Source organism: Chiroxiphia lanceolata, chromosome 13 (genome assembly GCF_009829145.1).
Source record: "Chiroxiphia lanceolata isolate bChiLan1 chromosome 13, bChiLan1.pri, whole genome shotgun sequence".
Taxonomy (NCBI): Eukaryota; Metazoa; Chordata; class Aves; order Passeriformes; family Pipridae; genus Chiroxiphia; species Chiroxiphia lanceolata.
In genome coordinates, this window is record NC_045649.1 from 84,257 (window position 1) to 967,476 (window position 883,220).

Below are 883,220 nucleotides of genomic sequence, written 5' to 3' on the forward strand. Positions count from 1 at the left end.
GTGGCATGAGCCTTTTGGATAGCAGCCCAATCCCATGACAAGAATTAAATTGATTTGCAGGAGTCAACATTCCTTACTGCACCAGCGAACACAGCCAGACTGTGATGCTGGTACATCCGCAGTTTCTCCAAACCATGAAATGATTCTATTTAGAAGTCACTGATGTGGACTTATCAGATTACTGCAAAGAGAGAAACTTCCAAAGAGCTTTGTCTGCTCTCTCTCACTTTCCTTTATTCTGCTAATGCTCTCTTGCCATCTTGGTTTCTTTCCCAGCATTTGGAATTACTGAATTAGGTGCCTACATTCCCTCATATCTCTCTCACTCACTCAACAACAAGAGCAACAAAAAACCCCCAAACAAATGGCTAATTAAGGCCTTGAAAGAGCCTCAAGCTTTATTGTGCCTTCTCATTCCCGCTGAAATTTAAAGGTATCTGGTCTAGAATTCTCTGAACGAACTGCTAAACCACGAGAAAATCAAACATCACTTGTCCTTTAGCCTTTCTACGTGTATCTATGACAGGTCAAAGTTATATCCATTTTTTTTCCTGCCACAGTAGTAATTTTTAAGTTTTAATAATGAACGTTTAGCTGCTAGTGGTGGGCAGCAATGAAATGTAACAGAGCTGCATATCATACAGGCATACTTTCATTCTGATTTGAATTTAAGTTTAAGTCTCAACAAAATCAAATCAGTTGATGAGGTCATTCTTCAGTCCTCTCCAAAAGCATTCTGTTACTCACTAGCTTCCTTTTGCAAAGCCGTGTGTTGTGATGAGTATGGAAATGACTACTGCAGCTTCCGGAACAGTACACAAAGTTAACCTGAACACCTGGCTCTGAAACTCAATTCTCTCAGTCAACTTTACAAACAGCAGCTCAATCACTCTGTCTTAAGGACTTCAAGGTGAGTCCCTACCAGGCCACCTAGTACTGCCCAGCAACTTGAATCAGCCTCCTTTAGGCGAAGGTTTATTAATGGAGGAGTCCATTCCCGGGAGGCCTGTCCGTTTCCGGGCTGCAGTCTCTATTTTCCGTACCAGGTCCACATCCCACCGATGGGTGACAAAACTAACCACAGCTCCAGGTGCCTTGCTCCCAACTCGTCCAACTCTCCCCACACGGTGCAGGTAGTCCTGCAGGGTGTCTGGGAAGTCATAGTTGACCACGAGCTGCACGCTGCTGGTGTCCAGACCCCGCGAGGCAAGGTCAGTGCAGACAAGGACAGACACATCACCCCTCTGGAAAGAGGCAAAGATGCCAGCTCTAGCAGCTGCTGACATCTGTCCCTGCAGCCTCAGGTGCCTGATTCTGTGGTCATCCAGGATATAGCCCAGCCAGTTGACAGTGCTGGCACTGTTGCAGAAGATGAGAACAGCCCCGCCAGATGATGGGTGCTCCTTTAACAGCTGCAGCAACTCGGGCAGCTTGTCCCGGCCTTTGAGGCGGACGAACTTCTGCTGGACGTGAGGCGGCAGGCGGTGCAGGCTCTGGGTGGTGAGGGTGACAAACCTGCTCACGTCTGTGAACTTCGCCAGCGTCTCGCTGAGCCCCGCAGGGAAGGTGGCTCCAACCACCACCACCTGGGTCCTCTCCTCCGCCGGTCCGGACGGCCTGGGGGCTCCAGCGGCCAGCGGCGCGTGTGCCAGGATCTCCTCCAGCAGCTCCGTGAACGAGTCGTCCATCAGCGTGTCCGCCTCGTCCAGCACCATCCAGCGCAGCCTCGCCAGGGCCAGGAAGCGCCGGCGCAGCGCCTCCCGCAGCGCCCCGGGGGTGCCGAGCAGCACGGCGGGGCCCGGCGGCGGCGCCCGCAGCTGCCTGCGCAGCCCTCCCGCGGCCCCTCCGCCCGTGAGCCCGCGCACCGCCAGCCCCGCGGGCGCGCACAGCGCGGCCGCCACCGCGCCCACCTGCGCCGCCAGCTCCCGCGACGGCACCACCACCAGCCCGCGGGGCGCCGCTGGCCCTGCCGGCGCCGCCGGCCCCTCGGGGCGGCCGAGCAGCCCGTCCAGCAGCGGCAGCAGGTACGCGAGGGTCTTCCCGCTGCCGGTCTCGGCGGCGCACAGGGCGCTGCGGCCGCGGCGCAGCGCGGGGATGGCGAGGCGCTGCACGGCCGTGGGGCGGCCGATGGAGAGCCGCTCCAGCCCGGCCAGCAGCGCCGGCTGCAGCCCCAGCTCGGCGAAGGTCGGGCCCTGCCCCGCCTCGGCTGGTGGCGCCTGCAGCGCGGGGGCCGCCTCCTGCGAGGGCTCCAGCTGGAAGTAATCCCCGCACGCCTTCCTGTGCTTCCAGCCCGCTGACACCAGCGGTGGCTGCTCCCAGCGCCCCACTGTCTGCCAGCGGGGCTGGCTCAGCTCCGGCCGCCGGCTCCGCAGCAGCAGCTTCCCGGGACGCGCTGCCGTCGCCGCCTCCCCGTGCCCGCGCCGCCGGCGCTGCGCCCCTCGCTGCAGGCGCACCCGCAGGGCCCAGGGGATGCGCACCACGGTCCCGGGGGGCTCCGCGCCCGCCGCCGCCGCCCCGGTGCCCGCGGGCCGCCGCGGCAGCAGCAGCGGGAGCGCGGCCGCCGTCCCGCCTCGGCCCAGCGCCATTGCGGCTCCCCCACGTGGGGCCGCGGCGCTGCCCGATGACGCCGTGGAAGAGCCGCTTCCCTCGGCGCTCCCCGCCCCGCGGAGCCGCGGCGGAGCCACGCCGGGAGGGTGAGCGCGGCGGGCGGCGGGGTCGGTTCGCCTTTTCCTCTGCCGGCTGAGAGCTGCCCCCGCGGGAGCAAACGCGGCCCTGGGGGGCTGTGGCGGAGACGGCCCGGCGCCCCTCGCTCGGGGGAAAGAGCTCGTGTGGCGGGGAGCATCTCCCGGTTCCGCTGGGCTCCCTCACGGCTGGGTGAGCGGCCGGACCGGCTGCAGAGGGGGCCGTGTCGGGTATGACGAGGCACCCACTGCCCCTTCCCGCCAAAGGACGGATATGGGCGTTTTGCCGGTAGGAAATCGACGTTCCATGGCTGTCCTCCTTGGCTTTCTCTTTCAGGTAGTACCGCAATAGGAATGACGGTGAACCCACCCCTGTGTTTTAGAGGAAAGAAGATCCTGGCTCCAATGGTGCGAGTGGGAACGTTGCCAATGCGCCTTCTTGCCCTGGACTACGGTGCTGATATCGTGTACTGTGAGGTATGGAGGATGAGCAGATGCTCAACGTTATTATTAAGAAAAGAAAACTAGTTTATTGTAGGACTTGTTCTTATTGCACATGTTGGTCGATTAAAAAAATTGGAGAAAGAAGAATCTCTATGGCTTAAGGCATTTCTCTTTGAGAGTTCTCAAGTTATGGCAAATCTATATTTTAAGCCTATTCAATACTCTCAGTTCATTTAGACAAAACACCATAAGAGTTTCCTCACATTGTACTGTTATTTGGGTTTTGTTGGGGTTTTTTTTTAGTATTTTTATTTTGGGTTTTTTTGGAGTAGAGTCAGAACTTTGATAGAAGTTTTAGACTGACCTGTTTCACCTGATTAGTTTTGTGCATCCATATATATCCCATCACAGCGCCGCTGTCCTTCTTGTTTAACCTCTTTTCTCAAAGCTGGCTAAAATTGAGTCTCCAGTTTGCTGCAGATCCTGTTGGTAGGACTGCTCTGTAACTTAAGGTACCTCCAACCTAAACTGTTCTGTGATTCCATACTCTTACGTTCTTATGTTCTGTTAATATTTTGAAACTTCAGCGTGTTGTATATTAAACTCTTGTTTTAATTTGCTTTCTTTTTCTATATTTGGTCTCTCTAGATAATTAATTGTTAAATGGGCAACTTCTTAGAGCTTGCTGGCTGAAACACTTCAACTCACTGAGGTTTTTTTATCTTTCCTCCTCAGGAGCTGATTGACATAAAGATGCTGCAGTGTAAGAGGGTTATAAATGGCAAGTATAGCGTTTCTTTTGATAGTACCTGTAAGCAGTCTTTTTTCTAATCAAGAGAAAAGATAATTACTTCTCTGAAGTATTTTTCTAGTGATTACAGTGATGTACCAGAACATACAATCTCTCTGAACTGTGTCTAGGGACTTAAAGTAAGCTTTTGAAGTGCTACCCTAGACCTGTCTGCTGCTCTACAGTTTCAAACTTTTGGTTTCCCTTCTAAAGGAATTTCAATAGTTCATTTAGTGTCCCTCAGGAAAACCATAAACATTTTTGGAGGACATAGCTAATGTATTAGTAACAAACAGTTTGTTATTCTTTTTAGAGTCCTAGCACAGGGTCCTTCTCTGCCATTGGCTCAGTTTATTACAAGGATTCAATGAGTTTTCTGTTTGAACTTTTTGGCAGGGTCACATCACTGGGTGTGCAAGTATTTGCCTTCTAAAATGGAGAGCTGGAATGGTGTATTTCTCTTTTTCTTAAGAAAAATGGGATCAGTGTTGGAAATCCATTGCTAACGTTTCAGCATTGTGCTTTCTGGCAGCAGGTGAAAGAAACTAGTAGCTGGAATAGACTGGACTTTAAAGTTCTAGTGCATTGTTTAAAATGTTAAAGCTTTCCATTTTATGTGGAAAGACAAAGACTAAAATTGTAATGAACAAATAAGCTTCCTAGTCTTCCTCAGTTCTGTATCTACATACTGGCTCCAGCCTCTCTACTGCCTTCATATGCTATTATAATGAAGAGTAAACAGTAAAAAACTCTAGGGGTTGTTTTTGTTGTTGTTTTGTGGTGTTTGTGTTTTTTTTAAAGAAATTTTACATGTGTTTGTGCTAAAATAAAATCTAATTTCCTGAATAAAACTATTAATATTAGATACAAAGCCTTTTAATTTTTTTTTAAAGTTTGATAACGTCCAGGGAACAAATTTGTTTGGACGGCAGTAGAGACAGTTTCCAATCGTGAGTTTTTTTAATGTTAGCTGTTTGTGACATTATAATATACACACCTCCAAGTGTAATGCAATAAGGAAGCAACACATACAAGGTCTCACTGTTCATCATTTGTTTACTAACTTGAAGTCCATGGGGTAGACTTGGTTTACCATGATTGTCACCACAAGTTCTTAAAACTATATGCTGAGACCTCCCTACCTGAGTGGCATAGAAACAGTTGTTTACAGTGTCCTTGTTGGGGAATAGAAGTTCACTGCAAGTCTACTCTCTCCTCCTACCCTTTCCCAAAAATAGTACTATTAGGTTCATTCTGGGTGAGTCATCAGTGGACTTGTTCTGGTGCTGATGTCCAAGGCTGAGGGGTGATTAGGGAGCACTTTGGGAGGGAAACAGCAATGTGCAAGAAATGTACTGCAAGGACATATAGGAGGTAGGGTGCCATTAGTTCTGTTCTTCATGGAAGACTTCTTTGATAGCATTTCATTTATATATAAATTACATAGTCCTATGACTTTTTTTGTGTTTACATTTGTATATAATTTTCGTCTGTTTTATCATTTCTCATTTCATGCAGAAGTACTTGAAACGGTGGACTTTGTTGCACCTAATGAAAGAGTTGTTTTCAGAACTTGTGAAAGGGAGAGGCAACGTGTCGTCTTTCAAATGGTAAGAAACCAACTGCAGGTACTCTGCTAACAACCTGGTTAAACAAGGCAGTGCTAGTAACATGTTGATCTAAGTCTAAAGCACCTCCCAGTATTGCAGACTGGCAATTTCTTGATGCTTCAGATGGAGGTAAGCCTTCACACCAAATGTGTTGCAGAGTTTCTGATCTGTTGGTACATATCCAAGGAGCTGCTACATTGTAAACTCTCCTTACAGCTGTTTTCAGAAGAGATGATGAAGATGAATTCTGTGCTCTGTGACAGCAGCTTGTTTTTGTAATAGGTATCTTTGATTTTTTTCCCAAACATAGATGCCAAAAATAAATTATGTTTGAGCACATGTTTAAATCTTGTACTGTCCTTTGAAACAGTCTCACTGGAAAGGCTGAAAGAAATAGCATTGTTTAGTATAGATAAGAGAGGATTAATGTGTGCACTAGCATTGCACAAATGGATTAAAGGCTGCTGGAGAGAGAAGGATATTAATTTGCTCTTAGAGACCACTTTGTGTAGGACAGATGATGATGGGATTGGAGGGAAGGAGAAGTGTGGACTGTATTAAATGCTGAAAAGACCTTTTTCAGTGGTAATGGTAGCCCTGAAATCGGTTGCTGGAGGCTGTAGAATTATTAGTGAAGCTTCTTAAGAACATGGAAAATAGATATCTTAGTGCTGATGGGCTAAGAACATTTGATATTATTGTAGGTAAAGGAGGTGGACAGACCTCTTAGAATCCTTTTTTTGCATTACCTTTTGTCATTCAGTAGCTGAGTCTAGTCCATGCTTTAGCTAAATATTTTAACTGTCCAGTGTGCTGTGAGCGGGTCTCTGTCTACACTAAATGTTAGAGCAAATATAGTTGTACACATGTGCAAGTGAGCACTTCCTTTTTTTAATTAATTTGTGATACTTTGTAATTATACATCCTCTTGTTTTACCAACAGGGTTCAGCAGATGCTGAGAGAGCCCTGGCAGTAGCTAAGCTTGTGTAAGTTGTCCATCTCATTTCCACCACGGGTTTATTTGGGATTTTTTGTTCAGAGGAATTACTGTGGAAGACAATTTTTTATGATTGAGAGGTTAAAAGCTGGTCTTCGTAGAATCAGGAAAAGTTCTGTAGGAGCTGCACAGTGAAGTGTAGCTTCTGAGAAGGCCAGTGGTGTAATGATGTAACTGCAGCTTCTACTTAAAATAATTCTTGCTCAAAGCAGCAGCTGCATAAATTCTGTACTGGTATTCATGGCTTTTTGCTAGTGTGAGTGTGCCCTTGATCTCCCTAGCGTGAAATTTCCCTGGGTATTGCACAGCTGCAAGTAAGATCAGTATGCCTGAAAATGTCTCCTACTGTGTGTGGTTTAAAGCCTCCGATAATGTATTGTGTAGAAATGAAAAGGGGCTCTCAAAAAGGTGTTTTGAAGCCTTAATTTTAAATAGATGGAAGTTTCAGTAGGACTTGCTTTAGCGACAGTGGTGGATTAGTGATGGATATAATTATATAAAATATATATACTATATATGCTTAACCATATATAAACATATTTAAGATAAGTACTTGCAGCTTCTGCACAGCGTTGGTAATTGAAACCTGTGGAAAGACTGATCTTCAGATCACTGTTAAAATGTATGTATGCAAGTTGTATGTATGCAAGTGAGAAGCTAAAAATTCAGAAATTCAAATAAAAACCACCTTAAGTTCTCATTTAAGCCTTAATGATGATGGAACAAGTTACCTGGAAAGATATCTATTTCCTGATTCTTGTTCTAATGTGCTGAAAAATATTTGTTTCCTTCTTCTCTTTCAGAGAGAGTGATGTGGCTGGTATTGATATCAACATGGGATGCCCAAAAGAATACTCTACTAAGGCAAGTGGATTTTGTTTACTCTTAAATAAGCTTTTTCTTTCTTGGAGGTATGGAATACACGGTCTGTTAAAACAATAAATCTGTTCAGGTGTCACTTAATGAGAAGAAACTGGATGATTACAGTTGCTAAAAATAGCTTTTTGAAATCCTGTCTGCTCCATAAAGTAATGAGAGCAAATTGGTGCCCTGAATTACTGCTTAGTTATTTCGATACCGTTCTAGCAAATGTTGCACCAAAGTATTCACAAATGCTCCTGTATTTTAGATTTTACCACTTTTTCTCTCTTACGTTTCTCCCTCCCCCCTTAATATAACATTACACTTTTGTGCTGGTCTGCTATTAGGCAATTTAATTGAGTTGAAAAATGTGTTTGCCTAGTGCGTAACAGTTTCTGTATATTTTCCCAGGGAGGTATGGGAGCAGCACTGCTATCTGATCCTGACAAAATAGAGTCTGTAAGTATCACCTTGTGGCCTCTGAACTGCTTTGAAAGTATTGTGCACTGTCCTCTACTGGAAGCAAGATTGAGTTGCATAGAAGACAAATTTTTTTGAGCCAATTTTTTTGAGGCCTGTATGGTTTTCCATGAATTAAGTAACGTGGGTGATACCATCCAGAATGGAAAGGTAATTTGTGAAGCATAAGGTGATGAAAGCTGAAAGAAAAAAAATTTCAGAGTGGGAATTGAGAGGAAAATATTGAGCAAGCTACAACTAAATATTGCAAAAATATTTTTCACGGGAATGAGAGGCAGTTGTAAATATGATTGCTAACAGCTTCCCTTCCCCTCTACAACCATTACATTTTGTTCCGATCTTCGGAAGAGTGGGAAACTCGATGCTCAAAAATTTGGAATTGTTCTTTTCAATTGAAGATGTTAATAGGCAGCAAAATCTTAGGCATTAAAATTACTCTTAGCAAACTGCAGAGGGATAACTGAACTCATAGCCTGCAAAAGACAGCTGAAACTAGAGCTCCAGATCAAGCTTACCATGTGATTAAAAATTATTTGGTTCTCACATTGGAATCTTTAATGAGGCTGACACTGAAAACTTCTAAGATTTGCTTATGATGCTATTGTAAAAAAATGTGGTGACAATGTTTGAAAATTATGTCATTTTAGTTTGATTTATATCCAAAAAATACAACTTGAAAATACTAAAGAGAGGAGTTTTTTAGATCATTTTCTTGGATGCTGCTGTTTATTTTGAGAAAACGCTACTGAGGAAAGGTTTGAGTAGACAGTGCAAGGTGACAGAAATTGCCAGCTGTTTTAAGTACAAGAACTTGAAGTGCAGCTATAACAGCTCATATCTGTATTGGGAACCTAATAAGTGCAGTAACATTAAACAAAATTCAAGTTCATAGGATACACCATCCTGAAAGCATTTATTTGCAGTTCCATCCATTTTATGTAAGAATGACATGCATGATAATATCTGAGAAAAACGGTTGAAAAAGAAGGGTTTTTTCCCAAAAACAGTCAGGATCAGCTGGCTTCCACTCCTTTATTTAGAGACCTATTGGTTACTGTATAGTCATACAGTGATTTAAACGTGTATAGGCCATTACATGGCACTTCTAAGTAAGGTCTGTTGGACTTAAATTCAAGCTGTGAAAAGGAGATTCTTTGCATAGCTTGGTTTTTAAATGATTAGACTAACAACCACTCATTTGCCTGATTGTTCCAAGTTTGTTGTAATGCATAAAATGTGCTTTGTGTTAAGCATGGAATTCAGTTTGCTTTCCTTAAGAAGATTCAGTGGTGTAGCTTGAAATTCCCCAAATGTTTTTTCCATTTTGAAGGCTTTCTTATTTTTAAATAAAAATCTCTTTTTAGGGAATACTTACATTTAGTTTTTGTGAGAAACTGACAACTGGAATATAAGATGATGGTGAAAACAGTTGCATGAAAATGAAAAACCTTTGCACTTTATTTTGAAATTATTAGTTCACAGGTCACCTCATACTAAAAGCAGTGTTGAAACTCCAGCAGCTATTAATTGCTCTGTAAATTGAAAAAAAGTTGAAATAAAAAAAAATGGAAAGAGAAATGGCTTAGACTAGAAATAGGTTTTTATATCTGTTGGATAAAATGATATGTTCAATTACAGATTGAATGTGTCTGTCTAGCATGTGAGATTTTTTATAGAAGAAAAGTAGTGTTACATTGTTCTAATTTCTTTTATCTTCAAGAGAGAAAGGAGGAGAGCTTTAGTAACGTCACTGTTGTGATCACATTTTTGTCTTTTTCTTCCTTTTTCCAGATACTGACTGCCCTTGTTAAAGGAGTTTGTAAACCGGTAACCTGCAAAATCCGCATTTTGCCCTCAGTAAGAACCTAAATCATTATGCCCAAGTGTTGTTGTTTATTTTGGTGATTTAATATCAGTTATAATATATGCGTTCTCATATGTTGTCATTTTAGGCCTGTTGTTGTGAAATAGTGCTTGGGGTTATAATTTCTGTTTGGAATGCTGTCCCAGCCTAAAGGGTTATCTGACCCGCAAAATGTATGGAGACTGTGATTGTCGGCTTGTCAGATTCCATGATATGCAAGGACACAGAGGCTTTTATCCTCAAAATTTTTCAACTAAGTGATTTTTAAGTCATAGAGATACAAGAGAGTGTAGGACACCACCTCTCGAGCAGCCAGTAGCTGCTGTTAATTCCTATTTTTCAGCCAGGGAAGCCAATAGATGATTATTTTCTGTTTTTTCAGACTAATTTTTTTTTTCCAAACTGTTTTTCTGTTCTTGTAGTTAGAACAACCAATGGAGTTACAGATTCTTTCTTGTACAGGATGTTTTCCCCGTTTTCCAGAGTTCTTTTACAGCTCATGTAGCTTCCTTACTGGATTTTTTTTTTTTGCAGTTGAATTCCCTACATATTTTTAAACCTCCAAGGGATGATGGGCCTTCTCTTTAATAATGACTGATTGTTTTGCCATTGTTTATTTTATTACCTGCCTAGATACTGCGATTGCATATGACCTGAATAGATGCTTTGGTAGAGGGATGAACTGTACCTGAACCAGCTATTGTTCAGAAATCATTTACATGTGCACTTAAAAAGGTTAGATGAACAACTGAAGCCTGTGGGATAAGAATAAAAAACCCAGTCTAAGATGATTTTGGTTCTGCAGTACTGAAGTATTAAATCAGAGAACCGACACCTCTCCTTTTTATTTTCTACAACTATCCTAGAGCCTCTTCCTTTTTGTTTCAAGCTGTTTCTGCGTAACATGTCATCCATCAGAACAGCAGGTGAGCTTCTCTCTCTGTGTCCATGCCAGCTTGGAGATGTTACATTTTTCAAAAACTGAATCTGCTATTTTTGGGATGACCTACAGGTATTTCTCCAGCTTTTGAAAAGAAAATTTATCTTTTTTTCATTCTCCCTTTCCCCAAAGCTGCATAAGACAGGCTAATGCAGCAGTGTGCCACATTTCTTTCTGCCTTTTAAGAGCATCTTACCTCTTTGAAGATAGACTGGGAGCTTCCCCTTTTTCCCACTGGGTCTTTTGATTCATTGGTCAATTATGAATATCATTAGAATTTTTTAGATACTGGTTAACATTTTTAAGACATATATATCTGAGAGGGATGTTTATAGATGTGTGATTGCATCTTATGTTGATTTCAGAAGGTATCCTCTTACTGAAAAGCATTTTAATTACAATTTACAGGGTAGTCATTAGAGAAGACTTGCTAATCAAATGTTCTATATCATTTTCAAATGACAGTCCATAAACTTGCTGGAAAATATTCTTCTGCCACAGAGTATTATGTTACCTGATTTGAGAAAGTTTGCAATCTATGGTTTCAAGGAGGCATTGAAAATGGATTCTTATTTTTGGCGTAGTACGTAGTTCTTAAATTGAAGTATGTATTAAATGGTTATGCGTGTTGGGTGTTATTGATGAAATACAGGAATCACGTCCCTCTTGAGGAAAGAAAAGACTTCCAGCATTTGTCTGTACAATAATTGCATGATGGTTATTCCTTTTGCTTTGAATTAAAATCTTGTCGTTCTGTCTTATCCCTCAGGTTGAAGATACTGTGAATCTGGTGAAGAGAATAGAAAAAACTGGTATTGCTGCCATTGCAGTCCATGGAAGGTAAATTGATTTTAGGCAAGAAATACTTAGATTTTTTAGTTTGTTGATGAACAGAGCACAGTATGATATGACTAGAGTATTCTCTACATGCTAGATATAGTACATGGTTCGGACTTCAACCGTTAACTGAATTGGTGGTGTAGAAAATCAGGCCACCAATTAGGGAATTGTAGTGCTTGCTGCTGTTTTCTGAAAATTTTTGTCTCAAAGACCAAATAAACCTAAAATTATCTGCATTCTCTGTATCTAAAAAATGCTGCTTATCTGGATATGGAATTACAGTAACAATGTCTTAAAATGTATTTGGTAGGAAATAATTCTTTTGCATTTAAAGAAACAGCAGGAAATTATATCGAATATATGAAATAAATAAGTGGAAACAAATATATCCCAATACTCCTTGTGTCATGTCTGCTGTGATTTAGAGATCTAAATTCCACAGGAAATCTTTGGTCTTGTCTTTCTTTTGTTTGTTGGACAGAAATAAGGAGGAGAGGCCTCAGCACCCTGTCCACTGTGATGTGATCAAGGCCATATGTGAAGCTGTCTCCATTCCAGTAATAGCAAAGTAAGTTGGACAAAGTAGCTCGTTATGTCCAGATGCCGGTACCTAACTTAAGATTTGCAAGTGCAGGAAAAAGATACGTGATTAATTAAAACAGTGTTGTTAATTTTTAGTGGAGGATCTCATGACTTCATCAAAGAATATATGGACATAGAGACCTTCCAGAAAGCAACAGCTGCCTCATCAGTAATGATAGCTCGTGCTGCCATGTGGAACCCATCTATCTTCAGAAAAGAGGGTTTTTTCCCCTTGAAGGATGTAATGCAAGATTACCTTAAATATGTACGGGTTTTTTTAAGATCTTACTTGTTGTTAAAATTGTTTAGAATTGTTAATCCAAATCTTCCTAGAGTGTCTTAACTCCTTGTCGTTTCAAAGACTTAGTTTGGGGATGTTTTAACTTAATGCATATGACATGAGTCTTTCAGATCAACCACTGCTTCTTCTGTTTGACTTTGTTCAGAAAACAAAAGTTCAGAAATCTGTATTCAGTTTTTCTTGATCATTCTTTTCTTCTGTGCCATGCTTTTTAGCCCTAGTTTCTTGGGAACATTTATGACATTTACAAGGCTATCTAAAAATGTCTAGAAATTTAAAAATATGTAGACCAGCTCTTTTGAAGTTACAAATGTACAAATCGAACAGATTATTATATACAGCATACAGTATTGAACAGAAAAGTGAAGGAATATGAAATAGTTTCTGCTAGATTCATTTTTAGAAATTAATTACTTTTCACAAATATTGTCAATAATTATTCACAGCAAGGAAGCAAAGGGAATGATTTGCCAATAAAGTAATGCTGTATTGTAGTACTGTAGCTCTCTTAGCTGAGAGAGTATATAAAGTTTTATCTGTTATTCAAAAGACACTATTTTAAGGATGTAATAGGAAATTAATCAGAAATCTGTAGCTTCGATCATGGCATTAATTCAAAATGATTTGGTTTTTAAAAATTCGAACTTGCCATTTACCAGTTACTTACTAAAATAAGAGTGCATTGCTAGTTGGTGACGTAAACTGGTCAACTCTTTCTTCATGAGTATATGAATAAGTTGAATTTTTGTTCATGAAGTCATGCCAAAATAATCAGATTATAGTCACATTCATAGTGGTGTTGAATATGTTATCGAGGAAACTGCATTGTGGTTTGCCTTTCAAAAATGATTTTGAAAGTTATCAAGAGACATAAGCAAAATGTAAGATAAATTTGTTACGTGTGTTTTTAAATGCTTTGTGTCTCTCCTTCAGGCAGTGAGATATGATAATCACTATACCAACACAAAATACTGTTTGTGTCAGATGTTAAGAGAACAGTTGGAAACTGCTCAGGGTAAGAAGCTACATGCTGCACAGTCCACACAGGAGATCTGGTAAGCTTGTGCTTCAAACACAGGAATTACACTCCCTGTTAAACTTGCACATCACTTCTCTGTCTGTAGCGCTGCCTGGCATTTCATACCTTCAGAAGTTACAAAACCCCCAAAAATGTACAAACAAAAAAAATCCAGTTAGTAAGATGTGAAATAACACAGTAAATTTTCCAGGTTACCTTCATGCTCAGATTTTAAATCTTTAACCCTGAAATATTCAACTAATTTCAACTAAAATACTAATTTGATTGGTGCTTCATTGAGTGACAGGCATTTATTCAATATTTACATTAACTGATCAAGAAAAGTTTCAGCGTTCTCCAGTGTCAGTCTGGAGGTTAATAGTGTGGAGCTTGTCTCCTTCCAAGGATATTTATTGGTTTTAATTTTGCCTCTTGCATGTGGGGTTTTTAATGTTACTGGAATATTTACAGCCACATGTCTATTTTAAATGAACACTTAGAGATAAACTCAAAATAATGTATGAGGGTTGTCTGTGTGGTACTTCAAGGTATTTCTTTTGTGCTGCTTTTCATACCTGGAATATATTAATGAATAATGACAGCTTTTTTGAGGAAATATAGTAGCTTTAATGAATCTTGTCATCCTGGAAATCTGAAACAGTCTGGATGAAATTTCTCAAAGGGGAGGACAGAAAAGGAAGAAGGAAAACTTTGTGAGAAACCATAAAATAAGCATGGAATTAAAGAATTCACACAGAATTAGGGGAATTCAGGTTTGGAACCATCCCAAACTGAACCATCCCAAAATAAAGGTCTGAGCTTGCATGTGTGATATCCACGTAGTGTGATATAATTATACTTTTGATGGAATGGAGGGGAAGAGACTCCTTGTTCCTGTAAACAGTCTGAAACTGTTTGAGATCTTACGTGTATGAAAATGGATAGAAATGTTGAAAGCTTGAAATATTTTGTAAATGAATTTATTGTTTTCTTGCAAACCCTAGTCAGCATTCTCTTCATGTTCAAAATTAGTGGAAATGACTGCAATCATTTTGCCAGTTTATTGCCTTTTACCAGTTTTGGCTTTCTATAAATACTTCTGTCAGTGATTATTACATTTCAATATAATGAAGGGAATTTGTGTTTCATATATAAAAGGAGCTATCCTTCATTAGTCATAAAGGAGCAATGGAATCCAGGAACAACTTTTAAACTTTGCAAGTTACTTTTCACTTTGGCAATGTAAAGAGTTGAAAACTTTTTAGTATAGTAACACACTATCTATTTTGATTGTAGATTTCCAATTTGAAAAAAAGACATATAATATAGATTGAAACTGAAACAATCTTTTACAACTTCACATAATTCCTAGCCAACAGGGTGGTGCATGAACAGTAGTTCATAGTATGTAAAGAAAAGAAATTGTAGAGTGAGAGTCAAGCCTTTAAACAGGTAATTAGAGGTGTCACAGTTTATACACATAAACACTGGATAGAGATCTAGTGTAAAACTTTTGGGTTTATGTGCTGTGCCTGACAATTCTTTAGGAGCTTCCAAAATTGAACTTTGTCAGTTTTTGTACATGTAAGGCAATACCAGCTTCAAACTTGGCTTAAGCAGTGTGCATGAGAGGGGGATAGACACTTGAAAATTTTTGAAACTGCTTTCTGTCAGCAGACTCGGTCCTTTAAGCCCTGTTCTGAACAGCCTGTTTCGTATCCAGGTAACTGAAGAACATTCTGTTACTTAAAATGCACCTGTGCATCTTCAGACAAAAATGGTACTCTCTCCTGGTGGTGAGGGCACGTTACAGCCATGTGAGGTTTAACCTCAGTACTGAATGCAGGAGAACAGGGGCTGCATTTTGGACTAAACATTTACATACCAGTACATAATAAATTGCCTTCTCTTAGAAGTGTAAGTTAACATTGTTCAGTTTCTTTGCTTTTCCGCTTGGAGCGTTGGAGATGGCTTTGTGGCCAGCATTCATTTTACCATTGAACAGCCCCGTACCAAAGAGGATTCTCATAACAGTCAGAAAGTAAAAGTTTTCTTGTGCTGCAGGTTTTATTGCTGTTATTATCTGCAGAAAATTAATAGTCTCAGTTTTACAAAGTAGATCCAGCTTGCCCTGGATCTGAAATTTAAAAGGACTTGAGAATCCTACCTTTGACTCAAATCCTGATGGCTTCCTCCCTTATATTTACACTTGTGAATAATATTCTGATGCCAGAAAATCTGAGATTTTGAGGGTTTTGAGTGTTATAGTGTTTATTGCTTATGGTATTTTTAAATACTATAATTAGAAAAAGCATCTCTTTCCTACTTCTTACTCATATTGCCCTTGTGGAGCTGATCCACCAGGAGTCACACGGAGATGTTTTTTGCCAATTTATCCACCTGCAAGTTACTAATTGAGCTAATAACCTGGACATTGCAAGACCTGTATTTCCGATTGATTCTGCCTGGACTTTCAGGCTGCAAATTGCATATGTAGTGCTGGTATCACAACAGTGTCTGATAAGAATTGAAAGAGAAACTATATAATGTCACTGTGCAGAATATAGCCACGCTTTCATTTGATTCTCCATACACATATACTCTCTTTAATCACAATTGATTTCTGTATTTATTTTTCTCTACCATAATGTGATACAAAAATTCATAAACTGATCTCTAATATGAAGGAATTCTGTTTGAATAGTGAAGTCTTTGAAATGGGTGACTTCTATGAAGAAACAAGAGCTATTTTTGAAGCAAAGAAAATGTCTTTAGAAACTGAGACACAAGATGAAGACGACCAAGTAGATGATCCAGATGTAATAAAAATGGCTGTTAGATTTGACAAGTAAGCACACAAATTAAGTTTTTCGCTATCTGGCATCTGTGAGTAGCAACTGTGAGTTTGGCAGTGCCTGACAGTTTTTGAAAATAATTATTTGCAGACCAGCACTTACCGAGTGAGTTTTTATGAGGCAATTTGTGTACATCATTACATAATCATCACTCTTCCTGAGCAATTTGGCTGTTGTAAGATGTTCTTTAGTTCCAGGCTTACTGTTACTTGAGTTATCTAATGAGGAAGCAGCATTTTTCTCATAATTTGAGCTGTAAAGTTAAACCTCAAATAACTGGTAGAAGTAATATAATAAGCAGCACTGTCTGTTTTAAAATAGAACTTTGTGCACAGTTGTTGACCACAAATTTTTGTGTCTAGGCGAGAATATCCACCACAGATTACTCCAAAAATGTATCTTCTGGAATGGTGTAGGAAAGAAAAGCATCCTCAACCTGTTTATGAAACTGTGAGTCAATGAAGAAACTCTTTCAAAACTCCCTCTGCCTTGTCTATGAAATTAGGTATTTTAGGACTCAAGGTAGTGAGGAAATTCTGCTTCTCAGTCTGGCATAGCTCTTTGAGGAAGCAGCTTCAGAAATGTTAACACTCATAGGTATAAAAATAGTAGCTTATTTTATTAGAAAATAAAAAAAGTCAGACCTTCCATCTGGTTTTGATTCACGTGTGAAAGAAGTGGCTGTAACTACTGGTCATTATATAGAAGCCGATGACTGACTTTCTTTTACTACTTCTGTGAAGTAAAGAATTTAGACTTGGAATGTTTTCTCTGTTGTTGCACATGGTTATGGGTAGGAACTGTATGGACAGGTGCAACTTTTTTGTTAGATGGAGGCATTATTTGATTATTTTTTATTTTTGCAAAGCAAAATATTTGCAGTTTGGACAATTTCTTCTTATATTTTACTGTTAAATATGTAAGGTTAAATTTGTGGTGTGAATTACAGTAATTTTAAAGCTGTTACTTGTTATTCTTGTCTCTAGACTTATCAAAGAATCTTGATGATGTTGTTTCTTCTGTAGATGACATGACTGCTTTTTGATACCCCTCTCCCTTTTAATTTTTTTTTTCCCACAGTTTCAAAGACCATTGGATAGATTATTCTGTTCAGTAGTGACAGTAGCTGAGCAAAAATACCGATCAACTCTATGGTAAGCTGTACTTAATGGTTTTTCCAGCTGGATTTTTGTTTCTGAAATGTTGTTTAAAATACTTGCAGTATTAAAAAACTTGCAATAAAAGGCCACTCCGGTCTATTCCAGTTGACTTTGATATAAAAACCATGTTCTAAAGCTACGTCTAGGAAGGAGAAAGGTTTAAAAATTTCTGAGAATTGACTGTGACGAGAGGAAGTAAGCATTAGCGTAATCAAGTAAATGGTTACTGATTTTAATTCACTTCGTGTGTTAGTCCACAAGTTCTATTGGAAGGGGTGCAGATAGGTGACACAGTTCAGTTCTGTATGTGTTGAGTTCAGAAACTAACCAAAGGAGGCAGAGGGGAATGTTTAGGAGGAAGTGTCTTCAGCCACCACAGCAGATCCATTCCCAAAAAGAAATCAGGATTAAGTGTCTACACATAGTGAAGGAGAGGACAGTGCAGTGGCTTCTTGGGGATCACAGTTCATTAGCAGTTACATCCAGGGCTGCTCTAATGTTTCACAACGCTATCTTGTACAATCATCCATTAATACTGGAGGTGACTTGAGGTATTTACACCTAAGGTGATCTTGATTTAACTGCACATTGAACATTTTAAGGAGGACAAATGCGCACAACAATTGCTGCCTTGCAGCCTTTCTGTTCAGAGACTTTAGGAAGTTAAGCTCAGCTGATATGAAACTTTGAGAAGAAAATGTTTTCAAATACTGAATCTCACAAATGGGTGATCTGCAGTACCTCCCAGAAGTGATAGAATTTTTATTATTACGGGACAGTTCCTACTTTTGTCAGTGTCAATGAACTTGTTCGCCTGCCAGAGTATATTTAAGCCTGAGTCTCTTTCAAGAAAAGTGATCCTTCATAACTCACTTAGTTTTGTTTAGCGATCAGATTTGTAAAAGTTAACTTTCTGAGGATTGCGACCACTTGGGCCAAACACAGATTGACTTTGTACCTTTGAAATGAAGAGTGTTTGAGGCACAAGACCTGATAGAAACAAATTTTCAAGGAATATTACATCAGGAGTGATGCATCAACACTTGACACCTAGCAAGATTCAAATAATTTCTGGAACTGACCTATTTTGTTCTTCTGCTATGAGATGACTACAAATGCTCTTTGTTTATGATGTTGCATCAGAGACAGGAAATTCTCTTGGCAGTGTAGAGACTTCAGTTTCTTCTTTTACCTGTGCTCTGTTTGCTTGCTCTTCAGGGACAAGTCCAAGAAACTAGCAGAACAGGCTGCAGCTATTGTCTGTCTGAGAACATTGGGTGTCCCAGAGGGAAAGCTGTGTGAGGGAGAAAATCACCTGATTAACAAACGCAAGAGGGAAGACCAGGAGCACTTGAATAACAAAGACCGTGGAGAAGATCTTGCTGAACCTTCCCATAAAAAAGCTAATTTTATTGAAGAAACTTCTGACAGGAATGTGCCTAAGATGCCACGGTAGCATGGAAATCAGAGGTTTCATGCCTATGCAGCTACAAATTATCTCCTATTTGTATATCTTGTTGTTCACATTTCATTTGGATTCTTTCAGAGACAGATGAATTCCCCAGGTATGAAAAATGCCAATGGGATGTTTACTGTTCACCACTCACTATGTCCCTATGGTGCCTTTCAGACAGGATAAATTAGGAACTTGATTTTAAAGAACATGGAGAAGATTATCCCTATTAATAAATTTTTTCAAATATCAGGTATTTTCAAAGCAATTTTGTCATTGGTTTTATTACTTGTTTTTAAGAAATCTATGGTGTGCTGGTAAGTGATGTATTAATATTAGTATATCATCTATAAGCAGATGGATTCCTTATGCAACTATGTAGTTAGAAAAATTAATGTAGGAAAATTATGAGTTTTATGCATGCCTTGCAAGCTTGGTTTACACCCATCAGGTATCAAGAAAAAGTTTTTGCAGAGAGAAGGACTTAACAATTGTAACACTAAGCATTAAAATAACATTGTTCTTTCATAGTTTCAACTACATTTTTCTCTTCAGAAACATGACAATAGAATTAACCATCCTTTCCTGGTCTTAGGTATTACAATTATGTCTTTCCAGTGGGGAATTGAAGCCAGTCTGGTAGCCATGAATTTGTTGAATGAATGCACTTTCAGATGTTTTATTCTTTTGAACTTGAAAGTCCTTGTAAATGTCTGCAAGTATATTACTTGCAATAATGGGAATCCAAATATGGCCTTTTATGTCCCTGAAATGTGACCTTGTTTGTCTCAGTAATTAGCTGTTGGTGATACTGGTGGTCTCAATCAAAGATACATGTTCTCTTCTTCATTTTCCATCATCACAACTTCCTGTTAAAGTAAACTATAAGTACATGCCATATGCCAAGAGAGGATACAGACCCAGTCTGATTCACAGCAATCCAGCTGAGCTTGTCTAATTTTAATTAGAGTTCTGAATCCCCAGAAGAATGCCGAAAGAATTCAGGGATTTCATTTACTAACAGTTTATTTAAACAGTGGTTTAATTTCCCTTAACAGCATGAGGGATCGTGAGATTATCAGTTCTGGTCTGAAAACAAAATGACAGGAATATATCATGCCATGATCTCTAAAGTACTTTGTATAAAAATGTACAAAATATAATTCATTTGGATGTTGTTCAGAAATACTCTTCCTATATAAAATTTTGAATCTTTTCCTCAAGTGATAGTCCTGACACTAAACCATTCTTTGAAAAAGGAAGAACAGTATCTCACCAGTTCAGAGCTGTGAAATTAAAAATTGTGTATTCAGAGATAAAATGTCTGCTGTTCACATAAGAGTAATGTATAGTAAATACATGCAGTCTAAGAAGAAAGCTTTTCATGTTCATTTTGGACATTGCAGTAAGTGCAGTTAAATACGCTTACATTTGATATAACTGAAGTGCTACTCCAAAGCAGCAAAAGAATTTGCAGTATTAATCAGAAATTTCAGAAGTAGCAATTTTCCTATTGTGAGTTCTATCTGGGTATCTTGTTTTTGTCAGAACTGTTTGGGGCCATCAAAATAGAGAAAAAGTAATTGTTAGGTCTTGTTAGCAGTGTGACTTGCAAGGTCTAATCTAATAGAATCATGGAATGTTTGGGTGTAGAAAGGACCTCTGAAGATCATCTGATCCAAACCCCGTGCTCAAAGAAGAGCAAACTGGAGCAAGTTTCCCAGGACTGTGTCTAACTGGGTTTCATGCATTTTCCAGGTCTGAGATTCCACAACCTCTCTTGGCAACCTGTTCTGGTGTTTGAGCACCCTTATGATAAACAAAAGTGGGGGGTTCTTTTTCTTCTACTGCATAGAATATCCTTTATTTCAATTTGTGCCCGCTGCCTCTTTTCCTGTCACTTAGAAGAATCTGGCTTTGTCTCTTGTCGTCATTGGCTGTCTAAAATGAAAATTGAACCTTTGGATATTATAGGTGATGGTGTCTAAATACAGTGTAGACTTGTATGGCAGCAATTACTATGGATTGGTGGAAGTTAAAATAGACTGGGAGCCAAGGCCCTCATAACAGTACTTTACCTTTTTTTTTTCTCCTCATATTTTGTCACATGATGCAAATACTCATTCTCCTGCCTCCTTAGTGAGGTACAGCCTACGTAGACTTTTTGTATTGTTTCCTTCCAGCAAGTGACTTAATGCAATTCAGAGCACAGGATTATGGCGAGAGCCAGGTGTTCCAGTGGTGCTTGAGAATGTGGAAATCTTTGGTTTATTTGAACAGCTGAGCAGATTTCTGCAGCATGCTGTCAAAAATTCACATGGAACTGTAGTCGAAGTTTGATACCTAAAGAAAGGTTGTAGGAGTACCCAGCATGTAGGTGCTTTACTGGCAAACCGGGGTTTGGTTGATGGAGAGAGCTGGATAACACTGGCTACACAGTTCACTATGAGCTGAAACAAATGCTGTGTTAACACAAGTCTGCAAAGTGTATATATTGTATTTATATTAAATCAAATGGGTGCTAAAATCTGAGAGGATGTTTCTGTTTTCTAATAAGTGCATGTTTTCAAATCCTTCCTGAAATTATTATGTGGTTGCCAATGTGTAGCTCACTGCACTGGTTGTACACATTAATGGAGTTGTCTGTGCTGTAGTTACGGATAGGACAAACAGAGCCTGTAAAAGTGAGAGTGAGGAGTCACTCTGTTGGGATGAGCTTTCAATGCTAAATATAAAAGGACTGTAAATTCTGGCAAGTGGCTAGAAAGCATAACATGCTTGACACTCTTTATGGATCTCAAAAAGAACCAAAGAAAAGTTGCAATTGTATATATGTCTATGTGCATGTCAGAATGTTGTGATTTAATGACTTTCTGTTACATACTTCCCATTCCTCTTAAATCTGTTACAACTAATGTGTGATGATTTATCCTACTTCAATAATTCAATTCACCCTAACCAGATAGAATAATTGTATTTATCATGTATGTTCCCTTTTCAGCACTGATTTTAAAGTCACTTCAGTGACCAGTGCTTTTCTTCTAGAAATTGTTCTATTCACATTACTTTTAAAGAGCAAACAACAGTGGTGACTCTGTATTAGTTTCTCCCGTGCTTCTGTTCTCTGCTGTACTTACCATAAACAGAAGGTGGCAGGTTTTTTTTTCTTCCCAAAAATATGCTGAATTCTGCAGTATTTAGTGATCCAGCCATTGCACTTCTGCATTCTTGCATAGGGTGGCAATTGAGACCACAGTTGGGTTGGAGGATATTTAGCCTCACTTTTCAGAATTTTTTTCTCAGTTTTAATGTGGTGTGAATATGGTACTTGGTCAATACTGATCAGAGCTGTGCTCTATTTTAAGTATTTGCTTAGTGAAAATGTTTCACTATTAATCATATGGAACTCATTGACGCAATTGGTTTCTTCTTTCGCAGGGCTACTGTCAGTGAACAAAAAAGCAGTTTTATTTTTTACTTGATATTGATGCTGCAGAAAGTATTTGTAATGATACCTGCCAAAGTATGGTCTGTGGCTGTTGACAGAACTGTAGCTTGTCCTCCCTTTAGCCTACACGTACTCTGATTACTAGAAACCTGAATGGGAACGCAGAGATATTTTTACTAGCCTTTAGTGTGGATGCACTCACTGTGGGGCTACCTCCAGGGCCTTGCTGGTTGGAATGCTTTTTGGAATGTCCTGGGCTCTGAGCCCAACCCCGCCCTGGAATGTGAGGTTAAATGTTGGCGGTTCAAATACAGAGTTTGAATATCAAAATCCTAGAGTTCCCCAGTACTGCAGTTTCAGAAACTGGCAAGTGAACCACATGTCAGCTCAGCTGCTCGCTGATTCAAAGGATGAGCATGCCTTGGGCTGCTGGGGAAGGAGGGGGAGGTAGGACGTTGTTTGGTTTGGTTTGGTTTGGTTTTTACTTGCCCGTTATGACCCGCAGAAAACATTCTTTTCGAACATGTCAACTGGCAAGATTGCAAGAGGTCCCAAACAGGTGTTAGCTAGAAAAACATCCTAATTCACAAAAGCATTTTATTCCTACTTCTTTAATCAAACCTAGGAGTTCAGCATAATGGGAACTGTTGCTTTATTAAACAGGAATCTGCTTATATTTGGACTCTTGAGTCAAAATGTGATGTCAGTGAGATGGCCTGGAAGGCTTAAGTTCCATCTGTACCACAGTGCAGGAGGCCAATGTTTGAGGCTTTTATTCAGAGTTGCTGATGACAAAGCTGATGAAAAACATTAAAAGCTAAACATGAAAAGTAAGTCTTTGGTGAGGAGGGAGTGCCTTGTGTATTGTTAAACAACAGTTGCCTAGGTCAGTTAAGGAGAAGAATTGCTGAGCTCCAGAGGGAGTCTAGTTCAGTCATCCGTGCTCAAAGGAGCACTAACCTCAGTGGCTTTTATGAGAGGCTTAAAAATATACATCACTTGTGGTGTTCACTTAGCTCCCACATGAAACTGTTGCAGGAGTTAATGTGAATCTGCTGTTAAATATCTATTAGTTAAATAAATAAATACTTTTCCCTTGCCCTGGCATGGTGGAAGAGTCTCTGTTTTTCATTTTTAGAAAATTATTGTCTGAGAGAGATCCTCTTGTGAGAGTTTACAAAGTAAAGAGAGAGTTTACAGAGTTTAGAGAGTAGTACAAATCTGACACTTTACTCATTTAAACTTATTTTTCCTTGATAAGCTCCATACATTTTTTAATGCTTATGTCACTGTGAAAAATGAAATTAATATAATCTATGTATAAGAGTGAACATGGATTTTTTGATTAGTATGCTGTTGCATAGAGCTGACAGAACTGGATTTGAATACAGATCTTCAACTTTTTAGCTATTTTAAAACTATATAAACATGCTACCTTTCCTAGTCCTGTTTTCCATTGCTTTGCAAACTTATCTATGCAGTGTTAGGCTGCTGCATGTGCCATGCATGCCTGTGTACTTGCCACTGTCTGTGCACAGGTGTCAGCAAGGATTGTTAGCAGTTGCTCAGAGAGCTTTATGTCAGACTTCTTAAACAGAAACTGATAAAGTGGTTTCCCTCATTGTGGTCTGAGAAAAGTGAGAGTTACAAAGATATTAAAATAAAAGCTAGTACATTTTAACCTTTTTTAATTTCCAATCTTTCTGTTGGAAAAGATTATCTTTTTGAGGTAAAAAAAAAAAAAATCAGGCTCTAATCATATTTCCTTGGGAAGCTTCTTGGTGACTTACATGGTTTGATTCAGTGTATGCTTATTTACTTAGAAAATTAGCTACTGCATTTTTCTTTAAGTTTCTCTGGTAGCAAAAACTTTGTTGTTGTTGTAGTTTACTGTTTTATTAGCTCTCTGAATCGTTATAAAATTTAAGTTGAATTTCCTGGCCATCTGCATATCTGTTCTAGTTACATACTCATATAGAAATCCCAGGCAACAAAAAATTTAATAGCTGAAACCATTGTCATTGTTTTCTTCTGTGCCGAAATAGAGCCAAATCCTGAACACCAGGCAGAACATAAGTAAACATGTCTAAGAAGTCGTACCTATATGAACCACAAAACCCATGAGATCTGAAGAGTGTTAAAAACACTATGAGACAGTTTCACTCAAGCAGAAATGTGCATTTATTTCCCCTGTATGGCATACAACAGGGGTTTTTGTAAGGATTTGGGTTTTTTTCAGAAGTTAATTGAACATAAGGTGTTCAAGATCCTTAGATGGGAATGAATGGAAGATGGAGTGTTCACAAGGGCATGAGAATTATATGATTTCAGAGGGGTGGAATATTGAGACTGCAGGATTAAGTGTAAATCACTGTACAGTTAGTTACAGATGCCTACCTCTTACTACAACTAATAGCAGCTTTCATATTTTGTTCTGCTTGAACATGGAAAACAGTTGTAGTTCTTAGAAAGTTTATAGCCTCTAGGCTACAGAAATATTGCATTGTGAATACTGAACTAATAGTGATTTAATAAATTACCTTCTCTCCCATTAAGTTTTATCAGCATGGCAAATGTTGCAGTGTAGGCTGTAAAATCAGTTTGCTCACTAGTATGGGTGATGTGCAAGACTAGGCAGCATGACTTGAGAATGTGCATGTCCTATAATGACAGCAATGCTGGGTTAAGGGATAAATAGAGAGGAGAAAAAAAAGAAAACTAGTCTCTAATGTCTTCCTGTACAGTAGTACTGGCACAGCACTTTACCTGTAGATTCAGCATTTACCCATTTTCATGTTCATATTCGGTATTTTAATTCTTGGGAGTCTGTAGGAGGATTCTCAATTCTTTGTTAGAGACAAAATATGTAACACAGCATTTATTTAAAAGGACGCCTTATGCCACGGAAGCAAACACATCTCAAAGTATGACAGGGGATAGAGTTTCCATTTAATTTTATAGAGAAACGCACTGAAGACAAACAGATTTGATCCACCTCCACTTTGTTATTTTCTTCATACTTCTTAATTAAAAAAAAAAAAAGGTAATTTAGATGAAGAGGAGATTTTACAGAAAGGGTTGATGTATTGTCATGAAAGGAAGAGCTAACCTCATCCTGTTAGAAAACCTCACATCTTCACCTATCACTGCCTCGTTCCCATTGTGTACTATTTTCCTCTCAGCCCAGCCTGTGAATTCACTGGATCACCTGTTCGGAGAGAACATTTCACCCACACAGTTCACTCTTCTCACTTCCCCTGTACTTTAGAACCCCCTGTGCACACTGCTATTGTACTGACATGGATCCTAAACTCACAGAAAACAACTAACTCTATTTCTTCTTGCATTGCTCTAGCAGTCTGCACTCACAATAATACCTATGCAGATAGTAAGGATGTTCTAAATAAAGTAGAATGAGCTGCTGGGTACATTCCAGTTCTTAGCATGAAACATCCTGTTGACAACCTCAGCACAAACACCAGTGGCAGAAAAAGAAGAGGGCAATTAAAATACTTCTTAGTCCTTTCAAGTACAGTATGTCCAGATCAAGACTTGGGGTCAGTGATAAGGGCATCTGTGGAGTTCGTACTGTTACTGTTTGTGATGTAGCTGATCTCCTAAAGTTTTCATTCTTTGACATTTCTATGCAAATTATCACAGAAATTAGTGTGATGAGAAGATCCCAACTGATACATGCAATTATCTGTTATGAGTCCTTGTGATTGAAGAAATGGAACTGGGAAATGTCTGGCATATTTCTATCCAGTATACTTCCCATTTATTGACTGCTCGGTATTTTGCAGACAAGTTGATAAGCTTTGCATAACTATTGAATTTATTCTGTTAATTTGTATAGATTATTTAATGAACAATATACAGTATTGAGCTCTGTCAACAACTTGAAATACACCCCCAGTGCATGGTGAACTGCTGTAGTTTAACATAAAACTAGCATCAAGAGGATCTTCCTTGATAAGTGAGGAAGTGGCATGATCTGTCATTAGTTTCCTTCTAACGAGAAACAGGTATCTTCAACCACATCTTTAGACTCCCACGCCACTGTGGAGATCAAGCTGTTAAGCTTGGTTTATTTTAAAGGTCATCCCATGAGATCTCACACACAATTTCTAAGCTATAAACAAAACATAACTCCACAAAAGGAAAATGTAGATTATCAAAAGTGAGTGAAACTTAACACAGTGTCTAAAAATAGATTCTGGCATTACATTTCTGACTCAAAAACATCAGCAGTTATGCAAAGGTTTGGGGTTTTTTGGTTGATACAGATGAAATTCAGGTCTGTGTGGAATATAATTTTATTATCTGTATGGTAGCAAAATCCAAAATAGGCAAAGTGTTAAGATTGTATGGAGCATCTGCTATGAAGAATTTACCATCTAAGAGAACAAAGCTGAACAGTAGAACAGGATATAACCATACAAAGGGTGAAAGGCAGGGAGGAGCACAAAGCTGACTGACCCATTTTTCACAAGAAAAGAGGAGAACTGGAGTACATATTTTTATGCTTTTTGTGCTCTCCGTGAGAGATAAGGATGGATGTGGTAAAGAAGGAGGAAGCTCAAAGTGGATTCGTGTTATAATCAAGACATGAGAGAAAGAAAAACTTTACGTAAAGCAGCTTAAAGAATGTGTTGTGGATGAACTGGTGAGACGAAAGTTAAAATAGTCGGGGATCTGGAATTGGTGTTACGTAAAGGGATATAAATGTCAGAGTAAATGATTTACTATCTCCGTGAGTGCTTTTATTGGTGATTTAGATATGATTCTGAGATCCTGGATGATGTCCTGAATTCAGATCTGCCCACTACAAATATGGGAAGTAGCGATATACTTTCTTAGATGTGATTGTTGACAGGAGATTGTTTAAAATGAAGATCAGCATTGTTTCAAGTTTTCACTAGTTGACTATGAAGCTTTAGACCGAATTACTTATAAAGGATGAAATGGTGATTGAATTAGATGGATTAAAGTAACATGCTTCGGATCTAAGTTCTCACAAACCTAAAAGCTATTTAGTCAAGGAATTTTGCCTCAAGCTCTTTTCTGTTTGAAATTTTTAATTTGTGTGCCTAAGAAGGAGCTGATATCCAGTACTTCATGGTGACTGCATGAAATTTTTCATCAAATGTATTATATGTAATCGAGGTGGGATGTGAACTGAAGAATGCTGAAAAGGGGTATTGAATGACCATCAGTTAAGGAAGTTGCTGCCTGTACTTGAGTCTCATCGGTGTATTGGAATGACACTGTGTTCAAACTATGTTGTCAGTATATTCTTGGCACTAATTATTCTTGAAACAAATAACACACATTTCTCAGAGACATGCAAAGCTACTGAATAAACTACTGTAGCATTGAATTCAAACATGTTAAATGCTTTCTTTCTTGAAAGGAATAGTGTGGAGATAACTAAGGCAAGGGACTGTGAAAGCTGACTTGATGTCTATTCTGAGCTCTTTCATTGAGCTGTTCTCACTCACCAGTAATTTCACCCCATTACAATTCCAGATCCTCTGTTAGCAAGGCTCACATGATACCTGTGGTTCCAACCAAGGTATCAAGTCGTTGCCTCCTGCTTCTTGTTGCAATCTCTTTCACTTGTTGCCTCCTCCCTTTTGCCAGCACAGACACTTGCTTGTGGTTGCTTTTATTTTTCAGCTGAATCAATTCCCTGATGTGATTCACTCTGGTACCACAAAAGTGTTAGTGATGGCACAACAGCAAAGATGGCACCTTGGTGAGAAAGAGTACCTGGGAACTGAAAGCGCCTAAGGAGTGAAAATGGGAACTGCTTCAGTCAATATTTATCACCTAGAAAAGGTCAGTACAGCCACAGCCTCATTAGTTTCAGGCCCAGAGAAGTACTTCCTGGCAGTCTAACCTTTGCATTTATGGATCTTGTTTATTTGGGCAGGGTTCATATTAATCAAATGAGACTTTTAATTTTTTGCATTAAATTGTCCATACAAACAATGAGAATCATGGCAACAGAACCCTCCTGAACAAGAATACGGTACCTTGGGACACAGTTTGCTTGGTAAGTTCTGTGATTTCTGGGAGCAGCCAAGACAAATGGTATTTCCCTGTAACTGAAGTTGTATTGTTAAAATACCAGTTACAATGACTATCTACTGGCAGAACAGCTGGACAGAAACAGATCTTGGAGCTGGCTAAACTTCTCAAGTATTTAATTCACTTTTGTAGAACATAATGTACCCCTGCAATGAAATCTGTGCTGCAAGGGTTCTGCTAACAACAGCTGATACAGCTGCTTTACAGCTAGGCTGGCTGTGCTTGCATAAGCTCTAAAAATGCCTACAGCGTACATCCACTCTCAGGCACGGGGAATTGGTGGGCCAGTATCTGCATTGCTGAGTGGTAAAATAGTTCTAATCCAGGTGGGCTACCCATCGATTTTGATGCATATGGCAGCAATGCAATTTCCAATGATGGAAATCTCTGTTTCTGAGCCTAGATTGTGTTTTTAGAGAAGACCGTATCTTTCAAACCCTAGGCATTTTATTGCTTCTTGCTAGTTCTCAATAGGGATCATGGCAACTGATAAACAATTCAGTCAAGGGTAGAATCTAAAATTAAATATCTTGTTTTCCCTCTTTTGTCCTCCCACTATAGTTTCCTGAAAACAAAGAGCATTTTGAAATAATTATTGAAACTACAGCCCACTTGTAAATGTTTGTCTAGAAAATTAATGCTCTGAAAAAAGTTTAGATTAGTGCCTGCATAGGCTGAAGTCCTCTGTCTATGGTTCAGATACGCTGTGGTCAAGTCAAGTTTACAAGTGTGTCTTGTGAAGTCCATTCTACAAAAGTACCCTGGACCTCCTGCCCCTGCATCTCACTCTCAGTTCTGCAAGTGCAACTGCGTGTACAATCCTTTGGCTACCTAGCCCAGGGAGCTGATGCAGAGTGAAAACAAGCCTGCAAGATAGAGTGGTTTTGTTAGGTGGAATTTTTTGATAACCAAGGGCCACTGCTGCCAAAAGAACCACTCATGAACCACTTTTATTCTCATCTAGGATGCCTTTGAACCAGGTTATATAGTTCCTGTGCTATCCAGGGCCCCACAGTTCACATTACCAGATGCTTTGGACAATGTCTCACTCTAAAATGAGAGATGAAAACAGATACCTTTTCAACACAGAAGTGGTGGTTGTAAGTATTTAAAGGATAGATATTGGCAACTACAAATGAGCTGAAATTGAAGCTAAGTGGATTCTTGCATGTCTAACAGACAAACAGCGTTCCTGTACAAAGTGAGTCGTCTTTCCTGGCAGTAAGGCACTCAGTTGTTTCTTGACTGTGTAACAGATGCTGTGCCTCTTCTCTGTGCATGTAAGATAACAACATTTAATATTTGTAGGAAAGTTGCTCTGCAACAAAGAAAATTTGTGGCAATTCAAAATGTGGAAAAGAGATCAAGTAGATTTCATCTTGCAGCAGTTTCTGAGTTAACTGGTTTTAATTGTAAGGGATTATTTTTAAAATAAAACTGCCAGAGGCTAAACTTTGCAGATCATTAAAATATAAATACATTTTTCCAAATGGTCATCAGTTCCTCTCTTTAAAGAAACTGCTATACAGTTTCTAGGGTTTCCTAGTGAGATTTCACTCCTTTCTTCTAAATTATGGTATTCATTCACTTTGTATCAGGGTATTAATAGCCATCTCACTCTCAGTGAGAACCTTGTCAAGTCCTAGAGTAACAGGAGCCAACAAAAAGGAGCGTTTGTCTTTCATTCCTTTCCTATGGTTCTCTGATAATTTGCCACAAAAAGCAGATTATTTTGACAGAACCAGGTTAGAGAGTGGTTCTATGTGTATTCAGGCTGGCAAATCTGAGAGGACTGGCAAATACAGGCAGTGTGAAGGAGTTCATCTCTTAATACAGATCAGCTGCACATGTCTGACCATGTCCTCAAATTCAGTAATAATCCCTCTCAGATTAAGGCAGGGAAGACAGAAGCTCCGTTCTCAAAGTGCCTTGAGATACAGAGGCCAAATGAATGCTCAGCTTATGGTCCAATTTCTGAATGATAAACTTGGAGTTCTGATTGCTCTAGACAGACAGATAAGTTTGATCCTTTGCTTTACTTGCCTATGAACGAAGCCAAGGTTTGCAGAGAGATTCTCCATCCTGAACTGGCCCCAAAGAGCATAAGAGATGGAAAAATGTATGGGGAAGGGAAAGGTTCAGGGGAAAGAATTGAGAGAAAACTTGTTCCAGGATCCACACTAACCTTTTCTAACTACTCTTTGATGATACTCCTGAGACTCTATTATTTTAAAAAACAAACAAGGTGTTGATATTTTATACAGTATGTCCTCCTGAGGAGTCCAGGTATTTCTCACAGCTGCTGGGGTAGATGACAGACAAACACAGTTGTTTGTGAACCCCATAACACATCTGGGAAAGCATATATACATCTGTGACATTATTCACTATTGAACTTGAAGGCAGATTGGCAAAAATAATACAGTTGGCTCCATGTTCCTACCACATCTATATAAGCCTACATAAGATAGAAATTCTTTTAAAAGAATGTATGCATCTGAGTTTTCATCTGACTTCTGGCTCCATGTTTTTGTCTACAGATTAAAAAACCACAAGCATGCAGGATTACCAAGAGTAATTTCTAAAGGGAAAGACTGGGGAGGGGAGGATGAAAACAAAAATGTGCCTCTGTTCCCTAAAACAAAAACATATTCTTTGGAATCTCTTTATAGAGATTCTAAATAGGGAGCATATACCCTAGTCAGTATGTGAAAGATGCTTAGTCTAGTCCCACTGCCCTTCAGAAAAATTACCAGGCTCTGGCAGTATCACTGGGGAGGCAGATATGACTGTAAACAAACTAAGTGTTAGGGATTACCTCCTACCTCTTGGAAAAACAAGTACTCTATTATATAGAGTAATAATTCAGCCTTGTATTCATAAAAGTGGGGAATAAGCAGCTGCTTAACAGTTCTGTTTTGAGTGTTGTAGAGCTTTTAAAATTCTGCCTATGAATTTTTATATACAAATACCTATATTGTGTATCTGGTTTGGGGATAGGCAAACACGCAGGATCTTGGAAGTTTATACATTTATATGTGGTTATAAAATAGTCTGCATATTTTCATTTTTAATTTTCCAATAAACTGCAAGAGTCAGTAACAACAAGCTTGTTCATACAAAAGCAGCATGCAATTGCAGCTGTATCTGGGGTGGAAGGGAGAAGGAGAGGTGGGTATCTCCTTGGTCCTCTTAACACAAGCCTGATTTATAGGTGGATGTTCTTTTTTTTGAAGAATGGGGCAACACCATGTAGTTTGTGGACAGATAAAATGCCAGTTGAACTGTGAGTTCTGAACATGTAACATGACCCTTTAAAAATTTTGAAATTTTAGTACTGTCTCTACCACACAAGCCCTGCGCAAACAAGCCCAGTTTTGCACATATAGTGAACGTGCTATAATACGAATTTGCAAAGCAGCAGCTAAAAGTGCATATTTGCAAGGAAGTCACTGTATTCCACTCCTGAGACCCCTATGGTTTCAGTTTAAAAGAGCACTTAATTATTTGAGGGACACGTTTTGTTGCCATCTTTAGCTGACACCTTTTTGCTTCCCAAGAACTCCCCTTTAATTGGATGCCTCCATAAGTAGCAGGAACATCTTATGGTCAGACAGGATGGGTGCTGTAGTTTGATGAACACTTTTTCTGGTGTCAGTACTCCTCAATCCCTGACTGTTCGTTCCCCTCATCATTGTCCCTGTCTCGTTTAAGTATGATTGCTTATGGAATTTTGTGGTAAAACAGATTAGGGAGTTGATGCAGGTTAAAACCTGTATTCTCCACACCACTTCCACCACCCCTCCAAAGGGTTCTTTGGGGGCAACAAGACAGAAAGAAAAGGAAGGAACAAGGAGCCTTGGAGGCGAGGGCGGTTTAAGACAGCACTGCTGGCAAAAGGAGTATTTATCAGACTATGTCCTGTAGATATTAGCCATCTTTGTTGATGTGGAAGTCTGTGACATTAGAAATGTTAAAAATTTCCCAGTAGAGCTAGTCCAAGGAAGTATAAACCAAACCTATTTGTTTCAGAAACAAAACCCCAACCTGATCTGTCCAAAGGGAGAATTGCCATTATGGAAATGTGCTGTTTCTCCAGCTGGCCTTGGTGAGGCAGAGCACTCAAAATCGTAGCCTTTTCCTGCACATATGTATATTTGTCATGTAAAACTGCTGGTAAAAATGTTTAAACAAGTCTAATTAATTTAAAAGTTCAAGTTTTATTTTCAGAACTAATATTGGAGACTACATCCCACTGACTTAAAATGAAAGACTGATAAATTTCTAAGGCATTTTGGAAATGAAATGTAGGTTTAGGAAGTAATTTATTGATGGTAGGCAATTTACTCCATCCATTGCTCAAACCCTAGTCCTACTGCTGTGTACAGTCAAGCTTTATTTCTAGGCACTGCCATAGGAACTTGGTGGTTGTCAGTCAAGTTAATTGAGAGGCATTTTTGAATTAGTGCTGTATACCTAAAAATCAGAATTTGTCTTTCAAGTTGAATATATGCAGATTTTTTAATCTTCTTGTAAAATGAAAACAATTATTTCTTCTTTAACTGCATGCAACTCTTCAGTGCTAACCAAAATTTTACTTTACCATCCCATTGTCTCTTTTAGTAACAAGAGGCAAAGTTAGTTTACATGGGATGTCTCACTATAATCTTCTATATTTAGAACAGAATTTTTTCCCCACAACTCTTGAAGACAAAACACCATGTGAGAAGTTGACTACTCTCAGCTGAGAACAGAAATAAAAGTGCCAGTAACATCGCAAATAAGCCTTTTTCTCACGAGACTTACAGCACATTTTTTTCTGACAGAAAGCATTCAGATGAATTTTCAAACTCTTAGATGTTTGTCTGAACTATACCCACATTTTTTAACCTTTTGTAGCTTTCCTTATATCTGAGACTAAAAAGTATATTTGTCAGGGCCATGGCTTAGAAAACAATCATCACTAGTGGATAGATTTTTTTCAGAGTTACTGGTATGAATTGTGGGGAGGGGATAAATTGATGAATTGTTGTCCGAGTGTTTTAAAGATTCTCTTTTACTTGAAGTATATTTTAGTCTGTTTTTCCTGATGATTTACTATTGCATATCACTTCTTTCAGATAGCAATCCTTTGAAGTGATTATCCTTCTCTTTACTGAGTGAAAAATGTGTCTTTAAAACTAAGGTTAACAAGAGAAAATCCCGTAGCAAATAATCCAATAGCCCTGTATTTATCACTTGCAATAAGCCTCATTATTTACTTTTCAGACTTACTTTCTCCAAGTTTCGCTACTGATCAGCCTCATGATAGGTTTTCTTCTAAAGTCACTGTACAGCAATGTATTTGCAGCATTTATCCTTGAGATACCATCTGTTCACTCACAGGCTTGTTCACAGGGGTTTTTACTGGTGTTTGTGAAGAGCACAGATCTGGCAGCAGGGCTGGAGTATTTCTCTGGAGCTGTTGCCCCTCGTGGCCGTGCCCAGGGATTGGGACTGCGTGTGAGGGTTTGTCTCATGACACGCAGCACTTGGCAGCAGTACTAACTTTAGATATCCTTGATCTGTGTTCTTATTGCAGCCACTCCACCATCCCTGAGCACTTGTGCTGACACAGCATTTGTGGATCAGATCAGGGAACTTATCCGGCCTGAACAGTCCTCCCCCTCTCCCCACAAATAAAGAACGAAGCTGGGTTGGGTACCTTGGTCTGGTTCACAGGGTGGTCTCACAAGTGGTTCTGCCAAACCAGCAGAACAGATGGCATTGCTTCTATGGCACAGAGGGAAGGAACAGAGCGTTACTGCTGTTGCCTAACACCATATTCTTATTAGCCTCGAAGTACAAGCAGATAAAAATATTAAACTTGTTTCTTAATACTTGTTGTAGAACTGCAATTTACCTTAATGGCTGGGTAGATGATTTTAAGTATAAATGTGTAAGGGAGGAGGTTTTGAGACTTAGGTTTTATAATTTATCATGTAGTCTAAATTAATTTATTTATTCAAATCAATTAAAATGTTGTTAGGGAAAGATCTGTACTTAATATACCCAGCTGGCATTAATGGCAGTCTGACTAACTAGTACAGATCAAAGCATTGCTTCTTTTGCTAATGATTCTTTAATTGCTAGGTTAATATCATATTTGGTTTATTATCTGTTACAGTAAAGATACATGTTTAAAACAGCAACAAAGGTCCTGCAAATAGGGTCAGGTCTGGCTCTGTTCCCTGGATTAGAGTGTGCTCTGGCATTCAGTCAAATTGAACTGATTCCAGTGATTTCTGTCCTGTACCTGACTTGGGCTGGCTTTTCCTGCAAGTCTTGTAGACCAGAAACCTGTGATTGTGCCTTTGCTGCCCTGCATTCATTCTCCATAGATTGTTCTTTGATCAAACCTGCAAATACCCCATGGTTTAAAAGCTTCCCCCCCCACCCCCTGCACTTTGGCACAAGGTAAGCAATTGACAATTTCTGTTGAAGCAACAGATTCACCCTTATCAGTACCTTAATTTTGAAACTGAGTATGTTCAGTTGGTACAATTTGCTCGCTCTTTTTTTTTTTTTTTAAGGAGAAGATGTGTAGGAGGCACAACAACAGAGGAACAGGAAAGGGCTATATGCAAACCCCTTTCTTTCACATGTCTGTTGTGGCCCCATTACAAAATAGGTGCATAATGAGAGAGCTCTGGTACACACCCATCAAATATCTCAGAGAATTGGCCCTGGGGCATAGGCAGGTGGGCTGTTGATGAAGAAAACTAAGGTGATAAAGTTATGACCAAGTTACAGGTTCCATCCTGATTTTCACATGGAGTTAAGGAAGATCTGCTGTTTAAGCTGTGTGGGCTGATGTGGCTTATTTGAACAGTAACTGAACAGGGAGTGTCACTGCTCGCTGTGTGAGCTGTGTAGGTGCCTGGGAAAGGTCCCCCTTCCACGAGCCCAGCACCCATCCCACCAGGACATGCATCCACAGCCTGAGAGGGAACCGCCACCGGCCGAGCGGAGCTGAAAAACCCTGCCGCTTCCCAAAGAAAGTGATCCCATTCCTGCCCTGTTCTGCCCCAGGCAGAAAATTAACCCAGCAAAAGTGGGTGAGATGTTTCCATCCAGTTAAGTGAGTTAAGTCAGTTCTCTGAAGGTCATGTGGAATCCCTCCTTTCCTCAGCAGGGAAGTGTTGGACTGGTGCCGCGATCTCACTCCACCTTGCCTGGGTTGGTTCTACCAAACAATTCACAGCAAGTCATGCTGGGTGATTTGTGACTTTCTGCTGAAAGATGTTAGTGTGCCCTTGTTGGAAGTATCAGATTTAGTGAAGTTTCGTCTATTTAATTTACTACCTGCCTAAAGCTAATTACAGTTCATGTCACTATTTAGCCTGCGAGCTCCGGGGTTCATATGAAGGTGGTTAACCACGGAGTGTTGGACTGCTGATGGTCCCAGGGGCCCTAAGACCTCCTATCAAACAACCATGAAACGGAGCGAGCTGAAGTCCCTCCCTTGTGCCACTCATGCTACCATATAATGAGCCAGTTCAGGGAACTGAAACAAGAAGTGGCTTTCTTTGGAGAGATAGTTTTCAACTGGCTCAGATCCTTGAGCTGACTTACTGCGCAGTGCTCACATCAGCACAAATCACTGAGCAGCCAAGGGAGGGCAGAGGGCCAGGCTGTGGCAACTGTAAATTAGGTTGGCTTAAGGTGTTATAGAAATACACCCTAAATGGAAGCAGAAAAGATATAAAAACTTTCCTTCCAGAATGCTGTTTTTCTTGAGTGATTGAGCCTCTACCAAGAAATACAGATATAGCAAGTAAAACGGAATTGAAATCCTACACAATCCTAATTTAATTTTTAATTTTGAGTCAGTATTTGGGTCAGTTATGTTATATTGAAGTAGATTTCCCAAAAAAAGGTTTATTCCCACCCTTTTGTTTAAATACCTGTCATTCTGTGATTTTATGGGTTAATTAATTTATTTTCTGAAATGTATTTCTGGGATATTTTCCCTTTAACTACTTCAACCCATAACCTCATGTTCTGAGAGTTACTTAACCTTTGGTCTTGTACAGTTTACTGGCAACCATTCCTTTCCTTTTAGGATTTCTTATTTGTGATTTTCTAAGCAATATAAACCACATATAGCTACTATTTCCTAACATGAAGCCTCACACAGTGAATTGATGTTACATTTAATTAACAGAAGAGTTTTAGATATTTCACAAAGTTACTGACACCAAAACTGCTGTACATTAATACCAAATGTTTGACATTGTTTACTGTGAGAAGAGATTGCAATCCTGGATTAAAATCATATTAAAATATGGATTAAATTTACTTTCCAACTAAAGGACTGCTATGGGAAAGAGTTAACATTGCTTGGATATACTATATGTAGTTCTATGCCTTAATAAGTTTGGATTTGTTTCAAATTCTGCTCTAACATTTCCTGGTTTACAAATGTTTTCTCCACTAATTTTAAAGTTTAATTTTAAACTCTTACAATCAATTTTGTAACAGCATCAGTATAATTTGTTAGAGAATTCCCAAAGAGAAAAAGTCCAAGAAATCCAGTAAGACTGTTTTTAATACTCTAAAGGTATAGAGTATTAAAAATGTTGAAACTATTTTTAGTTTGATCTTTTGTCTGATTCATTGGTACATAACAATTGTTTTGTACCAAGCACAGTCAGAGTCTGGTAGCTAGTTGAACTGGGTTTACAACTTTTGAAGCTGCTAGACGAATAACTTTCATGTGCTGTCTTGACTGGCAAAGATTAATTTCCAGTTTATGGTCATACTGTAGCAGACACACCCCTCCCCATGTGATAATAAATATGAAACTGTATTCTGTGATATGGATCTTTAATATCTTGACTGTTTTTGGAAGATGCTACTGTAAAAATTTTTAAAGCATAAAATACACTTTTTCTTAACCTAGGTAAAACTTGGAGCAAGCAGTGTCCCATTTGGTGCCTCTGGTGCTTTGGAAGGCTTTTGCTTTTAATGTTTCTTGAACAACTGTATAAACCCAGAGGATTAGAGTCTGCCTGCAGGAGAGCACCAAGAAGGGCAGCTGTTGTTCTCTTCAGCATTTTTTTGCTGAGCCATCAGGACAGCTTAATGCTACTACATGTTAAAAAACTCCTGCATTATAGTGGTTGTGGGTACGGACAGTGCTGCTGACCACTTCCTGCTGAATCCCTGCCCCTCTGAAACCACTTCGTGGCTGACTGAGTGTTTCTTCTTTTTTAATTGTGCAAAACTGGAGAAGATGTGTATGTGTTAATTCAAAGGGAAAATTAAGTGGGAGATTCCAGAGACCGTTTCTTGTCTATGTCCTTTTCTACACGATTATATTAAAACCTTTACATCTGCAGTCTGTCTATTTTCCTTGTTGTAATAGGATAAAAGATGCCATATCAGCAGTAGCTATTTTACCTTGAAAAATTATCCATCTTTTTGATAATGTTTTGCTTGGCTTTTGATCTGTAAAAATAGAAGGAGTAAAAGGAGGCAGAATAGGCAAAGCAATAGTCTTAAGGCGTTTTTTCCTTGTAATTAGATGAATTCCCAGTTGCAGTATCTTTCTTGCTGTTTTCTTGATTTATTTTTTTCTCTCTCAAATGGTCATCAGACTCTGCCTTTGTGAATTTTCCCCCATTGTGTTATCTTTATCAAAAATATACCTTAAAAACCTCATTATGTTCCTGGGAAAGAACACTTTACTCTCTGCCATGCAATAGCTCTGGCTTTTTTTAGGTTTTCAGGGGTTTTGCATTCATTTTCATCCAGATAATTGAGTCATAGCACTCCTTGCTAAAACTCTGGTTTGTTTTAGTCTTGTATCTGTGGAAAAGACCTTGAAGATGGTTTGCAGAAGTATGTGGCATCACAGGGTACTGGTGTGTTTATAACGTGATGCCTAAACTGGGGTTTATGCTAATTACTTTTCTCTCGTATTGTCAGTCTAAGATCTTTTGCAAACCTTGTCCCGCTCTTGGTTTTGTTTAAGGAACTTATTTTTTCAAGGACAAAATATTTTGCTGTGTTTCTGCTACCTCGTTGATGTTACATATATAGAATATAGATGTTTTCTAATATATTTTTTGTGTTTCATTCTACTTTCTCCCTAAATAGCTTTTAACTTTGATACACTGCCTTTCATTTAGGCATATTAAGCTACTTGTTATCATGGAGGTGACCAGCTTCCATTACTTTGTATTCTTTGTCTCCCAGTTGTTACTACCTGGATGTAACTATTATGATATTTTTGCCTAACAATGACAGAAACTAGAAGTAAATGACAAAATTAGAGAGTATTCTGCACACTGAGCAATTTTGTAATGGTACATTTTGCAGTCGTTGTCTGCTTTCTAATTAATCAACAGATTGTGAACCTCGGTATCAGCAAATGCTTTATACAAAATTCAGACTTAATAAAAATAAAACTGAATAGTTAATTGTTTTTCCCAGTAACCAATGCAGCCTCAAACACTTTAAATGTTAACTAGCCAACATTTGAAGTGATAAAGGCACATGGCATTTTGTACAGATAATCATATCTTCAGTCTGTCAAATTTAAACAATTTTAATGCCTCAGAAGGACATTATGCAAGGAAATACATGAGGAAAAAAAAGATTTTGACCAAAGTTTGCATCATGTTTTAGAATGGAGGTATTCTTTATTTCAAGATGAGTAATTCTTAATGTCATGGTTTATACAATTGTTTTAGACAATTTTTTTAATGGGAAGATAATTTATTTAAGTTTGGTAAGGACATAATTGAATTATTTACTGATCAAATAATGTCACAGTGTTAAATTTAACTAGTTTAGCCTTTTCTCTTACTGATTTTCTTAATGGGAAAATGTTTGTGGCTTATTCCTTCTTAACATATGGGAGCACCAGAGCCTCGTCTCCAGAGGAGTAAGCAGCAGGTCAGACATTTTATTTTGCATTTGTAGAAAGATGATTTTTGCATATTCAGACATCTGTAACCTTTTTGATAATGAAAGCAACTGATCATATGATTTGGTTTTGCTTGATGACTAGCTGACATGAATCCTTGCAATAAGATTTCTAGTCTGAATACATGTTAAAAAAAATTTTATGTGAGCATTCATTGAAATGCTGTTGTTTTGTTCAATATAAATTAACAGCTAAACCATTCTTTATATACATATCTGATGAATTAATATATAGGACTTGCAAATACAGCAAAATAAATGAATTTTAAATGGGTGAACCTTTACTGGGTAATATTATTCCAGAGCTGACTGGGACCACTCCATTAATTGAATAGCTCATTCTCCAGCTAGGAAAAATTTAATCAGTTGTTCCTTTTTGTGTGTTGCCTTTTCTACTTTCCATAAATTTTTAATGTACAGCAGTGCCTTTATCCCAATCCAGTCTGATGTATCAGGAGCCAGAGGATGCAGTGAAGCCTATTCCTGGGAAGGGGTTAGGGTAGAAAGATAAGGATCAGGACCAGCAGCATAATATCAGATGAACAACTGATTCTGTGACCAAATTGAATAGTTAAACCTCCCTTGCTCTGTCAAAGAAGAATCAACCCTCTTACATGCAATCTTGACAGCAAGCCAGGTGGAAACTCAATCAGCTAAAAAACTAAGAGACAAGAGCTGCTAATGAAAACTACTACCTCTGTTTCAATGCAAAGGCAAAAATAAACGTAAACCACCTGGCTGGCCTGTTTGACTTTATACTGGGATGGATTACAGCAAAAAAGACACATAAGCACCTGCAACAGCTGGGGTATGGCTGTCGTGTTCCACCTTTTGCCTCTCAGCTGAAACCTATTGTGTCCAAATGAAGATGTTGGGTGAGAAAGCTCATTAGGCACAGATTAAGCAAGTGGTGTGAGCACATGTGGTCTAACAACTGCAAACGGATTCAGTTCCACAGAGGAACGGAGGGGTCCAAGATCCAAACTACCAGAGAGCCTTTAAAGTTTTTCACACCATTAGAAACTATTGTTTCACGTTGGCTGAATCTGATGTGGGTCAAGCACAAAAGAGGGGTTTGCACAAGGCTGACAGGCCTGTTCATTGAAGAGCGAGCCCATGAGGCTTCCTGAGGAAAACTGGGCATATGCATATCAAGAAAAGATACATTTATTCTGGTTGCTTATTCTGAATCATCGTGAAAAGCTGTAATAAGAGAAAGTATCTTTTTCTACCCCTGAAGATAATTAATATACTAATGAAGAAACCTTAATTTATGAATAAACTAAGGCTATGTGTCATTTATTGAACTAGAATATATAAGGAGGGATGACTTCAGCACATAAGATTGTGGTTATATCTAAGCTAATCAAAGGACATCGAATGTAATGGGGAAAGCAGAAAAACTGTTGCACCTTAAACTGCACATGCATTACACCTGAACAAAACAGAACCATGTCATAAAAGGATCATTTCTAGAATAGAAAAGTTAAGGCCTCAGAGGCTGGGGTTCCATTTTGCTACAACAGTTGTGTGATGCTTCTCCTTGTCCAGTATAAAGAGAGTTATTAGCCCAAATCATCTAGCCAGGCTGTTAGACTTCTCAAATGCAATGTGTAAGAAGTATTCCAGACTTGAGAGTCCTTACTCAGAGGCCTTGGCAATCTAAGTGAAAAGAGGAACAAGAGAAGTTGTATTATGTTCACCTCAGAGGGACAGTAAGGCAGTGATTTAAGTGTCTGTATAAATAGCAAGTTACTTATGCCCCTTTGAAGAAGTCTGAAAATTAGACTGCAAGAGGAGGGAAGCTTGGAACAGAGCCTGAATTTTCTATATCCTGGTCCTGTACAACACTACTGTCTGCTGGCTAATGAACAGTCAAAAATGAAAGTTAAAATATGGAAAAGTAAGTAAAATGCCACCTTAGTCTTTTTATCAAGCCTAAGAGCTTTCATGAAATCTCATTTGTTTCCACAAATATTTATCTTATGCAAACATCACTGTGTACTAAAGGAGTTTGTTCTTGTTCTTGTAGCAATCTCAGTTGTCATCTGATTTCACTCACAAACCACTTTAGGCTTTGTAATAAGACTCTTAAGATATCTGTAAAAGCAATTGTTTCAGAAGCACTTGTGCCTGGAGTGTCCTTGTATATTGATATAAGTAATAATGCAGCTGATGCTTTTACTTTGCTTTCACTTGATGATCTAAGAGCAAAGTACTATGAATATAAAGTCTGTGAGGAAAGCTGTGCAGTTCAGTGTCAGATTTCTAGACCCTCTTTTAACATTTGGGATGGTAACCACCAAATGGGAGGATTCCAACCTGCTCCATAAAACTATAGAAATATAAAGCAGCAGCAAACTTTATGAAGTAATGTTTGGATTACATGGCAGAATGTTAAACAAATGATAAAGCAAAGCAATGATTGTTTAAAAATATATTGAAGAGAAATATATTGAACTGTGTTTAATATAACTGCAGTAAGTTTAGGAGAGCGGAGAAATTTCTTGGGGAAAACTGTAAAATGGTTAAATGAGACTGTGACCTCGTTAAGTGTTTAATGTGGGTTTGTTTTTGTCAACACACACCTTGTAGGCAATTTTTTTTTTTAGCTTCGTAATCTTGCTATTACAAATGCTCCATTGATCAAACACTGAGCACAAGATCTAGATAGGATTGGTGTAATTAAGTTATGGCATAGGAATTCTTAAAAGGATGACTAGATTTTCACTGAAAATTTCAAATTTATCCAAGTTCAGTCTAATTGCTGTGTTCAACTCTGTTTTCTGCTACCATGTAGTCTAATGCCTGAACTAGGACAACTCCTAATTTTGTTACAAAACTTTCCAATGCTATGCAATCTACTTTTGTTTTTGTTTTCCTTTTAATTCCCCAGTGGCAAAAGTTTCATATTTCACCCAAGCACTGGTAATTAGCCAAGATGTCACATATTAAATATAAATAACCTATGACCTTGTGTGCAGAATGCAAGCCCCTTTCCTGTCTGACTGCTGAATTTAACTTTCTTCAACACAGGCTCTATACTGAAATATTATCTTCCTCCTACATAACACCATTCTGCTCGCTTAAACAATGGATGTGCCTTGTTAGCTGTAAGAGACATGAAAGCTGTGATAATTTTGTTTGTATGCCATTTGCAAATGGGTTTAAGAGTATTTAGTATACATTCACATTGATAAAAAAATTTCCCTTGCTGTACTCGTGCTTTCTTCAATAGCAGCTGTAAAAGGCGTAACCACAGCTGCAGCCAAGGAACACTGTCTGCTCGTTCCAGGAGTCTTCGTGCTTTGTCCTCTGCCCTTTCTGTGCCACGCTGGTGTGTGTGCCTTCTAAACAGGTCCAGATTCAACCACAAGCGGGAATGAGATCAAGCACATGAAATACAACCTTGTGTGTTCTATTCCTGATTCCAGGCTGTTTGGTTCATTGAATCATGCAGAACGAATGCCTGACCGTGCGTCTTCCAAAGCCTATTCTGGCTACAATTGCACAGCTGGGTTTCATTTGCTGCCCATAGGAGGGGGGAGGAATCCCTATTACTCCAAGACAAATACAGATCTGGGATATGGCTGCAGATCCAGAATTCCTAGCTATCCAGTATAGGATGATGTGCAGAAAATAAAACACGGCACAGGTTTTTGGACCCAAAAGTCACAACACACCTAGAAAATAGCCCCAGTTTGGAAAGGATTCAAATACCACAGGAAGCGTGTTCCTTCCTGCTCAAGGCACATGTAATAACTCCAGCTCCTGACCAGACCAAGGTGTATCCCCATCTGGATGCAATAACACAGCCTAAAAGCAGCAAAGGCAGAACCAACTATACATATTAAATAAATGAATAAATAAAAGCCCCCTTTCCTGACAAAACCGCAAGTGAAATAAAGGTGCCCTTGTTACTGCCACCGTTTCATTTCTCAGTAGCAAACAAAAGCCAAATCAGCCATCCATGCCCTGGACTTCAAGCATGGAGATTGACATAAGTCCCTGGAAATTGAGGTAAGCTCACCTCAGTCGTTTTAGGGCTTCTGCTAACTCACTCTCAGTCACAACCCAATCACTCTTTAGCTGTATAGAAAAGGTTTGAAGGTGTATTTCTTTTTAAAATTTCAAATGCAGAAAGGATGCACTTTTTGGTGCAGTAGAACAGAGATGGCAAAATAAAAACTATGGTGAGGACTAGACAAAAAGAAAGGAGATTGTTGGCAAGAAATGGAAGTTCTGAACCCAAAGACATGTCTGATTTTGAAGTAAAAAGCTTCATAAAAATTACTGTAAATAACTATTAATTGCTTACAATGCCACCTTACCTTCTACCTATTCTCTAAATTCTTATCTTGTTAGCTAGGTGGTCATGACATTACCAATTTCTCTGTTTTATTTTAGGACATATAGTCTGTTTTCTTTTTTAATTGACAGCAGTCGGTAGGATTAAAAGCACTGCCTAATGTCCTGCTTTCTGAATGAACAGTGTCTCAAACAGGGGAGACAAGATTTATTTTACAGTTAAGGGAAAGGAACAAGTCAATAGTATTAATATCTTTAATTCAGCATATTTATTAGAAATATACTGTGTGCATCTTATCAAAAAACATGGATCAAATATTTGTGTTCAAATTCCCCCTCATGAAGAGAACAAGTTTGATTGTATTTTTCACTAATCTACTGGTATAACAGAACAGGAAATTGCCGTGGTTGCTCCGTTTGCTGTAATCTGACACAACAATTATTTAACAAAAAGACGAATTCTAATACAGCTGCCTTGAAAAGCGAAAGATTAATGAAAAGGTTAGACAATAATTAGCTGCTAAAAGTCATTCTGTGAATAGTATATCTTTCTGAATTGTTCATTGTAGATCTGTTTTCATTCAAGAATGTATGAGAGTATTTCTTAACCACAGTTAATCCAATTACACATTTTTTTCCAGCTTGTGTTGCTATGTGACCTTGGATTTAGAGATAAAAAGAGGCTACAGGCCAACTAGGTGTGAGCTTCATATAAGGTTCAGGCTTCCTTCAGAGAGCGAGTTGTCAACTCTAACGAGCATCAGTCTTTGGTCTAAGTATTCTAGGAACAGTAGCTGTAGTTGCTCGTGTATTTTCGGTAAACAAATAGCTAGTGGTGTGTGGGAAGTGACAATAGCAAGGACAGTGCTTTAGCAGATCAAGTAAAAAACATATGGCTGCTTTTGCACTAGAAGCATTCTGCAAAGTATTTTTTAATATGATGCTTTATGTTTCCACTAGAATTGCCATGTCAAAAGTAGGTTTTCATTTAAGCTTGCTTTCTTCAGCACAGATTACTGATCTTCGTTAGGTGTGATAGAGAGAGAGAATTCACTGTATTCTATTAAGAGCCTCTAGACTGAGAATTACTCACTGTAGCCAGCTCCTCTTCATGAAAGCCTTCTTTTCTCACCTTCATTCACAGGCTCTAACAAGAACATCTAGACACAAATGCATGCCTGGGATTATGACATGCCTATTTGGATCTGTCTAAACAGCAACAAACAGGGAAAGACCCTGTGCATAGAAACAATTAGAATTAGTTACTTATGAAGCAAACAATATTAACCCATCATCATCATGGCTAGGCTTTGGGAAGGGCTCTACCCACGTTTGTTGCAAATATTAACTGATAAACCTATAATTTCCACATGGCCATAGAGTCACAACACACTAACTCTAGTTCAGTTGATTTTTCAACTAAGCAATGAAACCTTAGAGACAGCAATGCTATTTCTGGTTAGTATGAGTTTCACAGTCCACAACAAATTAAACTGTAAAATTACATAACCGTCTATACTTGTGAGTAGTAGTTTAAATCCCATCAATGCCCAAGTTTCAGCACAAACCTAAAATCTTCCTAGATCACGTATATTAAGGATTAATCTTTTACTAATTCCACACCACACAGTGACCATTTCATTATGTTGGAATCACAGAATAGAATCACAGAATCATTTAGGTTGGAAAAGACCTCCAGGATCACCATGTCCAAGCTTTGACCGATCACCACCTTGACCATGCACCGAGTGCCACATCCAGTCATTTCCTGAACACCTCCAGGGATGGTGACTCCACCACCTCCCTGGGTAGCCCCTTCCAATGCTTGACAACCCTTTCCATGAAGAAGTTGATGTCCAATCTGAACCTCCCCTGGTGCAGCTTAAGGGCTGTGACCTCGTCCTGTCACTGATTGCTAGGGAGAATAGCCCAACCCCCACCTGGCTACAACCTACTTTCAGGTAGTTGTAGAGAGTAATAAGGTCTACCCTGAGCCTCCATTTCTCCAGGCTGAACAACCCCAGCTCCCTCAGCTGCTTCTCACAGGACTTGTGCTCTAGACCCTTCACCAGCTCCATTGTCCTTCTCTGGACACACTCCAGCAGCTCAATGTCTTTCTTGAAGTGAGGGGCCCAGAACTGGACACAGGACTCAAGTACTCATATTAAGCTCCTCTGAAGTTGCTCTACACTTTCTTAGACTGCAAATTCCAAACACGTACGGTTTCTACACTGCCATGCCCTGCAGGGAATAGATGCTTCTGCTGCAAGAACAACTTAAATTCTACAGTTTCTTTTGCCCTTTTATTTGACTTTCAACCTTAATGCAAGGCTAACCCATAGATGGTATGTTATTGTGCAGGCAGAGTATACTGAAGCTTCTGTGCTCTTACTAGTGACTGCCCCAGCTCCCTTTATTGATGGCATACATTGCTAAAGAGTAGCTTAATTTGTATCCTGTTGGTTAAAAGCTTTTAGATGCAGATCTCGCAAAATGCAAGACCGTGAAGACACTTTTCCATTCTTTTTTGAACTGGTTTAGGAGGAAAATTGCCCACAGTTCCACAGCCTTGGTGCAGCAGCTGTGGTGACCAGAAAGTGAAGTGCATGAGAAACTGCCACAGTGCAAGCCAGGGTGGTTGTTGGGCACTGGAAGAGGCTCCCCAGGGTCACAGCACCAAACCTGCCAGAGTTCAAGAGGCATTTGGACAAGGCTGTCAGGGACACGGTGGGATTGCTGGGGTGCCCTGTACAGGACCAGGAGTTGGACTCGAAGGTCCTGCTGGATCCCTTCAAGCTCTGGATAGTCTGTGATTCTATGTTTGTTCCATTGCTCCTGTTCCCACTGAGCCAGAAGGCGAATGGCTGACAGAGTGCTGCAGCCAGCGCTTGTTACCCAAGCGACATTCCTCTGCTTACGTCAACCTACTTAATTACTTGAGCCATTAATTAGTGTCAAGAGCACCACCTATTTACATGCGGTGTTTTAGAAGATAACGTGAGATCCGCACGCCGCGAGGGATTCTGCTCCTTCACAGGCGGCCGTTTGCGCTTTGCAGGAGGGTTCACGCGGGGACTCCTCAGCGCCCGCCTCCACGGTACCGGGAACAGGATCGGGAACAGGATCGGGAACAAGATCGGGAACAGGGCCGTGCCGGGATCGGGCCCGCCGGGGGCGACACGTGGCACCGCGCCCCGTGCGCGGCCCCGCCCCCCGCACGCAGCTGGCAGCCCGGGATTGGCCGCCGGCAGCCAACTACAACCCCCGGCAGCCCCCGCGGCGCGGGGGCGGGCCCAGGCGGGCTCCCCGCGCCACGTGACCGGCGGCAGCGCGGCCCCTCCTTCCTCCCTCCCAGGACCGGCGGCGGTCACGGGGCGCTGTCGGTGGTGCGACGTCATCGCGGGCGGGGCGGGCAGAGGGAGGGAGGGCCGGCTCGGGGGGCGCTGCCCGGGGCGAGGCGCGGGGGCGGGACCGGCCGCGACCCGGAGTTACGCGCCCGCCCCCCCCCGAGTGACAGAAGCGCCCGGGTACCGGAGCCGGAGCCTCCGCTCGCGCCGCCGCCCCTCACCCCCGCTCCGGCCCCTCCGGTGTTATGCGGCGGCCCTGAGGGGCGAGCGCAGCCCGGCAGGACCCGACGCGGCCCTGAGGGGCGACGGGGTCTCGCCGCGCCTCGCCGGCCAAACCCATGACTACGGCAAACTGCGGCGCCACCGACGAGTTCGACTTCAGGCTGATCTTCGGCGAGGACGGGCAGCCCGGCCCCGGGCCGCCGCTAGGGCCCGCAGGTGCGCCCGGGGCCGGGGTGCGGGTCGGGCGGGTTCCTGTTTTGCTCCGAGCGAGGCGGGGAGGGGAGCGGGGGCCGCGGGAGGCGGGAGCCCGGGGGCAGTGGCGCTGGCCGTGCCTCCCTCCCTCAGGCCGCGGCCGCTGTCCGGCGCCTCCTCGGCCCGCGGGGGCTCGGGGGGCGGCGGGCCGGGCCGACCGGGCCTCTCCCCGCCGTCTAAGTTTCCTTGGGAAAAGAAACCCAAGAGCTCGCGTCGTGCGGGAGGAGCCGCCCGGGAGATAAAGGAAAAAGGCCCTGGGTTGGATGCGGTGGCCCCGCACCCACCGAGCCCGGGGGGCGCTGGGGGGTCCCGGGAGCGGCGAAGTGTTAACGGGGCTGGACCGGAGACATGTTCGGGCGCATGCGACGAAAAGTTTCCACCGAAGTGTTTCCTGTCTATAGAACATCACAGTTACTCCAGTGTGTTCCTACAGACTTTATATATGTGTGGATGGGCAAAACACGGCGTGTCGGGATGCTCGGAGTGCTTCCATTTTAGTCTGTTTTGTACTATTGCAGCCTGAAAATCCTGTTTAAAAAACCCCCGTATTTCTTTACACTGCAAAAAGTAAAGTATTCCCTGTGAATTGCGGTGTGAAGAATCAATAAGGGCCAGCTGTGCAGTGCGTGGCTGTACCAGAGTTTGATGGCTGCATGCTTTACTTTCTAACCCACTTGAAATAAGTATTAATTGCTAAAGGGCTGTGTTATGTCTAAGTGTTAGATGATGAGATAGTTCTGAAACAGGACTGTATCCAGGCTAAATGATGCAGCCATGTTGTTTAGTTCTCTGACTCGGTTGTCTAAGTTGATTAGAAGAAAATTTGTTTGATACAGTCTGTGTGTGAACACTTGGGATTAACTTCTTATAAAATACCTGACTTTCTTAATGCTCAGATTTAGTTTGCAGATTCGTTCAGATAAGAGAAGATTTTCTTTGCATATTCTCCATCTTAGTGGAGTAGCAGATGGTGCTTTTTGGGAAGGGGGCCTGCATTCTGGTAGCCTGAAAAATGCATTACAGTATTATATGAAAACAATGGAAAACATGTAAACAAATTACAACAAAAATAATTATGACATCCCCATTTCTATTATTTTGACATAAAACTGGTAGTCTAAACTATGCTCCTTTGTTAGTGATAGGTGAGAATGAGAGAACAAGTTGCTCAGAAAACTGGAAATACTTGTGTGGTATCAATTGACTCTTATGATATTTGTAGTTTGGTAGCATTCCTTAGCAAGCAATTCAGTTATTACACTGAATATAGAGAATTTTGCGTGCTTAATAAATTACAGCTGTTCTTACATTAATTTTGAAAATGCAGTATTTGGACCATGAATTAGTTTGTTTGCTGTAGCTTTCAGTAAGAAATCCTGCATCTGCATCTGACACTCAAGTAATTTTACTGTTTTGTATAATACTGGAGATGATCTCGCCTGCTGTGCAGAGATGTGGCCTTTGGGGGAAAGGGTTAGTGTCTGCCTTCATGTATTCTATTAAAATTATTACCAGAGCTCATCTCTTAATTCTGCCCAGGTATTCTACATATGATGAACCAGAATTCATTTGAGAGGGCCCGTAAGGGAAACCTTATTTTTTCCCTTACCCCTCTTCCAAATATATTAGTTAGAGGAACAAAAAAAAAAGTTCCTAGAGCTCCCTAAGGCATGTATTTCACAATCTCTTATCACTTGCTTCAGTGGTGGTGTCTGTTGTGCTGCAAAGTGAGCAGAAGGGTAATTTTTTTCAAATGTATGCTAATAATAAAACATATACATCACAGGGAAAGTTGCTTAAATTTGGAATAAATAATATTAAAATTACTAAGTCTTCCATGATCATGGAGAACACCTGAAAACACTTTCTGATGCTTCATGCTGTATCTCTAGAAGTTTGAGACTGGCATTTCGGATGAAAGAAGTGTCTGGTACTGAGTTCTTGCATAAATAACATGGAAATCTCTGTTAATGCCCTCTTTTATGCTGGGACTACTGTAGTGTTGTGAGGATTTTATTTTTTTATATATGTACATGTATAAATATTTATGTATACATGTTTTACATTTAACTGTATCTTTAATCAAAAGAAGAAAAGGTGAGCTCTTCTTTCATTTGCTTTAAATACTTTTGATTCCTGAACTACTAAGAAAACACTACTCCCAGGTACTAGATTACCCTTTTTATGACACTAAAAGAACAGTAAGAGAAATTAAATCAACTGGGATTGTGAGTTATTACACAAAACAATTTCAGTGGGTTGCAGGACGGTACGACTAACGTACGTAGTTTTGTGCTAAGTGGCACGAATCGATCCTTCTGTTCTGCAGTAGTGCTTGTTTGCTTGCTCTGAAAGCTGTGGTTCCTGCTGCAGAGGAGAATGCATGAAAGATGGCTTGACGATGCTTGAAGTCACTAGTCTGATACTGCAATTTTTGCAGCATACTGGGCTTGAAAGTGGCAGCCCATTTCAGATAGCTTGTGAGCAGAGGTAAAAATTTGCTCAGGTGATTGCTAAATAAGAGATTCTCAAAAGCTCTTCAGCTGCTTTTAAGTGGATGTTAGGTACTGAGCACCTTCTGCAAAATCTTGCTCTCTGTTTCTCTGATAGTTTAGTGTCCTTGTCCTAAAGAATAAAGAAATTGTCATTTCAGTTTTGTAGTGTTTGGCACTCAAAAGAGGTTGTACAGTTCTAGGTACTAATGAGCTTCATCTTCTTCTGACCAAAAAATTCAAGCCTTCAGTGCCCAAAGGTAGTGCTGTAGAGCACTCTGAAGTGAACCAAATCTCTGTTGCAAAACTGTTTGGGTCACTGCAGTAGCATCTGATTGCCTCGTGCCACCTTATATCAGTTGCATTTGAAATGTCCCTGTCAGCATGTGAGTTACAGCATCATTCAGGTCCTGTACAGGGTGCTACAAGAGATTGTCCTAAAACTCAGTCAGTTGTGTTATTTGAGGTGCCACCTTGTTTGGTCTTTCCGATGAAGAGATTTTTGAGATGTAATCTGTGACACTTGAATAATTGAATTTAGCTTTAATGCTTTTCTAATGATGCCACCATTCCCTTCACCACCACCACCATCCACACATAGTTTTGCAATACTATTCAGTATAATTTTGGGAAGTCTGCCTCAAATTTATTAAGCAACGAAGCTGCATTAAGATTTTCACGCTACTGGGGATGTGTTATACTGTTTAAATGCCAACTGTGCAAAAGGGAAGCAACTACGAGTTGCTATGATAGCTTCTTTATGTGAAGTTTTATTTTAAGGGTTCATCTTCTCTTTTAAAGAATGAGTTTTTATGAGGTAAGAGCCACACTTGGGGTATGTAGTGCTAAGCTGGGAACTCTGGATCTTGTAAGGTTCTGTATAATGCAAAATCATTTCTTGTTGGTATGTGAAATCAGAACTAACTAAAAATGAGGCTGCAAACTATTCAATATCCAGAAAATCAGTTATTTAATTATGTAGGAAATTCTGACAGATGAGTTATTGGTACTGCTGTCTAGAATCCTGTCTCAAATGTTCCTGTTATTTCTGATGAAGTATTTTAGGAGCAAAAGAGGGGCTAATGTTTTGTTATTCAGTGAAACATAGTAATATGTGAATTTCACCGCAATTTCCACCTTTTGTTCTTGGGTTATGAAGTAGAAGAGGAGAAATTAATATTTCAATATAAGTAATCATCTTTGGTAGATTTTGTTTATTTGCTTTCCCATGATATAAGTCCTTTAAAAGAACTAATAAGAGTACCCTCCTTGGACTTCAGGTTCACAGTATTTGTTTTATTTTCTTGGAAGCCTTGAAACGAGCTGAAAAGAGATTCTCTGTATTTCCTGTGACTTAACATTTGGTTAAGTAATACTGTTTAGTAATCTTGCTGCAAATGGATCTCGCAATCTATCTTACTTTTCTTCTGAAAAGTATGAAAAATATCCCAGTTGCGTGGTGAATTTAGTGACATTTCCAAAACATCTTTGGAACTGGAACCTCACTCTGGCTATGGACAATATATCTGGATTTTTATCTTCTGTTAATTTGAAAACTTCTGCTTGTTCTCCTTTGAGATTTTTTTTCCTCTAGCTTAGAGATATTAGGTTATTGGTTTGTTACTGGATATCATGGTTGACATACGCATTTTGCTATAGTGACTGTCAGAGTAATACCTGATCTTTTCTTCTGAAGGTTTTTGTGTCAAACCTTTCTCTGTGAGCATCCGTGAGCTGCCTAGGCTGCTCAGCAGTTGCCTCCTGCCTGTGTTTAAGTGCTCTGAAGCAATGATGGGCACTGAATTTTGCCTCAGCTAGGCAGAGTTCTCTGTAGCAAAAACTGGCACTATATATGTCATTTAATTTAGATATATAGGAGAAGTATTAAACCCACTGATTTGTAATGAAACACCACCACAATACTAGTCTTTATAGTTTGCCTTGATTGTTAATATGTAAAGTATTCTTCTTCCCTTCTTAAATGTGTATTCATGACTGGTGTTGCTGTCAGGGATTGTTGGTAGATAGTAAAAAACAGCTGAAGCTGTTTACAGAATTTTGTTTGCAGCGTGCTTGACCCTTCTGTTCTTTTCCTCAAGATGGTGATTAAGGTAAACAATACTGAGAAAGTCAAGTTGTGGTAGAAAAGAGAGTAGTCTTATAATTAGACTGAGTGGAAAATTAACAGCTGGATGCTGGCAATAGCTGTGAACTTGAGGTGTGAGTTGACTGAGGATTGCTCTTGGTGAAGTTAATTTTTGTCTTCACATACTTCTGCTGCAAAGTTTGCTTTCCTTAGCTGAGTGGGAGGAACTTGTGAGACATCTTTTGAAGTCTGTTTAACAGGCTGTTTTGCACACCTGTATGGTTCACTTAAAGTGAACTTTTTAAAAAATATTTTGATTCTGCTTAGATTTGATTGCCTATACGAATGGGTAGGAGAGAAAGTCTTTGCACAAATTGGTAACTGTCATTAATATGTATAACTTGATCCCTCCATATAAATTACAGCTGTCTGTGCTGGTCCATTAACATTTACTATACAAAAGAGTGCTCATATGGGTTAAGAGTAGGATCAGCTGGTGCAACTTTAAGAAAGGAATGAATGGATAAATTGCTTGAATCTGTTTCCTTTTTTGTCCCTTAAGCATAGGTGACACTTTTTAACAGAAATATTTGTTTATTAGATACTGAGTATTAAATGTATTGTGATAGAAACCACCACTTGTGGGAAATTTAGTTTAATATCATTTATTTTACAAGCTAGTGGATGCTGGTATCTGCATGTGAAAGATTGACATGCAGGGACACAATGCAAATCAGTTGTAGGCCGTGGTTATATAATCTGCTGATAGGGGGGAGGAGGGAAAACCAAACAGCTGCAGCTGACCAAAAACAGAGGGTCTGTGACAGGAACCCTTATGACTTCAGGATAACTTAGAGAAACACTGAGGAAGAACCAAAGGAAAATATGTATTAAAGTGGGATCAAGGAATTCAAGAATTGCCTGGCAATTAAGAGGAAGAGATTAAGATGGTAACCCTCAGAAGTTGCCATGTTTCAGTATGTTGTGGTTTCTCACAGTATTCTGGCTGAGTGAAGTCTTGCCTATTTGGATGAAGCTTGACCAGGGTCAGACCATTCAGGGAAAATGTCAAACTCTTTTGAGTGGTGTTGCAAAGCAGTTGTAGTTGCAGCTAATCTAATTTCATAACTTTTCTGTTTTGGCAATATCATTCTTTGATCACTACATAGTGCATCGAGAATCACTTTGTAGTGAGTCACTATGCAGTGCAGGGATTTGACAAAGATCCCCAGTCTGACAAAATGTCACTTACTTTATATGTGAATTCGTAGTCACACCTCACTCTGTCCCCTTCCCTCCCATCTGAATTGTGGGCACAGTGCAAATGAAAACAAATCCTGAGAGTTGGGATGTGGGAGATGGGCAGGGTACAAAACCATTTGGGCTAGTGCTTTTGTCTTACGTATTTCTGAAACTTGGAAATAAGCTGCTTCTTTCTTCAAAGTCAAAAGTAACCCTCTGATTAAAACATAATGGTCCCTTTCCTTTGGTTTGTGTTGTACAACTGCAAGTAGTTTGTCATATCCCACCTGAAGTACAGCCAAATCAGTAATGTTGCTGTGAATGAGTGAGGATAAATTAGAGTACATGGGGCCTGGGTCAATAGTAAGCAGCGGTTTGGCTGTTCACAGTAATAACGTAAATACGGGAGTTGTTGCCTCAAGCTGCCCTAGTGGGCCAGGGAAGTACGTGGAGCAGGCTTGGCAGTAAGCCTAGCCAGTAAAACAACATCCAAGTCCTTGCATTTGTCCAGGCATGCCGTGTGGGGTTCGAATGACACTGGAATTCAAGATGAGTGAAATGATCAGGAAGGCTAACTAAAACTGCAAGGCAGGAGCAAGCTTATTAAAAAGCCAGCATTCTCTTCTACCCTTAATACACCCAGCTGTGAGTGTTCTTGTGAAATACTGGTGAAATAGAACGGTAAAAAATTGTATAACTGTTCAAAGTCATTCAGGGAAGAGGAGTTAAAATCTGAAGCACCGCAGGTCTGGTCGAGGAGCAGGTTTTGGGCTGTGGTGTGGCTTGTGAGGGGCTAACAAAACAGCTGAACTTCACCTCTGTGGCTCTTCTGATGGAATGTCAGTGGCACTGAATGCTTATGGTCGCTTCTCAATCAAAGGGCTATAGGTGTGATGGAAGAGAAGATACTTCTGTCAGTTTTCTCTGGGAGACCCAGTTCTCATTTTTATGTTCCTGGTGGAAGAAGAATGAACTTTTTGGGGATCTGACTACAAACCGGTGATATTCCAATAGTAAATTCATGAACATAGAACTCTGCATGTGGTTTGAGTTAGTGTTGTGTGGTGATTTTGGTGGGTTTTATAAAGCAGAACCAAAAACTTCAATTGGGGATACATGAAAGATGTTTATAGGTAAAACATGAACAGGTACTTACAGCTAATTTGTTAATATCAGAAATGTAGAATCATATTATTCGTATTAATATTTAAATTAATAGGAATTGCTTGCTTAAAAAATAGCTTCTCAGTCTGCACTTTGAATTTAGTCATCACTTCTAAAAATGAAATATTTTTAATATAGTAAAAATTCCTGTATGGAGTTGAATATTTTGGGGGGGGAGGGGTTGTTTGGTTGGTTGGATTTTTTTCAGCAGGTTGGTGGAGACGGTTAATGAGAGACTTCATGTTTTTGGGAACAAGTGCTCCAAGAAATGTTTTTTTAATCCTAGATTTTATTTTTTTTAATGGTTTTGGAAAAAAATGGGAAGACCACTTAAAACATAATTTCAGTGATAAGCAGCATTTTTACTATGCTGGAGAGAGAATGGAATCATGACTGATTGTAGTTGGACCAGGGCACAAACTGTTACCTTCTAACTAAAGTTGTTTTACAGTGTAACCCTTTGTATCTTCTTACCCAAAATGAAAGCACGACAGAATGACCAACTGCTCATACAGTCATGTTGCCTTTGTGAACCGTTAGTGACAACGATTCACTGGGTCTGATGGCTGCATAATGGGCTGTAATAGTATCTACAGTGATTTATAGCTACTTGTGTATCTTTAGATGGTTTCTAGAAGTTGTTCCCTAAGTCAGGGACACAAAGGAAATGAGGAGATGGAATAACTGTATGATTACAAAAGGCTTTAATGGCGTCATTTGGGATAAATGTACTCAAATGACAAGACCACGAGGGAATATGTGGTTTAATCCAAAGAACCATTAAGAAAATCTGTTAAAATTTTGTATTTTGCATAGCTTCTTTAAATTACGCCAGAGTCTCTGTATTTCATCAGTACAGATTGTCAGTTTTAGTCTTTTGAGAGCAAATGCTGCTGTCTTGCAAATTGCCGAGCTTTTTGGGGTGGGGGCAAGAGGTTAGGCTGGTGAGGTACAGTATGTGATAAAACCTCCACTCCTACTGGAATAAACACAAGCTATTTACGGCTTTCAAAGACATGCAAAATTTCAGGGCAAAGTTACATGTGACACTGTCACGAGACGTGCTAATACAACCTTCCATGTATTTGAGGGGATCATTCTGAAACTTGCTGAAAAAAAATTGTATTCATGCTTAGCTTCAGCTTCCGCATTCTCGTTTGACTGTTTGATTCCTGATTTTCCCTGTTACTGTATCAATCCAACACAGTGAAATCAAGGTATTTCTGATTCTGCATTCCTGGGAGCAGTTGGGAAAACAAGACAGTTTCAGACTATCATCCTGGCTCATTACAGTCCTTTGATGTACAGAGCGTCTGAGCTTCATGTACCTGTAGTCTGCCTTTAAGCCGTATTATAAAATATTGGTGAAAAGCTGTAATAATCAATAATCCCAAATACCAAGTTAACGATATGGTAGGATTGCCTGCTGTGGAATGGTTTGCCCTCTATCATGTAGGACAGCTGCAGAAGGGCAGTGTAATTTGGCTGAGATGTGAAAAGTTCCTAAACTAGTTTGTTCAGATACTGTCAATACCAGTTCTCCGTCTCTATGTCATGCTCTGTTTTATAATCAGAAAGGGACATGCCCCCATTTCAGTCTCCCCTCCTCTTACTGTGTAATTGCTCCGCACTCGAACATCTTGCCCTGGCTTATTGCTTTCCTTTTCTACCAGTTTTCACAAAGATCCTGGTCTACGTCACTATACTCTCCTGTAAAAATAAAATCTACATTTTCTTACACGCTCCTGTCTGTTTTGTTTGATGTGGCTTGACAAAACACATTCTGATCTTGGAATCTTGGGTTCTGCCCAGTGCTTGGTTCAGGACTGGAGCAGACTGTAAACGGGCAGTGTCTGTCCAGAGCAGTAGGTTGTTGTCAGCAGCTCCTTGGTGTTAGAAGTTGGTCGGTGTAAAGGTATCCGTGTAGGTAATTAGGTGGGGATTTCAGTTCACTCCGTTTGAATAACTGAAGAGCCTTTTTATGGAGTCTGTTAGTTTTGCCCCCACAAAGGAGGAGTTCTGCACAATAAATTGGCCTGCAACACCAGGAATTTAGGCAACTCTTCGGCTGGCAGCTACAGCATATAATTCCCTTATTGCTTTCAATCAGTATTTGCCTGATCTTCTCACCTTTTTGTTAAGTCTTCTTCCAGTGGGCCAGGCACAATACACTGGTTTCAAAGTGATCAGTCTTCCTTTGGTTCCCATGTTTAAGCACATGGGATGCTCTGGGGTTGCAGGGCTGCAGTCCTTTCGCAGACTCTGACTGATCAGATAGAACAACGTACTTCATCTCCAGAACAGCAGTGTCAAAAAGGCTGCTAATGCTGTGTGTTAGTAACTGCTGCACTGATGTATTGTGTTAAGAATCTTCCAAAAGGCCACAGTGTATTTCTTGATAGCTCTGAATTACTAGGTCGTGTTAAGCTGACTTTTGATCTGACACTGAATGATAAATGAGGCTTCATCAAACTGGAGGGCAACAGCTTCTGTTTTGTGTACAGGGGTATTCTGCAGTGAAATAGTGTGTCTTCTTAAATGACAGCCACAGAGAAAAAAAGGAAGCAAAGGGGAGCCCAGAGAACTTGGAGACTTTTAAAGCAAAAAGTAGATTTTTTTTTTTTTAACTTATGAGTATTAATGAATAATCTGTAAATACTGAATCACAAGCTTTATAAGGTTATAATATAAAGACATGCTTCATAATCAACCAGAAATAGTAGGAGAGCTGGAGAAGGCACAGGTATAAACACTGCCCAGCACTTCCAGGGGCTATTTTCTGTTTGTAACTGAACTTAGAATGGCTAATTCTTGTTGAACCTTACAGTTACAAGTTGAATTCTTCACCTGCTTTGTACATCACTTTTTATCAATGTATCCCAAAGCTGTTCTTTCCCTATTTGAAACTTAGTTCCATTACTTCAGGGTGAAGCTGGATGTACACTAAGACAGTCATTCGAGTTTAAATGCATACCAGGCTGTGGCCTAAGGGTTTAGTTGCATGTTATGTTTTTATTTGATGGTGAACACCTGCAGTTCCTGCCCTGGTTGCTTGGTTCTCCCCATGTCCCAAAGCCATTCTGTCAGTTGTGTATATACAGGTGTTTATGTTAGTGCACTGTAAATCTGATTGCCGAATTCATATGTGTTAAAAGTACCTGACTGCTCATTTCCCCTCCCCCTTTGTGTGGGAGGATAGTTGCTGCTGAAGAAAACTTACCGTGTAGTTACACCCTGAGAGCCAGTATGCTCTTATTTTAATCAGTGTCAGTTGTAAACATTTGATATGCTGTGTTATTCTCCTGCTTAAGCTGCTTAAGCTAGTGCAGCTTCTTTATTCTTCTGCATTTCTACCAAGGATAATGAGTTCTTATCCAGAGTGGAATTTGGAGAAAACTCATTGATTCTACTTTTCTAGTATTCTTGCTTAACACAATAAAATGAGTGAAATTGTGACTGGCATGACAGAACTGCCTCTGGTGTACATGATTGACAGAAGTGACATTTATTTTTGTCCTTTTTCGAGTAATCTGATATGACCATGAAACAGAGCACAAAATCATTGAAGAGGAAGAACTGCTTCATAAAACGACAGTTGTTGTAAATCATCCCTTTCTGAAAGCTTTAACTTGCACTACTGTTTTGTGTGTTACCAAATTTGGTCTAGAAGGATATGTTTCCCCCTGTTCCACCTTGCTGCCTTAATTGTTTTCACAATTTGTTCTTTTTCAGTACCATATTTGGCTTACTAATCAGCTATACTTCTTATAAACTAATACATTGCTGTGTTTTTTAGTGAATTTTTTGGGTTGTGTTCTTTTTAAATTGGTGTTTAAGCCTGTAGGAAGTGTCTCTGGAGAACTTAAGCTTGTAATGGAAAACTGGAGTTAAATATCCAATTATAGAGCTTCGGTGTGGTAGTGTACCAACAAGAACTCTGATCAATTGTCTTTTTAAATGCACAAAAGGAAAACTATGATTATTGGGTATTTTGGGTTCTTTGTGAGGATTAACTCTTCTTTCATCCCAAGAAATATATAAACTGCTGCAAATCTGCAGAATAATCCTTTTTGTGCCTACTTAGAGATATTTTTGTAACAGTTTTTATAATACCATTGTGTTCAGAAAGAGAACTGGAAAACAGAATAGATGGTTATCCTTTCTGAAGTTTGGAAGGGAGACACATGATGTCTGTGGCAATGCCCAGGTCTTTCCTCATTCTATTTAAAGGATGTGATTACTGATCCTATTTTCACAGTAGTATTTTTATAAGACCTAGGTCAAGTTGCACTTTCTTAATACCTTATTGCAACTCCTGTAGTCTGAACCTGTTTGTTTATGGGCTTACAAACTTAGAATAATAAAGTAGTTTGGATAATTTTGGCACACGGCTTGTGTTCAGACATTTGATTGTAGTTGACCTTCCTTCTCTAGAGAAATGTGGTGACTGCACAGCTGCACATGTGCATGTGCCAGTACATCCTTGAGGAGTGAACAACTGGTGGGCAGGCATTACCAGTCCTGAATGTGCACTCTGATACAGCAAGTAGCGAGCAAAATGTGCTTTAGAAGCAGTTGTTCTGGATATTATTGAAGTACATTCCCCAGTTAGACAGCTTATGTTGAAGTGTAGTTAGCAGCTTAGTAAGGGATGAGCCAGCGCTGCTTTAAGACTGGAGAGGAGCTCCTGGAAACGGATCTGTTTCCAGACAGGAGCAAATGTACATTCAAAAGGAGAGACCTTCTGGCTCTCATTGACGTTGGATGGCACTGACACCTGATGTGAGATTGCAATGAAAGTCTGCAGCTTTATATAGCTTATACACTGTGTGAATATAAAGCATCTGCTGCTTTTTGTGATCCCTCAGTAGTGAACCTGATCTCAGCAGGGTGGGGAAGAAGGCTTCCCTAAACTTCTAAAGACTCCATGGCTTCTCTGTGCATGGTAGTATTAGAAGTCTTAGTAAGTAAAAACCAAGTTGAGTTTCTTTCTGTGCCATTGATCCAGAAGATCTCATTTGATCATAATACATAATTTGTTTGATGTGGTTTGTTCTTAGCAAACAGTGACTCGTTTAATTTCTCTGTCTCCTTTCAAATGCTTACTGGAACAAATAAACTATTAATACTACTTCTAAAACTGAAGTTAAATTTATTGGGCCATAATTCTTCAGTATTTTTTAACCTTTTAGTCCAGTTTTCTTTACTCTGTATTGATGTTACCTTTGTTAGCAATTTACTCAGTTGACTTTACCAAAGGAAAAGCTTTTAACACACCTGCCTTTTTAGGGTTGTGGGCTTTTGATGTGAATGGGACTGCTTCTCTTGGTCTTTTGTATTTTGCCAGGTCTGCCGTGTCTAGCATCTTGCCCCCATGTGCTTGTTGTAGTTTTACACTCTACCTTAGTAATCTGACCTACTTTCTGTGTCTTGAGTGCTTTCTTACATTTTATGCACAGTGAAGGCCTCACTACTTGACCAACTTCTTTACTTGTCTTTCCTTCCCCAGTAGGGTTGTTTGGATGTAATAGCTCTCCTATTAGGTAACCAGATTTCCATAATTCTATTTTTCCCCTTGGGCTTCTCCATAACTCATTTTTGCCTTGCACTTGCCTACTGTGAGACTTCCCTTTGTTTGTTTACCTTCTTCTTCTTGAAGCCCTGTGTTGGATTTGTTTTGAGCTATTCTTGCTCCTTTCCCTCTTAAGGGTTATTACCTGAGTTTTTTTCATTCTTTCTTTTTCCTCTCATTTCTTTCACCTGAGTTGTATTTGTGTTTGTATGTTTACATCTTAGTCCCTTAAGATAGGTTAGAGGGATCTTCGAGATTGGATTCTTTCTACAGTCTTTAATAGGACAAAAATAATTATTGGTAAATAATCTAGTAGAATTATTGACATGATTTGTAAAGGTCTTAGTGTTGTCCTTTTGTGTGAGCAGCTAGCAGGTTATTTTAACACATGAACTGTAAGGGGGAGTATTTGTGTGTACAGGCTGAAATAAATCTACCTGTTTATCCATTGTGTCCGAAAATGATTTGGGTGATTTAGACTTCCAACTATCTTGTGTCCACAGTCTTAAGCATGCTTTGGTGTTCATTAGATTTCTGGCTTTGGTGTTCATTAGATTTCTGGCTTCCTGGTTTTTTGAGTGTGTGCTGGGGAGGGGTAATGAGAGAGCACAGTGCCAAACTGCTTAGAAGTTGTTTGTCAGGAAAGGGACTGAAGAAGCCTGAGTCAGAAGTACTCTCCTGCCTGCTCCATCTCTTCCCCAGCTCTTCCCAGCTGGTGTTGATAATTCTGTGCTGGTCAGATCTCTTCACCTCAACTCCATGAAACTTAAATTTTGAATGTACATCTGCTTTTTGTAAATCCCAGTGACACTGAAAGTGGAGGAAGTGTCTTAAATATTTTAAGATTTCTGGATTGTTGGTGCAAGAGAAATATGGCTCTTTGCACTGGTGAGAGTTTTAGTGCAAACCCATGTGCTGCTACTGTTCATAAAACTTAATGACAGTATATGGTTACACACAGGGCTTGAAGACTACCAACTGCTTTCCTTAAACATTTTTATTATTATTTCAAAAATTCTGTACCTGTAACTATTTTATTTTAAGTTTTGAGAAGCTGAATAATAGCTTTTATAGGATTGCCTTTTTCTTCCCTTGATCTATGCTTTTAGTGTTAATACTGAGTTAGGAACAATGACATCTTGCACACTAATATACCAATAGATGTGGAAAACCCGTAACCAACTACTGTCTGCATTTCATGTTTTGTGATAGGAAACAGCAAGGAAAAAAAAAAAAGACACACCAATTAAAGTTTTAAAAAATGTTTGTTATCCTAGTGAAAGGATAGGGAAATGCAGTTTTGATAGTGCTCAGTGTAGCGAGCTTGTGTTAATTGTGTGATACATAAAATAGACCTTCCTGAGAATCCTGATCCTTTTAGTGTGTGCATATTTAGAAATTAATCTATACTGATTTTTTTGTGCTCTTAACACATAATACTAGTTAATTATATAATTATATAATATGGATAATTGTCATACATTACTGTAATATATATAAAATCACACAGTGCTTATGAAATTACTCTGTGCTCCTCTGAAATGCAGTTTGTGCCTCCTATAATACGTTTCTTGCAGAGTTGCTCCCTGCCCATGAACATTCTGAGGAAGGTGGTCTGTTCCTTGGTAACAATCTGCTTTGTCTCCATTTGAAAATGCTACCTTGTCTCTAAGGAGCTGTAGTTTTGTTTTGGTTTAGTTAATTTTAAGCTGATTCCTATTAGTAAAACTGATAATAGAATTACTTCATTAACAAACTAATTTTTTCATAATGGAAAGGCCTAAAATGTATAGCTTCCTGTCTGGACATTTTATCTGACAGTGAGAGAGAATAGATTTTTTTTTTTTAAACAAGTATTAATATTTTGCTGATACTCAGGATAAAAATAATTTTAAAAAGAGCTAATACCTAGAAATGCAATTAATGTCATCCAGCCTGGATTTATGGAAAATTATAGTGAAGGCTCTGTTTTACAAGTGGAAAGAAACAAGAGTGGAATCATAAAGGTTAGAAAATAAGAAAAAGAGTTGTGATTTTTCTACTTTTGTTTCAGACAAATGTCTCATATTGACAATTCAATGTTGAGAAGTGGGGCAAGAAAACCTGCTTCAGCTCTGTGAGACAAAGCTTCTGATTCTGTTAACGAGGCTTGCTCTCCCTCTTAATTTCTTGTTTTTCTTTCTAATATTTCCTATGTTTTGGATAAGTTAGTGAGATCTGAGAATATTTTGTTTTGCCTTATTTTGCTGAACAACTTGTGCTCAAACTTCATGAGACTGCAATTGAAAAATGTCATTTTGTGGGATGAGCACTTAAGAGTTTTCTAAGCAAAAAAAAAAGATCTTTGGAATATGATTCTTTATAATACCTTTAATAATATTCTTTGTTGAGCCTCTTGTGATTGAATGTTTTTAGTGATTCATAATCTTCATTCGAGTTTGAGTCACTGTAAGATGCTTTCTATTGTTAGATAAATATTATGTATGTGATATTACAGTGCTTGTAAGTATTGACTAGACTTGCAGAAAGTACCATAGTCCTGTTTGTGTCAAAAATATGATTTTTTGAAATCATTTATGATGAAAAATGTTACATTATAAGTGGAATACAGTTGTGAAAGATAAAGTTTGAATTGAATGTTTAAGTTTAGATCCTTTCAAGATTTAAACCCTTTTTCTGTTTGTATTATAATTTCAACCACTAAAGATGTGTATAAGCTGTGGAATCTTGTGGAAAACAGGATTTATGATAGAAAACCATGCTGTAAATATGACTGGGGAAAATGTAAAATTAAGAGTTAGCTTTATTTTTTGTAGCTAGTATAATGGGAAATGTCCATGATGTTGATAACAGTCCATATCTGGGAAACAAAGGATTTTGTTTATGGCGTTTTTCCAAGTATTGCATTCTGACTCTGTTCCTTTTCTTCTTTATGTTTTAATTTTGTTTTCAGATCTTGAGTCAGATGACTGCGCGTCCATATACATTTTTAATGTAGACCAACCATCGTCCTCTGTGAATCAGCCCATTTGTATTCCTCGCCACGGACTGCAATCTCACTCCTCTCCCCTGACACCTCCTACAAGACTTCAGAGCCATAAGAACTATGAAGGCACGTGTGAGGTACCAGAGTCCAAATACAGTCCACTAGGTGGACCCAAACCCTTCGAGTGCCCCAGTATTCAAATTACATCGATCTCACCCAACTGTCATCAGGGGATCGAAGCCAATGAAGATGAACTACACACAAATGGCACAGAAAATGACTATATGGAAAGGCCTTCACGGGACCATCTCTATCTTCCTCTTGAGCCATCATACAGGGAATCATCCCTTAGTCCAAGCCCTGCCAGCAGCATTTCATCCAGAAGTTGGTTTTCAGACGCTTCCTCTTGTGAATCCATTTCCCATGTTTATGATGATGTAGACTCAGAGCTAAATGAAGCAGCTGCTCGATTTACCCTTGGCTCTCCTTTGGCATCACCTGGTGGTTCTCCGAGAGGTCCCAGTGATGAATCATGGCAGCAGCCTTATGGATTTGGGCACTCCTTGTCACCTAGACAGTCTCCCTGTCATTCTCCTAGAACTAGTATTACAGATGAAAATTGGTTAAGCCCTAGACCAACATCAAGGCCCTCATCAAGACCTACATCCCCTTGTGGGAAACGACGACACTCCAGTGCTGAGATTTGCTATGCTGGTTCTCTCTCTCCTCACCATTCTCCAACTCCATCACCTGGCCATTCTCCCAGAGGAAGCATAACAGAAGACACGTGGCTAAACACTTCCATCCATAATGTACAAGGCCTTAATTCTGGCCTTTCACCATTTCAGTGTTGTACAGAGACTGATATTCCTCTAAAAACAAGAAAGACCTCAGAGGATCAGACCGCCACTTTATCTGGAAAGGTCGATATCTGTCCTGAAGAGCAGGGTAACTTGTCATCATCCCTCGAAACTGCAGTAGATGATTGCTCTGGATCTCAGCACACCTTGAAAAAAGATTTGCCCGGAGACCAATTTCTTTCTGTTCCTTCACACTTTACTTGGAACAAACCGAAGCCTGGTCATACTCCTATATTTCGGTAAGTGATTACCAAGTCTTTCCCTCCTGTTTTTTCCCCTCCAATGCATCTTAAGTAGGCATTGTCCTTATATTTCAGTGATGCATTAAGGCTTTACTTAAAGAAAACTTGTTGTAGGCAGGTAGATGTTATAATTAGGAAAAAATAAGTTGAGATACCAAATGCCCATCTTTTTCTTCTTTTAAAAGTACAGTAGATGCGTTGTAACATAGGATTAGTTTGTTTGTGTACTTGCACAGAGCCCAGCTGAATTAAGTGTCTGCAGATTTTGTGCACGCTTTGCAGTTCCATCTATTCTGAGCGGTTGACATTTTAATATAGCCAGAGAAACCTGACTTACCTGATTTCATAGAACTGTGAGACCACAAAAGAGGTGGGGAGATTATTTGCTTTTGTTTCTGCTTGCTTCTTCGGGCTCATATAATTCTAGAAATAGAATAAAGAAAAAAAATTGTATGCCATACTGAAAATCATCCAGAAAGAATGGCTGTCTGGGCTGTCATTCCAAGGTATTTCCAACATCCACCGTAGAATTAAATAGCTCTTTTCCTTATGTAGTTCTGTCGTGGGCTAGCCGGATGATCTGTGGAGGCTCAGAAGAGAGACCTGGTTTGATTGGGATAATCAGAACTTCCCATTCCATTACTTTTTAGATGGACCAGTTCTATGATCTTTCCTGTCTTACAGCTTTTGGAGTCACTTTGCCAGTGCAGTAGGTAGAGTAAAAACAAGAGCTCCTTAAGCAGCATTGCTGCTGGGTGGACAGATACTGTAATTACTCGTCACAGGATATCCATTTGATTTGTGAACCTTTTCCTTGTTCTGCTAGGTTTTAAAAATAAGGGGTAGGAAGGTACTGGGAAGGAGAAGCCACTAGATTAATACCTGTAAAACACAATTATCCATATAAAAAACCATATTATAGATTTAAATGTCAGTGCTTCCGTTCTATTCTGTATTGATTTTAAAATACCTTTGGTTAAAATAGTATAAGTCTGTCCATGGGCAGTGCTTAAGAGTTGCTCTTCAACGGTGTAGTAAATGAAGCAATTCCTCTTTTTTGGGGAGGTTGAGGGGTGGATAGGTTAGGATTCTTCACACGTATGCTCTATTTTGAAAAAGGCAAAGCTTAAATCTTGGTAGTTAATGATAAAATGTGGTGTTTTTATCATTGCAAAATTTTGTATAAATTCCTTAGAAGTTATCGACTAGCATGTCTTGTTAATAGCTAAATATATTTAAACACTGCTTATTCAGCCATTTTGTCATTTTTTGCCTAATGGTATAACCACAGATTTTAATTTCTCTCCTTAGAATTGTATTGATTTTAGTAGGTGGAAGGCTTTTTTTTTTTTTCCTCTTTTAATGTCCTTCTACGTAATTGTTTATGGATGTGAAATTTAACAGTAAAGCTGCTGGCTGGAAAAATCTCTTTTACCAGATCTGAAACTGCTGTGTTGACAGATACATTAACTGTCTTGAAATTTTTAGGGGTTTTAAGAATGTCTGTTAATAATAGGTGTTCTAATCTGTTACCAGAATCTTTTCTTCAAACTAAACCAGTAACAACTGTTTTTCCTAATAGTGTATTTTGGAATTGTATTATATTTCTGTAGGATGCTAAGCAGTCCTAACTTGGCATTTTTGTTAGCTTGCAGGCTAACACAGTTCATAAAAGGTGAGCACCACTGCAACGCTAAAGGTCATGAACGTATAGGCATGTGGAAAGATGGGATGTGGATCTACGGTTCTTTTGTGGGATGACCAAAGTAGTTTGAAAAATAGATAATTCAGTTAAACCTGTTTCTTGTCATAGGGAGAACTGAGTAGAAGTGAATAAAAAAGCAATTTCAATGTTTTCATTAAAAAGTAAAAATATTTTTTAAATGTCAAAATTTATTTAGAAGCTGGCACTGAAGAATTTCTGTAAATATAAAATGGGGAAACAGGCAGAAGAAAAGGAAGAGTACACCTATACAGAAGTAAACTAAATAAATCTATTAAGCTGTATACATTTGGTGCCAAAATGTCATCTGACTGTTGAATTAGTGGAAATGGTTGCACTGGCAGCTGTATCCTCAGCGAAATGTTGAATTACTCAGCAGTTGTAGCTTGTTCCACAGGTGCTATGACAATGTGCATCTTCAGTATGTTAAACATTCCATTCTGTCATATAATATTTTATAATTTTGATTCTTATAATGCAGGGTAGCTAAGCTGACCCTTATGTTTTATGAATAGAAATGAAATGCAAGATAGCGACCAAAAGTGAGCAGCCTAGTTGTCATAAAGAATTATACAATTGATATTTATATATTTATTTCCCAACAGTCAATAAAGATGCTGATTTTATTATTTTCTTGCACATTTGCTGTTAGAGCTTGAGTTGTAAGATTTCCAGAAAGTGCAAAAAAAAAATAAAATTAGAAAATCTGTTTTACAGTACTTTTCTTACTTGAACAAGGGGAATAAAAAGAGTCTAGGATTGACCTAGAAATCTACTGTGCCAGTATTATAACAACTTTGGTCAGAACTTGTCACTAAAAGTACAGTTCACAAGAGATCAGCAGCATTGTTGGTGCTAATGGTGGTTATGGTGTTCTGGAGTTAAGGACCATCACAGATATGGCCAGCACTGGTGTAGGTAACATGGAGGTTTTTTTAGAAGAGTGGTCACTGATGATGCAATTGAAAATTGTGGGAGTACTGTTATTTTTGCTTATACATTTATTTTTTTGTTATCTTTTGCTTTAAACTTATGATTTTAATATGAATAACGAGTGGAACAGTAAGTTTTAGGTTCTGTAAAATGGGTCTTGAGAATCTAATTTGTGTCTCAAGCAAATAGGCACTTCATAGGGTAGTAAACTTAATGAGTCATTAATTTCTTTCTTTTTTCTTTTTTAACCCTACAGTATTTGATGGAAATAAATGGTGCTTTTGTGTCTGGAAGATAAGCAGGCAAGATTAATTAATGGTCAAAAATCTTAAAATTAAACCTAGTTTCTTTTACTTCCTTCATGGAATTCTTAGAGACTTTTACATTGATTACATTGATTTAAAAACTACTGGGTAAATTGGCGTGTGTCTTCAGACTGCTTTGTCATGAATTTAATTTGTAACACTGAGAAGTGACGGGGCATCAGGTAGTTTCTTTGTTCTAGTGGTGATGAACAAACAGGCTTTGACGGATGTATTTACAGCTCAGGAATCTTTGTAGTGATGGATATATAATGGCAACTTGAGTATTTTACTGTTGGAAACCAGGATTGCTGGCAATGTCACTTATTCTCTCAGAAAAAAAAATTAGTTTAAATATAGTGGTGGAATACTCAGAAAAGTTGCTTCTCTTGTCTGAATCCTTGTCTTGGAAGTCTAGAGAGTAGAGAGGAACAGTATTATGTAATATTTTAACCATAACTATTGGGACTTTGGTCTTAATTTTAAGAAGGAAAAATCTTTCAATGTGAGTGGACTAGAGGCAAAGTTAGACTGCTAAGTATTTATCACCTTATTTCGATAAATAGAAATAACACCAGCTACGCTATGTTAGCAAAACTTTGAAGTGAAAATATTTGCAAATCGCTGACTTTGAAGATAAGGACCCACTTAAGTGAGACAAGCAAGAGAACTTTGAACCTCTTAGATTTTTAATAAGCAAGGCTATTGCTGTAATGTTTACACACCATTAATGAATCCAGAGAAATTCAGGTAGTGTTTAATATGGGGCCTTTTGCGCTGTACATGTTATCCAGCTCTCCACTTTGTTCTGAAATGATAGAATATAAATTCTTACTTGGCAATATACTATATCAATACTCTGAAAGCATCATTAACTGTGGGTCTGCTAGTAATAGAACAGTGGTATTTTGAATGTAAACAGTATTAATAAAGTCTATTGATAAGCCACTGTGGCATCTGGAATGGCCCCAAAAATCTTGACTTCAGAAGTCTTCCACCAGGAGGACTTTGTTCTAGGCAGGGAAGAGCAACCACAGCAGTAGTTTGGCTCTACAAGCATTCTTGAAAATCTTAGTATTGGACCATAGTTATTATTTGAGATTCTCAGGGGTTCGCTGTGTTGCAACACTGACTTGTCACAGGATACTCAGTGGGTTCATCTCTGCAAAAACTGGGATGAGATGTGGAATATCCCCACTGTATAGTCAGTGAGCTTTTTCCCTTATTATGTGTCGAGAGAAGTAAGTGTAAGTGGAAAATATTCATTTTTCTGCAACTAAGAATTAATAAAAGAATCACTCTAGGAGATCTGGGAATTTCAACCAACAAAGGAAACAAGAACTTTCACAAGTATCTGGAAATACTAGTGTGTGTCTTTCAAAGGTTATTACCAGAATTAGTGATTACAAAGAGGGAGGAACATTTTCATACAGAGTGGCTAAAATGAGTTCTTATATCAGGTCCATCTGTGTTCAAAAGCTTTCTAAGCAAGGAGTCCAGGAGAGCATTAGACTGAAGGTGAGCTGATGGACGATGTGCTTCAGCTGAGGGACCAGCACTGGCAGTTTGTCTGCACGGAGCCCCAGCTGTTTGTGCAGTGCATTATCCAGGGACAGTGCAACAGGTGGGAGGTAACAGTGTTAAGTTTTTAACTGCCTTATTTTTAATGACTCTCATAGGCTTTGTTCTTCCTTCTGTCCCACGTATACTGCTATAGGGTCACAGCTAAGTGCAAATGGACAGCCTTGTTTCTGGCCTAAGTTTCTTCCTGTGTGAGAGTGGCATAGTCAGACCAAGAGCCAGGCCCTGACTTCTGCAATCTGAATACTGAAGTCCTTATGGACACACTTGGCTGTTTTTGTACTCAACATCATTGTTTCCTGTCAATTTTGTATAGCCTTAATCAGTTCTGTTTTGGAGATAATGGTTGCAGAGGAAGAATCTGTTAAATTAATATTGATAAAACTATCATTAAAGTAATAACTTTAAATGTTGAGAATGCTACTGAAGGGTTCCTTCTTTACCTCTTAGTTCCCTTTAATAGGTGCTATTCTCTGGAGCCTTTAGTCTTGGTATGATGTGAGTGTGAGCTTTTGGAAGCTTGCATGAATCAGATTATAAAACTCCCCTGGTATTATTGGAAGAATATTTGTAGGTTTACAGATTGGTAAAACTAGTAGGTTACTGCATTGTTAATAAGATTTTTATTCACTTAAAGACAAAAAATTTAGAGAAACTTCTGTAAAAGACTGTCACAAGCTGTTGTAACAGTAACATGGCACTGAACCGGGTAGAACTTAGTAATGAAACATGTGGGTTTATCCACAAATGTGTTCCTCCCCCATCAAGACTGAAAAGTGAAGGGTTTAAGGAACAAAGGTTCTTTATTTTTTTAATCTTTTGTTCTAAAATAACTTTGAAAAAAACTCACGGTGAGCAGCTAATGCAAATGCTGTCGTGCTATATGCTGTCCTGTCGGGACAGGGGAATCTTTGTAACACTAAATTCTTGCTTACTTGTGAAGCAGTTGAGCTGCTTATTCTTAAACATGTTCCAGGTATGTTAAGCGTAATGCACCACTGGGTTTTGAATTTACGCAAGTTCTGCACTACCAGAAATCGCTGATGTTCAGTGCACAGTTTACAACTGAGAACTGTGGTGAGTTAAGTAGAAGTTTTACTGCTGCTCCTCAGCTAATAGTGTACACTGAGTAATATTTTCTTGAGAACGCGTCCTTAAATGCAGTACAGCTACAGCTTCTGACTTACTTTCCCATGTTCAGTATCTGGTACAAAAACAGCTTTGCTTCATATCAAAAAGTGTTCAGAACACATGCAAACATGTTACCCCTTGTCCCCCAAAGGCTGACATGGTTTTTCTCATTTGATATGGAATTCTGCATAGAATAAAAAAAACACTAACAGTTTACAGGTTGTATTCTCCTGGAGTTTCTATTTAGTGTCCAAGCTTGTGGGTTCGTGTGACTTTAAGAAGGTGACAGTGCTGGCTAGGAAGTTCCCACTCTGCCTCCCTCCCCCTAGTTCTGTTTGAAGAAGGTCTACAAATAACTGGGACTTCGGTAAATTAATAGGATTAAAAAAATTACCTTTCAAAATGAACTAAAGTTAGATCACTGATTCAATTCAATGTGTATCTATATGGTATTTGTCTCGAAAAATTGTAAGGGTGATAAGGAAGCAGAAATACATAAAACCAATATTCCTACAGGGCAGAAAGGTACTTAACAGAGTACTCTAAAACTTTAAGAATCCAATGCTGTTGAGAAGTTGAGGGTGATAGAGACAGCAAGAGAAATAGTCAGAGAAACAACAATTTGGGTATTCAACACCAAACTCAAAAGGGAAGCAGCTGTAACTCTCTAGCCAACTATATCTAGAAGACATCTGTTTGATGCAGTACATCAAAGAGATGTACTCAGGTGTACACAGAGAGGTACACAGCTCAAAGGCTGTGCCATTTATTGGGAGATCTGTGTTTTGAAAACTCTGCAATTTTTTGATGTTTTAGGCATCTGCACGTGCATAGTGCACTCGCTTACTCTCTCGTGCTGTTATTTTCTATTTGTTTTCAAAGAATGACAAAATCTTGAGACTTGATTATTTTCCCGTCTCCATATTTGTTCTTGTATGCCAAATGTTTTTTCAGGAGATAATGTTAGTCTGATACAGCTTGTGCCATATTTTTAATAGTTAATTGCAGGAGGAGTAAATCTCTCTGAGAGACTGTATGGAGGGTGGTCACAAGCAACAAATACTTTTTTCTTGACCGAGTTTATCATTCAACTTTCAGTAAAAGCTCCCATTAATTGGTATATAGCTTATGGTGCATTAACCAAGTTCTTTTAGGTACCATATCTGTTCACAGTGTATACCAACTATTTTGACATAGAATATTTGGTTATATGGGGGATTAAAAGGTTTCCAGAAATACTAAATGAAAATAGTGTGCTGTGTTTCTTCTTGAATTCCTTTTAGTATCTTCTAATCCTGACGTTTTCTTTCCTTTTCAGACTGAAGACTTGAGTCCTTCTCCTTCAGTAGCTATAAAAGTGAATGATAAGGTCTAGTTGATAGCCAGTAGTAGCATTTAGGTAGTACATCCTGGCCTGTGGTAAGTATCTGGAAGGACTGGGCTTATACTGCGTTCCTGACAGTTTCCTCTTTTATTGCTGACGTTACCAGTCCTCTCCTACCCAGTAAATACTGCTGCTGTGGGAGGACCAATCATCAGATCTCCTTAGGGGGAGGAAGAAGCCTCTTTGCTGTACACTGAATGCTGGTGGAGATTATTTCTCACATTTCTGCCTTTCAGTAAGAAGAAAGGGAAATATTCTTCTTCCCATTGCTCTCAAAGGAGTGAAGATTTATGTTGTAATGCCAACTCTGTCCTGAAGTGCACAGTGCAGGTATCTATGAAAGAGCAGGTCAGTAGGCTTGGAGGTCATTCTCCTGTAGGAGGAGGCCAGCAAGCGGGGCTGGTTCTTCTCCCTCTTTTCCATTCCTAGTGACAGATATTTCTGCAGTAAAAGTATGGTGGTGCAGGCTGAGCCCAAGTCCCTCCAGATACTTGCTAAAGACAGATTCCTTTCCTTGTTTTTTTTTGTTCAGTCCAAAGATTTATCTTCTTTCTCACCTGTGGATATGATTTTATACATCTTAGCTAAATTCTCCAGAAGGTATCATTTACCTTTTATTGGCCTGTGGCTATCTACGTTTGTGGAAATTTGCATGGATGGGGGGTGGGTTGCCTGACTTCCTGTAAAGTGGAAAGAGATGGATTTGAGCTTTCCCAGATGACAATACAAACCAATATTTGTCCATTACTTTAAAACCTAATTTGCTTTTCCTGTTGGTCAGAGTAGCGTAGAACAAAACTACGTGAATAGAAGCTTATTTTTATTGTAAATATTCTTGTTTGGTAAACAATGCTATAAATGTTCACTTTTAAATGTTCATAATTTAATTTACTCCACTAGGTAATTACTGACTTGAATCTGATTGTTGATCTTTTTAGAATCTGAAGTCTATAAATCTGTGCAGGTAAAAGGGTAGGTATGAAAACTTTGGTTTGAAGTTCTTCCATATTACTTCTAATAACTGCATTTTGTTTTTCCCTGGTGTGACTTTGCTAATATGTAAAAGGGTATATCTGTGGATAAGCTGAACATGTACTTTAGGTCTCTTCGTTGCCTGTTGCAGTAAGTCTTTATGCTTAGGTAGAACACCAAGCTTTTTAAAACTTCAGATGATCATATAGTGTTCATTTTAATGATAGTTAACAAAGTGCAGCGCTTGCCAAACTTAGAAAAACAAAAACAACAAGTTGAAAGGTAAAAATGCAGAGAGTTAAAACTTAATGACAGGCAGAGACTGAATTTATACTGTTCTCTCTAAACCACATTTGAACTTACTTCCTGATATACTTGAGGATAAAAAGTTAATATAAAGGCATTGTAGAGTAGCACTGGTAGTGTGAAGCTCGAGGTCATACAGTACCTTTCTTTTAATTAGGTGTTGGAAAGAAGAAATTCCATTCTAACAACCCCAAAATAAATTGGGATTAATTGAAGATTTTAATGTACCAGCAACATTTTGGAATTTTCACGTAAGATTTTTAAGCTAGTAGGTATTCTTCTTTGGTTATCATTTGCTAGGAAAGTGATATCATTGTGTTTTACAGTGAAGGCTTTGTTTGTACTGTGGCCAGATGGCACAGTTCTTGTAATCATAGTGTGCTCATCTTGTTTGCAGCACATCTTCATTGCCACCTCTTGACTGGCCTTTACCAAGTCATTATGGGCAGTGTGAACTGAAAATAGAAGTCCAGCCTAAAACTCATCACAGAGCTCACTATGAAACAGAAGGAAGCCGAGGAGCAGTAAAAGCATCTACTGGAGGACACCCTGTAGTGAAGGTAGGAAGTCTGGCTTTCTTGAATAGAAGGTAATTTTTTAACTACAGTTATTGGTATTTACAATGCTGTGAATTGTTCCCTTGTGTGAAGCTTACAGTCTTTCCTGGGTAAGATTTTCTCCCTTAAATGGAATTAGTTCAATACAAAAGTTAGTTTTGGTTGCTAAAAAATTTAAAGTTTGCTACAATTACAGTGCATGTCACAATTTTATGCTGTATGAAGTTTTATGCCTGTGAATGGGTTCACAGTGCAATAGTGTATTATTATTATTATTATTATTATTAAACACAAGCTTTAAGGAGGAAGGCCTGTGCATGGGGGCAGGTAAGAGAAGTCACCGTAATTAGTTGAAACTACTGAAATACGGTAAAACTTCATTTGAATCAGAAGTCTTCCTTTTGGTGTTGAAACAGCTTCTGAATACTATAAATGCCTCTTGTTCTTTTATTAGATTATTTCTGTGAAATGGTACCCATAAATTCCTTTAACTTAAATGTTTGTAGTAAATTAAACTTGACTATTCTATTTCTTCAGCATAAAGCAAAGATTCTTACTCAAAGTTTAATGTTTGCTATCTCCGTGAAAAGTAAGACATCACCTAGTTCCACTAGATTTGGACTACTTATCTGCAAGGGCAAGTAAAACTTGTTTCTTGCCTTTCTTTTTTTGACATGGTTTCTGTTGTCTTAACAGAATCATGGGAGATTTATTGTCTCTTAGAACGGTTTTGATCAGCTTGAAGAAAATGCAGTAGTGCAGGCAGCAGTCCTCATCGCCACACAGAGCGTGGTGGTACACTGACTCTTTCCATAAGTGGTACTTGCCCTTAACAGCTGCTTTAGCTGGGTTTTTATAGCTAATGCTATATCTTCCAAATGCTACTGGCATCTAAAGTGTATTATTTAAATAGTTTGCAAGCACTGTCCAATTATTGTGGAGCTCAGAATTCGATGTAAGATCCTGGCAAACTAGGCTTGGCTTTCATAAGAAAACTTTGGCATCATATTCTCTTTGAAGAGAAAGGTGTGTGGGTTTGGTGTTGTTGGAATAACTGTGTGCACAAGCTGTGATGTGCTCCTCTCTGAGCGTTCTGGTGTGTACACAAATATCTTGCTTTATGCTGGGAAGACTTCTGGATTGGTTAGGGATAGTCACTGATGTCTCCTTTAATACCCACAGTGTCAGCTGGCTCATGCAGCTTGGAAGGGAACCCATCTTCATACACTGAACATGAGGAACTGTGGGACTTCTTAGGATGCCTTGGTTATGTTTGCCACATCCTTGGGTGAAAGCAATGTCTCTCTGCTTATTCACCTCAATCTTGCTTATTGGTCTTTATCTTAACAGTTACAGAATCTTTATAAAACAATAAGAAAAAAATCTGATTACATGAAGGTTACAGCAGGGTTTGTCTTTTCGTCCAAATCCAGGATATTTCCTGTTCTTTTCCAGTAAAATGATGGTCAGAGCTTCAGTCCTAAATCTTTTGCTATAGCAACCTGTACATTAAAAATGTATTTGAAATAGTTAGCCTCTTCCAGTAGCTGGGAATAACTCATTATTATTGGAGACCAGATGCAAAGTGCTAGTAGGATTGGCATAATCTGTCCCCATCCTTTCTCCTACTCATATGACAGATCTGTAGCCTATGTGACTTACACTAATGATTTTAAAAGCTATGTATTTGCATTGAAATTGTGAAATACCTCACTGTACAAGAATGCTATCTGTCATGGTTTGAGATAGCCCAAAATCCAATTCCCTAGCTCCATCCCCCTCCCACATCTCAACCCAATGTGAGATGGGTTTTTCCAGACAAAACACAACCAGACTCAAAGTGGGGAAAGGGAATATATTACAATGACTGTACAAATAAATACTACAATACATTATACACACGACTACAACTATCTCTACCATGACATAAGTATTTACAATGGATCAGATCTCTTCTCCCCTCCAAATAAAAGTCCAGGAGGGAAAGAAGGACAGATCCCTTCCAGTCTCTCAGGGCAGCAGCTTCTTCAGAGTAGCAGTCACTAAGTAGCAGCATCTTCTAAGGCAGCAGGTTCTCTCTCTCTCTCTCTTCTGTTTCTTGCAGCAGCTGATAGCTGGATCTCTGCCAGCACACAGGAGGGGGTATCCCCCTCGGCCACTCGTCTCTCCAAACGAGTGGTCTTCCGTGGGCTTCGTCACCCCAGACAAAGGTCGTTTCACCACGTCATATCACGGAGCACAGGGGGTCTTCGTGACGGTCTGGTATCTCCAGGAGATTCAAGCTCCTTGCAGGGCCTCTGTGCCCTGTCTCAGGCTGCGAGCTTCTTTGTAGCTTGCAGCAAGGGAGGGCCCTCAAGGCCAACCTCCCACACTCCGTCCTGGCTGAGCTCTCAGGACGTCCGAGCTTCTCAGCTCCTCTCTGCAGTGCATGTTGCACTTCAAGGCTCTTTCAAGTAAGAGTCTAACAACTTCCTCCTTCCAGGAGGTCTCAAAGGAGTTTTGGGGGGTCTGGTATCAGTTCTTACCCCCAAGAACTCTGTAGAACTCAGCTGCTGACTCTCTTTCCTTCAGGTCTCCTTCCAGGAGTCCCTTCTCTGGTGCTGCATGTCTTTGTTGCTTCATGTCTTTGTTGCTTCTTCGGTTCAGTTCTTATCTGTCTTGGCTCTCTGCCACCGTTTCTCTGGTCAGTGCCAGCTGCTGCTTTCTCCGGCCACTGCCACGGCCACTGCCCACGATGGAGAAAACATCTCCCAGCATAACTATAGGCACCTAGCCCAGCATTATGCTGTTCCAGGTCCCCACAGGCCCCAGCTGGGGCTGGGGGGCCAAAGCCCCCCCCTGTGGGGCTCAGAGCCCCTTCCTTGTGGCTCACAACATGGCCACCTTCTTCTCCCTCAAACAACAACTCTTCTCTTCCGGTCTGGTTGTGGTATGTTTACATTTTTGCAGGAGCGCTCACTGGACAGAATTTCAAAACTTCCAGGGGTTTCTACCCCTTGGGGTCTACCACTTTTCTTATCCTCTGGGGGAAAACAAAGTCCAAACCACTACACTATCTTAAAACCGAGGATAGAATTTAAGTGTCTGACAGTCTCATGTGTTGTACTAGGCCTCTCTAAATTAAAATGAGTACAAATGCAAATCAGTATTCTACTTTGCAATTTGGTCTCTTCCAGCTGAATTGGGAATTAATTGTTGTGTTTGATGGGAGAGAGGAAGTTGTTATGAAACAAAGCATTGATTCGTATTAACTTTTTACTCACTGCTGGGGAAAAAAGTATGCAAAGGGCCAAATTTGGTAAAGGTAAATACTAAATATCTGTAAGCAGACATTAAATACAAATTGAAATATTTTCCAGTACTTCTAGAAGCTTATTATACAAATCCAGTTCACGATATGCATTACTGCTTGTTTCTGGCTTTTTTCTTTTCGGTGCTCTTAGCTTTAGACCAGTCACTTTCATGTATGTGATCACTGCAGTAAAGCACTCAGCATTTTCCTGTGTAAAATAACTGTGTGTTAACCAGTGTCAGAGATGAGAAAGAATGTGGGTAAATAGAATAGAATATTTCAGTTGGAACAGACCAACAGCGGTTGTCAAGTCCAGCTGCCACATCTTTGGGTGCTGGAAGGCCTGTGTGCTTTTGCTTTTTACACAATTTGGTTTGCTTTTGAAAAAAATAAATTTTATAGAAAACTGGAGTATTGAATTTCCAAACTGTGAAACCTCTGTAGTTCTGCATGTGCAGTTGATGTATTATTTAAAATAAAGATTTTTAAGATAGTACATAGCTTCAAACCATTAATCTATTAGTGCATGTCATTAGTCTATTACTAATACTGTACCATACCTGTTGCTAGGACACTAAGCTTCTGACAAATTTGGCATCATCTGTTGTGAGTACATTTAATCAGCTTATTTCCAAATGGGAGGAAATCAAGTAAGTGGAGCATCATGCTTTGCTTTGTATGTCTCTCAACTTTAAGAAAACAAATTCTGTAATGACAATCTCTTACTTTCTAATGCAAAATGTTCTAACTAGCAGATACCTTTAATTTTAATCTCTGCTTTCTTGGGAGTATGTTCCAGTGAATTCATGTCATCTGGAACAGTTTCTTTTACCTTGGTAGAGAATCTGCATGATAAGGCTGACAGTTTTCATGGGGAAGGAATAAGTAATTTAGCAGAATGGTTTGCAAGGAGAAAGGTGGCATGTTGAACTTTTGTCATCCGAATTATGTGGAAATTTTGTAGTGCATTGCCAGGAGACGTAGCCTCTGAGCACTGTCTACATTTACCATTCTAATTCATAGGTAAGAGTAGGAACTTAACGCATCTTCAAAGCCTTTTAAACAAGTAGGTGTCACATTTCATACAGCTCTAAGTGAAAAATCATAATTGCTTGAATTTCCCACCCTTCCCCCACATCAAACTGTACATAAATAATGTTTACACTTAAAATTTGCTAGAATGAGCTTTTACTTTTACCTAAACGGGTTAAGGTTCTTCATGAGACTTCACTTGGATAATGCCTATTATCAAAACCAGAAAAGCCTTTTAGAGCAAGTGGCACATGATAAAGATCTCTCAGGGATAGTTTGGGGGTTTTTCACTTTTATATCTTAGCTTCCTGATCTAAAATGAATTTTTCTTTTTCGAACAAGAAAACTAGTTTTATATGTTGTGTTCCTGCTACTCATGTCAATTTCTGCCATTTTCTGAGTTGAAGTATTTTAAATCTAATGAGAACTTCTGGTAGTAAGTTCTGTAAGCTGTGTTGTGCACACCAAGAAGTATTTCCATTTTATCTTTTGGCCCCTTGCTGGGGAAGGTAGTGATCTACATGGCAGTCATCTTGCTAACCATATAATGTGATGTACTCAGGGACTGTTGAGCTCACAGCTACTTGTTAGCGCCGTTCTGTGTGCGAGGAGTATCTGTCCTGTGGCCATTCAACACTGTGGGAGTCAGTTAGAGACAGGGGTAATTGGTTCTAAAATAGATGGTGTATCTGTAACAGACACTATATAGAATCCACTTATAGCCCATGTATGCAAGATAAACTTGGAGCAGTGGTAGCTATTAAGAATTTGCCTGTACCAGAAGTGTCTTTTTACTCTACTGTGAAAGGTTTAAGGATTCATCAGTTCTTCTGCCATAAGCAAAATTATTTCTGTAGCTGGTTCACAGTAACAGAGGAGGGGAAGCATCATGTAATCCATATGGACAACTCAGCAGTACTACAGCTGAACAAAAGTGTAAGATCAAAACTGAAAGAAATGCTAAATCTAAGCTAGTTTGTTTGGATGGCTGTGCACTGCTGGTTGATGACAAGGAAACAGTCATCTGCTGTGTGAGGGATTCAATGTCAGCTCTGTTTAAAGTGATTGCAGAGCTTGAAGTAATGACTGAAGAGCTGCAGTGGAAGAGAAACTAAACTAATTGAGCTGAAAAACTACTTTGAAAATTCTGAAACAGGTATGTTTCTCAAAAAGCCTGTCAAACTCCGCCTGATTTCTGGTGGAAGAAACTATAAGCAACAAGAGAGGATGTAATTCAGCAATGTCAGAGATGATAACAATAAATTAACAAAAGGACTGTCTAAATGAGTGTATGTTTCCTGGCCTATAATTCTGTGGCTGTCACCTTTTCCCAGGTGTTCTGTGGGGCCAATGCATGTAACTACTTGAACTATCAGGTATAATATCAGAATTCTCTCTTTTCTCTATGCCCAATGAATAGCACACTTTTTCAGTGTTTTGTGACCCTTCCCATTCTTCCTGGCTTTCACTCTTTAATTTTCATTTTTGTCTTGAATTTACTCCTATTTTGTCCATAATCAGAAGGCAGGCTGTATCCCAGCTGTAGTTGCCTACTGTCATTTGGTGACAGCAAACTGCCAATAAATACAGAAGGCAGAAGATAAGTATCAGTCTGTGTGAACTGTGTAATGGGCTACATTGGGAAAAACGTTGACCTTTGGATGAGATTCTAAAAATACATATCTTTCAAGAACAATTTGATGACTATTTAGGCATCTTCTGCTTCAGAATCTCATTCTCAAGGAGAAAAGACAAAGCAGAAAGAGTCATGTCTTGTCGATACCACCTAAGGAGTCCTTCTGCTGTGCCGTTTGCAACCGGACTTGTCTGTCTCGCATTGGCCTTTTTAGCCACCAGCGCGCTTGTAGCAAACGTGGGTAGAGCCCTTCCCAAATCTTCATTGGCAAAGCCTGGCCATGATGCTTCAGAATCACCAAAATAGATAGCAAAAGCCATATTGATGCATCTACTATGTTTGAATGCTCAATCCAGAAAATGCAGTAATTGGTATGAAAAACAATAAAAATGACACACTGGATGACAGTCATCTGCTTTTTGTATCATATGTTTACTAATTTTTTTCTAAATTAAAACCAATTTATGGGGTTTCTTTTACAGCTTATGTGGGAATAACCTATTTCTGTCCCGGAAATGCTTGTCCAAAAACTGTTCATAGCATAATTAGCATTTGGAGTTGGTATTCCAGGAATAGCAGTCTTTCCCTGCCCCCGGCCCCCCGCCTGTTTGGTAAAGGCTTTTTATTTTGTTTTTTTGTTTTTTTCTTTTCCAAGAGTGTAGTAGTGCAAAGTGCAGATGGACAGTGTGATGACCAGTTACATGTGATTGGCATTTCTGCACTGTGTAAAGTTGGACTATTAGTCTAACACTATTTTAGCTATTAAATTATATCCTTTTTTGCATTGTGTAGAACTAGACAGGAACAAGCTAAAATACTCTTCAGAAATGCCTGAAGTCAGTATTTAAAACGCTTTCAATCCTGTCTGCAAGCAGTGAGTGTGTAGAAGTGTGAGATTTCAGAAATAGAAATCCAAGTTTTTCTACCTTGAAGAATGGTCTGTACATTGTGTAAACACGTGGTACCATGACCAATAATGCACTGATATTTGCAATTTCTTGTTTGCTTTAGTCCTTTGCAGGACCTGTTTGTTTTTGTGATGACCTTTAAAATGTTTTTAGCTGGATTTGTGCCCCTACCTAATAGTTTAATAAAGTTTATTCCTTTTATCTCTCACTATTTTTTGTTACAGTCACGAAGGTCTGTACTATTTTAAAATCTTCAGGTCAGTCAACTGAATAAGTTTATTTAGCAAAAGACAAAGATACGTTTTTTGATGTACTTTTCCTTCTCAGTTGATGGAAAGGTACGTCAAATAATCAGGTGATAGAAAATAGTACTGTACTTCAGGAAGGGGAAGTAGATGTTTTGGTTTCACATACTTATATTTAAAATCAGACTTTTTGTAACATTATAACCTTTGCAGAATCAGAATGAAATAATAAAATAAATTCCCATGAGCTGGTAAGACTTTTCTGAGCCAGTGGTTGAGATATTGCCTAATAAATGTGAATGGAGTTTTCTTCCATGAATTTCTGCAGTCTCTTTGAAACAGTCCATTGAAGATTATGGGTCTGCACTCATTGCACCCCTGCAAGGCTACAAGAGATGACTGTGGTCAGTCTGATTTTCAGTAGCTTCTCTGAGCTCTGATTTCTTCATTTTATGTATATGGTTTGCTTCAAGTTTTTTTTTAAGTGCAGCTGTTGATAAATTCATGATAAATTGTACCACTGATGTTAGTCACTGTGTCTTTTGTTTCAAATTATGTTCGTCTTCATGCTCTTGAATCCTTGTCATCCCTTGCTTTTATTCCCAAGTAATTGCTGATAGATGTGCTGTTCAGCTTGGCAGACAGCCCTTCAACTTTTAAACCCAGCAATCTTCACAGTTCTTTAGGGAAGTCACTGCAAACCACTCAAAAGTGAAATCCTTGTGGAAAAATATCTGTAAAAAAAAAATATTTGGTTCTTCAAAGCCTCTCTGGTATTGCTGTCCAAAAAACTCCAGGCTTGTGGGTTGCATCTCCCCTGTCTAAGGGAGCAAACCATTTAGAAGGCATGGTTTGCTTTTTTTTTTTCTTTAAGTTTTAAAAAGAAATAAAATAATATTTTATTTTCAAAGTGGACCGAAATTCAAGCAGTAAAGTTTCTTTTCCTTTAGGATTGTTTATGTTTCATGGTGAATTATACCATATTTTTGCTCAGACAGTCTTCCAAAGTAAAAGGAAAAAATACCTAATTCAAGAGAACAGATTTATCTTTCTTTTCACCCTTTAGAATAGGGCCTCCATTCTTCTCTTTTGTCCTCCTTACCTTGTGACTTTGGGGATTGTTCTAAGGAATACAGAAGTCACTGAAGTGCATCCAGCTCATGTGAGAATATCAAGGAGGAAATAACTAGTTACAACATGCTTTTCATATCAAGGTGTTGAAAAGCCTAGGACATCTCCATCTGAAATAAATGTTTAGTAAGTGCTTGTAGTTCTTAACACAGCTCTGTGTTTCCTTCCCTGTTCATGTTTGAACTGAGGATTTTTATGTAGTTACTGGTGCATTCGGTGAAGGTAGATTGTTAACTTTGGTAAACGAAAGACTTGAGTATCCCAAACTTTACCCCTGACATGCCCTGTATTTCAAGACTATGCCCTATTTTAGGGAGGCCTATTTGTATGTAAAAGCTTTCTTTCTAATCAGCCTAGTTTACCAATCCAGTAATGCCATAAGCAGTGAATTAATTGCACAAAGAGGAAGGAGCACTAAAGTGTTGATTAAATCTTCATCTTCAATTAGCAAGCAAGAAAAGCCGCATGAAAGAAAAAACTTTTGAGTAGTAAGCCTCAGTAAAAGTTTGATTAAGCATGGCATTTTCCTAATATATGCTGGAAAGTTTTGCAGGAAAATTGATTTAAAAATACAATCAAATAGGTTTTGACACTGTCTGAATGTTATTGGTATCACAGTATTACTTGATTGCTGAGCATAAAACTTAGCTATTGAAATTATTTTTACCCTACCACCCCCACCTCCCCTCCCCAGTTCCATGTTTTCCCTTCAATTCTAAGACTGAAAGTGTAGGCATATGAAACCCTGACATCAGTTCTGGATTCAGTGACACTATTAGGTGTTTGGCTTTTTGTAAATAAACTGAAGATGCTTTGATTCAGAAAAACAGACTATTTCCAAGTATACCAGTGTTGTCTGGTAAGTATCTGGTTACTGTGAAATATATATTTTCTGTTGGATATTTTTCTCAAGTTTTGTTTCATGTCTTACAAAATGACATCTGGATAAATAGCTTTTACACCTGAATAGAGATTGGTGATACTTGACCTGCAACAATAAATGAAAAACATGGACAGAACCTTCTTAATTAAAAAAAAGAAGATGGGGTGAAGAGGTAGCACTTTCAAGTATTAGAGACTATAAAGAGTCTTCTTACAAGTTTTTCATGTGTTGCAAGGTTTCCTTTAGATAGGAGTATGGAACCAATGACATGTGTGCCAAATATGGTCCCAGTATAATCTCTGTGTAATTTGGAAAAGTGCTAACTTATTTTTTCCAGGTCGATGCCTCTTAATTAATGTGACCTCTCTGCTTTTCTCAGCAAGGAAAAGATTCGCACCTCTGCCACAAAATTCTAAGTTTAAATGCTGCTGTCTTCAGTGATCAAATCAATGTGTATACTATCTAGTGTTACACATTTTAAAAAGATTTTCCATGTGTGCATTAAGAACGTAGAAATGGTTTTACCATTTAAAGTACAACTTCTGGATGATCCAAAAGTTCTCTCATTAACTGACCATCTTTGTAGTTCCTGGGTAAAAGCTATAAACTCGGTATAGCCATGCCTGGGTTTCCTGTGTGCAGTGTAGTAATACGGCTGGAAGCGCTTTGGCACGAAGCCCTTCTGGCTTATCCTGTAGTGACCTTCAGTCTTTAGCCTTCCTGCTTTAGTTTAACTTACGCAGGCACTGACCTTTGCTATGGAAACGATATAGAAACACAAAAACAACTTGGCTGAGTTTCCTCAGAAGAGCAGTGGGTGGTGGATCAGGATTCTGTTACAGAGCAGGGTTTCTAGAGGTCAGTAGTGACACTGTGCAGTAACTTACTGGTTGTTACAGCACACTGCTGCTCCTGGGAAAGTGGTTTATCTTTTTTTTAAAGTGAAATTAGTAACTTTTGTTTGTAGTGAGCAGGTCTGGGACTGCATGTTAATGGAGTAAATGCTGGAAGGTGTACCTGAAAGTCTGCCTAGGGCTCGAGCAGTAGTTCAAGTTCCTGTCCATCTGTAAGTGACCCGTGACTGAATCCGGGGCATGCTGGTACTGTAGTGACTTACTGTAACACATCTGCATCGTGGTGATTCTACAGCACTTGCCAGTAGGTTGTAAAATGCTTTTATTGAAATACCTATAGTCTGTACAAAGACACTGTGTTCTTATTTGTGTGTATTGTGTGTTCTTTACTAAGGTAAAATAAAGGTTTGGATACCATGTCTTCATTATGTATTTGAACAAAGCATAGTGTATGTTCTTTCAAGTTAATTATGTAGGTATTTTCATTGAAAAACAATTAGGAATTTTGTTCTACTGACTGTTTGGGTTGTTTAACATATAGAATTGTGCATAAAGCAGACAAGGCAATAACCCTACTATCAATGAAATTAAGAACAATCAACATTTTTTTGAATGAGAACAAAATTGTATATAAAAGGAATGCATTTTAAATTCCAAAATATGTAATTTTTCCTGATTTGAAGTTGATTTGGGGTAGTAAGTCTTCTTTGTTATTCACAAGACAGGTATTGCATCAATAATGGCAATTCAGACTCCAAATATGATTTTTCTTTTGGAGGAGAGATGACACCATTCCTAGGAGACAGAAGGTAGTTCAGATCCTATAATGATTCAGTCTCCAGCAGGGACCAAGTGTGGTGGGCAGAAAGTTCTGCTTTACTCATTTTGTACAGGTTTTGCACAGGGAGAGACATCCAAGGCTTGCTCTCACCAGGATTAGCCATAGAATGGATTTCAGAACACTTTGATACCCTTCAGCAGACTGCTGAATTCACCTGTAGTTAGATATAGTGGGGGAACTTCCAGGTGCGTTAATAGAATAATCCAGCATTGTCTTCTCAGGAGTGGTGTGACATGGGCTGTCTTTAATTCTGTTGTGCTACACAGTGTGTTGGTTTCACTATGGCCTTTGAGTGATTATGTAATAGACACTACATGGGATGTGCAGGGCATCCTCTCCATGAGCTAGCAGATCATTTCCTACTGAAGCTTTGGCTCATTGGCCCCCACAGACTCTTATCTTTGATTACAGACACTGTAAATCTTTGATTTACTTTTGCAGAATCCATGGCATGCATGGAGTTGTCAACTTGCTTATTAAACAAAATTTTATGGGAAAATGTTAACTCTAAAGCACAAATTTGTATAATAAAGGTTGAGGGGTTTTTATCCACATGTTTTTGACAGTCTCTCTAGCTCCCCGAGTTTCACTAGCACATCAGGTTGTCTCAGTAGCATCCATAGCCAATTAGGCTTACTGGCTTTTTGCTGTAAATAGGGCTGTTGGGAACACGAGGACACTGTGCAACCTGTTCATTGCTTGCTTAAGGCTGGGATGTGTTTCCCTTTAATGTGGCCCTGTTACTGCAATCAGGCCCTGAATTATACTCTCTGCTGTGGGAAATAGGGGTTGTTCTCTTCTTCCCCACCCCTAGCTTATTTAGTTGCCACATGTATTGCACACATTGTTTATATTTATGGCTTTACAATGTTTTTTCTCTTTTTATTTTAAACCTTGAATAAATGCAATAAATTATCAGCAATGCAAAATATACATTTTTGAAGTCTCTGCTACCTTGCCAATGTGTTACTACTCTCTACCTAACCGTATTTATGTATGTTCCAATACCTTTAAGAGGACATCATTGCAGATCCTTTATAGCAATTTATTTGAGACAAAGCTATAATGGAAGCATCTGATTGACCTAGTTCAGGGGAGGCCTTGTTGGCTTTCTATTTGTTTTGGGACTGGTTTGCACTAGCATGGCTCTTAAGTATATATGAAATTTTCAGGGGTTTGTCCTGATGTTATTACAGATAATTTTTGGGGTGCCATATTTATATGCTTCGGAATTATGAAATGCATCAATTTCTTCTAAATTACTATAAAAGTGTATCCTGTTGCATTACGGTATTTTCCTTGTAGTCTTCTTGGGGCATCTTGTTTTTCATTTAATTTAATATATAAAGCAGAAGAAAATTGACTGAAGGTGATAGTGTGTGGGTCTTGTGGGGTTTTTACTTCTTCTGAAACTGTAGTAAAATAGTTTCAAATGTCTACTTTGATACAGAGATGTACTGCCATGCTGTATGACTCAAGCACACAAGCTGGTATCACAAGAGCATCCTACAGCAAATGCACATGGTAACCTATTGATATATAACTAATCTGTGGTGGAGTGGGCATTTTGTGTCGGACTTGCCTTTCCCAGAACATGCTTTGCATAAACCAGGCCCTGTATTCCATAATGGGATTTCAGGATGAGCACAGAGGGTCAAGAATCACGGAGGGAAAACTAGTGTTAGACATGGCTTTGAGCAACTCCAATGTATATGGCCACAGAGTCCCTCAGGCAATAACAGTGCAACTGCTGGCACAGGGAATGTTTCACTTCCCTAAATTAAACTCCTGCTCTGTGTAGGCTTCTGTAGAAGATGTTTTCTCCATGGACTGTAGACAGACCAGCTTAGTTTTTACGAGTATCCCTACCACCCCTCCTTATCTTTCATATCACCAGTATCTCTAGAACTGCTGTGTACAGACCATTGTTTGGGAAGGGGAAAATAGCCTTAATTGGAAATTAGCTTTGTCACAGTGACCGCATTTGGAACTTAGTCAAAATTTTGAATAGGTCTGGCTTGTAATTTTTATAATTCCCAGTATTAGAGTGAACACACTAACGTCACATCTAGGCTGGATTCCATTGTGTTAAGATTTAATTTTAACTCTGAGGAAAATGGCTGATGGAGTCACAGTGTTGAGAACTTGTGAAAGATGGCTGCTGTAAATGCTAAACTAATACATGTCCTAAAATAATTCAGACTAATAGAAAATATTAAAAATATTCCTTTGATATTTAACAAAAAAATCTTTTGGAAAGACATTGGAGTCCTGCATCAAGTATAAAACGGAACTTGTGCACGTGTATGTATTTCACTGATGTAACAGTCTCTGTGATCCACTCTCATCACAACACTAAGAGGAAAGTTCCTTGTGGTCCAGTTGTGTTCCTGTAGTTACAGATGAATGGAGAGAAACCTGTCGGTACACTGATGGCCACAGGAGATTCTTTATATCTACTGCAACATTTATAAGTGCTTGTTTATCACATTTCTTTACATAGGAAGCAACTCTGATAATATAGACTGCCTCCACTCAGTGTCAGAAGGGTTATTTTGGTTTGGTTTGTTGGGTGTTTTTTAGCTGGATTTAGCAGTATTTGTACTGAGAAGTCCAGGGAGAACAAAAAGATCTTACATATTTGACAAAGACTTTCCAGATTTCTGTTGGAAACTAAATTTCTGTTTTTGATTGAGAAAGCTCTAATAAAAGTGATAGGTCTGGTAGGTGCTGTTGAAGCCATAACTTGAATATATAAAGCAGGCATTCATTTGGTCCATAAAACTTCCTGCCAGGAGTAGTGCACCAGCAGTGGGGCTTCTGATTGCTGATATGGGTGTGCTTTGGGCTGTTGGGCTGCTGACTACTGGCGTTAAATTACTCTTCTGAGTAGGTTAAATTGACATGTTTTGTTTGGTTTTTAAGTGTTAGTTCTGTAAAGAGCTTGGATAATATTGTTGTGTGACCAAATAACTCTCCCTAGAGACAAAAATATTGACATGACAAAACCACGTTTAAAGAATGACTGTCTGGCCCTGCCTCCGGTTTGAACATAAGTTGATGTCAAAGTCAATGAAACGTAAATTTGCTCCAGTGCAGTTTAGAAATTATATAACTTGCAGCATGCATCAATCTACCAATTGCAGGAAGGTGAAGTAAAATGGATTTATAAGAAACATTTTATGGGCTTCAGTTTTAAAATTGCAGTGTCTAAAGGAAACTTTGGTATTACTATTGGCTACACTCATTTTCTTAAATCTCCTGGATAATATTACCATTGTACTATCGTAAAATGAGCTTTTTCTTTTAGAGTCAATTTATTATTTTTTCTGATGTTTCAATGTGTTGTGCCTAGAATTACTGCTGTTAGCTCAAGCAAGAGGTTGTTTTATGATAACTGAACGTATTGGTGGCTAGATGTGTATTTAAGAAAAGGAAAGATGTATGAATCAACATTTGCAAAATTTGGGAGGTTTTAAATATTTTCTTTACCAGAAATACACCACACGTGATTTTCCAGCTATTAATTACATTTTCTCAGTCCTAACATGATACATTTGCATTCATGAAACCTCTTATGTTTAATAAAAGTTGCTATTCCAATTTCATAGTAGAAAAACTAAAATATTTTAGTATTTCTGGAATCTAGGTGATCTTTAGTAAAATTGATAATTAGACTTTGATTAAAAACTATATCAGAAACAGACCTATAACATAGCTTTGATGTTGAAATTCTGTAGATAGAGCAATTCTCTTTGAAAGATTTTAAAATAGTAACAATGGTATTTTAATATCCGTTTGTTCTGGTAACTGTTGCCAGTACTTGTCTTTGGGGGCAGATGCCTGTACTCAGTTTTCTGATTGCTGAAGAATTGCACACACAGATGCAGCAGAAGCCAACTAATGTGTTTTTCCATCAGCTCCTGGGCTACAGTGAAAAGCCCGTGAACCTCCAAATGTTCATCGGGACAGCGGACGATCGGTACCTGCGGCCTCACGCCTTCTACCAGGTGCACCGGATCACTGGGAAAACAGTTGCGACAGCCAGTCAAGAGATAATCATTGCCAGCACCAAAGTTTTGGAAATTCCACTTCTTCCCGAAAATAATATGTCAGCCAGGTACACCACTCCATAAATCAGCTGTTTGGTTGCTATGTGTCTTTTTTTTTTCTTCATTTGTGCAAAGGTGAAAGAAAAGGCGTATAGGAAAATATATTTTCCACAAATGTGGATCATGATTAAGATAGACACGTCTCTTAAAACATACCAGTGTTTAGGTAGTCAGAAGTAAAGGAGCAGAGAGGCAGGGAAGCTCTCATGCATATGTGTTAATTGACTGAGGTAAGTGTGTCTCATATGAATAACTGACCGCTGTGTGGAATGGGAGCTGGGATTTTGTCATTCCCTAGTCCTTTCTAAGGCAGAACTAAATATAGGTCTCTTGCTCTGTGTAAATGATGTTTACTATATTAAATAACTTACTTGGAAGGTTAGACAACGTGCAATATCAAATAATCTTTTAAAGGTTCAAAAAAGCAGCAGTTAGACGTTTACAAGACAAAATGTTTCAACAGAGTACTTGCTGTCATTTTCACACTAACAGTTCTTTTAATCTCAGACATCTAAAATAACACTTAAAATAACATAACATGGGGAAAAAATAAAACATACTTCATTCTTTAACAAAAGAAAGGCTTACAGTCTATATTTTGTCAATAGTTTGATTCATTTTCTTCCATTTCTCTTCTGCTCCATCTGTCCATCCTCTCCATCCCGTAGTATCGATTGTGCTGGTATTTTGAAGCTTCGCAATTCAGACATAGAGCTCCGTAAAGGAGAGACAGATATTGGAAGGAAGAACACCAGAGTGCGACTTGTGTTCCGTGTTCACATCCCACAGCCTAGTGGAAAAGTCTTATCTCTGCAGACTGCTTCCATCCCTGTTGAATGCTGTAAGATTGCTTTAACTATACATAATTTATACTCATGTTTCTGCATGTGTCAGTAGTATTGTCATTCTGAGAATATTTATTGCCAGAATTATATATAACAAGTGTGAAAAGCATTGTGTGTAAAAGCTCAATTATCAAAAGTTGAGGTATCTTAAATAAAGACAGTTCTTGCCAAGTGGTAGCCTGAAGATTTAGGGTAAAAAATACCTTATAGTGCAGTCACGTAGCAGCTTCAGTAGTTCCTTTGTATGAGAAGGGGCAGCTGATTCATCTCAGAGAAAATGTTCGTTCCAGGTAGAACTGTTTCATTTACAAGGGTCTATACCGTTACTTGTCTTTATAAAGTATTATCTAGTGAACAGCTGAACTTCTGGAGAGTTCATTTGTTTAATGCTAGCACTAAAGAATCAAGATATGACCTCAAACAATCTCAGTTTCTCCTAGAATTCATTTTGTCTAGAAAATGCTAAAATAATTTTTAAACTAGTATTCCTAAACTAAAAATTTCATTTGCTGTAAAAATAGAAACTGTTGAGATTCATGGCTTTTTGGTGTTTCTTTTCTGTAATTATGCAATTTAAACATAATTTTTAAAACAAAGATAAATCATACACAGATATGAATTGTGTATGTAAATAGATGTCATTTTAGTTTCACCCCTGATTCTTCAAGTTAGAATCACAAAATAAATGTCATTATGATTGAAACTGTGCATAATAATTTTTTTTTAATATTTTTAAAAGCTCAGCGGTCTGCTCAAGAGCTTCCTCAGATTGAGAAGTACAGCATCAATAGTTGCTCAGTAAATGGAGGTCATGAAATGGTGGTGACAGGATCCAATTTTCTTGCAGAATCCAAAATTATATTTTTTGAAAAAGGACAAGGTAAATACTGTCTTGCTGTTTTTTTCTTGAAACCAAAACCACTATCTGAGTTTGATTTTAAGAAGTAATGATGTTTTAAAAAGAAAAAAAAGTCCTGAATAGTAATCTGAAACTTCATTTGGGCACTGATCGATGTGCTTGAACAGCTTTGACAGAAATACTGCTGCTGCTTTCCTGCTACCCTGTACAAACCCCAGTGAGAGAGAGTCGAGTGCTCAGTTAAGGATATGGGTTATGCCAGGTCAGAGCAGAAAGATGTTCCCCAGGTGATTTAATTCCCTCCCAATGCAGACAACTTGCCCAGCAATTGAACTACAGGGTCTGTGGGTTCAGGGGAAGGTGTTTGTGGTAAATGTATATAACCTGTGGGTCGGGGCACAAAGGTGTGGCTTACGTTATCTCTTGCGTGGTGACTTAGCCCCTAAGTCATCAGCATGTTTGAATAACCACAAGTGTTAGAAGCAATTTAACTACTTTTCAAAAGGTTTTAGAAAAATAGGGTAAATGCACTCTGTACACTTAACAATACCCACTGCCTCCTTTGGAATTCAATCTACTGTATGGAATCTACTGGGTTAAAATGCAGAATCCTGCACAACAGTCAGCTTACAATGGTTGTAGTATTGAGACTCATAAAGCATCTCTATACTTTACACTTTTTTTACAATATATGTCTGCTGCTTATATGACCTCTTTATGACTGAAAAGAAATCCAGTTTTATAATAAATATTTAAGTATTTTAAGATTAATTATTGAAGTGCATTAGAAAATGCTTTTTGCTTGATTTATTTCTAAATTTTTCTCAACAGATGGACGACCTCAGTGGGAGGTAGAAGGGAAAATAATTAGGGAAAAGTGTCAAGGGGTGAGAAACAACTTTTCTTACTTTAGAAAGCTTATTTTTATTCAATGAGAAAATACACATTTTCATTGTTGCTCTGAAATTTAGACTTCATTTAGTAAAGTAAGTAGATCACTGGCTAATTCAGACAGACAGTGGGAGAGTTCTAAATTGGCTTAACACTGTAAAGCAGCCATTAAGATGACCCTTTGAAGGAACTGGAAATAGCATGCTTTTTGTGAAAGCAATGAAAAAGGAATTTGAAAACTGAAAAAAGGAAACTTAAGATAATTTTACGAAGATGACAAATTATTTCCAGTGCATTAAAATTTTTCTTAAAAGCTTAATGATCCAAAATGCAATTCTTTGACTGCTAGAGGTTTTTTATGCTCTGGCAGATAAACAAAGCATCCTTTAGATGATGTGTCTATTTAATTAAAGCATTTATCTTCAGAGCACTTGCGTTTAAAAGAAAAAAGTCTCCAAATAAAAATTTGCTTATAGTACTGTTTTATTATGTAATGTGCATTAACTTGAAGTTTGACAATTTCAAAATATTAGGGTGCTTTAATTTTGCAATAAGTGTTTTAGATTTTCTGTAATTATTAGCAGTTTCATTTGCATTTGATACGTAAAACTTTTTTGTTTCAACTTTCCTGTAGGCAAACATCGTACTTGAAGTTCCTCCATACCATAACAAAACCATTACAGCTGCAGTTCAGGTGCAGTTTTATCTCTGCAATGGCAAGAGGAAAAAAAGTCAGTCTCAACGTTTTACTTATACACCAGGTATTAAATGAAAAACACAGAAGTTGTATTTTATTTTGCTTTTAAAGTAGGCATTTGAAAGAAACTCAGACAGTCGTGTCCCTTTGATAGGTACATAAGTTAGCTTTGAATTGGCTATAAAAGAGCTTCTAAAGGTTGTATAATTAAAAAGCTGAAATACAGAGTAATAAGCTCCAGTACTTTGATTACAGCCAGGTATTTCTTCATTACATTTTCTAGAGAATTAATTTTTGCATTCTGCTTTTCTTTGAGAATGATGATGAATCTCAGAAGCTGCTTTTTAAATAACTCTGGTGATGACATGGAGAATAATGAGATCATAGAAGAACAGGTTTATGGGGGTTTTTTCTCTTTTAAAATGTCAAAAAAGCCCCTCAGGTTAGATACAAGGAAGATCAAATATTTTTTCCCCCATCCTGGCACATTGCAGCTTACTGAGAGAAGATAGTTTGTAACTTAGCCAGAAGTGAAAACGGAACATGTTAACTGTAAGTGTAGTTAAAACATCTTAATCCCTCCTATTTGGATGTGGAAGTGGTTGCTATGAGACATGCAATGCCTGCTTCTTTGCCTGCCACTTTCTTCTCCTTTAAGAACTGTGCACCCATTTAGAGCAGTCAGAATTCCCAGGGAACCAGTGATGGTGGGGACTCTTAAGCACTGCTTGGTAGCACTTGAAGCCAGATATCTGAAGGAGTCTTTAAAGTCGGATATGGATATAATATAAACTTCTTGAAGCCAGTGTATATGCTGACAACCCAACTTCCATTAGTTTGCACAATTTAAAATAAGCTGTTCTCTAAATTACCTTCATACCTTCATGTGTTATGTAGGCAGTATTACTTTAGGTGTCTGGTATGCCTAATTGTTACCAGATTTCTGGTAATTTTCAACTATTGTTAAGAATCAGCTCCTAAGATAGTTACACATCTTAAACTATGTTTTTGTTTGAGAAATCTGTATTTAAAGTATTTAAATGGTGGAATGAAGTAATGACACATTACCTAAATAAGAAGCAATTTTAATTGTAACTGCAGCTGTTATTACACAAACACTTTAAAATCCATTTATCTATGTATGTGTAACAGTTCATTGAACTGCAATATTAGTTAACTGTGTTTTATAAAGTAGTAATTGAGCTGTTAAGTGTTAACATTTTTATACTACTTAAGACAGTATCTTTTCATGAGACTATCAATAGTTAAAAAAACCCAAGCCTGTAACTGAAAGTGTGTAATTTTGTAACTCTGTATTATAAGAACAGTTGTTGCCATCACTGAAGTTGAGGCATGTGCTGAAAGAGCTGCTGTAATTGAAACAACGTGCACTACTCAAACTAGTTTCTGTATTGCCGAAGTTCAGCTGTCATAGTGATCAGAGGCGAAGGAAAGCTTGAAGCCTGCTAAAAATTTCCTTCGTGTTTTGCCAGTGCCTGATACTGAACTCACATCTGCCTGTTTTCAGTGGTGCCCAGCAGCAGCCCCCTGGTCCCTCTGGCGATGCGTGCATCCTTTAGATATACTGGACTTTCTCTAACTGGGTTGCAAATGTCTTTAAATACATACATTTCTTAGGAGGGTGTGTTAGAAGGGAAGATAACTACCTCTGAATACGTGCTAGGAGAGTTGTTCTGGCTTCTGTGGTTTAATATAGCAGGCATGAAGTCAAAGATGATGAAAACAGATCAAAAGAAGGGAGATTGCAGCAACGACACTAACAGTGCTATTGTGGTTGTTAAACAGCAATTGGTGTGTATTTATCCAGGATACAGATGGGTTGGAATTGTGAAACTGTTTACTTTTTCTAGTTATAATGAAGCAAGAGCACAGAGATGAGGTGGATCTGTCTGCTGTTCCATCTCTGGCCCTTCCCCACACAAGCAACGTCCAGGGCCTGCATTCGATCCGAACTCAGCTGCCTTCACCAGAGCAAGGGCACCCACATGACAATTTGCTGTCTACGTCACCCAGGAGCCTTGTGTGTCCTGTTCAAGCACCGTATACAGCAATGGTGACCTCGGCAGTGTCCCACCTGCCACACATGCAAGGTAGAAACCTTAGTCCAAGTGAAGAGTGTCATGTTTTGCCTCCTGCTGTGGTTCAGTCTTTTCAGGTAACATCAGCACCTTCTGTGAGGCCTTCTTACCCACCTATGCAGTCTAATAACGTGTACAATGGACAGTCTGGTCTTCCTATGAACTCTGCCTCCAGCCAAGGATTTGATGCTATTTCATTTCCTCAAGACACAGCTGTACCTCATTTGATAAATCTTGGCTGCCAAGCTCTACCACCAGTGCAGTTTCATTCTTCAAATCCAGGTTCTGTGTCAACATCAAGTACAGCAGGGCACCCACTGGCACATTCAGCTCATTCAGGAGAGTCATCTGCTCACCTGCCATCAATGGGATACCACTGCCCAAGCACTGGGCAGGGCTCCATCCCTTCTGCAATGGGTCTCTCCCTTGGGCAGTCTTCTCCCAGCTGCAGCAAGTCCCATACCATTCTACAAATCCGGCATCCGCTTCATCCACCGTCCCCGACAGCTTCCCACCCATTGGTCCACTCGCCGCTGTCTGGACCTTCCTCCCCGCAGCTACAGCCTCTGCCTTACCAGTCTCCGAGCTCGGGACACCACCTCCTCCCCCCCACCACTAGTCACTCAGGCCAGCACTCCCCCAGCCCCCAGCCCTGCCCTGGGGCTCTCAGCGCTGTGTCACCCCTCGGGCACCACTCCGTGTGCGACTCATCTCCGTTTGCACCCGATGGGGCAGCTATTAACATTAAACCCGAACCTGAGGATCGAGAGCTGAATTTTCAAACCATAGGGACTACAAGACATCACACTAGATGATGGTAAGTGGGGTATAATATTTTAATACTGGGATATAATCTACATGAAACTGCAAAGTGTGTGTGTGAGGGTTGTTTGGTTAGAATGCACATCCTCTTCACGGAAGGAAATTTGTATCATCACAATGGAGTCATATATTTGTGTCCAAAGCAACAACTTATTTAAAACTAATTATATCAGCTGTAAATTTGTAGTTATACAGTTTCAAGTGTTTTAGGTCTAATTTGCCCATAGAATTTGGTTTTGTCATAAAACAAGGCTCGAGGATAGCTCCTACACATTGACACCTTATATTCAAGGAATTGATTTGAAGCCTTTTCGGGTTGTCTCATTGCTATGTTTCAGTGAAAGTCAAAATATCTAAGTTGCATAGATGTAGTTTGGATTCTTAGTTCTTGGAGTTGTCCCAGTTTGAAGGGCAGGCTAGTGTTTTGAAAATCTCTCACGTGCATTTTGGCACTCTCTTAGTCTCCTCACAGACTTTCTGTAGATACACTGCCATCATTCAGCACCTCTGCTCACAGTGGCTGTTTTGCTTCTCCATGCTGGCTACCTTTTTGAGAAATTCAGTTGTTGAACATGAACAGAACAAGGACGTTTCAGTGCTAGAGGCAGGCTGTAAAAGTTCTGTACTTTAAATACTTGGAAAGCGTCACTTACAAAACCTGTCCAACCAAGTGAAAAAAGAAGAAATATCCAGTTGCAAACATCAGACTATTGGAGGTGTTAATGCAAAGTGATTATAGAACATGTCACGCTAATAAGACTGAAAGAACAGAGGGCCTGGCCTTAAATGACATGTAAAATGTGTTTGGTATTGATGAAGGGAATCTCACTAGTGTATCTTTTCTCCAATAGCCTTTACTGTTGTGGCTTGGGGTTTTTTTAACCATCCCTAGCAATTATTTAATTACATCAGCAGTAGTATAAAGATTTAAGTGCGGGCCATCTGTTAAATACACGTCAGTCCCAGCTCCTTGCATAAATGCAGCCTTGCTATTGTTACCTCCTGACAGTAGTAACAAAATTTAGTAGGAAATGCCTTCAAAGACAGGGCACAGTTGGAAGAAAATGAGAGAAACCAATATACTTGGGCTTTCATTTCAGGGGTCACCTTAATTAAACAAAGCTCTCTTTTTAGAAACACTGTTTATCAATCAACTTAACTTTATTTAGAAAAGAAGAAAGAGACTGACTCTATCAAGGACTTGCTGAGGAGAGGAGAGCAAGGCTTTGCGAAACAATATGCAGCAAAAAAAGTAGCATTTTCTACTTCTGTATAGAGGAGTGAGAAAGAAATCTAGTGTTTCAGGACATGTCAGGTTAGAACCTACTTTTTTCTCATCCTTCTTCCCTCCACACCCACAAACAAAAGATGTAGAAATAAATAAAATACAACAAAATACTGTAGTTAGACTGTTCACAGTGTAAGCAGAAGTGTTTAGCATTTATGAGCATCTTGGCAGTTTGTTTATACTTGTTCAGAAATTAAAATGGATGCACAGTAAAAAGAAAGCCATTTTTTTTTCCCTACATCACAAATATTAGTTGCTTTTAGAAACTATTTCCATGGCTTAACAGACTGACATTACTGAGTTGCTTCTGTGCTGGCAAAGACATCGAAGCACAGGAAAAGCTGTAATAGCCACACTCCAAGCATGGCCACTTGTTAATTGTTTAGAAGAATATAATCAATGTACATGTGAGTCAAATGGCCACAGCTTTATTAATTTCTTTTTTAAATAATGATTGTTATAGAAATTTGAAGAATTTCTGAAAACTGGTGATTAAACAAGACTCTTCCTATATGGAAAATCGAACGTGGATTTAAATGCTAAATAGCACTTGGCAGCAGCAATAGGTTTGCAAGCAGAGATTCCCTGCCTTTCCCTTCCATGCTCTTGCCATGCCTGGGGGTTGGGCTTGGGGCTTTTTTTCATTTTCAATCAGCAAATACAAATCAGATGTCTGGTCTGAAACCTGCTGTTCCAAAAGTCTTAAAGAGCTGCTCAGTTCTCTCAACATGAGTGAATACTTCCTCTGCTTAATCAGCTTAAAGTGAAAAAAACCCAGCAACATGTTTAGACAAGAACAGTTTTTTAATAATATATCTAATGTATTACTCTGGTTTTAAAATTAATTTAAATATTTTCTTTCATGTCTATTTGAATTTAGTTTCCATACAATAGAGCCAGGCACAAATGGCAAATAGGTTTTTCTGCAATAATGTTATAACAATTAAAGAAAAACATCCAAACATAATTACATACATAAATGAATGTTGATACAGTATGTTCTCCCAACTAATACATCAAACATGAAACTATATTTAGTTGGAAAATAGGTTTTTAAGGGTTACCAATTAAGGCAAATAAAGCTCTCAAAACACTGAGACAAAGCCAACTGAAATTCTTTAAATCATGTCTGGATTACTGATTTATATATTTAAGTCAGTAGTCTTAAAGTAAACAAAAAATTAAAAAAAAACCTCTGAGGGCATAAATTACCTTCTTTCTTTTAAGTAACATGCACTATTTCAAAATTAAAATAGTAGATGTTTTCTTTGCCAAGAAAATATTTCAAGAAATATTTTACAAAATTTCAGTCCTGGAATTCCTGCGTAGCTTGACAGGATATGATTTAAAAAAACACTACAAAAAAAACACCACAAAACTGAAAAAAAAAATAAAAAAAAGACAAAACCAAAAAGACACAAAACAAAAAATCCCCACCAAAACACCACCACCCCACCTCCAGAAGTGGCAGTCTGGGTAGTAGTTACGTAAATTCCTTTGAGCAAGACTTCTAAAAGTGAATCTTGCTGTCTCTCTTCAGCCAGCAGTTAGGTGTTTTCTTCAAAACACAACAAAAACCCCTCCAAATCCACTAATCCAGAACTGCAAAGCTGCTTCATCCATCGGTGCTCAAGCCAAGAGCATCTGATTAGTCTTATCCAGCATGTCCTGGAAGGTGTAACACATCTGGAGTCACCTTTTACAGCTTCCCTGAAAAGTCTAAGATGTTTGCCAGTGACCAGTGGAGCATCTTTTTAAATTTTGTTGTGTTCCTTTGCCCTTTATGAGTCAGAGCAAGCTGGGCTCTGTTCAGAGTATGAGTGAACACGGATTACATAATTGAAAGCAGATCCTACACCTATGTGTCTGCATAAAGGACACTTTTTTCCTTTTTTTTTTCCTATACTGAAGTTTGTGTGACTCTATCTTGTTGTACAACAGGATCCTGTTGATGTCTTTAGACTTCTCTAATCTCAAGCAGAATTTGCTATTCTGCTTTTTTTCTTCTCTTCCTGTCTTTGCTTCCTGCAGGAAACACTTTTTAATTCAGTTGAAGAAACAAGGATCAACATGCATGAGGATACCTAGATATGAAAATAAAATTATATTACAGAAAACATTTGACACAACACAATTTCAAAGTAATATTTATGTATGTTACTACTTCAAATGTGTTCTGGAAAACTCTTCTTTTCCACTTAGGTCTTTGCAGTATCAGGCTGCACAAGCTGGTAAAACTTTCAGACCAGAACTATGTGAAAGCAGCTTCTTACTCTTATTTGTCCCCTCTGCGTTTCTCTCCCCTGGTGTGTTGTTGGACCTTTTTTCCATTAATGTCTTTCAGCAAGTAGCCCTCTGCCACAGCACCCCGGGTTAACATTGCCCTGGATAGACAGTGAGGAAGTTAGGGCTGCAAATAGGTGGAAACAAGGCAGCTGCAGTGACAGGACACAGGCAGCTGGGTCATTTCTATCCTTTCCCATACCCATCATCCATAATGTGCTCTGCTGCATATTCCTCTAATAAAGGTCCCATTTCTTCCCCACTTGAAAAAAAAGCTACTCAAAGTCAGACTCAGTGTAGTTATAGTGATGAGGCCTTATTAATTTCCCCTCAGTCTGATTTAAAAAAGTGCTCCTACTGTGATGGTTTAGCTATCCCACTGTCAAGTTTAGATTTAAATCTATTCTAATACTGTTGATCTAAAATTTAATCTCTTGTGGTTTGCAGTTTAGGAGGGAGTTTACCTGGATTTCATGGCTTTCTACAGTGATGAGATTTCTAGCATGTACAGCTGTATTTAACCATTTTGAAGGTATTACGTTAGGCTGTATTCAGCAAATCAGCATGACCTTCTGCTAATCCTCTTACATTTTGTAACTCATTGCATCTCCATTACATAAATCTGGAGATTAGGAAATCCAGTATGTGGATTTACTATAAATCATAACTAGAAATCCCCTAACCATTTTGTGTATATAAAGCAATAAGTCTGCTTTGTCAGCCACATTCTGTGTAGAATTCTAAGCCATTAGCATTCGTTCACTTTAGTAGTTCTGTGATGACTCTCTAGCTGATAAAGTCTCTTGCTGAGAAGCTCAGATTATTCTGTCTTGGCTAGAAAATGTGTACATCGTAACAGGTTGCTTTTTACTGTAGCTTCAGCTTAATTTCTGGAGAATCAAAGTAGTAATTAATAAGAAAATATTGTAGAATGACTGTACTTTGTATTTCTGCCTATATTAAAACTTATGCAATAACAGGTCATTCTTAATTAAGGCAGTGTCCTGCCAATGGAGCATTCAGAAAATACTGAATGAAAGAGTCTAGCTTAGAATGGAGGAGAGCAGCTCAAAAACCTGTTGTCTTGCTGGTGCAGCTCAGACTTGAGATGTACATCTCAAATCGAAGGTGGTTTTACTCTCTCCTAAGCATGGAACAAAATGTTGCACCTTGCGGCATGCCCAGCATGGGTTAAGATCCAGACTGAGCAGTAGTTTAAAAGCAAAAGGTTGGAGCGGTGAGGAAAAGGTGAAGAGTGTTATCCATCAGGGGTTTCAGCAGTTAAAGGAGGTTATGACCATATCTTCTAGGTGATTCATTGTGTCCATAAAATTTGTGACAGCAAGGCATCTATTGAGAAGACCAGTTACGACTTCTGATTTGTAAAAATGTCAGTTAAATCCTCCGGTGTCTGACCAGCTCTCCCTCGGAGAGCCACAGGACATCTTGTAACTAATGCAAAGTAAGCTCAACTAGTTGTACCACTGCAGAAATATTTCCATTTAAGGATTAGAAGAGGTTAGAGACTTCTTCCATGAGAGCAAGTGGCATGTCTGCATCGTGGTGTAGGTGCTGGCAATAGCAGCAGAGCTGGAAGGAGCTCAGCACGCCTTGTGACACTGCAAAAATACACTGAGACACTTCAGCACCGCTTTCCACTGCACAGCACATGTCCCTCTAGCACCAAGGCTCATGCTTAAGCCTGGGGTCAGACTCATCTCTCTCCTTGTGTGAGTGAACGGGGTAAACATGACTTAAGGGAGTTGGGTTTACCAGGATACAGAAATGCAGAGTGTGACCTCATGACCAAGACATGAACGAGATATTTGTTACTGTACCACATAACTGCAGAGCTTGTTCTGTGACTCTGCAGGCACCTGCAGCTTCTCTATGCAGCTATAAAGATAATGTGCACAGGAAAACTGTACTCCTCCAGCATTTCATGCAGCCTTATTTTGTCAGTTGAATAAAAAAGTAGTACTTCTTAGTAAAGTTGGCATCAAACCTGAATTATTAAAAGCAAGCCTGGCCTATGACTTGGGAAGGATGATGTGCAAGGCAGCCCACCGTGTCCTTGGTGGTTTGCCATAGCAGACGTGGCCTGGCATGTGACTGATTTGGTGTCAAACGAGCAGAATCAGCTGTGGCTGCTCCACAGCACAGAGGACTGAGGGTTAATTATAGCCTGGCAGCTTTTTCTTTTTTGTTGTTAGGGAAGTTGACACTATTAGTTGCTGGTCATGTGGAGTCAAAACCAGGCTAATATACTGCACTGAGCAATGTGATGTAGTTACAGGGATTCTTCACATAATGCAGCTGATAGAATTCTTTCTGGAGTTGACAACAAAGGCCTGTGTGTGAGGGAAATGTGTGCTGCAGTCTGTCCATAGCGTTCTTTGAGGTTTACTGATCACTGTTGCCTCTGTCAATAGGGCGATTCACTCAGCCCTCCCCTAAACACACAAAGACAATTGTATCAACTTCTTTTGGTGGGGCATGTTAAGAAACTCTTACTTCCTGTAGCTACACTACAATCACGTATCCCAAAACATTTTTGGAAAGCCACTTTTCTAAACTAGTACATCTTCTGGTTTAAGTCCCATTGCCCACCATCCTACTTCAGTTCAGCAGCAATAAAAGGATACACAAGCTAAACTTCTAATTGGATAGTGGCTATAAAAAAGGAAGTTAGTTGACTTCCTGTAGGAAGAGATCCTGAAAATCAAATGATATAACTCCAGTAGCCTTTTGGTCTGCCTGTAATCCATAACAGAGCTCTAATTTTAAGTTGACTTCCTACTTTGACCCAAAGCTGGTGCAGATAATTGGAAGGTTTAAAGCTTTTCTTAACTTTCTTTACTTAAGAGATGAGTCAAGACAAAGAAGTCATTCATAAAAATATGAATTTTTCATCAGTTAAACAGATCTAAAGGGTGTCAGCTTTCTTGATTTTTGTTTCAATTTAATAGTTTTAATGTTTGGTTTTATATTCTTTCAGTACAGACCACATTTTGGTAGTGCTTTACGATGTAAAAAACTTTCTCAAATGTTTATGAAATTATGAGGTAGAAAGGGTATTTTTAATATATGTTTACCGGGTAGCTCAAGTTCTATCTAACTTACGTGTGTGTTGAACAAACCTCTTATGCTACGTACACACTTCAAAAGGCTGATGCTCTATTTACCACGTTTCCCGAACAACAGGTAGTGTGTGCCCAAGGCAAGCGCATGGGCTTCGGTCTAGAGGCTGCTGGCTGGAGACATGTTCCGTGTGCTATGCATGACAATTTGTCAAAGGTAGATAAAAGCAAACATTCAATACTTTGGCAGCTTTGTTAGGGCACACGAGAACCTCAGAATCCCTCTAAGTATGAAATTAATTAGAAAAACTGCTCATAATCAGTTTCCGTGCCAGAGTGACAGATAACCCTCACTGTATAGGCTGTGCTGCCTTATGGTGCACAGCCTGTTGCTTTAGGAGCTAATGAACTGCACTGTTCTCTCCGGAGGTTTTTTTGACAGTGTTTTGTTTTCTGCTCCTTTGAAAGCTGTGCCTTTAAAGAGGGTTGCTGGCAAATGTTAATTTGTTTCCTCTTGAGGTAGTTTCCTGCCCATCTCCCTGGTTTCATTAGATCTTTATTTAAATATCACTTCCTGATGTTTCTACCATAATTGGTGGAGGAAATGCTCTTTTTTCTTAATCTCCTATTATTTGACAAGAATTTATCCTTAATCTACTCCTTTCCTTCACAGTGGCAGTGGACATTTTCATTGAAACCCAGATAAAGCTTTCCACTTCCCATTTAAATACATGTAACTTTACACTTTGAACAATTAAGCATAAGAAGTCACCCAAAGAAGTCATTTGAGCTGCTTGAATTTCAGAAGGAAGTAAGAGTAGACTCATTCTCCTGGGAGTGACCCCTAAGCAGGGCTTAAAAACCATGCGGCAAAACAAGTGTGTGATCTATCCAGAAGGCACAATTGGCCAAGGTCCAGAGTAATTTTGTTAATTGTGTTAAAGCCTAATTTACTAAACTGGCAGCTCTGGTCTGCACAGGAAAAAAAAAACAACTATATCCAACCCGTACATGTTGTAAGCTCTGCACAGCCACCAATCACAACTGAATAAACACACACTTGTTGGTTAAAGTAATGAACACACTATTGACATTGATTTTTCTTCCAGGAAAAAGCAGTTCAGTGAAACACAGCTCGCCACGTCCTCTGGGATTTCTCTCACATGGCCTAGCCTCAGGAGCCACCTGTGCCAAGATAATATCTTGGTATCTGGCACTTGGATCTGTGTGTGGTCTGACTGCAGAGCAGTACCTTGGACAAAGTGTACAGTACAGTGTGGACAAGTAAAGAGGAAGCCAATAGCTGTGTACAGGGACAGTTTTCCTTTGGTTAAGGGATAGGAAAATAACAATAAAGGTTTTTATTTACTAGTACTCGTCTGCCTACCTTGTTCAGTGGAGTTGCTGTCAAGGGGCACAAGCCCTTTTTAATTTGACCATAGTAAGTAAAGCAGATTGAGAAAACTGCAGAGGAATGTCTTTAACACAAATACTAAGCCAAACTTAAGGTAGTATAAAAAATCATGATGAATACAACTAGGCAGACATCCAAAATATTAACCATTACCTTTATGGCTGCTAACTGAAAAGTAACTAAGTACACAAGATAAGTGATACTGGTTTTATAAGCACTCTGATAATTTATAAACAGTTATTTATGTCGGCTTACGCAGTAGTTAGTTGTGAATGAAGCTGGGTATTTAAAGTTAGTGCTATTAAAAGAAAAATGAAAATCACTTCCTCGTTGAGTGAACTGTAACTTCTTGGTTTAGTCCAGTCAGTAGTTATGTCTGTCTTCTTCTCTGATACAGACAGTTTTATCTCTGACCTGGAATACCAGCCATCAGGTTCAACAGAGAAATGGACTCAACATTCAGCATTCATGTCCAACTCCTATGTGGAAAATCTAGAGGGTGAGTCTGCTTACTGCAATGCTTCAATGTTTGAAATTGGAGCACAAAGGAAAGGGGAAAGTCTTTTAATAGTCTTATGAGCTACAAGTGAAAAGCGCTGTGTAATACTGAAGTATTACTGTAATTGGACACCTGTGTATTCTGAAATAGTTGGAAATTCAGCAGTTCTGAACCAGGTGTACAGTCACTCAATAAAATCCTCCACTCAAAATATATAGAGCTGCCACAGAACTTCCTGAGTGCTGTAGGATCTAGGAAAACAAAGAGGATATGAAAATTTTAAGCCAAATATGGGCAAGGTTAAAGAGCGTCCAGATAAGTTACCTGAGAAATTTGGAATGTTTCTCTTTATTAAAAAGATGAAGCAATATCAATTTAAATAGATGGAATACAGTGGTGTGCACCAGCTATCTAAGTATTAGGAATACAGATTCGTAACTAGATTTCAAGTTGAATGTGCACTGTAATTGGGAAAGAACATCTGGATTTATTATTTCAGCTTCTTTATTTCACATATAAACAAGATAATTAGCACCATGACTCTTCTAAATACTAATGTTAGAAGTTGATGCATGGTATATGGGTGTCATTTGTGTTTATACTTAAGTGTTTTTCACTTTATTACAAACATGCCTAAAATGCCGAAGAACTGCACTGTCCCTTTTTTCCAATATATATGCATATACACATATATTAAAACACAGGTAACGTTTTACATTCCCCAGTGATTTTTATAGGGTAATACCTGTAAGTGTACAGTAGATTTGGGATTAGTAACAGTAAAGTAATCAAGCTCTTAATAAAACTTTCACACAATTAGTGTGTAACTGACCTTAAGTTTGCCTGTGAAACTGAAATAAATCACACTGGTCTTTTATCATCTTTCAAGAAATTTAGCTCTGCTTTCCTTACATATCAAAATGTTATTAGTAAGGTAAGTAGCTCCTATTTAGAATGGCAAAGCTAGGGAAAGGACTCTGTACACTAAGTTGACACTCCTAGATATTGAAACAGCAAAACTATTAGTAAATTGCAAGTTATAGCTTAGATTATTTCAGTGTTCTAGACTATATCCTGTGCAACTCAGACTCTGATAGGTTCAGAATAATTGCTGAAGAGCAGAAGTTCTTGAAAAATGAAAATTCAGTTAAGTAATAAAATAACCCACAAATACCAGTCTCATCAACTAAAGAATAGCACACAGGTTGGCAAACCCCAAACTTGGGCTTATGAAATGTACACCGACAGATCCCTTTTAAAAAAGGCACACAGACAGAGACCCAGACCTGGAGAGAAACATGCTTACACAAAATGCTGGCATGTGAGAAATACAGTTGAGAAATGGCATTTTTTTAAAACTAAAATAATGGGTATTTTATGTATTTGGCACAAGATAGTGTGGTACAAATACGAGAGATTGTTTACAACAAACGGTTTTGTACCTTGAAGAATGCAGTGTCAAATGAGAAGCTCTCTGTATCCGTTGCTAGTACAGAATTCTTGCAGAGACAACTTTCAGGGTTAAACTAGGAAGAGTATAGCTTCTAAATTATACTGCTGAAGAGGAGAGCAACTGTAACTAGTGTGCTGCACGAGATCAGAGCATCTGCAAAGGCAGGAAATAACTAATGGAATACTTGAGTCATCCTTTATTGAATGGGTAAGTGTGATGACTGCTGTGTGGAGTACTAAGTCATGAGGAGAACCCACAAGGGGAAATATCTCTTTATTTGGTCCAAAGGACCATACAGAAACTGCCTGGAAAAAAATAAATCTTTGTTTTGTTGCAGTTTCAGCTTTACAGGCTGTGACAAACTTGAAAGGGGAACTATAGGACACAGGTCAACCACTGAGACATAATAGGTGGTCAAGGGTCAAATAGTTGCAAACTGTCTGCAAACTCTTTTGAGGTTCTTATTAAGTGTACAATTACTCTGCAGTGAGAGAGACTACAAGCTGCTTCCAAATGCAGAAAATAGAAAAGAACATGAAACTATTAGATTAAATGTGAAACGTGCCCCACAGATGACAAATCAGTTATTCAGGTTAAAATAAGATAAATGATCTTAGAAAGTTTTTTGTATTGATGTTCACAGTTGAGGAACTAGAGATTCTCATGCCCAAAGTCCCTTTGAAAAAAGAGACATGTTGCAGGATCTGTCCAAGATAAGGTGTCAGTGAAAAGTTTTCAGAACAGATAGTGACAGTGACAATTGTCCTCAAGTAGATGACATGCCAGACAACAACTCTGAAAGAGTAAGAAACAGTTCTAACTGTAATGTATAACCTCTTGCTTAAATCTGATTTAGAGCCTAGGTGAATGTGAAACTGCTGCTGCTCAGCTACTCAGAGGGGTGAAAACCAAAACTGTCTAGAAACCTCTACAGGAAGACCTTGTGATTAAAGAAAATCAGGTAGTTAAAGAAAAAGTAGAAATTAGAGTAAGGGAAAGAATAAAACCTGCGCTATAATACATGCAATGACAGTCTCTCTGAACTATTATCATATAAAGCTGTCTTGAATTTACAATGGACAATTCTATGAAACTTTGCTCAGTAGTGTTAAAAGTAGTCTTGAAAGGGTAAATAAATGCTAGTTATGAGCTTGTTATTATATTTTTTTTTAATTTATCCAAAACAAAATATTCAACCATTTATTAAATAAGAGCATAATTTTTCATTATGATGTCATGCTTCATAACACAAGAGTTTGTTCTGTTCAAATCAGCAAATATGGATCACTTTCTGTAGGTGGGAATTTCTCCTGAGGGGTTGGTCAGTACTGGAACAGCTGATAAGATCAGCACCCACAGCTCTTGTGTGTCACTGACTGCACAAATGTTCAACCTAATTTTAGTTTATCTTAAAACTCTGGATTGCAAATTGCAGAGTTTTAAGAGCTCTCCATGAACAGTCTGGCTGTCCTGCACAAAACTGGAACACTGGCTTTGCCAGCTGTCCCAGTGCAGACCTTCAGCAGCCCAGAGGCAAAGTCCTGGGCCTGAAAGACAAGGGCAGGGGAGATCCCAGTGCTTTGGCTGCCTCCATTTGTGCAGTGAGCAGGGACTGAAACCAGGCAAACAGAGCACAGTGGGAAGTGAAAACAGTGGGAAGAACCCAGTAAAACCGAACAAGTGGTTGCTCTTATTTTACAGCTTGACAGCAGATCCAAAAGTCAGACCCACCTTCTCTGTTCTGCTGATATTGGTGTTACTACACTGCTTAATGTATTTGCAGGGTTCAAGGGGCTTGAGCCTCCAGCTGACCTTCAGTGCCTCTCAGGCGTGTTCATTCTTTTTCTGTGCGGCACAGAGGGAGAAGAACAAGCAAAAAAAAAGAAAAAAATGACAAAAACCTTACAATACAACGCTACAGTATCACTGGTATTGACCCGGGCAATCTAATCTGTCTGGAGCTGATTTGCTCTCTACCATGTTAACTTCTGTTCTGCACAATCCATTTTTAACTGTGAGTATAAATTGGCCAGTCAGCTTACATTCTAGATAAATACTAGGGGAGGAAAAGATGAAACTATTGCAAATAAAGTAACAGCTGAAATTCTGAAATCTGGGATAACTGCCAAAGAGGTCAATTAAATAGACAAAGTTGTTAAAATCATTTCCGTTTCATAGCCCAATTAAAAAAAAATTAAAAAAGCTGTGTTGCATTTTGTTCTGAGCCATATCTGACAAACAAGTTTTCAAAGTGCAGTTATCACTGTTGTAGTGGAGGAATATGCCACACATGTACACTGTGTAGTGTGTGCCACCCTCTCTCTTGTGATCTGGTCCAGTCATTATTTCAGGATTAGTGACCCGGAGTGTAGCACAGGAGATATTTGATAATGCTTTTGCTGTTATCCACTCAATTGACACTGATCATCCAAATTATTTAGATGATCAGTAGGTACTAAATGACTATAAATACTCTCAATTATTTAGTATGTAAGAGATTTCTGGTTCCCCATGTCTTGACAGTAGAGGCCCAGGCTCCGGGATTAGCAGTGAGAACACCTGGTACCACGCATACCAAACAGGCAGTTGCTAACTGGATGGCTTTTAGGATTAAGTGAAAGGGCATATGAAATCTTTCTAGCTATATTTCTAGGACATATAATGTAGCCCAAGCAGCCCATAGTCAAAACTAGGAAAGGTGGGATAAAGTGTTCTTTGAAAGTATAGGAAAGAAGTTTTCTGTTGTTTGAAAAGCATCAGCAGTATAGACTGAGCTCTGCCCTTTCTCAGAATGGTTGAAATTAACTTCCTTTCCTACCTGAAGAGCTTGAGTTTTGCTAGACAACTGTTATAGAAATGTGTGTTATACTCATGAACTAAGTTTTCAGTTTAATCACAGACCACTAAATGATCTGTAATTGATCCTTGGTGGAAGGTGACATTCATGCATTCAAATACTAACCTTTGGATTCTCTGTTTTAGTCTTTAATACAGTTTTCCTCCATCACAAATTAATACAAAAAGGAAAATGCTGTATGATTTCACCTTCAGCCTTGTACATTTCTGTGCAGGATTTTATCTCTTCTTACTGTACTGCATGATTTGCATTTAAGCTACTTTATGCCATCACCTGTGTCTCATCTAGTCAATGTACAGTCTCTGGGGTCTGCAGGCTACCCCCATCCATTTGTTGCTCACCGAGTTCCAGACAGCTGAACTGGACACTCCTGGAAAGTACAAAATAGGAAGATGTGTTAGTTGGGACGGTGGTCTAGGAGAAAACACCTTGGCATAAACAGCAGTAAAAGTATTCTGGCCTTTTCTCGAGGCCTGCATGGTGCTCTGACAGAACACTGAGTTAGATACTAATTTTTTTTAAAAGGTACTTTTTGAATACTCATTGGGTTTATAAATTAGCAAATCTAACAAAGCCACTGGGGCAAGTAAGAGTTCTCCACTAGAGTTCTCTGCTGAGATGAAGACAAGATCCTGCATTTTCCTAAGAAATGGTAGATACTTCTAATGTAAATCCATGTAAGCCAGATAAATCTGTATTCCCCACATGCTAAAAGCATTGCCAGAAAAAGCACTGCACTACCAAACAGCTTATTACAAGCAAATCAATGATTATTTAGAACAAAACAACACAAACTAACCTGGAACTTCAATACTCATTATTACATAGTGACTTATGCAGAAGTTTGGCAAATAAACCCCCATGTGACCAGCTATTGTATTCAGTGTAATGTGTTTTAAGGAAAATGTAATGCCACATGGCTACGTGCTGTTCAGTTGAACACCTTTGCCTGTGGGAACTACAAAACATTGCAGCAGTATAGACCAGGTGGTGCTGATGATGCCAGTACAGATACATATCATCCATCAAGACTTACAGGAAGTAACTGTCTAGTAATTTCAAAATACTGAACTTCAGAAAGTTCTTTTTAATGTTCCAAATTTTAGCAGTACTGAACAGTTGCAATACTCAGTTTGCACAGACCAACTGCTCAGTAGCATTCAGCGGACAAGAGCTGTTAGAAGTCCTGCAGTTAGAGCAAGCTAATGACAGAAGCTGATGGCTCATAGCTCTTCTAAATGAACATCTAGATTTTGTTTAAAAAACAAAAGTCTTGGGCTTTAGCAGATGTTTACTTATGGCATTGTGTGGCCTAATAAAAATACTTGGAAAAGTGCCCTACCTGCAGTCACACATTATCAATGTCATAGTGCCGGTTAAGTTCATTGAATGACAAGATTTTTTGAAAATAAATAAATTGCAAATCTTGTAATGCTTGAGGGAATTGGCTTTTACATAGCTGGTCTGAACTGTTTTGAACTTTGGGCTGCAATAATGTGTGTATTTAACAAGCTGTCCTTGCATTCATGCAGGAGAAAACCATTGCAGTGATGACTCTTAGATAACAAATGCCCCCTCCATGGTACATAGGGGTTCTGTGACATGAGGTGATTTTTTAAAGCTCTCTCGAGTAAATTAAAAGAATATGACAAAACCTGTTTTCAGAGTTGGATTTCATGTAAGTTACACAGTTTGAGTGCATTCACAATATTACTGCATTTTCTTTTAGACCCACTTATGCTCCTGCTGCCGCTGAAGGCAATGCTGAGGCTGGGGAACAGTATAAGCAGCAAGAACAATTCACACTACATGTACATTGATTTTGTTATGCTTCTACCAGCCAGGAATGGTCAGTAGGAAGCTAAATCCTGCTATGGAAGATTAAGGAAGCACCAAGAAGGGTGGTGGAGTACATCAACACTGTTCTGTAAAGTTACCAAAAGGAGAACAAAATTGCAAAAGCCCGGGTTCCAAATCTGTTAAGATTTTCATAGAAGCATCTTACTAGCAGAGCAAAACATGTTTTTTTATTAAGAATGATCCTTACTCAACAAAAGAGTCCCATTAAATGTCTGTTTATAGAAGCAAACTCATGCCAGTAATAAAGGAAAAGCCTCAATAGCTTAGCATATTCAAAGTCTTTCTGAGTAAGAGATACTGTAGCCTATTGCCACTCAGTCCTGGAAAACAACAGGATTGACTGCCTTTACCAATTAAATAATAATTCAGATTTTGCTTATATTCTAATATTTGTCTAAAATTTGTCATTACTATTTAATGTGATATATCACAGCTTTTACATTTATCCATTAAAATAATTATTTTTGTCATCTTCCAAACTCAAGTGTCCTGCAGCAGTTATCTAAGCTTCAGAGTAAAACTCCAAAATTTTCATTTGTTGATAACTTAGGTGCTAGTTTGTCACATTCACAGAGACGTCCCTTACTTTTGAATAGTACTAGTTGATTAAACTTTGCTGAATTTGATGTATATGCACACACAGACACACAAACTGCGTATTAGTCGATTTTAATTATTATAGGAAAAGTGACTGATAACAAAAGATTTAGTTACTGCAGCTTCAGAAATGCAAGGATTCAGAAAACTGGCCCATCAAACAGGTATATAGTTTTAAAAAATATTCTGTTAACCCAAATCCACGTTCTGAGGAAGTTCTGTAAGTAGCTTGAAAGAGCCAGGAGCTGCTAGTGTTATCTGTTGTGCCTGTAACACTCTTGACCAGAAGGAGTTCTGTGGGGAAACCTGCACTAACCTGCCCTGTGCTGTGCCTTTCAGTTACCTGCTTATCATGAATACGTGCCTCTTTTCTTCAAGGGCATCAGGGCTTCTCCAGCATGGACTATGGCGAGTACACGCGTAATAATAAGAGAAACTAGAACCCTTTTTTCCCCCCTCTTCCTGAAACCAGGCTCCTCCTTCATCTTCTGTTACTTAACAGCATCAAGGCTTAGCACTGAAATATTTCTTTTTAAAAGGGATATACTGATGACTTCTGCCTTTTGGAAAGCATAAAAACAGTCACTTCCTAATATTTCTTCTTTTTTTTATAGTGAATGAGATCATAGGAAGAGATATGTCACAGATCTCAGTGTCACATGGAACAGCAGTGGCCAGCCAGCCTGCACGTGCGTGTCCTGGATCTCTGGAGACAAGAATATCTGATGGAATCCAGTAATGGATAAGCTGACAACTAAGCATCCATGAAAACTTCACAGTTTCTCTGAATATTTCTTCATCCTCTTCCTCTTTAGACTTACTGTGCTTCCAACTCTGTGGCCTTTATGAACTGGAACAGTGGATCCTTGCAAAGCCCTTTCAGTGGGTTACATTTTTGATGTAGAGACAGAGCATTTTAATTATAGTTCCTCAGATGCTGTAAAGAGACTTCTTAAAATGGACACACAGAATCTACACCAGATATTTTAACTGTTTTAAAGTTACAAACAAGCTCTGCTTTTTGCATTTAAGTAGAATACTTTTATATTGTAAGTGCTTCAGATGTGTGGAGAGGTTAGTTTGCTCTTATAATATTCACAGTACTGAATGTGGAAAACACATCTTCAGTGTGCTGCTTTCCCTTAGAGATAGTAGAGTTTGTAACTGATGATTTGTAACACCTTTTGGTCATTTTGGAAAGCCTTTAAAGCTTCTATTGTTAATTTTTTTTTTAGTAAGATCTTCCAGTGGCAAATCATACCTGTCATCTGAAGCCAATGCCATGGAAGCCATTGTGTATATGAATACTGTAGTGTTTTCTTTCTTAGATTCATAGGAAGCAAAGCCAAATGTAGATCTGCACTTGTTTATAAACTGAAAATGTTACTTGATAGGCTGCAAAAAGACCATTCCATCATGAAAGTGTTGGGATAGAAATTACATTCCAAAATTTAACTTTTATAACTTTGTGGATAATCTTCCTGATCTTTATTAGCACAGGCTCCTTCTTGAAATAGCTTTTTTCTTAGAAAGTTACACTTTTAATCAAATTTGAGCAGTAGGATTTTAGATTAAAGAACAGTAACATCAAAGCCATGTTAGATAGAGAAGAAAATTTTATATTTGCTGAGGATCTAAATGTTCCCTGCAGAATATGGTTTTGAAATCACCAGTTCAGTGGCATTCAAGTTTTTGATGCAATAAATCATTTGATCACATCTGTACGTTTTATATGCTGTATGCCTGATCATGCCACTTGGAACTCCTAAGGAGATGACAATTACAGTTCCTTAAATTTAGGCTGTTTATAAATGTCAGTTTGCTCAAAGTAATTTACTGTGAATTAGTGGTTAGGTAGTGTAATGTGTCCATGTTGAATTGTAAAGGTGTGAAGCAGAAGCTACCAAAGAAATCCAGCAGATTCCCCACGGCAGCAGTGAACTCTGTGCTGTGCTCCGAGGATGCATCTCCCTTACCCCCATGATCTGATAAATTGGAAACAATCTGTTTACAGAGTTATTTAAAAATCTCAGGCCTTTACAATCGGACACCTTGGAGAGGATGTGAAACTGCCTGTGTCACACGCATTTCCCTGCCCCAAAAGGCACTCATTTCCAGAGCTCTCCTCCATGGAACACACAGGGTACAACAGTCACAGCAAAGCGAGACTGAAGGACACGGAATGTCAGAACATCCGAGATGTTCAGTTTAGTTCCTCAGCGGGGTGAGCCATGATGCTCTAACAAAAATTGAATGAATTAACTCAAAGAATAAGAAAATTAAAAAGTCTATCTGCATTGGATCCAGTTTGGACAACTGGGGACATTTTAGCAGTTGAACACATGGGGAGCACATGCCTCTCTCTCTAGAGTGGTCTGACAGGGGAAAGCAGTGCTGAGTTATAATGCCTGCAGGAGGAAACACAGGTTCTACTGATGTTGCATTTTGGCAAAGTCATGGGGAAAACTTTCCACTGAGCCTTTTGCAGGCAAAACATTACACCTGAAGTCAGTGTCCAAGCAATACCATTACAGTTGCTATAATCACATCTCTCTAATAGCTGAATCATGAACTTTTAAAAAGGACGTACGTTGAGCAGGTGAAATTATAATTTTATCATGTAACTTCCTTTTAAGAGTGCTGCCTGAGGCTACTATCTTGATGGTTCGTAATTATTTCAAACAACTTAGTGCTAGGCCACTATGTACCTGCTGGGAATCTTAAGCATCCTTTTTGTGAATGTACTGTTCAGTGGTGCAAATCTTGAAATTTGCAGAAAAAAATTGGCAGGGCTGGAATATGAAAAGTGTGATATTGTAATTGTCCTCAGCAGTGGTGCTTTACTCTGTCCTCTACTCATGTTAAAGATCCTACAAAGGACTCACATGCTCAGAAATACATCTACTTGTGTTTTTAACACCTTAATAACAAAACAAACCACACAACACTGTAAACTGTGTAATCTGTGTTCAGAGTGTGTGCTGGTGGCGAGGCATGTTCCAGTTTTCATTCCTGTGTTGGGTCTTTTGCATTAACCATTGTTTGTAGGAGAATTCTGACTTAAAAGCTTTTCATACTATATGGGATTTATGCTCCTTTTCCTGCTGGTACAGACTCTCCTTGCAAGTTCTCCAAGTAGCTGGAATTCACACTGTACCTAAAATACAGGAGCCCAAACAATCCGGAGTTGCTATGCACTAAATTTTCTGATGCCTTTAAATACCTTGATGCCTGTAGACATAGAGACGCTTTCCTATTTAAAATGAAATTTAAAAAAATAGCTTTGGATACTAAAGCAGTTTGTATTTGCCTTGTAAAAGCTTCAATACAAGGGTCTTAATTTTATTTTAGCTTGTGTGATAACGTAGGTAAAGACTGTAATCTTCTATAATTTTAGTGATATAAAAAGCACAGGATCTCTATTCGACTATGCAAATTTAATTAAACAGCAGAACCCGGCAACTGTTGATATTTTGTTGGCATCCACTTCCTTGCCCTTAAGTCCTGTATTCTCCCTGAGTACTTTTCCAAAAATTTTAAATAATTTAGATTATCCTGAAGGAAAGCCTAATGATGAAGTAGCTTTTCTATAAGGAGGGTCAAAGGTCAATGTTAAAAAAAAATTAAGGGGCAGCATATTAACCAGGGGGAGGAGGGTGAGTTTGAAATGACTATAACTAGCAATCCAAATTTCTGTAGTAAAACTTATGTGTTATCAGGGAACTGCCACCCTTTTTAAACCAAAGAATGAAAAGAACGTAATAGTTTTGTTCTGATACAAAGCTTTGAAACTCTATTTTTGATACTCATACTGGATGTCATTCCTGAGGTTCGGAAATCGTTCAAATTGAAGTTTTATATTTAAAAATGTGGACAATAAAGATTAAGTTCTAGATGTTTACAGAGCCTTGTATTGTAATTTCATGTACATTTTGTATTTTAAACATTTTGTAAGTTATGATTGCAGTGCTACTTGCAGAAATAAAGGGAAAAAAACTTGCATTTAGGCTCTTAAATCGTAGTGTTCAAATAAATAAAAATAATGCAAATGCATTGTCATTTATTTAAAATGCAGATCCAGATGCAGAGTGGGAAGAAACTCCTTGTTTGTGATGCAGTGGTAAACAGCTGTGCTCCGTTGTGACACCGAAAGGAGGGACGTTTTATATTCCCCCTGGAAGAGTGGTGGTTTTGAACAATCTGATAAGAGTATGGGGCTCAACTGAGATTAGAGCCAGCAACTGTGACCCTTTACATACGTAAGAAGTGATCGGCAGTGCTGGCAGAGTATCAGTTTGCACAATACTGGTGGCTTTCCTATTTTCAATATCATTTCAATTAGACAATGACAAGATCATTTTGAGAAATTATTCCAGAAATTATTATTCAGGGAACACATCATAAACAGTAATTTTCATTCCTGAAAGGATATTATCATAGGCAAGATGCAGTTAAACTGTTTCTGAAATAAATGTGAGATTTATTACAAATAATTTACAAAGTCTAAATTATTGCCTATTCTTGGCTGATCAAGCAGTACTGAGGGAAATGCCTTTGGGAAAAGTATGGTAGAGTCAGGCCTTGAAACCTGTATCTTATCTCATGATATAGTGGTAGTGAAAAGGTTTTTATCTCCCTGCAGTTTTGTTACAGCACCTTTACTTACCTGTGGAATCCCTAGGCCCAGTGACATGTGAGAGTGTCCCAAACTCAACAGGGAGGCAAAAGCTCTGACCTTTGGGTTCCCAATTCCCACCTGCCCAGGATAGAAAAGGAGCTGCGACGGCTCTCCCGGGAGAGCACGGCCAGCGCAGGATTAGCTTCTCCTTGGAGTGCCTGTCCCTGGCCCATTACCCTCACCGGTGCTTTTTGTCTATAAATACAACAGAAAGGGGCAGCTGAAGTGCCAGTGACTGAACATGCAGTAATTATAGCTGAGGGTTAGTAAAAATAGCCCCGGCAGTTTGAAAGCTGTTCACATGTTTTCTAGGGTGATTACCCGGTATATAATTAGCACACACCGACCCCAGCAATAAGCCATTGACTGGCTGCGTCTGCTCTGCTGTCAATTCAAGTCGTCCTTAGATGCAAATAGGCTGAAGGCTGATTCCCTTGGACTGACAGGGTAGGGGAGATGAGAGGATCTGCAGTCACACCAGGGCGTTCAGAGCTGAGCACTGACACCCAAAGCTGTGCTGTTGAGAGAGGAGACTTCATTCCAGGCATTGTGAAAACATCACTCTATCTTGCAAGCACTGGTTTTGTATCTCAAGTGATAGGAGAGAAGAAATGTCTTATTAAGGTCTTTTTCCTTTAGAAGAGTAACCAGAAGTTTGTTCATTTAGGACCCAAGCCCAAAGGAAATGCTGGCAGATATCAAGGCCTATTAATTCTCATATCGTAGCTGCTATTTCTTTACAGTATTCCACAGCATTACTTTTGTTTTTCTTCCCTTCTGCTTGTTTCTGGACTTCTGTCACTCTCCATGCCTAACTCAAAATACCACTGTGTGCTCTGAATCCAACACCTACTCCACTGGAGTGAATTAGGTGAGACTGAGAGTTTTGCAAATAGTCCCCCTCACCTCTTATTTTCCCTTGGATTCACCTAATTTACAATAATATATTCAGGAACTAGCCACTGCTGTAGCGAGTAAAGTATTAGGATATGTGAAAGGCCATGGAAATGAAAAAGGATTTCCTATATATTAAATTCTTGCATAGTTTTGCATACAGTCATCTTCAGTAATGGAAGTTAACACTGAACTTTATTTGCTTGGTAGAAGGATAATGTTTATCAATCATTCTTAATCCACAAAAAGCAGTCATTGCTGAGATTCTCTAAGACAGGAATTATTTTACAATAACCTACTGTTACCTTTGTTAACATCTGCTATATGCAGAAGAAAATGGGAAAAAAAAATAACCAGACTAAGATATAGAAGCAATAAAAATAGGATATTTACTTTGCAAGGCTTGTATGTACCATGAATCTTGTTTTGGAAGAGACTGACCCACTAGAAAAGTCAGGCTATACAAATTCTCCAGCTGTTTCTGCAAATTTAGAGTAAAGTTTTTGTTGTCTTTTTTATTAGAAACTGAAAAAAATACTTATCTCTTCCTTACTGTCATTACCGTGACACCTGCTGTAAGAGCTGGAAGGAAGAATGTTTGCAGTCTTTCTTGTTCCCATTACAAGGGCTCTCCTCCAAAACGAACAAAAATGCCTATTTAAGTGTTATGCAGTTGTGTATCCCAGAGAAACACAACAGCTGCAGGTACAGGAAAAGCTCAACAGCTCCTGCCTGAAGCCTTAGAGAAGCCGCCCCTGGGGGCTGTCCTAGCATGGTCTGTTAACCCTCTGTGTTCATCCAGCACCTCATCCTGCCCTCCCAAGACGCTGCACAAAGAGTTACAGTGCCACAAAGAAACACCTGGAACGCCTCTCACAAACCCAAGTCACATACACATGCTGATAAGGAAGGCGAGCATTTAAGAGGAGGGTAATAAAACTGGATGGGCAAATAAGCAAAGAAATAAACAAACAAAATACTAGAGTCACTCTTTGTTCTTTCAGCAAGGCCGTGTTTTGGTCTAAGATCATTATTAACTAACCAATAGAATCTACTAGAAGTAGATTTGATGACATCTAGCATGGGCTAAAGGGCCCTGAAAATTATATAGGCAACACAGTCTGAAAACTAGAAAGAGCAGTTCTGTTCAGCAAGCTCCGGCCCTTTACATCAAGAAGTCAATGCCAACAGATAACTCTGATAGTCATATTGCAATAACTGACAGTGATATTTGAACCCAGATGTTGTTTGTTAGGTGTTGCTTTGGGTTTTTCCCACCAGTCTCAGTAATCAGACTCCCCAGTTTTGTTTCTGGTACCAGTGCCTTTCTATCCTCTCATACTCTCCTATTCACCTCACCTCTAGTATATGAGAAGAGCTACTGCAAATCTGTTCTTTTCTGAATTTTTGATCAAAGGAAAATGATGCACCTAAGACTCAGTAATGAATCTATTTGCTTGAGAATGCAGTGTTGGATAATCAGTGTTATATGTGAAGTAGAGTTCGAGGGAAAGGAACAACTATTCTACAAGTTCTTGTGACAATGGAATGATACATGACTGATGACTTAGAGAGGTCCTTTGTGTAATAAAAAGCAGAGAAGACAGGAAGCAGCCTTCTGAAAATCCTGGCAGTTGGGGAAGGTGAATGTTTCTAGAAAAACGGGCACCTCTACACAAATAGGCATCTCTACACGTTAACAACTGCAGAGTCTGGTATCAAAGTTCCTAAGCCAAACTTACTAGAGCTTCTGCATGCAGCAAGAGCAAAGCTGGCATAGCACTGGCTGGAACATCAACATCACCTTTCAAGATTTAGTCTGGTATTTAGCATTTCTTTAGAACAAGGCATGAAAGGCAGAGTTGCCTTCCTAAATAACTACAGCTTAGTACAAAAGGTGGCAATGGATTCTCTCTGCCCAGGTGGGCAACACCACTGCAACAAACACACAGAATAGCTGAGCATTTCTTACATGCATCATAATTTCTGCTCACTGCAATAAAAGGATCTGTTTGTAAATATCCCATAAACTCCATGGTGTATCCCAGCCAAGCTACAGTGTACGGATATCTTACAGTGTATTGGAAAGGACAAGATAACACCTTTTATAAATCAGTATGTCACTGTTCTCAAGTAGGAAATTCTGTAAGTTGATGCAGAACAGATTTTTCCAGGTCCTCTCATTCAAACAAGTGCCTGAAGAGTCTGCTGCACAGCCTGTCCAGAGCACTGGTTCTCTATGATTTAATGAATTAAGGTTTAATTTGAGGTCTGCCATGTAAGAATTGCATCGTAATAAAGGTGCAACCATTTACAGGTCAGAAACAGTTTCAGTTCACAACAGATTTCCAGTTAACTGCCATTAGTTCAACATCACCCTGTGTGCTTTCTAGGCAGTGTCTCCCTGAGTAAAGGTTGCTCACACCTGCCTTTCCCTTACAACAGCTCATGTTCAGGTCTGTGCTGTGTGATCAGTTCCTGCTGCAATTGTTTCTGTCTCCAGCTGCCACTAATCAGCACATGCTGTTTTGCCAATACATGCATTGGGCAATTCCATGTTCCCCCCCATTTCTTCCCTTACCAGGAATAAAATTTTCCTTATAAAATCTTCAACAGAAAGCAAATATGAGAGGTCAAGGAGAACTTGATTCAAGTAACAGCAAATACCACCCGGTGACATTGCCTGGCTGTAGTCACAGTAGCTGAGGAGGAGTACGAGCCATCAAGCCAATAGGACAAATAAGGCAATACTGAAACTGAATTAAGTGCTACTATGGGATTATTTTTTTTCTAAGAGATGAAAAAAGAAGTTATGCCAAGAATGTCATCATTGCCATCTGACCCCACCACTGACAGAAGTTATAATAGGAAAGTTGCAGCAAACTACAAAGTATACAAGCAATCCAACCCTGGCCAAGTGCTGGGCTGAATGACATCGTGGTTTGGAGAGGCACAGCCATACATTTTGTGGGCTGTCAGCAGAGTTTTGCTGAGATACTCAAGTGTTGGTTGCTGGAGCCTAAACCCTTGGAACCGATCCAGCTGCTAAAATGACACGGAGACCAATAAGGTTTCCTTAGCTAGAAAGAGGAATACAAAATATATAAAAGAAAGAGAAAAGGGGGGGGGAAGGGAAATTCTGGTTACTGAGTAGGTCTGTCTCCAAGTGCAGGCTTTCACTACCACAAAAGCCTAACTTCAACTACTTCAGAGCAGAAAGCAGGAAAATTTCTCACAAAGTTCTTTTTAGATATACTTTCTAGCTAGCAGTTAAGCTACAAGAACACCCTTTAGGTAAGCAGTAGTTAAACATATCACTGGCTGAGCAGGGCATGTTCTACTGTTAATGTTCAGGTTTTATGTGCCATTTCTCTCCTGCACCCCCCCCCCCCCCCCATAGGGACTGTGCCTTCATGGTTTTGTATTGCTTGAACATGTATTGCACTATGCTTATTTTTTTCCAACAGTACATGAACTCTTAGCAGGTCAAACACCATTCAGCCTAGCTGAGTAAAATGGAATTCTATCACTTATGACAAAAAAAAAAAATCTCTTTGGTTTGGATGGATGCAGACTAATACAGTACAATACTGAGTGACATTCAATATTATATTTAACCAGCAACTTAGTCTTTCATAATCAAAGTAGAAATAATTAAAAAGCAATTAAATTGTCTTCACACATAGCCTGTAAGATGGTTTTTAAGCTACCTGGTACTTCTTTAATCCAAAATCCACTCATGTAGCTTATACATCACCGAAGGCCACTTTGCAGACAGTAGAGGTGTGCTGTGGATAGACCCAGCAAACAGAATCAGAACTGCCTGCATGCAACATAAAAAGTGTTCAGGGGTGATGTTAACGAGAAAGGAAACCACATTATTGAGATTCATGGAGCTCATTTGATCAGCTGTTCTGAAAGTGTTCCTCAAGCTCTCAGATTTGTTTAAAATGACCAAGCACCTTCAAACCTTTGTTCAGTAATGCTGGCACTCTACCAGTCACACAGATACCATCGAGATCCTGCTCTCAACAGAAAACAGACCTTGGTTTAGGATTCTTTTTTTTTTTTTTTGTAAGAAGGCAAATTGCAGCTTCTAGTTGGGGGCAGGGTAATTACAACTTTGATCAACTTGCTGTTCTAAGAAGAGTCAGGGGTAAGAAAAAAGCTGACAAAGGGCGGTTCTCAGGAGTTTCTTTTGCTGGCAAATGAAGTTCAAGTGCTCACAAAACACAGACCTGAGTCCAAGTTTATACTCTGTGAGCTTTCCAAAGCCACAGGACACTGGACATAAAGCAAGACATTAATGGTAGACCAGCTTTAGCTTTCTATTTACAGCTGAGAGGGAGGTTTAGGACCACATGCAGTTTGAGTTGTTTCTCCCCATTTGTGTATTTTGAGTCACTTTATTCTCAGTAGAACTCCCACAAAACAAACACAAGCAAGCAGGATAGGAGATGAAATCTCACATACAGAAAGGTCACTGAGGAAAACAGCTTTGGCCCTCCTGCACTGAGCCGAACAGGGCTGATCAGGAGGTTCATGGGCCTCTACAGTGTCCCTCTATGCCAAGGGACAAGGAAGTCCCTGCTGCTTGTACTTCTAATTAATGACTGGACCATCTTATACCTTTTTCTGACCATAAACTATGGCAGAAAATATTGCCTTTCCCAAAAGAGGCTAATGTAGTGACAGCTAACCAAGATAAAATGAATCCAACTGAAAGCAGAGCCCAAAGTTCTGGTAGCACTAGGAATACAGCATCACAGGGCTAAGGACAGAGCAGATGAGTACAGGGGAACAATGAGAACAAGAAAATGCCTAGAGAACAAGAAAATGCCAGGAAGCCTACAGAGGGAAAAGGTTGGAAATCTGCTACCCCCAAGTGGTGCAGGGCAACGTCTGGTCCCTCCCAAGAGCCAGTGACAAACTCCATGCAAGCAGGGCACGCTGCCTTCGGTGCACAGCCTGAGACAGAGCACGGCCTCGGGGAAACTTCTGCAGCAAGGGGCTGCATCTGTCCAAGGGAGAGGAGAGAATTCAATGCCTCATTGAGGCAAAAAACTAAGCAGGTCCTTAATTTTTGAAAACATTTGTATAGGTCGAAGGGAAACTGCCTTTATTCTAAGAGGGTGGCCCAACTCTCTCCTACTCAAGAAAAGAATACGATCTGGAATAAAAGGGGCAGCAGGAGAGATTAAACTGGTATAAATCCTCTAGAAGACTTGAAAGGGACTAATGCCTGTAAAAGATAAAGATACTCCACCACGTAGGTGGAAGACAAAGGCTAAACCCTTAAGGAGAGTTATCAGAAGGGGAAAGAGCAATGCTGTTTACTGCGCAAAAAGGGAGCTTCTCACATAGTATAAATGCAACTAGACTAAACATGGGCTTGTTTATTTATTTCTACTCCTGTGTGTTTTATTAAAAAGCAAAACAACAACCAAAAAAAACCCCAACAACAACAAACCTGCTTGCTCTGAGCATTATGATTAAACACAGATTCATGATCTAAATCACACTTAACTCACACTAGCTGAAGTAATCTAGGTAACAGCAAGACATTCCTTATCCTAACATATGGTGAATCAGGACACTTTAGCAAGTGACCCAACGACCCCAGTACTTCATCCAATCAATTGAAATACTAACAGAGCAGGTTCCCAATTCAAAAGGCACTGCTTGGGGAAGAATTGAGGCACATGTGCCAGACAGGCACAAATAATTCCCAGTAGCTGCTGGCCATACTGGAGGCTCCCTGTTGGGCATTCATTTGTTGGGCACATACTGAAACCCCAAGGGTGACAAGGGACAGAACATCACAGCAGCGAATAAGCCTTGGTCAAATACACAAAGATGTCTTAGGATGTATTGATATTTCAGTATCATTGTATCAGAGACAATTTGTGCTATTATTTTTGTTTTAATTCATTTTCCATCATGAGATACTTCAAATAAATGCAAAAAACCATCATATTAGTCCACACAGAAGACAATGTCCACTCAACTAGAACGCAGCAATTAATTTAAGATTAATTTAATATTAATCACAAAAAGTGAAGAATTTAAGAAATATCACAGCTAGCTGAAATACGGGTGAGTTTCAAGTAGGTATCATATAACTATCTGAGTTTGTGCAGGCCACTAAGGTAAATGTTTTCTTAAGCAATCATCATTTGAATTACATCTAGTTATTTTCCACTATGTCCCACAGAGATAACAAAAAGTCTCTGTTAAGTACCGTGATTTCCAGTTCCCAGAACTCCATATGTTTTGGTTGACATTTCAGGTCACATATACAAAGCCTTTCAGAGCCTTATCGGTTACAAAGGGCACCTTTTAGTCCCAGTCTCAGCAAACACACCACCTACTGACCACGAGCTGTTCCATCACCGATCTTTCCCACGTAAAAATTCACCATTTAAAGTCAGTCCCAAAACAGAGGAAATTTAAGGTCCATTGCTTCTTTCCCCCTCCATGTCATTTAGTGAATCCATTCCAGATTCCACTTGGGAGGAGAAAAGAAGGACCAGTTCCCAGTAGGAACCCTAACTCAGAAACCAGGATCGGACTGGTTCGGATTGATGCTCTCACTGCACTCAGGGAGGAGCAAATGTGTGGGGAGGGGGCAGGACAGTGATATTCAAGGGCTTATATTGTCTGTGACTTACATGTGCAATGGCAGCAAAGCCTCCTGCCAGGTCTTGGTCAGAGAGCCTTATCTCACTCCAACCTGTTGCTATTATTTCCTATTTACAGCCCCTCTTTTTAGCTCCAAAATTCTGCTGTTATGAAAATATACTCAGGTTCAGTTAATGCCTTATTCATGCCCCATCATTGAATTCACCTTAAATAAACAGATGGCGGTTGACGAACTCTAGAAATATTAACACATCCTTCTCTTCTCAATCTTATTAATTAAAAGTAATCAATAATTTATATATAAACAGTTAATTTGATGTGCTTCTCTATTCCTACAACAGTACAGAAGCATCCAACCCACAGGAAACAATCGCTTCCAACACCCGCCATGTTAACAACTGCCCAGAAAGTCTTCATTCTCCCCTTGCCACAAAAGGTGCTCTCTGAGAGACAGGATCGCACAGCTGGTGGTTTCCACAAAACAGATGCACAGCTAAAGAAACGGACACGCGAAGTGTATTTAAGAAAGGCAGCATTAAATCTACTAAACAGATTCCTGGTATCCTAAAATTTACCACACTGCATGTCTCAAAAAATTGAGGAAAAAACCAAACCAACTCTCTACAGCCCTATTTTCTAAAGTAGTGCAGAATTTTGCAATGAAAAATCTCCTTTGTAAGAAAGAAGATACCTGGCAAAAGAGGCTGGATTCAGAGGCTCAGCCAGGTAGGACTAATGATTCAGTGAGAGCTTTCATGAAGAGGAGCCATTCTGAAAGGAAAAAATGTGTCCTTCAGAAAAAAAAGGTTCGTGTTATAGTAGGGTTAAGAGGAAACCTTCATGTTGTCTCAGTGTTGGGAACATTTAAATATTTTCTCTTTTTTGTCTGTATAATTAAGGCTGGCCTTGGTTGGCCTTCAAGGAACTACTGTAGCCACGCCAGTGGCTTCACGCAGCTGGAGCAGTGTTTACAAGGGCTGCAGAGCTGAGCTCTTCTCAGAACATGGTGGGTGGGCTGGGAACAGGAGGCCCAGAGTGAGCTCACCCTGCCCAGCAGAGCTGTCCGGGCAGCAGCAGCCACAGCTCTGCTCCGAGCGCCCGCCCAAGAGCCAAACCATCCCCCTCAGCTTGTCAGGCACCCTTGGTACTTCCTATAAATACCTTCCCATCAGCCTTTCCTCCCAGAAATGTCCATTAAATTACACTTAGAGCAGTACAGAAAGGCTTATTTATAAAGCTCCACATTAGCAATCTTTTAGTGAACACTTCAGTAAGATAAATGCAAAGGCATTTTTGAAAGGGAGGAATGCTTTCCCATCATGAAGCACTATCAAGAGAACATTATCTTCAATACTTTAATACATTTGAGACAAAAGGCTATATGTGTGGTTTGATTATTGGCCTGAAATGAACTGCATTATTGTGTTCACAGAAAATCACTTTAACAAAAAAAAAAAAAAGTTCTTTTTTTGTGCCTTGAAATGAAAGTCCAAACAATTTAGGGGAGGGGGCGAGTTAAAAAGAAAAAATCACAAGTTGCTGATCTTATTCACTGCTGAGATCCTATGTGGAATACAAAGATAATTTTAGACTAAATATTAACATCATGCTTCAAATGTAACCAAAACCAGCTGAGCTCATTCCACAAATGAAATCTAGACGTAGGGCATATCAGAGCAAACCTGGGCAGCGCTGGCTGATGCTTTGGGCACACTGTTGGCCCAGCCTGCTCATGCTGGCTATATTCTGAAAAGGGAATGAGTACACAAAAACCAGGCCTGTGCAAGATCCTTAGATCTGAAACACAGTCCAGGCCATGCCACAAAGGTGTTACGAAAGCACAACCTGAGCATCAAAAGGCAGGACAAAAGCTTTCCTTTCACACCCCTAATAATTATGTCACCCTTCCTATAAATTGCCACTCTCATTTTCATATTTTAAAAAACAAAACTAACCTACCATACTTTACTCCTTCTGGCACTACAAAGCCACCAGGGACAGGGAGTATTTTGGATTATTTTCCATATTACTGATGGTTATTTATTTGCAGACCTCACCATGGGTGAAGAAGTGAGGTTGAGTTTCAGACCTTAGATTTCATTTGCCATTCAAGAAAAACATCTTGTAAATCTATCAAATTTGGAGTGATTGAAGGCCAGCAAGTATGAAATTTTATTATATAATTCCTAAGGCCCATCAGCAGAACCCATTTAAGAGAGAAGAGAAGGTAACTGGTATTCTCTCCAACCTAATATCTCCCAGTGAAGGGGATTGTCATACTAGTTACCTTCTGCACAGCACAGCTGCTCTCTCACTATCTAAACATGGATCTGCAAAGCACTGCGTGTTAGAAAGGTACTGAAAAAGAAAGGTACTGAAAAAGAAAGGTACTGAAAAAAATAGTCTTTTAGGTTTTGGTGTTCCACTGTAGATTTGGGGGACAAAAGATGGAGTGTTTTTAACAAGAAAATTCAAAAAACACCCTATGGTTTATGTGGGTAAAAAATAAAATTAATTATAAACCACAGAATCTTATTTTTCTTGGGTACACTGAACAATAGAGAAAACCATTCAAATGGGGGCAGGGAGGGCAGTGGTTTTTGAGCATTCAGAAAAAAATGCAAGTCCTCTTACACAAAGAGTTTGCAGAGTTCAGTTTTCAGTGGCATAGTCTGTTAAACTGCAACTATTTTTTCCCTGTATACTTCACAAATTTTATATCTAGAGCTAATATGAAACTGAATATTTCTGAAATCAATAACAATACATAAGAATGAGAAGAATTTCTGAAAAGACATGCTGTGCTTGCTTAATAGAATTCTAAAGTTACTCTAATTCAGTAATAACTTTTCTGAAAAATTTCTGACTCAAATGCCAGTCACAAGTTCAAGGGTTCCAAGAGCCAAGGGTACCAGCTCCATAATTACTCCTCAAAGTTGTGTGTTTTTTACAGTGATATCAACACAAATATTGCATGTTTTCCCTTGCTAAATAAGCCTTGTTTTAAGGGAATGAAAACTGAGGATCTGGCGTAAGGAAAACAGTCCCTTGGCTCTTTCTTCTGATTTCAAATCCAATTTCCTATTCTATATCTAGAGGCTAAGCCTTCATTTCTGCTCAGTGACAGGCATGCAGTGAATAAACTGCAATTGTATCCAGCAAACCCCCTTTTCCCCCATTTTGGTTTATCCTGATTGTCACAAAAGATTCCCAAGTCTATAACTTCTAGTTGTGAGTGCAGCTCACGAGAGCAGCACCCCAGCAGAGCTGTGCTGGTAACTCTGCCCCCTCTGGCCCAGCCTCCCAGGGAACTGCACTGGGCTGAGCCCGCGCTGCTTTCTTAGATCTACAGCGGGCTGGGACTGATCTTCCTCCTCACGGTCACTGTGCCATTTCTGGTTTGCCCACAGCTACCCCAAGAAACAGTCTGTCAGCAGAACTGTCCTTGCCTGCAGCTCATCCCAGCCTGCTGCAGCATTGGCTAACATTGCAGGCTGCCTCCTCAGCACATTTACAACCTGCTTTTCCTGTTCAGAACAGGTCAGAAATCATACCACCCTCTAAATCCTTAGAAGACTCATTAGCCTAGTCATTACAAAGTCTGAAAGCTACAATATCCAAAAATGCACTTGCTCTGTAGTAGCTGGAAGATCTTCAGGTCCACTTCAGTTGTGAGTTACACTACAGCAGCACTGGGCTATTTCCTCAGAGTAGCTGTATCTAACAAACCCCAATTGGATGATCTCCTGGTGCCAGTGAACAGAACAGAAATGTAATAATAAAAAACCTCAAAATATTGCCCTCACTGCAATTGACAATTTCCCTGTTGTTAGCATGCTCTCTGTGGTGCATCATCAGTGTCTAGGCCAGCTGCCTTAAAATATACTTTCGTTCCCAAATCATCCCCAAAACCGTCCCCACAACCCAAAAATCAGAATTTGTTTTCTGGGGGCTTACTTCGTACCTGTAAGAAGAACACTGACATGCTGTTATCAGTCCCCAATATCTGTTAGCTGAGTAAAAGATTAATTAGGGACAAGCAGAAGTCACATTTTCATTGCTGCCATCCTTTTGAGCCTTCTCCTCACAAGCAAGAGAAATGGTCTACTACTCACATGGCCACTAACAGCTATAATCCCAACTCTAGCTTCTTGTTTAGGATATATCTACTTAGAGCCTGCAGCTCATCATCTGACCTGCTCTCCAGATCTCATCAGGGATACAATGACCTGACTCCTGAAAAGTGATTTTAGGAAGGATTCAGAGGTAAATACCACACACAAAATACATAGCATTTGAAAAAATCTTACAGTTTATTTCCCAGGCATAGATTACTTCATTGTCAGTAAAAAACAAGCAAAAATGATTGTATTTCTAAGTTTTTGCATTGTTAAAAAAAATAGTCCTTACCTTTTCAAGGACATTTTAAATTAATGCTATTACTACAATTAATATTCCACGTAGGTTGTGTGGATTTTCACAGTGAGGTCTACGACTGCACAAGGAGTGCATTACATCAACAAAAGACACACCTAATCCAATGGGAACGAGCCCATATTTTTAAAGCATGTTTAAATAAGAATTCATTGGACTAAGTTGTAGTCAACAAATGTTATGCTCCAGATAAAGCTCAGACTGTCCTTTCCTCATTTAACCTCTCATGCCCTGACTAGAGATGAGGAAGCATCTCTCCTTGCCAGCTTTCCACTGTCCAGTTCCACCACCTTTAGCTTCTCTCACAGTAGATCCTCGTGTGTCTGCCGTCCGTGATGAAGGCAGTCCCCAGAGACCCCAACAGTGAATTAGCTCAGAAAGCAGCACGAAAAGATCTCACTCTTTCTGACAAACCCACAAGCTTCCAATGCAGGAAAGAAAGCTAGATTCTACTGATACTCCATTGCACACATCAGAGATTTTTCCAACAAACTCACAACAGTTTTTTAGAGCTTCTGGCACAAACTCTGCAAGTCTCCCCCTCCCCAAAGTACCATGATATATTTCACTCTTCCTCTCCTCAGTTATGCTGCTGCTTCCTTCCACCTCAATCCTGTTCTACTGGTAAGAAGAAATACAGCAATGTTTCCTTCATTTTGCTCTGGCATACTTTTTAATATTATTATTTTAAAAATACCCAAAGATTTTGAAGATCTTTGCATACAAATACGTACTTTAAAAGCCTGAAATGCAAACATTTTAAGTTATTTTAAAAGGGAATGTACACACACAAGTGACCCATGGGAGTAGCACATTAAGTCTTTCCCTACCCCCAGCAAACAGAAAATTAAGTGCTGATAACAGAGGATATTAAAATCAAATAGCTACAAACAAAAAAACTTTCAAAAGTACAATGCTGTAACAGCCAAGCCAGAAGGTAGGGGCCAGTACAAGAGATTGGTATAAACCAGAACAACTGCACGTTCGTCAGGTCTGTTGTAAAAAGCTGCTCTCCCAAACGAAAAGCAACACAACACGTTGTTGGTCATATTTTTACTCATTGCTCAACAAGAGTAGGATGTCAAAGAAGGTCTAGGAGCAGTAGAAGGCCCTGTTGAGTGTTCCCAGACTTCAAAGCAAAAAAATTTACAACAGACAATTCATGGTTTGAAGGTAAGGGCTGTGGGAGAGAGTGTTTGTTTATTTGTTAAGTAGTAGAAATATTGATATGCAGGCCCCCCCCCCCCCGACACTGCTATTTCACAGAATTCTCTCTTGAACAAATTAGGCAGGTCCCAAATTGTGGCAAGTGCTAGAGCAACTCCAGATCTAATAGTAAACATTAAAAACCTGTCCCATTTCATACTTCTTTCTATACTATGTACACACTATAGCCTGCGTGATTACCATGCATGGCATCCTCTACAAAGAGAATTCCCAAAGACTGTCCAGTTTATGGTGCTCAAGCAAGACCAAAGGAAATGACCTGAGAGATGTGGGAAAGGCTGACAGTGATAACAAGCCTTATCATCCATTTGTTCTTTCATTGCAAGGGAATTTAACACATATGGGCTGAACCAGAACATCAGACATGGGCCTTAGGTGAAGGGGAAAAGAAAATGTCAAATCTGGTTCTCCCCCTGCTGAGCTCCAGCTCCCTGTGAGGACGTGCACAGCCTGCTCTGCAAAGGCAGCCTCAGGAAGAGGGCAGTCCCCGTGTCTTCTGGACATCTGGCCCCCACGCCAGGACATCTAGCAGCTGTGGATCTGGAGTAGGCTGGAAGTAGGATCAAAACCAACAAGAACAGCAAACTTACTCTCTGGCCAATAGTAGTTTACAACCCCCAGCAGGGAGGAGCTGAACAAATAGATGAGAAAGTCACCACCTCTCTGAGAGAAACGCTGCCAATATCGAGGTCATTCACCAGACACAGAAACCAGGAGCCAACCACAGGGCCAAGAGCAAGTAAATCAATCAGCAAAGCACAACCACCACACTCAGCTCTACAGCTGGGAGCATAGAACCATCACAAGCAAATGCTTGTCCAACTGAAAGCTGCAGTCGTGTGTTTTGCTACCAGATTTAATCAGTTATAACCCCTAACATTATGCTACTAGTGTATGTTTCCATTCTTAAAGCCAGAAGACTGAAGAGTCATTTTGCTTTTATCTTTAGTCCCTTAGTTTTCTTATGTTTTAGTCCCTTAGTTCTTATGTTCTAACACAGTCTGTTCACATCTGGGTGACACTTTAAGCCATCTCTTTGCCCAGTAATTTCCACTGGATTCTATTAGATATTGTATTAATTTGTTTTCTGTAGAGCAGTTCTAAAAAGTTTATTTTTTTTCCAGCTAAACAGAGTCAGACACAACTCTTTTTTTTCACAATTTAAAATCAATTGGTACATTTCAAAGCAACCGTATCAAATATCAATGAACACATAGAAAAAAAATTAAAACAGGAGAAATGAGAACAAAATTAAAAAAAACCCAAGACACACACAACAAACCAAAGTCAGTAGTTTCATGGGCAGCATAACAACCTCCGGTTTTAAGACGAACAAGCACCAGAATGCTCACTGGCATTCGTAAGCAGAAGCTCTCGTGGCAGTTGGTAACAGGGAACTCCCGGCCCAAAGCACGGTGTCCCAAGCCCCCTCCTTGCGAAGCCCGATGGAGCGGGGACATCTACTGGCAGCAAAGATTAGCGGGGGCAGGAGAGGCCGAGCCAACGGTTTAACCAAATTACATCCACCGATGCTCCTGACAGATCTAAAAATTCCTAATCCTGCCATTAGATATATTTTCAGCAAAAGATATTCTCTCAAAGACACCGCTAACATTAAATAGACAATCTATATCAGCACCTGGTAGTGTTTACAGAAGGGAAGGCACTTTACTTAACTCTTTTTATTATCAGCAAGCACACAGAAAGCAACATAAAACACCTATTTTTAAAAAATCGGTTAAGGAAAATTATTATAATAACGCACCATAAAAGAAATAATACAATAGCCCTCACCTGATTATATAAAGAGAAAATAGGAGGGAAAAAAATCAGGTCCTTGGTTTAGTTTGAATTTTCTTTTTAAAAATCTGTAAAACAATTAGATCTAGAAAGGAAAATTTTAAAATTTACTATAGGCAAACCTTGGCACAGATCAGGAATTTTCTGCTTTAGAACATTTCAAGACATCTTTAGATGCATCGGCTTTTAGCAGATACTGTAAGCAGTTAGCTGAAATTCATTACGACAGATTTTGTCAAATACAGTTCTATACAAAACAGAACATGACAGGTTAAACTGCCAGCCTTGCAGTTCATTTAACTGACTAAAATAAACCAAATATTGTTTCAAAAACTAAGGAGCTGAAGAGCTTTTTTTCTTTAAAAAAATGAAGAACTGAATTTTGCTAATAAAAATTCCTTGAAAATATCTTAGTTTACAGAAAGAAGCAAAACTATAAGACTGCCTAGAGTAAGTCTGCTCTGCAGATGGAGAAATTCCAACTGCAAACACCTGATTCAGAAGCACAGCTGCAACTACTGAAACAGAGAATGCCCATTTCTAACTCTTCAGTCTCAGCTCATCTCAAACAAAAGTAATAGGAATAAACTATCTTTTCTATAAGCTGGGCAGGAACACCCTATGGGATGGTCCAACAGAGAAATCATTTCTGGGTAAAATTATCAGTATCAAGAGAACAGGACCAGAAGTGAGTAAAGGAATCATCTTCAAAGCAGCAGTATCAGAAGTATGAAACTAGGGAAATAAATACAAACAATGCTAATTTCATTCCTCAATTATACATTATGGCAACACAAATGCAGGTAAGTCATTTTGCTGTTTCCAAGCACAGAAGAAGCTTCTTTTGATAATCAAGTTTCATGGCTGTGAGGACCTTTTCTTTAACAATAGTAAAAGTCAAATGATAGTTCTTTACCAAACTTCACTTCTTGGGTGAAAAGAGTTAAAGCTTAATGCTTTCTGTATTTTTGTTATTCTGTTAAACCACACGCATGTAAAGACAGCAATCCCTCTGATGTCTTTGTAACACAGCATAGTCTAAAAATTCAATCTCAAGGAGTAAATGCATTCATCAAAGAATAAAAAATATTTAGGCCTTACCCCAAGTTCCCAGCCTTCCCCAGAGACAGAAGCCACCATCCAAAGACATTTGATGCAACTGTTTACCTTCCATTTGTGAAGAACTCTTGGATTTGAAGCCAGCTCATGGCTATAAGGCCTCTACAGCATAATTGCAGGTTATCAGCCCCCAGCCGGCGCTACCTGGGCTCGTGCTGCTCACAGAAGCACAGCTGAGGTGGAAAACGTACGCACAGCTAACTTCCAGCAGCCACCCGCCTGACCTGAGGGCTCCGCCCTCGGAGCAGTTCTGGCCTCAGCACAGCCCCTCTCACCCCTGAGGCACAGACCCCGCGGGCACCGGGCACTGCCACTCTCACCCCTGAGGCACAAACCCCGCGGGCACCGGGCACTGCCCCTCTCACCCCTGAGGCACAAACCCCGCGGGCACCGGGCACAGCCCCTCTCACCCCTGAGGCACAAACCCTGCGAGCACCGGGCACTGCCTCTCTCACCCCTGAGGCACAAACCCCGCGAGCACCGGGCACTGCCTCTCTCACCCCTGAGGCACAGACCCCGCGGGCACCGGGCACTGCCCCTCTCACCCCTGAGGCACAGACCCTGCGAGCACCGGGCACTGCCTCTCTCACCCCTGAGGCACAGACCCTGCGAGCACCGGGCACAGCCCCGGCCCGGGGAGCGGCGGCTCAACGGGGGATTGTTCCTCAGCTGAGGAAAGGAAACTCCACACGCCTCCTGCAGACGTGCGGGTGGCTGGGGAAAGCTGCTCCCGTCCAGGGGTGAGCGCCGGGACACGGCGGAGGGAACCACAGACCCTCCGGGCCCCTCTGCCCTCCGGGACCCCGGGAAACCTCCCCGGCCCGGGCAGGCCCGGCTGTACCGCGGGAAGGGGGAACAGGCAACTGGTACAGGTTTAATCCCACGTTGGGTGTCTGGCTGGCCCTGCCTCCCCCTCACACACCCACCACCCACCCCAGCAGCACTTCAGCTCGTAACTGTTCCTCCCCCCCTTCATTCCCTTCGTACAAGAACATCGCCCTTCGGCGCAGGAGCACGCCCAGGTCGGGCCTGTTGTCAGACCCCACCTGGGGTCTCTGCTCTATCCAAAATGCTGTCACCGCTCTTGCAGTCATTTACTCAGATACTGCTAAAAACTGGATACTGCTCCCAAGTCCTGCGTGTGTGTTTGGTACACGCACAAACATGAAGCCTGAAACATCCAAGTTCACTTTCTATAGCTAGTTTCCACATCTCATGCTAAACAGGGATTGCAACAGCAGTGGTGATGGCTAAGCCTCTTCTTAGTAGACAGGTAGATACACATTTTACACAGGGCAGAGCCTGTCTGCAATTTCCATTCATGTTACCATGGGACATGCATTTAAAAAGCAGAACTGCCATTATTGAAACTATCCAGAAAGTGTTAGAGGAGTAAGGGGGAATCTGTGTAAATCATGGCTGATGTTAATTGAGGTGGTCCTCTGCAGCCCTGGCTCAGCTTGCCAAGGAACAGAAAAACACAAGTTCCATATGTTTTTTTAAGAGAAAAATAAGACATTTCAATAGATTGCAAGCCACAACTAAGATGTGACCAGCTGGACCACGCAGACTGTAACAGTCTTAATAGACGGACTATGTAGGTCTCAAATTTTTTAAAAGGGAGAAGCATTCTCCTCCAAGGCACATGGGGAATGTTAATTAAAATTATGCAATCCTTTCTACTATTCAATTACTTTAAAGTAAGGCTTGTGGCAGATTTCACAAAGATAAATCTTAGAAACAAAGTAATGCAAACAGTTCTACTTTAAAATAATGTAAAAGCTTTTCCTCTAGTCCCATCCAATTGTGCTGAAACTTCCTTTTGGAGATTTTAATGATGAAATGGCATCTGGCATGAGATAATTCTGACTAGAGAGAAATAAACCCTATTATCTTACATGATTCCTTCCCCTTCTCCATTTTTACAATAAAAAGGCTGACTGGCTCCATCATAACTTAAATGTAGCATTTTGGGTTGCACAGAAAAGCGAGTGACCCATTAGGTCAATTAAATCCAAACATGAACACAATTTCAAGTTCAATACTTTGTTTCCTCTGGCAACAGAATGAGAACACTAAGCATGTAAACAGTTACATCACCGTTGCCTAAATGTTCCACTACAACAGAAACATGCCTCACGCACATTTCTGGCTTACCAGCACACTCAAAAAGGAAAAACAAAAACAAAAACAAAAACATAAGAAAAGTCATACCATTCACTCAAAGTACAAATGCTTATCTAAATCTAGGAGAAGAGAGAAGAGTATAAGAGGTTATTTATCAAAGAATGATGCTCTGTGAAAATATATTAAACCAAAGCATACATTAAACCAAAGTTTAATGTACTTTCAAAAGCCAATGCACATAGTAAGCATCTCTTTTATTTGTTGTAATATAAAGAAGCATACATCATTCAGTTCTTTAAAGTACAACTCAAATTGTACACTAACAAAAAGGATCAATTCAGACATCCATGAACATGTCAACAACAGAATTCATTACATTTTGCTCTGCTGGTATTGCACTTGGAATGGTTTTGAAGTAAGGCACAGTAAAAACAAAGTCATTTAGTGCTTCTACAGCAGATGTCTTTTTTTAAACACATGCTACATGACATAAAAGTACTTCTAGCTTATGTATGTACACACGGGAAAAAGAAAAAAGCATGCACTAGAGAATTGAGATTCCAACATATCTTGTTGTTTCATAATATACAAATAAAGTAGTTTAAAGATGTAAACAAATTGCATGCACATAAACTAGAGCAAAATCTTTAATACAGTATCTGAAAGCTATTATGCTTAAATAAAAAAATATAACTTATCAGTACTCAGGTTTATGTGCCATTTTTGTCCTGTAGAGATTAAGTTTGCGGCTGGGGGCAGCAAGTTATGGGCAGGCAGGGAGGGTTTTTTCTGATTTGATGTTGGTTTTATTTTTTCTGCTTTACATGTTGGCAGCAGTACACTTGTAAGAAAGACAAATATGGCTTTTTGCAAAACCAGGTCTAATGAAAACATGAAAAAGCACAATTGCATTTGGGGTCCAGCATCCTGATATTTCCCAGTCGAGAACAATACAACACAAAAATCAATATGATCTACGTTTTGAACTGGGTAAGTCATGCATTTCAAAAGACCTTCCTAAAGACATTTAAACTCTACAAAAAACAGGACACTTTGTCAAGTGTAAACTCTGAAAACTAAACACACAAATATCTGAATGACTCAAGCTTCGCTTTCCACTTCAAATGCTACTACGTTTCTCCCAAGGCTGCAATAGCTGAGTGCTGTTAGACTGTCTTCAAATTAACTACATGCCAGGAGTGGGTTTACTTATTTTTACACAAGTACATTAGAAATTAAGTAAATTAACCGCATTATTTTTGCTTTCACTTATCTTTGGCATTGGATGCACCATTTTTCAAATTAAGTACAGGACATTTACCACTCTGCATTCCAACTTGTTATGCTGAAAGGCACATTTGTTGCTGCCTGGGTGGCAAGGGAGAACCTTCTTATTTTGCAAAAGGCACGGTGTTGAGTGCGACATTCTCTCCTCATCCCCCAGAGAGAGTTTAGTTAGCCAGGTACAGTTCTACACAGCGGCTTCCCAGGAGCTGTCCGTTTTTCTCAGCCACTGCTTTCTTAGCTAGATCCAGGCTTGGAAAAAGTCACCAATGCCTCGCCATGGCTGGCCACTAAAGCTGTAAAGCATGAGGATGGAATCTGCTTGGAGCTGCAATGGTACAAGAAGACAGAAGAAAAAAACTATGAACCAGAGACCACAGCTGGAAATGCAATTTTTAATGCTGCACATCTGGTTCACTCCACTCCTGTGTCTGTGGTGAAAACACTCTGGATGTTGAGAGTGGGAAGGAGGAGAAGGGATTGAAGATTAGAAGAATTCAGCTTTTAGCTTGGCAAACAGCAGCAGCTCTTGTTCTGCTGGTGTGCTGAATAGAATAGACATAATTCCATGCAAAAATTTTGCTAGAGAAGCAATTGAAATTAAAGGTTGATAAGAAAATAAAGACGTAGATGTTAATAAAAGGTAAATGGAGCAAGAAAGTCCAGGCATTCAATGAACAGTTCTTGTACTATGTGGACTACTGGCCAAGTGACAAAGGATATATATAAGGCATGTGAATACTCACACACACAGTTAAACAAACAAACAAAAACACATACACAAAAAATAAAAGAGCTGCTATGAGTTCTGTGTTGGGAGGATGAGCTGAACTCAACACAGGCATACAGCACAAGAAAGATTTTTCAGAAAAATGAAGTAAAATTTGGTGCAGTCCAACTGAAATAAGTACTTATTGCAATTTTAACAAGGTTAAGAAGAAAAAGCAGGGTAGCAGATGAGATTATTTAGTCACTGGAGTTGATTTACTTTGGAGAGCATTAGCCCTCATAAAGTCTTAAAAGGCAGTTCCAAATTGCTGAGTTCAAAGCAGACATCTGTCTGCCCTGTTGTACTCCATCCATTTCCCATAACATGCAGGAAGTACTTCCAAGGTAAGTTTGGAACCCCTGTTTGTTGGATAGAAATGAATATCAGTGAAGTTTCTAAACCAAAGGCTGAAGGATCAAAAGCTCAGCATACAAGGTTAATTTGTTGGAGAAAACAGTGTCAGACAAAACCATGCTGGAGAACCAACCAGTTTTAGGAGTATTAACCCAATTCAAGTTAGGTTCATGTGACATATGTCCTCTTGAGTTTATAAAAGGTTAAATATTTAAGGGTTTCACTTTTGTAGAATTTGTGTGCCTGGTATACTGTAAGAAATAGAGTTCTCAGTTATTACCAAGAGCAGTTTCTGACAGTTTACATTCAAACATACGGAAATAAAGCACGTACATGCCAGAGCTTCACTTACCCAAACACTGAGCAGGCAGTACAAATATTCTTAAGATATAAGCAATGGTACACATTAGAAACCAAAAGCATGCATAAGAGTTAGTACAGACCTTTGCATTATTTCTTCTCAGGTAACTAAAGTTAGCCAAGAAATAGCATACAGAAAGAAATTCAAAGACAAATAAAAACCCTCATGTCTAAAGCCCACTTCAAGTTTGGAAGTAATCTTGGTTTATTTCAGAATAACACTGTGCTCAAAGAGAAAGTTGAACACAGTTTGGGTTAAGTCACAAATCTGAGCTAAAAGATGCTCTACTCCAAACAAGCTCTTTGTTATTAATCCATATGGGATGAAGTCATTTACCACCAGCCCAGAACAGAAATTTAATATTGCAGGTTAGAGTCAGCTGAAAACACACATGGAGCACAGTTAGACTTCTAAGCACAGAGAAGAGCTCTAAAAACATAGTTTATTGGTGTAATACCAATGTAAGGATCTGGAAATTCATGTTATAAGAGTTGCACAGAAAGCTAGCAGAGAAGTTTATGCATTCTGAGCGCAACATAATTAAAAATTTAAATAAACCCCTTCGGTTTCATTTTAAGACACACTAGGGTTAAGTTCTTATTCATATGGATTTATAGAGATAGAAACAGATTTTCTTTATGTACATATGTGTTTTATAATTAGATTCAGATTCATAGAAATATTTTCTCTGGATTTTTTTTATTCTAAAAGGAGTGGTATATGTATAATACTACTTTGAGCCACTTAGAATTCAGGATGAGCTACTCCATGAATTAGTCAAAGACTTTTTCCATGCCATACATAGTAGAAACCTACTGCTGATCTGGTTTTCCAGTTAAATCACCAGACCATGCAGCCTCTAGTCTATCTGTTCCCCAGCAGATCCAACAGTATCATGAGAAACCAACTAATTTGAAAACAACTGAGTTGATTTACGTGGAAGTACCTTTGTCTATGAAGGTAATTGTCTTAAGGCACAGTATTTGATTGCCATATTTGTACTAAAAGTTTGTTGTGGTTTTTTTTCTTAAGGAGAAAAAAATATACTGACTAATCAGTAGCATTTTGAATGGAATACAATAGTACTGGGACATCCAGTACTCCACATAGGCCACAACGAGTTCTTTAAGAATTATGTGTTAGTGCCAAATATGCAGGCAAGTTTACTGTTAGCAAATCTAGTTAATTGCATCAGAAAGTCACTATACCCAAAAAACCTCTCCTAAAAAAATAAAGTAATAGCTCACATTGCATTAGGGAGATCAAGAAACAGAAATATTAATCTCCAGCCAGTTATATCATACAGAAAGACAAAGCCCAGAGGTCTGGGTTTTTTTGCCCACACCTTAGTGCGTGCTTTGTAGCAATAGGAAGAAAAAAAAAATCATTTTCTACCACTCTGCTAAAAGTAAAATATTGGACTGGAAGCTTTACATGAGAAACAAGCACTAATAAACCCTGCTGGAAGTTTAACACACCACCTGAGCAGAACCAGGCAATCACACTACCTCCACCACTGCTACCCCAACCACGGATCACAGGGGGCCCATTTCCTTAGGTTAGTTGATTTTTTAAGCAGAAGGACTAATGCAAGGATCCCAATGCAAGCTGATAAGGGGGAAAAGCCACAAGAAAAAAATCTCTATCACCAAGCCCTTCTTTCCCTTCCCGTTCACCTCTGGAGACACAGGTTCTGCCAGTCATATCTTACCTTCTTCAGAAGTTACAAAGAGTTACAAACAGACCCACTCTTTCGGTGCTTGTAACACACTCCTGGCTTGATCGCTCAGCTGAATCAGGCCATTGTAGTCATCGGGTGCATACTACAGTACAAGTGTGACACGGGAGAGTCAGCAAGAGAAGGAACAGTCCTGCTACAGCAAGCCACACAGATTTGCAACCATAATTAAGAGCATCAGCTATAATAACTGGCAGGAGACAGTGAATTTGACAGATGCTATTTTTACACAAGATTAAAAAAAATGTACATCAACTGTATTACTGGTCGTAGGAATAGATATAAAATAAATGCTTGTGGGGAAAATTCTGAACTGTATTTGAACTGTTCCTTATCGAGGAAGGGAAATAGCTCAGATTATGAAGTGCTCCTTTTTTTTTTCCTTCTACTGATGAGATGGCAGCATCAGGTAACCAAACTCTTCAAGTCTGCACGAGCATAATCACACCTCCAGTAATGGCTCTCACTGGGACAGATGAGCAGCTCCCAGCCTGCACACTGAAGTGGGGCATTGGTAGAAGTGTATGGATCTCGTTCAGACCTTTTATGTACCCATGGAAATAAACTGCACCTTCTCTAGGGTAGAGTGATAAACACTTTAACTGCATATAATGCTTGCACTACACTGACTACACCAATGCATTTAAAGAAAATCAGTGTCCTGGCATGAATGCACCTACAAGATAAAATTTATACCAGTGTGGTATATTTCTACATAGAAAAAAGAAATAAATGATCCAGTGTAGCTGCATCATGATAGATTTGTAGAAGTAGTATATTAAAATAAAAATAGTGACTATACAGTACAGTCACACCAACAAATTAAAACAAAAACTTCATATATGTACCAGATCTAAGAATTATGAACAGTAATCACACATACTTATTAGCCTGGTACAAATATAAAACATATAGTCAGAAAATACATCTTGGGGAATATGAAACATTGTTTTTTTCTCATAATCTTGCCAAATTATATATCCTGGAAAAGGACTGAGAATTCTTGCACATGCTGCAAAGAGTACTGGAGTGGCTCCTATAATCCAGAAGACAAAGTGTGTAGCATAACACAAATTATTGAATATCCTTTTGGTGGCAAGAAGGTTTTCCTGCCCTGCAAAATGGCTGTTTTGCACTACCATTTTAGATGATTGCCAAATGCACACAGTATGGATGTACTATGCTGCCCTCCTTAGATATTCTATAATACAAAAAGTCTCCTGCCAGCTTCGGGAGAAAAATGTGTTATAAATTTGGGCAGACAGGACACACTGTAATCCATCTAAAGGGAATTGAAAGAAATAACAGTCCAGTATACACCTTTATCACAGACGAAAAATACCAGGAGCCCAGAGAACATAAAAGAAAAGAACGCTCCCAAATTTTTAACTAGCTGAATTCTAGTCACCTTCACATCTAGACCCATGCCATTAAGTAAAAGACAAATATAAGAAGCTATGTTCTAGATAGTCTCTGCTAGGGAAAACCAGACCGTGCAAATATTAGATTATCAGTTCCGCAGACCTGCCCTTGAAAACCAAATCTACAAAAATGGAAGTTTGCTCTGTGGGAAAGAATGTCGCACGATAGTACATACTTTAGATTACAGTAGATGTTAGCAGTAGAGGCAAAGGATCTACAGACTCTTGTGAGGGACAGTATTTCAAAGGTTACGCTTGAAATGCAATAAACAATGTCGAAAATATAAGTGGGAAAACTATCCTGCACAGAAAGTCAAAGTTGTCAGAGCTTAGGGCTCAGACCTAAAGAAAGAGAAACAGAAAGAAGAAAAATAAAATCATCAAAGACCTAGTGATAGAAGCAGCTTCTAATCACAGGAACAATAGGTAAGAGACTGCAGTCAATTAAAACAGAAGCTGTGGAACAGTAATTCTTCAAATGAAATAAAAACTACCCTATATTTGCCTAAGTACATGATTGTGAATACTTCTGATTCTATCTGCATTTCAAAACCCATAAGAACAAAACAAAAGTATTCAACCACACAGGACAAAGCCAAGGGTAAACTGGTTAATAAAGAGGTAGTATACTACACTTTCTCTTTGTTCCTTTTTTTTTCTTCTTTTATTTCTTTCATCTATGGTGAGGGAAATATGGGACTGTTCTCATCCCCTCACAGACTATGCACAGATTTAACCAGGTCACTAAGGCAGTAAGTCATTGATTTCCATTTCATTTTTGCAGTTCCTACAGTGAACATTCAAAGCTCAGTCTAAAAACAGCACATACAAAGCAATCTAAGGGAAAAAGAAAAAAAAACACTGCTAAAAAAAACCAAACAGGAAAGTATATTTAGGTACACTTCAACTGGGAAAAAATGGGAGCAAATAAAAGGAAAACATCATAGGAAAAATGGCCACTTCTGGATGGCAGCTGCAATTATGGCCTTAACTACCAATAAACCATAACAGAACAGTTCCCAGAGAGATCTCTCAGACTTCAGGAAAAAGCCTAGATAGACCAAGTCTGGAACATAAAAGGAGACCTGATGACTAGGTAACTGCAACCTTTAGCACCAAGAGTCAGGAGAAACGCCCTAAACTGGCTTTGCCCCTGAAGTGTCTCATATTCACAGCAGTGCTGATATTCACCAGCAGCCACGGGAGCACTCCAAGGAAGGGACACCACTGGAATGGTTTGTGTGTCAGAGACCCCATTGAATGGTTTGTGTGTCAGAGAGACCCCACTGGAATGGTTTGTGTGTCAGAGACCCCACTGGAATGGTTTGTGTGTCAGAGACCCCATTGGAATGGTTTGTGTGTCAGAGAGACCCCACTGGAATGGTTTGTGTGTCAGAGACCCCACTGGAATGGTTTGTGTGTCAGAGACCCCATTGGAATGGTTTGTGTGTCAGAGAGACCCCACTGGAATGGTTTGTGTGTCAGAGAGACCCCACTGGAATGGTTTGTGTGTCAGAGACCCCATTGGAATGGTTTGTGTGTCAGAGAGACCCCACTGGAATGGTTTGTGTGTCAGAGAGACCCCACTGGAATGGTTTGTGTGTCAGAGAGACCCCACTGGAATGGTTTGTGTGTCGAGAGACCCCACTGGAATGGTTTGTGTGTCAGAGACCACCATTGGAATGGTTTGTGTGTCAGAGACCCCACTGGAATGGTTTGTGTGTCAGAGACCCCACTGGAATGGTTTGTGTGTCAGAGAGACCCCACTGGAATGGTTTGTGTGTCAGAGACCCCATTGGAATGGTTTGTGTGTCAGAGCCTGCCTGTCCCCTGTACCAGGTAATGCCTGTTCAAGCTGCCACTTCAGCCTTGCTTCCAGCATGGGAGGCAGCAGTCAGAAACTGGAACCACTAATTTACCAGTCCCAGTCTAATAGATGGTTTCTCCACACAGGCAACACTTTCAGGTGGAAGATACATTTAGGACTAAAGCCAAACAAACAGCGTTCTCTATTCTGAGAGCGTGGGGGTGAGCATAAAATAGTGTCGGTATTGCCAGATGACTTCAGATACCAGTAAGTGGGAATTCTATCCCCTTTCCCTTCCCTATCAAAATGTGCTATCCCTAGGATTGGCATACAGATGATGGGGTGTCCTTCTCAGACTACAAGAGTCAGATTTCAAAAGGAATCCATAGGAAACAGAGAATACTTCTTTGTTTAAGCATGCATTTCAGAGAAAAAACCTAATCCCTAAAAAGTCAGTAACAATGAAATCAGCTGTCCTGACACAAGAGAAATGTTGCTAATGCCCTTGGAATTTAGCCATGCACCCACTTCCTTTCATTTCCTTATTACTGTTTTAAGCACAAGTCACCCTCCTCCCCTCCACTGACAAGACTTGAATTCTGGGTCTCTGAAGACTTGGAGGATTAATATACTGCAAAAGCTCTTTTTAACTGTGGACGAAAGGCACCAAAGCCCAGTACAGGTTGAAAGAACAGTATTTACTTTAAGCTTCTCTTACCTAAAAACATGTACACAAAAGTCCCTACATTTCCATTCTAGTCTTTTTCAGCAATTCAGGAGGCTTTAAATAAAGTTCAGATTGTGCCCATGGTCCCTAAATCTTAGTCATCTTCTAGTTTATTTTTTTTACTACTATACTTACGACTTACCTAAATAGCAGTCTGCTTTCTAAGAACTAATCCACAGGGTCTTTTTCAGGCAGGCATGAATTCACATTCATGCCAACCTCCAAGAAACTGGGCAAGCCCTCCGAAATGCATGCTGAATCCTAGCCAAGACAACAGCTGGGAACTGCTTTGGGCAGCTAAGACAGGGGCACAGTTAAATTGCCTCTGCTTATTCATTACCCAATGGTTCTTGTCACGATACCAACTGGGTCAGTATTTGCATTCTCACAGAAAAACAAACAAAAGAGTCAGTATTTGGAGACTAGAAATATTTTTCATTGATTCGTTCAGTGGCTAAGTAGTAAAATCCATAGAGAATCAGCCATTAAATGTGGGGGAAAAAAAAGATATTTAGGTGAAAGAGTTTGTTCTGATACGCACCAACCTCACAGAAATCCATGAGCACTACTACCCCTGTTCCTTCATTATTTACTTGAGTTTTCTCACTGCTTCTACAGCTGTACAGAGCGATGACCTAAAGGAACACCGAGGAGTCTTCTTGTATGTAATTAATATTTTTGTATCACTTCTTCTAGCAGGTGTTTTAGCACTTGTCAAAGCAACTACTGTCCCCCCACTGAATTGCATAGTGAAGTCTCTGATTTTGTTGTTTTGGTTATTTTGGGTTTTGTTGTTTTTTCAATGTAGTTTTAGTTGGTTTGGATTTTGTTGTTGTTTTTAGCTATGTATCCTTTAACTATGTATCCAGTATACAACTGGACTCAAATCAATGGTCCTGTTGCATTACAGTGCAACTAAAAAGCAGTTTAAGATGTATTACTGAATCAAGAGTACTAACATTAGCTGTTTTGAAGATTACAGTACACTACAATAATATACAGAAAGGTAATGGGGAAATTACCATCTCCAAGATTTACTACTAAATTTTTCACAAGTTTTTTGATTGTTTAATCCACGTTACAATAAATAGAAGGAATTTTCAACAATAAAAACAAGAAAGCAGAACCATGAGAACAAATCAAGCTGCTGAAACACTAAGCAAGAGGCTAATTTGATAAAATTAAACTAAAATTAAATGCTGATCTGCAGACTTTTACATTATTTATTATTAGAAGCATGTACTGATGTTGAGACCAGCTTGTTGAAGTCCATGATAAGCAAAGTCTATCTCTGAAGAGGCAGGTCTGGTATGAAAGGTGCTTTCACTTAAGTAGCAACATGTCCACACCTGCAGTATACAGAGCCCATGAAGACTGAAGGAAAAAACCAGAAGAGAATAAAGCAAGAACTAAAACTGAAACCCTGCTCCTTTCAGAAAGGGACATAAAAAGACAAAAGTCACCCTTCAATCTCAGCACCTCCGATCTGGTTCCCAGAGCACCAACACTGAAGCCCATTGAACACCAACATCAATTAGCTCTACAGAGATAAAACCACACCAAACCACTGATGATTATTAGGGGCTCACTTTATGACAAGCAGAAGAATGATGTAATAATCCTTGGGCAGCAGCAGAAAATGAAAAAATAATGTGAGGAAAGGGGAGGAAAAAAAGAAAAAAAAAAAAGATTAGTTATGCTCCAGAGTATAATTTTGTCCCATTACAGTAAGTCACCACCTCTTTTCCCCTAAAGGAATGACAGAGTATAAAACCAGCATTACCACACACAGGGTTCCAAGAACAATTCAAAAGAATTCCTTGGCTTCTTTATAAGATTTGAACCCGATCTCATTTGGACAACATCTTCTAGAGAATCTCAAGAGGTGACCAATTTAATAACAGTAACTGATGATGACAGGAGGGTTGCAGCAGCAGAACATCGTTTTCACCTTGTGGCAAAATTTCTGTTCATCTAATCCTTTAACTGTGAAACACCATGAACTGCTCTCCAAATGCAGAAAGAAGGAAAAGGGCAAACAGCACCAGACACAAAGTCCAGATTCACTAAACTAAAGATTTAGTGGGAAACAGAGCTACTAAAGATTGCCACTGACCTGTTCCATGCACAGATGGGTTCAGGCCACATTTTTCAAAGGTGCACTTGCTTACTTCTAGCTGAATTTCAGTTTTGAAAATAGGCTTCCCCACTTAAGGTTATAATACATCTACCATCTACCCACCAAAAACCCCAGTCAGCTGAAAAAAACTGCAAGGCAAAATATCAGTGCCTAAACAGCAAGATGAATTATTATTACTGCTTGTGTGGAAATCATGAAAGCCACAAATAATTGAATTTGGTTTGAACTCTTTTCTGTTGAAGAAAAAGCCCTTAAACCACAACAAATTTAGTTTCTTTTTAATCTTTGTCAAAATTTATCACACTTCTTATGTGCTAATCTTCAAATTTTTCCACTAAAAAACTGAGTATGTAAAACTATTTTAAACAAATGTAACATTTGAAAAAGACACAACAGGTAGAGCACTGCATCTTCCAAGTACTGAAAACTTGGAACATACACATTTAAGCATCTGTTCTCAGTGTACATTCATTTACACAGTAGCTGGCTGGCTCTACAAATTAAAGCTCACTGTTCTTTAGGAATCTTAAGGTAAAAAAAGAAATAAAAAAAGAAAACATACCATGCCTGAGTGTTTCATATTAACTGCTGCTACGCCTTAAAAAGAATCCACCTGCATCCCATGCTTTAGCACTACCACTGTTATCCACCTTACAGAATGCTGAAGGACAAACATGCAAAACCTTTTCACACAAATCACTGGCAGTGGTTTGAGACCCACCAAGAGGATTTTATGTCAGGGCTTCTGAGTAGTACCCAAAAGGGCAGAGCTGGCAGTTGTGTAAGTGCTGTTATTATCCACAGAAGTTAAATATGGACTGGAATATACCATATTCAATTATCTTTCTTCTTAATAAACTTGTGATGACAAAACATGATTATAGATACAATATCCTCTGAGACAAAGGGCAGAAGACATGAAAGGACCCATTCCATGAATTCAAATAAGTGCTACTGGAAAAAAATGTTTGTACTTGGTGCTTCTTTTTTTAGTTTATCAAGAAGACAAGTTTCTATAAGTTTGCTCACTGAGAGCAGTCAATCAATACATACTGACTGAAATTATCTATAGCATGTAGAATATTTGCTATCCAGACAAATAGTTTGGAGAATACAGTTTTCCCTTTGTTTGCAATGTAATGCAATTTTAATGGAAAATACTCCTGCCTGTGACCAAAAAGTCAATACTTGAAAGAGTGTCTGACAGAGGCATCTGTCTTTCTCTTTTTGCAAGCAAGTCACCACAGCCAGCTCAGAGCCCTCTGTACTAGAAATTTACTCTCAGTAGACTTTAACACTTAAGTCTTGAAGGACAAACATTGGGCCTACCTAAGGTTCCCACCAAAAAGTGGCCAGGACTGAAAGCTTTTGGCAGCTCCCCACCTTCCTCTGGCAGCCCCTTCCCAGCCCTACTCACAACGGGGCTCTGCACTTTCTTGCTCTTCAAACTCAAACCCTAAACCTAGACACTAAATCACTGCTTTCTAATTGGGACATGTTTATTATATATATATAAGAAATAAGGCAAAGTGTGTGCTACACTTTGGTCTGGCAGTTAAATATGGAGCCTGCACACTCGTTTGGCAGATTCCAAAAGCACTCACTTGGCTCCGTCTGATCTCCACCGATCAAGACTCGAAGGTCCAAATACAATGGCAAGCACAGGAACTGCAAACTAACCTGGTAGCCCTGGAAGAAGCTGAGTATCTCCTTCATTCCTGTGTTGTATGGCAAGCCCTGCATCCGGACCAGCGCTCCAGGCTGGGGCAGGATCGGAGTGTGGGTGGCAGTGGCAGCAGCAGCTACAGCTCCTGGAGGAGCTGCAATGTACCCCACTGTGGTAGGAGACACTGGAGGACTGAAACAGAAGGAGGGAGCAAAACTGTTATGAAAACCAGTAGCCAGTTCTAGTTCTTGGAATAGGCAAAGATGAATCTGAAAATTTAAGTCTGAAAGTGAACCCCAATACCACAGAAAATCAAACAGCCCTGATGTGGATTGCTCTGTGGACTTTCTTAATTTCTCTTCAGCATCTGATAATCTATTTTTAGAGAAAGGAGGGAAAGGAAAATAGCTAACATTTGTAGTTAAAGACATAAGGAATGGCACTTGTTATTTCACAGGGGAGAACAAAAAATAGCTGCAGAAGACTTAAAAATAGTTAATAATTTCCTAAAGAAAAAAGGAGAGGGGTGTGTCATAATATCAAAAGCAGGTAAATGCCCAAATCTGGCATTTCTGAGCCACAAAATAGCGATGAGTTAGCATCTCCAGCTCTGGTCAGGACCCATCCAGCAAGTTACCACATACTCAAGCTAACAAGTGTCACAAGCCTAGGAACTACCAATGAACAAGCTATTTCCCCATGGACCCAAGCACCAGACTGTAGTGAGTCATGCTGATACCATCTCTGGGAAGGGAAAAGGTGGAGATCTGCTTTGCTTTCACATGTAAAAGTGTTCTTTGGTCTCAGTGATACACAAAATCAAAACTAGTACACACCTATGATGAGCCTTTCAGTATGGTTGTAAGTAAAAGAACAAACTATGAGATGAGTGTGTAGAGGTATTTATTGACACAGCTTCTCTCCTGGCCAAGAAATAGAACTGCCTTGATGACATTGCCCCAGTGCCAAAAAACCCTGTTAAATATTAGACCAACATTATCATGAGATTCCAACAGAACCTACAGAAGAGATGAACTTCACTGCAAAGCCACAGAGAATCAGTTAAAATGGTTACTGCCTCTGCTACTAAACATCGAGTTCCCAGGACCACCTACCCCAGAAGTACAAATTTAAGGGCTGTTCACAAGTGACCACCCAGTTGCCTGCTGCACTGAGATGAAAGGTCAAGAGAAGCAGTTAAATCTTGGGGTTACCTGGGATAGTAAGCTGTGTAATTCATATAAAGCTGAGCAGCCTGAGCTGGGTAGTAGGTAACAGCTGGAGGAGCAGCTGCAGAGGCCTGGGGAGTCCTGGTGGTTGGCAAGAGGGCTTGTGGCTGGTACAGTGCTGCCTCTGCTGGAATCACAGCTGCTGTCTGGAAAGCAGCATAAGCTGGTGGAGAGAGACCTAAAACCAAACCAGGACACGGCAGCAAAAAGCAATCAGAATGGAGGTCTCTAGGATATGTAATTCCTTTCCTACAGCAATGTGATTAAAATTGATTGAAACCATCTGGGCATGATAGATAAACACCTGAGCAAAGACTTGTCTCTAACCTCTCCCCTGGAGACCCTTGCTGTGTCACCATGAATGACAACTGGAACATTTGGAATGAGTAATTCCTGAAAGTTCACAACTGCTAGAGCTGAGAAGCCTTGTCCACATGTAAATGGAAAGCAGGGAACTTGAGAGTTATTCAAAGAAAGCATAAAGCCATGTGCATAGAGAAAGCAGGCGTGCACACCAACACACCCTCATTTTTTCTAACAGAAGTTGTACTCTGTGGGACAAAAGTATCAAAATAGGAGCTACACATGGGCATCCATAACTGCTGACCACGAGTCTTCTTCATGTATAAGCTTCCTGTGGCTTCAAAAAGTATTTTTAGGATATATCAAATGGAAAAGAGAATAACCCACTAGATCACTAGTCTGATGCATTTTGATGAACCATTACCTAATTTGTATAGGAATATTAAGCTTAGCTTGGTGTGCAGTCAGATTGTTTTTATATACTATATTTGGCAGCTTTTTACTCTTTTGCAAATACACGTCAGTATCTGCTTTGTGATTTGGTAGTGACACTAATTAGAACAGTACAGTAAAGGTCCATTTTAGTTCCTCAATAATGTTCACTGTAATTTTAAAATAAAAGAATTAAAATCTGTCTAACTTCACCACTCTGTAGTCTGTTAGTATATCAACCCAATGGGTGTTTTCCTTCAAAAATAAGCCCAAAGAGTACCTTCTCAATGCTCTAAGGCAAGATAGCAAGAGCACTCATCGGCAGCTAGAATATAGAACTTCTCCCTATTTTAAAAATCCCCTAATTGCAAGTAGGTTTCACTACAGGCAAGTCTACTGCAGAGCTCAGAAGAACAGTACACCCATCAAAAGCAAGTGTGGCAACAATTTCACTGGCAAGGCCTTGCTGCCCTCTACTCATCACCGAAAATACAATAAAACGCCTCTGATCATCCCGTTATTGCCCAAAGGGAACAATTCCAATCTCAGCATGTATATTGATCATGGCAAAACCCGAGTCAAAAGGTGAAAGGCCACAAGCTTCAGCACCTACCACATGTCAGCCTTTAGCAGCAGAGAGCAGAAGAATTGGAGACTTACATGGTAACTTACATGGCGGTGGGGATAAGCCACTACGATTTAAAGTGCCACCCATTAAAACAAAGTTCATCTCCTCTCCTGAACACTGGAATACTTCCACATAACGGTCCTTCATCATTTTTTTGTGACATTTTTGAGCCACCATAAAGGCTTTGTCAGCAGATTTCATCTGGATAAAAGCATCACCTGATGGTCGTCCCTAGGGGGAGGCAGGGAAATAATTGTAAGACAGTCTGTTGTTAAAACACCCAGATCACAAGAAATGCGGAAAGGACCAAGATCAACATCTACCAAAAGTCTGTATTGCTCTTCCTCCTCTGGCACTAATGACTATTGACCCAACAATTATTTATGGGAGCAGAAAAATCAAGACACATGCAAGCAGTTCCCAGTTAACACAATGCTTCACTCTTCTGCAGAAAAAAACAGAGAATCATGAAGCATGGAAAAAAAAGTTTGGAGGTCTCTAATCCAAAGGCTGCTCAAAGCATGACACACCTTCAAGTTATATCAGGCCACTCATTGTCTTCTCCACTTGATATCTGAGGATCTCCAGGGGTGGAGATTCCACACCATCTCTGGGAACCTGTCTGGGTGCTTAGGTAATTTCTCATTGTGATTTTGTTTTTTCCTTTTCACCTAAATGGGATTTTTCTTGATGCAATTTATAAACACTGTCCCTTATTCTTTTGCTGTGAAGCTCTAGGAAGAGTCTGGCTTTGCCTTCCCTGCAACTACTTTTTAGGAACAACAGTATAAAGCTCCAGATCCTTCAGTAAAGTCCATAGCTACATCAGAAATTGATTTCCAGGTTTGATTTTCTGCAATCTGACAGACATAGTTGTATACATAAAATACTAAAAATTTCCTTAACCAAAAAAAAAAAAAAGAAATCAAAACAAGTATAGCAACCTGTTTCATTTGTTTTCTTTAATACCTCAGTATTTCTGTGGCTGAGAGTTTATTTTTAACACAAGGCAATAGGGAAAAATATCCCTATGATCATGTCATTAAAATTTACTCAAACCACAATTTTTAATTATCAACTTCCTTTAAAGCCTGAGAAATCTCTACTCAAATTATAAGTTAGGAAAACCTAATTTTGACACAAATACCACTCAAACAACACAGCAGGAACCCTGAGGCTGACAGAGCAGCTATGCCATCTAATAAGAGACATTTCTCTCTTGTATATCTCCAGCACCTCACTGTAACATAAGAACCATTTCAACAGCCTCCAGGGTAAGGTTATCATTATAAGAACAGGCTTCATCCTCCCCAGACTGATGCATACACACATACAGAGAAAGAAAAGCAAATCTGTATGTAAAAGGGGAAGAGAAATGAGGAAAAGAGACAAAGAGAACATTGTGTTTTCCCAAAGTTAGAGAAGACTGAAGCACAGTCAGGATCAGCTAAGCTGCCCTGACTTCCAGCTCCATTCAGACACTGGCAGGTCAATCCTCCCAGGCAAAGTGCTGTTACCTGTTGATTAAGGACCATGTGAACTCCATGGGGCTTGATGTCACCGGTGGCGTCTCCCATGAATTCCAGGATGTCATCGATGCCCGCGGTGTAAGGGAGCCCTCGGAGCCGGACACAGTCCCGGACACTGCCCGTGGCAATGGCGTAGGGGGGGGGGATGACTGGGATGATGGGAGTTGGCAGAGTTGGGATGAGAGGTGTTGACATATATCGATTAAGTACCTGTTGGGGAAAAAGCACAGCGACAGATTTACACATCATCTGAGCACAGACCAATTCTCACAGTACTATTTCCAACAGCATAGAAAAAACCCTTCTTAAACCAATTACTGCTGTTACTTTCCCGTTGGGCATTTGAAAGCTTCAAACTCAGAAAGGGAGAAGGAAGGCTAACAAATTCAATTTGGTAGACCCTAATAACAGACTTTTCTAATCTCAATATGAAAAAGGTTAAAAGCCAATTACAGTTGATTTTATAATATCTGAAACCACATTTGTGCTAATAAATCAGTATTGTCAACGTACAGTTCTTAGTTAAGTCAGGGTTAATTAAAACAAGTCATTTTAAAAGAACTGAGACCTGAAATAACCAATAAGTAAAATACGAGCTCTAATTTATTCATAAAACCTGATTGGTTAAGTGAGAGTGCTTGCTTTTTTAACCTGAGTGCTCATCTCCAAGTACAGAGCTTCTGAAGAAAACAAACAAATAAATAAGAACTGTGAGAGACTTCGATCTCAGCATGTCCTGTTGACTCATTCCCAAATGACAAAGTGAAAATATGATGTGTTAGGGCTTACTGCTGAAAAACATTTTCAGTGATGATTATCACAAATAAACACACTCTACTGAAAGAGGTGCCAAAAAAGAGGTTACAGCTTTAGTTTTGTCAAAAGGGATTCTTCTTAGTTTTGAGTCTCACAGCCAATAGTTACAACCTGTTGGACTTCTGCTGCTGTGCTCCTGAAGAGTTCTATGTAACGTTTTCCAAGTATTTCTTTGTGCTTTTTAAGTGCACTTTGTGCATATTCTTCACAGGAAAATAACACAAATGCATCTCCTGTGGGCCTGCCATCTGGATACTTGACAAAGAGAAGTCCCTCTTTCCCTCCTGTGACTGGGCACTCGGGCCCCAGGAACCCCAGGACATCCTCCTGTGTAGCAGTGAATGGAAGGCCTCTCATCCGGATGATAACTTGGTTCTCCTTGGATAAGAACTGGGCCACTTCATTGGAGGTGCCTGGTGGACAGAGAACAGCACATGGTCATGCTGGTCACTTCTGTGAGACAGAGCAGTGGCAAAGCAGGAAGCAAATATACAGGAGGGGAGTAGAGAACAACAAATCCACAGAAGACCTGAGGCACTACTAACTCTCAGCAATCTATTCTGAAGTGAAAATCTTCTACCCTGCAAGTGTTTTATGTTTAATGAAATTGGAACAAAGATGAGATCATGTGAACTTATACAAATCCACACAGGTGCCTCCACTGCAAGAGCTCATCTTCCTCCCAGACAGCAAGACCTGCCCGTGAACATCACAGCCCAAATGCTGACAGCTCAGTTTCAACCACGTCAAAACAGAACTTGACAGGGTCGAGTATTCTTGTAAGGCAAACCAGGAAAAGCTACCTCATTGTCCATTTGCATCCTCAGCCAAGAAAAAATATCAGAACTAGAACAACATTCCTATGGACTTAAGTAATGACACTGAACTCCAGCATCACTTACCTCCTGCAATTTTTAAGAATTCCTCCCCAGTTGCTTTGTAAACCTTAAAGAGAAAAAGAAAGAACAAAAAAACCCTACATGAAAATCACAACATTCAACTCTAAACAACACACAAACTCTTTCACAAGCCAGAGAATGGTATTTTGGTACTTAGAGCAAAACAGAAGGGCAGTTTGTTCTTATTTAAAACCATGGCCTAAAATATTCACGTTGCCCTCCAAAGATTTATTTCAAGTCACAACTTTTTACCTCAATGTATCTGCTGCCCATGTGATGCTTATGCCTTTCCAGTGCAAGGTCCCTCTGTTCAGAACTGACAAACCGAACTAAGGCCTCCCCATTTCTTCTTCCTTGGGAATTCAGACAAAGAGCCACACCACCTCTGGAAGGCAAAACCAACAAAAATAAACTTAGTTTGACTTTTTAATACAGATAATACACTAATACAAATAACTGTGTAAGAATAGTAAAGAAATCAGACTTTAACGTGAAGGTTACAGATTGAAAAAGAAATTGCTACTATCCACAACTTAATTTCATTTTTGATGTAACAAGATTATACTTTAAAATCTACTCCACCGAGATCATGGATCTCAGGTTGCACCACTTTCTCAGCTTCCATGAAAATGTAAGTTTGCAAGCCCTTCCTATCACCTCAGAGATGCAGATTTTTATTTCCTCAGAACTCTAAATAAAGAACTCTATTTTCTCAGTGTTGAGAATCCAGAATACATACTGACAGATGTGCTAAACTAAACTTACTTTCTCTCTCTATATATATGTATACACACATACATCTATACAGAGGTGTACATACGAGTCATGAAACTTTCTTCCAAACAGGGAGGTTTGTGAATCTGGCGTGTTTAGGAGGTATAGCAGAACACTGAAGAGCTGGCACAAAATTAAAGTTTTTATTGTACTCTGGACTCTGCTTTGATTAATGCAATAGGAGTTTCTCCCTTTAGATCCCAGCAATAAATTAATGTATGTTGGTTTTCAATTGATAAGTCTCTCAAAACTCTTTCTCACACACTTAAGGCTGGTAAACCTGTTCATTTATCATGACCACAGGACAGGAAGGGGCCAAATGGGAAAGACAGGTGGAAGTGAGGACTCTAGTGGGAAATGTGGGGGATGTGTCAAACAACTATTGAAGGAACCTGCTATTAAAGACAAAGAGACAAAGCAAGGCAAATTCTTATTATCTTACTTGGCAATATTGAGACCTTTGAAGAATCGAGCAATATCTTGGTCTGAAGACTGCCATGGCAAACCTCTGGCACGTATTACTGTCTCACTGTCCACAGTTTCAGATTTACTACTACACAGGAAAAAAAACGAAGCCAAAGTAAGCTTGAATCTAGGTTTTCCACGATCTTACCAAATTTTGGACTGCAACTGATTTAACTGTAAATTGAGAGTATATTTCCTGTTGAGACTCTTCTATTTTTCATTTCAATAAAGAAAGGAAAGATGGCTGGGATTATTCTTTTATATATACACAACACTGAAGAGATGCACTATTCTTGTCACCACATTGCAGTTCCTTAAATGAAAAACAATAGGAAAACTGGCTTAAAGTAAAGTAATAAGGAACTGGATTAATTTTTTTTGAAAAATCTAACAATCCAAGATAGATGAATACAGGGCAGTCCTAAATATCAGTACAAATTACTTATGCCTAAAATGCTTCATTCTCCAGTCACTGCAATATATTTGAAAATAAAAAACATCCTTTTTCTTCTCTCCCTAAACCCAGCACACCATATAAGACTTTCAGGAGCAGCACACAGCTTAGTTGCCTATGGGGTGCACTGGCCATTACCCTGTTGATTCAGGGAAAGTTCACAAATATTTCCTCACCACTGGGTAAGATAAGCCAGCCTCACTGCCATGCAAACCAGCAGCAAGAGAACAAAGAGCATTTAACTTGCAGTGACTTTAAAGAGGCTAAAGTACAGCATCCAACGTGCCAGCTCCAGTCTGTCCACACCAGACTGATTGCCAAGTACCTCGTTACTGTTCTCAGGAGCCAATCTGCTTTCACAGAGGGAAATATTCACAAGCCTTCCTTACTGTAGACAAGACCCATCTTTGCTTGTAAACAACTGTGACACTTACCAAGGGCCTGTTTCATACTTGTGTTTCACAGTTTCAGGCTCAGTAAATACGTGATCTGCAACAAAACAAAGTTGATATATAACCAGGGTCAGAGATTACTTAAGAATGACACTCCCAATTCTTTCAGAAAAGAATGATTTCTTTCCTTATAAATAGTTCACTTACTACAACCTTCAGAGAGCATGCTGAAAATGATGGCCACCATGGTTTTCACTTGCCACACGCCAAAGTCCTCCTCTGCTTCATCTGTCCCTAAGCCTAGATCTAAACAGGTGATTATAGAAAATAACAGACTTGCACAACTGTTTGGAAACAAGTTATAAGGCTTTCCTGATATTAACACAGAACTGGTTATTAAATTTACTTGTCTTAGCAGAGACATGTGAACATTAGACATGTTACTCTGCTCATAAACTGGTTAATATTCACTTTAATGGTCAACAGTCTGAAAACTATTAAGAGCTTACATAATTTCAGTGTTTACAGTTTTAAAAAAATAGCTAAATAAGTTCCCATCACTTAAAACATAATAACTTCAATCACATTCAGGTGGTCCACAGGAATACTCCTAATTTGAATTTAGATGTAGAGTATTGTTTGGGTTTTGGTTTTGTTTTAAACTCAGTTCAGTCGAGATCATGCAAAAGAACTACTATTATATGCAAACAGTAGAAACTTGTAGGTCATCTGGTGCTGAAAAGGCCACTGACAGCTCAGCTTTTGCTTTAAGATCCAGTATCAATGCAAGTTACTAAATATGGTTTAGAAATCAGTGTTAGACTCAAACTGGAGGAAAAAAATTACAAGCAGAGCTCTCCAACACATGCTGCTTTTACATTCCTTTCACTTTACCTGTGAGTTTTTAAAACCCACATCTTAGTTTAGAAGAATAAAACCTGTAATTATCACAGGCATAAAATTTGAGGAAGCATAACTGATTCTGAGATAAAAGCTGCAGCAAAAGGATACATTCTGCCATGGTCTTGATGGTCTGATCCTTCCCGGCGGCTGAACTGGGGTAGCAAGAGCGGAATTCTTTGCGCAGGTCATAGAAGGAATAGAAGCAGTCTGACAGCAGCAGGTTCTGCAAAGAAGGCAAAAGGGTTGTTTTGTACACATTCTTCCTTTACATTTCCATTAATATTTCTGGACTGAATGAGGCAGTCTCAAAAATCATATAGTTGCATGTCACCAGCTTGTCTGTGATTGAGCAGTTTGGTTCCTTTGGAACACAGTTCAAAAACCACAGCTGTACAGAACTGGATCTCTAGATGAGCAAATCCAAATAGCTTCTGGGAGGCAGACCTGTGCAAAACAGCTGAAGAAGATGGCTGGAAAAAATATTTTAAAATATCTAGGTTTTGCTGTTTAATATTCCCATTTAGGACACTATTTTCTCTTTTGCAGCTACACTGAGAAGCAGAATTGTACCCAAACATGATGACAAAGTTAAAATAACTATTTTTACAGTACACAAAATATATTTCAGCAACTTCAAGTTATTTATTCATCACTGTTGTGTATTGGGTAAGAACTTTAATTATATAACACTATTAAACAAATGTTTAAGTAGCCCTTTACTCAGGCATTAGCTTATTTTCTCAAAGAATAAAAAAAATAACTTGGTCTAATTCTCCACTTTCTCCCTCACTCTCCAACTGCTTTACCAAATAAATCAGTTGTAAATAATGACTTAAGAAAAGTCACAAGGTAATGCTTTTTAGAATAGCAGGAATAGCAAGAGCTGAGGTCTGAGGCTTACTAACAATGGGCAGAGAGAAAAACTTGCAAATGAAAAAGTATTGAAGGAGAAGAAAAAAAAAAGAATGAAGAGAAAGAAATGCAGTACTAAGAGACTCAACATTTGATACCACATTGACATCATTTGTCCACACCAGATGCATTCCTTGATCTGGTGTGGAGAATTATTTCTTCCACAACATCACAGTTTGTTTTAATTTAGTCCATTTGTTTCAAGAGGGAAGTACAAAGAACTACCCCCACAAAAAAATACCAGTGTGTTTGAATGACAAATATAATTCCTGTTTCCTTACTTACCTCATCCCTACAGAAACATGTGCTTTTCATAAAAAGTCAGTGTTAGGTTTTAGTACAACACAAACACCAAACTAATACTCGTAGAAACTCGGCATGAGCCAATACTCTTATATAGAGAAGAAAACCCTACAACTGGTCAACTCCTTCCATGTCAGCAGCTCTCGTTCCTGGGGGGTTCCTGTGGGGTTCCTGCAGACTGTCAAACAGGCAAACTCAAGACCCACCACCTTACACAAAGGCAAGAGCTGTAGCTCTGCCTCCTGCTGAATAAATGCTGCTGGAGAACCCCTGCCATTCTCCAGGGCAAGGACTGCCTGCATGCTGCCCCTGCACAGGGCACTGCCACAGGGCTCCCACTGATTTCAGAGCTTGGGAGAAACCTATGGCCCTGCACACAATCTGGGCTTTACACAAGCCTAAGCAAAGCAATAATTCTCCATCACTTCTGCTGAGATCAGATCAGGACCTTTGTTTCCACTCCGTGAGACACAGAATTTAAAGTACTTTTACTGTCATTGTCTCTATCCTGTCATTCCTAATTTTCCTCTTCATTATGCTCATCTGGGAGTCCAGGTACTATAACTGACTATAACTGACTTTCAAGAGCAAGTGCCAAGAATAACTACTTTGCTACTCCCTTGAGACTGGGAAGGAACCATCTTAAATAGTCTTAAAACTCTGTCATTCACAAGGTTGAATTGAGTGGCTCCCCTCAAACTCACACAAGCTATTTTCTTTGATGTCTTTAAAACACAGTGCTGCCTTTTTGCATCAGTTCTGATCTCATACCTTTTTGGATGTTTCTGGGTGGAGGACTTGTCGAATGAGTAACTGGCCATCACTGCAGAGTGTGTAAGAGCTCCTTCCAAGTACTTTCAAATCACTGGATACCAGTTGACTAAACTGAAAAACAAAGTGATAAATTTCATTGTATTGACTGAGAGACATAATTCATGAAACAAGCACTTACCATTATTCCAGTACTTTTACTTTTTTTTTTTTAGGATAAAGTAATTCAGCACTTTGCAAAAGTTTTTAAAAAAGACACGATGGAGAACAGACATGGGCTCCTGATAAAAGTAAGCAATAAATGGTATGCTTTTGTGCAACAGAAAATGAGAACACCCAGAGTATAATAAAAAGACCAAATAGGAAGATAAGGTCGGGGTATTATACTGGTAATGTACAAAGCCTAAACTATAATAGAAGCTATTAAATATTTGAAAGAATTTTCAAGATTAATCCCAATACTGATTTTGCAATACCTTTTCTTCAGTTTTGGCACCTTTGACTTTGGTTATTGCCTTAATAATTTATTTTTTTAACTTCAAAAAGAAAAAAGCTACCCATCAGGATTTACTAATGTTTCAAAAGTAATATGCTAGGAATAGCCAATAGATCATGGTCTAATACCTTCAAAAGTGAAATTATAATGAAGTCAAATCCAAGCCAGGTAAAGTTCTTGGTATATATATATGGAGATACAGAGCTGTGAACACTAGATAAAACAAAATTATTCCCTACCTATAGGAGGGATAATCCCCAGCAGGTTACTTCTCAAGAGGAATGATCTTGTTCAATGTTAGTTTCCATCCTTACACAAGTTTCCAACCTTTTTTTACTCCATACCACTGTTAAAATTCCTTGCTCATAACAGCCAACTACCATATTATGGTACCTACATCATATCAGTAAACAGTAGCTTGTTAACTAACTTTCAAGGGGACAAATATAATTATTCTAAGCTTCCCTCTCGATGCTACTCCCTCCCAGGAGAGCACCACCTCACAAACAAAGCAATAATTATCATCACGATGCAGCAGCCACCCAGTGCTTTCAGCAACACCTTACAACTCCAAAACAACCAAAAGCAAATCACAAGTTGACTTGAAACTCAGACAATATCTTTGTGTTGTCTTTTAACCTGAGTATGGGGAGAAAAGAGAGTAGCATTGTTTTATCATCAACACATGTGATGCTTTCCATCATTCCAGTCTCTGCTCAGGAAAGTCCATGTCCCAATGATCCCACAGCTCCACAATCCAGGGTGAACAAACACAAACGATCCCAATGATCCCACAGCTCCACAATCCAGAGGGAACAAACACAAATGATCCCAATGATCCCACTGCTCCACAATCCAGAGGGAACAAACACAAATGATCCCAATGATCCCACTGCTCCACAATCCAGAGGGAACAAACGCTGCAGCCTCTGCATCCCAGAGGGAAGGGCTCTGCCAGGGACAGAGTGTGTCTTCAACGTGATTTAGAAGGAGCAGAGACATGATTACCCAGGCTTTATTTCCAAATAACTGCTCCAATGCAATCCAGGCCCTTTTCCAGGCTGGGGCAGCTCACCAGCATTCCACTACCATTCTGAGCTCAGAAATCCTGTAGAAGTGGGTATTACACACCAAAACAGAAAACCGAGGGCAGAGCTGGGTAAGGAGAGGCACATAAAATGAAGTTATTTAATAGCAGAGAACATATTTGAAACTGTAAGAAGAGAGAAATATCTCCCCCCTAAAAAAAACCCTTTACAGTGCAATTCTTTGCACACTAGCAAAACACACAGAAAGAACACATCATACACACATTCAAAAAAGAAAAAAAAAAATCAACCAACCCAAGCCCTTGCAGATTCAGAAAGCCAGTTTCCTCTTAATTGCTAGTACAGGTTTGCATTCCTACCACACGTTGGAGTCTTGAAGAACCTGAGGCTATAAAGCAAGTCATTGTTCAGGATGATTTAAAGTCAGAAAACTGAGATCTGAGAGTGCTCAAAATACCTCAGCTGATGTGTAAACACCAGAAAAAGAAGAAAATTCCAGTGGACTCAAAAGGAACCATTTCAGAAATGCAGTTCTCTGGACTGCCACAGTCACAGACCAACAACAAATATTCTCTCTACAATAACATGCATGAGGAGATTTGCCTTCTCACTAAATGCAGCAACTTATCACTTTCTGTTTTAACTTCTGGGCACAGTAAAGAGCAAATATTTGTAAAAAGGGATTGGAAACGGTGATAGGAATCAGCTTCCAGAAGGCATATGTGGATTCTCCCCAAAAGGAAGCAGAATCTTCCTGATGAAACATAATAAAATACTCCCCAAATCTTCAACTTCATACCCTGTGCTTCTGAAGATGCTCAAGAGACAATAACAAAAGTGCAGTTAGAGAGCTATTTTGGTCAGATACAAGAAGAAATCCAACCCACACAATTTGAAGGAAGCAACAATTGTGTGCAGCCTCCTGCTGTACAAACAAAACATAAGAACTGTAGTTCAAAAAGACTTTATCAAGTTAGAAAACAATAAGAGAAAATGCTTGGACAAGGGAGGAAATGCTCAGGTCAAATGGTGTAAGTCAAGTTAGTATAAATTGAGACTGCTCACTGAAATATTTCTTTTTTTTTTTTTCCCCCATGTGGTGTTTCCCACACAACCTACAGCTGAAAAGACAGATACACAACACAGCTACTTTCAGAAGCCCAGAGTAAGAAGACACCAAAGTAGTAAAATATTGCATACAGACACTAATAAGAGCAGTATTCCAAGCATACTCAGGTTTAAAGAACTCCCAAGAGGCAACATTAATTTTTATTTTTTACTTAGCCGTAATATTTGCACTGTATTTTTATTAAGTGTCAGGGACAACATTTGACACTGAAAACTCCTTTCCAATGGGACAACCAACATGTCAAAACAATTTTCTACTGTTCTTACTAGATGCCAGCAGCTTAAAGTGCTTTTGATAAACCTCCACAAGGTTGGCAGGCCTTGCTGAGAGCTTATTTAGAAACTTTCAAAACCAGCTATTTTCAAACTTTGGGGTGTACTGCCGCAGAAGAGGGCAAAAAGAGTGTGGGAAGAATAGTCAGGAGACATAAGCAGTCCTTCCCATCCAAAACAGCTTAACTATGGCAGGGGTTAACTGAGGAGAGAATGAGGGAACAGTGCAAACAGGTAGATTCACCCAGGAGAAGAGCATAGGGCAAAATAGGAAGCACAGCACTGCCCCAGAGGAATGACAGATATTTGAGACCAGCCTGAACCAGCTCCTTTCATCTGTGTGAGATGTCACCAAATTCTGCAAAGGTAGAGTACAAAAAGCATAGTAGTGGAGTAGCTCAGGTTGTTCCACATTAGGCTGGACCTTCAAGTCTTTTAAGCAATAGATACACCCACCATATCACCCGTGTGGAAGGTGTTAAAGCAATCAGGGCAGGGGTGTTTATTAAGCCACATTGTTAAGCACAACAGAAGCCACAGCAGTTAAGCAATTCAGCGTTCCTGATGAAAAGCCATTTTCAGCCTCCTTTCTTGCACCACAAGTTTGAGGCAGCATTTCAAAAACCAGCCTTGACCAGGCATACACCCAAATGTAGCAAGCTAAGGACAAGTTGAGACCAGTGCCAGATTTACATTATGTTTTCCTGTCTCACATGTTGAACGACCTGTCCACAACTCTGTCATTCGGTAAATTCCATCTACATCTCCTTCACTCTCCTTATAAAAACCATCTCAGCTGTTTACCTCCTGTCATTCACCTTCATCCTGCCCTCCACAGCACTCCCCCACTTTAGCATGAAAAGCTGCCCCACCTTAAGGCTTCCTCCAAGCTTCCACACCCTGTCTGCCCTGTTAATCTCCTCACAGCAGAGTTATAGTGTTAATTACCACTGCCTGCATCTTGCAACTAGCCCTCATTTCAACTGCAAGAACCAGTCTATTGGCATCACCTTCCACCTCCAATGCTTATTCCACCAGATCAGTCTGTCCTGTAGAGCTCTGATGAGTCATTCCATATTTAAAGGAATATGTTCCATAATTCCATACCAAGATTAAAAACTGAACAGAGAGAAGAGGAAGAACCAAACAAGCTGCTCTGCACATTTGTCTCCATGAAACCAAAAACAGTTCTAAGAGAAAAGGTGATGAGAGGGAAGGACAGACTTTGAGCACCAGTTTGAAAAACTGGCTAAACGTGATTTTGGTTGTGCAGCTGAGAGTACAAAGAAAGTGAAGAGACACGTTTTGCCAGCAGCAAAGCTGGAGGAAAGCCAGCACAAGCTGTGTTTTTTACAGATGAACCCCAAGGGACTGAAATGACAGCCCCCTTCGTGTTGCCTTAACTATACAAACAAAGCTATGGATCTTAGACAAATAAGAAGATTCTTCATTAAGCTCTTTCTATAGTTATGATGCACAAAACACTAAAATAAACCTCTGGATATCTGGATATTTCCATTTCCTTAACTAAAAATAGCTCTCATCCTTGAGAAAGGCCACTGCATCTGTGCCTGGCAGGGTAATGAAATACTGAGATAATTCAGACACAGAATGCATCCATACTGTCAATGGCATCATTTATAAAACACCAAGGTACTCTAGAGGATTCTCTCTTTAAATCACCCCTGAGAAATAGCAAAATTTGGCTGCTTCTTACTCATCAGACCTCCAGCAACTCCTAGTGAGTCTTCAAAATGTGATCCTTTCCTGCACAAAGTTCCTCTGTTTTGCTTCTTTTGGCCCTACTGACCCATCACAGCTAACAGCATCAGGCAAGACACAGAATTATTCTCAGAGCTTCAGAATTAAAAGCATTTGCAATTTAGCCAGGTCTGGAATGCCACGCTAAAGCACAATATAAAAATCCAGAAAACAGCTTAGCCTGTAATCCATGCTTAAGCTACATGTGAATCTATTGCCAAGTAGAAAGATGAGTTATTAGATTTGTTAAAAGTCTCTGCACAAAGAATGGTCCTCACAGTGTGGGGGTCTGGTTCCGAATCAGTGCCATCGACAAGCATGGCACTGAACTGGCCAGTTTGCCATTGGTGATTACACCATGGCCTAGTTTCTGCCAATCAGCATATCAAAAAGTGCTCATTTTGACTTCCATGCCATCTTTTGATTTAGATGGGAGAACAAATCACATCTGGTCCAACCAAAACCGAAGGCATGAGACAGATGACACTTGATTTGGCATAAAGCCTGTCAAGAGAATTTGAACAAATTTAACATTTTAGATCAATGTTTTGTGAAACAAAACAAGTAAACCCAACAACACTAAGAAACCAAAACAAACAAAAAACCCCCCACACAACTTTTTCAGAAGTGACATCTTTGGTCATTATTAAAAGGAATACTTTCAGGAATAACTTGAAAGAAAAGTTGTCTCTGCTCACCTAGGCCCACACATACTGATATATTCCTTTGAGCTTAAAAACCCCTCATATTGCTAAAACTAAACCACTCTAGACAAAGTAAAAATAGACTCCACAGATCTGCAAAATCCACTGAGATGAAAAAAGTTTTATCTGAGGCAAACAAATGTGAACTGCTTACATCTCTTCTGCTCAAACCTGTGACTAAAGCCATACTGGTTATAACCATGGATGTTTTCCAGTCTTACTTGTATTAAAAAAAAAAAAAAATCATCATTACTTATTAGACATTACTGTAGTTCATACCATTGGAGCTTTAGACTGTCTTTTAGGCTTTTGGCATGAGTCATTCTTTGCTTGTAGCAGAGCATATCACAATGATCTGTCTTCTTCAGCTAAGAGCAGTGTGGAAAACAAGGATAACGTCTAAAAAGGTCTCTCTGAAGATCTTTCTACTCCAGAGTCTGCTTCAACAGGCAAACATACTGCAGTTCTTGCCTCAAAGCCTGATTTTATGCTAAGTCCTTTACAATTTATTGCCAAAGAATACCCAAACCCAATTATATAGTTGCAGGTGTGGTTCCTGGAAAGAAATCTCCAGCAGGTGAACACTGAAACAGGCTGCTGAGAGAGGCTGCAGTCTCCATCCTTGAAGATGCTCAACACTGGACATGGTCCATGCCAGCCTGCTCTAGTGCCCTTGCTTTCAGGGCTGGGCTGGACCACATCTACAGGTGGCTCCACCCTCAGCTCTGCTGCGACTGATCTCTTTGGACTCTGCTTTGCCTCCTCTGCAGCTCCACTATCAGTGCCACCATAGTGTACCCACGAGGGGTGCGGGGGGTGGGAAGGACATATTTTCTGGGATGGGAGGGAAAGTGGAGATCAAGAGCTGTGGCAGCCAAATCTCATTAACAGAACTTGTCTGCCACCAAAACATAGGAGAGATTGAATCATCACTGAAAAACATCATCCAGCAACCCTGAGGTCTGTCAGAGACTTAAAGGATCTAATGCAGCATAAGAAAACCCAAGAATAACAAGCCATGGCTTTGAGGTACAAAGCTTGCACACACACAACATACCACGACATGTCAACCCAGAGAAATATTTTCCCTTGGACTTGGTGCCTCAGATCCCACACGTGAGGGTTTCACATTTGTTTACAATACACTCCATGGGCCTTTTCTGCTCCTTCACTCTTCCACCTTGGTGATAATGTCAGCCTTATCCATGCAATGGAGGAATTTAAAGCATGTCAATACCACTGGGAGGTGCACAGACTGCATTTCAGCAGTATTTACAAGTATGATAACCCCTTTATTGTGCGGGGTAACTTTTTAAACAGAGAATCCCAGAGTAAGCCCCTTGCCTTTGTTCATCTGTTAACTGCTATTCCACATGGCTGATAATGGATACGTGGTGACCTTGTACTGAAATTGCTGTATGGAAAAAAGAAAGAAAAAAGGGTAAGCCCCAGCGCAGCCATAAGCTGCAGTTAACTTCTTTTCCCCTTACAGCTAATAGGAAAAATTATTGTATTTAGATACTATTCAGACACAAACATGAAAAATAAATTGCCCTTGGTTTTATTCTTTGCAGGGCAAACATGCAGGAAATGACAGAGGAAGCCCAAGTCCACTCACTAGAAATGTTAAAAATAATATTGCCAGTTTGATTTCTCCTACCAAGACGAAGGCAATTATTGTTCTTCCAAACACTAATGCCTGAGATTATTTAGTGGCTGCAGACTAAGCCTGGACAAAAGCATGGGTTTCATTTCCAGATTGCCACAGACAATATCACTTTGCTTGATATGACCAGCCAAGCCTACAGATCACCTTATGGCTCCTGATGTCCTATAGACTGTATTAAAGAACTGAGTGAGTACTCAGTCACAAAGGCCACCATAAACACATTCCAGAGAGGAGATATGTACATATTACCCCAAACCAGTCGAGTTTCCATCCTACTTTGGCATTTACAAATGCAAGAGCAGGTTTGCTCTCCTCAGCCTGTAGGAGAGGCAGGATGTGGCACTGAGTTTCAAGGACTGTAGACCATCTTCTCATGTATATTGTGCTGCTTCTTACTACTATAATCTTGCTGTCCTTTCATATTCTTTCCCAAGTAGAGCTCCAACTATAACAAACCACGTACCACACATCCTGCTGCTTCTCTAGCTGTTCCAGAGCAGCTTCACCTACACAAGTTGCTTATATAGACAAAGTCATATTATTGCTTCTCTCATAGAAAGAAACTAATTCTTTGCCACCCATGGCATGAGCCAACAAAGTTAACACAGGGTTAAGGTCTCAATTATCCTATGCTTGGGGGTCTGCCATGGAATTCCAGACATAATCTGCAAAAGCAGTAGTTGAAAACCACAGAATTATATTTTTAAGGCTATTTATGAGATTCACTTTTATTTTTTACTTCGTTAGGAAACCAAAGTTACAGGAAGCAATATCACCTTGTCCTCCTCCTTTTGGTCATCAGACAGGTCATCAAGGTTTCTCAAGCCAGGAAGGCACACAGCCTACAGATACCTCTTATAATTACTGCAAGATTTCAAGGGAGAAAAATGGAAGGTACTCTTCAAGTTTATTGCATCCTTCCATTCAACAAAACATAGCAAGTACTTCAAAATTCATTATACTCCTCCAGAATTACATAAAGGGACTGGAAATTTTAGCTTTAGTGAGCTAAAACTTACAGCTAATTTCCTGCATAAAAATAAGTTTGTTTAGCATTGTTCAGCAACAGGTAGAACACGACATGCAGAAACAGAGCACAGTTTGTCATGGTTTGTCTGTCCAGTGACAATTTGTGGAGCAAAGAAAACAGAGCATCACGACTCAGGACTGTGACAAAACTGTCTTAAAGATGAAACCTCCATATTATTTCTTTCTGTGGCTCATTTTAATTGGGACCAGGTCTTGTGTGACAAAGTAAACAACAGTTAACTATAAGTTTTAATTCTTCCTAGGAAAGAATGCAAACATCCAACATCCAACCTTCTGCCAAGACAAAGATCTGTCCAAGCCATGCCACTTGAGCATTTTATGACTATTTTGTTTAATTAGTTCTTAGATGGGAGCTTGCAACTCCAGATTATTTGCATGCTTTCCAGCTACGGTATCTACAGCTTCTAATTCAGGTAATACATTAAGCATAAAAGGCAAGACCATAGCTCAGGCCATCTAAATGTCACAGCAATCAGGTCACAGCTTTTATCTTCAAAAGCACAACCTGTTTTAATAAGAGAGTGTTGAAATATGCAGAGCACTCCATAAATAAGCTACTTGAAGTTAGTGTTGTATAAGATAAAGCACCCAGTCTAGCAACATAAGAATTTCAGAGTTTCTGGACTTACTTTACTACTACTTTATGTGTCAGGAAAGTGCTATATAAAGAAACACTGAGATAAAATAAGTTTTCACCTTTATATAATCTGTATGAAAGAGGCCACTAGCTATTAAAACTAACAAAATAGCACCAAAAATGCATATCTTGCAAAACATTTTAGCATTTGTTAGCACAGATTATTCACGAGTGTGGCTTTAAGCAAAAAGAAAACTCTGAATATTAGTAATGCAAAAATCCCTACTCTGTCAACCTTTTACCTACATTTCGAGCATGATTACAATGGTGCCTCACACTCCTCACAGGCTGCTTGCTATCAGCTCAGCTCACAGAGCAAACCATTACAGCCTGAAAGACAAGGCTGAACATACTTTCCAAACTTGATGTTTTAGTTAATGCCATGTTAATTAATGCAATATTTCCCAAAGTCTTGATTTAAGCCCAAACTCTCTCTCTGTGTTCTCTACCTCCCCCCCTCCCACTTACCTCTGTTTCAAGGACAAACTTTCATTAGCAATGTGATCTTTAGCACTGGCTCTATTGACTGAAATGCATGGCAGTGCTCTATTTACTCAACACTACCTCATTGTTTGGAGTGCAAGCTTAACCATTTGGAGGAGAAGAGCCAATACCTGCAAATTAAAGCATTTTTTTCCATTGGGTTGTTTTTCAAGTTGTTTTTACACCCAGGGAGGGTAAAAGCAGAGGAGACATTAAAGAATGAAGAGACACCTATTATTCACAATTCAGTTTCCTGCATAATTTTATCATACTCCTGCCTCTCCATTAAACTTATACTGTAAGAATATCATAGGCATTGACTGCCCAAATAACAGCCTTGAGACCCATGGGTCTCCTGCCTCTCCATTAAACTTATACTGTAAGAATATCATAGGCATTGACTGCCTTTTATTATCTAATAAAAGTGATTCTTGATCAAACTCTTACAAATATCAGCAAAAGAAAGTAAAAATTTCATAAACTGGCTCTGCTCCGCTTCCTAAATGGTGAGTGTTCCATTTCTTGTACAAACATACTTTCACAAAAATGTAAAGAAGTGCAATGAGATCCCTAAATCAGCTTGCCTTCAGTCTCTCAGATTCTCCAGTCGCAGGTTAGGGCAGTAATCCCATGCATCAAGAATTGATTATGAAGACTTTAGCAGTTTGCAACTGAGTAAGATCCAAATTTACACTTGGCCTTCCAAGGGATTCACACCTGCCCGACACAGAATGAGGACAGTAATTATCTAGATGTTGCTTCCCCTTATAGAACTACATCCTCTCTTTCAAGTAGCTTCTTGTTTCCAAAGTGATTTACTGTGACTGAAAAGACTTGAAAGGAGTTTAGCTAAATATGAAGCAAGTCACACAGCTTCTTGTGATCAATTTTCAGCATCTGAGACTTATAGAAAAAGGGGGTTGATTTCTATTTTCTTTAGTTTCTTTAAGCATATCACAGCAGTTTTCTTCTCCTGCACTTAATGTTTACATAGTGCCATTTTACACGCTCTATGTAGCTTTACAATAAGCTTAAGTTCACCCTGTGTAAGTTTAATTTTGTTGTAAGAAATAACACTGGTTGAGACACTCAAGCAAACCCCAAAATTCTGTTACAGTCATTCTTGTGACAACTACATATTTTCCATTTCTAAATCTCATGCATCTCATTCCAACCCAGTAGTAATTGATTCAAGAGGTTTGATGTATTATACACTGTTTGGTGTCTTTCTTAAGCTGAAAAGGAAACTTGAATTAACTTTCAGCTACAATAAGATCTACTTACAAAGCAAAACCTCCACAGTGGTTTTTGGACTTTTATATTTCAAGTTGCATACACTATAGCTCCCTTACTCTAAGTCACTGCAACATAATTACTGATCAGGAAAGTAAACATCTTTACAGAAATTATGGCAGAATTCATTTCACACACTGCCAATGTCTACACAACTCATGATAATGTTACAGCACATGCTTAAGTTTCTCTAGAATTAGAACCAGAGAATGGAAACCCCACTAATTAAGTTTTGAATTTAGTAAGAATGATAACACAATTCTAAGACTGTCCTAGAGCTCTAGTAACAGAACCATTTAAGATAACAGGTGTTCAAAATCATCACAGAAGCCAAGTTTTTGTAAAAAAAGAATGCAACTGCTTCTTAATCTTAAAATTAAGTTTCTATCCAATATTTTTGTGCTAACACAATATCCATTTCTCAACACCTTGTGCACACCTCTGCCCAGTGCAGCTCTACAGAGACAGGTGGAAAGAGAAACTAAAATATTTTGCAATGGAAGTTTGGGAGAAGTGGCAGCATCGATTTTGGTTCTTGTTTTGTCACTCATCACAAGGGGGGAGCATTTGAATTTCAATTTCCAATACCTTTTGAATAATATTTTATAACTCATATGCACCTTCACAGCATGTGGATTTAATGAATGAGGGACAAATTAGTAAAGCAGATGTTTATAAATAAAGCAAAATCAGAGGCTACTGTATAGAAGTATACTGGAGTAGTAAGTTGTGAACTGTTTAAAGAATATCAACATGAATTTATCAGAGCAAAGCACTGAAAAATGGTTTGTAGAGCAAACATGACTTCTGATTAAGTGTTCTCTTAGGACACACGTGAAGTTGTCTTTTAGAGTATCAATATTTGCCTCCTTTTATTGAAATAAAGTCATAACTAACGGAAGCTGACCAGGAAGGAACACAATATGATGCCTCTGAAGGTTTTATGCAAAGCAGCAACCATTATAAGCAAAAAGCTTTTCCAGAGCAGGTAGGAAATGGCAAAGACAAGAATGTGAGGAGGAGGGAAAATTACTGTTTATGTTTCTAATTAAGAGATATAAAAAAGTTTCAATTTCAACCATAGAAACTATAAAATAAAACAGGCCTGACATTATGTTAAAGAAAAATTTATCTTCAATCAGCATTTTCTGTTTTGGCCACAACACTGCTTTGCTAGCAAGATCCATTCTGGCATCTGGGCATCAGCCTCAAATATAGCTGCTCTGCACAGAAGTGCTGCAACATGTTACCATGCTGACAGAGATGTTGCCCTCATTTGGCAGTGCTCAGGCACCCAAGAACTTCTGTGCTTAACTTAAGGGTTCTGGCTTTTAAAAAGGGGGAATAAGAAAAAAAAAAATCAAGTAAACCAACATAGGGATTGAAGAACTGTGCAAGCCTTTCCAAATGAAAGGAAGAGGGGAACAGCACAGGTCTGCAGACAATCCAGAGCGACCACACAAGGTTTTCTAAGCAGTTTGCAGTAAGAACACGTAGAACTGCATGTATGCTTACTGTCAAAATAGTAGAATACAAATCAGAGAACCATTTGAGTTGGAAAAGATATTCAAGATCACTGAGTTCAACCATTAACCTAACACTGCCAAGTCGACCACCAAACCATGTCTCTAAGTGCCACCTCTACACTGAAATCCTCTATGATTCATTTATTCCTCAGCCACTTCTGAAAACCCCAACAATAATTCGTTAACACATTTCCAGTGATTTTTTCAGTAGCTGCTTACAGCAAGTTAGAGGAAAGAAGTTCAAAGTCTTTAGAGGATCATGCAATCCAGCAATCTGCATTAAAATGCTTCTTTCTGTTTTACTGTCTTAAAGAAAAAGACTTTAAAAGAAAAAGCTACAAGTACAATTTTAAGATGAATGCAAGTAGTCAGAATTATAGCTGTGAGAACATCCAGATGTGCCAGTGACACAGTTCTCAAACACTGCACAACATGACTCTCTGTGAAGACAGGCAGTTCAAGCTATTTTGGACAGGTCACAGTAAAGTTCATGTGTCTGTACATGCTAATCCACTCAGACTTGGTAATTTATGTTACTGTTCAACTATCAGAAAAAGTAGCAACATCCACTATCATAAATTCTACTCATACTCATCCTCAAACCACTGGGCCAAATTATTTACTTTGAATGAATGTTGGCACTTCAGATTTTAAGAGAAGATAGCCAGCTAGCCAAGACTAGGACATTTTTATGCCTGCAAAGAAAAGAATACACAGCTTTAGACAAATTAATTTATCTAATTCTCTGTTCATTCTGAAGTGAAATGAACCTAAATATAGGAACAAAGCAAGGGAACCTTCCTATTCCCTACAGGGAATACTTGAGGAATTCAGATAAAAGTCCTGCAGCCTTCATAAAAGGTAAGGTTGCTGCTTTCCTGCAAAACCTAACAGAACAAAAAACAAATGCATTCACATGATCTACATATGTATATTCATTTATACATATGTATAACATACATAACAGAGGAACTGTTTCTGCTATTAACTCTTCTCTGTTTCTGAGGGAGCAGATTTGAGTGTTTCAATAATAATGTCGTAGAAGCTGGGTAGCACTGAGGATTTGTAAATGAAAACATAGTTTACCTATACCATCAACAACAGAATTATAACTAAGTTTCTGAAATGAGAGTTAGCCATCCATTTTCAGTGCTAAAAAAAAGACTCTATGCTGTAACAGCCTACAGCTACAGGAAGCATTAGCACATCCTTAATTCCCGACAGAAGATACTGATGATAGCCCAATATTAGGTATCAAACATAATTTCTCTACACAAATAGGAGGCTATTAGATGTCAATACATAATAAGAACTCCACATAAGGCTACATGCACACAGAACACTCAGCTCTCCTACAGGAGCAGGAGTTTATCACGTACCTGCCCTGACAACCTGAAGGCCACCTTGTGACTATCAGGAAATCCTCATCACTCACTGCTGACACCACACCAAGGCCAGTTTCACCACACAAATGGCTTGGTGGCCTGCATATCTTAACGTGTTCCTCTCCTTTCACCCACACCTTAGTGCTATGGCTGCCCTCAGAAAAGCTACCTAATCTGCCACACTGTGTATCAAACAGAACTGCTGCAAACCAGACCTGGTTTAACTCAGAACAGAGCCCTGCTCCAGTGCAATTTGCAGCCCCAGAAACTTTCGTATTGTCATAATGCAGGAGAGGTGAGTCCATGCAGCAGCACCCACCTAAGGGAAAGGTGCCACTCCAGTTTCCATCCAACTGCAGCGTGAGAAGCCAGTGCGGGGGCAGAGACACCTAAGCTGGTATCACCCTCAGACATGTTGGGTCATGCAAACACAACCAAGGTGGAGTCTCATGGGACGGGAGCTTGGACAGCAAAGCAGTTTAGAAGCTCCCACCCCACCTGCTCATCTCAGTGATCCTGTTTATAGCACAGCTTCAAAAGAGTTTCACTGACACAACAAAAAGATCACAAAGTATGGTGTAGGGGCAGGAAAGAAGCAGCTTCACTGCTGAAGCCAAATCTTGTGAAACTACACCCCAAGTATTAGTTATAGAAAGAACAGCCTGTCTGGTAAACACTTGCCAAGGGTTTGCCAAGCACCTGCTCCAGAACATCAGAACTCAGACCCAGCAAATATTCCAAAATACAGACTGTGTTAAGGGTTTTATTGAGATGATGCAGTCACCAAATAATCTGAAGTCGCAGAACCAACCCTGAGACACAAAAAAAAAAAATAAAAAAAAAAATCACCTTGCATCTTCCTTTTTTCTGCAGTTTGAAGACTGAAACGTGTATTAAAAATATACTCCAAAAAATCATTTTTGCAAAATGAAGGTGTGACAGCTGGCAGGGGAGCCAAGAAAGCTTTCTGCTAGCATTTTGTGAAGAAGAGGCTGCAGAACAAGTTTCTCTTAAAAAAAAGTTGTAACCGGTTTATCAGGTTAGAGGAATTCACTGGTTCTTCCGCCTCTCCCCCCATCCCATTTGTTCCAAATGCTCATTTAACCAGCTTGTTCTTGCTGAATGTGTTGAAAATAAACTGCACCTGCAGCTCAGCTGGATGATCAATAGGCATCCAAACACACTTTAGAGAACTGGTAATTTGCTATCACCTGCTGAAATGGCAACCACTCTATTTTAAATTTGTGCATTGTTTAGGGGAGTGGGGGAAGAAAAGGCCCAGCTTTGTCTTTCTCTATTTAAGAATATCAATCGAAATAATCATTCATATATTGGATTCAATGTACGGTGTGATGAAAGATCAGCAAGATTAGGACTGTGTTTTAAGCAAACTTTAATACTTAAATGTCAATCCATAGATGAAATCCGGATGCTTTCAACACGTCCAAAAGCAAACCCAGCTCTCACTTGAGAACCTCTCCCTTTTTATGTGTATTGTTCAAAGTAAGGTGGTAATTACAGCTAAATACTTCAGACAGCTCTCCAAAATTATTAGCTTTTCCTAGACTCATCCTTTGTCAGGAAGACATGCAAATATTGCCTTGCAAAAGGAAAGTAACATATCTTAAGGCAAGTCACACTGATTCAGCCAGGCTTTCTGTATGTGAAAAATTAAGAAATGCACAACACTTTCAACTTCATATGCAATCTTTAACTTAGAACCCCCATGGCTAAAATCAGAGAAGCACATGAGGATGTCAGCTTTTTAATGACAGAGTAATGGGGCTGAGAGAAAGGCAAAGTTCATTTTGGTTTTGCTCTTTGAAAGCAAGCCTTCATTTCTGCAAGGTTTCAGAGAGCAACCGAAAATAATTGTTCCCCCTTAAAAGCTTGGAAACTGAGAAACTATAAAGCTACAGCAGCTAATTAGAAAAAACATAAGTAGTGTGCTAAATAAGCCAGCCCTGTGATTTGAGGATCTGAACAATGAAACCTAGTAAGACTGTAACAGTAATGCAGGAAGAAAACTCTTCCCCTTGGTGAGTGGTGTAGCTAATGCATGTTTAGAGGCTTATGTCACAGGCTCAAGACAGTTCCAAATACACTTAAACAAGAGATCTCCCACTTTGTTAAATAAAAATCCTCACATTTTTCTACTCAGTAGTATTCTGCAACTGCAATACATCTCAGTCAGCAGCACTAAGTTCACCACTGCTGGTCCAACATCAGAGATAAGTTATTAATGCCATTTTGAACTAAATACTTCAAGCAGGCTGCTTCTAAAGGGCGCACATTTTATGATTTCAGGTAATTACTTCCCCAATATTTGTATGTACTCACCTCCCCACCCAAAGCATAGCTATCACAACATTGCACATCACCTATCAGAAAATACAGATGGATCCCATAAATGCAGTAGTATCAGTGGAATGAAATGCTTGTTACCCTGGACAAGTACAGTATTTAAAAACTTGCAGCAAAACACATAGAACATACATTGCAGCAAACATCATGGTTGTTTGGGGGCACTGTGTTTCAGAACCTCACTTTGTAAAATTACACAGCAAAAACACACTGATGAGGAACCCTATTTTAGAATATTTCTTAAGACAAACTCAAGTAACAAGCTGTGTGAGATGTAACACTTGAAGAAAATGAAATACAATTGAAAATATACATCATTTGGGGAAGTGCTTTCTTAAAAGCAGAGTAAAGACCTAACCACAGGTTACAGGCCTTTGGCAGACTCCATCATTGCTGGAAAGTGAACTAAATAGCAAAAGAAGGCAGCTTTCTGTGGTCAGTGGAAAAACTCCAGACCCACAGCAGCTGATCTACTGTTTACCAGCTCCCGATCACCGGATCAGAACCACAGAACGCTCGAGGCTGAAAGAGACCTCTGAAGCACAGATAAAAGTTGCAACAGGTTTGTGCTTAGTGATTCTCACTTCCCTCTAGATGTAGAGACTGGGAACCCAAGGCAAAAGCCAGAAGTAGGCACTGAAAGTTTCATTTACATGACTGAGATATGTGCTAAAGTGAGCGATTTCCAGCTGCATCATCAATTTTCTACTACAATCCAAGCAGGGTGTGAAAAGCTAATTTCATATACTCTACAACATTATCTCAAATCAAGGTACCAGTCTACTTCCTTTTCCTCCTCCTTTTCAAACAACCACTTCGCCACCCACCTGCACTTTTGCTAATCAAAATGCTTAACTGAGAAAGAAAAAAAAAATAAATCCATATATGTTGACAAATACCTGACTCATCCTTAAAATACATAATGCAATAGAAATATTTAATGGACTCATCTTCAAAAAGGCAGAAAAGGACCTACTATTAAAGAATATAGAGGTTTTCTTTTTGCCACCATTGGAAGCAGGAGGTTGAATTAATTCTCTCCTAACTCCCAGGAGTCAGGACACATGGAGGGGAAGCGAGAACAGTTTAAGTAAGGTGTGTTCCAGAAGACCTATGATGGAACTAGCCACATCACAACTGGCACCCAACAATTAACAGCAAAATCATTATTTAGTTGCATAGATATGCAAACAAAAAGGAAAAAAAATTGTTGTTTTTCAAGAGTCTCTACCCACCTACACACAAAGGTAGTATTTCCTTTTATTTGCTAAAGCAGACCCACCTACAGTGCAATTTACAGCAATAAGATATAATCTTTCATAAAGTATCGAGTATAATTAAAGTGTGTCTGTTATAAAGGTAAATAGAGTGTACTAAGCTAAGCTGTTCCAGATGTCTTTAGTGCAAGATCTGGGACAAGATCAAACCTGCAGCTGCACATTTTCTCAAGGGTTATTACAGAGCTTAAAAAAAAAAAAAAAAAAAAATCACCCCTTGGTCCTGGGCTTCAGCAAAACCAGTGCAAGCAGAACAAATGCCACCTGCAGCTAATGCTGACAGATTCTAAGACACGTAAAAGTTACACGTTCAAAGACACTCACTACAAAGTGTAGTGTTAACCATTCCAGTATCAAAGAGGGTTTAGGACCAAGTCTGCCAAGTTACCTGTGTCACCAGAAGTTACAGCAACATGAACCTGTTCTACTGCCTAAGCAAGTTTCTTGCTGAAACACACCTACGATGATTCAGACAAGGTGTGGAAAGCCAGGTTTATGTGTTACAGAAAAATGCACTATTGTATTTTTCCATTCAAGCACATTTTGTGTATAAAAAGACAGTCAAAGCAAGCAACTTTCAGGAACTGCATATGTATACATTATTGGCATTAAATTATTATAAGTAACTTCGATCTTCTTGAGATGTATCATACAAACTTACTGTCTTAGTGGGACATTAAAGGAGCCAAAGAGCAAAGTTACAGAAATCATAGGGAAAAAAAACTTTAATCACTTTATAATCCACTAATTAAGCTCATGTGGAAAAGAGTGATAGACAACAAGTACAGCTGATGTTATATGAAAATATAGTTTTGAAGTTTCAACTAACTTTTAAAATAATAAATGAGGAAAAAGTCAAGTTTTTTAATACCCATTATAGCAGTGAACTTGTAGATTAAAACATACCACGTGAATTTTGAAACTTTGATTAGAATTGCTGTATTAAGTAGTATCCTTATCAGCCTACTCTTTAAGGCTTAAGAGAAATTTAGGGTAAAAGTAGACCCATCAAAATAACCAGAAGTCAGATCTTCCAAGGACTTACAGCATCATCAGCTCAAATACTCTGGTATTGCACAGAACTCTTTCAGAATTATGGGGTTCTCATTTCAAATGGTTCGGGTCCCTTTTGGGTTAGCTTTAAAACAAGCAGGGAAACTTCCTAGTGAGTTCAAAGTGAAAGGCAAAATTAAAGCCTATCTCTATTTTCAAATCCGTTAAATCTGGCTGGCAGGTTTCCCCTGAAGAGCCCCTGCTCCCGAGGGCAGCACCTCACCTGTTGAAGAACCCGGTCCAGCGGTTCGGCTTTGCTCAGTCCCTCTGGCGTTAAGGCACTGACTTCGCGACACTGGTCACTTAAGTCCAAGTTGTCTGCTTTCACCAGGGATTTGTGTAGCGTCCCTACCTAAAAACATTTAAGAAATTATGGACAAAAGTGAGGCCCAATGGCATGAGCTCTTTAAAAGGCCGCGCTGGGCCTGCAGAGCGGTCAGAGAGGTGCGGGGGCCGCCCGACAACAGCCAGAACAGCATTTGCCTATTTCACAAATCGGACCCTTCGGCCTCGCTTCCTCTCCCTCCCACCCGCCAGAGCCACACGCTCTGCTTTGGGGGGGCCGCCGCCCGCTTCCGTGGGGTGCCTTTTGCAGTTAGCACCCATTTTTGCGAGAGTTGTTAATTGCAAAGGGAAGATCACCTAACGTTAAGGCAGTTTCGTTAATCTATTAAGGAAATCGATAGCCGTGTTTGTTTTATCAAAGCCCTTCATCTCTAGGGGGCTCTTGTCTATGATAGGGCTTTTGGGGGGGGAAGGAAACTGGGGATGACTTTTAGATCGGCCTAAGAAAATAACTCAATAGTCTCTTAAAAGCTATCCAGATATTGGTTAAAAAGAAAGAAAGAAAGAAAGAAAAGGCTCCCGTAGCAGGCCGCAAAGGGTCCAGTGGTTACCGTGAGCCCGCTCCCAGGGAAGCGTGCGTGCTTGGAGCCACCCGGGGCAGCTTTTTGTTTTAAAGCTTCGGAAGTCCGTAGACACCCTCGAAGCTACACACGTTTTAAAGCGGACGGGGCAGTGAGGGGTGGGAAGCGACCAAACTTTCTTTAAAAGTTACTTCTTCCCTTCAGACGGAACAAAAAGGACCTTCCGGAGTGGGCGCCCCGGGCAGGGACTGACCCCCGGGCACGGCCCCGGGCAGGGACTGACCCCCGGGCACGGCCCCCGCCCTCCCCTCCCTCGGTGCATTTGTGAAATGAACAAACGGCTCCGGGCAGGCGGCGAAGGGCCGGGGCAGCCCCCTCGCCCCGCGCCCGGGGAACGCGCCCTCGGCCCGGATCGAAGCCATACCTTCTTGCTGTGTAGATCCACAACTTGCCACACCAAGAGAATTAGTTCCCTCTCATCCGAACCCAGTTTAGCCCCATATGCACCAGCTGTTGCCCCAAACAACACCACCAAAGAGTCACTGTGCGAAGCCGTCATGACCACAGGGGGAAACAACTACAATCAAAAGCAGAGGTCAAAAAAAAAGAGAGAAAAAAAAAAGAAAAAGAAAGACACACTGACAAACAAAACAAAAAAAAAACACCCCACAAGGCTCACCCCCAACCTCCAAGTAATCAAAGGGGAAAGGAGCAAACGAGGAGTCACAATATCAAGAGGAAAGAAAGAGCTATTTAAGGAGGTAGGGTGTTCGAGGAAAAAAAACATGGAGAAAGCAAGCTCACATCTCTACCTGTTCCCGGTGCTCTCCTTCCCGGGGCTGATTGGGAGGTGGAATTAGCAAGCTGTGGGTTTCTTTCCCTCTGACATCATGGCAGAAGCTCAGCCTAGCCTTGGTGGTTTTTTTTTCCTCTCCTTTTTTTTTTTCTTCCCCTTCCCCTCTCCTGAGTTACCTGCCCTTGGTGCAGCTCATGTGACTCTAGTCAATCTCCCAAAGGGACAAGGCCATTGGGTCTCTGAAAAAGGTGTAGGAGGGACGGAGGGAGAATCAACGCCTGGCTAATCTGGCCTGATTGGTTTTTGAGGGAGATCAGAGGAGAACTCCCTTTCTCTCTCTTTAATTCTGCCCGCAGGAAGTGCCTCTACCTGCTTTCAGTTTTGCGGGCTCGGCCCCTCGTGCGGGGGATACGGGGCTCTGAGCACTCGCACCCGGCCCGTTTCCTCGGCAAATCTGAGGAGTACACGCGTAGAGTTGCTAAAACACAATTTATGACTTAGCATTGAAATCCACGAAACAGAAGTCTCTACCTGCTCCTAATTAATTTCCTTTTGTGCACGTTGCTACGTGTGTATCCAGCGGCCCATGCCAACGTTAATGTGTAATAAAGGTGTAGTATTCTACAAGGGTTTTAAGGGATATTACAGACAGAAAGTACTTTGTATTTTAGGCCCTATTCTCTAGTTTGTAAAGGTGGGTCCTAGGAAAATATTTTTTGTTTGTTTTGAGAGAGAGTGTATGTAGGAAGTTTTGCAAAACAGCCATATAAAGTCCTGCATTTTCTACCCTACAACTGCTCAGTAAGGAACCAGCTCCTGGGTATTAACTGCAGACCAAGCTGGACAGCTTCTCTCTATACCTTTCGCCTGTTTCACAGGTGAGAATCCACAGTGGGAAATCACCACCCAGTTTAGCTGCTACAAAAACACTGCTAAGCATTTCTGCTCAGCAGCAGCAGTAATATTTGTAACATTGCGGACTGAGACAATTTTCAGAGGTATTGTCAAACTCAAATTTATTTTAAAGCAGAAAAGAAAATTAAAATGCCTCTGAACTGTTTCAACAGTTATTATTTTTCCTATTGCCACCACTGAGGAGCTACTAGTGATTTTTAAAGGCCAGATGCTGCTAGTTAGACTAGTAATAATATTTCTTTTGCTTAATTAGATCTTCAGTTTGTACTCCAATATTAGTGTTGTGTTGAAATAATGTTTTCACTGAATGAAAAATCATGCTGCTATTTAGCTACTGATGTCTATCATGGGAAAATGCAGAGTTGGACATTTAACTGAATAGCTGATAGCTTTAATTAGCAAATCACATTTTCTCATCTTCTTTTAACATGCTAATTTTATAATTGGTTAATTATAACAGTTATTGTGGACCTCCTTCAGCAAACACTGATTCACATGCTAACACCATCGGTAAGACTAATTCCATTTATTTCAATGAAAATAAACTAGATTTCAAGGATGCTGTCTCATGTGAAGTACCTTAGAAGTTATGTATTAGAAGCATTTACCTGACAGAGGCCATGCAGGAAACTCTGCAGTGCACAGGTGTATCTCACTGAACATCACAAGACAGTTGTTAAACACTTCTCAGCTGTTGTCTCTGCACCTCACATGTGCAGCTGCCTGAGAAGCAATTCTGAAGATATTTCATTGGTACAGAAAGGGCAAATTCCCAAACACTCAGAGATGAAAACTTCAATCTGTATTATGTATTTATATACTCAAAATGTTTTCAGCATTATATTTTCTGGCATTGCTGAATTTATGCAACAGCTATATTTTCCTCTGTCAATACATTTCTAGAAGTTGTCAGTAGAATAAAAACCCACTTATATTTTTTTTGGTTACTTATGTCCTTTGGATACAGTGGTAATGAAACAGCATAGCAGCCTAATCATTGAGTATGGGATGCTTCTTATGCCCAAAGTCTGTAATAAGAACCATAAAAATACCTTGACTGCAAGTGTGAGAACTGTTCCTCTTACCCCGAGCTGTTCCCCTCCTCCCAGACACACTTATCTCGGGGGGCGTTGGAGGGGAGGCAGTGTTTGTACACAGACCTGTAAACACAGATTTTACCTGCAGCTTTGTTCACAGAAAAAAATGTTCCCATCTGTTGCAATTTAGCTGCTTCATGAGGGTGTCATTTTGTAGCCCTAATGTGTATTTCACACATAATGGGATTATAATGAGCAGATTTCTATAGAAGATCATGCCCATGATAAATTCTTGGCCAGGTTGACATCTATGATCCCAGGCTCCAGTGAACTGGCACAGAGAATGCCAGTACGTACGTACTTGTCTTTTAGGATCTATGTGAAAGAAAAAGCATTGTAATTCACTTAGAATAACATGTCAGATTAAAGAAGTCCTCCTGAGATCAGTGTCAAAGACCCTTGAAATCTTATTTGAAATCTATGCGTGGCATCAAGGCTCGTGTGCTCAAAAGCTTCCATACTTTTCACAATTATATTAGATCATCTCATAAAATGTAGCCCCTCTTCCAAAAAAACCCATCTGGTTTCTACTATCTTGATTCACATAATTCTACTGTTATTAATTTATCTAAACTATTCTAGCTAAATGAACTTCAAACATATTCTAAAATGTTTAAAAGAAAAATTTAAATAAATGCTGGCCTTCCTGGGATAGCAAACACTTTAAAATATCAAATTAGGGTTTCTCATTCACCTTCTATCCACAACCTTCCATCTCCCTGCCCTGAGTTATACATCTCTGCAATGATATTAAAAAATCTGAAGGAATGACATCGCCTATCTCCACAGAACAGCAACAGGATCCACTTCCTGAAAAACATGTGGGATAAGCCCTTGTACAGTGAGCATAGCAAAGTTAATTTGTAACCAAGATCTTGCTGAAATAAAGAGTTATTGCTCACCTTTAACTTTAATCCTGGCAGGCATATTTGTACAGCTACTTGTTTGTAGGCTCCATACAAGGATAACGTCTCATAAATGTAACTGGGTGGAGAATAAAAGTTTTAAAGATGGACATTCATTGTTATGCAAGCTCAGTACTGCAGATATTTTGTTTGTTTCTTATTAATCAAGCAACTAAGACTAGAAAATAGATCACAGATCACATGAGAACACTGAGCAAACTCATTAAATGCATTGTGAGTGCAATGGATAAATCTTGGATAAATCTAGTTGCTTTTCATTCTTAATATACACACTACACTGTTTCATGAGATGAGGAGAGGAGGGGAAAGGAGGGAAGGGGAGGAAAAAGACCACCACCTTTTACCTATATTACATTATTATTAAAAGTTCCTGTGGACTGAATGTCCTAATCACTGAAGTCCTTTTGTTAAAGCCAAATATGAAACTTGGAGACATGGGATCTGGAGTAATATCCTAGATGCATTCAGATCTACAGAAATACTTCAATTACCTTTCAGGGAAGCTAAAAGTCAATCTTCTGTTCCAAACTTGTATGATATTGAGAAGTTATTTGTCCTCATGAATATTTATTCATCAGTTAAAAGGAAAAAAATATGATGATGTTTAACCCTGTAAATGGTTTGACATGCCCTGAGAAAAGTGAATTAACTTTGAAGATGGATCTGACTTCAAAATTGGCTGTGCTGGCAGGGCAGAGAGTTTGGACCCAAAGACATCCAGAGCTCTCTTCTAGATGAATTTTTTTTGTGATTCTGAGAAACAGAGATACTAAATTAAATATGGAGCCCTGGTGTTTATCTGCACAATAGGGGTAGTAGTAAACTCTCTGCGTGCCTCAGCAGCTCCACAGTGAACTGGCACAGGAAGTAAAAGATCTGTGAGTGATCTGTAAGCAAATGTGAGAAGACATTTAGACTTCATATCAACTCAGTCCTTGGCTCCCGGGTTGGATTATAAGCAACTGCAGCAATATTTTCTGAAGGAGGAGCTTACTGTAACTCCTGAAACATAAACCCAAATGTAAAATATTTTTTGGCATCCTTTCTTCAACAGCAAATGAGTAGGAAAAGGCATGGGAGAAACGGCTTAACAATGTTCTTTGATTCCTGTCTAGATATTTGGAGAGATCTGATTTTTTTGGTCTGACTGGTAGGTCTGTCATTCTTACAATGCAATGTAGAAGCCTTGAAATAATTTCCATCAAGATATCCACAGAAGCTTGGCAATATGCAAAAGAGCTTCAGAAAGGTGGTTCTGATGGATTACTACCTTGCAGATACTAACACCATCAAGCCACACTGGAAGCATTGACTTAGATTCCTGTATCAGTTGGAATTAAATTTCTATTGACTTAAAGGTAAATTAAAACATAAAACTTGTGACTAGACAAATAAAAATGGAATTACTTCCCCTATTATTTTACATAGCTTCTCTCCTTTATGGGATGACAATCAATCTAGTGTTTTAATCCTACAAAGGTTTTATACATGCTCAGCTCCCATTGGATATAGGTGTGTGCTGTTTAGCCAAATTTCTTTAGATTACAGGTATCAGGCTTTTCAAAATCTATGCATTTACTTTTCTACCAGATTTATGGACAGATCAAACATGCATGCATAGTAGTGTCTCTTATAAATATTACTATAGATTTACGTTAAAGTTAACAGTTTCTAACAAAGACACAATGAATTTCCATTTTTTTGATTGGAAATAATGCTGTCCTTCAAATAAGTTACTAGACAGTTTTCTGGAATTAGAATAATTGAAATGATTCCTGATGAGGACCTCTGCAAGTCCTCCTGTCCAACATTGTGCCCACAGTTGGACTACTGCCAGCACTAGCTTGATCCAGCCAGGATTTTGTTCTGCTGTGTCTTGAAAACCCCCATGGATGACCCGTTCCCGTGCTGCACTACATTGCTGAGGAGAAACTTTCTCCCAGTTGCCAATCTGATCTGACTGTCAAATTTTTAAATAATTCACTGCAACTAGTTGAGACAGGATCTTTAAGCTGTGGTAAATTAGACAAGCCATGTGATACAATTTCTGTTACCTAATGAGATGAATATGCAAGTGCTTCCTGACCCTTTCAGTCTGCCTTACCTGTGATTAAAACTTGACTTTGTGTGAAGCTTTATTGCCCCTACAATCTGTCTAAATAAATTTTCATTGCAATTGGTTACTTTTTTTACTTGTCTCAGGTGTAATATGAAAATGGAAATTCAATGGAAAATATTGTTATTGTGGCAGGTTTTTAGGCAAATCAATATTCAGCCTTAGATCAAAACACTTCTATTACTGACACATCCTCTCTTTGTCCATTGAAAGGATATAGCATTTTACAAGACTGTCAGTGCAGCAACATAACCAACAGCAAAAATTTGCTTTTTAATGATAAGACTAATCTAGTGAGTTGTTTGTTGCATAAGCTATAAAGGAAAAAAGCTCTGCTACCACCATCCCTGCCACCATTACTATCACCCCAGTGAAAAGAGTAAATACATAAATTGGTAACACAATCTACTGCAATAGCTAAAAGCCAAAATGCTGTCTGTTATTCACTAGTATTTACATACAATTAAGTAGAATCATCTTCTTACTTTGTAAGCAATAAGTTTTAAAATTATTTCATGTGTTAAAAGTTCAACAGGATAAAATTATATCCTCTTGTTAAAAGATCAAGAGGTTAACTCATCATAATGAAAAGAGAATGACCTGATGTCTACATGAAGCAAGTAATTTGGGCCATTTTATACTTTATATTTAACAGATCAACTCAAGAGACTTCCAGTCATAGGAGTAGCAGGACAGGTAACTCAGTAGTCCTTTAACTATTTTGAAAAGGATTTTTGCACTACTCCTTTGTATCCTCCTTCAATGGCTCGATGATATTCAGCCCATTGCATTCCCACAGGGAAATGGCACTCCCACTGCACAGCTAGAGAGTCCTCAGAAGTTCACTGAAACACAAAATCACTGATGTTTTACAGTGAGACAGCTACAGCCATCTGGAACATTGGACATCCAACTCCAGTCACCTTGCATGGAAACAGGAAAACAGGCAACATGAGAAATGTAAATGGCATTACCTACATCAAAGGATCTGCAGGCTCTACACCACTCTCACTTACTGAGAGCTGGTACTCAATGCTGCAATACAGCAATGATGAAAGAATGGATCAGCAAGCAAATACAAAGGACTGTATACTGGAAGTCCAAATTACTCCATGGAAAACAACTATATAAATTACACAATTAATGATGAATTTATGCACGTTACATTTTCTCAAGCTTTACTGACAATTGGCCTCGTGACATTAACTTGGCAGAAATTATGAATCTCTGGCTATTTATTCAGATTGTACCACAAGCTCTCAGCTGACACATAAAACCTTGATAAAAAAGGAGGGTGTGTTCCTATAATATTTCATTCCCATTTGATTTAGCTGCTCTGACATTTAACCTGTTTCTTCATTAGGATTTAATTAAACTTATTATACATACAGATATGCTAATACACATCTTTTTCTCACCACAGGATAAACAGAAGTAAAATATAAATGCAAAATTTAAGCAAAACCTAAACACCTGTTGAAGTACTTATGTTTAAAAACATTTCATCAGAGTACTGTATAATAAATGGATGAATGCAATTATGTGCATCCAAAATAGACATGACAGGACCTATCATTCAATGATTTCCTGATCTTCTATCTTGATTATGTTTATTTTGCTCTACTTCACTTCTACCACCAACTGTTACATCCCTGGGATCTGACAGGGGAATTTCAAACACACTCTGGGTCCTATTCTGTCCCATTAAAAGGATGGAATAATCTCCTCAAAGAAGCAGGCCTCTGATACTTTTCTTTGTATTTCTCTTTTCACTGTCTTTCTCTTGAAAGTACATGGTCTTTCAAAAGTCTTGTCTGACTTGTTACTACCAGACTCTAGAAGAACTGTTATGCCAATTTCTAGGAAGATTAGATGAGTTTATTTTCTACTCTGCCATTTGTAGCTTGACAAGACAACTACAGTTTTTGCAAAGATATCTCATTTTTTTCTAGAGTACCTCTACATGTAACTGCTTGCATGCAAGACTCGAGTTTACACTGAACTGTATTTTACAGTTACAGTCACATCAGTAGAATCATCAGATTCTCACTCAAATATATTCCCTTGTTCCATTCAACAAATCCTCTCCTCACTTTAACCTCTGAGCATGCTTGACCAAAGATCTTTCTCCCTTTTGCCTGATGTTCACCTTGTATGCTGTGGAGTGTGTACAGTGGAAGGAAAACAGAAGCAGTGTCCTTACAGACACACCTGATTGACATAAGAGAGCCATATGGGTTCTTGAGAAGAAACATTCTCAAAGAAATATATTGTACAGTCAGTAACTGTATTCAGACAGAAAGAAGACAGATTATTCCCTTTGGCATACTGTAGAAATTTTGAATTTAAGATGCCATATGATTCACTCAGTGCATTTATCACTTAATAGCTGCAGAATCGCTTTATAAACAGAGATAATAACTAAGCACATGGCAAGCAGGTGCAATTCCCTTCCTAATAAGTTGGAGTTGTGATAATACACTGTGACAGAGCTGTTTCATAAGTGCCAGTACTACCTCACCCCCTTTCCACAACCCTCTGCTCATGTGGCACACCCTTGTTTGACGGGAAATGTCACCTTGTGTTCAGTCATTCCTTGTTTTCCTCAAGTAATTATTTCAACCACACTGTGACATAGTTAACACAGTAAGATTCTGCCTTTTTTAGGTTCAAAGATATGGTGGTGAGGAAAAGAAAAAGAGCCCTGGGGCAGACACAAGAGAAAGTGGCCTGGCACATTCTGGGAGTGTCCACCACTGACTAAAGTGAATGTACTGATAAAGCTCTGGGTGAAGTAGTTGTCTGGGACACAACTTTAACTCCTCCTTTCCATACTCTAGTGCTTTGCTTTGTGTGAGCAGGGAGTCTGAGGAGTCCAATCTACTCCATTACTTTTCAGATAAATAAAATCCTAGTATCCACAACAAGCAAACATATCCCCACTGAGGAAATGGGAATAGTTAGAAGTTGGTTGAGGCTGCCACATATGACAAACTGTGTTCTAAAGCTGTAGGTTTCATAATGAACTCTGTTTGACATAAATATAAATTTCAGGCATTCCTTGTTCATCCAAATTCAGCTACTCATTCTCATCCTACCTTTGGCTTATTGGACCCTCTGATTCTTCAGCACTACTATTTGTGGGGTTCCACTCTGAATCAATATTTGATATTTTGAAGTATTCCTTAAGGTGGACTCATTCCCTCATTTGGTTCAGTGGTTGGTTCCACAAAGAGTTATCCTGGCAAAGCAAGACAGTGACTCATGGGCCAACAAGAGGGGCACTTTTGCCTCATAGTCTGGTGGATCCATGGCTTTGGGGCACATCAGGCTCTCCTGGGGCAGCTCCTGCCCAACTCCTGCAGCTGTCACTGAAGGTAACCAGGCTGCAATCACTGATGAGTCATGATGGGCAGCATTTTACACCTACTTTGTACAGACATAAAACCGAAGATGTGAGATCAGATCTTTCTGTCTCTTAAAAACGCCAGATTACTGCCTATCTATGCAGGAATCCCTGTCAGAGAGTATATCTATGGTAGCCTTTTGCCATGTAGATTGCTGGAGAAGGGAATACTGTCTATAAATTAAATCCCTGCCAGTTAGATCAAAGTACCAGCAATCTGCTTTGCCCTGTGCAAGAGCAGAACTTTTCCTGGTTGGCTTCTGGCAAGAACACATAACTTCCCCTGGGAAAGACAAAGCAAAAGGACTCAATAATAAAGGGTGGAGATTTTCGGGATTATGGGTTCTGCTCTGTATCTCTCAGTGTAAGATGAGCCATTCTGTACAGGGTAATGTGATTTTAAAGAAATGATACAGGGCTTTTCTTCTTATTTAATACTATATTTGTAATACGTTAATGTGTAAATGTCTCTTTTTCTCACAACACATCCTACAAAAATTGCCTTTAAAAAACATTTTCTATTTTGCATCGGTATCAAAAGCATGAGACATAAATCCAAACCTTGTGAATCTGTTTGGTTTAGGGGAACAAGGTGGAGCCCACCACCTTCAATCAAAGATTAGCTGCTTTAATCAAAGAGACGTGAACAGCTTGCATTCTCAGCTTTTGATTTCCACAAAGCCTGTTTGTTTTACTTAAGGCTAGTTTACCACGCCCCTGCTACCAGGGAATTGCTGGGGAGCTAAGCCACACCTTTAGGAACATAGCACTTCCTGCTCAGTGTAGCCTTAAAAGCAGTCTCCTGTACTCCAGAGAGATAATTGGAGGTTAAAAAACCCAAACATCTACATCTTAAGATCTTGGCAGGCTGGCAAAGCCAGTGCACATCACCTGTCTTTGTGCTCTTGTTAAATAGTTCACACAAGGTCTTGGGGAAGTGTTTACCAGAAAGGCATCTTTCAAAAGTGCTTAGGAGGCTGATACTACCTTTCCTACCCTTCCATCCCTTTGGATCCAGCACTTCCATTGGTGGTGCTTTGTGACTAGAAGAAAATGAATTGGTGGGTTCCTCTCAAATCCCTCAGGGCTGATATGTTTGCTGTAGGCTGACTGGTAGCTCCAGCAGAGAGGATAAGGTTTCATTATTTGTAAAATATGTAAACAACCCTCTCAGTGCTCTGAGGCAGCATCATGGTATAATTGTTAGATCACTTGTACCCTCCTTTTTCTGCTTCATCTGTAATTTAAATTACTATATCAAAAGATTTCTCAGTCCCAATGGTGATCAGTATTTACATAAATCTCAGGGAGTTGTATTTGTTGCTTGGGTTTTTTACTACAGTATACTTAAAGAAACAATTTTTAAACACACACACATTCAGTACTATAAGAAAACACAAAGCACAGAACTCATTGCTGAAACTTCAGCTGCCTAAAAATGCCTAATGCACACCTAACATTAGTACCAGGGACCATCATTCCCACAGTTTCACAGATTTCCCCTTTTACCCTTCTCTCTGATTCAAGATATAAAACTATCTTTGATTTATTGTCACTGTATACTGCAAATGAGACTTCAGGTTACCACTAAGTATTTCTTACGGGTTCTGTGACATACTACAAATGACAGTAGCTTCTAAGGCTTGAGTGGACAGTAAGGCTGATTAATAAGATATGCTTACTAGCACAGCAGTGAGGTGGAGTAGGAGTGAGTAATTGTATTCTGTTGGAACTTATTCAGAATCCTCCAGCTCATGGGCATGAAAGTGTTTTGTAATCACAGCAATTAAAAGAAAAGACAGAAAATTAATAGCATTTTTGTATAAGTTTCCTTCAGAAATTCTATAAAGAGGAAAATATTTACAGGTAACTATAGAAAGTTAAAAATTTGGAATCAGTTACTCTACTGTTACTTTTGCTTTTCTGAGAAGGAATCCTGCAGTACACATTAGAATGATGTGGACTCAAAGGCAGTGGGAAGGGACACATGTCAAGAATTACAACTTGGTTGCACAGGCCTAAAAGAAGTACAGGAGACAATAAATACCTTTGAGGATGCCTCTCCATTGCTTCTAAGGACCAGCAGTCTCCATAGCAGTGACAGTATATTACTGGGGGGCAGAGAAGGAGGTTGTGAGCAAATACATAATGAAACAAAACTAGTGGGTGTAAAATACCCGTTTCATCAGTTTGCACAGTTTATCTATAGCAGTAACCAAAGCCCCAGTACACAAACAGCCTGGGCAACTGGGGTGGAGGAATGTATTCCACAGCTCTGCAGAGGTTTCTCATGAGGCAATACCCTTCTACTGGGATTAGTTGCCTTACTCAAGACTAGGCTCAGAGGGATTTACAAAACCACCATATACACTCCCTCAGTCATACAGTAACTTCTTCATTGTTGTGTGGACAATAAGCTCCATAAGATAGACATGTTTTTTCTCTCCTGTAGAAGAGAAAACATCCCTTTCTTAAAAAAAAATCCTAAGGTATATGTGGATTAAGCAGGCAGGATTACACAGTCTCAGCCGAAAAAAAATAGTGTATGACAACTTACACAAAGTGTTAAGTCCCTTTCAGGAAAAGGGATAATTAAGGCAACAGTTCTGCAAGTCAGGTCCACAGTTTCTGGTTCTTGGCCAACAAATATTCATTGTCAAGTACTGCTATTTAATATAAAATGTGCTTTTCAGTCTTTGTTTGCCTTTCCACAATACAATAAAGGCTAGATGACAAAAAAACATGAATCACATTTTAACAGGAAACTTGGCTTGGCATTGGGCATGATGGTTTGTGCAAGGCCTTAGGAATACTGAAATAAAGGATATGCTCCTAAACCCATAAAGTCACGGTTGCTACCTTCATTTTTAATATGAAACAAGAAAATGTATGTCTCAAGATATTGTAATGTATCAAGAAAGATTAGTATGGGGATGGTACATTGGAGTTTATTGGATCCACTGTCCTTAAGTGAGACAAAACACAGTAATTTCAAGAGCATTGTTTACACACAAAGGAAAAATCAGAGGTCAAGGATCTATTAGTTTAATTTATTTAGCCCTTTAGAGGATAAAGACATGTACTGCTTGAACTGCTTCAATGAATTCAACATTAGATTTCAAAGAATCAAAATCTAAAGGTTCAGTTTCCCTATCTATTCCCTAGATAAAAATACATCTTATTTAAAACAAGGTAAAGTTAATGTTTGAATAGTAAGCTCATCAAAAGACAAGATCCCATATATCTACATGCACATATACATAACTCCTTTGTTATACATTCTTTTTCATTCCTCACCTTTCTGTTCCCTCAGAGTTTTCAAGTTTGGGCCAAAGGGAGATACTTGATCTGTTCCTTTTTAGCATCTCTGAGTTCCTTAATCTTCCTTTAGTTTCTATTTTTCTATGCTTTCTCTCAAGTATCTGAAAATGCAGAATATTACCTGAGTATGTAGCAACACAGAATGATCAAATGTCTGTAGAGATCACAAGTTTCCCACACTAGTATTACAAGTATAAATCAAATACATATTTCACACATAATTCACAACACTTACTACTGTCTCCCCCTGTCCCCAGCAAAAGGAAAGGACACTTCAAAGAAAAACTGCCTTGATAGTGTGAATTCACATCTGCTGTAAGGCCATGGTACACTTCATTTCACATTTGATTTGAATGTGACTCGCTCCCTTTTCTACCAGCAGTACACACAACCTTTTTGGGGAACAACTGCCTAGGAGAGACATGCTCCTTCCACAGAAATGATTCTTTAGGATGCCTTTCCTCCACCCCTCTCAGCAGTGCCTTCATGTTTAAGCAGCTTCACTCTGAAGTTACTATACCTATGCAACCGTTGCTCATTGTGTAGCTCTTAATAACTGCTTTTCATCTGGATAATGCTGCTGTCACGTACTCTGCATAAGGCTACACCTTAAAACCCTAATAAAATGAAGTTCATGTCAGAACAGCAAGAACTACTTCTGAACTGCTTGACTGAAAGCAATTTTTTTTCAAATGTTTGTTATGAAGAACAAGTACTGCATAGGAGGGGTGCAGAGTCACTTCTCTTTTTTTTTCTCATTACTCCTTCCTCTGTGGAAGGAATTTTTCCCCATTACTCCTTCCTCCTTCCTACACATGCCACCATATGGCCACAGTTGCAGTCCGTGTGTCTCAGTCTGATATTCTTGATACAAGAAAAGGCATGGCTGGCAGAATTCTCTGCGAGGATTCAGAAACTCAGGATATCTGCTCACACTTGAAAATAGCATGAAATTGTATTTTAGCCACAATTCAAAAACATCTTCTCAACAGGGCCTTTGGAAGGGGATGAGGATATGCTATGATTGATTAAGAACACAGAAAACAATCCTGTGTATTTCAAATCAACTCCAATGGCGGCTTGAGACCGAGGCTGGATCATGACTGAATTTTTCTTAGGGCATGCAAAGATTCCAAATGTGAGTAAACCACACTCCTGCAAAAGCTCTTGTATTTCTTAGCATTCACACAGTTTCTCAAGAGGTTTCATTGGGACATGACAGATGTCAGTTGTGAATGCAACATCCATCACAGAGTTAACTTCTTGTATTCAAATTCAACTACTGCTTCCTGCTAACCGAACTCAATAAAAGTCAGCAAATAAAGGACTCCAGTGGGCCTTGTAAAAACTCATTTACTAATCCTGAATAGAACATGGGTGAATTCCTGTTAAAAGTTAAAGCAAAACCTTTATTGCCATTATTTTTATATCAATTAGCTACATTGTACTTCCTGGACTCTGGATCCATTCCAAATAAAGAATGCAGTGCTAGTGTTATATTCCATGGATCCAACTCCTTTGCACTGTTCAGGTGCATTTCATTCCACCACTGTAACTGTGCAGTGATTTTAGGTTTTAAGGACATTTGTACTATTTGCCTTCATTTTGAACATTTCAAAACTGTGTCTTTTGCCCATGGCTAAAGGGTAGAATGATATGAATGGACCAGAACTGCCATTTAACCTGCAGAAGGTGCCACACTGGCTCTGGGATTAGTGCAGGATGCTCTAGATGCTGCACTGGCTGGGCCAGGGAACTATGACCCTGTTGTATGAGGTGCTGTGGAAGATGACACAGGAACTACAGCAGGGCTCTGCAGCCCCTGCCCCACCTTCCAATCAAATGCTAAGTGCTAGCAACTGAAGCAACAGCCCACAATGAAGTTACTCCTGTGTACTCATCCAAAAATTAATCCTAACTTGTATGTTGTTCAGGAAATAGTAGAAGTAACATTAAGCTGTACCTTAACTACTTTTATGGTTGGACCACTGTGCTGATCAAACACCAGTCAGATTTACAAAGTCAGTCTTAAATGACTAACTTCATGTGAAGTTAGTCTTGCTTTTGTTTGTTACAAAAGAAATCTTGCTCACAGTTGCACAACATCCTTTGCCTTCTCTTTCTCTTTGCTTTCTTCAGCTTAATTCTCATAATTCTCCCTAATGTCTTGGGAAGATGACAGTCAAATGTTACTCAATGATTAGACTTTTCCCTTTCCCCCAGATTTGTGTGTTCTTTGGGCCAATTTGAATTTTTTACCCTGGAGAAGAATATCAAAACAAGTAGCTGTATCTAAAATGTACAGTAGGCATGTTCAAACAGTAATAAGTCTCACACATCTTTTGCACTACAAAGAAAACCACAGGATAATAAACACATCCAATTTTAAATATAAAATATGTATGTTTATATACATATAATAATGACATGTGGGAATCTGATACAAGACTTCCATAATATAGAGGTGATGGATAGAAGCCTCAAAGAGCCCATGGATATTCTTTCCCTTTCCCTTTTTAAACAGGCATTTTTCTTTACAGCCCACCCAGAATTAGGTCACCATTGAAAATGTTCTTGGGCAGTGACTGCATGATACACCCAAGGCAAGAGGACAAACATACTCCTCTTGCAGTTGCACCACTGTACAGTTTGTCTCTATGAGGCAGAAGGAGAAAAAGAATATTTCAATTTGTTAGAAAAGAAAAAAATCTGAGTATTTTACTTGAATTATCATTTAAAAAAGGAAAATTTACAGTCCATAAGAACATTCAGCAGTTGCAGCATCTCTTAATAGAAACACTCCATCTTGTACTTAAATGGTAAATGTCCATTTATTTGCTCAGTTTAGCTTTCATCATTACTACATTAAACCTTGGAGCTGAGTAGGAACAGCATCCTCTGCTGGAACATTTGCCATGATGTAGATCAAAGTAGTCAAGCTGTGATCCAGAAGGAAAACACAATTCACAACTTAGCTCTCCTGTGGCCTACACATAACAATTTTTCATATTTTGTCTGACTTGTAACTAGTTAACACATAACTGTGTTCTAAAAGTTGGTCTAGCAGAAGCATTTCAAAGATCTATTCAGCTTTAGGGTAAGGAAAACATTTCCAGACCTGGTATAGACCAACAGGTCATGTGTGACAGCATCTTCAACAGCCTCAGCAGCACTGCTAAGAGAATGCAGGACTAGGGTGTACGAAACTGTGACATTCATAGGAAGCTGATACACTGCTCTGCCACTTTTCATCTTAGTGGGCATGACATGATGAGACTACTGCATAACTGGCTGAGGGTATTAAAATCTCTCTGTATTTGATTTAATTGCATTGTAGTACCAAGAGAAATTTTTAAAACCTTAATACTGAGATGATACCTAAGTCTAAAACTTCAATGGTTTGGACAGTTATCAGACAACAAGCTCACATGACCACCTGGAAATCTGAATTGAATTGTGAACTTAAACTCTGTTCAGAAAAATCTTAAATATGACACATGCCTTTTCAGGCAAAATTTCCAAACATAATTTTTGAAGTTAAACAGTGCAGCTAAGCTGGTTTGACAGCTCCTTACTGCCAGGAATGGGAGGTCCTTCTTGTTTCTCCACACTTCTTTTTCCCAGCTTCATGTATCCCACCTCTTTGTACCTGCCACAGTTGTGGTCAGACTTCAGCTCAGCCAAGGCAATTTGTTAATCCACCAGTAAAACACGTTTTAATCAGCAGCCAGGCTGACTTAGTTCTACGGAGTCTGCTCCTGCCAGAGCCTACATAAATAGATGGGTTTACAGTCGGGAGTGAGAGCAGAGTCTCCTTTCAGCAAACCCTAAGACTGGCCAAAGCCATGATGCAACCCCTTTCTCATTACTCACACACTGTAAAAAGCTGGGCTTGTGTTTGTAACCAGGAGTTCAGAACTTGTTTTGGCAAGTAAAATTTTTAGGGAATTTTCAGAAGCCTTGACTCCCCAACTTTCCTTTAGCTAAATAAAGTTGTAGTTTTCACAACTTTTTTCTTTTTGACAGTTGGTTGGGGCCAGAAATGCCATTTCAACTACAAACTGCTTTAGCAAGTACTGCCGTGAAGAGGAATGAACACAATGTCATGCCCTTATAGGGCCCTTCAAACAAATAATTTAGTATGGGAGTGAAGTAAGGACAGACTTCCTCAAGGAAATTCCTTAACTAAAGTGTTATCGCCTACATCCTAATCAGTTTAGTATAGACCATATTGATTTAAAGACCTAACAGTAATTTACTTCAGATGCATGTACAGAAGGAGACAAAACAATAAAACAAGAATAAACAGTAAGCAGCCAAATTCTTCATTGGTTAATGGGTCACGCACTCATAGCTACTTAACAGGATTTTGAAATACCCACAGCAACTCTTTCAGCCCAAGCTCTTTCAAATTACTTCTGGAATTTTACATTTTTCAAATCTTTTGAGAGTAGTAGCTAGAGCACAGATGAAGGAAAGAGCTGAAGAAAAAGAATAGTACAGCATTATGCTTAATTTATTTATACCATCAATGCCTGAGAAAGAAATTGATCTTGAACAAGAATGTCAGCACTTCTTTCCCAGAATATCACAAAAACCTGATGGTATGAAGGACAGATCTTTTCAACATATCAGATGCACAAGGACATGTATTTTGAGTGTTGTCCTCAGGTAGGTCTGAACATACACCTATAGCAGTATGCACAGACATACACTTTGAACAGTTGCCTTTTTTAAGTATAATTTTAGTTTGCTATGAAATTATTCAGGTTTTTAAGAAAGGACTCCTTATGGTAGGAATAGTCCTTTTATAAACATCCTGTCCCTATTTGTTAACCAGCTTTGCTCATGAATAAATACCATGCAGATTTTTCCTCCTTGTCCCCACCTTTTAAGAACAAAAGCAGCCTCAGGCCATCGAGTCTTCCCCATCACCTCTTAATCTCTGGGAAACAGCTTCTTTCTCAATTGTTGTTGCTTAACTAATGCAACATTTAACGCTGCAGATGAATCAGCACTGAGCTACTAGTAATCTTCTGACTACTGATGCTTCAGCTCCACCATACCAAATTTACTAATGAATGAGTCAGGACTCAGGTGAGCTCCATTTTGGGAGGTCATTCCAGAGCCAACACTTGCCCGTGATACTTTCTGATCTCTCCTCCCTTGGACTCTGTCTCTAGATTCTGCTACATGCAATTAATTTCTGTGATGTAGTGTATTCTGATTTTCAGGACCCGTGACATCTATATGGGGTTTGTTCTTATTTGTCAGGTCCTAGATGATGCTTTGAAGTTTAGGGATTCAGGGTTTAGTACAATACCTGCAGTGATTCCCTGTATGACCTTAGTAAAGATCAAAAGGAAGTATTCTGTTGGTCGAGCTATTGAAGAGACAGCAGTTCCAGTGAACAGAAAGTTTCTCCTTCTCACCTGAACTAAACAAGAAACTCCAGTGTATTATGGAAACAAAAGGATAGATTTGTTATGAACCCTTTCCTCAACAACATGCATATGTATTTATATATACACATATATATTTTAAAATGTAAATTATGTAAGTATTTATACACATACACTTTTTTCTCCCAAGCAGTTATTCAGAAGGGTGGACAAGAATGAAATCCCTTCATATTTTAGGTGGAGTTCTAAATTGCTCCTGTGCACAACTTTTCTTTTTTTCCACCCCTCAATTTCATCGAGCAGAATGGCCAATATGTAATAGAAATAGCATCAGTCAGCAAGATCTTGTCTTCAACTGTTAACACTTTTAATCAGCAAATAAAATGACCTAGAAATCAAAAAAGAACCATCCCCTTTTTTTTAACTCCTATTCTTGTACCTCCCCGTGTCCCATCCAGGAAGAACACATTGTGTTTTCGGTAACTGCTCTATTAATGCTTCTCTTCAGTCTCCACATGACCGCAGCCCCCTCCTGCGGGCCGCGGCTGCGGGGCTGCGTTTCTCGAGCAGCCTCTGGTGGTTCCCACGGGAGCCACCCCGGAGCTGTGTGTGCTGTTCTCACCTGGAACTGTGTGTGCTGCTCTCACCTGGAACTGTGTGTGCTGCTCTCACCTGGAACTGTGTGTGCTGCTCTCACCTGAACTCCGTGTGCTGCTCTCACCTGGAACTGTGTGTGCTGCTCACACACGTGTGCTGAAATATTTTTCTTCCATAATATAACAGAACTGTAATTAATGAGTATCATATTCTGGATTAGGAATGAAGCTGCAACTCATACTTACAGGATGCAGAAAAAAAAAAAAATCTTCATATGTGCAATTGGTGCTGTTCTCTTGTGAGGTAGGAGATTGCCAGAATTCATCACCTGGCTCATTCGTGTCAGTGTAACTGGTTTACCCAGTATTTCTGGTTTTAGTTCGTATGTGACACTGCTCAGGATAATTTTTAGGAGCTCTCAGAGGTCAAGGGTAACAATAAATCTGATTGTATCCAGCAGACTCAAATGACTTGACATGTTGTCATATAAGGATAACATTTTTTGAGGAAAGTTAAAGATGACTTCTCCATTTTGTGGTGAAAACATCTGATTATTTTTCCATCCTCTCTTCTGTGAGGGAGCCAGGTACCTTTCAGGGTCAGTCTTGAAGAACTTCCATCACACTTGGACACTGAAATAAAAAACAAGCCATAAAAAAAAAAGACAAAATGAAGGCTTCATATGGATAATCTTTCAATGAAAGTAACATATCTTTTGGGTTCCTAACCTTTAGGCTTTTTCTAAAGATGTTGTTGAAGCATCAAGATACAGAAAATAAAAAGCAGTCATTGATTTTGCTTGTCGTTGACAGTAACTCTTCTATTTTATGGAACCTTTTATAAATCTTGGCTTTTGTTTACATGTTTGGAACGTACAAACAAACAAACAAAACTCCACCTTTTTTTTTGGACTGGGAAGGTAAAGAGTGGGACATAAATATAGCAGCTGCTTCAGACCCACAGCTCTCACAATGAGCCCACCAAAATTCTTATTTTGTTTCTGTGTGTCAAACATGTCATGAACCCCCAATGTCACAGAAAGCAACCCTCAGACTTTCTAAACCTCTTGCTACTATAAAAAACCTGCCACTCTAAACAAGTTAGTGTATTGTATTTACACTGCAATTCTGAGCAGGCTCTATGGGGGGATATGTTTTACATGAGAATCTGCATCTAAAGTTTCCTTTAACCTCAGTGAAATTTAAGAAGAGATTAATACAAATTCCCCTTATCTGACTAGGAAAGAAAACAAGAAAATATGCATATATCCAGATACCAACTCAGGGGTCACTCAGATCTAGCTTCACTCTCAGCTTCCTAAACCAGAACTGCATCATAACTACTGATGCCTTTCTTCCCCTCTTACTCCCCTCCTTTCTTACAAAGAATAGTAAACCCCTCCTATACCTTTTCCTTCAGCAGCCTAAGGCCAGAGCTGTTTCCAGGAGGATAAGCCCTCTGGGCATCCAAACAGGGGATGGGGCAGCAATCAGAGCCAAGACAGGAAGGCACTGCTGCTCCTGCATTGGGAACAGCGCTCTCGAAGCTCGACAGGCATCCACTTCAGCCACCTCTAGGTTTTAGCCCAGTTATATAGGAAAAAATTTCCAAGTGACTTCAGATTCTCTGGACAGCACTGGTAAGTACAGCAGAAGGAGAGGTTCACAATCTGCAGTACTCATCTATGTGTCTTTCTGAATATAATAAGATTAGTGCAATCAAGTGTGATAGTTGGGCCTTTGTTATGGGTAAGAACTGAATTACTTTGTAATTACCCTTGTGGCCTCTGTTGATGGTTCAGAAAGCCTTAACCCTGACAGAGCAGCTGTGTGTGGTACCACAGACAGGCCTTCTGTTATGCTAATTAGCTTTACATTTATTTCTTCTCAGAGTATTAGCCAGTATAACTGAATGTAATATACATTGCTTTCCAAAATTCCCCATAACCTTTTTTTTTCTTAAACTTAGTGTCAGAAAATTCAAAGCTGAAAATTCATTACTTGTAGAAAACAATAAAAATTAAAAAGCCTGAACTTTGATTAGACCCTCATATGACCCTCATATCAAACACTGATCGGTCGGAGTGGATCATAGGGATATGTGGCAAAACTCCTTTAATTTTAACCAGTAAGTTCCACAATTTTTGTTCTGACCAAGGATTGTGGATCAGCAGTTTTGTAACACAGCTGACGTTTCCTTTCAGCAGGCAAGCCCTCGGGTAGGGACAGAGAAGATGGAGCTGCCTCGATCTGATTTATTATCTCCTCCCCGGCTATAGCCAGACAGTTCACTAGTCAAAACTTGCTGGAACAGACCTTTAGGTTTTGACTGTCAATCTCCTGCAAGTTCAGGTGTCTGTGTATGAGCTGCTCTTCATTGGGCTGTTTGTGGCCTTTCAGAGTATTTCTGTTCCCTCTGTCATGTTTGGAACACTGGGTACCATCATACCACTGAATACTGAATATTATCATGTGAAATGATGGCTTAGGAGCCTCTACTCCCATGCTCCTGCCTGTTCTCAATAGCATGATCTCACCTTCCCACTGCTTTTTTCTACTGTCCAGGAAAAGAGGAAGTTTTACAAAGCAATTCCAAGGCACACACTGATTACAGGACCTGCCTGTGTCACACTAAGTGCCAGTCCCTGAGGAAGAGAACCAGTAACACAGACATGCTAACACAGAAACTGGAGAAAACTTTGTCTAACTGAAATTAGAGGGGAGAATTTAGGTAGGAAATGTAATTATTATAATGGAATTTGATGACACCCGGATTGACATTCCATCATATGGAATCAGGCAAGAAAAACCTCGGGTTTGCCTCTTCCAAAAAGTTGGCACTTTCATCAGGCTGATCCAATGTTATCAGAAAGACTTTTTACACTAAAATTTACATGCAAATAGAAAACCAAAATAGTTGATTTTTTTTTCATTGAAATACAAATTGGAAAAAAAATAAGTCTGTGTAATTCTGTCAAAGCCATTGTTTAAAACTGTAGAAGTCTCCTATCAGTTATTTTTTACTTTACTCTCATATAGAGTAGGTTAGAACAGTGGTTTTTAGGAAAATGTTGTACTTAAAAATTCATTTTCACTAAGATTCTGTTATGCAGCTAGGAAGAACTGATTTGCTTTAATAGAGCTCAACACTTAAAGTAGAAGAAATTTATATATTTATTGTGTATATATTTATTGTGTATTACAAGAAAAGAGCCACCGACTGGTCCCCCAGCCTCCCTTTTTACAACATCTGGACACCTCATGGAAGTTCCCCTTTCACTGAGCAGATTGCTTCATGACTGAAAACTGCTTTAACACCAGTCACTGAGACTGTTTTTTCCTCCAGAAAATTACTGTTATATTAACCCCCCCCTACAGTTATATCGAAAATTGACTTGGACGTTTACAGTAAAAATTATAATAACGTGGGATGGGAGGGGTGGAGCTACCACCGTGCTGACAGAGTTCATCCTGGTCTTAAATTGCTGTGAAACTGGTCCCTGACTGAGCTACCTCAGAGGCCCAGAGCTGACCCAAGGTAAAACATCATCTGGGAAAGACAGGGATCTCAATCAGTGTCTTGCAAAAAACTGAGTCATACACTTTATACAGCACAGTTAATATCATATAAAAGATAGTCAACATATGAAAGACTGAATATATATTAATAATGTAAAAATCTAATTATGAAATTAATTATAAGGGCCTTCTAATTGTTGCCACTGTTTATGTTTAAATATGTAAACTTGGTGGTCTAATGTTTTGCTATATTAACTTGAAAATTTAATGTAAAGGACTTCAGGTTTACACAGAAATTTTGGGTTCTGAAAAACAAATGATGCCCAACCATTTTGTGGTGATAGACTGATATAAATGAATATGACTCAGTTTTTTTCCACTAGTTTTTTTTTTCCACTAAATATCAAGAAAAGAAAAGTCAGCAGCATATGTGCTAGTTCACATGTAAAAACGTGATCATCACAGCAAGAAAGGAAAGCTGCATTTAAAGTATCTACTTAATAATTCCTCTCTTAACCTAAAACTTTAAACTCCAAAGAGCTCCAACCATTTTGTCTGGTTAGGATTCTGAGAAAAGACTTTTCAGCTGATTCTCTTAATTTGCATTCTAAACTGACACAAAGCCTTAATTGCACCCCCGGCTAAAACTGAAGCCCTTCCCACCAGTAATGGGAACACTCGCTGCGTGTTTTCGCTCCCCCCTGAACTCCACCAACCCTGCCCTGAGGGAGAACAGCTCCCCACCTGGCAGCACGCAGACATGTTTGGTATGTCAGTCACAGTCGCTGCAAAGCTTGGATCCCACCAACACAAAGACTGAGCTTTCCTATGACTTGGAGGCACATTTTCAAGAGGTCAAAACAATGGACCAAAGGGAGACTCTGAAACTGGGAAACCAAATTTACACTTCTACCATGGAAGTAGAAATACATGGAACCTCTAAAAGTAGAAATTCCTTGGAAAATACATGGAAACGCCTAAAAAATTAGGGCAACAGAAGAGTTCACCCACCAGAACTTTGTGGTCTAGGGAAAAAAAAAACAGCTTGTGTACTTTTTTTTTACTTGGCAATGTTAAAATTCCCTTTCTCACCTTTTTTTTCTTATTTGCCATTTATCCCCAGTATAACTGAAGGTCATCTCCATTCTCCTTCCTTTCCTCCTCAGTAAGGAGGAGGGGGTGAGCAGTGTGGGAAAATAATGCATGCTGTGACTGCAAGCATTATGTTGTTCTTAGGATAATATAGGAATCCTGTCTCCCAGCCGTGGCAAAGCTTGATTAGGGTATACATGGAACCTTCACTATCAAAACAACTAGCTTTATCATACATATTTTTGACCCTACTCTGAAGACCTACAGAAGAAAGTGATTTTAAAAGGTGCAAAAATACATTCTTAAAGGCTGAATCTGTCTACAGAGGAAATATGACATAATCTGTGATAGTCCAGGCTAGATTTAATTTCCACATCCTTTAAGCTTCATCTCTCTGCTGCTGCTGAAAATCAAAGGGCCAGTTCAGACAAATTTTTTTTTCAGCAAGAACACTGAAGGGTGAGCAATATCTATGAAAATTTTTAGAGACACATCAGATTGTAATCTACCCTGTATTTTAAAAGTGAACTAATATCTAATTAGAGAAAGTTTTTCACTAGCAATGATTTGTTCTTATGCTTCTCGTCTTTCAAACTGGTGAAGTGCTATTTGTGATGATGATGATGAAGCACTTACTTAAACTTGTGAATGGAATTGAGACCACTTTGGAGACCAGTGAAAAGAAAGAATCTGTAGAACTGCACCTGAAAACGTGTACTGTCTACTTGCAAGGGTACCAAGAAAACAAACAGAATGTGTCTGTAAGAAAATCATGCAAGTAGTGTCCCAGTTCTGCCTCCTTTACCAAAATGACCTGATCGATCATTTCGATGTCAGTTTAGCAGTTACCTTTATGACTGGCCACTCCTGAAGTGTCTGCTGCTCTCTAGTGGCTTCCACAGAAACAATAATGCACATTGAAAATCCGTGAAAAACAAAAATCTACTTTTCAAATGCTTGAAGGAAGAGATTGTCTCGATATCCTGTGTTTTCTGTAGCAAAGTCTCTTCGAGAAGTTCCCTGTCCCCATTCTGGGATTTGATACAATGGTTCATACAAGTGCCTGTGGGGCTGCATGATGAAAAATATCAAGTATTGATATTATTGTTAAAAATTATCCTTTTTCTTAGGACATCAAGGGTTACATTAACCCTAAGAAAAAGGTTTATTTTAGAAATTCCTAATTTCCCTGATATGTTAACCATGTAGACTCACAAACAGCTGCACTATCACCACCAGGACCATGTACCAGGATAGAGGTACAAAGGGAGCAAAGCTTGAAAACTGTCTTTATCACTGAGAACAACCTGTGCACTCACAGTCCAAACTCCTGATTTCTTAAACATTTCTGTGGACTGACTGTGTACAACCAGCTCTTGCTTTGGTAGAAACCAGAACACTACCAAAACTAATCAGAAAGCGTGCAAAACCAATTTACATGCTAGTCATACATGTTCTAAGTTAAATCTTTCAAAAATGCTGTTAAAATCAGTCAGAGGTTCTGTTAACATCTCTCTTTTTTGCCCCCACCTCACCCTTACATTTACAGGCCTCAGTGAGGTTGGTCCTCCAGAGTAATTTTCACCTGCCATCCCAATACTTCCAGCTAGATGCCAGTTTTTGCTGCTTGTTTATTTATTTATGACCAAACCTGTCTTTCATCCTATCCCTTAAATCTAGAAAACCCTGCTCAAATTAATTGGTATTCAACTTAAAATCCAACCTCGAGACATATTTACACTTGGATGTTTACAGTAAACTGCCAGCTAATGATGGAGACAAAGATTGCATGCAGGGAATTTCGATACCAAAACCACTGTTTACTTCCAGCTTCAGGAAGTCTCCTAAGTATGCAAATAATGAAACTTGTTGCTCTGTGTTGTTTCTTATTTCTTCCATTAAATTAGTTTGCTGCAATTATTACAATATACTAAATGAAAGGAATCTCTATGCATTGTTTTAAGATCGTGAGACAGAAAGCTGATTATTGCTGTATCTCTTCTGTTTGATATTGTGGTCATATAAAGTAATATCCATGTGCCAGGAGCAAAGCTGCCTAATTAACATTTATACTCGTGGGAGCACTGTGCACAATTCACCTTTTAAATTTTTTTTTGACCCATATTGAGGTTAACTATAAGTAGCAGGGAAGTTGTTCTTTCCTCAAAGCTGTTAGTGAGATATAGTAAATTTTACATTTATCTGCCTTACTTTGGCAAAAGACTTGAAGGACTAAAGCTTACTGTTTTACTTCAGTCCTGACTCCATATCCCAAGGGAAAAATTCAGTCAACTGTAAAACAGGAAAGGAAATGTAATAGACCAAATCAAATCAGATCAAATAAGCTTCACCATAATAAACTCATCTGATTCTATATGATACTGTACAAGAAAGAAAACCATGAATCTCTGAATTTTATAAGCAGAAACTCAGTTTACTCCTGATTTCTAATATATATTCTGTGCGTACACAGATACACATGCACTGTAAAAGGGCTGTTCCCAGCAGCAGTGAATGTATGCTGCTTTTGCATATTTTCATGAGAATCTGTAAACCTGCAGAGTCTCTCATGTTAGCAAATTAAAACTGCTGAATGTTCATAGATCCAAACAATTCTTTTAGCACTACTGTGTTAATGATTAACGCTGGAAACATTTCCTATGTACACTGGCCCAGAAGAGAAGGTAACTCTTTGAGGCTAATACTTTGATAAAAAGCTTGTTAGGGGATGCTTTAGAATTCCTTTCTCAGTATGCCAGGGATGACAGGGCCAACAGACATGAAAACTTCCATAACTTTTCAAAAAGCACTTATGTTATGGTCTACTCAGCAAAGGCTAAGCCAGAGTTGACAAACAACAAACTTTATCATTGCAGTAGTAGCTCTCACAGTGCTAAAGGACAATTCACAGACAGTCACAAAATGGATCAATTTTGTACTTAGACTGTTCAATTTGTGCATGATGTCATGGATTCATGAAGATGAAAGTCAAGAAAGTAGACACAAAATCCTGAGCAGAATTAATCAGCTGTGTGTCATATAGCCTCTGTTGTCACACACTGTGTGAGCCTACCTTCATTTGCAAGTTTAAGTTAAGACAGTAGGAAAAATATACAGGACAGTTTTACAAGACACAAGGGTAGCAGGACTGTCTCACTGATACAGTACCTCACAGCCATCTTTTTTATACCTAATCCATTATTTGTGAGCTTCCTTTAGCACCACTATGACAAAGGGGCTGTGAAACCGCTCACAGAGGAGACTCGAATGACTGAAAGATGTGGCTGAGGAAACAAGGAAATGAGGATGGATGTAGGAGGAAAAAAAGTTGCAAACTCATTATGTATGTTAGAACAGATGAAAAGAACAAGTACACCAAAATTATCATGATGTGCCTGACAAAGACTACCTAATTTGGAAAAACTGCCACGGAATCAGAGAGTCTTAATTCTGTTTCTAAATTACCTTCTATGTTCCAAAAATTCGTACAGAGGTTACTTAATCTCCTGCATCTTCTGTCTGTAAAATCAGAGAGAATGCTTATGTGATAGGCAACTTGGGTATACTCAGACTGAATTTAGCCAATTTAATAGTTCTTTTCTTTCTGTTTCTAATATCTGTATCTAATATCTAACAATAGAGGCTGTTTGCCTCTATTCAATGAAGTTTAGGCAAAAGGTGAAACAAGGATTCTACTGCCTGTAGGTACAAATGTATAAACAAGCTACTAGAGGGCGTGCTGGGGTGTGAATATGCAGCACATCACATGCTCTGCAGTCTGTTCTTTGTCCAGATTGTTATTGCTCTTACTGCACAAAACTGCACTTCATGATACTTCGTTAGCCAACAGGAACTTGTGTACAATATATATGGGTACTCAGGCTAGGTGATCATGCTGGGCCCCTCAGTCTTTAGATACAAAATTATTTTCTTCTGGGAGTTACAATTTTTAAATATCTTTAGAGAGCAGATGCATCTCATATTTCAAGAACACATGCACATGGCAATAGACTACACCTGTGAAAAAACTGTTGAAGACACCAGAAATATCATCAGGCAAAGTAAAATACATTTTAGGAAACTCTTCCAAAAGCAAAAAATCCCTGAGACCATTTTTCTGTTTGGGAAGATCTTTATATTCTGGTTCCTTTAAAAATCTAAACATTCAGCACATACTTAATTTTCAGCTTGGGAGTGGTCATATTAAAGTCAATGAGATGAAATAATGCCTGCAACAGTTATGCAGGAACAAACTCCTTGCTTAGTTAGGGATTTCCCTTGCTTTTATAACAGATCTATTTGAATGACTTTGGTAAAACAATTTATTTATCCTGTGGAAAAGTATGACACTCTCTGTACACAAATTTCTCCCTAAAATACCAGTGTATGTGCATGCATACATGTGTGCACACAGACACAGTTACTGTGTGCTGACTGATTCCTTGTGCTGATTGAGCAAAAGGTTAGATGATGATTCATCAGCTCACTAAACCTTTTGGGAATAGTTTTCTCTGTATTCTAGTGAATATGTGAATATTGTAGGTTACAAAAGAAATAAATGCCAGAGGCTCTGAGATGGCTGTGTTACATAAAAGTGAAAGCCAAGTGAAAAACCTGGGTGTCATCTGCAGCATCCCCCCAGCTCAGCTGAAAACGGAGAGCTGTGAAGGCACGAATGATACTTCAGCAAAACCAGCTTCCTGGATTGCTTTTCCTAAATGCAATGATTCATAACAGGCAGTCCCACCTGGAGACAGGGTTTAAATTCCTGAAGAAAGCTGGCCATGATAGATACCTGAAACTAAGGTAATACCTGAGACAAATATATTGTAGACTGAGAAGGAAATCCATTTTAGATGGATTAATAAGAGATGTAGGCTTCATCTTCTTTGTCTTCTCTGACATATAATCTGCCCAAAATTAAACTAATCTACAAAAAATCTGTCCCACACTATTGTGCTCATCACATCTAAGTCAAAAATATACAACCAATTTGAAACATCATTTTAGAGGTCTGATATTAAAACTCCAAATCATGACACAGCATACCAGAAACTCTACTTTCAGAATGTAAAAATCAGGCATAATACAACAGGGGTCTTAAATATATTACTTTTAAAAATCAAAGCTTGTATTATCAATGAAAAACGCCAGGATTCAGGGTGCATTTCCAATTTGCTGCTAGTTTGAGACTAAAATAATTTTTTGGTTCTGTTATGAAACTAAAATAAAAATCACTCCTTTTGTTCTGCGGCCTTCTAAGACATCTTACAGTAGCCTCTGGGCTCATTTCTAAAGTGAGGGATTATATGTGATGGACATAAAGCAACTATTTGTGTGTGATCTTCCCTGTAAATGTAAGAAGTAATAACCTTGAATTGCAGTCTGACCTCTGAGACATGTTGAAATCAAATACCTACAAGGTAGGTGTATATTCCTTGCTTTTTAAAAAACATCTTTAAACACTTGCAATCAAAACCTAAAACTTTCATTTTAATCAAGTTGTGGAAAACTTTGTCTGTAAAGGCAATTGTTCATATGTTTAATATATACTTTACATATATAACATTTTAGTCATTCTATCTGAGAAAATTTATTTTTTAAGCTTTAATGTATTATTTTAATGTAAATTTCTCTGTTATTACTTCTCCCTTATTGTCAATCCAGGAAGCCATTTGAAAAACTCTAGTTTAAGAAGTCTACCTTCCTTAAGAAGTCTACCTACATACCTTCCTATCTGGTATTAATTACTATAGAATTCATACCAATTCTATTAAAACTCATAAAAGTATATTAGCAATAAAATTTTGAAGCATTTTGCCCTCCTGTATTGTGTGATGATAATTTGTTAGATCTATACTTAACCATGGTAATATATTATTGCACTTTTCCAACTCTTAGGCTGACATTTATTGTGTAGCCTTGGGCACTTCCCTTCCTCTCCTCTTTCCCTGCCTGAAGCAGGAGCAATGAGAGCCCAGCCAGGGCTCACAAGCAGCACAGCCTCTCTCAGCTCACCAGGGCACTCCTGGAACCCACTCTGACCTTTGGCTTTCATTGTGAGGCATGATGGAATTTCTACAGGAATATTTTATATTAAATACGAAACTGAACTCCTTGTCCAGAATATTAACCATCTGAATTTTCTAGGAATGTGAATTCTACTCAGAAGAAACAGCAAAATTCTTCTTTTGAGATGCAGGTAATATTGTGGCACTAAAAGGAGTGCCCTCCTGACCCCTGGCTCCTACCCTGGGGCAGTAAGATAGGGTTACTTCCTATCATTGCCTTAGCTTGGATAAATGGTCATAAAACTAAACTGTTTTAAAATTCCTGCAACATTTCCATCAACACCTGCAGCCCGGATTTTCCTAGGCCAGTTCTAAATTTAGTCGAGAAATATTTCCTTACTTTCACTGCCTTTCTTACTATAGCATCCCTCAAATTTCTTGTGGATTGAACGGAGTCCTCTCCATTCCCAATTTCCTATTTCCTGAGCCTCTTCATATACAGGTTAAAATCCTTCTTCCTTAAATAGAAAATATTTGTATGCTGTATTATTTATTTGCTGTCATGTAACCATTAATTACACAATAGATTTTAGAGATAACTAATTGTTCAAAGCAGCTCATGATGTTATAGAAAGAGAAATCCTTAAGTTCTCCCTGCCATTGGATTTTTTAGTAATTACTGTTCCTTTAACATATAGCTCTTTGAAGAATTGAATACACTATAATATTAATCAAAATATGGGAAGTTGCTAGTTTAAGAGGCTTGTCTTTTTCTTCTGGTTCAGACATACCAAGCTGGGTTTCCTGTGAGGTTTTTTAGTTTTGTTTTTTTGGTTTTGTTTGCTCGTTCACTTTACTGAAAGATACCGACCTGAGGCACGTTTCTGCATCCCAGTTCCAGCCCACAGCAGAGATCAGAGACACCACCATCCTCCTCCTTAAACAGGAATGATGGTGAGCCACTTTGTGCATGGAAACGGGAGGAAGCAGAAGGAAAAGGAAGTGGATGTGGCTGAAGCAGATAAGGTGAAATGTTAGTTCACACTTAGCCTGAAAGTATGAAACTTCACTTCCCAAGCTTAGCAATGCCACACTCCGTGTGTTTAATTTTGCCTGTAAATGCAGGAAATGAGAAGGGATTTCCTTGGCACATAAAAAAGCAATGGCAAGGCCATTTGGAGGTGATCACTGTGTTACTCTGACATGCTGAAGAAGAGCTGGAAATGAGCACACCTGAAATGAAACTCAGCACTGCAGAGCTGGAGGGTCTGGCACAGGGGCAGCCACAGGGGCAGCTCCCTGGCCCGGGGTAGCAGGGCCCCAGCTTCTTCAGAAATGGTGGTTCCAAGATGTTACAAACATTTAGGAACTAAGAAACTATAAAACCAGCTGAAGCACAGAAAGGGGTGTCATCTCCCCTGTTGTAAGGTGGAATTTGTGTGTGAGGAAAGGGTAAAACAGACCATGCCTTCAGGTCAGTTCAAGGCCTGCTCACCTATCAGCAAAAAAGGCAGGAAAATGATCTGTGAGTTCTTAAACAGTTTAATTCTCTTTGATATACCTTAACATTTGTGTATACACCATTAATTTGAAACATTATAATAACATCACTACCCCTCTGTGTGCCTAAAACTATTTATGTGTTATATTACAGAGCAAGCCAGTGCATTGTGAACTTGCTGTTGAGAAATGTGTCATCATGTTTTTAAACACATACCAAGCATTTTTTCATTTTTTGCTGTTGTGCTCAGGATGCTAAATATTTAACTTTATTCAACCCATTGCATTCATTTAAATGAAATGAAAGATCATATCACATGGCCAATCAGTTCCACTGGCTATTTAATTGTCTGGTTAACTCAAGCCAAAGTTCAGTGACCCAAAGCAGGTAAAATCCTCAGTGCTGTGTGTGATAACATCTTTGTGATCAGAGCACTGTATGCTTTCCTAGTTCTTGCACTCACAGAATTTCCATGTATTTCCAATGGTAAAAAGTTAAGATGTATTTTTTGGATCTCAGAAGGAACAAAGTATCTTTCTGTTATTCAAAGATAGAAAAACTGTGATGAGACTTGAAGAATTAAGGAAAGAAAAAGGGTTAGATGTAGGAAAAATATTCTGGTTCTTCTATTACAATTCTTCTCCAGATGTAATATTAAAGTTACAAGGAATGTAAGTATAAGTGAAAAAGTAGCAACCTTGAAGTGTTAAAAGGGAAAAATAACATAGTTTTTTCTAGGAGGCTGCTCCTCTTTATACAAAGTTTCCCAAACTTAACCCATTACCCAAAATGACAATTGTGGCTTGTGGGCATTATTCCATGAATAATTTGCATTACCCCGTTCTTGTTCCTTGTGTTTCCATTGCTGCTGAGAATCTAAGGGGTCCCTGAGTGCACTAATGATCCTTAATGACTCTGATTAGCTCCTCCCCGCAGACCCTGCCTATAGGTCCTGGAGCCCACACAAAATCAGGCCTGGAACTTGCCCCCTCCCTGCCCTGTGTTGTTGGAATGCCTGTTGGAGTTCTGCCACGCCTGTGTGTGGCCATGGACCTGTGCACTGACTTCCTGACATGCCCTCAGCCCTGGCTTACCACGGGGGTCCTTCCTGGTGATCACTGGCTGTTTGTGATGCTGGTTATTCTCCATGGACCTGATCCTGACCCTGACACACACATCCATTCCCTGGCATCACACTTGGACCATCTGCATAACAACAAACAACAGGAGCACAGAGTGAACCCAGAGAGACAGATCCTCAATTTTCATGTTACTTTAGTCATCACAGAACAAAGTAAAATGGCTGGGGTTTAGTGTGATATACAATGTGAGTCTTGGGGTAGAATGGATATTTAAGGAAAGCGTGGGTAGAACCCTTTAATTTGTGAACTCTTCTTCCTAGAAGCACTTACAAGAAGTTCTTCAGCAAAATCAGGTTCTTCTGATTCTGATCTTTTTAAAGGTAGGATTTGTCAATTAGTATAATGCTATTCAAGGTGACAAATATAATAGGATTAATTAAGCCAAACCTTGTTCATAGACAGTAAAAGCATTAGATACAGAAACTAAACATTGCTATAGAGAAGAAGGGAATTTGCAACCAAATCTCATCAATTCTGTTTTCTGCTGTATTCTTAACACTTCTACTTTTTTTCCCAAAAGGAAATGCTTTTATGGTCTTCTTATCATGGACATGTTCAACATGTCCATGCAAGAACCATTCCTAATTAATCTCAAGGAAGTCAAGATCTTTTGAAAATTTTTGAGAACACCTCAAGACTACCAAGAGCCTATAAATCAATACTATCACCTGGGATGAGATGTGGGCTACTCAAGTTCAAGAGTCACGGTCCAGCTCAAAATGGTTATTGATGGTTTTGTTGGGAAGAAAAAAAAAAGGTATTTTCAGCACAGACTTTTCACAAACTGGTATGAGGTAATTATATTCTGTCAAACATTCTCAGCTCATGTAATTTATGCAATGCTTGAAACAGTGGGGGCTTGGGCTCCTGAAAAGTAAGAAAAAGACCAATTAGGTCACTCTGAAATGAATAGAACTTCAATGCTTAACATATTGTTGTGGTTTTTTGTGAACCTTCCTGCTTCAATAACTTGAACCTTAAACATGGTTTACAACTTAAACAATGAACAAAGGACCTCACTACTCGTTTCAGTGACTTCGAGTGTATTACAATTAGGTCTTTTTTTAAAATGGAAAAGCCACATGGTGGCAGGAGAGAGCAAGGCATGGAAAAAACCTCCCTGCTAAACGCTTCCCTCAGTTCAGCTGTGACGTTCCCTTCCACAGCACAGCTGAAGCTTCTTGGCTATATTTTTAAATGTAATGGACATTAACGTAATTCATTAGTTATAATGCTTAACAAAGTGTCCATGACTTCTAAGTTTCTGCTACTACTGACCAAGTTCAATAGGGAATTATACAGTTAATGTAATATCACAGTAACTTTGGAAGTTATGTAGTGCAGCTAAGATATGGACTCTACAACCTGTTTTCAGATTGTCCACACTGCCACACCTTCCCACAGCATCACTGATACAGTGACCAGAAATGATCTTCATACAGCTCTTTTCCTATGGTCGCTTTTATGGTGACACTACCAGGCTGATGACAGGCCATAAGTAGTGCTTCAAATTCATAATTCTCTGAAAATGAAATATTTAGCCCTGAATTTTTTATGTAATGTGCCACATCATAAACAGATCTGCTATGCAAAAATGAAAAGTCTGCTTTTTCACTTTAAGATCTAGTAGGGGCAGTTTAAACCAATAATCCTCTGATTTAAAGCCATCTGGACATCCCCTTCACTTTATGGACATCCATAATTACGACACACTAATGTTTTGAGATGTCTCAGTACAGTTCTCACTGTCAGTACCTACACAATTGCAGCCAAAACTGAAGTGTATCCAGTTATTTTTGCAATCAAGCTGTAGTTTAAACAGCTGATTTCTACTAAATGAAGAATAAATGGATTTTGCAGTCGTAGCGGAGGTATAAAATCCTGACTTAAGAGCTGTGACTCTTTAACCTGTATTGGAAGATTCTGGTGCATCTTTTTTGTTAATTCCATCGTTTAAATCACTGATTTGACACATTCCACAAAAATAATTTTTTTCTAACCCAAACCTTTCTTTGACTTAAATGAATCTGGTTTAAAATGTTGAATCCTTACTAAGAACCACCAGCATGACTTTTAAAATAATTGATTTAAGGGGAAAGAACACATGAAGGAATCAGATTGCATCTGATTCTCTTATCTCCACACCTATCAGTGCAAGAACTTTCTTAAGACTGTAAACAGTGTTGTAAAGTTTCTGAAATTCCAGTGGCCATAGTCCTGGTCACACCCAACTCTCAATGCCAACAGCAGCAGCACAAGCTACTCACCCTCTCAGAGGACAGGCTTCTGTCTCTAAACTCTGTATAATTGGATTTTTTTTCTTTAACCTATTAACGACCAGTGGAGATCACGCTGAGAAGTTTTCTAATAAAGAACTGTTTTAGTGATAAACTCATCTCACAAGAAAGCATTTACAAAAATCTGAAACTGTGTTGCAACAGAGTAGCTTTCACTTCCCTGTCTGTTCTCTTTGTATACTCAGCTTTGATAGCTGAACTTCTCACTTTTGTTCTAAGTCCATATGGTTCTTAATAATCTTAACTGACTTATTTCTCATGCTTTTCTACTCAAAAAAGAGCCAACAACTTTTCCTTCCTCTTCCCCTTTCCCAATACATGCAGAAAAGAGAGTAATGCAAGAGTTGTAGAATAACCTGTAGAGAGAATCTTCACCACTGTTAATACTTGTTAATTCTACATCTTCTAAAATATTTATTCTGTACCAGAGTCTTGCTTGAACGTGAAAGAATTTGCATTCCTATGTTGTTTCTATGCCACCTGTTAGCTTTCAGGTTCTATTATTCCTTTCACTCAAGTACTGCAGGCAAATCTTTCTTTTAGTCCTGTTAATAGTAAGCCTAAGAGTTTCACAACCACAGCCTTAACTGTCGTTAAAATGGCTCTTAACTGTGCTCTACTTCTTCCTAGAAAATGTTCTGATGATTTTGTTAAAGAAAAAAAAAGATTTCTTTAGTATAATGCAGCTTCCCTGTTTCTGCCTGCAAATAAGGACCTCTCATATTCCTTGTGCTACTTCTTAAATTATCAGTTGCCTCTAAATATACACAAAGCTCCATTGTTTTAACCCAGACATCTGATATAACTCTTTTACCATGATGCTTACAGAAATGCTTTGATGTCAGCAGGCAGCAAAGGTGTAATGCTGATGCTTTTTCTTTATGATCTTTTTTATCCTTCTTGTATATTGGCTATTTATGAACTAAAAATTCTTCAGGTTTTCCTTCAATCCTGTTAATACAGCATGAATTCACTTCAAGCAGCATGATCCTACTATGGTAAACATGGTAAATTCCCAGTGAAAACCCAGGGAATGTTCACAGCAAGTTTCAGACTGGGTAAGACTTTAATGTTAGGAGATAAATGTTAGAAGATTATTAATTTTTACAGATTTAAACTATCTGGTCACCTCCTAGTACTGAGTGTCCTAAGCAGTGTTGCACTGATTCCATCATGTTCCCTGTATTTCAGTGTAACCTGAGGTGATTTGACTCAGGTGACTGAAGTGGCCTCCTCTCAGCTCAGCCTTCATCCCTGCTGTGTCACGAGCAGTAGCTGGACACTGCAAGCACACAGACAGACTTCATAACTGAGGATGGCAGAGTTAGTAAGTATGAAAAATAAGAGGAACTCAAATGACACGAAACCTCATTTTTTCCAGGAGAGTAAGTGTCTCAAGAGTTACTAGCAAGACTGATCTCACCTATTTTGATAGTCACTATTTTGATCTAGGTTGAACAATCAAGGAAAATCTTTGTTTTCTACCACTCTTCCAATATAATCTGTCAAATGGATTTGTAAGGCAGCCAACAAGAAGCATGAATATTGTTATGAGGTGCAGCATTTTGGATCCAATCTATGCTACACCTTAGGTTTGGCTGGGATTCAGTACTTTAGGAGAGGAGAAGGTCCACTGGCTGAATGGGCCTACTGCAGTCCCTGTTGCCTGGTGCCAGAGCACGTTGGCACAGCTGGAGCAGCAGACCTGCTCCATTGGTGTTCACCTGCTAAAGGAGGCAGCACTGAACTGTCACCACCTGCTGACATGGACTCTTATGGGCCCAGTTACATGACTGTTGTGGCAACAAAAATATTAAGTTGGTGGGGCTTTTATCTGTGCATACCAACATTTGCAAGAATTAACTCTATTTGCTCTGTATAAAAGTGAAATAAGTTAAGGTTGCTGTTTTAGTATCTTTTACTACATCTCAAACAGCCTTCAAAAGAAACATAGTTCTTAAAGATGACTGACTACTGGAGGCAGCTGTCCAAGGCCATTAATGAGAACATAAGAGACAGCTCTAGCTCCTTGAACAGATCCCATTTTACTTTAACAGCACAGTTATGAGTTAAAAGCAGTGGAGAAAGTGTGTGAACTGAATACTGAGGCAGAAAATTCATGCTAGGTATAGGGCACAGAGTGACAGAAAGGAAAATTCTGGTCAGGTAGCCTGTACTGAAGTTTGTCTGGGTCTTTCCCCCTGTGAGTTGTGCAATGCTTGGCTCCTCATGGCCCAGGCTGCAGTGCAGTGCAGTGCTCACTGCCCATGGCACAGTCTCATCTGTGCTGGGGTGTTCAATAGCACGTGACTCCTACCTCAGGAACACAGTGGGAAATACAACTTCACTTTTTATGGGGTAGAGAACTGAAGTTACTGCTTTCTTTGTGAGATAATGCCACGTTGTTATACTGAATGTACTGATAACAATTAAAGAGGCATTAGTGGGATGAAAAAAGAGTTGGAGGTGGATGGGGTAAAGTCTGAAGGGTTTAATCTGTTTCTTACTCTTTGCTGCAAACAAGGTCTTCTTAAAGTTTTCTTTAATTTCAGTGAAGGAATCCTATTGAAGGAAAGCCCTCTCTGCTGTGGGCTTTTCTCTTATTGAGAAGAAATAATGACTTTTTGATAACAAGCAGGAATAACACATATGCAAAGTTTAGAGAAATATTTTCCCATTAGCTAAGGATTTTACTTCCCCATGTTTATTTTAGTCTACAAGTTAAATTAGTACAACTTAAATATACTTGGTTGTGACATAATCAGACTTGGAAAATTAAGTTCTAGTTAGTATTTGTAATTTCTTTGTAAGAATGAGTAACACAACTACTTAGCAGCTGTCCAGAACAAGATACAGGAAATTACAATACGTTTCTTAATCAGTAGTTATCTTGATCTTATTACAAATTATTGACTTAAAACTTAAGGAAAGTAAGCATAAAAATGTTAGGCACAATTGAAATAAATAAAACTTCAAAAGCAAACACTTGATAATGTGCAGTATTTCACAGTGAGTTTGCACACATTAACAAAACTAAAGCCCTTGCAAGTACTAAATTTATGGGTTTCTCATGGTGAAGTCCACTCTATTCTACAAGAGAAGAAAAAGTAACACTTTTATTTGCAAGATGAAGTTCTTCTGACATTAGATACTTTGTACTGCTACCATATTTTCTTACACATTACAAATAATATCAAGGATCTCTCCTTCCTTCTCACCTAAGCCTGATCCAATTCCTCCATAATTTAATAGACATCTTGGAAGCTTAACTGAATCAAAAATTTGGAGGACACTCAGAGTGTATGTATTTAATACATCAATAGTTGAATTGCCTCTGAAGTATGCAATGTGTTTGACATCAAATATAGCATGCAGTCTGTAATGATATTTGTCACACAACACAGAGTTCTCACACCTCCTGTTTTTTCTGGAGACGTATCACACTTCACATCTGACTTTTTCAAACCCATTACCACGAAGTAATGCAGTAAAGGAGCTTGACTGTGTAAACAACAATTATTATTTTCAAACCTAAATAACGAATAAAAATAGCTTTAGATTTTCCATCTACCCAGAAGAGTATGTCATTATTGTACTTTAAAACTTCTTAGCCATATCAAGAATTTAACTATGGACTCTTAAAATTTTAGATTATATAAGGATTTTTAACCATCTAACAAGTTTTTCTGAAGAAAAACTTAGTTTTAAATTTTCAAAGCGTTTCCTTTCCACGAGGAGTTATTTTCTGCTCACAGACTTCCTAGAAATCAGAAATAATATAATGGAAAGTAAAAATGCTGTATTCCTTACAATTTGAGCTTCTATCCACCTTGCTGAGGTTCTCAGCAACAGTGAAATAATGCTCATTTCATGATGTGGATATTAACTTATGAACTGAACTAGGTTGTCAGTGCCAATTCTTATAAAGCACACAAGAAAAAAAACAAACCAAAAAGCTTTTATCTGTCTCTAGCTTTCCCTGGACTGCTTAATAAATGAAACTAGAGTATGAGGAGAAAGGACTACTGAAGAAATGACACATTAATCACTGAGTTCCTTGTTAGAGATTTTCTGTGCCTACTAAAGCATCTTCTTGTTTGTTTACAACCAAACTTCTTTTCTTGTCTTCCTCTGTCACAGTCTGACTCATCTGCTCAAACAGCTTTGACATCTTGGCAAATCTCAGGTGATTCTGAAATCTTCGTGCAGCAAAAGCGTAAAGCAGAGGGTTAATACAGCTACTGATGAATACAAGTGCTCCAGAGATGTACACTCCTTTGTCTACAATTTCATCCAGTGCCAAAGACATTTCCTCGTGAGAGAGTTCTATTTCAATGGAAATAATATCTAGGATGTTGAACACGTGGTGAGGGAACCAACACACAATGAAAGCCACCACAATGCTGGCAATGAGCCGGCCTGATCGCTGCTTAGACTGGTAAGTCATTCTGCTTATCCTTCTGGCTACACACACATAACAAGTGCAAATAATTAAAAAAGGGATTACAAAACCTGCAAGAGTCTCCAGCAAAAGATATGACACCTTCTGTCTGTTAGAAGAGTAGCTGCGACACGTGCAGAGCAGTTGACCATTCATTTCTTCTGTCTCTTGAAAAGGAATGACAGAAATGCCAAAAGTAATAGACAGGAACCAAATGAGGAACATGATTAAAGAAATCTTTTCTTTTCTTTTGTATCTTTGAATTGTGAAAGGGTAAAACACAGCCACTAATCTCTCCAAGCTCAGTGCTGTAATTAGAAATATACTGGCATACATGCTGCAGTAAATAATGAAAACCAGTATTTTGCAGAAGATGACTCCAAAAACCCATGAGTCAGCAAAGGAGTAAATCCAGACTGGTAAAGTGATCAGCACGAGGACATCAGCAATGGCCAGGTTCAAGATCAGCAGCACTGAAAGAGACACTTGCTTCATTTTTCTACAAACAGTCCAGATGACGATGCAGTTTCCAGGGGTCCCAATAATAAATGACAAGCTCAGTATTATGCAGACTACTGACCTCACAATATTCCATGTTGAGTGGATACTGCTTTCCTCAGCTTGACTCATTCTGGAAATTCTTCAGTTCTTGGTTGCTCTGGGCCCTGCTTTTATTCTGAAGGCGTTAGTGAGCTACTGGAGAGCAAGTTCTCTAACTGCTGTTCTGTAGGGTAGTGTGGCCTATGATCTCCTGTCCTAATGCTGGCTCTTACAGACATCTGACCACATAGGGCACTTCCTGTTGTTTAGGAAGATGTGCATTTTTGCACACAAAGCAAAAATAAAAATACAGTGCAGCATCTGACTTTGCTTTCAGTTTTACATCCATCATGCTTTAGCAGATTTTGAAGCCTGTTGGTGGTCTTTCTAAGCTGTCCTTATTTAAAGAAACTCACTACTTTGTTGGAGTTACTGTTCTAATCAACAGCTGTGAGCTTGCTCACATGAGTTAACTCAACATTTTATTTTATAGAAACAAAAAAAGTAAGAGGGGTGGCAGATAAACTACAAATGTGCATTATATGTTTGACAGGAATTTCTGTTTCAAAGCATAAAAAGTTGTGCTTACTGTCTTCCTGTCACCTCTTTTAATTCAGCAGAAAACAGTCAACCACAATTTAGAAATACACTGGCATAGAGGAAATCAACATTTGCCCTATAGTGAGATGTGGGGAATTTTGGCTGGACCAAGCCCCTGAGATGGAGTGAGAGGGTGGCTGAGAATGGAGGCCCTGGTCCTGACAACGTATTGATGCATCCTGAGAGAGCAGAGGAGCAGCAGGAGCGAGCTGTCCCGTGGGAACAGGGAACACTGTCTCACGAGAACGAGGACTTGTTTTGAACAGAGTGACTGAGAAAAATATAAACATCACAGGAAAACAGGGACAGGTGCACAGAAATGTTGTGAGAAAGTAGAACTGAGAAGGTCCAACTAAAATCCACCTATTAGCTGTAAGAATTGTGGTTTGTGTGTTTAAATTGACCTCTCTGTGTAACATACATGTACCAAAAGAGCTGTATTTGAGGCTGTAAATTGCAGCTCGGGGCTGCTGCTGCTTCCTTATTCTTTCCAATAAACTTTCTTGCTGAATATTACATGTCGTAGTCTGTCCCAAACGACAGTGAGACTGACTTGGTACAATAAAGTGGGTTGGACCTGTATTTTGAATTCTCTGGGAAATTGCCATTCTTTAGCCAAACAATAACCATGAGGATATCCAGTCTGGATACAGGCTTACAGGAGGACATGCTCCATGTCAGAGAGAAAATATATAACTATGTTGTCCTCCTGAATGTATCCTAAATTCTTCAGAGTCTGGCCAAAGAATATGAAACTATTTTGTTATCCTGATCTCAAAATATCTTCTTTTGAAGTTAAATTCTAAAATGTTAAAGGAGGAACTAAAACAGCAGCACAAGAGAAATGTTCAAGAGTCACAGAAGTGAAACTGGAAGGGTATTTACCATGAAAAAAGATTCACAGAAACGAAGGAGTTATGCATAGGTTTTCTAAATTTAAGAATGTGATACACATTATTTCCCTAATTTTACAAACCTGGCAAATGTAGTGCATAATATCAAGTTGAAAAGTATTTTTCACCATGGAAAAAGGATTGCAACATTATCACCCCCAAATCAGCTTAGCTGGTTTTGATCTCGTAAGAGTATAATGAGATCAAAAGCAAATCCAGAATAACTCCACTGAAGTATTATATCTTCAAAATACTATTTGTGTAATAAATTTTAATTTGGATTTAATCTGATACATGATTCCGGTTCCTTTCATTTTTAACTACATTTAATAAAGATTGGGTAGGGGAAAATCCCAACCAAGTTGTTTGTATTCTAAAGGGAACTTCTGAAAAACACTTGTGAAAATGGGAGGAAGTTCTGGGCAATGTTGCTTCTTCTAATGAAATCACCTTTATACACATTATTTCTCCAGAAGTAACTTCATAAGGGCTATTTCTTAATTTATTGCCAGTGGGTTATCTAGATTAAACTAAGATGCAGATTTTTATTGGGAAAAAAGTAACAAAGAGAGATGCCTAGTACTTTTTGTCACACAGTGCTATGGGGACTGGCAGGTTCTTTAAGTAAAGTCCATCTTTTGTTGGAAAAGAGCAGTTGTCTGTACAACCACTGGTATTAGTATAGATCTAATCCAGTGGTGTGTGGTTGAACTTCCAAAGCATCTGTCTTTACAGTTTTCAGAAACATGTTTCTCCACTTCAGTTGAAGTTTGCTTGCCAGATGGCCTCTGCCTCTGGCTGTGTCTTTCATTTGAACAAGAAAACAAATGAATCTCTGAACTGGGATTTCTGTTTCCAAAAAATCCCGGAGAAGTATTGAAATACTAAGATTTGCTTGAATAAGATTCTGAAGACAGGTTATTAGACTAAATATCAGAGACATTAGAGTTAATGTTAGCTAGGGAGCATGTTTCTGAAGAGCTCTGTGTGACTCCTGGCTCACTATAAAAACTGCAGACTGTCAGCAGTCTTCAATATTCTCTAAAAGTGTTTGACTGTCATCAAATTTACATTAGTAATACACAAACTTTATGGAAAATTTAGCAAATGTTTCCATTAATAGGGGGAGCAACACAGTATATTCAATCACACACAAAACACAACAGTGGCTGAACAACTCTTACTCTGGTGACCAAATGTCAGTGGTCACAAAAGGAACCGTGAATCTGGACTTCAGACCAAGAAGCTCTGGTCTAATTCATCAACAGGAGTGAAATTAGGTTGCATCTGTGTGCTTGGAAAAAAAACAACCTGAAGTTTTTTGTGAGCATGCATATTGCATGTAGTGCAACAACTTGGTCATCAACACAGGAAACTTCCTGTAAGTCTGTTACCTTTAGATTGGCAAATAACTTCTGAAAAATTTCCAAGCTCAAGAAGTCTGTGCTACTGCTGCAAACCACTTTGAATAGAATTTGCTTTGGCTAAAATATCAGGTGTGTGTTTCACTCATCCTTCAAGTTATTTATTTCACTTCGAATGCATGCATGAGCTTCCCTCTGGTGGATGCTCTGTAATTTACACCACCACTGAGCATTTTCAAACAGCTGTGTTTGCACCACCAAATGTAAATTAGAACTGATATTTATAAATTATAATTGCATATTTATTCTGAGAATCAGAATTTCACTTCAAGATTCTGAGAGTCTTTGAGTCAGAGCCTCTGCACAAAGTGCATCCACCCCTCCATGCAGCCAAGAGCATCCCTGTAAGGATTTCAGGATGGCAAACCCGTAACACATAAATTATATCAACAGCTGTGCCAAAACGACTTTAAAAATCCTCTTTAAATTTTGTCTTCGGGAGGATCCCCTGGATGTTTGTCTAGCAAGTGACTGTGCAGTAATGATTCCCCAGTATCATGTGTCTGCTGAGACGCTGGGACTGATGTTACAACCTTGTTTCCTGCTAATGCTGAGGGGAGGAAGTTACTGGTCCGAACCCCTGAGTTCTTCAGCCTTGAATCAAAGCAGTATTTGCAGGATTTGTACAAATGTTTTACAGAAAGCTCAGTTCAGTGGTGTGAAAATGACACAGTTTGCCTTGATTAGAAAACTATGGGTTAGTTCACAGCTGACCTAAATGTTGCTTTCTCTCCTATATAAATGGGATTTCATGGAGGTGCAAAGCAGCTGTTAATATCTCTGCTCTGCAATTACTGCACAGGAAAGTGCAGTGTAGGAAAAGACACACACCAGACACTTCTATGGTCTTGCAAACACTTTGTGACAGCAAGTGTGAGAACACTCTCAGTGCTGCTTTACCACAGAGAAAATAACTTTGTGAAGAGCTACTCTGGGATCAGTTCCAGAACGTAACAAAAGATGTGTACTTTGCACTATGAAGTCTGAAATATTCTGTGCTGTGTACATTGTTGTTAATCAGTATTCTAAAGATATTAAAAAATTGTATTCTTTACTCAGCTCAGTGGCAAATAATGATAGTTTTATATGACTGACTAGAGAAAAGATTTCCTTCTTGTTATGCTCAGGGAAACTGCTTTACAACTTTGACAGGGGAAGTGCTTACAAGGCTCCTGTTATATGTACACCATGCATGTTTACATATTTGCACCTCTCTTGCCCTAACAGACTGATCACAGGCAGTCAGAACATGTTTCCATGGTGAAAACCATGGGGAAATATTCTCCTAGTACAGACATACCAGGTGCATCATATTAGAGGTGTTAATTAAGGTAGTGAACTATATTTATAATTCTGACTATAAGCAGGAATACGAACAACAATTATGCAGAGATTATGAAAAACTTAGATATCTTTTCTCAACATTACTATATATGTACACAGTTTTAGCTTCTTGTTACAGTACAAGTTTTGAACAGGAAATGTATAGATGCACTACAGTTTAAGGTGAGATTCTGGCCTGCCCTGAATCAGCTATCACTAACCTGTTATTTGTATGTATGCAAACTGTTGCTGACCAAAATCCTTATCTACACAAGCATATCTGGCACTACAACTGCTACTAGGTACATCAGATACAGCATTTACATACTCTTCCTTTTGAGTAATAAATTAGTGATGACAAATACTACCTGGATGATTTGCTGCCAAATATTACTTGTTGTATTTTTTTTATTGTTTAGATAAACCTATGGCCATTTTACCTTGTTTACTGGGATTGCATGTAAATATTATTTTACCGTATGGTCGATGTCTCTTTTCGTTAGTCATCAGAGCGATGCAAGTCTTTCGCAGTGCATGTCTTAGTGACGGACCTGTGATTAAAACCACAAACCCACACTTACAGTGCATGTGCAGCAGCGACAGAGGTTGTTCTGCTCTCGTTTTGCTGCTGTTTTGCTCGTTACCCGAGCACACGCTGTTTCCCGGACCATGATCTTACGCCAAGGGCTCCGCCCGTGTAGTTCTGTATTTTCAACACAGGGCGGCACTGGGGAACCACCTTTGCTTTTTGGCTCAGCCTGCAGACCGCGGAGCTTCAAGGCCACGGGTCTCCACAGAACAGGTTCTCCTGCATTAGGAGGTTGGATGGTTGTGACTAAAATTTCAATATTGTTTCTAATTTTTTTATAAATTTATAGATAAAAATCACAATATCTTTTTTGTGTTGTAGATCACATTATTTTCTAAATACTCTTATTTCTAGCTGTCTTAGTTCTGTTTTGATATATATCCATTTCCAATGTTACATTCTGCTGTAACTGATACAGTAAGGGCAGCTCCTTCTGCAATAAAAATAACATTAATTTTAATTAAATAAATTTAATTTTCTATGCCTCCGAAGGAACAAAGTTTGGAAAGTTTGGTAAATGTATTAACAATTGCTCCTTCAGTGTAGTTTCCATTTGTGTCTTCTTGTAGTCTTTTTGAAAAGCAGATCAAATTGTGATCTCTCATGTTATGAAACAACCCTGCTGAGCAGATTTGAGCACTTTTCAAGACTAACTTAATTCCTTTAATACCACTAGCTTGGGTTCTAGTGTGACATGAAGTCCTGGTTTTGTGGCCTTCTTTCAGGAGGCTGGTTCATTGTGCTGAAATTAGAAAGGCTGTACGGATTTTATGAGGAATACAAAGAGTGTTCTCCTGCTCTGTAGCAGCCACTGTAGGTGTGTTAGCTGGAGAAACTTGGAGAGCAATGCCCAGGCCCCCAGCACTCAGTAATTACCATACCTGACATGCTGTTCTGCACAGCTCCAGAGACCTGCACTTTGCACCACGCTGCTCTTCAGAGGGATCTTCTCCAAGCACTCTTAATCTGAAACAAAAAGTAGTCAGTGACAGCTCTTTACTAAGCACACCCATAATATATTATATGGAAAAAGTGTAAGATATGCAATCTTCAGGCACAGGTAATTTTTTATCATTCTGTAATGTGATCTATTGCATCTGTAGAATTTTTATACAATATTAGAAATGGCTATGAACAATGATAACTTCTCCATCAAATGAAGCACGTGTTTTCACTGGCAGAAAGTGAAAAGCTAGCACAATTTTCTTAGTTAAAAAATATAATTATTTATGGATTTTAATAGAAGAAATGGCTAATAGACTCTAAAGTAATCTGATACATTATTCCTACATTTGAATCTTGAGCCTAATAACATGATCTGGGTTTAGGCTGTTTTATTTCTTATGTTCTAGTGTTGAGTCAGACCAAAAAGTCCTTTTAGCCCAGGATCTTGTCCCTGGTAGCAGCCAGAAGCAGGTGCCTAGGGAAGAATATAAGAACAAGCCATGTGTGACTATACTTGCCCCACATATTCTCTGGCATTTAGTCATTTGTAGCTGAGGAGTTTCCTGAATCAGGGATGGGGTTTGTGTGTTTAATAAAGTGTTGTGCACTCCGTAGACTTCCTGGGCCTATCCTTGAACTCAGGTGAAGTTGTAGCACTGCAGCTTTGGTCCCTGCTGTGTGAAGAACCTCCTCACTCTGTCTGTTTGCTGCTCTCCTCTTGGTGTCCTCTGGCTCACCAAGTTCATGAACAGCAGATCCCTGTTCACCCTTTCCACAGTCCTTCCCTGACTAAACAATTAAACACTGCATCTGTCATCATTTCTGAGCTGCAGCCTGAAGAGTTCTTGCACACAGGAATGCAGCTATATCCCTTTCTGTACCCTGTACAGCAATCATGCCATGCTTTTCATCATCCCTTCATTCTTTTCATCATCTCTTCATTCAGCTCTTTTATGTTCTCTTTCAGACAGAGGAACAGACTGAAGTTCAAGAGTTCAATTAAACCACAGTGTGCTGATGAGAGAAAACAAAACAAATCAAGCCACATGGAGGTCTCAGATCCCTCATCTCAAGTCTATTTGTTTGACCCTGCTGCAGTGTGACAAGGAGGACAGCTTGGCTGTCCATACTGCACTCAAAAGTGTTCTTTTTTTCTTTTAAATTGTGGATTAGTTTAGTTTACATTCAAACCACAAAAATAATAATTAGCTTTTGTCTTTCTCAATGCCAGTCTGTGCTCTAGCATTTAGAAGACTGTTCCAAAGGTCACTGTGTCATTCTTCCTTCATTTACTCCAGATGCTCCACAATCATAGGAATCCTCACGTGATGCAATTACCTTAAAATCCTTAAACCATAGGTTATCCTCTATCTGGTGGAGCTTTGTATCTCTGTCTGTTGTGTATCCTGTTCTGTGCCTAAGCCACTAAAACTCCAGTATAATTTACCATTGCCATTATTTGGCACGGTATGGGAGGCAGCTTTAATTGTGTATGTTACTTTTCTCTTGGTGGCTTTGTGTCTCGTTCTGTGTCACTGTGTGGGAAGCATTTAATCCTCCATGGCACTGAACGGTATCTCTTTAACATCTGTTCTTTTCCGACACAGCAAATGTGTGGTGATGCTTTTTCCATGACTGCTGGGCTCCTGTCCTTGAGCTGCAAGGTCTGAACGGGGATGTGTGGTGTTAGACACTGCTGCTGGGCATCTGCTGATCAAGGCACTAGGGATCCCCCCATCAGGACAAATCACAAATCCAGTCACAAACCTTATCCACCTTCTAGTCCTCTGCTCGAGGTATTGAACAGAGTTAGACTGAATTTTCTAGGTTATTGCCATCATGTAATACTAACTTCTATACAAGTTTATACAGATGTCAAGAAGGCAACCCCAAAGCATATAAAACCAGAATTTAAATAGACTTTTAAAAATAACTTACATTTTGAACACTATTAGTCCTTCTATGTCATCTGAGAACAATCATCTTGTGTAAACACAACAAGAAAAAATCAGTACTATCTAGCAGATTGTCCAAATGAGGAAATATCCCACAGAAGAGAGTAAGAGAGAAGCCTTGAGAGAATCATTTTCTGCAGCTAATCAAGGCACCTTTAAAACACACTAACACAGCAAAATTGTTTTTACACGTTATGTTGGGATAAGGTCCAAGCACAAGAGTTGAAATTGCTCCATAATAGTATAACATTTTACAGGAAATCATGAGACCAATTTATCTGCCACATGAAAACTCATGTATTTCTTGCTTTCAGCAGAAAATTTGTTCTGATGTCACATGATAGCAGTACCCATTTTCTACTGCTTCTATAGCTGTAATCTGAGCAGCTTCAATTCCAGCTGCCAAGCACTGATAGCCAAATTAATTTCACCATACCATGAAGAAACTCTTGAGAGTGTTAGTCTATTGTCAGTGTGGCATGACAGAAACATTTACAGTGTCTCAAGCTGCTTTTAGCATACGAATTAAAAAAAATAAAAACTGTTCCACTCAGTCCATCTTCTCAAAGTACAATGTCCAGACAGCCTTTGGCAAGCTTCTCCTTTCTAACAAGCACAGATGTCTCTAGAACATCATCATGCAGTTTAAAGCAGGACAAGTTAGTTCACTGCCCCTGTTCAAAATGCCCTTTATTCAGTGTTAATACCAGGAATGTGCTATATGAAACGGTGGAATTTTTTAGAATTTTCATTTTGTATCCACTTATTTGCCCAACAGAACAACTACCCTGATCCAAATTTGTCCCTAGCTATGATTTGAACACAGGGATTAGAATAATGACCTTTGAAATCACTTCCAACCTTAATTTTCCCCTAACTGTATTTTTGCACTGACACGTTTGACACAGCCTGACATGGTGATACTTGTGATGCTGCTGATTAAGGCATTTTCCCATGATTAACCATTCCCAACTGCCTGTGCCCCTCAGTCTAGAATGGAACTATGTGCTTACAGGAATCATCAAGCAATACTTTTTAACTTAATATGCCCAAAGGATGGTACAGTAAGTGCCTGTGCATTTGTTGGCATTTATTTTTACATACAGTGACAATCAAACTCAGATCTGAACAATTAATTTTGTAATATTGTTAATTTTGTTTGGGTTTTAATGTTAATCAAGAAACTTTGGTAAAATCTGTTTTTGTCTAATTTGGATCTTAACTGTAGTCAGTTTTCCTACTCGTATCTAGTTTTTAATCTGGATTCAAAGGGTAGAAAATAAATGAGTGATCTATGTACATTACACGTCCACATCTAAGAAGACCATTTGCTCAACAGATGCATCTTTTAATGGGATTGCACATACATTTCAGATCCCAAGAGCCATAACTATAAAATGAAGAAAAAAAAAATTATTCATTCCTTAAAATTCAGGTAAACTCTCATCAGCTCATTTTTTAATGCAGCCACTAAAGAGGAACTCTCAGATTGTTTCTGATAGGCTGGACTCTCTCATCAAATATGATCAGTGTCAGATTTTTTCCATCCTTGGGTGTTGGAACAATTTAGCACTGAAAATGAGTGAGTGAAATCTTAAGGAGACTAGACAAAGACCAGCATCCCCCTCAATACATAACTAAATTACTGACACCACCTTCAGTTCTTCTGGATGCAGTTGTGTTTCCAGAAATGGGTTCACTTCTGGCAGTAATCAGTTGGATGTAGCAGCAGCAGTGTTGTGTCTCTTCAGAAGTAGCTTTGAGCTAGCAGATTTCCTAAGCCCTGTATTTCTCAGCAACTTCCCTGACACGCTGCCCAGCTGGGATACCAAACAGGTGTGACACTGGCTGGAAGTGCTTATTAAACAGTGGTCTCTTGCCTTTTCATTACATGTGTGCTAGAATCCTGAAATGCTGCTGCCTGACTCATGTTCCTGTGCCCTCCCCAACCACCCTTCATCTTGGATTACATGTTAAGCCTCACAACAACATCATGCTGAATTCTGCTTTCTCTCCAAATCTTCTCCTCACTTGAAAAGTATCCTGCCTGCAGATTACAATCACCTTTCTGCCTCAGAGGGTACAAGTTTGTCTGCACAGCAAAAATGTCAGGTTCTACAGCTCATGCAATGTGCTGGGAAGGTGTTGTAATTTGCGGGAACTTGTGCAAGGCATAAACTACCCCTGAGGGTTCAACCTCCTCAGTTTTCATCACATCATACATTGCATTTTCAACACTTTTCCTCAGATACTCACCCTACACAAAACTGTATCTGCTCTTTTCCATCTTCCTGTGCCACCATTCATTTATTTTTTTGAAACTTCCATATTTTGCCTAGCTTCAATTTCAAAATTCTTTGGTGGCCCGACCCAGAACACCAACTCTGAGTAAATCTTGAGTAAAACTCGCAGTACCTTCAGTCCCAGCGTTCTTGCTGAGAATTTCTCACTCCCAGATTCTAATAAAGTCCTCTTTGACTGAGCATGAGTTCTGAATTCAGCTTCTTAGTCATTAAATCCTCACAATTTACTACGAAGCTCTATTACATGGACAGTTTGCAAGGGCAAAACATGAGCCAAAAGAGTAATATGATCTCTGTTATATGGATTAAAGGTTTGAAGATAGGAGAGATGGCAGTGACTGGATCTGTTAATTGTGGATATCCTACCCTGGTGAACAGGTAGGCTCTGAGTTTCTAGCTGATCATGTGAGCCTGCATTTCTGTATTCCCACTACCCAATTGCCCTCTTCTCTTTTTTTCTGGTCACTGTTTGACGCTGCAACCAAATTTAGCCTGAAAGACAATGAGGAACACAAGTGTTGTTTATCATCCTGACGCTCTTGAGCAGCACTGTGGGGAACAATATGGAAGTGACTGTGAAGTGCTGAGGATGCAGGAGAAGTGAAAGGAAGAAGTGTCTTTGCAGCCCTGTTCAAATGCATGTCACATCGTGTCCTGGGGCTGTGCTACTGTGCTGATATGCAAGTACAGAGCAGTGTGACAACACTTGGGTTGTCTTCACATCTTTTTTGAAACTGGCTGTTTTCTCCTCATGTGTCTAGCTCAGCACAATCGTGTTTGAGGGGATTTGAGCCAATGCAAACACTACTTAAATGGCAAGGATCAGAAGCAAACAGAGAATTCTGTTCAATCAAATAAAAGACATTTAAGCAAATAGTAGATTTCTGGAAAGGATTGTTTCTTTTAAGTAACCAGTGTGCAAACTCATATCCAATTCATGGGTTTTGTCAAGTTGCCAGTGCAAGCCCTCATGGAGACTTAAACAAAGATAATGTTACTGATACTGTAGTTTCTGGTGCTTAATACTGTTTATTTATGGTGGTGTTTGTTTTTTTTTTAAGAAATGAATATTTTCTTATTAGATAGATTCTGCATATTAAAAAAAATCCCTACAGTGGCAACAAACTGGCCTCTGAAGTATGGATAATGTTTTTTTTCAGTTCATATAGAAGTGAAAAAGATACAGTAGTTTCAACTGTAATAACTTCTTTTTTCATTTCTAGCCAGCTTTGGCTAGAAAACATGTGAAGGAAGCAGTACAAAGCATGCACTTTGTATAATAATAAGCTGGCTGGCATTTTACTGGCAGTTCAGATGTGTAGTCGGTTCTGGTATTTTTTTGAGTTTGCCTTGGAAAATGACTGGTCATGTTCCTGAACTGCTGTTAATCTACAAATGCCCTGCTGTCAAGTCATTCTCTGTGGAGAAAGAGCTGGATTGCCCTTCTAACAAAACAGCACCTGGCAATAGTTGCACTGACTCAATTAATAGCAGGGTATCATCTCCTGGAAAGCAATGCCGCATGTCCAGGTGCCTGGGTTTGTTGGTGTGCGTGACAACAGGACCAGGGACTCAATGTGCAAACAGAAATTTCCTGTGCATACTTAAACAACCTTCCAAAGGCAAAAAGCTTATTTTACTTTGAATGTAATGTCTTTGAATGTGAATAGTCCTGACCTCCCAAAAGGAGACATCAAGAAATAACTAACATACACTACTTGATTCATCAGCTGAAGGACTGTTATCTGGAGAGCCTGGGCTTGCAGAGCAGGAGGAGTAGCTATTATGTGCTTAGTGGACTTTTCCTGGAAAAGAATTAGATGTAAAGATTTTTAGTGGTGTGAAGACCTTCCCAGCTGCCAGAACAGCAAGAGATTTGTGAAGTAAATATTAAGATTGGTTTGAACTGAGTATGGAAATGTGCCTGTGTGACATCTTGAGTAGAATCCATGAGGCAATGCTTACAGAAACGATACAAATAGGAGCAATTATACTTACAAATGCTGACAAATGCAGTGTGTACATCAAAAGGCCTGTGTTCTGAGAGGCCTACAGCAGAACTGTCTTAGCAGCAGAAGACCAGCCTTCTGGTAAGGGGAAGATGGCATCAAGTTTACAGAAAATCATAGGGGCCATTCCTCTGTCAGCTCTGCAGAAAGAAGACAACAGGCAATGAACTTGCCCAAAATTGACAGAGGGTGAAATTAGGCTGAGACAAAAAAAAATCATAACTCTCTCCTAAAAGGCACAGAAAATCTGTCCCAAAACTGCTTTGATGCCACCCAAGGGAACCCATGAGGTGTAGAAGACTTGACAGCTGTCATCCCATGAACCCTGTGTCATAGGACAAGTGATCCTGGCCAGACTATTTGGACATGTGCATTTTGAGGCTTTTGAGTATGAGAGAATGACTGTGCCTGAAATAAGTTTTCTTTTAAATACTGTTTTACCCTTCCATAAGGTCTTTTGCTGCATTTTGTAACATTTAATTCCTACACCACCTTCACTGTTGCAATTGGTTTTAGTCAGTCATACTTGCACACGTGGTAGTTTGCTTTAGTAGGAGGTCATTTCATGTCACCACTTGCATGGTGACTAAGCACCTGTCTTTGGGTTTGTTGAATGTAAATACACGAGGTGTGGCTGCTGCCTAGAAAAAAGGCAAGTCTAGATTTAGACTTGGCCTTAGCTTCCTTGTATGATTTGTTGCATTTTCCTCCTTGGTCTGATTTCAGGAGAAAGGTGTCTCTCCTTCCACGTCAATGCCAAGCCAACATCATTTTTCTAAACTCCTGTCAATAGGCTGTGTATCTGTTTTACCAGGTTCTGCCTTCATGCACAGACCTCTGGCATGTCTCTCTTCAGGAATTACAAAAGTTGTTGAATACTGAATTCAGTGAGGTAAGAAGAGTTTCAGTTTTATACCTGACAATGTGTACTTCTACTTGTCTTTTACTCTGTCTCCATTTGTGACATTGTTCATGCTAGTGTATTAAGCATTCAAGGTAGGAATATTTCTGAAAATTAGTAGACATACTGAGGGATGTAGGGAGCTATGAAGTAGACACAGTAGTGCCCTTGTTGCAAAGTAACCTTATCAGAAATAGCTTTACCCTGAGCACAAATTGATAACATCTGGCACAGATTGTGTATTTCCTCAGCAGGAGGAGATATATGAGTGAATTAAGGAAACCTGGTACTGCCCATCAGCACAATCATGACTGATCATGAGATGTGATTGGAACTGGTTCCAAGTTCCATTTTTTGCTTCTGTTTAGTTTCTGCTTCTGTGGACACCCTTCCTCCTGCCCCTCAGCCAGACACCCACCAGACACCCACTAACCGGGACTGCTGAAGCACAGAGGCTTACAACCCTTCTGGTTTAAAGTACTGTAATTACAGGTCTACCTGTTACATGTATAGAGGTCTAATGATTTTTTTTTCCAGTATTGCCAAATGCCTGATCCCGGGGACACTCTGTACCAATTACCTGTTACGTTACTCGGGTGTTGACTGATCAGATGCCCACTCCCTTGACTGTTTAATACTAAAACGTTCAGTTCTTCCAAGAACTTTTGCTTTGCTCACGCCCCTCACGCGCTACTTATTTTCAGACATGTTTTGCAGCAAACGCGCCTTACTTTCAGCAGTCACCACGACCACACGAGCGTGGATGTTGTGATGCGGCCCCAAGGCGCTCGTCCCTCAGCCGCGCTCCCTCAGCCGCGCTCCCTCAGCCGCGCTCCCTCAGCCGCGCTCCCTCAGCCGCGCTCCCTCAGCCGCGCTCCCTCAGCCCCGCTCCCGCCGCTCCGCTCCCTCAGCCCGGGCCGCCCCTCAGGGCTCTGGGAGGGCCGCTCGCGGGGCGGGGCCTCTCGCGGGGCGGGGCCGCTCGCGCTCGGCGCTGACGCGCGGGGCGGGGCGGTCCCTGCGGGGCGGGGCGGGCGCTTTAGTGCGGGGCCGGGCGGCGGGGCCGCACTCGGCCGGGCCGCGGCAGCGCTGCCGGCTCCGGGGGTATGCGCTGGGGCTATGGCCCCGCCGGCCGGTGCCAGGCTCGTCCCGCGGGCTGCGGGGAGCCCCTTCCTCGGCCTCCTGCTGCTGCTGCCTCTGCTGCTGCCGCTGCCGTGCCCCGGCGGGGGAGCGCCGCGCCGCCGGCCCGCGGGGCCGCCCGTGGTGCTGGGTAAGAGCCGGGGGGCGGCGGGGCGGGCGGCGGCACCGCGGGGCCGGGGCGGACCCGCCGGCCCATCCCCGGGCACTGAGGGGCTGCGGGAGCGGAGCGGCTGCTCCGGGAGCGCCCGGCAGGTCGGGCCGCGGGGCCGGGCAGCGCTCCGGGTGCGCCCAAGTACACGGCTCGCTCTAATGCGGCTCGTTAACTAATGCCAGACCCTCGCTTCTTAAGTTTTTCCTCTGTGTGAACCTTCTGTGAAAGAGGCTGGAATCAGACGTGGAAAGAGGAGTGATTGGGTGTTCCAGCAGTCGAGCTACGTGTATTTAAAAAATAATTGGCTCAAACATGAAAAATGAATATTCACTACTGGCCTGTGGTCACCTGTTAACACAAAATAGTTTGTATTGAATTTATAGACAATATTCGTATAATAGTTAATAATATGTGTTAGGTGTTTTTTGTATCTATTGATGAGAATTGTAAATAAATTTTAAATGTTTTAATAACTTGTCTACTGAAACTGTAATTCTTAACTGTTCCAAGACAGTAAGTGCATTTGGTGGCAGTAGTGTCAGTAGGCAGTCCTGTGAATGTATTCAGTATGCTGCACATTCTTATTATGTGATTAGTCTTAATGGTAAGGGGGGAAGAAAAAGTAAAAAAATGGGAAAAATATTGGGAAAAGGATAATCAGTGGCATGCTGTTCAGTTTGAGCTCCATTTCTTGATAATAATTAAAGCTCTGACGTTAACTTTATTAGTACTATTACAGACTTCTGACATAAAAGGGTAAATTCTAACACAGCATCTTCAAAAATGTTCTTGTTATCTCAGGAACAAGGTGTATGAATCCACAGTTCTTAATAGACTACTGAACTGACTGACAGGATGTAGATTTGGAAGTAGAAACTGCAAAGCGATGTCCTAAGGGGTGGGAGTTGAAACCTGAACAAAAGTTCTTTGAATTCTGCCTGAGGAAGCTAGAAACAATCTTTTATCCCGTCTTTCCTCTCCATAATGCTGGGTTTTTGTAATAGGCCTTGGCACTTGCTTCAGCACAAGCTTCTTGATGACAAAGGTGTGTTAGTTGCTGATCTAATATTGAACTCTAGCTGTGAAGGAATCAAAGATTTGAAGGCAGTACTGATTGTAGAAGCATGGAGTTACTACTGATGGATCTACTGTAAGTATATATGTTCCCTAAGGATGGTTTTAAGAACCATGACTGACCTACATTTTCTTAAGAGATGTTCTGGTGAATGCTCTGGCTGAGCACACATTTATCAATGAGTGCTTTACAACAGACTGTCTTGCTGTTGCAAACCAGCAGTTTTCATCAAACACTACAGAACTTGCATCTCTTACTATTCTCTTCAGTGTCTGCGTTTTAAAGTTTACTCTTTTCTGCTGCCTGGTCCTCACCTGTCCAGAAGGTGAAGATTCAGTGGGTTCTAATGTAAGGTAATTTTTCTGGGCTACCTGTATGTTTGAGAAAGCAGGTACTCTTGGGGAGTGATTTGCTGTAACTTCCTATTGTAAAATATTATGTTTTTTTGATTTTTAGCAGTTACTCTTGTAAAACCACCTGCAGTAAGGGCTTAGTTTTGATTAGACATGACATGGGCAGTGAAGGTCAAACAAACAAAAGAGAGGAAGGAGTAACTGTCGGTCACCTGCTGGTTCTGCGTGAAATGTTCTCATCTTGATTTTAGTTAACTTTTCATGACCTTTTCTTCACCCTTCTTGCGTATGTGACATGTTAAGATAAGCTTTTTAGGAATTCCTGCCATGAGGATGGTGGAAGGGTTTAGTGGAATTGTTTAGGGAAGCATTCTAAGTGCTGACTTAACACAGGTGCTTGAGAGAGGGAAGAAAAACCCATGTGTCCTGGAAACACAAATGCATTATATAGGCCCATACAAGCCTGACATGATTTTGGAGCCCATACAAGATGGGAATACAGAGTTGATTCCCCTGATTTATCAGGCTGATATCCAGATTCCTAATTCCTCATATATGTTCAGTTTTTATGTATGTTTTTGTCTTGTAGTAACCAGGATCTCATGATCAAAGCACTTACTCTTGGTTTGTTTGGAAGCTAAAACCCTTCAGTAGAAAGAGGAGTTAACAAGTTTGGTCTTATTCTGTGTGTGGCAACATGGCCACCTGATCTGAAAGAATAAAGAAAGAAGAGATGCTGTTTAAAGGAATGTTGTCAACACAATGACACTTCATAAGCGTTTTAGACTAGTGATGGTCACAAGACCCAGTGTAGCTTGCTCTCAAACTGTTTTTTGTAATGACCTCACTTTGCAGTTGCAGCCTGTGCTTACCCAACTCATGGAGGAGGAAGCAGAGCAGTAGCTTGCACGAGCATTGCTTGAGGGTAACTATGTTCTGCTGCCCAGGCACCAACAAAAATACTGCCTCAAGAAATCTCACATCTGAAAATACATGAGCTGCATGAATACAACCTGGTAACTCTTGGCCATGGTTGTGATGGCAACAGGTCTCAGATTTGTAGAGGCCCCTGACTGGCTCAGGTGAAGGGAGGTTCTGTGGAAAGCTGGGCCAGTGTAAGAGCTCAGTGCTCACCCAGCTTTCCTTGTGCCTGCTTATTGGCCACTTTATGGGGTCCTTTGATTTGCTAATGGATGAGAACATGAACAGTTTAGGAGAAGTGATTAATGTGGTGATTGAATTACTTTAGTGGAGCAGCTGGCACAAGGAACGTGGAGAGTGGCACCACACCGTTTGGATTAGGTTAGCTTTTAACCTGGGCTCTGCATCCTCAGGGGGCATTGGTAGCAGGAGCTACTGTGCCTGGAGCTCATGTTTGTACATAATAGGGAGCCAAACTGGCATGGGTAGTAACTGCCAGCAAAAGACTGCAATGCAATTGCTCACTTTTCCCTGAGATTTGGATAACAAAGCATCAAGGGTTATTCATATAACAGTGATTTTACAGAAGAAGAAACAGGCAAAAGTCAAAGCCTTATGTCCAGAATCCTGGCTGAATATCAGGCACAATGTTCATTAAAATCTAGGGTGATTATCTTGGATTCCTCTCTCAAGTGTTTTTGGGGAAAAGGGGATTAATTAAGATACTGATTTGCTTTTGTGCCTTTTTAAAAAGTTTTCTATTTAGCCAGGACAATATATTTATACAGAAAAATCTCCTTTAAGAACCAAAATAACCCACCAAATACTTCTGTTCTACTGACAATATCTACTAAATATATGCATATTCTGTGCAATTCCTTCTGTGTATCTGCTTCATGTTTACATGAATCATAACTTTTTTGCACTTCAGTTTGGTTATATTCAACAGGCTTGTCTTCTAATGCTTGTGAGAAGTAGTTTATTTTGTGGCTGCTCTTCCTGCATTTTCTCATATAGTCCATGGGTAATCACTGCATACTATCTCACGTGTTAGAAATTTTGGAGCTGATAACCCGTCCTTATAAGACCAGCATTGGATTCACTGAACTCTTTACCTTTTACAGCTGACTCAACACAATTACTATATCAATGTCCTGATACCTTCTGCAAACAATTTGTTAGGTACTTGGCTAAAGTTTTCTAGAAAGACACCTAAATGAAGTTTGTTAATAATTGATTTACATGTAAAAGAGCTTTGCCTGTGAATTCCTGCTGACTGCTAATTGAGGTGTGTGTGTTTGTATGGTCAGCTGGCTACATGTCAGGAGTGGTTTAAATGTTTATGCCTCATGTGATCCAAGGTATCTGGAAGTATCATGTGAGATGTTGTTTGCTTTCTTGTTCCTAATTTTAAACACAGACCTCTTCTGTGGTGTCTGTGAGCTACTTGGAGATGTTCTCCTTAGAGAACTGTGGTCAGAGTTTAACATTAATTTTCCAGGGAAGTTGGAAATTGGTTCGTTTTGAAGGAATACTAATTTATAGAACCAAAAAGATGAGTCATTTGAGGAAATTATACCAGTTAAAGTTATAATAGTTGATAAATACTCAAAAGCATTTGCATTTCAGATAAAAGTAGTAAAAAAGTATCAACTGATGGCCTTTTTTTTTTTTTTTTAATCCCATGCATACACACAAAAAATAGCCCAGCCCCCAACCCCATTATTATGTAGGCACTATTTTTAATTATTATTTTATTTTTCTTAACAGATAAAATGTGAGATCCTCCTATTCAGGGTGTTTGTTGAATGATCATTTGTCTTTGTTATCTGAGCAGTATTAAGGCAAGTCACTATAAAGGTGCAGTTTGCTCATGGTCTTTTGATGGGAACTGTGAATCTGTCACTAAGACTTAAGGATAGTGATAGGCATGAGTCTGAATGTGTTCTAAAGCTAATTGTTATAATTCACAGGCTTGGAAAAGTCTGAGGCCACTCTTAAATGAAACTTGTAAATGTGCTTTCCATAAAGTGTAAACATACAAGAACACATCCCAGGGCAGATGAGATGAAAAAAATCAGCCAAGGCTACTATAATATTGAAAATGAATTGGGTTCATCAGTGTATTGGAATGAGTTCTGTTGGGATTACTGCCTGTGAAAAATGAGAATGTGCTAGAAATCTGATGGAAGTGCCTCTTATTTTTTTTCCTGAATATGAAATCTCATATTTCCAAATGTTGTAGTTCAGAAATCAAGAGAGGAATTACACAGCTGCAAGCTGGGAAGCAAGGGTACTGCTGAAGATCTTTTCTTGGACATCCAGTTTTAACTAGTGCTGATGTATTTTGCAGAACTCCACTTGCCAGTTATTTTGGGGTCAGTCTGCAGGCTTTAAAAAGTATGAACTTTATGTAATGTTTCCAGCAAAAAGGCTTAGAAACTACAGATACTGGTAGATGAGAGGATGAGGAGAAAAATTGCTTAAAGATAACTCTGCCCACAGATGCTTTTTCTGTATGGCCTGAAAGCAAAGGGAAAGATGTTTTTCTACTGCTTTTAAATTCCATCATAGAAAATTTGGAAAGGTATGCCCTTAATTTACAGAATTAATCTTCAATGTGATATTTTTTAACCTGTTACTTATCAAAAAGCCACCAAGTAGTTCTCCAGCCAAAAGGTAAATCATTAACACTGTTAAACTGGGTGGGTTGAGGACTGAAGATCTTGCATATTTCTTTCCATAATCTCAAAAATCAAAATTTGTATTTTATTTCCTATAGCTTCATCATGAACCCTCTTCAGCTTGCAAATATACTTTAAAAATAAAAGCCCCAAGGTGTGAATTACAGTGATTAGCAGTTTCACTGTTAATATGGAAATGTAAATATGACAGGCATTTTTGTTAATCCCTGCTTTATAAATAATCAGGCCTCATACACGTGCACAAGAATTTATTTTTTAACTCCAGGATGTATCTTGGCACAGGTGGAACTTGTCCCTTATCTTTTGTTTAGAATTGCAGAAATTGCCATTTTTCATCTTGTTCTTTATCATCCCTTGAGTAAAAGTCAGTATGTCATGTTCCTCATCTTCTGCCCTGAACTGGACACAGGAGCACAGCCTCTGTCCTCAAGAAGCTTGAAGATAAAATATCTTAACTAAATTAAACTTGCAGTTAATCTAAGATTACTCCATTAAATCCAAGTGAGACTTTGTACAGTTTCCTGCTTTCAGCACTTTTGTTGGTAAATGTATCTTGATTATAATTTTTAACTTCTTCAGTTGTGAGTTTGCCTACTCTGAGCAGGAGTTGCTGAGGTTTTTGAACTGCGCTCACTCATCAGCAAGTCCTTCAAACTCCAGCTGTTTGTCTAAGTCTTTGAAAGGTATCTTTGCTGGAAGAACTTGATTTTTACCCAAGGAAATGCGATTCCAGGATAGAACAAAATGTCACTCTTCTTTGTTTTATATTGAAACCAAAGACAAAATCAACCTGTTCCGTCCTTGGCAGGTCTGCTGCTGAAACTGCCAGTCACCAATGATTGATATAAATAGAATTACATTCTGTTTCTTTTCTAATTAAAAGCACTGATACAGCAGAGGCATCACACTGGAACAAGCTGTTGCCTTAGTTTTCTAAGCAATAACTAAGTAGCATTTTGTGAGGTTACAAGAGTGAACTTCAGTAAACTCTTTCTAGGGTGTGATGCAATCCTATAATCTCCCTTACTATGCTTTCCAGTCTATCAGTCCTTGAAATATGACCTAAAATAAACCATGGTCAGCTACTGGGGCTCTTAACATTTCACTTAAGGCTACAAAAATAACACCATTAGAAACCTAATGAGAAAGTAGGGGTAGTTAATAAAGAAATCCTGAGGTATGTCTTGTGGTGAGGCATAATCTGCAGTGGTTAGGGAGTGTTTTACAGTGTGGTTGTTCAGGTCTGTAGTTTGAAGTTCTGTCCTCTTTCACTTCTGCAATAAATGTTTCTCTAAAAGCACATCTGGCTTTCCAGTTAAATTAAATGTTCCACTAAAAGTGATCTATTTCCTGAAGCCATTGCTAAGTATTAGTGTTTTATAGAGCTTAAATTGTTTTGATTAAGTAACTTACTGGCGGGGTGGGTGGAGGGGGGATAGAACTGTATGGGTTAAAAATTAAAAAACTTCAGAACTAAACATCAGCAAGTAAATAGGATACAGTTGTGCACACCCCAAAAAGGTGGCTGTGTGGAGCTGAAAGAGGCTGGGAAAACCCTTAAGAAAGGCCTTAGTTCTAAGTTTTTCTCACATAGAAAAACTTTTCAGATGCTGAAATGTTTTTGCCTTTCTGTTTTTTGAGGAAAAAACGATTAACCATAACAGAATGTAAGATGTTTCTCTGAAAACTTGCTGCTGAAAATTGTAGAATGTTTTGTTAAGTATTTTCTAATTTAGAAAAATATTCCTGTTTCTGTCTAGCATTTAAAAAATAAAGAAAAATAACCTCAATCAAAGGAATACTGGCATTTAGTATATGCCTCGAGAAAGTGCAATTACAAGACCAAGTATTACTGTTGTAATGCATACAAAGGAAAAAAGTGAGGGAGCAATACTGTTGTTGCATCCAAACCTGCTGTAAGAGATATGAAACTGTATTTTGACATTGTTAGCCAACTACATCTTGTTTGCAAAAGTGTGGTTGGAGGTGAAGAAGGGAAGATAAAATATAAATGGATCTTTTACTTTTCATGTTTTTAATCTCAAGTGGATAGTTGCAGGCAACTGTTTAAAGAGAACAAAGACTTTATATGCAGTTGTGACACTGAAGAAAAGTTCTTTCAGAAAGATTGTTTGTACTTTAAAACACAGATAATTTTGGTAATGTCCAGGCAATCTTTGTTTTTCATACCAATGGGCTAATGTGACATGTTCCTTTATAGTCCTCTCTTGGAAGTTATGAACTGTTGATCCAGAATTATTCTATGTAATGATTCCTCAGGTACTGATTCTTTAAAATCTAAATATTTTCAGTGGAAAATGTACATGTAGTACTTTCTTCTTATATAATATTTTTTTCCAGTGGCAAAATTTTATAGTGTCTCTGGATGCAGTGATGATGCAAATGAGGGCTACAGTATTTAGATATGTATATTGCAATATAAAATGTTATTTGCTTTAATTAAGTCTGTTTTTATATTTTCCTCTCTCCTTTTTATATTTTTCAGTTCCAGGTGACTTAGGTAATCAGTTGGAAGCAAAGTTGGATAAGCCATCAGTAGTGCACTATCTCTGCTCTAAGAAGACAGACAGTTATTTACACTCTGGCTGAATCTGGAATTGCTTCTGCCTGTCATCATTGATTGCTGGATTGATAATATCAGGTAAGACCAGAAACATTGCTCTATGCAGTTAGTGCCTTTCCTCAGGCTGACATGCAGAATGGCTGCCTTAAACTCTCTTTTCTGATTCAAGACTAGTGAGAAAAATGGCTTGGAATTCTGCTGGGACTAGCAGGAGGGCTCTGAAGGTGTGGCTCTGTTGTGTCTGAGCCAGCTGTTCTTCACTGATGAGGAGCAGAGGTTCTCTTGGCTTCTACTTTCCCTCCTACCAGTTACCCAGTGTAGGTCTGAGCACTTCTCAGGCACCTCTGTGGGCTTTCCTCAAGAGAATGTTTTCTGCTCTTTTTGGAGCCAGACTCTTCTTGATGCTGCCCAGCAACAGGACAAGAGGCAATGGGCAAACTGATACCTGGGAAGTTCCACCTGAACATGAGGAAGAACTTTCCTGTGCAGTGAGTGTGCACTGGGACAGATCACCCAGACAGGGTGTGGAGCCTCCCTCGCTGGAGATATTCCAGAACCATGTGCCATGTGCTTTAGGGAGCCCCTGCTTGAGCAGGGAGGTTGGAGCAGATGACCACTGGTCTCTTTGGGTCCTGCCCATTCTGTGATGAATTCCTGACGCTTGGATGAGGCAGGGGGAAGGAGGTACCTCGGGCAGCTCAGAGGGGACAGGCAGGAGGAACATGAGCTTGAGCTTCTGCTGGCACTGTGTCATTAGCAACAGACTCCTGGGCAGCTGAGACCAATTTCTACCACTAGACACATGGAAATGACTGGTTTGGATCACATTTCATGGAATATTCTGAGTTGGAAGGAACCCACAAGGATCATCAAGTCCAATCTCGGCCCATACAGAGACTGAACCCACAACCTTGATGTTATTAGCAGATAGGGTCCTTTACAGGCAGCCCTAGAAGTCTCTTTCCAGAATTATTTTGGTTTAAAAAATTGCCAATTTGAAGCTTTCAGACTGTTTCATCATGCAGTCTGCTTCATTGATCTTCCTCTAAAATATTACAAATATCACTACAAAACCAAGGAATATTTAGCTTGTGCATTTTAAAAATATTGAAATGTCATGTTGCTCTTTAATGTGAATGTACTGAGTTGTAGAACAGTCTGCTTTGTCTTGCTATGCCTTACAGATTAGAGGAATTTTGTTGTGAGAAGGTCTGAGTGTCAGTTTAGATTCTGAGACTCCATCGAGAGGTAAAAACTCGTGTTCAGAAATGGCAGTTGTATTGATATGGTATTAAAAACAAACAACCCCCCACCTATAATAATAATAGTGGATTAAAAAAACCCCAACTCCTGACCCAATGCTCCAGATTCTTCATATCTCAAGGTCATTTGAAAAGTGTTCACAAAACACTTGATACCTCAATACATTTCCTGAGATACTAATAGTAATTAGTCAAGAAGTAAAGTGTTCCCTTATGCTGGTATAGGTGTTCCTAGTTAAACAGAAATTAATTATTTTAGCTAAGAGAATACTTTTGATGCCTGATTCTACAGGTATTCTCCTACTGCCACATTCTTGTGCTCTTGACAAGTTTTCTCTATTACGTGGGCTTAATGCAAAGTCAAGTGGTACAGAACAAGGTAGCTCATATCTAAAGCTGAAATTCAGCCACAGTTCCATATGCTCAGTGTTACAGAGAAGAAAAGCCTTAGATTCTGAATGTAAAGCATTTGAGTAATTAAAATAATTGATTGCATTGTATAAGCTCTTAGCCATTAGAGCACTCTGATCATGTCTGCCTGGGTTGTGTTTTTTCTCCTTCTGAGTAAAAAGCACTTGAAAGTTCTTGTCCTGCACTCAGAATGTGAGGCCTAGTGGAGCTGAGTGGTCCTCATGTGGAAATACAACAGGTTTCATGGGTTTTTTCTCTATTTTTTTTTCTTCCCCCCCTGCCCCAGGCTGGTGTATAATCGAACAAGTAAGATTACAGAACCACCAGATGGAGTGGATATCAGAGTCCCAGGATTTGGGCAGACGTTTTCCTTGGAGTTTCTTGACCCGAGTAAAAGGAGCGTTGGTATGTATGAGGATTGCTCTTTAGGGAGCTGCAATGTCTTAATGAGCTGCACCGATGAAGCCCCCTTATAACGAGAATAGGGGTCATGTTAAAAATTCCTCCACTTCAGGGACTGTGTAATAAACATCCAAGACTAATGAAATGAGGTTCTGCTCAAAACTTAGATACGACTGTGAGGCTCAGTAGGATTTTATGACCCTTTCTAGATGCATTTAGTTGTGATAATGCTTAAATCCTATGTGTCAAAGCTTGTAATATGTGACATCTTCATATGCAGTCTGTAACTGTTTTCCCTTGTTTGCTATTAAGTGTTATGTTCAGTTACTTCGTCTTAGTCCCTCTACCTGAGAGATATAAAAATAGTTTGTGGTAGTTTCCAGAATGCCTGCCCTGGGGGGGTACAAATGCTGTAAGCATTTGTTTGCAAGAATAAATGTTGAAGTCCAGGCCAACCTTATGAATGTGTATTATACCCTACCTGAAGTTTAATTGGCAATTCAGCAAAAGTTAGGAACTCGAATTGAGTAACTTCTGAGGTGTGTCTTTACAGTTCAGGAGTAAAACTTTACTGAGTAAAATTTATCCCCTCTGGGTATACTAGATTTTGCTGCCAAAATTTTGAGAAGATCAGCCACCGAGTAAGAAGTGTAATAGCAGCATTCTCGTGATTTTGGGGGATAGTGGGCACATCTCATTTTGTTTAATGTGGCACGTAGCTTCCTGCAGTTTTAATGTCTGCATATATGGCATCAGAGGTAATGCCTCCAAGGGGAGTTTGTTTGTAACACTAACCTTGTTACTGTTCTGTTTTTCTCTTATCTGTTGTGTACAGGAAGTTACTTTTTATATGTTTGGTGCAGAGTTTAGTAGACTGGGGCTACAAACGTGATGAAGAGGTAAGAGGAGCACCTTATGACTGCGAAAGGCACCAAGTAAATAACATACTGTTACTTGAACAAAATTTTGCCTCTCCTAGCCAGCAACTATGTTTTGAGTCTCTTCTCCTATCCTGTACAATCATACTTAATTTTGACTGGTTCTTGGGGCCTGGGCACTCCAGGACCCAGACGTGAGCTCATTGTTGTGGTTTTGTTTTTTTTTTTTTCCCCTCTTTAAACGACTAGCCACTTAAAACTTCCTTAAAAACAGAGCAAAACAACAGAAACCCCACACACTACCAAAGCACATGCCCACAACCCCCCCCCTCCTCCCACTTAATACTGGAATTTCTAAGCTCTGTAATATTAATTCCATAGACAGTTCAAAACAATTATTTAAAAACTTATGGTTTTAAAGTTTAGCATTCACAATTAATAATTCTAACTGTAATCTGTATGTTTTAGATGAGAATGGAGACTATTTTGTGGCACTTCGCAAGATGATCGAGTTAATGTATGAGCAGTATGGAAGTCCTGTTGTCTTAATTGCCCACAGTATGGGTAATATGTACACCCTGTACTTCCTCAACCAGCAGACTCAGGATTGGAAGGACAAGTACATCAAGGATTATGTGTCACTGGGCGCTCCCTGGGGAGGGGTGGCTAAAACTCTCCGTGTGCTGGCCTCAGGTGGGTACCTGGGGGGTGTGCACAGTGCATGATCCTAAACTAGCCTGGGAACTCTGAGACTGGAGGAGGAGAGGTTAAGATACTGCAAAGGTAAAAATATTTTTCATAAGTGATGACAACTTGCTGTGTCAAGCCTTGAGACCAGACTGTCATTCTTCCTATTTGTGGGAGTGGACCGAATTTGTCCCCATCCTGTAACCAGGAGCTATGTCCCCTCTTGACCCCTCCTGGCCTCTTTTCTGCAGATTGTTCTGTCATCTGCTGTTTGGCCTCATGCTTTCTATTTCTGTCACTTCTGCCTCCAGCCTGATTGCTCTGTTCAGGATTGCAAAGCTAACAGGGACTCCAGAGCATTCCAGACTTTCCTTTGATCCAGGATCACACAGCTGCCTGAGGTTAACATTAAGGGAAACTTGTAGACATGGCAGTGAAGTGGTGCCTACAGTGTAAATGGCAGGTGAAATTTGTAACACTGCTGACTGAGGTCTGGGATTTAGCACACTGGATATGCTTGAGACTAGAAAAACCTGACTAAAGAAGCATAACGTATTACACTAATTAACTGCAAATGACTGATGGAAAATGTTCACTTACCCCATCATGTGATACCATAAGGATGTCATGTGCTTTGCATTTAGTTCTCGATGATTCTGGTTTGGTTTTGTAGCTTACTTCTGACTTGTTAGCTTTGGATATCGCTATCTTCTCCCTAATCAAAGCTGACATGAAAAATTGGACTTCATTGAAATGCAAAACACACAGCAAGTGTCAGCCTTGCATGGACACAGCAAAGAATACTTTGCTTAGCAAGGCATTTGAGGCTGAACAGTAGTGCACTGCTCTGTAACTAATTAGAAAACTTAACTCGATACAAACATCCGATTTACACATTGTTAAATGTGTTGCAATGGCAGTGTAAAAATTGATTCCCTTTTCCCACAGGCTTCATCTGACATGTTTGCATGCTACAGAAATGGCAGGAAGTAAGCAATGTTAATATTAGCTGTATAAAATAATACATGATTATATAAAATTCCAGAGTCCTTGATTTCTGTTGGATTAAACTTTTGTGCTTTGTACCTTGTTTATCCTTTATAATGCATTTCATCCAAAATGGCTAGTTATACATAATAGTTAAATTTCTACTGAAATGTAGTCATATTCTCACCTGTATGTCTGTTGTACTGAAGTCCACGTTTTTTGAGCAGAAATTTAAGAATCATGTAGGAAAGTTAAATGGGCAGTACCTAATCTCAGAGTGCAGTTTTAGGCTAGTCCTATCTCTGATACCTGTAAGTAAGGCACCACCATCAGGCATCAACGCTTGGATTACATTAGTCTATTAAAGAGTTTCTAAGATTAGCAGGGTTAGTATGTAGAAGAATTGTTGCTTTAAAGAAATGTATTGCATTTCTGCAGGAAAGACAAGGCATGCTAATAATGCATTCTTTCTGCTCCCATTCCTGTTTATAACATGTAATGGTCAGGAACTTCATGTCGCATCCAGTTGTGTTATCAAAGTGGTAAACAGGATACGGTGGAATTATTTGCAGTAGATTTTCTGTGATACTTTCAGCTACTTATTCATGTGCTTTGCAGGCTCAATACTTGTATCATTACAGTTGCAGTGCCAATAAAGTGAGGATGTTCTTCCTCCTACAGCAGGCAAAGGCACAAAGTTCGCTGTGGTGACTCGGTTCTATTTTTTTGTCAGGTTGAAATACAAGCAGTGTCTTCCTTAGACCTAATATTTTGTTCACTATAATGCAAGTGTTGTGCCTGCTGACTTAATTAAATGTGGTCTTGGCCACATGGTAGGTCCTCACTTCAGAGAAAAGTACTTGATAAGCACTTTGTACCAGTTCTGTAAGAGAAGGCTGGAATAGTCAAATTCTGTGTTTGATTATTCAACTGGAAATAAATTTTGTGCACAGTCCTCTTATTGTTCAGTTCAAACTCGGGCTTTCTTTGCTGAGAACTGCCAAGCAGTATCCAGTAGCTTGGTGGTGGGAGTGCACAGTTAAGTACTGCTACCACACAGTAATGAGAGACAGGTTTTTTGGGACCTTGGTGATTCTTGCTGTGCTCTTTGGAGTTTCCTTTATCTGTTTCAGACTTATACCAATGTCTCCAAGTGCTCCTCCTAAAGATGCATTAAAGATTGTGCTTTATGTCTCCTTGCTGAAGCACTAGTGCCACCTTATGGAATTGAAATAGCACTAGAGTGTATTTTCCAGGAATAGTGGTTTTGGTTTCAGCACTTCAATTTTTATAGCAAGGTTGACCTGGACCATTACATGTTGTAACCACACAGACCTAATAATGGATAATCTGATTCAAAGTTCAGCTGACAAAGGAATTGAGGTGTGCCAGCCAGGGTGATGGCGAAAACAAGAAAAACAAACTTCAGTCTGTGCATAAACTGGTAAAATGCTATGCCAAATGGTAAATAAACAATTTGTAGCTATCCTGTATGAAATGTTGCTGCTCTGCTTGTTTTCAGTGTAGAAAACTTTAAACATTTTGTTAAATCTATAAAGTTTCTTCATGAGTGCTAGTAATTGCTGCCAATGGAGGTTTATGCTTCGCTTTATGTATAATGGAATTCCACCCTTTTTTCTAAGGTGACAACAACAGGATACCCGTTATCAGTTCACTCAAGATCAGAGACCAGCAGAGATCGGCAGTTTCCACAAACTGGATGCTCCCCTACAACTACACGTGGCCTCCAGACAAGGTGTTCGTGAGCACCCCCACGGCCAACTACACTCTGCGGGATTACGGGCGGTTCTACCGCGACATCGGCTTCGAGGACGGCTGGTTCATGCGGCAGGACACGGAGCCGCTGCTGTTCCGCATGGCCCCGCCGGGCGTGCGCATCCACTGCCTGTACGGCACCGGCGTGGACACCCCCGACTCCTTCCACTACGAGAGCTTCCCCGACAGGGAGCCGCGGATCCTCTACAGCGATGGGGACGGCACCGTGAACCTGCAGAGCGCCCTGCAGTGCCGCCGGTGGCTGCGCAGGCAGAAACAGGAGGTGCGGCTGTTTGAGCTGCCGGGGAACGAGCACATTGAAATGCTCTCCAACGACACGACCATCTCCTACGTGAAGAAGCTGCTTTTTGATCTGTGATAACCTTGTGTCGATAGTTATTTTCCTCACCTGGGATGCCTTCCCTTAAATATGGGAAAATGCCTTTTAATCCCCTGATATTTAGATATTTGAATTATTTATTTTTCTTTTTTTAAAGGTTGTGTTCAAGAAGTCGTTTGATGTCCTAAATGTTGTTTGTCTCTGATTTGTGTTTATGATGCTTCACGGTATTTTCACATTCTGCAAATTTGATCAAATATGCCTTTTGGTGCCTGTGGTGTTGTCCAATGTTCACACAGACTTTCCTGCAGAGATCGTGCAGCCCCTCACACATACTACATGGAACCATAGGTACCCGAGTCCTCTGTGTGGTCTGTGCAGGTTTGGAGTGGGAGGTTAGGAAGGTTTGCAGTTTTGGATGCCCATAAAACAAGGGAACGATATTAACAATTTGGAAAGCACAGAAAATTTTTTAAAGGGTCTGATCCCCAGTTCCCAGTACCTTAGTTTGTAAATGTACATGTCTATGAGGTAAGACAGGGAACAGGCCTGCCTGGAACTGTGTTACTGTTGTTGAAATCCAGCTTTCTTTTGCTACAGCTTTTGGGGAAAAAAGATAATGTGGGAATTACTTGAAGCTTCTTTATTAGCTATCCTTCTGGTTTGGTTTTTTTTTTTTTTTTTTTTTTTAAATAAATTGTTTGCTCATCAACCTGTAGAACCCTGATTACATACAGTCTGGAGTCTGAGAATTCTCACCCTGTGCTTTATTTATCAGTGGGGGAATGATGCTAAACTGGTAGGTGCCTGTAATAACTGTAGCTGTGGGGAGTAGCACATAAATCAAAGCTAATTGAATACTGGCAAGCAATCTATACAGTGTGGAATTACATTTCTGGGTGAAAAATGATCTCCTGTAGTGGAAATGGTAATGAATAGTGGGCAGGATTTCAAAGAGAAGTGAACTTCCTGCAGTGGGGTGGGGAATGGAAGCCAGCATGATGCCACGTGGAGTATAAACCTTGCTCTCAGTCAAATACTTCATCTCTGACCCAGCTACTGACCAAGCAGCAGTTGGATTGCACTCCACTGAAAAGAAACTTTTTTGGTTTAAGACTAAAAGTAATTTCCCATTACTTTCATTATTGCTGTTTCAAGAAGTTGGGATATGCTGTTCCTTAAATGTTTCTATAAATTGCTGAACATGCAGATCTGTTAATTTCCTACAGTATTGTTTTACTCAATGTTAAAAAAGAATAGTTTCAACTCTGACATCCACAGAAGTGCTGGCCTAAGGGCCATCATATTTACAACCTTGATTACAGAAGTCCTGTTGGAGAAATAGTGTCACCCAGAGATTCTCTTTTTCTTGCTTTAAAACCAGTCACCCAGTTAGACTGCACTTAGTTTTCTGAAAATGCAATTTAGAATGCTTTCAAAATGCTAGGTTCTCCAAGAAAAATGTTTTAATAGTTTCAGAAACTCATCAAGTTATTAAGGATTTACTACTTAAGGAACTGAAGTTGTCTAAAGGGTCAAGTTTTAACTGTTTTAATAGCACGCATAAAATGTTTGCTACCATTGGACATATCAGTAGGATGTGTTGAAATGCTGGGTTTGAACTCTTGTTATTGTAGAATGGAAACATTTTTGGGAGGTTTACGGTAGGTTTAAGGCTTTAAGTTTTAATTCAGAAATCTCTAAAGGCAGAACAACTTGAACTAAGGTCATCAATGAGCTAAATGTCTTCCTAGGTTTTAACTCCCCTATGTAGCTTTATTTCCCCCCTGCCCCACCCTGCCCACGTTTTTTCCTGTTACTTATGTTGAGGGAGTATACACATTTTCCTGATTTTTTAAAATGGAACAATAATCTTACCCTCAGTTGTCCAGGAACCTACAGTTCAGCAGTAATATTGCCTAGACTTTTCCAGAGTAACTCCAAAACAAAAAAAACCCACAACAAGAAGAAAATGAAAAAAGAAAACCCACAAAAAAATGTCTGTTAGCCAGGTGATCTATTGTATGCAGGGCTGTCAGCTGGATAAGCTTCAGACTTGTGTTCCAAGACTGCTCAAAGATGATAAAGCTCCTCCTTGGTCTGACTCAATGTTTGAATAAATTGTTTATACTACTGGTTTACAACTGAAAAAATGAAGGGAAACAGCTCATTGCAGTCTGTGTTTCTTGCTGAAGTAGAATGCCTCTTACTAAGCACTGGAATGAGTGGAGCTGGAGGCTGGACTGCAGGATACCAATGTGGGCATCAAGGGATGAAAAAATGAGAAAACATAAGTGAATGATTCTTAACCTGATTTGAAGAATGTTTCTAAGCTTCATTTAGATCCTTACCTACTCAGTAGCATTTTCAGTCTCACAGCAAGAATTTAGCTTCAAGGTTTTTTTTGTGATTTGAAGTTCCAAAATACACAATTCAAAAAGATGCTTGTTCTTTTTATTTTCTTAAGTAGTTTTTTAATACTACCTTTTGTGACTGAAAAGGAAAAAACAAAAAGCACAACTCTTATTCTAATTTTGGCAACTACTGTGTTTCTGAGGTCAGTTGACTGTATCTTTTAACATAAAGATTTATAAATCAGCTTTCCGTTAGTAGACAAGTCCTTGAGTGTCTCCATAAATAAACTTGTGTTAGTTGATAAGGTAAAATGAAGCTGAAACTTTTTCAAGGCATTTGTTTGTGCTGCTGTTTGTCACTGTAAAGCCTTGTGTAGGGGAATGTGTGTGCCTGAGTCCTGTGGGAGCACACACGGTGCTTCTGGTGGGACTTGGGTTGGATGGGGTGCAGCTGCAGGCTGTAGCTTTACGGCCACAAGGTGGAATTCTTTTTTCTACCAAATCATCATCAGCCCTTTCGTTGGCAGTTCCTTGCATGTTAGGATGCAGTTCTCAGGGGAAGTGCAAGCATTATTCCTGGCTGTGTGTTGGGAATGCTCCCTCACCATGGGGAGAGCACTCAGCCTGGAGCCAGGGGCACTGGAGCAGTCGAGATTCCTGGGGGGAGAGCCCTGAGGAAATAAGTCTTTAAGGAGAATGTGGCACTTTCAGAAGAGGATTAACTCAAGTGCTTTACCAAGCTGCACAGTTGACATGTTTGAATTTACTGAAGTACCTTTGTTATAACCTAATGCACTAATTATGTCTCCATAATTTTTACTTTGTTTTATTCATCCAGGATGTTTTCAGAAACCAAAACTAGTCTTGAGGACCAAATGTGTTTCTTATTTTTGACAACACGTATCAAAAATGCTGATGAAGCTTTCAGCTGTCATTTTAATACTTCTGAAGAGGTTCAGAGTCACTGTGTGATTCTGTATAAAAACAGAAGACTTCAATAACTAGCAATAATTGCAAAGGATTGCAAAGGATTTGCAGACCAAAGGAAGGAATGTTTGGTATTAAGGTAGTTCTTGGAGCACAGTGTGTTCAAGGCCCTCTTAAATTCAGGGAATGTTTGGCAATGACTTTGCTACACTAACCAGTATTTTGTATGGAACACATTCTGAGACCTGGCATTTTATATGTTCCTGTGTATGAATGCGTTCAATAGATTTGGAATATTTTATTGTCAAATTTGATAATATAAATAAAGTTGATCTAATACAGTTTGTCTCCTGTGGTTAATAAGGTGCTGCCTCAGTGCTCAGCTGGAATGTCAACTTGGTGCTGTTTTTCTTTCCCACAGATTCTCAGTGTCTCTCACGGTAATTACTTATTGGTTCATCTTCTAAGATGTCTTATGATGCATTTGGAGTTCTCTGTTAATTGTCCTAGAATTTATGGAGGTGTGAGACTGAGATTACTCAATTTCTTTTTGTTTGCTTCTTACTTGCTTATGCTGTATTAAAAAATGTTTTCAGGATGCCTTCTGTTCAGGCAATCATTTTGAAATTAGTTCCCTAGCATGATGCCATCAAGGAAAGTTATTAACCTGACCTTAATTCAACACATTTTAATGAGAAAAATGCAGCACAGTTTTTCTCATTCAATCTGCCCATTCTCCATTAGAAACAAGCAATGGAGGAGTGCACAGAGTGCTTTGTAAATAGTGGAGGAACTAAATTAAGTCTGAAGTGCCTTATGTCCTGCAGAAATCTCTTTTCTGTACTGAAACAACAGTTCCTGGGGAACTGAATTAAGAGGATTGACACAGTTTGTTCAGCTGCTATTTATTCCAAGACATATCCTGGATGTGAGCCATGTTCAATAATAAGTTCCTGGGGAAAGGAATATGTTTGTGTAGATTTATGCCTTTTGTACTGGTAGACATCTTTGGCAGTCAGCAGCATTAGAGAATTGTGAACCTCAGATAATCCAAAGGTATTAATGTTTCACATATCCTACAGGTTTTCCATTATGGGTTTTTTTCAGCTTGTGTTTGAACAGATAGAACTGACTGGAGGGTGTTTTTAATTCTAGAATGACTGTGATGCTGTGTTTTTCTTATGAAGTTGGGAGATGAAAGGTGAGAGGCTTAACAAATGCAGTTATACAAGTCCTTATTGTTTTAGTCTTACTGGTTCAGACATATTGTGATTTTCTTCCCCAAAACTTTGAATACTTTATTTATATCTTTGCTGTACAGGTGGGCTGGTTGACTGATGACATGAATAAGCCTCATAAACCTGACAGGAAGTGTGACTTGGATGGCTTTATGATCTAAATTAACAATGCAGTAGAGGGCAGTAGTATATAACTTACAGAGGGTTTTTTTGCAATGTTGAATGGCATCTGTGGGAACTTCACCTGAGACATATAGGATTAGAGGGAAACAAAGACTTGAGTTTGATATCCACAAAATATTTCCTGTCCTGTACATATACAGACTCTGCTTTTGGAGAAAATTTTTCTATCTGATGTTAATAACAAGAAACTTCAGCTTGATTCAGAGTCTTGAGTAAAACAATCTGAGGCATGAATTATATATCCACTCCCTTCTACATGCTCAGATTAAAGCACAAATTGGACATTGCAACTGCTTGGGGTGGATTGGTGTACAGTACTATGATGTACAAATGAGATCATGTATTTAAAAAAAAAGTGCTGCAGATGCTGCTGGCTCTGTTTTCTTATTGCACTGTGGAATGGTGGACAACTCTTGTACCTCAGAGTTTTCACTTTGCTTGTAACCACTGACTCATGACTAGTAACCTTTCTGGAAGGCAGAATTATTGACCAAGCTGCAGTTCCGAGCATAAGTAAAAATGTCACCTTATGTGAGTGAACTCATCAAGACAGATGGTAAATTTGACTGCATGAAAATACTGTGCCTGTAGACCAAGTATTCTCATAACTGTTAGTATTTTTGTAATTGAGCTGTGTCTGAGGTCATCATAGAAGGATTAAGCAGGTTAAGATGAGCCAGGAGCACGGCTCTTGTTTTAGCTGTGCTAGCAGGGTCTTTGTACCTGTATGAAAAAGGTGAAGTAGAATGCAGGAAATCTCAGTAAATACTTACCATGACTAAATACTGTCATGCCTAGAGCATGTTAAAGAGATGACAGTGGAATCTGTGAGCAGATCTGGCAGACAGGGCTGGCCAGGGCAGTAATAAGGGGGTCCTGCCTATCCACATCACCGGGGCATCCAAACATGGACCTGCAAGTCCCAAACCATGGATTGGCCAACCCTGCTTTACACGGTTCAGGGGTCTGGAAGGACCTTTGGAATGTGGAATTGTGTAGTGAATTGTTAAAGAGGTTTCAGTGCTAGTAAAATCAGAAAGCAGAGAATGATATAGTCTCTGGTATGTGTGAGAAATCCTCACTTCTGTTGTAACTGCTTCAGTCCTGAGTTCTTGTGATGTTTCTAGAAAAAGGCAAGTACTGTTGTCCTTATAAGACTCAGACACAGGTAGTTTGTTCAAATTCCTTTAGGTGGAATCCAATCATGTGCCTTTAACTCCAAAGTTAGTGCTCTTGTCATTAAAGCATCTTCAGTCTCCAGAACAGATCATTTGCTAGAGAGGGGGCAGGCTGCTCTTTGACAGAGGAGAGAATACTGGAGAGAAAGGCCCTGTGAGTGAATGCACTTCCTGCATAACATGTTCCTCATCAGGAATTTCATCTGCTGAACCCACTGCAGGTTCCAAAGCAGTTAATCCCATATGAAGATAATGCATCCTTGATTTTTCATCTACTGGCAAATTTTGCAGTATATGTTGCTTCACATTTTCCATGTTTCTATTATATGCATTAGTACTTTTATGCCAGACTATGATACAACGAAGAAAAATGTAAGTAAAATATGACATAGGACATGACAGGACAAGGGAGAATGGCTTCAAACTGAAAGACAGTAGGTTTGGATTGGATATAAGGAAGAAATTCTTTACCCTGAGGGTGGTGAGGCCCTGGCACAGGTTGCCAGAGAAGCTGGGGTGTCTCATCCCTGGAGGTGTTCAGGGCCAGGTTGGATGGGGCTCTGGCAACCTGATCTGGTTGAGGGTGTCCCTGCTTATGGCAGGGGAGTTGGAACTAGATGATCTTTAAGGTCCCTTCCAACTCAAAATAATATTCTATGAACATAAAAACCAGCAAACATTCAATTGAAAAATTCCTTAGTCCAGTTTTGGCTCCTAATCCAGTGACACAAACATTCCCCCTCCTGCCTTCCATTCAAACCTTTCTAATCAGGTTTTTGTCACTGAGCCCAAGCTATTTTCCCTTGCTTAAATGGTTAGCAAAATGTCAGCACCTTAAGCAAAAATAAACCTTCCAAAGCCAAACACTGCATGAAAATCTTCCACACAGACAGAAGCAAATCAGTAACAATAAAATGTGATTTACACCTTCTTTTTGGAGGGACACCAAATGCTTTAATAATGGCAAATTAAGTTTGAGAAATCAATGTTTTCTTAGCAGGGATGCCTATGAAAAGAAAGCAATTAGCTCAGAGCTTAAGGATGTGAGATAATGAGAAAAGAAAGACCTGAAATGTCCAAAGGCAGCAGGAGGAAGTGGGAGGCTGGGCTGATAGAATGATGTCTGTCAGGCTATGATGTATTTGTGTTTGCTTTTAAAATTTACTCCGTCAAAGCAGAAGGAAAATTCTGCCTCAGTGAGGGCTGAGGAAACAACGGGTAACTGGCTGGCCTGCAGGCACTGGTGTTTGACTCTCCCATGGCAGAATGTGCTTGGCAAATGCTGACTGAAAGCTGCCTGGGCTCTCAGCTGGCCAGCACACTGATCTGGATTGCTGAACAGGAAAGGCTGGAGCTGTCTGGGAATCCTGAAGTTATCAAATATTTGCACAAAATACACATATAGATCATTTGCCTTAAGAGCATGTTTCTGGTGAGAAGCAGCAAAGAATCTGGACTTACATGTGGAGAAAGAGAAAAGGAGACAAAATATTTTCTCTCTCCACCTAGCTAAAAGTCATGGAGCACTCCATGTTTCAGAGCCCTGCAGTACTCCTGGTGATTAACCTGCCTGGCTCTGCTCTCTAGGCTTCAGTGCTGAGGATGTCTCAGGTTCCTGGCAGGGAGCTCACCTGAGGCTCACCTACGAGCCACGTGCCTCGCTGTATTTTGGCATTTGTTCATGTCTTCCATTTTAAGAACACTTTACTTCATCTCCCAGGTCAGACCAGCCTGTGCAATAAATTCAAGGTCATCATGTTTTTCATTGTTCAGCTGGTTTTGTTATTAACTTTCTGAGAAGGATCACTGGTTTATTACCACTGAGACAAGGACATAAACATACATGACAGTAGGATATTTCTCTAGGACAGGAGTACCACCTAATTTAAACAAGAAATTGTCTCTGCTGTAGCTTAACAGTAGAACAGGAGACAAGTTCTATTACCTCTACTTCATATTTCTGTTATCAGTCTAGAAGGATTCAAATTGTAAAGTAAAATTTATACCTTTTGTGTTTAAATCTCATAGAATTTAGGTGAGGAAATGGCTGGATCCATAACAAAATTAGAGATAGTTTTTACTAATCTATTTCTAAACAAAATACCAAATTTTGTTAATCTGTGAAATAATTCTGTTTTTTCAAGGTAATAGGACCTGTCAGATGTATGTCCAAGTATGACCAAGTATTAGCAAATATTTTTTCAGAAGCACAAAACAGTGAAGTGCACAAGAAGAAATACCACTGCTATAACTCTTTACCCCAGCCCCTGTTAGGTATTTACATATTTAAAAATGTATTTAATTTTTCAGCTAGATACACGTAACCCTATTTCTGTACAATGAAGCAGCCAGAATTTGGGATCAAATCTACTTGAAAAAGTTTTCTTGGACTTAATCTGAGGCTTTTCTTGGGAATAAATATTTAGCATCAAGTCCTTAAGAAGCGAGATACATTAATGGAATAGAGTAAGATACTTACTCCTTTCAGAAAAGTTTTTGTAAATGCTAAGTGTATGTTCAGTCAGTATTTTTTCCTGACTGTTTCAAATCAATACAGTAAATCATTTAATGTGTTGTAGTTTATTGTTTGTTTCTATTTGCTGTACTCCTATTAGTAAATTGAGTAGTTAAACTGATTTGTCTGGTTTCACTAATGAGTAGAAGGTATGGGCAGGCTCTTACTGACTTTTCAGAAATGTACAAACACATGTTCGATAAAAACACTTTTTTTCTTGCAGAGAAGTGGCAGGTTGAACAGAGGGAGTGCCATATTTTTATCTGCTGGAATTAGTCAAGTTGTGATAAATAATAAGAGCTGTAAGGCTTAGACCTGACCTTACATTCCATCTGTTTCACTGTAACAGCTCTGAGTTCCAGCTGTGAACCAGGAACTCATTGCACAAAACCAGACTGGGAAGCTCTGGCTGCCTTCAGCAAATGTTGGATTGTGCTGAGTGAAGCAGCCTAAAGCATTCATGTCATTGAAAGCTGAGAGACTGGTCAGAAACTTCTACTGATAAGTTGTTAATTACTTCCTTGGTGTTGTCATGAAATTAGTTATGAATTGCAGAGGATTCCTAGTTTTCTCCTAAGCTCTATGTTTGTCATCAGTGCAATCAGTGACTCGACATCAGAGCAAATTTGACTTCACCAATATCGTGGCTTAACCCTGGGCAAGGTACTTGTCTCAAGATGCAGCATCAAGCTTTCCAGTCCTCAGCACAAGACCACTCCTCTGTGTTACTGACTGCTCACACTTGGTTCACAAACTTATCTCAGAAGTAAAGTTAAAAATGATGAAATACCATTTAATTAAAAATGGACATAATGGGTAATTTTCTACCCACTGCACTTGTCATTTGGGACACAGCTATAATACTCATTAACTTTTCTAAATAAGGGAACTTATTTCCAAAGGTGTGTGGGAAGCCATGCTCAAGTGCAGTCAGTAGGGATTTGTATGTTAACCTCCCACACTACATTAAAATGTCCTGCACCACAGGAGGTGGTATGTAGGAGTGCTTGGGCAAACTTCAGAACAGAGGAAGGTACTGAATCACTTGAAAAATTCTCCTTACTCTTTATTTATGTATTCAATTACTTGTTCCAGTTTTTACCTCCTAAGCACTCTTACTTCACAGGGTTATTTCAAGGCAGAATAGAAGTGCTACATTCTTAATGCAAACCTGTCTTTACTCCCACCTCCTCTTTAAATTTAAGAAGTAAAATCTGGCTGAAAGATGATGAACCAACTGCCAGTGCAAATTCCAAACCTAGCTTGCAGTTGTCAGTTATTAGCCAGGATTCCCAAAGATGTAACACAATTTTGCTACAGTTCAACAACAAACTCCTGTTTACAAACTTCAGTTGTCCTGTGTCAGCTCTGCCAGAAGCTCATGGTGACCAATATCATCATGGCCTTTGCACTTGAGGGTTTACAAAAATGCCTGTGGAAAAGGATATAGCAAGGAAAAGGAAAAAAATAACGAGCGTTTCATGTCATTATCAGAGCAAACAATGCAGCGTGCAGTTCTGAGACTGCAAAGAGCCAAGCTGCTCCACAGAATCAAGCACAGCTACCTTGCAGAAATGCTACAAAGCAAAACTGCCCACTGAAATCCAATTTATTTGCAGTAGACTGTTGGATGTAAAAGGGATTGTGATATTCAGACACAAAAATCCATCCATTTTTGTCCCTGTCTAAGTTTTACTTGGCTCCCTGCCAAGTCCCCAACCTAACACCAAAAAAAACCTCCAGCACAGTGCTAAGGAAAAAAAATCTAGTTTGGAAAGATCCAAACTAGCCAAACTTATATGAAAATAAATGTATTTACATATATTGCAGATGAAATACTATATATAATTTCCAAAAGGAAGAGGGAAAGGGAAGGGGGAAGGAGAAAGGAACAAAACCAAAATCAAACATACACTATCAATAACCCAAGATCTAGCAACTAAAGAATTAGTAAAGGACTATCTTACTACTCTCCTTGGGACAACAGAAGTCACACTGGAACGAGCACTGCCAACCTCCGCCTGCCAAGGTCGGCCAGGCCTCACCAGGCCTCACTCCCCAAGGTCGGCCAGGCCTCACCAGGCCTCACTCCCCAAGGTCGGCCAGGCCTCACCAGGCCTCACTCCCCGAGGTCGGCCAGGCCTCACCAGGCCTCACTCCCCGAGGTCGGCCAGGCCTCACCAGGCCTCACTCCCCGAGGTCGGCCAGGCCTCACCAGGCCTCACTCCCCGAGGTCGGCCAGGCCTCACCAGGCCTCACTCCCCACACGGCAGAACCGACAGCAGGGAACCCTCACCCTCAGAGCCACCGGAAGGAAAGAGAGCGAAGGCCTCTCCTCCTTTCTTCTTATACCCCTGGCTTACGTAAAAATTGTAGGGAATACCAGGAAATATGGGCCCTTCCTTGGTTACAAACTAGTCACCAAGGAAGGCCCATACTAAACTACCACAGTCCCTTAACACAGATCTTCAAGGACACACTCAAATGCTCAAAGAATGTTTACATCAATTTTCAGGGAAAAGATATTGTTTAGGACTAGTGTCCAAAACTTTCTGTCTTTATAGACATGTTCAGCAATGCTGGCAGGGTGTAAAAACCTAAAGTATATCTCTCATTTACATTATGGTAATTTTAGTGCTTTGTTTACAAACACTCAAGTCATACTTTGTCTTTTAACAGAGAATTCTTGGTGATATGTAAAGGAGGAAAGACAAACAAGCTAAGTGGAAATAGTTCATTGCACATAGACTTGCATACAGACAGTTAACGCCGCTTACATCTTGATTTTTTTTTCTACTTTAACACCAAACATCATTACTGTAAAGCCAACTTTGCTGTCTTTTAACATCAGTCACACAAAGAATTGTATTAAAACTGTTCATAAAATAAGCTTCCTTTTTTTTATTCAGTTGTTTTATTTATAAATACACTATAGGCAAGTTTGAAGTGCCAAAGTGAGCTTTCAATCACTCAAAATATTAGAAGAAAAAGGTTCATTGCTATCAATTTTTAATGGGAAAAGTATAACAGACCCATGCTTTAAAAAAATAAAAATATGTATCAGGCTTTGTATTTGTCACATGGCTGAAGCAGCATGTTCACATTCCATAGTCTCCATTGCCATAGCAACACATGCTTGTCAGATCAGGGCTGATTCAATGCAGCCACCTCCCTGCAGAAAGTCTGCTAACCCTTAGATATGCAACCCTAGAATTCAGTAGCACTTCTTTTTGTTTGTTTGTTTAGAAAGGTAGTATTATTAAACAATGCAAGGTAAACACCTCAAGATAATCTACCTGATCTGAATCTGCACAGCTTGCTCTTTTTTAAACCAAAGGTCTGAAGTACTTAATGCAGCTAGACATAGAGGTAGATGATTCAGGTGACAAGCTTTTCATGTATGAAATTGTAAATGAAAATAGAATGTCAGAATTTGCTGAGTTGGAAGGGACCCATGAGGATCATTGAGTCCAACTTCTGGCCCTGCACATCAATCCCACCATATGCCTCAGAGCATTGCTGAAACACTTCTGGAATTCTGGCAGGTTTGGTGCTGTCATCACTTCCCAGGGGAGCCTGTTCCAGTGCCCAACCACCCTCTGGGTGAAAAGCCTTTCCCTGATATCCAACCTAAACCTCCTGTGACTCAGCTTGATGCCACTTCCTCGAGTTAGAATCACAGAATACTCTGAGTTGAAAGGGATCCACAAGGGTCATCAAGGCCAGCTCTTGGGTGAATGGCCCACAGGGGGATCATGCCCCGGGTTGTGTTAGCACCATGCTCTAAGCAGGTGAGCTGAGCTCAGGGGCCTGTGCCTGCCCATGAGTGCAGAGATTGGTACCTCTGCTGCTCCTTTGGAGGATGTTGAAGAGCATGGCAAGGTCACCCCTCAGTCTCCTCTTCTCCAGGCTGAACAGACCAAGTGGCCTCAGCTGCTCCTCTAAGGCTTCCTCTCTGTTTAGCATTTCAATAGCACACAAACACTGCCTGGCATCCTGTTCCCTTTGGAGTGAACAGAGAGCCCTTCCCCCTTCTTTGCTTCATACAGTAAAAGTTTGTTCAGTTTTCACCTACAGTCAGTCATAAGACACTCAAGTTCCATTATCATCAAACACAGCTGGATTGAGCAAGGCAGGAATGCAGAGTTAAGTGATTTGTGCAGATTTACAGAACAAGCTGACGTGCGAAATGCTGTTTTGCAGCTTTGGATCAGTTATTTCTGCATTTATCATTGTTACATATGCTACCATTTATATGTCATCATTACCTGAATACAGGAAAAAAAAGCAATACAAAAAATCTCTCAGTTAATGCTGCACACTTCACCTGATTCTGGGAATTCATCACACAGACTACTAAACCTGGTTTCCACTGCAATATGCTGTGGTTTAGAACGTTGGTATATTTTTAATCAATCAAGTGTTGCCATATGCAAAAATGTATGCAGATTGAGATGGTAATGTCCCTAGAAACTGAGAACTGGAAAATGCTGAAGTGTAACCACAAGTTATACTCAATACTGCATTATTCATGCTTTCTGGTTTTACTTTGTTCTACCATAGTTGAACAGACTCCCTTAATGCAGGGCAATTAAAGAGATTTCTATGGAGATGTTGCCTCAGACATACAATTGTATCTTGATGAATTGCTAGAATCAACTTACATGTACTTGTTTTTCTGTGTTGGTAGAGTAAATTATTCAGAGGACCAGGTAATTTATTTCTAATAACTTATATTGTAAACTTCTTCATGCAGTTAGAAAAAGAGTTCAGACTTTTTAGGTAAAAAACCCCACTTCCTGTAGCATGTGTTTTCTGAACCAGTACTACACATTTGTTGAGACACTTCTGCTCTAAGACATCCTGCCTAGAGAATGGCAAACAGCAGGTAACAGTAATTCACAGTGTCTGGGGAGGTTCTGTTAACTTTATATTAAGTAGTACAATTGGCTCTATATAGATTTTAATTTCTGTAAGGATCGTGATGTGCTTGGACTCAGCATGACTTAAAAAATTGCCAGTGCTCATTCCTATCAGGTGCTTTACAAAGACTCCTAAGTCCTGGTTGCTCAAGGCAATGTTAGATCAAAAAAGATTCTAGAAAGATGAGAGTAATTCCCAACATCCACTGTTTGTTGCATCACACTTCAACAAAATCTGCCAACCATATCTTTGTTTAAAATAAGGTACTAGACAGGAGCAGAATTTAAACTAACCACACTTTTAAATCTAAATGAACCTTTTAAAAATCTAGGATAATATTTAGAACAGTGTTTCCTTGAATATTTCAGTTTGTGACCCAACTGCAATAACTAAAAATCTGCTGGATTTATGAATCTAAAAGTAAGTTCATTGTACTCCTTTAATCTGGAAATAAGCTGTTAAAGAAGGAGTCTCATACCACTGTTGACAATTTACATATTTTTTTGGAAATGTTGATAAATTACCTTGGAAAGGTTTTGCAACACATCAGTAAGTTCTCTTCCTTTATTAATATTTCTGATATGTTCCATCTCATGTTTTCTCCTTCTTTGTCAATGTCTGAAAAAAGAAGAATTTATACCACTAGTTAAATATCACCACATAATTCTTTTGGATCAAGTAATAATTCTTTCTGGAGAAAGGAAATTCATTTAAAAATTATTCTCTCCCTAACTGCAAAGAAAAGCACTAAATTACAGAGTAATATTACATCAGCAGCTGCTCTGGCTGGCACTAAAGCATAGTGTTTGGGTGCAGTCTAAAACTGCCCTGATTCAGGGCACGTGTCAGAATACTGAAACCCCAGCAAAGTGACAGGAAACACTCCTTCCACCAGCAACAGAGCTGCAGCACACCCCCCCAACTACCTGGGGAGCTATTTGGGGTTTGACAGGGCTGTCAATACAGTGTTCCAGCTCCGTTAAACCCTTTAGTTACAAAGCCAGGAAAAGCCTTGTTCCCAGCTGGGTCCAGCCCTGCCCCACAAGTTGTCTTCTCCCCAGCAGGTACACAAAGCCAACGCTCCTGCCTTGTAGGTGCCAAAGAACATGAGCACATCATCTGCAGCTTGAAGCAAAGGGCAGTTGCTTCCTGTTCTTGCTGATTTTCTTTATGCCAGGGCAGTTCCTTAAACAATACTGAGGGTGGGAAAAAGAGTAAGAGGAGTGCTAATGAGGGAGCCTCTTAATCTGCTAAATGTGTATTAGCATGACTGCTATCAGAAATCAGCAATGGTTAGAGCCTTAAGCCCTAGAAAATTCATACATGCTGTGATTTTGTAATCCTATCCTTTCCTTCTACAAATGTAATAAACAGCATATTTCAAAGTTCTGTATGAAGTATGGAACATTTGAAGCATCCAAAGCTGTTGCATAAGATCACCTAAAAGTCACATTAACAGTTAGCCAAGTACTCCTGTGGGAAGACAAAGTACTCTTTCTGCCTCAGCTGCTGAAAAACAACTGTCTGCTCTGCATAGTAAAACTGAGACTTAGTTCCTGGGCAGCTGCTCTGCTTCCCTGAAAACACTCAGTAGCTTTTTGAAAGAGCTGGAAAAAGCTGTGGAACTACAGCTGCACTGTATCCAAGCGAATTCCAGGATGAGGTGGCTGCACCACCCAGCATTTCCTACCACTGCATACTACCATTCTACTTCCACTAATAAATGAAGGAAGAGAGCTGGTATGAAGGTTGTTTATGCCCTTTAAGCTTATTGTGTATTTTATTTTATTACTTTCTAACTTGCCAGTTTTGCAAGCCAGTATTTGAGCCAGGAATTGTTAATCACACTTTGCATTCTCAGTAACACAAACACGTCTCATTAGAATTCTGACTCCATAACCCAATCACTGTAATTACTTTTTAAAATACCCAGTTTAACTCTCTAATCTAAGTAAAATGACAATGGTTTCTATATCTACTATTGAGGGAACCCTGACTAGAAAAAAGCACAGTCAGAATGCTTACAGGTGTGACCACAGGCCAGTAGTTCTCCATTAAAGCAATTCAACATGTAGAACTGTACAAAGCTGCAACTGGTTATCACAACACTCCTAATTCAAGATCTATGATATATATGCAACTTAAATGTAAGTCTTTAAAACAGACAGAATTTCAAGTTTGAAATTCATAATCTACTTCCACAGAACATTTCTTCTTTTCAAAAATATGTTTTGAAACCTTTAAAAATATACAGCTAATTATGAAATTAATTTATAGCTTTAGGTTTTCCAGCCTTGGGATATTATTGAAATGTATTTCCTCATTAAGTTCTAGTGCTTATTTATTTCTGGGTGAGAAAAGATCACAACCAAGCATCCTGAGCTCCAAAATATACATAGTTTGCCATCTGAGTACCCACACAATACGTGTGGGTTTTTTTCAGGCAAAAAAAAAGGTATGAGCACACATAGAAATGTAAATTTAATTTGCTATACTTACATACCTAGGCTATAATGAGATAGAAATGTTGCTATGGGAACAGGTTCTAAAGAAAGTAGGAGATCACACATGACAGGCAGCACATTTTTGGATGGGTTTTGGGTATGTTACACCAGGATGGATAACAAACATGTCAAAGCATGAGGCTAGCTTTAAGTCTTATATGCTCTAATCTATAATGAGGTTCCATTGATAATTTTGCATTACTTAAGGATTCTACAAAGCACTACTTGCTTCTGGGTGTGTAAGAAGGCTTTTCTCTCATCTTTATATCCTTTATCTTTAATTTGTAATTTCCTATCTTGATATCAGGTCCTCCCCTTTGTTTTATTTTTTCCCTAAATGTATTCATAATGCTCATTTGCTCATTCCTTCTTCCTGTCCTTCGTACACTTCTTTCTCTCTCTCTTCTTCCCTTCCTTCCCTTCCTCCTTCCCTTCCCTTCCCTTCCCTTCCCTTCCCTTCCCTTCCCTTCCCTTCCCTTCCCTTCCTCCCTTCCCTCCTTCCCTTCCCTTCCCTTCCCTTCCCTTCCCTTCCCTTCCCTTCCCTTCCCTTCCCTTCCCTTCCCTTCCCTTCCCTTCCCTTCCCTTCCCTTCCCTTCCCTTCCCTTCCCTCTCTGTATATTCTTTCCAGGACTTTTCCAGCCTCTGTGTATTTGGCAGTCCCCCTTCTCTCACAGTGTTCCCCCTGACAGAACCTCGGGCTCTGCTCTGGCAGGGAGGCTGCAGACACACAGAGCCATGGCAATAATACTTGCAGTGGGGTTTTTTCATTCAACAAAACTGAATGTGTATTTCTTCCTCTCGTTTCCTCCAAAGACAAGGTAAGAGATACAGTCACTTCTGTCATGACAAGAGCCTTTGGGAGTCCTCAAGCAAAACCCAACCGTACCAGCTGACTCTGCTCCCCGGGGCTCAGCTGCTGCGTGTCTGGCAGAGGGCAGGGGCTGCCCAGGCCACCAAATTACTTCAGTCAGTACTTTATCACCAAGAGCAGGTGGAGCGTAGAATTATGTGGAAATAACTTGAGGTGATCTACAGAGAAAGTCAAACTAAGTACTCAGAGATCATAACCTAATCCAAGTTCATTTTGGAATATATTTATACGACTTGTCAGTTAATCTGCATGTCAGGTGTAACCTACTGTCAAGATTTGCCCTGGATATTATCCCCAACCACTAAACACACATTTACTGAAGATTATAGACATGGCTTAGCATTCTTAGAGTCATGTTTCAAAGCGATATTCAATGTTGTGTATAATTTTTGTAAATAGACACCATCATTGCTTTTTGTTTTATGCATTAAAAGAACTATAGCAAAATGACACACACTTGTATTTTTTCTTTCAGACTCCCTCAATACATCCATTTTGCAGAGTTTATTTCCTCCTGTGCATAGTGGCAGGTATGATGTTTTCTGTCAACTGATATGATATAACCTTTATATCCTAGTACAGCATTGCAGAAGCTTACATCCCCCAAAGCTTTGACACTAAAAGGTACGTAGGCAGCCAGGTTAAGAATAGCTAAACTCAGTGCCAGTGTAGCAGTATTCCAGAAATCTGCTGTGCCAAGTCCTTCTTTTTAAATGTCTATGAAAATTGTATTAAGATTTTTGTAGGTCTTGACATGAAAAACTGTATTTTGCATCCTAATGTGACTTAAAACACATTGAAGAGCTCCATAAACTAATGGCTTGGCTGAGCAGCATCCTGGGCTGGGGATAGGAGCCATCCTGTACTCCATTTGACATTCCAGGCTGTTAGTCAGACACTGTCAGGGGCAGCAGAATGTTAGCTGAAGTGGAAGGGAATATATTCAGATCACTTCTACTCTTCCAGTATTCTGACTTCTTCCTGTTCCGTGATTATTCCTCTGCATCAACATTTAAAGGAATTTGTAATTCAAATATAGAATTTTTAAACTGCCAGCAGCTCAAATTCCATCTGGGATCTGAACAGTCAAGCTGAGCTCCTTCTGCTACACACAATACTTATATCATCACTACCAATAAATATTGGGAAATTAGAGCTCTGCAGATGGATTTTCTAATGAACAGAACAATTTGCTCTTTCACACTCTTTCTACAACTCTATGATTCCAGTAAAAGCTAATTTTGTGAGGTAATATTTTTAAACCTCAGTGACTCAAAATGTTAGTCAGATAACCCTAAATTTTTGTGCATACTTAATAAAGGTTTAAAAACTGTGAGTGTGAGTGGCATGTCCATGTGAATATCCACTGAAAGGTGTATGACACCAATTTGGTTGAGTGATAGTGAATTATATGATTCACTTTTTTGACTTTGCTCTAAGAAATAAATAACAGCTTTCTATATGATAGCAAAATTCACTTTTCTGTGACCTAGACAGTCACCTTTCAGAGTCTTTCTGGGTTGGTGCTGTGCAAGTGAAAAACCACCTTCCTCTCATTCACTTTGTTGCAAGGAAATGAAGTTTCTGAGTCCCAATGAGGTTGGTCAGGGCTCCTTCTAGAATGTATTTATGAAAGAGCTGTGCACAGAGCTCTGTTAGTGGGAACAGCACAGCTTACGGAAACACAGAGGACTCGGGGCAGGTTTTTACAGAATTGAGCCTACAACAAGAATAGTGTTATATTTTGTATGTTTATACATACAAAAATAGGAGAGATTTCAGAGTTACTCTCTTTACACTTATTGCATTCAATTCATTAAAATACCCCAAGATGTGCAGTTTTCTACTGTGTTTCAACTGACATTAATTTCCAAATAAAAGTGTGTTGCATTTTTGTGTGAGATACCATTTAATATTTTCCATTCATACTCTATTACTTCAATTGGTGCTGACTCAAAAATACAGGGATCCTGTAGTTTGCCACCATAGTAAAAATACTCTCCACAAAAGCCATTTCCCTTCTTCAACTACAATGAAGAGAAAGTTATATTTATCTGACAAGTACTTTAATAGTTCCCATTTCAGATGAGATTGCTGCCAGACCACAAAACAAGCTGCTTCTACACTGCTTTGCCCAAAACCATTAAAAATGAGGCTAATTTAGAAAATTAACACAATGCAGAAAATAAATATCAGAAACCCAGAGCTTGGATATAGTGAGTTTCTCCATTTCTCCTTCTTGCTTTCATGAAAAAGAATGACATATCATTGAGTTATTGTATGAGGAGGGAAAACACCGACACCAGCTATTAATAACTTTGTAAAAGGTCTTGAACACCAAAATAGCTTCTAATTATATTCTAAAATACCAACAACAGCCTGACATACCCAACTAATGATCAAGACGGGGAATGTCCATTCCTGTAATGAATTCAGATTCTTTGAGAATTGCTAAAATTCCTTTTTTAGTGTGGTTTTGAAAATCATACCTAATAAGCAATAAGATATTCCTTTTAAAAATCAAGGCTCTGTTTTACTTTCTTAAAATAACAATTTTTGAAAGCTTTTTAATTTGTGAATTTTAACAGTATTATTTCAGAAGCTCAAATTTTCAACTGAAAAGTTCAAGATTAACATTATTTATGCATTGGCACCGCCCTTAGGACAGAAATGTTGGCTTTTAGAAGGAAGGTTCAATTCTTTTCAATGAAAGAATTATTTTAAGATCTATGTTAAGTGGGGAAGCATTACGAGTTCTTTTCCAGGATTAATCAGAATCCTGAAACTGTTGCAGAACGTCACTATGGGGGTACATTTTGATCCATCACTCTTGACTGTATCAACATGTAATCTCTTCAACCCATTATCTTTGTTAGAATTGAAATTCATACATAATTTGGAATGGATGTTCATCGAGTTAAAAGTTTTTAGTTAAATCCATGATGTGAATTGGTGAAAAAAATCTCTCCTCCCTTCCTCAAATACAGAAGACTTTTTTTTCCTCAGAAAAATACACTTCCTAAGCAACACACTACCTGACTGCATGGAATCCCATCTCTGCTTGTGTCATAGAAGCAGAGTAAGGCAATGTTGGCCAACTGAGCTTATCACCAGAATACACCATTGCATTACAAAACAGATGAGTAATCCTTCTAAAATCTTGGGGGCTATCACATTTTTTGCCTGTGCAGTTAAATGCATTTAGAAGTCCTTGGAAAACTGTTTCTCTTCAATTTAACTTCTCTGTAAGTGCAGCATAATCAGTGCACTCTCACCAAGGATGGCCCAGGTACCAACAGTACCTGAAGCATAAATATCCAAATGCATGGCTGTGGCTGGGAAGTGTTTGAGCAGATCTGTATCCACAGACACCCAGGGTTATGGAACAGAGCACTGGAAAGCAAATATTAAAAAACAGTCAGTAAAACAGACGTAAACCTTAGCTCCTCACTCTGCTGCTCATACACAGTATATTCCTGAACGCCCAACATTCCAGAAAATCCACCGACTCTCCAAGTGCCCCGTTGATGACACCTGCAGTTTTCCTCCTTCTGGGGAATTTAACACTAGGTGGCACATCACACCATGCAATGTGTAACGAAGTGCAAGCACACATTGCTTGTCCTTTAAAAGCTCCTCAAATCAACACAGTAACACATCCATGGCAGCCATGGCTGCTGCTGAAAAAGGGCCTGGAAGAATAACTTTCATACAGTATTCATAGGCAGATGTTTCTCTTCAATGTAGTACTAAATTAATCATATCAAGCTTTATTATATATTAAAAATCTGTTACATTAGCTGATGCTAAAATATAGTTTAATATCCACATGAGAGTTGTAAGTATTGTTATGCTTTTATTTCACAACTGTTTGTAAAATAACGCCATCATGGTTCAGTTTCACTAGTGATGCATTACTGCCTAAAACATTATTTTAATTCACAATTTATAGCATTGAATGTAACTACCAAATTTGGAACACAGAGCTGATAGCAACACAGTGATTTTTTTTAATATTAAAAATTAGTAAGACTATAAAGTTGAGTTGTAGTTCTCCAGACCTCATTTTTTCATAGGTGGTGTGGGATCGCTGATCACAACGGATCCCAAAGCTGCACCGCTCAAGGTCTGGAGCCTTCCAGGCAACCAGGATATTTTATTCATAAGGCACCTACTAAGTCTATTTTTAGACCTGTAAATAAATATCTGTGATTCACCTAGGTACTATATTGTGATGCATGGCTGCACAAAACCCTTTAAATTGGATCTGTATTTCATATGCCTTGTAACAGCTTGAAAACATTTAAGTAGGAATCAGTGAGGAGAGTATTTTTAAGCTTCACTTATGTCTGATGCATGAAGCCTGTAACAAAATGCAAAATAATCTCTGTGTAAGAATTGGCATGCACTTCTTTTAATCTCTGTCCCTAAGAATAAAAAAAGAGAACCTCTCCTTTCAAATAGAGATAAAGCAAAATCTCATAGGGAAATAATTCAGTCAGTGGAACACTCTGCTTATAGTTGCCTTCGTATGAAGGCAAGGGAAGGAGAGTTAGAACATGAGACAAAATGCAATTTTTTCTGGAAAAGAAAAATAATTTTTAGAACTCAATTTCATAAAAACTGAGACCAAACCTAAAATGCTTTAATTGACAATGTAAATTGCAAGACAAAGAAGTTCTATGGTTGCCATGGCTGCCTTCAATGCCTTGATATGCTTTCCTGCCTTTATTTTAATCTTAACTCTCGACTCTGAATTTATGTCTTTTACTGCCACACCAGCCCTTCTTCTTCAGAATTCTATTCCACTGCTTGATCTCCTGAACTGGTAAGGCCAGATAACTTTGGGATAATAAATCTCACAGTTCAATATTTCAATTCAACATTTACATGTTAAAAACAAGACTGGAAAAGAGTACTCCAACATCAAATTCCTTTGCTATGCAAAAATAAACTGTGGTTAAACAGTTACAGCCTTAGGTACTTTCTTAGCATGATTTTCTTGTGTCTGGGCAGGTACCCAGCCTAGAATAAGATTCTCTAGCTGTATAACATGGTTTTCTCCATCAACACAGGAGAAAGAGCCCATGGTGCTCTAAGTACAGCCAGGGCAACCAACACACCAACCACAGCTATTTTGGTAGCAACAGCACCTTACAAAGAAATGGGCTCCACAAAGTGGTTAAAACTGTATCACTCAAGGAGGTCAAATTGTCAAAAATAGCTTTCCCTCAAACCCAGTAATCAGGCTTGTATTTATATGTTGAAATTACAGGCAGTTTTGCATTGCAAACAACTCTGTGGCAAACCAAAAATACAGGCTTTTGTTTCCCTTCCCAACACACACATGCTGATTTATGTTGTCCATTAGGTAGAAGGAAGTTTCCTCTGTCTTTAAAATAAAGCAATCCTTTAATAAAATGTGTTTGGACTTGAAATGACAAACTAGCAGTTGGGATAATGTAACCTAAAGACAAGCTCTGTCTCCTGTCACACTGCTGTGGCTACAACCACCACAAGCCCTTGAATTCCATTATTTTTAAGGAACGATGCTGACCTGGACTACCCATCAATGGGGTTCTGTTCCCAACAAAATGACACTGTAATTCAGGCAGCTCAGTGTATGCCATGTCTTTCCCTGTAACCTAAGGGGCAAAATGGAAGCTGAGACTGGTCAGCTCCTTCATGAGCACGGATGCTACCAAAGCGTCACCGAAAGAACCACGGTCGCTGTTACGTCCTCACAGTGTTGGGCTGTGAAACTTTGACATATTCTAGATAGAAATCATGTTTTAATTGCAGCATTATGTAGCACTATGTCCTAGGATGGACAAGCCAAATACAAACAACAAGAATCAGAGAGATCTCTCTGTCTTAGGCGGCATCCAGACACATATGGCTACACAAGCTGACAATTACCAGTGGGTTTGGGAAGACTTCATTTGACTGGTGTTATTGTAGTTAGTGACAGTGTCAGATTTAGAAGCAGAAAATCTAGGGATGAAAAAGACTCAGAGATAATAACAGCCCTGAACTCATGACATACTCCTGCACCAAAGGGACAGCAGTCTAGGCTTTGAGGATAACTACCACTGGTAAGGGCACTGTAGGATCATGCAGCAGCACAACCATATGTGCAAACTTTAAATAGCAAATAACAAAGAACATGAAACCAAATAACCAGATTAAAACTCCATGGTTTCAAAAATCACTGAAACTGTGTGCTTTGTACTTTACCATTTTAAGGCCAGATTTACAGCCCTATGTTAGTAATCGAAATATACAATTAAGGGAGAGATTTTTCAAAGAAGTCAGCAGTTCCCATTTAGGTTGAACTGGAAGTAGCTAAGTTTCCTAAACTGCTTATCAACCAGCAAGTTCCAATAAGTTTATGTATTTTTAAAATATCACTGTTTAATTTTGAGGTCTAAACATGAATTGAGTTCTTGTTAAATAGGATGGATCCTTGATGCAGTGTGGAGAGTAGCTGTTTGAAAAACATTTTCCTTTAAAACATAGTTGTAAAAAAACCAGAACCACTCAACTAAGTTATCATCTAGTTTTTTTACTGCAGCCACAGCACTGCAGTAACTACTGCAGTACTCCCTTATTTTGCAGCAACAAAAGCTCTACAGCTTTGCCAACATAAAAGCAGAGCTTTGGTGACGTGCCAGTTGGATGCACTCATTAGCTTTGGATCCTTAATAAATACTAGGTAGCTAAAAATCTGGAAGATTTATCCTGGCATTACTGATTTGGTCTTCCTTTGTAAAGGGTGTATTTTTTTTAACATTCCAAGTCTAAAATCAGCAAAAAAGCAAAAGCTGGAATGTTGATCACAGTGCAAAGCTGATTAAGGACGAAATAAAAGAAGACAATGTATCCAATGCTTGGATCAGGAATCTGTTCACAGTAGTAGATGAAATACTTCTCAATGAATAAACCCCAAATCAACCCCTATGCATCATCCATTCTTTGCACAACAAACTCAAATAACCCTTCAGTTCAAAATACTGTGGAACCAAAAAGCAGATCTCGGGTGAATATATTTTTAGAAGGTATATGCACGATCATCAGATGAACAGTGGGTATTTGGTTCTTTACTTTTAGAAGAAAACCATCTTTCCCCTGTTCAGTTATAAAGCACTATGTATACAAACTAACCCCAAAACTTTTCAGAGAATAAAAATGAGTCAGATATGGGCCTGTGCCCCCAACTTGAAGTACAATCTGAACCTTCCCAAAGGAGTTTCTGGAAATCCTTTTGCTGTGTCACATTCTAGGGATGCCGAGGCCCCAAACATTTTGTCTGGGTCAAAACATCTCACTGAGGGAATTAATTCAAGCTTCTTACTAATCCTATGCTGAGTGATGCAGTTTTAATTTGAACACATCTCTACTCCATCTGAATTTATCTTACTCTTCTGAGGAAATAAAGCTAAGAGCAGGAAAGTGCTATCACTCAAGAGTGTCGTTCATGCAGCTACAAAATTACTGAGTACTTTCTTTCAGTGTGTTTCAATTTAATTTTACAAACTGTGTTCACCACTTTTTGCACTCATTGCAAATTACATAGTTAAAAGACCTCAGACTCTGCTACTAAGAATCATTTGCTCTCACTCCTTTTCCTAAAATAAAGTCAAGTTAAAGTACATTATTATTATTATTATTATTATGGATGTCTAGGAAAGTAGAACACATCTAAAGCTTCTAAGTGCTCCTTCCCTAATTCAGTTATTCCCATTAAGTTAAAACTTTCACTTAGGAACGTGCAGATGATATTGCTATGGCAACGTTAGAAAAGTGAGTCCAATTTTTGGAAAGATTCTCTCTCCAGATTTGTTGCAGTATGACAAACCAGCACTTCTGTTCTGGGACCCAGTGTTCCTTATCACGATCAAGAAGGGGGGACTAAAAGAACTGTGCAAGACCCTCTGCTGGACACTTCAGATGTTCACACATTTAATGCTGGCCTAGGGAAAAACCAGAAATCCAAGGTAAAGACTACAATGAGCAGACTACTGATACCTTATTCAAAAAAAATCAGTGAATTCCTTCAGTATAGGACAGCAAGCAGTGCAGCAGAAGAGGGAGACACTGTAAAGTCTTCCAGTCCTTGAGATGTCACAAATTTATGGACAATAGAGTAAGCCAGATTGGACCTCTGGTTTATTGAAAATTGAATTTATTACCAGTAGACATTTGGGATTTTTACTGTGCATAGCTAAATTTTACAGTAACTCTCTTGAAAGGTTTAAATAAAGAGAAAAACAGTACCTCTCTGAGTACCATAAATGCCCAGTGTCATCTTATCCACAGCAAAAATGCAGAGGAAGAAATTTAAATACCTAATATCAGAAAGAGACTTAGACATATGACAACTATACCAGGCTTAGCTGAATACCATATGCTGTGAAGACATGACTTACATTCATATGCAATGCAAGTAATGTGACATTTTGCTTCTATATCAAATTAATATTTTAAAGGATATTGAAGAAATGGTGGAACAAGGATAAAAATCAGATTATTAGTTAGATTAGCCTTTGTCATGCTCATTATTTAACTTAAAAATATTTTCCTCTTTTATTGGTCTGTATGATTTAGGAATCCTTCTTTAAAGAATAGAAGCCAAGATTATGGACAAAACAAGATATAAGGAAAATTTAGAAATAGATTCCATTTAATAAAATCTTACCAGATCAAAGTGACCCTAGACTTCATTTGAAATTCATATGTTTAAACCACAGAATGGAAACTTCCAGTTCTATTGAAAGCCACGCCTTGCACACAGCCTTTCCCTCCTGGAAACTGGAACCACAGCCTGGCACTGCATTTATTGAACTCCCACTGCAGGCTGGCATTCCACACTGGCATTCCACACTGGCATTCCACACTCTGCCTGCTCCAGGCCAAAGGCAGAGCCTTCAGGAATCCTTGGAGCAGCAGAGGTAAAATAGGGATACCAAGGGAATTCAAGGCATGTGTTAACATTCAGGATCTTGAGCAGAACACTGGGGCAAACAAGATGGCAAACAGGAATGTTAGCCCGAGGTGAACACATGCAGCAGAATACATGAGCTGTCATTCATTCACTTTACTTCTATTTTTCCATTTTAATTTCCAAATGGCACCTAGTTTAAAAGGATCCTGCTCCCTGATCCTCTCTATGATTTTCCAAAACTAGATGACTTCCTTGGGGTGTGTTCATGAAGAGAAGTGTGGTTTCATTTTTTCATTCATGTTCAGTTTTGAAAGATCAGTGAGGTAAACAACATATATTTGCATATCTATCAATTTGGGGGAAAAAATCTGAAGTATTTAGTAATTATGATATTATAGCTGTGATGATGTAAGGATTAAGAAAGAATGATTTTATAGCTGAAAACTGAATGAACAAACAGATGCTCAGCAAATAAAAAGTTGTCACTAAAATATAAAGTCAATCTGGTACATTCTAACTAAAATCAGACATCGTTAGCTATTAATTTTGCCTTGATAAAACACAGTGATTACCTATCCTTACCATAGGTCTTTTTCAGTTTAGTGCTTATTGCAATACACTGTTCATTAGTGGAAAGTCATCAATCTCTCTACACTAATCCTTGGTTGATGCATGGCTCTGTGTGGGAACAGAATCTACTGGCTGACCATGGTTATGATCCTTCAGCTTTTACAGCTTAAAAAGCAACATGTACTCACGAGTGTTCACAGCTAAACTACTCCATTTCATCTATTCTTCTACAAATCTTATTAGCTGGAGTTTGATTTGCTAAATTGTAAATTGAGTTGGAATTTGGAAGATTTATATAGTACTTGCATGCCAATTGCAACCTTAACTCTTGGTTCACAAAGTTCTCCTTTTGGTGCTACATATCTTTTTCAGGCAGTCATCTCAAGACATTAACACAAAAAAAATGGGAAATACTACATGGTTTGAGTAGGATATACCAGCCTTTGTAATTACAAAAAACCCCAGGGAAGTGCAAATGAATATTTCTACACATTTTCTATGAACAAGCAAGCTAAACTAAGTGAAATAACAACGTAACTATGAGAACATAATCCCACCATTGGAATTCCAAGAACAGCATAAGTAACCTACATTCCATTTTTCCTCCATTCACACAAATTCTCTTGCTAATCTTCCATGACATTTCCATCTAGAGAGGAACTGTCACAGGAGTACAAAACATACATGCATAAGAATCATAAAAACCAAAAATGAAGAATGTACAGATGAATAACCAGAGTTCCCCATTCTTCAGACCACACTTGATCTCCCCAAGTTAGAACCAGACGTGTCAGGAACTCAAACAGAGCTCCTGACTCCATTTGTGCTCCAGAAGGGGAACGTGTCAGGTGGATTCAAATACTGCTCTTTTTACAAGAACAGAAGCAGTCTTCTTCATTCTCCCTGTTCTATTTAAGTAGTTTCCTTTCTTGTTCTGACAGTCATGTAGTCCCCTATTCACACAGAGTGGACAATGTGGCTCATAAATGGCAAGATTTATTTTGATATAACTGACTATGCATTTATTGTGCAATTCCACATGCTAGAAATACTCAGCATTTTTACTCTTACTTAACTTTTCTGATTTGCTCAGTTGAATCCTCTTAGAAATGGAATAGAATATTTCAGATTTGAACAGAAAGCTTGCTTATCACCTAAAATCAATTATTTGCAGTTCTTGAAGAAAACATCTGTGTTTATCACTATAACTGTCAGCACAGAATGGACCTATTTTTAAGTTTGGATGCATAATAAGGAAAAAAATTTAAACATCTGCATGCATTAAAGAAATGCAGTTAAATCAACAATCTAAGTATGTTGTTGTATTTTATGCTCTACTGTAGTGAAATGAAATTTAAAAAATGAGCTGGAGGTTAAAAACTTATCTAAAACCCATGGCTACAGACATCTCTGGCATTATGATAAATGCTAGTAACTGAACTTAATTAAAAAACCTTATAAATTCAAGACAATAATTAATGCTACATGTAAAGAAAGAACACCAAGTGACTGAACACGATAGTTTAGCACAGAGCTACAATTAAGGTCTTTCTTTATCTGCTCATCTCTGCTGCACGCAAGGAAATCCCACCAGACATGGGTTACTGTCACCCTCCTGGAGCTTTGGGTGACCTGAGGAGACATTCCCTAATCCTTCCCTCACTGCAGAGGATCCTGGCTCTGGAATGGCCCAGAGAAACACTCTACACATTTAGCACATCATGAGGAGAGAGGTTTGGAGTGAGACACGTATGGACAGAGAGGGAAGGCTGTAAATTATTGAATACTTCAGGAATTATGACTGTTACTAAATGACTGCCCAGTTAAACATCTGTATCTTTTGTAAAGGGAGGTGATTTTGGAACAAAGCCATATTAAAACAGAATGCTGAAATCAGCTTGAAGAACTCAAGAACTCTTCTCTCTTAACAGGTCTATTCCATAATATTCACAAGTATCTGTAAAGGTACATTCTTCACAATCGAGCTAAACATTTTGTCACAGCTTTCTGCTACTAATAAACAAACTAATCAGATAAATTGGATAGGCTTAAAAATGCTGCAATATAATAAAGATATCCTTGAACACTTTTAGAGAGTGTCAGTACTTCAATGTGCTTCTGAGGAAAAAAGCTCAGAATATATACATTTTTCATATGATACTTTCAGACAGACTAGGTGGCAAAACAATTACAAAATTTTGACTTGCTAAAGGCATCACTTTATTTTCTCTCTTACTCTTGATTTTTTGTAAAGCTTCCATTTAAAAATTATTTGTAATAACAGAAAAAAAAAATCTCCTTCAAACAGCACTAAATTAGGTATGTCTCTACATAACACAATAAAAGTCAAACCCAACATTCCAAATTGAATGTATGTTGTACATTTCTGTTACTGCTAAAGTACATATTACCTTTATTTTTGTAAATTATTCGCATCACCTTAAACATTGTTTTCTCTGAGAATTGCTGCTCCTTGTAAAACTGAAAAAAAAAAAAAAGAAAATGGTCACATTCTACTTTCTTAAGGTCATAATATAAATTGTCACTCCGGTTACTATAGAAACAGAGTGGATTTCATCATTTTAATGCATGCAGTGATAATTGTTCTTATTTCAGTGTGTGTGGCTAGGTAGTTAATGGTGCCAGCTGCAGTTAGCACAGACACAGACTATTGTCATCCAAGCACAAAGCTGCTCTCTCCTGTTCTGTCACTGGGAGCTTTCCTGACCAGCAGCACTTCCTAAGGGAATGTTCAGGTACAACCAAGAGCTGTTCACAGGCCTCTGCTCTGTGGCTGAAACAGAGTTCCCTGCAGGAATTATGCTTTCACATGAAAACCAAATAAATATGGCACAGCTTAGAGAGCTTCTTCAGATTATCCATTCAGGTCAGTCATTCAGTCAGAGAAACTGTTTTCTACGTAATAGCTTGTAAAATTTGGGTTGCACTGAGAAAAGGTTCAGCTGACATCCTGTCTGTAGTGCAAGCTTTCCCTAGGACAGCCAAGTGCCACAAGTTTACAGCACAGCTCTCTGTGCAACTGCATGTTTTAACCCTATTATAAACACATCAACAAGTGCTAAGTAAATGTAAGTACTGCAGCTATTACACATCTGCTCAAATTTAGGCTCATTTAGAATATGCAAGTGACAGCAATATGGGATGAGACCCACCACTATTCAAATTCCAATGTCATCCAATTTCAACCCAAAATTAGGTTGCATCAGTTTTAAAGTTGATATACTCTAAACAAGCAGTTACTGGTCCCACAGAACATTATGACAAGCAGAGATCCCTGGTGGTTGGGATGCCACCTTTCCTAACACACAACCACACACACTGGCTTGCACCAGCAGTTTTCTTACACATATTATATCACAGCTGAGCTTTGTATCAATTTAGGAAGTGCACCAGGATTTTAGTTCCTCTGGATCTTTATTTCACAAAATCATAAAGTGGTTGAGGTTGGAAGGGACCTCTGGAGGTCAACTTGTCCAACCCTCCTGCTCCAGCAGGATGAGCTAGAGCAGACCATGTCCTGATGCCTCTTGTGTTATCTGGCCAACAACCTCTGCTCTTTCTTAGTGTACAGTTAATAAGGAATAACCACCAGGAGTGTCACTAAAAGTATTGTTATCACTTCTACTAAGATTTGGCTTGAACATGGAAGATTTATTCCCAATCAGTTATTCTCAGTTCATGTTAATTTGGTTATAATTAATGGAAGTTATGGGAAATATTATTTTTTTGTAAGAGATGCAGCTGAAGTGAATTTTAAATATTAATGAGCTTATTCTTTATAAGGATAACTGCAATGCTTAATGTAGATAACTCAAGCAGACAGATGCTTTTCTTAGAATGAAGGTGCTTCAAATCAATGGGTTGACAGGTTAACTACAAAGCACTATTTGCTGTACTTAGCCTTCCTTGCACGACACCATAAAATACCTAAATTGTACACGGGATCAGGCTTCCCTCTGACATATGTCTGTGCAATTGGGTTTTGAAAGTCTCTCAGAAACCAGTACTGTATGAAAAGCAATTGGCTTTTCTTGTCAGTTTGCCCAATCTAGAACTGACAAAACTGTTGTAATGAATTAGAGCAGCACATCACCAAAAATAGACATTTATGCAAGTACTATGAAAACTGAATTATGGCTCAAATTATACCTGGAAATGCCTGTTTAGAGGTCCCATTTGTGAACACAGAAAATTCTAACAGACAAAAATGTTGATGGTGCTATAATTTGTGAATGCAGTAATGACATTAGCTGTTGCTGGACACATACTACCGCATAACTCCTGCACAGTTCTTTCTTAATCATTCTCCTCAGATCCTAAGAATTGTATTGTATGGATTCTTAGTCTTGAAATTTATGTAGTGTATCCCTGCATGTCTCTGACTACTGAGTATTTCCCAATTCCCCAGGGAATCCTCACTCTTACTCATACATATGTACATACATACCCTACTTATTTTGTATTTAGGTCACATCAGCTCTGCACACACAGCAGCACCAAACAGGTCACCATATGTCCAAAAATTCCACATGTATTTGTTATGTGTGTACATTCTGAAATGTATTTGATTCACTACAGTGAACGTATATGTTTGTTTGGAAACACAGGAACCACAATTAGAATTCCATCAATGTATCAGAACACAGTGAGCTCAGTGCCTTGGGGAAGTGTCAGATGTACTGCATGTGTGCTCCAGAGTGCACACACACACACACCCCCTTTCCTAGTAAATCTCTGACAAATGTGATAGCCTTGTATTTTCTGAAGGGTGGGGTTTTTTGGCAGACAGCCAGGCTGGAAAGATTCTGCTGGAGCCCTATAAGCTATATTTGGTAATAACTCACTTCCCAGCAAGCATATAAATACATGTGAGAGGAAAAACAAGGTCCTTATCTCACCCATTTGAAAAGAGCCCAGTGGAAAGAAAACCAAGAGTGTTCTCTGCAAAGGTGGCTCACTGCATAGAGTTAGAAATGGCTGTGACTGATTCCTGCCCTTCAGGCCCTGGCACTCTTGCCCACAGCTTGACTCATTTGCTCAGGACGGGCACTGGGCTGGCACTGGGAGCAGGAACAGAGTAGGATCAGAGAAGTAGGGTTGACTTTTTTTGTAACAAGTGTTTGCTTTGAGCAAGTATAGCTAAAATAAATAGACCATAATAGGAAGAGAGTAATTTAGGCATGTTTCAGTAGTCAACTTAACTCTCATAATACTTTGTTAAGGATAATGTTAAATACTTCGCCTTCATTACAGCATATCACAATATACTGTTTCCTAACTTGAACTCCATCAGAATAGACTATGTGGCAAAAAGATATATGAGAACTAAGTAAGAACAAATTACATAGAGTGATATAAAGAACAGCAGTACAATCAAAATTTGGAGAGTAACAGTCCAGCAAAAGTGGCATTTTTTTCATGTTCCAGATATCAAGCAGTAATATCAACCTTGTGAGCAAAACTGAAGCATGGAAAAAACCTGTAACATTTCAAGACAAGTCATCTATGCAATTACAGCATTTTTTTATGATGAACAATACAATCCTACAAGGCTGAATGAACTCAAAGAGAAACCACTTGGAAAAAGTTCACTAGAAAATACTTGTATAGCTCATATTTGAGCTACTTACATGGGATAGCATCTCAGATTAATCTCAGGGAAAGTAGGGGAGAGACTCTGTGATAGGGTTAATTAAATATGCAACTTCAAAGACATTATCCTGCTGCTATATGGGACACGCCTGAAAGATGGGGAGAAGTCTCTTACACTCTCCCACCTTTTGTGCTCGTACCAGCACAGAGTAGTGATTTAAGGTCCTGACTGGGAAAGAAAAAAATAATTATTCAGTCAAACAACTGTTCACCAACTTTATGGTATTTACATATAGGTTAGTTAATGAATAGTGACTACTTGAATTCTTTCTTGAGCCTTCTTGGGACACCAGATGGAGGCCTTCCCAGAACAGTGCAGACAGCATGGGGAAAGATGCAGTTCTTTTTGAAACCCAGCACAACTGCCCTGGCACTGGCACCTTGAAAAGAGCTCGTTCTGTTCTTTACAGCCTCCCTCAGAGTTATGCACACTGATGTGCCCCTGAGCCTTCTTCTTGGCAAACAGCCCCAGATCTCTCTGCCTTCCTGCCAGCACAGACAGGGCAGTGCCCTCACTCTCTCCGTGGCTGGTGGCTGGACACCCTCCAGCAGCTCAGTCCCTTTCTTGGTGTGGGCAGTGCAGAACTGGACACTGGGCCCCTGGTGCTGCTTCCCCTGTGCTCATCCAGGCACTCAGTGATGGTGAATTCCTCAGTGATGATGAATTCCTCAGTGATGGTGAATTCCTCAGTGATGATGAATTCCTCAGTGATGATGAATTCCTCAGTGATGGTGAATTCCTCAGTGATGGTGAATTCCTCAGCATGCAGTTCAGTGGCAGACAATGAGCTCCCACCTCCTTCACTCCTTTCTCTCCTGTAAGTACATTTCTAGAGCTCACAGTACACTCAAACAATAGGAATGTTTAGACACTAATATGGAACACTTCCAAGCCACGCTCCCTGTACAGCTATTAGAGAGGGACTGAGACAGGATATTACTTATTAACAACATTTTAATGTAGGCTGCCTTGTTCAGCAAAGTAAATTTGGTCCTGGAAGAAATGTTCCCCTATCAGCTCTTAAAATGGTTCAGGTAATATCCCACCTGATCAAAGACTGGCCAGTTTGCTCCTGACCACATCCTTCTCTCTTCTGACCCTGAATGCAGTGAAACACAAGCCTGCAGGCACATGCTGGAGTAAAAATATTTTTGGATTTTTAATCCCCTGGCTGGATACAGCCATATTAAATATAGATTACCTTTTATGACTAGAGATAAAACTAAATGAAAAAAGGAAAAATGTCACTGAATAAAAGAGAAGTGTGGCAATGAAGGTATATCAGATCTTGTAGATAATACAGTATAGAGAAAGATAATGTATATGTTTATCATATGAAGCAGAACAACGAAGATAGTGTTTCTGGTGCACATAATTAAATTTTAATAGTTTATAAATATATTCTTAGTCTAAATCCATGACTAAACCATCCCCAAATTTATGGAGCCTTGTTTTAAAAAGTCCTTTATACAAAATGAAATTCAAGCAGTGTAATCTCAGGTTATACAGTCATGTCTTAGGATATAGAGAAAATGTAATAATTTTCCATTAAAAAAAATTTAAAACCCAGTGATATTTGTACTAAATATGAAAACTTCAGTTCCTTTGGCCTTGTAAAACAAAACATTACTATTGTGTTGAAGGATTCAAAATGCAACTTACTTTTATAAATAGTATGACAAGCTGGTCTTCCAACTAGGTTTTCACTGTACTGGTACAATCAACAAATTAGAGTATTCCCATTATAATTTTAGGTATGTTTATTTGGCTTTGCATTGAGGTTTCAGGACTTTTATGGATAAAATTGATGTTTTCTAGAAGCACATTTGCCTTTAACATGGAACTACAGATCAAGCAAAGCAGTCAAACCTCGCTGTGTGTGGTTCCATATGTCATGAGTTAAGGGAGATGGTTCTGCTCAGCTGCAGTGAGGAAGTGACTGCTGGGATGGACTACTGTGAAAATTGTTTGGCTACACACTGACCAGTTCAGCAGCCAACAGAGAGAAAAACCCCTGAACTCCTGTGTTACCTCCGAGGGTAGTTAGGATGGACTGGGGAAAACGAAGGTGTTCCAAGGAATGGCTCATTGCATTCCCGTTACCTTCAGTGGAAGCAGCAAGCTTTTCCTGGGAAAATGCTGCTTGACTACTCCAGAACCCAAACTTACGAAGTTAATCTGCAAGCTTCCTTTAATTTGCAAACTTAAATTCTTTTTTGATGTATCTTAATGGCATATAATTTAACCCAAGGGCAGAGAAAAAGAAAAAATAAATCAACTCCCCACCCTTTGTGCACACTTTTCTTCTCTAGTGTACATAAATCAGTCATTTGTTACAGAAGAAAAAGGAACTAACCCTTTCACTTCCAACAGAGTTGGAACAGTGAGGTGCCTGACTAGGCAGACAGTGGGATGGTAAACGTCCCACATTTTTTTCAAAAAAGTATTCTTTGATTTTTTTTTTCAAAATAATCTAATTTTGTAGGTGTGGGGGGTTTGGGGCTTTGTTTGTTTGTTTGTTTTCCAGAAATAGCTCTTTTCCCAAAATGGTATGGCAGACATCTGAAACACAGATCAACTGGGAGACTGGAAAAGTTCTTAGCTGACACAGCTCTGGCTGGAGTTTCCACAGATTAAACATTACCACTCAGCAGTGATTGCATTTAAGGGCTCTGCTCCAAAAATAACGCACAACTCCTGTTTGGCCTATTGCACAGAAGGGAAAAACATTGGAGTTCAACGTCTTTCCACTAGTGAAAGAGAGTTATTTGGGTTGAAACTCCATATTAAAGTATAATGCTAATTTCTCTAAAGTAAGAATCATTAAATAACAGTGAAGCATCTCTGACTGAAGTGACTGGCAGTACAGTGTTTAAAACACTTTTAACTCATAGTTCTATTTCTGGATACTTCTTTTGCCCTGTTTGAAATTTGGAAATTGTTCACAGCTGAAAGAAGACACTGAAGGCAGCCTTTAAATAATTGTCTGTGTAGATGAGAGATGGCTAAATCTTGGAGATCTAAGGAGTCAAGAAGAGCACAGTAAGCACACAAAGCCAGTGTGATAACAGAGGGCCAGACTAGTCTATGTTTGATCAAGTGTTATACATTCTTCTAAAAAAAACCTTTAAACTTGTGCAACCTTTCAGTACATTACAGTGTGCAGAATTTAGAGCATAATCCTTCACCTCATATACTGAGCTGCCTTTGCAGAATTCCTCTCTCACAATGTCTTCTATTAAGACCTCATATTAGCCAAAACAGCCCGTTCATAGAATTCTCCTCTTTCCATCACTCTTCCTAAGGAACAGGTGTCAGCACAGTAAAATTACTTCTGCTTCCAACAGTCCCTGCCCAGCTCGTGATTCATTTTCCAACTCTTGTCATTTTATTCCTTCTCCTTTTGTAAGATCATCCTCTACCAGTGGCTGTCTGGAGGTAGGTTCATTTGACAGCCTCACCAGTTATGAGATGCAGCTCTGCTTGGGTTGGCCCCAGTGGAAGGCAGCAGGGGTCAGTGGACAGGCACTGGTGGAAGGCAGCAGGGGTCAGTGGACAGGCACTGGGGGAAGGCAGCAGGGGTCAGTGGACAGGCACTGGCTCATTGCTGAGCGGAATTTGAGATTTGTGTTTACATTACTTGTTTCTCCATTTGAAACAAATGTTTATTTAAAGCTGATTGAGGTAAGAGCTGACACAATGTGCCATTTATATCATCAGTGCCTTTGCCACTTCATCTCAGCAGGTTTTACTTTGAAGAAGCAAAAATAGCTTCATCAGACACAGAAAGAAAATCTTAACGTTCTGGTTAATCAGCAGCAGTCTGTGAAGAAAACAGCAAAGTAATGAAATCTCCACTTTAGCATAATTGTCCTTCGGAAGCAGCAAGATTCCAGCAAATTAATTCTGAGCATCCAGCTCAGTTTTCAGCTAGAATCAATCAATCAAGTGCTGAAGCTGAATCCACAGCTCTTCACAGCATACTCTTTAGGGTAGGATGCAGAAAGATAAAAAGTAAAATTAAGGCACTAAACTATTTTTTTCCTACACAGGAGATCTGTTACTTGTACAATAGAAATACTAATATAGGGAATTTTAATAACCATATGTTCTCAACGTTCCAAATACAAGTGATGGACACATTGGAAGGCATCTCTTGAACACAGTAGTCAGAACCTGAGCACCACAGTATTTCTGAGTGGACATATCTACTGTACCCATAACCAGACTGCAAACAAGAAACAAAAAAATTCAAATTGTGAAAAAAGCATCTTAACTAAATTACCACAACAATTTATGCTAACAATAAATTTAATATTGTTTAATAAGATGGTCAGTTAGCACAGGAAAAAACTGAGTACAGTTGTGTTGTACATGTATGTGTTTTGGAATCTAAATTGAAGGGTTAGGAGCAACTTCATGTACAAAGGTTGCACTCTAATACTAAATTAGACAGACATGCTTTTGTTGCTGTATTCCAGAACTTCATTACATTAAAATCTTAATAGCCTAGTCATCTGTTTTTGCAAGTACAATATTCTACAGCAAAGCTGCAGAACACTGGAATGATTATTTTATTACTTGTTTCCCAGAATTCTAAGTAAACCTGATCTAGAATTTGAGCAATTTTAGTAGGTCTATCCTAACACCACCACCCCCACAATCTTCTGCTTTTTAGGTCACATGCAATTTTAGGTCACGATAAATTTTGAAGAGGAGTCCACATCAGCCATGTTTCTCAGTCTGAATTTATCATTCCAACAACTTTATAGAAGTATAATGAAAAGAAAGCAGCTAAAGTGCTATTTAAGATATACCATAAAACTTCAGGACTTCGCTACCTGGGGTTGACAGGGAGGTAAAAGAGGCAGGAAAAATTTTACCCAAAATAATACCTTGTACTCTCTCAAGTACCCACAGAAATGAGGATCAGGTGAATAGAAAGTAAGAGGAAGATGCAAAAATGACATCCTAGGTTAGAAGTGGGCTGTTATGAGTGAGCCAAATGTAGCCGTAAAATCATTCCACCTTAGCTAATCAGAATTTACAACTTGCTCCAATTTAGGTCTCTGAAGTGCCTGGAAACATCTTTTTGTAATTTTATTTCATCACTGCACACATCTGTCTTAAATAAAATGTGTCCTTAAATGCGTGGATATAACATATGCTGCTCATTTCATTCCTTTGGGTGCTTGACCAGTCTTCCAGAGAGAGCTCAGGGAAATTTAAAAGGCATTAAAAAGATAGGAGAAATTCTAGACCAATTAGAGCTGATAAAGCACAAAATTTCTGTAGGAAAATAACCTTCTTGTGACCAGTATTAGCTAGAAAATGTCTCCATTATTCTGCTGTACTTCAAGGTAACTGTCTAAACCTATAACATCCTTAAAAAGTTTTTAGCAGTTGAACATCTGGAATTCTGAGAAACTGTTCTGAAGAGGAAAAAAGCAATTTTTTTTTTTAGTAAGAAACCCATCACTAATTCAAACTGTGACTTGTGTAATCCCTAGAACCTGCAGCATTTTTGCCAAATGCGATTTTATCTGAAGAGGTTTTCTCTGTGCTTTGATTTCAGACTGCAGTTGAATGGTTGCTGCAAAGGCCCCGTGATAGAGGAGTTATCAGTTCCTGTGTTAAGGAACAGTTCATCCTGAGGTCAGTAATAATTCCAAAATAATTTCAATATATAACACCAAGTACTAAAAAAGCACTCCGACAAAGGGGCATAAACTGTTCTTTTCTTGACAGAACCATGTTTGCAGCTAGAGGAGAAAGGAATTGAAACCAGAAAGGTTTAAGTTTTCTAAAAATTTCTAAAAATTCTAGATCTACAAATATTAGAAAATGCTTTTCTTAATATAAGCTGCCATTTCGTATTAGAAAATGATACAATTTCACATTCTAATCAATTAGTGAACTTCCCACTGCAGAGTAATCCCTGCATCTCCAACTCATCTCACCACTTACCAAGCTACTGAACTAATCCTCATTTGCCTCACAACAGTAAAACAAAGCCCTTTGTGAAACTGTGTGTGCAATACCTGTAGAATTGGCAACCTTACTGCAGGCTCTTGTGTACTCAGTGAATTTTGTTAACTTGCAGTGGTAGGCAAATAATTTAAATTTCTTCTATACTGTAAAAAGAACATGTACGATCTTGTGCTGTGACCCATGCTCTTGAATAATTTATTCAGAGTTACAGATGATTTAAGTGCTTTAAGAGATTTTAGCACCTATTTCAGCAAATTATGTTTGCTATTACAAGAACTCCTTCATTTGCTTTTTCTTCGGTACCTGCAGGAAGAACGTTGCTGTTGGCCAAGGTGTGCCCCAGAGTCAAGAACCACAGAACACTTCACTTGGGTGTGCATCACCCGGAGAGAGCCAAAATGTGCACGTACCCAAGACTAGATGAGCTGTACCCTTTACTGTAGGAAAAAGAAACTCCAAAGGACTGCTTCCTGACCTTCCAGTTACTGACACAAACCTGGACACCGACCACAGGAAACTAAGGGTGCCCTTCCAGGGAATGCTGGAGCATCACATTCCAACCAACCCTTCTGTGGTACTTTGGGAAGACAGACAGAAGGCAGGCATTTCAACGAAATAAATATAGAAATAAATACCTACGCAAATAAATAGATTTCTACAGTGAGATTTGCCCACTTGGTTCTGCTGACACCACCTTCATTATCTGCTGCTGGTGAAGCAGCCTCAGCAGGGGAAAACTTGAGTTTTGATAATGGATCTTTCAGTTGTTACAAAAGCAAACACAGGACCTGAAACACACCACATTAGTGTCTTCACACGACTTTCTAACACCTTCAACTGAAAAGAAAATAATTAATTCACCTGGGACCAAACCTGAAATTATCACATCAAAGGAACGGATCTGAGAGTTAACAGTACATAAAGAGTTGTGTTTTCTGCAAAGATAACTGGAATGAATATCAATAAATAAGCATCTTCTTGAGACTTAATTCTGAGAAATAAACCAATTGGAAGCTCACCAATAAATGAAAGGTGCAACACAGGGCACATAAATCTAAGTATGATGGTTTTGTGATATTGGAACAAGAGCCATATTTGAAAAGTTTCTTCTGCTTGTCTCAATATTGACAGTCTCCTGCTCCATTTCTAAACCACACAAACCTAGAAGCTGCCCAACTGTGAGCTGAAAGCTCAGTGGTATAAAACAGTGTAGTCTCCTCATTTCTCATCAGTCACAGAAGGATGATGCTTCTTCTTCCCTCTTGCTTCAGAAGCTGAATGCTCTCTGTTCACTTGTTATGATTTCCCAGGAGATCCAGGAGACATAAATCACACCATCATGACCACAGCTCTCAGCATGTGCTTTGTACCCACAGCACCTCAAATTTGGGGTTTGTTTTTTAATGCTTGGTAGTGACCCACATCAACGCAGTTTGAAGAAAACATTATTATATAAAAGTCACTGCAGAGTCCAAATTAAAGATCTCATAATTGATTTGAATGACAGGTCTAGCTTTAGCAGAAGGCCTGAATTGCAAAGCTTGCTTTTCCTTAAAACTAGTGGTAAACTCCTCTGTGGTCTCAGTTTCACTCTTTATTGCTTAAATTAGAAGACCAAAATACAGTAGTTAGCAATGATGTTTTGGACCACATTCATCTCTGAAATTACTCCTCTAACTTGATAAATTTGTGCTTTAAAAAATCACAGTGATTCTAGGTTTGACTATGAGAAGTGCTAAGTGTTATTATACAGACAGCCAGAAAATTTAGAAATAGAAAAATAAAGCTTAAGCAAGGGCAAGAAACCAAGGATTTAAAACACGGTCTAGGTAGCTGCTGGCTGCACAGATGCCACAGACCAAAAAGAACAACTGGCTTAAACCAGTACTTTGTGGTCACAGGCCTTTAATTTCCCTGGTTTGGGAAAGCTTTTACAATCATTTCTATGTAACAAAACTCAACATAACTGCAAAGATGGTGACAATTATCATGAGCACAGGAAAAGCAGAGCAGTAAAACTACTCTTGCATACTGAAGTAAAATTATACAAAGTAATGTAGAAGTGTCTTCCTCAACAGTAGCTAGCCACAGGTCAGTTTGTTTCAAGCTAGATTTTGGTGCTTGAGAGCAAATCAGCCACTGCAGTTGCTACTCAAACTTTATCCAATTTCACCGAAAAAGGGATTTTACAAGTGAGAATTACTCAGTGTCATAACATAAGCAGAACTTCAGCCCTTCTACTTTAATCAGTACTGGACCACATATTGCAGGAAGAAAGATGCCAGTGTATCACACTGCTACCAGAACAGCCAGAAAGATCCTGTGAACGAGCAAGGCTGGCAAACTGTAGCAGCCAGTCCTGTGATGCTGCCACAGCAAACAAGAACTTAAACTTCCTTCTGAAACACTTGCCATTATGAAAAGATCTAAAGAAATCTATTGCATTGGAACAGACCTGCCAAGCAAGCAAGTGGAGCTTTACCAAGGTTATCCATGACATGATTAATTTCTAACCTCCTCTGGGATTTAAAGAGTGTTATATCTACATAAACCAATGCAGTATCATCCCCAAACATGTCCCCTATTGCAGTTATTTCAGCTGTGGGATGTGCCAGCTGCAGGACAGGGCCACACTGATGCAGCTCCCCAGCTGTCGGTGCCCAGCCCATTGGACAGACCTGGCACTGGCATCAAGGGAAGCCTCTCTTAAGCTGAGTCAAACAGAACATAAACACACAATCCTGAAGTGACATCAAAATGTACCCTCCAAGTGAGCTAGATATGTGCTCCTCTATTCTTTCTCTCTCTTTATTTATTTCACTCCCTTCCCTTCCACCAGCACAGGCACGTACAGTTAACAAATTTGGGAGTGGAAAACTACATCTTCACCAAAGAAGACAAATTTTCTGAAAAGCACAATCCAGCACTGCCTGTGCATCCATATCAGACCAGCAGCAGGCTGCAAACTTGTGATCTCAGATGGCTTCAGCCTCCTAGGAAGTACAGCCTGAGTTCTTACTGGTTTGTGTATTTTATAGTCCACTTGCACTTCAGTAAAACTAAAGCCCATTTCTATGTAATGCTCTCCATGCTTTTAAAATGCATTAGTGAATTCCATAGATTCTCTGGTAGGAGATCAGTGATCCCACCAGAGGGGGGGGAAAAAAAAGAAATCTTTTAAAAGGTCATGTTTACCCCATGTGAAAGTATGTGTTCCTGATTCCCTAGGTGGGCAGATTTGGCAAAGTAATAAGGTTTCTTTGGCTACTGAATGCTCAGAAACAGTCTACAAAACTCCTTTAACATTAACCTCAAGAAAACTGTTACTGCAGTTCATTCAGTCAGAATTCTTGCTAGTATAGCTGCTGTCTACACATCCTTACAGGCCAAGGAATCTCACACTACTGAGTCATTACAAAACCTCTTCTGGAAATTACCCTGGCTGACAAAAACAAACAGAAGCCAAAACTTGATTCTATACTGTTTAGTGTCCTCTCAAAAAGAGCCAGCACATAAAGATTAAAAAGGTTCATGTGAATGATGAAAGTAAGAATTTAATTTCTGCCTTATTTCCAGTCTGTCCCAGTGAAAGGGGATGGGAACATTTTTCACAGAGATTACATTTTATTTGATTAAAACTTTAGCAATGCTCATGGTATTAAACTATTTAATTAATTTACTGGAAGATTAGCTTCAATGTTATGCCTTTTAATAGAAACTTAACCTGCAAGCCAGAATTTCTGAAATGAGCAAGACAACTAGCATACTTCAAATACCAAATTAACCCTTATTTAATGAAGCATACACCTAAGTCTAAAACAATGGAATAAAAATCTATCGAAACTAGGAACACTGTACTAGTCAGTGTAAAAAGAGGAGTTACTGTCAAAAGTAAAGCTGGCAGAGTAATGTTTTTCCTGTTAGTCAGTGTTCTGACCTGAAAAACAAAGCCATTGCAGATCACGATGAAATCAGGGCTCTACAGGTGTCCATGAAGGTATAAAGGAGAGGGAACCTTGTCTCACACAAGGTATTCACTGCTGAATTCAGATCTAAATCCTTGGTTTAGTTAATTCAAACCTAGCTCCTGACATCCACGCTCCTGGCCATGCAGACAGCGTGTTTGCCTTGGTACTTCCTTGTTGATGGCATTTCAGACACTACAGAGAAATGAGGCCACAAATAAGACCCTGAAAGCAAATCATTTGGAGATCAGAGGTCAAACCAAAACTCAAGTTCAGGAAAGATTATATTTCTTAGTGTGCTGTTGATAGTGGGGCTGGTTGTGCCTGGTGTCTGCCTGTAGGATGGAAAGGTTTGGTGCTGCCTCCTCTGCTCTGAACCTATGCCTTGTTCAGCCCTGAGGAAGGGAGCTGGAAAAAATGAACCGGTGACATATAGAAAGGTTTTTAAGATGCAAAGCACAAAGCATTAACAAACCCAAAACTGCCAGCTGATAAATAAGCTTAATGAAGAAATCATACATATCTTGGCAAAAATCTTCTGCACACAATATACAAAAATAAATACTGAAAATCCCAAAAGTTGGTCCACCTGTTTTGGCTAATTTTGAACCTGCTCTCAGTAAGGAGAAACCTTTACAGTAAACTCTACACTAAAAGCTTTGAAATTTTGTTACATAAATGAATGCTTTTTTTCAGTTCTCATTTCATATCTTTTACAAAAATTGGGATAAATTACCTTCATACTCTATTCAACAAATGCACATAAGCATTATCAAGAGAGTATATTTTATTTATTTCTGCATAAGCTTCAGAATTCCCTTGGTTACTTGGGCACTCTAAGCATTTGAGAAGGAAAAATTTTCATCTGCCAAAATGGTGACAGAACCTTTGACACCAATGATCCAGGGGGATGCACAACATAAATTAGGCAGGCCTGGTCCAATAAATTGGCAAACTGCTTTTACAAAACTGCTCAGCCCCAAAGAGTCTATAGAAATTAGCAAAAGAGGTTCTTGGCACCTCATTGATGTGAGGAAATCCAACACTGTGGATGTCCCTACCCATGGCAGGGGGGTTGGACTAGATGACCCTTAAATGTCCCTTTCAACCCAAACTATTCTATGGTTCTGTAAGTAAACAATTCTTCTAGAATTGCAGAATTATATAATAAAAATGTCCAAGTTTTAAATATACAAGCTGTGTATTGGAAAGCTTGTTTTTAGCAGGAAATACTCCAGTGGCAATGGTAATTAAATAGCTTACAATTTCTGGCACTTCTACTATCATATTCCCTTGAATGTTTAACTTGTTACTTTTCCAGAGCATTCCAGACCATTTGCCTTTAAGGAAGCCATTAGTGAGAGACTGGGCAAAAATTTCACTGGACTAAATTGTGCCCCCTCCCAGCCTGTGAAACTGCCCTCCCCCAGCCCCCAGTCCAATTCTTCAGTCAGAATTCAGTACAGACACAACTTTAAAAAAGAAAAATCAGTTGAGAAAGGGAAGTGAAGAGTTATTTAAATGGCTTTGAACAAAACCACATTTCTGTTCATTCTCAATTTCACAATTAAATGGCTTGTGGCAAATGCTCAGCATACATACAAGTAATCCTTTTAATAACAATTTGCCTGCTGTTTAAATCCATTTTATTTTTACTTAACTGAAGATATTTTGGAAAGTATCATAAAATCAAAAGAAACCAATTACATTGTTTTTTGATGCAATCCATTTTTTTTATCACAGGGTGTGAAACTGCTAAAATACTAAATTGGAAATTCAAGGGTGATGTCACACAGAAAAGAACTCTGAAAAACAAATTGGGGTGTTCAATGTCACCTTCATATACTTTTAGTCAGTATTGGAGAACAGAAGTGTTTAGCACAGAAATCCAGTCTGTAGCAAGTTTTCAGTCTCCAGAGAGCATCTAACCTGAACATTACTCTGAGGCTGAGATGATCTTCCACCTGTTGTACAGCTCGAGGTAGTTTTGAACCTACCACAGGTAACAGTTTCAAAAGAGACACTCAAATGCTTGCAGGAGATAAAAGCAAGGAACTTGGTAGTTTAGCACTTGAAAAACAAATCTCTGATAGTACAAACCAAAAATGTTTCACTGGAAGAGAAAACTATGTCATATCAGAAAAAACATTCACCTCAAATTCCGAGCCAGCAGCCACTGACATTTCTACCAAATTCATGTGTTTACAACCCCTCTACCTCCTGACTCTCTTGTTCAATTGTGTCCTCAGAGGAATTAAGGAATTCAGTAATCAGTAAGTTTTTAAAACTAAACACTCAGTGGGAATAGCTTAAATTAAAAAATCATAGAACCTGTAGCTTTAAAGGCTAAAATCTTCCTTTCAAAACCAGAAGGAATTCAATAGAGCCAACTACCAAGATCACCCCAAGTAGCCACAAATGCTTGTTTGGGGATTTTTTTGTTTTGGGTGTTTTGGGCCTTGTTTTTGTTTTCCAACAAAAAAATAGAAGGAAATAGAGAAGTTGTTCAATTCTTGACTTTGGTCTAATCTTTTGATTTGCTTCATTATGCGATGTGTTAATTACGTCTCGTCCCTCCATTGTTTTCTCAGAGGTTTCTGTTTTAGCAGATAATGAAGTCTGTTCAAGGAATCTTGTTAAACTTTTTTCTGACTTTTTATTACAGCAATTTTTTCACCAGATAGGCAGCATATGGCTTCAGCATGGACTAATGCTTAATGAATTTTTTTTAATCATCTTTTTAATCCTTTCCCTCTTCCTTGTACTACTTAACAATCTATGCTCTGATCAAATTTTCTTGAAATAATCTCTTATTCAATGTTAATCTGAGAATCAAAGTCAACTTTTTTACTAAAACCTAATAAGGTAAACTGTTTATGACAATTATTCAATATTAAACCAATTTGAATTTCAAAGGATTCTGAAATTTCCCAACTCAGATGTCCAAATGAAGGTAGCTTGATCTATGATTAGCAATCTAAATTAACGGTCTGGCTTTTCAAATACGCTAAGCAAAATTTTTTTATTGCCTAATAAGGCTTAAATAATTAAATCTTGCACAAATTTAGTATTTTTGAAGGATTATGAAAGGGGCAAATACTTGTTTTTCATTTCTCAAATAGCTCACAAAAAGAATAATGATATTTTAATGTTCTAGTACTAAAAAGTAACATGATAACTGGCTTTATACTTCAACATAAATAAAACATTAAACAAAACAGTAAAACCATCCATAACATCAATGGAGTCGTCTTCTAAAACCCAAACCCTCCAATTCAAACGAATAATGAAAGGCTTCAGCACAGTTTTTATGCTTACAGTATTTACTTACAGATCATCTAATTTCCTCCTAAGGCTAATGTGGAAACTGGAAACTGCTACCATACACAATCCATAATCCTGTGAGATATAGGAGACATTGCCAAAGGTAGTCAGCCAGAAATTAAATACATCTGGGTTTTGCTGCTGTTGTTGTTGTTTTAAGGAGAAAGCAATACAAACATTTTCCAGCATCTCTCAGTTACCTCCCTGACTTTTCCTTGTGGAGGATAATATTCAAATCTAGAGCTTTATTTGACTGGCTGGACCTTACTAACACAATTTGGAGAAAAAGCAACAAAACATTTTGGAGCTCCTGATTTCTGTGAAGTGTTTGTCCCAGCACAGAGGTTAAGTTCAGTCTTTGCTGCTATTAAACATGCTTTGGGCCTGGAGAAGATCCAGTCACTTCGTGGGGTAAGAAATTATCTGGTTTCATTAGAGAGTGGAATTCCAATAAAAGATCACATCTGATAAAAGGTACACACTTTCTCCCTAGGAACAGCAAAAAGAAGAAACAAGAAGATTCACATACCCAGGATGCTGCACATTTTAACAGGTTCTCTGACAACATCAAATACCCCACTCCGGGTGTGGGTCAGCCTCTTGCACAGCAGATGAAAGAACCCGTTTCAGGCCAAACATCCAATTATTTAAAGCAATTTAACCAAACCTCTAAAATGTTAACTATAGAGCCAGGCCAATGTTTTCCACTTTGTGTTCCTAAAGTCAAGCCTAGAGATCTACTCTTCTAGAAGTGACCCAGCCCAATTCATTAAAATGATAACATTTTTAGAGAATTACTGAATGCCCCACAATAAAATAGTTGCAGCAGGCACTCCCAAAAATTAAAGCATTCAGAAGTCTGAAATTACAACTGGAAACCTAGCTCTAATTTCATTGTAGGTACACCAATAAGATTGGCTTAGGCATTCAAATAAAAGCACTTTTCAGAGGTGAAAAGATGCAAAATCTGAACGTAAATATTCAAACTGAATTTTCAGCCTTTCTTAGCATTACAGCACTGGTGATATGCGATGGAAATAACACATTTCAGTGATAAATACTTCCCTGCTATTCTATGGATTAGTTCAGTTCAACAGTGTTAGAAATTTGCCCTTCCAAAGGGTAGCAACAGATTAAAACTTCTCCTTGGTACTTTTAAAAGCTGCCTGTAAAAGCTCAGGGTCTTCTCTTTGAACCTCATGTTTACACAGTATTTGCATAACATTCTCATATTGTGTTTGTTCTCTGACAGACAGATCTCTTGGGTAAAGTTTTATTAAAGAAACACTTTCTTCCCTTGAAGTAACTCTGTATTCATAGCCATTTTGCCTAATTTATGCTAAGTTGTCTAAATCCTGCTTTTTCCTCCCTGTGTTCCAGGTCATAACTTGTGTCTATTCAGCATGGAGAGCACGGTGTATCAGACACACAACTGTTGGTCTCCTCTCCTGTCTGCCTGGCTGTGCTCCTTCCCTTCCCCTCCTCACAAAGCAGTACTGCTGCACAGAAGGATCTGCTGCACAGCTCCAGAAACACCCCAAAGAAGTGCTACAGAGGCTGGGGAGACATGAAGTGAGGTAGAAGTTATCTCATAATCTTAGTTTACAGGGAAGTTTCAATGACAAGTCACAAACTAAATATTCTTCATTTCTCTGAGCAAAAGACAAAGATCTTTTGGAGTCCAAATGTCTTTCGTATTGTTCTTGGATATTGGCACTATTGAAAACCCTTCATCAAATTGTTCATTACATGAAAAGCTTCTCATGTACTTAACTCATGTTACAGGACACCAATTCTACTGAACTTTGGGACATTTTAAGCATTTTACCTCTACAATATTACCTAAAATAAAACACCTGGGCAGAATTTAGAAAATCATAGAGAAAATTTTAATTAAATCATGCTAAATTCTTGAAAGAGAGCAACCTTTCATGAAGGTTTTTAATGGAGATTTTGCTGAACCACTTAAGAAAATCATCTCAGAATGAACACTCACTATTTCTGTGGCAACCCATCAGTTACAGGATTCCCCAGAAAAGAATTTTGAACATCTCACAGACTGAAGCTGGTAATGTGTTCCAAAACAAGGGGCTTTTTACTGATGGCTGGCAGTGAGGTGTGTTCTTTGATACCTATGTTTATGTCAATAAAACTAAACTTTTCGGAAATATCGAAGGTAACAATCTAATTCACAAATGTATCATGCTCAAAGAATTCAGAACAATTTCTGAGCAGGTTTAAAAAGCCACAGATATCCTATGTTACATTAAAATATCTGACCTGTTAATACACTTCATTCATTCACTCATTAAAAAAAAAAAACCAACACATTTTTGTTTTATACCTCAATGATCCACTTTCTCTATAGTCTTACATTTCCAAGTTATGAGTGACAGATCTGTAGGCACATTTAAGTTCCCCAACCACTGTGCTATCCAGAAAAATCAATATTAACCACGATTTGGAGAGCTTTCAAGTCAGACTTAAGGACAAATTCTTAGATATGCTGTCAAATTTTTGCTTTAATGTTATTTTCTCAAGCTTTAAACAGAAGCTGTGCATACACCTTCTCTCTGCAAGGGAAATTCAGACATTAAAAACTGAGGGAAAATAATCAACAAAATGTGAGCCCTAAGGGGAAGGTATTCCATTACCTTGAAATGTCTTGGCAATACTATGCAAGGGGAAAGAACTGCCAAAACTCAAGTAGGAGATTGTACCTGCTACTTGGTACTAATTTCAATTCTGATTTAATGGCAAGCCCAAAAATCAAGAAAGGACTAGCATTTAAAAAAAAAAAATTAACTTAAACTAGTAAGCACTCAAAGTACAAAGAACTAACCAGAAAAATCCTTACATTTAGTAACTGTGCTGTCAGAGCATTTCATGTACTCAGCACGTGCTGATCCTGGTTTGCTTTGGTTTCTTAGATAAAGAGGAGTGGTCCCTTACTGGGGACCTTTCTATGTTCCATAAATCAAATAAGGAATCTCTGCATTCCCAAGGATGGACAGTGAACAAGGAGGAATACAGATGAGTGTACTGCTCTGAACAGGAGGATCAAAAACCAGAGACATTTTGAGTGCCCAGAGAAACAAGTCTGTAGTATCCATTACAGGTCATTAAACTTGTTCACAGAATAAGAGCACGAGATGCCCGGATGTTTCTGTTTATTGGGACAAGACTAAAAGCAATCTTTGTCTCCTGTTGCTCAGTTGGAAGCTACAATTATTCTGGCCAGTAGAACTTGAAAAAGGATACCCATTCTTTCAGAAATCTGAAGCACAGTTTACTAGTCTGGATAATTACCCTGCTTAAAAATTGCAGATCCAACCATAATTATTCAATTTGCTGAGCAACAAAAAGATCTGAAACTGAAAATAAATGTTTGACTCCTGCTTTGCTGCCTTTTGTACATTCTGCCTTGGAACATAATGATGGATTGTGTGCCTTCAATCTAGTGGGTTTTTCCATAGTGACTCTCTGATTTTAATCCTTCCCTTTTACCTGTTTTTCCATTTCCATTAGGATCTAGAAAGATCTCAAGATATTTGTCAAGTGGACTTTAAAATGAGATTTCTTAGATTTCTAATGAACAAATAAGAGAAATAAAGGTCAAGAGAGAGAAGAAAATAAAGATTTCAGACGGTTTTCCAGTGCTGATAAGGTAAAACAACCTACCTGCAAACTGCAGAACATCTCGTTCCCTAAAGATGCTGGATAAATCACCCACCCTGGTCATCTTATAAGAGGTAACAAAACCTCTTATGATTTTGAACTTAGTAAATTTTTTTAGTACTAGGTATCTGATGATAGCTACCTAAATTGTGATATTGTTGTCTTGAAGGCAGATTCTGAGAACTGAGAGAAATATTAAGTGAAATAAAGTACAAGAAAGTTGCTTCAATTATGCTATTTTTAACTCTCAACATTTTCTAAATGCAAGCTGCTCTAAATAGTTGATTTGACTGCAATTTATATTAAGGAAACATTTCAACAACATACTGCTTTTTGATAAAAAGTTTGTAGTTAAGAGCATAAAAGTGATTAAAATGAAGATTTTGGTGGTGGTCTGAAGAAAGCTTTGTTGGGCTGCACTCAGTCATTGAGGGGGATGTCATTTTTTCTTCCCTTAGGTTGCACTGGAAATAACATGTTAAATAAAACGTTGCACTAGAAATAACAAGGTTAAAAATATTCTTAGATTAAAAGAATTGCATTTTTTTCCCTGTTAAAGAAAGATAATTCTCATCCATACCAATAAAAAATTCCCTCTGTAAATTATGGGCAATCAAGCTAACTTCATGTGCCATAAATACCAAATGAGAATACAAACTGTCAGCTACTAGATGTCTTCATGTCTTAATCTATGGTAACTTGCCTTCTGGTTGTGTGGTCCAACAAGAAATTTAAAATCAATTTTGTAAGGCTGCAGTAGTGGTTTTGTACATGGCAGGCCTTCAGCTCTTTATGGGAAGCTGAATTTAGAAGCAATTGCTGCTGTCTTTTGAAGCAAATCTGAGTAATTTTGAATACCAGGGTTTCTGGGCATTATTCTGGCTGTATTTAGGAAGCTGAATTAAATATTTTTACTTTCAAGGAATCAGTGTTTAATTAGCACATACCTTTTAGTAAACCCAATTGCAGGGCCATGCTGTGTTTGCCTGCCCTTCAGAAATAGAGACTTGAAATGCCACTCTGCTAGAGCAGTTAAACTAGAAGTGCAGCAGAAGAACAAGCAAACTTACCTTTTGGGGACCATGTCAGTGAAATATTTGTCTTTATCAATACAACACTGTCAATGGAAAATGAACCCAATTTCATTCTCTTGAGCAACTCCTCCTAATACCTTCAGATACAGTTTAGTCATTATGAAACCCTTTATCCTTCCTCATTGATGGCAGGTCAGTATAATCAGTTTTCTTTACACAAAGGACAGCTGCCTCATGATGAATAAGGCATAGGTTTTCTCTCTTAGAAAAAAATCTTCCTGTCTCAAGTTTTAATTAATTTAATTAATTTAATTAATGCCTTTTAGCATTACTGTCTGACATTTCCCTGTCATAATTCTGAAATCTTGTACATTTACAACTATTTAATGCTTTTTTGCTCCTGGTTTGTTAACTGATGCTTTAAAATCAATTGCTTTCTCAGTTCAGTCTATTTTATCTGTGCAGTTGATATCTACACTTGAAACAGTGGTAAAAAAAGTGTTACAATAACACACATAGAATACTGTGCCATGGTATTTCTCATTGATGAAACACTGAACTTCAAATGGCAGAATCATGAAAGACTTATGCAAGACACCTCAAGTCAGTTTTCAGTACTCTCTATGTGAACTGGAAGGTCTAAAAATAATCTCAAATCCCTATTTAGATAGTGACTACTTAAGGGCAGATCAAGGTTGTATCTATGAATTTTTTAAAGTAGTTGTATTTTTGAGCAAATACCTTGAATTTATTCTGTTATATATCCTTTCAATTTTATGAGGCTTTTACCATGCCATTTATTTTAGCTACAACATTTGGCACAACCTCTGCTTTTGCATTCTGTTATCTACTTAAGAAATTATTCTTACTTTATTTTAATTTGTCAGTTTATTTCTTTGCAAGGCAAAGAAAACCTTGAGACTATATGGTTATAATTCACAGAGGAGGAGAAAATGGAGGTAGTGAGGGTGAATCATCACATCTGCTGTTCTTTCCTTTAATAAGAGAAAACCTTCGAAAGCATAATTGGGCAACCTTTAGACAGAATGATTAGTTATCCTTCAGTATGGCTAATTAAATGCTTACTAAGCCCATCAATAAGAATTTGGATGTACAAAACTTGGAAAGAAGCAACACATTGAGGTATCTGTTGAAAATAACATCAGTAATCTTTTCTTGCTTTCCTTCACGAGACAGATGACCTACTGAGACAAACGCAGGGATTTCACTGAAACTGGGGAGAAATTTAATCTTCTGTCTCAGTTTCCCTAAATCTCTGCTATGTGTGCAGGAAAATGGGAGTCACTGTCTGCAGGGTAAGCAGACTGGTTGCTGCTGACAACAGCACACTACAGCTGCTGTTAGCAGAAACCAGGATGCATGGATCCAGTTATTCAGCTGGACTTGAATGGCTGATGGCTGCATATGTAAGATCTTGAAAAACTTTTCAGACTTGTTTTGATAAAGACATTTCTCTTTTACTTCTGTATGGAACCAAGTGTAACTGTAGCAAACTCATCCTAGGCAGCTCTAATTCCAGTTTAAAAGGGAATTCTCAGGAATTTCTCTGTGAGCTTGGAAGCAAAGTAATGCTTCTTCTATTCTGATGCCCAAAAAGTCATAGTTCAGAACTGCAGGTATGAAAGAGGAGGCTTGGATTAACTAAGTTACTGCAACTTGCATGAAATAACTTCTGTCATTAAATCCTTTAATTGAAAGATAATCTGAACTGTTACTGTTTGAATAAATATATTCAGATTGCTCACAACTGTTCTGAAAGCATTTTGGATGTGTGTATATCTCAATTTTTCTGCTTTGCAAAGCAGAAAATGGTTACTGCTTTAGCAGGACCTTTTCAGCTAACAAAAGAACAAACTTGGCTTCATTAAGACTAATGGGGTGGAGAAACAAAGAGAAGTGAGCAGGGAGTAGTGTTGGCTGTTCTCCACACTAGCACCAAAACATTTGCTTATTTGTGGTCTTGTATTTTGGGAAGGCCCTACAGGAACATACACTACTGAAGGCTTTCCTGAGCTCTAGAGTTACCTCAGGCAGGCTCTTTGTCAGGGCAGGTTTCCCACTGTCTGACAGTGCCTTCTGGAGAGGGAGCCAGATTGCACAGTAAAGCCCCAGCTTTGAGATACCTTCTATTGTTACTTGAATGTGAAGGAAGTGACAAATGGAAAACATTTTTTTCCATTATTTTGTTCTTTACTATACCAAGAACACATTTTTAATAATATCAAGAGTCGTTATTCAAAGGGAACCATTTGCCACATAATTTCATAAATACTTTCCACACCTGCAATGTATTTCAGTCAAACAAAAGTTGTAATAAGGTAAATGCTGTTTTAAACTTCCCTACTGTACTTTGCTACAACTTTTTAATGCTGAAAAGTTCAGCAAGGTAGGGAACCAAGAATACATAATTCTGACCTAAGTGAGTCTTGTGAAAACACTGGGGAAGGTACTTCAGGAAGCAATTTAGTAGTCAGCATGTAGCAGAGATGAGAATAATTATCAAACAGCTGTACATATTCACAGACTTATGCTGTGATCCAGTTAGCATGCTGGTGGCATAGAATGTCAGATCAGATAAGGCATCCATTACAACACAGATCTGACAGCACTTTAAATCCAAGAATCACTATGTAACATGTAACATCAGTATCAACTTCTCACCTTTTTAGGATGGCTGCAGAAATGAATTCTCTCAGTAGGGTGTGGCTGCGTGATCCATTTGCTATCAAGCAAACCTGTTATATTTAAGAAAGCATCTGAAAGGGAGCAAGAAATCACTACAATATCTACCCATTGAAAAAAAGAAGCAGTAAATCTAACTTCTGCATGACTAGTTTAGGATAAACCACATGTGGATGAAGGTAACCCAAAGGGAGGCTTTGCTAACAGAGTAGACATAAAACACACTGCCCAGTTTGATTTGGCTGCCCCAGCTTTCTGTCACAGTGCTTTAAAGCTGGCAGCACAGTTGCTAAAAATCTTCTCCTAGATGAGGGTGATGGTTGAACCACAGGGTTTCAAAGCATCAACAGCAGGGGCATTCGTGGAACTAGAGCATACAGGATCCTCTGTGCAAAGCCTTCAGCACCTTTCAACGCCACGTAATTCAGGGGCAGATGGGTTAGTGCTCAAACTTCTAAATTTACCTGTTAACTGTAACTCTTTTTTTTCTTTTAAACAACACTTGGAAGATTCTCCTATTGTGGTCATTAGCAAAAGTGTGAATTAACTTCTAATTTAAAACTACACTGAATAGTGACTTTTGATGAGCAAGTAAAGAGAAAATGTTTGGAAATACTGTACCAGTTTATTTGTAAGTTAAGTAATAACACATCCTGCTTCACAAAATGCTTTGTAACTACCTGAAAAGCCCTATATAAACATTAGTACTAGAGATGCCTTTCTAAAAGCCAGCTCCAGTTGGATTACAGTATTTTTACTGTAATTACTGCGTTTTCTGCAGTACTTTGCTTTTGATGAGGAAGAATTCTACCTCTGTTTAGCTGACCACATGCGTCTTCTTCTGAATTTTGGTGGGAGGGAGGGAAGGAGGCAGCACAACTCTCAGGACTTTTTAACACTGCTTTTTTTTTCCCTCAAAAAACCCCCGAAAAACTAAAACAGACAAAAAAGGACAGAGCCAAACATTTTGTAACTGCTCCCCATGTTACTATATCATGTATTAAACCAGAAAAAGCCAGAAAGACAATTGCTGGGAGCAGTAAGGCAACTGTTTAAAAGCAAGGACTCACATGGGACTGATGGGACTCACATCAGTTCCCATGTTATTGGAGATTCTCAGTCTGGATAGAGACATAGTACTTCTCATATTCATTGACTTGGCTTTCTCTTTTTTTTTTCTTTTTTTTATTAATGAATAATGTACAGGTATGTAATTCATATCCAAGACAACACACATGCAATTTGTCTTATTTGTAGGCTGCAGATTCACAGATTTTGTGCTTCACTGTAATAAAAAGAAGCATTTTCTCCCCCCAAGGAAACAAACAAAAAAGGACAGAGTCAAATATTTCGTGCAGTCTCCACACAAAGCGCAGCCCGCACTGGCAGCACCCCGGTGCGGGGCAGCGGCGGACGCCGGGCGGGCTGAGTTCGGTGGGCGGTGGGGCCGGACTCTGTCCCGGGGGACTCCCCCCGGCCCTGCGGCCCCTCGCACGGGCCCGGCCCCGCCCAGCCGAGCCGGCGCTGTGTGCGGGCGGCAGGACTACACGTCCCGGCGGTCCCCGGGCGCGCTGGGCAGCGCGGTCCCGCCGCGCTCGGTCCCCTATGCTCGGCCCCGCCGCGCTCGGTCCCCTATGCTCGGCCCCGCCGCGCTCGGTCCCCTATGCTCGGCCCCGCCGCGCTCGGTCCCCTATGCTCGGCCCCGCCGCGCTCGGTCCCCTATGCTCGGCCCCGCCGCGCTCGGTCCCCTATGCTCGGCCCCGCCGCGCTCGGTCCCCTATGCTCGGCCCCGCCGCGCTCGGTCCCCTATGCTCGGCCCCGCCGCGCTCGGTCCCCTATGCTCGGCCCCGCCGCGCTCGGTCCCCTATGCTCGGCCCGGGCCCGCGGGCTGGGGCGGGGCGGGGCGGGCGCAGCGCGACGGGCGGGGCGCGGCCCCGGTGCCCGGGGGCGGGAGCGCGGCGCCGGCCCCGCCCGTGGCGCTCGGTGGAGCTGTTCAGCGCCCCGGTGCTGAGTGTGCCCGCGGCTCGCCCAGGCTCCGGCGGCGGTCCCTCCCGGCGCTCCCGGCGCGGCGATGGCCCCGGCGCTCTGAGTGCCCGCCCGCCGCGCCCCGCCGTGCATGCAGCAGCTCCAGGCGCCCCTGGCTCCGCGGGGGAACGCGGCAGGTAAAGCCTTTCCCTCCCCGCCCCTCCGCCTTGCATCCCCGGCCGCCCTCTGCTCCGAGCTGCCGGCTCCGGGGGTTTGGCCGAGCCGAGAGCCGGCGGCTGCCGGAGGCGCGAGTGGTGTGGCGGGGAGCGAGCCCCGCGAGGCGAGCGCGGGGAACAAAGCGGTGCCGTGCATATGCCTTTTGAGTAGTTTTGTCATTTTAATTTCCGGGGAGTGGGGAAAGGAAGAGCGGGGTGGCTGGTTAGCTGCAAATATCTGTGCTTAGTTAGATGTAGGAAAAAACCCCTAAATATTCATTTGCTCGTGGAATCCTGTTCCTATTCTCATGGTTCAGCGGTGGAAAAGATGTGTTTGTTATACAGGTAAGGTAGTGCTATAGTCAAGACTGCAAAATGGTTTCCTTGAGAACCCTCCTTAACTGTAATGCTTGTATAAATTTTGCACAGCAATCATTTCTTACTTATTTCTGTGTGGATCCCCAGCCCCCCCAAGCTGGGACAAGCAGCAGAGGGTTAGAGACAGTGTAGCAGACACTGTTTCTGTGAAGAGGTTTCAGAAAAAGGGAGGAAAAGAATCCACTGTATTTAAGGCCAAATGACAAGTTGCATCCTACATGAAGTCATTTACAGCCAAGCATTGTGTTGCTATGCCTGATGCTTCAGGCTTCCTCTTAGTGCTGGGTGATGAATAGTGAATTGAGCAAGCCTATTAAATGTGCATAATCAAGCAGCAAGTGTTCTTAACTGCTTGTACTGTAGTAGCTACTGTTGTCACAGGATCAGTGAGTATTCCTCAGCTATCAAAAGACTATGTTTTGCCCTAGACTGAGTAGCATGCAGCTGTACCCCTTTTGTGATGCTGGTAATTCGGGTTAACTTAAAATTTCTCAGTGTGGCATGGAAAGGGGGAGGCTGGCAAAACAGAAACTCAGCACTCTTCCTGGGTGTAGATAGTGAGAAAAGTTTAACCTAAGAGACTGCCTGTAGCCAGACCAGGGACTTGCACAGTTTCTGTGCTGGTTTTGAAAAGAAACTGAAGAACCAAACTAAGATTAAAAAATTGCTTCCTTTGGAATACCAAATACAATCTAATTAGTATACTCCTAGCACTTCGCCTTAACTCACTTCTGCCCTGTATCTAAAATTTCTTTGTGTCTAAGGCATGCCCTGTACCTCATGTCATGTATTAAACCAGAAAAAGAGCCAGAAAGACAATTGCTGGGAGCAGTAAGGCAACTGCCTAAAAGCACCAGTTGCCATGTTATTAGAGATTCTCCAGTCTGGATAGAAACATAGTGCTTCTTATAGTCATTGTCTAGGATTTTTTTTTTTTTAAACTAATGATTAAAGTTCAGGTATGTAATTCATTTCCAAGATAGCATCCATTCAATTTGTCTTATCTAGGCTGCAGATTAACAGATTTTGTGCTTTGCTGTAATAAAAAGAAGTTGAACAGTTTGGGTACTATCTGACTGTCATTGCACATCCAAAAGCTCTCCTCCCAGCAGGTACCTTGGACATGCAGGGGCATAACCATAATGTCTGTAGCCTTTTAGGAATCAATCGAGTTAACAATTATAATAGTGTATTAGTGTAAAATTAAAAATCAATTTGTGCACATGACTGTATGCAAGGCAAGCTTCCCCCTTCCCCAGCAGAATGGCAAGATTTCCTGACACAGCTCCTCCCTACCTCTGCCTTTTAGTCTAAGCACCAGCAAAGCCTCAGAGCACGTGATCAGCTATGTGTGATTTAAGCAATGCTATTGAATTTTTTCCACAGGGAACAATTACTATAGTGTGACAAGTCAACCATTTTGATCTTAACAGATCTAGCTCTGTTTAGTGATGGTATCCACTGCCTAACCCACTCTGAATATCTCCCTGGAGCAGTTTGCCTCTAATATAAAAGGACACTGTTAAACCTTAAAATAGGTTCTCATTTTTGGGTAGGAATAAGAGGCTTAATAGCAGAAGGACACTGTAGACATTTCAGCAGTATATTTTCTGTTGCTGCTGGCTGTAATAGCCCTCGAGAAGCCACTCAAATATCTGAGAAGCCAAGCAGCATGCTCTGACCACACCCCTACACTGCCATAATTCACAAACCCAGACTCTGTGCTTGCTGCCACATTCATGTTTCTACCTGGTCAGTCAGGACAAAGACAAAGCTGCTTCGTACTAATGAAGCTGGGGCAGCTTTTAATAGAGCCAATGATCTGGTCTGCCTAAAATATACTCAAAATGACACGTGTGTCCCCAGACATTGTTTATGCTAAAGGCTATTGCAAATAGAACATTTATGCTAATTACTTGCACGTCAGCTTGGGCAATAGTCAATCAATATTTTTCAGATGTAGGATCCGCTGCAACTTTCCCAGTTATCATGCATTCAGCACAGTACATTAAATCTCAGGTTGCAATTTCTTTGTGGAAATGTTCAGACTGCTGAAGTTATGGAAATGTTTCCATTACACTTAAGTAAAAGACTATTTTTCAAAAAGGCTTGCACGAAAACCTGACCTGGATATATTTTTAACACTAGAGCTATGCTTATGACAACACTATACAGTAACAACAGGCTTAAAAAAAAATCCTTGTAAGCACAATCTGTACAAAAATGCTATAGTTAAAAATCAACATGTGCTATTGAAAAGCAAAGACTTTTTTTACTGCTATCTATATGAGGGAGAATGACAAGACACATACCTTTATTAAGGAGAACCGACGTACCTTGTATTGCCAAAACATCTTTTTAATATGGTCTTTTGTTCCCTGGATTGTGGCTGAGATGGCCTACGCATTTTCTACAATTCTAAAATGAGAAAAAATAATTTTATGTATTGTATAGTAAAAATTCTCTGCTTGAATTCTAGCAATGCTTGGCATTAAACATAACTAGATTTTACTTATGCCCATAAGTGCCTCTAAACTCTTATATGATACTCCCAAGTCTACTCTTCAAAGAAGATATTTAAATGCACAATGCAATGTGCATTTAAGCAATTACTGAATTGCTTCCTCTTACAAGAGAGGGCCTGCTAACTCCAAAGGAGTAATCCCAATAACTTCCTTCAAGTAGCAAGTGATATTTTCAGCAACTTTTGAAGGTATAGCTTCTAACTTATGAATATTTAACTGTAGTGTTTAAGCATTTGTAGTATGTTCTCCTCAACATTCAGGAGTAAACAGAAGAAAACTGTAACCTCACTTCAGGCATTATTGCTATAATCATGTACTTTTATGTCTCACAGGTCAAAGTCACTCTAAATTCTGGCAAAATGTTAGACTATGGTTGAATTGTGACATTGCTGTAAAGAGGGACGGTCCATAATTTGAGCTGACAACACATTGCTGACAAAGATTTGTGCAGAAATATTCACTTCCATTTTTTTTTGTTTAGAACAACTAGTTCCTGAGAAATGTGTAGTTTGGGAAGAGAATCTATGCAGAATTGCAATGAATATAAGATTTTCCTGCTTTAAGTTCTACTCAGCTTTGTTTCTAGGGCTTGGGATGGAGGCGAGAAGAGGAAAATTATGGGACATGGGGCAAGCCCTGCACATAAGGTTGTATTTATCCACTGGGAAGTCACCAGATTTTGATGATTCTTGACTTAATCATGCTCACCCTGGCCCTGTTAGAGTCACTCAGCTTTTACTCTAAAAGCAGCAGAATGCTGCCATGCTTTAGTGAAGTGACCAGCAAACATCCTCTTGGGTCAGAGCAGGAACAAGCAACTTTATGGTTAGAGAAAATCTCCATGAAGATGAGGGAGACTGAGCAATCTCTCAGGCTTGAATCTTGTGCTACAACTTTAAGGTTTAAAAATATATTTAAAGAGCAGAAAGCAAGCACTCTGCATGTGAGCTGACCCTCACCATTCCAAGGGAAAAATCCCTCTGGTGCACGATGAGTTCAGTGCCAACTGCAGAGAGCGTGGCCTGGGCTCTGTTTGGGGGGCTCACTGCTCTCCCAGAGAATACCCTGGGGGAAAGGCTTTAACGTGGGGTTACTGCACAGTCACCCCCCCCACCCCTCGCTCCCTTGTGTTCTAACAGGCATCAACTTGAACAGGATTCTATTACTGTTACAGAATCTCAAAGTTTAACCACATACAGCTCCCCAAACCTGAAAGCCAAGCTAATAAATGCAAGACAACTATTTTCTCTGAGGTAGTTAAGACTTCTGTCAACTACTGTTACTCAAGTACAATCTATTTCAGTGTTAACAATAGCAAAAATAACCTCTAAAATGACAAGCCATATCTGTCACTGAAAAGTACACCAGCTTTTAATATATTTTAAAATGACTCATGTAAGAGAGACAGAATCACTGGATTCCATCTGTCCCTCTTAACTATTTCTAAATGAGTTAACATTGATTAACATTTTTGCTTCAACACAGGTTTTGGTGGTTTTTTAGTTCTTTCCCACCTATACTGTGCTTCAAGTACAGTAGAATCTATTCACTTTTAAGCAAGGACATCTTGCTTTAATCTCTCTCCTCTTTGCCAAAAGAAGAGTTAAGTAGTCACTTTATTCCCTTCACTTACTCAAAACATTGATACGACCATGTTGGAGAAAGGGGTAAAAATCTATAGACTCCTTTAGGGTAACTGCAAAGAGGCTAGTGGAAAAATTCATCATCACTTGCTTCAGGAAGCTGTGCAACTTTGTTTTCTTTCTTCACCATGCAGTTACTGGATAGAGAAAATTTGAGTTTAACCCCTTCTGGGAAGAGAAAATATTATTTAAGAAAAATAAGCAGCTATCTGTTGAGGGGCTGCAGCTTTCTATACAGGTTACTCCACCCTTCCCATATTGCTAAGCAGAACTGCCTGTCATTGGTATTGAAAACAATGAGAAATTCTGTCTTGGTGAGAAATGACAAGTGAAAATAATCAGAATAGTGAGTGTGCCCTGAAACACTTCAAATGTCTCAGACTGGAAGAAAAACTACTCAGTTCCTGTCTCCTTCATCACAGTTACTTCTGTGAAATCAGTACTGTCACAGAGATGAGAGATCAGAGTTTAATAGCTTTTTCCATAGAATCCTTCATCCAGCTCCAAGCTGAACTCCATTGAGGACCCTACCAGCAGAAGACAGGGAGAGTCTAGAAAACGCAGCATAGACAGGAGTCTGTTATCCAAGCTAAAGAACTGCCACAGACAAATGAAGAAAGATAAGAACCTTGTTAATTTTATTATTCCTTTGTGGACTGGGATATGTTAGTAGATCTATTCAGAGGATAGAAGTTTGTGTTCTCTTGTCCCCATGAGTGAGAGGAAAGAAGGATAAAATCCATACTGGAATCCCTTAGTGCCTCTTTGAGAGAGAAAGAGAGGGAGGAAGAGACCCTGACAATGAGAGTGTGTAATTAATTCCCAAGCACGGGGATACATCCTTTGCTGACATACAGTGGAGATGAGGATCCTGGTAGTCACAGAGGATGCACAAACCATCCCTTTTTCATGATAGAGCTCTAGAGAGCTTTAAGTTGTGGTTACCCTTCGAACATGGCAAGACAGTGCAAAAGGAAAGATGATTCCATAGTCTAAAAACAGCCCTTCATTGTTTCTAGTCCCGGGGAAACTTTTCTTAGTTCCACAGCAAAGGTGGAAAAATTACTGAAAAAAGCTGATAAGGTGCAATTCTGTAAATTACTCTTGTTACTGCTAGAGTATCAGCTATTTGATAAGCATTCCTTTGAAAGAACAATGTACAATGGAAATGAAGCACAAGAAGTTGGCTACCACAGACTGGCAAACCTAATTCCAGTTGTATATTGCTGTAAATAGATGGGCATATCTTGGATATAAAAGGATTTTTATTCAATGAGAGGAGGCCCTGAACTTGTCATTTCAGTTTCCTTCTTAAACCTATTAACTTTCAAATAACACAGTGACAGATATTTGCAACTTTTTAAAAACAAGCTTCCTGATCATTTCCCAGAACCTCCAGCTTTAGCCCAATATTCTCCTCTTCATATCTTCCACATCAAAACAGTACTCAGAAAGCAAAAGCTAAGCCCAGTCCTAAAAGAAAGAAAGAAACAAAAAAACCCCCTATGTAGACTTCATTCAGGTCTATCATTCTCCTTGTCTTAATGCTTTTGACTATTATTTTTCACACTATTTTCTCTGAGACAAACAAGTTTCAAGTGTCACACTGAAGAGAAGAAGGATCTTTAGTGTGTTTAGTTATTGTAAATAACTGCTTCCATTCCACCCATTCACCTGGTGGTCTGCCAGCAGCTACCTACAATTCTTCCAAAGGGTTCTGTAACACAGCCTCAAAGAAAGCTTTCCTCTGTGCAATCTCAGTTTCAAATGTTTGTATTTCTTTCCCAGAAAAGCTAGGAAAATCCTGACAGATGGAAGAACCAGTAAACAGCTTCAGCCCTGGAATGGCTGCATATTAACTCTATGTCAAGCAGAGATTAAGCTCTAATTTCATAATCTGCCTCTGAAGAGCTACTTCTGACAATACCATAAGGCTCAGCTCCAGATTTCCCAATTCAGCACTTTCCTATACATAGTCTTTATGTCTGTGCCACAACACAAGTTGTATCATGTTAGCCACTTTTACAGGATATGAAAAGTCACTTAATCTAACTTCTTACTGAATATATTATATATAAATGGAACAGCATGCCTTGTTTTAAGAAGGATGGAAGATTAATAAACTCGGCAGTGATGTTCCTATTACTTTAGGAGGTTGCAATGAGCATGTCTTGCCAGCTGGAAGTGCGACTTACTCAGATAGTTTTGATTAATCAGAATACAATGGAAAAACTATGATGAAGCTAAGGCCTCTGTATTTTCCATGATGGAAAGAGTTTATTAGCCTAATGCAAAAATTAAGTTTTTATTCACTTCACACTTCCTTAACTGTATTAGTTCAAATTTTGACTGGTTTGTTAACAGGAATTCTCTTTGGTAACTGAAATTAGTTAAAGCACAAAATCTTGAAAACTTGAAAGGCCTAACAATTTTTTTTTTTTTTTTGCAGAGGGAATTAATTGAGATTTCTTAGTTAATAGCATGCTAAGTAGCAGCTAGCTCCTTCTAGCCTAGCATGTAAGTAGATTTTATCTGCTCTTAAAATACCCTTCCAATCACATTCTGGTGAATAGTTTTATTCTTGTGAAGCAAGTTTACATGTTATTTCCAGCACAGTAAATTTACATAGACAGCACGTTCACCTAACAACGATGACATTCCTTAATATTAATAGGATAATGCTTAGTTTGAATCCAGACTACAGAGTATATCCTAGTAACAAGCAGGGAAGATAAGCTGTAGCTCACCAGTTTTTGTCTCCAGCTTTCTTGGACTTGACTACTTGCTCTTTTTAGCATAAGATATCTGCAGCTTCACTTAATGAGAAAAAGTATATTAGTTACCAGTTCATAGCTGCAGACTTCTGGACATTTTCAAATTTGTTTGCCTCTCATGGTTATGATTAATTATTAGGGTTGTCACGACCACACCTGAGTACCTCACTCATAGGGTTTGGAGACAACTTCTGCTGCCTCAAAGACTAGCAATGTGCTACCTTCCTATTGGAAGTCACATCCTGGGATTAGGAAGTTGACTTGTCTGAGAGAAAGACAGAAAAAAAATTAATTAACACTCTCACTCTCTTCCATGCTGCTGTCTTACTTGACTGTTTTCACTTCCTGTGCACAAAAAAATACCAGAACGACACTGTGTAACTTCTAGTAAGACTATTCTGTACCACTGGAACTATTATACTGGCATAAATTCTGTTACCAATATAAGAATACAGTTTTAACTTTCTAGCCCAGAACAGAGGGATCTATTATGAACACACTTCTAGCAGCATAACAGCATCACAATGGGAGAAGACCTGTTTGAGAGGCAAGGGTTTAGATTGGAACAAACCTTTCTCAGATGCACAGTCCCTCGCTAGAGGCATAACATGACAGGTCTAAATTTATGCTGTCATAGGTACAGTGAGGAAATAAAATCCAGTTTGCTAATTATTAGTTACTGCTGTAAGCACACTCAGTTTTCTTTATCATTAAGAAACAAGAAGTATGGAAGATACCTAGAAGATGACAAACAGTAACATCTAACATGTTATCAGTGTCCCAGGAGTTTTAATCTTCTGGGGCCTTCTTTGTGAGGACAGCTGCCAGAGCAGATGCTTGGCTGACTAATTGGCACTAGCAATAAACAATATTTGAATTTGTCCAGGAAAGGAGCAGAGGGTCTGAGAAAGAATTATCAATATATATTAAAAAAAATCTGGTATGTCTCTATTGAAATTATTATCTGTGTGATTCATTTCTCTAACTTAAAATTGCACTAACCCAAGTAGTGGTTTATAAAGCTCTCAACAATATCTGACTGAATCTTAGCTATTGGAAGATTATAAAGCAGGTATAGAGTACAAAAATAAAACAAACTGCTCCTATAATAAGGAATACTATGCTCTTGGGGCTTCATAAAACAATTTTGCATCCAGGCCTGACTAGCTTACAAGCAAATAGAACTTTTCATCAAAAAGATTGCTAGATTGTTTAGCAATATGCCAGCCCCTGAGCTACGAGACAATCTATCCCATCTGTAACACCAATACCACCACAAAGAAGTTATTATCTAACTTATTGACGAAAGGTATCAATCTCACACTTCTCAGGAGCTATTACCTGACTTCTGTAACCTCTGAAAGTACTTAGATGCTTCTTTCAGTGATTGTAGAGTTACTGTGAAACAACGAAAAGAACTGGGCCAGACCTTCCTTGCATTCAGACATGCACTTTCCAGATAGAATTCAGGGGCAAACTAGGTTGTCAAATTGAAGAAAATTACTCTAAAAATTTAGGAAAAGAAGAGATAGACAAACAAGTTGCAAAGGAACCTGGGAAAAGGATGAGCCTGAAGAAAGCAACCAATTGCCAAGGACTGAATAGAGAGGATTGAAATATAGGGTATTTGTGTGCGGCAACAACTGTTTTAAAAGCTTCTGAATAAAAAATTAACATCTGATGGCATACTCCCTAGGACTTACATCTAGTCTGAGAAGGAGAGCTGTTAAGATAGTGAGTGAGCCAGCAAGACAGATGGCTGGTAAAGGAACTGACACTGCCAGAGCTGGAACATTCAGTAGAGAGGAAAAACAACAGCTCTACCCATGAAGGAGCTGCTGCCAAGCACGTAAGTGAAGGGAGAGGAATCACGCAATTCCAACAGTTTCTGTAAAATGTGGATGAGGTGCAGAACTGCAGGCAATGGATAAGGCCCCAAGTACCAGTGCAGAAGCAAATAGACAATGGAATGATTAAAAGGTCATGCATTACCTGAAAAAACCAGCAGCAAATAGTACAGAGATGTCAAATTATACAAGTGAGAAAAAAAGATTTTATATGTCAGTACAGAAAATACTCAATAGACATTAGCACTGAAAAGATAATTCTATGACCTAGAATTCATTTGCAAAAAGTTAGCTCTTAGTATTCAATATGAAAAGTGGTGTCAGAAGCTAAGAATTGTGATATCACCCCATCCCTTCCCCCCAATTTAAACAGGTCTACTAAGAGGAAAATAGTTTCCACAAAGTTTGCATTTCTCACAGCTACAAATTTACTATCAGTAAGATTCCAGACATTCATAACAGTCAACTCCAACACCTGCATCTTGAGACCCACTAAATATTTGCAATCAAGTTTCTGCATACTTTCAAATATTTTTAGTACAATCCACTTCTCTTTACATTGACAAAAAACAAAATCCTGAAAAATTTGGCCATAACATATTGTTGGAAATAGAGCGACTTAAATGCATGGGAGGCAGAGGTTGTAGGAAGAACAAGTTTGAGAACTGAAGAGTTTTTCAGGCACAGGGAGGTGTCACAAGTTCTCATGAAAATTGATCTCAAATTTTGATTCCATTGTAAGAAGAAATAGTTCTGACAAAAAGGAGGTGTATAATACCCAAAATGAGCACCTAAATTTTAAAAAAAGTTTCTATATTCACTTTCTGTTAGCCAAGTTACTTTTTCTTATGACTTTTCCAGCCTATTACTGCTGCCATTCATTGAGAACAAGATGAAAACTGCGTCCTTCTTTTGAGTTCTGTGGTGGTGTTTCTGTGTTCAGCATTACTGCACGGATATACGGTTCAGGACGTGCTGTTTCATCGAGCATGTGCTGTGTAATTAGTGTTTAACCTGTACAGTTCAAGAAAAAAGCTCACTGCTGAAGACAGCTCTCCTGAAACTCTTTAAGCACTGATGAGTCTTTGACCACTCCTGCAGAAGAAAAACAGCTATGGCCTGGACAAATAGAATATTAAAAATCATGTCAAATTTCTTACAGAATAAGATTATCTTTCTGGTATATAGAAAATTAGATTACTTTCCAAGATGCAGAAAGATTTTTAATACACAAGCCAGCAAACTAATTGAATAAACAGTATGGAATGGCTCCAAAACATTATAGATCACACATTAACGCAAAAAGCCAACATAATTATGAAGTACCCATCTCAGACTTTTAGGTACACAAAATAGATGTAAACAAACCAGTAATGTCATAATGAGAATAAAACTGATAATCAGAATGACAAAATAAGTCAATGTAACTGATAAAATAATTAATATGTTTACAGTTCAGAGAAGAAAATCCAAACAGTATAAGAATCAGCATCAGCAAGACAACCTAAATTTACTATTAAGTTATTTTAGAGAGCCAGGTAGTGCAAGTCTTAGATGAAGCCATTCTCTCTGAAACTACAGAGAACCTGTGTATCATTGAATGCCTTTTCCATTAGTTGGAAATAGGCTCACAGACAGCTGATAGAGCTGAACCACCCCTCCCAATCCCTCAAGCCTTGCTACTTAGCTACAGATACAGCAGAAATTAAAACACAGTTCATGGTATTTCCCTTCTTACTGAGGCCACCTCAAGTTTCCCTTTCCTAGCTTTTTGTTGCATTCCAGTTCTGCCAGGAGGGCAGCAGGAAAGCCACTGCTGCCACAAGGAGGATGCCCAGGTAACAAAGTGCCCAGAAGGCAACAGGTAACAGGAGCAGCCATCCTACATCCAGAGAGGATTATCAGCTGCTCCAGGCAGGGCGACTCTGCCAGGCCCTGGCTCAGTCCTGAGTGCATTCTGCAGTCACTCCCCAGGTTAGGAACGGGCACAAGTGGGCAAATAGCCAGCCAGGCAGTTTGGCACCAGTAAAGATGGCAGAGCTTAGTCATCGTAATCAGTTAAGGCACGTTTTCCCAGGTTTAAAGACCGTGTTGTTAAAAGTTTGTTGCGAAGCATTGTTAAAATACAGGTAAGGTAAAAGCGAGGCTGTTCGTCAAGAGGGCACCGACACTTTACTTCTGGAGCCAACGTTAGATACCTCCAAACAAACACAACATTGAGGAGAATAACGTACAGATAATAAATCGCCTGGAGGAAAACACCAGCTGCCCCTTCGCCCTTCCCAGAGGAGCAGCAGGGACACCTCTGACCGAACCTCCCCGACCCCTCAGCGCCGCCGCCCTCACGGCGCGGCCCCGCCCCCGCCCCGAGCAGCCAATGGGAGAGCGTGCGGCGGGAACGCGGGCCCGCGCTGCCCGCACGTGCCGGGGCGCGCGCGCCGTTAGCGGCCCCTGAGGGAGCGCGAGGCCTCCCTGGGCCGTGGGACCGCACGGGAGAGAGAGAGAGGGACGGGCGGGGAAAGGGCCGGACCAGCCCAGCGAGAGCACCTCGGCCGTGGGACCGCACGCGAGAGAGAGAGGGACGGGCGGGGAAAGGGCCGGACCAGCCCAGCGAGAGCGGCAGCTGAGACGGGCCGGTGAGCGGGAGGCGCGGGCGGTGCCGCGGGAGTTCTGCCTGTAGAGCTCCCGTGGGTCACCTCGCTCCTCAGAGTGGGGGTTTTCCTTGGAAAGGTCTCAGGGCACTTTCTCCAGTGTTGCCATTGGGAATTAACCCTGCTGGGCAGCATGGAGCAAAAAAGGTGTTTGAATGGCAGAAGCTTTAAGTAACTGTTTTAATTTGTTTCTAAATAAGCGTTATTTTAATAGGCTTTGTCTTTTGGGTTTTTTGTGTTTGCCAGTGTGCAGCTCCTGCCCCGGACGGTCCCAGGCTGAGGTCAAAGCCAGCAGCCTGTGCCAGGTTCTGTTGCAGGGAGATGCGAGGTGAGGCTCGGGGTGCGTGTGCCCCTTTTCAGGGCACCTCACAGGGACCAGCCCAGCGCACAAAACACGGAATTAGGCAAAAGCAACAGCAAGCGATAAGTAAGTCTTGCAGGACAATTTCTTTCCGTTGAATTTATTGAGAAATGCTGAAAGGGCAGGAGACGTGGATCTGCCATCCTCCCCCTTAAGTGAGTGAACCCGTAAGTTGGATAAGCACTCTTGATCCTCGAGGGCAGCCTGGGGTGAGCTCTACCAGATTTTATTGAGACTTTAGAATCTTGGGATCAAATTGATTAGCTATTCTGTGTTGTTTGCTCAAGGGACAGGAAGTAAACATTAAATTACACCCACTTGAAGTCACTTGCTAATGAATAATGTAATTATACGCTAGAGTATTAGAAGGTTTTTACATTAAGTCCCTGATGTTTTTGTTTTCTCATAAGAATCATCTGTGTTTAGATAAGCTAGAATTAACATTGCCTCTTTGAGAAGTCTGTATTTGAAACTGCCATAAATATAGTTTGTGTTAAGAAAATAACATGTTTAAATTATCAGGGCAGGTGGTAGAAGTAAAAAGCCAAACACTTCTACGTTAGATGTCATGTGCATGTTTTAGAGGCAAGAGTTCCTTAACAAATGCTTGGAGACTTCTCCATATAGGTCTGATCACAGCAAAAAAAAAAGTGATGATTCTACTTTTTCTGTATGGCAGTTCAGGGAACTAATGGAAACTGACTTTCTAGTGTAATAACTGTATGAATTGGCCAAAACTGTCGTTTCAGTTTTATATTTTAACATAGAAGTGTGAACAACTATTGTACTGCAAATTCAGATATCCTCAAAGAAACTCCAATAAAAGAACAACTGTTATTCAGGACGAAGAATTGTGCTGAGGGCAGAATTTTGGCCTTGTTATTTCATATTTTATATGAAAGTTCAAAGGTGTGAAAGCTTCAAAATGTATAATTCAATCTCATTTTGCACAACAGTTTCTTTTAGGAAGTGATTCCTGGAGTGTGTGTTAAAGCTAAGTGATAACATTCTAGCCCACTGAAATAGCAAATGGTTATGTTCTCTTTCACAGCTGTATGAATTTACAGTTGGATGAATATTCTGGTTTGTCTTTTTTTCCCAGGTTTGTAAACTCAGTTAATTCATGTACATTGAACCCGATTTGGTTACAGGAAGAGAAGGGTGTGAGGGATAGCTACGCTTTCTTTTGGACCAGCTCATTGTTCTGGCCCTTGTCTACTGTCTCTAGCAACACCTCAGGCTGACACCAGTGAGGAAAGGTGTTCAGTTCTGGCTCAGACAGGCTAATATATAAATAAAAAAGGAGCTACACCCAAAACTGGACTGTGCCAGTAAACGTAGATTTACTCTCTGTTCTAGATTACCTCTTGCCTTGCTTCTCTCCTGGTAGAAAACCAGTGTCAGGAGTCCCTTTATTGGCTCTAGTATGGGTTTTGAGCATATGAAAACGGATTTTTAAGAGCTTGGAGCCAGGTTTTCAAGTACTTGGCATCTATAATTGGGGCAGATGTTCAAAAGAGGTTAGTACTGACTGTACTGAGCTCTTGTGAAGATTTGTCCATTTTGATTTTGTGCCTAACTGAACTGATCTGTTGCAAATCTGGTCTCTGTAGCTAGGCATGATGATCTTAGAATGCTGTGAGGGCAGTAATAACACTTAAAAAAGAAAAGAAACAAGCTATAGAGCAACCCCCACTCAGTTCAGTACCCCAAAACTGAGTAAGAGTAAGACAGGGGTGAGTTTTCTGGCATGTGCAGGCAAATAATTTTCTAGGATTTAACAGTGAAAAAAGCTTTTGTTTTGCTACCTCTGTTCTGGATGTGTTTATTTAAAGCATAAGCTTTTGGGAAAGGAAAGCTGCAGGTTATGAGTGCAAAAATGTCATGTGTTGAGGAAACTACAAGAGGAAAATGCTTTAATTAAAATTTACTGTAGCAATTGTTAGTAGTGTTGTGAGTTCTGAGATACCACAACTGCTTCTAGAGTTGTGCTGTTTCTGACCTGGAGCCTGGGATAACCATTTTGGTGCTCTATTCCTGTAATCAATGGTGCAATTCCTACTGACTTTGATTTAGCAGTGTTGAGTCCTATGTTAAATAGTTGTAGTTCAAACAAAATGAATGTTTTGTGTTGGAAAGAAACTTATTTAAATCAGCCATCAGCCATCCTTTATACTGGCAGAGCTGTTAAAGGGTGGTCATATTGATTCATGTGGTCTTTCTGGCTAGTTATGTGACTTACTATTGCAGATTCAGGCACTGTGGAAGAGTTTTAGTTACGTTTTTGAATAATTAATTTTATTTGAAATTATTTTAGTGTCTTTTTGTACAATGTTTTGGCCTTGTCTTTGATCCCTTAAAGATCACTGTCTGAAAAATGAATTATTAATTGTTGCAACTGAAAAAACAAACTAATAATTTTCCGTGGACTTTTGAGGCGAAAAAACGAAAGACTAAACAAATCAAAACAGAGCTATATATTTGCTCACACTGTACTTCTTTTCTGCAGTGCTTGCACAGTTGAAATGAGGACTTTCAATAATCCAGGATAAGTAAACAATGATACTGTAATTTTCATGTAGGAAGTGTGGGGTATCTGTCTATAAGCTAGTGTTGCACTTATAGCTGAGTGAACCTCTGACAAACAAATGAAAGTAGACTGAAGATGGTTACATTTAATTCAATAACTCTCAGAGCAGTAGGATTCAGAGACATTCACATAAACGTGATAAGGGAAAAGACATGAATTGTTGAGGTACCTGCTTTACAGACCTGTCATAAAACTGAACTGGAGACTTAAGGCATCATGTTATTTCTACATTGCCAGTGTTAGCTGGAGCAAATTCTAGGCTTTTAAAAAAATTAAATGGTGATTGTAGAGATTGAAATAACTTGCATGCAGAGAACTGGCCTCTAAGCACAGTCCCCTCTCTGTGAGCTTCAGGCCCAGGCCCTTCCATTTGCTTCAGAGCCTGTCTGTGTGGCTGAATGGACACTGTATTTTACTGGCTGCTTAGGGCATTGTTCTGTGTTGCTGGTGTCAACTGCAAGTAAGTTTAATACGATTTTGATTGGGCTTTGAGAAGTATTCTTGTGTTCCTTGTTAGGTGTGGGCACAAAGTTCTGGAGTTTGTCCTTCTCCTGTTGCAGATGTGCACACTGATAAACTTGTGTGTAATCACAGGATCAGCCGGGTTGGAAAAGACCTCTGAGATCATCAGGTCCAACCCTTGATCCAACCCCATCCTGGTTCCCAGCCCATGGCACTGATGCCACATCCAGTCTCACCTTAAACACCTCCAGGGACGGAGAATCCACCCCCTCCCTGGGCAGCCCATTCCAATACCTGATTACCCCCTCTGTAAAGAATTTCTTCCTGATATCTGACCTAACCCTCCCCTGGCACAGCTGAAGACCGAGCCCTCTTGTCTTGCTGAGAGTTGCCTGGGAGGGGAGACCAACCCCCAGCTGGCTACAACCTCACTGTAGAGAGTGATGAGGTGTCCTCTGAGCCTCCCCTTCTCCAGGCTAGCATGTGTTCTGAGGTCAGTGTGGCAGAGCCTCTGTACTTATCCATCTCTATGTCATGGAGCAGTTGCTAATGTTTCATCTCCTGCTTTGGTTATTTTTTAAGTGTAGAACTTGAACATGGAAGTTGCAAGGCAGAACCAGTACATGCTATGTGGTTCAAAAAGCTCTTTTCCCAGGGTTAAAGAAATCTCATTTTGGACAGAGAATATTTGATGTGCTTATGATGAGACTCAGTTTCCTTTGTCACGCTTTTGGGGTGGGGGGAATAACTTAGCTCTGTTTTACATCTGTATCCCTTGAATATCCTTCTGCAAATTCAAATTTAATTTGGTGAGGCTAATATACTGATTTTGATTCAGCTCGCACCTCACTGGCATTGTGAGCCCATTATGGCATCATTACTCTCCAATTACAGGCATGAAGGTAAGAAGTGACCTAGTAATGAAGGGTACATAGCCAGAGCAGTGTAGCAAGGATTTTAAATGAGGCAAAAGGAAAAAAAACTTTACTACACTGATATCTATCAAAAGGCCATTTTTCATAAGTGCCTTCTTTGAAAGAGTCCCCAGGCAGTGCTGCTGCTAGGCATCACTGTGCTGTCTCTGGAATTTGTCTCACATCAGATACCTACAATTTCTATAGTTCCATGTGCTGCATAGCACCTGTACTGAAACAAGGTCAAGCAGTTTGGTATCCTAATGTTTACTGAACTTGTGAGAATGTCTAATCTACAGTTCAAAAAAATCTAACATGGAAGCATGTTTTCTGCTTTAGTGCTGAATGTGCTTTTAGTTTTGAAGATAAAATATTTGGCATCAAATGTGCTCTAGAAAACAGAAATACTAGCAAAATAAATATTTGGTATTTAATCAATTTGATTGTCTTCTGTGGTTTAAGATATTAGAAACTGACTTTGTCTGCTTTTCCAAAATGTCCTTTCTCTTGTGTAAGTAGAATTTTGTGAGACTGGCTGTTAAGGGATCTTACAGGATACATTTTTAGGGAAGCTGCTGTGTGCAGTAGGATCACTACTGAGGCTGCTCTGGGGCTGCAATGAACTGAACGCTTGAGAGGAGGCAGCAGGGTAATAACCCTCCACAGGAGGCACATTGTATTGAATAGTTTAACTCTGCTTCAAATGGATGAGTATTTTCATTCTAAAGAAAAAACAGACCCACAGAAGACTGGTGGCCAGAGAAAATGGAATAAACGTGTGCAGCAAGCAAATAACTCCTTTTGGTACAGCAAAGAGTGAAATCTAAGAAAACGAGTAGAAACAGAGGCAAAACCTGCCCATTCTTTTCAGAGGATATATCTCAAAGTCGAGGTTCTCCTGACAGAGGAGGGGATCCAGTGGCATGTGAATGGTAAGACTGTTGACTGGCAGAACAGCAGGGGATAGTGAATTCCATTTACATCCTCTTTCTGCCCTTCTACCAATTTACCTACAAGTAGTCATGTAAATATTCCGAAGCTGTCAGCTGCAGTGTGGCATTCTGTGGTACAGTGTAGTACTTTGGGGATGCAGACACATGCTCAGTTTTAACATTGTGCAAATCACTGCTGCTACATAAGTTTTTAGTTGCATGAATTTAAGTTTAGTTGACTATGCAGGGCTGCTTGAGGTGCCAGATGTCAGTGCAAAGGGTACAGTGAAAACACATAGAGCAGGTGGGAAGGACTGCAAACCAGTCCTTCCTGGTACAGATTCACAGTGGCTAAGTCATGATTTTTGTGAAGAGATGAAAAATGGACTTGCACATAGTTACTTCTTGCCATCTGGAGTAGTTTATTAAATTATTAAATGTCATCTTGCATTTAAATTTGTCCAGTTTTATGCTCTGGTTTGCTTTAATGCTGGAAAAAGTCACTGAAGTTTTCTAGGTGCTATGGAGACAGTGCTGATGTCAGAGATGGTTTCAGTGGGGCCTGGCAGAGGCAAACAGATGGCTGCAGTTCCTGCTGAGCAGGGCTGGCTGGTGGTGCCTCGCTGAGCAGTGCAGTGCAGCACTGCTGGAGCACAGGATTGCTGGGCTGGCAGGGGATTGCCAGCCTGCTGGGAGGGTGGCAGAGCCTGCAGAGAGGCACAGGGTGTTGCCTCACCCCAGGACTGCGTTAACTCAGTTCTTTGTGTCCCGTTGTCCATACTGGGCTGAGCCACCCCATGTGGCTGTGTTCCCTTGAACTGGTGCCAGCTCAGGTGTTTGCACATTTGGGCCAGTTATACTGCCTGCTCAATGCTGGCTTTTCTTCTGTCCCAGTATATGATGAAGTATTTTTCTGGTACTTATGTTGTCTTGACTTTTATAGACCTTTATTTTCTGGATGGCTTCTCAGCTCATGGGGCTTTAAAAGACCTGATGACCCAGGGGTGAAGAGGCAGTATAGGTGTAGCTCGAAGTGCTGCTGTTAATGAAGTAATTGCTTGAGGGTTTTTTTTAAGTATTGAACTCTTGGGTGATGTTAAATGCAGTTGCCCTTAGTAACTTGTCGCACTATCTTGCATTGAACTGAAGCAAAACCAGAAGCAGTACCATCAAAAAGGCTTCCCAAATTCCAGACTTCTCCCAAACTGAGAAAATCCCCCTCCTCTCTGAAGGTTGACTGCAGTTGTGTGCAGCTGCCATCAGTGCAGAGCTGTGCTGCTCAGGGTGTTTGCCTGGTTCCTGAGTCAGCCTCTCTGTGGTTCTCCTGGTACCCCTCGGGTACACAGTGACAGGAGCTTTCCAGCTTCTCCCAGCTGCTTAGCTGGGCTCTGCCTCACTTGCTTTTAGATTTTATTCTGAACTACAAATGAGCAAAGTGTCTTGATAGTTTATCAAGCTTTCTAACAGTCCTCTTTTGTTTTACCTTTCCTTGTGTTTAGAAGAAGCTGGCTCTAAATATCCTTTGAGGTCACCTTTCTTCCTTTCAAGCCCATAATTTTGAAACTCTCATTTGCTGTGATATCTATAAAGACTTTACAGTGATTACAAGTTCACTTGTACTTTCCAGTCACTTTATTCAGTTGTCTAAAAATAAAATGAAAGATTCTGTAAGCTCTTCAGTACAGAGACTGACTTTTTGTACAAGTGTTTAACACAGTAGGGCCCAGAAATCCAGTGAGGGGCCTAAAATACCAGCTGAAGAGAGAGGAAAAAACCCCCCATTTTCAGGTATAAATTATTTTTTGATAGGAAGGTAAGTGTAGGGTGCCTTCAGGGATCATTTCTTCATAATGAAATGTGCATTAATGCTAACAATATGCAATGATTTTTAATCAGGCTGATGTATTAATGGTATTTAGGGCACCAGCAGCATTTATGTGAGCTAGATTGGGCTATGTGACAAAATGATTCTGTGCTGGAAAGCTACAATTATTCTGTAAATTTCAAAATCCAGAATTCAAGATGAGAAGAGGCTGAGAATTTCTGCATTTGATTGGCTCAGGCTGAAAGCTGGAGAAAAAGCAGTTTGCCTTTTATGCATTCTGTCAGCTACAACAATGCTAACCAAAGAAAGTGTCATCTCCCCAGAGTCTCTTTTCAGACAAAAGTACTATAGGGCAATAATGAATCTTAAAAGAAATTCATGATTGGAAAAAGGAGTGTTTTGCATATAAATGTTTCTAATGGAGCTATGAGCACCAGTTGTGCTCTATTACCTTGAAAAATTCCATGTGAATCCCTGTAGCTTTCAATAATTAAAGATGTGAAAGGTGTTATTTATTTTTATTTGTGTTATGTTCCTTATAAAATATTAAATAATCCTTTGGCCAAAGGTACTATTAGCTCCTGAAGACTGTACAGAAATATTATTCATAACTTCAAAAGCTTAAATTGCTAATGGATGACTTATATAAACCATGATCAGCAGAGAACAACTCCTACCAGAAGTACGTACATGTATGTAGATTAACATTTGTAAGAAATATATCCTTCTCCAGTATTGTTGACTTGATGAAATTTTTAAGAACAAAGTTATACTTTATAGCCCCAAAACTGCCTTAGCTTTATAATTTTTCCTCTTGGTTTTTCTCTCTGTATTGTCTATCACTGTCTTTAGGGCCTGCACAGTACAGATTTCCAGCTCATCTCTTTGGCCGTGGGGAGTAGAGTTCCTGACAGACTATATTTTGTTTTAAGAGAATTAATATTCCTACAATTTGCTGGAACCTTAGAAGAAAAAAGTATGCTAGGAGTTAAATTAAAGGAATGCTAGATTTTTTTTTTTTCTGCTGTACTGCATGGGGAATTGATGGCTGTTTAATTGTCCATCTCTATGCCACAGCCATCCCCAAACTCTGCCCACAAACTTTGCCATCAGGAAAATGAAACTGTGCTGAGTTTCTGCTGCCACATCTGATTGAAACAAAATGTTGACATTTCTTGGAAATTTCAGAAGTTTGTGTACAAGCTGAGTTTTGTGCATAGATGTTTTTTGAACCAAGGAAATATTTTAGTGTTTTTACTTTTTTTTTTTTTTTAATTCTGCTTTTACAAAATGCTAGTCAGTACTTTTTTTAGTAAAGCAGGAATAAAGGATAACCTGCACGAGTGTTTTTGTTTGTTGTCATTCCTCCTCCTCCCAAAGCACATCTGCTTCTCTAGGGAATGACTAATACAGGATGATGTGACTCTGGAAGAATCTGTGTTCCATTAGGACTTTAGGAGAAGAAGCATCCAACCTATTTTGCAAGTAGAGTCTTCATCCCATTGTCTTGTCATTGCATTCCAGTGGTCTGGCCTGAATAACTCATGATGAAATAAAGTGGGATTTGGGTCCTAATAAATGGACATAATGCCTATAGGTTGTTTTCTGTGGTTCTGGAAAATACTGACAAGTGATTTTATTTCTTCCTGGACAGAACTGTGACCTGGCTGCATCGTGCATAATAGATATTTTCTCCAGTTACAGTTTCTCATTGGAAATAAACTTCTAATGTTTAGGTCGCTCAGGAGTCCATGGCAGCTCTTACAGCAGTGAGAGGATGAGGAAGCCCAGTGACAAGCCCTGACTGCTCCTGCATTCTGTTTGTTTGCCTTAGGAAGGACTGTGGCATTGTCTGTTTTTCTAAGACTTGTACTGAGTTATTCTCTTCTCCAGTGAGGCTGCAAATGTTTCTGCCTGAAGACAGAACTGATGTGGCTTATGCTGTTAGTGCCTATTTTGCCAGTGTTTGGCAGCAAACAGCACCTGGTTACTAGCTACAAACGTAGCACAGAGTCCTTTGGGATGATAGTACTGATTCCAAAGTAGGAATCCTGACTTCCAGGTTTAGTGTGGAACTGGAGGAAGTGCAGCTGATGGTAAGATGAGCAGCTAGCTCGGAATTACTTAAGTGTGCAGCTAACAGCTGGTTTGCCATATGCAACTTGTTTATCAGAGATCTGGATTCCAAAATAGAGTTTCCTTTGACTGAGTTTTTTCTCCTGGACCATTTTGATGACTTTTTTATATAAAGTTTTAAATAAAGGAAATAATAAATGAATATCTGACCTAAATCTGTCCTTTGCTTTTAAAGTCAAATAATCAGCCAATAAAAACCTTCAAATAAGCTGGTGTATCACTCCAACTTTCAGAATTAGAAGAATTTGCAAAAGATTAAAGGTCATAAATACTTGTAAAAGTGTTTATTGCTAGACTGTATTTGCAGCTTCTTAATATTTAAGTGTTCTTTGAAATGTCTGTGGAACTACCCTATTGTATGACCAAGCTGTTTCATGTTTTTGTCAGAAACATTGAGAGAGAACAGAAAACACTCTAGAGAGGGGGAAGAGAATACATGGGGAAATAAGACATTTTTAGTTTGCAGTAGAGATTTTTTGTTTGATTCTTAGTATTAGAAGTTTAATTACAGCTGTATCAAACTTTATCAATATTTCACATCCTGAATTTTTACCTATTGATAATCACCATTGTATTCTTCATTCTTTACTGCTGGGCAATGAAAAATTAAAAAAGAAAACATTAAAACTGCTCTTATTGGTTCTAGTGTCTTTGGTGTACTGCTTTAGAATCCAAATTGAAGTGTTTTCAAGTGTTACATCACCAGAGGAGTACTTTTACCTAAGACACGTTATACCTTTTCTCACTTTAGTGGTGACATCTCATAGAACTGGCAGACTGAACACTAACTAGAAAAGTAGAATTTACATGAGGATTTCTTATTTCTAATCCCCATTAGAGATAGCATTCTGTGTAGCATGCTTTTGTCTCCTTAATAAATCCTGTTTGAAAGATTTTGCTGGTTTCAGAAATTAGTTCTGCTCCATTGTTAACTTCACAATTCCTCATTTTCCTTTGCTATAAATCTGACTTCTGAAAAAACCTGTTGTTTTTCAGACAAAAGCAAAATAATAATTTCAGCTTTTTTTTTCCCCTCCCTTTTGTGTATGGAACCTTCATTCTTACTCTTGGTCCTCGTTGTATAAAACAGTGAAATTTAATTTTAATTAGATTTTGGGGAGGTGAATTTATTCAGTTTAGACTATCTTTATATTAAACTGTGGTCCTTAGAAAAACTGAAGAGGCCTAATATACTGAATGTAAGATTTAGGAACTGGCAGATCTGGATTCTTTCCTTGATGTTACTTCGTGTTTTCTCTGTGTGCCATGTTGAAATTGTTTCCTTCTGCCTAGAGAAATTCTTATGAATTATCTGCAGAAAATGTGCTGATTTATAGATGACAGACAGTGTGCTGTTTAGCTTTGGTTTTAGGTGTTTGAGTTGTGTGGGACCTTGTGCTGTCCCCCTGTATATGAAAATTGCCAGTACTTTCTATACATATAAAGCTGTTCTTTAAATATCTAGGTGTTTTTCTGTTCATGATGGTGCTTTTCTACAGTTTAATTACAACCATTTTTTTAAACTGGCATGGATTTATTAGTACAAGTGACCTTTTCTGCTGGTATCTTCAAGAGAACAAGGACAAAGAAACAGGTATTCTGGCAGAAAGTTCAAAATAAAATAGTTCAAAGTAGTTTCAAAGGCCAAGGAACACATACAGGTGACAGTTCTGTGAGGAATATTCAGCTGGTGTAGCTTTGTGCAACTACAGTGTAAACACGTTGTGCTCGTGGCATCTGAGCCAATCATCTGCACAACTTTTTCATTTTTTTTTCCCCCTTTTCAGTGGAAGGACACGAGGGCTTCTGTGCAAAGTGTATTTTGGCTTTGGAAGAGGGTAAAAATAGCTGCTTTGCAGAGGTCAGAGCAGTCTGGCCTGCTATGCCTATAAAACTTCTTGGATATATTTGAAGGGAAAGAAGAGCACAGCACGTTTGGCTGTGTCTTGTATCACTTCAGGCGCTGTTTAAACTGAGTGTGCTTAAACCTCGAATGGTTTTGCTTTGAACAGGTTTTGTCCACACCCAACCACTTGTAAGGGATTGCAGCTGCTGATACACAGCCCAGCTAAATGACTGTCATCTCTTCCCAGGGAGCTGTGCTGCCAGCAGGACATGCTTTTTAGGTCAGAGGCACTTTATAGTACTTTCATTTTAAAAGTGGAGCATTTGGCTAATGACAATCTATATTTACCCCTGCTTCTTGATGTCAGGTGGATGTTGGTGTGTTAACTGATGCTTGTGCTAAAGACAACAATTAATTTTAGTAAGTGAGAACTAAAAGACAATAGGAGGAAACAATATATCTAGGGAAAGAGAGCACTGTAGTGTTACTTAAAAACTAAAGCAGACATCTGATACACAGAAAAGTTGCAGTTTTCAAAAGGTTACTCTTGCCTTGTTTGTTTGGTGGACTGTGATAGGAAGTGTAAAATATCAAGGAACTCAAGGTTTTTTGAATCCTTACAGTGTGATACATGTTAGATTATGAATGCTGAGTTTTTATGGAATGATGGTAAGACATAATGAGTTGGCCATTCCTGTGTTCTTTTTATCTACAGTAAATGTCTTACCATGTATTTCTTTAGCCTTAATCCAAAAGCACTGCAGGGGTCTCTCAGATGGCTGTTGTCCCCACCAAGGCACATTTGCTTTTTCAGAAGATGGCTCTTTTGGGCAGCTTTCATTTCTTACAGTCACTCTTCTGCAAGTAGTTTTTAAGCCTGTTATGAGAATAATGTCTAGTGGTAGTGAAATCTGAAGATGTGAATTTCATACCTTTATTTTTCAGTTTGCATGATCTTAAGATCTTTCTCTAAAAAGGAATACTTACTGCTCTGTATTGTCTGTTTGATAATTATTGAGAAAGTAAAAGAACTTCATATTTGTCACAGTTTGGATAAGCACTGAAAATGTTAGAGGCTTAGAACTTCCAATACTTTTTAAACATTTAACTAATATTAGTGTTGCTCTACAAAAGAGGACACACTGAAGGGTGTGTGAAACTCAACATGAAGTAGTAGCTCTCCAGTCTTCTTCATTTAAATCTGCATAATGTTTGTCTATGCCCATGTCATGTGCTGGTGTTCCTGGGTATAATGAATTCTGTCTTTAACACTGCAAGGAAGGCACATTTCAGAAGCTAGTTAAAGTTCTTGTGTTTGTATATATGCAGAATTATTCAATTGGGTACGACTGTGCCTAAATAACATCTCAGGTATCTCTGTATATGATATGACTCAGAAGTTACTTTAGTGTAGGTTTAAAACAAACAAACAAAAAGGTGTACTGTAAGTTCTGGCCTTGTGCTTTCCTATTCCAAATGATGACTCAGTGATATTCCAGTGCACTGTGGAAATGTGCTCTGCTGCATGCTCATCCATCACTGGGAGTCTGGGATCCCATAATGAGAAGTACAGAGATTAATGTTTTATTACAGCAGGGTAGCTTTTACAATTACATATGTAATGAGAGAGGGAGCAGGGGATTGCAAAGTCTCCATCTTTCTGGAATTAATATGGAACTTGAATGACCTAAAAATGAAGAACATTATGATCTAGGAAAAATTAGCTGGCTTAAGTTTCATTCTTCCTCCCATCATGGTTCGTTAATGAGGAAAATCCTTTCCATTGCCGTTTTGTACAAAATGATATTGTGCAAGAACAGAGTGCTCATGTCTTCCAGATGATACTTAACCCTCCCAACAGCCACACAGAACAATTTTATCTCTGCAATGAAATATTTGTAGCTTACTTACACTATGGTTTATAATAGTGGGATAGCTCCTCCTTTAAATAGCTGCTTGGCTGGCTCTTCATATTCTTTGCCTTAGGCATTACTTATAAGATAGGAGGAGTAGCACTAAGTCTGCTTGATTCTGCTTTCTGTCCCGTGCTATCCAGAATTCACAGGCATGGTCTGGTATAGGAAGTGATTACTCCACAAGTCAACACTGTTTTTCAGAGTAATTTGCTGTTAAGAATGGTGGGAAAGTTTTATTGCCATCTGTTTGTTCCCTCCAGTTGACTAATATTGACTAGTAAAACCGTGTTTGACTTGAAAATTGGGGAAAAATAAGGTAAGAAAATCTACCCATAGTGACCAGTAACTATTTTCTTGCTTGCTTTTAATGTAACAGCAGTTCTGGATGTGATTGGGAAACAGAGCCACCGATTTAACTGTGTAGCCTTTACAATCTGGGAATGGTCACTTAAAGCTACAAGATGGGAATTATAGCCCTGACTATGCTTGATTTAGTTAGTAACAGAATCATTCATTTCTTAAGATGCAACAAGATAACTAAGAGCCTGCTCCAGTTCTACAGCTGTGTCCTGAAATGTTGAGATCAGTAGGTCTGTAAGGTCAGGAGTGGGGCAGTTAAAAAAAACAAGCCCAAGAACAACTTGTATTGAAGAAGGGTCATGGAATGGGGGAGAAGATGATTAGCAACCCAGCATCAGAGCTTAGCAGGGACACAACACTAATGCAGCTAATCTGTATAAACCTATTATAGCTAGCAACTAAAAATGGGGGCAGAGCCATGCTCCTGAAACCTGGGAGCAAGGAGAAATCCCCCTGGTTGTTGGCTTGCTGGGAGTGGTGCTTGCCAATGCAGACTTGTCACAGTCAGTGAATAACTCAGTTGATTTTAGAGCTGATGTTCAGGAGGTGGGCACAGTGGCAGTGATGCTCCTTGTGTCTGTTGTGTGTCATTTGTTCAGAAGAGGTGCTGACTTCCTCCCATGGAGTGTTGTCACCATGCAGTGTAATAGGAATATGATTTAGGGAACAGCCTTGAACTTATTGAAGTGGACAGGTATTTTGTTTATTTGCAACTGTGCACTCAGGGTGAGTCCTGTAGTGTCCCATTTTGTAAAGCAATTAAACATTGTGGAGCTGTCTTCAAGCTTGTTGCCTTCCCCCATTGAAATGCTGTCAGGAAAAAACCACACATAGCATCTGTTTCTCATTGGCAGAATTCATAAGATAGAATGCAGACAGGATACAGAACAAGCATAATTTCAGAACTGCTGTTATGCTTCGTGGAAGAAATGGAAGAGACAATTCCAACTTGATGTCCTGCAACAGCCCTGAAGGTGAATTCCTTCAGGTAAAGCTGGCAATTTCTGAATTATGTCTCAAGTTTATATCAGAAGTTCTAATGGAAATACATGTAGCTTTTGTTATCTATGCCTTCACTTGAGAAGAGAAAAAAAAAGAGTTTGCCAGCAGAGTTGCTAGGTTGCTGTCAGAGGTGCCTGTTTCTGTTCAGACTTGCACACTTGCCTGCCTGCTGTCAGACTGAACTGGGACCTTCAGTGTGCAACATTCTGTGCAGGTACTGGGAGGATTAAAGCATCATTTTTCTTCCATTCACTGCTTTGCTCTGTGGTGATGGCTAAAACATTTAAGACCCTGGTTTGAACCACCTGTTAAATAGGCCTAATATTTAATTATGGAACTGACTGGGTGCTCAAACCAGCAGTGAATCTTATGAAGGGACACAACAATGTGTTCAGACCAAGGAGGAAGAAATGCAGGATAGAGTTAGTCTTTTGAGCATCTGACTTTTAATTAAATAAAACCTGAAGAACTCCATAAAATGCAGAATTGAAAATTAAATCAGTTCGTGTTAGTTAGTGTCTTACCACTAAATCAGTTTTTTTAGAGTCAGAACCAAACACTGTGGGAGCCGGATAAGAAGCAATTTCCACTTAGAATTTTATTTAGGTAGAGGCTTTGAGTAAATTCTTACAAAATTACTGTAGGTGTTTAGGGGAATAAGTCCATAAAAAGCATAACTTTGGATTTACTTCTTTTTTATTAATAAAATGTAATTACTGTCTTGCTATAATAAAATATATTGAAATACTACTTAAAATATATCTTGTTAACCTCTCAACAATCCCAGATAGATATTTTTTTAGTGGTAAAATTAACATTTGTTTAGAGCAAATAAAATTTTCAAGTTAGAAAGAGCTTATGGAGTGTTACAAGCTGAGCAGGATCATTTTTCATCCACTTTTCTTTTTTACCACAGTAATTAGGCACGTTGCCAGGCAGCACAATGGAAAAGAAATTTTCTTTAATGGAATATTTTTTTTTACAGACACTGTTGGACGCGTACAGACGTCGTCTGTAGTTTTCCTCCCTGTAACTCTCTCTTCATGGTTGTATTTTCAATGGGAAAGGCTTTAGGTCATTCATTTTTTTCTAGGTTATCTGGATGCTGTTTGAGGTTTGAACCATTTCAGTTAGAAGGGCAATTGCTCACACTGGCCATAATGTTTTTGGGTTTTTTTTTATCTTCAAGATGCCATGAGGATACTTGATATGGAGCAATGTTAACTAATATGATGCACAAAGAATATTTTAGAAGTAACATCACTCTGTCCTGAATGTTTTTAGTAGAGTCAAGTGGGCAGTAGAACAAGAAGAAATGTTTTCAAGGATTTGCATCACTAAAATAATGCTGCTGCAGCTCGGGTACTTCCTGTGGAGCTCCCTCTCATTTCCAGCATGATTCTATGTAAAGAAAAAGGTACTTTTCTGTAGTAGTACCTTGAGTCTGGGTTTACAGTGATTTCCTGTCATTGTAGGACTGGTGGTGTTTGTAAGAATATTTTCTTTGGCTGAAATGTTAAGAGCTTTTTGCAGACAATGAAGCTGTAGAGAATGTTTTTTTTTTTTTGTGTTCTGTCTGGCTTAAAAGGCTGTAACACCATTTAATTCCAGTTACTGACCTGTGGTATATGAGATTTCCAGAGCCTTCAGTTTGATTTTATAGTATTTTTGATTTTATTGAAATCTAGTCTACATGTTGGGTGGGTTTGGTAGTGTCTGTTTTTCATTCTGCTACTGTAGTTCAACTGCTGGAGTATGAATAGTCAAATCTGGAGCTGACTTGAAAAGTCATGGGCTCTCTCAGCATTAGCAATTCACTTACTAGTTGGAGGTGTATTTATTTTCCTTTAAATATTTTTAAGGTGTAAGTTAAAGCTTTCAGATATAAAATTTGACTTGTTTGAAATTAAGATGGTAGTAAAAAGATAATTGAGTTTAACCAGATTGCTTTTCATGGATTTGAAATGCATGACCTTGAAAGGATTTTATATTGTGTTGTAGGCTTTCATCAGCACTAGTGAAGCTATATTGCAAAAAGCAACTTTTTGCAAGACTTCTATTCCAAAGTCTATGGTGAAGTCAAAAGTCCTCTTTCAGAGCTATAAATCTGTTTTTTGCTATAGTTCAGTGAGTTAGTCAGGAACAATATACTTCTTCTGTTGCAGAGGCAATCTTTTAAAGTTTGTACCTTTTAATTTAGACTCCAGTCCCAGTTTGTGTTAATAAAGCCTTTTCAGGAGGATAAAATACAGAATGTAAGAATGTGTGTTAGGTTTTAAGACTTTAAAGGCTGGTCTTGGATTGAGCAGATTTTGTATCAGGTTTACAGACTTTACAGGCTTGTTTGGGGTTGAGCAAATTCTGTGACTGCCTTGAGATGGTAGTTGCATCCAAAGAATCTGTGAGTGCCAGTTACCCAGAGGGCTCCTTCTTTACTTCCCATTTCTACAAGTGAAATGCAAAAATGTTGCGTAATTACTGCCATCATTCAGAAAATCTGTGCTGCTTCTTGCTTGTGGGGTGAGTTGAGTGGTTTTGACCATTTTATATAAGCACTAAAGCACTTCAAATCTTTTAGACAGAGCACAGTAATAACTGCATGTGGTGGACTTGATTCCTCTACAGTCTCTGAGTCAACTTGTGTAATTGGAGTCTGAACAATGTCCGTGGCGTGTATGTATAATCTTCTGTAATAATACAATATGTAGCAACAATAATAATATGCAAGCTGGTGCACAGCTTGGTCCTGCTGAACTAAAGGGAGTTAACTCCATCATCTAAGGGGAGCCACTTTCCCATGCCTCTTAATTGTGTGTGCAGTTGATACTTCAACTAATATGCTTTCATTGCTTTACTGTGGGAGGGGCACGACCTCATAAAAGATGCACAGAATTGCAGTAACAAGATGGCCTGGGAGGGACAGGAGTGCCCCCATCACAGAGCTTGTGCTGCCTCTGCCCTGTGCTTGCAAGTTCACCTTTGGAGGGTTGCATGAGAAAATCCTTCTGGGGAGGGATGGCAGCTGCAGTTCCACACTGCTTTCACTCTACAGTTCTAGTTACATGCCAGTCTCTGCTGGTGGACTTAGACCTGGGAGAGCACAGTTAAGTACAAGTTTTGTTCAAAATGATTTAACTCCAGAATTTACATTCTAGTTTGCTGGTTTTCTCGGCATGAATTTTTTCTATATATTAAAATTCAAAGAGACTGAGGAATTTTAGGATATTTTAATTTGCTAAAGGAAGTGACTTGCATTAATGTTTCTAAGAAGAGGAAAAAAGAACTACTCTTCAAAATGAATTGCATATAGAAAACTACTTTTGAAGTGGCAAGAAGATATTTAAGGTTTTGTTCATGGAAAATATAGCACATCTTCCACTACTTAGCTGCATGTGTATAACATACTGTCTTACTTGAAGATCTCCATTGGAGTGGAACAATTTCTCCTAGAGTATACAAAGCTTAATATTATTGTCTGGCACTGATCCTGCTGAAGGACCTGGGAAGTATCAGAAGTTTGGTTTCTCAGGCTGAAATTTCTTTTTTTCTTGCTTTGTATTAGTGATCATATAGCACCAGACATGTTTGTGTATGCTATATACCTGCTGACATAATTTTTTATTGTAGTATGTATGCACCTTCTTTAATATAAAGTGATCTTATTGACTTCAGAAAAGTAAATAAAAAATATCTGTGAGTCCTGTTACTTTATCGAAAGAGAAATCCATGTGCTATTTTGCAATCCAATCACAAAGATCTTTTCCTTACCAAAAAATAGGACTAATACTTGAATATTTGTTCCATGTTCATTCCTCCCTCCCATTTTTTCATGTTTATGAGTGTGTGTGCTGCAGGCAAAGTGTTGGTTTTTAATCAACTTTTGTGGTCCTTTCATGGCTGACATTGTGTTCTCACAGACTGCAGCTGGCAAATGGGTCACTACAGGGGAAAGCTGCTCATGGGCCCCAAAGCCCTAACCTGTACTTGTCTGGCTGGCAGTTGGTCAGAAGCCAGTGTGGTACTAACCTGGAGCAGAGACTGCAGTGTTTGTTCTGGGGAGCAGCCTGAGAGCTGGGGGGAACAGCAGCAGCTCCTGCTCTTGTGTCCATGAGACTGATGGGAGTTGTTCGCTGTTCTCGCTCGGCAAAGACTGGCTAAGACATTCTGCTCATAACTTTTTAGCTTGTAGTGACAGCATGTGTGTAGACACTTACTCTAAAAATTAGTCAGCAACTGAATGAAAGAGAGCAGAGAGTGCTCGGTCCCTGCCAGGCAGCCCAGGCTCCAGGTCTGTGCCGTCCTTTCCTCTCCTGCCCCTTGTGTTGAGCTGCTGCAGGAGGGTTCAGAACGTGGGGAGTTCTCCAGGCAGTTGCTGCAGGAGGGTTCAGAACCTGGGGAGTTCTCCAGGCAGTTGGTGAAGCAGCAGCTGCACAGAGGCAGTTCCTCAGCTGGAGTTTTGGAGCCCATGGTTGGGGGATTCTCATATTTTACTGTGGTGGAAGTTTTGTTGAGGCTTAATACAAAGAGGAAGGACCTTACCTATATAGTGAAGCTGTTTCATTATGTAACTTCTTTTATAACTCTTTTTTGTCTATGTGAAATATAATCACTTCTCAAAATTGGCAGTCACCTTAAAAATTATATACAAAGGCACTTTGTTATTTTAACTATGTAATATACAATTGGATTATTTCAGACATGTACAAACCGATTTAAAATAGAAAATTTGTAAGTGCTTTTGCATTAAATCTATTGATATTTATTGACTGCCAGCTATGTGTGAATTCTTACATTTTTAAGGGGAAAAAATTCTTTCACGCTTTCAGTTATTAAAAAAATGTTTAATAATCTTCACTTGTTTGACTCAAAGGTGGCTCTTTTTATCAGATTTGCTGTCTCATTTTTGAAAAGCCTATTGTTTGCCTCTGAAAGGCTCTTAATAGAGCTTTAACAGGAGACTAAATTTGAACAGCCAGAAATATTTGAATAAAAAGTTTGCTCATTCTCACTCTGAATTGTTTAAATTTTAATCTTGAAGACTGCAGCAAGAAACTTGAAGATCTATCCACTCTTCCTGTCCTGCAACTTCAGCCTTTGAATTTATTTTCTACTAGCAAAGTCTTTTATGTATTACTGGTTCTCTATCAGCATAATTATTATTTGAGTACTATACACATGTAAATTTTACTTCTGAAATTAGATTTTAGGATATCTAAATTTCTTTCAACTGTAGGGAGAAAAAAGTTATATACTTGAATATTTTACACACAGACTTTCTAAAAATGTTCCAAATATTAGAGTGCTGTGATTCTTGTATTAACTTCTATTTGATCCGAATGATGTTGTTGTCCTTCAGTGATTTTGAGCTATATAAATCTAATTTGTGGTTAAGAAACAATGGTCTTACTTGTGCAGAAACAAACGAGGACTAAAAAAAAGCTTGAAACATCAAGCACTAACCTTACATCCTGTTTAGGCATGGGTTTGTTCTCTCCCTTTCATGGTCTTTTTGTGTAACAGGGCATGAAGAACCAGGCCTAGGAAACGGGCTGAGCTAACGGGGTATTTTTTCCTGAAGAAACTGTACTTTTGTTTTATTCATAAATTTGAAAAAAAAAAAAGGGTAAGCACTTTTCTTGATGGTCTCAGCTCACAGTTAAAGGAAGCGGGGCAAACACCCCCGTTCTGTGCATTCTTCCTGTTGGGGACCAGAAACTTAGCACTGCTTGGTAAATTTAGTGTACAGGGAACTGGTGTGCAGTAAAGCAAACTTTGTGATTACATTTGTAACAATGTCACTGATGCCCATGTAGTATAAAAATGGAGTTGTATGGCTGATTGCATGTGGGAAGTATAAATTTAAACTGGGTCTATTGGTCCAAATATGTGACTGTTCAGCGGGTGATGATGACCAGATACTTGGTGGCCGTGTCTTCCCAGCCTTTGCACAGCTGAGAAAAGTAGAAGTTACCATTTCCTATTAAATCCAGGTGCAAGTACTGAAGTCAGATTAATAGAGAGGGAGCTGGGAAAGTGCAGGGGCTGACTCTCAGAGTGCCCTGGGTGTCAGTACCCGTGCTGAGCTGGAAGTGCTCTTGGCTGCTCCCGGAGGGCGTTTCCTGGTGCAGTTGAGCCAATGCAGTCTCACACTGGGGCTGTGTGTGCCACGCTGGGGCTGTGTGTGCCACACTGGGGCTGTGTGTGCCACACTGGGGCTGTGTGTGCCACACTGGATCTGTGTGTGCCACACTGGGGCTGTGTGTGCCACACTGGATCTGTGTGTGCCACACTGGGGCTGTGTGTGCCACACTGGATCTGTGTGTGCCACACTGGGGCTGTGTGTGCCACACTGGATCTGTGTGTGCCACACTGGATCTGTGTGTGCCACACTGGGGCTGTGTGTGCCACACTGGATCTGTGTGTGCCACACTGGGGCTGTGTGTGCCACACTGGGGCTGTGTGTGCCACACTGGATCTGTGTGTGCCACACTGGGGCTGTGTGTGCCACACTGGATCTGTGTGTGCCACACTGGATCTGTGTGTGCCACACTGGGGCTGTGTGTGCCACACTGGGGCTGTGTGTGCCACACTGGGGCTGTGTGTGCCACACTGGATCTGTGTGTGCCACACTGGGGCTGTGTGTGCCACACTGGATCTGTGTGTGCCACACTGGGGCTGTGTGTGCCACACTGGGGCTGTGTGTGCCACGCTGGGGCTGTGTGTGCCACACTGGGGCTGTGTGTGCCACACTGGGGCTGTGTGTGCCACACTGGGGCTGTGTGTGCCACACTGGATCTGTGTGTGCCACACTGGGGCTGTGTGTGCCACGCTGGATCTGTGTGTGCCACACTGGGGCTGTGTGTGCCACACTGGGGCTGTGTGTGCCACACTGGATCTGTGTGTGCCACACTGGGGCTGTGTGTGCCACACTGGGGCTGTGTGTGCCACACTGGATCTGTGTGTGCCACACTGGGGCTGTGTGTGCCACACTGGGGCTGTGTGTGCCACGCTGGATCTGTGTGTGCCACGCTGGGGCTGTGTGTGCCACACTGGGGCTGTGTGTGCCACACTGGGACTGTGTGTGCCACGCTGGATCTGTGTGTGCCACGCTGGATCTGTGTGTGCCACGCTGGATCTGTGTGTGCCACACTGGGGCTGTGTGTGCCACACTGGATCTGTGTGTGCCACGCTGGATCTGTGTGTGCCACGCTGGATCTGTGTGTGCCACGCTGGATCTGTGTGTGCCACGCTGGGGCTGTGTGTGCCACACTGGATCTGTGTGTGCCACGCTGGATCTGTGTGTGCCACGCTGGGGCTGTGTGTGCCACGCTGGGGCTGTGTGTGCCACGCTGGATCTGTGTGTGCCACGCTGGGGCTGTGTGTGCCACACTGGGGCTGTGTGTGCCACACTGGATCTGTGTGTGCCACGCTGGGGCTGTGTGTGCCACGCTGGATCTGTGTGTGCCACGCTGGATCTGTGTGTGCCACGCTGGATCTGTGTGTGCCACACTGGGGCTGTGTGTGCCACGCTGGATCTGTGTGTGCCACGCTGGGGCTGTGTGTGCCACGCTGGATCTGTGTGTGCCACGCTGGATCTGTGTGTGCCACGCTGGATCTGTGTGTGTCACGCTGGGGCTGTGTGTGCCACGCTGGATCTGTGTGTGTCACGCTGGGGCTGTGTGTGCCACACTGGGGCTGTGTGTGCCACACTGGGGCTGTGTGTGCCCTGCCCTCCCCTGCACTGACCCGGCTCCAGCAGCAGCAGCACAGAGTGCATCCAGGAAGATGTAGGGAGGGGACCGAGCTGGGCCTTCCTGGAGCTTGGGCTCAGCTGAACCCCCTGGTTTCCTCTGCTCTGCTTCTTGCTCAGGACACTCTGCTTGGAAAGGACAGGATGTTCTGTCCTTAATACCAAAACCACAAAGCTCCCCATTCTGCTGGGCTGCACCTCCACGTTTGGGAGTGTTGCAAATGGTCCCATAAATTGTTGGCCTGAAGGAAGGGGGTCCTTGGCTGGAGCTAAAGCCAGGCTCTGGGCTGGGTGCTGGGAGGGAGCTGAATAATAGCAGAGAAGAGTCTTAGTCCACTGACCTCTGGGTTACTGGCCCTGCATGTTTCTTCTTCACCAAATTATGTTGTGCATTTCAAAGTTTCTGTGTTCGTTCTGTATTCCAGGCAAATAAGCTTTTCTTTTTTCCTCAAGAGGCAGAAACCTCTGTGCAAATTAAAAATCTGATTATGCAAACTCTGAATCATCATCAGTTCCTACTGAAGAATATTGTAGACAAAGGAAATAGACCTTCTTGATGATTTTTCTACACGAACCACGTATGTCAAAATATGGATTAACTAAAAGCAAAATCATTTGCCAGTTTTTTTGTTTTCCATTAATCTCCCACCTCCCAACCTTGAACGAAAAATAACAAAACTTTAAAATTTTATATTTTGAAAACTAATTACATTAATAAAATTTCAGTTATTTTCTGGAGAAGAAAAGTTCTAAAATCAAACCAGAATTATTTAATATTAAGCTACCAACTTTGAACCAAAATTAAGATGAAGTGAGCAAACAGTTGAAAACTTTCCACTTCTGAGAAAATATTTCAGTATGACTTGCTTCATTGTGTATCAGGTACTTTCCCCATTTTTTCCTCTATTTTTTTCTTATTTTTTCCCCCCATTTTTTTGCTCATAATTTTTAGCTGCTACTGGGCCAGAATAATTCCTAATAACTTTTATAAGGATATGTGAAAGACAGGGTGTGTCCCAAAGATTTCACAGTTTGAATGTGGAAATCAGAGGAGTCAAAATAGCAAAATTTGAAGCCTGAGGCTGATCTTTATCAGTGTGAAGGCCCAGCAGCTGTACCCAGCCAGGCATGGGGAAAAGAAAGAACTGGACTAGAGTGTCATCTTGTTCTGAATGGGGAACCTGGAGGGTGCCTGGAGGCTGTTTGCCCAGAGAGGAGAGGTGGGCATAATGATGCAGAGGAGATGCATATGGGACCAGTCTCTGGACAGATCTGAGCCCTTCTGAAATAAAAGCTGGAAAAGAAATCTGCCCTTCAGAGTATGAAGGCCTTTGACAATCTCTGAGGGCTCCAGTACCGTATTGGTGCTGTTGCTTGCTTTGCTGGCATGAAAGGGACAGAGATTTGGAGCCCGTTTCCTGAACATACAGAGACAGATGAAAACCGTTTTTAGCTATTTTTGTGACCAACATGATCCACTCAGCTTGTTTGTTTCTTTTATATTGTTTGGGGAGATTGCTACTAGCTCAGTTTCCTTTTCTGTTGACGTTTTCCAAAAATCTTCACAATAGATTCACAATATTTAAGTATTTTTTGTGTTTGGAAACCATAATGTTTGTGTATATAGGAGTTTTTTTATCTCACAAAAGTTCACAGACACTGTGAGCTCAAGTTATCAATATTCAGCTCAGCCATACTTGCAGTGAAATGTTAAAATTGTACTTGCAGGTGTTGCTTGTATAAAGCCAAATGTAATTGCTAGAGCAGTCAGCAGGAAATGGGATTCACTTGTGTGTGAACCAAGTTCCCAACTGGCTACAGTGATTAGCAGCATGACTTGTGAATGTCCAACTGTTCCCCTGCAGAAAGTCTTACAATGGTCCTAGAACCTGTCATCAGAAATTTGTCCTATTATTGCAAAGGTTGAACATGTCCCATGTAGAATAGTACTTAAATCACAGTCAGTAGTCCCAACCTTCCTATTTTCTTTAAAGTCAGATTTGACCAAAATATTAGCAACCAGCGTGGCTTTTTCCTTTGCTTAACCACAGGGTACAAATTTCAGGGTTTTAACTGCTTGCTAATCTGTTGCTGAATCCCACTGAGGAGAAAAGGTTGCTGCATAATGATTTCCAAATAGGTCTTTAAAATTAGAAAGCAATATGTTTATTGGGAAATTCTTCAAAGTTCTTCTTGTCTGGTATTAAATTTGAGAGTTTTGCATTAGAAATACTTTGTGGAACATTAGGTTGTCTATGCTGCAGTATCTACAGAGAGAGAAATTATTCTTTTCAGGGACCAATTGCATAGTCATGGTTTTGTAAGTAAACACCAAACTATTGGGGTTGGGAATGTCATTTGGTTTTGTTCTGTGTTACAAATCTTCTCAAGAATTTGATAAGGGAACGTGTTCTGGAATGTTTACACCAAGCAGCTGTGGAATCTTGATAAAAGTAAGCTGCTGAGAGCTTTTTTCTTTTCAAGAAAGCTGTTTGAGTCTAGAAAGATTTGTGCACGTCAGTTGACTTGCAGAAACAGAGATGGGTATTTATGAGATAAAAATCTGTAGCATTGCAGAAACTTTTTCTTCCTTAAAGCCTTATTTGAATAGCCACATTGTTATTATTATATGCTCATAATAATTGATATATAACCTATCTCCCACTAATACCTGCTAGAGAACTATTCTTCCCTTTGCTACGCTGGTATTAGTTGCTAAAATCAAAAGTGCAGGTGGATATTCACCTGTGTGATTCCTGTTGATGTTAGTAGAATAACACAGCAAACTCCTTCAGGAGCCAAATCTTCTGTGCAGGGAGCTCAGGATACGTGTTCCTGCTAGATGGGTCTGCTGGTGTGGCCAGCATTCCTGGAGCTGCATGTATTCTCTCTATCAGTACAGCAGGATCTGGTTGTAGTCAAAATCTCTCTGCAAAACTGCAGTAATTGTCTGCAGAGTCAGGAAGATGTGATGAGCTGAACTCTGCTGCTGAGAGAAGAGGGCACGGAGCACGTTGCTGGAAATGTCCATAGCTGGCTGCTGAATGTGGGAGAGGAAAATGGATCATCTTTTAAAAAAAACCCAAGGCCTGAAACTTCTGATGTGAATGTTAAACATTGTTTAGAAATATTCATAAACTTTGTTTATTTGTGAGTTATTAATATTGTAAAGAAATTAATTTTTTGAAGCCTTTGGGGAATTAATGTGTTCTGATACCTGTGGATTTGAGACATCTGCACAGTTAACTTTTTCCTGTGTTGTTTTACAAAATGTTGAATCAGTCAGTGCCTCAGAAAAGTAATATGGAGAAGACTCTATGTGTCTTTCTGGCTGGCTGCTTCAGAACCAAGTCGTTCAGAGGCACAATGAAAGGCAGCCATTGCTTTGTCTTATCACTTTTGTGCCATGTGTTCATTGACTCGGTTCAAATGGGGGCTGTATAAGACTGTCCAGCCTGGGTACAGGATGGTCTGGAGCTGTGTAAAGGCTGTCTGACAAGTGTTTGTGGTAACTGTTGAACTTGGAACTCAATTGTACTTTGCATTTTGGTTTTGCCACTTTTTTAATAAGAAGCTTCTGAAGTGATTAGAGCACACATTGTTTCAGAAATATTAATTGTAAAGCCCCAGTTACAGCAGACTGTGCACAAGGTGCTCAGTAATTCTGATGCTCAGTATTCTGATGGAACCTGATGGTAACAGATAACCATACAATAAAATGTCAAGAATGATGCACTTTATAAAGTTAAACCTTTGATTACCCGATTGCTGAAACCAGCTCTAATGACACTTTGGCTCGTCCCTTTCCTGTGTTTTGCTTAGTAAAGGTAAATACATACACCTCTGAAAATGCCAGAGGTGGTTGCACAGTTCTTTTTCAGCAGAAATCTGCTGTTTCCCTTGTGGTTTCCTCTTCAACAGACATTGCTGAGGTTTATGAAAGGGTAGGAACCATGTCTCATGTGAGTGATAGCAAGGCAAGCATATTGGTGTAAAAACGTGCTTTTTGGTTGAGGGTTTTTTTGTTGCTTTGTGGATTTGTTTTAACAATATTAAGGATGATGCTGGGAACAGCTCACTCATGCAAGAAACAAATGGCAGAGCTGAGTGATGAAGTTGGAAGTACAAAACAAATGTAATGCAATTTGTTTGGCTTTTGTGACTTGCACTCATCAGGAAAATCTAAGGTGTCTGTTATGTATGACAAATGTGCTTGGTGAATCCAGACTTGGAAACATAACTTTTGATTACTAGAGGGAATACTGTACTTGATTTGATGGGGAAGGTTTGCCAAGAGCATAATGAGAATTGCTGTGTCATTTCAAAGATGTCTAAAAGATGCAGTGGGATCGGATGAGATTTGAGGGATCTCTGTTAAGGAAGAGGTTACTCTAAGCCCTGGTGATGCTGGACTGCTCATACCATCTGTCCCTTTATCTGCTGATTGTCATACTTCAGGATTTCTGTTTGCATAGTTGTAGAAGCTGCAGTGCTTGAATGTGCAGGATCCTGTAGCTGTAAGAGTTTTCTACAATATGGGTGGGAAAATTATTCGAGCACCATTAGCCACCTGACTTTAAAGCATTATAAAAAGTGATTTTTTTATTTTTTTAGTGTAGATGATGGTATAATTTTGTACATATTTACCTTATGGGACATTTAAAATCTATTTCCCAACTGATATGCCTAAATTTCTGTTTCTGTGCATCCCTGCTGAAGGTTGTACAATTACAAGGCATATGATGTTTGACCAGCTGCTGAGACATATATGCATGGGTTATTTATTAACTTTTGTATGTAAAATTCTGAGCCTTGTTACTAGATTTCTTTGAAATATTGGGGCTTATTCTTATTTACAGTACACTCTGTGGTGTGTGTGGCAGTAACCTGGGCTTTTTATCAAATACGTCTGATACATCTATCGAATACATCTATCATGAAGAGACAGTCTCTGGTCAGGACTGTAAATCTTAACAGCAATTCCTAAAGATCACCTCTCTTTCTTTACCTGAACCTTTGTGATATTTACTGGTTTGCTAGGAGGGAATTTTCTTGTTGCAATTCCAAAACACAGTGAGATTTGGATGTTGGTTTCAGTTTAAAAGGGAAGAGCAGTATCAGAAGGAAGGAGGACATTTTTTGAAGTGTAAGTAACTGTCTGTAAAGAAGACTGGCAAATTGCCAAAAGAATGGCATGCAGAGAGGTCAAAAATAATAAATAACAGACTCAATACAATGTATAATTGAGCAAGATTAAAGGAATAAAATATCTAATGTAAAGGACTAGTGGTTTCTTTCAGTCCTGTTGTCAGTAATAATAAATTTCTCATGGGAAGTCTTAGTCAATTTTAGACATTGACAAATAATGTTGTTCTTTAGGTAGAATTTGCTAGGTACAGAGAGCAAATTAGGTTATCTCTGTAAGCCCAGAGATTTACTAATATACAAATCACTTTACGTATTCTGAGTGATTTTACATCTGTGATTCTGTGAAGTGTTAGCATTCTCCAGTGTGAAGAATGAACAAATAAAATCAGCATTTGTTCATGAGTAAAAATCCTTCTCTCTGTTCTCAGTGGTTGATGGGCTGAATAAAACAGCCATGGCCTAGAAACTTTCACAACAAATATTCTCTTTTGGAGCAGAAAGGTGAGGGCACCAGATGCAGGAGAAAATAGACTTCTCTTCTTGCTGTGACTTTTCAGTAATGAATGATGACAGACCTACAAACCTCAGATCCCAAACTACCCTTGCAGCTGCTGCTCTCCTGCTCTGGTGTTTCAGTGGGAGAAACACCCCCTTCATATGGGGCTGGAGAATAATTCTGGAACCATGTGAATAGCTTGCTGTCTCAGCATCACACTGTTTACTGTGGCACTTTGTTACCCACTTGTGAGGATGGGCTTCCTGGTAACAGTGTTTGAGTCAATGAAGGAAATTCTGGAAAAGAGCAGCCCTTTCCAGCGTCTTGCATCTGACCTTTCAGAATTGAGGTTCCAATTTCCTGATCCAGATGGTTGAGGAAATCTTTCTAATAGAGTAAGTCTCTACAGAATCTTTACAGATGCAAACAGTTCATTAATAATTCAAATTGCCTGAATTAAGACAGTCATTCCATTCTTTATTCAGTGTCTGAATTAGTGTAATCTTATTTCCTTTATTTCCTGTACTGCCTTTACCAAATCTTATTTTGATATAGCATGTGATTAGGCCATGCTATGAAATAACATGTTATAAAGGATTGTATTGAATAACTTTGATCATAATGATTTAGACAGGGAAGACTAGATGTGTATGAAGATAAATATTTACATATAAAACACAGAAATGCTTACAAATAGCTTGTAGTATTGCATCATTATTTCAGGTCATTGGCAGTTAAATATCAGGATGATAAACAACCTGGTCTAACAGTAATTTGGGTAAGAACTTCCAGACATAACTAGATCTTCAGTATTCTCTGTATATCTAGTTTTATGTAATTTTAGTGCTTCTTAGGTAGTAAGAAGACATGGTCTTATGCTACAGTCAAAGCCTTAGCATGGAACACAGGTGGATGAATGGACCTGAGCAGGGTTTGAGCTTTTTTGTAATAGCTGACAGAGGCTTATTGATTCTCTTGCATTGAAATGTGGATGCTTATTTGACCATCTGTCATTCTGTCATTCAAATGCTTCATAGACAGAGTTCCAAAATGATTTTGAAAAAATTGTGAAGATTCATATTAACTTGCCACTGTATCTTTTTTATGAACTCTGAATACATTGATTTTTCAGTTTAACACCCTATGCTATATGTGGCACTACAATAGCTATGGAAGCAAGAGAGCACTATTACCTACAATTCTAACCTTTATTGAAAAGAAATTGATAACAGAAAAAGGCAGAAATTTGCACCCAGTGTTGCTTCAAGTTCTATATTTGCAATTGGCAAATGAGCAACTCTTTCCTAGGTGTTTTGAAATTAATCTTACACTTCCATTTTGGGCACCAAAGGTGTCCTCTCTCTCTCACAAAACACACACAAACTGTGTGAGTCATTAAAAATGCTAAGTTACAAAAGCAAGTGGATGATCATATTAATTTCTGTAATAAAATTTAAAGGTGCTTCTGGTCAACAGGAACAATATGGAATTGACTGGTATCACAAACTTTATGGGGGAAAAAATTCTGGATTTTTTAAAATTCTAATTTTTTTTCACTCTCAATGTCCATATAAGAACCCATCTGTTCAGTTCTGTGTGGATTCACTCCCAAGCTGCTGTACAGGTACTGTCCAGAGCTCTGGTAGTGAGTCAGGAGCACTGGGTAACCCCTGCTGACAAGCCTGGGCTCTCACAGTGAGAGAAACAGCAGAGCTCTGCAAGGTGAGGCTGCTGGAGCTCAAGTGGAGGTGAGGAGCCCTGTTGTTCAATCAAGAGGAAAAGCTCTTAAATACTGGTTGAGTTCCTGATTGGCTTTTGGCCATACCTGCTTAATCAGTATGCTGCCAATAACCTTTACTAGTGAGAACTGGGCTCTCCAGAAAAGTAGGGTCTGGATGTACTAATCAGGTTTGCATTTTTTTCCCTGTTAGTAAAAGTGTAAATGCACCAAGACACTTCAGTTCTTCATATCATAAACATTTCTTCGAAAAATAGGTAATATCCCCTCTCTTTTAGTTCCTTGCTTTTAATAACAGGATTTTCTTTGGGAGAAGAAGAACTACCTGTTTTAAAGTATTTACCTTTCTTATAGAGAGGATCTGCAATACTCTGGCTGCTCTAGAATTGAGTTGCAATTGGTTGCACTTTGAGTTCTACAAAATTAAACAGTAACGTAACAGTAAGAGCATCACATGAACCCCCCATCACCCTCCTCACACGTCTGCAATCACCAGAAATGCCATTTCTGCAAACATCAGGCACACAGCACCTATGAGTGACAAGACATTAGGGCTTCTCTTTGTCAGACAGCAATTGTTAGATTATTGAACATGAATATGGAAGGATTTCCACATCCACTTGTCCCACTGACTTTGAGAAAGGTCAGCTATGTTGGTGGGTAGCAGGAAAGGGCAGTGGTTTGAGAGATCTAATGTTAGGGGAGGTGAAGTGGAAGAACTGAGAGATGGGAGAGATCTTACAAGCAAGCCAGACACTTCTGTTAATTATATTGCCAAGACACTTCTGTTAATTATATTACTTTTCTTGGTTTTTTTCGCAAGCTGTAAAGAACTGGAAAAGAATGAAGTTGAGGTTTGATTAATGGTTGCCTAGACTGCAGTATGAAAAAAATGGATAAAGTGCCTTTGAAACAGATTTGACTTTAAAAAAAAAAGATAATCTGTTATTGCTCTCTCTTTCTTACATCATCATCTGGCAAATGAGATACACTTTGGAAGACCAAAATGTAGCTGAGATCCCAGTGTGACAGCACAGCTAATTCACAATCACAGAACTTTCCAGAAGGTATCAGAATTGTGTTCTCTCTTTGTTTCTGCAGGAAGAGATGGCAGTACTCCTACGTGGTGGTGCAAAGAGGCATCACGTTCTGTGGGTGCCTGTAGTGCCTGGAGCACTGTTTGATTCAGGGTGTTCTCTGACTCCTGAGCAAACCCTTGGGTATGTACAAGAGAGAGTTATGGAAACCTTGAGGGTGACCAGACTGCTTAATTCAGCCAGCACTTGTCATGGGGATATCTTACAGCCCCTTAGCCCCTCCTCAGCAGGGCACTGTCTGATGAACTCTCAGTGTGTTGTGCCTTTGCCCGGGTTAGTGTCTGTTGTGCAGATGGAGTGGAGGAAGGGGCTGCACTAACAGGAAATCATTTGCTTGGTCACTGAGGGAAGTTTAGAGACCCTGTGATAGATAAGGTTAAGCTGCATGCATTATGATATCCAGACATTTTTCTGATAGCCTTCTGATATGTAGTGTTTCATTAGTCTGCAAGTTACTCTTCTGTGATGAAAATAACGGAAGCACGAGGCACTCTTTTCTCTGTTAAAATTGCTTAAACTGCTGTTTTTCCTGTATATAAAAGTGGATCTTCCAATATGATGGCTACTAAGGTAACTTATTTACAGACCTTTTCCAATTGTGTCTACTCTTCTGCTTTTGTACTGAAATTGATAATGAAGACATCAGAGTGAAAATGCAGTTTAGCCCATTCTGTCCTTGGCATGGCTCTGGTCAGATCCACAAAGCTGTGGATGTATATTCTTTCTTGACACTGTTTGGAGGAGTACAGACATGTAAAACTTTTCCTTATGGTTTGGGGTTTTTTTTCAATCTAAGCTATGCTTCTGTTTTTTCCCCCTGCAAGATTGGTTCTGTTTTCAGACAGCCCCCCTGTTCTTTTTTTCCCCAAATAAACAGTGCTATCAGTCTAAATTTACTTGATCCTGAAGCTACCAAAAAACTCATATGACTGCTAATAGGAAAAAAAGCAAGCCATAGAGCCTGCAGTTACCATGCCAACACTGTTCCCTGGAATGTAGCCACACAGAGATGGATGCTGTGAAATTAAGATCTGTGTGATAGGTAGGAGGTACCTTTGCATGTGACTGTGCACTACTTGAAGCTTTCATGTGCATTATATTTTACCATTTGTATTTTTAATGTTATGCACTAATCTGGTCTTTCTATTGCTCCCTTCTCTCTCTCTCTCTCTGCACATCACAGTTCCCTACTTTTGTCAAGTATGAGAGAATCTGGCATTTCAAAACATACAGTGCATATAGTAAGTTCCATGAAAAATTAATTATACAATGGGTAAGATGTGATGAAGAAAGAATGGCTTCTGACTTGAATTCTGCCTACCATCTAGTTGTCTCTGTAAAGCTGTTGGAGTTGTACTCTCCTCACTGTGGGCATGCACAGCCTTGGTGGTGACAATATGGGGACAAACCAAATAAGAGGACCACTAGCAGAACTCACACGTGAGACTGGTGCAAGACAAAATTTCTTTAATTGTGATTTTTCTACATTTGCTTATAGCTGATCCTTAGGCATTTGTCAAACATCAAAGACAAACCTCCTTTTTCCCCATGGACATGATGTGTTTACCTAATGTTCCATCATTCTGTGAAGTCAGAGCTTGTTCCTCATTACACAAACACTCCTTCCTTAGCTTCAAGGAAAGGGCACTGTTCCATATTCTCTCTCCTGCTCTGTGTTTGTGCTTTCTGGGTTGAGGAACACAGCAAGAGATTAGGGAGTATCATTCTCAGTAAGTTTTTAAGCTGGTCATAAATCTCTATGACCATCACAAACCTTGATTAGAATTGTATGTTACAATTCTACAACATTGTGCCATTTGAATATCTTGATTTAGTGACTGCTTTGAAAAGCACTTGTTAATACCTTCACAAACCTACTTCTTGAAGCAAATCCTTTCTAGGAGTTCAAGATCTCAGGGTTTTTTTCTGTTTGTTTCCTTTTGTTTGTTTGGGGTTTTTGTTTTGTTTTTGTCAGCTTTATTTGTTTCTCAGTCCTCCACTCACAAACAAATGCAAAGCACAGGCAGCGCTGTTGATAACATGGTGAGCTTGCCAGGGTTACTTACTTGAACTTTGTGGGAAGGCTGTGGATTGGTTATGTAAGTGGAAATTTTGTAGGATGTTTTACTAACACTTTTTCAAGTCTCTGAGAGGTTACTTTGTGCACTAGAAATGTCAGTCTTGAAGACTGAGACATCATAAAGCTCATGCGGCTCCAAAGTTTTTAGTCTGTTTCGATTTTTTTGTGGGTCATATTAAAGAGAACAGGCTTTAACTTCATAGCAGGTGATTAAAAATATCTAATTTGCAATGTTTTTGCATGCTGATTTTTGCTGAAGTCATAAACCAACAAAGTGGAATTGATGGTAACTGCACTTATATAATGTCCCAATGAGGTTTCCTTCGTTGCAACCACAGCTACGCTAAGAAATGTTCAGCACAGCAGCAAGTGCACTTTGTTAGCGTTAATAATTAACATCCAAAAAGCAGCTAAAACATAAGAACTCGGCCAGAAAGGTAACTAAATCTGTTCCTGTTAGTTATGTGGAGGTATAAAAGGGATTAATAAATGTTGCAATGACATTTAAAAAGCTGGTCTGCTAGTGGGTAGAAACTTATCAAACCAAAACATGTGGCTTGTGGTTTAGATCTGCTGGGTGCAGCTGTGTGTGCTGGGGACTTAGGAATTAAAATTTAAAAGTAACTAAGACACTAAAGCCTCTGGCTCCTGTCAACCAGGGGTTTCTTCTGGGAGTGTTTTGTTGTGATGGCAGCTACAGCTTCACGTGTTTAAGCCTTTTTATTGTCCCAGCTCGATGGAGCTCTTCTTGACATCTGCAAGCATCGAGGTAATGAGGCTGAAGTATAGAAAGGTGGATGAGAGCAGAAAATCTCCTTAGTATCCACTGCATAACAGCTGTTACCTCAAAACATAGCACAGATACAGGAACAACAGCCAGCTGATGGGCACTGATCTGTATGAGGTATGTGTATTTGATGTGTGATACACATCATTGCCTGTCCTGGATACACATCTGAGAGATCCACTCTGTCTTTGACTGCCTCATTTGCACAGTAAGCTACTTCCCTCTGACTCCACATGATGAAGGAATTCCCTGAGCAGTTGAGGCTCCTTATTTGTCCACAAAATTTGGCTATGGAAGCCACAGGAGTTGTAATTCTGATTTAACAAAGATTTTCATAGCCTCAATCATTTCCTGCAAAACCAATTAATTAATTAAGCTAAGGGGAAGGATCTGGAGCTAGAAGTTACTAAAACTTACTCTTTTCATGTTTTTAAAGAATTTCCTTGAACTGATTATATTTTTCAGGTGGTAGCCTGTAGGGATTGTGTGTTGATTAACTGAATATATGTAATGAACTTTTCACTTGAAAATGTCCATAAGCATGTATCAACTTAGCAGAATTTTTCTTGTAAGCTAAGAAGCCATTGGCTCTAATCTTACATCATCAGCTTTGGATTTCTGTTGGTCTTTTGGCAGCTGAATTGCATAAGGCCAAATTTTGCAGCTGGAAATCAAATGAAACTTCTGTTGCCAAATGGAATGACTGCTTGACATTATTTTTGAATGCCTGCTGGTACTGTATTAACAAGCATTCTGCTATTACGTTTGTGACCCAGCTTGGAGGAAAAATCTGTTTTTTGATAAACTTTCATTTGGTCATGTTAGCTAATGAACTGAGCAGGCCTCAAATGTAATAACTTTGTAAAACAATATGTATAAATTTACTTTCTGTAGAGAGCAATGCCACTTTTGCAGTTATGTTAATGGAAGAAACCAGGCAGCAGTGGGACATGACAGCTTAGGTGAGTCATGTGTCCCTGAAATTAAACTGAAATTTTTAGCCCTAACTAGTGATTAGAGCAAAGCTCTGTGATTGTGAATCACAGGAAATCAGCTCACAGAGGATACTTTAATTCTGCATTGTCAGGCAGAGCACCTGGAAACATTTGAGTGGTCACTCTGTGTACTGCATCCCTCTACCTTGCACTGCCCAGGAAATGAGCTGGGTATGCTGATGTGAAGACATGCCTCTGAATTAAACCCCTTCAGATTGTCTGAAGGCGGAAATTACCCCCCTGATTGAAGGTGTGCCTTGTAAATATTGCCTGTAACTGCATTGGGAAAATAGAAAGCTTATTACAACATCCAGTTAATAAACAGCTGCCTTCTCTTTAGCGTGTGTTAGCCCTCCTCTACTCCCATTTTCTTCAGGAATGTTCTCAGGAGATTGGCACTCGACTTTGCTGTGGTGGATTTGTTTGTCAAATGAAGAGCAGACCCTGGAGTTTGCAGTCGATCGTGTGCCTGTGTGCTGATCTTTATATGCTGAGCTGCTTTCCAGCCTAAAGCCTGAAAGATGTGCTTAAAATGGAGATTGTATGGTACCAAATAAGCCTTGGTTTGCAGAGTGAAGGAGAAAATCGCAGTCAAAGAATGAGCTGAAAAGGAGCTGGGCACAGCTGAGCATAATCCAGTGCTGGCAGTAGGGATTATAGTAAAAATGTTAGCTGCTATATAAAACTGGCAATGGATGGCTCCCATAGGAATATTTAAAACCAGTGCAGCAGAGTTGAGTGATTAGGGCTTTCCAAGATGATAGTAAAGTCTGTTATCCCTGTGCAATTCTAAAATCTAAGAATAACATTTACCTCACTTAATTACTGCCCAAGCAAAAAGCTAGAGTTGAACTGTATCCCTCAGAAAAAATTATTAATTTAGGCCTCTATAATGTGCTGGTAACTTTTGATGCCAGGGGACAGTTGTTCTGAGTTTTCCTATGCTGCTGCTTGCCAGGGCTCAGTGCTGCCTGTCTCCTTCCTTTTGCTGGTAGGAAAGCTGGTTGCTTCAGTATCCCTGGCAGATCTTGCTAACTATTGACAAAAATGAAAAATCCCTAAACTCAGCGTCTTATGTTCATGCTGGTACTGGTAATGAGGTACTTAATGAAGCACCAAATTCTTCAAATTATTTATTGTTTCTTTTTGAGAGGTGTTGTCTTAATGCCAGGACTTAAAATTTCATTTTGTTAATGTTGGTTGTCAGAGTACTTGGAAGTTTAATAGCATTGTCACTCTTGTGATGTTTTACCATAATGCTGTTGAACATGTCTAGCTGTGAAGAGTGTAGTCACAGTATTCAAGAACTAAAGTAATGATAATGCAGCTCATCTTGAAAAAACTGATTTACAACAGTATCCACATAATCCATCAACATATTGGGTAGGGTTGGTCCTAACATATAAGTCACTTCAGTAATTTACTGAACTGGGGCTTTAGATGGTAACCTATCAAAATATACAGCAATATCTAAATCAATTATGAATTGTTGTAGTGGAGAAAGAGAGAAGGAACGATATAAATAATGAAAAAATATTGGTGGTAAAAATAATATTAACTTTGGATGGGAGAGCTGATGAGATAAAGGATGCAGGACACAAGGTGATGGAGGGAAGGAGAGGAGCAGTGCAAGTGCAATCACGTACAGTTCATAAAAAGACTAACAAATACATAAGAGATGTTATTAGACGTTCTCTTTTGTTTGTGGATTCTCTAAAACACTTCAGAGGGAATGCACAGAGAGTGGAAGTCTATGCTAGTGACCTTTGGAAAAAACCACCAACACTGGAGCTGAAAACTCCAGGAGGGTTTTGTTTCCCTGCCTGTTCAGTGTAAACTCCCAAGGAGAGCTTGGCCTGGGTGGATTTTCTCCTTCATGGTACAGGTTTTTTTCTGATATTCTTGTGGTTTTATTTTCCTTGAAGCTTATGCTCTGCAAGTGTTTGCTGGCACAAATGGGCATCCAGGCATGCAGGGTTCAGGAATAACAAATAATAACAGCATTTCACCTCTTTTGTCTGTACTGTGATGGCAACATGTGTTCCATTAGCACTCTGATTGCAGTGCTCTTGTCAAGATTCTGGTTTTTGCTGCTGGATTCTGAAAGCATTTGATCAGTTGATCTTGGTAATGTGCTGGGCTTTTTCCCAAAGTCTTTCATAGTTGCTATCAGCAGGTGAAATTTTTAACAGTTTGATTCTATCTGTAAATAGAGGTAGATGAATAAATAAATTTGTAATGATTTTTATTGAACCAGAGAATCAGGAAGCTATATGTAAAAAGAAATTTCCTCCTTCTGCAATATTTGTTTGTAGAAGTAGATGAATAACATGAGATCTCAATAGGACACTGGGTGCTTTTCCTTGCAGTCAGTAAAAAAAAGTGTATTTTTTTACTTTCGGAAAACTTTCTTTAGTGTATGTCCTGCACCTACCCAATTTTTTAACTCTTTATTTTATGTAGTGTATTTTATCAGCATTGCTTCTCCATTGTCTTCTTTATATGACTGTAGTCATATAAAATGATCCAGATGGGCATTATTTTATCATTTGGGTGGTGTTTCTACTCTGTCATTGTCTCCCCATGATTCCTCAACGAGTGTTTAAGGATTAAGGAAAGAAAACAGCCCACTGTTTTGAGGACAGAGTGCAGGACCCCCGTCTGTGTTCTCCTATCTACTGCCAGGACTGTTCCTGGAGTTACCTCATCCCAGAGGATGGTTGGGAACACCCCCCAGGGGGAGTGCTCTTGGTCAGCCTTGTACTGAGCTGTGCTCAGCTGGTGTGAAAACAGCTCTGCTCAGCTCTCTGCCACAGGGGAACAAACCTGTGCAGCCCAGCAGGCCACAGCATTTTCTGCAAGCTTAAAAGGATTATGTTACTGTCAGTTGATTTTTGATACCTAAAGAAGAATATAATATTGCTTGCCTCTTTATTGTTGTTTCTTATTGTTTCATGTTGCTTTGCTATTTGCATGCAAAGGGTTATCTCTTGCTGGGTTCCCATCCTATGTCTGCAGCAGACAAGGAGCAGCTTTCAATAATCCCTTTGACAACATTTTGTAGATTGTGCTGAGTGCTAACAGTGCTTTAAATTCTATCTCCAGTATCTCAGGGTGTGATACCAGATATGAGCTGAGGAGTTTCAGCAGACTTGGATTGAACAAACCTTCTCTGGTTAAAAATAAAAGCCCCAGAAGAGACTGAGAAGCACCTTTGAGCAGACAGAACTCTGTCCTTAGAAGATAACGAGGCTAAGATAAGTTTTCCCTCAGTAAAAGATAGGAAGAATTTGGGAGAATTAATTTCTTTTAATTCCTTCTTCAGTTGACTGTATTCCCATGTGCAATTAGACAGTATTAATTTTGAAAGAGTCCTTCTGGCTCTCTGCATTTGCACCACGCTCTCAGCTCTCTGGTAGCTGAGCTGCCTTTGCTGGCCTGTGCTGAGAGCTGGGGAATGGAGCCTTCCTGGGCATTGGGAACCCAGGAACAGCTCTGAGGCTCTAATCTGTCTGGGGATGCATTTCTAAGATGGCCTCAAAGATTTCAGACTGCAAAGGTGAGGATCAGCCTGCAAGAGACCTAAAGCCCAGCTGAAGAAACATGAGCAATAATTGTAGCTCTTGTGGAGCAGCAGGAGGGGCTGCCTGTGGGAGGCTGGGCTGTCCCTCAGTCCTTGGGTCACTGGAAGTGATGCTATGTCATGGGTTTCTAATGACAGTTCACTGGAGGATTCCAGAGTGAAAAATATATTAATATGCTGAATGCTTCCAAATGGATATTTGGGGTGTGTGTATCTATTTGTGTTGCCAGAATTTTTGGGGGGTGGTGGTGTGGAGGGCAAATTAATGCAAAATTAAGTAGACAGCAGTGTACATCTTTAATGTTAAATAGTTATGGCTTCTATGAGCTGCTGCTCTTGGTATGAGCCTTCCCTATGATCCAAGTGTAGCATCTGTCTTTCCTGTATTCTGCATTTGCACTGACATAATGATTCTGAACTTAGAATCAATAAGCTGAGAGAGTTAGTCATTATATATGAGTATTGTGTCTTTTCTCAGGGAATTTAATCAGTAACATCATACACAATTAATTTGAACAAATCTAAGCAGGTTACAATGGGATCAGGAGCAAGAATATATTCTTAAGTCAGACAACACCTCCATTAAGTGTTCAGATTAAATTATAATTTAAATTAAAATTCAAGTGAGGCCCATTTCCCTTTAACCAATTTCTTGGAAATAATCACTGCTGAAGTACATGTTGAGCCCTTTCATTAACCTTTACAAGGAAGCTCTAAGTGTTGCTCCTTGGCTGAGATGTTAATATGCTAGTCATGCTGCTGACCTGTTCACAAAAGCTGAATTACCAGCTGCATTTGCATTGATCTACAGCTGAAGAGAGCTATTTCAGAGCTGAGTGTTGTTCTCCAGCTACAACTGTGTATAGTTGAGTGATAGTACAACAAACATTAATTATGTTGATGAAAATGCATCAGTTTTTCCTATGATGAGTATGAAATAAATGATTTTGTATATACGATGGGAAATCTTGTACAATGAATAATAATTTTTCCATCAAAGGCACCAAAATAGGCTGTTGCTGCTCTCCTAAAAGCTGTGGGAAGGGGTGAGATAGAAGGCAAGAAACGGAGCCATCTCAAAGGGGAAAGTTGCTCGACTAGCATTACCCAGCTGGTTGTTGCCTCAAAGAATCACGTTGCCTGTTTTCAGAGGGCAGCTTGTCCTGCTGCAGTGACTGCAGGTTCACCACCCCTCGGGCTTCTTCCTCCCTGCCAAGCTGTGCCTGAGTCCGAGCTCTGTCCCAGCACAGGACTCAGGCAGGTGGGTCAGCTTGGCCTGGGAGGTTGGGCAGGGACTGAGGAGGTGCACACAGGGCCCAGAAGCTGCCCCAGGGCAGGGGACAGGTACAGGAGCAGTCATTCCCTCTACTGGGTGTCTCTGCCCCAGCTCTGCTGCTGCCAAGGTTGGGGTCACCGTGGGGCAGCTGCTCGTGCTGTGCCCCGCAAGGAGGAAAGGGCAGGGAGGGTCTGACTGGGCCCCTGGGGGACACAGGGGTGTCACCAATGGTAAAGCATATCTCAAAGTTTGGGAATCACTGCTTTGTCCTGTATTGGTTACCATAACCTGGTCTCTCCTCTAGCCATCAGGTTTATCCTCCTGATACAATAGAAAAAAGGAATGCAGGTTATGTAGAATGACAGGGTTAGGCTGTTGTGGTCACCCTCTGTCCTGGCTGACAGTCCAGTTAGTGGCAATGATGGAATTAACTGTCTCTTTGAGATGAAAGCCAGGGACAAGAGATACAACTCTGGGTCATTCCTGTAATATTTCTCCTCAATTTAGCATGTCGAGAAGGTAGGGTTCTAAACCTAAAAGCAGGTAAAAGTGCTACACTGAAAGCAGATTTATGCTGTATAAATACAAATAAGTAGAAACGAGCTGTATTAGCAGTACTTACATGTCTGCATGCATTAAAAGAGAACTGTGAAATAGAAAATGTTAGGCAGAGTTAAAAATAAGGCACATTGGAAGATTTGGGTTTCCTGCTGTGTGAATGGCAAAGTCTTTTGGTGATGAGCTTTTTCGTGTAGTTATACTGAACCTGTTCCTGTTGGGGGAATTTCCATGAAGTAATAATAATAATTCAGTTATACTCCCCTGAATAGGAAGAAATAAAAATAATTCAAAGGGTTTTTCTAAGGGGAAAAAGATGTGGTCACAGCTCACAGGGAAAAAGAAATGAGGACAAATATGTCCTGTACGTAGTAAATCACTAAAACCTAGGCCCAACAGGTTTGTATCATAAAGCAAAACAGAAAGTTAAGTCGCACATCCTACGTTACTATTAATTCAAGTATTTGATGGGAAAGTTACCTGGATACCCACTTATAAATAAGATTGTTTTCTCACTGCCTTTCAGCATAAAGTCTCTCCTGGTCTCACCATGTGAAACTGAATTACAGTAGTTAAACCTCCTCAGCTTTCAGCCTCCTTGTCTGAGGCACAATATCAAATAATCCTCCACTGCTCCTCGGTGTCCCTGTGGAGAAGCAGCTCGTGGCTGCTGTGCTTCCTGGCAGCTCTCAAGTGTGTTGCTTCAGGCAGAGACCATCTCTTTTATAGGCAACTGCAGAGTTCAGGCTGAGGGTATTCAGAATACAAATCTGTTCTGTTTCTAAGAACTGTGTGTGTGCTGATGACAGAGGTGGTTTGGTACGTGAGAGTTTGGCTGCTCAGTGACTGTCTGGTGAACGTGCTGCAGTCTGGGAGGTCGCTCGTAAGGGGATATGATTTTTACATAGCATAAAAATTACTTTATAGTGATAGTTCTGTTGTGATTCTTCTGCTGATGGTATTTGAGCATGAAGCATTGTATATTTTGTAAAAGCAAGCAAAGCTGTAGTTAGAGGAGAACTAACTGAAGCTCTTTTCTCTTTACATTGCGACTTAGGGAGACAACTGAGTTTAAAAGAAATGTTAGTCTGCTGAAGTACCAAACCACCACAATGTCAGAACAGTTGGTAACCAACATATGCATGGTTAGTTGATTATTCTGATTATCCCAGAGATATAATCCCAGAGATTATTCTCTTGAAAATCGCAGTTCTTCTGGTGAGTACTTAAAGCATTTGGACACTGAAAAATCTTAATGCTTCCGTGGCAAGCTGACACAACGTGATCAGTGGCATTCTAAGCTTTTGCATCTAAGATATGCCATCACTCTGCCCTCAAATTAAAGCCAGAGTTTTATATGTTTGTAGGAGTCACAAGTGGTTCTTTGAACCAGATGTATACGTGCAGAAGTCATTTGTTCTCAATTGTCTCATTTCCAGCCAGGAGCACGTCCAGAATGCTGAACACAAAGTCCAATCTTTGGATCAGTACAGTTTAAAATCTAACACTGAGATTGTCAGTGCCAGCAAGGGTCCCTGTGGATGATTGCAGCAGTGGTGGGCTTTAAGAAAGGGTCATTCCACACAGTGGAATGTAATCACTAAATTAATTTATACAGCCTTCCATACACTCTGTTTAAGGCAACCTTTTATTTCTGTTTATGGTACTGTGTACTGAAGCCTAGGATTTTATAGGTGAATTCTTAATTCAGATTCCTGTGAGTCATCCCAATACATTTAGACTTCAAGAAGCCAGTGGAGTAAGGATCCAGTCGTTCAGCTCAGTGCTCCCATGTGTTTGGGCTTGCAGGTGATATGTACGAGTTGTCTTCAATTTAATTCTATTTGGCTTCTCTGCATGTAACTCTGTTAGCCTTTGTCATGCTGTTTTTAACAAGCCTTTTTTTTGAAAGGCAATCAAATCAAGGAAGAAAAGGTCAGTAATAGGAGATCTCCCATGGAGGAGTCTGTGGGAGCTGACACCCATATCCAGGTCCCTCGTGCCCTGGTGACAGAAGCTGGCATTCAGCTGCTCTGGTATCAACTCAATTTGGGGGTGGCATTAACTTTCATGTGTAGTAATAAAGGGCAAAGTGAGAATTTCTGTTGAGTGTTACTCGAGTCCCTTACTGACATGGCAGGCTTGAAAAGCCACAGCTACAGCTGAGCAAGGTTTCCACCTGCCTGAATTACTTGTTGCAGATCTGTTCCGTAGATCTGTGGGTATGAGCCATTGCAAGTGGACTCAGTGAAGGACTTTCAAAAGAGGGTCCTAATTTAAATACTTGAGTTTGCAGCGTGTGCCTGTTCTATAAATGTAATGTATACATGTGTTCTGTAGCTCCAGCAAGCAGCTGTGATGTGCCTGGGGAATGCAAATAGCTTAGAGAGGCCTTGGGCAGCCCATACACATTGGCCTGTAGAGATCCATGTTAATTACAAAAGCAGTTGTTTCCTCAAAAATTGTTTGTCAGAGTTCTTGCAATTGAAAAGAGGGCTGAATGTGATAAAACAAGGCAGCTATTTGGTTTCCGAGAAATACTCACAAACATAGAATTAGTGCTTTTATTTGTTGCTGTTCTGCTTTGTTTGTTTTCAGATAATGTTGGAGCACAGAAAATCCTGGGTTGTGGAAAATGAAATATCAGTAAACCTGCATTTCAGTAACAGTTGACTTCAAAGAACATTTTTGATTCTGGAGGAGTGGTTTTGGAACTGAAGTGAATTTGCTTTGAATTTACTTGGGTTGTGTTCATGCCTTCCTTTCTTCTGCCAGCCTCTTGTAACTTCATTGATCTGTAAATGTATCAGCAGTGTATCTGGAAACATGGTATAACAAGGACAGAATTAATGTACCAAGCAGCCTGGGAAGGCGCTTTGGTGAGTTAGTGGTTTACCAACAGCAGTTTTACAAGATTAGGTTGGAGCTCTCCAACTGACCTACACGAGCTGTTTACTGAGTCTCACTGCTGAAAATCAAGTTGTGTGATGAGCTGGGTGAGCAGCGAAGTCTTACCACCTTCAGTGCCTACCAGTGGGGCTTCTTTGCCTTGGTGAGCCAGTCAGAAAGTTTCAGGATAATAAATTCAGCAAGTAATTTTGATCTCAGCTACAAAATTACTTCTTTAAATGCACAAGACACTCTGAGATACAAAGGAAAAATTATTCATGCGTGTTAAACTAGAACACAAACTTTTTAAATTTAGTAGAAGAGTTTTCTCACCTTTGGAAGGATGAAGTGGCTGGATCTTGCATATCCTGACCTTATGGCTTTTGCCCAGTAGTGTTTTCCATCCCAACAGATCAATAATCCTTTTAACCAGAATGAATAGTGTAACCAGCTGGTGGTACCTGCTCTCAGTGTCCTGTGTGAGTTCAGTGATCTCCTCCCAGGCCCTGCCCAGCTTGACAACACTTGCTACAAAATGTACCAGCAATATTTAGGGACTTTGTGGCTGTTCTGGCTGTGGGACTCTGGAGGAAATGAACATGGCTTGGAAATGAAAGCTGCTGTTCCCCAGGAGAAGGTCACTCATTTCACAGGAGCTGGGGGGCTGTGCTGGTCCCAGGGTGTCTCTGCTGCTCACAGCTGAGGGAGTTACTGCTCCTCATTGTGCTGCAACTTCTCCTTTTGGTGTGAAAAGTTTGATGTTTAATTGCACAGACATAAGTGGGTTTTCCTTACCTGCAGCCAAGACACAGTGGAATTTGAAGTTGTTTTTGTGACCTGTACAATACAGCTTTATGTCACTGCATGAGGCTTCTGGGCCCTTCCTTTTGCAGTTAACACCTGTCAGATTCATAGAACAAAACAAGAATAAAAATTAGTGTTCTCTTTTGTGAATTCCTTTCACTAGAGGAAATCCAAAGACTTTATTTTTTCAGTTTTGCTGGTGCATTTACTTCACATAACAAAAATTATCTGAGATAAAAATCTACTGTACTTTGACTCCCGTTGATAGTGAAGCTCATTACACCCCCATTATAATTATTACCCTCTTTATGTATACCTCGTTAAACACTTCAAAACTGGCATCCAGGGGATGCTGTTTTAAGAAACTATTTAAGTGATCAGGATGAATTATGTAAGATAGTAACAGTATGTTCCTTCTGCATCTCTTCAGGTCTTACAAAATTTGGGGTGCATAATAATCAGAATTATACAAATAATATTATTCCATCTAACAGTTCTCTGATACTTTCCCAGTATGCATTTGCTTCACTAAAGCAAATTTACCTCTGGGAACAGTCCTACTAAAGACAGTATAGGAGTACAAGCCCTGGCCAAACCCAAATGGCATCTCTACCTGCAATACTCAAATAAAAGTATGTCCTGAAAAGTGTAGCATAGGCAAGGGGCAGCCAGCAGAGGTAGAAATGCAACTAATAGCTATTAAAGTGTTTCATCACTGAAGTTGTACCATTCATGACACAGACTCTCAGTTGTTGGTATGTGACATCTTCAGCTGTGGAGGGAGAATCAGATAACCCCCCAAAAATAACAGTATCAGAAACGTTACCTTTCACAACTTGCACCTTTTCCTTTGGGAACTGTTCTGTTACATGCAGGAGATAATGCAAACTTGCACTGAAATATGATTTTCATTTCAGTGCTGAAGAGCTTCACTTCCAAGATCATTACGTTCAATATATGAAAGCCTGCATTTCTAGTAAAGACAACTGAATTTTTAGAAATATATTTCTGCTCTACAAAATTACTCTTAAAAACTGAATTCTGAAGTGAATCACAGGGCAAAATGATTTTATTTAATAGCAGGACAAGCCTCTGTTGGTTTGGAAGATGTAGCAAAAGGCTCTCCAGTTTAGGAATTACATTAACAGTCCTCCTGTGAATGCTGCACTGCTTAGCACTTCTATAAACCTAATAATTTGCACAGAGATTTGACATGTCTGAGAATGCTCTTTGAAAATAATGGACTGCACAGTGAGTCTGGAGAATGGAACAAGCTTGACAAATACCTCAGTGTAAATACCTTGTAAAACCAGCCCGTGTGTAACTTGCTGTGGTAGGACTGGGTGTGCAGTGGTTACTAAACCCAACCTTTTTGAAGCTGAAATTAGTTGCTTGCACTGTGAATATGGAACCAGAGCTGGCAAAGAAAAAAAAAAAAGAGAAACCACTTTGTGTTTTTTCTGACTATGTTTAAACCAAATTTCAGTGCACTCCATACTTTTCCCCCTGGAATAGCAGCATCTATCCATAGTACCTTGTCTTCTGGGTGAACAGTTGTAACAGTAAAGCTTGTCTGAGTGAATAAAAGCAGCAGGGAGAATCAGGGGTGTTTGCTTTGCATCTTAAATCTAATACTGAGATCAAGTTGTTTATACTGGGGATAGGCCTAGGTCTGTTTTGAATCAACACTTTAGATTCTCTACAGCTTTTTTATTTGGTTTGAGATCTTATTTAGACTTATACTCTAGTATATGGAAATATCATGCATGAAATACTGTGCATGAAAATCTAATCTGGAAACCCCACGCATTGGTGCACAGAGCTTCTGGTTATTTATTAAGGAACAGCTGTTTCAATTAAACATTTTACTTTCAATCATAATAAAAAACTAGTAATAGTTTGACTCAGTAGAAATGTTCAAAAGCATATTAAATATTTAAAGAATTTTTTTCTGCTGATGGCTAAGAGAAGCATCTAGTGTGCATCATCTGTTAGTGATCACACCAGAACCCTGCAGGACTTCCTTTGAAATATGTGTACAAATAATCTGCCCCTCCTGCTCCTTCTGGACAGGACACTCCCTGCTTTCATTGCAGTTGCAAGAGTAATCAAAATATGGGATGTAAAATGAAATATCTTTAGATTGTCCTGATCTTTACAAATGCATTTGATAACAGGAAAACACAGAATTTTTAAGGAAAATAAAAGTCCCCAGAACAGTAAGGAGCTCTGTATGCACATATGCATACCCTAACAAAGTAGCTGCTCATTTTGCTTCATTCATTGTTTTTTTCTTTTCAGATTCTTGTCAGGTTCTTTTTCTGGTTTATACTACTCTCTGATTTAGTGGCAGAAGTGGTAGAATGTTCCATATTTAGCACATCTTCTCTTGTTTTGTTTCTAAACAGGGACCACTCTGTTTACCAACAACACAATTTTGATATTTCAAGTATATACATAATTTTGTATATACTACAAAAAATGAGATTATTCTTGTTTCTTCCACAGAGATACAAAAAATTCTGGCTCAGAAATGAGATTCCCCTCTTCCTATCCCACCTCAAATTTTGTGTTCACTTTTTTCTACCAGATTGCCCCACAACTCGTGCCCAGCAGCAGTGATGTCTGAGCAGTGGAAATCTCTGAACACAGAACCTGAAAGGCTGAAAGCCCCAGGCAGGAGCTGGGATCTGCTCTGCCCACAGCAAACAGAGGCTCTTGGGCAGTGTGGTGCCAGGTGCCCGAGGGCTGGTTCCTCTCAGCAGTGCTGCCAGACCCCAAAGGGTGCCCTGGCACTGAACTCCTGGGCTGGGGCAGGGAGGGGTCCTGAGCACGGTGCCCGGTTTGTCAGGGAATCTGGGAAGGGACAGAGGAGGGATCAGCATTCCCCGTGTAAGGCAGTGGTTAACAAAAAGTGAAGTAAATCTTAGGATGAGTAACATACTGCAGTGCTTCTGGTTTGCATTCTTGTGAGAGGGAAGGATGTTTTTGGAGAATGCCCTTCTGGTGGCAAACACCTTAAACCAACACTGCAGGGCTGTGGAGGCCCAGCCTGGAGGGGAAGGGAGAGCACTGGATTGATTCAGAGATGTCTGTGGGTGAAAATAATGGCAAATGTCAGACTCCCACCAGCTAAGAGATTGGGTGGGATATTCTGAAATACTCATATATTGCTAACTATCTCCTTTTATGTCTTACTCTGTAAGAAGAAATGGAATTCTGAGAGGATTGGCACAGTTTAACCTACCAGTGCAGTGACATGAATTTACAAATAAGTAAACAGAATATTTTTGCTTGAATTTGTCACCATGTTTGAAAAGCTGCAAGTGTGGAGTGCTCAGAGTCATTTTTTGTTTTGTTTCGTTTTTAAAAAGAGAATTTTAATAGATTTATGTTTAACTGTTTGAAAATAGGCTGAGTATTTTTGTTGCATGTCTCGGAGCAATTTGATCTTAAGAAATCTTGAGTTTGAATTCTCGCATTGACAGTCGTAAGTTTTGGGGGAAAGATCCAGTATTTCTGTGTTGAGTTTTGAGTAATGCTGATCTTTATATGATTACCCACCATACAATTAGGTCTCTGAATCCTGAGGAAATGTGCTTTTGTCACTAGAGCTGGAAATTGCGAGTTAAGGAGTCCGGTCTCAGGGTTTCCATGAAAACCTCTTCAAGTTAAAAATTCTCTGTTTTTCCAATTTTCCAAAAGTAGAACATGAATAAATGTCCTTTAACTTTCTTTATAGGAGTAGCTGTGTTTTAGTTCAGTTGCATTGTATTTTAATTTCCTTTATAAAGTATTTTGAGAATTGGAGGTAAGCTTTTTTATAGAGAAACTGATATTTATTGGCAGGGATTTGTGTTGGATTTACTGTCAGTTAAGGTAACTTTTCTTTGCCAGCTTTAAGACCAATTTCAACAGTATAAAAATACCTACTCCAGGGAAAATTGATTACTTTAGACTTCTCTTGAGCTGTCTTGGACTAACCAGAAGTCTGAAGGCTCCAAGTGCTGCTTGAGAAAATACAGCTTTTCATTCTACAGGGAGCCTGTGCCCCCTGACAAATTCTGGGCTGGAGTCAGGCTCTGGAGGTTTGAGATGGTGAAACTTAAGTAGGAAAAATTTTATCTCCACTCCTGCATTGGGCACCCAAAGCCAATACTGTTCTGTCTCACTAAGATTTGTTAAACAAACCATCTACAAAGATCAGATTTATGTAGCCATTATTGAGTTACTCCAGCTCCTGTAAAATACGAGGCTAAAGCACACTAAAAGGTGATTTTGTAAATAGAGCCCCTTCTGTGTCTATTGTATAAACAGAGCTCAGTGTCACAGATTCTGGGGTTGTGCACTGCACTTGTCTCACTACCAAAGTACACCAAATAAGGGCTCAAAATAGAGAGTGTTTAGCTTTCCAGGTGCTGACTGAGATCACCAGCTGGGCAGATGAACTTTTGCTTTGTCTAAATCTTGCCTGATAGCAAAGCTTTTCTGAAAACTTAAAGCTGTCTGAAGTATTTGCTGTTATTTTCAGCCATTAGAGAGTATGCTATTGATTCTCTTTCTTACCAGTTCCTAAGGCCATAAATAAATAGGATTTGACACTTGGAAATATGTGATTGTCTTCCATATGAGAAGAGACAGTTCTGCTGATTAGGATATCTTGGTATGAATTCCAAGAAGTTACTCAAATAATGCAATTAAATTTATATTTTAAAGTAAATAGCCTTGCTGATCATAACTGGCATCGGTTGCTCTGTTACTTTGTTTGCATAACCAGGATATTTTTAGGGCATTCATGGCATTGGCCCCTCTAAAAAACAACAGAAACTGTCAGTCTGCCTCTATTTCCACTGAAATAAATATAATTGAAGAAAATTTCTGGTGTCCAGATTTTTAGATGAGCCTTCATGCCCTAAAATGAAGTAGAAATAAATGCCCTGGTAAAAAGTTCCCCCACAGGACATGTATTTGACTAGTCAGCTGATGTTTACAGGCTGGTATTGGTGCACTCACATTCAATAAGAGAATGCCCAAAGTTTTGGAGGTATATTTTAGAATTGGGAGTTGGTTTGGTGACGTTTCCTAGGTTTGGGTCAGGCCCCCAGGGAGTACAGCTGGTGTTCTAATACACCAACTGGCTGTTCATTGCTGGGGTCACAGCTGGGGTGTGTAAAGTAAAGAATAAACCTCTCCCAGGCTTGAAAGATAAGGTGTATCCCTTCTGCATTTAGGATTCTGCACATGAGTTTTAAACAGATAATATCTGTTGTGTCAGAGTAGAATCAGTGTTGCTTGCAGGAACATAAAAGTTGGTTTTGCAATAATGAATTCAGCTTCAATTTTCCATCCATTTTGAAAGAAAAAAGGGACAAAAGTGTCATGTTTTTAATGTTATTCAGTGGGTTATATAATAGTTCAGATAGATTTTTAACATTTGTGTGTTTCCATACATTAACATAATTGAATTTATATTTTTTTATGAAGTTTAAAACTTAATCCAGTTTAATTCAGGTAGCAGAAGGTGTGTGGGTATGATTTTTGTTCTAGGAATGTGATCTAGGACTACCAAAATGGGATGATTTGCTTTTGGAAATGAGAATCTGTTACCATGCCACACTTAACTGTCAAACACAAAGCAAGTTTTGCAGTGTGATCATAAGCAAATTTTCAGTGCTGTGAGAGAAAAGGTCCCATTTGGATTGGGGGTACATAGGGTACCATGACAGCCTGATTTCTCTGCAGCTGCAGCCACTGTTTTTTCAAATGAAGAGGCTGAGAGGCTCCCACTGCCAGTGCCTGATGGGTGCCCAGGGGTCCCTGTGTCACCCTGGTCCAACTCCAGCAGGGTGGGCTCGGGAACAGAAGGGGGCCAATGGACTCAGAGCCCTGGGTCAGGTCCCTGGAGCTGCCAAGGTTGCAGGTAATAACAGCACCATGTCTCCCTCATGTTCACCTTTTACAGAAACGTGAAGAAAGGCATCACTGAGATTCCAAAGATTCCTTTTGAAAATTTAGCCCAGGTGTTTGATACCTCCTTGTGTCGAACAGAGATTGCGCCATTGCTAATTCACAAATACTCCAGAGGCTTGAGCACCTTCATCAGTTTGGAGGGGTATTTGTTTTTTTTTCCTGCAGACATCTACTTAACTGCTGACATCACCAGTATTTAATGAGACTTGTCAATTCAAACTTCTTAATGTTCTGTTTTTTACAGGTTAGTTCAATTAAGTTAAACATCTTGTTTATGCTGACTTCTTGCCTGATGGTAGCCTGTGGACATAAAAGAGACAAGCTGCAGAGCAGCGAGGCAACCTTTGATTGCCTTCTTTAGAAAGAAAGGAGAACATTTAAGGCAGCAACTGATAAATGAACATCACAATGGCAAGTCTGCAAAAACACTTTCCTCCTTCCCTTCTCCTCCTGCCACATCCTTAGTTTGAATGGGTTCTTTGTTTATCAGTGATACACCAAATTCAGCTTCTCGTACACAGAGGGTCCACATTTTTACTAGGATTTTCATAGGCTTTAAATTGTTATTGATTGAGGTGGAAGTTAAGGTGAGCCAAAAGTTCTGTTTAATTCTCTTGCCCTGCATTGTGAACTGAGTCCCAGCCAGGATGGCAGGGCTGCAGGTCAAACATCACCTGGGAGGTGCTCACAAGGGAGCAAGAAAAGATCTCCATTAGAGCCACTGGCACTTGAGATTCTGCATCTCTGTAAGGATAGGCTGGAATCAAACATGGAAAACAGTTCATGGGGTTTGTCCTTTTGGGGGAGGGATTTTTCCAGGTGAGTTGGTTGTTGAACTAGGCTCTAATTAAAAGCATGTATAAGAATAATCATGGGGAAAACATTGAATAAAGAAAGGAGGATTTTATGAAGTGTGTCTGGGAGGAAAACCAGATGAGAACAATGAGGAAAGCAAAAATTAAGTTGTGGTTTGTCTAATAAGCAAGGATGAGAGCCTGAGTGAGAATTCCCTCAGTTATGTCATCTCAGTTACAAACACTAATTTTTGTTGTTTTGTGTGGTGTAGTGGGAGTACTGTTGTAAGATTTATTTCTTTGCTTCAAATTACACTGACAATAAGGAAATAAAGGTAACAAAAAGTCAGTACAGCCTAAACAAACTGCTTTTCTAGAATCCAACTTTAGATACATACTGCTGTGACTTCCACTGAAGACCAAGATTGTCAGGATTCAAGAAAAACTAGTTTTAATGAATCTGTGTAAATTACTATGTCAAGTTACCTATAAGGTAACTTTCCAAATCAGTCATTTCAGCAGTTTTATTCATTTTTTAAAAAAATAATTGTTCTGCCAGTGATTTACAAGTATTTTTAAAAATACAGATGAGGTATTACTTTGAAGAACTTTGAAGAAATCTTAGTTGTCTGAATTTGAAAGTGTATTTTAGTTTCTAAGCAAAAGGAAGTTAAAACTTTTCTGACCATTTCTAGACTGTCTGCATAACCTTATTATGGCAACTTTTCTTGTTTTGCCTCTCTTTCTCTACCACTTGTTGACTTGTACAGTCCTTTGTTTAGTTTGCAAGCGATGTTGGAGCTGGGAACATGTCTTTTGATCTATGGTGTGTCTAGCATACTTCTGGGCATAATTATAATCATAAAAATCTTTCAAACCTTTCTGCCTGATGTCTTGTTATCACTGAAGTTGAGATGTTTTATACTGCCACCATAAAAAAAATTAAATAGTCTATTTTTAGCCTTCAAACACTTAGAAAGTAATAAAAACAACTAAGCAAGACTGCAGTTTACGTCTTTGTAGCATACAAAAATATCTGTTTCATTACAATATCTTAAATTCTCCCTTAATCTCTCAAAGCCCTATGAATAAAGCGTTGGATTACCAAGTAATGCCCTTCATCAGAGGAATTAGGCACTTTGGCTTTAGGCTCCATCTGAACCGTTGCATTAGCAGAGATGTCACTGACGTCATGTTTGCCAAGGGCCAGTGGACTCACACGGTGCCTTCCCTCACCCTTTAAGATCTTGTGGAGATAAAATCTGGCTCTCATGACTCTCTTAATTCTGTTTTTTTGCGTGGCTTTGAGACACCAGTATGCCTGTGACTTTGCAGCAAACAGCCAGTGAATCTGTAACAGAGCTTTGGCAAGTGTGTGATTTCCTTCATCTGTAAGTGTAATAAATCAGGATAATAATTTACTTGGAAGAAGAGTGCTTTTAATTAGGATCTTGATGTGTCCATGTCTTCTGTCTCCAATATGCAAAAATGTAAAGGACATCCAGCTAATGATTCTGATCTCCTTTTTCTCCAGCAATGAGATCTTAAAACTTGCCAGAGTTTTTAAACTTCTGTATCATTAGTTGTGGGGATTCTATGAGAATTCATGAAATAAAATGGATGGAATACATCTCTGTACTCAAATCCCTATTGCCTCTCCACTTCAGCAGGCTGGCAGTGAGGAATACAGCTGGCACCTGGTCAAAAATTGTCCTGATTTCTGAAGATACTCTCCCTTTTTAAGGCAGAGGAAGTGTAGGAGTCTCCAATGTGGCCTTGAACCATCGTTCAGTCTTTAATGTTCACAAAGAATTAAGTTCTTGCTAAAAGTTCTTAAAACAGACCTCAGTCAAACAATTTGCTTTCTGACATTTGCTGTGCAGTCTTACCCCCAAAGCATTTGTGATGGCATTCATTGCTCTTCCTTTGTTGCTAACACACACGTGTGATCTGCAGGAAGCAGGAATTGTTCCATACTGTATGTCCCCATCAGCTGGATAATTGCTCTTGTGAGCTATTTTAGTGAGGCATTTCATGGTTTGCTGGGCAGCTGTTTATCTTGCAGATTATTGACACTGCAGTCCATAACAGAACTGGCAAGAGTTGTGTTGGATTGATTTGGGGTTTTTTTGACTTCAGCACATCATTGAGCAGCGTTGGCTGCTCTATCTACAAATTGTCACCTGATGTCGTGTTCCCTTAGGAGTTGTAACACCCTGTCATCATAGACTTAAAACACTTATCTATGGAAGACCAAATTAGGCAAATTTTTATGGATCCATTGTGCTTCTGCATTTTTTGTGGTGTGTTGTTTTAAAATAGTAGAAGTCAAATTGACCTTATGTTCTGCAACACAGCTGCAGCTTTCACCAGGCAGGTTGTCAGCCTGGAGGTTGGACTGTAAGGTTTGTGGTTTGTCCTCACTTCACAGATCCCAAACCCGATGTTCTGTTTACCCTTGGCACTGCTGTAAACAAGAACCCTTCTGGTCTGTTGCTTTTAGAAAGCATTTTAAGTATCCAAAACAGAATAACTTCTTTATGTTTTTTTCTTTTCTAATGGTAATTACATTATTCAGGTAGGTTTTAAGTTATTTTTTCTATCTGATATGTCGATTCCAAAGTCTCTTTTAGCGTTTTTACTGAAGAGTCCTAAAAATCATTCAGGAAAACAAATCTGCTAGGCTTCCCTCTATTATCAACATCCCAAAATGCCTTTGGCAATAAGCAAATGCCAAGCATTTGTTATTTGGCACTTGACTTGTCACTCAATTCTTTGAACTCAAACATGTTGCATGAGTTTGTTAAAGTTATGCTTAGCTAACAATTGAAACAAAACAAAAAACCCCCTTCCTCCATCCAGCCTTTCCAATCTCCATCTAAATAGCACCATCAGGGCAAAACTGCCCGGGACAGTCCAGCCCTTGCAGTGACTGGTGCTGGCAGAGGGTGCAGCCACAGCAGGGCTGTCACTGCCCTTGGGAGGCTGTGGGTGTGTTGTGGCACAAAAACAGCTCCTTTTTCTTCTACCCTCCCCCCCACACTTTTTTTAATCAGGTTTTGGTGATCTTTTCCTGGTATCAGTAGGTGTGTATTTATTACACATCGTTGGATCTCTGGACATTCTCCCTGAGGTCTCTGAGATCGTTCCTTGCATGCCCAGGACACAGAAGTTAAAAGCAGTTGTGTTATGGTCCCACCATCCTTTTCAACACGGGCACTTTCTGACTCTTTCTTCGCCACAGGATTTGAGTACCAACTATTTTGTTTTGCTTTTGAAGGTGTTTATAGCTTTGTCCCCACACAACCTGATTTTTCTCATTCTATTTTAAAATTTGATTTCTACCTCTAGTCAGTTTTTGTTACAAGGCCCTGTCACTATCTTACCAGATTTTTCTTCCTTTTGTAAGATCACGCCCCTAAAAATTTGATGTCTTTGGTTAATCTTGACATTTACTAAATACCTCAGGTCAGAATTTCCCAAGTGGTAAGACAGCTTTTGAAAGACCTAATCTCTCTTCAGAGGAAAGACGTGAAACTGTGATTTACACTTGATTAGTATTGTTTCCTTCAGAGCTGAAAATTGGAATTTAAAAACAATAATGTAAATGACAATTAATGTATATTTTGATTAAATATTCCTTCTACATAATAAGCTTTTAATTGTTGTGAGAAAATCTGAATCTGCTTTAAACTTCCAATAACCATTACATGTGTTTTGTCTTTTTTTTTATAGGTTTCCCTTTTGCCTCTGGAGTGTTTCATTATGGCAGCCCCCAGTGAACAATGACATCCTTTGACAAATATAGGTGCCAAAAAGCCAGACGAAAACAGTGGCCTTGTTTCATTTTCACTCCAACACAGTGAAATGGTGCTCTTAAAGTTTTGTTATTGACTCTCACTGGAAAAAAACCAAAACTCCTGACTGGACCTTTTTTCCCCAGCTCTCTCCCAGTGTTCTTATGGATGCTTGACACAGTGACATCATGTAGTAGGCCCTGAAGTGTTGTTGTAATTGAGCTGCAATGGTTTTGTACACTTCTCCCTTTCCCAACAGCTTTCTGTCAGTTCTGCATTCTTTCTCCTGGGGCCTGATTTTCCCATGTTACTGGCTGGCAGACAGGCTCGTGGGCTCTTTTGTTCCAACCACCTACGAGAAACGGCAGAGAGCAGATGACCCCTGCTATTTCCATGCCCTCTGCATCATCATCACCACTCCCATCTACCTGGCACTGCTGGCAGCCTCTCTCCCCTTCGCTCTCATCGGCTTCTTGCTCTGGTCCCCGCTGCAGTCGGCCCGGAGGCCGTACATCTACTCCAGGCTCCGAGACAAGCACCGTGCCGATGGAGCCACGCTGCTCACCGAGTGGAAGGCTGCAGGGAGCGGGAAGAGCTTCTGCTTTGGCACTGCCAACGTTTGCCTGCTGCCCGATTCGCTGGCAAGGTTCAATAATGTTTTCAATACGCAGGCGAGGGCTAAAGAGATCGGCCGGAGGATCCACAACGGGGCCAGCAGACCCCAGATCAAAATCTACATAGACTCTCCTACCAACACCTCCGTCAGTGCCGCCAGCTTCAGCAGCCTGGCCTCCCCCCAGGGGGGAGAGAACACCAACCGTGCTGTTAACGCTGGCATCAAAAGGACAACGTCAATGGAGTACAAAGGAGACAATTCTGGCTCAAACAACAGTGAGGAGAGAGAAGAGAAAGGTGGAAGTGGAGAGCCAACTGAGGGAGAAGAAAACACTTGCATTGTCCGTATCAATGGGGAGGACAATGGCCACATGTCAGACCCAGAACCAGACACCGTCAATGGCCGGGCTCACGCCAGCGGCCCAGCAGAGCCCTCGCTGGAGGGGGATGCAGAGATCTCAAAAACACCCAACCACAAACAGAAGGAAGGAGATTCCGGGAGCTTAGACAGCTACTCTGCCTCACGAGAGTCCCTGGTGAAGGTCCGTGCTGGAGATGGCACCGTGGACCAAAGCACTGTCAACAACAAGCTCCTCTACAAAGCTTCCATCATGAAGAAAACGTCGGTGCGGAAAAAGAAACACACGGACGAGACCTTCGACCATGAGATCTCTGCTTTCTTCCCTGCCAACCTGGACTTTCTGTGTTTGCAGGAAGTGTTTGACAAAAGAGCTGCGGAGAAGTTGAAAGAGCAGCTCCACCACTACTTTGAATACATTGTCTATGATGTTGGGGTCTACAGCTGCCACGGCTGCTGCAGCTTTAAGTTTGTGAACAGTGGCCTGCTCTTTGCCAGCCGCTATCCTGTCATGGATGCTGCCTATCACTGTTACCCCAATGGAAGAGGAATGGACTCCCTGGCTTCCAAGGGAGCCTTGTTTCTCAAGGTAAGAGCCTTTTTGAAGCCACAAATATTGACTCTATATATGTGAGAAGTTATAAAGTTAAATTACTTTCTCCTTTCTGTTAAGAGTTCAGAGGCAATATTCAGATTTAGATTTCCTGATATAACCTATATATGGGTCCTGTAACCTAGACACTGTATTAAAATGATGGATGTGCATGAAATAATGAGGGACTTTTGGAGGTAGAACTCAAGTATAATTTTATAAAGTCAAAATTTGAAGTAGTTTTCATGTAATTTTAGTTTATTTCTTTGCAGAAATATCTGTAAAAAAATGCCCGAATTCTAAGCTTCATAACATTAGCACAGTGCAACGGGTGTTACTGTTGGAAACCAGCTTATGCTTGTTGTGTGCTTGTCTGGCAATCAAAAGACAATTAAAAGTCTAAATGCCAGTATAATAAAACTGAAAGAATTGCAGTGAAATATATGGCTACTTCTCTCTCTTGGTTGCAAAAGGATTAGTAAGGAAAGATAGGAAGAGTAAACAAGAGAAAAGAAGTGCCTGGAACACTGGGGAGCACAGAGCTTTTTTGCTTTATTAACACAGTTTACTTAATTAACTAATGGTAGAGAGAACAGGAAGCCTGGGGTTATATGTCTGTAAATCATGAAAAGCAGAAATGAAAGTCTGCATGCAGTGATTTGCTTTTCCAAGACTAGTGGCTGTTTGTGCTCAGTTCTTGGGAGAATCTGGCTGGTCTCTTTCTAAACTGGAGAGAAGTCTCTTCTAATTTGTGAATACTGGATCTCAGATTTTGTGATTTAGTCACAGTTTGGAATAGGTTTCCCTAACTAAACCCTGAACTTTTTTCTAATGCTAGTAAAGTACACCAGGTGCTCAAATTATATGTACTTTCTAGTCCCAAGTCCTCAACATGAGCCGTTAGTAGCCATTAAGAACATGGACTGTGAATAAGGATCAGTGTGGGGTTTTGTACCCCCTGTTTGTAATTTGTAAACAATGCAAAAACTTGATATTGTGGTTTGTGTAAAAAAAAAAAAGCAAATATTAGATTTTGCATTCTGATAATAGTTCACTATTTCACATACATTTGACATAAAAGCCTATCCATATCTGAATACAGACTTCCAAACACTGGGTCTAAGCTTTCTGTGCTATACTCTTATGTGTTTATAAACAGCAACAACTTAGTGTTTTCATCATAAAGTGCTGCAAGCAAAAAATGGCCATAGATGTTGTGCAGTATAAACACTACTGGGGTCACAAAGACTACCCTTCAACATATGCACAGAGTGGGGATTAGGAGATTAAAACCAATCTGTTTTCAGCTGCCCACTGCTGAGTCATTGATTTGCCACCCAGCTAGGCAGGCTGCAATGTCTCCATTTCTCTTGCAGAAAATTAAGCCTCTTTTCAAAATTCCACTGGGATGATGAACTTAATTATGGATCCAAGTAGTTAAATAATGTTACAGTTGAGCAGGGAATAGAGACCAATTATTATGAAGATTCAAAGACTACTCCGTTCTTTTAAATATAACAGAATTCTACCCAGCCAAAAAACCATTTTTTCTCCTCTCTGTGTCATTTTGACATACTGTGCTTCATTCCTAAAATATTTTTCATTCTGAGTTAAGTCTGTCTTGATATGAAATTACTTTCTGTCTTAATTATACATTAAGTGATCATCGGTCATTTCTTTGACAGCAACAGTAAGAAAAAAAGTAGGAATATTTAATTTTATCTTTGAAATAAAGTAGGTTTGAAGGTTGTTTTTCTTGATGTAGTTCTTAATCAGCAACTGAGCGTGTGTGAACTCCAGAGACAAAAGCTACAGTAAGTAAAAGCCTGGTTTATTTTTGAAGTCAGTGAGAATCAATCCATTAACTTCAGGAGCCTCGAGGTCTCACACTGGGGTAGCAAAAGGTATCAGAACTCTGTTTGGCAGAGTTCTAGCCAGCAATGGACAGCTTATACCCCTGTTTTTAGGTGGTAGTTTTCCTGGCTCTTACAGCATTTTGAATGTATATAATACAAGCCAGTCCTACATTAGAGTTTCTCTCAGTTTGGTTTTAAAGAAAGTAAGAGAGCCTTGCAGAACAAGGGAACCCTAATTGCTTCCCATTCCAGAGTGGAATGGAGTTGAGTGTCTCTGTCTATGCAAACTCTGTGTTTTTAAGCTCCTGACTCCTGTGGAAAGCACGGTGTTTCCATTGCTGAAGTAGAAAAGGCAACAACTGAGTGTTGTTTTGGAAGGATACTTGTGAAGACTGTTCCCCTTGCACAGCTTCCATCTCTGAGTAAAGGAGCAATTGCTCTCCATGTTGGTTAAAACCAAAAAGTTGTGAAAAGTGGTGATTGAGGGGAGACAAGACTTTCTTGTTTTGAAAATGTGGATAAAGCCAGTCAATGTTTCCGCTCACTGGGAGGATGAAGCCTTTATTCAAATAATTCTGAGCCTCAAGACAGTCTCAACATCTAAATTCAGAAGAATGTTCAGAGAAAGAAACTGATTCTTGTTTGATAAGTATGATTTGTCTCCTTACTATAACTGTTAAGGAGATAAATTAAAGGTCTCAGAACTAAATATTCAATGAAAGTTTAAATATTTTAAAAAAGACAAAACTATTTTGGGGGACTCATGTCCCAAAACAGACCCCTATTGCCCAGGTACAAGGGTTTTGCACTTTTTTACATTTTTGAATGTGTTCTGTTTCCAGTGAGGAGGAAATGATTTTCCATTGCTACCCTTTTCCCTGCCCTATCTTCACTATCTAAATTGTAAAGTTCAGGTAGAGACTTGGAAGGATTTGAGAGATGTACTTAGTCATAGAAAATTATTTTACCTGAGAGATTTACAGAGCTCAAGGATTATTATTAGTAGCTCTAATAACAATCAGCTCTTACCTACTTGCTCTTCATTCCTACATCTCAGGGTGCTTAATGAAGAAAGGTCAATACCTGCTTAATAGAAGGAGAAACTAAAGCACGGGAAGGGAGAGTGATTTGATTGTGGCTTAACACCTCCAGTGTCACAACCAAGGAATGAAGTTGGAAATAAATTCCAGAGGCTTTTGGCACTGTTTAGTGCCTTCTAACAGCTGTCTGCAGACCTGTGCAAAGGAAGCTTTCGGAGCCTTGGTCTGTTCTCCTCCCAGAGGTGTCTGCCACAAAGGGGGCTGTTGTTGGTGTTCTCCTGACAGAGGTCACAGGCTGGTTTTTCCATCTGATGTTGATGCTTTCCAGGTCAGGGGGAAGACATGAGGATGATGTAGTTGTGAGTAGCTGTTGTGTAAAGTCCATTTCTGCAAAACTGGAGCACTGATTTACATTGAGCACTTGGAACTCTTCAGACTCTACCAGTGTTTCTGCCTCTGATCTGAGGGTCTCATTGGGATGTAAGAGGGACATGGTCACAGGAAAAATAGCATATAATAAGGGGGAAATGTCACTTACATCCAAGTGACAGTTTCATGTCTGAAGTGTTAAACCACTGTTCCTAGTTGCCACTAAAGACTCGGAGGAGAAGTTAGCAAATACATAAATCAGCCAATCCATTTTCTTCCTCTGACAGGCTGGGCCCTTGGGAGACTCTGCCGTGACTCTGTTCCAGCATTGCATTTCACATTAATTTAAAATGCCAAAGAGAAGAGCCCTTGAGTCTCCTTTGGAGGTTTTCTAACTCCCAGTGCCTGTGCTGCAGACAGAGGTGGGGAGTGGGGCTGGCACAGATGCTGTGCTGGGGATTCCAGCTGGAGGCTGGCTGGGATGTGTCTGGAACGTGGGCACACTGCAGTGGGCTCAGCTACTCTGCAGCCATTGCTTGGACACACCTATAATGCTAATTCACAGTGCTTTGGATGAGTTTAAAGGGAGTTTTAAAACACACATCCTTTTCAGAAACTGGATGTTCATTTTGCAGTCAAATCAAGTTTAAAAGCTGTCAGTGAGTGCTGAGCAGCAACTGTGTAATGCCTCACCTGTCTGTAGTTTACTGGGTTTCAAACTTGCAACATCCCTCTTTAGACAGAAGATTTAGTGTGGAGCCTTCTTAGTTCCACTGTCTGTCAGGGCTGCTGTGTCAGTTTGGGACAGTGGTGCAACAAAAGAAAGCATCCTTAACTTGGCCTGATGAGTTTGTCCATATTTTTCCAGGTGTATCAATCTAACAAAAACTCACTTCTGCTGACAAATTGTGCCTCTCTTATTCTTACATTGTAATAGCTGTAACTGTAATGTAAATCTAAGCTATACAAGACATGTAAATGCATACATGGGGTAGGGAGGTGAGTGAAAGAGGTATCATTCACAATGGCTATCAGCTGAAGAGAGGTTTTGGAGGATTTTTCCTCCCAATGAAACTGGGAGATACAGAAGTATTTCATGTAGAAGGCTGCCCTTCCTACCGTTCTTAGTAGGAAATTATTCTGATTTTTGACATCTGCCAAGAGAGCACATTCTAGCAAAAATAAGAATTCTCACGTAAAACACAGTATGTGAATATAAAGCAAAACTACAGTCTGATGTGGGTAGTTTGAACACTTAATAGTATTTTTAAAAATCAAAAGAAATCAAGGAAAAAGATGTCTTGTAGATTTTGCTAAATTTCTGGAAGAATTTGTTTTTAATTAATATTCATTCCTAAGGTTATTAACAGATTTACTTTTCAAATTCTCTGAAAATTAGTGCTGTTCTCAGGGAGTACAGGAATTGTTCAGGGAACATGTTATTATTCATTGCTTAAAGGAAACCTAGCAACCTTTGCTTTGTGTGCAAAGCTCAACTTGTTTTCCAAAGAGCTGATATGGTGGTAACAGATGGCAGAAGGAGCAGCAGCTCTGATTGCAGAACTGCTTTGAAGCACAGTTTTTACTGTTTTCTCCTCCTGAGGAACCTGCTTCGTGTGAGACAGTGAGGGTTCCCTGAATTACCCTCTGTGGTTCCCTGGTTTCTGTTCCTGGTGCAGACACATTTCCTGGGTACTTTGGCTGCCTTTGCTGTCCCAGCCAGCCGGGGGGTGTGTCTGGCATTGGGGGGATGGCACAGGAAGGGCAGTGGCTGCTCTCTGACCCCACTGAAACAACAGGGAGACTTTTCAGTGCTTAGATTTTCTTGTCCTTGATCAGTTGTCCAGCAACTACAGTTATCCCAAGATGTATAAAAGAAAGGTCTAGTGCTGCTCCTGAATTTGTTTAGATGACTCTAAAGCTGTGCCATTTAAGGCAGAAGGGTAACCTAAACATTTTCCACAGGCTCAGTTTCTGCTGAAAAATGTTAATGTAGGAATTGGATGGAGTCCAATAAACTGCCTGAGACTTTTTATAAAAAGAACAAAAAGACCCTACCATGGCACTGTACCATGGTCCTTCACTTTGTTATAATTAATGTTACTAATCATGGTCTTTTTCCCCTTCATTAAGGGGGACAAATAAAAACTGTTGTGCATATTGAAATACAGATTTGAGAGAATGTGAGCTGTGGGCTTTATCCTCTTCAGAAGAGGAAGAGCCTACATTCATGGCACCAATTTACAGCTGCTTTCCCTCACATATAAGCTTAATGAACCTTTGCAAAATAACAGGTTCTCTGAGTTCACAGTACAGTAATTGTTGTAACATGGCAGGTGGGGAAAAAGAGGATTCTGAAATGATCAAGAGCAAATGTAGGTAGAAAGAATTACAGAACACCACACAGAATTTTGAGCTGACTTCTATAACATTTTAAAGTTCTTTAATATACTTAAATAACATATTTATAATAATAAATTAGTGTCTTCTTTAGAAGCTGCTACATATTTCTGAAGGCAAAAGGCAGAGCTGTCAAAAGACTAAAAATAAGCTCGATCTTTTTACACTGTCTAAGCATACCAAAATTACATCTTTCTTGGGAGTTAGGACTAATCTAAGTCATCTCTGTGGGACAGGAATATTTGAATTGGGAATGTGATTATCTGCAAGTTCTCCTTGGTATCTTCTCTGAGCAGTACCAGGAGTGAGGACAGGGTTTGACTGGTTTTCCAGGGAGTTTCTTAGTGCCTGCTCTCCTTGCTTGTCTTGGAAAAGCACTAAATGGGAACACGGGCTGGGAGGGGTTGATACAGTTACAGAAGGTTACAGAAATGTTGTACTGGAAAGGTGGAAACTGTACTTCCTTTTCTCTTCCTCACTCTATCTGCTCCTTATAATTCCATGGGATTACATAATGATATCCCACAGCAGGAAACAGAGGGGCACAGACCCTGTTAGCACATCCTGGAGCATCAGCCTCAGAGGTCTGAGCCTGGAGAGCGTGTGGAAATATCACTCCTTGTGCTTGTACAGTTGCTTTATCCACAGTAATTCAGTTGAATCTCAGCCTTCTGCATTTTTAATGGAGCTTCCCTTGAACTTAAACAATATTGGCTCCATATGGTGAGATGAACGTTTCTGTGGGAGTCAGTCCCTGTCACACCGACTGTAAATTCTGTTTCTGGGCCCTGCTCTTCCTCTCTGTCTGGGGTGTTTTATTTCCAACACAAACAGTTACTCCAGGCCCCGGCAGATGATTCTTTACAAATGCAGGGTTCATGCTTTTGTTTTTAGGGGGAGAGGTTTTCCCCCCGAGCATGCAGGGGTGCTTTCAGCCTGGCTAGTTTGCCTCTGTAATATGAACATCATTAGTTTGGTTCTTGTTGTGACTGTGAATTTGTTTGCCATAGAGCTCTGCACTTTGGAGACTTACCCTCTTCAGAAGAGGGTTGCAGGAAGCAGTATTACATGTCGCATTTATTTCAGTGGCAAAATGACACCTTCATGGTCACCTGAGCAGGTGAAATGGGTGGGTTTGCTCATTCACAGGCCAAGATGTGATTAAATTGTAAGGGCTGAGGCTGGAGCTGGGCTGGTGGATCCTGTCTCCTGAGGGAGTCTGAGGGTTTCAGTCAGATTATTGACCTTTCCCAGCCTGGCTTTATTGGCTGTGTGTAGGTTGTGGGGTGACAGACTCTGGGGAGATCCTTTTCTAGGAGTTTGCCAAAATTTTAGCTCTCTTCCTGTTTGCATGGCAGGGTTTGCTTCCCCTGAGGGAAGAGGCAATGGCAAATGCTTGGACTTGTACATTACCCTTCCTTTTAAGGGTACACATTTAAGAAACTGTCTGCTTTATTTTGGGTTTTTTTGAATGACTCCCTCCTGGCAATGTGAAACTTCTAGAAAATGTCACTAAAGGTTAAATTCTCCTCAAAACAAACCTTTTGTTTTTGTCTACATATTACTGGTCAGTATTTGAGACTCTGGTTTGATTCTTTAATCAAGTGAGATATCTCATCTATGGCATGGCCCAGATTTTTAATCATTAAAGAACATTTCCTTCCAAGCATTTGATGATTTACTAACACAGCAATGATATGTTTGAAGCTGGTTTTCAAGCTGTCATTGAAATACCCCAGTACTGAGGTAGCATTTCTCTGGGTTTTGTTTAAGTATCTGTTGATGCTTTTCTTGACATCCAGATGCAGTAGAACTGGTTTGCACTGCTGGGACAGATGTGTGTAAACATAAATGTTAGAGAGGAGGTATTTGTCAGGTTTGCAGCTTTGTGTACTTACTATACTAGCATGGTATCCACAGGAGATGTGCAGGGTTTTCCAGTTAGCTCAGAAAATTCCCATGATAGCAAGCAATGGGATTGAATTTAAAGTTAGCTCTAAAATTGCAATTGTTGCTACTAATTAATTTTTTTTTCTTGTCAACAAGAATCTTTCTGCCATAACCTTGCTGGCTTGATTTCTTTCATGAGCAGTTTACTACCTGATAGCAGTCTCAGTGGAGGGCAAACCACTCCTTAGTCCATACAGGACTGGATTTTGAAAAACAATTCTGGGAATATACACAATTTTGCATAGTACAGAACAGTCCCAGCATGGTCTCTCCAACAGATTGTACTACTATGCTATGGCATTGAGATGAAATCTTTTAATAGAAAGGACTTGATGTCAAGTACTTTTGTGTGCTTGACAGTCAGTACTTGGAAAATAAAAATTCAGAGCTGTCAGTTTTGCACTTATTTATTTAATTTACAGGCAGGGGACAAATGTAAATATGTAGCAGCAGAAACTGGCATTTTGGATTCCAAACACACCCTTAGTAGGCTTTCCCCATTAAGGGAAAAAGCCTCTTTCCCATCTGTAATGAGCTTTTAACACCCTCCTCCCAAAAGCAAGCAAAATGTGATGGTATAACAGGAATCTGAATCCAGTCTTAGCTTACCAGTGTTTGACTGGTTTGATTATTGCAAATGTTGTGAAAGTTAGAGTATATTTTGCATATTTCAGCATAATTTTGAAAAATGCTAATTTGTTTATGTGAAAATTATATAACTGGGACACTTTATTAAACTGCAGATAGATTCTCTCAGTTTTAATTTTACCTCTAGGTAACATTATAGTTTAACAAGACATTACATACGATTTTTTCCCCTTGTAATAATTATCCTATTTTAAAGCATTGGGACTTTATATTTAGATATTACCTTCCTGTACGTTTCCATAGACATAGAAGAGTTGTTCATGGCACAACTAAGACTATATGGTGATTTTTAGAAATCAGTATCAGAAGCAGTTCTCTGCAGAAGGTTAATTCAGTGCCTGTGTTATTGACACAGAACTACTGATGCAGGGCAGTTGAGGTGAACTCAAGTCAGGCTTATGGTGAAGGAGCCACTCTGGCTTGTTTATTTACATATATTTTCTTTGTAAATGTGAGTTCAGAGAGTTCTTCTGTGTTAAGCAGCAAAAATTATGCTTGTGAAGTGCTGAGTTGGTGTGGTGGAAGCAGAACCCTTGTGCCAAGATCCACGTTGCAGCTGGACTGAAGGCTCAGCGTTGTCTTCTGTGACTGCCACGTTGAGTCACCACAATATAACATACCCTGGGACATGGAACAGTCTAAAAGTAGCTACAGCAGTTGGCCACACAAAAGAATGTTTTTATGCAGAATTACAGGGCTTGTAATATCCCAGAGGTCGAGTAGTTTTCCTGTCTGCACAACCCACAGTCCATCTGTGAAATACCAAATTAGATTGAATAAACAGATTTTTCTTACTATTTTACTTCAGATCATATTTAATGTAGTAGTGCCTCTACTGTAGCTGGGAACTGACGAGGACCCTGCAAAGGTATTTATTTACTTTCCTAGTAGTGGTCACAAATATTTGCCTCCATTATTATACACCAGATATACTCTGCTTCATGGTTTCCAACAATACTGCCACTGAAAAGAAACCCCAAACCCCCCGAAGCTAAAAAAGCTGGAGGAAATGTGAAATCCGTGAGGCAAGCTGCCCTGGATGCACTTCCATGCAGGCACGTTGGGATGATGTTGATGATGTGATGGTGTTGATGTGCTCAGCTCCTGAGCTCTGGGTGTGCCAGTGTGTTCCCAAAGCCCTCCCTTCCCCCGGACTGTGTGTGCAGAGCCCTGGGCTCTGGCCCTGCAGGGCCAGCCCCGAGGGGCCTGTGCTGCCCTCACCCCTTCTCCAGCACAGCCAGGCTCTGTCCTGGGCCATCCTTGGCATTCTTGGACAGGGAGACACCGAGTCCATCTCAGTGCAGAGCTGTGCCCGTGGGCACGCGCCCGATCCACAGTTATTTGTGACTGATGGAAATGTGGGATCCTGGCACAGATGGGTGATGGGCACGAGGCCTTGCCAGGCACTCCATGAAGGCTGCACAGGAGAGTCTAAAGCCAATTTGAGTTGACTTTTTTTTCTCAGCTGACTGTGATTTACATTTGGATGTTCAGCTTTTAGACTTAAATCTTTTATGCTTTTTGGATAGAGATGCTGAGATTATTCCATCTGCTTTAGTCAATAAGGGGATTACCAGCAGCACGTTCCTGCTGTAAGGCAGAGCACTCTCCAGGCAGTGTTTTCCCTTCATTGTGCTTGCTGTGGGTGGCACTGAAGGGCATGTGACAGGAGCACTTGTTCCCTGCAGCATGAGACGCTCAAATCAGTACACTGGTGGAGACTTTTTATAGTTTGCAGCATCGAAGAGAAACCCCAATTTTGAATTACTAATTTTGGAAAATATAGTTCCTACACCTGCCTGTCCTAGATAGCAGAGGAAATAAACTGTTTCCCACTTTTCTATTGGAATGGCATATGTTGCATAAAAAAAGCTGGAGAGAATGCTCCTTATGATTCCCCCGTGACAGTGAGACATTCAGAGCCAGGGAGCCTGAGGGAGGAGGGAAGAGTCTGTTCAGGGAAGCTCCTGCAGCAGTCACTGCCAGCCACCCAGCAGATCAGCCCATCCTCTGAGACTGCTGCAATCCCCTCAGTTCAGGACAGTCTCCTCATGGAAGAGCAGAGGCAGCAGTGATTGCCTGTGTTTTCCTTGTTTTCCTCTGCCTTCACCCTCCCTGAAGCAGGTTAGCTGAATGGGAACAGCAGTAAAAACACCATCAATATCCATTTGGAAGATGGTCTAAAAAAGGACTGAACAGACTGAAGACAGAATAATGCCAGTTGTTTATTACACACTCCCCTGGCTGGCACAAACCCTCGAAAGATAACAAGGCATTGTTGAGTACAAATGACTTCTAAATTCACTTACTGCAAAGCTGACTTTCCAGTTATAAAATGAATCAAATGGTTCTTGGATAGCTGAAAAACAAGAAAACCAACCAAGCTCACAAAACTGTGTCTGTATGAAATGGAGCTCTGCCTGTTATTTAGAGGTGTCAGATAAAATTTGAGCCTAGCCTTGTGAAGGAGAGTTATCTGTGATGGTGTTTTCTGAGCTCTGGGTACAACTTTCCTCTGTGGGCATTTTCTTTGACCCATGCAGTAGTGCCACATTCACTGTCAACAAGAAGACCACACACTCAAACTGGTTGCCTTCCACAATCCAAAACTTGATCCTCACATCATTGGGAATTTTGATTTGCAGCTGTGTGAGTCCTCAACGGCCAAAACTGTCAGTAAAGTTGAAAACCTAAACCAGAACTTGATTCTAATTTGCTTGTGTGTCCACCTACAAATACATTTTAAAAAGATTGTAACATATGTTATAGATGAGGAATTCCTGCATTCTGGTTTCCCTGGCAGCCCTACCTGTTCTGTGTGTAAGAGCAGGAGTCCACATTGTATTCGTCTGCCTGGCAGGCAGGGGGGCTGCTGCTGGGAGCTGAAGGATGTAAACCCTGCTGAGGAACACCAAAAGTCCCCAACACCTTTGTAGAAGAACGTAAAAAATCCCTTCAAATCCCAAACTTGTTGTAGAATGGAGAAAACATTGTCAAAATCAATATTTATTTCATGTTTCATCCTTTTCTCAAACTCCCTTGGAATTTTTTCCTTCTACATTCTAGTTGTACACAGATACCAAGCCAGTTAGGCTGCTGATAATATGAGTTTTATATGGCACTTGAGTGGTGGGCCTGAGTCTGGCATAGGAACAAGGGCTGGGATGCAAAAGAGTGACAACACAAGTGGGACAGAGAACCAGTGGGACTGCAAAGAACAGGAGGAAGACAAATTTTTGCATCAAAATCAAAACATTGAACAGGGCAACTGGGAAAGGTGTCAGTGTGCTGGCAGCAAGCCCCAGTAGTCCCAGTAAGCTGCAGTGTCTCTGGTGCTTTGTGTGTCTGTGTGTTTTCAAAGTGCAGCTGGACAGGGTGGGGAAAGGGGCCAATACAGAGGCTGCACACACAGGCTTTGGCAGTAGAGTTCTAAGAGCTCTTCCATTAATCACCTTTTTATTTCTTCCCTTCCAGGTGCAAGTGGGAAGTACACCTCAGGACCAAAGAATTGTGGGATACATTTCCTGCACTCACTTGCAAGCTATTGCAGGTACTGTCCTCATGTGCATCTCTCAGTTTGTCTCTATTTCCAGCCCTGGGGGGGGATTCCTGTGCAACAGGAGCAGGTGTTGCTCCTCCTGTGTTTCTGACAAAGTACAGGGAGCATTGCAAAGAAGGGCAGACAAGTATCCCCAACCTTTCTCATTTCCAGTCTCGGAGTAATTAAGTAGCATAGGACACAAACAAAAAATATCCCTCGAGAGCTTTTCTTCTCTTTGCTCCCTCTTAACCAAATACTTTTATTTTAGACATACATCACTATCATTGTTACCCAACAGCATTTAACTCATACTGTGAGTAGTAGCATATAACCCAAAATTTCTTTGTATTGGATAATCAGGGGATAATCAGAAGATACAAGTTGGGACAGTTATTCTAGTTGCTGATTTCTGATGGAAAAAGCCAAAATTCTCTGTTTTTTGACTTTCAAATTTCAAATGACTAGCAGGTTAATACACTCATTGGAAAAGTCTCTTGGTCATGTTTAAAAGCAGTTTCATACTTAGTGTAGTAATAAAAGCCAAATGTACAACCCTCTAGTTTGTGTATGAGCAGAATTTAATTTAGCCAGAGGTGTGGGTATCTTTCATTTTCCTTAATCTGACTGTGACTCTTGTGCTCCTGGTGCTGCAGAGCAGGCACAGCCCTGCCAGGCTGCCTGGGCACAGCCCTGTGCTGCAGGGCCAGGCAGGACAGTCAGACTTTGGGAAGGGTGGAGCTTCCACCCGTGCTGGGCATGTCCTGGTTCCCCCTGCCAGGCAGCCAGTGCTGCTGCCCTGCCACTGCCTCAGTCACAGAGCAACTGGGGAACAAACCTGCCAGTCCCTGAAGTGCATTAGAGACACTGCAGAGTTCTAAAAAAGACTAATGAATTTTTCAGCTACTTTTTAACAATGTAACATCCTTCTCTGCTTTTCTATTTTTAACTTATGGTAATGCACTGTGAGATTGCTGTTTTGAAGCTGAGATTTGTTGCTGTTCTAGTTTAGTTTTCGGTTCTTTGGTTTTTATTTCTAGTTTCAGTCCTGTTCCTTTTTACTTCCTAGTCTTGAATTCTTAGTCCTTGATAACCAGATTGTGAAATCCCTAAAATATTAAAGAGGAAGAGGATGGGGGGGAAGCAATGTTCTATTTTCAAAGTCAGCCTAAAGCTTCTTCAAGGGTAAAACACAATCTTTCATTTCATGCTTTGCATTTTTAGGCTTATCTGGTTCAAAATACATTGAAATAGAGCAGACAATGATTTAAGAGTCTGTCCTTAGACATATTATATTTGTTTCTGTAATGAAGTGGAAAACTAACATTTGTTAAGTTTGGCAGAGCTGTGCTTTCTGATTTGCATCATCTAATTCATAGCATTTCACACATTTAAAAAGTTATCCCAACACCCCAGTTCAGCAATGTAGAGATGTGGTATCTATAAAAACTAGCACTGTTTCAAAGGTCAGCCATTTAAATCATCTCATGGCTGAGCACAGCCTGCTTTCCCTTTAGGATACACAAACTTACACTTGACAGTTCTGATACTTCTTTGAGTATAAAGTGAAGTGATCCAACTGCTTATCAGGGACCAGCTATTAATGCTTTTTTCAAGAGATGTGATGGCTCAACTCTGTTCTGAGCAAGTACTATTTTTTCAGACTTGACCCTCAGCTTTTTCAAGAAACCTTGGAGTTAGCTGTGGCTTTCCCTCTCAGTTCTCTGCCTGGGCTGGGTTTCTGCTCTGAAGCAGCTCTTCCTTCCCACTGTGGAAATGGCTGCATTTCCTCAAGAGGTGAAGGGATCCTTTAATGAGACTTGATGTAATTATCTTCCAAGGGCTGTTAGGTTTACATGGTTCTCTTATGTCTTTTGATTAGTCAGTGATTAATGTTCTGGGCAGGTTTTGCTGCCTTGAATCCACCCACATGCCAGGTCCTGGTGAGTCATGGCTTTGGGACAGCCCACCCAGCCACCAATACCCAGTGAGCCTCCAGCTCCTGCAGCCCCAGTGCCAGTGCTGGAGCCTGGGGATGTGTCTCCTAACCTTGGGCACGGCCTCTTCTGGGTGTGGTGGGAATGGACCAGGCTCAGGTTCTCACCCAGCTGAAGCAGAGCTCAGCTCAGCACTGGGCTCAGCCCTGAGCAAGCTCTCTGTTCAGAATTGTGGCAGTGCCATCAGGAGGAACTCCATGCTGAGCACCCTCAGGCAGTGGTTCCACAGGTCTCTGAACTGTCCCCACCATGGCACCTGCCCTTACCTTGTCCCTCCTCTCAGGGTGCTGCCCTGGCCCCTGCAGGCTGTGCTGTGGGTGGGGACCTGACCTAGCTCAAAATAACCCAGCAGAATAAAAGGGGGGGGTTGTTCTTTTGGTTTTGTGGGTGGTTTGTTCTTACTTTGGTTTGTTTCCTCAGCTCCCCTGGATTAAGTATGTCACAAGTGCAGGGGTCTGCACCAGTCAGGTGTGACACAGCCAGTCTCATGGCTGAACTGAAGCCTTTGGTTTGTGGCTTGGAAACAATTTTTCCTTTTAACTAGGCTTTACATCCTACACTTTACAAGGTTTTTTTGCTCCTCTTCCCCAGATTCCCTGCCAATACATCCCGTATTGCTCACCAGTGCCTCCACTGGACCTTTTAATTTCCTCTGACTAGGCCTGTAGCTGCTTTGTCCTGCCACCATAGTGCTTGTTCTAATGTCATTCAGAGTAGGACAGAACAGTTCTCCCCCAGTGTATAGTACCTGCCTGCAGTTCTAAATCCAGAGTTTCACTTAAGCATTTTAGTGAATGGAAAGGGCAAGTATGATTATTCTACAACTAACAAAGGAGAAGTATTTATTCATGCTGGCTGAGGTTTCCCACATTACCCTTTCATCCATCCACAAAATTTGAAGCTGAAAGGAACTTTCAGAGAATTTGGAAATGCTGACTGCAGGAAGCACTCACAACACAATTATGTGCATTTTTCCAGGCCAGTTACTGAGGAAAAGAGCACATAGCAATTAGGACAAATCTGTATTCTCTGGTTAATCCCTGGTGGCAGTCAGTCAGATCAGTGATTCTGTCTGAACATTTAAGAAGTTGAACATAACTGTTGGGAGTTACACAAGTTCTACACTTCTGCTACAGAGAGATGAAAGTCCTCTGTTTCTAGAGCTCCAAGGCTCCTGATTACCTGTGGAGAGCCCTGAGGTTGTGTGCTGGACAGTGCTGTTACAAAGGCTCAGCATCCTCAGGGAGAGATGTCTGTCACTATGCAGTTAATGCCTTTTTAGTAACAATTATGCATGTTATCAGACACAACATCCTCCTAAAGTATTTCTGTCTCTCTGTCTCTTGTTTTTCTCAAGAGTTTTCTATTTTGGAGAATTTTGCCGTGGTGTGTTTCAGTTAAGTGGCCTTGCTGCATTCCTCAAGCTGATCTGTACCAGGTTGCTGCCTGAGTTTCATGCCCATGTGGTAACGGCCACGTTTTTAAATTACTCCTCTTGGTGAAGCCATGACAGATAATTCACATAAAATGAGAAAAAAAACCCCTTGACTGTTCAGGGATGTAAAAGCCAGTCTTAGAAAATTAAATAATTTATGTAATTGGGACTTTGTGGGGAACAAGATGTTACTGCATCCTCGTTAACAAGCACCGTGCTTAAAAGCTCCGTTCTGAGGAAACAAGGGTAGCCAGAAGAAAGTACAGAGAGGAGAGAGGAGAGAACAGGAGGAGAGAGGAGAGAACTGTTGAGATGCTTCACAAGGAGAACAGTCCATTAACTTGAATAAGTTTCACCAGGAATGAGAAGGCTGGGGCAGCTTCAGGAGGAGAAGGCTCTTGTCAAAGTGTGTAAATACTAGATAGGAGGGTGTGAGGAAGAGGGAGCAGCCTCTTCTCAGTGGGGCCCAGTGATGGGATGAGAGGACAGGGGGAAAACTGAAATGCCATTTAAACAAATGAAAATGGTTTTAATTGCAAGCACTGAACAGGCTGCCCAGAGATTGTCCTCCAACCTTGGGGGTTCGAAACCTGCCTGGACGTGGTTCATGACAAACCTGTGGTAGGTGACCCCGCTGGAACAGGAGAGCTGGACTGGATGATCTCCAGAGGTCTCTTTCCCGGGCTCACCCTTGCTGTGAATCTGGAGCTTTGCTGTGAATCTGGAGCTTTGCTGTCTCTGGTTCAGCTGAATGTCTGTGTTAGTCACGCACACCTTTTGTGTGAGTGTCACCTGCTCCGGGCTGCATTTATTCCATGTGACCTATTTCCTGGGCTTTTGTTTGGCTGCATCTTCACTGTGGGGCTTTCTTGTGCTGTCATAGCAAGGGGTTTTCCCAAGAATACACTGCTCTGGATTTGTGTCAAGCTGTGTGAGTAGTGTACAGTGTGAACCTGAGTCACTAGAAACTGCAGGTTGGGGGATAGATCTGGGAAGCATTTTGTGTCTGCTTTTATATTACAGCCCAGCTGCTAAAGATTTGCTGGGAATAGCACAAGCAGAAAAAAAAATCAGATTATTTGCTGTTGGAATTAGCAGCCTAAAGAGATGAGTCAGTTTAAGAACCTACTTAAAACTCTCTTTCCCTGGTCGTGTTCTTTTCAATATTTAAATTATTTAGCATTGTACCAAGCCATGCTTGGTTGAACATTTCTGTCTGTATTTAACTGTTGCTTTAACACCTTTCCCCCACCCCTGCCCTGAGATGTTTTTGAGAACCCAAGCCTGCCCAGGGCTGTAGTGGTAGTGACTGTGCTGCAGAGATCACATCTGAAAAGTCTAAAGAGTGCTGGTGAGAGCTGCAGTTGAGATGAGTGATTACTGAACTGTGTGCAGGTAGACTCCAATATTCACCAGCTCCATAATGGCCACTGGAAGCAGCTCCAGACATATGTAACTGATGTTTTAATTAGGTTTTACATCTTTTTAATATCTAGCACAAAGTAGTAAATCAAGTTAAAATAAAATTTACTCAGAATAAGTAATTTTGGGTTAGCTGCTTTCCTTCTGATTGTGGTATTTGAAAACAGATTCTGTATTTTGAAGAAAAGTAATGTTGCTCTGGCTTGATACATCTTTTCAGGTCTGAAACAAGCAAAATGATAACTATTAACTATCAGTACAGTGAATACAAAAGAAAAGGAAAGACAATATGGTAAAGAATTATTTCTAGAATGTATCTCTTTCTGCTCCTTTCCCCACATCAAGCTTTTGGTGTAATCATTTTAAAAGAGAGACAGTAATAATTTTTTATTAGACTTCATGTCACCTAATGTTCTTGAAGTTAAGTGTGGTTAGTTGCTGTAATTAAAGAGCTGTTTTGTGTGTCAGATGGTTTCACAAACAAAAACTATTTGGCAGCCAATCAATCTCAGCCCTTTCATATCACTCCTATATCACTCTTTTCACTGTCCTGGTGAAAAGAATCCAGTTCTTTATTTCTGAATTCCTACCTATCTAAATATGTATCTAACACATACATTTAAAATTATGAAAAAGTACTTCCAGTTCAGGCATTCTTACTTGAACACAAATAGAACCCTTCCTCAGATGGACTACTACAGGATGAGTAAATTGAATTTACCATTGATGTATATGTACTATTTACACTTGAAAGTTAAACTTTTCATTTTTAAAAATTAGAAAGCAAAGCAAGATGAAGTGATTTACCCCAGAACAGACTGTCTAGTTTTGTCTGAAGTAGGATTTTAACTCTAAATTCCTGATCACCAGTGTAATGCTTCAGCTCCTCCTCTGGCTGGAAACATCATCCTTTGGGCTGGTTGTCTGCAGCACAGGTGCCTTGTCTTCTCATTTCTTCAGGCAAGCCTGGGAGGGTTGGTTCCAGAAGGAGATACTGGAATCATCCTCAGTGTGGTTCCTCATGACTGTGTAACAGGTTCATTACTCTGAGTGCACCAGTAGCCACCATTTCTGCCTTGCAGCCTTTTCCTCAGGGTGTTTGCCAAGAGCTCAGCAACTCCCCCGTGGCTGAGTCCCTGCCAGGAGGGCCCACTCCTTGTTTGGTTACTGGTGTCTTTGTTTGCTGCAGGAGACACAACTGTTCGATGTGAGCAACTGGATATGCTTCAAGATTGGCTGTCTGAATTCAGAAAATCTACCTCCTCCTCCAGCACAGCCAATCCAGAGGAGCTGGTGGCTTTTGATGTCATCTGTGGAGATCTCAACTTTGATAACTGCTCCTCTGGTAAGACAAGGTTTGCCTTTTCCTGGTGTCTGCCTGTTCAGAAAGGAATAGGAATGTTCTTGATCCCTGTGGACTACAGCAGTGTATTGAGACTGGCTTTTGCAAGGAAAATCTTCTAAAATAGCTGTGAGTGTGAGTTACTCTGCTTGGCTCATCCCATGAGCTCTGTGGAGTTATTAAGCATGATGGGTTTTAAGGCACAAAGAGCAATAATTTGTGACTTATGTAGCAATAATGAGGACAGATACAGTGGTTTAGCTTTACTTGAATTAGGTAGACACTTACTGTTCTACAGTTTTAATTACTAATGAGAGACATGTACGTTATGGGACTTTTGTGGAGAAAAAGTACATTCATGCAGTTAAAAATAGTTTCATAGTGCATATACACAGACATAGGAGACTAATGCTGCAGAGAGAACTCAACATTGCTGAATCAGTCTTGGAAAAAAGTTAACTGATTCTATGTAGTTTCAGGTTTTTTTATTTTGAGAAATTTTAAGTCTGGTTTTTCCTTTAATTGGATGCTGAGGGTACTAGAAAAAGAACTCCACAAAACCATAATTAATGGGTGGTGAGTTCACAGAAATAGAAGCCTTTTCCAAACATAAATGTTATGCTCTGTTAACAGTTCAGTTGCATTGTGTCTGTGTATCCCAGAGCTCTTTGCTGGTTTGGAGCTGGCACATGGACCAGCCTGGCTGGGGCTGAAGGGGCTCTTGTGTCACTGAAGTGCTGCCCCAGAGAGAGCCCAGGGCAGGGACAGGAGGGGTCACTGCACAGCTGAGCTGGGGCTGCAGCATTCCAGGTGGGATTCAGCAATTTAGACCAGGGCCTGTGGATGACCAGGTGCATTTGTGGAACAATATCCAGTGTGAATTCTGTGGTCTTTATGAGAAGCCTCAGGTAACTTAGGCAGAGAGCAACAACTGCACCAAAAACAACTTTAAGAAGCAAAAAGCAAGCACTGTCTATCTAAAAACCCCCACTATTACCTCTGATCTCATTATTTGCATCAGACACTTGAAATGGAGGATTTTAGCAAAGTTGTAGAAACATTTAATTGAGTAGAAAAGACCATCAGCCTAAACCCCAGCCCTTCTGTCACTCATTTCCAACATTTGTACAAGAAGTAAATCAGTCCCAACTGTATGACCCAAAGTAAACTCAGAATGGTCTGAGAAGGTGCTGGCAAGTGCTCTGAGTGGGACAAGAATCCCTCCTGCACGTGGAGGTGATCAGGAAGTGCAGTGGCTCCAGGAAGCTGTAGCTGGACAAACACACCTTAGGATAAAGTCCAGTGGCAGCAGTGCAGGGAGTGCTGAGGGGCTGGAGGAGGGAAGGGATCAGTGCCAGCCCTCAGCTGCCCAGGCAGTGCAGGGAGTGCTGAGGGGCTGGAGGAGGGAAGGGATCAGTGCCAGCCCCTCAGCTGCCCAGGCAGTGCAGGGAGTGCTGAGGGGCTGCAGGAAGGATAAAGGAAGGGGTTGGTGCAGCCCCTCAGCTGCCCAGGCTGCTGCCCAGACTGACCCAGAGGCAGCAGCAGCAGTGCTGGCAGAGGCAGCAGGAGCTGCAGGACACAAACTGAAGCCTGCTGGGGTCTGGCCCTTTCACTGGCAATCGTTGGGAGGGGTGGAGTGGCCTGGAGGCAAAGGTGTCCATCAAGGAAATAAATGAGCTGCTGCACAACAAATGGGAGAGTGCCCAGGCAGATCCCAGATCCAAAGGGGATGGGGAGGGAGGGGAGCCAAGCTGGGAGGCAGAACATATGCTCAGGACTCTCTACCTGAGGAGTTCTGGCTCCCTACCCACGGTCTTGCACAAGAAGCACAGAGTATAACTAGTGCAATTCTGAGCTGTCGTTTTAAATAAAAGGTAAACCCAACTATTTGCTTTTGCAAATAATAGTTATAAACATTGCAACTACTGCTAAAGAGGGTTGAAAAGCAAGTTATAAAAACTTATTTTATTTTTGCTATCTCTGGCACTTATTTACATTGCCCTCCCCTTTAAAATGCACTCAGCCTGGAAACTGGAATTAAGCTGGCTATTTAATTTTTTACTTTTAGATTGCTTTCTTTCCTTATGTGCTAAGCAAGATTAATGCAGTGTTTCAAAGTTCTCTCCTCCATTTTTACATTACTCATTGTTTTAGGGACATTTCTAGCATTATAGGTTAATTGAACATCTTAGGTTTTTGTAAAGCACTAATCAGCTTCCTGTAATTCTCTTTATGATTTTCTGTGTCCTTTCCCACTCCACAGACTGATACAGCAGCTAATTAATGTCTTGGTGAATACCAAGCTTCTATTCTTAGTTGTATTGACAGTACAGTTTTCGAAGATATTCAGGTCCATGAGTGACCTTATGCTGATGACAAATTTTCTGTAACTCAGTTTTCAGCTTTACAGAACATTATGGCAACATTCATACAGAGAATTCACACAGTGGAAATGTTATTAGACAGTTGCTTACTGTCATGTTGCTTTGGACTGACTTGTTTTTAAACCTTTTAGCATAAGATAAAAAGCTTTCCAATCAGATGGGTAAAGTTTTGTGTCACCAGCTGTGACTTATCATGGTCCCAGTTGCAAATTAATCATTTTTAATCTGTCTTGGTTTTCAGGGAAATTCTGTTGACATATGATACAACAAGGGAAAACTTGGACAAACAAAAAATTGCAAAGATTTCATCTTTTACTTTTCCATAAACATTAAACAAGCCAATTGGCTGTTCAGACAGAAAAAGCAATTCTCTGCATTGTCCACCTGGCAAACTTTGGGGAGGGTCAGTCCTCCAATCCCCTGCCACAACTCCAGGATTCCCTGACAAAATAGTTTTTCAATCTCCCTGCAGTTCTGAGGATGTTCTCCAGATTGAGAGCGAGCTGGAAAGATGTGATGAGACAGCTGAACTGGTGTGGATGCAGCAGCTGGAGGACAGTCAGCTGTATTAATGACTGAATAAGGAGATGGCAAAGGATTGCCACTGGAAGGCAGCCCAGTTGTCCACTGGGTGACCCATCCCAGCAAGGGTTTGGTACCAATGTAGGCAATGCAATGGAGTGGGAGGAGATACACTGGAAAACTTCCACTTCAGTTTAGAGCTAAAAACTATCAGAAAGGTCTTTCCTAGAAGAGACTTGGTAGGAAAGCACTGTTATTAGCAAGCATTTGTTGGGATTTCTGGCCAAGGCAAGATCCTGCTGTGCAGTAAAGCTGCTGCTGAACTGGCTCAAATCAAACCTGGGTATTTATGGAGGAGAAACGGGGCCTTGCTGAGCCTGTGGTGCAGAACACACAGCTGGGCACAGGTTCAGGACTGGCAGCTGATGGACTTTTCTGAGGGTTGTTCTTTCCCTGCAGATGACAAGCTGGAGCAGCAGCACTCTCTGTTTACACACTACAAAGACCCCTGTCGGGTTGGCCCTGGGGAGGACAAGCCCTGGGCCATCGGTAAGAGCTCTGCAGCCCTGGGGTGGGGACACTCCTGGGGGGGACACTCCTGTCTGTCACACACAGCTCAGGCAGCAGGCAGGTCAGCTCACTGGCAGTAAGAGTTTGGTGGAGAACAAAGACTTGTAACATATATTTTACAAACCTTAACGTACGTTGTTGAATTATAATTAAGAGCCAAAGGTCTCAAACTGCAGTGCACATTCTAGAGCTCACGTCTCAAGGTACCTGAGTGTCTCCCCCCACCTATCCTGCTCCTAAAAAAATCTCTAGATTACCTGGGGGGGGGAGGAAGCCAAATTATTGTTTCTGTACTGTGTGCCTGCAGTGAAAGCCTGCAGCTTCTGATCAGAATGTTCCATTTGGTGTTCCATAAATACTGTCAGTGAGGATGTAACAAAGCAGATCAACACCACTACAAACTTGTATTTTTTGTATTGTATTTTGTATTATAAAAGATTTTATGGAACTCCGAGGTATTAATTCCTGGTGCAACTCAGTTGAACCTGATAAAGTTTTAGATCAGGAATTAATAGTGTCTCTAGAGCAGCAATGATAACTATGAAGATGCTAAAGATAAGTGGAACTGTTTAATAATGGGACTTTACTCTGTGGTAACAGAAAAACAAATCAGAGACAGCAGAGCTGAGAAAATGGAAGGGTGGAAACATTTTGAAAGGGGGCAGGGAGCAGGGAGGTGTGGGGAGAGGAGCAGTGAACAGAACATGCTCTCAGTCAGAGCAGTCCCTCTCTCCCCCACAGATCCTGCCTTTACACAGCTGTGCCTCTGGGAGCCTCCCCAGTGCAGCACAGGAGCAATGCTGGGGCAGTCACATCTCCCTTTCTGTTCACAGGCACCTTGTTGGATCCTGAAGGATTATATGATGAAGAAGTGTGCACCCCAGACAACCTGCAGAAGTAAGCATTTCCCAATCTTTCCACATGTTTTAGACAGTTATGTAAAAAGGGAGTTCATCGCTTGCTATTTACCATTTCACAAATCGAGGGGTAGTTTAGGACTGGAAGACAAAGTTTAACTCGAGGGTGTTTGGGGAAGAGGAAAAAGGGAAAGGAAGAGTGGCTGTGTCTCCAAGTCAAGGGTTGGCTGCAGTGGATGAGGAGCTGAGAGCAGCTGCAGTGTCTGTGTGTCTCCAGAGCTGGGCCTGCCTGGACAGGCCCACAGGACAAGAACTCCAGGCACTACCAAAAAGGGTGGGTGGGCAGCTTGTCTGAAAGTCTTTCTGCAGGCAGCCAGTTCTGTGCTCACTGCAGCAAAAGGAAGTGTAGTTCTGCTCAGATAAAAAGCCCATGAAGTTTAAAACACCATCCCCAACCCAACTCGTGCTTACAGTACCCATTTAGAAAGCTTGCAGAATTGAATACACCTAAACCCCCCAGCTCACAGGTACAGAGAGCAATTAAATAGCACATCAGACAGAGCAATTAAATAGCACATCAGACAGAACTAGGAATGTGGCTTAACATCTTTCAGTGATGACTAGTGCAGCATTACTTTTAAGGAGTGTTTGATATTGAAAAACAGGTGTCTTTGGTTTGAGCTAGTGGAGTTATGAAAAATACAAAAAAACCTTAACTTGCCAAAGTCTTAGGATAAATTCCTTGAATACCTGTACTGTTTGTTAAACAATATTCCAGTGGAGAGAAATTAATAAGCTTTGTAAATTTTAGAGCAGTACTTAATGAATGTAGCAATCCTTTTTGCACCTTCTCTACCTTAAAGGGAGTTTACTGGACTAAATACATTATCATCATGACTAACTATAAAGGATGTTCTAGCTGTTTGTTACCAAAATAATACTACAGAGGGAAAGTTATTTGAATTAGCAAGTCTGTCCTGATGTTGCTGTTGACACACATAATGGAAGTGGTCCATTACAGGCAGTTTATGCTGGCATTTTTACTTACCTCTGTGTGGAATAGATGGACACGTGGTTGAACGGGTTAGGTGAGGTCACCCCCTGAAGTTTTCTTTGTATCAGTTTGAACAAACAGAATTCTAGACATCAGATCTGGGCTTAGTTTATGTCCAAAATAAAGATTTGCTACAGCAAGTCCCAGTTTGCACATTTGAGAACTTGCAACATTTCCAAGCAGTTCTACTCATATGTTGAAAACATAAATTTGGTACATGTGAAAGGGATTTCTGGAATGCAAAAATAAGATGATTTGGCCCTACAATCAAGTTTGCAAATGCAAATCTCTGTGTGGATATAACATTCCATTTTATGGTTCCAAAAAAAACCAAACCAGCACAACCTAAAAAACCCCCAAAATGAAAGAAACAAACCCAAATAAACCCTGTACTTCCGAGGGGGCTTTTCAGACAATGTGTCACTAAATTACTTTCGGGGGATTGTAGTTTATTCCCTGAAGAGTTACTTGTATTCAGCGATTACGTTCCACCTACAAATAGGACTGATTGGATAGGGAGCCATCAAATGATCCAGAAGGATTTAAGAATATTACTTCTGCTACCCCTGTGTATGTACAGCACCTCAGGATGTGAGAACTGGAAAATATTCTGAGCCTTGGGAACAGAATATACGTAAGACTTTTTCCCTGCTAAGTGTGCCTTTTGGTTTTCTGCAATGTGTTACAATTCTTTTGCACTGATGAAAAAACCCTCTATGAGACCATAACTTCCACTGGCTTTTCCTGCAGCTCTGCAGGGAAACAGGGCTCTGCATGGGTACTTCATGTCCATGTGCTCCTGTATGAGAGCAGCCCTCGTTTCCATGGGAGGGTGAGGAGCCCTCCTGACTCTGCACGGGGCTGGAAACAGGACAATGCCAGGAAATTCAGGGAAATGTAAAGCAATTAATGGAATCTGGGCTTTAAAGACATTTAAATGGTAAATAGCACAGTAGCTGTGGGGCACTGTCTAGTTAAGAAATATTGTTCATATACACAGCAAACCAGGGTACTGCCTAAAATTGATCCATTCTCAAATTTTTCAATAATGATAATTATAGAACAATTAATTAGATAGATGTAACAATCTGGGCCCTGCCACAGTGCTGGAAACCACACAAGCTTCTGCTCAGAAAGGCTTCATGAAATGCTCACAAATAATCCCATCTCACAAAGTGATTGTCATCTCCAAGCCCATTTTCATCTCTGAACCTGAACAGAGTCAGGCCTATGAGCACAGCACAGCTAAGAAACAAGATTCAGGTTTAGTTGAGCAACTCAGTCATAATTAATTCTGTTCACTCAATTAGTGTTGAACTGTTAGCACAGCAGAGCCAGATGTCCACACTTGTGTCTGCTTCCTGTAGGGACAAAGAGCAAACTCCTGTGCAGAGCAGTACCAGTTTGAGACAGCAGCAGATGCTGCACATTTACAATTTGTTTCCTTCGTGTGTTTGAAATGAACATTTCCTTCTGTGAGCAGTTGTGCAGGTTAAGTGAATATCCAGGATCCACAGACTTTATAATATAAAGACATAATTGAAGCTAAAAAAAAATCATCTATTAAATTAATGCAAGTAAGATTTTTTTGCAGTAGTACTGCAGTGCTAATCAGCAGTTTCTTCTACTTTGTTACTTAATTATCTTTGCTAAATATAAATATAATTTTTGAAAGAGGTCAGTCCCATCAAAGAACTTGGTTCCTTGAGCCTAGAAAAGCAATCTAAGGAAGTGAACCATTTGCAATTGCTCTTTGTAGAATCGTCTTGCAAATAGGGTGCAGAGAGTAAGCTAATTTATTGTGAGTTATTATTAAAACCAAGTAACACATGAAAGAGAGTTTACTTGCAGAAACTGATTACAGTAAACTCTAAGAACCTTCAATACCTCACTAAGTCCAGAGGAGGTTGAGAAAAGTTCTGATTAAATAACTGTCTGATCAGAATTTTGTCCGTTACCTTCTGAAGGCACATTAAGTGCTTCTCGTATGTATCAACTGACCCAAACTTACAGATTATAACACTCCTGAGAGCTGATCACCTGCAGCCAGTGCCCCTCTGCCACCACTCAGGTCCTTCCAAAGAGACCAGAATTGACAAAGAAGCCAATTGAATCTCACACATTAAAACATACCATGAGAGTCTGGTGTTTGTCCCTTGTTATTCCTTCATCCTGTACTCTCACGTTCATGCATTAAAAAATTCCTAAACCCAACCCCATAAAACCCATCCAAGTCAAGTCTCAAAAACTGGGTGATCAAAAATATCTTATTTTTCTCCAAGGTGAAATTAAAGGCTTTGTACCTGCCAGGACCCAAGTTCATGGCTCAGTGTTTCTCCTGCGACAGTTGATGATGTTGCTTAATGGCGTAATCAACTCTTACAAGGGAAACCACAGAACCCTGAGCTCAGGTTTTGGCAGGTAAGTAAAGGAAAGTGGTTTTTGAGGAGGTGGTTTGTTTATGTTTAAGCCAGAAAGCAAAACCACAGCCCAGCCTGTCCCTGTGCAGCACAGCTGTGCCACACAGCCCTGGCTGTGCTTGGAGTCACCTCTGCACACCCCGACACGGGCAGGCACTGGCATTCCATGTGTCTGTCACCCTCAGTGCTCTTGGGTACAGCTTTGAAAGAGAACACAAGGTAAGCCAAGATTCTTTTGAAATCCAACACAACAGCAAAACACAGGATTACCTATAAAAATGGAGCGACAGGGGCCTTTGTGCACTTCCCGATCCAAAGTCGTGTTCAAAGCTGGGATAACTTCAGAGTTAGATCAAGTTGCTTGAGGCCTTAATAGTCTTCTCTATAAAACCTACTGTTCAGGTTTAAGCACTCAAACTAAAAATTTTAATGGGAGAGCTGCATCTTATTTGCCTGGAGACTGGTACTTAGAAAACCAGTTCTCGGTTTTTAAGTGCTTCAGTGGATGGTCTTGGGCCAGGTCATCTCCTTTCAAGGTGGGGGCAGTGCTAACACACCTGTTAAGTCCATCCCTGTGGAGGAATTTGGAGAGTGTCACATACAGGAGTCAAACATATTAGGCTGTCATTTCTAGTGAAGTGAGGCTTGGGGTCCAAGACACAGTAATCTGATGCTGAAGCTTGCTCAAAACCAACCACCACATGCCCAAAGGTGCTCCTGAAAACCCTTTCTCATCCATACCCTGTCTGTAAAGCTGGTGGTCATTTCAGAAGGAGTTGCTCAGATCAGAATGGAGAGGTTTGTATCTAAGTGCTCAGGTCTGTATGAAAATAATCCAGGAAACAGTTTCAGCCACACTGGAGATGAGTGCAGGGGCTCTGGGCTGCCCTACCCTGCTGGTGGCAGGCAGGCAAGGGCCCTGCTCCTGGCTCCACCAGCACAGCACCACTGATGCCAGGCCTGCCCTGAGGCTCTGAGAGCCCTGTCAGCAGTTAGGACAGCCTCATACTGGAAAACATTTGGAAGAAGATGTGCTTTACAAGTTTAACAGTCCTTTTGAACTGGGATTACCCTTACTGGGGATTTGGAGAGAAACCAGGGTAATGCACAGGTGGACAGAATGAGCAAACCATTTAAAGTGCTTGGTTTTGTTTTTGTAATGAAATAGGGTGCTGGAAAGTGAAGAAGGAAGAAAAGGATACTTAGTCTATCCCACCAGCAAGAACCACAGTTCCAGTCAAAAAGGGAGGAAGGCATCACTGAAGGGAAACGGGAGGAGGATTGACTATATGCTGTACACAGAAGAAGGTCTTTACCTGGAGTGGAAAGTGGTGAGTTCCTGACTTGTCCAAAAGAGCTGTAACTCACACAGTGAACTTGTCTGAATGGCACTGCAGCCTGTTCTGCTTGGATTCAGATCATACTCCAAGGAGGACCTGCTGCTCTGCTATTTTCCACTTTTGCATGCAAGTACTGATTGGAAACCTACTACAAACCAAGTTAAGCTGAGTTCAAGGATTCCAGCAGCAACGCTGGTAGATGTGCTGCTCTTCTAAACTCACCAACCTCATTTTCACTCCTTAAACTTCTGCCAGACTGAGTGTTTCGCCAGATGCTTTTCCTGTGCCTGCAGTCTGAATATTTTTTAATCTTTTCAAGTGTGTGGATGTTCTTTTGTGCCTGTGAGAACCACCCAAGTTCCCACTCTGCGATGCACAGGCAGGAGCTGACAGGAGCTGCCCAGAAGGAGAACTTGCAGGGTGCAGTAGAGTCCTACTGCTTCCTAGAGTAGGACCTTGCCAGAATTGTACAGAATTCCATGATGGAAATGAGAAGCTCATTCACACCTATTTAGCACTGCAGCTGCTGTAGAAGAGCAGGCAGCAGAGCAGTTCAGCGTAGCTTAGTGCAGGATACCTCAGTCTGTGCTCTCTCTGCACGTGCTCTGTGAGAGTAGCTTGGCAGGGAAATTCTTTTAAGGCTTCCTGTTTCAGAGGCACAAATGCCCATGGCACACTTCTATGGTAAATCCATCTTACAAACATGAAATGATGCCACAACAAGGGCTGGAATTCAGAGACAGAAGGAGCAGGATTCCTGGTCACATTACATTCCCACCCAAGTTGAACACCTCAATCCAATGAAGACAGGTTTCCTTTTTAGCTGCATGCCCTGCCCAGGATGGTAGAGCCAGCCCCTCCTCCAGCTGAGGGCCTCCCTACATGCTTGGATAAATCTGTGGGGAAGAACAAGCTGTTACTGTCAATGGCAAGAAAAGGTACACCAGATTTCATCCAGTACCCTGTCAGTGGTTCACCTCAGCAGCTGCACCACACTGACTGTCTGTGTGGCACAGTTTATCCTGAGCCCAGCCAAGCCAGACTGGTTCCACACCTCTGCTAATGCTCTGAGGTAGTTCAGAGCCTGGTGTGTGCTGGAACAGACAGGTTTTTCAATTCCTTTCCTTACTTTTGTTTTCCTTTGCAGGAAGTGGAAGAGTTCAGCTTTATTACCCAATTAGCAGGCTTGACAGACCACCTACCGGTAGCAATGCGTCTCATGGTGTCTACAGGAGAAGATGATCCTTAAAACTGACCAGCTTTGAGAATCAGAAGAGGGAAACATTAATGATATTTAAAAAATATCAGAGGATAAGAGTGAACTATCCTGGTGCCACGTTAGGAAAGGTGACCCGACCTGACTTGGGCTACTCCCAGAATGTACCAACAATGCGGATTTAAAAAGGGAAGAAACGGAAGGGGTTGTGGCCAAAAGCCACTGTCACAAGTTGCTCAGGCAACAGGGCAGGCCTGTACTACAACACTTTCACTGTGGACCGAACAGAACCAAGATGGAAGTCCTAATTCCTTCTGAACCAGTGCCATTCTTACTCAAACATGTTTTTATACTAATATATAGCACAATTTAGTTTGTAATTAGTCTGTGAGTTAGTGCTGCTCGATGGTTTTTGCATCATTTCCTCGTCTGAGAAGCTGAAGCTTTGTCTCTCCTGTCGCGCTCGCAGCAGCCGCATGGCCCGCCCTGCATGAGCTCCACACAGCCCTGGCACCCAGGGGAGGGCTCAGAACCACCCCCAGCCAGAGCCACTCTGGGACTGCAAACCCTTCTGGCACTACAGACAGACCGAACACCAAACAACAGCTCTTCGATTTGCAGACCAATATCTTCCTGTCTGAGTTATGGACACACAAAAGGTTTGGAATTAAGACTTTAAGAACACAGTTCTACCCTTATTCCAGCTGTGTTCCCACTGAAATTATGAAGTGTTTTGTCTGAATGATGACTCCAGAATCAGGCCTTCAGCTTTCTAAATGCAACTTACTCCCTTAAGAAGAAACATAGTTTCCCTGTAATGTCTTTTCTTTCTTTGCCATGTGTGGGACAGTTCTGAATTATGATATGGGATATGTATGTTACAGTAGAGTGAATAGATTCCTGTAGTACCATTGGTAACACCAGAGCCAACATTCTGCCTTAGCTAGAAAGGGTAAGTGGGAAATGGATTGTAAAATGCATGCTAGATATAGAGTAAACATAAACATAAGTGACATTTGGGGAGAAAAAAGTGTAGAACAGTGTATGATTGATAAGGCAGAATAACCTAACAATTCTCTAAAGGAATCAGTACATTTAAAGGGGGAGTGCAGCATGGCCAGCCAGAGAGCAGAGCTGGGACTCTTGGTCTTAGGGATCTGCCTCCCAGGAGCAGAGGCTTTCCTGTGTCTGAGACACAACTCTCCATTTGTTGTGCATCACACACTTGAAGAGGGGTCTTGCCATCTGACTTACATGTTCTTTCCACTACAGCTCCTCAAATGTGGGGCTCCCCTCTGCCATCTCCCCATGGCCTGACCGACCCAGCCTCTGTAACCTTAAAAAAAAGAATGAAAAACTGAGAATCAGGTCCATAATGAGACTTGGCATTTTTGGGAGGATTTAATTTCAGAGGGTTTATGTTTTGAGAGAACAATGAAAACCCCTGTGTTCTAACCATTACTTAGTTTCTTCTGCCTATGTCATGTTCAATGTTAGTGTTATTTCCTCTTACATTACTTACATTACATTCCCTGTGTTAAGAAGAGTTAATCCAATATTTGACTTACTCCATTAAGTAACCTGTTTTAGTTATGCTGACCACAAACTCCTGAAGATGCTCTTGTTTTGGTTTAGTTTACACCTGCTAGGAATCAGCTTGAGCTAAATCTGAATAGATTTAAATTAGAAATCTCAGTCTGCACAGTCTCTGATACTGGCTTAGTTAGCTATGGTAAACAACAGAGCTTTTACTTAAATCAGCCTGATTTTGCAAATAGAGAAACTCTTAATAGTCATGAGAGTGCAGGACTAACAGTATTGGCTAATTCCAAGTAGGCAGTAGGGCCACTGCTCCCACTCTCCCCTGCACCTGGTCCTGACACATTTTATGCCTCATTTTCCAGTCCCAGGGTCCCTTGAGCAGAAGCTGCCTCTTAAAAGTGTGCTGTGCCAAACCAAGGGTAATCTGCAACTAACCCATGGGGACTCAAAAATGGAACCAGACTCAGTTCCCCTTTTTGATAAAATTAGGAATTCAAGTTTACAGCATCGGAGACTTGAGTGTACTACCCCGTGCACCACCAGTTTCCCACTTTGTATGTTTGTCTTTATACAGAAGGTGCACGTATGTGCAATGTGTTTTTCTGGTTTCTTATTGCTCCACCCAGTTCAGAAAAACTTGTACCCAAACCAATGCTTTTTAATCCTATTTTCTACCTTACTTGTATTTTATTAACCTTTTTTAAAAAATCCAAACAGTATCAGTAGCAATGTGTGTGCTGTCCAGCAGCTATTTCTCAGTAGTAAAACTAACTACACTATTTTTAATAGTTTTCCTAACAATGTAAATTACAATTTGATATCAACTTCACCAAGTATCAGTTGCAGGAGCTGAATTTGACACTGTCTGGGATATAAGCATAAAACTACTGCCAAAGTTACATTATTTACAGTAAAACTAACATGGTCTAAATTACCTTAAAAGTCGTTCTGTGGCTTTGTGCTGACTAAAAATGAGACACTTTTGTCAACTTCTTGAGATATATTGAGAAATGGTTTTTTCAAATTTGAAGTAAACTGTTTTAGATTTTGATGTTTCCTAGTTTCTCAGTGCTCAAGAACAGCCTAGTTGTGAAATGTTCTCTTACACAATACACATACATTTAACCAGTCTTGGTAGTTCTTTCTAATTCACTTTTAGGGAATGTAACTTTGCCAGAGTGATGCTGGAGGTGCAGCACTGTGGTACCACTGGACAGATGCTCCTTGGTTTCTCACGGTGCTCCTGTGCCTTTCCATGTTTGCAGGGGTCAGGGAGTCCAGTCCAGGGGAGCTGGAATGAACAGGCTTTCCCTTCCAGGGGGGACCTCTGGGAGAAAAATGAGTTTTGTCTCCACCACTGCAACCACCAGAGTTCCATCAGCCCCACAGAGTCACTCAGGCAGTGCCTGTACAGGACATCAGTCATCACCAGCCTTAGGCAGATACTGTATCATAGAATATTTGCACTGAAAAGAACGACAAAGGCAGGGCAGGGCTGGGTGTGAGAACATGCCCAGGAGATCAAACCCTGGAGAGTTTGTTTATATGTCAATTCTCTTTACTTATGGATAGCATGACCCAATTTATTAGTAAAATGCTATTTATAAGAACTGGACTTAAGCTTCCTGTCCTATGCTTACCCCACTTTGTGCTGGGATTTCAGGCATCTTCTAGAAGTGGGAGATAACACTGTTCTTGGTTTAGTAATGCACCAGGGACACTGCAGAGCAAGTGTCATCTTTTTATAAAGGGTATATAACATCTCCTGTTTCTCATTTCAATTTGCATTTTACAACATCACTTCTAGAACAAGCGAACAAAAGACACAAACGAGGACAGTCAAAAAGTAAGCACTTCCAGAAGTGTTCAGGGTGTCAGGTCCTGACAAAGTCAGTAACTTCAGGTCACTCCAGAACACTCCCTAGAGAACGTGGCCTCTCAGGCACATCCAGCTCCAGTCAATCCCTGCCCCCTCTGTCCGATGGATCCACCGGCTCCGCTCCAGCTCAGCCACTGAGCACCAGGGTGGGAACAGCCAGCTTTGTGCTGTGGGCAAAGGCCTTTAACCAATTCCAGCGGTGCCCAGGGGGTCTGTCCCAGCCCAGCCTGGCTGTCAGTGGGAGTTGCCAAAGCCCCCAGCCCCACTGCCCCAGCCCCACTGCCCCAGCCTGGCACTGCCCCAGCCCCACTGCCCCAGCCTGGCTCCCAGAGCCCGCCGAGCTCTGTCCTGCTGGCTGGAGAATGAGTTCACCTGCCTTGTGCCAGTATTGTGACACAGTTTTAGCCCAGAAGCACTCTCAGTCAGGCTGGCTAGACCCTCAGTCCTACTTGTTGGGTAAGACAGTAAGATTTAGGGAACATACAATTCCACTGAAGAATCTTCTTCTCCAAGGCCCTGTCTGGTGCTCCAGCCGGAGCCAACACGACCGTGCCCGGTTTGGTCCCTGAGCTGCCCTGGGTCCCAGAGCAGCACAGCAGTGTCAGCACATATCATCAGCTCAGAAATGAAGTGGTTTGGCCTCCTCCTGGCACTACAGGATGAGAAGAGAAATACAGTTCAAGCACTTTGCAAAGCTCCCAATTTTATCATCCATTACGAGGGTCAAATTGTTACTGAAGGTCTCACTTTTCCATGCCATCTTATTTTCAATATAATCTCAATGCTTTTAAAGACTTGTAATATTGCTAAGGTTTAGAAATCCTATAATAAGAATAACCTTTTTTATTTCAATGATTTTTCGGTATTGTATCCTTCTGGAACCTAATGTTTTTATATGGTAAGCACACACCTTCCAACATTTTGTTAAAAATGTACGAAAAAAGAGAAAAATTTAAATATTTTCATTGGTTTCTTTATCTGCAAGAAAACCACAATCGCAGACCTGATAAAAACAAGGTATTTTAAACAATATGGAGGGGTTTTTGTCTTCTATTGGTGCTGAAAGGAATAACTGGTTGATGCAAACAAGGTAATAAAATTTCAAGGCTCAGATGATTCTGTGCAGTCACTTTCTCTGGTTTTATGATGTGAAGCCTGATGTCACTAACAGAAATCTGACTCCAAATCCCAGGGTGATCAAGTGGGTGGGTCAAGTACAGTCTCACTGTGCTACAGCTGTTCTGGTGAACCTGCAGAAAATCAAGGGGGAAAGAAACGAGTCCTTTTAACTCGCCCTCCACTGCCCAACACCCTGCACAGACACCCTGGCAGTTCTGGAGCTGTGCAGCTCCATGCAGAGCTTTCCCAGAGCCTCTGCAGGCTGCAAACCTGACCCTGCCTCACCCCAGGGCCACACTGGAAGGATCCCCCCTGGCACGGTGCCAAGCACTTTGCTACCTGTATTCCTGATGAAAGGGCATCACACAAGACAAACTAACTCTCAGCACAAGGCCCAGTCCATTATCTCAGCCCCCAAATAAGACTGTTATGAAACAAGTATTTTAAACTCTGTTTTCTGTTACTCCTTGGTATCATCTGATTTCTCTTTTCCACATTTGCCAAGAACATATTTATATACAACACACTCAGACTTGTAACAAAACGTGTCTTGTATGCCACAATAAGCACATAAGAAGGACTGTAGCTCCTTCACTAATTATTAGCTCTGTGTTCCTCAGACTGTGTCACTGTTGAACTAACGGTGCTTACCCTGGTGAGATCCCCTTTGCCCACAGCTGACCTTGAGTGTCCTCCCACCTCAGTGCAGAGACCTCAGCCTCGCCACCCTGCAGCAAATTAGAAGCTGCAAATGGAGCATTTATTATACACTGGCTGAAAGAAATGCTGAGTCTGGTCAAGTGCTGGGCAATGGCTCCAGACCAGTACAAGAGGTCCTTGTCCAGGCCTGGATTCCTGGGCTGACAATTAGAAGAAAGTTTCTGACCACAAGACCAGACAAGTTCAAAACCAGCTTCCAAATGACCACAATGGAATGCAAAACAAACAAACAAAAATTCCTCTCTGAAACCCCAATGCTTTTAAAACAGAGCTGAATGTATTTTTAAAGGGTTTCCATGCATGAGCCCAACTACAGGAAGGGATGACACAGAACCCAGAAGGTCCCACTCAGTCCCGTCTTTGGTTTGAGCACAGGGGAAAAGTACAGCATTTCTTCTGCTTCTGGGTAATGTTATTTATAAGTACAAGCAAAATTATCTGTTTGGGACCTTCAGTTTAATCTTGAAAAAAACACTGCTATTTCTATTCATGTTTTAAACATGGACAGAACTGGAGCTTACTAGCAGAAACTCTTCAAGTATGAATAGCTGCTTGTCAAGGCTCTATGCAAGAAGACTATTTGAAGCATAAGGGGCATGGGGGATGGAAAGAAAAGGAATGGAAGGAGGAGATACTTGATCTGCAGACATACTATAAAGATAGGAGAACATCTAATAAGATTTTAAAAAAATGCAACAAAAAAAGTTAAGAACATTAAGATTAAATGGCCCTCAATTATTTGGGAAACATTCCACAGAATGTACATTGCTGACTAGTTTTGTAGGTGAGAAGCATGACTACACCTTGCCTTTATTTTTAGAGATGCTTTTTTTGTTAAATCTTCTTTTAAATATAATTATTTGATTAGTTGTTGCCCAGCCAGCCCAGGGAATGCAAATACAGACTGTCTCAAAAATAGAGCTTCTAGAGGAGGTAAACAATTGAGCAGTGTATCTAGTTCCCAGCTGGAGGCAGAGACACAAGTGGAATATTCTCCCTGCAAGCAAAGGGATATGGGGCAGCAGCATCCAAGAAAGCAGCAGGAAGCTGGCAGTGGATGTAAGGCACTGCTTCAGTCTGAACAGATGATCTCCTGTGAGAAAATACCTTTCTTTATCCAGGCAGCTCCAAGGCCTGGCTGACTGGCACAGAGACAGAAGAGAAATGGCCCCACTCTCAATGGGGACACGTTCTGCCATCGAGGGAGCCTTCAAAGAAAGAGAACTGGATAGACAGCACCTACAAGGGCCACAGCACAGCCTCAGCACAGAACTGCTGGGGCCACTGATGATGCCACTGGAACAAGGAACACGCTGCCAACCACTCCTGGACATTGGCACTCCCACCATGAGCCCCAGCAGCTCCACAGGACACTCCCCTGGGCCAGGAACAACTGCTCAGGTGATCAGGGAAACGCTGCTTATTCCTGTACCCTGTTCCTGTAATCCATAAGCAAGAAACAGCCCCCCAGCCTGGCAGCACAGGCACAGCACACCAACTCAGTGAGACACTGGCCTTGAAAAGCTTCCTGGCTGTGACAAGCACAAAAGAAAACACCCCAAAATTAACTGTTTTGTTAGTACACAGCCATGAAACCTGTGGAGCAGAGCACTCTGCTACAACAGACATAAAGCCTGTTCTGTATTGAAATATGAAGACAGTCTTTCCTAGATATTTCTCTTCCTTCCTCCCTTTTTGAAAACTTTTTTGATGTATGTGGCAAGGTACATGCCAAGATAATGCAGGAAAAGGTAAAATGTAACCTTTAATATAGAAGTTGACTTCGTAGTTCATTCAGTGCACTGTGCAACACAGAGGGACCTGTCAGGTTTTGCTGAACACTAGTCAGTATTCCACAAAAAGAGAAGGGCCAGGGTGTGGTGAGAATCTGAGCACCTGAAATCTAAAAAGAAATTTATTTAATGCATGAAGGAGAAGCCTTAAGGCAAGGCCAAGGCTCAGTAAGAAGTAATGCCAACAGGGTCACCTGAGGGACCATCACTTAAAGTCCATTACCAGAATGAAACTACTCCATTTGGAGTCCAAAGACCATTTTAACCACTCAGAAGAGAACACACCACCAGAGACAGCTGTACATGTAGGCAGCTGAGGCCGTGTCATAAGGTATGATAAAGCTGCTGTGATTGTTATTAAAACTGGGGAGGGGAGGCAAATGTTTTAAAACAAACCAGGGATGACTAGACTTTAACATCATGAACCCTTCTCCTGAGTTTTTAGTCTTGCATGTACAGATTACAACAGATTTAACCCTAAATTTAACCCACAACTGAGCTCTGCAACTAATATTTTCCTTTTACCCTACATTGCCCCCTCCCTTCTTACTCAAGCACGGAAAGCAAAGATTCAAATACCATACATAACATGGAAAGGTATCTTTAAAGGGGTGCAGAACCCACAGAAACCTATGACATATGGTTTGCCTTTGTGTCAGTCAGCATGACTTGAAAAACAGCTCTTCAGACTTGTTTTGTTATTTGTAAAGACATACCTAGGAAAAAAAAGTTCACAGCAAATTAGACCTAAAAGCAACTAGATCTAAACTAAAAGCAACTAGACCTAAAAGCACAATCTCAGCAGGAGCCGAGTGATGCTAAAACAAACAAAGGTAGCCATTGTTTTGTACCTCTGAAGAAAGAGGCTCAGCGTGTTCAAAACATTGTTTCTTCTCTGTAAGCTTCCCATTCAACGGCCACAGGATGAAGGCTCCACTCAAAGGAAACAGGCAAGGAGAAGTATTATGGGGAACTCAAACAGCATCAGCTCAGGAGGTACCACTGCTGCCTGAAAACAGCAGGAACACAAGCAGTCAATACTAAAGCCACTGCCTGGGTCCGTGGCACAACGTCCCAGGGTAAGGACAGACACACGTGTGGCACAACAGCCAGCAAAAGGGATGGGTGAGTCTGCTTTGCACACCAGTTCACTGCCTGTGTGTGTGCCTGGTCCCCTCAGTGTGGAGTCACACACCCACACTCAACATGAACTCTTGTTTCTCAGGCCCCACCACTGCTTGCAGAACACAGCTGGCCTCTCCCCCAGCCCCTCTGCCCCCCGGGCTGGCAGCAGGTGCCACACCCCTTCCCTCAGGTGGGACACTGCCCGCTGTGCTGGGACACGCAGGCACGGCAGGGCAGGGGTAAGGAGAACGTGTGAGGCTCAGCCCCACAGGAATCCCCAGGGAAAGGGGCACCAGGGCTGAGAGACTCGCTGGCATCCCTGGAAGGGCCGCCTGTCCCTCTCCTGCTGCACTGGGAAGCTGCAGAGCAGGTGGTTTATTACAAATCCTGGAGATGCTCCCAGCCCTTTCCACCAACATGAGGGTATGTCACCCTATATCATCAGCCCTGTGGTATAAATGACTTTGCTGCTGCCTGTGAGGCAGGCAGGAGATTATACATGTAGACCTGCTGTATAGTCACTGCAACCATTCCTAGAAACACTGCAGTCGAGAAGAAATATGACATTTTCAAGTGCTGCAGTGAAGGCTGTTTGTCTCTCCTTCCCTCCCACCCCATTCATTGCAGCTTGATTTGTTTGCTGATTGCCAGGGGGTGAGTCACTGGTTTCTTAGATACCCTAACATGAAGCAAGCAGCCACTTTCTGTGAGACAGATGCAGCAGGATCCACCATCCCCCTGGAGAAGCAGGACTCCACTCAGTGACTGCAGCACCCACTGTTCCTCCCAGAGCACGAGTCCTAACACTGCACCTGGAATGAGAGTGATGGGCAAGGCAGGACAGAGCAGAGGCTGTGCACAAGGACAGGAGTGAGAGACAAACCCTCACAAAGGAGCTGCTGCAGGAGGTTGTGCAGCTGCATCTGAGCAAAACCCTGAGGAAGCACCAGAGGTTCCGTGGCCAGTTGTGTGACTCAAGGCTGAGCTGCCCTGGGGCTGTGCCCACAGCCCTGCCAGGAGCCCCCCGTCAGAGCGGCAGTGCAGGGCTGTCCCTTTGCACCAGCAACATCAGCAGCTCTCACTCTTTCAGTAGTGCCCTTGTCCACAAAAGAGGCATCTTCAGGGCTCTCAAATCCTAGACAGAATCCTGCTGGGGGGAAAAAAAGTGGGTCATCTTCGTGACAGGCTTTGAAAACAAAATCAAAGCGCTGTAGCTTTGTAAATATATATAACTATATTAAAAATACAATTTATATATAATATATAAATATATTGTACATAAGTGCCAAAACCCACATGGTTTTAATTACTGAGGCATCCAAGGATTTACTGCCTCTGAGCCTTTATCTGCTGTATCTCGGTCAAACCTCCTAAGGCTGCATTTGAAATCACACTGTGCTAAGAAAACAAATGATTAAAGCAGAGCTAGGGAGTCAGGGGATTAGTCTATTCTGCATGGCCTTGAGCAAGTAATTTTTAGCTCTGAGGCCCTAATCTTATAGTGAGCCTGGGGCAGATGAAACACTTGAACACCATGAAAAGCACCCTCAGTTTTTTTCTTTTCTGAAAAATGGAGATGACAACAAATAACTCTCGGAGAAGCATCTTAATCACTAATCTGCACTATATGCTTGGAAATGTGAAGTATTACAATGATTAAGTACAAAACCAAATTAACATTTAGCAATGCCATCAGAGTCAATAAGGTAGAATGACAACACAAGCATCCACTGTATTCAGCTCACAATCACCACTGGAAAAATCCAACCCTAGGAAGCTGTAATAGTCTCTTCCCCTCCTAACAACCAGCTGTAACTACAAACAGAATACAAAAGATGAGTGACTAAATGAATTAGTCCTGAACTGCATCCTCTATCTTGTTAAACGCAGGAAGCCCACACAGAGCAGTTTCAAAGGGACTAATGAAGGAGAAAAGCAAGCTCCAGGATCTCAGTCCTTGAATTGCCCAGCCTTCAGACAAAGGTACCAGTTCTGCAAATAAAGGAGCAAATCTTGCAGCTGCCATGACCTAGAGAACACCCTTTAGAATGCAAGACTTGTCCTTCATCAGGACTATGACAACTTCACTGTCCTAAGAGTACCATTCATTCTGTGTATTCAGCAGGACACACAGAATTCTGTTGCCTGCCTGCCTTAGCAGTAGGTGCAAGTCCGGATTAGTTTTACTGGGAGTTTCACTTTTTGCACTAGTTTTCCATTTCCATCCATGTACGTAGAGTGTCTTATAACATCAGAGGCATTTATTTGCACATAAGATGAGAGAGCTGCATTGCAAGGTTGTGCATTTTCCTTACTTATAACATGCTAGAAAATTAGAAGTGGGCTCTCAGCACCCTCTTGTGGATCTGTGCTGTGGTAACCACTATATATTAGTAACATTTCATTGCAATTCAAAGCTATACAGTTACTTTTGCAGCAAAACTGAAACTGGGAAGCTAAATGTGAATGGCAACACTTGGTAGTTTATTATTATTTGTAATACCTGACTTTGTAACAAACGTGGATAGAGCCTTCCTAAATCTTCGTTCGTGAAGCCAAGCCATGAGTAATACCTGACTAAAACCCATGTCTTCAGTGCAAACAGCTCTTGTGGCACATTAAAAAAGCTGCCAAGCTCCACTGCAATATATGAACTGCAGTACTATTAAGTTCAGTGGTGGCAGGGGATCCTGTTCTATTAGAATGTGCAGCTGTGCCTGCAGGCCTAGTCAGGATCAAAGCTGTTGTCATTTAGAAAAAAAAATGCCTGTGGTAGCAGCACAGAATAAGTTCCTTCCAAGAGAAAATAGGATTCTTGCTCTGCATATTAAGATGCCCATAGCCAGTGCAGCTCAGCACATCATTGCAATGCTTCTGTCAGCACTGGGAACAAATGGGAGCTGGATGCTGCCACTGGGTAGATGGGATTTTTTTGATTAAGAGGCTTTCCTCCCCCAAGTGTGTTCTTACAGTAAGATGCCCTGTGGAAGAGGACAGAGATAGAAGTAGTCTTTTATTCTGGTTTTGCACACATGCATAAGAACGGCCAGGGATTCCCCTGTAAGCAGCTGTTTCCCACACAATTTACAGATCATGTTAAGTTTTTCAGTTCAATCTGAGGAATTCACAGAAGTCAAGGAAGACTGATACATACAATAAATAGCCCTAATTACACACACATGTGGTAAGGGTTTGCCTCAACACAGCAGCTTCCAGCATGCTAAACCAAATCCTGAAGGCAGTTCCAGTGCCTGTCTAAATGCACAAGCCTAACCAGCCAGCATCAGCAATGCTGATAACACTCACAGTGAATTAAAACATGCACAAGGCTTCCTGAGCACATCCATCAGATTTTGTTCCTCTAAGGAAACCAGAGGTGCTAAAATATGCTCAGCATTCAATCTTTCCAGCTTTTTTTTTTTTTATAGCAGCAATACAATTTCTGCTCCAGGTATACTGAAATTTATGTTTTTCCTCATATGCACATAGAGCAGATCCCATGAACTGCCACAGCTCAGCCCTGAGCACAGTTCTGCAGACATGCTGCTCTACATCTGGCCTGTGCCCCTGGCCTGCACTCACCCACCTCTGAGAGCCTCACTAGTGCCAAGCCTCACAACACCAAGAGCTTTAACAGGGATGCCTCTCGGTCACCATGCCCAGTATCTACTGCAGTGCCCACATAACTTCAACATACATAATACTGATAACAAAATACAAATTCTCATCAATGTGCATTACTTCCCTTTGGCACTGCACCAAATTTATATTTTATTTTTCTGAGGAAGTACAATTCAGGCACATACACACACAGTTATCTTTGAGGAAGTTAATACTATCCAATAGAATACTCTAAGTTTTGTTGTGGTTTTGTTCTTATTTTTTTCAAAAATATAAATTCTAATATATTGCTGTCTATTAGTTCTGTGTTCCCTTTGAAACACTGTCCTGTTCTGTTGGATCCAGAATCACCTGTGCAGTTAACTGCACTGTCAGAAGCTACTCCTCCTGCACAAGGAAACAGCAGCTCATGCTTTGTGTGTCAGAGCAGGCAGAAGAGCAGCTGTGTAATGCAAGCTTTTTTCAGGCTTGCACAACTGTGTCTGTGCCTTTAAAAAAAAAAGGGCCAAGCCTTTACTACTTTAAAGGCTTGGCCATATTATTGTTTCCTTTACAATTGCACTGCTTATGTACCCAACACATAACAAACAGACTTGTGCCACCATACTTTCTGTGGGCTAGGCACAGTGGATAAAAATTAAAACAAATGTTTAATGAACAGTAACCTCTACACTCCAGCAAGTCTGTAAGAAATGACAGACTGGAGTTAAACATCTTAAAAGCAGAGTTTTGAAAGTGAAATTCACATATCTCAGCGTTGCTGCAGGGTTTCTGTTTGTCAGGAAAATGATTCTGAAAAATTTTGGAATATTTCAGGTGGCCTGTGGGTCTATAAATATAACCACACCATTAGGAAAAGAAAAAGAAAAAATTCCTACTCACAAGAATGATGTATCACGGTGACCAAGAAAGCAGAGCAGAGTGGGCTGTGCTCCCTCATGGCTTCTTTATGGTATTTCTGTCACTTTGCTAAAGCTGCTGCTCAGAGGAAACAGGAGTAGCTTTGGTAAGCAGTTATCCCTGTGGCTGGCTGACACAATTCAGGACAGGCAGTACATTGATTTTCCATTTCCCTTAATAGGTCACACATACAAAACAGATACATCAGTTGATTGTTCATCTAAAGCAGAATTAATTTCAACAGTACAATTTCTGCCAACATGATTTGCAATGCAACTAAGAAAACCTCAGCTGAGGACATGGCATTCAGAGCAGCCTACAGCTTGGCTGAAGTGGCAGATATTATTTAGGCCTCTGATGGAATGAGTATAAGGCCACATTTTTAATCATATAGTGCATATGTCATATCTCCAAAAGATTGCAAGTTTTTAGACTACAATTCTTCAATTAACTTGAATATGTACATTTTCTGATTCTGGTTACAGCTTTACAGATTTTGGTCACTGTTTGGGAAATGACTCTCCAGAAATGCAGCATCTAAAGACTTCAGCAGACTGTCAGTGCATCCCCCCTTCATTCACTGACCATTTCAGGTCAGTAGGAGCCACAGATTGGCCAAGTCTGTGAGCAGCTCAGCTGCTTCCTGCTCCCCAGTAACTGCACTAACACACATATGTGGCTGACTTGGATTGCTTTCTGAGCACTCTGAAGATTATTTCCCTTTTTACAGTGACAAGAGCAAAGCTTGAACTAGATGTGTGTAACTCCACTTTTCTCTACTGTCAGTGAAAGGCTGTGCCCTCATCTAGTGCTATGCCAAGCAATAAGCAGCAAGCCACCTGCCTTTCAGCTCCATGGCATTATGCAAAACACTGGAAACAGATGATTACAAGAATGTGTATATATGTATATAACCCTGACAAGAATACCTGGTCCCTAAGAAATGGTTCCTCTCTACCTCACCAACTACGTAGTTTGAAAACAATCCAAAATGTTAAAAGCATGTTTCAGAACAGTTTGTTCTATGAGCACAATAAAAAATCCCTCTGCTGTATGAAAAAAAAAAAGTTTATTATAATTTAGGAATATGAGCAAAAGTAAAGTATTTTATAATAGCTTAAAATCCTGCAATCTCCCCTGTCTTTGTGTCGAAACTTATGGCATAGGTGACAGCAGCAGGGTCTGACAGAGCTTCTGACTCAAGACAGAACTGAAGAAATACACAGCTTGCTTGCAGTGGGGATTCCAGGCACAGGTTCCCTACAGGAGACAGTTCAAAGTGGAAGCAGTTAAAACTCTAACCAATTATACCACACAGTAACAATGCAGTAAGAGTTCTTGTTCCCAGCTGGGCCCACAAGGATCAGCATCATCTCTCCCACTGCCATCCACCCCACCCTAGGAACACCTCACTTGAGTACCATGTGCTGCTCTGCACAGAGAAGGCAGAGGAAAAAATGCATTTTGGTCAAGAATATTTAGATAGAATACCAAAAATACTCCTTCCCCTCCCAGTTTTTGCTTTTGTTAAACTGAGAAATGGTATTTGTAATAAACTCTACTTTGAGCTAGCATCATATTTAAACTCTGAATTGATTCCAAACTGTGGAGCATTTTGATCCAATTCAGATTCTCCCATTTTAAGGTACATCTCCTGCTCCCTGCAAAAACATGAACAGATATTTCTAGTAGTCCTGTCTATGTAGTATTCAAGCAGTGTAACAAAGAGCACTACATAACCCAGGCATGGCTAACAGGGACCCACTGGTCAGCACTGTAATCCTATGGACTCTGATGTAATAATGTAGACTAAAGATGTACCTTTTCATTTGAAATTTGCACCAGTCCTGTACTTATGGAGATATCTGCAGCAAGATGATATTCCATCCACAAAACTGCTCCATGGCTCTTTCCTTTCCTGGGGAGAGGTGGAAGATAAAACCTGTTACTTCCTACAGTACTGACAGCTTCACAGTGACACTGCACTGGTGGTTCAGGGAGAGCTGGAAAACCAGGGAGAACTTCCTTCCTTGAAAAAAAGTTGAACAGCTGAGTGATTTGGTAATTTGGTAGCAACTTTTAAAATATTTGCAGATATGAAACCTAAAAAAGGCAAGGAAGAGGAGAATATGTCATAACTACATCTGCTCAGCAGCACAGTCACTGAATAACGTGGCATAAGTTACACTGCATGTTCAGACAGCACTTCCTTTAGAGACCCCAGCTGCTATTGTTTCGGACTTTGAGGAAATATTTACCACACATACCATGTCACTTCAGAAGCAGAGGTGCTGCCAGTGTGCTGCCTACAAATACAACTGCTGCAAAGGCAGAGACCCCACACAGGTGGTTCTGGATTTGTGAAACCTTGAATTTGCTTCACATGAGAAACAAACAATTACAGCAGTGTTTGAGTTATCCAAGATCTAGACAGCGAAAAAAGAACCCCAAAAAACCTTTCCCCTGATTTTTAATTCTTAAGTAGCATTTTAAGCTTGAAAGAATTAAGGACAATTTGTAATTACCATTATATGTGAAAAATATCTCAGAAGACAGTTACAAATATCAAAATGGCCAGAATTATAGTTAGAAGGAAGAATAGTATACATTTTAACAGCTATTACACAATAATTTAAAGCTATTAAACACAGTAATTTATCAAACTCAATAATCTGAAGAGCTAAATAGGAGCTTTTCTGCAAGAACTCAGCAACAGGGAACAAAGACTAAAAACATCCAGACAATGTTTTACTTTCTCTACACCATATATTAATCTATTTAAATTTTAAATCACAGTAACAGCTAGAAAAATGTTGGCTTTGAAATACAGGCATATTATCCAATCTAATAATATCTAATATTATTGTTATAGCCTGTTGAGAACAGCCACAGGAAATTTGTGTCAGAATAACTTCCACAACTTCGGGTCACATTATTAAAAACTGTCAAGTTTGTTCCCACCATGAAGTGTAACACCCAAAGAACCTGAGCAGGAGGTAAAGCCATGGATGTGGCAGGAATCTTTACTGCAGGGAGCAAACTGACCGCAGAAGAGGCACAGAGCCCTCCGTGCTGAGGCAGTGCTGGGGCACAGGCTCTCTGAAGTCAAACACCAAAACCTCCTGGGCTCAGAGAGCGACTTGCAAGGATATTCCCCACAGAGGGTGAGGTTCTGCTTCCTTGGATTCCCTAAAATTCAGAGAATCCTGAAGAAAGAAAGGAATAAAATTATCTGAAGACAATCAAAAGGCAAATAGTCCATGTTTTCAAGCTCATTACATGTCCTTAACCCAGAGTATTTAAGCAATGAAGCTGCAAGAGACAGGACTGGCACTTCTGAGGCACAAGGGAAAAATGTCCTACATGCATGAAACCAAAGTGCTGTGACAACGGCCCTCAGCAACGACACAAAACCAGCACTTTCAAAAAGAAAATGCATTTAAATTTTCTTCTCCCTCCAGAGGAATTCTACTCTACAACTGCCTGTACTCCTCCACAGTGACTGTCAAGGTAATCTAAATGGCTCACTCAAATATGGATATTGACAGTCCAGGTCCAGAAACAGATACAAATAAATCTCACTCTTCCTATCTAGTTCTCAGGCAGTCAATAAGCCTTTTTCTCTTTCAAAAGTACCTCCAAGTAAGGGCAAGCAGGATTCATCTATAAACAAACTCCCATTTTGAGAACAGTATTTTCTTTTTGAATGAACAGTTTATTTTCCAAACAAAGCAAAGCACTGAAGAACTTGACAAACAGAAGTAAGTGCCAACCCCAAACCCCAACGCCACGAAAGGTGCTGTTTTACAAGAACTAAACAGCACCAGAGTTCTGAAAGACTTTAAAACAATGGTGTTCTGCCTAACATACAGGTTTTCCAACAGTCACAAAATGCCAAGGTGAGCTTTGTTTTGCTGAGACTTGTGCTGAAACTACTTTCAGTCTTCTTACTTTAATCATATCATCCATAGTCTGGACATCAAAACCTTCACAGATGCCACATGACTCCGGATTCTCCATAAGTCCTATAAAAAAACCCAGGATTTTGTTTGGCTTTATTAAAGGAAACAGGAAATCTTAACATAATTTTAGCTATAGAGCAGACATTTGATAGCAAGCCAGATAAAGACTCTTACTATCTATACATTCCTAAACCATTACAACTACTGCAAGAATTAGAAGACAGCATAATTCTGGGAAAACATTTTTTAAGGCAGTTATTCTTCAGCAACTGTTTTAAACTCTCTGAAGAATCTGTCACATTTCTTACAATCTCTATGCATAATTTACTTTAGAGCTGTATGGATTTGCCAGGATAAAACCCTTACAGCCCCTGCATTTTCACTGCCCGCACAGGTAAGTGCTCCCAGTTGCACTGAACATCTCACAGCTGCCAGGCTAACACATTTCCCTCCAGCACTTCATAGAGGAGTGAAATCATTTAAGCACTTCATACTGTGCCTCTCATTGACTGTAGCAACCAGCTGGACAGACAAGGACTCAACTCAGCTTTTGCCTTTTCTCAGACCACATTAATGGCTCTCAATAGAACACATTCACTGGCCAATGGATACACACATTTAGTTACCTGGTCATTCTTGCACCTAAGCTCAAATGTTCCTGCTTTATATGCTGGCAGCAGGACTTCTGTACATCTCAATAAATCCTGTTATACTTTGTGCCTGAATACAGCACGAACTAGAGTACTCTGCATGGTATCCCTGACAGAGCACCCTGCTCCCTAAATGCAACCGTGGACAAAACAAGTTCATAGCTAAAGGAATTCCATCAAACTCTTTCTCCTGGATCCAGCTTTTGCTAATTGCTTAACCATGATGACATATCCATTCTGAAAAGACAGAACAGCCTACAGAACCAGTTCTGCAAGATACCTTACAACATCTGCTCACTCTGTCTGACCAAAATCTGGTAAATGCAGAGGTTATTTTTAAAACCTCACAGGTTTTAGTCTTTGTGTCTAGAGTCACCACTGAACAAAGAAGAAAATGTAAAACTAAAGCATAGCTTTGGGAACAGCTCAGTGGAATGAAATACAAGTTAAATGTTCTAACCAAAAGAGCTGTGTGGAATCAGCTCTGAACACAACCCTCATGCAAGGGTGAGAACTCAGGCTCAGGTGACACAAATGTTACTTTACATTCTGCTATTAGATTGCTGAATAATCTTCCATCATCACTCTGCAGGCTTCAGCTTCCTCATCCAGAACATGAACACAATAATGCTGACTTCCTTCCAAAATGCTTTGAGTTCTAGAGAAGCAAGTCCTCTAGATAGAAAGCATGGAATTGAAGTTAACTGCTTATTTCAATCTGATTACTCTTGATTAGTATTAAACACCTTGCATTTTTAACAGATAAACTGGAGGTTATGTTTATGTGAAAATTCATTAGATTATAGGCCTTTTTTTATTTACAGATACGTACATTATTTACTATTCAGACTACAGAGTCCCTCAAGCTACTGGCCTTTGCATATTAATGATGAAAGAACATATTTAATTTCCATTATCATTGTAGGTAAACACTTCACAATCTTCAGTTAAGGAGCTTAATGGTTGAAACAAAAAAGTTTATAGCTTTGTACAATTTCTGAGAGATGACTTTTCAAATTATTTTTAAGATGTGCTCAATTCAGAACTGTGCACAGCCTCAAAGAGGTTAAAAAAAAAAGAACATGCAATTAGGAATCCCACCTCCAGTCTTATCAAGCACCATTTCAAAAACTGGTATGTAGCAGAATATTTAATTTATAATAACTGCTACTGTCACATGCTTCAGCAATTTCTAATCTAAAGAAGTATTTTAAAACATTCAGCCCTTCCATTTTAAATGGCAAAATTACTTGAGTTAATTTGCTGACAAGAGATGGTTGAAATAGCAAAACTCACCTTCAAGATATCAAATATTCTTTTCTGAGGTGGTAAGTACATACTGGACAGAATTAAAATGCAATACACTTGTCATTAAGAAGTCCTAGAAGAGGACTTATTTCAGTGGATTTGTGTAAATATCAAATGGATAATTCTAAACAAGCTCACCTGGAACTCCACGACCATCATGTGCAAAGCAGCAGACTGAGGTAGGACAGAGACATTGCTGCTGAGGTGCCTGCTCACAGCTGTCCTGGCGTACCAGAAATACAGGTTATGCCATGGCAGCAAACTGGTACTGAAAAATGGCTCTCCCACAAGAACAGAAATCTGGCAAAGAAAGGAGGAGATGAAAGCATTATAAGAACAACTCAGTAACACAGGCTGTCTCAATCTTCCAACAGCCACCAACACAACACAAGTGAAATCATCTAGATCAAAACTATTGTCCATAAAGATTTAATTACTGTACCACTGCACACAGGGCACACCAGACATATTTCTGTGGGTTTAGTCAGCACATCTTAAAATGAATTTTCCTGCAACAAAGTTTGAGAGAAAATATTTTATGTTGGAAGGCTTTGTAATGAGTCACAGTACTTTTAAAATTTTTAATTTAATGATGTTATTACTTTCAAAGAGATTGCCATCTCTTGAGAGGCTCACCAAAGAGCTCCAGCCTTGTAGCACATACACATTAAAACCAGTTAAACTGCCTGAAGCACTGGTGCAGATTATGCAGCAAGGGAAAGTCACATCCTGTCAAAAACAAGCAACAATCCTCCCACAGTCTCCAGTCTCCTTTAGTTTTAGTGGCACATGATCTGAACCATCTACTCCACTGCGTTTTGCAGAAGCAGGATATAAAGGCATTCAGTGTGGTTACAATGGCACAGCAGAAAAGCAAAAACAATTTTTACCTTCTGCTCGCTACCACCCCCCTGAAATTCAGTATATTGGAGCAACTGTAACATACCTTTTTATCTCAAAATGAGAAGGCTTCAGCAACTCAGGACGTGCTTCTATTATTTAATTTTATCTTCAAGATGATTTGCTTTCAAAAGCATAAAACCAACAAGCAGCATGCTGTCTTTATGCAAAAGTCACAGCTGAGACTCAAACACATATCAAAATATAATTTATTGAAAATAAATTATAAAAAAAACCCCAATAGCCAAGAAAATTTGTTTAAAAGACTGCCTACCATATCTTATCAGATTGATGAGATCTGCTGTGCATCCTGCTCTTGAAGAATGCACACACTTAGAGCCAACGTGTCACACCCCAGTGAACTAAAGCACCTGCCCTCCATATGCTTTCATACAAGTATTAAAAAGGCAGGTAACACAGAAATTGTCTCACTTTCTTTCATCTGTACTTTGAAAACATATAGGAACAACAGTCAAGAAAGGTAAGAATCACTTCAACTATGAATACACTGCATATTTGGCTTCTGCCTGAGACCAGGTTTGGGTCCTCACGTGCCTGTTTGTACTCCTGAGCCACAGTGTTTGAGCCAGACCTCTTCAAATACCCAGTGCCAACTAAAAGAGCCACAGCCAAGGATGACTCCATTCACTTCTCAGGACACCAGCTGCTTCCCCTGAACAGCCTCCACTCACTGGCAGAGCCTTTTGTGCCCTTCCCCAGGGCAGCAGCTGTGAACAGCACTTGCAGTGAAGAGCCCCTGCCTGTGTCTCCTAAGAGCAAAGAGCACCCTCAGGACACAGTCAATAAACTGATTGAACTTCCAAACAATTGATGCAAGAACAAACAAACAAGGCATCAACTCGGCCTCAGTAACACCAGGGGTTCATTTACTGCTTTAACAGAAACAGAATACTCACTTTCTCATGAGCAGAACAGGACACACCAGAGTTTTCTACTGTAAATACCTATGAAAAACACAACAATTAGTGAAATAGCTTTACAGTTTTTATTAAAAGAATATGTTAACTAAACAATGAAGGAACACTGATGCCCTAGTGAGCACAGTTCACAAGAACCATGCATCTATTCCACAGCCCACTGCCACCAACCTTTTTAACAACTAAACACCCCCAATAACTACAGGCTAAATAATGCTGTTTTCACAGCCATACAAGAAAAAAACCACTAACAAAATGCAAATATCTTATTTTCCTTTTTTAAGATGTACATTTGCTCTAGGCACACATTTACTCCTGAACAAATGCAAGCATATTGCCAGTGTGCCAAATCAAGCTCCAGCAGTGCTCACTCCCTGTGAGCAGTGTTCAACACCACCTGACTGGATCAGATGAAAAGTGCTCAGAAGCCTTTTGCAGTAAGAAAAAAAATGAAGTTTTGTTCATAATTGGTGAAAAGCTAGGCAATATGCTACACTCCTCAGGATTACATAACATTACACATTCCCAGATATTCAGTCCAACTGCAGTAGATTTTAGGTTGAAGAGCCCCATGACAGGATACACCAAGTAAGGCACAGACACGTAAGTGAGACAGCCAGGCAGCTCTCAGCTCTCCCTTACACACAGACTCAGTATAATAATGAGCTGGAAATGAACTATACAGAGAAAAACACCAAGCTAAAATGTAAAAATCTGAACACAGGAGGAAGTATCGTACCTGCTTTGCTCCAAGATAGTGAGCCAGCACAGGCAGCAGACTGCCATCACTGATACAAAGGCAAACACTATCTGTGTTCAGAACCTACAGAAAATAAATAGTTGTTGTTATTCCTATTCCAGATGAAAAAGTTTTCCCCACTTTATACTCTTCCATGTAAAATAAGGGTAAAAAATGCTCATGTAGTCCCCTTGGCTTAGGTTTGAAAAAGTTGGCACAAAAATGCATTAGGTGTCTTTATCCAACTACCAATACTACTTTTAACAAATACACAGAGCTGCTACAAGTTCCTATGCAGAAATGGTTGCTTACAATTTAAAAATGTAAAACTAAAGTTTTCATGACAAAAATATAACCTAGATCTGCTGATGGAAAAAAAATATACTTGGTGAGCAAAGTCCTTTGCAGGGGAGAAACAAACTCCATAAATAATTTCTGCAATAAAACAACAGGTGCATCCATCACAGAAGCTGAAACCCCTGCAGGAACATGCACTCACTGTCCTCAGTGCCCTGATGTACTGGCGTGTCCGGGCCTGGTCATTGAGCTGCCCAAAGCGAGGCCTGTTCCACAGCAGGTGAGCGTGACACCTGCACACAGGGCTCTCCACACCAGCAGCTGCTTCAGCCTCCTCTGCTCTGCAAGAGATGTCAATGGAGTGTTAACTACAGCACCAGAGACATGCAAACAGCCACACTCGTGCATTTGGGCCACAGTGCACACTAATGCATAGGGACTCTGCTGTCACTTTTTCAAAGTTACTAGTTCTTCAATGACATTTTTGTAACTTTGCATTTTCAAACAAAGAGAGGCCAAAAAGAACCAATTTTCACCTTCACAACCAAGAAACCCACCCACTTTCCCACTAACTGTGATGGCTAGGTTTTTAGGCTTTGTTCTTTCAGAAAAAAGGTACTCGTTTGGATCCCTAAGTAAAAAAGGCATAGGAAATTCAGACATTTTATAGCTAGCACTGATTTTTAAACATGTTAGCTGCTACTTGTCTCACAACCAATGTGATTAAGCTCCTTTTAACCCAAGAAAAAAGTAGCAATCTCAAAAAGACAGTGCTGACTAAGAAAATAGAAAATGGAGACAGAATTATTATTTCACTTCTTTACCTACAAGCCAGCTCAACTGAGCTGTATTTTAGGATTTCCAGGAATCAACCATGAGTGTTTTTTGTTTCTCTGTCACAGCATGCCACAAGGTACAAGGCAGGACCTTGCAGTCCAACTATGTTTTTATGCATAATGTGTATTTTGCACCTGTACATTGCCCATGAAGCAGCTTTTCATAATTTTCTAGTCTTTACGTTCTTCTCTTGCTCTTCTACAAAAACAGACACTCTAAGAGCAGCAGATGCTCGATCCTGGAGTGAACAGCAGCCCTTTTCCCCCCAGAGCTGTTACCTGGCTCTCTGCAGGGAGTACCACAGGCAGTACTCATTACCTGGCTCTCTGCAGGAGTACCACAGGCAGTACTCATTACCTGGCTCTCTGCAGGGAGTACCACAGGCAGTACTCATTACCTGGCTCTCTGCAGGGAGTACCACAGGCAGTACTCATCCCGACGGGCAGTCAGCTGCACCTGCCCCCTGCAGCAGCTCCTCCCGCGGCAGGAAGTACACACTGCATCCAGTGATCCCTCCACTGCAAAGGGACAGACACACACCCTTAGGGACCAGCCACAGTCAATGGAGAGTGAACAAACAAAGTAAGACACCCAGTGAGGCCTTTCCTCAGGATAGCTGCTCACAGCCATGACAGTGCTATCTGAAGGCTCAGTGTTTTACCTGCAAAGCAGAAGTGGGGTTTACCCAGTAGGGAGCCATTGTGCAGTTTATCATCCCAGAGGGGTCCATGCTAATGTCCCACCAGGAAAGGACAATTTGTGCCTTTCCAGATCTAACAGGCTCCAGCTGCACTCTGTAGGAGGTTGAAGCACTCTGTACTGGCTTACTGAAATCCACACTGCAGAGAGGCATAAAAATTGTAAAAAGATACACTTCAGCATTCTTCAGAAATTCTCATCAGCTTCCTAGGCTGAACATACGACTTCTAGGAAAGGCATAACAGGACAAGTTTGTCTTGACCAAAACAATGTCTCCCTTACCTGAACATTGTCACCACATCACTAAGGGCAGTGAAGTCACTTGAGGGCACCTGGTTCAGTTGGATATCACAAACAGAAGGCACACCTGGACAGTTCTCCATTTCTGAAGGGGGAACAATAACTTTTTCACCATCCTCTGCTTCGACATGAATGGGGAACAGTTTGTTCCAGGCCCACATTCTTTTGGATTCCACCAACTGGACATACACTGTTGCCCTGTGAGGCACTGCCTCACATCCTTCCTGAGTGTTCAAAACGAAGGGTAAATATACTCAATGGGTTAGACTTATTAACATGAATGAGAATTAAAACAATTGAAATGCAAAACCATTTAAAGAAAAGTTGGACTGGGAGCTTTGAAATCTTAAACACAAGTTATTTTGCAGACTTCTGTAACATCAGAGCATTTGTCTCTCTGAAATACAATCTACGTATGTGTCCTGTTCCATGTGGATCAGCAAGGCCAGACACTTCATTAACCATAAAACAGTGTCATTTAACAGCCTCAGCTAAACTTGCATCTCCATTCTCTGCCTGAAATAAGATGTATCTTGAGCTCAAGGCCGAAAACTAGTAGGCTATCAACAATAAAAGAGAGTTGGTGATTGCAATGAGAAAATAAGAAAAATAATGGCTCAAATATTTACACAATGACAACGTTGTATCCATGTTTAAAGAGTAGAAAACCTACAAGTTGTCCTAACAATCCCACTAAGAGCTAACCGTGAAGTCCAAGAACAATGTTTTTACAAAAAGAGACTGACTGCAATTCAGAGTGATATATGGAGAGCAGTACAAAGTTATGGAGTGCAAGGGTCTCTATATGCAAACTGGTGAAACTAAAATTAGAAACCAAAACAAAGTTTTGCCATCCACATTTTATTAAAGGATAGTATTAGAAAAGGTAAAAGAGGAAGCCCTAAAATTATACCTGTGTCCATGAAGGATAGTAGATATATGGAGTAGTAAGAGCATGACAGGAAAAAAACCTACTGAAACCAAAGCAATGCCCGGGAGGTGAAGCCCATCAAATTTACAAGGATTTAATTTTTTTAAAACACCTTGGAACAAGGCTGTTATTAAGGAGAGCTTCAAATCATAACCAGAAGACATTTGTTAACCAGCAAGTTGTTGGTTTCAACACAAAGCATCTAGGTGTAATTTCAGAGCCTGTGATTTACAATATGAACTCAAGTAACTTTATTCCAGGAATGAGCCTAGTAAATTATTCATTGAATAAGAAACACACAGCTGATGGTGTATTTACCAAGAGATGCAGAAGCCTAAGTATAATCTCTATCTTAGTTCAAAAAAAAAAGACAGAAGGGTTTCTCTAGAGAGAGATGTGACACGCCATCATTTTCTATTTTCTTACCTGTACAAGGTATTTGTGTGCATGCTCATATGTTGGTAAAGCTCCTTCTCCTATCAGCTCTGTATCAAACAATTCTGTGACCAGGATGTTTGCACGACATTCCATATCTCCATCTAAAAGATACAAATTAATATTGTAATGTTGAGCCTTTATATAAGTCTTTCAAGAAAATGCTATCCTAAGAACACAAGTAATTGAAAAACTTATTCCTGTTAGAGAATCTGCTGAAGACTGCAAAATTATTTTCCTTTAGAAGTCTACTATGAAATACAAATGACTACTGAAATATCACTAGAACACTTCCTTTTGAAGTAAATTTCCAATATGACTTTCTAGAGTAACAGAACAGTTGAGGTTGGAAAAGACCATCAGGTCCAACCATCAGCCCAGCACCACCACGTTCACAATTCCAGCCTGTCCCCAAGTGCCACATCCACATTGTTCAAACACTTCCAGGGATGGTGACTCCAGCCCTTCCCTGGACACTCTGCTCAGTGCTTTACAACCCTTTCCGTAAAACATTTTTTCTTACTGTCCAATCTAAACATGCCCTGGCACAACCTGAGGTCACATCCCCTTGTCCTGTCACTGGTTATGTGGGAGAAGAGCTCAACCCCTGATTACAGCCTCCTTTCAAACAGCTGCAGAGCCATGAGGTGTCCCCTCTGCCTGCTCTGCTCCAGGCTGAACAACAGCCCCAGGCCCCTCAGCCACTCCTCCAAACACCTGTGCTGCAGGCCCTGCCTGAGGCTGAGCTGGTGTGAATTGCAGACATATGGAGAATAAGACATCCTCCTTCATGGTTTTCAGGCACTTGCCAATTTTTTTAAGCCTAGCCTATTTTTCTCACCTGGGCCAACTGTGACTTCAGTGGAGTGCTTGTTGATTACCTTGATCTTGTCAGAAAAACCATTTTTCTCCACTATCTTCACAGCAGCATTAGCCATGGGCCTGAAAACCTGGGAATGGCAAGTGTAGTAAAACAGTAGCTCACATCAGCTTTCCAAACTGGAAGGACACCAGCACAAAATGCAATATATTTAGTTCTGAAACAAATGAACAACTTCTGTATCTTCTCCTACGTCTGAAGTCCATCACCATGAAACAAGACAGGGAGCCTTGCTTGAAAAATTCATAGAGCTCCAATGTCACCAGCTGAGTATGAGCTGGCACCCAAAGCTGTTCCAACTGAACTTTAGAAAGACAAGAACACACTTTAAGAGTATTTTAGCATTCACATTAAGCAAACTTATTTCTTTGGAAAAATACATATATCCATCAAGAGAAGCCACAAGAGATTTACATGTGCCCAAGATAATATCTAAATAAATAACTGAACTCAAAACAATCAGCACTGAAACAGTCACTGAAGTATGTCGAAAATCTGCTTTTATTAACAGTATAAATGTGAAAAGAATTTTTGTTTCCTTCACAACAAAAATAACAAAATGACCAAGAATATGTCGAAAAGGTTTAATGTTCATATCCAATTTTTAAACTCAAAAATTTTCTGTGTTCCATCCAGTCACACAACTTGACTACCTAAGATAAGACACTTGTGGCCACTCTGGAAACCAGCACTGTCCTGAAAAATGATCATCAGATAAAATTCTAAATTAAAAAACCAACATAGATGTCTACTTGGGTAGAAATCCCACAGTACTCTTTCAACTAGACCCTACAGACAAGTAGATCTTCTCTTTGTTTCCTCAAATGCATCAAAAAACCCCTAAACTGGCCAAAATGTTCCTGTCGTTATCCTTAATATGAGTAATGGCTGTTAATGACCATCAGGATGTTTCTTAAGTGCCAATAAAAAAGGAGATGTTCTATCTCATCCCAGAGAGATGGAAAAGTCCGTTCATGAAACAGCCTCCTTATTACAACGTGGTTCATGTTATGATTAAGTGGTCTGAGAATCCATCTCCAAGAGTTAAAACTTCTAAAGATCAGCAATATGGTTAGAAAATACTGACATTTTTCAAAAACATGGTTAAAGCTCTATATTACACTTGATTTTTGATAAAAAGTAGAGACAATGAAATACCAGAAAACTTGACTTAGAAATTTCAATCTGTACATTTACAGAAACTGTCCTAAAAATGAAAAATATACTATACCTTTTCAACCATGTTCTTGTAAGACCTAGGTGGTTTTGACACATAAAAGGCTCGAGTTTGCTCTTCAGAAGCCACCACAGAAAATAACAAATGCATCCAGTCCACTGATTGTGCAGCCAGAACTGCACTGAAGCCTGAAAAGGCAGCTCTGAACACACAGGCAGCACATGTGCAGCCCCCACCAAATGCTCACCTCGACTGCATAGCAGAAATCTGCCCCAGCTGAAGCTGCCATCATGGCCAGGAGTCCTGTGCCAGTGCCTATGTCCAGAACTATTGCTTCCTCACCTCTCTCCTTCACCCTGCTCACTGCAGCACGGATACCTTGGTAGTACTTCACATTCTGGGGAGAAGAAAAACCTTTTATCCATTTGCACTTTCCATTTTTGTGCAGAAGTCTTGAATTCTCCAACCACAACTTCATAAGCAGAAAAAGGCCTGGAGACATTCTTTATGCCTTACAGTCACACCACAGCCATCTTCAGCAAAAGCAGGTGTATCTGGTGGGATCAGTCCATTTAAAGCACATCAGCTTCTATCACCAAGTTCACACTGCCATTGGTCAGTCAGCTATTCAGACCACATGCACAATTTCCAAATGTGACACATTTTCTGGAGCAAATAATAAAAAAATTTTCCCCTGCAGCAGCATTCAAATAATCATAAACTGACTCTGACAGCACAGGAGCTACAGCGTCTTGGATTTAGATTCCTCTCTTCATCTGCTGAAAAATGTTCATATATGAGAAGCAACATGTGTAAATAGGGGGTTTTGGTTACATACCATTAAATGGGGCTACAAGCACACCAGCATCAAAACAGGAAAAAACCAAATGGTGTCCCCTGTCAGCTACAGGATACACACTGAAATGTATGCCCATATTTCCTCTCTAATAGGCTATTGTTAAGACATTCCTTTCCAAAGGATTTATCAAGCCTTTCCAAAGATTACACTACCTTTGAACATAGCACATTTGGAAGGTCTGCTGGATCCCTCTCTGAACAATTCTAGTTAATGCTCTCCATATACAGAATTCCACTAGAGTTGTTTTAATTACTCAGACACAACTTGTTGTCTCTACACAGCTTATTAAATGCCTGATTCCACTGATGTGTCTTAATTCAATATAAATTCAAGACTCGTTGTGGAGGCACCATAAAGTCTTACAAGAGGTTATTGATGGAACAATTGACTAAATGGCTAAAGCAGAACATTTAAATTATTCACTCCAGACTTCAACATGCCTGCAAACATAGTAAAAATACCATAGAAGAATAAAGAGAATTTTTACAGGAGTGTAAGTAAAGTCACTTTTACAGCCCCTGAAATTTCACCTAATGAGCTCTGTCAAAAATGTCAAACACAGAACAGCAAAATCAGCTATTGAATGTAAACATGTTCTTCAGTACACACAGAACACGAAAGTCAGACATAAGAAGGCATCTCTTGATCTAAGAGCAGGTCTAGTATCTTAAAGGGTACAAAAATGTGGTCATTTAATCTTTCAGAGAAACCTATATAATCATGCAGTGGTATCTATTCAAGAGAAAGGAAATGGCCATTTTCTTACCATTCAGAAGGGTTTGGCCTCTGTACTTACTCTGTCTTTATCGTGAAGCATATCTGCATAGCGTGACCTACAACAACAGAATTCCAGTCACAATATTCTGTATTTTAGAGCACAAACTGCAGGATCTCAGAAAGTCTCCCTTGTTTTCTCTTACTAAGGCAACTGGTCCCCATGGCCCATAAATGCACAAACAGCTGACGTGCTCTTTGAGCATCTGAACTGTTCACCAAATCTAAGGAATAATGTCATTTCAGTGATCTGGCCATCGACATATAAATGAATTAATTAATTGCTGGCACATATCCTCCCCTCAGCAATGACCCAAGACACAGACCTATGGACAAACTGCGAAGTAACAGCTGGGACAGATGTAGAGTCATACAGACCAATACAGAGATTTAAATTTCTTTGGTCCCCATTTCTTCATGGGTTGCAATACTTAAAAATACCCCAAAATCTAATCTTCCCACCTGCCCTGGCTGTTACATTAGTACAGTAACAGACAACTGGCCATTATTTATTGCACTGGGATTTAAAAGAAATTTAGTGAATGCATTTTGCCACAACTCAGTCATCGTCAGTATCAGGATCAGCACCTCAAAAAACATTTTAAAAAGATTAGAAAGAATTTATCTGGAGAATAGTTCACAAAATTCTACACTGCCAGTTCTGCCCTGTACAACACCAGGCACGTTCACTAACATTTAGGTTATCCTACAGTCCGATCAACTCATGCCCTTAAAACTTCTACAAAGACAAACCCCAAAACTGACATGAAAACAAGCTGGGTTTGCTAGTTTTTGGTGGCTTTAGGGGAACAAGCACCTTTTTCCATCATACCTGGCAATCTCCTGGTGGTAGTCATAGTCCTCAGCCTCCTCTAACCACTCCATGGCACCAGTGGTTGGATTAGCTCTTCCACAGAAGGTCTTCATGACCAGTCTCAACTTGTACTGTATTACTGATGTATTATGTGCAGTTTTGCTGCTTTCGCTTCAGTGTAATACATCAGACCCTGGCTGTGAAAAAACCACAAACCAAACACAAAACTTCCAGTGAAAACAACTGTAACTTCAGCCATCACCTGTTACACCTGCCTTGCCCAGAAGCCAAGTGACCGCTTTACGCTCAGGACCTCAGCCCAAAAAAGAAATCCCCTCACGGTACATCCTCAGGGAAAACTCCTCCCGCGAGGCGAAGCCGGCGGAGGCTCCCGCCGTGTCCCGGGGCCCCCGCACAGCCCGGGCCGGAGCAGGGCCCAGCGGAGCCCGGGCCGAGAGCCCGCACAGCGCCGCGGGGCTGCGGCGGGGGCGGACAGGACGCTCTCCGCTGTTCCCGCCGGCACCCCAGGCCGAGCCCCCTCACGGCACCCCCAGGCCGAGCCCCCTCACGGCACCCCCAGGCCGAGCCCCCTCACGGCAGCCCCGGGCCGAGCCCCCTCACGGCAGCCCCCAGGCCGAGCCCCCTCACGGCAGCCCCGGGCCGAGCCCCCTCACGGCAGCCCCCGGGCCGAGCCCCCTCACGGCAGCCCCGGGCCGAGCCCCCTCACGGCAGCCCCGGGCCGTGTTCCCTCACGGCAGCCCCCGGGCCGAGCCCCCTCACGGCAGCCCCCGGGCCGAGCCCCCTCACGGCAGCCCCCGGGCCGAGCCCCCTCACGGCAGCCCCCGGGCCGAGCCCCCTCACGGCAGCCCCCGGGCCGAGCCCCCTCACGGCAGCCCCCGGGCCGAGCCCCCTCACGGCAGCCCCCGGGCCGAGCCCCCTCACGGCAGCCCCCGGGCCGAGCCCCCTCACGCCGCCCGGCCGGTACCCACCGCCACTACTGCTGCTGCTGCCACCGCCCCGCGCGAACCGCGGCCGGCCCGGCCCCGCCCGGCTCCCGCCCCTTCCCGCCGGGATCCCGCCCCTTCCCTTCCGTCCCCGCCGGACCATGTCCTCCGCGGCCGTGCTGCGGGTGCGGCGGAAGCGCGGCGGCCCCGAGCCGGCCGAGGCGCTGCTCCTCGCCTGCAAGCGGCGGCGCGAGGAGCCGCCGGAGCGGAGCCTCTTCAAGCTGGTGGCGACCGTGCCCTCCAAGGTAGCGCGGCCGCGGGGCCGGCTCGGCCCAGCCGGGCTCCCGGAGGCTCTCGCTGGCCCCGGTGCTGCTCCCGCGGGTCCCGGGGGTCCCTGTGGGTGCGGCCCCGAGAGCAGCGGCGGGTGCTGTGCCGGGACCGAGGGGCAGCTCCTGCGCGGGGCGGGACAGAGTGACGGGCACTGCACAGCCTGTTCAGCGCTCGCTTCTCGCACTTACAGACTGTTCTCGCTCAGAGACCACGGAACAGTCAGCAAGTGAAGCCCGAGCGTCTGCTGTTTGAGGTGCTGAAGCTCAGCCCTACAAGGATAACTATCATCCACTATCCGGCCTTTTATATTGAATAAAACTGGGATGTCTTGGGAAATGATCTTTATAGGACACTGTAAAGGATACTTTGCCTTAAATTCAGGTCCATTGCAGTCTTCCAAAGGCATTTGTTTTTGGTTGGTTGGTTATTCCATACCACAAAGTAGTTTAAAAATCGAATTGAAACCGTCTTAGAACTTTCCTTCTATATCTTCTGCTTTTTTCTCCTGATATCAAGAGAATATTGATTGTTGCATTGCTTAAAGCAATAGTAGAAGTTAATTTGATGTTAGGAATATTAGAGCTGCAGTTCTTATTGCACTACTACTAGTAGCCATTAATCCCTTCTAGGAAGGGGTAGGACTTACTATGTTGATGGTGTCATTATATTCCTCCTCCTTTTTGTTCCTCTACTCAGAATGAACCGGTTCAGAAGTACGTTAAGGATGCCATCACACGGGACAGAGCAGCTCAGAGCCTGCGGCCCCCTGTGGGAAGCACTCAGCGGATCCTGCAGGAGCTCCAGCCCCCTGTGGGAAGCACTCAGCGGATCCTGCAGGAGCTCCAGCCCCCTGTGGGAAGCACTCAGCGGATCCTGCAGGAGCTCCGCTCCTCCAGGCAGGTGGAGAGGAAGGAGAGCCGGTACCGTGTGGTAGCCAGCCACCGCCCCGCCTGTGCTGCAACAGCCGTGCCTGCCACAGGGGCTGGGGCTGACACCGATGGGCACGGGGCAGGCTCTGGAGCACGGGAAGATGCTTCACAAGAGGAGAGTGGTGCTGCTGATAAGAGTTCGGACTGCTGTGGGAAATTCCAGTTGTTTGACATTGTCCAAGAAGAGGAGATGGTGGGAGACTGCAGCGTAACTTCTGCCAACCCCCAGGTCAGCAAATCAGCTCAGTGTTCTTGAATACTGTGATCCTGCTGTGGGAAAGTGTTTTGGTCTCAGATTGCAGGATGTCATCCTTAGTTAGCTGCAAAGGGAACTGGTGGCTGTAACCAAGACTTTGTCTGCATGACTTGAGTGGAAATAAGCATTTTTTTATTTTTTCTTAGCAGAAGATTGATCCAGATGTGATTCTTTGCAATGCAGTAGAGATGATCCGTGAGCGTTTAAATGTTTCTGAAGATGCTAAAAAGCACTGTGACAAGGAAGATGAGTATGTTTATGACATCTACTATAAGGAAACATCAGCCCCTGGTTGGATCGAAAATATCCTTTCTGTACAGCCCTACAGAGAAGAATATGAATGGGTAAGGCTGTGGAAAAAAGGATCTTTCTTAAAATGAAAGGTCACAAATAAACATACTTTAAGTCCTGTCATTAAAAATTGCCATGCCAAGAAAGGTCCTTTGAGATAGACACTACACATATGCTCAGTGACTGCTGCCTTAGGCCTCTGGTGTGCTGTGTTCCTGCAGGTTACTGTTCACTTATTAAATAATGATATGACAATGAAAGCTGAAGGGATGGTGCTCATGTACTCAGAAAAATCCATCTGGTTTCAAACTGCCAATTACATTTTGGCACACAAATGTAAACTTGAGTAACTCACGTCTCACTTGTGATTAGGAGGCAGTAATTAAAATATTGTTAATATATCTGAGTGGAAAGAGGAGCAAGGGGACACACAACTTTTTCAGTATTTGAAGACTGGACTTTAACCTTCATATGAGATACTTTTGCATAGTAGAATTGTCCTTCAGTGACTGTGGAGTTAGGAAGTTTAGTCTTTTGTTCTATAGATACTGTGATCAACAGACTTACATATTGGAAACCTGAAGCTATTTTTTCTTTTCCTTGATCTATAACACTACTGCTGAAGTGAGTGGGATTAAGTTAGACATCAACATTTGAATGCTGAAGTGGAACATGTAAATATGTAACTCAACTCATTTCTCACCTAAAGCAGATTTGAAGTGTTAAGGTGAACACAGTGACAGGTCCGATTTTTCTGCAGTGTGCTTTGTGTAACTGCAGAATTCCTTGTGCCATCAGTGTCTCTTGGCTCTTTCTGATCTGTATAGTACTGCACAGGTGGATGAAAACCCACTTAACATTCAGTACAAATACAGGCTCTCAGCATTATGTTTTGTGTTGACATGCAGGTAAATGATGATCCTGTTCCAGAGGAAGTGTATGAAGATGAAGATGATGAAAATGATGAAAATAACTGGCGGAATGATTATCCTGAAGAAGATGAATTCTTACCCGAGGACGATGGAGAAAAAGGTACACCTATAATAAATGCTGTTTGCTTTCATGCTGTGCACATAAATCCTGTTCTTTTTACATGCTAAAAGAGACTTAACTGAGCACTGCTGGGTAGTGGTCTGCTCTTAAAATGGGTAAAATCTGCTTAGAGGAAGATTATCATTCTTGGAACTAGAAGAGTGTTTTTGCAAAGTCAAAATTAGTCATTTTCAGGCTGCTGCAATTGCAAAGGATTGCTTGCTTTGAGAAGGAGTTGAAGACTTGGGTCCACACGGTTGTGAAATGCTGCCTCTGCCTTCTTAAGTCCCCATCCCAGAGTACTCCAAGCACAGTTCAAACCTCACCTAATACAGAAGTTGTTCAGACTTTGTTAGTTCCACAAGTAGCTTAAAATAGTCTGATTAACTTATCTAACTGAAAAGAAGGGATAATCTGTAAGTGTTGATGCTTTTTTGTAGAGCCTGAAGAGAGCTCCAGTGATGAGGAGCAATATTACAGGAGAAGAACATGGGACAATACCGACAGGAGGTTCTGCAGGAGTTCGGATACGACGAGATGGAAGATTTGGGTTCTGACTAACAGTTCTTTTTTGAAGATGAAACGTGTGCTGAAGGTGAAACTCTGCTGTGGTAGGAGAATGCACCATGGGAACAGCCAGCTGCAGCTGGCAGATCTCAAACAGATGGGTGTCAGTGTGGCCACTTGACAACACATTTTTTTCGAAGCACAAGTGTTGTAGTCTTTCTGCCCACTGTGTGTACAGAGGTTCTGAAGGAACTTTTTTTTTTCCCCAAAGCTCCCTGCCCAAGCATTTGTTCCTGTAGTGCCCATACCTCCATGTCATACATGTATGACTTCCATGTCACATGGAGGTGCTGTTGGCAGCAGCCCTTCTGGTCACGGCTGATGTGCCAGGTGTCACGAGAAGATCAGTGTGTCTGCCCTGAGGGCAAGTGAAGTCCTTGAGAAAGGCACTGTCCTAGTGCTCTCTACTGTATTTGTTTCTAAGTGTCAAGTGACTTTCTTTACAAGTGTTGGAGCATATGAAATGCCCTGACCTGTCCATTGCTCTCCCAGTAGTTTTACTGTTGGAGTAGAACAGTGTGTGCTTAAATTGTAAATAAAAATGTTTTGACTAAGTTTTCTGTACTAACTTAAAGATCATAAGAAGTTGGTACAGCGGAAGCCACACCATCTTAACTTGCATTTGTGCACCTTTAAAACAATTTAATGCTCCGTGTTTGAACACACCAAGTGTTTCAGCACGATCCTCCTGGAGTCTGTAAAGAATGGCTGATAGGATGTCAGATCAATGTCATGCAAGAGCTTGGGGCTGCAGCACTGGCTTCAGGCCAGTTAGTTCTGACTGGTAAAGTCAAAGTAGCAGAGACAAAATTTTTTTTGTTGGTTTCAGAGCAAGGTTATCTGGCCCCAGATAACCTTTGTTACCTTTGCCACGACCCGTGCCTGTTGAAGCTCTGCTTGCTCTCTGGATGGATGGCTCAGTTTGGGTACTGAATCTATTCCAACCATATGCAAGATTAAAAAGCTGGATTAAAATGGCTAAATGATAGTTTTTATTTAATAGTGAAAAGACCTGACATGTTTTATGCACAGTTGGCACATAACTTCCTCAGCTAGAATTTAACTACCTGAAATCCCAGTGCTGCTCCATAAACGTATCCCAGGGCTCCATTTGATGTTAGTCCTCACCAATCACCACCCTGTGCCCTTCTCTGCACTTTCTAAGATAACCTTGGTCATGGGGTCGGTGCAAAAATCCCAATATTCCCACTGTTATTCAAGTGGCTGATGGTGCACCATTGGAAGTGTGCATTGCTTCAGCCATAATCTGATTACAAGATTTAGTTCAGTTTAAGTGCACAAAACAGTACATGTGGCCAAACTCAGATCAACTGAGGGAGACATTCTGAACTAAGGTAGATTCCAGGTATGTTTCTGAAGTACATCTCACTCCTGTAGCCAAAGAGGCTGCTGCTTCTTGCCTTTTGCTGCACTAAAATTCAGTATTACAAGTGTCCTGAGGTCAGGCTTACAGCTATGGAATTACAAATATTACTCATTAGCATGTCTGTGCTGCAGTACTACTTTTACTTCCATTTTTATTTCTACTTTCTCTCCCTGCTGCTTAGCTTTCAGGATCTAGTTGTTGCCACAGAACTTCTGCTATAGAGGAAAAAAAAAGAAAGTGGTTTCTTCTGTGAGGTGGTCATTTTCTGGTGAGCAGCACTGATAGCAATAAAGGGAATTTTCTGACTGCTGAGGTCACAAGGCTACCGTGTGTTCACTGCAACAGCTCAGAAACAAATGCCTACAGGCTTCAAACTGAACGTAGTTTTTATTGTGAAAATTTCATAAAACCTAGCAGAAGTTCACCAAAAACAAGCTTACAAGAAAGAATCATCAAATGTTAATCAAACTTTTAGTGCCAAGGTGCTTTGTTGATTAAATCTTTGCCACGGTCAGATACCACATTTCCATGTAGTATATGGCATAAAATACTTATCTCTAGGGGAGAAAAGTTGGTTCAGTCTTTAAATAATGAAGCACAACTTTATTCATTTTTCTTCTCAATGACGAAGTAGGTAGGTAGTTGTAACCAGTTGTCTTCTGGGGTAAGAACTGAGATAGCACAGCAAAACATTTCATGCAAAAATCCATCAGAATGAAGCTGGAAATGACTTGGTCTTTTGAGTCAAAGTGGTTTTCAGTCTAACTTAAAAATGCATGACTTCACTGCCTGGCTGTGCAGCAATTGGATTTGATCTGGGAGCTCTTCCCATGCTAACACAGTTCTGAGGGAACCACTGCCACAGCTGCTGTGCCTGACATGGGCAGATACTCCTCATCCCAGGAAAACACGCCCTGCAAACACGGCCCAACTCAGGAGGATGACGTGAGGGCGTGATCTCTGTGGGAACCCAACTGTAAGGATGTTTTCAGGATTTCTAAAAGACCACTGGAAACAGTTTTCCCATTTTTTCCAGTTCTACCTCTTCCCTTTATAGTTGTTTTAACCGCTGTATCCTCCCTCCTGCTTCTTGTAATGGCTTTAAATTTTAGTTGGATTTTCTTTCTAACTTCTTTTCCTCATTTGTGTCCATCTCTGTTAAAACACAGTAACAGAGCAGCTGCACCTTTCGTGTGACTGCACCTGCACAGGAAATTGGAGACATGAGAACAACAGTCACGAATCTCAACTCTAATTACACAACAGATCTGACTAATGACAGCTGTCAGGAACTGCCTCACCTCCCTCCAGGGAAACAAACACTAGTGTTAATACAATAACTGTCTTCCACTCAGTTTTCTTTTTTTAAACAGACACTGTTTAAAAGTGTTCAGTTCACATCCTACGATGTTTTTCTTCGTAAGCACCCTGCTAAGTAACTGAAATAAAATCTTTTTTCTCTATGATTAAGAGTGTAAAATTGGTAGAATAAAAAACTAAAACTAATAGCACACAGCAAAGTTACAAGATTACTCATTATTTCCATATATGCTACTGCTGCAGCACCACATCCTGTTTCAATCTAAGATTATGCTATAAACCTTCCTTAGCATCCCTCACTGTGTTTTTCTCACACAGTAACAATGACAACAGTGCACTGCTGGAGAAAAATGTGTAATTTAACTGCTACAATTCAACAGAAGGCAAAATTCCATCTGTGACTCGCATATCAAACAAGTGATTCAGTAAAGCTGGACAGTTAGCTTGTGTCACCACAGATAGTCAGCCCTTTTACAGACACCTCACTGGGTCTGTCTGGAATGCAGTTCAGGTTCTCCACAGCCCACACACGGGGCAGTGCTCTGCATTTGGGGCTCCAAAAGGACTGGTAACACCCACGTTTGGGCCAGTGCTGAACAGCACAGGATTGAGGCTTCTTTTCTTTTCTCCCACTCTGCCCTTCCTGGACCCAGCAGGATGGAGAGGAGCAGGAAGGTCGGAGGGCAGACGGCCAGAAGAGCTGACCCAAGGCAGGCACAGGGATAGTTCATGCTGTGCACTGTCATGCTCAGGATTAAAAACAGGCAGAGCAAGGACTGTGTGCCCGTGGGAGTGTGTCTGTCCACACGGCTGTTGCTTGGAGACTGGCTGCACATGGACTGCTGTGGGATGGGGTAAGTGACTGCTCTTGCTGCTGCAGGGTTTTTTCCCCCTCTTCACTTACTAAAGTGTCTTCTCACTCTTGTTCTTCCTGTTCTCCCTCGTCCTGCTGGGGGGTGCTGGGGGCTCTGGGGGTACTCTGCTGGGGGCTGGGGTCAGTCCCCCACAACCCCTTCCATCAACAGACCCAGATTCACCCATTTAGTTTTCCTCTTTCCTAACAACATCTCCAGCTACAAAGAAACTTACCTAAAATCTTGTTAATAAATTGAGGTCTCCTCGATGCAGGTAGATAGACTCCCAAGAGAAGAATGGAATTCCAGATAAAGCAATGCCAATTCCAATCACTGAATTTATAAAGTCGCTATAGAGTGGTATTACTACCAGAAATATTGTGCATATGCAGAATATTATTGGGAAAGCCAGGCTCAGCTGGAGACAGAAAAACAGAACAGAATGTTATTGTAATATCATTGCCTACAAACACTGAGATACAGACTTTTCCCTCTCAACCCCACTTTGTGAAATTATCTGCTCTTCCTCTTATATATCTGGCTATTTAGAACCATAAGCAAATTGCAGAGTTATTTTTAACAGAACTGCTGCTAAAAATTGCAGAAATTAACAAGTATGGTAACTCTGCTGTGCTGAAGAAACTGTATAGTGGCAGGAAGTGTTTCTAGAAAAGTCCAGTAAAACTTGGGAAACCAGAATGACTTCTTTGTGTGAAGTATCAGCTCAAAGTGTGAGAAGGTCATTAGAGGATCAGATATCATCAGAGCTAAATGTGGGCCACGTCTACAGAGTTATTGAAGCATTCCATCAGAGATTTCTAATGCAAGAAAAAGCTGACTCCTATGTAAGCCTAGAGAGACATTCTCTTGTTGACAGAGAGAAGGGATACTGATTGAACTAGCACACAATAATATACTATTCCAACAATCCCTGACTCTTCCCTAGCAGACAAGCTAACTTTCATGGTACAATATAAAATGGAAACCATATTTGATGTCCTGATCAATTTGTAACCTTTAGACACAAGATGTATGGTCCAGATTTTAGACAGCACTTTTGTGTTTTTAGATATTTTATGACATGGAAGACAGGGATTTCAAACAACTGTGTCATAAGTGTTACCTTAAGAGGTCTGGGCCGATCTGGCTCTTTCCAGCGTAGATATAATTGTCCAGCAATAGACAGACCAACAAAAAACCAGTAACTGAAACTGAAGTAATTAATAAGCTTGAAGACATCTTCCACAGCCAGGTAAAAAAGGGTCATAATACACTGTCAGGAAAGAACAAGTGTGAGAACAACAACAAAACATTGAAACTTTCTGTCTATGCTGCCTTTTGCTTAAAGTAACACCTTACACTCCTCGGGGTTTGGCATGCTTTTATGCCTCACTACATCACTCTTTCACCAATCGCCTTGATGACAGCAAATCTGAAGTTCTCTCTTGTGAATTTTTCAAAGTCTTCTTTTAAATAATTCACATCTGAGAAGTTGAAAAGGAAAGCAATAACAGCTTACATTGAAGAGCAGTGCTGGCACAGGTGTGAACCTCCCTATGTGGATCATAGACAACAGATCAGGAAGGTGACCTTCTCGAGATCCTACAAAAAACAGCCTGAAAAAAATAGTAAGAAAACACATGGTGAGGCCACAGGGGAGAGGGAATGTATTAAAGAAAATAAAAAATAACACCAGTATAATATTTACACCACTCAGTTTCCATCCTTTAAACATCAACCCTTCTTTTAGAGATGTTCTGTACAACAACCATTAAAAGATATATAAGCTTCTGGAAACATGCTGTTAACATCTGTTTTTAAAAAATCATGCTACAGGTAAAATAGACAACACCTACAGTAACAGAAACAAATTTCTGTTGTTTCACAAAATAGAGGAATAGTTTTCACTGACCACCAGAAGAGCTTTAGGTGACTAAAATGGTGTCACTCAAACCCATGCTTAAAAAACCACACATAATTTTAATATCAACTGTTCTATATTGACTCCTTCACCAGATGTTCCCATTTGCAAATAAATCTATTTAAAATTTTGGCTAGTCACATCCACAATCAGTGCTCAAAGAAAAGCTTCTGTACTGTATCCTAAGCTTTCTGACTGCAGCTTCATAACAGTAGCAACTTTTTAAGGTTTTTTCCAAGTAAAAAGTTTTAAAATACTGATTTTAAAAGGTCAGTAAGTTTTAAGCAAATACACTTGAAAGTAAGAACTTGCTAGAATTATTGCACCAAGTAAAATGGAAGGTAATCCAAGTAATCAGAAGGCCTGAGGACTCACCACACAGGTAACATTAATATGATCTTTAATTGTGCTCTGCATGCTCTCAGGAATGCTTTGGGGAAGTAGTGTGAACATCCACAGAGGTTTACTTTATTGTTGCTATTTATTACAGGTTCAGTAACAACAGTATTTTGCCACCCTCAGAATAGATGAGCATAACAGTAACATATAAAAATATCGATGATCATTTGTCAAACTGAAAGAGATATGCACTACCTTGATGATGCTAGAATTGAAGCATTAAGTCCACCAAAACAAGAAAAGGCTACAGCAATGGGAATTGTCCAGCTGAAGCTGCCAAATGCCTGGTCAGCAAATGTCTGATGAAAGGGAAAAGAAAAAGGAAACATGAAAATACCTGCGAAAAAGCTTATGTAAAACAACAACATCAGAGCTGTGTAATGAGTTTGTGTGGAAAAACAGCAATACAGTAAGGACAACCCATAATGCAGCACAAAGAAGCACACAGCTTTCTCTTTATGAATTCTAAATAAGCACAGAGTTCTTTAGCCAAGCACCTGAACTCACATTTTCTGCTCACAAAAGTAATGGTCACAGAAAAACAAAACAGTCTGAGAATTTTCTCACCAATATTTTATTATCTAAATGACCTACAGAACTCATCTGAACATCCTCTGGACTACAGAGAATAAAGGACAAAAATGTCATTACATGACCAAAAAGGGAAGTGCCATATTGCAGTGGGTAAACATAACCACGTAACCAACATCACACCTACTGTTTATAGACAGTATTCCAGGAATCTAGATTTATTTTCCTGCTTTTGCAATTTCCTAAGCAACATCTTCCTTTCCTTTAGCTTCCCCAGCAGGGACTCTGGGCTCTACTCTCCCAACATGGCAAATGACAGAGCAAGTTCTCTTATCAGCATTTGTTAATGTTGCTGGACAATACTGCCAGCCAGCTGTGGTGACTTTCCATGACAGAGCTCTAAACCCCAGAAATCAGGAGCATCAAAGTTTCACAGCAAGTGGTAAGAGCCACTGATTACCAGTGATCTTGGATCTATAACAAAAATGGGTAATAACTTGCAAGATACTGTCCTGGTCAACTCTGTTCAGCCTCCTGGATGGAGAAAAAAAGGCAGAGAGACTCAGAACATCAGACAACACATTTGAAAAATGAAGGTATTTCATCCTGAAGACTGAGGGTATTGTAAGCCCCACCCTGGTGTGAGCATTGCACACATCTGAACGTCAGCACCAGTGTGGAGTGAGGCAGAAACCCCTCAGGCTGGTTCAGAGGATGTGGGGGGGACCTTCCTACCTATCCCACTTGTACCTCCTGACCTAAACTGCTTCCAGGATTCCTTTCACTGAAGCAAACCAACAGTCAGGGTAGAAAAAGAATCATATCTACCTTGGGCAGCATGAGATAACTATTTATAGAAACAGAAAGGCACATACTTTTGTAAGTACCTTTCTATACCTAATACCTACTTGTATTCAAACTCCAAAATTAACATTTTACACCTTAGCAGGCAGCAGTAACCTAAACGTTTGTACGAACCTTTCTCTAAATCACTTTCTACTCTCTCTCTTGCTTTTTCAGTTTCAGGATCCTCAGACATACAAAGCATATACAGTAGTTTAGCTTTCTGCAGGGCTGTCTATTACAAACATTTTCTTCAGTTTTTAATACTTTAGTATTTTGAAACACCTCCCCCTTGACCTCCCCTTTAAACTAGTGGTCTTCACTGTAACATTTACGAGCTAAGGAGCTCAGCCAAAGGTGGTCAGCATTCAGAACTGGCCTTCATTTGTACCATATAAAGTTATATTGATTTAATGGTGGTCAAATTTTGATTAATTACTGCAGGAACAATATCATCAAGAGCAGTGCATTATGATCTTTTCTTAATGTTTTTGTAGGTCAAAAAAGCCTAAATGACTTTATATAGTTGGGGGGTTTTGTTAAATGAGTGTTTGATTTTCATGAGACAAAACCCTCTATATAATGTCAATCTTTAACCTATAAAATGCTGAGAAATTCACTGACATAAAACAAAGCTTGGCTGGCTCAAGTTTCCTGCTCTTTATCAGCACTGACAAAATGCTGTGCTCAGTACATTATCCAGGTTAAGGTTAGAATCCAGCTCTGCTTAGCTGTATAACATCAATTACACTAAAAAGCACTAAACCATCCTTTTGTGTAATTTAGTTGAGCCTCAGCAAAGGCAGATAGGATTTCCTGCTGCTGAAGGACAATGTCAACCATACAATCACTTCAATGGGAACCTTGCCAAAAGGTTCAAAGTCAACACCGTGTTAGTGACCCTGGTTCTCAAAGGCACCTCCCTTCCTGAGCTCTTCAGTTTATACATATCAGCACAGGTTCCCTCAAAATGGAGCTTCAACATGGGGGTGGAAAAACACAGAGATTCCCACAGATTATAGGAATTAACACAGGAAAAGTATAAAAGAACTAATCCATGTACAAATTCTACTTCCTGCTGAAATCGGGACTTCAATTTAGCAAAAGCCCATGGCCTAAGAAATGTGTTCTGTACACCATGGATTACCAATCTTCACTCAACTGAAACTGCAACTAACCATTTATGTTACTGTACATAAAAGATTTCTGCAGCCCAAGAACAAACAATTATTAGAACCCAAAGTGCTTCTCTCAGATCCCTATTGGATCTAAATGCAGCTCTGAGACACCCTGATGCAGAATGTGTTTCATTATGACCCAGTGACTGAATTAAGACAACTTCTCCAGACAAGTAAGAATGAGGGCAAGATGAAAACTCTAATAGGCAATTGTTGTAATAGTTTAAAGGATTATTTAAACCTGGACTGCTGATTTCTGAAGCCAAACAGCAAATGAAATTACAAGAAACAAAACTGAAAACGGTTGGAGGATTTCTAAATATACAAAGCTAAGATACAGAGCTCACTCAACAAGATGTTAGGGAATTAAGATGTTTAGTAAGATTGCCTAAAGGATAAGCACTTAGATAAGTAATATTAACAGCTAAAGTTAAAGAAGAGAGAGAAAATGTATGAATGTAACCTTATGCTGAAGGATGCAAATTATTTAATATGTCATTTGGAGAAATGTTTTCCCCCCAAAAGGCATTCTTTGCAAGCATTTTCCATTTCCTTTGGAAACATCTAGTAACGGGCCAGGGTGGAACGACAGGTGCAGGACTAACTCCAGGGCCATTTCCATCCCATAATGTATATCTGATTTTTCTAAGATATGCTAATGTTGCTTCACTTATCTTGGAAAACCCACAAATTATATACAGATCAAAATGTTAAAGATTCAATGAGTTCTGGATGTTCTACAACAACTATTAATCAAGCTGAAAGCCTAAACAAGTAATTTCCCTACATCTGTACAAGTGAGACTTGAAAAGAGAGAACAGCACAGTGACAGCCTTTACCAAGCACTGTCATTTCCAATGTACTTTCTAATGCTGTGGGTGGAATTCCTGACAGAGCAAACAGTGGAGAAACTTCAAGGATTAAACTTTTCCCTAAGTGAGGTAATGTAAAAGACTATTTTAATTGAGAATGATCTAAAAAAAGTTCAGCTTGGTTTGCCAAGTAGATCTGCCTGCAAAATGATCTTTCAGCAAATCAAAGTTGAAAGGTACCTAAATGTGGGCTAAATTTTCCAGTGATCCTAACTAGCTTAACGTGACACATAAAGAACCACCTGCCTTTATACAGGTGTTTTCTGACAGGGTTTCACCCTCATTTCTAACAAGTTCACATACTAATACTCAACACTTGAGTACAAATTTATAAATCCTTCAACACTCTCTTTTCAACAGATGCCAAGAAATGTCTTCTCCAAAGCTCAGCTATCCTGTCTTGTGACCAAGGACAAACCCAAAGGTCTCTGCAGTGTTTCTTGCTGAAAGAGTTATTGAAGTGTCAGTAAAAGCGGCCACAATAAACATTCACTGTGTGCGTGTGTCAGAGGATTATTTTGCACAAGAAGGTAGGGCAAAGAAAAGTCCAACAAGCAATCAAATTATCAAGCACATACACCAAGTGCACTGTACCAAGAGAACAAAAAAAAGGGAGGGGGAGAAGAGTTAGTGGCTGCTTTCTGCTCCAACTGCAATTGTACAGTCACGGATCCTCCACGAATGAGCCAGACCTGGGCTCCCAACTGAGCCTCTCACCAGTTCCACTGTAACTGCCACTACTGCTGGGAGTGGGGAAGTGCAGTTATAAAAACAAATGAGGTGGCACGAGGGGAAGAATGGAGCATTCTCAAGGGTATGTGGAGGATGACAGAGGAGCCTACCTGGAGGCAGCTCTAAGCAGAAGCATTTAGTCCACCATAACAGGAGAAAGGCACCACTATGAGGATGGACTTCGTCTTGGGTTCCTTCTGAGAAAGTCTAAAGAGCAAGAAGGATTAAGAGATTAAATTGTCATCTCTGCTATAGTCTGACAAGTCCTGTAGTCCAGACTTGAACTGTAACTGTTTTTACCAGTTAGGAAACAGAGATTCAGTGGCTGATACAACACTTGCAGTTACAGATAAAGTCCTTTAATGCCCTCCCATCCATCGGACACGTAAGGTATGCACACATACACGCACACTGGAGGACATGCACCTGCAATTGGTCCCCTTAGTTCTCTTTTTCTCTTTCCCAAATCATCAACAGGGAATAAAGATGAAGGAAGATGTTCCCAGCTATGCACTTCTCAGCTGAACTGCCCTTATTTCATCATGGCTAAAATGTTACATTACTGCCAGAAGAATGGGCAAAAACTGAATTACAGCTTTGTTTCAAGACATGAATGACTGGTTTAACTACATTTTCTTTTATCTTGGGTTAGTTTGATCTGATCATCAGCTGGTAACTTCTGCATGGTTTGCAAGAACACATTTTTGTCCTTTTAAAGGTCCAACCCACAGTTCTGTACAAAGAGGTTGAACTAAAATGAGTGTGAATTGCCCTGTGTAAGGAGCTGCCCCAACAATCTGCACAGAATATGCCTCACAGTCGGTCACTCAGGCACATCCATGGTTAGCAGGACCCACAGTCATGTTACAAATCACAAGATGAGGAGTGTTTGTCACACTTAGCTGCACACAAAAAGTGCACTTAGAGGCACACAAGAAATGCCAGACTACACTGAGTGTGTGTGGAGCTGCAAGCACATGCTGGGCTGGCAAAGCACTAAACAGGATTGACTGAAGGGACAAATGCCAAGAGATTGTAGTCTAACATGAATAAGAAACTTATACAGAACTATACCCAAAGATTATGAGGTGCTTCTATTAGGAAAGTTTAAAAGGCATCTTTTCAAGATTCTATCGCACAGGAGCTTTTCCAGGCTCAGTTCTGTAACATTCTTACCCTGAAAATCATACAGAGCAGTAAGGGGGATTAATATATATAGTGTGTGTATATATATACACACACATATATAAGCGCAATCTGACTGGTATTTTGGAAGTGCAGGTAATTCTGCTTTGACATTTCTCGTGAGGTAGAGCATAAATACACTCACACATTACAGGAAGATTTGTCAGTCAGAGCTACAGTATGTTTTCTCCATTTTAAGCTTCTCAGGCCTCTAAGGTGCTGTTTCCTAAAGGAAACAAACTCTGATTTAAGGCAATCAGGAAGCTGTCTGTGCATAGATGAAGTTCATGATGTCCACGAGTAGATGAAGTTCTCCCACTGCCACAGATTACATTGTCCAGATACTGTATGACATCTCTCCACCTTGACCAAATTAGATTTAACACCACATATACTAAAGAAAGAGTGCACATCAACCAAAAACAGTCAGAAAATTGTAAAGCTCCAAAAAAAGCAATTTAAATGTTCGTGTTTCTTGTAATTCTTGTTTCAACCACCATGCTGCTGATTGATTTTGCTCAAACAGACATAATCCTCTCCTTGTATTATTGGCAATGCCTTTTCTAGGAGAAAAAGGTACCAGTGCAGTGCAAGGGCCAGAATGGAATTCCCTCCTCATCTTTAGGTCACTGAATACAATCCTATGGTAAGAGAAATCAGCATTAATCTGCTGCATTAATATAGTACAGGTCTACTGCATGTAACATGTCTCTTCTGCATGGCCCACATTAAGATACAGATGTCAGCTCCAACAGTAAAATAGTTTTGTTCATGTTTTCATGGAGGTGCTGAGGATACTTGATCTAAATTTCTCAGGTGTTTGTCCTGTTCTTGGCATTTCTAATACCTAGCTGTTGAATAGGAGTTCAGTGTTTTCCAAAGTCTTTTACCCTTCTCACATCGAAAATATTATGTAGCACTATTTCAAGTTCTGGCTCAGCTTTTCAGCTTGGACTCTAAAGCCAGAGAACCACATAACTGGCATCAGGAATGCTGCACTGGTAGTGAATTACAGCTAGCTCCAAGAAAGAAGGCAATGACTTACTAAACAGCTCTCCTCTAAAAGCAACTGCCTGCCCCTAATGAAGAGTTCTTCACTGTAAGGTACAGAATGCGCATTTCATCCAAAGAAACCTTACTGGGAAGTGCCAGTGCAAGCAAGGAGAGGAACATGACACTGACAGCCAAAGACAAGCAGCTTTTCCTCTTTAGAAAAGAAGCCAGTGACTGGCCAAATGAAGGAGAGAAGTAATATCCAAAAGGTCTCAGAATAACAAAAATTTCTATTTGAATTCAGTTAGAAAAGAGAGACTCATAATTTATTCAGCTATACACCAAAGAAGAACCAAAGAGCTAAACCACAGCACTTCCCAGTGGTGTGTTTTATTCCAGTCCAGGGAGGGAGCAGTCTGCTTTGGAATATGAGAACACCAAGGTAAATTGGATCGTCAACGCTGACTCCTGAGATGATATCTCAAGATGCAAACTGCAATCATCCTCTTTATCCCCAGCTCAGTGACAAAGCTGTACTGCTCCACAAAGACAACCACCAGCTATGCAGGACAACCAACCGTTTGCTTTAAGCACCTTAGCTCTTCCAAGTAAAGAAGGAAGCTGCCAAGTGTCCCCCCTGGTATGAGCTCAGGGCAGCCGTGCCCGAGCACAGGCAGCAGGTGACAGAGGCACCGGCAGTCGGGGGGTCTCTCCTGTCAGATGATGAAGTGCTTGTGGAACAGGATGACCTTCACAAACAAAAAACACAGTAGCAGTCTCAAAGGAAAAACAAAGTTGTTCAGTGACAGTGGAAGCTGAGCTGTCTGCTTTATTGATTGTGTTTGTGCTACAGAGTGACTGCTTCATGTGCATAAGGCCGAACAGCAAAGGCTGTGATGGTTTGCACAAGGAGGTGAATCAGAAGTCGTGTGACACTCTGACAGGAATCTTTGAAAAGGGAAGTCATTTGACACGATCAGCAACCATCTGAAGAGCATTTGCAGAGATTTTAAGGTACCTGTTGCTGTATTATTCAAATTACTTCAACAAAAAAGGTTAAAAAAATCAGATTCTTAGCCCCAGCATTGGGACTATACCACAATGAAGCCAATTTTGAAGTAAAAGGAGGACATTTTATCACTTCTTTTTTATATAATCTCTTGGTAAGATTTCACCTCCCAAGAAAAATAGTAAGCAAGGTGATATTCAAAGATACACTCATATTTCTTTTACTTACAACTTTTACTCCCATCATTCAGAAACTAGAAATAGCTTCCCCCTTGCCCCCTTTTTACAGTCAAAGCCTTTTGACTGAAAAGGAGAAAGCCACTCCATTCCTTCCCAAAATAGCAACAAGATTAAATTTAACTGCTGCTTTACTACACAAAGGACTCTCAAATGCAGAATATTACTACCATGTTTCTTTAAAAATTCATTAAGTCCTTTCACCCTACAATTACATAAGGGCAATAAGGAAACCACAGCATTCGGTGTCCTGTATCACATGTAGAATATGTGAGCAGATCAAAGTGGCTCATTTTCATCAGATTAAGTTTCTGAATAGCTTAATTCTCACCTCCCTTTCTCATTCATCCACTAAGCACAATGCCCTAAGTCTTCTTAAGATTCCACTGAGGATAAAATTCTCTTCCACCACCCAGAGAAACTTCACCGTAAAGACTTTTACATTTTTGTATTATAGAAGGATTTTCAAATACAGTCATTAGCTTTTTCCCCCCCACAAATTCACTAAAAACTATGGGTACATGATGAGCATTTGAATTTGGACTGCCTGTACACTTTTGAAGCAATTCTCCAAATTATGGCCACTTACTGCTTTTGGTTCCACTGTTTAGCACCAGAGCTAAAGGGAGGTTCCCTTCTGGACCAGGCTAAATTGAAGAGGAGCTGCAAGAGCAACCTGCTGCACTCCCCCACTGCAGTCCAAGCACACCCAGCATTCAGTGCAGACCTCACCAGAGGTGCAGTGCATGTGTCAGACCCTCAGGGTCAAGCTCTTCCACTCCACACACATCCTTCCAGGGCCCACACACTTGCCAATGTATTAGTAGATCAAACCTGAAGTTGGTTTCATAAAGCTGGGCAATTGAATTTATATCAGCAACAAAAAGGAATCTTCAAGGGATTAAGTGTTAAGTAGTATTAAACTTCAGCTGCACTTTCAGCTGATCCTTCTAAAAGGGATATAGGCAGCCACAGTCAGAAGACCATTGCTGATGAGATGACTCAGCAAAATGCCTTTAGATAGAAAATGAGCCTGGCTCTTAAGTTCAAGTGTTTGACAAACCTGACATCTAGTCAAAAATTATGGTTCTAGATCTCCAAAGTCATTCATTCAGTTAAGTCCATTAAAATTAGCCCAAGAAGCAAAACTTCTAAATAACTCTGGAATGCACAAACATATTTTTTCATTCTTATCCTGGTCACTTAATATCTCTGCATGCAATTAGACTGACTAAGGACTTTATATCATTCTTATGTCTTCCTTTATTCTCCTCCATGCCCAGATGCATCCTATACTAGACAGGAAGACCTAGTCTGTCCAGTTCTAAGTATTACAATTCCATGTAAAATCACACAGCAGTGTACAGACATAAATGTACAAATATATAGTCACTTTTGGTAAAAAAACCCAATGTCAAAGAACAACTAAATGAAGCATATATAAACCCATAAAAATATAGGCCTGGGTTTCACATGTGCAGTGAGGTCCAGACATTCCTCAGCCCTCCCTTCCCTGACCACCCGTGCTGGAGCACTCGTGTGTTCAGACCCAGGCTGGGCAGGCCCAGGGAATCCCTGCCCACCTCCCAGGGGGGTCAGTGCTCCTGAGCCCATCTCCACAGGGCTGGACAACCTCTGGGATGGCACGGGGCACACAGCACGGGGCACACAGCACTCCAGGGAATCCCTGCCCACCTCCTGGGGGGTTCAGTGCTCCTGAGCCCATCTCCACAGGGCTGGACAATCTCTGGGATGACACGGGCACAGCAGGCACACAACACTCCCAGGGAACATGCTGCATTGCACTGGAGAATGTCACTGCTGCCAAAGGAGTGTATTTTCCAGTTTTGGTTAGGAAAAAAACAGGTGTTGCTTTACAGAAGTCAGGACACACAGTGGACTGTGTAGATTTGGCTTTTAGATTTGTCTGGATTAATTAACTATAGACAACTATTAATACCATTAATGGTCACTGGAAGGTACTTCATAGGGATACTATAGCCTACAACAAAAATAAATACTCCTGGATATTTATTACCCCTTAGCATATGCTATTCAAAAATAAATATTTTCTGTCCTTCTTTTGTTCATTCTGAAGTGTTTTAGGAAGTCTTTCATAGTATATTTCACAACAAATTTGTATTTGCACGTTTCAGCTAAAAAGATGTAAAGAATTAAAGTTTATTTACTTTTAATACATTTTGTTTGTGTAACTACATTTGAAATAAAAAGTCACAGCCCACATTTACAATAAACTACTTGAAAGTTCACATTAAATATAAATATTTGTGAAGTTTGAAATAAAGTCAAGTAAGTGCTTTTGTGGAACCATTTGCCTAAATACCTTAAACAAGACTTTCCTGGTTGCTAAGCTAGTTTTTAATCACATTAATCCTTTGTGGGAACAGAGCAAATTCTTCATTTTGATGTATTTAAAACTCTCTGTCCATTGTCTAACTACTTAAATTTTAGAAGCCAATTAGGAACCTAAAAGGAAGGTATAGTATTATTTCTTTTCCTCCAATTTAAATAACCAAAAAGAAGATTAAATTTTCCCAAGCCTCAACTTTAAAGGATATAGTAACCAGAACTGTTCAAATATTTCACTAGTCACAGGGGAAAAAACCAAACCTTCACTTTTGTTTAATAATTAGCTTAAATATAAAACATGTTTCGACCAGCTTTTACTTTTAAGAAGCTTATATATTTTAATGGGATTCCAACTTCCTTCCACATACAGAAATGACTTTCAGAATATTCCAAGTTGTTGGAATGAACACTGTTGGACAGCCAGTGCTGTGAGCTACAGAGAGGAGATCCAAAGCTGATGTGTGTCCAGCTGGGTGTACAGATCCAAAGCTGATGTGTGTCCCAGCTGGCACACTCCATGTACAGTGCTGTGAGTTATAAACAGCAGACCCAAAGCTGATGTGTGTCCCAGCTGGGTGTACAGACCCAAAGCTGATGTGTGTCCCAGCTGGGTGTACAGACCCAAAGCTGATGTGTGTCCCAGCTGGGTGTACAGACCCAAAGCTGATGTGTGTCCCCCTGGGTGTACAGACCCAAAGCTGATGTGTGTCCCAGCTGGGTGTACAGACCCAAAGCTGATGTGTGTCCCCCCTGGGTGTACAGACCCAAAGCTGATGTGTGTGTCCAGCTGGGTGTACAGACCCAAAGCTGATGTGTGTGTCAGCTGGGTGTACAGACCCAGAGCTGATGTGTGTCCCCCCTGGTGTACAGACCCAGAGCTGATGTGTGTCCCAGCTGGCACACTCCATGTACAGTGCTGTGTTATAAACAGCAGACCCAAAGCTGATGTGTGTCCCCCTGGGCTGGCACACCCATGCACAGACAGGCTCCCAGCACTCCACCGCGGCAGAGGGAACACACAGGTGATCACCTGCTAATGACTCCTAATTTACAGTCTGCTCAAAGTGCACCAGTGTAATTAGAGACTTTGCAAAATACCTTTACAAGATGCATCTCTGCTTGTTTTTAATAAATCTGATAATACATTTTAGACATGACTTTATTAACTGTTTTTTCTGCTTAGGATTAAATTATTCGTGGGAGTTGTTCTGTCCCCTCTATTCAGTTAAGTAAGTACTGTAATAAACTAGGGGTTTTTCCTGTTTTGCCCCTTAAAATGAAATGCATCCCTAAAAGGGGCAAAGTTAATAATACAGCAAAATGCCACATGGTTAACTTACCACTGCCACAGCATCACTAGAAAGAACAGCTTGAGCATCCAGCACTGTATAGTAAGCTACATTGGTCATAATATAGATAATAGTCACAATTGGCATAGACACTGCAATAGCCAGAGGTAAGTTCCTGGAAGACAAAAAAACCCAAACCCCACAAGAGCAGAAAAAAATTCCATTAATAACAGAATAAACTTAATTTATTTGTATCCTTTACAAAAGACAGAAAAGTTATGAAGCCAGAATACAGATTTCAAAAAAGGTATCTCTGGAACCAGGGTTTGGTTTCTTTTAAAACTAGAAATTCTAATACAGAATACTGAAAAAAAAAAAAATCTAATTTTACAATAACTTAAAGCCTAATTATGTGTAAAAACTGATTCTATGCAACTGTTCTTCAAATACTCCAACTCGAGGTTTCCAGATCTGTAATAACAGCCTTCACATTTACATGCTTTAAATTATTTCCTACTGGCCATGTTAATGACCACAACCAGAACCCAGAGAGGCAGAGCACTGAGTCACTGCACTCCTTCTCCCTGGGAAATGCAGCTGTTGTTCTACCACCTGCTTCTAGGACTGATGGAGGGAGATCTACTAAAGCAAACCAAAGCCCTGATCTTCCATTTCCCCCACCATGCAGAGGACAAACAACAGCTGCATAACTGCAGAGAACAGAGGTGCAGATCCAGAACTGCCACACAGCTGGGAGCTCAGGATGTGGGGTATCTTACTAGAAAGCACAGGTCTAGAAAGCAATAGGAAAAAGAGTCAAGAGTAACAAGGAAACATTGCTAACCATTAGATGTAAACAGATAAGATTTAATTGCGAGATAAACTCACAGTGCTGAGTCTGTAGCTCCACAGAAAGAAACTAGAGAGCAAAAGCAAATTCTGCTCGAAGGCTTTGGCTTTTCTCAGCCTTATTCTTTCCTCAAACCTTGCAGGGATATTAAAATGTTTCAAAAAGGGAAGCAGAACTGAGAGTGTCACTCTCACACTTGCCCAGTATGAAATAAAACACAGCATGGTGACATCAGTGAGCATCTGCCAGGAACACTGTTTTCAGCAGCAACAACAAAAACAACAAAACCCCAACAAAGCATAAAAATTATCAGTCTGACTAAAACTTTGGAAGCTTCCTCAAAAACTTCCTGAGGCCCAGAAGTCCAGCTGTGTCTCTGTGATGCTGTGGAAGCAGAAAAACATACACCACAGTACCCCATATAAATCAGTAAATTAGTAACTGGGAGTTCTGCTTCCAGGTTGCACACTCACAGTAAGAGACCCATGAACCTCAGCACAGAGAAGAAACAGAACCAGAAAATCACTGAGAAATTAATTCAGAAATGTTACAAAGTGACAAAAAGCTGAAGTGGTATTTTAAGGACTTTGCATCATCCAAGATTAAAAGCTAAGCATCTATGTCAAACTTAACTTGTGGATGGCAACTTTTGAGTGGACAAGCACGAGGGCACTACGAGTCAAGTGAACGTGAAAAATACGTAATTGTTGCAGTGATTTGACAGAAGTCTGGAACGAATCCTTCCTTATTGCCCAGAACTGTCCATGCAGAAAGCTGAAATGGGCAGTTCACCTTAACAACTGCAATTCTACCAAGAACAAAGCTTGTATTAGGGACTGAAGCCTAAAGAGAGCAAATGACTATGATGAAATTTTTATCAGCTGCACACCCTGTGAGACAATCAGAATGACCACACTGATAAACAGAGCACAGACTACAATCAGGTACCTGTTCCACTGCAATATTGACAACTGCTGTAATAAACAGCAGCAACATCTTGAACTGAAAGCTTAACAAGCACTGAATACAGCATCCACCAGTCATCTAGACGTATTTATTCTTACCTTTTCTTTCTTTCCCATTTTTAATGGAGTTTAGGAAATCTTTGCTAGTGGCTGTTCACAGCCTCACCATCTAAGTATCCAGCAATTCTACTTATTTCTGTGTAAGCTCAGAATCCATTAGGAAATGACAGCCACAAACAAAGCAATTTAGGAAGTATCTGGTTTTAGAAAGCTTGAATCAATTTACCTTTCTGGGTTTTTGATTTCTTCTGTTACAAAATTGAGCGTATCCCAACCAGAGTAAGAGAACAAGGCAGAATACAGTGCAAGGGAGATGTCTCCAATATTAAAAGAGGATCCCTCAAAAGAGTTCTCAAAGTGTGATGTATGCCCTGTGTGTGAAAGAGATGCAATGAAGGACAGCATAATTAAAATACAGCAAATAATGTTTTTCAATTTGTCACACAAAAAAACCTCAGAAACCCTAATTCCTTCAAATCTTCTTATTAAATCTTTCTTCCAGTTCTTCTCTGTGCTTTAGCCATGAAAACAAGCATTTAAAACTACTAAAAATTATGGCATGTGGATGATACAATTAAACACCTCGTTTGTCCACAATGGCACAAGTTCAGGAATATTAAGTTCAGACTAAGCTACAAACAACTGGCAACAACAGTACTCAGGCTAAGGGTATTTTTTATAACATATGTATTTATAAGATAATCCACTCTAGTCCTTCTATATCCTTTCAAATTTCAAACATTTTGCCTAAGCAGAAAACAAAGCTTACAGGTGTTTTTAGATAACTGTGACAAATAGCCCCACACAAACATCTAAGTGGATGCTTAAGTTTTTGCTATTAAAAACTGAATACTGAGAAAAATTAACAGACCTTTAAATATTACTGTTACTTTTCCCAAGCTAAGAGGAAAAGTTACAGTTTTGCACCAGTATTTGTGAAAACTTGTGCCATCTTTTGACTTTAAGCAACTCAAGACAAGTTCATCACAGTTTATACATTCCAACTGTTTACACAAACAGACACATGCAAACCCACCAAATACAGACAGGCAAGTTACTGTGTAAGCCAATATTTGCAGCCTCTCAAATATCTTTATTTATTTCTCTTCCCTGCTTTTTATCCCAATCAGATATAGGGTTGCTATTCCCTTGGCACAGACACTGGCAGAGTAACTGCTGAGTCAGAAACAGAGATGGGAGACGATGTGAAAGGAGCTGAGAACAAGCTCAGCATCTGCAAAACAAGGGCTGGGCTGGTGAGCTGAGGATGAAACACTTCCCAGGGGGCTCACATTCTGCATGTCCTTGTTCCATTCACAATAATTACCTTGCTCTTGAACTCTCAACAATAACCACTTAGAGCAAAGGACATAAACTGCCAGACTGTGGGAAAGACAAGCCTTTATGGCAGCAGGGTCAGTTTTTTAAGCTAACACACCAATAAATCCTCCCCAAAGGAAGGGCTGAGAACAAAACTAAGTTCAGAATTTCTCTAACCTAAAGACCAGTGCCCAACACACACACACACACACACACACACACTCTAATTCTTAACAGCTATAATAAAACTCAGGCTTTGAGCAAAAACAGAGGTGGTGTTTCACAAATCTACCTACATATTCTATTTTTGCTTTAATTTCAGACACTTTCAGACTTGCACAAAATTCCTTTTGTAAAAACACATATTCAGTTGATCTCACTGTAAAGCAGTATGTTCTTTACAGGAATTTACAATGTCCCCATTCCCATTGTATTTTGCTGTCTCTGTATTTCGCTGTTTAATGCCTTTTATGATTCCATCCTGCAGGCTGTAAAGTACAGGATTGCTGAGCCATCCAGTACCTTTTTTTCCGCAGTTCAAAGTCAACTGAGATAGGCTGGATATCTCACGATACAGCACCACGATAATGCCCAACAATGGGGTTACTGGTGCTTTCAAAGGGGCTCTATCATCCTTCTACTGAGGCATCTCATAAAACATAGTTTGCAGTCTGTAGACAGTTACTCGGTTTAACTGATAAATACAAACCTTTGCTTTAAGTTTACAAGCTTACCTTGGCATAATTTAACAATCCCAGCTATGATGATGGCAATGAGAGCGATAACTTTGGCGTAAGTAAATATATCCTGCACACGTGTTCCCCATTTAACATAGGCACAGTTTATAAATGTTAAAAGACCTAGGGGAGGAAAAAAGAAGACAGATTAAAAGACAATTTGAACAATGTTCAGTTTAATTCATTTTTCAAAGATTTAACTGCAATCTAAATACACACTTACCTGTTATACAACTACTTAGGTTCAACTAAGCCAAATACACTAGTACTGAAAACACACTGGTTCAAACAAAACAGCAAGAAGCAGTTCTAAACACATTGTTTCAAAAGATGGAAGGAAAGATCTTCCCCTTCTCTGATTACATGCCCATTTTCCTGATGTTACCCCTCATCAGCTGCACTCAGCAACTATCCTGAAATTAAAGAAACTGTTACATGAAATAATTCATTTCAATGTATCAATACTATTCTGATAAATGAAAGATCAGAAATTCCTTTAGGCAAACATATTAAAAGAGTGTTTGAGAAGTTTTTTTATCCTTCCTTGCTAGGCTCAGGATGAGTTCAACATCCATGGAGCAGCTGCCACACCAAGTATGGTCCCAGGTGATTCAATACCCCTCTCCAGTTCTATTGAACTGTATTTCAAAGAGAGAACAGATCTGAGCAAGGAATTTACAAGGACACACTGATAGGACAAGGGGTAACGGCTCTAGGAAGGCAGGGAGATTAGATTAGATTAGATCAGGTATCAGGAAGAATTGTTCCCTGTGAGGGTGGAGAGGCCCTGGCACAGGTTGCCCAGAGAAGCTGTGGCTGCCCCATCCCTGGCAGTGTCCAAGGCCAGGTTGGACGGGGCTTGGAGCAGCCTGGGCTGGTGGGAGGTGTCCCTGCCCATGGCAGGGTGGGATGAGATGAGGGTCCCCTCCAACCCAACCCATTCCATGGTTCTAAGAGCATGTGCTTTAGTTAACACAACAGTCACCTGGAATTTCAAGAACTGGTAATAAGTCATGAGTATTCTGAGTATACTTCTCCCTCTACCCCAAAATAAGTTAGAGTCAGACCTGTTTCACAAGACTGCGATGAAACTTGAAATGAGACTTGCAGATCTCACCAATATTTTAGAGTTGCTGACTAAGCTTACATACATGATCAGCTTCCCCAAGAATGTTTTCATGGTTCTCAACATTTTGCTTTTGCATTTCTTACTTTTTTTTTTGAAGGGAAGAGCCAGACAACATCTATCTTAACTCAAGGGCTGAATATTGAACAGGATTCAGTATCTTCAGTATTTATTTAACAAAATCCTAATTCAGTGCATATTTTTCTTAGATTATCACTACATTATTTAAAACTTCTGTGTTGGAAACAATATTTCCCCCAAATCTCATTTTTTCTCTAGCTAGTAAAAGAGTGGTTATATTCTACCATAGTTTTTGTCTCCAAAGAATTTTCTCATACCGTGTATTTAAGATATGCATATAAATAGAAACTAAATTGGAGATTGTTTCAGGAGTAAGGTAGTAGTAAATAAAAATCCAATGAAAACATGTGATACATTTTTTCCTTTCTCAGAATCCAAGAATACTGTGATACTGTTAAGCTAAAAATTGAAAAGCATTGATTTTGCAGAGGTAACAAAAAGAAGGTAATGATCTGAAAAGCACGGCACTGGCATGTTAGACAGTCGGGCCAAGCAGAATAGCTAAACGAGATTCTATTGAGTCCACCGAGCTTGGCAAGAGGAGGGGAAAAAACAGTTGTATCAAATTTCAAAAGCCAGGACTGCTGCAGCTCCCAAAGAGCCCTCAGGAAAACAACCAACTGCTCAGTCTCTGCTCCTCAGTTTTAGTGATCAGAGTATTTGCTTGAGGTTTATTTCAGCCTTTTTTTTCAAAGCAACTTTATTGGGAGTACTCTTATTAGTGAGTTAGGGCTTGGTCTCTACTTCAGATGAATGCTACTCTGCCTCCTGACACCTTAAAAAAAAAAAAAGGATAGATAATCAGAATCTATAAGCCACACCTCCTCTCTCTTCCTTTTACTGAAATATTCTCTCATGCTTTCTTCAACTTCATTATCATTAACTACTTAAAGTTCCGCGAACTGTCAAGTTTTGGTTCTGCAGCACACAGGTTTTCTTGCTGTGCACACAATCTCCACTTCTCAACAAGCTATAAACAGGTGCTGTAGTACTGATGTTATGGTTCATCACAAGCATAATCTGGATATGAAGATTTTTTGAAACTCTACCAGAGTAGTAACTGAAGCATGTCAACAGCTATTCGCAACAACTTAGACCACACAGGAGTACCTGAGGTTTGATTTAAAATACCTCTCCCAAGGAAAAACAAGTTTTCCCACCATTTTTTGCCTTGCAAGTAAAGTTGGAAGAGTTAAATACCTTGTTCTGCTCCAAATGAGAAAATGGTAATTCACTGAACACCTTCAAGTTATTCACATGCAACAACTCTGAGACTTGGTAAGATCTGTTTAATAAAACTCACGGTGGATAAAACAATGCCCCCAGTGAAGCCCAGAAATACTCACATTCACAAGCAGCTGCTATGAGACGACAGGCCAGATACGGAGGGTCACACGACGGGAAGAAGGGCTGAACTATGTAGTTAGCAAAGGTGATGGCTATAATTGCTTGGCTGGTTGGCTCAACAATGAGCAGTGAGGTCCACAAACGAATAAAAGCAATGAAGCTCCCAAAAGACTCCAAGATATATGCATAGCTGGCTCCTGACTTGGTAATGGTGGTTCCAAGTTCAGCATAGCAGAGAGCTCCGAAGACCGAAAATATCCCTCCCATTGCCCAAACTACCAGAGACAATCCATAAGATCTGCTGTAGATGAGAACGCCTTTGGGAGAGACAAAGATACCTGAACCAATCATGTTGCCTACAATAAGGCTTATCCATTTAGCAAAGAGATTTCTTTCTTCAGTTGCAAAGCATTTTCACTTCCATGCTGCGTGGCACTTGGATCTGTCCTTTCTGATTTACTGACAGGGCTGTATTCAGCCCCTGAAATGTGGGACTGTGTACCCTCTGTCCTTTCTGCCATTGTGGATGGGCTGGGAATTCTCCACGACTCCAATCACAACCTAAAACAAATGAAACAGCTGAAATATTATATTTTTTTTTTATCCCAGGACTTTCTTGCAAATCTTCTTTCCATCCTTTTGGACCCTGATTACAAATGAAAATTAAGAAATTGCCTTCATATGTTTTTTTTACACAAATCATGCACAATTAAACAGGAAAACCGCTCACAACAGAGAAAGAGACAAATTCCAATATAACTTCAGAGGAGAGTTCTTACCTCTAGGAAAACAAACAAACAAAACCGTAGGACAGACGGAATTCAGGGACTCCAATTTTGAGCAAAACAGAAGAAAGAACAGACAGAAGCACAGTGAGATGACACAGAAAAGCAAGCACTGCAGGACCAAGATGAAGCTGTAAGCATGAAGCCAGATGTACTGCAATACATCACACCTAATTTAGGAGTGCTCCAGTCCAGGGCTGCACACGTTACTCATGCAGGGAGGGCAGAGGCACTTACTGCAGAATCCCTGGGATCCAACTCTACACTTCTCACCAACACTGTGGGTCACTCCCCCCCAAAACTATTTCCAGATCTCACTGCCTTCTTACTTGGAGAAGAAAGTTACCTAAGAGTGCAGGCTCTACATGAAAAAACCCAGAGTAGCTTCAATCCAAATTCCTCCATTAGCTGCTATAGTGAACAGTATCTAAGAACACAGAAATTAAATAATCTCTTTCCTCTGCTTCAGAACTGACCATTTGGAAAAGAGCCACCTTCTTTCAAGTCTCCAGAAAATTCTCCCACGCCTTCCAAAAGCAAATTACTGCTAACAAGATTTCTTAGCACAAGAATATACTGATAATTCTGAATAATGTCCATTTTATAGAAGTTCAAGAAATAATCTATTCAAGGAAAATCCTGTATGAAGAATGATTATTTGATTACTAGTTTATCAGCTGCATAAAGAGTAGACCCTATATAATTACCAAAATTAATTTCATGACCATTCATTTACCCTGGGCCTCATCAAACCCTCAGTGTATACTTCAGTCAATAACTATAGAACAGAAAAAACAAAGTTGAGGTCAATTAGAATAAAGTAGGGGAGGGAGGGATGACTTTGTGCTTTTTTGGGGTAACACTAATTTTACCAAAGGTTTTGTTACTGCAACAATAGGCTTGTCAGCTGAGAGAACCAAACCCCTGAATATGGAGATTTTGAAAGGTCAGCATGCAGCCACCCAAACTAGATGTATATCTGTGCATCTACTAACACAGGAACATACAAGGTCTTCCCTTCACTTAGAGGGACACACCTTTCTGGAGAGAATATTATTCCTTTATCATAAAGCCAACACCTGTATACTACAGTACAGAAAATCTGACTTGACATCCTTAAACCAGAATAGTTTTACAGATGTGAAAATTATAATTTTCAATCAAGTAACAAAATGTAACTTCTACTGAAATGGAGTACAAATCGTTTATTGAAACATGTTACATCATTCATCTCCAACTCATGAATCCTTAGAGACAGTGCTCTTCTAAAGAATGCAAAATGAGATCCTCAATCTGTTTAGTTGGATGCCTTCTGATTTATTTTCCCCTCAGTACTCCAAGAAACACTTTAAGATGGTTAATTACTAAATACATATTTATCATTTATACATGAGGTCAACATCTTATCTGGCGTCCATACATACATCAGAAGCCATCAAATTTCACACTTACAATTAGACTAAAAATTTTCAACCTTCCAGAACCTAATCTCTGCTATTTCAGAACTTAAAAGCTTGAGTGTTATAATGAGGCATGTCCAACAAAATAAAACTAACCGAGAGAAGGATCACCCAGTTTTCTGCAGATGGAGTGTGCCCAAAACTGCAAAGAAAAGGAAAGCATATTTACCTCAACTGTTGTTACCTGTTCTCCTTGTTATTTGCTCTTCCATCTATCCTGTGCCAAATTCATTTGCAATAACATACTGGTTGACTTTCTGTTATTGGTGTAGTAGAGTTAAGTCTTCAAAAAGACATGTGGCCTATGAGCTCACAAGATTATCTGGTTTGCTTTACAACAGAAAGATCAGTTATTAGTCTGTAAATGAATATAATTATTATAATAATCAATTGTAAATATGATGCAATCATCTGAAAGCTGTATAAAACAGCAGACAGTCAAAGCAGTTGTTTTCATTACTATTTGGCTGTAAGAAGTGGATTTAAGGGAACACTTGTGACCCATAAAAGTAACATTTAATTCCAAATTGAGTCTTCTCATGTCTACGAAATGAACTCAGACAGAACTCTAGTTGCAAGTGTATTTCAGAAGGCAAATCATCCTGAACAAACGTCAGCGGAAAAAATCAAGAATACTACAGCTATTATTACGACATCCAACTGCCAGTCTGGAAATATGCCATGTTAATTTTCAGCCTTTCCAACTAAAGGATAAATCTCTGTAAATATGAAGAATTCATCACAAATGTAAAACATCATTTTGGTGATAACTACACATATTTTTACTCCACATATCCTAATCACCATTCCCGTTTCTTCCTGGAACACCCTTCAAAGTACAGTTTGATAAGAAGCATACACATTACTTTGAATACTCAGGCATTGTGATGGTTTGACTTGATTTAGATCAACTGAATAATTCAAATCCCATCAAATCTGATGTGTTCACACACAGGCGGTTTTGCACTGAGAGTGAAGTTCTGAAGCTCAGAGGTAAATTTAATTACCTGCAACTACCAGTGACTGTCACTGTTCAAATGCCTCCACCTCAATTAGCAGCACGTGACTGCAGTTCTATACAGGTGACCTTGACTGCTTCTTGCCCTAATCTGCTCTACCCAGGAAAGATCAATCACCGTATCTCTCAGCCCAGCCTGTTTTGTCCCCCAATACTCTTTCTTCCTCTCCAAGTCTGCTTCTGTTATTCCCAGCTTCGGGTATCTGGGGCAAGGATTTAACTAAGGTGTGTGCAACAGCTCACTCCACATTTGGCATTTCTTTCTCTCCTCTACACTTGTTTGTTTTATACCCTTAGAGCCTTGAGGGCAGGAATTGCTTATTTGCCTGAGTCATGTGTCTTATTACACCACCTCTGCGACAGAAACAAAACTGTTGGCAGGTTTTTTGTATGAACACTTCACTTAATCTTAAATGTAACTAAAACCTGCAGCTTTTACCAAATGGAAGAAAAAACTTAACAACGAAGAGGGAGAGCAGAGACTAGAAAACTGAAGCTATGTCAATATTAACAATACACAGAAAAAACACATATATTAAAATCCATGATTCTGTCACATGATCATTACTTCTGTGGTAATAGAAGATAGGCTTGGAAGAGGAGAACAAGAGATAAATAGTATATATTTTCTAACATACAATAATCCTGTAATACTGCATTTAAAAATACTATTAGAACAATAATGCTGCCAAAGCCTGGCCACAGGACTGCTGTGGCTAAGGCAGGGTTATGCTTTCACACAACCTAACTAACACGGATTTCCTCATCGCTGGCCCTTGTGCAATACAAAGTCTTCCAACTCTTTTTTCTTGCTGATCGTTGCAGCTCTGAGGAATCTTTTTTGCTGATATGTGATTTTTTTTTTTACTGAAATGACTCTGCCATTGATAGAAAAGGCTTTAATATGAACCTGGGACAGAGTGACCTGAAACTAGGGTCCCTTCAGTGCTTCACCAAAACTGCACATTTTAGTAAGGCCTACCCCACTTTGGCCAGGTACCAAGGGAGCTAATGAAGGTTAACGTGCATTTAGCAGAGAACTAACAGTGCATTTCAGGGTGGCCCTCCTTTAAGGGAAGGGAAAGAGGAATCCTCCACCAAGATCCCCTTTCTCCCACTAAATAGGACAGCTGTCATGTGCTCAGCCTGGTGTGAACCTGCACGTGGGTTAATGGCCAAGGTGAAGTACCAAACTGCTGAAAGTTACTGTTTTGCGGTTTTCTTATACAGTACCTGCTCATCACCAAAGATTGCTACTGTTCTTGCCTGTCTTCCATAGTTGCCTTGGTTGCCTAAAACAACTCTGGCCATAACATAGCTTTACCCCTATTCTTGGACTATTCACATATAAATAAGTCACCAGATGTAAGACTCCTATTTCTGAACACAATGAATGGCCCTTCGAGTAAGAGCCAAGATTGCTCTATACAGGCAAACAGCAGCAAAATCTTCAGGGAGTTAAGCACCAACAGAGCAAAGGTTCTAAGTCCCAGAAATGCTTATTCATTGCAATGTATATATTTAGGCACCTCACAGTCTGAACACTGACATGGGAAAGGCTTAGAGTTTGTCTAGCACGTGTTTTCCTTTCTGCTGGAGAGAGAAGAATCACTTCCCTGCCATACATACATATGCTGAGCAGACAGGAAGCCCTTGCAACAAAAGCAATTCCCGATGTAAAGATTATCCTCTTTAACCAAGTTCTTCTGTGCTTGCATATGCAAACTCACCATCTTTAGGACTTTAAAAAAAACCCATAAACCTTCAATCAAATAGAATTGGTTGTAACACCCATTTTTTAAAAAAAATGGCCAGGTATGTTTACTATGTAAAAAGGTATGAAAGAGAAGTTACTATGTCAATCATTCACTTGACAGTTTATCAGTGATGGTAGTAAGTCCTGACCATACACACCTGTGACACAGCTGGAAAGAGATGTTCTGCAAATACACATACTACCCACATGGTTGGACAAACCCTGAGTAAGGCTGTGAACACTGAATCAGGGAAAGATCTATCATCAGCTCACAACAGATACTCAGTTACAATGTCTCAGAAACTTCCCAAAAATTCTTGAATTACCAAACCTAGACAAACCCACATCATTAATACTAACCTAGATTTTAAACAGAGTCATATTAAAGAACTGTGCCAGCTCCAAGTGGAAAACAATTTGCCACTATATTCTTCATACTTCTCATTTATGTTTATATTTCCAAGGGAAAAAACAGAAGCAAGCTCACAGCACGGACTTTGTGGTGACAGTCCTGATTTAGCAAGAGGTGTGGTTGGGAGCGCACGAAGCAACTGCAAGGAGCGGAACATCTGGTGAAATTTGTAGCATAAGGCTCAGGTAAAGACAGAAGGGTTTGTTCAATAACTGACCTTGTTTTTTATCCTGGGGCAGAAAAGCGAAAACCTCCCAAAAAGGGGGGAAAGTAACGCCAAACGGCACACTCTTACCTACAGATCTACACCCACGTGTACTCTTCAGGCGCAACCTACGGTCACGCCTAAACAGACTGTACTCAGTACATGACACTTAAAAACACATAGGCAATGAAAATCAGTGCCAAGCGCCAGTGAGCCGAGGCATTCCGGCCCGAGGGTCTCACCGACCCCTGCCAGGCGTTACCGGAGCGGTTACAACCGCCCGCAGTCACAACCGCCCGCACCCACCGCCCAGAGGCACCGGCGGGACCCTCGCACCGCCCGCTGCCAAACCAAATAAAACCCTGGGCTCGGGACGGGCCCCCGGGCTGTCTGTGAGGGGACCCCGAGGGGGTCCGGCCGCCGGAGAGGGGACCGGGTGTCATCTCGCCCCTCGAGGGGCGAGGTCCAGACGGACTGCCAGCGTCACGGCAGCCTCAGGAAGGAAGCTGCTGCAGGCTCCCGCCTCAGCCGGGGACTGTCAGGGCTGGGGCACTCACGTGTGCTGCCGCTGAATCGCTCCTTAAAACAACTCACGGCGTTTATCGCGCTCCCTCCCCGCACAGCTGCAGCCCCCCGGGTCGCCGAGGCCGCCAGCCCTGGATGCTGCAGGAGAGGCGCCGCCGGCAGCCCCCGCGCCGAGCCCCGCCAGCCTCCCCTCAGGGCGGGGGGAGCCCGGGACGCCTCCGCAGCCCCGCCCGGCCGTGTGGGCGCGGGCCCCGCGTTACCTCCGCTCCCGCCGCGGCCGTTTCGGGGATGCTCGCCCGTTGCCACACGTGTGATGGCGGCCGCTCCGCCCCGCCCCGCCGCCCCGCCACCGCCGTCGCCGCCTCCGTCGCCTCCCCGCCCCTCTCCGGCAGGAATCGGCCGCTATGTCCCGCCCGGTCTGCCCGAGGGGGAACCTGCGGGGCCGGAGCTGCCGCCCGCGCCGCCGGGGCCTCGCCGGCCCGCCCGGCACCCGCGGCGGAGGCGGGAGGTGTTCGCAGGGCCCGAGCTGCCCCGCGCCCCCCGGGGCTGGCGCCGGCCCCTCCGCTACCGGGGGGTGAGGAGAGCGGCGAGCGCTTCCCTCGGAGCGGGGGACCAGCCGCCTGCCTTCCCTCAGGGGCAGGATGGAGAGCAGCCGTAGCGCTGACGGTACGAACACGGAGCCCGGCCCGGGCCCTCGGTCCCTCAGGGCGTCGCGGGCACCGAGCTCCCCTGAGACCCGGGGGACGGCGCTGCACAGAGTTAAACCCGCACGAGTCACACCTGAGGGACCCTCAGGCTCGAGGCTGAGGGGCCCAAGAGGGTCGAAACGGTGAAATGTGATGTCTAGGGTTACTGCTGCATAGGTGATAAGCGCCGGTCCTAGCTGACGTAGAAATTAAAAGGGAAGCCTTAAAATACTCCCATTAGTGTGTTTCGGCCCTCAGGAGAGGCACAGCTACGCCCGAAATTTGGCTCCGTTAAAATACGGTCTCCCAGAATCGTGATTTAAAATGGCCCGTGGTGTCTGAAAATAATGGTGAGCAATTTGCCGTTCAGCAGATTTATCTTGGTAGTGTAATTAAGGCTTTTCTTGTCTTCCTCTAGCAGGTTAATAGTTTTCCCAAGTCTAAGGCAGTGAACCCCAGGCAACAGCCCCCTCTTAATGTTCTTTTATTGCCCTTTTTGCTGTTACCTGTGAGGCAGAGGGCTCAGGAGACATCAGTCTTTGTCTTGCTCTAAACAATCTAATTACTCCTCCACCGGTCCAAGATTATTATCTGCAGTCTCAGATGAGTCAGAGGTGGCATTTTTCAAGAGGGTAAAAACCTTGGGGGCAAATAAAAATTATAAGGCTATAAAAGAGAAGAGAAAGGCAAACTATGGACTGTAATATCTATAAGTGTGCCAGTAAATGTCATAGTGGAGTCCAATTCTATTGCCACAAGGCTTACATTTCTAATTTCCATCCTACTTCATCTCTCAAAGCCTGTGTGTTTTATCAAAGAGTTGTTTTCCTTCATTGTCACAGAGACAATCAGGCTACCAGGCGACTGCTGCCCTCCTCTACACCCCCAGATATTCCTTACATTGTGTTTAGACAACAATGAATTAAGAAACTTGTTTTGTTTTTCTGGAAGTTGGCTTTTTAAGTGCATATATAGAAGAGAATTATATAAGACAATTTCTAAACTAGACAGGACCATAGCAAAACAAACTGTCATTTGCAGATCATAATCTGAAGAGCCTGATCATCTCAGCTCTTTAATTATCTTTGTCTCAACTCTTTGTTTGGCTTTTGTCAAACACAAACTACACTAAATCTATTACCTCCTAAAACTACTGACGGTGTTGCAAAGTAGCAAACAAAACCAGTCTGCTGCCTTCTGGGAGCTCAACAGTCCTGATAGGCGACTTCTTTATTTTTAAGCTACTTATACTGCACTGACAGAAGATAAAAAAACCGTAAAGGACATCCCGAGAGTATAACTCAAATTCCTACCATATGAAACTAATTGCTGTTATAAAGGTAATATGAACCAGAAAACAGTCATGAGGTGTTAAGTCATTGCTACAAATATTGCCAGCGCTCTGTGTTCTGTAGGACTGACACAGCATCTCCCAGGGAGGTGGGGATTTGCACCAGTCGTCTCACACATTAATCAAAACGTGGATTGAATGTGAATGTAAAAGATGCAGCTGATTTCAGCTGTTGCTAGACTGCCTTTTAAGCTCTCTCATAATTGAATCTACTGAAGAAAACATTCACTCCTCAAAAAATGCACTCATAAAATGTGAACTAATTCTAAAATTGCCTTTAGGAACTGAAGAACTGAAGAGGCATAGGAAACAAATTATTAGGCATATACTGGAAGTATAGAGGATGATATTTTATTTTAGAACCTCAAAAAATATTTATTGGAAAAATGCCCATTTGGTGATTTCAAATAGAAGTTCACCTTCTGAATTCTGAAAACTTAGAACACTGTAGAGGTTGGTAAGAGAGATCCAAGTTAGGACAGCATCAGAAGGGTAGATGATGCTTCTAAAATGTTTGCAGGTGACCAGAAGCAAACTTCAGAATAATCATCCAAATAGATATTTTTGTCCATTTTGGAAAGGTTCATACTTTATAAATTACTTCTTCAAGTTCACTATGGAAGCCAAATATAAGTGTGGACTCCTTACTTTATTTCTTCTCTTCTTGTTACAGATTCCATAAACTGTCTGGTTCATCCCTGGTGCTCCATGAATGGCCATTGGTAAGTTATGTTTACACAGAAGTGGGTATTCTCTAAGCAGCAGGAGAGAAAGAAAAAGACTTTGTTTCCACTCGGATTTTATCTGATACTAATTTAATCAAGTTAAGATCTTAGCTCCTTTAGCTAGTCAGATCAAAGTCAAACAGAGTTTTGGCTGTGAGTTTTGCCCTATCTTCTTTTTGTCTAATATTGCCACTTAGATACATCTGAGAAAATGTAATTCAACTCAAAAAGCTTGAAGAATAAGCAGATGAAATGCTCCTAAACAAACCAAATTGAACTTGCATCAGATTGCAGGAAGCCAAGTCCACATGATATTCATTAAGTGGTTTTAGAACATGACAAACCCAAGGTAAAAATTGCTGTTAAATCGAAGTGAATCTGAATCCTTATACTTGGGCTTTGTGAACACTTGTGAACACAAGAGAGTGAGTTTAAGCCTATCCTTAACTGCATAAATCTCCCAAGAATGTGTTGCTCACGCACTTAATTCATGGAAGAATGAGCATGTTCTGAGCTCCTTAAAGTCAGCCCTGAAGGTGTGCTCTGTGTGTGTAACTGGGGCTCATTGCAACAGGGACCTTCTGCTATGGACTGTAATGGACATTTGCTTCCAGCCCTGGGTTTGACAATTTGGATTGGTTCCTTTTGAAATTTTGCCATACACAGTGAGTCCTGGCACCGCTTTCATGCTTCTTTTGAACTCTGCATTCTGTGGACACAAGAGTTATTCATAGGGATCATAAAATTTTTTGGGACAATAAATCTGTGGCTTTAGCCAGATCCCAGGAAATTACAACTTTTATAAGTACTTAAAAGCAGAGATTATTTTTTGCAGTTTTTCAGCCTTCATGATCTCAGAAGAGATCAGTGTCAGCCACATATTCAGTAGTCTTTCAGGAGAGCAACAGAAACAGTTTAAAAAAAAATGCAAGTGTCCCTGTTTCTTTTCTTTGGTTACAGCTGAGCGACTGTTTACAAACCCAAATTCACTGATCCTCTTCCTCTTCTTTTTACCATCCTCTTTCCATCATAGAAATTTCTGCTCTAGGTGGTTTAGGCAGAGTAAGTGTTATTTACAAATGAGAGTGACTACAAGCACCAAAGTGCTAGGCAATTAAAGGGAAAGGTCTAAATTTAGGCTTCTAAATTTATCTTCCCCTGATCCCAGCTATATGTCTCCTCCTATTCCAATGGCTTTCAGCATCTGACTGGCTCTGGCACTTGCCTGGCCCCCTCTGTGAGACAATTCTGCTCACTAAGCTGGCAGAAAACAATACTTTTGTGAAGATTAGTTTTTGACTGTCATAATCACAAAAGTACAAATGTGGAGTAAGCTAGGAGCAGAGAGAAAAGAGGAGGAGGAGATAGTGGAAAATATCCCTTTAAGGAACAGAAACTGTGGAATGTCTCTGTCTTGTCCAACTGCACTTATTTAAATACTCTGAAGATTAACATTAGTGCTTCTTTTATGGAAAACTTAGCTTCTCTATACTGGTTTTTAAAAACAGACTCTAAATAAGATTTAACACCCCATCTTAAATTTTATTTTTCCGGTCTGGTTCTGTTGCCTTTCAGGTACCTTTTCCTTTTCACTGACTCATCCAGTCTCACCAAAATGTTCAATACATCAGGTTTTTCCTGGTCAATTTTGGGGGTTTATTTGGAAAAAATAATCCCTTGTTGATATACTTTTTTTTAAATAGATGCTTTGACTTGGTGTTTTAGACAACTAAACCATTCAACTTTGGGGCCCTACCCTTTGATCATACAATTTGTCTTATCTGTGTTGAATTAATTTCATTAGGATCTGGCTATTTATTAATGAGAGTGACTGAATCCTGGCTTCATTTTCTTGGGAAACAACGTGGGAGTTAGAATCATTGTTTCACCAAGATTAATAACACTGCAGGGATTTTTAAAGATAATGCTCTTTGTCCATGTCTATTTTGAAGGCTATTAAAAGTGATTATGTATAAAAACAAACTAAGGAGGATTTCTGGCTGTAAAAATAGCTTCTTAAGAATAAATATCTTTTTCTTGTTTCAGGTCCCAAATTAGTATGTGGGTACTGTGATTGAAGAATATGAAGTCCTTAGTTATAATGTTTGTAACCCAGTTTGACATTATTTAAATAAATTTCTTCTGGATGAGACAGTTTGAAGACATCTGTTGGGTTTGGCATTTATTTTATGTTGTGTAACTCTGGCCTTCTAATGTGACTGCTCAGACTTTCTTCAAAACAGCAAAATTTCTTTCTGTTATAGATTCCCCTGTATTATTGGGAGTCCTTTTTTGGATATAGTTGTGGTACCTGTCTCTGATTAAAAGCAGGAGTATGGCAGCTTAGAAGATTCTGCTAATGCTCAGCAGTAGTTACATTGATACCCTGTTTGAAAGCAGCTGGTTACTAGAGGCTGCAGCCAATGTCATCATTTTGTTTGTGTTCTCATGCTGAGTCCAAACTTTGCTATTTAAATTCGACCAGATGTTCCTCAGCAGAGCCACTTTGAATCCAGCACGTTGCAGCACAGCCCCATCAGTGCTGATCCCACTCTTGCACCCTTGCTTTTAGTGCACTCCTGTTGCCTTTCTCTCAATTACTGAATTACCCTGAAATGTTTGTACAATGCAAATAAACTTGAACCTTTAATAAAAGGGTTCCTTCCCGTTTTGTTTAGAGATACTTTACAGTAGTGGGAACAATGGTTGGGTGAACACATAGTAAGGACAGCCTTTATTCCCTAAACTTTCAGACTTCTGCAGGATTCTGTATCTGTATTTGATCCAAACTTAGGTTGTCTTTAAAAGTAAAGTTTCCCAAAACATAATCCCAAAGACCTTTCTGTGCACAGACTCCACACAGCACGTGCAAATCAAATATGACCGAATGCATCTTGCCTATAAGGAGAACAGACTCAGGTGTACGTGAGGAAAGAGTGACAAATAAGTTCTGTTTCTGCAGTTTGTGTAGCACAGGCACACCTTGTAAAATAAAAAGCCCATGTTGTTTCACAAATACAAGATCAGGACACCCTGGACATTTTTGCTGAGTTCTTGCCCAAGACTTCATGTTCCATGAGTAAGATTTTCAGAATGTCTCAATATTTAAAAGTCTACCCTAAAAATTGAGCTGTAAAATATCTTAATGCCAAGAGAGTCTTTAAGATTAGGGAAAGTGTTTTATCAAAACACAGAGGACTTGTTGCCAGTCCATTTGCCTTTGCAGTAGATGGGATCTCTATTAATGGATTTAGTCTTTTTTCTGCCAGCACAGTCGTTCCAGTGTCTAATCCATTCTTTGCTAATATTAGAAGGTATTCAGGCCTGAAATTAAAATGATGGTTGGCTTTGCTAACTTTTCAGAAATGATTTCTCAGCAGTCTATTTGAGTGTTTTGCACTCCCCTCCTTTGTTCCACACTTGGCTCTTGATTAGTTGGTGTGTACAGTGTCCCACAGAGCAAGTCGTAGTGGACTAATTAAGAACTACCAGGAGTTTCCCAAGTTATGCAAGATCCCCACAACTATGAAAAGCCTTTTCAGCTTCCCAGTCACATACTGTGAAGTGCCATAAATCAAACTTTTGAAAACACTCAAAGCTGTGCTACAGACACTTACAGGAATACTTTAGTTCCAGAAGAAATATTGCTTTTGTTAAAGTTTACCGCTGTTTTTTTTCAGTACTATTTTTTCTTAGTTTAAATCTCACAAGCTACAATATTGGCATTCTTAATACCAATAACATTGATTTAATGAGACATGGTCGCTTATGCAGCCTTGGTGACATTGTTGTCTTCACTGGTACATGGACCTGGAAGAGTGGCAAAGTGAGAGCAAGCACTGCGTGAGAGCTTGGGCAGGAGGAGAGAGGAAACTCCCCCTCGTGGTTCCAGGTGTCGTGTTACTGCTCGGGGAGGTCAGGCAGTTATTTTTACCTCAGTGTCAGTATGGGAAAATGTGGAAGACCTCAACTTCTGTTGAAACTCTAGGAGATGGCAGGTTAATTGTTGAGATGGGTCATCAGTGTCATCTGACACAACAGACTTTATGGTTGGAGTGCTGCAGGTGTCCTCACCCCACACCTCAGGCAGTGGATCAGGGAGGTTGCTCAGTGTCACACTCCATGGACAACTCCCTAGTTGTCCTTATTGCAAAGGACAAATTTTATTACTGAAGTGCTGTATCACTGAGGAAATTGTTATTTTGGATTATTCTATGCTAGAGTAACATACGTTGTAGTTAACCATGAGGTTGTGTTATTAAAACAAACCCCAAATATTTATGTTGGGTGGCTGTGCTGAAACAATCAGAAGACACAGGAGACAGCTACACTGCGTGCTGTTGGAGTTAAATCCAGTATATACCATACTGTAAACTTACAGCTGTGAAATCCTGATAATTATCTTCTATTTTGTTCTTTAAAAAGGCTTCCTTTGTGCAAGAAAAAACATCTGTGTTTAAATAGTCAGCTGTAAAAACAAACAAGAAAAATCCTCTCATGCCCAAGCATATCTTAAAGTAACAAATCATTCCTGCACCTTTCCCTGTGCAGCTGTCACTGTGCACAATTAACTGGTATAGTTCATTGGCACTGTTAGAAGCAGGAGAGGTCTGGCCACAGGCCAGGGGCACCTTCTCTTGCCACTGAAGATGAGCATAAGGAACATTGGACCCCAACAGCTTTCACAGGTGGGGTTTAATTTGATGAAGAAGCTGAGAGTTACCATCGGGGTTAAAACAAACTAAATAGTCTCAGACTAGCTAAGAACGTGGTGGCACTGTCAGGTTTACAGCTGGACTCAATGATCTTAAAGGTCTTTTCCAGTCTAAATGCTTCTCTGACTCTAAGAATGAATTAAATTGCTATATTGGTATGCTGGTAAATGGAATAGAAGAAAACATTCCTACTGAACACATTAAAATAAAATAAAATTCAACAGCTGAGTTCAAACCCCGACATATATAACACAGAAAATGAAATGTAATTTTAGTTTTGAAAGACATAATATAAACTGGCATACAAATATGTCTTCTCCTGTACATATCATGAATTCTCTACCCAAGTGAGAGATGTCTTTAAACAAATAAATCTGCAGGTTTGAATACCAGCAGATGATTGATTTCAGTGGAGAGAAAAGGTTTCACCCAGACATACCGGAGTGCATTTTAACCAGCTCTGCAGGAGTCAGAGCAGAAGGGAGGGCAGAGCAGTAAGAGCTGGTTTTGCAGAAAGCCTCCCTGAGTTGAAATATTTCTTTGGCTGTAAATCTTTTAGTCTCATACCGGGTTTAGTAAAACTTGTCTGAGACATGCAGTCTATCAGAAAAACAATCAAATTTCTGTGTGAGGTCATGCCAGTTCAGCACAAGTAAGGACCTATTTTTTTGTCCTATTATCTTGTTTGCATTTTAACATTGTATGTCATAAGAGTAGGTTGTTTTTTTTTTAATATTCCTGCAATTTCATGCAAAAAGAAGAAGGAAAATACATTAATGCAAAGAAAATCCCATTTTAAAAATTGACAAAGAGGACAAGAGAAAGTTCAGGGTAATAAATAATCTCAAAATAGTTAATTTTTCTACATGGAAAAGATTATGTTTTTCAGTGGCTCTCTCAGCAAACATTTAATGGATTAACAGAGATCTTGCTTAATGAAGATTGCCTTTTAATAAAAATGGAAAAGATTTCCATTGTATTTGAGAGAAGATGACCAACCATTATCTGCAGAAAAGCAAAAATGTAGGAAAGCCTTCTCTTCCTTTTAGAATTCACAGAAACACTGTAAAGGGTGGAAGTAATCTCGAGGGCTCTTTAATTCAAATTCTCTCTAGTCCATCGTCCTGGTGGCTGACTTGCTAACAGGCACATGACTTCTCAGGTAGGTGTTAGTGAAAGAAATAGTGAGTGCCTTACACCACTTATAAATATTCATGTTGCATAACTCCCAGCAAAAATACATTCATTTCTCCCTTACATCAATTTAAACATTTGTAGTTTGCATAAATAAACTGAACAGCCTGAGGTAACAAAGCTTAGCAAATCACTGTTGTTTGTATTAATTTTGTCAACTAAAGAACTCTTGATCAGGCGAAAAAACAAGTTCCATGAATATTGCTGATTTCTGTGGCTGTGGGGAAGGAGCCTCTCTTCATAATGGCCTTTAAATCTTTTTTAAGCCCCTGTTTGAAAGCTACTCCAGAATGACAAAGCCAGAAGAACAGAGCAGGTGCTCTCTTTCCTCGCTGCATGTTCACTACCCCTGCTCCACTCTTTGCTGTGCCCTTCATCTCCTGTTTGCTAGACCAAACACACACAACTTTATCAACCTGTCCTTACACATCAGGTTTCCTCTCTGCCTTTCTTCCCCTCCTGGGTTCTCCTCAGTCCCTGCTTAGAGCTGAGGACTGTCAAAAGTCTCATACAGTCAGGGTTTTTTTAATTTTCCGGGTGTATTCCTTAGTCAGTTCTCTCATTTTTTATTTTTTTCCCCTGGTAACATTCTAAAGAGCTGAAAAAAAGCTTTGAGCCCTTTTTCTTCCAAAAGGACAAACAAATATAATGTTGGTAGTCATTCTGTTAACTAATATGACACTTTTTTCTTGAAATCTAAGGAAAGGACTAACTGTACAGAACTTTCTGAACTACAGGCAGGTTACTTCTGAGAGGGGGAAATTCATCTGTGCTTTCTGCTTGTATGGATTGGAAGGTTCTGCTTGCTATGTGGTATTGAGATATTTTGGAATGTCACATTTCAAGAGGTGAATAAGTTCTTATTCTAAATCACTGCCATTTAATTCATCCTGGTTGAAGGAGTTCTGTAACTCTTACTTGGGATGTATTCTTAGCAAAGAGAAATAAAGGCAGGAAATAAGAAAATACTGATCACAAATTTCTATCATTATAAGAGCTGGAAACAGTATGTATGAGCTTCTTGTCTACCATTTGTGTCATGTGGGGTTAAGTAAAATGCTTACAATTAATATGTTCTTGCAGCTATGCTGACTTTAGTGTAACACAAATAACTCATTAAATATGTTCTTTTCAGACCTTGTCAGGTAGTTTAATTTATGGTGGACTTACCTTCAAAACCCAGGAGTTTTGTTTAACTCAGCTGACATACCAGCCGTCAAGTCAACCATGTGCTCAGCTAAGGGAATGTAGGACCAGGCAAGCAAGGAAGGGATTACTTGTCGTGAAAAGGAAAAAAAAATCAAACTATGCTAAGGCCTTTTGAGCACCCAGAAAGTATTTTGCAAAGAAGGGGGCAGGAAAAGGAATATAGTGCAAGACAAAATTTCTTGAAGCATAAAAAACCCCAGCAGGCTGAGAGGCAGCATGTTATTGAGGAGATCCTGGGTAACAGCTGTACAGCACTGCACTCAGCAAACAGCAGGACAGGAACCTTACTGTCTGTGCCTGCCTGCAGGATGTTTGGGTCCTTCCCCAGCACAGTATTTGTACTTGCACTTAGCCTGCCTTACAAATCTGCACATGAACAGCTCCAGTGACTAAACCTGTGCAAGCATGAAAAATGTTTACAAGGCTATGTAGAATGCAGACTTGACACAATAAAATAAGAACCCTTGAGGGTTAGCATCTTTTCATTAGTGCTTCAGGTTTTGTACATTTTGGAGTACTCACGTGGTGTAAAATTCTGTGTACGTTAGCAGTCCATTAATGCATTTTTTGAAATTTCGTAGATTAGTGTTTTATGAATATGCACTTGTTATCTTCCTCTGATGTTCTCTGGAACTGTTTAGCAGGTACTGGTAACAGCATTTGAGTGGTATTTATAGCTTTGTTTGTCTTGCTCTCTCCTGGAAAGACTAATCTCTTAAACATTTCATTCCTGTATCTCAGATTAATTTTCCACAAATCAACCTCAAGCAAATTCTAGTGCAGACATTCTTACATTGCAGGAAGTATCCCAGCTCAGATAAAAGTGTTGTATAGATAGGACAAAGGGCAAGGGACAGTCATCTTTTTGCAAATCAGCAAAAGATAGCTGCAACCAGCATCAAGAAGAAAAATACATTACAATAAGTCAGGAAAATAACCATCTGCCTACCCCATTTACTGTTCCTTTAATAAGTTTAAATAGCTTCATGAAATTTGAATATGACTTGTAATTTTTAACATCTATTTATTTTAGTTTTGTTTTTTTTTTCTAAGTAACTGCAGCAGAGAGCTTTCCTAATCGCTCCTGAAGTGACTTTGGCTTTTTATCCCCTTTGCTGTCTAGAGTTACCCATGTTTTATATTCCTGGAACTCCAGTTGTTCACATTCAAGACTTGTTCCTTCCCACAGATACTAAAGAACAGTTTGATTCTTCTGTCTTTGCTGTTTATTCTACCCTATTTTGCAGTAGCAAGGTAACTGCAGCACAGGGGCCACAGACTCTCAGCTGGAGAGGCAGCCTGGGCACACTCACAGCACCACAGGCTTTGGGCAGCTGGATGTTCCACCAGCCTGGGCACACTCACAGCACCACAGGCTTTGAGCAGCTGGATGTTCCACCAGCCTGGGCACACTCACAGCACCACAGGCTTTGGGCAGCTGGATGTTCCACCAGCCTGGGCACACTCACAGCACCACAGGCTTTGGGCAGCTGGATGTTCCACCAGCCTGGGCACACTCACAGCACCACAGGCTTTGGGCAGCTGGATGTTCCACCAGCCTGGGCACACTCAGAACACCACAGGCTTTGGGCAGCTGGATGTTCCACCAGCCTGGGCACACTCACAGCACCACAGGCTTTGGGCAGCTGGATGTTCCACCAGCCTGGGCACACTCAGAACACCACAGGCTTTGAGCAGCTGGATGTTCCACCAGCCTGGGCACACTCAGAACACCACAGGCTTTGGGCAGCTGGATGTTCCACCAGCCTGGGCACACTCAGAACACCACAGGCTTTGAGCAGCTGGATGTTCCACCAGCCTGGGCACACTCAGAACACCACAGGCTTTGGGCAGCTGGATGTTCCACCAGCCTGGGCACACTCAGAGCACCACAGGCCTTGGATGTTTCACACTAGTGAGCAGCATCAGACACTGCTCCACAGCCAACACACTACAGGCCTTAAGAGAGTTTAGATTTTTGGTGAGACAAAATGGTGCTGCTTTCACCTTACTGTATTTTAGTTTGGGATCAAAACTTTTTCTGTCGAGAGCAGTGTCATTCCAACAGACTGGTATCATCCCTTCAAAACCACCACGCTGATAACTTGTGCTCCCACTGCTTTGATGCCAGTTCTGCATTTAACATTGGAGACTGGCCTTAGGCTGGCATCAGATTATATTCTGAAGTAGGCAGCTGTTTCTAGAAAAGAGCTGAAACTCTTTCTGTGTCAAAAACATAATGACAAAAAAATCAGCATAGCCTGCCAGCCAGCACATCTTTCACAGAAGTATGAAGTGTCCAACAGAAGCTGATAACTGTTTCTACAGTATTGCCAGTTTCTCTGTTAAAAATTGGGAACTGTGTCCCACAGGTGAATGTTTATTTGTTTTGCTCAGATTATTTTATGCCTTCTAAAGAGGCAAAACACTGTGACAGCAGTTCTTTTCCTCACATCCCTTTTTTAGCAGAGACTGTTGAAAATTCACATTTAAAGTGTAGATTGAAAAAAAAAATTAACTGTGAAATACATATTTAGCTCCTTTAATAAGCAAAACTATTGTCAACACATCCTGATAGACATTGCTTTTAATAGTAACAATATTTTATCTCAAGGCAATCTCAAAGTTTAAATAAGTTAGGTAAAAGAAAGTTACGTTTTTGCTTTCAGCAGTACTGTAGCTGGAAATTTGATGTAACAAATTTCTTCTCTCTTTAAGTGTGCTTAGACAACATATTACTGTACTTAAAATTGCAATCTGCCAAACTGCTCAATTCAGTGAGCACTTTTGAGACTGCAGAGAGAACAAAAGCAACATAGAGAAACAGAGTAACATGGTTTTGTGTTTGAAATACCTGTAGATTGTATAAATTCTCATGTTAATCTGGTGCCATGCAGCTTGAAATCCCACTGGGCCTTCAAAAAACTGGCATCTTATATCATCATTTTCATTATAATTAGAGTAATCTTATTTTCCTTCACAGTTGTGCTGGTTTTGGATGGGGTAGGGTTAATTTTCTTCATAGCAGCACTATGGGGCTGTGCTCTGGATTTGTGCTGAAAACAGTGTCGATAATTCAGGGATGTTTTTGTTATTGCTGAGCAGAGCTTACACAGTCACAGCACCCAATACAAGGCTTGAAGGGTCCAAGGCAACACCAGATTTAATTGGAATGTGCTAGATCACATTTATAGCTGCTGTTGCTGTTGAGCTGTTGACAGGCTCTGTGCTTGCCATGGGGCTTGCTGCCTTCTGTACATCAGTGCTTGTTCGTGGCTGGCTTTTGCTGTCACTGCTTGCTGTACCACTTATCTTACTCTGCTGTGCCTGGGAACATTTTGATAACAGCAGTGTTTCTGTGTACTGGACAAACTGGAACTCCAGTGTGAACTCAAAGGGTCTGTGACCTGTGGATGAGCCCAGGCAGCAGCAGGACACTCCAAAGCATCCGTGTCCATGGATAAGTTCAGAAGAAGGCAAGGAAGCCTCCGGCACTCAGTATTCCCAGGCAGTCTCCCATCCGAGTACAGCTTCCAAGTCTTCCTTAAGGCCCTGTTGAAGAAATACTTCTTGATTCTCTGAAGCCTTTCAATCGTACAAAACTCCTGGGCTGTAGGAAGGATTGACTTTGGTCCCTGGTATGAGGAGTTAATGTGAGTCATTGCTGCTGTCACTAAGCACTGGTGCTCAGAGGAGGGTAACACTGCAAAGAGCTGCAGCACGGCAGTTCACCTCAGAGGGCAGTCTGGGCAGTGGCTGACTTGTCCCAGAGGACTGCACTTGGTCCCTGACAGTGCAGTCAGCACCCCCTGTGCTGCCCTGTCCCCGAGGCACAGGCAGGTGTCCAGCAGGGCCCGGGCCCGGCCGGTCAGGGTGGGGTGGGAGGTGATGGTCTCGTAGTCCGGCCGGGACAGCGTCTGCTGCGAGCGAAGCACGTCCAGCAGGTGGTTCAGGCGTCCCTCTGTCATGCAGCTCAGTATGCTCTGTCTCTGGCAGGTGAGGATCTGACAGAAGGTTCCTTTGCAGCAAGGACCTGGAAACAAAAAGTGAAAAGGAAGTGAAAGGGGAAAAGGAAACAAAACGTGTTAAACTAGTATTATTTTCTTCCAGAAGTTTTTAGCAAGTGGTAACATCAACACCAGAAATATAAACTCAGTAGAGGAAGGAAGTGGGAGGAGTTAGTTTATTTGCATTCTATGTTCAAAACTAGTCCAAAGTATTTTTATCTTCTGTTTGAAACTCATGAAGATCAGATTACAGAAAATAAGTGTTTCTAAAGACCATTAAGTGCTCAGTTTTTTAGGGGAGCAGATTTTCAGGTCTTGTGCTTATTCATTGAGCATCTGTATCAAACTTCATGCAAAGCAGCTTGGCTTGACACAGATGAGAAAACTTTCTCCTGTCAAAAGTGGAAGGAAAGACCACAGCTTAGGGTAGCAGGAACATTTGAAACGTAGCATGAAACTGGGAAAATGAATATACATCAAAGTCAAACTGATAAGAAAAGTAATACTCTTGGCAAAATGGTGGAGAGCTTTGGGTTCTATCTCTTTTCACAGAGTGATTAGAACACTTAGTACTGATACCAGGGTTTTTAGTGTAGAGGAGAAAAACTAAGAACCAGAAGTCATGTTGCTTTGGAGAACATGCCTCTGTCATTCTGATTGTTGCTGTAGTGTTGTGTGATGAACTTTTCCTGCACAATCTAGTCTGTTGGTTTATTCAGAAGTTATGTCATCACTCAAGTGAATTGCCATGGAGAAGGATGGCCAGCTAGGCTGAGAACTATCGTAAGCCAGTCTGCAAACAGTTAGCAAAACCAGCTCCCAAAGGTTCACCCACAGGCAGAGTGAGGCTTCCCAAACCAGCAGCTGAGCCTTCCTGCCTCTGTTCTGTAGGGAGACCTGAGACCATGTGAGTAAGGGAACCTGTTTCTGTAGTCAGCAGCTACTCTTGTAGAGGTATACAATGCACAGTTTAAGATTGCAAAACAAATAATCCCAGACTTAAACAACTAGTGTATTTCACACTCAACGTGTGGTGTATATTTTGTATTTTTATTATGGTCTTTTCAGAACTGTTCTCAGCCTCACAGGGACCCTGGAAAGAATGTTCTGGGCAATGACACTGGAGCCAATGTTCTCAATGGTCAGTGCCTGGACTTCTGGGAAGAGAGGAGCAGTTATACATAAATAGACTTGTGAGACATTTGTATCAAATTAGGAGCACCTATTACACTAAATACTTTAAAATGTGCACAAAATTTAGAAATATCTTAATATTTAGAAATATTTTAAACTATTTTATCGCTAAGATCTGGCCAAGGCAAATACTGCCACCTCAGACTGGGAGTGGTGCCTCACCTGTCACTGCTTGTCCAGGGTGCAGTGGCTGTGGGCTGTGCTGAAGAGCCAGCAGTGGGGCCACATCCTGACTGCTTTGTGTGTCTGCAGCTGAACCAGATAAAGGAATCTTCCTAAACAAGTTTGGTTTTCTACTCTCAGAGCCTGGATGATCTAGAAAAGATTAAGATGAGCAAGATTAGACCCTTGAATTGAACAACAAACCACTATACATTTGTCACCCACTGCAGAAGACCGGTACTTAAGACTGACTTGAGAGTGCTTACTTATTACTGGCTGTTCTTCTGGCTCTTCATTCCACACCATTATTCCTAGGAAGATTTTGGTGTATATTACTACACACACCAGACTTTTCCAAACTGCCTGCAGGAATTTGTTACTGAAGTCATGGAACGTTTTGTTCTGTGATGAGTCTGACACTGTTGGTCAGAACTAAAGGGCTTGGAAATGCAGATGTTGCTACAAGTGAATTGATTTCCTGTGTCTCAACTTCTGTATCCAAAGGCATGAGAAGTACAGAAAATCACTTATTGACACAAATGTAAACACTTTGATAGGACAAATCCACATTGGAAAGATAAAGGAAGTTATTTACATGGGAATGGTGATTATCAGGAATCATTCACACGTTCCTGGCAACACAGTCTTTTTAAAACATTTCTCCTTTTCTTAGCAAATTACAGAAAAAGCAGTTATTCCTGGTGGCACAAAGCAGTGGGATTCCCAGGAGGGTCTTGTTCTGTCAAAACCAACACTCAATATTTGATGTGTGAGGAAAAGGCAGCTCTACATTTACAGCTCAGTATTCTAGAAAAAATTAGCAAACCCAGCTTTTCTATCTATACATTTAATCAAAAAACATTGTGGTGTCTCTGGTTTCCTGCAGTGAACTCACACTTCAGATGATACCAGTAGAAGGCACAGCTTTACTCTGAGAAGGGACAATTTTACATGGAAAACAACATTTCTGTATTGAACAACTAGTAATAGTTATGCTTTTCTTATAATAGCTGGAGCTAAATATAGTTCAAGATAGACACCTTTTCTTGTTTTTGCATTCTGTGGGATAGTATTTGACAGACCCATCTCAAGAATATTCTCTCTTCCTGCATTATTTCCACTGCTATCAAGTAGGCCAGTTGAGCTCGGCACTATGAAAGGAATTTTCTTGCTGATTAAGCGGTTGTTTTTTGGTGGACAGATGATCTGAAAGAGACCAAAATGGAGAAGAGTTACCTTCTTGGAAAGTTTTGTTCCAAACCCTTTTCTAAACAGGAGAGGTTCGGAACAAATCTGAAGTGGAAGATGTTTTTGCAAGAGCCACGTCAGGGGCAGTTGCTGTGAACCAGGTAAAGCAGTGGGGTTTGTGGTTTGCCTGGGTGGAGTTACCCTGGGCAGGGACATTTTGCACTATGCATTGTGTTTGCTCTGTGCATTGGCAGGGCTGTCAGGAGAGAGCAGCAGCTCCTGAAGTGCTGCAGACTGTCTGTACTCACCTCTGAGTTGCAGGTGCCTGTCTGCAGGGTGTAGGTGGCTGAGCCTTTGCAAGCATCAAGCGCTCTCTCCTGGCAGGAGAAAGCACAGAACTCCAATGAGGATAGATGTGGGCTGTTCAAGAATTTATACTGACAATGGATATTATACTCTAAGGTGTGCTCATATGTGCTAACAAGGAATTGCACTGAGCAATTTTACATTTTAACACATGTCAGCGGGCATAGAATCTGACACAAAATTCTACCCTCTTACTGTTTCTGGTGTTTCACATTTATTTTAAAACCCACTTTTGACTCATGCAGGAAAAGGTGAAAATAAGCCTATATTGAGAGAGATTGGGCTAGCTATAACATGTTTTCCTTCAAGGATCCAAACAGCACAGCCATGCTCTGTTAGTGTGCCAAACTGTCTGCATAAGGATGTGTCAATACTTGTAACTGTTTTCCCATTCCTACATCCACAGCAGATTTGTTAAACTATTTTTTAGTTTTTATACTTCAACAGTTGTGAATTGATCAATTTTCAAGAAACTTCAGTATCATTTTCACAGTAATTTTGGACTTATCAATTTGAACAATAAATAGTGCTCTTTATTAATTCAGCAAATAAAAAAATAAAACCTTGCTCAAGGGCAATCAAAGCATTAGATTATGGAATGTTTGGTAATAAACTTCAGCAGTAGTAAAAATGGCTTTGACTATAACTATGCCAGCTACTAAAACATTGATCAAGTCTGTTCTACAATCCCAGAATGTGACTGCAACAGGTAGAAATAATCCCTCACACAACAGACCCAGGCCCAGCAATGAGCCCGAGGGTGCAGGCAGAGTCAGAGGGCTGGGCTGAGGCTGCAGCTCATTCCTGGCTTCCCCACCATGACTGGCTGAGTTAACTGGGTAGGAGACAGCTCTGTTTGTGGCAGTCACGTTTGGGCCACATTTCCCATGGCATTGTAGACATACATGGAGTTAGCTGTGTCCCTCAGCTGTTGGCCATTCCCAACCCATCCCTGTGGTATCAGAGAACCCTCTGAGACTGTAGGACAAGAAGTGCCTTGTTCCTGAAAGCCTGTCAGTGTAGGAACAGTGCAGGGCACAGAACAGTGCTGATACGGTACTGCTGCAGCAGGTACAAACTGTCCAGGGTTGGAACTACTTGGTTTGGAACCAGTACACACAAAATTGTCCTTGGTTCTAGCCCTAATCTGAAGGACTTGAGGCTAATATTTGTTCTTACTCACGTGGGTTTACCAGGCTGACAGGTGGTGACTGGAAAGAAGCTCTCATATTTTTAAAATAGCAGGTGTCAATTGACTTATTTTCTAGAGAACCTCCCAATATATTCTCTACAGTTTCTAAGTGAGCCTGGAGTGCCAAAGGGTGTGCTCCAGCTCTCTGGTGCAGCCACTAAAGCAATCAACACAAGGCCTTTCCTGGGTTTGGATCACAAAGATTGTAATTGAACAAATCAAGTAAAATCCTTGTAGGAGAACAAAACTTAATTTTGCACTAACCTTTGCATCCATCAGACTGTAGATTGCTGTGGAAATTACCTCCTTATTTATACCAGTCAAAATTCCATTTAGAAGATCTACACATTCTGCAGGGGTAATAAAGCATTTTAAATACCACATTGTGTATGAAAGCATATATATATATTTAGACATCAGCATGTTGCAACTAACTTCATTATTATATTGAGAAGATGTATGAACTAGACAAAATGAGTTTAACACAACTTCCACCTTATACTTTTTCTTGGTTTCCTCTTTGACCTGATTTTAAAGAACGGTTCCAGTCACATGAAAATCATATTTTCTTAAATGTTCACACAGATGTATGAACTTCATTGCAAAACATTTACTCAGGACTCAATAAATCCATCACAATAAAGCTATATGCTAATTGCTTCCTCAGCATTTCAACTTCAAAAGCCCTCAAATATCTCAATTTTAATTTCTCAGTTATCTTTTTAAAAACAGATGCTAAACATACCAATTCCACTGAAGTAGACAATGATAGCACACTTCAAAAGGAACTGGTTGTGCACTGGAATTGAGAAACGCTTAGGGCAGTTTGATCTTCCTTAAGCTAGTGTAGATATATTAGATATGTGTATATATATGAACAATAATATCCCTTCCTTTATTTTCACGTTATACTAAACACAGTTTTGGAGACAAGTAAGGCAATTTGTGGTAAGAAGTGTCAGTCAGAAGGAATATCTCAGGTACTGTGATGATCTAAAGCCCCCTCCCACTTGAGCTGTGCTGCCATCTGGAGTGCTAAATAATGGTCCTGGAGTGACCCTCTCCATCACAGATCTCACACAGAAAGCACACCCTGAATGTCACCTGCAGTCCGTGGTCTGTGAGCTGGATCCTGATGCCAGCACAGAGCAATGAGGTGCAATAGTCTGTTCCTCTCAGGAAAATTGCTTGGTATAAACTTGTCTGAAAGACCAGGCCGGGAGCTGCAGCAGATTCCTGTCAGAACCTCCAGCAGGGCTGTTTGACCTGCAGTTTAAAAGAAAATGTCACTGCAAAAAATATTAAAGACCTCAGAACTCTCTTTAAATTACATTCAGCATAAGTCATATTGTGTATTTTAAAACAAAGACTGCTTTTTTAAAAGCAAAAATGTATTAACACTCTTTTACCATAACCTTTAACCGTAGCTATAGCTACTTATTGATTGGAACAGGACATTTTAGGATAAAGACTTCTGTCCAAATACTGAGTCATAAATGGATATATAAACCTGCATTGCAAAATACATGCACAGATACCTCAGGAATACATGTGAGTATTCTAAGCATGGTTTTGTAAAAAGCCTTACTCTTGCATTATAAGAACAGAACTCCTCCTGTACAAAACCCCAGCTGGAGCAGCCTCAAGGTGGCAGCCACAAGCTGTTCACACATGGAGATGTTGTTCTGGGCAGTGTTTTACAGGGGTTCTCAGTGTGTAGAACGCAGGAGTCCTTCAGTCAGTTTTGCCATGCAGAATGAAGCTTTCACTGACCTCCACTTCCACGAAACAGCATTCCTAGATCCTTACACAAAGACAGTAAGGATGCTTCCTGAAGAGGAGTCAGCATGAACTGACGGTTCTTGATTGGTATTTAAAACTCATGGCAACTGTAAAAATGAGTCTTATGCTCATTCAGTTACTACCTGTCACTCAATAACTGACAGATGTGAAGTGATATTCCTGCTCCCTAAAGGAAAGTGGAAACCCAGCTCAGTGACACGGTGCCTCAGCAAGCACAGGGAGATGCTACAAACGGGGCAAGAGAGATCACTTCTTTGGAAACACTGAGGGTTTGTTGAGAGACCCTAATCTTTACATCCTGGAATGTGGAGCTTTGTGCTGTAAGAGAAGGCAAAGGGACATCTGAAAAGACAGTGCTGTTTGTATCATAATTGCCCTAAAATAAGGGAATTTGTGAGCAAGATTTGGACAATACAAAGTCTGACATGAACAACAGAGATAAATACCTTCAGAAGGTTTCTGTCTGCTTAGGCTCTCCCAACACATTATTCCAAAACTGAAAAAAAAACCAAAACATTGAAAGACCATTCATTAGTTTGCAATCTGTATCTGTGTTCTCATTTCTAAGAGCAAGTTTATTGTTTTAAGAAAAAGGAGTTTTTCAAGACAGTCTATCCAAGTCTTTCCTAATTTGATGAGATTTTTTCAGTTCTCAGCTGAGCTGCTCTTATAAAATAATCAGTTAAAATTTATTTTTTTTAAACATAGGTTCAGTCAGAATTCCATTTCAGGTTACCACCTTATCTACATTTGCTCTTGTGAATTTTGAGATCTTTTGTTCTCTTTTCTCTATTTTTGTTTTGCTTTCAAGTAATTTCAATAGCAACTGAAAGGGCTGGACTTTTCATCAGGTACCAACAAGCACATCTATTAACCTACAAAAACTCGATTCTGATGTATCTGTTTTCTTCAGCAAATTTTTATAGGGCTCCAAATACTTTTTTCCTTTTCTAACATCCTAGGAAGAATTCCAGTGATACCATAGATCTATATATATAACCCACAACTCTAATGGTGTAAAATACAGTTGTTAATCTGCAAAATCAGAGGCAGAAGAGGGGGGGCTGCTGAAAGAGAGAAAACAGGCTATGGATGAGTCAGGAGCAAAGTAATCAAAAGGGGAAGAGGCAGTTCTAGGATAAAGATATCTGCTCACTCACACCTTGCTGTAGTGATGAATTACAGTGTTTAAAAGAACCCCCTCTTCTGCCTTATTTTCACATAGAAACCTGGAAGTGCTTTTACCTCTACTCTCTAGGAAATATTAATATAATGTGGAGCTACATGTAACTTAAATGTACTTAGTATTTCATATATGACAGGTATTTTTGTTTTCTCTGTGGTACCACTGTCTAGATATACACCTATCTCATGCACCTGAGTTACATCTGAGCATATCATTATATAATATATTATATTATAAATATATACATTGTATAATATATATTTTATATCATATATACTATATATGAATGAAATGTTGGAAAATTATTTATGTCCTGAAAGTAAGGCTTCATTCTTCCTGTGCAAAAATCTTGTGTTTGTGAACAATATCAGATTAGCCTCATCATTTATAGGTCTCCTCAAGTGTATGAATTATTAGATTACTCTTAGAGCCTGCCTCTGTGACAATAAAGCAGGAATTTAAATGTGTTGGTTTCTTCAAAGCTCAGAAATCAGAAAGTGTTAGTCCCCAGCTCTGTGTGTGGGTCATGCTGATGGATGTCCATCCAGACAGGGCTGGATTCCAGCTCCTCTCATTTACTGAGGCACCACGGTGCATGTGACACACCCAAAGGGACACGTGGCAGTGATGACCTCCCTCCTTTCTGTAAATCACTTTGTTCAAAAGTGTGAAGGCTGGAGTGGCTCAGGGAGTTATTTCAGCGAGATCCCATAGGACCTCAATGGGACACCGTTGAGAGAAAGGTCTCATTTTTGTCTGGGCCTCTCTAGGCATAAACAGTTCTTCCTGAAACTAAAGCCAAAACCAGTTCACACTTACAAACTGTGTGAAGCAGTTATGAGGTTTCTAAATATATCTGAAAGTTTTGGCAGTTATGTTACACTTTTAAAAGATTTAGGTCCATTATATAAATATTTATGTGACTGACTTTGAAAACAGTTCTTAACCTTGGTATCTTATTCACCAAATATGGGCAATTTAAAATTTAATTCACTGCTGTAATTGGCCTTGTGTGAAATACTATCCCACCGCATTATGTGGTCTGGCATTTTTACTGTAATGTCTGAGGATAAGTATTTTGGCAACATTATAGAGTGTAGCCTGGACTAGGTATGACCTGCCCTTAAAATTCCATTCACCTGTAAATATCACCTTCCTGGGAAGGAAAGCCTCCTTCAAGGATTTCAGGAGGGAGGTACACTAAATCCTGGCAGCTCCTCTGGTTCTGCAGGGCTGACCTCAGCTGCTGTTTCCTCCAGCTGGTTAGACCATAATCTGATATCTACAGAGAAAAAATCATTTGAGTAACAGTACATCAAGTCTTGGTACTGAATGTTGGCTCTTCAGATAAATATATGCAATTGGATTTTACATCAGTAGATGAAAAGCTCCTACCTTGGCTCTGTACTGTCCATCCAGCAGCACATTGGAAGGTTTCAGGCTGCAGTGGCAGGAGGCAGGCTGGAGGCTGTGAAGGTGATGCAGCCCTTCAGCCACATCTGACAGGATCCTCAGGAGTAAGGGACACGGAAGGTCTGGGTACAGCTGGCGCTGAGTTACACAAAATACAGGGTTTGGTGTGAAATTGTTGCTATTCACGTTTTCATTTGACAACAAACAGAACCACCAAACAGAAGCACAATCCAGAAACTGAAGAACAGATTGTGACCATAATTGACATGCTGATTGTTCTTCGTTGGCTGATCTTTTAATTAATTTTGCCACCCAGAAGATGGCACCTTTTCTGTACCTCATGGATGAGCGAGTGCAGGGATCCATTGTCCATCCATCCAGTCACCAACCCCACGAGTCCGTGGCACTGGTAAATCCCAAGGGGAGGCAGGAGACGTTCAGACTCACAGCCTCTGACACCTGCTATATCCTGAAGCAGCAACTTCCACTCCCTGGAAAAAAGATCCAGTTAGAGGCAGGTGAGACTGAAGGGGGTTCCAGCTGGAGATGAGACACTGCAGATGTGGAAATGAGAGAGAACCATATGGTTGATCACAAGACAATATAATTCTACCAATAAACACGTATTATGTTATCTTCCAAACAATTCTAAGAAAATGAAGCAATCCCTCACGTAGTGTATTTTTGCAATATAAAGTGAAAGATCTCTGGATGCTTTAATATGGACATAAGAGTACAATTTGAAGCAGGATTGAAGTGTGAAGGCAGGAGAAAGCTTGTATTGTGTCATTTTGCTGTGACATTCCCATTTCCCAGGAAATTATGTTCTTCCATGCACATCTCACTGCACTGCAATCCTGCCCATGTTTCCTACTCTCACCTGTACGTGCTGGTTTTGATTAAATCAGCTGAGATCTCTTTAGGGACCTCCAGAGAGATGATCCCTCACCCTGCTGGGATTACTGATCAAGGTTTGTACACATTATTATAGTACAAAATTAATTACTTCAGGAGCAAGCTCTACTTCTATCAAAAATTGTCCAAAGCCATTGTTTGTGAGCACAGGTGCCTCCAGGCTGGCTGACAGTGTCTGCAGGGCTGGAGCTGTGCTGGGCTCAGACGGTCCCGGCCCCACTGCAGGTCTGGGCTCCCCTGGGGTCACTTGGCAGATCAGACACCCACCTCTCTGTAGTGTCCTGGCTGCTCAGCAGCTTCACAGAGATGGGAGTGTTCCAAGAGATGTGGAAGGCTTTGAGTGCAAAGCCTGAGCCTGTTCTGGTCACCGTAAAGCTTTCCAAATCTTCCTGGGCTACCACGGGCAGTGGATTGGCCATTTCTTGATGGCTGGTTGGAGGGAAAAAGCAGAAAAGGAAAATGTTCTAAGAACTACTTTTTGTCACTACTACCAAAGCACAGTGAAGTTGCACCACCCCTTACTTCCCAAATAACTAATGCAAAACCCTTCCTTTACAAAGACAGGAAAAATGCACTAATTGCCAAGGAGTGTCTGCACCTAACTTGCCATCTGAGGCTGCAAGGTGCTAATTAGTTGCTCATCATTATTTCCATCTGATGACTTTGAAATGTTAGGCCATTATTTATATTAAAAGGTGTGATTTTAAAGTGATACGGAATTTATGTGGACAACAAACTAGCATCTTACAGTTAGATTGAAAAGGCAATTATTCAATAACACATGTCAGCATGTTCTGCACCATTCTTGAATATCTTCTTTAATAAATCACATGCGAATGCAAAAGCAAGGTAAAAGGCAAATTTTCTGCTCTTGTAGACAGGCAGAATTCTGATAAATGGAGTTGTGTCTTTACAGCAGCCCCTAATTTGGCCAGTACAGTCCCTGTACAGCCCCTCTCCAGGCCAGCTGCACGTCTGAGACACTTTGCATGGCAACACATGTGGATTAGAGAGAACTTCTGCAAAGCATCACTGTCGTACCATGTGAGTACCAGTTTTAATTACATCTCTGAAGCTCCATTAGACTAGAGGTAACAAAAAGTCAGTGGTGAAGGAGGAAAACAAGCAATCTAAGAAAACACATGGCATAAAAGCATTGGTAAGGATCACTGCAGGGTCAGTGGGTCAGAACTCAAAGTGCAGCTCAGCAGACCTGGGCTAGAAAAGGAATGAGGGGACTGAAGTAACTGTGAAGGACTACTGAGTGTGAATTGTGCTCTACAAAAATAGTTCCTGGGATGCAGAAATCCTGAAAGTCTTCTGACTTTGAGCAGAAGTGAAATAGAAACAAAAACCAGAAGATAAATTAGCCCATGGTCTTGGCTGAACTTGTGGTTCATGACCAATTTACTTTGGGTTAACCTCAGTCTCTCCCTGCAGGCACATCCACAACCAGAGGGGTACTAAGCTCAGTTTTGCACCTAACCATACTCAAAATGCAAATAAAAATGCAGCAGCTGATTTACCAGTTCAGCTTTAACAGCATTTCATTTTGATAGGAAAGCACAGTTGAACTTTTTGCCTTTTGTTATATTATTGTAGCTAGAAAGCAATAACTGCCTTAGGTGCTTCTCTAAGGGCTTCCTTAAAGAATAAATCCAGTATGGTATGAGGCTGACAGAGAGTTTAACATAAAATTTGAAAATATTCCTTTGAATGAAGATAAATTTCCAAATGAGCCATTTATCCCTTAAAGTTACAAAGACAGACCACACAGATCTACCAATCTTAAATATAAAGGAGGTAATCAAAAGGCTGTCAGCAGCAAAATTATGTCTCATTTTTATTATATACAGCAAAAGTAATAATTTAAATAGCTAAAAGAATGTACTCAACTCCAAACACAGTGCAAGGAAGATCAAGTAATGACTTTAGCACCTAAACCATTCCTGAAAGAAGTTATTTTTATTTAAAATTGAATCAAGTAAAGATATAAGAATTTTTTAAACTCTTGCTAACTGGCTACTTAGATAAAAATTAAAGCTAATCATCAGGTCCTATTTTGGATTTGCAAAACCTAATTTAGCTAGGGATTTTTTAAAATCAAAATGAAAACCACTTCAACCTTCATAGTTACAAACCATGTCATGACATGCCAAGGACCATTCTCCCTGTGTCTGAGTTGGTACATCTGTTTCTATACCTCAACATCAAGTGACTTGCTGAAAATCTTCAGAAGAGTTTAACCCTAACATGAGAAATGTTTTATTTATGCAGGGTGCTACCCAAATTCCTAAAGCAGTTGGAAGGTCTAATCATTGAATATGGAACTGTCAAGGAATTACAGATAACAAATTCTCTCCGTAATCCCCAGATTGCAAGGTACCAAAGACATTTTTTCAATAGTTCTGCTCTTTTGAATGCTTTTTCTCCTTGATCCTTCTAAAATCTCACCATCAAATCCCCAAACCAGCATTCCATAGGTGACCTATGCAAGGAAGAGGTTAGTATTACTTTTTAGTAAGACACTAAAAGCCTTGGATAACTTTGCCATCCTGTCCCAGCTGTGCAGGCAGGGGCACGAGGAAGACTCTATAAAGCTATTCATTACAAGTTTCTAATTATAAAGTAATTTTAAAAAAAATAACTCACAGCAAAGATATTTCCTTAGTACGAGAGAATCTCTATGTTAACATATACAGATGTCTCAGGAAAAGAAACTGGAAATAAAAATCAGCTTACCTCTGGAAGGAGAAACATAAAAACTGTGGAAGGATGGAGTGAAACTGTTGCAGGTGTGAGCCGGCCGGGAGCTGGACTCAAACAGCCCGAGCTGTGCTGCCGTGAGTCAGGTCTGTTGATGTGCCTTCCCCTGGCTGTGCTGATGTGCCTTCCCCTGGCTGTGTTGATGTGCCTTCCCCTGGCTGTGCTGATGTGCCTTCTCTCGGCTGTGCTGATGTGCCTTCTCTCGGCTGTGCTGATGTACCTTCCCCTGGCTGTGCTGATGTGCCTTCTCTCGGCTGTGCTGATGTGCCTTCCCCTGGCTGTGCTGATGTGCCTTCTCTCGGCTGTGCTGATGTGCCTTCCCCTGGCTGTGCTGATGTGCCTTCCCCTGGCTGTGTTGATGTGCCTTCCCCTGGCTGTGCTGATGTGCCTTCTCTCGGCTGTGCTGATGTGCCTTCCCCTGGCTGTGCTGATGTGCCTTCCCCTGGCTGTGCTGATGTGCCTTCTCTCGGCTGTGCTGATGTGCCTTCCCCTGGCTGTGCTGATGTGCCTTCCCCTGGCTGTGTTGATGTGCCTTCCCCTGGCTGTGCTGATGTGCCTTCTCTCGGCTGTGCTGAGGTGCCTTCTCTCGCTGTTTCCTGGTACAGACTGTAACTCTTTAGTGACCGCACACGAGCAGGATCACACACGCAGAGCTGGGAAAGCTGCTTTTCCAACCTCAAGGAGGAATAGCAGGAGGAAAGGGCTGGCAGGGAAAAGCACCGAAAGCTGGCAGGGAAAAGGGCAGTGTTGGACACAGCCCAGGCTGGAACAGGGCAGGGCTGCACACGCCGGTGCTGAGCTCCGCTCTGGGTCAGGCTGACAGCACAAGTAAAACACCCTCAAACTCTTCAAACCGAGTCGATCTCAAAACAGGAAATAAGTGCCCGGTTTCTGGTCAGAGCGTGGGCACAGGGCGAGGGGGGGTCACAGCAATCTGGCTGTGCAAGAGCCCTGCTGGAGGGGGGGTTGTGGTGACAGTCAGGGTGCCCTCATCACCAGTGGGGCAATGGCACGCTGGGCACACCAGAAATGCAGGCAGGGAAGGGAGAGCAGTCACCACACCCCAGGAGTCAGGAATGGTGGAACTGCAGCTGAAATACCAGAGTCAACTTTAGGGCCCTCAGTTCAAAGCAAATGTGGACAGACTGGAGAGGATGCAGCAGAGCCACCAAGGTGGGGCCCTGGAGCACAGACCTGTCAACCAGGGGCTGAGTGAGCCAGTCCTGCCTAGGCAGGGGCAGGAGGCCAAGGGGATAGCAACTAGAACCCTACAGCTGCTTAAAGGGCAGGTATGAAGAGAGAGACAAATTCTCTCCATAGTGGCAGATAACCACCAGTGGCACAGGCAGATGTCTCTGATTCAGAGGTTCAAGCCAGATGCTAAAAAAACCATTCACTGGTGGGTAATGCAGTACTGGAATGGGCCACTCAGGCTGCAGAGTCCCCATCCTTTAAAAGGTTCCCTATACTTTGCTAGACAAACCATGGCTGACCTGATGGCTGGCTACCACTGCTGGTAGCCCTGCTTTGAGCAGGAGGCTGGGCTAGAAAATGCCAAAAGTCCAGTGTGTTTTTAATTTTGTGAAAACCTTATAAGGCCTAATTGTGTCCCTGCTAGGCCCCCGACATGTAGCTTCCCACTGAAGGCTGGTGGGACTGCTGAGTGCAGGGTGGGGACTTTAGGACAGAGCAGTCCTTTCAGCTGATCACACTTATGCAAACTTTCTGCTCCGGGAAGATTTCCTATTTATAGAGGCTGACATAAAACCAGTGTCAGTGAATGAAATTCTGTCCACACACTTCTGTTGGTTTTGGATCAAATCCTAACCCCCCTCCACAGGGAAGGAAGGAGCAGCAAGGCAGTTGCCTAATCCTCCTGTGACCATGGGAAATTCCCTTTCATCATAGAATCCTGTGGCTGGTGCTGTGTGGCCCAGAGGGAGCACTGCAGGGGAAGTGTGCTGACAGCTCTGACCAGCATCAGCTTTCCCCGCCCAGCACACCCCTCCAAAAGTGAAACCACTCTGAGGGAGCAGTAGTAGCAAAGGTTAAAATAGTGGGCTGGAACAGTCCTAGAGAAGGCTGGAAGTATGTCAAGTTGTTTTGTTGTGCCACAGGATCCTCCTCCCCTTGGCTTTATCCACACCACATTCATTTTTGTCCATAGTCTACACTTCCCTAAAAAGTCCATTAAAAATGTTTTGCCCTGTATAAAGAATCGGCCTGTCAGGCTCAGACTGAATCACAACTGTTCAAAAGCCTTTCAGCTAATTAAAGGAAGTTCTTCAGGGGAGTTTGTAGACGAGTTTTAAGGAATTTTACAGAAATTCTTTGACACTTAAAGTAGTTTTAGGTACTTCTGTATTTTTAGACTATCACATGCTGGGGAAACAGAGTAGTAGAACAATCCTGCATTTGTTTACTTCTTTCAACTGTTGTTTTCAGCTTAAAAAAACCCCTTCAGTATAAAACTATAAAGCTTAATTTTAATCCATAATTAGAGAAACCAGAAATATACAGGCCAAGCAGTGCAGGTCTGAACTAATTAAACATAATTATTATTGAACATGTTAATTAAAAAAACCCAGTATTTTACCTATACATAATTTATCCAGAGAAGTTTAAAGCCTCTCTGATAATACAGAAGCTTATAAATAACAGGCAAGGAAAAACCTCTTTAGGCTCCCATGAGGACTGTCTTGTGCAGTAATTAGACAGTTAAGAAAACAAAAGTTTAGCCTGACAGTCACACAGACTGAACCCAGTTACAATCAAATTCAGAACAAAGTGGAGGTTTTAGAGGCAGCAGCATTAAAGGAGCACAGCATTAGACAAAGCCTCAATAGAGCCAGTGTGCACAGTGAGAGAATGACACAGGAGCAGGAGACCAAAGCATTAGGATGACCCAAATACCAAAGCCTCTGATGCATGATCAGTAAACACTACACTTCAATATTTCAGCACAGTTCCCAGCATCATTTCTCAATCTGGTTATTCCAGTTAAGCATCTGTGCAGATAACTTTGGCAGAGAGGCTGGTTCAAAGGTGCCACTTTCTTTGGCATCTTGGCTGGGTCCGGAGGCCTTACCAGGAGCTGATGTTAGGATGCTGTAGGATTCAGATCTGTGGGTTACAAATGCTGGGGAGTTCATCTTCACAAAGCCTAAGCTGTAGGGCATGAGTGCAGCCAGTGATATGATCATCTTGCTCTAGGAGACAGGGCTGCAAACTCCAATACCTGCCCACTGCAAGGGGATACTTTAAAATACAACAAAATTATGGTGTCCATTTTCCATTTCATGGATTTGCAGTTGAACTAAGGCTTCCTTTTCTTTTTTCTTATGTTTTCTTTTCTGTTTCTTCAAAAGCCCATGCCATGCTATTTTGGAAAATATTGCTAACATTCATCTTGTCGTTAGTGAGATGACTAAACAGGAGTATCACAGCTTCTGGCCCTGGGCAGTCTCCATATGGTGAGTGGTGCCAAGCACCTCTGCTAATTAAATTGTGCCAAAGAAAGTTGTTAATTCTTTATCCAACTGTTTGAATGGTGAAATCTTAAACGGATATCACATAACAATTCATGTCAGTGGGAACAAGACGAAGAACTCTTAGACTGCAGAGAGCTTAGTGGATCATACTTGTTTAAAGTGCCCTAGTCCTCATCCCAAGTGGTTGTGATCTGTTTTGGAACACAATGAACTAAACAGTATTAAGACAGGGTGGAGGAATGTCAAACCTCCAGGTCCATCAATTATGTCCCTGCAGATAAATAGTTCTAGTGAGCTAATGCTGAAATGTCAGAGGCCTGGATTGTGAGACCTTGTGTGAATGTGTGGCACAGGTAGGAGATTATAAGGAGCTTTCAAAGCCTTTACACACACCAAGCAAAGCTCAAGCTCTTCTAGGCAAAAGAACACAGTGAGCACTCTCTCCTTGCTCCCCTAAAGACACCTGTTCCAAGGTGAGAAAAAGGGCAGCCTTAGTCACCAAATCCCCAAAAGAAGCTCTTCCTATAAAACAGCATAACCTGAATAACTTTACCAATGCCATGCCTGTCTCCTGGATTTTTCCACTGGAAAGCAGACAAATTTTTAATTGGCTTGATCCCAAGTGCTGTGTTGCTCTACCTGGCAATTCTGAAGTATGAAAATATGCATCTGAGTACAAATAATCAAAAATGAGTTTTTAAAAAAACCTGATCTAAAATCAGTTCTGTTTTTTTGTTTGTGGGACTTGTTGGGGTTAATTTGTTTCGGGTTTTTTTTGTTTTCAATGTTGCAACAACACCTACGTGAAAGGCACCTGAAAGCTACAGATTTCTCCGGATTTCCTGTAAGTGTTGGGATAATCAAGCCTGATTGTAGGCCACTCACATTTAGTGCCAGAGACAGACTTCTGAATTACTGCAGTGAACGTCAGTGAACTCTCAGTCATCCAGGAAAACACTCTGCTTATGGTGAAAGATATTCTTTGAATTTGGTCATTAGCATACTGAACTGGAATTCAGTCCAAGGCTGCTGGAGAGCAGCACTTCCTTCTCTTCCATGGAAAGCAGCCAGCTAACACAGAGGATGGAAAAAGTGGAGGATTTACCTTGGTTTCCCAACAGTTTTTCCCACCACAAGTCTCTTTTGCTGATCAAAAGAGCCTTTGTTAACCTTAGCAATTTTAGCTGGGCAAGAATCCATGAATTGCACAAGTGATGTGAACAGACAGCACCTAAAAAAATGAAAGGAGGTATTTCTATACCAAAAGAATCTGCTTATGGAACTTCAATCCTGTTCAAAATTTATTAATAAAGTAGTTTCAACAGATCTTGTAGTAATTAAGGGGCTAAGTACAAGTTTCAGCTTTCATTTAGAGGTTGCCAAATCAAACCCATGTGGAACTATTCATTAGAGCCCCAGGAGTTTGGAAGACAACTGAGAAGAACACAAGGCATTGTTTATTACACATAGTCTCATCAAAAGCTTATTAGTTTAAGCAGCTGAGTTTTTGAATGTTTGGGATGGCAACATTGCAAACAAGCTCCTCAAAGGAGGCCAAACATGGCAATTTTTTGACTTTTGCTGGGCATTACTTCCAGTAAATTTTCTAATGGCTTGGTCCATGGAGATCACAATAATTGTCACTGTAACAGTGATGGGAGAACAGGGACACACAGCAAGAGAGACATGCAGGCAGTGTCCAAACAGGCTGGAGAGCCCAAGTGCTGTCTGCCCTCAGGAGTGTGATGCCTGTTTGCTGGCTTTCTTTAGAAATCAGCATTTCATCTGTAGCAAAGACCCTTGAGCCAAAATATGATAATATTCCCATTTTCTTAAAGAAAATGTTGCAACAATGCAGCATAATCTTCTTTTGGGATTGATATTCTTCTTGTCAATGATCTATCCATTTTTATACAGGCAAATGAACATCACTGAAAATCAAACTGTTCTAATAATATCACTGTACCTACTTGGTTGATTTTTGCTTTTTAAGGCTGAAAGTAGCAGAGTGGCACAAGGGAGAACAGCCTGTACTGGGTGGACTTTGTTCTGTCGTGTCCTTTCCAGGAAGTGGCAACAGAAAGAAACCTGTTGCAAATTCCCCAATTGTACTGTGAGAGACAAAAAATACCAGGGCTTATCCATGTCCTGAAGTGACACTTCATCTCAGCTTCAGCAGTGCAGCAAAGTGGGCAGCAAACAGGCAGCTGCATGGCAGACATTAAAAAGGAAACCTTAGAATTTGTGCAGGAGCTGGTAACCCCTGGCATGGGCAGGCTGAGGGAAAGCCCTGCCCTGCCCAGTGACAGGGATGCCAGAGGCAGGCCCAGGGTCAGCCCTGCCCTGCCCAGTGACAGGGATGCCAGAGGCAGGCCCAGGGTCAGCCCTGCCCTGCCCAGTGACAGGGATGCCAGAGGCAGGCCCAGGGTCAGCCCTGCCCTGCCCAGTGACAGGGATGCCAGAGGCAGGCTCAGGGTCCCCACTAGGAAGAGCAGCTGGCACTGAGTGTGTTGGCACAGTGCTGGGCACAGCTCCAGGAAGGGTTTTCCTCTCAGAGCAAAGGACAGCAGCACATCTGACAGTGTGGACACCAAACTTAGAGACCCTCTGGATTAACAGTCAATGGTTGTGCTGCCACTCAGGAGCAACTCAACGGGACGAAGGAAGGTGCAAACAGGAGTCACACAAAGGTCAAAGGGAACTGTCCAGTTCCACACCCCAGGAACAACCCCAGGCACAGGGACATGCTGGCAACAACCAGCTGGAAAGCAGCTCTGCAGAAGAGAACTGTGGAGTCCTTGGTAGATAAGCCTTAGGAAAAACCTCTGCTGGGCCTGTCAGTCCAGTTTGACTTCAGTTTTCACACACAGCTTCAACAGATTACCCTAATTCTGATTACCTAACAAGGCTTTTTAAATATTTTTTTCCCTGCCCCACGACATTATGAGGAAATTGAGGTCAGATGGAAGTCCTGAGCAAAGAGGCAAGTCTGAGGGCAAACCCACCCACCAAGGTTCCAGGCTGGACCCAAACACAGCGACAGAACTGCTCTGAGAGGAAACACTGCTGAGGGTCTGAGCTTAAAGGCAGTTCTGGGCAGACAGCACGTGGGTGGAGGTCCCACATGATGCTGATGGGGACAATTTTGGTGCTCTCAGGGCACTGACAGAAGGTAAATTCCAATGGTCATAGCTTATCTTCCCTTATAGGAAGGCTCTTTGAAAGTACTGTGTATGTATTAAGGGGTTTCATGTAGATTTTCTAGGCTATAAGGAATATTTAATCTGTACTTGTTCAGCAGTCTTTGGTGGGATCTGTTTCTGAACATCTACACTAATCTTAAAAAGAATAATTTTAATAGCTTTGTATGCTACAATGCTACTTTCTTGCAGTTCTCATTAGCTATTGTCCAAAGCTGTAGAATTTAATATTCCTACTGTTCCAAACAAGTCTGTAATTTTAATGCTTTAAGTGCCTTCTCCTTCTCTTTTTGGTGATAAACCTAAAATAAGCATATTTTGACACATTAGTGAGTAAGTTTTGTTTCTTTTAGCACAGGGAGTGTTTCACAGTCATTGCCAGTTTCATGTCTGTGTTGTCCTTCTGGAGAAAACAGTTGGGATTTATCTAGAGGAACTTTATCAGGAGGTAGAAAACCACAAGGAAAGTATCAAAGAAAACAAGTTTCTGTAAATATTTTCTGTGAGTTACCTTCTTTCCAAACTAGGAGTTCACTCCTTGCAGGCTGCTGGGGATCAGAAGGTGATGGCTTTGTTCCTGGGCAGGAGTGGGTCTGGTCAGTGTGTACAATCCCCAAGCCATGCCCAGTCAGGTGTGAGGATGGTGTTTAGAGAACATGGCCTGTGGCTGTTCCCAAAGGCTGTTCAGGTGTCAGTGCTGGCTGCCAGGGGGAGGAGGATTCTCCTGTCCAGGAAGCTCCTGTGCAGTCCCAGGACCACTCCCAGGAGCCTCCTGACTGCCACTGGGCTTGTGGTGCTGGAAGCAAAGATTCCTGGACAGGATGAGTAGAATGAAATGAAAACAAACGTGTTAAAAATAAACTAATTTTGTCATGTGAATATACCACCTTCCATACCATTTGAGAGGTTGCTGCTCTTTGTCTGCCAAGAAAATACCAGGCATACTTTGAACAATCAGTGTAGATGCTGAATGTCAAAGGCAACAGTACTATGGTTCATGAGCTCACCTGTGCTAGTCTGAGCATTCAAATCTGAGACAGTTTTAAAGCCCCCGGGTTCACGATGCTGTATCCAAAGAATAAAAGCCATTAAAGGAAATCTTTTTTTATTTTACCTTCTTGTGCCTTGACATAATTTAACTTTGTCCAGCTACCACATTACTACTATTTCTCTCTCATACTTTCAGTATTGTTTCTTTTCTGGTATTTCATGAGTGGAATTTTCAGGGAAATTTGTGTAGCCTGACTTGCAAAACATCCGCTTTCATTCTGAGCACGTGGAAGATAATTTTGGTTTCACTTTAGAGGGGAAACTGTCCCTTTCAGCATGAGGTAACATAATTGCTTTTCCTTTTTTCTGCTTATAAGCTTAATCTCAAGATACTTATAACTGTTGCATATGTAAGGTGGAAAGTAAGGAAATTGCAGTTTAAAAAAACAGAGTGGAAAACTATTGATTTGTTTGTAACCCTGAGGCAGTTCCTGTGTCGAGAGCAGCGTCTTCCCTGCTGGGCTGGGCCGTGCAGATGCTGTTTTCTCTTGCTGCCATTCCCATATGTTTGCTTTCTCTCCCCTTGTTTTCCCTCCTTGCCAGGGAGGATTGTAAGCTGTGACTCAAACAAGGCTGATCTGCATTCGTAGTGCTTAGCACAGAAAAGTTCTGGTCACAGATCAGAGACAGTCACTGCAGCAGTGCTGAAGAAGTAGGTATAAAGTGAAATGATGGAGAGATACAAAGAGGAAGGCACTCCCAAAAATAGTGCTAAAACAGTGAGATTTGTGGGGGAATGGGTGTGGCATGGCCCTTCACAAATGTTAAGTGACATGAAGCTGATGAGGGGGGAGTTTACAGGAAAATCTAAGAAAGTAGTTGTTGGAGAGAACTGCCATTTATTAGATTTGTCAGGGTTAGATTTATTAGATTTGTAGGGTTTCACAGTGGGTTGTAGAAGATCTAATATCCTTGTACTCTAATCTGAGAGTAAATGTGAAAGCCATGATTGATGCCAAAAAATGGTGGAAGAATAAAAAGCAGTACAGAAGAGAATCAGGTTGTTTGTTTGCTGGGCTCGTTCTTGTAAAATGCTATTTTCATAAAGGTAGGGCTGAAATTAGTGCATCATGTGGCAAAAAAATGTGAGCTTGCCTAGACAATAAGACTTATCCTGGAAGGCAATACCTCCAAAACTGAAATGAGGGCAAGGGAGATAGAAATAGGGTGATGTTTATATAGAGAGCACCAGCAAGGTGGAAATCCACACACAGCTCTGAAAAGAATGTCAAAAAATTGAAAAGAGAAAAGAACATTGAAAAACTGAAAAGGGCAAAGAATGGTTTGCCAGAAAACTTTAGGGTTGGCAAAAACACCTCCCTGCAAGACACTGGAGAATGTTCTATGCTTAATTTATCAAAAAGAGAAAAAGAAGTGGCTTCTTTACAGGTTTGAAGTTCTTCCATGAGAAAGGAAAATGGGACTTTTACAGAAAAAGCAAGGATGTGAAGAAAAGCCTGAGACAGAAACAGAGCGTGAAATAGAGGCACAGCTTTTTAACGCTGTGACTGACCCCAGGACTCTGCTGCTTTGCTAAAACTGTCACCACTGTGGCTGATGCTGCAACCAGGCCTGTGTGAGGGGACAGCAGTGCAGCACAGACACAGTGCTCCAGTGCTCCAGTGCTCCAGTGCTCCAGTGCTCCAGTGCTCCAGTGCTCCAGTGCTCCAGTGCTCCAGTGCTCCAGTGCTCCAGTGCTCCAGTGCTCCAGTGCTCCAGTGCTCCAGTGTTCCAGTGTTCCAGTGCTCCAGTGCTCCAGTGCTCCAGTGCTCCAGTGCTCCAGTGCTCCAGTGCTCCAGTGCTCCAGTGTTCCAGGGCCACCCCAGCCTTGCTCACTGGCCTTGGAGACTACAACTGCACTCCTGAGATGAACACTTTGAAAACTCTTTTTACTCCTCTTATCAACTGAGTTGGATGTCACTGGAGTAAAAAATGAGCAATAACTTGCCAGTGCTGCCAGACAGCCTGGTGCTCCTGGCTGGGGGGTTGTGAAGGTGGCTGCTCCACCTGGTGTCACCACCAGGGTCGGTGTGAGATCACCCAGCTTTGCTCTGTGCCAGCTTTAACTCTTTGGGAACAGAGGAGAGTGCAGTAATGCTGCACCACGGCAGGGGCCAGACCCAAATTCCTTACATGTGCAATATGTGCTCCCTTGGAGGACTGAGTGGAAAGGGAAGGGGTAGTCATGGGAGGGAAGGGGAAGGACACCATTTTCCATGTTGCCTCTGTGACTTGGCAGAATTTGTGGTTGCTCAACAGTTCACTAAGATCAAACCAAGAGGCTTGTGACTGCTTATACTGCCATTTGTGTTCTCATGTGATCAAGGAAAGTCACAAGCTGAAAACAGGCACCCTGTTTTTCCAGTTTCTGTTGCTTTCCCTTGTCACATGGATGGTGTGGAGCATCGTGTCCAGGCATGATGTCTTTTACATGTCTTTTACAGTTGGTTGATATTCTTCTGATCCAGCAAAGGAAAGGGAAAGGGTCATTTTGTGATTAAAGAATAGGGCTTGAAATTGTTATTCTCCCTGACATTGGTGCCTCTGCCACAGATGTCATGTGTGTCTGTTGGCACATCACCCAGTGGCTTTTGCTTCAGGTTCTTTCCCAGTAAAATTAACAGAAATATTTTTATGAGGGTAGTTCAAGGTTCATTTAATGCTAATATTATCCTTGATAACCACGGAAAGCATTCCAAATAAGTTGTGGTATCTTCATGCCAGTAACTTCAAAAATTATCTTCTGCTGTTTGAAGCCCTCCCCTTTATTAGTAAGAGAGGAATGCTCTTACCTTGAGGTAAGAATACTAGTTTTTGAAAAAAACTGTTGTTTTATCTTATCTGGAAGAGTATTGACAGCAGGTTAATGAGCAAAACAAGTATGAAGGAGCATCAGTTGTGCAGCAGAGGTCGCTGCTGCATTATTTGAACAAACTCTTCCACGTGCTGATAGGCCTGACCAAAAGGCTTTCTAATTCACAGTAAATATTGGGATTTCGGTGAAATTAACATTTCCCTGGAATTGTTATTTCTTTGAAACAGAGAAAAAGCCCAAGATGAGCTACATATACAGAGCTTGTACTCCCAGGATTCTGCAGCTGTTGGAAAAACTTCATCTTGACCCTTTCCCAGCCTGGTAGGAAGCTCTCACAGACAGACAGAACAGCTTTTCCCACATCATGTCTTTCACTGCTAACACCCACAGAATCGACAAGGGTCACTTTTAGAGATGCCAGACCCGGTTTGTGTCTGTGCCCTAAAACAGGACACCCAGAAGGTTCAGGCCCCCAGTCCCATGGTGGAGATCCTCAGGCAGGTGCCCTGTGGGGCTGGTGGAGTGGCCAGAGTGGGGCTGGTGGAGTGGCCAGAGTGGGGCTGGTGGAGTGCCCAGAGCTGGTCTGGTCTGCCCCGACCTGCAGGTCGAGGTCCTGCTGAGGAACCAGGGGAGTCCTGCAGAGCCCCAGGGCCTGAGCCTGGAGCAGGGCAGGGCATAGCACTGGGGTTTGTCCCTGCTTTGGGGACAGGGGTCTGGAGCACAGCCAGGACTCTGCCACGGAGCTGAACAGCTGGGAAGGGAGAGGATGGAAAAGAGGCCAAATCCTGGAGTGCTGTAGGCAGGAATTCAGGTAGACCTGTCTTGGATTTGATGGAAATTTGCCATATCTCAGGAGCTTGAATTAGGTTTAATTCAGTAGCATTTTCAGATGTAGCCAAACTACCTCTCCTAGCACCAGGTCTCTCTGTTCCCAAGCATAATCCTATAAGAACATAGCACAGGGCCAAGGAAGAAGAGTTTTGTTACCCCTCCTTTGTTCCCAGAGAGCAATGCAAAAAAAATTACAACCAGAATTAGTGTTATGGGAAACCTTAGTGGCAAAAACTCACTGAAATGAAAGGAGTGTATAGAATATAGGGTTCACAAACAGCAGCAGCAGTGCCCAAGCCACTTCTGGCCAGTATTTACACAGAGATTATTTCCAATCACAACTGGGCCAGGTTACTATTACAGTAAATTTCTGAGCTTCATTTCACAGTGCTGTACATCCTGGCTCCAATCTAGTAGGTTATTTAAGTGTCTCCCTAATCTGCCTAAGGAGGGCTGTAGAATTCAGGAGGTGTGTTGGGAGATCAAGACTTGAGCTCTCAAGTCAAGGCCAAATCTGCTCTGGGACTTTCTGCACCCCTTGTTCAGTCCACCAAGCAAGACTTTCTTCATGTGATTCTGTTAACTACTGGATAATGGAATCACATCTTTAGGCCACATTTTTCAACAGGAACTTCTGGATTTTCGGATCCTTATCTCTTCTTTTCAATAGAGGTCACAAGGTTTCTCTTTGAGCTAACAGCTTGCAGCTCTGTTTGGCATTGTGAGTCCTCAGGCTCTCTGAAAAGCCAGTCTGAGTTATTTATCAAATGAGTTACCAGCACAAATGGATAAAAGTACAAATACAAACCTCTAACAAATGTGGATCTGCCCATACCAGGGGCAGTTCTGCAGTGGAGGGGAAGCCTCCAGTCATTGTGGATCTTGCTAAATTCAGTTCTAGCTGGACATTGTTGAAACAGGATTGAATGTGGATTACATCATCAGTTTGCATGTGGAGCTTGTGTAACTTTTTCCTGGAACTTCATCAGATTTTAGAAAGTGGATTTTTACATATTATGCTCACACGTAAGTGTTGGCATGAGGGAAAAATTCCTACAGTTAATAAATAAAACCAGGATGTCCCAGGAAATCTTAACGCTCTTCCAGAGTAATTTTGGCACTTGTCCCTGCCCTTAAAAGTCCTTTATATTGTTCCATTATAGTCTGTTCTATTCCTAATTATTTAAGAAACTGAACACCTTGGATAAATTCTCACCTGATGCTCTGGGGAAGGGACTGTGGAGACCTTTATGTAACTGTCCTTCAGCTGGGAAAGACAGAAACCATTGGCAGCACAGGCTGGAGAGAGCAATCACAGGGTAAGTTCTAATCAAGAATGGGAATAAGTGCAAGAATGTGCTGGTGTTTTGGAGTGACTTGCACTAGAGATGTGCTGCAGTCATGTTTCAGTCAGCCAGGAGTGTCTGGGCCAGATTAAGTGTTCAGTTGTCTGCAATACTGACACTGCAAAGCAATGGAGATGAGATTTTTTAGAAGCATCCAGTGGACCTGTGTGCTTTTGGAAACTTTACACAGAAACTTCTGTGTGTAGGGATAATTTGAGCTATAAAAGATGATTAGTGATTTAAAAACAAAAAACCAAACTAAAACATTGCTTTAATATTTTAGTTAGCTCTTAAGTAAAGCAAAAAATGTGAGCTATTTCTTGAGTCAACAGCTGTTCTTGCCAAAGCCCACAATGAACACTCGGTCAGGAGTGGTACCTCACCCTCATGACCCCTAACCATGCTGAAACACAGCTTTGAAACCTCCTGCTCCCTTCACTCTGGTGTTTTCCTGGTTGTCCACCCTTCTTCTGATCATTCCCCTCGGTGTATTTTTGGTAGTTATTCCAAATCCTTTCTCCAGCTTTCTGTACGTGGGAGGCCCAAATGCTTCTTTTCTGCCCCATTTTTTGGCTATGATTCATGTACAAAATCATCACCATCCCTTGTTGAGGACTAAGAAAACTACCTTTTTATTTTTGTATTCTATCCAGAAGAGAGCCTTAGCAAGAAGTTATACTTGTGAATAATTTAACCATGTGCTACATTCAGCCTGGCTGAACAGAATAATTGAGGTTGAACACCTAGTCCAACTGCCCTTATTTAAAGCAGGGTCAGCTAGAGGAGGTTGCCCAGGACCACGAGCAGTTGGGTTTTAAATGTGTGCAGGAATGGTCTGAAAACACTATTCCAGCATTCACCTTTACAGCAAAAGCAGGGCTCAGCTTTCTCCCCCCTTCTGCAAGTCATTTTATCCAGGTCCCTGTGGAGATCATTGTCCCTCTTGTCCAAGAGCTCCCTTTGTGTTTAGACTTGGTCTCCAGGTTCTCTCCTGCTCTTGCTGCAGGACAAGCACGAGAGCTGAGCCTTCCCCAGGACTCATTCTGCAATTGAATTCTCATCTGGAGGTATTTTCTTCCTTTTCCCTGATAAAAGTTGTCTCAGCAATCCAAAAGGGTTTATGGAAGGGTATTTATTTTAAAGTCTTTCCAGCCTGCTGTGCTAGCTTATCCCTTTTCATGGTTCTCTCTCCCAGCTCCCTACTCTTTCCTGTCAGTGCCCAATGTCTGCTTCGGTAAAAGTGCAAAGTGCAGAACGAAGAACCAAACCAAGTGATTTTACAGCACTGCATCCTGCCCTGTCTGTTCCTCACAGAGCTCTGCAGCAGCCTTTTGCATTTCAAAATTCCTTATCATGCCCCAGCCCCTCCCTGGCTGGAATGAGCAATCCTAACTCTTTCAGTCATTGTGGGTGTTACAGTATTCTGGCTTTCTCTTTTCTATGGACTGTACTTTATTTTCTGTATATTTATTATGTAGAAACAGCATGTGGCTTGGTTCTTGAAACTGGGAATAAATCACTGATACATCTTCTGGTTTCTGGGTAGACTCTGGGAAGGATCTGAAGGCAACTGTAAGGAACTGTAAGAAATTATGGTGTGGAATTCTCGGGGTGAAGGTTGGTACATTGTTCCACTGTTCTTTGTTCTGCAGTAAGCACACTGTGACTATTCCAGGTTATCACTGATGCCATCTAGAGCAGAACTGACCTCTTCATTCCTGCTGGGACTTTGTGGGGTTTTACTTTGAAACCAGTATATACTTAAGCCCTTGTGGTATCCTGTGCACGTCATAGGGGATGGAAGAAGCTGGCACTGGCCTGTGAGTGAGATCATTTGTGTATTTAACATCCCACATCTATGGCATGAGCTATAGGCACTAAGAACAAACTACATCTATAGGCACATCTATTTAAGCTTCTTTGGACAGGTTTAATGTCAGTTTGCCTGTTGTCTACAAAGTGCTACATACTTAGAATATGGGCTAGAAGGAATTTTTAAGCCCAGGTAGTGAATCTGTGGCTTCCAGAATATCTACAGCTTCCAGAATCCATTTCCCTGTCCTGTTTGTGGACAAAGCCCTGAGCAGGAAGGTGGCTCTGAGAGCAGGTCAGGAGCAGTGAGGCAGCAAGGGGAGAGCAAGGGGTTGAAATGCAGATCCTGGGCAGAGCCTCAGGGGAGAGAAATCAGGACCTGCTGATGCTCTCAGGGTCCTGACACGTTCCAGCAGGTAGAAAAGAACTTGCACAAAAAAGATTTTGCTTTTGTAAATGGCAGTCCTGTGTTTAGCAATGTTCTAAAAGCAATGTGAGTGCAGCATTAGCTGAGAGAGCAGAAGCAGATCTGGACCAGGGTGCCAGAAAAGCTTTGTACAAGGGGGATTTTTTATTTGGAATGTTCCAAGGACACAGGGTTTTGGAATGCTTTGGAACAAGAAAGCCAAGTCATTTTTCTGGGTGGTGGTTTTGTGTTTTGTGGGTTTTTTTCCTTTCCTCCAGTTATCTAACACTGTCTCGGGTAGGTGAACTTAAATTACCTTTTTCAGTATCTAAATTTCTGAAGGAAGGTTTTTTCTCTGCATTTCTTTTTTTCCACATATCTACATTTTTATAAGTATGTCTTCAACTTAATTCTGCAGTACTTTTATTTGGACACTGACCTTTGAAAACAACAAGGACATTGACTGTTATTTAGCACAGCATGCTGATCTGGGTGCATTTGAGCTTCCAGTACAGTAAATATTTATTGGACAGTAAATAAGATTCCTAAATAGATGTATCCTTGCAATGAGGAGGAGGAGAAGGATAGAGGACCCAATCTGAGCTAAGACAGGAATGTCAAAGTTATTTGTGTGTTGTGGGAAAACAGCTCCTTCATCTAATGGATTTTATTTCTCAAAATACCTTTGCATACTCTTCTCTCCATCACTAATGATAAAAAGCAAAGCATTTCTGGTAATTGAGAATAATACTGGAGTGAGGGCCAGCTCTTGTTGAACGGTGTTGTATTTTGCTAATTCCCAGGCTGTAACGATAAAATCTGAATTTGACCATGACACTACACCTGAATTCCTCTTGTAACTGCATTTAAAATGTCCTCAGGGGTTCGTTTGGCTGCTCGTGTCTCAGTCGCTCAGACTGACCTTCCACAGGGTGGCACTTCAGGTATCCTGATGGAATCTGTTCTGTGCTTCCCTACAGCAAACCAGGCTGCGTTACAGAGCTCATCTGTAACGTGCTGCCTCTGGCTTCCAGTGTCTCAGGGCTGGAGTCAGGCTGGAGCCCTGTACCCCCAGGTACAGCCCCTCGGAATGCGGGCACACTGGATGGTGTATGACTTACAATACAGCTTTTGTGCCTGTTGGCTGTTTTCCTTGGGAAGTGCATCCCAACAAGGCTCTGTCAGTGCTGCAGCTGGAGGGGTGGCAGCTCAGGAGGGGTGGCTGCAGGTCACTGCACACAGATGTGGCCACAAGTGTTGGGAGTGTGTCAGCTGCAGTTCACAGGCTGCGTTTAGAGGAATGAGGACCAACTACCACGGGAAGAGAAGCAGGATTTTTATGGAGGGTAATGTATCTGATTGATACAATGCTAATGTAACTGTATATAACTTTAAAAGCCCTCGAGAAACCATGAACACATAATTCTGGAATACGCTTAGTTTCTCTTGTGGTGTTAATATACCAAGTGCTGAGATTTTCAGATTACTCATCCAGAGGCATGAGTAATTTTTGAAAAAGGCCTCTAATTATGTGGTAAAAAAGTCAGATGTTCGTCATTACAGGTCTGTAGAAATATTCTGTTTAAACTGTTTATATTAGCTTTTGAAGGGGTTGTGATCTCATTTTTCTCAGTGAATAAATCTATTTTATTTATTAACATGCTCTGAAAAATATTCCCTGCCCATGCAATAGAACTGCAATCGGGGGTAGGAAATTCAGAGAGCTCAAGTGACTTATGAAATGTCACTCAAGTCTGGAAATAACCTTAATATCTAGGTTGTTTTTGTCTACTAGGTAATGCTTCTGTTAATTAACAATGTAAACTCTTCCTTTCACATAGATGTCTTCTGTTATTCCTCAGCATCTTTCCCACTTGTAGAAAGAGGCCAGGAAAGGACTCTTTATCCTGGAGTGATTGTGTTGAGACATAGGACTTGGAAATCTTTCTACTCATTGCTTTTAAAATCACATTCTGATTTTACATTAACACTTTTCATATCTAGGCATAGCTGAAAAGTGCTCTGAAGGACAGGACAGACTGAAGCAAAGCTCCTGCTGCTGCACAGTGACTGTGCTGCTGTTGGAGTGCTGGACAGTGAGCAGAAGCCTGCAGGGAGCTGTGGAATTGAGGTACCCCCTGACAGGGATGAAAACCTTTCTGTCCCACTCACAGGAGTCGTTCCTACCTGTTGATCTCCCTGAGGATGCCCAGGGCAGTCAGAGCCCATGTCCCTGGCAGGGCAGGTGCCAGTGCTCTCTGCTCTGACACAGCTCCCTGGCTGGGGGAGCCGGTGCCTTTGCATCCAACATTCCATTTTGGAACGCTGGGACAGGAGCTTTCCATTCTTTGGCTATGTACTGGGAGTGAGGGGAATGTCATTGCAAAGCTGTGGGGGCTGTTGCCCTGGCTGGGCTCAGCACCACCTGCAGCTGAGCTTCTCCCCTGCACTGCCTTTGTGAGCCTTTCCTGGACCGAACTGGGGGGAGTGGATGGTGGTTATCACTGAGCAGGAGGAGTTTGCCCATCCCATGTTCCATCAGTGTGTGTGAGATCCAGGTAAAACCCAGCTTACAATATAACCAGGCCTTTTCAGACCCAGCTTGGTTTTTATTTTCTGTTGAGATGACAAACGCCCTGAGTGGGGCAGTCAGAATGAGGGGAAAGGTGACTGGAACTTGCTGGCAGGAGTTTAATGAGTGTGGGAGGAGGGAGCCAGGACACAGCTGGTCAGTGTGGCCTCACTGCATGGGGGAGGGCAGCAGCCCAGCCCTGTCAGCATGAACAGAACCCTGCAGCTGAAAGGTTAAAAATGCACCCCTCGGTCTCAAACTGGCACTTCAGGAGCTGGCTGCCCTGCTCTTGGAAGGGGCCAGAAATGTGAAAATGTTAGACTGGAGAAACTGGAGTCCTTCTGTGCTGCTCTCAGCAGCAGTTAGGGAATTTAAAGAGCAGCTGAAGATGTTATGAAAGCAAGAAAGGGACCTCTGAATTTCTGTTTTCACATAAATGGACACAGCATGTGATGGACTGAAGCAGACTGTTCAGATCAACTCTGAATTATCTGTGCAGGCTGCTGCTGTGAGCCAGAGGAAGGAAAGACTTGCAGCTGTAACTTAAAGAAGCTGCTACCATAAATGGGGCTGCAGTCACATCAAGGTTTCTATAATCTATTTTATTTATTAACTCAATATTTTTGACAAACATTTAATAGTCTTGCATCTTGTAGGGCTGTGTATTGACCGTGGGAGTAGTTGTGCACCTTGTTTCAGTTCTGTTGTTTTCTGAGAAGAGTCTGAGGAGGTTGTTGCAGGACAGGTTAGGAGCACATCCCTGAGAAATGGAGAAGGACTGGCAGCCCACATGGGCATGACCATCTTAACTGGTTAGTGTTACTGTGTTTTACCTCTGTACAGGGACTTAAAAATACTCTGGGCTTTCCTTTGACAGTTTTGGGATGGAGGGAGACTCGTCTAGCTTAAAGCTCTAGACAAGATATGCTCATTTTTAGTATTAATTTGTCTTTTTCCATGCTTAGAAACTCAAGGAAAATGCAAAGCCCTACAAGAAAAGCAGCAATCTGATCCTAGTTTAATTAATCTTCACTTTACCAAGTTTCTTCTAAAACTGTGAGATTACTGCCTTGGTGTGTCAAAACACATTGTACCTTTTTCTATATTACAAATCATCATGATGTATCAATTATGTAGGAAGGCTAATCCAAATGCCCTCAGAACTAATTGGAATGTTTAGCTTTGCTTCAACAGGCCTTTCTACTTAATGTGGCGTGATTTGGCTCAGATTCTTTCTGAAAACAAAACACACAAGATGTTCCAAAAGTAAGTTTTTGGTAATGTTGACAGGCACCTTCAGCACCAACAGCCTCTCTTGGTAGTGTTTCAGATGAGGGGATTGAAGTGGATAATTAACATTTATGAGCTGTATTTACACACTGGAAAAAGTTTAGTGTTTTATCCCTTAAAGATTGACTGCCTTGCTCAACACTAAACTGAGTGAAACCTGGAGGATAACGACCTTGTTTTTATGGCAAATGTAAGGAACTGGCTAAGGTTGTATGCAGTTCTGGCAGCTATCTTATGGTATCTCAGCTAACAAATTCCCTTTCATCCCTCACTGGTACTCAGCCAGAATGAACTCCTTTGTGGTGCCTGATATTAGAATGTTATAACGAAACTCTATGAAGTTGAAATTGAGGCTTGTTTTAATGTGTTGCTCAGACACTTCTTGTATGTCCTGGACTTGTTTCAGAACAGCCTTATGTTTGTGAGGTCAAATAAGCCAGGCAGGTTTTTGAGTTAGAGGCTGGTGGGGTCCCTGCTGTCCTCCCAGTAGCATTTCCTCAGGCCAGGCCCCTCTGGAAGTGTGGGCTGGGGCCATTCCAATGCAAACACTGGGATCTGTATTTCCCAGTTCAGAGCAGCTCTGTGCTGAGCAGTGTCCTGTGGGACAGGATGGAAGTGTGACACCTCTGTCCAGGGGTGCTGCTAAACCAGTAAGGTCCCCCCAAGGACTTGTCTCCCCTAATCAGCTGGAGATGGGATTGTTTCCCTTAAGGCTCTTTTTCTCCCCCTGCCATCTGTCCCCAGTGAACCTGCCTCCCTTGCTGGGCACATTCTTTGGATGCACCAAACCCTCCTTCAGCAAGCTGCTGAAATGTCTGCTCTGCACCAGTGGATATGCCAGTGTTATTCCCAAAGGGGTATTGGGCAACTGGTTTCCAAAGACTTTGGCAGAACCCTTACAGAGTGGATGTGGAGCAGGGAAGGTTTGGTGTGGAGTTCTGCCTGACTCAGTTGTTTCATTTCCCAGCAGTCCCAAATCAAGCTCTGCTCTGTGGCACGTTACTGTGGACAAGCCTTTACCTGTGCCATGGCATGGAGCCATCTTTTGTGAGCTTTAGAAAAGAATCTTTGCTTCTTGCCTGGAGAAATACGGAGCAGAAAAAAAAGTAATTTTGTGAGTTTCAGTGAGGAATTTTAGTAGGGAAAAAGCCCGTGGAGGCAGCACAGTTGCAGTATATGGGTCATCTGAAACACATAATGTGAATTGGGTAGTAAAGTAGTCATCCCCATCTCAGCAAATTAAGTTAATTATTATTTCTAGACAATTAGAAAGAGTAGGGGAGAGTGGATAGATGTTTAACAAGTTGATCTTCCAAAGGTCATGGAAGTAATTTCTCAGTACAGGCTGAAGATAAGATCAGAATCTGTGGGACAAACATACCTCCAGAATAAATGCAGCACACAAAAAATTTTAACACAGAGTTCAGCAAATATGCTGAAACAGACTACTTGTTTTAGTTATTCACATATATACTAGGAAATAAGGTTGTATATTGGAAAATTTGCAAACTGTATAAACTGCAATTCTGTAGGAAATTGCAACATCTTGGAGAGATGTGAAACTACGAAGTGATGTAGCTCTAAAGAAACAGGAATATCTGACCCAGAGAGTGGCCAATTGCCCAGGGATTGTTGAGGGTTTTGGCAAGGACTGAGTGCTGTGAAATGCACCCTGGCCTGCTGATGCTGAAGGGTTTAGGCACGGAGCAGAAGAGGTGCCTGTTCCCAGCAGAACATGCCTGAGCAGTGCTGGGGATGTTGAGGAGGCTGCAGGGCTGAGATGTCTCAGGCCAAAAAGCACAGCAAGCAAATGGGAATTAATTTCTGGGGGGTCATGTGCTATAGCTAAAGATGAACCAGTATTGTAAGTAACTATTATAAATCACTTAGTCTATTGGATTAGAAAACTCTATCACTTTTTAATGAGGTGCTCAGTATTTGTGATCAGACACAGAGAGGTGTGGCACAGGTTGTTCACTTGTATGGATAATTTCTGTCCTAGAGTAGTCGTGTGATTGAAGCACAGGCCAGGAGATCTAAGTTCACTCCTTGCTTATGTAATGGCAATTACTAAGCAGACATTTAATCTCTGAACTGTTTCTGTGTCTTTAAATGATAGAAAGCATTTATGTAACACCCAGTCACACCTATGTGTGGGTCACATGGGGCAAACTGACAACCTGTTAAGATCAGAGGTTTTCCCTGTATTGCTAAATTCTCCTATTGTTTTGTAAGAGGATTTCTGCTATTACATGTTCATTTGGGTGCCACTTGCTTATTTGATTGGATATTTTTTCTTTTCTACTAAGCTTTTGTGTATTTGTGGTGATTGGTGCACTCTCAGGATGCAGCTTGGTAATGACACTCTGGCTTTTATTGTGTTCCAAGACCAGCAGCAGGACAGGTTTGCTTATCCTTTCCCAAATGTCAGAACAAGGAGAAAACTGTCAAGACTTTATACTGAATGCACCTTGTTCTTAAGATATGAAAGCATTGCCAAGCTAAGTGGTATTCAAAATCCTGTAGCAAGGCTTTATGGGAACCTAAAAAAAAAGGCATTTTCTAAAATTGTGTTCCATTGTAAGAGTTTGTATTAATAATACAGGTGTAAAACTTTCTGATGAGTCTCCATGCAAAGGGGGGTAACATTGCAGTGTGGGTAACACACACAGAAGCTTTGCTGTCCCAGGCTCAAGAGTCTCATCTGTGTTTCCCAGGTACAATAAGCATAGGAAGTATTTTAGAAGCCCTGAACATCACCTTTGTGCTTCTTTATATCCATTTTGTCCACTCCAGGTTAGCTGAGAGTTCAGCACAGTCACTGATTGTGCCTGTACTTTGCCTCTCAGATCTGTGACTAACAGCCACTCCTGAGGAAACCCAGAGGAGACTTTGCATAAACTCTTCAAATGTGCTGTTTTCAGGTGAGAGGACAAGAGCAGATGAGATCAGGCCGAGGGATGGAGTGCAATTGGAGGGATGGAGTGCAGTTGGAGGGATGGAGTGCAGTTGGAGGGATGGAGTGCAGTTGGAGGGATGGAGTGCAGTTGGAGGGATGGAGTGCAATTAAGAGCTCTTTGTGCTGCTCTGCTGTGTTTACCCAGGGCCTCCTCCCTGCCCAGGTACCAGGTGAGAACATGCTCCTTCCCACATGCCCTTCAGTTATTTTGGTGAGGTTTCTTTGGGAGCAAGAGGCATCCAGAAAGTCTCCAAGGCTTGCTGCTTTGCTTTTATCGGGCGTGTGGGTGACTGCCTTGGTCTGAAGAACAATGTGTGCAGTGCTTCTGTACTGTCATGTTGCTTCACACTTTTGCACAATTCCTATGGGTTTTCTCATGCTCTGGCACAGGTCCAGGCAAGGAAGCTCAGTCAGAGCAGGGATGAGCTTGAGCTTGAATCTAAGGTTGTGACAAATAGTCCTGTGGAACTGCCAGCTCAGGGCTTTCTGCTACTGCAGCAAATTAAGTGCTAGGAAAGGATGGAGGCCAAACTAGAAGACCGGTGCTTAAACCCATGGCTCATCTGTGCACAGATTGCTGGATTATACAGTGGTGTTCTCATCTCAGCATATGGGAGATCTGGAGAAGGTAAAGCAAGCTGATACAAGATATGGAATAATTTCTATATTGGGAATCAGAATGAGAGGAATATAACAGAAATGTATAAATTCGAGTGGTGTAGAGAGGTATCAGCTGTGTAACCTCTCTTTAGTACAAGTACTAGAGGCCACATGTGAAAGGACTGGGAACTAGATGAAAACAAATGGAAGGGACTCACAGGTGAACAAACCTCATCAGACTGCAGCCAGTTCACTCAGCTGCACATACCTGGAGGCAGGGGAAGACAAAACACAAGCATCACATGCTTGTCCTCTTCTCCCTTGTGGGTGTCTGCTAATTCCCACTGCTGAGGGTGGGATCCCAGGTTGGATGGACCTTTTGAGTCCACCTGGCCTGTCCTATGTGTGTCCCAAGAGCCAGTGCAGATACCCTGAGCTCTGTGTGTGTGTGACAACCCTGTCACCTGTGTGACCATTGGGGCACAGGGAGCTGCACAGACAGGGGCACAAGTTTCCTGGGACGTGGCAGAATAGGTCTGACCTGCAGCTGTTGCTGAGAGCCTTGAATGTTCCCCTCCAGGGTGGCAGGAGTGCAAGAGAAGGCTTTGGGTAACACCCTGGGCAGAGCTCCCTGGGAGCTGATATCCCAGATATCCCAGACAGCCCCCATTGCTGGGCACCCTGGGGCCACCCCACTGTGCCCTGCTGAGCACACTCAGTCCCACAAACAGGGCAAACCAGGTGCCCACTGCCACAGATCTGCTCTGGGGCTTCAGCCTGGACATGAAGGGTCACCCAACATTACAGGGCTCAGGCTCTTTGCAGAGGTTTTGCTCCCTGCTTCAACCTTAGCATTTTCACAGTCAAGATAAATATTGACCAGAAACACCACCTTCTTTTCATCTGGGCTTGGAACAACTTCTCTGTGGAAAAAAACACCCTGGGGTGTGCCACTGCTGGCCTGAGAGCTGCCAGAAATCTGAGTGGATTGGAAATAAGTTGCCTCTCTTGATTGAATAGTTATTGGCAAAGGCATAAGACTAATCCAGAGTCTCTCACCTCTAGCCTAGAAATAGCTGCTTGATGTACAAAAAATGAAGCACACTAAAAAAAACCCCAACAAAACAACAACAAACCCCCCTCTCCCCACCCGACAAAACAATAAAATGTGAACAAAAGGAATACACCTGAAACAGAAATAGTAAGTTTTTTGTAAAATAGCTGGGAATGAGAAACAAGGAAGATATATCTAGTGAAATTTCTCCAAAAAAAGCAGCACAACTTGAACAAGATCTTCAGGGGATTTGAGGTTTTAATCTGATAGAAGCTGGATATGTACATTGACAGATAATTCTTGCTACAGCAGCACTGCACACTTGTTTCACTGACCTGTGCTCAGCTTTAGGCTTTGACATGTGCAAAAACGGGTGTCTGTCAGTTAAATGTGGAATTGCACAAACAGCCAGGTATTTCTAAAACAAATGCATTGGTAAATTAGTTACTGAACAGCTTTATCCCTGTGCAGAAATGCAGCTTCTTTCTTTCCTGTAAATCCACTGTGCCAAATCTTTTTAGACTTTATAGTGAATAACTTGTATGTTCCTAAACCACAGAAATGACCCCAGAATGTTGGCCTGTATTTCAAAATAGCACATTCTATTTTACAGGAAGTGGCAGCTCCTTTCATGTTCCAGCCTCCTTAAACTAGTCTAGAGACAGCTGACAATTACAGGTGAGAAACCTTGACCTAGGAAATAATTTTGTTACACTTTAATGCATTACTGTTACATGTGACTAAGTGATAAGACTGTCTCTGTAAAAGATTATCCAGTTTTATGCAGAATAATTCCAGGGGACTTTCTATTTCACTCCTGGCAGTCAGTGTTACTGTGAAGGGAAGTTGGGGCCTGAGAAACTTCCATTTGAATATATCACTTCAGCTGATCTTTCAGTGTGCATGAAGTCCTCTTAAGAGGAAAGGACTTGCACACAATAAGCACTTAGAATTTCCCAGACACTCTTAAAGTCACAGCAGAAAGGAAATGTTGCAAGTCAGGAATATCAGATTTGGTAACCTGGATTCAAGCAGCACTCCTTTGATAGGATCAGATGCTGAAGAGGCAGATGAAAATAAACCCTGAGGGTAGGAAGTTGCAGGATGACTCCAGCCCAGTCCTCTTCTAAACCCTCCCAGCTAAAAACTCTTGTGCTGCTCTGCAGAAAAGCTTTTTGTCTTTGAGGAATGGAACCTGCTGGCTGTGTAGCTCTGGGTGCCCTGAGCTGTACATGTGCCAAAGCCTTTCAGAAATGCTACAAAATCCTTTATCTTGATTAACTGATTCTTGATCTTGATAAAGTAAAAAGAAGTTTAAAGTTAGGTTAAAGAGCTACAGAATGGCTTAAGCTGTGGCAAGAAAATGAATCCAGGAAACTCCAAAGGCTTGCTGCAGCCTCATTTCTGAAAGTTTGTGTTACTGAGTTGAAGAAGCTCTTTGCATTACATCCTCTTTTCCATTTTTGAATTACTCACTTGTGTTTGAAAAGCCCTGTTTTGCCTTAAGGGAAGATAGGTACAGAAAGGATGCTCAGTGCTCATGTTCACCTGTACCTATTACTTCAAGTTTTCTTCTCCACTGGTTATTCCTCTCAAGAAACTGTGAACATCCACTTCTGTGTAGGATATTTTCTGATTTGCAGCATATGTGCACATCATAATATGGTACCACAGTTTATTAAATTAAGCTATCAGTTGCTAAATGCCTGTATAGACTAAAAGAACATAACCAAACACTGACTTTAAGTTTGTAGAAGCTAAAGGCGGTATCTTAAAATGATCCTGCTATCTGTAACTCATGTAAATATTTAGGTATATATTGACATTAGGATAAGAAGAGAAAAATTCCCTATCAGCTTCATGAGCAGTTTAATCTTTGACTAGGTCATGGCTGCTGTTTGTTTGAAATGAAAGTGCATGTGGTTACTTTTTCTCTCAAACACATCAATGTGGAGATGGTGATGGAGGTCTGAGGGCAGAGCACATGAGCTGAGCTTTCCTCTGTGTGTTGCACTTGGGGAACAAGGAATCTGCAGAGACCCAGTCCTTGTGGGAAAGGAGCAGTCCCTTGGGGAAGGCTGCAGTCCCTGGAGCCCAGGACTGTGCCTCTCTGCATCCCACTAGTCCCTGAAAGGGAGCACATGTGCTGGGAAGCAGAAAGTGCACTGGATTTGGCTGTCACCCCCTTCTGCTGTCAGCCAAGGAGGGAAATGCTGATCCTGGCCTGGTTCCTAAGGAATGCAGGCACAGCCACCCAGCACTCTGCTGGTTCTCTGCATGGACACTTCACATGTGAACTCCCAGGGAATATTTTTGCAAAACACCCAGTTATCTCCCAGCACAGGGGGCTTCTTTGTCCTTGCCAGGAACATCTTTCAGGGTGTGTTTAGAGGGATCTCTGGATCTCTGTTCCTGCTCCCTTAGCCTGCTAGAGAAGATGTGTGCAATGTCCCAGCAGGTCATTGTTACTGTGCAATAGAGTGCCCACACCAGCCCTTACTGCAGAGTGGCCAAAGATGGGATTACATGAAAGCAGACAGAGCTTCACAGCCCTCCTGGGTACTGGGATTGATTCTCACCTCCCCACGTTTATTTTTTAACAGTTGTTTTCAAGACAAAGTGGTGGAAGTGGCTGATGGCCTTGGCCAATGAAGGATGGTGAAAATCTTTATGTTTGTCTCATTAATTTGAGAAGACAACCCTCTTGGAACAGATAAAGAATGATTTCAAGGTAATGGGTTGAGAGCAGGGAAAACCAAAATTCACTCATTAAAAATAGTTCCAGAAAAATGTAAGCTTTTGCTTTTTGCTTTCCTCAAACACATTTCCAAGTTACTAAGATAAAACCATTTCAGTATTTATCTGACTGGAAGGTCAATGTTCCTATGAACAACGAAAGGGTGCAGTGAACCTTCACTTCTCTCCCCTTGGATCCAGCTGCCTAAACACTGCAAAAAGAGGTATGAATACAGATATGGCCTTGGCAGGGACATGGGAAGGTTAGGACATGTGCTCTGTGCCAGATCTTTCTTTAGAGGAAGCCATGTGGAAGCACAAACACACGTGGGAAGGCACAAGTGTAACTGGGAGCAGAAGTGAGTCTCACACTTGCAGAGCTCCCTGAGGGCTCTTTCTGTCACCCCAAGCAGCTCCCTGGGCTGTCCCGTGGCTTCTACCTCTGTCATTGGCACAGCAAGTGACAGTTCTGACATCCAGCTGCTGCCAGAGGTGGCATGACCACAGCTGTGCCAGGACATTTCCAGGGAGCATCTCGCTCATCTTGGTCTGGGTTGTGGTGTTGGTGACAAATGTGGGTTTTCTCAGTCAAAGCAAAAAGCAACCAGGAAACTGTTTCAGTATTGATGTCAAATCATTCATTATCATTATGTATGTGGGTTCTAGTTTTGGTACATATGCTAACATACAACTTCTAAGTGTTAGGTTCTCCTGTGTGAAAAAGGTGGAGATGCATTAAGCAGCAACAGAGTGAAGCTGGGCTTTAGGTACTGCACAGAGATCCTAGAGAACCAAATACTTGGACAGGTTTTCCAACACTTGATTTTGGTATTCTGTCTTAGATTAAATGATCTGCATTCTCTGTGTGTGAACACTTAATGTTCTCTTAGGCAGAAAACATGTAGAATTTTATACTTCTGTTTTACCCTAATTGACAGCAACACCAATGCATCAAAGCACTGCTGTGGCCCATGGAGGATGACACTGGGAGTGCTCCTCTCATCATGAAAAACCAACAGAACATGAAGTTCCAGTGTGTGAACCAGTGTAGTATGTCATGGTAATTTAGCACAGAGCATGGTGCACCCCAAGGCTGGCTGGAGGGAAGGGTGGGTGCTGCAGAGGTGCTGTAGGAAGGGTTCTGCCAGAGCTGTCAGAGCAGAGGTGACAGCAATGAATTCTGACAGCAGAGCTGAAGCTGCCCTGAATCAGGGCACAGCAGAATCAGGGCTGTCTGACAGGTCTCAGGAGTAGGACACGGGTGGGTGGAACTCAGACAACCTGAGGTCAAAAGTCAATAGGTGACAAGGACCTTTCTTTGTAAGGATATAGGGTTCAGGTTCAGGTGCAAAGTGTTCCCCAGAACAGTGCTCTGGTTTGTCCATGCTCCCTGGCACAGCCTTCACATTTTACCTTGGTTAAATGCAGCAGCAACTCGTCTGAGGTCTGAGAACTGATTTGTGCCTGGCACGATGGGAAACACTGACCTTGGCAATAAATGCAGCCAGGGCTGCGGTGCTGGGAGCTGCAGAGGATGACTTGAAGGTGGAATGGAAGATACCAGGGAAATCTGCCCCTCTTTTCCGCAGGCCAAACCCTTCTCAGGAGAGGAGGTGGGCACAGGGCTCCCTGCACACTGACAGGGCGTGATTTGCCTACCTAAAATTATAATATTTGCAAGGTTCATTCATATAAAAGCAAACGTGGTGTTCTAACCCTGTCTCCTGTGTTTCTGCAAGTACACAGATAGAATTGATCCTTTACATTACCTAAAGGCAATCCTCAGTGTCCTAGGTCCTATTAAACTCCAAACTCCTTTTTAAAGAGAGCAGCTTTCCACAAGCTCCTGCGTGAGCATCATTTTCCATTAGCTGGATCATTTCGTGGGGTCTTGCTACTGTCTCTTTTCTGGATAATGTTCATTAGAGGCTAAACTTTTCTATTTAATTTTTAAAAGGAAAAACTTTAAAGAACAGAGGAGAAACCCTTGCAAACAATTAATTTACTGACAGTTTCCACTTAAGTCTGACATATCTATTTGTACCCCATGTGACAGAGGTGTGACTCCTCCCTGAGCACAGTGCAATGCACCCCAATGAATGAGCCCATAAACCTAGGCACTGGTTTAGCAGAGAGTTATTTTCTCTAAAAGTCAGAAGCTCTCTAAAGACCTTCAAATCTGCGCACCTATAAAATGTTTTTGTCAGTTCAGCAAAAAGTAAGTGAATTGCACAAATTAGTAGGTCAAAAGCTGGCTGCCAGGCCAAGGGCAGATTGCACAATTACTTCCTCTTCTGGAAAGTTTATGCAAAGTGTTGGGCTGAATTATTTGTTTCCAGGCAAGGTACACAAGGAGAAACCTAACATTTATTTTTATATATATATATATTTTCCATATAGTGTTTGTTGGGATATCTATAAAAAAGCCACACTCAAATTGCTATTCAATAGTCTTATTGGACAGTGGGTTATTGTACATGAACATTTTCCTGCAAAGAATTGTACTTTACACAAAACTATGATAGAGCTTGTGGTTTTGGAAAGACTTCACGTGGTTTTGGCTTTATTTGTGAAGGTAATAGAAATGACAGTTTTAAAAATTCCTGTGGGAAATGGGGAGGGATTCCTACTTTTGTACCTGAAGGACAACTTCTGCTGATTTGCACACATAGGAAGTATTCCCGATTTTCCTTATTAAAAGCCTACCAAAGCATCATGTATGGTTTCCTCCTGTGTCCATGGTACCAGCAAGTATTGACTTGAACATCTTTGTTCTAAAATGTTTGAGATGCAATGCTGCACGTCAACACATTGAAGACAGATTTTGAAAAACCTGGTAAGAGGGCAGTCTTACATCACCTAAGCAAACAAATGCCTTACTTTCTCTGAAAGCCTAATTCTTCCTTGACTAATATGGATAAAGTGGTTTCATGCCAATAAGTAGCTGAATAACACATACAAAAGCCTTTGCTGTCAAAAAACCAGTATGAGTTGTTTAAGAGCTCTGTGCAAATGCCACCTTGGATAAAGGCCCAGGAACTTGAGAGAGACCTTAAGCAAACCCCACCCCTCAGTCTGACAGTGTTTGCCCAGTCAGGTTTGTCAAAGGGTTGACTGGGAGTTTAAGTGAAGCAACGGTTCAAAAAAACTTATTCTGTTGGAATTAAAATAGAGTATTATATTAAGTATTGAGCATTCTGCTCTGATGTGGGTTGTGAGAGCAGAGAAATCCTTCTCATGAACAGCTTTTATCTTTCAGATCACATGGATGACAGTGTGCATCCTGGCTGGCCCTCAGCAGTCCTGATTCCCTGGAAATGGTGGTTTCAGAACAGATGGCCTCAGAGATAAACACGGGCTGCATTTCCTGCTCCAGCTGAACACTTTGCTGTTAAAGGATTTCATGTGCTACGGGCACTTTAAATTTGGCAGCTGGATCGATCAGACTCTGAACTGAGTAAGATACCTGGGATGAAAATCCTGCTGTGGTTTAAACTTTACAGGAAGAAGTTTGACTCATTTTACTGCTACTGTGCAAAAGGTTTATAACACTTTATGTCGCTGAAGAGAAAAAAATATAAACTGAAATCTGTCTTTTCAGACACACCAGCTCTCTCTGATGCCCTGAGGGTTAAAAATGAAGATATTTGCTCAGTGCAGGCCCTGTGCCCTGCACGGCTCCTCTCAGCCTCTGCTGCAGTCACAGTCAGACGAACACTGGTAAGGACACAGTCAGACGAACACTGGTAAGGACACAGTCAGACGAACACTGGTAAGGACACAGTCAGATGAACACTGGTAAGGACACAGTCAGACGAACACTGGTAAGGACACAGTCAGACGAACACTGGTAAGGACACAGTCAGATGAACACTGGTAAGGACACGGTCAGACGAACACAGTCACCACATCATTCATTCAGAGCCGGGCGGGGAAATTCCTGCTGACTCATGCTTAGAAACACTTTCCTTGCTCCACCTCCTTCCCAGTGGCTCCTCCTCTCCCTCCCCGCTGCTGCCTCCGCTATTTAAGCAGCTGTCCCAGGGCAGAGGGAGGGTTCCGGAGTTGTGGTTTGGGTGGCTGTGCCTGTGCAGACTCTCACCCAGATCCTCACCTGCTGCTGAAGGTAAGGAGGCTCAGGCAAGCACAAGGGGCTCTGTCTGGTGCTGCAGCGTTGCTTTCTGAATATCACAGGGCTGCTTTCAGAACGTTATTACAAACCATAAAGTTGAATTTTTCCCACGTACTTTTGTTGTGTTTGGGTGGTAACTGGTCTGACATGTAAGAGTAGTAATACAAGGGGGGAGCTGACTCCTGAAACTTGTAGGGAAGTATAAAATGTAAAAGCTATTGAGATCTTTGCTTTTTTAAAAAAGTACTAATTAATTAAATATTAAACTGGTGAAACAAATGGGTTGATGAAGGAGCGAAGTTGAAGAAAACTATAGTTGCATTTGTGCTGGTGTTGTTCTTATTTAAAACTGAGTGTTGTGGTGGCTCTTTCAGTCTCTCCAGTATTTATATACTGGTTGCATTGCTCTCTTGAACACTCCCCATGTGCTCTTCAGGCCACACTTGGTGGTCCTTACTCAAGCAAAATCTCGTGGCTCTTACAGGGAGAGCTGCTTGCACGTGGCTGATGTAACCTGGCTCTTTATTTCTCTAAAGATCAGTGGCCTTGTGTAGCTAAACATATCTTTGCTTTTTCTGACTTCAGACCTGTTTGTCATGCAGCCTGGGACTGCTGGGGCCACACTGACCCACTCTGAGCTCCAGCCACACTTTGGGAGCTGTAGGTCCCTCTGGACATCGGGCTGTGTCAGGGAGGAATGCAGAGTTTGGCTCAGAAGGAGCTGGGTGCTTTTCCAAGCCAGAACTATTATGTAAAATCACATAAGACACTGAAATGCTTTGGAAGCAGCCAGAAGACAGATTGTGAAACTTGCAGCATTGTCCCAAATGAAGAGAAAGGAAAGGAACATCCATTTAAAGTTGGAAGCCCAAAGCAGGAGCCAAAATCAGTGTCACTAAGCTGGCTGAGTGTGAGTGCCCAGCACTAGAGCAAAGAAGGGTGAGAAGAGTAATCTTGAGTTTCTTGCTGTCTCAGGCTTTTTCTTGGTGCTGACTAGTTCTGTACAGACTTCAAATGAACTTCAATGTCCTGTATACTTTCCAATAGTCTCTGCAAGAACAGGCTTCCCTCTGCTGCACTGCATTGGCTGTACGGGTTATTGAGGTACAGGAGTCTAAGGCTGAAAAAAGAAAAGTAATTAAAATAATCCACCTTAACTTGTAATGGCAGGGAAAGTGGATGTTTGGCCTGAAACTGAAATGTCTGAGGTGATCTGAGCTCAGTTTTACCCCCAAAGGCAAACATTTAGCCTACAGGAGGGGAATAGCTATAAACAGGTTCAGCATCTGGTTCACTTTCTACTGAAAAAAAATTATTAAGTATGAATTACAGAGAAGGCAGCTGTAGGATGTGGAAGGACCTACTCCCATTTGTAGAGAGATGCTGGTTAATCTCATGTTGATAGAATTGACCAGTGACAAAACTGCCAGAAGCAAAGTGAAGAGCACTAAAGTGTCATTAAGGGGCTTTGTGAACCAAGATACTGAATAAATCCATGGCTAAAAATGGTCATTATGTGCACAGATCTAGTAATTTCATTAGACTAACAATTGTGTTCCTCTAGCCATTAAAATTTGGTTTATTCCAGCAAATGCTCCTTTTTTGTGTGTGAAAAGGTGCAGGATGGAGGAGGGTGTTATCAGGGAGATTGCAGCTGCTGGCTCTGTGCTTTATCAGGGTGGGGAAGGGTGGCACAGTGCAACAGCCAGGAGCCCAGGTAACCTTCCTCTAAAGCAAACAGGGCTGCCAGGCCCACTTCAACTGTCTTGGGCCTTTTTTGTCCCCTTCATTCTCCCCAGAAAATGCTGGCATACAATAATGTTACTGTGCACCCAAGCCCTACAAATGGGGTTGATGTTTATCTGCTGGCTCTGCTGCTCCCCTGGCACTGTGTCCATGTGCTGGGCTGGGTTGGTTCAGTCCTTGCTTCCAGCAGAATTGCCGTGGGTGTTGCTGGGGTGCCACTTACAGAGTGCACACGGTGTTTCTGTGTGTGCTGCAGAGCTGTGGAGCAGAAACCTGGCAGATCCCTTCCAGAGATCTTGCTCTCTCCTCTTCCAGAGATCTTGCTCTCTCCTCTTCCAGAGATCTTGCTCTCTCCTCTTCCAGGCTCTCAGTAGCTTCACAGAAATGACATGTGCACTCTGTGTTAGGAAAAATTAATAAGACCTTTTCTTCTTGTGTAATGCAGAGGGGAGGGGTTTGTTTATTTGTTACCATGGAGAAGAAACCTCTGCTACCCTCAGCTGGGTCCTGTGGTTTGGCTGGTTGGAGGGGGCACCTCACTGGTCACACCAGTTCCTTTGGTGTCTCTGGCCGTGCCGGGTGCTAGTGCTGAATTCTACCAATTGCAACTCTGGAGCTTTGTGGTAAGGAATTATTTGGGGGTAAACTTACAGTCTCCTGAAGGTGATGCAAGTTTTGGTTCATGTGGCAGAAACTACCCAAAAAACTGGAGAGATAGTTGGGCAGTTTGGCTGTGCCCCCACAGCTCCCAGGGCTGGGTCAAACATGCCTTAAGGGCTTGATGCATTCTTTGATATGGACACAACACTGAAATGTTCTTCTTCTGCAGGGAATGCAGTGACCTTTGAGTCTCAGTTAAACTGGGAACATAAGCTTCCTTGAGATCCAACTCTCTTCAAAGCTAAATGCCTGAAATCACTTAAATTAGAAAGCACAGCTATTATGCCTTTTAAATGGTTCATGCCCTGTTGGGCACAATGCTTGGTTAAGTGATAACAGGCAACCAGTAAGTGGGACTAAACTGTGATCAAAAACCTTGGACAAGCTGCCAGTTTTGAATTCAGCTTGTGAGCCTTCTGTGCTGCTTTACTTGGATGGACCCAGGGCTGTTGGAATAGTCCTGTTGAGCCCAGCCATGGCTGTGTGTTGGTGGCTGGGACAACTGTCACATCCTTGCAGGCAAATTCACTTGTAACACTCCTCCTGAAGCCTGGAATTCTGCAAACTGTGAGCTCACCTGTGGTTTCCTGGCAGCTCATTCAGTCCCCAGGCTCTCACTGCTTTGCTGTAGCTGCTGTGCCATAAATGTCAGCCAAAAGTGGGGCATTACACTCGTAGGAAGACATTTGCTGAACAGCCCTGTCAAGGGCAGTGATGTGCCAGACCTTGTGGAAGCATGCACTGTGCTTGCCAAAGAGCTTCTTGCACTTGAAAAGGGTACAAAGAACATGCCCCACTGAATGAAGTCATGCCTGTTGGTGGAGTTTACTTGGCTTTCCAAAACGAAAATAAGGTTTTTATAAGAGAGTGTTTTCTGTAGAATAACTGAAAAGCTTATGCTGAATTTCAGAAATCTCATGTTTATTGTAGTAAAAATAACTTCTCTAGATTAGTGACAGTAGACAACTCCTACTCCCAGGAAAACTAAATAAGCCATTATTTGACAAGGTAGGATTTCTGCAATAATGGCAAAACCATTCACTGTTCATTGAATATCTGCAAAATTATTAGACTAGTTTTGTAGATTCTACTCTAGTGACACCTTAGTTTCCAAGATAATTAGGATGCCTGTTTTGTTTAAAGATGACTTGTTATTTACTTGTTCAGACATACAACTCTCTATTTTCTGGAAAAATAAGAAAAAAGGTTCCAGAACTAAACTACTCAAAAAATCCTGTAGGGATGGAATGGTACCTACTTGAAAATGCAGCCAGGAGATTTCCAGCCACTGGGCAGAAGTCTTGAGTGAGGGTTTTTTTTTTTTTACTTATCTGTAAATGCACAGGTTGCTGCATTTGTGATAATTATGACAAGTTTTCACACAGTATGTAAAGAAAACTGTGAGTTTTCATTAACAAGCTGCAACACTTCATTTAATGCAGTCAGAGGGTTACCAAAATTGCCAGCTGTTCTGAAGGGACTGGAATTCATGTCTGGAGGAGAAAGATAACTGTTCTCTCCCTCTTTTGTGTTGTATAATCAGAGAACCAGCCTTTGATTTTGGGGTCAGGAGGAGAAAAAGATAAGGAGGTGTGTCCTGAGTGTGGAAATGTAATGCAAGGATAATACTTTAGATCAACCTGGGTTTGTGGGCTGTACAAAGTCTTGTTGGTTGGTTTTTTTTCTTGCCAAAAAATGCAAGTGATTCCAAACTTATTTGTTTCAGCAGGTGGACTCCAGAACAGAAATGCTTCCAGACAGGAAGATGTATCCACTGCTGACCAGACCCTCACAGAAGAGTGGGCTCAAGCCACTGCCTGTTGTGATCATAGGTGAGCTTTCTCCTGCCAGCATCACTGTTTCTCTTATGCTGTTGTTGCTTTGGACTTGCTGTCTTTAACTTTTGTTCCACGTGTTCTCACTCAAACCAGAAATACCTGACCCCTGTTTCTGCATCCTTCCCTCAGCCAAACTTCCTGTAGAGGGAGATCACTGAGAGCTGTGGGAGGTAGGGACCCAGGTACTGGACAAACTAAAACACATACCTATTTTTAATGGTAAAATTGGCAGCCTTTTGGGCATCAGTTCATCTGGGCCTGTTTTTTCTCAGTTGAACACTTAGAAAGAATTGAAACCTTTTCCCTACAGATAGTTAATCAATTTGCTGTGATTATCTGTAGTGTTTGAAGTGGAGGTAGGTTTGTGTGATCTTTTCTGACCATTATGTCTGTTTAGAAAGTGCTCCAAATGCTGTTAAAGTTTCTTGAAATTTTTCACAGATTTCTTTTAAAACGGGTGTCAGCTACACTGACTTTGCAGAGTTTTAATAGACTAATAAAAAGCTGTATGTTTTTCTACCAGTTTTTAAAAAAGGACAGGTTATGTATTAACGGTCTTGTCTCCCTTGCAAGAGGGAGTTTTGTCACCTGAGGTGATTCTTGGAGCAAAGCACAAGCAGTGATGTCAGTGCCCTCCTCTGACGATCATGGGCTGTGCTCGAGGGCAGGGGTTGGACCCTATTCATCTGAGCATGTGTTTAAATGCCTTGTAGAGCTGGGTTTCTTCCTTATCTGGCATCTGATAAAGTTAATGCACCCCATGAATCACCTCTAACCCTTGCTAACAGTGAGTTTGACAAGGATACTGCTACCAGCAGGTTTTTGTCTCAGTGTGACTTTGCACTGCCCAGTTTCACAAGTCTTAAGGTGGGAGGGAGGATATTTTGGTACATCCCCAGTGTACCTGTGCAGGGATCCAGTGCAGAGGTGTCACACAGGGAAGCCCCTGTGTGTGAAGATGCTGCTGGGCTGAGGGAGCTCAGCTGTTCCCTGCAGCTGGACACTGCAGGAAGGTCCAGCTGCCTACCCTGCCCCAGGGGGCTGTGTGCTCCCTCAGCTGGGCTGGCAGCCTCACAAGAGCAGTTGCATTCCAAAATAGCTTGGGCCCCAGAGACAGCTGTTCCTGTAGCCATCCACATCACCCTCAGATGTGGCTCAGAGTGAATCCGCTGAGTGTTGTGCACTCAGGTGGTTCAGTTTGGCTTAGATATCTCCTTGTACTTCCTGAAACAAAGCAGTAACCTGGAATTTGTTATATTTTACTATAGCTGCAGTTTAGTTTGTTTTCAATTCCTGTTGGGTTTGGATAACTTTTCTCCAAGTGGACTGTTCCAAACACTGACCTGCAGCTGGTGCTTGCTCAGCACAGCAGCTCTGCCCCAGCTGTGACACATCTGCCCTTCCCACAGCTCCCTGTTGGCTTTCCAGCCCTTCCCTCTGTCTGAGAGCCTCCAGAGCAGCCTTTGCTCCAGTCCCTCCTGAGGCACAGGCACTGTATCCACAGGCTGTGGCTCACCCAGCTCCCCTCCCCTCTGGCACTGCCTTGTGTTGTGGGGCTTTAGTCACCCAAGAGTGAGCAGGAGAGCCTGGGCAGCCAGACAGGCTGACACCTCCCTATACAGACACTGTAAAACATTAAACATGCTGGTAAACCTTCCACAGGCTGCTCTCCCTGGGCTTTGGAGTCACATATATCTAGTTTTTCCCCTGGCTGTGGGGTGGTCAGCAGGAGGAGTTCAATCATCCAGCAGCCTGTTCAAAGTGCTGTATTCTGAGGGCTTGTCTTGCCATGGCAGAGATATTTTTTTCCTTAACACACTGCTTGCAGTACCATGGTGGGGCTGCTTCCCATTTGAAAATGTCCTCAAGACCCATTAGTCAGAGCTGCTATTGCCAAATATCCCTTAATAGATGGAATTTCTTACTGAGCAGAGCTGGTTCCCCTTCCCTTCGACAGTCACTCCTGTCAGGGTTCTGTATCTGTGAACTCCTGCCCTGGTGTGAGCTGTGCATCCAGCAGAGCTGAGCCCCTGCTCACACAATGACAGAATGTGCTCAGTTGGAAGGCACCCATCAGGACCACCATCCAACTCCTGGCCCTGCCCAGGACACCCCAACAATCCCACTCTGTGCCCGAGAGCCTTGTCCAAACATTTCTTGAGCTCTGGCAGCCTTGGGGCTGTGCCCACTGCCCTGGGGAGCCTGGGCAGTGCCAACCACCCTCTGGGGGAAGAACCTTTCCCTGAGATCCAACCTGAGCCTGCCCTGACTCAGCTCCATGCTGTTAATGAATGTAAACCTTTATGTTCAAAGAAATAAGGCCATTCCTCACCATGCTAGAAACTTCCAGGGTCAGGTTAAGTTAACCTCTGACTTATTTAACCCAGTGTCTTTTCAGCAAGTTCTGAGGACCTTGCAATGCAAGTAGGTGCAACTGAGGAGGAGAAGGGGACATATGAGGGTAAAATGACTTCCCCAACTCCATCCAATAGGTCAGTGGTTAACCTGGGAGAGAGGATCCCCTGTATTCACAGTATTATATCTCTTGCATTGGTCTGGATATTAGAAACACTTTTCAAAGGACAGCTCTGTCTGCAGGAGTATAAATTCTTCTCCATTGTCTTTTCAGGGAACGGACCTTCAGGAATCTGCCTCTCATATTTGCTGTCAGGTTACATCCCTTACTTCAAAAGAGAATCTCTTCATCCTAATCCTATTCTTCAGAGGAAACTGGAAGAGGCACCAGAAGTCTCCATTTTGGACCAGGTTTGTGTAAAGATAAGCAATATAACATCACAGTAAAGCATCCTTAGGGTATATTATGAGTGATAACCTTGTTTGAATTTTCAAAATACACAGGCAGAATAAGCCTTAAGCAAATTTTGCTTTGTAATCCAGATCTGCCTTGTGTGAAATGCCAGCATTCCTGCTGAGATCCTTGAGGTTTTCCTCGGGAAAGATCAGGTCTGTGTGCCAGTGAATGAGCTTCCCAGAGCACCAGAACCACTGATTAGAGACACTGGAGTGACAATCAGCCTGCTGCCTGGCAGCACACACACTCTGACAGCTGCTCCTCTCTCCAGGACCTGGACTATCTGTCTGAGGGCCTGCAGGGACGCTCGGACAGCCCCGTGGCTCTGCTCTTCGACGCTCTGCAGCGGCCGGACACGGACTGGGGTGGCACAGCAGAGTCTGTGCTCAGGTGGAGGCACGAGCCCAGCAGAGCCATCCCCCACCTGGTGCTTGGCAGGAACGCTCCTGGAGGGGCCTGGCATGTGAGTGAAGGGGAGCTGCTGGGTCTGTGTGTTGGGTGACAGCCAGAGGTGTTCCCTGGAGAGGGAACAGCTCTGCCGAAATGCCAGCCAGCCATGGTTGGGTTTATGGATAGAGTCAAAGTTGGAAAGGAAAAGAAGCATGAGAGGCCTTTCTTGTCTCTAGTTCTCTTTGGAGGACATGAATGGTTTCATCCATGACAGCAGATCAGGGAAGGTTACAGATTTCATGATCTGTGCTGTATTGAAACATGAAAAAATTGCCTTTCACTTTTTATGTAAAAATAAAGTAATTTTGCTCTGCTTCTTGTTCCAGTCTATAGAGGGTTCTATGGTTACCTTGAGCAGAGGGGAATGGATGGGACTCCCAGATCTGCCTTTCAAAGAGTGGCTAAAGCAAAAGAGAAGGTAAGATACCAATGGTGTGATCCTTGGCAGACTTCTGGAGGTTACCAACAAACCTGGAGTGCACTGCTTGAATGTAGCTACCCATCTGTTACGGAGGGTTTTAGTGAGAGAAAGGACACCCTCCCACACCCCAAAAAAGGTCCATTCTACATTCAGTGATTCAGATAAAGTGCCTCTTGGAAAGTGTCCTTCTCAACAGCCACTGGGGAGATGGATCAGTGACTGTGAATTCTGAGTAAAGCTTGGGGGGAAAAAGCATGGTCACCTGGCTTCTGTGTCTACTGCTGCTGTCCCTAATGACAGATATAATCAGTTCAGCTGCTCTCCAGTCTCTCAGGTGCTTCTGCTCTTGACATGTGTAATAATTAATCTTAAAAAGTCCAGGAGTTAAAAATGGAATGGAAGTGAGGTATGAAAGGAAGGCATAAGTGAACAACCATGTGGATGAGATGAATGCTAGAGAAAGGTGCCTCTGTCCAACAGCTTTTGGACTTGAGTGCTAGGTCTGTATATCAGGAATAACTTTGCTGAAGCCAAGGAAACTAGATAAGTCTCTGGTAGTGCCAGGATAGATTACTCTAGGATATATTCAGTGGAAGAGGGGAAAAAATTCCAGTCTCTTACTTGACTGCTGCTTGACCTTTGTTTGTACTGTATTACAGAGGCCTCAGAAACAACAGAGCCACAGCAGAAGACATTGCTCAGTATTACCAACACTATGTGGTGAAGAAAGGACTGCAGAAGAATTTCAGATGTGGCACTGTCGTGACCTCTGTGAGGAAAGTGAGTGCAGGGAGCATCTCCAGCCACACCCAGAGAGATCTGCAGGAGAACAGTGGCTCACTCTGGAACTCCAGTGAACAGAGCACAGAGATCTTTCAGGTGGATGGATTTTTCAAAGCTGTGGAAGGTGACAAAGAGCCCTTCTCCATCCATGCAGAGAATGTGGTCTTGGCCACAGGAACGTTCGACAGTCCCACCTGGCTCGGGGTCAAGGGGGAAAACCTTTCCTATGTCCATCACCAGCTGTCTGCCCTGGAAGAAGCAGTGAAGAGCAACAGCATTGGCATCATGTCAGACCCAGTCTTGGTAGTAGGTGCTGGTCTGACAGCTGCTGATGCAATTCTCTTTGCTCACCACTGCAGTATTCCAGTAATACATGTTTTTAGGAGGCGAGTCAGTGATCCGGGTCTTATCTTTAACCAGCTCCCCAAAATGATGTATCCTGAATACCACAAAGTCCATCAGATGATGAAAGAACAGACAGCTGCTTGTGCTGGGCCTTATGAATGTTACATTAGCCTTCCTGAGCATCACGTGCTGTCCTTTGGCAAGGACAGAAAATGTATCATTCAAGACAAGAATGGCTGTCAGAAAGCTTATAAAATATCCATGGCTCTTGTTCTCACTGGCTCAAACCCCAACCTCTCCTTTCTGCCAAATAATGGCATTGACTTGGCAATGGACAGTGACCAACCAGTGAATCCCAAGAGGAATCCCATAGATGTGGACCCATTCAGCCATGAGTGCACTCAGGAGAAGGGGCTCTATGCCCTGGGGCCCCTGGCAGGGGATAACTTTGTTCGCTTTGTGCAGGGAGGGGCTCTGGCTGCTGCCAGCTCTCTGCTAAGGAAAGCAAACAAAAATCCCCCCTAACAAAGCCCCCATCCCTGTACTAACTGTGTCTGAATGGGTCAGTGCTCCTTCCATCGAGGAGCAGGTCATCTGATTTGTACATCCTCAGATCCAAAGCCCATTCCTGGTATTCTCCAAGGTCATACAGAGAGTTTGGAAGTTCTTGCTGAGTTATTTGAGAAGATTAAGTCACCAAATCCAGAGTGGGTTTCACACACAGCAGAATCTTCAATTCCTGGGACTTCAGCTCCTTTTCTGCATAGCTGTGTGTGGTTACTGGGACTGAATCTTGTGCCTGGAAAAGCAGGGGGCAAGACAGGGGTTGCCTTTCTATCTAAAACCCTCCAGGTGACTGAAAATTGAGTTGATGATCAATCAATGTTAATTATTTTCAGACAGCAGGTTCCCAACCCTGCGTCTGTTGGTGTCTTACAGAGTTTCTTTCATGAAACAGAGTAAGCTGACCTGGTTTTATTTGCTCCTGTGGTTTGGCTGTATGTTCTTATTAAGCCAGAAATCACTGACAGGGGCTGCAGGTACCTCTCTGGCACATGAAGTGGTGCTCTGCAAATAAAAACTGACACACAAACCTTTGAACGTTGGAAGCTGTATTGTCTTACTGACACCAACAACAAGTAATACATAATTTTTTCTTTTTAATCAAGAGATCTCTGTGATGGGTTTTTCTCCTTCCTGAGAAGGAATGGTAATGATTTACTAACACTTGGTTTGCCATCTTGCCGCTTTCTACTTTCTGAATACTAAAAATGCAACAGCCAAATTCTTGGCAGCTGCTGTAGAGATGAGCAGAACTGAAGGGGAGCTACTGGTCTGTCTTGTAACTGCCCAGGTACTGGATGGGGCTTCTGCTGCACAGGGTATTTTGGAAAGGTGCAATATGTTCTGTACTGGGTGGATTTCTAATGTATTGTGATTTTAAAAAAAAACACATTATTTTTATAAGGGGGGAAGTGGCACAGTCACTTTTTGATAGCTTTATGCTATATATATCTCTACTTTTTTATACTGTTTTTCTAAAAGATTTGTATTGGCAGAATATTTTGTTACAGTCTTTCAGTCAATGTTCTGAATGAGCTGGGGTGGATAGGGATGATGCCTTATATTGCAAACAGTTCTCAAAAGACCTAAAGGGCCTCTTATACCTCTCACAGGAAAAATTGCAGTCATAGCTCATCTTATTTGATATAAAGACAGACTGTGCTCCCTGTGCTGCACTAAACCCACTGATGTGACCTGATGGAGAACTGAGTGTGTGGAGACAGTGGCTGTTGGTAAATGAATTGGCCTCAAGCTGAGATGTGAGAGGAGCTTGTCTGTGGTGTTGCTGTATCACACTTGAATATATTTTCCCACTGACTATTCTTGTATGAAACTTCTCAATAAAGTGATTTCAGACTTAGCCTGTGTTTGTTTTAATTCTAAATCTCTGACTCAGATAAGATCTAATGAACTGTTCATCACCTTCCTGGTGAGTACCAAGGTGTGGTTTGTGCCTCCTAAATCCTGCACCTTTCTGTTCCCTAGGAGCACTGCTGGGGGTTTGCTCTCTGTGTATCTTTGTCTCTCTAGTAGGATGGAGAACCCTTGCAGAGTGCTTTGGCAGTGTCTGCTCTTGTGAGGCTAAGACACAATCCCAAACCAAGCTGTTTGCCAAGCTTTGTTCTTGCCTTGTTGGGGAAAGCTTTGAGTACCTCCAGGGTGGGGATTGCACTATCAACATTTGATTGCCCCATTCCACGTTTTACCACTTTTCTTCCTGGGAATATGGGGTATTTTCTTAACCAGTTGAAGTGTTCCTATTGTAACTTGTGCCTCCTGTTTTTTTGTTTGGGGTTTTTTTAGTGTTTTGGTTGTTTTTTTTTTTACTGCACAGCCCTGGGAGGAGTCTTGTTCAATGAGTTAAAACATCAATACTCATTCTTCTCTGCAGGCTGAGACTGAAAGTCCCTCAGTATTTTGTGAGCACAGAAGCATGGAGGGAATGAGTTTCCTGGTCTGTGTCATCACTCACTGCCAGAGGAGTGGCAGAGCCCCCAGAGGTCTCTTTGGCAGCATTACTCTAGATGAGCTGACTTGTTTTCCTGACTGTTATCCTGGCAATGTGGGCATTCCTGAGCAGGAATGATGTGGTTCTGTGGTCTTCTGCAGCTACCCTTTGCTAGAAAAGAGTTCAGTGATCAATGTACACCTTTCTGAAAATCCTGGTTTTGGCTGGGTCTTCTGGCCTCAAAAGCAAATGAGGTGGAGGACAAGAGCCAAAGACCATCTTAAAGCAAACACAAGGGGCATTGGAGTGCACTGGGAGTAAGGGCATAGGATTGGTGTCAAGTGAAATGCTGCCATTCCCATCCCTGAGATCAAAGTCTCAGTGTTCATGCTGACCATTCTGTATCTCATGTTACGTTATGGTGAACAAATTTGCACGGGAGAGCTCTTAACTAGGTCCAAGGCTGAGCCTCTGGCAGGGGGAGCTTGGGTGTCTGTGCTTTAAATACCTCCTTTCCTGCCCAAGAGGGATGAGCTAATTGCCTGCCCTGTGTAGGACCGGAAAGGGAAATGGTTTTTCACAATTGATGCTTAGCAAATATCCCACATTCTGCCCCAAGGGATGTCAGAGCAGAGGATCTCAACAGCAGAAGTGGTGGTTTAGTCGTCAACAGCAGGTCCTTAGGGCAAGGCTGTGCACTGCTAATCCAAGTTGTCATTCCATTCTCTGTATCCAGGGAGGCAACAATGAATTATTGTTCCAAAACAATCAGCTGTGAGAGTCAACAGACACCCGCTTTGTTGTGTGTGGAATTCACCCAAGCATCGTAACCTTGACCTGCGGCGTGTGAAGGACCAGGAATAAAAGCTGCTCCTCCCGGGCCCTCTGCAGGACCAGCTCTGCCTGCAGTGGGACAGTCCCTCAGGTGACCCTGGGTGCTCCCATCCCCTGCAGTGGGACAGTCCCTCAGGTGACCCTGGGTGCTCCCATCCCCTGCAGTGGGACAGTCCCTCAGGTGACCCTGGGTGCTCCCATCCCCTGCAGTGGGACAGTCCCTCAGGTGACCCTGGGTGCTTCCAGCCCCCTTCCCACTGCTGCTGAGGCCAGCCCGAAGGTGAGCAGTGAGTCAGCTGGTGTTTAAGGGGGGAGAGCACTCTGCCCACTCTGCCTGTCTCTGTCCCCTGCAGGTCACCGGTGTCCTCTGTGCTGTGGCCACGGGGACAGAGCAGGTCAGCCAGGGAGGCCACGAGCAACTCCCTGCTCAGCTCAGTTTGGGTAGAAAAGGTTGTTTTTTTCATCCAGACCTCTGGCTGCCTCTAAGAGATCCATCACTCTGCAACAAGAGCTTCATTTCAGGCCCCCATTTTCTGTCCAATGCTCCTCAGCCTCTTTGGGTCCCTATTTGTGTGTCCTTGCAGAATGAGCTCCTGAGACCTGCTGGTACTTGCCAGGAACGATGGGAAATGATGTCCCCAGAACCAAAACAAAGGTTTGAAGTTTGTCTTGAAGTTTACAAGACAAAAAAGAATTGTGGTTTTCTAATTTTATTGTGCTTTTGAGTCCTTGCAGTCAGGGCTGATGTGTTTTAGACTCGCCTGCGGGTGGGGCAGAACTGACTGTACAAGTCTGGACTCAGGTACCTTTTATTATGCAATTAACCTGCAAGCTTACTGCTTCTGCTTTTTGCTTTGGTGAGGATCTTATGAGATGTCAGAGCATGTTCATTGTGAGCTTTTGCTTCTGAAGTAAAGGGTAGCTTCTTTTTAAAAGAAGCCATCTTTTATATATCACCTGAATTGAAATTATTTCAGCAAAATAATCTTGGGAACCCCGTTGGTTGTTCAGCATTCACTTTTTTGGCTGCACTTCTGTCTTTGAGAGCAGGACTAAACCCAACCACATCTTGTCCAGACCACTCTATTTAAGAGGTGTGTAGAGCATTATGGTATATAGAAAGTCTGATGATTGCCTAGGGCCCCTAGGGAGCTGTCAGGCTGTTGCAGACTGTGGTGGCTTAAATTAACCTGCTTTAGTTGTGAAATACAGATATTTGTGGCAGGCCAGCAGCCAGCACACCAGTGCTGACTGACAGCTCTGGAGGTCACACTGAGCTGCTGTAACTGGGGGCACTTGGGGAGTGGAGGGTGTGGGGGGGTCTTCTAGCAGAAGGCGTTTCCAGTGGAACAAAACCTGGCAGCTCCAGGGGAAAAATATCTGACTTCCAGGGCTCTGAAGCAATCTGTGAAGGTTGAAAAGGTCCTGGCTAGAGTGGTTAAGTGGGGAGGAAGAAAATGGAGGGCAAATTTTGTTGCCGTTGTTGGCTGGCTCCTGCCTTCTACCAGAGCCTGGAAGGCTGCACAGACCCACTGTCCAGGAAGAGTTTCCTTTGCCGTTCATGGGGACAAACCTGGATCCTCTGCTGTGCAGCTCCCAGACAGAGATTCTGCTCTGGCATGAGAAGGAAAACCTCTCCCAGCTTTTGTGCCCTTGGCTGGAGGGACGTGCCCCTCTGCCCGGGTGGGCACCTGTTACACAGCCAGGCTCGGAGAAGGAGCTGCAAACCCATCGATTTACAGGGGCAGAGCAGGCAGCTCTCAGGAACTTTTGTGAGGGAAGCAGAATGGATTTTGTTTTCCAGGCTAGTTTTTTCTGGTTGCATTCATTTCTTGGAAGTGCTGTCAATAGTTCTCCGCAGCAAGCTGGGAACAAGGGAAAGGAGGGGAATCCCGGGGCAGGCAGCACCCACGCACAGGCAGGGTGGTCCTGCTCCATAACCAGCACTGCTGCCAGCAGGGAAACCTGGGCTGGACGTTGAAAGAACCCCTTACTGAAGATATTTACCCCACAGGTGAATTCCCACATCTCTGTCTCACTGAAAGCAAAGGGGCTGGGGATTAACTACAGGAGCCACCTCTGTGAACTGGGACCCCACTGCCAAGGGCTGCAGTCCCCGGGGCCAAGCTGGGTGTTGGATTCAGCCCCACAATCTCCAGGGAAACAGAACCCCTTTGGCCACAGCCTGAGACCAGGACCAGGTCAGAGGGGCTATTCTCAGTGAGATGGCAGCTGATGAGCTGGGAATGCAGAGACAGTTCAACAGGGGTTGGGAGCGTGTAAAGTTACTGCTGAGGACAAAGTGCTGATTTTGGGATATTATATTGGATCAGTTTCCAAATTTGAGTTGCACTTTTGTATCCCACTGAATCCTCTGCCAAGGAGACAAACCCGAGGGCAAGCAAAGGGCAGGATGGAATCGTTCCTTTAATGGCACATAAATAGAAAATCAGGAGAGCTGTACATTTTTATGAGACCACAGACACAGTTTTAGGCCTAAAACATTCATTCTTTTTGAGAGCCAGCCCAGTGGAGCAAACCTCATTTGCAACTTGGCATTAACACCCCAGTTATTCAGCATTACCGTAACTCCAGGTCAGCAGAGGCCTCAGAGGCACAGATACCTTTCAAAGCTCATAAACCAGCCAACAGATCTTTCTACTGAAAATTCCAGGGAATTTGTATGCCAGAGAAAAAAAATCCTTGGCGTTTTCCTGGGGTAATAATGGACTTTTCAGTTTAACCATTAAGATCTAGCAAAACCAAGCAACTGACAGAGTGGGGGGATGCTGAATGCAGATGCTCCAGGGGCTGCAGTGCCCAGAGCACCACGGGCTCTGCCCATCCCTCCCAGGGCATCCTGCCTGGGGACCAGCAGGGACACAGCAGGGCCTTGTCCAGCTGGGAGGAACAGGGAATGTGTGATGGACGTGGTGACACAGGGTCAGGGAGAGGTTTGTCTTTCCAGGCTGCAAAGGTGGCTGCGAATAAAACGAACGATGGGTCGAGCTGCACGAGGTCAACGTAGCAGTGTTGTTACCAAGCAAAGCTGAACTGGTGGAAAGTTTATGCCATGTGAATCCCTCATGCTGTGCAGCTGAGGTTTCTTTTCCTTCTTTTTTTCCTCTGATCCGGTTGCTGGGATGCCAGGGTGGATTCACTGTTTGACTGACCTGCAGCCTGGCAGGGGAGGCAGTGCCAGCAGGTGCTGCCATGGGGGGGCTGCAGGGATCTCACAGCTCAGTGGGTGCAATGTGCTGTGGGTCACTCCCACGAGGGTGGTGGGTGCCAGCCCTGCCTGGAGCTGGCAGCCCTCCCCTGGGCACGGGTGGGTGTCTGTGTGGGTCTGTGGGCCACGAGGATGGGAGAGCTTTGGCAGGGTCTCACCTCCTCATCCAAGGAAAGGGAAACTGGAGATGCAGGGTATCCACTCCCCAGTTTTCCTGCAGCCAGCTGGGAAGGATGGTGTCAGCATGGCCAGAAAGGCAGGGCCAGGCCTGGGCACGGAGGGGAAAGCAAAATTCCAAGCTCAGATGTTGCAATGGAAGTTTTCCCTGAGCCCTTTCCAGCACCTGTTTGCCAAACTCCCTTTGGACTTGCTGGAGCAGCTATTCTGTAAATCCTGCTCTTGTCATGGAACCTCTTCTGGGGAAATTAAGGTGATTAATGAACAATAAGACCCGTGAGCAGTGAGAGGGAAGGGTGGCATCTCATAGGAATGAATTACAGGTGATTGACACTGCCTGAAGTAACCTCCTTGCAAAAACATTCCCCATGTCCCATACTGCACCTTCATGGAGCTTAAGCAAGAGATTTATCAGAGGGGTGAATAACTGGCACTGTTTTTGCTGGCTGGAGCATAACCAGGATGGCTTAAGGCAGCACATTAAAGCATGCAGGATAAAACCTCTGCAATATACTGACCTGATGAAACGTGCAACATTAAGAAGGTTTTCTCCCCTGAAAACAAAAGTTTTTAAATCTCTCTGTAAAACAGTCCCTCTGCTTCACATAGAGGGGAAAGAAAGACCTTTGGAAATTTTCTACTGGGAAAATGCATTTGATCAGGGATTTATGGCAGAGCCTCAGCCATTGCAGTGTAACCTCTGAGATTTTACAGTGGGTTTCTGGTTCCCTTTTTGACTAGCCCTTCCATCTCAAGGATGGGAGAAATTTCAGAACTGTGTTACACCAGAACTGATTTCTTCCCCTGCAGAACTGTAGGTTTGGTGAACTGGTGCCTATGAGAAGCAGAAGATCCCAGGCAGTGCTGCAGGGCTCTGCAGAAGCACCCACCCTGATTTACAGTGGAGGTGAATGTCATCCTCAGGTTGGTAAAGTTCACATTCTTGAAAATATAAATAGCTAACATAAATATTTTTCAAGAAGATGGAGAAACAAGTCTGAGAAAAAGATCAAGTTACATAAACAACTGTTATCTGTCTGATGTAACACTCCAAATACCTCCTCCACTGAGTAATCTGGATGTGACATAACAGGGAGCTGGGAGAGCAGCCCAAGTGAAATGTTCTCACCCTGAAACAAAGGAAAATGCATCAAAGGGAGGTAGAATTGCCTGTTCCCAGGCTGCCTGTCCCCTGTGACCTTCCTTGTGCTCTGTTACATCCATTTCCACGGAAAGGCCTTTTTTTGGTCTTCCTTTAAACAGCGTAATGGATCCCCCCTGTCCCGCTGGGAAAAGGCTCTGCAGAGGAAGGGATGTGGCTCTGCCAGAGCACATCCCCATCTGCAAGTGGAATATGTGCCACTTTCCCAGCGTTAGGTCCAGAAAACTCCAGGGCTTTGAAAGCAATCCCACAGCTAAAGCAGTCCAGTCCTACCCCAGTTAATATCACTGTGGATGAACCATCTTTCCCCCTCTCCTCATGTGTGCAGTGCCAGTAGTCTTTGGACACTGCACTGATAGGGAAGTGGAACTGCATGGCATAAAAGTGCTCATTCTGTTAGGGCTGAATGACTGATCCCCACATTCCCACTCCAGGCTAGAAGGTCCCAATGGCCCCTGCTTGGTGAAAGAACTAATACTAAGCATTTTCCATGCAGAAATGTAATTTCCATATTCCTCTGATTCCCTAGTACCCAGCTTTGTCAGGATGATATTTCATGAATTATTTACTCCTTTGAAGTTTATGTTACGTGGAAAAGGCTCAGCCAGCTGGACAGTCCATTTGATCATGCTCTGAGACTCTTACCTGGATGTGTTGGGTTTTCTTCTTTTCTGACAGCTCTTACAATAACAAATGGGAATTACATTCTCAATAAACAGTTCATCCTAGGAAATCTGACTGCCAGCCAAGATTGGCTTAGAAATCCTTACAGTGGCCACAGGCAGGCACCCCAGCTATGAGGAGGATTCAACGTGTCCTAGTGATGGGCAGTGCCTGGTACAGCAGACAGGGCTGTCCAGAACAGGGAGCTGCAGGAAAATCTGTAACAGGGCAGTAAAGACATAAGAGGCCAAAAGAGGAGAGGCCTGAAGAAAATGAAGTATATTGTTATTCTGGGAAGGGCAGATATTTTAGGAAATATCTGCTGGAGGGGCACTGCTTCACTGACAGGTAAGGGTGGTGTGTTCAAACAGGCCTTTGTGGGAGCCACAGGTCCCTTTCTCTTTGCTGCTCTTCTCTCTGTTTTCAGCTCTGGTGAACCTCAGTTACACCAAGAACCCCTTCAGTGCAGGGCACAGAGGAGCATCCTCGTGCTGGGCTGGGAAGCCAGTGTTGTATTTATGGCAGCTGCTTGCCCAGGGTGGGACTGCTGAGCTCCAGTGCCCAGCCAGCTCACCTGTTACCTGACTGCAGACATCAGAACGTGCTGCTGCCAGCTGGTGCTTGTATTTCTGGAAATACTAAAGGAAATCACTGTTTATTTGTGGAAGGAACGGCCCCAGATATGACCTCCCGGCAGCACCTAATCCGGCTGTCAGAGCTGGAGGGCATTTTGTGGTTGATGCTGGGCAAGGCTGTTGCCAGGCACATTGTATTGTATTGAGAGGGTTGTGTATGGTGTTGGCATGTGAACCATCACAGGATTATGGCCAGCATGTCATTCAGGAGGAGGATGAACACGATGGTGTTCTGTTGTCATAACCCCATCCCCAAAAGTCTTTGAGAAAACCTCCTCTGGGCAGGTGAACTCAAAACAGAGAGGACTATTGTGTTAGCCAAAGGTTGTGTATTTTACCTTGAAAATGGAGCATCCAGCAATTTTTTTGCGGCCTGCCAGGGCATGTGAGCACTGGTGTCTGTGTTAGGCAGTGTAGGAGGCAGGTCTGCTGCCAGGAATGTGGGGATTGCCAGCACAGAGCTTGCCACCGTGACAGAACATGGGTGAGAGTAACAAAATGAGACTGGGGAAGGGATGGGTCAATAACCCAGCAACACCCATACAGCCATTTTCCAAAACTACACAATCATCACAGAATCTGTGAGTGGTGGGGTTGGAAGGGACTTAAAAGATGTAATTCCAAGCCCCCTGCCATGGGCTGGGACACCTCCCACTAGACCAGGTTGTTCCAAGCCCTGTCCCAGCTGGCACTGAACACTTCCAGAGGTGAGACATCCACAGCTTCTCCAGCAGCCTGTGCCTCCCCACCCTCACAGGGAGGAGTTTCTTTCCCACATCCCATCTAACCCTGCTCTTGGTCAGTTTGAAGCCATTCCCCCTTGTCCCATCACTCCATGCCCTTGTCCGAAGTCCCTCTCCAGTTTTCCTGGAGCCCCTTTAGGTACTGGAAGGTGCTTTACTGTCTTCCTGGACCCTTCTCTCCAGGTGAACAGCCCCAGCTCCCTCAGCCTGTCTCCATGGCAGAGGTGCTCCAGCCCTCTCATCGTTCTTGTGTCATCCCTGGACTGGCTCCAGCAGACTCCCACCCTCCTGAAGGTGGGGCCCCAGCTGGCTGCCTGGAGGCACTTTTGCCCACTGGTTTAGGACTGTGACATGTGGCCTTGTAATTCCAGCCAAATTACTCCAGCACTTGCTGATAATTTATCTCCTGATCCCTGAATTTCCTGGCAACGAGATTAGTCCCAGCAACCCCAGTCTGTGCAGCCACCCAGCCCTGCTGGCCCCGCTCCAGGGCCCCACAGGTGCTTTTCACCAGGCCCTGTGCCCTCTCCCAGTCCCACTGTACCGCTCTCCACGTCAGCAGTCCCAGTGTCCTCCAGCTCTTTGGGACCAAAAATGCCTACTCCTCTCAGGGGTGGTTGTTGGGAGACTCACATCTCCCTGGAATCAAAGGCTTTATGTAATTCATGTTTACAATGGGCCACTAAAGCGTGCCCTGAAATGCTATAAAATAAACAACTCTGGAATTTCTTTTTTACAAGTTGGAGACTAACAGCTAGGAATGCTTCACAGCCACAAAGAATATCCAGCACCACGGGAGTGTTGTGCTGATAGTCTGTCTGCTGGCACTGCAAATATAGAGATGGCTTCTGGAATCATCTGCTATAATCCTGTAGGCAAAGGTGAAGCAATAAATCTGCTGTGACTCAGAATGTGCACCTGGCAGAGAAACCCTCAGAAGCATCACTGGAAGACAGCAGATTTATTCTGGAGGCAGCAGGTGAGGTGCATTGGGAGAATCCCTCTAAAATTGCTCAGAAAGAAAGGGAACCCAAAATGAGGAGCCAAAACAACCCGTGGATGCAACCCATGAGCATTGTTTTCTCTGCCAGGAATTAAAACAGTTATTCAGGTAGTTTATCTCATTGCAATTTAAGATTCCTCTATTTCTGCAGCCATGGACACAAGCTTTATTCTGCTATTTAATACAGTCACTCTTCACAGATCTAAAGTGACACCTGAAGAGAACTGCTGGTAGATCTGTCAGCAGGGAGCCTTGTGCCTGGTACCTGGCAGCCCACCCATGGACACACTTCTGGGTGTCCATCATGAGAATTGGCTTCTACCAAATGGGAATCAGTGCTAAGGAACCCCATAAAGAAATCTCTCTTTTTGAGGCTGAGCTTGCTGCAATGAACTTGGACAATCTGGGTAGACAAGAGTCCTCTGCAGTCATAAATTTAGCATGATTTCATTTAATTGCTCTATTTCTGCCATTTTCATGGGGAAAAGTGATAAATAATTAGCTTCATATTTTTGCCAGTGTGTCTCCTACTGCAGCATCTCCTGCCAAAATGTATGGACTCTCAGGTGCACCTAGAAAGCAGGTAGGTCTTGGACCATTTGAATTTGTGTTTTGCTTTGGATCTTTTTTACCAGATCTTCCAGAAGTTGCAAGGTTGAAGTTTCCTGCAGTTTAATTGCTGTGCTGTGCCCTGCCATCTGAAACCACGAAGCAGCAGAGGGAGGAAGGGTGAACCCCTCCAGACATCCATCCCTTGTGCAGGAAGAATGTTTTCTCTGGGAATCTGTGCCTGGGAGCCCTGAGAAGATGCTGTTCCCTGCTGGGCTGAGGGCTCTGCAGGCTGGGCTGGCAGCAGGAGCAGACAGCCCAGGCCTGGCCAGCCATGCCCAGGGGGTTGGCACAGATCTCCACCAGGGTAAGTGGGACATGGTGCTGTGCAATCACCTGGGCCTGGGCTGTGCAGACACGTTCCCAAGGAGGGGATGAGCTCTCATGTCAGCCCCGAAGCACCGATCTCAACTTGCACAGGGTGGTAAAGCTGCTGGGACAGGTTTTGCTGGGAAACAGTTTCAGGCTTCTGAAGGTGTGATTCAAACCCCAGTTAAAAGGATAAAACCCGTGTGTGTGACTCAGGATGCCACTGGCAGTGGGAAGGTCAGAGCTGGGTCTTTCATCTTCATAAAGAGTTGGCAGATGGGATGGGGAGGATGGATGGGTGCCCAGGGGTGTTGGGATGCTGCAGAGAGGTTTTGTGCAAGCACGGCTGCACTGGGATGAGGGTAGTAAGCTTGTTAAAAATGTGATTTTCAGGGGGCCTAAAGTTACACATAACTTGTGCCAATTTTGTGATGATGATGATGATGATGGATTTTTAAAACTTCCAAAGAAAGAGGGGAAGACAACTAAAACAATGTTGATTCATTCTATGAAAACCTCTTTAAAGCAACATTCAAAGCACATTATGCTGCCAGGTCTGACTGGAAACAGGCTTGCAACCCTCGCTGCGGTGCCCCCGTGTCCGTCCCGCAGCAGCACAGCTCCCTCTCCCGACTGCAGAGCTCCCCAGCCCCGGCTGAGGGGTTACGGATACTGCACTCACAGTGACACAGGTTCGGTTCTGCACAGTAAATGTCCTTTAAAGCACGGGGATGGCTAGATTAAGACATCCCAAATCTGTAATTATTTCAGGTTCTCTGTTGAATTGTGTAGCTCAGGGGGACTTTCCCTGCCTCCAACTGTCTTCTCTGAGTCTCATCTGAAGAAACTCTCCTTTTTCCAGAGTCAGGGCTGCAGCCCAAGGAAGGGGTAGTGGGCGGGGCATCTGCTGGCAGCACCTCGGTGTGATGAGTATCTGACCTGGGCTGCAGCACGTGGTTGTGCTTGGCTATGCTTGCCATCCTGTGTCCCAGGGTTCTGCAGGGACATCAGCAGTAACAGGTACCAGGCAAACGTGCTTTGGGTCTGAACTGCTGATGCACCCACGTGTCACTCTGAGATGCTTTGATCTTTTGTCCCCATGAAATCGTTTTGACATCTTGATTGTCCACCATCCTCAACTGTCAAGAACTTAGATTATCCTCAGATATATGGTATTTCTGCTTGTATAAGGACTTGATAAACCCTGTTTGTGTTGCCCAGCAGGTTGAACGCCAGCTTGGCTATGGATAGCTTTGGACAAGAGCATGTCCTTTGAAAACAGAATTGGTTTCTTATACTGCAAACTGTGTGGTCAGCTCCATCCCCAGATGCAGCAGTCAGGGAGGATGCTGGGTCTGTGCTGGACTGTGAGAAGCTCCCAGAACAGACAGGAACACAAAGGAGGGCACTAGCAGTGGATGAAGACACAGCTTTGCACTGGGATCAGCTGTGGTGAGTGACCTGTGTCACCACGGGGGCTGTTCGGGTCAGAGCCCAGCTGGGGAAACAGCCCAGAGCTGCTCAGCCTGGACTTAGAGCAGTTGTGTGTCAGGCTCAGGGGCTGTTGGGGAGCTCCAGCTGGTGAGACAAAGCCCCGGCTGGCACAGGCACTGAAGTGCACATCAGAGCCTCGCGGGGACCCTCCCCCAGGACCCTCCTCTCCAGAACGCTGCTGGGGCTGGACCCACGGCGACCTTTCGTTGCTGCAAGGAGACAAAGCTGCCAGTGCAGCACAGAGTGCTGAGCCCAGAGCCTCCTCAGCAGCAGCAGCAGGCACTAGATGTCCTCGCAGGCCGTGCTGAGGGTGCACAGCCTCCAGTGCTGCACAGGCTGCAGGCGGGACATTTCTGCGAGGGTGACAATCACCGGATGAAGGTGGCCCTTTTCCAGCTCTGCCCTCACGAGACAGAGGGAATCTGTGAGGGAGAGGCACTTGTTTCACTGCTCATCTCGTGCTCTCCTGGGGATGTGAGGCCAGGGGCTGCCTCGCTGAGATCCCAGCAAGCTGCAGTCCATGAGCATTCCAGCACCTGCAGCTCAAGTCACTTCTTGGTGATCCCATTAAATTATTTCAAGAGCAGCCCTTTGTTGTGGGAAATCGATATCTGCCTTGAGGGCCTGTTGATGTCTCAGTGAAACCCATTAAATTACATGAGTTTGATCCCAAAGTGACAAACACAGCAGCATTTTAAAACAGCTTCACAGCCAGGAAACTCAGTAACATGCTCATAAAGTGATTTTTGTGTGTGTGTGTCCAGCACTGAGCAGGACTGGAGAAATGGAAGATGTTACTCTCCCAAACTCTTGGTGAATAACTACTGGAGCAGTGTAAGATATAAATAATTTCCTCACCTCTGTCACTTTGAGGACAGAAAATAAGGACAAATAAAATACTGCTGCGGGGAAAATGAATGTGGCTGGTGCTTGAGCAGAAAGCAGCAGCCTTTGAGCAGGCTGCTGGAGAGATGGTGGGTACTGACAGAGCAGTTCACTCCTGGGGCTGCCGGGAGTGTCCTTTGGGGAGCACTGGCAGCCCCTGCCCTGGCTGTCCGTGGGCACTGCCACGGGCTCTCCCCACACCTCATTCACCACAGGGAGCCCTGGGGGTCCCGTCTGGGAGCAGGGCCCCCTGTAACCACACCAGCAAACCCTGGAGCTACGGGAAACTTGTGGTGCTGCGTGTGCCAGGGGGCTGAGGGCAGTTCCAGGGGCCGAGGGCAGTTCCAGGGGTCTGAGGGCAGTTCCAGGGGTCTGAGGGCAGTTCCAGGGGGCTGAGGGCAGTTCCAGGGGGTGAGGGCAGTTCCAGGGGCTGAGGGCAGTTCCAGGGGGCTGAGGGCAGTTCCTGGGGGGCGAGGGCAGTTCCAGGGGGCGAGGGCAGTTCCAGGGGGTGAGGGCAGTTCCAGGGGGCTGAGGGCAGTTCCAGGGGGTGAGGGCAGTTCCAGAGGGTGAGGGCAGTTCCAGGGGGTGAGGGTAGTTCCAGGGGGCGAGGGCAGTTCCAGGGGGCTGAGGGCAGTTCCAGGGGGTGAGGGCAGTTCCAGAGGGTGAGGGCAGTTCTAGGGGGCGAGGGCAGTTCCAGGGGGTGAGGGCAGTTCCCAGGGGCGAGGGCAGTTCCAGGGGGCTGAGGGCAGTTCCAGGGGGCCGAGGGCAGTTCCAGCCCCGCGGCAGCTGCCGCGGGGTCCCCAGTGTGGGCACAGCGCGATGGCCCCATGGCCTCGGCCACCCCTCCCTGGGACAGCAGGTCCAGCAGGGCCCGGTCCCGGCTGAGCTGGGCTGCTGGGCTGGGAGAAGCAAACCTGGCTTCTGGTTTAGTCTCTCTCAGCACAGGTTTTGTGCCGAAATCGCTCCCGTCCCGCGGTCTCGGCGCCGCTGTGAGGGCAGAGCAGCGCTGCGGGCACAGGAACACTCCGGGCAGCGTTCCACCCTTCTGAACAACCTCTGAACACCCCGGCCAACGTTCCACCCTTCTGAACAACCCTCACGTGTTCGCAGGTAAAGATGTAAGAGTAAGAAGGATTTCTATTTTACCTCTCTAACCTGAGCGTGCCCTGGGGCAGCTCTCGGCCAGCATCCTGCCCTGCCCTGTGCCTCCCTGGGCTCTCACCGGGGGCTTTGCATCCCGCCTGCCCGGGGTACCCCAGGGGGAGTCCCACTGACTCTGACAGCTGTCAGATTTTACTCCCTGAACGTTAATTAACTGCATCTATTGTCAGAAATAAACCGGGGAGATCTTCTTTCCTCGCACAAATGCACAATGCAGAGATGATATCTGCTGGGCAAAGGAGGAAATTACTTTAGAAATTAATTACAAAGGGTATGGGCAATGGGAAAAGTGCCAGTCCCTCTCTCCCCCTTCTCGCTATGAGGAAGCTTGAGAGCTTTAATTTCAACAATTCGCAGATGCATTTTGACCATTGAGGCTGTGTAAATTATCTGTTTTGTGTAGCAACTGGGGAGGTCAGTTATAAAGAGGCAATATTTTATTTAGGTGCAATAACTTTAACGTCTTAAATTGGTGGTCATGCCAACACACAGGTTTAGAAATCTGGAAGTCTACAATTCCCCATTTCCATGCTTTTTATCCTGTTATATACGGTCTGAAGTGAGGTGTAGGGGGCAAAAGAAACAAAGGGTAAATATGAAAGGTCATCGTAAATGTATTAGCTTATTCTTAATAGCTCTGACCTAAATTACATGTTGAAGGGAAGAATGTTTTGGTCTGCTTTAGGTGAACGCTATTGTAAGTAATAAACATGCAAGATAAATGTTACAATATCTCTTCCCTACAACTACACAGTCACAAGCTCTATCAGGTCAATGATCTGTAACTTTAATCACGGGTGTGTTGGTTTGGGTGTCAAATTATCAAAACAACAGAGATCAGGAAGGCCCCTTAAAAGCCAACACCAAAACAAAACCATCCACCACCCTCTGGTGTCAGCAGCCATCAACACAAGGGTTTTGTCTGTTGTTTGCCTGTTCCTCCACTCAGAATAACAAGGCAATATTCTTTAGGTTTTAAGGTTTCCACTAAATGGTGGAGGAAAGGCAGCTGTGCAGCCAGCCCCCAGCCCAGGTGTCCTGGGTTTTAAAGGATGCCCAGCCCAGCCAGGAGGGGTTGTTGCTCAGCTGTTGCTGAGGGGTTGGGAGAAGCCACACAGTTCCCAGGCCCTCTCCGGGATGAAACTGTGTCTTGGAAGGTGAGTCTCTTACAAACTGGAGCTTGATTTTGGTTTTAGAAATTCTTTTTTTACTTTATTTTTTTCTTATGGTGGTGATTTCTCGTATTGTTCTGGAGAATTGTCTTAGAGCTCTGGGGAAGTCTGGACATCTGAGAGCTATGATAGCCTATGCTGCAGAAGTTTTATTTGATAAGACAAGTCCTTATAATTCCCCTTTACCAGATTTCCTTTAGGATCATGACCAGAACTCAAACTGTGCCTGGTTTCCACTTGCAGCATGAGGTGGGCTAAGTAATTCCTCAGAAAAACTTGGGCTCTCTTCCCTTGTGCTGGACCTGCTTGTTCCCCCCTTGGCTGCAGTGCTGGTCCTGGAGCAGGAAGGGGTGTTTGGATGCAGAAGTGCTTGAAAAGGGGTTTTTTTTTTCTATTTGAATAACTGTGGTTGGAAGATGCTCTGGAGGTATTTAAAGGCTAAGAGTACGTTTTGTCTTTAAACAAGAACTTAGACTTCTTAGAATCTGGCATAAAATGGTGCATTTGAAGCTTTGTACTCCCCCTGATTGCAGGGCCTGGAGCAGAAGCCCACGGTCCCAGTGACTGGGGTGGACTTTACACTTTATTAGCTGTGTGGGTGAGCTGTGTTCCCCAAACCACGGGCTCTGCCCTACTTAGCTTGCAGAGGGGAGGGGGTTTGTTGTGTTTTTAGGAGTTAACACCTGCTGCACGTGGATCTTCTTCAGTTCAGACCAGTAAATTACCTTGGTGCTGTTGGCTGTGTGGCATTTTCAAGCTGGGGTATGAACTGTAATAAAATCACCTGGTGATTCCATGCTGCATTACAATAAACAGAAATTAATACAGGCACTACAGTGCCATTACAGCCTCTGGGCTGGGCAGGTAGGGTTGCTCTGCCTAATTCCCATCTCTGTGACTGGGTTGCCATTTCCTCTTCCCACCATTAACTGTTGGATTAACCTCAATCCCTCAGTCATCAGTCAATATTAGCAAGTTGTTTGTGACATTTTGCACCAAGCACGGCTGCAGGTCGTGCCTGTTGGAAGTTTTTAATTAAATAAAGCTGCCTGCTGTGTGCAGAGGGGCAGTGGGGAGAAGGCAGAATTCAAAGGGCTTCAGAGAAGCTCTTGGGCTTTTCAAGTGGCCTCTCATCTGAAATTACGGCACATGGCTTGAGCTCCTGCTCTAACAGGCTTTCTAGAAGTGGCTGGAAAATACTGTGTGTAGCACCTGAATAAGCCCTGTATGAAAGGTGGTAGAGCAAACGTCACCAGGGATGGGGTAAACCAGTGCTTCGTGCTGAGCCCCACAGTCACCAGGCAGGAAAAACTGTTGTGTCACGATCAGACTTGAAACTGGAATGGAAATAGCCCTTTTTTGGGATCTCATGGAGTTTCTGAATGGGGGGCTGAGGGAAAATAGTTCTGATCTCTCACAGCCTCCAAAAACCTGCTGGTCCCTCATTTATAGGACTGAGGTTAGCTGAACTGGTCAGAGCATGGTGCTAACAGTGCCAAGGTTGTGGGTTCCATCCCTGTATGGGCCATTCACTTAAGGACTTGATGATCCCTGTGGGTCCCTTCCAACTCAGAATATTCTGTGAATATTCATGGCAAATGGGAAGGAAAATCCAAAGAACCATATTTATAAACTTACTCAGTCAATAGTTTTAATTAACAAGCTTATGTAGTAATCCTGAACCGGGTATGATCAATACAGTCTGAACCAGCCATTTAGTGGAGGAAAGTCTAAAGGAGAAAGAAGCACAGGAATAATCTGAGGATTGCAGAAGTACAAAAGAGCACAATAGTTCAGGCCACCAGAGGTACAGGCCCATGAATTTTTTATTGCTGGTTAAAGAAACCCTGAAAGGTGAGAGTTGGTGAAAGAGGGGCTCAGCCCATGGGTGTCCTGACCTACTGCTAGGCTGCTCTGTGCCCCATTTGTTTGAAAGCCTTTCAAGAGCTTCCAGCTATTGTGCATGTACTGCAGCAGAGAGAACCAGGCTCCCACTCACTTTTCTTTGAGCAGCAGCTGAAAGGAAAATGCACATTCCCCACCTGTCACCTCCAACACAGAAGTCTCACCCCAATTTACCTGAACAAAGATGTGTGGTTAGAAGAGGAGGCTCAATAATTCCTCTAGGTAGGCTTTTCTGGGCTAGGGGTCTGGGCTCTGGTGCACTGCAATGTGTGAACTGCTGAAAGCAATAATTTATTGCTGTTTGTTTCTCTTCAAGCAGTAGTTGGTCAGGTCTTTTGGAGCGATCATGCTGTTCCTAATTTGCAGGTCAGGCATACAACTCAGTGTGGGAAGTGTGTAATGACTGCATGGGTGCTGGGATTGCTGGCTCCTGTGTCAGAGATGTTCTAATCTGGGGATGTGGCCCTGGTGAAGCATTAAGTCCCCTAGAGCTGCCTGTGAGGGGTCTGGCTGCTGCATGTGGGAAAGGCCATTTGGAGCCTGTGGCTGCTTTGGAATTCTAGGGAACCCTCCAAGTGTGTCTGAGTCTGAGCTCTCTGGCTTTGGTGCCTTTATGGACCTGAACTCCAACAGGGAGCATCTCTGGTGGGGAGTGGGAGATGAAATGATTCAGTGCCATTTTGTCCAGAAGACTTATTGCCCCTGCTGCAAGTCTGAATCTTGACCTGTGTAGCTGAGGACGAGAGTAACACAAAGGAATGTCCTTGCAGAACAGGGTTAGAAATGTTTGTCCAGCTGAGCATTGTAGCCATGGGAGCTGCAATACCCCAGGTGGAATTGCTGGCTGTTCATTGTATAGGGGCTTTCTGGAGTATGGATGGGCAGTCAGGGGCAAGTTTTATTTACTAGCAAGAAATATGCTCTCTTCTGTCCTTACAAAGAGCTACTAAAATCTGTTATGGGTGTAGGAGGGCTGTGGAGGGGAGAGAACACGCCATAGGAATAGTCTTTTTAGACAGAAAATGCCTAAAAGGGCGGCTTGTGCTGGAACCCGGGTGGGCTGACCCACCCCCAAAATAAACCCCCCTCTTGCTCTCAGGGCAGCAGCCCCCCCGGGGTCCCCCCGCGGACCCGCCCGCCGAGGGCTGTGGGAGGAGGAGGAGGAGGAGGCGGCGGGGAAGGCGGGGGAGCCCCGTCGGCGGGATGAGGCCGCGCTGAGCGATGTGCGAGCAGGCGGCGCGGTACTGCCGGGCCGGCGTGCAGAGGCTGCTGCGGAAACCGGCGCCGGCGCTGCGCGGGCTGGACGGGCTCCTGCGCTGGGCGGCCGCCAGGATGGGCGACAAGGGCCTCGCCGAGCGGGAGCTGCTCGCCCCGGGCGCCGCCGCCGCCCAGAGGAAGGGCACCTCCGTCATCCTCGATGTGAGTGGTCCCCGCGCCCCGGCTCCCGCATCCCCCCTGCCCGCGCCCCGCACGGCCGCGGGAACGGGGCCGGTCCGCGCCTCCCGCACCCCCCGGACCGGCGGCACCCCGGTCCTGCGACCCCCGGCTGGGTGGGCGGGGGGGTCCCGCATCCCCTCGCCTGAGTCCCGCGCCCACCCGACCCCCTCGGGATCGCCGTTATTCCCCGGGTCCCGCACCGGCCGGGCAGGAGGCGCATCCCGGCTCCTGTGGCTGCTCCCTCGGATCCTGCGAGCGCAGGCTGCGGGGACACGGGGGGCACCCCGGACCCTGCAGCCCGGACGTTGCACCCCGAGCGACTCGGCAGCAGGGTTTTTCCTCGGGTCCGGCACCCGCGGCTGGCTGGGGGTGGGATGCAGCCCAGGTCTTGCCTCTCCCGGGCTGGCTGGGCGTGGGGGTCCAGATCCAGCAACGCCTTTCCAGATTCTGTGCCCTGGGCTGGCGGGGGTTACACCTCCTGGGCTGGCTGGGCACTGAGGGTGCAGCCTGGGTCCCGCGGCCCCTTGCCCCGCACTCACTGGGAGAGTTGGGAATAAGGTGCACCTTGGTTCTGCATCACCCAGCCCGGCTGGGCACGGGGTGCAGACTGGATCCTGTCCCTCCTTTCTTGAGTCCTGCACGCCAAAGTGGCTGGCCAGGAGCCCAAGTCCTGCTTTTTTTTTTTTTTTTTTTTTTTTTGACCAGCTGGGCACAGAGATGTAGTTTATATCCTTCATCTCCTGGCCAGGATCCTGAACTCTTTGGATTAACTGTGCATTGGGGTGCACTCTGTTTCCTGCACCCTCTGAACAGGCTGGGGGTGGGTGTGCACCCCAGGTTCTGCAGTCTTTTTTCCAGGTCCTGCATCCCTTGAATCAAGTGGGATGAGGATGCAGTGTAGGTCCTTAATCCAGGTATTAGCCTGACTGAATGGAGATGCAGGACTCCGGGTCCCTTTTCCAGGTTTGGGGGGGCTGGCAGGTATGTGCTGAGCGCCTCAACTGCTGCATTTATAGACTTTCTGATTAGGGAGCTAACGAGGCTATTTGCACTTAAATGAATTGGGAGAATGGGGTGGAATCAACCAGAGTGCAAACGGTGTAATTACAGTCTTTCTACAGCATCCAGTAATTAAACACACAGATCCTCAGCTTTGCCATCTCCTATCTTAAAAAAAAAAAAAAAAAAAAAGGTAGTGAATGCAAAAATAAACTACTGAAGCATTGGCTGTAGTAAAGGATAACTCAGGCTCTCCTCCAGCCTCCTCAAAGAAAGGATAGGCAGTAGTAGCTCTTCCAAAAAAGCCCTTGCCTTTCTAAATAATCTGCTGAATCGTCTGCCGTGTCCCCTGTGGGCGTTGGTGTGGGCTGGAGAGTCCAAAACTCTCCACCTCTGAGCACCCTGGGCTGATGAACGTTTTAGTTCCCCGAGGAACCATCGTGTCTGTGTCTGCTGAGCTGCCCAAAGCAGCTGGGGGAGCAGAGTTTGCTGGGATGGTCCTGCCCGGTGGGCAGCTGCAGGCTGTGGGGAACGGGCTCCGTGGAGAAACAGAAAGGACAAGTGCAACTAATGCTGTTATGTTTTTTAAATTAACTTGTTTGGAGGGTTTTTTCTGGGTTTTGTTGTTGTCCTCGTTTTGTTTGGGGTTTTGGTTTGGTTTGGTTTTTCCTGATGTGTGTTTGTTTTTTTATCTGCCCTGAAATTACTGAAGTCTTACACCAGTCTGGAATCTGGGCCTCAGAGCATAAATACAATTATAAATGCAAATAATAATGCAAAAATGAAATACAATTGGGGAGCACCATTAAGTTTATAAAAGAGGTTCTTGAATTAGGACTGTTTTGCCACCAAAATGGTATATTTTCCATTCAGGTTTAATATTTTTAGGTGAATTTTTTTTCCACTTTGAGGTTTGAGCTCAGGAAGCGAGCCATGAACTTTCAGAATGGGGAGCACAGTGGAGTATTGTATTATTTCAGTGGGAAATACAACAGAACTGGCTGTGCAGCTTCTGATCGTTTTTCCCTTTCATAATGGTACTGGGAGCCCTTTCTCACCTGCTGAAAGTAGAAATGGATGCTGGAAATGTAAGGCTTGCGGGCTTAGGGGTTTTTTTTCCTCCTCCCCTAGAACTCGGTTATCTCCTTTTTCTCCTGTCACAATAGCAATGCCAATTGAAGTTGTGGCTTCACTGGAACAGGCTCTTCCAGTGCACTGTGAGACCCTCCTTTCACACAAAGGGTTTAAACACGGGAACATGTATTTAGGTTAATTTTCATGCATTAACAGGAAAGTAACAAACATCCCACCGAATGCTCAGGGGTGAGAACCTGTTTGCCCGTTAACTCTTCAGGTTCTCTCATTACTGCACAACCCAGTGCAGCTTCTGGGTGGGGGAGGATGAAGCAGAAGACCTGTTGGATTTTATGTTTAACTCACACTCTTGCATGAGCTGGTGGGCTGTGTGGGCAGTCCCTTGGGGGCTGGGGGAGGGTTAAGCTTGGGTTTGGCTGTGAATTAGATACGATGGCTCTGACACTGATACCACCTTCATCACTTTTGCTTCCTTTTCTGTCCTTCTTTTGATTCAGCCATTCCCAGTGTTCTTGTTCTGACTTCTCCACGAGGGTGGCTGGTGGGTCAGACCAAGGTTCCCTGGGCTCTTTCCACCAAAGAAACAAAACTGTGCCATTGTGCGGCAAAACTGAGGGCTGAAGAACTGGGGTTAGATGTCTTCTGCCATCAATGTGGCTGCTGCCACTTGGAGGATGAGTGGTAACTTTGGGCTGACTTCACTGGTTTTCTTTTATTTTGCCTGTGGCCTTTTAAGTAAAGGATTAAAAAAGGTTGAATAATGTTCACTAGTTCAGCTCAAAGCTATAGGTTTCCAAGTGTAAAAAATAGCTAAAGTTGCAGATTAACTGAACCCTGGTAACAATCTAATGAAGAAGATACTGAAGTCCTAAGCATTGCCAAAAATAGGCAGCAAGTAAAACCAGGCAATGAGAGCTGCTTTTCAGTGGTGGCAGTAGAAATGGAGGTGATGTTTTGCTCTAGGAGCCTGGAAAACATCAATTTGAATTTAATGATCAGCTTTTACAGTGTTGGTCAAATCAGCATAAGGGGTTGGGTTTGAGCAAGGAGCCTGTACCCCTCCTGGTGCTCCCTCAGGTGCCTGTCTGGGTCTGGAGCACACCCAGCTGCTCGGGCTGCAGGAGCCCAGGGCTGGCAGGGTGTGCAGTCACTGCAGGATCACCACTCACATCCCAGCTGGGCACACACACGGGGTTTCTGGAGCTTTCTGCACCCATGAGGACAAACCCCCTTCACTAAAAGCTGTCATGGTCAGCTGCTGCTCCAGTCCAGGTGTGGTGATGGTGGCATTTGCAGTCAAGAACAAACCCTCAAATGTCACAAGGCTTGTGAAGAGGAGAACATGTGCTGTGGGTGTGTCAGGTGTGTGTGAGCCAGTGTGGGAGCACCTTTGCTGGGTGTGGATGAGTGCCTGTGCCACAAGGAGCTGAGCTGGATGGTTCCTGAGGCGTAGGAAATGTCCAGGCAGGTATTGCCCTGTCTGGGAGCACTTCAGTGCTGCCTGACCCACTGTCCCTGCTCATCTCTTCCTGCCTTTGTGTCACTGCCAAAAGCAGCAGGAGAGTGAAGTCCAGCACGTGCAGAGCCTGGTCAGCCACAGCAGCTGCAGGTGAAGATGCTCTGTAAGGATCAGCCTTGGCTATGGGAGAGCATTCCCAAGGCAGGACTGTGCTCCAAGTGGCACAGCATCGCTGCCCCCCTTTCTGGCTTTGCCAATGGGGACTAAATTTGTTGCTTTTTGGCTTTATTTTCAATGCTCCTGAAGAATGCAATGCCATTCATGTCAGGTCAGATGAAGCTTTTTGTTTTACCTACCCCATCTTTTGCTGAAAACTAATTTTGATCCTTATCTGACTTTTTTCTTCTTTGATGGGGTCAGAAAGAGCATTTCTAATCCATCTCTCCTGCTTCTGGCTCCTCTTGCACCCTCTCTAGCATGACCAAATCTGATTTGCACTTCTTCAGCCCCATGGGATTGAGTGAGGTGTCTGGATAGAAGATACAGGGAATTTGATTTGTGCCAGGGGTTCTTTTTCAAATGTAGATCCAAGAACTGCCAGTTTTCCAACTGTTTCATCAATAACACTATTTCCAGTGCAGGCCCTGCTAGCAGAGCTGTTGCAGCCACAGGAACCTCAGGAATTCCTTCTCAATCCTCTTCTGCTTTGACCTTTTTCCTCTGTTTCTGGTTGGTTTGTTGGGGTGGGTTTTTTTAAGGTTGGTTCCCTCCCTTTCTTGTGCCTTTGTTTACCTTCTCACTTCTTGGAGTGAACTGGGAGGGCAGTTTCCCTCCTCCTTAGTCCTCCCTTTGTGAGGTCGTTCCCACATCGTTCCCTGGAGCCACCTGCAGGGCACGGCTGGAGAGCAGGGGCAGGGCATGGCCGGGCTCTCTTCCTTCCCTGCAAGGGACATCATCTCACAGGAGAGCCTGTCCTTTCCCTTCTGATCTTCAGGACTTTGGAAGTGAGTGCCTGAAATGATGCTGAACCCAGGGCTGATCTTTATGGGAAAGTAACTTCTAGTGCTGAACATCAGCAGGTCAGAACACCAAGTGTAACTCTTACCTGCCTCCTGCAATTTTTATTTAGGACAGCTAGGTAAAGTCTAAAGAGAAGGTGACAGTGAAAGCAGAGGCCAGGACGTGGTGTCAGCTGCTCTTCTCCTGGGGAGGAAGGGAGAAAGAAAAGGATCTGCTTTGAAGTGGGGAAAAATGCCCAGAGACCTGGAGCTCTGTAGCAGCTTTGTTTTGTGGGGAGCCGCTCCAGGTGGGACAGTGTTTCCACAGCAGTGGCATATTCCTTACTGAAACACCAAAATCAAACCTTTCTCCTCGCATGGGGAAATGCTCATTAGCCTGAGGATGTCTAGAGATGTAGCCCAAAGTGTCAAACCCTCAGGTCATTATTTTCTCACATCATTACCAGAAAGAGCAACACCGAGAGGCTGTAGGAGAGGAATTCCTACTGGTACCTGGAGTTAGAGAAGGAAAGGCCATACCTGATATAAAGCTTTGTTTCAGCTCCAGAGGAGGTATCGAGACTTATAGGGAGAGGAAAAGGAATGTAGAAACATAGTGAGCAGATTAATATTTTTTTTTAAGGTGTGTGTTGGTCTCTGCTTTCTCATCCATAGGCTTTCCTCATGCATGACACTTGATTTTGTTTGTCCTTGATTCTGCACCAACATTATGATGGAAAACAAAATTTCAGCTCAGCTGCATTCTATTTTAAATCAACATCATATTAACCTGCTGAAGGGATAATAAACTCTACAAACCCTGTAATAATTCTTGGGCTTCTTAGGGGAGGGCTTGCGTGAATTTAATAAAATTGGTGAGAAAACCTCCATTAAGCAGCCTCCAGTGTCGCATGTTCTCATCCAGGAGCTCTGAGAGGCAGAACTCAATGTTTAAATTTGAAACCATCATTTTTTTCCCCCAAGTTTATTATTACCACTGGGGTTTTGAATTGCTTACTTCTGCCAGTCAAATATCTGTAGTAGCCATTGGAGAGTATAGCTAAAACACATATTTAAAGAAAACCGATTAGAAATCTTGACACAAGTTCCTTGCTCTAGAGAAAATAGTGTTTATATTCATCTAAACATCGGGTAAATGGGCTAAGTATGCTGCAGACAGAAAAGTGCATGCACTGCTTGGGTAAATCCTGTAAAATGGGCTAATGCCCCTATTGTGGGCATCCTGTGGGCTCCCCATGGGACAGCCTGTGCTTCAGGAGACTTGCTTAATAGCTTCAGAGCACAGCCGAGGGGGGAGATGGTTGCTGTAGTACTTCTTGAACCGGATAATTTCTCAGTTGCCGGGTGAAAGCCGCGCGGGGGTTGCAGAGCTGGGGGCGGTGGAGCAGGAGGAGCATCCCCGGCCGGGCTGGGCGAGCCGCAGCTCCTGCTCCGGGAGCCTCTCCCTCCCCCCGGGGCCAAAGGAGCCCAATCTCTGCCGAGGGCCTGGCAGGACAGGGCCCTTCTCCATCCATATTTCATCACCTCCTCTCTCTTGACCTCCAGGGCTGCTGCCTGGGCCGGGTCTGAGTGCCTGAGTGAGTCTGAGTGCTGGTGCTGCTGAGGGAGGGGTCGGCGCCCGAGCTGCCGAGAGAGCCTGCAGCCCCCGTGCGGGGTGGGCTCTGCAGCCCCTGTGCTGGGGATGGTGCAGCATCCTCGCCTGCAGCATCCTCGCCTGCGTTCCCTTCGGGAGCAGCTGGAGCTGTTGTTTCCCCCAGCTCCCTGGCACCCAGCTGCCCTTGGGGTTTGCCCTCTGGTCCTTAGGGGGGGTGTGAGGGCTGTGGTTTCCCTTCCATCAGCAGCTCTCACACCTCTCCTGTGCAGAAAGCACCTCCTTCCCACGGGGGAACCACAAATTCCAGCCCAGAACGGAGCATGTTGGGCTCTGTGTGGGAGGGCACTCTTGTTTGATGAGCTAGAACATAAATCCTGGGGCTTCCCAGCAGCAGCACTTTTGGCAGCACTACCAGGCTATCACAGAGTATATTACATCTTTATCAGCCTCCCAGTGCTCATTGCAGTGTTCATACCTTGATGCAGTGCCTGCCTGTGCTGACAGATGACTATCTTAAATTGCTTTCCCTCCAGGTGTCCCACTTTAAATTTTTATGTGTGCAAATTTTACATGGTCCAATTAAGTTGGAAGAATAAATCCTGCCCATTAGCAATAAAAAAAGCAAGCAGCTTGGTCCTGTAGAATAAACTTTGATAAATAATATAGCCAATGTGATCTTTTATCAACATGTTCATTTGCAATAGTCATACCTTTAAGGAGTATCTGGGGGAGTTAAAGCTCTAAAATGTTCACTTAGTGAAGCTGGACATAAATACTTCACTTTCTAAACATTTTTTTTTCATTTCTTAATTTATTTGTTTTTCCTATTGCTCCAAGCATCCCTTGCAAGGTTAAGAGCTCTGTGGAGCAGAGCACTGCAGGTTGAGCCTTTCTCTCAATTTAAGTTATATTTCACCTGTTGGTTTTGCCTTCCCATTCTCCCTCTCTCAGCTGGGCTTAGTGGGGTGGTGATCTTAAAATAGTCATCTCTGCTTCTGTGTTAGACTGGCTGCAATGGCTTCATTTCAAAGCAGGGGGAAGAGTAACAGAAGGGGATGTTTTGATGAAACAAACAGCCCAGAAATACTCAGCATTTAAAAAGAAAGGTACCTCATCTGGAGGTGCTCATGGGGAGTGAGGAGTTGGGGTGTCCAAACCATGAAAAGAGGAGTATTGTGTGTGGTGGGCAGGGCATCCTGCACACAGGGGAGGAATGTGTGCTAGAGCCACAGCTTACTGGGGTCCTGCTGGGACATATTCCATCTTCCCAGAGACAAGCCATGACTGGCTGGCCCTTCGAAACCTCAGTGAAGTCTGTGAGTAAGGAGACATGTAGGATTTCCCCTCCCAAAACCTTCTAATGGCTCTAAAAAAAATGGTCACCCCAAAAAATTAAGGAGTTTTGAAGTGGTCACAAGCTGTAATCCTTGTGGGGTTTTTCTGACCCTCTCTTGAAGCTGAGACTGAGTGACTCCCACCACTTGAGTTTGGCCCAAGCAGAGGGGTTCTGCCCCTGCTGAAGCACAGCAGAAAGTCCAGCTTTGACTTTGCTGTGAGCTGCACAGCCTGGGAAGAGCTTTGGACAAAAGAATGATTAATATGTTCCTTAATTAAGCCATATTCAGTGAAATAGCATATTCTGCAATTCAATTTGTCTCTTGGGTTTCTTGTTTTGTGCAGCAGTTTCTCTTCTGATTTTTTTTAATGGTTTTGTGACCCAGAAAATAAGAGATTCTATTTTACAGCTGACTCTGATCTGTCTTGCTGGTGCTTTTATTCCCTCCACAGGGAAATTTCTTTGCAAAACCAAAATCTCTGCTCTTGCTCAAATCAATAGGGTCAGGCCTGAAGAGATGATGAGAATATTTTACCTCTCCTGCCCAGTTTGTGAGCATGCTAATTATTTGGTAATTTATGGCCAAACCTGTGCTAGCAGCCATTTTTGACAGGAACTTGTAAGTTTTCAAGCTTTGCACAATCCTTTTTGCTCTTACCTGCATTGTGTCAGGGGCTATTCCTCAGAGGAGATGGTCAGAAAAACAGCAGTTGTTTCTGCTGTCTTTCTCCCAGGCAAGTTCTACAGTACTACACATTATTGCAGTTTTTTTCTCCTGAAATGGCTATCTGATTCCTCTCTGTGGGCTGCTCCTCCACGCTGTAGTTTTAAGTCTAAATATAATCTCCTTCCCACGCAGGAGACTTGCTTTCAAAAAAAAAAAATGTTGTAAATAATTTTTTTCAGAAGTGCAGAACTGTGAAACTTGCTTTAAGAGACATTATTGATGCTAGAGAAACTGGCTGGGCTGGCTGCAAGGCTGTTGTAATATTTTTTTTAATGTGTATTTTTCTGGTGTTGGATCCACATTTCAGCTTCCCTTTGTGAGGAGATGCTGGAACTGCTGGAAGCATTTCCACCAGTTATTCCAAAGGCTCCCATGTTGACACTCTGCCCTGGCAGTGACTGTCCATCCTGTTGGTCTGGGGGAGAAGAGCTGAGTTTTGGGAAGGGTTGCTCAGTGAATTGGCTCTTTGGGGGCTGGAGCTCGTGGGGCTGCCCCGTGCGTGGGGCTGAACGTGGCCCTGGTGCCCAGGGCTTCACCCCCTCCTGCTGGACAGCACAGTAAAAATGTTTCTCTCTTTCTCTTTCAATTCTAGATTTTCAGAAGAGCTGACAAAAATGGTAAGTCTGTACATTCAATATTTCACGTTTCTTTGTTGGGCTATTGCCAGTATTACCATTTTTCCTGACAGTAACATCCAACTGTTTAAATGTCCTTCAGTTTACTGGATCTGACAGTGATACAGTCAAAGCATCAGAAAAGGTTTTGGTATGTCTTTGGAAAAGATGTTCTTAGAGCAGAAGTGACACTAGTGTGCGAGTCAGCACAGCAGAACCCACCAGACTTGGGGCAATTTCACAAAAAAACCCATAAAAATAAATCACAGGTAAGTGATAAGTGAGGATCCACCACTCGGTAATCTTGGAATAGCTTTGCAAAACAGACCTAATTGTGAATATCAGTAGTTTGGTTCTGAATGACTGGACCCATCAAGGAGCAGCATGTACTGATGCGTGTTCTCAGTCTGTACCTGTGGAAAGCTGAACAGCTGTGCTGAGCCCATCCATGTCCTCACACAGGGAATAACATGCACGTGTCTTCACTTGGAAGGAGAGAGCTGCTCTGCTGTGAGATAAGGTGCCTAAGGAAAGAAGAGCCAATGAGTGCAATCCCAGGATCTTTCTCCACCCTGAAAATCAGTTTCATTTTAGCTACTAGATCAAATCCCAAGAGCTAGTATCTATTCTTTCCCTGTAGTACAAGAAGAAAATTAAATATGCATCAAAACGGTGTGTGTTTGCAGAGGGCCCCGTGGGAGGGTTGTGCAGAGCAGCACAGGGGACAGTCTGTTTATTCCCTTCCAGACTGAAAAGCGAGATACCTGATGCCTGCAGGGGCTCACAGTGTGTGCTCCCTGCCCAGGGAAGGCAGTGAAGGATGCTGTCAGCTGGCAAATGGGCAGTAAATGCCCTGCTAAGGTGGGCTTTTGGTTATGAGGACTGACACAGTAATGAGACATTGAAATTCGTTCCTGGGAAAGCTGAGCAGTTGTGCCATGCAAGGGGAATGGGGGGAGAGCACTGCAGTGCTGCTCGTAGGAAAACACGAGTTAGTGCTTTTGGCACCCAGCTGGACACACTTCACAGCCTCCTGAGCACTGAATTGTGTGATTGGAGACCCCGAGGTCTGAGGAAATGTGAGCTGCTGCCTCTGAGGGATGCTGCCTGCTTGCTCTGCTGCCTGGTGCCCTGGGAGCTGAGTGCTGGGGCTGCCAGCCTGGCATGGACCTGCCCCTTCACTCCAGGAGCAGTCTGGTGAGGTCTGGGGACTGCAGCTGGCAGTGCCTTTGCTGTGTGGAGACACTGAGCTGAAACCTGTGCTTAGTTAGTCCCATTCCTGTCTGAAGTTGAAAATCCCTCTCCAAACTTCAGCCTGGGAAACTGTTCCTTGCTGAGTCCATGTTTAGCCTCCTCCTACAGGACAACCTTTGGGTAGGGCAGTTGAAATCAAAGCCAGTGATTTTTCCCTTCAGTACCAAATGTTACTCTGCTGAACAAAGCTTGAGAGGACACACTTCAACATCCTGGTCTTGACATAGTTATTTCCAGGGACTGCTTTTTGAGCTCTGTCAAAGAATACTGCACTTTTGTCTTAGTTTTAATTAAAATTATAACAGCTGTGATGAGGCTGAAGAATCAGAACTCAAAGTACAAAATCTTGTCTTGGCTGTTGTGTGAATATTAAGGCTTTTCTCCTTCATGATGGAAGGAGCTGCTGCCTGCTAGACAGACACCTCTTTCCAACCCAGCCCAGAGGGCACAGCTGTCATTTTTGTGTTTACCACACCACGAGGTTGTGGGGGCTAAATTTTAGTGCAGCTTTCACCACAGGGACAGCTCTCTTGTTGTATTTGGTAGGTGCCAGTGACAAGCCATGAGTCTGTGTCTTGTGATGTGGGTGATAACTTGGGAAAGGATGAACCTTTGGACCCACTTGTTCTGCTCTTGTGATGGGTCTCTGAGAAGAAAGATGTACCTTTGGAAAGCTGAGGATTTTTTCTGACCAGTTCCCTTACTGCTGGTGACACTTACCCCAGACTGGTTTTGCAGCCTTATCCTCTGTTCCTGGTGGTGGCCAAAGAGTCCTGCAGCATTTTAACATGAATAACAGCTAAAGCCCAAACAGGGAGCTTTTGTCAGCAAGACCAAACCTGTTATTTTTACCTCTGAGCCTCACCCTGGGAAAAACCTGCCCATCTCCTCCACAGTCTTCTCCCTAGAGGTTCTGCCCTTTGTGTATCCTGCAGTGGTTTTCCCTACATTTATCTAGATGCTGCTCTTTTCTTGAGGCAGCCCCTGCCAGCCGTGGTGCCAGCTTCCCCAGCCACTCGTGCTTGCTGAACTCTGGATGACAGACTTTGCACTCTTTGGAATTAGCTCAGTGTGTTCCTCTGCAGCCTTTTTGGGGTCCCAGCCCCCCACAAACCCCCCCAGCCCCCTGCAGCTCACAACAGCTGCTGCAGGAGATGGGCAAGAATATTTCCCTTGGTAAAGCCTCCCTGCAAACCAGGGCTCGGAGGTTTCCAGAGCCAGAGGTAATATCTTTGTATTTAATATCCCTGGGGATCTCTTTTTCACCGTTTTCTCTTTGACATCCTGGCCTTTAATGTATTGATTTGCTGAAATTCAGAGTGTTCATGGCTTTGCCTGGTGCAGCTCCAAGGCACAGCGGAAGCACCAGCCTGTGGCTTTCATGGCTCACAGCAGGGGCTGTGCACAGCCCTCTGTGGAGAAATGAAGATCTTGTGCTTCCCATTTTTGTCAGAATCCTAGGAAGGGGCCCTGAGCCCTGCACAGGCTGCTAAAAATGCAAGTGCACAGGTTCCCAAAATATTTTACTCTGTTAACATCCTTCTGTGGTCTCCACACCTGCAGAGGATCCTGTCTGGCAGGGACTTGGCCCTTTTTAATTAACCAGCTGAGCTGGGTCCTTATCCAGGGCTGTGTGATGGTGACATCCTGGGGACAGAGCTGGCAGCTTTACCCACAACTGGCAACTCTTGCTTTCCTCAGCTGTGCTAAAGCCACTCTTACAGACCCGTGTAGGAAATGGGGGGGGGGGGGGGATCTGAAAAAACTTCAGCTCTTGCCATCCAGTCTAACTAGAATATTTCCCTTAACTTTTGCCATGCAGAGATCAGAAGATTAAAGGATCTCCTAAAAGACAAAGGGAGGGATTGTAAGCTTAAGGAATAGTCTCATTTAATGTGCAGATTTCTACAGTCAAGAGGTTATAAATTTGGAAATCTTTTCAGCATCTTGATTTTTTTTTTTTCCCCCCAGCCTGATAAAAATGGCACATGTTGTTTTAAAGCAACGTGGCTGGTTCAGACATGGTAACTATGGAGCCTGATTGTTTGAATTCAAGAGCTTCTCCCTCCTCCCCCTTCCTTCCAAAGCTCCTCCACATAAATTGTTAATTCATGTAAAATTGAATGTTCTTGATGCAAGATGCTAAACCACATTATTGCTCCTGCCATGTTCAGGTACTTGTATTTAGTTGATTTGATTCAGTGCCTACATATGCTGAGAGGATGCTAATGAAGGAGCTCTTGCTTGTTAAAAGACATCTTGGTCTCCTGCCCCAGAAAAGTGAGATTCTGACTCTAGTGTGAGTCCAGTTCCCAACGTTTTGCCCAGTGATAATATGAAGGAGTTGAATTTACAACTATCTACACCATAAACTGGGGAAATGATCTGCATAGGACACCTGGAAATGATGAGCACGTTGGAGATATCTGACAATCTGGCAAATGGTCTGAAAAAGGGAGAAGTTCTGGGGTGCAGCCTCCTGACAGTGAATAACTCAGCCATGCTTTGCAGGGCCATGGCTGTTAGTCATTCAAAATAAGCTTTTTCTTCTGTGTAGGAGTGTTTTTCCTTTCTCTGCTAATAAACCCACCTACTGTCTTGTAATGCTCCCAGTGCCAGTAAACAATCCTTAATGGTTTAATTGGCATGTGGTGGGAAAACAAAGGCATCTTGTTTCAGGCTGGTGCAGCAGAGCTGTCAGTCACCTCAGTTGTCTACCCTGGACTTAATCCTCTCATTAGAAAGCTGCTAATCAATTAAATAGCCAGGATTCTCTTTGGAAGATTAAGATGGGTTTTATTTTGACAGAACAGCCCAACTGCCAACGATTCATGTTTTATCTGGAAATCTCCAACTCACTGCAACTGCCCAACTCCCACGCCTGGAGTGTAACTAAATGTGAAGTGTATCTGGATTTAATCTGTGGTTTAGTTCAGTTGGGTTTGCCACAGTTGTTAGATCTTGCTCGTGGAAATGGCCATCAGCCTGGCCCATCAGGGGGGTCACTGGGGGTTAGGTGGTTTCACGTGGGCCTCTGCCATGGAAGAGGAGAGATGCAAAAGAAAATATGCCAAAAACTTGGCATATGGTTATGAAATGCCTGCAGAAGATGGCAGGAGGAGCTGCTGGTGCAGTATTTCACCTGATGGTGACCAGTGATGAGTTATTGTGGTTCAACTCAGTACCTTCCCATTGCTGCTGTCCTTGTGATTTCTGTGCCAAGAACTGTTGAGGTTCTCCCTTGAATTTATCCTCTGTAGAGAAGGTGTGAATGGGAATGAAGCCACTGAGCACATATTTTCTTGAATAGCTTCTGCTGTCATAAAAAATGAAATACAATAGATTGTGAAAATGGATTAAACGAAGTTCATTTATAAGTTTAACACAGAGATCTGGAGTACAAATGCTGAGAGGAGGTTTCAGTTTTCAGTTGATCTGGATGATCAGCTGAAGGCCTGCAGAGGACATAGCAGAGCTAATAAAGGGGAGAAAAGGAAGCATGAATGCAGCAGGAACTGGTGGTTGGAAAGGACTTCTTGGTTAAGAGCCACGGAGGGCAATGGCACTGTGCCCATTCCTGTCCCAGGAGGGCTTGTCCTTTGAACAGTTGCACACAGATATCTGTTAGTCACTTAAGAGCTCCTTAAAGGAGATTTATGCTGCTCCCCTCTGTAAGACAAGGTCTGCAGGTCCCAGTGTTACAAACCTCATAGCAAATCACACTACAAACCTTGGGGGCACCTGGAGAGCCTCTGAAAAGCAGGGAACAGGAATATCTTTGCACATGAGCATCATAACAAAGGGGTTGAGGAGCCGGGTCAGCTGGCAGGGGGGTTGTGCCACTGTGAGCAGGGTGAGCTCTGCTTCTCACACCCAGACCAGCACTGCTGCTCTGCCTGGGGGCTCTGTGGCCCCAGTGCCCAGGCCACCACTGTCCCCTCGGGGTGCAGAGCTCACAAGCTTCAAAAGCTGCAAAAAGGCAGAAAAAGAAAACCAAATGAAAAGCTTCAGGCACATCTGTCAGCCCAAGCTTGAAATGTTAAAGAATGGGGGCATGTTGTGTCACCAGGGGAGAAATCAGTCTCATCAATCACCAGGATGCAAAGGAAGAGGCTGAGCCTGGAGGTTTCTTCCATGGGTGGGGTTTCTTGACGAAGGGGTGGTGGTGAGAGAGCGAGGAAAGTCCTGGGCCTTCAGCAGAGGGAGAAGGCTAAATGAGTCCTGGTGTGGTGGGTCTCCCAAAGAACACATGGGTGAAGCCACCAGCAATTTCCAGCCCTTCCCAAGTGCTGTGTGCCTGTCCTCAAGGTCTTGTTGGCAGGGACTATTCTTCTGAGGAATTTGAGGATCTGGGGAATTTGCAAGATGTTTAGTGGTAATAACTCTCAAAGTCTCACCCACCCTTTCCAGACCCCACTTGGAGAAATTATTTTGATCACCTCTGGTGAGCCTGGAACAGAAAGGGGTAGGTGTTTGTCTGTGGATGTGCTTAGAGCTCAGATTCACAGCACCTGAACCCACATCATTGTGTAAACGTTTTCTTTTCCCCCTTTAGCTCTGAGAGTGCCCCTTGCTGAGCTTTAGTTATTAATGCAGAAATTAGGACAAAATGGGGTGAAAATGCCTCTTCAGTTCTGGCAGTGTGGGAACACATTCATGGAGAGGGGGATGGAGAAAACTGGCACTGGTGAGCAAATGGTTCCAAGACCCCTTTTTTAGCATGGTAATTGCCCATAAGGTGGTTTTAAGAATGGGCCAGCCCTCCTCAAAACCCCTCCTTTCCAGACCTGGGTAATTACCTTCTGTATGGCTACTGCTCCTCACTCGCTGGGGAAACCTTGAGCTATTCATATCCTGCTGCTGCTTCCAAATTAAATCATTAGTTCTCAGTGAGAATATTTATAATTCTTGCATAACAAAACCAGTATTAGCAGCCACCCACATGTCAGTGGAAAAATGCAGTGATGAATCAGGTTTTCTAAGTGTGGATAAATCTGGTAGGTTCTTCCATGACCAGATGACCAGTCTAAATGTATTTATCTTTTTTTTTAATAAATAAAAAAAATTTGCATTTAGATAGTCTAGATTTCATGTGGCAATCAGAAGACACCTTGTAAGACTGCACAATGGCCTTTATTTACAAGGAGAAGGTTTGAATCTGTTTTCAGTAGTTTGGACTCCTGTATCATTCCCAAGCTCTCTCTATTGTATATTCAGTTACCCTTCCAAGTCCTTGCAAAGTTCACAACACGTGGTTTTGAAGAGATGACATCTGTTCAGGTTGGGACATGCCATTCCCAGAATCATAAACAAACCTGTCCACCAGGTGATGGATTCTGAGAGAATGTAGGAACTGTGAAAGGTGCAGTGGAGCCGGGAGCTCATGGGGGTGAGATGGAGCTGAGTGTTGGCCCAACCCTACTGTAATGCCATCTTCTGATTGTAGTTCTGTGTGCACAGGACCACACAAGGGAAAAGGAAAGCTCTGGCTATCGTGGTGAGCCAGGGAAGTGATGGACATTGAGGATTTAACTCCCTGGCCCTTTTTGATCTATCTCATTAATATCTCATCTGGCTGTATCTGGGAAACTTTTCAAGGTAGATACAGCAAATCAATATTCCTCTTGCTAAATTATTCTCTTTTTTTTTTTTCCCTGACAGATATGAAATTTTGAAGTGCTTGGAAAGGACTTTTGCAACTTGGCTTGCTGTAGTACCTTGACAGATTGAACAGCTGACTGCAGGCTTTGGGGACTCAGCTGGTGTGTGGCAGTGACCAAGGGACATGACTTGTGTGCAGGGACAGGCTCCTGGGGTGGACATTTGCCCTTTGAGTGTTGTGAGTTGAACTCTGCAAAGTGTGGAGCTCTGTTCTTCATCAGACAACGTGCTCCACTCTGACACAGGACAGGCAAAGAGCTCGCTGCTCTCTTGTGCATCAAAATTAAGAGCAGCTCTGCTCTGAGCATTTTGATTAAATCCTTGTGATACCTGGTTTCTCTGCTAGATACTAGTGTGAGGGATCCCAGCTGCTGTTCCCTGTTCTGTGTTACCATCCCATGGTAATCCCTTGTTTTTAAGGGGATCAGTGGTGCAGTTTGTGTGCTCCCAGTGAACTACAAATGAGTGACAAGGTGCACTGTGGCCATACACACCCAAGTGGAGGTGACCAGCTTGTGGGAACTCCTAAAATTGCCTTTGCCACCACCACAGGTGTCTTGTGTGACCCTCAGCTTGCATTATTTCTCTTGCTACTGCACCTAAATCTCACTTAGAGCTTCTATTGCTGCTTCTCTCTCTTGGTAGCAGAACTTTCCTGTGTTTGTTTTTCAGTTTAATCTGTGGGAAGTTCCCTCAGGGAAAGTGAAGCAGATCCTGAGTGGAGCAAAATCACTCCTTTTTCCTTTTTGCTTGCACACTGTCCTCTGCTCTCGTTGCCGTGGGAGCAGGAGCCAGCACTGGGCTCCAGCATTATTTTTAATTAGGTATCTTCTGCAGATCAGCTGTATTTATTGAAGATATTTTATTATAGCTGTTAAAATTGAATAAGGCAAAAATTAAATCCAGAACAAATACACTGCTGGAAGTTATCCTTATAATTTGCTAGCAATTTTGGCCAGACAATTGTGAGAAAATATGTTCTGGCAGCCTGTGCTCATGCAATTGGCCAGGAACACCTATAGATCATGTATATATTTTTCTTTCTATTTCTCACTCTTTTAAAATACCAGAAAACATATACTGGAGAGAGGGGAATGAGTGTCTTACTGACTCGCAGTGGGGAAAGACATGTCTGAAGTTGGAACAGTGAAACATCTGAACCTGTAACTCCCAACAAGGATAATCTGGGGGACAGGAACAACTGATTTTTTTTTCCTGGGAGGATGTGCTAGCAGAGAGTGAAAATGGATGTTCATAGACATGAGAAGCAGGAGCCCAAGTGTCTTTGGTTTCGTGGCTGGTTGTCTGCACTGTGGGAAGGTGGTGTGTTCGCTCTGGAAAAAGCCTGCAATGCTTCCAGGAAGTTTTACAGGTGGAAATAATTTAAAATCAGTTTTTGGGTGGAATTCTCTCGTGTGACCCTGCTGCAGCCTCAGGGCAGGGGTGAAAGCTGTCTGTGTGTTGGCCAAGTGCCACAGGCAGGTCCCTGTGTGCCAAAGATGCTCTGGCCGTGCTCCCACTGCTGCTCAGCAGAGCATGGAAGGGCTGGGACAGGCTGGGCTTGGGTTCAAGAACCGACTTGCCCTGGACTTGGGGTTTGGGTCCAAGATCAATTCCTGCTGCCAAGTTTCTGCCTTAATTGGCTGCTGGTACTGAGGCCCCCAGCCTGGCACAGCACAGCTGCCAGTGGCTCCAGCCCTCTTGTTGCTCATGGCTTTCTAACCTCAGTCTGTAAAAGGGACCAGTTGTTATCAGTAATGATCAGAGTGTGTGCTTTTGGGTGCTTCTGGTGCTTGGCATGTGAACACAGGGGTTCTTTTCCTTCAAATACTTGACTCCAGGAGCCTGCAGAGCCCGTCTGTTCTTTAGGCACAGGGGGATTTGGTTGCTTACTGCTCTGCTGTGCCACCACCAAAGCACAAGTTTGGGCCTGGTCTGCCAATAAAAATAAGTGCACTGAGGCTTATTTTCCTTTGCAAAGGATTTTCTGCTCATCATGGAGATGTTAGTTTTCCAGCTGGCTGGTTTGCTGCCTTTCATACACGCTACACTTTGTTAGGCAGGGCTGTTTTTCCTTCCTCGCCTTTGTGGTACCATCAGTTGCTTTCTTTGTCTCATTACACCTCCCTCCCTATCTTCTAAAAAAGGTTGAATTCATATTGGCAAATAGTTCAAGATTTACCAAAATGAGTGTATTCACATTAATAGGCTCCTCACAGTATAATAATAATAATTGGGGCAGCAATCTGCCCCCCTGGCAGGCAGCAGCAGCAGAGTTGCCCCGGCACCGCCTGCCTGGGCACCGGCTGCAGAGAGCAAACGTGCAGCACTCATCACCCCCTGTGCCATCCCCAGGGGTGGGATGAGAGGAGAGGGAGGATGCAGGGGCAGGAAGGGACTGTGGATAAATTTGCAGTGTTTCTGCCCGAGTGACAGGCAGGCACAGCTCGCCTGGCCCCGTTTCAAACTGGAGACCAGGAGCAGGGAGTGGGGGATGTGAGGCTGCCCCTGGGCTTTGTGGAGCTCAGGCTTTAACCATGTGCAAACACAGCCACGTGCAGAACTGTCTTGTTATCTTTTGTAGCTGGAGTGATAGTGGTATCAATTAATACGCTTGCTATGTGTCAAACAGTGGGGAAAAATTGTGTGCTATAAATGGAAGTACTTGCATAAGGCTGTAAAAACAAGATAAAATATTTATATCTTTTCAAAGAAAGGAACCAAACTAGTTTCCTCTCCTCTGTATCCTGTGATCTAGTTGTAGGAAAACAGCAGAGTTTGGATCTTGGAAAAGAAATTCCTAAGCTGGAAATGAAAGAAAAAAAATGGTTTTCTAGCATTTACCTGGAGGCAGAATTAACTGAAAAGAAGTTATAAAAATGGAACTGTGTGTATTAAGGAATATTAAATCCTCCTATAACAACAGTAGTGTGGGCAAACGAGGTGCTAAATGCTGAAATCCTGAGGAGATGAAGGGGAAAGGAAAATCAAGCAGTGGGAGACGTTCTTGCAAAGCATCGTCTGCAAAAGTGGCTGGAGCAAAATACAGGCACTTAAAACTTTTCAAACCCAATTGTTGCTTTCTAAATGAGGAGCCTGACATTTTAAAGGTCAGCAGCCCGGGAGAGGGTGACTGCTGTTCAGCAAATGCAGTCACACTGTGTCACCCTGGCCGTGTCCTTCACATCAGGCTCTGGGGCTGCAGCACTGCCTGGGAACACTCTGCAGATGTTTCCTAAGAAGACAGATTTACAATACCCAAATGAGGGAGGATGCCTGATATTTTTCCCACTTCTTCTCCCTCTAGGAGTGCTAATAAGGAGGAAGTGGGCAAAGGCAGACCCATGGGAGGTTGAGGGCAGATTTGGGTAGAGGATGGAAGCAGAAGGTGTGTGTTGGCAGGGGGACCTTTCTGCAGGGCAGGGCAGCAGGGACACAGCTCCTGGCTGGCAGCTGGGTCCGTGGGTGAAGTGTCACAGGGGGCACCTCAGCATGTCCCTGCTCCACCCTGGCAGGGAGAGCCCTCTCCAGTCACAGCCTCCTGTGGCTGCCCAGAGCAGAACCCAGCTGAGGGCTGTTTTCAGTGGTTTTCATATATTCATAAATCAGCACAGAACAGGACTGGGCCACTGCAGTACAGCACGAGTAGGGTTTTTTCCTTTCACCTCCTGTCTTCTCCCATTTTGGTATTCAAGTTACAAGCCTGCAGTATGTATTTCTGTCCTCTGGTACTGGGATGTCGGGACTGCTAAACCTTTGAATTGTCAACATGCTGAGCATTTTGATCCTTTTATAAAACAAGAAGGAGGATTAACTGTTTCCCACAGCACTGCTATTGCAGCATCGGTGCAGATTCACAGAGGCTGATCTTGCAGCAGGAACCAAGTTGTTCTGTAGCACAGAGGTCCTGTGGGATTTAGGCAGGTAGGAAACCACCGAGCTGATCATCTGCGAGCTCCCTTCTCCCTGCAGAACATGTCAGTGCCCTCCATGAGAGAGACAGATGGGCTTTGGAATCAGCACCTCTTGAATTAGGATGGAAATAGCAGGAAACAGCAAATGTTGTGTTGTCTCCCACACCAGATGTCACCTGAGCCCTTGTTCAGAGGTTTGCTCTGAGTGCTTGGCACCCTGGCATGGCCTGACCAGCACCATGACCCTCACCAGCTCCACTGTGTTTGCTGGGACTGTTTTGTTTCCTATATCCTAGATTATTCTTCTCTCTCTTTTTGTATGTAAATAAGACACATATTTCAGGCTCACATGTGTACAAAGAGGCAAACAGGTCCATAAGGAGAGGGATGGCTCAGAAATCCTGCTAAATTCACCACACCTCTGTGCATTGGGCTGGTCTAGAAATGCAGCCTGTGCTGACAGTTTGGGAAGGCAGGTGTGTTCAGTGGGTTTCCTGCAGAGAGCTGGGCTCCTCCAAGGCTGCAGCAATGTTTGTCTGCTCTCTGAAAAGCTTTTGCATGACAAGTTTGGCAGTGACTTGTGAGCTTTTAGCACTGGGAGACAGAAAACATCTCTGCAAACTGCTCCTTTGATGAAGCTCTCAGATGAGGCTGCTCCTGCACCAGGATGCTGCTTCCTTCAACTGGATCCACTCTCTGCTAATAAATCACCTCCTCCACACGAGGAGGGTTTGATGGAACATCACAGGAGATATCATTGAGGGCTAAACCTAACATTTTCTATTCCATTAGCTAAAGCTTGTAATGTTCAGTGTTTCAGAGGAGTACAGGCTTCCCTCAGGCGTTTCCATGGCCAAGCCAGGCAACCTGCAGTGAGTTCTCCACGAGCAGAGTGGCTCTTGATTTTTCTTTCTTGGTTCCTGAGTTGTCTTTACTCCTGTTTGTAAGTCCTGAGCAGAACACAGTAGGGCTGTGCTCCCCATCTCAGGGCTCCCCAGCTTTGGAAAAAAAGTGTTAACAATTTGGTTTTCTAATAAGTATCTTGTGTAGCATTTCCTGGGATGGCACCTCTGTGAAATCCAGGTGCTGTTGGGTTTTGGTGGAAGATTTTTTTTGATGGTGTTTCTTTTTTTTTTTTTTAACTATAAAAGAATTCCAATGATTTTGCTGTCAGAGCCTAGTGGAGTAGAAGAAAGCTCAAATGGGTGTGGTTTGTGCTGTAAACTGTTAAGCATCACCCTTAGTGCTGGGGGCCCTCAGTAAGTTTGGTTCTGCCAAAAGCAGATGGGTCGTGTGTGTCAAACAGGTTGTGTATCTTGATTTTCATGGCCCACATTCCCCTTTTTCCTCCTTCAGCACAGTGCATTGGTTACCCAGCTGCTTTCTCATGCCAGCCTCCCCCTCTGCTCTCCAGCCATCACCTCTGGGCTTTGTGAGACCATAAAGAGAAGAGAAGGGATGAGAGCAGCAGTTCCTGTACAGGGGCTGCCCAAAGGGCTGCCCTGGAGGGTTTGCACACACCCACACATCACTGGGTGTTCCTGTGGGGGCACCCCTGGAGTCCAGGCTGAACCTGGGGGTGGCTCAGGGAAGCTTTGCATGGCAGGGTTCCACAGAAGGGTCTGGAAGCCTCTCCCTGCAGTGTCCCCTGTGCCTCTCCTGGGGCTCTGGCTCATCCCCAGCTCCTGGTTGTGCTGGGAAGGGCTGGGTGCTGCTGCAGGTCCCACAACTGCAGCAGATGCTGCTGAGATGGGGTGGAGGAATTGTGGATTCAGCAAATGTTAAGTAGCACAGGGCATTAAAAATTCACAAAGGCTCCTCTGAACCACAGGCTGCCAAAGAAGCATTCTGAGCATTCTGATGAGTTGCAGCAGGACTGCTGAGGGAGCAGGGAGACCCTTCCCCAGGGCTGTGTTAGGAAACCGTCCCGTGCACTGGTCACCCCACTGGTTTGTGCATTTGTGGTTCTCAAACTGCAGCAGAGGGGTTTTTGTCTTCTTTTCATACTTAGGAACTCTGTCGGCTTGGTCAGGTTTGCTGTGGGAAAGTAAGCTAAAAATTGAGAGGCTGTTGTCAGTGTTCAGGGGAAGATATAAGGATTAAACTGAAACAAAACTTGAGATAGTTCAGGTCAGGGATTTTCAAAGGTTCCTTTGAAAACTTTCTTTGAGAAGAGAAGCAAGGTGACCCCATTTTCACCTGGAAAAAGAAGACCACAACAAACTTGCAGGCATTTTTCCAATGGCTTTGTCCTTCAAATACTTTTTTTTCCCTCTTAAATCTTAGATTTAGCCAAACTAGAGCAGGCTGGGCTGAACCCCAGAGCCCCCGGGTCAGTGGCTGTGATGCTGAGGACGGAAGGAACTGACTGGGAGATGCTGAGATGGGCGGGGGGGGTCAGGGGGTGCTTCACAGCAGGAGCCTTGAGCTGGCACACAACTCTCCCTCTGCCTTTTGTGCCGGCTCTGATGGGGCTTTGCTGCTTCTGCAGTTAGATGTGGGGAGGAGCAGAGGGAGCAGCTCTACCTTCTGCAGTGACCTACTTGTCAAACCAGCTCCGGGGGGGGGGGTTCTCACCGTGCAGCTCCATGCTGGGGTGACTCTTGTTCTTATTTTATTCATCATTTGTTTAAATTTATATTTTGTCATTCGTACTTTATTCTCTATTCTCTACAACGTGAGGCATCGCGGCAAAGGCAGCAAAGTATCTTATCTTTGCCCTCCCTTAACCAAAGAGCTTGATAAGAGTTCTGGGGGTTTTATAACCTACTTTGGAAACAGGCGAGCTAAAAAAAAATTAAGAGAAAAGTTATTAATGCTGCAGCTTTGTTAAAAGCAGAAGTCAGTGATTAGGGTTGTGCTTGTTTAATTCACCGGAGCAGGAAAACGTATTTAGGTTTTGTTTTTTCTTTGCAATCTTTTCAGAGCAGATGTGCCTTCTCTGCAAGACTGTTCTGTTCTGTGCCGCTCAGCCACTTTGCTGGAGCAAACAGATGAAAGAGTATGAAAAAGATCTGCATTGTTTGCCTTAGAGATGTTAAATATCTCTGACAGAGCTGAGGCAGCCATCCTGCCCTGGACAGATAGCTGGAGACACTGAGCACGGGGCTTACATTTTCACTGAGAAAGTAAATGGGAAATGCAGAAGCTTATTAAGTGGGAGCTTAAAAAACAAGAGCAACTGTGATGGATTGAGTGAGGTTTGGTTTGTCTGTGCTCCCTGGGCAGCCCTGGGGAGGCAGGACAGACAGCACCGGAGACCTCCAGGAGCATCCTGTGGGGAGGGACCACAGGCTCACATTTATCCTGGGTCCTAAAGCAAAGATTACCCCAAAAAAGTTGTTTCAGGAGGAGATTCAGCTGTTGGCAAAGGAGTTTCTCAGAGAGAGACCATCAAACATGAGCAGTAGTTCAGTTTAGAGCCTGAAACTTTTTTCAACAGAAATTTTGAGACCATTAAGTTTCAAGAAATGAAACATTTGTGTTGCAGGAGGTCACTGCTGTTGGCTTACACCTGCATTTCACGGTTCAGGGGTTAACATGAGGAAGCAAGTAATTAATTATTCAGTTTCTGCATTTGCTATTCAAGCACCTCTTGAGTCCTGGCACAAGGAGCTGGATGTCCTGTATGCTGCAAATGATAAAGCAGTAGGAAAACTTCCGAGAATGCAAATGAGGAATCTGCTTTTTGGGTTGGTTTAATTTGCTCTCTTCATCTCTGCACAGCTTGTTAGCTGAATGGAAAGCTGTTGGTGCTGCCAGTGCAATCTGGATATTGTTTCATGGGACTGCAGAAAGAGATGAGTTTGTAGCTCTCTAATCTGCCCTAATTTGCTGCTAATTTGTCAACAGTCAACAGCTCCAGTGGCCTCAGCATCTGAACAGCCCCGCTGCTGCTGCTGCCTGGGGCTGCTCTGAGTGAAAGGGCACCTTTAGCAGTGTTTTCATCCACTGTATTTCACTAAGCACGGAATAATGCTCATTTTACAAAGGCGGGGGGGGGGGGAATTCAGAGGGTAACTGTTGCAGTGACAGAACCCAGGTGAGTTTTCAGACTTGCCTGTGGCTGTGTCCCCACATGCCACCATCCCACAGGGACCCAGCACAGCCACTGCACCCTGGGGCTGCTTCTGGCTCTTGTACTAAATCCTTCAGCGAGGCTGAAATGCAGCTTCTGCTGGCAGAGATCAGGAAACCAAACCAGGTGTTGTAGTTCTATCCATGCAGTTTATTTAGCTGAGCAGTGTACTTCCCTGGGAAGGGCAGCAGCTGAAATGCTGCCCAGAGCTGCAGTCCAAGCTGTCCCTGGGAGAGGCTGGAGCTGTGGATGGCAGCTGTGATCCCACTTGGCAGCTCTGATCCCTGCTGGGCTGCCCCTGGAGGAGCTGGCAGAGCACAGGGCTCCATCCAGACCCGGTGTGGTGCTGCCAGCCCTGCCAAGAACAGCCCCAGCCCAGGGAGGTCCTGTCCCTGATGTGCCCTGGCCACACCAGGACCAGGCTTTTGGGAGGCAACACCATATGTTTTCATAAATGTTCCTTCTCTTGCTCAAACACCTGCCCCTTCCTCTCCTGGAAGCTGAGTGCTGGATGTAATGAGCTGAAAACGCTGCACACCCTGCCCTGCACTCTGAAATATTCATCTGCACTTGAAAAGAAGCAGGAGAGAAGGCTGGTTAATGAGGAGCAGAGGGGGATTGGGGATGTTTGGTGCCTGTTTCTGAGCTTTTCAAGGAATCTGGATTTAATAGGCTGTTGCAGAGCAAAGTGAGGGTGTACTGGAGTTGGGAGTGTTGGCTTCTGCTTCAGTTTGATTGAAACTTCCAGTAGATCATCCCAAGTTCACTTTTTTTTTTATGTTTATGCCAAAATTTAATGAGTAAGTTTGAAAACTTCAGTGCTGGCAGTCTGCCTGGAGCTGATAGTTCATGAATCTTTTGGCTGACATGTTCCCAGCTGGGACACGGTGCAAAACTCCACAGGTTGTCTTTTTTACTCTGTGTTCTCAGTTGCCCTCAGTCAGAATTGGAGACATTATTTGGCAGGGGAGGTTGGGATGATTCCCATGCCTTCCCTTCTTGCTCTTCCAGTGAAGTAACACCCAAACTTGGTGTTATGAGACCTCATCAGAGGGCTGCCTGGTTTGCTGCTCTTTTGGGAGTGCAAGGGCCCTGTGCAGACTCCAGAGTGTTTTAGGAGTGTGTGAGGTCACTGTGGTGTTTCCCCACGTGATTTAAGATGAAGAACTTGCCAAAGTTTTCTTCCTTCTTTCTTCGCTGTTTGCCCTGGACATGGGTCCACTGCTGATTTCCAGGGAGACTGAGAGCTGGGTGAGCTCCATGGTCTGGGTGTGCTGCTGGTCTCAGTGCTCTGAGCTGTTCCCTGAACTTGGTGGGTTACACAGAACATCCACCCTGTGCTCCAGCCCCAGAGCAGCTGTGCCCTTGTTGTGCTCCAGCAACTACCTGAGAGTATCAGCTGTGCTCTCCTGGTCTGTCCAGGTGCTGGCAGGAACTGGAGCTCCAGGGGCTGCTTTCCAGCAAAACAAAAGTTTTGGCTGCCCAGCTGGAGAGGGAAATGAAGTGAATCATAGATTGCTTTGGTTGGAAGAGACCTTAAAGCTCATCTAGTTCCAATCATCCTGCCACTAGACCAGTCTGCTTGAAGCCTTATCCAGCCTCACCCTGAACACTTCCAGGAACTGGGAGTGACCTGAAAAGCTTCAGAAGTGATATTTTGTCTTGTCCCTACAGAGGAACCCAGGTTTCCATCCTTGCTGCTGAAGGACAAGCACTGGTGTGTGTGACCTGTCCTCAGCCAGCCTGGACAGGGGGGATCTGGAACATGTTACCCATGGCAGCTTCTCTCAGGCTTTTTTTTTTTCAGATGTGGTGAATGTCACTTGGAGTTCAGGAAAGCCTGAGCTGCCTCAGATCCCATAATGTTCTTGTTGGAGACCTGAAAGAGAGCACACTCACACAGAGGTTTTTTCCATGGTTTTACATCTCTGCCCATCACCCCAAGGTTTCTGCCTCTCAGCATATCCACTGGGATGCATCTGGAGAAGCATCATGGCATGACAGGAGTAAGAGCCTTGCAACAGCTTGAGACCATGTGTGGTGTTTGATGTGCGTGTGGGGAATTGAAAACACTCTCCCAAATAAACCCACTGCTTTGCTTTGATGTGGCAGGGCTCAGGAGCAGATTTAAATATCTCTCTGTGATTCCCAGGCCACCTCTATTGTGCACACAAAGAAACACTTAACCTTGCAGGGAATTATGTGTAGCACTGCAGTTTGCTGATGCATAGAGATTAACTATTTTTTTGCATAGGGAAACAGCAGCTATACTATTTAATATTTAATATAAGTATCCAAATATCAGTTTTTCTCCTCCTGTTTATTTTATTGTATTTTTCCTGGTCTGTAGTAATTCCCATGCAGAATAGTTGTTTTTAGGGCACTGGAGGAGGCAGGTTCTCCTTGTGAGAATTTTGCCTTAAATGGAAGGAGGAAGTTTTGAAGTCAAGTTTTACAGCTTTGGGATGGTTGGAACACGGAGTGATCTCCTATTAATGACAAGCTGTGCTGTCTTTGTGTTTTACTTCTGCTTTAGATCAAACATTTAGAGAGGCTGTGAGTAGCTCGTGGGCTTTGACTGGGGATTTGGTAGTGGGGAGCTTGCTGATGTTTTTGAAATCATAGAATCATTAAGGTTGGAAAAGCCCTGTAAGATCAACTGCTACCCTGTGAGATGAACTGCACTGCCAAGCCCACCACTAAACCTTGTCCCCAAATGCCACATCTACACATCTTTTAAATACCTTCAGGGAGGGTGATTCCACCACTGTCCTGGGCTGTTTCAGTGTTAGACCACCCTTTCAGTGAAGAAACTTCTCCTAAAATCCAATATAAACCTCCCCTGGTGCAACTTGAGGCCATTTCAGGAGGGTGACTGAAGAAGGGGTCAGCACAAGGCTGCCTGGGAAACAATCAGAAATTTTGGGGATCGAGTGGAAGGCATCAAAGGTTGATGGTATTTAATCCTTTTCTCTCCACAGAATCTCCTCTAAAACAGAAATCCTACTTTTGTACGGATGTGTCTACAGCATCTTATATGTTGCATCTAAGAGTTCAAAAAGGAAAGGAAGGTGGGAAGTGTGGAGAGGGGAGATGCTGAAGACATTTAATGGAGAAGTAAGGAGATGTTCAGGATGGCAGGGAGGTGTGGGACTGGGTAACCATGGAGAGAGCAAGGCAGATGTTTGGCTACATGGAGAATCAAAGCCTTGGGGAGAGACAGTGAGGCTGTTTGGATGAGGAGGCTGCAAGCTCTGCTCAGGGTTCTGCTGCTTTGCTGTGGTGGCTTGGGCTTGTGTAATCACAGAGCACACAGTTAGACTGGGTAAATAAAACAAAGGTGCTAAAAAGCTATGGTTATTCCAAGTCAGTCATCCATTTAATAGTACCCAATATAAAAAGAGAGCCTGAGGTCAACTAAGATGAAAAATAACTGAGAGGCAGTGGCTGCTGTGGCTGGAACTAAGCTGGACTTGCTGACGGCTGCAACATCTTGGGAATGGAGAACTGGTAGGGGAGAGTGAAGGAACAGAGTATGTCCTTCTTCATATCATCAGTCTGCCTCAAGTTATCCATGCAGATCACTTGGTTTGTGCTGACCCTTGTGAAAACATCTGTGCTGGGCATTAGTTAAGTTTCAAAAAAAAAAAAAAAAAGAAGTGATTTTGGGGTTATTCTGTAATTTCTTTCACTAGAAAATGACTGTAATTGTAGTAATTTCCTTCTAATGATGTGTGTTACATCTCATTAGCAAAGCCATTTGCAGGGGCTCCATTCCAGTGGCAATGGCAGGGTCCTGGTATGGAGCCACCCCAACGTGGGCTGTGCTGCTCCTGCACAGCTTCTGCACAGCTCCTGCACAGCTCCCGTGGCTCTGCAGCTTCAGCCAGGTCTGGGGGTGAATCCCCAGGTGTGGGGGTGGATCCCCAGGTGTGGGGGTGAATCCCCAGGTGTGGGGGTGGATCCCCAGATCTGGAGGTGGATCCCCAGCCCTGCTTCCAGCTCAGTGCAGCTGCCCCCAGAGGAACCCTGTGTGACTGAAACCAAAGGGGTGGGTGGTTCTGTGCTGGCTGCTCGTGCCTGAGCGAGGGGTGAGGAGCTGGGGGTGACTTTGGGAGTGGGCTGGTGCTGCAGGGGACACAGCCCTCCTCTGCCCAGGGGAAGGGCTCAGCACAGAGCACATCTGTGCACCTGGAGGGAGTTTTTCCTAATAGTCCAGGACTGAAAACTCCAGCCCGTATCCACCTTGGTTTAAATGAATGAAGCTGCTCCCACAGCTTCCGGGGGGGCTGGATGGAGGGTCCAGGGGAGAAGCCAGTCCCTGTTCCCACTGGCTCGTGTATCTGTGCCCACACACACGCAAGAAAGAATAAAAAAATAGAGTTATCATTTTTATTCGCAGGCCACAATAAAATCCAATTCACTTACTCATAACTCTTGGACACTTGCACACTAAATGGAGCTTAAAGCATTTTAGAACTCACAGAGTAATAGGAGTAAGTAATGAAATATATTCGTAATATAGTGAGAAAATATATTCATAATATAGCCAGAAAATATACGAGCAGTCTCAGCCTCATGTAATTGAAAACAGATTTAGGAAACTTAGGCTCAGAACAGTGCCTTATTTTGTAGCTCCTTTAAGCTATTTGTATCACTGAGTGAATTTCCAGAGACTCAGCCATCAGATTTCCCATACTTTGGACGATTTATGAGCTCAGTTTGATTTTTCCCTGGGCTGTGTTAGCGGGTGAGAACAGCCTGATTGTGTGAGTTAGGAGGTGTAAAAGCCACCTCTGGACTCAGATTTTCATGATGGGAAATGGAGATATAATAACATCCCAGTTGGGGCTTTCTGATGTTCTCTCTTACGCCCTTCTCTCTTCAGTTAGTTTTAACTTTGCTGACTCTTGGGCTGGTAATTTGCTTTGGCCTTTGCCTGTGACTGAATTATTTTGAAAAGCTAGAGTAAAATGAGGATTGCTCTCAGGAAGAAATGATGGCAGGATAGCTGTGGCCTGATTATCTCTGTTCTCAGCCCATCAGTGCCAGTGGAGCTGATTTCTAGTTAGTGGCACTTGTCCTTGCTGCCAGCCAGGTGTTGAGCTCAAGTACTGGATTGAAAGGGGAGAGGGTGAGTCAGTGAAGGGATGTTGCCTGGCTTTTAGTGTGGTCATCCAGACAAAAAAGTCACAAATAGTTCTGTAGATCCAGATCCTAAAGATGGAAACTTTGTTTAGTGAGATTTGGTGTGGAATCTCAGTTTTTCTATTATCCTCCCTATCAAAAGGCAGTGAGCTGTGTGCATTTGGAGAATTTTGTATCTCTTGAGCCCAGGAGCTTTCAGCATAAAGATGGTTTCTGGAGGTCTTATCCATTCTCCACTGAGTGTAGATACTTGTGCTGTGAGGAAAAGCTGTGCCAGTCCTGATAAGGAGGCTCCTGGAGCACAGTGTCCCACCAGCCCTTATCACAGCAGGCCTGGCATCACTGATGTTGGGGCAGTCTGCTCTGCCCTGCATTTTTACAGTTTAATTTGAGCTGGCAAATCCCAGCCCAGTCCTCTTCCCCTTATCACCCAGGTTCCCTGAAGGCCTCCTTGCCTGCTGGGCTCCAGCCACAGCAGCTCCCAGGCCACTCCACAATTACAGATATGCAGCCCAAGGATTATCTCCTGGCTTGGGGAGGCTTTTGCTTTGTGTGTTTGCAGACAAGGATTCCAGTTTGTATTAAATAGCCATCAGCTTTAGGCTGACTGGTACTTTGTGGTGATGGTTGTTGGGGTATGAGAGCCCTGAGCACTGCTTATGTTTAAAATTGGTGCTTTTATTCAAATTCCAGCCAGGACTCAAGCAGTTCTGGTGGTCTCCAAACAAATAAAAATGAAATAAAAGTCACTGTCACTTCCACCTTCTGTAGATCCTTTGATCATCCTGTATTGCTCTGGGCTGCTAAATGCCAACAAAAATTCAGTGCATGTTGGTTTCCAGAGATCCAGCCTGTCGTGGTAGTTGGTAACTGCCACCCTGTTCTCTTTTGGGGCCGTGAGATGGGAGTTACAGCAATGTTTTGGCACAGATTTTAAACACTGACATTTCAGGGGCTGCAACAAAAATGTGTCCTAGAGCACATTACTCCACAAATAAAAAACCCAAAGCAAAACAAATCAAGCAAGAGTAAAATGAAAGAGAGAAGTTTTAAGATACAAATTAGATAAAGGAAAAAGGTTTTTTTTTTTTCCTTAAACTTAGAAACACCTTTGTGTCTTCCAGAGTTGAGAAAGCTGTAAATTTGGATCAAAGTACTCTCCTGAAAAAAAATCCACTTCACTTTACAGTTTCTCTTTCCCAGTAAGTTGATTTATGTGACTTTCCTAGGAATTTATTTCTGCCTGCCCTCTGTGTGGAAGGACAGTTTTGAGGTGAACAAGCACCGATTTAAGGTTTTTACAGGTAAAGTGTTCCATATATAAAGAAGTGTTTAGCCCCCATGGGATAGAAATGCTGTTACCCTTTGGATGTTGGTGCTTGAAGACATGTATTCATTGCCAGCCAGGATCAGAAGAAAGCAGAGATGGAGATGGGGGGTGTGGATGGAGCTCTTGCTCCAGACATGGTCTTTTTATCTTCTTGGGCAGGTGAATGTCACCACCCAGGTGGTGTCCAGGTGGCACTGCTGGATGCTCCAAGAAACAGGTCCTTGGTGAAGTACAGATACTTCAGTGTTCTGTAACCAGAAACAGCAAACCTGGACCTGTTTGCTGAGCTGGGCACTGCTGTTCTGCCCCCTGCCTGCTGCAGGGAAGTCACGTTTTGGGGAAGAAATGCACAAAAACAATACAGGCAGCTGGGCCCTGTCTGTAACCATTGTGGTGCTCTGGAAATAGTGCCCTCTTCACCCCGTGCTGCTGGAGACTTTGTTCTCTGGCTGTGTTCCTTCCATAATTGCCAATTAAATAGGCATCTTAGACTCAGTTCATCACCGGTCTGAATTTGTCTGGGTCAGCAAGGGAAGCTGGGTTAGCATTGGGCAATGCAGGGATGTTTTAGGAGCAGCAGACTTATGTACTTTGGGGAAGAAATACTGATGTGTACGTGGTGAGGTGGGTAATTTTGTCCTCCAGCGTCATTTTCTGAAAAAGAAATAACAGGGTTTACAATTGATTTGATTAAATAATAAATGATATATTTTCCTACTGCAAAGTAGGCAGCATTTCCAGCCTATGGCTCTTCTGTGGATATGAATGGAAAGACTTTAAATAATATGTGACCTGGGGTAGTTATTCTCTCCCAGGCACTGCTGCACACCAGAGCACAGTGCCAGCAGACTGAACAAGAAATCAGGGGTAAATTAAGGTTTCCTTAAAGTTTCTTTTGTCTCTCTCCTGTTGCTTTACTGCTGAACTTTCCAGGAGCTTTCTCCAGGCTTTCTCACATCCATCTGTGTGTCTGTCCATAGAGCACAGATCTGTCAGATTTATCAGTTTTTTTGGTTTTATCCAATTTTATCAGATTTATCCAGATTTATCAGTTAAGTGTAAGCCTTTGCCACCTTGTCAGCCAAAGTTGCAAAGAAGTCCTTATTATAGCCCCTTCATGGGTTTCTGTCCAGAGTGGGGAGACAGACTGTGAGAAGATGCAGGTGGATGGAGATGGCAGAAGGCACTGTGGGGTCTGTTTTAATTCCAGCCCAGGGCCATGTCCTATCTATTAGATGTCCCTTAATGAGTGTCCTGAAGCATTTGAACACAGAGGAGAAAAGATGCTCCATCATTTCTTAAATGTAAGGCAGTGTCAGGGTGCAGCTTGTCAGATTTTCCTCTTTAGGTTTGAGTCATGCTTTGAGTTAACAGCCCAATTAGTTGCCAGTGGCCAGTGCATCCATACCCAGGAGCATCTTTGTGTAGCCCTGGGTCTGCCAGAGCTGGGCAGACCTTCAGGTCCCACCCTGAGCCCAGTGAGCTCTGAACTGGTTGTGAGCCAGTTCTGCAGGGGCACTTGGAGATAATTTCGGTCTGAATCTTTAAATCTGAACGTAACTCTTGATTTTCAGTCCTGCCCCTCTCTTTGCTGGTTCCCTCATGTTGGCTGTGTTGCTGTTTGCAGACGATGGGAAGCTCTCACTGGAGGAGTTCCAGGCCTTTTTTTCTGATGGGACACTCAACGAAGAAGAACTTGAGAAGCTCTTTCACACCATTGACTCAGACAACACTAAGTAAGTCCCTCATGCTGATGCTCTCCCATCTCCCAGTGTCTCTGGACCATGGGGTGGGTGTACAGCAGCACTGCCTCTCTGGAGAGCTGAGCTCTGCACAGGCTGCAGGGCTGCAACTTGCTTTGCAAAACTTTGCAAACTCTCTGTTTCTGCTTGGTTTGTGTCTCATTGTGGCAACCTCCATGACTCCTTTTGTCTTTGTGGTTTGCTTTTTAGGCCATTTTCTTTAGTGCAACCTGATCCTTAACAGCATCTGAAATTATGCTTAGTTTTACCCACGGGGGCATTTAAATGTCTCTTGAACTTTTTCACTTTATCTAAAAGCTTTGCTGGGCTATAAAAGGCAATGGTGTGAATCTCTCTAAGCATAGTCCTATCCAGCTAATTTATTATTTGTGGTCTTGTCTCTGTGATGTCTCTGTATCTCCTGCACTTGGACCCTGCCTGCTTCACCTCCTATCCAAACTGTGCCCTGGGAAGCAGTGATCACTTTAGCACTTAGTAGAAGTGATTCTCTCTTCGAGGCAGGGTCAGCCCAAGCCCTGCAGCCCCTGCTGTGGGTGCTTTGTCTCTGCTCTGCTCCCACAGCCCGGGGTTGCTGCTCTGCACACACAGACCCTGGGCAGGGCAGGAGGGGCTGGACCAGGAGCAGCTCTGCCCTGTCAGCATCACAGCCACAGCAGCAGCAGGGAGAAGGGGGCAGAGGAGGCTCTAGGGGTGCTTTGATGTGACATGGCACCAAAGCTGAAGCCAAGGGTGGCACCTCCCTGCCCTCACTGAGAATCAGGAGTTTGGGGGCCGTGCTGAGCGATCAAACCCCACTGACAGACTGAGCTGGGGTTGGCAGCTGAGGTTCCCTCCCCTCTACCTGCCTTTGCCTTTGCCTTTGGTGGGGTCTGAGGTGTTTTTGAGCCCTGTGAAAGTGCTTTGCAGAGAGCAGCATAGCATCTTGCTGTTCTTGGCTGGAAGGAAAAGAAATGAGCTGAACCTCCTTCCAAGTTAAATCCTTGCATGAATTGGCACTTGCTTATTGATTTGGAAAGCAGAGACACCTACAGCAAATTCACCAGGTTGGGAAGGAAAATATTCCTTGTTTTTTTATCTGCAAGAGCTCTCTCATTCTCCAGAAAAGCTACTTCAGAGCAGGGCTTCCTTCTGAAAAAGTGTTTTTCACTGTGAAACGAGTGGTTTGCTTGACTGCAGCCTTGCCTCCAGTGCAGTCCTTCAGGTCATGTGTGTGCTCTTCACCCTGCTCTGCCTCCTGTTCCTGCACAGGGAATGGGGGGTCTGTGGGAGCTGGGCAGGAGGGGAGCTGTCTCCAGCATGCCCAGGGGCTGGGGTGGCAGTTCTGAGTGCTGCTGCCACTGAGTAGAGGAGTGGAGAGCAACTTTGGGTTTTCCATTTTACAGGGGAACATAGGAACAATATTAACTTTATCTTTCCCAAAGGCTGTTGGAATTACAGTTATTTGCTATTTGATAGAAGTTTGTTTAGTTTTAAGGCTGGTTTTTGGTATTCCATTTTGTGTCTCTGTTTTTCTCATAGTGGCCATCATGTTTGTTTAGTGTGCAAACCAAAGTTTGCTATTGAGATTACATTACAGCTAGAGTAGAAAATGATGAAAATTATGTTCCTGCTTATTATTAGTAATTGCTGTTACCAGCCAATTACAAAATGTTGATTCAATTTCCTGGAGTATTTTTAGAAGCAGCAAACTGCCTTGCTGGAGTGGATAAAATGAATGTCTGTACCAGTTTTGTGGCTTGGATTAGCTGGGGAGAGAGTGGAAAAAAGCTGGGCAGTGGAGTGGGAAGATGAGGTGGGTCAGGGGTGGAGGAGCAGCTGTGCTGCTGTGGAGCTGTGACTGGAGCAGTGGGGGCTTCTGTCCTGGGCAATCCAGGCCCCAGGGAAACAACCAGTTGGCAGCAAGGTGCAGTTGAGAGGATGCTGAACTGAAAAAAACATTCCAAAATAACCCAGGGGCATTAATGAGTTCCTTCCTTTCTCCTTGACTGCCTGGGAAGTGTCTGTGGGAGGTTAATGGTGTGGTGAGCATGAGTTCCAAACATCCAGCCTAGGTTTTTTACCAGGTGTCTTCGTGCAGGAACTGTGCTGTGAGTCCCATCATTACCAGTTGTTTCATCTGGCAGTAGGAGCATGCTAAATGTGTCATGTGTTTCTCTTGGGTGTTTTGGCAAAATGATATTCACAAACCTGCTGTTCCTGACAAACAATGACCAAGTAGCATTTTTCTCTCCGTTGCTCACACCCTCTCCCCTCCTTCCCTCCCCCCAGCTGAAGCAGGAGGCAAAACCAAGAGGTTGCTGGGTGATTTTTCACCGTTGGTTTTAGCTGTTGTTTCAGGAGGTTTCAACAGTGCTTTATGGAGAGCTGCCTGAAGATTATTGGGGAGGTAATGATATGTTACTATTAACAACAACACTACTGGAATTGCACAAATAATGTGCAATATCTATGCATAAGGATGTATGGCCACACATAATTAAATATATACATTTGGTTTAGTGGCAGAATGGGGCTTTAAAACATTAGATTAATGTTTACCTGGGAAATCCTGTTATATTTGCAGAGTTATCTTATTTTCCCTAACAAGATGTATCAATTTTAAAAGGGAAAAGTCATTGCAAATGTAAAGTCAAACAAGTTTTATGTTCATGAATGAAGAGGTGAAGCTCTTTACGATGTTACCATGACACTGGACAAAGCTTGCTTTGTCTGACCCACAGCTCCCACCCTCTGCCAGCTGCCTGGGCTGGCACTCACACTCTGCATGCCCTGGGAAGGAAGAAGCACTTCCCAGCCCCTGGGAAAGCAGGGAGAGGTCGGATGTGATGGTTGACTGAACAAATGTAGTCCTTGCAGGGGATTTTGAAAATCCCTTTTCTGTCTTGTACATTTTTCAGAGCTGCAGAGCACAGCCCTGTGGGGAGGGATCTGCTCAGTGGAGCAGGGCTGCTGCCAGGAGCTGCACAGCTCCATTCAGGGGGAGCCAAGGCCGTGGCACCAGCATTCTGCTGCTCTGCCTTTGTTATCTCTCCTCAGGCTCACAGCTCTTCCTTTAATGGCTCTATTGTCCCCTGTCCCCTCTCTAAATGAGCTCTTCTCTCCGGTGGCAAACACCAGCAAAGGCTGGAACGGGCATGGAGGATGATTAACAGAAGTGGAATCTCTTCTCAGAAGCCTTCACAGTTTCCCAGACTGTCACTGTTGCCAGAGGATTGTGCCAATGGAGAACTGAAGCTGCTCAGGTTCTCCAGCCTGTTCTGCACTTGGCAGTGCCACCTCCCATCCCTTCAGTCACTGCCTGGGGTGGGGGGTGGTCCAGAGGGCTGATGACAGGGGATGGAGGGAAAGATTGGTCACCTGCCTTTGGGATGCTGAACAACATCCTTTTGGGAACATGAATCCACCTTCCTCCCCTGCACCCTCAGCTGCTCAGATACCACAGGGAGCTGTATCATAAATCACTAATTTGGGATCACTTTAGGGAGATGTAGTGGGATATGGTCAGGGCAGCTGACCCCTCCAGAGCTGGGGGGACAGGGTTGTGCAGGGCCACCCCAGGAGCAGATAATGATGCTGATGAGCTTCTCTGCTTGCACTAATTAGTCCCACTGTGAAGCAGAGCAGGTCAGCCCCGACAGTACTGTGCTGCTGCCAGCAGCATCTTCAGCTCCAGCATGCTGAGACCTGCAAAGCCAGTGAGCTTTGTGCTGGGAGCTTTGTGCTGCCCCTGCTTTTACCAACATCATCTGGGCACTTGCCAGGCCAGAAGCTCTCAAAATGGGTCTGATAGCTTCCATCTATGAATTTTGATTCTCTGTGACTTTAAATGCACTGATAACCAGAGAATAAAGTTGATTTACACAAACACTCTGTGCCCGTGGCTATGAAGCTGAATGCTCTACAACAGCTAACAGCAGCCAAAGAGTGGGAGGAGATGCTGGCAAGGTGCTGCTGGTGTAGTTGGGGTCCAGACTGATGCTGTTCCCTGTGAGAGGAGTCAAAATGCCTTGGTAGCAGCCTTGCAGCTCTCTGCTTTGGTGGTGCTCTGAGCTCTGAAAACTCCTGGTTTGGTGGTGCATAAAAGCAATGTGACATTTTGACAGGGTCAGAGGCAAAGGTAAAGGAGCTCTAACTCTGTTCCTGAATATTAAGCAAGGAACAGCTGAGTGCAGCTAAAGCTACACCCCCTGCTTCCACCTGGGCAGAAATGGAGCTTCACATCAGCACAGGTGAGGATGAGGTTCTCCACACCCTCCTTCCAGCACACAGTCCTGCTCCAGGCCTGAACACCTCCAGTACCTTTGGTGATGCAGCCTGGTCCTGCTGGCCTGCTGCTGGGAAAGGTCCATTGTTGTTACTGCTTTGTTTGGATGCCACAGTCACTCCAGGCACATCCTCTGAGATGCTTTGCCTTCCCACAGCCCACATCAGGTCTGGTGTCCTTTGCTGTGAGAAGATTCCATCTGATGGGTCCACTGTGGCTGGAGAGACTTCTGGAGCCATGCTCTGCTGCCCATTCTTCTCTCCAGGTTTCTGCAGCCCAGTCCTCTCCAGGTTGAACAGAAAGTGCTTTCACTTCTTGGGCAAGGAACAATGATGATTATGATGGAGTATTTTTTCCTGTTTTTTTCTCCCCCTCCCTAATCTTGGCTATTTGCATTGCAAACCTGATTCAGTGGAGTGCCAGATTTGTCTGGGAGCTGAATCCTGCACTGTGGAGATGGCTGTGCCCATTGAAACCAACCTCATTTCTGAATATCAAATGTTCTCAATTAGCTCTCTGGGAAACAAACTACGGGTTGTTTAATCAGCTGAGATTTTGATTATCTGATTCAAGAGACAGTTCTTGTCTCTTCTGAAAGGGACAAAATGATTGCACAAAAATTACATGTCTGGCTCTAATTTCTGGCTCTCAAGAGCATGGGCATTTGGTGGATTTTGTTTATGTGGAAGATGTTTTTTAGTCCTAGCTTATTCTTCTCTGTACCAAAATGTCACTTAAACTGTACTGTGCTCTACTTTTCATTTAAGTGAAGAAATACTTGGTTCCAATGCTGGTGCTGTGCTGATAGAGCTACAAAACCTCTCAGCCTCACCAAAGAAAAGGGGCTTAAAAAACAAATCACTCGCTGGGAAGGTCATTGGGAGAAACACAAAGCTGAAAAACTGCACAGAATCCTGTTTGAACTAACATTTGAGAACATTTTTCTATTTCTAATCCTATTTCCCAGGTGTTTTCCCGGGCAGGCTCTCTGCAGGATCCCTGGGGAGAGCTGTTTAATCTGACAGATTGGGCTGGGAGCAGCAGGCTGGGGTTTGCTGCAGAGGGCGAGGACCAGGGAGGGTTTATCTGTGCAAATGGAGGGAAGAAGGATCACAGCAGAGAGTTTTCTGCCTGGGACTGCAGCTCAGCACCTTCTTTTGACACTGCAGGGCCATTCTGTATTAGGAGTTTTCCAGGGAATGGAAAGATACCAAAATCTTGCATTAAAACTGTAAAAGTGACTAAGATGTTTAATTCTAATCAGCCACTTGTGCTTGAGTCATGTAGGCATTCAAAGAGACTGGAGACTTTGCTTTCAAATCCAGTCTTAGAAATTTATCCCTGTGTTTTTTTCTCAGTAAACCTGCACAGGGCACCAGGACCAAACAGCAGAGGTGTCCAGCTGCTGCTTGGGAGGCAGAGCAAGCTCTCTGCCTTGGGACTGGATTTAACAGGAGATTTTTTAATATCCTTTTCCAATGGCAGGAGAAGAGAATGCAGGAGAAACAAAGATATTGAGGAAAATACAGCAACAGAGTCCAGGGATTTCTTGCTTCACTATTCTTTTACTAGTTCCCTGCCAGCTGTGTTACATATCCGAACATACACATTTGTTGCTCTGATTTCTTCCTCTCCTACGTATAACCTTGGTGTTAAACAAGATACCTGCAAAATCTAAAAGAAGGAGAAGGCTGATTTAATTTTACTTCATGCTCTCAATATCTTGCCATTTGCTTCTGGCAATTAGCAAACCATTCAGCTGAGCTCCAAGCAATTACTTTACCCCTGTCTCTTTTGCAGTTCAATATTACAGAGACTACAAACAGAAATCAGATTAGCCCAGGCTTCCATGTCAAGTAGAAACAGGCAAAATGTAAAATATTCACTCATCAAAAAAGGCCATTTCTGGCTGTTTTGTACTGTTGACAGTTTGTGCATAAAAACCCGAGAGACCATCTGCTTCCCAAAAAATGTTTCAATAATTTGCTTTGAAAATTGAGCAAAAAAGAAATAACGAGGGGTTAAAAAACATGCATAAATGACTTCTTTTGATGGATAACAGAGGGCCAAGAAGTGGAGGGAAGTGTGTGAAAAAGCAGCTGAAGTATAGTTTTGCTGCAAGACAGAGTTATTGTGCCATTACCCACCTTCTGTGAAAGTGAAGAATCAGAGCATCCCTTGGCTTTCCTGCCCAAGGGAGGAGCAGGACCCCAGCAGCACTGTGGGGCAAGGGCCTCAGTCCTTGATGGAAGTGGCTCTTCCCTGGGTCACTCAGCCCTGCAGGCTCCAGCACGGACACACTCTGAAATCCAGGCAGTGATTTCCAGTCCCTGTTGTGCATACTTAAATCTTGTCCACCTTTATAACTTGTTTATCACTGCACTCACATGCCTGTCGTGTTCTTGTCCCTGTTGTGGTGGGCACTGACAAGCAGCACAGCTTTGGGAGTGCCCCCTGTGTTCCCTGCAGTGCTGTTTGGTGCCCCTGGGTTCCCTGTAGGGGTATTTGGTACCCCCGGGTTCCCTGCAGGGGTATTTGGTGCCCCTGTGTTCCCTGCACGGGTATTTGGTGCCCCTGTGTTCCCTGCAGGGGTATTTGGTGCCCCTGTGTTCCCTGCACGGGTATTTGGTGCCCCTGTGTTCCCTGCAGGGGTATTTGGTGCCCCTGTGGTCCCTGCAGGGGTATTTGGTACCCCCGGGTTCCCTGCAGTGCTGTTTGGTGCCCCCGGGTTCCCTGCAGTGGGTGGGAGCCCTTCTGGACAACTTTCTGTTTCTTTGGTTTTTAAAGCACTTCAGTGAGCACTCCATGACAGGAAGGCTATGGAATGATTTTGGGAATGAGCATCATAGGCTGAAACCATTTTTTCCCTTCCTTTTATTTATTTTATATTTTCCTTCCAACAGGAAATCCCTATTTTGCAAGCTGCAGAGTTGACATTACCCAGCGGTCCAAACACCACAAACAGCTGGTATTTAAAGCTGTCTCGAGGCTGATCACTTGGAACAAGCCTGACAACAAAATAGATGTGCTGTTAACTGCTGTATTTACTGCTCCTGAAATGCATGTGGGAGATGAAGAGCTGGGTTTACAAGTGGGCTGTGGTGCAGGATCCAGGCTGGCTCTGTGTGGGGCCAGGATGTCAAAATTAAATAATCTGTTCTCTCAATGCACCACGATGATAATATCATCAAAAAATCACCCTGGGTGGGAAACCTGAGAGTAAAAGGGTGGCCTGTGGTGCCTCTGTGCTGGCCATGGCACGGCCAACCCAACCTTCCAAGACCTGTAGTCCCAGTTTTGCCTGGCACTGCCCAGGGATAAATCCAACAAGAGTGATATAACCCTGTGTATGTACACACTGGGCCCCAGTGTGAATATAGTGATCATCAACTTAATAAATTTGGAAGTGCCATACCACCTAGCAGTTAAGTTACTTGTAGGCTGTAATTAAACCTGCCTTCTGTTTTCTTTGATGCACTTGTGGGCAGAGTGACATTTTCAAGAACAAGTCATCCATCAAAAAAAAAAAAAAAGGAGGGTTTAGAGGCAATTTATGAGGAATTTGGCACATGTAGAGACTTGAAAATGTTTTATACTGTATTAAATGTCTGTTTTACTTAAGGTGGCAACTGTGCTTAGGAACTGTTGGATTAAGCTTAGCAAATTAGTGTGCTGCATTGATATATTTTTCAGGATATTAATTGTGTTGTAAACAGGCATTTTATTGTGTTGTCATCTTGTTCAGAGTTTTCTTGAGCTTTTCAAGAGAATTTTTGTTTGTGAGTGAGTGGTGAGAAGTTCTGGCCAACTGTGTCAAAGCAATGAGAGAAATTAATTATTTTTAATATGCTGTGAAACAGTTTTACAGGGTACAAGGAGAGGTGCAAGAGGATCTCACATTAATACCCCAAATTTTCTTCTATGGGCATGAACAACTGCACCAATGTTTGCTGTGAGCATGCAGAGCCTGGGTGGCCCAGCTGGCCATGGCAGGGGGGTTCAGAGGGCAGTGCTGTCCCAGCCCAGCTCTGCCCTCAGGGCTCTCCTGCTGGGGATTCGGGTTCCTGGTCACCCCTTTGTGGAAAGTTACCCCTTTGTGGTGCATTTGGGATGCTGATTTATGGCAGCAGTAGGGCAGGAGGGGCAGAGCCCCACTGATGCTGAGCCCAGCCCATCTGCCGTGCCCAGACTCAGCCCTGGAGATGTGGCAGAGCAGAGGGGGTAGCCCCGACTGACAGCCTGAAATGCCACATTGCAGCTGCTGATGAATGAACAAACAAATGTCTGGTGCTCTGCAGGTGCCAGTTTATTGCTTCTGCCTTTTTTTAAAGTGACATATATTTCTAGCAAGAACTGAGTATGTTTTCCAACAACATCCAGACCGTGGTTTCATTTTTATCCATATTCAGTCACTTTTCTTGGTGCCCTTGATGATTAGAGCTGGGTGTTTTGGTCTGTCAAATCTTCACCACATAGAAGATGTTATTTTGGTTGTCTTGAAACTACTGATGACAGAAAGCATCTGGTCTGTGTCGGGGATGGTTTGCAGCTTGGGACCTTCTGAGGATGGTGGAGAGGCAATTGGGGTCTTCACTGTGCTATTTCTGGCCCCTACCTCTGGCTGTATGTAGGAAATTGGGTTACAGGGAGGCTTGGGTTAGCTATGACCCCGTGTTTCATAAGTGTCTGTGGCTGCAGAACACATCAGTATGCCAAGGGAGTGAGGAGCTGAACCAGCCTTGAAATACAGCAGCAGTCTTTGAAAATGAGAAACCAGCAAATAATGTGTTATGTTGTGATGGCCTTCATCTTTATGGTAAATATTGAGTCCCTGAAAGGAAACAGAAACGGAGTTGTGCTGCAAAAAGCAGTGTTCTGTCCTCCCCCCTGACAGGTGCCCTTGCTGGTTGATCAGACACACAAGCAAGAGCAGGAATATTTCTGCCAGCACAGGCAAACCAAGCCCCAAGCTCATTGCTCCTCACCCCTCGTGCCCAGCTCGTGCCCACGCCTGGGGAGGGGAGAGGGGTCTGTGGAGACTGGCAGGGGTCACTCGTGGGAGCCCCTGAGAAAGTGTGAGCTGTCATTGCTGAAGAGCTTTTCCTTTTTCAAAGCCAGGAAAATCCATGTCAAACCCCTTTCACAGAGGACTGTGATGAGTGTGAGAGCGTGGTGGAGGTAAGGGGCTGTGCCAGGAGAGGTGGGGATGGATCCCATGGGAGAAGACCAGCAGAGATGGGCTCACAGGGGGCAAAGCTCCCTCCAGCTGCTGCATCCATACCTGTGCTGGGATGGTTTGGGGCTTCAGAGATTGTATTTAGCAAGTTTAATAGCCTTGTTGCATCATTTTAATGAGGTTTATTACTGCTACAAGAGAAATGCAACTGTATTGAGGGTCACTGGCTGGACAAGAGACATTTTCCTATCATACCCCAATTCCTGCTCGTGTCCAGTGCTGTGGCAGCCCCTTTGTGCCCCACACTGCCAGGCAGGGCTGCTGCACTCCAGCAGCACACTGCTTTTGGAGCAAGTTGCTTTTTTGGACCTGTTGCTCTCCAAAGGTTGCCACCCACCTGGGGAATTCAACCTCATGAGATAGCAATTAGGAGTCAGGATTCAGTGATAACCATCCTGTTTTTTCCCCCCGCTTTTCCTTCGCAGTCAGAGCTGGAATAAGGTTTGTAACACAGACACCTCCTGCTCCTGGGGCAGAACAGTCCATCCTGTGCTCCCTGTTGGACTCTGCAGCAGCTTCACGTGCAGGGAGGGAACAGCCTTGAAGCAGGATGAGTAAAGGAGCATGTTTTACTCTGAGCCTGCCAGATTTACTGTGCTTGTTTGTATTGAAGGTCAGTTCAATTTACCTTGAAAAATCAGCATTTTCCAGATTACTGGCTTTTAATGAGGAGCCTGCTGCCCCAGTGCTCTGGAGCAAAGCACGGGGTGCAGAGCACACAGCTTTGGGCATCAGCATCTCCAGTGAACGTGGGAGTCTGGTTTGGAAGCTGTTTCTGGGCAGTGTCTGTGTTAGTGAGAATGCAGATGGCTCATAAAGGCAAGGAGCTGCAGAGAAAGCCGTATGAAAATATTACTAAAATATTTTAAATATTGAAATATTAATGTTTAAAATGAGCCTGTATACAGGTTTGCTGTGCAGCCCTGTTACTGCTCACCTTCTGTCTTGCTGAGCAGTATGAGCCATGGTTGTCATACAGTGTGGAAAAGATGGAAAACTGTCCCTGTCTTGGTCATCATCTGTCTAAATTCCAAGGAAAGAGGTGCAAGGAGCAGGAAGGTGCTGAACCCTGCATTTAGGTGAGCAGAACATCCTTGAGGACACCAGATTTCAGCCTTCAAACTGGTGAAGGAAAATCCTGCCCATAGCAAGGGCAAGTAGGAGGAAAGAGACCATCTCCCAAAGTACATGGAATGTGTTACAACCCCTAATCCCAAACCACAGGTGATGAGACTCTGTAATACAAAATCCATATGTGAAACTTCATAAAAAATCCTTCTTGTCTTCCTTTTGCTTCTCTCTGTTTCTGGGCAGTTCTTTGTCCCTGTTTTATCTTCTCTGTGGTACCAGGGTTTTGGAGAAAACATGATTTACTGCTGGACTTTCAGAGGCCTGTGCTGTGCTCCCCAGGTGCTCAGTGATGGAGCACATGCCAAGGGAAGAACAAAGTTATTAGTTTTGCTTTGGAGAAGGCAGAATTTTCCTCCCTTTCAGGAGTCCCCGTGGGAGCTGTTCTGTAGGTACTGTAATCTAAATCAAGGTGCTCCAGTGCTGGAAGTGTCCCAGTTAGGTGGTGATCCAAATGGACTCTGCAAAACCCTGCCTGTTTCACAGAACATGGAATTTTGGAGAAGCCCCTGTCTGGAGTGAATGGTGAACCTTTGTCAGTTCATGCCAACGGGCCCTCCTCCATTCCCTCTGGGAATTCAGACAGGTGGTACTTTCTGCCCTGCTGGAAAAAGCAGAGCTAAATGAACAATACCTGCTGGGTTTGTTCAGACTCACTGCTCTCTCTGTTTATTGAACAGTGAGCAGGGCAGCTGTGCCTGCACCAAGACGTGCACCTTTGATTTCCTCCTGCTGAAGCACACCACGAAATACATTTTAAATTTGTGTTGTGCAGGAAGCAGGGACATTTGGCAAGAGATAAAACCATCCTTCAAAGTAAGAGCCAGGCAGGCACCAGAGCCCTGACTGCCAGCTTGCCACAGCTCAGGAGATAAAAGCCAGAACTGACATATGTTCCGAATCCTTCTCTGCCTGTGTCATTTGAAGCTGCAGTTGGCTCCATGTCCTTCTGGTCGTGGACACCCTTCACATATGGTTTCTGCTGTTTCTTTGCATGTGGCACTTCAGATTTTGGAAGTCCATTTTTAAGTCATACCCTAAGAGTGGTTTTGGCTTTTTTTTAAGCAAGTGGGCAGGGGAAGGGGAGGTGCTTGGGTAGGTCTTGGGATGAATTTACCGGGGTTCTCCAGAAGAGTTCAATGATGGGCTTGGAAAGTTACTTAATTCTTTAGAATTGAAGTCATTCAGCTCCTGGCCATCATCCAGTATTTGGTATTTTGCTTGCTCTGCCTGGAATAATTTCTCTCGCTCTGGGGCTTGTGTAAAAATGTTTAATTGAGTTCAGAAACTAATGATCAAAAGTGACCATCTGTGACCCCTTAGCGGGCATCTGGGTGCACATTTTGCACTTCTGAGGTGTTAAGATAACACAGTGCTGTTGCTGCTGGGACTAGAAGCCGTATCATCAGATATAATAATGTTTTCCAGCTGCACTTGTTGTTTTTTAGTCTTTCCTAAATGAAAATGAGTTTTGCAGGTGGCTAATGCTAGAGGATAATTTGTTTCTGTGCTCGTTTGAAGCCTTGCAGCAAACCCAAAGCTGTGAATAGAAGATGGAAATAAAAGTAGAACGTGATTTCAGAAAAAAAAAAAGCCCTCCATTTTCTGTGCTGGTGAAGTGACTAAGCCGTGGGGCTGCTGATGCAAACCTTTCATCTGCCCAAGGAAAAGGGTGATTATCTTCAGCTGAAGCCGTGGGGCATTGAGCAGCTTTTGAGCAGCACATCCAGGCAGATATTTGCATGAGAAGTGTGAAGATGAGACTCTGATGTATTTGCAACTTCTGAATTGCCATCATGGTTTTGATTGAGCCGCCTGTTGGGAGAGCCTGGGACACCTTTCCCTTGGCTGAGCTGGAGCCCAGGAAGGGAATTTCACACTCTGCTTCTCCCTGTTATCTTCCCCATTCTGAGATAACTTCTCCTCTCCTCTCCATGGTTGGAGTCTGGAGAAGTGTGTTAATGACAGCAAGTCAGAGGCCATCAGCCTTGCCTTGGGGAGGCAGGAGGTGCTGGGAAAGGGAGGGAGAGATGCTGGATGGCAGATTCACAGCTGTGTTCGTTGGAAGGGTCCTCTGCAGGTCAGCAGCAGCGCTGGGCCAGGACATCCCTGGCTTTGCCATGCTGAGAGCTCCTGGGATGCTCTCTGGGTGACCCCTCCCTGTGCTGGGCTGGCCTTGCTTGTTAAGAAGTAACACAAATAACAGTGGGGGGGGGAATTTCCAGAAATACCTTTTTTTCCCTGCTGGAAATCACTGATTTGCTCAAACAAAGTGTTGGACTGGTCTGGGTCAGTGTGGCTGGAGCTTCTGACCCGGGACCTGGAGGTAACCTGGGTACCATCACCCCCCCGGGGTCTGGCTCTGGGATGTTCACCTTGAGCCCCTGATCCTTGGGCTGCAGCCTGTCCTCTGTCTGACAGTGCCTGCTCCCTGCCACCAAGTGTCAAAGGTGGCATCTTGTTTCAAGAAAGGCAGGCAGAGAGGGAAAAAATCTTCTAAAAGAAAAGCAGCAAAAAGTCAGTACAGGAAAACTCTGATAAAAGCCCATCCACTGGATAATCTGCAATCAGGGACACAGCGAGGGAAAGATGTGACTTCCCAGGGATCCTCATTAGCTCAGGTGTCATCAAACTGCAATTTATTGCTGGGTGGGGCTTTGGGGGGAGAAATGTCTTTGTCTCTGGAGTACACAGGAGGCACAGCCATGGCTCTGGGCAGCCTCTTCCTCTCACTAATCACGCAGCAGTAATTACTCTCTGGGCAAGTTCCCCTAATTAAGCTCACTGAGGAGATGCTCTCACAGCAGGGTCGTTGCTCTTTAAACTCCCACATGCACAGGAGGAGTGTCACACTTTGAGGTCTTTTCTTAATCTTTGAAATAGTTGGATATGAAGCAGAAGGAAGACTATTTCCCTGTTGCCAATATGTTTATCTGGTCAAACTATCACACTGTATTTAAATGGTGGTGGGTGGTGAGTGATGAACACTCCTTTTTGTGGCCAAAGTAGTTCATGGCTTGGGCTCTGACTTCTCAGAAGGGTTGAAATCTGAGCTCTTGTTTTTGCCTGGTACCTCTGTTGGAGCAAATAGGTCTCAAATGGCAGATGGAGGATCTTCAAAGTGTATCTTTGCCTTGGAAAACAACCTCAAAGGGTGCACATCCCTAGTAAGACTGGGAGTGCCAGGTTGTGCTGCTACAGCCTCATTGGCTGGAAAAGAGAGAAAAGGCCTGAAACCAAAACAACTTCGATTTTCTTGGTTTTTTTCTCATTTGAAAGAAAGACTTTTGTTTTAGAAAGAGGTCAGATAGATGTGGCCTTTAGTATGCAGAAAAAAAAAATATAACACAGAAATCTTTAATGACTTCTTCATTTAAACTTGAACATTATGATATTCTGCTTAGTTGGGTTATGGCTTCAATAAGCTCTTGAATTAGTCACACTATCAATGTAATTATAGTTAAAATTGAAAGCTAATTCACAGCCAAGTGTTATTCTGGCTGAAGGATTTTTTAATTTTTTTTTTCTGAGAACACGAAAACAACTTGTTGCCATTTTTCTTTTTAGCTTGTTGTGGCATACAGGAATGTTGAATATTTGGCAGCTGAAAAAAAATTGGTAACTAATTCTCACCTAAATGTTTTCATGCTGAAAGGTCCTGTGATATGTGACTGCTCCAAAAACAGCTTCTGAAGGGCAGCTCTGGGATGAAAGGCCAGGGATGACAAAGGTGCCACCTCCCATTTCACAGGGCTTGAAACCCACATTCTGAATATTTACATGATAAAATCCTCCTGGCATAGCCCATGGTGGGGGTTAGTTACTGAAGCATTAAACCACTAGATCAGCTCATAACTGGTGTTGTAGCTGGGCACTGCCCAGGCCCTGTGTTGCCTGGTCAGAGGTGCAGCTCCACAGTGGGCAGGAAGAGCCCCAGAAGCACAAAGGGGGCCGTGGCTGTGCCAGCAATGTTCCCAGCAGGCACACTCCTCTGGGGTGGAAACATCCTGCTCAAGTACCCACTGATTTCTCCTGACAAATTTTTGTCTGAACATTATCATATTTTTTTATTAAGTCAGCTTGTGACTTCAGTAATTTCTTTCATTAGGCTTATTCTTAATGAAAGATGGCTTAAAATTAAAAACAACTTCTCAGACAAACTAACGTACAAGCACAATTAAGTTAAATAGGATGACAAGATGTGAGGAAATAAAAGACCATTCTTGGCAGCAGCAGATCAATTATTACAATGCAAAACCATGTGGAATACAATAATAGATTTTTTTTTTTCTCTGTAACGTGCCCTAGGTGCAAACCCATAACCACTTCAGCAGGTGTTTATAAACACTGTCTTCTGAAAAATATTACTGAAGCACTTTATGGACAATGCTGATGTGCAAATGACTCCCATGCCTGTGCCTGAGAGCTGCAGGTGAATTCCCAGGGCCTGCACTGGAGAGAACTTTGATGAACCAGCAGCCGTGGTGCTCAGGCTGGCACGGGGCTGTGCCAGCTGGGAAAGGGGCTCACCTGGGTTTGCTCTGCCTGGGCATTGCTGAGGCCAATCCCACTCTGCCAGGGCACTGTGGGCTGCCAGAGCTCCTGGGTCAGGGCTGGGCTCTGCTGGGTGGGTTTGTGTCTGCATGTTCAGTGGGTTTGGGCACGAGAACACCAAGCCAGGGAAACAGAGCTCACAGCATCCCCAGGGGATCTGTAGGATTCGGTGAAGTATTGGCAGGGTTTGAGAAAGATGATAAATCTTGAAGAGAATGAAGATAAAGTCGTGCAAAAGCTCCCTTTGGAGAGAGGCACGTGCTGCCCACCCAGCTCTGTTGTCTGCCAGCAGCAGCCACGTGTCCTGCACCTCTCTGAGGCAAGAGGTGACTTCTTTACACGTGACAAACACCACTCACCCAAAAGGTTGTGTGTTCCAGGAATGTGCTTTTGCAGCAGCAGACAGGTCAGGCAGCAGGCAGCATCTCCCAGGGCCTGATGTTGGTGTTTGCCTTGATTTGGGGATCAAGGCAGGGCTGCAGGAGATGCTGTCAATGAAAGTGCTACTGAAAATTTCTCTTTCCCTAATCCACTTATGTTGACAGGTTAGACAGAGCAGGGATGAGTTTAGTTAGAGAAATAACTTTCCAGGACATAAATGGATTGATAAAATATAATTCTGTTAGGAGATCATTCCGGTGCTTGAATGGCATTAACAATTGTGTGGGAATCAGAGGCACAAAGAGATTAGCAGCAATCTTTATTTCCCAAGCAGGTCGTCTGTTGAGATGTTGTTATGTAAACTAAATGTTCATGTGTTAAGAAGTAATTGTGCAGTTTTGTCTGCAGGGAGTCCTGGGCAGGAGCTGCTTTGCAGGGGAAGAAACGGGAGAATTGGTCCATCTAGAAAAGCAAATTTTGCAAATTTTTTTACCGACTAAATGGGCACATTTGGCACGTTCCTGTGCCAAATGCCAGCACATCAAGTGCCTCACCAGGGTGTTGCCAGGGTGGATGTTTGGGAGGAAGTCAGAGCAGTCCATGTCAGGTGTGCTGGGTCCCCCTCAGGCACAGGTTCCCTCTGGGCAGGGGGAGGATGCACAAGGACCCATCTGCCCCTCAGGGAATATCCAGAATAACATGTAAAGCAGTTCCAGCTGCACAGATGCTGAAGGTGCAGTGGGGGGTGGATGCCCTGAGTGGCACCAGCCTTTCCTTCTGCACAGCTTGCCCACACTGGTGGCTGGGCAATGACCAGAGGGTGGGTGACCTTGCAGGTGGGTATCTGGGGTTAAGCCTGCAGGAATCCTAAATGTAGCCATCATCTGTCCTTTACATTAAAATTCTCTTTCTTTCTCTCTCTCTCTTTTTTTCCTGCTTCCTCCCCTGCCTTACTCTCCCCCTCTGCCAGCAATGTGGACACCAAGGAGCTGTGTGGTGAGTGTGGCCCTTTTTTGGGGGTGAAAGCAATCCTTGCTGCGTGTGGGTCTCTGAAGGATGCATGAAACCCAGCACAAAGCTCACAGTGCTGTGGCAGCTGAGGACAGGGGGGATCTCAGCCCTCCTGCTGCTTTGCCCCTTATTCCACAGGAAAATTGGCAAAACTTTTCTTCATCTTCTTGCAGCACAAATGGGGTCAGAGCTGATCAAAGTGCTTGGCTCCCATTCAGGAACAAGCTGGAGTTTAATTTCTGGAGCTGTCATGGCTCCCAGCTCTGCTCTGCAGCTCAATAAACCCTTTTCCCTCTGCAGTACCCATAACGTGTTTGTCCTCAGGCCAATCTCCGTGTTTCCAGCAGGTTACCTGAGGTGTACAGCACTCCTACTGCACCTCCCACTGCTCACCAGAATTAAAAGCTAAGAAGAAAATCTCTGATAATGTTTTGTCCCACACCTTGACCAGAAAGGGAGATTTTCCTGCCAGGATTCCTGAAGGGCTTTGCCTCAGTGGGAAGTGGTTCATGCTGCTCACTGGGGTGTGTTTTGTTGTGGATGCTTGATATTGGAAAATGTTTCCTACACCCCAGCTTTTGGGGAAGAGATGAGGAGACAGAGGTGTGTGGCCTTGCAGAGGGCTCATCCATCTCTGCTCCTCCTTTCCTGTACCAGGATCAGAAGAACACATAAAGCCCCCTCAGCAGGTGTTCACCACTGACCTTCATTGCTTTGCCACCAGTTAAAGCCTCCAGAGGTAGCTGGGAGTGGGTTGTGCAGCCAGAGGTGGTTGCTGTGTGCCTGTGCACTGTCCTGATACTTGAAAGACCTGTCCATTGATGGTGGTCTGTGGGTCTGCCTGCAACAGGACACAGCCCAGGGTTCTCTCCTCCTGGAGTGCTTAACTCCTGCCCACACCTTTCTGAGCATCCAGGCCTGCAGCAAAAGCAGCAACATTTCCCCTTTCTGCTGGTTATCCCTGCTTTGATATGCAAGAAACGAAGACTTCCATAAAATCCTTTTGGTTTGCTGATGATATGATGGGCTTGTTCCCATCACTCCATTGTTATTGTGTTTGGGCTCCTTGCCAGCTGACCCAAGAAATCAAAACCCCCACAGCCTGTACCATCAACTTTGCCAGGAAATCCTGGGGTAATAATGGCATTGCTTGACCCCACACTGCTTTCTCCATCACTCTGATAAAATCAGAAAATTACATGGCTGTCACCCAGTGTGATCCCATCTCGCTGCCTCTCCCAGGGGTGGAGCTGCTGGGAGAGGAGGGAGATAAACCCATCACCTCCTGTGGGAAGCTGGGAAAGCTGGAGGAAGGGTCGATCGCCACAAGCTCCTGCCTGCATCTGTTATCTGCTGAGTTCCTGCCCTTGCCTGCAAATTCTTATTTGCTTGTTCTCTTCTAAGTATTAATTTAAACATAAAACCTCATTTTGGCTAAATGGGAACTGTGGTGTCTCTCTGGAAATAGGTTGTGTGTTATAAGATGTTGGGAGCATCTTAAAAGGGATTTCTTGAGCCCTGCAGCTTATGTGATAACTTTGATATGGCTGGTAATCCATATCAGGCAGCATCTTAAAAAGTTCTGGGTTTTTTTCCTGCCAAGGAATGCAACAATCACCAGCACCTTGATTGACTTAAAGGTGGTTGTGTAGCTCTTCACTGGCAGAGGAGCTCCCAGCCCTAGCTAGGAGCCACTCAGAAAATGTGAGTGCAGGAGCCAAATTGTACCTGCCACTTCTAGTTCCATCAAAGCACAGACAGTCATGCAATGGTGCAAACTGTCCTGAGAACTGAGTGTGCTCCACGAGCAGGGTGTGCACATCAACCTCTTACAGACTGTCGGGGTGATGGCATCTCCTGGGGACAGGTGAGGGACACCCACCCCCTCCCACACCAGTCTGGGGTTGCAGTGATGCTCTTCCTCTGAACATTGGCTGTTGCCTCTGCAGCCATGAGCAAGGACCTTGTAGGACTGGAAGAGCTGATCTCAGGTGTTCAGATGAATTAACGAGGCTAAAGCAGCTTTAACTTTGTTAAAGCCAGCACTGTTCTGCTCCCAGGTGCTCCTTGCTCAGGCTCAAGGGCTGTGCTCTGCCCACAGCAGCTCATTTCTCCTGAAATGTGTGAGTCCAGTTTTTTATTTCAGGACTTACAAAAAGTCTTTACCTTTCGGATCTGCTCAGGTTTTCTTTCCCAAATGAAGTCAGAACAACAACACAAATAAACACCCTGCAATGAGAATAAGCTGTTTGGCTCATCATGGAACAGCAAACAGCTGCTGTCAGTCATGCTGTGACATTCCGCTTTCTGCCAAAATCCTCTTCCCTTTGGATATGTTCTCAGACTGTAAATAGCTATAGGCACTTCTAATTAAGCCAAGAGAACCTAATTAGTGGAGTTGTTTCCTGAAGTTTCTGTCTTGCTGCACTCCACAGAGATGTCACCTCACTGTGAAGCTTCGTGTTTCAGTGCTGAGGAGCAGCACTGTGGCTTTTAAGGAACAGCTTTCAGCTGTGCTCTGTGTCAGCCACCCAGAAACAGGGAAACTTCGGGTCTGGGCTGCAAACTCCCTGCACATGTGGCTGTCCTGCTCCTCTGCTGCTGTTCCCATCACGAACGTGAATTCCAGAACATGGGAACTCCGGCCCAGGACTGTGTTCACGTGTGTCAGGGAGCCACCAGCCCCCGGGACACCCCAGTGGTGACTGTGTTTTGTGTCAGTGAGGAGCAGCTGGGACTGTGTCAGGCTCCTCTCCTCTCCGAACCTCTCTGAACCTCTGCAAACCTCTTTCCTCTGGAGACACGTTTTACTCTCAGAAGCTTGTTCAGCCTGTGATTGTTGGCTGAGGTGCAAATGTGACCTCAGGGAATGTAGGGAAAGATGTAAGACCAGACTCAGCTCATGTAAATTGGGTTTAACTTGGGAGGAATTTGGATGCTTTGGGTGGTAAAGAATGTCAAGGGAGTGGAAAGAGGATTTCTTTTGAGACCTCTCCCTCCATGCCTGCAATAGGAGGGAGAGAGACCAGAGACAATCAAATGCAGAAGTGGGCATGAGTTATTTTCAATGGGGGCTACTGGGCCTTGCACCTCCTTTGTGCAATGGTCCCAAACTTCATGGGAATCACAACTCTTCCCATCCCTGCAGGACAAGTTGTGACTTTGACTCAGTGTTTAGAGTATAAAAATGTACCTGAAACCATCCTCTCACATTTACCTTACCACCAATAAATAGACATTGCTGTCATGCAGCCTTGAAGGATTGAATTTCCTCAGCATGTTCCTGTCATGTCCCTCTTGGTTTTCCCAGACTATTTTGCTGACCACATGGGAGACTATGAAGATGTTTTGGCCTCTCTGGAGATGCTGAACCTCTCCATCCTGAAGGCAATGGACTACACCAAGAGGGTGAGTGCCCTTTGCTGCACCTCGTGTTCCACAGGTCTGGAGAGAACAGTGTCAGAGCTCTGTGATCAGAGCACAGAAATCTGCAGGTCCTCATCCTCCTCAGCAGTGCTGCCTCCTCATCCTCCTCAGCAGTGCTGCCTCCTCCTGCTCCACAGGCAGCACGGCCCGAGGGTCTCTTGGATGGGATTTTGGATGCACAGGGTCTTGTTAGTGCCACTGGGAGGGATTTCGGAAACTTCATTTTGCAGAGCTGCCATTAAATCCCATTTCCATGCTGGAAGGCATCCTGCATTCCAGAAATCCAGTCACTCCTGTGCAGCTGCTGTGCTGGAAACAAGGGGGCTGTGTGTTTGACAGACCATAGGGGAATCATGCAAGCACCAAACCTAAGACATAGTGTCCTGTTTTATATATGCAAAATAGCCCCAAGTTCTTAAAAAATCCACCACATGCCTTAATGACAGTGTTAATAATGGACTAATAGAGACAATGACATGGATCAAGAAGCATATTGAAGTTTATTTATGAATACCTAGAAAATCTGAGCTGAGGTACCATATGAACATCCCTGCTGAGAGGTGCACCACCCATTTGTTGTCTCACCAGGATGAGAGAAGTGTTTATAGACCTTTAATTTCTTGGAAATCATTTTCCTGTCCTTCCATACCACTTAATAATGTAACTGGGCTATGCTGGTGATATTTATTACCTCAGGGTAATCAATCCCTTCTCCCACTTCTACCTTCAACCATATTTGCCTTGTTCTTTTGTGCCACAGTGAGTGAAAAGTCGTGTCCCTCTTCACTCATTGTAATGGGGTACACTGAGGACCAAGCCAAGGAGGGAGGTTTTGCTTTTTCCAAGCAGCCACAAGGACTTCCCAATCCAACCACAACACTCCTGCAAGTAATCCACATTGAAATCTCCCTTCCATTTATCTTTGAAGCTAAAGGAGAAACTCAAATTACTCCACATTAAAGATATGGTAATGATAAGTTTTAGGAGTTAGGGTGGGAACCAGCAAATTTCTCTCCCATCTTGCTGCTGAGTAAAGAGCCTGATTTTCCTGCTTGATCGAATTCCATCCCTTCTGATGTTTGTGAAGTGGAAAGTGAAGGCACGTATTTCACATGTTGATGTCTTGCCATAATAAATTAAAGGCAAAAACCTTTGGCCCATCACTGGTCTGCCTGAAGTGTTCGTGAATTTTTTATCAACATTATGAAAGGATGAAAAAATTCAGGACAACAGTAATAGTTCATTTTTTTCTAATTAAGTTGCTGTGTCTGTTCGTGCCTCATTTTTATTCATTATTAGCAAATTTTCTGGCAGTCAGATCTGCCAACCATGTATTTTAAATAAATATTAACATGCTAATAGAGATCTCAGTAATTCACTGCACCTCGCTGTCCGTGATGCCTTCCACCATTGCTTTTCCAGTGTGAGGTTAATATATATGACTAATTCTTCCCAATATTTTGCAAGAGGAAGGTGGCTTATTCCCTGTTCATATATTAGGCATCTGAGCATGTGGGTATTACCTTGCATAAGACATCTGCAGCAGAAGCAGGATGGTTATTCATAATCTCAGTCCACTCATAAGAGCATCTTTCTCCCTCCTAGATTCAGGAAGTTGTGGCAGGATTCTCCTGCCTTAATTGCAATGGGTTGAGGGTATTTACCCCAACCTGAGCTGGTCACCTCCATCAGGGTCTGGTGGAGAGGACCAGGGAGAGCTGGAGTGCTGGAGGCATCTTCCTCCTACCCCACTGAAGGATTTTAATCTCAAAGGCAGATGTTTCCCAAGCCAGAGGAGGGAGTGCCAGCCCAGCATCCCCTCAGCACCCACGTTCTATCAGCCCATGGGGCTGTTGCTCTTCACTGCCTGGCAGACTCTTGGCAAGAGAACAAGCAGAGCAAGACTCCATCACAGAGAGGAGCTGGCAAAGAGGGATTTAATCAAAAACACTGCTCCTGCTGTGATTTTGTGAACAAAGTGGTACAAACCTCATCAATGAATTATTCAAACACAGGCACTTTATTCAGGTAAAGAAGTGGGGGAAAAGAAAATCCAACAGAAAACAAGCTGTTGTGGGTGGTAGAGAAACTCATCTCCAGTGTTCAAATAGGATAAACATCCAGGCAGCAGCATCCAAAGATTCTCCAAGTGCAAACCATAGTGCTTTTCACACCCCTGGATTACAAAAGCTGGTGTCAGCTGCCACCTGCCCAATGGGTGCTCCCAGAAAGGTCTTGTGGAATCACAGAACCACAGATTGGTTTGGAAGGGATCTTAAAACTCATCTGGTTTCACCCCTCTGCCATGAGCAGGGACACTTTCCACTAGGTCACGTTGCTGTCCCTACATCTTTTCCTGTGGCCAGATCCTGCAAAGGGCTTGGTGATGATGCTGAGCATTGTGACTTGTGAGCAAACTGCTTTGCTGGTGAGCTGCTCCTGATTCTCCATAACAAATACACATTTCAGAAGCTGGAGATCACTCCTGATCATTTAGAAGTGTTCCTATTCCCTCCCTTTCAAACAGTGTATTCAGTGCAAATGATGAATGAAGCCCAACCTTCTTCTGTGTTGCCTTTCTGACGAGAGGTGCCAACTGACAGGAGGGCACGGAGAACCACGGCATTTAATTGCTGTTTATATTTCTCACCTTCAAAGACGATTATTTCTTGCCCATAAAAAGAGAAAGCAGCAATTATCTCGTGCTGGAGGACCTCGTAAAGCATCAGCAGCAATTAGATTCGGTGGTGGAAGGTCTCATGCAGCCAAACAAAATCTGTCACTGTGATTATTTTCCGATACAGTGATGTCTGTGCTGCGTTGAAATGACTGTCAGTGACGGTGGGGAATGCAAAGGGAAATTGGAGAGAGAGGAAATGAACTTTCGGGATCTAAAAAAGGCTGACAGCAGGAGATGTTCTTTTATAATTCTCTTTCACTGTTGAGTAGTGCTGCTGGCAAATACCAAACCCAACGTGACTGGGGAGGGTGGTTTGTGTGACTGGGGAGGGTAGTTTGTGTGCCCAGTGCCCAAGGGTGTGTGGGTACAGGGGGCTGGGGCAGCAGAGCCAGGTCAATTCTGCTCCTCTGCCACAGTCCCTGACCCCCAGCCTGGGGGACAGTGTGGGGCAGTGCCCACCCAGTGCCTCCACCCTCCCTGCCAGCTCTGAGGGTACCAGGGGGCAGTGCCCAGGGAGCCAGAGGGATGGCATGAGCTGGTGGTTACCACAGAACAAACCCTCCCCCAGACACCCCAGGGAATGTGCCTTAGCTGGGTTAACAAAAGCTGTGGGTTTTGGAACCCGAGAGGCTCGATCAGCCCCGTTCCTGCCGGGCACAGCTTCGGCTGCACTGGGGCTGCTCCTGCCTCCAGCTCCTGCCAGGGAAGCATTTTTCAGGACTGACCCTGGAAACATCAGCAGGGCTGACCTTTGGTGGTGAGTCAAAATTATTAAAAGTAAGATGCAAAGAAGCTCCAGAAAAGTGCTGGGTGATGAATGCCCTCAAGGACGAAGCAGCTGAGATTTAAAGTCAAATCATTCCTTCCTGGAGATGCTCCTGTTGGGCACCAGAAGAACTGGTGACTGACCTTGGTGCCTGCCCTGTCCCAGATGGAAGGAGAGTGCTTGGAAAGCAAAACTGCCCAAAATTGCAGCTGAAGTTGCAGCAAGTTCATGCACATGCTGGAATGACAGTGGCTTCAGGGAGGAGGGGTGGTACTGCAGGAGGGGTTTATGGAGGAGGCCTGAGGACCTGAGGGGGCCCTGGACCAGCCTCTGCTTGATGTTCAGCAGCTGGTCCTGGACAGGGAGAAAAAGGGAGATGTGAATGACAGTATTTTACTCCTTGCTTGCTTACTGACAGCTCCACTGCCAGTCTATCAGTTGTCTCATTAGTGGACCTGGAGCAGAAATATGACCAAGTGGTGACACATCACCCTCTGAGAGCCTTCTCATGTCAGGGTACCAAACACCACACGTGTCTTGTGGACTGGCACTGTACCCAAACCAGCTGCAAACACGTTTTCCCCTGAGAATCATTATTTAGATGAGAAATATGTAAATCATAAAGGGAAAACTGAGTGCACTGACCTTCAATACCAGCTGCTCCAGCAGCACTAGAGAGCTCAGAGGTATCTACATACAGGTGAATAGTTTTGCATATGTTATTTGTGATTTAAAATGTTCCTGCAGCAATCCACCCTTCTTGTCTCTGCCTTATGAGCTGTCATCTCAGTGAACAGAAGATGTCAGGCCCTGGGGCTCAGTGGGAGCTGCTGTTCCATCAGACCAGCTCTCCCTGTTGCTCGTGCCAGTGTGACCATGGGTCTCTCCCAGTTTTCAGCCCTCAGAAGCAAACTTCAAAGCTATGCTTGTTTGAGCAGCTCAGTTACAGCCCCAGAGCAAGCACCATCTGCCAGCAGCCTTGGATGCTAAAAATGGTGGATTTTTTTGTTTGTTTTTTAGCACAACCAGGACCAGCAATGTAGATTGCTCTTGCATCCCTACCTGTCAAAATTAAGCCTGCCAAATGTGATATTGCTCTTTTTTCAAAGATGACACCTCCAGATAAAATAGTCAGTAGAAATAAGCCTCAAAAAAAAAAATAAAATCTTTTCTTTCCATGCTCCAGCTAATCCTTTATCTCAGCCTTTTTCATTTTATGTGAGCAGGTTTTCTCCTGCTCTGCTGAACAACCTGGTCGTCACACTATCTTCCCCCTTGGAAGCATTTGGCTCCTCAGGGGCCAAGTTCTTTGCTCAAAAGGCTGGTTTGCCTTTTCTGGAGGGTTCAGAGCATCTCCTGTCCTCACCTTTGCAGTGCAGAGATCTGCCCTCATGAGGAGGGAGTTGTTTTGGGGATTATCACTGGCTTTTCCCCCCCATTCTTGAACAGGTGATTATATGATGAAACATCCCTATGATGCAGTTAAAATGTAATCATGGTGAATGATTGTGGCTGAAAAAAGAAGGGAGTGGTGATGGGTCAGTGAATTGGTAAAGGTTGAGTCATCTTTCCATGTATTTTGAACGATATTTCTGAACAATTTCTGTATCAGCTTCTACAGCAAAAACCAGATGTGGATTTCTGGATAGGTTATGGAATTCTGCAGTTCAAGAATAACCTGAAAGGAAATGAGATGTGTTTGTTTAGTGCTTTACTTCTCAGAAAATATTTCTGCAACTCCTCTCTGAAACTGATTAAAGAAAATATTGCCCTACAAATTAAAGCAAAATGTGCTGCTTCACTTCTGCAAGAACTGAATTTTCCCCAACTTTTCTGTTCAGAGTCCAGACCAGAAAGCTGCTTTTCCATGTGATGCCATTCTGACTGATTTTCCTGCCAGCCTGGAGGGCTGTGCATGAGATCCAGCTGAGCTGCCAGACTGCTGGGGAGCACAGCAGGGCTGGCAGGGAGAGGAACCTTGGGAAGGTCTGTCTTGGAACTTATTTTTAGATGAAGATGCTTATTCACTGCTCTTCTGCTCTTCTGTAGCTGCAAAATTCACATCCCTCTTCTCTCTTTCTGAAAAGGAAGAGCACCTTCTCTGGAGATGCCACGTGTGCTGTCCTGGCTCCAGCTCTCATGGTCCTCCTGTAGGACGTGGTTTTCCTCCTCCTCCCTCCCGTTTTCAGCCTATTGCTCCTGGGAGTTGGGTGGATCATGTGGTGAAGGGAACAAACCCACCAGATGTCAGTGCTGTGGTCTTGCCAACCAGCCCCAGAGCAGCTCTGCAGGAGCCACCAGGAGCAAAGGCAGGAGCAGGTCAGCAGTGACACAACCAGGCTGAGCCTTCAGCAGCTTGGCCATCCCACAGGGCTGCAGCTGCAGGGCCTTTTGGGCAGGTCCTGCTTGGAAAACAAAATCTCTGCTTTCCTAGGAAAACTGCAGTAAAATATGTGTTAAATTGCTGTCTGGAGGGTTCTAATACAGACAGTCAGGAATCTGTGTGAGGCAAAGGCTCATTATAGCAGGGTGTTCAAAAGTAGGAGGGCACAGTTCCAGGTGTGTTCTTTGCCTGCTGGGTGAGGGGACAGGGAGCAAAGGTGCCATGTGGCTCTTGATCCATAGGTGACCCTACAGGTACCTGCCCTTCCCATCTGTGTGGCTGCAGTGAGAAATGAGGGATTCCAGGGAGGCAGGGAGAGTCTCCGAGAACAGAGAGTCCTGTGATAAATTGCTTGGGAAGGGTCCATGGAAGGAGACCTTTAGGACCAAACAAGGTAAACATGAGCTGAGAAAGGTCCAATGCTGAGATTTGCAAAAGGAGGATTTTATAGTAAAATGCTTTTAAGATCCATATGATGCCGTTGTAAGTTTTTTAATCTGAACAGGTGTCTTATTTGGCTTTTCAGAGCTGTTTTGGGAAGACTGAGTGTCTTTCATATGGTAATGCTTTCATTTATCAACTATTTAAGTGTCTGTTCTCCTCAGGTTTCTTCTACTGATTGTGTGCCAGGCAATCAGTTTTGGGTCTCTGCTTTGGAAGGGATTTGAGAGTCAGGGGGAGGGAAAGGAGGGAGAGGCAGGTCTGAGTGTTATTCTAATTAAAAGAAAATATCTTTTGGAAGAAAACAGGCAACTATGAGCAACAAATTCAAATCAGCCAGTCGGAGGTCAGAGCACAACACATGCCTGGTTTTAAAGGGCTGAGTGGGTGGGAGATAACCTCCCCATTATCCCAGGCTGGGGCTTGGCAGGGGGGTTTGATGGCATTGCAATAGGTGTGGTGTTGGGTTTTGGGTTTTTTAACTGAAGGAAAAATGGGGGTGAAGCAGAATTGGCTTTGGTTTCCATCTGAAAAGCCTCCTCAGTTCAGTGCCATCCCTCTGTGGGTGTGCTTCTGTTGTAGTTATTAACAATTGGAGAAGCCATCAGTGTCCCCAGGCTTGGAAATTGTCAGCCAGTTTGGCCAGTCTCACTGAAAACCAGCACTGGGAAGCCTTGTTGGTGAAGGGGAGTTGTGGGGTGGTCACCGGGGGTCTCTGAGTTAGTGAGTGGTGCAGAATAATTTATATTTTACACCTTGTAGTCTTTATGAGCTGAATAGTGACCTTTAAAAATGCCAGCAAAGAACCTTCAGGATGCTCAGCAGCATTGAAAGTCTCCTTTTCCAATCATTTGATACCCACTTTTAGGCATCCCTTTGCAGTGTCTGGTGAGGGATGCTGGGCATGATGGCAGCAACAGCATCAAAGTCCCAGCTGTGATTTGCACAGGCAACACATCCCAAGGGTGTTTTAATTAATCTGTTCCAGAATTTGGTCAGCTCTGGGTGGATGCATGTGGAAATGAGAAGCTGAAGAGCTGTGGTGGGGCTCTGAGCACACTGTGCCCTGAGGTTTTTCACTGCTGTGTGGGGAAAGGTGCCTTGCAGACACATGAAAAGCCTGTGACGTGAAGAGAGGGGAGACATTTGGGGCTTGGACCTCATCTTGCTGACCTGGCACTGTGCAATATTTCCCTGATAAAGCAAGCTTTCCTTATCCCACTTTTCTCTCATTTTTCCACGTCTCTGGCTCATGCCCTGGTTTCCCAGGTGGTGATGATTTCTGAGGCTCTCCTGAGAGCATCAACACACAATTCTCAAGGCCATGATTTCAATGAGGCTTTCACATTTGCTGCTCACTGCAAATGGGCACAGCCACCTGTTTGCAGCAGACATCAAGGCCAGGCAATTGGACTGGAACTTTCCAGCCTGGAACTGATGGATGGAAAAGAGCAGGCTTGGAGATGTCCAAGAGCTTCTGGCACAAAGCAGCTTCACTGAGCAACAGTTATTATATTATCTCCATAAATATTTTAACTTCTCAGGCAAAGCAAGGAAGAAATAACTCTTCCAGGTGAGATTAATAAGAACAAACCTCATTAAATCTCACTAGGACAGTGTGATGAATGTTTTAATAAGACGATGGGAAGGATTCCTTTGGAGCTGGTCTTCTTAATGGCTTGTTTTTGCAATCCCAAAGAAATCATGTTAGAGGAGAGCCCAAGGGATTGCAGTGGAAGGAGTACACCCAGCTCTGTGTTCAGGGATGGCAGCTCCTGAAGGCAGGTCTGCACCAAATGCAGGAGGGGAGACAAAGCCCCCAGCCCGTGGGAGCAGCTGCCCCCTGCCCAGGCAGCAACCAGACCCTGAGCAGCCAGAGCTGGGCTGGGTGTGAGAGCTCATCTGTGATCCCAGCAGGGCCTGTTGGAGTGTCTGATCAGTGCATTTGTGCCTTCAGCACGGGCAGAGTGCTGGCTGCAGGCGGGGCTGGCTGGGGGGGGAGCAGCCAAGAGGGGATGACCGCAAAAAAATTGGTTTTGATCCCAGATGCAATGATATGTGTTTGTCAAGGAAATGTATCCATTTAATACACCCACCTTGGCCAGAGTGTGGCCAGTGGAAGATGTATTAGGTGATGAAATAATTGCCTGGGTGAAGGCCCCACATGGGAGGGGCAAGGTTGTTTGTGTTAGACAGATGTCATTAACCTCTGCTAATTGGATGCTCAAGAAGCTGCCAAGAATCTCGTGCTTCTCTACGAATTCAGGGGTGAGAAATGAGTTCTGTGATCAGAACCCCAAGGGTTTTTCCTTCAGCTCATTCTTCTTTTTTTTTTTTCTTTTTTTTTATGATTTAATATAAAAGATAAAGGCCCTCTGGGTTCTCGCAGAGCTGCTCCAGTTGCCATGGAAATAAACCTTGCTAATCACTTCGCCGTAAAACAGGAATAATGTGCTGTGCCAGTGTCCATCTGGGTGTGCTGGGGTCATTCTAGTTGTGCCACTGTCCCACCTCTGCTGCTGGCTGGCAGGAGGTGGAGGAGCAGGACCATCTGAGCCATCAGCAGGGCTCAGCAAAACTGTTTTGGGAAAGGAGCCCTGGGTGCTTCAAGCTGATCAATTTTGCTATTAAAATATTTTAGAATGTTGTCTGTCTCAGAAGGGTTTGGATTACCCTGGGAGCTTCTCAAAGAGTACATCCAGCTCTGTTAATCATCCCAAACTCCTTTTTCTTTAGGGCTGGGTTGGCCATACTGTTGTGGACTGGAGCACTGTAAAACATGCTCAAGTTCTCAGAGTAGGGATCTCCAAAGCACGAGAGGGGCCACTTTTCACACCTCCCCCAGCCCTGCAAGAAAATAAGTGAAGTAATTTAAAGTCATGGTAAAGAGAGCAACTACAGGCTTTGGGTAATCACTTCTTTACATTGCTTTGCTTATGGGTTTATCCACAGACCAAGCACTGCTGATGTGCTCGCTGCCCACACTCCCTCCCAGCACTGCCTCTACAAGTCTGTCCCCGAGGGTGCTGGAGGTGTCTGTGCTGGGTGACCCGTGGATGCCAGTGGGATTTATGGGGTGGGACAGCACTTGCCCACTCCTCCTGTGGCCCTTATGGTCCGGGGCACAGAGGGGACCAGCTGGAGTGGGGGCTGTGGGGTGGGTGCTGGCCGGGCGGGGTGCCCGTGGTGCTGGGGACGGTGCTGGGGGTGGTGCTGGGTGAAGGTACTGGGGGTGGTGCTGGGTGAAGGTGCTGGGTGGCAGTGCTGGGGCTCAGCACATCCCTGTGTGCCCTGGCAGGTGTACGAGAGCGGCACCAACGTGGAGCAGTTCGTGACCCGGTTCCTGCTGAAGGAGACGGCGAACCAGACCCAGTCCCTGCTGAGCTCCGTGGAGAGTGCTGTGGATGCCATCGACGAGCAAACCAACCCCAGCAGGTCCCTGGGGCGGGGGGGGTGAAGGGGGAGGAGGAGGAGGAGGAGGAGGAGGAGGAGGAAGAGGAGGAGGAGGGTGCCTTTGTGGGGCCAGGGCAGCGCAGCAGACGCTGTGTGGGGCACGGGGGAGCTGGAGGAGCAGCTGCCTCTCTCTTTGCCTCCCTTCCCTGCTTCCTGAGAGCTCGAGGGGCTTTTCTTCACCACTCTATCCTGCACTGCCCCTCACTCTCTCACAGCTCTCAGGCACTGGGCTGGGGGCACTGTGCTGGGAGCATGGGGCTGCTTCTCTGAGCAAAGCCACCAGTCCCACCCAGGGCACAACACAGGCACCCCCAGGGGGGTGGACATGTCTGGGCTGTGCTGGGGACAGGTGGACATGTCTGGGCTCTGCTGGGGACAGCCTGCAGGGGCAGCTTTCCCTGCCAGGGGTGCTGTCCCTCCTGCCAGAGCACCCAGCGAGTGTCATCAGCCAGAGGCCAGAGGTGCTTGTTGAGGACAGGTAGTGCTGTCCCCTGGTCTCACGTGAAGCACAGCCCCCTGGGGGTCAGTGTCACCCCCAGGTACCACCATCACCAGCTGTAACAGGACAGGTTGCCACAGAAGCTGTTTGTCAGATAGTCTTGGAGCAAATCCCTCTCCTGCCATACCTGCGAGCCAGGAGGCCTCAGGATCCAGAGGGATGTCTTGGCTTCCCCAGGCTGTGGGCAGGCAGAGGGGTACGTGGACCACAGAGAGTGAAAATCCCAGCTCCCTGCTCAGACACCACTCCCTGAACACAGCGAGACCCTGGGCAGCTCTGGTGCCACCTCACCAGCTTTCCTGGGGAGTGCTGTGGGTTTCCTCATCTCACATCTCCTTCTTCTCCCTATTTTGTGGCAAACTGTGCAAAAAAAAAAAAGCAGGAGCTCCTGGGAAACTATGAGGAGGAAAAAAACCCAACATCAGGCAGAGCAATTAGAGCCTCTGAAAGACTTTGCTGGCTTTTATTTCTGATGTGTGGGCCTGGTTCATAATGGGGAGTATTGTAGTTGTTTTCTCACTAAGATAATAGCCAAAAAGAAAAATAAGTCCCCCAAAAAATCTACCTCCTGCATCCACATGAAGACAAAGAAGTGGCCTAAAAAGTACCAAAATAAAGGGCTGAACGCCAAAATGCAAAGGCAGAGGTCCAAGCTTGAAACACCTCATTAAATTGTGATTAAAATAAATCTCTGTCTGTTTTCACCTAATTTCCTGCCTATTGACAGGGGATTATCCAGCACCAGCAGTGGGATTATTGCACAGCAGAGGGATGTTCCTGCCACCTTTATTGTTGTTCTTGCTTCCTTATCTTGAGGATGTTCCTTGGGACCAGATCTGCACATCATGTTTCCCTGCGTAGGGTTGAGTCCACACTATCTGATTTTTGGGGCCAGCAGCAGCCTGGGCACTGCTCCTGCAGCACCCAAGGAGTGTGTGGGGTGGCTGGGAAAGGGCACCTGGCAGCTGTGTTTTGGAGGAGCCAGGGGAGGGGCAGGAAGATGCTGGCTGGTGTGATGCCTGTCACCTCCCTGGCACTCACCCCGTCTCCAGCTGGGAGCTGTGTGACCACAAAAGATGCCAAGAGGAGCTGGGGCTCCTGGGCACCTTGGTCAGCTAGCACAGAGCTGCTCCTGCTGGAAGGGACTCTGGAAACCCTCTGAGCTGCTCAGCCTCTCCCTCTGTGGTTACAGGAGGGAAGCCTGCACTGCCTGGTCACAGTGTGGGCACTGCTGCTCTGCAGAGGGTCTGGCATCACTGGCAGAGCTGCCAGGACTGTTGGCTCCCTGGGGCTGGCTCGTGCTGTGCTGGGCGTGCCAGCTCTGCCATCCTGACTGCCCCTGTGCTCTCTGGCTGCAGGCACTACCCCAGCAAGGCTGGCCATGGCCTGAGTGACCCCTGGTACGACAGCCCTGTGCCCAGCTACGCTCCCACCACCTGGGTGGTCCCCAGAGAGCACGGCAAGACCCTCCAGGCTGGTAAGTGGTGGCTGCCTGGGGTGGCTGGGAGGGCTCAGGGATGGGACCTGCAGTCCCAGCAGCAGCACGGGGCTCTCAGGGAGTGCCCACGGTGCCCCTCACCCCATCACTGCCTCCTGCTCTCTGCAGGTTCCCCCGACACCAAGGCAGAGGGGTTGGAAGGGCAGATCAACAGGCTGGCCAAGCTGATTGGCAAGCTGGAGGACAAGGTAAGGGCCAGTGTTTCCCTGTGTGGGACTGTCCCTGGGGTGTCCCCACCGCCTCCCTTGGGCCAGAGGTGACCAAGAGGTGGCCATGCCCATCCCAGTGCTGTGGTGTGCAGGGACCATGGGTGGGAGCTGGGCTGCTGGTGGTGCTGGAGGATATTCTTTCTGATGAGCTGACAGCAGCTATGGAATGTGGAACAATTGACTGTGAGTGTGGTTGCCAGAGGAGCTAAGACTGTGCCAGAGCTAGGAAGGGTGAGAGGGCAGTGAGGAGGAGTGGGTACCCCTGGTCCTGCCATTCCAGGGACAGTTCAGGGACTGTGAAAAAGTGACAGCTGTTTTGGGGCAGGGGTGAGGACGTGGTGTTGGGGATGTTGGCTGTTCTGGGAGCTCAGGGAGCTTTTGCAGAGGGTCCTGACTGCAGGGCACAAAGGTGCAAATGGCTCTTGGAGCTGTCCCCTGCAGAGAAGGGGCACAGCCAGACATGCCAAGTGCTGGGCACAGAAACCCACTGGGCAGGGGACAGAAACCCACAGGCAGCCTCAGCCAGTCTACCCCCCAGCGCTGCTCCCTCCCCTTTTGCAGACGCTGTGGTTTGACCTGCACCAGCGGCTGTCGGACAGCGAGAGCTCCGCCTGCACGGTGAGTGTGCTGACCCCCGGGGGCTGGGGGTCCCTGCAGCCCCAGGCTCGGGTCCCTGTGTCCCGGGGCTCACGTGTGCTGTGTTTGGGGCCGGCAGTACCTCCTCCTGGTGCGGAACGAGATGACGGTGTCGCACAAGCACCTGGGCGAGTTCTGCAGCTCCCTGAAGCAGTACCTGAAGAGCGTGGCCGGGGAGCGGGACTGCTTCCAGTGGGTACCACCGGCAGCTGCACAGGGGGTGCTGGGAGGGCTGGGGGGCGGCAGAGGATGTTCAGCTGCCCTTGCAGCAAAGGGCACCCCCCCGAGTGAAGGACTGGGCAAAACAGCCCAGATGTGGGATGTTTTGGGATGTGGTCGTGCTCGATCACCAACACCCCTCTGCCCGGGCTGGGGAGTGCTGGGCTGGGGGGCTGCCCCTCCCTGGGCTGTCAGGGCTGGGTCACCCCTCGGTAGCCCAGCCTGCAGCACATCTGTGGCTGCAGGGGCCGAGGATGCCCCGTGCTGGGGGCTCACCCCCTCTCCCTGCCTGTGGCAGTGTCACCGCGGTGAAGCTGCCTGATGGGGTCACCTTCATCGTCTACGAGTTCTGGGAGACCGAGGAGGACTGGAAGAGGTAGGAGAGGGGGTGCAAAAAGCCCGGTTTTCTGGTAGGATGCTGGGGTGTGGAGGGTCGTTGGAGCTGCTGAGCCCCTCGCTCTGTCCCCTGTCTGATGGCAGGGCCAAAGAGCTGTCTGTCTGTCCTGGGGCTGTCCCTGTAAATGGGACAGGGGCTTGGGGTGGGTTTCTCTGCACCTCCACCCGGGGATGCCTTTGCATGTGGGAGGCATCACTGTCCTGAAGTGAGGCAGAGTGCTGTGCTAAAGGGGGGGTCAGTGGGATTGCTGGCACCCAGCCCCTGCCAGAGCCCACGGAGCTGTGGGGGGCTGGGATGGTGTTTCTGGGGTGGGGGGGTCACCCACTGTCCCACCCGGACACAGGCACCTGCAGAGTGCCACCTGCAAGGGCTTCCAGCACGTCAAGGTGGACACGCTGAGCCAGCCCGAGGCCGTGTCCAGCGTGGCCGTGCCAGGTAGGAGGGCAGTGCCCTGCCCTGGGGGGACCCCCTGGCAGCCAGCCCCACTCCAGTGGTTGGGGGTCAGGGGTGGGCAGGGGGCCTGGGCTGGCTGGGTTGGGGTGGGCTGGGCAGGGGTGACCCTCCTGTGCTGTTCCCCTGCAGCTGCCTGGTGCACCCTGAGCAGAGACTGACCGTCGGTGCCGGGGGGGGCCAGACCGGCCCCTCTGCAGGGTGGCCGTGACCCCCCTGCGTGGTGGGGAGTGGGTGTGAGCTGACTGGAGTGAAGGAAACCCCCGTGTGTGTCCCCACCACCCCATAGAGTCCTCCCCCAGCCACCCCATCACCTGGATCGTCTCTCCTTGGCATGAGGTGGTCCCTGGGAAGGGAAGGTCTGTCAGGGACGGACTGGCAGGGTTTGGGGAGGGGGACATCCCCCAGACATAGGCAGGCAGGGATGGGCAGGGTGCAGGCATTGGGAAGTAGAGGTGGGAGTGGGAGGCTGGAGCCCCCCCTGAAAGCAGGGAGTAGGTTGGGGGTCTGTGCTAGTTCCCAGGGCCACCCAGGGAAGGGGCTGGGGGAGTTAAGGCTGTGCCTGGGGCAGTGTGTGTGTGCCTGGGGGCGTCAAGGTGGTGGCAAAGGGGGAGTTATCCCTGCTCCCAAGGCAACCGTTACTCTTTTCTGGGCAGGGAGGGTCCCAAGGGGTTTCCTTGTGCAGTTGAAGTGAGTGCCTTGCAGGCGTGAGGGTGGCTGTCCCCCCCACCCCCTTCCTGGGCTCTGTACTTCTGTCTGTGTGTCTGTCTGTCCGTACCCATCCTGCACCCAGCCCCCCGTGCACGGGGGTCCCTGGGGGTGTGTGGCACAGGACCCTCTCTGATACCCTGTCCTGTCTTTATTAGCCACTGTACAACGGGGCCGTGATGCCAAATAAACGCGATGGGATCCAGTGCTGTGTCCGGGGCTCTGTCGGGGCCGTGGGCTGGGGGAGGCGGTGGAGGGGCCATGGAGGAGGGGGCCGTGGAGGAGGGGTGCTGGTGGGAGTCCCGGTGGGGCTGTGAGCCCTCAGCGCAGCAGCCCCAGCACGGCCAGGGCAGCGCTCTGCCCGCAGACAAAGGCACCGCCCAGCACGGAGAGGACACCCCAGGCGATGAGAGCAGCCCTGTGGGGACACCAGCACAGGGCCACTGGGACAGAGCTGACCCCAGGAATGGGCCACTCCCTGTGCCCCAGTGCCCCTGGGCGTGGGGCTCTCTGCAGGGTCTCACCCCCCACCACTGCCAATCACACAGAAACTCACTTTTTGCGTGGTCCGAGGCTGCGGGTCCCGGTCATGCACACCAGGCACAGCCCTGCTGTCAGGGCAGAAGCTCAGCCCCTCTGCCACAGCACCCTCGACCCAGCCCCACTGCAGCATTCCCGGCCCTGCACCCCCAAAATGGGGCCAGGACGGGCCACCCACCACCCCAGTGATGCTCCCGGCTCTGGCAGAAGCACTTCCCCCCCCCACTGCCTCCTCTTGCCTGGGAAGATGAAGATGAAGAAGGCACTGATGCCCCCGATGAGCTCGATGACTTTCCCAATGTCAGGGACGAAGAGGGCGATGGCGAGGGTGGTGCCCATCCAGGTGACAGTCAGTGCCACCCGGCCCCGCCGCTCCTGCGCCTCCGACACCGCCGCGGCCCCGCGCTTGGGGGCTGCCCACAAATCCTTCACCACCGACCTGCAAGAGGGGATCAGGGGGCTTGTGGCACCCAGAGGAGCTGCACTGGCTGGGGGGGACACCCAGCCCATCACCACACCCTCACCTGCCCAGCAGCACCACGATGGGGTAGATGGTGACGATGGAGACGCCGAAGAGCAGGCGGGCGACGATGACGAGCGGGTCGTTCCCGGGGTAGGACATCAGGACATCGGAGGCCACGGCCTCGCCGAAGGTCAGGTAGCCATAGAGCCCTGCTGACAGCGAGGGGGGAGCCCGGGGAGGAGGGGTGAGCCATGGGGAGGGCACCCTGGCACAAGGAGGGGTAAAGGGTTTGGTGCTGGGTTACCCGTGAGGGAGTAGATGAGCAGGCAGACGAGCATGGAGAGCACGGAGACGGTGACCCAGTGGGAGAAGCTCTGGTTGCTCATGCTGCTGTAGATGGCCACACACGCCTCGTGGCACTGCAGGGCAAGGGGGGATGGTGCTGGGGCCCCATGCAGGGACAACCCCCACCCCCAGCATCCTCCCTGTCACCTACAGGTGCCCTGCCCTGCTCTCTCCCATCCCCAGGGACTTGCATCCTGCCCTGCAGCCACCTCTGGTGACAGCCACAGGTCCCCTTCCCTGCAGCATCCCCTTCAAGGGATGGCGTCCCCACGGTCTGGGATGCTGTGGGAGGCTGCCAGCACTGCCCTGGCAGCTGGGACCGGGGGCCAGGGTGACCTACCTGGAAGCCAAAGCAGATGGTGGGAATGACACTGAAGACAGAGGCCCAGGAGGAAGACCTGTGGCATGTGGGGAGGAAGCACAGAGCAGAGGGTGAGGCTCACAAAAGCAGAGGGAACCTCGGTGGCATAAATTGTGCAGCCTGGATGCCACCATGGGAACCTCCTCCACAGTGATTTTGGGAGAAAGGGGAATTTCTGGGGTGAAAAATGGGACTGGGAGCTGCCATTCACCTACCACTACTGCATGCTGTCCCCAGCTCCCCCCACCCCACACACACACAGGGCCCGGGACCACCCCTGCCCCACCTCCAGCCCTGCCCCACACCACTGCTGATGTCACGGCCCAGACCCCCTTACCTGGAGGGCTGGGGGGGGCTGGTCAAGCTCAGGCTCTCTGCCTGCAGGTAGTATTTCAGGATGATGACCAGAGTGAGGTAGCAGGCAGCCAGTGTGCCCAGGATGCTGCCAGGACATGGCAGAGGGTCAGCACACAGCTGGGAGAAAGGGAGGGGGGTCCCGTGGCCCTGCAGGTTCCCAGGAGGAAACCTGGGGTACAGGGTACCCAGGGGTGAGCCACCCCAGGGATAGCCCAGGCAGTACCTGGAGTACTTCTGGAAGCCAATCTCCCTGGGGACAGAGAGTGGGAAGATGACGAGGACACAGAGAGCAGAGAGGGTGAAGCGCTGGTCCACGTACCAGGGGGGCAGCTGGGGGGCCCCGCTCAGCGTCCCGTTGGGGTACAGGGAGTCGCACACTGTGGGGGGCAGTGGGGGTTCAGCTGCACTCTGAAAGGTGGCCCAGGGGGGTCGGGAGCATCACACCATGGCAGGAGCCCCAGGACCAGGGAGCTCCACGTCCTCAAGAATTTCCAGGAGAACCCCGGGCTGAGCAAAGCCCACCCTGGGACCAGCTCCCCCTCACTCCCGAGGGCTGCCGGCCTCAAGCAAGCCCCAAACGCGGTGGGGGAAAACAACTCACGTTTCTCCAGCTGGTCACCCACCACTCTCAGAAGGGCCACGGAGATCATGAAGAGGTTGAGGAGGAAGCAGAGCTCACAGAGCTTCCCCACGGCCGCCCCGCACACCGTCCGCACCACCCCCTGGTAGGTGGGCTGGGCGCTGAGAGCCGCCGCATAGCCCAGCACGGCCAGCCCGCTCACCAGGAACACCAGCGAGCCCTGCGGGGACAGCACCGGCAGGAAGCACCTCACCGACCCCCCGACACCCACGGGGACCCAGCAGGGCCACGACCAGGGCCCAGGTCAGCAGCCAGATTGCCTTGTGGCCCCGGGTAACACGGGTCAGCAAACGGGTGGAGACACAGGGTTTAGATTTGGGGTTTGGAGCCATGTATGGGAGCAGACACCAATTTGATTTTAGGTTGAGCCACAAGCCAGCTACAAGTGTGGCTTCAGCTGCAAAGGGCATCCCCTAAGGCTGCTGCACCCCTGCCCCAGGGGTCCCCGCCAGCTCCCAAACACCAGAGCAGGTGAACCTCCCTCTCCAGGCCATCCCATCCCGGCGCCGCTCGGCTCCCTGTGCCGCAGCCCTTCGCCCCCGTGTCCCCCCGAGTGCCCCCTTACCAGCTCCACCAGGAGGGCGGGCACGGCCCCGCCGGCTCTGCCGAAGGCCCAGGGGAAGCTCAGCAGCCCCGCGCCCAGCGCAGACTTGAGCAGGATGAAGACGGCGCCGGCGGAGGAGAGCCCGGGGGCGGGGAGCGCGGCGGAGCCCCCCGGGGCGGGCAGCAGGGGCCGGGCCTCGCCCGCCGCCCGCTCCATCGCAGCGCTCTGCGGGGCCGTGCGGGGCTGTGCGGGGCCGTGCGGGGCTGTGCCCTCCCGTGCCCTCCGCCGGGCCCCCGGGGGCGGGCGCGGGCAGCGCGGACCCCCCGCCCCCGCGGGCAGTGGGGAGGGGGCGGCGGGGGCCGGGCAGGAGCCGCCCGTGGGAACCCCCTCCCAGGAGCTCACCCACGGAAAGCCCCGTCCCGCTCCCACCCCGGCGCGGGGAGCGGGCATCGTCCCGGAGCCCGCGGGGTTCCTGCACCGCCCCGGCTCGAGAGCCGCGTCCCGCTGTCCCTGCGCGTCCCCGGGTCTCACAGAGCTCGTACAGACCCCGCAGCAGCCCCAGCAGCTCCGAGAGCAGCGCTGGGGCGGGCAGGCTGGGGGCTCCCCGCTCCGCCTGCGTTCTTCCCAGCCACGAAATTCCCACCACAGGGCTGGGGCCTCCCTCTTCCTGCTGTGTTCACCCCATCCATGAAATTCCCACCACGGGTTATTTTGGAGCACCCTGGGAATGGTGAGGGAAGGCAGCTGCATTAAATGCCCTTCAGACCGTTTGGCTGGTGGGCACTCCCTCACTCGTTGGGTGCAGGATGAGCCCAGCACCCCTCCATGTCTCCACAGCACCTAAAAGCCCAATGGCACTTTCCTGCACTGAGAGACCTTGCAGAGGAGCCATCCCACCCCTTGCTCCACACAGGGGAAGGGGTGCTGGGACACCAGGATGGAGTGACTGGTGCCACCGGGGACCCGCAGAGAGGAGGCTGCACCCGCAGGGGTGAGGGGCCCATCCCCAACGTGGGGCACAGGCAGCAGCTCTGTGCTGCTCCCAGCACCTGCCACTGCCCCGGGCTCAGCACACAGACCCTGGCTGACAGCCTCTAATACATTTTTGATTTCCCAAACATGTGCCCTTCTGATCTCGGTAAGACGGATAAAGAGACTTTAATCAGCTGCTCGGCGGAATTATGGATGGCTAATTGTGCCTGCCACCTCCATTACATCTCTGCCGCCTACGGGGCTTATATCCACTTAGAAGGGCCCTTCCAGGCCTTCATTAGCTGCACACCAAAGGCTTCGGAAATAATTGGCCTTTACGACTTAGAAATTGGCCACTGGGCTGTAAAATACCAGCCACTGGGAAAGGCTCTTAATTCGGACTGGGGCTTTGATACAGCTTGACTCTGGTTTCAGGGCTGCAGTGGAGCTCTAATCTCTCATTAGTGCTGCAATGAGAGGAGCAAGACTCCTCATTAGCACTGACCTGAGCAGTGACAGCTTTCCAGTCTCCCTCTGATGGATCAGAGGACCTCAGAGCAAAGGGATGCAGCTCCTCTCCCCCGATGGCACAGCAGCCCCAGGCGGTTTCTCTGCTCAGTGGCTCTGGGCTCCCTCACTTATATTGTCCTCTCTTTCTCCCATTTATCTGGGTGTTCCAGGCCCTGAGCTGCAAGCTGTAACCCAAGGGTCCCTGTGGGTTGGCAGCTTTACCTGCTGCTGTGTCCTCTTGGCAGGTGGAAAAGGGGCTGTTGATATGTTTTCCACATTATTGTCTTTGAAGACTGCCAAAGGTACAAAAATGCAAATGGACAGTCCTCGTTTTGGACAAATAAAAACACCAGCCACAATTACACTTTGCTACCTGCAACCCTTTCTGAGGTCTGGTCCTTGAGATTTCACACCTTTACTGAGAGATCTTTTGCAACCTGGATGACTTGCAGAGCTGCTGCTGGTTGGCCCTACGAGAGACCTCAATGCCACAGGTGTGATGGTGAAAACCTCTCCCTTGCCATCACAGGGCCATGTTTGAAGATAGAGGAGCAACAGGCTCCAACCCCATTGGGATGGCACAAGCAGCCCAACCTTGGGACCATCTCCTCAGCCCCAATGAGCTTCTAACTAATGGTTCCAATGCAAAAGCTCAGTGCCTTCTCTGGCATGGCAACAGGACTCTGACTCTTCCTGCACCGAGTGCATCCTCATCTTCAGAAGAGACATACTGGAAAAACCCACCACTTCCCAAGTTAGGGAAAATGGGTTTTTCCAAATCCTTTTTGCAGGATACTCATGCACTGGCAAACCCTATCCACAGCCACCCCTTGAAAGGCTTGTCCCAGCTTACATGGAGGAATGTTCTCTCCTGCAGTGCCCTCTCCAAGGCCCACCACCACCATCCAGGATTGTAAGCCCTAACAGGATGGGTGCAGTCAGACCACCCAGAAGGGCTGTCCCTGTCACCTTCTCTTTCTCCAGCTGTGCCCAGGGCTGCCCAAGAGCTCACCCAGGACCCTTCACCAGTGCAGAGCACTTACCTGCCCAGGTTGTGATTCTGCTGACCAACAGAAGCAGACACCAGCTCCTGGCTCCTCCTGGGAAAAGGTGCTCATGTGGAGCAGTGACTGCAGCAGTTGCAGGGAAAACCTCACAGCTTTGCTACAGAAGAGAGAAGCTATTTCAGTGATGGCAACGTTAACCAGCAGCACATGGACAGGGGCAACTTACTGAAGTCAATGACAAGTCACAGGCTTTCAGGCAGGACCAACCAAAGGACACCAGGTTTCTGGTTCTGTGACACACCACACTGTGCTGGCAGGTGCCATCCCCAGGACAGTTTTTTATTCAGCTCTTTGGGAGCACTCTTCTCACCACAACTTTCTGCGTTTGGAAGGTTTCCAGAACCTCGTGCTCACTCAGGCCGAGCACCGTTTGTACAACTGCCCAGCTGGTGATCCAAAGGAAAGTTTGCAGCTTGGGATGCTGCTGGTAAGGATAAAGATATGGTGGGAAGAGGGGAGACATGAATATCTGCTCTACTCAACAACTTGCTCTCTGTGACTGCCAGTGGAAAGAAGAGCCACTTAGCACATTGTCTTTGCTTCATATAGATAACATATTTATTGAAAATCTGCTTCACCAACAACGGTGAAATCATGACCAAAAATTACAAAACATCATGGTAGTTGGCTTTATAAAAATAAACTGCAGGAGTATGCCTCACTGATTTATACTGGTTTCTCTTGCCCCCTCCCTTCTTTAATGGTGCATGTTATACTCTTCAGCGTAATACCGTTCTAGAAAATTGCATCCCATCCAAAAAAATGCACTTGTTTTTCCTTAGCAGAGGTCCTTAAAGTGACTTTTCCCCCGCCCTCCCCAACAATAAATATAGAAAATAGCCTCTAAACAAATAAATTTTAGTTTGGTCAGCTTAAAAAAAAGGTCCATTTTCTCCCTCTTGGGATATGTAGTGACTAAGCAGCCATTTAAACAGTATTCAAGTCTTTGGTGGCTTCAGCTGCTTAAAGCTGCAGTTTTATGTACAGATGATCAAATGAGGTCCTTTTGTTTTCTCTCCAGAAGCCAAAGACTATGAGATGATGTCAGGTGCACGTCACTAGACCATCAGTGCTGCACTTGCTGCACCTTCCCCGGGAGCGATCCATCGCCAGGAAAGCCGCCGGTGAAAGGAGGTCATCTTTGGCGAGGCAGAGCTGTCACACAGAAGGTGTCTTTGGTGGATGAACCTGCTGCATAAGCTGCGGTCGCTTCACTCGCGGTTTCCGTCTCTTTGGCCTGCTCTTGGCTTTGTTGATCTGCACCACAAAGAACGCCAGGACCACCATGGCACCAAGGAAGGCAAAGACCGGAATAGTCTGTCCCACGTCCTGGTTGTACCGGCCGGGCATTATACCTGCAAAGGCAAAGAGGGCTGGAGGCAAGTCCTTACCACGTGAGCTCCGACGTCTGTGTGGTGTTAATGCCACCTGCCTAAACCGCCCGACGGTAACTCTTGTTCAAAGAGCAGGCAGCCATTAATCAGATTACATTTCAGACAGAGAGATTAACAGCTGCAGACCGATTAGTGAAAATAAGACAGGATGCTAACGCTACAGAAAAGCACCAGCACTTCCACCTTGATCTATCTGGGCACATGAAAGTATAACCCAGATTTCCCCTGTAACAACAATCTTCTGTTCTGCACTAGAAGAGAGATGCAGATGCTTGACCATAATCTTACTAGGAAGTAATTGCTGCAATTCCAATCCTGATGGAACAAGGAAAATTTCATGCTTGCTCCAGACACTGGCGGTGGACACGGTGAGAATGAGCTGTAGAAACAAACCCTTCATTTTTACAGGTGTCCTTTGGTCTAGCAGCTCAAACTGGGAAAAGAGTCCATATGAGGCTTTCAAACTGCTTCCAGCTGGGTCTTCAGTGCCAAGCTTGTGTAGGAGAGCAGCCCACCATTAGACTGAAAGCTGGTTTGAGTCCTCGACATGGTTTGCCAGTGTAATAACTTGCCCAAGGCACCAATCCAACAAACGCTTCTGGACTCTGCTTTTGGGCACTCACAGAAGGAACTTTAATTATCAGTGGGTATGTGGCCACAGCTCCCAAGGACAGGGGCTGCTGCTGACACCTGTCAGCCTGAACAGTGCCAAAACAAATCTCAGCTACACAAGATGCACCCACCACAATCCCCCTCCCAGCATGTCATGACGCTCTCTATTGAATAAACTCTTCATATGCAAAAAAAGTTCACATCTGTCAGCCTTTTCTAACACAGCCATACTATTACTTGCGGGTTTTTTGCAACTGAAAATAAACAGTGGCCTCTCATATGGCTGTGCTGGGTTTTGGTTTTTTTTTTTCAAAACTTATATAGAAAGCACAACCAAACCAGCAATTTTCAAAGTTTTCAGTATTTACCTCCAGGAATGTCCCATGCTCCACTTTCTCCAGGGGACAATGGTCTCACTTGGGGTCGGTTCTGTCGAAAACTGGGCAGTGCCACTTTATCCAGGTCAATTGACAGTAATTTTTGATGTTTCCAGAGGTTGCTAGAAAAAATTTAAAGACAGAGGTGTCTGCCCACTTACTGGTAATGCAAGGAATTCTCTAGCAACACATACAGAAAGTGACAGTTGAAACCTACGTCTAATTCACTAGTTTGGACCCAGATGACAATCTGCTCCATTCTTTAGGTTCTGCAGTTTGCAGGTCTCCAAACCTAAACTTAGACACCACAGGGACACAACTCAGATGAGCAACTCTTTACTAACAACTCTCTTTCTTGCACACAGACTGCCAAGAGGACCCATGACCAGCTCAGCAGACAGGTAAGGGCTGTGTGCCAACACACGTTCCTTTGAGTGGCTGACAAATGACACGACAGAAGCAGCACTGGGAGAGCTGTCCAAGAAGCTGCTTCAGAAATTTCAAAGGCACACAGAGATGGTGGGCTTGGGCAACGCTGTTCACTCAGAGCTGGGATCATTCAATCACAACAGTGACTGGTGAAGCTATTTTTAAAATGCCACAGTTTCACAGGGTAGCTATTAGGTGAGTCACAATTATTCACTGAAGATGCATTTATGATTATTTCCTCTTTGCAATCTGGTAGTTCTCTAGGAAAGGCATTCCAGTTGTCCCTTTTAAAAGCAGATGGAAGAAATAATTTTTCAGCTGAACTCGAAAATGAGGCTTCTTGTGTAAGGAAGATGTACACTAACCTGGGGGCAGTTTCATTCAAAGGCTGTGGCTTGGCCCAGGACAGATGAGGACAAGCAGGAAGGGACCGGGGTTTAGGGTCTCCCAAGTGAGCCTCGAGCACCTTTGAGTATCGATGCAAATGGTTACCTGCAACTCACAGCAGAGAGAGGCTGGGTTACCAAACACAGGCAGGATGAGAGTCACCAACATTCACCCCAGGCCAAACAGTGCTGCTTAGTGACTGTGACTCACAGCTACATCTCGGGGAGAATTAACCAAAGGGTACCTTACAAAACAGTTCGAGTCTGCACCTGCCATAGCAGGTAACCCAAATTTTGCTGGCAGCACGTGAGATAAGACTGAATCCTTTATAACTGCTCTGTAGCCAGTAACTAGAATGCTCCCTAGCAGAACCAGGCATCTAAATATTCCTGCCATAAGAATAGAACATTTTGTTTAGTCTAACCAAACTATATCACGACAAAATCTCACAGTAAGCGCTCTCTTCTAGTAGAACAACAGACCATAGCAGAGCTCACAACAAACTGCCCTTACTGGCATATAACTCCAGGGGTCTGCCCCAGACTTCCTACCCTGCCAGTCCTTCCATTGAGGGCTCTGCTGGGTAATGAAGGCTCTCACCTTCCATCCTCTCAGGGAGGGAGTGTCCTGCTCCCGACGGCGGGCGCTGCCTGTTCTCGGAGTGGCTGAGGCTGGGTGGCATCACCCCGTAGGACGTGTACTGCAGGAGGGAATCCAGCAGCCAGAAGCAATCTGTGGATTTCACAGCCCCAAAACAAGACATGCATTATGCCACGTTTAAAGTGGCTTATCTTTCTGTTAAGAAGGCTCCAGTGACACTCAGAAGTACAATCCGTTTTTCTGGCTCTTGCTTTTCTCCTGAAGTTCTAGGCCTCATCTTTCAGAAAGATGCAACTTCCCACACACTATCCCCCAACACAAAATTAATCTGGTCAGTCCTAAAATATCTTCTCTCTTGTACCAAACCAGGCTCCTTTGGGGAGTAGGACATAAAACAGCAGGTCTCAAATAGAGGAATTCCAGGTTGTGCAAGGCCGTCCAAGTCCTGACAAAAATCACGAGGTTTTTCAGTGTGGAAACACAGGAAGCTCAGAGCTTTTGGTATCATTTTTAACAGCAAAATGGAGAACTAACTACTTTTTCTAAAGGACAAAATAAATACCTTGAAAAGTAAGAGCAAGGTAGTGTTTTCAGTGCAAGGCTATGACTCATTTGCTTCCACAAGCTTAAAAAATAAATAAACAAAGGGGAAACGTTCTGGGTACATCCCAGGCAAAGCACAAGCAGTACCCACAGCAGCTGTGGTACAGACCAGCCTGCGAATCAATGCCACAATACACTTGGATCATGGTTTTCCTTTGCACTTCAACAGCACGTGATCCCTCGTTTTGATTCTCTCCTGAACTACTGCTACCTTAGTCCAGAGCTCCTCCTAACAAACAAGCACTCCAGCCAGTTAAACATCACAACTCCCTAAGACTTCCCTTTGCAGGAGGAGGACTGTGCCTTATAAGCTATTTCCACCACACAGCAAACTATTTTTCTCAGAACTTCTCCCCCTGGGAACACTTGGCTGGGAATGGGAATTAATCTTCATAATCCTGGTGTCCCTTAAACCCTCACCTTTGATTTTTCAAAGAGGTCAATCAGATTTTAAGGATTTATATTCACAAATGTTAGGAATTTACCTCAGTTAAAGCCACCGATGTCTCTGCAGGAGACACAGCTCCTGGTTCACAATTTAAAAGCTAATTTTAAAGGATTTCTTTAAAGCCTCCCACTTTTTCTTGCTTCAGAGGTCACACTGAATTTGATGGCATTTGGGAGGTCACAAAGAGTTATTTTCTATTACTTAATTTAAAGCTATGTATCTTCTCCTATGCTTTGTGCTTTCAATAACCTAAAGCAAGCACTGAGGCACTGCTAGGCAGGTGTTAGGGCAACTCATAGGAAGCAATTCAAAGACAGATAAGGAGAAACTGGAGAACTTCTAAAAAACCTCAAAATGTGTGGAGAGAAAGAAATGAGCTACAGATGGGAGAGCTCCCTTAGGCAGTAACTTCCTTTAAACTTAAATAAATTAGGCAAGGGATGGATTGCATAACCTAACATTTTAAATATCAGTGACAAAAGCTTAAAAAATTATAGATGTACTTTTGATCACGAAAGGAAAATCTAGTTCTGTTCAGTGGAAATGCAGAAAGACTTTGCATATTGGATTATCTTTGTCCCCTGAAGCCACAGTTCTACCAGCTTGTGGCTTTACATGTTATGAGACACCCAAGCAACCTCTTAAAAACCTGAGAAGTCAGATCAAACAAAGTGCTAATAAAAAAAAAGGTTTTACAAAAAACACCCACAGTGTGTAGGCAAAGAGCATGGCTTCTCTGGGAGTCACAGAAACCACACACCCCCCTCACACACTTGCTACCTGGAGCTGCAAACAAACACTTTGACAACACAAATGGGATTTCCTGCTTTCTGACATATTTTCAGCAGCTGGTTTGTGTCAAAGCAGAATAAACAGAAAATAGTAACGCACAACTGAAATGTTGAACATCACCACAAATCCTCACAGCAAATGTTGCAAAGGGAACAAGGCAGGCTGATGAGCAAACTCAAAAGATAAAATTCATTGTTCCATATAAATATTCTGAAAATGTAACTAGGGAAAAAGTGAAGGGATCCTCTAATGGCCCCTTCACAGCTCAAATCAAGCATGTGTAACTGTTTGTGCTTTCTGTAAACAAAAGCACCCCAAAGAAGCAAAAAAAAAAACCCCAACCAACCCCTCCTTACAAAAAACACCATCCCAAAACCAGCCTCCAAAGCTGGAAGAGAAAAATATGGTGTGGGGGAGAGAGTCCCATCTACCAGAGGGCTATTGAACGTGGGGTGCTCTTTTGTTTAACTGAACCTTCCAGCGTCCCAGCAGAGCTCTGCAGAACTGAGATTAATCCCCAGGAAGGAGTATTTAGAGTCCCCAAACCCCAGCTATTTCTGATGGAGCTGTAACCCCCCCCCCAGGACAGCTGTCAGCTTAAGAGAAGAAGGCTCCCCCACCTTTCTGTCGATGGCTGTCATCCAGGCAGTTGGAGTCTCCGTACAGGACAATCCTGCCACCTCCTTCAGAAGGAACTTGGTAAAGCCCCAGAATAGGGACATTTTCAATGACAGCAGTCTCCTGTTTTAAAACTTCGAGACCTAAAGCAAAGCACAGATAAATTCCATAGCCTGTAGAGCATCAATATCAACTTACCCCTAAGTCACTGAGGCCTCCACTGCAAACTGGCAAAGGCAGCTCTGCCCCACGCCCTGGCACACACCTTTACAGAAAAGTTTTCAGAGCCCCCATGACATTATGATAAAAATGAAACTGCTTCAGGACCCTGGCTGCAAAGTTTCCTGCAGATAATAATTTTTTTCTTTCTTTGGTGGAGAAGAAGAAAAGACTTCACAACTTGGATTGTCTTGAACAAGCTTAGATGAAAAATTCTATTATCCTCAGCAAAAGGTTTAAAGCCAAAATGCTCTGCTCTTTATGTTGTTTCAGTCCTTCTGCAGAATTTTACAGAAAGCTGACTTTAGGTTAAAGGTTTCCCACCTCTAACACCCATTTCAAAAAATAAAGACCGATAAATTTCAAATTTGTATTTGAAATGTATTCCTTTTGCTTGAGACACTGCATTTAGACACCAGAAGCAAACCAGAGAGCTCTTCTGCTTCATGAAATGCAGTGAAAAGGATTCAAGAGAAAAAGCAGCTCTAGCAGGCTACTTGTCAAACTGACACTCTGCCTTTCTCTCTCTCACATAAGGAAATACCCAAGTCATCAGCACACAGGGATATTGTCTTTCCTCCAAAAGGCTCACATGGATGATCTCCTTACTGTTCCAGAAAGTTCCTCCACTAGGTAATCACCTCCACTGCACATCAGAAGTCAAAACCACAATGAACTCTGGTAGCTGCTGAGTTGTATGAGAAGCTCTGCATGTGCTTCTGCTCTCACACTCAAACCCTGCACACCCACAGACACCAGCCTGACCTGCAGCACACTGACACTTCTGCTCATCTGCTCCTGCACAGCACTTCCTAAAGGTTCAGCAAATACAAGATTTTTTTTTTATTAACTGCTTGCTGCCATTACAGTTCTGAATTTCCACCTCACAAGATATTATAAAAGTAAAGAGAACAGATATGCACAGATCACTGAAGTTTGAGACCACAGGCCTCCCATATGCATAATATTGTCTCTTATGGGAGGCCTGCTGCTGACATTTTGTCTACAATTTTCCTTACTTATCCCCTTAGATCACCACAGCTACCACAACACTCATGCCCACTATGGCAGTGATTAGGGGATATATTTCAGTAGCACTTGAAATTCGCGACAAACACGAACAAGTGACACAATTACAACACATCCCCTTCAGAGATGCACAACACATCCATGTGGATGTGTTCACACACAGCAATCACAATAATCTGAATATATACACTGGGGTGTTGTACTACAGAACAACTGTATACAGAGCCATATTACAGCTGCCTGTTAGGCGTGAACTACATGTTCTAGGCAAAATGAAAAAACACCAACCCTGTCCATGGGGTTTTACACTCATTGTTTTTAGACCTTTAGACTTTGCATCTTTGCTTGTGCACCGACTCCAAAGTTCTACTTAAAATACAGAGAAAAGACAAGAAGCTCATACCTTGATCCTTAAAAGTCTGTGCAATGACAATGCCATCTTCTGGAAACTTTGCAATACTGCACCCTGATGCATAATTCACTGAAAGACATCACCATAAAATTGCAGTTTAGACCAAAAATAACACTCCCTCCCCTCCCACCATAAAACAAGCCCAGAAGAAAACATTCCCAGAAGAAAACATTGCACATTTATGTGCATGAATTTGCATACTCTGACCAATGTGTGTATTTGCACTCGAGGCACTTCTCAGCACAGCTTTTGCAGGTTCACCTTTACACACTGTTTTCAAATCTTTCCATTTAGGAGACTGACATTATCTTTTTTTAAACTGAAAAGCTTAATCAAATACTACAAAAACGTCTACAGAGGAATTAATTATTTAAGCATCTTACAAGCCTCTTGTCACTGAATTTGAGTGGTTCCCTTCACTCTCACCCAACTCACACTTTCAGAAAACTGTTTTCCAAACAACCCACTGTAGCCTGTGTGGGCAATGGACTCCAGTACTCACTTTCATGACTTGCCATGGTAAAATCTCCTTCATACAGCCCATCACTAAAGGCCATGTTCCAGACAGAAAGCAGATCATTGAGAGCTGGGATATTAGCACCTCCAGTATCAGGCATCCACCACTGCCTGTAAAAATTACAGTGTAACACTGTTTACTAATACACAGAATATACTTGGATAACCAAAAGTCATGTGTCTTCTGCACACAGACTTTTTCAAAGTCACTTAGATATAGACTACATTTCAAAGCCTTATTAAAGTCCAGGGGTGTGTGAGTAGCTGTCTCTCTTTGACACCAGTGCCTTTGAGCAAAAGTTAAGTAATACTAATGTAAAGTTCTCAGTGCACTTCAGTTGCATGGAAAACTTCAATTTATTAGAAGGAATTCAGTCTCATGCTCCTTGTTTGGTAAGCTGAGGCAAAACCAACAGTCATATAACCTGCTTCTCATTTTTCTAATGAAGCAAAATGTCACTTGCTCACAAACTGCAGAACAGATCTCTCTACAGCCTGACAACTACAGCAGTTACTCACTGGGGATATTGAAGTATTTTTTCTTTATATGATACCTGGAATAATTCCAGTAACAGGTGCACAACCTGGTTATGCTGCTTGCAACGCACATTTTCTTTCTATTCTGCTCCCCTAATGTGAAAACACGTCCATTTTTCTTTGTTTGCCACTCCCCCATTTCTTATTTCTTTTCATTGTAAATGTTTTTCTAGGTTTTAGAAGATTACATTACCAAAGGGGCCTTTGCAATCATAATAAAATAGCTATATTTTAAGCTGCAGCTTAAGGTCAGTTTTGCTCTTCAGATAATTGCTTCTTATGGGCAGCATCCAAGTGCTAAGTACAGCATATCACATCTGGGATTTTTAGGGTATAACTGCATAAAATGGCAGTTCTGTGGTGTTTTATTTCCTGAAGAACTGAGAAATAAATCAGTACCTTGTGTTTTCATCGTAAAACTTGACTTTTCTCATCACAGATGTGTTGTACCAGTCACTAAAGACTATCAGTGAAAGTCCATTATCAACGTCCCTCCTCAGCTTGGTGATCTCTTCAGGAAAATACTCTTCCTCACTGTCCACCATCAGCAAAGTCCCTGTGTGTAAAGGCAGAAACAGGAGCTCACCAGGCTGTTCCTCCAACGTTATCACTGTTCACACACCCCAGGCAGGAGTCAACACAAGTGCACATTTTGGCAATATCTGGTCTGTGTACCCTGCTCTGACAGCTCACCTAATGAAGTCACATGTGTTTTCATGCTAAGGACAGAGAACTGCAGTAACTCCCCTGGACTGCCAAGCAAGCTTCTCCAGCAACACTTGACATAACAAAGTATCAGCACATAAATAATAAATACACTCACTGTCATAATATTTTTCTACTACCATGAGAATTTTTATTTGCACACCCACAACACTTTAGGTCTTCCAAAATCCAGGCTGCTTTAGGAAGAAGTTAACAGTGTGGAGAGCAAGGCAATTAACTCATGCTTACCATACTGACTGGCATCAAAACATGTAAACGGGGAACCAAGAACCTCCACAAAGTAGCCCATGCTCCTCAGGTGCTGGTACATGTCCCTGAAGTTTGTGTGGATATGGTCACCATTCCTTAGAAAGAAACGAGTGTTGAAGACATTTAAATCTGGCATGCAGAAATCTGATTTCCACCTTTCTGATTTCCTGAAATCCTGTCCACCTGCTGTATGTACATGCTCCAAGCAGCCTTCCAAAAGCCTGTGTCCTGGTCACTGCCCCAAGCAATCCTCACGGAGACCCTGCTGCATGATTCTTCCTACAGATCCTTCCCCCTCCACCTATCAAAGGTAACAGCTCAGCCAAGCCTTTCCTTGCTTCAGCCAAGTCTCCCTCAACAGCCAAGGGGTCTGGTCTTTGGGATTCAATCTTTTAAATTCTCATGTTTGTTTGATAAGTGAGTGCTGAAGCAGTTAATAAAGTGCCCCCCTTAACTTCCTGGGAGAAATTAGGGCAGGAAAGTGAAACAAAAATCTTAGTATCTTAAATGTGCATTTTAAAAGCTTTTCAGTTCATGTGAATAAAACCATAAAGCACAAAAAAACAATCCTGCATCAAAAGCATACAGAGTCCAAGTGCTTCTCATGGATTTCTTAGAAGAGATAATCCCATGCCACACTGAAAAAGGGCAGAGCTCTCTGGCATTCAGTAAAGTTATCCCATAGCATTAACACATCAAGAAATACTGATTTAATAGAACCTGAGATAAATACCAATCTAAGGGATCATTCTTCATCCTCAAGTTGTCCCTGGGGAAGTATCCTGGGGGGTAGCGCAGGTTGTGGTACTGATCCCAGAGGACTCTCTTGCTGCGAGGGGGGGTGGGAATGATCTTCACCTTTATTGGGAGCTTCACTGTTGAGGTCTGCTCTGCACTGTTCTTGGACTGAGGGACAGAACCAACCACAGCGTGAAACACCAGAGAAATGGAGGGACCAAATCTACCTTTAGTCACCAGCTCTAGAGACAAAGAGGTGACTCCTGCCTTGAGTCACCACAGTACTTTTCTCTGCACTCAACAGTTTATATTTATGCTCAGAATGTAAAATACTTCACGTATGTTACAAATTTGTGATTTGGTTTAATTGTTCAAAACCTTAAAAGCTTCTCAGGAACAATTAAATGTGGTTCTAGAAGAAACATACTTGAGTAATCTTTTCCAAAACACATAAAAATTCCTAATAAACAAGTAAAATTATGAAGTCAGTCTCAAGGAGAAGTTTTCTGATTTCCAGTTATATCCAATTTGCAGTTAATCCTGCTCTCAACTATAAAGATCACTATTTGTACTCTTCAATTTCCTGACACCAATTTAACTTCTGCTTCAAATGACAGGACCAGAGCAAACCCTTAAAAACAAGGTATTTGTATTGTCCTGATGCAGTTTAAACATTTCTTAACCCAGAAAACCCAAAATACACAGAACTTACTTCATTTTCTGCAGGGGATGACACTGTGATCATAACATGACCCTGAGCAATGCCTTCCCAAGATGCTGCTTTCTTTGCTACAGAGATGGAAATTGCCAAGTAGCCAGACCAAGGCCACAGCACGGGGGAATAGGAGAAAGCCACCTCAATGTTATCCCCGTTCTGGGGCAGATAGGGCTGCCAGTCTGGCTGTGGAATGGAGAACACACAACGTTGGTAACACAGCATCTGCAGCCCCCAATTTCTGCACACAGAGCCCTCTTCCTCTGCACAAAGAAGTAACAAACATTAGCTCTTCTGAAGGTTATGGCAAACCTAAAGATGCCCACAAAGCTCAAAAGGTTGGCACTGTATCAGTGAATCACCTAATTGTGACAGCCCGAATGACCCAGACCACAGGCTTTTCAGAGGCAGGACTGTGAGAAGTTACCTGAACAGGACACTGCCCAAGTGAACCTGCTTCAGTGTCCTGAGGTCCTGTGCAAAGGTTTATTGGTCAGGACACAGAATTTCCTTTCAGTAAAGAGAGTTGACAGTGTAAGAGACCCCAAATTACAGCAGCTGTGGGTGAGCATCACCACAAGCTAATTATCTCGGACAAGAGCTTCAATGTCCTTTAATGTGAGCTTGAATCCAACACACACCCTTGGATTCACCCTAAAATGTGGAAATTGGGCTCATTTACATAGGCTAGAATTATCCAACAGGTGCCTTATTTAACTTGTCTCAATTCCCAAATCTATTCTACCTTTAAACTTAATTAAAATCCTCCCTCCCCAACGAACATGCTCAACATCACTGGTGTGAAAGAACAGGTTTTGCAGCAGAGCTTGGTTAAGTCCATACAGTCAGGTCACTCTGACCCATGGAAGAGGCATGATTTACAGTGTCAGGATTCTTTACTAAGATCATTTATGTTCCAGACAGAAAAAAAAAAAAAAAGAGGAAAGTCTATCCAAAGGATTTTAAATGCTATTAGAGAATACAAAGAAATCTCCTAGTCCATCTCAGTTCAAACTGGTTTTACAAAGATAAAAGGCTACATGCCTCTGAAACCAGTGCATTGCCTGAACACTTGTGGACAGCCCATGTTGACAAATGTACCTGTCTGGGTACACCCTTTAACCAAACACTTTGCATCTCTTGCTCTCAGCAGTGACATTTGTTCTAGGAAATGCATAGCTAAAGGAGTATTTTCTGGGGAGTTTTTAGCAACATTAAGGGTGAGAACTTGGAACAATGTTAATACTTACCTTGTCTACGATTCTCCCAGTGACTCCCATACCATTGAGGATGGTAACATTAACAATAGTTGGCATCCCTCCATAATAGATGGGCTGAGAACAATAGGGCCACATGTAGGGGCATTCGGTCAAGTCAATATAGCTTGGACTCAAACTAGGGCAGGAAGGAGGAGGGAAAATTTAAAGAGAAAAAAAATCAATAGGCAGAAGAAGAACATGCAACTACATATAACTAACTATGAAAAAATTACAGATAAACCATGCAAGTCATAAAGTTCTATCAAGCTCTCACCTCACTTCCCAAATCTGCCCCAAAATCTTCTTCCCTCCCTCTCTAACTTTTTTCCTACATTTTAAGTTTTGTGAAAAGATTTTCACACACAAAAAAAGAAACTTTTCAGCACAGGGAGAATGTTCTTATCCTCAAAAGTGAAAACTTAAGTACTTTTCTGCTGTGTTCCAGGTTACATTACTCATAACTTCTAAGGCTATAAGACGAAATAAAGCATCCCCTACACTGCTATAAGTTAGGCAGAAAATACTTTTGACTTTTCATCCATTCCCTTCTCCAAATTCGTGCCTCAGGATTACGTAAGATCTGTGCAAGTCCTTGCTGTTGCCCAAGCACAGATTGCCCAACGGAGCGACACCTGCACCGCCTGCTCTCGGAAGAACAGAACACATTACACTGCCCCACTGATTAATTAAGGATTAAAATTAACCTGGCCTGTGGTTTATAGCTGTTGAGGATCTGATAAGCTCTCAGAAGATCCAATTTGCCATGTCCTTGTTCAAACATGTTGACTCCAGGCAGCCTCCGTGCTGACGCAATGAGTGCCTGCTTCATGCTCGCGGGGTTCACCAGCTCCCGCCTCTGAACCGTGCTAAGGAGGAAACAATAAACCCCATGAGGTGGCCTTTACTCTAGTTTTTAGCCAGCCTTGTTTAATGTTCTGCCTTAACAGCCATTTGATTTAAAGAAAATCTAATCAAAAAAATCAGTTTGTTGTAACATCATCTGTTCATATTGCTCTATTATTGTTTCATTTCTCACTGACTCAGAGGTAGAACAGCGACAAGTTTCTGATATATTTCTCTTAAAAACTAGTAATACATGATTTTTTTCTCCTTACAGTGTAATACATGATTTTTTTCTCCTTACAGTGTGCTCCATGACCCACAGTCATTACAATCAGGGCAGTATCTTTATATACTAAATAAAATACTCTGTCTTCCAATGGGAGAAAGTAGCTTTGTTGTTCAAAGAAAAATGCACCATTTTACAGGGGAAATGCAATGAGGACTTTGAATTTTTAGCATGTTTCTCCAAAAGAGGTTTGTTTCATCCTTAGGTAGCTATGGCAAACATGAAGGACACACCTGCCATTCCCACCTCCAAGTCCTTTTGTCTGCAACAGCTGAGTTATGCAACTGGGCAAAAACCATGAAACTCTACATCCTAAAAAATTCACAAGTGTGCAGATAATTATCTGCTACAGGTGCCTACTTTGAGCATTTGCTCTTCTATAACACAATTAATATAAGCTCAGCAGTTCCAGATGACTAAAAAATGGGACAAAATTGTTTTATAGTACTATTCTTTCCAGTTACCTATTACACAAAACAGTTCTCAAGTTTCTCCCAGGAAACTTAGAGGCAGCCAGACAAGGTAATGTGTCAGGCAGAAAAAGAGTGATTTAACAGTCCAAGTTTGGTTTCCTACATCTAAACACAACTTAGTTTTACTCAGTGAATTCCTTTATGACCCTCCTGATTGCTATCTTCTTAGAGGTTCTTATTTAGGACTCACCTCACTAACAGAGTAACAGCACCTGCCACCACGGGAGATGCCACACTGGTCCCAGAGAGAGAGCGGCAGCCACCCTTCATGCCAGAGCCTCTCACCCCAGAGCCATAGGTGACAATATCAGGCTTCACTCTCCCGTAACCTCCAGGCAGCTCCTGGGAAAGAAAACAGATGGGTTACTGCCCTAATGCATAATGAACACTGGTTGTTTCATCTGGGCACTTAAAGTAACTGCAGGTCATTCAGAAGTAAAATTAGCTGAGGTTCAGCACCACAGAATAGCAACCTAAAGAAAGACTCAGGCTGTTCATGAGAAGTTCTCAACATTTCAGCGTTGCTGCTGATCAGTATCTAAGCATGAAACCACTGACAAAATGAGAACCTGGCCACCACCTGGCTCCACAAACAAAACCATGTGATATTCCCCTCCATCAAGATCACAGTGCAGGCTCATCTGAAATCAGGTGTGCAGCAACCATGACCTCAGTTCTACGGGTAAGTAAGTGCAATGTTACATGTAGCATCTGGAAATCCCAGGATTTTTAAACTAAAGGACAAGGGCAGGCCTTCATGTTTGCAGATTTAACCCCACAGACAAGTCCTCAGCATCAATCAAAAGGAACTGGATAGTTTAGAAATTAACCAAAAATGTCTGTAGTGGTCAGGATTAATAAGGAGACACCCTGAAAAGAACATTAAGTTTCTTGTTTAAAGACTTACAGTCTCTAACTATGGTCTCTCACGAAACCTTTTCTCATTGGTGCTCCAATACATCCCATCTGCACAGGATTAGCCCTTGGAAAAAGGCTGCCTTTCCAAGGCCCTTATTTTGAGTGCAAGTGTGGCTGGCCAGTGTCTTACCCAAGTGGTCATTCCCCGAGATGAAAAGCGAGCTATATTGTCTTCAAAGTCAATGCCACCGACTCCAATCACATCCATCTGGTCAGCAGGATTATTGAGAGTCCTACAACAAGTTGGGAGATAGGAGCCAAAAAAACCCAACAAACCAACACCCAAAACCCAAGACACATCGTAAGTTTAGCTTGGTGACAGACACGCTGCCACCAGACTTTTGTCAGATACTCTTTTTAATCTCCACAGAAACAAATTTTGACCTAAACAGATACAGTTATACTTTACAAGTGAGAGCAACTTATCAGGCAGTCACTAACTCAGTAACCACCAAACCACACACTCTGAAGACAAAACAAAATCCCTTTTTAGGCATTTATTTTAGAAATATACCACAAATTGTTGTGGCTTGATCCCTTCTGTACTCCTTTAGTCCAAGGTCAGTCTGCTCACACTAAGAGAAAAATGTCAGCTGGAAGCACTGCCATTCTTCTTTTACTGACTTTCCACTGTTTCAATGAAAAATATTTAGCTAAGTACTTCACAAAATGCAAGCAATAAGGACACTGAGAAGAGTTTAACTTGAGTCACTTTCTATAAACAGATTACAGAAAAAAAAGGAGAGAAAACTTCCTGAGCAAGCACAACTACTTCCAAAACCACGTAACAACATACTTGGTTTTGTCTGAAGTGGTCACTGAAACTCACCCATATAAAGGGCCATCATTGCCAATAGCAGAGACCATGATGACATTGTTAGCAGTCAGTTCCCAAACCTACAAAAAATAACGTTCACCATAAGGCTCTGCCACCAAAAAAGAGTCTTTTCTAAAAAACAAATACTCCATGGGCCCTGACAGAAGTGAAGGATTAGTCCAACACCTCTTTCTTTCTCAGACTCACAAAATGCATCCAGTATATCCAGTATTAAGCTCCAAACTTACTTAAGATTATGTGACACTGCTGACAGAACCCTTTTATATTACACCAAAGAAAACCTCCTGTCCATAACAAAGCAGTCCAGATGCCAAAGCCAAGTAGTGATTATGAATCCCCTCCAGTAGTACTCTGGGGAGTACAGTGAAGTCACTCTCAAACTACATTTCAGTGCAGGTTATCATAAAAAAAACAAGGAAGAATTTGTATGCCTCAAACCTCTTAATTACCCTTTACAAAGAAAGACTGTATCCTTTTTTAAAAACTAAATTATCCACTTAATGCTTTTGAAGGCCAGCCCAACAATTCAGGGAACCATGACATTTACAAAGACAAAAACCTAATTCCATCCTAACCTGAAACAAATATCTTGCCACACAGCTGAATCAACTACCTGTAACTTTTTACCTATTTGCTCTTAAACAAACTGGTTTAGGAAATTCACTAAATTCACACTACACATATTTTTTACCATTAAATAAATTAACCATGCAGAGATGCAAAAAAAACAAAGAAGGGTGGATTTCAGTTAAGCATCTTCTTTAAAAGTCCTCTTAGTTATCTGCCTGGGAGTCACTTCCTAGAAGTACACAGAGCATTTTGTAAAAGAGCATTTTCCATGGCTCTGTGAACATCTGGGTTTTTTTAATCCATTCCTTAAATATATTCCTAAAAGCCTGTACACTGTACACTCATCAAATGAGACTCTGTGGAAACTGTCAGCAGGACCAGATGCAAACAAACAGCTCTGCAAGTGCAGCATTCGTGTGAGGGATACAAACACCAGGACCACTTTATTTCCTCATACTAACTTTGTCAACAAATGGATGATCCATGAAGTCTGGCCCACCAATACTTAGATTCAATACATCTATCTTCTTTAAAATTGCATAATTAAAGGCATCCAGAAACCAAGACGTGTATGAGACCTACACAAAGAAAAAGGGGGGAGAAGTTATCATTAAAAAAATCCAGTGATCCCACAGCAATACAGACTGCAGAGAGAGAGCAGAAACAACACCAGAATAAAGCACAAAAGTGACAGTGGTCTCCTTAAGTTTCTAGTGCTCAGTACATTTGAGTGATTGCTTCCACACTACACAGATCAGACTTCCACATATTATTTCTGAAAAATATACCAGATTTGCAAACTGTAAGAAATCTTGTGGTAAGTCTCTTACAAATATCTCTACCCTTCCTACTTACTGATGTCTACATTTACAAGTGCATGCAATATTCCCAAAGGATTAATACAGGATTAACCTGGAAAGGCAGAAATTGAAACACATGTAAAATAGCTACCTGATTATTGGTGAACACTCTAAAAATGTGCAGTTCTGCATTTGGAGCAAATCCCTGGCATTCTCTCATGCTGGCTATCACACCTGCCACAAAAGTCCCATGGCCTAAACCTATCACCGGGAGAAGGAAACAAAATAAGATGTTAGAAGACAAACATTGCCAAGGATTTATAGTGTTAAGCATCACCTACAGCAAAAATCACATCAATTTATCAGACTTTACAACAAACCAGAAACACTGGGTTCAGTCCTAGTCTTTTTGAATTGCATTTTGCTACCAGGTTCAGTGGGGGCAGAGTTTGCAGCCCTGGGTAGCCAGAAAACCAGCTGCTGAAACTTGAGTGATGCACTCTGCAGTCCATCCACTCCTGATTGCTACCAATGGAATCACGAGAGACAAACAGTATTTTGGACAATGCAACTCACAAAGTCAGTGCAGTTTAATGTAAACTTCTTAAAGAATTTTTATCTCGACTCTGCAATAACCGTATTTTGTTAAGTATGAACAATGAGACAAGGAAACACCTTTTTTTTCCCCTCTCCTCAAAAAATTAATTTCGCTTTTGCTTTATGGGACTGCCAACATTATATTTTTGTACTCCAAGTCTGCCTGTGCAGCAACTATGTGGGCACAGAACAGAGTGAGCTATCAAAAGCAGGTGCTGCAATGTAAAGAAATACTACACATGATAAAACTACAGAGATGCACAGCAGAGTCAGCAATATAAGCATCTACCTCGAACTCTAGAGAGATTAAACTGCAGCTGACTCACTGACCCAAAGTGTGTGGAGTTAATAATCTGTGACAGCACACGGTCAGGGCAGGTTAGGGACGACATTTGAAAAAGGAACACAAACATACTGTGGAAAATAAAAAGTTCAGTTATATAGAACAGAAAAACTTTCCACGAAGGTGCCAAAACTCTGCTCAGTTTAGGACTGCACAGTAAAGAAGGCAAATGGTGTCCCCCAGAAGTATGAAACAGCAACATAAGAAGGAGTAGGAAAGCAAACAGTCTTGTGGGCTTTGCTCTCACTGCCACCTACTGTGACAGTGCATTTACACCTACACAACATCTTCCTGCCCTGACATTTTTCCACAGCCATGAGGAGTGTCACATATGATTCAAAGGAGATTTATGCAACACCTTCCTGGAACCTTAATACCCTTTGCTGAACTTGATTTGAGTACAAAGTGCTTGGGACACTGCAGAATTCAGCTTAAAATCTCAAAATACAAGGCTTGAACAGATGTTGGCAGCACAGCAGCAAGTGCAAAACACGCCAGGGTCAGGAATAGTTGGAAAACTGCACAGTAACTCACCGTCATCCAAGGTTCTCTCATTAGTCCAGTTTGTTCTCTCCTTTACATTTTTGAAATGTGGATGTTTCTCACTCAGGCCAGTGTCAAACACTGCTACTCTCACACCAGCACCTATTAATAGAAAAGCATTATTTTTTCTGATTCAGCTCCACAGTAAATCTAATCTATCAAGTTAAAGAGAACTTTAGTTTAATGTAGCATGCGATTTACAACCTCAGTAAGTTACAGATCCTAAATAAACTCCCATTCCAATTCAGAAGTTCAGCCAAGGATCATAAATATGACCAGCTTCTCCTAAACACAGCACACACACAGAGAGATGAGCACTCCATAAATATGCAGTGCATTTCAAAGCAAATTATTTCTCGGTCTTTCCGGATCCAGCACCCAAGGAGAGATAAACACACAGAAGTCAGTTAGCCTGTCCTTACACTTCACTTGTTTTTCCAAGGTTATTGTTCTAAGCCAACAAGCAAAAGCCTACCTGTGTAACCCATCTGCCAGAGGACATCTGCCTGCAGGGTCTGAGCAACCTGGCGAGGGATAGCCCTCAGCAGGCGCCTGCTGGAGTGTCTCCCTGTTGCATGCCAGAAGCCAGAACCTAAGGAGAGACTTGCTCTCCTCAAGGGGCGGGATGACTGCCACTTCTGAGTCCACCTGGTTTCATTGCAGTGCAGCATTGGATCAGCTATGCAGCATTAGGATAAAAAAAAACAGTATGAGGAAAAACACAAAGGATTTGATTTTTATGCAAATATACACATCGTAATGTTACTACTGAGTATCCATTTTCTCTGATCAAAATCAGTAAAAGCTTCTGGTTTATCTGCTAGGGATACTGAGGTCCATAGTCTCAGGTAACTGCTGCAAAGGAAGTGTTTCTATGTTGTACACAGAACCATTGCCATGTTTTGGCAAAGGTTATGACAGGACCATGATAATTTTCTAAGCAAAACAACAGGTTTCTGTAAATCAAAGAAAAACTGCAGGACACTTCTCATTTCTGTAATGCTCCACTGATGGTTTGGAGGAAGGCTGAGAACACTCCCAAAGCAGATCTCATGAAACCACCCAGAAAATCACTTACACTCCAAATATTTGAGCGACCGAAAGACCTTTCGCTGAGGTGTCACACGCTTGATGTTCGGGTGGTCTTCCAGTGTGAGCACTCCATCCTTCTGCTTCTCGTGGATCTGAATGACTTCAAAATCGCTGGGATAGTCACTGGCCGGGTTGTTGCGAGGTACAATCCTCCAGTTCTCAATATCACCACTTTTCAGCGCGCTGGAAATAAATTTACTTCTGGCTTTAGCTGTGAAGTATCCATTAAAAGCCACAATATACTCTGCAACAAGAGCACAACTTATCAGAGCTGGCGGCTTACTCATGCATTCACATCACAAAGTCTGAATCTTTCTTTATTTAGAGCAAATAACCACAATTTGAGGCACTTTTTAATTGCTTTTAGAAATCTGCAATTTATTTCTCTGCTACATAATGGGAGGGGGTGGTGGGTGTTGCGCCAGGAAACCTGCAAAATGTGATAAAAACCTTTGAAAGGAAGGTAGAATTTTAAATATCATGGAAGATGAAATGATGTAGCAGGAGCAGGGGAGAGGGAACAGACTGTTACATCCAGCAGTACAAACTTATCTGCCAATTCAGTGTGTTTAACAGGTAAGGTCTAAGACTCTGCATGGTGCTGAGTTTTAGTGCAAATTACTGACTTTCCCAACTATCACAGGCTCAGACAATGAAGCCAATCCAACAGTGCAGCCCTTGATGTGCAGCAGTGCTTTGGGAGCGGGCTCAGCCCCAGCACACCCCCCACACTCCCCAGGCACAGCAATGTCCCTGCTGCCACCCCCCCGGAGCACAGCTCCATGGGGACATCACAGGGACCTGAGGCACCAAGGGCAGGCAGGGCCAAGGTGTCCCACTGCTTCCCCTGCCATCTCAGCAGCCACATCTGCCTCACCTGGCCTTTCACCTGCTCCCTCTGCAATTATCTGCACTTTTTCCATGCACACATTATCACTTCCAAACTTAAGCAAATCCACAGACACTTCTTGCCTTTGTCACTCCTTCGAGGCCCACTTGTGCAGTTACATTTCATAAAAGAGCCTCAACCACACCAGCAGGTCGAAACAAACAGCTACTGAACATACCAAACTTGCCCACCTGAGCCTTCACACTCCATTTCCACCTTTAACACCCTCTTTATTTCCCTCTCCCTTCCCCTGTTCTTTGAACACGGTATCCAGATAAGCAAAGAACCTCGGAAAAAGCATTTCTCTTTTTGAATATAGAAAATTAGCAGATGATTCTTCTACAGAAACCCTGAATGTTACAACTGCACAAACACCACAAATCAGTACCACACACTTGAACTTCACATGGATTTTTTTTACTGCTTAACTCTTTATTACCATGTTCCACGACTGTCGAGGTGAACTCCACTTTCAGAGTAAGGCGAGAACATCCAGGACAAATGTGAGCCTCCTGAGAGGAATTCCCTAGTCTGGTACCAAAGTGTTTTTTGCCACAGAGTAAAAGAACAACCAGAACAAACCAGATGTTTGCAAACTTCATGGTCATGGAAGAAAATGGTTTCACTCCAAAAATTCCATATATTCAAATCGCGATTTTCTTCTTTATAAACTAGTTCATTTTTGTTTCAGTAAATGTTGCTTTCACTGTGCTGATCAACTGGATATTCTTAAAGCTGGGTCCAGAATAAGTGGAGATTTCATGGTCTTTCCAGGCCAAGCCTAATGAACAGGCTCATTTCTTTCTACGCTTCTTCTCCATTTTGTATTAAACGATTTGGTCACTCAGGATGTGGTAGCTGAGTCCTGTACTCCATTTCTGATGGCAAAGTTAACTCCCTAGAATTAGCAAAGCTGATTGCAAGCCAACCTGTAAGGCAGGGCAACATAGAAAATAATTAGATTCATGTCTGTGCAACTGTATAGTCTGAAAACCTAAAAAAACCCCAAAACATGACACCCTCGGTAGCTCATTTTAGAAATGATCAGGAAAAATGTTCACATGTCATTTAAGACTTTTTCAGTAACACTCAAGTCTCTCCCTTGCTCAGACCAGAGCAGATGTGGAACACTTGGGTGTTAATCTGACAACAGAACAGCCAACAGCAACAACTAAACTCGACCACACTTTGTATAAGGGAAGCAAAGAGGAAAAAATCAGATTCAAACTCTATGTCAAGGCCTGGTAAGGACAAGAGACAGAAGAGGAGGTAAACTTGCAGTCCCTGGGCCTGAAAATCAGCAGGAAAAAAGTCTTTCAAATTTGTTTGAGCTGGGACATGTATTACTAAACAGGGGCACCCAAGAAAACAAGGGCTGATTACAGAAGGCAATAATGTGAAGCTAAAGGAACGTGTTGGAAGTGTTTCCTACCTGGAGGGACAGCCTCTTCCCCTTACGTTCCAAAGTGCACAATGCACTCAGGAAAAATTGCAATGCTAGTATTATTTTACATTCCAAACACTTAACCAGCAACTGCTAGATTAAAGCCATTAAGAGATAAGCAAAGAGAAGAGTTTATGCCTGGTTTGTCACACCACCCGGAGAAGCAGAGCAGAACTGCACACTGAGCTGTGATCAGGGCTGGAAAGGAGGAGCCTTATTAGGGGGTTCACACTATTTAGGGGAATGATGGACTGACCTCACAGCACAGCCACAGAAGGAAGCCGGTCTGAATGTGACAGCTGTTGCTTCATTTTTATTTAACTTTATTTAGTATTACTAAGTTTTCCCTTGACTGACAACACCATGACAGGCTGGGGACGGCTTGTGCTTATAAAGTTTCCCCTTCATCCTTCAAGTCGACACAGTTACAGTACAGTAGTAACTGATGGTCTTGGCCGAGCTTTGCCAGCCTTATCACTTCCTTGGCTTATAACCCTTACGGCAATAAAATAAAACAACCAAACAAATAAGCAAAGCAAACACGCTTAGGGCTGATAACAGGTTGTACGCGAGCATGATGCTGAAGTACGATGGAAACTAAGCGCAAAGGAACAGCACGCCCACAAGTTCCCTGTCGCGAGGGGCCGGACGGGGCTCACCCCTGCCGACCTGCCCGTGCCCCCGGACAGCGGCGCTTGGAGCTCGCCGCTGCTCTTCCCGGAGCAGGGGACGAGCACAGGGACCGCGATGGGCTGGGACAGCCTCGGGGGGCACGGCCGTGGCCGCGGGGAGCAGCACCGGGAGCTGTGCCGGTGCCCCGGCACGGAGCGCGTCCCGCCGGCGAACGGGCGAGCCCAGCGCTGCCGTGCCCGGTGCCGGGGCAGAGCAGCGAGCGCGGCCGGCACCGACCCGGGCAGGGCAGAGCTGAACTGACAGCCGGCGGGCGAGGCAGCCCGAGACGAGGGGCAGCGAGCCCCGGGAAGGGCGGCAGGGCCTGCCCGCCCCGCCCGCGCCCGCGCCCCCGAGCCCTGAGGGAGCCGCAGCGCCCCCGCCCCCTCCCGTCCCGCTCTCACCGCTCCGCCGCCGCCGCCCGGCCCGCCGCCATCTTGGGCGCTGTTTACCACCGAGCTCTCGCGAGAGCCCCCGCCTGCGCACGCGCAGTGCCGGCACCGGGCGGAGCCACTGCCCGAGGGGAGGGAATTGGGAATGTGGGGACAGCGGGGCGGTGAGGGAGATCGGGAATGGGGGGACACGGGGATGGGTGAGGGAGATCGGGAATGTGGGGACACGGGGCTGGGTGAGGGAGATCGGGAATGGGGGGACACGGGGATGGGTGAGGGAGATCGGGAATGGGGGGACACGGGGATGGGTGAGGGAGATCGGGAACACGGGGCCGGTGAGGGGTCTGGCTGCTCAAGGAACACGTGGGTAGTACCAGAGACGGGGATAGAAATATCCTCCAGCTTCACCTGTCTCAAGGTTCATTTAAGGCCTTGCTAAAGTTACTTGTGTTTAACTCCCCTTTGCAAACGAGCCTAAGTCACTGTTGGCCACACAAGCCCTAGTTTTACACTGCACAAAGCACGAGGCGTTCAGGGCCAGCTGAGGTGGGGTTTGGTTGGTGCAGGCAAACCCATGTCGTGGGTCCCTGCCCCTGTGCCCCCCAGCCTGCTCCCTGTCTTCACAACTTCTTACAGTCGACTGGGATTGTCTTTTTGAACAGCATGGTTTCAGGGGATTTGAAGGATTCTCAAATTCTGTCAGCTTTATAAACGGACATAATGTGAGAGACGGTCACTTACTGTGAGAAATAAAACTGTACCTGCTCCTGCCCAGCTACCTCAATGAGAAAGTGAACAGAGATTAACACCAAGAACATCAGCATTTTGTTGCAGAGGAAAGCACCAGAGGAGCTGTTTAATACAAGGATACAGAAAGGATCCAGACTCCTGCTGTCTAGGTTACATAGCTTGTTTAACAAGGTCTGGGTAAGTTACAGGAAGTCCTCCAAGGCTCATTACAGTCTCTGCAGCACTGATCAGAGCACACCACGCCTCACACAGGACATCTGGATGCCCCTGTTTCACTCGGGGTGCAGAGCTTGCTCGCGCACGATCCCGCCGAGGTAGAGGGCGAGCCGTGCCCACATGCGCTCCGGCAGGCGCTCGGCCAGCGCGAACTGTGGAGAGGCACATGGACACAGGGAACAGAGCACAGGGAAACAGAGGGACACGTTAGGATACATTCCATTCAACTGCTTCTCAAATCACTACCAAAGCAAGGCAAAACCTGCTTGAACATCAGCAACTAAGCCTTAAATTCCAGCCCTTGGAAGTTAAGCTATTTAGCCGTTTTGGAAGGAGCACCCACAGCTGAACAGTAAAGTTCTGCAAATAAATCTTAAAGCAGTTTGGACAAGTTCCCAACAGCAGTACTGTCCACTTGCTTTAACTGCCACATCTTGCCAGAATTCTTCCCATCTCTTTAATTCCCTTTGGACTAAACCTCACTTCTTCACTTCTTTCTATCAACCTCATGCTACAGGAAATCACTACGCAGGATGCATGAGATGTGACCAATGTGCATAAAACAATCTGTCCCCCAAAAATGAAAACCCTAACAAATGGAGAACCTGCTTCCAGATAAATTAGAACAAAATTATGGGGGTTTTCCCTGCTATTAATCCATCCTCCTTACCCACTCTTTCCCAACACAGAAATAACCTCAATACAGTAAGACTGAAAAAAGCTATTTCTGTTCACAGAAGACAGTTGGCCAGTCAGCAACACCCCAAGTGAAATGAGATACTCTGTGCCAATTAATAAAAACTTGTCACTTTCCCATTTTTGCAGCACATTTCAAGTGGGAATTGGATTCACTCTCCCATCTTAAAAATAAGCATGCCCAAGCATAATTTTCTAAAGGCACAATGCCTTTAAGTCCTACAATACACATTGCACTTTTTCAGAATATTAGCAGAGTTTTGATTGAGACTCCTAAAAAAGTAAAAATTTGATTTATTTCTACGTGACAAATAGTTGAATGAATATTTCCACATGAAATAGTTGAATGAAATCCATTACCAGTAATTCATGCTTCCAGAAACCAGAGGTCCTTGTGGATAACCCAAGAGTAGAAACAGCATGACTTGCATATTCCTCAGCAGAAGGAAACAAGAAAGATCTCTTGTTCAACCAGCTGTTGAATGCTACCATGTTTGTAGCAATTGTACTTGGGGTTAGACTTTGAACAAAAATTCCTTTTGAGGCATACTCATAATGTATTGCTCTACTGAAATAGTCCAAGTAGATCTAGAAAGACAAAAGCAGAGACATCTTTATTTTTCTTTTTTTTTTTATAAACAATGAAATGTCAGGGCAGAGTCTTATTAAAATTACAGAAAAGTTGTAACATACTTTATAAATCAGCTCAATAAATAAAAACTTGAATAAACACTATAAAAATATGCACTTTTAAGTGTGTTTCTATGGGTTATTTGTTTGCTATAAACCTGCCACAGTAAAGTAACTTGCAGGACAATGTGTTGCTTAACAAAATCTGACAATTTCTGCTTAAAAACAGCACAGAAACATTTATTTCATCTAAAACAAACACCTTTGGGGTGTTCAGGGGCATTAAAGCCAGCTATGCCCAGTCAGAAGGCCAAAATAAAGTCTCATTCTTTAATACATTTACAGGGGAATTTTGCATTCAACTGCCTTCCCCAGAAGGCAGGTGAGTTACTTCCAGGGACTCCCTTATGCAAAATTATTCAGTTGTTTGTGTGCCTGTGTTACCTCCTTTAGCTCATTTTACTTTTACAGAATAGCAAAAAAAAGCACAAGACTGGTAATGGGACTGCTGGAATCAGACAGAAGGAGCCTGGCTCAGCCTTATCAGGGCAGCAGCACTGATGCCAGGCTGCTGCTCCTGCCCTGTCACACAGCCACCACCCCTGAGAAAGGGCACTTGAAGGAGCAGCCTGTGAGAAACGTGTTTCTGCTCCCAGATGGCCTCACAAAAGGCTTTCCCAACAGTTTTTTTGGGAAGGCACCTTGTACAAATGCTCTTACAAGTGATTTAGGAAAACTAAAGCAATCACTTCAAATACTGTGCATTGTTAATGCACAAAGAGGCTGAGAACACTAGAGCAGCTTGTTCTCCCTTCTGTGTTCCCAGGCCAGGCTTAAGACTGGATTGCTGATCTAGGAACTGCATTAATGATGCCAGCTAAATAAAGAAACTTCGGTGTATCTGGGTTTGTTCTTTCTTTTTCATTCAAGCTTTTAAATTGTTTCAGTTCAGGGTGCAGTTCTACACACACTTAGCATAATCAAGGAGGCAGATACTCTGCACAGAAACAGGAATCCTAAGCCAGTTTCCACAATGAAGAAAATCTTACGTAAAGAATTTTACACCTTGGCGTAGTGTGAGAGACTGAAATGTTAATGGTTAGTGACTCAATTTGCAAAAGCAGTGGGTGCTTTGCTGCATGGTAACAGCCCAGGTACAGAGGGTGTAAGGACCAGAGAATGACCACAACAAACCAACCTTTGTTTAGCAACAAGCTGTTTTTTGAGCCAGATAAGGGAAAAGGCCAATAAGAAGCAGATCCTGTGATGTGGATCATGCCAATGTTCTCCCTCACACAACTGGCTCAGTTGTAGACAGACACACCCATGGGGGAAGATATAGGGACACTGGGTCCTTAAGGGTAGTAAGAGCTGCTTTGCTCCAGGCAAAAGGAAATACTCACAAAAGCTACCTCGGGAGCAAGGCTACAGCAGACAGCTGCCACTGACAGCTGGGAGCAAGGACCACTTGTGTTTAGACACCAGCTCTAGGCCAGATCCTTCTACAGTCTCAATTGCTTCTGTGGATTCAGCAGCATGTCATCCAGTGTAAATCCACACCAAGATGAGCATTCACACTTACAGCATCACCCAGCTGCCCCATCCTATTCATTCTGACTGGATCTTCTCAGGAAGGATAATTATGGGGGAAAAAGTTCTTTTCACTTCTCCCCACATATGGTACAATGGTGTAAAAAGCCTTCCACCCCTTGGTGTCAGGTGAAGCAGTGGCCTGATTTGGCCACAGCCCTTGTCACAATGGTGGCTTGAGCATGAGTACAGCCCCTCTAGCTACCAAATACTGGTGTGTAAGAGACTTGAGGCATATCTGCACAGTTCAGCTGAATAAGAGAGAGATTAAATTCTGCCACTCTGCTTTGTGCATCTGAGAAAGGCAACATTTCTCCTAGAATTACTGTTAAGCCACAGTTCATACAAAATCAAAGAGCACTGACTTTGGTTCAAAGCCTAGCACTGGCGAGGATGAAGAGTTTACTGCATAATACAATATTTAAACAAATCCCTAGAAAACCTTCAAGTATTTTGATATCCTTGCTGCAAGTGTTTAAAAAACCCCATACCACAACCAACCTATAATGTACTTTCCAGTGCATACCATTAATTACACCCCAACTTACTTTAGAGGCTCCATAGATTGTTACCAGTGGTGTCGGCTGACAACAGAATACAGAAGAAATGTTCACAATTGCCCCTTTCTTCTTCTTTACCATCCCTGGCAGCACAATATGTGTCATCATGTTAGCAGAGGCAATATTGGTATGGATCGTGTCCCACAGCATATCCTCAGACAGATCAGTATAATAGTCCGCGTAGCCAGCAAACATTCCCACATTATTCACCAAAATCCCAATTTCTCTGTCTTTCAGAGCCTCCTTAATGGCTGGGTAAGGCTCACGGCCCTTGCTGAAATCAGCTACAATGAACTCTGTCTCCACGTTATAGGTCTCAGATATGCTCCTGGACACAGCCTCCAGCTTCTCCTTGTTCCTGCTGACCAGGATGATGTTGACTCCCCGCTTTGCCAGTTCTTGGGCGTACGCCTTCCCGATGCCATCCGTGCTACCTGCCAGGGAAAACAACAACAGAATGAACAAGGTGAGAAACAGAGCAACCCCAGCCTTCTCTTTGACAGTTCTTTCAATTATAGCTCTATTCTCTTTTCTGAGATCATGTGGTGCTGAAGATGTTGATTTCAAAGCCACAACATCAAAGACAACGTTGTCAGTAGCCACCTTCTGCAATCCCCCTCATACAAGTTTTATAGTTTCTATGACAAGAGAGAGCTCAAAGCAGAACCTTAATGACAGGCAGAGATGTCAGAGGTACAGGACTCGAACTGTGCTGAAGGACTAGAGCACATATGAAAACACCATAGCAAAAAAAGGATCTCGTCTGCATCTCTGTCTACACTTGCAGGTGTTCATGGTGTACCTTGTAAATTTTGGGGGAAAATTGCTGTAACTCCTTCTCAGCAGTCAGTCAAATCACTTAGCTTGTCCATATCCTGAGGAACTGAATCTAGTAAGGCAATGAACAACAGCCACTCGAGCAGATTAACCTGCAACCAGAGGTAATACAGGCCCCAGGCTGTGACATAAAGCTCACCCAGCAGCACCAGCTACAAGTCTCACAGTACTGGCACAGTATGTCACATAAACATAGGCAAATATGACAGTTCCTCTCTTACCAGTGACCACGGCCCATTGTCCATACTGCCTGACAAGATCAACCTCACCGCCCAGCCTGGGGATGACGTGCAGCCGCAGCATGCTGTAAGTGTCACACGCCAGAGACACACACTTTCTGACTGTGTACCAAGCTCCAACGAGAGCCAGGGCTTCCATGTAGAAACTGCAGGAACGACTGATTTCCCTGTACAAGAGGGAGAAATGATCCACTGCTGCCATGGTGATTACAAGCCTGGAAAAAAGAGAGATACGGGCAATTACAACCGGCTCTTGGGCCATGTAAACTTTTCAGACTGAATGGAAAACCTTTGAGATTCAGCATGTTACAGTCTGAGCACTGTTTCGATACAGAAAACCCACAAGTCAGCCTGCTAAAACTTGGGTATCACCTACCATCATCCTCACTGATATAGGTACTGTTTAGCTCTTGTTCTAGGGTTTAGTTATTAATCAGTTATACTGCAATGACACTGATCAACGACACTGCAAACAAAACTATTCAAGCAGGAGAAGCCCAACACGTCAAAACTAATTTTGGAAGATGAAGAACTTCCTGTAAGAGAGGCAAGGATGATCAGCAGGACAGAGCTGAGACGCAAAGACACAACGGGCTCTTTCAAGGCCGAAAAGCTACACGGGAGAGAACGCAAGCCCTGAGGCAGAACTTCATTCCCACCGCATCTCCCGCCGCCCCCGAACCAGGGCGCGGTGCAGCGCATCAGCCACACCGCACACCGCGCCTGCCGAGCCCTCACGCCTTTTGCCGGGACATACAATTTTAAACCAAGCACAAAGCTCAGCCACCGCCGCCGCCCGGGCCGGGCCCGATCCCCCGGGCCGCCACACACGCAGGAGGGACAGCGGGGCCGGGCGCGCCCCGCCCGCGCAGCCCTGACGGACCCGTCCGGGCCCCTCCGCGGCCCGGGCTGTTTCGGAGGGGCCCCCCAGCCCGGCCGTGCCCCGGCGGTCCCCCGTCACCCTCCGGGCCGGTCCCTCCTCACCCTCGGGGCCGGTTCCCCCTCGCCCTCAGGCCGGTCCCTCCTCACCCTCGGGGCCAGTCCCCCCTCACCTTCTGTGCCTGTCCCCCCTCACCCTCGGACGGGTCCCCCCCTCACCCTCGGACGGGTCCCCCCCTCACCCTCGGACGGGTCCCCCCCTCACCCTCTGTACCTGTCCCCCCTTACCCCCGGGCCGGTTCCCCCTCACCCCGTTCCGTTCCCTCCCCGCCGCCGCACGGGGCCGCCGGGAGCGGCCGCGCCGCCTTGTGGGCCGTCGCGCGCGGTCGCCATGGCGACGGTGCCGGTTGTGGCGGCGGGGCCGGGCCGCGCTCCCTCCCTGCCCCGCCGGGACCTGCGGGCGTTTGGTCCGCAAAAGTCAGGCCCTGAGTCCGGTGCTGACTCGGGGGCTGTGAGAATGGAAGCGCCCGCCGCAGAACGGGCCGATGGAGGGGAGGTCACAGCGCCAGAGGCGGCAGAGGCGCCGCCGGGCGACCCCACAGCCGGAGCTGCCCCCTCAGACCGTGAGGGCAGCGCTGGCAGCACAGGTGAGCCCCGGGCTGGCTCGCCAGGACCAGCTCGGGACACTCTGGCCAACACAGTGAGCTGACATCGTCTGTTAACTACTCACCTGGATGCCATGCGAGGCTGTGCTTTCTCCCAGCAAAGTCACTGGAAATCCTGCCATAACTGAGGCGTGCTCAATAGCTACCTGCCTGTCCCTTTTTTTACCGTTACCTCTGTTTCTTTACTTTCCTCTTGCCGGAGAGGTACTTTTTCCTGTGTTGTGATCACACAGCTGGCCTGACCTCTAAATCACAGAGCACAGGTCGCAGAATGGGTCACGCTGGAAGGGACCGCCGTGGTTGGGACCATCTGGCCCAACACCCTGCTTGAGCAGGGCCATCCCAGGGCTCATGGCACAGGATTGCACCCAGAGGTTCTGGAATATCTCCGGTGAGGGAGACCCCACACCCTCTCTGGGCAATCTGTCCCGGTGCTTGGTCACCCCCACAGCAGAGAAGTTCTTCCTCCTCACATTCAGGTGGAACTTCTGTGCATCAATTTCTGCCCATTGCCTCTTGTCCTATTAAATAAGTCCTATTATTATGTTTCAATTACAATCATATTTAAACGAGCTGGTACAATCATCTTGTTTGTACTCTCTTTTTAAATGTGCGGACTACAAGTGCAACTAGAAGGACCAGAGCAAGATTCTGAAGAGAAGAATATTGAAGTTGCAGTTAATCAAAGGCAGCATAAAGACAGCGTGAATGAGTGTAGCTCTGCAGACACCTTCCAAGGAGTGCAAAAGGGTAAATCTGTAGAAGAGCTAAGCTAACAGACAGTGCTTGGGATGACTCAGATGCACCATTACTGTAGTCTCTCTACATGCAAAGTTAAGAGTCTTGTTAAATGCAAATTAGTGTTAATTAATTGTAATACATAGTAGATGTCTAAGACCATAAGAACATTGATGCCAGTACTTTATTGTCACTGTATGTTATAATAATCTTAGGACTAGTGAGTATTACCTGACTTCCAGATCTAAAAAAAAAAAATAAATGCAGATTTCAGTAGTTAAATTTGCTACTAATTATTTTACTACTTTGCCTTCTAAAAACGTTAAGTTTCATTAACATTGTCAGCAAAAATCTTGGTTAAAACCCTCCTCTTCCTGAAATTCACATTCAAGTGCTCTTCAATATTTCTCTAAAGTAATTGGCAACGTGACACATTTTCCCCACCCTTGCTGTTAAATTGCAACTCCTTTTCTTACTTACAAAGATGTTAAAACTCAAGAGAAAGCCGTCAACTGTGTGTCCAGAGCAGACCAACAGAATGAACAAAAATCAGGTGTTGATCAGGAGTCTGCAACCAGCTCATCCAGTCAAAGGACAGCAGAAAAGAGGGGCTCTGTAAGGTAATGCATTGCTTGTGGATGTGTTTTATTTAAATCTTGGCATCATTGAAGTCACTGGGAGTTTTGCTGCTCTGCATGTTGATCTTAACTCTGGAGAACAATTTTGCAGATGAACTTAAGAATAATCAATGAATCAGGAATTAGTGATATCTCCAGCATCTGTACAGATATTTGGGGGTTTTATGGCCACAGTAGCAAACTACATGAGGTAGTCTATTTAGTGGATCTGGAGAAAATTGTGCAAACTCTTGTGGGAGTCATTTGCCAGTAGATTTGACCATTTCTCAGCATCAGTTCAGACAAGGCATTGTGTTAATTCCTCGTGGCATTCCCAGCCAGCCACAGCTGCACAGTAAAACTTTCTTGAGTGCTATTTCAGAGTCAGCATTTCATTAAAATGTTGGGCAGAGAACTATTGATTTTTCTAGTCTGAGAAAAATGTTGCATAGTGGCTGTGCCACCCAAGGTCCTGTACCAAAGCAACAAGGAACAGAGGAAAGAACTGGAGAGGAAGGAAGGAGAGACTAACACAGAATCATGCTGCTCTTTTCCAGGAAGATGGACTCTCTAATTCCCTGCCCATTTTCCTACGTACTCTCTGTTTTTTAGCAGAAGGGTAAACTCACTTTAACAGGTAGAAAAGCCACTGTAAAAAAACCTACTGCTTTTTTAAGTTGGAATATAGTTTTGAAAGCTGTAGCTATTTGTATTGAGTGAAAGAACTATTAATTGTGTTGCATTGGAATCTGTAAGGAAGCAAAAGATTTCAGAATGTGCACTGAAATACATTTTTGGTTTTGCTTCTGCTTTCTGTTATTATTTTAGAATGACAAAAAAGACTCTGCTGGACATCTGCAAACAGCAGAAGTTATACTGGACCCCCTACTTAAATGATACGCTTTACTTGCATTATAAAGGTAAGATGTGGACATCACTGTTTAGATTTATCATTCCAAGTAGCATTTTAGCAGAGAATCTATTTCATGGCTCACTAAAGTAAGATATCTAGTCATTCTTTTAAATTAAAAGCATAAGTTAATTTTATATAATACTGGAATTGGGAAACAAAATGTCTCAATATGAAGGTAGAAAAATAAACTGATTATACATCTAATTCACTTTGTGTAATCATTCAAGGGATCAGTAGGAATCAAGGGACATATTTTTGGGTTTTTTTCCTAAAACAATATCCTCTGAGAAATGTCTTAAAATACTGGTCTGGGTTGCATTCAGAGGAAAAGATATGTATTTTTCCTTAAATGCGTTTGTACAAAGAGCTTTTTCCAGCTTTTAGAACCTTTCTATTGCCAAATAAAAATGGTCAAGAAGAAAATGAACAGTAAAGACTTGCTGCATGTTAGCAAACACTACTGAAAGGAAAGCAAGGTGTTGGAATGAACACAGATTGTCCTCTTGTGATCTTTGAGCAGGTTTTTGCATGATGCAGTTAGCTGGTCCAAGTTAGCCTAAGAATTCTTTCAGATAATTAGGACATGCTACCTTCTGCATTTGGCCTTGGGTTTGCTGTGTATTATTTGGCATCTAAAGGGCTGCATGAGATCCAGACCAGAACAGGTACTGACTTGGTCCTGCCCTTTCCGGGCCGGGCGCGGTGCCGTTAATTCCGAGGGGATCCCGTCAGTCCCCTCAGTCCCAGTGTTCTCCCTCCCAGGCTGCTGCAGCAGCTCTGCTTGCGTGGCACTGCCTCTCCCAAAGTTATTCTAAAACCTCTTTTGTGTGCAGGGTTTGACCGGCTGGAGAACCTGGAGGAGTACACGGGGCTCAGGTGTTTGTGGCTGCAGTGCAATGGCCTGAGGAAAATCGAGAACCTGCAGGCGCAGACAGAGCTGCGCTGCCTCTACTTGCAACTCAACTTAATTGAGAAAATTGAAAACCTTGAACCCTTACAGAAGCTGGATTCCCTCAACATCAGTAACAACTACATTAAGACCATTGAGAATCTCTGTAAGAACTGTTGGTACAATGTGTTGTAACCTTGGCCAAGCCCATGTTCCTAAGCTCTGACTAAGCTGTTATCAGTGGCACTAGTTTCAAGGGATAATTTTATTCATGATAGAATTTTGCACAATATCCCATACCAAAGTCCACAGGGCTTCTGTTGAGGAGTCAAACCTATGTATTTTGCAGATTAAATAGATGAAAAAAGAGAAAATACGTAGGAACTACTTTCACGTGGATACCTAGAATAATTAGGTATTTTTTTCCTCACTTCTTAGTACCATCTCAGTCTTATCTGTGTTGCAGACAGGCTGACAATCCAGTTTTCACTATTTACTTTACAGTTAAGATGTGCTTTGGCAGTTGCAGACACAATTACTGAATCTCTTATGTCTGCTGAAAGATTTATTCTGTCTTCAGCAGAAAATAAAAAATAATTCCCCTACATTACCACTTGCATACATTGGAAAATTTTGAAATGTGTGTAACTAGTTAGTTTGAAATGTGAATGAAGGACAACCACTATCCCAAAACCAAACAGCTGTGTTTCCCAGGGTGAAGAAAGCAGCTTTGGAGGCCAAGCCAAAAAGTGCATATAGCAGAATAACAAATTTAGAAAAAAGCTCCAAATTCAATACAAACATTTAGTTTGACAATGCAGTTTTTTACTTGCTCCAGGAACCCCTCTGTGAAGCAACAACTCTTACCTTTCCTCCCCTCGTCCTCGTTGTCCTGCAGCTTGTCTGAAGGTCCTGCAGACTCTGCAGATTGCTCACAACAAGCTGCGAACAGTGGAGGACATCCAGCACCTGCAGGAGTGCCCCAGTATTTCTGTTCTGGATCTGTCCCACAACAGCCTCAGTGATCCAAGTATTGTAACTATTCTGGAGACCATGCCTAACCTGGTAAGGCAAACACAGCTCAGGGGTCCTGTCCTGTGTGTGGGTGAGCCCCATGAAGTGCTTTGGTTGGGTAGTTCAGTGCACAACAGGCATTGGTTTAAAAGAAACATTAGTAATCATTGTTTTATTTCTTGTTGATTACCTGTAACACTCAGGGTGTTTTATTCACCTCTTGTTTTTGAAATGACAGGGAAAGTGCATGTCCAGACTGGGGTTTTTTTGCTACTCAACTTTAAAAATGGTTCCCCTTGTTTCTCTAGCACGTGCTGAATTTGATGGGAAACGAGGTGATAAGGAAAATTGCTAATTATAGAAAAACACTTATTGTTCGACTAAAACAACTAACATATCTGGATGACAGACCAGTTTTCCCAAAGGATAGGTAAGAAACACAGCCTTCTTCATCACACAGCAATAAAGATCAAATGCTGATGATCACTCACACATTTTTTGTCAAAATTGTCATGGAAGGAAAGGAAGACTGACCAGTATAATTTATTGAAGGTGAGTGACTTAGAGGACAAGAGTATTGTATTGCAGACTTCTAGATCTAACATACCTAGGAAAAAGCAATCTATTTTTTCACAAAAGAATTCTTGAGCAGAATGCTCTTAGGCCAAGTCTGTAGAGCAGAGGCAAATCCTGATTTCAACAGAAGCTGAACGGGTGTCTGGAAGAGCCAAGCCAAGCCCAGACAATCTCTGGGGCTGTGATCACCAGCATTTGGCTGTCTTTATTTTTTTTTGTTTCAGTTCCACATACAAGATGAGATACATGTTCATCCCTGTTGCATAAGGGATTGTCACTGCTAAATGCTTTTCTTCTATTTTATGCTGTTTCAAGCTATTTTAAATTTCTCTGTCATTGCAAAGATGGGCTTTTGTAGCTGTATTACAGTGAGCTTTTGTGTTTTCATTAGAGCCTGTGCAGAAGCCTGGGCTGTTGGAGGGCTTGAAGCTGAGAAAGTAGAAAGGGAAAAATGGGAAACCAGAGAGAGAAAAAAAATCCAAGATAGCATTGATGCATTAGCAGCAATGAGGCAAAAAGCAGAGGAAAATAAAAGACAAAAGTGCATGGAAGAAGGAGATACAAGTGCAAGATGTGGAAATGGAGATGTGACAGATATCCTAGAAGGTTTGTGCTTACAATTTTGGAAGGTGTCTGTGACCACTTCAATTTGAATGTGCAGAGGAGTCCTTATCTGATAGTTTTTGGATTGACTAACAAGTAAAATTTGTTCTGCAAGCAAGTGAATTGCACAAAGGAGAGGACAGCCAGCACTTGCTGCTGATCCATCAAAGTCCTCAAGCATATGTTTAAATATGTAGTCACTTGTGAGTCTTTTCAAAGGTAACTATAAGGACCAGCCAGTTGTTTACTACAGTGTTACTAGATGTTTTACTAGATGATTTTTTTTTGCCTGGGAACTTTATTTGCTGGGGAGTTGAGATGGGAAAACCCACAATATTGCTGCAGTCTTGGGAGGACTACTCATCCACAAATAGCTGCTCAAACGAAGTAGGAGCTTTTGCTGCATATTTTAGGCCAGTGTAGTAATGTTTGCATATTTAGAATGAGCAGTGGTAGATTGACTTAGCAATTTTAGTCAACTTGTTTCTTCTGTAGGAGCACCTGCAAATTCAAAAGATGGTGATGGCAATTCTAATCCATCAAAGCCTTCAAATATATCAGAAGAGGAAGAAGCTCAAGAGAAGACTGAGAAATTTAAAGATGAAGGTTTTGATGTTAGTGATGAAGTGATATCACTTCTGCCAAATAGGGAAGATAACACATCTGGAAATATTCCTGCTGGAGTTCAGGAGGATGTGCAGGAACCAGACTTTTACAAATGTGCAGATCTCAACCAGGAGGCAGATGGTAACGTACCCAGTGAGGAACCAAAGCAAACTGAGGGTGCAGAGATGATGAGCCAAACTCTGCCTTAGTGCAGCCTCTGCTGATTCATAGAAAAGAACATTCCATTAGATTTCCACAGTGACTAGGGAAAATCAAGCAATACTGGATAAAATATTCTTTAAATACAACAAAAAAAAAATTCTGAGGGCTTAACCTGCAACTTCTGCAGCTTAAGGGTGGAACTGCACTTCTCAAAGATGCCAGGTTTAGTGACAGGACAGGCTGCCCTTGGTGCCACTGTGCAGTCTGTCTGCCAGCAGAAGCTGGTCATCCCTCCAGAGGTGGGTTTGTGCCCTCACACATGGAAGAATGCTTTTATAGATTGTGGAATACATTATTGCCAACTGAAAATATGAATTTGTACAATATAAGATATAAGAGAGACCAAGAATGTGATGGAAAGACCAAGTGCTGGATTCAGCTGTGAATTGTGCAGTGGTGGTCAGTCCCCAGCAGTTTGGCTCTGCAGTGCTTGCTCTTGCAATGTAGACATTTTTTATTCAGTTAGTTCTCTCCAGCTGACTGTTGCTTGTTCTTTAGATCTGCCAAGACAGGAGGCAGCCCCTGACAAGGCCCAGCTTCCTGAAGGGGATGAATATGCTGGAATGGAGCAGTTCAAAGTGGAGACACTGGAGAAACTTTATCTTGATGTATGTATTGGATTGAGATTTTGAGAAGTTTACATGTGGGTATTGTCTTCTCCAAGGTAATTCCTGTAACATCCTGGCCAGTAAAACTGTATGCCCAGGTTCTTAAGAGAGCTCTACTATCAGGATAAGTAAAAGGAACCCAAAAGGTAAAGTTGCAGAGGTATCATTCTGTCCAGTGTAGCATATATAAAGAATTTACCACTGCTTCCAAAGTTTATTTTGTCCTACAAGTGCTTTTGTCCTATAAATCACCTGAAGTTGACCTTCTATCTCTTTGATCTAATGAGGGCTCTCATTTAAAAACAAATCACATCAAAAAGAATCTAGTAGATACATTGGTCCTCTTAAGCAAAACTCAAATGAAATATGCAGTTGAAAATGTGAATTATTGCAGAAAAAGCATAAGGAAGAAATAGCAACCCCATCATTGTCAGTTACCTACCAGTATTGGGTATTATAAATTAATTCTCAAAATAGAACTCGGAGGTCTATTTCCAAGAAAAGCAGGATTTGCATTATTCAGGTATATAATAAGTAATTGACATTTGGAATATGGTCCTGTATTATGTAAGACTGCTATCTGATGATGTAACATTTAAACATGTTTACCACACTTAACCCTGGGGAGGACATGGATACCACTGAGAAATACAACCTCCCTTCAGAGCAGAACTGTTCAGTGTGTCCTGACAGTGTCACACTGTGACACAACCAGCAAGAACAAACTTCTGACCTTACCATTTCCCAGAGCACTTCATACACTCTTTGATACCTTACACTGCCTTGCTTAATTACTGCCAGAAAAGTCTCGTATCTTTGCCATGCTCTCAAACTCCCAGGAAAAATTCCATGTTCTCCAAGGGCTCAACCCACTGCTTCAGTAGAGGGTTTGCTGCTGCCTCCTCCTGCTTGGCTGTCTTTAATAATGGGTTTAAAAAACACAGTGGAGAGAACTGGCAGCAATTCAAAGCATACACAATACTATCTTTAAAAGCAGATCTTGCAGGGTCTGAAATAAAGGCTTTAAATATGTGGTGATACTGTAGGTACCCACGATGTGAGGAACTCATCAGTTCAGTGTTTGTTTTTCCCCTGGTGCTCAGTGGCACCACTGGAAGCTCCTTTGCCCAAACTGTAACATAAAGAACTGTTCAGCATGCACCCCTGGGGTTCCTTTAGGCTCTTAAACAGTGACTGTTTTAATTCTGCAGGAGAAAAGCCAAACCCAGATCACACACTAATGCACATCTCAGTGTCCTTTGCTACTTTGTTCTCCAGCCACGTTTAGTAACAGCAAGAGCTTCTCCCAGCAAACACCCCCCTGTACTCACATCAGCGCAGACATCCCAAGGAGCCGGAGTGCTGCCATGGCAGGGGATGGCTGGGAAGGGCTGGGGAGGAGCTCAGCACAGCTCTCCTTGTTCGGATCCCGACTGTGGATGGTCTGGGGAGTGAGATAAGGGAGGAGAGCGGAGAGGATTTGCAATGTGGTGGTTGTGACATCCCTTTGTCAAGCAGAAACAAGCTCCTGTTGCTGCACAGGCCTCGGCAGTGTTTGACCCACATTCCATGTACCTAAACCAGGGTGACTTTCAGTGAGTGATTTTGGTTTGATCTGCAGGTGCACCCTGCTGATTGCAACAAGATTAACAGCTACATCACCTCCCTGCTGACACCAAATTCCACCCACTAACATTAGTCTCAGATCTTAAGCTGTACTTGTTGAATGCTGTTTTTGTAAAGCTGTGTCACTTCAGGACGTGCTGCACTGGCCCCAGCTGTGAGGGGAGGACAGGGGGCACTGCTGGCCGTGGCCTCACACCCTGACAGGCACTGCCCTGGAGAAGGTTCCCAGGGAGCAGAGGTGTCCTCCTTCATGGGTTACAGTAGCTAAGCACTGGTTCATGATCTGTGATTGTTTTCAGGAACTGCCTGATTTAGAAGATGTAGATGTAACTGAATTTCCCCCAGAAGAGGAAATCTTTGTTCAGAAGGTAACATTTTTATTAATTCCAGTAATGAAGCTTGTCTAAACACATTCACAAATGTTTTGCAAAGTGAGGATAATCTAAGTTGTGAAACCCTGGGTTGGGAGGTGCAATCAGTTATGCATTTATAAACTAAAATGGATGATTTCGGCAGATCATATCCACTTGTAAATCTTTTTTTTAATTTGATTTTTATATTATTCTATAGCAAAAATAGGAGAATGAAAACCTAAGATCAAGTAATGCGCCAGTTACATAAGTTTAATTTCTTAGTAGTATGTAATGTTATAATGAAGATTACTCTTAAAATACACTTTACCAGTACTAATATGCTGCAAAGGACTGAACAGAGAGAACAAAGCACCTGCTGCTGAATAAAATCTGACATTTCAGCTGAAAACACAGGGAGATTCACCCTCCTCTGCTCCACTGCAGGACAGTCCTCGTGCACATTAGCACTTTGCTTTGCTCAAGCTAATCTTTTAGGCAACAGCCTATGAGCAGAAACAGAAGGGGCAAAAAAGAAGGCACCAAAGACTAAAAGCACAGTTTTGGCTCTCCTGCTAATCAAAGAATCATCCTGGCCTTGCTGGAGACAGGACATGTTCTTACAGGTCTCTCCAAGGTAACTTTTCTGACAGTCAGCACAAGGCATGGAATTTATTTTCTCTTTTGGTCACAGACTCACGGCAGAGTTGCAAAATGTCTTGGCCAACAAAGCCTCCAATTAAAAGGCGGCAAGGGAAGGGAACAAAGGATTAGTGAAGGAGTCTGTGTTAGCAGCTGTCATGCTGCAAAGGGTGCTCAGTTCTCGACTGAAGACAAATGAAGATGTTAGTCAGGTTTGGAGTAAAGTAACCCAATGCAGCCCACACGCTGCTGAATTGCTGAAATAGGGCTTTTTATCAACTGTTACTAGTTTATGGTCAGTTGGTCACTGAAGCCTGAGGAATAGTTAACCTGAGAGCCATCCATCCAGCAGCAGGGCTGGGGGGAAGCACATCTTCCCTACATTTTAGGAGAACACCACATCAGAGCTGACAGCTGTTACATGGATCCAAGTGATAGTTACCCATCCTTTAGCTTTTATATCTAAGAATAATATATTTTCAATTATGTTTTCTGCCTTTACAGCAGGACTATCACCCAAAGATTGAAATAATTTCTGAAGTGACAAATGACAGCGATTCTGCATTAGAGGAAAACAATAAAAGCACGTTTGAGAAATCAGTAGAAGAAGTTCCAACAGCAATTTTTTCAAATGTATGTAAGAGCCATAAAGAGCATGAAGAGGAGGAGCACTTAAGACCCCTTCTTGAAAGCTTCTTTACAGAGCCTGCTAATTCAGAAAGACACCTGGAGATCAAAGATAAAAAAGCAGCCCCCTTGAAACCCTTGATACAAGAGGTAGTCACTGAGCCCAAGGACCATCTGCTGTTGTCACCAGTCTGCCATCAACCAGATGACCCAAGCCCATGGGAAGGGGATGGTAAGATTACAGTGACATTACAGAGGAAAAGGTGGGTGGCACATGCACACTAAAAGTAAGGGTCTGTTCAGCTCTCATTGAAGATTGCTAGTTACAACCACCTCTTCCTTTTATTTGTGTGGGAATCCTAACAAATTAGGAATTAAATGGTATTTTCTCTTTTTCTACAGAGGGTTTCTTGCTGAGTTTCATTTAAATGGCTTTAAAAAATTGGGCTCTATGTTTCTTTTTTCAGCATTAAAGACCACCAGTGATTTTTATTTGTGTTTTCCCTCTGTGCTTCTAACAGGGGCTGGCAGTGATGGAGAAGCTCCAGTGATGGAGGGCCTGGCTGAGGGTGAAGGGTGTCCTCACAGAGCACCAGGGGACAAGGACACTGAGAGTGGATTGGATTAATCCCTTTGGAAAAAAAGGGACCAAATCTGGAGCACAGCACCTGGCTGAGTGCATGGGATCATCCCACAGGATGGAGCCCAGCAGTGGGATCATCCCACAGGATGGAGCCCAGCAGTGGGATCATCCCACAGGATGGAGCCCAGCAGTGGGATCATCCCACAGGATGGAGCCCAGCAGTGGGATCATCCCACAGGATGGAGCCCAGCAGTGGGATCATCCCACAGGATGGAGCCCAGCAGTGGGATCATCCCACAGGATGGAGCCCAGCAGTGGGATCATCCCAAAGGATGGAGCCCAGCAGTGGGATCATCCCACAGGATGGAGCCCAGCAGTGGGATCATCCCAAAGGATGGAGCCCAGCAGTGGGATCATCCCAAAGGATGGAGCCCAGCAGTGGCACCATCAGTTGGAACTGGCACCACCCGGGGACACACAAACCCCCCAGCCCAGGCTCTGCAGGGCAGGGACTGTTCCCTGCTTTGCCAACTGCTGTTCTGAGGTTAAATTCCATGCTCCTGTTCTTTGTCCCTTTGCATCCTTCTAGAAATTACTTAGTTAAATGTTTATATCTCAGGGTTTCAGTACAGATGTAGTTTCAAAGCAAAATGTAACATGTATCTGTCATTTGAACCAAATAAAGATTCTGCTTGTAACCACACCCTGTGAGAGGTGGCCTCATCGTCAAGGGCTGACAGTGTTTTTGTGACACAACCACCACCACAGCATCAGCAATGGCCTCAGCTCTGAGTGGCCTCACTTCACTAAGCCCTGCTCACATTCAGGTGTCTTTTTTCATGTTTCTATAAATCCTTAATAATTTGTGATAAATAGAATTGAACAGGTCTTGTAGATGTGAACATTTGAAGAAATAAAATATTACTATGGGCTTGTTGAAAAGATGAATTTCCAATTAGCTGGGCTTAGGTGCCATCTGGTGGCAAGAGAACTGGATCTCACAGTAACACAAAGTAATTGTAGAAGCCCTCAGGGAAGACAACACAATTGCTTTAAATTTCAGCCATTTCCCACTTTCCATGGATTAAAACATGCTGGTAAAATCCTTGGGCCCCAGGACAGGGTGGGAGGGTGAGCCAAGGGCCTGTGGAGAACAGGCTTGTCTGAAAGCACCAGCAGAGGAATCTGCCCTTCAGAAAGCTGCCAATGCTGCCAGCAACCTGTGGGAGCTTTGTCCTAAAAAGTAGCTGCTTCCTTTTCTGACCAAGCTGGATAAGGACCACTTTGAGGGCTTTTGGTTGTACATTTTCTGTGCTGTGCTTTAGTGCCTGTCCTGTTTTAGTGCCTGTCCTGGTACCCTCCTCCTATACTAGAAGCAAGGAGGGACTATATTATGTTTGTAAACAAAAGATTTAAAAAAGTAATCCAAGAGTGAAGTTTGAGCTCTCTTATCACTGAAAGCAAGAAAACCAGGATACATTAAAAAAAAAAAAAAGACAGCAAGTGGTTTCAAGAACTACAGATTCCTTTACTGTGATCCTTTTACCAGATATACCCACCCTGACCAGCATTTTAGTTTGGAGAATTCAGCAGCTTTCTGAGCTGTGTTTACTTTGCCACATTTTACACGTGAGGTGTCCCCAGGTCCTGTGTGTTCACAGTGACCACAACCCACCAGCAGGGCCTGTTTGAGCTCACAGGTAAATCCCCTGAACCTTACAGGAGAGTTGCATTGGGGAAGGAGAAAAGGAGTGAGGGGCAGGTGAAAGGAGTGAGAGAAACGCCAAAGCAGGACTAAATGAGAAAAGGAAACATGTTTAATTAGTGTTTTCTGTAAAACTTTACAAATGTACAGCATAGTGCAAAACTCAGTCTCAGCACGTCACCTTCGAGTAAAATGAACAGTGTAAAAAGCCGAGGAACACGAGCTTGGCTCTTCACAGGAGTGGCTCCAGAGTTCTCTTCCTGGAGGTTCCTCTCTCCCTGTCAAGCTCCAATCCCATGTTTATAGTAGAGCAAAAAGCCTAAAGAAAACCCCGAGGACCCTCCCGAGAGGCTGCTCCCCACGAGCTCAGGCTGCCCCTGCACGGAGACGCCGCAGCCCGGACGGTGCCGGGCCCTGGGCCGGGCTGAGCCGGCCCTGCACAGGCAGCTCCCCAAGGTGGGTCATTGCTCAGCCCCAGCCAGGAGGGCACTGAACCCACACCCAACCTCAAGCACGCCACAGGCTTTGGAAAAAGGCTTCAGGAGCTGAAGTTAAGCATGTGCTTCAATACCTTGCTGGATCAATACATTCAGTGCTAACATTTCAGCAGCCTAGAGAGTGGGAGTTCAGAGAGGGATGTGAATCTTGAACACACCCTGCCAGGTGTCAGCAGACACCAGACAGCCTTCAATTATCTATGAGAAAAGAATTAAACAGAGTGCAACTCAACGACTTTCCATTGCTGGAAATGGCAAAATAGTGGCAAATGGGCTGATCTAGGTGAACTTTCTGAGCACAAATCCCTTGAAAAGGAAAACCTTTTCCAGGATACACTCAAGCACATCATCTAAATACTAGGCCAATGGGGGCTGCCAGAATTTTCCCTTAGTCCTGAACACAAAACCAGTGGCTGGGATTAATTCAGAAGCTCTCACACCCTGCTCCTGCACAGACTGCACCACCAAGGCAGTGACAGAGCTCCCAGCACACAGGAGTCAGCTGGGGGAAAATGTGCTCAAAAGTGAACATTTCTGAACTAACACATCTGTTCACATAATGATAAATGGATGGAGGGAAGGGCTGTGACAGGAAGGTCCATTTAAAACATGCTCATCTTATTGTGATTTTGAGCCTGCACTCATCTGATTGATTGACTGTGTTTTGGTGTGGATGCTGCTTGACCAAGATGTTCAGAAATCTGGTTTATAACCTAGAATTGTCATGGCAGTGAAAGGGGGCAGAGCATTTCTTCAAATGATATTGGTACAGCTTACACCTCCCTGTCTAAGCCCTTAGGAGGCCTGAGTTAATTGAATTTCCTGGGTCTGTTCTACTGCATTTGAGTAGCTTTCCTAAGGAAAAGCAACTCAGGTAGAGGATATTGAGATAAATAATATGTTCTCATTAGAACTACAGCATAAAAAACAAAGCTCTGCTTTGTTGAGAAACTCAGTCGTCAGAAACCACATGGAAGGGGAAGATTAGTTCAGCCTTTGAGGCTGGTCTCAGATGCACAAAGGACAGAAGAAAAGTTTGTGGGACGTGGTGGACTAACCCTTCTGCTTCTATCCTACACTGAGCAGCTGAGAGTCCTTCTAAAAAGGGGATCCAATCAATTGAACTGTTTCATCAGATTTTATACATCAATAAACCAACAGGCACATCTTCAGAGGAAATAGAACAGGTCAAAGCCAAGGGAAAAAAAAACCATTGGACTGGACGTGGAATACTTTGCCAGCACCAAACCCCAGAGTGTGCTCCCTCAGTCCCCTCTGCACATGAAAAACTGCGTGTGCAGAAGAGTCTATCCCTTTTTTTAAGTATGGAGGCATTATCTAAGAGAAAAGAAATTTGGGGCAAAACAAATTCCAAACAACAACTGCTCTCAACTCAGCGTGGGATGTTTTGTGGCCTGTGATGGTCTGTGGCTCCCCTGAGAGCCAGAGACACGTCCTGGGGGGTCACTCAGAAAATGATCTTCTGCACACCCTGAGAGATCTGTTTCCTACTCACCCTAGGAGGACAAGGGAGAGGCACAGGTGCATCCCATCAAACCCAGAAAATGGATAAAAAAGTATTTGTAGAGCATTAGATGATTTCCCTATTTCAAGAAGAGCATGGAGAAGGGTCAGGCATCTTAGCTAATCTGTGCTGCCCCTGTAAAATCCCACAGTTTGCCGTAGCAGACACTAGTCAGGATCACTATTTTATGAAGTCCCAGATGGACTTTCAAGCTACTTTTCACTTACATTTTGTTAGAAGTTTTGAAATTCTAAAAGCATTTTCAAGAAAAAAAAAAATCCTGCCAAGTTCTCACCCCCCCTAGGAGCAAGCACCAGGAACAGTATTTTGTTTTAAAAAACACTGAAAACCAGGTGCAGGGAGAGCAATGCAACAGCAACCAACCATTTCCATCTACTCCAAAAAAAGGGCACAAAAAGTGGGTTTCTGAGTCACTTTGGTTTCTTTACATTCAAACCTGTGGATGCTTGGGTGGGTGGGAGGGAGATGACGGTTCTTGGAAGCAAAATCACTGGCTGTTGTCTGTTGAAGAGCTCAGGTTTAAAGGGATGTCCCCTTGGACCCCCACAGAGGACAGGTAGGAAGCCACATTTTCAGGTGGAACATAAAGGGATGAACTCTCAGGCAAGCTGAGGAGGTCGTTTCCAAAGATGGACTGACGGTCGATGAGGAACTGCTGGGCATTTTCCAGGATGACATCTTTCCCTGGGAATGCAAACACACAGGAGAAAACTCAGCTTCTGCAGGGCAAGTTACCCAACTTTATTATGTAGAACTGAAAAGTGACAAATCCCCATTGCAAGAGCAGTGAGGAGCCTCACGCCAGGCAAAAATCACTTGGAAACACTTGAGTCACACTTGGACTCACTCAGAAGCCCATTAAAATCCATGGGAATCTCTGCAGGTCACCAGGTGGGTTCTGCCTGGATGCTGAGATGCCTCCCAAGAAGTGAAAGAGGGATGACCAAATGGCTGGAGACACTGGGGAGTGGATGAGAGCAGCTTCTCTTCTCCTTCACTAAGAACTCTCTGGTTTCCCTCCTCTTTGTAGGAGGAGACCTCTGTCAATTGTCCCATTATTCCAGCATCACACCACTGCATGGGCCACAAAGGCTTTGCAAACAGGGGATGCTCAAGGACTCTCCTTGGTGTAGCTGGGCTTTTTTTTTAATGCCTTTGAGATGCTCATACAAGATGCTGAGGTTGGAAGTCCTTGAACAACATGCAATAAATCAAAAAGTGGCTACAGCACCAACCAGGGCTCACAAAAACTTCTCTTTCAAGTCCATCCCAGCTGAATACACATGAAAATAAAAATATATCACTATTCCATAACCAGGAAAACACTTCTAGATTCATGTCTAAGGTCAGTGACACACTTCATCAGTCAGTGAGTGGGAGATCAGCTGGACAGTTCCCCTGAGGTTTGCTCAAAGGTCTGGAGAAACAGAGACACAGCCTTTGCCTCTGGCTGCCAGCAGCTTCCAGGGCACCTCCTGTGCAGCAGGAGCCAGAGGAAACCCAGGACCTGTGCAGCTCTTACCACCCCACCCCCTGAGATCACCACAGTGCCCTGAGGAGGCCACAAACAGGCAGAGAAAGCAGATGCTTGACAGACCTGGAGAGGACCCATGGCAGAAACGGGGGCAGTTCAATTCCATTTACACCTCAGTTTATCCCTCACACTTTCCCCACTGTGCAGTAACTGGCTCAGCAGCTGCCGTGGCAACACTGCTGACTGACAATCATGGAATAAAATAACAACCCCCCTGGCAAACAGTCAGTGCTGGACGTGGTATCCACTGCTGACACTGTGAGCGCCCCAGAGACATCCCTTTCCCAGCTGCTGCTCCTACCTGGGCAGGTGCTGTTAAACGGGGCGTTGAACACTTTTGGGGGCAGCTCAGTTGCATTCTTCTCCAGATCCACTGTGAGTCGCTGCATCTTGATGCAAAAATATAAACTACAATGTACAATTATACAAAGACAGGGGAGCTCGTTAGAACGAGGCCACTGGGAGCATCGGTGCTTCATCACGCTCCCCACACCCCCAGGAACAGCAGCCACCCTCCTGCCCTGCCTGTCCCCCAGCTCACTGCACCTCCCAAACCCCCAAACCCAGGGCTCCAGGGCAGATCTGCCTGCAGGACAGGGTGCAGGGAGGTGCAATCCTCCCTGGAGCACTGGCCAATGTGGCTCATGTCACCCGAGGTGGCCAGGCTGGTGTCCCGTGGCTGGTTCAGGTCCCTTCCAACCCAGGCTGTTCTGTGCCTCTGTGATTATTATTTTCATATCTCAGAAATACTCATCTCTTACCGGGGACAGACTGGCCTCCATTTCAGTCATATTCCACTCACTCAGAGATAAATTGGGATTAAAGACCTGCTGGGAGACAAACACAGTTAGGGCTCTGAAGGGTGGAATGGTTTGAGGTAGCCACATCCTCCACTGTCTGCTGGAGGGTTGTAGCCCTGCACCAAGGGAAGCTACAGGCAAAGGCTCCTGTGTGCTGGGCTAAGGGGGCACTTGTGAGACCCCCAGGCCCTGCTGCCTGGAGGGACAGCACAGACACCAGTGCCACGGGGGTGTCACAGACCAGGGCAGCTCTCTGTGTCACTGCACATGCAACGTAAAGCCGTTTTCCACTGCTCTAGGACACCTCCAGAGTCATGGGGGCTTCAAAAGCATTCCAAAACTCAGTAGCAGAGGGCAGGTTCCTGTTGCATCATTGCTTCCATGGCAGTAAGTCTGAGCAGTCTGGAAAAGGAGCTGTTGATCTGGGGCACAGTTCCATGATTCATTCTCACTCTCGTGACGTTAGTTGCACAGAGAGAGATGTGTGTGGGTAACAGGAAAATGAGAAACATTTCCTAATGAGAAACAAGAAACAGGAACCAACAGAGCCAGTGACAGAGCAGCCCATTAGAAATGCTCCCTGTAAAGTCAAAATCAATCACAGACACTTGGGAAATGACTTGAAGAGAATAAGATTGATTTTTAAATGATTTTTCATTCCTGTTTATCCATGAAAGCTTAATCTGAAGCACCTCCTCAAGGGAGCATATCTTTGACATACAGATTCTTTCCTTATGGACAGAGTTATTTGATTATTGGCAAAAACCTTTCATATACTAACTATATGTACAACAGAGAAATAAACAAACCTTCCTACTTCTGCATGTATAGCCAAGAAAAAGCCACCATCCATTTCTAAGGAGAGGTGACCTGAGAACTGAGACAGACAAATTCCTCAGCAGAGAGAGAATTTGACATTGGCTACACTTCCCTGAAAGTGGGAAAGGGGCAAAGGGGAAGGCAGTAAAAGCCAAACACTATCTAGGAGTATCTAAGATGCAGAAAATAAACTAACCGACACAAAGTAATTACAAAACTAGCTAGAGAGTCATATTAAACCTATTTTACAAATATTTGTCAGGGTTTATGTTGATTTCTTTACCAAATGCACTGTGTTCTGTGCTCCAAAAAGTTCAAACATGTTCATTTTCAGCGTAAAAAGAAAAAGCATCATTTAAATCTGAGATCTTGCTAGTTCTTGTGAGCAGGTCAAAACAGGGCTGTGACTCCACAGGCAGCACGTGGCAGACAAAATGCCACACAAGAAGGAGCAGCATGGTCTGATTTGCAGCCCAAGGGAACCCCTGTGTGACACAGCCCCTCCCCGAGCAGCAGCACTCACATCCAGCAGGCTGGCAGGCTCCAGGCCGTACTGCTGGCTCCTCAGCAGCAGCTGCAGCCCCTCCAGGCTCCAGTCAGTGCCCTCCAAGGGGTCTGAAATATCTGTTCTGAGAAAACACAACGGGACATGTTGCCACAAAGGACATTTGCACAGATATGTATAGAAAGCAGGACTGATTCCAGCAGGGTGTTTATGTTTGAATCTCATTTTGAAAACCAAGAGCCCACTGCCAGTCTGGGTTTATGCCATGTAACTTGGTTTAATCACAGAAGTACAACTCAGCAGAGCACACAGGGGACTCAGCTGATGGTAAAACAAGTGAGACTCCCCCTCTCCTGGGTGACACATGTGGTTTGGGGATGGACAGTCTGTAAGCACCTCCTCAAGACTGGGAAAATGAAACCTTTCCTTAGAGGAAATCCTTTTAGAGGCACTTGAAACCAGAACAGGCTGCATTGCCATCCTTACTGGTCCAAGAATTACTGTTAACTGATGCTTTTTAAAGGAGTGACCTTTAGCTGCAGGCATTCAGCCTGCAGGCTGCATTTACTGGAAATACTCAGCTAAAGCAGCAACAGTGAGGCCCTGCTGGGTTTAATCCCCCCAAAAGCTATAAAAAATCTCTTAAACTCAGACCTTTAAAAAAAGGATTATTTTGCTTCTAATAAAATGTTTTGAAGTATCCAGTGGATTCAGAAGGAGGATTCTGATTCTCTGTAAGGACCTAAAGGAAAATGGAAGCTTTTCTGATAACCCTAATGAGTGTTTTGGGTTCCCCACCATTCCTCCCCGGTCTTCCTTACAGTGCTGCAGCTGCCATCAAGAATGACCTGCAGTTCCACATCATCCACCAAGCTGCACCATGCTCTCCTTCTGCTGGTGAGGTCTCCTGAGCCCTCAGCCTTGACTTCAGAGCTGTTGGGATTTCAGCCTCAGCCACAGCTGCAGCAGAGGCTCACCCAGCCTGCCCTGTGGCTGAGCCCAGGGGCACTGTGCTGGTGCCCCTTGCAGATGTGCAGCACAGTCCCGTGGCCTGCCAGCCTGCAGCACAGATGCTGCTCCAGCTTTCACCTGGGCCTTGGGCAAATCCCCCTCTTCCTGCTCCCAGGGCTCTGCTGCACATCCTCTGACAGCTCTGCTGGTCCTTCAGGCAGTCACCCACAGACCCCCCAGCTCTGTGAGCTGCCCCTTGCACTTCGAGGCTCCTCTAGCAGGTGCCACAGGTACCAGGCTGCACTTGGCAACTTGGAGTCACCCTCCCTCCCTCCCCACCCTGCGAGTGGGAAGGCAGAGCCATGGGAACAGGCAGGGCCACAGCTGTCCCTCCTCGCCTCACCTGTCCAGCAGAGCCCTTCTGCCCCTCCTCTCTGGCGGCTGGGAGGTCCCTGGGGCTGCAGCACAGCCCCCCTTGCCCTCCAGGACAGACTGGACCATGGCAACAGGCAGCACCGGGGGCTCGGGGCAGGCCCGGCAGCCGGGCAGGGGCACGTCGGGCTCGGCCGTGCCCTTCACACCAGGGCTCACGGGCTCCTCCTTGATCAGCATCAGGCACTTCTCCCTGCACCAGAGACAGGGCTCAGCACCACACACACGGCTCTGCACGGGCTGCTGCTGCTGAGCAGGGCAGCGGCACAAGGGCTGCTTCCACTTCCCCTCAGACTGCCCCAGGAGGGCTTTCCACTCCCCCCACGAGCAAAAGGAACCAGCAGCCTTGTTTTCTTCTCAGCAAGCTCTAGAAATGTGCTCAGCTGAAATATCTGCAGTCACTTCATCAGCCACAGTTATAATGAATTTGCCCCATTCAATTGTTCTGCAAATAAGGGAAATGCACTTCCATGGGTTGATCACTCCTCAGGTGAGTGTTAGGTTATGGGCTAGAGAGGTTCTCCTGAAAAAGAAAAGTCTCCACCCTGGAGATAGAAATGGGATCAGTAAGACCTTCCCATGCAGGAGTTAGGTTTGGACAGGCAAGCACTCTAGATATCCCAGTGACACAGGTCAGGATCTCGTGGCCCTCCAGGGCTTGGAACAGAAGCTGTCACGATCTGACAGTCCAGTCAGACTTACTCATTTGGAGTTTTGCCTTCTTCCAGTGGGAGAGACACTCCACGTTATTCCCACGTGGACATGTAACAATGAAGTTTTTATCAGCAGCATTTTGGATGTACAAGTCTACTCTACATTACTTACAGGAGATTGCACAGCTCCCTGTGAACCTGCAGAGCTGAAGCCAAAATGACAAAGGCACGTAGATCAACAGGCACAGGGCATGGAAGCCATTCTGACAAACTATCATCACCCAGCACTCACAGACTTGCTTTGCTGAGACACCACCATGTCACACACACAGGATGGTGTGTGACACTGCAGAGCCTTCCTCAACAGCCCTTTCTCATCATCTGCTGGTCTCGTGGATTCTCGGCTCCCACCAGCAGCTCATGTGGATTTAGCAAGTGCCACACCTGAACTGACCAGGGCCAGGGCTGACTCAGATCCTCAACTCGTGCAGGCACAGCACAGATCAGAAGCCACCAGATGGCACTCAGTAATTAGTAGAAATAAGTAACTTAACTTGAACGTTATAATTAAGTTTTCTGCTTTAGAAATGGTTTCCAGGGTTGGTTGCTTTTTGTTGGTTTTGTTTTTGGTTTTTTTTTTTAATCTGAGGCTCTTTGCATGCTCCTAGCTAATTTTATGGCTATGGTTTCAATTATGTGGCAGATTTACAGGCAATTTCTAGAGTATAACTGCCTTGTCTCTACGCCTCAGAAACTGTTTCCATGATTCATCTGTCTACTTACTTTCCACTGACATAGCTGTAGCTATTCTGCTACTAGCCCTAAACACACTGCATGTCTGTGGCAGGAAGAGATAAGCATTAAAATACCTCTGCATTCAGTTCTTAAGTTACTGGGGCCTTTTCACAGAAAAGTTGTCAAAAATCGGAAGTTGTTGTGATGTAGCCTTTCTGTTCTCATTAGCAGAAAGATGTACAATTTGATTGTTTCTTTGCCAAAGCCAAAAGGAAACATTATTTCTCTCTCTCTCCAAACCCAACAAGTGTTAGTATCTAGTTAGTTAAGTCTGAGACAGCCCCTGTCTTGAGGACAAAATATAAAGAAACATAGAATATTTCTCAAAGAGTGGAAGCTCTCAACATGAAACTCAGGACTTTGTTTTGAAAGTTATGCTGTTATTACCCCTCTCTAATTCTGAAAATCTGACCCACTTTGCAAACTGGAAAAAGTATTTCAGCCCACCATCTCTATAGAGATCTGTGTATCAGACAGAAACTCTGGTAGAATTACAGCCATGAAGAACTCTTGTGAAGAGTTGCATGAGTGTGTCCAGACCTGACTCTCCCCATTTTTAATCACAAACATGTTTACCTGTCATTTTCAGGAGGGGGCTGCATATTTATTATGTTGGATGGTGATGCTTCAGTAACGTCAGATATGATGGGTCCTCCAGCAATTCCAGGGCTGTTTAAGCAAGAGGCAGGTTCTGTTGATGGCTAAAAGGAAAGCAAAAATCATACAGATTTATCCTTCTGAGCCCCAGAACAAGTCCAAGGCCCTATCTGACATTGTTGGGGTTTACTCACTGAGACCTTGAGTTCACCCTGTACAGAAACCAACCACGCTTTCACCAACCCTGCAACACTTTAATTTCCTCTAACCTTTCCTCAACCACACAGAGGTACAGGTGTGAAATAGGCACTGGGACTGAAGTGTCAGCTACCAGGAGGTTTTACCATGTCTGACATTTTGCCTAGACTGCTCAGCTTCCTGTGGAGGGAAAGATCCAACCCAGCCCAACAGGGCAGTATGGGTGTCTCATGCCAGCCCACGTATTTTAACTGCAGGACAGAAGTGTCTGTTGTCTCCTCTGGTGGGTCAGGGGGATGGGGGGATCCCTCAGCAGCTACAAAAATCTGGCTCTGGTCAGAAAGGTCATAGTACCCACTTCCAGAACACAGTTCTTCCTCTTTTCCCCTGAGGTGAACCAGGCTGGGGTAACACCAGGGAGAGTTTGGTTACAGGGTCCACCTTTCCCCCTCACTCCCACGGCCTCCCACATGGACATGGCAGCACAAGCACACAAAGGCATCCCTGACACTGGGGAGCTGAAGAAATTATAAATGTCACTCAGCTTTGCAAATCTCTTCTTCACTGCCAAACTCTTGCCAAATTACTTACTCCATAATCTCTGTTACTGGTTCAAGCATTTCCCCCCTGGCCACAGCAGCCCCCCAGAGCTCAGGGGCCGGTGCCAACCTACCGACTGTATGAAATAGGGGTCGTGCAGGGGCTCTGCAGACAAGTGACGGCTGAACTTGGACACTGGGGGAGTTGAGATCCCATTGTCAAGCATCAGAGGTCTGTGAAGAGAAGCAGGTTTGTTTTCCAGCACATACTGACTGGCTCCTGGTTGCTCATACAAGAAATGCCTCTCAGCCAAGGGCTCTTTTCCCCTGGGTGCTCTGTCTTTCCTCAGCTGTGAGGGTCTTTCTTGTCCAGTGTTACAGACAGGAAAGGGAAAAGTTTTGTAGGAGGTCACCATTAAAAAAGAACATTACCATATAGAGAAAGGATGGTGCAGATTTTCTGGATCTTATTTGAAAGATGCCAGTAAAATAACAAATTCAGTTCATACCTCTAGCTCCTAGTGGTTTCAAGCTCTAGGCTGGATCCTCAGCTTGTTTTACTGGATATGATTAGTGCAGTACTGGGAATCTGTATTCTTACAGCTCCCTCACACTCAGAGCCCCTCTGGCAAAACTGCATCCCCATACACAGCATTTCATAAGAGGAACCTTTGCCACCCACTAGGTAAGTCATAAAGCAGAGGAAGACACAAAGCAGAGCACAGCCTGAACTCATTGCATATGGGCTTTCAAAAAGTGCCTGACTAGGCCTTTAGAGATGGTCATTAACAAGAAGCAACAGATCTGTGGGCTGGTCCTGTAGTGGGAATGTCTGTTTTCTTGACTGAAATCAAGAAAAAAATATGAAGGAGCCTCAAAATGGCACTGCTTTTCCATCATGAAATGTCCTGGGTGGCAGAGCTTGGTTTTGTGATACGGTCCCAGAGAAGCAGGGAACTGGGATATTTTGCTATACACCCACTATTGCCACTGCTGTGATGACCCTATAAAACTGCCTAGAAAATTCCTTTTCTCCACAAGCACCAAAGGCATGGCTGCTTTCCTAGAAGGCACTAAGCTTCCTAATTCAAGCTCCTCTACTCACTGGCCTGGAAGAGCTTATCTAAAGACACCCCTTGGCTAAAATTTTTCCCCACCTTCCTCTCTGTTGGTTCCATGCCACCAAACCTGTGTTGGATACACACCACATTCAGTGACTGTGGGTCAAACCAAAGGTGTCCATGGGCTGGCTGGGCCCAGCCCTGCTCCTACTGATGTCAAGTGGCAAAACTGGAACGTGTAGGACCAGCAGCGGGGTCCTGCCCTTCAGTCTCCCGCTAGTTAGCGTTCCCATCTCCCCTCACGCTCTGTGCTCCCCAGATAAAGGTCACGAGCTGACACGGTGCTTCTCTAAAGAGCAGTGAATGGGGCCTGTCAGCAGGTCTGACTCGGCAGTTCAGCCCTTTCACTGCCCATCCCATGGAGCCCTGGTCCGGTGACCGCCTGCCCGGGCGAGCTGAGCTTGTGCTTTTAGCGAGGGGCACATTATGCACCCACACAAGGGTACTTACAGCTTCCTCTTTATCCCAGTGCTGCTGGGGCTGGATTGCAGCTGGCCAAACAGAAACTGAATCAGCTGTCAGGAGAGATCAAAATCCGGTGTTAATCAGCAGAGTGATTCAGCACTCCCTGCTCCCGCAGCCATTCTTGTCTCACACGTCCCTCCCTCCCAGCAGCACCCCAAAGCTGGGAGCAGCCATGAGATACAGGAGCCAAATTGCACGAGACACTGGAGCCTGAAACAGAAATAACCTGTCCAAGGACTCAAACAGCCTGCCTGGCTTTCAAGGGACACAGCCCAGTGCCTGCTTTGTGCAAAGGCTGCTGGATCCATGTGCTCAGGGCTTTCTCTCACCCCTTCTGTGCATGCAGAACTCCAGATGGTCCTATCACACCTGGGAATACGCCTGTGAAGTGCACATGCAAACATTCCTGGGCCTGAATTAGACTTGGACTCTGTTAAAGTCTTCAGAGATGTTTATAAGAGGCGCTGTAAAGTCTGACAAAGCTTTTGCACGTGAAAGAGGCAGCTCACAAGGGGAGACCCTGCATGGAGGTCTGAGCTCTTTTCAGTTGAGTTTTTCACTCCTGTGAAAACAGGACACTAAAAAGGAGGCAGAATGGCTTTGTAGAGGAATCACTTAACAACATATTCCCAGGTCAGCTTGAACTTAATGCTCTGCTTTGACCTCCAAACAAAGAGAGCATTATTATTATATATCACAGCTGGCTCTTACTCACTGCTCAATATAACAAAATAGAGTTGCATAAAAGCCTCTCTACAATGAGCTGTGTGGCTGGTCCAGCCTCAGAGCTGGAGGAAGGCTTTGATAGCCTCGTGCATTTCTGTCCAGTCCTGTGACTCAGTGATGCCACGTGAGGGTCAGAACATGGCTCTCGGGCCCTGGGAAATGTGACGTGCTCAGTCACGTCAGCACCGTCCAAGAATCACTGGACAGGCCTTTTCTACACTGGTCATGCCAGATTTTAAGGGAGATGGCTCCACAATCTAAAAGGTTGTACAGTAATTCCTTGACTATACCTGTCACACCAGAAAATGTAATAGTCCCAGTGGGGGAATGGTTGGCCAATGTGCCACCTGCAGCTTCCTGCTGGCAGGAAGGGGGCTTCTGTCTTGCACAAAGGAAAGAGGAAAGATTTGGGAAGCTCAAAGGCATTGGTACAACCAGAACACAGCTAACATAGGGCAATTAGTGACAGCTGTGCTCTCTTGCTCAGGACTTCAACATAAAAGGGGTTTCTAATACCACAGCAAGGACTGACAGGGAAATGAAAATCTTTTGCTCTAGGGCAGAGTCTATGCTTTGTTAATGACCACTTTCCACAGGACACATAAAAGCATAACACAACTTGAAAGAAAGGGACAATAAATACACTGCGATATCAGGGCGTGGAGATTATGGGGCAGGAGAAAAGCATCAGAGGAGGACGTGGGGCAGGCAGGACAGGTGAGGTTGGAGTCTCTGTCACCACTACCTTGTTGATCACTTTCTGTTGCTGGGAGTGGTTCTGCCGGAGAGAAACAACCTCCCGCCAAAGGACTTCGTTTTGCCTGGAAGGGAAACAGAAATTTTCTGTGAGCACAGAAACGTCCCAACAGCCCATGGTGCTGCCATGACCCATCTGTGCAAAGTCTGCCTCACTCTGGGGCTCCTGTTGTGCTTGGCTCTTGTCAGGTGTCCCAAACAGGGTCACACAATTGCCTTCCTTGTTCTTCTTTGACCTCAAAAGAACTATAGACCAAAGCGAAAAACAAACAAGGAAATGCCAACGTTTATAGGGGAAGGTAACAAAGAACATTTAGTTTTTGTGGAACATTTGGGCCAAACTCAGAATTTCAGCAAGGCCTGATTTGTGACTGTGAATGATTCGGATCACCCAGACTATCCTTCCACAAGAGCCAAGAAAGTCCAACCTCTCTACAACTGCCCCACTGCTCCCAAAGACAACGAGATCCTATGGATAGAGAGACCCTGTGTATTCTACCTGCTGAAACCTCCTACACATGGGGCTACAAAGGCACATTTGGAGTGACTGGAGGCTAAAGAGGTGCTTCTGCCCCTCAGAGCCTTGAACCAGGAGGACTGTAATGATTTGATTAGTGGGAGTGATGGATTTAACCCAGCACAGACCTGTGCTCACGCTGCACAGAGAGAATTTGTTTTCTGTCTGCAAATGAAGCAGCAGACAGAAGAGGAGAGCTTACAGGCCTCCTTTAACAGCCAGCCCCAGTAAGAGGGAGGGGGAGATGCAGAATTTATTTACTGTGCTGTCTCCAAATCTGGATGCCAGCCAAGTCCACGCTGCAAAGGGTTTTGCCAGTCAATTTATCCTTAGAGTATATGGAGGTACCCAAACTGCCAGGCCAGCAAAACCCATCGTACAGGTGAAACTGATAAATCCTTTTGCTTTTCAGTCTTTCCAGTGTGGATGCTAGAACTGGGAAGACAAGGTCCAGGGCTAGAAAGAGCACAGCAGAGCAGCTTGTACAGCCAGAACCCCTGCAGTGAACTTTCTGTGCTGGCACTGACAGGATTTCCAGCAAAAGCAGCATTCCTTAGTCTGACAGCTCGTCCTGGAGTTATGTCCTAATGCTTCTTCACCAGGGTAAATTCCTTAACTTGCTTTCAGCCTGGGATTTCTCCTCTGTCATAGTTTATAAAAACTGTATTCTTCTCATCATTTGAATGCAATTTTGCCTTTTGCCAGATGGAGGGAGGGAGCAAGTAAATCAGAAGGGAGAATAAATTAAAATCAAGGCCAAATAAATGATACTGGAATTCCTTAAAAATTAAAACAAATTCAAGCCTATGAACTCATTGCCACTGTACCTGGATTTCACAGTGTCATCTCATGCATGTGCTAAGTGTGGGAGTCATTAAAAAATAATGCAGGATAAAAATATTTATCCATTGCACGTAAGATGCTGGGCTGGAATGAAGTTTCCCAGGATGGCAGTGTCATCTGGTGCAGTATGAATATCAGCTCCCATTATAAGGGAAAGGTTTTGGGTCTTTTTGATTATTCAAGTGCTTTTTAAACAAAGATCTCTGCAAAGATTAATAAAATCTGGAGGCAAATAAAAACCTCTTCAAATACATGATTTATAAAACCTTATCCATTTACTAAGCTTCTAGTGACCATGTCTGACTCAGAAGATCCCAGAGTCTCAGACACAGGAGGTCTGGGAGCCACATGCAGGAAGCATTGCATCTGCTTGGTTTGCTCTTACACAACAGTTCTGGCCGTGGCAGAAGACACAGTCTTCAGAGATGAGTTCACAGACTAAACACTACAGCAGCTCTTGTATTATATATTATAAGGTACTACATTTTTTAGGTCAGTAAAGCAGATAAATGTTGGAGGTGGAGGATGCCAGAGAGTTATATTTTTATTTTTTTTAATAGCTGGAATGGACTCTACCACATCTCTGCCAAGAACTCTTCTAGACGTGACACAGTTACATCTCTACCATCCTTTCTATCTTGAGGAAATAGTTATCTGAGTTAAGTCCCCAGGTTATACACATATTTCCTACATGACCTCCTTGGCGCCCTCCTCATCTGTAAAGGGAAAACATAAAGACAGAGAGGCTGAGCATTAATTCATATTTTGTAGATCAGGTGTGCACAGAAATTCCACATGTAGCTGTCTGAACAGATCTAGTCCCTGTGATCAGCCCCTGGCTCACCACGTGCTCTCTGGGAGGGAGGTGTGTGAGGCTCCTCCTTCCAACCATTCCCCACAATCCACAACTCCAGAGAAGCAAATGCCCGTAAGGAGCAGCCTGAGGAGGATTCAACTCACTGCTTCATGTCCTGCACTTGACACTCCATGTTCTCCTGTTGACTCCTCAGTATCTGTACCTCGTATAGCAACCTGCTGAGGTCCTCCTGCCGCATCTTGGTCTCCTCACTTTTCACTACTGACACCTGAGGAGGAAAAGATCACAGGGGGATTTTACTGGTGCAAGAAGGGCCATGGACAGAGAGAGCCCTGTGGTGGCTCAGGGGCAGGACTGTCACCAGCTGAAATTTCAGCACGGGGCTGAAATACGAGGACAGGCAATGTGCACAAGAGTCTGAACTGTCCTCACAGTACTAGTGCAAGGGCCACAGGGATAAAATAGAGCAAAGTGCAGGGCAAATCTATTCATACAGAACATCTGCTGGCAGAAGAACATTCCCTGCCAGAGTGGGAACCTATTTCAAATCAGCCTGGGAGGAAAACAAAAGTATTTTGAGGACCAGGGAGGAACTGAACTAGACTGTTTGATTTAATCTTTCTATTCTACAGAGATACCCAATCCAGCCTCGTGTTTTGCAGGGATGAGTCTGAGGTAATGCTTCAAACTGACATATTACACTAAAAGGCTTTTGCTGGAGTCTCTTTCCTGAAGTTCCTATGCTAATTCAATAAGAGAACAGCCCTTTTGGAACATTTATAACGGGTTAAAAGACAGAAAACAGAGGGCAGGAGTAGGTCCTCACTTCTGTAAGAAAAGGAGATGGCTGCTGGGGTCCATGAAGGAGTTATGCCATATTTCTCTAGGAAAGTGGGTAACAATTCAAAGGCAGAGGAGTGGGAAGCAAGCTGGCCATGCAGCACTATGTGAAAGTCTTGTGATACTGAGCAACAGAGCAAAAAAACACAGACAAAGCTCTGCTGAAAGCCAAGCCCTACACACCAAGAACCCCTGCCCCAGCTGCACATGTATGTGGAGAGGGCAGGACCAAGAGCACAGGGTGATGCTGAGTCACACTGCCCAGAAGCACATTCCCCCTGCCCACCCAGCACCCCTCACCTTCCTCTTGATGTGCTCCAGGAGGTGCTCGTGGCCCTGCAGGAAGCAGAGGTGCTGGAACTCGGTGTCGTCCCGCTCGGGCTTGACGAGCCCCCCCTGCTCGATGTTCACCACCTTCCTGAAGCCATCTGCACAGAGAGGACAGGCTGAAGGGCCACCAGGCCCTGGCACTCCCTCTGCCTCACACACCATCCCTTCTGAGGACATTTCTGGTCACCCTCCACACTTCTGGAGCTGCTGGTGCTCAGGGCACAGTTGTGCCCCTCACCACAGCTCAGCATGTTTTGGGGCCATATCCACAAGGACCCCAAATGAGGGAGAGCCCTGTGCATCCCACTGCTGACAGCCACCCCTGCTGACAGCCCCTGCCATGAAAGCCTTGCCACCATGGGCACCTTGGTCAACCAGGAGCCAAAATGCCAGCTTTTAGGGAATTTCCAGTTCAATTTGCAAGCCAAAGGGATTCAGGGAAAGGTTTTTCAAAGGCACAGCCCATCATCAGGTGCCACTTTAGGAAAAAAGAGTCACATGCACATTTGGAAATCTGCTTTGAGTATTTCTCTGAAATCCTGGAAAGGTTTCTAAACTGTATTTAAAGACTGGCCTACAACTTGCAATAATGCTACTGCACAGTGAAATAGCAAAGTTAAAACTTGACTGAGGAACTTTGTGAATTACTCACTGAAAAAATTCCAAGAACTACCAGAAAATAGTTGTGTATAATACAATCACGGTGTAGAAGTAGCTGAAAACTCTACCTAAAATTCCTTTAAGGAGTGAAAATATCTGATCAGCAAGGCCAGGTTTGCAGGGAGAAGTACTGCCCACTATTAGTTCAGAGATATAGCTCGTGAAATGGAAAAGCTCTGGGCACACAACCCTCAAAAGCAGCAGTTCCTCAGGGAGGTGTCGCAGTATCAGGCTGCTGGAAAAGCTCCATACAGAATAAAGTGAAAAATAAATAATAATAGGTCATCAAACTGATGCAAGAGAAGCAGAACACCTGATGGCTGAAAGTTCTTAGCTCAGATCTTAAAATGTAATCTAACAGAAATTTCATGCTGGAATTCAAGGTCAATGACCTCAGCTTTCCCTCCACAGCTCTCTGCCGTGTCTCCTGCCCCACCCACAGCCCCTGTGGCTCCCCCCTGCCTGCAGGGCCCCTGTGGCACTCACACATGTTCAGCTGCCGCACAAAGCTGGCCATGTTGTTGTGCTTGAAGTACTTGGGCAGCACCTCCTTGGCAAAGCGTCCTTGGTCGAACACGTGGAAGCTGGTGCCATTCTGCAAAGGAGACAAGGACAAAGGCCAAGTCAGAGCAGCATCCCTGACCACGAGAGGGGCCCAGGAGGAGTCCTACAGCAGGGGAGTCATGCTCTCTGAGTTGTCACCTGGAAGCTAAGAAGAGTGACAACAGCCCTCGGTGACAGAGGTGCTCCTTTCAGTTCTGGTACAGAACTGCACAGTCCTCTACAGCTGCAGGTTTGACCTTTTCCCACCAAGCTCTGCCAGTGCTAAGTTGTGAGGTGTGGACATGAGAAAGAAACCACTGACTTGTGTCCAAATAGCTGGGAGTCTGTGATCATCCCCCCTTGTGTGGACCTCACAGAAAGACTCTGGAATCTTAAAAAGGCCCTGGAAAGTAGGAATTGCCATTATAACTCCTCGATCTGCTTGTTCAGCTCTAACTCTGACCCGTCTGCTGCAGAGCACAGCAGTCCCAGTGGGAGCACTGCTTGGAGACATGGCACAAGAAACACAGCAAGGCAAGAAACAAATCGTCTCTGGAGACACCACGCGAATCCAGAAGCTCTGTGCACCTTTTCTTGATTATTTTTAAAAGAACACAGCCACAAGGGCAACCCACAAAAAGTTGACAGTCATGCTTTGCCACCCAAACTAGCAACACACATGTTAACCAGACAAAGGATCTGTGTCTGGGGCTGCACTGTAAAGATCCATGACTGCAAACCAAGGCAAACTGCCTGGGAGTGCTGCCAGACACACTGCAGGCCACGTGCTTTCCCTGCCTGGCCTTCTACCTGCTGCCAGCTCTGGCAGTGCAAAGACACCAGCAGATATGAGGGACCTCCCAGCTCAGCTGAGTTTTGAGGGACAGCTACCTAAAGACACCAAGGTCTGCACAGTGTTGGCAGCCCAGCACCCCAGAGTCATGCTCCTGCTGAGTTCTGTGTTAGCACCAGCAGTCAGTGGTGTGGCAGCTCGGGGGGATCTCTCACAGAGGGCTGGGCTGTGACAGAGGACAGTGTTGAATAAGAGCTTACTCCATGCAGCAGGACCAAAGGTTGATTAAGGATACAGCTGTGCATCCCAGCTGGACCCACTGATGGAAAATGAGGAGCACAAGGGTTTTCAGTACCTCAGTATCTCATTATAGCCTCTCTTGAGAGGTCATTCCTGTGAATTCAGGGCCACAGTGTTCTCAGAAGCTGGCACATCCAAAAAGGTTCCTACAGCAAAGAGACTTCAGAGTTACTGTGTGTTCACAATGAACTGAGCATGTGCCAGATTGTGGGAGAACCTTTGAAAGTCTTCTCTGCCCAAAGCAAAACTGACTCTGCAGCATGACAATCGTGGCAGATGCTTCTCTTAACTGCTTTTGACAGTCTCACCATGACAGACACCCGGTGCTCTAACCAGACAAGTGCTACTCCAGGAATTTGCCAGGAGTTCTTCCTAACTGCATCTTCCATTTAAAGAGTTAATTGAATTACTTCTTGTCCTATCTACCACAGACACAGAGAGCAGACTTTTCCTTTCCACCTAACAGCCTTTAGTGTGTATCTAAACCATTACTACAATTCCTCTCCATCTCTTCTTCACGCTAAGAAACAGTTCAGAGGTCCTTCTAAGTCCTATTTTCTACAAGTTCTGATTACATCCAGAAATCTTAGGCATGCACACAATCTCTCAGCTCCAATATCACTGATGTATAGAAGATGAGGGACATGGGAAACATGGGAACCTGAAACAATGGGAAATTTAAACATCTAAGAGCCTTACCAAAACCTCCAAGAGTGAAGTTGTAGCCTATGTTAGATTGCAGCAAAGCAGGGCATGGTGGTGGTCAGTCAAAAATAACAATGTTCTAAGTGTAACAGAGAGGGGAGTATTTGTACAGATTAGAAAATCATTCTCAGTTTGAAAATCCTTATTTAAAACACACAATACCAAAACTTGGTGGTTTTCAGAGGTATGACCATGTAATACCAGCATCAAAGCATAGACAACAATGCAGCTCAAATCATATCTCAAGTTTTGACTGAAAAGTCTACTGGACACAAACATAGGACAGAAAGGCTGCTTTAGACCTTTTTTTACCCCTCCCCTTTACATCTGATTTTGTTATAGGTTCTTCACATTGGAGAACAAGTTTATGCACACAGCTCATCTGATAACTCCATACTGAAAACAAATCATGTTATTTGCAGCAAGTCTCAGCCAGGTCAAAAGCACAATGTGGTGATATCAAAGTGCTGTCTGGAGGGAACAAAGAAATAATTTTAATTCCGTGACTGCATTTAGTATAGTAATGCCTCAGTGACATATAAAAAGCCAAAGTAAAGCAATCTATCCCTATGAAGCTGTACAGACAATATATACACGTCACCATGACCATCACACAGGCTCATTGAAAAATCAAGTAATGCACTTACAAAATTTAGGGTGCCAGTCTGAGATCTGTTTAAGCTCTAGGTTTGAGTCTGAGATCTGAATACTATTTATCTGCTGCCTTCTCCCAAGACATTTGTGAAAGGCTGCTAAGAAACACACGTGAAATAATACAAACAGCATTGAATTTTTCCAAGTTCTTTGCACCTTCTGTAGAAAATTTTAGGGAGCAGCAGATTCAAACAAGGTGAAAAACCTCTCTCTCAAAGAGTCAGAATTTTTAGAATGAGAGTATTGGACACCTTTTAAAATGTTTCAAGTGAAGTGTATAAATATTATTATTAAACCACTCCAAAACCATTGTCCCTTTGAAATAGAAAAGTCACAATATTGCAGGCAAATAATAGCAAGTACAGCCAGAAGGACCCTAAATGAACTGCCTTGCTCTCTCCCAGTGAGCTGGGCAGCACCTGCACAGCAAGGGGCAGCTGCTGGGCCAGGCACTGCTGGGCCAGGCACTGCTGGGCCAGGCACTGCTTGGGCTCTCCCTGGTGTTGCAGGCGTCAGTGACACCCCATATTCCCTGTACTCACAGAACTCCAGCAGATGAGATGGTTTGTTTCAGGATCTTCCACCAGCGTCCAAAGTTTCGTTAGGAAGGCTGGGACATTGCTGGAGTACCCATCCATCACCAGAGAGCTGGGGGAATCCTGCATAGCTCCTCAGTGCCCCAGCCCCACTAACCCCATGGCTGTGGCGCGCCTGCCTCCCCGCACGCGCCTGCGTCCCGCACGGACTGAGCCACCCAATTTTATCCCAGGCCAGTGGAAAGTCGGCGTCCAGGGAGTCACATCAGCAGTGCTGCTCCCACTCTTCAAAACTCAGCACAAAGCGATGGCATCACCAGCCCAGAGAACAAAGCACAGAATGAAAGTGCACTGCAGCCGATCTCGGCGCGGTGAATAAACACGCAGCGTCATGCACAGGGGGCACGTGCTGGGCACCTTCTGCTGGCAGGGGAGCAAAGTCACCGCAGGGAACCCACCTGCCCAGAGCCCGGGGGATGCCCAGGCAATGCCAGGTTTGTGAAGGCATCCGGATTGTTATTTTGGAATTTTCCTGTCCTAAGCTTTGGCTGGCATGGACGAACAAGGGCTGGCCAAGCCTCAGGGCTGTCAAAATTTTAAGCTGGTTTGGCCACAGATCCCATATTATTTGTCAAGAGAAATTATCTGTCTCTTGGGTGAGAAGAGAGGGTGCTAAAAACAGCTACATATAGAATCTAATATGCTTTTATTATTAATATAAATGCTTTAGGTAGCTCTAAATACATGCTCGCAGTGTAGCTTAATGCCAGGATCATTTCTGCTCAGAAACTGCTCTTCAAATAACATAATAAAATGTAAAATCAAAATTAAGTTTTCCTGAGGTCCTTAGCAAAAACTTGCAAAGGCTAAGCTTGACATTCCTGCTAAAAAATGAAAGAGAGTTCTTCTCACCTGATGCCTGCAGAGTCCCTTAAGACCAAACACCAAAGGAGTCAGGAGGTGAGAAGAATCAGTCACCAGAAGGACCCATTAGATAAGCAAGATACAGGATAAGGATAACAATTCATTAACTTTTCTTTGCCATTTTCAAAAGGCAACTTGGAACAAGATACCTAAGAATGTAACATTTCCCCTAGAGCCCGAATCATCAGCAGCAACTGAAAAAGCTCAGCATAAACACAAATTTCTCTGTTATATAAGCAGGTGCCAGTCATGCAAGATAACATCATCACACATAGAAGTCACAATGTCAGTAATGTCATAGCAGAGTGGTGTGTGTGGTTTGATATGCACTGGAAACAATGACCTGGTTCTTCCTGCAAAGATGCTGGGGTATGAAAACCCACTGCTCTCACCTGAGCTCTGTGCAGGGGCCAGCAGAGCGGGGAGGAACGGCTGCAGCCCATGGTCTGCACTGGGCATCCACCTCCAGAAGAGAACAGAAGGTTTGCACGAGGAGTTCTTCTGGGATGCAGTGCCACAGCTCTGGAACCGGAGCAGACAAACAGAAGAGGCACAGACACACATTAGGATCTATTTAACAAATCAAACCAATGCAACCGGACCACAGAGGAGGGAAAAAAAAAATTCAGACTTGAAATTTCACCCAATTTTGAATTTGAACACAAAAAACAAGGAAAATCTGTTGGCCGGTTGTTTTACACAGTTTTCTTTGATCAATCCTAAGAAGCTGAGTGATACTTTTCAAGAGTTAAAGATGCCAGATCAAAGCTTTGGGGGCAAAAAAGGCCTTTTTTCCTACAGTGAGGTTTTGCTACCCTGAGTAATAAAAATGCAAGGGAATTTTCTAGTACTGCTGCACTGGTATTCAAAAAGCTGAGACAGATTTCTCAAACTGTGGGGGAAAAAACCTCTTTGCAAGCAGAAGCTCTGAACAGAAAACAGCCCCACATATCCATTTTTTACTGATAGTGCAACACAAGGCCTAGAGTAGAAATCAGCAGCTTAATGACAGTGGTCCTTGCCTGTGATGAGATGTTACAGTTTGGAAATAAAAACATTTTATAACTGTGACTCCAGTTTGTAGAAACTGCATTTGCACGTCTGATATAAAAAGGGAAAAGTACATTTTGATCAACCTTCCCTGTGAACTACAATGCAGAATAATAAGCACCTGGAAAGAAGGCTGAGGTTCAGAGCATCAGACCTTTTTTATCCATCTTCCAAAATGCATTGTAGCCATCTTTGAGATTTCTGCACAAACAAAACCACCACCATGACATATTTTTTCAGCCCTCTCATGACCAAACAAGGGATTTTTAGAAGCAAATCTTCCCCTTCCTAGACCAGCACTGAAGCATGGGCCAAGTCTCTTTCTCTGAAATTCATGGCATTCCCTCTTGCTTTGGAAACCCCAGGTCTCAGAGTCACAGCATTATCTCAGCATCACAGGTCTCACTGAAATGCAAACCTGTGCATCCAGAGATCCTCAAAGCAGGGAAAGAGTTGAAAACCATGAAGAAAGTATGGAGCAGCAAGGTAGAAAGCATAACACAGAGAGGAACACAACTGCACAGTTTTGTAGAATATGAGGCTCTGGAGCATAACTGGTTATTCTGAGTGTGAGCAGCACAACAGCTCTACTATCTTATCTGCCATCATATCAGCCCCCTTCCACCCAACAGGGCTCGAGCAGCCAAGTGACACCATCCTGCTTCCTTCCTGGGAACTCAGCATTTTCTCTGACAATCACCTTGACTGCTCGGACCCTGCTTTTCTCCTTTTAGCTGCTTTTAATACTCACTCTGATACACGTTTGCCAAAATGCCAAACCAGGCAAAGGCCTTACGTGAGATCTCACGTGTTCAGCTCCTTTCATTTTATGATTTCTTTAAAGCCTTTGGAGCCATTAAGAAGGATCCTGAATCTCTCAGACAGCAAGAGTGCGTTTTTAGCTGTGGTGGTTGCTTGGAAAAGCTGAAGAGCATGGCCTGAGCACAGGAAGGGAGGCAGAAGGGCAAAGTTAATAAAGTAGCTGAATGGATTTCGGTCAGCCAGAAGCAGGGTTCATGCTCTCTGAGCACTGCAGGCTGGCCTGGGCCCCCCTTCAGAGCCCACCCCAGTGAGGACAGTGGGCTTGGGCCAATTTTACTTCCCAAGTGGGAAAAAAACAGGATAAAATTCCAAGTGCTCATTATCCCACCCCATGGGATGCTCCCTGAAAGCACATACTCAGCAAGGGGTAGCAGATGAGAAACTCAGGTCTCAGCTACCCTTTTCTTTTTTATCCCCACAATATGCAGCAAACAGATTAGCTTCAAGGAAAAAACGTTCACAGGATACAGGTAGGTGGTGCTCCCCACAGCAACTCACCCTGTGGTTCCCAGTTTTGGGTTTTGTAGGGAAAGTTGAGATGTCTGGGCTCATTTAAGCCCATCAGCCCTTAAATGCATGAACTCGCTTGCTTAAACTGTCAGCAAGTACCTGCCTGGCTTCCAGGAGTGCTGGCACTGCCAGGCCTGCTGACCCTGAAGGGGTCTGTGGGTGCTGTTCTGACACTTGTAAACCAGAGCACCCAGCAGAGCCAGCCTAGATTAACCCCTTCTCAGATCTATTTCAATCACGTTTTACCTTTGGCGAACAAATTAAGTCTGTATTGTTAAAATACTACTGCTGTAAAATAGCATCAAATGCATAGGTATTCTTAATCCTTTATAATGCTTCCTGCTTTTGTTTGAAGTTCAGGTCCCCAGGGAGTTTGCACAAATCCCTGCCAAGCCAGAGGGACGATGGCAGCTTGCACAAAATCTGGCCCCAGGTCCGTGCCAGCTTCTTGCCAGCTGGGGACAGACCAGGGGGCTGCAGTGACCCCTCTGCTCACAGGACACCTGTGCAAGGTGAACGCAGCCTGGGCAGGAGGCTGTGACCTGAGGTTGAGTGATGCAGACCCAAATCTTGCTTTGCTTGGCACCGAACCTCTCATGGACTCGGGAGAAGCTGGTTTATCCTCTCTCCCTGCCGGAGCTCTCCTCAGCAGCACCGCGGGGGCAGCGGAGCGGGGCCAGCCGGGCCCAGCCCCGCGTGTGTCCGCAGGGCTCCCATGGACCCCCCGCCTCCGACCCGATGGCCCGGGACAGACCCGCGGCCCCAGCCGTGGGCGGCTCTGCGGCCCCGGAGCGGAGCATTTCCGACCAGTGTCACACCCTCACCCACACGAGAGGCCGAGCACCGGGGCCGGGTGTGCGGCCCTGCGGGGGGACACCCGGGGGCCGGCAGGGCGGCCGGGTCAGCAGGAGGGCTGAGGGGCCTCAGCCGGGCCGGGCCGGTTCCCCTCCCTCAGCCCGGGCCCGGCGGGCGGCGCCGCTGGGGCGGAAGTGCCGGGGCCGAGGCCGAGCGGCGGGACGAGGTAACGCCGGGCCCGGGGCTGCGGCGGGGACGGGCCGGGCAGAGCCGGGCCGGGCCGGAGGGGCTGGGGCACACCAGGGGCACACCAGGGGCACACCCGGGTCCCCGCGGGCGGCACCGCCGAGGGCAGCGCTGCTCCAGCGCCTTCCCCGGGGCCGGCCCGCGGCGCGAGGCCGGGGCGGGCAGGGAGCGGCAGCGCCTGAGCCCTGCCAGGAGTCGGCGAGAAGGGCAACAGCCATGGGCACAAACGCGGCTTTCTGCCCGGGGCTGGTGTTCTGACAGCACGAGGGTGCGAAGCGGGGACTGGGGCGGGCAGCGCTCACGGGGCTGCACAATTCACCTGCTGGGATAACACTGCAGGGGCACGACAGCAAAGGGCACAAGCAAAGCAGAGCAGTAGTCCTGAGCCACAGAATCACAGAATGGTTGGGGTTGGAAGGGACCGTTCAAGGCATAGTCCAACCCCTCTGTGGTGGGCAGGGACATCTTCAACTTGACCAGGTTGCTCAGAGCCCTGTCACACCTCACCTTGAATATTTCCAGGGATGGGGCACCCACTAGCCCTCTGGGCAACCTTTGCCAGTGTTTCACCACTCTCATTGTAAAAAACTTCTTCCTGATATCTAGTCTAAATCTGCCATCTTTTAGTTTAAAACCATTACCCCTTGTCCTGTTTCTGTAGTGTTCTGCTACGAGAGCTCTGGGCTCTGTAACATATCCTTTACTGAAGACAACCAGGGGAGTGGGACCTCAGGCAGAATGCCCCTGCCAGCAGTAGGGCTTCAGTCCATGGGAAGGTGCCAGAACCAGGACTCCTGGAGCACCTCAAATGTGCATCTTCAGGGTTTGTCAGCTTGGCTGGTCAGTCAGAGGCATGAGGACTGAAACTCTTGCTGAAACTCTTTGCTTTGTAGCATATTTGGACTATGAAATGAATGGACTCCAGTGGAAAATGAAAGCAAAGCTTTGTGAGCTGCTGATTTTGGGACACCATGTCCCTGCTGTCCTGTGCTTTGCAGAGTAACAGTAAAGTCCTCAAAGGTTACACTTGCTTTAACAACATCAGCACTGCTCTAAGAAATAAGGGTAAATCCCCATAATTCCATCATGCTTGTGGCTCAGTGTGTGCTGTAAGCACTCTCCTGGCATCAGGCCATTTTCCCTATGGTCTCTCAGCTGGCTGTGTGATTTTGTAGGGTGCTGAAGATGGCAGGCAGCTCCGCTCCCTGGATTGGCAGTGCTTACCTCTTCCTGCAGTCAACGAGCAAGACCGTCGTTCTGCCGTCCCTCTACGAGAGCTCCCAGGAGAAGCCCGGTGTGTTCAGGGCACTGAAGCTGGCATTAGCAGGTATCTGTTCTCTCTCATATCTTGGTCTGCTGCCTCCTCTCTTCACACAATGCCAGGCCTTTCTCTAATCTCACATTCATGGGCAGGGAAAGCTTGTCCTCACTATTTAGGAAAGACAACAAAGTGGAGTAAGTTCAGCAGAGGTTCACCCTGTGAGGAGAGGCTGAGGGAGTTGAACCTGTTCAGTCTGGGGAAGAGAAGGCTTCAGGGGACCTACCAAACAGCCAGCTGATACCTGTGGGGAGGGGGAGATGGAGCCACGCCCTTCATAGTGGTGCATGGGGAATGAGAGGCAACAGGCACACACTGAAATGAGAGGGAGACACCAGACAGAAGGACATGTCTTCCCCATGAAGACAGGCAGTTGCAAAGTCCTCTCTTTTGAGGTAGCTTTACAGCTTCTTGAACACTACTCATAAAGGTTTCCATGTCTGTGCAGCTTTTCCTCCCCATCCCTCTTATCCTGTTATGGCAGCTTTTGTTTAATAAGCACTTACAAAAAAAAAGTATGAAGAGATAAAAAGACTCTTCTGGTCATCCACAGCGAATTAAAATGCCCCATGTCCCAGTTACACATCTGGTCCAAACTAGACTTTCTGATGCAACCAGGACTCAGTAAACATGTAAAGCCACTGTTAGATGGCAGATCACTTGTCCTGCCTAATGTGGAGCACACATTGTCCTCCAAGCATGGGATTGTTCTTGCCTTGGGATTGTCCTCCATGCCATGACGTGTGGTTTAGCAATACCTGAGATAGTGCCAGTCTGAGCCTCCACACAGCCCTGTGTAATGACAGGCCAAGAGTTTGAGTCAGGTCTGGAAGCAGTACAGCAGCCTCCCATGGGCCTCTGCTGCAAAAAAAGGAAAACCACATACTTTGAACTGTCATCATCAGCATATAAAGTGACTGTGGAGACAAGATCAATGTGCACAGCTAATAAAAATTAAATTTTCCTGGGAAAAGGAAGCCTGGTAATTTCTGTTGTCCACATTGCTCCTGCTCCTCCTATAGTAATGTCAGAGGTACATCCCTGGCTTCTCCTTGCTAAGATTTTACTGTGAATTAATCCTTTGTGCAAAAGACCTTAACAAGTCAAGGCCCAGTCTCAAGCAGCTTAATTCCTGTGGCTGGATCTGTCATTCACCAGCCAAAGTTACCTCTAGGCACAGACTGGAGAGGAAACACTGGGTCTCTTTCGAGGACCTTCATCACTGCATAAAACTCCAGTCACAAGGACTGAAGACTGACTGAGCACTGAGCTGAACTGAGCTTTCATCTGTAAAACTTTCCTGTGCTACCAATTTAGCATAACCATCTCAGCCCTGGAAATGGAACCTCAAATTTAAAACTTCCCCTAATAAATGGTATTGATACAATTACCTGGGATGTAGTTCCATACATCTTCAGTTGGACACCATACTTCGTGGAGATCCATGGTGGCAGGGCAGTGAGAACTTAATCCTTCCCTCTTGGTTTTACGTGCAGGGTTTTCATCCCAGAGAACTCTGTCACAAAGAGAATTCAAAAGCTGCTCCATTGCAGGCTTGGTGGTGGATGGGAGTGGGTCTGGGTGGGCTGTCTCATGCCTGGATAGTGACTCTGCTCACTTCTCCCTGCCAGACTCCACGGGCAGCATGAACGGTGTGGACATGCTGAAGGTGCACTGCAGCCACCCCCAGCTGATAGTGCAGCTCAAGTTCTGCAGGCAGGAGAACTGCCGCCGCTTCCTGCGCAGTTACCGGGACGGAGCGCTCCAGAAGGCCCTCCAGAATCACCTCCAGCTCTCCTTGGCCATGACCACAGTGCCTCTGGAAATGGAGCTGAAGGCTGGCAGTGAGCACCTTGACAACATGCTGAAGGATGAGGATCGTTGCCTGGAGTGCATCTACAGAGAAAAGGTGAGGGGGAGGGAGGGCAGGCAGCAATGAGGAGTGGTGACACAGGGCTTGTGAAGGTGGCTGCAGATATTGTTCTGATGCAACACGTTGGGTTGACAAACTTCCTCCTTTACTTCTCAGCTGTAATGTGGAGAAACAGCTCTGCCCTTCCCCAGAAAAGAGCCATGCACTTTTGCAGAAGGGCAGTAGCATTCTCTAAAACATCCTACAGAGATTCTGCTGAATCCCTGTGGCTCCTGTGTGTAACAGTTAGTGTGGTGCTATCCCCGCTAAGATGAGGAATGCTAGAGGGTGCAGCTGAGAGCATGGCTGTGCCTGGTACAGCTGTGAGGGGGCAGAGAGGACAGCAGTCCTGTGTGGAACCAGCACTGCTCAGCACCTTCCTGCCCTGCCTCTCACACCCCCTGCTCCCAGAGCAGCCACAGCAACTGCACCTAGAAATGAGTGTGAGTGCAAACACTGGGCGCATCACACCAACCCCCTGTGACAGAGTGGGGACACACAGCACCTGCTGCCAGCACAGTGGGCTGCCCTGCTGAAGGCAACATCCCTCAGAGCCCACATCACACTTGGGCACTGGCACTCTAGTCCTGCCTGCAGGAACTGTGAGATCATGTCATCTCACCACAAAAGCAAGGCACCTGACATGATTAAACTCATCACCTTCCTTTTTTTCCATCTGAAACTATAGCTCTGGCTCCTCTGGTTCCTCTAGAAGGTCCTGAGAAATAGGTAGTCACCATTTATTCAGGAAGATAAGCACACAAGCAAGTTTTGTCAAATTGCTTTTCTGCAAGCACAGAGAATGAGACTCAAACCTTTGATCCCTGGACCAAACAACATGTGTTATCCCATACCCTGTCAGCTTTGGCTTGCTGCTCCCTCCCTCTGCTGAACTAGCTGACTGGACAAAAGAGATGGGCTTATTCTCAGTTCCCCAAAAGTGTCTCAGTCTGACCCCACCTAACAGGGCACAGTCAGAAAGATGGCAGTGGGGCCCAGCTGTCAGCAGCTGAGGGCAGTGCTGGGACCTGCTGCACATGAGATGAACTAGTGGTTAGCTCTGGCTGAGTCAGAGTACTCACCAGGTTTGACTCTTCCCAAGTGCTTTGCCTTCTTTACTCCTTTCCCCATTACCTGCTTTTTGGAGGTCAGACTAGTTTTCCCTTGGTTAGTGAGAAAAACTGGCTTGGCAAGGACCCAGGAACAACAAACCTTAGGGAACAGAGGGACAGAGACAGAAGCAGGAGCTGCCTGCTTTGGTGGCCATGAGCCTTTGGATCAGGTCACCCTGTTCTGTGGGTCTGACCCTCGTGGAATTTGGAGGAGCCTTGCTGCCTATAGTGCATCCTAATTCTTGCAGAAGGCTGCTGAAAATAAGCAGTTTTGTGCAACTTGTAAGCACTGCACAGGAGAAACCCAGGAGGGGAGATGGTCTGTGTCATATCACATTACAGACTCAAATTCACACATTAACAGCCAGAGCTCCATCAGACTGTCTCATTTAGCTGGCTTACAGCTCATGCTGTAGCTGTCTCATCACTCCCCTCTTGACACCATCATCTTAAGCTGCACCTTCCAGCTAAGTACCCAGAGCTTTGCCAGAGGGTGACCCTGGCAGGAGTCCCTGACGGTGTTTGCATTGCAGCCTGACCGCCTGCGCGATGAGGAGCTCACCGAGCTGGAGGAACACCTCAAGGGCCTGACTGTCCACCAGAGCATCAACAACAACGTGGCTATAAAAGACTGTGCACCTCTCAAGTCCCCATCTCTGCCTCATCCTTCTCAAGGCAGCTCCCTTCCCCCACCAGGCACCTTCATCTTTCAGGGACAGCAGTTTGGTGAGTAGTTAGAACTAACCAAGAGAACCCTTGGTCTTCCTTGCCTCCCAGCCTGAGAGGGAGGATTAGCATGACTGCACACTGGCGTCTACCTCAGATAAATCAAGGATTTCTCAGCATCCCATAAGGAAGGAATTATAATGGCCCTAAAATATTGTCATAGTGCTTCAGATCAGGCCTCAACCTGTTTACTTTTCTGGGGTGGCATAAAACCAGATGCTTCAGAGTCTGTGTCCCTTCCAGGTTCCCCACATTTTAAAATTGATACTGAAAGGAAGAATATATTTTTCTCTTCCTCCACGTCACTGGCTGAGGTGAGTTAATAGTGTAGGTTGGATTAGGCTGTGGAGATTACTATGGACACCCTCAGCCCTGCTTTTAGACAGGACTGATTTTCCAGGCTCCCTGTAGTACACCAGCTGCCCCTGGGGTCTGTCCCTACAGAGAGCTTTCAGACAGTCTCACATAGCAATGGTAGCTTGGATCAGCTAGATCACTTCTGAGCTGTGTGCAGGCTCCAGGGCTAAACAGCTGAGGAGAGAGCTCTTGTCTAGGTTTCAGTATTTGGAGGATACTTAGGTAGAGAACAGGAGACTTGGACTTACCAAGTTGCTTTTGAAAGGCTAAAACAAATGAAGAAGATGTCCATCAGGAAAAAAAAGAGCTCTGGCAAACCACAGCACAGTCCTGGGGGAGAAACAAGAAAAGGAAAAAAGGCATTGCCAAGCTTGCAGGGTAGGGGCAAGCCCAGATGCTCTGATGATGTTGTGGGAGGATTTCAACAAGGGAACAGCATGAGCAAGGCAAGGAGCTCAGAGGTGCCAGGGCACATGGCTGTGAGCAGGTAATTGTGTCACCACGTGCTACAGGTTTGCCCCCCGAGGCAGCAGCAGCACCCTGGGGCTGGCAGACTGTGGAGAACTGAGATGTGCAGCTGATGCACAGTGAGCAGGGAGGCTTAACTCCTGCTGGATTTCCCTTTCCAGTGGTGGGGGAACTGCTCCCAGCAGGACAGTCCCTGTAGCTTCACTACCCAACCTCAGAGTGCTGCCCTGGTGCTGGAACACCAGAGGAAGGCAGAGCAGCTTCACAGCAGTTTAATAACATGCTGTGGACACTGAACAGCTTCCCTGCTCCACAGAACACTGACCAAACCTTGGACTGGCCCAAGCTGCATCACATCAGCCACGAAAGCTTGTGTCTTACCTGCCCTCTGTCCCTTTCAGACAACAGAACAATCACCCTGGATGACCACCAGAAATTTGCCAAGCTCGTGTCCAAGAAGTGGAAGCAGGTGGGTCGCTCTTTGCAGAAGAGCTGCCGGGCCCTGCGTGATCCTGTCATTGACAACCTGGCCCTGGAGTACGAACGAGAGGGACTCTATGAACAGGCCTATCAGCTGCTCCTCAGGTTTATCCAGTCAGAGGGCAAGAAGGCCACAATAGCACGGCTGATCACAGCCCTGGAAGAAAATGGTCTTATCAGCTTGGCTGAGGAGCTCCTGGGCCTCCACTCCAACGAGGACTGCTCCTAGAGCCCGAAGGGCACTGCCATTGCTAAGGGCTTTCCTGCTTTAGCTACTGTATGAAACTGCTGCCAGTTTCTGGGAATGTGAAGCCCTGAAAATCACCACAGGTTTCCATCTAGGTTGGAATGTCCAGGGGAGAGGCTCTGTGCTCACAGAAGCCAGCATGGACCTCTTACCTTCCCTATTTCATTGTGTTTCCAGAAGTCAGCACTACCTTCCTGTGAACTGGTGAGAGAGGCTTCCAGCCTGACTTCCTTCAGGACTGAGGGAAGGGAAGGTAGCTTCCTTCAGGACTGTCACAGGGAAGCAGCCAGACAGAGAACCCTAGGGGAGAGTGGGGGAGAGGAGAAAAGCAAGCAAGGCATCTCAGAGAATTTTTCTGGGAAGCAGACAATGCCACTGCTTCTCAGGCTGTGTCTCAGGGCCATCACCTGGGGAGCTGCAATATGTTTTTTATATTGAAGACATTTATGCCCTCAGGCATGACATCAAGGAAAGACAGAGGGAAAATTAAGGAAAAATCAATTTTATATTATTTTCCTTTTCTGTTTGAAAAATATCTGTGGCAAGTGCATCTGTCCTGCCCTGCTCTATTATAGCTCCTTCCCACCACTCACCACCTGAAGGTTTCCCTTCCAGCTGGAACAGCCATAATCTTCCACAGGGCTTCCACAAGACTGCTGCTGTGGAACAAATTCCAGGCACTGAACAAGCAGTGTGGACAAACTCAAATTCAGACAACGATTCTCAGCTTTCCCTGGTCTGTGGTGGACAGTGATGCATTGAGCACATCGTGCTCAGCTCCTGCCTGGCAGCTGAGGGAGCCTCAGCTGTGGAGAGCAGTCCCCTGGTCAGTGAGTGACCATTGTGGGTTGGAGCTGCTGCTCCAAGGTGTGTCCCAGCAGGGAGGGCCATCCTGACCCCACAGAGCTGAGCAACCCCCTGGCCAGGGGCTGCTCCTGCCTTCACTCCCTTCTCACCCTCCCACTCTGGGCCTGCTGAGCTCTCTGGAGGGGGCAGCTCACAGCCCACATCCCACAAGATCTGCACAGAGCCTTTCCCTGAGCAGCAGCTGCTGCACCTGGATTTACCTGCACTGATTTTTAGGGTAAAAGTGGCTGAAGAGACAAATCTCCCAAACCCCAGGGCTGACTCCTGCTCTCAGTTCCCGTGGGAGAAGCTGAGTGTCCCCTGGTGTGGCTGAGCAGACTGAACAGAGCAGGCCACACCTCTGCCCATAACAAAGCACAGAGCAACAAGTGTCCAGCGTGACACGGGTCCTGTGAGGCACAACAGCAGCTGGATTACCTTTGACATATTCCCAAGGCTTTCCTGATAGGTTTTTACTAATCCTTTTCAATTAATTCTCTGTCTTTTTGCCCTTCCCACTCGTGGGAACAGCCAGTGGGCTGTGGAAACTGTTTCAGCTGCAGAGGGTGGCTCTAGCTACACACATAAAGCCTGTGTGCACGGGTGACTATCAGGCTGCTGGCAGTCATGGTAGGACCAGCTTCCAGTCAGGCTCTGATGGCCTTTTAAACCACATCTCACACCTTAATCCTTCCCTGGAGTCAAAGCTGTAATTCAGTAAGAAGGAATGCAACCTCAGGTTCAGGTGTGGGCCCAGACCTGAGCTCCTGGGGCTGGAGCTGCTCCCTCAGCTTCTGCTAAAGTGGAAACCTGGCTGAGCAGGATTTAGATGTCCAGCTTCTACCCAGGTGGGATCCACATGCCTCAGGTGAGATGAGCATCACATCCCTCAGTATAAGCCTGAGAAACCTCACTTGTCCTCTGCAGATTTTGAACCCCCAAGGTTCCATACAAAATCAGGAAAGGGATGATGTGGGTTAAGGATGGGAAAGATGTTTTCAAGGTGTATCTGCTTCCATCTTGCCCTTAGCTTCAAAGGAAGCAGGACTTTATGCAGGCACCATCTCTGCAAAGACTGTGGCTTTTGTCAGTGCCATTGCAGTCTCAGCTCCTCCATTCCTGCTCCACATCCTACCCTCTCCCTTCCAGTAGTACCAATGCTCTTCCCAAAATGCAGCAATTACCTCTGTGACAGTTTTGCTTTTGGGACCAGCACAGTGATGCTGACCTTAGTTAATTTAAGCTGCTGTGGAGCCATACCTCAAAGCCTTTAGCTTTCCTGCCAGATCCCAACTAGGGAACTCTGTTTGGCAGCAACCCACCTGACAAATGGTCTTTCAAAAAATTTTAAAAATCAGAAACTGGGAAATTAACAGCAAGAGGGTTTGCTCTTGATTTTGCAGAAATGATTTTTTAAAGAAGACAAGGTCATATGCATAGCCTGCTGTCTTATTTGTAATAAGTTTTTCTAAGCTCTCAGTCTAGGTATTCATGTACACAACTTTCACATAAGGCAGCCTCTGAGTAGTGAGAATTACTAGTTTTTGTAGTACCTGTTAATGCTTAAAATGAGAAAGTTGTATTATTCAGCACCTCCTTCAAGTCCAGAAAACTTTTTTGCAGCTATTACTCTTTTACAGAGCACTAAGCATGAATGCTTCCTCCTGACTGCAGGCACTGTGCATTGTCCCTCTCTGCCAGCACTGGCATGGGTATTGCCTCTTACTCACACATTCCCTCTCAAAAGTGCCATTAAGTGCTGGAGCCTCTGGCAACCTTTGTGGAATATCATCATCTTTAACAGCATTCACAGGTGCCTTCATTGCAGAGACTTGCAGGAAAAGGGTTTTCCAGGGATATTCCGTGGTGGAATTAAGTGCATTGCATGTTTTAGGACCATAGCAGTGGCTGTTGCATACCTGCTTTTCCATGATCAGTCGTCAGCATCAGGTGCAATGAAAACTTCAGTTCTGGTCTCAAGTGGACTCCTTCCTGCTGAAAGAGTAGCTTTTGTTAGTATTATCTGGCACAGAAATAGATAGAAACAACTTTCCCAGAGGCCTTAGAATGAAGCAGGTCGGTTGGATGGTGAGGACAGGATGGCATTTGCCTTGGTGTGGCATTGGGCTGGAGCTCCACTCTGAGTTTACTTCTGCTTTACCCAGAAGATTTTCCAGCAGTTTTACACCACTGTGCAAAAACAAGGGAACTCTTATCACACAGGGAAGGGAGAAGCACTCACAAAGGAAAAACCCTTAGCAGAGATTGCTGAAGAAATGGGGGTCATGTCCTTACCTTGGGCAGCAGTGCAGTGAGGGGAGTGCAGAGAGGGAGGTGTTGGGGACACTTGGTGACACACTTGGCACTGGGGAAAAAAATATTTTCGAGGTGATGGTGGTGTTTCAGAATCAAACACAATATTAAAAGCAAATAAAGATGCTAATCAGTTGCATATAAGACCTGAAATAGATAAAATATAAAACAGGAAAAAAACCAGCCCAAAATGTGCTTAGAGGAAGGGATCCAAGAGGGCTTTTTTTTTGTGGTGCAGATTGTTTTTGTAGTTTTAACCATGTTTCAGATTTGAAGGAGGCTCCTTTCAGTCTGCCAGAAGGAATAAAAGATCCATCCAAAGGAGAATTTGAATGATTTGTTTTGGCATAGCTGAGCTACAGTGCTCAAACAGATGATAATAAAGAAGAGAGTGAAAGTTAAATGCTCACCAGAAATACTTCGACATGAGGCATCTGATAGAGGCAAACCTGTCAGTATACCCTGATATGAAATTGTCTCAGAGGAAAATACCTCTTTATTTCCCATTCATTTCAAACCTGGATTTGGCATTGAGAAGTTGTCCTGGGTCACTGTGTCACCTCCCACCTGCAGTCCCAAAAGGAGCCACCTCCAAGTCACACCCCGGCAGCTGCCCACTGACTTTGAAACCAAAAGCAAGTGTGCACAGCAATGAGGAGCCTCACTTAAATTCACTTACATTGATGATTTAGTCTAACTGAAAATTCTGGTGTAGCCGTGAACCCCTGGTACTGTACACCTTGAACTGAGGAGGAACTAGAATGGGAGTCAAGAGGGTTTTGTGAGAGTAACCCACATCCTGGAGTGTGTGCAGGACACTGGTGAGATCCTTGGCTTTACACCAGACAAGGTCTGGCCACGTGTCGTTTGTATGGAGATGGACTCAGACAGTGAAGCAATTTAAGGCCTAGAGTCAAAAATTATATATTATTTTCTTCTGTGGATTGAATTTTAGTCAGTGAAGGGATCTGGCCATACATCTCTAACTGTAATCTGCAGGAGATGTGTGGTTGAAATATCTTAGTTGTCAGTGGAAAATCACTTGCAAATCTTCTAATTCCAAATTCCCATGATATTCAGCATCAGATCTGGATCAGCCATCTACAGCTATGGACTGCAATGCCATGTATCCTTGGGTCTAGGACATTTAACCTCCAAGGAATTGTCTTTTATAGAAAAAAAAACACTGGTATATTTTTTCTCTATTCTTTTTTATAAATAAATACATACTTTTGATGACAAATGCCTCAGAGACTTTCACTGAACACTCAGGGCAGGAGGAAGAAGGGGGTTCACTGCAGTTCTGGCCACGCTGGCGATCCCCAGCTCTCGGAGGAACATGCAGCCTGAGGCTCTGGATGCACAGCAGGGTCCTGCCCGAGGTCAGACGTTCCTCCTGACACCCCAAGGGTGCCCCACCTGCAAGGGGATGGCTCTGGCTGCAGGTCGAAGCCAAGCCAAGCCACCCTGCTTGTTCAGCTTCCAGTTACTGCTTTGATGAGCCTGTTCTTAGCAAACATGGCCAGAAGGGGAGGTTTCTCCCAGCCCTGGTACCTGGCAGAGCTCCCTGTGCTCCTTTCAGTGCTGCTGAGGTACCTGGGGCTCCTCTGAGGCCACAGCCCCACTGCAAACCAAGTGCCTCGCTGGTACTGAGCTTTGCCACAGGGCTGCCTGCTCCCTAGGTGGGGAGCCAAGGAGCTTGGACCAGGAATCTCCAGCAGCTTTACACAGGAAGCCACTGGCTGACCTGACAGCTGAATCCAGGGAAATTCCTTTTGCCATGAACTCGAGCAAAGCTGTATTTCACCCTGAATCGCTTAAATCTCAAACACCATTTGAAAATCACAAGATCAGCCCTTCTTTATCCACCACAAAGCTGTATTCCCAACTGCATGGCTTGATGCCTGCAGGAATACAGTGACAGGGAGCAGGGCTCTGCCCTACAGCAGCTGGAAGGACACACCAGCCCGGGTCAGCAAGACCACTGACCCAGCCTGGTGACACAGTGACACAGCACGGGACAGACCAGGGGCACCTCTGCTGGGAGTGAGAAGAATAAACCAGTCGTGCATCAGTGCCCAGGGAACAAGGTCCAGGTGAGACAACCAGCACATAGAAGCACCCATGGAGAAGCTGCTCCACTTCCCAAGCTGCTTGCACGACTCTCCAAGCCTCCACGCATCAAGGAAAGCCTCTGTTTTCACTCTCACCCCATGGGAGCAAGTGGAAAGGGGAGCAGGCCTCAGAACCTGGGCAGGGGATCGTGGAGGAAATACCTGCTGTGAGTCCCTGATGGTTTAGGGAGCTGTCTCCTCCCTCCACAGCCAGTCCCCCTCAGCAAAGGCAGACACCAACCTACTCTTGTGACCATCATCTGCATCCTTAAGGAGGAGGGATGAAAGATACCCTGGGGCTGCTGCTGCAGAGAAAAAGGACAGAGGTACCTTGGGCTGGCACAGGGAGAGCGTGAATCTGAACAACATCTCTGATGGAGGTTTCTGATCAGCTGAGCAGCTCAGGGAGCCACTGAGGTCCAGCTGCTGATCACCACCAAAGGGCTTTCCCAGCCTGCAGCACCTCAGTGCACGGCCCGAGGGTGTCCCACCAGGAACCCGCTCTTCCCCATGACACTGTGTTCAGTAAAGCAAAACATTGGAGCTGAAATCAAAAATACCTCAAAAAAGCACAGATGCTGACAGAAAGAGATTTTTACGTTATGTTTAAAAAACAGTCGGTTGTTCATGAAAACAACAGAGTAGATCAAAACCTCCCTTTATGACATGTTCACTGTACACAAAAAACTTTGCTTTCTAAAGAGGCTGTGGTCTGGGCACTCTCCAGATGCTTGGCCTCTGTTGGAGGAATGAGGGTCATTGTTTATACTGCAGAGACAAAGAAACAGCCACAGAGATTGGAAGTGCAATGGCTGCACTCAGCTGGCAGATAAGTAGTGATGGCAATTTAGATTTGGCTCCAAATAAAAATGTTTTGTTTTCAACTATTTCAAATTAAATGGAAAAAAAAAAACAACAGGTGGGGTTTGGGGTTTTTTCAGTGTTTTGGGAGGGACCCTCGAATCTGTCTTCAGCCTCTGTACTGCTCAGCTCTCACCTCCTCCCATTATTTCCCTGCTAGGAAAAACAGCAACCAACCCCCAACTGGATTTTACTTCTGAGCTGGACCCAACCTCAGTTTTTCACTTTGACTCTTTGCAGAGGCAAATACTCGCGAGGGGATTAAAAAATAAACAAACAAAAACCCCAAACTGCAGAACGAAAAGAAGAAAGTCAGGGGGGGGAAAAAAAATAGCGCGTTTTCTATTGGAAAAAAAAAAAAGTTAGGGGAAAAAAAAAAGCGCCGCACCTTCTCTCGGAGCTGAGGGACGCGCCCGGAGCCGGAGCCCCGACACCCCCGGCCCCGCTCCCATCACGTGTCCGGGCCTGGACCGGGCCCAGCTCCTGCCCGGGGCCGCTGCTCCCTCCCGGGGCCGCCGCTCTTCCCTCGCTGCCGGGACCGGGCGCGGGAGGCTCCGGGAGCGGCTCCGGGAGCGGCCCCGGCTCAGGCGGCGCGGCCCGGCCGGGGCGGGGGCGATCGGGGCCGCCCCAGAACGGCCCAGAGCGGACAGAGAGCGCTGCCAGCTCCCGGAGCTCCGCTCCCAGCTCCCGGAGAGCCTTCCCCGGGCCGCGCTGAGGGCGCGGAGTGTCCCGCACGGACTGTCCAGATGTGCCTCCCCGGCAGCCGCTGCCCGGACACCGCGGGGACGGATCGGCGCTGTGGAACGGGCTGTGAGTATCTGTGTGTGCCGATCGGGGTGGGCTGGGGGAGCTGTGCAGCGAGCGGGGGGAGCTGCAGACTGTCCTCGCTGCTTCCCTTTGCCTCCAGCCTGCGGCTCCTTTTTGTCGCCTTGTTGCTCTTGCCCTGTTGTACGTGCAGCAGCCTGAGCTGCGATGGTTAACACGCGGCAGGGTCGGCTGAGGCTCTGAACACGCAGCCTCCAGCCCCATACATCTGCTTTACACTTTACTTTCCAAAGAACTCTTCAGTTGTTTTTACAGAAGCTCGGGGTTTCTCTGCACGGTGCCTCCAGTGCTCTCAGGCTGGGTTTCCTCTCAACCAAGAACACGTCCCAGTGGTGGCACATTACATTTACAAGCCATTCCTCATCAGTAAAAGGATGTGAATCTTTCCCATGTTTGAGCAAAACACAGGCATTTCCAACCTCTCGAGTGTCACAAAGATAGAAAGAAAATAATTCAATCCCTGTGAAATGGACAGTCACCAATCACATTTTTAAATAGCTTTTGGGCAGATTCCGATAAAATTATTGAAATTAGGGGGGTTCACCAGCACTTGCTCTCTCTCCCATTTGTGTCTGGGTGTAATAATACATCCATGCTAATGCACTGTGATTGTTGGGGCTTGGGGCACGTCAGGCAAATTATTTATCAGATCAGAAGAGGGTCTGTGAGCTGAAGAGGCAGCAAATGCTACAGCCCGGGGAGGGCTGGGAAAGGAAGATGGTTGTTTCAGTAGGACTGTTTCTTACCCCTTCACAAGCCTGCAAGGCTTTATTCTCCTCCTGGGGCCAAGAAAAATGAATGTTTGGAAGAGAGAGGGCAGGTTCCTCACCCTGTGCTTGGCTGCTCAGGAGGGGCCCATCTCCCCAGAGCACTCAGTGGTGAGCTGAGCTGCTGAGCTCTCTGTGATTCTGAAAATCAGGCTACCAGCACACCAGACTGCATCTGAACTTAGGGAAATACCTCTCGAGGCTGCTGAGCCTGCAGAGGGAAATTGTGTGTTACCTTCTCCTACCTTGCAGGCAGCTGAGCAGTCTCGTTGGAGCCGTGGTGCTCAGGAGGAGCCAGTTTCCCCTGTTTGCTGGGCAGCAGCTCATCCTGCCCAGGCACTGCCACGATGGCTCCTCCTGCCCTGAAAGGGCCACAAAACATCGGGCACTGCTTAAATCCAGCAGAGCTGCAGCCCCCAAACTGTGCCACGTGTACGCCAGGACTTACCCCGGGTCAGCAGGGTGACAGGAGCAGCATTTCCCAGAGGTCCTGGGGACAGTCGGGCAGGAGCCAGTTCTGCCCAGGGCCAGCGGGATCCCACGCACAACCTCCTTCTGCCAGGGTACCACACTGGGGACTGTGCAAGTTCCTTCCTGGGACCCCTGTATGTGAAAACAGACATCTCAGCATCCAACTGCTGCCTTCACACAGCAGCTCTGCAGTTCCTCTGCATTTCAGTTTGTACACTTCATAAAAGTGGGGTGGAAAGTAAAAGGAGGGGACAGCAGCAGCCGTTTGCAGCCGGTTACCTGACTGTGCCTGGCACTGTGAGGGCAGGGCTGGCAGTGCCAACAGGGGAGACTGCAATAAAATGGGCCCAGCCGGCTGGGAAGCTGAGCAAACCACGTATTTAAGGACTGGGGCAAACAGATAAATAGGGCACCCTGTCCTGTAACAGCATGGATTTCATCCATTCATTTGCTCTGGCCTGGAAAAAAAAAAAATCTGAAAAGCAGCTCTGACAGGGAAGTTGGAAATTGTCTTTGGAGCAGGGCCTGCATTTTTGTTACCTGCTTCTGCAGTGTTTGACCCAACAGAGCTTTTGCCTCCAGGTGCTGCAACAGCAAGTAACAGCAGCAATGATGGCACAGTGCTGCCACTGTGGCACTGTCCCAGTGTGTGACAGAACCTGGTATGGAGCTGGGCACTGAACTTCTGCCCCTCTGAGCTTCTGCCCCTCTGTGCTGTGTTCCTTGGGCTCTGCTTCATCCCCACCTCCTGGGATAGCTCTCAAGACATTCAGCTAATTAAATCCTACAGCCTGCTCTTGCTTTGTTTATAGACTTCAGAACTTCTAGGCAGCTGAATGAGATGAGCTTTGTTCTGGTCAGGCAGCACAGCAGATGTTTTGGTTACTCCATTTTTTAGGGCTTTGCATTAACCATTGCACCAAGGGGCATCTCTGTATTTCAGCCTGCTCTGTCTTCTAGTGCAGAGGATCCAATCAGTCAGCATCACTTTGTGATCCTGTAACTCCAAATGAGACCTCTTCACAAACACCCTGAAGTGCAGAGAGGAGTTGTCTGGCACCAAAGCCACTTAAAGCAGTAACTCTGAGGAGATTATTGACTTTGCCTAGGGGGTGTGCCAAAACAAAGAAACAAAACCAAAAAGAGAAACTATGCAGGAATAAAACCCATTACACGACACCCAAACACAGAAATGGAAGACAGCTTCTTCCCCTGCTCCAACATATACAGCTATTTCTCCCCTTTAAATGCTTCTGACACATCTTAAATGGTTAAAGCCAAGTTGTTTCATGCATGTTTTTGTATGTGGGGCAGAACAAACCCGGTGCTGGGAGCTGACACGTTTCTCTGTGGGTACCCCAGAGCCCAGATGCAAAATGAAGTTTTGCCACCACAAGACCCAAAGCAGGGTAACTCAGCTGAGAGTTTGAAGCCTTGGCCTTTGCCCTTCAGATTTCTGTAGAAGGGTAAGGGAAGGATGGCAGCCCAGTGCAGCTGGAAGAGAGCAAACCCAGTGATCCTTACCCAAAACAGAGTGCTTCTCATGTCTGTGTGTTCAGCAAGACATTTAAACTAAGCTGGTGTAGACACAGAAGTCAAACACTGTGCCAGCCCTCAGGGGCTCAGAAGGTGGGACCAAGGGAAAGTCAGTGGGAAAATGCAGCCTCCCTGCAGGGCTTCAGGCAGGGCAGGCTTTTTAGTGCCAGCATCCTGGTCTGGGGGGATGAAGCTCATCTGAACACATCTATTTTACACAGGTCCAGCTGCAGGATGGGCATAGGGTATGGCATTACTGTTCCTTGAACACTGTCAGGACTCCTCCTGAGGCAGAGGAACAGCAGCACAAGGTGAGGAGGGTCCTGGGAATTTGCTTGGCTCTTGCTGAGGAAATGAGGATGGAAAAACTACTGGAAACAAGGCAGGGGGGAGACATGTACTCAGACCTCTCCCCTTGCAGGCCAGAGCCCAGGCAGGTCTCAGTATCCAGCCCTGGGTGTTACCACATGCCTTTGTTCTCATGAAAAGCATTCAACCCTCACAAAATGAAAACAAACACCCCAAACCTGAAGCATTGCCCCAGAGCATCCCCACCAACCAGAATTTTACAAGCTTCCCTGAGGATTACAAAAAAAACATCTCCTCAAACCCACCACTGCTGGATCCCACACACGTTCTTTAGATCACTTTACAGAGAAGCAGGTGAGACACCTCCACCAGCAGGCCCAGCCCCACATCCTGCATGGCCACACAGTGCATGGGCCCTCTGCTGCCCAGCCCAAACCCACCAGGGGCAGCTCCAGGGCAGGAGTCAGGAGGGAGCCAGAACACTCACTCCATGTGCAGCTGGGCAGAGCTGAGCCAGGGACAGCCAGGGTGTGCCTGTGGGATGGATGTGCCTGTGGGATGGATGTGCCCAGGAGCTGGGCTGGGAGTGGCCAGCAGAGTGTGGTGCCAGTTTGGGACCCCCTGGCTCGGTGTAACCCCATTTTCAGCTCACCTCACTGTCACAGCTGCTTGTCCCCAGGCTGGGTGGGTCAAATAACTGCTCTTCAGAGCACAAAGCAACATGCCAGAATCACCATTCTCGACTGAATTCAGGGGCAGCATCCAGAGACTTTTTCCCACCTTGGCCCTGAACAGAAGTGCCAAGTGCTGGAGGGGTGATGAGTGATGCAAGGGAAGGAGATTTCCAGGATGAGCTCAAGGCTTCACGTCATTCAACTGGGAAAGAAGGATTAGGAATTTTTGCTTTAAATCAGCATTTAACTGCTTTTATTGCAGCTGTTCTTGGCCATATTTCAGAATCCTCCTCTCAAATAAATGAAAACCAGGCAGAGGACTGGGCCTTCTGCCCGAGCGTGCAACAGTGCAGGTCGGATTCCTGCCTGGATGCTCACCAGGGTGCCATGCCCAGCTCTGGCCACTTCCAGCTTTCCAGCCTTTTGTAGCCTCTTGGGCCATGCAGGCTGTGCCCCACCTGGCTCTTACAGCACATTCCTTATTTATGGGCTCCTCATCTTCCCACCTCCTGCACATGGGACCTGTCAGCCTGTTCCCAGCTCAGCCCTCTCACATCACTGGTGCTCACAGCCCCCCCCTCCCCCAGGACCCCGCTGTCCTGGGGGGACAAACTGCACTGTCCCAGTCAGACCCAGGATCCCTCTGCATCCATCCCCAGGCAGCCACAAAGAGGGTCAGCTGCCTGCCTTTCCAAGCCCAGAGGACACAGGAGGCCGTGCTGGCAGCTGAGCCCATGTCCCCTGAGGCCCCAAGTGATGCAGCAGCCTGTGAGCCCAGCCCAGCTTCACAAGCTGGATGGAGATGCCCCACAAGGAAGCAGAGGTGCCTCTGCCTCGGATGCAGATCCTCAGGGATATGCTGTGCTCAGAAATGCTCTGCTGTGCTCACATCCCTTTAGTTTGGCATCAAGTATTTCCTGCTCACTTCAATAGCCCTGTAATTTTTTTCCCCTGGTGTCAAGATGGATGAATAATCTTTCTGGCTTTAGGACATACCAGAGCATTGGCCAGAATCATCAGTCCCTCTGTATTCCAGAACAGGACAGCTTTTCCCACACTGCCATCCATGGATAGAGTTTACACCTGTGTAATAACTGAAGGCATTTCCTTCCAAAGAAAGAAATATCTAACAAAGACTGGAAAATCCATATAGTTAGATCAAGGAACCACTTCAAGGGCTGGCAACTTCATTTGAAAATGAGATGTCTGTATTGAGCACTGACCTGTTTGATTTCAGCATGGAAATCACCATTTCAGATCCTTTACTTTCAATAAACGAATACACAGAAGAAAACCTGGGCTATCAGCCCAGGCTTGTAACAATTCAGGGTTTTTCTTGGCTTTTCCAAGGGCATTTATTGCCAGAGTCTGAGATGCTGGCAGGATAAATCTGTAAGCCATGGAAATTACGAGTTTCATGACACACACAATTTATTCCAAACCCTTGACAATAAAATTAAACACAGGAAAGAGCCAGGACTTTCATCCAGCTCCTTAATTACCATCTGGAGTCTGGCAGCTGAAATAAGATCAGACTTTTCTATAGAAAAGAAAAAATAAATTTGCTATTACTGTGAGAGAAGAGATGGGACTTCACAAGGAGCTCAAGTGGAGACACAAACAGCCCAGTGCAGTCAGGATTTATCCCGCTGGGGATGTGCATCTCCCACTGGCTTTGGAAACCACACCACAGAACTGCACAGCCCCTCAGTACAGCTCCTTCCAGCACAACACAAGGAGCAAAGATACCTCACTTTTAGGTAGCACCTAAAAGTAGCACCCAGCAAAAACTCTTGCTCGTGATTAGGCCAAAGGAGGACAGGCTCCTTCTCCTCAGCAGATCCAGCTCAGTGGCACATCCTGGGTGCAGTGGGACCATCCCTTCGTGTCCCCAGAACTTCTGGAAAATTATTGAAGGCGACATGAGGGAAAGCCTGCTGGGAACCACATCTTAACAAGGAAGATTTAGTCCAGGACTGGGACACGTTGGAGCACTCAGGACTGCTGGGGGGGTTTGCACGCGACAGACGTGAAATGCAAACACATTCTCTACGTGTCAGGAGGGACTGCTTCACGAGGCTGAAAACAGTTACCAGCCAAGTCATGTGCCAGGAAGAACATAAACAGAAAACAGATCCTGAATAGTCTAAATATTTTAACAACAATTTACAAGAGGTCTGAGGAAATTCTACAATCCTGCTATTAGAATCAAAGCTGTGCCAGTTAAAACATCTGCCCAGGTTGGGAGAGGAGTGAAAGGTACAGGGAAAAGAGCCAACAAATGAAGAAAACCCCAGTGGTCTCTAAGAGAGGCCAGAAAAAGGTAAGAAACAAGGCCTGAAGAAAAAAACATTGTCATCAGGACAAGGAAGAAGTGACTTTAAATCCACCAGAGCCTTACACCAAGGCACAGACCTGCTGTTTGCCAAAATAAAGGTTTCAGAAACAACGGAGACAAAGCAGATGAGGTCAATAAACATTTTGGAGCTGCACTTGAGAAAAAGACAGGTGATACCATATGATGATGAAATACTCTCTATTTCAACAGTAACTCAGAGAAGCAGTTAACCAGTAATGAAAAAGCACAATGTTAAAATGATGAGGTCTGAGTAATGTCCATCTAACAGTGTTAAAGGGGCTGGCCAAGAAACCAACCAGTGTCATCATTTTGGTTCCTCATAAGTCTTGAAATGTTGCCCAGATCCCTCAGGTGCCACATGTGAGTGTAACACACTGTCAGGGGTGTATAAAACACTTCTGTGCACTTGGGGGAAAACCTTTGGGTGGAGCTAAACTCAGGAACTGCTCCTTGCTGAGGACTGAAGGGACTGTGACTGTCTCTGCCCTCTGCACAGCTCAGCTTTGGCTGCTCCTGCACTGGGGACAGAACCTGCCTGTGCTGCTGCCCACGCCTGCCCAGCTGCTCCCTGAGCTGGTTACCTGCTCCTTGCTGCCTTCTTACTGCTCTTCCCTTGTTATTTTCTGTTTGCAGTTGAAGAACTGACCGAGTAAGACAGAAGATCCCCAGGAAAAGTGTAAGTGAGGAATATCTTGTGTTTCACAGGGCAGCCTCATCTCTCATACGTGAACAAAATGTTCCTAACCCCAGGCTCTGTCTTGCTTCTGCATATTGGGATTTATTTCCCCACCTCTTGCTTAGGGTGATGTGGCAGAGGAAGAAGACCTGTGGCCCCTTCTAACCTTATTAATGGAAGTTATTTATAATGGTTTAATATTTTATAAAGAGTGCCCTGTGTGCATTGGAGAGCATGCCTGATGTATTCATTTTGGATATAAATCACTGCAGGTTCAACAAGAGCTGGCTCTGTATGCAGGGAAACACCAGCAACACACTGCCACTGGAGAGTCTGCCCCTCAGCTCTGGGCCTCCCTGTCTCAAGTCAAAAAGGGTAAAAGCAGCAAGTAATAGTTACAAAGCTCAGGGGAAAAAAAAATAGGAAAAAGTAATGACTTATGGAAGAATGGCACCGTTCATCCTTTTCCATCCTGCTTTTCCCAAAGCAGTGAAATCTCTGGAACAGCAAAACGTGTTCAGCAGCAAGGGATGCAGGAGGAAGGGCTGATTTTGGGTGGTGCTTAGAGAGTGGTTTTCAGGATGAATGATGACTGAACTAACCAGGTCACAGAGCTGGAGTGCTGGGGTCAGGGTCAGGTTTGCAACCCCATGTGCCTTTGGGCAAGTTCCTCAAGGTGTCTCAGTGGTTGCCTGAGTAAAACACACTTGGCTGCTGGTTTTTTTAGATGATCTTTCAAGTTAGTCTTTCCTGCATGCCTCAGAGCTGCCAAATCCCTGCTGCTGACACCCTCTGTTTATTTACAGATGGACATTGGTGCCAGGCAGCTCAAACAAGGCTTTTAGCAGTCCAGGAACACCACAGAGACAATGAGAGTTCGCCTCAAAGGGGATGTGATCTGTACCCTCCTCCTGCTGGTAGCGCTTTGCTCTTTACTCTACTCCCAGCTGGAACATTTAGTCCCGGCAGGAAACAAGGAGCCAACACAGAAGAAGCCTCCAGCAACCCCAAAAATATCCTCAGATCCCCGAGCACCTGAGAGACTGATACCAGCAGAGGCAACAGCACCCAGACCCCAAGTTACCCCTGTCATTAGACGAGCAGAAGTGGCCAAGAACAGGGCCCAAGCTACAACTCCCCCCCCGCCGACTGATTCTGCCTTCAACTTCCAGCACTATCTCCTGAACAAGGACAAGAGGAACTTCAACCTCCTCATCAACCAGCCCAGGAAATGCCGGAAAACACCTGGGGGGCCCTTTCTGCTCATTGCCATCAAATCGGTGGTTGAAGACTTCGACAGGCGCGAGATTGTCCGGAAAACTTGGGGCAGGGAGGGTTTGGTGAACGGGGAGCAGATCCAGCGAGTGTTCCTCCTGGGAACACCAAAGAACAGGACAGTGCTGGCGACGTGGGAGACCCTGATCCACCAGGAGAGTCAGACATACCGGGACATTCTGCTCTGGGACTTCATGGACACTTTCTTCAACCTGACCCTGAAGGAGATCCACTTCCTGAGCTGGGCTGCCGAGTTCTGCCACAACGTCAAATTCATTTTTAAAGGTGACGCCGACGTTTTTGTCAACATTGAGAACATTGTTGATTTCCTCAGGAGACATGACCCCACTGAGGACCTCTTTGTTGGGGACATCATCTACAATGCCCGTCCCATCCGCGTCCGGAAGAGCAAATATTACATCCCAGAGACCATGTACGGGCTCAGCATCTACCCGGCCTACGCGGGGGGAGGAGGGTTCCTGCTCTCCAGCCACACCATGGGGAGGCTCTCGAGGGCGTGCAGGGAGGTGGAACTCTTCCCCATCGACGACGTCTTCTTGGGCATGTGCTTACAGAGAATCAACCTCAAGCCCATCTTGCATGAAGGATTCAAGACCTTTGGCATCGTCAAGCCTTCTGCTGCCCCACACCTCCAGACATTCGATCCCTGTTTTTACAAGGATCTCATGGTAGTTCACAGTCTGAAAGTTGCCGAGATCTGGCTGATGTGGAACCTGCTCCACAGCCCACGTCTCTCCTGCACTCAGAAGAAGCAAGTGAAAAAGCCTTTCCAGTGGAAAAAGAAAGCTCAAACTACAGCACAGACATCACCCCTGAGATGATGCAGGCAGACTGCAGCACAAACACACAGCAAACCAGCTGAGAAAGGGAACCTGGAACTGGTGCAGCCCAACAAACCGACTGCACAAGTATTTTAGCACATCTTATTGTTAAGAGAACACAGCAAACAACTGCAGGAATTTGCCCAAATTCCACATTTGCACACACGTCATGTAGGTCCTCCTCTATTAATGAGTCCAAATAATCATAGCAATATATGTAATTTATTATTATTTATTTGGATTATACTAGTGCTTAGAGGGACACTGTGTAAAAATACATTGAAAAATGCAGTCCTTGGAGGTTTTTCAGCATTGTTAGAAATGTGAGAAATGAAAGAAGATACAAGGTAAAAGCACAGACACCAGGGAGCACAGGGATCATTGTCAGCTTGCTACTTGACTTGGACTCATTGACAAATGACCAAACAGTAACGAGAGTAAAGGAAATCAGGTCACCTCAGCGTGGGCTCAGCTGAAGTCACTGCTGCCTGGCTGGTTTTCTGGAGGCCTTGGGAGAACAACTAAGAGCTGCTGAAATGGGGGCCTGTGTGGTGCAGACTGGCTGGATTACAAGGAATCAAACTGGGTGCTGAGGCTGGCTGAGCACAGGACAGGCACACAGATAACTGGGAAGGAACAGACTTCCAAAGGGCCTCTAAAGAAGGACAAGAGCTTTGAGCTGATCCCTCTAAGCCTTGATCTTCTGTTACTCCCAGCACTCCTCTGTTCAAATACCTGCTCCACTGACACTCAGGACTCAGAGGGCCAGTTTTTGACACCTCCCTGAGCTCAGGCTCTCTGCACTGTGCTGACTGACATTCAGTGAAAACTCAAAGTCATCCAACAGTTTTTGATTGCTCTCACCAGCTGATCCATACCTCTGGCCTTTGATTTTAAGGGTAGAACCACACAGAGCTGCTGCTTGCGTCACATCTGGGAGCTGCTTCAGACCAAAGAACAACTTGTCAATGGACTGGGCTGCTTTCTCTAGACCTCTTGCTTGGCACACAGACAGCTGCAAAGAGCAGCCAAGACTTTTCATGCTGCTGTGGGTGTCGTGAAGGGAAAAAGTACTTTTCAGACCAAAGGGCTTCAGAATAAAAGCCCGTCTAAATTTATTGCAAGAAATCAAACCCACACAGCAATCTTTCTGCTGGGATTTCCAAGGTCCAGTCAGTAACTGCTTAACTATTTTAAGCATCAGACAAGAACACTGGATTACATACTTTTTCAAAGAACAGTGAATACTTTGCATTTTGTTTTTTCCAACAGCAGACTACCTTAAAAGAATATCCTTTCTTTAGACATCAGAGCAGAAGTAAATTCCTCTAAATCAGGGTTAAAAAGCTACTAAATTCACGGGGCAAAGAGCCTGAATTAACCTTTGATACCGTGTTTGTTAGTTCTTTTGCGGTTTTTTTTCCCTCAAAAAAAAAAAACCTCCCATCCATCAGAGAAGCCCCAGTGCCACATGAACACAGCTTCAGAGGAAATTACTATCAGTCATAAACATCCAGGAAGCTGCTGTCCCTTGAACAGAGCCTGCAGCACAGCTGCATTCCATCCCTGTGTAGAACCTTCCTCCCCCCAGCAGCAGTTCAGGCTCAGTGTTTGTCCCAGCTGTGCACACCACGGGCACTGGGACACTGCTGGTACCCACTGGGACATTATTAGCAACAGTCTTACCTTTTCTTCATCTTCACCATGAATTTAAGCCTTACAGTAATGAATTTCCAAGGAGAGGTCAGCTGTATAGGAATCAAAAGATTCCTACATTTGGGATCTTTTCAAGATGTGATCCTGAAACACAAAATGCTCATGTGAGCTGCACAAGGAGCTCTGCAGGGAGTGGAACTAAGCCAGAGCCTTGCTGGTGGGAGAAAGTCACCCTTGCCCCTGTCTGCTACCATGTGTGATACTTGTGTATTTGTGAGCTTGTACAAGAATGTATTACCTGTGATTAGTTTACAGTTTTGGAGGTATTTATACCATAATTAAAAGACAGCATGCAGACGTGCCTCTGGATGTTGGAGTGAGTCTGTCAAGAACACCTGCACACACGTTGTAAGACTGATACTGCAGGATTTTTCAGGAAGACATTAACATGAAAAATACATTATTCATTATTTTGGATAACTTGGTCTTTCCTTGTGCTGGACTTGATTTAATGGCAATGACAGAAAAATAAACATGGCTTACCTTCCCATTTCCCACAGGGCAGCTGTTCGGGTTCAGCAGTCCTTAGTAAGGTCTTCTTTTTAAGCCTGGAGATGCAGATTGGCTCCTCCCTCTATACTGTCTTCAGATCTGCAATCTACCAGAACACAGCATTAATGAGTGCATTTTGTCCCAGATCAAACTTGCTGCCCAACATCTGTGTTGACACAGTCTGTGCCAGCACATACCCTGAGAGCTGGCAGAGCCCAGACCAGAGCAAACTGTTTACTCCACTGTCTCAGGCTGGGGAACAGCTCATTTCTTTTATCCAGTGATTACTAAATTGAGTCTCTGTTAAGGAAAGATACATCTGCATTTGTTCTCCAGCCTCTGCTGCATGGCCTGTTTGACCTGGCTTTAAGTTCCCATTTGCTTCTGCATTTGAGCAGGAAGTTCCCAGCCCCGTGTGTGAGCACAGAGCTCTGGGGATGCTGGAGAGCAGGGCTCAGCCCTTGCAGTTCATGACATTCTACTTACTGCTGCAGCAGGCAAAAAGGCTTGGACTTCACACAAGCTGGAGATTGTTTCCTAGAAGATGAGGGTCTTTTCAGAAAATCCTGTGTACATGAGAGCTGGCAGGAAGGACCCTCTACTGACCTTTCTGATGCACCTCAGAAAAACAAAACCATCCACTTCAGAGTGACATTCTGAGTAGCTTTAATTAACTGGCTAATTCAACACACCAGTCATGTCTGCTAAAAAGCCTTGCTTGGCAATTTTTTTTCATTACTAACCCATGATGAGAAAACATAAAAACATCCCAAGTGAGTTCCACCAGTAGCAAGAAAAAGCAAAGCAGACTTTCTCAGGACAGGCATAGACTCCTGAAATTAATAAAGTACAGTAGGTTTTATTGAATCCTAGGGATCCACACAGAGTCATGTTTTATTCCTACTGTACATAAGTAGCCAGATTTGGTCACTCTGACGAGCAGAGCTGGCTTGAACCTCACATTCAACACCTCCAAGTGCATCTCTGGACACAGGAACTGGTAGCGAGTGCCAAGATCTGTCAGCCGGTCAAGGCACTGCAGACTCAGCATCATCAAACACAAAGATGGTTTGAGCAATGGAGTGGTAAAATCTTGTTCTTCCTGTCTGCAGTTTAATTATTCATCTCTCTGCAGCAGGTTCTCGGAAGCAAAGCCCAACTGCAAATTCAAACAGTACAAAATAATCAAACAGCTCCGAGAACCCTCACTGAATGTTAGCACGGAGAACATTCCCTGGAGAGTGCTGGAAGACCATCAGATCAGAGAGGAGTCCAGCCCAGAGCCCAGTCTGAAGAACTGCCAGTCTCCTGGGCTGTACCTCTTCCAGCTGGAGCTGCAGGTCTCAGCAGCCCAGAAAATGTCCACATTTCTTAACGATGCCACTGACTCCACAGTGTTAAAAACCAGTAGAACTTTTAAATACAACTTGTCATTACTTTCTAGGCTTATGGTCAGCAAGAAAACCATACTGAGACATGAGAGGGGAAAGTAAACCCCAAAGAAGGAGCACATCTGAGTCTCTCCAAGAGCGGGAAACAGCTCCCCCACCGTTCCTGACCAGCCCAGTGCTCCCTCCAATCCATCCAAACCCAGCTCACGGATCTTCTCTCTCTCTCCCTCACTTTCCCAGCCCATCTGTTGAGAAGCCTTGTGCTAAAAACAGAGAAAAGGTATAAAAAAAAAACACAGGTCTGCAGTGACAGCCTTGTCCCAGGGGCTGACTGAGCTGAGTGGGAATCAAGGCATGATATTAAAACAAATGGTGTCTGTAGCCATGGGAGTAGAAGAAAGGGGTGAAATGACCTCCACAGCCTCTACACTTGTGGATGCAGCAGAGCTACCAGTGAGGGATGGGGTGAACTCGGGATTTCAGGGCTGCAGTTCTTCTAGGAGAGACGAGCAGAGGTGAAAAGGGAATACAGTGAATCAGAGTGTTTTGATTATTTAGTTGATTAGACTGCACGTTGCATAATCATGCAGGGGTTTTAGTGATTGGTATTTACACTAAATGTCTCTCTGAAGGATAATAATACTGGCATGAAACTTAGGTACTCAGTGGAATATCTAGTGTAGGTGTGAAACATTAAGGCATCATTTAACACCAGCTTCCAGAATTGCAATATGCAGTACTTTAAAATAACTGAAGGAGTAACATTTAAAGGGGAATTCATTAGTGTATCAAAGAGAAAAGATTACATTAAATCATTACAACCAGTCCAGAACAAAAGTTACTGTTACAATGCTGTCTCACACCACAGTGAGTGACCTGCTCTGCAAATTCCAGCTTACCTTTCCTGCTGTTTCAAGCACTTGGTATTCCCAGATTAGGAGAAGGAATGATTTTGCCTGCTGGAAAAACAGACATCCCTGCAAACACCACAAAAGCCTTGGATGTAAGGTTTGGCAGACAAAACATTTAAACAGTGACTTTACTATTTACAGCAAAAGTTCACACGGGTAAAGAATATGATATTTGAGTTGCCCCCGAGCCCCCCAAATAACACAGCCCAGCAAAACCAAATCCCTTCGTGGTGCAGTTTTCACTCTGAACTGGTTCCATCATGGCCCATGACAAAGCCCCCTGATTCACTAACTCCTACTCACTTCCCCCTGTTTTGCTTCAACCTTCTCTCTGAAACATCTTGGGCCCCTAAAAGAACCTTTACATGAAAAGAACCAACCAGAACTAACTTGTACTTTAACTCCCCAGGCACACAAAGTGAGGCATTTACTTGGCTACGTGTGCTGTGTCAGGTTATGTGTGACAGAGTCACAGAGGAGGCTTTGCATTGGTGTACTCACAGTAAAAAAAAAAAAAGAAAAAGGAAAAAAAAAGGTGTTCATTGGGCAAAAGTTGAAATGGACCACTGGTAACTAGCATGGAATAATGTTTCTTACAGCATGACACCAACAATTATTTCAAACTCAAAGACCTATGAAACACAACCAGCCCATTTGAAATTGTGCCAAATCAGACAACTTGGTCCTTGCCCAAATACTCTGAAGCAAGAAAGCACTGAGGGCTTGGACACAGCACTTCTTTCCAGTAAGAGCCACACTGACTCACACCTGCAGGTTCACTCTCAATATACACTTTGAGCCATCAAACACAAAACCTCACAGAAGTCCAACTTGGCAGTTAAGTGACTAACAGGCTCTAACAACAGGTAGAAAGTCCATGTGAAGCGAGCAGCAACACCCAGGATGTCCCTTTGGAAAACACCAGCTGGCCCCTCACCTCCAGCCAGTCCCCAGGAACAATGAGTCACCATCTTCTCATAATGTTGAGCCCCAGGAAAGATTTTGTTTTAAACAGGTTTGATGGGAGCTTTGGAATATGAACCGTCATGAGCACATGAATCAGTTCTCACACACCACCTGATTACTATTTCAGCAAAAAAAATCTGTTTAGAATTACAAGTGTGACAGCTCCCAGCAACAGCAGATTGGGTTTTCTCTACAGGAACTGCATTTTGGGGAACAGAGGGTTCTAGTGTTACACAGCAGCACTGATCGATGTAGCACTGCCTGTGCACAGGAGCCCAGGGACTGCTTGCAGGCCTAAAGAACACAGGAAGAAATGTCAGCTTCACCTCCAAAAAGAAGGGCAGTTTTATTAGGTGTAAACAAATGAAATTCTGTGGAAAATACTGCAATATTCAAGTTAAGCAGACACACACACATAAACTCTTCATTTCTTCACAAAGGAAAAAGGCACACATCAAAATATGCACTGCGTGTTTTATTAAAAATGCAATTGTACTTAACTTTATATCAAACAGTTTTATCATATGATACCAAAATGATGGACCAACGCACATGTTGCCAACATGCAGGATCTGTATCAAACCACACATAATTCTGAGAAGGAACAAGGGCACCTGCTGAGATGGGATCTGATGCAGCCCAAACCTCTTTTCCTTGGGAGGGGAGGGTGGTGATCCCCTGGCAGAGCTGGAGGTGGCACACACTGCACCCTGAGCAGCCCTGTGCACAGAACACCTTCTGGTTCACACGAGCTGCCTTGTGCCAGCCCCTCCTCCTTGGCACACTGCCTTCCTCACCTTCTCCCCAGAGTTCCTCTGTTCCCTATTCCTTGTTCTCTTCTTTCTGGTACTTCAAAACCACCATCAGTCCCCTCCACCCATTCCTAAACTTTTCATGCCAGCAAGTCCTTAACTGCTCCTCAGCAGCTTCCCTAATGCTTTAGCATAGGAAGAGCTTGGCTTGGTTCAGTCCAAAGAGGAGCAAACATCTCAGAGGAGTGAGCTGGGAACAGCTGCATTCACAAGGGAAGGGTGAGGAGACCCAGAGGAGCTGCTCCAATCTCCCTGGGTGCTCCTTCAGATCTGCCTCTCCCCAGAGTCAGAGGCTTTGTGCTCAGCCCAGCAGCAGCAGCCAGGAGGCAAAGCTGCCTTTAATTTTTTTCTGTGCAGAGAAATTTTCAGTATGAAGGGACTGACCTAGAGCAGAATCTGGGTTGTCAGGAGAGCACTGCTAATTACCTGCACTGTTTTAGTCACTTGGACACACCAGAGCATTACAAGTGAAGATGGGAGTCCCAGCAGTTGTTACACATCTTTGGTGCTGTCCTGCCCTAAGGCTCAGGGTGCACACTACAGCAGCAGGCCTGACCTCACTCTTCTGAAGAATTTCAACTGAATATGCTTGAGAGAAGGATCCTGGCAGCATCTGCATAGCCATTAGTCAAATATTCCCATCAAGGATTTATCTCCTCTTGCAGCTTTTGTGGAGCCTTCATTAGAAAAGGATTAATTAAAATTAATTGAAGTTAGCATCAGGATTGCTGTCATATTTTAGCAACAAGAATAAACACGCACACCATCTCAACTCAGAGATCACAAAATCTTGCAGGAGCACCCTGAGCCAAGCACTAAGCAAGGTCATTTTACATTCCAGCACCCAGGGATGTGCGAGGAGGGCCAAGTGCTCTACCCTGCATTCCACAGCCAGTGTGGAGGGATGGAAACAGGAGTCCCACAGGAGTCCCATTCCTTATACCTTGTGTTGACTGGGAGCCACTGCAGGGCCTGCAGACTCCCCGTGCTCTCCTGAAGCACCTCAGGGCAGGAGAACGTCAGTGAGCTGGGAACAGCTGCATTCACAAAGGACGTCATGTCCCTGACAGTATGGGAATTCCCATTTGCTGCTGTCACTGCAGGCATTCATTCCCTCCCTCCCTCCCTCCCTCCCACTGGGCAACATTCACACTCCTGGAAACTCCATCCATTCCCCATGATCCCAACAGGGACAGGAGCAGAACAACTGCCCTTGTGAGCACAGGGCAGAACCCACCAAAGTCACACCGACCTTCCACACCTCAGGGCCAACACTTACAAAACACTTTAACATATCTACCAGGAAACAGAGTGCAAGTTGTTCGTTACTGTTTCTTTGGAGAACACACTGAATTGGCTATAAAGGAGGAACACTAGTCAGGTACTTCAAATATGATCTCTGAAAGACAGTAAAATAAAAAGAACTATTCGATAAGAAAAAAAAAAAGCAAGAACATCCATGATTTTATTACAAAAACACCCAGCAACTGTATTTAACACAAAAACAGTAACTGAGAGTCTCTTTTTATTTTTCTTTCAGTGTACATGCTCATTATTATTCCATTTAATTTACAGAAGGGCTATGTAAAATGAAATTAAAATTAGAGAGGAAACAAAAAGGAAGGTTGAGGCATAGAATTTTCTTAGCAAGCAACGATCACGGGAGACAGCACAGATTGAACAGGGATTCAACAGGAGTGACACCTAGGGATAAAGGTAAACAGTAACTTTTTCCTTATCCATTAGATTTTCCATGGGGCTTTTTTGTTTGTTTTAGCAAAACAGTTTAGAGTATCACAGTATACAGGAAGACTAAATGGCAAAGAACATCTCACACACACACACATTTATCCCTGCTACTGGTCCAGGATCCAAAACTTCAGTTAACATTCGATTTCCTATCTCTCATTCATTGATAAACTATACAGGATTACACTGTACATGGAGTTAAAATTACAAAAATGTCATATTTACAAAAATCTGTACACACATAGTAAAACTCACAAAATTGTCATCTATGTATCACAAGTTGCGACACCAAAATATTAAAAATGGGATAAAATTATACATTTCTCTTGTCCATTTTTAAAAAGGGTTCATTGTTTCAAAGACAGACCATCTATTTCTCCCAAATAAGACTGGTAAGAGAACTAGAAACCTAAAGTATCCTCCTGGGATAAAATGTCGCGAGCAGCATCTCCCAACTAGAAAGAAGCCTCTATCCTGTCTGCTGGGGTGGGGTGTGCAGTTAGCATATATGTACAGAATGGTGGAACTACAACAAGGATGTCTTTGGCTAAACCTTTGGCATAAATTAAAATCATACATCAGAAGTTACAGAAAAGGTTTTCCTGGTGATGGCAGAACTCGGGGATTTCTGTCTGAGATACCATTATATACAGTTCCTCTTTCTCCAAGGAAACAGAGTAGGAATAAAGGATTTTGCAACAGAGGCAAATGAGGCAACATTATTTCTTTGTGAAATTTTTCACTACTATGAAAAATCGTATCAAATCTTTTCACTAAAACATAATTCAATCATAGAAATAACTTCTTCCAGAATTATTTTTTTTTTTTGAAACTGCGTATGAAAAAAATTAGTAAACCAGCCATGAAAGAAAAAAATTGTATCAGCATATCAAGTACATATTAGTGCAGGAAGGTGGATAAATCTGATCCACTGTATAAATAAGCTTTATGCGCAGTGTACATTAAATAACCATCACACCCCACTCACACCCAGTACACAGATGCTCCTCAGTGAAGATAAACATTTATCAAGTAATTAAAGTGTATGTAGTGCAAATGTTACAACCAAGTATTATGCACATGCTACTTGCTTGGTTTAAAGTTACACAAAGATGTGGTGCCTGAAATCATGGACATATATACATCCTTGTCACACTTGGTACAATGTCCTAAGCCACAGAAATACCGAGGTGTTTATATCTATATATATATACACACACGTTTTTCTTAAAATGTGACCACCACATCAATACAGTAACACAAACAGACTAAAATCAATACCTGCTTCCAGATGCTCCAAGGCTCAGAAAGTTTGTGCTTCTAACTCTTGCAGTCATTATGTGCCCCTCTTCCATTTCCCCCTTCTGCCAGCTGAGAAGGAGGGACAGTCTCTTCAGGTCTGTGCTGCATAGGATGAGGGCAACGGAGAGGAATAAACGACGGCACAGGCACCTAAGCTGCTTTCCTCCATCAACAGTTCCATGCCCCATGATGAAGGGTTGAGAGAATTCCCTCTCCACACCGCTCCTGGGTGGGAAGGCTTTTGAAAAAAAAAAAATAAATCATAACGTGCTTTCCATATTCTAAGTGGCAGCAAATCAAGGCACGCTGTACTAATTGTGTAGCATTGAGATTAGCTGGCTCTGCAGGGGAGGCTCACTGGGGAAGGTCCGACGTCCTCAGCTGGCTGCTGGGCCGTGTGGGGCCGTACAGGGTGACAGAGGCTATGTGATTATTCTGCATCACCTGCAAAGGCACAGCAGGACAAGGGCAAGTTAAAAGCACTGGTACACACAGAAACCCAGAAGGGTGAAAACGGTGGATATGGAACTGATCCGCCCGAAAAAAGAAATCCCAACGCCAGAAAGCAAGCGCTTGGCTGGTTCCAAAAACAGTGTCTGGATTTCTGTGACACATCTAAACACCAGCATGCTCCACCACTGCTCAGAGCCATGGACATGTACCTCCTGCTGGCACGAGTTCCAGGTGACAAAGTTCCAGCTTTAACACGCAAATGTACAACCTCAGAGAAGAGCTTGGAAAGTGCCTCTTTCTGCCAATAGGCACTAAAAATATGGCCACTCCCAAGCACTGGCTTTTATCACAATGGGGAGCAAGAGACCACCCATAATAACAGCAAACTCTTCACTCTCCCCTGCTTAGACAAAAATAAAGGTTTTTTCCTAACCTCAAAGATCATTCGTTGCAGTCCAAAGCAAAACGTTGACCCGAACGGGTTAGTGTTGTTCGGAGATGATGACCTGGACAGGAAAGAAGAATTTAAAAATGGATGTGTGAGGATCAGAAACCCCTCGGGGAAGAGTAACTGCTCAGTCATGTAAGGTAAATTACAGCATCCTTATCATGGCTTTCATCAAGAGAAAGTAAATCTACATTATCCCACTGCTAGACTCCAAGTGAGCCAGAGGACAGCTCTGCTTGATGGCAGAGTCATTATTAATACTCAGGGAGAAAGTAATCAAAAAGCTACTAGTGACCTCTACAGGAAAACTCTCTTGCACTTCACTTGAACAGGAAGAACCCTAAAAATAAAGAGATACACAGGAAGAGAGAAGCACCATGTAACTTATTACACATATTTGTTGTGCAAGATCCTTCCCTTAATGTCTCAGCCCCTACCATAGGTATTTACCATATATAGTCTATTATTTATATTTACTATATACTGTCTATTAATCCATGGGTTTGAGCATGTAAAAAAAGATTACCTTGTAAGATGTTGAAACAGAATAAACCAAGTTTTACTAAACAGTATTTTTCAAGATCTATGGATCACTTGCCTTTCAGCTACTTCTGACATTTTTGTATCACATATTGACAGTGGCAGACTTCTGTTGACTGCAATGACTTTTAGATTACAGCCAAAAAAAACCCTAGAAAATATTTACCTTTTGTCCTTTCTTGTAAACTGGTCAGTTTTTCAAACTGCATTCTGGGCCATTTGAGATGTGCTCAGTAAAGCACCCTCTGGTTGAACTACTCTACAGCACAGATGGAAAAACTAGAAGGGCTCTGTGTCATCACTATTTCACCTCAGCTTTACTTCACTGACATGGCTTCTGCTCTAATCATCTCACTGGTATAAGACAGGAGTAAAGGGGAACAAAGAGCACAGTGATTAAGGGGAAAAAAAATAAATCAAAATCATGTGAAAGTCAGATGAAAATACATTGTTTGGTTTATTTGAAACTGCTGCAGGATTTCCACAGTACCCATTGCTTACACTTGTCCTGAGACAAAAATCATGGTTTCACATCATAAAATGATAACTCTGCAAACAGAAATGCCCATTTAACCCATATCCAGCTCAATTCAGAGCAAATTTAAGGACTGTTGTATTTTCAGGCAGCCTAAAATAACTGTGGGACAACCATGGTATCATATATACTAGCATATACATATATACTGTGCTGTACAATATAGTGTTGAAATGCCTAGAAAAAGTGAAAAAACTCTGCACTATTTACTACTTATAAAGAGAGAGACTGTTTTATATGCTGCTTAGCTCTTCTCTGGATTTAACAGTTCAAAGGAATTTTGGTGCTTTCATGCAGCATGGCAGTTTATTTCCTCTGAGAGCTATCTGGTCTTGTTAGTGGCCAAAACCACCTGAATCTTTAACCAGCAAAGCAGTGCAGAAGTAACTAATGCAATAAACACTATTCCTCATCCTCTGTTATCAGTTCAATCCCTGCTAAGCAAAATAAAGAGAGAGATTTTTACCTGTGAAGTACCACTGGCTTCTCTACAGGGTGCCCCAGTAGATCCTGAATACTGTCCCACTGTAAATACATCAAGAACTTTGTGTTAAAATGAGGCACAGCAAAACTCTTCTTTTTTATCTAGGAAGAGTGTTAAGTACATTTGTTTGTGACATGCTCATTTCCCAAATATCCTCAAGGGTTGTTTTTACAGAAGTATTTTGTGACTGGAGCCATATTCAGTAATGGAGCTATCCATTACTAAGGCTAGGAATTTCTCTCGGGGTATTTCTCATTATTGTCTAAAAATAGCCTGGAATTAGAATTATTATTATAAAAAATTCTATGGGTCTTATAGGTAAAATGTAGCTGGAAAGTCTTGTAGCATTTCAGGAGCACCTCAGAGAACAGAGCAGATGTGGGGAACTTCAACAAAATATCCTCTTACACACCTTTATAGAAGGGAAAAATACCACTGTTACTACCTCTCCCAAAAGTCTTTCCTTGATTTAAGCAACAAGACTGAGGAAGAAAGCTGCACTACTTAGTAACTGGGAATGCCCAACAGTTTTCCTCACTCTAACCAGAATCTGAGAAGCTGCAGTTTCACGCACAGGATTGAAATAAGTCAAAGCACTTTGAAGGGTCTAAGTGATCAAACCAAAAAGCACAGAATGGCAGCTTCCTGGTTGCTGGCTCCAAATTTTCTTCCCAGTATGGGACCCAAAATTCACCAAGGAAAGCCTTCGTTTGGCACCCCAGGAGCCAAGAGAGCAACACTGACCTTGGCTGAACGTTAACTGCAGAGACATTGCTGGGGACAGTTTCTGAGAAGCTTTTCAACTTAATGTAGCTCTCAAATATGCAGCAGCAAGTGTCCAGCTGGGAGTTTCCTTCAGGTGGAAAGGCTAAACAGTCTCCAAGGAGTCTGCTGTCACCAGGAGGTGTCACACTGACAGTGACATCTTTGTCACTGCCTGAGGAACATCCCATTGCTGGCACCCTTCAGAAGAAAGTGGAAGGGACTGGACTGTCTTGTTAAACTCTACATGTCCTCAAGAGCTCTCTTTAGTAGAACAGCTCTGAAAATTTTGTTTAGAGACATGTCTTCCAGCTAACATTCCACCACCACTGCTGTCATTTCCCCGACCACTTACTCTACTGTTCTCTTTCCACCTGCAGCTATGTTAAAATGCAAGCCATGCCACAATGCAGTCATTTGCTTTACCTGAAGAGTGCAATGTCTTCAATCCTGACACACCAAAGTATTTAAATCACAAAACATACTCTCACTTCTGGCCTTCAACTATTCCATTTTAAAACAACATGATACCACTGCTATAATTTCTTAAGAGTGTATTGTAAATTTGACATAGATTATTTACATGGCTTAAGAAAATAAGGAAAACACTCAGTTCTGCACAGGCTTACCTTGCTGTATGTTGTACATGTTTCTGTCTGTGAGTCAGCACTATCTGTTGAAGAGAAACAAAAAAGCCTTTATAGCTTGTGCTTGAAAAGTCCCCTATATATTCCTTTATTTTGAGATGTTAGCTCAGGTAGGAGGAGACATAAATCTGTTCATATACAAATTTACTAGCATTTACCAGCAAACAGAATTGTCAGTAACACTGATTAAATGCCAGTTAAGGTGATGAAACAAACCTGCCTATTTCCAGCAAGTTCCCAGTTCTAAGATTATAGATGTGTATGCTGTAACTCCCAGGGAAGAACAGCACTGTAAAATAAACTCCATCTCTCTGCACCAAGTTAACAGGCCTAGAACAGCCACTTGCAGAGATAACATGAAGAGTCACTCATTAGGTCCAAAACACTCCACTGCACTTAGAAAGGATGCCAGCTAAGACTGGCATTTTGAGACCCAGGAGCTGGCAGGCCTGAAATCAGCTGAAACACCCTCTTTCCAAAGAAGGATGGCAGAGAGCTTGGGAATTGCAGTCTGCCTAGTAGAGAAAGGTGCAGGTAAGGACAGCATTGCATTTACACTTACAGCCTTAAAAAGAAACTGTTTGCTGGTGGTTTCAAGCACTTTCATACATATATTTGAGTACTCTAAATACTGAAAGCACGTTCCCATGCACTAAACAAGTTGAACATAGCTTTTGATCAAGTTAAAGACCATTTGCTCCTCTTATTTTCCACCTGCTAAATAAACATGCTCTCTGTGTGAGTTCAGTGTCTGTGCAACTTGAACTCTGGTTCTCAATTTATCATCTGGTGTTGAACTACAAAAGGGAGTTAATATAACTGCATCAGGCACTGCCACCAGAGGGAAGAAGTTGGGCTTCTCAAAAAGGTTATAACATCTGTTTACAACTTGTTACATGTCCTGAACATAAGCTAGAGACCAGAAAGGCAAGTTAAAAATGCCAAACAAAAAACCAGACACATTCAGAAGAAATTCATGATGCTACTTGAGGTGAAAGAAATTATTCAGAAATGAATGCTTTGAAGTACTGCAAAATAACCTAAGGCAAAATAATTTAAAAAGTGAGAATTTTCATTCTTATTCTCTTAGCTGAAGTACAAATCAACTTTCATATAAAGCTTGTATACACAGCCATTGTTTTTTCAGGTTTTTAATCCTCCATATGCTCAAACTGCTGTGACAGCCACAGGAGAGCTACACTTCACACAGGAAAGTGCTTTCAGTGAAAACCAGCCGGAACAAAGAAGCATCCCTGGCCAAAAACCTAGCCAGCATGTGGTATTCCCAGGATAATCAACATCCACACCTTCCCAGGACACGTTTATTCCTACATTAAAGGAGTCAACTTCAATCACTATAATCTTCAAACAGGGTTCCCCTGCTTTGTTGAGATGAGTTACATGCACAGAGCTGGGGACATCTTTTGCCAAATCAGCACTACTGATTACATATGTATTTTTTCAAGCAGAGATTTTCAGGTGAACAACAACAGCTATATTTTGTTTACAGCACACAGAGCCAACGTATTCTGGATGTTTATTCTCATTCCCAGCTAAACCAGTTTATATTAAATATCACAAATAAGCCTTTAAAGAGCAAGCCAGCACTAGATCGATGGACTGGACAGATGAGCCCAGACTAACACTGCCTTACAGATTTTGAGCCTCCAGGTACAAGGCAGTTGATTTTAGCTGAGGGGCAGCATTACAGAAAATTAGTGATGTTGCAGCAAATATTTGTGTGCTCCAAATAAGTAAACAAGGTAGTGTAAGTAAAAATCAGAGAACTGTTAACTTGCTCTGAAGTATCTTTTCCACTGAAATAGAAACCTAGTCCCAAAATTTCTCCTCTGCCTCAATGACCATAGCATCCTCTGGCAAGGAAAGACACACTGGAAATGAGAAGTGATCCTCCCTCCCCTGGGAGCATTTTGAGGCAGGACAGCAGGGGAAACACTCACCTCGCTTAATGACGAGGGGAATCTTGAATTCACAGCGATGGTAACTAGAAAGTGCAAATGGTAAAGCTGTTAGAAAACAGAGGAGCCAATGGAAACTGCACAGCCACGGACTCCTGGCTCTTAATAACCTGCTTTGTGAAGAGTCACATGAATAACAAAATGGAAGTGAGAATCTGTGACAGTAGATTAAGCTCTCAGATGTTCTACATCAAAAAACGCAGCAGCCTCGCAATGTCCTAACACAATTTTCTAGAGGACACAAGAAGTCCTTCAGCACAAATTACTCTGCTGTTACACAGAGTGGATGGAGAGATATTTAGCTTAGAAGCAGCACTATAGATTTCTCTGTCACTAACTGCTTTAATCAGATATCAAATCACTTATTCTTTGACTCATATTCCTCCTCTAAAGAGTTTAGATTTAAAAAGTATTGAAAGCATCTTCAGAAGCATGAGAGAATTTTTTTTAATCACTAACTGACCAGTAAATGGATACTCCTGCTAATATGAAGTTTGCCTCTAGCAAGAGTGAGCACATTATAGCTGGACCAAGAGCTACCTGACCTCATTCACTGCTTTAAGACATACTTGACAAAGGCATTGAAAAGTAAGAAGAAAATATTAATAAAAAATGTTACTAATGATGTCTGAAACCTCCACAGGTTACCAGATACACCAAAGACACTTGGGAAAAAACACTGGAATTCTAAAAAGGGAACATAAGATTTCCCTTTCAGATGTTTTAACGTACTCTTTAAGAGGCCAGTTCTGCACACTCACATGTTAAAGTTGTAATGACCAGGATAATTTGTATGCAGGACAAATTTCTTCACCTTGTGAGTGTTTGCATCAAAGAGAATATCCTGTTGAAGACAAAAGAAGGTAGGTGAAGCAATTTGGATAAAGATGGCTTCCCCCAAACTAACCTGAGATTAGTTATAATAGTACCAGTATAGAGTAATATATATCTATATACTGGAACTGAATGGAACTATTCAGTTCCACTGAAAATAAAACTATTTGTAAATTCAAATAAACACACATCTCCTCCAGCACTCAATCACAACTGCAGCTTCAGTTGCTAATGCTGGCAAGTTTTCTAAGGAGGTCTTGTTTTTCTGCATATTATTTACAGGAACACAGACTAAAGCAAAACAGCTGTAAGGAGGGACATGAAGATTGAACCACATCCCACAGCTCAGCAAACTTTCACACATGATGTTATGGCAAACCTGCCTCAGCACTGTGGGATAAGGCCATGGATCTCAAAGAAGAACTAGTATACTTATGCATCAGGCACTGTAGAAAAAGGAGAAAGCTTAAGAGGATGCAAAAGTGCACAGAGCCCTCCATCCACTGGTGGAGATAAAACATGACTGATGAAATTTGTGTTAGAGAAAAGTCAGTGTAGCTTTTCATAAAGACATTCCTAAGGCAGCAATCAAGAGTTTTGGAGTCTCTCATTTCCCACAGCCTTTAGCCTCTTGAGAGGATTGCTGTGTAACTAAATCAAAACTTCATACGAATTGTTTAGGGAAACTCCCCACTCACCACTCCAAGTGTGAAATAATTGAAGAAGTAGTCATTGCACTTCGATGGGACCTGCTTATGGGGCGAGGGCGAATGGATCTTCATCTGCAAAACCACATTTTTCAGATATATTCAATAACACTCAGAGATGAATGTCATTAACAACATCACTACATTTAAACAAACTGCCACAGCGTCATTTGAAGCCCTTGTTCAAATATGTAAGATACTGTGCCTGCAGGTGACCATCACCTGCTTGCAGCAGCACAGTGACACATCAGCTTACTCAGTTATCTGAATTAAAAGGTTTGCTTACATGCTGCTGTGTAAAAACATTAGCAAAGGATCAAAGTATATGCTGAGGTTACTGTACATAAACTATAAGTGAAGAAATAGGCAGCACACACTTGCTAAGGTACATTTGGATTCAAAAGTGCTCCCACTTGTATCAATTCTTAAACCAGTTAAAATGATGAAATTAGATGTTTTTTAAAAAAAATTTAAACAGACTGGTACCAATTCAGCTTAAGAAAAAGCTTTTTAAAACCTATTATATATTGGTTCATCCTGGTCTATTGTGTCAAGTGAAGCACTTGTAATTTGTGCTACATGGCAGTTAATCTTCAAAACACAAGCCCTGTGATGACTGAGACACCACTGAACAAAGTGCTGTGCCTGAACCAATTCCCTCACCTTGTCCTCGGACTTGTAGAAGACTTTGTGTGGCGAGCCCAAGGTGCTGAGCACGTCCTGGCACGAGTCGCCGAAGTACACGCAGCGCTCGAATACCCGCATCTTGGCGTCGGCTAAAACACCTGGGCCACAGCCTGGGGATAGAAACAGCTCACACTGCATCCCTCCTCATCACAGAGCACATCAGGAAAGCAACACCCAAAGGGTGGCATTCCTCTGTTTATCACAAACCAAAGAGCTGCATTCCTCAAACAACAGTGCCAAACTAATGTAACGTGCACTCCACAACAGCTTCGACATTCCTATCACACATGTGCTGACTGCTGGATGGTTCCCCATTTTAACCTCCAATTTCAGTCATACTACCTTCACTTGCTTGCCTTTCACATGGACAGGACTTGGTTTTCTAGCTGGTCTCAGTTTGATCAGATTAGCACTAAATTATTTCTATCTCTAAAATATTCTACTTTAGCAGCTAGAGATGTATCTCCAGCTAAAAAAGTCAATCCCATAAAGTGAAATTCTGTATCCATATTAACTGTATCACAAAACATTCTTTATTCAAGATTCCCATAACTTAGTAAATCAATAGCAAGTATGTCCCTGCACAACATTAAAACCACAGATCTGTTTTATTCTACACACACATCTGGAGACAAATTCAAGTTCTGCAAACAGACTTTAAGGAGCTGGAACATCTGAGCACAGGACTACAGTTCTGTGATTTCTCCAGGGCCAGGAAAATGTGGCAGCAGGCAGATTCAACTTCACAAGGTTTTTACTGGTTTTGTTTCCAGTAGTTCAAAATAAGGTAGATAGAACACTTTGAAATCACCTACAGAATCATGAGAGATAACCTAGGCTTAATTTATCCAGGTTTACCCCTCCTTTCCTGAGGAAAGCAGCCAGTTCAATGTTGTGGGTGCCCCCAATACCTGCAGTGAGGAGGCGAAGCCGTAAACCTGAGGGTCCAGTTCCATCTCGCAGAACATCCACGTTCTCAGCATACACATTGCCAAGGAAACAGCTGAGAGGCATCAGGGGAGCCCTGAAACCAACCACACAAAATGGGCACAACACTCACTTCAGCTGCAAATTATCCATTAACAAGCTGGTGCCAGTTCACTGGAACAGAGCACGTTAATTCTGATAAAGCTGCATTTAACTGAGACTAAAGATGAAAAGTTATATTGAACAGAAGGATCAGAAAGTCTGGGGAAAAAAGAAGAGGAACGAGACAGCACTCCAATGCAGGAGCTTTACCATTAATGAAACAAACAGCAAGTTTCAAAGCCATGATGCTCTCACTGCTCTTGGGAAGGTAATTCATAGCCCAGAACACGAAATCAGGTTGTACAGCTACACCAAATGCAATTGTGCTGCTTACTGGGAAAGTTCTCAATTTAATTCAACGACAATATTATTTTAGAAAACAGTAACAGCCCCAAGTAAGATATTTTCAATGGAAAGGCTGGTTTTTTGTGTATTAGTTTGCACATGCTCCTTAAAATTCACTGTTCTTATGTGAATTCCTCCTCCAGGTGAATGACTTGAGCTACAAGTCTGGCTTTGAGCTCCCTCACACACACACAGCAGAGCCCCATGTGACAATCAGTGCTTTCACTAAAGCCCACCACGTCACAGATGGGTACAGACAACAGCATTTTTCTGAAGTGCACTTATTTCTAATTAGGAAACAATATGCACAAACAAGGTTCCCCTCCTGAGCAGTAATCCCAGGATGTGTTTCTCTCCTGGCATTAAAACAACTGTCTCTGCAAAAACTACCACCTTATCACTTTGGATATTTATAAGCTGAAAGGAAGAATTTACAAAAGTGCCTTCAATTTTTCCTTGAGTAAGGAAACAATGTTTTTAGAAAGAGCAAAACACCAGACGTTGTACAATAAGTCACTGCTTAAGAAAAAGACAGAATACAATACCACAGAAAACATTAACCACAGTAAAATAAACTACTCTCAGTATTTAGGCATGAAGATGAGTTTTCTCAGAATCCTAGAATGGTTTGGGTTGGAAGGGACCCCAAAGTTCCAACCCTCTGCTATGGGCAGGGACACTTTCCACTAGGCCATGTTGCTCAAATCCCCACCCAGGCTGGCCTTGAAGACAGTAAGCTCAGACAGGTACCTGCAAATGCACTGAATATATGCACATGGCATATTTTATTATTTTTGTATAGCAAGAGAGTTTAAGACCCTTGTAGGACCCTGACATGACATATATAGTACCAATACACCACAGCTGACTGACTGCCTGCACCAAGTTTGATTTGCTTAGGGAGAGGTCATTAACAAAACAAAAAACTAGACTAAAAATAGCCTAACCACATGTCTTACTTGATTCATTATGTTTTCTACTTTATTTAATTAATTCATTTTCAGGCCAACTGAACTTGCCTACTACAGCTGAACTGAGCTGATTTTACAGCAACATAAATCAAATCAACATTTGATTATAAGGTCTGAGGACAACACCTACAGAAATCTGAAAGAGGCTGTTATCTAAAGGCATCCTGCACATTACCAAATTCATAAAAGACCCAAACTGAGCTAAAAAAATGCACGATTATGTTTAGCAATTGCAAAACACTAAATAATGATGAAAAGAGCAGGAGCAGCTGTACATACTTGGTGTCCTGCAGACTGTTCCCGCTGTAGATGTACATGCGCTTCACAGTCGCACCATGTGGGATTTGCAGAGAGGCCAGACCATGGGCAAAGTTAGGCTGTGGAAACACAAAACCACTCTTGTTACCCAGCACTTCAGCTCAAAGGCAGAAATCACGTGACAAATACAGTATATGCTTACCAGTTCAAATAAGTCTCTGGCCAAGGACAAGGGAGGGAAAACAACAAAAAACCCCAACCTTCCAGATGGTGTTTCTTTACATTACACCAGCCCTGGATTCCCAAGCTGGGGTGAAATGCTCACTAGGTTTATCCATCAAAAGATGGCATTAGTCTGACAATCAGCCATAGTGTGTACTGAGCATTTCAGTTTTTCTTGTTTGATCACTGGCAGCCAGCACGATCAAGGTGTTTGTACTGACACTGTATCTGAGGTCTAAGAAGTCATCTGTCTGAATGGTAAACTTTTTTTTTTTCCTCTCCCTCTGCATTAATTTCAGCCTTTTAACATTTTCACTGGTTTGCAAAATGCCTTTATCTGATGAACAGAAACTCATTCATTAAATAGATTTTCTGCTCTCCTTATCACTGCATTCTCACACATATTGTGTTGACAGGGATTTTCAGTGCTCTCAGCAAACAGAAAGCGTGCTAAGGAAGTCAGGTTGACTCTTACCACACTAGAAGAATGAATTTCTTTCAGCTCTGAAGATGACAGGACCTTCTTCAAGACTGACAATATACTTTGCTGTCACCAGACAGAAAAAACCCTAACTTTGTCACAAAAACAAGATGCACAATACGCAAACTATTACCTGGTTTACTCTAGCAGGACATCACATAAGGGTAAACACAAAAAATTCTTCTTAGGAAAAAAGACTAACCTAGAGCAATGCCTTTCACTGCTGTAGGTATCTGGAAGGGAACCCTCCACTACTCAGCTGATCTAGAGATGCCCTGATTTCAGTTCTCTTCCCGAATTTGCCTAGAACATGAACAGTGTTAGCTTTCTAAAGCAGTCAGACTTTAGATTACTTTTTAACATACTTGTGTCTTAGCAACAGAGCCACAGAAGTGCCTGGTCCTTATTTCTTAATAGAAACAGTGTGAGTAGGTTTTCATGTTCTCACAACTTGTTACCACCTATACAAAAAACCCCAAAGTCTTCTTCAGAGTTTGTTCACTTCCATAAGCAGAGCTCACACTGCTTTGTGAGTAGTTCAGCATTCCCATATGATCGTCCCTGAACTTGATAGATTTTGACATATTCAAATTTAAATTCATTCTGCAGTCTTTCCTAATGTTCCTCCCTAAAAAGCTCCACAAATAATCATCTTCCCTGTGGACTGTTTCATACCACTATTTTCTAAACAATCCTACTTCTACCTATTTATATTCCTGGGAAGACTTTGGCCTTTCACTCTGTGTGAACATTTTATAACCTCACTAGACCAACTGAATGAAAGACTTGGAGAATGCAAAATTATTTTCTCACTGTTCTAGCAGTTTTATTTAAATATCTTTTACTTTTAGGTAGTCCTGCAAGGAGCAAGGAGTTGAACTCAATGATCCCTACAGGTCCTTTCCAACTTGAGATGTTTTATTGTCTTTTCAAATCTCTGGTATAACAATTGACTTTTTCAGTAGCTTGGCCATTTCATTCATCAACACCCTGGGAACTCTTGCAAGAAAAGCAACTACTCTTTGTTGGGATATGCTTTTTGTTTGGCTTAGTTGGTTTCTATTTACTGACCAATATTTATGAAACCCAACTGACCTTCACTGCTGCTAAATAATAACTTCCCCTGGTTACTCCCTGTTTTCTCACATGCCAACCACAACCACTAAAGTACTAGGCTGTGACATAAAACATGTGTTGTCATGCTGGTTATTTCTCCCCCTTTGTTTTGGCTCTTTAGATGTTCCTTTATTTTTAACTGATAGGCCCAGATTATACAACTCATTTTCACACAAAACAAGTTATACGTACATATACCACAGAGGACCTGATCTTGTTTCTACTTTAGACAGTGATTGCTAAAAATTTCAGAGAACACAGTAGTATGTTCGATTATTCAGTAACTCATCCAAACATTTGGTGAATATGCAAACAGGCATTACAAATAAAGCTCATTCATTTGGCTTGCTAAAAGCACTCGTACTGAAGGACACTTCAGATGAAAGTGCATTTTATGAACCCTATCCTACTTTAGTTGCATAATCACTTTGATGAGATTCAAAAATATCTGATAAAAGAACAGCCTCCCAGTAGATGGCTTAATATTTATGTATTTGCATAGACAGCACTCGTATTTTTAGAAGACTCCTTTCAACAACAGAATTGCTGGTCCCAGTTCATGATGCAAGCACAACCTCTGAGCACACGCCTTCTGCTAACAGGAAGGAGGTTTTTAACTCTGAAATGGTGACATAGCATGAATAAGAGCACAACTGAGGAGTCAAACTCCTTTCAAATTACTGGTTTCTTTTGCTTGCAAAAGGCAGTGAGACACACTGTAGGTGATACTTTGCAAGCACCACAGAGGCAAAAAGACCATCCACTGACTAAGAATGATTGCTGACCTCGTACTTCGGAGTTTCAGTCCAGGAGTCTAACTGAAAAGAAAACGACAGTCCTCTGAAATTGAGGTGAAAGAGCTGCTCAGCTGAGTTATACACTAAAAGGGAAAAGAAAGGAAAAGCAAGAGTTACCAAAATAATCTAAGAACTCTCCAGTTCACATGTAACAGCTCCTTCATCACCTCAATGAATTTGCAACACCTCAAAATACAGGAGGGACACAATTACACAGGACAATCATAGTTTTGCATTTAATTTGTTGCAGTAAAAACACAGCAATAAGAGAAACCATGGATTCATTACAGTTGCCTCCACAAGCCTGCAGGCACTAACCTATCCCTAACGATACAATTACACAGTAGGACACAATCAATTATACCTTAATATCTCTAAAGTAAACAGCCATCATTAGCACAAAACAGTTCTGTCCATTGTTATGTAAAACATTGTACAACATTAACCAGGAAGTCTTTCAGACAGATGTGCACAGAACACTGATAAATTCCCTATTTCACCCCACCGGGCAGCTCACCCTGTGACCTGCACTTGCACCCCTCCTCCGGAGAGGAGCTCCCGTGCCCAGACCAGCTCAGTGCCCTCCCGGGTTAGAGCACAAGGAGGAAGTGCTTCAGACACACAGTCCAGAGCCGTTTACCAGGATAATTACAAATAACATGCCCAGAACCAGCAGCTGCCCAGTCAGCTCCCCCAGAGAGCACCAATAAAGCAGAGCATGCTCGGGTTCCCAGCAGTCAGCACATCACGAGATGTCCTCATTCACTGCAATCGGTTGCACAACATCAGCTATAAACAACAATAAATGTCATCGCAGGACTTGGACTCCAACAAGACATACTGTTTTCTGAGACTGTGGAAAGATTAAAAAATAATCCCAGAAGACTGGGAGCTTGGGAACTGTTTTGGGATTGGTGCTACGAACTTCAACGTGTGCCCGGTAGCCGCCAGGGGAACAGAGTGTTTTTGTAACACACAGGAGCTGACAGCTTGAAAACACCAGAGGCTAAAAACAATAAAGGAACCCTCTAACAAGAGAAGTTGCTTTCTTCCACTATACCAAAGGAAATTGGTTCAATAGTCTCTTTTTTCCTTACAATTTTATATTTAAGATGACATAGCACAGAGATAAAATGCATATAAATAAGTATTTAATTCCCTCCCTCCCAAAGCATCTTTCAAATGTTCAACTTGAGAGACATATTACAAGGTATCTGGACAATGCCAGGCCACCCAGGATAGAAAAATAATAGTTGAGCAATAACCATTAAGCTTTCAAAAGTCATCATTTGCCTTTCTAGCAGAATGTGCTGGTTAAGAGTCTTTTCCATGCTTGTCAGTCGAAGGAAAACGTGTGGGGAGAGGGAAATGTTTTGATCGGCAGGAAAATTACACAAATCTCTCTCATGTGATAAATTATGATACATCTTTTCCAAAGCCCACAGCCAGCTGGAGAACTGTTTTTCCCCTAGTCATGCCAAGTGTGATATCTGATTATACAAATCCCATCGGTTCCCATCCCCATGTTTGTTGGGCTTAAAGGGCAAGGAATGCTTTTATTCTTGGGAAGCTCTCTCATATCTCCCTCAAAACCATAGGTCACAACCATGTGACTGAATAAGGTAAAGATTTTTTTTTAACAATTTCTCTTTTTTCTTATTTATTTACTAATCACACAGGGTACCTGCAGAATAACTCCATCCAAAATTGCTGACAGAAGCAGACAACTGCTTCTCTGCTGCTGCACTCTGGGTGGGGAAGGGGGGAGTTTGCCTTCCAGGAAGGCAGCAGAGTGGGAGCAGCTGGGAAATGTTTCTGCAGAGCAGGAGGGGACAAAGCCACCAACACCAGTAAGGCTGCAGAACAGACACAGTTCCAGTGAAAGGAGAGGAAGATCCAGAAGTCAAGTCTTACTGGTATCAAGCACAAGACTCTGCTGGCACCTCAGGGGAGTCTGGGCAGACCAAGAGTGACAGAGCCAGAAGACAGGAACCCCCTCCCCATCCTTGCAAGGCCTCTGGGGTAGGAGGGAAGGATGGGCTTTTTATTCTCCCTGATCCACCCTGAATGGCACCCTGGCAAACAGCCACACCCATCAGGGTTCAGGACAGGATGTGATTTCAACAGAACCACTGGCAAAGGCAAGCACTTCCCAGCAGGAGGGCAGGTCAGAGAATCATGGAAACGTGGGATAAAAATCTTGGCTTTCATGAAGGTGCTGACCAACAAAGTGGTCATATTTCAATGAGCCCCATGACAAAGGTAGTGCAATGTTTTAAACTAACACCAGCCAAAAAGTAATGAAGCTGGTTACAGTTTTTTCTGACTCTTCTCTTTTAAAACCACTGATCTGGCAAAACCAAACCTGCTCATTGAAGGCTGGTTTCAACACAAAACTGTTGCTAACATTTTGAAATACATTTTGAAACTATCACTGCATCCTGTTGCAGGAAAGTTCTGTTGCAACCACCTTGGTTTTAAGTGAAAGACATTTTGTCTGAAATTCTAGCGGAGGTGAACATAGAGATAAACAACAAAATACTTTCAAAGTGCTTCCATTGGAGTTCTGGAGGAGTGTTAGTACAGAGAAGAAAAGGGATGGTTATGTTCCTTTCATTCATCAAAACTAGCACATTAAGAGGAAAGTTTCTCCTCCCACCCCAGCCCCAATTTTTGTGGGACGTGAACACACCATTACCATCCACCCCACAGTCTGAAAACTATTCCGGGTTCTTTTTTGCCTTTTCTGTTTTGGAAAACACAAATAAAGTTATCAAAGACTTGTGTTGTATAATATAGTTCAAGCTGTTTATGACAGGCAGCCTGACATGAACATTTACTTCTGCTAAGTAGGCTGTTAATGGAAGAAGTATCTTTCCAAGGAGGAAGCTGAATAAGCAAATGCACCAGTGAAATGGTAACAGAGGCCAACATTTTAATAAACAAATTTTCATATCTACATGTCCTTAGATGAAAAGACATTATGAAAAACTATCATCAGATGAAGCAAGCATGCAAGTTTTCATAATTAAACATGACAGGTGCACAAGTTCTGCAAATTCAGCACAAAGACATGTGGTGCCAGACTATGTTTTTAAGTGCTTGCGTACGATTTCAGGCAGTAATAAGACAACAAGCTATTACTACCATAAGCAATGCTTATAGTTGGGTCTGTATTTTCATAGATCACAGTATCACAATTTTGGAAGTGCTTCACCTCTAAATATTTGCAAATAAACCATGACCAAATAACAAGTAAAAATTATAAGCTGTGCAGGACATGGAACCACTTTTACTCTTCCTAAATTCTACAGTCTCTTGTACATACTATTCCCATAACAGATCTAACCATAGATCTCAATTTCTGCCCAAGAGGAAATGTTAAGGTCATGACCAAAGTTTAAAAGGCTAATTCTGATCCTTGGAGTATTATGGCTAGAAATCCTCCAAGCTTCATTTATCTCAATCTGATATTCCTCCACTACTGCAGGCTTTTCTGCAATGATGCTGCTTTAGCCACATGACCCTCCACAGTTAATAAATCCTGTTCTGTAATGTGCAAGAGACTCTGCAGAGAACAAAGCCTGGATATGCAAGTGCCATCCATCACAAAGAACACTCGCCTGCTTGGGATCAGCCTGACTACTGCAAATGGACTGGCTTAAGCTAAAAATAGGAATGAGGCTCTAAAAACAGTATCTTGCCTATATGGAGTTAATGTTCTCTCTTGTTGTGCCATGGGGCTCCATTTCTTGAAGGTTCCTGGGTAATTATGAATGTCCTCTTCAAAGTTTCACCACTGCCTTATTCTCATCACCCAACAAACCCCTCCAATACACTCTCTATTTTCATATATAAACAAGGAGCTTAAAGACAGTCTTTTTCCTGCTCCAGAGATGGTGACCAGCCAAGCAGCAGTGCAGGAGTGAGGCAGGTTCAGCCAGGTTAAACAAACCTGTCCTGGTGCTGCTCCTGCTGCACGTAGGCTGCCTTCACACCCCCAGTGCTCCCAGTAACAGCAGGGAGGCACAGAGATGGAAACCAGTTCACAGAGGCTCAGCTCAGACCCTGCCCCAGCACAGAGCCTGAGCACACAGCCCTGGCTGAGTGTGCACAGAGATCAGCTCAGTGTCTGTATGTTCATGGCATACACAGTCCCTAAGGACACTGGAGAGCTGACCATGCATAACAATGTGTAAAAACAACAGCATCACCAACAGAGCTCACAGTTTGCTGGCACTGGCAGCTCCAAACAGATCTTGAATGATATCTGAATACACCATTCTGTGCCAGTGACTCTCTGCCTCACCATTTCACTGTAAAACAAGTCACAACTGAACTTACAGTACATCTGACATGATCTTCCAGCTGTGAGAATACAGCCATTCTGGAACACAGCTTCAGATCACCTGACAACAGAACTGCCTACACATTGCTCTAGGCAGACAGACAGGAAAGGTTTCCTAGAAAGAAGTCTGTCAGTCTAGGTGTGCTTCTCAGGAATATTTTGGCTTACCTCCTGGATGTGTTGCTCCAAATGACTGATCAATTTGTTCTATGGTTGGAGCAATTGCCTGAGAGTTAAAATGGACACCACTGAAAGAGGAAACAAAATTAATCTGAACAGATGCTACAAACATTTATGCATGGCAATACCACATTTAAATTGTAAGAAGCCGTCAAGACTGAAGAGAAGAGTAAAATGCTAATTTGACCAAGTGCTATGTTCAAGGAAGGATAATTATGTAAACTCCTTTATGAGAGGTATTTTGCTTTTCTAAAAAGAATAACTGAAAAAATGAATTCAGAATTTTAAAAATTGAGCCTAACCAAGAAATCATGAAAGGTCTTAAATCACTTACCAATATTTTAACTTCACCTTAGTCAAGTCATAAACTTCAATCACCTGAAACACAGGAAACAGAAACATTATCATACTTCACACATTTGCAAATCATTACAGAGGCAAATTCTTGTCAAAAGGCAAGAGTAGCCAATGCTGCTCACTGCCCTCACAGAACTGTGCCAGGATAAATCACACTGTCAGCAATGGAACCACGAAAACCAACTCAGCAGCTGCACATGTGACCCAAGGACTGCACAGTCTGGGCTCAGCAGAGAACCTCCCCGGCCCAGGGACCCCAGCACTGCCTGCAGGAAGCAGGGTTTGCACTGACACATCAGCAGCCTGACTTCTACTAAATCCACTCTTAACCGAATTCAAAGGAAGGCAGTAGCAAAGATCAGCTAATTAGGGCATCCTCTAATGAGTGTCAAAGAGCAGGCCATCCTGGGGCTGCCCTGAAGGATGCCTGTGCAGGACACCAAGTCCCAGCACTGACTGCACTGCCATAACCTTCCAGCTCCTGCTGAGGTAAAACGTGTACCCGGCGAGACCAAGCAGCAGGATCCCATTTCAGTCCTACAGAAAAAGACATCTTGCAATCTCACCAAGCATTGCAGAAGACAATCAGAAGAGCAGCCCACAAAGAATCAGAGCAAGCCAACATACCTAGTTCTGATATTTGTTTATTAAATGTTTTAGACCTTACTGAATACTCCAAGGTAGAGATCCTTTGTTCTGAATACAACATCGCAAACACGCCCCTGACACTGATTTCATATGATTTTTCTGTGACTGTTACTGGATTTTGAGGCTACCCTGGGCTTTAAGCAGATCATTTTTGGCAGCTAACCATGGACAAATGCAAGCTTCTTCCACCCTACGTGCGTGTTCCCGTGTCAGCAGGAAAAGAAAACATGTACAGCACATCATAACTGCTGTAAAGAAAAAGTAAAGCACTTTTTATTGTTTTGTATAATCCTCCAACAAATCATTAGCAGATTTAGAGAGGACTCACTTTCCAGCTAAAAAATAAAGCAGTATTTCCCAGAGAGCTTGCTACCAAATGTGGTTTTAAAGCCTAAAAATATCACCAGCTAAGGAGGAAGTCTTGGTTTTGGGAAATGCCCAGCAAATAACCCTAAATAAAACAACTTGCCATGTTTAAACCACTCTATCTATATATATTTAGAAAAAAAAAAAAATCAACATTTAAAGGCATTTCAGAATATAATCAACAAGTAGAGCACAAAGCAAGTAACAAATTAACATTCTCGCAAAACCAACCTCAAAGAGAAAATAAATTTTTCTTCTTAATAAAATACACTTGGAATTATGCTTCTTGGGAAAACCTGGTTATCTAGTATTTTAATTCAAATGCAGTTTGACATGTCCAGGTTTCCTTTACTGCAAAGGCTGTTAAAAAACAAAGGCTACTTTTACAAAAAGCTAGGAATGATTTTACATTTTTTAGTGACCTTGCACAACTTGTACCCCCCCAAAATGTTTCTGAAAATAGAGAGAACCAGCCCCACCCCAGGTCTAGCCTGGAGCCACCACTGCAGGGCACGGGGCACTCCCCTCAAGTTCTGCTCAAACAGATGCAGTGGGGGGAGACAAAACGAGGAGCTGAACCACAGGAGCAGTGCAGGAGGAACAGCACGTTGCACAAACGAGGTTCCCCACAGAAGAAACACCCTGAGAGCAGCCAACAACAGGCACCAGTTTGCCTTCCGTCCCCTTCCCATGGCTCAGAATGATCTATTCATGTCCACGTATTTTTTTACCAACAGCAGAGGAAGAAACAAGCACAACTTTGCAAAAATTAATGGCAGTCAAAGGATCTCACAAAGTCATGAAAGACATATATTGAAGAACTGGTCATAGCACTAAAAAAGGTTTTCTTTTCTAAGTTATAGAAACTACACTGACAAAAGGATTAATGTGATTCTATGTGCAGAGAACAAAAACTGAGAAGACCAAGGACTATTCAGTGATGGGTTTACTACACAGCCAGAAGGCAGTTGGTTTAAATGAATAAAACCTGACATTTCCTCTCACTCACTGTATTGACAATCACTACTAAGACTCGAAAATGTTCAGGTGTCACTGACCAGCAGGAACAGATCAACACTGTGCAATCGAACTCTTTTTCCATCCCAGAGGGAGTACATGTGAGACCCTGATGCTAAAATTCATAGCAATGTTTTCAGAACCTGGTCCTGGATCTACCAATTCACATCAGCCCACATTAGTGACAATTCCTGCATGCTTTGGCTCAGAGACCATGCACAAGCTATTCCCCACTCCCTGGAAAAGGAAGGAAGCTTCTGAGGAATACTGCTATGACTTTATTCCTGCACCATCTTCCTTGGAACTATCAATACTTTCCATTTTAGCAGCCTGTATTTCAATCTCTTTTTCACAGTCAAATCTAATAGCAACTGTGTATTAAAAGCCAACACACAAAGGAGGAAAAAAAAGGCCTCCTGATTTTTCCAGTTTTGCTGCTGCTGAGCAACACTGAAAGCAGTCACACCATCTTAAAACCAGGCATTACTTACCCTACACCTACACTATCCTTTAACAAGTCCTGTGGCTCACTGCTGAACTGATCCCACTGGATTTCTTCTATAATGTTTTCTGAGCACTCTTACAAGTACAGGTTTTCATAGCACTGTATGCATTTACACAACTTGACTTTTCATAGTTCAAACAAACAAGAGGTATCACTAGGCCACTGAACCATAACATACCAGAAGAGACTGGTTTTCCTGTATTTTTTATTTTTGAAACAAACCTAAAAATACATACCAGAAGAATTTGCGTTTTATATTTTTAGTTTGAAACAAATTTTAAAACATTATGGAGAAAGGCATGGAAAGCTCTTGCTTAGTTTCAGCACTGAGTGCTGAAATGATAAAATCAGACCCTCAAAAACTGGAGATGAAGAGACAAGGCATACACTAGTTACAGCATTTCAAAGACACTACAGGATTGTAACATTCCCAAAAAAATCAGTAAGCAAGTCATGCACTTGAAATGATTATTCCAGTTCTGAGTTCAGTCTCCTTCAGAATTAAATATAATTGGAAAGATTATCAGTGTAAGCTACACCTGCTGTATGACAAAGAATTTTCAAGATATTCTCCTTAAAATTGTAAATTCACATACACAATCTGAATAAAGTTGATAAAAATAAAAATACCAAATGACTTCATTACTACCAAATGACTTCATGAACAGAAACTACCATAAGGCAATTACAAACAGAAACTGGAAAAAGAGGTGCTCAGTTGTCCCCCAGCTGAGCTCAATTTGAACCAAAAATTGTTCCTCATAACCTGTATTTTTCTAGTTAATGTAAAAGAACTTTTGAAAAATATAAGCACACCCTGGTGTTACAGGTTATTCTTAGAGAAGTACTTCCAACAACTAATCTGTGTTGCTATTCAATCGTTTAATATACACAAAGTAGACAAAGAGCTCAAGTTTCAGCTGATAGCACTCTGACAGTAAGGTTGGGAAAAAAGCACTAGGCTGAACTTTGGAGAGAAGTGTTTTTCTGCTGGTTTTATTTCAGACCTGAGTGAGCAAAGAGCACAAGACTTCAACTGCCACTCTTCCAAACCCTGGAAGTAAGGATGTGAGCAACATACTCCAGACTTACCTACAGGACAAGCATTCCATTTTTTACCATCACGTTTTACCCCACACTTCTGCTTTCAAATGTTAGAGCAGTTGGAGCAGCTCACTCGCACCCAATTAGCAAATCAACACCTAAGCACTTCAGTCACAACAACATTTGCAAGCACCGCGGGAGAACCACAGTGACAACTGTCCTGCTGAAAGGACCACCCTGAACAACTGAGAAGTTACATCCAGATATTTTAAATGCTTCAGTTAAGAGCTTTTCAAAATTTTGAACTAATCTCTTCCTATCTCTACAGTCTCACAATTGCCCATTTTGTAGAGGTGAAACACAGATATTTTGCAAAGGTAAATGCCACGGGAGGGTAGTGACCAGCCTTTTATTTTGCATCTTAACTACACAAAGCATCCTAGAGAGAGGCAGATCGACACCTGGTCACCTAAAAGCACACAAGCACAACTGAACACATTAATGACAAGAATAAAAACTCATCCAGAACTGAAGTCAGTGCAGGAGGCAGCTGCTCACAACAGGCCTGAATGTGGCCCTCTGGGGGAAAGCACACACTCACAGCCACACAAGTTCCCTGGGAAGTTAACTCAGCTGAAAACTACACACAGGAGCAAGTTTAATTTCATAAATAAAATGGCAATGCAGGTAAAGGAACAACCTGGGCAGAAAACAACACAGTCTGGTCTGCATTAACCAATGATTCCATCTCATATCCAAGGCTCAGCTGGAGTGAGGGCCTTCTGCAGCTTCTGTACAACTTGAGACAGGATGGGCAAGTGAGACCACACTGGACCATCACACTCCTATGGCACTCAGGCCCCAGTAAAATGTGCCTTAATCCTATAAACAAAGGTTTAACTCCTAAACTGAAGAAATGTAGTTCATAAGCACAAAAGAGCACTAGATATATATAACAAATGTCTAAAAGAGCTACATAGTTATGCTGTGTTAAGTGTCAATATATCCTAGAAGTTTTGGGTTGCATTGTCTCTTTGCATGGAGGGTGTTTTATTACCTTAAGTCTCTGATTGAAAGCATCAAACAGCAGTTTGATTCCATCCTGAGTCAGGTTAAGGATGAGGTCATGGCTAAGAGGGGACTGTAAAACAAAAAAAAAGCTGTTAGGCTTTTAATTTCAAGGTTTCTTTGTTAAGATATATATCACTGTAAAAGTATAAATGGGTTACTTTGGAAAAACAAAACTGCCTGAGAAAACCACCCCTTACTCAACAAATAAGCACAACTAAAATACATCTGGCCAAACCTCTCAGCTCTTCAGTTTGCTTATGAAATAGAAACAGCAGTGCCCATGTAAGATCTGCACCCTGCCAGAACTCCCCAAGGGTACTTTGTCCATTACTTTAAGTGGGGGAAAACAAAAAGACTCAAAGCAAAACAATCCCCACCCCTCATCAAAAAAACCCCCAACACCTTGAAAATTAACATTCCAAGTTTAGCATCAAAGGCATCATGCAGGGAATCTGTTGCTTTCTTGGCACACAAAAATAACAGCCCACCTCAGCAAGTCTCACATCAGAACCCAGAGTGTGCCTGACAAAGAGATGGTGAGAGGGCTTTGCACTTCAAAAACCAAACTGTCACAGTCTTTTTTCAGGCCTCAAAAGGAAGCCTTCAGACTCTTACATTGTGAATTTAGGTTTCCTTAGTTACTGTGAATCATAACAACTAAAGGCTTAATTTGCAGTCTGCTGGAGTCAATAGGAGACATTCCACTGGCTGTCCTGGTGTCTGGGAAGGCTCTCTGCCCTCTCAGCCTGTGCCTGGGGAAGCTGCTCACTGCTGCACCACTACAGTCCACACACACACGGGCAGCTGCCCCAGCACAGCTACTTGATCACGTACCATCTAAAGCACATTTGCTTCAAAAAGCTCTACCCTCCCCAGCTGCCTCCTCAGAGGAGAAAAAGGGTTGAATGAGAGGCAGGCAGCAACATCCATGCCCTAGAATTGCACCCAGCAGTTATCTAGCAAGAGACAGAATGGGGATGGGACATCTGGGGCATAGAAAGGCTTCTACAGTGGCAGACACACCCTTTTATGAATTAAGCATAAGCTATCTTATTTTGCTCTACCAGGAGAGGCTCTGGGTTTTGACTGTCAGAAGTCCAATTTTCATCCTAAATTCTCTCACCTCTTTGTTCTCACATCAACACTACCTTCTAGCCTGGACAATTTTGAGCATTTTCACAGGCATCTCCCACCCCTTCCCAAACTATGTACTCAAGTAAACAGATCCCAGACTTCACATCACTAGGTCAAAACAAGCCACAGGGCTTTCCATGCCCTGTGAGGCAGATTTCCCATTCCCCTTAATCTCTGCAGCAGCTCTTCCTGAAGCTGGTTCAGTTGGAGCTCATCTTTCTCAAACACAGGTGATCTGGCCTGTGAACTGCCACCTAAATGACACTTCCACAGCACTTTGCACAATGCCATCAATGCCTCTCTCCTGCTGGCAAACCTGGGTGGGGCTGGGCAGGACTGAAGCAGCACTGCAAATGAACTATGAGCTTGACATAAAAAGATCTAATGTTGATCCTGACAGTCTTTTTTTAAATCCCTTATAAATCTAATTTAGAAAGGGTACAGATAGAGCAAAAAAACCTTGGAATGTTGCATTCCAACACACCAACAGAGTTGTTCTGACAGAGGATATGCTCTGCACTTCACTGGTTCCTAAGCAAAATTTTCATAAGGTTATGCCAAAATTAATGAGAGCATTACAAATACTTTTGAGTGGGTGGAAAAAAAAACCCCAGACATCTAAGGAAAAGCTTGATAATTGGTACAGCAAAGATCTTCTGTTCTATGCTGGCATATTTTCTAATAGCAGAAAAAGTTTCAAGGGCACAAATTTAGTTCATGTGACTTCTAATACACGAAACAGAGGCTCAAGTATGAATGATGATGCCAAGAAGCAACAGGAGGGTCCTTCCTGAAGGAAGCACCACAGATGTGCAGTCATACTGCTAATCTACATAAAGATGCAGGAAAAACTGTTATCATGAACAATCCCATCAACAAAAATCCAGAGGAAGTAGCTTCGGAAAACAAACAAAGGCAATTAAGTACCCTGCTTAAACTGACCGAAAAGGAGTTAAAATTCCTTCATTCACAGAAAAGGATTCATCAAGCTTTTCTGGCACAGTTTGGGCATCCCATTTATGTCAAGTTAAAGAGAGCACCGTGGGCAGATCTAATTGCATTTAATTGCCATATAAATTTTTGAAAGGAAATACTCACTGCTGGAGTTCCAGGATCAGAAATTCAGTGCTTTAGATGCAAAAGCTTTAAACAACACTTGATCACTATGCTCAAAGGCATTCTTTTACAAAGCAAAGACATGAAGGCTGTTCAGGTACAGTTTAGCTAGACAGAAGTTAGGCATGGTAAAGTTTATTTAAAGCTTCGAATCTTCTGAGAACTGAGCTCTTTGTGCTCAGCTGCTAATGAAGGGCATGATGCTCTGCTTGAGGGCAAGGATAGAGCCAGACAATCAACTGCAGGCCCTGAGGGGCATGTGGAAAAAACTGCACCAATATCAGGCACTGAAGTGCAATAAAAGACAGAAAAAAATATAATGGGCTCCACTATTCAAGGAAGTTGAGAGCTACTATTTTGTTGGACTATGCAGATGTTAAAAACATCTTTACCTTCATTACAGTTTGGAGAAAAAAAGCCCTAAACCTGCCCTCTGCAGACAGAAGTTCAGTGTACACAGTCAAGCACAAAGTATCTTTCCAAGAGGTGCAGAGAGCCAAGGAGTGGTACACCCTGCTTTCTAGCACTGCACCACTAATCCTTCTGTGATTCCACAAATCTGAGTGCAACAGGAATCTCATCGTTTACCTAAACAAACCTAGAAATAATTTGAATGTACCATGGTAGGAAAAACTAAAAACCTCCAAAGAGTACAGGGACCACGGAATGCATTCCCTGCCAGGAAGATGCTCCCATGTATTGAGTACAAGGAGCCAGATTTTCCATTTGCCATTCAGCCATCACAAACCCCATAAATCTACATAATGTGAAACAAAAAAAGGATAATTCCATTAATAATATGAAATATATCTCCAGCAGTGAACAGAGCCCACGTTGTTCTCAGTCATTCCGTATTCCCAGCAAACAGAGGCCTCAATCTGTGCTTTGATACAAACTGACATTCCACCCAGAGTCTGCCCTTTTCTCATGACAATATGTTATTTGCAACATATGAATATCATCTTCTGATCAGCTGCATTTCACATAAAATACATCTGGAGAGTCACAATCCTCCTTTGTCCCATCTCCTCGTTCTAAAGGTGGGTGTATAACACATTTTACTCAATCTAGCAGAGAAGTTTTACCTCTAGTCTCCTTTTTGATGGAAGTCAAACATATTAGGAACACTTGACAATGATAAAGTAAACAGACCAGAACTAAATTATCCAGCTAATTACATAACATTTTGCTTCTTAAAGGAAGAGCAATGCTACCCCACCACTGCACATACAGAACTGCCAGCTGTTCAATCACACTGTGCTGAAACTGTTACAAAAGCTACATCTCTGATGCCATGGCCACAATCTGGTGTAATTCAACTTCAAATAACCCCACAACTCACACAACACGTACATGTCTTAATTCTGGGACACACTGAGGTGCCTTTCTTGGCCAGCCCATGCACTACTCACCTGCTCACTGTAGAGAACCTGGACGTTTTTGATGATGCGACAGTGCTTCTGAAGAATTGCTACAGCCTGAGCCAAAGGCATTCCTGCAAATAAAAGCAGTTGTATTTCTTCAGCACAGACACCAGGAACAGGGACTTTTAACAGCAAGGTTACAGATGAGGTAACCAAAGCCCCAGGAGCACACAGTGCATTACAACAGAAAGGTATGCAGTCAATAAACAAGCCCGTTCCAGTCATGGTATCAGCACAGACCTGGTGTGTGGAAACACAAAAGTCACTGTTGACCTACCAGTTTGTTTGGCATTTATGGAAAAAGGATCTCTAGACAAAATTAAACAGCAAAGTTCAGGCAGAAAAAGCAAAGATCTTGCTACCAGCACTGCACAGGCTTTGCTGCTTTGTGGGGTAATCAATCCAAAAGGGGTAACACAGCCCACACCAGACTGCACTGGGGCTGCAGGGAGCACTCCTGGACACAGGAGCACTCCTGGACACAGGAGCACTCCTGGACACAGGAGCACTCCTGGACACAGGAGCACTCCTGGACACAGGAGCACTCCTGGACACAGGAGCACTCCTGGACACAGGAGCACTCCTGGACACAGGAGCACTCCTGGACACAGGAGCACTCCTGGACACAGGAGCACTCCTGGACACAGGAGCACTCCTGGACACAGGAGCACTCCTGGACACAGGAGCACTCCTGGACACAGGAGCACTCCTGGACACAGGAGCACTCCTGGACACAGGAGCACTCCTGGACACAGGAGCACTCCTGGACACAGGAGCACTCCTGGACACAGGAGCACTCCTGGACACAGGAGCACTCCTGGACACAGGAGCACTCCTGGACACAGGAGCACTCCTGGACACAGGAGCACTCCTGGACACAGGAGCACTCCTGGACACAGGCAAGAGGCTCCCAGGCAGCATTTTATGGCACCCATTTTTTATTAACCTTGATAAAGTACTGAGCATTTGCACAAGATAGACACAAATAGTAAAACAGAGCAATGATGCTCCTTACCCTAATAGGCCACATTAGCTGCCAATATGGCTATATTTGTGTCAAGGAAGAAACTTTACCTTCTCAGTTTACAGACAAGATAAACATACTAAACTATTTGATTCAATTGAAATAATACACTTCAATTCACCCTCCCATACATTTTCAAGGGCTTTTTTTTTCCCCTTCAGTGTATATCTTATCTTAACAGCTATAAATTTTTGAAAGTGGAATGAAACAGCTGATTCTGCAGAAAGAATAGCACCACACCATCTCATCCTTTATCACACTTAAAACCTTTGTTGCCTTTCCAAATGAAATGTGATCACACTCCTGGATTCCAAGCAGGCATTTATAAAGAGATTATGAGCTCCTAATTGTAAAGTTTTATTTTCCTACTAATTGCTGCAAGTCAATTTAGATTAGTTATCTGACATTTTATTTCCATTCCCTTCCCCGTTGTTTTTGTATTTCTAGTTTTTAAACAATAAGAAAGTTGCCTGGATTTGGGAAAATTTACCTCGGAACCAACACTTTTATTACACTCAAACTTTCAGTTACTGGCTACACCTCTCAAACTCAGACTGTACATCATGTTCCAAAGGACCTTTTAGACTCTACCTACAGTATCAAAGGGAGAAAACTCTTTCCCTCTTTCCATATATATCTACACATCACACACACACCTGGCTCACCACAGGCACTGCTTTAAAGTAATACTAGCACAGCATTAAAAAAACCCCAGAACATCACTGTCACTGTCATGCCCATGCATTGCAGCTTTCCCCCAATTATGAAATCTGGTCTGGGCAAAACAGACGTACAGGTTAAACTGCAGTGATTCCGTTTGTAAATACCATATCCAGATGTGTCTGTGAAACTGGTTTGCACCTTAGCCCCTAATCCTGGAAACAATTTGTTTTGCAGCTAGAAATGATACATCAGTAGATGATATAAAATAAAATTCAAGAAGAGTTATTATTTTAATGACAGTAATATAATTAAACACAGAGACACACAATAAAGCAGCCCTGTTTCCTATTATCTAGGAAATAGCAGTTGTCTTGTAGTATAAGCAGCTGAGTTTTAAGACGACAGTTATTATGCCTTAGATAATATTTTCAAAATGGAACAGAAACACGAATAAAAGCAAGAAGCTAAGATCAAAGATGCTCCTGTACAAGTTTCACATTTCTTAACCCAGTAAAAAGTATGATTCAAAAGTAAAGATGATTTAAACTATAAACCCCATTTCCTAAGTCAGTATTCATATAAGACTTGCAGAGGCACTCATTTAAAAACCAAACAAGTGGCAAAGGCTGAAGCAAAGCCTGTGGCTGAGCTGACAGAACCCAGACACCAATGGCAGTGCCTGCAGCAGGTTAAGGTTTCAGTAAAAAAGCATTTGGCTAAAAAAGTGCACAGAAACACCAAGCTGGGTCTGTAGCCCGATGTAAACTGATGCAATCTTGGGCTGGTAAGTGTGCAAACACATGGCTCATGTGACTCTCTTACTCACAGCTTTCTCAGCAAATGCACAGGGACTGACTTTGTTCAGTTTTCAGCAGCCAGAGTTTGGCACGCAGCTGCTCAGCAAAGCTACAGTGAGCAACCCAAGTCCTCCAAGAACAGCTCACAGAACCTAAAAACATGTGTGGAAGAGCCAGTATCCTCCCTTTGCCTCCATTAGCAGGAAGCCAAAGAAGGAGTAAAAAAATGGGTTATTTTTCTCCAGCCTTCTCACAGACAACACCCCCCTTTTCCTCAACATTCGTCAGCCTTTGCAGTCAAAGAGGAAAACAAAGAATTCTTTTTCCCCTGCTCACCAGCCAGGGGGAACAGGGAAGCAAACGTGGTTTCCAGTCAACCAAACTGAGCCATGGCAAGTAACACCCCCAAGGACCAGTGTGAGGGCTTCCCTATCCCAGACCTTCCCCATTCCTGAAGGCTGGAGTGACACAACAGCACAAGACTCTCCTCTCCCAGCACTGCTCAGGAACATCGTGGCTGGAAACATTAGCCTGTGCTAAGATTGTGTGTCCTGAAGGGGAAAGGAGGGTGGAGAAGTGAATAAAGATTAAGAAAAGAATAAAAGAAAATCTAGGATGAATCATTAAGCATTAAATAAAGGTATGTGAAATTCAGTAGGAAAATGTAAAAAGCAAGAGAAATGCAAGTGTGCCTTAGAAATTATACATCTCAAACACTAATAACACAGCTATAGGCACTCCAGAATAAGTATTTAATTGTCCTCCTTTAAAATGGCAGGAATATAGCCTGAGAGCTGCACTGACACAGGTATCTAAACTCAGTCTTGGTTAAATTTTTTGTGCTCTAGTCACACAGTGAGTCAACACTGGAGCCAGAAACAGAATCCAAGAACTCATGTACAAAATTTTCCTGGCATTTCCCCTCAGTCATCCCCATTGTGGGCACAATACTGGGAACCAGAGTCAGCAGCAGTTCAGGAATACTGCCATTAGTTCTGCTGAGAGCAGAGCTAAACAAACCACGAGCAGGACACTGCTGGCAGCAGGAATCCCATTTACACCAGCTACCAACCCCACTGCCACCAACACAGCTGAGCCAGCCCTGCCAGCAGGGACAATCCTCACACAACATCCCTGGTGCAGGACAATTTAAGTATCTTAATACCTAGTCAGCCTCCTGCTCTGCCCCAGCAGGTCATGCTAATTATACCCTGGCCACATCACGTGGTGGCTATGTTTACTCCAAGAAATACAGCTGAGCTTCCTCCCTCTCACATCTCAGCATGTGTGTGTGTGCACAGACAGACACACAGGACACAAGTTTAACCATGAGATTGTACCAACAGGCTTCTCTGGGGGTTCTTGGGAAAATGAAAACCATTTTCTCTTCCCTTTTTTTGTTTTGGTAAGGAGAATGGGGGGCAGCTGGTACTCTGTATTTATGAAGACTGTCAGGCTCCAGAGCTGGAGATTGCTTTCTCCTGGGTAACAGGCTCTAAAGGGGGGCAGAAGGTCACCCAGAGCTGAGAGCACAGCACCCATTGGCAGCACAGGGAGATCACCAAGATTTCAAGGGCTGGGACCTGAGGTGCTATAATTAGCCTGCAACAGCCAGTCTAACTCCCTGCAACCATCGAGCTGTACTTGACTCTGCAGCCACAGCAGCATAAACAGCCCTTTGTGTTCGATGGCTTTCATATAAACAACTCCAGGCCCAGCCCCACTCCTTTGGTGTGTCCCGAGTTCAGCTGTGTTACAGGGTTTTTAGGGAACAGTCTGTCCCCTTGCTGTCACAGGTGAGAGCAGCAGCCCCAGTGCAGCTCAAGTCCAGGCAGACACAGAGGGCTGACACCCAGGGCCCTGTTTACACCTGCCAGACTCCATTAACTGTGCTTCACACAGAGCTACAGCACAGTGCAGAACGGAGAGGAAGAGCCCAGCTCCGAGACCTCACACAACCACTTAGAAAAACGTGACACCTACTGCACTTTCTGAGAGTTTGCAGACCACCACTACCTGCTTGGGAACATAAGTCACCTGAAGAACCCACACCATCCCAGTCCCAACTGAACCTTTAAGTGCCCTGGGCTGAGCACCACCCAAATGTGTACCAGCGGGGGGAAAGTTCTCTCTCAGGGCAGTAAACAGTGACTGGTAGGGAGGGACTGCTCAGTGAGACCAGAAATACAAACGACTAGGGGGAGAAATACTTGTTATCTAACCCTGAGGAAACATCTCATAAGTTTACTTTCTGCACTATGTCGCAACCCAGCAACAAAACGAAGAAATTGTGAAACTCGACTCATGTTTATGCAGGGTTTGTCCAGAAAAGCACAGCGTTTATGCTCAGCACCAGTGACAGGTGAGGCTGCCGGTATCACCCGATGTGTATCCAGGTGACAGTCAGCACATTCACGCTTCCTCTTTCAGGAGTTATTTAAAAAAATTACCAGCCTAAGATGGCCAAGACAAAACAAGGCAAACGAGCAGAAGCGAGCGCAGGAGCTGATAAACAAAGCACGACCCGGTGCGAGAGCCAAACATGAAACTAAACACTGCGGGGGAATCCTCGGAGCTCGTAAATCAGTACTTTTAGCGACAGACAAGGGTGAGGGGAAAAGAGCCAAAGCTTTCTCCCTCGAAACTCGGTGAAGGCTGCGGGAGAGCCCCCAGGGCCGTCCCGAGGGGCCGGGGGCGGCGGACACACTTACCTAAGGTGAACTCCCATTGCTCGTTCCCCAGAGAGCGCTCGGGCACCACCTCCAGATCGAGCATTGGCTCCGGTCGCGGGGCCGCGGGGTCGCACGGCGGCTCGGGGAGGCAGCGCCGGACCCTGCGGAGGGAGCGGGAGGGCAGCGCGGGCGGCCGGGGGGTCCCGCCGGCCCCGGCCCCGCGGGCAGTGCCGCCGCGGCCACCCACCGGCCGCCCCTCCCCGGCCCGCGGCCCCGCCGCCCGCGCCCCCCGCCCGCTGCCGGGGCGCGGGGCAGGGCAGCGGCCGCGTTCGCCCGTCCCGTCCCTTCCCGGCCTGTCCCGGCCCGTCTGAGGGGCCGGGGGGGCTCAGACCCCCCCCCGCGCCGCGGGGCCGCCACTCACCTCACTTGCGGCTGCTGAAAAACTGCTTTGCAGCTGCCGTCAGGCGCGCCCGCGCGGGGGCGGGGCCGGGGCGGGGCCGGGCCGTGTGGGAGGGCGCAGGGCGGTGGCTCGGGGAGGTCCCGAGTTCGAGTCCCGCCGCTGTCGCCGGGCGGGTGTGGGACCCGCAGCGCAAGGCCCGGTTGCGCCGGTGAGCTCTGGACTGAGGGAAAAACAACCAACCCAAACCAAGCCGGTTGCATCCAGTTTTTCCTGTTGAAGGGCCAGGGTGGGGGAGAGAAGAGTTGAGGAGAAATTAGTCAGTGGCACGAGCAAAGTTACCGGAACAAGCACGGGAATGACTCAGTGAGGAAGAAAGTAGTAACGAAGTCATTGACTCTGCGATGTTGTTTGAGCCACCCCAGCGTTCTGACCCCATGGAAGCCCATGTTTCCCTTGGGGGGGACTCACCTGCCTTGCTCACACCCAAAGACCCCGGGTGGCAGAAGCACCCCCACAGCCCAGGAGCAAACTGAGCTCCCCCAGGATGCCGGGATGTGCCACCCCTTTGGACACCCCGTGGCAGACCATCGCCCGTTTTTACAGTGGAAACTCGACCCGAGATGAAAGGCAGCAGGTCAAGCATTGCCCAAATAAGCAGAGAATTAAAAGAAACTGATAAAACCCAAGGATACAGGCCCGTGCCAGGCCCGTGCAAAGCGACACCTTCTCTGGAGCAGGGCTGCACAAGTGATGGACAGCCAGGAGAGTGCAGTGGGTGTGGAAGCAGCTGTAACTCCTTCTGGTGGCAGGCTGATGCTCCAGAAGAGCAGGGAGTGTGAGGACATGCATTTTTTCCATGTTTACTAGAGGGTGGCAGCAGAAAGCCTCTCCTTGGGCGATGCCCATCTCCTGTCCCCTCTCCCGTGCTGCATCCCTGTGGGGGGTGATGCTCAGCCCCAGCCTGACCCCACCATCCATGGGCTGCCCATGTGCCCACCATGTCCCAGCAAGGTCAGCAGCAGGCCAGCCCCATCACATGGAATATCCCACAACAGGACAGAAAACATCAGCTGAGAACTCCCATCAGGCAGCCACAGCCACAGCCACAGGAGTTTGGGGATCTCGTATTTGAAAGAGAAAAAGGAAGAGTCAAACATTGTTTCAGGGTAGGTTTTCCACTACACCTCCTTCCCACAGGCAGAGCAAGCCATTGCTGGCAGGGGGAATGAAAGCCTTGGAAAGAAATCCCAGTCACGTTTGGGAGCAGGACCTTGGCCAGGCTCTGCTCTGAACACCACGTGTCTCAGCATCTCTGTTCAGGTCACAGAGCTGTCAAAGCAGGTGAGATTTTAATGTATATGGCGTGGAGCAAGCCCCAGGGAAATCAGCTTTCCCTTGAAGTCAGCTGCACGTTGCTCTATTTATTATTCATGCCTTGCTTGCTTTTTTTTTTTTAATGCAAGCATGGTGACATCTTAATATGCTGAAAAGCACAGAGGTGCTGCCAATGTTTCCCCTTCACTCCAGCCCTCTGACACATCTTTATTGGCTCAAAGAGAGAAATTAGCCTTTCCTCTCCCAGGAGCATGGGCTAACCCTTATGAGTCACCCACTATCTCCAAATCACTATATACATAAAATATGTATATATACAATGCTGACATATTATTTTTATATATATATTCATATAGTGACATCCATAAGGACTGTGTTTGAGAGAATAGATATGTAAAGAAATGTGCATACCCCAGTCATTTAACAGGGCATGAAGGACACACAGCACCACTTTTAAGCAGGCCCAGGGCACAGGCAGCCCTCAGGTTGGGATGCTGGATGCTGGATGCCAGCCCCTTCCACATCCCCAAGCCTAAAACACAGCCCTGACCCAGGTGGGAGGGCAGAGTGAGCTGGCTGGGGGCAGGCAGGGGCAGTGGCACCCAACAGCCCTGGGGGTTTGCTGGTCACTGCAGCGGCTCCCCAGGCTGAGGAGGGAGGGCACAGGCACAGACACAGATCAGTGGGAAATCCCAGCTGGCTGAAAATCCCACACAGCCTCCTGAAGGGGAGCAAGTGCAGGCATGGCTGAGGTGGAGCATCCCCTGCACCCATGCCCACCACTGAGACCAAAACCTCTCCTTCCCCGGGCAGAGGAAAACTCCCCCATGCACCTGAGGCATCCTCCCTGGATTCCCAGAGGAGCTGGTTTTCTTGCAGACCACATTTCTCATTCCACCAACCAAGACAAGGAGAAACCAAATCCAAAGTCACAGGAGGCAGCAACCCCCACCCAGGCTGTTTGCATGGCTGGTGTTCAGCTGCAGCAGTAAAGGAGAGCAGCTCAAGGATTGCTTTTGAGCCCTCACTTCAACAGCAGTGAGAGGGGCTGGTTTGCAGAGGTGAACACCAGCTCCACAGGGAAGCTGGAGACCCCCAGGACCACCCCAGCTCCGCTGGGCACATCCCCCTCTGGCCTGCTCCTTCCACCTGGAGAGCCTGTCCCAGCTGGAGATCCAGCTGCAGGCTGGGCAGGCAGTTATGAAAATTCCCAGCTCCTTCCAACACCTCTTCTGCCCCAAACCCAGCAACAACCAGCAAGCTGCCCAGGGACACTGGGATGTTCTCCCCCTGGGCAGCTCTGTGGGAAGCAGCCTTGTCTGTGGGGAGCCCCCTTTGCCTGCCCCCACCACAGAACCAGAGTGCTGAGAGTCCTGAGCAGGGATCAACGTGGGCAGCTGAAATCAAACCCCCCAGAGTGACTGGAGAAGCCCCCCTGGCTCCCCAGTGACTCCAGGCAGGATGGCATTTTCAAGTCAGATTGGGCAAACCACCATCATTTGGGCAACTGCTCGTGACAGGCAAAAATTAAATTTTAAAAGAATAAAATCCCCTCCTCGCTCTCCAGATTATGGAGCACTTCTTGGAAAATGCCCAAATTCAGCCCCAGGGCTCAGGAAGCAATGTGCAGCTCTCTGAAAACTATAATCAATTTTTAAAGCCTGGCTGAGCTGTTAATGTTTCCGACTGCAGGAATGGCAGTGGGTGCATCCATCGGAGACAATCCAGGTTCCCTGCTGCCAAAGCCTTGCGGTGCTGTCACATTTTGGGGTGAGAGCGACAGCTTCAGGGAATTACTGGATTCTTACTTAATTTTCCTAAATTCCACAGATCCGCGGGTGGGTGTTGGTAGGGAAGAGCTGGGCTTTGCAGTCCAACTGGTCAAAAGAAAAGGGGAAAAAATGCAAAAGTTACCAGGAGGGACTAAAAACTCACCAGGGCTTGCAGGCGTGGGATGGAGCCGCGCGTGGGGAAAGGCTGGGCGGCTCCGAGCGAAGGAGAGCTGCCCTCTCCCGACGGGATGCGACAGGGACACGGATCGGGGCTGTGCGGGAATCTGCCCTGGGGCTGCCCGGAGAAACGGGCTGGAAACGGCCCCGGGCCGGGCAGCGCTGGTTCGGTCGCGGGAAGGATATTTGCCATAACGCTCTGAAGTTGCTCGGGTTTTTCTGGAGGTGCGCTCCCCGCTGAGAATTTTGGGATGGCAGTTAGGAATGGATCCAAACAGCGCCGGCAGCTCCCGGGGGGGGGGGGAGACTTGCTCGTGTGCTGGGGGAAGTGTTGGAACTCTCCAAGGAGGGTTATCCCGCCTCTTCAGGGGGATTTATCCCACAGCCAGGAGTTTGGGGTCCCGCCGAGGTGGGCAGTGCCCCATTGGTGCCAGGGTGGGGGTCCCCGGGCGGACAGGGGCTGGCAGCACCGAACGCGGCCTTTCCCAGGGGAGACCCCTGGCTCTGTTTTTCGCTGGCTCAGCACTCCTGCCCGCCGAGCCCGCCCTGCCCTGCCCTGCCCTGCCCTGCCGGGATGGTTTCAATCACCCAGAAAGCCGCTGGAGCGGCGGCCAAGGTTACCACGGGCAGGATGTGCAGCGTCAGCTCCCTGCCGGGGTCCGAGGAGCTGTTCTGCACCCGCGGGGCTGGGGGGGCACAGAGGGCCTTTTTCCAGCACACGCGGAGTCTCCAGCGTGTCGTGAGCCCTTCTCACATGCCGGGATTTGGGTTCCTGGCAGCTGCAAAAGCTCCCCCGTATTTTTGCACCGCGCTTGGTGTCCGGAGATGGGCAGAAACGGGGCGGTCCCAGCGCTGCCCCGAGGATGCTGCGGGGCTCTGTCAAACACTGCCCGAGGAGCGCAGCCGGCGCGGCTCCTGCCCCACACGGGGCATTTCACAGGGCTGGGCTGAGGAGGAGGAGGTGGGTGAGCATGGAGCGCTCCGAGAAGGGAGGGAGCAGCGTTAAAGCCGCGATGGAGGGGTCATTCCCCGCAGGGAGCAGCTCCCCGGCAGCGCTCGCGGTCCGAGCGCTTCGCACAGCTCGTCCCTTCCAGATGTATTTGAAAAGCTCTGCTTCGTGCAGGGCTAGATCTAAGCTGGCTTCGGCTTCATTAGAAACAGATGCGCTGGTTTCTGTTTGCTCCTCGGGGTGGTTTAGCCCGGGCGTGGGCAGGGTGCGATGCCCAGCTGGCGGTGCCGGGCGGGGCGGGGGCAGCGGGCAGAGGTGATGGGCATTCGGTCCTTCCCGGATCAGTCAGCGCAGAGCCACCGGCGTCAGCAGCTGCTGCCAGGGGGCCATCTGTCCTTCCAGCGAGCCCCTGGCCGCTGCATCCTCCCTTTGGCTGCTGCCCAGCCGGGCACTTAGGGTTTTACTTTTGCATCGAAAACTCGTGGGGAAATTCACCCTGGGGCAAAGTAGGGGGATTCTGTAAAAATAAAATTGTTTAAAGCACGGGTTTTATGAAAAAAAGTAACAGACGGATTTGGGGTTTCTATAGAATCCTATTTACAATTCTATAGAATCCCCAAACCCCTTATTCCAAGGGTTTATGGAGCCAGGAGTGCTGCATGGGTGGCAGGGCTTTCACGTGGGCTGAGTTTCTCCTCCAGAGATGTTTCCAAAGTGGATGTCTGAGTGGTAGAGCAGATGATGAGGAAGGGCCATGGGTCAGAGTGCACAAGGAGGGGGGCAGAGGGGTCAGCCCCCACACCAGCCTGCTCCAGGCCTGGTGCTCAGGGTTTTGTCATTTAGCAGGAGATGAGTCAGAGCTGCAGGGTCCCTCTCAGAGCCCCTGAAGATCTCTGGCTCTCTGCTTTCTCACTGACTTCTGGTGAACGAGGAGTGACTCGAATCACAGGCTGTGACAGACAGAACTGACAACAGAGGTGCTCAAGGAGCCCCTCCCCAGTGTCCCTGTGGTCCTGCTGGCACCCCCTGCCCTGGGTGCAGGAGCAGAGGATGCTGAGAGGGTTTGAAGGAGCTGGTGACTGAGGCACCTTGTGGGCGTTGGTGGCTTCAGGAAGTCACGCAGCCCCCAGGACCACCAGCACCAGCTCCCAGTCACACAGCAGACGTGTCTGCAGAGCAGAACCGAAAGCAGAACTAAAAAGAGGATCTGTCCTGTCCTCTGTGTGGGAGCAGCCCCGGGCTGGGGCCATCACTGCCAGGAAAGCCCTCGGGGACTCCTCGGCGGCAGCAGCTGCTCTGACCCGAGCAGGAGGCAATCCCTGGGCAGCTCAGGAGCAGTCTGTGCCTGCAGCACTGCCTATCCTTGCCCTCCTTCCTCACCCTGGCCCCCAGACACAGCCAGGGAAAATGACCTGGAAGGTTCCCTGCCCATGGCAGGGGGTTGGACTGGATTCTCTTTAAGATCCCTTCCAACCCTAACCATTCCATGGTTCTATGACCTGGAGCTGGACCACAGCTGGCTCGTATGCAGGATTGAGCAGCCCCAGCTATCCCCCTCCTCCTGGACTGCAGCAGCTGTGGGCACAGGCTCCTGGCTCTGAGGACAGGCTCCCTGAGCAGCTGCAGGCTGGTGGCAAGGCACAGACAGCAGCCAGAGATCCTGGGGCACCAGGGAAGGCCACTGAGGTGCAGATCAAGGCTGGTGTTTGAGGGCAATTTCAACATCCAGGTGGGCAGGACTTTGAGAGGCATCGACACCTACTGCAGAAGAGAAACCTGCAGCTGGACAGGGAGCTGCCACTGCCCTCTCCTGCCCCACATCCTTCAGGAGCTGAGCACAGCACCACAGCACCATGACTGGACAGAATGCAAACCAGGAGCTGAGTTATAATGAACAAGTCAAGTGAACAAGCCAGGAATGAGCCTTGGCAATTAATTCAACACTTCTGGCCACCGAGTGCCGCTGAAGGTCCAATGCAGGCAGCAAGTGCCTCCCAGCAGGGTCATTGTCCCTGTTTGACACTGTTTGCCCTGGTGGCAACCAGCTCCTGGGACAAGCCCTGCTCAGCCCCACCTCCTGAAAAGCTGTGATTATGATCACAACCAAGATTACACACCCCTCTGCAAAGGGCTCAGAGCAGCAGGGAAGGGAGGGCAGGGACAGGATGTTGTGTCTCCAGCCAAAGGCAGAGGTGGGACAGATCAGGGACTCACACGGGGTGCAGGGGCTCCAGACTCTGCATCCTTGCTCATATTGAGGGAAATCCCTCCCACTTCCCTCATCAAATCCATAGACTGGAACAAATCCCATAATCAGCACCCAGAACCACTGCACTGGGGATGAGCACTCAGCACTGTGTGGGCCCACTCTGCTCAAGGCTCAAACCAAGAGCCACAACCATTTTGGCCACTGAAAAGCAGGGGCAGAGCCAACAGTGCCCACTGAAGGGAGGGTCAGTGTCAGGACCACCCGCACTGGTGGGACCCCTTCCTCCCCACCCTCCCCACTTTCTCTTCTACCCTGGTGTGCTCAGTACCTGCTCACTTCCCAAAGCCAAAGGCTTACACTCCACTTATGTGGTTAAATCCACCTTCCCAGGGCTTCTTCCCAGAACCAACTTACTTCTCCCCATACCAACCTCAGCTCTTCATGTCTGAGCTCTCCCAAGGGGCATGGCTTGAACAGCCATGATCTGCATCACTGCTGTGAAGGGCTGAAGCCCTGAAATGCTTCCAAAATCCTGCAGCAGCAGCAGCAGCACAGCCACCCCAGTCATCTGCTCCAGGAACAGTCACACAGGAAGTGATCGGGGCCAAGAGCATCCCACAGCCAAAAAACTTTAGTTCTCTTACACTGCTTGTTCCTCTACACCTATACTGTGCTGGGTTTTTGTAAGGTAGGAACAGCAAGAGCTGAAAGGGTTGGGGATGCAGCTGGAAAAGGCTCAAAGGGACAGACTCTCCCAGCAAACCAGTGGGTAACAGCTGGAAAAGCCAGGAGCTTTCAGGAGCAAACTTTGCTCCAGCTCTAGAAGGTGTTTCTGTTTTCAAGCTAAACCCATCACCTGCTCTGGGGAAGAAAGAAGATTGCAAAGGGGAACTCAGTAATGGCACCAGTTCCTATGAAAAACAGAGAATCAGCCTGTGGGACAAAGGGAAGCAGAGCACTGGGAAAAGCCACATCTTCCAAGCCCACCTTGTCAAGTCCAACAGGGTGGAAAACAGAGTTACACATCAGAAGAGTTGTGGGGAGCACCAAAGACTTGGCAAAAGTCTCTCCAGCTGTGATGGACCGTGGACAAGGCTCAGTAAGAGGCACTGGGCTGAGCAAGGAGCATTTCAGTTCCCCCTCCTTCCCCAGCCATCCCCTGTGCCGGGTGACAGCACCAGCCCAGGCAGCACTCGGCTCTTCTGTGCTGCTTTTTCCTTCTCTCACTCCTGAGCTTTAAGAAACGAGCCCAAGGCAACTCTGAAAACTCACTTATCTCAACCTGTAATTGAGAAACCTATTTAATAGTTACTTAAACCCTGAGCAGCTCTGAGCATGCAGCAGCTGATGAATATGCATGGCCTGGGATTTGCATTTCATGGCAGTGTGAAGACAGGATGTCAGGCAAATGAGCTATGAGAAATGTTGCTCATGCAAATGTTCACTCTGCTCCAACTTCTCACTGTAATTCTCATCCTTGAAGCCATTTTTGTCATTCTCTTATTTGCATTGGAAATGTAGTAAAAAAAATAATGTAACTTCACCGAACTTGGTCCTTCTTCTGGAAGGAGACCAGTGGAGACCTGAACTACTGACAGGCAAAAATAAATGCAGAAGTCCTGCTGACACTGTGCTAGGCCAGGCAGTTCTGAAGGTCTCCAAAACCACATCTCCTTCATTTAACTTCCCAGCCCTTACCTGAACAAGGTTTGTTATTAGACAAACCAGCAGAGATCTTCAGGAACAGAAAAGCTGCTGTTTTCACCCCGAATTTCATTTTCTGTTTTCTGCTTTCAGAGGGGGGACCATGAACACGGGACAGCTGCTGTTCCCCTTAAGAGAGACCAGGAAAATCTGCTCATCCAGGCTTTGAGAACCTCAGCAAATGGACTAAACATTGAGAGTCCCACCTGCACTACTGCATCCAGCTCTGGGATGGATGCAGCTCCCCAACAAAAGGACATGGACCTGCTGGAGCAAGTCCAGAGGAGGCCATAAAGCAGTTCAGAGGGCTGGAGCACCTCTCCTGTGTATATAGGAGTTGTTCAAGCAGCAGAAGGTTCCAAGAAGACCTTAGAGCCCCCTCAGTAACTAAGAGTGCTACAAGAGTTTGAGAGGGACTTTCAACAAGGGCATGAAGTGAGAGGACAAGGGGAAATGGCTTCAAACTGACATAAAGGGGAGGTTTGGATTAGAAATCAGAAGAAATTCTTCCCTGTATATCTCTTACAAGCTACCTCCCTTCCAAACTGAAGAACATCTTCAGGAAAGCCACAGGTCACAGCAGGGCTGTTTTTAGGAGTTGTTCTCTGCTCTGTTCACAGTCAGATTGTGAAAGGATACAACAAGGTTACACGTTGTCTGTTTGCATGTAAATATTCTCAAAGCAGAAAGCAGCTCTCCAGCTATTAAGTTATTCTCTGCTTGATTTCAGTGCATAACCAGCACTGTCAGTCATTCAGCATTAACTATTTCAAGTTATACCACCTCAAATTTTAGCAGCTTCACGGTAGCACTACAATACTCATATTTTGCCCACAGTATTTTATTACATCTCCCCATTTTCTGAATTCCATCGTGCAAACCCCCCTTCTTTCTCCCTGGCCCAAAGCAGCCCATTTAACAAGGTTTAATGGCTGCTATGACAACGTGCCACAAACAACACCCTCCTGTGAGGGCACAACCCAACCAGGTACAACTGCCTGGGGCGCTGGAGCACGGACCTGCTCTCAGGGCAAGCAGGGCAGAGCAGTTCCAAGAAACAAGATTTTTAGGGCAGCAAAATCCACATTTTCCCCAGTTGCAGAACTTTTATTACAGGTTTCCTCCCGGAGAGCTGCTGAACACGAGGGAGGGGGGTCGGTGAGTCGAGTGACCACTGGATGTCACTGCTGCTTTGGGCACGGCCAGCAGGGCAGCCCTGCACGGGCACGGCTGCAGAGTCACCCCACAAACACCAACACCTCAGCCTGGACTGCCGGGCAGCCACAAAGAACTTTATAGCACCTCGTTTTCACTACACAGAAGTTTATTATGAAAGTTAAACATACAACACAAAAAGTAGCAAAAGCAATCCTGTAGCTTAAGGCAACTCTTACAGGAGATGAATTCGAGAAAGATGATGCAACTTCAGTTTAAATAGAAATCATGAAAAATATCAAATTGCATCAATAACTTAAAATGCACTTTAAAAAGTCTGCACTAACCAGCAGAGGGGAAGGGCTGTGATCTTAATGCCAGCATTAAGATATGGGAAGCAGCAGAATGCTAAATGATGATAGGGAAAGTTCAGTATTTACACAGAGATAGCAACGTTAATATCTGAGAGCGTCATTTCCTGCGTACTTCTGGTTCAAAACCACCGTCTGAAACGTTAGGAAAACCTTTTAAAATAAATCTTCAGACTATTCCATCAAAAATACACAGATGGCAGAGAAGATCCAAGGCTAGGGCTGCGTGCAGCTGCATGCGTGTGTCCCTTAAATAACTCTTTGCAGAAACACTTTAGAAAAATTACTTCTTTGGGGGAAGAAAAGCAAGAAGAGTACGTGGCCACAGAGTGAAAAAGATTATCTTTCAGGTGAATCACATTTAAATTGAAGTATCAAAATATTTCTATTTGATGAGATTCTCACAGTTTACAGTTAATGACATTTTTAAGTGAATGTTAAATATTCATATTATTAACATACAAAGATTCTCCTTCACATTGACATCTGCTTACATTTTTGCAAGACCTCTTTTGCATCAATTGTTTTGCCATTAATGAGGAATGTGTAATTGTCTTAATTATAGAATTCAATAAAGATTTAACTGTTCTAACCATACAGAGTTTCTAGCTTTAAAATAATTCTTAAAATACTGAAGTCAGATCACCTATTTTAAAAAGGTATTTAAGTGACATTTTAATCAATCAGGCTGTACAGGAAGCACCACATTTTAACAAAGCCAAATGACATCACATTTCCAATCAATTTTCTTCAAATATTGGATGCAATGAAAACTTTGGAACAAGTCCATTCACCATCACCCCAAATAAACCAAGATTAATTCACACATCAGTTCATCCCAAATCTTACCCTGTTAGAAAATGCAATATATACTGCAATGTAGTCTTAACTTGCATAAGATTTAATAGAAGTGGCCTGTGTGCAGGGTGAGGCTTCTGCACACAATCTCATCTCAGCTCTTCACCATCCAGCACAACTTTACAAAAAGCCTAAGATATAAAATATACTTAAAGCAGTTATCTTAAACATGATTTCATACATATCACCTTGGCAGCTGATCACTTTTGTTCCCAGTTGAAATGCTGTTGGATCTGATTGTGGAGTTGCAGTATCCCTTTTCAGAACGAGTTAAAAAAATCCCTGAATAAAGCAGAAGCCAGCCTGCGACTTCCTCTGAGTTCAGTAAAGCACAATACACAGGGGCCAAGAGCCACCCAAACTCACGGGATACAGATAAAACCAGGGCAGACACCGGGGCAGATGCATTAATGCCTGAAAATGTACACTTTAAGAGTTTTATCATTTAAAAAGTGGAACTAATGAATCGTTAGCAGTTAAAAGAATACTGCAACTGTAACGTTTACAAACCCACAAAAGTTTGAAAACTGTTTCCAACAGCTCTGATTCACTGGGTTTAGCTCGGAAATAACGCAAAATAATGTCAGCAGTTTTAAGAAGGTCTTGCAAATTTGGAAAAAAAAAGAAAACCGAAAGAAAGATAAGAATGCGTATCTAAAATAAAGCAGGAGCACAATAAGGACAATGAAAATTCCAAAAGCCCATATTAAAAAATTAAGCTTGGAATGCATTGGCTTCCAGCAGTTTAAAAAAAAAAAACAAAAACAAAACAAAACAACAACAAAAAAAGTTCTAAATCTGCAATATCTTGACCTATTTTTAAGTGACAATTTTTATTACAGTTGAGAAAAACGGTTTTATAGCTGCATAAGTTTCCATTTCACTAAAATAGTGCCAACAAAAATAAGTTTGCATAGAAAAAACAAAATTTCAAATTGCCACTGGCTACATGCTTAAAATGGGAAATGCAGGTATTGTAACATAAACATAGTGCAAACCATGGCAGTGGGTGGTGACTCGGACTGCCGCAGGTCAGGAACAGACCATAATGTACCCAGTTCTCACAGTTTCTGGTCTTTTATTCAATCCTTTGCCAAGTGGAAGCAATGCACGTGTGCAGCCCATTAACGGAGTTTGAGATCATCTCCACTGCCCAGGGTAGACCCAGGACTAGGGTCTTGCTGTCTTCTTGCCTGCAGCAACAAACACACGTTGGAGATCAAAAAAGGCAACTGGGACACGATCAGTCAATTTATTCAGTGCATTAACATGACTAAAAACAGAACCAGTTTAAGGCAGAAACTTTACAATTCAAGCAGTAACCAAAGCATTAATTTTTAACACCAAAATCATTCTCTGCCCCTTGATTCAATGATCCCCCATAACCAGCAGGAGTCCCAGGTGAGGGCAGAGGGGTGCAGAGCTCTGCTCTGCCTCCCCAGCCAGCCCTGGGCAGGGTGGGCACATCCCACTGCTCCAAAGGCCCTCCTGCAGCCAGGTTTCAAACAGCACCTCAACAAGCACCAAGAGACTTCCAGAACAGTTAGGTAACAATTTTGTGTCTCTTTTTCCAAAATAATTTTATTTCCCTTCTGTTAGCCTTTTCTGTAAATGTTTTCAGTGTCAAGATTTTAGAGAGAAAGGCTACAATGCAAGATGGCAGAGCATGTCACACCATTTCCAAATAAATCTCCCCTCAGCATTTTTACGTGGGAAACATTTACTTCAGCTTCTTCAGGAATCAGGAATTATATAATTCTGGAATTATAACATGGTAACACACAAGCACAATTTAATTGATAGACTGACACACATTTTAACACACACTTTCTTTTTCAGTGCACCTGCAAAGTTGGCAAGAATACCAAACTGAGAAAGCTCTGGGATTGACGATTGCACCCCTGCATTAAACCAAATATAAGTTCTCTTTTAAAGAAATCATTCTGTTAAACATTTGAGTTGATGGCACTGTAAAGAGGAAATTAAGGATGGTCAGTCACAGCAGTATCAGTCACAGTTAAAGAAGCTACCTTTGACTTGTCCTTCTTTACTTCTGCCTCCCTTATCTACCATCCTTCTTGTCTGCCCAGTTGGATGCTCCCAGTGATTAACTGGTTACTGCACCCAGGGAACTCCTGCTCCCTTCTGTTTAAAAACTGATTTGAGTTCCATTTTCCTTTCATGGGCAGTGGTCCCACTCTGATGCACACGGAGTTCACTCAATAAATCCCCCCAGTAACCAACATGTTTCCAGAGCAGACAATTCCCTCCTGCACTCTCCTTAGTGATCATGTTGCCACTGTTGTTTTGGAAACACCTCCACTATCTTAAATATCACAGTTGCTACCTGCTACCTTTATCCAGTGCTGCCCTTGGTTGCATTTTAGGTGTTCAGGGGTGAGTCAATCTTTTCACTCTGTTCTATCTGGGTGGGTCACACTCTGACTGAGGGTACAATCTGCTTCTCCTCCATGCAGAAGAACTCTGAAGGTGTCAGCCAACATCACTGCTGGTGCACAACCCCCCAGATTTCTCAGTAATCTTTCTGAGGAATCACATTAAAGCAAACAGCTCTAATCACAAACAGCACTGACGATTTTAGTGTTTAAGGGTATTTTCCTTTCAGGTCCTGAAGCAACTTTTGCAAACTGTCCTCTTTGTGGAGATGCTGAATATTAGAAGATGGTGTTTAATTAAGATTTTTACATAATTTCTAAAAGGCAAATCATTCAGCTTTGACTATCAAAATCACTGTGGAAAGGTTAATGAAGGAGGGCTCACACTTTTTTTTTCCCCTTCAACAGAAAAGTAAAGTGTGTTGTAAAGATTTTTCTTAATATGAAATGGTTGTTCAACAAGTCTTAAATTAGTGTGACAGTATTTATTTAGAGTTCTACCAAGATTAACAAAACAGAAACAGTTCCACTTTGCACATTCTTCTCCTATTGAACCGACTGCAACAAGATTTCTTCTGGTTTTAACTGTTGCCTCTTTCTTCTGGAGGGAAACAAAGGCAAGCACTGTCTGTAAGAATCTTACTTCTACTAATCTTCTACCAATTTTGCACTCGATAATAATTTTTACACTTAACTAGAAAAGAGCAGCAAGTTAATTGCTGCTCTACTGCTGCTCTAAAGCAACAGTGTTTCTTCCTCAGAAAGCAAATCACACACACAGCAATTTTATTGTCAGATTTCAGTGAAGATTCCAGACACAGGCATATGGTTGCATTTATGCTTTGCTTAAAGTGGTCTTTTCTTTCAAAACATATGAAAGGAGTTGTGTGATTCGTGACCTCTCTGCTGCTTGCAGAGTGTGCAGAAGCCACTGGTGAACCACCAGCAGATCTGCCCTTTCAAGTGCTGTGCAGAAGGCACAACAAACGACCCTCAGATGCACCAGAAGCACTCATTACAGTATCTGACACCAGTGTGTGTGGATAAAGGAGTAATTTTGCAATTCAGTAAGTGGGGATTTACACAAGCAGTGGTAACATGTTGGAATGACAGCTCTGGCTCAGACACCCTCTGCTTGTGCTCTTCTGCTCTGCAGGACAACACGTGGAACACTCTGGTTCTGTCCCCAGCCACTCTGCCAAGGCACAGTGTGGAACCACCACAGCTGTGCCCCACACGCTCAAAGAACACCAGGAGAAATAAAACCTGCTCATTGAAGACCAGGGGAGTGCCCTGGTTTGTAGGCAGGCAGCACCCTGGGCAGCACCAGGCACTGGGGCTGGGTTTGTTCACTGGCAATTGGCAAAACACAACTTTCCTAGGAAATGCCACAAGATCCTGAACACCACGTGCAGGAGGAGTGTGACTGCCAGTGTGGCAGTGTCTGCTGGTTCTCAGCCCATTACAGGAAGCTAAAACTTCCCTTTTAGACATGTAAAATGGCACTTTCCAGACTTCTCTCAGCCGAGGGTCCCACACGCCCAGCACAGCTAATCAATCCTCTGAACTGCAGCATTTGCTGTAATTTTTGAAATGCATACCTTTTGCTGCCATGCAAAAGCACCAGAATTACTCTCAGTGAATAATGAGCTCAGCTTCTCAAGGATTAAGGAGACTTGCTTCAATTAAGAAAGATGCATCTATCTTTGCCACTGGGAAATGGAATACCCTGCCATGAGTCATGCATAATGAGCCATGAGAAAACAGTAGTTATTCATTTTTTTTCTCTGCATATTTCATTTTTTTTCAGTCAAATGCTGATTTTAAGTTTGAAGGAGCACTACTTTGCATGTCCTTCATCTGCTATTTAGTGAAAGGATAAAAAAATATTTGCTTGTGAGAAAAACTTGGAAACAGTACACAGATCTGTAATGTTCCTAAAAATGAATGTATTTTAACCAACATTGCCAGTTTCCTTCCAAATGTCCTGAAATCGAAGAGTTAATGCCATGGACACATCAGGAGTTTCAACACCCAAAACCACTTGGCACTCAGCTTTCAGCACTGCAAATCTCCTGCAGCAGGGCAGGAATTATGAGTGGCCACAAACCATTCCCAGCCTCCTGCCCTGGAGATGGTCTGATGGCCCACTGAAAGAACTGCAGGAACATACCTGGCAAAGAACCACCCCAGAGCCTCCTATCACAGGCTGTCCTAGATTTATTCATGCTGGACTCACAGTGCTGATATCAGGGGGGTAATGAAGTACTGACAAAAAAGAGTTAGTTACTAACAAAAAAGAGTGAGTTACTAACAAAAAAGTTAGTTACTAACAAAAAAGTGTTAGTTACTAACAAAAAAGTGTTAGTTACTAACAAAAAAGAGTTACTAACAAAAGCGAGTTACTAACAAAAACGTTTTGACTGGAGGGTAAACAAACAAATGTGGCCCCTGCAATGCTCTTACACCTGTGCTCTCTTCAACCCTCTGATGTCTGTCTGAGCTTTTTCCAAGCCTAATATATGTTAGCTGGTATGGACTGAAAGTCATATTAAGAGCATGATGCAGTATTAGTATTATATTATTTTTCTTCTCAATAAATTAGATAGCCTAAAATTGTCAAATTGTTAATTTTTATCACTGACTTTTTCGAAAAAGGACCATGTTGGAGCCTTTACATCTGTTCCTGGGGCACTTAGGAAAACAAATCTAAGAATAATGGCAATTAAGGAAGGAGGCACACGAGCAGCTCCTCCAGCTGCCAAGACAGTCAGACACCCTCCTCCTCCTCCTGCAGCCTCTCGATCCTGACCCACACTGCAGCCAGTGGTGCTTTCAACTGTGCCAACAGAACTCCTAAAAATGACTTTGAGAAAGCCTCTGTAACTGCCCCCTTCCTGTGCCTGCTCTGAGGCCTCTGATGTCCCCAAGGCAGCCAAGCCCTGTCACCACATGAGCTCCTCAGGGGCAGAGGCTGCAGTCCCACCGTGTGGTTTACACGAGAGCAACCGAGAAAGCAGAACTGAGAGAGCTGGGAGTAAACTCAGCAAGCACGGCCAGGGCTGCCATGAAGATGGCCCTCCCTTTCCATGAATCACTCAAAAAACCAGCAGGGAAAATTGGCACCTCGGAATGCCAGGCAGTGACATGACAAGTACTACATAGAACTTGGGACACTGGTGAAGAGGAGGGAAGGAAGAAGGGCTGCCAAGAAGAGCAGCCAAAATAAAGTCTCTTCGTGGACAACTCCACTGCAATTCTTTAATGGGATTCTGGCAGCTCTGTCCTGCTGAAACAGAGCAGATGCATTGTGTGCCCTCTGCCATCTATAGTTTACTAAAGAAGTGAAAAATCAGGCTATGTTATGACAAACTAAACAGTGAACATTTGGATACTCTTAGAAGGACTGTCAACCTCCTGAAAAGGGATGAAAAAAAAAAAACCAACTAAACCTGAGAATACACTGCAGATACTTTTCTAAAACGAAGAGAACCGCAGGATAAAACCCACCCAAACCAAAAGCCCTGAAATAAGGACACACCTCAGCCCTGCCACCTGCCCAGCCTGCTCTGCCAGCAGCTGCTGGGGAGCTCCAGAGCAGGGCCAGGCCACTCAGCCCCATTCACCCTCTGCCCAAAACCTCTGCAGTAGCTGCATCTCTGTTTAAAAGCCCTTGTGAAGGGACCAACCCTGGGGACTGCAAGGAAAGGAAAGGAAAAGGCACAGCAAGAGCAAGGAGCTCTGAAGAGCTTCGAGCAGAGACTGAAGTTTTTACTTTCGTATTAGAACTTCTTTTCCAAGGGAAAAAAAAAAAGCTTGAAACGCTCCCTTTTAGAAAGTATTGTTTGAAGGCTGGTCTAAAGGTTATAAATTTATAATTAATATTGATTGCCTCCAGACAGTTTTCCTCTGTTGCTCAGCCCCTTTCTAACCTTCATTGACTGAAAGAAGACGCTTATATTACAGTATTCCCTGATTTGCAAGATTGATCTCCTCCCTCCTGCAGTCAGCATTGATTCTGCACAGCACAAATTGTTTTTCTGATATATGCATTCCGTGGCACTTTCACACAAACACCAGCTAAGTTCTTGTGAAGCAAACCAGTCATAACATAACTGGCTTACTCGTACTGTACTCACACTGCAGAACCTCCGAGGCAAATCCACACACCCACTTTAATGCCTCTTTCTAAATTATGTTGTATTCTTCCTGCACACAAACAAATTACATCTATTTATGGTTGTACACACACAGAAGCATTTACCAAGTGTACACTACCCACTGCATATGAAAAATTAACAGTTTGGGTTTCTTTCATATCCAAAAACCTGTATTGAAGCTTACACTATTTTTATGCCACTGTCAGTTTGGAGAGTACATACAATAAGTATTAATTAAATTAATTCCAGATTAATTTTTGAGGGAAAAAAAATCCTTAAACATCATAGAGTTTGATGAGAAAAAATTAAAAAAAAACAACAACAAAATTTAAACAAAAACCCCTCCAAACTTATTGTTATGCTATACTTTCTTCTGAAGCCAGTTAGATTTGACAAAAACACTTATAATTACTTAGAACATTTATTTACACTAAGAGTTTCATCTTTAAAAATGAAGAAGAAAGAAGGGAGAATGATTTTACCACCTAGAACCTTGGAAGAACATGAAAGCATAAAAGTCAGTCCTACTACTTCATTTTCTTTCAACTGTAAAGTGTTTACATTTCTGTAGCAAAATCCTGTTTGCTTTTTAAGAGTTCAGGACTTCAGCACAATTAAATGAAAACATTCCTGACAAACAACAGAAACGTGTAAAAACCTAGGGCAGGACTCAGCATTTAAAATGTAGGTACATTTTTCTCCAGCAGTTTTTAAAGGCTGGGGTTGGTGGGGGTTTTTTGGTGCTTTGCATTGAGAGGATTGCTACTGGAAGAAACAAAGGTTTCAAACCAGGGGTTTTTTTCAGCAAAATGAAGGTTTTTAAAATGGGAATTTCATGCAGTTTCCCAAAATGGTTCTGCTTAGGCATTAATGTAATTTATATTTAGCACAAGACCACAAACAGACAGATTGCTAGACTAGACTGTCTCAGGGACAAGCAAACCACTCTGCTTCTTGACTCACAGTGTTGCTAAAACAAAGAGCATGGCAGTAACATAGCAAATGAACACAAAGTAGAAATATATGACATTTCATAAACCCTGGTTGAAGAAATGACACTGGAAGGCTGAGAACAGACCCAGCCCCTCCCCAGGTAGAGCAGTGGGAGCATCCTTAGCTGAGCTCCAGTGACACAGTCAGACAAACTGCAACCTCAGACCAAGTCTGAAATTACAGTGTGCTTGTACAAAACAAACCTTCACAAAACACCCTGACCTGTGTGCAGCAACACCCCAGAGAGCCTCCTCTCCTCTGCCATCCCTGGAAAACCCCCCTCGGTGCCACTGCTCCAGCAGGAGATGCAGGAGGCACCTGCCTGTGGCTCCTCTGTGCTGAGCACAGGCCCTCGCTTTCTGCAGGTTCTGATCTCAGGAGCAGGAGCTGTTTGAGTCTCTCCCAGCCACTCAGCACAGTGGAACACGTTCTTGCATCACGTTCCTGTGGCCAGAAGACTGAAGAACAAGCAGAGGTTTTTATCAGAAGACTGAAGCGCTTCTGGACGGCGACTTGGCAGGAATTTCTGCAGAAAACCTCTCCTGCCCCTGAACCCTGGGCACTCAGAGTGAAACCAAACAGCAGAGACACTCCTACTGACTGACTCTCAACCAAGACACAAGGAGATAAATTAGAGACCTGCCTCACCAACGTCCCTTTAGTCTCCTCACTCTCTTCTGTTAGTTTGGTAAAGGGGGCACAAACACTTCAAGTCCATATTCCTGTTCCAGAAAACACCCCTAAAGTAACAGCCTTAGACCAAGTTTCCCAGGTGTAGCACTTGCTCATGGAAAGAGAACTTTGCCTTTGACTGGTGTGAAGCCATTAAATAGTCCAAGTCTGACAAGCAGCTCAGTGTTCCTAAACTTAATGAGCTTCCATCATTTATTTCATTTTTTTACAATAATCTTTAACCAGGGACAAAGTCTTTCTTTGTGTGTATCATTAAACATTCACTGTCTCAGCATTCCAACGTTTTTGTAGAAGTAAAAGCCATTAGAATACATTATTAATTTTGAAGGCACTAAGAACACTCACTGACTTCAAAAGCATCTTTGAAACAAAGGAATCCTGAACAGTGAGGCAGGATTTGCAATATCTGATGCAACCAAGCTACACAAGTTGATACAAAAACTCAAAAGCATCTTGTATTCAAAACAAACTATGTCAAAAATGTAACAGAACACAGTTCAACTCAGAGGTGCTTAAAAACTTCAATGAAAATTCCTAAATCCACTCACACCCTATTTACACTAGAGGAGTGCACAAAAACACAATCACCATTGGAAATTCATGCACAACCTACCTCAGATTCTGTTCTCAGATGCAAAGAATATGTTCATTAAAATAAAGATCTGGTGTGCTACTGTGGTCATGAATGGAAGTATTTGAAGAAAAGAGGGCAAACAAACTTGACAGCACTCTGAAGGGTTTTTGTTGGTGGGGATTTTTTTTTTAATTGGTTGGGGTATTTTTAGGATACTTAAAAATGAAAATTAATAAAGCAATCATTTCTAAATTGTTACCACACTTCCTATTTTTTCCCCGTTTCAAGTGTCACTGTTCTAATATCCAATTGCCACATACGACCCAATTAAACTCCTTTCAACACCTTATCACTGATCACTCCTGTGCAAGGATATACCACTTTAAGTCTACAAAGAGACTTAGAATAGGGAATCTTTTCTACCCAGAAAGCTGTATAAATAAAGAATTTAATCTGATCATTTTCATATGCTGTCAGGCTTTGGATGGATAAATGTTTCCAAAGAGCTGGCGCCTCTGTTTTGGGTAGGAGTGGGTGGAATATTGCAGGATTCCCCTTCCCTCCCCCACTGAAGCAGAATCTGGTCTCTATTAAAGGCATTTTGGCTGTAATTCTACTGTCAGAAATATCCTGATTTTACACAGTGTTGCAATTCCTAAAACCATCATTAACACTGATGAGATCCTGTTCCACGGCTGCCAGTTCTGAGTTTTGCTGTCCGTGCCAAGCTTAGAAGGAAAGAAAAATCTGAAGTTTTAGTGATGCTGAGAGCTGTGTGGAGATCACACTAAAGAGATTATGAGGGCAGTATCTTCATGTGTGTGTAGCATAACATCCACAGAAATTCACTCAGTACTCTTAGTACTGACCTTTTCTATAAAAAACCCTTCAAGTATCATCTCTTAGTACAACCAAAGATGCTGTTTGACCTTTTGAGGTGCACAGGCAGCACCCAGGGCAGGCTGGATTGGGGTTTTTCCAGCTGCCAGCAGTGCAGGGTCAGCAGGTACCACTGACAAACCCTATTTCCAAGCTGCTGCATTAGAGTGGAAGTCAAGGAAGCAGTGACTGGATTGGAAACCTGATTCCTGTTTAGGAATGCACTGTAAGTCTGTCTCTGCTCTCTCCCCTGTCCCACCCAGAGGATCCCAATTTTTATGCAGTCGTAAGATCTAGATTGCAAAAGCTCATCTGTAAACATTCCAGAGACACAGTCAGAACATCTTACCCCAAACACACAAATGAAAACTGAAATGTGAAAACCAATTACAGACCTACAAGTATTTGAGGCAAAGATCTCTTGGTTACACATATTAAACATGTACAGTAAAATAAGTAGCAAAATATGAACAAAAACGTATTGCAATTATTAAAAATCTGTATTTGCCATCACATAAATTTGATGCACCTTTTGACATAGTTTTTATTCTGCTTAAACATATTTCAAATCAGTAGTTTTTCCTTTTCTTCCTTTCTGTAGGTGATCTACACCAGTGCTTTACAGCTAGGACAACAACTATTGCTGTTTTAAGAGAAAATGGGTACTAACAGCTAATAAGGACAACCCTTAATGACAACTGCCTGCTGCCTTATTAAGAGCAAGAGTCTTCTCAGTAGTTATTGAATGCAGCTCCTGCAGACAGCCAGGGATGGTGCTTTTTGTGTCTCAGTGTCAGGAGTTTTGATGTCTGTCATGAAACCCCAGATGCTCAGTATGACCTCAATCTCACTGTTAACTGAGTTTTTTTGCACAGCTTAGCTGTAAGGAAGTGTTTTCTACACTCAGAGGAAAAATTAATTCTCTCAGAACTGCAGAAGTTATTTCATGAAGCCTCATTCTTTTTGAGCCTTCAGCACTCAGTATGCACACAGCTGCTTCTCTGCAGTGGCAGGACTGGGGATGAAGGACACAGTAAAGGAAAATAAATCAAGAAAAGCTTTAAGTAAATTGAGGTCAAAGACATAGGGCCAGACCTAAAGTACCTACTTTGTGTTGTTAAAATTAGAGCAGGTGCCACAGACTTAAAGCTAATTCTACCTTCCTTCTGAACTGAGCCCACAGGCAGGTTCCAGCTATGCTGTGACAGAATCACTCAGCTAATCCAGCTGTTGCTCCCAGGATCCAGCAGCAGCCAGGCTTCCAAGGCAAGGATTTGACCCTTGTTCCAGCAGATCCCTGACCCAGCTGCAGCAGTGTTTGCAAGGAGACACCTTCCAGCCACCCCTGCAAAGTGAGAGACAGTGTTCTCTGTCTGCCTGTTCCCTCTCATTCTCATGCTCAGTGTCTTCCAATTGTACTTGGAAGGGAAGAAAGTCTGTCTCATCATCTCAATTATCAGAAGGAATGCCAAAAGAAAAGGAGCTTAGCAATAACAACAATCGAATTTTCTAAAAACTGGAGAACCAGCAGATTGATCATATTGGATTATAGCAAAGCCAGGCTGCACTGACGAAGCAGGAAGTAAGAAACAGCATTATAAGTGAGAGAAATTCAGAGCATTTCTGTGTTCTCCCTATTCTCTGTCTTAACTTGCCAACTCCCCTCATGCATTATTACTCGTCCTCTTACAGCTCCTGCCTTTCTGACATCTCAGAGCAGCTGGTTTCCATTCCCTTTCCTGGCTCCTCTTTTCTGCTCAGTAATTTCTGCTCTCATCAAGAAAGAACAAGATTCAATCCTGTGGGGCCCTGAAGAAGCAAAGAACAACACAGGGGGAACTACACCAGTGAAAGAGAGAAGCAAGGCTCCCTGCCAGCAAGAAGAAGGTGAGAGGACAATAGAACTAGCCTGTACAAGAAAGCAGACTGTGGCATCTGATTAAATTCACTGATAATGTTTCCCACAACATGGGATAGTGAGATCCAAAATTATGCCCACAGCTCCCCAAGCCTTTTCTGTATTCATGAGAAATGCACGGGGCAAAAGATCCCTCTCCCTGCTATTAAAGTATCATTTGAGAGAGAAATGGAACTCTGTGAATAAATATGTCCTTACAGCTTAAGTACCCATAGAAAAGGCCATCTACAGGAAGGAAGAAAGGATAAGATCAGAGAATTCTTATCAAAACTTCAAAAACTTTAAATCCATTTTTACAAGAGTTAAAACCAATGCATTTTGCAATTTTTGTATGACAGCATTGAACAAACAGAAAACACACAACATTGTACAAACAGACAAATCTAAAGGTTTGGGAAAGTACTAACCAGTTACTGACAGCAGCTGTGAAACCCTCACCTCCATTTCCTCCCGGTGAGACCTGTCTCTGTCCTCGAACTCGCGGGTTCTCCGCCGAGCCTCCTCGAAGGCTTGTTGTGCCAATGCATCCTCCTGCTACCAGAGCAGAGCACACAGAGTGACACAAAAGGCAACCCTCACTTCCACCACATCACAGCTCTCATGCACAGGAAGGATCACTTACTAAGGCAGCAAAGTCAAGAATGTCCCACGGAACCTGCCAGAACAGAGGAGCTCCAGCAAAGGCCAGCCCAGGTTAATGCAATAACACTCACCTTCACTGCAGCAGCAGGGACAACCAAAGCTGGGGCAGCTTTGGTTAAAATACATTTTCAAAGGGGAGCTGATTTTCCAAAGTAGTTTAAATGCTGCTGTTCTTTGAAAAAGCTAGGAATTCTCAGAAGTTGTATGAAAAAGGCAATACATCTTATTCTCCTTATAAAAGTAATTTTGAAGGCAGCATTCACAGGTATAGCTAGTCAGAGTCCACTAGCATCACTATAAAAACAAAGGTAATGTAATTCTCTTACATTTAAAAAAAAGTATTACCTAAGTTACAAGTCAAATAAATCCTTCATTTTATCAAAAGCTGCTGCAAGTGCATCAGTATGAACATTCTTAATCCTTATGTTTTAAATTCATATAATTATATAAACTTATAATCTATATATTATATATTTATAATTTATAATTATATACATTTATAAATTAAATGATATAATAATAAGTCCTTATTATTTAAATTTAATAAATCCTTATTATTTAAATTTAGGTGCATAAGAAAGTGCAAAGCAGAAATTATTCCTCTACTAATTAGCACACATTCCCATACATTGGAGGAGAAACCTGCAGCTTTTCAACAGCTCTGCAGTTTATTTTCAACAATGGCTTATGCACAGGAATAGATTTAATAAATTTACACTCAGGAAAAAAAAAATCCTTCAAACTGTATCTTCTATTAGAAAATGTTTTAAATAAACTCTTATTAATATGTAAAGCCATTACTAATTGGGTTAGAAGTTATTTCTCTTAAAGAGGTCTTTTAATACATATTTTCTGTTACCCATCAGAACTTTTACATTTTCAGAATGGAAGAGTCAAGTCTAAAGAGGTTCCACAAAACGGTAAAGGATAAACTGTGTTGGTTCTCCCTCCTCCTGCTCCCCAGCTGGAATTACCCCTGACCCAGCTCACCATTCCCACACACACAGACATTATTTCAAAGTTGATCATTTTAAGAGAAGCCAACCTTGACTGCTGGAGGACACAAACCTGCAGAGAGCCCAGCTAAGTGTTCACCTACCAGGGGATTGAGCACATCAATTTTTTAATTTCAGATAAAGCATGCCCAGCCCCAGAAAACCTTAAATTGCCTTTTTTGCCGTGGGCACAGTGCAGGGCCCTGGAGCTGCTCTGGGAAGTGATGGGAAGGGGCTCCCTCGGGCCCAGGGCAGGGAAACACAAACAGCTGCCAATCCACTGCTCCACAGCTCCCAGGAAAGCCACGGAGCAGGGCAGGGCTTAAAGCTGCCAACAACATTTTCACACTACCTGCTATTTTTAAGGGTAGAATTTGGCCCTTTACAGCTATCTTAATGTTCATCCAAGGCACAGCAATCGAGGTCAGACAGCAGAAAGTAAGTTTGTTCTTAATAATGCAGAAGGAGAGAGAGAAAACAGATAAGCTCGTCTCCCAGATGGCTACAGGAAAGCTGCCTCCTGGTTTACAGAAGAGAGTTATGTCTTTATTACCCTTTTCTTAAACAGACTTAAATAGAAGCAGATTCTTTTATCATCAAAGGTTTTTGCATTTTGCCATCATTTACAGTGGTCACGAACTGAAAGGATGACACACAGCCTCAGCCAGAATATTTTAAAGAAATGGTCATAACCAAAAGAAGCCAAATTAGAAATTTATGGGGGGAAAAAATCAGTATGTTGACATGCAGGATGAAGATGTGCTGACAGCTGAAACACTGGTTTACTAATGTCAGAGAAAGCAGAAGAAAAAAGCATCAGAACTTTCTTTTTTTTAGTAAAAAAAAAAAAATAAATTCTGCTCTACTCTTGGTGATACATTCTAACAAATTAACCAATGTCTCAATCTTATACAGCAGGAATTTAACAAACACTTTCAAAAATGTCACTCAATTCTAGGAATTACAGCCTAGTGAATGCAGCTGTACGAGACCAAATCATTTACACATCTTAGTTTTATTCCACAGAAACACTCCTGGTATGAATGTAGTAAGAAAAAAAAGAATAAGCAAAACATGAGCTGTATCAACACAACAGAATGAAAACAAACCTCCCAATCTAGAAAATTTAAAAAAAAAAAAACAAAAACAAGACAGAAGCTTACACCCCCCACACTTATACACACAACCCCCCAGGGCAGCCTGGTAGGAAAAGGTTTGGTGAGATAACAGGATGTTCTACTGCAGAGGAGATGCAAAACTGCTGGAGACAGAAACTGTCTCTTAAGGACACTTGAATATCAAATCCAGGGAAATTTCAGCCCCAAATAGGGAAGATATTCAAGCTGTATGTACATCTGTGTGTCAGTGCAGCAAAGGCTGAACAAGCAGCAGAATCAGGGCCTTTAGCAATAAAGAGTGCTCAGTAACCAAACATGAACAGGCTGAGGATTAAGTAGAAAACAGTAGGTTAACAGTTACAACTAAAGTACTTCAGTGTTATGTGTGTGGATTTTCTTCCTAAAATATCTGCTGACCTGCTGAAGGACACTATAATTTCTGAAGTGTGACAGCAAAGAGAAGTTTTATCTGATCTCAGCATTAGTTGGCAAAGAAGTGGCAAGAGACAAGAAAATGCAAGAGCACTACTTTTGCACAAGGCAAGGCTTCCAGAAAATGGGTGTGTGTTTGAGCACCAGCAGGACCTTTTCTTACAAGGGACAGTGGGTACCACAGGCCCTACAATGCAGAGTAGGAGGCACTTCAGCCCAGTGTGACATCAGTGTTATTTTGGGATGAATGTCAGCAGTTGGGTCAACGGCCTCTAGCAATATTACCACAGTTTTAAACAAGGAAGCAGAGTGACAGATACAGGAAAAAGGAAACTTAAGACTGTGAAAGATTGCCCAAATGTTTCCAATACTAACAGATGTAAGGGTGCAGCTCCTTCTGTGCCTGTACAGTTCCTCATGGCACCAGGAGCCCTAGGGCACTACTGCTGTAGCAAATGAGGTGACCAAGGATGAGCTCAGAATCGTCAGGAAGCACAAACTGAACACAAATTACACCCCTGTAACTGAGTGCAAACACAGCTCTGAGGATCCACACAGGGCAACACCTCCAGCTCAGCACCCTGTACTCACAACTGGAGACAGCAGTGACACCTGGGAGCACACACACATCCCCTCACACACAGACAGAGCACAAAGCACAGCTCCAGGGCACACACACTTCCTGGAGACAGCAAAAAGGAGTTGTGAAGTGTTGTTAAGACAGCATACACACATCAAGAAACTAAAATAACTTAAGCACTTGCAAAAATATTTATTGCGAAATTAAGAAGAGAAAAATTGAACCACAGGTCACCTGAGCACTCTCCTTTTTGGAAGGGTGCCTGACTTTTTGAGGAGAAAATTTATAAAGCAGTGACACTGCTTCCTTCTGAGTGCATGTTCCCATCAGTCTGCTCCCAGTTCAGAAGTCCTGTGATTTAGTGTTATGTATCAAACTTACTCACTGTAGATCAAGAACCTTGGGATTTATCCTGCACAGTCCTCAGGGCTCCACACTTGCCCTGGTTGTGTAAACCAGTACAGCCCAAAGGCCTCCTGATCCATGGAGTCCAGGGCACTGCTGCAACTGGAGCTGAGCTCAGAACATCAACACACAGCTTTGCAAGAAGTGAATGCACAGCAAAGAGTGGATTTTGAGTAAAAGCTTGGCTTGTGGCTTTTCTTGTGCATTGACAAAAGGTGGCAGGATTATTCTCCCTTTCTAGGCATCATGAAGAAAGCATGCAGGGCTGTGACTGCTTCTAAGACACTCTTTTGACACAAAGCATTTCTATTTAATCCAGAACACAGTCACATTAAGAACATCTAATTAATGTGCAAATTGGTTTCTTAAGTTAGGGAGAGGCAGGTACCACAATGGAGGAAACTTCTTGGTATTTTGGTGGAACCAGGGGGCTCCTACTCATGATGTAGTGACCAACTGCAGCTGTAGAAGGACTGAAAAGGAAACCCCACAGAAGTGAGGGCTGAGAATGAGGCAGAGAGTGGAAACAGAAAATGCATCCTTATTTAAATCCAGGGCACAACTGCCAGGAGTAACCCCCACAGGGCTGAGTTCATCCCAAAATATAGACTGTAAGGCATAACTCTGGTAACTGATGTTACTACATCCAACTTACTGTCCAATACACAGACAGGTGATCTGCATGGAAGCCCACAACAAACCTGGTGCAGCAGCTTTTAATATCAGCTCAGTGGATTTGTTACCGAACTACGTTTCAAAAGCAAAGACATGTCTCAAGTCTGACCAAGTTAAAGAATCCTACTGTGTAAGTGAACCTTGTCTATCTGACATCCACTTTAAAAGGCATTTCATTTCCTCTGTCTTGACTTTGTTCTTGTACATGTCCAAAGATTCAGCTGCTAGGCAGTAATTTTGCTGGTGGGAAGTGGGCAGGTAAGTTCTCAAAGGCTGCCACACCTTAACAGAGCAGAGTCCACCAGTGTTAGGGGACAAATAAAACCACTCTTCATTCTCACCCACATGCAATAAAAGAAAAAGCTACTTAAAAAAACCTCTATCACCCTAAAATAAACAGCTAGAATAGACTTGCCAATCAAACTGGTACAAGATACACGCATGGTTTCTCAAACACTTTGATTTACTACTCTGTAGCACAGTAACAGTGTGGCTGTAAACTACAAGTGATCCCCACCCCTAATATTTGACCACATATTTCTGAACATCTGTACTATAAGTTTCCTTTGGAGTTTGTACTCAAAGTGAAGGCAGAAAAAAAGCAAATTAGAATTTGTGATCACTACCTGCCTGCGTGTTTCCTCCCAGAAGAACAAATGTCTGAGGCACAGTACCCAAGGGCAGGCTGTCTTACCTGTGCTCTCTCTTCATCAAATTCCAGGCAGCCCATTCCATCCAGTCTCTGTAGGTCTATCCAGCCTTTCCAGATCACACAGACACCATTGAGAATCATCGGTGCCTTCAAGTACACCTGAAACAAAAGCCAAACACATGCTGTGAGTTTGAAAGCATCACACACGTGCCTGCACAATGAACATACTGATCCAGGAAGCTCCTCTGTGCATTCTTAGAAGAACATCCAAACCAGCTGGTAACATGAGACTCCATTTAACAGCTTCTTCTGCTTCCTTTCCAAGAACTCATTTTAATCAAGTGAGTGCTTTAACTTTTGCCTACTGAATGGATGGAACAAATTTAAGCTGTGTTCTCATTTTATAAACTGGCATGCACCAAGATTTGGTTAGAACTCTTACTACTTTCAGTTAAATTAACTGTTTTTCTTGTCAGCTAGCCTTCCTGTCACCAAGGAAGTGGCACAGTGCCAGACAGGGAGGATCCTTTACAGCACATTTAAACAGTTAAATGAACACTTACTCCCAAGAAGCACTGGATTGAACCCCAACACATGAGAGCTTTCATCAAAGAGCACATACTGGTTTCAATCCTCCTCAAATTTATGAACTAGTCAAAATTCAATAAAATACACTATATATACACACCATGCTAAAAATAAGGAAGTCTTCCTGTGTCAATTCTAGCACGTGGGAAAGGCTGTTCAAAAGAAGCAACACCAGATGATGAAAACCCAAGTACAGCACCAATGTGCACAGTGCCTTGAACTGCAGCAAGGAATAATGCAAGGCTTAAGGCCCCACATCTAGATAATGGTAGATGATACAGTGATGACACAACTTAAAAAGAAGCAAATATAACATTAAATGAGTTTGATGTGTTATATTTAATGACATCAGCCTTAAACAAAAGTCACAGTAAAATTACCTGAATTGTACAGAAAAAAAAAAAAACTAAAAAAGAAAGATAAAAATCAACCTTCTGTGGTTATTTCAGCCTACTTGGCAAGTCAAAACCCCTCGTGGAACAGAGTTTGTCTATGTTGAATCACCAGAGAGGCAAACCAGGCACGCAGGCCTGCACGCACTTCAGACTGGAGGACTGCTCACACAGACCAAATCCAGAGCTTTTTCAGCCTTCTGGAGCAGCTCAGCCAGGTGGGGGAATTCTCACACAGCACTTTCTCTAACAGCTCTAAATTAATGCTCTGGCAAATCCTCCTCCGAGCCCAATCGATGCTCAGCATCTCAGAGCACCCCAGCTGTGCCTCCCTGCTCAGCTCCACACTCACCAGCTCAGGTCACTGAGCAGAAGAGGAAAAGCCCAGAGGAGCAGGAGCCCCAGAGGAAGGTGAGCCTCCCACGTGCAAAGGCACTAAACAACATGAAAGGCAACCCACGAGTGGGAGAAAGGGAACAAATAACGTGAATCCAACTGACAAACAAGTAATGTTATTTGCCAAAGAAAACACACATTTAATCTCCCAGCTTGACTTCTACAACTTATCACACTTTGGTCCAAAGGGACGCCCTCCTGATGTTTTAATGAGTGCAATGTGCAGGAGCTCAGTGATGAAGGGGCAAGGGTTAGTTCAAGGGATCCTCTGCCCACGTGCACTCCCCTGCAGGGTCTCTGCTGAGGGCACAGGCAGTGCTCGGTGCTGGCACTCGGGGCACAGCCCTGGTGTCACCCTCAGCCCTGTGTGGTGCCAGTACAGCCCGGGGCACAGCTCTGGGCACAGCTCGGGGCACAGCCCGGGGCACAGCCCGGGGCACAGCCCGGGGCACAGCTCTGGGCACAGCCCGGGGCACAGCCCGGGGCACAGCTCTGGGCACAGCCCGGGGCACAGCTCTGGGCACAGCTCTGGGCACAGCCCGGGGCACAGCTCTGGGCACAGCCCGGGGCACAGCTCGGGGCGCAGCCCGGGGCGCAGCTCGGGGCACAGCTCGGGGCACAGCTCGGGGCACAGCCCGGGGCACAGCTCTGGGCACAGCTCTGGGCACAGCCCGGGGCACAGCTCTGGGCACAGCTCTGGGCACAGCCCGGGGCACAGCTCTGCCCCACGGCCTCTGTGAGCAGAGGTGTCACAAGCAGTGTGAGTAAGACGTGGACTACCAGGAAACCACCTCCCACAGCCCTCATTTCGAGACTGAGCATTTCAAACACATCCCACCCTCTCAGAACAGCCCTCACTCACCCATCTCACAAGGAGCAAAGTGCACGTCATCAATTTAATACCTGTGTTTAACTAGTTTAGAAGTGAAAAACAGTTAAAAGAGGCTATTAGTACCAAGTGTCATTCTCTTCTAAGAAGAATGAAGAATAATTCAAGAGGGGAAATAAAAAAACAGCACAAGCCAACTATGGGTCTGTAAAGACAAAGCAGCCTGTACTCTAATCTAGTTATGTTTTACAGGAGCAAACAAGCCCTTTGCTGATCTTCACTTAGGGTTTACTTCTCACCTGGCCTCCCCTACCCTTCTGGCCCACACCAGGAGCCTGGGATGTCAGAATTTACTTAGAACTTCCCACAGATGACAAAACCTGCCTTCCCAAGTTGTCCAGGAGTACTTTTTGTTCGTTTCTTTGCCAAGGAATATTGTGCTGCCACTACCTCATTTCAGTGGCTGTTCAGTGCCTTGGTCACTGCAGCTGCCAGGGCATTATGTGCAAACTTCCTGGCTCAGTGCAAACAGCAGGGAGCTCAGACACAGCTGCTGAGGGCTCAGTGCTTCAAATGCAATGCCCCCCACATCACCTGGGAGCCTGAGCAGTGCTGGAAATCCTGTGGGAATCTTCAGAAGTCAAAGGGGAAACGAGCTGCGAGAGCCGATGTGATTCCTGGTGCCTGCTCTCTGGGATCCCTGGGGCTGCTCTCTGGGATCCCTGGGGCTGCTCTCTGGGATCCCTGGTGCTATCTGCCCTGAGCACGCTGCCCAAAGCTGAGCTGCTGACACAGCAGCTGGGGAACCTCTGGCACACAGCCTGACCTTTCCAGATAAATCCTGTGCCCTTGCTCCCAAATCAGAGCCACCACCCATTCAGTAGCTCTTCAAAACTCTGATAAATAATCATTTTTCCCTTCTGAAAGATGAATTCCTTAGCAAGATATTCAGGTTTTGAAATTACCATATAATCATTCAAATGTAGTACAATTCATATTGAAACCCCACGAGTTTAGGCAGGAACTTTTCTCTCATTAAAACACAATAAAGCATACTGATACTTTTTAATTTATTTTAGAGAAAGGAATTTAGACTCCTTTTCCCCTCTCTCCTCTTTCTGGAAAACAGAAACCACCTAAGACTATAGCCAAAAACGTTTAACCACACGTTTCCTTCTTTTCGATAAAGCCATGCTGGTTCCCTTTCAACTTCTGAACTTAACAGAATAATTAATAAATTACTGCTCTGCCTGTGAGCACATGATCTGTTATGGCACCTCAAAATCCAGCAAAGTGGTCTTTTAAAAAATTTTAGAATTGCCTGCTCTGAAAGTTGCCCCAAGACAGTCACAGTAGGAGATCAAAAGCAAAAACTGTGTTATTTCTCCCCCCCCATTAATATTATACAATTACACAATTTGATTAGAAGTAGACAAAAGAATGTTTTTGTAACTCTTTCAAGGTTTTACTGTTAACCCCAGGTTAACTGCATTTATATATTTTTATAAGCCCTCCACACATCTCTGGGTGCTTTTCATAATAATACCTGGAAGTCAGTCCTGTAAAACTCAAGAGACAGATGAAAAGCACTAAAAAGCAGAAGGAAGGTTGGAAGCCAGGCAATTAACAAATTCATATTCAGGGGACAAATCTAATGCTACATAAAGAAACACCACTATAGGGACATACAAGAGGAAAAGGTAAATCATACAGCTGCCTCCTTTCAGTACAGCCCAACCTATAAACCCTTTCTGACACTGAGAGGAGACACTTGTGCAGCTGAGTAAAGAACTCACACACATGTTCAAGGATGGGAGTAAGTTCTCTCTCATTTTGCACCCTCATTTTCCACACTGGCACAGCCAAAGGTAGTTTGCTAGATTGTGAGATCCAAGTAAACTGTCATATACCAAAATATGCAATTTTTACTAGACTAGCAGCTGAATTTTTGTTCAGGTGGCTATTGTACAAATAATTTCATCTCAAATGACATCTTCCATTTCCAACTTCTACTACAGATCAAAGTAGCATTAGAATTTTTAAATGAGAAAAGCAGACATGTTACTTTGGAAGCAGCCTTTTAGTGTTAGAACAAATATTCTGCTTGCTGATTGAACAAGCAGCAAGAGTAAACACTCTTATCTCCTAACAGATTATCTGGACAGAGGACAAACAGCACCACAAACACACATAAACTTGAGAAGGTGCTGCATGAATAGGCTTAGTTGGGTTCTAAATTGTCTGAGCTGTGTTTGTGCTTTCTGGGAGTCCCAGTCAGCTTGTTCTCAAAGACCTCTGTGCCACACCTTCAATATACAGTGTATCTCACCCTCCCTTTCGTGCTCTTTCAACTAATCTGTTATTTCTTCTGATCTGCATTTAAATGAGCAACTCTCTCCTCCAACTCCAACTAACTGAGAGTTATCTTTGTTGTTAAAAATAGGCAGGGACATGGCTCCTGTAACACAAATCATTCATATTTTAAAAACCAAGCCATTTAAACAGAGGACAATTCTCAATGACTTTTTAAAAACTGCTTCATTTGAGCGTAAGATGAAAAACCTCAGTTTCACATCCTATTTTAGCCCTCTAGTAAATCCTTATCTCACAGCACCAGGGTATTTAACCGATGTGCTGGAGATAGGCTATCTGTGAGCTCCATCCACACATCCTGCAGTTACAGACAATGCTCCTGCTCCCCACAGCTCCATCCACACATCCTGCAGTTACAGACAGTGCTCCTGCTCCCCACAGCCACCGAGCCATTTCCTCCCCCAGGGACTGCCCTGTTCTCACCACCCACCCACTCCTGAATCAGGCAGAGCCAGGAGGAGCCCAGCTCACCCCCCAGCTCACCCCCAGGAACAGCAGTCCCCAGTGAAGGGGTGCAGTCCCTCCCTGCTGTTTGCATTTTCCCAGCACACTGGAGCAGAAGGCTCTGTCGCTCTGTCAGAGGAGGCTCAGTCCTGACTCACCCTGTGCCTCATCACATCTGCCCATTCCCAGCTGCTCACCCACCTCCCCCAGGATCACACCCCACTGGTCATGTTTGAACAGCAGTGTCCCAGGGACTGCATGGGTGAAACACTGACCACTGAGAAAGGAACAGCTGGAAACATTTCCTCCAAGAGAGAAAGCTGTTCAATCGGTCAAGGCTGACCTCCTCATCCAGCTCCTCCTGACATTATCTATACACACTGCTGGGCAAAAGGAGACTGCCTGTTCAAAATGTTCCAGTAAGAAATTATGTATTTATCTCTTTCCTTTAACAGGAACCTTATATGAATATATACACATCTTTATAAATAAAATGCTGTAGTCTTGCCATGGACATGTGGCATGACTGTGCTGAAACGTGAAGTTGAGTCAGTTCCATCCCTGGGTCCCCTCCAAATGCCAAGATTCACTCTCATATCCCAGAGAAGGGTGTCTAGCCTGGATTTCAAAGAGGGGACAAAGCACAGGAGAGGAAGCAATCTATGAAATGCAAAAAAAGAGTAACAACTGAAGTTACAGCAAAAGCTGACAACTCCACACAAGGCTTCAGACTACACTTCCAGATATCCATCACTCTGACTTTAAAAGAAACTAATGACAAACAACCAAGGTACAGACAGAGTTTACAGCATTTTTCTGACTTTGTAGGTTTAATTCCAAAATAATAACCTTGTAACAGTTTTTTTAACTGTTAATGAAACAGTAAATACAAACAGTTGAAAAGAATCCCCTTCAGAAAGTCACTATGAGTGAAATAGACTTCTTAGTGTTTTTAATTTGGATCAATCCTCTGCCTCATGCCTCAAAGCATATTATTATTCTTTCTTCGAACACACACAAAAAAATGTTTTCTATTTTATAAGCTACATTTTTGAGCACCTTCCATTATATGAAAATGAGGTTTTGTTAACATTTAAACCTTACACTCTTCTGCAAAAACGTGAAGGAAGTGATACTTTCTGACCAAACAAGCGTCTTTCCTAAACAGCTGTACACAGATGACCCAACTGTGGCTCTCAAGATGACTACAGCTCCAGGCTTCTCAGGGGTGGCACCCGTGTCACAGCTGGATCACACCACCACCAACAGCCTCTGCTGCCCCCTCAGCAGCTGCCAGGGTGGGACTGCTGGGCCAGGGCTGGGCAGGGCAGGAGGGGCCCAGGGACACCAGGCTGGGCCAGCACCAGCTCTCTGCCTGTGCCCTGCTCCTCCTCCTCGGGATCACAGAGACATCTCGCTTTACAGAGAGGAGATTCTGACAACAGGACAAGGGGGAATGGCTTTAAATTGCCAGAGGGCAATTAGGAAGGGATTAGGAAGAAATCATTCCCTGTCAGGGTGGGGAGGCACTGGTACAGAGAAGCTGTGGCTGCCCCATCCCTGGAAGTGTCCCAGGCCAGGTTGGACAGGGCTTGGAGCAACCTGGGCTGGTGGGAGGTGTCCCTGCCCATGGCAGGGGGTGGAATGAGATGGTCTTTACGGTCCCTTCCAGCCCAAACCATTCCATGATGCTGATTTAGGCTATGTAAATAATCTGAAAAGAGGCTGGTAAGAGGAGGAATGACCAGGTCTGTTGTAGTGTGTGAAGTATTCGTTAGAAAAAGCCCATTTCAACTTTTTAGTTTTCTTCTTTCCTCTGAGTTAACTACACATCCCACAACACTCACCCAGAAACCAAACAGGTCAAAAAGAATCCACCCAGGCTTTAGTTTTTACAGAACACAAGAAGAATTTCTGGAAAGAGAGCAAAACATTCAAAATGAAATCAGGTTTCTCTGCTTCATCAGCTCTGACACAGATTGATTCCTCAAGCAAACCCAGCATATTAACAAAACTGTGTGCTTGATAAGAGTTCCAATCTAGACTGTTATGCTTAAGAGGGGGGAGAAAAAAAAAAAGAAGAAAATAGAAGTTTTAAATGCAGCCTTTCATACCATGATGTTTTAACATGACAAAATGCACTGGAAATTCAAATTCACTGACTGTGAGGAACAAGATATCTTGAATAAAAGAATTTGCTGAAACACAAAATATCCCTCAAATTGCTAACAGCCTGTACTAGAATTTTAATAGCAACAAGTAAAAATAGCTGAGCACAGGGCTGAGTAAGTTAACTATTATTTGCAGAGATTTGTTGTACATAAGCAGTTAAAATTGTTGTTAAATACTTTAAACTCCTGCATTTTTCCCCCTTTGGAGCAATATATCCCTGGTTTGTTCTGCTTCTGTGTACTTCTGCTCCTGCTTAAAGTCAATTAACAAAGTTGCAACTATGATTTAATTTCTCAAAAATGTCTTTTATTTGGACCCTTAACAAAATACTGCACTTGCCAGACTCAGGAGTCATAGGAATTTTTTATTTTTTTTTAATCTAAGTTTTAGACTCATAAATACATTCCCCCTACTCCATAGAAACTTATAAATTAATACATGCCTATAGATACACACATATATGCTATGTGTGTATATATGATTCAATATACAGTTTGAAATATTAACCTCAGGTATTTCACAACAACAACAAAAAAATCTCAAAAAACTTCTGCAGTAAGTTCCATTCAAAAGCATCAACAACACAAAAAATTATTTCAGCTCTCTAATTATAGCAGAAGGTGTTTGGATAACAAGTGATAATATTTCCTTAGTGTATTCCCTGAGGAAACAATGCACTCCAGTTCAGAACTAAAAAACACCTCAGAACATACTGCAATTGCCAACTTCACAGCAAAACCTGATGGGCTGGGATTATGTACTTCAGTCACTTTTGAAGTGTGCTTATAGAAGTCACCTGTTGTAATTACAAATATCATTAAACTTTTGAAAAACATCCACCTAGAAGGTTCCATTCAGATGCAGCACAATCCATTTTTACAAATTCATGTAGCAAAAATATCCATGTGCAGACTCACATTAAAAATATCTCTGTAAATAACATCAGAGCTGCGACAAAACCTCTCCCAACACGTTTTCTGTACTACTGCAATACTACAGTAATGGGGTTTAGTTTCTAAAATGTCACAAAAAGAATAGCAGAAGAATTTTCCTCACTTTACTGGAGAGTCAGAATTTGAAAGTCCCTTTCAGAAAACCTGGTATTTTTATGGTTTTTTTGGTTGGTTTCATTTGTTAGTTTTTTCTGCACAGTTAGCTCAAGTATGTAATCATGACTCCTTCTTGAAAGCAGATTGATGTTTCATTAAATTATGCACGTTGCTATTTCAGTCAACTAAAAAACAAGCCTATAACTAAGAACAGATATGAAGCAGTAGGGATGTCAGATTAAAATCTGTGGAAACTGCAGCATTTTATTCCTGGACTAAGACCACTGCTCAGTACTTCTGCTTACAAGCTTGCACAGAAAAATACCAAAATGCTCCCGCACAGAAGTTATCCTCATCCATTTAATAACAACCAAGGCTCTCCAGACACAGCTCTTCGTTCCAAAATAGTGCAGTTTCTGGACTAAGCAGAAAACATGAACCAGACCTGACCACAACCACCAAAAAACCCCCAACACAAAGCAAAAAGTCAGTGGCTTCTAGTTTTCACATTGTCACTGCAGAAAGGTCTGATGCCTCCCAAGGAGACCTGCACCTCAGGCTCCTGTCTGACCCTGCAAAGACAAAACCAACCACACAGCTGGAACTGAAAAATCAACCAAATGCAATGAGCAGAATATAAGGAGCATCTGAAAGGCAAATACATGCTGGGCTTTTCCCCCTTGAAACTCTACAGGGTCTTTTATCAGTCCATCTTTACTACCAGATTCTATACAAGAAAGATGGCTGCATTTGAAATCTACCCTCCCTTTTATAGTGGAGAGGGCAGGCATTAAAAGACTCCATTTTTGTTGCAACAATTAAAAAGAATAATGTTTTTGCAGCAAAGGATTCCCAGGAGACTGCTGCTTGGTTTGCTGCTGCAAGCATACATGCATACTTATGCTCACAGACCCAGTAACTAACAGGGGCAAACACAGTTTTCTGCCACGTTGACAGAATATTTTCCAGACAGAAATTTCAATATTCCTCGGGAAATTCATTCTTTTCAAGCTCTCCGAAAAAATCACATAGCAAAAAGCAGTTATAACCAGCAACTGCAATAGAGGGTTAGAAAAAGAGGTTTATCCAGAATTCATCATTTGCACACCGTGCTACCTGGGTGCAAATAAACAGCCTATTAAGCCCCTACTTTTGAACTGAAAATTTGAAGCATGTAATGCAAGTATACTCAACTAGAAGTTACCTGATCTTGACAATATGGGCAAGCAACTAATAAAAACCATCCAGGAATGGACCCAAGCAGGAGAGGGGCAAGAAAAGTTGCTGCTTCTGCCCTTTGGCTTTCATTACCTTCTTGAGCACTCTGACAGCCTCGTTCTTCCCCCTTAAGCAGGATTCAAGTCTGGGAAAACTGTATGAACATTTATTCAACAAGTAGTGCTGCATCAAGGCTTAAAATAATGTTAGCATGTTTTTGTCTTTTTTAAACTATAACAACTATGCAGCTTTCATCATTCAATAAAATTTCATAGTGTCAAATATTCTGTAGAAAACTGTCAGCTTCTGCAGAGAACATCCTTAGCAATGGCTGGGAATTTTCTTTAACAGAGTAACATCAAACTTGCAATTATACAAGTTAATGAGCTCATTTTGCTACTTGTGCTTTGGACAACAAAGCTTGAAGAAACATTACAGTAACTTTCAGAAAAGTAACAGTTTCTGGGAGTAGATGTTTCATCATCCTATTGAATTATTTTTAACATGAAGTATTAAGTGATTTTCACAAAGAAGTAGACATTCTCAACAGTGATGCTCTTACTTTTCTCATTCATTTATAAGAAGAGTAGAGAAGCATAATGTTAACAACTTTGCTCAGTAAGTGGAGACTGATATGCAAACAAGAGGATTCAACAATCCAAATGTCTGGATTTCTTCCAGCATCTGTGCTGTAGAGATCTCAAGTACTGCTTTTATCCACACAGCACTCCTGTGCCCTGTGCTGTTTCCCAAATGCAGAAGTGAGCTTGCTAACTGGTTTTGTTCCTCCTCTGGGAAACTTTAGGATGATGACATGAGTATATTTGAAATCTTGTCTATACAACTCTAATGAGTGCATTTAAACCACTGGAAAGAGTTCAAGGAGCTGTGACTGAATAGCTGCTTCTACACTGGGTAAGAAGGGCTGAGCAAAGGCAGGTTTGCTGCTGGCAGAGCTCAAGCCCTCCCACAGCTCCAAGTGCTGCTGTGAGCACTGCTCCAAACTCACTGCTCCAGAATGGCATCACCTGCCTGGAATGACCAACGAGGGAGCACAGGAACAGAAGGACCAGAGATGGAGGGGGGTGAAGGATTACAGGGAGAAGGCTGGGGATAGTTGTCACATGAGAGATGCCTGGTGTGACTCATGCTCTGGTGGCAGAGGGCACCCTGTGATAAATCACTCTGGCAGGAACAACTGTCCAAACCCAGCCAGTGGCTGCTTGCCAGCCCAGGACAACATGTCCTAGCAATCTACGTGCCCTAAAGATTGCTCTTCCCAAAATCCAAGTTCCTAACTGTTCATAGTGTATAAACTCCCAGTTGCATCTCCCAGTTGAGAGGTCAAGTGAATAAGCAAAGATACACTATCACTACCTGGCTTCAAATGGAATTTTGACTAAATAGCTTTCCTCTATGCAACAGCAGGTCATAATAAAGAACATTTCCAAGTATCTAGGGGAAAAAAAAAAAAGAAAAAAAAAGAAAAAGTTTCACTCTCCTCTAAAGCAAAAATGGTTCTAGGAGCATAAACAAAGAAATTACATAGCTGGAGAAAAAAGAGAAGAAAGAAAAAGAAACTGAGAAGTCTCTGCCAAACAAGAGACTCTCAGGCACAAAGATAATAATAAATTTTAGAATCACAAGTATCTATAGAAAACTAATATTTCACTCAAAACCATATAGATGATCCTGGATGAAAACTAATGAAGGGGATGATCAAGAAAAGTGGATTCTTCTCATTCACCAAGCCCTTGCAGGACTCCCATCAAGCAACTCTGAGAAAAAAAAAAAATCAAGCTGTTCAGCCAGGCTGGGTACAAACTAGATATTCCACCAAACCCATTTATCTGCTGTCAGAATAACCACACACTGACCTTCTTGTTTAAGGCAAACAGAAAAAGTCTGAGAAAGATCAAAAGGAACGTGATGTGGGGTTTCTTCAGGGCAGCACCACTTCCCTTGGCCGGGCAGGCAGAGGCAGCTCGAGGGCCCTGAGCACAGCCAGCCCAGCAGCTGAGGGGCCTGCACTGACCACCTGCTGCTCCCCACAGAACAATCCCTCCCAGCTACCACAAGGGTTTGGGGTTGTGGGGTCACCGGGTAGGCACGAGTAGGAGGATAACATTGTTTAAGGGTGCTCAGGAAAAGCACCAGTGAGATCTTCCCTGCCCCACGTTCCTGGAGTGAGCACAAACTAAGACAGACGGACATGATAAAAATCTGACCCCAAAATAGTGTTATCCTAACCCACCAGGGCATTAAAGGACCAGCTAAAAATCAGTCCAGGACTGTACAGAGCTACACAGTGAACTTCACCTTGCCTTCAGATCTGGAAACATCTCCTGTTCTGCAGGAGAAAGTGTTTATGAGCAGGACAGCTCCTTGGAAACAAAACAGCCACACATATTAAAAGGTGATCCACAGAGAATTACAAGATACTCCTTAAAGGCTGACAGTTGCTAGTGTTTTAACTAAGTTACATCCTACATGTCCCTAAGTTCCCCCACACACAAACAGCTCCATGAACTTTCCTCAGGTGATGCCCAGCTCCTCAAGGCTGCAGCACCTCTCCTGAAACACTCTAAATTGAGACCTTCACAATAATTTGAAGGAGCATTAAATTACTACAAATAGAATGATGAAATCTTGATAATTGTGAAGACCACAAGCATCTCACAGCTGAGATGGTTTGCCCTATGTGGTGGCACACCACAGCGTGACCTTTAATTAATATATTATGGCTTTTTTTTTTTTTATAAATCCTTAACATCAGACACCCTTTCCCACTGATATGGGAAAAGGTAAAATCCTTTTGTCCAGAGACTCACTGAATTGCAGGGAACACATACAAGTAACTGCAAACTGTGAGAATATTTTAGATGATGACAGTGCAAAAACCCCAAATACTACAGGACTGAAAATACAGGGACTGGTGGAGTAGGGCTCATTAGCACTACAGAGAGGGCAAAACAAGAGCTGAAACTGTACATTGGTTGTCCAGGCACCCTCACCTTTTTTCAAAAAGTAAGCACACCTAAAGAAAGGAAAACAAAAGCTCTGTGAAAGGCTTAATGTTACACCTAAATTCTTCAGAAAATGGTGATGACCAAAGAAATTAAAATAAAACTTCCGACTCAATACATCTTAGCACAGATGTTCAGGTATTTCTCATAAATTAGGCTTTCCCCTTCCAAGCAAATTCTACTACAAACACTTGTGATCCTGTGTTTGACTGGAAATTGCATTTGCTCAGGAAATGGAGCAGCCAATACACCACTCCAATAATCTGTTAATTGTGGACAAGCTAATCTGTGGACAAGTCCTATCTATCAAACCTCTAGTGAGAAAACAAGACACAAGTGGAAAATTGATGCTGTTGCCTGCCATTTAAATATAGTTTTTATTTAAAAACTATTAAAATATAGTTTTTATTAAAATACAGCACCTTTCTCATGACACTTCTGCTACTGCTGTAACATCTGCAGCACAGCAGAGATTTTCTTTTCTTTAGATTCAGCCAAGCAGTTAACAACAACTTACAGCCAAATAAAGTTTCTCAGTTCCGACAAAAACCTGCACGAGTAGGAACGTGCAGCATCTCCAAGGAGAAAACTGAAATTCTTTCGTTCTGGCTGGAACAAAGTTAATGGTTAATGAGTAGAAATCCCAGCTCACATGTGGCACAGCAGGCACTCTGAATCCATTCCCATCTCGTCTGCTGTGCTCTCCTCCCAGGCTGCAGAGCTCAGAGCACATCTCCCTGCAGTGAGCGTGGAAGGCTCTGGTTTACGAGCAGCTGCCGCCAAGCAGCACAGACAGGAAGCAAAGCTGCACTGGGGTGAGCTGGAGAATAGCATTATAAATAGTATTATAAAGGGGAGGGGAAGTAAAGCAACTTCACACACTTCATCAGTGACCGGTATTTAAACAGCGAGAAAGAATATCTGAGTACTGATGTTCTTTCAAGTAAGGAAGAGCAGAGCTACATGAACATCTTGAGTAACAAGTGAGAACCGAGGGCATTTATCCTGCTGTGAGAAGGACACAAAACCAATCGTGCAAAGAAAGTTGTTCACACGGCTTTTAATAAAACAAAAGGACTTTGAATAAAATTAGGTTTTAAGATGCGCTGAAGTCCACACACACACAGAGCTCAGCCTGAAGTTCATACAGCATCAGTATAAAAGTGAAATAAAAATTAAAGAACTTCATTAACCACAATAAAACCAGCCTAAGTAATTAATGATACTGGAGATCCAAGGTGAAAACACAGCTCTCCATTTAACTGCAGGGTTTCATCACGTAAGATTTCAGGCAACACATCAGACTACTACACTGTCTACCTCTGAATTTCTTAACAACATCTATTCACTTATTCTTTAACAAAAAAAAAAACAAAAAGAAAAAACCCTGGACACTGGCTGACAACACAAAGGATCATGAAGCTTTTCATGGTTCAGTCCTCCAGAAATGGGACATACACTGAGTCTGACACATCCCCCACACACCCACAATCACAATGAAATACAATGTTCTATGATTTTTATGATCTAGGAACCTATTCTCAGTGCTGTTTTTTCTTTTGCCATGACAAACCTGAAAAATTGCTCAAATACACAATTAAATTTGCTGCAGGTCAAAGACAGCACAGAATGTTAAAGCTATCTCAAAAAAAAATGTTAAATTTGGGTTTAAAATGAGTAGAAACATTAAGTGAACACTTAGCTATCCAATTCTTGGATTAATGAAGACAGGGTATCCACCAGAGGCCTACCCACCCATTGTGAACATCAGATGCATCAAATTAAAAGGCAAATTAAGCATACAAAAACCCCCTCAGTTAAGAAATACCAGACTGAAAAACCTCAAGCCTATGAAGTATGTATTTTCAGAATCCCAACTTTCACAAGGGTGTTGTTCCCTCCAAAATTCAATCATTTAAGCAGCAATTCTAGCAGATGCTGCATTGGTAGCTTTGTCAATGTGTGTACAAAACTGCTTAGGCACAATAGTGACATACCTTAAATCTGGATAAACTATTTTGGGCCATCATTTGCTTGGCCAAACACCGAAGCAGAATTCCAGAATAAAAATATTCTAGTGTTGGTAAGTTTATCTACATTCTAGATCTCAAACTAATGCCTAAGATAATAATTAACTGACAGCTCCCCCCATAGCCTTTTTTTATTCATATAATTAAAAACATGCCTTGCTGGCATAAATCCAGTGATGAACAAACACGCATTATGCACTGCCTCAAGAATCAAAGCTCATAAAACAATGTTGCACAGAGCTACAAAAAATCACATGGTTTTAAGAGACCGCTCGAGCCCATGAAAGAAATTCTTAATAAAGCCAAATGACAAAAATCTAGAGAACAAAATCTCAGACAATTCACATGAAACACTGAACTGTTTCCGTTGATAACGTCAGAAACCCTCTCCCGTTCTGCCCAGACCGTGGGAGTGGCTCCCCTTCAGAGAAGTTCAGTTCTGGGCAGAGCAAGGCTGCATTCATGTGTGATTTACCCAGCAAGGTCTGATTACAACCAGGGATTTGTGATTTGTCCACACCAGAGTACAACATAATTCCCACTTATCAGTTTGCCCAACTCCAGCCTCATTCAGAAGTTTTCTCCTAAACATTTTAGTGAGGCACTCTAGAATTGACTGTAAACACACATAAAAGAGGGAGTGGCATTCACTAATGAGGCTCATGTTCTATTTTAATACACAGCATATCTACCACGCTCCTACATGATTAAGGCAACACAAGAAAATGGATGAAGTAGTTCAGTACTTCAAGGATTCATTCAGAGAAAACAAAGTTAAAAAAATCATAGGAGTAAATAAAATTAGTTTTGAACTGGGAAGAAAAGAGACTTCAGTCTTCTTACACATTACAAGAAAAATTCCTCATTCAATTGTGAGCCAGAATCAATATTTTTCAGTAAGAGCCAGATTCAATTCAGCTTCCTTAGCAAAGCAGCCAGTACCCAGACAGCCAGCTTCACTCCTTCTCCCCCAATTTGTCAAACTTCTGCAAGCCTCACAGGACTACATGGAAAACAATTTTTTCCAAAAAAACTCATTAACTTGAATTCCAAATACCATAACTGCCCTCAGGAATTTTTTTTTCTTCCAATCAAGTTTTCCCACTATAGGAAATATTTATCTTCCACCTAGAAGTATTTAAAAGACCCAATATGCCATTAAACCTGAATAGGCTTCAAGTATTTCCTCCAGCCTGGTAGGTTTGGTAGCATTAGCTGTTTCTTGTTATAAGGGTAGGTAAAAAAATTCAGGCAAATGAAGAATTTTGTAGTCCTTTAAAAGTCTTTAAAAATCAAAAAATTACACAGAAATTAGCCTGAAATAGAAAGACTGTGAGGGCTTAAGTGCTGGTCCAAACCCACTGAGGTCTGCAGAGAGTCTCCTATCGAATTCAGTGATCTTTGGATTAGTCCCAAAGCACCTACAATAGCATAGATAAGAGACAGTGTCTACTTTTTAAAGGTATGTTTTTCCTGTAAAACAAAACCAGCTGTAAGTGATTTCGGTAACTTTATTCTGATGAGACAAAGGAAGGTTTCTGACTTTAAATCTAATGCAGCTTCACAGTAACCATCACTGTCACCAGGGAATTCCAGCTTTCAATATCAGTCTATGGGACAACCACCCCAGAAAAGAGAGATTCAGAAATCAATTCTGAAAGTGATGCTGCTTCTGTGTTAGAGCTCAGGGTGAAACTGAGAAAGAGATTCATCCCACTTAGAGCACACTGACTGCTTGCTTTATCAACAGGCAGCCAAAGACACAATGAAGTAACCTGTTGAAAGTGCAAATTTTCATTAGACCACCACAATCCATTGGACAAAGTCTAATTTCTGAACCACCTTAGAAGCAGCTGCACAACATCAAATTTAAATTGTTCCCCAGAATTTTATCCCAGCGCGGCAGCAGAACTAAAGTTCTGTTCTTCAGAATAATAAAAAGCCACATTTCCCTGCAGAAACATCAAGATGCTTTAAAACAGAGCGACACCAGATTTTATCCTGCCAGCTTTCACTTGCACTCCCATCACTACCTACCTGTGAAATACCAGAAATTCTGCATAACACGTGTGGTCCATACTAATAACACCAGCAGCACAGCACACAAATTCCCTTCAGTCACAACAATTTCCCTCTTACCTTGCCTCCTTCTCTTTCAAAGTCGACATATTCCCGGGTCGGTGTCTGTCGCTGCTCCCCCTGCCAGCTGGCCGGAAAAAACTGGAGAGACAGATTGGTTCCTGTGGCCACAAAAGCCTTTTAGAAAAATCAATACAAACAGGATCAGGGAGCAAGACATTACATAAATTATGCAGGCAGTCATTTATTTTTACATCAGTTTATGTCTTAAGCCAGGCAGCATAGAGAATACTTAAAGTCAAAAACATGCACTCATCATTTTTCTTAAGTATTAAGTTACAAACATCTGATTCCATTTTGACAACATTTGCCATTGGCTGCTTCGGATATAAAATACAACATGGAATCAATACTTCTTTCAAATCAGTTTTGCTGACATTAGAATCTGTCCTTTCAGTTCTGTCTGGATACCCTGCACCAACTTAGTACCTGCAATGTTAAAAACCGCCCATGATTTTAGAGAGGCTGCATATCTCTCAAAGAAGTACTGCTGAGGGAAAATTAACTCCCGAGACCTGAGACTGAGGAACAACTATTTTCAAAAGAAAATTACTTGTCTCCTTTCACAATCTACTTATACCTAGAGAAACACTTCACTGACACGTGAAAACTCCTATTTGATCATCTCCTGGCACAGCTCAGTCAAACCTCACAGGACCAAGTCCTCGTGCCACACTGAGGCACCCGTGAAATCCAGCCCAGCAGATGCTGTCAGGGAGAACAGGCAACTGCAGGAATTCTCAGCTGCAGCCCTTTGTAAAATCATTAAAGGGACCGACTTAATCATAGTAGAAAAAGCACACGTTGCCTTCAAGCAAATAATTTTCTACGATTTCAAATGAAAATAGGCTTCAGTTTTCTTTATAGTTCTCTGTATTTATTTGCATATCTTAACTCCAAGCCATAAAGAGTACATCAATTTACAGACATTATATGAAAAATTATTTTTGCAAGCAGAAGTTGGATTTGCACTATTTATACTCTTCTCTGGTACAGGTGAGCACACTGTCCCCTAAGAACCAGAATACTCACACATGCTCCCAGAATATCACTCTACTCAAAATCCCAGGGTTAAATGTAATTTGTTGCAATCAAACAACTGTATTGATTACCATGATCACTTAGATTTAAATGGTCATTAATCTAGAATATAGTTCTTCTTAAAAGCTGTACAACTCCTACTCTAATAGCTGGAATTTCCTGAGAAGCAGATTTCTTTCAAGCAACCCAGAATTCAGGAACTTTATGGCATAACTGTACTGCTACCTATGACACAATAGCTCTACGTGTTATTTAAGATAGTTCCAGTCATGGGCTGCAATGCTGTCTGCCACAGGATTAATACCTCCCATTCTGAAAGTAGCAGTGCTTTGTCTTGACTCTTTCCCCTCTGCCAAGGGAGGCTCATGGTCTGCAATTGGGTTCCATTCCAGGCTATCCTCAATAACAGATTTTGTAAGTTTTCTTTGCTTGTTTGTTTTTTGTTTTAAACCTCCTGTAAGCATTTTCTCAATGTCATCAAAATTAACAAATCGGTCCTAGCAATACCAGGGGGAATACTGCATTGGTACATTAATATTTGTTTGCCCTACAATGCTCAAAGACAAACACTTCAATCAACAAAACAGAAGCTTCATCAAGGATACACTTGCATAAACAGGAGGCATCCAAACTGCCAGGGCTGCAGACCATCACTATCAGCCTGACTACCTTGTGCTGTCCCTTGGCCCCTCTGAGGGATTCTATTTACATACCAACAAAATATTATCTCCAAATACTTGTGACTGTAAGTCTTCACCACTTAGTCTGTTCAAGAACTACCTTCCTATCTCCGAGCATCTTTAGCAAGTACGTGTTTTATACTCCTCAATTTATACACTTAAAATGCCAAAGACTGAGATCTTCTGAGCGTAAACCAGCTGAGCACTGCACCCCTACAGAGCACCCCAGCTCTGGTGCTGGCTCAGAAGGACTATCCTTGCCTTCTGGGAAAGCCAGCCAAGTGCCCCTGCCTCCCTGCTCCCACCCCTGTGTGTGCTAGAGGGCCAGGAAAAACCATTGAAAAAGAAGAGAAGAGAAAAAAAAAAGAAAACAAAAGTGCATAAATTCCACATCCTCATGGAGTCACGCAGGCAACATTTAAACCATAGGGTATTTAAAAAGCTACGTAGATATTTTTTCTCTGGATTTTTGAAGCCTGTTCCCTCCCTTGGAACAGATAAAACCATCCAGTTAAAATACTCGTGGGCTTCTCAAATCAAATCATAGGCCAATACTGAAAAACTTGAGAGCAGACTCGCTTCTAACCACACAGGACTACATGGAACCCAACATTTTTCGAGTAACAAGCAAATTAAACTAAAAAAAAAAAAAAAAAAAGTCACACCACCAGTTTAGTTTTAAACTTGAAAGTAGGAAAATTATAATTTTCTATGCAGAGCCTTTTAAAGCCCAGTTTGAAAAGCCATCAGACATTTAAGCCCCAAATTTTGCAAAAAGCTTATCAGGTACTACAAGGGTGACCTGACCCACACGTAGACAACGTAAATACAAGCCCCTTCCAAGACAAACCAAACGTGTGAAGGTATTTTCAAGTTATCAAAGCATTACCAGCAAACATGAAATCTTATTTAATATATTTCACAGTTACTTCTCATAACACTGGTAATTACTTTTTTTATTCAATCAAGAGCTATTTGACAGACACAGCAACACCACACTGCCGGTTCTACATTAAATCCCTAAGCTGTTCTCTCTGCTTTTTTGTCTGCTTAAAAATATGTAAGGTCATTTGCAAAGGCTCCCTTTGGAGATAAAAGAATAAATCCTTGATGTCTGGAAAAACATTCAAGACTAAAAAAAAAAAAAAGTAAAATTACTAGCTCTTTTTAACATCAGTCATTACACACATTACATTTCTAAATAAACCTGACTACTCGTGCCCTGTTCACAAAACAAAACCAGATGTTTCAGATCAAGAAATATAGAGCCTGTTTTATAATTAAGTAGAAGTGAAAATATGTAGAACAGGCATCATTGGTTGCTTCCAAGGGCTGAAGCTGTGGTAGAAAAAGACAGCAGCAGGCTTAGAAGTACAAAGGTAAAACTAAAGCGATTTCCTATTTATACAAATAGCTGCATGGGCTGCATTAGCAAGGTGGTTTATAAGCTACATGGGTTTTTTTGTTGGTTTTTTTTTTTAGGGAGGGATTCAAGTATATTATGCACTTTCACCTGTACAGGAATTTCCAATGCTAGCCAACTATGTCTTCCTTACCTACCTATTGTTTCCCTGGTGACTTCTTAAAGGAAGCAAACATGCACTATGAAAATTGAACGTAAAACAAACAGTAAAATTAAGAACCTGTCTACAGAGAGCCTCTCACAAGATAATATTACAGGTTCTAAGACCAGCGGTAACAAGCAGGGTTAAGATTCAGCTAAAATAAAGTTACTCAGTAAAAGGTAATCATGTTCTTAAGTGTGTAGCCTTTTACTGACAAATGCAAATGACAAGACCAGCTAGAGTAACAAGTATTTAACTATTTTTGTTTGGATGTCCACACGAGTAATTTCATTGTGTGTAAAAATAATTTCCTTGTGAATTGACTAGTGGTATATACACCACGTGAAATTAAAGAATGCTCATAAACCAAACTTGGTGAAAGTGGGGTTTATTTTCTATTTTACCTTGTCTTTCACTATATACTGTAAATGAAAAAGAGGTTACTTCTGCATTTTAATAGTCAAGAGTTACAAACTTGACAATGGTATGAGCTACTGATTCTATAGAAGCAACCTACAGCAGATCAAATCCGGAAATACTGAGTCAGTTCTTGACTACTCCGAGCCATACTTCATCTCACTTCTTAATTCAGAAGAGAGCAGTCTGTAACTAACCTTAATGAATGAGAAAAACGGGGCTGAAGTTGCAAGTTTCAAAGCCTAATTCTAAAAGCATTTGATTTAGCTCACAAATACATCAAACAGCTCACCCAAGGCTTTTAGATAGCGCCTTCTGAACAATGTTACTCATTTCTGAAGGCTACTGTTTCCGGAGAGAAAAAAAAAAAAGAGAGAGAGAGGGGAAAAAAAGCTGAATGCTGAAATAAGCAGCTGGTAGCTGCAGCACGTGCCCAGGGAAGGAGCACAGCCCGTCCGCACCGCCGGGGGATCTCCCTCCCTTCCCTGTCACCCCGGCGCTCCGGACGCGCTCCGTCCCCGCCGCGGAGCGAGCCGGCACCTGGGAGCGGAGCTGCTGCCGAGGCGGACACGAACGCTGCCTGCCAACGAACCCCTCCTGCCCCTCGCTGTCTGAAAGGCGGCCGGTGTCAGCCCGCTCCTTGAGGAAAACTTTCCCCCCGTCCCGTCCCGCCCGGCCCCGATCCCTCCGTCCCGGGCCCCGCGCAGCCCCCGCCCCAAAGGCTCCCGCAACTCTGGCGAGCGGGGCCGGGCGCGGAGCGGCGGCGGGGCCCGGCCGGGGCAGCGCGGCGCCACTTACGATCTCGGAGCGGCCGTCGCGGCAGGCGTTCTGGAAGCGGGCCTGCCTCTCCTCGTGCGGCCGGTCCCTGAAGCCGGTGTATTTAATCTGCGGGGAACAGGGCGCGCAATCAGAGGGGCCAGCCCCGGCGATAAGGGGGCAGCGGAGTGCACTGACTGCGCGTCCCCGCCCGGCTCCGCCGAGCCCCGGGGCTGCCCCGGCCCCTCCGCGGCCCGCGGAAACTTTCCCCGCGCAGGGAGGGAGGGAAGGGGGAGCCCCGCCGCCGCCGCCTCACCTCGCACTCGCGGCTCAGCTTCCTGAAGAACTCCTCGTTCTCGAACTTGCTCCGCTGGTCGGGGACAACCCGCGGCATGGTGGTGGGGCCGCCGCCGCCGCCGGCTGCCCTCCTTCCTCTCCCTCCCTCCCTCCCTCCCGCCCGCCCCGCGCTGTCCCAGCCCCAGCGCTCGCCTCGCCCTTTGTTAGCCCCCGCCGGCGGCGCCCCCGCTCCCCTCCTCCCGTGCCTCCTCCTCCTCCCGCGGCGCACGCGGAGCAGCCGCAGCCGCCGGAGCCCGACGCTGCCGGAGCCCGACGCCGCCGCTCCCGCCCCCCGCCCGCTCCCTCCCTCCCTCCCCGCGCTCTGACTTCCTCCCGCTCCGGACTCGGCCCGAACAGCCGCGCCATTCACAACTCCGCGCCGCCGCCGCGCATGCGCCCCGCGGCCGGGCGGGGGGCGAGGGGCGGCGAGGGGCCCCCTCAGAGCCCGGGCCGGACGGGCGGGTCTGCTTCCACCCCGCGCTGCTGCCCCGCTCCCTGCCCCGAGGGGAGCGGCCGCACCCCCGCACCCCGGGGGCGATGGGGCGCAACCCCCTCCCGGCGGGGACCCGGCCGGGCCCCGCACCTGCCGCGGCGTGGGGGCGGGCGGTGGGCGCGCCGTGTCCCCCCTGCCGGGGCGGCCGTGAGGATGGGACAGGTGGGGAGGGACAGCGCCGGCCTCGCACCGGCCTCCTCTGGCTCCCTCCCCCGGGTCAGCGAGGGCCGGCCCGGGGGGCAGCATAAAGCTTGGCGGACCCCCAGCGTGGTCCCAGAGCCCCAGGGATGGTCTCTGAGCCCCAGGGGTGGTCCCAGAGCCCCAAGGGTGCTCCCTGAGCCCCAGGGATGCTCCCTGAGCCCCAGGGATGGTCTCAGAGCCCCAGGGATGGTCCCTGACCCCAGGGATGGTCCCTGAGCCCCAAGGGTGCTCCCTGAGCCCCACTGATGGTCCCAGAGCCCCAAGGGTGCTCCCTGAGCCCCACTGATGGTCCCAGAGCCCCAAGGGTGCTCCCTGAGCCCCACTGATGGTCCCAGAGCCCCAGGGGTGGTCCCTGACCCCATCGCTGTCAGAGCCCCACACCAGCCTGTTCCCGAGGGGAGCAGGAGCACCCACCGCCACCTCAGGAAGCCCAGCAGGGCTGCTCACTGTCTTTGAAGTCGTGGTGTCAGCTCAGAGAAAAAAACCCCAGCACTTTGCTTTCCCAGCTCTTGGAAAGTTCACTTTCATGCTAAAAACACAGCAGCCTGAACTTTTGATTCTTCATCTTCACAAACATGCACTTTACTGGAGCTAATTCAATCATGAAGCACAGCAGGACATACATCACGTGTCCCTAAATTCACTTTTTCATGCATACACTGATTATACCCCAATAGCTCATTGCAGTTACAACTTCCTTGTGAAGGGAAGTGGAAGGGCAAGCAGTGATCTCTGTGGTGACCAGTGACAGGACCAAAGGAACGGCCTTGCATTGTGTCAGGGAGGTTTAGGTTGGATCTCAGGAAAAGATTCTTCCCCCAGAGGGTGGTCGGGCACTGCCCAGGCTCCCCAGGGCAGTGGGCACAGCCCCAAGGCTGCCAGAGCTCCAGGAGGGTTTGGGCAATGCTCAGGCACTGAGATCAGGCACGATTCCTGGGGATGTCCCATGCAGGGGTAAGAGTTGGACTCAATGATCCTTGTGGGTCCGTTCCAACTCAGATTTTTTTCCCTGCAATCACTCCTCTGGGTTTTTAACAGCTCTGAAGCGTCATAAGAATGGCTGCATGAGCCAAAAAGCTGTTGGATTACTGCAATACCTATTGCCAACGTAAAAATATTAGAGTGTATTAGATCTTTTGATAAAGAAATGAGGTTTTCTAATCTCTCAGTATTACAATCTTAACTTTACATGTAGTCATGCAAATTGAAGAGAACAATGCTAAGGTTAGCCAGAAGGCATGATTTGAATGAAGTATGAGCAAATTAATTAAAAAAATGAGGGAAGCATCTGTATCCCCTAACTAATTATATACAGACTTCATAAAAACAAACTTTAGACTTTTTTTCTAAATGTAGAAAATATGCTTAATATATTTCTGATCAATAGGAACTGCAGATTTAGGCAATAACTCTGTACGTGTTCAAGCTGTATCTTCTGATTTTTGGTATGTTACTGTAATGCAGATATATGGGTAAATTCAGAAGTTAAAAGCACTAAAAGAACTGTTATAAAAGGTTTTTTCGATAGTAACCAAATCTGAAAAGAAAATACACTGAGATTGAAAACACAAAATGTTATGTATTATCTTGATTCATTTAGGTTAATACCAACCCTTAAGCAAAATTCTCGTGAATGTCAGGCACATTTAAAAGGTCCCAAAATAAGACATTTTAAAAAAAATCCATATCACTATTCATCTTACAACGAGATCAATACCAAGAGCATAGGCCTGCAGGAGAACTGCCAAGTTCATAAGGCAGAAACCTGCTCTCTTAACCTCCAATAATCTTTCACCACTTACTAGTTCTACCTCCTCACCCCCCAAAACTGACTCTGCCTTCTTCCAAACTGCAGTTTGCAAAAAAAAAAATTACCAAAGTCAAAAGCAAGACGAGTGGTTGTAAAGCCCTGGAATGAAAACAGGAGACAATATCACCCAGCAAGTTTGGTGTTCTGACCTTGGCATATATTTTTCAAGACTTTGGAAACAAGATCAAGTTTGTCTGCTTTCCCCCGTGCACCTCTTTGTTTAACACTTGTCATCCCACAGTTTTCATCTTTCCAAAATTTTTATTTTAAATAAAGTGAGTCACTATTATCAGAAAGTTTGATAAAGTAAGAGATCAGACACTGCCTCTGTTTGTTGCCTCAGTTAGGCCGATGCAGAAACAGGATAGCTGGAACGGGTGAGACTGAACATAGTGGCACAGGATCATATTATTCTTCTGAATTCATCCACTTTCTCTACAATAAGCTGACCCTCACAAAACAAAAAGAGCTTTTGCTGTGCAGAATACCCTTTTGGCAAAGGGAACTGATTTCTGTATATTGTAACAGATACATCTGTGAGGAAACTATTATTTTAGGGCTGTTTTCTCATCAAGGAAAGCTATAAAACCACACCAAATCCTCCTTTCTCTGCCCCACGCAGCCCCCAGCGTTTCACAAGGCAATTCAAGTCTTAAACACAGAGAAGTTCCTATTGTTTTGTTCCTGGCTAGACAGAGGAGAGGCACACAAATTAATGTCTTTGCTGCAAGAAAGGCTAGATCATAATTTGCACAGTTATTTACCCTGTTTGGCCAGAGCTGCTGGCCAGCGGCCAGACAGTCAGCACAGATCAGAGGCAGCTCTGCAGGTGGTACTGGGGGACATGAGAGGGAAGGCCGAGGTTCTCGTGCTGGAGGTGGGATACAATCTCATGGGAATTCTGCAGCTCACCAAGCTTTTTTTTTTTTTCCTTTTAGCACTCTATCGTCAACACCCCAAAACAAGCCAGAACCTTTTTCCTTGTGCATAACCAAACGGGACTGCTTCCCAAAGGCAGCTGGGGGACAGCTCTGCAAACCATTTCGGTGTGCACTGCTCAGATGTTGGGAGACTCAGCTCAGCCTGCAAATCACTGGGCTTTGATTCACGAGAACTTGGGCTATTCATCAGCCCTCTGGGTGAGTCACCTCCAGAAAACAGAAATGGTCAAGCTCGTAGGCATGCTGCTTTCAGAGCGAATTCTCAGAGCAGACCCCTTTCCAAAATAAGATCTAACATGTTTACAGCACATTGATAATTGAGACAGAACGCTACTGAAAGATTTGCAGATGGAATGTTTTTGAGAAAGGGAGCTTTCTTCAAGTGCCAAGTCCTGTTATGTACTGTTCTTTCCAACCTTCCCTACCATGTCTTTAAAACCTCTGGTTTTCCCTAGGTAGCAGCATGTGATGAACAACTGCATGGCACCAGTGTTATATTGTTCTCCAGACTTCATGTGTGAGACAGTAATAAGCCAGACTCCTGTGTATCCATTGATCTATGGCAGCTGCAGTATAATCAAACACTAGCATTATGTATGTACAAGCTACTCTGTGATTATAGATCCATTAATAAACTGTTTGCAAGATATAATTATGCACATTAGGTGTGAAATGCAATCCACTTACGCAAGGTCTGTGCTTATGGGCTCTACAAAATTCTGGGGGGAGGGGGAGAAACTGAGCAGATTAATTGACTTCTTTTCCCCAGACTAATTTAATTTCCCTACTACTACAACTGATGCTCCCAGCCAGAATATCCTCACCAAAGTCACCCCCCTGGTGCTGTGGGTTATTGCTGATCTGCTCACAGACCCAGAGTCACAGAAACAGTCCTGAAAGGCTGCAACTCGCCCCCGGAGCAGCCTTTCATGTCTAGCCCACAGACATCAGCATAAAGATCTATCTTATCTCAGGACTCCCAAAACAACCCAGATGAGGGATATGGGCAATGCAGAGGACCACGAGCTATCAGAATTGGTTTGTGCCTGTGGAAGCACTTCATGCAGAGATGGATGCAGGGACTCCAAAGGCAACAATGTGCAGCTTTCAGGACTTGGCCAAGTCCAAAGTTGATACCTAAACATCTTACTTAGCACACAGAGAGAGATAAGAGCCATACCACAACAGTTAAACAAAGCAAGTGTATAATTTTGCATTCTGAGTGGGAAGCTGCCTAGCAGTTAAACAACGCCAAGCACGGCAGGTATGAGGGAGGAAGCAGCACCTCCTGTCTCTGCTCTCAAAACCAGGCTACAAGACAGATGCAGCTCTTCACTCCAGATACCAAAGCTGAAACCTTTTTCCCAAAAGAAGATGCCTGCAGGTGCTACTTGAAATAAGTGAATGAGACTCTCCCTTATCAGAATATCTCTCCTGCCTACCTTTGTTGTTCCCAAGCATTTGGAGTACTCAGCAAGGACACAGAAGACCCTTCCCACACTGAAGCTGTTGAAACCCAAATTCCCAGCCTCCACAGTGACCACCACAGTCACCATGACTCTCACACTGGAGAAGCTGTGTCCACATCTCTGCTTCAACATGGGTTACTACCACAGTGCAACAAAATACCCGGCTCTTCGTGCTCAGGCCTGAATTAAAAGCCAGCAAATACAGCCATCCTTTCTCAGCTGGGTGATTTGGACACCCTGGGCTCTTTCTGCTCCTAAGTACTGGCAGTTTAACAGATGTTTCACAAAGGAATAAACTTTGTTTCAATAAATTACATGTGCAGCCTATCCCACAAAAGCATGGGCTGTACAGCCTGGGACATCCACAGGAATACATTCTTCTGACACTTCCATGCCAGCAACTAGTCATAAAAAGGTCATGGATGTGTAAATAGGAAAGTACAGTGTGATACCAGGTACAGGAGTCTGGTGCAACAAAGGCAGCCTCTGATCATTGAGCTTGGCACACAGCATCTTAATTAATTGAAAATCTGTTTAAATTCGTTTAATTAACCAGTGGAATACAGATTTTTTTTCTAGAAAAAACAACATGAACTGAAACTCAAGGATGTTAGAACCAATTATTCCTCCAAATGATGTAATGGAGTGAACTACACAATTGTTAGAGAACCAAACCAGATTATCCCAGAAGGCTGCTTGACTTACACACTGGTTACTGGGGACAATGGTGATTATTGCAGTAGGTATACATTCTATGATTTTGTGCTACCTATGCATGTTTTGGCAATGGAACTATGAAGGTTTTATATTAATCCCCCCTTCTTTTTTTTTCATTTTACCAATTGCAGCACAAACTGTTAAAAGAAATAGTTGAACTCAGAGTCTCCATTGTCTGGCAAACAGAGGCCAGGACTGGGTGCCTCTTCCAGCCTTGCCTGTGCCCTGCTAAGTGATTTTGGGCACATGGCTTCACCTCTAATGCCTCAGTTCACCCACCTATCAAGTGACTCGAGATCTCCAGATGAAGATCTTGAGATCCCTATGGAAAGAACTATCATTATCCCTAATGTTGGGCAATGAGGAGAAAGTTTAACTGAGCACAAGCTGTGACTCACACAAGCCTAAATACATAAAAGGAAATGTTTAAAAACTGCCTTTGTGAAATTATGTCTGAAGATGCCGTTATCAGTGTACAGCCAGTGCTAATGGCAGGCATAGCTTTTGCTGTGTTATCCACTGTGCTATCAGCCACACTGTCTCCTCACACTGCATTTCACAATACATTACAAATTTAGGATCATCCAATAGTTTGGATTGGAAGGGACCTTTAAAGGCCATCTAGTTCAACCCCCCTGCAACGAGCAGGGACATCTTCAACTAGACCAGGTTGCTCAGAACCCCATCCAACCTGACCTTGAATTTTTCCAGAAGTGAAGATCCATCATCCACCATCTCTCTGGACAACCTGTGCCAATACTCCCCACCTCATTGTAACAAATTCCTTCCTTATATCCAATCTAAATTGACCTTCTATTTGTTTAAATCCATTACCTCTTGCCCTATTGCAACAGGCCCTGCTAAAACATTTGTGCCCAACTTTCTCATAAGCCCTTTAAGTACTGAAAGGCTGCAATAAGGTCTCCCTGGAGCCTTCTCTTCTTCAGGTTGAACAATCCCAGCTCCCAGCCTGTCTTCCTTGGAGAGGTGCTCCAGCCTCTGATCATCTTCACAGCCTCCTCTGGACTTGCTCCAACTGGTCCATGTCCTTCCTGTGCTGGGAACCCCCGAGCTGGACGTGGTAATCCAGGTGGGGTCTCACCAGAGCAGCAAAAAGGGACAAAATTGCCTCCCTCGAACTCCTTCCAAAGTACATGCATGGTTTCAGTGGGTGGCATGAGACAGTGGAGTGCCTTTCATACATTTTAAAAAACATTGAGCACAATCACACATAAAAGGGCCAGACAGGAGCTGTAATCTTGTAGCTGTTCTGAAAGTCCCTGCAGGTTTTCAGATCTCAAGGGCCTCCAGGAAGCAACATGAGAATGGGCAGTGCAGACAGTTTCAGTTCCTCAGGCCCAGCACAGGCCAGCGGCAGTATTTGGGCAGCTCAGAGTGGAAATGAACCTGCCCACCCAGGTATCTGAAATTTTCTTCCAGATGAAAGAATGAGGGTGACACTAAATAGCCACAAGCAGAGTCCCTGTCTAAAAGATAATCAAAATACACACATGCTCCACCAGCTGAATTGATCTGATAATCTAAATGCAACATCATCACTCTGGATTAATTATTTTTGCTCCTCTTCTGTTTCCAGTCTTCAGGGGGTCTTGGGCTTTGGTTTTGTGTTGGGTTTCCCCCCTCCTGTCACACACACCGTGCTGTTGACACTGGTTGACATAAATGAAGGTGGTGGGCAATGTGAGAGAGGAGCTCGTGTCCTGCATCGTTCTCTGGTCCTGCAGCCACCCCTCCCTGTTCCTGCCTGAGCAGCACAGGCTGTGGTGGGATTCCAAGCATGGAAACAAAGCACTTGTAGGGGTGGCTGTTTGTGGGTTTAATCTGAGATCATGGGGCAGAAAACTAAACAGTGACTCAAAGCCCCGTTCTGGTTTCACATGTGAATGTTTATCACTGAGCAAGCTGTGTTATAGTCTGTCATGCTTTTGATTATACTCAGTACAACAGTTAGAGGTGATTCAGTCCTGGTACAGATAATGTCCAAGTGATTTTCCAGCTTCTAAAGAGATTACTCTTGCAGGCTTTGAGCTATAATTCTTTCCTCTTACAGCTCCAGTGGTGGAAAGAAATTGCTTTTGTGAAGCTTTTTTTACCTTCTCTTTCTAAAAAGTTTTCCTGAAGATTCTTTAAGTCAGAGTTTGTCTCCTGCCATTCAGTCATCCCAGTCACTCACACTTCATCCACATGACCAACTTTAAATCTGCCTCATGAAAGGCAGGAAAATGTTGACTTTTAAACCATCGGATTATTCTAAAAATCTTGTTCTTACCTAAGGAATTAATTTAATTCTCAAGCTGAACATTTCAGAACTGAGCAGAGGAGTTCTTCTGTCTTGTTAGGCACTAACCACATCAAAACTTCACATTTCCATACACCTCACACACCAGGCTGCCACGTCTCACTGAAACAAATGGTTTGGCAGCTGGTTTACTGTGCTTTCAGAGAAATCAGTGGTCCACTCAGAATGCAGAGACCAGGAGAGAAAGCTGTGAAGCACGTTGTCTGATTAGACATTCAGGGCTGGGGAGAGCTGCCACCGTTTACAGATGGATCACTGAGAGGTGAAGGCTCTTGCTGAGGCTGATACTGGAAATTAGCAATATTTAAATTTACATCTCAAACCGAGTCCGCAAGGAAACATTTCTCTTTATCAGCACATTCCATCGTGGGCAGGTTTGGAGCACTCTGGCACAGGGGGTGTCCACCGACCGCTGCCTTCATTATGGAGCCCAGCAAGTTAAAAAAAATCCCTGGCTGCTGCTTTGGGGTGCTGCTGCATCGTGCTGGTCTCCTGTCAGCAAGCAAAGCAGAGCCCATTTCTGGGGCGTGTGCTGCTGAGGGAGCTGCCTTTTCACCTGCTTTTCATACAGAGCTCTTATTGTTTTTGTTCGCATTGATCTTATCCTCGGAGAGCTTGGAAGGCATTTCAAAAAGGCAGGGTGGTGTTGACAGTAACTTTGTTTTCATGCTTCTCCTCTGTTGCTGGAGCTATTTGTTTTCACTGATGAGGAATTAGGATGGCCCCAGTCTTCCACCCTGATCCAAACGGGTGTGCCCCGGGTCAAAACCAAGCTCGTAGACTTTGCCCTGACTTTGTAAGGGCACAGAAATTTCCCCCGTGCAGATTTGATTGCACGTTCCAGGTTGAAGGGTATATTTACAACATATACCTTCTTTATGTCCCGAGACAGATTCCTCAGCACGCTCTACCACAGGATTGTCCTATTAGATGTGGATTTTCCCTCTCTTCAAGTCTTTAGCATCGCAATTTGCTGCATTTCTGTGCTTCTCTCCCCCTGCTCAGAGCTGTGCTTACCAAGAGGAAGGAGACCAGCAAGACATCTACGAGCCAGTGCTACAGAAGCAGCAAAAGAATCGAGGCACGAGGGTGACAAAGGTTGTTCTTCACCTCTCAGTCACCTTTGTGGTCTCTGTTAGCAGTTCAGCCTTTGTAGATGTCCAGTTAAGCTTGAGACTGACCCACAGAACAAGGAGAAACAAAGGTCACTTCCAGTTTCACCAGAAAGAAATTCCAGTGGCTACTCCAACCCCATAATCCAGCCATGATTAATGTGTATCGAAGGCAGATCTGGTTTCATCAGAGATCTTAGATTTTGAACAGTCTTAACTGTTCGGGGGAAAGAAAAACCCCAACAAACCATGCTGAAAAGAAAAGGAGGAAAAATACATCTCAAATTCATATCTGGATCTTGTCACAGGGGTGTTTCCACATGACAATGTTCTCCACAAACACAGGCTGCTCTGCAGAGCACTAAAACAAAGGTAGGGAGGCTTCCTCGGGATCTGCGCTTCCATTCTCCCCTTTCACCCATGCCATGTAATTTCAAGGCTTTTGAAGGAATTTCCGAAACCTGCTTTCCCTTCCATGCTCAAATTTGCTTGCATTTGACCTGCAGACTCAACAATTTGTGGTGAAGGAGAACAGAAAAGAGGGAAAAAAGGCACACGGGTGTAGGGAGCTCCCTCACCTTGTTCTACTGTGAGTCCAGCATCCAACTGAGTCTGTGCAGGGGGAGACTCTTTTGGATGGACAGTCCTTTCAGGATGAGAAGAGTGACTCCTGAACCTCACAAGAAACATCTCAATATGAACTGAGAGTCCCAGGCTGGACTGGAGCTACACCAACCAACCTGTGTCCACCATGGAGAGCTGTCATTTTGGGGGGTTAGCACCTGGCTGGGTGACCCTCAAGTCACAGCCCCTCCCTCAGATTTCAGATCAGAGCACTCAAGGTTTCCAAATATAGTCCCACCCCAGTTCTCCCGTTCAGCAGTGTCTGAATGTTCTCCTAACACAGCAGCATCACTCTCTAACCTCGTTCTCAGAAACAGCTGAGATTTTTGGCTGCATTTTAAAACAAAAAGGCAAAGAGGAGGGAAAAAAGCAGGGGGTGGAAAAGAGCTTGAGGGAAATGCCTGGCATGGAAAGGCTTTAGCCTAAATAGCTGAGCTTTGGCAAAGCTGTAAGTAGTCAGACTGCTTCTTAGAATGAAACCACCCGACACACGCGATCAGTACAAGCCCACTCATAAAACCCAGACACCTCCTGTGTCTACAGAAACCTGCACTCCACAGCAGATAGGGGAAGCACTAATGAATGGGTTCAAATCACAGCAGCAAGATCAAGATGAGGTAACAGGAGAATATTTACCTGTAAAGATAACTTGAATCCCAGAATAGGTTTCCCAGGAGAACTGAGTTTCCATCAAGGGAGGTTGTCAGAAGCAGATGGAGTGGAGTCATCCCTGACATAGTGAAGAGCAGCCAAAAAGTGAACTGGGTGACACATTGAGACTCCTCAATATTTACTCTATACACAACCATTTACACATGATAACAGTGAGCAATAATACCCTTCCCTTACTGGAAGGATTTTATAACTGTTGAAGTTTTTTACATCCATGTTTTAAAAGAGACAATATCTCTACCCCCATCTGAAAGGAGTGGTGAAGCAGAGGCACATGGAGGCTGCAGGACCTGCCCATGCTCAATAGTAAACTAGTTTGGGTAGGGCCAGTGAAACCAGTATTTAGAGTTCTGCATTCATCTCTTCTCAACCCAAATTGTTCTTCTCTTTGGGAATTTCTTAAAAATTCACACACACGTTTTCATGGCCCCTGATTGATGGAGTTCCTTTTTTGACTGCTGCTTCTTCTGCTCTAGGGTTTATTTGAGCCCAGTACCCCAGGATCTCCTTGCAGCTACTGCATCCGCTCTTTCTTCTTTTCTCCAGCCAGGGGATTTCCACTGCTCTCAGATCCAAAGTTGTTTGTGTCCCTTTTATCTCACAATCTGCTGTGCTTCGTCTTTTTGAATAAAGATCCTGAATGGGATCTTTTCCTCCCCATTTTCATCATCCACTTTTCAGCTCCATCCCTGCACTTCCAGCCTGGCAGGTCTTCACTGTATGTGTAACTGCCTCATAAAATGGGGGTACCTGTTTATTTGGTGTTTCTGTTCCTTCTTGTTCAAGGTTTCATTTAAATTGAAGAAAGTCAAAGAAGCATCCTTTGGGAATCAGAGGAAGACACTTGAGAGTGTCAGAAGATTCAACAGAGAACATCCTACTGCTACCCAACTAAGGATATCTGGTGGGCAGCTCATCCCTCTGGGAACAGCTTGTTTCATCACCTCTTTGCTTTTGCTCTTAACAGCAGCTTCCTTGATATTATCATGTACCAACAAATGTATCAGTTTTGAGCATCACAGATCCTTTGAGATCCAGAGGGTTTCGTTTTGCACTTTGCAGACTGATTTCCCACAGTGTTGGATCCTGGCCTCTATCACATCTGCTCACACTCAGTTTGGCAATGGACTCGTTTTCCACCATGGTAAGCTAAGGGTTCTTTTCTGCTCCTGTAAGGAGTCTGCTGCCATTTCAGAGTTTCGCCCTTTAACATGTCTTTAGCTGGCAGGAACCTGAAGCAACATTCACTTCCAAAGATGAAAGCCAGGAGTGCTCTTCATGCTGCTGTTTTAGGGTCAAGACAGGGGATGTTTGTCCACCCACCTTAGGCTTCTGTCTCCAGTAAAAACCAAGCACAGATTGAAGGGACTCACACCTTTGCCCTCACCAGTAAGCAGTCTGGATGAGAACGTGCCAGAGACAACCTGCAGTGGCACTCAAGGATTACCACCCTGAGAGATCTGCCTGCAGGCAGCAGAGTCCTTCATCACCTCTGAGGCAAAGCGTGCAGGTCATTATGAAGCTTAACCAACTGTTACTTTGCAGCTCCTTCACAGTTACTAAGTTGTCACCGCAGGCCTCTTCTCTCTGCCAAAGGAGAGACATAGCCTGGGTATCACTCAGCTGAGAGGGGATGAGACAGTGACCAAGAAAATTGGTCCCAGCAGAAGATATTAATTCAAGCACTTTAACTTTCATGTAAGAGCCGCCAATAAAGCATTTCAGGGCAGAGCCTTAAGGTCCAACTCTCCTGTTTCAAGGTGTGCCACCCACCACGTTGTACATCTCAAGGCTGAATTTCAGTGGCTTTTTTCCCACTGGGAACATGGCTGGAGTTTTATCTCCCACAGAAGAAGCCGTAGATATCTGAAAGTGTCTCTAGGAAGCAAATTCCCCCCGAGAACCACAAAGCCGGGAAAAGCCTCCACTTTCTGTCCACTAAAAAAACACCCTAGTAATTTTAAATTCAATTAGTTGCAGTCCCTGAATTACTTTGGCACATGCTGAAATTAGAGCTGGTTTAGTCAGTCTGGTCTGTAGTAACCCGAGCTCAGCGTCAAAGCCACACAGCACTGCTGTCCCCACCCAGGCACAGGAGTACACAGAGTCCCAGCCGTGCTCCACTGTGGGTCCCTTTCCCAGCTTTTATCATTAGCACTGCATTTAGGAATAATGGGATTGTCAGCAAACATCTAACAAAAGCCCAGGAGCACCGTGCAGGGACTGAACTCTCTGCCTGGGAGCTCCCTGCTGTCTGCACACCAGCTTTCACCCCGCTCCATGTGAAGGCCGTGCAAAGTGCTTTGAAAGTCAGGTCTGCATGTTTTTCTCTGAAGCTGCCTGCAATCCACCTGGTTTTTATGTTGACGTAGGCAAAACTGAGTACCTTGGATCAGTAGCTGCAGTCCCAGGCACAGAGGCAGGCTGTTACACATGCTGATGCCCTTGGTTTGAAAGCACCGTCCTCCTCCGCTTTGTTTCTCAAACACTGATATTTAATGACAAACAAGAACTTTTCTCCAAGGAAAGAGACACTGCCACAACACAGAAGTGAGAAAACAGGATCACGAGTTGTTAAGTGCGAGAAGCCACGTTTGAAACACAGTCAAAGCAGAGGTGTGCATGAATATGGACATGAAGATGGGACCTCGATCCCTCTGCACTGCCTTTGAACTGAAGAGGAAGTGCTCGTGGCAATGCAGGATGTAAAGCTGATTATGCTTTGCTCTGTAAGAAAACACATGTAACCGGGGAGCACATGACTGCTGAAAGATTAAAAGGAGCCTAAAATTCAGCACTTTGTCTTCATTAGCAGTTGTACAAAGTACTTGCTTTCTTTTTCATCCTTCTTTCTCTTCAAAGATTTCAGAAAACACTTAAGAGACTAAAAGAATACCTCAGCTCCTGAGAGCAGAGGTAGGGAAACTGAGGTGCAGTTTATTTTCCAGCTCTGCTGCATAAAATGAGCTAGAGCAAAGCAGCAACTCAATTCAAAGACCTCGAGCCACAGCCTCTGTCTCCAGCAGCAGCTACTTACATCCCCACCAACCATTCACTTACTGGTTTGTGAAAGCTGCCCAGCATTGAACTCTCTCCTAATGCATCCTTGGCCTTTCCTCTCCCCAAGGGTTTCAGAAACATCTGGACCCTTGCAGAGACCATGTTCCCTCTCTTACCTTCCTGCACTTTCCATTAATCTGCTTAGAAACTATTGAAATAGTTTCTTTGTCTTTTTGATTTCCTAATTTCCATTTTAAGCTCGTGAAGCCTTCGCTATGAGGAGCGTTCCCCAGCAGTGCTCCTGTTCCTCTGCCAATGAACCTCCAACTTCAATGTGGTGCCAAGCCCCTGTGAGAGGCTCAAGTTCAGAGAGACAATGACAGCTCCAGCAGCAGCTACTGAAAGTCATGTGGGGCAGAAGGTGCTCCAGCTGCCGCTTGCTTGGGAGGCAGGGAAAGGCCCCCATCTCCATTTCTGGGGCAGGCAAGGCACACACGCCTGGCACAGAGCTCCGAGGTCCTGCAGCAGCGCTGAAACACAACCTTCAGCCTAACTTTTCTCCCAAAGTTTCATTACTCTCGTGGGATTTCCTTGCAAGATGTGCTGCCCTAACCCCAAGGGGTTGGCTTGTCAGGCACAGCTTTATCCTGACTCGTACAGAGCCAGAGATCAAGAGCAGCTGCTCCCTTTGCACTGCCAATGTGTTTCCAATGACTTTGCTCTCTCCGTGCTCGCCGGCGCGGCCGCAGCGCAGGAAGACATTTATTCAGCACATGCCTAAAAGCCACTGACCTGAATGAGCCTCAGGCTTGTGCTTCAGGTTTGCTCTGAACCCCCTGAAAGACGGGATATTTTTTTTCTGCTCATTTAAACACTGAAACCCAAGACTGTAACAGAGTATATTGAAATGTCCCTCTGCTGCTGTTCCGTCAGCTCATGAATCTTGCAGAAAGGCCACCAGTCACAGGTTGCTGCAACTGTGGTAAAATCTGAACCTTACATTTATCTTTCCACAGCGTACATTGATGACTAAGATGTATGATGTTTTCTTGCTATCAAATTTAGAAAAGTTTGGAAGCTCGTGGCATATGATGGACTCCTTGAAATGTTTTCTTTGGATTGAATATCAGGTTGCATTCTGATTAGGAGAAAAATATAGCAGGGAAAGGCAGGCAGTGATGAATTAACAATTTCCTATTGCCTTCTCAGAGTTACTATTCATTTTAGGTGGAACAAATCTGTGTCAATTGAAAATTCCATAGAGGCACTGATTTATTTGAAACTTAAAGATACAGTAAAGAAAACATTCAAAGAGTCTTAATCATGAAGAGTATAGTTTTGATTAACTCTAGGATTTTTAAAAAAGAACAAATTATTTTCCAAGCTGTGTCTATTTCAAAAAAGCTTTCTCTTTATACAAACAGTTTAGGTGGAGGCACATTTTTTCTGTCATGCAGCACTAACACCAAACTAGCCTTGTCTGTCACATTCAGCTGCCTTTGGGTATTTCTAACTAAAATAATCATAAAGGAGTCAACACTGAACCCCCCCCACACTGAAGAGGGGAAGTTTAAGACAAAGTTACCCACTGGAGCCAGTGCTTGCCTCCCTGGTAGCTCTTGCTCTCTCCAGAAGGTTTTGGAAAATGCAGCTCTCAATAAAATTCTCCATTACTCTAAGGGAAAAACAATTGGTCTATATTTAGGTCAAAAAATTAAACAGTAATAAACCCAGTGAATTCTAAGCGAGGCTGACAGAGGAACACAGCCACAGAGGAAGGGTCATGCCACTGGTCTGCCCGTGCTGGCCGCTGTCACCAAGCTGTGCCCGAGCAGGCTGGTGCCCACAGCTGCAGTTCCAACACCAGAAAGGCACCAGGAGCAGCCCCAGTGACACTGGCAGGGTCCTGCTCTGCAGGGGCACTGATCCAGCTGCAGCCACAGCTCAGGTGCAGGGCTGGGATGATTTACAGCCTGAGCTGCTTTAGGGGCTGGCTGCTGAGCTCCGAGATCGTCAAGTCTAGACTGGACCATCTTTTTCAGCCCAAATGATTCTGTGAATCTGTGTTCCCAAGCCCACAGAATGAGACACCTTAACACCACCCACCACACCTGCACAGCAGCATCCACACACACCTGACCTCTGGAAACCTGGAGCAACTTTCCCCAGTGTCTGAAACCCACTGGTACCTTCCAGCCATCCTGGAGGAATTATCCTGACTAATGCTGTTGCCCAGGGCTTCCCATACACCACCAGAAAACAGATATGCAAGAGCACATAAATTTAAATGAGTGAAGGAGCTGTGGATCTTTTAGATTTAAATGAAGAATTGTATCATGTGTGATAATTACAGCCTTTGCAGGCAGCAAATGCTTCAGTCAAGTTCACAGTCCTTTAATTAAAAGGACTGTATCTTCTTCCACATTACATATCCTCATCTAAATAAGGAACTTCCAAAGCACACGATCCAAAAAAATGCTGCCTCTGGATTGCATATTTAGTGTCATCAATAAATAAGGCTATACTTTCAACTACTAATCAGTTATGAATAGCAGTTTAAAATAACAAAGCAGCCATTCAAATGCAAAGTTAAAATGGCATTTCAAGTGCTAAAATTGTTTGAAATTGCCACTAATGGGAGCCATTCTGCTCCAGTCAGCAGCCTGTTGTCACAGAGCTGGACACCCCAGAGACTCCTACCTCTCCATCACGCTGAGCTCAAGTTGGCCCTTGGGTTCAGGCTAATTGGAGCAGGGGATGGACGGCCAGAGCACGACCTCCTCGGCTTTGTTTACGGAGGAAGCTCTTCTCATTAGATAGCTGGATGGGTCTGCACATTGCTGGGAGACAAATATACGGACTTTCACTTGTAGGTCAGCAGTTCAGATCTGATGGGGATGAGTAATGACAAGCTAATTGATCTCAGATGGCCGTTTGGTGGTCTCTGCAAAATGAATTTGGTGATCCGGGTTCAGGTCTCAGGGGACAAGCATCCATGTCATAGAAAACCAGCACTGCACAGCCCCTCTGCAAGGGCAAGGCCTGGAAGAAGAGATGAAAACCACCCTGTTTTCTCCATCTTAAAGGGGGTTCCTTGGAGACAGGGCTGCAGTGCACTGACAGCTGGAGCTCAGGAGTTGGCTCTTGCTGAGAAACTCCACAGCGGCTCTGAAGAGATGGGCTGTGTTTCCTCAGCCAGCTCCTCTGCTCCCAGAGGAGAAGTCAAAGGTTTGCTAACAGCCCCTCTGCGTGCCGGGGAACTTGATGCCCACTCCTAATTGGAGAAATGCTGACGATGTTCTCTTCTAATCAGAAACTACCGTTTGCATTCTGGCTCTCTAATAATACACCCCCTGTCCTCCCAGCATAGAAGTTAAAACATGACCCTTTGCAATTAATCTACTGGCTAAAATCAGTGATTTTTAGCTGCAATGCATTTCTTAAATTATGTCCAGTGGGGCAGAAAGAGCCTCAAAAACTCTTTCTCTCAGGAGGGTCATTTATTCTGACAGCAATGCTAAAGCATATATCTTTCTGTCACAGCTTTGGTCCTCAGAAGAATTTCTAGATACAGTACTGCTTTTTTATTTCTTTTGTTTAAACGTTATTAATTGCCTCCCCAGCCCTCTCCGCTGAAAACAATTGTCTGGGGTCAGACTCGAGGGCTGTTGTTTCCATTCCTGCTATGCACAAAGGGCTGCTTCGTTACAGAGCCTGGCTGGAGGAGCTGCACACGGACTGATCCTGCTCTCCCACTGCTTCCTTCCCAACTCGCTCTTTTTAATACCAAAGTTGCTCAGCAGGTTTGCTCCCGATTTGCAGGGACGGGCAAACCTCAGCCTCTCCAACAGGATCGACCTAAAGCCACAGGTCCGAAGGCTGAGGGTGCCTCTCGAAGGGCTCCAGCCCGAGGGGTGTCGGTGCATCCCCCGGGTTGTGGCTGCGCCCCTCGGAGGCAGCGGCTCCGGCAGGTGAATGGGGAGGGCACATCCCGCAGGGGTTTCTGCTTGGCTTATCCCCGTGGGAAGCTGCCCTGGAAAGGCGGTGAACACTCCAGGGAAGTCTGCGCGGGTCGGTGGGGAGGTGAAGCGCCCGCTTTGTTCTCCGTCCCAGACGCGGTGCGCGGCCCCGGGCGAGCCCCGCGGGTCCCGCACGGCCGTGCAGGCAGGCGTGGGCAGCGGCTCTGCCTGCACACAGCCCCGGGTGCCCGGGCAGGTCCGGCCGGGCAGGCACAGGATGGAGACACCCGGCACGGGATGCCCCCGGCTGCCCTTCTCGCCTCCAAGCCCTTTGCACCCCGAAACGTGAAGAATAGTGACCAGTTTGTTAGGGATGGGAAAATACACCGTGGTGCTCAGAGGAGAAGCTCTGGAGAACCAGAAAGAGCTGTATTTGCATGTGGAATGGCCATGTTTGCTGCTCCCTCCCCTACTCCCCCTCACCTTCCTCTCCCTGCTTCTGCTGCCATAAATTAAGGAGCAGGCAGGAGGTGCGCCGGGGCTCTCCTGCTGCTAATTTGGTTGGGGCTGGGTGTAGCCAGGGCATGCAAATCTGCTCCTGCTTCCTCTTCTGCCTCGAATGGGCACCTTCGTACCTGAGCTCCTGGTGGGCAGCAGGCACGAGAAGTGACACGGGGAACCATAATCACTCTCTAGATCTCTTTAGATCTACTAGATCCTCACCCTCCTGCGGTTGGTTGTAAGGCCTGATGTAAAAAATACCCGTGGCTAATCCCTCTTGGTCCTCCCCCATCCCTTCAGCAGACCTGTTTCATCCAGCAGCCACCACATTCCTCCCAGATATCCCATGGGCTGTGGTCCTAGTGAAGACCTTATCCTGTCTACCCTCCTCCTGGATCACATCTGCCTTGTACAGCCACTGCCTTTTCCCTTTTCAGCACACAAAGGACAAGTTGGATTAACTCTCCAGCACCTGGCAAGGAAATAATCCATTTGTTTGCCCCAAACATCCCAAACAAGCCCTCCTGTAGCAGCGACTGTCCCTCTCCTCATCCCCAGGCACGGATGCAGTGAGCAGCAGCACACCCATGGAGGCCATCTGCAACATCCAAGATGTTTGGCAGGACAGAAGGTGGAGGTGTGTATGCTCTTTGCTCTCCTGTCTCATTGTAAATCCACCAGCCTCCCTGCAGGGCCATGCTCTCCTTTCAGTGCCCCTGGGGACTGGCAGCGCCGTGGCACACGTGACTTGCCACATGAAGAGGATGAAGCACGCCTGATCCTCCTCCAGGAGAGGAGTTTGAAGAGGTGTTTGATAACCCCTGTGGGTTTGTGACTCTCAATGCCCCTACAAATCTCAGCTGAGAATCTGCCAGTTCATTTGCTTTGGTCTTGGGTTCAGGACCAAAAGCTTTGACACCGTCCCTTTCATGCAGCATCTTGTATCCCTTCCACCAAGGCTGCTCCCTCAAAGCTCGTGGTTCAGCCAGCCTGGAAAGAGCTGCCCTCTGGATTCAACACCTTCCTACACACACACAAGCACATGCACTTGCTTCCAGGCCCTGTTCACCCCTGTGATCAAACATCACATTTCTAATACTCCACATGGCAAAGGTGCACTTAATTCCTAATGCAGTCTCCACCCACAGACCCCAGAGGCTCCTTAGACTGCTTTGTATGCAATTCCAGGCTTCTGGACTAGAGATACAATCCCCACTCCAAGATCCATAAAAAACTGCTGCAGTTGCTGAGAGCCCCAACTCCTTTTTTTTCCAGGAGACAATCCTGTTTTAATATCTCCTTGCTTCAACACCCAGATGCACAGCACAGCCCCACAGAGCAAAAGACCCCTTTATGGAGCAGTACCACCCCACTGCTCCATATTTCCCTGCTATTGCAGCATCACTTCCCTTCTGCTGGGAGCAGAGGTTCAAGCAACTCCTCAGCCTGAAATAAAATGCACAGACCCTTTCTCTCTGCGGGAGCATCCCGTGGCTGCAGCCTCTCACAGCCCTGCTGTGCTCCTCAGGTGTGGGGCTCCCACTTCTAATACAATAAGTAGGTTTAATATTTTTTACACAGTACATTTTTCTTTGTAATAAGGCAGGGCCTTCAATTTTCATGCATTGTGGAGAATCAGATTCTGAGAACTGATGTTTGGAGACACTGAAAACTTATTGATTCTCAAGTGAAGGTTGGACTGTGCAATAAGAGTTCGAGTCCATTGCAGGGAGAAGGAGCAAGGTTTTCCTCACCCTTCCTGGGAGGTTCAGAACTGGTGCCCACTGGAGCTAACTGGGCAGCTCATGCTCCTTTTGGACAATCAGCAGCAGCTCTCTGATGGCTCTTGGGCTGGGTCTGGGATGCCAGATGTCACAGAGGACCCCATGTTGTCCTGGTGCCCTGTTTCCCCCAGGAGACACAGGGTACAGGGGAGGAAGGAAAAGGCTCTGTGGGTCACTCCTGCCTATGATGTTTTCCAACTGCTTTTCCTGCCTGGCCAAATGAAAAGAGCTCATTTCTAAGTGATAACATGTGGCAAATGATCCCAACAACAGATGAGAAGAGCCCAGCACGATTGTCTGTGGGACACAGGCCTTCTCTGGGTGCTTCCCAGCACTGGAAATACCACCTTCACAGCAAAAAAGCAACCTCACAGCAGAATGCAACCTAGTGGCTGATTTATGTCGTGGAAAAGCCAGAGGTGCTCATCAAAAACAAACTTATAAATAACATTGTGGTTGATGTTCTCACAGTTCATAAATATGCCCACTCACTCCACAACTGGGGGGGGGGGGTATTTTTTCTTAGAGAAAGGGGGAAAATGGAGCAAACCAGGATTGTGAGCTCTCTTTTTTTTTTTTTTTTTGTTAAATGCAAGGAAGAAAAAAAACCAACCAGCAGCTCTGCATCCAGAGCTGCCTGGGCTTTGCTCCTGGAGGAGGAACCAGCTCTGCCCTTTGCTCCAGCATCCTCCTACCAGGCCTCCAGAGCTGCCTGCCCCTGCAGGCTCTCAGCCAGCCCCACAGCCTCTCACTGGTGCAGTTTTCCCCCGAGCTCTCCCAGGGCAGGCAAACCATGCTGGCTGTGCCCGTACACCACAGCGTGCCCTGGGTCCTGCCTGGGTTTTACCCACAGATAAAAATCAATTGCTGTTTTATATCAGAAATCCCCATGGCTGCAGCTCACCACCTTCCCACAGGCAAAGTAAATCAGGCTCTAACCCTCCCCACACATGTACAGCTGCTCCACACAGCAGGGACTGAGCCAGGGCAGGAGGAGAGCTGTGTTTGGCCACTGGTGTGTGCAGCCACAGTGCAACGGCTCCTGAACCCCCTGGCACTTGGGCTGCTACTGCACAGCAACACCCTGACCTCGCTGGGCAGCTGATTGCAGTGGCTGCTTGTTTAAATTAGAACAGCAACTACCTTGTTCTGTGCTGGAGAGGAACAAAATAAGGTAAGAAATCCTGCTTATCATGTCAGGACGTTACATGCTGACAGACGTACAGCAAGGGAGGTCCCCAGCGGGGTCTGAGGGTGCACGTGGGCAGCTTTGCCAGCCTGGTAGAGGATCTCAGAAGAAACATAAAAATCCATGTGTGTGACTTGGAAGAAGAGACTCAGTTGCATCACAGCCCAGACCAGCTATGTCTTGTGAAACCGAGCCGTGATTAAAACAACAGACGTGTTTTGGTTTGTCTTTTTATTTTTTTAATTTTTTTTTTTTAGAGTGCTTTAGATCTCTCATTGAGGAAAGCTGGGAGATGACTCACCCGTGGCTTGCAGACCTAGGGGAAAAGAGGAAAAAGAAAAAAAAAAGAAAAAAAAAAGAAAACAACCCTAAAAAAACCCCAAACCATTTTCTAACCAAATGTTTCAATGCAGTTGTTTTCAGCATGCCCATGGGCAGGCTGTGAGACCAGCCCTGCAAAGCTGCCTGCCCACCACCTCCTGCAGTTTGACTCAAATTTGGAGTAACCCCCAGGGGCTGTTTGATGTGGTTGAGCCTGGCAAGCACCGGGGTCGATACAGGTGAACGGCTGCGGTCTCTCCTCCTTCCCCATCGACACAACTTGCCACCATCTGATGAGCAGAGCTGGGCACCCTACTCTGGGCACCAGAGTGACACGGCCATCCCCACCACGAGCCTCAAGGGGGTCAGGGTCTGCCCTGGGAGGTCTCTGTAGAGGAGAGGTAGATCCTGATGCTGTTTACTGGGAGCTCAGGGAGGCGCCTTTGGTGAATACAGGAGTAAACATGTCTAATTGTTGGTTGCAAAGTCCCCCAAGCATCGTTTACACTTCGCCAGGACTGACCCCAGGCTCCACCTCTGCATCTTGGGCATGTCCCAGCCTGCTCCTGCCTTCCCATGCATGGGGGGACAGACAGAGCATCCCCAGGACAGAGTGGCCATAGATGGGCTGTGTGAGAGTTAACTCTGAAAGAGGGAGGACAAAAAAGCCCAGATACTTCAAAAGCCTCTGGATGGCTTCTGAACATCTCATACCAGCAATGGAATAGAAAATTGTAGGAATTACCTCCAGTAATAGGCTGATCTTGGCTTTGACACTGCTTTTAGCCCCAAGCTCTGTATTAAGCAGGCCAAAGCCCACAGAAGCTCTCTTAATAGATTATTGTTTAATAAAGCAACCCAATATATTTTCTCTATAGATTTCAGCATCCTCAGCTTTAGCCCTGGGGTGCAGGGAGGGATGAGCCCTCCCGTGGGCAGCCGAGGAGATCAGTCCTGTGCTCACACCCCCCTTCCCCACAGTGGGAGTTGGGTTTTTTTGGGCCTAAGTGGGGGCAAGGAGGGTGAGAAAGGAAAGGAAAGTGAGAAAAGGAGGGTGGAAAGGAAAGGAAATCCAGTCTCTTTGAGGGGTGGAAACGGACTCTGCATCTCACACTGAGAACAGTGTTTGATCCATCACCAGAAGGCAACTTTGGAGGAGGAAGGCAAAGGTGATGCTCAAGGGTGACTGAGAGCTGGGGGGAAAAAAATTAACCTCCAAACCCTCCAAACCACCTGAAGAGAGGAGGTGCTGTGCAGGGCCAGAAACTGGGGACGAGCAGAAGCCCCACTGAGCCAGCACAGCGGGCGAGCGAGCGAGCTGCTTCCCGGGCTGCAATCAGCCTTCTCTTCCAGACAAAAAATCCACTCAGAAGCAATTCCCGCCTCCGAGCCCGGTGCTGGATCCATATCAGAAGAGTCTAGCACTCACCCAGGGGTTTTTATTTAGCGTCCCTGCCTTTGTGCCAGCAGACCTTGCATGGCAGGTTCAGTGACTTTCCATGGGGCCTTAAGAATTCAATTTTGCTTTTAAATTTGCTGCCTCTAGGCAAGATGTAGCAAGTTTTTATGCGCATGGTGCCTCTTTGTCTGCGTAGTGGTCTCATGCATAACGAGGAGAAGAAAAACAGAAAATCTATCTCTCTCTAAAGGATGCTATTGTGTGAAATTATTAAGCAGACAGGGGAGCTGGGGCGGGATTCGCCCAGACCCACGCACTGAGAGTGGCAGGGCTGGCCAGAGCAGAGCCTGGGGTTCAGTCCCCCTTTTGCAGCAGCATTGCTTGCCAGGCCCAGCTTCCAAAAGAGTTTATTTTCAGAACTGCTCCCTCAGAGCAGAGAGGAGCGGGAAAGCTCCAGCCTTGCATCCTGCTCCCGGCATCATCCACCTTCCCTGCGGGGAGGTTTTGGCATGAGCTCCCCCACTCGCTTCTCTCTTTACTGCTGCCAGAGACCCAGCCAGCGATAAACAGCAGCGGGTGCCTTTTAATTAACATCCTCGTTCAAGGCAACATATTATTTTCATTAAAATCAATAAATAGTCTCTACTTGGACCTCTTTGTACGCCTTATATTGAAAGTAAACCAAACCCTACTCCTGGCATCTGGATCCCACACTTCCTCCATGGGATGCAGCGCTGCAGAGGCCGCACCTGAGCGGGCTCCACTCATGGGATGGGGATTTTCCCAGCAGGAAAGGCAGCAGCAGGTCAGATGCTTTTGGGAATGCTTCTCCCTGGGTGAGGAAATTATTATTTCAGATACAACACAGGACAGAGTCAGTGAGCATTGGAGTGCAGCATCTCTGAAAATGTCCCACCCCAGACTGCATCCCTTTCTGCCCCACGAGGACTTTTCTGCCCAGGGTGGACGGACTGGGACAGCTCTGGACTCACATGCATGACAGCAAGTGACCCTGTCCTTCTAAAAATGGGTGCTGCTAAATCAGGCAGGCTGAGCTGGGTTAGCCAGGGGTGAATCTGCAGCACTTCAGGATCTGGGCTGAAGAACTGGTTTAGGTGAAAAAGCAGCCCAGGAAAAGCAGGGATGAGGGCACTGTGTTGGTAAGAGGTGCATCCTGGCATGCCAGGCTGGACATGGCGGGGTGCAGGGGGGTGCACATGGACACAGGGGCAGATGGGAATTCTCCCTTGTAAAGCAGGAAAAAGGCCGAGCAGGGTCTGTCCCCAGCACAGCTCAGCTCCCCAGTGTGCTCCCAGTATGTTCCCAGCATCGTCCCCAGTGTGACCTGGGCAGGCCTGCCCGGGCACAAAGAGACCTCAGTCTCCTCTCTGCTTCCCACTGGCCATTCCTCAGTCCCTTTCTTCCCACACTAAAGTCCCCTGTCACACACAAAGCCTCAGTTTGTCCTGGTGCAGGAGCACTGCTGTCCTTCCCTACAGGCAAGGGGCCAAAGCACCACTCTGAGAGGTTTCCCCCTGAGATGAGCACCATGCTGGGAGGTTTCCCACGGCCACGCAGCAAACTCAAGGCTCTGCTGAGCTGTGTCACTCCCACCTCCTCCCTGGCTCAGCCCAGGCTCATCCCTGCCTGCTCCAGTGTGCTGGGGAGAGATGCCTTTGGCTGCAGTGGCTTTGGCAAGGACAGTTATCCCCACGACTTTTCCAGGAGAGCTGGTGAATGGGATGTTTGTCTCCTGGCTCTTCACAGTTTATCCAGCCAGGTTTATTCTCAGGGTGTGGCCGGGGTTTGTGCTGCCCCAGCCCCGGAGCCAGCTTGAAGGGATCCAGTTCCCAAGGACAAAATAAATCCATTAATTGAACATGATCTCTGTGCAACACAGCATCCTTGGACTCCACCCAGAGCAGAATTTTCCTCCAGTTTGGGGCTTTATTGCAAATCTGTGACAAAGCCTGGATTTGTCAGATGATTAATTTTGACTCCGGTATCAAACATAACCCAAACACAGAACCCACCCTGAGCTGATCTCCCGGGCGGTCTCCAAGCCCTGCCACGCCAGGGCAGATGTTGATTTAATGAGGGGGCCGCAGTGGTTTGGCATGAGTTGCTCAGGCATTTTGTGGAAGGGGATAAATAAATGCAGGGCACCCGCTGGCTGTCCCCAGGTGACTGCTGCAGGACCTCTGGGCCAAAGCCTCCTTCCAGACCTCCTGAGTGCCTCATGGAGCTGCTCTGTTAAGGGCTGGTCAATGGGAAAGCCCCTGTCCCTTGTCTCTTGCTGCTGGCAGGGACATGTCCTGCTGTCCCTTTCAGCAGGTACATTCCCAGGAGCGCTGGGGGCCTCAGTTTGCCCTCAATTGGTCTCATGGCTTTGAGAAAGGAGATGTCCCAGAGACTGCCTTGGGTTACAACCAAACCTGAGCATGTGGGAGCTTATTCTGCCGTTGGCTTTGTATTTTGATCAAAGCAAAGCTTCAGAAGCCTCCAGACCCTGGTAGTTGGAGATGATGACTCACCACAATGCTCTGAAGCTCAACCGGCCACCAAGTCCAGCGAGCTCCTGCAGAGCTGTGTCCTCCCACAGCCAGGCCCCTCCTGTGCCCAGCACCCCCAGCTGCCACCAGCAACAGGGAGGTAGGAAATCTTGTTGCTTGTCACTGAGCAGCTCAAAAAAAATGGATTTTTTTTAAAATGCCCCACACCATTCACAGCCTCCATCAGCAGCCGGCTGCGTGTCCGGGAGGGGATGTGCTGTAATGACCTCATTTGCAAGCTTGGATTTAAACCTAATGGTCACCTGCACATAGAAATAATGGCCACAGGGTAATCTCGTGCCCCTTAAAAACTCCCAGCTCAAATCCAAGCCCAGGAGAGCCCAGTACACTGTGACCCAAGGGGCAGGGTGTGCTGGCTGCACCGTGCCGGAGGCTGAGCCCTGCAGTGACAAAACTCGTCTTGCTGGTGGTTTCTTGGCTGGGCTTCTCTTGAGCAAGGAGTCTCTGAAGTGGGGTTTCTCGCTGTGCTATTGTCCCTTGAAAGCCACCACCCAGCCCTAGTGCGGGGACACTGCCTTGCCAGGGCGGGCAGTCCTGGTCCGCAGCCCACAGGGATGTCTGAGCCCTGCCATTCCAGCCCTGCCATCCCTGCCCTGCCATCCCGACCCTGCCATCCCAGCCCTGCCATCCCTGCCCTGCCATCCCTGCCCTGCCATCCCAGCCCTGCCATCCCAGCCCTGCCATTCCAGCCCTGCCATCCCAGCCCTGCCATCCCTGCCCTGCCATCCCTGCCCTGCCATCCCGACCCTGCCATCCCAGCCCTGCCATCCCAGCCCTGCCATCCCAGCCCTGCCATTCCAGCCCTGCCACCCCTGCCCTGCCATCCCGGCCCTGCCATCCCTGCCCTGCCATCCTGACCCTGCCATCCTGACCCTGCCATCCCAGCCCTGCCATCCTGACCCTGCCATCCCAGCCCTGCCATCCCTGCCCTGCCATCCTGACCCTGCCATCCTGACCCTGCCATCCCAGCCCTGCCATCCTGACCCTGCCATCCTGACCCTGCCATCCCAGCCCTGCCATCCCTGCCCTGCCATCCTGACCCTGCCATCCCAGCCCTGCCTGCTTCCCACTCCTCACACAGGGATGAGCCACGGGAGAGGGACACCTTCTGCAGCAGCAAACTGGAACGTATCTGATGTTCAAAACAACGTCTGGAGTTCATTAGAGTGGCAAATCCGCAGATTGGGAATCAGGCACTTCTGAGGGATCGCACAAAGGCCCTTCCCGGGGGTGTGAGCTCGGTCGGCGCGTTTTCTTCACGGCTCAAACTGTGACAGGATCCAGATGTGCTCAAAGGCGCATCCGCAGCCCTCGTCAGCCCCAAGGCAGGCTGGGCGCCCACGGAGGCTCCCCAGCCCCTTCCCAGCCCCACTGATGCCATTCCTGCCCGCTGTGATGCCCAGCACCCGAGCCTTCCTCCTGCCTGAGCCCCACAGGAAAGCAACAGGACCTGAGGACCCATCACCTCAGGAGCAAACACTTTTTTAAGCAGAGATAATCTTCAACCCAGGCTTAAAGTTAAGCCTCTGCTTGAATGCCTTGTGTGACCCTGTACCAGCCCTGGGCTCGTGGCGGATGGGGTGGTTCCCTGCCCAGCTGCACCCCTCTGCAGGGCTTAACTGAATTGCAGCAATTAAGGGACATCAGTGCTGCTGCTCTCCACAGTCCCAAGCTCAGTCCTTCAACTGGGCAATGGGAACACCAGATCCTCCCCGGCAAAACCCATGGGCAAAACCAGACGGTTTGCAGAGTACAGGTCTGTGCAAAATCACTACAAGCTGCTGAGCAGCCCCGGAGTCCCCTCCAAAGGAAAGGGGTGACAGCTTCCCCTCCCCACAGTGCTCCACTTCTCCCATCCTCAGCAAAATCCCCTGACCTGCCCGTCTGCTCGCTGGGCTCGAGTCCCTGTGCACCCAACGATGCTTGTGTAACACGGGACGAACACGGCCCGTCCCTGTCAGCAGGTTTAGCCTTGAAAAATTTAGTGATGTTGGAAAAGAGCTGCTTGTGAACGGAACCCCGTTGAATTAGTCCAAACAAAACACATGTGACGGATTAAAAATAAAAATGCTACTAAATTCTTTCAGGATGTGAAGTCTAACAAAAGGCCTGTTGTGTGCGGGACGGAGGGGAAACGCCGGAGTCGGGACCGGGAACTCACTTAGCCAGGCAGTTTTGGAAGGACCACCTCGGATTTATTTTATGCCACTATTATTGGATTTTGCACGCGGGTTTTGTTCGTGGAGTGATCTATTAATGCCTCTATCTTGTCTCCCCAGGTTCCCCCTGCCCCCGGACTCTGCAGTGGGTAGGCTGGGGCAGCCAGGCTCCCGACCAGGGCAGGCTGGGCACAAAGGGCTGTGCCAGAAAGCAGAGCTCTCCCTCCCTGCCTGGGAAGCCGTGACCTTTCCCAGCAAGCAAGAAACAAAACCCGACAAATTCCAGAAAGTTTCAAAATCACAACAGCAAAACCCCAGAGCATCGCCTGGGAGCGGAAAAGCCCTTTTCAGATCGACGCTGGAAGGTTTTCGGCTCCGATTCCCAAATGCCTTGGTCCAAAAATTCACTGTATTTTTCCTTTTCTCTTGTTTCTCCCCAAGAGGAAAATTTTAACTCCACCAAAGCCACACGTCGCACAAGGGCTTTGTCAGCCGCCACAGCTCGGAGAGCAGGATGGGGATGACCCACCACTGCCTCGGCAGCCTTCTCACTGCCCCGGGGCTGCTTTCTGCCCCTCTTGCTCCGTACCCAGCTCCCATAATCCCTGCTTCTCCTGCCTGCCGGCCGAGAGGAGCCTGCCAAGCTGGAGGAGGGCCCGGAGCGCCGGCCCACCGCAGCTAATGCAATATTTACTGCTGCGGAGCGGCGCCGGCAGCGCCCAGAATGGGCTGCTTTGTGCGGGGCAGCTGCAGTAGGGGGAGGTTCCCGGGGGTCCCCCACAGCCCTGCCCGCTCGGGGCATCTGGGGTGAGCCCAGAGCTTCCCGGGCCACAGGGCAGCTCAGAGGTGAGCCGGACACGGGCTGCAGGACGTGCACAGGAGAGTGTCAGTGTGTCCAAAGGCCCCTCCGCGGGGCTCCAGAGCCATCTGGGGACACTGGGGCAGTCCCTGCGGTGTGGGGCAGCCTGGTTACTGCTCCTGCCAGGATGGCTGCCCAGATCCCTTCTCTTCAGAAAGGTAGTAATAAAAAGTGGAAAAGTGGCCTGAGTTTGCGGGATCTTGATTTGCAGGAATGAACAACCATGGTGTGTGCCCTGTTGCTGGGGGGGCTGGTGGGGAGGTGCCCCCACTGCATGTTGAGAGCCCCACATGGAGGCTCTTTAGCTAATAAAGTGCAGCTTTTGAGCAACCTCCTGCTTTTTCATCAAAATTTTCCAACAGCAATGGGCAGAGACCCACAACCCCCACTCTTCTTCTCAGGTGGGTGTATCTTTTTGACTGGTTTTCTGAAGAATTGCCAACAGGAGTGAACCTGGAGCTGCTTCAGTGACCTCCATGGGTCACTACCAAGGATGCCTTTGGCCCCAAGAGCAAAAGCATCACAGTTTCATTGAGGATTCAGCTGCTGACAAGGCTTTGAGTTGGGAAGGTGCTGGCTGAGCTTCCAAGAAAAACCCAGGCTGGCAGAGCTGAGGTGCCTTGGGAAATCCTGGCTGGGACATGCACTGTCTTTGCAAACTTGGCATGGTGGAGGCAATGACAATGTTGAAAAGGCCATTCCCCAGGTGTCTCTGGGGTGGGAGGTGTGGGTGACAGGGGGGAGCAAAACCCTGCAGTGAGCTGCTTGTGTGAGAGCATCAGAGGGGATGGGACTGTCTGCATCCTCCAACCCCAGCTGGGGGGAGAGCCCCCGGACCCACAGATTCACCAGCTGGCTGGTGCTGAGCAGTGAAACCAAGGGGAGGAACACAGGGGGGGGGTTCAGCTGCTGAGCCTCCATCCCTGTCCTTCTGCAGCCAGTGGCAGTTCCTCCTCTTACAACTGCCACCTGCTCTGCCCCAGTAAGAGGGTGCAGAGGCACAGGCAGGGTATTCCTTTGCAAAATTATTAACAATGTGTTAATAACAATTCTGCCTCCGTGATCCCAGTTCACAGCCATGCTTGCCAGAGGGCCAGGCTGGCTGCTCCAGCCTTTACTCTTACTTCTGCCACGGGTGGAGGGGAATGACTTCTCCAGCGTGAGTCCATTTGGTGCTAAAAACGGGAAATCAGTTTTCTATCGATTGGCATTTCTCTTAACGTGTTCTCGCAAGTGCTCATTAAATTTTCATTCAATTATCCCGGGCCACGCTGTATTTTTTTTCCCCCCATCCTTTTCAGAGGGAGTAGGCGATAATGGAGGCATCCATCCCTCCCGCGGAAGCCGTTCAAGCTAATTTAATCAAGGAAAGGCAAATCTTAATAAAGGAGGAGGGAAGAGCAGTCCTCGTACCAGGATGGCTGATGGTATAATGACCTGTCTTCTAAAGCAGCAGCGCAGCCGAAGCTCTCCCAGTGCCATTAACGTTCGATATGTCAGAGCTGAAGGTACCAGGGAGAGGAAAACAACATCATTAAGCAGGACACTTTCACGCTGGAAGGGGAGGCACATTTATATTCTGACAGGGGATTATCTAGGCAGCAATAATAATAGCAGGAGTAATAATAATAATAATAAATCATTATCACTTGGCACTGCTGGCTGGAGTGGGACCCAAGGGTGTGAAGCAGCTCTGGTGGAGTTAGAAGGGTGAGTGGCAGACGTGAGCATCAGTGGGAAAAGACAGGCTTGCAGGGTGATCTGGGACAAGTTCCTGTCTGCTCCTGCCTGAGTTTCCCCAGCTGCAAAGCCAGTTTGGATTTGCTTCTGCTGTGCCTGGAAAAGCTTTTCCCTGCAGCAGCACCCCTCTTGGTGCAGAGCCCCCAAGGACAGCCCAGCCCTTGCTCAGCCCTTTGCACAGGAACAGGAGGGACAATGCCAAATCCAGACCTTGTCCGAGCTTGAAGGTGAGCTTGTTCTTGGATCCTTCTCAGATTTTCACATAAAGACTCATGAGAACATTTGTCATAAGGCTTGTGACAACAGCTCATCCATCTGCAATGCTGACAAGCCCAGCCAGTAGCCAAACTATATTCCAGACTTGGCTCCAAACACCACGTGTTGGACCCTCCTCTGAGTACCACACACTTCAGACAGACGTGTTGTTCCTGCAGGCAGCACGTTCCCAGGGGTGATGCCCGTGTGGCACAGCTGTGCACCTCACCTGGGAATGCACGAGCAAGTGGTCAGTCTCAGGGAGATACCTCTGCTGTTATCACTGGCTTAGGTAGGTCGGGCTCTGGGCAGAGATGGGCAAGCAGAGGAGAACTGGGCTCTGGCTGATCCCTGCCCCGTGTCTGACCAGTTCTGTGCAGGGCTGGGAGCCTCCCTGCACACACCACCCCTTATCTGGGTTCCAAGGCAGCATTTGATAAAGAACCACAAGGCAGACGGCGGCAGCAGCTGAGAGGGCTCGGGGATCAGGGTAGTGAAGAAAGACCTGGCTCCAAATCAAAAGGATCTCAGTGGCTGTGCCAAAGGGTTGGCTCCTGCTCAGGGTGGGATGGGGATGCCCCCTTCTCTTTGGAGCAGGGGAGTGGAAGAGGAGAGAGAAAGCGAGGTTGCAGTATTGCTGTGCACCCTCCTTGCACAGGTTTTGCTGCACTCATTCCCTTTGCTCTGCCTGCTGCAAAGATCTAGTTTGTCCCCAGTATCGCAGTGGTTTGTACTGCCCATGATTTGAACCCAGCTGAGGTGTGGCAAAAAGGAATGCCACGCAACCTGCAGCCACACGGGGCTGCCCCACAGCGCGTCCAGCACCTCTGCAGCTCAGCCTCCCCTTCGCCACCGCCCCAGGTGTGCTCCTGGCAAACGCCAGCCTTTGAAAGGAGGGAAGAGGCTCAGAAACTCAGGATGTGCTCAGAGCAAATAAGTGTCTGAGCTGAAGTGCTGGGAGCTCTTTGCCTGAGTGCTTGCGGTCAGTTCCATTACCTGGGGCTCGGGACCTTCGGAGCTGCACGGGCCGGGAGAAGTGCTCCTTAATGCCAGACTGGAGCTGTCTTTCACAAGGCAATTATTCCTCAATAATCTGGAAATGGAAAGGAGGCGGGGGGAGGGCGTGCAGGGGCAGTTGGGATGTGCAATGCCTGGCTGTGCTGGACGCAGCCCCTGGCCAGGCCCGCGGGGCATCCTCTCCACGCCGAGCCGGCTGAGCCCTTCACCTTAAAGATGAGGAGCAAAGAGGAGGGTTTGGGGTTCTCTTTTTCTCTTTCATCTTCAAAAATAATTAGGCTGAAAAGTGTTTCGGAAGAGGCTTGCAAGCTTTAAGTCAAGCTTCTGAAGAGCCTGATCAAAGCAGCGGCATCTTCATCTGCGGAACTCCCCCGGGTTATGGGGCTGTGCTGTTGTCCCTGGATAACCCCTCCTGGCCAGAGGGATCTGAGGCTGGGATGCCGGGATCATAAAATCATGGAATGCTTTGAGTTGGAAGGAACCTTAAAGATCACCTATTTCCAACCCCTCTGCCAAGGACAGGGACACCTTGTACTAGAAGCATGGAGAATCCATCCATGGGTAGAAGTACCCTAATATTGGACACTGAGTTTCCTTCCTAGGACTGACTCTGAAGCCCCTGATAGTCCATATGGTCCCTCCCTTGCACCCCTGCAGGCAGAAGGTTTATTTATCTGAGGATTAGATGCAGATGGTGTTGGGGGCTGAAGGATAAAGGGGCATCTGTGGGGTTTGTGGGGGCTCCAGTTCCCCGGAGATGGATGCAGGGAACATCCCCAGACCCCTCTCTGTCCCTAAAGCTTTAGGACTTCTGCTGGCAGGAAGTACCCATGGATCATGGCTTGCTTTGCTTCACCCATCCCTGGACAGACATCCCCCCCCTCTCCAGACAGACACCCCCAGACAGACAGCTCACCAGTTTCTGGGAACTCTTAGCCATGGAAAAAAAATTCCCAGCCCTCCGAGTGACTCATGGGGGAGATAATTGCCTACAATGCTTGTTTTTCTTCCTACTTCTGCCTAAAGAAACCATCATCTCCAGTGCCTGGCACTGGGACACCACAACTTTCACCATTTCCCTTTGTTTTGTCTGATTTATTCACTTTGGGGAAGGGGGGCAGGGTGTTTTTCCCGCTGCCACAGCCCCCTGGCAGCAGAGCTGGGCTGGGGATGTGCCTGGTCCCCAGAGGAGCCACCTTGCTCTGCAGATTCTTCAGTGGATAGAAAGGGTTGTGCCGGCAGCAGAAGTCTCTCCTTTTGCCCCATCCAGTGATCTCATGAAACCTGGGGCAGCACAGTCACCCCTGGGGCTGGCCCTGAACCCCACGGGGCCCATAACTTGGGCTTAAGTCAGGGCAAGACCCACAAGCACCGCACACATCCCTCCTCGTGAAGGCACCAGCTTTGTTTCCTGCAGGATTGAGGCTGGAGAAAGGAAACAAAGGCTTTACAGGCAGCCCCAAGCCCACATGCCTATCCCTCCTGCCTCAGGACCCCCGCTGGAGAGCCCCTCTGAGCGCCCTGGGCAGACAGGGGCTGTGGTACCTCAGCACCCACGGCAGCCCCAGGTCCTCCAAACACCCCCCACACCATTATAAAAGCTTTGCTGAATCAGATCTAAACCAGGCCTGGAAATTCCTTTGGCATGAGCTGAGCAGGGGATTTCAAACCACATACAGCTATTTCATTGCAATGCCTGTGCTTTCTTTTAAATATACATATATTCTGATTTGGGGAGGGCGGTGGTTCTGCTGCTTTCCCAGCCTGTGGGTTTCACTGAGTCCCCATCCCGGGGCTGCCCCACTCCCATGCTAAAAGCTTTTGCCTTCTGGCTGCTGGCTCATTAATACAGCTCAATTAATGCTTACTCCCCTGGTGTCCAAAGGTATTGGATTCCCAGTTCCTTCTTGCCCCACTGTGCTGTGTGCACAGTCCTACTGACAGCCAGGGCTGTTACCCTTCTTCGGGGTTAAAAGGGTTTTTATAGAGATTTTTACTTTTCAGCCTTGGGCACTGGGGATTTATTGTGGGTGACTGGAGCAACACTGCTGCAGAAGGACAGACAGGGAAATAGAGACACATAACCTTCACCTTGGCTTTATCTCATGACCTATAGAGTGCATTTAAACACATGTCTTGATTAAGTGAAGAATGTGGGGTCGGTCACCCCACAACCATCACCCTATTTCCCAGGGTGAGACCCTCCCAGTGCTGTCACTGGGGCAGGAACCAGCTCTGAAACCACGAAAAGATGGAAACTGGGCAGGCAGGAGAGTTTTTCCAGGGTGGGATTAAGATAAAACAATTTCCCTCAGAGCCCCTGCCTGCCGCAGCTGGGCAGGGCTCCTGTCCCACAGCCCTCCAGCCCTCTTCTCCTGCCCATGTCCATGGAAAACACCTTCACGGGGGGATGCTGGGAGCTTTTAACAGAAGATCAGAAGTTTAGACTGGCACAGCAGTGGCTGAGGCAGTGCTTGGAGTCACGCTGTGCTGACAGTTTATTTAACAAAAAAGTAAAAGAAGAAGAAGAAGAATACTGAACATGCAAAACAGAGTGAGGGAGAGGGGGACTGTCCCAGCAGCGCTTCCCGTCTGTTTGGGGAGACTAAGGAAACACTAACTAAGGGTTTGGACTAACAGGACATTTAACATTTAAATTGTATTTCTTTGCTGTTTGACTAGCAGAGGAGGTTTGGTTCTGGGGACCAGGCAAAGCTTTAGAAGCAGCATTGCTCCCTGAGCTGGTGGCCCAGAGAACACCCAGCTAGACACCCCAAACCTGGCTTCTCCTGGGATGCTCTGCCACAGCTCCCGGGGCAGTGACTTGAAATATTTCCCTTCCGCCACAGGGGAGGGTGGCAGGGAGTTCCCAGCAGCTCACACGAGCAGGATTTATCTCCCTCCCTATTTTCTAGACTGCCCAGGCAGACTTCTGATATGAGAGGGCTTCTTTTGAACATTTTCTCATCTCAACAACAAAAAAGAAGTGAGGGGGAGAGATAGGGGCTGAACCACTCCATTTGCTTTGCTGGCACGAGGGTTCCATGGTCGGGGCAGGTTGGAGGCTGGAGAGGCAGCAGGGAGGGATGGGGCTGGGCACCAGGTGGGCTGGGTAGGGCAGACTGTGCTCCCGTGGAGGGAAAAGAGTCTCTAAAGGGATTCTTTTGGAAAGGGGGCTATAATTACCTGGCTACAATTATTTCCTACGCCTCTTGCAGCCCTGTCACAGCTCAGTGCTAAAGACAGCATCCCCCCACTGCAGACCTGGAGGTCTCTACCCCAAATATTTAACATCCAGACTGTGACTGCTTTTCTGGTAGCAAATTCCTCCCCGAATCTCCCCAGTAATTTGTGGTGGGCAAACCTTGTTTGAGTTTGAGGATTTAGCACATTTTTGCTATGCTGTTTTTTACAGGGAGGGCTTGGGGCTGTCCTGACAGCATTTTGTGTGGTCTGGCCACCCCCGAAGCACAGCACCCCGTACCCCACCTCACCTGGGACACCCCAGCAAGCACCCTGCCCAGCCCCCAGCAGCAGGAGGGCACGGGACCATGCCCTCACCCCATCCTCTCTGCCCTGCACCCCTGCACATCTGGGGCTACCACAGAAACTCAAGGTCGTTGGGCTTTTATGTTGTTCTTTCGTTTTCCATTTTATGTGGTTTGTGGGCACATAATGGAAGGTGGATTTCTGGAGAGGTTTGTTCTCTTGCCAGCCTGAATTATTAATCCAGTCGGGTTTCTTTCTTTCTTTTTTTCTTTCCCCCTCCCCGTAGATTTTATTTTAGGCAATGGCAAAATCCCCGGCTGGCAAGGCTGGCCCTCCCCCCGGCCTCCGGCAGCATCGCTCACCAAAGCACAGCCGTGCTCTGGGCCAGGGCAGCAAGAAGCTGCCAGTCCCGGGAAGCATCCAGGGGCTCATCAGCTGGTGACGGTGCCCCTGGCTCAGCACAGCCGGCAGAGAGCCCGGGAGTGCCCTGCACCTCTGTCCTGTGCAGTCCACGGCGTTTTGCTGGAAGAGGGGATTGAAGGGTGAATTAAAGCCTTCTCCTGCGAGGGGAGACGCTTCCCGTGCCGGAGGCGATGGGCACGTAGGGCTGGGTTATCATCCTCACCGAATGGCACGGCTCAGGGCAGTGAGGAATTGAAAGCCTGGCCAAGTCGGAGCAGGACCAGAGCTGGTCCAGCTCCCTGCAGCCTCCATCGGCACCCGGAGCCACTCCCAGCTCCCCCGGCAGGTCCCTGTGGGGCATCCTAGCCCAGGGCGTCCTCATCCCTCGCAGGCGGGAGCGCGTTCGCTCCGTCAGTCCCGGTCAGTCCCACACCGCGAGTCCGCCGGGGCAGGGACACCCCGCTGCGTGTCCCACGGCGGAGGGGCCAGCCCCAGACATCCCCGCCGAGGGCAGCGTTGTGGGCTCCCCGGAGCCCCCCGCCGTCGCCAGGAGGCGATTCCCGGCGGGAGGCGGGCAGGGAGGCGGCCGCTCCCCGGGGCGCTGGCAGCCTTGGCACCCGCCGCCGTGGCTTTGGGTGGCCCCGGCCCACCCAGCCGCACCCGGGGCTGCTGCCTGCCCGCCAGACACCGCGCTCAGCTTTAATTAGCAGGGTGGTTTAATGAACGGCAGCTCGGCTGCGACCGCGGAGCCTTCCTGGCTGAGCGGCCGCGGTTTGTTATGGCTGTATCTGCCTGTCCCCCTTTGCACCCGGGGTGCCCCCTCCTCTTCCTCGTGGGGAGCAGGGCACTGCGACTGCAGCGGGACCCAACCCTTAGCACACACCGGAGAACCCACATCAGAGGGAGCGGGTGGGAGCAGCCCAGCACGCAGGAGCAGTGCCAGGGAGCCGGGGATGCCTGGCCTTGCCAGGGCTCTGCCGGAGGGCTGCTGGGGATGCCGCTCCCCCTGAAAGATGCTTCCCTTGATACCAGTAGAGGGGTGATGGACGCGCCCGGGTTTGCTGCTCTGTCCCCTCGTGCTGCCCCATCCGTGGGCAGACATCGAGCATCACGCTGCTTGTCTTCGGGCTGGAGGCATTTATCTGTACTGGGAAGCCTGTGAGAGCGTTATTAAATTGAGCATCGCCAAATGGCCACTGCGGAGGGGCGGGTGCATCTTGCCCTCGACAGGGCTGATATTCCCATTCCCAGCACACGGCGCTGGGAGTTCCTGGGGGGGGGGGGGTTGAGCAGCCCCTACCTTCGGAGGGAGAACGCGGCTTCCCGTGCCCACGGTGCTAACGAAGCCCCCGGGAGCACCAGGCAGCACGAGAGCCTCCGATGAAGGGACGAAAGCGCTTGTTGAAAGAGGCAGCCAGGTGGGAGCAGCTGCAGGCACCTCTCCGGCTCTCCATGCCGGCAGCAGGGCGCTGGGACGGGCAGCACCGCTGGCACCTCACTCCTAATTGGCGACCCCCGGCTGGAGGCGGCAATTAGAGCTCGAGCCCACCCCTCCGCTGGGACTCTCATTAACCACCTCTGGCTGGATCCCGCGGGGAGTTGGGTTGCGGGAGGTCGAGGTGGGGTGACAACGCTGCGCACCCTCGCTGGAGCGGGAGCAGGGTGACAATTTGTAGCTGCACTAATTGGCCTCTCTGCTGTCGAGCTGTGTTGAGTGGAGAGCAGGGAGGTCAGCAGATACAGGGTCATCATCCTCTCCTTCTTAGAGCAGAGGGTGCCTGTCCCCAGGGGCTTCTGATTTCCTTTTACTCCCTTCCCCGAAGCAGGTTTTGCAGCAAGCAAACTGCCACGGTGATGCTGCAGGTTCAGCTCCAGCTCTGGAAAGAGGAAGGATTCAGCAGATAGAGGGGAAAAAAAAATAATTCCCCTTGCTGAGTATTGGGGGCCAGATACTCACAGTTTTGATTACACTGAAGCCTATTTTATCCCTGTCCAGCTTGATATTATTTTTCATGACTAATAGCTAAGCAGAATCATTACACAACTCATTAAAATCACCTTCTGAACGTACCATTTTGGGAGACCTGAAAAAGGGGAAAATAAGTAAAAAGCACCAGTGTGGACCCGTCTCTGCACACCAGGTTGATCAGGATGAACCAGCCTCATCTACTGCATGTGGAGAGCTGAGGCTTTGCTGAAAAATAGGGATGTTGGTGTAGAAGCCTGTGCCTGTAGGTGGTCAGCAAGGGTACAGTCCCAAAATTAGAGCACTGATGCAGCAGGCTGGGAAAAGCTGGTGGAACACAGCATCCATCTCTCCCCTCCATCCAGACATCCAACGGCTCCTCTTGCTGAGATGAGATACCCAGCTCGCCGTGGGAAGCCAGTGGCTGCCAAGGACAGATCCTGGTGGCAAAGAGCATCTTTGATCTTGCCGTGGCCGGCACTGGCAAGGCTGCCCTGTGGGGTTGGCTGTGAATAGGGCACAGCAGCTCCCCGCTCCCAGCCTCAAATATCTCTGTCTGTTCTGCCCCAGCCACAAACCCTCCCCCGGACTAGAAGGAGGGAAAATGAAATGCTACGATTTGCAGATTTGGTGGAGATAAATCCCCCATGGAAGCCGTGGCTGGAGATGCCCAGGCCGATAGCGCCAGGCTGTGCGTGCCACAAGTGCCCTGTCTCCCACCGTGCCCACTGCCCTGACCTCGGGGCTGTCCTGTTTGTGGGGAGAAGCTGGGAAATCCCCTGCTGCCCTGCTTGGGGATGGCAGAGGGCCAGGCTGATCCTGTCAAACCCTGAGGGTGGATCACTCCATGGGCAAAATCATCTCAGATGAAGCGTGGGAGGAAAAGCAGAGCAGTTATGCATACGGGGCGGGCACTCGTGTAGTGAGAGGGTTTGGCCTCAGCTGCTGGGAAGGGCAGGCAGGCTCAGCAGCGTACCTGAGCTCTGAAAAGGGCAGAAGGGATGAAAAGGACAGCCAGCTCCCAGGAGACCATCAGCAGGGAGTGATGTGATGGGGACCAGCCCTTCCAGGATGACGCTGGGAGGGATGCAGGGCGGAAGGGCTGCTGGTTCTCACAGGCTGTGAGCTGAAAGCTGAGAGGAGCCCAGGAAGGGAGGAAAAAACCCCTGACGTGTGCCATATTTCATAACAGGAGATGTGAAACTTTAATGGGCTCTGTGATATCAAAGAGGACAGGAAGCCTAAACCTGTAGGCAGCACATGAAACCCAACAGCAACACACGATCCCATCGCCCGTGCCCGCGGCGTCCGCCGGCTGCCCCCGAGGACAGCCCGCTCCCCGCAGCACCAGCCCTCTGCTGTGCCCCAAGACATGCCAGTGCAAGAGATCCCGACCCAAAGAGCTGGGCCAGAGCAGCAAACCAGGGCTCTGAATAAAATGTGACAATGCCCGAGGCCAGGCTCTGGCGGAGGGCGAGCTGGGAAAGCGTCCCAGCGCTCAGGGCTGGCAGGTTCATCCCTGTGAGTTGTGGCCAGTGCTGTATTTCTCTGCTGCAAAGTTGAGCTGTAAATCCCGGACAGAGGATCTCACGGAGGCACCGAGGGACAGGCACTGACAAAATTTATGGCTTAAAGGCGGCAGAAACGTGCCATAAATATAAGAGGTGTGCAGGAGAGCTGGGCCCTGCACTTCCCAAGGGGAGGCTCATCCCCTTGCCTGTCCTCTCCTCTCATTTTGGTTTGGCAGCCAGTGTTCATTGCTGTTAAAACATCCCCAACTCTGAAAGGAGCCAGTACCTGTCACTGGAAGCACCAGGAAGGACTGTAACAGGTAACAACCACCATGACTCACACCAGTGGCATCAGGAATAAGAGGGAGCTGGGATTTGGAGTGGTGACATCTGCAGACTCTCCTTGTCACCATCATCTGGGCTTTGCTGCCCATGGTTGGTCTCTCCCAGAGTTTAGTCCCCCTGGCCACATCGCACGAGCTCACTTGCCATCAATCCTCACTGGGACAGAGCCCTTTGGCTGCTCACAGACCCCGTTTAAGGCTAGAAAAGATGATTTCAGCTGTGCTTGCACTTATGCTGGGGAATAAATCTGTGGCAGTCGCAACTTCTCTGCCAAGTGACACCAGTGGTGGCCAGCCAGGCTGTGACAGAGGGCAGTGCAAGAGCTGAATGTGCCAGCCCTTCATGGGTGGCACAGGGATGGCACTGGGATGGCACTGGGATGGTGCTGGGATGGTGCTGGGATGCAGGCTGCAAGCACACTGGGGTTTCATTGCAGGTGGGGGAAAACGAGCATCTGTACTTCAGAACAATGGCCAAGGAATCAGAGAATGTTACCAATGGGCTGAAGAAGGAAAGGGAAAGGTCTCCTGGGAGGATTAACCTGGCATTTGATCCCACTTATACCCCAGGTGTGCCAAATCTATGGGCATGGGAAAAGAACCCGAAAACAGGTTCAAAGGGACAAGGTGGAAAATCCTGTCAGAAATGTGAAAGAATAAAAGCAGCTGAGGGTTTACCTAATAAACATTTATCCAGGAATTAAAAATAATAATAATGAAGGAAATTAAAGTTCTACCGTTCACTTCACTTTGGAACTATGCCCTGATGGGGGATTTATAAGCCACGTATCTTTCTCGGGGGAGGGATTTGCAAACCTGTGCCCTTACGTATCACATGAGGCAGGTGTGGGTACCACACACTTGGCTTTCCTGGGCACAGCTGATGCTTCTGCCTGGAAACCACAGCGGGAGCAAAATCTGTGCCTGGGATGAGAGGTGATCCCATCTGGTGGGGACAGACACCACGGCACGATGGGGCAGCCACAGCTGTGTCCTCGAGCCAGTGATAGGAAAACACAATTCCAAAAAGGAACGTGCTCCTCTAGCCCAGCCAGACCCATGAGCACCACAGCAGAGCCCCACTGAACTCATCCCAGCAGAGATGTTTCTGCCCAAAGGCAGAGGTTCGTTTCCAAGGTCTGCATGTTCGGAAGTCCCATCAAGGAAGGATAAAGCCATGGAAGAGGTTCCATGAGGGAATGTGGACCCGGCAGCGCTTCTGCTGCAGGGGCTGGGAGAGGCGTGCTGTTTGCTCCAGCACTGGGGTTGACCTGGGGTGGGAGAGCAGCAGAACTCAGGTCCCAAAATCCCTAAGGATCACCCCTTGTCCGGCAAGTCAAAACACCGCGGGCAGAGCCCGGTTCAGCCGCACGCACCCACGGCCACGCGTGGGGCACCCACCGGGCACAGCCCTGGGGCCGAGGGGGGACTGATGACACCCCTCAAAAAGCGAATTAAGCTCCGGCGCTCAGTGTGGTCCCACGCGGGGACCGGACCGGCCCGGGTGGCACCGCCACGACCTCTGGTGGCCACGGGGGGCACGGGCGGGACCGGGACTGTGGCCAGCGACACCTTCCAGGGCCGGGATGTGACCAGCGACACCTTCCAGGGGCCGGGATGTGGCCAGAGACACCTTCCAGGGCCGGGATGTGGCCAGAGACACCTTCCAGGGACCGGGATGTGGCCAGAGACACCTTCCAGGGCCGGGATGTGACCAGTGACACCTTCCAGGGGCCGGGATGTGGCCAGTGACACCTTCCAGGGCTGGGCTGTGGCCAGAGACACCTTCCAGGGGCCGGGATGTGACCAGTGACACCTTCCAGGGGCCGGGCTGCTCCAGCCGGCCGGGATCGCTCCCAGTGCTCCTGCTGGGCTCTTACAAAGGGTTTTCTGCCGCATCCCGCAGCGTTTAAGAGTGTCTGGGCTTTAATGTCTGGGCTACTCCCCACTGAGTTGTAAATAATTTTTTCCAGCACGGAATGTTGTTTACTAACATGTTATTGAGGGCTTCTTTTCCAAAGAGGGATGAGGCTTGGACACGGACAGCGACAGCTCAGCCGGAGCTCTGGACTGTGTTCAGTGGCTGATCAGACACTCTTTGAAACTCATTTACAAAATTCAGAGGGAAACTTTGCAGTTTAGAAACAAAACATTGTCTCCCCTCTGTCTCAGTATTTTATTTACTGTTTTTCTATGTTCTATCGCAGTTCCATGTACCAGCTCCCAATCTGAGCAGGGGTTTGGATCTGGGTTTGACACACACACTGCCCGTGTCTCAACACTCACAGTGTTACACGTCAGAGTGTCTGCTGGGATGGCTCCAGCCACCTCAGGAGAGGGCTCACCTCTGCTCTGCTGAGACCCCACCTGCAGTCCTGTGTCCAGCTCTGGGACCCAGCACAAGGAGGACATGGACCTGTTGGAGTGAGCCCAGGGGAGGCCAGAAAGATGCTCCAAAGGCCAGAGCACCTCTGCTATGGAGACAGGCTGAGAGAGCTGTGGTTGTTTAGCCAGGAGAAGAGAAGGCTACAGAGAGATCTTAGAGCCCCTTCCAGTGCCTAAGTGGGCTACAAGGGAGCTGGAGAGGAACTTTTGACAAGAGCATGGAGTGACAGGACAAGGGGGAATGGCTTCAAATTGACAGTGGGCAGGTTTAGACAGGTATTAGGAAGAACTTCTTCCCTGTGTGGTTGGTGAGGCACCTGACACAGGTTGCCTAGAGAGGCTGTGACTACCCCAGCTCTGGTCACGTCCAAGGCCAGCTTGGGTGGGGCTTTGAGCAACCTGGTCTAGTGGAAGGTGTCCCTGCCTGTGGCAGGAGGTTGTAAGTAGGTAATCTTTCAGGTCCCTTTCCACTCAAACCATTCCAAAATTCTATGATTCTCTGTCATGCTCCCTCAGTCTCCTGGGATCCAGAGAAACCCCCAAGGGACAAACTGTTCCTTTTCCCTGTGGGAAGCAGAGCCTGGATGCTCAGACACACAAACTCTGGCTGCTGGGGCGTCATCCGAGAAACAGCAGAGCTGCAACGTGACGCTGGGAAATTACAGAGTCAACGGAACAGCTCTAATGAGAAAATGAACCAGACATCATATGGTGTTGATTTAGTGCTCAAATGTGAAGAATAGGGGAAAGGGGGGAAAATAATGCCAAGCCAACCTCAAGCCCCCAGGAGTTTATAAAGGCATTTTGTGCAAACACAGTGCTGTTACCCCGAGGAGCAGGCAGTGCTCCTGCCCACGCCCACCCAGGGCTGTGATTAATCTGCTTTGGGCAAACCAGAATCAAAGTCCCCAACTCTGTTAAGAGCCACCTCCTGTGGTGTCTTAAACGACTGAGCAACTCAACACTGCATTGTGACAGGCTGGTGAAGAGGAAGGGAATGAAAGCGTCATCCAGCGTGACCCCATCAGCTTTGCCCCACAAGATAATGATGATGCTTCTGTCGTTTGAGGCACCTGATCAGCTCCCAGAAGTGTGGGCCAGCATCGCCCTCGGAGACTAGAAATCTTCTCACTGTGTTCTAAAAATTGTGTGTTTGGGGTGCTGTGAGAGCTGGTCTTGCTGGGCAATGCGACAGACTGTGACCACCTTTCATCTCCTGTGGCTACAAAAACTAAACATCCTTTGTAAGGAGTCCCAGGGCTGGTGTCTAAAGATAAAAATGAAGCCTGTTTTGGTTTCTTTTAGAAACCTGAGTGCCAGCTGTTAGCAAAGCAAGCATACCCCACAGCCAGGCTCCAGGCTGTTAAACTGAAGGAGGTTTCCTAAGCAATGCAACCCTGAACCTTCCCTGTGTCAGGGCGGCTCTGCTCTCCCTCAGGTGATGGCTGCAAGGAGCTGCAGAAGGCTCTGGATTTCAATCAGACACACGAGTCTGCAAATCACTCTATTAAACCATTCTATTAAAATTGTTACACAAATACAAGTCTCCCTTGAAATGCTCTGTGACCAAGGATGTCCTGCTGCCTGGTCAGCCTGGCTGGGGGAAACACAGGAGTTCAGCTGAGGCCATTCTGTGAACTGAAGCCGATTCAGAAATCTGAACCATCAGCAGCCTGTGGAGTTTGAATCACCCACACTGAGTCCCCTCAGTGAAGGCAGAGGCCGACCTGTGTTTGGAGAAGATGTAATTAGAAGAGATCCCAGATCATTAGCTTCATTACTGTAGCTGTGATTAATAGCAACAGCAGCAGTGTGGAGCATCACCAGGGAGGACGGATGTGGGATCCCAGCCCGCGGTGATTTCCCACTTCCAAGAGCTGCTCCCGCTGGCTGGAAAGGGAATTGAAATTGCTTCCCAGAGTTGCAGGGTTGTAGAGTCAGTGGAGTGGTGCTGGGGATATGGAAGCTTTGAGTCTGGGGCTGTTGGGGTTGTGGACCCTGCATGTCTGTCCTGCACCATCACCTGCGCTCTCCTGCTGTCATCCACAGCCCTTGATTCACCCCGTGGATGGACATTGCCATGCTTGGTTGGCACCCAGGACACTGCATCTAATACAGAATACTCCAGGCATGTCACAGTGGTCTGCTTGGGATTTTTTTTAACTCATTCCCTGACTGTGCTGTGGTGCTCACACACCGACTCCTCACCACTGTTACACGGCTCCTGCTACTCCTGTTACCATCCCCTGCTTCCCCCCCCTCCCCAGCTCACGTAGCTGAGTGTGCATCCTGATGGGATTTCTTCTCTAATAACCGAATTAACACGCCAGCAGCAAGTGCTACTGAGTGTCAGAAGGAGCCAGAGAGGCCGTTCCTGGGCTGGAGGAGGCAGGCGGTGGGGCCGGCGGGGCTGCAGCACAGCCGGCTCCTCCTCCGAGATGCTGAAGGTGGCAGCATGTACCGGCAAAAGCGAACCTCCTCTCTCTGCAAAAACATCGGGAGTTTATAGGGTTATCTTGCTACAGGCCAGGAGCAAAAATAAATAAGCCCCAAAGCTTGCCAGCTCTGATCTCCTAAACCCTGGAACGGCCCCGTGTGTGCAGGAATGTCCCCTCGTGAGGCAGGGCAGGGGGGTTGACACAGCTCACCTGTGCACACACAGCCCGTGTGAGGAGCTTGTGTTGATGTTTGCCTTCCTAGGATGTGCTTGGGATATTCTCTGGATGTACTCCTTGCTTGGAGTGCTTCATTCATCCACCTTCCAGCAGCTTTGCTCTGCACCACGCCAGGGTAGCCCCTGCTCAGTCCAGCTGCTTCCTCCCTCGCACAAGCCTCGTGGGCAGGGATTTTGGGTGATGAGAGTCTCGTCGAAAGGGCGACCCAGGGAGAGCACCCCACACCCCAGCTGGCAGCCAGAGAGTCAGTGCCACAGGGAGCTGCTGCTGGCTGTGCTCGGTGGGTGACAGGGCCACTGCAGGTGACAAGTGATGCTTCTGGCCTGTAAATCAGTCAGGAAGGCAATCAGGCACATGGTGAGCGGTATTTGTGTTGCATGTGCCAGGCTGATGGAAATTTTCCATGCTCTAAAATTTATGGCAAATACGGTTTGGGCTTGGAATTGTTTTTTGGTGGGTTTTTTTTGCCACGGTGTTAAGAGGTTTGCTCTGTTGGAAGGGGAGTACTTTGTTTCAGAAAGGATTGTTTTCAGTTCTGAGATGTTTAAAGACATGTTTGCGGGTTTAAAGGGGAAGAAAATTATAAGTGAAAGCACCTTGGAGAGTAGAAGTGAAGAAAACAAAAGGTAGTCTCTTCAGAAGCTTATTTCTAAATGTTCCATAGCTGACACATTCACTTTTCTTTCTGTTGTTCCCAGAACAAAGTGCTCTCCCTGTTAATAAAATCCTCCAGGACTCAGGAATAGGAACAACCCAGCACCCAGATGGAAGCAGCAGCAAATCTGTGTAGAAGCCCAGAGCATGGAAAAAAAATCAAATGAGCATCACACAAAACGTGTGGGAGGCAGCATCTCTGGTGGTACATGGCCAGGCACACGCCCAAATCCCAGCCCTTCCAAGTGCTGCAAAATCCCCAAGTATCCCAACTGTGGCAGCCCTGGGGCTCCTGGGACTCAGGAGACCTCCTGACCACCATATATGAGCGAGGATACTTGCAGAGTTTGAACTCCAAGGGATTAAAGACCAACCAACAGAACCTTGCCCTAAAATTCAGCTGCAGAGTGCAAGGATTCAGAGGAAGGGATCAAACCCGCCCAACAGCCACCTCTAACCACTCAAACTGCACTTTCAAGAGGTCTCCAAATGCCTGTGCTTCAGGAGCTCATTAAAGGTGTCTCACCTGGCTCTCTCCAGGAGCAGGGACAGGATGGGCAGCAAAGCTATCCCCTGCCAGTGCAGGCACAGCGAGTAGTGCCAGCCAGGGTGCAGGTTTGGCACTTGCACTGGTTCAGGGGCAGGAACACACAGGGCTGTGGCAGTAGGTTGCAATTTTCCCTAAGGAAAGCCTGTCTGGCAATTCCCAGTGCTAATCTACTGTGAGCTGTCACAGGCAAGGATGCTTCCTCAGGCTGAGGAGGTAAAGCCATGATGGACCAAGAGGATGCAGACTCTGGAGTCTGTAACCCCCGGGCTCTGCAGCAGGGAGAGCCATCACCTCACGGGAACTGAGGGACAAAACGGCTCAGAATTGCCAAAAGTTCCACTAGAGCTGGTTACCACTGTCCCCCTGGATTGTCACCTGCCCCTGGGGGCTGGTGAGCCCCGGGCAGTGGCCGTGCACAGGGCATGGCCATGGCTGAGACTGGGCAAGGGGGGTCCCACCTGTGTCTCTGCACTCACTCACCTTGGCAAAAACAAGGACAGATTTACTATGTTTTTGTTCGTTTTATTTTCGTTGTAACTTGGGTGGAGGGGAGGTTTCCTGGGAAGGCACTGCTCCTCCCTGTGACCTCTCCCAGACATCCCTGGTACTTTGCCAAGGAGAACCAAAAGCACATCTCAGGGAGGCTCCACACTCACCCCAAATTAATCTGTTCCATCTGGAAAAGGAGCTGCCACTTCCCAGCCTGGTCTTCCATCAAGAAATGCTCCTTCCAGCTGGTCTAATGGAAGGTGCCTCTGCCCATTGCAGGGGGTTGGAATGAGATGAGCTTTAAGTACCGTTCCAGCCCAAACCATTCCAGGATTCTGTTATTCCTCCAGTCCTGGGGCAGGTGTAGGGCATTTATTTTGTGCTATAGTTGCCTCAGTGATTGTGTGGCACACGATGATGGAGAAAGGGAGGAAGTTGGCCTAAAACAACTGGAAGGGAAGCAGTGGTTTCCTGCAAAGGGACAGGATTATAGCCAGAAGCAGAGGCATGGCCAAGGGAGCAACATAGGGAGACCAGAGCATCCCCACAGCCCCAGGCTGCTCTGCACCCCTGGGCTCATGGCAGAGAGAGAAAAGGGGAAAGAAATGCAGTGCAGCTGGTAATTTTAATTTCCCTGACACTTGCTGAGGATGAAGCCGTCCTCCTAATTAATTGCAATTGTTTTTGGACAAAGCAGGAAGGAGGGAGGGAGAGCTGCCTCTGCTCGCTGAAGTGGGAAGCAAGAGCCTCTGGATGGAAATTTGGGTGCTGAAGGAGCTGCAGCTGCGGCTCAGGTGCCACCGTACCCCCGGGAAGGGGCTGGAGCCAGAGGCGAGGGTTGGGAGGCGGGGAGGGACGGGCTGGCACCTCTCTCCCTGCCGGATGAGGTGGCGGGAGATGCCCGGCTCATTGTTCCCGGCTCCGGCCGGGGCACAGGATATCCTGGAGCAGTTGTCAGACCCAGCATCTGCAAGGGGTAGCGGGGGGGAACATGACTGGATTGGACTCGCTACAAAAAGGGCACTTGGGTTTATTTTTCTCCGAGAAAAGCCACTTCTAAATGGTGCCGAAGCTGCGAGGACATCCCAGCGATTTGGAGCGAAGCAAGAAAACTGGCTTAATGTGCTCTCCTCTGTTGAAAAGTTAAACCCGAGGGGTTATGGTGACCTATAACATTGTTAATGTGGGTGTTAGGTGAAGGAGTGGGGTGGAAAAACCACAGCCAGCGAGCAGCGGGCTGGAGGGAGGGGAAGCCTCCCAAGGTCTGATAAGCCCCGGGGACGCGGCGGTCCCAGCTCTATCTGCCCGGCTGGGTCTGGCTGGCGCCTGCTGTACCTTGGCAAGGCCACCCAGCCCCGCCAGTGCCACGGCCCCCGAGCCCCGGGACATTTCCTGCAGCTCCCGGGAGTGCACGGCAGCACCCGCAGCCCTCGGGCTGCAGATGGACCCGACCTGCCGCGTGTCGCGCTGGCTCCTCGCCACTCTCCCGGTATCGAGCTGCTAAAAATAATCCGGAGGCAGCAGAGAGAATGCAGCGGGTCCCAGAGCCCTCCCAGCCTGGCCTCACGGCGCTGGGTCACTTTGGCAGATGGGGCTGAAGGGGCTGACGTGGCTCGTGTCCCGAGGGGCCCTGGGAGCCGGGGAGGGATCTGCCTTTCCCCATCCACCCTGCAATTAGAGCCAAATGAGCTCCACGGAGGTGCCAGACCCGGTCTCATTTCCTCCCATCTGCTTTCCCAGCGATGGGATACTGCAGGCAGAGATGGAGCTGATCTGCCACCAACTCTGCCAGTGGCCTCGGTCACATCCCTGCACCTCCACTGCTCACACAGGCCAGGAGACCCCTCGGCTCTTGCTGGCGGGGGGGGATCCCTGCAAGTGCTGCCCCACCGCCTGCCTGCTTTCCTTTGGGGCTTTTTTGGGGTTCTGGGGTTTTATCAGGGCTCAGGCAGCAGGTGGGAGGGGGAGTACAGCAACCCCACACTTGTGCCTTTGTGCCAGCACCCACAATCTGGGAGCACAGCTCACGCCTGCCCACGCACTCCCCACCAGCTCCTGCTCTGGGAGGTGTCACAGCTCCACTGAAACGCTGGGATAATATTCCTTGGGTTTTCCTCTATCTCAAACAGTGGCTGATTGAAACTGCTGAGACGTCTCAAATTCAAAATGCCCCAGTGAACACCAGAAATATGTATTTTTATCCTATTTGGGTTATCACTTGGCTGCTCATTTATTACATTTACACCCCAAATATATGCACGGGGGAGCTTAAGGGAGTGCAGCAACCAGGACTGGGTTTCTCCAGACCATGAGTCAAGAAAAACTATCAGGAAAGGAGTTTTTTGGCAAAAATGAAGATATAAAAAGTTCAGTCGGGCTTGGTAGGAGAAAAGGGCAACTGAATTGGGTAAAATATTTCATTTTGGAGCCTGACTTCGTTCTTTAAATTGCACTGGAGTACATTTGGTGAGGAAATGTCAGCATAGAAAAAGTGTAAAATCCTCCTGAGACAACCAGTGTGACTCGGGGGAAAAAAAAGTCGTTTGGTTTTTTTTTTCCCTCCTAAAAAAAAATGTGATGAACAAAACAGGAGTTCGTGAAGTGTTTGACTTGACATGACTCTGCCTATTTCTGTGTGAGAAAAAAAAGAACAGAACCCCCCGGTGCCGTGACTCAGTGACTGTGCCCGGGGCCGGAGCAGCTCCCGCCCGCACACCCGGCCCGGGGCGGCCGTCGGTCCTGCCGGGCTGTCGGTCCTGCCGGGCTGTCGGTCCTGCCGGGCTGTCGGTCCTGCCGGGCTGTCCGTCCTGCTGGGCTGTCGGTCCTGCCGGGCTGTCGGTCCTGCCGGGCTGTCGGTCCTGCTGGGCTGTCGGTCCTGCCGCTCGCCCGGCTCAGCCTCCCCTGGCGACGTGGCATCCGCCACCAGCTCCTGCCGGCGGTAACGGGGATAATACCCAGCTTTTAAGGGATGAAGCGCGCCGGGCAGGGGAGCCGGTCCCGGCTGCTGGAGCGATTCCTCGTCAGCATCTGTCAGGGAAGATTAATGCCTAAGTAGGTTGTGGGCTGGCTTCCAGCAGCATTTTTAATAATCAGATGCTGCGCGCTGTTTGAGCAGCCCGTGGAAATGAAGTTGCCTCATTACCAGAAAGAAACAAATATGTTGACATGAAGTAGCTCATTTGCTGGGGATGTTAAAGCTGGTGACAACCCCGATTCACGCCTGGGGGGCTGCTGACACCCCCCAAACCCTCTCCTGGGCTGCAGCGTTGCCTGTCCTGGCTCAGGGGCCAGAGGAGGGATGTGCAACTAGCACAGCTCCTACAAAAAATGTAAATAAGGCCCCCAAGCTGGCACTTACAAGGTCTTGCAGATAAAAAAAAAAAAAAAAAAAAAAAAAAGACCAAATTCCTGCCCCCCAGGGAAGGAGTCTGGCTGGGTATGAATGTGGGGGCTGGGAGCCCACGTGCTGGGATTGTGCCTCGGAGCATGTCCATGGCTGTGGCAGCACCACTGGGGGAAGTGTCTCCTTGTGACTCATCAGAAACGTCACCAATCGGCAGCAGTTGGAATATGGTGGAAAACGGCACCAAACTGCTGCCTGATGCTGCTGTAAAACCCGTGTTGCTCTGGAGTTTGCTCTTCATTTTCCTCCACCTGCAGAGAAAAGAAGCTGCTAAAGGAGGAAATCCCGGATATGTCGATGTGCTGTCCTCTTGCACCAGATCATGGATTCTAATCGTGCAGGACGCTGTGCTGCTGGCAGCGAGAGCCAGGGAGCAGAGGGCAGGACCTCATGCACCCAGCCACAGGGGCCAGAGGGGCTTGGGCATGTCCTGAAGCTTCACTGGGGCTGGAGACCCCGAGCAGCTGCCAAACCATCCTCATCTTCCTGGAGGCTCTCTTGGCACCAGCCCAGCATTAAATGGGAGCTTAACCATGTGGAGAGGCTGGGCAGGATATTAATAGAGCCCGGGCGGAACGCGCCGCTTATTGCAGGTCCCAAAATAGGCTGCCCAGCCCAGGGGTTGCCTGGCTGGGGCTGCCCCTGCGAGGGAAGCTCCCCAAAAGGGTGGAGAGGGCAGGGGCAGCACATCTGGAGCTGGGCTGGGTCGGGGGGGCAGCGCTGGGCCCCGTCCCTGTCCTGGAGCAGTGGCAGCCAGCGAGCACCTTTCTCCCGGCAGTGAAAATGCATTTCTCCTCCCTGGCATTGCACAAAGGCTCTGTGGGTGCCCCAGGCTGACCCCCATAAGAGGATTACCAGGCTATTAGTGGATTGGGACAGTGGGGAGGATGTTTGGAGAAATTTGCTCTCCTGCCCCTCGGAAAGCGATGCTCACAGAGTCGTGGGTGATGGCAAGGCTGCCCAGCCCTGTCCCCAGCCCTCTCAGCCAAAGGCCACTGGCAGAGGTGAGGACAACTGCAGGGCAAATTCCCCCAGTCGGGCTGCAGCGGGCACTTGGAGCCCTGAGTGGGCTCACAGAGATGAGTTATCAGGATTGGGATTTGCACTGGGCAAGGCTGAGCCCCCACACACCTGCAGTCTGGCCACTACCACGGGACATTGCCAGCTCGCTGGGAAAGCTCCTTCCCCTGGAGTTGGAGTGATCCCAAAGCCTTACATTTATTTAACCTGAAAACGTAGCAGGGTGGAAAGAAATCTGGGAGAGGTATCGACAGCAAAATCCCATTATTGGCCATGAAATATGCATGTGCTGTAACTGTGTGGGAAGGGCAGGGGTGGCATCCCTCCAGCCTCTGCCACTAGCCCTGCATGGGCACCCTCAGCCCTGGGATGGGGCAGCACTGGCAGCTCAGCAGATCCCCATTTTGTGCCAGGACACAGAACAAATCCCTGCTCGTGCTCCCGGGGAGCAGCCCCTGCCCACGTGCTGTGCTGTGCTGTGGTGCTGCCCAGGCTGGCAGGAGCCCAGTGTGCCCAAATATCCCCCTCAGGGTTTGGAATTCAAGGCACAAGCCAAAGCTACCCTGCCTCTGTGCTTGCCCTTCGAAAGTCTTCCCTCGTGCTGATCCCACCCAGCCCCTTAAATCCCTGAATTGATTTGACATTTGGGGTCCTTTGGGCATATTTTCCCACCAGCTCCCGGGGGAAGTTCCAGGTTAACTCCTTTTGGCTCGGTGCTGCTCCCAGTGCCAGTTCCCATCGCTTTCTGCTGCTCTCATGAGGCAAAACTGGAGCCACAAAGATGAAAAAAAAGGTGAAAATTTCTTGCTGGTGGAAAGCCCTTGGGAAGGGTGAGGATGCCCCAGAGCAGGCCTTTGTTACGGCTCCAATTAATTGTTGGTTGTTGTTGGAGGCAGAGGGGGCTCCATGGAAGTGAGACCTTGGTTGTGAGACCACAGAAATGGGGTACCCACTGCCCAGGCAGCTCCTGCCCCACACAGGGGGTGCTGTGGGGTTTGAGAGGTGCTGCCTGGCTCTGTGCCTTCCCAGCAATGGTGCTGCCTGTGCTGGTGGCTCTGTCACCCCTCTTCTCCCTGAGCTGTGCTCTGGCTCGAGGCTCAGGTACATCCCCATCCCTCTTTCCAGATGAAGGGGTGGAGATGTGCCTGAGCACAGTGAGACTTTGCGTGGCCAAAACACCCTTTGGGGTCAAATGGACCCAGCTACAAACCCAAACAGGGGATGTTTCACCCCAAAAGCAGCTCCATCATCTCAGCATATCCTGGGAGCTGCTCCACACGTGCATTCACGTGTTAAGTCAGCACCCAGCTAATTACCTCCAGCAATAAGGAAACCCTCTGTTTGTAGTGAGTATCTGCTTTAAAATGATGTTTTACACAACATAAAAGGATTATTTTATAATTAGCTGTCTTCTAAACCCCGGCCTATTGAAATTAGGATATTAAACCATACACCGTTCTCTGCTTTTTAAATATCATCTGGAAGTTGATTAGTTTTGCATTACTAAAGAGGAACCCATTGAAATATTTAATCATCATGAGACCTTTTTCAGAGAAATGTTAACATTTGATTTTTAAATTTTTTTTCCCTGGTAATTACTCCAGCTTTGCTTACACCAAAAAAAAAGATTGTTGAAGCAATTTTCCCACAACGAAGGGATCAAAATAGTGCTGTGCTTAACACCTGGAGCATCCTTCTGTGCTTGCTGCCTGGCACAGCTCCAGGTGGGAGTTGGTGCTGCTGCTGCTCCCAGCCCAGCGACCGCCCTTAGGACAGGATGTGATGCCCTGAGGGGGGGAACTTTTCCTTTCCCGAGGTGTTGATCTTGGCTCCAGGAGGAAGAGGTGGAAATGAGATCAGGTAATCTGCCCCAGGGGATGTATGATTTTATGCAGAGTGAGGACAGATCTGAGGACAGACTGAGCTGAACTGTAAACCATGACAGGAGAATGCTCAGGGACTCAGAGAGCTTGGACACATGAACCAGCACAGGGGTGTGGGACACCCCTGCTCACAGAAAGGGACCATGGGAGCTTCTGGTATGTTAAATTCAAGAGGAGAAGCTGGAGGGAGTGTGGTTATTGCCTTTAAAACTGCACAGAATTGCACGTGGGCACGAAGGGCTGAACCATCACCGTGGTGCCAAAACTGCACGGGCTGGGCTCAGGGGGCTCAGGGCCAGACGTACCCACCCCTGCTGCTCTCAGATGTAAAGCAAGGGGTCAGAGTCTGAGCCAGGAGGATCACGAGTCCCTGGGAGGAGCAGGATCCATCCTGCACTGGGTCCTGCCGCCAGCACAGGGAGCAGCTGCCACTGCTTGGCTTGACCGGCCACGTCCGCACCCGTGCTGGGAACAAACCAAGTGCATTCAGACACACTTTAAATTCATCTCCTGCTCCGTGCCAGTCATCGAAAATGATGCATTTGTTGTGAAATGAAGCCAAGAGAGTAGTATCAAGAGCTCTTTTTCTTTTTTCAATATGCCTTAAATGACAAGAACATTTTATTCTACAGGCGACGAAATTCTCGCCCGTTTGGGTCGAATAATGAGGAAAACATTTCTCACTTCAGGAAAACACTCCTGACATCAGCAAAGGGGAAATGCACATTTCAGTTTATAATTTCAAGCTACAAATTCGCATGCAAATGTATTTTTAGAAATTTGAAAGAGCTAAATCGTACATTTTTGGCAGGTTTTTACTTGCAAGAGAAATTTCCAGCGTGGATATAGCTTTGTATTAAATTCCAGTATGTTGCTTAGAAAAAAAATCTAAAAGCTATGGAAAAGCAAAGGAACCCTGTGAAATGCAGCTGGGATTTTCCCTCAAGGCATATCCTATCCCATGGCTGCACTGGTGGGACTGGAAGTGTTTGTTCCATGCAAGAAAAATGGTTCCAAATTGACATTTGTGGATTGGTTTTTGCAGCCTGTGCATGTTGCATTTGCCCTTAGGTTTGAGGTTAATTTTACCTTTCAGGCAGTTTAGGGGACAGAGTGGTGCTGGTGAATGCAGTGAAGTTGGGGACCACGGGGAGATGTGTCCACTCCTCTCCCTGCCCAGCAAGAGATGGGGTTTTGTGTGGAAACCACACTGAAAAGCCCTGAAATAGTTTGATTTTTGCAATATTCCCTTCTAAACAGTATTGGGAGAATTTTCCTAATGTTTGACCTAAAGGACTCTAAAAGCATTTGTCCTCATAGAGGTCTATTTATTTTTCCCATGGAAAGCATTCCCTGCATAACCCAGAGCCACAAAGCCTAAACCCACCATTTCCAGCAAAAAGCTGCCTTAACCAGTAACAACCCATATTCTTACCCCACCACTGCAAAGAAAACTCTCCTCCAAGCAGTGGCTCACTTTAAACTAACTTCAAATATGAGTTTACAATTCTTCCCCTCCTTGTTTAAATACATAATTGTTTTTTTACTTGCAGTAATCTGCTCTGAGATGTTCGTGGCTGATTTATTGAATAACTTCTCCTGTGCACGTGGAATGTTGCCCATGAGTAATGGAAAGTTTGATGCTCCATTCACCACCATCATTTTGCTGACATTTTGGCTTGACATCAGCACCCAGCACCCACAGGGCTGGGGAGGGCACTGGCAGGGATTTCCCTGTGGTTACACACTCTCACAAATGCCATTTGTTCTAAAAAATTGAGGGTTTGGGTTGCAAAAGGAGGGCTGTGGGTCTGGGAATCCATGACAGGGGGCTTATCCCCAGGCCCTGGCTGTCCCTGGCTGTCCCTGGCTGTGCCATGGGCACACTGGCACTGTCTGCCTGCCTGGGCTCTCCCTGGCTCCAGGGGTGGGGGGTTTCTGTAGCCCAGAGCACAGCATGTGAAGGATCCCCCCAAAAGAAAAAATATCCAGGAATAAGAAGCAGGGCTGTTGCTAGGGAACCAAACGTGAGCTCTCAAGTCCTTTTTTCCCTAAAGGAGTCCAAAAGAAATCTCTGAATTCCGGGTCATGTGCAAGGAGGCTCTGGGCTGGCACCTCCTTGGGGATGTTGGGATCTGGCAGAGCCACCCAGCACGTGGAGAGGGTGGTGGCAGGTTGTGATGAAGGATGGAGAAGGTGATGGAGGATGGAAAGGATGATGATGGGGGATGGAGAGGGTAGGGATGGAGAATAGGAAGGACAGTGATGGAGAATGGAGAAGGAGATGGTGGAGATTGGAAGAATGGATGATGGAGGACTAAAAAAGCGGTGGGGGAGACGTGGAAGGATGATGGTGGAGGATGGAGAGGAACTAATTGAAGAAAGCAGAGTTGAGTTGGAAACAACCAAGGGCTGTCATTGGGGCCACTCACTTGAGCCAGAAGAAGGTTGATTATGTCTTGTTGCAGTCTCATGCCAGCAGACATCATTTATGAGCCCCCAGCATTCCTGTATCATTAGGTCTGAAAAGGGTATAAAGTATGAGTGGTGCTAGCAAGAATCAGAAGGCTGAGGGCTCTCCTGGCCCCCGGGGAGGGGAGTGCCACCACCACCTCACCAGTGACTCCCCACTGCTCACCCCTGTGTCCTGGGGTTGCTGTCAGGGCCAGCAGCACTGTGTGACCCCACTGCAGCCACCCTGGCCCCAAATTCAGTCAGCCTGCCAAGCACAGGTCCCTCATCCTCCACAGGGTGCTCTTCCTCATGTCCTTCCTCATGTAGCTCAAACCTCAGTCCTGGAGCATGGCACATGTCATTCCAGAGCCCTGAAATGACTCTCAGCCACGTTGTCTTCCAGCTCTTCTGTTACTACAGATAACTCTGACTTCTCCTATTATTTTTTGCTGAAAATATTTCAAATATTTTCCAGTGCAGAGAGCAGTGCACAGAGATGCTGTTTTCATCTCCCCAGGGGGCTGAGGAGTCAGCTTGATTTCCGCTCACCAAAATAGCCATGATATTACATGGATACATCATTTCTTTACAGGCTGCTTCCCACCAGGATTCCCAAGCAGCCAGGGGAAGGAGGCTCCCTGGTGCTGCCCTGTGCCTGGGCTAACACATTTCAGACCTTACTAAGTGGCTGGCACGCTGCTTTTTTCCCTCTTTCCTGCAAAGAATTTGATTTTCTAAAACTTTCTGTTTCTTTAGCACTACCAGTTGTTGAGCTGATGGGCTCAACTTTTCAAGGGACACCGAAGTGAAGGGAGTTTAAAACATGCAGTTGGGATAACAGGATTGTTGCTGGCACTGCAAAATGCCACCTGTATCCTTCTGCATGCAAAGTCAGATGAGGGACTACAGTGTTTCCCAGATTAAGCCATTTTAAAGAATTCAGCAGCACAGGGGGTGCTGGCAACAGCCAGGGCTGAGATTCTGCTCACCACCTCCCAGGCCTGCCAGGAAGGGCTGAAATGTTGGGTGCTCTGGTTTAATGCAGAACAAAGACATTTATTCATGATCCCCATGGGGTTATTGATCTCAGAGAAGGCGTGGAAGGCTCCAGCTGCAGGAGAAGGGTGAAGGGCAGAGAAAGAGGATGGACATCAAAGGGGGAAGCTGAGCAGGTTGATTTTGGGAGAAGAGCCCTGATCAGGCCCCACCACTCTACCCTTGCACTGTCAGGATGTGAAGGATGCTCTTGCAGAGTGAGTGTGCCAAGCCCAGCTCCCGGGTTCCCAGACAGTGCATTAAACACGAGAGACAATTCCCGGCAGTTGCTGCTCATCCTCAGCAAGTTTTAACAATTTAGGGGCCAAATCAAACCCCTTCAAACTGGAGGACTTTGGAGTTTTCAAACAAAAAAATCCCTCTGCCCTGAGACCTCTCAAGCAGAGTCACAGGCTGCACCCAGCCACTCTTTTTTCCATTTCCCTGGTATTCAGAGTTCAGCTTATTTGTCCACAGTAAAAGCCATTTTGTTGGAGAGGTGCCTTATCACAGCTGAGCCCCATCGGGTGGATGCTCGGAGGGGAATCTGACATCTGGCTGGGGCCCAAGGACTCTAAAGAAGATTTTAGTCTAAAACTCTTCATAATCCTGTGATAACATAACCTGAACTTGTTCTCTGAGTCACCCTTTTGCTACCAAATCAAGCCAAACTTCAGTAATGACCTTTAAGCCCCCTCGACCAGCTCAGTGTTGGGAAAACAAGGGGATGTTTGTACATACCCCGAGCTGCAATTTAATCCTGCCTGGCCGGGGGAAGAGTGCACGGGACCGGCTTCTCTCTGGAAAATATAAACCATTTCCTTCTTCCTCTGCCATTCCTTTTCTAAAGCAGGAACAGGACAAGCTCAGCATCTGGGGAGGACAGTGCTGGGGAGGATCCCGTGTCCAGGTCCCAGGCAGAGACCCAATGCAATGGGATCCTCCAGCCATTTCCACAACCACCTTCAGCCCACCATGGTCTTCCTCAGAACCAGACCTGAGTTTTCCCACATCTCAGCCTCTGACCCAAAATCTGTAACCTTTGTACTCAGCAGGGTGAGGGACCCAGGTCCCTCTTTAGCTACACCAACTCCTCCTCTCCTTCTCCTGCCCCAGCCACTTCACTTGATGTTTCCAGCCCTTCTTCAGCCCCAGTGCCCATCAGGCACTGCCTCCCTCCCTGTGCCAGGCACCTGCCCACTCCAGCTCTGGTTTAGCTCTGCCAAGGGATTAGGATTACACACACTGTCAGGCAAAAACATGCCTGGGAAGAAAGCACTTAGTGTTGTATTTTTTTTTTCCTAAGTAGGTAAATATCCCTGTTGAGTGAAATATGAATATCCATCTTCAGGGTCAGGATGGGATTTGGTGCTGCAAATCTCTCTTCGGGCCAGCTCTCTCCATGAGGTTTAACCTGGGGTGACCCAGGCTGGAGCACAACATCTGTGTCTCAGGTGCACATGAGTCCTATTGACACATCCATCCCTTCCATTCCACCCTGTCCCACCCATCCTGTCCATCCCAAAAAGCAAAGGGACTGAAGGGAAAAAAAATCTGCTGTGAAACCCAGCTGCTGAGCATCAACAACATCCTGGGTCAGCAGCCACCCAGGAATGGTCTGGGCTATTGCAGAGGGGAACTCATGGAAAAGGAGAAGAGAAAGCTCCAAGGGAGACCTTAGAGCAGCTTCCAGTACCTAAAGGGGCTCCAAGAGAGCAGGAGAGGGACTTTGGACAAGGTCATGGGCTGACAGGACAAGGGACAATGGCTTCAAACTGCCAGAGGGCAGAAAGGAATTCTTGGCTGGGAGGGTGGGGAGGCCCTGACAGAGGTTGCCCTGTGAGCAGTCGTGGATCCCCCATCCCTGGAAGTGTCCAAGGCCAGGTTGGATGGGCCTTTGAGCAACCTGGGCTAGTGGAAGGTGTCCCTGCTCATGGCAGGGGGTTGGAATGAGCTGCTCTTCATGGTCCTTCCAAACCAAACCATTCTGTGGTTCTGTGATTCCATGAAAGGTTTCCTGTCAGGCTGATTGGAAGGTCAGTAGCCACTTCAAGTGCCATTTTATTCACAGGATATTTAAATGTGCTGATTTTTCAGCATCCCAAAGGTAAAACCAACAAAAGCAGCAAATAAATAATACAATAAAACAATAATAAGAAATGTGCTGATGGAGGCAAAGACCAGGGACCAGCAAGAATTCAGCTCTGGACTTTGCTGCAAACATGGGACCATCTCATTTGCTACAGACATAATATGTCCTGGATTTATTAGGCACAAAGAGCAACTGAGCACACAAATAATGAGCGTGCAAAATGCTGGGACACTTAATCTTCACACTTGCATTTCCCAGTGGGAGTGTCTGAGCCTCGGGCAGGGAAGCCATGAGAGGCACCCAAAGGCTTGCAGGGACAGAGGGTGGGTGAGGAGCACCCAGGGGAGGACACAGCACCCCCTCAGGTCCCAGGGGGTGGGATTAGTGCTGAGTACCCCAATTTTGCTGCAGGGAATGGAGGAGAGGGACACAGTGCAAGCACTGACATCTCTCAGCAGCAGCCTGGTCAGAGGTTGGGGGATGATGGAGCCAGAGGTGCCTCTACCCAGTACTCAGCCCCATAGGCTGGTTTGGGTCTGGGAGAAGCAACACATCACCAGTCCAGATTTCTGGGAATCTCTTCCCTCATTTCATTACTGTGGCTGTGCATTGGCATCTTGGCTTTAACAATAGTTAATTTTTCTGTTTGTTTGCTGATCTCATTGCATTTCACCTTTGGGGGTTTGTGGGGGTTTTTGCTTGGTTTTTGTTTTTTGGGGTTTTTTTGTCCTTTTGACTGCAAAACCACGAAAACACTCAGAAAAGATGAATAAGATCAGATCATCTTACACATCTTACATCTTGCTCCAGGAGAAAAGGTTTCAGGGAGGAAAACCACCAACCCCAGTGAGGATCCCAGTTCCCCCCACCAAGAGACTGGCAACCGTGGGGATCCTGCTGCTTTACAGCCTCAGCAGGAGACCCCAGCACAGCAGACCCACTGGTTTTGGGGGTCCAACTACAATCCAGTATCATCCACGAGCCTTCCCTAGAGCCAGCAAAAAGCAATAACCACCCAAATCCCAGCAGAGGGAGTGACGGGGAGGTGCATTTTCATGTCATAAAAATGCTCTTCAAATAACTGCTTTTCTTCATTTGCTGACATTTAATGATGGGAAGCCAGGACAAAAATTCATTTCGGGGTGAGCCAATGTGACACTGGACTCTCAGTCCTTCCACTCCAGTGAAATAAGAAATCTCTGTAGGTGGAGCAAAACAATTCATTCCACACTCAGGACATTTTGTTTGTTTTTAATATTTAATTGAGGTGAGGTAATTTCATGACCAAAGGTCAGTTCAAAGCCAACATTTGCAGTGTTTCACTTAGAAAAAGGTGAAACAAAAGGCTTTGACTCTTTGGGAAGGAGCGTTACTGGTTCTCCTGCCACTCTGTGCTAAAGCACTGGTGTGAATTCTCCCATACCAGCTCTGCCTCCTCCTGCTCTTCCCAAGGGCAGGAGTGGCTGAGGCAGCTCCCACTGGAGGTGCCACTCTTGTCTGGATCTGGCTGGCACATCAGCCCTCATGCAGAAGTGGTTTTACACCATATTAAGCCCCCACAAAATGCAGATTTCATCCCCAGAACCCAGTTGATGGCACCTGAGCCCTTCAGTAACATCCCTGGGGAGAGATAACTCCAAATCACGGGGGGAAGAAATCACGACCCTTATTTTCAATGTAGTCCCCAAAATATCTTCCTCAGTGACTCCTGCATCTCCCAGGTTGAGGATGTGAAGAACATCTCCACTCACACTGTGGTGACTGTTCCCAGACTCTGCCTCTTGCCCGGTGTGTTGGGATCAGTGGTGTCTCTTCTCTGTTCAGAACAGAGCATGATGCTTTATGGCCCCTTTTTGGGCCCATTCTTGGTTAAACCCAAGGGTTCCCACCCAGCAGGGCTTTTGTTCTGAACTCAGCTCTCAAATCGAGTGTGCCCAGCGAGGGACGAGTCCCAGGCCAGACCAGTCTTCCCAATCATAGCAGAGGGCAGTGCCCAGGGCAGTGCCCCTGGTCTGAGGACTGTCAGGATGCTCCAGGGATGTGCTGCCCATCAGCCCTGTGCAGCTCCCACCCCTTCAGCAGGTCCAACCACCTCCAGCCGTGTCCGTCCTCCCGCTGCCTGACACTGTCTCCTTCCCATCATATATCCAGTTGCCTGAAGTCCCCACTCACCGGAAAAAAGATGACATTTTAGAGGTAATTAATATCCAGGGAATATATATCTCTGCTTCCTATGCTTGTACATTTGTAACCTGAGTCTCTCCGCTCGCCTTTTCCCCACCTCTGCAGTGCCCTCTGGGCAGAGCTGAGTGCAGGGATGTGGGTGTGCCTTCCCCTCCCTGGCCCAGCCCCGGGGCTCAGACCCCACAGGCCCTTCTGAGTCTGTCCTTGCTGGGGAAGGACTGACCCCAAAATCAGCTGGAGGCCGTGCTCAGCACCCTGGGGAGAGCTGCCTTCCACCTCCCTGTGGCTCCGTTTTCCCTGGGGATCTGTGTCCTTGCCTTAAATCTGAAAGGTATTGTGAGGGCTGAACTGGGAGAAGCTGAGAAACCCCAAAATGCACGCTGTATTTCCATTTAATTAGCCACATGGTTCTGCTTTACCTCCAGAGACAGAACACACAAGCAACACCAGGGAGGCTCCTGGGCACCACTCAGAGCCCTTTGAACCAAGTGCATCTCCCACCACCCATTTCATTACTCCTCATCTGCCCTGATCAGGGGGATTTATTTGGGCAGAGGCTCATCAAACATCACCAATGCCATGTACTGTTCATGGCCTCAAGTGATTTCCCACCCTGAACTCAAAGAAGCTCAACAGGAGGTAGGAGAGGAAGAGTCAGCACCACCTGCAGCCACCTACATCAATATTACATTTCTCAGCTCCCCTCTATCCAGCTGTCAGACACCCAAATTTGCATCTGCAGCTGGTGGAAACCTGGACACAGAAACTACTGCCCAGGAGCAACAGAGTGCTGGGAGTTAGGCCAGAGAAGGCTGAGAGGTGGTTGAATCCTCCCAGCATCCTCAGGAGGAGGGCAGGAGGAACAAAGTTCTGCTGCTCCACTGACATAGGACAGCTCCACTGTGGGCAATTCTCACAAAACAAGCCCTTCCCACCAAAGCCAACAGCTGACAGCCAGGGCACGCAGCTGGGACAGGGGGAACGGTGTGGAGGTGCTCCTGAGACAGGGAGCAGAGCATGAAGATGAGCTCTGCTCTGCAGCCGAATGCAGCCAAGCTGGGTCTGGTTCCTGTCCCAGCACAGAACTGCAGGAGATCCTGGGAAAGGCAGCACTGCTGAGGGAAGCACATGGACAGGGGCACGGCTCCTCCATCCCTGCACACCCTGGCCAGCCCAGTGGTGTGTGACAGCAGCACTGCCATCACTCACTGGGGAAGTGCTGCCTCTGCACCCACAGGGAATTTAACACGAGCACAGCCTGTCCACCCCGGGCTGTGACCTTGGAGAGCATCCTCAGCAGGAGCTCTCCTTCCTTGAGGACACTGGCAGGTGTTGGAGCAGGTACTGCTCCCTGCAAGCAAGTTATCCACTGGGAATCAGCAATCCTGGGCATTAGGAGGATCAAGTTCCAGGACACAGAGTGAGTGGGATGTACAACCTGGGGGGCCAGGAGGGGCCCAGGTTTGGAAGGAAGGGTGGAGAAACAGCAAAGTCCCTGGTCTGGGTGTCACAATGCCCAGGTCATCCTCCTTGCAGTTTGTTTCCTGGTTTTAGGACACGATGCACCCCTTTGTGGTGTGACTGGGTGCTGTGCTCTGGCCATGCAGGATGGCTGCAGGCTCAGCTCAGCTGACTCACAGTGCCTGAAAGTTGGATTTCTGCTCCCAAGGCCTGTGTTGTTCCCTTGTAAAGCCTGCAGCCAGAAGGGAGCCCCAGGCAACAAAAGGTGCATCAGCCACCCTAGCACACCTCTGCATTCCAACACAGTGATTCACACTGCTTTCCTCCTGGGATGATAAAATAAGCCTGGAATGACTCATCCCAGCTGTGGCTGTCAGCTTCCAGCTGTTGGCATGGAGGGACCCAGCTCCTGTGGGCCAAATCCTGCTTCCCTCCCTCCTCCACCAACCCAAGCTGCCTCCTTCAACAGCAGCTCAGCTGCAACCCCCTGCAGCAGAACTGAGGCAGGAGGAATCCCCTCCACCCTGCTTGGGCAGAGCAGTGGATCAGCCACTGCAGCTCTTGGACCACCCTGTCACGGGCAGCTCAAATCGTGGGGTTTGGGACAATCCATCTCCCAGACATGGATGTTCTGCCTGCACTGGGGCCCATGGAGACATCCAGGACGTGGCTCTTGCTGCCTCCAGACAGGGAGCATCTGGCAGCATCTGAGCTGGAGATGCTGTTCTCTCTCCACTGGCCATGCAGGGAAAACTGCAATGCAAATTAATGAAAGATTAAAACCTGAGCAGACCTTAGAGGAAGGAAAACTAGAGACACCCTAAAAACCCCATGGAGCAACCTTGTTTCTCCTGCTTGATGCTCTGGGGAGGCTGTCTCAGCTCCACTCCAATCTCAGCCAGGCCTGAGCACCCCAGCAGTGTCTCAGGGCTTCTCTCCACATCTGCAAGTGTGCCCTCACTGCTCCTCTGGAGCCCCCGTGGGACACCCCTGTGATTCTCCAGCACAGCCCAGGTGAAGAACAGGTTGCAGTGACAGCCCCCTGCCTCCAGGGCAGCACCCAAGGGCAGCACAGCCCCCCCAAGGGCAGCACAGCCCCCCCAAGGGCAGCACAGCCCATGTGCTCCATGGGGGCTCATCCCAAAGCAGGCCCAGGTGTCCCCTCTGCCCTGCAGTGCCCCCTGTGCCACCGAACGGGGAGCAGAGGTCCTGTGTTCCACCCTGCATCGCTGGTGGCTCATGTGTGGAAGCACATCTTGTGCTGCGTTTCCATGGAAACCAGCATCGCGCACGTGCCGGCGTGGCCGGGAGGCTCCCAACGCTGAGAGATGCCCCCCGTCAGTCCCGACATCCCCGTGGGTGCCTTTCCCTCCCACCCCGGCTCTGATGTCCCTCCCTCGCTGAGCAGTGGCAGCAGTGAGGAGCAGGGGAGCAGGGAGAAACCCATCTATTGGCACTGCAGAGGATCCTGGGGGCACACAGCACCTGCCTCCGGCGTGCCCTGCTCTCTGCAGGATGTGTTTGCAGGGGACACATGGAAATGTGCAGCTCCTGGCCCGGGGCAGTGCCAGAGATGCACCCCCGGACCGGGATGAGATCCACACAGGAGGCTTTCCCCTACTGTAGCTTTGCTGCCTCTGGGTCTCAAATTTCCGGCCCATAATCACAGCCCTGCTATCCTTGCCCAACCCCTCTCTTCCCTACAGACATCTTCAGCACAGCTCCCTGCTGCTTCTCCCAGGCTGGTATTTGATGGCATCACTCCAGAGCCTGGGCTGCGTCAGAAGGGACGCGCTCGGAGCAGCCCGGGGGAGGTGCTGTGCCGGCTCTCCCCCATCCAGCACTGCAGGAGGGGTTGGATTGCTCCCTGTGCCGGCTCTCCCCCATCCAGCATTGCAGGAGGGGTTGGATTGCTCCCTGTGCCGGCTCTCCCCCATCCAGCACTGCAGGAGGGGTTGGATTGCTCCGTGGAGCCAGGCTGGTGCAGGAGCAGGGGATCGTTCCCACGGTGCCAGGCTGGCAGTTGTGTGCCCAGCCTCCCTCCTCCGGCATCTGGAAGTCCTGTAGTTCCCCAATGCTATTAAACCCTTTATGAAACAGAAATTCCAACAGTTATGCAGATTATCAAGCTAATCACTCTGCCCCATGTTTGGAGACATCACTCTGGCCACTCTCCTTCACGTCTTCTCTGCTATTCATTCACAAACACCTCTGCAGAGGGACATCTGCCCCCTTCCCCTGGCTGTGGTGCCCACTAGACAAAAACCACCACTGAAAGGTGGATTCCTGCCCTCAACCCTCACCAGCAGCAATGCAAACCCTGCTCACAGCTGGCAGGGGATGCTTACCCAGCTCCCACCAAGGAATCGACAAGAAAAGCACTTTGCTGGTAAATAAAGCCCCAGAAAAAGGAGGAAAGGGAATCACAGCCCACAGCCATCAGCCACCTGGAGCTGCAGGGACCCCCAGCAGTGGTCTGTGGCAGTGTCAGCATCCATATCAATGTTGATAAGGACTTAAAAACCCCCTTTCGAATCACAGAACCACAGAATGGTTGGGGTTGGGAGGGACCTTAAAGCTCATCTCATTCCAACACCCTGCCATGGGCAGGGACACCTTCCTCTAGACCAGGTTGCTCAAAAACCCATCCAGCCTGGCCTTGGACACTTCCAGGAGGGGGCATGCACAGCTTCTCCAGTGGATATCTTGAGGGTATCCCGTGGGTAAGTGTTATCCCCAGGGAAAACATCCGAATTCAAGAAACGGCATGAAAAACAAGGCCAGAATATTTTCAGAAAGCAGATATTGTTTCCAGCTACATCCAGTTGTGGAGCTGTTTTCATCTTGAGTTGGAATCACAAGGTGTTGGTGGGGGATGCAAAAAAGCATCACTTTTAGGGGATGTTGAACACATCAACACCTGACACAAGGCAGGTCATTTTTATTTGGTTTGCCAGTTTCTTGACTGGTGAAGGAATCTGGGGACAACCTCTACTCCCAACACACAGTTTTCACATCCCTGGGTGTTCCCACATCACATCCTGGCTGATGGGCAGCACCAGGCTGGGGTCAGCAGGGCTGCCTGTGTTCGGGCACGGCTGCCCCACAGACCCAGCACCCCGCAGCTTCAGCAGGTGCTCATCCCCAGGCATGTGGCTGACACTGGACTGGAATAAAAGCTGGGCAAGTCTCCCTCCTAAGCACGCAGCCAAGTGCTGGCTTCCTCCAACAGGACCTTGAAAACACTGTTTACAAAGGCAGAAGCTGACTTCAAATTTTTTAAGGCAGCCTTGAACTCTGTGAGCTCCCGAAGTCTGGCCCTTCCACGCTCCTTCACTGCAGCCTTTGCATAGGATGCAGTAAGGATGCCACATCCTTGTCCCCACAAGCACTGAGCCTTGTGTTTATCTCCCCAAAATTGCTATGCAATGCAAATAACTCCCCTTCCAAGGGTGCCGGATGGACGGAGCACATTTTCAATGCGCGGGGCAGAGGATCAGGAACAGCCCCCATGGTTTGCAACTGCTCTGCGCCAAGCGGGAATAAAAGTTTTGTACCAAATTAGAAACACGGCTCCCATTCCTGCCTGCAGATTTGTGGTCTGTGAATGCAGCCAAGAAGAATTTAAAAAAAAAAAAAAAAAAAAAAAAAGGCAACTTGGCAAGCACTCACGTTGAATGAGTTCGCTCTGACCAACCACACGAGGTTCCCACGTTTGTGGCCTCTCCAAAATAACGCTCCGTGCGTGGCCAGGGAGGCCAAGCCCCAGGGGGCAGCTGGGGAGCCCCCACGCTGCAGGGAAGATGCAGGCCCCGGAGAAAAAGTAGATCCTGTGATGTGGTGGTGCATCCAAACTGCCTGGGGACGCTCAGCTGGCTGTGGCACTGGGGACTGTGCTGCACACCAGGATTTTCTGCCGTTCCCTGCTTCTCTCCCATGAGTCCATCCACATCTACGAGCTCTCCTGGTTTGCACAGGGATGGCTGACTCTGTTTCTGAAGCAGTGGGATGCTAATCTATAATCAATGCTCTGGAAACCCAATGCTCTGGGATCTTATCTTAATGCACTGATTGCAATATACTCCTGAGTGATTCCTCTATTTGAACAGTGCTAGTCAAAACACTTCACATCTTGAATTTCATCGGGTGGATATCACTAATGAACTTACTTCTGCATTTTACGTAGTTCAAAATTGTCAGCTGGAGGGTGAAGGGAATCAGAATGTCTTCCCTGCAACCTGCAGAGAGAGAAGAGAAGAGCTCTGCCAAATAAATGATTCATTGCCCAGCCTTCTCCCGGTCTGGGTACTTGTGTTAGCATCTGAAGAAGCCATTTCCACACTTGACTTCTCCAATTGCAGGGTGATGCCCTGCCCAGACAAGCAATGCCTTGGAGCTGGCACTGACCAGGCAAGGTGTCCTCTGCTGCTGGGAACATCCTCGGTGCCACCAGTTTGGAGGGGAGCAGCACCTCTCCTTAAGCTTAAGTAAAAATCCCTCCTTCCATGAGACACCCTGAAAGCCAGAAACTCCAATCTCATGACAAGTTAAAGAGACAGGAAAGAGAAACAAATAAGCCTTATGTATCTCCACCGGGCAAATATATATATTATTGACACCAGCAAGATGCCAAAGTCTGCTGGTGGGCTATGTGTGTTATTGAAAGAGTAATTATCCCATCGAGTTTCCAGCTCTTGATGACGCAGGGGATAAACACAAGTTTCCTGTTCAGGACTTCATAAACACCCTGAGCAGATAAACATTCATAAGCGAGGGGTTTGGGACAGGGAGGGGATGGGCAGCAATCCTCTTTTATGAGAAATGAGATTGGAAAATGGTAATCTCCTAAATGGGCATGGCTGGTGGGCTGATAAACAGAGCTCCTGGTTATTACGGTGATGAGCTCCATAGAAAAAGTGTAATCCCAGCCCAACTGTTCAGGAGATCGCTGCCCAGCCTCTTCCCCCCTCTCCCAAATCATCACATTAGGCTGATAGGAGTAAATAAATGAGATCTCTTTGTGCCAGGTTGTATAATGCCATTGAACAGCAGCATCCAGCTTTGCACTTTTATCTGGGGACATTGGTGACTTCCTGCCCTGGAGCAGGGGGAAGAGCCTCAGTCTCCCTGTGTGCAGCTTATGTCCTCTGGTCCCTCTTTCAGCTGAAAACCCCTTGTGGGTCTGGCTCCATCTTCTTCACCAAGCAGCAGACAGATCACAGCTCTGACTTTCTCTGGGGGCTGTTTCCAGCCAGGAGCTGTAGCCAGGGCAGCTGCACGTCCAGGGTTGGGGAGCTGTTTCCTTCCTGCCTCCCACCAGCAGCACTGCCACCACACCAGCCTCACCAAGGGGACCAACACCCCCACCCACTGCTGTGTGCAGAGGGACAGTGTCAGGGGAAGCCCAAAACACAGCTCAAGGACGGAAATTCACAGCTTAGGGGGTGTTTTTTCCACAGTTCCCTTGGTAGGACTGCAGAGGAAGGCTTTGCATCCCGGTGCATGCAGAAACCCTCTCCTGACTGCCAAAACTGCAGGCTGTGGCCAAATTAAAGACAAGGGACAAAATACCATTTGATGTGGTTTTGTTTAGTTTTAAAATGCTGGGGGGTGGGGGGAAGGGCCACGTAAAAGCTGTCAGCAGTAGGACAGTGACAGGATGGTGACTGCCCAAAAAGCCACAGGAACATCCCAGGCCCACAGCAGCAGCCACACCAAAGAAACCTGAACAGTCCCACGGTTACATCAGCCAAGCAGCAAATCAAAGCTGAGGGACAAGCTCCCGGTTCTGGGAACGTACTCACAGCTTTCCCTCCAACCCTCTGCAAACAAAGAGCTCTCTGCAGTTCGTTGGGAAGCTCACGGGGTTCGTGTTAATGCGGGTGGAGTCAGAGGGATGGCAAGCGAGGGGCAAACGCTGGCACTTCGGGGAAGTTGGTTTTCAGGAAATAGTTTTGAACACAGAGAATAACAAACAGACCTCAGGCATTCGTGGGGCTTTTTTTTTTTTTTTTTTTGATGTATTTTTCATGAAATGGAAAACTACAACAACAAGCGGTACATACAGTAACAATAAACAGTGTGAGGACACAACAAAAAGAGGATTATAATTTCAAATGGGCGTGCCCTGCGTGTGCAGCGCTCCCAGTGCTGGGGAGCAGAGCTGCCCTTGTTTCTGCTGTCTGCCAGGCTGGGGATAAAAGATGTCAAACTGCAGATAAAACTGAGTATGCAGGGATAATGATAAGGTAAAAAGATGAAAAGGAGGTTTCATACAGCTAAACCCATGATTCACATTCACGCATTAGGCTCTAAAAATAATTCCAAAAATCGTGTTTGAAAAAGAATAAAATTCTTTTTTTTTTTTCCCCTTCACCCCACCTGAACAACTCCCCACTTTGGAGATGGATCTGGGTATTTAGGTTCATGATTTACAGCCAAGCAGTAGGAAGGTGGGATGGTTTTGAGGTTCCCTGTGCCAGAACTGGGTCCAGCTGAGCTTGGGCTCCTGGCTGGGAGAGCATGATGCAGGGCTATTGTCTGCTCTGGGGGCAATCAAAGGCTCAGGAAGGTGGAAAGGAGTGGGCAGGATTCACCCCGGACTTCAGAAAAGCTTTTGATACCTCTGCAGATGAAAGCTTTGCTACAGGGGTAGTAAAATAGGATTGAAAAAGAGCAATTCTTGGAAGGATAAAAACAAGCTGAAACCAGGAGTGAGGATATCAAAGGCTGTGGGATCACACAGGCTTCTGCATGCCAGCAGAACATCACTGCCACGGGTCCTGTGGGCTGCAGGACTGTGCCAACTCCTCTGGGAGTCTGCAGGCACAGTGGCAATGAAGTTGGCAGCACGGGTTTGTAACTATGGCAAGAACCTCAGCCTGGCTCCAGCTCCTGAAATGCAGCATCTGAGGCCTCCACGGATCTTGTGCACCACACAGAAAGCCTCAGAATCCATTTTTCTCCCCTCTTCTGTTTTCCCCAGGAATATCCATTCTTTCTCCCTCCGCCTCTAGCAGAGTACACCAAGGGGGAGCAGGAGATGTCCCTTGCTGGGAGGCAGGGACAGAGAGTGACCCCCCCAGAGCCCTGTCCCCCAAAGGAGTGCAAGGTGTCCTGCTAAGAAAGATCAAAAAGTTTCAACCCACCAGTTCGATGTAGCTCAAACACTGTTTGGCTGGTTGGGGCAGGGGAAAGGGTGGGTTTAGGGAAAAAATAACTCCATTCTCCACGCATTTAATTGGTTGGGAAAAGAAAAACGCCACATTTTGTGCCTTGCAGGCAGACCCTTTTCCACAGAAGCTTTCAGTGTACCCCGAGCTCAGCGCAGCCCCCAACCCCAGCCGGGGCAGAGCCCGGGCAAGCAGCAGTCCCACGGAGCTGCCAGCGCTGGGCAGAGCAGCCACGGCTCCTAAAATAACCCTCCTCCATCCCGCCCCTCCCTCGGGCTGAGAAGAGGTCCCGAGGGCTCTGGTTTGCTCTCTCCCGGTCCTGCTCTTCCTCGCTCTGGGTCCATGTGAGGACACGGGGGGCGATGCTCCCGGAGCCGGGCTCGGAGCGCGGTGCCGCGGGGCGAGCAGCCAGGGAGCTCCGTGCTGCTCCTGTCCTCCTCCTCCGGTGCTTTTAAACAGCATCCAGCATGAGCAATTATATGTTTCAAGGATACTTCATGCAAAAAAAATAAGCCCTTGAAAGCTTGCTCTGTGTTGGAGGCTTTTCCACAGATGCTGAAACCTTTTGTGCTGTTCTGGCGGGGATGAACCGCGGTGAGGACAGCCGGGAGCCCGAGGTGGGTCTGTGTGCCTGCACCACCCTGCACACGGGGCTCTTGTAGCACTCTTGTGCCACGGACATGTAGCCTGTTGTTTCGGGAGAACCTCCTAATGTTAATGTATTCTGATTTTGGGGGGATTCTGGATTAAGCCCTGGCTGTGCAAATAAAAATTAAAAGAAGAAGGTGATCTTGCCTCTTGCAGTGGATTACAAGATGGGTGCAGGATGCAGACAGGGGCTGCATGGGACAAAGTCTCCTAATTTAGGACAAGAAATAGAGGGTTTGCTCCAGCTGAGATCTGGCAGACAGCAAGCCAGGGCTCAAATCCTCTCATATCATCTCTTGTCATGCAGGACCTCACACTTCCAGGGGCTGAGCAAAGCCCAGAACAAGCAACAGTCCTTCCCTCACAGGGTGTACCAGTAATGATTCCCAGGGCTTCCTTCCCGAGGGAGCTGGGACGCTTCATTAATTGAGAATTTCAAGGATCTTTGAAATCAGCAGCTGAAAGATGCTCTAGAAATACAAAGCACTTTTATTTTTAGAATGGATGTACAATAAAATCTTTCCCCTTATTTTCTGAAAAGGGCTTTCTCCCACTCTGGAAAGGCCAGCTGGGCTACCTTAGTGAATCTGCAGTGCAGTGTGAGGAGAGAGAGGGGGAAGCAAGAAAACACAGAAAAACAAACCTGAGGCAAGATGGACAAAGTGGTTTTTTCTTCTTTTTATTAAGAGGAATGATAATAAAATGCTGAAAAATACCATATACCAGAAGGCTGTGAGTAAACCTGGACTAGTGGAGCATTTTCTGCCAGGAGGGTGACAGCAGGAGGAGCGGGACCTCCCTGAGTGTCCCTGCACCACACACCACATCCACCGGCATCACTGCAGCAGGGACAGGCTGGCTGAGCTGCTGCCAAGCAGTTTGCCAGCCCTGTGGGAGCCCAGACACTTCCTGGGAGCAGCTGAATTAGGAGGGCTCTGCTGAGATGGGTCTTGAAACGAGACAGGCAGTGCAGCCAGACCAGGCATCTTATGGGGATGAGGCACCTCCAAGTGCAGGTGGAGCAGCAGGGATGTGGCTCTGTCCTCAACAGAGGGGTTATCCCAAGCCTTTGCCCCATCCTCCACAAGGCCATGTGTTTCCCTGGCAGCTCTGCTACCTCCAAAAACCTCTAGAAGTGAATACCCCCAATAATCCACTCCTGCTCCTCATTACCATTGACCTGTTGCAGTCCCTTCCCAGTGTATAATTCAGCTCCGGTTTATTCAAAGAGGGCTGAAAGGAAGCAACACAAAGAAGAAATATAAATGGGCTGAACAAACAAAGCACAAATGAGATCTGTTTGGCCTTGAGAAAGGTACAGTTCCTTTTGCAGATAGGAATGATTGTTGGGACATATTCGAATGGGACTAGAACCATTTTCTGTAAACCTGAGGTTAAGCAAAGATTAGGTGCCAGACAATGAGCCAGACTTGAGTTCTGCATAAACCTCTACCAGCTGGACACTGCCAGGTTTCATCCATCATTCATTCAGCACTTTTCGGATCATTTGTGTTTATCTCTCCTTTTCCACAAGACACAAAAGGCTTTGAAGAACATTTTCTCCTAAACACCTATTTCTGCATGCTCAAAGCTTAAAATCAGGGAGCTATCAAAGTGAGACACTTTGGTCAGGACATCCAAGCAGATGTTGCCACAATTTAGCTTGTCATCTGGGGATTAGTTTCAGAAGGCAGCGGTGGTTCTTGAGTGCCCAGTGGATCTAAAGATAGGAAGAGGAGAGGGCAGGGAGGGAGCATCTCCTTTTCCTCTACAGCCTTACTTCTCCTTGGAAATGGCTGCTGTGGCAGGATGAGGAGGGGGATGTGCTGAAAATGGGGTGAAGTGGCACTTGGGAGCTGAACCCTTCATCTCCCAGCCAATGGATCCTGCTCCCTCACCGGTGCTGGACTGGGGAGGAAGGAAACGTGGCTGAACAATGAGCTCAGGAAGTGGCAGCAGCCAGAAGGGAGGCCCCGAGTCAGAAACCTCAAGGGGCTGAATCCTGGATCCTGAGGTTCCCCTCGAGTGGATGCCCAGGGCTGAGCTGGGGGAGTGCTCAGCCATGATGAACCTGCTCCATCTTCCTCATGGGAAATGTGCCCTCTACATCCAGCACGCAGGAAAAACGTCCTGCACACCATCCTGAGGGAGCAGATCCCCCCCTCAGCCATAGGGCAAGTGCACACCATGTCCTTGGGGCGGAGGTTTTAGCTCAGAGACAGATGGGAAGAAAATGTTTTTTTTAAAACAGCTGGGGCTGAGGAAGGTGGTTCAGAAATATGTGTCTTCTTGGCTCTCATGCTGGTGTTTTCCTCCTCTCCTGGCTTTCTACCAGTGCAGCCTTCGGTGACTCACTGAGCTGCCCAAACACTATTTCCCTCCAGGACTTTGGGAAAGTTCCCTTTTTTCCAATTGCCTTTACAGTTTGGCTTTTGGCTGCCAGAGCCAAAAAGCACAGGAGGGTCCTGTGCTGGGACACACCCCTGGGACCTGGGCCTGCACCAAACACAGCACACAGTGCACATCCCACACTCACCCAGGTGCTGATGTTGGAACCAGACATAAACATAAATAAGTAATAAATTATTACTAAATTATCACTAAATAATGCCTTTTCCCTCTCTTTTTGTGCTTGCTCCATGTTCAATTACTAAGCAATCTGGAGGTCCTTGAATCACAGGCATGAGAATTCTGCTTCTTATTAACTGCCTATGTTATTCCATTGCAACACATTGCCCCATGTACTGGGAACCCCGTGGTGTTCCCAGGCTGCTGGGTCACAGCATCCCCTCCCTGGGGGCTGCAGGGTGGCCAGAGGCACCCCTGGGTGCTGCTGGAGCACCCATTGCAGGGACAGCAGGGGGGTTTGGGGTGTGGGAGGATGAGAGGAGGTGGAGGAAAGCCAGCTCACATCACTCGTGCTGCCCCTGAGCTGCCAGCCTGCGTGGTGCGTGGCTGCTGCAGAGCACGGGCACCCCCCCTGCCACAGCTTGCTGGGAGGGGACAGAAGCCAGGCTCATGTGCTGCCAACCAACACCCTCTTTCCTCTCTAAGGCAGCTTACAAAAGCCATTTGCTATTTACCATGACAGCCCAGTCTGCCTCCTTTTCCGCTCCCCTGCCCCAAAAGACAGAGGTTGGTCTGGATGAACCCTGCCTTGGGGCAGCTTCCCCTCCCACCCCAGGGCTGCCCTGCACTGCTCAGCCTGGGCTGTGCTTCACGGGGCAGGGCTCAGCCTGCTGAGCTCATTCTGATGCCCACCACTGGGCCCCTGGGTCGTTTGGCTCCAAAAGGCAGACACAGCATTTTCCTGTCCTGCGAATTTCCCCAGCAGATCCATCTCACTGATTCCTCTGCTTTCCCAGACAGGATTTCCAGAAGGAAGTCTCATTCCCACTGAGAGTAATGAAGCATCTCAGCAGCAAAGGCACAATGTGGCCATTCACACGCTGGAGCATCACATCACACCAGCTCCGTGTCAGCCGAGTTGCCTCCCCAGCTCCCTCCAGCCACTCATCCACTGCCCACCCTGAGGGCTTCAGCAGAACATGTCAGACCCCCCCAGAGACACAACAGCCTTGGTTCTGCAGGGTGTCACTGCCAAACCAGCCTGGCTGGGGCAGGGCAGTGTGCAGCTAATGCCTCCCTCAAGGACAACTTCCTTACTATCTTCCAACGTGAAGCCTGTCCCCAGCTTGCCCCCAGCACTGATAGATACAGGGCTGTAATGCTCATTACAGCACTAATTACACGGGTGGGTGACAGGGTCCTAAGCAACTTCTTCCTTACAGTGATCTAAAAGAGTCAGAAGACACTGGAAGAAGACAGTGCTGAGGAGATGTGGATTCAGGAGACCTGCAAGCAAAATACAGTTGCAGCTTAGAGGCTGCAAGAGAACATGTAGAGCAACAAATTTATAGAGTCAAAGCGACTTGAACGTCGATCAAAAGTACAGAGAAAGCATCAGGGAGATGGGGAAATAACAGAAACTTTAATTCAGGATCCTACCTACCAGTGCAATAAATATTAATGGAATAAGCTGGAGAAAGGGGAGGCCTCCTTGGGAAAGCAATAGCAAAAGCACTGAGATTGATTTCCCATCAAACAATTTTTGGCAAAGTAAAACAATTAAGGTCTGAGAAACAAAACCTAATTTTAGGGAGGTGATAGGCAGGATAAATGGATTTCCAAAGAACCAATAATCAAAGCTTTGGAGCTGACTTCAAGCCCACCAATGCTGGCTCGAATTGAAGTGCCCAGCATGACACCAGGCTGTGGCCTTCAAGCACCCTCCATCCCGAGGGTCTCTCCTGCCATCCAGGATCCAACAGAACAAGTTTATACCCTCAAGGCTTCGTAGGCCTATAAAACTCAGACCCATCCACGGAAACCACTTGCACTCCATATAATGAGCCACTTCCACACACTGATCACCACCTCACATCCCATAGTGCCCTCATGGGCCACTGGAAATTATTCCTGTTCACCACCAGTTCCTCTGGCAGGAGAGGTACCTACAAATACCTACTGTACACATCCTCACAAGACAATAATTGCCCCCATCATATAACCCTGAGGACCGTCGCTCTTCCAATTACCTTGGCCAGTTTTGTCCAATTTACACAAGGAGATATGCACAGTTTGGTCTGAGGGCACCGCTGAACATGGCCCTGGATCTTTCAGAAAAGCTCACTGTCCATCAAAAATTTCCTCCTTTGATTTCCTGTGAGGCTGAGTGGGGAAACTGGGAGGTTTCTGCCTAGTTGGATGGTTGATGATGCATCCTGTGAGGGACTCCCTGGGACTCCCACTGCCATCAATAACACTGCAAGTGGTGAGTTCATGCAGTGCCCCGGGCCAACATTTTACTCCAACAGAGACCAGCTATTGCTTGTTATCTTCGACTTCCCACGGGCTGGTAAATCACCAGTGTACAGATTCGTGTGGGGTCTTCCACTGCTGGGAGCAGACCCCTCCTCTCCACACCCCTGATGGTCCTTCAAGGAGCCAGAAAGCAAATCTCCTTCATCATTTCACCGCCCACCCCATGCCAGCCTTGCTGAGCAGACTCCCTGCACCACGCACCGCACGAGGAGCTCATCAAAGCAGCCTTTTAATTGCTACAGTAATGACTTAGATGTAAAAAACGCCAGCAAAATTTGCATGACTAATTAAATAATTAACCACAGCCTGACAACTGAGGAACACAATCACACATCCAAAAAAATCAAAACCACCTCTTAAGCCCTGACAGAAAGAAGGGATTCGCTGCCCTGCGTGTCCTGTCAATGAGACTCGCCGAGGGGTTGTGTCTTTCTGATTAGAGACCAAGCAGAAGTAGCAGCACCCCCATTCTCTGATGAAGCCTTTGATCTCTGTCCAAAGAGCTGCTGAATCCTGAGCTCGAGACTGCAGCCGCAGTGGAAGAGCAGGACTGAGTGTGGCCACACATTCCCCCTGACTGTGCTGCTGCTGGTGCGGCAGAGTGAGTGCAGAACGCAGCTCTGGGAGGGCTCTGGGCAGGGGCTGTGAGCCCAGCATTCAACAGACAGGGCTGGAGAGGCTGCAAACCACGGTGCTGGTCAGCCTTGGTGTGCTGGGAACCTGCGATGGGAAAGGTCAGACTCATGTTTGAACTCCCACATGCCTCTCAAATTTACCCTCAGCCTTCAGCAAAAAGCAAATCCACTCCCTCCAGCCATTCTGTGCCAGACCCAAAGGGTTAAGCAGTGTTGTTTTCCAGCGAGGAGAAGGCAAACTATCTCACCTCCTTGCTTTTTCCAGCAAGCTTAAAAACCCACTTACAGTATGAATATGGAGACAGCCAGAATTGCACAGGCTAAAGGCGAATTTGAGAAGATTATTACAATTCAAGCCTGGATTTCAAAACCTTAGAGAGCAGATTCCTGGGCTGTGGAAGGACGCCTGGGTTGACAACACCGAGACCTGACAGAACCCAGAATCTGACATACTTTAATTCTTCAAGAAGGAGCAACATCAACACGGTTTTGAGAAAGGAGGCAGGAAATCCAGCCCTAATGGAAAGGCCTGGGATGTTGCCAGCATTTTCCATTCTTCGTGACACAGTTTGCTGCTGGCTCCATTGCCTGATGTGATTAGTCCAAGAGAAAATTGGCCAGTCCCTTCCCATCCCAGTGCTGTCCAGGTGGTTCTTGCCTCCTGCTCTGCCCACAGACAGAATCCCTGCAGTCACCAGAAGCCCTACAAGCCCCCAGGGACCCATCTGGGAAGTGAATTATTCCTTTCCTCTGCATTTGGTGATATTATCTGGAAGAGCACTGGCACAGTTTTAGTCCAGATCTTACTGGCACAGAGACCAAGGGGAAAAATACCTTCCTAGAGGAGATGAGAAGGACTAACATGTATTTTAGTTCCAGAACAAACCTGCTAAATGATTGCACATCACAGCACAACCTCTCTGGCCACTAGAAGAGAAAAGAACTTCCTCCTCATCCCCAGCTTCTCACAAACCTGACACCAGGTTCATAGAAACCCTTTTATGAGTCAACACGGTCAAACTAGTGCAAAACCTCTACCTGACTAACCTTGCATACGTTTCCACCACGCTTATGTCAAGTGATCAGTGATAAAACTATAAAAATCCGGTGTGTGAACCAAAACAGCTGGATGAGCCCATCCCAGGGCTCCACTGGAGCAGCTGTGCTGTGCACACCAAATACAGAGCAGCTCCTTAGCACTGAGAGCTGAGAACCAAACCAGAGAATCCCACTGATTTCTTCCAGACCATCTTGCCTGGGCTGGCTGAGGAATGACTGAGCCCACTGTGCTGCTCTGGGGGCCAGAGATTGCTTGGCCAGGGTGATCCAAAGCAAGAATAGATTCTCCAAATGGCAGCACTGCTTTAAGCAGGGATGGTGCCATTAGTGGGCCTTGGCTTGCCTCTTTGCTAGCTGTGCAAATAATTTCTGGGCAGCGGAAGCGTAAGTAAATAGATGAGAAGCACATGAGAGGATATATTTCTCTAATTTACTCAAGTCACTGAGAAGCATCAGGGCAATTTTTAAAAACTGTTCACGCACTCAGGAGTTTAAAGTCTGTCAGTTGCTAAAAAATTTATTATTTCTGGCTGTAATTACAAATCTAGGCAAGGGACTATCTAGAAAAGCAGATCCATTTAGCCTCTGTAGCAGAAGTGTACTGGGGATTCAGAGCACATAGTGGAGACCCAGACGAACCATACTACCATATTATCCATAACTCAGACCTTCCACAGGTGACAAAGCCCACAAGCCAAAAAAAGCAAAAGAGCACCCAGAGTCCAGCCCATAGAAACAAGTTTCCTTCATCTGCACAGCACTGGCACAAAGAGAACTTTGTTTGCTGGATACTCATGAAAAACACTGATAATTTTTTATGTTTCTGCACAATTTCATAAAGTTGGCCCCAGAAGAGCATGTTGCAAAGACCAGGACCCTTTCAGGCAAGCAGAATTCCCTGGCATAGGCTCAAGCAATGCCCTGGCTCCAGCCTTTATTCCCTCGGCACCTCTGTTTGTTGATTTTTAAGCTGGTAAATACAGAACCATCTTCAGGCTCCTGCGCAGCTTAACCATTTGTCACATGAGTGATGTCAGAGCTGGGATGGACTAAGGGTTCAAGAGAGATGTGCAGAGGAGGGTTGCAGCCACAAAGGTGATGACTGTCATGTTAATAATTAGCATCTGTTGCCATCATAGCCTGTAAGGCAGATCCAGGCAGGCAGGAAAATGCCATGCCAGCATCTCCAGTGGGTTTGTGGCCGGTCACTGAGACTCTCCATGTTCCCACCACCTGCATGGACTAGTGAGGGCTCTTGGAGCCATTGTGTGCCACAGAGCAGGGTCTGTACATCTGGTAGCAGAAGCTCTACCCTCTTCCTTGACAACTAAATCCCAGAGACTTTGCTTAGACCTTTTGCACACATCTACTTAGGAAAAGAGAGGAAAAGACCACCCTGCAATGAAACCTTGTGTTTCTTGTACTGAAAAGCACTTTATTCCCAAAGCACAAAGCTAAACACAGTCTGCACTGGCTCCTGAAGGACACCTCCCTCAGCTGATTCACCAAGTGCTGCACACGCTGCCTGAAGGATTTCCAGCACTGGAAGATATTCCCCCCTGCCTGAGCCATGGACTCCAGGAAATGCTCCTGCCACTTCAGGGGCTGCTGTTTTCCCCCTACACCTGGAAAAACTCTGTCTTGCCACCACTCCTCGCAGCCTGGGAGCCAAGCTGGGCAAAGGCTTTCCTGGGGGCCCCAGTATGTGCCAGCCACAGCCCCCTGATGTCTGACTAAACAGAGATGAACAGCAACACTTCTGTCCTGCCCATCTCTTGTTTTAACAAACACGAAACTTCTCACTGAATCTTAGAAAAAAATGCTCTGGAGTCATCTTCACTGCCAGCAATGTTGTTCCATCTTGGTGGTGTCCTGAGAACGTGGCCAGGACTGCAGATCCAGCTGTGAAGGTGCTGTTCCCCCTCAGCCAGCCCTGTCCCCAGCACCTCTTCCCTCTGCTGACGGAGCAGTGCCAGGCAGGAGGTTTGCAGGGAAACCAGGAGTTCCGAAGCGTAATTCCTAACAGATGGCAGCTCTAGCCGTGCAGCCTCAGAAGGGCACTTTTAAAAGTAAATAGCAACAAATGTTTTGGTGTGTAATGCATTGAAATCTTGATCTCACACAGAGCTTATTTTCTTTCTTTTTTCCTCTCCCAGCAGTGGCAAATGGCTGAAGACAAATGCTGCTGAAAAGAAAGAAGAAAGAAAAAGACCTCAAACATTAAATGTTTTAGAAACAATTGTGTTTCAAAATCAACAAGAAGAATTCATGAAAATCAATCCTAATTCAAGAGGGCTGTACTGATTTGTTCATCTTTCCCTTTCCCTGCCTAAGCAACCAAAGCAATAAAAATGATAGCTCCATCTCGGGCAAGGAAGCAATTGAAACTTCAAAAACGTTCAACATCAGCTGATGAAGCTTGATGCAGTCTCCATGGCCTGAAAGCTAAATATTCTGCAAGAGAAGCAATGTACCAGGCGGATGAGTGGGAGTTTCAGATAACTCCTACCCCTTCAGCTTGCTTCTCTTGACAAAGCCAAGCAAACCAAGGTAAGATTGTCCTGCCACAGGGGAAAAGCAAAACTGTTTGTATCAGCAAAGGCACTGCACACACGGGAGCTGCCTCAGTTGCTCTTTGTGAGCAGAAAACAGCTGCTCTGCTCTCACACCGTGCCCACCCAGGGCCACCCCCACGGGACACCAACACCCAGGCCAATCTCCTGGGAAGCAAAACTGGGACTTGTGATGCAGATCCTGCTGCGTCCTCCTGAAACGCCACAGCCATGGGGGCATGGCCAGCACGCCACAAACCTGCAGCTCTGCAGCTCATCACACGAAGTGGTCCCAGAGAAAACCTTCTTGGGAAACCCAAAGTGGGGGGTTCGGGCACCTGCTGCTCCCCACACCTCGTCCCACCTCAGCCTCTCCCCACAAGGGGAAAGGCACTTTTTAGGCTGTCACCCTGGCATGGAGGGTGCCTGGGGGTTGATGCTGCCCTAAATAAACAACATTTCCTCCAGAATTTCCCACTCGAACATGGGGTGGGGGAAAATGTCCCTCTGCCAGGGTTTCCCTGCTCTAAGCTGACCTGAAGTCATGTGATTCCCGCAGCACCCAGCCTTGTGCAAATAACCCGTGTCCAGCCACCCCCAGACAGCTTCCCAGCAGTGCAGACAGCACAGACCCCGAGCAGGGCACCCTTCCCCACAGACTCACGTCACCTCGCCTTGGCACCGCCGGCTGCTGCACTCAGTTTTGTCTTGAGGCAAGCAGACACAGACCTAAGTGTGGGTTTAAAGGTATTTGGAAGATAAAAGCTTTCTAGTTAGCAAGGACGTGCTCCCAAAGGAGGGTTTCTGTTTAACAGGCAGCAACAGTGCCCTGTGTCATTGCACAGCGAGAGCTGAGATAGTTCCTTGCGGTGGAGGTTGTTTATCTCTGGGTCACAGACATCTTCCCAGCTATCCCCAGTGCTCTCTAAAAGGGAGTGGGAACTGGAGCCAGAAGACAAACCTGGGAATAAAAGTGTGGAATGAAATGAGGAAAGGCAGTTAAGAGAGAAGGAAAAAAAAGCCTGGAGACAAAACGTAGCAGGAAGAAAAGAGGAAATGTGAAACACAGTCTAGATCTCAGACACCTGAGATTTGCACAGGTTCAGATTTTCTTCAGACAATGCTTTTAAACTTCTTTCTGTAAAGTAATTAATTTTGTTGGACTTCCAGCTGGCCAGTACAATCACCAAAGTTATTTGGAAACGCTCCATCATTCTTGCTATGTGTCTAGTGAAACCAGATGGGGATTTTAGGAGGGAGCCAGTAGGGACCCACACATGCTGCTGTGGTCATAACACAAGGGATTTAGACACCTCTTGGTAACCCTGTATATGTTCAGGGATTCAGTACCCTGTTCTTCTGTTCCTTGCCATGTATTCCTATTACTGCATCTTGAGCAAATGCTTGAGGACTTGTATTTCTCCATAGCACCGCAAACAAATGGTGAAGAGTATTTTTAGAGAACAGAGCAGCCCCTTTTGAGACAGCAGCCAGGATTTGGGGTTCTCTTTGTGACTCTCCTGTTTGCAGTGCACAGCCTAATTTCCTTTTTGTCTTATATTCTACAGGAAAACATATTGCAGTTCCACTGTGGCTAAGCAGAGACCAGGATTCAAGAGTAAGACATGAGGCTGAAGTTCTTACAAGGACAGAGAAAAACAGGCAGAGATCTGTGCTCTGCCAGGCCTGCCTGGACCAGCCCAGCAACATGAGCATGTGTTTGTGCTGCTGTTCAGTGCTGCCATCACCCAGCAACCAGTGATGCCACTTGCTCATCAGAGAAGGCTCAGGGAGGTGACCAAGTAGCCCAGGGCAGGGTGGACCCCGGGGCTGCTCCTGGCGTGGTGCAATCAAGAGATGCATCACTGCAGCCCCACCGTGATGTGCTGAACGGGCACTGCCAAAATCAGCTGGCTCAGCTGGGCACACAGGAGCAGAGATGAGCCCAGCAAGCCACTCACCCAGCAGCACAGCCACACCTGCAAGCAGATTTTTCTTTCCTCAGATATATCCATTATATCTCTTCATTTAGCTTGGATTCACCAAGACTGTAGAGTTGGTTAGATTAAAACTGTATTTATTCCTGAGCCAGCCTGCCTGGCCATTTGCTACAACCAGTAGAGGAAATACATGACCTCACTATTCTTTTGTGTCAAAACCACCCAGGATGTATCCTCAGTTCCTTGGTGGGCTTTGCTTTGACTATTTTGTAATTACATGCTGAAGTACACACGGCTGACCTGTGCTGGGGGCACATTTTATTTGTTTGACAACACTTGTGGAGCTGAGCAGCCAGAGATCCCTCCTGAACCATCCTCCTCTGCCAGGACTGCATGTGCCATTGCGTGTGTGCCCTGGGGTTCAGTTCAAGCAGGTCAGGCTGCCCTGGGACAGAAGAGATCCACAGCTGTCACTTGAATCTCCAAACTTCTACAGCCACTGATAATCACCAATAGGAATAAATGGCTGCTGAGGCCCTAAGTTTCTGCCTTAAAGAAAACACATTTCAATTCTACTTTGGCATCAGCCCGTTGAAGGCAGCAGACTTACATCCAGCTTGAATTTTCTTTCATACAAACAATTTCCACCTTTGCCCATGGGTTAAATCCTACCACATTTATCTTGAGTACTACAATACTTAGAAAACACTTCTCATTGACCTATTTTGTTCTTCATATCAAGCAAAGCAAAGGAGAGAGGGTAGAAAGGAAACATCATTCTTGTGTGTATGGTAAAGAGTCATCTACATTTTTCCAAAAGTAAAAAAAAAAAAATCAGGAAGCTATTAAAAACTTACATTTATACAATGGTGTTCATCCCAAATATGAACACCAAACTATAGGACTACCCATGTCTCATGTCCCCTCCTGCTGAAAGGTGGGATAGCACAGGTGTCCCCAACAGTAAAGGAAGTGAAGAAAACAACACGACATTCCATGAATTCAAGACAAGAGAAAGCAAGAGGCAGCCAGCTTAATACTCATGGGAACTATTGATGCTGCTTGCCAGAGATCCCACCCTGACACCCAAAGCTCCTGGACACAACTCTGTTAGAAGATCAGGGAGTTCACACAATACATTTGAAAAACACTTCTTCAGCCACAGAGTAAGTATTTTCAGCGAAATTTGTGATCTTCTCGTCTAGGCAGCAGTATCTCAGACAAACTGGAACACTACAGAAATCTGCATTCTTCATGCTGTGATGATGCATTTTTCAACATCTTAATTATTAATGCAGAATTCTCCTGAGCTGGCCAGATGCTCAGCTTCTGACACCACTGAAATCAAGGGGAGTTTCACTGCTGCCTGGGGAAAGCAGGAGAAAAAGCCAACAGCAGGCCTCAAGGGAAATGCCCCCCTCTCCATAAGTGTTGTGGTCTTTGCTGGCCACAGCCAGACCCAGCAGGTCAGGATGGCTCCCCGTGCCCAGCCCAGCCTCCTCCATTCTCACCAGGCTGGTGGAGGCTGTGGGAGGAGGGACAGAGCAAGGCACATGCACAGCAGCCTCTGCTCCTGCACTCGCTGCTCCGGACAGCCCGGAGCTGGGCACAGCCTGGGGCTGGGGACAGCTTGGAGCTGGGGACAGCCCATCACCTGGGCACAACCTGGAGCCAGGGACAGCCTGGAGCTGGGCACAGCCTGGAGCTGGGCACAGCCTGGAGCCAGGGACAGCCTGGAGCTGGGCACAGCCCATCACCTGGGCACAACCTGGAGCTGGGGACTACCTGTTGCCTGGGCACAGCCTGGAGCTGAGTTCAGCCCATCACCTGGGCACAGCCCGTCACCTGGGCACAGCCTGGAGCTGGGCACAGCATTAGCCAGAGGCAGTTCTTTTCTGTGTTTAATAACCTTTGATGGATTTTCTCTACTGGACTTTTTTCTTCCTGCTTTTTGAACCTGGATCGGGTTTAGCATCCAGCCAATATTTTGATATTTACTGAGTGCGTTGATACTCCAAATACAGAGTTTGCTTCAGGTACTGTTTCATCCTTGACCGAGATGTCATTTCCCCCAACATGACCTTTGCAGAATATCACTGCCTGTTTTGCATGTGCAGAATTTGTTCTCCTCCATCCCCTCCCAGTGAGAGCAAGCCCTTGGCTTAGGGCATTGTGAGGGATGCTCAGGAAGGTTAGCTGCAGCCAAGGACAGCCAGTCTATAGGCTCTCTTCAAAATCAAAGGTGAGAGATGATTCCTGTTATTCATCCTCTGGAGGAGTGTCTCTTTTCCTCCACTGATTATAGCCTCTGTCAGCTAAAGCCAGCCTTTGTGAATCACATCAGTACTTAGAGTCAGGAAGCACTGCATAACACAGAGACAACACTCGGTAGAGCTGATGCTTCTTTTAAATATTTTAACACATATTTCTAATAGAAAAACAATGTGATAATTCCATAGAAAACACCAAAAGGTTTTTGTGGAGAAAAAGAGCAGGAGTTGTAGGTAACCAATGGTATATTTTTACTTGGAGTTAGCTTCTGAGAGCTGTGAGTTAAGTATACACTGATGTTTTCAGGGACTGAATTAGCATTCCTCAATAAGACCATTCATCAGGACTACTTGTGTGATGAGAGCTGCAAGGTTTCTGGGTATCATTTATATAAAAACAGGAATGTTCCTAAAGTGCTGTCAATGGAGCTGCTTAAGTTGTCTATCCAAATCTTGCATGTGATGGCAGGAGCTGAAGGAAATGACACTTGTGTGCAATCAGTGGCATGCCTGAGTTTGAATGCTTAATGCACAAGGTTAAACTCAGCTTCACCAAGACCAAGCAATGACTGATTCTCCTACATAGGGTAATCAAGACTTTGCCTCTAACCAGCACTGGATTGTGGCTGGAATAATTTAATTCCTGCTAAATCATCACCCTTGATACTGCAGAAATAGGAACAGTAAAGGGCTGATGGATCCTTGTCCTCCTTAAGTCCCAAGCCAAGGTCAGCTACTGTGTCTCCTTTTTGGCACCATTTCACCCTCACCTGAAGGACAACACTGTGTAACTTCAGTTTTGTGGCTTTTCGAGGTTATTGGTGCACCTGCTGAACCACCCATGCTATTATATGTTTCTTGCTGTGGAAAGTGGATAGATGAAAGCTTCTTCTCCACTTCTGGTTCTGTTCCATTTAGGTTCTCACATCACCACCCAAGTGTGGATATCCACACTACCATACAGGCAGAAACTGGATCAATGAGGGGACAGAAAATAGCACATTTTTATGTAAACCTGTCCCCTGCAATGAAAATACTCACAAGGGAACCTGTACTGATTTCCTCTCAATGATCAACAGCAAAATAGTTACTCATTTCATTTCACTTCTCTTTTTTTTTTTTTCTTTTGTAGGCCTTTATCCACCATGTGTCCCTGAACCACTAGAACATGGAAAACAGTGGCACTGCAGAGACTCCTTGAGCTGGGAGCTGAAAGTCATTGCAGAAAAGAGAGAGAAGTTCACACCTCATTAAGGGTCATCGACAAGTTCTTTCTCACTTTGAGAAACCATAACTTGGGGCTCCCTTCTGTTTTATTTCAGGCCACACAATAAGTGTCTTTTCACAATAAGTAGTAGAAACCTTTAATTTTATATTAGAAAAAAAAAATTTCTTGTGCAGAAACTGATGGGGATCCTCAGGAGATGGTTGGTGTGAGCCATGGTGATGAGCAGGGCTTTCATTCAGCTGCTGTCTCCTGGGACTGGCAGACCAGCTCCAGGAGCTCCTCCAGCCCTGGGACATGCAGCTCTCCTCAGCTTCCCCAGCAGATCTTCTCCCTGGCTTTTGTTACTGAATACTCCCCAGAATACATCCCATTCTCCTCTCTGTGGCATGAGAGACTTGAACAGAAAACTTTATAAGGTTAGTTCCAAGTGCTTTGAAGACAAGCTGTTGTACCTCTTTGCCATGCAAATGTGTTAACCCCATAAGCCCCAGCCAAAAACCTCACCCAGTTCCAAGACAGGAGCTGTCAGTGACTGCCAGGTCCTGTAGGTATCATCATCCACCCAGACAGGCATGAAAAACTAACAACAAAAGGAGGTTTTTCAGCACTTCTCTAGACTTGCTCAGGCTGTCCAATTTACTTCTTGACATCAAGTATATTGCAGGTCATATTCTTATCCACGTTCGTTTTTTAATATTGGTGTCTCATTCTTGTTTTGATGCCAATTTTCCATACAGTAAACCCACCCCACATCTTTTCTTCCCTTAACACTGGTCTCTACTTCTCCAAGTGGCTAATCAAATTCTAAAGTGCTTCCTCATTTGAATTGCTGGAGTAGAACATATTTGTGGGGCATGGAGTGGGTAAGAGTGAAGTAAGGATATTTGCAATTTGACCTAGTATCTGTGCATTTCATTAATCCTTCCTCCATCAACCACTTAACCTTTATGGGTGTTCTCATTGCCTCTCGCTGTATTGATTTCTGTCCATTTCTCCAACAGAGTGAGATCATGCAGTATTTTAAACCTGTCTTCCACTGCATAACTAGGTTTAGCTGGGGGGTAATTGACATCAATTTAAAGAATGAAAAATTAGGCTGAATATCCGGGGAAAACTTCCTAATGGTGAGATGTGCTAGAATGCATCGCTGCCTCTCCATGGGATTGGTGCTGTTCCATTAGCATGGATATTAAAACCCTACTGAGGGAATATAAGACTATAGATTGGACAGAACAATCTTGAAGTAGGAGGGGAAAGCCAAGTTGCAGAGTGTTGCAGCTTTCCTCCTACGGGCACATCATCCTGGGCTTGCCCCACTCCCTCCTCATACCACCCACCAGTTCCCTGAGGATGTGCTGAACCCGCAGTATCAACTAATTGTGGGGATGGATCCAACATGCTATTCCCTCCAATATTATTGCAACCTCAGCTGTGCTGGTGGGTGTGTTGTGGTAGCTGTGAGACTTTCTCAAGGCCCACTGAATAGTTTTCCCACCCCCTTTTACTACCTCCTGGCAAGCTTTGGGACAAACTTTTCAGTAGGGTCTGTTCAATAGGACAAGGAGAAATAGCTTTACATTAGAAGAGCGTAGATTTGGACTAGATATAAAGAAGAAATGTTTGGTGATGAGGGGGTTAGACACTGCAGGTTCCCTGAGAGGTGGTGAATGCCCCATTCCTGGAAACGTTCAAGGCCAGGTTGGACTTGGCTCTGAGCAATCTGGTCACGTTGAAGATGTCCCTGCTCATCCCAGAGGGGTTGGACTAGACGGACTTTAAAAGTCCCTTCCCACCCAAACTGTTCTGTGATGCTAGGAGGAAGGCCAGAGCACTCTTCAAACCCTTGAGCTGGGTACCAGAGCCTGGGTGGTGCTGCACACTGGAGGGCACATCTCTCCAGTGTGGATGTGCCCAGGAGACAACACATGTGAGATCACAGAGTCATCATCTATCCCACAACACCACTTTGGCACAGTCTGTTTCAAAGGCATCTGTCAATCATGTTACCATCTTTCACTTCTTAAAGAAATTACACTCTGATTAATTTTTCTAGCACAGTGGTTGAAAGCTGATTGCAGAAAGAAGCTGTGTTGTGCTGAGGCACAGATGAGACACAGGAGAATAAAGACTTCTATTTAAAATACACTGCTGACTTTTAGGTTTGGAAGACAGCAGTCCAAACAGAAACAAGCGTGTTCTTTGTGCACCTCGAGTGAAATTGTTTAACTGCAGGAATAGTCAGGAAAAAAAAGGTTCTTCTCCCCACCTTTTATGGAGAGGTTCTCTTATATTTAAGGGGGGGGGGGGGAAGAAGCTTAATTTCGTCTGAAGTTTTTACTGCCAGCAACCATTTTTATTAAAAGAGGACTTCTGTCAGCTCCTGAAAAAGGGAAAAATCTTTTTCAGCAACAAAACCCAATATATTTATCTCAAAAGCCAAGTAGGTTGGAATGCATTTTGTTTGGTGGGGGAGGCAGGCCTTTTCCTTTCAGGTTCTTGAAATTCATCTGCCATGAATAAGCAGATTTTTCAAAAAAATGAAATTTCCCTCTAAGAAAATTTCAAAAGAAACATTCCCACCAGCTCCACTCAGTTAGCAGCAGCAAAAAAAAAAATGGTTCAGAACTGGCTCAGTTTCACAGCTGCTCTCCTGAATTTTTCTGAGAGCTGAAAGAGCAAGGAGAAGATGTGCCAATTTCTGATTTTCCCTTAAGAAAGAAATTAGAAGATTATTGTGCAGTGATGGGGATGTACATGGGACAAAGGGCTGAGTGCAGACTCCACACTGGTCAAGCAGAAGAGAAATAATTTTCTCCATGGCAGGAGGCAGGGGCTACAAATTTGTCAGATAACAAGTAGCCAGAGGCTGATACAAAAGACTAATTCTCTTAGTAAAACCCTTGGAGAATTTCCCAATATGACTCCAAGGCTGGCAAGCTGCTGGAGGAGACGGGAAGAAAATGCAACCATCTCATGAGGACACTGCCTCTGGATTTCTTGATTGTGCTTTTCCTTTACGGTACTTTTCATAATGCCCTCTGGCTAGAACCATTGAAATGAAACTTATTGATTGAAATTCTGATCCTATTGATTTTACACATGAGATTTGTGCAAATAAGAAAGAGCTCTATGACCGCGCCCATCTCCATTTATTCCCTGCTGAACACAAGAAGCAGGCTTGCTTGTCCATCTCAGTCCCCTGAGCTTCCAGAAATAAATCAAAATTCAAATATACAGCACCTGTTAGCCCATAAATGTTTGGTAAATATTACCGGTCCTTGAGTACACTAACATTATTTATGAGTTACCTTTTGTTTTCTTTTGTCTGCTTTTCTCACACACCCTCTCTTTATCTCGTTAATCATGTCCTGTCTTTCCCTTTCATTTCAGAAGTGAGGAGGGAAAATGGGAAGAACATGTTCTGTGAGAAACATGGGATGGGAAACAGCGCTGGGAGGAGATGATGGTTTCCTGGAAGGAAAGTGCCTGGAAATTCATGTTTCAAATACACTAAATGCTATTAGAAATGGTGTTTCTACCCCTAAAGAAAGGGTCTTGGATATGGGAACTGCAGAACTCAGGACAGCAGGTCAGATGATCACAGAGGAGGGAGTGAACAGAGGTCCCAAGTGTAAAACCAACACAGTGTGAGAACACGGTCACCCACACCCAACAGCACAAACAGCAGCTCCCTGCCTTGCCTGAGCCCACTGGGGCAGCCCCAGTGCAGCCTGGACCAACATTTCCTTCCCACAACACAGGGATGTTCCTGTCAAACCTCCTGTAGCCATTTGCTTCTCGGCAGGGAGGTGGAGTGGGCTTTAGAGGCAAAGTCAGCAGCCTCGGCATTCACATCTGCTTCCTGACAACCAAACCTCCCTCTGCAGAGTTCTTGTTTCCTGAAATGGCAGCTGTCCTTTCCAGAGATGAGGCAGCGGTCCTTGATTTTCTTCATTTTAGTTTGATGCATTTTACCTTGCTGCGCTCCACACTTCATTCCTTCCTCTCCAGATCTTTTTATAGCCAGACTGTCACATATCAATCAATGTTATGGATTAAAGTTGAATATACTGTGACTTGTCTGAGCCTGTAGGAAAGTATTTTAAACAAAGTCCTATTTATTTTATTCTCCCCGTTGACATTTGTTTTCTTCTTTGTCCAACCTTGTGAAATGGCAAAATGGAAAATTGCAGGATTTTAACTTGCTAGAATTCCTAAATCACTGTTAGATATTGTGGAATGGTTATGAGAAGAAGGCAGGTCATCTGGTGAGATCTGTGACTGCACTGCAACACAAAAAAAGCCAAACCATCTGTTAATTACACTGATGGAAAACATAATCCAACATGGTAGTGAAACGTGATGCCTTGTGTCGAGCATGGAAATGATTCCCAGGGGCAGCGCTGATCAAAGTGGCTGAGCTGTGAGGAGCTCCCGGAGGGATCCCCGCAGGTCAGGCCACATCCCCTGCACTGTGGGGCGGGTACAGCTCAGTGTGCGGGTGCAGCAGCTGGGGAGGGCCCTGAGGGCACACGGGGAGCCAGGGCCTCGGCAGGCACAGGGCAGGGGCACGGTAGCTCTGGGCCGTGGGGAGCCCAGCGCCCACACACACACACACACTGCTGTGCCCACACAGACCCTACTGTGCCCACACAGACACTGCTGTGCCCACACACACACACACACTGCTGTGCCCACACAGACACTGCTGTGCCCACACAGACCCTGCTGTGCCCACACACACACTCACTGCTGTGCCCACACACACACTGCTGTGCCCACACAGACCCTGCTGTGCCCACACACACACTCACTGCTGTGCCCACACACACACACTGCTGTGCCCACACACACACTCACTGCTGTGCCCACACACACACACTGCTGTGCCCACACACACACACTGCTGTGCCCACACACACACTCACTGCTGTGCCCACCCACACACACACACACTGCTGTGCCCACACACACACTCACTGCTGTGCCCACACACACACTCACTGCTGTGCCCACACACACACTCACTGCTGTGCCCACACAGACCCTGCTGTGCCCACACACACACTCACTGCTGTGCCCACACACACACACTGCTGTGCCCACACACACACTCACTGCTGTGCCCACACACACTCACTGCTGTGCCCACACACACACACTGCTGTGCCCACACACACACACTGCTGTGCCCGGGCCCAGGCACCGAGGGGCTCAGCCCTGCCCCGCTGTGCCAGGGCACAGCACCATCAACGTCCTGGGTTGGAAGGGACCCACAAGGATCATCGAGTCCAACACTTGGCCCTGCACAGGACAACCCCAAGAACCACACCATGTGCCTGAGAGTGTTGTCCAAATGTTTCCTGAACCCTGGCAGGCTCTATGCCATGACCACTGCCTGGGGAGCGTGTTCTGGTGCCTGACCACCTTCTGGGTGAGGAACCTTTCCTAATATCCCTCGTGAGAAGCTGCAGCCCGCGGTGAGCTCTGCCCTCAGTCTCTTCTCCTGG

The 883,220-nt window shown here is 43.5% G+C and overlaps 22 protein-coding genes and 5 long non-coding RNA genes across 79 annotated transcripts; 11 read left to right on the forward strand and 16 right to left on the reverse strand.

Moving 5' to 3' along the window:
* Positions 1–459: 459 nt before the first annotated feature.
* Positions 460–2,585, reverse strand: DDX28 (DEAD-box helicase 28). The gene has a single exon (XM_032701501.1). The coding sequence runs from the start codon at positions 2,583–2,585 to the stop codon at positions 954–956; it is 1,632 nt and encodes a 543-aa protein (XP_032557392.1). The 3' UTR covers positions 460–953.
* Positions 2,006–39,812, forward strand: DUS2 (dihydrouridine synthase 2). Of its 6 annotated transcripts, none has more exons than XM_032701504.1 (16): positions 2,006–2,024; positions 3,019–3,158; positions 3,861–3,906; positions 5,434–5,525; positions 6,469–6,512; positions 7,327–7,387; positions 7,796–7,843; positions 9,656–9,721; positions 11,438–11,508; positions 11,990–12,076; positions 12,187–12,355; positions 13,325–13,446; positions 16,114–16,257; positions 16,627–16,714; positions 17,345–17,418; positions 18,643–19,145. In XM_032701504.1, exons 2-16 carry the CDS (start codon positions 3,036–3,038, stop codon positions 18,878–18,880), a joined length of 1,473 nt encoding a protein of 490 aa, XP_032557395.1. In that variant the 5' UTR covers positions 2,006–2,024; positions 3,019–3,035; the 3' UTR covers positions 18,881–19,145. The 6 variants fall into 6 exon arrangements, with proteins under 6 accessions (XP_032557395.1, XP_032557397.1, XP_032557393.1 ...); XM_032701506.1 differs by lacking the exons at positions 2,006–2,024; positions 18,643–19,145 and adding exons at positions 2,605–2,693; positions 37,363–39,812; XM_032701502.1 differs by lacking the exon at positions 2,006–2,024 and adding an exon at positions 2,605–2,693.
* A 7,392-nt stretch (positions 39,813–47,204) lies between these two features.
* Positions 47,205–113,433, forward strand: NFATC3 (nuclear factor of activated T cells 3). Its single transcript, XM_032701032.1, is given in 11 exon segments — positions 47,205–47,485; positions 63,031–64,162; positions 72,895–73,057; positions 87,797–87,996; positions 88,657–88,829; positions 89,573–89,713; positions 90,524–90,579; positions 91,218–91,344; positions 93,152–94,167; positions 94,169–94,196; positions 110,147–113,433. Coding segments are annotated over 11 exon segments (3,261 nt in total). The 5' UTR covers positions 47,205–47,385; the 3' UTR covers positions 110,272–113,433.
* LOC116793293 lies at positions 105,321–114,333 on the reverse strand. The gene is made up of 3 exons (XR_004359438.1): positions 114,199–114,333; positions 107,349–107,445; positions 105,321–106,063 (listed from the first exon to the last, which is right to left on the reverse strand). It is a non-coding gene; the product is annotated as an uncharacterized LOC116793293 (long non-coding RNA).
* An 18,337-nt stretch (positions 114,334–132,670) lies between these two features.
* ESRP2 (epithelial splicing regulatory protein 2) lies at positions 132,671–175,724 on the reverse strand. 5 transcript variants are annotated; one of them, XM_032701316.1, is made up of 17 exons: positions 175,357–175,724; positions 174,969–175,121; positions 173,902–174,030; positions 155,531–155,644; positions 153,653–153,767; positions 152,849–152,947; positions 152,684–152,738; positions 151,773–151,883; positions 150,809–150,941; positions 150,560–150,602; positions 149,769–150,070; positions 148,830–149,051; positions 147,357–147,543; positions 145,935–146,127; positions 144,735–144,912; positions 136,933–137,044; positions 132,671–134,065 (listed from the first exon to the last, which is right to left on the reverse strand). In XM_032701316.1, the coding sequence occupies exons 2-16, from the start codon at positions 175,101–175,103 to the stop codon at positions 136,955–136,957; spliced, it is 2,106 nt and encodes a 701-aa protein (XP_032557207.1). In that variant the 5' UTR covers positions 175,104–175,121; positions 175,357–175,724; the 3' UTR covers positions 132,671–134,065; positions 136,933–136,954. The 5 variants fall into 5 exon arrangements, with proteins under 5 accessions (XP_032557207.1, XP_032557206.1, XP_032557204.1 ...); XM_032701315.1 differs by having other exon boundaries at positions 147,345–147,543; positions 152,855–152,947; positions 175,357–175,722; XM_032701313.1 differs by having other exon boundaries at positions 147,345–147,543; positions 175,357–175,722.
* Positions 175,725–175,736: 12 nt separating this feature from the next.
* On the reverse strand, positions 175,737–227,486 carry LOC116793452 (leukotriene B4 receptor 1-like). 8 transcript variants are annotated; one of them, XR_004359489.1, is made up of 9 exons: positions 227,336–227,486; positions 219,373–219,457; positions 216,340–216,442; positions 206,337–206,448; positions 193,366–193,752; positions 187,098–187,222; positions 185,848–185,911; positions 178,255–178,336; positions 175,737–178,162 (listed from the first exon to the last, which is right to left on the reverse strand). XR_004359489.1 is itself a non-coding variant. In XM_032701323.1 (9 exons), exon 1 carries the CDS (start codon positions 213,750–213,752, stop codon positions 212,742–212,744), a length of 1,011 nt encoding a protein of 336 aa, XP_032557214.1. In that variant the 5' UTR covers positions 213,753–214,133; the 3' UTR covers positions 175,737–177,415; positions 178,047–178,162; positions 178,255–178,336; positions 185,848–185,911; positions 187,098–187,222; positions 193,366–193,752; positions 206,337–206,448; positions 209,508–209,632; positions 212,097–212,741. The 8 variants fall into 8 exon arrangements, 6 of the variants coding, with proteins under 6 accessions (XP_032557214.1, XP_032557213.1, XP_032557212.1 ...); XR_004359488.1 differs by having other exon boundaries at positions 216,340–216,449; XM_032701323.1 differs by lacking the exons at positions 216,340–216,442; positions 219,373–219,457; positions 227,336–227,486 and adding exons at positions 209,508–209,632; positions 212,097–214,133 and having other exon boundaries at positions 175,737–177,415; positions 178,047–178,162.
* Positions 227,487–227,689: 203 nt separating this feature from the next.
* On the forward strand, positions 227,690–243,362 carry PLA2G15 (phospholipase A2 group XV). Its single transcript, XM_032700915.1, is given in 8 exon segments — positions 227,690–227,871; positions 235,453–235,539; positions 235,542–235,608; positions 237,490–237,614; positions 238,449–238,523; positions 238,526–238,540; positions 238,952–239,176; positions 241,801–243,362. Coding segments are annotated over 8 exon segments (1,257 nt in total). The 5' UTR covers positions 227,690–227,720; the 3' UTR covers positions 242,313–243,362.
* On the reverse strand, positions 239,777–308,550 carry LOC116793224. Of its 2 annotated transcripts, XR_004359401.1 has the most exons (7): positions 308,431–308,550; positions 299,720–299,825; positions 294,829–294,923; positions 270,892–270,961; positions 262,269–262,359; positions 256,116–256,209; positions 239,777–239,895 (listed from the first exon to the last, which is right to left on the reverse strand). It is a non-coding gene; the product is annotated as an uncharacterized LOC116793224 (long non-coding RNA). The 2 variants fall into 2 exon arrangements; XR_004359402.1 differs by lacking the exon at positions 294,829–294,923.
* Positions 308,551–308,640: 90 nt separating this feature from the next.
* On the forward strand, positions 308,641–395,471 carry SMPD3 (sphingomyelin phosphodiesterase 3). 8 transcript variants are annotated; one of them, XM_032700896.1, is made up of 9 exons: positions 308,641–308,832; positions 309,094–309,175; positions 362,892–364,515; positions 376,256–376,331; positions 382,363–382,518; positions 385,881–385,970; positions 386,825–386,888; positions 391,491–391,653; positions 392,810–395,471. In XM_032700896.1, exons 3-9 carry the CDS (start codon positions 363,181–363,183, stop codon positions 392,909–392,911), a joined length of 1,986 nt encoding a protein of 661 aa, XP_032556787.1. In that variant the 5' UTR covers positions 308,641–308,832; positions 309,094–309,175; positions 362,892–363,180; the 3' UTR covers positions 392,912–395,471. The 8 variants fall into 8 exon arrangements, with proteins under 8 accessions (XP_032556787.1, XP_032556794.1, XP_032556788.1 ...); XM_032700901.1 differs by lacking the exons at positions 308,641–308,832; positions 309,094–309,175 and adding exons at positions 341,049–341,150; positions 342,233–342,293; XM_032700903.1 differs by lacking the exons at positions 308,641–308,832; positions 309,094–309,175 and adding an exon at positions 309,290–309,375.
* A 1,117-nt stretch (positions 395,472–396,588) lies between these two features.
* On the reverse strand, positions 396,589–406,016 carry LOC116793226. 3 transcript variants are annotated; one of them, XR_004359405.1, is made up of 4 exons: positions 405,560–406,016; positions 401,940–402,203; positions 400,783–400,940; positions 396,589–396,951 (listed from the first exon to the last, which is right to left on the reverse strand). It is a non-coding gene; the product is annotated as an uncharacterized LOC116793226 (long non-coding RNA). The 3 variants fall into 3 exon arrangements; XR_004359403.1 differs by lacking the exon at positions 396,589–396,951 and adding an exon at positions 397,251–397,549; XR_004359404.1 differs by lacking the exons at positions 396,589–396,951; positions 401,940–402,203 and adding an exon at positions 397,251–397,549.
* Positions 406,017–406,019: 3 nt separating this feature from the next.
* Positions 406,020–422,378, reverse strand: PRMT7 (protein arginine methyltransferase 7). Its single transcript, XM_032700914.1, is given in 25 exon segments — positions 406,020–406,703; positions 406,705–406,780; positions 406,783–406,837; positions 407,399–407,495; positions 408,623–408,701; positions 408,704–408,731; positions 408,733–408,783; positions 409,529–409,581; positions 409,584–409,602; positions 411,636–411,797; positions 412,440–412,498; positions 412,501–412,557; positions 413,332–413,362; positions 414,075–414,158; positions 414,574–414,712; positions 415,606–415,665; positions 415,667–415,702; positions 415,704–415,726; positions 415,870–416,047; positions 416,190–416,431; positions 417,565–417,677; positions 418,415–418,523; positions 419,878–420,027; positions 421,286–421,322; positions 422,096–422,378. Coding segments are annotated over 25 exon segments (2,052 nt in total). The 5' UTR covers positions 422,191–422,378; the 3' UTR covers positions 406,020–406,684.
* A 777-nt stretch (positions 422,379–423,155) lies between these two features.
* On the forward strand, positions 423,156–426,538 carry SLC7A6OS (solute carrier family 7 member 6 opposite strand). Its single transcript, XM_032700913.1, is given in 6 exon segments — positions 423,156–423,326; positions 424,048–424,509; positions 424,686–424,880; positions 425,736–425,859; positions 426,300–426,350; positions 426,353–426,538. Coding segments are annotated over 6 exon segments (1,044 nt in total). The 5' UTR covers positions 423,156–423,182; the 3' UTR covers positions 426,421–426,538.
* Positions 426,539–428,179: 1,641 nt separating this feature from the next.
* SLC7A6 (solute carrier family 7 member 6) lies at positions 428,180–452,438 on the reverse strand. The gene is given in 12 exon segments (XM_032700912.1): positions 428,180–429,016; positions 430,223–430,279; positions 430,282–430,405; positions 431,111–431,260; positions 431,507–431,603; positions 432,503–432,606; positions 443,597–443,720; positions 445,647–445,791; positions 447,475–447,600; positions 450,031–450,402; positions 450,405–450,592; positions 451,054–452,438. Coding segments are annotated over 11 exon segments (1,542 nt in total). The 5' UTR covers positions 450,553–450,592; positions 451,054–452,438; the 3' UTR covers positions 428,180–428,921.
* A 4,314-nt stretch (positions 452,439–456,752) lies between these two features.
* Positions 456,753–523,537, forward strand: OSGIN1 (oxidative stress induced growth inhibitor 1). 4 transcript variants are annotated; one of them, XM_032700906.1, is made up of 8 exons: positions 456,753–456,858; positions 458,903–458,951; positions 480,415–480,542; positions 516,691–516,796; positions 519,432–519,568; positions 519,886–520,077; positions 520,391–520,482; positions 521,145–523,537. In XM_032700906.1, the coding sequence occupies exons 2-8, from the start codon at positions 458,942–458,944 to the stop codon at positions 522,136–522,138; spliced, it is 1,659 nt and encodes a 552-aa protein (XP_032556797.1). In that variant the 5' UTR covers positions 456,753–456,858; positions 458,903–458,941; the 3' UTR covers positions 522,139–523,537. The 4 variants fall into 4 exon arrangements, with proteins under 4 accessions (XP_032556797.1, XP_032556796.1, XP_032556798.1 ...); XM_032700905.1 differs by lacking the exons at positions 456,753–456,858; positions 458,903–458,951; positions 480,415–480,542 and adding an exon at positions 511,967–512,146; XM_032700907.1 differs by lacking the exons at positions 456,753–456,858; positions 458,903–458,951; positions 480,415–480,542 and adding an exon at positions 512,429–512,552.
* On the reverse strand, positions 468,647–482,829 carry LOC116793219 (receptor-interacting serine/threonine-protein kinase 2-like). 2 transcript variants are annotated; one of them, XM_032700911.1, is made up of 12 exons: positions 482,241–482,829; positions 479,766–479,919; positions 478,921–479,074; positions 478,566–478,721; positions 478,310–478,452; positions 476,431–476,480; positions 475,286–475,447; positions 474,446–474,531; positions 472,932–473,000; positions 472,476–472,641; positions 471,436–471,588; positions 468,647–470,105 (listed from the first exon to the last, which is right to left on the reverse strand). In XM_032700911.1, exons 2-12 carry the CDS (start codon positions 479,915–479,917, stop codon positions 469,801–469,803), a joined length of 1,596 nt encoding a protein of 531 aa, XP_032556802.1. In that variant the 5' UTR covers positions 479,918–479,919; positions 482,241–482,829; the 3' UTR covers positions 468,647–469,800. The 2 variants fall into 2 exon arrangements, with proteins under 2 accessions (XP_032556802.1, XP_032556801.1); XM_032700910.1 differs by having other exon boundaries at positions 479,766–479,927.
* A 17,776-nt stretch (positions 523,538–541,313) lies between the features above and the next one.
* Positions 541,314–608,078, forward strand: NECAB2 (N-terminal EF-hand calcium binding protein 2). The gene is made up of 13 exons (XM_032701403.1): positions 541,314–541,525; positions 550,365–550,389; positions 573,399–573,507; positions 590,068–590,093; positions 593,419–593,516; positions 603,103–603,239; positions 605,115–605,233; positions 605,363–605,442; positions 606,025–606,081; positions 606,179–606,291; positions 606,617–606,694; positions 607,059–607,150; positions 607,298–608,078. Exons 1-13 carry the CDS (start codon positions 541,328–541,330, stop codon positions 607,324–607,326), a joined length of 1,161 nt encoding a protein of 386 aa, XP_032557294.1. The 5' UTR covers positions 541,314–541,327; the 3' UTR covers positions 607,327–608,078.
* Positions 608,007–611,339, reverse strand: SLC38A8 (solute carrier family 38 member 8). The gene is made up of 10 exons (XM_032701402.1): positions 611,145–611,339; positions 610,541–610,739; positions 610,163–610,316; positions 609,920–610,024; positions 609,562–609,619; positions 609,181–609,295; positions 608,938–609,085; positions 608,653–608,852; positions 608,430–608,481; positions 608,007–608,291 (listed from the first exon to the last, which is right to left on the reverse strand). Exons 1-10 carry the CDS (start codon positions 611,337–611,339, stop codon positions 608,195–608,197), a joined length of 1,323 nt encoding a protein of 440 aa, XP_032557293.1. The 3' UTR covers positions 608,007–608,194.
* A 2,311-nt stretch (positions 611,340–613,650) lies between these two features.
* On the reverse strand, positions 613,651–637,137 carry MBTPS1 (membrane bound transcription factor peptidase, site 1). 2 transcript variants are annotated; one of them, XM_032701123.1, is made up of 23 exons: positions 637,042–637,137; positions 634,964–635,453; positions 633,622–633,879; positions 633,019–633,222; positions 632,535–632,645; positions 631,212–631,321; positions 630,722–630,838; positions 629,682–629,749; positions 628,983–629,085; positions 628,125–628,276; positions 627,037–627,198; positions 626,324–626,468; positions 625,071–625,259; positions 624,354–624,526; positions 623,600–623,715; positions 623,045–623,201; positions 622,095–622,219; positions 621,584–621,661; positions 619,935–620,075; positions 617,472–617,603; positions 616,850–616,976; positions 616,047–616,177; positions 613,651–613,769 (listed from the first exon to the last, which is right to left on the reverse strand). In XM_032701123.1, the coding sequence occupies exons 2-23, from the start codon at positions 635,130–635,132 to the stop codon at positions 613,759–613,761; spliced, it is 2,979 nt and encodes a 992-aa protein (XP_032557014.1). In that variant the 5' UTR covers positions 635,133–635,453; positions 637,042–637,137; the 3' UTR covers positions 613,651–613,758. The 2 variants fall into 2 exon arrangements, with proteins under 2 accessions (XP_032557014.1, XP_032557013.1); XM_032701122.1 differs by lacking the exon at positions 613,651–613,769 and adding an exon at positions 614,208–615,027.
* HSDL1 (hydroxysteroid dehydrogenase like 1) lies at positions 620,935–660,692 on the reverse strand. 6 transcript variants are annotated; one of them, XM_032701146.1, is made up of 7 exons: positions 660,688–660,692; positions 643,609–643,623; positions 642,530–642,762; positions 641,460–641,905; positions 639,052–639,279; positions 638,016–638,147; positions 620,935–620,946 (listed from the first exon to the last, which is right to left on the reverse strand). In XM_032701146.1, exons 3-6 carry the CDS (start codon positions 642,747–642,749, stop codon positions 638,052–638,054), a joined length of 990 nt encoding a protein of 329 aa, XP_032557037.1. In that variant the 5' UTR covers positions 642,750–642,762; positions 643,609–643,623; positions 660,688–660,692; the 3' UTR covers positions 620,935–620,946; positions 638,016–638,051. The 6 variants fall into 6 exon arrangements, with proteins under 6 accessions (XP_032557037.1, XP_032557031.1, XP_032557032.1 ...); XM_032701140.1 differs by lacking the exon at positions 620,935–620,946 and having other exon boundaries at positions 637,852–638,147; XM_032701141.1 differs by lacking the exons at positions 620,935–620,946; positions 660,688–660,692 and adding an exon at positions 643,743–643,773 and having other exon boundaries at positions 637,852–638,147; positions 643,609–643,628.
* On the forward strand, positions 643,794–655,408 carry DNAAF1 (dynein axonemal assembly factor 1). 3 transcript variants are annotated; one of them, XM_032701124.1, is made up of 14 exons: positions 643,794–644,073; positions 644,716–644,841; positions 645,314–645,449; positions 646,275–646,366; positions 647,193–647,414; positions 648,147–648,313; positions 648,571–648,692; positions 649,230–649,444; positions 649,937–650,188; positions 650,768–650,877; positions 652,803–652,871; positions 654,000–654,354; positions 654,644–654,803; positions 655,114–655,408. In XM_032701124.1, the coding sequence occupies exons 1-13, from the start codon at positions 643,818–643,820 to the stop codon at positions 654,748–654,750; spliced, it is 2,229 nt and encodes a 742-aa protein (XP_032557015.1). In that variant the 5' UTR covers positions 643,794–643,817; the 3' UTR covers positions 654,751–654,803; positions 655,114–655,408. The 3 variants fall into 3 exon arrangements, with proteins under 3 accessions (XP_032557015.1, XP_032557016.1, XP_032557017.1); XM_032701125.1 differs by having other exon boundaries at positions 654,003–654,354; XM_032701126.1 differs by lacking the exon at positions 644,716–644,841.
* HSF4 (heat shock transcription factor 4) lies at positions 658,852–680,354 on the reverse strand. 7 transcript variants are annotated; one of them, XM_032701129.1, is made up of 13 exons: positions 678,199–680,354; positions 673,838–673,946; positions 672,662–672,789; positions 671,665–671,789; positions 669,334–669,409; positions 667,848–667,912; positions 666,411–666,510; positions 665,519–665,643; positions 663,466–663,687; positions 662,130–662,235; positions 660,749–660,814; positions 660,289–660,376; positions 658,852–659,137 (listed from the first exon to the last, which is right to left on the reverse strand). In XM_032701129.1, exons 1-13 carry the CDS (start codon positions 678,247–678,249, stop codon positions 658,941–658,943), a joined length of 1,458 nt encoding a protein of 485 aa, XP_032557020.1. In that variant the 5' UTR covers positions 678,250–680,354; the 3' UTR covers positions 658,852–658,940. The 7 variants fall into 7 exon arrangements, with proteins under 7 accessions (XP_032557020.1, XP_032557018.1, XP_032557025.1 ...); XM_032701127.1 differs by having other exon boundaries at positions 660,749–660,817; XM_032701134.1 differs by lacking the exon at positions 678,199–680,354 and adding an exon at positions 676,889–678,183.
* Positions 680,355–681,112: 758 nt separating this feature from the next.
* On the forward strand, positions 681,113–691,411 carry TRADD (TNFRSF1A associated via death domain). 3 transcript variants are annotated; one of them, XM_032701149.1, is made up of 5 exons: positions 681,113–681,209; positions 682,405–682,556; positions 684,179–684,456; positions 686,105–686,297; positions 687,524–691,411. In XM_032701149.1, the coding sequence occupies exons 2-5, from the start codon at positions 682,415–682,417 to the stop codon at positions 687,829–687,831; spliced, it is 921 nt and encodes a 306-aa protein (XP_032557040.1). In that variant the 5' UTR covers positions 681,113–681,209; positions 682,405–682,414; the 3' UTR covers positions 687,832–691,411. The 3 variants fall into 3 exon arrangements, with proteins under 3 accessions (XP_032557040.1, XP_032557038.1, XP_032557039.1); XM_032701147.1 differs by lacking the exon at positions 681,113–681,209 and adding an exon at positions 681,366–681,497; XM_032701148.1 differs by lacking the exon at positions 681,113–681,209 and adding an exon at positions 681,832–682,294.
* On the reverse strand, positions 682,357–695,921 carry LOC116793351. Of its 3 annotated transcripts, XR_004359459.1 has the most exons (8): positions 695,821–695,921; positions 693,285–693,427; positions 690,991–691,060; positions 690,615–690,690; positions 688,002–688,149; positions 686,903–686,984; positions 683,958–684,443; positions 682,357–682,658 (listed from the first exon to the last, which is right to left on the reverse strand). It is a non-coding gene; the product is annotated as an uncharacterized LOC116793351 (long non-coding RNA). The 3 variants fall into 3 exon arrangements; XR_004359460.1 differs by lacking the exons at positions 693,285–693,427; positions 695,821–695,921 and adding an exon at positions 693,453–693,947; XR_004359458.1 differs by lacking the exons at positions 693,285–693,427; positions 695,821–695,921 and having other exon boundaries at positions 690,991–691,328.
* On the forward strand, positions 694,604–705,904 carry B3GNT9 (UDP-GlcNAc:betaGal beta-1,3-N-acetylglucosaminyltransferase 9). Of its 2 annotated transcripts, XM_032701139.1 has the most exons (4): positions 694,669–694,793; positions 697,804–697,893; positions 701,558–701,600; positions 702,407–705,904. In XM_032701139.1, exon 4 carries the CDS (start codon positions 702,470–702,472, stop codon positions 703,715–703,717), a length of 1,248 nt encoding a protein of 415 aa, XP_032557030.1. In that variant the 5' UTR covers positions 694,669–694,793; positions 697,804–697,893; positions 701,558–701,600; positions 702,407–702,469; the 3' UTR covers positions 703,718–705,904. The 2 variants fall into 2 exon arrangements, with proteins under 2 accessions (XP_032557029.1, XP_032557030.1); XM_032701138.1 differs by lacking the exon at positions 697,804–697,893 and having other exon boundaries at positions 694,604–694,793.
* A 4,449-nt stretch (positions 705,905–710,353) lies between these two features.
* C13H16orf70 (chromosome 13 C16orf70 homolog) lies at positions 710,354–745,184 on the reverse strand. 3 transcript variants are annotated; one of them, XM_032701136.1, is made up of 20 exons: positions 745,139–745,184; positions 744,757–744,878; positions 739,550–739,632; positions 735,874–735,957; positions 731,214–731,257; positions 730,868–730,947; positions 726,340–726,434; positions 723,757–723,854; positions 722,044–722,156; positions 721,109–721,242; positions 720,437–720,520; positions 719,666–719,748; positions 718,887–718,930; positions 716,908–716,951; positions 715,499–715,557; positions 713,943–714,015; positions 713,415–713,500; positions 713,036–713,294; positions 711,258–711,404; positions 710,354–710,682 (listed from the first exon to the last, which is right to left on the reverse strand). In XM_032701136.1, exons 2-18 carry the CDS (start codon positions 744,818–744,820, stop codon positions 713,225–713,227), a joined length of 1,338 nt encoding a protein of 445 aa, XP_032557027.1. In that variant the 5' UTR covers positions 744,821–744,878; positions 745,139–745,184; the 3' UTR covers positions 710,354–710,682; positions 711,258–711,404; positions 713,036–713,224. The 3 variants fall into 3 exon arrangements, with proteins under 3 accessions (XP_032557027.1, XP_032557026.1, XP_032557028.1); XM_032701135.1 differs by lacking the exons at positions 710,354–710,682; positions 711,258–711,404 and adding an exon at positions 711,514–711,709; XM_032701137.1 differs by lacking the exons at positions 710,354–710,682; positions 711,258–711,404 and adding an exon at positions 711,514–711,709 and having other exon boundaries at positions 713,036–713,500.
* A 9,385-nt stretch (positions 745,185–754,569) lies between these two features.
* Positions 754,570–794,304, reverse strand: CBFB (core-binding factor subunit beta). 2 transcript variants are annotated; one of them, XM_032701337.1, is made up of 6 exons: positions 794,191–794,304; positions 793,917–794,003; positions 789,416–789,532; positions 772,802–772,918; positions 767,668–767,794; positions 754,570–756,840 (listed from the first exon to the last, which is right to left on the reverse strand). In XM_032701337.1, exons 1-6 carry the CDS (start codon positions 794,266–794,268, stop codon positions 756,818–756,820), a joined length of 549 nt encoding a protein of 182 aa, XP_032557228.1. In that variant the 5' UTR covers positions 794,269–794,304; the 3' UTR covers positions 754,570–756,817. The 2 variants fall into 2 exon arrangements, with proteins under 2 accessions (XP_032557228.1, XP_032557227.1); XM_032701336.1 differs by having other exon boundaries at positions 767,699–767,794; positions 794,191–794,299.
* Positions 794,305–797,652: 3,348 nt separating this feature from the next.
* LOC116793506 lies at positions 797,653–798,307 on the forward strand. Its single transcript, XR_004359508.1, has 2 exons — positions 797,653–797,853; positions 798,111–798,307. It is a non-coding gene; the product is annotated as an uncharacterized LOC116793506 (long non-coding RNA).
* Positions 798,308–883,220: the final 84,913 nt, after the last annotated feature.

Excerpts from the sequence above, each read along its gene's own strand:
- DDX28 (XM_032701501.1), bottom strand. The coding sequence starts at position 2,585 with ATGGCGCTGGGCCGAGGCGGGACGGCGGCCGCGCTCCCGCTGCTGCTG.
- DUS2 (XM_032701502.1), top strand. The coding sequence starts at position 2,621 with ATGACGCCGTGGAAGAGCCGCTTCCCTCGGCGCTCCCCGCCCCGCGGA. Across the intron at positions 16,258-16,626 it reads ATGGCTGTTAGATTTGACAA|GCGAGAATATCCACCACAGA; the intron begins GTAAGCACACAA and ends TTTTGTGTCTAG. Across the intron at positions 17,419-18,642 it reads AAATACCGATCAACTCTATG|GGACAAGTCCAAGAAACTAG; the intron begins GTAAGCTGTACT and ends CTTGCTCTTCAG.
- ESRP2 (XM_032701313.1), bottom strand. The coding sequence starts at position 175,103 with ATGACGGCTTCGCACAGTGACTCTTTGGTGGTGTTGTTTGGGGCAACA. Across the intron at positions 155,645-173,901 it reads TGGACCGGGTTCTTCAACAG|TTTAGTCAACTGGTATCCAG; the intron begins GTGAGGTGCTGC and ends TTTGTTTTTCAG. Across the intron at positions 150,942-151,772 it reads AAAGGTCTCAATATTGCCAA|AGGTGGTGTGGCTCTTTGTC; the intron begins GTAAGATAATAA and ends TTTGCCTTCCAG.
- LOC116793452 (XM_032701323.1), bottom strand. The coding sequence starts at position 213,752 with ATGAGTCAAGCTGAGGAAAGCAGTATCCACTCAACATGGAATATTGTG.
- SMPD3 (XM_032700896.1), top strand. The coding sequence starts at position 363,181 with ATGGTTTTGTACACTTCTCCCTTTCCCAACAGCTTTCTGTCAGTTCTG. Across the intron at positions 376,332-382,362 it reads TCACTTGCAAGCTATTGCAG|GAGACACAACTGTTCGATGT; the intron begins GTACTGTCCTCA and ends TGTTTGCTGCAG. Across the intron at positions 382,519-385,880 it reads CTTTGATAACTGCTCCTCTG|ATGACAAGCTGGAGCAGCAG; the intron begins GTAAGACAAGGT and ends CTTTCCCTGCAG.
- LOC116793219 (XM_032700911.1), bottom strand. The coding sequence starts at position 479,917 with ATGGCCAATCCACTGCCCGTGGTAGCCCAGGAAGATTTGGAAAGCTTT. Across the intron at positions 473,001-474,445 it reads ACAGTCTGATGGATGCAAAG|GAGAGAGCGCTTGATGCTTG; the intron begins GTTAGTGCAAAA and ends TTCTCCTGCCAG. Across the intron at positions 472,642-472,931 it reads CAGGCACCTGCAACTCAGAG|ATCATCTGTCCACCAAAAAA; the intron begins GTGAGTACAGAC and ends GGTCTCTTTCAG.
- OSGIN1 (XM_032700905.1), top strand. The coding sequence starts at position 511,982 with ATGTCGCTGAAGAGAAAAAAATATAAACTGAAATCTGTCTTTTCAGAC. Across the intron at positions 520,078-520,390 it reads CTCCTGGAGGGGCCTGGCAT|TCTATAGAGGGTTCTATGGT; the intron begins GTGAGTGAAGGG and ends TTCTTGTTCCAG. Across the intron at positions 520,483-521,144 it reads TGGCTAAAGCAAAAGAGAAG|AGGCCTCAGAAACAACAGAG; the intron begins GTAAGATACCAA and ends ACTGTATTACAG.
- NECAB2 (XM_032701403.1), top strand. The coding sequence starts at position 541,328 with ATGTGCGAGCAGGCGGCGCGGTACTGCCGGGCCGGCGTGCAGAGGCTG. Across the intron at positions 541,526-550,364 it reads GCACCTCCGTCATCCTCGAT|ATTTTCAGAAGAGCTGACAA; the intron begins GTGAGTGGTCCC and ends TTTCAATTCTAG. Across the intron at positions 606,082-606,178 it reads GCGAGAGCTCCGCCTGCACG|TACCTCCTCCTGGTGCGGAA; the intron begins GTGAGTGTGCTG and ends TGGGGCCGGCAG.
- SLC38A8 (XM_032701402.1), bottom strand. The coding sequence starts at position 611,339 with ATGGAGCGGGCGGCGGGCGAGGCCCGGCCCCTGCTGCCCGCCCCGGGG. Across the intron at positions 610,317-610,540 it reads GGGTGACCAGCTGGAGAAAC|TGTGCGACTCCCTGTACCCC; the intron begins GTGAGTTGTTTT and ends TGCCCCCCACAG. Across the intron at positions 608,482-608,652 it reads CTTCATCTTCATCTTCCCAG|GGCTGTGCCTGGTGTGCATG; the intron begins GCAAGAGGAGGC and ends CCCTGACAGCAG.
- MBTPS1 (XM_032701122.1), bottom strand. The coding sequence starts at position 635,132 with ATGACCATGAAGTTTGCAAACATCTGGTTTGTTCTGGTTGTTCTTTTA. Across the intron at positions 633,880-634,963 it reads CTCGACAGTCGTGGAACATG|AGTATATTGTGGCTTTTAAT; the intron begins GTAATAAAGAGT and ends CTCTTGTTGCAG. Across the intron at positions 632,646-633,018 it reads CTGGCAGATGGGTTACACAG|GTGCTGGTGTGAGAGTAGCA; the intron begins GTAGGCTTTTGC and ends TTCTATTAATAG.
- HSDL1 (XM_032701146.1), bottom strand. The coding sequence starts at position 642,749 with ATGGCAGCAGTGGATCATTTCTCCCTCTTGTACAGGGAAATCAGTCGT. Across the intron at positions 641,906-642,529 it reads ACAATGGGCCGTGGTCACTG|GTAGCACGGATGGCATCGGG; the intron begins GTAAGAGAGGAA and ends TTTCCCTGGCAG. Across the intron at positions 639,280-641,459 it reads CAATCTATGGAGCCTCTAAA|ATCTACTTGGACTATTTCAG; the intron begins GTAAGTTGGGGT and ends TTGTCTTTCTAG.
- DNAAF1 (XM_032701124.1), top strand. The coding sequence starts at position 643,818 with ATGGCGACGGTGCCGGTTGTGGCGGCGGGGCCGGGCCGCGCTCCCTCC. Across the intron at positions 649,445-649,936 it reads TGTGACAGATATCCTAGAAG|GAGCACCTGCAAATTCAAAA; the intron begins GTTTGTGCTTAC and ends TTTCTTCTGTAG. Across the intron at positions 652,872-653,999 it reads AGGAAATCTTTGTTCAGAAG|CAGGACTATCACCCAAAGAT; the intron begins GTAACATTTTTA and ends CTGCCTTTACAG.
- HSF4 (XM_032701134.1), bottom strand. The coding sequence starts at position 677,011 with ATGCAGGATTCCCCCAGCTCTCTGGTGATGGATGGGTACTCCAGCAAT. Across the intron at positions 662,236-663,465 it reads AGAAGGGCTCTGCTGGACAG|AACAGATATTTCAGACCCCT; the intron begins GTGAGGCGAGGA and ends GTGTTTTCTCAG. Across the intron at positions 659,138-660,288 it reads GTTTAACAGCACCTGCCCAG|GGAAAGATGTCATCCTGGAA; the intron begins GTAGGAGCAGCA and ends TTGCATTCCCAG.
- TRADD (XM_032701149.1), top strand. The coding sequence starts at position 682,415 with ATGGCAGGCAGCTCCGCTCCCTGGATTGGCAGTGCTTACCTCTTCCTG. Across the intron at positions 684,457-686,104 it reads AGTGCATCTACAGAGAAAAG|CCTGACCGCCTGCGCGATGA; the intron begins GTGAGGGGGAGG and ends TTTGCATTGCAG. Across the intron at positions 686,298-687,523 it reads CTTTCAGGGACAGCAGTTTG|ACAACAGAACAATCACCCTG; the intron begins GTGAGTAGTTAG and ends TGTCCCTTTCAG.
- B3GNT9 (XM_032701138.1), top strand. The coding sequence starts at position 702,470 with ATGAGAGTTCGCCTCAAAGGGGATGTGATCTGTACCCTCCTCCTGCTG.
- C13H16orf70 (XM_032701136.1), bottom strand. The coding sequence starts at position 744,820 with ATGCTCGATCTGGAGGTGGTGCCCGAGCGCTCTCTGGGGAACGAGCAA. Across the intron at positions 722,157-723,756 it reads AACAGTCTGCAGGACACCAA|GGCTCCCCTGATGCCTCTCA; the intron begins GTATGTACAGCT and ends GGTTGGTTTCAG. Across the intron at positions 721,243-722,043 it reads GCTTCGCCTCCTCACTGCAG|GCTGTGGCCCAGGTGTTTTA; the intron begins GTATTGGGGGCA and ends TTCTATCCCCAG.
- CBFB (XM_032701336.1), bottom strand. The coding sequence starts at position 794,268 with ATGCCGCGGGTTGTCCCCGACCAGCGGAGCAAGTTCGAGAACGAGGAG. Across the intron at positions 767,795-772,801 it reads TTGATGAAGAGAGAGCACAG|CAGGAGGATGCATTGGCACA; the intron begins GTAAGACAGCCT and ends CTGCTCTGGTAG. Across the intron at positions 756,841-767,698 it reads CTCACCGGGAGGAAATGGAG|GCAAGAAGACAGCAAGACCC; the intron begins GTGAGGGTTTCA and ends TTGTTGCTGCAG.